At 39.7% G+C, this 1,153,433-nt stretch overlaps 9 protein-coding genes across 19 annotated transcripts; 1 reads left to right on the top strand and 8 right to left on the bottom strand.

The window, feature by feature from the left end:
• Positions 1-205,971: 205,971 nt before the first annotated feature.
• Positions 205,972-210,287, bottom strand: FZD1 (frizzled class receptor 1). The gene has a single exon (XM_084897170.1). It carries the CDS (start codon positions 210,157-210,159, stop codon positions 208,171-208,173), a length of 1,989 nt encoding a protein of 662 aa, XP_084753296.1. The 5' UTR covers positions 210,160-210,287; the 3' UTR covers positions 205,972-208,170.
• Positions 210,288-249,599: 39,312 nt separating this feature from the next.
• Positions 249,600-736,727, bottom strand: CDK14 (cyclin dependent kinase 14). Of its 2 annotated transcripts, XM_084897427.1 has the most exons (15): positions 736,088-736,727; positions 727,483-727,514; positions 613,452-613,697; positions 606,468-606,562; positions 578,311-578,390; positions 538,532-538,626; positions 510,407-510,469; positions 495,938-496,061; positions 459,459-459,579; positions 437,185-437,278; positions 382,833-382,896; positions 365,880-365,928; positions 334,320-334,459; positions 328,147-328,290; positions 249,600-253,030 (listed from the first exon to the last, which is right to left on the bottom strand). In XM_084897427.1, exons 1-14 carry the CDS (start codon positions 736,176-736,178, stop codon positions 328,175-328,177), a joined length of 1,410 nt encoding a protein of 469 aa, XP_084753553.1. In that variant the 5' UTR covers positions 736,179-736,727; the 3' UTR covers positions 249,600-253,030; positions 328,147-328,174. The 2 variants fall into 2 exon arrangements, with proteins under 2 accessions (XP_084753553.1, XP_084753554.1); XM_084897428.1 differs by lacking the exons at positions 727,483-727,514; positions 736,088-736,727 and adding an exon at positions 631,277-631,407.
• A 44,735-nt stretch (positions 736,728-781,462) lies between these two features.
• Positions 781,463-796,240, bottom strand: PTTG1IP2 (PTTG1IP family member 2; the record flags this gene model as incomplete). Its single annotated transcript, XM_084897310.1, has 4 exons — positions 781,463-781,951; positions 786,294-786,387; positions 793,930-793,976; positions 796,090-796,240. The coding sequence occupies 4 exons, from the start codon at positions 796,238-796,240 to the stop codon at positions 781,878-781,880; spliced, it is 366 nt and encodes a 121-aa protein (XP_084753436.1). The 3' UTR covers positions 781,463-781,877.
• A 34,935-nt stretch (positions 796,241-831,175) lies between these two features.
• Positions 831,176-840,584, bottom strand: CLDN12 (claudin 12). 2 transcript variants are annotated; one of them, XM_084897459.1, is made up of 3 exons: positions 840,490-840,573; positions 838,431-838,520; positions 831,176-832,296 (listed from the first exon to the last, which is right to left on the bottom strand). In XM_084897459.1, exon 3 carries the CDS (start codon positions 832,255-832,257, stop codon positions 831,523-831,525), a length of 735 nt encoding a protein of 244 aa, XP_084753585.1. In that variant the 5' UTR covers positions 832,258-832,296; positions 838,431-838,520; positions 840,490-840,573; the 3' UTR covers positions 831,176-831,522. The 2 variants fall into 2 exon arrangements, with proteins under 2 accessions (XP_084753585.1, XP_084753586.1); XM_084897460.1 differs by lacking the exon at positions 838,431-838,520 and having other exon boundaries at positions 840,490-840,584.
• Positions 840,585-840,953: 369 nt separating this feature from the next.
• GTPBP10 (GTP binding protein 10) lies at positions 840,954-862,689 on the bottom strand. Of its 2 annotated transcripts, none has more exons than XM_084897438.1 (10): positions 862,578-862,689; positions 859,718-859,911; positions 856,022-856,113; positions 855,153-855,297; positions 851,421-851,494; positions 850,756-850,808; positions 848,655-848,762; positions 847,428-847,505; positions 844,886-845,009; positions 840,954-842,868 (listed from the first exon to the last, which is right to left on the bottom strand). In XM_084897438.1, the coding sequence occupies exons 1-10, from the start codon at positions 862,608-862,610 to the stop codon at positions 842,609-842,611; spliced, it is 1,161 nt and encodes a 386-aa protein (XP_084753564.1). In that variant the 5' UTR covers positions 862,611-862,689; the 3' UTR covers positions 840,954-842,608. The 2 variants fall into 2 exon arrangements, with proteins under 2 accessions (XP_084753564.1, XP_084753565.1); XM_084897439.1 differs by having other exon boundaries at positions 855,153-855,294.
• A 9,256-nt stretch (positions 862,690-871,945) lies between these two features.
• FAM237B (family with sequence similarity 237 member B) lies at positions 871,946-874,166 on the top strand. Its single transcript, XM_084896306.1, has 2 exons — positions 871,946-872,083; positions 873,638-874,166. Exon 2 carries the CDS (start codon positions 873,641-873,643, stop codon positions 873,986-873,988), a length of 348 nt encoding a protein of 115 aa, XP_084752432.1. The 5' UTR covers positions 871,946-872,083; positions 873,638-873,640; the 3' UTR covers positions 873,989-874,166.
• Positions 874,167-877,865: 3,699 nt separating this feature from the next.
• On the bottom strand, positions 877,866-928,397 carry CFAP69 (cilia and flagella associated protein 69). Its single transcript, XM_084897396.1, has 23 exons — positions 928,106-928,397; positions 920,197-920,256; positions 918,577-918,639; positions 916,661-916,770; positions 914,931-915,007; positions 912,930-913,028; positions 910,460-910,609; positions 910,179-910,356; positions 908,077-908,200; positions 905,653-905,701; positions 905,432-905,553; positions 903,467-903,683; positions 902,048-902,212; positions 897,895-898,013; positions 895,764-895,882; positions 893,038-893,119; positions 888,679-888,871; positions 886,449-886,586; positions 885,580-885,656; positions 883,755-883,952; positions 881,524-881,610; positions 879,942-880,046; positions 877,866-879,399 (listed from the first exon to the last, which is right to left on the bottom strand). The coding sequence occupies exons 1-23, from the start codon at positions 928,256-928,258 to the stop codon at positions 879,232-879,234; spliced, it is 2,853 nt and encodes a 950-aa protein (XP_084753522.1). The 5' UTR covers positions 928,259-928,397; the 3' UTR covers positions 877,866-879,231.
• A 3,798-nt stretch (positions 928,398-932,195) lies between these two features.
• STEAP2 (STEAP2 metalloreductase) lies at positions 932,196-961,127 on the bottom strand. 3 transcript variants are annotated; one of them, XM_084897415.1, is made up of 7 exons: positions 961,033-961,127; positions 960,548-960,600; positions 945,828-945,950; positions 945,062-945,586; positions 941,574-942,101; positions 939,090-939,254; positions 932,196-937,126 (listed from the first exon to the last, which is right to left on the bottom strand). In XM_084897415.1, the coding sequence occupies exons 4-7, from the start codon at positions 945,551-945,553 to the stop codon at positions 936,839-936,841; spliced, it is 1,473 nt and encodes a 490-aa protein (XP_084753541.1). In that variant the 5' UTR covers positions 945,554-945,586; positions 945,828-945,950; positions 960,548-960,600; positions 961,033-961,127; the 3' UTR covers positions 932,196-936,838. The 3 variants fall into 3 exon arrangements, with proteins under 3 accessions (XP_084753541.1, XP_084753543.1, XP_084753542.1); XM_084897417.1 differs by lacking the exon at positions 945,828-945,950; XM_084897416.1 differs by lacking the exon at positions 961,033-961,127 and having other exon boundaries at positions 960,548-960,750.
• A 20,992-nt stretch (positions 961,128-982,119) lies between these two features.
• Positions 982,120-1,004,487, bottom strand: STEAP1 (STEAP family member 1). Of its 6 annotated transcripts, none has more exons than XR_014796185.1 (6): positions 1,004,375-1,004,484; positions 999,989-1,000,097; positions 997,241-997,753; positions 996,502-996,666; positions 993,748-993,904; positions 982,120-983,470 (listed from the first exon to the last, which is right to left on the bottom strand). XR_014796185.1 is itself a non-coding variant. In XM_084897448.1 (5 exons), exons 2-5 carry the CDS (start codon positions 1,000,067-1,000,069, stop codon positions 993,884-993,886), a joined length of 780 nt encoding a protein of 259 aa, XP_084753574.1. In that variant the 5' UTR covers positions 1,000,070-1,000,097; positions 1,004,375-1,004,484; the 3' UTR covers positions 993,723-993,883. The 6 variants fall into 6 exon arrangements, 3 of the variants coding, with proteins under 3 accessions (XP_084753574.1, XP_084753573.1, XP_084753572.1); XR_014796186.1 differs by lacking the exon at positions 982,120-983,470 and adding an exon at positions 989,039-990,011; XR_014796187.1 differs by lacking the exon at positions 982,120-983,470 and adding an exon at positions 989,046-989,555.
• Between the last annotated feature and the right edge of the window lie 148,946 nt (positions 1,004,488-1,153,433).

Here is a 1,153,433-nt window from a genome sequence, read left to right as displayed (position 1 = left end):
CAGGGCAGGCACATCTCTGCTTTTAGCCTCCCCCCCCCCCCCCCCCCGCCTTCCTTCTATAATACATCAGTCTCCAGACCAAACACTGCCCACCTCCTCTCACCTCTCCTGATTTACTCCCTGTAACTCTCAGTCCTAATCCCAAATCACTCTTCCTGCTCGAATCCTGTGACTGCATGGAAGGGAGCCTTTGTTTTATACCTTCATTCACCCTAGATTTTATTTCCTTTATATCATATGATTCTCCTTCACAACCCTAGCATCACATCTGAGCCTTAAGGCAAGATGGGAGGAAGATCAACTCACACCTAAAAGTAGCTAATTCAGTAAACATTTAAAAAACAATTGTACATGAAACAAATGTATTTTTTAATTTGTAAAATGTCACTGAACATTTTTTTTTTGGGGGGGGAAGGAAAGATAAGAATTTATGTCCCAAATAGGATTAAATAGACTTTTAAACATCTTTTTAGTATCCTCAGACATGTGATGGCTTATATAAAAATTGCTTCTCCTGGCCAGTAGTATTCTGTAGCCTCTCCACAGGTCACAGTTTGCCCAAAGTATCAAAACTGTTCTGCTCAGTTTACAAAACTAAACATTCAGCTTATATGAATGAGCTGTCTCTATCCCCTACAGATACAATTATAAGGCCTCATTCTCTGCTTTTTCTAAGTTAAAACTAAAATCACAGGCCTAGTATATGTCTACATCTCCCTTATTCTTTGCTCCCAGAACTATCCATTTTTATGAAAAGGACCATGGGCAGCGATGAGATGTACGCGATGGCTCATGACCTGGGTCATGATCTCCCTTGTTATATCCTATTTTCTCTGATTCCAGTTTATGAACACATACAAACATGTCTTTCTGAATTTGACCAAAATCTTCCATCCAAAAAGGAACTTAATATTTTTCCCTCAGCATCTATTAAAGATGTTATGGAATGTTTTTGAAAACCATTCTTGTCTCTTCTAACATTTCATATTTATTTTAAGTGAACAATTGTTTTCTATGGTTAAAATCAGCACAGCACCACTGTCACAGATTGAAATGAGGCAATAGCTGCCCAGCTGGCATGGCTCAGTGGTTGAGCATTGATCTTGGAACCAGGAGGTCATGATTTGAGGTTATAATTCAATTCCTTGGTTGGGGCTCATGCCTGGGTTGTGGGCATGATCCCCAGTGTGGGGTGTTCAGGAGGCAGCCAATCAATGACTCTCTCTCATCATTGATGTTTCTATTTCTCTCTCTCCCATTCCATTCCTCTCTAAAATCAATAAAAATATTTTTTAAAGAAAAGAAATGAGGAAATATTCAGTTAGTATATAGGATCTGGTATAACAATAAGTGCTTCTGATTGGGAATCAGGAACAAAAGAGTTCAAGTATACTCTGCCATCACTACATATCTGACTTTGAGTAGTCTTTTTCATTTTGCCTCACTCCAAATTCCTCCTGCTATAAAAGAGTGAGCTATAGTAATTTTTCTTCTAAGGTCTTTGCTTTGATAAAAATTTGTGATTCTAATATCTAGAGGAGGAAATTGGCCACATAGACTGAAAAAACAGACAAGAAATATTTTTAAGAGCTTCCCCCACTTCTAACTATGCCCTTATATGTTTCCTGCCAAACCAACAAGGGATATGGACTGTCTGGCAAAGTCACCAGGATAAAGGATTAAAGGAATAAAAAAAGGATCCAGATGTTTCCATTTGGGGTAATTGAATTTTCAGACACATCTAATTCAGATGAGCTATATCCATGGACAGTTGAGCCAAAGACATAAAAATGAATCTTATAATTCAACTGGGTTTTTGTGATACCATTTCCCATTCAGCACTCTAATCAATATTATCCCTTCCCATGTTTGTGATGACATGATAGGAGTCAAGAGAAAGAGCACTCTTTTTTTTTTTTAAATATATTTTATTGATTTTTCACAGAGAGGAAGAGAGAGGGATAGAGAGTTAGAAACATTGATGAGAGAGAATCATCGATCAGCTGCCTCTTGCACACCCCCTACTGGGGATATGCCCGCAACCAAGGTACATGCCCTTGACCGGAATCGAACCCGGGACCTTTCAGTCCCCAGGCCGACGCTCTATCCACTGAGCCAAACCGGTCCCGGCGAAAGAGCACTCTTAATCAAATAGCAAATTAAAACATTCAGGCTCCCAGTGGTTTTACAGAAGAATTTATTGCTTGCCCATTGAATACAGAGAACTGGTTTAACGCTATAATGAAGGCATACAAAAAGTAAGAATAATGTTATTCCAGAAAGTTCTCAATTTAGTTGAAGAAAACATGAACACAATAAAAAAAATCTTTATGACCTTTTAAAAACCTCATATAAATGGTAAATGTTTTATCTGCACATTGAATGATGTTTTCTTTAATCGTCCAAAGTTGGGCTCTCATATAAACTTAATTAAGCCAAGAAGAAGAGTGGCAAAATTTGCTTCCTACTTAGAAAAGTTGATCTTCATCTACTAAATCTTTTAGTTTTGTGGTAGACTATCAGCTTAGGAGATAAATTAGAAACAGAGCCATAAATAGATAGAGTGAAAAGTTTAATTTATTCCCTAAAACTTTTGGAAGTGAAAAGGGGGAGCTTTTAAGAACTATACAAGTGGAGCAGGCATAAACTGGGAATGTTTGGAGTAAACGTGGATAAAGATGCTCCTTAGCTTACAATGGGGTTATATCTCAAGAAACCCATCCTAAGTTGAAAAATATTATAAATCAACATGCATGTAGTGCACCTAACCTACCAAATATCTCAGCTTAGGCTAGCCTACCTTAAAGGTGCTCAGAACACTTACTTTAACCAGTAGTGGGCAATTATCTTGAGTTTCATTTCAAGAGTCATTGCCTTCCTCTTCTCACCAGAAGAAGGAGACACAGATGGGCATTTTGTAGATATTATGAGATGTGAAAACAAAACAGAATATCCAAAAAATGCTGGCAATACCATGCACTGTAGAGTATTGGCTGTTTATCCCCTTGATTGTGTGCCTGGCAGGGAACTGCCGCTACCCAGCAGGATACCACGTACCGCTAGTGGGGTTGGGGGTTGGCAGGTGAGGGGAAGATCAAAACTCAAAATTTAAAGTATGGTTTCTACTGGGTGCATATCCCTTTTATATCATTGTAAAATTGAAAAATTATTAGGTTGAACCTGTGTAACTCAGGGACCATCTGTGTATGGATGCCCTTGTGATAAAGGAAACAGATATGTCTCAGGGGTTGACATGATTGCATTGAGCTTTATCTTGGGTCATAATGCTGAGGTAAGAAGTACAATGGAGTTTCATAATCCACCTAGCTGAAGGCTTCAGCCAAGCCTCTCTTCAAATCTGAAAAATTCAAGGTGACCCTTGTCACCAATTTTCTCCCCTAGTCATTGCTTTAAAAAAGCTTTTATTGTTTATTGGGCACCTGCTTTGAGGGCATGGAGTGAATACATAATTCCTGTTACAGAGTTGGTTGAGGTATACATGTAAAATGAATGCCACCAAATGCACAATGTTAATTCTTTACTTATCCTCTCAAAACACACTGTATGGCAATGTAGCTAAATGAGGAAATATTTTGTATGGTATAGTTATTTATAAACAGAAGAAGAAAAAAATCTTTCCAAAATAACTGTATTTTAGAGTAATCAATTTATCTGTAGTCCTGTTTTCTGGTAATAAATACCTACAGGAAAAGTTATCTGCTAAATGAATTCTTACTCTAAGATAATAAAATACATTGGTTGCATAAAAAAGTCTTGTCTGTTGTAGCTGGAGTTACAATCTAGTTGGAACAAAGAAAGTCATAGACACAGAGTAAGTCAAGTCAAACAAAATAGGGATGTTAAAAAATCAAGACCTAAGTCATGTAGTACATTATAACTGTAGAAAAATCACAAATGACAATGAGTTTTAGAAAAAAATCACATAACACACATACACACACACACATACACACACACAAACACACATTCCAGAGTCCTAAGCTTTTTATACTCAAAATCTATAGGAAAAGAATCTGGATGGTGAAGCCTGAGCATGTGTATGTTTATAGACTACAGGCAACTGTGGTGGGCAGCCAGGCTGAGAACCATTCCTCTGACTGGCAGGCCATTTGGCCTTACTTAGTGCTGCTGGCAAATAAAAGGCGGGCCTTTCATTGCAGGACTTTCAAACTAATAAGCAGTTAAAATAGTATTGGGTTTGGAACAAACTAACTCTTAGAGCAAATGGTTCAAAAGACCTCCAAGGTTGTGGCCAGTCATTTTTGTTGAAAAATTTTTTCCTGGAAAATTTCTTGCTATTTTTTTCTTCTTATTATTACAAAAGTAGCAGGCTTATTATAGAATTTTTGAAAATAAATGATAAAAGAACATACAGGACATAATAAAATCACTTGTAATTTTATCAATCAGATATAGTCACAAGATTTTCTCTATCCTTTAAGGTTCTTTTTATATATAAGTGGAAATATATTGTTTATACAGTTTGTAACATGCTTTTTAAAATTACCAATATAACGAGTATTTTGTCAGTATTTTCCTATGAAATGACACTCAATGGCTACAGAAAATTTTATCTCATAATTATTTCTTTTCTACTTTGGGGAAATTTTAGTTTTTCAATCATGATTCATAAATAATCTTAAAATGGTCTTCCTTCAATTTAAATCTTTATGCACACTTTGAATACTTCCTTAGGAATCCTATATATAGGGTTACTGGGTTAAAAATGACTATGCATAAGGCATTTCATACATATTGTTGACTATTCTTACGTGAGGATATACTAAATTTTACATATTGAGCATAATTTGCAATCCTTGAATCTTTAACAATACTAAATATTTTACTTTTTTGCCTGATCATGTTTTAAATTTATTTTTTAATTAAAGGGCTTGCCTTTTCCTGTTGATGTTAACTCTGTGTTTCACATGTGTAGTTGTTCAGAGAATATTTTTCCTATTTCATGTATTTAAAACTTTTCTCTTTCATTATTTTCTTTCTGTTCAGAAAAGATTATTTTAGCAAAGGCATGTTGGTGACAAATTCTCTTAGCTTTCCTTTTTATGAATGTGTCTTAATTTTCTCTTTATTCATGAAGTTTGTTTCCACCCAGTATATAATCCTAAGTAGACCTTTATTTAAATTTTAGCATTAAAAAAAAAAATCTGTGTAATTTCCTTCTTCTGGGTTTCAGATGAGAAATCCATTGTCATTCACATGGTTTTTCACTTTTAACTAAGTCATCATTTTCTATGATCATTTTTATGGTTTCATCTTTTCTTTTAGTTTTTAGTTATTTGACTATGATGTGTCTTGGCATGGATTTCTTTGTTTTTGCAATACTTATGGTTTGTTCATTTTGAATCTATAAGTTTAGCTTTTTGACAAATTTAGAAAAGTACTAAACATTTCTTAAAATAGTTTTCTACCCCACCCACTGTCTCCTCTCCTGGGATTTTGAAGGCACAAGTATTAGATATTTTATTGTAATCTCACAATTCTTTGAGGCTCTGCTCTTGCTCCTTTTTGTTTTGTTTTCTTCAGTCTATTTTGTCTGTGTTGTTCTGTTTGAGTCATTTATTTTATTTTGTCTTCAAGTTTAGTGATTGTTTTCTTTCTTATTGAATTTATTGGAGTAACATTGGTAAATAAAATTATATAGGTTCCAGATGTTAAAGTTTTTCTTAATGGTGTTTTTAGATGTACAATAGTTGATAACTACTTTTTGAGAATAATTCTCAATTCAAATATGCATCTACAAAGCAGAGTCAACCATGGAAGGATTACCAATATGGCAAGAAAGGGGTAGTCTCATCTTATATCAAATTACTGCAATCTCAAAATTTAGTAATCTCTCTTTCCTAATAACATTTAATCATGCTATAAATTTAAGTCAATGTTTTATATTTCAAGAGTTACTCAGATTTTAAGCCTTGCCTCCAGTTAACCACTGTATTTTGTTAAAGAAATTTTAGGCATTGTGAGGAAAAGGGTGAAAGAGGCAAAATCAGTTCTGCAACTATTTATTGAACACACTGGAGGCCCGATGCACAAAAATCATGCAAGAGCCTTGGCCCCTGCCCCTGCCCACTGCCACAGCTGAGGACCTCTGCCACTTCTGCCTTGTTCCTCCCCCCACTTTGTCCGGGAGGAAGGACATCCGGTCTAATTAGCATATTATACTTTTATTATTATAGATAATGTGAGTCATTAAATTAACCAAGTGTCAGTTGCTTTTATGAAGGGACATCCATGTAAACATGCAACACTAGAAATAATATTTTAAAAAAGTATTGATGAAAATATATGCCTTATTTTACTTATTTAATAATTTTAAAATAAGACTCTGTGCTTATGTAGAGCTGAGAGTTGGGGATCAAATGACTGGCTCAGATTCTTTAAGTGGGTGTTTACTAGTAGTGTGACTGATATTAAAATGTAGACTAACCCACCACAAATTCAGTGTTTAGTGAAGGAATTGGTATTTTAAAAAAGCTTCTGAACATTAAGAAAAGACATAGAGGCCAAATACAGTTAAAAGAAATAAGCCGGAAAATTTTCCAAAGTCTGACTGAAGTGTGGGTATGGTTGAGTATGAAAGGAGCTGCAGATTTAATGGAAATCTTATGTTTTTTATTTTCTGTATTTCAGAGCCTGCATATTTGTTTGCACTATTTTATTACAGCATGACATTTTATTTCATATATATATATATTCTTTACTTTAGTTAGGTCCTTTAGTCAATGTGGCTTGATTTATACTTGGATTCTATAGTTAATGTTTCCTGCATGCTAAGCAATTTCGAAACACAGAAGTCTGAAGTTACAGATTTGCTTCCCTCCATTCCACTGAGGGCATCATGGAATGTATATGTTTATGTCACTGCTTGTCTCTTTCCTCAAACTATTGGCTTTTATTTGAAGTCTTCTGTATTTGTCAGAGAACTCAAAGATCTGATAAAGAAGTTGGTAACTAAAATACCCTATTTCCCTGAAAACAAGACAGTGCCTTATATTAATTTTTGCTCCCAAAGATGCGCTAGGTCTTATTTTCAGGGGATGTCTTATTTTTCCATGAAGAAGAATACAGAACACTTTTATTGTTAAATGAAAATAAAGGAAATTTATTACCTGTATATGGTACGGTAGTACGGTAGTTGTCAACACAAACCAGACAAACTGTGAATCCTACAGTATCAAGAATTTACTCATTTATTCAATGACAGTCATGTCATCATCTTCTGGAACATCATCATAACAATCCAATTCCTGAATTTCCTGGTGAATTTCTTGTGACTCCATTTCTTTCAGAATCAGTGGACCAAATCTCTCATGTTTAGCCTGTGTGTGTGTGTGTATGGGGGGCTTATTTTCGGGAGGATGCCTTATACAATAGTTCACTCAGAAGGAAACCTGTAAGCAGGTCTTATTTTCGGAGGATGTATTATTTTCGGGGAAACACGGTATATAGAAACTGAAATGGGAATTTGACGAAGGAAAAAAAAAAACAAGATAAAATCTTTGTCTCAGGAGAACAATGGAGGATGAGGGCCCATGTAATGCTGAGGAATAACCAGAAGATTAAGGCATCAAGCTCAGTATTCACCTACCCACCAGGTGGCCACAGAGTATGATTGCTGGAGAGTGTGACTTTGACATTTAAGCACAGAGACCTAGATGGCTTCTTGGAGGGGTCAATAGGCTTGGATAGGAATCACGTCTGACATGCCAGCGAAAGGGTACCCTCTGTTAAAAAGAACCAGATACGATTCAGCATCGGGAAAGACACTCTGTGGTTGGAAGATATTACATTTATAGAAATCCTACTTGAGAGTGGAACAAGGTAAAGAATTAAAGGTGAGAGAGAAAAAAGTTATTGTTGGAGATGCTATTATTGAGTAATATGGTTGATTTGTTTTTCTGATATGGGCTCCCCAAACCTTCTCCCTGCCCCCCCCCCCCCAAAAAAAAAAAAAAAAAGCTTAAGGACAAGATTTAGTAAAGAAAACTTGGAGTCAAATATTTACCTGTGGACTACTTGCTAATCATATTGATTGTTTTTGTTTTTGTTTTTTGTTCTCCAACTCCCCCCAACTACCTTTAACACTTCCTTATAAACACTGTTCATTTCCTCACCCTTCTTGCCTGGATGTGTCATTGACTGGAACCACTTGAAATCCATGACCACAGTGTAGAAAGGGCACTCATCCCTCACTGTCAATACCCTCTTCCCAAGATCAGGGAGTATGATTTGTCCTCCAACTTTGTTCTTAATTTTCAAGATTGTTTGAGCGAGTCTAGGGCCCTTTCATTTTCAGCATCAGTTTTAGGATCAGACATCAGTTGGGATATGTTTGTTGATTTAGAGAGAGTAAGGGAGCGATAGAGAGAAACATTGGTTGCCTCCTGTACATGCCCCAACCCAGGATCAAACCCACAACCTAGGTATGTGCCCTGACTGAGAATCAAGCCCAAGACCTTTTTGGTATATGGGATGATGACTCTCTAATAAACTGAGGCACCCACTCAGGACCAGCTGGGATTTTAATAGGGATTACATGAAATCTTCAGACCAATTTGGGGAATATTGTCATCTTAACAATATTAAATCTTCTAATGCATGAATATGAGTTGTCTTTTCACTTATTTAGTCATTCTTTCATTTCTTTATTCCCAAGTCTTTGTTTTGATATTATAAATGGAATTGCTTGTTTCTTTTTTATGTTAATTTAAAGTGAATAAAAAACACTATTGTTTTTGTATATTGATCTTATATTCTGCAACCTGGCTAAACTTGTTCATTGGTTCCAGTAGTCTTTTTTTTTTTTTTTTAATGGTTTTTTTAGAACTGTCTATATGCAAGCTCATGTCATCTTCAAATAGAGATAGTTTTTATTTCTTGCGTTTCAATCTGGATATCCTTTATTCCATTTTCTTTCCTAATTTCCCTGGCTAGAATCTCTAATACAAAGTTGAATAGAAGTGGTGAGAACAGACATTCTTGTTTGCTCTTTGAGTTTGAAGATCTTAGCTGTTCTTTGAGTTTGAAGAAGTCCTAGCCCTTTGTTCTTTCAGGCGATCCAACTACACTTTATAAAATGCTCATTTGAGTTAGATGCAATGCTATTCTAGATCAGGGGTAGGGCACTTTTTTTTTTCCTGCCAGGGGCCATTTGGATATTTATAACATCATTCGTGGGCCATACAAAATTATCAATTTAAAAATTAGCCTATTTGGTCAAACATTTAATTAACTCACCCCTAATGCCTTGGCAGGGCCACACCAAATGATTTCTCAGGCCCATTCCTGTTCTAGATAAGGGATTCTTATCCTGATAATTCTATTGTCAAACAGAAACTTCAGAGCCAATGGTTGGACACAGCACCATTAAGGAATCAATTTACATTCTCAGGCTTTAGCCACAAGAGTACGGGCTACAGTAGGCACTAGATTGTTATAAACTGTTCATGAGAGGCTGGATAGTGTCTCTAGATCATTTGAACCAGTGCTCAAAACTTTATTTTCATTGATTTTTATCAATTTTCAGTACTTTTATTAATGAAGACCCATTTATAACATCTATTTATCAAATAGCTAAAGATATGGGGTTGGATAGAGAAAATGATAGCTGAAGCACTTGAAGCAGTGACATCTGGAGAGTAGATTTTCTGATATAATGTTGTCCAAACACCCTGGAAGGTACATTCTCAAATATGACAACTAATTGTCCCTAGAATGTAGCTTAAATTAATGTACATGTGGATGTGCATGCCAAATGGGCATTATTTAGTATGGCTGTCATAGAACTCATGATTCCTTAATAAAGAGGCTTCTCCATGGAATTTCTCATCTCATTAAGTTATGCCATTCATGCATGTGCTTAAGCCAAAACTCTAGGTGCTAGCCTTGATTTATTGACTTCTCATCTTTTATAATACATGCTTTACCAAGTCATTTTGATTCTACTTCTAATTTATATCCTAGGCTCATCTTCTCTTTTCCCCTGTTACCACCTTAGCATAAACCACCAGATTTATGTCTATTAGAAAATTAAGTGATGTGGCAAGGAGTCTAATGCTGGTTCCTAGTGGTCACTGCTCTTACTTTTCTGGATGTCAGAGCTAGCTTCCTAACAGGTGTTCTGGCTCCTTCCACCCCAATCATCCTTTCTTCCCATCTCACCTGACTCCACTCTTAGACAAGCAGCAGAGGGATTTTTTAAAATTATATATTAGATTATGTTACTCCCCTTATTACTAATAAAACCATCCAATGGCCCTAGCTGGTTTGGCTCAATGGATAGAGTGTCAGCCTGCAGATTCCAGTCAAGGGCACATCCTTGGGTTGTGGGCTTGATCCCCAGTAGGGGCTGTGCAAGGGGTAGCTGATCAATGATTCTCTCTCATCACTGATGTTTTTTCCCTCTTCCTCTTATTTCCTCTCTGAAATCAATAAAACAAACAAACAAACAAACAAAACCAAAAAAACATCCAATGGCTTCTAATTATAGTTGAAATGAATTTTAGACTCCTTAATCTGGACATGAAGTCTCCATGGTTGGGTTCCTGATTAATTTCGAACAATCTCTACCCTGCTTACTATGCTCCAGCCACACTAGCCAACCTTTTGGTTTCTGAAAATGATAAACTCGTTCTTGCCTTGGGGCCTCTAGACTGACTGTCTGGCTGTCTTCTCTGGCCAGACAGCTCTTCCCCTGATCTTAGCACAGCTGTTCCTGTCATTCAGATATCAGCCTAAATGTCAGCTTCTTAGATAAGCCTTCCAGACCATGCATTTGAATTTGGATCCATCCTGTCATGCTCTACTGCATCTGCCTATTTATTGTCTGCACTATACATGTTTAGGGGCATGTGTCATCTCCTCCTATCGAGGATGTAAGCCCCTTTGACAACAGAATCTTGTTTATGTTGTTCACCTTTGTGTCTCGATCATGGGGAACAGTGCCCAGTGTCTAGAGGTGCTCAGCAAATGTTTTTGAATAAATGAAGAAGTGGAAATTTCAGAACAGAGTGTGATATTTTGACAAAAGGGCCATCAAAAGTATTCTGCTTGACTGGAAATTTTGGTATCAAATACTGTCTAAATAAATGAGTCTAATCCCCGGGCTCAACACTTTAGGGATAAGAATTAATTGTATGATATTTGTTGTAATAAAATGTAATCAGGATCCACTTTAAAAGCATTGTGTGCATTATTTGTTTAATTTCTGCATCACTAAATGATTTATGTCCTAATTGCATGGAGTGGTCCTGGAACTTATCTATTTAACTTTCCTTCAGTGTCTGATCCATCAATTAACCACCCTCAGCACATCAAGCCTTTGGCCAGGATTATAGCAGAATTGGAATCCCCTGTGTCACTCTGTTAAAGAAGCTCATCAGTATTCCTGATTTAAAAAAAAATCACATTGTCTTAAATAAGAAGTCTCAGGTGCTAGACTCCTTAATGCTTAATATTTTATTTGTATTAATTTCTCTTCTAAAAAGGAAACTGTGCCTCAGGTTGCAATTAGAGGAGGTGGGGGACTGAGTGACAGAGACAGGGAACAGAGGCCGGCCGTGCCTGTGTGGAGTGCCCATTGCATCACACCTTGAGGTATTAACTTGTTGGTTCTATGTTTCTTTCTTTTTCTTCTTCACTCCTTCTATGCAAAGCGCCTCTGTCTTGAACCCCAGGTCCCTTTTAGAATGGACAAAGTATTATAACTGGAATAACTAGACCACTAGGCCCTCGAATAACTTTGGTGGACCTTTTAGAACAACTCAAAGAGAAAACAGGTGTGCACACTGTGCGAGGTGGAGGAGGAGAGCCTGCATTTCCTGGGCTTCCATGTTTTACCCAAAGGAGGGAGGTGGGATGCTTGCCAAGAGCCTGGGGGCTACCCCTACCCTCTGTGATGCTGAGCTGGTAGGGGGCAGCCCTCCGTCATCACCTGTGCAGTTGCCCCATTTCCCTGGGTGCCATCCATCTCTGAAGGAGGCTGAGTTTGGGGGTCTTTTCTAGTTTAATGGTTGAGGGGGAGTCTGGAGGTTAGTAAGAGGAATTCTTCAGGATAGATAGTGAGTTAAGAAACCTCTGGAATAGAGGGCTGGGGCTAGAGGGAGGCGGAAGCTAAGGGAACATCAGTCTGGGGCAGTGGTGGGCAAACTCATTAGTCAACAGAGCCAAATATCAATAGTACAACGATTGAAATTTCTTTTGAGAGCCAATTTTTTTAAACTTAAACTTCATGCCCAGGCCGTGGTATTTTGTGGAAGAGCCACACTCAAGGGGCCAAAGAGCCTTATGTGGCTTGAGAGCCGCAGTTTGCCGACCACGGGTCTGGGGGGATCTGATGCTGAGGGCAATGCGGCTCTGTTTCCATGCAGACCCTCTGCAGCATGTCTGACTCTGCCCCTGCTGTGAGGACCTGCCAAGGCCAGCCTTTGCCCTGTACAAACCTCCTTTATCTTTCTTTCTTTCAAAATGGCCTTGCCCTGGATTAATGAAGATACGCTGGACAGCTTTCTAACTCTGCCTGGCATTATGCTTTAATAAAAACACTACCGTAGATTTTAATCTAAAAAGTGGAGAGTAAATAAAAATAAATTCATGAAGAAAAAGCAAACCACCTTAATCAACAGAGACAGAATTAGGGGCAGAACAAGGAGACACCTGGCAGAAAATGGTGACTTTTTAAATCAGGGGTTAGGCAGGAAGCAGGTGAGGCAATTCCAGAATGACAAGAACCAACCTGAGCCCTCCAATGGAACCTTTGTCAAGGTTTTCAAATACTCCAGTGGCCTTTGAAAACCACTCCCCCCTCTGTCCTTAGGCTTTTGTCCAGGCCTGAAGGTGAAAGTGAAATAATGGAAAGAGAAACGCAGGCTCTATTGACTATTTTTTCAAAGGGAAAACAGGCTACAAGTTTCATAGGAAATTCTCTTGCTGAGTGTTTGGTCCTTGAGAACAGGATGGGCTACACTATTTGCAGGGGTCATTGCAAAATGAAAATGTGGGTCCCCGTCTTCAAGTTATTAAAAAGTTCAAGATGACAGGAGAGCCAAATGTGGGAACTCTGAGCTCAGGGTTCCTGTGTGGACTGCTCAGGTCACTCACCCCCTTGAAGTTGCTTCTGCTTAGGACTCTGAAGGATTGCATCGTTCTCAGTTTATTACTTAATAATGCTTTTTCTTCCACTTTAAAGGCACCAGGAATATGATGAGTGTGTGTGTGTGTGTGTGTGTGTGTGTACCACTTAGACATTTTGACAGAGTTTCTATTTTGATTAGTGGAATACAGGAGCTTTTTGGGAGGCGATTATTAATTCTATATGTACATTTCTGCTCTAAAATTTTCTTAATTTAGTAGGAATATTAGTTTTTATACACTGTACTTCACTAACATTTGTATTTATATACTAAAAAAGACCCACCTGTTTTATCTTTAATGTTGAACTTTTATCCAAGCCTATAATAACATTAACAATAATGTCAGATATTTCTCTTTGATAGAATGTTTTAATTTCCAGAATTGAATAAAGAAAAACAATCACTAATGGAACTAATTGGTTTTCTCTCTGACATGACTAGGACACTGGTCTCAAACTGGCCTCCTTCGACTGTTTGTGCAGTTCTTCTTCTGCTAATGGAGCCAACACATGAACAGTTATTGCTTCACTTTCGTATGTCCAAAGGAAACTCGGATTCCAAGGTAGGTGACGTTAATGAGGAAGAACGATCGTTTGAGGTAAGTGAAAAGTCACTCTTCACTGAGAGACATGGAAACACACTTTCTGCAGGTGCACATGTTCCGCAGTCATTTTTGGGTATCGTCTTAAAGTAACTTCTGATTTTGGGAATAGATGCTGGTGCCATGTCTTCAGATGTGTGTCTTCTGGTTTACATATGGTTAGTAGTATCGCTTAGCCCTCATGGTTGATGGCAAACTAGGTTGGTACACATTCTTTGCAAGTTCCTCATTCATCAATAACTTAGTTGTGAAATAAAAATTCAGAATTTGCTTTTTTGCTGAACATGTGCTTTTGGGTTTTTGAGCTCCTTGCTGCTGAACCAGTTTTTGGCAAAACAGCATCACCCGGTAACCATTGCTGTTGATATACACATATAAACCATACAAGAAATAGTGAAACCATGTAATGAGGGTATTCAGACTGCTTTCTATCAGCTCTAGGACAACATGACCCATTGTAGCTCCCATTCATGTTTCCTACCTAACCAATGTTTCTACTGAGCATGCCAGCTGATGGCTGGTGGAGTCATACGTTTTGAAGGGTGTGGGTTTGGTGTAGACCACACAATTGGCTGTCCCGACAATGGCCAGTAGGGGTGGTGATATTGAGTCTTACTCTTACTTAAGGTCACCCAAATTGTAAGAAATTAGCTTCCTGAGCTTTCTCTTGCCTGAGGGCACTAGCCTGCTGTCTTTGAAAAGAAGGAGCTTGTTATATTAATTCTAGGGAAAATAGGGGAAAGAGAAATGGATTATTGCTGGGCGTCTTTTAGATTTAATTACATGTTACAGTAAAGTAAAAAAAGTCTGTTCATTTGGCATACAACTGCCACACTCCTAGGCAAGACCATATCAGAAGCTGAAAATACAAAGTAAAGGTATACCAATGTAGCCATTAGCAATTCTTCATTAAAAATTAAAAATCGGAGGGAAATGTTAGGCCAGTTGGGACACTGAGACAACAGGTGTAAACTAGGAGTGCGTACCCCTTTTTGTTGCCATAGTTACAGGAAAATAAAGAAGTTTTTTCTTTGTCTCTTAGGGAATCGTGTGTGTCATTTTGCTACCTGGTATATGGATACACCTGAGTTTTACAAAGATGTGGTTTCCTAGGTATGAGTTCATTTAGCCAATGGCAATATATGAGTTCAGGAAGCCTGCTTGATACCTGTTGGCTATGTGACCATGTGTCTATTCCTTTTACCATTGAAAGTAATTTAAAAGCTGCCTGATTGACTAGGCTGTCCTGGTCATTAGTTATCAAGACAGAGCTGAGCAGGCCCGGGGACAAAAGACTCAGCACATGGTATGTACTTAATAAATATTTCAATAAGGGGAACTATTGTTGGAGATGTTACTGAAAGCCACCAGCTTCCTTGGGGCTGTTTTCCTTGTAACATCAGTGATTTCAAAAGTAGCCTCCATGGCCATGTTTTTATGACTCATATAAACATATAGATATTTAATAAACATCTAAATAAAGAATCAAAAAGTAATGTCCCTCTGATACCTCCAGTACCCAACTGTATGGTTTTCTAACCAATACACTGTACACCTGAAACTAATACAAAATACTATGGAATATAAACTGTAATTGAAAATATATTTTAATAAAAAAATAAAACAAAATAGGTTATGTCAGTAGTTTCCTGAAAGTCATCATAAAATGACCTTACATCATTCATAATGTCAATAAACAACAGCCCCATTAGGGCATCAGAATCACAATATTATGTAAGGAAGTTTATATAAAGACACACACACACACAGAGAGAGAGAGAGAGGCTACTTATCTCAGAATCACTAGGCAAATTGCTGGGTGGAGACCTCCCATCCCATTCTATTGTTTCTGGAATGCTGACTACAGTTTTTGCTTCTGCTTGACACATCAAGCTAACTAGCTAAATGCTGATATTCAATACTAGAGGTTTGGTGCATGAAAATTATGCACTAGAGGGGAAGTCCCTCAGCCTGGCCTGCCCTCTCACAATCTGGGAGCCCTCAGAAGCAGGAGGCAACCTGGCAATCAGGGAAGATGATGCCCCATCACACCTCTGCTGCTGCCACTGCCAGCAGCACAAGCCTCAGCCATCCCTGGTTACCTGAACCGCAGGTGGCCCTGGGCAGCTGGGAAGCTGACATCTGAGGCTTACCTGTGCCTCAGGCCAGCCTTAGGAAGCTGGGCAGCCACTATCTGAGGCTTGCTTGCACCTTGGGCCAGCCCTGGGTGGTGGGGGCTGAAGGGACTGGGAACTGCTACCTTCTGGTTGTGGGCGCTGCCATCTTTGAGGGTATGGCAGTCAATTAGCATATTCCCTCTTTATTGGCTGTGGGCTTGGCCATCTTTGTGAGGGTGTGACAATTAATTAGCATATTCCCTTTTTATTAGATAGGATCATTTGGTCTCCTAATCAGATAGATGCTCATTCAATAGCAGTCACTGTTGAATTGTGCAGACTTGCAGAAATTGAATTCTATTTGCTTATATTATTCTTAGCTTGCTGCTTTGGTTTCAGGTTTTAAGTTGATTTTTTTCTAGGCTTTTAATAAGTAGATGAACAAGAATGTGGTGGGGCAGTGGTTAACATGAGAATCAGTGTAATGTTCTCACCCACCACATCCTACTTCAAATCTTCATTTATTTGTATTTTCTCCTATATATATAGTCTATCCCAAGAATGTCACAGGGGGACTGGAAGTATTTTCTCAAAGGGCAAAGATACCTATATTAGACACAAGGAGATTTTTCTAGATTGTCCCTGAGAGCTAGGGATGGTGTTATGTGTTCTGGAATTTAATTGCTTAAATTCTCTGACAGAAAATAACTGTGTTGTTACAAAAATAACACAGGTGGAAAAATATCATGTTAGCATAGGCTTTATCAAATAATGTTCTATGGAACATGAGTTGTTCCATGAAAATAGGGGTCTATGGCCAAGACCTTCCTGCTATGCTTTCTTTTTAGAGGTTCCCAACCCATATTGACATAATGAAGATTTTGATTAGTTGTGTGATGAAGAAACCATTTAAATTTTTTAACCTGGAGTTTTCTAGAGCTTATCATGAAGCCCTCATTCTGTATTGCTTACTATAGAAACACTGTAATGGGGTAATATAATTTTTTAAGTCTGTTTTCTTGCATTCATTAGGTTAATGACTTACAATCTCAAGACATTATTTCCTATTTATTTTATCTACACTAAATCTAGATGTATTTTCTTTCAGTTCTTTTCTGCCAACAGACTGATAACTCCTCCAAATGCTCTTCCTATCATGTGATCTTATAAAATCAGTGACTCTCTCTCCACAGCTCATGGGCGCCTGTTACCCGATCTCATTTCTTACCTTTCCTTGCTTCTTGATTATCAAAGCTTTGTTATCTTCTATCCCACAGTAGAACCACTGCAATTTAGCTGGCATTTGGTCAGTTTCTTTTTTCTCATTCCCATTTCTTTTACTGCCAAATGTCACTCTGCAGTAAGATTTGATCACTTCAATAAACACTGGTCTATTTTATTTGTGTCTGTCATTCTGATAAAACAAAAACATTCTTGATTATGGATATAATCTCTTGACAGATCAATAATGACCTTGTTTACCTCCCTTCTGTCGGTGTGTGTTGTGTGTCGTGTCCCCCCCCCCCCTCCCCCCGGTATAGTAGCTATACTACACTCTCCTCCCTGCCCCCTGAGTGCAAGTCTCAGTGCCTACTGAATGTGCCAAATCCAGGCCCACATTCTCAGGGGCCACCTCTCTGCCCTGTAGTAGGAATGAAAGTCTGGATTAATTTAATTTACTCAAGAAAATGTGAGTGCCTTCCACCTGCCAGGCATTGGGTTACAGCTGGGCATTGGGGTACAGTGACAAGGAGAATGGTATAGGCAGGTTCTGCTTTCATGAAACATAGATGAGGGTGTCATGAATGACTTCTATTATAGCATATAACATAGTTATTTTTTAAATGGTGTCTTGATCTAGTTTTAAGGCTCTGACTAGAGGTTGGTTAGTTCCCCCTTTGAGCAGCTGATGAAGTTCACATGCCCAAGGACTCCTCTTACAGAACTCTCAAGTTCTGGTGTCTATGCACAGTCCTAATCACCCAAGGGCCAGAGAACTAGAAATGGCCTTAAATCCTAGAGCCTGTGAAATTACTTAAACCTGCCAATTCACAGGGAGCCTGCTAAACCTGGTTAACCCCACCCTACTAGCCGTCATTACAGTGCCCAGCCCTGGGTGTAACCCTCTGTAGCCATGCCTAGAAGCCTTCTCCGGTTGGCAAGTAACAAGAAGTGATGCTTTTCATCTAAGTGTCATGTGTTGTGTCACCATCAAAGAGCCTTATATCCAATAAGACATAGCTGCAAGCAAAACTTTGGTATTTTTTTCTTATTGTTATGAAAAATTTCAAAGGACTTAGAGGTACTAATTGGTGGTGAAAAGGAGTTGGGATGAGGATTTTAAGAGAGCGGAAGAATTCTTTTTTAAAATATTAACTTTAGTAACTTAATTTCCCCACCAAAAACTTTAGCAGATTAATTTGCCCCATATAATCATTGATTTATTGCATGCTTACTAAGCATTTTTGTGGCCTTGGTGTGATAATGCTCTAGGACAGTGGTTCTCAATCTTTCTAATCCCTCGACCCTTTAAAACAGTTCCTCATATTGTGGTGACCCCCAACCATAAAATTATTTTTGTTGCTACTTCACAACTGTAATTTTGCTACTGTTAATGAATCATAATGTAAATATCTGTGTTTTCTGATGTTCTTAGGCTACCCTGCTAGTAGTTTTCAACCTGTGGGTCATGACCCACAGGTTGAGAACTGCTGCAGTAGAGCCTTTTAGATGAGAACTTCAGATGCTTTGGAGCCATGTGATTTTGAGCTGAAGCAGGTAACAAGTTTTCTTGAGGAATGGATTTTGGAGCAATATCTTGGCAGTTCAGATCAGATGAAGCTATTTATTTTAAAACTTGGTTGTGTTAGTGGGGGTGGGAACAGCACCAGGTGCTAGGAAAGAATTCAGAACCAAGGCTCAAACTATAAGAGAACATTTATTTGAAAAATCACAGAGGTAGAAGAAGTAATCTGTAGAAAAAATGGGCTTATAAAACATGTTATAAAGGTAAAGAAAGAGCCCTTGGAGCTTGGAAGTGAGGAAGGTCAAAGTGACACACTTGGGGAGAGCTGGAGGGGAAGGGATAAAGGTGTGTGGGGGGTGCTCCCATAAGGGACAGTGAGCTGGGTCCTCTGTCCTAAGGACTTTTAAGAGTGGAGATATTAGGGAAGGTCCAAGGAGAAGATCTCAATAGAATATTCAGCAGCTTTCCAGGGATGTTATTTAAGAATTGGAGTCTCCCCTGATTGATTGGTTAGCACCAGGGCAGGGGGTCATTATCCAGTGTAGCTGGTCCTGAGGCCAGCCTTGGTCTTGGTCTTGGTATTGCTTGTTTGGTTTTGCTGCTTTTCTGGGGTTGGAACTGAAATACAACTGAGGCCTAGATGTTATCTCTAGGGAGGAAAAGTCAGGGGGTCCAAACTGCTGACCAGTGATAAGCTAGGGGATGAGGTCCCACCTTACCATTGTCCTTTGCCAGGCACCCAGGGCTTTCCATCCTGGTGACCTTCTGTACCTGGCCCATCGTCCTTGGTCTGTTCATGTCTAAGTGCCTAACATAGGTGCGTTTCAAAAAGGAAAATGGTTTTATCCTAAATTCATTTGCAATACCCACCTTCCTGGTTGGGGGATTGAATGCTTAGCTAATTTATTATTGATTAACAGGCTTCTCTGTATTTTAAATGATGGCTGACAAGCCTGGAAGTTGGACTTCTACAGAAGACACTTGGTGTTGGTCCATGATCTTCAAGGGAACTCACACTTTTCCTTGAGGAGAAACAGGAAGTTGTTGTTCAAGCCTCTGCCCCTTTTCTAGACTCACTCTCCAGGGACTTTCAGTTATTCTTCCCATTAATATTTTCTTATTGAACATCTATACCGTGTAAAGGAATGTAGTGACTTCTGCAGGGAGTGCCCAGCACGCCAGCAGAGAAAGGAGGCATGAACTCTGAACAAGGCAGTGTGTGGGCAAGGCCATAAAAGAAACATAAAGTGTTGTGTGCATGGAGTGAAGAAGTCACTTCAGACTGAGATAGATCAAGGAGAGCTTTGCAGAGAGAGCAACACGTGAGCTGGGACTTGGGGAACAGGTTCGATTTGGCAGCAAGAGAAGGGATTGGCAAACTATAGCGTGTAGGCCAAATCCGTTTCCTCTACCTGTTTTTAGAAATTGAGTTGTATTGGTGCTCAGCCATGCTCATTCATTGATGTGTCCTCTATGGCTGCTTTCATGCAACAATGGCAGAGTACTGTATAGCCCTCCTCAAAGCTTAAAAAATTACTATCTGGATCTTTACAGAAAATGTTTATGATCTTGGTTTAAAGTCAGTAGATTCAGGGACTTAATAGATGGCCTTGATGTTTGGATTTCATGTAAGCCAAAATATATGACTTCATTTGACAGGCATTCTGGAAAACAAAATGCTTCTGAGCCTTGGGAATATTGGAGTGTTCAGGATGGTACTGAACTTCAGGACAGGGGGTGTGGTAGGTGGGCTGCAGAAGAGAGATGCCACTGGTAGGAAGAAAGATTCAGAAATTCCCTCTGTCACCTAAGTGAAAAATAATGGATCTGGATTTGGAGGGCAGCTGTGATGAAAGGGAGAGGATGCAAAAGAATGAAGCTCTGGGAGAGGGAACCAAGGGAAAGAGAACTGCGGATGGCTCTAGGTCTTGAGTGTGGATGACTGGGCATGTCAACGATCCTTTCTCTGAAAATATATTCACCTGAACAGGATAAATCAAACACCTCTACCACCCAACCCATAACAGGAGGAGGAATGAAGCTGAAGTGTAGCTGGCACTGGGAGGAGAGAGTGGTCATACATGATTGCTGCAGAGAAAATAAAACCCATGGCCTTTCTTAAGGAAAAATATCTGTCACAAGATAGAAAATCAACCCATCTTGTCTCTGAGAAAAAAATATTGCATGATTTGGAGGGGTATTTTGTATTTTAGGTCACTTTGCAGGATTGCCAGATGAAATGCAAAATGCCTGGTTAAATTTGAACCTTCGACCCACAAGGCATGATGATATGTCCCAAATATTATATAGGACACACTTTTACTAAAAGCATTTGTGGTTGATCTGAAATTCAAATTTAACTGGGCACCAGTTTCAGATCAATAGTGTTTTAGTATATGTTTTAGTATATGTCCCAAATATGGGATAGAGTTCTACTAAAAAATCATCTGCTGGTTATCTAAAATTCATATATACTTGGGCTTTTTTCACTTTCTAAATCTGACAACCCTAGTTGTAAGGTAAGTGGAGGAAACTCTCACTTTGTGGGGCACCCAACAGGAATCGGGGCCCCTGTATTTGCTTTCCTAGGCTAGAGTTGACTCCTCTAGCCCTTCTGGAGCCCACACTGAGCAGAGGACAGATCCTCGAACACCAAGCCTGAATAGGAGGCTCTGTTTCAGAGTGAAGACCGAGGATGGACCGAGAAGAGTGGTGGGGTGGAGTTCTCAGTGGTTCTGGTTTGGGCATCTAACTGAGGGAACTGAATGAAGAAGGGATGAATGGAGCAAGTGTGTCTGGATTAGAGAGGGGGTGCGAATTCAGGATGGGATAGGTTCCTTCGAGGAGCCTCCTTTCACAGACTCAGCTTTGGTGGGAATTTTCTTGGGGCAGAACACGTCTATAACATTGGCTCCATGTGCAGATCTGCCTACCTTATTATACTGCTAAATCTTGGATAGGTTGGCTTAGTGAAGGGATGGGCATGATTCACCCCCGTTATCTTTTCCAGCTGTGTAACGGTTCATTTTATGTGTCAACCTGGCTAGGGATGGCATCCAGTTATTTGGTCAAACACCAGTCTAGTTGTCGTAGACTGTGGACTTGCCAGCCCCCACAATACCATCAGCCAATTCCTCAAAATAAAATCAGCCTCTCCCTCTCTCTCCTCTCTCTTTCTCTCCCTTCCTTCCTTATCCTCTCTATGTCTGTCTGTCTGCAGGTTTATTTTCTCTCTGGTGTGATTTCCCACGTTAGCCACTTCCCAATTGTTTGATTCCTCTTGGCAACAAGAGTCACACCACTATTATGCAGCCTGCAGTCCTGATTCCTAGCTACCTCAAAATAATATTGTTTCACAGTGACACATAGACAGAGTTAACAATGGAAGTAAAATGCCTAGAGGGCAGGAGTGCCACAGGGTCAGATTTCTCTGCCCAGCAAAAACAGAGTGGCCTGAGACTCTTTAAAGGAAGGGATTTGTATCTGGCCATAAAACAGCTGGTGATGTTCGCCAGGTGGGTACCTCCATCGCTCTATCCTTAGTCTAGTTTCTGTGAATCTTAGGAGCAAATTCTTAAAGGAAAAATAATAGTTATTCTTAATTTACAAAGGTTTTGTCATTGTCCTAAGAAACTTAAAAAAAAATGTTAGCAGATTTTAAAATCTGCTTTTACTTTGGCTGTTTTTCTTTGATATAAATTTTGAGACAAAAATAAGACATTTTGAATTAACGAAGGCATCTAATTCTTTTGGTGCCTTAATGGCTGACATTTCAACATTGTGCCGGAAAAGGCCCAGTTAGAGTTAAAAGAAACAAAGAAAAAAAGAAAGAAATGACTTTTCTAGAGTTCCTTTCCCTCCCTACCAGTAAGAAGTGAAAAAAAAAAACAATGAAACTAATATTCAAGAAATCTTCCATCCGAATGCTGTTTGCACAGACAGACATATGTGCATGCCCGTTTTGCACATGCACGTGTGCCTGCCCCTGGGTGCAGACGGCTACTCCAGGAGCCGCACCTGTGGGATGTGTATGTCTGAGAGCGGGCTTGGCTGTGCGCATGGAAAGAAGAAAACAAGAGGGAGGTAAAAAACCACACAGGCCGAAATCAAAAGCAACTGTCCTTTACCAGGAGGAAGGCAGGCAGACCTCGCTTTGTGCACATGCCACCCTTTCTTTGCCGCCCAGACTGATCTTTGAAATAAAATAAAGAAGAGTGGCAAACTAACTGAAACATAGGTAGGAATAATATATCTGGGTTTCAGGAAAGGGGGGAAAAATAACTTGGCATGGCTTGAAAGGCACCCATTTCATAACAACACATGTGCAAAGAATTACAATAATTGCAGTGCACACATCGGTAACAGACAGAGTGAACAATGAATATTAAAAACACATTCCTAGAGCGGCCCCGTGGCTTGGCAGCAGCGCCCAGCGCAGGAACCTGCGCGGGAGTCAGAGGAAGGCTCTGGGCGTCCAGGGCTGTCAGGACTTGGCAGGAGGAGGGAAGGAGGAGGGAGGGAGGTGGCGGGGACTGTCCCCGGCTCCGTGACTCCTGTCTCCCACTGGCAGGGCCCGAGGATGGCTTCAGGAGCATTTCATAGAGGAAGTCTGCCTCCAGCCCTTTGAGGCTCCGGTTTAGAGCTGAACTGGAGCCAGGCTGAGAAGGAGGAGGGATGGGGATAGAAAAACAAACACTGGAGAACAAACAGACAGAGGTAGCGCTGGGAACACCCAGCATCCCAGGCTTCTCTCTGCAGCTCGCCTGCAGCACGATCCAGCAAGATTGACTTCCCTGCTGCAGGGACATCTCCTGGGAAGGACTGGGTATATTGATCTGCCTTCCCCCCCACCCCCCCTCCCCTATTTGCTATGCGGTGGCATTCAAGTCTGTACGGGGGTGAATTCTGGTGGTGTGTTCCAGAGCCTTCAAAGGCACCGCAACCAAATGTCCAAGGTACACAGTGATTTTTTCCCCCAAGGTGAATCCCTCCCATTGTCAGCAGAGACAAAGGCCCTTCTCTTAAGCATGGCTTTGGTTTTGAATGCTCCGATTCTGCCTCTTGCCACTGGCAAGAAACTGACTCCCAAATCCTTGCAACTTTGGCAACAAGAGAGGCCAGAGGGTGGGAGTTTCCGACCAGAGGAGTTTGGTTCCCACAATGGGAGTTGAGGCCTGAGGATTCTTAAGCGGTGGGCCAGGAACCTCCAAGGGCTTGCTGAGGTAAAATTCAAGGAGATCTGTTGGGGATGGCGGGAACCGCAGCAGGTGTTAGAGAGGTGGGGTCCTGGATTCAGCAACCTGGGTGCTTGGGTTCTAGGTAGGAAAGCATTCAGAGCCAAGACATAAACTGTAAGAGAACGTTTATTTGGAAAATCACAGAGGCAGGGGAAGTGATTTTGTAAGAGAAATGGGCTTAGGAAACATGTTTTTTGTTTTTTTAAAAATATATTTTATTGATTTTTTACAGAGAAGAAGGGAGAGAGATAGAGAGCTAGAAACATCAATGAGAGAGAAACATTGACCAGCTGCCTCCTGCACACCCCCCACCGGGGATGTGCCCGCAACCAATGTCCATGCCCTTGACCGGAATCGAACCCGGGACCTTTCAGTCCTCAGACCGACGCTCTACCACTGAGCCAAACCGGTTTCGGCAGGAAACATGTTATAGAGGGAAAGGAAGGGCCTTTGAAGGTTCAAAGTGAAAAAGGTCAAGATGATGCATGCCTGGGTGGATGAAAGGGAAAAATGTGGGGGTGCTCTCAGGAAGGAGAGTGAGCTGGGCCCTCTGTTCTCAGAGATTTTAAGGCTGGAGGTTTTAGGAGAGGTCCTAGGGGAAGATCTCAGAATATTCAGCAGCTTTCCAGGGGTGTCCTTTCAAGGTTGGGGACTCTACTGATTGGTCAGAGCCAGGGCAGGGGATCATTATCAATGCAGCTGGTCCTGAGGCCAGCCTTGGTCTTGGCATTGCTTGTTTGGTTTTGCTGCTTTTCTGGGGTTGGAGCTGAAATATAACTGAGGCCTAGATGTTATCTCTAGGGAGGAAAGGTCAGGGGGTCCAAACTGCTGATTAGTAATAAGCTAGGGGATGAGGTCCCACCCTACCATTGTCCTTTGCCAGGCACCCAGGGCTGTCCTTTCTGATGACCTTCTGTACCTGGCCCATCGTCCTTGCTCTGCTCATGTCTGTTTAACCTGCCTGCCATAGATCCATAAACTTGGTTGGGGAAAAAAATGACACCTTTATTTTTGCTAATCTCTGAAATATAGCATTCCTTTAATTACACATGTAGGAAACCAACCACAATAGCATTAATAAGACTTATGACTGTTACCAGTAAAACTATAAATATTTTCATGTCACTTCACATATTCCCAATTTTATAATTTATATTCTATAATATTTATGCTCATCACTACTTGGAATTCGGGGGATTATTAGAGGTTCAACAGACCATTTGGCCACACTGCCGAGGGTCCCACAGCACACACAGCATTCTCCAGCCTTTGAGCAGCCAGTAGAGCTGATCCCTCCACAGAGTGAATCCCACTGTGCTTCTTTATACCTGGGGAGAGAAAGGAAAGGCAAACACATGTCTCCAGACACAACCCTGAGGATTTAACAAAGGAACTTTTACTTGTCCACTCTTGAGATATGGTCAACAAATGTTAGCATTTGAAAAGGAAAATTTTGCATTTTCCCTTCAATGATTTGTGGTAAAGCTCCAAAATAATTTCATTAAGAAGAAAATAAATAAACCCCATCCAATAACTTCTCCAGTTTCACCAGATGCTGGCCAAGAGTATTTGCCACTGAATCACAAGTGATAAGGTAGAGAAAGGCTGATGATAAACTCACCGTGTTTGCCAGTTTCTGCTCTAAGGATGGAAGGGCAGAGAGCAGCTCTGAGTGGTGGCGAAGACAGCATAGTGGGGACATTTCTTAAATCAAGGTGTCAGCTAAGAGAACCGACACCCATACATGTCACAGAGGCAACTTAGCAAGTCCTTTTGCTTTACTTTTCTTCATGCTAAAGGAGAAGAATGGTTCAGATTTGGAAACGGTGGTTCATCTGGTTTATCAACATCAGAAATCCCGTTGGACTCTTGTCCCAATGCAGAATCCAGCACCAGGAGGGATACTTGAAGAAACAGGCCTAAACACAATTTTCAAAAATAGGAACCTTAACTTTTGGCTTACTAGGGACAGAAATCCTGTCCCAAAAGAAAAAAAATATATTAGCAATCTTCATATATATATATATATATATATATATATATATATATATATATATATATTAACTAGAAAAGAAATATTGAGTATTTCACTGGAGTTCTTGGTATAGTCATAAGAGAAAGTCTAGAAATATAGAGATAGATAAAATAGATAAATTTGGTAAGTTATAGATCTATTATATAGCAGACACTAGTTTTTAAAATACATTGATCTATTTCATTTAATCATTTCAGCATTTCTAGGAACTATTATTGGCCCACGTTTTTCAGATGGGGGCAAGCTTAGAGAATGAATTTAACTTAACTGAGATCACAGAGCTAGTCAGTGGGATTTAAACTCAGGTTTGTCTGATCCCTAAAGCCACTATTCCATTATTTCAAGTGGTTCCAATTATTTTTAAAAAATCGCTGTGATGGAATCCTTAAAGCCTAAGAAGTTGTTAAAGGAGTTGAAGGATCAAATTTCAAGTGAGGAACAAAAATGGCAATGTGATAACAGGTTACATATTGATAAGAGAAACTTTACGATATCAAACAAAATGGTGTCTCATACACAGGATGTCACATGGGCTTGTCCACCTATTTTTACCCATTAAGTTAAATAAATGTAAAAAGCAGTCATCTGGAAACAAGAGCTCCTCAGTGATTTCACTTGCCAGCAGAGTAGTTCCCTGTAGCTACTGTCAGAATGTGAAACTGTCATCTCGTTCCCCGTTTATAGGACATAGGAGAGCTTGCCTGGTGCATGAGACCAAATGTCACTGTGTTAAAATGTGCTTCTGTGCCAACTGCCATCTCTTACCTACTGTATTTGCAGAGCACCCAGATTAGACGAAGGCCCCATCATAGCTATCAAACATTAGGAATAAAACCTCAAGGTCAAGCCAGAATACCCATCAGGAAGGTCCTGCTCTTCACCATCCATGTGCCTCTCCCATTTTAAGTAAAGCCATCCTGAGGAAGTGCATTGCCCTTTAGCCTTCCTTAAAATAATTTCTCTCCATCAAATTACTGCAAGAGATGGTAGTCTGCGAGCTGCAGACATTGAATGCCACCTTGGGATGATCTCCAAGGCCTTGTCAAGCACCAACTTTCTCTGGTTTCAGGAAGCTAACGACTGCTGAGATAGAAAAGCCTGCAAAGAAGTCTTCATAAAGTCTTGTAGCCCTCAGAACTTATCGGGTCCTCGTCTTGAGCTCGGTTATATGAGACTACCCCTGCACCCTTCTATGCTGCAGGAGTTACTCAGTCAGCATGAGTAAGTGGGACAAGTTATAGGGTTTCAAAGACTCAGTAAATAACCTACGAGCAGAAAACTCAATTTGTTCGTGAGGTGGAGAAGGGCATCTTGCCATTAAGAAGTCAGATGGAAAACATGCAAACCACAGTTTGTGGAGGAGAAAAGAACATGAAAAACCCTTGCCCAGAAGCGCAGGCAAGTTCAGGAAACATACTCAGCAAAGTCAACATGTCTATTGTAAATGTGGGAAGTGGGAGCCACAGTGCTGATTGAAATTGCAAACTGTGAACTAACCAGAGATGTTAGACCACTCCCTGAACGGCGACCCCTGGGGAATCTATGAGAGTCATTCATGAGATGGGCTAGGAAAGAAGACTCGGCTCAGATGAAGACATTCTGTGGGACAGGTACAGCTATGTGGCCAATTCTAGCAACATGTAAAGGTGGCACAAGGCACAATTAGACAAAGTCCCCCTTCTCTGTTCAGCAAAAAGTGAAAATCTCTTTTGGGGAATAAAAAAAATGCTCATGATAAATCACGCAATTATTGCTTCAAAGAATCTCAGAGAATTGCAGTGCATGGGATGGTAGCAAATATTATATTTGCATTAAGAATCACCTGAATATCCAAAAATAAATATTACCTAGTGCTAAATCTGGCTGCTTTTTACTGCCCTATTATTCTGGTGTGCCCTCTTTTCCACATCAAAGAAACTATGGTGTGTAAAACCAGACCCCATAATGCTGATATCATTATAGAGTTGGCATCCATTATAATATTAAGGCAGTGTTTGTTATCAAGGCCACTGCTGGTCCATTTGGCACTTTTATGCAAATTTGAAAAAGAACTTTCCTTCTTCCATGGATGCAGCCCCATGCCAGAGCACACAGTTTGGTAAACAGTGTGGGCTGGATTTCAGGCGCACTCTCACTCTCACTCTCACTCTCAGCTGGATTCCCTTGTGCAATACCAGGTGCAGCGTCCTCAGGCTCCAGAGGGTGGGTCCTGCTAGGTATTAGGTTTCATTAGACATCTGTGGGTGCAGCAGATGCTGTTGGTGCCTGGCTGTATTCTCTCAGCCGCTGGGGGTTTCCTGAGGTTTCAGGGTCAGATTTCCATATCAGTGAAGACTTCTTACCTCAAGCTCCTGTTTCTCTCTGCCTGAGGGCATTTCCTAGCTTTCTGAGTGAGCTGGATAAGATGGGAATTAATGCCCAAGCAGTCTTCAGTTAAAGAAGGTGGAATGGAGTTGGTGGGTACAATCCCAGCCCCTTTGCCTCAGGTGGTCTGTGCAGCCATCTTGTGGGGTCCTCAGCAAGATGGAGCCCTAATGGCCCAGAGCAGTCATTGCTCATTAGTACACTCTTTGTGACTTTCTTACCTTCTTTGTTTCATTTCCTTCGCTCTCTTTCCCTGTTTCCTGGGATCACCAAGTCTTTGTCTCTGAGTCTGCTTTGGGGGAAACCCAAATGAAGATCTGGGCTTCTTCACTATAATTCTTAATGTGGCTCGATGCACCTGCCAATGTTTGGAGCTTTAACTCTGATTTGACCGGTATGTGAAATTCTTTATGAATGAGGGTACTCTTTCACAGATCAGAAAACATTAAGAAAGGAACAAATCACTCCACAAAGACAGAAGAAGCAAAATGCTCACGACAGAACTTACAGAGAGAAAAGATTCCCTTAACTACCTTAAAGAAAATGTGCTTACATGAAAAGCAACCACATATCTCAGGGGTCAGCAGGAGAAGGGGAGAGGAGAAGAAATTTGAATGACTGTGCTTAGGAATATCTATGCAGGAGAGCACAGGCTTCAGGTTTAATGTGATTGTCTTCCTTGTGAGCCTAGGAGGACTGAGTGAGTAAAGGGGCAAGAGCCCATTTCTTTGACTCTCCCTGCAGAAGCTTGCAGAGGTTGGTCAGAAAGAGAGGCAGATAGGTATGGGCTGCTCATCCACCCGTCAAGTTGTGACATTAGTTTGGGGACTCAATGGTAGCATTTATGGAGCCCTTACTATAGTGATATATTGGTACATGCTGGATGCTGCGTCATGAGGGACTAAGAGAAAATGGGACACAACCTTTGTCCATAGGATCTTGCAGTCTTGTTGAGGTTATAAGATATGTCAATCCAATTGGTACAGGACAAAATAACTGTTCGCAAAAATAATTGCCTGCTAGACTGTAAGAATTGTAAAGATAGGACTATATTTTCTACATCTTTATATAGCCTGCAACACAGTGCCTTGATTATAGTAGGCGCTCATAGATGGATGGTGTTTGACTAACTCAGTGAAGAATCTCATTCTATAACACAAAATTTCATGAAAAAGCACAGAAGGCAGAAACCCTTTTTGCCTGTGGAATGTGAGAAGGCTTGGGTGCTTGTTGACAGTTCCAAAGTAAAGCATGCCCAAGTAGAATGGACTCCATGAATTTTCCTTTGCTTGTCAGCAGAAATCTGGACTTTCGTGAGGAGATATGTCTAGTCTTCCATTATTTCTTGGTATCTAATGGATGCCTATTCAACTTGGGCTTTAATATCTTTTAAATGCTTGGCTGTTAAAACATCCTAAATCAGAGGATTCCTTCTTTTGACATCAATGGAAGGATATTATTTCACTGCTTTTACTGCAGCTAAGGGGCTGTTGTTAGTTTACTCTTCATTGCTCAGAGATATACTTAGAGATATGAGTGTACATTTGAAGATGGGGAACAAAAAGATGAGAACATGCAGAAAAGCCAAGCCTCCCAATGAGAAGACCAGATGCTGCCAAGCAGGTTTGTGTTTTAACTTGTGATCCTGCCTGCTCCCAGCTCATAGCACCCAATCCTCTCTCCCTTTACCTCGGACAGGAATAACAACAGTGCCCTCAGTAGGCGTTTCGTGGGTGGCAGGGGAGCAGCATGGGCTGATGTGGAGGATCTTCACTTAGGGAAACCCTTTGACAGGCAGAGGTCCCTGCTGATCCAGCAGGCTCAGCACCTGCCAGGTGGATAGACTGCCTTTTCACTCATTGGTGAGCAAGCCAACATTGTCATTTCTGTGGCTCAACAAATGGTTGAATAGCAGCATTTGTACATAGTACTAACGAATAGTTTTGCAGGACAACTATCCCATTTACTAGGAAATGGAAGATAAATAAATCTTGAGGTTCTTCTTCTCCTCTCTGATTTCAATTCTGGCATTGAAATCTGTCCACGTAGTAGGGATATGCAGCATGAGAATTCTCAGTAAGTCTAATGAGGTCACCACAGGAAGAGGAGATGTGATTTCATGAACAGAGATGGGCAGGCAACATCAGAGAATGTGCCTGTTCTTAGATCAATCTAATGGCCAGGCCTTTCTGGGCGCTTGCTGGTGGTGCTGCCCAAAAGCTGATCCAAGTTCCTGCCCCTCTGGGATCAGCCACCATCTCTTTTCCTGCTCTCTTATTTCTAGACGTGGAGAAATCCACGTGGAGAAATCCTTTTATTTTGTTCTCTTCCTGGTCTTCACTAAAACAAATTCCCTCTACCCACAACTCCCTTCTCTTCCCTTTACTTCTCACAGTTCTAAATAGTTGGGCTTTTGGAAAGCAAAAGCCAGAAAGTCTTGGAGACTTTCTGCTTTAAAAGGAACTCCCTCCCCACCACACCCCCTCTCCCCCCCCCCCCCCAAAAAAAAAAAGGAACTTCCCCTAGGACAAGGTAAAGCAGAGCCTACTTTTATGGGGGAGGGGTATTGGGAAGAAAGAGTGGAGGAAAAACATAATCACAAAATATTTAGCCACAAAGAGAAGTTATGACAGAGCAGTGGGGAGTAGAAATGTATAAGAACTTCATCTCCTTAGTAACTGTCCCCAGGTCAACTTGATCCTCTTGATGCCTTGTGGTGCTTGAAGACCAATGGAAGAAGGTCCTGGACTCCTTTGTGCAGGCCCTCTGCCTCGGGGGAAGTAACTCAATTCAGGCTACAATTCATGAAGGATGCAAGGCCGCTGTGGGGTTGTGACGTGGATTTGGGTTGGCTCTTATCTTGTCTGAATTGGCTCATGACAAATAATCCTGATAAATGCACAGGAATCACTAGCAGACATTCAGGATCAGAGTAGGACAGGCCAAAGGAGCTTCATCTCTGAGCCCGAAGGTATGGCTCCCTCTTTGCCTTTCTTTCGGCTCTTAGAGCCACTCAACATTTTCCTCTAGAGGTTGTTCCAGGCTCTTTGAGGCCCCACTGTCTTATGCTTACATATGTACATGTATATTTTTTACTTGATTTTCTGTTTGCCCGGTTTCCCAGGTAATTGATTCCGCTCTTTTAAAAGCCACTTTCAGAAGCCTTACCTTCTCCATGCACCATTGACGGCAAATATTTCAAGCCTGACTCAGAGAGCTGCTGTCTTTGTGGAGGTCGCCATGACGCAGACTTGTCTTCACTGGTGTTCTCTCTGGTGTGAGAAGCTGCCAAGGAAGCTCTAAGTGATGCATTTAGAAGGTGGGGCCTTCTGACAGTCCGTGCAAAGATGCACTTGGGATGCTATGGAGAAGCCAGGGAGCAACAGAACTGAAGGCTTCACTGACATACACTGCTTGCAGTTTCTGTTAGACGATCTTTTTAAAAGATATATATATTTTATTGATTTCGGAGAAGGAGGGAGAGGGAGAGATAGAAACATCAATGATGAGAGAGAATCATTGATCACCTGCCTCCTGCACACCCCCTACTGGGGATCGAGCCCACAACTCGGGCATGTGCCCTTGACTGGAATTGAACCCAGGACCTTTCAGTCTGCAGGCTGATGCTCTATCCACTGAGCCAAGCCAGCTAAAGCGACAATGTTGTTTTCTGACAACTTTAAAAAATAGACAAAGGGCCATAACCAGAGGCATGTGTATCAATGAGAAAACTGTTGTGACAGATAAGGAATGAGATGCAGCCAAAACAGACTAAAGTATCTTGTGGAGTTAGGAAGCAATAAAATGTTTATGGATAAATCTTCATTTGGGGCCGAGAGTCTGAATGCCAAGAAAGAACAAACCAAACCTGGGGCTCGCTGAGTTGGGACATGTTCTTTCCCTGGCTTCTCGGTGTGTGAGAGGAGGCGAGGAGTTTCCTGGCTCTTTGTGAGGAAAAAGCTTCAGAGGGAAAGAAAGGGGGCAGGCCTCGGCTTGTTGGGGCTGAGCTGTGAGCAGAGGAGAAACCAAAACAACAGTTGCAATGATGAAATGCTTCTAAATGGCCTCAGAAGGACTTGGAATGTGGCCTGAATGCACTATCTGACCATTTAATCTCTGAGTGAAAGAAGGACCCAATGCAAATTTCCGTCTTCCTTTCTGTGCAAAAGGTGGTAGAGGTTGAAAGACTGCAGAAACCGGGGACTGGCACCTTCACCTCATGAGTATGGGACTGAGAGTTGTTGAAAAGCCAGAGGAAAAAATATATACTTTTCGTCATCTGTTCAGTACCATAATTAGGCAATTGTCAACCTTGAGGTAATCAATTTAGCAAGCTTTTCTAGGTACAGAGAAAAAAAGCGTTATTTGGGGGGAATATAATCTTTTATTTTACCAAGAACTCTTAAGCAAATAATTTATCATGGCCCTGGGAATTCTGGGGCATATTAGAAATCCTGTGCTCACTTGATGACCAAACATGCCATGGCATCTTTGTTCTCCTCTCAGGCTACCTCAGTGGGATGTCCTTCTTAGCACTACTTCACAGCAGAAGGTTTGAGGGACCTGTCTCTGGGCTTGGGAGGGCTGATGAGACGAGAGACCTACAGCCCAGAGCAGAACACAGATCTCTGCTTCAGGCCTTGCCCCTCTCCTTCACCATTCGTGTTTGGACAGTCTGACAGATACTGACATTTTCCTGGGGAGGATCAGCCTCAGATACTGACAAGACATCAAGGAAATGAAGTTGCTTATTGTGAAAAGAGCGTGACCCTATGAAGAAAGGAAATGAAGAACTGTAAAAGGGATATTTTTATAAGTGATATAAAACGAGATAATTGGGGAGGGGTTATTTCCTCTTGTGTAAAAATGACAACTAAGGAAATGAATCAGAGTTCTGGCTGCACTATAAGTGTGTGCCTCAAAAAGGCCACTGATGGGTCAGTCCACCCCATTTGTTCATGGCTAACCCCTCCCCCACCCTTCACCTGCAGACCTAGGTGACTGTGCCAAAGTAGGGAATGCTGGAATTTTGTAACGCGGGCATATAACCAAAATACATGCTTCATCACCGAGTCATTTCATTCCCTTGGGTAAATTTCTTAATCTTTCCTGAACCTCACTTATCAGTGAAATGGGTTACTTACACTGACCTTATAGCAAAGGTCGCCATGTCAACTACAACAAAAAGGGAAGACCTTTGGCAACCAATGAGTACCGTGAGCAAGTGTGACTTGTACAAAAATCAAGCGTGGTGGTGCTTCCTGCATAGAGAATCAGATGAACCATAACATGTAGAAAGATAAGTGATGATACTTTTAAGAGCTGATGGAAGTGTCTGTGGACTTCTTTTTGAGAGACATTCTTATGAGCATGGATACTTTTAGCTTTCTGGAGGAGGTGCCATGCTGCCTGACAAGCTGCCATTTTTCCTTATAAGAGTTTCCAGACCCTCTTCTTTTTTAATGTGCTTATATTTTTTTTAAAAAAATGAGGTATAATTGACATATAAATTATTAATTTTATGTGTACAGTATAATGATTTAATAAAGGTATATATTGCAAAATGATTGCCACAATAAATCTAGTTAACATCTATCACCATACAGTTACAATTTTTTTCTTGTGAGAACTTTTAAGATCTACTCTCTTAGGAACTTTCAAATATATAGGATAGTATTATTAACATCACATTCTCTTCTTTATGAATCATATATGCCCATTTCTTAGAGAGTAAGGGATTTTTTACTTACCAGCTCCCCTTAATCTTTTTAACAATCAAGATTCTATAACTACTTTAATCAAAAGTATGTTTTTAGGAGTATGCAGGAAAAGTGGTTGTTTTCTATGGAGAACTGAAAACTTTTCTTAAATCTTAATTCCTGTGTTATTCAGATTTCAGACTTCGTTTCATGAAAACAAAACAAAAGGCTGCCCTAGTCAGTTTGGTTCAGTTGATAGAGCACCGGCCTGTGGATTCCGGTCAAGGGCATGAACCTCAAGGGCAAGTAACTTGGTTGCGTCTGGGAGACAACCAATCCATGTGTGGGCAACCAATCAACATCGATGTTTTTCTCTCTCTGTCTCTCCCCTTGTGCTCTCTGAAAATCAATGGGAAAATATCCTCCTCTGGTGAGGATTAACCAACCAACCAACCAACCAACCACACAAAAACACACCAAAACCAAAGAGCCAGAAGAAAAAAATACAACATCACCTTCCTATCATTTTGTCATACACTGAGGACAGTGAGGTGTGTTTCTCTCCTCACTCAGCCCCGTTTCAGATTCATGTGCATTTACTTTGGGGCCAAATTTGGGGCAGGATTGGGGAAAGGGAGTAGATGCCAGAGAAAATATACATTTTATTTTATATTCACACACATCTCTTCAACTTTTACTACAGGCATGTGCCCTCCCTAGGCAGGAGGGAGTTTTGAATGAACTCAGCTTTTAGTGACCAGGGGTGGAGACATAAAAAGAGCTATTCAGCCTCTCTGGCTATAGAGATAAGTACAAAGGTTGCCTTGCATTAAGTCTGTAGTAATAGCAGCTCTAAGTACTGGCCATGATTTGAATCTTTCGATACTTGATTCGGGGAGGCTATAATATTTATCAGCCATTAGGAGAGGCTGTTTCTTGCTGATAAGATGCCTACAACTGATGGGATGCACCTGAAGATGGGGATGAGCCTGGGCTGGATGTATAGCCATTTGCAGCAAGAGCAAAAAAGTATTCTCCCTAAGAACAGCGTGAGACATTCATCAGCAAAATTATCCATTTGTCCCCTGGGGCCAGCCTATGAAATCTTCACAAAACAGAGTTGGTGAACACCCTGACATATAAAGTGATTGGATGCTACCCTCAGACCTGGCCAGCAAGTCACAATTTCATTGATTTGGAGACCGAGGAAGTATGGGGTAGGATAAATGAGATGGAGGAATGATTAATCTGTAGATCTCAGTTTTCAGAAAAATCCCACACTGAAATGTAAGGTGCCAGACATGTGATGATCCTCAGCTTTAGAAAAATGAAATCACCCATTTTACACAACGCCAGGGCTGCCTTTTGGTTTATTGCTACAGTAGGGAAAGTTAAAAAAAACAAACCACAGCAATAAAGCAGTCACCTGCATTTTATTTTTGCTTCTGTGATGCTTTACAGTCATGGGTAACCTCAGTGCCAACTTTTACATTAAAGAAAAATTGCTTATCTTAAGCTTAAAATATATGACTTTAGTGACTTTTGAAATTTAAACTTGTGTTTCCAGATTAGTTATACCTTTAAAGATAAAGTCTAGCATGAGAGGCAGATATGCTGACCACATATGGCAGTTGGGTGACTTCTTCAGCAAACCGTTAAGCCATAACCCTTAATACCATCTAATGAAACACCCTATTTCTCTTTAGTGGATTTTTCAAAATCATCTAGATTTGCTTTCAGCCAACAACACAAGATTTCCCTATTTCTAAATTCAAACTATCTGCTGCTCAACATATGCCTGGAATTTGCTTAAGAGAAATGATATTTATGAAGAACTAGAATCCCAATGCATGAAATTCATGCAAGAGTAGGCCTTCCTTCCCCCGGCTGCCAGTACTGATTTCCCTCCAGCATCTGGGACTCGGGCTTCCCTCTGGCTGCCAGCACTCGGGTTTCCCTTGCAGAAGGAGGTTTCACCCTTCCACCACAGCCTGCCAGTCAGTGGCCTGGGCCTCCTTCTTTGGGGAGGTCGTAGAGGCCCCCCTATGGATCGCCCTGCCAGCTGGTGGCCTGGGCCTCTCTCTGCAGGACCATTATGGGGTAATGGCTGGGCCTCTGACCAATCGCACTGCACCCGCCTTGGCTGGCCTAGCACCAGTGGGTGTCATAGCATGGTCCCGAATGGGTGTCCAAATGGTTGTTCCGCTGTTCAGCTGTTTGGTAGATTTGCATATTATGTCTTTATTATATAGAACTAGAGGCCCCTTGCAGAAAGATTCCTGCAATAGGGCTTCCTGCTGCAGTCTCTGCTGCCCCACCTGCTTCTCTCCCTTCTCCCTGCCCTGCCTGCTTCCCTTCCTTCTCCACCGCCCCACTCGTTTGTTTCTCTGCAGCTTCGCTCCCTTCTGCAGCACTTGGCTTCCTTCTGCGCTGTCTTCAGTCTTAACTGCCATCTTGGGTGGGTTAATTTGCATACTCACCCCGATTGGCTGGTGGGCGTGGCTTGTGGGTGTAGCGAAGGTACAGTCAATTTGCACATTTCTCTTTTATTAGAGAGGATTGCCTGGAAGATATATAGTTATTTTATTCCACTTGATATCTTAGATTTTTATCTCTGGATCAAAGTGGGTCGTCAGAGAAATGGCTATTTCTATCTCCCCTGCCCTTGAAGAACTATTTTGAAAACGTGCATTGGTATTATTGCTTTGGCCTGCTCTGAAGAATTCTTTAACGAAGAGCCCTGTTGTGGTAGAAAGCATCAATTCCCTCCCACCCTCCCTTCTGTCCCACCCAAACCTCTATACAAGAGAAAAAGAATGCAACCCTCCCGGGTGGACAAAGTGTGTGCGTGTGCATGTGTGTGTGCATGTATGTAGGTGTATGTCCTGAGCATCTGAAATGCATTCCTTTCATGAGCACTTGTGGCTTATCTGGCTTCCTTTTTTGGCTTTGGTTACGAAGACCAAGAGCCACCCTATCCATGGCCTTCCTTCAGCAACTGTTGTGACTGTCATTGGTGTCTCTTCCATTCTGTTTCATCTAGCTCTTCTCAAGGGCAGTATACCGGTAATGTGGCTATTAGGAGCATAAACTCTGAAACCATACAGTCTGGGTTTGAATTCTGCTCCACCAACTGCAGATTAACTACATATTAGGCTATTAGGAATATCAGGAATAATCCAATACTCAGTTGCCACGCCTAGAGCCCTTTCCCCTCCTCTCCTATTGTGAATGTTGCTCGAGTGCCTCTCATGTCCTCAGAGTGTTGGAGGGATTCATGACAAAAGTACTTGGAGTTCAAACCCTAATACTTGCTATTCTTGCCGCTGTCCTGGCAGCCTATGAGTGAAGAACCACGGGATGGGATGGGGAACCTGCCTGTGACAAGTAGCTGCTGCATGGACAGCCTGAACCCCCTCTTTAAGGCCCATTCCCCATCCCCACAGGGTGGCTGGGCCCAGTAACCCAAGAGAAAAAAGAATCTTCTTTTGCAAAGTGCCTTACTCCTGACAGGTTCAGTGCCTTCTAGAGCAGATATTTCAGATGCTAGCTTCTCAGTTTGGAGCTTGCTTGAGAGCAGAGCCCTTACGATGGTGCTAAACAGATAAAATATTAAGCAGCAGTGTGCTCCCCAAATCATTAGCAGCAAGTGCACAGGTAATTAATTCAGCCCGAGGCTATTTGGGGGCCTGTTGTTTTTATTTCCCACCCACAGCACACACTTTTCAGTAATGAACTCTCTCTGTACTAGATGAGAGACACACACCGTGTCCCCAGAAGGCTTGGAATGCCTCATTGCTGCCAGAAATGCTGGCCCTGAGGGCTCCAAGCTCTCTGTCAGCAGCAGAGAGGAAGGAAAGACAATCCCATAGCTGTCTGTCTGGATGAGAAAACTTGATTTCTTACTTCAAATTACTGATTTGAAACTATTTTGAGGATTTACAAAAATGGTAAAAATAACTCCAAAGTAAAGGGCATGCTTTTTTCTTTTTCCATAATTATTTTAAACTGCTTCATTAGTTGACCAACATACACTAGCCCCAGGAGGCTGGTGGATTTGACCCCTACTAGTTCTGAGCTCCTGACGGAGAAATCAAGTCTCAGGAGAAGTTAAGTGGATTTCCAGAAGTCTCCCGATAAGTGAGTGGAGATAGTTTTAAGGTGGTCTCAGCTGCCAATCAGGCCTTGAAACTTCCGAGGTCCTGGTAGTCTAACCTTAATAGTCCCCTGAGAAAAGATTAAGTGGGGGACTGCAATTCACTTCACACAGGGCAATCCAAATACTTTTAGCAAAAGAGAGAAGCACATTTCCAATTTAGACAAGGTATCAGCTAGATGGATAGATAAGCTATGTAGCCGGTAGTGGGTTGCTGAGTCATAAGACTTTGGAATGGAGTAACTTCCATTCATTAAACTGTCAAAGAAACTGTTTCATATGCATTTATAATTATAGTGTGTGCGAGCGTGCTCGTGTGTGTGTGTGTGTGTGTGTGTGTGTGTGTGTGTGTGTGTGTGTTGGGGGGGGTGGTAATATCAGAATTTTGCTGATTGCCCTTTGGAATATAAATACCATACAGTTTAAATTCAAGGTATTATTGGAAGCTTGTTTCTCTGTACTAGAATTATGAAGTCAGCTGCTAGTTATTTCCGGCTGGGCCTTTACAAAGGCTGTATTGATATTTTAGTTCAATGCTCTGAATCATAGTGAGGGCTGTAGTGATTATGCTTAAGAAATTATCTTCATATATACAGAACAGTAAGTTAGTGTGGAGTGAACTTGGCTATTTAATCTTTAAATCCAGAAGAATACAAAAAAAAAAAAAAATGAGGAATGAAAATGGGGAGAGAAAATAATGCTATCTACTGTAATATATTGATAAATACATTTGAGAATGAATAAATTCTGGCTAAAGGCTGAGCAGTGACTAATGTAGGGACTTTTTCTTTCATGACAGAAAACCCAAGCCAAACTGCTTTAAATCAAGAGGGAATTTATTCACGATGTAACTAACCATTCCAAGCAAGGTTTTTACTTAGTATGCACACCAGCACTCAATCTCTCTGTTCTCGGGCTTGGCTCTGCTCTCTCTCATTCCTGGGTTTCATGGGGTTTTGAGGTGGTTATCACAACTCTTCACTCGTAATATGCTCAAGTTAAGGCCCAGAGGTTTCACTAAATTTCATGACATCTCACCATCTCTGATGCCTTTCCTTGAATCAATCAGGGAGGCCCAAAGAACATGCAGCTCTCTGATTGGCTGGGACCAAGTCACATGACATCTATAGACTTGGAGTCTGTTCTGCAGTTACTACTGTGGATTGAGAGGAGAGGAAAGTCATGCTCAAAACAGATTGAGAGAGTGACAAAGAAAGGAGGGCAAATGGATGCCAGAGGGCCAAAGCACAGTCATTAGTGTTAGCAATAAAGGAAAAAGTACATTACTACAAAAAATTTAAAATAAAATAGCGCCTTAGTGAATATTAGTCTTCTGTGGTTAGAGACATCCATCTATGTGTTTCGTATCATACATATGCTTCAGAGAAGATCTATTAACTAAAGACCATGCCATTTAATTGTGGCGGAAGGCCTCACGTGTTTATAGAAGTTGTTACCAACTGGGTGCAGAGGCTATTACACTGAAAGTATAGTGATGGGCTCCTTCACTCACTCTTAACCTTCCTGTCTTGAGCTGGGATTCTTGTAGTGAGGATAACAATGGGAGCAGGATTAGGGGAGCCTTCAGATAGTACTGAGGCTAGAAGATGATCATCCTCCTACTTCTGCCTTTCACGGGCATTGCGGGAGTTGCATAATGAGCCATCCATCCCAGTTGCTGTCTTAGTTGGATGAGTGCCAGAGCAATGGAAAAGGAGGAAGAGCAGCATGAATGCAGTGGACAAACTCTGCACACTGAGGCAGGAGTTGAGCACTTGCAACCAAGAGAGAAACAGATTTCTGGACTTAGTTTATCTGCCTTGTGACCAGAAGGTAGTCAGTCTATCATGGACCAAACATAGCATTTTGCAGCTTGGTGCCTTTGCCTTTTCCTCTGCCTGGAATATATTTCCCACACCATTTCCCTTGTTTGATACAGGCCCATGTTTCCTACCTCAACTTTTCAGAGAGAGTTTGCTGACACTCTATCCTATGTCCCATTTACTTAATCTGTGTATTTCCTTGACAGAACCTTTATCCGCTAGAAACTACTGGGTTTATTTACTTGTCAATTGCCTGTGTCTTCCCATAAGAATGATGCTCATCCAAGGCAAAGCTTTTATGTCACTCAACTCGGAATTCCCAGCATCTAGAACAGTGCCTGGCACACAGAGAGGATCTACACATGCTTGTGGAGTAGATGTTTGAGACACAGAAAGAACAAACTGTGTTGGCGATAAAACAGCCCACTTTGCCAAAAAAACTCAACAATGTGAATTATTCTCACCCTGCCTCCCCTTCCTCTTCTTCCTTTATTAAGTTGTGGTTTGTCATCCAGTTTTCTATTTTCCTACATGCACATTCTTTTTGATTTTCCTCTTGAGTAGGCTCCTTTTTAAATTCGTTGGCTACTTTGGACTCAGATCCAGTACCTAAGTGCAGCGGTTCCTAAAGCAGAGAAAGATGAAACCGTTTCTCCCTACTGGGTCAATGGTGAAGAAGCCAGCAGACTGCAAGGATCCCTATGGTCCAAAGGAGGAAGCCTCCTGCTTCCTGGCCTCCTGACACTCTTGCTAGCTCAGGCTTTGGAAAACCACAGCCTGCCCATTCAGTCAGCTCCCCTCGGCCTCTTGGAGAGGGGAAGAGCCACACACTTACAGGAGACCACCCTCGATCTTCCTCGCTGGGGTCCAGATATGTTTCTGAGCCAAGCTCTTCCAGAATCCACTACTTTGTGGTAAGCAGGAGAGTGTCTGATTATCCTCAATCATTCATGCTGCCTGCAAGCAAAAATTCTCTCCGAGAAGATTCCCACAAAGCCCAAAGCTCTCTTGCCCACAGACTATAGCAGGCTTTCCCCTGAGGAGAAGGAGGAAGGAATGAGGTGGGTATAGGTTTCCATCAACCCCCAAATAATCCTGATGTATTTCAGGAAAGAACCTGAAATGGCAAAATATAATTTCGGTGATGGTTGTGTTTGTGGTGATGAAAAATCAATGTCTCCTGACCACCATCACATTTTAAAACAATGAATACGAAACAGCGTCTGTGTTTTGTACTATCTTGCTCTGAAACTTTATATAAAGATTTCTCTTTGTCCAGAGTTAAGCAGTAATATAAATTCCTGGCTTTATAACATCTCTTTACCATATTATTAATTCTGAAATGATAATTCAGCAGGTTGTTGCTGAACATACAGAAAGCAGGTAGATAGCCATGATTGAATAGTCAGATTAAAGCTTTTACACTCACTGTATTAGAGGTTATTAAACTGCTCTTAAGCCCTAGAATGAGTGACCTGTCTTTGAATTCAGATATCAATACAATATTTTTTTAATTTAAAATATGCACTAAAAACAGAGGCAGTTGAAAACAGCAGAGTATTTTCAATGCAATTCAGTTTATGATGTATGCAAGCAGAATGTCAGAGCATTGTATATTAACAACCTCAAAAATGATAGATAATGCAAATGCATTTAGTAAACAATTTGATCTTTAAAATTTTTTGAAATAAATTTTAAGTATATACAGTATCTTGGCTCTTCAAAAAATAGTTCCCAGTTAGAAAGCACTGGAAAGAACCTTTTAAAAAAAATCTTAATTTTAATTCGTAGATAGTAGAATCTATTTTTAAACAATAGGTTCAAATCCTCCAAAGTTTCTTTATAACAATATAACAGTACAAAAATGTTGGTTGGCTCATGAGCTAAATTTATAAATACATTTTAAAAAATCATAGGTTGTTGCTGTGTTGTCAACAAGGCTGTCTTTAATTGTTGCAAAACCTAACTTTATCTTATAACCTCTGCACAGTGCCTCCAGAGGAACTGGATAGGACCTACAATAACGAGTCTAAGGCACAGTTCTCCAGGAGTATAAAATACTTGCTCAGCTGTCTACTCCTTTAGGTAACCTAATATGTGATTGTGCAGGGGCATTTTTTGTGAGATTTCGTTTTCAGATTTATAGGAACACAGTCTAGGTCACCAGATGTTATGGCCAGAAAAAAGTATGTTTCTTTTCTTTTCTATGTATCTTTTTCTTCTTCGTCATTTTTTTTTTTTTTTAAATAGTCAAGTCACAAACTTTTTAAAAAAATATATATTTTATTGATTTTTTTTTTCCAGAGAGGAAGGGAGAATGATAGAGAGCTAGAAACATCGATGAGAGAGAGAGACATTGACCAGCTGCCTCCTGCACACCCCCTACTGGGGATGTGCCCGCAACCAACATACATGCCCTTGACCGGAATCGAACCTGGGACCCTTCAATCCATAGACTGACGCTCTATCCACTGAGCCAAACCGGTTTTGGCTCTTTTCTTCTTTTTAAAAAAATTGAATTTATTGGGGTGACTTTGCTTAATAATATTATATAGGTTTCAGGAATACAGTTCTATAATACATTATCTGTATTTGTATTGTGTGTTCACCACCCCAAGTCAAATCTTTTTTTATCACCACTTGTACCCATTTCTATATCCACTCTGGTAATGACTATGCTATTATCTGAATCTATGAGTTTTTTGTTTTTGCTTAATCCTTTCACCCTTTTCGCCCAGTCCCTCTAACCCCCCCAACCCCCGCCACTCGACAGCTATTAGTCTGTTCTTTATCTATGAATCTGTTCTCTATTTATGAATCTGCTTCTATTTCATTTGTTGGTTTACTTTGTTCATTAGATTTCACATGTGAGTGAAATAATATGGTACTTGTCTTTCTCTGATTGGCTTATTTCACTTAGTATAATGCTCTCCATGTTCATCCATGCTGTCACAAAGAGTAAGATTTCTCTCTCTCTCTCTCCCCCACTGTTTTTCTCCCCCCCCTCCCTCTTTCTCTCTGCCGAGTAATATTCCATTGTATATGCTCAGTATCACTAATCACCAGATAAATGCAAGTTAAAACCACAATGAGATATCACCTCACACCTGTCAGAATAGCTATGATTAATAAATCAACAAACAAATGCTGGTGAGGATGTAGAGAAAAGCAAACCCTCCTGCACTCTTGGTGGGAATGCAGAGGGTGTAGCTACTGTGAGAAACAGTATGGAGTTACCTCAAAAAGTTAAAAATGGACCCAAGGATTCTGCTTCTGGGAATTCATCTGAAGAAACCTGAAAAACTAATTCAAAAGAATATATTAATTTCTAGAAAGAAATTGTGAATTGTCATCGTATATTTTCTCCCAGTAATTTTCATAAAAATGCAGTTAATAAAATAACAATGTATAGAGATATACAATAAGTGCTAACTTGCTAGGTTTCTCTAGAGGAGATGTTTCTACACTTTTCCATTGTTCAGTCACCTCTGACTGATTAATTGATTGACTTGGCAATACCACTTTTGATTCTCTGCATGCTTATGCTTTAGGACACAAGGCCAGAGTAACAACTGCTGACTTGGTAGTCTCGTTTCCGTTTCTTCCTTCTTTCTGCTTCTAACAAGAACAGACAGAACAGAGTCAGTGCATTCATGTCAAACACTCCCTAAGCACCTTTTATATGCTGGACTTCATACTTGTTACTTTGTGTAAGAGAAGGATAAAGCATGGTCATTGTGCTCAAAGAGTTGCAGCCAAGGGAAGGGATCAATACTTAAACTGTGATCATTTGTACTTCTGATAAACTTTAGAGTTGAATGTGGCTCATGCCAAAATTTAATAATCCTAACTTTAGGATGAGTTTATAAACTTCACAAAGTTTTACCTTACCAATAACATTTCTGGTATGTGCCATTAGTTTTGAGGTAATTTCTTTAGATTAGATGCTCAAACATTCTTCCACACCCTTCCTATTAAAGAAAATACAAATTTTCAGCTTTAAAGGGATGATATAATCTCTCCCCTTTGTAAACTTGTAATTCCTCATTGTATACAATAAGCAATTTGAGGATTTTTACTAAGGCAAGAATGCTTGGAGCACTGATTTCTATTGGTTTCATTCAGTTAGTTCTTAGAAGATAATGAAGATATTGCACTATGTCAAATGGGAAGCTCAATGAGTATGGAATTTATTCCTACAATTTAGGTCCTAGGGATTTATCTCAGAAAGAATACACCATGGCCTCAACAACTTGGCCAATGTTCCTTTGAGAAAAATTACTACAGATGCTTCCTCTTGACTGAATTATCCACATACTACGAAGAGAGTACAAATTCCATTTTTCACTCTTAGCCATCGATGGGCTACATTGAAAATACTGAAATATTCAGACTATCCTGCCCTAGCACCCAGGTTTAGATCAGTGTGTCTCATCCCTGGATTAAATCAGTGTCTGGGGCAGGCAGAGGGACAAGACATCAGTATTTAATTCTGATATGCAGCCAGGTTGAGACCCATAGTCTTAAGCCACTTGAATGTGGTATTGTTTTGTGAGTGTCACTGACTATAATCAAAGTGTGAAGCCAGGTGATGCTATGGAATTTCTTGATCTTCTTTACCGTGTTACTGTATTTAGCAGAGGGCTTTGTCTTCCTGAATATGTAGGCTGAGAGGGATAATCCTCTGCATCTTGAGCTATGGTGAGCATATAAACTGATCTGCAGTGCTGTGAAGCAGAAACTCCCTAGAGTTGTTGACTGTTAGGTCGACAGAGCCTTCTGCCCACATTTTGTGACTGGTTTTGATGGTAAAAGGGCCTTTCTTTTGGCCCAAATAATGGTCAAAGTTTCATTATTCATCAGCTTTTATTATGGGTTTAATTATGTTTGTAAAAATATATATATGTTTATCTTGACCGGGGTGCTCAGTTGGTTGAGCATTGTCCCATGTACCTAAAAGTAGCTGGTTCCATTCCTGGTAAGGGCACATGACTGGGTTCTGGGCTCAATTCCCACTAGGGGGAATTGAGGCAGCCAATAGATACTCTGCTCTCACATCGATGTTTCTCTTTCTCCCTCCCAACTCTTCTCCCCCCGCCCCTCATTCTCTCTCTAAAAATCAATAAGAAATTCTTATTATTTTTTTTAAAGATATGCTGCAATCTTAAACCACAGTACCTTAGAATGAATTTATTTGGATATAAGGTCTTTTTAGAGGTAATCAAATTAAAATGAGGTGTAGAATGTACCCCAGGAACAGAATAATAATGTTTATTTGAACTGTACATGTAAGTGAAAGGGAGCAATGAGAGAAAATACTGTCCAATTAAGTTATTGTCACATTGACAAGAGCCTTGAATACCAGTCAGGGAATTTTGTGCACAAATTGGCATTATGCTGGCCACAGGGAAATAGATGATGGTTCTTAAGCAAGAGCATTTGAAGTGGTGTCTCTAACTGCATTTATGGGATGGATTGGCTTTGGGAAAGACTGGAAACAGAGACTTAGTTGAGAAGCGATTACAATATTGTAGGCAAGTGGTAGTGGGGATGATGACAGAGGGGATGGAGGAAAGGATAGGGTAGGTTTAAGAAGCATTACCACAAAGGAAGAAAGAGAAGCGGGAACTTCAGGCAAGTGGCAGAATGATGTGGACACTTTTTTTTAGGCATGTGCCTGGGCATAAAGCTGGCCTGCAGAGGCTCTGCAGTTAGAAATAGAATCAGGATTCTAACCACCAGGATCCCAGAGGGAAACCCCCTAAGGGTACCTGTAACCTCTGACATTCAGGATTTGTGACAAAAGACATGGCACTCTGTGACATCAGTCAAGCAGTTGTGCTTAACCGATCTTCATCTCGGGGTATGTAGTGCCATGAGTAAGAACATTCTAGAATATTTCAGTTCTACCCAAAGGCATCTGCTACATTGACCAACTTCTAGTACATCATGTAGTCAAGAGTCGGCTGACACATGCCTGAAGTGTAACACAAATTATTTCCCTCTGCACCAAGCAGCGGTTTGTTAGGTTTCGCACTTCAATCATCTTTTTGCCACCTTCTCCCGTAGCCAAAACAAACCCCCCAGCATAGCAAGGCAGCTCCCTTTGGAAGCAGGGAAAAGTCATGGGTCTCTCAGAGGACTGGAGTTTCCCTCTGCCACAGCGCATGACGGCTGCCTAATCTGCTTACAGCTCCCAGGTAAGTGAGATATGACAGTGCCAACTGGATGGATTATAGTGTTCAGCATCGGGTCACTCTTTCACTTGCAATTCTTTGTGAATATGGACAAGTCTGGAGCCACAGAAGCCGTGTAATCCTCCGCCCCAGGCTCTTCAGGCTGAGCCAGCTCTGCAGCTGCCTAGCTCCCTCCTCCAGGCGTTAGACACCATTCACGTGGCTTCTTAGTCCTGTCCTAAGGACATATAGATTTTTGCCTGTTGCTAGGACAATCCAAGAGTGGGAGCCTGCATTAGGGGATGCTGGGGGCTATGTATTTATCATCACGGAGGGGAGGGCAGTGACTCCTTTCAGAGGGGGGGGGGGAGAATGGGAGGGGGAAGAGAATCAGACAAACAGGAAAATAGAGCTAACAGATAGAGAAAGATTCTTCTGGCTTCGTAGTTTTTGGTTCCAGCAATATGTGCATTTTTTTTTTTTTATCCCTGCCCTTGTATTCTAAAATATACTCCTGTGTCCTTACAGTAATTCCCCCTGTTTTTGTTCAGGCTAGTTTAGGTAGTTTTCAGTTGTTTACTGTCCAAGGGTCTCAAAAAATTATGGGTGTTTCTTATGATTCAAGCTAATTTTCACTAAAATACAATTATGCCAGTCTTTTTCCAATTCTCAGAAAAATGTACGTTAATGAACTATCTCCTTGATTTCATGTTTTGCTCTCATAAATTATTTCCCAAATCTTTGGCATTTGTGACATCTTGCCTTGCCATGAACACTAGCAGATGACAAAATGAACAAGCTGAGGAATATTAATAGGAAAATGGAGAAAAAGTAGCCTTTCCTTTAGTGCACAGTTTTTTTTTTTTAAATCCTCATTAGAGGATTTGTTTTTAGTGACTTTTTTTTTTTTTTTTTTTTTTTTTTTTTTTTTTTAGAGAGGAAGGGAAAGATAGATAGATAGATAGATAGATAGAGAGAGAGAGAGACAGACAGACAGACATAGGTGCTTCTTGTATGTGCTCCAACTGGCCATCAAACTTGTGACCTAGGTAAGTATGTGCCCTGATTGGGAATCAAACCTGCAACTTTTGGTTTATAGGATAATGCTCCAACCAATGAGCCACCTGGCCAGGGCTAGTGCCCAGCTTATTTTTCAGACACATTATATTACATATATGCATTTACACACATGCATATTTATATGTACAAATAAAATGTATATCTGTAATATAGTCATCTTTTCTGCAAGTAAAACAGATCCTTGCTTATATGTTAGAATGAAACAGACCAGTAGGGGTTTTGGCACCTGAAGAAGTTTGGGAACCACTGCCTTGGATTAACCTAAATCTCCCCTGTTTTCTTCGTTCTCACCTCTCCCAGGCCCTACCGAGGCATATGAGGCCCAATCCATCTCTCCCACCACTGCTACCCCCCTGCAGCCCATTCTAGCCTTTCACTATAGGAGCATCCTTATCAGCCGCGTGGCACTGCACGTGCAGGGGCTTCTGTTGTGTGCAGCACAGGGGGCCGGAGCCTCGGTGCATGTTTAATTGGAAGAGGAGCTGTTCCTCACGACGACCTTGTGGGTGGGAGGGCAGACCATGAGAGCTGTAGTGTGGATTTCTTAGTGGTTTGCTCAACCCTGGGTCAGTCCCTATGGAGAGCACCTACTCATTAGATTGCTTCTTTGTTTGGCTTAGCGATTTCCAGTATTTTTTTTAAAGTTGGGCCCATGAATGGGGCTGGAGGTGTGTTATTACGTATGATGAAACTTTTCACATCAACTAAACATTGTTAGATGCTTTCATAAAATGTTTATTGAACTTCCCATAAATGGTGTTCTGATAATGAGGTAATTTTTATGTTTGTGGACTTCAAAACTAACTTCTTTTTTTTCTTTTCTTGCTATTCATCTGTTTTAATGAAGAGCTACAAGCTAATTATTGAATCTGCCTTTTCATGGAAGATCTCTGTTACTCATATAGATAACTGGCAAGTTCAATATTAATGGAGCTTAGTTTTCCATAAATAAGGAAATCTGGCACTTGTAACTCTGCTAAAATTTCAAAGGAATCAGTTTTCCCTTGGGAAGGTCACTTACTTATTCATTCTAACTTAGCATTTAAAACACTGTTTATTGGATCTTCCTCCTAGTTCTTCTGGTTTAAAAAAACACGTCACTCCAAATGGAGTCCCTCTCTTTTATTGGGTATTTTAGATAGCATTCAGAGACAAATCTTTGTCTTTAAAACTATTTTCCCCTTTGTCTTTAAAACTACTATTAATGTAGATCTCTTCTACATTAATATATTTTAGAGGTTTACATTTTTAGAGCTAATATGTTAGATACACAAGCATTTTGATAAGATCTTTCTATTAAATGTTAATTTCTAGACATAACTTATAGTGTATGTTATTTTTCAGTATTTGATAGTATATAGTTTTGCTTTTTCACCTATGACATACTACACGTCTATCTCTAGTTCTTCTGGGCCTTTCTCCTAGTGAGCCTGTTCTTCTCTCTAGTGGCTTTCTCCTGTCTAAAGTTTCTCAATGGTTATGGGAGGATGAGAGGTAAAAATGGAGTTCATGGGCACCATTCAGGAAGTGATTTTAAAATAGTCATGCCTGGACCCAACCTCAGATTTGATGTAAGATTGGATATTTCAAAGTTGGCTTTGTGATTACATGGGCACCACATTAACAATTGGTCTTGGACTTTGAGTTAATGCTTTGTAAAACCAAATTTCTAGACCCTCCAAAATATGATGTTTTCCAAATGTTGTAATTTTTCTCGTCTTCTTAAATATGTACCATGAATCTGTACCATATATCATGTTTTGTTCATGGTATCTTCTCTCTCAAAAAGGCCTCGCTGACCCTTCCTCATTTATCTTACATTTTCTTTTAGATTCATTTAAAATACTGTCTTCCACACAAAGTCTTTTCTAATAACTAGAGCTCTTGGTGAATGGTTCTTTTACAGAACTGTATTTATTTTTGATCTCACTCATTTGGCATATTATAAAATTTATTTTACCATATTATTTGAGTTTTTAGTTATCTGTTCTTTTTCTTTAACAAGATTTTAATGCCCTTGAAGTCAAGGAATATCCATGTAGCCTTTTGTGTTCTCAGAACTTAGTTCAGTGCCCATAACACAGTGGATATTCAATATGTTTACATTGTGGTTGATACTCCTGTTTTCACTGAAAGCTGTGTTCAGAAGAATTTTTGGAACTATTTTCTTTTCAAGTATATAAAGATGGATATTGTATGTCTTTCAATCAAATTTGAATACAGAAACAGCCATACAGAAATTATAAACTTAAATCAATTCTGGGAAGTTATGTTAATACAGATGACATCAACATAATCAAAGCTATGACCCAACGTCTCCTAAAGTTGATTCTAGGAGAAATCTATACTATTAATACTTTACCTTGCTGTAACTACCAATACAACTACTCTATAGAGGAAAGAAAAATAAAATAATGTTTTCCAAATCTTTTTTATCTGATGTTCAGAATACAATAAAAAAACTTATACATTTAATAAAGGAGTAAAGTGTAATTTATAATCAAGATAAGATATAGCAAATCAAAGCAAACACACAGATGACTTGGTAACATATATATATATATATATATATATATATATATACACATTTTATTGAGTATGCTAATAGCAGTTTGGACACTACATAAGAAAGAATTAGTAAACTTTAAGATAGGTCCGTAGAAATTATGCAAACTGAAACTGAGAGAATAACAAGATATAATAATATTAGTGATTTGTGAGAAAATATCAAGAGGTCTAACATAAATACAATTGGCATCCGGAAAGGTGAGGAAAGAATAGGACAGAGATATATTTAAATAAATACTCGATGAGAAATTTTCAAATAAGAAAATATCATAACCTGTATGGCTTAAAACAGCAGAAAATTATTTCTTACTGTCTGGAGGCTGGGAAGCCCAAGTTCAAGGTGCCAACCAACTCAGTTTCTGGCTAGAGTGCTCTTTCTGGCTTGCAGACAGCTGCCTTCTCACTTTATGCTCACATGGCCTTTCCTCAGTTAGTGGACTCAGAGAAAGAGCTCTTTCTTCCTCTTCTCATAATGCCCCCCTTATGATCTTGTTTAACCTTAATTACCTCCTAAAAGCTCTATCTCCAAATATTATCATATGTGGGTGCTAGGGATACAACATATGAATTTGGGGGGACACACAATTTAGTCCATAGCAGGTATATTAATCCATGGAATACTAACATAAAAAGGAAAAAATTACTGACTTTCATAGACATTATGTGAAAAAAAACCAGAAAATAAAGGAATAAATACATTTGATTCCATTTAGATATTTATAGGAATCAAAGAATGGTTGACTGACGAGGGGGCCAGTTAACTGGGGAGGGAATACAGGGAAACTTCTAGGATGATGGCAATGCTATGTCTTGATTGGGGTGATATTTACATGCGATTGTATTTGTTAAAATACATTGACTGTATACTTAAGGTCTGTGTATTTTACTACATGTAAGTTATATCTTAAAGACAGGATCAGTAAAGCAAATAACTGTTGTTTTATCTTAACAAGGAAAGGCAATTTTCCCTGGTGATTTTGATGTACTCCTAAGTTAGGGAGGACACTATTCTATAGAATTTTTTAATTTTTATTTTTAGCATTTCTTACAAATGATGAAGGAGTTAGGGATTTCATCAGCACCTGTTTACTGTGTGCCTTCATAAAGTGACTCTCCAATTCACAGGTGCAAATAAGAAGAAGGGACTTGTTCCAGGTCACGTTACTAACCAATTAATTATGGAATATGAACCATTTTCCCAGCTTTCAAGTTTTGGTATTAAAGAAAAATATTAGTACAGCATACCAAGTAGGTATAAAGAGATTCAGGGTGTTAGGGCTTTCGGTCTCCCAGGATGTAACCCTAAACCTGCGTCTGTGTTGAGAGGAGCCATGTGGGAGCAGGCAGATTTTGTGTGGTGCTGAAAAAGACCTGCACTGACCATACAGGGGCAGGGAATGTGATCTCAGCAGGAAGTGCCTCCAGTCTCCAGCACACCTCTCACTCCTGTAACTCTACCCACACTTCCCTGAGACTTTCAAGTCTTTCCTTCCAGGGATGGGCTTTGCAAGCTTAACCTCTGCAGCCCACCATTAGTATTTCCCTTTCCCAGGCATTTACAGTGGATGTTTTACCACACATCTTTGAATTCTCTGGGGGCAGGAATCATGGCTCATCCATCTAACACACAGTGGAGGCTGAATGTTTGTGGAATCGCTGTAAGTATTTAACAACAAAGAAGAAACCATCCTCATTTCCATCCGCACCAGCTTGCAGTGTTACTTACGCAAGCACTTTGACGCAGCTTCATGAACTGCAGAATTAAATCTGCAACCACAAAAGAAAGAAGCTGGTTTCTTATGGCCCTTTAGTAACTTCAGAAAGGTTTTTGGGAAGTCTCTAAATTGAATTTAACTGTTGAGCACAGGCTGAACTTAAAACCCTCATCTGTTTTAAGTCATCTCCTCCCTCCCATACACCATAGACTCATACAAGGGTCTGATTCCTAAGTGCTTTGGCTAAGGACATGTGCCCTGTGTAAAAGGCCAGGAACCCAAGGGGCTGAGATTACTTTACTGCCTGCATCACCACATTCCTTTTGTTTGAATTCACTCAGACAAAAACCACTGAGTGGTTGTAGAATGTCTTGCACAGAGCAATTGGGTCCCATCAGGCCACAAAGGTGGGCAGAGAGAGCACAGCTTCACAAAGGATGTTGGTGGGATTCAGGAAGCAAAACAGGAAGATGGTAAGAAAAACGGATATTTTGTAACAGCAATACGCCAAAAATTTCCTGCTTGAAAATAAGGGTGTAATTGACACCCACCTTGAAGCCAAACCCCACGCAATTAATTTTTTTGTGTGTTCTGGCATTGGCCATGCCAATTATCTCGTTGGTACTCAGGGAACCTTTTTGAATGCAAGGGGAGTACATTTATTAATCAGGATAACTGCTGTCATATGCCATTGACATAATATTTTGGGGGTATTTGAGACAAGGAGAGTTCATTTGTTGTTCACATCACTGTCCAATGAGGATAAGGGGTGGTGGATACAGGAGGCTTAGGGGCTAAGTCTAGCACATCACTTCTGCCCACACACATTCCACTGGCCATAACTTAGTTATGTGGCTTCTACCCGTTTCAGTGGGAGCTGGAAAATGTGGTCTAGTTTTAGGCCTAGAAGAAAAAAGAAAAGGGGTTTTATGAACACAGCATTGTCTCTTCTAAAGTGTATAACTGTAGGTGGCAATAATATAAATTCTATTCTTACTAAGATACTGAAATATCTTCTGAAAAGTGGGAAAAAGAGTGTTTCATTCTAATCATTCAAGGTGGTGTTGGTGTTTTTCTGGGGATGTTAATTGTAGACAGTGGCCTGTCACTTTTGTATCATCTTCATAACCAATGACTATTCCTGAACTTACAATTTGATGGTAAGCATTGAGTATAAAATGGTTGCACAGAGCAGATTTTTGCCGTGGTATTAAAATCATACCTATTTTGAGAGCCATTCAAAGCTTTTAGTTGATTGGGAGAGAGAACATATTTTATCACTCATCTATTAAAGGACTTTTAAATTATTGTTTTATGCCTCTACGTTATAATATTATACCACTAAGCAACATTATTAACTAATATCCCATTGTAATTAAAATATCCTATATAATAAAGAGGTAACATGCAAATTGATCCTCACTTCTTCACAAGATGGCCACCCTCATGTTGTCACAAGATGGCCTGCAGAGGAGGGCAGTTGGGGGCAATTGGGCCGGCAGGGGAGTGGTTAGGGAGTGATTAGGTTGGCAGGCAGAAATGCTTAGGGGCAACCAGGCAGGGAGGCAGGTGAGTGGTTAAGAGCCAGCAGTCCAGGATTGTGAGAGGGATGTCCAACTGCCAGTTTATTTTTTTTTAATTTAATAAATCTTTATTGTTCAGATTATTACATTTGTTTCTCCTTTCCCCCCCCCCCCCCCCCCATAGCTCCCCTCACCCAGTTCCCACCCCACCCTCTGCCCTTACTTCCCCACACTGTCCTCATCCATAGGTGTACAATTTTTGTCTGGTGTCTTTCCGCATCCCCCACACCCATCTCCCTCTGAGAATTATCAATCCACTCCCTTTCTATGCTCCTGATTCTATTATATTCACCAGTTTATACTGTTTCTCAGATTTTTAATTCACTTGATTTTTAGATTAACTTGTTGATAGATATGTATTTGTTCATAATTTTTATCTTTACTTTTTTCTTCTTCTGCCTCTTCTTAAAGAATACCTTTCAGCATTTCATATCATAATGGTTTGGTGTTGATGAACTCCTTTAGCTTTTTCTTATCTGTGAAGCTCTGTATCTGACCTTCAATTCTGAATGATAACTTTGCAAGGTAGAGTAATCTTGGTTGTAGGTTCTTGCTAGTCATCACTTTGAATATTTCTTGCCTCTCCCTTCTGGCCTGCATAGTTTTTTATGGAGAAATCAGCTGACAATCATATGGGTGCTCCCTTGTAGGTAAATAACTATTTTTCTCTTGCTGCTTTTAATATTCTCTCTTTGTCTTTTGCTTTTGGCATTTTAATTATGATGTGTTTTGGTGTGGTCCTCTTTGGATTCCTTTTGTTTGGGGTTCTGTGTACTTCCTGGACTTGTAAGTCTACTTCTTTCATCAGATGTTGGTAATTCAGATGTTGGTATACTTGAAGTTGTCCCAAAGGCTTCTTACACTATCTTTAAATTTTTGGATTCTTTTTTCTTTTTGCTTTTCCGGTTGAGTGTTTTTTGCTTCTTTGTATTTAAAATCTTTGACTTGATTCTTATGATCCTCTAGTCTGCTGTTGGATCTCTGTAAAATATTTTTTATTTCAGTCAGTGTATGTTTAATTTCTAGTTGGTCCTTTTTCATATCCTCGAGGGTCTCATTAAATTTATTGGCCTTTTCTAGGAAATTCTTGAAAAACCTTATAACCATGGTTTTAAACTCTATATCTAGTCATTTGTTTTCCTCCATTTATTTTGTTTGTGATCTGTTTCTTTGTCTCCGCATTTTTGCTGCTTTCCTGAGTTGGTAGGGTGGCTTTGTGTGCTAGGTGTCCTATATGGCCTAGTAGGTTGGCCTCCCAATTACCTGAGGACACTCTTGGTGCACCCCTTTGTGGACTGTGTGTATAGCCTTGTTGTAGTTAAGTTTTGATTGTTGTTGGTATTACTGGGAGGAATTGACCAGTAGGCCAATTGGCTGTGAGGACCTACTGTGTCTATAATGGAAGAACTGCTGTGCTGGAGACACACCTATGGGGCAGGACTTGTTTCAGAGGGGCTTTGGTGCTCACTGAGTCTGCCTCTTGAATGTGTCACTTATGGATGTGAGTAGTGGAAATCTTGTGTCGTCTCACAGTGACCACTGGATACACTAGCTTCTGAATCTCTAATGGGATGCAGGTCAGCTACTATCTGAGGCCACCCAGCAAGAGCTACAGTGAGAACTACAGTTTTCTCCTCTTTGCTTAGGGTTTGGAGGTTTTGGAGCTGTCTGACCAGAGCTGCAGTTTGTTAGGTCAAGCTGCGATAGGGCAGGCCATTTATATGCAAAAGCCGCTGCGAGGAGCTTAGGTGGATTTGTAGATTGTGCAGGGTGCGGTCTCAGGGAGTCACTAGGCTAGGGCATGGCAAACAGCGATGGCTGCTAGTCAGCTGTCCCTGTGTCTCCACGTTTCCATGTCCCCGCGTTCTGCACCCCAATGCAATAAACAATGATTGCTGTGCACACCTCTGCAAAAAAGTCACCCTCACTTTCAGACCTGATGGCAGACAGTCCAGCTTCTTCCTGTATGAGTTTGAGTCCCCAGCATCTCCTCAGAAACTGGAGTTCAGAGTAATCAGAAGCTTGTCTCCCTTTGGGTTGAAAAAAGCAGTGCTCCCAGTTGTTCGCCACCAGCCAAATTCATGCACCTCTATACATCAGCTTTCATCACTTATGCACATCTCAATGCTCTTTTCTCTTTCCTTCTAATTATAGAACTTCCACTCAGCCAGCTGTCCTGTGGTTCTGGGATATAGATGTTTTATCTTTTAGTTGTAGTTTTGAAATAGTGCGAGGCAGCAGTTTAGGTGTTTACTTATGCCACCATCTTGGTTGCCTCTGCTTTATCAACACCAACTGCCAGTTTAGTCGGGAATCCAGCAGTTGGATATCCCCCGAGAGGTCCCGGATTGGAGAGGGTGCAGGCTGGGCTGAGGGACATCCCTGCAGTGCACAAATTTTGTGTACTGGGCCTCTAATAAGATATAAAAGTTCAGTCAGAAGAGAATGCCTTCAAATTTCTAGTTTCACTAGTTAGATGGTGACAGTTTCAAATCCAGAGTCAGAAGCACATGTTAGTAATGATGCCCTCAAACAGGTGATAGGAGTAAGAGAGGAGAGTAAGTCCAGATCTGAAACTCTGGGAAGGGAAGAAAGTCATGGCTAGGAACCCCTAGCAGTTTGGGAGAAAATTGAGTGTTCCCTACAAAAGTTGGAAGTAGGGAGGGAATTCCAGAAGCAGAGTTGATAGGTGCTGTTTTAGTTGTCTCAGGCCATGTACCATAGGCATTTCCAACCAGACTCATTTCCCTTGTTTGAAACTCAATGTTAGGATGAAGGATTAGTGAATCCCTCAACTGGGTTCTCCTGGATGATCAGGCATCTGGAATCCATAGGCACTGTTTTAGGCCGTGCCTCAATAAAACCATCTTCAAGTGTGTTTGTTTGTCTTAAGTTGTCTTTTAAGTCAAAGATCTGTCATGGAGCTTGTGAATTAGAATAGTTACATTGGTGATAACTAGAAATGCAAGCCATAATCTTTTCCTGCCAGGGCTGTCACTTCCAGAAAAGTCACAATTTCATTTTCTAATGCAATACAGCATTCTCTTCTGAGGGCATTTTAAGTTCTTACTGCTCTGCCTGTTGTAGTATGAAAATGATTGAATTATGCCGGGTCCTGGCCTGCACATTCCCATGTGGTTAATTGCAACAGCATGTGGCAGAAGTCCTTACAGCATATGTAATCCGATGCTACTAACTGGTGATGGTGTCAGGTGCATAAAATGCTCCAAATATGTGGACATTTTTTCCCCCTATTTTATTGGGAGTTTGGAAATTTGCCCAATAGTTTTTGAGAACAGGGAAAAGTTTGCCATTCATGGTGGTGGGAGGAGGAGGAGGATGGAAGGAAGGGTGTCTAGGATAGAAACATGACTGAGAGGAGGGAGCAAGGAGATAGCAAATCTCAGGGGCAGGGGGGAGAGAGTAGCCTAGAGAGAGACTTTGTGAGTAAAGGGATGAGTGTGTTTCATTCACTTGAAATGAGTGCAAGGAATGTGAAAATCACCCCATTAATATGAGGCCCTAAGTTAGAGAAGTGATTCCTTATCAGATAACTTAGGTTAGACAAAAAAAAAAAAAAATCACCAGTACCAGTGGGCAACTCATATAACCTTTCCCAGTCTTAGTTTCTCATATGCAAATTGGGGCCACTAATAGTACTAACTAAGGAAGTGTGAGACTTCTAAGAGATGATATATATAAAGCACCTTGGCACAGAACCTGCCATGAAATGAGAACTCAATATAGTTTAGTGATGAAGATGATGGTGATGAAGACGATGGAAGACATTCTATCTCAAACCAATGCATGCATTTAAATAAAAATGTAATCAGATTTAAAAATTACTGGGACATTTCCAGCCCCACTGAAGTGCTAGATGGTAGCTCCAATTTTATTTGCAGATTTTCCACCTCCTTTCATTCCCACAATCCCCAAACACATGGACAAAGGAGGAAGTAAAGCCTCGAAGAAATGCCAATGCATGCATATTTGGGATATACATTTATAGTGTTGGAGGCAACATCAAGAAATCACCTTTTATGGAAAATTGTTTTTAAATATTCAAGACAGGTGAGTGTCTATCATGTTCTTAAAGACTTCTAAAGGTGTGGCTTTTCTTAATAGTTGGGCTTAGGCTCTAATTATCTAGATGTTTAACTTAAACAGCATTTCAATCTGGTTCTGATCTCCCTGGCAATGCACAACAGCTGGAGCTCTATAAAATAGTCCATGACCCATAAGGTCAGAAGATAAGAATAACATCCATACTATAACCTAGCTGTGCTAAACCAGGCTTAGCACAGATTCCTAAAGGTGAGCATAAGGTCAGGTGTCATCTGCCTTCAATCAGGGCTGTTTGTGGGGAAAATGAGAAGCATATCATGCCACAATGCAGTCCAGATGTCTGAAGAACCTCCAGGGAAGAGAATCAAGAGGCAATAATGCAAAGCAGGTGGAGTTCAAGGTGACTCATGTGGGCAGCTCTGGATTGGCCCATTCTGACATCAGAATAGCCAGGAAAGGGCAGAAGTTCCATAGTGGAAGTTCAGTTTGGACAGTCTCTTTGGGACTCTTTTGGGGAACATGCTTTGGTTCACGGTACAGCTGAATGTGAGTCCAGCTATGATGTGGGCCTGCTGCTGTTTCCATCATTTCTTTCAGAGCCCCTTTTGCAGGCCTTCATGACCTCTATGGATCTCCACTAGACTCTCCCTAGTATCCTCCTTATCTTTCAAATGGAGGAGAACAAATCTGAACTCTGGGCTCTGATTAGCATCTGACTCATGATTCATGTAGCCTAAGGATGTCTTTTTAGGTGTTGCATGCCCCAAACCATATAACATGTGAGTGCTTGCTAATTCATCCGAGGGCAGTCCTCCCACAAACAAACAAAAAAAAACCAGACAGACAAAACAAGAGCATACTTTTTCTCACTCATATGCATCATATGTTCCAACATGTGGGTCATTCCCATTTAATTAGTTGAATCTCTCATGCTTTATGTTTTAGTTGTACAGTTTGTACAGTATGTACAAGCATATAACTTGTGCCTGGCTAGGGAAAGAGGCTTCATATGTTTTATTTTTGTTCCTCCAATGTTTTAAACAGTGTGAACACCATAGGTGAATGGCAAATGCGTTTTGAGCACCTGAATGAATAAGGCATGAAAAAGAAGAAAAAAAAGCATCCATCATTTGGCTTACCCTGATTTCTTTTTCAGATCCTAGACCAGGGGCTTGAATGCATCAATATGCTTACACACAGCTGTATGCAATACCTTCAGTTTTGTTGGTACCATCTGCCAGCTAAGTCATTCCCAGAAGGCCAAGAGACCCAGAACAAAAGGAGCATTGGAAAAGGGAGGAAGGAGGTGTGGAAACTGGAAGGAAGAGGTGTTTAAGGGAAACGGTGTACATTAGCAGATGTCACAGAGATTTATTTCTTTTTCTATGGGGATTTACTCTAGTGACCAAATTCTGCTTTCGGGATTTTTTCCAAAAAGCACTTGATGCATTTATCATTTGCTGTGGGGACGGCTCTGTTGGCAAAGTTTTCCTTCTCCTCACATTTTGGATCCAGGTTTCAGACGTGAAATATTAAGAGGAGCCACCCCTTGACATTGCCGGGAGAAAGGAAGGAGAAAGCTCGGGTTGGGGAGGGAGTTGCCCGGATGATTTCTCTAGGTCCCTTTCTCAAAAGCATCTTGCCTCCCACCCCTCACCCGTGGAGTGACCGCATCAAGGACATCGGAGGAGTGAGACCCTCTGTGTGGTGGGGAAGTGGGAGGACTTTGAATCCTTGGCATGGGTTTCAGCTGCATTTTGAAACCAGTGGCCAGGCAACAGGTCCTGTGTGCCCTGAGGGAGCATCCTCGGTGCTCAGGCTCCGAAGGCTGCCAACCAGCAGGGAATCCCTGGTATGAGCTCTCCTCTTAAGAGATAATAAATCCTCACTGATTCATTCCAGGCCACCACCCTCCCCCAGAGATGTAAATTTTGCTCAAAAAATGTTTTTGAAGATGCGAAGGATTTCAAAGAGCAGCCTTAAAAAACTTTTTTTTGGTCAGGTATCTGTTTAGTTTTATAAAGATAAACATGATAAAGACACTTTCGTGTGGGTGCCTAAAGAGAAATATAGGAAAGCCATTTTCATGGACCTTAAACTAGTGATAAATAAAGGAACAGAAGTGGAGATCATTGGTAGATGAACCTCCAGAGCCATTCCCATTTAGCAAAATTAAAGCCAGTGAGTCAGTGAACAAGACTCTATGGAGATTTGACAGAAATAACAGCAATCTGAATTCCATTTAATAAAAAGTATATTTATTTTAGTTAGGGTATTGCTAGCCTGTATAATAGACAAGCATCACAATTGCATTGGCTTTCACAAGAAACAAAATTTTTCCCTCACGTAATAGTCCCTCGTGGATACTACTGGTTAAGAAAGCAGAGGGATGGGAGGCACAGTTGCTTTATTGTTGTTATTCAGGAACACAGGCTTGGCAGCTCTGCCATCTCCATCATGTACCTTCCAAGACACTCAGTCCAACACAAGCCAATAGATGGGAAAGAGCAGAGAAGGCATAGCTGCCTCTGACACATAACACTTCTGCTCACATTCCACTTGTCACAGGCCCCCACCCAGACGGGGGCAGGCTGAGAGTGTAGTTTCCGGTCAGGCAGCCACCTTTTGGCCAAACACCCTGCTCTGGAAGGAGGGAATTTGCACCCACTGGGAGACAGTTAGGCAACTCTTTCGTGAGAAGAATTAGGAAATGGAGGAAGCGATGAAGTCAAGTTTACAAAGCCATTTCAGAGTTCTGGCTCTGCCACCCACCAGCTGGATTATTTAGTCTCTTAGATTCACACTTCCCTTCTCTTACAAAGTCAAGAACACAATCGCAGCTCCGGGATTGCAGTGAGATCTAAACGTAACCTTAAAGGGAGGGTCTTTGTAAACAAGAAAGGGCTACCTGGTGCCCCTGCCGCTGTGGAAAAGCAGAGTTGATTTTTAAAAATTAGATTTACTACATATTTTTGAAGGCTTACTATTCAAGTAACTGACTGATTAATGACTAAGCTTGTGTTATCTTTTTACTTATTAAGAAAACATTAGTGCATTTTTAAAAGTATAATTTAGAAATTTGGGGCTAGAGTTCTGGAAAGGAAGCCTGGCTTCGACTTGCAGCTGTGACAGTGGCCAGCTGACTGACGACTGACCACAATCTGTTGCTTCTCAATTGACTCCAAGGCAAAAACACAGTCCTTTCCGATGGTGAATGAGATATTCTGAGGACAAAACTCATCTAAATGACTCATCCACGTTATCAGACTAAGATCATGAGGAGATCAGTGAAGAAATAACACCCACATTGTATAAATTTAGGGGTAACGTTTTCACAACTTGAAAAAAACTATTTTCTAGCCTCTTAATGTAATGTCTTTATTACTATCTTAATCAGGTTGAGTGTTTCAAAATTTTATTGGATCATTCACCCCCACATTCTCTCTCTGATCTTGCCTTTGTATTTTTCTTCTTGAGTTATTATGGGGGCAACTAATGTGTAAAATATAGATATGATTTGGTAAGACATGATTTCATTAGCAAGTGAGCATGAAACTTTGATAAAAAAGTTCCCCCTTCTTAAGTTAGATATAATGACTTAAAAAGAAAGATTGAGACCAGACAGATGTCTTATGTGGTTGAACTGATTTATGATGATTACCTGAGGGAAAGGAGGTTGAGGATAGAAAAAGGTAATGGGGGAGGGGAGGATAAATGATGACAGAAAGAGATCTGACTTTGGGTTCTGAACACACAATATAATATACAGATGACATACTATAGAATTGTACACCTGAAGCCTATATAATTTTATTAACCAACTAGAGGCCCGGTACATGAAATTTGTGCACTGGAGGGGGTTGTCCATTAGACCAGCCGTCACCCTCTCCAATCTGGGACCCCTTGGGGGATGTCCAACTGCCCGTTTAGGCCCGATCTCACAATCCAGGACTGCTGGCTCCCAACCACTCACCGGCCTACCTGCCTGCCTGCCTGATTGCCCCTAACTGTTTCTGCCTGCCAGCCTGATCACCCCCTAACCACTCCCCTGCCAGACTGATCAGTGCCTAACTGCTCCCCTGCTGGCCCAATTGTCCCAGCCCGATCACCCCTAACTGCCCTCCCCTGCTGGCCTGGTCACCCCTAACTGCCCTCCCTTTGCAGGCATGATCACCCACAACTGCCCTCCCCTGCTGGCCATCTTGTGACCACATGAAGGCAGCCATCTTATGTGAGGGCATTATTGTCAATTTGCATATAACCTCTTTATTATATAGGATGTTACCCCAATAAATTCAATAAAATTTTTTTAAAAAAGAAATGAATATTCACACGTTTATTTTTTGTTAGACATTGATGCAAAGCTTTGGGTTTTAAGGTTAAGTAACACCCAAGGCAGCTCCCTGATCCTAGCAGACACTGAATACGTAGTTGATGAGGACTGTGAATATGTCAGCAATGAACAATTATTAGTGATACTTTAATTTAGTTCATGCTTTTTTAAACTGTTAATTGTGGCCATCTAATACTTGAATCAAACATATTTGGTTCATTATATGCACAATAATTTTTATTAAACTAGCTATATAGTCTCATAGTCTCTCTGAATCTCAGTTTCTTAATTTGTAAAATGGGAATAATTTTTCTTTTGAAGTCATTGTTCAAGTGTGCAAATTAGAGATAGCATTTGTAAAATGTTTGGCTCAGAGTCTGACACATGGGAGGGGATCAATAAATGGCAGCAATTAGTTACTTTTATGATACAATCAGTGGTCACCTACCTTGTACTTTCCATACTGTGCTAAGTAATGAAGATAAATGAGAGTTAAGAAATGGCTCTTATTTGTAAAGATGCACAGACTAGCTGGAGAGACAGGGCAAGCTAATAAAAATATAAGCTGGCATTTGCCAAGTGCCAAACCACTGTTAATAATGATAACTCAGTATAGAGATAGCTAGTGTGACTGGCAGGTGTTTCATAATATATACAACATATTTAAGTAACAGCCATTATCCAAATTTGTATTTCTGAATGGTTCTTGTATTTGCAAAAAGTTTTGTTGCTGCTTTGTAATATATACTCTGGTGATAACGGGGGAGCAGTCAATTACCACCCATTTTACAGAGTGAGAATTGAAATGAAAAAAGTTAAATTTTTGTAAGGTTGTATGTGAGGGGCTTTGCAGAGAGGAAGAACAGAAATGAGACGTGCTGATATCCATGTTTGTGTTCATCTCTCTATGTCCCATTAGAATTCAGAGGAATAAGATTAAGAATTGAGTCTTATTTTAGTCTTTTAAAATTAATCACATTTATTCTAAAAAGATTGATGGCTCAGACAAACACTGGAAACTGCCTCCACCTTTTATCTCCTTGAAATCACGCCAGAAATAGCCTCCAGCACGCGTAACTCTAGCTTACCTCTTCTAAAGTTCCTTCCTCCCTGGATGACGGCAGTGAGAATCATCACTTGTTAACGCACGGATGACTCCAGAAATGTCTGCACTTCAAAGTGAATCCTTTATTCACCTGGGTGTTTAACTGTGTCAACGTGCTCTCGTTATCAGACTTAATTGAATAATTCAACAAGGAAATGTGCCCAGTGCACACATTATACAGATGTGTTTGCCAGAGTTATCTTGGCTTGGGAGAGAACAACCCTCTGATGCCCTGAGTTATTTAGAAGGCCATCACAGATGTCAACAGAAGATGGAGAAGATGGATACCCATGGTAATATGTAAATACCAACAGTCATCCCTACTTTATTCTCCGATCACGTTTAAGATGTTACCCTAGTGCTGGAGGTATAGAAGTGAATAGCTGGTCACAAGAGAGTTGTACTTATCTTCCTACTGGATGGTGTGTTGTAATACTTATAAAATCTGTCAAGAGTGGCGGTACTCTAAGGTGAATCAGGAGCCCTGCATGATAGAAAGCCTTGCTAGTTTCCTAACCTGCTGTTATAAACCGGACAGGGTTCCACTGCATTCACCCTAGCATGGTAAAAAAAAAAAACCCACACAGTACAAACTACTCTCATTTGCCAATTCATATGGATGAAGTCTTGGTTAAACTGGACAATCAAATATATTATTTGAATTAAACCTATGTACCATATAAAATTTGAAGCATGGAACAATAATTCACTACAAGACTGCTGTATTAGTCAGCTTTTTGCTACAATGATGGTATATAACAAACAACCCCACCAAATCTCAGTTAACTTATAACAACATACATTAGTTTCTTGCTTACATGTCTATGGTTAGGGTGTGACTCAGCTGGACTTGGTTGGACTATGTTTGTCTGGGTGTGGCACCGGGGTGTAGGTTGGGATTCACATATGTTTCCTATGTCTCCTCAGAATGAAGGAACTGTGGCTCTGTGGGACAATGTCTGTTCATGGTGGATTGCAAGAATGCAAGAGGGCAAACCAAACCATATGTACATAGTTAAAGTCTGGTTGAATGTAGTACACATTATGTCTGCTCACATTTCGTTGGCCATAGAAGTCATTACCTGGCCAAATTCTAAGCTAGTGACATTGGGAAGTGTCTCTGTTAAAAATATATCTGGGCTGAGGGGGGAAGAAATAATGGCAATGAAACACTATCATTTACCACAGAGATTTCTGTAAGCTACTAAAGGAAGTATTTTTTATATTCCAATTCTTTTCCATTGGTTTGTGTTACTAAAAAATGAAAGACCAAAAAAAATCATCACATGATTTCTAAGAAAGATAATAAAAGTCAATTTTAGATAAAAAACTATCTTTGTGGTAGAAACCCGGAAGAGCAAATACTAATGGGTTGAGTATTAAAGAGCTGTGGGTTCATAGGGGATGAAACACCAGCATCAGCTCAAGGAGGGGCCCTCTGATTGTGCTACTGGCTTTGTCATCTGCCACCACACTGGCAATCAGAGAAGGGCCTTCACTGGCCTCCTGGCTGGATCCTGCCCCCACTGCCTATTTGGATCCCCAACTCTGCGGGGAATCATTAGAAACAAGAATTCACAAAATTCATTGAGCCTGATCCCTGTAGAGCACTGGCATATGTTTGAGGACAGGTTTCTAACTGTGAAAGTCCACAGTATAATGAAAGGGATAAAGACAAGTGACACATTACAGATGGGTAGCTCTTCTTCCAGCAGTAAGTCAGAAGTCTCCTCCGGAATCTGGAGAAAGCCAGATCGTTCTTGTCTGGATTATCAGGAACCGTCTCTGGAAGGAAGTCAGCATTGTCTCTCTAGGTAGTTCTGAGACAGTTCAAATTGTCACTTTTCCCCCCTGTGAATTTAATAGTCAATGTCATGTTACTGTCACAAAGTGTATCTCAATGACAGTTAAGACATAAGATATTCCTGCTTGTGGCCAAAGAGGAAGATATTATACTTCACATACAAAAATAGGGAAGGCCCATTGCTTAGCTAAGTGCGGTAGAAAAGGCTGCATAGTAGGTAAGGGTCTTGGAGAAAGATGAGTTCCATTTCTCTGAGAGCAAATCTAGTGAGAAACAGGGTGCAGGGCTTAGAAATGACTGGAGTCATGTGAAACTGAATTTCTGCTAAGAAACTAAAGGTGTTTACAAAGATAGATTAATTCTTATATTATCCTTTTATTTTTTAAATTAGGATTTTTTAAAAAAATTGCCCACCAAGTAATTCTATATAATAAAGAGCTAATATGCAAATTGTTGTCACACCCTCATGCTCTTGTGCTGGGGCCAGGGAACCTGAGGCCATGCCTCCTGTCCTGGCACCAGGGCCCGGGGACCTGAGGCTACACCTCCTGCCCTGTGGGGCTTGATGGGAGACCTGAGGCTGCACCCCTCACTTGGCAGGGCTTGACAGGGGACCTAAGGCTGTGCCCCCCACTTTGTTGGGGGCTTGATGGGGGACTTGATGGGGGACTTGAGGCTGCACCCTCCACTCAGCGGGGCTTGATGAGAGACCTGAGGGTGTGCACCACACCTAGCACCAGGCCAGAGGACCTGAGGCTGTGCCCCTCCCCCCTGTGGGACTTGACAAGGGTGGGCCAGCCGGATCTGGGTCTCCTGCGATTTCAAGGCACATGTGGGTGGGAGCTTGACTCTGGGTCCTGCAATATGTTCCTGACTCTGATAGGAGGGAGATTTTCATATACATTTTACTAATTTTCTTTCATCTTTGACACTTCTATTATAGAGAAAGGGAAAATAGCAATACTAAAATATTTCCTCTAATTAATTCCCTTTTAATGTGCACAAATTTCGTGCACTGGGTGACTAGTATCCTATATTACAGAAGATAATGGAAAGTGCTATCACCCCATTCTCTGATCTTTGCTGGGGCACGACATTTCTCAAGCTTAATTCTTTCAAAAAGAAGATCCATATTTGGTACTAAGCTCAGAAATAAAGGGACAAAAGAAGCCTGTCCTTCCTTTGTTTTGCCAGTTAAGTCCCACTCTTTATGATATGATTTGCATCTTCTGACTTGACTTTTTCTTTATCAAATGTATGGTGACTTTGAGATGATAAAAGTTTTATTATATTAAAGACAAAGCTCCAGAGAGAAAATGCATTTGGATGTTTTAGTCTCATAAATTTTTTATCCTTGAAATGAACCTAATGCAAAACTGGATTTCCAACAATGGGAAAGCAAGCAAGCCCTGCTGACAGTCCTGCAGAGGCCCAGATTGTCAGAGAGGAAATTCCTTTCTTTTCGCTGGAGGATCAATCACCCTGAAATGTCTCTTACAAATACTGGTAGCAGTGAAATAATCATTTACCTGAAATAGTGCTTCTTAATGCTGGGGCTTACTTTCTCCTTGAAGCTTAAGTTATCCAACTATAAATCATTTCAAGGAGAAATCAGGGTAGTAACTAAATGTTCTGTTTGAAAATTTCTTCAAAAGTCTGTTTTATACGAGAATTTTGTTGAAATTTGCCTATTATATGCATATAATATTTTGCTAGTGTTAAATAATGTTTCATTTTCTTTGTCTTCTTGTTTCAGTGATTCTATGCTTTTAAAACTAGTAACCGAAGAAATAATTCTGTATAAAATTACATGTCCAATTATTTTAGAAAATATAGATAAACAGAAAGAAAAAACAAATATAATATCAAAAGTGACTGACTAAAGATAACCATAATGGACATTTTGTCTGATCTGTTAGATGCCTTTCTCTTTCTTTAAATGCGCCTGTATGGGGTATTTTAATGGGATCCTCCTATACACAAAAGGCTGGGATTTTTTTTTTTTTTTTTTACAGTTGAGATAATATGAACATCTTCCCATTAAAGCTGAATATATATATTTCAGCTTTAATGATTTTATTTAGTCCTTCAGAGTCCTTGGATTCGTTTTCACTCAACTAAGTATTTTCTTATTTGCCACATAATTTTTTTCTTTGACTCATTTGTTACTTGAGTGTGTTATTTAATTTCCACATATTTGTGAGTTACAGTTTTCCTTCTGTTATTCATTTTTAGTTTCATTTCAAAGAAGATACTTCATATCATTTCAACCTTAAACTTTGTTGAGACTCCTTTTATGGCCTAATATGTATATGATCTAACCTGGAAAATTTTTAAGTGCAATTAAGAAGAATATGTGTTCTACTGTTGTTGGGTGGAATGTTCTGTATATGTCTGTTAGATCTAGTTAACTTAAGGTATTATTCTAGTCCTCTATTTTCTTATTAATCTTCTGTCTGGTTGATGTATCTATTATTGAAAGTGGGGTATGTAAGTCTTCAACTATTAGTATAAAACTGCTTATTTCTCCCATCAATTTTACTTCATGTATCTTGGGCTCTGTTGTTAGGTATGCATGTGTCTTTGTTATATCTTTTTGATGCATTGCCACTTTTGTCAACATAGGCTGTCCTTCTTTGTCTCTCCTAATAATTTTTGACCTATAATGTATTTAATCGGATATTAGTATAGCAACCCCAGTTCTCTATTGGTTACTATTTGCAGGTATTTCCCCCCACCCCCATCCTTTTACTTTCAACCTATTTGTGCCTTTGGATCTACAATGAGTATCTTGTAGTCGGCATATGGTTGGATAATTTTAAGAAAAGTCTTCCTACCAATCTTTTGATTGAACATTTTAATTTGAGCATTTAATCCACTTACATGTAGGGTCATTGATTCCTTGGAAATAAGGTCCTCTTTGTTTTCACCGATAAGGCTGCTTTTCTCAAGATTGCATCTGTCCCAGAGAGGATGGGGTGGGGTAAGGTAAGTTGTAACATCACAAAGCTCTTACTGGGTTTCAGTTACCCCTTTCTTGATTAGCATTTATTTGGCTGTTGTAAATGTTTGATTATCTTCCATAGTTCCATAGTTCCAAAAAGGTTGATTCTGACAGCTTCAGTTAGCCTTTTCAGGGTTTCTGTTTAGGGATGGGCTCTTGGAGTTTCCTACTGATATATTTTCATTCTCTCAAAATAAACCATTTTCCATTATATCTTGTTTTAATCTTAATTTAGTCAATAAATCTCACATTTATGGATATTTATGGTGCTTTCAAACTGGGGCTTTTATAAATAACACTGTAGTGAACATTCTTAAGGTCAGAATTTTTACAGGTAATTTTCTTAGGTTAATTCCGAAATAAGAGATTCTGCATTTTAAGAATAAAAGGATATAAATTTAGACTTTCATTAGATAGATGACAACATTAACAGAGAGGAAAAAAATTCCAGAGCCTTGATGTTATTATATCAGAAGTCAAATCTTACACCTGTTAGGGTTTTTATTATGAATATTTGCATGAATTAATATTTATTCAATCACAACTTAATTGACTCTTCCACTAAAATAGCCATTTTTCCAATGTGACATGAGCCAGGGAAGAATTCAAACAGAAGTCAGGCCTCCAGGGCTCTAGTGCAGGTGAAGTTATACACTAACCACCAAAGACCTTGCAGAGCATTAAAGACAAGTCAGGGAATAAAATCCAATTTCTTTTAGCTGGGAGCTGTTTTCATTAATTTCAAGATAGTTTGTAACCTAAAGGAGATCCCCAGCCACACAGAGGCAAGTAACCTGAAGCACCAACAGGATGAGCCATTCAAAAAACTAAAACTTTATAAAGCTTAGGCTAAACTGTGTCTATAAGCAATGTACCCCCGAATAACTTGTGCAAAAAAGTAGTAATATAGTACTTGTAGTAGGCCTGAAGTAGATATTCAATAAATCCCTCTTTCTCTCCTCCCTGAGTTTCTCCATCTTCTTCCTACTAGCAATGATAAACTGTATGTGTAATTCTATCTATAAAGCATAAACATTTTGTCACTCACACATTATTTTATAATTAGTAACCCTAGTCATAGAGTAGTCTCTCTCTTTTTATTATATTGCAGCCATTTGTATTTTATTTGTCTCCCTTGGTTTTTATCTGACAAAACCCAACACATAGTTTTGATTGGGAGACTCATTCCTCTGACTGACTATGCTTGAATTTTGACTATCAAGATCCATTAGATTCATTCACTCTCTTCTTTTAACACTCAAGGCCCAGTGCACAGAATTTGTGTGCGTGGGAGTGGGGGAGGCAGTCCCTTAGCCCGGATTGTGAGAGGGCACAGGCCAGGCTGAGGGACCCCACTGGTGCACAGTTGGAGCCAGGGAGGGATGCAGGAGGTTGGCCAGCCGGGGAGGGACTTCGGGATGGCTCCAGGGTGTGTTTGGCCCATCTTGTTCAGTCCCGATTGGCTGAACCCCAACAGCAAGCTAACCTACCAGTCAAAGCATCTACCCCTTGGTGGTCAGTGCACATCATAGCGACCAGAAAGACCAGTTGGCTGTCTGCCCCCTGGTGGTCAGTGGATATCATAGTGAGCTGTTGGGTGGCTTTAGCATATTATGCTTTGATTGGTTGAACGGACTATTGGACAACCAAACACTTAGTATATTAGGCTTTTATTATATAGGATGATATAATTTATCTTTTAATTTATTTCAACAAGATAGAGAATATTTGTGAACAGAAAGCCAAAGTGGAAAAAGGTATATTTCTTTTTTTTGTAAGTGGGATTTGGGATTTCACATCCTACTTCTAGTCAAAATTCTTTTGAAACCAATGGAATCCTGCATATGAGTCAAGTATGCTGGGAAAATATTATTGAAGAGAGACTTTCAGCTGTTGGTGATATAGAAACATTTTGCAAATTTGCACAAGTCCTTCTACTCCAGGATATGTTATGATCCTGCTTCAACTTCATAATGCTGTATTCCAAAGTATTACAAGACCAATTTTAAAATTTCAGAGAAGGGTTATGGTCTCAGTTTTTGTTTTTTGTTTTCAATTTGGGGTTTAAAGCAGTTGTCTGTCCATTAATTTCTGTTTTCCTTGACTATATTATATAGAGACAAAGTCTGAAGTAGGCATAGGAAACAACTACCAGTTTAGTCAAATTCTGACTAGTAATTGTTTGAATTCTTCCCTCTACTTCTTCTTACTTGTATGTTGACCCTTATATCGACTCAAGATCATTTCTTTTTTTCAAGGGCACTCTGTAGAGAATGAATGGCTATGTTTCCCAAGAAAAGGAAGGCATCATTTACCGAACAGCCAACACTTTATTTTTATTTATTCACTAGAGGCCTGGTGCATGAAATTCATGCACTCAGGGTTGAGGGGGAGGGGAGTTTTCTCAGCCTGAATTACAAGAGGGTGCAGGACAAGACATGGGATTCCACTGTAGGTGCATGATCAGGGCCGGGGAGTGACCTCAGGAGGTCTCCAGGGTGCATGTAGGTGCATGATCAGGGCCAGGGAGTGATCTCAGGAGGTCTCCAGGGTGTGTCTGGCCCATCTCGCTCAGTCCCAATTGTCCAGACCCCAGCAGCAAGCTAACCTACCAGTCAGAGCTTCTGCCCCCTGGTGGTCAGTGCACATCATAGCAAGCAGTTGAGCAGCCTTAGCCCATATCATTAGAATATTATGCTTTTGTTGGTTGAATGGCCAACCGGACGACCAGACACTTAGCATATTCCGCTTTTATTATATAGGATTCATTCATTATATATGAATTGTCCTGTATATATCAGGAAGTAGGCTGCATGGTTATGGAAGAGGTATGTGTTCTTTTAAATGAATGAATGTCATATCACAATTTCAGGGTTAGCATGCTGTTTCTGCCAGATACCATGGAAATATCCAAGGCTAGGCCTAACTTTCCAAACGGTTACAAGTGAATTGAATAAAAATAAAAATGCCCAAATTTTTAATTCACTTAGATTGTGCACTGCATGACGGTTGAAACTTATTTTAATTTTCACTTTTCATCCAGCTATTTGGAAAATAGTTTTACTTCAGCTTCAGTCTAAAATGTGGAAGCAGAGTAGCTTAGAAGTGCTGATTGAGAGTGAAAGCACCTTATTCATGTGTAAAAATCTCTCTTCTGTTGGCTTCTGGGTTCCAGCACATAATTACTGAGTGAAGTAGGTACTTACTGGTAATTTTTTTGGATAATAATTAAAAAAAGGTTTACCGTTTCTTCCCTCTATTCTTCAACTTCTGGCAAGGGTACCAAAATTTTTGAGGAGGATTTGTGGAATCCCACCTCAACTAGAAAAAGGAAGCATTAAAAGTCCTCTCAGGAAAGGGTATTCTTGCTGATCCAGGAAACTTCAAAATTTGGCTCTCTGCATTCGTACCAACACATTACAGAGATTTTGGAATCAAGTTGCTAAAACCTTGGGTGGCTCATTCATCTTCAATAATAAAGTTAAGAGTTACTGAATGGGCTGAGCCAGAAGTGGCAGGAAGAAGCTGCCCACAATTCTGCTGAGCATGTTTGGAATGGACAAAGTGTCAAGTTAGAAAAATGGCCAGTTATGAAGTTACAGTGTGCTTTTCCTCCACAAATATAGCTCAGTGTAACATTTGATATAAGTCACATTTCAGAAAATAAGGAAATGGCATCTTTTATCTCTAACCAGGTTCTGGAATTAATTTGCTCCTTTTTGCGTGCATCAATATATTTGCCTGCCAATGGCACATGTTTCGTCAGGGTAACCACGTGGAAAACTCAGACACAAAGATGTATTTGTTTTGTGCAAGAGCAGTGTGAATAGGGCATTAATGTAATTTTGATGCCAGATAAAGTACTTTATTATAGCAGAGAGCATAATAATGAAGAGACCTATAGAGGACCTGGGTTTGTTGAATTTTTTCCATGGTAAAGTTGGTTTAACCATATCAAACAGTGAAGTGAGACTATTTCTTGTTATTCTCCTCCCCTCTGAATGGGGTACCTTATATCAATTTCAGAAAGTTTTAAAGATTTCATAGAGGATTTTGTCATGCAGGCTTGGTGCAATAGGATAACAATAATAGTATGTAGTTTTTTGTTTTGTTTTGTTTTGTTTTTTATCTTGAATGGCTTTTAAGTGCAGGAGAAATACTCCACAAGGAAGTTCATCAGCCTTTGAGAAACAGTATAATTCTATTGCGTAATTTATGGTAACACTAGAGAGAAATTACGCCTAGAAATGGGGATTTATTGGGTGATTTGGTTTTTATGGAGACAGCACAGGAAAATAAAGATGAAGATTGTAACAATATTTAAATAGAAATTAATTAGGTTGTAAGGGCTAATCCACACACATTTCAGGATTATAAGAAAATAACAATGGTGGAGAGGAAAGATAAATGAATGAAAAATCAGGAGACTGGATTCTAAGGCCAATTTAACAGCTGAGCCATCTAGAACAAGTAGCAATGGTGGGGATAAAAATGCTTGTCCAAATTATTTGATATGGCAGTTGTGAGATGAGCAGCCCATATACTAAGTAATAATAAAGTAATAAAGTTCTTTGAAAATTAGAAATTATCCATCAGTTGTTATTTCAGGCAAGATTAACAACCAGAGATGGACAGATATTGCCTAATATAAAAAAAAAGAAAGAAAGAGAAAGAATGAAAAAAGTATACCTCCACAAATTACAGTAATCATACAATTTGGCATTCCATTAAATGTAAGTGGTCTACTCAATCTAAACCTGTTTCCTGTGGTATCTTGGGTTTCCATAATATGCTTCAGCTTTAATATATCCTTTTAAGTAGTTTATGATATAACTTCAGGGTAGGTCTCTGGCAAGGATTATTGAAAGTTATTGATGGGAGACTCAAAATGTAAACTAGATGGAAATCCACACATTCCTTTGTACTCTCTTTGTGAATTCAACCTCAGGCATATGTGGATGTTTTTGTAAGATTTTCTCTCAAGCTACTTTCTGAGAGTTGACTGGATGTGTGCTGGACAGAACCAGACCCCTGGCTAAGATAGACTAAAGTACAGAGATACACAAAAAGAATGAGTTAAAGCCGGGACCGGTTTGGCTCAGTGGTAGAGCATCGTCTGCGGACTGAAAGGTCCCGGGTTCGATTCCGGGCAGGGGCATGTACCTTGGTTGCGGGCACATCCCCAGTAGGGGGTGTGCAAGAGGCAGCTGATCAATGATTCTCTCTCATCGATGTTTCTAACTCTCTATCTCTTCCTCTCTGTGAAAAATCAATAAAATAAATTTAAAAAAAAAGAATGAGTTAAATAGAATTATTTTAAAACTAGAGGCCTGGTGCACAAAATTTGTGCACTTGTGGGGGTCCCTCAGCCTGGTCTGTGCCCTCTTGCAGTCTAGGAGCCCTTAGGGGATGTCCGATTGATGGCTTAGACCCACTTCCTGTGGGAGTCTGGCTTCTGGCTGAGTGGTGCTCTCCCTATGGGAGCGCACTGACTACCACAGAGCAGCTCCTGCATTGAGCATCTGCCCACTGGTGGACAGTGCATGTTTTAGCGACTGGTCATTCCACTGTTTGGTCAATTTTTCATATTAGCCTTTTATTTTATAGGATAAAATATTACTTTCCAAGAAGATACTTCAAAGCCTTTATGGGTCAAGATAGAGTAATTACCAATCAACCAACAATAACTTAATCAAAATGTTGCCAATTTAAGATCCTGGTGGGAATGATTAATTTGCAATTAGCTTATTAATTTTTTATTTGTGTTCAAAAGAGATTGTTGTGTGTTAAATATAATGACATGAAATCTTAGTTTCACCATGAATTTTCTTAAGCTTTTACCTAGCTTCTGATGATATATCCTAAGTCCTAAATAATGGAATTTGAGGTACTCTTCATAATCTGCTAAACATCAGAATATTAACATTTAACTCATCACCATTTTTTATTCCTCCAAAATTTGATTCCATTATTTTCTCTTCTCTTTCAATTTAGAAAGAGAATTACTTAACAACAAAGGCAAAGTTTGTTTTGACAATACTGTAGTCCAACAGGAAGCTCTAAATATTCAAAGAAACCTCACTCCTCACATATTGCCAAATTTTTTGGCAAACCCAACATATTGAGATAGTCAAAATCAAATGAATTTCTCCATCCTTTGACATTCAATACTGCCACTGTCAAAAAGAAAATGTAACACAAATTTAAAAATTAAAAATAATTTTACAAGGCAGGAAAACAGAAATACTGAATCACCAGGGTTGGAAAAGCTTTGTTGTTTGTCCTGCTGAAACCTCTGTAAATTGTTATTTTTCGTGACTGGTTAGGTGGAAACAATATATTGAAAGACCAGTGTGAGTCAAGAGTCTTGGTTCTATTTTTATTTCCGTGTTCTTGCATTAGTTGAATTTCTCCATCAACCAAATACTGAAATGTTGCATGTATTGTTGGGCAAATGTTTATATAGGCTTAAGATTCTTGGATTAAAGGTGCTATAAAGGAAAAGAATATTATTGTTATTACTCATAAGAAATAGTTTTAGTGCTGACTTTGGCAGGGTCTGGCAATCTTCATGTTGGCTGGCAAAGAAAAGTCAACACAAATTCATCAAGCACTAGATTCTAATAGTGTAAGACCTATAAGATTGGAAATTAAGAAAACTTTTTTTTGCCCTTAGATGGTTTGGCTCAGTGGATAGAGTGATGGCCTGTGGACTGAAGGGTCCCAGGCTTGATTCCGGTCAAGGGCATGTAGCTTGGTTGCAGGCTCCTCCCTGGCCCAAGGCTTGTGCAGGAGGCAACCAATGGATGTGTTTCTCTTACATTGATATTTCTCTGTTTTTCCCTCTCTCTTCTGCTCTCTCTTAAAAATCAATGGAAAAATGTCCTTGGGTGAGGATTAAAAAAAAGTGATTAAAAAAGAAAAAGAAAACTTCCTCTAGAAAAGGATAATTGAGTATAAACAATCTTTTTCATAAAAATTATATAAATAATTTGGCTGCTCTTGATTAAATCTCTGGTAGAATTCTGGCACCAGCAGACATTCAGTAAGGATACTGATTGATCCCTATTTCCTCACTCCTTTATATTTGGTTAATTGTATGCTCTATGCAACCCATCTGAAGCAAGCAGAGCAGAGTATTCAGGAAGAACCTTCATAAAGAACTATTATTTCTCTTTTCTGAGATTCACATTTGATTCCAGATAAACTTATAGGGAATGGCCCTGTATAACAAGCTACTTGTCTTGAAGCATTTTCACAGCGATGAGGTGTGAGGGTGGTTTATGAATTATTAAGTTATAATTTTATCACCTAAATTTTCAGTGATGATGTCTTATAGCTATGGGTCAACAGGAAACCTCTATTAAACAGGTTAAAATAATTTACTATTTTCCAGAGTCACAGTTTCTCAGAGCTTTGCCTGCACCTCTCTGACATCTTCCTTAAGCTCTGCAATGCTTACATGTTGGATTCATTCTCAGACAGGCATAAAGGTGGCTGCAGTAGTTCTGGGCATCACATGCAAGCATAACCATGTCCACAGAAAGAAAAGAGGCCATACCTTCCTTGTGAAATTTTTTTAGGAGTAAAGAAATATTTCCCAGAAACCACAGTTCCTCTTAGCAGACCTTCCCTCATAGAATCAGCTCACATACCTTTCCTAAACCAATTACACACTGGTCAGGTGAATGGGATTGGCATGATTGGTAGACTAATTGGACAGGGAAGAATTTATGTTGGGCAGTGGTCGACAAACTCATTAGTCAACAGAGCCAAATATCAACAGTACAACGATTGAAATTTCTTTTGAGAGCCAAATTTTTTAAACTTAAACTTCTAATGCCACTTCTTCAAAATAGACTCGCCCAGGCCGTGGTATTGTGTGGAAGAGCCACACTCCAGGGGACAAATAGCCGCATGTGGCTATCGAGCCACAGTTTGCCTACCACAGATGTTGGGAGACTGCCGCCATAATACTTTTACCTGAGGAATAATTTAGTTCAAATGTCAATAACACAAATCTCTTTCAGTACATATTTCATAATTTATCAATCCAGAATATACTCTAATTTGAGTAGAGTTGAGTATATTGAAGTTGCTATCTTTTTTTTAAATAACCAAGGCATGAAAAGCATTTAGTATTAAGAGATTTCTTTTCATAGAATCTTTGTTTTGTAGATTCTGTAAAATGGAACTGAAGGACAGAACAACAACTTGCAAAGGGTCCATAGCTTTAAATCTCTTCACTGCAGACTTTGGGACTCCTCAACCAATGCCACTTTTCAAATGCCAAGACAAAGAAGAGGGTAGCAAGGGCTGGGGAAGTGATTATCCCAGTTTTAACTAAGGCCTTTCACCTTTCTGTGCCAAAGGCATTTTTATCAGTCAAATTAATTATGCCACAATAATGAAAACAGCACACTGTACAGGGACCTGGAAAACACCCAGCTTTGCTATGGGCAGATGGGTCTTTCATGACCTTATGCTTTGGTAGCAGGAAGGTCTGGGCTGGGGTCTCTAATGCCTTTTTAACTCTAAAATATATGATGGTATCCTGTCCTTTGATTTCCTTTATGGAAGAATTTGCTAATAAGGAACTAATTTGCTTCAAAGCATATAAATAAGGGAGTACAAATCCAACTGAACAGGACTGGGTCGGATCGTCTCTGGACTAATTTGTTATCAGTGGGGTGCCCTCTGCATCCCCACTTATTACTACTAGAAGTAGAGCCCTTGGGATGCCATCGGAACAAGAATTTCCTGACATCTCTTCTCCCCACAGGAGGTTGAGGTTTAGTGGAAAGCTTTATTGATGAGGTAACATTCCCTTCCAGGCCCCATCTCCCTCAGTTCCACCATGGAAAAAGCCCCTCTTGTCTTTATCAGAGCTAGAATTAAAGTCACTACCCAATGTCTTTGCTGCATATTAAAGCTCAGTCAGTCTAGCATCTGGCTAGCTTAACTTGTATTCCCAGCAGCAGTCCACAGGATATGGGGTCTGTATAGCGATGTGCCACACAGCTTCTAGGACCACAAGGCAGGCAAGTGTGGATCACAGAGCAAGTGAGTACAAGGAAGCAGGAGAGAAGCAAGAGGAACAAGAGGGTGAGAACTCTTTCTCTTCGGGTTATAACTAGGAGCTTAACCAATTAAGTCTTCAGGATTTCCCATGCTTGAGGTGGCTCTGCCCCTCTAGCCAATTGTTTCTGTTTGTTTGTTTGTTTTTCCTGAGGTTAGACTGACAGGCAAGCACCTTCCCTACATCATCCTGACTTTACTGCACATGAGGCCATCTTCCCCTTTGCTGAAGCCCTTCCCCGGTGATTTGCAGGAAATAGACAGGTGGTTCCCTGGGGCGTGTAAACCTGCAGCTTCCAGGCGAAGCTGCCCAGATGACCATGCTGGTAATGTCTGGCCTCCCCTCTGCTCCCTCATTACTATTAATATTAACTAACTAGTTGCAGTGGTAACCAATTGAGTACAGCCTCTCTGAATGAACCCATGACAGAAAGCATTGTTATTTATAAAGTCCAGAAGAAATGCAGTGTCTGAATCTCAAATACCTTTATTAATATGTAAGTGGGAGAGAAACAAAGTAAAAAAGCTTTTTTTAATGGTAAAACATAAATAGGATAATATTTTTTAAAAAAAACACTGCATTTTTTCAATTCTGTTCAGTCTGTTTTGTTCATTTGATCTTCACTACAACCTGGTAATGAAATATATATATATGCCCTCATATACCTCAAATGAAAATGGAGACTCAGGGAGCCCAGAGCCAAAAGTAACTTTGGCAGAGCCAGCAACAGAGTTGGGTCTTTTCAATAGCAAGCGTCTTTATGTGATTCTACCTATTTCTTTTTAACAATTGAAGTGCTCATATTTATAACATACCTTTAAACTTTGGGGACTGTTAAACAGCTTCTATTAAAAATTTGATTGGCTGGGATTTTATTCATTCAGTAAATATTTATTGAGACATTAATTATGTCTTCATATTGAAGTATGTTTATTCGTATCTTCTGGATCTTCCTTCTAGTTTGAAAGGCCTTCTGGTTGTCTGAGATATTTTGATCATGAGTTTAAGTCTTTTCTTGGGATTTAGAGGTAAATGATTACTTCGACCTTTCTACCTTATATCTTTAAAACAGGAAACAGAGTGACTGAAGAGCTCAGAGTAAGGCATTTGCCCTTTTGCAAACTTAATGCCTGCTTAGCAGGATACCCAGTGTAGCATTTTGCAAAACTACGTATGTAGTCAGAGACAGAAACAGTTTATGTTACTCCAAGGTCTTTTAGGTTGCTGCACCTATTTAGCTATAAATTTCCAGGGCAGATGTACACTGCTTTTTTTTCAGTTACCTTAAATACCACTGTTATTAAGTTTTTTAATGTGTTAGTTTGGCTAAGCAAACTTACCAATTTGTTCCATTGTTATAAGTCCATGCTCATGCCAGGTTCCTCGGTAGCAAAGGACCTTTTAAGAACAGTGATTTTACCCTAAGAGGTCCAAGAAAATAAAAGCCCCGGTGGAGGATGGAAACAAGTCCTGGCAGGTAACAGTAAAACCAATGTTTTCTCTACAGACCATGATGATACTTGTAATTAGCGTCACCTAAATCAAAATGATTAAAGAAAAAATCATGTCATTCCAGATGCTCAGCATACACTTCCTCACAGTAAATTAAAGTGACCATTAAGCATCTGAAATGCCTATAATTTGAACCACAGCTGCAAGAAAAGTCAATTGTGAATTTGTTAGACCATATGTTATTGTACTAGTGTGGGTTTTCTTTCTCAAGATCTCTATTGCTCCCATCGGAATAATTTTTAAACGAATTACATTGACTTGTGTTCATAGCTAGCTACTCCATGGCTAAGAGATAGCAAGTTAAATAGAAAAAAAAATTTGGCAAATAACAGCTTTTAAAAATAGAGTTAGCCCATGTTCCAGGTTTGAGTTGTTGAAAGAGTCTACTGTTTATCATAACTATGTCTCCTACCACCCGCCCCAATAAACACACACACACACACACACACACACACACACACACACCACGTCAATAGCATCAAACGTGGAGAGCTTGTAATAAATAATTTTAGGATAATTCTAAAACCACTTCTTACAAAACAGTTTCCATTTCCTCCCACAAATGGAGCTATTTCCCAAGTAAACAAATATATTTAACTATGACCTGGTTTCCTTCAAGTGCCCAAGCCTCTCTTCTGATAGAGAAATAGACAAATGTAGTCAAACGACCAAAGAAACAAGGGAGACAGGGCATCTGGATAACACACAAAGAGAATAATTACTCTTTGGATTAGCACTTTGGATTGCACTCTGACTAGTTTCAAAACGTGAAAGGAACTCATGGGTCTTACCTGTCATTCACTGAGAATTATCACAGAAGGTGCTTCTTCAGGTGCCCTGATCAATTTAAGAGCCTAGAAATGAAATGGCATCTAGGATATTACACTGAGAAGGAAACAGTTAGCTTCCTAACCAGGTAGGCCTATTATATAAAAAAGGAAATTTGAACTACAACAAATTCAAAATGAATTAAAAATTCATAAATGCAAGAATATTCTTATTAGTTTTCTCTTGGAAGGTAGTTCCTGTAAATCTGGATAATATATCTTTTATATCCATTTAGTCTGGGGTAATGATGGAGGAAGTTGGTACTGGTTATTGAATCTTCTTTCTTCATAGAAAATAACTCCATTTGATATTTTGGAGAAATGTTGGCATCTCTTCCAACATTTTTCATGATTTCTAAGCCATCGTCCAATATTCAATGATGCTATTCTTGGAGACCAGAGGCCAATTTCCAAGGAAACAAACCTCCACACTTCTCTTTGAATAAATTTCTAAAGCTCTGATTCTCTCACCAATACATATTATTATCAGTTAAGAAGTTTCTGGAAAAAATAACAGTGCTTGAGCCCAATGTCAGAGACTTAAAATGACAATTTCCCAATCTCTGTGGCTCAGAGGTTGAGCATCTGCCAACCCATGAATCAAGAGGTCACCCATTTGATTTCTCGTCAGTGCACATGCCCCGGTTGTGGGCTCGATCCACAGTAGGGGGCCTGCAAAAGGCAGCCTATCGATGTTTCTATCTCTCTCCCTACCTCTCTCTCTAAATTCAATAATATATATATATATATATATATATATATATATATATATATATATATATTTTTTTTTTTTTTAAGACAATCTTTGAGCATGAAACCTGAACAGAACAGTAGTACTTTTAAAAAGCTCCCCAAGTGATTGTAATATGCAGACGGTATTTGGTCTGATTTGGTCTAACCCCATAGTTGGCAAACTGCAGCTTGTGAGCCACATGCGTCTCTTTGGCCTCTTGAGTGTGGCTCTTCCACAAAATACCACGATCTGTGAGAGTCTATTTTGAAGAAGTGGCCTTAGAAGAAGTTTAAGTTAAAAAAAAACTTGGCTCTCAAAAGAAATTCAGTCATTGTACTGTTGATATTTGGCTCTGTTGACTAATGAGTTTGCCAACCACTGGTCTAACCCATTACTTGACAAGTAAGAATAAGATTGGAGTTCAGATAAATTAAGTGTTTTCTTCCAGGTAACATAGCCTAGTTAATGTCAGAGTTAGGATTAGCATGTCTATGTCTATTTGCCTACATGCAGCCAAGTTTTTATGTCATGTACAATGTCACCTAACATAGTTAACTTTATTATCAACTCTTTCAGGAACAATTTACATATAATTTTAATATGCAATTTGATGAGTTTTGTTTGATATTACATAGTTATGTAACCACCTCTCTAATCAATACAAACAACCCTACAAAGTTTCCTCATGTCCCTTTGTAGTCAAACCCACTCCACCTCCTCCCCCAAACACTACTCTGATTCCTATTGCTACTGATTAGTTTCACTTATTCTATATTTTCATATAAATGGGGGGAAATAGTGCAATATGCAATCTTTTGTCTAGCTTCTTTTGCTCAGCTAAATGTTTCTGAGGTATGCCCAGGTTGTTGCTTGTAAGAGTAGTTCTTCCTTTTCCTTCTTAAGTAATAGTCTATTGTATGAATATAGCAAAATGTATACATAACCATTTATATGTTGATGGATATTTAAGTTGCTCTAGTTTGGAGCTATTATGAATAAGATTGCTATGAATATTCATGTAAAAATCTCTCTGTGGACATATGTTCTCTTTTCTTGGTAAATGCCCACCAGTCAATTTGCTGAGTCACATGGTAACTCTCTATTTAACTATAGAAAAAATTGTCACCCTGTTTTCTAAAGTGGTTGTACCATTTTATTCTCCCCCCAAACTATTTAGATAATTAGTTTTCTACTGCTGCCATAACAAAATACCACAGATTTAGAGGCTAAAACAATGCAGATTATTATCTTCTAGTGATGTAAGCTAGAATTCTGGTATGATCTCACTTTAAGACTCTCTGTTGCTCCTCATTGGAGTTTCCTCATCTGTGCTCCTCCTGATGTCATGGACTCACGCTTCTCAGGCTTTACAGACTCCAAAGGGCAAGGGATTTGTTCTGGATTTATGTGTTAAAGAGATAGAAAGTGCCTTGTCAGTTTCCCTACCAGCAGGAATTCCTCTGCCCCTAAGAAGTACACTTATTCATCAAAGTAGCATTCAGTTTCACTCACCACTGCGCCCCCCCCTCCCCCCACCCCGCCCCTGTACCCCCCGCCCAATCCCCAAACATCACAGTTTAGTATCTTAGAAAGAATATTCCCCAGGAAACCGTAATGTTGACATCATCATAAGGAGCATTTGGTCCCCTCCACTATGAGAGTCACAACTTGAGTGTGACTGACTCCTCTTATTGTGAATGGCTCCATCTACAATAGGTGACTCTTACTCCAATTAGATTTTTTTTTCTCTTTAATTGAAGGGAATAGACAGACATATGTATGCCAAGTCTTAGTCTGTTTAACTATAGCTGCCATATATTGATATATAATTGACTTTGCACACATAATCCTATGTAATTCTTATAGTGACCCAGCAAGGTTCATATTATTAAACATTTCACAAAGAAACTGAGACTGAGAGAGTTAGGAAATTGCCCAAGCTCTCACAGATAGTGAACAATGGAGCTGGTATTTGAACCCAGATCTGTCTGTCTTTAAAGTTTATGATCTTGTCATTGTATTGTGCTACCTCTTAGCATGAGGTGAGCAGAGATGGAACCAAAGGAAATATCACAGGGTTCTGGATTTTTAAACTAGATGCTCATATGCTTGTTAGCTTGTTAAAGCAAAAACTAAAACAGATTAAAAAAAATCTTTCCTCCCTCCCTCCCTCCATCCCTCCCTCCCTTTCTTCTTCCCTCCTTCCCTCCCTTCCTCTTTTCCCTCCTTTTTTTCCTCTCTTTCCTTCCTCCTTTGCTTCCTTCCTTCCTCCCATCCTGCCTTCCTCTCTTTCTTTCTTTCATTATGAAACCCCAATAGTAATCACAGAAGAATCAGAAATAATAGACAATAAAACTGCCTCAACCCAATGTCTGGGTAAAGAGCCATGAAAATATTCTATTGTTTTATGATCCCATTTAGAGTGAACATTATATTTATAGCTTTTCCCCTGAATACACATTAAGGTAATATTGAACTTTTGGTAAAAATTATACCATACATCTGTGCTGACAGCTTGTTTCCTGAACACAAATCTTTATCTACTACTTTCAGCTTTCAATATTTTCTCCAAACTAGTAAGTTAGGACATTAAAAGGTCCAGGAAAGAAACGTAAAACAGATGGGACTAGATTTTTGTGGGAGTTACAGCCATATTGAATTTAATAGAAACCTAGCTAGAGGGAGCCCCAAGAGGAAAACCCATTAAGCATGCATACAGAATCTCAAGAGTGTACAACATCTGGCTTACAACTGTGGGTTGTCCTTGAAGTTGGATGTTCTCTAAGATAGAGTAAGAGATTGGTCATAGGCCCTTCCTATGATATAGGGCAAATATTTTCAGCCATTGAACAGTACTGCTATTTTGTGAGTCTAGTATTTATTCCTTGCACTTTCCATTTTAGGCAAATGAAAAGCCTATGGATCTGACCTAAGATGAGGTTGGAAGATCTGTAACTAAAGCACTCGTTTTGCTGTGGCTATAGTCTTAAGCAAAAGAGAAGTAAATTTGGAGGGCTGGGAACAAGAGCCCACTAAATTTTAAAGGTTCAACAATAGACTTGGCCTAAGTGGAGGTTGCTCATTCAGGAAGCTGAACATGGAGACAATGTTTGGATGATAGAGAGACTCTTTTTTTTTAATAGTGTCTGCTGATAGACAAAAAGATACTGGCAGTCTGCAATTTAGCACAGATGATACCAGCATCAGCACACATCCTTAGACAATATAACCAATGAACGAACCCTTTTCTTTCCTGTTTATTAAATCACTCCTCCCTCTTAACTGGATTATTATCTAACTCCACTAAAGACCCATTTCCTTTTGGTCTTTGTTCTTTCATTCTGACAAAAATGGCCTTTTCTAAAATTACCTGTGACCATCATATTGCTAAATCCAGCAAACAATTTCCAATTCTCATATTATTTGAAGCTCAGCAACATTATCCTTGCCCCCACCATTGATCACTCACTCCATCTTGAAACACCTTCTTCTCTGGCTTCCATTCCTCCTCTCCCCTTCCCCACTCTTCATGTTTTTTTTTTTTTTTCTTCTAACTCTCTTGACTACCTTTAGGCTCTTTGTCAGTTCTTCCCCTCCAACTACTAAATGCTGGAATTTGTTAGAGCTCAGACTCAGAGCCTTCCCCCCCCATTTTGTACCCTTTGGTCAGGCAATCTCACCTGTTGCCATGACCTGAATCACCAGTGCTGGTGACGGGTCTCTTCTCTGAGCCCTAGACCTGAATCAAACTGCTTTTGCAACACCATCTCTTGGATATATAAGGACCTCAGACTCAATATGTGTAAGCCTGAAGTCATTATCTTTTTTTCATATGTGGTTTTCTCCAGTGTCATCTCTTATTGAATGGCATTTCTGTTCACCCAGTTGCTGAGAAGCTATATAGAAGTTATTCTGGACCCTTCGTCCTTCCTCACACTACATACCCAATTCATCAGCAACTAATACTGATTTTTATGTCTTCAATGTGGCCTAAATCCTTTCATTTCCTTTCTTGGGGCCAGTTTTATACCTTAGATAAGTTACCAAACCAAATGTTAAAAAAATAAAATTAAAAGCAACACAAAACAATTAAACTTCCTAGGATTTTTATTAATGTCTCTTTATTCACAGACTATTGCAGATTAATATTTAAACTGTCATTCTTCACTAGACAATAGGAAATTTCACATAAGGACTAGTTGCTCCGCTATATGAACCAATTCCATATTTCATAGCAACATTTGCAATAAACATTATTGCTATTGCTTTTCCTTAGCATGCACTTCAAAATGATACTGACCAGAAGTGGGTGAAACAAAACTCCCAGCCTCTGGCCCTCATGATACCAGACAAGTTGAAATAATAGGTCTTGGTCCTAACAAAAGGCTGGAAGCAGGCGAGGGGAGTGAGTTAATGAGATCCTGTAATCCGATCCGCAGCAGTCATGGACAGCTGTTCTCAGAGCCCTAAGGAGCCCTCCACCTTTACAGATCACGAACTGGCAGAATCTGACCTGGTGGGTGCAGGCAAGTCCTGACACTGTGGAACTGGCTTTGCTGGTATAAATAACAGGCATCTGTTATCGTGAGATTACCTGTCTGTAAAATGCCTATTTATCTTCATTACTTTGCTTTGGGTGAGGGGGGCGGAGAAGGGCGAGGAAGGGGGTGAGTGTTAGTATGTAAGACCATGGTGTTAGGAGAGGAGAAAGGCATCTCTGACAGAAGGTGAAACCTGCTTTAACTCAGTGGGCTGGTTTGACTGCCAAATGGAGTCCATAATGCTGATTCCTAGTGTTGCGCTCCCTTTAGAATTATAAATAAGTGTCTAGCGAAATAATGAGAGGAAGAATTCAAACCTGGAATTACAACCTCACAGTTTGTACGAAAGGATAAGGTGGCAGTTTTCATCTGATAATTTCAATCTGGTAATTTTCTTTCATCCATCCATCTCATCCAAATATTTGAGTGAGTGCACTCTGTACTGTGCTAGGCACGGCCTGTAAAGAGCTGAACCAACCAGATGCAGTAGTCAATGGGGCTGACTGATGACAAAATAAACAATAAAAGAAACATGTGATTAAAAGTGTGATAAATACTACAAAGGGGAAGAAAAAGTTGCCATGAGGGAGACTAACAGAAAGAACCTGCTTCAGAGAGAGAGGTGGTTTTTAAACTGTCACATGAAGAATCAAACGGAGCCAGCCAAGAACTGAGCCAGAGATGCAACAAAGATAAGCTGATCAATTTCAATTTTAAGTCTTGATTTTAATATGAAATTTTAATATAAAGTGACATACAATTACAAAAACACTCTTTTAATCAGAGCCAAACAATTCCAAAATATGTATTTTGAAAAGTGACTGCTTTTTGCCTCTCTCCCAACAAAAATTCCATTCTCTGGAAGGAAGGGTGGTTAACTGGTTGGATGCGGTTGAATAAAATGCTTACCTGATAATTTTCCACGTGTGGAAGAATACAAACTTTTAAGCTGTCTCTTTAGAAAGAATGAGCAGACTGACCCTAATGTAACAAAGGCAGCATGATATTAATGTCAGAACATCTTTGCAATATCTAAATATGCTGCCAATTGCATGATAATTTGCATCTGTGAATAATCAGGGGACGTAAAGTTCTGTACAATCTGCATTCCGATAATCACATTTCCAGATCTTTCAGAAACTTACTTGAAATAAAGTTTATAACTCTTATCTTCCTGACAATCACTAGACCAGTAAAATTGTTTTACTGCTTGTTTTGGCAGCTCAAACCTCAGTTCTGGGTCATTCAAGTTGCCTGTGCTTTTGCTCACATTTGAATGATTTTGCAATAGTGGTGAATACAGAAATAAATTTTTAAAAGCCCCCAAAGTGGACATACAAGGTATATCACATTTCTAAATGATAACAAACAGATGACATTCAGAATATCTAATAGACAGCACTCTGTATTTCACTAGATCAAAAAATACACTTCAAAACAGCCTGGATTCATTTAAAGAGTATAGTTAAAAAAAAAAAAAAAAAAAGTCAGAGGCTCATGATATATCCCATAAGGAGAAATAAATCCAAATTTCTAAAATAGAGAATGCTGAACTAGCTCAGTTTCATGTGAAATGTGAAGTATTTCAGGACCAAGAGTTATTTATTCCCTAATGAGGAGGCTACATGCAGTAAACCTGAGCTGGGAGGGTCTCAGCCGCATGAGGAGCCCAACCGCAGGGCAAGGGAAGTCGTAGTCAGTCCCCCCAAGAAGAAGTACCTCAAATGTTTGACTTATTTTAACTAAAGGATTTGGAAATAAAGCACATATGTAGAAAAGTAGTAAAGTCTAAAGACGTTTAGGTAATGAGTAAAGCGTCACCTGTGACTATGAACCAGATCAAGAAGCCAACCCCCACCGGTCCCCTATACACTCCCACGTGTTCCTTCTCAGTCCCAGTCCCTTCATGCCCTCAGAGGTCACCACTCTCCTGACTTTTTTGGTTGTCACCCCTTCCTTTTTGTTAACACTTTTGCCACCTCATTACGTATCTCTAAACACAGTGGTTCTCAACCTTTCTAATGCCATGACCCTTTAATACAGTTCCTCATGTTGTGGTGACCCCCAATTATAACCTGTGGGTCGCATAAGACTATTGGAAAACACAGATATTTACATTACAATTCATTAACAGTAGTAAAATTACAGTTATGAAGTAGCAACGAAACTAATTTTATGGTTGGGAGTCACCACAACATGAGGAACTGTATTAAAGGGTCACGGCATTAGAAAGGTTGAGAACCACTGCAAGGGTAATAACACCTGTTTCTGAGTTCTATGTAAATGGACTCATATTGTACAGGTTCTTTTGTGTCTGGCTTCTATTACTCGGCATCATGGAGTTGTATTTGGCTGAGATTCAATTATCCTCATGGCTGTATGATATTCTACTACTGTGTTTCCCTGAAAATAAGACATCCTCCGAAAATAAGACTTAGCACATGGAAAGATAAGACATCCCCTGAAAATAAGACCTAGCGCAACTTTGGGAGAAAAAATTAATATAAGACACTGTCTTATTTTTGGGGAAACAGAGTATATGCTACACTGCAGTTTATGTAGCCTTTTTGCTGTTGATGGGGATGTAGGTTTTGTTTCTATATTTTGCAAATAATATTGCTGTGGACATTCTTATACATGTTTCCGTTGTACCTGTGCAAAAGAGCATATATATATATATATATATATATATATATATATATATATATATATATATATATATATAGTGGGATTGCTGGATCACGGGCTAGCCATCATTTTAATACCCAAGTAATTGCATCAATTTATACTCCCACAGGGAGTTGCAATAGCTTCATATCATCACCTATATCTGTTATTATCAGACTTTTAGTTTTTGCCAATTTGATGGGAGGATAGTGATACAACTTTTCTTAGGGATCATATGTAATATTAGTTAAATCTAATTTTTATGAATAAAACAAAGAAATAAAAATGCAGAAGATAAAAATATAGATATTTTATTGACACTGGAGTAAATATTAGATTAAATAAGGTGGTGTTGCAATCAGGGTATTTTTCTTTCAACTGAACCCATTATTCCAAACCTATAATTTGGGGATAAAGCAAGAATAGAAGTAGTATGCCTGACACCTTATAATTTGTGCCTATCTTAGAAAACGTAGTTAAATTGATGATAAAAATAAATAAATGAATAGTTTCTGCCAAGACAAGTGTTAGATGCAATCTCCTCATTTATGTGGATTAGTTTCTTAACTCGTCATTGTTTTCTACTGATCTGTCTATTCCTGTGATGATTCCACACTATCTTAACCACTAGTGTTTTATGACTGTCTTGCTATCTGGAAGGGCAGGATGTTTATCTTAGGGTCTGCTAAAATGGAGTCATTTTCCCTTTCTGGACAATATTGCACTTGGATTCTTTTTAAAAAACATAATGAGGTAGAAATTATGCGACATTAAGATGCAGACACTGATCAGAAAATTTCCACTTTCCCTTTATCTCTTAACAAGTAGAATGCCAGGTAATTCCCATATTTCACCAGTTCTGCCTCCAGCTCTTGCTGAGTGTGAGATTCGTCTATCATCTGGGTCTGACCCACTCTGACCCCTCGAACTGGCAGTGCTCTCACATGCTGGGTAGACCACAGAAGGATAGTTCGCACTAGTAGCCAAGTTTCTGCAGGTATGACCTTGTTATTGAACCACAGAGAGTTTTCTCATCCATGAACATTGCATATATCTTCATTTTCTCAAAAATTCTTGTTTCTAGAGATGTCTTCAAAAATATATTGTGGAATATTCTTAGGTATTTTGCATCTTTGTGTGATATGTGAACAAGGTCTTTTGTTCAGTTATATATTTTTTATTTCTACTATATAAGAAAGTTGTTTTTTATTGCATCCAGCTTTGGGGAGTTCATTGAGGAAAAGCATACTGCTAATAGACTGAATGCTTGTGCCCTCCCTCAACTTTATATGTTGAAATCTACTGCCTGGTATGATGGTATTTGAAGTTGGGACCTTTGGGAGGTGATTAGGTCGCCTGTGGGAATGGAATTAGTGAGCCTATAAAGGAGATCCCAGAGAGTTACCTTGTCCCTTCTGCCATGTGAGCGCACAGTGGCAAGATGGCTGTTAGGAGCAGGAAGCAGGCTCTGTCCAGACACGAAGTGTGCCTTTGCCTTGATCTTGGACTTCCCATCCTCCTGACTGGGAGACATAAATGTTGTTTACAAACCCCCTAGTCTATGGTATTTTGTTATAGAAGCCAAAAGTTGCTTCAAATGCATGTGAATAGCTCAGTAAATATTCACAAACTCAGTATACCGCTTTAATCAACACCTAGATCAGAGACAGAATCCTCTCTTTTGTCACTGACACCCCTATGGGTAACCACTGTCCTGACTTCTGACATCATAAGATAACGTATCCTGTTTAGAACTTAATTAAATGGACGTATTCAGTATTTTGTATTTGTTTTTGACTTTTTGCATTCAAAATGGTGTTGATAAGATTCATTGTTGCAAGTATTTGTTGAGTTGGTTGCTGTATAGTATTCTCTCTTGTAAATTTACTATAGTTTTTCCATTTCACTGTTGAGTAGTCTACAATTTAAGGCTATTTCAAACAATGCTACTATGAACATTTTCTGTACATGTTAATATATGTATGCATTTATGTTGGGTATGTTCCTAGGCATGAAATGCCTTGGTATTATGTTATATACATATATTCAGTATCTTATTAGTAGCTACTGCCAAACAGATTTCCAAAAATGGTTGAACCATTTGACATTCCCACCAGCAATGTATGTGTATTGACTTTTAATTCAAACGATAGAACATGGCCCACATTACAAATACTTGCTCTTATTAGTCTCATTAGAGCACTGCTGGGAGCACTAATGGATGACTGCTGGGTTTCAGTGGTACTTCTCTCCTCTTATATCCCAGCAAGTTGGGCAGCCCTCTGCTCTCTTTCCAAGAATCCAGCATTTCTCCCATTGATATATCTGGGGAAAATGGAGTCAGTGACTCCCTGGGGAATCATTCTGCTCTCAAAGTAAAATACTACTGTCCTAATCATGTCCTTCTCCTGAACTCCCCTCCTCCCCCCATGCTGCTTCAGTACTTTGAACAAAAGCTGGTCTGAATCCAAACACTATTATGAAAATCTTTACAAATCTAGCACAATTTGGGCAAAATTCTTCCAAATGTCTAGCAATCACAGTAAAGCAAGATGCCTATGGTTCTTCGATTGATTTTCAATAGCTTTTCTGTATCTTTCAGGCTAGTCTTAACAAGTTTTCTTTTTAAAGTAACAATATCTTTGTTAAGGAAAGCTTTTCATTAGATGTACCACAGAGTTATTAAAGACTTCTGAAGGAATAATGGCTGATAGAATGAAGCTACCCATAAAAACCCTATACATTTTTTTCTAAAGAATTTCTCTCCTCAGTTTGCAAGCTATGCGTTTACATAGCCTCTATGAACAAGTGCCATTAAGTTGGTCTCTACCTGTAGCACCATTGAAAATAAACCATTGTAGTGTTCCTATGGTGAAATCATTAGAATCCTATTCATTTCTAAGCCTTACATTACTTGCCACCTTTCCAAGCTACCAGACAGAGATACTCAAAACCTATTTTTATGTGAGCATACTCTATTACTCTCCCCTTGTCATGGATTTTTATTCCTTACTGTGATGATTCTGTTTCTTTTAAGGGAAACTCAATACAAGGAGCCCAAATGTGTGGGCCTTATTATAGACTACATTACCCAGTTGCAACCATGCCTTCTTTTTCTTTCCTGTAAAATAAAGGAAAACAAAGCTAAGAGATTTACGTATCTGTTCCATCATCTTGTGATCTTGGATTTCCTCTCAACTAAGTTTCCAGGCAAGAGGCAGATAAGCCAATCAAACACATGGTGACTATTAGAACCACAAGCTGAATGATGATAAAGAGATGAGTCAGCTCTATTGGGCTCAAATAGGGATGTCTCATGAAGCAAGCAGATCCCAGAATAATCATCAGAAGTAACCACAGGGAGAGAAGATGGAATTGGACATTGTCCTGACATCATATATTCTGCCCAAGGATTATACATAACATCTCCTATAAGCAGTTTGTCATTGAGACCTTTCGAGCAACATATTGTTGACATCTGGGCCATGGCAACAGTCAGGCACTTTGATTGTTGATTGGCCAAATAAAATTGCAACACTCTGCAGTGCTTTTATTCTAAGCCTATTCATATGGAATAAGCGTTAGCCTTATCTTCCTGAGCAGCACAAACATGGGGGAACTAGCAGCATCTTAAATCTAGCACAATGCTTGGCATATAGTGGAAAGTTAACAAATATTTGTTGAATGAATGACTGAATGAGTAAATGACCAGTAAGTTTGTTCTCAAAATATTTTCTAGTCCTCTGTTTGCTCTTAAAGGATTGACCTCTTGCATGAGGATGGGAAGCTAAATTTAGAGTTCTCTGAGAGCTTTCCACACTAACCCTCTAAGTGTTTAGTGCAAGACGAAACCCCCAAACTCCATTTCTGTCCAAATGGGATCTGAGCCAACAGGATCCCACAGGGTTGGTCTGACTGATGGAGCTCTGTTCAGAATTGTGGGATTTCCAAAGTCAGGGGAGTGGATCAACCTCAGAATTCGAGTAGAGGGAGTCTGTGGATTACTTTAAAGTAATCTAGAAAGAGGAATCAGAATATAGGCCCCAATCCTAAGGCCAGGAAGGGATGTGAAAAATCAGGAAAGAGATTAAAAAAAAAAAAAAAGACAGGGATCAAGAAACCAAAGAGTTAAGAAAGGAGCAGAACTTGGTAAGTGGAGGTCATGGACTATTACCTAGGCTCTTGTGTGTTTGTGCAATGTGGTGTAGGAGGCCTGGAAGCTAAGGACAGGGCAGACAGGTGACATGTCCTGGGGACCCTGTATACTCAGTGCTTAGTTTTTGGTAACTTGAACAGTGATCCTGGACTCTGTTTATAGCTTCACGGACATGGGTTTGGCTCCTAGGTCTAGAATCAAGATATGAAAAACAGCCTGCCCCTAATTTCTTCATGAAGGCTTAGGGTAAAAGACATGGGTGAGTGTAAGTAGAGAGAAGAATGAAATGAACTATTGTTACCCAAGATGACTAAGTTTAATAACAAAGAATATCTTTTTCACTAAGCTTCAAAAATCAACATTTTTTTTTTTTTATTTCTCAAGAGGAAAAGACAATGAAAAAACATATCCAGTGGTTTTCCTAAATTAGTTCACTACTTGGAAACTAGTGACTCTGTCTCTGATGAATTCTTCTGACTAATTCGCAATGCCTCAATTTCTTCCATGCAAATCTGCCCATTAAGCTACTATGAAGTCCAATCAAAATATAACATAACATAACATAACATAACATAACATAACATAACATAACACAATGTAACATACATCATAACATAACATAACATAACATAACATAACATAACATAACATAACAGAATTGGGGGGAAATTTCAGTGACTATTTAGTAGGAGAGCTAATTTGAAAATAGTCATGAATGTTCACAAGGAATAATCTTGTGGAAAAGAGAAAATCCCTCAAGAATTAGCAAGAAATAAGCTGCCCTTTTATCTTTTCCTGGCAGAGAAGAATCCTGGCATGGAACATTAAAGGATTCAAGTGAAGACATTCTTCCTTCTTGAGTGCTTTGGGTCTTCTCTCTTCAGTTCCTGTGGTCAGCACACCCAGCACTGACAGTTTCTCTAGCACCTTCAGCTGGCATCCTCTTCTGGGGCACTGAGATTTTGTGAGCCATGTTGTAGGACTAAGTATCTGTTTACCAGATCTCTTCTAAGAGAAAAATAGCTTCCAATCTCCATCTTCTGCCTTGCTCCTCTTGGCACCGGAACCAAGCAAGTGAATGAAACTGCCTATAACCATGTTTGACTCTGAAATTCTGTAAATTTCACATGTGTGAACAGGATGAGAAACTCCATTTGTTTAATTGATTACTATCCTCGACTACATTGTGCCTTGTTAATTTTCCAGTTAATAATGCTACACTTGGCAGATACTCTCCCCGAGACCCCCAGACCTGTTCTTTTTCTTCTTTTCTTTGTGTAAAGACTATGTACTGGCTTTGTGAAATCCCCGTGGCAAGTGGTGAATGATGTATGAAGTGAAAAGTCTTTACTCAGGGCACAGTAGGAAGACAGAAAGTGCTGCGCAGTCACTGCTGGGCTGAATTTTTTACTGTGTGCTGGCATCAGACATCCTGCAGTCATCTTGTACTGCTCCAAAATCCCAGGAGCTCTTGACCAAATGGCAAGAGGTACAGTCCTACAGAAAGACAGAGAGATGAATTCATTGACCTCCAAAAGTCATTCTTGGCACTGTGTTTTCTGCTTTCACTACAGGTAGGGTTCTTTCCCTCCCCACCCCTGCATAATTTTAATGAAGGAACAAGAGTAGGAATCCAAAGTGTGAGTCCAGAGTATAAAAAATTAACCCATTGGCCTGTGATATGGGGAGATGGGGAAGGAAGTTGGAGATTGTCAATGCTCTCCAGCGACCTGAGAGAATATTATTATGCCCTGAGGAGCCAGGAAGAGAGCTAGTCTGTGATTTATGCAATATTTTCTTTTCAAGCAATGGAGGTCTTTGAGAATTGTCACAGTTTTCCTGTGTGCTAAGTGTCACATCAGTGCATGATCTAAATTTCTTCCATGTTTTAAAACTAGATGCTTTACATCCAACAAATATCTTTTGTAATTAATTTTATATTATTCAGTGTCAATTTGTGGATCTGTGGTTTAATTCTGGTTTAGGTGCAGCAGAGATGTGAGGCACATACCCAGAGGAGAGGGGAGTTGAATAATTAGGTACCGGCTAGTTATTGCTAATTGTCATTTCCTTGGAGATGAACAGAATGAGTGAGCAGAACAGTTCTGGTTGCAAGGAATGGAAGCAAAAGGGATAGTGCTCCCACTCAGCCTATTACTCATTTATTGCTTTACCAGGAAGCCCAGAAACTCCAAGCCTTGAATCTTCTCTTTTGGGGAGAGAATAACTAAGAACTATTCCTTATGTGTTAAGCAACCTTCAGGGGTGAACAAGTTGTAGATCATGCTACTCCTTAATAACACTTATGGCAATGCTGAATAATTGAGCTTCGTTTTTATGCTTGATATTTTGTTTTCCATGACTACTCTCTCACTCCTACCCCAACCTCGTGTACCCAGGCCAATGAGAGTTGCCTACTTACCTCTCTCATCTTACAGGATGAGCAATTATTGATATTATCCAAGCTGGTAGACCAACATTCCAACAAATCCACGGACTTTCCAAGTTTTTCAGATTCCTCAGTCATTTATGATTAGGTTTTAGACATTCCATTTAAAGTCAGACTATCTTTAGGTTCATGACTGAAGAAAGAAAAAAACCCATGGCCTACCATAGTTCCAGACTTGTACTTGAATTACCACATTCTGTACTTTCATTCACAACATGGTAACTTGTGAGGAAGCAAGAGGCCTTAAATAAAGCTAGATCAAGGAACAATGGGTCCTGCCCAGCCAGCATGGCTCAATGGTTGAACATCGACCTATGAACCAGAAGGTTCAATTCCTGGTGAGGGCACATGCCCACATTGTGGGCTCTATCCCAGTGTGGGACTGGCAGGAGGCAGCCAATCAATGATTCTCTCTCATCATTGATGTTTCTATCTCTCTCACCCTCTCCTTTCTTTTCTGAAATCAATAGAAATATATTTTTAAAAAATCATTCTGGAAAGATTTGTGTAAGAGTCAGTATAAATCATTTATTCTTTCCAATGCTTGCTTTTGATATGGAGAGGCTTCATTTTCTCCTGTGGATCAGTTATTTTGGGTTACTATAAATAACAGAAAATTCTCAAAAGGAAGATACCTTGTAGAATAATTGGGGTAGAACTTTTGAGGACTGTGAGGAATAATATTGCTTGTCATTGGCTGTGGGTGAGGACTGAAAGCAGATATTATTTATAGTTTCAAATGTGAGTCTACTTTGGGAAAATAAGTAGCATCCATTCATGTGTGATTTTCTGTGTTGAGTATAATTGTGACATTACAAACTCATGATTTTTCTTGTCCCTGGCCATTTGCCCACACCTCCTTTCCAAATGAAACCTATAGGCTTCTTGCATATGCCTCAGAATTTCTATTTCAATTTTCTTTATCTCTCTTGATGACTATAAGATCCTCATTTATTCATCCACTTTCTGTCAACATTCCATCCATCAAACTCATAAACCAAAATGGTGAAAGGAGGAGTGGGGATAGTAGAGGGACTTGGCATTAAAACAATCCATTTTGTCACCTAGGGGAAGATCCAACCCTAGGTCTTCTATATGTCTAGGAATATATTTTCCTATTGAGACTTTTATTTTAAGTAGCCTGAAAATAACCAGTCTAAGAAATAAAAGGAAACCTCTCTTTATCAAAAGCAAGAGCCTTAAGCAAAGATGCTAAAAAACCCTGAGACACGTAGGCTTGTCTGAACTCAGAATTCATCAGGGTTCTAGCATTCAGCATGTCATGAAGATTCAAATTAAATTTAACAACAACAATAAGAAAACACTCTGGGCTCTGGGTCCATTAGGAGTATTTTAGACTGTTGAGATACAAAACATTTTTCTTTTTTTGTGGTAAAGATCAAACAGAATCCCAAATGCAAACGTACGCCATCTCTTCACCAATGGATCATTTCCGACAATGAGACCAATGCATGAGGAAGCAGTTGAAAGCATCCCAGCCGGAGGTGGAGTCACGTCTTGATAGTGGGGATAGGCCTGTCATAAAGGCCACTGCCTGGGCTCATCAGTGACAGTACCTTCTAGCATCATTCTCAAAACATTCAACTCGGAAACCACATCCCCCAATAATGCTACCTGATGGAAGCACAACCTGTTCCTACCCTCAGCAGCGAGAGATTGCCCCAGCCCATGACCTGGGAGATGGCATAGCGCTCCTCCAAGCTGCATGCCAGCCCTCCGTGATTTCTAACAGATATTTACTTTCGCGCGTGGCATATAGAACATTAAAAGGGTTTTGAAAAATCCCTCAGTTTTTTAACTTCTGAAGGATTATTAACTTCAAAGTCTGAAGAAATGTCGCCCTTCTATCTTTGGAAATGCCAGGAGCCTTTGCATATCCCTACCACAGTCCCGAGCAACCCCCAGCAGAGAAGAACGATTACTGCCTCGGTGGCGAGCGGATGGCTTTTGATCTCTTAACATATTGGAAATTACTTAAAGGTAAGCCATCTGCTAGCTGAGGAACAAAAACAGATTACATCACACCCTGCTAGAAAAATGGTGTTAAATCCTGGATATCAAGGCTTTTTAATAATTCTATATTAATGCAGCTAATAGGATTAGGTACACATTTTCTTTAGGCTTATTTCCTCAACTATTTTTTTAAAAAACTTTTTTGTGTCTGCTTGACGATCTGCAAAATTCAAGAGTATTCCACTGTGAATAAAAAAGGTTCTTTCAAGAGGAAGTGTTTCTTCAGATCATCACTGCTCTCCAAAGAGATGTGCAGCAGAAGTGGCTTGCCAGAGCAGTTGGCAGGAGGAGGGGACATCAGTGCACTTCTATTATCGCTAATATGATTTACTGCCTGTGCATCACACACCTGTCCACAACAGCTTCATCCTTTCATTGTTCTTCTTCAATGGGTCAGAGGAGGGATCCAGGCAGGTAGGGGAAGTGAGGATGCCCCATCCCCTCAAAAATTGCAATTAATGGTAACCATGGTGAACAGTTCACCCTGAGGTAGATGTGGTACAAGTATTGGGGAATGATAAAGGAAAAAGCCTGGTTAACAAGAGCTGAAAGCATTTGCAAGGCTGGAGAGTCCCAGCCTTCAGAAAGCTTGCATCCTAAAATTACACCATGGCCAAACTAAACATATCTCCCTTGATGACATACAAGCAAGAAAATGAAAGGGCCTTCCTTATTCTTTGCCTCTTCTTTCACTAATTTCTTTAGTGTTATTCTATAACTACAGAGTATTAAATACACACAATATAAATTAACCTCCACTCATTGCATCTCAATCTTTTATAAGAGGTTCATCTACTCACTCTGAGATACTGACTGTTGAATAAAGTTTGAGCAGTAATAGCAATAAACACTTTTATGTCTCAATGGTCCTGAGATAAAATAATTCATATCTTGGTGACAAGAGAGGGTTACAATAATCATTGTGAGCCAAATAAAGTGCAGGATGCAACATATTTAGAAACCAGTACTATGTGTTGCATATTAAAGGCACTTGAGAAATTTTGTTTAATTGTATTTTCAATAGATTACTAGAATTGATTGTCATGATTTGGACTTAATTACTGAATAATATAGAACAAAATGAATTTAATTTTTCTATTGCGCAAATGAGAAAGGAAACCATGAAATCAGTAGCCCAAACAGTTAGTTGTTGCATATTATATGTTGATGCAAACTAAAACTACTTTTAGCGATACCATTTATTTTTGTATTTTCTTCTTATTTTTCTCAGCTTTCACATCGAGTACAACTCCAGCACCTAGACCTCACTCAACACGGGTTCAATGAATAAATGGCCTTCTAGGGTTGACCGTGTGTCCTTTGCATCACTTGATAGAGATTGTGCCCCAAATATAATGAATCAACTCTTGTTTTTGTTATTATTATTATTTCAACCACAATCTCTGGCAGTGGTCTTAATCATATTCACTCACCACTCCAAAAATGTGCATTAATTCTTCTCTATAATACACCTTCTGGTAACATGGAAGATTTTATTAAAATCTGCTTTTGCTTATTTAGATTCATAGTGAATGAGTGGGAAGAACAAAGAGGAGTCTAGATTGATTTACTATTTCAGTGTTTGCTTTAGGCTAGATTCTTATTCCATCTAAGCCTCCGTTTTCCCATGTACAAAGTGTGAATAATAACATCTATGTTCCACAGTTGTAGGTACAGCAATTTATATATCCAAGAGCCATAATATAGTAGGCACTGGATAAATGGCAGACACTGTCCTCATCATTAATAATGATGATTGATTATTTATGTTAGCATTAAATATTATAAACATCACATAGTTTTGTTTCCCATTAGATGTGTTACTTGAGAAAGCCTGCCATGCAGAGGCAACACCATAACAGAATCCTGTGTACAGCACGAGTTTTTCCAGACTCCTGCTGTCATCAGAATCTTTAGTGAGCAGATATAACCCTGGGGACAAATGACCGTCTAGCAGAGATCTTATCAGCTAAAAAGATCAGGCTGCCGGGTTCACCTCTAATTTGCATTAGATTAAGTCCATCTGCTTTCAGCTTCTACAAGGGTAAACAGCCAGCAAACCAAAGAAGCTCCTATGACTCAGTGGCACCCGGCCTTATTAAATTAGGATCTTATCTGTTTCAATGCCTGCCAGTAGGTGTGGACTATTAGAATGTGAACTGGGAATCCACTGCTGTCTTGTATTAGAAACCTTGGCTCAGAAATGACATATCTTCCTATCAAAATAGGAGAAATCTTTCTTTTCTCTTTACTGGGGTAAACATTCAGAAAGACAGGAATGGCCTTCAGCTATTACAGATCGATTTCCATTCAGTGTTAGTCATTATTTAATTACTGTTGACTTCTTTAACCTTTCTCACTTCCTTTATGGATTATATTTCTTTCCACTCGACTGCCATCTAGGTTATTTGGTGACATAATCAAACTAAAATTATATGATAAGGTCTCACATATTTTTCCTTCTCTCATGTCTTTTATTGTGCTGCATGTATTTAGAAACACATTATTTCCTGAAGGCAATCATTTGAATGAGCTGACTTTTTTTTTTTTTAACTTTATCTCTATATGTACTTTTTAGATCTTGATTTGTTAAAAGAGCGTTTTCTGATTTCCTCCATAACACGTTTCAGATGGAACTCTACCATGTCCTTTAACATTCCTACAATATTTACCTGTATAAAAGTGCACTGTATCCTAAATTACATTTAAAAAGAAAACTAAACCTTAAAGAAAACTAAACCTAAAACCAACTACTACTTATACAAAGGGGGTTATCAGAGTAACGTGAGAAGAAATTGCCTTCTTTGAGGTTGTATATTTTTATTATCACTGATCTAGGCCTTAAAATACAGAGGAAAGAGCTTGAGTTTTAGAGTGAGTGTGTTTCATAACATCTCAAGTCTCTTTCTAAAATATTGAGTACACATAGGAAAGTTAAGGAAAAGGAAAGACTCAACTGTCTTTTTTCTAACAGCCTAGTAGTTTTCTGGCAGCACTTAAATTGTCCTCTGAAGGGAAAATAGAGTTTACTTTTGAGCTTGGGAATGTGAGGCCAGTATTACTACCTAGTTCTTTCCCGGGTGACTACCTTTTCTGTGACATCCATCTCCTTAGTGGCTAAGGAAACCAGTGTTGGGGGTTGCTAAACACACCAACAGTTAACCCTCCCTTGCCTCCTGCCTCTACCACAGCAATCAGTGCCAAGCAGGGGAGAGCAGGAGTCTGGGCTTGTTCCTAAGGGTTGAGTCACTGAGACACTGGTTTCACCAGAACTTCTGCCGTTGTTGTTCTCATTTTTTTGGTAGGTATTTTCCAAGACTTCCCATTAGCAGAGGAGAACACTCAAAATTGGTGGGAACCAATCTATTTTTCCTAAGTGTTCCTGAGTTTTTGAAACCTTCAGCACCAGTTGCAAAACAAAGTAACGTGTATTGGGTTCAAATTCTGTTTCTGCCACTTACCGGTTGCATGATGCTGGGCTTGTCACTGAACCTCTCCAAGCCTTAATGTCCTTATCTGTAAAATGCAGAGAGAAGTAAAATGTAAAAATAAATAAATAAATAAACAAATAGATTATTACAGATAAAAATGTTGACCTCTTGTGAAAAGAAAGGTCTACATTTCTTTTTGACCCTTAGCACAAACCTCAGAGGGCTTTAACTGAATATTCCTTTCTTCATATTTTCCCAAAGAATCAGTCCTTCTGTTGGGTAAATATCAGACTTCAAGACAGAAACCTTATTCAGATCAGCTCACCCTCTGCGCATCTTGAATTGGCACTGTGTGCAATCCAACCCCTGTAAGCTCCCACGGTAATGTGGATTATTTTCAAAGAAGAGAGCAGCAAGCGGACCAGGTCACCATGGCTAAGCAGCTGGTCATTAGTAACACTGTTTCTGAAGCAGCCTGTGTACAGGACATCACCTTTTGAGCCAACCAAACCATTTTCTTCTTTGAGTTTCATCTCTCCTGCAGTCAACATGTATGACCACTGAATCAGATCCATGACAATCAGGTATGCCAAAAATATATACAAGTATAGATTTATACATACTAGTAAACACTAAAATAACTAAAATAAAACACGTCTAAATGTATATGTACATGTATGGCACATATGCATATATATAATAATACATATACCTTTTTAGAGAGAGAGAGAGTTTTGGTCTTATAGTTTGCTTGCCGCCAGTTCTTATCTGCCTTTTGGTCTTGCAATTAAATAATTAAGTGTCATTTCTGATAATTACACATTACAACAAGGAGGTAAGGTAGGCATTAACTCACTTGAGAAATATGTTCTATTTTAGAGCCAGCACAACATAGTAGCCAAAGTCTGGAGAGCATCATGCTTGGTGCACGGCTCTGTGTTAGCATCCTTGCAGAGAGACGACAGATTACTCCACTTCACTTACTGCACCAGAAATGGGAAAGGCCCCACAATCAACCTAAACCACCAGGGCACAAGGGCTCCCTCTGGAATGTTATCACCACTCTGCTAGTTTCACTTATAAGTAGTTCAGGAGATGCCAATTCCTGTGCCACTTTTGAGGATTTGTGGAAGGGTGTACATTTGCCCAGTCTTCTACACACATTAAAAAGGATTCTCCATCTGCCTTAAACCCCATCATGTAGAATATTAGAATGGTCAGGCTTAAATTAGAGGAAGGGAAATCCTTGTCTGCTCATTCCGCACTGAGCTTAATGATACTTCATGAATCTCAGGTTTGGAAATTGTGAAGTTGAGGGCTGCACTCCCCATCTGGGTCCTAAGAGGAGAGGAAGTGAGGGGACTTGAAGTGGCAATTCTCTACCCCAACCTACCTGGCCAGTTTTTTCTCTCCCATGTGCTGTCCCAGCCATGACTGAGCAGGCCTGGATGCCTTCAGTGCAGGACAGGAGAAGGATTAGAGGGACTGAAAACATCTCAGCAAGACCATGCCCCCAATTGGCCAGCTAGAAGACATAGGAACTTTCACATTCCTTACTTTAATGTGTGGGTCATAGAAAGCCTGTGGAAAATTGTAATAGTTGCTGCTGCTATCGGTGAATAATAATACAATAATAATAGCTCTTCCTGTTTAGGCCATTATTTCTAGTACAATACTTTAGACATGGTGATTTGACTTTAAGTCACATACACTTAAGGGCTACATTATATTGCCCATGTAACCTAATCATGTACTGGCATATTAAATCTCTTACTGGTTATCTACAAGATCTTGAAGAAAAGGAACATGGGATTCTAGTTTTGCTAAGGTTTTAGTAAAGGGAGTGGGGTGACATTATTGAGAGGAACTGTTTAGAGAGGTCTGGCACTGATCAGATATTACCATGGAGTTACTATTTGCATTCGGGGACAAATGACAGGTATCCAAGCAATAAGATGAAAAGTCTCCACAGACAAATATCAGCTGGGTTGCAACTTTGCCTTGTACAAGTATTGAGGTTCAATTTGAAGTCTTAGCCTGCACCTGGCTGGGAAGGAGAAGGGCACTCAAATAATAACTTTTCCTATTAATTCTAGTAGTTTGGTAATAATAGATAAGATTGTTTTGTAAAAAAATTTTATAAATTAGGGAAGATATTTTAAGAGTATAAAGAACCCCTTAAGGGGATCTGTAAAGTCGACGTCACCAAGAGCCACAGTTTTTGGAGAAGCTATGTGGCATATCTGTGGTAGTTAGGCTGGGAGCAGAGCCTGAGGAAAGCTTGGGAGAAAATTTAAAGTTGCAGAATTCTTAAACCCGACTTCTGTTCTCTAAAAACCATCATGTTTTCTACATCTTTGTTTCTACTCAAAATCAAAAGGGTTGTGGGTGCCATGCTTCCATTATCCTGCAAACTAGTCTATGACCACCATCAACACCAGCCGGCAGAAATTGTAGATAGTCAAATAAGGGTGGTCATAGGCTGGTTGCCAACTAAATTTTTTAAAACTCGTGCTCTTTGTCCTTCCCTGACAACAATAATAGAACCCAGAGCAAGAAGATGTCTGTCTAGTGTGAAACTGGAACTCTGGAGGAAGGATCTCTCTTATCTGCCTCTCTAGAAAGATCTCAGAAACAGGGCCGGGGGAAACAGGTAGGAAGCAGAGCAGAGGTGTTGGGGTCTTCAGAGTGCATGGACATTTCTACTTGACCCTTTGTCTACAGACAAAAGCAAGTTGATTGGTGACAATCAGGTTTTTAAAAATATATTTCTGGAGCCAAAGCATGCAACATATCAAATATGAAATCATACACTGAATCTCTCTTTCTCTTTCTTGTACTTGTGTTATTTAAATGGCTATAGCTGGAGCTTTTGTTTTTCAACAAACAATTCTCATCAACATTCAGAAAAAAATTATAGTTCCCCAGTTGCACGAGGGAAAAAGAGAAGGGGGAATTGATGATGGTATAGATAAATGTGGAGGGGACACCCCCTGCTAAAAGTTCACAGTCTGGAACCTCCAGTTAATAGACCCATTAGTGCTAACAAAGGTCCAACCTTTTTTTTAAATCAAGTCAGACCAAGAGACTGCTCAGTTGCTTCATTCTCCATTTAAATCCAAAGCAATTAAGCCAGGCATTTGAAAATCCTTTTTGTAAGCACTGATTTTTAATGTCAAACTGATATTTTTATTGTGATAAACCATTCCATGCTTCAAAATGGCTTCAGAAAATTGTTTTGCATATTGGATAGATTGCCAAGTTGGAGCAGGGTGAAAGAATGGTGGACACTGTATTTCCCTTTAATTTTATCTAGTACCAAAGATATCGTGTTAATTACCTAAATCAATTATTTAATGATTCTAGTCCCAACCATGGTGCAAGAATTTCTTCAACAGATTCAAGTGGGGAGGCTCTAGGGTAGTTCACCAGCGAGTCGTGGGCTCACCACTTTTTCCAGATGGGCCTTAGCTTCCATAAAATGAGACAGGATTTGCTTCACTGCATTCTCTTTACAACTCTGATTTTCAACCCAGTTGATATTTTTTAAAACATGAAGTGCTTAAAAATCATTGTAGTATATTCCTTTAAAACTATTATACCACTTCTTGAGACATTCATAAGTTTCTCATTAGTTTCTGCCAGGTAAAAAGACAGGTAAGGCTAACCACATAACCCCATTTCAAAGAGTAAAAATGAGAGCCAGAAATTCTTTCCATGTGACAGAGAAATAAGACAAGGAGGCAACATCAAATGCTGAGTAACTCAGTGTTAGTCCTGGGCAAATGTGAACTCAGGAAAGTCCATCCTTGGCCTCTACTCAAAGACCACTTCCTGATTGTTCTTTGTTTCTACAAAAAGGTTATTGTTCTCTGTTATAAAACACACAAATCAAATAAAACCTCTCAGTTGTATTCAAATAGAGTCTAGAAAGTGGAAAATCTTCATGCTCCAAAGGTGGAATCTGAGGAGAGAAAGGTACTTCGAGCAGAGGCTGGCCCACTAACACTGCATAGACTACCACACTCTGCCTTCATGTCTCAAATTCTCTTCATGAAAGAAATTTAAAGACAATGATTGGGAATAAACAAAATATAAAACTCTTCCCTTTCCAGACTTAACAGTCTCCTGGGTTGGCAACTTCCTTTTCTCAAAAACCAGCATGATAATGAAATGGATGCTACACTCAGGCTTTTCTCTCTCCTCACGCTTTCTGCCCCACCCCTAAAAATTCTTGCAAGAATCCCAAAACCTCAAGTTGATTCTCTTCAACTCTAGGCTTTTCCAAGGAGAAGCTGTGCCAAATGTTATCTTGTGACACATCTGACCAGTGTAAAAAATTTTTAAATTTCATTAATCTACTTATAATATTTATTTATTTAAATATATTTTATTGATTTTTTTTTTTTACAGAGAGGAAGGGAGAGAGATAGAGAGCTAGAAACTTCAATGAGAGAGAAACATCGACCTCTTGCACATCCCCTACTGGGGGATGTGCCGGCAACCAACATACATGCCCCTGATCAGAATCGAACCTGGGACCTTTCAGTCCACAGACTGACGCTCTACCACTGAGCCAAACCGGTTTCTGCTACTTTTTATTTATTGATTTATAGAGAAAGGAAGGGAGAGAGAGAGAAATATCAATTTGTTGTTCCACTTATTTAAGCACTCATTGGTTGATTTTTTTAAATTAATTTCTTTATTGATTAAGGTATCACATATTTGTCCTCAATCCCCCATTCCAATCCCTCACTCTCCCTCCCCCCACTCATGCCCTCACCCCCCTATTGTCTTTGACCACTGGTTAGGCTCACATGTGTGCATATAAGTCTTTTGGTTGATATCTCCCTTTTATCCCCACCCTCCCTTTGATTCTTGTTTGCACCCTGACCAGGAATCAAACTCCCAACGTTCTAGTGTATTGGGACTATACTCTAACCAACTGAGCTACTCGGCTTGAGCTTCATTAATCTACTTCTAACTGCCTTTTCTGTTTATAGGGAGCATCAAAGCTCTGGGAAATAAACTACAAATAGCACCACAATAGTAATAGAATGGCACTTCAAAAGAAGGCATTAAAGAAAGCTCACTAGCAGTGATAATTTTTCCTAATGGTTCTGGGAGGATAATTAAGTTGTTTATCACCTTTGATGCTTATAACCCTAACACAGGTGTTCCCTGGAAACCAATTAAAAATACTTACAGCTGATAAAGAGTATCTCTTAGCTAAAAAAAAAAAAAAAATCTACCAATAATTCCAATCCCATTTAGAAAAGAATCTTGTCAGGTCTTTTACACCAAAAGGCAAGTTTTACTTTCATTTACATTTCAGTGCACAGAGTATTTACTCAACCTCCCTTGATCTCAATAGTAGTGTCCTCTGGAAAGCTTTCCTTGGCTATTGGATGACAAATTTAGTTTCAAAGTATGAATTGTGCTCAGAAGGTTTGAATTTCCTTTGAAAGGAAATGGGTGAGGAGCTCTCAGCTGGTACCTTTGCCTAATTGTCAGGAAATAATGGTACCTTGCATCTATTTATTACCCTCAGTTTGTAACTTGCAGCTAACACCAAATAGATTGTTTTTAGTTGCTTCAAGGACTCATGGAAGAGGGAAAGGGTTCCTTGTGAAAATTCCGGGTGGTAACAGGTGGCTTGTATGGCAGACTCATAGAAGGTGGGCTCTCAATGAATAGTTTGGTCAAGACCTACTTGTTTCCTTATATACTGAGCAGTTGGTACATCAAGACCCAACCCTGGCCCCATCCACATCCATTGACTATTATGATGGAATCTGTCTACATCAGACCTATTCAACCTGGCTGAGAGTTCGTCGACAAAGTTCCTGATTCTTGGGTCTGAAGCCTCACTAGTTCTTTTGTGGGAATGTTTACTGGTTGATTGGTGGATCAGTGTTCACTCCTTTCATCTGCCTCAGCTTCATCCTGACCCACTCCTTCATGCCGAGGTGGTAACTCTCAGGGCACTTTATTTCTCAATAGTTGTTCCATCTTTAGTTGGGGCAGGAAGTGTGACTTTGGATTCAGGAGCTCCTAGCTCGACCTTTAAATGGCTGTGCAGCTTTGGTCAGTTCCTTCTTCTCTCTAAACCCTTATTTCCTCATTTTCTTATTTGGAAGGAGAAAATTAGACCAGATGATATGTGAAGGACTGTTCAGGCCTAAATTTTATATGATGTTTTTGGCAGATCGCTGGTTTTCACATGAAATATTATTCCTTACTACCCTCTTTTAAGCTAGTTGTTTTAATTCAGTATTTCATTCAGCCCGTTTGAATGTATAGTTGCATTTAAGAAATTGATTTCTGGCCAGTGTTGCTGAAGTTTAGAGAACAAAGAACAGAGTGGCATGAGATAAGACTGGAAAAAGAACTTGGGGATGCCTAAGAAACCCAAAAGGATTTTCTACAGGTGAAAGAATCACTTTAGCTGTAAATGTGGAAAACAAATTATTGTAGAAGGAGTTCTGAGTAGATGAATGTAGCTCTTTTGGTTAAGAAGCTCTTGCAGTGATCTAGCAAGGGGTAATAATACTCCTTTGTACTAGGTGACTATGGAGATAAAGAAATGAATTTTCTGAAGAGCTATTTGGGAGGTAAGATTTATAGGAGTCAAGGACCACTGTGTAGTTTTCTGGCTTGTGCTATTAGATGCATGGAGGTGTCATTCACCAAGACGTGGAACAATAAAAAAGGACCATGCTTAGGATTAGCAAAAGATATCTTAAATTCAGTCTTGGACAATTGAAGTTTAGATATCTTTGACGCATACAGTGGAAATGCCAAATAGGCAGTTGATAGATAGGTCTGGAACTAAGAGGGCAGTTTTGGCCTGGATGTACAAATTTGGGATTCATCAGAAAATAAATGGTCATTGAAGCCATGAACATAGATGATGTTACTTGGGGGAGAGAACATAGAGTGAAAAAAAAAAGAGGGCCTGGGACTAACTCCAAGTTTTAATGGCCAGGTAGAGAAAGATAAACTGGCAACAAATACTAAGAAAAGTTATTATGCAGGTAGAAAGAAGTGCAGTGTGGTGAAACAAAGGGCTTATTTCATGAAGCAGGGAATGATTAATAGCACTGAATCTTGAGAGATTAGATGGGGGTAAGAAAAATCTATGTGATTTAACAACATAGAAGCAATTGGTGCCCTTAGCAAGAGCTGCTTTGTTGGAATGGGAAGAGTGAAGCAGTGAAAAAGAGGAGGAACTGAGAGATGAAGTCACATGGACAATAAGTTTTAAGACTTCTTATAAAATATGGTTCTGAAGTGGGAAAGAGCGAGATGGAGGAGTAGATCTAGGGAGATTATGGAATTGCATGGCAATTTTTTAAAAGGAGAGAGACTCGAGCATGTGTTTATTCAACAAATATTTATTGGGCACTTACCTTGTGCTAGGCCTATTTTAGGTGATAGGGATGTAGTAGAGAATGTTAAAGTCCTTATTCCTATGGAATATATATCCCAATGAGGAGGTGGAGGGACCAAGACAGTAAATAAGCATATAAATATATAATATGACTAGTAGTGATAGTGTGTGAAGACTGATAAAGGAAGGTGAGTGAGACGAGTAATAAGTGTTGGAGAGGTTGTGATGAAAAAAGAACCCTCATTCACTGTTGGTGGGAAAGTAGACTGCTACAACCACTATGGAAAACAGCATGAAGGTGCCTCAAAAAATTAAGAATAGAATTACCATATAGCTCAGCAACTGCTCTTGTGGGTATTTACCCCAAAATTTGAAAACATTTATTCCAAAAGATATATGTACCCCTATGTTCATTGCAGCACTATTCATGGTTACCAAGACATGAAGACAATTGAAATGTCCTTCCATAGATGATTGGATAAAGAAGATGTGGTACATATATACTATGGACTACTACTCAGCCACAAGAAACACTGTAGTACCGCCATTTGTGCAAACATGGATGGATTTTGAGAATGTCATGCTAAGTGAAATATGTCATAAGGAAAAAGTCAAGAACCATATGATTTCACTCATATATGGTATATACTAAAAGCAACAAATGAACAAACAAGACAAACAAAAACTCATAGACACAGACAATAGTATGGTAGTTACCAGAGGGAAGGGAGTAAAGGTTGTAAAATATATAGTGACAAAAGGAGACTTGACTTTGGGTAGTGACTACACAGTGCAATATACAGTATTATATGTATTATAGAATTGTACCATCAAAACATATATAATTTTATTAACCAATGTCACCCCAATAAATTTAATACAAGTTATTTTAAAATAAACTAAAAGAAGGTAATAGAAGTATCTGAAGGGGTATTACTATTTTATACAGTGGGTGGACTAGAATGACCTCTGGTATAAGGTTGCCAGATTTAGCAAATAAAGATATGGGATGCCTAGTTAAATTAGCATTTTAGTTAAAGAACAAATACTTTCCCATATAAGTATTTATCCCATGCAATATTTGGGACATATTTATACTAAAACACTACTTGTAGTTTATCCTGTAGTTAATCTGGCACACCCACTCTGGTGAGATGACATTTTTGGTGTTTAATGTCAGTGGGAAGTCTCTGATTAAAAAGGATTAGTTGAATAGAAAGGAGAGAATGGAGGCTGAGTTTCAGAGTGGTATAAAGCACCGGAGAAATATGAAGAATGGGATCCAGAGCCCAGGCGGAGGGGGTTACCCTACATAAGAGAAGGAAGAAGAGATGCATGTGGATGAGAAATGGTTTGTGAGTGGGGGAAGGGGAAGGGGAAGGATATCTGTGTGATATCTTTGATTTTTTCTTCGTGAATAGGTTGGAAAGATGGGCTGAAAAGGGAGAGGTGTGTGGACAGGGGGGTGGACTGAAGGTTGAAGAAACTGGAGATATGAAAAGAGGAGGAACGTGAGTTGGCCTGACAGGTTGAGAACTCTTAGGTTATAAATGAAGCTGATTATTCCTAGTCTCCATGACCATTACTGAGGGCACAGAAGGTGCTTCCCCACTGACCCACCCAAGCCATGGCTCTTGTATTGGCAGAGCTTGCTAAATACTTACTCCTACCATCTTTGCCTTGGGGGCCCATTAAGCATTTCAGCTATGTTCCTTTCATTGGAAAGATTGCTGCCACTGTAGAAGCTACTTTAATAGCCCTACTTAGGAAAGGAGATGCATCTGAAGATAACATCAAAAGATCCATTTATGAAACATCTAATTTTGACACTAACACCATCTACACAACCTGAAGTACACTGGGGATTTGGCAATGAACTTGCTAATTTAAACAGTATTGACAGCCAGTCCATATAGATAACACAGTGAACTTAACTTTTTGGTTTTGGGTTTTTGTGTCTGTGATGTTTTAAGTTTCTGCCTTTTCTACACCCTTTCAATGTGGCATCTTTCCTTGTCTGAATTGCACATACATGTCGCATTTAAGAAAGAAGAAAATAATTTTAAACAAGTTAAAACTTATTTTATTCATTATTAACACTTTATATTTCATAATCATAGTATTACATCCTTAACAAGCATAATAATTGTTTTGCATTATTTCATTTATATGCAGAACAGTTTTATGGCATGTGCCTTCATGTTTCATAAACATGGAGGTGTATACAGAGCTCCTTCCCAGAGTGAGAGTAATGTGGGTATAACCTTCTTTCATGGGAAGATTAGCTCAGTAAGCCATTAACTGGGCTCCTGTCCATGGAAATCAAGAGCTCAGCAGGCAGCCACATTTAGTGACATTTCCCTTGCACTTGAACACATGCAATCACTGTTCAACAGGAGAGATGCAAATGTTCACCATGAAAAGGTGTAGTATTTGGGGTGGGAGGAGCACATTGCTAAGAGCTCCTCGCTTCCTGTCTCCCAGGGTGAGGGAAGCACTGAGAACTTGGAGAGGCATTTTGTTAGCACTGTCTGGGTGATTTCAAATAGAGAGAAGAGGTGATCTGAGAAAAACCTTTAATCAGTGACCTAAAGGGGAAGAGGAGGTGATCAGGATGGCAAAGGTTGATATTCAAATATTTGCTATTTGGCCTTATTGGCTTCCTTGGGTCCTGTTTTCTGTGGACCTTCTCTGGATTACATGATGTAGAGCAGGGTTTTCCTCCATGGTCTGCAGCCATCTCATAACACATGTAGCTTTAGGCAAAAAAGTCTTTTGGAGTTTGTTAAGGGGGTGAGGGAGAATGTGTCTCTTACATGTGAGAGAGAAAGCCTGGTTCTGAACCAGACTTCTGGATGTTTCTATGCAAAATCGCTGCGGTTGATCAAAATCCCATGGGGAACTGCTGCTGGTTGGGATTGGGATTGGTGTATCTTTTATAGAGTCAGAGAATTCAGATATGAAAGAGACTAAATTATTAACCTTGTCCAGTGATCTTGAGACATGGCACTGGCCACTGCACTTGAGACATTGTGTTCCCATCACAATCACTTGGGAACAAAAGTGTCGACATTCTACATGTCAGAAGGGATTCATGATTACCCCCATGTTAATGTCACGTTCTCTCACTTGCATCCTGATGTATTTTCCTGACTGGGAGACAAAGGGAATGCGGCACTCTTATAGCCAGTATATGTCTGCAAACAATATCCACCATTGATGATATGGAGAATAAAATTTGAGAATGACAGTCACCATGAGCAGACGGCTGCCGCAGTGTCCATAGGCCAGCTAGCTGGACCTGGGCTTTGCTGTAGTGTCAGCAGCATTCCTTCTTCAAGGGGCCACGACCTCAGAAATCTAACAGGCAGCCCGTGGTTTTACCAGAGTGGTGGGGAGTAGCAGAGCCCACCTACCCTTGAGCCTCTGACTTCCAGTCCTTGGACAAGAAAAAGGATTGCACTGGTTTTGGGGGGAATTGCAAACCAATATCCTAATCCTGTCTTCAGGAGAGGGTCCCATCAGTTGTCACCACTTTCCATAAATCACAGGAGGTAGACAAATTATGTTATGTGCCAATTCTTATGTTTGCACAACCAAAATGACGTGGAGAATGGTCTTAATTAAGCAATGTTCATTAATGCGTATGAGGAATTTGGAAAAATAAGACCAAGACCCACATATTCCCTTTATAAACAGGCTTGCAGACCCTAACACACAGGTGAGAACTTTATTGTTCCATTTTATTTTACATCTGTAAACAACATATCAGAGATAGAAAATTCAGCCTTCATTCTCTTAGTATTATAAAAATTCCAATTTCTGTATCTTGACAAAAAGGCCTGCTAGTACTCCACTTCTAGTTCAGGGGCAATTTAAAATAAAATAAAATGAATATAACATGAAAAAAGCAAAAAGTCCATCTTTATTCTACATATTAGATGAAGTCAATACACCTGTCTTTTATACACATCACTGTAGGAGCAATTCTGTTTTACTTACAAGAGCAAGGTGTGAGATTTTAAAAAAAAATTGCCTTAGAATATAAGTTATCAGCTAAATAAATAGAGGCTAATCATTTAAAATAAAAAGATTTTCCCCTTTGAGAAAACCCAGTAGACATTGCATTGTACATTCAATTATGAACAGTTCTAACTCTATGCAGTAAATCAGTTTCCAAATGCTGGTGGTGATCCTACATCATAGACAGACATTACTTCTCTGTAATGTAACAGGGTGTTAAATACATGTAGAGCTTAGGAGGTAAAAACAATAGAGTATGTCCTATATACTTGGGAAAATAGACAAAATAATGCACCATATTTACACCATGCCTTAAAGTTTACAAGGAACTTTCTCATGTATTATCTTCTTTGGACCTTACAAAAGATCACCAAAAAAGAAGTTGCTAAACAAATTATGTAAGATCCATGCAATGGAGTATTTTGTAGCTTTTAATGCAGGATCAATGTGAAGTAGAATGATGCCATATTGTCAGTAAAAAGAAATTGCAGAATAACATGTACAGATGATTCCATGTTTATTAAAAATTATAAAATATGAATTTTGCATATACATGTAAATATATATTTTTTCTAGGTTCATACAAATATGTAGAAAAATATATATATTTACATGTATATGCAAATATATATATATATATATATATATATATATATATATATTACATATTTGTATGAACCTAGAAAAATATGCTTCATGCTGTGATGGTATTGGAGGGGCAGAGAAGGGATACTATCACTTCTTTCCATATATATATACTTTAAAAAGTACAGTTGAATTATGGATAATTCAACAATTTCATTTTTCTGCATTTAATCAAATAAAACTTTCAAAACTTTTGTTTTCATTTTGAGGATAAAAAAGCAAGGCTCAGAGACTTCCACTGATTTTTGCAAAGGCATGCAGCTCACTCCCTGAATCCAGGTCCCTTCTCCAGCAACTACTCAGCTACCTTATTCCCAGAGCAGAGCATCTGAACTATAGGCAAGGCTGGGGAACACTCACCAGCGCCGAGCTCTGCCCTTAAGGAGTGCTATCACCTTAAGACTTCTTGGTCCACAGCAGCGGTGTTTCAGTTTAGTTAGCATATAAAAATATAAAAGTAGCTAAATGCCTGTATTTTCTCATTCTGGGAAGAAGGCCGCCTGGTTAACTGTGTCTGGATGGAATTCCGGACGTCTGTGTTCCTACCCGAGTTGTGCATATTGGGTAAGCCACTGAACACTGAATCTCAGTTTCCTCACCTGTGAAAATATTGTGCTGACCTACTTTCTTGGGATAGGTGGGTGGGCTACTTCATGATTTAAAACTGCTTTGAAAATACAAAGCTCCATTGAAATTGTGGACAGTTCCTCCTGGCTTACACCTTCCTTCCCTCTCATGCCCTTCTCTGGCATATGAGCCCTATAGACTTGGTATTTTTCTATGTCTGATCTAAAAATTTACAAAATTAAGTGGTCATTTTCAAATTGGAAATGTGTCTTCTGGTATTTGGTTCAAATGAGAATGGAGTCGTCATTTCTTCCAAATCTGAATGCAAAGTGTGTGTGTGTGTGTGTGTGTGTGTGTGTGTGTGTGTAAGACAATCAGGAGGCCTGAAAGTAGCTTGGGGTGCTAGCACCAGGTGGGCACTTTCCCAGCTTAATTTGGCATTGTGAGGCTCAACATTGTGTGTACTGTAAGAATCTGATAGAGCCCTAGCTGGTTTGGCTCAGTGGATAGAGCATCAACCTGTGGACTGAAGGGTCCCAAGTTTCTGGCTCAATTTCCAGTAGGGGGCATGCAGGAGGCAGCCAATCAATCATACTCTCTCATCATTGATGCTTCCATATCTCTCTCCCTCTCCCTTCTTCTCTGAAATCAATAAAAATATATTACAAAAAAAAAAAAAAGAATTAGTGATACAGTCTTTAGGAGAAAGGAAGAAATTGTTTTCTATTTTTCTGTCTCCCATTATTCACTTTCTCTGCCTGACCCATGGTTACCTTCTCTGTTGGTGACGGGGAAACTAGAGACAAGGTACCAATAAAGTACCATGTGAGTAAAGAAGAAAAAGTGATCAGGAAAGGAAAACAAAGCGTTTGCATGAGCTGTTTTTTACCAAGTAGAATTCTGTTGAGTGAAAGAAGAAGTCTGTACCAAGAGCAGAGTCCCCCTCCCCCCCTCTTCCTCACCTCAGACCATGCCAGGGCCGAGGGATGATAAGAAGGGAGTGTGGGTGGTCACATTATAGGCCCACACCCATGGAACATTCAAACACTGGTCTGACATGGTTTGGGGAAATCTTGGCCTTCTGAGTTATAGCTGGAATCCTCTTCAATTTCCCTCTTCTTTCATATTTGAAATATTTTCAAAATTTTCTCAATATTTATCTTGAGTTTTTGGTTAGTAAAAATGTCTTTCTCCATATATATTACACTTTTCTTGGGCCATAAACATATTGTAATTCTCCCAATATCTACACCAGAGCTTTGTGTATAGCAGGCAATTCAGAATGACTAGTAAAAATAATTCTAGATGTTGTCCAATGTGTGTCAACTGCTCTGGGATTCTGGGATCATATCTCCAGACTCCTGCCTGCTTACTCTGGTAATGTGAATTTTTTTTGTTCAGGGGGCTTTCCCTGGTTAGTGATCATCCATCCCTTAGCATACTCATGAAAACCCCACAAAATCCATTTTGAGCAAGAGAATTAATGTCTTCTTTATGATAAGTTCTTATATTGTTTTAACTTGTGTTTTTTTAGATTTTTGAGAGAGAAAGGAATCTTCCTGGTCCTCTAGCCCAGTTACCAGGCTGATTTCCAAAGTCTCTTCCCAATTTCTTCATGAGGTGGGCTACAGGTGTGTGGTTAAAGTCCTCCTGGGACATGGAGCACAGTCCCTCCTTTTTGAACAGCCCATTCCCTTTTTGAACAGCCCTGTCTGATGAAAAAGTCTCTACCATATTGAGTAAAATCCACCCTGGGATTCTGGCTTTTGTAACCATGGAGAATAAGCCAAATCTTGTTGAAGACAATTCTGAAGTGTCTATCTCACAAGTCATCCCTACATCTCTCCTCCTAGCTGAACAGTCTTGCTTCCTCCCAGCAAACAGCTGCTTGGCTGCTGCAGATTCTATGCCTTGTGGGACAGAGATGAATCTGTATGACTCCTAGAACCATGGAGCAGGCTTGTTTATGTAAAAAATGTGAGCATTCTACACCTTCTCTCCTTTGCACTTAAGGAGTCCATGCCCAGTATTCCTGCTGAGGGCAGGCACTCAGGGCCTGTGCCTAGGCATGGAGACCTTCCATCCCACCATCCAGATATGTATGCCCTGGGAAGCAGTCAGTGCACACTCCATGCCTGCTCCCTTTGTAAGGCAGGATCAAGAGTAAGGCTTGGCCTGATGACTGACAATAATATCACTAATGCACTGACTTCTTCTTACACTGCAGCTCCCACCTTAGGAGCTCATAATTCAAAGTATAAAGAGAAGTACGTTTTTCTCTAATACATGATCTAATTTTGATTTAGTCAATAAGGATAATTGCAAGTCACCTAAATGTTTCTTGGTATGGTGCACATCACGGTGCGGGATCATCATGTTCTTCATCATGAGATGCTCATAAATTTAGCCGGAGGAAACAAAACAGGATTGAGTAAAGCCAGGCTAATGGAGGTTTTGGTTCTCATTTTGTTTTAAGGTTATTCATAGAATTATGGCCTATGGAGATTAAAGCACCTAACACATCACCTACTCCATTCCTTAACTAATGAAGGATAAATAATTAGGTAGTATATTCTCTTTGGGCTCATGCAGTAAATATTTTGATTTAGGATGGTTTGTGTGGGACTACACTCGGCATATTCAAGTATACTTTGTGTAAAGTACCCTATGTTCTTTGATACTAGAGGAAACATGTTGAGAATTATCTAGGGTTGGAGCTACCTAGAGCAGGAAATTGAAGTGCTGGCTTGTAACATGTAGTCAATATGATTCCCCCAATGTCTTCTCATCAGCCTCTCCGGTTGAGTTACTTTCTGGGTCCCAGCTGTGCTCCTTGGCAGCAAAGCCATGGAAGTGGATAGTGAAAAAGTTTTCACTTGTCCCATTTTGACATATTTGCATAAATTGGTTCTTCAACTGAAACAACTAATGCCATCAGATGACCTCCAACATACACATACACAACAAATAAAGCTCAAATGTGCAGTATAGGGTCTTTTTCCTTTAATGTATCTTCCTCTCTCCTTCCTACTTTTCTTTCACCCCTCCCTTTCTTCTTCCTTCCTCAAATGCTTTATGAATGCCTACTTTGTGCCATACATTGTGCTGGGCACTGGAGATACCTAGTGAACAAGGTCTGGCCTCTTCCTTGACCTCACAGTTGAGATGGGGTGAAGAATCAGTTTTGAAAACCCAGTGTATTGACTGCGGGGAACAGAGAGTGCTGAGGCACACTGGGGAGAGATCTCTAGGTGATGAAGGTGGGATGGAAGGCATTGCAGTAAACCTGACCCTTCAACTGAATCTTGAAAGACGAAGAGGAGTCAGCCTGATGGTTGAAGTAAAGAAGGGCATTAAGGGCAAAGGGACCAGCAAGTGCCAGAGAGATAGGAGGAAAATCAGGAAAGAGGGCAGGGTACAGGAAAGCTAGGAAGAAGACATGCGTAACAATATAAATGGCACAGGGTCAGATAAGAGCAGGACTGAAGTGTTTATTTATAAAACTTACTTTTCAATTAGAGTTGATGAAATCCAATCATTTTCCATCCTGGGGTCAGTGTACTCAGGATTGCACATCAAGGAGGTAAAGTTTGACTCTCCAGAGGTTGGCAGGCCACCTTGATTGACATCAGGATGCTACTTTGCCTAGGGAAGTCAAGGTGCATTTACTAAAAGCAGCGAGAGCGAATGCTGGGTGGACCCAGCAACAGTTGTCCATTAGCACAGGTGGTGCTATCCCCATTGCACAGATCAGGAAACTGTAACTCAGCGAAGCTAAGCAACTCCCCAAAAGTTGTACAGTTAATACATGACAGGGCCAAGGTTTCAACCTAGACCTTCCTGCTTCAGTGTCTGGTGCTTTCCATTTCTTCTCATTGCCTTTTTGCCTGAACTGTGAGTGGATATTGCATGTGGAGTCAAGCCATATCTGGCAGCTGAAAATTGCTGTTGGTCCCAGAGCTGGGTCAGTCTCCTCAGTTCCCATCCCAGTTCCTAAGGAATATTGCCAGAAATAGCTTCCTGTCCCCTTACATGAGCCTATCTTGCTGTAAGGACACAGCCTTGCTTTGCTGCCCTAGTGGGAGACAAGAGAATATTAAGCCACAGCCTGTCTCTTCAATGTCTACATGTTAACTCTATTTTGCCCTTGAGAGCAACACACATACTCCCTTCTCCACATGCTGACCTTCCAAATGTTTTTAAAGAGCTATCTGTCCCACGCAGGTCTTCTCTTTACAAAGCTAAGCATTCTCATTCCCTTAAAGATTCCTCACACTGCTGTCCCATATGACCACATGGGGATAATGTCCATATGTCAGCTAATTCTCCAAGACTTACATCAGATGAGAAACTGGCCCTGTATGAAAAGAAACCATTTCCCCTAGCTTTCTTTTTCTGATCCATTAGATTTTATATAAACCCTTCTGATGACTACCTGCTGTTTTCAAATTCAGCTGCAACCCAATATGACTCACTAGGTAAAATTCTCATTCTTCAGTCTTTGTTTATCATTTCCCACAACTCAAAGGCCCCGAAAAAACACCCTTCCGAAGCCATTGCCAATGGGCAATATATGTCTACAAAAAATGCCACGGTTTGGTTCCTTGCCATGTTTTAGTTTATATATAATCATATGACTTTTTTTAACTCCAGATTTTTTTGTTTGATGCAAATAATTTTAAATTTAAACAGCTGTAATCACATCCTCCAAAGAAAGGTGGTTGAAAGTGTTGTATGCCAGACCCTCCCCTTGAAATCTCCTTCAATGTTTTTTTTTCTATTAAAAAAGAAAGGAGAGGTTTAAAAATCAAGGTGTTGAGCATTTTCAGGGCATTTCCTCACAAAAACACTAGTTGTGCTGTGTCTGAAACAAAGTGTGGGATTATATAAACAGCCATGGAACCTCAAAGTTTGATTTGGAAGAAACAGTAAAGGAGAATTGAAAATGTAGGGAAAGAAGTTTAGGATTTTTTTTTTTTCTGGTCAGAATCTTATAGCTCAGCAACGCTGAAGACTGGAGCTGGCACATTATAAAGTTAAATAAATACTGGAAGAGTTGGACTGAAGGTGCCTATGTCCTAGGCTCAGCATGTGATCAGCCGCAATCAAATATCCCCATCCTCCTGCTTTGCAGAACATGAATCAAAATCAACCACTTACAACCTGCATGTCATGGAAAACGAACTGAACTCAAACTGTGGAGCTTATTGTCTGGGCTCTGCCATCAAATGTGAACAAATAACTTCATGATGTTGCATGCCCCTACCATAAAAGAGTTGGTCAGTGACCATCTCTCCACAGAGATGATCTTCAATGAGTAGTTTACAGAAAAAGAAAAGAGCAGTTTCTATTGCTATACTGTATTGTTTCTCCTGGAATAAAGGTAGAGTCTCTCCCAGTCTGCTTAACTGGACTTAGAAGGCTCACTAGGAGTCATTTGCCTGATGCAGAGATGCCTCCACAAGACCACTGAGCAGTGGTGTCTAGGAGAGTGGCTGCTTCAATATACAAGGGTTGGGCTCCTGCCACTTTCCAAAGCAGCTGATTCAATTCTGAGATGGTTCTAAATGCTATGCCCTTCCTATGTGGAACTGAAATCCACTTCCTGTTGGTCTAGGGCAGTGGTCAGCAAACTCATTAGTCAACAGAGCCAAATATCAAAAGTACAATGATTGAAATTTCTTTGGAGAGCCAAATTTTTAAAACTTAAACTATATAGGTAGGTATATTGTCATTAACTGACTTCTGCACATGGGCCACGAAGTTTCAATCGCACTGCATGTGCACGCCTGCACGTGGTATTTTGTGGAACAGCCACATTAAAGGGGCCAAAGAGCCGCATGTGGCTCATTAGCTACAGTTTGCCAACCACTGGCTAGGGTATGACGTTTGGAACTACAGAGTATAATACTTAAAACACCCCCAAACTTTCCAATTTCTTTCAACTACTCTTCGTATCACATAATTCCCAGGCCCTTTACCTACTTGGCCACCTTTCTAGTGCACACTTCACTTTGTTACAATCTTGTGCATAATTTGAAACTAATCCTTCTATTGGGTAGGCGTCACAAATGTGTGGAAGTCTAGACTATAAGCTTTATGAGGGCAAGAGCAGTCTTTGTTTCACCAGCAACTAATAATGCCTGAAATGTTGTAGGTACTCAAAAAAAAATATTTTTTTAAATGAATGAGTCTTTGGCTTTCTCTTTAGTTGCCTTGGGTAGAAGTCCAAGGAATGGCAAAAGTTTAGCTTTTCCTAATGGATGGGAAATGTAAACTTGAATAAAGGGAGTAGCTCTTTCTCTTGTAGGAAGAGTCATGTTAGACTTAATGGAAGGCTGGTAACTTATGCTTTAAAATGTTAAACTATGTGGAAACATAATTGTCAGAGAATGACTTAGACAATTGGGCAATTCTGGCTCAACATATGTTGTATTGATGTTTTTTAAGTGCCTTTGTTATTCATACAACTTTCTAAGATCTCTTGATTAATAAAAGAAAAAATTACAGTCAGCAAAAGAGGAACTGTGGAATTTTTCCTGACTCCATGTGTAAAGTAATCACATTTGGAACCACATTAGCACCTGACTTCACAGCTGAAGTGGGTAATGCACTAATTACTTCGTTGTGTACCTCTCTAAATAGCTTTTGGAGTTGGTGTATGTTTGGGGAACTCCAGTGGAGTAAAACAGCTGTTGAATTATTTGTGTTCACTTGAAAAGCACAGAAAGCAACATATGATTTTGCCTCAACACTTAGAACCTCCATGAACAGATGTTGGCTTGACCAACAGGAGAACCAGATCTTGTCCCTGCCACACCCAAATACAATATCTGACTTCACTCTTTGGGAAGGGCTGTTGATTAGTAGGCACTTCACTCTGAGGACAAGAAAACAATCTACTAATGAGACTTATTGTCCCTCTTACCATTTCTAGTTTTAATGAAATTCAGTTAATGTCAACCTATTTTTCTGTGGTGCTGTCTTGAACTGGGCTATGTGTGCATGTAGACATGTGCACTTTGTTATATTATATACTTTCACAAATAGCCAGAAGACTGTAGACGTCATGGCCAATCAAGTCCTCCAGTTCCTGGCAAGAAACAAACTGAAGGAAATCAGCTTTAAAAGCTTTTTTGGCCCCTCACATTATTATTAAGCTAAACTTAGTAAGTATATGAGGGGTAAAAGGAGGCAGTATACTTTCCAAAGAAACTAGCCTGAAACTATTTAGAGACTTGGTATCTACAATTTTTTTTAAAAGAGTTCTCAATACCAATATAATTACAGCATTTATTTCTAGTCAACATCTCTTTTGTTAGCCTTCTCCAACCTCAATCTTATGTATCCCCACCACTAGAAAAGACCTCATTTAAACTAAAACCAAAACCAAAACAAACAAACAAAAAAACCCTTTAAAACAGAAAAGCAAAGACTCTCAATCATATATGGTTCTAATTCTTAACAAAGACTGAAAGTCTGGTTGTTACAGAAAAACATAAATTAAAAGGCTAATAACAAAATCTGTTCTTAGTAATCCTGAGCTGACCTTCTAAGATGACTTCTATTCTTGACATCGGGAAACAATTCCTATTGAAGGGCAGGATTCTGACTGTAAAGAAATGATTATAATTCATAGAGAAGATTAAAAGTTCACCAACAAGCTTTCTATCTTCCCTAAACTTTCTAGACCAAAACCTCACTAGAGTAAAACTCTACGTTGGCAACTCCTACAGAGGATTTCACTGAGGGCTTGAGCTGTCTTCCCTCCAATTCCCACTATTCCTACTGCTTTTGGTTGGAATTCTCCCCTGCTCAGTGTAGTTAGTCTGGCTCACTCCAGGGACTGAGAATAGGGGCCTCCACATGGTGAAGTTCAAGGCTTCTGTACAAGAAGGTCAGACAGCATAACCACGACTGGTTAAGTAAGGCCCAGGGGAAAGGGCAAAACCATTCTGGGGAAAATTCCCAGGTTTTCTCGAGGATTTGTTGATTTTAGTTTTTATTTTTGCCCTCATTTCAATCAATAGGTTAGTGTAAGGTGTTTATATATCACTCTTGACCTTCCAAGTGGTTATTGAAAAGTGTGCGGTGGAAAGACTTTAATCTCAAACTATAACTCTACAGCATCAGGTCATTACAATGTTGGGTGCACAGAAGACAAGCAGAGAGCAAAACACTCCATTGTAATATCATTTACTTATTTATAGGTCTGTCTCTTTTACTCAGCTAGAAGCATTATCAAAGACAAGTACTGTGCCCTTTGCATCTTCCCCCCGCTCCCGCCCCCCAAAGCCTTGTGTAATGCCTTGGTACATAGCCAATAAATATTTGTTGAATTAATCTATGAAGGTAAATTGAAAGTAGGCCATTAACGTTTAATTGTTATTACTGGCAAGACCTTCTGAAGGCAAGTAATGGGCCCACTATGGCTCTGGTAACCACAGTGTCTTTTGAGGCCCAAGTTAAACCCCTTTTCATTCTTCTTGCCAAGCCTGGAGCCTAAGAAGGCCTCAGTTTGATTTCCATATTTGGATCATGCTGAGTGCAGACCCCAGTTCCATATCCATTTCTTTGTGAGGCTGTTGGCATCTCTGGAGTCAGGAAGTAACATCTGCTTCAGTGAGCTGATTACCAATGAGAAGAAAGAGGTAAAGGCCAGCATTAGGTGGGGTCTGGCTTAGCTTCAAAGGAGACATATGGCTTGTATCTTAATGAGAGAGTTTACATATTCAGGGAAAATATATCTGAAGGGCAAATTAACTGGTTCAAGACCAAGTGCATAAATAAAATGTTACTGGTTAGGGTGCTTTAAGTCAATGGCACATTGTCTTGTAAAATCCCTAAGACCCATGCTTCCCTCTATGTTCCCACTGCATCACTCTAGTTGGAGGGCTTGGTTGCTCAATTCTGGATTATTACAGTGGTTTCTCTGGGGATGTCTTTCTATACCAAATCTTGCTGCACAAAGTAGCATGTTAATCTCTTTAAAACACCATTTTCATATGCTCAAACACCTTCAAGCTTTTCCTTCTGTTTCTGGCATTTAAGCACTTCTATGAGGGTCTGGTCAAAAATCCACATTTTCATTTTTACCTCACATCAGAGTTCCAATCCAAATCTCCATCCTACCAGCCTGGTGCACTGATCCATACACCATATCCTGATTCTTTTCTGCTATGTTTGTCATATTTGCCTACACATTTCTATTGACATTGCTTCACTTCTCTAAAGTCTTCCTATCCTTCCAGGTTCAGGTCAAGCCTCATTGCATACCACGTCTTCTGTCATCATTCTAGTTCTCAACAACTTCCTTCTCTGAGCAATTGTAGAACTATAGGACACTGGGAAGGGACTAATATGTATTTATATTTTACATATCCTTTGATTCAAACACTATTCAGTGGAACAAGATCATAGGTCCTTTAGAAATCTCTATGTCAGCCCACACACTGTCTAATGTGGAGACCTCCTGTGAGGCAGGGAATGGCGACTCCATCTAATCAGATGAAATCAGGATGGCAGGATGGGTTACTCTATCTACTTCATCCTATTTGTCGCTTCCCATCATTGTTCCTTTAAACCAGTGATTCCCAAAGTGGTCTATATCGACCCCCAGGGGTCTATGACAACCTGCAAGGGGTCTACGTCAGCGAAAAAAAATTTGGGGGTCCATGAAATGAAAATGGGGGTCCACGGTAGTGGATCTCAACATACACTGATAGTACCTATTTACTTACATCATATTATCTTATAATATAAAAACATATAAATTATTTATAAAAGTACCTATGAAGTAAAAAATTTATTATATATGTTTATAAAATTGTGTAAGTTGTAGGATAAAAACCTGCACATAATGATATACCAGTATCATCTTGTTACAAGCATACGCGCAGTAAACATTCTTGCCAATTTTTGTCTCAAAGCTTCGCGAACTTGCACCGACTTGTTCAATTCGTCACTCTATAAATATGAATGTGAGAAAAATACGTTCATTCGTTTCCTGAATCTTGAATAGGAAAGTGCTGAGAAAATATTTAAAAAAATATAAACTGGTAGTTTATCATACAAATTATAGTGAATCAGTGTTATTTTGTTTGAGAATGCCGGAGAAAAGTAGGTACATTATTTTTTATTAAATTTTATGTTACGTATATTTTATATAACAGATACAAAATTTTATTTTGAGTAGTTTTAATTTAAATTCAATAAATAAATGTATAAAACTTAACATGTGTTTTTATTTCAAGTTTTTAATACTAAACTTCACTACAGTTAGAAATTTACAAAAAAATCAATATCAGGTAAGTAGGGGGTCTACCCAAAACCGAAAAACATGGCAAGGGGTCTACAGCACAAACAAGTTTGGGAACCTCTGCTTTAAACCATAACATTACAGTTATGTTGTGAGGAATGAGTGATATCAGGAAGAGAGAGGTTTTAGTAGTAAAAGAACTCCATTCTCAAGAATGGGAAGATCCAGGCAAAAAGAATCTATTAACTTGAATCTGAGTAGTGACAGCTTGAAGTGGGGCTAGCTGGTTTGAGTATAGGGAGAAGTGTTAGAACAAAGCTGAGTTTTCCAAGAAGAAATGGGTAGAAAACGATGGAGGAAGGAATTCCAAGGGAGAGGGTATTCCCAAGCATCCAGGCAAGGCAGGACAACACAGAAGAATGGGACTAGAGGAGGAGAACAAAGATGTTGGACTATATAGATTTCTGAGCAGCTATGAGTAAGATTGGGTTATTACTGGTGGTGGACTGATCATGTACCTGTTTTCAGGAGATGTTAAGAATAGCAGCAGGAATACTCCACCCTGAAAGGAACTAGATCTGGGGCCCTGATTTTCCTGTGGAGATATGAGGACGAGGAGGTGGTGGTGGTAGGGATAAGTATGACATCAGGGGGGAATCTAACTGATTGGTTCATGCAGCTATAACAGAAGGGAAGACTACTTATCTAACGGCAACTACATATATTTTCATGGAAATGCCTGAAAGAAAATAACCTCTGAAGTATCAGACTTAAATATAAAGTCTAGCCTTTGCCACTTGTTCCATGACTATTCTTGGCACTTATAATGTCAGACATTGTTTTTATAGAACATGTTTTAAAAACATTTTTGATGGCCACCCACACTAAAAAATATCTTAGTATTTTTTCCCCACGAAACATTAGCCTGTCTAAGTATAAGTATGATGCATTTTGACATTTCTAATCTGGTATTGTCTTTTTAATTTAAAAATGCTGGTCAAGACCTACTAAGCTGACGTTATGACCTATTAATGAGAAAACTATGTTAGAGTAATTAAGCATGGATGATTTCCAAGACAATAAGACAAATGCTGAGAAACCCCAGCAAACCTAGTGCAAATAATTTCCTGAGGCATTACCAGAGATACTATTGGTGGGAGATTTTAAAGACTTCTTATGAGTTTTAAACTGTATCCTTTATTGTTTTAACCCTGTATGGGCAGGCAAATTCCTTAAGAAAACAAACAAATAAGGATAGAAGGACTACTTAGGGACATGGGCATGATCTAGAATCCAAGAATCTGCATCTCATTCCACAGTAGTCCTTGGAAGAAGAATAGACATTCAACATAAATCAAAGCTCACTCTCTGAAGCCATGTTTTCCTGGAAGGTACCCCATTTGGTGCCTTCCATGAAGAAAAGGCACAAAATAATTTTTATCACACTTTTGAGATTAATGAATTCTACAATAATGGCTTTCAATTTTCAAAGGGTATTTCTCCTTTTGATAAACATGTGCTCACATTTTTTATTAGATTCCCAGATTCTGATCCTAGTTCTTTCTCTCACCTACTACTCCTGCTTTAGAAGATGAAGAAATGAGCATTTATTTAAAATAAAACAAAACAAAACAAAATTAAGCTTTAAGCACATAATATTTCACTTCTGTGGCAATTTTGTGAGACAGGTGCCATTTTTTTCCATTTTATCTGAATAAACTAGAGTTGCATGAGGCTAGGAGATTTATCAAAGACCCACTGCTAGCATGTTCCAGAGACAGGATTTGATCTTGCATCTATATGATTCTGAAGACTACATTTTTTCTGTGTCTTCAGAGCAGGTCATAAATGGAAGCTAGGCCTCTCAGGACTTTGTGAGATGAATACTAATCTGAGTATAAATAAGTGTTTGCTCTTCTGAAACTCTCCTGATGATATTGGTCAACCTTTTAGAGTCTCAGCTTTTCTATTTTTAAAATGGGGATCATGCCCTCCTCACAACAGGATCATTATGAAGATGAAGTGAGATAATTTATATAAATTATAAACTATGGACTATTTTATTAATATCCACTTAATGCTTAGCTTCCTGTAGAGATGATGACTTTTATAAATTATCTGGCTTCCCACCAGAAAATGAAAATATGCTAAATAAATTTCCCTTTCCTTTCTGCTTCCTTGAAGTGTTGTGTGAGAAATCTGCACTGTGACAATCCAATTAGACCATGTAGGTAAAGGCTAGACTGGCAAGACCCAGGTATACCCACTAGGAGGGCAGGGTTCATGTTCACTGATGTATTTCTATACTGGAATTTGTCTATAGATCACATGAATGGCACCCAAAGGTGAGGGTTTAAATTCAGTTTGCCAACACGGAACCTTTCTAATACTCTCCTGAATACAGGTTATAGGATTTATCTGACTGATTCAGTCTGCAGAGCAGGCTGCTCCCAAATCCACTTTTCCAAGCAGATGTGGGAGCAGAAAATAGCTCTTGAGCTGCAGTGTGGAGAGACTCTGACCACTGCTATCAATAAAATCATGGCTTCTGTATAACATAGGCCCTGACTGGTTGGCTTACTCTTCTTCCTATGTAGAGGAGAATATTAGGTAAGCAAAGAAAGGTACCCCAACAATCTTCAAGGAATTAGAGGGCAGAATTTCATTTGAAATATAGTTCTCCCTTTTTCAACATTTCCTATAGGAACCAAAGACATAATAATTCATATTCCCACATATAAAGCAGAGAGACTTATCACTAACTTCAGTAACTGAGTTTTCTATTGCACCCTGGTCTTTCAATTACCCTTCCTGAATTTGGTTCATTGTGATTAGTTGGGAACTGTACTGTATGTGAAAGCACAGTTCAGGACCTAGAGTGATAAAGATCAAGAAGCTCCAAATGAATGAGTTAAGGAGAAATGAAGAGCATTAGGTCATTTCAGTGAGTTACACTTACCCAATATATCATATCCTCTCACAGTTAACAAAATACTCCTAAAGCTATTAAAAAGCCTATTCTAAAAATTTATATAGGAAAAATAATTTTATGACCTTAAATTTAGTAGTTACAAGCCCCATTTCCATTGAAACAAATTTTTTTTTGTAACTTGGGCTTTCTCAGGGAAATAATCATGTTATAGAAGATAGACCATATTTTATTCATCACATATCTGCTATGTATCTGGAATATGATAGACATTATGAGGGATTCAGAATTGAACAAAATATGGTTTATGCTCTAGTCAATATGAGAGAGAATGGAAAGCCAATAATAAAATAACATGAGCTAAATGTATGGAGCTGTAACTCAAGTTGGAACTGGGTAAGTGCTCAGAGTGGGGTGCATGGATGCATTAAGTAATAAAGTGATTACTAGTTTGGGGGTGGGGAGGATTTTGGGAAGGTCAGAGAGATTCATGAAGGACTTCGGGGAGGAGGAGGCATTTGATCTCAGTCTTTAAAGGTGGATATTATTTAGACATATAAAGAGAATAGATAAGAGATATAGGCAAAGGGAAAATGAGAGAGAGGCACTGGGTAGGGTACAAATCAGAAAGAGAAAGTAGTTTCTACTGACTAGATCCTTGGGCTCACCAAGGAGAGCATGAGAAACAGAAAATTCAGTAGACCACTCAGAGGAGAACTTTTCATGCCAGGCAAGGGACCTTGGGCTCTTCTCTCCATGGCTTAGTACCGAAGCCTGGAGCAAACTGCAGGCTCTCTTGCCTATTTGGTGCGTATAAACCTTGGCTTTCTCCCCCAAGGACTGGAGGTGAAATCAGGCTCTTTGGGAGGCTGCCCTACGGAGTTGTGTTTGCCTGGTGGTGGCTATGCGAACCACAAGGAGAGAATGAATGGAAAATGTAGGTGTTGCTCAGAAAGCACTTGATGGGATTTGATGCACTTGTCAACCCATGTAAGTTGCTGTGACCCATTTACTTAAACAGAGAGCCCTCTCAGCTATTTAAGTTGTAAATCTTTTTTAAAATCAAGAATAAATACAAAATTATTTAGGCAAATGCAAGTTGGCTTTAACCCATTGGTTTTCAAGCAGGGCTTGTTGTGCTGCCCCATCCACGGAGCTAGGCAACACTTCAGGACCACTTGTCCAGGAGTTTCCAGCCTGTCCCTCACTTTGGCTTGTGCTCAAGCTGTCCCTTTCTATCTCTTTCACATAGAGGGCTTCCTGTACCATTTCCTGGGCACAAAGGGTTCCATAGCTACAAAATAGCTTGAAAATCACTAACTAATCCAAACTTTATAGATGAAGGAACTGGAAGGAAACCACAATTTCTGGACTCCAAGTCAGATCACAAAAAAAGTAGATAATAGAACCCTTCTTCAATATGCTGAATTTTCCATTTCTCTTTCAATGCTGGGACCCCTGCTGTGTCATTCTTATTCTGTTTTTCATCCTGGTGCAATATTAACATCAGAGCTGGTTATAGATTGATCAGTATTCAGATGAGAAAGAAAATCAATCATTTACAAAAAGAATGCCAGCGTCTTGATGGGGAGCCACAGAGCCACCACTGTGAAGAAGCAGGTTCCCGCCTGGGTGTTCGCTACCTTGTTCAATTATTTGTGTGCAATACCTTTGTACTCAAATAGCTAATATTTCATTTACAGCTCGCATTGTAGAGTCAGGTAATTAAGAGTTTCTCTTTGTATCTAGAAAATTTGTTTATTTTTTAAAATCCTCACCTGAGGATATTTTTACTGAGAGAGAGAGAGAGAGAGAGAGAGAGAGAGAGAGGTGAGGGACATATATTGATGGGGTTGTCTTCCATACACACGGGCCAAGGATTGGACCTACAACCTGGGTATGTGTCCTGACTGGGAATCAAACCCACAACCCTTTGGTCTGCAGAATGACACCCCAACTGTCTGAGCCACCAGGGTTGGAAAAATTAAAAAAAAAAAAAATAATTAGAATCCTTTAATCCTCAGGGAAAGTTGTGAGCATAATCAAAAGATAATTTAGAAATCAAAAAATAGATCTGAAGGGTCAAAGAGAAAAGATAAGTAAAATGTATTATCCTTTCAATAAACTCATAGTCCCTAAAGAAAGGTGAAAAAAAATGCTGATAATGCTACACAAATTACTAAATTTCTAAAGAGTATAAATGGGATGCAGGTTTAGTAAAATTCAGTTGAGTTCTTTTGGTGTGCCTCATATTTTGGGATGACTCTTGCATGCTTTCTCCTAATCTCCAAACACAATACTAGGGTTTTTCAAACTCTAAAGGGCACACAAATCATATCTAAATGCAGATTCTGACTCAGGAGGTCTGCATGGGGTCTGGGATTCAGGTGATGCTGCTGGCCAGAGACTATACTTTGAATAGCAAGGTTGTACACACATCTCTGCTCTGCACCCATGGAGTATGGCCACCTTCACAGGATTCCTACACTCGTGCTGCAGTCAATTTTTTCTCCAAAAGCGTTTCCTGAAATTCTAGGGAATAGTGAGTCCTGCTGAGAGGATAGGGTAGGATCCAGAAATAGACTCAACAGATAGGGCTGGACACTGAGCCACTCTGCTACAGCCATTCAATTTTCTATGTTTAACACATAAGCTGTTGTTTGAAGAAAGAGTTTCAATGCTTAAAAAGAAAAAAAAAAATCAGGAACTGATGGCTATAGACTTCCCATCTTCTCTCTCAGGAAACATAATACTGCTTATTGCTTACAGTGGAACAGGCCCATGCAAAGGGATTGCTCAAGGTCACACATTTGAGAAGCCGTGGAAAAGAGAGGATGAGAGATTCCCAGAGCGGACTAACATTACCTAAGTCTGGGTTATTTCACAGGACCATGCTTTCCTGTTGCTCCAAGTCTTAGCCTCAAAGGGTCTAGTTCTGCCTTCTCTGGTGAGAGCTAAATATTATGAGAAACTACTCAGTATTTGCTAATGAACTCTGTAAACAGTGGGGATGAAATTTCAACACATAAATATCAATTGTCAAATATATACAAACAATGAAAAATTAAAAATTATATATATATATCCTTTACAATAGCTCTAAAAATCAAAATAATTATAAATCTAACAATTATAACTACATAACAACTGTAACTAACATGATGGCCATGGCACAGACTACCTTGGGCTGTTGACCTAGCTTATTTTCAAAGTCACAACTCATGGCTAAGTAAGTCTTCCAAGGACATGCCTAAATATAGTTCATGAACGTGGGTTACATCCATAAAAAGAGTAACATTTTTTACTTTCAAGGTAAAAAGGAAACAAAGAATTACCACCTGAAATCTAAATATAGTTTCATGGCAGATAGAAACATACCATTCAGTTGCCTTGCATATAAAATTACACTTCCCATAAACATTATTTAAACCATCTCTAGCCTCACATCATTCCTAGCTGTACAAAAGCCACAGAAAGAATACAAGCTCTCAGAAAGAAAGAAAGAAAGAAAGAAAGAAAGAAAGAAAGAAAGAAAGAAAGAAAGAAAGAAAGGAAGAAAGGAAGGAAGGATAGGGAACAATTTTGTCTACTCAACTTAATTTTATATGCAGTTTAATTAATAGTTGCATGTACATTTGCCATTGTTGGGTCTCTGCATGAATTGATTCTTCTCATCACCATCAAATAACCTTTATTTCTTGTAATATTCTTCCTTGGAGTCAACTTTGTCAGGTATTGATATGGCTATACCACTTTTCTCATAGTTAGTGTGCACATGATGTATCTTTTCCCATCTCTTAACTTACAACATGTATATTTATATTTAAAGTAGCTCTCCTGTAAACAGCATATGAGTTGCTCCCCCCCCCCCAATCTCACAATCTCTGCCTCTTAATTGGAGTATTTAATCAATTCACATTTCATTTAATTAATTACATAGTTGGGTTTAAATCTACCATCTTTCTATTTATTTTTATTTGCCCCATCTGTTCTTATGTTTCTCCTTTGCTGTGTTTGTGTGTGTGAATGTGTGGTAATCAAGTAATTTTTAGTATTTTAATGTAAGTACTTGCAAAGTACTTTATATTCTGAAGGGATTTCTTTTTGCTATTTTTGTCATATATTTTACGGCTACATATGTTATAACCCTTCACAATAAATTGTGTGTTGTAACTATCAGTTGACTTACAAAGATGTTTTTCAAAGAAAAAGTGGTATTTTATAATTATCCACATACTTACCATTACTAGTGCCATTCCTTTTTTCCCTTGGACCTGAATTTCCAACTATAATATTTCCCCTTTGAAGAACTTTTAGCATTTTTAGATTTTACAAATTAAAAAAATATTTAGGCATATAGTTTAACATTGTTTGAAGTCAGTTCTGCTGGTGCAAATGTTTTCATCTTTTATCTGACTAAAAATGTCTATTTCACTTCAATTTTTAAAGATATTTCACTAGGTATAAAATTCTAGATGGTGAGTTTTAAAAGATGTCAGCAGTTATTATAATCATTGTCCCCTATATAAAGTGTTTTTTTTTTTCTTCTGACTTTCTTAATATGTTTTCCTTTATCTTTGGTTTCCAGCTGTCTGTCTAAATGGGATTATCTTAATCTTTATCTACTGAGGTTCCTTCAACATCCTTGATCCATGGGATGCTGGGTTTTACTTTTCAATTAACTCTGTGAATTATTCTTCCTCATTGGATTATGACCTTCTTTATTCCAAATAATGCTTTTTTGCCTGAATATTGATTCTCCAGCCATGTTGGTATTTTCTTGTTTTATCGTTGCCCATGTCTTTTAATCTTGAAGTCATCATCACATTTTAGGTATATCTCTTGTAAACAGTACATACATGGATTATGTTTCTTGAAAATAATCTGATCTCTACCTTTGAACAAACCAGTTTAATTTGTCTACATCTACTGAGATTACTAATATATCTAGACTTTTTCTATAGTATTACATTTTGTCTACTTATGTTTTTTCTTAGCTTTCTTTCTCCTTTCATCTTCTTATTAGATCATTCAAGTGCTCTTTGATCCTTTCTTTTATATGTACTTGTTTGGAAATTATACTTTTTTTTTCTATTTGAATGTTAGTCTTAAATTTAAAAGTCTAAAGTCATGCTTAGACTAAAATGTACCTATTTATCTTACTCTGAATAATACAATGAACTTGGAGTTATAATAGCATCTTTTTCCGCTTTCTTTGTCCATGTTTTGTCATCTAGCATTTTAGTTTCACACAATTAATCTTTTGGTAAAAGAAAAAACAGTGCTTCTTTAGATTTACAAATATGTTTACTTTTTTTTTTTTTTCCTCATTATCCTTTCTTGCTTTCTTACTTTGGGCTTAAAGTTCCTATTTCCTGAAGTAGAGTCATTAAAAGTTCTTGTGGCAAGGGCCCAAAGTTGTGAACGCTCTCAATCTTTGCTTCCTTGAAAATGTAAATCCTCTGGGTTTCTTGCTTTGGGTGTTGGTTACCTGAGAGCGTTCATTTGTAAATTGCTCAATCATGATATGTGTACTTTTATATATGTAAATTATATAGCTAATAAAATTAAAATATTTCTCTTTACCCACACTGGACAATTTAAACTTACATATGCAAGACTTAGACATACCATACAAATGTGCATACTAGTTATGTGCTTATTATCCATACATTATGGATGAATTCGCAGGCCCTAATTCATTACCTTAAAAAAACAACAATCAAAGTGCATAATCAGAGCTATGACTTCTACTTGTTCATTTCATGAGATATTATATCAATGGTCTCCCACCATACCACACTGAGATCAGTAAAGGAATTATGTAAATACAATAGCCAGCCTTGGTGAAACAGCAATTATATATCTTAGCAGCTGTGTGCTTCTGTTCATGTCAGATAATTAGCCAGAAAAATTGTTTGCATAATTACTTTATGGAGCATTTGGTGATTTAACCATTTAACTCTGAAGGCTTATCCAAAAGTCATTAAACCGTTTAAAGTGGTAGAGATCACAGTTGGTGCTGCTTCAGCACACATAACAAAACCCAAATGGCCTCCGAATTCCACGGATTTCTTCCGTGTAACCAATCATTGCAGCTGGCAGGTCTGAGCTGGCTTTTGCCTTTTAAATTTTATTATTTTCTCTCTAAATGACATGTGCGTCGACTCTTTTAAAATGATATACAACCAAAATGATTTCTTGGGTCTGCTGCTGCTATTTCTGATTAGATGAAAGTGTACATGAATCATAGCCCTGGTTATTAAATCCATGTGCTTCATTCCCTGTTTGTGAATAGGACACATTGAGAAAGGGAAATCAAGAGAGGTTGCAGAGAAGCAAAAATAAAGAAGGGAAAACTGACCTTGGAGACTGGGTTGAAAAGTACTTCTGGTTCGCCAAAAGTATAGCCAATCTTGTAACATTTTGGTAGCTTTTCTGTACAGTATTAATGCCATCATAACAATCTATTTGATAACATGAAGCTTCAATAGGAAATATTTTCCGTTCCCTTTCTGGGGGAGGGAAAATTAGTTGAATAACTCAATTCTGTGTACCTGGCAAGATAGTGAACTAAGTGTAAGTCATTGATGGATGCCTGTTGCTTTGTTATAGCATTGTGGACTTGGGGTCCAAACACTTGTATTCCAGTCCTAACCAGTTCCTTTCATAATGTGTGACTTCTCAAAGCCTCAGACCTGGCTTCTAAAATGGGAACACTGGAGAAAATTAGAGTGGTGCTTACAGTTCAGATTGGAATCAAACTACAAATGCTCACATCTCAGCTCTGTCCTTACTAGCTCCACAACCTTGGGCTTGTCACCATTTAACCTTTTGCACTTCTGACTAATTTGAAGAGCCCCGTCTCATCTGATGCTTGAGGATTATATGGGTTAATGCATGTATGGGAACTACTTAGAACCGCCAGGCACGGAATAAACACTTCGTAAGTGAATTCTATTGTTATTTTTACTTCGAACTGCTGTTAGGGAGAACAAAATAATATCGTGCACACGAAAGTGCTACTAAAGCTGTAAATCCTAGAAAAGACGATTCCCATAATCCTGTCATTTCCTAAGAATAACCCATTCATAATTCCCCAGGGAACATGTCAGAAGAAAATCTAAGTCAAAATTTACTAAGCACAAGTTCAGGTTAGTGCTCCCTAGGGAAGGAAACCCAACTGAATAGCTGCCATCAATTAAATCAGTCTTCCCGGAGAGCCCGTTGCAGGCACAGCTCGTCTGGATGACGGTGACTGAATCCTTAAGTCGAGGAAAAGAACAAAAGATGGACTGCTGTTGCTCAAGAGACAGTGTCTGCCATTTCTAATGCTGCCCCTTGGGAGTCACTGCTAATGGATAGGGGGCTTCTCTGGGAGGTGGTGTATATGTTCTAAAGCTGATTGTGGGGATGGTTTTGTAACTCTGAGAAAATACTAATACCATCAAATTGTACACTTCAAATGGGCAAATAGTATAGTTGTGAGAACTGAATCTCGGTAAAACTGTTATTTAAAAAAACAAACAACTTCTTGTATTTTGATTTGTACGAGAGAGAGAGAGAGAGAGAGAGAGAGAGGAGAATTGGGGAGGAGAAAGAAAGTGTACTAGTATTTGCCTCTCTTGAAGTGGACTGGTCTACAGGCGCCAAGACCAAGTTCAGCAGCTCCAGCACTGGCCAGCTAAGCTACTGTGGCAGGTATTGCAGACAGTGGCAGCCTAAAATCCCCAATGGAGCCCAGGCAGACAGGAAAGGATGCCAATTTCTTTCTTTTTAAACACCCCCATTTGTTTCCCAATAAGAAAGCAGCATTTGGAAGAAAGAGGCAAACCCCAGGAGTATGTTCTGTCAGAGACAATGGTGGGCTCTCCCAGTGGGCGGGAACAGGAGGGGAAGGAAGTGGGGTGAGCACCCGCAGGGCCGGGGTGGAAAGATGCCCAAAAGCGCAGGATTCCTCCCGAGGAGAGGTGTCTACAGTGCTTAGGGTGCAGCTGCCAGGCTGTTGGCACTTTTACAGTGTCTTTTGAGGAATAAAGAGACTGAACTCTCACACAGCAGTGGGGGGCTTCCTCCTTGCCCTTCTCTGACTCCCTTCCCCAAACTTGTCATCAGTCTAGCCTACCAGTTCAGACAGGGGGCTCAGAGCTTAGGGCTCTGCCAGAGGCCAGGGTTAATTTCCAATATAAACAATAAGAAGCCATCATAAAGAGATCCACAGACAGGAAAACACAAAAGCTCTACAAAATCCCTCCAAAATAAACCACCAGACTGCAATCTCAGGGATGGGAGACTCTCTGGAGACCACCAGGGGGCCAGTTTGTCCCAATGCCAGCTGGGAGGACCGATTGAAAGATTCTCTCCCAGTGGGAGTGGGAGGAAGCGGGAAAGACATGGGGAGCTATGGAGACGCCCAGAGGAAACAAGTCTGGGCTTTGGGCCTTGTCCTGGGGCCTTCTCGTGTACACCCTTCTTGTGTATGGCTTTCTGGGGAGGTGAGCTTTAATGAATAGTAGACCTTTGTTAGTTTTAGCCAAAAGTGACAAAGGGGGGCAATATTTTAAAAGATAAAACTAGTGGGTAAAAGTTTGAAGAGAAGCATAATATTTTAATAGTCTCAAAGCATCTCCCTGTCAGATGTTTATTAATTAATCAATTAATTCATTAATAGGACAAATTAAAATCATGTGTTTTCTAGTATAATCATCGAGAAGGAATCCACCTATCTTCCATTATATTTCTGCCAAATTTGCATGACTTAAAAATATCAGACAGTCCTAATTGGTTTGGGTCAGTGGATAGAGCGTCGGCCTGTGAACTGGAGGGTCCCAGGTTTGATTCCAGTCTAGGACATGTATCTTGGTTGTGGGCACATCCCCATTAGGGGGTGTGCAGGAGGCAGCTGATCTATGTTTATCTCTCATCGAGGTTTCTAACTCTCTATCCCTCTCCCTTCCTCTCTGTAAAAAAAAAAAATAAATAATAAATAAACAAATAAAGTATATTTTATTTTATTTTATTTATTTTTTAAAATATATTTTATTGATTTTTTACAAAGAGGAAGAGAGAGGGATAGAGAGTTAGAAACACTGATGAGAGAGAGTCATCGATCAGCTGCCTGCTGCACCCCCCCCACTGGGGATGTGCCCACAACCAAGGTACATGCCCTTGACTGGAATCAAACCCGGGACCTTTCAGTCCGCAGGCCGATGCTCTATCCACTGAGCCAAACTGGTTTCGGCCCAATAAAGTATATATTTTTTTTAAAAAGGAAACATTAGACAAATCCAAATTAAGGGGAATTCTTAAAAAATCAATGTCCTATACTCCTAAAAAAATGTCAAGGTCCTAAATGACCAAGAAAGACAGAGGAAGAGTTCAAGATTAAAGAAGACTGAAGAGAACAAGGCAATGCCGGGTCCTGGATTGGATCCTTTTGTCATACGGTCTATTATCAAAACAATGGTGAAATCTGAAATGAACACTAAGGATTAATAATAATGCCATAGCCATGTTAATGCTATGATTATAATAATTTTACTGTGTTTATGTGAGAAAAAATGCACTTGTTTTTAGGCAATACACTAAAGTAGTTCAGGGGCAAAGAGACATCCTATCTGCAACTTGTTCTCAAGTGGTTTTAGAAAATAGTAATGATAATAATTATATCTAATTAGAGAGAATAATTAAAGCAACTGTGCTATAATGTTAACATTTGAGGAATGTACATAAAGAGCATATAAGATCCTTCGTACTATTATTGAAACTCCTTCGAAAGTTTGAAATATAAAAAAAACACACACCAGTTTTAATAAAACAAAGCCATTAAATTTCTCAGGAGTAAGTGTGAAATAAAACCTCCAAACAGAGGGTGCAGATGTGGGTGAAGGACTTCTGAGGAAGGTTCCACACGCTGCGCTGTGTTCCTGATGGAGCTTCGGGATTCCAGAGGGCTCCTTCGGGAGTCTTCTCTGAGGGACGCTAAGCCTTATCTCTTCCCCAAAGGGAACCAAAGTGTTTCATGGTTAGGAGAGTGTGAAACACTCCCTTGACACTCGACATTTGGAAATAATATCTAATGTGATAGAGAGGCCAGGGACCTATCCAAGGAAATTGTTTCCCATCCTCCTCCTGTGTGAGGCATCGAAGGGCTGTTGCTTTGGATTATTAAGGTAATGAGATGCAGATGAAAACTTAAGTGACAATATATAGGCTCTTGAAATGTTTCCTTACTCTACCTCAGCTACCTCCTCCTCCTTCTTGTCCAATTTTCTTTTTATCTGTTTTATGGTCACGAGTTCATTAGCTGCTATCCCCAAGACGCTGTAGGAAGAACCTCAGGACTTTGCAATTCATCATTTGCCAAGTGCTTTTAGGAACTTCAGGATCACATTGTGTCCCCCAACAGCCCCCACCCCCTGCAAGTTGTATTTTTAACTGGTGAAAGGAATAAAAGTGGAAGGAAGGGACGAGATTTAATAAGTGATTTGCAGCAATATTTCATTTAATCCACACACAATCTTGGAAAGTGTGTGGAACGTCTATTGACAGATGGAGTCTGAGGTTCAGAGAGGTTAAGAGGCTAAAACCGCACAAATTATAAGGAATAGAGAGCAGAGATTCAATAGCCAAATTTGTTTAACTTTGGGGCCTATGCTGCTTGTGCTTCGTGGTTAATATTAATGAAATATGGTTTGTTCATTTCTTTTTAAAAATAGCACCTTTTCAAGGTAGGGTGTTTGTATTTAAAAACAATAACAACAACACACACCTTAGAAAACAGAAAACCATAGTAAAAAACAGCAACAACAAACCATTCATTCTACCACCCCCAATTAACCTGCATGGTTAGAAGTCAAGGCTAATTAAAAATAACACCACATTTACCATTATTAATAACCAAAATATAATATTGGGTATCTTTGTTCTCTTAAGTAAATCAAATTTCAGCAAAATAAATAAATGAATGAATGAATGAATGAATGAATGCATTTTTGGTGATCCAGGCTGGGACTCTCCTTTTTAGGGATGAGATCTCCTCCACCTGGCAGGGATGTGGAAACACCAACTTTCTGAACTAAAAGGGAAGTTGGAACAGATGATCTGAACGTTTCCTTTGAACTCAAAGGTTTAATGGTTTGCGGGCCTGTGTCCGGGTGTATTTGTTTTGTCTGTGCTGCTAACCTGGGTTTCTAAACTGGACACTCACATTTTTTCTGTATCCAAGAAAGTGGAAACTCCTACCCAGTGATTAAAGGGAATTTTGACTATGACGCCAATCCATCAGTTCTTTCCACCTCTCTTGTCTAAACAACATACATAGTGGTTAAGAAAATGGGCTTCCAATTTGGGGATGTAGTTTGAATTCTACTACTTTCTAGCTGTGAAATGCTGGGCAAATGGTTAAATCTCTCCAGGACTCCGTCCTTCTTCCATAAAACGGAGGTAAATATAATGAGTAACTAAAGGTAACTTCAGTGAGACGATGCATGTATAGGGCTTTATACACAGGAAATGCCTAACAGACTGTTCCTATTGTCAATAAATGCTAGGATTAATGATGGTAGGCAGCATCTCATAGTGAAACTAATGTAGGTACAGGAATAAGAGAGGACCAGGTCAAATCTTGGCATGATTTTTCTAGTTACAAGCTATGTGATCTTTGATCAAGTAACAAACCCTATGAGCTTCAATTTCCTCATTTGTAAAGTATGAGAATAGTGATTCAATTCAGGTCTGTTTGACTCACAAGCTTACGCTCTCAACTACTACACTGCAGTGTAAAAATGTCACTTGCTGGGTTGACATTATAGTGCTCTGTAGGGAGAGTGATGCCTAGATGAATTCAATATCAGCAGACATGGTGGTAGGAATAGTAGAAGTAGAAACTGTTATTGCTGTAGTCACACTTTTAATCACCTTCACCATCACTCAATGGCCTAGAATGGTATTGGAAGACAGAGCTTGGCCTGACAAGATGATGGATGGCACTGGTGGTAGGGTATGCTCCAGGCCAGCCAACCACTCCAGCTCAGATACTCCATCCATTTGATGTAGACAATGGCGGAGGAGCATAGTTTCCATATTTTGTATCACCCCCCTTGAAGGAGAAATAACTGTGAAGGACTCTTCTGCCCTTCAAATTATCAAATTGAATATCTAATGAAGCTAATGAAATCCTTTAGGATACCCTGGTTCTGAGCCACTTAATCTTTCGGTCTATAGTTTTTCAACTGCCAAATGATGATATTACTTACCTCCCCATTCCTGGCAGGGACCACTTACTCCCATGTATCCTGAATGCCTAGAGCAGTGCCTGACCTTAGGATTACATTGTAAGTCTATGCTAGGTGAATGCTGAAGAAAGGCAGGTGGGGAGGAGATAGGTCCCTGATAAGACATCTGCCCTCTTACTGTTAACAAACAACCCTTTCAGTTAAATTAAAAAACACATAGTAGAGGCCATTCACCTGCTCTTTACCTGTGAAATCTGTGCAACTCTCCATAGAGTAAGCCTCTTCAAGAATGGTAAATGCCTACGGTGTTCCACATGCTCTTAAGTATAGAGGAAATTGGCCTGCAAACTTTGCAAATAATTAAAGCTCTGACTTCTCCATGAGATGCCAGCTCAGTTTCCCTCAAGTGCACACCAGATTGGGATGTGATACCCAGGAGGGGGTGTTTGGGTTGACCATGATGGAAAAACCCAGCCTCCTTAAGTGTTTCTTTATGCTGGTCACCAGCCACCCACTGAGGTTATTTTGTTTTAGCATCAATGAAACTATAGCCTTGGTTTTGTGCTTTCACCTCACATTCCCCCTTCATCCCCAGGCCACATCATCATCATCATTCAATGCCTCTATTGAGGGCCCATCTGCAGGCATTTATCTGTGTACAAAATGGATTGTACACTCCTGCTCTAGTGTCATAGGAACTGAACCCCACTCATCTCAGCCCCCAAGTGTCTTCACCACACTTTTCACCTAGTTACACACACAAACACACCACACTTACAATTCACTATTTTCAGCCCAGAAATAGAAAATAGTAAATGGGCAAATGCTACTAGAGATTGGGAGCACATTAAAGCCATTTCAATCCAGATTCTCTTGCCAATTCTTTAGGGTTGGGGAATTCAGAAGCAGGTGCTTTGGAATATGTGTGTGCCTGGGGAGGGGTGGCTTTGGAAGGGGGAAGGCTGGGACAAAGATCTGCAGCCAGGAGCAGGTCTGGATGACACCACTGTGAGAGGACTGGGGTGCAGGGGAGCTTCTTTAAGGTCATGCTTCTTTTACCCAGATCCAGCCTGCCACTGCCTTCCAGATCTGTGTAGGAGGATGCAGATAATATCCCTCTCATAGAGCTCAAATAGAAAGGGCATTGAAAATAAAGTCAATGTGAGTGACAGTATTCCTTGAGGCAAAATCTCCCACAAAAGATGGAAGAATATGTGTCCCCATTAGCCAAGTCCAAACTGTTCCCAGGGCTGCATGGAAATAAGGCTTGGGTGCAACTGTGGAGGGTCAGTTCTCAAGAGGTTGGTACACACCCCCCGATTTACTTGGAGATAGCCAGGAAGGAAGCACAGTCCAACAAGTCACCTGCTGCTGACTGGACTTCACACTCCCAACATCACACAGTAAAGCTTTTCCAAGACTAGAAAAACCAAGACTAATGAAGACAAAATACCTTTCTCCTAGTAACAAAAAAAGATTTTCTGTTGAACGGCTCTTAGGGTATTAGCAATCTCATTATTACTTCCTATGGCAAAGCCTTGAGTCAGAATGCTTTAATTTCTAATGAAACCACCATCATCCGGATGGATCGCAGTGCCATCTTCACCCCGATCTCCTAATGGCATATTTGCTGTTCTTGCTGTTGAGTGAAATGGCGGTATCCTTTTGGGCCGGGTTTCCAAAGAGCCGGAAATACTGCTATCTGACTTATTGAACTCACAAGTTCACTATCAGGACAGCACAAATAAAGACTGGTGCTTGGGACATCTTGGCTCATGTTCGAAGGGTGTTGTTTATGAGAGCGCCTTACGCAGTGATCAGAGCAAGACAGCAGAGAGTTATAAAAAGAACTGTGTGTAGTCATTTGGGGTGAAGGGACGGGATAATCTTACTGAGAGGTCCCTAAACAACATTATTAAAGCTTCAAATATACAAAGGCACTTAAATGAGTTCATGTTTTAAAGTCCAGGGAAATCCAAACAGAAACTGAACTGGGGCAGTGTTTGAATGAGGAGGTGCTGTACCTGACTGGCAGAAATGACTTTCAAGATCCCAAACATGGGGAGAGTGGGAATTAATTGCTCATTTTAAGACTTTATAGAAAATTTCATCTTGTGTTCTTGTAAAAGAAAAGCAAATCCGTTCTTAGAAGAACTTGTAAGACAGCCTTTTCTTAAAAAAAAAAAAATCTCAGAAAACAGATTAGTGCCACAAACTTTGAAAGAACTAAGATCAGCTTGGTGTTTGACAAAGCTAATATAAGAATGGTAATCAATCCCTTGACAATGAAAATTTTAAATTTAAAATAAGCCTCAACAAAGCCTTTGAACCTTCAAACACTTTATCCTTAAGAAATTAATGGGTCCCTGAAGAAGTCACATTTCCTTTTCTGTTTCTCTAATATATACTTCAATTGCATTAATCAACAACGCGGCAAAATAACTGACACCAACCAACTTCCAAGTCGCATCTCCAAATGCTCCTTTTCTTCAGCAGACTTAGCATTGGAAGACAGCTAATTGAGGTTTACATAAGCATGAATAAATATTTGGGAAAGCTGGATTTTCCCATCCTGTTGTCACCCTTTGCTCACCCCAGAATGGTTTCCCATCCTTTTCTTCCTTCTACTGTCAATGTGAATGTGATAAACTGTCCTGCAGTGTCTGCGAAGATGCTGAAACACCCATCAGATGGGTCTCCTTTAAAAGCACACAGGATTTGTGAAACATTTTGTTTTCCCCATTGAAAAATAAGCAGAGGTTTCTGCAGTTCCCTGTGCTCTTCTCTGCTCTGAACAAAACCAAAAATCAAGTTTCATGACAGTCATCATTTTCTTTGCAAACTGGATTTTGCTTTTATTGCATGTACTCTCAAATCTATTCCCTAGGAGAGTTTTCGTTTCACTTAACTTTTCTCAGAGAAAGTAACTCCAAGGGACCTGTTTTTCCATCTTGGTTCTCTCTCTCTCTCTCTCTTTCTCTCAAAAAATAAAAAACCTTAAAAAAAAAGTTTTCAAATATTAATTTAACTAATGTAGTATCACACACACACACACACACACACACACACACACACACACAAATATACACGTGCCCACAGAACTTGAATTTTCCATTTGTGTGTTCCTTGTCTACTTGGAGTGATCAATGAATGTCCAGTGGGAGGCCACTTCTTTTTGCTAAGGACCTATAACTGCTCCTGACACTTCAGATGTCACAAAGATGGCCAGTCTTGCCATGGGGCTCTTTCAGGCCCTCATTAACATTTCCATTTTACCATCTACTCTCTCTGCAAGGTATAGCTAGCTACCTAGTCCATTTCACTAAGACTCTTGACTTACCCATCATCTTAGAAAGCAATCTGATAAATTTACCCTTCCTAAGATGAATTACCTCTTCCAGGGACTTTTGGATTTTCATGAGGAACTTCCTAGGGAAAAAAATTAATTATTTTCTAAGATGAAATTACCTGCACAGGGCAGAGGAAAACATTTTTCATAGGTTGTGGAATCAGGTAAAGCTTTGAGTCTTATCAACCCAGCAGCTTAAACCTAGACATTTACAAGTTTTCTCCTTTGTAAAAATAATTATGGATTATCAACTACTTCCAGAAGTTCCATTACTGATAGTTTGACACATTGCATGGTTGCTACTTCTGGGCTACCTCATTTGCAAATCTGCTAGTCACCACAGTGGAAATCAGGACATTTGGTACCACACAATTCATCTGGACTTGGGGTGGGGTTTTCACATGGGCATTTCAATCAAACAGTTAAAGACATGGACATTCATGGTTCAATTGGCGAGGCTGACAGAGCCCTCCAGTCTTAGCTAACTGGAATCAAGAGATTCCAGTTAAAAATCTTTCCTCTAGTTCCTGGGAGAAGAACCTTTCATATGCTCTTTTCTTCCATGCCTTGAATATCACTTTTGTTATTATCACATACATGTGTTTTGGTTACTTTCTTCTATAGACATACTTTGTTATATTGTGCTTCGCTTTATTGCACTTCATAGATGTTGCATTTATTTTATTTTATTTTATTTATATTTTACAAATTGAAGGCAAGACCCTCCACCAGCTAAAAGATTATGACTCACTTTATTGTGATACATGCTTTAGCACGATGGTCTGGAACCAAATCAACAATATCTTCAAGGTATGCCTGCATTGAATAAGAGTGGCAATAACACTAATGTAATACCTTAATCAATAAAGAAGAAGAAAAAAAAGAGTGGTGATATATGTAAGTAGAGGAAGTTGGATGAGACTAACTGCCCACATAAGCGCACTCAAAGAGAAACTATTTGGGTCCAGAACTTCACTAGAATTTTTAAAGCTGAAATTCCATAAAAGGACTCTCTGCACTGGCCCAAGTTCAGACCATCCCCAGAATTTGCACATCAAGGAAGGCAACGCTACACACGAAGCTTCCCAACTCGGCCACAAGCAAAGCTCAAACTTCCACAATCTCTGGGAAAATGAGATGTTACATGTTCTTAGCAGGAGGTGACAATTAAGCCAAGCGAACATCCATGCGGAGCAGGGGAGTGGAGTTCACGCTGCTTCGCCACATGCCCCAGGTGCTCCGTGAGCGTGAGGCCCGGGGCCAGATGCTTTCAACCACCCAAGAAGCCGGGGCTCCTGAAATGCACGGCCTAATGACATGTTATTCTGTTTATTATTGTGGAGGCTTCCCTGTTCCTTCCAACTATTTCCTTTGGCGTGATAAGGATTTTGTGAGGTGCCAGGGGAGATATAATTCATTAGAATCAAGTAATGATTTGTAATATTTAAATTATTCCATTAAACCAGGAAGCAGGTCAGAAGCTAACCTTTAAATACAGCCAAGGGAGAAAGTCAGCCCCAGCAGCTTAAAAAATATATATCTTTTGCAGGAAACATGGAGCATATAATTAGCTGTAATTTCTGCAACTGTCAGGAAGCTCTAGGCGGATAGGCAGTGTTATCTCCTGATGGCCTGGGAAATCAGATCCCAGGGTTACATTCCTGGATCCCACAGGGACCTCGTGGGTGGCTTTGGGGGGGGGGGGTAGGGGAGGGAATGGGCAAAGGAGAGGAATGGGCAGGGTGGGGCTGGGAGCAGGAGAGGTTACAGGGAAGGAGGATCCATCAGGGTGTAGCCTCTTGGATTCTTGTGTAAGGAGGCTCAGCATGTTGTGAATTGCATTTCAACACATTCTGATTTCCAGTGTGATCACTTTCCTAAGACATCGTCAAGGCTTAATATATTGGGCAAAAGCTGTACTCCCTGGCTCCTGCTGGTAGTTGAGGAGGAAGTTAAATGTGCTACCTAAAGGATCACTTTTATTTTTGGCTGTTTCAACTAGCAGAGATTTTTTATTTTTTTTTTCCCCCCAGTGGGCAAGTCTCAGTCTGGTAGACGCATTAAAAATTAGTAAAGGTGGAAATGCTTTGAAACATTTGATCTCTTCTCAAAGAAGCCGAGCCGAGGGGAGGGAGTCCCTCAGGAAGCCTCGCTGTGTGGAAGCATATACACCAACAATGAGATTCCCTTCAGTGCCTCCCGTGGCCTTGAATTCTCCCCTCTAGTTAGGCACCAAAGGGACAGAAACCCAGCTCTCCTTTCTGACATCTGATCTAAACTCCCCAAATCTCAGGGGAGGCCAGGCAGGCTCAGATGGGAGCAATAGAGAAAAAAAAAAAAAAAAAAAGAAAAGCAACATGGCCGTAAATAAGCCTGATTTCTGCCCATCCCAACCAGGGCTGGTTTGGTTTGCTGGGAAATGAGTGCTCTCACGTTTGTTTTTCTGCAGATTGTCAAATCCTGCCTCACTTTGCCCTCTGGACCACACCAACCAGCTAATTATCCAACAAACAGTTGCACTAACAGAAATGTACCCTGTCCATAACAAGAGTGACAGTAATTGGCATTTAACAAAAAACGATCTCTCTGAGTTATTTGTCAGGGTTCTGCAGCGCCTTAACCTCTTTCCTAATTATTTATTAAAAAAATAAATTGTGCAGTCTATTGGGGAAAGAAGAGATATGGTTTGAAAGGATTTAATCTGTAAAAAAAATAGTGTCATCTTAGCCTAACGCCAGAAAAGCCCAAATACCATTTCTCTCTCCTGCTTCCCGGAATGAGTGCTCTTTGATGGCAATCACGTCCACGTGTGTATTATACCGATATCCCCCAGATAACACATCTCGAATTACAAACTCAGACATCTCCCAGGTGCCGAGGAGAAGAGGATAAAGCACGAAGGTGAACAAACACTCATTAGATGAGAAACAGGAAAGCAAGGGGGCATCTTTCCAGCGACCTCCATCGCCAGTATTTATCCGACAACATCCACCGTATACAAATAATTGCCTCCGAGCCCTGGCTTGGTCAGATACACCCGCTCCCTGCCTCGTAGACGCAGCCCAGAGACCATGTCTGCCTGTGAGGGCTCCCATCTCTTCCACAGCAGCTGCTCATCTCTAATGGAGCGGGACTGTGCTGTCCTCCAGTGCAGAGCCGCATTGTCCCGGTTATGAATAAATCATTGACCCTATTTTATTAATAAGGCAAAGCTAACAATACTCCCAACCTGGCCCAGCTCTTCCTTCCAGCAGGGCCTTAGAAACAAGTGCCAGGGCGCTCTGCTGGGCGGAGGAAGGCTCTGAGTCTCAGGACTGTGGCTCACAGGACCTGGGGTGTGAGGCCCCAGCCAGCGGTTGGCAGATGAGACAGACTGGAAGCCTCAGAGGCTTGCAGCTCATGAGAGGGCCTGCTTTGCAGAGAGGCAGACTCCCTGGGGTGGCCGTGGCTTCCAGTGGGGATGGGGGAAGAGAGAGCACTGGGCACTGTCTTAGGGGGAGAGGTTGGGGAAGGAGGAGGAGCAGAGAAACAGCTCACCTTGGTCTCATTTTAAAAATAAAAAAGTGTCTTTTTTAAAAATCCTTTCAATAAAAGTAATGTTTATATGTTGTCTTACCCTTTATATGGTGTTAAATTGTACCCCTCTTCCCCCTTCCTCTGGCAACAGGTAGAAACAGGTTATAAATTTTATTTTAAGAAATATTAATGTATACAGTACCTAACTATGTTATCAGTTCTATTATACTATCTGCTGAGTATATTTCTCATTGTACTCAGGCTTTTTTTTTTTTTTTTTTGTAGGCAAATGAGAGAAATAGAACTTAAATGAATATATATATATATATATATATATATATATAGAGAGAGAGAGAGAGAGAGAGAGAGAGAGAGAGAGAGAGAGAGAGGGAGGGAGGGAGAGAAGTTGTTGAGTCTGGTAAGGAATACTTAAAGACTTAAAGAGGTGGGAGGACTGCAGGCACGAGCTGAATATGAGTTAAAGAGCACATCAGACTGTTCTCTGTTTCTCTACACATTCCATTTTGGAGAGACTTTTCACATGGGGACTCCCATTGGGAGGCTGTTGAGGTTTTAGACACGCAGCTGCCCTCTGGACCAGCTGAAAGGGGAACTCTACTGCTTGACATTGCCATGGAAACTCTGATGAGGAAATTCTTGAGCATCTCCACCTGCTCATCTCCCCACTCAGCCAATGATAACCAGCATCCGCCCAGGGATCCACCAGGAACCTGGAGCCTTTCTTGGTTCATCTCTTTCCTTCACCCTCCGCTCCAATCCACCAGCAAGTTCTGTTAGCTCTAACTTCAATATGCATTCCAACCACTTGTCACCACCTCTGTCACTATCACCCTGTCAGAGCCACCAGGAGCCTTTGCCTGGACGAGTGAGAGACTCGACAAGGAGAGACTTGTCTCCCTCCTCACACTCTTGCTCCTCCCAAGTCATTTTTCCATGCTTACCTCTAGTGATCATTTTCAAATGGTCATAAGTGGGACTGTGTCCTTATCTGATGAAAATCTTTCAAATTTCTTTTCCCACTGTTCACAAGGCTAGAATTCTACAATCAAGGTGTTGGCAGGGTTAGTTGTTCTGGCAACTGAGGGAGAGTCTGTTTCATATCTCTCTCCTAGCTTCTGGAGATGCCAGCAATCTGTTCCTTGGCTTGTAGCTGCATTGCTCCGATCTCTGCCTCCTTCATCCCATGGTGTGTCTGTGTCCGGGTCTCTCTGTTATAAGGAGACCAGTCATTGTACCACCCTAAGCCAGTATGACATCAACTTGATTACATCTACAAAGACTCTATTTCCAAATAAGTCACCATCACAGGTAAAGGGTTTAAGACCTAAAAATATCTCCTGGGGACACACAATTCAACTCAGTATACTAGTTTCTCACCTTCCCAAAACTCACAGATATTCCATGGCCAAAATACATTCACTTTCTTTCTAAATCCTTAAAAGGCTTAACCTATTCTAGCATCAACTGAATCTAAAATTTCATCCAAATATTGTGGGCTCAGAAAGTTCCAATCTTATCTCCTTAATCATATAAATCAGGTATAGATTAGACGTGATTCATACTGGAGAAAAATTCCTCGCCATCTGTGCACCTACGAAACTTAGAAAACAAATTATCTTTCCAAAATGCAATGGTAAGACAAGCAGATGAGAGGCATTTCCTCCATTCGAAAAGTAGAAATTGTGAAGAAAAAAGGGGTTACAGACTCCAAACAAGCCTGAGACCCTGCTTAGAAAACTCCAGTAGGTTTCCAGGGCCTAGAACAATCCTCTGTGGCTCCATGCTCTGTCTGCCAGGCCAGCTGGCAAAGGGATGGTAGGAGGGCCTGGCTCCCTTGGAGATGAGACTGAAGGGAAGGTAGCATGTATTGAAAGGAGAAAATGGAAAATATCTGAAAATAACCAGGTCTTTTTATATGTTTCTGAGGATGAAACCTGAGGAGGGTCCCTTAGACTGGCTTTATTGAGCCACATCTGCAGCTGCAAACACTCTTGACATCCCCAAAGTTGCCCTTGAGGCTAAGGCAAGGGGAGGGAGGAGAAAGTCCTTTAGATGATAAATTGTTTATGCTTGAGATTAGGGGACAAGCAGGGCTGACTTTATGGCTATGCAATCTGCACAAGGCCCCACACTTACCTTGTTTCCCCGAAAATAAGACAGTGTCTTATATTAATGTTTTCTCCCAAAGTTGCGCTAGGTCTTATTTTCAGGGGATGTCTTATCTGTCCATGCGTTAGGTCTTATTTTCAGAGGATGTCTTATTTTCGGGGAAACACGGTAGTAGGGCTCTAGTGTCACCATCTTGAAATTCTTAATATTTGAACAAGGAGCTCCATATTTTAAATTTACACTGGGTCCCCCAAATTATGTATCTGGTTCTGAGTGCAATCACTATCCTACAGTTACTTATGACAAGTTGGTATAGATATATAAAAACCTGGAATAGGTACCAAATTATTGACATGGTTATTTTTTGTGGTGTTGGATTAAGTGCACTTTAAGTTTCATCTTTGTTTTCTAATTTTCTATAAAGAACATGCATTACTGATGTAAGGGAAATACTTTTTGAAAACTTTCAATGAAATAAATTTCAATGAAATAAATTTTTCTTAGAGTATCTTTTCCATCTTCATCTCAACCAGATGAGTCCTAAAGGCCTTGTTTTGCCTGTACAGGTTACTGGAAAGAAGTCATCTATGGGAAAGAAGCTGTGCCAGTCAAGAATGCCCTCCATAGCTCAGCCAGCATGGCTCAGTGGTTGAGCATCAACCTATGAACCTGGAATTCAAGATTGATTCCCAGTTGGGGCACATGTCTGGGTTGTGGGCTTGATCCCCAGTAGGGGGCGTGCAGGAGGCAGCCGATGGATGATTCTCTATCATTGATGTTTCTATCTCTCTTGTTCTCCTTTCCTCTCTGAAATAATATATATAAAGCCTTGGAGGCAGCAGATGGATGGAGGGTCATGAATGGTGATGTCTGCAATATTCTCAAGCTATCTCCACAGAGTCTTCCCTGAAGAAAGAAAAGAAAAAGATACCTCCAATACTCACAACTCATTCCTTTATGAAGACCTAACTGGTTTCGGTTTCTGTCCCTTCCAGCGCACTACATAAGAAAACCATACAGCTCTGCCAATGGGCCACGCTACACGTTTATGAGTCCAACATTAGCTGGGCCCAGTGCTTTTCAGCATGCCGTGTCCCTTTATTTGGAACCATTTCCCATTTTCCATAGCATATGACAAACTTAACTCTGCCCTTCTCAACCCCGAGTAAACAATCACTTTTCTAACTGCCTCAAAAAAACGAAGGACATTCAATAAGAACTTGCAAAGCTTCTCCTTAAAGCTTTTCTTTATTTTAAAATGTCTCCCTCACTTCTGACTTCTCCTCCTTAACTTCCAAATGAGTAAGGTCCTGATGTGGACCTTACTCATATGATAGCATAATGCCATCCTCACCTGGAGTACATTTGCAGGATGAGAAACCCAAGGTTGTCCTCATTCTATTCTTTGTCATGCAATATATCTTTCATGATTAAAAAACATCCCTATTTATACATGGTATATAATTTTCTATACTTTGGGGATATCTATGCTTATATGCTAGTTAGCATGCTTTAATCTGTTTATGAATTAGCTCTTTTGTCTGCCTAAACTCGGAGTTTACCTTCTCCATCTTTTTGTCATTGGTATTACCTAAGCTAGCCAGTTTCCAAAGATGGTCCCCAGTGAGCCATACCTCCCAGAATTTCTGGATTTGTGTAATTCAGGCTTTTGAGTCTGCGCTGGCCCTGTAACTCGCTTTACTCAATAGAATATAATGACAGTGACATTGTACACATAGGCAGTCCACCTACTGAATAAAGAAATCCCCAGTGGATGGGATGGTAAGATGTATCTTTGCTTACACGGTTTGGATTTCTTTTGGGAAGTTCCTTCCCAACCTTTTAAGGCCTAGCCCTGGGCTGCCATTCAAACATTTCCCAAATGATCTTATAATTTTGGCAATTGTATTTTGCCTGACATTTTTGAAGACCTCATTTATATTTAAACTACTTCAACATGGATATAATAGTTATGGTCTAAAACACTGAATGTCTTTTAAAATTAATGAGTTTTGATTGCTGTGAGTGCCCTGTCTGATACTAGGGTAATTCATAAATGATATGATGAGACCATTCTTCCAGGGTTTCAGGCTATTCTGTAAGTCTATTATTTCTAGCAATATTTTGCAGGCTTTTGAAAGCGGTAGTCTGCAACGCAGGCCAGGGGGAAATGCCAATTTGAAGAATTGAAAGAAAAGTATAACAGACCACTATATTTGTTAGCATTTTGAGGTACCGAACTATTTGTGACATTTCAAACACCATCCATTTCCTCAGGCCTGTGTGTTCCAAAATGGTAACATTACAAGTCCAAATTCGTGGGCCTGCAGAAATATTTCCGAAGACCCAGGGAGGGTCTCGTCCACTCTGTGGGTGCTCCCTCTTCTCTGCTGTCTTTCCCCAGGTATCCGGCGGTACTGCTTAGCCTCCTAGAACAGATGTTTGCCCCTCAGCCAAGGCACCAGAACCCTCCACAAGCCAAACTGTCCAGTGTTCTGTTCCAGTTCACATCCTGTTAGGTAAACGGAGCTGTTCTACTTGGACAAAATTTCTGTCAGTTTTCCTAAAACAAATCTTTCCGATTTGCTCACTGCTCTATGGCTTAGCACAGGGCTCACATATAAACCCAGAGAAGACTCACCTTCATGGACACTAAATGACAGACACTGTTCTATGTTCAGGGCTACTCCCTATCCCGTAACCCCCAGGTTTTAGTATCAGATCACACCCTTTGAGCTTTCTCTCCTCTTCAGAAGAGGCTTTCCCTCTTCTTGTAGAATCTTCTAGCAGGCCTGCTCCAGCAGCTCAGAAATATCCAGTCTGAATTGCAATCATGCACCAACTTAGGTTCAAAGTGGGTCTCCCAACACAGAAACATAGTGTAGTTGCATGAGATTCTGGAGACTTGAAGTGTAGGAATGGTTCACTCAATATACCCTAACTCACTCACTCACTTGTTGGACAGCACAGTAAGTCAGTGAACCTTTCCCAGCCTCAGTTCCTAGATGATTCCAGTGATATCAACCCATAATTCTGCCCCATGACTAAGTAGACATAGTTTTTCTTCTCTACATGCTGAGAACACGCATCAGAAAGAGAAATGTAGATGGGTTAAGTCCTAGCAGGCTCCCTCCTCACTAAACATAACACATGGTGTGATGATGCAGGGGGAACAGGTGGAAAGCCTAGTTCTCAGAAGGCAGGCATGGAAACTTTGAAGCAATAAGACACAAGTGTAGGACAGACTTTAATTTCCTTTTGTAAAACAAGATGCAAGAGAAAAGGTGAGAAAGAGACATTACATTGACACCAAGATAACTTCTCCTGAATTTCCTAGTGGACTAAGATAGGACATTCTTTTTAGGATTAAGGTGGAGAAAAACTATTCCCTTGGATGGAATGAACTAAGGGTATCATCTCAAGACTGCAGATAAGCCCAGCTTGTCTCCCTAAGGCTAGAAGGGCCCCATATGATAAAAATAACAACAAACAAATGGAGCACTTAATACATGCCAGACACTGCGCTAAGCATTTATATGTATTAAAACATTGAATCATGACAACAACCCCATGGCATATTACTATTGTCATGCCATTTTAGTGATAAGAAAACTGAGGCATACATAGGTTAAGCAAGTTACCCAAGACCCATAGCTAATAAATTGCAGAAGTAGGATTGGAATTTAGCCAATCAGGGCAAGAGCACTTAAGTCACATGGCACCAGGGTTTCTCAAGTTTCACACTAGTGACACTGTGGCTGGAAAAGTCTTTGTTGTAGGGAACTGACCTGTACATTGTAGGATATTTAGCAGCATCCCTTACCTCTACCCACTAGATACCAGTAGCATCCTCCCGAGCTGAGACAATAAAAAAATGTTTCTAGGAATTTTCAAAATACCATTCCCTTGTTGAGAACCATCATTTGGTATTGAAAGTCCCCACTTTAGTGACTCTATCACAGCTCCAACTGAAGTTCCTGTCCCTAGTTGCCTTGAGATTATAAAGTAGTTTGATGCAGACATTAAACATATTAACATAGTTATAACTAGATGCTCGGTGCATGAAATTCGTGCACTGCGGGGGGAGAGGGCAGTCTCTCAGCCCAACCTGCCTCCTCTCACAGTCCGGGTGCCCTCAGGGGATGTCCTACTGACAGCTTAGGCCCGCTCAGCTGTAGCCTGGCCTCTCTCTTCAAAAGGCAACTGAGCTGATCAGGGGAAGGCGCCACCCCCATCACCCCACTGCTGCTGCCACTGCTGACTGCCACATAAGCCAAGGTGTTTTCATCAACATGGACTCCAGTTCCTTCACCACAAAAAAATGACAACTTTCTTTAGTCATTTTCAAGATGTGTCTTTCATAGGGTATGACATTTCTTTCTTTCTTTCTTTCTTTCTTTCTTTCTTCCTTCCTTCCTTCCTTCCTTCCTTCCTTCCTTCCTTCCTTCCTTCCTTCCTTCCTTTCTTTCTTTCTTTCCTTCTTTTATCCTCACCTGAGAATATTTTTCTATTGATTTTTAGAGAGCGTGGAAGAGAGGGAAAGACAGAGAGAAACATCAATGAGAGAGGGACACTTCAATTGGTTGCCTCCTGCGTGAGCCCTGACCTGGTCCCCAGCAAGGGAGGAACCTGCAACCTAGGTACATGCCCTGATCAGAATTGAACCCGGACCCTGAAGTCCTCAGGCCCAGGCATTATCCACTGAGCCAAACCGGCTGGGGCAGGATATAACACTTCTTAGCCCTCCAGCAGCGGACCTTCATTTTTTTCCTCCAGGAGTGTGGTGGAAAAACCTTAGATCACATTCTTGGATTCTTATTACCCAAGTTACCAAGAAAACTCACAGTGACATACAGGGACTTTACCCAATGAGTGGTCAGAAAATGCGTTTTCTTTGCAACTCATGCGCAGAGGTGGGTCTGCTAGCAAGTCACAGCTGGCAGCACCCCCTCCCTTCTCCCCATCTCTGGGCCTGCTCAAGCCTCCGCCATGGCTTAGGCAGGGCCCCCTGGCTCTGCTCTAGACTTTAAAGAGAGCATTCCACCTGGCTGCTCATATTGCCCAGTCTCAGCAGCCACCCCCCTGAGACTGGGGGACTCCAATGGGTCTGAGAGGACTGGGCACTGCCATCTTGTGACTATGGGTGCCACCATCTTTGTGACAGAGTGATGGTTAATTTGCATATTACCCTGTTATTAGATAGGATGCTTAGGAAAGCTCCATGAACAGCACTAGTAATGTAAGCACTAATAATGTAAGCACTGGGTATTATTACTGCTGCTTTTGCTATTGTCCTCATGACAGGAAAAACAGCAGAGCAGAGTGGAAGGGAAGCTGCCATGGGTGACCAGAAATTTGGGGAGTGATTCTTCCAACTCTTGGATAATCAACACCAGGGCTGCGTGGAAGGTCCAGCCATTGGCCATAGCCAGCAGAAGGAGCTTAGGAAACACAGTCAAAACATGAGTCTTGTCCAGGCAGAAAAGCAACTCATCAAGGAAAATTTCATTTCTTTCAGTGAGTTTTCACTAAAAAGCTATTCTGAGTATGTGACAAGTTTCCTATTTTTGCAATTAATGCTTTTTATTGGAGTCTTGAGTAATCAGGCCCCTGGGCTTATTGAGGAACTCCGCTCGTGTCAATCGGAAAGTGGCTTGAGAAAGGGAAAAGGTAGGTCTGCACAGGAGCAAGAAAAGGAGACCCGTTAGGTGTGTGCAGGGGCAGAACAGTAAAGGGGGGCATCATATTCAAGTGCTGACTCTGTGCTCCTAATGTGTCTACAAGTAGGCATCCATCTTCACCTGGTGACCGAAGTGCAAGCCATACTTCACACCTGGTGACCGTGTGAAGTCCTGGGAGGCACTGGACTCAATCCAGAAACAGCCGCAGAGGGAGGGCTTTCAAGAGCCACAGAGTCTCTGAGATGCTAAGGCGCCCCTGCATAGCTTGTGAGCTGCTCGGTGAAATCCACCCTAAGCCTTCACTACTAAAGCTAAGACTGGCATCAGCTTCTTGAAAGCAAGATGTGTTAAAAACTCAGGGGACACGAGACACAGAACACATGAAAAGATTTTGCCATTTTCCTGGAAAGCACTGTGTCCACTTGGTAATGTTTACAGGCGCAGAACAGCCACAGTTTTGTGAGGAGAGCTACTCACCCAGTGAAACGGCCACCTTTCTACACGCCCATGCAACATCCCCGGGGTCTCTGTTTCTTTATCTGAAACCACAGCCGTGTGGTACCTGGCTTTACCTTTCTCACATACGATATTTAATTTGGTTCTCTTAACACCCTGAGAGGTGGGTATTATTGTCCTCACTGGAGAGGTAAAATTGAGGCGCTGAGAGGTTAAGGTACTGATTTCAAGTCCCCTAAACTGTCCCAGGTACACCGGGCTCTCGTTTCCTTCTGCATGTGACAAGACAGAATGAGAGGCGGGGAAAATGATTCCTCTGGGCTGCAGCTCAGAAAGGACCAAAATTGTGTGTAGGGTTATTTTAGAACAGGACACAAGTCCTCAATTCTTTTTTTCGGGGGGGGGGGGGTGGAGGGTGAGAATTTTCTAAAGCCATGCAGCCTATCTTGTGGCACATTTTAGGGGGTTTGCAAACATTTAAAAAATTTGCTTTTACATGCAAAGCCAAGACTAAACTATTTCCAGAGCCCAGTGTTGGTTCTCTGAGTTATGGAGGGGTCTATGTGTAGTCTATGGGCCCCATAAATATTAATGAAGGCCCAGATAACAGATGATAACAGCTGTAGTTCTGGGCTAGTTCTCATGCCTTGTATTTGCACCCAGCGGGGTTGGCTATGATTTCATGTTTAAAGAACTGAGCTTCATGATACAACATATAAGGATCAGTGATGTATGTCTTCCTGCTACTGAACAATGAATTCTGTGCAAACTCACAGCTACACACACACACACACACACACACACACACACACACACACACTGAAATCAGTAAAAACCAAATTTGTTGAATTTATACAACTGTTTTTGTTTGTTTGTTTTTGTCTGAGCTTTGTTTTTTTGCCACTGGGACTCCATTTTTTTTTTTTTTTTGCCTTAATCTGATTATTTTGTTGATGTCTAAAAGCCTAGATATGGTGCTACTAGAAAAAGCAGCTACTGTCCCTAATTTTCCCCACCCTGCCCCAAAGTGTCTGTATTTTCTGTCACAATGTCTCCTTCACCTCTCCTTCCATCCACACCTGACACTCTTAGTTCATCTGTCTTGTTTTTTCACAAGGCTATGCACGTGCTTCTTTAGCAATGAGCCTCTATGTCACATGTTCTTCACGGCCTACATCTTCACGCAGACACCGGTCTGAATATATGCGCTGCCTGCCGCTAGTCAAGGGGGCGGGGAAGATTCCATTTCAGACTGAATGGGGAGGAGCCACCCCAGGCCTCTGTCTTGCGTTCACATTACACTGTCCATAGGAATCGTCTAGTTTTGTAATTTAAACTTCAAAGCAAATCCAACACTTATGCCTGCCTAAGAACTACCCAAAAGTCACCAAGGCCACAAAATTTTGAAGTCACAAACTTATATTACAAATCATGAAGACACTTGAAAAAATGATCATTCCCTGTTTTACTTTTTATTATAAATACCAGAAGCTATAATTTGACAAATCTGTCTATAGCATGCCTTTTCCTTCTGGAAGCATCTTACATGATATTTAGATATTTTTTCTCTGTACCTTGAAAAGGCAAGAAGTAAATATCTAAATACCCTTTTATTTTTCTAAAAATGATATATCCATGATACGTATCATTAATGGCTTTCTAGAAGACAATATGAAAACACATCCATATTTCAAACATGCATAATCTTCAAATCAATGAGTCCACTTCTTGAAATTTACTCTTAAGACATTGTAAAAGTGTGTACAGATGTATCCAAAAGTGCTTTATAATAATGCAGAAAGACGCCACTTGAGAGAATGATGTAAAACATAGATATGGGCATAGAATTTGGGCATATGTTTCTAAATGAAAAATAATAGGTTTTTGAAAGAACATATGTATGTCTGTTTATGTTTGTGTGTGTACCTACATAGAACAAAATACCTAGAAAGATATTTATCGAAGTATTCAATGGATTATCACTGGGTGATAAGATTAAAGATTATTTTTACTTCTTTAAACTTCTTTTTACTGAATAACTGCTTTGCAAGAGAATAAAAGTAAAAGTATTTAAATTTTTGGGGAAACACATAACAAATATTAATACCAAATTGAAATATGTTAAAATAAACCGTTAGAATCTAAACCACAGAATCTCAGGGGCCAGTGTAGTGGTCACAAAGCCCCTCTGTGCTTTCCCATACCCACTGACTTGGTGAGAGTTAAGGAAAATCAGGACTACAGGAAAGACCTGGAGCCCTAGCGAGTTTTGCTCAGTGGATAGAACATCAGCCTGCAGATTGAAGGTCCTGGATTTGATTCCAATCAAGGGCATATCCCTAGGTAGCAGGCTTGATCCCTGGCCCTGGTCAGGGCACATGCAGGAGGCAACCAATTGATGTGTTTCTCTTACATCCATGTTTCTCTTCCTGTGTCTCTCCCCCTCCCTTCCACTCTCTCTAAAATCAATGGAAATATCCTCAAATGAGGATTAACAAAAAAAGAAAAAAGAAAAAAGAAAATAAAGGGGGGGGGGGGGCAGGGAGAAAGAAAAGACGTGGAGCTTTTCCAATGCTGTCACTCCACACACAGCCTTGTCTCATTAGTAATTTAATATTTGACACCTCCCCCACCTTCCCAGTACTCCTGGGCAGGCTGCTGGTGACTGACTGATGGTGTCTCTGTTGCCAGAAAGAAGAGCTGAGGTGTCAGGGGAGTGGAAGTGAACGTGAAGAGGGGCAATGGACTCCAAGAAAGCATGCCTACAAATCACATGCTATCACATCCGAAAATGCGTTTGCTTATTAGGACACAACCAGGGGAAACATTCACTGTAGCCATTTAGCGTCCCATTGCAAAAATGAAACAGGCACAGAGACTAAATCCAACTTCACTTTTCTCTCTCTCTGTTTTTCTTCTCTCTCTTTCTCTCTGGCAAATTTTGAACATCCATTATAACCTGCCACATGGGCCATACCATTCCTGGAGAGAGATGCTACATCTTCCTGAGTGGCATGTGGTCATATTGATACTTAAAAAGCTCCCTTTCCCCTGCATGCTGGTCCCAGAAATGGAGTCCACTTTGCTCATCTTGGCCCAGACATGACCAGCATCCAGTTCCTGACCCCCAGCACTTCTGCAGGCATCTCCAACCTGATTGCTGCCTCATTTCTAACCCGTCTTGAGCTCAGACACACCACCAGGCATGTGAGGGGCCAGTTAAAGCTTCAGGTCAAGCAGAGACAGAGCATGTAGATTCTATTGAAAGGACACACGACTATCCATACAAGAGCAAATAATGTCATCCTGGTCAGGCCTGGATCTAATCGGCGCTGGAGAAGATGAAAGGACCCTGCTACAACGAGGAATCACCGCATACTAATATAACCTAGTCAGATACATTGCAATTTCTTGTCATTTCTTTTTTTTCTTGTATGAAGGTTGCCATTATTTCACACACATTTGGCATTGATAAAAGTAATTGTTCGTCACTACCTGTCTCATAGGGTTGAGGAACAAGCATTTTATAACTGGGTTTCGACCACTTTTAAGTAGTCAATTCTCTTTCCTCCCCTCTTCTTCTACCCTCTTTACGTGACATTATTTTCTTTAAATATAAAGATTAAGTTTTTTCACTAGCCAGTTTGGCTCAGTGGATAGAACATCGGACATGGGTTCAATTCGGGTCCAGGGCATGTACCTTGGTTGCAGGCTCTTCCCTAGCCCAGGCCCTGGCTTTGCTCGAGGATCTGCAGGAGGCAACTAATCGATGTTCCTCTCTGTCTTTCCCTCTCTCTCCCACTCTCCCTAAAATCAATGAAAAATACCTTTCAGTGAGGATTAACAGCAACAGCAAAATATTATGTATTTCTCTATGACACACAAACATACCAAGTCTGGATGAATAGCCAAGGAGCTGAGGGCCTGCTCCACTTTTGAGTGCTGACAATGGTATTAGGAGCTCATATGATGATTCTTTCAAAGCAATTTGGAGGTGAGCCATCGCCAGATTAATGAGACGTAGGTGGAGCAATGACCCACTCAAAGTGCTCAAAACCAGACGCTGTGGCCCCAAGTCTCTGGAATGTTGCTGCTCGCTGCTCCTAAGTCCACCCACTTGCCTTCTCACCTGGAGTAAGTCAGCCTGGCAGGGAGAGGACATGGCTCTCTGTGCCGCTGCATATTGTTGCTGTGCTTTATGTGTTTTTAACAACACGCTACAAGTGAGGTTATGTTATGTTCATTTCTTTCCATGTTACTGTTAGGACACTCAGTGGCAAAAGGGAAACCGTCGGATAGGCAGTCACTACACACACTGTTGGATTTTACACTGTCTCTCTGCTTCTGGAAGAAAACGTCCATGACTTTACCCTTGCAGGTTTGATACAGTGTGTTTAAGAAATACAGAGGGAATAGAACAGTGTTTACCATCCAACTGATTGACTAACAGAGCAATAGTAGTAGTTGGCAATGCCATCCACAGATATAAACCTGCAGTGCTGAGCCACGCAGAAATGAATGAGATTAGTTCCATTTCAGTTACAATAACAATAGGAACCAGGCCCCTGGGTCTCTGCCTTAGTGGCAGCAGGGGACAGATTGCAAAGCAGGTCTACATTCAATGATCAGACAAGGGAAGCCCTCCTCCCAAAAAGCAAAATGGGATAATTGCCAGAGGCGGCTTGCCCTGAGTTCTAAGACTTAGGAGGCGATTTTTATTTATTTTTTTGACAAAGAGAAGCGTGGGGAAGAAAAGTGAAAATAAACTGCTCCAGTTCTAGGCATTGTTGGAACCTGGGCACTGGTTCTCCTTACACAGTCCTCAGAAGAGTGGATGGCTCCAAAAGAAAACAAAACAGAGCATGATACAGAGCCATATTTTCATCCTCAATAAAACAATTCAGGTCTCCCAAACAGGTGTCTAGGGTTTAATAAAGGCTTAAGAATCTACCTTATAATATTTGAGATTACTTCCTCTCTACAGTTGAATCAAAACACGAAGAACCCAAGTTGTAATAGAATTTTTTTAAATTAACACTATGCTGAAAATAGAAATCAATATTGGAAACTTAAAAAAAAAAAAAAAAAAAAAAAAAAAGTCACTCAATTGTTGAGCGTTGATCTTTGAACCAGGAGGCCAGGTTTCAATTCCTGGTCAGGGCACATGCCTGGTTGCATGCTCAACCCTCAGTAGGGGGAGTGGAGGAAGCAGCAGATTACAGATTCTCTCTCATCATTGATGTTTCTCTCTCCCTCTCCTTTCATCTCTGAAATCAATAAAAACATTTTTTAAACAAATAAATTAATTTTTAAAGTGTACTTAGCTTTTATGCCAGCCTGAAAACAAGCTACCCTGAAGAGGTCTGTTCACTTGGATTGGATTTGACAATGTGGCATCTACCTTTTCCTACTTCTGTCATGTTAATCCCACCCGTCCCTTCCACTCCCACTCATGAGTCCTTTATAATTTCTTTCCTCCTCTACACCAAAATGCAGAAGTGAAGTGTGAAAAGCAGTGTGAGTGCACTTAACTCCCTGGGAAAGGAAACTATCTGGCCATGTTTATATTCTATGATATTAAAGTAATTCGTCTGAGTTTGCGCTAATGACAGTAAATCTCTCGTACTGACAAGCTGTGGTCAATTATCCTTTCTACAGCCTTTTAAAGCCAAGCACTAGGAAGTGCGTCAGTGCTGGAAACTGTGGCTCCCTAATTCAAACAAAAGAGCCAACCAGTTTGAGAAGCTCTTTGAATGGTACCCCACCAGCCTCCTCACCCCCCAAACAGCTCCCCTAGGGGTCTGCCCATGCTGGGACACTTCCGCTGGGATTTACATGAACTACACGAATGGAGGAAATGGTTTAAATAAAGTGGTGTGTTATTTATCCCTGTAATGAGTAGTTTAACGGCGACAATTAGGAAGGAAATTCTACAAGCCTGAACTCCAGTTACTTATTACTGCCACTGAAAGTCAATTAAAGTATCTAAGTAATTACAGGGATTGGGATCATCTGTCATCTTGCAAATCACAGGAGAGGGAAGAGGCACTTGGTCTGTTTTGAAAGCGCGTGATCTAGTCTTCCGCATGTTGGTTAATTTTTGGACAAGGGAGCATGTGCGCCGGCTTGCCCCACACATCTGAAGATCTGTTGATCCGGAAGTTCAACAGAAATGTTCGCTGGATTTCCATCCAACCTCAGAGGCTGTGCAAGAAGCAAGAGTCGAGGAACAGGGAGGTGAAAAAGGGCCCATTCTGCCAGATCAGTCACCCACACTCTCTTCAACTCAAGAACAAAGGTGCCTTGTTCCTCCTTGTGCTGCTACTACGCCAAGTCCTGCTCCCTTACCTACTTCAAGGCCAGCCTGCTCTCTACCAAACTCCAATACCTCCCACAGTCATCTTAGCTCACTGTCTCACAAATATTCTCATTATGATGTAAACCACTTCTTTGCTTTTTTTCCAACTTGTTACTTATACTTAAGATGCATTCTTCCCCTCTCTCTGTCTAGCCAAATCCTCTGATCCTGCAAGTCCTGGCTCCTCCTTCATGTGGCATCCAATACCAGACCTCTCCTTCTACGAATGGCCCATGGAGTTCCATGTTTTTGGCTCAGTGGTTCTCAGATTGTGAACACTTGCAGGGGCTACATCTTACATCTCCACTTCTTGCTTCACATCTGGGATACATTTACACTCCCGAAGTGGTACCTCCTGAGCTTTGGTTTCTGTGGCTGCTGTAGTTTAGTCTCAGGTTTGGTTAAATGTTTTAATCAGGTATAGCTGGCATCCCTTCATTGGTCCACCCCATTATTCATTCCTCAGCATGTTGAATAGCTACTTAGAGCAGGACATCAGAACTATGGCTACTAAGTTTGAATCCGGTGCTTCCTCCCCTACCCCATTGCCTGAATGGGAAACTACATTTGCTCACACTGCCCTGCACAAATGGGGGAATTTCTCAATGCTCATCATTCCTTCCTTGGCTAATGCTTGCAGGGAAATGGTCATAAAAACACAAAAGAAAAAAAAAAGCTCTCTCTCTCCTGTGGTTCCACGTGGCTCTCCTCAGAGCACTCTCAGTCCAAACCAGAGGACAAAGAGAGGAAAATATTTTCAAGTGATCTCCAAATGACCTCAGTTTTACATAAAGTTCAAGTTTGGTTCAAGGGATGGGCAGAACTTGGGTCAGCCAGCTATGTTAGGGTCAGCCAGACAGTGGGGTCAGCCAGCCTTATTTGGGTTGAATTAAGAACACTTGCTGTTCTTCACATCCCAAGACAGATATTGGAATTTTAACTTTCCTTCTTGGGGCCTCTTTCTGTTTTAAAAGTTCATTTCACCTTCAAATGAGACTTCCCTGAGGATCTATTTTCTCATTCTCCCTTTTCATGGCGTGTCCTTTGGTAGCTCCTATTCCACACCTGTGGTGTTTAGACTTAATACTTCCACTTGCATTTGCCACCAATATGTTGTTTGTGTAAAAACGAACATACTGATGTGTCCAAGGAAACTGATCAGGAGGAAACAGGAAGTCTGACTGATGGGAAAACCCACAAATATTTTCGTTAATATTTCTCACTGTTTTGTGCAGGAAATAGTGCCTACAGGAATGCATTGGACATAGGATGTTCCTGTTCTAAGACATCAAACATAAAGGCAAGACTTACAATTTCAGCAACACTAGGTCAGGTCAAAGGATGCTTAAACTCTTCAGTGGCTCAAGCTCTCTTACAACAGTCAGTACATTGCACTGGAACCCTTGTATCTGTGTTGTAACACCCACATCCCCAACAAGTACAGGTGAATTTTGCGATGGTTCTTTGCTGTCTCCTGGGTTGGTATTTTCTGGCCTAAGCATGCTAAAATCAGTATGGGCCCACTGCAGTATATACCAACATATACAAATTCAGACCACCTTTGAAGTAATCAGTTTTCCAGGCTACATGCTTGAGGAGACCCTTCTTTTTAATTGAGTTCCACAGTCAATGATACATTCATTCCAACCATAAAATACGTATTTACTGACATCCACTATTACATGGCCTAGGACCAGGTGCCATTAGAGCACAATCTCATCCTCTATTGGCAGCAAAGATGTCCAGGGATCATCCTGGGGAGGTACAGCTTGGCACTTCCCCGTGGAGGGGACCCAGCTGCAGCCCCGGACATGCCTGCTTCCCACTGGACATAAATGAAGATGGGGACGTGAGGGAACTGTGGTAGCCCCTGAGGCCTGTATGGGGATGTGAAGTTCTGGGGCTTGAAGACTGAATCATACTCTCTCCAATACCAAGTTTCTCTTCTGTTAACTGGGTGATTCGCAGGAGCTTTTTCAGAAGCAAATGCTATCATCAGAAGCATGGATTATATAACTTTTATGTTGGTCTGCAATTATTTATGAGCTCTAGTATTTTATTTGGGGGGGGAACTACCTTTTGAAATAAAACCAATAAAAACAAGGTTTCCTATTCTGACACCAGAACAGAATCCACGAGAGCAGGTCGAAGTGGTCATGCAGTTCTTAAAGAACCATTATGGTGGGCCGATTGCTCTCCATGGCTGCTGGCAAGGTTGCCAGCTTTGCAACTTACGCATTTGGACCGGTCATCCTGGGCCTCCATTCAGAGCTCTCATTGTCCTTGTTAACATTTACAGTTACAGTCATTCATGCTCCCAAACAAGAGGACCCAGAGACATGAAGTAAAACGTCTTGCGAGGTGATCCACATTTTGTGATTGCTGCAATACTTGTGGTCATTGTAGTCCCGATATTAATCTCTTTGTTGGGACCTCACCATGAAAACAAACATCCTTGTTACATAACCATCTGCTCTGTACATGGAGTGCTTTTCGTTGGCTATGTTAAAGGCCCGGGCATTACTTTAAAGAACTTTCTGCTGCAAAGCCTCAGCGGAGACATCCTTTGGCTCGGATTCCACTGCTAATCCTCATAGCCTGTGTAAGCACACATTAATTAGCTAAACAGGGCCCTGGACATGTTGAACTCGTATATGGAAACTCCGATGGATTATACATTCTTTATAGTGTCAGCTTTAATTTGCTCATCTCATCTTCTTAAGGAGGGGCAAGATACGCCTTTTGATGACATCATTGGTACTCTGATTGGCTTCCTTAAAATCATGTGGGGATGATGATTGCATGCCTTTAAAGATATCTGATTAGTCTGGCAAGACAGCCTCTGTCATTTTGATAAGTTGAAAAAACACAATGGATGCATTCTCTCTAACATTTTTAATATCGCTAATATTCTTAAAAGCAATGAATGAAGTTTCACCCAAGAAATTGAACAGCTAACTAATGAAAGTACTCCCCCAAAAGAAATAGAGGTCTGACAGGTTTTTGAGAAACAAATTCAACTAAAACATTCTGTCATTCTGCTACAAAATGGGTTTGAATTGCAAAATGTGTCCTAAAAATGACATGTCCTCTTAAATGATTTTTATCTGGAGACAATCTATTTAAGATTTCACTAATTTGAATCAAGAAAAATTAATTTTCTCATATTTAAATTATAGACGTTAACTAAAAAGACTTTAGTATGTGGTTGCTTTCTATTTTTAGTAATATTGTATTATTGCATATGTATTTTAAATCTTGATTCCTCCATGAAGAACTAATGTATTAATGCTAATTTTTACATGTAAAAATTAAATGCCCAATTTCTTTATTGTCGAAAATAAAAAGATATGTCTTTGCACAGTGGTGTTGGTCAAGCAAACTACTAGTCAAATAAGAGTAGAATTTTTTTCAAAATACTGTTGCAAACTTTTGTTTGTTTGGGATGATTTTTGAAAATACTTTGAAAAGATGTGGAATCAGGTCTGGTGTGTTGAGTGGGTTACCAAACTTGGTAATAATATTTTGGGAGATTTGTAATTATAATGAAGAGATCATTGTCCCTTTGACTCAGAGATGAATCTACCAAAGAGAACTTTTGAAAATGTTTGGAGAAGGGGCAGCACAAGCAGAAGACACAATACACATGGCCTCATGTGCGACCGCCTTGAGGTGCTCCCATTTGAAGTTAAAGATTATCAGATATTTACTTACATTAGTTCAAGAACAGGATGGGAGAGCTATGAGACATTGTATTTTTAAAGAAAATATCTCCCCTCTTTTTTTTCGCAAACAATACCAGAGTGAAATTATTCTAAGATCACATTTTGGACAGAGAATCTTAAGTGCTTTTTATTGCCTAGGTTTAAAAAGAAAAAAATCCTACACACCCAACATTCCTTCCTATGCCTAAGAGATTAATTTCTCACCACGTTGGGTGATATCAGCAAAGTCATTCTGGGGTTAATAAAAAATTTTAATGCAAGGGATAAACGATATGGGAACACTATATATACATGTCACAATTAACTACGAAGTGTTTTCTTTATGCATAAATAACATGAGTAACTGAGCTGTCCATTAAAAATGTAAGAAAAAATAGCCTGGAAACTTGGCAAGTCTGACTTACAACGAGTTGATGTTAGTTACTTCATTATTAGTACATTTATTTGTTAAGGAAATCAGAAGGCATTCTGTCTGAATATATCTATTTTTTATGTTTATTGATGGTAAAAATGGACCTAAATAGGCTTCCATTTTTCATCTCAAAAGTTTGATATAGAAACTAAATAAAATAATACATGTATAGTGCCTGGTAAGTCATTCCTATATCCCGTAAAAAATTCCTTTTAAAACTATGTAATATTATTAACTGTGCATAAGCTCTAAGTAAGTAAAAATATGAGCAAAGAATTCATAGACTCTTTAAATTTGGGGCTAGAAAGGTTTTCAGAGCTTATGTCATGCACCTCTCTTTTTAAGATGGAGGAAGTGAAACCCAGGGCACTTACATGAGTCACCCAACATCCTTCACCAAGAGTGTCAGAGATGGGCTAGAACCTAACCTGAACCTCCACCCCCCAAACTCTTGCTAATCATTACTTAGTTGAAGGGTGGGCTACAAACAACTTTTCCAGAGTCAAAATCACCATGTCCACTAATAAAGAACTGTTTTAAAGGAGACATACAGCAATTTCCTCGCAAAATTCTTATGAATGACCTCTTGTAGCCTAGAAGTATAAGCACACAATCTTTCTTGCCACCAAAATTAAATTATTCATTTTCTTATGGGTGGCTATTAAATATTTGGAAATCAATGTTAGGAGTAGATTTATAACATTATTGAGTATATCTAAAAAGAAGATATTTCTATGCTGGGCTATGCCAAACATAAAATTTCAGACTAGCAGAAGAAGATAGCACAAATAAGAATTACTTTAAAATGAGACAATGTAGAAAAAAGGGATAGGCTACATAACAAGCAGTGGATTGATATGTAACTTAACATATAACAGGCTGTTACCAATCACCAGCAGAAAACAAGTGAGGTATGTAAACACATGTCTCAGTTAAGAAAACACACATAACCAAGAAGCAGAAAAAAAGAGTCTCAACCCCTCATATTTAAAGAACCACATTTTAAAACAATGAGATATATAGTGACCTCAGAGATTACTGAAGATTGAAAAGAGTAAAAATATCCCACACTTTGGATACAGTGTGGGAAAAGGGACCCTTTCATATATGCTGCTGCTGTGAGCCTGGTATTGACATAACTTTCCTGGAGGGCAATTTGACAATGTCAATGACATTTCTATGAAAAGTGCTATGAAATAGTTGACCCAGAAATGCCATTGTCATGAAATTTTCTTATAAAAATACTCAAGTGCCTGAAGATATTTTTATAAAGATGTATATTGCAGGCTGAGTTATAATACCCAAAACTGGGGAACCAACAAAATGTCTACTCATCGATGAATAGTCTAAAAATAGAGGAACAATGCGTTCCTATGATACACTCTGCTGTTTAAAAAAAAAAAATGAGGTTGCTCTAAATGTACTACCTGGAAAAGTGCCAATGGCACATTAAGTGAAAAAGCAAGTTATAAAGCAATATGTGTGGAGTGACCCTATTTTGTAGAAGCAGGGGAGGATCAAGTTTGAATATGCATGGAAGAAATTCTTACTCCGAATCCTGAGTTTCAAGTGACAGAACTGAGTAAAAACTAGCATACGCCAAAAGGGATGGGATGGTTTGGCTCACGTCACTGGGAACCCATAGCTGGAGTTGGCCCAAGAGGTAGCTAGATCATGGGCTCAGGCAGTGTCCTCAAAGTGTCTCTCCACTGACTGCCTCCCTCCGTGTTTTGTCCTCATTGAGAGCCACCTCCTTCATGTGGCTAAAAAAAATAGAGCCACTGGTAAGCTAAGTTCACACCTTCCCAATGAAATGACCTGCAAGAACAAGACATAGGATTCCCTGATAGTGCTGGCAGAAACCCCAGGTTCCAAGTTAATTAGGGATCCAGCCCTTCCATGAAGCAGTGGCTGGGGCCAGGGGCCAGGGCTCATTCTCAAAGGCAGGCCAGGCTCCTCCTGATTCCATCGCTGGGAGTGGAGCAGGCACAGAGGGGGGGCTGGTGGTTCCCCAGAGGAAGGGATTCTGGTAAACAACCTGTCTACCACACCCTGGCCATCTCTAATAACAACTTTAGGGAGTGGGCTACTATTATAATGGAAAAATGCATATGTTGGAACTGCAGAAAATGGGATAAAAACCAACCAACCAACAAACAAATGAACAAATAAAAACATCAAACCAGGAGTCCTACCTCACCTCTGATCTTATTTTACAAGATATTTTATTTTTAAAGATTTTTAATTGATTTTTAGAGAGAGGAAGGGAGAGGGGAAAAGAGAGAGAAACGTACATGTGGGAGTGGAACATCAATTGGCTGCCTCCTACACACCCCTTACTGGGGATGGACCCTGAAACCTGAGCATCTGCCTTGACCAGGAATTGAACTGGCAACCCTTCAGTGCACAGGATGAGCAACCAGCTGAGCCACACCGGCCAGGACATTTAACAAGGTATTTTAAAAGATAAAGTCTTGACAATGGCATTCCTGGGGCTCAGAGGATGCAACTTTCGAGATTGAAAAGAACAAAGAACACACACACACACACACACACACACACACAATTTCATTATTTGGCCAAATTATGGTCAGTGTCTTTCTTGGTAACAAACTGATTAATTTCTTCTGGAAAGATACTGAGAGAGGAATTTTTATTGAAGAAGCTGACTCAATGTGTGTGTGTGTGTGTGTGTGTGTGTGTGTGTGTGTGTGTGTGCACGCGTGCGCAGAGACTCTTAGACTTGGTGAGATAAGTGGAGGGAGTGCACAGGCCTGGGTGTAGTGCCGAGATGGCTCTGTGTGAGCTTGTTCTGGAGCCCCCCTCCAGGCAGGAGGACTGGGGGGCAGGGCAGCTCCTGGCTCTGCTGCAGCCCCCAAGACTTCTAGTAGCTTCTAAAAAGGCTGCGAACATCCCCAGGATAGATCTTTCCCTCCAGAGAGCAGTTAGTGCACTCTCTGTCACACTGGCAGCTCACTACCTCCGCCCACCACCATATTGGCATGTCAAAGAGGAACAGGGATGCAAGATCTAACAGTCAAACTCATTAGTTTGGACTCCACAAATCCAGCATTTGAGATCATCAGGTAGGAACTGTAATGAAGTTCCTGTGTTTTTTACCGCTCAATAAAAGATTTATTTTGCAAATTTCAGGGTAAATAAGATTGCAGGGGAATGAGGAAAGCTGCTTTTCAAGAACCCTTCACTATTTCAGAAGCATCAATCAACAGGGAGTCAGCTGATAAACCAATGACTAATTATAAGTCACTTCTGTCTACTTAATTAGGTTTTTTAAAAATTCTTTTCTACTGGACACATTATAGCCTGGTTTCTAGTTATTTTATATTGACTCAAAAGTAATTAGACAAGAAATAATTCAGAATATTTTGCTAGCCCTGCTCTGGCAGTTAGAGTGTCATCCCAATACGCCAAGGTTTTGAGTTTGATCTCCAGTTGGGACACATACAAGAATCAACCAATGAGCACATAAGTAAGTGGAACAACAAATTGATTTTTTTTCTCTTTCTCTCCCCTTTTCCTCTCTCTTTCTTTCTCTCTCAAATCAATAAATAACTTTAAAATGTATATATACCAGTTCAGATTATTGGAGAGTTTTTTGTTTGTTTGGTTGGTTAATCCTCACTCGAAGCTATTTTTCCCCCCATTGATTTTTTAGAAAGAGTGGAAGGAAAGAAGGAGAGAGAAAGTGAGAAACATCAATGTGAGAGACATTTCCATTGTTTGCCTCCCATGGCTAGGAATAGAACCTGCAACCCAGGCACATGCCCTTGACCCAGAATCAAACCCAAGACCCTCTGTTTTGAAGGCCAACACTCTAAACATGTAACCACACAAACCAGGGCAAGAAGGGATTTTGTTATATAATAGTGTGGCAAAGACTCGTTTTCAAATGTGATATCTGGCATAGTTATAGTGGTTAAGACTTTTGAGTCAGACAGGTTTAGTACAAGTTCAGGTTCTATCATTTAAGGCTGCCTCAGGCAAGTTGCTTGACCTTCTGAGACTCAGTTTTTCTCATCTGTGTAATGGGTTAATAACACTAATCTTATGGAATTGCTCTGAGAATTCAGTGAGAAGATTGGCACATAGTAATCCATCAACAAACATTAATCTTTTAATCTTTCTAGTCACATACTGTGTTGTAAATGTGCCTGGCTCCCTTAGGTTCCCACGACATTTTCTGTTTAAAATTTTGGTCTAATGAGAACAGAATAGGGCTGGTCCTAAATACACATCAGCAGAGTGTTCAACTGAACACTCCTGTGTTCAGTACAAAAGATCAAGTAATATCTGATCTTTTGGGGGGGGAAATCTATCATTCTGAATCAGTCAGCTTCTCAGTTCATTGTTTTTGCAGGATCTATGGATTCTTTTATTAAGAAACCAACCTTGCCTACTATCTAACTTTCCATTAACAAACAAATAAACAAAACTCTTTTCATTGAAAGAGTTAGGGGGTATTTGGACCTAGTCAACCTTGGAAGAGTCCACCAGCATAGGTCGTTCTAGTTTTAACAATATCCCAGTGTATGGCACACACAGGCAGTGTTTACCCACAGGCAACACCGAGTGATGAGCTAGGAATTCATGAAGCAAATTAAGCAACTCTGAAAAAATAGAATGAGTGAAGAGAAAGTAAAATGTCAAGTGACAAGTCGGGGGGAAAATATTTGCACATATGTAACAAGCAAAGGAAGGCTACAGAACACTAACAGTAGAATGCAAAAATATAAAAAAAAGACGCTACAAATCAGTCCGAGATGTCAAACAATTCAATGGAAAAATGAACCTAGATAATTCACTGCCAAGTCACAAAAGCAATTCAAAGGGCCTGGAACATATGAAAAGACTCTGAGCCTCATCAGGGATCAGGGAAGTGCAAATGAAAGCAATAGTGGCTCATCATTTCTTTACTATCACATTTTCCAAAGTTTGGAAGACTGGTAAATATCTAATGTTAATAATTTCAAGAAATGGGTATTCTCTTAAGTGATATTTATGTTCTATTCCTCCATAACAAATGAGCCCAAATTTAGTTGCTGAAAACAACACTAATTTATTTTCTTATAGTTCAGTAGTTCAGAAGTCCAACGTGAGTCTCACTTGGCCAAGATCAAGTGAGAGATTGGGCTGCTTCCCTTTTTGGGGGTTCCCTAGAGCAGAGATGGAACCCTGGCCCCTGGGCTGTAGAAGGCCCATGAAATCATTTGGCCTGGCCCTGCCAAGGCATGGGGGGTGAGTTAATTAAATGTTTGACCAATTATAGCAGCTAATTTTTAAGCTGATAATTTTGCATGGGCCATGAATAATGTTATAAATATCCAAATGGCACCTGCCCTACAGGAAACGAAAATCCTTGCCTTTTTCATCTTCTATAGGACACAAGCATACCTGGCATCCTTTATCCATCTTTAAAGTCAGCAATGTGGCATCTCTTTGACCATTCAGTAGCCACAGCTCCCTCTCTGACCACAGCTAGGAAAGATTCTCTGTTTTTAAGGGTTCATGTACTTAGATGGGGTCCAATCGGATAATCCAGGACAATCTCCCCATCTCAAGGTTCTTAGCCTTATTCACATTTACAAAGTCTCTTTTACCAGAAAAGGTGACATATTCACAGGTTCTCAGCATTAGGACATGGACATCTCAGGAGGGGGTATATTCTGCCTCACACAGATGGTGGTAGGGAGCCTATTTAGAGGACAGTTCGGTGGCATATGCATATTCACTGGCATTTGGGTATCTATTCTAGAGAAATATTTGCATAAAAATGTATGTCCAAAGATGTTCATTGCAGCAACATTTGTGAAAGCAAAAGATTAAAACAAATAATTGCAGAAAGGTTGTTTAGGTAAATTACGTATGTCCATATTGTGTAGGTAGTGGAATAAAATATAGGTAGATCTCCGTGTGCTGATATAAAAAGATCTCCAGAACATATGGTCACATAGTTAAGTGAAATCAAAGAGAAAAAGATGAATAAAAATGTATACTTATAATTTAAAAAGTTGGAAAACATTTGGAGGAATCCCTACCAAACCTCTGAGAAGTAGAATGGAATTAAGAGTGAGAGATAGAGAGGGGATATTCACTTTTTTTCTCTAGATCGGTCACTATAAAAGAGAAATCCATGGATATCTATGTCTACTATATGTCTCTGTACATCTGCAATGTTTGAATTTTCATAGGACTATATTCACATAATACTTTTTAAATATTACATTGCTTAAAAAATGCACTGATCTCTAAGTCATGAGCACAGCTATGTGAGTTGGACTAATCTATCTCTCTAGGATTAATTAGTTAACTGGTCTGTAAATTTAAGGGAATGGACACAAGGACTCTAAATTCCAACTCTATATTTTATGAGTGGGTGTAGCAGAAATTTTTTTTAACTCAATCTAGTAATATTTTGGTCATTTGTGAAAACTAGCCATTTTCTTTAAGATATTTTAAATATGTCCTAATTTTCTGAAATGATCTTGTGTTTAAATAAATTTTTTGATCCTGTAAATATATTAGAACTTATCAAATTGTATGACTCAATTTAGATTCAGAGCATATTATCTTCACAGGCTTCTAATACACTGCTGGTTGGTAATGTAAATTGGTGTGTCCTTTCTGAAAAGCAAATCTCAATAGGCCAAAATGTTAAAACAATTTAATCTTTAACTGTATAACCTAGTAATCCCAAGCAGTTTACTAGTAACCTAATAATCCCACACCCATAACATTATTCTAAAAAAAAAAAAAAAATAGAAACAATCTAAATGTTTAAAAAAATAGAGAAACAGTCCAATTAATTAAGCTATATGTGCAGGGAATATTAGGAATATTATTATACAGCCATGGAAAATATTTCAAAGAAATGTTAATAATACATGAAAATTTACAAACAAATATCAAGTGAAAAAAAAACCTAGAGAGTATGTATATATTTTCTGTCCACTAAACATCATGCATATGAGCCTAAAATAAAAATTAGAAGGGAAGTTACCAAAATGTTAATAATGGTTAACTCTAGATTGTGATATTTACTTGTGAAATATTTTTAGACAATTTCAAATGTTTCTAAGTGAGAAAAGCAGATCACATTCTAAATAAATATTTACACACATGAATTTATATAATGATATTTGCCATGGACTGAAATAGAACACATGGTTGACACAGAGTAGTTTCTGTATTGTCTTCTAAGCCACGTGTGTCACCTTGAGTCAAAATAGCGTGATGTTGGTGTTAGGCAGATCTGAACTCGTGTCATGGTGCCGCCACTTACTCCCAATGTAATTTGGTGCTTCATCTCTTAATCATTTAATCTCTCTAGGACTCAATTTCCTCAACTGAAAAATAGGTTTAATTTGGTATTATTTCAAAGAGCAATTAAGATGAGGAATCAATGTGATTAGCTATTGCTAATAATATAGACATTACTAAAAATAATAACAGCAACTATTTCGCATACCTGCGACATGCAAGCTAATGTACTGTTCTAAAAACAAATGGCAGATGGGATATATTGAACCCATTCAAGTCAAATATGCTTCAAGAGAAATGAGGAATAATGACATACAGTATGCTGTTGCAGATCAAAGCAACCCTCAGTGGAATTTTTAGGGGAGTTTGGGGCAGTAGGATTATAGTGGAAATAGTATGGAGTTGGAAAGTCTACTAACCAGTTTTCAACATACTAATGAAAAGAAAATAACTTCACTGTACTTCTATTTTCTTTAATACCCTAAAGAAATTCTGTTAGTATTAGTCTTTGAGGTCAATGATAGATTACCTTCATTTTTTTACAACAAAAGTAAAATATTTGCAAAGTAAATTGTTTTAAATAGTTCTGAACGAGTTCTGTGCTTTCTAGTCATCATATGTTGTACATTTCACTACCTACTTAAAATATTTTTCCATTTCTTCTCTGTCAGTTCAGGTCCTAGCCAATCTTTCAAGCTCAACACCAACCCCACTTCTCTGACCTTTCTCGAAGGTCAGCCCGGTCCTCGGCTTTTTCCACTCATGTGAACTACTATAGGATCTGCATTTAATTATTAAAAAAAAATTCAACAAGCAACTGTTGACTAAATGTAATGATCCAGGCACTGGAATTGGTGCTGGAGTCAGAGAAATGAACAAGACATTCCTTAGGGAATGTAGAGTCCAGTGGCAGGAAACAGATGTACTAAAAAATCATTAGTTTAAAAAATACTTTTATAAAATGAAGGGCACTTTTATAGAGAAATACTTCCTCAGAAGAAAAACAAACTAACCATCAATTTGTCTCTTTGATAAATCTTGGTTTTCATCTATTGCATAGTGCTCAGCCAAACTTTTCTTTTTCCAGAAATGGAAAAGTGGTCATTTAAAAGTAGTTTTTGATCTCTGTAGTTAGAGGACAATTCAACTTTATAGGAAAGTTTCTCTTTTTACTATGAAAAAGCACAAAGGTAAAGCCAAAATGCTACTCCGGAGACACTCAGAACAGTAAGTCACCAAATGACTTTGCCTAAGATGTAAATATCTGACTCTATCATAGGAAGAGCTGTATCTTGTATAAATTAATTTTTGCCACAATAATGGTGTATAACAAGCAACCTGAAAACACAGTGACTGAAGAAAGTTATGTTTTCACAGGTATGTGGGTCAGCTGGACTGGTTTTGCCTCATATTGCAGGTCTACAGATCTGGGTCTTCTCAACATGGCTTTCATCTCCCTGGTCCCAGTGGGCTGACTATTCAGGACATTTTCTTCTCAGTGATGGCACAGGCATATCCAGGGGCAAGTCCAACAACATAAGCCTGTTTCAAGTTGATTTTTGCACCATAGCTGCTAACATCTTACTAGCCGAAGCAGAACGCATGGCCAAACACAAAGTCAAGAGGCAGGGAAGTATACTCTGCCTTTAACAGGAGAAAAGGCAAAACTATAAAGCAAAGTGTGGGGATATAGGAAATTATGAAGACATACTGATTGAAATGTGTTTGAAACTTGAGAGAAAGACTTGGGGTTTGGAGTTCCTCTGGTAGGTCAGAGAAGGAAGTGATTTGGGAGATGTAGAAAGTCATGCCTACAGCAGAACATAAACACTCCTCACAATGTAGGACCAGGTGGGCACCAAAGAGAACTTAAGACAGGCCCAGGAGCAAACAAAAGTCAGGAACATCGAGGAGACAAGCTAGTTTTGTAACGATTGTAGAATTCATCTACAATAAGATGCCTGGTCACTACTAGGGCTCATAGTCTTATCTTTGAGATATGACAGTTGAGTAACAACTGTGATGCAGGATACAATTAGGATTTGCCTAATTCAAGCAGCTTCACCAGTAATATTATTCATTATAATTCATGTGCTTTAGATTGGACTAAATTTTAGTCACTTACTGGACCTCTGAGCCCAAACTCATCTATTTAGATAGAAGAGTAACATTTCCCCATAGGCTTAAATCACATATCTCATAATCGCCTGTATCTCTTATCATCTACTCATTTCATAAATATGAATCCCAAGCTATACACAAGAAAAACAACTATGAAAGACAAAGTTTCTAATTTTGAATTACCAGTCCAAATAAGTTGAGAACATTATAGACAGAAGACGCAAAGTCTATAAATGTTTTGAAGAGACAGAAGTATAGTCAATGAAAATCTTGACCTATAAAAGTCTAAAACAAACCTGATCATAGTAACAAATCCCTTAATGTTTTTAAATGGCCTGTGACTGATAATCAGTAAGTAGCTGGCTCAGTATTCAGAATGTTACAGTACATAAACTAAACATATGTCATCTAAGAAGTGCTGGGATTTATCAGAGAACTCCAAATGAAGAATATACCACCGAAACCCAAGATAATTAGATATACACATATTTGTATATATGTGTGTAAATACATGTATACCAAGTATATTTTAAACTTAACCATAAGGTACACAAAAGCTCCTTTCTTTCAGTTGGTTGAGGGAGGAAGCATACAAATTACTGAGAAAACACATAAAATGAACAAATACATTTAGAGAACCCTAATTGCTACAAAGGAATTAAAGAAGGACGCTATGATGAGCATGATGCAGAGAGCTCCTTTCTGTTGGGTTGTCAGGGGAGACCTCTCTGAAGAGGCGCCTTTGAATTGTGACCTAATTGGAGCTAATTGTGCAAAGACGTTCTGGGGCGAGAGCCCTACACGCAGAGGGGATAGCGACGGAAGAGGCTCTTAAGTGGGAATGACAGCAAGAAGAAATATTGGTTTTTAACATTTCTTTCTTTTATTTCTTGCTTTGTTGAATAGGATCAGTTTTTAATCACTCATAATAATGGAGACAGTCAATGAATCTTTTAGCACAAGACTCATTCAATGGCTAAGTATTTTTAGATTGGCAGTTGATTTTGTAGACACTAGAAAAAGACTATGTCTAACAGGACATTTAATATCATAAAAAAATAAAAATAAAAAAAAAAAAAGAATGAAACTATAGCGTGAGGCGTCAATCCTGAAAAAAAAATGAAGAAGCTGTACAGCTATCCCACGCGGTTTACCCTCCTCCTTGACGGGTTTTATTTCAGACCTGGGCTGGGCAAAATCACCTCTTCACCCAGGAATAACAGCCCCGGCAGCAACCTTGCCTCCTTCATTTTTTTCCCTCTAAACTTGCTGCTCAGAGCACCTTCCTGTAGATTCCCCAGTGCTGGGAGGAAGAAGGTAGTACAGGAAGGTAAGGAAAAAATAAAAATAAAAATCTATGGGAATGTGAAGGTGTCCATAGTGAAGGGGAATGCCAAATCTTTTTTTCCAGCTCCTGTGGGACTGCAGGCTATCAGAGGAGCTTCAGTCAAGGGTGGAAGCATTCATCCTTTCTTTTTTTTTTTTTTTTTTTTTAATTCCACGTTTAAGTAGAAAATGGCCCACAGCTTGAGGCGATTTTTGTCCTTGCCTAGTTGGTGAGGGCTCAAAGATCTGCACGATGGAGCCACAAAACAGACACTACATTGTTTCTAGTGTGAAAGGATTTCCATCTCAAACTGAAGTGGAGAATCTCAGGCATGCAACCCTCAGAAAAATGCAACTTAACCCAGAGACTGATTTCCTGTAACCCGTGACTTAGAGAAAACTGGAACTTGTCTCCTGACCAATGAACATCCGCCAAGTATCTCTTCCCCATTCTCCAGCCAGTGAACTGGGACTCTGGCTACCCTGTCCCCCTCTTTGCTCTCCTTGCTCACAGATACAGCCCACCCCAAACCTTCTTGCCTGTAACTTGCTACAATTTTGAGTTTCCAGAATTGCAATTCCTCTGCTATTTCTAAATAAACTCAATTTCTGGTAACTCGAGCTTGCATCAGCTTACCTCTTTATTTAGGTTGACACTAGGCAATTTATTTTAACTGTTTTTGTATCTATAGCACAGTACCTTGTACAACGTAGGCACAAATATTTGTTGGCAAAATGAATGAAGTTAATTCTAAAGGCTAGTGAAGAAATGCTCAAATAAAACATCCAAATATATAAAAGCCTAAGCTATGGTTACAACCAAAAGACCAGAAAACCAGTCGACCAGTTGACAGGTAGCAATGACATGCACTGATCACGAGGGGGCAGATGATCAATGAAGGAGTTCCCCCCTGGTGGTCAGTGCACTCCCACAGCGGAAGTGCCACTCAGCCAGAACCCGGACTCACAGCTGGTGAGTGCAGCTGTGGCAGCATGAGACTCTCCCACCTCCATGGCAGTGCTGTGGCAGGCACAGCCGAGTTGGGCCAGGATGAGCAGGAGCAGCACAGTGCCTGGTCCCAGCTCAGGCTCCTCCCCGCCTGCGGCTTTGCACACTGCTACATCCCTTGGGGGATATTGGACTGCTGGTCTTGGCCAATCCCTGGGTATCAGGCCTGGGCATCGGGCCTAAACTGGCAGTCTGACATGCCCCAAGGTGTCATGGATTGCAAGAGGGTGCTGGCCAGGCTGAGGGAGCCCACCAGTGCACGAATCTGGGCATCGGGCCTCTAGTAGGACAAAAAATAACCCCAATGTTTTCATTGTTTGTGATTTATTTTTGCCATCCTAATTTCTATTTTATACCAAATTTCCTGGTTCCATTCCTCTCTATTTAGGGCCAATTCCACTAAGATAAAACAGGAGTTTTAAATTAAAACATGATAAAAGGAAAGCCATAGCATTTTATTTTTCCATCACTGTTAGAAAATTTGTAGCACTTTAAAGAAAAGAAAAAAAGTTCTTCCTACAGCAAGCAAACTTTTTAAGAATGTTAACTGGAACAATTTTATATTATAAACTTTAGTCAGATTGTGAAATAATCACTGACCAACTACAGGAGCTCTGTTGCTGAGAAAACATTGTTGTTGGCAAAATTCAGGTCGAAGGAAAATAATGGTTGTGTTCTTTTGTTTATGGGAATTGAACTGACTCTTGCAGATATAAAAAGATGACAGCTTCTGAAAAATGTTATGCACACCTTAAAACTCAATTATTTTCAAATTAAACTTGGCAAAATGGTAGTCTAAGGGATTACTCAATTTATAATTTACCATTCTCATTGATAGATTCATTGACTATGTAAAGAAAATGCATAATCTTCATGTGTTAGATTTTAGTATATTTTGAAGACTTAAATTTACACCAGATCCTCTGATTGCAATTCAATCACATTAGAGTTTTATAGCCAGTTTGATCCTGATCTCAAGAAAATTGTTTAATTTTCAGGAATTTTGTGAACCTGTTGTAAAAATACCCATTATTATAAATAAAATTATGTAAACTTATAAATTCTATAAAAAAATTAAACACATAATAAATACTTAGTTAAACTCATAATTTCCTACTGATTTTACTACATCTTCCTAGTATGTGTGTTCTCCAGGTTATTTATGTCTTTCTATGTGTATGGAGGACATATATAAATATATATAATGAGGTGCTATTGAGCAGCTTTTCCCAACTTCATGTTCAGTGATGTCACATTGAAATTGACCATGGTAGGCATAATTATGCCATAAAAATTAGAAAACACTAAATACCAGGGCTTGATTTATTGTTTTCTTGATTATCCACACAAAGAAAGTGATGGAGAAAATAATAATAATAATAATAATAATAATAATAATAATAATAATGTGAAATAAACTTAAAAGTGTGTCCAATACTTCCATTGGAGAGCAAGCTGTTAGATATTTATCAGAACACCACTGTAGCTAAGGATTTGAGACTTTTCAGGTCATTAACCTGGAAGTCCTGTTCCATGTGTTAGGGTCCCTTGGGGAAAAGAAACAACAGAAAAAAATATAAACAAATTGGGATTATATCAAACTAAAAAGCTTTTGAATGGTAAAAGAAACCATCAACAAAATGAAAAGGGAACCCACTGAATGGGAGAACATGGTTGCCAATGATACATCTTATAAGGGGGAAACTTCAAAAATATATAAAGAACTTATACAACTCAGCTTATACAAAGAAGACAAACAACCCAATTTACAAAATGGGCAAAGGACCTGAATAGACACTTCTCCAAAGAGAACATACAGATGACCAATAGACTTTTGTTTTTAAATGCTCAATGTCACTAATCATCAGAGAGATACAGTTAAAATTACAATGGATATCACCTCAGACCTGACAGTATGGCTACCATCAACAAATCAACAAACAACAAATGCTGGTGAGGATATGGAGAAAAGGGAATCCTAGTATACTGCTGGTGGGAATGCAGACTGCTGCAGCCACTGTGGAAAGCAGTATGAAGTTTCCTTAAAAAATTAAAAATGAAACGGCCTTTTGACCCAGTTATCCCACTTCTAGGAATACATCCTAAGAAACCTGAAACACGAATTTGAAAGAATATATGTACCTCTAGGTTTATTGCAGCATTATTTACAACAGCTAAGATCTGGAAACGGTCAAAGTATCCATCAGTAGATAAATAAATGGATAAAAACCATGTGGTATGTTTACAAAATGGAATACTACTCAGCCATAAAAAGAAAGGAAATTTTACCTTTTGTGACAACATGGATGGGCCTGGAGAATATTATGCTAAGTGAAATAAGCCAGTCAGAGAAAGACAAATACCATATTATCTCACTTACATGTGGACTCTAATGACAAAATAAACTGACAAATAAAATAGAAACAGAGGCATGGATACATGGAGGATACATGGAACAGATGGACAGCTGTCAGAGGGGATGGATTTGGGGTACTGGATGAAAGAAAATGACGGGATTAAGCAACACACACACACACACACACACACACACACACACTACACAGACACAGACAATAATGTGGTGATATGATAGCCACATTACAGAATGGGAGACGTTACTTTTCTTCGTTTCCCCACCCACCACTCCTGCCCATCCTACTTGCACCCTCGCCATTAACTGATACATTTTCCTCAGCACAGGGAAAGAAACTGATAGGAAACTGGTTAATGCAGATCAGAACATGACCTTACATGGCTGCAGGGCTGATGCGCACATATGGCAGGTTTCCTGTGAGGCAGCGTTGCTTCCCTCTTGTGCAGGAACCCACTTTCCTCAGCAGACTCCTTCCCGGCTGGGGCGAGCCCCATTTCTGAGTGTTCCTGGACTGTGCAGGTGTTTGCTTAGTGCTTGCCCTTCCTGTCGCCCGGGCGGGATTCAAATGCCTTCCCATGTGAAAAGGCTCTCTTTAAACCCTTTTTGATCTGTTTTTCCCAACCCATTCGTAGTAGTGTGCGCTCGGCCACTGGAACATGGGGTGGGGGAGAAGTTTAGGCACACCCTTAAATTTGATGCTCAGTGTAAACGAAAAACAAACAAAATAGTTCAGAGCCGAGGGAAAGAGGAATGCTACCCTTTCTCGGTTGTGCAGTAAGTGCACATGCCAGTTTTCTCAGTCCGAAAAACACAGGCATTTCCAACATGTAAGGCCCGGTCACTTACGAAGGTTAGGTGGTCGATGCCCTGTCTAGCACATCTGTTTTCCTGCCATTTCACTTCCCACTTCCTCTTCACGGCCAGCCTCCTACCATGCCCAACCCAACCCAGCCCCCTCCACGCTCCAATTCACAAATTAAAGCGTTTCTGCCGGGAGCTATACATCCAGTGGATGACAGGGGATCACCGCAGGAGCTCATGTAGCTGGGATAGCCAGGTGGTTGTCATAATTCTTCATTTTACTTTGCAGCGAGTCTGCCTGTCCTTTCTCATTTTACCCATCATCAAAACACGTGGGGTCATCCTCTCCAAAGAATGGAGAGGCAAAGCTTCGAGGAAGGTGTTTCAAACCAAAGTTAGGAGTTATGCTGGAGTTCAGAAAGCAAGCTTTCAAAACAAATACTGACTGACGTAAGAAGATTAACATCCCTTTAAAATGTTTCCTTTTTTCTACGTGAATAAACTTATTTATTAAAGTTTTTGAGCACATATTTCTTGAACACCTATTATGTGCCAGACATTTTTCTGAGCTCTTGGTATATCTCAGTAACCACAAGGAAGACCTCAGCACTATAAGAGCTTACATTGTAGGGAAGAATGTTGACAATAAACACAAATGTTACAAATAAGTAAATTACATAGCTTGTGAGAAGCTTTCCAAGTAATCCAGGAAGCTCTCCCATGTGATAAAAAGAAGAATGAGAAAATGCGGTTGGTAAGCCAGTGTTTACCAACAGAGTCATGGATACAATCACAGATTGAGGGGAGTGATTTGGGGGACTGGATGAAAGAAGGTGAAGGGATTAAGCAACACACAACACCTGGGGAGGTGTTGGGGTGTAACGTAAAGCAGGGTGAATAGGGCAGGTTTTATGGAGAAGGTAGCTAGAAGAGCTCTTCAGGCTAAAGTAACAGCTAGTGCAAAGGCCCTCAGCTGGGAGTGTGAGGAACAGCAAAGAGACCAATGTGGCTGGAGTGGCGTTTATTCCAGGGGACGAGATGGAGAAGCATCAGATGAGGAACTGAGGTTATTTACTTTGGCTTTCACGATGAGTAAATTGTGAAACTGTTCGAAAATTCTAAGCAGAGATGTAATCTAATCAGAAGTAGATTTAAAGGGGTCACTCTGGCTGCTGAGCTGAGAAGAGATACTGGCAGGGACAAGGATGGAAACAGGGATGAAGTTAGGAAGCTGATCATGGTGCTGCAGATCAAGGTGGTAGCAGAGGTGGTAGTGAGAAATGGTCAAGTTCTGGATATAAAATGAAAGTAGAGTAATAAACATCCTCATGGGTTGGATATAAGGTGTGAGGAAAAGCTGAGAGTCAGGGATGATGCTAAAGCTGTGGCCCGAGCCCCTGGATGGTAATGTTTCCATCAACTGAGATGGGAACAGCTGCGGGAGGCACGGGTGCGAGGCCATCTCAGAAGTTCATTGAAAGTGATGTTCAATTTGAGACAACCACATGAAGATGTGGTAGGTTACTATATAGGAGGCAAGAATTGAATTGGAAAGAATTCAGGAGAGAATGGATAAAGAATCAGAAATGGCAAGTAGAGGTATTCCTTTCAATAAATTTTACTGCAAAGAACCTAAAGAATAGTAATGAAAGCTGGTAGGGAAAGTTGGGAGAATAACAGTATGTTTATATGCTGCTGGAAATGATCCAGTAGAAAATAAGTGCCTTGATAATACAGAACAGTGAAAGGATAATCGCTAAAGGGTTTAGGTGAGAAGGAATGGGCTCTAGGACACAGGTGAGGGACCGGCTTAGTTAGGAGCATGGAGACCTCATCTGTGTGAGCAGGTGGGACAACAGCATGCGAGTGGGCAGATCGGAGTGTGGAGATGTGATTGCAAGAGTCAATGGAAGTTTTCTTCTAATTGCTTCAGTTTTCTCAGTAAAGTAGGATGTAATATCATCAGCTAAGATGATAAATGGGAAGAAGAGCTATCGGGAGATTTGAGGAAAAAGAAGAAGGCATGAAATAGTCAGCAATTAGGCAAATGAATGGACCAGAAAGGTCTAGAATGCTTTCTGTGACCACTAAGGGTTCATAGAGTGTGTGCTTATGAATTTAAAGTGAGATCAATCAGCACAGGTACGTTGTTCTCAGACTGTAATAAGTTACCCAGGTGTAAGTATAGAATAGAGTTGGATTTAAACAGGATGGTGGTTTTGCCAAGCAAGCATGACAAAGCAGAAAGGCAAGGAAGTTGAAGGTATGAACTGTAAAGAGTGATGGTTGAGGATAGAATTCAGCTGGGTAAAGGGGGACCAAAACATGAAGGAAGGAAGAGATAACAGGTGGTAGAACTGGAGTTCCCAATGGGGTCAAAGAATTGTAATCAGAATTCTAGAGGAATGGTCCAGAAAGTCAGGAGATGTTGGCCAGAGTGGGACACATGACATGTAGAGAGTGGAAATGACGGTCTATCAGGTCTGACCTTGGGAGTGGGTGACTGTAGAGGGGGAGGACTACACCACCAGGGGTCTAAGAATCCTAGTCATTGGAAGGTCATCAATTACATACTAAAGTCATCAAGAAACTTAAAAGTCCCAAATGGCAAATTAAGGTGAACTAAGTTATGTTGCATTGAAATATTATGCAGTTGTTAAAAACAGAATTTAGGAAAAATATTGTAAGACATGAGGAAATGATGAAAGAATGTTAAGGGAAGGGAAAGCCAAGATATAGAATTTACATATAGTTCATTCTCATTACTCTAAAATATATCTTTATGCGGAGAAAAGACTAGAAGGAGAAAAAACAAAATGTCAATGGGATTTATCTCTATGTGAAATTTATATTTTTCTTTGTATATGTTGTAATTTTTCTAAATCTCCTTAAAAAGAACCCCCAAAAATATTAACAAAAAAGTCACAAAAGAGATCACACATTATATTCTAATGCATTAAATTTCCTAAAGGCAACTTTTCAAAATAAAAAACAAATTATTCACGGCTCTCAGATTTCCCACTGTCTTCCAGATGACAGGTTACATAGGTTATGTGAAATATAACACAATTTTGTGACTAAAGTTTCAATTTGTTTTCATTTTTCAGGGGATTTTTTATACAATAGATTTGTTTTCAGTCAATTGGGACTCTAGGAATTTGCTTTTCTGTCCAAAAGTTTTATAAATGGATGTTCAAATTTGAAATGATCTTTCCTTCTGGATAGGACAAATGTCTTTTACAGAAGACATGGGAGCACAGTAGCTATATTTCTAAAGCCTTAAGCATGTAGCTCTGGCATGAAGAACCACAATGGATATTATTTCTGTAGAGCTGCTGACATTCAAGGCTAAGTTAGGAAACAAGGCTTCTACTGGGGGGGTCTTTGTTCCCTAGTAAGGCACGTTGTGGCTGGGCATTCTTAAATAAATGCAGTTAATTTTAAATTTGTTATTAAGTCTGGCTTGAAGTAAAAGTGAACACACCCATTTTTCTGTCCCCAGTAACAAATAAATGTCTGCATTTGTAAACCTAGTGACTGTCTTAGGTTTTGTCCCTGACCTAGTAAGAGAAACCACAGGGGAAAAGAAAAAGACCTTTCAGTTCACAGTAGAATGCATTTCCACCAGTCCTTATCGCCCTCTGTAGTCTCATATTGAGAATAGTGGAATAGGTTAGGGAAGATATAAGAAAAAGATTTAGTGTCGAATCATATGACATTTTAGAAAACATTAATCTCATATTGACCTAGCCTGAGAAAGAAATCCCATTTACCATTTTAAAGATTTATTTTATCTTTAATATGTAAGGTTAAAGAGGAAGACTTTTATTTTACTTAAAGCCATTTATAATACAGATGACAAAAGGAAACTAAAAAGAAAAAAAAAAAAGATTGGATTTTAACCATCATGTTTGGGTATCAACCTAGCTGGTTTGGCTCAGTGGATAGAAGATGGGCCAGGAGACTGAAGGGTCCCAGGTTCGATTCCAGTAAAGGGCATGTAAATCATTTGCAGGCTCCATACCCGGCCCTGATTAGGGTGCATGTGGGAGGCAACCAATTGGTGTGTCTTTCTCACATTGATGTTTCTTTCTCTGTTTCTCTTCCTCTCCCTCTCTCTTCCACTCTCTCTAAAACCTATGGAAAAATTATCTCCAGTGAAGATTTAAGAAAAAACAAAACAGTTTGGATGTCTGGTCTTCTCTGCAGAAGAGTCTCTGGGGATAATTTTGAGGGGGGAAAAACAACACACCATTTTTTTGAAAGATGAAAAGTATCAGTTTTAAACATGAAATTTCATAAGTCTTGATGGTCTAGAATCATATTGCTGTTTCCTTGTAAAATCTTTCACGCCCTTATTCAAAAACCTAGTGCCGACAGCCTGGCCAGGGAGGGTGACAGAATGATCACCTGTAATCATATCTCATCTCGTCATTGCCTCCATCCTAAGCGCAAAGCCAAGGCAAGTGAAAAAGAAAACTCTTATTTCCACATTAATTTTTATTTAGATATTCCTTTAAAAAATTTAGGTTTGAAGTATTTTGGCAACTTACAGCCCTTCTCATAATAATTTCACTTTCTTCATTCTACTTGTATGGTAGTATAAGCAGCCTGAAAGAAGAAGATAACATATAGTTCAATCTTGTAGACTGAAAAGGTGCATGAGTTACCCAGACATGAGGGCTAAAAAGGAACCCCTAAAGGAAGACCCCAAATTGGGTTCTCATGGGTACATGTGAAAGAATTTATTCTCTCCTACAAATACACATACACACAGAACTTTCAAATCTTCAAATAGCTCTATATAAAGATTAAAAGAAGCAAAAACTAAAAACCTGGTTAAAGTTACTGGGTCGGTCATTTATCTACCATAAATTGGATTTCCTTCCTATTTAAACGTAACGTTTCAATTGCACGAGTACAGACACTTTGTATTCTGAACAATCCTAAATGTGCAAATGCTTCAAAATCATGTGTTAAGTAGAAAAACTTGTCTTTGGTATATTATCATTAAATATTTCAATTTCTCCCTATGCCAGTTCATGAAATGCTATTGGTTCTAAATCGAGTAAGAACTTGGTTGTACAACAGAAAATTGCCAAGAAATTCTGGCCCACCTGTTCTAAGATAGATGGAAATTTGAACAATCAATGTGATTTTGGCAAAAACATAATTTTTAAATTAACAGAAATATATATGCCTAAGCAACCATTGCAACTGAACTGACGACCGAACAGGCTGGGTGGGATGACTAGGGGGGGTTAGTGAGGGGCAACCAAACAACTGAGCAGCAGGCTGCGTGGGGCGACCAGGCCCACAGGGAGGGCAGTGAGGGGTGACCAGACTGGTGGGGGGATAGTGAGTGGCAACCAGGGGGGCAGTGAGGAGTGACCAGCCAGTGACCAGGCTGGAGGGGGGGGAAGTAAGGGGCGAACAGGCTGGCAGGGGGGGTGTAGTTGGGGGTGACTAGGTCAGTAAGGGGAGACCAGGCTGGTGGGAGGGGAGATAGTTAGGGGTGACGAGGCTGGGGGGGAGCAGTTGGTGGTGACTAGGCCAGTAGGGGGTGCAGTTGGGGGTGACCAGGCCAGCAGAGGGGGCTGTTAGGGGCAATCAGGCAGGCAGGCAGGAAAGCAGTTAGGAGCCAGTGGTCCCTGATTGTGAGAGGGATGTCCAACTGTCGGGCCTAAATTGGCAGTTGGACATGCCCCAAGGGGTCCCGGATTGGAGAGGGTGCAGGGTAAGCCCCCCCCCCCCCCCATGCACAAATTTCATGCTCTGGGTCTTTAGTAAGTCATATAAAGAAGCTATTTATTTTTAAACTAAAACCAATAACAATAATAAGTATTCACTAAGTAATTATTATGTGCCAGACATTATACCTAGTATTTTACATACACTGTCTCCTTTAATACTTCCAAGAATCCCCTAGGGAGAGCTAGGTATGGTCATTTTATAGATGGAAGAACTGGAAAAAAGTATGGAAATTGCCACGATAACAACCTACCAAGTAGCAGACTTGAGATTGGAACCAGGCAGTCTTAACCACTCCTCCAACAAGATAGCATGGAACGGTTATGAGTAAATCAGAAAAGTATTCTTTTGTGTGAATTCAGTTCTCAGTTAAATGGGCCATATTTAACAGAAGGCTGATACTGTGATTAGTGCCGTACACACTTTTGGAAATGTTGCTTGCCAAGCATGGAAAAGTAAAATATCTGTGCTTGTTCTTCTGCTCCTGAGACTAATTTTCAAAAATTCCACCAACATGCTAAGATAGTAATAATGAAAAAATTAATTGCATAATCAAACCATTAGGTTAAGAGTCTACACAGGCATGACCTACCAATTTTCCAAACTAATGGTAGGAATTAATGGGTTGATGGACTTTAACCATTGCATAAAAACAACCCAACATGCCCTTGTAAATCATTGTTGAACTCATTACTCATTACAGATTGTACTTCTCATTATCATGCCACATGCAAAATCTTGACAAGCTTTGCCTGACATGCAAACCAACTCTTACAACTCAAACAGCATGTTTCTCTGGTGTGTCAGCCGCTGCAGGTGTTTTTCTATCACAATGAATAATTACATCAAACAAAGACAAGAAATAGTCTAACGATGACAAAATCACACATCTGAAATCTGTATTTTCTACCTCTTGGGAAATTAAAATCTACAAGTATAGGGGCTTCAGTGCCCATGTCTTGGGGCCATTCCAGGTTTATAAAGAAAGATCTTTTCTTTGCAAGCCCAAAGATTGCACTAATACAGGAAATTAAACTATATTTATAGACTGGACACAAGCACACCAGCATGCTTTCTTAGCTCTCTGAATCTTGCAATGAAAACAAAAACACTAGCAATCAAACGTGTGAGCAAGAAATGACAAGTGTTTTGACAGCCCTCGAATACTTTGAGGTATTTTTAGCATGTTTCTGAGTTGTATTAGCTTAACCTGTAATAGAATATAAATGAGCCCATATGGCATAGATGTAATTATGTTCCACGGGAGAAATCCCTGTGGTAGGGTGAGGAGGAGGGACGGGGAGAAGGATACACAGACCCCATCCCCCCTTCCGCCCTCTCCCCCTCACCACATGTGCCTTCTGGAGGGCATGATTTACACATCATTTGCATCGAGGAGAATACGAAGAAGCACAATGCTAACAACACAGCGCTGAAAAGGGCAATGGAAAGATTGGGGATCCCTAGGGGTGCTGCTCTCTGTGACTGACATCCAGTTAGGAGCAGAGGCAGCTTCCCCCCGGGATCCTGTGTGATGAAGCGATCTTTGATTATGTGGGCACAGCAATCATAAGGCGTGATGATGATTACTGCCAGAGAATGGGCAACACGTCTCTGGGGAGAGCCTCTGTCACAGACACTTTGCTGGCGCACTAGCTGGAAGCAAATGTTCTCCCAAGGATCATTTTCATTCCAACCTGGTATTTAGCTGGAGCTTCTCTGACTACCAGTCATGAAACATTAAATATAGATTAGAGCCAGGGAGATGTTGAAAGTTGAAATTCACCGGAGGTGCACGCCTGTGTCCTTGAGAAACAACCCCGGATGCTGTCCAGATGTTATGGCAGTGAGGCAGAAGGGTCCCGGGCTGCAAGGAGGCCACCACAGAGCAGGGTGGGGGGGTGCTCAGCATTCCGCCGGCCTTCTGTTTGGTTTGTTGGCACCACATTCACTTAGCGGAGAATCCTAGCAGGCTGTTGGTGGTAGATCTCCCAAAAGAATGAAGAACTGCTTTTGTGCCAAGGAAGGGAGTCATTCAGAGCACGTCATCGATTTTCTACAGTTTCAAGTTGTGATAAGACTGAAGGACCTCGCAGCAGAAACATATGTTAGCAGTTTTGTCTGTATCTCTCCATGAATCCACAGTAAAGAGCACCCCCATAACTCGTAGATGGTTAACTCGCTTTGAACATCTCAGTGGATATTAACTGGCGCTGGAATTTGGAGTAGATTGGCCTGCTCTGGATCAGCCTGCTGGAGGGCAGCTGTGCTGGGCAAGCTCGCCCTCCAGGTGTGTGATGGGGACACCTCTTCCGTTTCCTCGATGAATTCCAGTGCTGTGTTTTCTTGTGAGGCTCCCCTTGCCCCCAAACCCCATCTCACCCACGTTTGCAGAACATGCACAGAGGCAGGCTCTTCTGTTGTAAGTTAGAAGCATGTAACTGGCGTTATTCAGGGAAGACGCTTGCTCCCTAGAAATCCCAGCTAATTAACCAGCCACGTTATACTAGTTGCCCTGTGGGCAGGAAATTGAGTTAGAGCAGATAAGATGGGTGGCAGGCAGAATAGGAAGTGAGACCCAGGAATTCCTCCCAGGTGCTGGCTTGGATGAACAAAAGATTTTTCATTCCCACAGACCTTTAGAAACAGGAGGTACTGGTTAGTTCCTTGGGTCTTTCTGGAAGCAAAGAGTTGAATTAGATAATATGCTAATTCCCCATTTCAACTCTAAGATTTCTACCATTCTATCAAACTAGCTACCAGGATTTCTAAATCTCTCCCTACTGGAAAAAGGGGAGGGTGTGGGGGAAGACTAGAAGCTTTGTCTGAAGTTGCAAGAGTCATTGGGGGTCTCTCATGCTTGTGCCCCAGGGCCGAAGGTGATGATGATTCATAGTCTGCAAGGCAAGCGCCCCAGGCTCTAGAGAGCAAGGAGGTACAGAGATGAGTCTTCCCTTTTAAACATTCCTTTCCTAGCTCATGATTTAGGCCCCTTCTGCAATGCTAATTCTTACATTTATACTGATGGTGGAAATAGGTTTGTATTGAATAACTTTGAAGTCACGTTAAGCAAATATAATTCACCAAAAAGATGGGGAAAGCTAGTTCCTGCCAATGCTCATCATTCTATGTTCACTTATATAAAATCCCTGGTAACGGTACAAACCTAACTTCAAGAATATTGCCAGCCAAAACTGGTTTGGCTCAGTGGATAGAGCATCGGCCTTCAGACTGAAGGGTCCCAGGTTTGATTCCGGTCAAGGGCATGTACATTGGTTGCGGGCACATCCCTAATAGGGGATGTGCATGAGGCAGCTGATCGATGATTCTCTCTCATCGATGTTTCTAACTCTCTGTCCCTCTCTCTTCCTCTCTGTAAAAAATCAATAAAATATATTTTTTAAAAAAGAATATTGCCATACTCCATCAATGGAGAGCCCTTCCTATAATAGTTCTAGGGCAAGGAGAAGGGATGGAATGAGAAATGTTTCCCAGTGGGAACCCCCTTTGAGTTGGATCATAAAACATAAAGAGGATTTTTCTGGATAAATAGGTTTGGTGGTGTGGGGTGCTAAGGAGGGCATTCCTACAATTGGAATGGCACATGGAAAAGCATAGAAACTTGTATGCATATATGCATAACGCACAGACACCGACAATGGGGTGGTGAGGGGGTGGGGGTGGGGATGGGAGCCGGCTGAGAGAGGTTAATGGGAGGAAAAGGAGGACCTAGGTAATACTTTCAATAGTAAATATTTTTTTAAAAAAGAAAGAAAAGCACAGACACTTGGAATTGTACATTGGAAGGGAGCTGAAAATAGTCTGGCTGGCGGGTAGATGTAAGTGAGAAAGGTGAGAAGCCGGACAAATAGAGGGTGACCGTCCTAAGGAGTTTTCCTGCCGTTGAAGGGTTTGATCAGGTGGAGAAAGACTTGGGCAGCGATTGTACGTTACATGGTGTTACCATGGTCCGTGTAGGGGAGGATGAGTTCTTGAACTAGAGCAGTAACTGTGGATGGAGAATAAAGAATGATAGGAGACAGGTTAAGGTGGTGGGATCTACTGGACTCAGTGGCTTTGAGGATGTAAAGAATGAGGGAAAGGAGAAATCTAAGATGACTTGCAGGTAGAGTGAGCAAACAATTTCCAATTCATTTAAATTTTATCTTCAAATGGATTAGCCATTTCCTTGTGTAGCAATTTTCTGTTCTTGTGTTGATTTGATTTGATTTTGGAGTTCCCCGGGTGCCTCCTCAGGGACCAGTATAAAGGAGGCACCCAGAGGAAGGGGTGGGAAGAGGGCGTCTGGACTGGGAGTCTCTAGATTGCAGACAGAAGAAAGGTGATTGCAATCCCTGATAATGTCTTTTGGGAAAGTAATATGACAAAATGGATTAGAAGTCTTCATTATACCCTTTTACCCAACAGATTACACCCATGGGAATACATCCTAGGGAAAAGATCCAAACTGCTCAAGCTCTGTGCAAATGCTAACTGCAACATTATTATAATGGGAAAAGATTACAAAAGATCAATAACCAAGGCATGATTATATAATTGTTCTAGAAGTAGTAGTTGATATAGTTACATAAGAGAACAAAATTAGAAGTATAAAAATTGGAAAGGATGAAGCCAAATAATCATTTTTTTATAAATAAGATGAATGTCTTTGTGGAAAACCCCAAGAGAACCGATGAAAAAAACTACTATAAATATTAAGAAAGTGCAATAAAATGACATATTTTAAGATCTGTAAAAAAAAAATGGTTCAAAGTATGAGTTAGAAAATATAATAGAATAAAAAGATTCCATTTACCAAGGGAACATAAGATGATTGAATAAATAAAGAGATATATCCTAACTGAAAAAATTTAAATAACGTATTTGGGAAAGAAACGATGTATAAGAAATTCAATTCTCCCTAAGCCAACCTGTATATTTTTGAGTTACTCAATAAAAATACGAGTAGGATTTTTGTTGCTGATAATGATTTGGGATGTTTCCTTTTTTCCCCCTGTTGAAGAGGCAAAATGACTGTTAAAGTTCATGGGGGATGAAATTCAATAATAGTCTGGATGTTTTTATAAAATTTAAAAGTAATAAAGGGGGAGGGGCTAGTCTTATCTGTCATAATGGTTCAGTAAGTAAAACCTTATGCCCTGGTAATTAAGTACACGACCAGATCAATGAAAGAGATTGAGAGTCTAGAAATAGAACCGAATACACTCTGGAATTTAGCATATGATAATAGTCCAGCATTGGTCTGGTCTTAAATCCTAAGGAGATGATAGTCCCTTCAGAAGCAGACTTACAGTATTTCAAAGTTCAGTAGATTTCGAGTGAATAATTACTTGCCTGTTGGGGAATATTATAATTTGACTCCATTCTTTACAACAGTCGAGTGTGGGGAGTTGCTATACCGTTGTTTTTGACAGTTGAAGTATATAATTAAATAGCTGTCTATATTCCCCACATAACCTGACACCCAGTGAGCAGTATGTGTGTGACATTTTTGCGGAATGCAGGCATCCTTAGGTGCCCAGAGAAACAAAGCCATTGCATTATCATCTTTAGCAAAGGGTTTGATGGGTGAGGCATTTAAAACTTCTGGCTAAATAAGGTTTGGGGATTATTAACGGATTTAATTTCTGCAAGCCAACCCCATGACACATTACTATGGCTAGCTAAGCATTAACTAGATTTTCCATCCGTTTCCCATATTGTTGGGCTCAACCTTAACTTGTCAGCTTGGGCAAATCCCTTAACCCCTGTAAGCCTCAGTTTCTTCCTCTGTCAAATGAAGGGGTTAGGCGAATTGATCCCTCCAGATTCTTCTTACTCAAAGCTTCTGTTATTCTGGGCATAGCAGCCGCTGAACTAAGCCTGGGGTGAAACGAAAGGAGAGGTGTGCTTAGCTAAAAACAGTGCAGACATTTTAGGGAAAGTGCTTACCAGTTAAGAACAATAGTTTTCAAGCTTTTTTGAGCCTGCAATTCTGTGTTTTAAAAAGTATGCATCCCAGTGTTTGTAAATTATACACACTTATTGCTATATACACTGAGTGGCCAGATTATTATGATCTCTGAATTCATAATAATCTGGCCACTCAGTATATATTAGAGCACATGTGTCAAACACAAGGCCCGCGGGCCAAATCCAGCCCGCCAGGCCTTGCAATGTGGCCCGCACCGCGCTGTCATCACTGCACTCGGCTGTCAGTTTATGACTGTTCAGTAAACCATTCGGCCCGCGATTTAGGCTGGATTTTAGATTTTGGCCCCTTCTCTGATTGAGTTCGACACCCCTATATTAGAGGCTCGGTGCATGAATTCATGCATGGGTAGGGTCTGGCCAGCTTGGCCAGGGGGAGGAGACATGGGCAGTTGGCTGTCCTGCCTGCTGGTGGAACTCTTAGTCGAGGGGACAATTTGCATATTAGTGTTTTATCCTGGTGCGCTTTGCCGGTGCAGTGGCGAAGCAAACTACTACTGTCTTTTTACAGATTTTCATGAAAACAGCACATTTAGTGTCCAGTCTCAGGCTGCCTTCCTGGTAAGCTTTAGGTACAATTTCATGGGATCCATCCAAGGACAGTACTTGTAAAATCTCACTCTGGATGCTTTGTCACGAATCCTCCACCAGCCTGGGGGGATTTGATTAAATCTTAAGGTGAGTTGTTTCCCAGGAGGTCCCTTGGTTCTCATTAAAACAAATTTTGCCCATGCTCTAGTTATTCAGGTAGAAAGTTTTTTAATCATAATGTGATCTTATTTGCCATACACAATCATTTCTTATTCTATTGATATCCTTAGTTCCAGTTTCGTGTATATGTATGTGTGTATATATATATATATATATATATATATATATATATATATATACATACACACATGTATATACACATATATGTATATGTGTATATATATGTATGTATATACACATATATATACACATATATATGTATGTTTTTATTGATTTAAGAGAGAAAAGGGAGGGAGAGCGAGCTAGAAACATCAATGATGACAATCATTGATCTGCTGCCTCATGCATGCCCCCTACTGAAGATTGAGCCCCTAACTTGGGCACGTGCCCTGACCAGAATCAAACCAGTGACCTTCTGGTTTATGTGTCAACACTCAGCCACTGAGCCACACCAGTTGGGCAGTTGTAGTTTTCTTTACTTTTTGCCTAATTTGTTTTCTTCCCTCTTCCAAATTTTCTTGACAGTTTTCCAAATCCCATGGGTTTTTAATTAGTGTAATGTTTGTCCATGTTCTTAATTTTTATTCCTCATTTTATTATTTTTTAGGGTGGTAGAAGGAAGTATGGGGGGGGGGGGATATCTCTCTTGTCAAATGACATCTTTTCCATTGTAAATTTCTAGAGAACAGGACCATGTCGTAGGCCAGACTCAGTCAGGAGCATGTGAATCCATGATGACTCTTGTGTTCTGATTCAGAAAATAAAGCTCAGGGTTTATAGTAAATCCTTCATATCATGCACTTTGGGGCAGAGCATAAATATGGGTGTCAAGACATTAAAAATATTGGGTGGGTTTGGGAAATGTAGAAATGTTTTCTTTTTCATGGCAGCCAGTAGCTAGCTCAAAAGGGAGAGAGCAGGCAGGAGCAGTATTTTCTATCTCTTCCGCATCTGCTAACAGAAAACCTACTTTTTATCAGGGCTGCTTATGTGAATGTATGTTCGGAAGAGAACCCTATTAGAAAAACTTTAGGTTTGGTAGTTTTCCCCTTGGTGCACTTTTCTGCCTTGGTGTCCCAGAAGCTGGCTGTTGCGTCCTGATGATATATTCAAACATAAGAATTCAGTGTAAGGTCAACAGAAAGGCTCTCTCAGATCTGGAGGGAGCTCCTGCAGCCCGCCCCCATGCCTGCAGACTGAAGTTCTTCGTTCTTCAGCTCTGGCTGAGCTTGCCAGATGGGACAAGTTAAGATCATTTTAAGCAGCCTTAAATCGCACCGCAGTGTCTTGTATGAAGGCACCGAAATCCGGGGCTAATTAGGAATATTTAGATCGCGGGGATATCTTACAGAATGGAAATTTTAAAGACCACATTATACTGAGTTCTCATCACCGCACTTTGCTTAGACTTCCCGCTGTGGGCCCTCCTATGGGGTGTGAATGGCTTCCTATAAGATTCGTTTACTGCTTCAGGAACAAAACCCCTTGAGTAGTGCCTGGTCCACTCAGGATTGCAGCCTAGAGTTACATAGGGCAACAAAGAAAAACAAGTCTTGAAATAATTAAATTACATTAAATTCATGTTTTGTGTATTGATAAAATGTTAGATTCCATATTTGAGGTGTTTTTTTTTAATGTTTCTGAATATAAGTGTCCATTGGATTAGTTTATAGTAAACCTGAAATGGTGTATCATCCAATTTGCTGACTGCCTTAATGTCTTGCTGTTGTTGTTTTTTTAAATATATTTTTATTGATTTTCCACCTAGAGGAAAGGAGAGGGATAGAGAGCTAGAAACATTGATGAGAGAGAAACATCGACCAGCTGCCTCCTGCACACCCCCTATTGGGGATGTGCCCGCAACCAATGTACATGCCCTTGACGGGAATCGAACCCAGGACCTTTTAGTTCACAGACTGACGTTCTATCCACTGAGCCAAACCGGTCTTGGCAATGTCTTGCTGTTTTGAGACAAGCATAGGTCCTCTTTTTAGTCACTGACCCAGAGGTGGAACCACATGAAAGAATATAGTATTTATACATATTATGTATTTGGCCTAAAGTAGATTTGACTCAAAATTTTAGTCAGGCAAAATTTTAGTCAGTTTGTTCTAAGCTTTTGAGATGTTGAGTAAAACAGAGATGGGAGACTAGTAAAGGAGAGGCAATTATACAAATGACTACTTGAAATATGGCAAGCTCTAGGATAATAAATGTGCAGGGTGCTATGAGAGTGCACAGTGGGGACACATACGTGGTCTATGGAGGTCAGGAGAAATATCAGCAGAGGACACATATATTAAATGATGACATCTTTTCCCACAACTATGTAAAACTTTAGTGGGAGGTAGAGGGGAAGAAAAATATGATGCTTTAATCTTAAATCAGAAGAACCACCAAAATTTCCCAATACATAATTAAACGTACTGGATATTTCCTCCCCGTGGCACAAAGTACATAATTACACTAAAAAGGCAAGTGCACACATTTCACCTTATCCCTGGTACACAGATGACATCAAATTGGTCCACAGAGCAGCTATGACCTGCGACAGAATGAAATCTTAAGTTGACCATTTGAGTCTGGCAAGATAAAATTATCTTTTTCTGCAGAAAACAAGATTACGTTGATCAGGGATGCAAATAAAGGCTTCCAGTTAGATCAGAAAGTGGAGGCTGAGGAAAACCTGGTTTCCAGAGCAGATGGTGGGTTAAAATCTGATAATTTTTTTTTTTATTCTGAGAGTCACTTTTATTTTTTATTGAATTTATTGGGGTGACATAGGTTAATAAAATTATACAGGTTTCAGGTATACAGTTCTGTATCATCTGTATATTGTGTTTACCACCCCAAGTCAAGTCTCTTCCCGCCATCATTTATCCCCCTTCTACTCTCTTCTACCTCCCCTTCACTCCCCACCTTCCTTCTGGCAATCATCATACTGTTGTCTGTGTCCATGAGTCTTCCTTTTAATTTTTTTTTCCTTTCCTTAATCCTTTTACTCTTCTTACCCACCTCTCAAATCCCACCCCTCTGACAGGAGAGAGGAAGAAAGAGAGAGAAACACAGTGGTGCCTCACACAACGAACTTAATTCGTTCCAGGAGCAAGCTTGTTATGCGAAAAGTTCGTTATGTGAAACGCGTTTTCCCATAACAATACATGTTAAAAAAAATAATTCGTTCTGTAGCATAAAATATGCTAAGATGACATAAAAAAAAATATGCTAAGATGACATATTTTTATTTAGATACATCTAAAAACATAATTTTTTAAAAAAAAAACACACATTTTTTAATTTTAAGACAGACTAAGTAGAGTCTACCGAATCTTGCACATCTTCATCCATTTTCTGCTTTTTGGCCGATGGTTTCATGAAAAACCTGTCCAAAGTTCGCTGTGCGAGGCGTTCGTTATGCGAGGCACCACTGCATATCAATGAGTTGCCTCCAGACTTGGGCCTGGAATGGAACCTGTAACCCAGGTAAGTGACCTTGACCAGAATCAAACCTGAAACCCTTCAGTCTGTGGGACAATCCTCTAACCACTTAGCAACACCAACCAGGGCATGGCCTTTCTTTTGTCACCAATTTCAAAACCACATTAAGTTGCCATTTCACACTCATGAAAATGGCTATAAGAAAAAAAGAATAACAAGTGTTAAAGAGGATGTGGAGAAATCAGAACCTTCATACATTGTTGGTGGGGGTGAAAAATGGTGAAACCACTTTGGAAAACAGCTTAGTAGCTCCTCAAAAAATGAAACATAGAGTTGCCATGTGACCTAGTATAACTCTTAAATGAAAACATATTTTCACACAAACACTTGTACAGAAATGTACATAGCAGCATCAATCCTAATAGTACAAAGTGGAGCCAACCCAAGCTGAGGAACAGATAAGCAAAATGTGGTAAATCCAGATAATGGAATGTTATTTAGTCAGAAGAAGTGAAGTGATTGAACTTAGAAATCATGCTAGTTGGTAAAAGCCAGACACAAAAGTCACATGCATGATTTCATTTTTATGAAGTACCCAGAATGAGCAAGTCTATATTGACAGAAAGTAGATTAGTATTTGCCAGGGACTAGGGGAAGGAAAGAATAAGGATTCTACTAATGGGTTGGGGTTGGTTTCTTTTCTGCATGATAAAATATTCTGGAATTAGGTAGTTGTGAGGTTGTATAACTTGGTGAAATTTCAAAAAACCACTGAACTTTACACTATTAAAAGGATGACTTTTATGGTATGTGAATTATATCTTTTTTTTTTTTTTTAAAGGAAGTTTAGTTGGGGCAAGTGGAATCTGTGGGAGATAGATCAATTTCATTTTCCTACACAGGACTTCATTGATTATCATTTCAACCATCTCAGTTAATTCAGGTACATTCTGTTGTAACTTTCTTTTAAAACCTTATCAAATTTGTTTTCCTTAGCCTTAAAATTTGTACAATTTGTTATTTGGAAGGAATAACTGCCAAATGACTACACATCCTTTTTCTTTTTAGTCATGAACTGTGTGTCCTTTGAATGAAGTATTAAGACTATTTATCAGTAATTAATTAGATCTAATAAATGTTTTGTTTTGAAATTCAATATCTGTCTTTACTTAGATCATAAAAACATTCTAATAATAAAAACTTGTTTTCCAAATTTTCTAGCATGGTGTTCACTCTACCTGGAGGAGGTATTTCTTCCCAAGATGTTCCCAGCACCGAGGGAGAGGCTGCCTGAAAGTTTCCAAGCTCAAGTTTATGGAATAAAATTACTTCATTCAAAGAAAATGTGACAGTCCTCTCCTTTGTACTGTGATTATTCTTTCCTATGAAGCAAGTTCTTAACATGCTTAAGACAACAAGAGTTTAGATATCTTAGGTTTGTTTTGTTTTGTTTTGTTTTGATCTTATAAAGTCAGCTGGGATCTGTGTTAGTCCCGTTTTACTCACATTTCCCGGAACCTGGATTAATTGATGTGAACAACAACAATGGCGCTTTGAAGCGCTCAGGTTCCACCGTGGAAACAACCACATTTCTTAGTTCATGAATGAGCTGCTCTTTCGTAGGCTTTGTTTATGGAAACAATTAGAGTATTGCCTTGATTAGTGGATTGGGAAGGACGGGCCTTCTAAGAAGTTAGCTACTTGAAAAACCTAAACAGAGTCAGAAAGGATGGGAAGCTGAGCTGCCTGAGTGAGAAACCTCCGTGCTCAGCTTCGGCCAATGGCTGCCCCACTGAAAGCAAACAGACACACCTTGGGGAGAGGGGAGCCTTTTGAAGTCCCTCTTCTACCTGCCCATCAGGCCTCTGCTGGTTGCACTGTCCCTCTCTCTGTATTGCGGTCAGGAGTTGCATCTACACAAGAGAGAATCATATCCTTCCCCTTCCTTACCCAGGGATCGGTGAACTGATTTTACTCTGAAAGTCTTCTAAGGGACAACTGCATTAACCTCTACTTATATGAAGTAGAAGTTAAAATGAAAAGAATTTTAGACCTGGGCAGACCACTCAATGGCCTTGGAGAGAGGCCTGTTGAGCACACCAGGCTGTTCCTGATTTAAATCTTTAGGGACAAAGACACCACAGGAAGGACAAGTCTGCTTTCTATAGAAATGAGTTCTAAAAGGCTAGTTATTGTAGTTTTCAGGCCCTGAGTTCAGTGAAATTTGCACAAGCCTTTATAAAGAGGAGGCTTGCAGGTGAGAGGAATGGCGAGGTTGTATTTGCTAAACTTCACATAAACTTGAGAAACATCAGTTGTCCCTATCAAAACCTAGAGGATAGGCTGGTGGAGCAGAGGGTCCTGCCCTGGTTGAGACTCTTGGGTATCTGGTTACCAGTTTCATCCAAGATCACCCTGCCCCTACTTGGGTCTGTTAGCATGTTCCTTCTCTAAGCCATTTCTCTTCTTATTTGTCCTGCTGCCATCTCCTTAACTTGACCTCACCCAGGGTTACAAAGACTATCTCAAGAACCTCAAGCATGAGATTCATCAGAACGGAAGTTCCTGAATTTTTCCCTGGCTCACAAAACCAGCATCTCTGGAAATGAGGTCAGAGATCCTCGTATTTAATAAGCTCCTTGAGTGATTCTTATGCACGATCAATTTTAAGAATTCCTAGGTTAGGAACCCTTTGCCACCTCGGACAAATAATGTATATTTTGAGAATCATCTGGTTTTATTTTAGTTAGCATTGAATTTCCTTCATTGGAGATCTTCAAACACACCCTACACCTCATACATTAACTCACTGGGCTCTAATGAAGCTCTATATTATTAAAACTTAGCTTCTTATTTATAGAACCTTTAATGCATTCAGTGACCTCTGGTCTGTTACTGAGTTATCCCTACTTGGGGAAAAAAGCTATACTATCTAATAGAAGAGTAATATGCAAATTAACCATCACTCTGCTACACCCACAAGCCATGCCCACCAGCCACGCCCACCAGCCATCAGAGCAAGTAAGCAAATAAACCCAACCAAGATGGCTACAGACACAGAGAGAAGGAAGGAGGCTTGGGTTTCCCAAGCAATGGCACAAGCCAAGCTTCCCACCTGCCCCAGCCAGCCTAGGCCTCCACTCAAGGCTACAAAGTTTCAATTATGGAAGGTAAAGAAATCCAAACAGAAATGGCTGCCAGCCATGGAGGGAGAAGGAGGCTTGGCTCTGCTCCAGGCTACAAAGTTTAGATTGTAGAAGGTATATAAATCACAGATACCAGGGCCTCTGCTTGGGTCACCAGGGGGTGTGGCTGGCCTGCAAACCACCACAGTCCCCTCACTCATGCCGTCCCAAGGGATCCCCCACCCTGACCTGGGACACCCTTCAGGGCAAACCAGTTGGCCCCCACCTGTGCACCAGGCTTCTATCCTATTTAATAGAAGAATAATATGCAGATTGACCATCACTCCAACACACAATAGCTGCTCCCATGTGGTCAAAGATGGCTGCCCCCATGTGGACACAAGATGGCCACCACAAGATATATATTTTGGGCAGCTGGAAGGCACCAGACCTGCAAGGTAGGGCAGTTGAGAGGGACCAGGCCTGAAAGTAAGGGCAGTTGGAGGTAATCAACCCTGCAGGGGAGGGCAGTTAGGGGTGACCAGGCTGGCAGAGGAGGGAAGTTAGGGGCAAACAAGCTGGTAGGGGAGCAGTTAGACATAAATCAGGCTGGCATGGGAGTGGTTAGGGGGTGATTAGGCTGGCAGAGAGAAGCAGTTAGGGCCAATCAGGAAGGCAGGGAGGTGAGCAGTTGGGAGCCAGCAGTCCTGGATTGTGAGAACTATGTCCGACTACTGGTTTATAAATGGGCAGTCGGACATTCCTCAAGGGGGTCCCAGATTGGAGAGTGTGCAGGCTGGGCTGGGGGACACCCCCTCCCCCCCACTTCGTGCATGAATTTCATGTACCAGGCCTCTGGTAGGAAGTATAAATGGTGTAAAATTTTAAAAGAAGATAAGTGATAGTAGTATTAAGTACTTTGTATATGTTAATGAATTACTGATCTCTAAAAATACTGCTAAATTTCTGTATAATCCCTCCAAATTCAGAAGCTTACAAATAATGCATATTTGGAAATAGCTTTGAAATTCTGAAATCCTTCTTGAATAGCTGCTGGAAAAGGAATACATTTTTTCAGACAGATTTATGCATATAGGGAAGGGAAAATATAATTTTAGCTCTAATGGTCTAGATAGAAAAAAAATCTTGCTGTTGGTTTCTATTGTAGACTAAAAATTAAATTTTAGAGAACATTTTCAGGGATGCATTTGTAATTCTAGATAATTTTCTTCTCCAAAAATGTCAACATAACATTTTAAACTAGGGCACGCGTATTTGTTACCTGAATATACATAAAACACAAACTTAAGCAATCAAAAAAAATTTTTTTGACAAAACATTGAAATTGAAAATCATAAGAAAAAAGTTTTTCTCTATGACCATAATGGTAACTTCGTGAAGAATTAAAATCTACACTCTTAGCCAGAAACACAGGTAAAATTGATAGAGATGAGATGAATTGTGCCCACTATCTCTCACACCCAGCCCATCACCAAAGGCAAAAAAATACAGTAACTTGACAGATATGTTTCTGATGAAAATCGTGCAGTTATATCACCTGTAGAAAAATAAAAATAGTGGGATTATATGTGTTCACTTGGGAGAAGAGGATTGACATTAGTCAATCCCCATAATTTCTGACCTATTTCTGAGATAGACACAAAACATGAATCTAGAGCAATATGGACTAAAATCACAAGGTAACAAAAAGGATAGCACACAAGAGGATATGTAGCAAGAAAGAGGAAGAAAGATAACATCTAGAATATACAGAAATCCAGTAGAGTTAGAGGACTAGAACTGATTCATAAACTGCTAAGCAGAAAAGTGGGGGCGGAAGCGGGGAAATCAACGAGGAACTGACCATTTGATAGAAATATAATTTGAGATAATGAAATGGAGGCCAGAAGAAATTTAGTTGCCTAGAGGGCACCTTCTAGAAGCTGGAAAAGGCAGGGAAACGGACTCTCTCCCAGATCCTTCAGAAAGGAACACATCCATGCCTTGTAGTGCAATGAAACCAATGTCAGACTTCCTACTCAAGGCCAGTAAGACAATAAATGTTTGCTTTTCAGGTTTGTAATTCCCTAATTTCCCCCCAGGCTCACAAAATCAGAATTTATTACAACAGCAATAGAAAATCAATACATTAGACCATGGGGGTGACGAAGGCACCAAGTGGTTAGCTACTCTTTCTATATAATAAAATAATAAGACAACCAATCAACTGCTTTGCTATAAGCCCTCAATCTTGCTTCACGCATTAAAATATATTCCATAGGTTTCAGCAGAACCAGAGGAACATTTACATAATGCTATTGAATAAACTCCCTTTGGCAATATAGACAACAAGGACAAACAAAGGACTCCTTCAATTCTTCCATTAGTTATCATTGCAGTGAGGAGCACGCTTCTGAAAAGAAATTATGATTCTCTTCCTGGTCATGATTTGGAGTGGCCTCAAAGGGCTGTTGCCATGTTACCCAAGTGTATAACTTACCAATTAGGTCAGAATTGTTAGCAGCTGGAAAGAAATTGAATTTGAAACGGTGTAGCCAAAATGGGCATGACTGCATAGAAATGCACTTACACTTTAAAAGCAATATCACTAGTTAGCATACAGAACATTATTTGTGTCATTTAACATTAAGCCTGCCCATTAACTTAATCTTTTATCTGAATACGTCTTGTAAAATATGCTTAGCCTGAGAAAAAAAAGACGCATGAAAAATATGGCATTGGTTTGCATGATACCTTTTCAATTTCCATCATTCATAATGGTGAGTAGAAGAAGGAAGAGAAGGGAGAGGAAATTATGAGAGAGAAGGCAGGAGGGGTGGTAAAGAATTGGTAGAAGAGAAAGAGAGAAAGAAATAGACAGAAAGGAGAAGAGCACTAAAATTTGTAGATAATTCTCTAGTGCTAAAAATACCATCATATACTTTATTTCTTTGATCCTCCCAACAGCCAATTTAGTAAAATATTGTTATTATTACTATTTTAAGTAAATGGATTTGAGGCTAAGAGCTAGTTGGGATTCAAGCCAGGTCATATAAGTCCAACATTCTTTCCAAGATGACATTCAACTTCTCTGTTGCCAGTTCCCTATTATCTTAAATTGATTTTTTTTTTAAAAAAAGAAGGAAAAAAAAAAAGGAGAATGAAGAAAGAGGGTGATATTTCCAGTCCAGGGTTATGGCCCTATTCAAGGGATGTTTCCATTCACCTACTCTACTCACTTCCACAAGGACTAGCCCCAGGAAAGAATAGTTGACTTTGAGTTTCATTATATTTCATTATAGCCCTTTCTTCTTTATTTCCCCTCCCCCACCCTCCATGCCAGTTTCAAATGATACATCCCTGGCTTCTTCTTTCATCCACCCCAACTCATCAATGAGCAAAATGGACAAACACAGCTCCTGGGAAAGCTGTGCTTCTCTGTGAGGGCTTTCAATCAGAGTGTTTGCCTGTGAATTTGCCACCTTTGGATCTAGAACATCTTCTTAGTCTGAACATCTTCCTACCCCCTCTGACCCTAAAACTCTCCTATAGCAGAATTCTTACCCCAAATCAGTCCTCTTTATCAAGGGCCTTCTTTCTTCTAACTAGGACCCCATCTCTCCTAAAGGGTGCAGTAGCTGCAATGCAGAATGATTTATTATATTTAACAGGAGTCTCATAAAAACTGGGAAAATCCTAGGTGTGTGCAAGACAACCCAAGTATAGAGACAAAGTAGAGGCAAAGACAGAGGCTGGGGCCAGGAAAACTGCAGAAAGGCCCCCAGTCACCTTGGGTCCCTTTAGTGACTAGTACATCCTTTTCTAAAAGTTGAGGGAAGTGGGGTGGTTAGAGCTGAGAAGGAGACTTAAATGTTTGCAGTGATGCAGGGAAATGTGTAAAAGAACATGAAAATATGGAATATGAACTATCATAGCATTATACTAACAAACACTTCAAGAAAATTTTCAATAAGTTTGTTTCATGTTATTTACAGATTTATTTCCACTAAAATGACGATTTCATTTGCATCCCTGTCTAGATGTAAATAATAAAATCAGATTTATATTACTGACAGCTATGGGCTGAATGTTTGCTTCCTATGTTGATGTCCTAACTGACAATGTGATGGAATTAGGAGGTGGAGCCTTGGGGAAATAACAAGGCTTGGGTTCAGTCATAATTATTGGACTCTACTGATGGAATTAGCATCTTTGATCTAAGAGAAATCTCCCTCTTTCTCCACCCTCATGGGAGCAAATCATAATAAGATGGCTGTCATAAGCCAAGAAGCAGGATTAGAAACCGTGTCTGCTGACAACTTAATCTTGGACTTCCCAGGTCTCTGAAATATGAGAAATAAATGTCTGTTGTTTAAACTTCCCAGCCTATGATATATTGTTATATCAGCCCAAGAAGACAAAGCTATTGACAGCTATGCAATATCATCAGGCTATTCATCAATTTAAGACATAATTTGCAGGTCAAAAATAAAGCCCATGCTGTAGGCAGAGTAAATCCCTATGTTTCCTCAATTCTATTTTATAAAGTTAATATATTTCATGATTTTAAACATGTATTTTTCACAATTTAAAGTATTCCTCTAGAGCAGGGTTTTTCAACTTTGGCAATTCTAGATCAGATCGTTCTTTATTTTCAGGGACTGTCCTGTGCATTGTAGCTTCCCTGGACTCTACCCACTAAATGGTCACGGCAACCCCACTCCCATGTCAATAAAAAATGTGTTTGGGTATTGCCAAATGAGAATCACAGCTCTGGAGTCCAATGTATAGTTACCTCCTGAAATAATTACATTACCTGCACATATTTTTTATTCCTTTACCATTGATATAGTGTTTTGTTTCTACAACAAAGGCAGTGACATTTTATATGCATTTCTAAGAAGGATGGCAGGAATGGATACATAAGAAAAATGACAGGAATGGACAGATAAGAAGAATGACAAGAAGGATGAACTTAGTATGGAAAGGGTGGAAAATTCTGACTGAAAAATTTCACACAAATAGAAATGTGAAGGCTATGGAGTGCTTGGTCCACCTCCTGTAGTCTACAATTATCAAGAATCATAGAATTCTAAATTTATCTACAATACTTCTTTTTTCTTTCCCATAGATAGAACTTTTCATTTTGGGAAAAGTATGGGTGCCAAGCCTACTCACCTCTGAGAAAAAGCACCTGCTGATAAGTAGCTGCTTGGAGAAATCCCTGCCTGAGTTTGTAATCTCATTCTAGTGGGTTGCATTATTATACAGGGAAATATAAACGTATGCAAAAACCTAACAGTTCCTCACAATTTGATAAACTGCAACATCAACTAAAAAAATAAAAACAAACAAGACCCCAGCTCTATGTATTACAAAGGAATACTTTTGAGTCTTATACAAAAATACCTCCTTAACCTGACTTCATGAGTAATAAAATACAGATTCCTGTGTCTAGACCCTATTTCTTCAAGAGGCAGAAGGCTCAAGGCAGAATGGCCAAGATATCAACGTGGTTTGTTCCTGTGTACCCTCGTGTTCCACTCAGCTTCTGTTGCTTGGCTCTGACTGTGAAGATCAGTTACAAATGGTTGGTTTCATTGGCTTTTCATCTGGTCATAAAAAAAGACTAATACTACAGTGGAATATGTTTAATGCTAGACCAATCACCAACCTAGAAGCTTTTACTCTATCTTGGAAGCACAATTCGATCCATGGAATAGGAATGACCCGCCATCCCAGTTTGCCTAGGATTTTCCTGGTTTCCCTTCAGCAAGTCCCACAACCCGAGAAACCCCTAGGCCCTGAGCAAATGTGGAGAGTGGGTCCCCCTATCTGAGTTGAGTTTTTAACAGAGCACTTACTGACGTTAACTTTTGTAAAGTCTTTTCCAAGAGTCTGAAATGCAAGGTCAAGAATAGTCTCAAAATCTGCCTTTAAAGAAAAAATCCTTGTGACAATCAAGTGGCATTTGGAATATGCATTTCACTAGCCTGCATGACTTCCAGGGATTTGCTGCTTCGTTTGTGAAGATGAGCATTTCCAAGGGCAAGACAACAATCTGTCTCAGAGTGCTTCACTCAAGCAAGGACACACTGCCAACTTGAAAGGAAATCAAGGCCACACTTTGTCTGTGAGGGGATTCTGCAGTTATTCCCCAGCAAATTTAATTCAAATAGGTATTGAGATCTGAAACATGAATATACCCACAAATTAGAAGATACTTGATTTTTTAAAAAGAAAATAAAAGATACCCAGGCCACAGAGAACTCCCCTGAAGCAGCAATAGTGCTTCCATTTCATGTTAATCACTACATTCCTATGAACATGTTTTGAAAGTCAATATTACGAATGAGATTTCTTGAGATCTTCTTTATATGAAATATGCATATTATACATTTTAAAACTTAAAAATGGTCTTCAAGGAAGTCAACTTTATTTAAAAAAAAATAGAGTGCATGTGTAAAATGTGCAAATCAAGGCTTTCCAATTAGACTCAATGTAAAGGAATAATCAGGGTGTAACTTTGCTTTTGGAATTATGACTTATAAAATATGACATTCAACTAATATATTAATAATCCCTTTAGAAAATGCAATGCTACTTAAATTTATCACCCCCAAATATGCCTCTTTAAAATATCACCATCTTAACAGAAAATGATTTAGGGAAATCGCTATTGGAAAATGTTGTCTTATTTTTTCAAGCAATTTAGGAATCCACTTGACTCATAAAACTGATAATAACCTTCTGAATATTTATTGCATGTTCATTATAGGATATACTTACAGCTATACTTGAGCCTATCCACTACATGAGATTTCTGTGATTTAACCTGTTATTAGGGTCCCAAATCAACTTGTAACCAAAGGAAGTGTTATTTTATTTGAACAGGAACTTGATTTTATAACAGAATAGAGACACTTATCACCACAAATCATAAAACTGAATAAAATTAGTCTAGACTCTATTTGCGTTTTAATCACCAGTTTCCAAATAAGCTCCTTTGTCACTATACTTAACATATCCATTGTCAGAAAGTATGACCAAGGTAAACAAAAATAGTTAAGTCCAAAAAGTTTAAGGGAATTCTGAGTCATGACTGACGCTCAAGTACTGTTTTTCAGATTATATTGGTATCTGCCAATAGTTCAAATATAGATATCTTAGAAGCCACCAACTTTTCCTTGTTTGGCACTTCTCTTGTAAGACCCCCATTTCAAATGTAAGGGCCTTAACATAAAAGCCTTGAATACAGCCAAAACCAGTTTGGCTCAGTGGTAGAGCGTCTGTCTGCGGACTGAAAGGTTCCAGGTTCGATTCCGGTAAGGGCATGTACGTTGGTTGTGGGCACATCCCCAGTAGGGGGTGTGCAAGAGGCAGCTGGTCGATGTTTCTCTCTCATCAACGTTTCTAGCTCTCTATCTCTCTCCCTTCCTCTCTGTAAAAAAAAAAATAAATAAATAAAATTAAAAAAAAAATCAATAATATATATATATATATATATATATATATATATATATATATATATATAAAAGCCTTGAATACAGGTAGTACTGCCATTTCTAATAATGTAACTGCAGAGTTTTTATATAGTCCATATCTAATTTTGGCTCCTGCAGGTTAACCTTGCAAGGTTTTGAAATTAGTATATTCTGTGAAGTATTCAATAACTATATAACCGGTGTCCACCCTAATACATAGGTAAGGAGCACATTTTATTTCTTATCTCTCAGGCCCCAGTTTATAATCAGAAATGTCAGAGATACCCAGTGTCATACCACTGGTTTCAATTAACTGCATGTATATTACATGTAAAATGTGGCCTGGAGCCAATAGATGGACTAGAAAGCAATAAAAGCTAGAGGAGCTGAGGTTGAACCCAAATACACACACTGAAAATATGGCATCTAAAACAAAACAAAACAAAAGTGTACCAAGATTGAAACATGATATCAGGGAAAGTGATTGGAAACTGTCCAGGTCCTGAAATGGTTTCTGGTTTAGGCATTTTTTTTTTTCTTAATTGGCCTCCAACTCTTCACTGTGGTCTCCTTTCCTAGTTAAATACTGGACTTCAGAAATGATGCAACTGCAGGAAGGTTTCAGTGGTCACTGGAGACAGAAGGACCAAATCTGCAAACTCAGGCAGACAAATGACTAACCCAGACAAACGGAAATATCTGATCCAGCTGTTTTGCATATGTTTGACACTTGCTGGCTTTGAGATTTAAAGTATGACTTTCTGCCCCCACAAAGTTCAAGTTAAAAATGGCTTTAAAGAAAATAGAGCACCAGAACCCTTTCATACTATGTATAAAAGCTGAATCAAGCACATGGCGCTGGGGGGGGGGGGGGGGGGTGACTCCCATTGATAGGCAAACCAAACCATCTGAAAATAGGGTTTATCATGGAAACAGCAAGTGAATGGTACCAAATTCCCAGCAGCTTTACAAATTTGGAGGCAAGTCTTATTTTGCTTCCAGTACTGGAAGAAACAAAATAGTATACTGACTTTCTATAAGTTGTTTTCTACACACAAAGCTTGGTGCCATCTTAAAATGTCCTTAAAAGCTATTTAAATCCAGCATTGTAAAACCTTTCTGCATCAAATTTGTAGTTACATTATTTTAAGGACACCCACAATAAGAATGCTTTATATGTATTCCTTGGATAGAGAAAAAAAATATCTCCCCCCCCAAATTATCTGATTGAATTATCTTGTGAAGAGACATGTTTTGATTTGGTATAAGAATTGCTTTGTGTGTGTGTGTGTGTGTGTGTGTGTGTTTATACAATAAAACCTTTTCAGATATCTACTACATTAATGTAACAAAGAAAAAAAGAGCATAAAATAGCATCTTGGAACTTAGAATACTATATTTCCTATTAGATTGAACTTTTTCATTTACCTTGAAATAATGATGACATGAGACAATAGCTTTATAACCATGAAAGTAACTCTATTGTACCAATGATCTTCATTTTAGCACCTTGTCATTTTATCACACCACTTGTTTTCATGGAAAATTTAATGAAGATATTTTTAATCTGTAAAGGAGTAAGGGACTGGTATTTCAAAGGTATTTAAGGTTTCCCATCTGGCATTTTCTGTTTCTCATAACCTTATTTCCACATTGTAAAATGTATAAGTAAACTTTGAATCTCTATTTTATACAAATTAATGTGTGTATATATGTATATATATATGCTTATATGTATGTGTATAAATAGGTATGTACATATATATATTTTCTACATATATGCATATATATAAATTCTAAGAGTAGACCAACTAGATAATGCCTCTGGTTCCTTAAACAATATAAAAATGGAGTCTTCAGAAGCAAACAAAACAACCTTATATAACCAACTGCTGTTTGAAATGCTTACAACCACTGTCAATGAACCATTTATTGAATACCTGTTTATGGTTTTGGAATATCCAAGATTATGGAAAATATAAGACAATACCTCATAAAAACTGTGACAAAGGTGATGGCTGATGATTTAAAAATAAACCTCTATATTATAAAAAGTTATGTAAATTTACCCCTTGAAACAAACAAAAAAGGCTTTAATATTAAAATTAGAGTTCTCTTTTTAATCATTTTCTTTGAGTAAAGAAATAATGTTCAAGCTTCTCTTTTATATTGTTACTGCCCTGCAAGCAGATCTTTTTCTAGGGACTTCACAATGTCAATCACAATGCAAAGTATGCTAAGTCTTTGGAAGGATGGGTATGAAGGTTTAAAGATAGGCTTTTTCACTGAATTCCTGACTTTATATACTATGGAACTAGCCACGAGACACTATAAAATGTAAAGACAGTTTGTAGTTTAGACAGTTTCAACACTATTATTTTTCAGGCACAAAAACCATATGATTTTGTACAAAACTTTGATTTTTTTATTTGCGAAATTAAAAATATGGTATAATATATATATAAACTTCTATTCCTCTATAAATATAGATGATTTTGTGATAGTGAACAGAATAAATGCATACCAAATTCAAAGACCATTGTCATTTTAGGGTATGACAGACAAATTTAGGTCCTAAGTACCGGCATTTTGATAAACTCTTAAAGTTTACAATACAATCAGGAAGATTGCCTTTCTCGTCTTTTTTTCACAGAGAACTAAAGTGAGTATTTTAAATGGCTTTGAAAGATTTACATTTGATACATTTCTGTAAATCCAAACAGGAGCATAGAGGATTTAATGCAGCAGACCTGCACACCGTTTCCCTTTAGCATGCATGCCCACATTGTGTTAATTTCAGGAGCTAATCCATCAATTAATCCATCTCCTTTACCGCTGGGACTCTTACCAGGTTTTATTAATGATGTGGATTGTTCCTCCCTCAGAACGTGTTGCTTAATAAGAATCATATGTTGCAAGCACAACTTTTACATTTTAAAGTTTCTGATATAGGTCTAATTCTTATTTGATTTAAAAAAAAAAGTCAGAAAGTAGCACTTCATTCTGAGGAAGCCCCATTACACTGAAATCTCCTTCAAGTTTTCATAATTCAGTTTATGTCCTGCAGTCCTGGTTAAGGAAAGCAAAGCTCAATTCCTCGACAAAGCTTTCCAGGTGACCTCAACATTTCCATTTCACAGCACGCTGCTAAAATCTAAACCCGGACTGTCTCGGTCCTACAGGCAGGCTGCCAGGCATCAGTATACAATTAGAATGAGCATTTTTATAACCCCCATCTCCAGTCCCTCCCAGCCCACGCAGAGCGCCTCATGCCTCTTCCCAAAATCTCAGTAACCACATCTTTCCATGACGCGGGCCAAAACTCATACCAGGTTTTAGACACTCGAGAATGAAATGAGCTCATCCACCAAAAATGAGAGTTTTAAAAAGTTTGGCACTGGTTACCCCACTCACCCTCTGGCCAAGCTGGGTGGATGGACGGAGGGAGGGAGGGTCTGGGCGGCGGAGGAAGTCTGGGGCTGCCGGCGAGCACCGACGCGGGCCTCCTGGAAGCCAGGGGGAAGGGTCTCTAACAGGGGAAGACTGGGCTTCCGGAAGTTAAAGGGGCAGACCTGGGGAATCCGGCCCCCGACAGGGAAGACTTGAAAGCTTTAAGAAGTGCAGTACCTTAAGATCTCCAAACTCAACCCGGGAGAGGAAAGGGAGGAGCAGAACAAGGGGGCGGAAAGGGACCCGGACCTGCAGCCCAGGATGCGCCCCGGGCTGCAAAGCGGCGGGAGGGGCGCGCTTGCGAACCAGCGGGACACCCCGCCGGTGCGCTTTTCTGTTTTTCTCTCTGCGGGACTCCAAAAAGGGCAAGAAGGAAAAAGCCTCACACGGTTAAACCGCCCTCAACCATCCAAACGGAAACAAAACAAACAAACAAAAACAATAAAAAGAAAAAAAAAGAAAGAAAAGGAAAAGAAATCGCGTGATCAGTCGTCACTTAAATACAAATATACTTACAAAAATCTTACACAGGCTATTTACAATCATAAAAGCGTACAGTCCTGGTTCCAGGGAGAGAGGTCTGTTCACCCCCCCCCACCCCCCCAGGCAGTTGGGCCCCAGGGTCCGTTCGCCCCCAGGGACCGGAGCTTTTGCAGGAGCCACAGTGTTCCAAAGAAGCTTGCGAAAGGGTCCGGTGAGGAGGCATCGAGCAGGATTCCGTGGGGAAAGAAGGTTTTGGAATGGGTGGCTGGGCCCCTTGCCCCGAGGGCTGGGAACAGGGCTGAGCCAGCCGGGGCTGAGCGAGCCGCTGCCCCCAGGGCTCAGACCGTGGTCTCCCCCTGTTTGCTGTTGGTGAGTCTCGTGTAAAACTTCCTCCAGGAGTTCAGGGTCTTGCCCGACCAGATCCAGAAGCCGGACGTGATGCCCACGATGAGCGTCATCAGGTACTTGATCATGAAGACGGTGAAGTCGGGGCTCATGGGCGGGTGCGGCGGCGGGGGGCCCCCGCCGGCCTGCAGGTGGGGGCAGGGGATGGCGTAGCTCTTGCAGCTCTGAGCCACCCAGCTGCGCTCCCACTGGTCCCGGAAGGCCTGCTCGTAGAAGTAGCAGGCGATGACGATGGTGGCCGGCACCGTGTAGAGCACCGAGAACACGCCGATGCGCACCATGAGCTTCTCCAGCTTCTCCGTCTTGGTGCCGTCGTGCTTCATGATGGTGCGGATGCGGAAGAGCGACACGAAGCCGGCCAGCAGGAAGGACGTGCCGATGAACAGGTACACGAACAGCGGGGCCAGCACGAAGCCCCGCAGCGCGTCCACGTTGTTGAGCCCCACGAAGCACACGCCGCTCAGCACGTCGCCGTCCACCTGGCCCAGCGCCAGGATGGTGATGGTCTTGATGGCCGGCACGGCCCAGGCCGCCAGGTGGAAGTACTGCGAGTTGGCCTCGATGGCCTCGTGGCCCCACTTCATGCCCGCCGCCAGGAACCAGGTGAGCGACAGGATGACCCACCAGATGGAGCTGGCCATGCTGAAGAAGTAGAGCATCATGAAGAGGATGGTGCAGCCCTCCTTCTTGGTGCCCTGCGCCACGGTGCGCGCCCCGTCCTCGGAGAACTTGTCGTTGCACACCACCCGGTCCTCCAGCAGGAAGCCGGCGATGTAGGCCACGGCCACGGCCGTGTAGCAGCCCGACAGGAAGATGATGGGCCGCTCCGGGTAGCTGAAGCGCCGCATGTCCACCAGGTAGGTGAGCACCGTGAAGAGCGTGGACGCGCAGCACAGCACCGACCAGATGCCGATCCAGGTGCGCGAGAAGCGCAGCTCCTCCGGCCCGAAGTACATGAGCCCGTACACCTTGGTGGGCTCGCAGGGCGCGCCGCAGTCCTTCTCGCCCAGGAAGCGGTAGTTGAGGTAGGAGGGCACCTTGAGGGCGCGCGGGCACGAGAACTTGCCCCGCTCCGACCCGCCGCCGGCGCCCCCGGGGAAGCCGCCGCCGCGGTACCCCCCGCCGCCGCCGCCGCCGTGCTGGGGGTTGCTGGTCCAGAACTCGGGCAGCAGGGAGGGCGTCGGCGTGCCCTTGTCCGAGGTGTTCTGGCCCACGCACAGCTCGCCCGCGCCGTGCACCGGGAACTTCTCGCACTTGAGCGTGTCCGGCCACTGGAAGCCGAACTTGTTCATGAGCGCCTCGCAGCCCTGGCGCGCGCGCTCGCACAGGGAGCGGCAGGGCGGCAGCGCCTGCTCCAGCACCGTGCACACGGGCGCGTACATGGAGCACAAGAAGAACTTGAGCTCGGCCGAGCACTGCACCTTCACGAGCGGGTAGAACTGGTGCACCTCGAGGCCCGCGTCCTCCTGGTTCGTGTGGCCCAGCAGGTTGGGCATGATGGTCTGGTTGTACGCGATGTCCGTGCACAGCGGGATGGAGATGGGCTGGCAGTAGCCGTGGTCCGGGATGGAGATGCCCCGCTCGCCGTTGTACGGCTGCCCGCTCTGCTGCTGCTGAGGCTGAGGCTGCTGCTGCTGCAGCGGCGGCGGCGGCGGGGGCTGCTGCGGACCCGGCCCGGGCCCCTGGCCCGCCGCCTGCGCCCGCACCCCAAGCAGCAGCGGGGCTTCCAGCAGCCCAAGCAGCAGCAGCAGCAGCCAGCGCGCCCAGCGCCCGGAGCCGGCTGGGGGACGGCGGCGGCGGCGGCCAGAGTCCCCGCTCCCCTCGGCCGCCGGCCCCGCCGCCGGGAGCGCCCCGGCACAAAGTTCCCAGCTCCCGCCGCCGCCGGCGGCCCGGCACTTCTTAGGCGCCTCCTCCTCAGCCATACTTTTTCAGCTCCTTTCTCGGCGCCGCCGCTCGGCTGGGGCTGGTGGTGGCGGCGCGGCGGGCGGCTCCCCCTGCGGCGGCCGGGGCGATCTTCTCGGCGGCGCCGGTGCCCTCCGTCGAGGCCGAGCCGCGCACGGCCCGCTGCCCCGTCTCCCGCTCTGCGCCCCGCAGCCGCCGCCGCCGCCGCTGCTGCAGAAACTTGCGATTCATGAAGCGCGGGCGGCGGCGGGGAGAGCCCGGGTGGCTCGGGCGCGCCGGGGTCGCGTCCCGCCTTCCTGGCCCTCGGCTCCGCTGGCTCCCGGCTGGCGGCGCCGCGCTCAGTGGCCGCGGCCGGGGAGAGCGCGCAACTCTCGGCAGCGCAGCGGCCTCGGCTCCCCGCAGCGCCTCCGCCTCCGCCTCCGCCGCCGCCGCCGCCTGACCATTTGTGTCAATCCCTCAACTCGCGCGCTCCCCTCTCCCTCGCGCGCCCTCGGACCGGTTTCCAGGCGCCCCGCGGCCTGCCTTTCACCGGGAGGGAGGAGCCTTGAAACCGACGCGGACCTGGAGGCTCAGGGACCGTCGCCCAATCGCGTCCCCGGCTTCCCGGCGCAAAGGGCGCCCGCCCGCCGCCTCCTTCCCCCAGTGAAAGTCGGCGGCGCGGGGGGAGGAGGAGGAGAAGGAGGAGGAGGAGGAGGGAGGCGGGGGGCGGAGGAAGAAGTAGTCGCGGAGGCACCGCTCCGGCACAAAGAGTGGGTTTGCTAGGGAGCGGGACAGGCTTGGTTGCTTTTACTTTTAAGGAAGAAAGGGAGAGGACAAGTAGGAGAATGGTCCCATATGCTGCTGGAGATAATGAATAGGAGTTGGCGGACCGCGGGACTTGGCTTTTTCTTTCCTTTTATCCGTTTTTTCATGTTTTAAAAAATCCTGCTCTGAACGCTGGGGGACAAACGGCAAGCCGAGCGAGGCACTCCGAACAGATGCCTTTGACTTAAGGAGCGCGCGGCTTCCTTTGAGAGTGTCTGGCTGTTGGAGTTTTTGTTTAAAGAATTGCCCTAATAAACCCCGGAGCTTTCTAGGGCTGGGCGGGCTTGGGATGCGCCATTTCCCCCAAGGAGAAGTCCTCGGATCGCTGTAAAAATGAAAACAAACAAACAACACACACACACACACACATAAAAAAAAGAACAACAGAAAAAAAAAAAAAAACTTTGATGGCCTTTTAAAATGCAAGCCAGATGCGCCGTCTGCTACTCCTCTTGTAGTCAAACTCCCTTTTCTCCTCTTTAATCAAGTCAGAAACAGAAGCAAGGGGAAACTACCCATTAAATATTGAGAGAGAGAGAGAGAGAGAGAGAGAGAGAGAGAGAGAGAGAGAGAGAGAGAGAGAGAGAGAGAGAGAGAGAGAGAGAGAGAGAGAAGTTGAGAACCCCCGCCCCCTGGCCCCCAGCTTCCTCGCAGCCCAGGATCCCAGAGGTGGCTCCCAGCTGGGCTGGCGGCCAGCCTGGGCCCTGGAGAGCTGCTGGGAGCCGCCCAAAGCCCGGGAGGCCCGTGGCTCTTGAGGGAACTTCTGGGAGTGTCAGGCCCGGGCCAGTTCGGTGCCAGAGGCTGGGCTGCAGAGCTGGAGATGCCAGTTTAGAAAACAAAACAAGTCTGAAAGCTAAAAAGCATACTGCATATCCCTTTCCTCATCTCAAACAACACAATCCATCTCAGCTGACTTACCTTGTTTTCTATGTAAGGTGTTTTCTTTTTTTCCCCCAAGCGGTTTAACCACATGACTCAGTTTTATCAATCAAGTGCCATTGTATTATTAATCCTACCTAGGATGGTTGACCTATGATTAGACTTTCTGGAGATATTTTTCTACCATTATTTTCTTTCTTTTGTTTATCCGTTCATTTGCCTAAGTAGTTCTTACCAAGCGTCTATTATGCTGTAAGCACTGTTAAGTAGAAGAGTACAGAGGTCAACAAGACATGGCCCAGCCACGGGGCAGAGTGCTGTGGGGGCACAGACTTGTAGATGTTATTCAAGGGCCCATCTCAAGCTGAAGGAGCACCTGGGAAGCAGCCAGCCTGCGAAAGGGAGGGTTCTGATGAAGAGGTGAGTGGAAGGTGCAAAAGACAGGAGGAGCTCAGAATTGCCTAAGTTGCTCAAAGGGTGGTGTGTGTGTGTGTGTGTGTGTGTGTGTGTGTGTGTGCAGGGAGGGTAAGAGTGGCTGCGATATTTTGGGGAACTCAGGAGAACGTTTTAGTCCATGCTAAAAAAAAAAAAAATAAATAAATTGGGGCTTAATTATATAATAGACAGACAATTAGGGAGCTACTACAGGTCACTTCTCCCCCACATCAGCAAGGGGCGGCTTGAAGATGACTGTGAAAGAGGGAACCACTGTCACCAAAAAGCATGAAGATTAGTCTAAACAGGAAGGTCACTACTTAAGATGGGTGTGCTTATTAGAGGGACAAGGGTTTCCAGGTCTGGGCGGTTCTTACTGAATACTATTCTTGCTAAATGCTAAAATACAGCACAGTATTTTGCAGAGGCAGCTGTAACCGAATGAGCTCAAGCAGAACCCAATCAGGTAAGGGTAGCCAACTGCAAAGAAGGAATCAAAATGTAACTAAATACTATATATTTAGAGAGAAAAACCTGAGAACACCCTTCAGAGAGACAGCTTTGGGTGTGAATTCCCTGTTTACTTGCTGCAAGTAAATAAAACTACCTAACTACAACCGCATCTCATTCTTTAACAGGACACCCCAGGGGGCAAACACCTTGATTGTGGCAACATTGCTTGAACTGCACATTAACAGGACACTGAATTTCATCACCATGCATGTTGGCGTCTCTAAAGAATGTGTAGTCATATCTCTACCTGTTAAAACAAAATGTTTTTACACTGTTCCAGCTAATATATATAATTGTTCTTCAAATATTAATTTGAAGATTATATATATATATATATATATATATATATATATATAATTTGTTCTTCAAATATTAATAGGTTCAGTAAGGTTCAGTAAACGTATAAAATATATATTTGTTTTTAAGTGTTCCTGGCCCTGGATGGGTAACTCAGTAGGTTGGAGCATCATCCCATACACCAAGGACCAAAGCAGTTAAGTCGTTTGTCCAAGGTCCTACAGCCAGTAAGTGCCAGAGTGGGGTTTGTGTCTGACCAAAACCCATGGACTTCCATTGGGTGAACATGTCCATTCCTGAAAATGATAGGAGAAATTTTGGTTTTGGGGTGCAGGTTGTGGCAGTTCCTCAGTGTTTAACATAGTTTTCTACACTTGGATAGAGGTGGTAGGAGTATCAGTGCTTGGGACTGACAAGTTAGACTGGCATTTTCCAAATTGTATTTTGTGAAATGCAGTAGGTTCCCTAAAGGTGCTCTGTGAAATAAATTTGTTCAAATAAGTTTGGGAAACGGCCATACTCTTTGTCCTTAGTGGAGACTCATGGGAGCTTAATAAAATCTCTGAGAAGTGGTTAGGTAAAGAACCCTTTTTAAACATTATCTTACCTAATATTCCCTACATTTGGAATATATCTATCCACTTGGAACACACACACACACACACACACACACACACACACACACACACTAAATATTTTGCTTGATACTCATGCACTAATACAGTTTGAGAATTGCTGGATTAAACCTAACATCTTGAAACTAAACTTTATAAGGTTGGACTCTCACTTCTGTATCACTTTTGTGTGTTTGAAATGAAAAGTGAGAACTTGGTCTACTCTGCTTTGAGTTTCTAACTCTTCTCTTTCCTAGTGAAGGGTATTGCTAGGTTAGGGAGCTGGTAGTGAGAGAGAAAGCTCAGACTACGCTACTCCCTCACCTAGGAGTCTATGTTAGAGGTGCTTTAGGTGTAACTCTGCCTGGGCTTTCAGCATAGATCTCTACCTTATTTCTTCTTGAATTTCCAACCCAGGAATTTCTACATCAGCTAATTCTTGTCTTTGCTACAATTCCAAAACCTAATGTCTTTTCTTTCTTCATTGTTACACAAATCTGTCCTTGACCTTGGTGAGAGAGTTCTTGGATTCATTTACATACATCTTTTAAAAATATACATTGCTTTCCTTAAAACAACTTATCAATAGAGATGGTACGTTTGATTATCTTGACTTTTATCTCACAGGCACTTCTGGCTGATTCATATCAAGATCCTAAGCTAACTTATCTTTTGAGAGTCAGCCATCAGTTGTTAGAATTTACATATTAGACATGGAAAGACTGGAAGATTTAATATAGATGGTCAGTTCACTAGGTCATAATATATATCAGGATTACTTTTACACAGATCTCAGAAAACACATTTAAAAAAATAGAAATATGAAAGGAAAAAATATCACCATCATCACTAAAGTATTCTCAACAAGGTAGGGTAATAATTATCCAAAATTTTCTTGTAATTCAAAGGTTAACTAAAGAAGATTTTTGCTAAAGCTACTACTTAACTCTCAGTGCCTCAGCAAGACTAGAGGTAAAGAACTAGCACATGACTCTGCTTTAATTACTGCTGTTGTTGTTATGCAATTGGAAATAGTATATACTATTATTATCTGGGAAACCTTTTGCAAAACATACAGGCACCTAATTGGATTTAAAATGTAGTCCTTCTGTGAGGCCCTGGGAAAGAAATATAGATGATCCCTTGTAAATTAAAACCTTATGTTTCATGAGCTTAGAGGCCTCTTTGATTGGCTGAGATATGAGGAACTGAGTTTGGAATCCTTTTGGTGCAGAAAGAAGTTTTTAAGAGAACAAGTAAAATTGGTGCTTCTATAAGCGAGCGTTTCTGCTCTACCGTCTGCATGACTTGACATTTGAGTGTGTCTGTATGAAGGAAATAATGTTATACAGCTTTTAAAATCAGATCCCGATTGTTTTCTTTTTGTTTCTCTTGCTTTAATCTGAAATCCTCTGACTGAAGGTAACATGGAAGTCAATCCACAGTTTCTAAAGTACAGTACAAGTTCTTCTTAGAGCAATATCTTTGGATTAAGAACAAATGAAACGTACAACCAGGCTTTGCCATTTCCGATCTGACATCATTTCTTGGGCCAGGGTAATGAAAACACCAGGTTATTTATACTTTATTAAACTTCTAAGGCTGAAGAGATCTTAATACTTGAAAGAAATTAAAAAAGAAAACAAGGCATTTTTCCCCTCTTAACATTGTCATCAGACCTTAGTGTGTGGCTACATGAAGGTAGCAAGAATATGATGCCGAGTTAACACGCAGAAATGGAGGTTTACTCCATTAAAGGAGTAAGGACATGGTCAGGTGGCCATTTCTTATCCCACTCAGGATATATTGATGCATCTTAGATGGAGGAAAGTGTTTCTGTTAAGTAGGCAAGGAAAGGGACTCAATGCATAGCTTTCCTGTGATGCAATTTGGTCCAGGATGATATTTTAGGGCAGTGGTTCTCAACCTTTCTAATGCCGCGACCCTTTAATACAGTTCCTCATGTTGTGGTGACCCCCAGCCATAAAATTATTTTCATTGCTGCTTCATAACTATAATTTTGCTATTGTTAATGAATCATAATGTAAATATCTGTGTTTTTCGATGGTCTTAGGCTCTACAGCAGCAGTTCTCAACCTGTGGGTTAAGTCCCAAAGGTTGAGAACAGCTAGCAGGGTCGCCTAAGACCATTGTTTTAGGGATGTACTTGCCATTCTTACATTTATTCTGTATCAGAAGAAAGGCTTGGTCATTGCATGTTCTTTGGGGCTGGGTAAAAGGCACCATTTTTCTTTTATCATGATGAGTTTTCTTGCTTTACTAAGCGTGAATTTCCTCACTTATCAAATTAGAATGGTAATCTAATGTGCATTGTGTATCTTGCTGGCTTTAATACACTGTTATTCTGATCACAACAAAGAGTGCTTACATATAAACGTCAGAATATTAACTAAATTATACAGGTTTCAAATGTGCAATTCTACAACACATCATCTGTACACTGCATTGTGTGTTCACCAGCCCAAGTCTCCATTTTCTCCCCATATCCTCATCCTCCTCTCCCTCCCATCCCTCCCCCTGGCAATCACCATTCTATTGTCTATGAGATGTGGAGGTTGTTGTTTTTTTCTCTTTTGCTCAATCCCTTCATTCCCTCCCAACCCCTAACTCCCCCCCAAAAAAGCTGTCAGCCTGCTTTCTCTCTTCCAGTCTGTCTCTATTTTGCTTGTTAGTTCATTTTGTTCATTAGATTTTTGTCACCCCAATACATTCAATAAAAAGAAAAAAAGAAAAAAAGAAATAAATAAAGTCAGAATCTAAATCAGTAGGCAAGTGCATTTGATAAGATTACCTCAACAAGTTGCTTTTAGGAATCTCTGCAATATTGATCTGTTAGGTTAGAGCACAGTCAGGATCTGCTCCAGGGGTGGGGAACGGCCAGCCTGCGAAACCAGGGGTGAGTTAATGAAATGTGTGACCAAAGACAGCAGGCTAATTTTTAAGTTGATGCTTTTGTACGGCCGGGGAATACTGTTATAAATATCCCAATGGCCTTTGGCAGAGAAATGCTTCTGCACCCCTGCAAACCGAGAGCTTTCCTATTTAGCTTTCATTTCCGCTCAGTTCTCTCAAGAACAGACGAGAAGGCTCTGTCTACACTGCTAGCGTGCTTCCCTCGGGGCCTTGCTGTTGTTTATATGGCATCCTATTTGTGCAGATCCTTCAGGTTAACACAGGACTTTTAGTTTAGAAAGAAGAAAGTAAACATGTTGTCATCATTACAAACTGATATATATATATATTTGAAAAATATGCACAACAGATCAAGATTGGATCTGCTGATTCTGATATGGTTTATTTCCCCTTTCTCTTGTTACTACCCCCAAGCCCATGATTTTCTAAAGGTTCCATATATCTATGTTTATGTATGCCAAAATTATGCCAAATTTAGTGTCATAAAATAATATTCTATTATGTTCGCTGTTCATGGAGTCAGGAATATGGACAGGGACAGCAGGAATGCCTTGGAACTCAGCTGGGTGGGCTCCAGCAGCAACAGGGGTGACAGCGGCCGTTAAGAGCTAGAAAAGTTGGTGCTGGAGGATCCACTTCCAAAATGCCTCCTCCTAGGCTGGGCGGTCACCCAGAGTGCTTGCCAGTGGCCTCTCCAGGGAGACTGGTCCCTGGCAGCTCAGTGTTCCAGCAAGCAAGGCAGAAGCTGCGTGCTCTCCCAGGACCTCGCTTTGGAAGTCACAGAGTGTCACTGCCCACACAGCAGGGTCAAAAAAAAGTCACAGGCCTGATCAGATTCAAGTGATGGGGACATAGACACCACTTCCAATGGAGCGGTGTCAAGGAATTGGTAGCAGTTTTTTAAAAACCACCATACTAAATCATCTGAATTTATAAAATAATTTCATTTCTTATTACAGGGCTAAAGATAGCTACCATAGTAACATGTACTATGTGCTTGTAAATTCTCACATCCATTTCATGAGGAATGCTCTATTGTATTATATCTCCAATTCTCAGAAGAGTGAGGCTCAGAAAGAATAAGGAACTGGCCCCACCCAAATGAACAGGACAATGGAGATTTGAACAAAGACTGTCCCATAGGAGCTTAACCACTGGGTTATGTAATTGCTCCTTAGCCAACTACAGTAAAGCTGTTTAAAAATTGTTAAGCAAAAATTTAAAGTTATGGATCTTTACCAAATATTAAGAAATCTTTTAGATAAAACTATTACTAAACAAGATTTGACTGTCTCAGACCCACAGCAATTGAACAAAATGTCTCACCTCTACATAGACACCTGTGCGTTGAAAGAGCCTTTTCCTAGCAGGTTTGGACAGGCTTGGACTTGCAGAGCTGGAACCTTCCCCAAGAAGAATGAGGTGAGTCACAAGGCTGGAGGGTTAGTTACTGTATTGTGAATGTTGGCAAATCAGGCTTTCGTCTTTGACTTTAGAAGTTGGATATCATTCCAAAGTTCAGAGATGTTTTGCATCCAGAATTGGGCCTGCTATCAATACATACATAGTCTGTTGCAAAGTGGCTGTCTCACTTGCAAGGCAATTGGAAAGTAGTTAGCTATAACGCACAGAAATGCAAAGCTCCCATTTCTGTAACTCAGTTTTCATACGTCTGACCAAGTTGTCTGGTAGGTTCATGTCCTACAAAAAAATACAAAATTGCAAAGCGACCCACCTCTGTAGTGAATTAAAAACCTGTGTCCTACAAGTTCCCTACTTTTTACTAGAAAACCTCAGCATGCAGCTAAGATTGTGTCACCCTTGGGACACCAGCCTGGATGTGCTAATAGATTGGGGGCCACCACAGAACTCTGTGGCTGTAGAACCATTTGGATACTGAAATTTCAACCCTCTCTGCCCTGTTTCCAGAGAATTGGAGTGGACAGAAAATGGGACCTCCTCTAGCCCCTCATTTCCATCCAGCCCTGGCTCTTTCCTGCTGCAAATGGCTGTCATGGATGCTCTGACTTCACACACTGACCAGAGGAGACTGACAGCATTTTTCCTGTTGCACATCTGTCTTCTCGCCAATCAGTGATGGGCCACACAGTCCCGCAGGGCCCACTGCTGCCCATAGCTACTATCTTCCACTCCTGCCCAGCGTGCATTTAGAGAGATTTTTCTGTCTATGGTAAGAAAGTGATTTCAGCTGATCTTGGCATCCAAAGGTAAACAGAAAATTCATACTTTAATCTTTTAGCTATCAATAATATAGGATATTTTCCAAAGGTTGAGCTTTGTGGACCCCTCAGTGTTTCAATCAAGGGTTTACATTCAAAGCATTTCTTACCAATTTGTAATCCAAAGGCATGATGGTCCCTTAACCCTCCTGCCCAGCCATAATGAAGTCTCATTATTTCCTGGGTACTTCGGAAAGAGCTACATCAACCTTGTATTTCCATTTATTTATTCATTCAGCAAATACTTATGAAGCATCTATCACGTGCCCAATACTCTGCTTGGTGTTCAAGATATAATCCCAAACAAGGTATAACATCTCCTCTGTCTTCACAGAGCCTTCATTCTAGCACTGAAAAAAGAAAGAGAACGAATACTTACATCATTTATTATACATGTATGCATGAGTTCATTCTAGTTGGTATATATTATGTTGTCTTTTTTTTTAATCCTCACCCAAGGATATTCTTCCATTGATTTTTAGAGAGAGTGGAAGAGAGAGTGAAAGACAGAGAGAAACATCCATGTGAGAGAAACACATTGATTGTTTGCCTTCTGCACGTACCCTGCCAGGGCCCTGGCTGCGGAGGATCTTGCAACCAAGGTACATGCCCCTGACCAGAATTGAACCCAGGATCCCTTCAGTTTGCAAGCTGACGCTCTATCCACTGAGATAAATAGGATAGGGCTTGTATTGTCTTTGATTGGGAATTATAGGCAAGTCTGTATAACTTTATCAAACAAAGGATTGCATGGGAAAGTCATAGAGGTGTCTAAGAAGATACAAGAAAGAGATAAATAGGTGCAAGACTCAAATTATCGCCACCTCTCTGGCAAAAGTTTATGGATCTTCTTTCTAATGTGCTTCATCAATGTGACTTAGTTACCAATACTCCAAAACTTTCAGCCCAACAGAGAATGCTTTTGGTCCATCTTGAATGTGGTGTCTACCTCTGGACTAATTGATCAGAGTCAGGGAAGCTGGTTTTTGTGTACAGACATGGCTGTCGGGGGTCAAGACCCCAGAGAAGAAGTAAGGCAGCCTCTGGAAAATTAAACAGAAGTAGGAATTTCCCCAAGAGCACTTGACCTAATTTTGGGAATGAAGCTATAATCCCATTACCTAAAGGATGAAGAGGAATTAGTTGAGTCAACAGGAAAAGTGTGGGCAGGAGAGAGGAGAGCATTGTGATAAACAGGAATGATGTCTGCAAAACCTCAGAGGTCAGAAAGCATAAGACCCAGTAGAGAACCCATGAGAAGTCTGGATTATGCCCAATAGCATCTCTTCCTTCCAATGGACTGGACGTCTCACCTCCAGTCCCAGGTCTCTTTCATCGGCCCTCCCAGGAAGCCACTGAAACTCCTGGAGGCCAGTAAGGCATTGCTGTGTTCCTGGGCTCTTCTCTACGCTTAGTAATAGAGCTAGTTGACACCTCTGATTTATGGTTGTGTTTTTTTTTTTTTTTTTTTTTTTTCCTTCCAGATATACTCATCTTATTTACAGAAATATAATGGCTTTTATTTTTTAAAAACAGGTTGAAAATTCACTTCGCCTACTTTCTCTAGTTTTATAAATATGCCACCTGATCTTTGTATCTACAAAACAGACCTATATAAATTCCAGCAGAATTTTAAATAGTTTTTTTAAAAAACAGCTCTTGAATTTTAAGTCTATCACATTAAATTTTCTAAGACCAGAACTTGAGCTATTTTGTTTGGAGAAACAGCAGCTATTAGAAGTTGCATACGATGCTCTGACCCAGATTTATTAGCACTTCAAGGAGGAATTCCTAAATACCTATTGCAATAACCGCAATGATTTGAGCTGAGCCAATGTGGAGGTCTGCAGTGGATTACAGATGACCACAAATTCCTTGTCATTCCTGCCATTAAGAGATGGAGTCTATGCCCTAACAAGTTTGGCTCAGTGGATAGAGCATCAGCATGTGGACTAAAGGGTACCAGGTTCGATTCTGGTCAAGGGCATGTACCTTGGTTGCAGGCATATCCCCAGTAGGAGGTGTGCACGAGGCAACTGATCAATGTTTCTAACTCTCTATCCCTCTCCCTTCCTCTCTGTAAAAACTTTATATATATATATATATATATATATATATATATATATATATATATATATATATATATATATAATTTTTTTATTATTATATATTTTTAAAGAGATGGAGTCTATTTCTCTTCCCCTGAGTCTATTTTAGTCTCGGGACTTGCTTTAACCAGTAGTATAATGTAGAGGAATTGACAGTATGCCAGTTGCAAGTCTAAGCCCTCAAATATAGGTGGTTTCTGCTTTTGTGCTCTTGGAAGCCAGCTGCCATGCTGTGAAGTAGCTATGGGACTCCTGAATGATGGGCAGGAACACAGAAAGGTCCTGGAGGCAGAGGTGCTATCTTGTGTATTCCAGCAGCAGCCATGCTCCTGACTGAGTGCAGCTGCTAAGTGATCTCAATTTATACCTTGTGAGCAGAAGAATTGCCCAGCTAGGCCCAGTTAACCCACCAAATTATGAGACATAATACATTTTTATTGTTTTAAGTCATTAAGCTTTGGATGGTTTTTTACACAGCCACCAAAGAATTTGTAAAAAATTATTGTCCATTTCTTTAGGAAGCAGTGAATTTTCTGTTATTATTGGAGTTTTTGTTGTTTCTAGCATTTTCATTTTGTGACTACTTTTCAATTGTTTTACTAACAATTAGTACCAAAAATCATATAGCAAAAGAAAAAACAATTTTTTCTTCTTACCCTTTTTCTTGAGTCGCCCAGTTCCACTTCCAGAGGTAACCATTTTTGGTAGCTACTTTGGTATTTAAATATAGGCCACAAAAGGAAAAGTTTTTTTTCCCATTTTTTCCCCCTACATATGGTTTTACATCTTCCTCTTGTTGCTTACTTATATATGTTGGAGGTAGATCCATACTCAACATAAGAAAGCTGCCTTATTCTTTTTAATGACTATATAACATTCTGTTGAATGATATATTTATTTAACCAGGCCTCTACTCACAGGTGCTTGCCTCTAATCATTATTACAAATAAAGCTAAAATAAATATTCTGTATCTATGTCATTTGTTTTGTGTAAGTACAAGAATAAATCAAATTGTTGGGTCAAAGTTTATGCACATTTTAATTATGATAATTGTTACTAAGATATCCTCCATATAAGTTGTATCCAATTAAACTCTCACCAACAAAATGTGAGAATGACTGTATTCTACATATTATCTAACACATCTAGACCAAATTCATTTAAAATGTTATAATTTTATAGTTGATTCTCTAAGGTTTTTGATACCCATATTTTACCTCTTTTTCTTTGCTATTTTATATTTCATTTCTTTTTCTTATCTAATTGTGTTGGCAAGTGCTTTTAGAATAATCTAATATATAAAAGGCCAGGGTTTTAATGATGGATCATGATTGAATGCTGACCAACCCAGAAGTCCTTCAGTCAGTGCCCAGTTCAGTCAGTGCCCCGCTGTAGCCTGGCAACCTAGCACTGACTGCCCAGAGGGCTGAGACCCAGAGAGAGAGGCAGGGTCTGATCCACAGCCTCAGTGGCAGCTGTTGATCAGTACTTGCCTCTCTTTCTCCCTTTTTCTTTCTGAGCTTCCTCAGCAGCCTGGCTTTTCTTTCTCTCTAGGCCTCTGCCTAGGCTGCTGTTAAGTCCTGCTTCTCTGATCAGGCCCAGAGATAGGCCCAGAGATGCTGACGGGCATAGGAATTGACCAATCAGGACCAAATGTGGGTGCTGTGAAGAACCAATGGTTGCCTAGAAGGCAGAGCTTCTGACACTGACTGGCATAGGAACTGACCAATCAGAACCAAATGTGGGTGTTGTGGGGAGCCAATGGCTGCCTATGATACAGAGCTCCTGACACTGACTAGTATTGAAACTGACCAGTCAAAACCAAATTGGCCAGTAGAGGAGGGCCGTTGGGGGCAAGATCAGGCCAGCAGGGGAGGACAGTTGGGGGTAACTATGCCAGGATGGGAGGGCAGATAAGGGTGATCAGGCTGGCAGTCAGAGGCAGTTAGGGGCAAGCAGGCAGGTGAGCAGTTAGGAGCCATCAGACCCAGATTGCAAGAGGGATGTCCACCTGCCGGACATCCCCCAAATGGTCCCCAATTGAAGAGTGCAGGCTGAGCTGAGGGAACCCGTCTCTGTGCACAAATTTCATGCACCAGGCCTCTAGTGTTAAATAATACTAGTGATAATTGTCCTATTCTTTATCTAATAAAAATGCTTCTAGTATTTTTCCAGTAATCATAAAGTTGACGTTTAATATGAGAGACATTTTATCGTTAAAGAAACAATATCCATCTATTCCCAATATTGAGAGTTATTAGAAAGAATGTTAAATTTTATCACATTTCAACATCTGTGAAGTAATTATATGACTTCTGTCTCCTTTAGTCTATGAATGTGGTGGATTATATTAATAACTTTCCTAACACTGAGCTATCCTTCAATTTTTAGGGTAAGCCTCATACACTTGGTCATGGTATTTTTGATATTTTTGATATTTTGCTGCTTCCTTTTTGCTAAAAATTTTATTTAGGGAATTGCATTTTTATTTATAAACTAGAGGCCTGGTGCACAAAAATTCATGCACAGAGGTGGTGTCCCTCAGCCCAGCCTGCACCTTCTCCAATCTGGACCCCTTTAGGGATACTGGGATTGGGCCTAAACAGGCAGTTAGACATCCCTCTCACAATCTAGGACTGCTGGCTCCCAACTGCTCGCCTGCCTCTGCCTGAGTGCCCCTAAGCGCTTCTGCTTGTCAGCCTGATCACCCCCTAACTATTCCCCTACAAGCTTGATTGATGCCTAACTGCTCCACGGCTGGCCCGATTGCCCCTAACTGCCCTCCCCTACAGGCCTGGTCCCCCTCAACTTCCCTCCCCTGCAGGCCTGGATCCTCCCCAATTGTCCTCTCTCAGGCCTGGTCTCCACCCCCAACCGCCCTCCCCTTCTGTCCTGGTATCCCCCAACTGCCCTCTTCTACTGGTCTGGTCACCCCTAGCTACCAACAACTGCCCTCCTCTGCAGGCCATATTGTGGTAGCCATCTTATGTCCACATGGGGGCAGTCATCTTTGGCCACATGAGGGTGGCCATCTTGTGTCTTGGAGCGATGGTCAATTTGCATATTACTCTTTTATTAGATAGGATGAAACGAATCTGATGTTTCAAAGTAAACTTGACAAAGAAAATATTATATCAGACACAAGAGTAATAACAATGTGATGGATAAACCACCAAATGAGAAATTCTAGAAAATAGAGAAAATGATGAGGAACAAACTTTGGAGCATAACTATGTCAAACTATCCTTTGGGGGTTATAGGAAGAAATGTAAGTAAATGAAAAAGAAACTGCAAAGAGATGAAGGTCAGACTCTAATGACCAAAAAGCCAGCAAAAACAGGGCGCCATGAAAAAATGGAATTGAAAAGACTTAAATCTCTCCCAATAAAGAGAGAACAGCTGAGGCACACAGTGGGACTGAAGTGTCAGCAGGGGAGATGTTCATAAAGGATGGAATGAATTTCTCAAAGAAGGGGTCTCGAGCAGACATATAAGTTGGGAGGATGTTTCCTCTCTCCATGAAAGAGGGACTGGGGGAGAAAATCCAGGAAACTCCAGTGGCAGGTAGAAAAACCAAAAAAGCTCACATCAGACAATTGGATTCCAGTCAAGTGGAGGTAACAACCTATGCAGAGGAGGGAAGCCAATGCTCACTTGCAATAACAGCCTATTTGGAGAATCAGGTTGTTATTGAATCAATAATAAGAAGAATAGTAAATAGATTAAATATAAAAAATCTTAAATTATAAGTGATAAATTCACTGAATTGTTTCAGCAATTGGAAGAGAAAAATAATTAATTTTCTATAGAAAACACTAGTAACAGAGAAAGTATAAATTGGCTGATTTGACCTCCAGGTCCCAATGCCTAGTCTATACCTTACTTATCCAAGTGACTTTCCTTTTCATCCCTTCCTTACTGGAATGAATTTTCCACCACTGTAACCAGGGGAGAAGAGACAGCCTGAAACAAGGGAGATGGTTCTTCTTCAAGACCTAGATGTTCCCTTCACTCGGTGGTGGGCAGACTCTGGGCAAGCAGGCAGAGTACAAGTCCCGGGTTTGATAGAATTGGCCACACGGGAGCTCTTTTCTTTTCCATGACCCTGCAACGTCAATTTCATATTCTCCCAAACAGGAGGAGGGAGCTGAACATGGAAATCATTAAAAAGTCTCAAGTGTCCCAACTGTCTGCAGCTTTAAGGAGGATTCATTCTGACTTTTATTCCTTTAAATGTCTGGTTTTAGCAATGATATCACCAGAAGCTATTAAGCTTAATATGAGGTGAGATCATTTATAAGGCTCATTCACATATGACACTGGACATGCCCTGTTTCTGCAGCTCATTAGCTGGTGATTTTGGGCAAGTGTATTTAACGATGCCAAGCCTCAGTTTTCTCATCTGCAAAATGGCTGTTATAAAAATAGCTTCCCTGATTATCTCACTGGGCAGTTGTGTGAGGATCTAAAGAGATAATGAACACGTATAACACTTTGAAAACACCCTCTAAACATAAGGTGCACTGTATAAATCACTTGTGAAGAATATCTTTGCTTACTATAAAAACTTATCCCAATCCCGGACAAACTGGTGAGAGATTTTCCCTTTCTTTTCCAAACCAAAATGAAGAAAGGATTTCCTTTCTCCTGTGCTTTTGGGAAGTGTCATGTTGAACTCTGAATGGGATAGATTGATGATCTGCTGAGCTTCTTTTGCCGTCAGTGCTAAAATACCGGCAGCCATCCATCGAGACTATCAGCACAGTCTGGGGTGCCAGGATCATTGGCTAAAAAGGAAGCTTCTGCCTGGAATAAGATTAAGAGGATAACCACTGACAGGGAAAAAGCTTTAACTGGCATGAGAGAGAAATAGTACATTGTCAAACAAACAGCTCTTAAAAGCTTGATGGATGCAGAATGTACTGGTTTAAAGATAAGAACCCAGGAAACAGATTGTATGGATTTGAATCCCGGCTCGGCCCCTTTCCAGCTGTGGGAACTTGGGCAAGTTGTCTTTAGTTTCCTTCCCTAAACAATGAGTAATGCAATGGTACCTCCTCCATAGGGTCATTATGAGTTTCAATGAGTTGATATTTATGAAGCACTTGGAACATTGCCTGGCACATGCAAAGGCTACATAAGTTACCTGGAACGTGGTATTTACCAGTAGAACGCCAGACTCCAGCATTAGACCTCTACACTTGTTTGCTAATTGGAGAAGGCATTGATTGCACACTGCAGGGTTTAAAGAGCCTATGAATTTTCAGTCCTAAATGTAAACATTCTCAAAGCCATTCCCCACGTTTACTGTGAAATGAAGACACATCACAGATACTTTAGACAACATCAAACCAGGTTGCAGATCTGGGATCTCAGATCTGGCAGCAGATTGGGCAATGCGTATAACCTCCCGACGCCTCAGACACTCTCTCTGCAGCAAGGCAATAAAAAATGCTGGCTTCCCAGGGCTGTCATGAAGATGAACATGAGATAATGTTTGTAAAACTCTCAGTACTTAACCGGAGAGGCGCCACTGAAACACAGATTGAAATTATTAACATCACCTCATATCCTAATGGAGACTGGCTTAAATGCCATTATCTCATGAAATGACCAAAGCCAATCTTAGAAGTTATAATGCGGGGCTTGGGTAGTTAAGAACATGGCACCAGACAGCAAGCTGTGGCGAAGGCGCCACCAGACTTGTCTGTGTGAAAACTCACTAGTAGCACTGGCCCGTTTTCCCCGGGGGCAACTCTAGTTGCAGGACTCCAGCACTTTGCACACACTGTACTGCTCTCTCGGGTTTCCCCTTCCGTGACTCCTGAGCCTGACCATGGGAGTCCGGAGCTGGGAGATTTGGAGCGAGAGTTTCCTGCCTGAAATTCATTAGCCACATGGGCTCACAAAGCTTTCTAGAGTGGCAGAAGATTTCTGTGGAAAACCATGATGTTAAATTTCTGCCTGTTCCATTTTCATTTGTCACCTCCATGAGAAAGACAGTCGGTGACAAATGCTCCGTGAGTAAATGAATAAACTGAGAGAGACAGAAAATCTTCCTATGACATTCTACCACTCCTGGGGAAAAGAATATTCCAAAATGATGGGAGACATATAACTGGTGATAAGCAAGGTGATTTCAGGTGATACATAGATGAATATTATATGTAAATGTGTGTGTGTGTGTGTGTGTGTATAAAAGTTAAATATTAGGAAATAAAACATGTGCATTCATGAATATTATTGCGTAGGACAAAGATAAAGTTGGTAGTTGAAAAAGATAGTTGACAGTAAGAAAAAAAAAAGTCACTGGACTTAAAGAAAAAGATTATGTCATTAATATTCATAGAAAATAATAATGCAGTTTTTATGACAAAAAAAAAAAAAGTCATGACTAAAGTTAAGGAAACACCATCTTAGAAAAGAGATAAGAGAGCCTTTGTTCCTTGGTTTCAAACTTAGATTCCAGGGAAGAATTTAGAGAACAGTGATTTCTATATCTGGATTGATCACCACTGTTTGTATAACATTTTTATAAGCTTTCGCTTATTTTCAGGTCACGCATAATTATTTCTGTTTAATAGATGAGGAGACAGACTATGTGTCCTTGAAAAGTTGTGCAAGAGCAAGCTGGCAAGTGAATAAAAATCTGCAAATGTTGTAATACTGTTTAGGGAAAAGAACCATATGCACAGAGGTTTTTGCACAGCAGAGAACTGTTTACCAAAACCAGGGCTCAGTCCTTTAACTCCCTGGGAACCTGCAATGGGACTTTCCTCTACCACATGCTGAGCACAGGGTGGGGAGCCGAGGCCTTCAGCAGGGTCACCAGGCCTGTTATTTCAGGGAATTAAATCCGGGCCTAGGTCACACACTGCTAGCCCAAGTCGGTCTTCCTTCATGTTTTGCTTGAATAGTAGGGTGTTAAAAGACTTTTTAAAAAGCATATTGCTAGTATTTAAGAATATGGAAGTTTCATATAAAAATCTGGTGCCTGGCTTTGCCTAAAACCATGTGAACATCTGGCAAGACCAGGTCTTGGGTTCCTGCTTGGTTGGTCTCTGGTGGGGCCTGTGTCCTTTCCAGACTGGCACTGTCCCTGGCTGGACTCATCTCTTTCCCTTTGGCTCTTTATAAAAATGCCATAGGAAGAGTTCCTGTGTCTCTCAGTTAATTAACTTACTTGCTTTTTCATTCACCATCTTTCACTTAGAGAGCCCAAGTGCAAAGAATGATGTGGACAGATCAGCAACTCTTACAAGTCAACTCTCACTAGGGAGTGAGAAAATGAGCATGCAGACATTGGCCTGAAGTGTACACAACACAAGCTGTGAGAACTCAACCATATTGTCATAGAACCAAATAAGATGAACTCAAAGAGGCCCACACCAAGACACATTGTAATTAAAATGCCAAAAGTTAAAGATAAAGAGAGAATTTTTAAAAGCAGCAATAAAAAAGCAGCTAAGTTACCTACAAGGGAGCTCCCATAGCCTGTCAACTGATTTCTTAACAGAAACTTAGTGGGCCACAAGAAAATGGCAAGAATTATTCAAAGTGATGAAAAGCAAGGATCTACAACTAAGATGGCTCTACCCATCAAAGCTATCATTTAGAATTGAAGGTCAGATAAAGAGCTTCAAAGACAAGAAAAAGCTAAAGTTCATCACCACCAAACCAGTATGAAAGGGTTTTCTCAAAGAAGCAGGAGGAGGAGGAGGAGGAGGAGGAGGAGGAGGAGGAGGAGGAGGAGGAGGAGAAGAAGAAGAAGAAGAAGAAGAAGAAGAAGAAGAAGAAGAAGAAGAAGAAGAAGAAGAAGAAGAAAAAATATGAACAATAAAATACATATCTATCAACAATTGAATCTAAAAATCAAAATAAATGAACAAAGAATCTAATGAACAAAATAAACGGAATAAAATAGAATCAGAGGCTGGAAACATGGAACAGACTAACGAATCTTAGAGGAAAGGCATGAAGGAGGCAGGAAGAGATTATCCAGAGAATGTATATGCATACATGCATTAAAGATGGACACAGACAATAGGGTGGTGAAGGCCTGGGGAGGGACATGATCAGGGTGGAGAGAGGCAATAGGGAAGAAAGAGTGTGGGACATCTGTAATACTCTTAACAATAAAGAGTTAAAAAATAATAAAATCTAAGATTTTATAAATTGATAAAGACACACATGTAGATACACATATACGTACATATAAAGGAAGCATATGTATAGATATAAATATGGATATAAGATATGATTGTTAATATTTGTCTGGGAAAAACATATTGCCACAGAAAATGGAAAAGCTTTGTGTTCAAAGGGTTTAGAAAATAAATTCTCCTTCGACAGAGCTTAGCCCCTTAGGATTTGTCATAAGAAGGAAGAAAGAATTTTCAAGAAATATCAGGTTGTTCTTTGGCATATTCCTACTTTGTTCTGAAACAATTGGAGCTCAGAAGCACATTTCATCAAGTATAGAAGTTATAGGTTTTGCTAAGTGTGAATAGAAGAGAAAAAATGAGATGCAGCGTGATATTTTAACCTTAAAAACTTAGGAATTTAACAGAATTCTCCTTATTAAAGGATGATAATTCCATCTTCATCCTTTGTAATGAGACATTGTTAATATTAGCAACTGTGGTCTAGTAGGGAGCAAATAAACAGGGAAAACTTTCAGGTAAAATGTAGTTAATTTTATTTTATTTCTTCCCTGATTTCTTTCTGTAATACCTTCAAGATACCATCCCAACATTATTATCATAACTGAATATTTTACATAATGGAGAGCACAGGCACCTCAGATCTCCTTTTGCATGACAAATGCTTAATTAGAAAAATAATAGGATGGAAATGAAATTAGTATTTACTATGACTGGAACAGAGACTTTTCCTGGAGAAGTAAATTTAGTTTTAATTCACCAGAGGCAAAAAAGAAAGAGAGAGAGAGAGAGAGAGAGAGAGAGAGAGAGAGAGAGAGAGAGAGAGAGAGAAAAGCAGGCAAGAAAGAAAAGAATCTACAAGATGAATACTGAAAACAAATCAGAGACAAAAGCATAAGGCTTGTGCCTATAATTGGGATGGAATCTCTCTCTTTCTTTCTCTCCCTCCCATCAAATACACACCACAAAGCCCACCACAAAAAAAAAAAAAAAAAATTGTATTAAAGTTCTTAAATTGAAGAAATCCTTTTTAATTGCTTAAAAAAAGTCAGTCCCTCTAAATGTTCCATTTCCATCAGATTAGATAAAGTGTATACCAAATTAGTGTATCACCCAATTCTGCACTGTATTAACAACCTAATTATAAATGTGAAATAATTCAGTGTGGAACCACATGTTAAAATATGGTAATTGCTTTGGTAAGGTTTTTGAAGAAGTAGTTGTATTTTCCCCGTGCCTTTTTGAGTTGTTGGTGGTGATTTGTTGCCTTTGGCTAGTGAGTCGGGGGCCATAAGGCTCTTCCTTAGCACAGCATCTGAGAGCTATGTACACTAGTTCTCTGCATTTATTTGTAGGTTTTCACTTCTTTAACAGGAACACATCTTGTCATAGAAAAGCAGATAGGGTTTCACATAAGTTGGGTATCTGAATCCTTTTGTCCATCTGAGTCCTGCTCTTCCAAAGTTATCTAAAAATCTGCATGGGATATACATAGTTTATCAAAATTCTTTATTGGGAGTATGTACAAAAAGTAAGCCTTACGTTATTAGTTAAAATGCTGGGCCATAGAATAATTTGTCCACTTTACTCCATCACAGCTGATGCAATTGAAATTACTCCATAGTTATTTATTCTGATTTTGTGGGGCTTTTTTTTGGCTTTAAAAAAAAAATCAAGACAAATTTTAGAGAAGTTTCAGGTTAACAGAAAAAAAAAAAAAAATTGAGAGGGAAATGTAGAGATTTCCCATACACCTCCTGGTCCCACACATTGATAGTCTTATCAACATGGCTCAGCAGAATGGTATATTTTTTAAACAAGGATGAACCTATATTGGAGCCAAAGTCCATGGCTTACATTACAGTGTACTCTATGGGTTAGACAAACACATGGCTCAGATCTATCGTTCTAACATCAGAATATTTTTACTGCCCTAAAAATCTCCTGTGCTCTGCCTGTTCATCTGCCCACCCTTTCTGGCAACCACTGATCTTTTTATTGTCTCCATTGTTTTGCCTTTTCCAGAATGTCATATAGTTGGAATCATACAGTAGGTAGGCTTATCAGATCGGCTTCTTTTACTTAGTAACATGCATTTAAAGTTCTTTATGTATTTTCATGGCTTGCTAGTTCATTTCTTTTTAGTGCTAATATTTTATTGCCTGGATGTGATACCATTGTAATTAGCTGGGTACTAATAATAGGCAAGGAGAAAAAGGAAGGCCAGACATTATAAGTATGGCCCTCTGGGCAGATTCACCAGGAAGCTTCAAGGTTACACTCCCTGGGGAACCACTGGCCCATTCCCTGCAGATCATCTCTGCCAAAGACCACCCCCACCATAGAACAGTCAGGCTGACATGGGGAAGGTGCTTGCTGCCAGTCAAACCTGGAAACAAAGATCATTGGCTAGAGAGGGCAGATGCACTGCAAGCCCACGGAAATTTGGGGCCAAATAATCTCAGGACAAAGGAATTATCTCTCTCTTGGCTCTTTGCTCTTTTGTTCCTCTGGTTTTGTCCCTGCCCCTGTTCTCTCCATAGCCATGTGGTCCTGTGGACCCCACATGCAGTAGACTGATGGACTGCTCTGGGAACACAGACTAAGCTAGCCTAATGCTGGATCGGACTGTGCAAACACAGAAGAGAAACTCTGGACACTGGCTTTAATCCTAGCCCTGCTGAAGACACAGCTGAACTTCTTCCTTGGTAGGATGGAGGGAAATGGGACCTTGGAAACTAAGGGATTTGATTCCACAGAAATAAAGCTTTCTACAATACCTCATGCTCCCATGTGAGTTTCAGAAAATTCTTTTTCTCATGATATCACAAGAAACCCACTTTCCCCGGCAGCAGGTGGGGGCATGGAGAGCTCCCCACTGCTAACAGATGTATCATAGTTTATTTATTCATTCATCTGATATCTTGGTTGCTTCCAAGTTTTGGCAATTATGAGTAAAACTGCTATAAACATCTGTATGCAAGTTGTGTTTACTTTTTGAAATTTTTACTTCTAGATCAAGGATAAGATGGGAGAAGCTATTCAAATTATCATCTATGAATTGGGTTGCCTTCAAAATGCTACACAGTAGGTCTTCAACTTATTAAAATGTCTCACTTATCTCTTTGTGCATGTGCCCAAATCATCTTGTCACTGTCCCACCAGATTTTGGCCCAATTTTTAATTGGGAAAATTATAAAAAGAGAGCCCATCCCTGCTTCCTATAAGTAAATAGAAAATTACATATAATTAACCTCTTGAATTCCACTTCTTTCTCTTCTAACTAAGAGGTCTGGGATATATACTGTCTGACATCTATCAAATTCAAGACCGAGGAAATGATACCACACACCAATAAAGAATCATGTGCACTGTGATAGCCAGATCAGTCATATCTCATGCTTGATCAGAACATCCAACCAGTTTTCATACCATGTCTAAACAAGGATAGTGGGATTAAAATTGGAAATGATTTCAGTTCATTCATTCTTTCATTCTTTTTTTTTTTTTTTTTTTTTTTTTTTGCTAAGTGCCTACTGCTATAGTGGGCTCTTGGAGTCAAACAGAATGAGATACAGTGTAGGGCATGGTAGGGTAAGGTAACTCCAGATAGACTTAAAGATAGTATACCAAAAGGAGCCCTGGAGCCTGAGCTGCAGGTGCAATGTTGGAAGAGGCATCCTGTAGATAGAGCTACATGGAAAAACTGTGGGAGGCCCCTTCCTTTCTGTCCTCATTGCCAATGCCCCAAATCAAGCCAACATCACTTCTTACCAGAACTACTGACTGCAAGGGGCTTCTACCTGATCTCCCTGTCCCCAGTTCTAACTCCTCAGATCCATCCTCTTCACAGTTGCCAGAATGCGCTTTGCAAAATGCAAACCAGGCCATTTCCCAACATTATTTACAATTCCTTCAGCAGCTTGCCTTCACCTTGAAGATCATGGCCGAGCTTATCAGCAAGGCATCAGGATCTGGCCCTGCCTGCCTCCCGCCATGCTTTACCCCACACTCAGGTTCTGGCAAAAGCAACTGCTTGTGTGCCTATAACATAAGAGACCTGGGACTCCCCACTTCCACTCAGCCTGTGCTTTAGAGCCTGGACTTGGCTGGTTTGACTGCAGACTCTTCCACTTCCCAGCTCTGTGACTGTGTGTGAGGAACTTGGATTCCTGAGCCTGGCTGAAATGTGGGCGTGATACTAGAGTCTACTTCATAGGACACTGCTGAGGGAACTCAATAATGCAACAGTAAGTCCTCAGTGTCATCGATGGGGTCTGTAACTTTAGCAAAATGACATGTAATGAAACCAACTTGATTGTAGGCTACTTGACATAACCAAGAGTTAAGTTCCTACAGTATCTCATCAACTTTGTAACAAACTGTTACATTTCATGTTTAATGAAATGTCGTGATTCAAGGACCTACTGTCTACCATGAAAGTTCCTCATATACGGTAAGTGTTCAATATATTTTACCTATTCTTACTACCTTTCTTTCTTTCTTTAGACTTAACTCAGGCTTACCCTTCTCTGGGGAGTTTTCCCTGGGGGCCTCCAGTTTCACAGGCTGTATCAGACATTTCTCTCAAGTGGTCCTCATTGCCCTGAGAGTAGCTCCTGTCGTTCTGTACTTGCAATGGAGTCTTGCACCCAAATTATTGTTTCAGATGGCGAGCCTCCCGAAGGCAAGGACTATGTCATTGTCGTCATCTCACAAACACTGTGTCTGGCCTTGTGACTTTGGTAAAACTGGGTTCATTATGTGTTGTTTTGCTTGAAGTTGCAGACCCCATTGATGCCGTTAAGTGAGAACCTACGGTATGTTCATTATTTAATTTAATTCCCACAACAACATTGTCCTGTGAAGCAGATTCTAGTATCAGGTCCACATTTCAAAATGTCCCCCTCTGCTCCCTTTGGGGAAGGAGGCCCCTGGGTTCATCCTGACCAGAGTTGGGAATTGGGGCAGGGAGTAGGGCAAATTCTCCCAACAAACAGACACTGAAAAGACAACAACGCACAAAACACCCTGGAAAATCATCAGAACGTTCTCCACTTGCTTAAGATGTTCTTTGTATAAGTATGGATTTTGTGGACAGAAAGGATGTCTTCTTTCAGGAGAGTGCCACATCAGAGATAGGATCATTTCAGTGCTGTGTCCTGCGTTACGGTGTGTAGTCCCAGATTCTGACTGGAAGAAAGAAAGGGAGCTCGGAGGTGGTCATGGGCCTTTGCAGGTGCTCGGGCTGAGCCCTGACCACACAGAATGGGGCAGCAGGCCGTAAAAACAAATGTGACGTCAGCAGAGACCAGCCTTCCTTCTGCGCATGGGTCACAACATGGTTGTGTGTCCTTGATGGGCAGGCCTGGTTTGGGCATCTTTCCCCCACGTGACCAAGAGAAAACAAACAGAAAGTGAGATGGACAGAAAGGCAAGAAGTTCTGAGGACTGCTTCCTGGGTATTGTTACTAAGGAAACCGATTCTTTAGTATTCATGTGTTCAGCACACAGCCCCGCTGAATCTCCAAGGCGAGATCACAGAATGGCACAAGGAATAAGAAGGGATGAGAACAGCCAAACAGGTAAAGATGGAAGCTGTTTAAGAATGTGTCAGTCATTTAGCCATCATCTGTGGTGTCTAGTGGCTCTAAAAAAATGACATCATCGTGCACATCTCATACTTTAAAGAGTGAGCAGGAAGCTCATTCTCCTGCTGCATCTATACAATCACATTCACATACTAGCCACACACTGGGAGAAAGCCTACCTGGGGGGGATGAAGGTCCTTGCAAGCTGGGCTCATTTTGAGGAAATCATTATTTCGTGGAAGGGCCTCTGAAATTTCTCTCTCTCTCTGCTGTCCCTATTCCAAAAAGCCTTTCCCAGAGTAGCTAATGATAGAGGTGGCACACGCATTGTTAAGGAGCTCAAGGACATTTTCTTTAGTAGAGGATGGGAGTATTTACCATAGTTGTTGAGCCACCACCACAATGTACAAGAAGTCACAATTCCAAAAGAATACCTATAACCCTGCTGACCAGTCTGTGTGGGAGCATAGGCCTTCAGAATAGGAGAGCGAAGCCAGGGAATATGGAACACAAGCTGCTGTCATTCTCTTAGTGAAAGAGCATCACCCCACAGCTTGCCTCAAATCATCAGAAGGACCAGTGAGTTTTGCAGTTGAGATTGTGGCCAAATAGCAAGTCTTCAAATGAGTACATGAACAGGAGGATAGCAAAAAATTCTTTCTCTCAGAGAGAGAGAGATTATAAACTGAAACATTTCTTAGGTAAAAAAACAGGTCCATGCCCCTTCACCTCTCCTCTGCATGGCCAAGGGGAAACCACTGGGGATTCTTGGTTTGAAGATGCAAGTATTCCCTGACCTAGGTCATCATTGACATCCCAGCACGTGGTCCCATCACTGCTATCTCATGTCCACTCAGCCTTAATCGAGCACCACTGCATTCAAAGCCCTCTGCAGACGTGGTCAGAGATACAGTGGTGCCTCACACAACGAACTTAATTCGTTCCAGGAGCAAGCTTGTTATGTGAAAAGTTTGTTATGTGAAACGCGTTTTCCCATAACAATACATGTTAAAAAAAAATAATTCGTTCTGTAGCATAAAATATGCTAAGATGACATAAAAAAAATATGCTAAGATGACATATTTTTATTTAGATACATCTAAAAACATAATTTTTTTTAAAAAAAACACACATTTTTTTAATTTTAAGACAGACTAAGTAGAGTCTACCGAATCTTGCACATCTTCATCCATTTTCTGCTTTTTGGCTGATGGTTTCATGAAAAACCTGTCCAAAGTTCGCTGTGCGAGGCGTTCGTTATGCGAGGCACCACTGTATAAAAATGAGTATGATGCAGCCTCATAACTCAAAGAACCCACAATCCAGTTGCTAGTGAACAGAGTGAAAAATGTAAATTTGAGCAGGTCACATCTTTCATTAACATCCTTAACAATTAGAGATATGGCCTGCATTTCCCTGGACCCTGTCCCAGTCTCCTCCTTCATCTTCCTGGCCCTTCACCCAGGTCACTTTCTACATTGGCTTCTTCCATTCTCCAGCTTCTGCCTCCTCCTCTCAACGTCCAGGTCTTGCTTCCAAAGTCACTTTCCTCTGGAAGCTTTTCCCGATTCCCAGGTCAGAACCCCCCTCCTCCCCAGTGTCTCCTCTTCACACCCTCTTTCCCTCAGCTGCAGTAGTTGCAGTCTGATTATATATTCATATAGCTCTTTGATATTGTCTGTCCTCCTCCATTAGACTCCAGGTTTAATGGAATCAGAGGCCAAGACAGCTTTTCTCATCACTGAGTCCTCGGTGTCCCTTACTGGGCTCTTGGCAAATGTTTCTTAAATAAATAAATAAATGTACACGATGAACTAATTTGGAAGATAAGAGAAAAAATGTCCTGAAGCAGAGGACCATTAAATAGTGTGGCTGGGGGCTGGCTGTTTTCTTCCAAACATTTGCTAGGTACACAGTGCCCTGTACATTGAATGCTTGTAGAATGTATAAAAATGAATGAATAAATAAATGGCTTGTGAAATCATCTCTCACTTTTCTCTTCTGTTTGTGTGCTTACATGATATTACTTTGTATAAACAGTAACGTTCAAAACTCCATTTTTTGTGTGCCTCAACCTTGTGAAAAGATAGTTAAAAGTAAACAATAATCAGTCAAAAACCCATGGTTTAGCTGAGTGACGCCTCTTTGCATTTCCATTCAAAACAGATTCTGGCCTATAAACCTCTGTAGTAAAACACGGGACAACTTCAGTTTCCTAAGAAAGAACTCCTGGCTGCTGTGGCTGTGAATGCTGCTGATCTGAGAAGCTTCTGTCTCATACATCCAAAGGACGGGAGCTACAGATCATTTACTCATTGATTAGTTAACTCACTCATTGAATCACTCAATACACATTTATTGAGTATCTACCATATTCTAGTTACTGAACTGTGGTGTCTATCATAAACCAGGGAAAAGGACAGTCAAGCCCTCTGGTGATTTACTTAGGAAATCAGAAATACAGAAGGATGAGTTCATCCTGCCATGAGAGTTGCAAACAGACGCCTCTGGTACGTGACACCTTCCTCATTTGTAGCATTGATCAGACTCATTCTCACACTTCCAATGTCTGAGCTCCATGAAGACAAGCCTACTTTCATCCTATCCACAGTTGTACCTCCAGAAACTAGCAATATATATCCTTTGACTAACTCTGGCTAACATTTATTATATGTTAACATGCTGTGGGTATCATTTAATCCTCATTCCACCACTATGATGCAGTTGCTATTATTATTTGTGTTTTACACATGACATAAGGTGACCAGACGTCCCGCTTTTGGTGGGACAGTCCCGATTTTTAACACTTTGTCCCGCATCCCGCAGCATTTTAAAAAAGTCCCGATTTTTGGAAAGAATCTTTCTAAGCGGGACGTCTGGTCTCCTTACACATGAAGGAACTGAGGCATGGAAAAGCTGAGGAGCTTGACAAGGATACACAGTAAGCAAAGGGACTGAACCAGTATTCAACCTACCTCTGTCTGACTACGGTGTGTGCCCACTAGATACTCCTACTTTTCTATTACCTTAGACCATATCATATTGTTGATGTTTGGCCCTTTGACTTGCAGAAATAGCAAACGTGTAAGTAGGTAAGTAATAACGAAGTATTATACTTATCATCTACTATAAGGAAATGAAGTAAAATAAATGAAAAGTTATACATGGGGTGCTGGGGAAGCAGAGCAAGGGCAGGGAGGGGAGGCTTCCCAGGCCGCCTGCAGATGGCCAGGGATTCATCGGCATTCCCTCCCTCCCTCAGTGCAATCTTGTTATGGGCCTACTGTGTGCCAGAGCCTGTGCTCATGTAGAGAGTGAGCAGAAACTGGAGTCACGCAGAGGAGACAATCATCTAAAGAAATGTTAATGTTATTGTATTGTATTTAGTGAAGATCTAGCAACCAGGAGTTGTCACAGAACAGAAAAACAGAACATTCAAAAACTAAGCCAATTCAGCAAAAGGTCGTATTCTGGTGAAGTACATGATCATAAATTTAAATGTTCTTTGAGATACTCAAAAACAGGGCTTGACCATTGAGCTTTCCCTATACAATGGAGCATCTTAACTCCCTGAAAGTACGTAAACCTAAAAAGCGCCTCTGTGGAAAAATATTCACCTCTAAGGACCTGTTCACTATAGACAGCAGCAGTAGCTCTGAGAATCCTCTAAGAGAGCAACAATGGAGACTTACATTGCCATCTGTCTGTGGTAGACTTAAATGTTGATGTCACCCCTCGCTGTAAGGTTTTGGCAGCAGTATTGTTGATACCCAAGAAGGAAAGATGTGACTAAAATGAAGAGACTAAGAGCTGGAAGTTGATCTGATATAACATGATATTTTGTCATCAGAGTCTGTCTCTCTCTCTTTCTCTCTCTCTCTCTCTCTCTCCCTCCCACCCTCCCTCCCTCCCTCCCTTCCTCCCTCCCTCCTCTTGCCTTCTTTGCTGACTATTTTTTCTTACACTTATCTGGTCTACAGCAGTTCAATGATCTCTAAAGTTTGCCTTTGCTGGTCCCTAGTCCTCCTCTCTGCTTTCCCCAAAGCTTTGCGAATTTCAATCATTTCTCATCTGGTCTCCAATACAGTAGTAGTTGGATTACTCAAATACCCATCACATTTTATGCACAATTTATTTTAATATAAATTAAATCTTTATTCACCAAATAAAGAATATTCACAAAATGTCTACTACCCTCCCCGCCCTTCCTCCCCATCTTCACCCCACCCAATGGTTGCCTCAGAGTAGCCCTATGGAGGTGAAAAATGGGATTTGTGTTTGAGCAAGCTGTTAAAAATAACTCCTAAGCTTTAGGAATGAATTTCATGTGACTCAGTTATTTTAAAAAATAAATAAATAAAGCCTGGTGAGAGAGGGGACAGGGAGAATGGTTTAAGGGGGAAAAGAACAAGCGATTCATTTTCATGAATTTCAAGATGTAGTCTAAATATAGAAAAGAAGCCTCCAGTCACCTCTGAGTGTTGAACATCACATCACCACCCGCCTCCCCGCACCCACCCACCCACACACACCCATAAACATACTTTCATTTGTCAGCCTGCAAAGGAAAAAGCATCTGCACCTCTACAGTTTCTTCACACTTGGAAAATTGATTGCACACTATCCCAGCGATGGCCACAAAACTTACACTCCACAGAATGAAAACCTTGCAGGAAAGAGATTTCGTTTCCTTGAATGAGATGGGGCTGAAAACTGCTCGCCTGTCCCAAAAGTTGTTATTTTAGTCCCCTGTGAGGCATTTAAAGCTAGACAATGGCTTATTTAATTCTTCAGCACAGCAGGGTTTCTAAAAATTAGTATTACAAAGCTACTTATCCAGACTAAGTCAGGTCGAAGCACTAGGAAGTCTTAGAGACTGGAAATGGAGAGAATGCTGCTTGCTGGCTACTTGAGGAGGATTCTTTTTCCTTTGGGAGAGTGGCTGCCTGGCTTTGGGATGTAGGAAGCTAATGAGGGACAGAGAACAAAACTCCTCTCGTATAATAGGCGGTTTCCTGTAAGGCAAGTTATCACCTCCAGATTCAAAAGCAACAGGGTAGGCAAAGGTTTCCCAAGTGCTTATGTGGAATAATAGTCACTTGCAGATGATTTTAAAAACAGAAACCTAACTCCCAAAATTCCAAGAAAATCACAGTTTTGGATTTTTTCCCAGTCTACAAAACTTTTCCTGATCAGCAAGCAAATGTGTACTAAGACAGTGCCACTATGTTGTTCAACTCCAGAGGTGCGGTGACTTTAACACAAGCGTGCAAGTGATGTGAAATACCTCCCATAGAGAGATGGAATCTAATTCCTCCTCCCTTAAAATATTGGATTGGCCTGAGTGACTTGCTTCTAATTAAGAGTAAATAGCAGGCGTGATTCTTGGGGCTTTCAAGGCTAGTTTATCAAAGGCAAAACAGCTTCTGTCTGGCTCTCCCTCTCTTAAAGGTACATTTCTTTGGAGCATGGATGCCACCATGCTAGAGAAACAACTGTGAGAGACCAGGTGGACAAACAGAAAGATCCCTGCAGAGACCCAACAGTTCTAGCCCCAGCCATTCAAGTCTTCCCAGCCCATGTGCCAGTGCCAGATATCTGAGAATGAAGTCTTTGAGTTGGCCCCAGCCCCAGCAACATCTGACTGTAGATCTTGAGTTAGAACTACTCAAACCAGCTGATCCAGAATGCTGGATCCACAGAAACCAGAATGCTGTTTTTAGGTCACCAATTTTGGTTTTTTATTTGTTTGTTTGTTTTTTACAATAGATAACTGGAATTTGGGGATACCTAGAAGTGAAGCATTGCTGTAATTAAATTAAAAACATGTGGAAGTGGTTCGAGGCCTGGGTGGAGGGTGGAGACTGAAAGAGTTTTGAAGAGGCTCTCTGTGAAGGATTAAAGGTGAGGAAAGTGCATTGGAAGCTGAGAAAGAAGTCTGTGGTTATAGAGTAGTAGAGTCTAGCAATATTTTCACCAGAGATAACTTGAAAAATAGAAAATGTAACTTAGGATGTAGAATGAGTATTAAAAATTTCACCTGATCCTTCTGGCTGCCCTTAGTAAAATATGACAGGAGAGAGATGACCTCAAGAAAGAATTAAATATAAAAGAAATAGGACTTTGGGGGTCAAAAAATAAAACGATTTCTCATCTCCAGATGGATAATGTGACTCTAGAACCTTTTGCTAAGAAAGACCTCAGACAGACTTAAAGTACCTCATAGGTTCTCTCAGTCAAAAGTTTCTCTAAAAATCTTAAGGGCATATCTTTCAAATGTGTCCATTAAACAGAAATGCTTCTAAAAATCTCAAGGACACACTTCCATAGTAGCCTTTGAAGAAGTCAAAAGAAGGGAAAAGCTTACCTCACGGAGATTTGTGGAGTGGCTTTTGCCTAATGGAGTGAATCCCAACAAGATTGATGGGAAACACGTGATGTGTTAAAGAGGCTTGCATTACTGAAAACACTGCTTGCTCAGGCTAAAAGGGAAAGGGGTCGTGTAGAATGAATTGAAGCTTTGGGGCTCCCAAAATTCTGTGGGAAAGAAGCAGGCTGACAAAACTGCTGAGCGATAAAAATGGGGTCCATTTGATAGAACAGGAAGGATAATTCAGAGGGAGGAACCAAGAGCTCAGAGAGCAGAGTCAGGGGCCATGGAGAACTATTGCTAGCAAACAACACTGAACGCTAATCAAGGAATAGGCAACATGTGTGTGGCCAGGCTTCAGAATTGCTACGGACTACTGATGACCTGATTGCCACAGATTACTACTGAAATGTCTTCGGTGGTATCTTATGCCCATTCCATCAAAGTATGTTGGGTGAAGGGAGCAAAAATATTGTCACTTGAGTTTACAGATCCTCCAATTAAGAACGGTACTCAAAAAGCTGTCACTGAGGGTCGGTACTCAGGGAGACCCACTTGCAGGCCCTGGACCTGATTTGGATGATCGGATATTAACCTTGAGCCCCAGATGGATGCCATCCAGCTGACATATTGGTGGAAGGGGGTCTTAGGAGACTGAGTATATTTTGCATGTGGGATCAATATATATATATATATATATATATATATATATATATATATATATATATATATATATATAACCTGTGGCTGGAGGGCAGACTGTTCTGGTTTTAAAACAGGCCCATAATTCTTTGACATTCTTTCCATCAAGAGGTGCAGTCTAATTCTCCTTCTCTTAAATATAGGCTGGCCTTAGTGACTCACTTCTAACAAATAGAATGCCGGGTCATAAAAAGCAATACAGGTTCCACCTGGCTCTCTTGTTCTTTTGGTGCATGCACTTTGGAGCCCTAAGCCACCCTATAAAATGCCCAGCTCACCTGAGCACCGTGCTTTAGAGACCTGTGAAACCACATTCGGTGAGAGGTGCTCTGCTCTCAATGTTTCAGCTGCCAGCTCTTTGCATGCTCCCAGCTTTGACGCCAGATAGATGAGTGACCAGCCTTAAAGATGACCCCAGCTAAGCCACAATCCGACTGCAGCCTCACGGGAAATCACAACCAGAGCACCTGGCCCAACTACTCCTGACCCATAGAAATCATAATAAATGATTGTAGTTTTAAGACACTAAGTGTTGGGGGGGATTTGTTATAAGGCAATAGATACTCAGAGCAAGGTGGCACCAGTCACATTTTATTCTGTGTGAATAGAAATCATAGGAATTCTTCAGCCAGCAATCGTAGGAGTCTGTTCGAACCCAATTGTAAGTGTTGATTGACATCTCCAGGCTTTGTCTGGGCTGCTTGGTTTCTCACTTTTTCTCTCCTCTTTCCTGATTTTCTTTTCTTTTTTTTAACCTCCATTTGATTCCACAACTTCATTTCATTTGCTAAAGCTTTGAGGTTAGCCTCTAATGAATAGGTATCCTGGCTTTGCTAATCTCATCTGGGCATTCTAGTCTGATTTAACCCCTGGGGTTTCCCCCAAATACCGCCCTGATCTCCATTCCAGCATATGTTAGCCCACAAGACAACAAATGAAAGCCCCCTCTTTCCCAGCCCAATCTTCTCTAAACTGGAGAGGAGTTAGGAGACACACACATTCAAGTTCTGTTTTCACCCCATGCAAACAGCTGCCTCTTGTCTACTCCCCAGTGTGGGCTTAGAAGGTGGGGGAATGCCCCAAGCTTCCCAATAAACCTTCAACCAACCAAGCTGCCAATGACCATCAGCACCTCAACAGCAACCAATGGCCTCCATGGAAAGGTGGCTACCTGGACTCTCAGGGTCTGTTTACTGGCCCACACAAGGAGATGACCAAAAACACCATGATGTTGATGACAAACTTATGAATACACTTGAGCATGGAATGAGATAGAATAGGCAGTAATGCAGAACCTTAAATGACATTATATAGAGTACTATATGGGATTCTCCATTTTGGTAACAATTGAAAGAATGAACTCTCACCTGGAGTTTCATGACCAACAGCAGGAAAAAAAAAACCTGTTATTTTTTTTTCTCAGCTGTATACTCGGCAGATAATCAACACAGAGACTGAGGGGAATTCAGCCCCCTCCCTGGGGTGGGGCTCACCCCTGGGGTCAATAAGACAAACATGTCAGGACACATGATATAGCTCTGGCATCCATATCGGAGGAACATACATTTAGTAATGTACCCACTATCCCACAGAACACGGGCAAGAATGGGAATTTTATTCTTTAGTTTCACCTTGTCAAGACGCAGGCAATAGCTTCCCGATATGCTCTTCCTCATATGCTTACAGTGAATCGCTCTTTTTGTACCTCAGAAATCTGGGAGCACCTGAATTGTGCTGGACACAGCTACAGAAACGAGTAAGACCAGATGTTCACTCTTAAGGAGCTCAGGGTCCCCAGGGGGATCAGGCAGATATGGCCATGGCGAGAAGGCAGGAGGGAGGAGGTGGAGCTCTGAGGAAGAAGTGTGGAGAATTCCCTGAGGAATTTTTATTGTATAAGGTTCAGTGGCACCTGGGATTTTACCACCTAGCCTTGATAGGCAAAACTGGGGAACCCAGATATTTTCACTACAGAATCTTTGAATTGGGTTGAAGAAACATGAGGGGATACCTGCTGTTTCATTCCTCTGTGTGCTTGTATTTGCTCAGGAAAGCCTGGCCAGGTCTCTTGGAAAACTCCGTGTGTCCTTCCCAAGATACCCTCCCCACCACTCCAATTTTGCCCGGGAACCAAAGCAAAATATAATTCCTTCTCTCTACCACTTCTCTAACCCTCACAACTTTTGCTGCATTAAAATAATGTCTGCTCGGGTGTCGGCACCAAGTAGGCTGTGAAGGCAGGACAGTCTCACTGATTCATGTACCTTCAGTACCCAGCACAGGGTCTGGCACATGTCAGGATGGAGATATTTGGCAAAATGAAAAATGGTGAGCAACCTGGGCAAAGTGGTTGATCCCAAAGCAGAGTCCAGATTATGCCATTTCTTTGCATGATAATTCAGGATAAAGTTCAAACTTCTTGGAATCTGGCACCCCACACTCTCCATGGCCCAGGATTACTCCTCACTCATCCTCTCACATACCTTATGCTGCAGGATAAGCAGGGTTCCTTGATATTCCCCCAAACACCCTGCATATCTCTCATTTATGTCTTTATTTGTGTTCTCCCTGTTTTCTAGAGTTACTGTCATTTTTTTTTTTTTTGAGGATTTTTTTTTTTTATCTTTCTATCTCTAATTTTTAGTACAGAGCTTCCTCCAGTGTAAGTTGTCAATAAATGTTGGTTAAATGAATGAACTCACAAAGCATCATGTGACAGGGTCAATGAAACACAATCCCAGAGAGAGGGAAGGAAAATGGAGGCCACAAGCCAGAATTCCCTGAGGCTGGAAGATTAGTGAGAGGTAAGGCGAGGAGATGAAGAGGAAGAGAGGGGAGATCGTAGGGCATGGTGGGGATGTAGGGTGGGAATGGTGGTGGTGGTGGTGGTGGGGCTTGATTCCACTCCACTTTGGTGGTGAGGAGGAGCTGCCGAAAAGTTTAAGAAGCAGGAGTGCCTCTCAAATGATCTGCAATTTGAACCGAGTTTTCAAGTGGAGAGGACAGGTTGAGGGGGAGGCAGACAGACCCGTTAGGAAGTTCTACTTCTAAACTTCCCTACAGGGTGGCTCAGGGTCATGGCTGACCATCAGAATCGCTGGAGGAGATTTATAAATGTACACACCCAGGGCTGCCACCCTGGAGACTGGGATTCAGTAGGAATGTCTAGAAAGCTCCCCTTTGGTTTTGGGCATCAGCCAAGTGCAGGAATCAGGGCTCCAGTGAACTCCTGGGGGACAAGCAGAGATCTTCCCGCTTTGGTTCCTCTTTCTCCCCGAGAGCCAGGCAGAACCTTGCATATAATTGCATAGTGTAGCATGTAGTATACATGTGGTAAATTCACATTGCAGTTCTCTGAACCCTTTCTTTGGAAGGTAAACTAAATTCCTAAATTCCATTATACTCTCGTTTAATCTGTATTATCCGTTAATACCTAATTCATTAAAAACACACACACACACAAAAAAAAAAAAAAACAACAACAAAAAAACATTGTTAACATCTGTGGTGCCTTGGTTGCCATTTATGAGATTGACGATATAGAGACTGAAAAAAAGACCTGTGTTGCTACTATTTTCAAAATGATGTGTGGATGTAGAAGAAGGAAAAACTGTTTTGATGGAAGTTCTAAAATGTTTTGCAACAGAGATAGTTTGGAACAAGGTCTTAAAAGCATTAATAGGAACTTGCCTACTAAAAAAGTGGAAAGAGGATTCCAAACAGAAGGAACGGAGTGTGCGCAAGAACGGGGGCCGAGAAGGCCTGCAGACTGGATCCGTGGGGAGGTCAGTGTGGCACATGTGGAGATGAGCCTGGGAAGAAGGGGGTCAGGAGGCAGTGGTGTGCTGGGAAAACTGGCTCTCTCTCAAAAACAAAAAAGGAGCTGAAACCGGTTTGGCTCAGTGGATAGAGCTTTAGCCTGCAGACTGAAGGGTCCCTGGTTCGATTCTGGTCAAGGGCATATGCCTTGGTTGTGGGCACATCCCCTACTGGCTCTCTATCTCTCTCCCTTCCTCTCTGTTAAAAAAAAAAAAAAAAAAAAAAAAAAAATCAATAAAATATATTTTAAAGAAAGAAAGATCTGAAGACTTGATATGTAGACTTTGCCGATTTCTGTGGTGTAAGTATTCCCATCTGATTTCAAGCTACCAATGATTAAATAAGTGGCTCATAAAATTCCTACATTTTTAACAGTTGGTTCCTGTGAACTGGAACCAGCGAGTTCCATTACGTGACTGTCTGGGGGTGGGGGTTGGGGGTGGAGGGCAGATCCTGTAATTCCAGGAAATGGAAGCAATTTGTTGCCCTTGCCTCCGAATGGTTCTGCTTCATGCTAGGAGGTCTGCGTCATGGGTTTGGAGTAAGTTGGGCCAATGCACAAGGGACCTGAAGACTCACCGTAGAGGATTCTCAGGCTCCTGTGACCCACCGTGGTGCCCTTAAACCCAGGCCAGACGGCACCTGTTCTGGTTCCCATGTTTACAGGGCCTGGCTCTGATCCTCCCCCCGCATAGCTCGCCCCACAGAATAAGGAATCCGTGGAGCCGTGACCCACAGGAATCTACCTCTCCTTTCTGCTCCACAAATGGCAGGGGTGGTCCCGCCTTGCTCCCCTCTCCTCCCCTCCACTCCCCATTCTGAGCCCAGGTAAGCAAGCCACAGCTGCAGGCAATCCCCGCCCACTGCCTGTTTCTATACAGGCTGTGAGCTAAGAATGGTTTGTGCATTTTTAATTAGTTTTTAAAAATGAAAAGAAAAATATTTCATGACATGAAAATTGTACAAACTTCAGTGCCCATCCATTGTTTCCCTGGACACAGCTCATCCATGTGTGTAGCAGCAGAGAGAGTGGTTGCTACAGAGACTGTCCAACGTGGAAAGCTACTCTCTGGCCCTTCCAGAAGGAGTTTGCCTACCCTCCTACAGACCGGCAGGAGAAAGGGCAGCGTCTAGCAGTTCTCACAATAGAATCACCCGTTGAGCTCCCAAAACAGACAGTGCCAGGGCCCAAACCTCAATATTTCTAGAATGAATCGGTCTGGGGTGGGGGTGTTTTGGAAACTTTCCCTAAGGCTGAGGATTCACTGGGGCCTGAATTCTCCAAATACCAGGCAGAGTGAGGTTGCAGGGCCCTGCCCGCTTCTCCAAGGGCTCTGTGCGGCTGGTAGCCTTTCTTTGAGGATGCAAGTGACCCAATGACTTGATTTGGTTGGAGATGGAGGGAGGGAAAAGAATCATTGATTGTTTCACACTGTATCATGATACAGAAAGCTAAGTGTTGTGTTTGTTTGTTTTTTAAATGCAAAAGTTATTCTTCTTCCTCAATTCTATTTCATTTTTAAAATTGAATGTATTGGTGTGATATTTGTTCTCAAAACCATGCAGGTTTCCAGTGTACTACTCAATAAAACGTCACCTGCACACTGCTTCGTGCACCCCGCGCCCCAAGCAACCTCTCTGAGTCCTCGGACGGCTGCTTCTAGCACGTGTCCCTGCAGGCCCCCAGCGTTGTCTACATCTGCCAGGCACCTTGGCAGGGGCCTCCCTTGGGACCCACGCTGGGCCACTTCTCAGGATAAACTCCGGCAGGGGAGGAACCCTGACCCCACCTGTACCGCGTGCCCTCCACAATTATCCGTGGTCTTGCAGGGAAGGAGAAAAAAGACAACTCTATTAGGATCCCGTTCTCCACCAGCACAGTCAGCACCACTGGCAGAGGCTGGCTCTGGGCCACGAGGCTGCTCCTAGCTATTCTTGTGCCCGGCTCTCCCTCAGCAGGACTAAAGGCAGACAATATAGCACAGCGAGAGCCTGGGGGACCAACAGCAAATACGAGGCCTTGGATTTTACAATCTTGTCAGTTTCCCCCCCAATTTGTGTCCTTTATCCTAGCCCCCTCTGCTGTATAAGCTTCTCACAGCTAATGCCCATAACGCCACCACCCACTGGGAGCAGCCGGCTGCTGGGCCGCCGTGGGGTACTCATTGCAGCGATTTGCGGTGCCTGCCATCACGCAGCCACTGTGTGCTGGCCTAAGGGCTCCGGTTGTTCTAACACCCTCCCCATTTCTCTTTACTCTGGGCGGGGGGGCGGGGCAGGAGCCAGTTTAGGAATGCCGAACGCCCCCCGACTCTCACTGCTTGCCTCGGCGAGCACACATCCCCACTCCTGGCAGGGTTGGAAAGCCCTAGCTGGAGAAAATGATGTCATCTCTGCTGCCACATTGAAAAAGTTAGCACGGCCGGCTTGGCTCAGTGGTTGAGCGTCAACCTATGAACCAGGAGGTCATGGTTCAATTCCAGGTCAAGGGCACATGCTTAGGTTGCAGGCTAGATCCCCCGAGTGGGGCATGTAGGAGGCAGCCAATCAATGATTCTCTCTCATCATTGATGTTCCCTCCCTCCCTCTCTCCTTTCCTCTCGGAAATCAATAAAAGTATTTCCCAGAGCTATTTCTTTATCTTATTATAGATACCAGCCTGCCACCCTTGTCTTTTAAGAGTTCCTGGGATTACACCCCAGGCACACAGTCAGGCTCTAAAATGCGAGCCCATTGCTGAGGTAGCCAGTGGCCTCAGCAAGGGGCCCCTGAGCTCCACAGCTGTGGGAAGATGGGCAGCGGCACACGGGTTCCTCCCTTGAAACGACCCCCGAGGAGTGAGTTCTTCGGCGCTTCTATAATCCTAACCAGTTCCAGGGTATTATGTGGTTCCCATTTAACTAAGAAATGTGCCCATTATCTCTACCTTGGCACCACGAAGGTCCCCATTTCATGTCCCAGAGTCCTCAGGGGCACAGGATGGTGACAATGCCTTCAGTGGGTGAGTCGCTGCTGCAGGGGAACCAGCAGGGCAGTCAGGGGGCAGAAGATGCACTGGCTCTTGTGAACTTTTCTGGATTGGCACATGCGTCAGCTGAGAACACGGATGCTTGTGAGAACGTTAGTTTACAAAGGGCTTAGAAACGAGGAAGAGCAAGGGGAGGAAGACCCGGGTCAGGAGCTGCTGGTAGGTGAGGATCTGCCCAGGGGAGAGCAAGGGGCCTGGGCCCTTTTAACATGAGACATGAACTTAAAATGATTTTAAGGTAAATTTTAAGGTAAATTTTATCCTTGAAGGTAAAAAAAAAATTGGATTTTTTTTTACCTTCAGGATAAACATTTTTAAGTCATGGAACATCATAGCTATACATCGACGACTATATCTGATAGGGACTTTATTAGCAACTTACCAGTTCGGGGGGTGGTTCTTTCAAGTTATAAAGTGGAAAATCTGACAAGGAGGTGGTGATAGAAAGGACACCAACACCTGCACATGTGAATCCCAGTGCGAGCTCCCTGCCCATTCGGGTGCAGCCCCATGAGGTGGCGGTCAGGGAAGTGTGCTCAGTGGCAGAGCTGGGATTTGTTTTCAGTGGAGAGTAACCTACTCACCTCACCTCAGGACACGTGCGAAAACCAGGAACAAGAAGTAATACACATAAACAGGGTTGTCGCTAAACGGGACCAGACTGGCTCCAGATGCAGAGAACACGTGGCGAGTGTCCTAAGGAGCTGGGGGTTGTGAGGACGCCCGAGGGCAGAGCCTCCTGCACTTCACCTAAATGTGGCCTCACCAAGCGAGGCGAGGGAGGGGTTAGAAGACTCCCCAACATCCCAGCCGACTCACTCCTTCCCCCATCCACGGGCATTGTGTTCTGTCTCCCACTTCTCTCTTTGGGGATGGTTGTGCCTAAGAGTTTTCCAGAGGGTGTTTCTTTGACACGGTGTATGGTGTTTTGGGTACTCACCCAGAAGACCTACCAAGAAAATGTACAGAGATTCTTTTTATTCTGTATCATGTTACAAGAAAACAACAGTGACAGCTGACAAACCATTACGTCTTTCATAATACAGACAAATTACAATTGGGAACAAATATGCAACATGTATTACTCCATTCTCCTTACTATATGTTATTTTGAAGAATAATAGGTTTCTGAATGATGCTAGCACATTTCTTAGGTACCAACCACCGTTAGAAAGTACGCATCTCAGTGTATCTTACAGGGAAAAAAAAAAGATTAAAAAAAAAGTCCACTCCCAACTAGAGAATGTAGATTTTATTTGTGCCTCTAAAATATGCTGCTGTGAGAAGGGAATGAGAATAGGAGATTGCTGATTTTACTTGAGAATTTTTTTTTTTTTTTTTCTTTTTTTGTTGTTTGTTTTTGGTGTATGAGGATTGCAAGGCAGTAACATATGTGGTTTCCTCTGCCTACAAGCCAGTAAGGGAGATAGACATTATGCACAATTCTGCAGCATATTCCTATGTATAGGGGGCAGGCAATAATCTACCCCAGTATGTACAGCCTAAACTTCCTCTTATATAACAAAGATTACAAAAACCAGTCATATTCACAGATGAGTATCTTATAGACACACATGACCGAGGGCATTGATTACACTGGTTGTCATGGATACACCGAGGGAAGGGTGCCCAGAGGCCTCGCTTTCTCTGCAAGCCTGGAGGAGGCACCCCTGGAACTTTTCTCATCACTCTTGCGAGGTAGAAATAGCTTCTCACCGAGTTTCAGTGGGTGGACAGCCACCCCTGCTTTACACCCCGGTGTTTCTGTGCACGGCAAACATACATTTTTTTTCTTCATGTTTTACATAACTTGTATTGTTAAGTCAGCCATACTGCTCCTTTAAGAACATGGACGTGAAGTCCTGCATTTCCTTTTGAAATACTGTGTGTGTATACAGTCCCCATGTTGGTCCAGCTGTTTGAATTCAAGCTACTCCTTCCTATAAAAATAATCTCACAAAACATTCCAGTGCTTTCTCAATGGAACAATAAATCTGCTAATGGACGCATTCTGCGATGATTTTCATGGCTGCCCTCCGCTAGAGACAGTGGGAAGAGAAGGGTGGGTGGGGCGGGGGCGGGGAGAACATGTTTGCAAATGCAAGAGGAAAGGAGGGAGAGGCAAACCAAACGTTGGATGTTCTGTACTGATGGCAAGGAGGGGGAACTAAAAGTTCCTAAACAAGATCTTCGGAGAGGCCCGTCTTCGTAATAAAACACATTAACCTCTGCTGAGGACTAGCCTGTTTCCTCTCCCCAACAGAAGCTGCCTGGGACAGGGACACTATCTCTGAATGACTCTAATATTGCTAATGGAAGTATTTTAACACTAAATATTCTCAAATGTTCAAGTTAGAAAGCTTATTACATGGCAAGACTTAATCATCGGTTGCTCTTGGTTTTAAGTGAGTAAAATATTGTACAAAAGGTATGCCTCTCCCCCAAATGAATAATTCAAGACGAATCACAGGCAAGGCTGTCTTTAATTGCGTGTAAGGTTTCCGTCTCCATATTTTCTGTCAGAAGTCCTAATTTAAATACACAAACCAAAATACCTGTAAAGACTACTAATGAGTTGGAATGTATGAAAGAAGAATGGGAAAGATTTCTGGGTAGCAAATAGTAAATATTCTAGCCTTGAGTAACTTTTATTTCCTTTAACACCAACCAGTAAATAATTCCTCACTTAACACTTAGGAGCTCACAATGAATGCTATCAATACTTCTGAGTACGATGGATTGTGACCTTGATTGGATTATATACTCACATGTCACTCCAGGGACGGGACCATTTTAATGTTTAGGAAGTCTGGGTCCAAGTCCCTAGGTATACTGGGTTTGACTATAGAAAAGCTTTTCTCTTACCCAACTCTCAGAAAGTCTTTGTCAAACTGGCTCACAATTCCTAGACTTGGTCCCCCAAAGTGCGATGCGTTTCAAGTTCTTGGTCTCTCCTCCTTTCTGACTAATAGGAAAACGTAAAACAATGTACAGGAAGTGTTTCCATAGGAACTTGTGTCCTGAGGAGCTAGGTTTCATGCTTCCCATGACTTTCCTCACCACCCCTTGGCCTTGGCCTGAGGATGATCTGGGATCCCGCAGGGAGGCCTGTCCCCCCGGAGACAGCCTCCACCAGACAAAGCTCCACAAGCGCCCCACCCACGCTTCCCTCCATGTCACATCCTCGCCTTCATCCTCCAAGGCCTCCCAACTCCTCCAACAGGGGAAGCCGGCCTTTCTGTTCCCCTCCCCCATCTTTAAAGCATGAGTCCTGTATTGCTTCTAAAACCTGCATTCAAACAGCTTCTTTTCCAGGAGACTGGGTAGAGTCAGGGTCCCTAAGGATGGCTTCCAGTCAGCTTGGAATGTTTTCAACACGTCACTGAAAGGTGCTCTGACGTAAATGAGCCGATTTTTAACTCGGGATCCCTTGGTCACTTGCTTATTGAATGGTAACTAGCAAAGATGGCTTTCAGCGCTCATGCAGCAGATCCGACCCTGTGCACCCAAGTTTCGAATGCTCTGTTCCTCACTCTTTTCTCCACTAAAAGAACACCGCGTGTCAGAGAGAGGATGGAAGCAATAAGATGCTGACGAGACCCAGAACACACGTGAAAAGTCACCTCGAGCTCTGGAGGTTGAAAAGGAAGCAATTTATCCCCGTCTTTGATCTTAACGCTTGATACTTGGTTGTTCCCTTCCAGCCCATTTGGGAAAAACAGTCATGCTATGTGGCTTGAAAATGCTAAGCAGGTTCTGATATCTTATATAAAGGTGTGGTATTTCCAAGAAGAAGAAAAAAAAACCAAAACCCCACACTGGGAAATGTCCTCAAAAGGTAGGCGACAAGGGGCGGGGGGAGCCCACAGCCAGGGACTGAGTTGCCAAACAGTCAGAGAACATGGGTTTGCTTTAGCTAAACATTTCCTTCCTAGTGGTTGCAAAGTGTGCAGTGGTCTCCAGGAAAGCGCACATTGTTTCATGCCACTGTGTGGCTTTCAAGTACAGATATTACTGAAGAAGTGTGAACACCAGATGTGTTGTCTTAATGCATTTAAGACATGGTTGGTAAAAGCATAAAAACCTTCACAGAGACGCTGCGCTGCTGAGGGAAATCAAACAAAATCAAACACAAAAGACTGAAAAGAATACATGCCATGGATCAGTAAGCGAAGCTTAATCTTCACATAGTTCTTGGGAATCACAAGGTATCCAAATGCGTGCAAGGTTTTAAATAAATTGCAGAGAAAGCAGGGTCTTGCCAGCTTCAATTTTCTTGTAAGTGAAATCCACCACAGGGAGTGAAAGGAAACTGATCCATGATTCCCTTCCTCTCGTTGGCCACTTCATTAATGTTTTTTCTTTTTTCTTCCCAGAAAGATGACAACTTAATCCTGAAAAGAGGAAAAGAGAAAATTGTTATATGGAAAAAAAAAATCATACATCATTCATTTTTCTTAAATTACATAAGACATCAAAATTGGTCAGGCCAGAGGGAATCTACCCGTTCTCTCCAAAGCCTACCCCAAGCACATGTGGGCTGTAGCACCAAGGACTTCACCCCTGCATGGCACTGCCTTGACCAAGAGAACAAAAAGTTCCAGTCTTATAGTTGAGGGTGGCATCCTCTGCTCATTTCTCCGGCTTACTATGATGAGTTTTTGGAAGGTTAACCTTCCATCTTTTTTCTTTTAATTGATTTGAGCTGAAATTCATGTAACAACATTAACCATATGAAAGCATTTAGTACATTTACAATGTTTGCAGCCATCACCTCTATCTGCTCCAAAACATTTGTCATCCCCCAAAGAGACCCCATATCCTTTAAACCAGCAGTCACCAGCCTTCCAGACGTCATGGACCACTAGTGGTCCAAGGACCACCGGTTGGCGATCGCTGCACCAAAGGTTTCCTTACAGTCACACCCTTTCTGCCCTTGCCCCAGCTCCTGACGACCACTAATCTGCTATCTGTGTGATGTACTTCCCTGTTCTGGATATTTCATAAAAACAGACCCATACCACATGCAGCCTATTGTGTCTGGCTTCTTCCACTTCACATAATGTTTTTTGTTTTTGTTTTTTTGTTTTGTTTTTAATATATTTCATTGATTTTTTACAGAGAGGAAGGGAGAGAGATAGAGCGCTAGAAACGTCGATGAGAGAGAAACATCGACCAGCTGCCTCTTGCACAACCCCTACCGGGGATGTGCCCACAACCAACCTACATGCCCTTGACCGGAATCGAACCTGGGACCTTTCAGTCCACAGACCAACGCTCTATCCACTGAGCCAAACCGGTTTCGGCACTTTCTTCTTTTTTTAATGGTGAATCATATTCCATTTTATGGATATTCCACATTTTGTTTATCCATTCATGAACTCGGGCACATTTGGGCTTGTTTTTAAATTTTGGCTGCTGCAAATAGTGTTGCTATAGATATGCATATACAAGTATTTGTTTAAATACCTGTTTTCAATTCTGATGGGTAAATACTTAGGAATGAAATTGCTGGGCCATAAGGCAATACTGTATTTAATTTTTTGAGAAGCTGGCAAACTGTTTTTCACGGTGGCTGCATCCTTTTATATTCCCACTGGCAATATACAAATTTTCCAATTTCTCCATACCCTTGCCAACATTTATTATTGCACCACCCCCCCCCCCCCCCCCCGATTATAGACATCCTAGTGGGTAGGAACTGGTATCTCACCACAGTTTTGATTTGTTGCTCTGTAATTATTAATGGTGTTGAGCACCTTTTCATGTGGTTTTTGGTCATTTGTCTATCTTTAGAGAAATATCTAATTCAAGTCCTTGTCCATTTTCAAATTGCCCTTTTGTTAAGTTGTAGGAGCTCTTTAAATATTTGTATTTTGATTTGCAAATGTTTATTGCTTTTTAGTGGATTGCCTTTCACTATGTTGATATTGTTCTTTGATGCACAAGAAATTTTAATTTGGATGAAGTCCAATTTATCCATTTTTTATTTTGTTGCTTATGGTTTTGGTGTCAGATCTAAAAATCCATCACCAAGCCTAAGGCGATAAAGATTTACCACTATGTCTTCTTCTGAGAGTTTATTCCTTATCTTTGGATCTAAAATCCATTTTTAGTTCATTTTGGTATAAGGGGAGAAGAAGGGGTAACATTTTATTCGTAAGAATTCTCTGTCCTCAGTGTCTGAGCCAAATGTAAACAAAAGTCCTTACCTTACGTTTTTGGGAGAAGTGTGGGGTGGAGGGAGGGGCCTGGGGGGAGATGGACAACACATATAGGCCTTTTGCTACCTCAGCTGTTATTTCAAATGGTTGCTGCTGTGGGACAGTTCTCTATGGGGCTCACTTGGCCACCTCTCACCCCTGCCAGGTTGTCCAGAAATGCCTTTATCAAACCTCTCCTTCAAAAAGTCACCACCCTAACAGAAATAATTACATGGAAACTACTGCCTTGGCCCCCATCCCACACCTTGCAAGGAGAGATGTGGTTCTCACATCTTGTTAGAAACCAGAAAAGTTTCATAATATGAGTGAGACTTGATTTGGGCCTTAGAGATGGAACAGGATGTGGACATGTGACAAGGAGAGGTCAGTCACACAAAGGGATCTATCAAAAACAGAGGTTCAGGCCAGAATGGTGTGGCTCAGTAGTTGAGAACTGACTCATAAACCAAGAGGTCACAGGTCCAATTCCCAGTCAGGGCACATGCCTGGGATTGTGGGCTTGATCCCCAGTAGGGGATGTGCAGGAGGCAGCTGATCAATAATTCTCTCTCATCACTGATGTTTCTATCTCTCTCTTCCTCTCCTTTCCTTTCTATGAAATAAATAAAACATATAAAAGAATGCTTTGCTTCTCAGTATATCTGATTTCATGTAACAATAAACTATACTGTCACCATAGTCCATGGCATGTTATTATTCTTGATATTACTTTTTTTTTTTCTTTTTTGGTCAGTGTTTGTCATTGTCTTTGTCCTGATTCTTTAAGTGTAATTTCCAGAAGAATCACATGTACCTAATCGGATAATTACCTTAAGTAATAGTAACTGGATAATAAATGGTTAACAGTGTTATGGATAAGTCCATTTAGTTAGGTTTGAGGTCAGACATTTAATGAAAGTATCCAATAATTAAAATAAAATAAAATAAAATAAGAAAATAAAAGAAAAGAAAAGAAAGGGAGGTGCCAATGAGAGCTAGACCCCCATTCCTGTGAGATGACTCTGCAGCTCAAATTGTGCCAAGTGCCCTGACTGACATCATTCACCAGCAGCATGCGATGTCCCTTCTCCCTCCTTGGGCAACACTGAAATCAGTTCCAGTTTTCAAGGTAGGTGAGTTTACTGCTAGAAAAATTCTTTAAAACCTAAATGCAATCATACATGTGATGGCTTGTGCTGTAGGTGAGAGGAGAGAGGGTATATGACATTCATAGGGAAGTAAAATATAATAGTAATGCAAATCCTTCCCTTACATTTAATAGATTATTAAAGCAGACTGCACACATAATGCAAATGAACAACGAATGTAAATTATAAGCTCAGCTATGTGCACAGCAATTCATAGGTATATAAATCATTAGATTAATGGATGCCATTTTTATCTTGCTTTCTGCTTTTATAGCGTTCTTTCTCTGGAAATGAATGTTTTAAACAAGAAATTGGATTTTATTGATAAAATCCTTATTCAGAAATATCTACATAGAGCTTCTCAGCTATAAATATTAATTAATTGGATCGCTGGTACCCATAATGCAATTTTGTTCTGACCCATGTGCCCTATGAACTAGATATTTTTTGGATTCAATTTTCTTAAAACCAACTGTCAGCATCATGTGATGGAGGAGATGAAAAATGAAAATGAGCAGTCCCGCTGTGCAGGTGGGTGACCTGTGGGAGAGAGTCTGCCTGGTAGGATTTTTACAGAAACCATCAGACACAGACCAATTGATTAGATCATCTCATACCCGCCACCAACTAGGCTCAAGAGACTAATTAGAGAGAGTACTGCCTGCGCAGGCACCCCATTGACACCTAATTTGCTCAGCCAAAGCCTTTGGGGAAAATGTATTATCTCTGCAGCTGCACTTCATGCATTTCTGATTTGAGGCATAAGCAAGGAGTGCTTCATCACTCTTTTGACCAGGCTGAATGTAGAGCCCTTAAGTGCTAAATGCAAGCAAACAGACCCAAATTAAAAATGGGCCAGGCTCTTTCTAATCCCCTTGGTGCTCCCTGTTAAATCTCCGTGGGTCTATACAGAGACACACCCCTACACACACATGAAGTTTACTCGCTGGCGGGATGACACAACCCAGGACCCCAGTTCAGGGTGCTTCTGGGTGATCAGATGGTCTCTCCTCTAGCCTATTTGCCACACTAAGGTATTGTGTTTGTTTTATTATTTTACTTAAATTATTAATTTTTTTTATCCTGCTGCATTGCCCTCCACCAAGTATTTCTTTTTCTATCTGGCCCAATTTCTGCCCCCTCTAAGCCTTCACAGGAGAGACATGATTATTTTGGTTCCAAATTAAAACAACTGTAGGTTTTCCTCCCATCTCTTACATTGTGAACAGGATATTCACCAGAATGTAGGTAGAAACTGATGGTAATCCGCTCATTTCTATTTGAGAGACTTCTTTGTAAAGATGTCTAACAGAGAGTGTAGAGTTACTAAAATCTGATGGAAAGAAGGCTACCTCATGATAGTAAAGACAGCATAGAATTATAAAATAAGTAAGTTCTCTTCCAGAAAACATTGTATGCCATTTGACCAAGTTTAGCTTTTATTCATTTCTAACCTAGAATAAAATTAATTCTACCTTCTTTACTAATATAGAATCCAAATCACTGGTATATCAGGAGGCATTTGAAGAAAGGTATACAACCAATTACATACTTTTTTTAAAAAGTAAATAGGAATGAAAAATCCAGGCAGTATGAAAAAATTAGAGTATCTTAGTGCCAAATCCAGTGGCTATCACAAATGAATTTCCATAATACTGGAATTAAAAAAAAAAATAAACCAGGACCTGCTATGGTGGTATTCTAGAAAGAACCTACTGATTTCATTCCTTTCCACTCACATGTTGGATGAATTACTTTATCCAAGTGTCCTGGTAAATTACAATTCTGCTTTGCAATTTTCACATTTATCTTAATCTTAGTAATTCAGTGAAGATTTTGGGAGATACTTTTAATTGTCTACTTTTTAAAGCAGCATTCAAAACTGGCCTCAATTGGGCAGTGGATAGTCAGAGAAAGCCAGTGGCCATGAGGGTGAATATTTTTCTGAATGTATATGGAGAGTGACTGTAGGGGAGATGTTTGAAAACAGTTAGGAAATCAGAGACTTAACTAATACATACAACCATCTATAAAATTTATTCTGTTTTTGTGGAAAACAAAGTTCAGAAAGCTTCCTTTCCCCAAGTACCATATTAATAAAAGTTCACATGAAAAATAACCAGGGAAAATACAACCTTCCAGGCTGTGCATGTTGGGTTTGATTTTGCTTAAAATACTAAGAAGAACAATCAAACTAATCTTTTGTACTTAATTCATCTTCAAGCAGAGTTGGCGACTGTAGAAAATTAAGTCCTCAAATAAGGTTACTAAACTCAAGCACTTGGGCAAGTCCAACTCTCTCTGAAGTAAAAATATTATGTCTATATACAAATACACACACATATGACATATTCATTTGCATATATACAACACATATACTCAAATTTTATGTGATAAACTTTATATATGAACACTGGAGTCAAAATGACAAGTTTTCAACTTCAAACTGATTTCAAAAAATCTGGGGACAGCTTAATTTCTTCATTTTTTGGGTGAGTTTAATTATGTTTTGATTTGGATGAAATACAGGTTTTCTTTTGGACAAACTGAAATCATTGTTTTCCAGTTATTCTGACATTGCACTAAGCTCCTTTGGCGGGGATGGGGGTAGGGGGTGGGAGGGGGGAAAAAGAATGGGATGAAACAGAAGGAAATAGAAAATTAGCCAAATCTACTTCTGTAACTTCTTTCTGATTTATGATAATTATGCTTCTTCCCCTCAGAACACGTCTTTGAGACCAGCTAGAGAATATTAATTAAAATGAATGCAGAGATAGGAGGCTTTTGTTTTAAGCTTGACAGAAGGTCCATCATTCAAAACAGTCCAAATCCTCTAAGTTGAAAGCAGTTTGGTAACATCCATATGGATGCACAATGCACTAATTGCAGCGACTTTGCACTTTTTAAGCTTCATGCCAAAGTGGTGATCTTAATTAAATTTTTTTAGGCAAAGCTATAAGTCTAGCATTTCAAAACAAAGCATTTCTCACATGAGAAGACTGACTTAACATATCATTTCAATAATCATCATTATCAGCAGACATTTATTGAAATCCCCATTAAAGACCAGGCATTTTATGACATGTAATTAGTGATGGTTGAAAAGAATGCTCTATTTTAATGGTGTGACTATTTGTTAAATCAAATTTATGTAAATGTAAAACTGGTCATTTTTAGACACATGTGGACTTTAAGGATGGCGATTCTGGGAGTACGTCCTGTCTCAGAGAAGGCCAAAAATGTTCAAGGAAAGTACTGATCTATGTCTTCTAAGAATTATTAAGACGGTTAATCTTCTAAAAAGATCACATATATAAAATCATACACACATACATAAATACACTGTAAGGTTTGAAACAGCCCATTGAAATAGTTTGAAAGACAAAGTTAAGACTAGAAAAGCCTTCATCAAACATGGCTTATTCTTTTCAAGGATTTCATATTTGAAGCTTTATTTACTTAGCATACCTTTACAACTGACTGGCTCCCAAGTGAGTATAAGTTAATTAAATAGGATTCTGACACTTTAACCTTCCTGATATATTACAGTTCTACTTAACTGTATTTAAATAAACCAAACACAAAATCATGTAACCCAGCAGCGTGTGCATTTTTTAAAAACTTAAAGCACACACACAAATCTCATAAACACTTCTTAAGTAGTTAGCAGTCAAAGAAACACAAGGGTTCAGTCTGACTTTAATTAAAAGATCTGAAAGGAGATGTGACTTCATTTTTTGGGTGGATTTTTGTTTTTCAAATGAAAACTTGCTAATATTATTATCCAAAATGTTGAGGCCCAGCAACTTTTCATGGTAAGAGTTTTGAATTCGATATATATATAATGACCTACAATTTGAATCTGTCTTATGAACCATCTTATGCAGAATTTGCAAAGCTAAAGCATGCATTTCTGTAGGGTAAATTAGATGGCCTAGGATTATTGGTAAGTAATTGGTAAGTAAAGGGCCTATAGAGAATGGTGTCAGTGTAAACCAAAAGTCTTGTTGGTCACAGGAGAGATCTCTTTCCAATGGGAAAGTTTTGAGTCACCAACGCACAGCAGCCATGCTCAGGAGACCAACACATTTACATGCAAGCTGAAGGGGTGCCTGGAACTGCATGTGCTGTCCATTTACCCCACATGCTTCTTCTTGGCTTGGTTGGGCCACATGCTCTGTCTTGGAATTAACAGTTTATTGCATAATTCTCCCAGATCTTGGCATCCAAATTTGACACCCCCAACTCTTCCATCTAGCTTCTTTCACCTGTAAGTTGTGCTCATATTTTTAGAATTGGTTTTAAACTGCTTTTGTGAGTGCTATGTGCTGGAGACTCAATGTCCTCCCAAATTCATAGGTTGAAATCTACACCCCCATGTGATCATATTTCAAGGTGGAGCCTTTGGGAGGAGATTAGGTCATGAGAGCAGAGCCCACATGAACGGGATTAGTGCTTTTATAAAAGAGATCCCAGCAAGAAGGGGAAGAGGCTCCTCATCCTTTCTTAAATCTGTCAGGGCCTCGTTCTTGGACTTCCCAGCCTCCAGACTGTGATAAATACATTTCTGTTGTTTATAAGCTGCCCAGTGTATAATGCTCTGTTATAGCAGCGCAAACAGACCAAGTTGAATACATTTTAATGGGTCTGCTCTTCATTCTGTTTTTTTTTTTTTTTTTTTTTTTTTTTAACCATAATCTATACAGTAGTTACTGTGGTATTTTACTAAACACAGGTAGGAACACAAATATCATATCATAGCAAGAAATGCTTATTCTTTTAAAAATATATATATATTATTGATTTCAGAGAGGTAGGGAGAGGGAGAGAGAGAGAAATATCAATGATGAGAGAGAACCACCTATTGGTTGCCTTGCTCCCCGGGCATGTGCCCTTGACCAGGATCAAACCTGGGGCCCTTCAGTCCACATGCTGATGCTTTATCCACTGAGCCAAACCAGCTAGGGCAGAAATGTTTATTCTTATGGGACACATTCTGATACCGTCACATGGCAACACGTTTGGACACCACCATACATGTCATAGCACATCATTTCCAGTTGGAAATATCTGCTGCCAGCAAGAAGGGTCCAACAGGCCATCTTGAGGGCAGCCAACACTAGAGAGCCAGCTGAGCTCCCCACCAACTCTTTCCCATGTATCTGCATCACAGTGTGAACAATGCCAACGAACAATCCTCAACAAATGATAAGTCACTGAGTACTGACTCATGGAAGCTAAACCTTTATGCATTCTCCACAAAATTATAATTGGTTATTTTACAGTATTTTGATACTGGTTATCATACTATAACTAGTTTTTTAATACCCAAGATGAGCTCTACTAGATATAATCAGGGAACACGTGCTTCATTAGGAGAAATAAATACTTGCATTGTGTGCTCATTTAGCATTTTCTCCTATCCATCCATTCTCTCATTTAATGAAAACTGCCTGAAAAATAGGACCATGACCTTAAAAAGAGAAGGTATTTTATAAACTGCCTTTTAAAAGGTTCTAATCCTTTCAGCTACTGGTTCGATGCCTCCTGGCAGGCCGGCAGCCAGCCGTATGCTCCAGTCTAACTGCCCACAGCATTCAGTACAGGGGCCTCCGCCTTTCAGGAACCAGGCAGACCATCTATCCCAGTTTTTAGGACGGAGGGGATTTCCAGGATGTGGAACTTTCACTTTTGAAACTGGGGAAAACCAGAATGAGTTGGTCACCCTAACAGAAACAACAGGGTTGATATGTTGTAATTTCCAAGTTTATATGATAAAAAGAGAGCCAGCGAGCTTGGCACTTTACTACGCGAACTAACATACACCGACATTCCAATCTTGAAATGTGCGTCACCAAAGTATTACAAATGCCAAATACCGAGAATGGCAAAGGATTTGTTGGCCAGAAAACGGGAACTGAGCTCACAGCCTTCTCTCCTCTCAACCATTCCATTCACTTATCTCCTTACCTCTGTGTTTTAGACTTTCCTCTGGATGCTTTTTCATTGAAACCATGGTGGATCCAATTCTAGTCTAATGAGGCTGCTGAATTCGAGACTCTCAGCTTATTCTTCCCCACAATTCTCAGTTGCCCCATCAATAAATCTACTTGAATTGACGCCTGTGGAATGGAGGAGGTGGCGAAGGCCACCACTCTCCAATGACAGGAAGTGTCAATGCTGCCTCGAATCTCCGAGGCAAATGATCCCCCAACCCAATGAACAGTGGCAGAGCCAAACCAACAAGTGGCCTGCTTATTTCAATTCAGAAAGTATTTACTGAGCACCTATTTTTCTGTAAAGAACAGCATTTAGGGTAAAAGGGAGGAATAATACAAGGACTGTTAACCTGTTAACCGGGGAGTTCCCTTTTTAATTACGCAACCTGTAATGGGCGCGTACTCTTTGACTAGGACGTGTCAGTACGTCACGCCCGGAGGACGTAATTTCATATTATTATTTTTTTTAAATTTATACTTAATTAAAATAAATGATATATATATTTTTTTCATTTATTTATATATAAAGCACAAAGGAAAATACAAAATTACAAAAAAAATAGAAAAGAATACCAACAAAAAAATGGAAACATTGAATTAAAAAATTATGAATTTTACAAACAATTATAAAGATTACAAAAAATATATACCGTCCCTCTCAGGGCGCAACATATATTTCCAGGACGTATTCATATGTCCTACCCGTTCCCGATATTGTTTACGTTTGGCGTATTTATACGTCCCGCTCGGTTAACAGGTTTTAAAGCAAAATCCTAGTGGCCTGGACCTGGCTTGAACTGGCTCACAAGTGTGGAATGTTACAATTTTCAGGAATTATGCAAGCCGGTTGTTAAACACAGCCCCCCTTGAATGGAAGAAGGTGTTCTACCATGAGCCACAAGACAAGCATGACCAATCAGGGCTTTTCTGCTTTCTGTCTAGAGAGCTGGCTGTTAAATATTTATCAACATGCCACTGCTGTCCTTAAGAGCTTCAAGAGTTTGGGAGGGGAAGCTGGCCTATACATCAACATGGAAAATGGAAGCGTTATCCTAGAGGTACCAATGCAGTGAGGAGGAACTGGCCTTTGAAAGATAAATAGAAGTTTCATGTGTAGAAAGGGAAGAAGGAGGCCAGTGGGGCAGGCCCATCATTGGATAGGGCAGGTGAGGGTGGTGGAGCAAAGCACCTTCCGTGCGATTATGAATTTGGGTTTTGTCTATGTGTAGTGAGGAGGCCTCAGAGGTTGTTGAGCGGCGAGTCCCCAGGTTCTAATCCAAGGGCAGCCACCTACTCTTCACGAAGGTGAAGGCTCAGCTCCTTCTGTGAAGTCGGTAGGTGATGCGTTGTCTTCCTTCAGGATGCTACTGAACTAAGAGAATGCAATGGGTCTTCAAACAGCTGCTGAGATTGCTCACCATCTGCCAGGTGTGTCACACGTATCATCGAAAGGTCTTTTTCTGTCCATGAGAAACAGCCAGCGTGTCCTGGGCTCACCATGACACAGAAACTAAACTTCCTCCCAAGGACTGCAGTGTTCAAACTGTGGCCCGGGAGGGGAAATGGGACATTTGCATGCACCATATTCCGTAGATAACAAAGAGTTTGTTCATGTGTGTCTTCATATTTGTCTATGCATTTAAAAGGCAAATGAGAAAAAAAATAGGCACTAACTCCTACCTCTACTCCTTACGCTGCTGTCCTTTATAACTCGAACATGATTTACTGTTTTTGATTAGCACGCTACCTCAGGCAGGCTTTAAATTGCAGCCTTCATAGTTATGAAATACTGTCAAGTCTTTTAAAAGGCAACTGCAATGAATTAGAGAACGTCATCGCTACCCTCTTGTTTTGATTCACTGTGGTTGCACGATGTGGACGAGGAGTTTCAGCTCATTAAAAATGTGAGGCCTGTAATGTCTAATGAATAAGACAGTCACATCAACGTAATTGGTTTCCTCCTGGTATAAAACAATGAAAGTGCCAACAGCTCAGTGGTTTCGTGGCAGAGCAAAGAACAGTGGTTGCAGGCCTGGGGTCAATCACTTCCACTGGCAACAGAGCTGGAGAAAGCAGCCACGGTAGCCAGCATGCACCAAGCTCCTGGGGTTAAGCGATGCTTCACGCTTTTTTCGTGTCCACTTTGCGCCAGCTGAAACAAAAGCGCCACGGGGATTAGGGGTGCTGAGATCTTACTGTGAGAGGCAGAGCAATCCCCTTTCGCCTTGCGCCACACCAGAACCCACACACGAGGTGGTAAGCCAGGAATGTGACATCCTCTCTCCCACACCTGTGAACAGGAGCGCCTCCCAGAAAGCTCTTATTTCCTCTTCACTCAGATGCTAAAGAACAAAGTCATGTCTCGTCTGGGTTCTGCTGTTTGCTTTCCAGTCTGTTGGCATTAAAATTGCACCCTAAGCACCTAACACGTCTCATGATGCTCTGTTAAGTTCTTTTCAAAAGCGGGGACTTTGAACACGGGGGTCATTTGGGAGAAAAAAAACAACAACACAGATCTAGTGACTTAGTTGCTTGTTATCATGGGGGGCGGGGGAAGTCCCCAGAGCTCCATCTTAAACATAACTAAATAGAATGTATATTGCATGAAGTATACAAACATGAAACAAACAAGCCAAACTAAATAGCCCAATCTGCTCCTATAAGCTGTTTTGGATTTGTTCCTTTTGCAATTCTTAGATTTTAGTGGCTCTGCATGAGATGCTATGAACAATAAGCCAGAACCTGAGATGCTGACATGGAAAGGCTCTTTGTTTTCTAATTACTGAGCTTTTTAGTGTTAAGGTTTATATCATTCTCATAATCAATTATTGAGTACCTTGGTCCAGTCAGGATACAAAACTGCTTGTGCTTGGATTAACATGGTAAAGTTAACTCTCATCTCTCTCAGCCCTTCCTTATTAGGAAAAAAATCTAACAGGTTAATTTTTAGGGACTGACGTACATCTGGTAAAATGTAAAGAACAGAGCAAATCTTTTTTTAGCTCCATGGGATATAGTATGCTTAAGACTGCCAACATACTAGAGATGGGCGATTCAGATAAGACATATCTGAAGCAGATAGGGTAGAAGGGAATTACTAAGATTAATGGTGTGAAATCAAGCAAAGAAATATTTAGAGGGACTAGAAAGCAACTGATGGCAAGAAGACCTTTATGGTGGAACAATCTCCAAATGAAACTGTGCAAACACTACCCAATCTGGAAATAAGATGCAGCCATGGTCACGGTCTGGAGTACTATCACAGTACAGTAATATTACAGCAATCCCTCTTGACCATAAGATCTTTGCACTTGAAATTTGAATACAGTTCCTGACTTTTCATGGTTCAACTTACGATGTTTTTGAATTTACCATGGTGTGAAATCGACACACATTCATTAAAAACTGTACTTTGAATTTTGATCTTTTCCAGGCTAGCTCTACTTGGCATCATACTTTCTTGTGATGCGGGGTGGCAGCAGCAGCAAGATGATTTTGTCCAACTGAAGGCCAATGTAAGTATTCTAAGCATGTTTAAGGTAGGCTAGGCCAGTGGTCGGCAAACTGCGGCTCGAGAGCCACACGCAGCTCTTTGGCTCCTTGAATGTGGCTCTTCCACAAAATACCATGGCCTGGGCGAGTTTATTTTGAATAAGTGGTGTTAGAAGAAGTTTAAGTTAAAAAAATTTGGCTCTCAAAAGAAATTTCAATCGTTGTACTGTTGATATTTGGCTCTGTTGACTAATGAGTTACCCGACCACTGGGCTAGGCCAAACTATTTAGTAGAGGAGATTAGGTGTATCAAATGCAGTTTCAACTTACGATATTTTCAACTCATGAGAGGTTTATCGAGATGTAGCCCCATCATGAATCAAGGGGCATCTGTATATGAGGATATTTTTCTATGCAGTAAATAATTGCCTCCGAATTAACTCAATAAATAAGTTATAAAACCAACTCCCATTCACTACTTTTGACACTATTCTGTATGCTGTAACATATACAGTTGTAAGTACTTTAAATGTTATGGTCATATATTACCCTAACATTTTATTAACATTTTCAACTATATAGGAAAACAACAAAAAAAAATTGTCCAGTAAACATCCATATCCCCACTACATAGATTCTTCAATTAAAATTATGTAATGTTTGCTTTGTAACTTATCTATTCATCTGCCTATCTTTCCATCCACCCATTAATTCATCCTATTATCTTGAATCATTTCAAAGTAAATTGCAGAAATGAGCACACTTCACCCCTGAACATATATATCACTAATTAGAAGCTAATGTGGATTTATGTTTTTAGGTAGATTTTACTTAGACTAAAATGCACAAATGTTAAGTGCATCATTTGATGAGTTTTTAATAGTATTATATAGGAAATGTTGGATTGTTATGTAATAGGAGGGATCAGTTTTAATTCAGAATCTGAAAATATTTTCCTACTCTTACCAATTCCTCAGTGGGTAAAACACTGATAAATACAACTACCAATGAAAAAAACAGGCACAGAACTCTCAGACTATGATCATTCTTAACTATTTTTGAGTAACTGCTAAACTTGAGAATCAGATGAATACCAAGGAATCCTCTCCAGAACACTTCATGTATATAACCACATGCAGATTTTTTTCATACAATTTCAGTGGGTTAACAAACCTTCTGAATTCCATGAATAGACCCATAGACCCAGGGCAAGAACCTCAGGATTAGCATATTAGATGCTGAAGCATCAAGCAGTATTTCTATCATCCAGCCATAATTTCAGAGCATACTTCAGAGAAAAGACCTTTTCCATAGATGTATTTAAGGTAATTCCTTTCTAACAAGCAGCACAATCTAAAAAACTCGCCTGCTAAGGAGGGAAAAGGCTTATGAGATTTCCCACAACCTCCCTCAATAAGACAAAACACACACAAAAAACCCAAATCTCATCTAGTCTATACACCATGTTTCCCTCAAGAAAGGTGGAATCTGGATCATCCTATCTGATGAAGGCAACTGCCAAGAGGAGAAGCATAAATGGGTGCTGTGGATCCCTAGACAGGGATCTAAGTGGATGAGCTCAGAGTATGAGGAGCTGATAAAAAATTATTTCCCCCAAACACAGTCCTTTATTCTTCCCTCCTTTCCTTCTCTATTAGAGTCATCAGTGACGTACACACATTTTTTCAGGATAAAGGATAAATGGAAACTAATTCCATAGTACCCATTCTTACTAATTATATTAAATGCCATTAATAAATACTTTATTTCATGTGCTATCTTCCTTATTTTATTGTTTTGAATAAGAAAATTATTATGAGGGCTTCTCATAGCTTTGCCAATGACCCTGAACTCTTCTTTTCCCTTTTGAGATAAAAACAGTATCAGCCAAGAATTTGCAATTGTTTTTTTTAATATGCCCATCCAAGTTTACCTTGACAGAGGGGTCAGATATCTCTTCTGAGGCAGGTATTTTATCTTATGGTTGAGAAAGCTGAAACTATTTGTGAAGTATTTCCCATTTCTATTCTCTGGACAAAGCTTTCTCTTATCATTAATAGTGTTTCTTCCTGTCATCAGAAGACCAAGTCATGGACTTCCATGCCTGCTCCCCATGGGTGGATATGGCTTCTATGGTCTTACTTTGGTTCTGTCATTTCAGAGTTGTGTTGTGCCAGAACTCGGCCTGTAAACTTGGCATTGTGATGATTCTGCTCATTTCCATCTTGCTTAAATTTTATTTACATGTTTATCCTGTTCATCCCAGGCACAAGAATTGCTTGTGCCTTCCTTGCTAGGGGACAGCTACATCTGGTTACACAGTGTCTCTCTGTGACCTGGCTTGATAGCACCGAGACCCCCAGGACTGCAAATCTTCTGGAGCCAGTTAAGAAGGGAAAAGGAAAATGTAAAGTCAGAGATGAATCATGATCCCTCAGTTTTATTCCAATCAGCACCAGGTTGCCATAGCAACCACACTGCCTTGCTCCTTCCACTGATCTGCCTGCAGGTTTGGGTGCTGAAGGGAATTTGCACAGATTTGCTGCAGTTCTTGGTTCACATTAATTTTATTCTTAAACACCTTAATTTTATACCATTTCTTCTCTTGAGCAATAATTAAAGAAACAAAAAGTTGCCAAACAAAATATACATGTGTTTTGACCAGTTTCCGCCTGATCAAATGCAAAAGACCATCCCTCATTTGCCCTTCTCGAGGCTTCTTATTTCCATTTCCCTGATCTGCTTCTTTCTCAACACATTGACACACATATACACACCTACACCATTTGAATGTCAGTCGATATTTTCGAAGAAATATTCTGAAGAGGAATTCTGAACATATAGATATAAGATCCTAAGCCTCTTGTAGACTTGCAATCCTACAATTAAACCAAAATAGCGGAAGTTTAGGGAAAGACTGGACTTGGCGTAATGAAACCTAAACCTTTTTTATTTGACATGCCTTCCTTTTAAATACAAAGGGAGGTTCATGCCCTTACATTTTAAGCACCAAGCAAACAGGATGCTCTTTAGAGAGTCTGAGGGAAGAGAGGAATGGGAAACCCTGCCATGATCGTTTTGTGGCTGGTGAAGCCTAATGGCCATGGTGTTGCCAACCCTGGGTCAGTAAGTGATGGTCCACAGCAAAGGAGCACCAGGCTGCACACAGGCCCAAACAAACACACAAATGCTGACAGAGGCCAGGCACTAGGGGCACTACCAGCAGCTGAGAACAAAGACTGCATCAAGTGTCTTTGAAGTCCTTTGTGTGGGGCAAGCATCCAGCATCTGATGGTGTGCACAGGATACTGCGGAAGCATCTACCTAGGTTGTGGTCTGAAACCCTCTTTGAGCTAGAAGGTGGGGTTTGGTTTCTAGTTGCACATGGGATTGAGCTGTTTCACTTTGGCACCATCCGTTCCTTCACTTTCTTTTCTTACTCAAGTTCTCAATCTACCTTCCTTACCATGCTTGACACCCAACAAGGCTCCCGTTTTTGTCGCCACAGACTTGTTATCCTCCCTTGGAAATCTTTCTTGCATATCTCTGGGATCAAAGAAAACAAGGAATCGCTTTTCACCCTGCCCTGGAAATGCTTTACACTATCTCTAGTGTTCCCAAACATTTCTAGGGTGGCCATTTGTACTATTCACTAATTTCCAGCTCTCTGCTTTCTGGACCTCAGATGGAATGTCCTTCCCAGCTTCCTCAGAAGTTAGGTATGGCCATTCGACCTGCTCTGACCGATCAGCACTTTCACGTGACTGCTTTAAGGGCCAGGACTCATCTCTGTGTCCTTGTCCCCTGCCAAGGTGACTGAGGAAGCATGGGTGGAGATGCAGCCTGTTAACCTGTGTCACTGAGCGGAGTCCCCCAGCGACTCACAGGGGATAAAAAGTGTGAGCAAGAAATACACATTTATCGTATTAAGCCTTAGCGAACAAAACCCAGTCTATCCTGAGTGATATAATGCCAATCAATGTCTAATTTGAGTCAGAGATACTTGCATAAAAACTCTAACTTACCTACTCTTCAAAGTAATCCTAGTGGGGTAGTTGGTTTTGCCATTCTTTATTCCAATAAGGAAAATGAAGGGTGGTGGAGAGTACACATAAGTAAAATTCAAGTAATAATAATGCTTGAAATATAAGCATGAAATGTCAGGTATATCCAAAAGGATCTGGAAAGATACATACCAGCTGCTAACAGTAGTTACCTTTGGGAAGGAGATCGAGATTTTCTGCAGAGTAGAAACTTTCAAGTTTTATTAGTTAGTGTTATGTGTTATTTGGACACTTTCCAATAAGAATGCATTGGTTAATTATTTGTGTAATTAACACACACACACACATAATGTGACACATAACTGCTGACTCCATAATTGGGGCTTGGTGAGATACTAATAATTGACAATTGCAATGAAAAACTATTTGGTACTGGGATTAATCAGCATTGTTTAAAGCTTTGCTAAATATCCTTATACTTAAGGGAAAATTGTTCAGAAAATGAAGGAAGAAGTAAAATGTGTTTCATGCTATGCATTGTATATTTAAATAGAATTATTTTGTGATTTTTTTTGGTAATGATATCTATTCAAGGCACTAATGATAATTGAAATGATAAAGAGGAAAGAGATATGATATCAAATTAGAAAGTAGTGATAAAATGAAGATGATTATGACAATGACATATTGGTGGCTGTTGAGAAGTAAAATATTAGAGGAATATGTACTAATGGAAAGTGGTTGTATTTAGTGAGTGAGATTGTGGGCTATATTCTCCTCACACACTGTAATTATTTTTGAATTTGTGTATTGAACATGTTATTTCTGTAATCAGAAAAAGGTTAAGTATTGAATTTTAAAAATGTCGTAAAAGTGGAAGTTCTGGGGATGAACATCACTAAAAACTAGAGCTGGGGAAGGTGGTGGAACTAAGCTGAAGGAGGGGTAGAATTGGGTAAGGAAAGGGCAATAGCTTTCTAATTAGTTTTTTTTTAAAATTTTTTATTTCAAGCACCACCACTTACTTTCACTGGGCTCTGAGGGTGGAGATGCATTTGTCTATTTACTACTGAGTCTCCAGGGTCTAGAATGCGGTGTGGGATATACTCTGAGTGGCCAGATTATTATGATCTCTGAACGCATAATATTCTGTCCATTCAGTGTATATCCTATACAATAAAAGGCTGATATGCAAATTGTCCCCTCTGCCAGGAGTTCCACCAGCAGGCAGGCTGGCCAACCGCCCATGTCTCATCCCACTGGCCAGGCTGGCCAGACACCGCACATGCATGAATTCATGCACCAGGCCTCTAATATAAATATAAATATAAATATAAATATAAATATAAATATAAATATAAATATAAATACACACACACACACACACACACACACTCTGAGTGGCCAGATTATTATGCATTCAGAGATCATAATAATCTGGCCCTCAGTGTAAAAGTGCTCAGTAAACATTAACTGAATCCATAAAAGAATATTTGTTGCTAGAATCCTTTTCCTAAAATACATATGAGAACCAGGGCTACCATTTGCAACATACAGTATATGTGCTTTTATGCAAATTAGAAAAAGATGTGCCCTTCTCCTAGGTTATGTCCCCTTCTCCTAGAACTTGTGGCCGGGAGAGTCAATCATTTGTTCGCTCGTGACTTATCCCAACCCTGCTGCCCTGGCCAACCTCCTTTCTGATGGCCACACCCCCAAATGCACACAAGATAAAATCCATGCTCCTGGGACTGGCAATCCATGCTCTTCTCAACCTGACCTCAACTTTCCTGTCCCATGATACCATTTCCTACACCTTCTCTATCCGTAAGCCTTAGTAAGACTATGCTCCCATGTGTTGGCTCCCACTACTGCCTTCATCCAACCCATTCCATGCTTCTAAGCCAAATACCCATTTAATAAAGATAAGTCCTTCACATCCTAACTTTGCTCTCAAGGACTGTCCAGGAACCACTCCTTGTCCCCTTCAGAATTTCCTCTATCTGACTCTTGATTCCTTCCTCATTTGAAGTTCTAACCCTGTACATGGGATTTAAATGTGGATATGAATGCTAGGTAAGGCACACAAGCTATTGGCTCTCATCTTTCCCTTCCTTTGGTCTGGCCTTGGCCCGTGTTGATATTTCCCTGGCCCTTTTGGATGAAATCATCAGCCTGACTTCTCAGGTGGCGTCAGCAATCACATTCTTTTCTCTACACTTACCTGGTGCATTGTACAAACCTTTATAAAACCTGGAACATATCATATTATACTGTGTCATTATGTATTTCTTACATTAGACTTTAAGAGCTTCTAATGGATGGAGCCATATCTTATTCTGAGGTGCTTAGCAATGTGTCTGGCATATAGCAGGTGCCCAATGAATTTGTATGGAGAAAGGGAATATATAAGACATGAACACAGAATCTGGCTGAGTAGAGAAAGTGGAACTTCAATAGATCCTAGTAGGATGGAGTTAGAGTGTAAAAGGCCTTGATATTCAAACAGAAGAGGCTAGACTCATAGCGGAAAAAATAAGGGGTCACTTCAGATCTCTGAGAAGGGCAATGAAGTGGTGCAAGCAGCATTTTGGAAGACTTATCATGTGTCATCGTAGGGGGAAGGAGAACAAGCAAGAGCCTCTGGTCAGAGCAAACACTCAATAGATGATTGTTGTTTGATTGATTGAGCCTGAAGAAACTCACACAGAAACACAGGTATGAGGTGAGAGAAAGAAGAAGAGAGAAGAAATTCAAGAAACTGTTCAAAACAAAGATGGCAGGTCTTGGTGCTGGCAGTTGCTCAATTGGTTACAGTATCGTCCGTCCCTATGCCAAGGTTGCAGGTTTGATCCCTGGTCAGGACACATACAAGAATCAACAAATGAATGCATAAATTAGAAACAAATCGATATTTCTCTCTCTCTCCCTCTCCGCTCTCCCTGAAAGACAAATAAATAAATTAATTAATTAAAAAAAAAAAAAGATGGGCAGGTCTTGGAGGCTGGTAGTAATGCAGATGAAAGGAAACTTCCAGCCACTGTGGGACCAAGATGCAGAGAAAAACTGAGAGGGGTAGCTGATTTGGAGGGGGAGAAGAACTCAGCTTTGACTCTAATGAGTCACAGTGGCTGGTGCTCACATGTGCTTATGTGACTATATATTGTAGTAAGGCACGTCTTGAGATACACCCTATGAGAAGCCCTCCCTTCCACAGTGCACTACTCCTGCCCCGGTGTAGTTTTCAGCCAACAAAAACAAAATTACTCATAAAATGAATGGAAACAATCTGCCTTTGAATCATATATCCCGTAGCTTGATTAGATCCTTTAGAACCAACTAAGCATTAGAAGTTTGCAGCGTGAATCTCAGAGCTGGTGTTTACTCTCCGTGTGTAAACAGATATGCCCTGGAAAGCTACACTTCAGCCGGGCTAATGAATGCACGCTTTCCCTCGCTGGTGCAAAATTTATTCCTCAACATTTTCAAAGAAATAGGAGCTGGTAAAATGTTAATAAAAACTGAATCTCTGGGTAATCTCTCTCAATGTAAAGTTAGGTTTTCTAACACAATTTTTTTATATTTGTACAGGTTTTTTTTTTTAAGTGCTTTCCATCAAATTGTGGGGTTTTTTTTGGTTTTTTTTGTTTGTTTGTTTTTGTTTTTTTGTCTCTCAAATTCTCCTAAGAGAAGGCATGGCAGGTGGTGCAATCCCCACTTTAAAGGTATTTCCTGATATAAACTAAAACATTAAGGGACCAGCCAGGTGATTGAGGTTGTAAGGGCTAGAGCCAGGTTTCATTATGGGTCAAAGTTCTCTCCACTCCACTAACCTCTGCCCCCTAAATGCCTGAGTACAAAAGCATGAAAATAGGTTTTAGCCATAGAAATAGATGAGAGCAATCTGGGCAGAGGCCGCAGATAACGGGGCACTAGGGTTGTACTCATAGACCCTAACTTGTCCTCCTTCAGGCACTCAGTCCTGTAGACAGTGGATGGCCAAGACCACAGGAGATGGTTCACTCCTATCTCCAATCCTTCCCGGCTTCCCAGCCAGATTGGAATTTGCTGCCCAAAATCACAGACCCGATTCTGGGTTGATGTGAGTGAGCGATGGATGCTTGGCCTTCCCTGCAGGTAGGATTACCTATGCTCTGACCTCCAAAAATGATCTTATGAGAAACGGGTTCTCTCGTTTGTCTTAATAGTTTATTCTCTTGTCCTAGCTACATCCTGTAGCCTCATACCAAAACCAAGACTCATCCCCAGGCACAGTGACAACAGCCTCATTACCAAAGGGATCCTCTCATTGTAGAAGTTACAAATGAGCAAACAAGCCATTCAACTCACCCATCATTCTACTTGGCCAAGAGAGAAACATTGGTGATATTTAACTTACACTTTTCTGTCTTCTTTCTATGCATATCTGAGTATATTTCTGTTAGTGAAATGGGATTGTACGATTCACAGCTGTTTTGCAATCTGCTTCTTTCACTTAGTAACAGGCAGAGAACATATTTAAATATGTCATTAAGTATTAACGACTATTTAATAGCTACAACATAAACTGCGTTATTATTTAAACTTCTCATCACAACAAAAGTAAGCTCCTTGAAGGCAGGAGTGAAGTGAATTTGGAATGCGTTTTGCATTCCAGGCATCTAGCAGAGCCTCTTTCATGATAAATGTTGATGAAATTTGCTCAAAGGGCATGTCTGATGGAGTTAATCACACGGTTGTGCTTTGGCAACTCAGCTGACAAGGGGAATCTGAAGATTGTGGATCCAATTACATAGTTAAGCCAACATCCATCAGCTCCTGGTATGTGAGTGCATAAAAAAATTCAGAGCTAGAGAGCTGTATACTTAATGACAATGTTGGATGTCATTGATTTCTCAGCTATGTAGTTGCAATTCCAAATAAGAACACTGAACTCTTGCCCCAGCTTCTTTCATGCTAGATCAGCAGTGAGGACAGGAATTAATAAAGTTGGGAAGAGAAGTCATGTGCTTACATAAGAAACCCAGTAAATGTTGTACCCACTGGAGATTAGCAAGGGCCTTTGGCTCAGGCCCAACTACAGGGATTTGCAGAAGTCCTGTGTCCTGGGTGACTACTTATTAGTCTTTGGATAATATAAGTTGTTTGCATAACTAGGAGGAAAGTAATTTTGCCTACTTATCCATTTATAACACTAAAAGTAACATGGAAAACAACCCTTTTTTAAGGTATAAGGGATAAATATTCTAAACATTTATTTGACATTTCTAGGATTGCAATCTGATCACTTTAATAATCATCAACCTTTTTTGCTTGACTACTTCTTAAATATTTTAGTTAAACTATGTACTCTGTGTATTTTAACGTTGAAATAGGATACTTTTATCATAAATTTAAATAGTTACAAAGGATGTAATGTTTGGCTTACTGAAAATATTGACATTTTAAAATAAAGATTTTATGTAATTCTTTAAACTCCATCCACTAGCCAATGGAACCCACTGGAACATTTCTAAGCAAGGAGCAACTGATCAGATTGGTGTTTTGGAAGGTAAGCTCTCTTAGCAGTGAGGAAAATGGTGTAGGTAAGGGACATCAGCAGGAATAAGGAGCAGAGAAAAAAGTTAGGAAGCAAATAAGGGATAAAGAGGGCCTGGACAAGGTTAGAAGACAATGGGGAGTGTAGAAGAGAAAATGGATTTTGAGATACAGTTTAGAAGGGATTGACGTCTTGGCTCATTCAATGTCTGGTTCAGAGACAGGGCAAGTCAGGGAGGGTACTAAGTTCTTTAGTTTGGGCAATTGTATTGATGGTGATATAATTCATGGATAGCAATGGGAATGCAGAATCTTCCCCTGTTGGCAGCTCTCAAGGTCTCACTCATGTTTGTTTCTGCACCACTTACCACATATTACTGAATAATAAATTTATCAGTGTAGCCCTAGCCAGTTGGCTCAGTGGATAGCACATTGGCCTGCGGACTAAAGGGACCTGTTCAATTCTGGTCAAGAGCACATGCCAGGTTGTAGGCTCTATCCCCAGTAGGGGGAGTGCAGGAGGCAGCCAATCATTGATTCTCATCACTGATGTTTCTATCTCTCTCTGCCTCTCCCTTCCTTTCTGAAATCAATAAAAATATATTGAAATAAATAAACAAATATAAGTTTATCAGTGTATTTGGCCTCATTGACTCTAAGTTCAATAATAAGATGGTAACTCTAGACAGAATTTAATATTGTTTTATGATAAAATTTGTGCACTGCACACAACTAACCCTTAATAAAACAACAATCTAAATTCTAGTACAATTATTGAAAATACTAGCACACTTTTTTTAAAAAACAAAATATATTTTTAAGACTAAATATATTATCTAATCAGAAATGCAATAGTCATGGATTTAAAATTAAGCAGTTTCACCTAAAATTATTCAGTACATACCAAGAAAGTTAATTCCATGTGCCATTATTTGCCCATGTTAAAAGAGACTATAAAATGGCATTTTAAAAAAGATTTATTTAAAAATTTATTCCATTTACTCAAAAAAGCATCTTTTAGTTCATATGACAACACTAGTTATGGTAGTCATGAAGATAAAGTCTGCTTCAGTTGGAAAACCACATTTATAAATAAAAGAGTTCTGGAGATGGATGGTTGAATAAAATACCACTGAACTGTACACTTAAAGTTAGTTAAGATAAGCTTTATATTCCATGTATTTTACTATAATGAAAAAATTGGATTGGCAAGCCAGGAATTAAAAAACAAGTTTTTATAAAAATTATTTGGTTATAATATAATCACTTAAAATCATGTTTCCCTTTTTAGTGGGTTTATTCTTCATTGTAAAAAATAAAATTTAAAAGCAAACTAAAGTTACTTTTAACAAATCAATTTTCACTAAAGTCAAATGATTTAGTTATATGTCTCCACTTAACAACTGTCTTCCTATATGGACAGTGCCACGTTACCTACTATTGTGGTCTTTAAACAACTTTAAATATTATTTTAACATTAGAAACCTGCAACTTAAGAATGCACATTGTCTATTACATGCACATTAATTTCTGCCGTTTTCAGCACTAAAGGATATATTCTGATGCAGTGGAATCTCTCATGATGCTGAAACATTAAACTACTTAAAAGCAAAGGTTTTCCTCTGCCTATAAAATATGTTTTTATTTATTTTTAAGTCTTTATCGTTGGAAGTATTACATATGTCCTCCTTTCCCCACCATTGACCTGCTTCTAGCCATAAGTGCATATTTTTAAAAGAGCACCAAATCCAGTATTTTGGGGAGCATGTACCATTATTTTTAGGCTCAGGGTGAAGTTTGAGCTCCAGTCCCCTCCCTCTCTGTGAACACACAGGGAACAACTTATCAGAGAATCACGATTTGACCTCTGAGGAGCAGCTCATGTCATCACAGAGCAAAAGTGCTGGCGAAACATTTATCTAGATGAAAGCCCTCAGCAGTTAACCTGCTCAGCAGAGGCAATGCAACCAGGCAACAGGATAATGACCTCTATCCAAATGTGGAAGGGGCATCCATTTAATACCCTGACAGCTTGACAAAAGACGATGGCAGCTCAGCAGGAAAACATTAGCCAGGATAACTGTATGTGAAAAGAACGAATTATAAAGCACAATGCTATTTGGGCCGAGGAGAGATTTTTTTTTTTTTTAAACCAACTTTATATTTAGGATGGGAGCCATTGTGCCTAAAGCCTCCTTCCATTCTTTTCTACCTGAAGGATATTCTGATCAAAGGAAAGCGGCAGTGTGGGTTAACGTGACCAATTAAACAGTTTCCTATCCAACCCAGGAGATGCAGGCCTGCTACTGTTTCCAAGTAGAAAAATCTGGGTGCTGGTAAATGGCTTAATCCATTTGAAAAAGACAGGTTACCCAGTTAAGTGTGGACAAGACCAGGCTCACTGTGTGCTATTTTATTTTATTTTTAAAGAGAGAAGGCCCTTGGCACACGTGGGGGATTGTCAGCTGTAAAATTTCCCCACTACAAATTCGGTTTAAAAAATTAATTTGAGAGTACTAGCATGATCCTGCTTGTATGTTTATTCAGGGACCTTTACTCTGTGGCAGGATTTCAGCCTGTGAGGTTTTCTCTACACATGGCAGGCAGCTGTCAGAACCAGTGTGAGGGGTGAAAGGGCAGCCTGGCTGCTCTGTTAAATCACGGGGTTCCATCAACATCTCAGAATTCCTGCCGAGTGGGAGCTGGGAGACCACAGATTAGAGTACACTGGAGTGTGTATATTAGGTCACTCAGTGTCTATCAAAGTGATATCACGCCGGTGAGCTGTACAATAGATTTTACTGTGTTCTGTTCAAAGAAAATGTAAGAAAAGTGGACATGTGTGTAGCAGACCACAGCTGAACACCGAATCCTTCTTGTCTTTAAATGGATGGATTTATTATCCACGAGATGAACCAAGATTAGGGGAACAATCAATAGCTTTGGAAATCATGCAAAGCTGGTGGCTTTATTCAGTTCTTGGAAATGACTATCAGTGGATGCGTGAAGAGGAAGATAGGTCCACAGCCCGACACAGTCAAGGGGCTGAGGCTGGTTTGTGGTTGTGGCCTTGGACCATGAACTTGTTTAATGATGTTGGATGGTCACGTTGCCTCGGTTTCATAAGCCTTCAGTGTTCTCATATAAAAATTGGAAATAATAATGCCTTGTTTGTTCCTGACCTAACTACCTCCCCAAATGGGTAGACAAAAAAAAAAACCTCTTACATGAGAAAGGACTTTCAAAAAGTTGACAAGAACGCAGCATGTGATATGTGTGGTATTTAAGAAATGAAATGTAACTTTTATTAATGGATAGTCAGTCAACATATAAAAATAGTAAATATCTATTCCTTTTATACTTGCTAAATTCTTTTAACAAAGCAAAATGTATGTTCCTCAAGGAATCATGTAGTCTTTAATGAGATAAGGGATATTAGGTAACTAGCACCACGCCTGACAAGTATAATTTTAAATAGATTAAATAAATTTTTAATATCTTATATTTATCAGTTATGAGTTCTGCAAAGGGCTCTTTGACTTTTATAAGGACACACTCACATTTATCAATAGCTAACACTAGCAAAATGTTGATTATGTGCCAGATACTGTTCTAACCACTTTACAAAGTTAATTTATTTTATTCAGATAACCATATATAAAGTGGCCCCAATGATCAGAATTTAGGGTGATCACCATCTTACACAAAAATATCAGGTCCTGCATTATGATTTCCTTTTGTGTTAAATGCATTCTCTAATCTTGCAAAATGTGATCAACTACCTTCTACCAAAAAAATACTTAATTTCATATGGTATGAAGTAGATGTCACTCTTGGCATGCTTTTTAAGATCGGAATTTATACGCCCCCAAAGTTAAGTGATTTTGCACAGCTACCAAGTAGCAGACCCAGGATCACACACAGGCAGACTGGCCTTTCCCACATTGTACCACTGCTCTGTGCCAGAGGGGCCCAAAGTCCACATTGTCTGGCGCAATGTCATGGTGTTGGCTGATTCGGAATCCAAAACTGAGACACCAGGTTGAGACCTACTGAGTCACCCAGGAAATAGCTCAAAATGCAGCATGGCATTGAGACTGGGTTCACATTGGAGCCGTGGTCCCATCTACATCATAGCAATCAGCAGGGTAGTTACCTGCAAAGATACTTATGGTTCTGTCTACATTCATGCAGGTGAACTGTCACATGAAATGTACTCCTGACATTTGCCATTGAGACTGCAGAAAAGACCATATAATTAGGCACATGTGGGGACCTTTGTCTTTTTCTTTTGTTAGAATTAGAAATATTTTCATTGTTGTTTGGAAATGCGTCCTTGAAAAAAAAAAGCTTTAAAAGACAGTAAAGAAAGTTTTAGATTGAATCCCTTTTTGTTCTGTTATTTGGTGACAACAGAGAGTGTGAAATACAAATAGGCATATATGCAGCTGCGTGTAAAAGCTTTGTAGCTTTCCCTTCAATAAATTCAGAGATTGTCTTTGTATCCAGTGACCTTCTAGGGGGAATTTGAAATAAGAAATCAAGAGACACTGTATAATTTGACTCTACCAAGCACCTAATTATAATTTTCAGCCTCAGCTTTTATGGTTATGTCTCAAAATTCAGCTTAGGTGAGCAGGAACTGAAAAATATTCTCCTCTTTTCCAGATAATATTCTCAAGTGAAGTGAGGACCTGGATGCTCTCCTTCCAGCCCTTGGGGATGGATGCCCTCACTGGTGACTGATTCTTTAATGAGTTTCACCAGCCCAGCTCTCTAAATTTTAATAAGTGATCAATTCAGATGCAGATGGAGCTGAGCTGTTGGGGCAGGCCAGTGAAACCAGTGCGTATACTCCATGAACAAAAACTGATATTCAGATGCATGTTCAAACATAGTACACAAACTTATAAATAAACAGGGAAAACACCCCCTTACTTCCAGCTCCTAGGCTGGATCAGCATCCTACGAAAGGCTGTGTCTTAGGATCCTATTCTGGGTTAAATTCATTTTCCAGTCTTTCAAAACGTGAACACTCCTGCTGTCTTCCACACGACGATTTCATTTCACAGATTTTGCCACCAGTAGGGCAGACACAGGCTGCTGCGTTGCTTTAAAAATTAATTAAGAGGCACTTCAAGTGTAGCCTCTTTGCAAGGCCATCCTACTTATTTATAAATTTCATTAATTCTGAAGCCAGTTGCTCCTCAATGGCGTATTTATGTTCAACTAGGTCAGGTCCGCTGGGATGATATTTGGTCTTTCACAGCAGACACACAGCGCCTGTATGGGCAGCGGGCTCAAGCTACCAAACATACTTCCTTTCCTAAGACTTGACTCCATGAATTTGTTAGACTTTTGTGAAAAAAAAAAAAATCCAGATACGCATTTCACGAGTCTCTGCATGAGGCCTTCTACACAGAACACTGTCAGTGAACACACTGCCTCTTTAGGAGGCAAACAGGCAGTTGCAAACAGTCCATTAGTGATTTGTGGGGCTGGTATAGTTAACAGTGAAGGGCACCCACTAATACAAGTGAGGGAAACACTCAGAACTATTCTCTCACATGACATTAGTTTGCTCAAAAAGTATGCACTTGCTCACCTAACCTATAAACCCACAAAATTTCAAGCATGCTGTAATGGAATAAAATTTAGTATAGTGAAGACTTATGTGAGATAAAAAAAGCATTCATGTTTGTATTTCCCAGTGATGCACTGATTGCTAGTGAAGATGCCATAGAGAACTTTAAAAATAAAAACAATGTAGAGGCATTTGACATTGGAAACACTAACTTGAGAGAAAGAATGCACCCCTATGTTTATTGCAGCATTATTAACAATAGCCAAGATATGGAAGCAGCCCAGGTGGCCATCAATAGATGAATAGATGAAAAAGCCGGGGTACATATATACAATGGAGTATTACTTGGCCATAAAGAAGAATGAAATCTTACCATTTGTGACAGCATGGATGGTCCTAGAGGATATTATGAAAAGTGAGATACGTCAGACAAAGACAAATGCCATATGGTTTCAGGTATATGTGGAATCTAACGATCAAAATAAACAAACAAAAATGGAAAGAGTCTCATAAATAAAGAGAACAGACTGATGGTTGCCAGGGGGAAGGAGTTGGGGGACTGGGTGAAAAAGGTGAAGGGATTGAGAAGTATTAATTGTAGTTACAAAATAATCAAGGGGATATAAAGTACACTAGAGGGTCTATACACTGAGTGGCCAGATTATTATGATCTCTGAACTCATAATAATCTGGCCACTCTGTGTGTGTGTGTGTGTGTGTGTGTGTGTGTGTGTGTGTGTGTTAGAGGCCCAGTGCATGAGTTTGTACATAGGTTGGGTCACCAGCCTGCCTAGGGGGAGGAGACATGGGTTGTTGGCCAGCCTGCCTGCTGGTCGAACTACTGGTCGAGGGGACAATTTACATATTAGCTTTTTATTATATAGGATATACACTGAGTGGACAGATTATTATGTGTTCAGAGATCATAATAATCTGGCCACTCAGTGTATAGTCAATAATATTGTAATATCTGTGTATGGTGTCTGCTGGGTACTTAAAATATTGGGGAGGGGGGAATCACTTTATCAAGTATATGACTGTCCAAACACTAATCTGTACACCTGAAACTAACACAAAGTAATATTGAATGTAATTCAAAAATAGGTTAAAAAAATAAAACATTCAAAGCATGCTAACATTCTCGCGTTTCATTTTAGAAAAGGAACCTGCGACTTTCTTTGGGGACTCTGAGCCATCCCCAGGGGATGGGTAAACATGACGAGCATCTGGAACCTCCACATTCTCGGTCTTCCTGCTCATTTCACCCAGAGGAATGTGGGCACTATTTATTCTCTTTTGAACTTGTGTTGAGCCAGAACTCACTGATGACCTCATACAGCATATTAGAGCTGAACCACTTCTGGAGACCCGAAACTCTATCCTTATTTTACAGAAAGGGGACCGGCAGCCTCATTGAGGTTGTGGCATATTCAAGGTCACAGCTAGTGGGTGACAAGGTTAGAGTTAGTCCCAAACCCATGTCTTTGGACACCTAATATGGGGCTTATTTACCCTACCACCCCAAAGGTGATGAAGCACAGTTAACACCAATTCCTTAGAGTTGATATGTCAGCTCATGATTATTAGATGTGGACTGTGAGTTCTCTGAGGTTAGGAGAAATGTGCAGCAATCTAAATGTCACAGGCCTGGAAGTAATCAAAAGAGAGCTGGATGTTAGACACTACTGTGCATAATGCTTGCAACATCTCTGTGGTTGGTGGCAATGTATTATTAGAGCTCGGTTTGTGTTGTGAGTGTGTGAGCCAAGCAGCATAGGGAATGCTGAGGAGTGATCACAAAAAATACCTTCCTTCCCTACTATCCCTCAAGCAGCAGGGATCAAATAACTCCTCCTCAGCTGTCTCTCTTTTAAACAAAAATATCTCCTTCACTTTACATATATCTGTGGTAAGCTGGTGTTTGCTTCCTTTTCTCTGTTCTGTTCTATTTTTTTAGACCCCAACCTTGGATCACCGGGGGATACTGGGACTAGAAAGAGCTTGACATGATGTTTTATAAATTTATCTTGGATTCCTTCAGTGCGTCACAGTTTGTGTTCCATAAAGGCAGGCAGTGTCGAGCAGGCAGGCAGAAAATGGTCTGTAATTGGATCCTGAGCTTGCAGAGTCATTGGCTGCCAGTCTTGATACGTGAAGGGCTTTCTACACCCAATATAGCAGTTTCCATCTGTATGTCGAGCCAGCTGCTATAATGCCAACGCTGTAACAATGGTGCCTTTCGTTCATCTGCAACATAGCCAAGTCCTTCTATATTTGTCTAGGAAATCCCAAGAGCTAGATGACACTTGGAAGAGCCATCTTTAGCCCACTCTACTTCCTAATTGCACACCATGTCCCCATTCCTTTTACCCTGACTCTGGCCTGGCCACTTCCTGGCTGGACATGTTTCTTAATCTAGCCTCATCTGTAAAGTGGGTATAGATACCAGTATTTCTTGTAGAGTTGTTCTGAGGATGAATGAGTACGTGTAAGGACCTGGTATATAAACACTATATAAATACTACAGGCCAAGTGCACGAATTCATGCATGGGTGGGATCTGGCCGGCCCAGCCTCAATCAGCCAATCAGGGCCAGGCCTGTTGGGAGGAGAAGATGGGGAGAAGTTGGCCGGTGGGCCCCACAACAATCATGGCCTGATCAGGGCTGGGTCAGCTGGGGGGAGGGGCCGAGGGCAATTGACCAGCGGGCCCTGCTCCTCACCTTTGGTGAGGGCCTATCGGGGGCGGGGCTGGCCAAGGGGAGGGGCTGCAGGAAGTTGGCTGGTTGGGCCCACCTCCTATTGGAGTGGGGAGGCGATCAGGAGCAGGGCTGGTGTGTGTGTGGGGGGGGGTGATGAGGAGCTGTGGGACAATGGGGATGGTGGGGGCCCATTGAGGGCAGGGACATATCAGAGGAGGGGCTGCAGGAGGGGCTGCAGCAGGCCCCACCCCCCAATTAGCTGGTTTGCTGGCCACAGTGGACATTATAGCGACCAGTCTTTTGGTTGTTCCAGTTACTGGCTATATATATATATATAGATTAGTAATTATAATTATTGTTTTCACTCCACCAAGTTAAGATTTCCTCATAGTTCTGGATCTGAGCTGGCTGTAATTACTTTCTTATCAGTGAAGGAATAGTAGTTAAGCTAATAAACATTATATGGCTATACCATAATTGATTCAACCATTCACCTATTATTGGACTTGCAGTGTGCTTCCAATGTTCTACTATGTAGATAACATTGTATGCCATCTGCCACTTCTAGCAATCTATCCTTGTAGCTTCCTTATGAGGTGAATGTTCTGGATGCTGATACTTCCCAAATGAGGGAACTAAGACTTAGGCAATATAAATACAACATGATCACATAACTAGTGTTATATGCAAGACCAAAGCCCATACTTTGGGATCCCAAAGCCATAATCAATTCCCTACACATCTGCTTATCTAAAGTGGTTATAACAACAAGTAGTTTGTGCACCTAAAGTTGCAAACTCCACCTAAAATGTTTCTTAGATAGACCAGGTCATTCTTTAATAATTCAAAATAACCACAGTGTCATTTTCCCCTTGGGCCCAAACTTCTCAGTTTAAAACCCTTGGCCTATTATTAGGAATGCTTACACTGCAAACTCACCAGCGTCTTTGTAAAACCTTACAGTGGCTTCTTCTAAGGGACTGGAGCACTTCCCTGCACCAGTCCATTCATGATTGCTTTAACCAGCAAAACACAGAATGGACTTGATCAGCCCGAAGAGAGAATATTCTTACACAAGAAGATCTTTTTTGCTGCTTTTACCCGCTATGGTAGGCTTGTTCAACATATTTATAAAACCTGACCAAATATCTAGCTGGTCATGAAGAAAATTCCTGCTCTAACTGATTTGGCTCAGTGGATAGAGCATCGGCCTGCAGACTCAAGGGTCCCAGGTTCGATTCCGGTCAAGGGCATGTACCTTGGTTGTGGGCACATTCCCGGTTGGGGTTGTGCAGGAGGCAGCTAATCGATGTTTCTCGCTCATTGAAGTTTCTAACTCTCTATCCCTATCCCTTCTTCTCTGTAAAAATCAATAAAATATATTTAAAAGAAAAGAAAAGAAAATTCCTGCCATCACTACTGGGAGCAGTGTGAATGAGTCGCACAGACCCTAGTTTAAGGAGCATGCAGATATATTTGTTTTTTTGAAGACAGAGATAAAAATGAGAAATAATTATGTAAGTACAGTAAATATACAACTTGTATGATTGCATGCACAATATCTCCCAGAGGAAGGAGTCTGGAATGGTTTTGACAACACCACACATCCCAACGAGGGCTGTCCTCCCTGACGGCTTGTCCCTTCTCTGAGAGGGCCTGTAACTGTAATAGCTGTGGCTAAAATACGTCGCTCATTTACTGTGTGCCTGACACTAAGTACTTTATATATATTAACTCCATTTAATCCTCACAATGGCACTCTGAGACAAATACAAATTTTATTATTACTATTATTTTTTTCCATTTTAGACATGAGGAACTGCAGGTGTAGAGAGGGTATGTCTCCAGATTACAGTCAGTAAGTAAGGCTGAGACCTGACCCTGGCAGTCTGATCCTGGGCTTTGCTCTTGGCCTAGGCCTATCCATGCCCTTGATCCCTGGTTCTCTGGACCTCCACCCTCCTCCAAGTCCTTGGCAACCTCCTTCCATTCATGCCACACATCTGCTCCTCATCTGCTACCTTCCCAGGGCCACTCCAAGCATGGACTTCTTCGTCTCCTACCTCCCCATTCCTCTCCAAAAAAGGTCTTTCTACCTGTTCCCTGAAGTTTTCCCGGGGAGTGATAGGAATTTAAATGTATCAATGAAACAGGGGGGAAAAAAAATCACTTCCCTAAAACACAAAGCTTAAGTGATTACTAGGAACATATGGAGAAGAAACATTTAAAATAAAAAATGAAAACGTTCTCATTGGTACACACTCATATTTTTGGAGAAATTGGTGCTTCAAGAGACCATGACAATTAGTTAAATTTCTTATACATACAAGAGGCAATAAATAAACATGCACTGAATGATTGAATGAGGTCAACTTATAAATCTGGAATCCGAACAGAGGCTTTTGGATGTTTTTGTTGGCGTGCTTTAAGAAGATGCTCCTCTGAGAGAAAGACCATTTTATCGGGATATATATGTATAATCTAATGTTTCCATGTGCTATAAAGCCCATGGAGGGTTTTCCAGTAAGTCTGTCCTTGCTAATGCTGCTCGTGTGCCATTAAAGAAGGCGGTGACTGTTCTCTTTCCTGTGCCTCTCTCTCACAAGATTTTAAAAAATAACAAACATTTGAGATACCAAGAGAAAAGTTAATCTTTTAAAGGCATCAAGCTTGGAGAAGGCCGAGTAGCCAATTTGCTTTTTCAAATTTTGTAGAGATTTTATTACTTTAGTCTTATATAAAAAGGTACTTATATTTCATGTTGACATGCCACTTTATGAACTGTTAATAGAAGCTATTGACTCACAAACTCATGGAAAAACGAAGACTAATATTTTATTTATTATGTTCTCGCTATGTGCTGGATACCAAGAAGAATTTAGCAGCATCTATAAGTTTTGCTGTTTTACTATTCAGCTTATTTATCTTGCAATCATATCTTAGATTTTAAGAGTCATTTTAGGCTCATTGGTTTTTCTTAGTAAATGAATGTTGTCTGCCTCAAACTATTTTGAAAGAGTAAAGGCAAGGATGTATTAAAAAGGATATCATAATTTAAAAAAAAAATGAGTAAGATGACATCATTGTAAAAACATGGTTTCGGTCCCTTCACTCCACAGCCGTGTTAGGATCAGCCCGTCACAGAAACAGCCTGTGCTGCTACCTAGAACCAAAATCCACCAAGTCCTCACTTAACACAACTTGAAGTGAAACAACTGCTGATGATTTTTATAATGGTAAGATATTCATTTCTACAGAATGCTCTCTTCTTCACCACTGAGGCACTGGGCAGGAAGGAGGGTTACTGCGTCTTAGAAAGTAACAGCAGGCACTACTGTCACCACGCTGAGTCCCTCAACTGGCAAACCAACCTATGGCCATGATGCTGTTAGACACGAGCCCCAGAAATACGCCCTTCCATACCTTCTAACCACCTTCACTGTTCTTGGCAAAGCCGGCTCTGCAATTTGTTTTTAGTTAGAAAACACAGTAACCCGTAGTCATGACACCAAGCCAGCATTTTCTCTGTTTCCAGTTAAAGGAAATATAAAGAAGCCAGAAATATTGCCCAAACAGTGCTGTTTTTCATTAGAAGGGTACTTTGAGAGCCTAGTTACTGCAATATTAACTCCGTATTGTTCTATTACCGTGAAGCACAAAATTGAAATAGGCGTTCCCGCCCCCCCCCCATCAGCAGCGTATCATGTTTATTGGGTATTAAAGAAAGTGTTCACAGATATTAAAAGTTTTTCTCCTCCTGAAAAAAGCACAGCATTGAAAATGTAACATAATTTCCATTCTCTTTTGGAGTCCTGAAGTTTAAGGATATAATTTTGCTGAGTTACTTCAAGATAGCCAGGACGTTAAATATACCTCCATGTGCCCCCTCCCTACTCATTCTCCCCCACCCCTCACCCCATGACCTGACTGTGTCTAAGCTGGAGAAAGATGTCAACCCTTTGCCCATCTGTCAGGGCAGAAGATTCCCTCACTCACACACTTGTCTTGGAATGGCCTCTCACAGTCCTTTTCTACAGCAATTTGCGATATCTTGCGAAGGACACATTCCTTTCCAGAGAAAACTGCTCAGGAATTAGAGGACGTTTCATATTCTATTGCTATGCATTCGGTGATCAGTTCCACATCTCCCACGTAACAAGTCTGGAAGGGCCGTAGCCTAACTGGATGTCAAAAATGTCTCTTTGGCAAATGGCGATACTGAGAGGTGAAGGAGCTGTGGAGCTCACTGTGGCTTTGCAGAACAACAGCGTCCCTGGTGGTCAGAGCCACGCCAGATGTTTCTGTGGGCGTGACACACTCCAGAGCGACAGCCAGGAGCACCTAAGCAAGAGTGCCTCCTGCGAGGCGGGCTGCACACTGGATTACTTTCCTAGGACGGGGGTAGCAGCCGCTACTTAGTGTTGTTCCTGATGTGCTGGAATCATGAACATTAACACCCATCCTAGGGGAGCACTGAGCACTTTCCATGTGCCGGGTATGTACTGGTCTAAGTACCTACATGGATCGTCTCAGACGCTTCGCATCACAAGTCTATGAGATATGAAGATGATTATTATCGCTGTCTAGATGGGGAAATGGGGGCCCTGTCCCTGGGGCCACAGAATTAGTAAATGTGGAGCCCGGAGAGCAAAACTCCCGATGGCCATGCCACAATGCCTGGCTGCCACTCAGATAGCAAGAGGCACCTGACACCCTTCCACTCCCAGGTAATTCTCTGACAGCTTTGTAAGGCAAGTGTTATCACCCATACTTGGAAGTGAAGAAAATAAACCTCTGAGAGATTTAGGGATACCCAGAGATTTAGGGATTGCCCATGGATACCCAGTTAGCAAAAAAGAAGGAGGAGGAAGAGGAAGAGGAGAAGGAGAAGGAGAGGAAGAGGAGGAGGAGAAGGAGGAGGAGGAGGAGGAGGAGGAGGAGGAGGAGGAGGAGGAGGAGGAGGGGAAGAGGAGGAGGGGAAGAGGAGGAGGGGAAGAGGAGGAGGAAGAAAACGATGTTGCTCGGGTTTGAGCCTAGGTCTGTAAGAATCAGAAATACAATTAGAAACACTGTGTGTCCTCTGCAGGACAAGCCACAGCGAGCCTCTGCTCCTCATGCATACAAGCTGATTGTGGCCAGGCCCTGGCTGGGTAGCTCAGTTGGTTAGAGTGTCATCCTGAAAAGCCAAGGTTTTGGGTTCAATCCATGATCATGGCACATATAAGAAGCAGCCAATGAATGTACAAATAAGTGGAACAACAAATCCATCCATCTCTCTCTCTCTCTCTCTCTCTCTCTCTCTCTCTCTCTCTCTCAAATCAATTAAAAAAAAATAAGCTCATTATAGCCAGAGTTTAGGTGCTCATATTCCCAACTCAGGGGACATGAGATTATTTTAGTTAGAAATTGCCTTTCATACTTAACACATACCTTTTCTTCTTAACAGAGAAAACATAACACGCGTTTCTCAGCAAACTTCTCTGACAAATCTCATCCTCCCTCCTAACCTGGGACCCAAATTCAAAACTCTCCACATATTTCTCTGTTTGAAATGTGTTTGAGTATTTAAGATATCTAAGCCACAATGGTAGGGAATTAATCACTGGAGATACGTAATGCACAAAATATGGAAATGATAGCTGCTTAAAATAAAACCTAGGTTGTCTCATCCAGATGAAGGCCGATCCAAAAACGGCAAGTCAAGCCACTGACATTTCCTTCAATGCTATTTGCATGTCCTTCAGTTCTGTCCACAGCGTTTGCCTGGGCGGGCTCCTGCTCCAAGCGCAGGCTGTGCCAAGAGGCTCAGCGTAAATGGTCTCCAATGCACACAATGTGATGGGAATCTCATTGGGAACCATATGGCTTTCCACAAATGCTCCAAATGGCCACTACTCAAAGGTACAAGATTTAAAAAACCATCCTGCCACCATTAAAAATACATGAATAAATAAATGACGGCAACGACTTCCTTTTCCCTACTGAATTCGTGGACGGGTTGAGGAGTACGAATTGCTTCTGCTCTGTGGCTGATATTCAGTTCAGATAACTCATCTTTATTCATTTCCTTTCAGTCACGATGAGCCATATTGAGAGCAGCTGTAGGCAAGAGGGGGGGGGGGGGAAGGATCTCCTGACTCCCTCCTTCAAACTGTTGTCAAAGAGCCCTTATAAAGAATCCATCTGGGATCAGTGCTGAGCTGGGCACCCAAGAAATAATAGAAAACAGGAGGGGGAAAAAAAAACAACAGTTTAAAAGCTGAATCTAACAAAGGTATTTAAAAATTATCCAACCACATGTTTCTGGTGGGTAGTCAACCTCAGGATGATTTAATGCAAAGTCAGGTACACCCAGACCCAAAGGAAAATTATATTTCAAACTAAATTCAAAACCAAGACAAAGCAAAGTGCACTTTAAAGGTGATGGGAAACAGCAATAGGCAGGTAACTAGTAACAAGACGTCTGGTAGCCAGTCCCAGTTAGTGTTACGTATAAAGTTAGAAGGTGATAAGTGAGTGGCAATAAGCTAAGCCTCCAAATGTAAGCGTGAAAATGGTCCTGGGAAAACCGCTCGCACAGAGTGGGAGGAAATAAGATGATTTACATTAGTGATTGAGTTTTTATATCTGAAAAACGTCTTTCCAGGCTTACACAGAAAATGAATTGGGAATCAAAAAACACTCCGTTTTGTTTTGTCCTTTTAAATTTTGGATACATGATGGATATTTTTTGGACCAAGCTTGGTCTGAATTAGGAAGTAAATGCTTTTAACATTCTGCTTAAAATGATTTCATCTGTTTTATTATATAAACCCAACAGAAATCTTGTTTATGGATCATTCTACTATACTTCAATGACACAAAGATGGCTTCAGTTTCAAAGGGGAGACTTGGCAAGTGATTACTGCATAAAAAAAAAAAAATTGCAGTCTTGTTATTTTACAGCATTTTTGTTCATGTGTTTTTAATGGTTACATGAACCAAATGCTTAAGCAACTGTGCCGAAGATGATATGATGGAGAAATAAAGATTTGTTAGAAGGCAAGCTGGATGACTAACCGCCGTGCAAGTTTTCTTATAATGTAACATATAATGAAAAAGCATTCTAAGTAGTGTCTGAAAAAGACCAAGAAAACCTGATGACTAAAATTCACAAAGAACGTTTAAAAAGCTAGAAGGAAAATCAACAAAAAGAACTCTCATAGCCTACCCAAAGAGTGTTCAAACTCTTTACCTACAATTGATTATAATTAGTAAAGGCTTTTATTTCCCATCATGTCTGAACTCTGCCACTTGGCACTGCCGAGTACCCTCTCCTTTGTGGCATTTATGTTTCCATGGTACCCACAATCCAATTCCCTGCCCGCCTCTGCCAGGGCATCTTCTCAGTCTCCATGGTTGGCTTGTTTTCCTTCCTGCCACCCCCTATCTCCACTTACCTCCAGCAGTCCAGGATCCTAAGCCTCGCTCTCCCGCCCCTCATTTTTCATGGGAGTCCATTCACTTCTGTCTTGACAGGTCACTTTGATCACTCCCAAATTGACACAGCCTTCCTCGGTCTCCACCCTGTGACCTACAGACACCAACAGTCTGTGTCCCTTTCCCAGTGTGTGAACTTCTGGATGCTCAAAGCTACCCCCACCACTGAGAGATCCACTCCTCTGGGTCACTGAGGGTTAAAACCTTTCACTCATGTGTTATTTTTTGTTCTCCTTTGTTCAATACAGCCCCTCAGTCCCCGAGCCCTACCAATTTGTCAAAGATTTCTTATATCTGCACGTTTTCTCTCAGTCACTGAATACAGGCTCTCATCACTTTAAACTTAAATTATTGTCATACTAATACCAACCATAACACAGGGATGTGAGTTATTTTGTGCCAAACACTGCTCTGATTGCTTCGTATTAATTCACTCGTTACATAGGAAGACACCAAGGCACAGAGATAGATGAGTTTATCATACACCAAGCAGAGCCAGGATTTGAACCACAGCTGTCGGGTCCAGGAATTCTGCAGCATTAGATTGAATTGCTTCCCATAGGATCTCTTATCCATGCCATGCTGCTAATTTCATCCACTTTATTTTTCTAAAAGAGTGTTTTCAATGTGGCAGTATATATTAGTAAACCTCACTTTATCCAGACCTGTGGGCTCAAAATCTGAGTTAGAATTTCTGAAAATTTAGCCTAAGGAAAAAGTTAGCAATGAATGGAAAGACCTATATGCAAGGATCTTTACTGCAACATGACTTATAATAATTCGAAATTGAAAACAGTTTTAATGTTCAATGGTGGCACATTCCTATGAAGGAATACACACCATTAAGAATGACATTGCCAGAAAAAAATGACATTGAAAGAGTATTCTATGATATAGGAAAATGTTCAAGATTTTACTAAGTGAAAAAAAACAGATTACAAAAAATAATCTCTCTATATAAAAGCCTAAGTGACCGACTAGCTGGTAGCTATGGCATGCACTGACCACCAGGGGGCAAATGCTCAACGCAGGAATGGAAATCACAGTCATGGAAACATGGAACAGACTGATGAATCCCAGAGGGAAGCGGGGAGGGAGGAGAGGGAAAAGATTAACCAGAGATCTAATATACATACTAGAGGCCCGGTGCACAGATACGTGAACTGTTGGGATCCCTCGGCTTGGCCTGTGGGATTGGGCCAAAACTGGCTTTCCACATTCCCAAGGGGTCCTGGATTGTGAGAGGGAGTAGGCCAGGCTGAGGAATCCCACCAGAATACAAATCCATGTACCAGGCCTCTAGTATTGTTATATGTATGGTGCCAGGTGGGGACTAAAAATATCAGGGGGAATACTTTGTAAAGTATATAATTGTCTAACCACTATGCTATACACCTAAAGTTAATACAAACTAAGATTGAGAGTAAATTGCAGTTTTAAAAAGAAAGTTTAAAAACTAAGTTATATAGACTAATATAAAGTATGAATACAATTTTGTAAAAAAAAAAAAAGCAACGAAAAACAAACAAAAACAAAAAAACACCCCACACAATTACCTAAGCTTCAAATACACTAAAATGTTAACTGAAACCATTTCTGAAGTATTAGTACTTCGAGGGATTTATTTTCATGCTTTTCCAGGAATTTACAATGAATATATAATACATTGTAATCAGAGCCTCCTCCTATTTTGTTTTTAAATAGGAGCCTCCTATTTTTTTTTTTTTTTTTAAATAACATTATAATCCAACTAGTGCTACGAGGTCATTTCCCTGCTCAGTGGCATGACCATAAATACTTACTGTCTGTTACATTGGGCTGAATCTTTCTCTGCTTACAATTCCAGCCCCTTTGTCTAGGTGTCTTGTTGGTTCTTCCATCACAACATTTGAAGCTTTTTAGGAGAATGTTTGGTCTCAGCCAGATGGGTCACTTCATTATGCTTCCCCTACCCATCCTCTCCCAGCTCTGCAGCTGATCAAGGCCTAGCCAGAACCCCACTCCATCACTCACACCTCACAGACACAGGTGCATCCATTTCTCCACCGGATTCTTAGAGTACAACTTGGGTTGATTCATAAGCATTTGGTACCTCTTTCTAGTTTTACCATAGGTAGAAAGAAAATGGCACTCAACCTGTGGGCCATGCAGTTATTACAGAAAGTCTGCATTACCATACACAAGCCAGGCAAGTAGTACCAACAATGCTTCCACAATTACGTGCTTTTTTTATTTTATTTTTTTTAATGTGCTGTTTTATTATTTACATGCTGGTTTTAGTTGCTATTCTGTCTCCTACATCACATTGGGGTTACAGCATTTCCCACGTAAATTAAACTGAGATATTCACATGTATGTCTCTCTTGCTCAACTGTCAGTTCCTTTAGCTCAGTAATAATAGCTAATTAAGCTTTACAGCCCTAGCACATAATAAGTTACTGGAGGAAAATCCTGGAAGCAATTTTCACATGACTTATGACTAAAATGCAACACCAACACAGAAATGATTAAAATCTCTATTAAAGCTAAAAAATGCACCATGTCCATGTAACTTTACCAGATATCTAAGAGATGCATAAAGGTGAACCTAAAATTTGATAAAGGTCTTACCCATTAAAATGGGAGGAGGAGGGAAAACATGTTTTACTGGTTGTGAAAATTCCCAAATGGTAATTCCAGTTGCTACTTTCCCCACTATATTCTAAATTACTCTGAAGTTGCCATGTATCTGTGGAGACCAAAAGATCATACCACAATTCACAAGACACAACACTATGAAGCAGTGGTCTATATGGGAAGCTATAATTTTTCTGTGGTGCTTTGGAGAAGTTGTAACCACATGAGGAAAGTCTGACTGGTTAATATACCAATTAAACCATTGGTTGCCTTTAAGAATACCATAAACCCAAACACACAAGCTTGGTTTTATATAATGTATGGGTATAACTCCAACTGCGTCTGCAAGGATTTTTCCATTTCATGTCGGCTCTCATGTCCATTTCTTTTGACTACTTTCCTTCTTTGAGTTCTGTGGGCCATAACATTACATCATAAATGGGCAAAACTGAGACTCCTCTTTCTACCTTAGTGGCCATGAAATGTGGATAGTTAGCTGCCAGTGGATGTTGTCAGCCATCTAGGCATGAAGTTGGATGTACAGAGAGAAAAAGGAAGCATTTTCCCTTTTCTTCATCATTAAGATGACTGGTGCATGAAATTTGTGCAAGAATAGGCCTTCCTTCCCCAGCTGCCTACACCAGCTTCCCTCTGGCATCTGGCACCCAGGACCCAGGCTTCCCTAATAGACCCAGCTTCATACAGAAAGTAGTGGAGAAGGCCATCGGTCTAATTAGCATATTGCACTTTTATCTTCATCTACTAGAGGATTGCTGCATGAATTTGTGCTCAGGTGAGGTCCGGCTGGCCCACCCCGATCAGGGCCAATCAAGCTGGGCCAGTTGGGGGTAGGGGCCATGGCTGGCTGGGGGGAGGGGCCGCAGGCTCAGCCCTTTACCAAGCCTAAAGCCTCCACACCAGTCTTTAGGCTTGGGAAGGGGACTTCCCCACCCCTCTGATCGTAGGCTCGGTCCCTTCCCAAGCCTAAAGCCTCCGTTTGATGCCTGGCTGGGAGTGACCTGGGTGCCAAGGAGATTTTGGGGACCCAGGTATGTATGTTAATTAACCACCATCTTTATTGGGTCAATTTGCATACTCACTCTGATTGGTTGCGGGCATAGTGGAGGTATGGTCAATTTACATGTTTCTCTATCTGTGCTCTTTAGTGAAGAGTCCTCCAGGTAAAATGACAAAATACTTTATGCATTAATGAGGCAAATAATAAAGAAATATGAGACGTTTGTTATAGTAAAACCTAATTTGGATTCATGGTCTGAAAGACACAGCTAAATCAAAATCTAAATACCAATACTCTTTAAAGAGATACAGCTGTAGCTCTGGCTGGGTGGCTCAACAGGTTGGAGTGTTATCCTATACACCAAAAAGTGGCAGGTTTGATTTCCAGTCAGGGCACATACCTAGGTTGTGGGCTCAATTCCTGGTTGGGGTGCATATGGGAAGCAACTGATCGATGTTTATCTCTCACATTAATGTTTCTCTCTCTCTCTCAAACAAAAAAATCAATTAAAAAACAACAGCATACCCTGAGGTACAGATTTTAAAAATAGAAAAAGGTACAATGTATTGAGTCTCTACAGAAACGAGAAGAGGACCAATTTTATCAAGTGGAGGTCCTTCACAGGCTCACTTGGACCTAGCATGTGAACAGTAATTTTAACATGCTTGCAACATGCTTGAAAACGGGTTTCTTCATGGCATACACATTCTCCCTTGGGTTCCTATTTAGAACCTTTATTGACTTAGCAGACCACATTTCATCGGTGAAGAAAAGGACAAATTCAGCAGGCTGTTTGACTTAACAAAAATTATTCTATACTAAAGTTTAATGTTCAAAAAGTTGTAACAATGTAGTGGTGGTTCCATGCCTACATGTGTGTACACAAACACACACAAAACCAGTACATAAACATCAAGGTTTTCTAATTCTGTTAGACAAACATGTAAAAAAAAATCAATTGTCTGAAAAAAAAGTAAATATATTTACATTATCTTGCTACAGAGCAGCAAAAGGGAACAGATTGACTGACTAGATTTCACCCAATTAGATAATTCATTAGTTGAGCTCATATATATTAATTTAAAATGAGATTTAGAGAGAGGAATTGCACTTAAAAAGTGCTCTAAACACAAAATGCCCCCTTATGAAAAGGAAAAAGAAGAAGGGAGAATGGAAAACACCAGCAAGCAAGAGGCAGATCTTACATCCATGGCACTAAAAGGGTTAAGTGCACCACTACATGTCTCTTCCACTTCCTCCCAACTGGAGGATGTTGTAATTTTTCAGATTTATGAATTGGCCAGGACAGTCAGCATCCTGAATATGACAGACGTTGTCCAGATCTATCCCTTACCTGCTGGGCAGAGACAATTCCCCTCACACTTGGAACCCTGAAGTCCTTTAAGCTGCTTGCTCTGTAACCGTGGCAGCTGGGCCTTACACAATTCCTCATCTCTTGCCACCGGCCTCACGAAATAAAAAACTCTGGTGCCTTGTTAGCCAACAACTGAGCGTGAAATCACTACATTGCAATCCCTTACTCTTGGAGTCAATCAATTTTTTTCTTCTTCCCATTTTCGATCTGGATGCATTGGGTCAATAAAGAGAGGGGGAAATAAAAAGAACTAGAATAAAATGAATGTATCAGGCCAACCGGAACACACCCAAGAGGCATATTCAGTTCCGTACAGTGAAATTAGTGCATTCATATAACACAGTGTGTAGAGCTAGCTAACAAAACCAAGACATGTGCTATTTTATGTCATCATCGTGCTTTGAACTTGCATAAGATATACAATGGAGACGGATATGTGGCCAAGAACGAGCTTTTGTCAGGTCTAAAATTGCTAACAGATTAGAGTGTATTTGACAAGGCATGCAGATTGTAACATATGTTCTTTTAAAGAAGTATTAACATTTTATGCATTAGCTACAAGCTAACAGAGAGAGCCTGAACCGCTAAAAACTATTAGTATGTCATTTGCTGTTGTCCACGTCTGGGATCCTGGGTGTGTGCACACACTGGAAGACAGAGGATGCCAGGAAGGGGAGGGAAGCCCAAAAGGAAAGAACACGAAGAAACAGGTTGTAACATGTGCTGAACACGGTGCTAACTTTTCTCTTGAAGAAGCTCCCAATGTGAAGGTCACGTTCAGAAGAGGGAAGGAATGTTTTTCAGTAAAGCTCTTTTCATCACTTTGTCCCCTCTGAATAGCATCTCCTATCTTCTTGGCTGCAGGGCTATGGACTCAATATCTTGAAATGGCCTTTGGCTCCCACTCTTGTAATGATTCTTTTTCAAGAGGGCAAAACTGTTTCAGGGCAAAAGTCAGAGGGTTGAGTGAATATTATTATTAAAAAGGAGCTAGACTATTGGTCCATCCAGAACACTAAAAAGTCATTAGGCCTCCACTCCACAGTAATAATAATCTCCCTCATGGTAAAGTTTCACCGATGGCGTGTTATGCTGCTGTGGATCTGGAGGCCCCATATAGACAGAAGGTAAAACTTGTCTCCCGCGATGCCTGGCAAATAGCAAACATGGAATAGTCATTTGTTGACTTGTATTGATATGAAGGAAATGGAAAACATTTCCACTTCTCAGCAAGGAGCCCCACCGGCAGCCTTATTGACGCAGCCCTCCGCAGTGCTCCGACGGAACTCCTGGGCACACCTGACCACAGTCCTCATTACCGTGGCGAGGCTCATTGATTGCTGCCTGCCTCCACCATAGACTGCAATATCCCTAAGGGTGGGCACTCAGGCTTACTTGAGGTTGTAGCCTGGACAATCCAGCACAGGCATGTGCTTATAGAGGTCACTACACATGCTGCCCTAAGGCCCAAAGCTAATTATTACCTCACAAACTTCATACCCACCAAGGAAGCTACAGTCATATCTTATTCAAGGGACTGGAAATGGAGAATTTTTATACAAATAAAATGTAATTATGTGCACATCATTATCTGATTTACCAATTCTTTCAAAGTAAATTTTTATTTTGCATTTACAGCTTAATTTTATTATTTACATGTTATTCAGAATCCTGAAATAGTAATTGATTGTACTAGTACGTGTATATACACATATGTATGTACAGATAGATCCAGAATCCCTAATGGTGATTTTAATGTTAAAAAATGTTCTTTTGTTTTGTTTTGTTAATCCTCACCCAAAGATATTTTTTCCCCTATTGATTTTTAGAGGGAGTGGGAGGGAGAGAGACACACAGAAAGAAACATTAATGTGAGAGAGACACACTGATTGGATGCTTCCTGCATGCCCAAACTAGGGCTGGAGATTGGGCCTGCAACCAAAGCATGTGCTCTTGACTGGAATCGAACTTGGGCCTCTTCAGTAAAGGGCCCGAAGCTCTATCCACTGAGCCAAACCAGCCAGGGCTGCTCATTTTAAGGTTAAACACCATTAGAAACAGATTAGAAGAATAAAAGCTATGAAGTGTTATCATACCAGAAGAGGAGTAATTTCTGAGTTGGTTGTTATCCTGGATAATTTATGCACCTATTTAGATTTTTATGGGAGGAAAAAGTTCAGTTTGGATCTGGGGACTAATAGCCTCATTCATATGTGGCAAGTTGGTAACACCTACGGCAAATATAAAATATTTATGGAATAAGCAAACATAATCTGTTAGGGGGGGAAGCAGCATGGTTTACTAGTATACATAGAGAGGGTGTGTCTCTGAAATCATTTTGAATGATTTGAGAAGGTAAATAAGCAGGGTGCATAACTTTCAAAACCCTTGACAAGGTTCCACCTCAAAGACAGACTATAATAGCGAAGTTAAAGTGAGGTTTTCTCAGGGAGACTGGATTGAAGATGGGAAATAATAAGTACAGCCAACATTTTCCATCGGAGAAGTGTTACAGGTAACTAGTAGCCAGCATTAGCTGGATATTCTTTTTAATATTAAAAACTGTCTTAAAGAGAGAGAGAGAGCACACCCTAAAAAAAAAAAAAAAAAAAAAAAAAAAAAAAAAAAAAAAAACACCCAAAACAAACACACCCCCCCAACACCACCATCTGCCTTTTAACCCATGGAAAGATGTGGTGTGTGTGTATGTGTGTGTTTTAGAGAAAGATTGAATAGTTTGATGCTGGTGGAGGTGGGCTGTTGGGGGACCTAAAAAATGAGAAGTAGAAGATGCTTCTACTACCGTACCAAGTTGGCTTATCTGCACCCATCCAATTTGTACAAGTTTAGTTACCATGCCCTGCAAGATACTTGATTTAAAAAGACCAGTGAAGTTGGAAAAATAAAATATTGTATTATTTCTAAAAATGGATGTGAAAAAACCCTCATTATATAGTTGTGTGTGTGTGTATGTGTGTGTGTTTGTGTGTGTGCACATGTCTGATTAAAAAAATAGGAGGACAGAAAAAGTAGGAAGTGAGAGGAACATCTGGAAAACAAAAGCACAGAGGACACAAAGGAAAGATCCATTATACACACTGTCTAACTGCAAAGCCAGGTACACCCCTTTGAAGTTTAAAAGACTCTTCTAGGACACCCGATAGGGAGGGTCTAGATTTACACAACAGGTGTCTCTCCAGAGGAGGCATCGAAGTGGGGAATGGAAATAGTCTTAAGGAGCTTGGGACATTCAGGGAGGCAAGCTTCTTACCAGGTTAATAACGGAAATGAGGAGCTTCCAGTTGCACCCCACCTTTTGAACTTGCCCTTCTCTCCAGCCCTCCTAGTCGGGGCTGAAGAGTGTCTGGCCCAGCCCTGGCTTCCGTTCCCCACCGTTAATGCAGAAAATTGAGCATGGATTATGAATGTCGCATTAGCCACTGCTGTTGTCAACAGGAGTCACTAATGACCCAATTTGGGGGAAAGAAGGGTAGAAGGGTTCCAGTCAAACAACAGTACGGTCTAAGATGTAAAAGATATTTTTTAAGGTAATTAAAAAAAAAATTTTGGCGACTTAAAAGCCTGGCTTTCTCGTGTGCAGTGCAGCATAGAGCAGCTTGTAGGCTGCAGATCAATAAATCCCAGTTAACTTTCAAGTCATGTCGGCATGCAGCCCTGGCTGGTTTATTAATTTAAATTTCAGCCCTCTAAAAAGGTATGTCTAAAGAAAGAAGGCCTTATATGGATCGCAGCAAGACTGCTCAATCAGAACAGGTCTTCACTCATCTTGGTGATCAACATCAATAGGAAATCTTAAAACATCCAAGGGAATAGGTCACCGTCCCCTGTCTCATTCAGGGAGTGCTTTTCTCAGGAGCCCGCAGTACCATTCCTTTTTGTTTGTAAGAGTACTCGATACCGGAGCAGCAAATACCTATGAAAGCTTCAGCAATTCACTAAGAATTAAACAAAAGGAGAGAACACGATCTCGATATTCACATCTCTGTGGAGGAAGGAATGTCCGCAAGTCTTTCTTCTTTCTTTCCTTGTCCTTGTGTCCCCAATACTCACCCCAAAGGTCTGATGGTAACAAAAAGCTCAAAACAACATCTGTTCCTCTTTCAATCAGCTCTCCCCTCACATATTTTCTTTTCTTTGATTATTTTATTTGCTTTTAATATACATTTTTTTAAAAATGCCCTCAAATATCTGTCATTGGATTATCCCTTTCTCGGACTTGCTCCAGGACATTCTGGAAGCTTGCTCCCAAATGGTCAGTATTCTAAGCTAATTTTACTACGAGACGATGCCCAAAATACCCATGGCAGTACCGCCACGGTTTACACCCTCAAAGGCAATCATTTCTGGATTCTCCGTGTCACTTCTCCCCGGTATTGACAGAAATATGGGAAAGCTGCCTGGACCTGTGGAGACTGGTCAGAGACGAGAGCTGCAGCAGAATTCTGCAGCACCTACTGCATTGTTAATTCTCAAAGAAATATTTATAAAATGACAAAACCATTTGAACATGGCCCACAATGATAGTATCTTAAGTGCATGTTGTAAAACACCAGTGCTTATGTAAAAATCCCAGATGTTTTCAGATCAATTGCACCTTCATGAAATTTATAGAGAACATTGTCATTGTATTAGTGACTGTGACATGTATTTGAAGAGCCAACCAGAACATGAGACTTATGCCACATTTTCATGTTGAGAGTTTTAGATTAGAGGCAGATTTATACTTTTTGTTTCTGACTGCTTTCAGTTTTAATCAAGGTTCCTGGAGCGTCTCACTAGCAGTGAAACTGTATTTAAATAGGGCCTTCAGGGTGCTGGCATTACGGATTAATTAAATCAATTTGGGCAAGGTTTTGGGGGCGCTGTAGTTCTTGCATTTCTAATTTCATCTCCAGAGGTAGTCCAACTTCCTCTAGACATAAGCAACTAAATAACTGCATAGGCTTAGACCGATTCTGATGGAAACATCTGAAATGAAGCAGGCCTGTCAGTCAGAATCAGAGACCAGTGATGAGGGCCGTGAGATGACAGTCACCCCTGTACAAGTCTAGCACTTGGTGGAAATGGGCTATGGTGGCTGTTCCACCTCTCAGCTGTGGGATGTTGGGGATGTGAATGAACAGTTCTTGTCTCAGTCTTCTCTGCAAATGGAGACGAGAACACCGTAGAGGGCTGCTGTGGGGGGAAAACGAGCACATTCATATAACATGCTCAAAAGGATGTCTTGCACACAGTTAACCCTCAAAAAGTGAGATGTTGTCACTATCACTATTATTAACCTGATTATTATGCTTTATGGCAGAGTAAATTCTCATGAAATAAACAAAGGCATAGAAAAAAAAGATTAAGAAAAAAAGTAGCTGGTGCTTGTTTGGACATTATAGTAATATCCTTTGGTCAAATTTTATATCCAGACCTTCCCCAGGCACCCATGTACCCACTCACATACTCTGCCATCAAAGCCATTACATTTCCAGTCCAGCTTCAGACACACCCACATAAAAACTCATATTTACACTGCTTAAACTTGACTGATTGAGAACCAGAGGAACTGTGGAGTATGACTAGAAATATTCAGGAATAATGTGAAAAGACAATGCTGGAAGTAAAAAGGAAAGAAAAATCAAGATGGGTGACAGAAGAAACACTAAAAATTGTGAGAGATAGGCAGGAGGCAGAAGCACGGTTAGAATCCTGAATGCAGTTTTTCAATGACTACCATAGAGACAGAGAACTACTACAATAGTCAATAGTAAGATGATAGAAGAGAATCACAAGAATGGAAAAATATGAGATCTCTACCAGGGGATTCAAGAAATAAGAGGGCAAGTCTAATCTAGCTGAGGACTGCTGAACTAGCAACAAGGAAGCTCATTATGTGACTAGGAGGAAATAAGGGGAAGGTGGAAACAATGGACTGAAAATCTGCACAGAAGAGACTAAAGGATGACAGATACCCCTGAAGAAGATTCCTAGGAGGAGGAATCTGTAATGCTAGTATGGAAGGAAAGCTGCATTGGAGGTACTGAGAAGCAAATCATCAGGGGCATGTGGGATACTGATAGAATTATTTCAAGCCACAGAGACTGAAGCTGTTAAAATCCTAACAAGAAAATGTCAAGAAATATGGAAAACAAAGAAATGGCCTATAGACTAGAAATGTTCAATATATATTCCACTTTTCAAGAAAAGAGATATTAAGGTGTGCAAAAACTAGAGAACTATTGCTCTAATTTCCCACATAAGCAAGTGATGCTCAAGGCGGTATGAGAAAGGCTTCTACCCTATATGGAGCAAGAAGTGCCAGATGTTCAAGCTGGATTCAGAAGAGGAAAAGGCACCCATGATCTGGTTGCAAGCACTTGTTAGATGCTGGAGTCTCCAAAAAATTTTCAGAAGAGGCCCAATCGGCATGGCTCAGTGGTTGAGTGTCAACCTATGAACCAGGAGATCACGGTTTGATATTCATTCTGGGCACATGCCTGGGTTATGGGCTCAATCCCTAGTGTGGGGTGTGAAGGAGGCAGCCGATCAATGATTCACTCTCATCATTGATGTTTCTATCCATCCTTTTCCCTTCCTCTCTGAAATCAATAAACAAATTTCAGAAGAAGGTTAGTTTACATTTTATAGATACAGCAAAGCCTTTGGTACATGGAACATGAAAAGCCATGGGTTGCTCTGAAGGAAATGGGCATGCCTCAACACATGGTAGTCCTGATGTGTAACTTGTATTGTGGACAGGAAGCCACTGTAGGCAAAGGTGTCAGATAAAAAACAAGGGCGTATTTTAACTCCTTATTTGTTTGATCTACACACAGAACATATCAGGTGAAAAACTGGGCTAGGTTCAAAGGAAAGAGGAATGAAAACTGGTGGAAGAAATTATCAATAATATGAAAATATGCAGATGATACCATCTTACTGGCAGAAAACTGCAAGGATTTGAAACAACTTCCCAGGAAAGCAAAAGAAGAAAATGCCAAAGCAGAACTGCATTTAAGTCTCATAAAGGCAAAAATTATGACTCCAGAAGGATTACACAACTTTAACAATGAAGACACTGAAATTGTTAAAGATTTTGCTTACTGTGGTTCAGTTATCCACTCAAATGGAGGCTGCAGCCAAGAAATCAAGAGAAGGCCGGGACTTGGAAGGGCAGCAATGGAAGAATTAGGAAAGGCCATGAAGGCAAAGATGTGTCATTAGGGAGACCCAGGCTAAGACCATCTATATCCAATTACTATGAAGATGTGACATTTGGATAATAAAGAAGTGTGATAGGAAAATAAACTTGATTCATTTGAGAAGAACTCTACAGATACCCTGGACCACCAGAGAGACAAATAAGTGGGTTCTAGAGCAAACCGAGCCTGAAACATCTCTGGAGGCAAACATGACAGAAAGGAAGCTGACCTACTTCAAGCACGTTATGAGAACGCAGAGTTCTTGGAAAAGACTAGCATGCCAAGAAAACCAGAAGAAAGCAGGAAAAGAGGAAGACTGATTATGAAATGGACTCACTTCATAAGGACCCTAGGCAGAGAGGAGCTGTTCAGGGCTGTTGAGGGCAGGACACTGTGGACATCACTCATTCATAGAGTCATCAGGAGGTGGAGCCCATTCTGTGGCACCTAACACACACAAGGATGTCTAGCTGTTTTGTTTATTTTGTTTTAATAAAGGAAATGGAAAGACAAGTTTACAAAAGATAGCATAAAAGAGTTCAGATAAATCTTTTATTTATCATAAACTTCATGAAATTTAGGATCCATAACAGTTATTAAGCAGTTGTTATGAGCCAAATCAGCTACTGTGCTAAATACTTTACATGTACCATCCCAATGAACATTCACAACAAGCGGATAAGGTAGGCACTATTCCTAGTCCTGATTTATAGAGGAGAAACTGAGGCTTAGAAAGGTTCAGATTTGGCCAAGGTCACAGAGCTAGTAAGCAGTGCAGCAAAGGATCAAAATGCAGGCTGCTGGTCCAAGCCAAAGATCTTAATCCCTACCCTACAGGGCTTCCGGAGTTAGAGAGCTTCCTGTGCTGAGTGGAGTTAACACACTGAATGACCAATATAAGGCTCACCAACATCGTGTCCAAATAAAGGAAGCCCACAACTGCTTCACATTTTTGCAGACAGTCACAACAGAACTCATCATGAAACAAAGGAGCTCAACACCAGATCCCAGCTTTCAGTCTGGGTCACTTATTCCTCCCCCGCCCCCAACAGTGCCAAGGGCAGAAAAAGCCATTGCTGAACCTGTTTCCACTTTCCAAAGGAAGTCATATAAAAAGCACTTCCAGAGAAGTCAGCTTGTTTTTCTAATTTAGTCTTTGCTCTCTTACTATTTATTTCTATTCGAGAGATTGTTTCTATGATGCTCAGTTTACCAAGGACCTTATTCGGGCATGTGAGGAGACTGCCCAGACACCTCTCACTCAGATCACCATTGCCCATTGCTGTTTTTCATTCCTCCCTGAAGAACTGGACAGGAAAAGGTGCAGGGAGAGAGAGTCGCTGCTTTCTCCCCCTTTTAAATTGTAAAGCTGTTTAAAGCCCATTCAGATTTAGTGCTGTCCTGGTTATGTGCTAAGTCTCCAAGTTTTTTATGGGATTAGGTAGGAAAACTGTATGTCAACTTTAGGAAGAAAAAAATAAAGACAAACACACACACACACACACACACACACACACACACACACACACACACACACAAATAACTGAGGGCTGGATGGTTTCCCAAGCCCTCCCTCGTACAGAAAACCAAAATAATGCTGATCTGGTTCCTGTGGCTACTGTACTTAGCTTTGAAAATCCCAGGAAGGGACCTGGGAAATCACTTATTCAAACTTTTGGCCATTGCACCCTTTGTTTAAAAGATATCTTAAGAAACAGAAAGTATAAAGCAGATTAAAGTAGAGCCACTTTGATGGGGAGAGAGATGGGCTTGGAGCCCTGCCCAGTGTCGCCTCCCTTCCCCCTGCCTCTTAAGAGAAACCTTGAAATGGATCTGAGGAGCAGTCACTGGCTTTCAAACTTGTTTCGGCCACCACTGATTATAAAAACACATTTTATTAAGCATGCACGCACACACATGCGCACACACACAACTGAAACAAAGATTTCTTGAAACAACATTTATTCTTATTATACCGTGCGACCTCTGAGATTTTTCCTTTCTCATCTAGTCTATTCCATTTAAGAAATACTATTTCCAGACTGCTAGATTAATATCACTACCCATTAGGGGAGGTGAAAAAACACTGCATTCAATGACCTCACCCTCACAATAATTCTCCAGACAAAGAAACCTTTCCTTTTGTCTCTATTTCTTCCCTTTTTAAGGAACCAATGAGGAAGGAGTGCAGCAAGAAGTAATATGTTACAACACCTAAGATTTGGATGTAGTGCTGATTCCCTTGATCTGCAAAGGGCAGATTCCCTTTGGAGGGATTGGGAATGCTGACCTAGAGTGGTGCCTGGTCTTTTCTCTTACGACAAAAAATCATGGGCCAAGTCTATAGGTTTCACCACATGGACCAGACGGGCAGGGAAAGTCAGAATCGAGGCAACAAAAAAAAATATGTTGACAGAGAGAAAGCCCGTCTGTGTATAAGCCCCTGCTTCCAGTTTATGCCCGAGGCCTATTTTTATTTTTGTCCTTGGTTTCATAAAACATCCTGTATCCTTGTAATCGCCCACTTATTAAACCAAAGAAAAAAGAAAGGAAAAGAAATCACAGCACAGTAATGACAATAAGTTCCAAAATAAGTTGTCATGAATATATATAAAATTTATTCATGTTGTAAAATTAGCACCAACATAAGGGGCAAAGGACCTACCTCTTTTTAAAGAACAACGCAACAAATATTACTAGTGTCCTTAAGGAAAGTAAGAGAGAATGCAAGTATTTATTTGCAGAAAAACTGCAAATGTCCATGACTTTCCCACCCTTAGGATTGTTGACTCACATGTCAATCCAGTGGCAGCCACAGGATTTAAAGATTTCATTGATCTCTCTTCACTAACTTAAAAGATCATCTCAAATGCCATCTTTAAATGCCTGTCCTTTTTCACCTTTCATTACCAAGAGGCTGTAAAAAAAATACACCTTGAAAAATCCAGCCATGTTAAGTCTATAAAAAGGGTTTAAACATATGTACTGCCACCCCTAGTCACAAAATAGGCTTTTATAAATTTCTTTCTACAAAAATAAACAAGAGAAAGTAGTAAAAAAAGATAAAGCCTTCATACAGAATTGCAGCAATTATATCCCCACAGCTACACTATAACCCAAAACTTTGCAAAGGCTTTGATTACTGAACCATGGCTGAAGTGAATAATTTGCTTTTCACTAAGAAAACAAGCACATTCATTCTGACCACAATGGAGGGAGGCAGTTTTAATTAAACCTTATCAAAAGATGAATAAAGAATAAGCTCAATACCCATCGCACAGAACTCTATTTTCGTCTGTTTAGTTTAAGCTTGCCATGTTCATGCAATAATTATCCACTATCCAAGGAATGCTGGAGTTGTGTTAATGTTGGTAAAGATTTAATTAGCTCAATTATCTGGAGAGTATTGAAGTGAGACTCAGCACCACAGTACAAATTTCTTCAGGCTTTATACATACCCACCCATCAAAATACATGAAACTGAAAACTACGTGAACAAAAGACTCTTACTTCCACAAGTCTACTATTGAAAGTTCCATATGTCAAAAATTTAAGACTCCAATTTTTAAAAACCTCCCCAATATAAGTCTTTAGAAATAGAGCTCCTAAGTAAAGGCTTATCTTGGTGTGTGTGTGTGTGTGTGTGTGTGTGTGTGTGTGTACACAGTGCATACAGCTAAACTTCCTGAATCTGTAAATATGTTCTTAGAAAGTTAATTAAATTTGCCTTTTAGGTAAATATTAACATCCAAAGTCCAGTCCTTTCTAAAAATTTTATCTTTTCAATGTAGCCTATACATATTACTTTCCCCCCAGAAAATGAGGCATTTAGTAGGCATTGAAAGCGCAGTAACACAGACAACTGTTTCAATCTGTCAGACACCAGGGACAGACAGTAGGGTTCATTTCAGAAAACAGATTGGCCCCCAGCGGCCTGACCTTCCTGGTGGGAAAGAGAACACAGCGCTGTGCTTGACAAGCTCAGCAACAAAGAGGTATATTCAGGTCCCCCCCAATTCAGACACGCTTCTCACAGGGAAAAATGCAAAGCAGGAGAAAGAAAGGCACCGTATCCAGCAAAGCAGAGTGTGCTTAGATCAGAAACAAGCTTCTCAACCATAACAAAAAATAACGCATTTAGGAAAGTAGCCAGCACCAGTTTTACCCACTCGTTTATAACTTCAGAAAGCTCTTATCTCGCCATTGCCAATGTCTTAGTTCCAAACCTCACCTGTGAGCCACAATCACGGGCATTACAACATCAGTGGAAACCCCAAAAATATGATTACTGAGATAAAAGGTTTCCTAATTATTCCATCAGTGAAGAGGGCAGGACTTTTATCTCCGAAGCTGGCTCATGCTAATTTCAAAGTAAGCCTTCTCTTTCTTTTTACATGTTACAGGTTTTAGCATCATTTTGCAACGCGGATGGGCATTTCCCTGTCATTTAGGCTCTTAGACAGATTTTTTTCATTACTTAGCTTTATTTTGAATTTGTATAGGGGCTTCCATACAGCTCTCCCAATGAGTCAAAAATACAGCAAAAGGATCAACAATTTAAAACAATTGATAAAGCAATACCCTTAAAAATATCAAGCTACATCAGTTGCTTTGTATAAATACATATATTTTTTTCCTAACCTCCCAGGTCAAGTTTTATTATATATCCGCTTGGTAAGCAACAAGCAATGTTTACTTTGTAAGTTTTCAATTATGTACATAATGTATTAAGATACCCTATTCTTTGAAGGATTAAGCTCCCTGTGGAAGATCATCAATTTAAAAGGCACTCGCAACTGCCCATGTTTTCCTTATAAGCAAGTACATTGCTATGTTTCAAACTCTGGTTCTGTATTTTTAGTACACACTTAGGCTCAAACCAACTAGTGAAGCTGAAACAAGTCCTGATTTTTGACTTATAAATATTGTGATCATTTATTATGTAAGGAGGTTTGCAGATACCATCACATATGCTGAAGAGTGGACCATCATAGTTTAGGGGAAAAGGTACAGTTCTGAAGATTAGATACAGACCGCAATCATATAAGCTCATGTTGCCAGATAAAAGACAAGGTTGGTGGTGTGGCCAGAAAACTTGCACTGCTTCCTGCTCCAAATACTCTGCCTCAACTTTAGACTCAGTGAAATGCTTCAATCTCAAATATTTTGTAAGGAAATAGGGCAAACATGACCCAAGCCAATCAAAACTTATTTTTTTCTCTGCCATATTTTTTGAACCATCTTTTCTTTTCTTTCTTTTTTTTGGGGGGGTGGGGGTGGGGGAGAATTACATTAAGGTCTTCTATGAGCTGGCAAAGAAAGACACAAGTGCGGGTTGGTTTTGTTCCCCTTATTTTCTAGCCTGCAAACACTTTCATGGCAAGACTCACTCAGTCTGGCTCGAAAAGACATCCGTGGAACTTCAGAGTATTTTGTGCAAGAACAAAAGGTGCATGGGTTCAGTTTGCAACACGAGTCATTTCTACCACACAAATTCCCTTCTTTTGTGCTGGCAAAGGAGGGGACACTTTGAGCCCTTTGGGTTTAGAAGATCTTCAAACAGACAATAGTGTGCAAACATCCCTCAAGAACATAACTTCAGTAGAACAACCTCAAGGCTGAGACCACGGCTTTGAGAAAGCCCCTTCAGCAGCTTTCCTTCTGCTCCTCACCCTGAACAAAGCCTGCCTGACAATGCTGAAAACTCCTTCTTTCTTTGGATTAAACCCCCTTTGCAGGAAAAGTATGCAAATGCTAAACGTGGCTTCCTTGTCTGAGGCTACTCTCATCCAGCTATGCTTTCTCTGCCTGCTCTCGGGGCAGACCATCCACTGCATGACAAGGAGACTAGTCTTCCAATTCCCCATCCTTCACAGCCCCCACAGTTGGCTCCCTGGGCCCAAAGGGGGCTCCTTTACTCATAGTTAACTCTTCCCTGCGTATTTCCTAAGGTATGGTAATTGTGCTAAAAGCCAACAAGTGAAGCATTCATTCTATTTCTCACTTTCCCCCTCAGCAGTCCTCCTCTCTCTGCCTCCCTTACAGCTGCCCCCAGATACACACGTTTTTCTTTTCTGGTACTCCCTGGTAACATTTCAAGTAAAGAAATAAAATGAAGGTAGAAGTTGGAAACAGAAATATTTTAAATGATAATATACTATTATCTACAGAGGAAAGTCTACTGGGAGTCTGAGGTTGGAACTATAGTGAGCAACTACTATGGGTATAAAACTGTAAAATAATTAACTTTATTAAATATACAATAAACAAAACCATTTTCTCTCCTAAATCAGGTATATACCAGTTTAATGTATTTTATATGCACAAGCAGAATATTATACTTTTTTCACATAATCACATGTACTTATCCTTGTAATTTGCCTTTATGACTATAATTTTAAAAGCTGAATAATATTCTAAGTAGGTTGGTATACTTTACCTTTCAAAATATTTGTCATCAATTCTAAATAATTTATGTTTAATCTGTCTTATGTTTGTTATTTCAACATTTTTTCTTTGTCTTTATCATCACCCATCATCAAATAAATTATTGAGATATTAAATATTAGGTGATTTTAAAGAATTGGTTAGACACACTTTAAAATCTTCAAATACTTATGAGTTTATTTGTATTTAAGCAAAATGGGCAAAATGGGAGTTAACTCTTATAGAAACTTAAAGTTCATAAACATCAGTATGAATTTATTCATGAAAAGACTTTTGCACACCTCCTGAGTGCTGAGCACATTGCAAGTAAAACCATGAAAATACTAAATTCCTTAACATTTCTTTCAACTTCAAAAACTGTCTTACATTTTCATCCCTAGAAAATCAGTTATCTCACTTTTTAGTATTTTCATTTCCCCTAAATGGTATCCATATATCTAAATATATAAAATTCTACATATTCACAAATGTTAAATTAAGGGGAGCATTATAACAAATGATAAATGAACTAATAAAGGGTATTATTTTAACTAAATAAATAATTTATGTATAACTTTTCAAGAAACACATTATATACATGTTGAAAGATGTATATTAACCATACCCAAAAATTGATGAACAAATTATTAGGGCTGGAAGATAAATAAGTTTCAGCTAAAAAGACGGGTAAGTGTTGGTTTAATTTCTAATATTCTGATATTATGTTAGATAGAAGTATGAATGACATTTTATGTATGTTCTTTACTTACTTTTAAGACATGCTCTACCATAATCACAAGTTTTAAGAAATGAAGAAAATACCACATCTTTGTTCAAGGTTGTTATATGATCCCCAAAGAACATATCAATGTTAAGGTGTGTTGATTTTCCTGTGTCTGACCAGGAAATCATGTATGCTTCTCCGTGGGCAATCACATGAAAATCCAAGCTCTTTAGCATGTTATCCTAGACCCTTCACAATCTAGCTTCACATCACTTTTTCAATTCCATCCCTTCTCATTCCCCGATCCCTGGGCCCATTAGATTTACCAGACCATTTCCCAAGATGCTACACTTTGTGGCATGGGTTTGCTCTCAGTGTTTTCTCTGATTGAAAACACCCTTCTCCTTGTTCATGGCTATAGAAAACCTAACTCCTTCTTTTGCTCAAAATCTCTTCCTTTGTGAAACATCAAGAACCTCTGGCAGAATTAATTTCTACCTCATTTGTTCTCCCATATAGACTCATGCAAATTTCTGCTGTACCTATGCTGAAATTTAAATGTCCATTATCTGTGTCTCTAAATTGTGTGTCTTCCAACACAAAACCGAACAATCCAGTTACAAAATAGGCAAAGGATCTGAATAAACACTTCTCAAAAGAGGGCATACAGAGGTCAACAGAATATGAAAAGATGCTCAACAAAACTAATCATCAGAGACATGCAAATAAAAACCACAATGAGGTATCACCTCACACCTGTTAGAATGGTGATCATCAATAAATCAACAATAAATTGTTGACTGGGATGTAGAGATAAGGGGACACTGTGCACTATTGGTGGGAATGCAGATTGGTGCAGCCACTGTGGAAACCAGTGTGGAAGTTCCTCAACTAATAAAAAATGGAACTGCCTTATGACCCAACGATTCCATTTTATACTAATTTGAAAGAACCTATGGACCCCTATATTTATTGCAACATTATTTACAACTAGAAGCCCATTGAAGAACGATTCCTGCAAAAATAGGACTTCCCGTGGCCGGAGCAAAGCAGCCTTGCTCTGTCCCATCTCCGCTGCTTCGCTCCCTTCTACGCCATTTCGCTCCCTTTTGCAGTACTTGGCTTCCTTCTACACTGTCTTCAGTCTTCACTCCACTCCTGTAAATTAATTTGCCGTCTTTGTTGGGTTAATTTGCATACTTGCTCCTGATTGGCTGGTGGGCGTAGCAGAGAGACAGTCAATTTGCATGTTTCTCTTTTATTAGTATAGATAGCCATGATATGGAAGCAATCCATGTGCCCAACAATATGTGAAAAAAAGCTGTAAAATATATTGGAATATTAGCCATAAAAAAGAATAAAATCTTACCATTTGTGACAGCATGGATGGACCTAAAGGGTATTATGTTCAGTCAATTAAGTTAGTCAGAGAAAGGCAAATAGCATATGATTTCACTTATATGTGGAACCTAAATAATAATATAAATAAACAAACAAATAAGAAAGAGACTCTTAGATGCAGAGGCAGACTAATGGTTGTTAGAAGTGAGAGCAGTTGGGAGATTGGGTAAAAAGGTGACTGGATTAAGAAGTATAAATGAGTAGTTACAAAATAGTCACAGGGATGTAAATACAGCATAGAGAATATAGTTAATAATATTGTATTAACTATGTATGGTGCCAGGTGGGTATTGGAAATATCAGATAATCACTTTATAAAATATATGGTTATCTAACCACTATGCTGTACAATTGAAACTGATACAAAAATAATATTGAATGTAAACTGTATTTGAAAAACATTTTTAAAAATTAAAAAAATTGTGTCTTAATGCTGGAAACTATCTTATTCACTGCTGCCTAAAACAATGCCCATATAATGGCTACTCAAAAAATAAAAATAAAAACAACTTGCTGAAAGAACAGAAGATTATGGTTTGGTGAGTTAGTTGAATATTCACTAATTCAGTCAACATTAAAAAAACTATTTTAATGGGCATAAATTATGTTCCATTCTAGGAGATGGTGAAATAAGGATAAATAGTACCCCAATTTCCTGTATTATGAGATTTAGATTCTGGCGAGGAAGACAGACAAATGACAGAGGACTTCAATATAGAAAAGCTGGAGCTTTGGCTTTGTTTCCAACAATGTTTTGTAAAACAGACATACATTTACTCATGTTCATAAAATATATTGCGCACTGTCAGGCATCTTGCTAAATTCTACCATGGATCCTGAATCAGGGGCTGGAACATCTCAGGATCCTTAACTCAGACACTGTCCTTTCTGTGTGTGACTCCTCTTGTTCATTTCTGTCCATTTTCAAGCAGGTCTGAGCCTTAGAGCAATTTCTCTGTCTCCCTTCTGAGTCTGACATCAGGTAGCAGTGTCCTCAGTTTATTAACTCATCTTGAATTCCTTACATTTGATTGTGAACCTGTCCCAGACTTCTGCCTCTATGATTTTATTTTCTGGATATCACCTGGGCTTTAAACCTAAAGATCAATGTCAACATGACCAGTGATAAGTCATGTGGATATCATGTACTTCCTCACAGGATGTGATGAGAAGAGAACTTAATCTTGGTGGTATTCTTCTCCAAAACCCATAACCCCAGTATAACAGGAGAAAACACCATAGGGAAATGCTATAAAATACCTGAATAGTACTCTTCCAAAGCCTCAAGGTCATAAAGAACAAGGGAAGATTGAGAAACTACCACAGACCACAGAAGACTAAGAAGACTCTGATTAAATGCAGTGTGGTACCCTGGGCGGAGTGCTGAGAAAGAAAAAGGACATGAGTGTGAAAACAGATGAGCTACAAATAAAGTTGTCATTTAATTAATAGGAAGGGACATGTGTTAATATCTTAAGTTAAAAAATGTACCATGGATATAAAGATTGTTGATATTAAAAGTTGGTGAAGGGTATAGCTCTCTACACTAGCTTTACAACTTTGCTATAAATATAAAAGTGTTTCAAAAGGAAGAGTTAAAAAATAATAGAACCCTAATCTGACTGCTAATCATGATGAGTAGTAACTTTTAATTCTGAATCTCAAATTCACCCAGATTTCTATGAGCTACTTCCTACTGTGTGGGTAGAGAAAAACCTGAGTCCCTTCTCCTGAAAGAAATTGAATTTATGCTGAGTCTGATCAGGGCACTGTATTGGAAGTCCTCCTGAGTCCTATAAAAAAAAAAATCTATGAAAATGGCCTAATGGCTTGGTGTTTTATAGTCAGAGTCTCCCCATGCAAGGTAAAACCTAATGCATATAAAAAATGAAAAGTTGCAGCCCAAACAGCGAATATATAGCAAAGGTCTTTTAAGACTTGGTCTACTAATCATCAACAGCATAGTAAATGATACCCTACTGTAATTTCCAGATGGTATATCTGTGAACTCAAGAATAGGGATTTTATCCATTGTATCCCCAGAAAACTGAGATATTCCCATAGATGGATAGAAGTGGAATAATTTTACACAGAAAAAAAAAATCAGTGAACAGTAATTTATTCAAGGGGGAAAATGTTACCAACACAATTAGCATGTTAGGGTTAGAGCACAGCGCTAGTGATATAGAGCAATGGTTCTCACACTTTTTGGTCTTAAAGACCCTTGATATTTTCAAAAATTATAGAGGACGCCCCTCCCCCCCCAAGCTTTTGTTTACATGGATAATAGCTATTTTAGCATTCTTGTAATTAATATTTATTAATTCATTAAAAAATAAATTCATTACATGTTAATATAAAAACCAGTTCTTTTTATTTGAATAAAAAAAACTATGTGTTCCAAACAGAATTAGTGGGAAGGGTGGCACTGCTTTATTATGAAAATCTTTTTAATGTCTGGCTGAACAGAGGATAGCTGGATGCTCATATCTGCTTCTTGCATTCAATCTGTTCCATGACATGTTCTGGTTGAAGCAACTGAAGAAAATATGGTCTCTCACAGATAGGTAGTTGGAAAAGAAAAAAATATATTTTAATAGTCCTTTCAGATATTTATAGATATATATATATTTTTCTTTTATATTACAACAAAACTCAGCAAGTGGTAGTTTCTTAAGGGTTAGTTGCACTGGGAAATCTGAAATAATATCTAATGAATTCTTGATGTCCTGTTATTTTAAAATCTATTGCTTTATTTTACAATTGTAGTGAATATTTTATTCATGCACTGATTTTCTAAATCATGCATTGGTCATTTGAAAACACTGGTTCAATGAGTTATGCAGATCTTTCAAATGTTGACACATTTCACTATGTAATGGGGAATAAAAACTTTACCCCGACTAACCATGAAATGGAATCAGAATAAAATATACTGCCTGATGGTTTGGCTCAGTGGATAGAGTGTCAGCCTGTGGACTGAGGGGTCCTGGGTTTGAGGGCATATGCCCAGAGTGGGGTGTGCAGGAGGCAGCTAATCGATGTTTCTCTCCCATCGATGTTTCTAACTCTCTATCCCTTACCCTTCCTCTCAGTAAAAAATCAATAAGATATATATTTTTAAAAATAGAATAAAATATACTAACAAACTGATAAAAGCAACTCATACTGACAGTTTCCGTATAAGCATATTGTAGGTACCAGCAATTCCAGTTCCTACTTGTACAAAAAATGGCCTTGAGCATGACTTCGGTTGACTCAGATCGCCCAACTGCAGGAAAGTGGCTAGCACTGATCAGTTCCAGTATATTGACATTAATAATCCATATGGGGACCAGCAAAGACACTACCTGTATGCCCACAGCCCCTCCCCCTGATCTCTTTGATCTGCTTTCCCTCTCACTCCCTATAAAAACCCATGTCTGCACTGAAATGCTAAGAGAGGTTTGGAAAAGCCTTCCCCCATCTTCTCAAAATGCCAGCACTTAGATAAACCTCTTTCCTTTTTAAAAAAATATGTTTTTATTGACTATTTTAGAGAGAGAGAAAGGGAGAGGGAGAGAGAGATAGAAACATCGGTGAGCAAGAAACATTAATGGGCTGCCTCCTGCACCTCCCCTACTGGGAATTGAGCCCACAACCTGGGCATGTGCCCTGATTGGAAATGAAACCTGTGACCTCTCGGTGCATGGGATAATGCTCAACCGACTGAGCCACACCAGCCAGGGCCTCTTTTTTATTTTTTTTTATTTTTTATCAGCATCTGTCTCATGAGTTTGGTTTTCACAGTGGTAGGCAGTAGAACCTTGTTCTGGCTGTAACTACATAATATCAAAAACTCCCATCTGCTTATATCACAACCCATCTCACTTGAAAAGTGTTTGGGAAAATGTTAGCTCATAGCGGCAAATACAGTTTTCTAAGGTTTCCCCAAACTCTAATTTTCTAAGGAAAGCTTTAATAAATTTATCATTGGCAGAAAATACTATGAGTTGTTTTCTTTGGGTGATAGACTTACTTTTTCTTACTTTTAAGAAAATGTCTGCCAAATATCCCCGTTTAAATAACAACATTTCTTTGTCAGCTAGTTATTTTTTCAAGTGAAGACCATGTTTCAGGAAAAACAACTCAAATACTTACACCAGAGCTTTTCCTGAAACATTCACGGTAATTAGGTCTATCTTGGAGATGGTTTACGTAAACTACCCATTGAGTCACACTGAATACTAAAGAACATTTACTCAAAGGGAGAGATCGAACAAAATCAATCATTTTTACCTCTTCATCTAGAACAGTGGTCTGCAAACCCATTAGTCAAGAGAACCAAATATCAATAGTACAATGACTGAAATTTCTTTTGAGAGCCAAATTTTTTAAAATTAAACTTCTTCTGACGCCACTTCTTCAAAATAGACTCGCCCAGGCCGTGGTATTTTGTGGAAGAGGCACACTCAAGGGGCCAAAGAGCCGCATGTGGCTCTCGAGCCGCAGTTTGCCTACCAGGGATCTAGAACATTATCATTTTGTTATTGTTGTTAATCCATACCTGAGGACACCTTTCCATTGGTTTTTAGAGAGCGGAAGGGAGGAGGAGAGACAGAGAGAAACAACAAAGGTATGAGAAACAAATCCATTGGTTGTCTATCACATGAGCCCTGATCAGGGCTGGGGATTGAATCTAGAACTGAGTACCTACCCTTGACTGGAATCAGAACCAGGACCCTTCAGTCTGCAGGCTGATGTTCTATCCACAAAGCCAAACTGACCAGGGTCTAGATCTTTATTAACTGAAACTGGCTTTCTAAAACAGTTACCAATGTGTGATGGTAAAGGGAACCGTGCCTGGGAAGATGGTTTGGTGCCACTGCCTTCATTCATGCTGAAGAGCCAGCAGTTTTCCTCGCCATGCTTTTGCATCTGTACAGAGCAAATGTCAGCAGTGCAGAAGGCAGAGAACCTCTCAGTGTTATTACAGAAACAGCTCTGACTTCCCAGGGAGTCTCTGGGGATCCCCAGCGTATATGCACCACACGCTGAGAACTACTGACATAGAGGATGCCATTTCTTTGGCACCGAGAGACCTTTCCTAAGGGAACCCACAAACCTGAAGGTGAAATTTTAACAAGGTCACTCAATCCATATTGCGGAAAGATTCAACACAGGGAATGATAAATAGAAGAACGTCAATATGTACCAGATATTGTAGTTCCTGGAGAGGGGATTAACTGACAAGAATGCAAGATTAGCAGAGCCTGCAAAGTCCCTGAATGCAGTGCAGACTTAGGAAGGCCAAGCTGAGGGCAGCAATGGAGAAAGAGGGGGGTAAGGAAGGAGGCAGGGCAGAAGACAAAGGCCACCATTCCCCCAGGCTCTGACCGCCAGGTGCCTCTGGCTTGCCCATCTTGAGAGGTAAGGACATCTTACTTAAAGATAGTCTAAAACTGGGAAATCCACTTGGACACAACTTAGGTCCAATTCTCTTACTTAAAAAAAATATTCTTGACAATGTTTTCTCTCAAAAGAGTTAATTTATTCATTTCTCTAACAAATCCGCCCGTTATTAACAAATTGAGTTACTTGTGAGAGAACTAAAAAAAAAACACAACAAACCTTAACTTCAGATGAACCATTTCAGACAGTATATCATAATTTTTTTTTCGGTCAGCTTTTGGACCCCACATAAAACTCTCAAATGAGGGGATGAGTGGATTCACACTGATGTTTAAATTTTTTAGATTTGACAAACTGACGGGGTGTATCTTGACAGCTATATTCAGTAGCTTATTGCTAAGCTTTTTATGCTGAATACCGAACAGAATAAATTTTCCACCAGTGTTTTGAGTAGGAGGTTTTAAGATTCCTATTCACTGATGACAGCAGTCTGGGGCAGCTCGATAAAACAAGCACTGGCTATTTCATAACTGCTTTCAAACACTGTCTCAATATTTAAGAGAAAAAGGCAAAGACATTTTGAAAATATACGTTTTAACCAAAATCTGGATGCTAAGTAAACATCCTTTCGTGCTCAGCCAGAAAGACTTGCAGCTGTGGCATTTGTGATTTAAAATAACAAATGAAGATGTCCGTGTAAAAGATAAATGATACCATAAAAGTTTCTTATCAAAAGAAAAAAAACATTTTCCGTTGCTATTTATGTAGAAAAGGGCTTTACACTAAAGCCCCCTTAACATACTGTAAAAATACTGGAACCTTTACATTTAGAGGTTAGCTTGAGTACACACCAAGCAATACTATTTTCTGTTTTGCCACCACATTCTCCTTTTGCAAACTGCAGCTTAATTTTCCCTTACAGAGATATAAGGATATCTCTGTAGCTTCCTTTTGTTTGTAAATATGGCTACTGCAAGTTGCTGACTCTATGGTAAAATATCAAATTCTAGATGAACTGACAACTAGGCAGTAATGCAATTGGAAAGCTTCCTCCCCCTTTAAAGAAAACAAAACAAAACAGATTAAAATGTTAACATTGTACCAACATATAACACAGTCATATTCTAAAATATACAAATATATTTCAACATCGATTAGATCGCCATCTCCCCAAGGCAGGTCCTCTCCTTGGCAAATGACTGCATAAGGAGCCGGGAGCCGGCTCGGTGGGTGCAGCCTCGCTCACCACAGCCCTCTCAGAATCAGTATGCAACTGAGCTCCTCTTCCACACCAGCAGAGGGGAGGGGGAAATCCCTCTTATTTTCCCAAAGTTGCCCATCTCCGTTTCTGTGGAATTGCTACATCGCCCAGATAAAACATTTGAGAGTATGTCAGCTTTAATTAATGTAACATGACCTGATCATTTCCACAGTTAAGAATAAAGAAGTTTGCATTCTTCAAATCCAAAGCTCAACCTGGAGATTATGCTAAGTGGCTTCATTCATAGTCCACACTCCTCCGCTCCTGTCAGAAGGACAGCATTTGTCCCCTCTAGTGATAAACAAATTATACATGAAATCAATTCCACTTCACAATCACTTTTCCTATTGGGTATTATCTTCCCTTCGCTGCTCCCTCCAGTTAAGCCCACGTCCTGTAACTTGCTAATGAGCTGGGGGCTTTCTGTTCCAGGTGGCACCCCCTGCCTCGAAGTCATGACATTTCCCATTTCGAATGCTGCTGGCATTTTTCGACAGCTCCTGTTAACTAGCCTTTTTGACCTGCGCTAAGAGGAACTCATCTGATCGAATCCTCTAACCTGCCAATCATTCTAGCAAATGATCTTCACAGTCACTCCCAAGGCAGGAATGGAGGGGAGAAGAAAAAAAAAGAAAAAGAAAGAAATGCGAGTGAGAGAATGAGGGAGTAGGCAAGCGGCTGCCTCTGCAGCTACCTAATGAGAATACTTTAAGTCTCCCAGGCAGCTGAAACCCTGAAAAACTGGTGGGAAAATTAGGACACAACTGCATGCCTGGCTCGGTAATTACTGATTTCTTTCCATCCTGAGATCATTTCGAGAGCAACACCTCTGAGATGTGCCAGCTTCTAAAGAACACAGGAACACCCTACCTGACGTGGAGAAAATAGATGTATTTCTCCTGCCACTATCAATATGCAATTCCCACAATCCCTCTCTGTCAAACAGCATCCTTCCCAGAATTAATTATGTGCTATAAGCTCGTTAAGTGTGCATTTGTAAACTAGGGGTGATTATCATGTTTGCCACAGTGAAGGAAGACCTCCTTCTTCCCTCTCCCCCCCGCCCCCCAACCTACCTCAGGCATGTTTTAAATGTTACCATCATTTAGGGGTGTTGACTTATGCTCATTTACATAAAAACAAACAGGTACAGTTGAACATGGCACTGGGCTCAAGGAGGATTTAACAGTGAAAAATGGGCATTCTTATTAATGGAGGCAAAAAAATTTTTTTTCCCTACTAGATTTTCTTGCTGTGTAATTTATTTAGTGGGTTCCCAGCCCATGATGTCAGGAAGATAGATCGGGTATATGGATCTTTGACAATGGATCACAATTCTAGGTATCTTAATATAAAGTAGATATGTTGACCAAGAAATGATACAACATAATTAATCATTACACCACTGTATGTAATAATGTAAAATACTGTACATGATTTAATTGCACATGATAGTCACACAACTTTCCCCATTTACAGTAATTAGAGCAATAGCCCCATTTACAGTAATTATTATATGTAATTGAGGGCATTTTACTAATTGCATTGAAAATGATAATCCAGAGCAATTAAAAATCCAAGGGCACTATACATTAAAAGAATGGTGATAATTTAAATGAAAGAAAAAACAAAACCTCACCCCAAAAATAGAAGTTAACAGCCACAGTATTTTTTTTAATATATATATATATTTTAATTTTTAGTGAGAGAGAGAGGAAGGGAGAAGGAAAGATAGAGAGAAACATCCACATGAGAGTAAAACACCCACTGGCTGCCTCCTGCATGTCCCTACTGGGGATTGAGCCAAACCGAGGGGGCATATACACTGACCAGGAATCCAACATCAACCTTTGGTGCACAGGATGGCGCCCAACTAACTGAGCCACACTGGCCAGGGCAACAGCCACAGTATTGGATTCCACACTTGACATATATGCTGATATTTATTATGAGTTAAATTTCCATCAACTTCTCCAACTTTGGTATTTGTTTGTTTGTTTGTTTGAGAGTTTATGCATTATTTCCCTAGGTGGAAAGCAACCCTTTGACGAATCTATGATGCTATCCTAGCTACTCCAGGACTGTTGAGAAATTATTCTATTGGCTGTGTGAGCATACAGAGTGTGTATGTTTGTGTGTGTGTGTGTGTGTGTGTGTGTGTGTGTGTGTGTTTTGGTGGAGGAAAGAGCTATCCAAAAGAGACTTGGTAAATTATTCATTTGCACAACTGATTTGATGTTCTTAAAAGCTTTATTCATAGAAGCATCTCAGTGTATTGCAAACATTTTGTTAACTATACTTGTAATAATTTAGCTAAAATGTTTAACTTTGTTAGACATGAAATACATTTGGGTTGAGCTTTTCATCACACTTGCAATCTGTCTAGAATTTTAATGTGTCTAAGGCCCTGAATCCCTGGCTTTTGTCCCAGAGCCCCAGTGTGTACCCCTCCCTGACCCCACTCCCCATTTCTGTCCTGACAAAGCTCCCACGTGAGGGCTATCTCAGGAGGAGTGATGAGCATCGTGGGACAATGGGAATAGTTTCAAGCTTCTTTTTGCCTTCCCTTCCCGGCATTATCATTTAGACATTGTCCTCCATGCATTCAAATGTCATCTCAGACCATCAGCCCACTTCAACTCAAACAGCCTCCTTTCATGCACAGACACTTCTTAGAGTATCCACAGACCACAAAGACTGTCTAGTGGGACTCAGCTGCTATCCTGGTATTAATAATACAATACAGTGCACTTAGGGCATAGACGATTCCCTCTGTATCCCAAATTCATAAGACTCGCCATTAAACAAAAAGGAAAATCGAGCACCTGAGCTGATTATAACTAGTTGTATAATATACGTGATTGCTAACTTCATAACAGTTTGGCCAAGCACTCTAACATACATCTTGCTTACTAGCCACATCACATCCTGAATCTACTATTTTTTACAGGAAAGCTTCCCTCATATTATGCTGCTGGCTAAATAGTCCCTAAGAAATTAATTTGGGTTTTTAAAAGACAGAGATACAAGTTGCAGTTTTATTCATTACTCCCCCCACCCCCTTTGAAAGCTCAGCTGACTTGAAACACCAAATCACAAAAATATAGCCGAGATTTGAGCATCCATGGCTGATGAACCAGTCTGTGAAGCATCAAACGCTTCTTATCTTTTAGTATTTTTGCTTTTAAAAACTCTCAATCAGGCTAGGGAAAAGGGAAAGTAAGGGCAAAAACTATTATTATTTTTAGTTTTAAAAATATCACTCAATTCTTTTTAAGAAAAACACACTGAAATATTTAAAGGTAATGGAGTGTCATGTGAGTTAAAACAATAGTTTTGAAAAACAATGTGCATGTGCACACATTTGTGTGTGCCCGTGTGTGTGTGTGTGAGTGTGTGTGTGAGAATAGCAAATGTAGTAAAATGCACACATTTGGGGGAAATGGGGAAAAGGTATCAGGAATTCTTGGTACTACTCTTACTAATTCCCTGCAACTTTTCTATAAATCTGAAATTATATCAATAGAAAAAAATTAAATGAATGATTAAAAAATGTACTCTGGATGCAGCATGATATTGTTAACTTTACTTTCACTCTGTTTTGTCCATTCCCAGGGATAATTAAGCAGATTAGGTGGCAAAGGCCTTAGAGTCCTTTGCTAACCCCATTCACAGGGCTGGTGGTGATGGTGCAGAGCACAGGGAGAGGTGGAGAGGCAGAGAAGGGAGGGGGAGGAGAGAAGAGACAAACTTCCTTAGCCTACTAATCTGCATCAATTTAGAGGACAGAGTAGACTCTCCAGGGTAGAGGGAAACTAAGGAAGAGGTGGAGGGAGGATAGGGAAGCTAAACCACATTCCAGCCTCTTCTCAGCCAGGTGTTTATAATATGCATTATGCATTTGTGGTTGGAAGCACTGTCAATTTCCTGAATAAGATGTATTTTTTAATCTGCAGCAATGAAGGGGTAATGACAAAAAACAGGGGTTCTTTCAGATAAAACCTTCAAGAAACACTGAGGTTTATTTCCCCCTCTTTCTGTTATTTCCAGAACTAGTCTTGTCAACCACATGAGACAACAGACAATAAAATTGTAGTCTTTTGATAGGGAAAAAAAATTGCAGGATCATGAAGAAAACAACAGTTCTTACAGAAAAAATCAGAAGCCTTCCTACTGCTGAAAGAAAGTTAGATCCCAAACTTCAATTTCTTACATTATGATAAGTACTGATTGGTAGTGTCTCCTTTTGTGTCTACAGTTGTAAAAATACAACATGGCTTAAAAAGACCTTAAGTCTTTTGAGGAAATGCCATACTGTTCTCCACAGTGGCTGAACCAGTCTGCATTCCCACCAGCAGTGCATGAGGGTTTCCTTTTTCTCTGCATCCTCTTCAGCACTTGTCTTTGTTGATCTGTTGATGATAGCCATTCGGACAGGTGTGAGATGGTGCCTCATTGTTGTTTTGATTTGCCTATCTCAGATGATTAGTGACTTTGAGCATGTTTTCATATGTCTCCTGGCCTTATGTATGTCTTCTTTAAAAAAGTGTCTATTTAGGTCCCTTGCCCATTTTCTGATTGGATTGTTTATCTTACTTTTGTTAAGTTGTATGAATTCCCTATACATTTTGGAGATTAAACCCTTATTGGAGATAACATTGGCAAATATGTTCTCCCATGCAGTGGGCTTTCTTATTGTTTTGTTGATCGTTTCTTTTGCTGTGCAAAAGAAATTTTTATTTTGATGTAGTCCTATTTGTTTATTTTCTCAATAGTTTCCATTGCCCCAGGAGTTGTGTCAGTAAAGATACTGCTACGACAAATGTCTGCTATTTTGCTTCCTATGGCTTCCTCTAAGATTTTTATGGTTTCCACAAAATTAAAAATGGAACTGCCATTTGACCCAATAATCCCACTTCTAGGTATATATCCCAAGAAAACAGAAACACCAATCAGAAAGGACATCTGCACCCCTATGTCCATAGCAGCACAATTTACAATAGCTAAGTTTTGGAAACAGCCAAAGTGCCCATCAGCAGATGAGTGGATAAGAAAACTGTGGTACAATGGAATACTATGCGGTAAAAAGAAGAAATTATTAGCATTTGCAAAGGCATGGATGGAACTGGAGAGCATTATGCTAAGCAAAATAATCCAGTCAGAGAAAGATAAACATCACACAATCTTACTCGTTTATGGAATATAATGAACGTAAAGTGAGGAACAGAAATAGACACAGAGACAAAGAAGCAACGAACAGACTGTCAAACTACAGTGGAAAGGCAGGGGAGGGGGTAAGAGATCAACTGAAGGACTTGTTCCTGCATATAAGGATAATCAATGGACACAGACACTGGGGAAGTGGTGGTGGTGGTAGGGGGGGGGGGAGACTGGGGGATAGGGAGGCTAGGGGAGGCCAACGGGAGAAAAAGGAGATATATGTACTACTATTTGTAATACTTTAAACAATAATAATAAAAAAAAGACCTTTAGTCAAAAATATCACACAAATGAGGATGATGTTACACCATGAAAACTGGAGTTTGCCTTTGCACTGGGCTGGTTTTTTTCCTTGGTAGTGGCCAGACAAGGTACCTTCAGACTTTGCTTCAGCCCTCTTCTGAGGGGTTCCTTAAGTAAAGCTTGGCCATCCAGGTCCCAGCTCAGCTGACTGGATCAGGGCTCAGTCCCTGACCAAGGGTGGTCTACAGTCAGCCAGTGGCTTCTGGGGTGCCTGAAAAATACAGGCTTGCTCTCTACTTCACAATGACCCCAACCAGAACTGCTTCTGAGGAGGACTGACTCTGAGGAAAAGACCTCAGCAATACAGAAGAAGAGAGACAGAGAAACAGCAATGAGCAGGATTCCTGCAGAAGCAGAAACAAGGCTGCAGAAGCCAGGAGGTGAGGGGAAGATGAAAGGGATGTGAGTTGATGCAGTGACAGAACCAGTGAGCTGCCGCAGAGTCACAGGATAAAGGAGAGCAGCAGGTGGGTGTTTCTCCAGGACCAGTTACCAGGGTCCAGAAGGCAGGACGAAAGCTCCATTGGGATTCTGAGGAGCACTGAGTGTTTGCAGACCTACGTGGACTGCCAACCTGTTCTGTTTTACTTCCCCCGAGCAATCTCAATGAAGACCACCATTAGCTGAGAAAATCTGTGTCTCCTTCCCCTAAAAGAGCCCATGCCCACTTCCTCTGAGCCTCTCCTGTTCCTGGGCACAGCTCTAACTCTCCTTCTCAATGGTCCCTCTCTCTCCCTCTCACTCTGCTTCCTGCCTCTTTCCTCATTTGAGAGCTTCTTTTCCTCAAACACTTTGAGCTTATCTTACGTGGCTATCATCTAGAACTGACACATATTTATATTGGCTGAATCCAGTTTAATGCATTCTGTTTACCTGGAAGACTGCTTTTAGTTAATTATTGCTTGATGACTAAATTAAGCAGAGAAAGCCTAACACTTTTTATTTCTCATTGGCATATAATCTTTATATATAAAAGCCTAAGTGGCCATTACAATCGAACTACCAAAATGACCGTGACAGTCGACCAGTCACTATGATGCACATTGACCACCAGGGGGCAGACTGGTGGTCAGTGCACTCCCGCAGCCAACCCCCCAGGTCCCCTCCCCCACACCAGGTAGCCAACTTTACGTGGCCCCTCCCCCCAACCAGCCGACTCCCTCCCCACTCTGCCCCCCATAGGCCTGGATCATGGGCCAGGCTGAGGTAACCCACCTGTGCACAAATTTGTGCACCGGGCCTCTAGTACTTAATTAGCAAAGATAATAATCTATAAGACAAGGAGAAGTTCCCCAAAATCTGCATGCAGATAACTTCTTACACTTGAACCAAATGTAATTTTTTTCATGCAGTAGACAGACAACTACTTATTAAACTTGAACTTATTACAAATTTAATAGGGTCTGAAGACCAGCTGATTCATTGAAAAGCGATGTATCCTAATGAGCGCATATCATTTTAGAAAAAAAAGTTAAGACATCTGTCTAATAGATTAAAAGCCACTCTTACTTCTTGTATTCAGCAAAAAGAGAAGTAGACAGAGAGACCCAGCACTTCCTGTCTGTTTAGAATAATTGGAAATTAAGTTCAACATAGGGCTGTGTTTGGTATCAGGGTATGCAAATGTAAGTGAATCTATTGGATGTGGTATTCAATGTAGCTTCTAGTCTTTTCCTTGGGGGAAATTTCTATGCACATTGAAGGCTCCCTCAGACATTAAGAGGATTTTACTCTTCAATGGTGATAAAAAATGGGGACAATCTATAAGATCTTGAGTCTGTTAATATCTTTAGAGGATAACAAAATGCAGGAAGCACAGGTACTGTGTGGTTTTTCTTTTCATTTAATTTGGTCACAGGACTCTGAAACCCAAATCGCTTTCTGCTACAAAGGAAAATGCGTCTCGTTATCCAGCTTATGCAAATCCAGGACTATTAACTAAATAATGAAGTGACCTTAGCATGCAAGTACAGAAACAGTTGGGCATTGAGAGACTGGGGGAAAAATTAGGGCCCGAAACACTCCTGTCTATCAGTCCTCATCATTTCAAAAACAGGAGAGATACAATGCACTTCCCTCTGGCTAACTCTCAAGAGAGATGGTGAAATGCTGACCTTAGCCAAGTCTTAGTCTATTAGGGTCCCCAATCTTTTACCATTCCTTCTCCTTCCCAATATTTCTGGGATTTACAAAGAATTGGGACATTTGAGGAAAATTTAATATGCCACATCCTGCTCTAAGCAGTTCATTCATTAAAACAAAATTAAAATATAGAAAATTCCATGTTTTCTCTTTGAATACCTATATTTATATAAATTTTTTTTGCTCAATAAGTCTATATTTGATATTCAACTATTGAACAGAATAAGTTCTTTTGTACAGGATTTCTTAGGACAATATATAGGCTATATATTTTTTGTCTCTAAAATGGCCCCATTTGATTAAAATTAAAAACCCACTAATGGGAGGAATTAAAATTTCTTTTTCTGCTGACAGAAAACTCAGAATCTAGCCTCCATGCAGCTTTTCTGAGAAAAGAAAAATTTAGATGTTTCCTTAATATAATGTTGAATCAAGCTGAGGTAGTTAAATTTGGAAGATACCAACAAAAGCGCTGATATTAAAGCTTAACAAGTTGATGTAAAATTACAAAATTCATAGAAAAGATATTTGTGTTCTCAAATAATTCTAGAGGAAGATCTTCTAACACGCAGATATAATCTTAAATTAGTTTAAAAAATATACTGCAAAGAAAATACATTTTAAAGGCTTTTAAATACCGATGATCACAGTTCTGAGCACCTTTTAAAATATCTTTTCAATTAAGTTTTGAGTCCTCACTGGCTAGGCTTGTGTTCTGTAAGTTTGATTTGATTTTACAAGGAGAAGCTGACCTCATCTACACATGTTCTAACAGCTTTGACTGGCTGGGCTCAGGCCGGGGAACTCTCAAAAGAGCAGAGAAGAAAGAACACAGCCTTGCAATTGAAATTCAAACTTGCTTGTGTGCATGTGTGTATGAGAGAGCAGCCCAAATAAAGTCCACTTTTTGTTTCATTCTACTGAATTGGCTAAAGGATTTATAAAGCCAGGGCCCTCATTATGGTAATGTAGGTTAAATACTTTAAAAAAAGTCTATGCTGCAACCTCATGAATTCAAACCACTCTCAGAACCAGGAGGTCGCCGGTCAAAAACTCAGCCCCACTCTTTGTCTGACCAACTAAAATTCAGAATGGCAGCACAAACGCTGTGAGGTAGTGAAGTTGTGCTTCTAGGTGACTGTATCCAACAGGGAAAAAATAACCTGAAGAGTGAAAGGTCTCACTCTTACCCACAAGACAAGGTGGATAATTTAATGTGCCTCTTTGCCAGGCTGACAATGCAGCCTGTTAAACTCATTCCCATTAAGAATCAGAGGAAGGAAGAGGAGTGCCAGCCACGCTATACCCACCCTCCAATTCACCAAAACACCGCATTGCTGAGCATCCACATGAGCAAGGAACAGACATGGACTAGCGAATGAGAAACTTTCCCCACAGAAACGTTGGTTCTCTATTTGCTTGGGAGCATTATGAGACTTTGAAGGAAAACACACACACACACACACACACACACACACACACACACACACACGGGCACAAAATTCCCCAAACCCAGACACTTGCATCTGGCAATGAAAGAGAGGCACAAGCTTTTCAGAAGTTGCTTGTTTCTGTGAAGCATGTGTGATGAAGGGGACAGGCTGACAGGCCCAGTGATGGCCTTGTTTAGATGCCACTTCCTATCTGCAGAACAGTGGCAGCCACAGTCCGTTACAGGACACAAAGGGAAACTGCTCCCTGGTAAGGTCTGTACCAGGAGCCTGGCAGGGGTCAGAAATGGGTGATGTGGCCCTCGTGCCAGGTGAACAAAGCCTAGAGCACATGTCCTTCCTGAGGGAAGCAGGCACCATTCAGTCAGACTCACACACTCCCGGCTGGATGGTGAGCATGGGATGGAGCTGCCGATCTTTCAAGAAAAGCCAGAAACCCAGACTTTGTGTCAAACCTCCCCATTCGAAAATGAGAGCAACTGATTAAAAAATTAAATTGTGTGGGTCAAACAAAGCAGGTCTGTGCCTTCGATACAGCCCAAGGTTAAACCTTTTTCTCACCTCGATGAAGAATGTGTGAAGAGTCAGAATGGTTTGCTTCTGACTCAATGACCTGTTTCAGACCACATGAATGAAGCACAATTTTGGTTAGAAATGCCTGAAAATATGCAAATGACTGATTGCACTTCTTCTCAGTAGAACAGGGATGAATACCATTATGAACATATGAGACTCGTCAGATAGGGAAAAAGCTGAACTAATTCACTTAAAAGAACTATTTGACATCTATTCAATACTATTTTCCAAGGAAAGTGAGCCATCTTACCTGTGCTCTCTTGAGAATGCTGTGCTCATCAGTGCTTGCTGTTGGATAGACTTTTGCCATAACTATTGTTTTTCCCAAAGGCCCGCATGCTTTCTCCCGATTCCGGCTGCAATCTTACATTTGGGACGGTAAAAATAGAAGACACTGTGGACAGAATGAAAAGTTGTCACATATATTTATCAATGTATTTCTTATTTTTTTTTTAAAAATAAAAATGGATATTGAGATACACTTCTGGAGGGCTAGCACATGGAACATTACAGTGTATATTGGCCTTTGAAAGTAGGTAATCACAACCAAACTCACATTTACACAAATGTACACACATATGACAGGACAGTCTGTTTTCACCTCAGAACCATAGCTCAGTAGGTGAAAACAACCTATTTTTCCCTTTCTTTGTTCCATACTTTCATCCATTCATTAAAGAAATATTTATTGAATCCCATGCTGTACTAGGACTTCAGAACCCTGACGTGCATGAACCAGAAGGAAAAGAAATCCCTGTTTTTACAGATTCCACTTGGAGAAGACAGAGGAAGACAATGAGACAAATATAAACTATCAACTGGTAGTGAGTGTCATGATGAAAAATAAATCAAGGAAGAGAAATTGGAAATGCTGGGGTAGAAGTAGGTACTTTTGAACAGAGACCCAAAGGAGGTAAGAGGACAAGCCATACCTATTATATATAGAGGAAGACGAAGTACAAATGTAGAAAGAGGATTCAGCAAGAGCTGACTCTCAGGAGGCAAGAAGAGAAACAGGCAAAAATGTTAAGAGGCTACTATAAAAATACAGGTGACAGTGGATAGAAAAGCTGGTACATATATACAATGGAATATCACTCAGCCATAAAAAAGAATGAAACCTTAGCATTTGTGACAGCATTAATGGACCTACAGGATATTATGCAAATTTGTCAGAGAAAGACAAATACCATATAACTTCATTTACATGTGGAATCTAAAGAACAATATAAATGAACAAACTAATAGAAACAGACTCACCAATGCAGAGAACAGACTAGTGGTTTCCAGAGGGGAGGGGAGCTGGGGGACTGGGTGAAAAAGGTGAAGGGATGAGAAGATTGGTAGTCACAAAATAGTTATAGGGACTTAAAATACAGCATAGATAATAGACTCACTAATATTGCAATAACTATGTATGGTGTCAGGTGGGTGGTAGAAATATCAGGGGGAACACTTGGTAAAGTATATGATTGTCTAACACTATGTTGTACACCTGAAACTAATACAAAATATTGGGGGGGAAACAAACAGAGAACAAAATACAGGTGAAAGAAGACAACCGGTGACTTGGAACACAGTGACAGCACTGGAGAAGGGAAAAGGGGTGTGATTCTGGATATATTTTGAAGATAATACCAACAGGGTCTGTGGAAGAAGTGAGTATGGGTGTGACAAAAGAAAGCTTCTGAAAGAACCTGCATTAACTGGAAGCACGATGTTGCTATTTGTTGACCAGGAAGCTACTGGTAAATTTGAGATGCCTACTAGGTGGCCAAATGGAGGTTCTGAGTAGTCAGGTGGATATGCAATCAGGGGAGGTGGGACTGGAGATATAAATTTGGAAGCTGTCAATATATAAGTAATATTTAAATCATGAGGATGTAAGAGATCATCGAGGCTCTCAGGAGCGAATATAGACAGAAAAATTTGAGGACTAAGCCCCAGGGCATTCTAACAGTGAGAGGTCTTGCAGATCAGAAGACATCCACAGGAGCCTAAAAAGTAGAGGCAGAAGGAAAACCCTGGGAGAGTCCTGTCCTAGTATCCAAGTGAAGGAAATGTTACCCAGAGGGGAGGGTGGTCAATTGGGTTGAATTCTGCTGAAGGGTCAAGATGAGGGCTGATGATGCCGAAGCCAGTTTGGCTCAGTGGTAGAGCGTCGGTCTGCGGACTGAAAGGTCCCAGGTTCGATTCTGGTCAGGGGCATGTACATTGGTTGCGGGCACATCCCCGGTAGGGGGTGTGCAAGAGGCAGCTGGTCGATGTTTCTCTCTCATTGATGTTTCTAGTTCTCTATCTCTCTCCCTTCCTCCTCTCTGTAAAGTATCAATAAAATATATTAAGAAAAAAAAAAAAAGATGAGGGCTGATGAAGGACCAATGGATAGAGATTTGGAAAACAGGGGATTTGGAGTCTTGGGTGCAAAAGCCTGGGTCAAAAGGATCCATGAGAGAATGGAAATCTAGGAATTACAGGCAGCAAACACATTTAAAATGGTGTGTGCTTGTTTTCTGTTTAAAAAGATGACCTGGAACTACCCTGATAGCATAATGTTGTTTTAGGGTAATATCTGGGACATATGTAGGACCAGGTAGGAAAACCTACAAATCTTATAGCTGGAAAGGCTCTTAGGGAGCACTGGTTTTCTCAGTGAGAAACTGGAGGCGCACACGAATAAGGAACTTGGCCAAAGTTGCTGGGCTACTTAGTGGAGCTGATGCTAGAATCCAGGGGGTCTGGTTCCCAGTTCAAGGCTCTTCACCACCACACCAATTTGTTAGGCTGTTTTTCACTGCAGATCAGAGTGCTGTGAATGCGCAAATGAACGTAATAAAATCAAGGGCTCTGCGCTATGAAGTGTATTTTGTTCATTTACTTGGACAAGGGTAGTTCAGCTTCAATAATTCATGCAACTTGATAGTATACACAGGAGAATGCCCTATGGCGTGTTTGGGAAAAGTAATGAATTTCTTCTAAATCAGCCTCTCATTTCCTTCCCTGCAATTAAATCTCTGTGAAGAAGTGGGGCAGGGCTGTTGGGGTTTCATGGCAGAGGGGGAATGACAAGGTGCCACCAGAATTAGCCAGCTTTAACCGCAAGATCCCCAGGTAACTGGGCCATTATTCCTGCTTGATAAGTTTGTAATTCCTGCCTCATTGGCACACAAGTACATTACTTCTAAACTGTGGTATTCTGTAAACTGGCAGGGTTTTAAGGAGTAGTATAATAAAGAAAGGTACTCTATCGTCGTATGTTCTTCCAAGGAAAGTAAGAGTCTGGCATAAGTAAACTTCATCTTTGTATAATCCATGAAATGACTGCAGTGCTCACCCTAACCAGGGCTCTGAGCACATGTCACAGTCTTCTCTCAGGGTCTGATACATTAAAGTGGCCAAGAAGGCTTGTGCCCACTCTTCTCCTTTTCACCTGGTTTCATTTCCTGCTTGCACAACTGTTTTTCTTTTGTTGACATTCTTTTTAAAGATGCTGGGCGCTACCTTTTAAGATTGTGAGTGCTCTGGACTGAACTGTGTCCTCCCAAATTTGTATGTTGAAGCCTTAGCCCTCAACGTGATGGTCTTTCGAGATGGGGGTTTTGAGTAATAACTAGGGCTAGGTGAGCTCATGAGGGTGGGGCTCTCATGACGAGATTAGTGGCTTTATAGGAAGAGGACGTGAGAAAGAGGTGACTCTCTGTCATGGGAGGAGACAGCAAGGTAGCTGTCCACAAGGCAGGGAGAGGCTCTCACCAGGAACCCAATTTGCTCACACTTTGAACTTGAACTTCCCAGTGCCAAGAACTGTGAGAAAGGGCTTGTTGTTTAAGCACCTCCCCACCCCTCTGCCTATAGGAGCCCGAACAGACAATGCAGCGAGGTGCCTGGAATCTATGAATCTAAACCATCACCAGGTTCAGTGGTTGGCAAACTCATTAGTCAACAGAGCCAAATATCAACAGTTCAACGACTGACATTTCTTAAACTTAAACTTCTTCTAATGCCACTTCTTCAAAACAGACTCACCCAGGCCATGGTATTTTGTGGAAGAGCCACCACACTGATGCAAACTTGAAAGTTAAGAATTTCTAAATATAGTCTGCGGAACATCAACCTAGATAACAGTCACCAGAACGAGTCACTTCACCCAGAACTAGTTCCAAAGTCTCCGAGTGCTTTGTTTTGTAAACATGTGTGTAGGACTACCACGTTGTTCGAAATGGAAATGACTATAGTGTTTAATACTGGGACTGTCTTTCTTAGGACTGGCTTTATGCCTCACAATGATTATCCACTAGGCACAGAAACAGCATTTCTGTAACTCAAAATTGTTACCAGAGGCATTTAGCAGAATCATGCTTTAAAAAAAAATAATGATTTCTCATCTGTATTCTCCCCCCTTCAAAAGGTTTTACTCCTCCTGATGTTTAACGTTATGCAAAGACGTGTTTCTGCCAATGACTATCACCTTATGGTTATGCTTCTGCAAATAGCCTGCTGTGAGCTGATAAAGGGATTAATGCAGCCAAAATTCTTAATCTGTGAAATTACAAATTAAATTCTCATATTAAAAATACCACCCTGAGGTATTTTTTTGTGGTTTTAATTCCCCTCTGGTGTTCTGCATACACTGTGCTTGCTAATGAGGGGGACAAGGCTGTCTCGGCTGGCAGCCTGCTGCTGAGTGATAATGTGGAGGCATTTACTCCCTGATAGAAAATGGATTTAAACCACCGGCTGATAAACTAAGTGGCAAGTGGGTAATAAGTCCATATTAACAGAAAAGTAGGACTACAAAATTCAGAATTCATAGACCATCAAAATCCTGGCTTAAACTCAGTCATCAAGTCAGATGGGATTGAGATGTCACCAAGGAGGAGTGATATCAAGCTACAAGTTATACTAAAAATGGAAAACAATCCATATGGTTGAGTTTGATGAGCCATAAACTAATAAGCCCATTTGCATCACTTTTTTTTTTTTAAGATTAAAAGGATGTGCGACCAATTCATTATTTTTCCATAGTGATCTTATCTTTAAATTTTTTTTTTTTAAATAGGGATAGTTGTTGTCATGGTCAGTGGGTATACTTTTAAAAAGGAAGTAGTGCAGAACATAAAATAAATGTGATGTTTTAAAAAATTTACAAAGTTTAGGGGGAGTAGTGGCTTATAATCACTTTAGGGTAAAAAAAGGAATTCAAATAAATTGTGGGATTATAAAAAATAATTTAGGGTAGGAATACTAAAGAGCAGTGGTTACTTATGACTTAGTTCCAAAATAAAAGGGTTATTGTTGCCAAGGAGAATTTAATACAATGGGGGAAATGTCTAAAGCCCAAAAGATTAAAGAAATAACTAGGTATGTCCATGGTAATTGATGTATATCCGAGGATTAATAAGCACATTATCAATATATATGCATATGTGCAGCATATTAATTTTCAGACAATCAGAATGAGAAAAAATATCTCTAGTTTGTATGTGGAAAGAACGTATCACCATGAAACAAAAATGTTCTTGAGTGTTTTGCAAAATTTCACAAGAATCCTGTTTCACACTTTGGAAGAAAGATGAGATCCTCCCAGCCATAAATCCTCCCCCAAATATTTAAAAATGTAATTGAAAGAGGCTGTGTAAATATGAACACTTTTGTAAAAACAAAACAAAAACCCACCCAGGAATGTGTAAATATGAACACTTTTGTAAAAACAAAACAAAAACCCACCCAGGAATGTGTTTTGTTTTAAGAGATCTAGAGAAGATCTGTCTGTATTAATACCAAGAGCATTTGTAGTTAAAATGAATTATGCCTTCAGTTCTTACATGTCAATTCAGTGCATTAGCCAATTGCCAACTCTACTCGTCAGCTCACTGCATAGCAGCCCTTTTTAAGGTTATTGTTACAACCAAGATGGTCTCTGAGAATCAAACAGAAATGAATCATTCCTCCTCTGCACCGCAGCCAGTTAAAAAGTACTGTATGCATAAATATGTAAATCATATTTTCCCTTTCCTTTATGACTGCTCAGATCATTTTTTTTTTTTTTTTGGACACACACATAATCAAACACAAAGACATGCAGCTGCAAACTGCAGAGCAGAGATAGCAAAAAGGAATCCATTTTCTTCCTGTGTCTGGTAAGCTGGCGTTTGAATGGCAGGATTCCGCTAAATATATACATATATCCCTTCTTCCCCTCTGTATTCTCTCTCCCTCTCCACACACACACACACACACACACACACACACATAAATGTACACATATGTATATAGACTCTCACATATAATATATACGCAAGCATATAATCTTACACATGCACATGCATACATCAATCTCTCTACATGTACTAGTATTGTTACATGTAGATGCTAAAATGATGTCCCTGCTTTGATTGGATATTGTAGATTTGTCCTACTCACTATCAGTCAGTTCCCATAGCCGTGGGGGCAGGTCACTAAAATACTCGTGGCTCAAGGCAGCCTGTGCTGATAGTCTGTTCTTTGGGGAACACTGTAGGAGTTTGGAGGCCAGGTCCTCTGCGTAATTCACGTAGCTAAGCCTGAAAACATAAGCACAAAAGAGAGAAATCAGACCAAACGTGAAGAGTCACTCAATAAGACATAAGGCTCACCCACATTTTCTGGGCTTATTTATGCCTGGCCAAGAAAACAAATTACCTGCTGAAAATAAACAGAAGCTGAATACATGTTGGTTCTTAAGAGTTATCTGTTATGCTAAACTCACTGGCTTTTACTCTTGTAATTTTAGTCTCAGTAATTTAAAATATTCCTACTATAAGCAAAAGGTTGATACTGGCAGGCTAGAACTAGGTCCAGAGGTAGAAAATTTCAGACGATAATTTATCAAACAGTTGTCAGAATTTGTTCATAGGATCTATGTACTGCATACACATCTGGATACATTTACAGGAAAATTAATACAAAACAACCAGGAGAATTAAAATAAAACTGCTATTAAACTCTCTAGTTACGAATGTTACCTTTTCTCTAAGAATTCACATTTTCTTGCATTTAATATAAAATTTTTGGAACAAGTACAGTCAAATGTCAACAATCAGAATATGAACATGCAGGTTAACAAAGGGGATATGCTTAAACCATATGGGGCTGAATCAATTCAAGATGACCTTTAAAACAACAGTAGATAGAAAATGTGTCTCAAGATTATAAAAAAAAAAAAAAAAAAAGCAGAAGTAAAGTCTTCCATGTGGTACAGCTTTCAAATGGGCAGCACACCACACAGCCCAGCCCAGCCCAGGATAGTTAACATAGTGATAACAAAAGTATTCCCAATAATGGCTACCATTTAGAGATAGATGAATATGTGTCAAGCCCTTTTGCACTCTCTCATTTATGACAGTCCAATAAAATCATCCTGTTCCAATCCAGTAATAAGGAGCTAAGTGGGAGTCTGAGAAGGTAGTGGGTTGCTCAATTAGGAGTCTGAGTGAATTCAAACCTCTCCAGAATTATAATTCTGAAATGGTTAGGTGGATATAGAATACAGCACAGAGAATATAGCCAATAATTTTGAAATAACTATGTATGGTGCCAGCAGGTACTCTACTCATCGGGGGATCACTTCCTAGGTTACATAATGTCTAACTACTATGCCATATACCTAAAACTAATATAATATTGAATGTCAACTAAAATTTAAAAAGTTAAATAAAGTGGTTTGTATTTGCCATGCTCTTGAACTGTTTCCAAATTAGAGGCTTTTACCCTTGATTTCTGTGTATCTGCAACAAGGTTCAGTAAGTACAGACTCAGAGGCAGCCAGAAGACTGTGCAGAAAGTGGCACCTGTCTGTGGGTATTTGCTCATGCACTGCTGGTGGGAATGCAGACTGGTGCAGCCACTGTGGAGAACAGTATGGAGTTTCCTCAAAAAACTAAAAATGGAACTCCCATTTGACCCAATGATTCCACTTCTAGGACTATGTCCCAAGAAACTAGAAACACGAATCAGAAAGGATATATGCACCCCTATGTTCATAGCAGCACAATTCACCATCACTAAGATTTGGAAACAGCCTAAGTGCCCATCAACAGATATGTGGATTAAAAAACTGTGGTACATCTACACAATGGAATACTATGCTGCTTTAAAAAGGAAGGAACGCCTACTATTTGCAACAGCATGGATGGAACTGGAGAGCATTATGCTAAGTGAAATATGCCAGTCAGAGAAAGATAAATATATCATCACTCATTTGTGGAATATAATGAACAAGGTAAACTGATGAACAAAAACAGACAGAAAAGCATTGATCAGATGCTCAAACTTCAGAGGGAAGGTAGAAGAGGATGGAGGTGAGGAGGAGAGATTAACCAAAGAACCTGTATGCATGCATATAAGCCTAACCAATGGACACAGACAACAGGGGCGTGAGGGCAGGAGTGGGGGGTGGGGACAACGGGGGAATAAGGACACATATGTAATACTTTAATCAATAAAGAAAAAGAAAAAAGAAAAGCCCTGAAGCTAGTGAACACACAATTAGCCTTAAACTCCTTTCCTCAAAGACCAACAAACTCTCCCATCCCCCTCCTCAAGCAGCTTTTTAGTATTGATTTTACATTGTTGTGGGGGCAGAAGAGGAAAGGAAGCAAGGAACCTGGGCAGAGGAAGAAAAAGGGGAAAGAGCAAAGACCTTTTCTCTAAAGCTTCACACATGGAGCTCTCATAGACGGTTCAGTGCTTGGCAGCTGCAGTGGCTGTTTGTAAAACACTGGTCAGTGGATTGGTTTTAAATATGTCTGCCTGGCAAAGGGAAACGGGTCCACAGCAGAAGGAGGCATTATCAGATTCTCAGATTTCCCCCTCCCCCGCTTTCCTTTAAGAGGGGCCAGGGCCAGCACAACGAATCCTTCCTCTTCCTAAGACACTCTCACTATTATAAACTGTTCACTGCTTTTAAAATATCAAATGCAAAGTCTGAGATAGGTACTTCATGTTAAAGGTTGCACTTATATTGCACGCAGTTTATCTATAATAATAAGAGCATAATATGCTAATTAGACCAGACGTCCTTTCGGACGACCTTCCAATGAAGCCAGGGCTGCAAGGGAAGCCCAGGTCCGGGTGCCTGCTGGTGGCCAGAGGGAAGCCCGGGTTCCGGGTGCCAGAGGGAAGCCAGTGCTGGCAGCCGAAGGAAGGAAGGCCTACTCTTGCACGAATTTCGTCCGTCGGGCTTCCAGTATATATATAATCCTGGTGAAAAATACACTGGCGTCCATTCTCTATAACTTTGATAAAATAAGACAGTGCCAGATTGAGACCAGATCTGAGTTTAGTGCTGACTCTGTTACAAGAGTGATGAGCCCGTGTGCAGTCCTTACAGCACCAATAAGCCATGAATGAAGCATGGTTTCACTATTTCGAAGATTTATATTTGTAGTTGTATTTCTGTTTTTGCAATAGATTGCTGGTCACATTTAAGTTGTATACATATGTACCCAACTATAATAATATCACCAATATGAGACCATCTCATTTCTCATCTCCCAAATTGAGCAAACTTTAAGGATGTCGATGAAACAAACCAATGCTTATTTGTGACATTCAGTTTACACACAAATTATAAATTATACATGTAAAATTTTAATTTAGAAAGTTTGCTATGTCCTCACTTGCATTTCAAGAACCACTTTTATTCCAACTCACCACATGCATTTTCAACATCAGTCTTTTGTGATCACCAGAGCCTTTGAGGCCACGCAAGGTGTTTGAGACATGAGACTTCTGGGATATCTTCGGTATTTGGAAGTTTTACCCCAAGCCAAAGGCAGGCCTTATCAGAATGTCAATATGACTGTGGCTGTTGTTTGCAGTCTCCCATTGTGTTGGCAGATTTTTAAAAATTTTCTTGTAATTCCATCAATTTTCGTTTTATATATTCTTTAAAGTCAAGTAATTAAGTACGTTAGTAATCTAGTACTGTTATCTCTTCTTGGTAAATTAAGCCATCAATCCTTCCGTAGTGACTGTTTTTATCTTTAATAAAACTTTCTGGGCTAAAGTTCATTCTTTTTCTCATATTAATTTAATAACTTCAGGGTTTTATTTATTTATTTATTCAATATTTGCCTGGCATACATTTGGTAACTCTCTCAAATTTTCATAGCCATCATTTTAAGGTTTATCTTTCATAAATACTACATAGCTGGGTTTAATACTTATTCAATTAAATAATCCCCATTTTCTAAAAAGAAAATTTAGTCCATTTACATTTTGTGATCACTGATATATTTAAATTACTGCTATCCTCTTAAACTTGCATTCTATTTCCACCTACTTTATCTTTTGTTTTTTTTTCTTTTTGTTTTTTGATTTCATCTTATTCAACATTTCCATCTTCTGTTTTAGAACTATACATTGTATTTTTATGTGTAGTAATTACTTTTAACTTTTTTTTTTTGCATTTCAATATTTATTTAGGTGTTTAAGCTCTCACAATGAGTTTTACAAGCTGATGGACACACTGACAAAGTATTTTCCCAGAGAATTATAATCATACATCCAGACAATATAAATATATGATTGAGTTAACATTGATGCACAGCACCATTTTACCAATTACATAATAATACAAATGAAAAGTCACACAGTTCAACAGAAATATAAAATATTAGATATATGTTCAATTCATTAGCAGAAACTAACTGCTGTTTCATAGGGCATAGTCCATACCTTCTGCACAAGACAAGAAAAATATTTTGCTAAAAACCCTTTAGTAGCTCACTCCCATTCTTTGTCCAGGCCCTCTCTTTTAAGTTGCACCCCAAAGTGCAAACATAAAATTAGTTCTCAGACGTTGTGTCTGGAGACTGTAAAGATATGTGCTTCTGTATGATGTGGATTTTGCATGAGCTCTTTCCCCAGAGATTTATGATTTTTCAAAATGGAGGTTATCATAACTGCACAAAATGAGATTTATAGAAAGACATTAAAAAATCATCATAAACTTGGTCAAAAGCCAACAGAATCAGCGGTTACACAAACCTGATGTCTCCTGTTTTAAATATGGGAACTATCAACACAAAGTAGCAGGCAAATAGCCATAGAAGCCCTACTGTCAATGTTTGAAATGAATGAAGGGATAAACCACAGGCAATCTACACTGGTCTTCCTAGTTCCTGGGATCTTAATTTTATATGAGATTAAAAACATGTTAAATATTGTGCTTGGTATTTCAGCACCCAGTCTCTCCAAATTTCTTACCTTTTGCTAAGATTCTGGCATGGAAATAGATTTGAAGGAGACATAACTCAATACTGCATGGTTTCAGGAAAGGTCAGTTGATAAAAGTGATAAGCATGTTTTAAATGCTGAACAGCGAGAATCTTTTGCTAAATTTCCAACTAGGCTGATCATAATCCAAACACAGAGGCTGAAATTCCGCCAAGCTGAGGCCTGATAAAACTGCTTATCAATGCTCCCAGGAAAGCTTCATTGACTTATCCTTCACCAAGCCTACATTTTGGCTCAGAGTTATGATAAACTGGGTCCTGTCTGAAGGCAATTGAATCCAGCAGCCCAGTTTTATTGAATGCAATGGTAATTTCCATGACTACTGGTATCTATGAAGTGCAGCTGGATTTTAGGACAACACTAGTACTTCTAAAGTTGCTTTTTAAAAAAGCTCCACTCTATTTTTGTTTTATGAACTGAACCACATGTTCACACTTCATTTCACCTTCAATTAATGCTAGAGCAACAAGCATTATAGCTCTCACAATCACAACAATACAACAACCAGGTTCTTCAAGAATCTTCACTTTTCCAAGGCACAACCAGTCATCAATAGTCTGGTCAGAGGCAATGCATCATCAGATGGCCAATACAGAACCTGGCACCTGTTTTTATCTGTTTTCTTCTCAAGATCAGTGTTGTACGTTGCTTCACATAATCTTACTATTGTAGTAATGACACACAGTTTAAGTTCCTCTACAATTTTGTTTAAGGTCATACTGGTTGGACGGTCTTATGTATGACATCACAGGGTTGGTCCATCCATTTTGGGTCATACTAATTTATTAAGAAACACTTTATAGAATTATGAAATAACTGAGATAGTTTGATACAAAATTCAGAAGGAAATAAAGAATGATGTAAAGAAACTGAAGTCTACTTCAATATACTACACTTGAAATTCTCAGTGCTGAGTACGAGGTGGGAGTAATGGGAAGTGAAATGCACCTCCTAGCAAACAGCAGTAGCTCTTTCAGTAATGAGGCGACAGAAAAGATGTTCCCCCATGTTTAACCCATGTAGATCAGAACGCTTGTAAAACACTTTCCTGACTTTAATTCAATCCTCTTGTGTCCTAGTTAACCCCTCTTATGGAACTTCTTGGTGGAATAATGATGAACTTCTATAGTTTCATTTGTCTATATAAAGATTATACTAGGTTCCTGGTAATAACTAGAGAGCACCCATCAGAAACCTAATAAATATTTCAGCAAGAACGCCACAGAATCACACAACCTGTGGCTAGCATCCTTTTGGGGGTAATTTTGTTTTAGTGTTTTGTTTTGTTTTTAACCATCAGGGATATCAGAAGAAACTTCCACACTTTATACCTTCATCCTCAGTTCCCCAAGTGAATGGCTCCTTAACTTTTTAATATTTAACATTAGCTTCTTATAGTTAAACTTTATCTTTACCATCCTGCCAAACAAAACAAGTACACTGGAACTCATTAATTCTGATGACGCTTAGTCCCATCTCTCATGTCATTACTTTCTAATATTTTATTTCTATTTTCTATGCTTTTAATGTCATAGATGAAATAGTTACTGTCATTATTATTCAGATTTACCCACTTATAATTTATTTAATTATCTTGGCTCCCATGTTTCAGATAGTTTTCTAATATTTTTACTTTTGGTATTATTTCCATGATGAAAGAAAATAGTGGCAAATTCTCTATTGTGTTTTCATATAGCATAATAGTTTGCTGGGGATTAATTCTAGGTTCAAAGCATTTTATCTTAACTCTGAAGATACTATTTCGTGGGCTTCTATTGTCTCTGTCTGATAGCTCTTCTTTTCCTCCTTAGAATTCTGCTATGCTATGTAAAGTATTCTTTGTATTTAACCTGATTAGTGTTCAGTTTTCCTGAAGTTGAGACTTCATGTCTTTAATCAATTCTGGAGGGAAAAAATCCCAGCTGTTACTTTTAGAATATATCCTTTCCCCAATTCTCTCTCTTTTCTTATTTTATAATACCAAATGTAATGCCATCTTATTAAATTTCCCTTGTCTTTACTCATTCTTTCATATTTTCCATCTGGTAGTCCCTCTGTCCTCCATTCTAAGCAATTATTTCAGAGTTATATCCAAGTTCTACTAATTCTCTAATCAGTTGCATCTAATATGCTGTTTTCACTATTCATTTTTGTTCTTTTAAGTTCCTTTTAAGTCTTTGACAAATTTACATGTTCAGTTCTGATGATTTCTGGTTCAAGTTTTACATGTGCACAGAAGAGGGAGACCTGGGCTACAGCAAGGTGAAAGGGCTGCTTCCTATGAGGGACGGTTCCTGGTACAAGGTTGGGACATGGCATTTGCTGACTGACTGACTGCTCAAGGACTGAGTATATCAATTGTTATACCTACAGAGGTTTTACTTTCCCTGAGAAGCATACATTTTAAAAGTGCATAATCATTTTTGAGCACAAACATCTAAGGTCAAGTCCTGGTCCTTAAGGAACATCTTCAAAGTATACATTCCCCAGAGGATGTCATTTTCTCTTTTTGAATTGGTCATTCTCTTTTCAACTGCACTTTTTTTGTTTTTCCTTTTTGTGTTTGTTTGTTAACACTTTTCCAAAAAACTCTCTCTCGATAAAGTGTCTGCTTGTTGAAGAACAACTAAGTTACATTTTGTTCCCAAGAGTTGGCTTGTAAATATCTCTATAAAAGTCTTCATTGGGATTCATCAATGTTTTAGCTCATGAAAGCTGGACATAAATGGCAGAGGTGTAGTAGGTTTCAATGTACTTATGAAAGCATTCGATGGAGATACTGATTTCTATGTAAAAGCTTAAGAGGAAATAAAGGGGAACAAAAACTTCTAGAATATTCCTCACTTGCATTCTATAGTGGGACAGGACTACACACCCTGTGGGTCTGGGTCTGAAGCATGAGTGTGTGCTGTGCCGCTCAGAGTTGGAAACACAGTGGCCTGGAATGAGTGAAGTGGAGGGTGTCTCTCTTCATCCTTTACCTTCTGTCACACTCTTTGCAGAGCAAAACCAGAGGCCATGATCCTTTCATTGGACAGTGGACGTATTGTCTCTATGGCAAAGTTGCCACCATGGGGACTGGCCACTGGATTATACAACTGATCTCTTGAAAATGATTTGTGAAGAAACTCTGACAACCATAAAGACAAGTCTGACTCTTGCCTTGACTATACTGGACAGACTTGTCAGATGCCACACTCTTTCTTATCTGTACATCAAAAGCAAAATGGACATTTAATCACCTTCTTATCAAAGCTTTTGATGTAGAGGGAGGACTGTGGTCATAAAACTGCTCTGATTTCTCAAAAAGTGGCTTATTTTTAGAAAAAATAGGCTCAAGCTATTCATTTTGCAAAGAGGGGTCAGTAATTGGTCAAACGGAACATGAAGGGATTCCCTGGCATTGGAATAAACTCTTGGGGAAAATAAAGACCAATATAAGGGAAGATTTAGGCCTGTGAAGTGAAATCCTCTGTTCACCGGACAGGCAAGACTCTTAGTTACATTAATAATGAAGAGACACCAAGTCGCTTAATGCTGAGACTTTCTTTGTCAATGCACTGTTGTAAAAAACAAAATGAGATTCCTCTCCTCAAGGTAAACATAATATTTTATTAGTTTCCATAAATGGATTGTGTTTTGTTGTGCACAGAAAATTGTTCAATGCTCATTTATTTATTCTAGCAAAACTGTTTAACGATACACTCTCCCTGGCAGACACTCACTCCCAAAATGGTCAGTCTGTCACTTGACTGTCAAATGCTATATTATGGCAATGCTATTTGTAGGGACCTCTACAGTTTACAGAGTGCTTTCATATGCATTATTTTACTCGATTCAGATAAGTAAAGGAGAGTAACTAGCTTCTGACTTAAATTTTAGAGTTGGATGCAATTTCACAAATCTAGAACATGTTCCAAAATTTTACTTGTAACCAAAAAAATACCCCGAATAGCCTGAGCAATCTTGAGGGGGAAAAAACAAAGTTAGATGAATCATAGTATCGATATCAAATTGTACTGCAAATCCATTATAATAAAAACAGCCTGGTACTGGCACAAGAACAGATCATTGGAGTAGAACAGACAGCCCATAACACTATGTCAATTAATATTTGACAAAGGAGGCAAGAGCATACAATGGACAGTCTCTTCAATAAAGGGTATTGGAAAAATTGGACAGGTACATGCAAAAAAATCCAACTAGACCCTCAACTGAGACCATACACAAGAATAAACTCAAAATGGATAAAAGATTTAAATGTAAGTCGTGAAACCATAAAACTCATAGAAGAAAACAGGCAGCAAAATCTCAGATGTCTCACAAAGCATATTTTCATCAATACATCTCTTAGGACAAGAGAAACAAAGGGAAAAAATAAACAAATGGGACTATACCAAAATAAAAAGCTTCTGCACAGCAAAAGAAACCATCAACAAGATGAAAAGGGAACCCCTACATGGGAGAATATATTTGCCAATGACACATCTGATAAGGGGTTAATTTCCAAATATATTAAGAACTTATAAACTCAACACCCAGAAGACAAACAATCCAATTAAAAAATGGGCAAAGTACCTAAATAGATACTTCTCCAAAGAGGATATACAGATGGCCAATAAACATATGAAAAATGTTCAATGTCACTAATAATCAGAGATGCAAATTAAAAGGACAATGAGGTATCACTTTACACCTGCCAGAATGGCTACCATCAGTAACTCGACAAAAAACAAGTGCTGGTGAGGATGTAGAGAAAATGGAACCTTAATGCACTGCTGGCAGGAATGCATACTGGTGCAGCCACTGTGGAAAACACTATGAAGTTTCTTCAAAAAATTAAAAATGGAACTGCCATTTGACCCAGTGATTTCACTTCTCGGAATATATCCTAAGAATCTCAAAACACCAACCAGAAAGAATATATGTGCCCCTATATTGATCGCAGTGTAATTTACAACAGCTAAGATCTAGAAATAGCCCAATTGCTCCTCATCTGTAGACAAGTGGACAAAAACGCTGTGGTACATTTGCCCAATGGAATACTATGCAGCTCTAAAAAAGAAGTACCTCTTATCCTTTGTGATAGCATGGATGGACCTGGAGATTATTATGCTAAGTGAAATAAGCCAGTCAGGGAAAGACAAATATTATGTTATCTCACATGTGGACTTTAATTAACAAAATAAACTGATGAACAAAATAGGTCCATAGGCATAGATACATGGAACAGACTGACAGATCTCAGAAGAGAGGGGATGGGGTTTGGGAAGGATGGGAAGAGATTAACCAAAGAGCATATGTGCATATATGTACAGCCCATAAGCTCAGACAATAATGTGAAGGCCTAGATGGGGCAAGGGCTGGGTGGAGGAGGACCATGGGGGAGAATATGGGGAACATCTGTAATACTGTCAACAAAAATAAAATAAAAAATAAAAAAAACCCAGCAAAACAAAAAATTGGGTTATTTTAAAGTTTTCCTTAAGAACATTTTACATTTTTCAATATTTCTCTCTTCCTTTCATTTTGAATTCTACTTCTGTGGAGAATACTCTTTCTATATTCTTGTTAACATCCCAACTGCCCTAAATTAAACAATGACAGCAGGTGGAGTATACGCTTACTAGTAACACGGAAAAGATGAAAACTCCCAAAAGCCAGTCACACTAACCCACCCTGCTAGGTTAGGTCTCTCCTTCAGACCTAACCCTTACTAACACATAGTTGGCCTTGCAGTAAACTGGACCTGGTGGAAAAATACCGAAAGTTCTGAAGTGCCCTCAGCAGATTGTGAATGAATCAAGGTTTTGAAAATGCTAGCACTGACACTCTTCAGGGTATTACAAACTGCCAAGAAGTGGGCCAGTGAAAGGAAAACATTAAATTATTGCTTTGGATTTCAGAGTACAGCTAGATATTTACCCAAATTTTCAAGCTTTGATTTTATTACTATTTTCTACCCTCCATGGAAAAAGATGTATCACTGAATATGTAAGTTCACTCTGGGGAAAAAAAGGTGGTCCTCTCTTTAAAAAAAAAACCTGCTTAAACAATTACACTAGCCTTTCCTATGTACTAAAATGAAGCTGTAGGTTTTCATATTTATACTTCATAATCCACTGATATAGATATTATAATAAAATATTCAAAAGGTAATATAGGTGAACTTCATGTTATGTTCTTTCCAACAAAAGCCTTTGTGTACATGTTTAAACTTATTTTTAATTAATAACCATAGAAGGAGATCAAACATCCACTCACCCTGATTATGGGAAAGAATCGGTTAAGTACTTCAATGTATCGTGGGTGTTTTTTTCAGAGATTACACTTTAACTTCCTCTCCAATTCTTACCCAGTGCCTAGTAGCAGTGACATTTGTGAATTGTAAAGTTTTATGTTTTATGTGAAGTTTCATAGCTTTTACAAAACACTATAACTCAGCCTTGACCAGCGTGGCTCAATTGGTTGGGCATCGACCTGTGTACCAAAAGGTTACTAAAGAGGGTATGCAGGAAGCAGCTAATCAATGTTTTGCTCTCACATCAATGTTTCTCCCTCTCCCTCTCCCCTGCCCCCTTGGCCTTTCTTATCTGAAAATCAATAAACCTATAATTCTACATGCTTAAGTAACACAATTTAAAAAAATTACTCTAACGTTTGTTAGAGCTTACCAAACATTGACAATTTTTTTCTCAGGTAGGATAGTACAAACCTGTCAGGAATTATATACTTATACCTCAGTTATATTTTAAGAAATATTCCTAGATTTAGCAGAGTAGTGATTATATGATTTTGTAATATCTGTTTAGTAGTTTACTTTAATAAAGTGTTTAACAACAGAAGAAGCACAGAGGTTACTTTTCAATCCTCTGACTGAAGGACATGATAGAAGAGGATATATTTTATTTCATTAAAGAAAATAAAAATACATTAATAATAACTAACCCTTTGAAACAGAAGGCTAAAACTTACGGAGCACTTAAAGGAGAATTCTAAATTCACAGTCAGTGTGGAATATCCTCAAAACCAAAAGGATGTTAAATCAACAGAATTGATTTCCAACTTCCCAGTTATTCTGCCTACAGTCATATCCAATCACAATCTCATGATCTTGCCCCACATGGAAATCCATTGTTACCTGAAGGCCATCAGGCAGCTTGTAACCTTTCCAACTCTGGATACAGATCAGGATAAAATTAATGCCCTCTCCCACTTCACAGGACTGCTATGAAGGCTGACCTTTTCTTCCCGTAACTTGTTTAAATCGATTATAGGCATCTTATTATTTCACCTAGTTCACAAGCGTTCAAAACATTTTTAGGACATCAAGAGTGAAGCAAAGTAAATTGTTAGTGAATGTCCTACCCAGGTGGTATTACTGATATTTATGCTAGTTAGAGAATAAAGATTAACCAATTTGCCTGAATTCACAGTAGTTGATTATAGTCATCAGCAATATTTCATGTGAAATAGACGACTCATTTTTGATGATTAAACAAATGCATCAGGAGTTGAAATTCAAGTCTCCATTTATATATATATATATAAAAAATCTTTACCCTTTAGCCATGACTTATGTCTTACATTCAGATGGATGGGTTATAAATATTTAGTTCCAATAGCATAGGCAGGGTGAAAAAAAAAATTTCACTGTAAAATGCTTCTGAAAGACAGTTTAACTTATTGGTGTATCTGTATTATAGTAAACTGAGTTAAGGAGAAGGGTAACCTCACAGCCTTTCATTCCTCTAAAACCCTATAGAAGTTACCAATCTCACCACTGCAGGCTGGTCTGGGCGGCTGGTATCTGCTTCCCCGCAATGGCCAGATGTGTCCCTCACCTGTCAACAGTGCTAAAAATAGCTCCTGGAAGTCATCATCTTTCCGTGATATTATTTTGCCAAAAGAGAAGGGAAATATCTTTAATCCTGAACAAAACCTCTTCAAAGTTTATGTTCTCAAGAAACCTTTCACTGAGAACTGAAAAATATAACTTGGTAATGAATAGCCTAACAAATACATCAGATTTTTCACTTATAATGCTGTTTACAGGCTTAAAGCAAACCGAGTGAAAGGAAATCACCTTTTACAGCCTGACTCCTAAAGGAAGAATGCCTTGCTGTTGTGTTTTTTAAAGAAGGCATGATGAATTTATATCAACTTGGGCGAATCTTGGGGCATGATAAAAGGAAGAAAAACACGGGTGCAGTTAACATTCCACAGAACTCTTCGCATGTTTATTTCCTTAGAGACTGGACATGATCCAAGATAAGAAAAATGTAATAAGGAAAAAGTTTTGTTTTGTTTTTAAGTCAAAAGGTAGAATTTAGCATCCAATGGTGATATAGAAGAAATAATGTCTTCCTACAACTTTGTAAAAAAAAAAGGATTGTATTGTAAAGATATGAAATGGTTAGAATTGGAGGAAATCACCAAAAAACAGTTCCCCTTCTCATTTAAACCCAATATGAAAGAAAATTCAGCGAGGTCAGAGTATATGAGTTGAAGTTTAGTTCAAGGCAACTGAGGAATCGATTTGCTGGGGACTAATTTCAGCTTCCTTCTCTTTTAACATCGCAGCTGGTGTTTGAAACTATGAGTTCATTCTGATGGAAAGAAGAGCTGGCCTGTGTGCTTATGTGTAGTACAAGAAATTAGTCTGCTGAATGGTTGGACAACCTCTACAAGGGTCTAAAGAAAAGCCAAAATAATCTTTTAATGCTTCTTGATCCTCCTATGTGGTGGGCTCTGTTCTAGATGCAAAGTATAGAGAAACAAAACAGTCCAAATCCCAGCCTCATATGGCTTGTGGCCTGTTTGGCCGATGCTGTTCCTTTTTCTCAGATTGACCTCTTTTATTGTCTTCATGTATTATCACTCTTTGAGGTTAATTATGTGTTGTTTTTTTGTTGTTGTTGTTTGTTTTATTGCTTGTTTATTGTTCTTGATACTCAGGAAGGTCAGCTCCATGAGGACCTCACCTGTGCACTCCCAAGCACCCAGAACATTTAGATGATATTACATTAAACTTCTTGAATGTACCATGAATGAATATTTTTATGGTTTTTTAACATGTTTCTATGATGTTTTGTATGTCACTTACCAGTTTACAGTGCCCTCAGCAGTAAATGATTTTCTGTTACCTCACCAGCACTGGTTTTTAAGGAGGAGGTTGTGGATTTGGGGGAATGGATGCGAAGGAATCACTGTTTGAAGGAGAGCAAAGAAAATACTGAAACTCCCTATTGATATTTTTTAAATACTGCATTAAAATGTTACTTATCTGGTTTATTGTGTTTTTTATTTTTTTTTGTGGAAGGGGCACCACCTTAAATTCTGAACCCAAAGTGAATGCCTTACCTGCCTTGCCGTAGTCCCAGCTCTGCTATCTATAAAATAGCAAATGAAGGATATATTTATAGACTTGCTCTTGAGGCTACAATATAACTGAAGACAGGGAAATCACCTTTCTAAACTAAGCTTAACTGTTCCTATCTGAAAACTATGGAAAACTATTTGAGAGTTATTTTTCAGGATTAAATTAGGTGATGCCGACAAAGTGTTTGGCATGCTGCAGGCACACCCCCTTGCACCAGGACAAATGCAGCTGCTGGTGTTAACAATGAACACTGTGCCACTTCTCCACCACTCTGCACATGTACAAAATCACACTGACCCTACTGGATGCAGTAAGACAAGTATTTTAAAAGGAGGGTTGGGGGACTGGGTGAAAGAAGGGAAGGGATTAAGAAGTACCAATGGGTAGTTACAGGACAGTCAAAAGGATGTAAAGTATAGCATAGGGAATAGAGGCAATAATATGTATGGTGCAAGGTGGTACAGAAACTACCAGGGGAAATGCTTTGTAAAGTATATGATTGTCTAACCACTATGCTGTACACTTGAAACTGATACAAAATAATATATTTATTTTTAAAATGATAAAAAAGAGACTAATATTTTTTCCCAAATCAGAATATATCTCTAAAATACTTTGGAAGAAAACATCTTGTGAAATTTACAACAAATAGAAAAAAAATAGAAGGATTGAGGTTATGAGTAAATTTATACGAAAAAGGTCTCATTATTTGTTTTGTTTGTGTTTTATCTTCACCCAAGGATATTTTTCCATTGATATTTAGAGAAAGTGGAAGAGAGAGGGAAAGACTGAGAAAAACATTGATGGTTGCCTCCTGCATGAACTCTGACTATGGCCTGGGCTGGGGACGAACCTATAACCGAGGTAGCTGACCTTGACGGAATTGAACCTGGGACCCTTCAGTCTGCACGCTGATGCTTTATCCATTGAGACAAACCAGCTAGCACAAGTTCTCATTTTTAAATGCTCATTAAAAATAAAACAATGATAAAGCACCATAAGTAAAAACACTTTAAATACTATTTTATATGCCTTAAAATAAAAACATTTTCTTGATAGATATACTTCAGGACCTGCCTCTTAATTTTAAGAAGATTTTGTCAGTGTGTTTTGCTGTGTTGCACACTAAGGAATACTCCCTTCTTTGTCAGTATCTCCTTTACTCCAACTATGTCAGTCCTCTTTCCAAATGTCCAGTGTCTTCCTCATTTTATGGTTTGCCATGTTTGGTTCCTGCTTCCCTGGCCTATCTTACATGTCTGGTTTTCCTCCTGCCTCAGACATTAGGGTGCTGACCTCAAGTCAGATATCAAGACAATGGTGAGAAAGCATGTCTTCCACTCAGCCATCCTCACTCCTCTTTTCCCAGTCCCAACCCTGCTGGGCCAAGGGTCCTCAAATGGAATGACTTGCTAACATCTGAACCAGGGCCTCAGAGCTGTAGAACATCAAGCTGACATCCACTGGAATACTGAGTAACTGTAACATGTGTTTGGAAGGGACTGCTGTAACTTTGTATGTGGCTGACGCTAAAGTTAGTACGGAGAACACAATTTTTGGTTGTGCTTTAGTTTTGCGGTTCAAGGTCTTGAAAATAACTTATTCTATGATGTGATATAATGTGATGTATGCTACCAATATGAGAAGCCATTAGAGAAGAGGTTTTTAAACTTTTAGAAAAAACTGCATCATACATTTCCATCGCAAGACATTATTTCCTCCTACATTAGAATGTGGGATTTAAGGCAAGATTTTTAACAACAAATCAGCAGGGTGTATTCCAACTCAAGAAAAGATAAGAACTGGTATCTTACATTCTTCTTCCCATGCCACGCCCTGGCCTTTGACCTTTCATTACCTAGGTGATCCTGCATGATTGCATCTCTAGAATGCAATACTCTTTTAAAGTGCTTCTGGAATTTGCAAGTGGCATTCCCAACACAGAAATAGTTGCCTCACCATGGAGACTTCAGTCTGTATCTGCAGATAACTCACATGTCCATTAACAGAGAGCCTACCAGTCTCAGAATGGCAGGAAGCTGGCTTTGCGCATGGGAGCCCAGTCCTAAAGCCCGTTACTAGCAAAGGGTTGACAAGAACTTCATGATCTCTCTCTATTTTGCTTTGTTGTGCCCTGTGGTATAGGGATGCCTATACTTTCCCCAGAGGTTGATCTGTTAAAGAACAATATGACTATCAACTATCCCGGCTTTCCTCTCGTTGTGTGGAGGAGTTTGTGGATCTAGGGGCATGGGTGCTACAAAGGGTGGTTGGATGATGAATACAGAATAGGCTGAGGCTGTCTTTGCTGAAAGTGAGCACAACCTTTCAGTTGCACATTCCTTTATTCTTGCCTTTAACTCCACATCTGGCTGTTTATAGAAAATGACTTATAACAGAAGGGTGTTGATGTATTTCCTTGGTTTAAGGAGATCCCAAATTGGCATAATTGCTAGAGCTATTTGTCTTTTTGAGCACTAATTCTGTCTTTACAGCTGAAATAAAAGAAAGATAAATGAATAGCATTAAAAAGCTGCATTTATTATCATTTGGGATCCAAGTACTTATAACTGCCAGGAACATGTAGGTAAAAGTGTTTTCTGGCTTGTCTGTAACAAAAGGCAGAAGCCAGTGGCATGTCACAAACCATTATACAAAAACCTTCTTATGCCTTAAAACCAACAACATCAGCATAATGTAGAAAACTAAAGATAAGCATTTGCAGATCATGGGTAAAAATATGGAAGCATTTAAAAAATAATTGCTTGGGAACTCACAAGAAATTTTTCAAAAGAATACTGAAGTTGCTTCAGAGGAGATGGGACATTAAAAAAAGGCTTTATTTGTTTTCAGTGTAAATAAATATATATGCAGAGAAACAGAGAGGGAGAGGGAGGGAGAGGGAGGGAGAGAGAGAGAGAGAGAGAGAGCGAGAGAGAGAGAGAGAGCGAGCGCAGATGCACTCCAATTTAGGAAAATGTTATTGTATGTAGCTTGATAGGTTTTAGCACATTTGCTAAGTTTGTTTCTATATTTAGAAAACACTAGATATGAAGAGGTGACTGAGCTCAGAGGCTGAAATGGCCCGGGCCCACAGAATGAGAGCTGCTGGAATGCCACGCTTTGAAACTCCAATCTGGATACCCAAGAGAGACACGTTCAATATTCAACAAAATCGAAGAATTTGAAAACTGAAAATCTCTCAGATGTTCCGAGAGAGGGAAAATCCTGGAGCCGAGTCAGAAGATTTAGATTTAAGCCTACAGCTATATAAGAAAAAAACAAGCAAGAGAATGAAAGCCTGGGCAGTAGGTTTTTAAGCTGCAAAATCTAATCCAGCTCACAATATATTTTGTAAGACATTTGCTGTAAAGTGATCAGAAGTCATGCTCTATTCTGCACTGTCCAATTTGGGAGCCACAAGTCACATGTGTCTATTTGAATTTAAACTAATTAAAATTAAATATGATTTTAAAAAAATTCAGTTTCCCAATTGCATGAAACACATGTTACTAGATAGCCACACATGGCTAGGAGCTCCCATACTAAACAGTGCAGATATAGAACCTTCCTATCAACACATAAGAATCTACTGGGAAGTGCTGCTCCACTGTCCTTAAACAATTTGTTGCAGCTTCTGGAAATTTTAAAAAAGAACTGTGTAGTGTAGACAGTTGGAGGATTTGGTTCTTTAAATGAAGAGGAGGGCTGGATTGAGAGACTGAGAATTTAACAATAGCCAAGAGAGCTGGGTCAGGGATTTCTCCAAAGATGTGCTGGCCAGGAAGGAAAGGAGCCTAAAATCACGATGTATAGAAAATGCCCCTGTGGAAATATTTTGCACTCCCTTGGGAAAAATAACAGACATTAAAATCTTTCAGGGATCAGAACTAAAAAGGAAGGGATGTGGGTAGCAAAGATAGGAAAGGAAAGAATGCCTCATTTGACTACCAAATAAAATTAGAACTGTAGGTATAATTCGCCTTGAATGCTAAACTTCAATCCAGGGTGACAAGAAATAGCAGACAAATGGAAAATCCCATTTGTATTTATCTTTATAGATAAAATGATATGCTTAGTTCCATTTGGTGGCCAAGGCATAGAACCTTGTGTGATCCTCAAATTAAGTAGCCTCCAAGATAGCACAGCCAAATCATAAAAAATATTTGCCATCCAAGCAGATGCTGAGAGGGGCAGGCAATCAAAGCATGAGGCTTTCTTACTGGAGATATTTGACCTATTTTGCTAACAGGAAAAAAATCAGTTGCTTATCTAATATTTTATGGCGATATTTATCTATCCTGTAACCTTTTTTTTTTCCTCTCCAGAACATACTGCCCTCTACAGGACAGATGAGTGTACACATACTAGTATGTAAAGATACATAAATAAGGTTCAGTTACATCCACATTGGTAGGATCAGTAGTAAAGGTATGATAGAAAAGGGGGAGGCTGTTGATTATATCTGTTGTCTGAAATGCTTTAGGATCAAGATGAAAAACAATCAACATTCATAAGCCTCTAATGAATCTTACCTCTTGAGCCATCATACATATGAGAAACCATAAACAGTACTATAGTCCTCTTAGGGCATTTTCGATAAAAAAAAAACACAACTCAATATATTAAAACTAGGCTCAGAGTTGGGAAATAAAAACCAATGTATTTTAGTGAGTACAATGATTTTAGCCCTGCTAAGAGTTTAATCTTTTAAACCTTGGCTGCAGTGAAGTGGGCAAAATTTGGCCTCAGAAATGAGAACTACTCTTCATCTTTACTCCAAATCGATTCTCCCACAACAATCGTACCATAAACAACACACACCTACACATCCACACACACATCCACACACACACACACACACACACACACACACACAGCTGGTATGTTGATTGGCTTAGTCACTAAAGGATTTCGCTGGACAAACATCACAAAGATGATGGCTGATTTAATTGAATTTATGATCAAATGTTTTCCACTGCAGGAAGAGTGGGAAATCACTTATGGGGAGATCTGAATAATTTAAGGGAAGTTCTCTATTTGGAATTATGTTTGTATATTGAGTCTTGAGGGATTAAATACAGCTGCGGACTAGCAGAGAATTCACATGCAGATACACAAAGATACACTGGATAACAATGCAAATGAAGGCCAGAATACTGATCCCTTTGAGTTCATATTTCTATCCATTTATTGTCGGAGTAACATATCCACACACATATATACTCACTGGAGACTTCAACTGTAAATCACCACTAGATTTTTCTGAGATCCTAAAAAATGCTCTTTTAGATGAGAAAACAATTAATTTGGGGGTTGTAGATATGTGTGTTTAAGGCATTTAATGTGTCTTTGTTGTTGTTGTTAAAGACACAATGAAAGTCACTCCCATGATGGATATAAAAAGGTAACATGGGATTTGTGCTTAGGGTATGGACTCGGCTCAGTGTCTGACAGAAGAAGGCCCGTGTAGTCTCCTACCCATTTGCTCCCCAGTAACGACAGGTGTAGCAAACCAAGGCCATGCTCCCAGCCTTTATTCACTGTGGGTCTAGAGATGAGCCACTTACCTTCCCTACTTAAAAGCTGTAAACAGTAAGAATAATTATTGTCATTCTTACCACTAAATTCTCTAGGTCAGTGGTGGGCAAACTCATTAGTCAGCAAAGCCAAATATCAACAGTACGACGACTGAAATTTCTTTTGAGAGCCAAATTTTTTTAAACTTAAACTATATAGGGAGGTACATTGTTATTAACTTAATTAGGGTACTCCTAAGCTGGCCTTTGCTAAAAACTCAAGTGGCCAAAGAGCTGCATGTGGCTCGTGAGCTGCAGTTTGCAGACCCCTGCCTTAGGTCAAGTGGACACCCAGGGGCTACACACTTGGTTTAGACTTACCCATCAGTTCATGCATAGAAAGCATCATGAAAAGGTCTACCAGATGCTTTGAGTTTGGTAAGTTTTACATTAATTATATAATAATAGCAAATAACAATGCTATTTGTTAACATAGCCCTCTTAGGAGGAACGGTTAGAGAAGGGGGACTCTTGTTTCTACACGGGAAGTATTTAAAAAAAATGATTTGGTGACTGAGCTGTACCTATTCCTAGAAAGGTAGAACAGATACTCTGGAAGATATCCGAGGAACCTGTACTGTGGAGGAATTCATGTTCAAGGACAACTGCTTATGTGGAATGAATGAAACGCCCTGACTGGCAGGGGAGGCAGGGCGTGATAAAAAAAACAGAAGGGAAGAAAGCTATCGTTAGCCGAAGGTACTCTATCACTTACACCCATGTCCTATTCAATACTTGCAAAATCCTGCCAAGGGATCTGAAGACTGAAAAACTGGGGATCAGACCGGTTAGTGAGCTTCCTGAATATTAAATGATTCAGTAGTGGATCTAGGATGGGAACTTGGTCCCTATGATACCAAAAATTATGCTGTTTTCAGGCATTTTCTTGTCTTTTGGGCCAATAATGAGTTTGCTTTCCTCTTTTCTACTCCTTATTGGTTCATATCAATAATATTTATTGGCTGTATATTCTTACAGGGTCAGTAAGACCACTCTCTATACAGCAGGTCAGATGCACAGATCAATATGAATAAGTCTGTTAGCTGTATATTCACCAAGAGTGGAATTTGAGCCCCAGTTTTATAGAAAGTCTCCCTAAATGATGAGGGGGACCCCTTGTCCCTATAAATAAATGGACTTCTTATCTTATTCTAATTTTGAAGAGGGCAGGAGGGTGGGGGTGAAGGTGGCCTAATATATTATGATGGAAGATGATTTGACTTTGGGTAGTGGGCACTCAGTGCACTATACAGATATCGTAACACAGAAATCCATACCTGAAACCGATATAATCATATTAGCCAATGTCACTCCAATAAATATAATTTTAAAAAGTGGAACCACAAAAAAAACCACCATCAAGGTAAAGTGTGAAGTGGGTGACAGTAGACACAGAAGATGATGCTGTTAAAATCATCTCTTTGGCCCTGGCTAGTCTGGATAGAGCATCATCCTATGGACTGAAAGGTCCTGAGTTCAATTCTAGTCAAGGGTACATACCTAGGATTCAGGCTCCTCCCTGGCCTGGGCCCTGTGTGGGAGGCAACCAATCGATGTGTTTTCTCCCATCAATATTTTCTCTGTCTTTCCCTCTCCCACTCTTTCTAAAAATCAATGGAAAAATATCCTCGGGTGAGGATTAAAAAACAAAAAATCATCTCTTTGTCCAGTGAGTTCTTATGTTCATCTTCATTTGGAGGCTAACGATTCTCTAAACTCATAAACATTTTCTTAATGCAAAGAAAATGATATAAATAAACAGTGAGAAAAGGATCTCATACCTGGCATTTCTTACAAATAAAGAGCAGTAAAAATGTATGCATTTCTGTTCACAATCCACTGTTTAAAGGGTAGCAGTTTTCAGTGTTCCGAAGCTGAGAAATTAACATATGTGCCCACAGAGGCCCGTGGAAGCTTATTTAGAAAATGGAGCTCCTCTCAATAGTACCTCATATGTGGCGAAGAGGCAGCTGAGCCTTTATGATATTTTTTGAGTAGAGTTAGGGGAGATCAAGGGAGCTGGGAACAACAGCAGAGAGGTAAACTCCTTAAAGGAGTTCAAAAAGGGGAGAGAACTGTGTATCTAACCCCTAGACGTTCCCAACAGAAAAGAGAGATCAGGAGAAGGAGAAAGGAATAGAGGCAGTACCCCGGAGGAGGCAGCAGCGTGGCTGCCAGAGGAGAGCAGGAGGGGAAGGAATAAGTGCTTGATGTTCTTTGATACTTCCACTAGTCCCTCTGCAGATTCATTACAACTTATTTGGTCCTCCGGAGCTATTATCTTCTGAGAGTGTTTACAAATAAAAGACAGTAGTGAGAAACAAAAATATAAAGCAAGCTCTCTGGTACTTGAGTACAAAATGCAAGGATTCTTGAGCTTAGAATTTCCAAAGCATCAGACATCCATACTTGCCTGACGCTGTGGGCATTGAAAATAAAGGAATAGTTTACATGTTGATCTATGGCTTTGCCACCCAGTAGAGCAGCTAAGCATATGGCTATTTACACTTACTAAGTACATTTATTTATTTTTTTAAAAATATTTTTATTGATTTCAGAGGGAGAGAGATAGAAACATCAATGATGAGAGAATCATTGACCGGCTGCCTCCTGCATGCTCCCTACTGAGGATTGAGTCCCAAACATGGGCTTGTGTCCCAGAATCAAACCTGGGACCCTTATGTCTGCAGGCCGGCGCTTTATCCACTGAGTCAAACCGGTTAAGGCTAAATTAACTACATTTGAATCAAATTACAATTAAATTCCCAAGGTACATCTTAAGTGCTCAATAGCCGCAGGGACTAATGGCTGCTGCATTGGGCAGTGCAGGAAGGTCATCGACAGAGAAGGCTCTTACAGGACAGCACTGATTTAAAGGGGACAGAAATGTCAAGCCAAATGTTATTTCTCTCAGTGACTATAAACTTTCCTGAGAATGCTCTTTTTCTCTGTGCTGAGGGCGGAAAATAATTACTTACTTACATATAATTTGGAGGATACCTAATTTGAACCAGGCAAAAAGTGGAACCATCAGCCGGAAGCCTATGCTTGTCACCTGATGGGCCAGAGACCAGGCAAAGCAGACCGTGACTTCCGGGGAGAGCTGGGCTTGCCCCTCTGCTCTGCCTCACGCAGTGACTCCTCCCTGAATAGGAAACCCCAGCACCGACTTGTGGAAACCAGATTGGCCGCAACGATGTCCACTTGCCAAACCCCAAAGCCTGTGAATATGTTACCTTTTATGGCAGAATCTTCGAAGATGTAATTACAGGGACAGACCTTAAAATAGAGAGATTAACCTGAACTACACACGTGGGCCTCAGAAGTAGAAAACTGCCTCACTGGGGGCAGAAGAGAGGGTGGACGTGATACTACCGTCATTAGCTGGTTATTAACAACAGGGAAGGAGCAAAAGGGAGGCCAGACATTTTAAGCCTGGCCATCAGGAAGCTGCAATTGGACCCTCCTGGGAACCACTGGTCCATTCCCTGCAAATCACTGGGGGAAGGGGTCCCACAAAGTGGAGATGGATACATGTGCAGTGAAGCTGGGGTGACGTAGGACAGGTACTTGTCAGTCTAACCTGGAACAGAAGTCAATGGCCAGAGGGAGCCCATGAACATTTGGGAATACATTATCCTCCAGACAAAGTTGGTTTTGTTGGCGCTTGTTTTCTTGCTCTTTTGTTCCTCAGGCTTTACTCCTGCTCGTGTTTCCTACAGACCCCACACACAATGGACTGATGGACTGCAGCAGGGAACACAGACTAAGTTCACCTGATACTGGATTGGACTGTGCCCCAACATGGGATGGAAACTCGGGGCAATGGCTTTAATCGTGGCCCTGCTAAAGGCCCAACTGGACTCCTTCCTTGACCTTGATGGGACAGTGGGAGATGGAAACTCAGGGATTTAACTCCATGAAATAAACACCACTTATCCTCCTGTGTGACTCTCAGAAAATTCTTTTTCTTGAGATATGGTGAGAAGCCCATTCCCCACCCCCAGCAACAGGTAGGGAGAGTTCCCCACTGATCACAGCAGGAGAAGTGAGAGATCTGAAGCATGAGAAGGCCTCACTGCACTGCTGCTGGTTTGAAGGAGAGGACACCATGATGAGGAGCACAGGTGATCTTCAGGAGCTGAGAGAGGCTCCCAGATGAACCCAGTTAAGGACACAGGGCCTCAGCCTGCTGACCATGAGAAACTTAATTCTGCCAGCAACCTGAATGAGCCTGGAAGCAGATTCTCCTCTAGAGCCTCCTACAGAGTCCAGGTCTTCCAACACCTTGACTTTGGCCATGTGACATCCAGATCAGAGAAACCATTGGAGCCCATCCAGACTGCCCAGAAGAACTGTGAGATGATACCGCTGTGGTGTTTTACATCAATAAACTTGGAGTAATTAGTTATGGCAGCCACAGAATACAAACGCAGCATTCTGTATTTTAGAGGAGCAGAGGGATTTCTTCAGTTCATACTTCTAGGATCTGCTTTGGGTAACAGTTAAAAAAAAAAGTCTAATTCTGCCAAAACCGGTTTGGCTCAGTGGATAGAGCATCGGCCTGCTGACTGAAAGATCCCAGTTTCCATTCCCGTCAGGGCATGTACCTTGGTTGCGGGCACATCCCCAGTGGGGAGTGTGCAAGAGGCAGCTGATAGATGATTCTCTCTCATCGATGTTTTTAACTCTCTGTCCCTCTCTCTTCCACTCTGTAAAAAAAAAAATCAATAAAATATATTTTTTTAAAAAGAAGAAAAAAAAGAAAGAAAGCCTAATTCTATCGGCCTCCTCTCAGGGAACCGTGCAGGAAGCTCTGTGCTGCTGCAGAAGCATGGCTGGGTTTTATTCCTTAATGAGCTGGACGGCAAAAGGAAGGTATTAGCTGCACCCTAAGAGTGTACTTTGGATGACGAATCCAACACATAATCTAACAGGATGAAAAACAATGGCTGTTGCCAACGCCAGGCCTGGCACGTACTGCCAATTAGTGAGCGAGGAGATGGATATTTTCTCTCCATCAGACGAAAAGCAAAAAACTCATGCCCAACCGATAACAAACAGCACGGGGCCTGCCCTTGGCCATCACCAGGGATTATTAATGACAGTGAATGCTTCATTTCAGAAGGAAAGACATGGACAAGAAATGCGGCAGTGACACAGAATGCCAGAGGATCCTCTCCTGGGGACAGTGGGAGCTGTGTGGAATGGACAACAAATCTCAGAACTAAGAACTGAGTGGGTGGCCAGCAGGCTGTCATCTCTGGCATGGAGACTGTCACAATCCCACCTTTGTCCAAATGGCACCCTCCCCAGCACTGGCACAAAGAGAGGCACGATCTGAAGTGGGTGGTCAGCCTGCTGCAAACACTATCTCCCTAAGACACAGGAAGTCACGCTTCTACTCCATCCCAGCTCTCCAGATGCATAAAAACTAGCCTGGGATGAATGATTTCCGTTCCCAGAAGAGATTTCTCTGCCCAAAGTTGTAGTGAAAACAAAATAACAACAGATATTGCTGTTATTATTGCTGTTATATGTTTAAAACCCACTCAAATATCAGGGTTTTAAAACTGGTAATATTTCTTCCATAAGATTTACATTGGGGCATAGATTCCAAGCTATGATTTTCAGTAGTCTTGATCATTTAACCTCACTGAGCAAGTTTTTTTTTTACTGATTTATTTCAAGCTATAAAATGCTAACGTGTCTTCCCCGACTACCTCCTCAACACTGTTACAAGGATATGAGGATCTGATAATATATATAAAAGCAAATTCTATATTGCAAAAGGCCGCCCCAGTGCTAATTACCCTTCTGTCCCCATCACAGCTATGACTATGGATCAATGAGGGTATGTTACGGCTTTGACCAGGAACATTTCATATGCTATCACATTTATGCTTTGCTACTATCAGTGATCAGGACTAGGCCTCTGGCAAACTTGCCAGCTTTCTCTTGGACAGCTTTCTCTCTGTGTTCCTGGCCCCCCGAACCCATGTCTTTGGATGGACCTCTCTATGCTGACTAGGACTGCTTCGAGAGCCTGGAAAGCAGCTGCTATTTTAGAACTCCCTCTTTTTCCCTTTCAAGAATCCACTCTGCAATTTTCTAGAACTGCTTTCATTGGGTGGCAAGGGGTTTAATGGATGTGATAAACATCTTACCTACATAATGCTTTTAGTACCTGAACTAATGGTTCATTCTTATGAAAATGCCTCCAGAAACTGCTCTGAACTGTGATTTTCAAGTAGGCAGGTGACAGCATGAAGTCTGCAAACATTACCATGTGTGGATAACCAAGGTCAGGACACTTGCTTTGATTTGATTGTCCACGTGTTAAAACAATATTTTCAAGGGTGTGGTGTGAAATGACACTCCACATGGCCTCCTAAGACTGGACTCAATTCCATAGAGCTCAGCAGTTGACATTTGCAACTCCAGCTCTTCCTTTGAGTTAAGAGGACAGAATTCTAAAATGTCTGCCCAGTGTCTGTGACCACAATAAACCTATCCTGAAAAAAGTGCATTGATGTAAAGAGCAATTTCTTTGAAGATATTGTGAGAAGAAGAAAAAATTTCTGGGCATTAAATAAATTAAAACATTTACTTTGAAGTAAATAGAATTATAACAAAAATGATCAACAATGAAAAAGTGAAAGTGGAAAAAGATAAAGATTTGGCTCAACTCAACTGCTCCTCCTAGTGTCAATAACTAGTTACCTTCCTCTAACATTCCTAAACAACTGGTAAAAAAATTGGAAGCTCTTATTTTGTAATATGTTATTATTTTAAAATGTTTTAGATCAGCTTAGAATAAGATCGAGTAGAAAACATGGGCCTTCAGTTTTTTGAGAAGGCATTAACTTAAATCTTAATGATAAGCAATTAAATATGGCAATAAAATTCAGTTGAGAACCACCAACATAAATATATGGAGTGAAATCTGTTATTCCTCCAAATTTTATTTTAAATACATTTTATACACATATGGCACGACTATCTAGCAAGTAATCTTTAAAATATGCATTGGAAGTTAATAATCAAATTGGATAAATATTCTAAGGAAAATTCAAGAACACTATGTTAGGGCTTGTGATTGCTGGTACTTTTAAATATACATACACCGGTGAATGCTTTCTTCTCTATTTTTGCATCTTCATAAAGGTAGCTTTGTTGTTAAAAATCTGTATTTATTGCAGATTTTAAAGCATTTTTTAAAAATTCTTGCATAAATCCAGTGGAACTTAACTAACAGGAAGGATTATAAGAAGAACTAGAGCATGTGGGAGGATCAAGTAGGACAAGGCTGGCCGACACCTATGCGAGTCTGTGGGCAGGTTCTGCTCTATCAGCTACCAGCTGTGTTTTCAAGTCTTGTCTTCTGTGACTTTGGTGGTTTATCCCTAGTTCTCTTTTTGCTACTTTCAAACCTCCCAAAAATTGTTCAGCTGTTGAAAAGTTCCAAAACAAGCAAATGTGTTCCTGGAATCCGACCCTTAACTTTGCTGGAGAACATATACTAAGGCTTCTTCTGCAGCCAAAATAATAAAAGATCTGTTAAGTGGCTGAAATTCTTGGTTGATTGCACATACATGCCAATGTCAGACAACTATAAATAGAGAGATTTGAAAGAAAAATAGGGAGAGCCTTTATAACTCCAATGCAGTAAAGTGGAATGTTTTGAAGGCAGTCAGGAAACAGTACATGCATTTATAAAATTAAGATTTGTGTCCCTTCAGCCCCAGATCCCCTTGGAGCAGGAAGAGCCCACCCAGATCATGCACTTCCAGGATAAGGGAATAAACCGACTCTCTTTTCTTTATTGATGTATATTTATTATTCCCAATCCTATAATTAAGATTTCTTCTTTATATTATCCTTTTTGAGTTTAGATAGCTGCTAGGTCTTTTGATATTTTTCTCCCATTGGTGCTTTGTTTGCCCAGAATACTAAAAAAATCCTTCAAAGGATGAAATTATGCCCATGGTTACTGGTGTAAATGAAGTCAGCAGGGAGTTTTATGGGTGTTACCTAGGGCAGAGTTGGCCCCCAAATAATCTGGGTCACATGTTACAGCCCTTCAAAGAGACTTGAGGATTCATTTCTCAAAAAAAAAAAAAAAATCCTTATTCTCCCAGGCAGGTGAACATACCCACTGGCTTTAATAGCGGAGTTAATAAATATTATTAAAGACATTGTTACTTAATCTTGAATAGTGGCTTACTTCTTTATGTTAACCTACCCATCTTTTATTAACCCATCTAAATTGAATTCAAATTAGTTCTTGCAAATGAGTTCACTCTTTTGAATCTGTTACTGCTGCACAAGAGTATTTACCAGTTGCTTCAGTTTCATAATTGTGCTGTAGACAAGCAAATGTGTTTGCAGCGATGGAGAAAGTCAGTGGTTGCTCAATAGGGTTTAAGTGCAGTGCTTCCGAACCCAGACCTCACTCTGAAGTGGGAGTGTTGAAATGTCAGTGATGGTTGCAGGGTCACAGGTTCACGTGGGGGAAGAATCAATAATCTAATTAATGTCTCTGAATTCTCAGTTCTTTCTAAATTGCATGGGATTTGAATTGCCCGAGGCTAGAGTTTGTTGGCTCTAAGGATTCAGTATGTAACACTGGGATACCAGAAAGTAATATTTTAATATTTTTTTAGTGATGATTTTCTCACTTAGTGTTTTCTGAAATAAATCCTTGAGGCAACAAAAATAAGACTTACAGGAACTTAAAATCAGCTTGTTTCTAAACAAGTCATGTTGGTCATTTAAAAAAAAATTAGCTCAAGCTCAGTTTTTAATATTTTACCTAAAATGTTTTCAAAGTAATCTAAGGTTGGGACTCAGTTTATTAAATAACTTTGAATTAATTCTCAAATTTTTAAAAAGCATATATGATGGTAGAGACGAAAAGAATATAGTTAACAATTCTATCAACTGATTAACAAAAACTTCACAAGAAAATGTAATACTGCCTTCAGTATTTTAGACCTTATTTTTAGTTGAAAAATTATAAATCCTATGTCCATTGAAAATGCAAGTAATAAATATCTCTAAAGTAATTTCTTAAAAAGACACTATGCTCTTATTTTGTAAGCAATAATATTCCTAAGAATTCTTATTTGCCCTTAAATGTAAAAGCTGATATCTTGAACCTTTTAAAAAAATTTAAAGATTGAGTAAAACACACATAATTTTTTAAATTTCTAAAGCAGCACTACCCAGATTGCACATCTTAATTTTTGTCAATGAAATTACCTATTGTTATTGTGACATAAATGATAGCTTCCAGAAAAAGGAAAGCATCAGGTCGTAGGTGGTCAGATTGAAGTGAAACAATGCAAAGTGTGAGTACTACTTCAATTTTCTTTTTCTCTTTGGAAGACATTAAATAACCTAGTTTCTCCTGGGATAGAGTAATGTAAATGGGCAAACGAGTGTTCTCTTCTCACTATGTAATGACTGAACAAGAAAGGCACTATTCATTGGGGCATATATGTTAGTGTGCCCATGATGGCAGGTGCTGAATACAACTGCAACAATGAATGACTGGAGGGTCGCAAGTGTAAATGGTGAGGGATCATATTCACAAGAGGACAGTGAAAGAAGTATCAAGCATCATCCAAAGACCTCCCCCACATCCCACCCCCGTTTGTTGTAGACTATATTAAGTGGATAAGAATTGTCATATATTTTCATGGACAATTAGGAGGACATTCTAGCTTTGTTAGGCTGAAGGAAGGAAAAGGAGTTATCTAAAGTGGAGGCTATTTTCTATAAATGAGATTATATGTAAACTAGAGAGTTGGTACACGAATTTGTGCACTAGTGGGGTCTATTGGGCTGGCCTGCGGGATCGGGCTGAAACTGGCTCTCCGACATCCCCTGAGGGGTCTCAGATTGAGAGAGGGCGCAGGCCAGGCCAGGCCAGGGCAACGGACCGTGCTGATGAACAATGGGAGTCAGGAATGTACACTGGAGGTTAGCCAGCCAGAGTGGGACTGTGAGAGGGCTTCAGGAAGTATCCGGCCTGTCTAACTCAGTCCTGATCAGCTGGACCCCAGCAGCAAGCTAACCTACTGGTCAGAATGTCTGCCCCCTGGTGGTCAGTGCACATTATAGCGACAGTCAACAGGATGACTATCTGTCCCCAGGTAGTTAGTGCATGTCATAGCGACTGGTCAACTGTCTGCCCTCTGGTGGTCAGTATACGTCATAGTGAGCAGTTGAGTGGTTTTAAGATACCATTAGCATATTACGTTTTGATTGGTTGAGTGGATGACCAGACAGCCAGGCACTTAGCATATTAGGCTTTTATTATAAAGAATGCACCAGCTTTTCCTGTTACTTCAAAGATAGGGTTAGAGATTCAACTGCTTTATTATGAAATTTTTCATAAAGTGGTTAGTTGGTTGAACAAAACTTTTTGAGCAATTAGGAGAGAGGGATGTGTTTAATCATTTCATTAAGGTGGAAACTATACACTGTATATATTACCTGATGCATGAAAGCACATAATTAAAATGTGTTTAACTGATGATCAGTGGTGGTGGTGATGGGGGTGAGGTGGTCAGTAAAAGGGTGAGGAACATACACAGAATGCGCCCAGCATAGGACATGCCTCCCTAAATATTAGGGAGATATTTAGAACTGACTCTTCCAATGACAAATGCAAGGCCATGTGTTAGACAAAAATAATTACACTAGAGTGTTCTTCTAAGTATGAATTTAATAAAAATAAATGGCCAGATCTTTCAAGTAAACCACTGCAGAATTTAATGTATAAATTCCATTAGTTCCTCATAATAAGCTGTCCACTGTATCTACTGACAGTATTGATTCAAGACATTGTTATTTAAAAAGGTTCTGTTTCATTTTTTATTTTCATAACTTATGGCATCTATAATTAAAATGTAATGACAGTAAAAAGTGAGGTAATAACACTAAATTCCCCAGAGACAAAATTTTGCTATGAAAAATTATAGTATATTTTATCAAAGGAGTTCTAGTTACCTTTTCCCTAGCATAGTGCTTGAAATGTGATACCCACTATGAGACGAGTGACTCAATTACTCTGCCTTTCAACTTTCAATGATTTACTAGCAACTTGGCTTGCAATAAAAGACCTTTGAATAACTTGAGTAACCCAGATCTACAGATTTCATCAAATTTTGAAACCAAGAAATAAAACTATTTTAGCAAGGTCAGGTGACAGAACAGAAATTAAATAAATGGAGTGCAAATACTTGGAGTGATGTATGTACTTAGTTTTCCCATGAAGCTTATGTGGGAAATAGGTGAACTGAAAAAATTTGAAAGATCAATTTTATCGAGCTCAACAGTTGTCACCAATCTTATTTAGATGATAAAATCAGTCATTATATTGTACTGAATAAATGCTATTTTGCTGACACAAAAATGTTTCTTGAAATCTAGTTACAAGATTGACCAAATGAATTTTAGGATTTATAACAATGAAGCAAGGCCACATTGCTCTAGGAACACAAACTCGTCTATACAACAGTGTTGCTTCAGTCTGAAGACGGTGGCTGGTACAGTTAGGGCTCAGTAACTGGTTAATGGTTAAATGAATGGATGAATGAATAATGGAAAAAATGTCATGAAAAGTTATCAGGAGAGTCTTAAAAATTGAGAGAGAGAGAGAGAGAGAGAGAGAGAGAGAGAGAGAGAGAGAGAGAGAGAGAGAGAGAGAGAAACAATCTGTAAAAAACTTACTTATTCCAGGCTTGTCTAAGGTGTTTAGAACTGTACACAGTAAAGCGTTCTGAAACAAAAAGAAAAATGATAAACACTCTTTGTTGCAAATGTATATATTGTTATATTGTTCAAAAAGTATGTCTAGAACTCAACATTTAAAAAGATAGTGTTCCAGTTAACCATATTATGCTAGCCATAGTAGGGCTTCACCTTTGAAAACAGGAATATCTTAACATTTTAAACAATAAAGCGTTGTTTAATTTTGACTAGAGTGTTCTGTTTCATAATCTGGTTTTGTAGTCATTATTTATCAGAATAACAAAGTTTTAATTGGGTTTTAAAAAAATAAATATAAATTCCAAACTGTAAGTAGATTTACAGGAGAACATTGATATAACCGTAAATCGAGACCTGTTGTTTTCTCTATGAAGAGATCGCTGATCAAATACAATACTGTTAGTTCTCCTTTCTTACACTCATCTGCAGTTCCTCTAGGCCAGTGGTCGGCAAACTCATTAGTCAACAGAGCCAAATATCAACAGTACAAGGATTGAAATTTATTTTGAGAGCCAGATTTTTTAAACTTAAATTATACAGGTAGTTACATTGTTATTAATTAGGGCACTCTTAAACTGGCCTTTGCTAAAAACTCAAGGTGCCAAAGAGCCGCATGTGGCTCGAGAACTGCAATTGCCAACCACTGCTCTAGGCTAAATTATCAGTGTCCTATAGTGTATATTTATCACTGAACAACTTTATGTTTTTTCAATTAAAACATAACATTTGTTTTAACAAGTTAAACAACAAAGTGGCACAGATATTGATAATCTCTCCTGCTCCCACTGTTCACTTCTGATGATACACTGAGTGGCCAAATTATTATGATCTTTGAACGCATAATAATCTGGCCACTCAGTGTGTGTGTGTGTGTGTGTGTGTGTGTGTGTGTGTGTGTGTATATATATATATATATATATATATATATATATATATATATATTAGAGGCCCAGTGCATGAATTTGTGCATGGGTGGCATCCAGCCAGCCTGGCCAGGGGACATGGGCAGTTGGCTGGCCTGCCTGCTGGTGAAACTCCTGGTTGAGGGGACAATTTGCATATTAGCCTTTTATTATATATAGGATATACACTGAGTGGTCAGATTATTATGCGTTCAGTGATCATAATAATCTGGCCACTCAGAGTATAGCAATAGTTAATGGCTTCATATGTCTCTTTCCACATAATTCTTATGTTAACAAACACAAACCCATCAGTATATACACTATTTTAATTTTTTAGATAGATTGTACAATAACCATTCTCTAAAAGTTTTTAGGCATTTAGCAAAATACAGTGGATAATCCTTTAAATCAAGAAAATAGATGTAACAATTGTTATAAAACTCCATTAATATTCCATAAGATAGAAGTACCATAAGTTATTTGACCATTCTCAGCTGATGAAAATGTAGGTAGCTCCCCATTCCTTTCAGCTTAAAAACAATGCTTTAGCAAATATTCTTGCACATCTATCTCTATACAATGATGCCCTCATTTCATCTCTGTTGGATAGAGTCCCCAAAATAGTAGAACTGCTTGGCAAATTGTATTTATATTTTACATTTAAATAGGTGATGACAGGTCACTTTTCATTTTCCCACAACAATGAAAAAATAATGTTTCTTAAATACTATGTATCCTGGATGTAAGAATGATTCAACATATGCAAGTCAAAAATATAGATCACATCTATAGGGAAATATCACTTGATTGTCTCAATCAATTCAGAAAAATAATTTGACAAAATTTAACATTCATTCATGATAACTCAATGAATTGGATATAGAAGGAAAGTACCTCAACACAATGAAGTCCATATATGACAAGCCCAAAGCTAATATTATAATATACTTAATGGTGAAAGGTAGAAAGCTTTTCCTTTAAGAACAGGAACAAGACAAGGGTGCCACTCTCACCACTCCTATACAACATTGTAGTAAGTGGAAGTCTGAGTCAGAGAAATTAGGCAAGAAAATAAGTAAATGGATAGGCAGACAGACAGACAGATAATTTGGCATGCAAAATGGAAAGAAGCAAAATTGTCTCTGTTAAAAGATGACAATTTTCTTTGTTTTAAATATATTTTTATTGATTTCAGAGAGAGGGAAGGAAAAGAAGGATAGAAACATCAATAATGAGAGCGAAAGAATCATTGATTGGCTGCTTCCTGCCTGCCCCACACTAGGGATTGAGCCTGAAACCCGGCCTGTGCCCTGACTGGGAATCAGACCATGACCTCCTGGCTCATAGATCGATGCTCACCACTGAGCCATGCTGACCAGGCTGCAGATGACAATTTTCTATACATAAAATCTTAAAGATTCCACCAAAAAAAGTTAGATCTAATAAACAAATTCAGTGAAGTTGCAGAATTCAAAATCAATCTACAAAAAATAGTTGCATTTCCATACACTGACGACTTATTCAAGAAAGAAATAAGGAAAAACAATCCCATTTCTAATAATAAAACAATAAAATACCTGGGAATAAATGTAACCATGGAGCTGAAAGATCTGTACACTGAAAAATATAAGACAGTGATAAAAGAAACTAAAGAAGATACAAATAAATGGAAAGATATTCCATGCTCATAATTGAAAAAAATAATATTGGTAAAATGTTCATATTACCCAGTCATTTATTGATTTAATGTGACCCCTATTAATATCCCAGGGACATTTTTTATAGAAATAGAAAAAATAATCCCAAAATTCGTATGGAAACAGAAAAGACCCTGAATAGTTGAAAAAATCTTGAGAAAGAAAAAAGCTGGAGGTATTTTACTTCCTGATTTCAAACTTACTAGGAAGCTAAAGCAATCAAAACAGTATGGTACTGGCCTAAAAACAGACCAATAGACTAATGAAAGAGAAAGAGAGCCCAGAAATAAATTTATGCAGATAAAGTCAACTAATATTTGGCAAGGAGCCAAAATACTCAATGGAGAAAAGACAGATTCTTCAATAAACAGTGATAGAAAAGCTGGATATTCATATGCAAAAAAAAAAAAAATTAAAAATAAAACTACATATCTACCTTATACCACTTACAAAAATTAACTAACCCCCCCCCCAAAAAAAAAAACACACAAAAAAACACACAAAAAAACAAAAACAAAAAAACACACAAAAACCTAAAGATTTAAATGTAAGACCTGAAACCATAGAAAAAAAGCAGGGAACCTTGCAATGATTTTACGGATACAATATACAAAGCACAAGCAACAAAAGCAAAACAAACAAGTAGGATCTCAAGAAACTAAAAGCCCTGCAGGAAAAAAAAAAATCAATAAAATAAAAGGTAAGCCACAAAATGAGAGAAAATATTAGAAAACCTCATATCTGATAAGCGGTCAATCTCAAAATATATAAAAGCTTTTATAACTCATAGCTAACAAACCCAAAAAATCCAATTTAAAAAAATGGACAAAGGACCTAAACAGATCTTTTTTCCAAAGAATATACCCAAATGGCCAAGTGATACAGGGAAAGATGCTCAACATCGCTAACCCTCAGGGAAATGCAAATCAAAACCATCATGAGATATCTCCTCACACCTGTTCAAATGGTTATTATCAAGAAGACAAGAGGTAAGTGCTGATGAGGATCTTGTACATTCTTGGTGGGAATGTAAACTGATGTAGCCCCTATGGAAAATGGTATGAAAGTTCCTCAAAATATTGAAAATATAACTACCATAAGATTCAACAATCTCATTCAAGGTGGGGTAATTGTCAAATATTTAATCCTGCAAGGCACAGGCATTGATCAATGAGTACATTGATCAAAAAAGGCCACTGCTATAATGATGTGCATTCGCTGAAGATCGGCTTGACTACAAATATCATTGATCTAAAGCTATAGGCAAAAGTGCTCACCAACAGAATAACCAATGTCTGGATTATTATCTAGTAGATTGAATTATATAAAATGCAACATAATTCAGCTGGTTGCTGTAGAGCAGGGATTTAAAGGGATATTCTAGGTTTGGCCAAGTAAGGAGAAATGGGAAGAACAGGTCTTTCAACAAAGGTGTGTGTTTTTTTAAATTATTATTATCTAAAGTCTAGCATTTAAAAAGCAAGATATATTTTAAAAATTAATTACACCAAATGTCCTTGTAAAACAAATTTGATCTCCTTAACTTTGTACTCCTCACAAAGCAATTTTAATAATTTGCTATGATTTTGGGAGCAACAAGAATTCCATTACAGATAAAATTAATACAATCTTACATTTACAAGTAACTTATTATTCTTGGCAATTAATGACTACACATAAATATTATTTCAAAGAATTGCTTCTATTTAGAGCTTGACAGGATATGCTAATAGAAATTTTTCCCCCACAAACTACAATATGTCAATTTTAGCTATGCATAAAAGAGCCAAAATTGATAATAAAACATGCCGTATGAAAGATGAAAAAAATAAGAAAGAAGTCATTCTACAACCTTTCTTCAAGTTACACAGACTCTTCTTTTAGCAAGTGTCACCTGGGCACCTGCCCGCTGTGCCAGGCGCCGCACTGGGCAATGGGCACACGGCAATGAGGAAGCCCTGGTTCTAGTTCAGTGGCAGCAAAACGTAAATGCAGAATTACAAGCACAGGATGAAAAGTACTGCAATGTGGACAGAGACACAGACTCTGGAGATCCCAGAGGCACAGCCACTCCCTGCATCTCTTTCTCTTCCAAACTAAGACAAGATAAACTCAGACATATGAAACCAGGAGGAACACCAGGACCCAGTGTCTTGTATCCAACAGCATCGTTCAGAGCTTCACTGCTCAAGTCCACCACTTCCAACAGAGCCCTTTCTAACGTTCTCTGCAAGGAGCATACATTACATTTACATTGCATTTACAAACAACCACGATTTCCATCACAAATAAAAAGAATGTTCCATTGGAATGAAAGCAACATCATTTGCCCTGTAAATTTTAGGAACAAAAATGGTTTAACAATGGTGCCCTCAAAATGAATAACAGGTACATTTAATAAAATAGCTCTTCATCTGCCGAGGAGGGACTGTATCACGTTATTCTAGTATTTGCCTATGTGTGTTTTACACTGGTCTTCCAGTAAGTTTGCTCTCTCCCTGGGTACTTCAATGCCAGTCTTCTCTTTCCAATTATGTTTAAACTAGCAGTTTAGGATGCTGTGATTTAAAGCAGTGGCTAACGCATAACAGAACGGAAGAGTGCAATTAATTTAAACCTGCAGGCTGATTTTTACCTTCTCTTATTGCAGGGACCCTGCAGAGGATGGTCACACACAGCAGGGGCCCAGGGAAGAAATCACTTGCTATGCAGCGTGATGAGGATGGGGACAGAAGGCTGGGAAGGTCTGCCCTCACACTGCCAGCCATGCTTGCACACTGCCAGTCATTGAAATTCCGTTGGAAAACAACTGGAGAACAATGCTGCAGACTTTCAAGGCCCCCAGCTTGAAAGAGCTACACCTGAAGTGGCCTGAGGCACTCTGAGAGCTGCCTGGAATCCACAGGAGAATGAAACCTAAATTGGAAATTACTCATCTGCTTATCAGTATGGACTGTATGGTGCAGAGTATTTTGTTAACTTCCACATTCCCTTTTCACCAATGTTTTTTGTACATTATAAGACACTGCTGTGTTTTTAACTTCAAAAACAAATAGTTAAATTAACCAAAAAAGACCAAGTATGTTCAAAGGACTTAAAAGGCAAAGCCAGGATTTGTAAACTCACATTCTTCTTTCTTTTTTTTTCTTTTTTTGGAGGGGGAAGGGGACAGGGAAAGGGTTGAGGGAGAGTTGGAGGGGAGGGAGGTGAAGGAGGACTAGCAATAGAGAGAAAAATCATAAGAAGTCTCAAACTTTAGTATATCTTTTACAAATGGATTTAATATCATCCCATGTAAATAATACCACAGAATAAATATCAGTCAATATCAAAATGAGTATGTCCAAAACACCATTGGAAATATTGGACGTACTTTGTAATTAACTCTTCTAAACCAGCAATTTTCAATGATGTGCCAAAGAGACACACTGGTATGCTGCAAGAAATTTTAAAACATGCAATATCTGACTATTTAGTCAAGGGCACTGACCTCTTTTCCCTTAGATCAGGGGTCTTCAAACTACGGCCCGCAGGCCACATGTAGCCCCCAGGGGAGTCTGATCCTGCCCACCAGGTTTTTTGGGCAGTGAGCGCAGCCAAGGTGTTACAGTAGGAATTAGTAGTTCATATAGTCCGGCCCTCCAGCTCTTTGAGGGACCGTGATCTGGCCCCCACTTTAAAAAGTTTGAGGACCCCTGCCTTAGATTGTTAAATAAAAAAATGACAACAGTCAGCACAACAATAGCCATCTGGTGTGAATTATCCAAAATCATGCCTATTTTTGTCAGATTGACGCGCGCACACACAGACACACACATACACATCTACATGAATAAAAGAGAAAGATGTAAATTGACCGTACCTCTGCAAGGTCCACCAGCCAATCAGGAGTGAGTAGGCAAATTAACCCAATAAAGATGGCAGGTTAGTTTGCATATAGAAAGTGCCAAGCAGCCGGGGCCAGGGTGGCGCCAAGTGGCCTGGTTCCTGGGGACAGGTGCCACACCCAAAGACTCTTGGGACCATGGCCGACCCCAGGAGGCGAGGGCAGCAGTACCAAGCCATGCCTGCAGGCTCCTGGGACCATCACCGGCCCTGGGAGAGGGTGGCCACACAGCTTGACAGCAGACAGCAGGGCCTGCTTGGCCATTGCTGCAGCAAACCGCGAGCAGGCAAGTGCAGCCCACAGACAGCACCCAGTAGGGCCTGCTTGCTCATCACTGTGGTGTGGAACAGGTAGGCCCCACAGAGAACAGAGAACCATGGGGAGTGGGCCTAAGCTGTCAGTAGGACATTCCCTGAGGGCTCCCAGATTGGAGAGGGTGCAGGTTGGACTAGGGAAGCCCCCTCCTATGCACGAATTTCATGCACCGGGCCTCTAGTATATATATATACACTTGGTGTGCCCCAGGATTTTAGTAATTAGCTTCTGTAAGCCATGAGATAAAAAGGTTGAAAATCACTGCTCTAACTATATACCCAACTACTCACAATTAAATTCCTACAGAATCTTTTGCATTGAAAAAATGCATTGTCTTAGCTGGTTTGGCTCAGTGGATAGAGTGTTGGCCTGTGGACTGAAGGGTCCCAGGTTCAATTCCAATCAAGGGCATACGCTTGGGTTGCAGGCTTGACCCCCAATAGGGGGCAACCAATTAGTGATTCTCATCACTGATGTTTCTATTTCTCTCTCCCTCTCTTTTCCAATCTGAAATCAATAAAAATATATTTTAAAAATGCATTTACTTTTTCTTTCTGAGCTTGTACAAGTAGTAATGATAGAAGCAAATAGATGTGGGCATCCTATTACCTGGCTGAGGTGGAACCTGAAAACCTCTCTCAAGACTACTTCCTAAAAAGAAAGGGTTCCAGTCCTTCATAAGGGTGAACAATGAACATAGTCATACATCACTGGTGACATTTCAGAAAGTCACCCTAGTCACTTGTTGATGCAACAAATAATATATCTGAGTCCTCCAGGATAGAAGACATGAGTATTCATTCATTCTCTTACTCATTCTGCAAATATTAATCGTGTGCCTGCTGCTTGCCAGGCACTGTTCTAGGCACTGTAGATAGAACAGTGCACAAAACATACACAGTCATGAGTAGCATATGTCATGGGAGCCAATACTAAGGGAATATTAATAGGAGAAAACTGTATTTACAAGTTTTCACAAGATTTTACCTTTCTATATTAATTAGGAAACCAGGCCAGCAGTAAACATTTCAGGTGATATTCTGATCAAATTGTAAAATAGCTGGACTGAAACCATCTATAGTACTTAGAACAGAAGTAAAGCAGAATTCATATATAGTAGAAGAAGGTTTACGCCAAATAGAAGGCTAAGCTTGTTCCAAAAAATGGGGAATTTAGGTATCTCAGCTCCTAAAAAGCACAGGGATCCAAACAGGGTACTTAAGAAACTGCACAGAACATTTGATATCCCCCAAATTTATGCTTGAGATATGACACAGCTCTAGTGTTACCCGAGAGAAGCTCTGATGTGACACATTAACACTGACCAGAATTGCACTGCCCTGTAGCTGGCACCAGAGTGGCTTCCCCAGATGCTAACAGTTGTCTTCAGTCCTGAAACCAGGAAACTGCAGCATCCTGACCAGCCCTGGCTGTAGCACTCCCAACGGTGTGCATGTTAAAATGAGTAACCTTTGAGCAACTTACATAAATAAATATTCTGCTATATTCATTACACTCTGACTTCGGACAGCATTTGATTTTTCTAATGTACATATATATGTGGGTTTGGGAGTGTATATTCCCAGGTGAGGTCTTCCCAACCTAAACATCAGGAAACACTTCTCTTTCCATAAGACTTTTTTTCAGAGAGGTCAAGTTTAATCAGTCAGGCATTTATTAAAGTCTAAATTGTACCATTCACAAATCAGAATGGGTCTTGACAGCTCCCAGAAAAAGAAAGGAGAAGACTCTGTGTCTCACTCTCTGTGCGTCCCCACTCCCCACTCCATCCAACTCAGCAAAGGGGGAAAGAGATCAGGAAGGGAGCATTCAGATCCTTCCCAGGGAAGTGGGAGCGAGACAGGACCTGAGCAAGCAGGCAGTCTAGCCATTTCATGTGACAAGAAAGTGAACTGAGGTTAGAAAGGTTGAGTTGGCCCAGCCGGTGTTGCCCAGTGGTTGTGCGTTGATCTATAAACCAGGAGATCAAGGTTCAATTCCTGGTCAGGGCATATGTGTAGGTTGTAGGCTCATTCTACAGTAGGAGGCATGCAGGAGGCAGCCAAGCAATGATTTTCTCTCATCACTGATATTTCTATCTCTTTCTCCCTCTCCCTTCCTCTCTGAAATCAAGGGAAAGGAAAAAAGATAGGCTGAGTTGCCTGAGGCCGTGAAGCAGGCTACTGGCAGGGGCTGAACCAGTCTCTGCTCCCGGTTTACTGCTACCAAAGAGTATAAAAGCACAAACAAATCGAAGTTCCCTTAACCAGCAATAAAAATCTCACTTGCAACTATATGGCATTCTGGAAAAGGCAAAGCTATGAGGACAGTAAAAAGATCAGTGGTTGCTAGGGGCAAAGGTAGAGGGCAGAATGAATAGGTAGAACACAGAGGATTTTTTTAGGGCAGTGACATTACCCTGTGTAACAATATAATGATGGATACATGTCACCACACATTTGACCACAACCATTGTTTGTGCAATACCAAGTATGGACCCTAATGCAAACTATGGACTCTGGGTTATAATGATGTGTCAATATTGATTCATCAGTTATAACAAATGAACCACTCTGGTGGGGAATATTGATAATGGGGGAGGCTGTGCATGTGTGAGGACCAGGGGCATATGGGAAATGTCTGTACCTTCTGCTCAGTTTTTCTATGAACCTAACTTCTCTAAGAAATGAAGCCTATTTTTAAAATCTTAAGCACGCAAATAACACTCTCCTTGCTCTTAATGCTCTTTCCACAGGCTTCACGTGTCTTATGCTTTCAAGTCTAGGAGAACAAACCTGTCTTGTGTACATAGGACATCCCCCACAAGTGTCTTCCAAGTTCTAGTGACTTTAGATATATTACTTAAAAAAGAAATTTCAATCTTCACTGATACAGCTTTTTGGGCAATAGAAACTAAAGAGAAAATAAACAAATGGGACTACATCAAAATAAAAAGCTTCTGCGCAGCCAAAGAAACCATCAACAAAACAACAAGAAAGCCCGCTGCATGGGAGAACATATTTACCAATGTTATTTCCAATAAGGGTTTAATCTCCAACATTTACAGGGACCTCATAAAACTTAACAAAAGAAAGATAAACAACCCAATCAAAAAATGTGCAAAGGACCTAAATAGATACTTTTCAAAAGAAGACATAAGGAAGGCCAAGAGACATACGAAAACCTGCTCAAAGTCACTAATCATCCAAGAGAAGCAAATCAAAACGACAATGAGGCACCATCTCACACCTGCCAGAATGGCTGTCATCACCAAATGAACAAACAAGTGCTGGCGAGGATGCAGAGAAAAAGAAACCCTTGTGCACTGCTGGTGGGAATGCAGACCGGTGCAGCCATAATGGAGAACAGTATGGAGTTTCCTCAAAAAACTAAAAATGGAACTCCCATTTGACCCAGTGATCCCATTTCTAGGAATATATCCCAGGAAACTAGAAACACCAATCATAGCAGCACAATTTACAACAGCTAAGATTTGGAAACAACCTAAACGCCCATCAGCAGATGAGTGGATTAGAAAACTGTGGTACATCTACAAAATGGAATACTACACTGCTATAAAAAGGAATTCCTATCATTTGCAAAAGCATGGATGGAGCCAGAGAGCATTATGCTAAGCAAAATAAGTCAGTCAGAGAAAGATAAATATCACATGACCTCACTCATTTGTGGATTATAATGAACAACATAAACTGATGAACAGAGAAACAGATCTAAAGACAGAGAAGCTTTGATCAGATGCTCAAACCTCAAAGGGAAGTAGGGAAGGGGAGGAGTAATGGAAAGAGATCAACCAAAAGACTTGCATGCATGCATATAAGCATAACCAATGGACACAGACAGCAGGGGGGTGAGGGCAGATATGGGAGTGTGTGTGTGTGTGTGTGTGTGTGTCTGTGTGTGTGTGGTGGGCGGGCAACGGACACATATGTAATACCTTAATCAATAAAAAAAAAAAACAGAGAAGGGGAGCACATATAAATTAAAAAAAAAATAGTTCAGTGCCTCAGTTTTCCTATATTACACACAGGGCTCATAGCAGTCCTTACTTTAAATAATTAACCATGCATGTTCACTGAGAAAACGCATCTCAGGAGCCAATAAGAGTGTCTGACACATAATAAACATTCAATCCTTGTTAGCTATTATTACTGCCACAACTGTTATTAATATGAGTGAAAAGCTGAGCATCTAGTGCAGTTATGTTATAGATGCACAAGGCAGACATATGGTATATCAATGCAGCATTACTCTAGGGAGGGTAAACGCTAAGCTACCCTAAATATCCATCGTGAGGCAACAGTTAAATGAATAAAAATCACAGACACGTCGTTGCTCTCCTAACTCCTTGTGTGTAATTCTGTGATTCCACTGCCCTAGTGGAGAGCGAGGGCTGGCATTCTGAGAGAGTTACCAACTGTCCTTTTCTATAGTCAAGAGATTGCTAATTGGGCTTACAAAGGTGGCTTAAGAGGCAAAAGCATCTCTGTACACACATACTTTGTATGTCCTTTTAAAATAATCTCCATTACAAACATTATTGTCTATTAGCTACAATGGTATTTTGAGAGTGCTGAATCAAGGACACATGTAAGGGGAGAAAATTTCATAACTGAGATAATTATTCATCAGCGGTTTATCATCCCATTACCTGACTTGAATATTGGGGGGTGTTTAAAATATTACTTGCATCTTAAATAATGAAAACCAAGATTTTTTTCCTCTCACCTATTAGCGTGTTATTACTCCATAGCCATAAAGCCCTAAGAAAATGGCTTAAAGGGATTTTAAAATCAACATTATTTTAGACAGAAATCAATTTGATTCAAGTATTTTAGCCAGGAGTAGCCCACAAGTATCCTAAGTTAGAAGACCTAGTGAGGGACATTAGTTATTCAGCAAATATTTCCTCTCTTCTCTCTTGCCACCTTCGTGAGTGGGTACGCTTCTCTGCCCACTGATATTTTGTGTAAATGATGGGATGTTAGTGGTACTGACTTTGGCATAGCTGAATTGCCAGCATCACTACTCTTACCCTTGGGGGCCATTTGTAAGTAAAATAAGAGTTATTTGCACATAAGCACTACATTACAGGACAGTCTAGTAAATGATCAACTGCTAAGTGACTACTGGGCAGGGGAAGCATACATTGTGGATATGTGGGACAAAGGGATGATTCATGTCCTGGCAGGCAGAGAAGGACCGAGAGGCACAGACCAAGAATTAATCACACTACTCAGAACTGCATGCAATTTAAAACTCATACATTGTTTATTTCTGGAGTTTCCCATTTAATATTTTCAAACCTCAGCTGGCCACTGGTAACTGACATGCAGAAAACACTGCGGACAAGGGGGATTGCTGTATTTTACATTTTTGAGTGGTTATCAAGATTTTTGGCTAGTTCTTATTTTCATGTGACAGCATTGGCCGAATCTATGACATTTCATATCAGGTCCTTGGCCAGCTAAGGACCTATGGGGAAATGTCCCCATGTCTATGATATTACTGCCAACTGGGGTGGGAGTAACTTTTCCCAAGCCAGGGCTCGCCATCACATGACTTAATTGCTTCTTGTCTGGGAACATTTCCTACTTCACCCCCACCCTCACTCCAGAATTTTACAGTGCCTTTCCTTTTTAAATTCCTGGATAATAATTTGTCATTCAATCGCTGTTAAATGCCTGTTTTGTTGGAAACATTTAAGAAATGATTGAAAGTATCAGACATAGAATCTACATGTTGTTTCGGGGCCAAACTATTTAATGCAAAGTGGTATTTGCAGTTTGATGTATTCTTCTAAACACAGAGATCAGAACCTCCCTACTTTGTAAACTAATTGTCCATTAAGTACAACACAGGGTACATAGTCAATAATATTGTATGGCACCTAAGTTAGAAGACCTAGTGTGGGAATTAGTTATTCAGCAAATATTTCCTCTCTTCTCTCTTCCTCCAAGTACTCTTCACCACCCAGTACTATTGCTGGTCACCGTGTATGTGCCAGGTGGGTAGTGGGAATATCAGGGGACCACTTTGTAAAATATATGATTGTCTAACCACAATGCAGTACACCCGAAACCAATACAAAATAATATTAAGTGTAAACTGGAATTGAAAAATAAAATGTAAAGTTCTTTGCAAACAAGAACAACAACAAAGAGACTGAATCAAAAAATAATGTTCAGTAGAAGAAGGTCAGGGAGAAATCACAATACAGATCCAGCAACAGGATCTTCTGCGATGTGCACTGGAAAAAGGAGAACTGAACAGAAACCCAGGGAGAGCTGGGCTACTCGGGGAGTCCTGCAACATCCTGACCTCAGGTCACCTAACAAAGGAGAGAGCAGTACTAGACCATCCTGGAGCTTCTCCTAGTACTTCCTTCAATCTCTTGATGGCTCGTTCATGTCCTTCCGTCAAATGTCATCTTTCAGTAGGGCCTCTCTTGATTATATTTACCATTTGAAACTGTAAATCACCTCCTTTCCTGGCCATGCCTGAGCCCATTTCTTGCTCTATTTTCCTCCTAGTTCTCTTCACCACCCAATACTATTGCTGGTCACAGAGCCAGCTCGTACCATCCCTTTGGACAACAACCCGACAGGAGAGTTCAACATTACAGCCTTAAGTACTTATTGATTCTTTAACTTTATGTCCGGTAACTTATTGTTCAGATATACTTGTGTACATGCAATGTGTATTGTATGTGCCTATCTGCAGGTTTTTAGTATTTACAATAGCCAAACTCTAGAAACAACCTAAATGTCCATACATGGGGAACAGGTGAAATCGACGCCATGGAAAACAGTGCGGCTGTAAGAGAAGAGGGAAGCTCAAGGGCCTCCTCCGCACAGTGACATGGGAAGCCCTAGGGTGCATTAGTGAGAAAAGCAAGGCCCAAACTGTGTTTAATATACAAAACATAGAAATATACTTTTATAATTTCTTCCATTTACGTAAAGAAAAGAAACATAAGAATCTAGTAAAATGGGGCCTGTGGTGGGGCAGTGATGCCGGGGAAATGGTAGATGGGAGGCTTTGCTCCTCTTAATATTATTTGATATCTTGAGTTGCTTAAATGTGTTACATATTCAAAAACTAAGCAAAACATGCCTGACCTATCAATCACACTCTTCAGTATTTACACAAAGGAACGGAAAACTTCTACCCACACAACCATCTGCAGCTTGATTCATAACCGTCCAACCTTGGAACAATTAGGATGTCCTTCAGCAGGTGAGTGAATGAATAAACATTCAGACAACGGAATATTTAGCTCTCTCTCTCTCTATATATATATATCAGCTATGAAGCCATGAGGAGACATGAAGGAAACTGAAATGCATATTACTAAGAGAAAGAAGCCAGTCTGAAAAGGCAACGTCTTGCATAATTCCAATCGTAGGACATTCTTGAAAAGGCAAAATTATGGAGACAGTGAAAAGTTCGATGGTTGCCAGGAGGTGAGGGGAAGGAGAAATAAAAATGTGGAGCACAGAGGATTTTTCAGAGCAGGGAAACTTCTCTGTGTGATAGTATGATGGTGGATAGATATCATTATACATTTGTACAAATACATAGACTTTACAAGCAAGAATGAATCCTAATGTTAACTATGGACTTTGGGTGATAATGACATGTCAGCAAAGGTCCATCAATGTAACAAATGTACTACTCTGGTGGGGGTGTTGATAATGGTGAGGCTGTCTGTGCATATATAGGGTCAGGGGTATATGGGAAATTTCTGTACCTTCCACTTAATTTTGCTATGAACCAAACTGATCTAAAAAAATTAAAGTCTATTACAAACAAAACAAAGTATATCCTCATGGCTCCTATGTTTTGTTATCCCTCAGACTTACTAGGGCAATCTGTGGGGGCAGAATAAGGAAGTGAAGGGTCAATGGACCTACCACTGATCCCTTTATCCTCTTGGAATGTGCATCTTCTTCCTTGGAGTATGAGGTCCAGGCTGGGGGAGACTAGGACCCCTGATTGTCTGGTTACTGGGCTGCGTGAAAGGACTCATGGATTGGCTTCCTTTGCCTCAATCTAATATATTGTCTTCCCTTGACTCCTCTCAAGCCAACTCAGGAGACATTTATCACATCTTCTCTCATCCTCAAGCCTCAAGCTTGGCCCATAACATCTTGCTTGTTTGTCAGCTCCCATGCCTTATACCATCTGCACATGTTATTCTTCTGGATTCCCATGACCTATTATGTATCATATATCTGTAGTGACACCTGTGTATCATATTAATAACTTAAACATATTTGCCTAATTTATATATCTATCAGAAGAGTCACATAAGTAATGTCTGTTTTACTCATCTGTATATATAAAAGGCTAATATGCAAAGTGTCCCCTCAGGAGTTCCACTGGGAGACTGGGTGTTCAATCTCTTGCTATGACATGTGCTGACCACCAGGGGGTGGCGTGGAACAAAGCAAGGCCCTAGCCAGCAACAGGAAGGAAGGCACCGGCCCTGATCACTGGCCAGGTCTAGGAACCCTACTCATGCACAAATTCCATGCACTGGGTCTCTAGTTCAATATAATTCAGGGAAACAAACATTTGTTGAACATCAAAATATGTATTATGTGCAGTCTCTGATCTCATGCAGTTCTCAACCTGTTAGCTTATTTCCTACTACATCATATTACTTTCCAGGATATTTGATAAATGCTTTTGTAGGTTGTTGAGGAAGATAAATTCTATTTATACCAAAATCAACAAATTCCTCCATGTTTTTTGGTGCAGAAACTTGGTAGGCCAAATGACTATCAATATCAATTGTTTCTTTCTGCACCCATCTTTATTCATTTAATTTTTTTCACAGTCTCCTTTGTCTTATTTCTTTAGGACTTATTTACAAATTTGTAAATGTTCTCACTTAGACTCACTAGGGACAACTGGAGCAGTTGGAGGATGATTCTTGCTTGGTTGAAAAAAAAGAAGAGAGAAAATCCATCTAAATTGTTAAGTTGCAATAGTATTTTAGAACACAGAAGTTAGTAAAATTTTTAGTAAAAGTACAGAGTCTCCTTGGGCACTAAAGAAGATAAAAGAATTCTCAGTACACACTCTATACTTTCAGAAGAAAAATATTAAGAATAAAAATAGTTTCCAAATTCAGTCATAATTTATTCTTGATGGTCCCCCAAAAAAGAGGGGAAGTGGAGAAAAAGAATATACTTGGCCCCAATTATAGAAATTATTCATAGCTCTTTCCCTCATAAAATAATGAACTATTAGATCTTCCATAAAATCCCTTTCAGTAATTTTATGGTGGGTCTGCATTTTATAATACATGTTTTGTAACCAAGAAATAAAAACCCAACAACCAACAAGAGAATCATTTTACAATAATTCATTTCACTGATTTTTATTAAATTTCCAATTGCAAACCTTTCATCCCTTCTATAAAAGTTAAACAGACCAAGTTTGAGATTCTTCTTCTGTTTAATATAATCATTAAAGTTGAAAGTTTCTTGACTGCCACCTCCTGGTGAGCAAAAGCCTGACAGTTCATTTTTATAAGTACTGCATTTTTCTCTCAGATTTTCCAGTTTAGGTGTTTAAAAATTTTACATTTAAAAATATTGAATGCTGTACAATAGGACATTCAGAACATTTCATCTGTTTAAACTCAAATTCACTGACCATAAGTTGCTAGTTTTTAAAAAAGAAATAAAAATGTGATGTTTTCCTTTTTATGATTGAATACTTTTCCTAGTATTATTACAAGAAGTCACACGGATTGTCATACCCCAACTTAAATTTTGTTTTTATAGACATGGATGCTAATCTAGTTGATAATTAAATGAATGCTGACTTCAAGATTAGCCTGTCAAGTCAAATGAATTACATCCCTCATGATGAAAATCTCTTATTAGGGATATAATTTATTCTCTCTGTATAATGCAAATAAAATGTGAAAATAAAAGACAACTCCACTAGTATGTAGAATACACAATGACAAAAGTAACAAGAAATTTTCAAGGTAAAAATACGAGCTTGAGGGGAAACATATCTTCACCTTTTGCATATAGGACGCATTTAGTCATTTGCAATGAATGAAACATACCTGGCTTAAAATGTGGTAAAGAGTGAACTCCAGGCCAAGTGTCCTCATTTGGCGTTCCAAGAACCTAGTGGAGAGCAGGAAATTGTGGAAACAGACTTATTATTTCCAAAGCACTCAGAATTCTCCAGTACACTGCATATGATGAAACTCTGGATTTTTTTTTTTCTTTTCCATTATCATGTGCCAGGAATTTTATTTCAGTAAAACCCAAGCCCAGCTAAAGAGCCACCCAAGATGAATGTCTGTGCTTTAACATATGCAGCTGAATGAGGTAAGACAAGTGAAATCGGCTGCATTTTATCAACTCCAAACTTAATAAGTAGGTTTAGAACTCAAACGATAAGCTATCATCTTCATGGAACTGAATAAAGTATGCCCGTGCCCCCTCATGATTCTTTCATGAGCTTTTGTCCTTCGCTCCGGTATCAGATGTCTAGTCATTAAACAGTTCTAAGAATCTGTCATTTCTCATCCCACATCCTCTGTCTGAGCATTGCCGTTTCAAAGGAGCAGGACGGACAGCCTGGGAGACTAGCTTCTCTGCCGGCCATATGCTCATTACAGTTAACATCTTTAATTATGTGATTCATAGGTTCCTCATCCCAAAATACTGATCTCCCTGCACTTTTTCCTTTCCTTACCCACACTTCTACCTTCTTTCCCTGTGTGCTTTTCTATCACCACAATGTTTGATCTGGTTAAAGGAATTAAAGGGCAATTCCAGCTCTATATAAGTGGGCGCACTTTATTTGAATGTCCAACCCCACCATCTATGACTAATACATCAATGGTCACGGTAAGTCACCGACTGAGAAGAGTGGAATTGAAGGGTTGAGAGCTCAGACCCGGAGACAGATCCCCTGCACCTCTACTTACTTAGTTATAAGACCTTGGGCAAGAAAACTCCTAATCGAGCTTCCACCTCCTCAGTTGTAAACTGGAGGTGCTAAGAGCACCTCCCTCATCTGTGGGGAGAACTGTACCTGGCCTGCAGCAACCACTATGTCCCTGTTAGACATACTCAGATCACCCACAGGACACAGGGTCAGGTGAGGGAGGCGCTGGCCATGTGGGAGAACCTAGTCCGCCTACTTTTTCGACAGTGACTCCTGGTCAGGAATCAATACCACATGCTCTAACCCCGATTATCATGAACCAACACAAAGAGTCAAAGAGGTTAAAAATGCAAGAGACAAAGCCGGAAGCTGTCGAAATAGGAGGAATTTGAGATTCCAGGTCTCAAATTCATCTCTTGCCTACAACTCCTGTGACAATGAGCACAGGAAATACAAACTCGGCCGCTAGTGGCCAAAGGATACGAATAATTAAAAGTGAATTTTGGGCCTGGCCAGTATGGTTCAGTTGTTGTGTCGACCCATGAACCAGGAGGTCACAGACCAGTCAGGGCACATTCCCAAATTGCTGGCTGGAACCTCAGTAGGGGACATGCAGGAAGCAGCCAATCGATGTTTCTATTTCTCTATCCTTCCTTTCTCTCTTTCTCTCTCTCTCTCTCTCTCTCTCTCTCTCTCTCTCTCTCTCTCAAAAAAAAATCAAATTAAAACAGTCAATTTTGCTTCTTATAAAAGCCTTTTTGGGAGACAATTTGGGTGAGATATATGGTTGGAGATGATAGGGTAGTTGTGCAATAGGAAAAGTTGATATGTGTTGTCTCTGGTAGCAGAATTTCATTTATATTAATCAACTAAGAAATTCTACCACCAAGATACTTTTAAGTTAGGGAAAAAAACAAGTATTCTCAAAAAGCCAAAAATAGTCTTTTACAAATAAAACAGTTCACATACAAAAATTGTAGCCCACGTGCCATTAACATTTAATACATGGTTACCACATCTGCAAATAAGCATCTTGACCCATTTTAATCTTAAAACAACATGCTATGATACACTAAAAACTCTTATACATATTCATTTAAGCAGCTTCAGCCTGCCTTCTCCTGTGCTGTGGCTTGCACATCTCTCTGCTCCTTTACTAGTTCATCTCTTCACTGGACTAATACTGACTGTTTGTCACAGAAGACTGAGGGATGAGACTGAGCTCCGCCTTGAGGTGTGCCTAGTCTGGTGAGGCAGATGAACAAAGGCACTGATGACCTACATTCACGGTAAGTGTTCTCTCAGAGGGAGAGGGAGGTGAGAGCCCAAAGCGGGGTTGTGTGAGTCTACCTGAGGGCGAGGAGAAAAGCTACACTGGAGAGGACTGGTTAGTGGAGAGGGAACACTGACTGACGGTTGGCAAGTAAAGAAAGGGAGGGAGTGCAGGAAAGTATTCTGGTTAAAAAGAAAAGATTATTTCAAAATAGTTTCTCTAAATACCCATGTTGCTCAGGCCCCGAACCACATGAATATTTGGAGAAAGTGCATTCTTCTGAAACGTCCTGCCCCTAACTGGTCAGGTCAACTCCTATCTCTGATTCTGGATTCAGCTCATGCTTCATCTTTTCCTGAAAGACTTTCTGGATTCTCTGGTCCAAGTTGCATGGGTGATCTTGGTGATCTCCGAGGGCATTTTGCAGAATTCTGTAAGACTTACTTACTGCCTCATACTTGTTAGTTTACTTATCTGTCTTCTCAGAGTAGAAACCATAGTGTTTATCTCTGGATCCTTAGTGCCTACCATATACCATACATTCAGTAAATATTGACAAACTGCCTGCCTGCCTGCCTGAATGAATGAATGAATGAATGACGTGTCTAATAACAGAGTGAAGGATGCTAGGGAGGCTAGGGCCAGAACCAAATCCAAGGAAACTAAATTTTATCTGTTTCAGGTTTCCCCCCTACAGATGACCCATTGGTGGGTTGTAAATTTTCATTTAAGGGTGTTGATATCAGCATTTTTCAAAAGAGAAAATACATAGAAGATATCAGAGGGCAACATACATGGTAAAAACACATAATGTTTTATGAAATCTCAGTTCAGGCTGTGTGTGTGTGTGTGTGTGTGTGTGTGTGTGTGTATGTGTACACGCATGCATTGTGAGTCATGATGTAAAATACATTGCTTTCAGTTTAGGAGCCATTCCATGGGGAACAAGAAGTTATTAGCTGAAATGAAGAATGCAGGCGATAAAGCAAGATTGGGGGCTGAGGGCAGTGAGTTACGTTCTGGGCCTGTTAAATGTTAGAAATGCCTACCCATCAAGATAGGGGATGTGTAGAGGGCAGTCAGAAACACAGACATGGATCATAGCAGAGGGAAAAGACCCAGAAAAACATTTGGAACTCTTCAGCATACGTGGTAGGAGAAAGCAAATGTCAAACCACAGGCACAGAATGGTCTTCCCTATAGTCTCATGTATACAGTTCCCAGAAGACTTCGAATTCCAGGACTTGCAGTATCTGTTAGAAAAACAAGGGGGGCTCTCACCTTAACAGTAAAGGTTTACACTGCCTGATCCTGATCAACGAGGATCTAATGCCCTGGAATTTACTCTTCCAGGCCTGTCTATGTGCTGACAGGTACAGGTTTAAACCTCACCCATCGGGATGGCCTTTCTGAGGGGCAGAGGAGAGTAAGAAAAAGGAAATGAGGCTCTCTGTTAAAACGTTTACAAATTCTAAACTTCTTGTGCTCAGAGTTCAAGGACTTGTGTTGGTCAGAAACATTGACTTATCTTCTAAATTATCTATCGTTTCACTAATTCTCATGTTTACTAGACTTTTTCCCGAGGCTGCTAAAAATGAGTCCCTGGGCTTTCCCCTAAGAACACCCATGGTTTAAGCAGAGCAAGGAATGCTTATGGTTCTTCCGGGATCAGGGTCAGGGAGTCTCTGACAGAGGGATTCTGACCCATCAGACACAGATACAACTGGCTCACATGGAATGTACTGATGAAGTAAGTTTTGTGTTTTATGAGAGGGGCACTCTACAGCAGTGCTGATGATTCCAAACAGACTTAGTCAAGAATCTAAGGAAATGGAGAGCATTCGAATAGCTTCTATAACTTTTCATCGGAATCTCTGGGAGTCCACGCATACATCTCTAAGATAATGATGGCTTCAGAGAATCAGAATGTTTTTGGTTCCTCGGGGAGAAGTCCTAAATGAAACCTGAAGAGGCTCAGGAGAGCTGGATTGGCCATCACACACTACCCTCTGGAATGGATGGTATAAAGTTCAAAAATGGCCAGAGAGAAAGCACAGCTTCCTAACTCTTATCCTGCCTGTGTGCTCTTGATCTAGAAAAAGAATTACCAAGTGGAGCTGGAATCCAAAACCAGGTTGGCTTGACTAGAAAGATTACACCCTTCAGAGCTGTCCAGTGCATTTCCAGATCAAATGGAGAAATGCGGCTCAGATGGTATTAAATGATTCACAGCCACTGACTGATTCTAGAGGCAGGTTTTGCGTATTAGAAACTAGGCTTTTTCATTCTCTCCCTCCAGCCTAACACACACACACACACACACACACACACACACACACACACAGTGTATATATACATATACTAGAGGCCCAGTGCACGAATTCGTGCATTGGTGAGGTCTGGCTGGCCCAGCCACAATTGGGCCTATTGGGAGGAGATGGCTGGTGGTTGACCAGCTGGGCAGAGGGGCCACAGGCGATTGTTTGGCAGGCCCCACCCCCTTTTGGGATTGGGGGGCCGATTTGGGGCATGGCCAGCCATGGGGAGGGGCTGTGGACAATGGGCCAACTGGCCTTGGTCCCAAATGGGGTGGGGAATGCCAATCTGGGGCCAGCAGCCTGGAGGAGGGGCTATGGGTGTTTGGCCGGCCATCCCCGCCCTTGATTGGGGTGGGAGAGTCCCATAGTGGGCAATACTTATTAAAGGATATGAGAAGAGTAACTGGGAAGAATGGGAAAAGAGCAGGTTTGGGCAGAGGAATAAGTAAAGCTGCCAATGTTAGCCAGGGATCAGCCTCAGCAAACCGCATTGAGAGCTCTAGGGTCAATGGGGAAAACAGGAGACATATGTACTGATCAGGCTGGTTCGCTGGCCACAGAGGGTATCATAGCGACCACTCATTATGGTCATTAGGGTTGTTATGGCATTAAGGTCACTGGCTTTTTATATATATATAGATACCTCTTCAGCAAATTAAAGGAAGACATAGAAAAATACCTTACATTCTCCAATGACACAAAATAGAAGAGCTGTATAATATTCTGATGGCTGAGTTAGGATTAAAAAATATTTCATCAGGTAGGAACAACTTCCTGAACATAACACAGAGAAACCTAATACCAATAAATGAAATCCAGCATCTAGGTTCTATTAATTAATGATTTGTAGGGAGGGGCTATTATAGGGTTAAGCCTTGGACTGACCTGTTGGCAAAGCCACAAACAAATCCCAGCTTAGAGGGCACAGCCCTCTTAGCATAATTAAGCTTGACCTTATGATGCCCCCCTAGATCCTATCTGGGTAGCTAATGGGCTGTGGGAGGGGCAGCAAGTGCTGCCAAAACAAGTGAAACGCACAAGAACATTGTAACTATGGTGACGACTACCTTGTTTAGCTCTGGCTATAAAATAAAGGCTCAGCTTGTCATTTGGATCTCTCTCTCTGTGGCCTCAGCCAGGCACAGGAGATCTACCTAGACACACTTTATTCTCTTTGTCTGTCTTTTCCACATCCTTCGCCGCACTCCCCTCATCCCCCAGGCTCACAAAACCCTTGGATGTGCTGGCATGGCACAATGATTCAAGATGGGAAGGCTTGGCTGGCAACAATCTGTGTAAATTAGATGAGTACAGATTCTATGAGACCACCCAGTGGAAATCAAAGGAGGATGAAGGGGGCTGACTTTAAGCTGGCCCGCCTCCTTGTGTTCATATGCTTCTCCCTGAGTGTGGACGGGACTGGGGACTTGCTCCCAATCAACACAATATGGTGAAGTGACAAGCTGTCACTTGTGAGATTACATTGTGTAAGACGCTCACTCCCGTTTTGCTGGGAGACTCTCCCTTGCTGGCTGCGAGGAAGCGGGCTGTTATGTAGTAAGAACACACAAAAGGGAATGTCGATGGTCTCAGCCAACAGCCAGCAAGAACCTGAAGCCTCCATCCAACGACCCACAAGGAAGTGAATGCTGCCACCAACCTCACGGGCCTGGAAGGGACCCCTTCCCAGCTGACCCTCAAATTGGACTGCAGGACCAGTTGTCAGCTTGACCACAGCCCTGTAGGACCCTAAAGCAGGTCACCCACCTCAGCAGACCTGGGCTCCTGACCCACAGGAATTGTGAGCTGCTAAATGTGTGTTGTCATACATTTAGCAGCTCATAATTTGTAGTACTATGGTTATACCGCATTACATAACTAATACAGATTTACTCACTGAGTCATATCATATAACAGATGCTGCATATAAAAAGGGACAATAATAAACAGGCAGTCTTTCATGGGATGTACCCAGAAAGGTCATGGTGGGCCCATGTCCCACGAGGTGGACTGGAAGTGTGTACTCTCGATGAGACTGGGATAATGCCTGGAATAAACCAAGGACTGTAGTGTCCATGAAGGCCTGACTGAAGCTGTGCTGAGTCAGACAGGAAACAAGGGCAATGGGTGAGACATTAGTATGCAACAAAAAAGGATATCTTCATGACAAGAGCTGTATAAAATGGGACAGACAGCCTTATGAGGTGTAATCAGAGCTAAGGGTTGGACAGCACCACCTTTTACATTCAAATACAATAAGAATCAAGTCCTGCCTCCATAGACACAGGGTCATGTGCAGTAAAATCCTGAGGTAATACTACAACAGTTTGGGCGATAAGATGAGGTCATGCATTTACATCTATCTTTGCTTTTATTCATCCTACTTATGGCAGATAGGGAGAAATGATTGATGATCATTAGGGTGTGACTAAATGAGGGAGGGTAGAGAAGATATGGATGAAAGCTTTCCTTCCCCATTTAATATTCAAAGTAAGTATCAATATTCATTATTTTGCATAGAACCAGCAAAATCAATAGCAGATATCAAAATATTTTCTAGTAGCAAGATAAGCAAAATACACTGAGTGGCCAGATTATTATGATCTCTAAATGCATAATAATCTGGCCACTCAGTGTATATGCATTCATGTAGTGTGTATGTCTAAATCCTCTCTTCCATTGTTCCCTAAGAGTTAAGCTAAAGTGCCACTAGATAAGGGACTGTTCGAACTGTTCGTTTTTGGCAATGGCCCCTGGCCTACAGGCTGGATGCAGAATTAGGAAAGGCGCTTTAAACTTTTGATTTGGGGTTGTGTTTCCCAGAGCAGCCAAGCCTGTAGTGAGATTCTGCAGAGCAGGGAGCTTTACCTAAGAAAGGCCAGCAGAGGGAGCCGCTGGACTGAGAAAATGAAAAGCGCTGGGGCTTCAGAAAACTACCTGAATTTTAATCAGCTGCATTAAAGGAGATGGTGTTTCCAAAATATAGTGCAGATTTCAACATGGCAAAGGTTTACATAAGAGGTAACCTAAATAGTAAAGGACAGCACTTAGCGTTTCATTTGAAGTGAGTTCAATCCACCTGCTACAAGGTCAAGGCCAGGCTCATGGTACATGGCTGTACATGGGAGGGAATCACCTGAGAAGTATTAAACAACAACAACAAAACAAAACAAAAAACAACAAAAAAAAGATAAAAAATACTAAAGACTGGGACATATTCCAAATATTCTGATTTGATTGGCAGAGCTGCAGCCTGGTGTGTGGAATTTTCTAAACCTCCCCATTGGCTCTAATGTCTGATAAGGTTGGGACCACTGACTGGCCAGTGTACCAAGCAATCTCTCAGAGGACCTCGGTTTAGTTAGGTGGTTTATAGATTTGTTTTGTTTTTGTTTTTGTTTTTGTTTTTTGTTTCAAAAGACTTTGGCTTGGATGCAGAGGTCAACAAAAGACTTTCAGGAGATGAATGAGCAAACAAGCAATTGGCCATTAGAGAAATCAGAAAATGCTCTTAACTGGAGAATTCTGTAGTTCATTTAAAATGTTTTCTTCCAACTAAATTTTCATTTTCCCCTCTCTCTTTTCACCTACTGTTTCTATTCCCTGCCTCCCTAAACCCCGACTCCCTCACCGATTTCACTCCCATCACAACAGCTTCTCTTCTCACTGAGTGATGTTATTGTGACAGGGCTTCAGGCTGTCGGTCCCCAAGAGTGCACTGTGGGAGCCAAGGCGATGGAAACACACATGCAACCAGCAGCTCAGGAGCACAGGCGGAGGCTGCAGAGCTGGAGGGGGGCGATGTTGCCAAGCGAATACAGCAGAACGAGGCTGATTGCCTGAAGCAGCCACAAGATGCAGAAAAACAAAGCCAGGGAGAGGAACCTGGAGGCAGGAGCAGGAGATGCCTCTGAGCCTTGCTGCTCAAAGTGTGGTCCCTGAACCCTCAGTGGCATCACCCAAAAAGAGGCCCAGACCCCTCTCCTGACCCGCTGAATGAGAACCTATAATTCCGCACAAACCCTGGGTGGTGCCCCTGCACACAGGTTTGAGAAGCGCTGCTTCACAAGATTTCTTTTACCTAACAGGTATAAGCTCTAGCAAGGAAATTAGGGCCACCTTCACCCTTTTTTACTTAAATAGCATTTGGAAAGGGGAAATTGTGGGCAATTTCAAGTTCAGTGGTGTGGGCAGCTGGTGTCAGGAGCTGCTCCGGTGGTTGCGTGGAGGACGGGCTCAGGGTCTGTAAGTCAGAGCTCACCTAGCAGCACCTGCTTTCCTGTCCTTGTCTGATACCCCAGGAGTCTCTGAGTCAAGAGGCTCCCAGTCACTTTTGAAAACTGGCAGGGTGCGAATACTGATGATTTTCAAAACACTGATGCTTTTTACTTCAGCTGCAAACCTGAGGTGAATTAAAATTCTATGACACCCATGGTATATGTCATACCTGACACACAACATATGCCCAAATTGATCACTATTTTCTTTTTCTTGAATGAAAGTAATTTCCCAATTTACTGAGCAATGACTGTGCAAGCTTTCTGATTAGTGGGAGACATGAAAATGCAAAACTAGAACTTTTGCCCTAAAAAAATGAAGTACAGTAAATATTCGTTTTTATGACATTAAAATTTAAAATGACAGAGCTATTGAACTGATTCATCACACTATGATGAATCATCATTTTCATTTCATTGTGTTTTAGAAAATTATATTACCTTCAAAAACATGTTAATGGGAATGTATTAGTTTCCTGTGGGTGCTGTAACAAATAACCACAAAGATGGAGGCTTAAAAGGACAGACATTTAATTCTCTCAAAGAAGATCTGGAGTCAGAGGTTGGACATCCGTTTCTTTGGGCTGAAATCAAGATGTCAGCAGGGTCACTCCCTCCCCCTGTTTCTTCCAGCTTCTGACACTAAGGGCATTCCTTGGTTTGTGGCCTTATCACTCCAATTTCTGCCTCTGTCATAACACTCCTTTTCCTCTTCCGTATCAAATCTCTTTCTGCTCTCTCTTATAAGGACACTAATGACTGCATTTAGGGCCCACCTGGATAAGCTAGGATAATATCCTAAATATTTTTAATTCGATCCCATCTGCAAAAAAAAAAGAAATAATAATAATAATAATAATAATAATAATTTTCCAAATAAGGGCCCAGGAATAAGGGTCTGCTATCTTTGAGTGTTCTTTATTCAGCCTACTATAGAGTAAAATTACTATTTAAAAAGATTATTTCTAAATGATACTCCAAATGGATTATTTATACATAGAAAACAGGAAGTAAACAGAAAAAAACTGTGGAAATATGTCTTGTAGCAATAATCACATCACATAAGCTGTTTTACTGTTGGCAACTTTACATCTATTATTTCATGAGTTGTCATCAACCCAATAAGATAGGACAATATGGGCCACTCTGTAGATGAGAAAACTAGAATGCAAAGAGGGTACCTGCCGAGAAGAGAACAGAACAAGACAGAATCTGGATTTAAATTTTTTTGTTTGTTTATTAATTACAGATGACATTTAATATTATAATAGTCTCGGATGTGAAGCATAGTAAACATTTATATAGCTTACTAGAGGCCCGGTACATGAAAATTCATTCACTGGATGGGGTCCCTCAGTCCGGCCTGCCCTCTCTCACTGTCCGGGAGCCCTCAGAGGTGTGAGGCAATCAGACAATCAGGGAAAGTCAATACCCCCGTCACACCTCTGCTGCTGCCACTGCTGGCAGTGCAAGCCTCGGTCGGCCCTGGTTACCTGAACCTCGGGTGGCCCTGGGCGGCTGGGCAGCTGCCATCCAAGGCTTGCCTGTGCCTCAGGCCAGCCCTGTGTAGCTGGGCAGCCACCACCTAAGGCTTGCCTGTGCCTTGGGCCAGCCCTGTGTGCTGGGGGGGCTGAAGAAACTGAGCGCCATCATCTTGTGGCTGTGGGCACTGCCATCTTTGAGGGTGTGGCAGTCAATTAGCATATTCCCTCCTTATTGGCTGTGGGTGCCACCATATTTGTGAGGGTGTTATGGTCAATTAGCACATTCCCTCTTTATCAGATAGAATGAAGTGTTCTCTGTGATGTCTGGTACCCACTATACCATATAGAGTTACTACAATATAATATTACTGACTATATTCCTATGCTATACTTTATATCCCCTTGGCTATTTTGTAACTATCAATTTTTACTTCTTAATCCCTTCTCATTTTTCACCCAGCCCCCCAAACCCAATTCCACCTGTCAATTATCAGTCTGTTCTCTGTATCTATGAGTTTGAGTTTTTGTGTTTTGTTTTTTTTATATTCCACATATAAATGAAGTAATATGGTATTTGTATTTCTCTGACTTGTTTCCCTTAGCATAATACTCTTGAGATTCATTCATGTTGTCAGGAATGCAAGGATTTCCTTCTTTTTTATGGCCAAGTGACATTCTGTTGTATTTATGTACCACCTCTTCTTTATCCTATTGCTTATTGATAGACACGTTACTTCCTCATCTTGGCTATTCTAAATAATGCTGTATTGAACATAGGGATGCATATGTCTTTTCCAATGAGTGTTTTGGATTTCTTTGGGTAAGTACCCAGAAATCACATAGTTCTATTTTTAGTTTTTCCATAGTGGCAGTCCCAATTTGCAATCCCACCAACATGCAGGTTCCCTTTTCTCCATATCCTCATCAGCATGTTGTTTGTTCATGATACCCATCTGACAGTGCCATTTCTTTGGAGTTTTAATTTGCATTTCTCTGATGATTGGTGATGTTGAACACCTTTTCATATATCTGGCCATCTGTATGTCTTCTTGGATAAATGTCTATTCGGTCCTCTGCCCATTTTAAATCAGATTGTTTGTCTTTTGGTGTTAATTTGCATGAGCTCTCTATTTAACTTGGAAATTAATCCCTTATCAGATGTGTCATTGGAGAATATCTTTTTCCACTCAGTAGGTTGTATTTACATTTTGTTGATGGTTTCTTTCACTGTGCAAAAGCTTTTTAGTTTGAGGTAGTCCCATTTGTTTATTTTTTTCTTTTGTTTCCCTTGCCTGTGGAGATGCATCAGAAAAGATATTTGCTAAGAGTGATCAGAGAGTTTATGTTGCCTATGTTTTCTTCTAGGAGTTTTATGGTTTCAGGTCTTAAATTTAAGTCTTTAATCCATTTTGAGTTTATTCTTATATATATAATGTAAAATAATGGTCTAGTTGCATAGTATGCATGTATCTGTCCAGGTTTCCCAACAATACTTGTGGAAGAGATTGTCTTTACCCCGCTGCACATTTTTTCTCCTTTGTCATAAATTAACTGACCATATAGGCATGAGTTTATTTCTAGGCTCTCTATCCTGTTTTATTGATCTATGGAACACAACCTGTCACTCAGATGCTGCTGCAACATTATTAATAGGACTCTTAATTCATCTCAGTTGACTCCTTACGTAGGCAAGACCAGCGGAGACTGACAGACTGAAGCTGTGTGGTCAGCCAGGTGACCTCGCCAGCTAAGTGACTCCTTCCTTCTGGCTGGTGCTGACCTGCTGGACATTTTAGATTGGTTTCAAAGTCACTCCTATATTGCTATTTACTAAGAAAGCCTATTTTGTCACTCACTCTTATTCGATCCTGACAGTCATAGGAACGATAATCCTTCAGACCAAAGGGAGGGAAAAGTATTATTTTTCTACCTGTGGACCTGGTACACAGAATTTTATTGTAAGTAACATAATAAGCACCCATGAGCTCACCACCTCAAGAGCTGGGTCATTTACAATAACTTTAAACAACCACCAGTAAGCTCCATTCTGAAACATGCTCATTATTCTCTTTCCTTTTTATATTATCTTGTTATCCTTGTAAAGATTACAAAATTTGTTTTATTTTCAATTTTATATACCAAGTATAATGCTGTAGCTAATCTTTGGGGATTTTTAAAAACTTTTATTGTTAAGATTCATCCGAACTCTTGTGTAACTAATATGTGAATGAAATAGTACTATTCATCAACTTCACTTACTGATGGCCACTTATGTTATTAATAAGTTTCTGCCCAGAATTGTAGAAGGAAAATTGCCTTATATAAAAATGGAAAGTTGAAACTCATCAGACATCTTATCACTTTACTTCTACAAAACTCCATAATGAAAAAAGAAAAGATTGGCTCCTAAATGGAGTTGCGTTCCAACAGTTTGAGAGCTGTTTGGGACTCACAATACATTTTCCCAATGAAATTATTTTCTACATGGTGGTTAGTCCCCAGGCTGATGCACAGATCCATAACAAACCAGAAAGCCATACAGAGCCAAACCACCTCGTACAATAGAATGTTTGATAAAAGTGCGGCCACCGTGAAAATCCCAACACTCTCCCAATGGAGGCGCCAAGGAGCTGGACAGAGCTCCTGTCCCAGCTCTAGTGTGGGGCAGCCACTCTAGCCCAGAGTGGGGACAGGCTGGCCTGAGGCATCCTAGATCAGGGGGAGACAGGCCTAGGCTTAAGGTCAAGAACACAGAGGGAGCACAGACTTGGGAAATGTGACAAGAGCTGTCTTGAAGCAGGTGAGGAGTGGTCACAAAGTGAGTAATTTTCCCTGCATTTTTGGCATTGGTGAATAGGGCAATGCTATAGCAAAGGGGGAGGGTCCGGAGGCTGTCTAGTGGGGTGTCAGGCTGCATTTCCTTTCTATTATTCACAGCCTTTTACCTCTTCTTTCAAGGAGGCACCTACTTGCACTTAGGATGGGGCACTGGCGCAGCTACATAGGGGACTCCTGGAAGAAGTGGAGAGTCCCCATCCTGTGCTGTGTCTGCAGTGGTGGAGGAGGGAGAACAGGACAGAGTAAGGGCTGTGCCTATACTGGGAGTATGTAGGTCAGGGCCTGCCTACGAAAGGAAATCCATACATTTATACCTGTTCTATAAAAGATGCTATTATTTTTAGAGCTTTGAATGGAGTATGCAGGAATGTGTGAATTACAACTAAATCTCTGGTAAGTTTACTAGCAGAAAGGCTGTTTAAAAATTTAGGTCAAGAGACTTCTACAGCATGTGCTGCATTGGCAATATTTTATTATAGTTTTTGCAACTGTGTATGTACGTACTATTTGGATAGATACAATTACAACTACAAGATATGTGTATATTATTGCCTATTTATTCATTTATGCATAAAAATTACTGCAAACCTCTTATTGGCAAGAACTCTTCTCCAGATGCAGGATGCCATCTCCCATTTACTACTACATTTTGTTGTTGTTGTTGTTAATATATTTTTATTGATTTCAGAGAGGAAGGGAGAGTGAGTGAGAGATAGAAACATCAATGATGACAGAGAATCATTGATTGGCTACCTCTTGCATGCCCCCTACTGGGAATGGAGCCCACAACCTGGGCATGTGCCCTTGACTGGAATTGAACCCAAGATCCTATCCACTGAGCCAAACCAGCTAGAGCTACCACTACATTTTTATGATATTAAAATTTAAAATGACAGAGCTATTGAACTGATTCATCAAACTGTTAAACTTTGTGTTTTAGAAAATGATAGTACCTTTAAAAAGGTGTTAATGGGAATGTATTGGTTTCATGTGGGTGCTGTAACAAAAAAATCACAAACTTGGTGGCTTAAAAGGACAGACATTTAATCGTCTCAAAGAAGTTCTGGAGCCAGAGGATGGAAACCAGTTTCATTGGGCTGAAAGCAAGATGTCAGCAGGGCCACCTGATAAAGGGTGACCTTTATGATCACCTTTCCGTCCAGTGGCCCCATTGGCTTTCTCCGGGTCCAGAGCAGCCCCTCACTCTCAATGCAACACTCTCTTAGCAACTGACACCCAACACCACAGTCTCTCACCTACACGTGGACTATTCATTTCTAACCAGTTCGGTGGGTTCCAAACTGGTATTGAGAATACCACTGTTAATATTGGGTATTTACAATCTAAAATGAATAAATAAGTTGAAGATGATATCTTCTCTCATGAAGTATGGCTGCTATTCAGGTCCTGATGACTTCGGGTGCTGCTGTCAGCCATGGGCGCAAAGAGGGCTGGAGTCGACACTACGGGTTCATCATCAGGTCACAGTGAGTTTGGTGTAACTTTCATTTGCTGTTATTCTTGATTTTAAATGCTTAACTGGGGCTCATTTAGCTTCATCAGCACCAGTTTAGATTATTCTAAGCTATCTGGTTAATGGCACATTATATTTTAATGCATTTGTGAATCAATGGCATATTTGGTCAATTATTTTCTAATAACTAGAAATTATTACGGTTCTGTACTTTGGGTTATATGTGAATCAGCTAAGAGACAAATCAGCAAAAAGCATATATATATACCTATATCTTCCTTACTCCTTAACCAGTTTTTGTGGTGTTTTGTTTTGTTTTGTTTTTTTCAAAACACTTATAAATATGGACTGAATGTTTGCGTCTCTCCCTCCCCAAAACTCATTATGTTAAGACCTTAACCCCCAATGTGATGGTATTTGGAGATGGGGTCTTGGGGAATAATTAGAATTGGGTTAAGTCAGGAGGGTGGGTCCTCAGGATGGGGCTAAGATCCTTATTTAAAAAGGAGACCTGGGGCCGAAACCGGTTTGGCTCAGTGGTAGAGTGTCGGTCTGCGGACTGAAGGGTCCCAGGTTCAATTCCGGTCAAGGGCATGTACATTGGTTGCGGGCACGTCCCCAGTGGGGGGTGTGCAAGAGGCAGCTGGTCGATGTTTCTCTCTCATCGACGTTTCTAGCTCTCTATCCCTTTCTCCTCCTCTCTGAAAAAATCAATAAAATATATATTTTTTTAAAAAGGAGACCTGGGGTCTTCCTGAGCACACTCTCCAGGGAAAGTCACGTGAAGACATTGCCAGGAAAAGAGCCCTCACTAAAAAATGGACCATGCTCATCCTGGACCTCCAGCCTGCAGAACTGTGTTACAGAGCCCCTCACTCTATGATACTCTGTTACAGCAGCCAGGACCGATGGAGACACTGCATGCTGTTCTCTCCACAAACAGGAAAGGACCGGATCAGTAGGCCCAGAGATCTGTGGCGGCCAGAGTGTCCAGAGGGAAAGAGAGCGTGAGCCTTCCCTGGAGGAGCTCTCGGCGGGAAACACACTCACTCTAACTTATCCTGTGTCAGGATAGCTTGGACAAGGACTTTTATAATGTTCAGAGGGGCTGGGACAAGGGGCTTTGGTATATACAAACATGAAATGTGATATAATGAATAACAAGTCCTAAGTGGGGACCTCTGAGTTATACAGAGATATACAAATGATGTCTGAAACAGGCTGGGTGACTTGCAAGGTTCACACAGCTAATGGTGACTAGCAGGGGGAGGGGAGAAAGGATGGTCTCTGGACGCCATCATACTTCTAGAAGACCATCCTGTTTTGTTATTTCTTGAGAAGTAGCTTTCACGCTGAATTATTAACACATCACAAAATATTGCCTGGGTGGTTTATTATTTTCAGTAAAGGATAAAGTTTCCTAAAAGTTAGGAATCCAAGCAGTGCCACAGTGTGGCCTCCTTACACAGTTAAAGCTGTCGCAGCTGCTCTTTCTGGGATCTCTCAAGAAGGCAACATATCATCATCCTGTCTCCGCTGCCCCCATTCCTCCACTGCCCAGCCACAGGGACCAGGACAGGCTTAAAGACTGCCTGGCCACAGACAGGAATAAAAGCCATTCCAACCAAGGTGCAAAGTCTTCTAATGGTCACATTCACTAAAGAGGCAGGTAACTCAGTCCTTTCAAAGAGCTCAATGAGTTTTTAAAACACTAAGCCACTGCTGGCTTATGGCTTCTTAGGATTAAAATAAGCTCCTACTACAACAAGTTGAAGAATGGAGATTAGGTTGGGTAGGTATTTTTGAAAAATACAAAATTTGGGACTTTGGCCAATGGCATTGCTGCCTGAGAATACTGGGAACTCATATTTTTAGATGTGAAATTAAATTCAAAAAAGGAATAAAACGCTTATTGCCACTCTTATTTTCCTTATGTTGCATTAGAGACACTGCACAGGCAGTTGGCTCCGAGTCAATGTGCAAGATTGTCCTCCGTAGACGCATTTACAGCGCCTCTGTCATTTACAAATAGAGCCATTTGTGTCTTTCTTTCTCCTGCCCGCCTTGTCAGCAGCTTCCATATGATCAAGTCATGCACAGTCCTTTCAAGTACCGGACTTGAGCCAACAACAATCACCATAATTTTAAGCACTTTCTCTGTCCATGTACTGTGCTTGCATGCATGCAATTTACTCAGACGTAAATCACAAAGTTACGGTCCTCTACCAAATTATTCACTGGGTAAGCCATAAACCACTGCCCATGGAACTGAGGAGGTTGGCTCCCCCAAGATGCCTTTGAAAATGTAGTACTTTCCTATCTTTGGACAGTGCCCTGCTAGAAACCCATCTCTTCCTCTTAGGCTCTGAACAGAGAGATCCGAACCAAGGGGCAGGTACAGCTATACTACAGGACAAAGCAACTGGGTTTCATTAGGGTACGTTCGTAACATAAAGCAGCATTGCATTCTCTTAGTAGTGTGCACTATGAAAAGTTCTGCTACTAGATTAGAAACCAACGTTTTGAAAATGCACAACCCTCCCACCCCTGACCAAGAAAACCTCACTCCTTTCAGATGACGCCAGTGATGATGCAGGTGAGCAAACAGAACACCTCAAACATATCTTTAGTTCTTAAGTTCCTTTAAAGTCATTTGCTATCAGGCGCATCTCAGGCCAGGCTGGGCTGGAGGGAGGGAGGGCAGGAAACGCCTGGCTGGCTGGGTACAAGAAGTGCTCATGGTTGTAGACTGCAGAGGGGCATGTGTGCAAGCTAAGGGCATTGAGTACTCAAGGGCCGCTACTCAGCTAGGCAGAGGCGTGCGGAGAGTGAGGGCTGAGAGAAAGGAGGGCCTCGGCCGCTCTCTCCAGTGCTCCCTTGTATAGGACATGTTGATACCCCATCTCATTGGGTCCTCACAGCAATGCCTCCGGGTGGGCACCGTCCTCCATGTTACAGATGAGGAAGCTGAGGCTTAGAGGTGTGAGAGACTTGACTAAGGCAGGCCTCACCAAGCAAGAAGAAGCAGGATTTCAAAGAAGTGACTGGCTCCAAAGTCCACACTCCCTTTAAATACTGCGCTGTTTCTAGGTTCCAGGCTCAACTGGTATCCCTCCCTGGGGAATGAAACTGCCCACCGCACCCACCAGTCACTTTTCCAGTAGGGAAGCCACCTGTGCTTTACCCTTTGGCAAAATGGGAATAATAATGGGTACCTACCTCATTAGGCTTTTGATAAGAAGATTAAATAAGGTGATACATGTAAATACTTCGAAAACCATATGACACATAGTAACACTCAAGGAAAGTCAGATGCCACCACTATCATCATCACCATCATCATAATTCCCATTTTTTTAAAAAAGTTTTTTAATCCTCACTGGAGGATATGTTTTCTTTTTCTTTTCTTTTCTTTCTTTTCTTTTCCCTCCTAAATTTGATTTTAGAGAGGGCAGAAGGGAGAGGAAGAATGAGAGAGAGAAACATACATCAGTTGCCAAGAGTAGGAGTTATCAGTTTGAAACATCTCCCCTGAATTATAAGATGCATGTACACTTGAAGATCACATGTATATTTAGCTGGACTGTGGAAGTCAACTTTGTGGGCAGATCACCACCACCACTACCAAGACCAACAAAAATCAAACTTAAAATTCCATATTACTAAAACACAGAAGACAGATTTACGAAACAGCAATGCATTTATTATGAAAATGAGTCTTATTAAGAACATTGTATCCCACGGTGTGAGAGGGCGGTGCTGTGAGGTACGTGGTGTCCTCGATCGGACCAGGAAATCAATAGAACCACAGTTCACATACTCCCAACAAAAACCCAGCTGTTAGTACTTTTGAAGGACTCAGTTGTTTCATTGGATGAAAAATGTCTCCGTTGAGGGCTTAAAATATTGATGCCCTAAAGAGTTTTTCCTTACTGCCACCCGGCATCAGTCTTAAAAGAGATCATGGTGCGAGGCTCCAGAGGCCAAGGGGATAAGTTAAGAGGATGCAGCTCCTCACTGTGCAGGAAGTAATTCTTTTCGAGAGACTATCAATCCAGAAAGAACTGGCAAACTTTTTCTAAAACACACACACACACACACACACACACACACACACACACACACACAACACACAATAGAAAGGACCTAAAAGAGATTCATTCCAGTCATTTTCTTTTCATCTTGGACATAAATGGGGGGGGGGGGGATAATGCTAGTAAAAATATAATACTGCCTGACCGGAGTAGCACAGTAGTTGGGTACCATCCGTGTACTGAAAGGTTGCAAGTCAATTCCCGTTCTGGACATATACCTGGGTTGGGAGTTTGATCCCTGTTTGGGGCACACACGGGAGGCAACTGATTGATGTTTCTCTCTCTCTCTCTCTCTCTCTCTCTCTCTCTCTCTCTCTCTCTCTCTCTCAGCATGCCCCTGGGTAAGGATTTTTAAAAAAGGATAAAAAACATAGTACAACTGCCTATATGTCTTATAATAACTAGATACCCGTATCTGCATTTATACAAATGTCAGAACAGTCTCGAGAGATCTCTGGTGACCTAAATAATGGTAGCATGTTTGCCTCTGGAAGGAGGAACCTGGAGCTGGGGTACTGGGGTAAGAGATATATTTTTACTCGTTACCATTTTGTACAGTTTGAATTTTGTAAAATCATGCATGTTTTTAATTATCTCTTTAAAACTTGTCATAACTATGTCAATAAATATATAAAAGGTACTGGGACATTTAGCAAGACCTACAGACATTTTTGGATTGTCATGACAGGGGAGGGAGGGGCTGCCGCTGGCATTTAGTGGGCAGAGACCACGTTTGCTGCTCAATATCCTACAAGCACAGGACGCACCCCGCCTAGATACCAGCTCAGAAGGTCAACAGCGCTGCTGCTCTAAATCATGGCCTTTCCACAGAGAACGTAAACACACAGAGCATGAGTTACACAACAACTACTGAAGCTGCCTTTTGGCTCCTCTCTGCTCCAGACAGAGTATATCATCCAGAGACAGGGAATGGAGAGACTGCGCAACCCTCCCCTTCTCCCCCGAGCCATTTCCTGTCTGGCTGAGGAGAAACAGCTTTCATCAGTGGCTCTTGGCAGGGGAAGCAGTAATAGCAAGATCGGTTACCTCAGGACGAGGTATCCAGAGGCCCTCTCTTCATGGGCCTATGTGGGTGGGAGGGGACACTTGGGGCTGTACTGCTTCAGTTATTCATATTTTAAAAAGTTTGGTTAAAAGCCACTCACACTTTTTACCTCTCAAACATAGCACCTATAGGCAAACTGTTACATTATGGAATTCAGTGGCATCATCCAATGATCTGTTTGAGATCCTCAGGCTTCAATTAATTTAGGGACAGTATGGTAAACAAAGGAAGAAACCGTACAAAGCACCATTTGCTTCGAGAGCCTCTGGTCCCCCAAAAGATCCTTTGACAAGACGGCTCACAAAACCTCACATCAGGAAGTATATACGGAGGTTCCACGGACAGCAACATGAAGGAGGAGTGATCTTGCCTCCTTGAAATGCAGTCTATTTAAGTTAAACTTGTCCCTATAATGTGCTTTCTCTTGCTCCTTTTAAATCAGATTTCTTGTCCTTGTCCTTTTTTTTTTTTTTTGCATTACATTGTATTATAACAAAACCATATAATGTTTAAGCTGAAAGGAACCTTTAAAATCATCTAACAAAAATCCTCACATTTCACAGATAATAAGATAGCTAACACATATAGAATTTCTCTGTAGCCAGCACTGTTATGAGTTACTTCAATTAATTCCTTTAATGTACAAAACCACCTTTCAGGTATAATTATTATCACCCCCATTTTACTGATGAGGAAAGCGAGACACAGAGTGGTGGAGTACCACGTTTGGCACACAGAGATCTAAGATGACCTTCCGTTAGTCATGCGCTTGAATAAACCCCTCCCACTGCATGCAGGCAGAAGCTGTGACTTGCTTCAAGTCAATAGTATATGGCCATAGTGATGGGAGAGTCACTGCCCTGACTGCATATCACTTAAGACTCTGCCGTGATAGGCTTAGTAACCTGGAGAAAGATTCTTCCACTGGCTTTCACGAAGCAAGCTGTTGTGTGGTAAAAGGCATTAAAGAAGTTACATGACAAGGGACTACTGGGGTCTCTAAGAGCTGAGAGTTAACAGCCAGAAAATGGGGACCTCATTCCTACAGAATTCAGTAAGGGACTGAATTCTGCCAACCACAATATGACATGGAAGGAAGATCCCAGGTTCCAGAAAGGACTTGTGAGACCCTGATCGTAAATGTACTTTTCTCTAGGGCTTTAAGTTTATGGGAATTTGTTATGCAGCAATCCTATATAATAAAAGGCTAATATGCAAATTGTCCCCTTGACTGGGAGTTTGACCAGGAATCCAATTGGGAGTTCAACCAGGGGGCAGGACCAGCCAGTCAACCGCCCATGGCCTCTCCCCTGGGCCAGGCCAGCTGGACCCCATCCATGCACGCATTTGTGCATTGGGTCTCTAGGGAAATATAATAGACATGTACAAGATCACAAATCAAATAAAAGGAAGAGCAGGATTCAAACCCCCCATGGTCGGACTACTATCTATTCCCTTAACCACAGACATCAAACTGGTAATAATGGCAATCTATGGGGCATGGAGAGGTGGATTATTTTACTTACCCTATTGAATTTTTCTTCATTGCACTTTAAAAAAATAATTTTTATTGATTTTAGAGAGGAAGGGAGAGGGAGAGATAAATAGAAACATCAATGAAAAGAGAGAATCATTGATAGGCTGCCTCCTGTACACCACCCCACACTGGGGATCAAGCCCACCATCCAGGCATGTGCCCTGACCAGGAATCGAACAGTTACCTCTTGGTTCATAGGTCAATGCTCAACCACTGAGCGACATCAGCTGGGCCAATGCACTTCTTTACTCTTTGACACATTATACACTCATGAATACATGCACACACATACACATGATTTGTTTTCTGTATCCCTGAATAGAATATGGGATCTATGCGGCCAAGGACTTCTTACTATTTTATTCACTGTGGTGTTCCCATCACCTAGAACCACGCCTGGCACCACGTAGATGGTGAAATCATTCATTGACTGGCATAAATGAATGCAATCACTGAGAAGCTGAGGCTTGGAGACATGCTTGAATGAATTAGTGGAAAAGGCAGATGTGGTCGGCAGTATTACTGATCTTGACTCCTCACCCCTTCCTGTAACTGCACCCTCTGCCGTCTGGCTATGCAGCTCCTCCATGGCACTGTGACTAGCTGGGCCAATGGCAAGGGGCCGGATATGAAAAGAGAAGTTACAAACTTAGGATTTAGAAGGTAACACCTGTTTCCATTCACCCGTCTTGCCTTTCTGTGATTGCCAGAATAAAGCATGGTTAGCCCACTGGTCTGAGGAAGAAGGAAAATGTGTGGAGCAAACCTGGACTTAACCTGTAGTTGATGAGCTGAGCTTGGATCAGCCAACCCCAACTAACCCACGAGCACCTGAACAAGAATACATCACTGTTTTTCAGCCACTGAATTTTGAAGTGGTTTATTATGCAGCATTACCAAGGATGAGGAAGAGTTTCTTGAACTTCTAGTCTACCTGCAGTTGTGTTAATCTGAAATTCCACACAATGGCATGATGGGGAAGAAAACGCTAAGCACTAAAGGAAAACATAATTAACGCTTTAATAATCCCTATGTTGGCTATAGGATGCCTTGTAACCATTACACTAGAAGCAGCTTTTAGGATAGCATAAATCAAAGATCATAATCCTGTTAAAATAACAAAACAAATACATAAATGCCCTCTTAAAATTAAGGCACTACAAAAAATTATACAGGATTAAAGAGAGAATGGAGGTGTAAATTGGAGCCAGGAGTTCAATAGCTAAGAAAGCCTGAGTCAATGGAGAGCTGACAATGGTTAATCACCTGCTTTCAAGATCTGAAAAGATGAAAAGGGTGAAATTCTGTAGTCTGGAGTCTCTGGCTCTACTTTAAAATACAGTGTTATTGTCCATAATTCTGTCAAAATTGAAAATGGATCAAAGCTAGGTCTATTTGGAGTAATTTTCCCTGAATAAGGTGTAGAAGGAGCATCAAAGCTTAATACCATCAACATGAAAGAGAAAATGCATGGAGCTGGTAGCTGGATGGAGCTGTCCATTCACAGAGAAGAGCCAACCTGTGGAGCCAGCTCATGGGGCGATGCAGACAGTACTAGTGGAGGTGAGCTTAGCACAGAGGCGCCACATCATTGCCAATAAGAGCAGCAAAGTTATTCTCACTTACTGGGGGTACTATATGCCAGGCTACCTCTGCTCTAATCTCTTTCTCTATCTCTATCTATCATCTATCTATCTATCTATCATCTATCTATCTATCTAATAAAACAATAATATTCAAATTAACTGTCACTCAAACACACAAGATGGCTGCCCCTATGTGGGCAAAGATGGATGCTCCCATGTGAACACAAGATGGCCTGCAGGAGAGGACAGTTGGGAGGGATCAGGCCTGCAGGGCAGGGCAGTTGTGGGTAATCAGGCCTGTAGGGGAGGGCAATTATGGGTGACCAGGCCTGCAAGGAAGGGCAATTAGGGGCAATCAGGCTGGCAGGGGAGCAGTTAGGCATCTATCAGGCTGGCATGGGAGTGATCAGGCTGGCAGGCAGAAGCGGTTGGGGCAATTAGGAAGGCAGGCAGGCAGGCGATCAGTTGGGAGCCAGCAGTCCTGGATTGTGAGAGGGATGCCCGACTGCCTGTTTAGGGCCGATCCTACTGGGATCCCAGATTGAAGAGGGTGCAGGCTGGGCTGAGGGACACCCCCCAAACCCCAATACACCAGGCCTCTAATATATATATATCCATCCTTCAATCATCACAATAATCTTACCAGGCTGCTACTCTTCTGTTAGTGACATGAACCAGGCTGAGAAAGTGAAGTGTGTTGTTTGAAGGCAAAGAGCTAGTACATGAAGAATGAGGGAAGAGACTAGAGAGCTCTGACCCCAAGCCCAGATTCTTCCTGCACCAGCACAGTACTCCTGAGGTTTCTGAGCAAGGGTGGCTGCCTTTCCTTGCCTTTCCTTGTTTTTCCTGCACGGAGGACTTTGAGTTTACATAGTGCGTATCTACTCATCATTAATGTCACAAATTGTATCACAAGTTCGCTCAGAAATACTAATGTTCCTCTGTTTAGGAAACCATGCCACAATTATTTGTTGTTTTCCAATACAACCTCTGACTGCAGCAAAGCCAGTCTACTGTGGTTTCAAGCCCTGAAATTGGATGAAACTGGTAAGCAGCACCTTTCTTTAGTTATGGAAATAATCTGGAAGGCTGTCTGGCTTTTGCACCCCGGTGGCCCAGTAATTCAGAATGCTCTGTTATCTCTGTGCACAGATTCACCTACTTACAGAACACGAGTAACAATAGAATACAGTGGTGTTGGCTCTTCCTAACGGAGCTCTTTGAATGCACAGCCCTTCCAGAAGCTCTGACACTCATCAGTCACAAGCCGGGCTCACTCGCCCGGCTCATGTCAAGCACAAACACCTATTCAGTCAGCTGAAGTAATCAATGAGAGCAACACAGAGACCAAAAGCACAACATTCCAGGGAGCATCACCAAGCATCCAGCCTACTGCTGAGCTGAATTTATACGAAAGCTGATCAGATGTCTTGTTTTAAAAGGGCTCTCAGCCTCACTGATGTGACTCAGTGGCTGACCATTGACCTATGAATCAGGAGGTCATGGTTTGATTCCCAGTCAGGGCACTTGCAGGGGTTTCCACTTGATCCCCAGTAGGGGGCATGCAGGAGGCAGCCTATCAATGATTCTCTCTCACTCTCCCTTCCTCTCTGAAATCAATAAAAAATAAAAAATATAAATAAAAAGGGTTTTCCTTTCTAAAAACTTAGTTTTAACATTCACCTTAAATTATTTTCATGAAAATATTATATGCAAACAGAGTAATAAGGGTAATAACTAGCAGCATATGAGTATTTTATAGAAAGGGAGTTTGTTGGCACAGGCCCAGTCCTGACCCCTGTAGGAACCCTCCATCTGGAAATAACTCCGTGCACTCCCTGGACATCACATCATATCCACCTGCTCAGCAGAACATTCTGTCTTCCTCCCATTAATGGGCACTTAGACATTTTTTATATACCTTGCCTTTTTTCTTTTAAATATCTTGGAAATCTTTCCATATTGGAGAAAACAGTGGGGAACAATCTGCTTCAAAAGGTCAACCTCTTTTGAAAACTGGAATGTATGTCACTAAAAAATATTAACTTCAGACAAAACAGACCTGAGTCCTTAAACCATTTTTGCACATTATGAATGGATTCCAGCGGATACAGTGAAGAAAGGGAACATCACTGGGGACCCAGGAATAGACAAGCAAGAGTCCGCAGGGATTTGGCTGCTTTCTTCCTTGATATAAGGATTACATTTCTTATTTCTTTTTCCCGCCTTTCTTCACAGGAACAATAGGTATATTGACATTATTGGAAGGCTTTACAAAGGTCCCTTCTAAGTCACTCTCTGTGTCTCTCTAGATACCCAGTATGTGCATCTAAAGTTACTATAGACAATGCTTTGTTGAGTTTGGTTCAATTGTTTACAGTTGAATAAAAGTCATTCACACATTCACATTCACACATTCACACACACACACACACACACACACACACACACACACCCTCCTACTGCTGTAGAAACTGGTTTCCCAAAACTTCAAACTTGCCATAAATGATGACTATAAAAGGTATGTAATACTTTAAACAATAAAGATAAAAATAATTTAAAAATATAAAAAGGAAATCAGCACCTAGTAGTATTAGATTTATCACAGCAAGGTGTGAGAGAACACTTAGGCACCCTGCAATTCTGCTTATGATCTGGATTGCAAATCTCCGAAGAAGGATTGCAGTGCTGGCTAAACGGCTGATATGGCTGGGATGGGCTGGGCGGGCTGTGGAGGGGCAGTAACAATGCACAACTCACCTTTCAGCCGAGGCTGCCAGGCCAGGTAGAGCCACGCGACACACGTTACACAATTACAGAGTATAATAATCTCTAAAGAATATAAATTGCTAAACATAACCTCCAGTGGACTGCACCACCTCTGACAATGGCCTGATGGATTTTCATCAGTCCTTGAGAGCACGTTTGGAATAGGCAACCTTAAGTTGATGGACCCATGAAATTCAGTCTCTGAGGCCTAAAGGGCTGCCTGAAATCATGGTCAAAGGAGAGGCATGAGTAAAAGGTGGTGACTGGGAGAAACATGTTTGAGTGTTATGGTTTTGTTAGCAGAGAAAACATGTCAGATTTCAAATATTCCCAAATCAAAATTTACAAGGGCAGAGGCTCTAACCTGCAGGGATATAGCTCGCAGGTGGGACCGCCTGGAGGGCTGCTGGTCCCTCAGGCAGCTCCCTGTCACCCACAGCATCCTCCAGTGTGACATGCAGGAATTATTTATGTAGTGGTGGTTAGCACAGGCATTGGCCCCTGTAGGTCAGTAATCCATATCTGCAAAGCCAAAGCTCTGCATTAATGCTATTTGGGAGCCTCTTTCCCTTACTTTAAGTGGGATAAATTTTGACATGCTAGATGCCCACCCCTAGCCCTGCCCTCTCTGCCCCATGACGAAGTCCTCAAAATGTAATTACAATAGAGTAACTATTAATATAAACCATCAACTATCATTTTCACAACAATTCCTGTAAAAGAAAAATGTTTTGTGGGATATTTAGGTAAATATTTTTGCATATAAACATAGAACTGAGTCTTACTTGTATTTTGTGGTGCAGGGTATGAAAAATAAAAGACATGTTTGGCTGGAAAAAACCACTGTATATTGGGAAGAGAAATGCTGCTGGATATTGAGAGTGATGCTGGGTGCAGATGGCATATAGGAAGAGTACAACCTGTGTGATCAGAATCATGATTAAAGAGTAATTAGCAAAGGAAGAGCTTCCTGAGGCTGCCAACACCATAGCAGCAGAAACGGAAGGACTGTGGGTAAGGGAGTGAGATCATGGAGTGCTTTGCAGAAGGACCAAAAGTAGCCTGAGAAAAGAAAGAGAAAAAGGAACGAGCTTGGTAAATAGGAGGGTTCAGTAAAGAGAGTGACTAGATTTGATTAAAAAGAACAACAGGCATGTGAATTTGAGTCAGATAAGAAGAGAGTAAGGTATCTGGACCTTACCTATTGCAAAAAGTCAGCAAGCAATAACACAGGAGACTAAGGCAAAGTCAAATGACACAGTACACAGAACGTTCTCTGTTACGGGAAGACAGCATGCTAGAAGGAAAATATACTAAGTATATTAATAAATATTAGTGACGATGGATAGAACTTTCAAAACCTGGTTTCAAGGGTTATGTGTTTTAATATGAACAAAAATAAAAACAAGCCAAAGGCCTGACCGGGTAGCTAATCTCCAGTGAGGGTACATACAAGAAGCAACCAATGAATGCATAAGTAAATGGAATATATATATCTCAAAATCAATCAATAAAAAAACAAAACAAAACAAAGACTTTGAGAGCTGAAAGGGGCTTTCACCATTGTCCCATTCAACAGTGAAAGTTGATAAATAGTTGGTGCATACAGCAAGGCAAGTGGGCACTCAGGTACTTCAACCCTAGACAGGCTGTCCCCTCATATAATACATTCTAGGCACACACCATAGTGAAATTTAATACTTATATTTCAATTAAGCAAGACTCTATTAACAACAAAGACAACTAAGCTTTACTGGCAGCTAACTTGGTTTAAGGACAATAACCTATGCTAAGTACTAGTTTGTTTAATGCACACAAATTCCCTAAGATTGCTTAGGACTATTGCCACCTATACATCACATTTAGCCTGGTGACAATATATGGTCTTCTAATAAATATCTGGGAAACAATAATTATTGTATGTAATGCCATATTTAATGCTGTAGAATTGGTAACATTTATAACAAATCCTGGCAAAAAGAACATGGGCTAGATAATAATTCTAAACATGATCTCATGTTTCAACTCCAAGAAAAAAATGAGAAGTTCACAAAGTAATCTCTATTTCCATTCTGATTGCCTTTGTGTTTTAGTTTTCTCATGTCTGTAATAAAGTATTAAGCTACAAAATAAAAATCCTTGAAATAGACACTAATTTGAGGAAGCAAGGGGAGACAAATAGTAGACAGTTGAAGGTAAGCAAAAGGGAGTTTTGCAATTAAATTATATTCCCTTCTTCCTAACCCCTAACTTCTCTCATATGAGGATTAGAAGTATTAAAACTTGGTTTACCTAATGTGACTCCTAATTCAGCACTGGATTATAATAAACTGAAGGCAAAGTTTGGTGATGGAACCAGCAGGAAGACATGTCTATTCATGTGATATCATGACATGTCACTATCATGACAACTAACAAAGATCTCATCGGCTTAAACACTAGAAGAGTTTATGTGAGATGCTCTCAGCACATCTGTAACTATACAAGAAAAGAAAATTAGGTCACCTACTTTGCAGTCCAATTTTCCAAATGTGAGTAGCTATTTCACTAGGCACACAGACTGATGCGGGGTTGGGAACACTCTCGACATTCTCTCCTGTGCAGAGCTGACCCTCTTTAGATTGAGTCTTAATTACATGCTACTGTAAATTAATCCTGTTACATAACCTGTGTGATTCTGACAGTCAGGCATGAAGACTCTCCTAACTCAGAACGGCCTTTCCTTACCTCAAGGTACATCAAGGAGCAGCAGCAGAAATAAAAAATCACAAGGATAATGAGACTGTGTGATCTACACACAGACAGATCCCTCTTTAAAAATATTGGTGAATGAATAGGATAGGAACCTAGGTTTCCATGGGCTGGAGTTACTTGTGAAGAACAGAAACTCAAATATTCTCCATGCTGGAGTGACATTTAAAAAAGAAAAGAAAAAACAGACCCCATGTGGAACATAACCTGGCAGCCTGCTTTGATGATTTCTGGAATGTCTCTCTTTAAATCTTGACTCTGTTTCTGGCCTCATAACATTTTGAGAAGCAGAGGAAATAAAACACAATACAAAGTCCTAATAATTGGTAGAAGCAACTGGACATAAGCAAAGAACAACCTCCTGCCAGAAAGCAGGACTCCATGTAGGAAGACAGTGAAAAATAGATTCGTTCAACAGTAGCTGATGGGGAGGCATCTGTCTCTTATTGAAGGACAAATTAGATCCTTGGCAAGACTTCCCTGGGGGAGGCACTGGGCAGGAGCCTGGAGAGAGGAAAGGAAGGGAGCAAAGGAAGAAGGGAACTGGGGTTTTGTTTACTATGTGAATCTGAGGCTGTGTTGGAGTTGTGATAACTTGATGCCTCTCCTGCTGTCTTGAATCAATGAGGGCAGGTAATGAATTATGTAGTCTCATTCCCATGTTAATTTGGTAGTCTCATTCCCATGTTAATTTGACTATTGAGCAGGACCTGAAGAAGGTAGAATTCAGATGCACTGCTGCCGTGAAACTGGCCAGGCCACGCAGGAATCCAAGAAAGCCTTGCTCAGAAAGGCTCTGTTGTCTGACATTTATTTACTGTCACATCCTCTCAATATGTTACAGGTTGTTCCTTCACTTACACACCACCCAGTTACTTGTATGCCGGTCCAGGCAAGGGACTCTTTATAGTCACTATTTGAGGAACATTCACTATATCAGTGTTTTTCAACCTTTTTTGGGCAAAGGCACACTTGTTTCATGAAAAAAATCACGAGGCACACCACCATTAGAAAATGTTAAAAAATTTAACTCTGTGCCTATATTGACTATATATAAAGTAATTCTCTTGAATAGGAATCAAATAAACACAAAGAAAGTATTTTATAATTACTTTATTATGAAATATTAAGTAAACAAAATAGTGAAAAATTATAAAATTCTCGTCTTGTCTGCACCTACGGCACACCAGGCAACATCTCGCGGCACACTAGTGTGCCGCGGAACAGCGGTTGAAAAACGCTGCACTATATACATAGCAGCATGCTAAATGCTAGGGGGTATGGGGAACAATCCCAACTTCCAGCCAAGATAATATAACAGAGACAGAATGTACCGTCCTGTCTGAAACAACTAAAACACCAGTGAAAACATATGCAGAAAAAATGGCTTTCAGGTATGTAAATGTCAGGCAATGAAGGACAGTGATTCCTGAGAGACAGAAAACAAACAACACAAAATCTACACCTTACTATCTGGAAAACATTTCTAGGTCACAATGCAGACTGGGGAAAACAAAGAGAGCTTAGTAACCCCTCTCAGTTGAAAATATGTAGCTGAAAATCCAGGGAAGCAAACGCTGCTAGAATTTTCAGAGCAAACTATCAGGGAGGAGAAATCAGTATCGTGATAAAACTCTGGTGATTCTAACTCATGATCAGTTAAGTACTGATTAACATGTAAAGTTAAAGAAATTACCCAATACTAGGGAAAGAACCACCTAAAAGGTTAAACCATGCCCAGAGCTCACACAGGGCTGAGAATAGTGGTTCAATCTCCCAAGTGTCAGAGTGGAATACCACTGAATTCACAAAGCATTGCTTAGACTAGCAGTCACCAACTGGTGGTCCCGGACCACTGCTGGTCCCTGAGGTCCAAAAGGTTGGCAACCACTGGTTTAAGGAAACCTTTGGAGTAGCGGTTGTCAACCAGTGGTCTGTGAGGTCCGAAAGGTTGGCGATTATTGGTTTAGAGTACTAAGACAGAACTTCTTGCTCCAGTGGCAGAGAAAAATCCATCCAAGGCTAAACACAGCTTGGGTCCTGCCTATCAAAGCCTAAAAGCAAGACTTGAATGGTAAAACTGTTTCGAATAACTTAACCACGTCACAGAATAAGCTGAAGAAGTTTTTTTGGAATACATAAACACAGAGAAAAAAAACCCACACTATATGGCATTGGATTAAAAAAAAAAATTACCAGGAATACAAAAGAGGAGGAAAATACAACTGATGGAGAAGAAAGATCAATGAAAAAAACAAATTGATCCAGAAATAACGAAAATGGCAGAATTTGTAAAAGAGGAAACTATGGAAGAGCAAACTCCTGCAGATAAACCCTACTATGTGTTGAGATGAAAAAAATGCACTGGATGAGATTAATGACTACTTAGAAAGAGAAGAAGAAGAAGAGATGGATAGACTTGAAGACAAGGCAACAGAAATGCTCCAAACTGAAACATTAGGAAAAAAAGTCAACAGAATATCAGTGACAATCAGTGAATCAAGTGGCCAAATGAATGTACTTAAAATTCTTGAAGAAGAGTGACAGGAGGAGGTTGAATAAAATGTTTAAAAAGGATTACCAAGAAATTTCTTAATTTGATGAAAATTTTAAACTGATTTACAAATTTAATTAACCCTAAGCACAAGAGTAAACCAAAAACCACAGTGATGAAGAGAATATCTGAAAAACAGCCAGAGACAAAAGATACAATACAGGCAGAGCAACATAGATAAGAAAAACATATTTTTTTGTCCAAGATGATGCAAGATAATATGATCATCTCAATAGCTGAGAGAAAAGCAAACATTTGACAAGATCCAACATACATGCCTAATAAAAACTCAACAAAGTAGGAAAGAAATTTCTTCAATCTGATAAAGGACATCTGTAAAAAACCTAAAGCTAGTATCATCCTTATTTGTCAAACACTGAATGCTTGATCAAGACCAAGATAAAGATGTCTACTCTCACCACTTCTATTCAATATTGTGCTGGAGGCCCGGCCCAGCATGGCTGAGTGGTTGAGTGTCAACCTATGAACCAGGAGGTCACAGTCTGATTCCAGGTTAGGACACATGCCAGGGTTGTGGGTTCCATCCCCAGTGGGGGACATGCAGGAAGCAACTGATCAATGATTCTCTCTCATTGATGTTTCTATCTCTCTATCCCTCTCCCTTCTCCCTGAAATCAATAAAAAAATATTTTTTAAAAATATTGTGCTGGAGGTTCTAGCCAGTGCAATAGAGCAATAAAAATAAATTAAAAGACTAGATGTTGGAAAGGAAGAAGAAAAATTATTCAGAGATGATATGATCATTTAAACAGAAAATCTATGGAATCTACAAAAAAGCTACTAGAACAAGTTGATTTTAACAAGATTGCAAGATAAGATCAACACACAAAAAATCAATTGTATTCTGTATACTAGTAATTAATTACTAGAATTTTATTTATTTATTTATTTTAAAAATATATTTTATTGATTTTTTACAGAGAGGAGGGAGAGAGATAGAGAGCTAGAAATGTCGACGAGAGAGAAACATCAACCAGCTGCCTCTTGCACACCCCCTACCAGGGATGTGCCCGCAACCAATGTACATGCCCTTGACCGGAATCGAACCTGGGACCTTTCAGTCCGCAGACCAACGCTCTACCACTGAGCCAAACCGGCTTCGGCGAATAACTAGAATTTTAAATAAAATTACTACTTAGGATAGCGTAAAAGCATTAAATAGTTATAAATCTGCCAAAAGATATGCAAGACCTGTACATTTCCAGTTATAAAACATTGGTGAGAGAAATTAAATACTATCTAAATCAAGGTAGAAATGCACTATTTATAGATTGGAAGACTGAAGATTACAAAAAATGGCAATTTTCTCCAAACTAATATATAAATTCAACATAATCTTATTCAAATACTCATTAAGCATTCAGTGGAAACTAAAAGCCAGATTCTAAGACTCATATGGGAATACAAAACCTCTAGACTAGCTAGCTAACTGGGAAAGAAAACAAAGTTGAAAGAGTTACCAAACCTGACTTCAAGAATTACTATGAAATTACAGTAATCAAGACAGTGTATTATTGGCATCAAGAAGGAACAGTAGCCCTAGCTGGTTTGGCTCAGTGGATAGATCTTCAGCTGCAGACTGAAGGGTCCAAGGTTTGATTCCAGATCAGGGCACATGCCTGGGTTGCAGACTCAATCCCCAGTAGGTGGTGTGCAGGAGGCAACCAATCAATGTTTCTCTCTCATTGATGTTTCTAGCTCTCTCTCTCCGTCTCTGAAATCAATAAAACTATATATATATATATATATATATATATATATATATATATATATTTTTTTTTTTTTTTTTAAAGGAAAACTCTAGTAAAACACATACATAGTCAACTGATTGTCAATAAAGTTGCGAAGATAATTCTTTTCCACAAATAGTGTTGAGACAATTGTTTAGATATGTAAGAAATTTTTTCTATCCCTGGAACCATAAAGTTAACTAAAAATTGACCAAAGGTATAAAATTATAAAACTTCAAGAAATAAACAGGGAAGAAAATCTTTTTGACCATGGGACAGACTCTTGATTTCTTTGGACTTCATCAAAATTATGTACTTCTGCTCTTTGAAAGAAACTATTAAGAGAATGAAAAAACAAACCAAAGAATGAGATAAAATATTTGAAAATCACATATCTAATAAAGTTCTCTATCCAGGATATATTTTTTAAAAACTCTCAAAACTCAATTGTCATAAAAAGTGGACAAAATGTTTGAACAGCTACTTCACCAAATAAGACATATAAATGGCAAATAAGTACATGAAAAAGATGCTCAATATTATTAGTTATTAGAGAAATGCAATTAAAGCCACTATAAGATATTAGTACATACCCATTAAAATGTATACATTTAAAGATGTAGAGCTGGAACTTTCATTCAGAGCTGTTAGCAATATAATACAGTACAACTCTAGAAAATAGATTGGCAAGTTTTTTTGTTTCTTTTTCAGTTAAAGATACACCCACCATTGGATCCAGCCTTTCCAATCCCAGTTATTTACTTACTATAGGCAAAAGGAAACAATGTCCATTTAAGGATTTATCCATAGCAGCTTTATTTGTAGTAAACGGAAACAGCAAAACCGGAAACAAACAAAATGTCAACATATGAATGGATAATCAAATTATGGTATATCCAGACCCTGGAATACTATTCTGCAATAAAAAGGAATGAACTACTGGCACTAATAACAACATAAAGGAATTTTAGTTATGCTCACTAAAACACACCACACACACACACACACACACACACACACACACACACACACACCATCAAAACAAAAGGGAAAAAATATGAAATTTAAGAAAATGCAAACTAATCTGTGGTGACAGAAAGCAGACCAGTAGTTGCCCGGGGATGGAAGGGAGAAAAGGGGAAAGGAGGGGAGGGGATGACAAGAAGGTATAGAGAAACTTTCAGGGATGCTGGAGATGTTCGTTATCTTTATTACAGTAATGGTTTCATAACAAAATTTATCACATGGGATACTTTAAAAACAGTATGTTAATTATACCTCAAAGGCAATTATAATAAAATATAGCATAAAATGTAACTACAAAGTATAAACTCTTGTTTTAGGGTACTGTTTCTAAAACTTCAATTAAGGCAATGCCCTCTTTTAAACATACAATCCTCATGCCTTCCATAAATGTTGTTTAAAATTTCAGAAGTAATTAAGTATTCTGACAGGAACAAAGCCAACGTAACGGAACATGCTTTTTTACACTGCAAATTCTCCTCCAGTCACTTTGATGTGGTCCAGTCCCTTTGAGAGTATGATTTTAAGTTACATTTTTAAATACGGCCAATTAGGCATTGGAGGATATAAAGCAAACACAATGGGGAAGGAAGTAAGAAAGGAGCAAAATCAACAACTAACAACATACAAGTAAACTTCAAAGAATGACCTCAAATGTGGTCTGAAGGTTAAGGTTTGGCCTTTATTCCAAATTTTAATCAAAAGCTGCAAGGCTTGCTTAGCCTGTTGTTTGTTCATTTTTTCACCTGTCTGCTTCCCTCTCACCCTTGATTACTCTGTTTATCCCTGCAGCCACATTAAATTCACAGTTTCAGGCTGCTAGCTGGCCTCACATTGAGTCCGCAGAGCTTTGTGACCTGCCAGACAACAAATTCCTGAGTGGCATTACTGCCATTTACGCCACCGCCACCAACCCTGCTTTCCTGCGTGTTCCCTCCCCTGGCTCACTTTCCCAGACTCTGTAAGTCTCTGGTGTGCCTAGAATGAGCAAATCTAGTTCAATAGTAGGACATTTAAAGTGGCATACATCTTTTCTAGGAGGCCACCACCATCCTTACCTCAAGATACAATGACTACAAAGGCTGCAACTATTACTGAAAATATCTAACCAAATGTCATGTTTAAAGTGAAAAAAAAAAATCAGAATGTAAAATGATATTCATAAAAGAATTGTAGCCACAAAAATACTGACAGATGAACAAAAATCAGAAGGATGTGTGTAAAAATGAGAAGTTAGTTTTCTCCCCCTCTCCCTCCTGTTTTCATTATCTTTATTGATGTTGTATTGTCTTTATGGGGGGAGGAGGGAAACCCAGTTTATTGACAGCTGCTAGCTGAAAGGCATTTTTATTCTATCCAGATGAAATAAATAAAGCAGAGGCTTCTGTTCATCTGGGGCAAAAGAAAAAAAAATTAACAAATTTATTTTGCTCCTATGGTGGGCGTTATAACTATAGTGGATTTGACTGCCAATTACTGGTAACAGTCATCTGATTGTTGTACATTTTATAAATGTGTCTAGTAGTGTTCTGTCTGGAAATGTATATGGTTTAGGGGGAAAAACTATCATAACTTTATCTCCCTCTCCACAAGATGAGAAAACTGACTCTGGTTTATTTAGTGATATGGCCCACACCTTTCTACAAGCACAGGGTATGTTATAACCACTCCCAGGAAGGTCTGGTCAGAATACTATTCTCCAGGGAATAATGCTACTGTGGCAAATCATATGAGAGAGGAAACAGGCTTTTGTTGAGTTTATTCTGAAGGTCAGAGAGCATGGCACCCCAACATATGCTGTGTTGTTCTATTGATGATCTTGAGCTGCAGATGCTTGAAAAACAGCAAATGCATGCAGAGTCTTTCACTGAAGTCTCCTGATCTGCCTAAAATCGAATCCCCTCTAAAAGGAGCTCAAATGTCATAGATCCCCTTGACGGGAGAAGTGTCATCAGTGGGCAAAGATGGACTCCTGTCACAGGACAGGAGACTAGAAGTTGACATCACACCCAAACTTTGTTACAAACCATTTCCCCCCATCCCCATTCATCTTTCCTAAAAAATCACTTACTCTCCCCGAAGAGACCTACATCTCTGTCCCCTTTCCCTAGGAAAAAGGTATTTAAGTCTGGATTCTAAGCCATGTTGGGGAGTTATTCATTTTTCCCTGGATCCCCCACATATACACGAGGTACACGTTAATGAACTTTTGTTTTTCTCTTGGCAATCTGTCTTTTATTACAAGGGCCTCTGCTAAGAACTCAGAAGGATAGAGGAAAACTATTTTTCCTCCTCCATGATTCTATCTGGGGAAATCAAGTTCCGGCTGAACAATGAGATTGGCTCAAGTGTGAAGCAGTCCAGGCTGAGGGGAGGGACGCTTCTAGGGAGAAATCAATGATATTGGCATCACAGTGAGACAGAGGGCACACGCATGGCTGCTGGTGGGAGTTTAAAGTGGTTTAACGTTTTTGGAGGATGATTTGGCAAAATCTATAGAAATATTCAAGGTACATCCAAGAGTCTCCTAGGAATCCTGTCTGCTGAGATAAAGCATGAGCACATAAGCCCTGGTCAGAACCCAGGATGCTACTGTGGGCTCCCCTTCCACAATAGGAAAACCTGGGAACAATCTGCATTTTTAGGACGAGGTGGTATCTATATAATAAAAGCACAGTATGCTAATTAGACCAGACGACCTTCCAGATGAAGCCAGGGCTGCAGGGAAGCCCAGGTCCTGTGTGCCAGAGGGAAGCCAGTGCCAGCAGCTGGCGGAAGGAAGGCCTACTCTTGTATGAATTTTGTGCATTGGGCATCTACCGTGTTTCCCCGAAAATAAGACATCCTCTGAAAATAAGACCTACTTACAGGTTTCCTTCTGAGTGAAATATAAGGCATCCCCCTGAAAATAAGCCCCTCCCCCCCCTCAGGCTAAACATGAGAGATTTGGTCCACTGATTCTGAAAGAAATGGAGTCACAAGAAATTCACCAGGAAATTCAGGAATTGGATTGTTATGATGATGTTCCAGAATATGATGTCATGATTGTCAATGAATAAAAGAGTAAATTCTTGATATTGTAGGATTCACAGTTTGTCTGGTTTGTGTTGACAACTACCGTATTACCGTACGGTATACAGGTAAGAAATTTCCTTTATTTTCATTTAACAATAAATGTGTACTGTATTCTTCTTCATGGAAAAATAAGACATCCCCTGAAAATAAGACCTAGCACATCTTTGGGAGCAAAAATTAATATAAAACACTGTCTTATTTTCAGGGAAACAGGGTAGTAAATACATAGCAGCTGAAGACCTGATTATCATGCAGCGGTTAAAACAAAATAGAGTGAGTTGAAAACAATGCTTGTAATTTTTTAAGTGAAATATACATCACTCATGAACACATGATACTTATGCATAGACACAGAAGAAAGTATATGCATAATATGTTTAATCAGAGCTTCCAGGGAGGGATTACTGTGATGCTGGAGAGGATTTTAACTTTAACATTCACATACTTCCATAACATAGTGGAATTCTAATTTAATTTAATTTTAATTAAATTAAAAAGACAAGTTTAAATAAATTTAAAATAAATGGAACGGGGTATTGATATGGAGAACAAATGGTACAAATTATAGGGTATGCTCAAATTAAGAAAATAAATTTGGTAGTACAGGTGTTGGTAGTAAGACATTTCTACCAAAAAAAATGTATAATGTTTGTTTTTTCTGAAAAACAAAACAAAACAAAACAAACAAACAAAAAAAACAAGCACATGTTAAATGACTTTCTCTCTCCTTCCCTGCTAACAGCCACAATTCAAGTTTCTGGGTAAATGCAGGGAGGGAGCAGGCAGAACCGAACATTAAACAATGAACAAAGGGGTCTTATGGAGAAGAGGAGTTTCAGCATTACGTTATGCCTTTAAGAACCAAAGTGAGTTATGGTGAAAAAAATGTTCTAGTTCCTTTTCAGATGAAAATAGGCTATGCTAATTCTGAGCAATGCCAGCAGGCTAGCTTCCCAGGCTAGTCTGGGGCTCTACTAGTCTGCAGGGTGCAGCCCATCCGCCTACAAGGATGGCTGAGGCTGGAGCCTTGGGGACCAGCCGGTAGCCATCACCGCCTCCTGGGTGGGAGGAGGAGGAGCTGTGGTGTCTTTGCAAAGGGCTTCAGATCTCAAACCACAGCCGCCCACATCACCATCTGCTTCATGCCATGTAAACCCTAAAGGAAAAATCCGGTTTGGTCCTAAAAATACTATTTTTGCCTCACGAGGAATGAGACGTCTCCTTGGGCTCCGACTCCCGGGCCTCTGTTTTACATAACATTAATTAGAGATGCTAATTCTGTGCTGGCACGGTAAGGCGGCCACACCCTGGAATATGAAATCGTAATCTGTAAAATTCTGCAAAAATGTGTCATTTTATCCAAGTGTAGCAGTTTTAAAAAATGCTTATGGCCCAGGCCCCCCTGACCATGAGTTCTGGCATGGCGGGAGTCATAAGCTTGGCCTGGAGTCAATCTTGCTCTTCCTTTGACTCACAGACCTCTCTTATTTAATAAGAAACCTGCCATTTAATAATGAAGTGCTCACATTTGACTTTGCAGGAAATAAAAATCCCCAAGATTGTTAATGAGATCTCAGGACAGAAGTTAGGAACTGTTTCCTATCAAAGCAATGTTACTCAGCCCCCAATGCTACCGCCTACCTGTGACATTGCATTATTTCTCCCTTGCCAGCTGGCAAGATTTTAAGTTTTGTCCATAGGTGGTGTGGAAGGGACCTTGGTGGAGGAAGGATCTTAGCTTGATCCAGGGCACGGGATCCCCCGGCAGTGCACCAGCCATCCCACCCAGGGGGCCTCACCCTCCAGCTTTCCAGCCCTAGCCCAGAAGCTCCTGCCTGCCTGCCAGAAGCAAAAGGGGATTTCCTGCTTACAGTGCCCTGCCTGCCAGCCTAGGCCCTCTGCTACCCCAGAGGGAGGACCCAACTCGCTAGTCTTGATTAGAAGTTCCCTGTCTCCAGCCTCTGCTCTGCACTGTGCACCAGCGCTGGCCCAGGACAACCCAAAGAGCTTCCCTGCCAATCACACCTGTCTGAGTGTGTCCCCTTCTTGGGTTCTGTCCCTTCAGCCTTAGGATATTCTTTAGAACAGTGGTTGCCAAACTTTCGGGCCTCTCGGACCACACCAGTGATCCGAGGACCACCAGTTGGCGACTGCTGCTTTAGAATTCTCTTTTATACCCTCTTAGTAGTAAATAGCTTGCAAATAGTTAATAACTCTCTCTATTAAATCATCCCTGTTTAAATTACAGGAGGGTTTGTAACTCCAGACTGGACCCCGACGGATAGCCATTCATTGAAGAAGGTATCAGCTTTAAAGCTCCTGTTGGCTCGCAATGTAGTTCCATCATTCATTTCCCACTGTCAGTGTGAAATAATTGCTAAACAGGTTATTTCAGGCCTTCTCTTGCATCTTTTAGGCTTCAATTCAACCAAATTAACAGCAACTAACTAGCAGAAATGACATCAACTGATAGTCATTAAGGGAAAGAGCTTTGTTCAAAATCCAAAATTTTAAATTTTTTATTTACCCTCATATTGATCTTGCTCACATTCTTTTCAGGTTAAATGAAAAAGTCTTTTAGATTTTTATAGGTGAGCACCTTCCTTATAGTTATTGCCTTATCTTTTCTTTCTCTCAACAGATTAAAGCTGGAGATCAATTTGGATACTTCACAACAATATTCAGTCTACTAATTAATGAACATGGTATATCTCTCCATTTATGGTTCTCATGCTATGTTGGAGTTGTTTGGAGTTGAACAAGTTCTTGGAGGCACATCAGAGCTATTGTGGGGGATGGAAAAGGTCAAGCAGGTGTAATTTAGGGTTCCAGGATTATAGGTGAAATTTATTTTAAAATAATTACATTACTAATATTTTTTTTGAAAACTATGGATACTCTAGCCTCATTCTATAGGTGAATAAATGAACCCTGCTTAAGCATGTCCAATTACAAACAAAGACAAGACTAGACGTTAAGTCTTTTAACAAGCAATCCAGAATGAGCTTTCATTCCAGAATTTGTGTAAAAATATTTTTGACATACTTTTTACATTTACTATCTATCATGACATAGAGTCATAAATTCTACAAATTTATCACAGATGGTTATGCTATATCACTTGCACGGGGTTTAAACACAGTGTAGTACAAAGAGAAATAACTTTGAAGCCAACAATTGGGTTTAAGCTGTGCTGGCTCCCGTTACAGGCAAGATTTGTGTATTATTTTAATGGAGGCAGTATGGAGCATTCAGGTCTACCAGTGCTGTTCTTCAAACCTTGCTAGGGGGTGAATACACAAATTACTGAAACATATCCTAATCCTCCTCTCCCCCCCCCCAGGATTCAGTGGAATTAATTAAATACTAATATTTTAATTAAAGTACAGAGTGGGTACTAGCTCCAGCACCACATATAATAAAATTGGAATCATACAGAGATTAGTGTAGCCCCTATGCAAGAATGCACACGAATTGTGAAGTGCTCCATATTTTTATGTAATACTTTAATCAATAAAGAAAAAAAGAAATAAGATCTTGAAAAAAAAAAAAAGAAGAGAAAGTATAAGAATATATTCTGCTGGTCAAATACATGCAAGTTATCAGGTCCTCAAAGACACAAAAAGTCTATAAAGCATGTGTGAACTAGCGTTACCTGAAGACCTTCTGCAGTAGACATTCTAGTGCCCTAAGTGGGAAAACCCGGGTGACATCCAGGATGGACATCCTTTTCTCTGGTTTGCTCGCAAAGGCTTACACCATTGTAATTTAAAAATAAGAAATAGAGCTCATTTCAGTTAACAATGGAGTAAGTTATTGATTAGAATCCATATTCATAAGGCGTAACTACACTGAAGTTTATGAATGCTGAAGAAGCTAATTTCTACCATAAAAATACCATTGGAAACTGCTATTAACTCTAAATGCAAAGGAGATGCGTTGCCCATTTTAGCTGTGTGCCTTTAAATTCCATGATATTGAATCTCTTATAGGACTCCAGACTTGCATCTTATTTAAATTAATTTCAAATCAATGACTCAGAAATGCATTGACTATAAAAGTTCAGCAGTAATACGTCTTGGTAAAGCATGGTTTGGGAAAGGGAAAGAAAAGCAAGATATTCTCCTGTGTGTGCAGAATAACATGTGGAGCCCTTGAGACTTGCTTTACAGTGCAACACTGGGTCGGTTTTTCTTCATATTCCATGTGTATTTTGAAAGTGCTACTTTGTCTCCAAATTCCATAAAAATCTTCTTGACAATGAAATAAAAATAAAGTACAGAGCAGTAGGGGAAAAAAAGAAAGTCTCTTTTTATATTCACATTTTTAAAGAGAAGAAAGGAGAAAAGAAAAGGCAGAGTGACTCCTGAAGGTACTTCATGTTATGTTTTCATTATCACTGTTTTATTTCTACAGCAGGCGATGCCGAGACATACAGTGAATAAAACCTCTTCATTTGATTTCTTCTTTCTTTTCTGAGTGAATTTTTTATCTTCTCATCTGAAATGACAGGCTGGTATTATCAAAGCTGTGTATCCTGAGAGTCAGTAGTGAACCCGAATTTCCTTTCTTCATTATTTTTGGTAGAATACACAGACTGTAGGGGTAAGCTATCAGCACCCATATATCTTCAAATCCTTACTAGGTTCCCTTAAGGGGAAAGAAGGTAAGTAACCTTTCATCGCAGACAGTGTACCTTTCCTTCACAATGTTTAAAATTTTTATCATGAAGAGATGAACCAGACAAAAGAAAAGAAAGCATTTCTGACCAAAGCCACTGAAGAGCAAATACTGAGTCTCAGAAATTCAACTCTAAGACTAAAAACCAAAACCAAAACAAAACACTTAAAACATAGTACTTTTGCCTGTTGACTTGTACTTGCTTTCTTCATTTAGTTACATATTTCTGAAAACCGATCTACCGTTTGACTACCTTGCTCCTATAAACGTTATTCTAATGAAAACCAAAGAAATATGAAAAAAATATTTGGAATTGATTTTTTTATCCTTCACCTGAGGATATTTTCCCCATTGCCCTTTAGAGAGAGTGAAAGGGAGAGGGGAGAGAGAGAAACATCTGTGGGAGAGAAACACATTGATTGGTTGTCTCCTACACGAACCCTGAGCCCCAACTGGGCCGGGGATCAAACCTGCAACCCAGGTACATGCCCTTGACTGGGAATCAAACCCATGACCCTTTGGTGAGCAGGCCGATGCTCTAACCACTGAACAGCACTGGCTGGGCTTGCATCGATTTTAACATGTGCCCTTCTCTTGGTTAATTATGTTCATCTTAGTCAATACATTGAGTTTCCTGGAACACAAGGAAGCATTCTGAATCATTCCCTCCACAAGCTGCTCTTCTGACCTTGTCTCTCAATATGAAGACCTCACTGAGAATGTCTCCTTGGTTAAGGGTTTGAGAAAGACCCTCTGAAAATGAAACCTTATCTTTGTCTTTTTCTCCTTCCTAAACCATGTCCTGAATATTATCACAGCTGTGTATGCGGGAGGGACAAAGTCGCAGTGCTCATCTCTGTCACTGGAGAACACCTTGATGAACTGCTTACACCAATGCCAATCTCAGCATCTCCTTCTGTACCTGCGGGAGAGGCCACGTCCTTCTCACACTGTCTTGGATTCTGTCCCAGAGCTATAAACAGAAGGCTTGGCCTGTCAGGCGTGGCTGACATCAGTGGAAATAACCTGGAATGAGTGTGCACATCAGCGAAAATGAAGCACAGCTGTTTGGAGGGCGGGGTCACAGGAGATGACACAGGAAAATACCGAGCAGTGAAATGGAAGTAGCCAATAGTAGGCATATTTGTAGTTCTTTTTACCTTAACACAGATAGGGCTTTGAACACTAAATTAAAATAATAGACTAGATTCCTGGCACTTGTCAAACTCAGTTCTTGGGCTCCGAGGACTAGCCATGGAGGATGGGTCGAGGCTGGAGGAAGTGAGAGTTCAGCTGTCTAACTTTCTGAGCAAGCAGTTGGTTTAAAAAGAGGAGGAGAAAAAGAAAGAAAAAAAATCCCAACTTGCTTCTTGTAGCATTTTCATGAATAAAATCATTACTTAAAAAACCAGAAGACAAAGAAACACATATACCAGAGGAAAAAATGCTAAGCCCTGGCTGGGAGCTCAGCTGGTTAGAGTGTCTGTCGTCTGAATACCAAAAGATTATGGATTTGATCCCTGGTTAGGGCACATAGAAGGACAACCAATCAATGTTTTTCTCTCACATTAATCTCTCTCTCTCTCTCTCTCTCTCTCTCTCTCTCTCTCTCTCTCTGTGTGTGTGTGTGTGTGTGTCTCTTTCCCCCTCTGTCTCTTTCTCCCCCTTCCTCTCTCACTAAAAATTAATTTTAAAAAGCACACATATCCTTGGGTGATGACTATAAAACAAAAACAAAAACAAAAAACTAAGTGGTGGCTGAGACAGAATAGTTTACTAGTAAACAATAATTCAATATTCATAAGTCAGGAAATACCTGTTGTAACATACAGACCATTCTTTAACACTCAAAAGTTAAAGGTTCACTGGTGTATTAAAGTCACCTAGTTTATAAGATGGACAATGTAATACAGCACCTCTTACCTTTCTGAAAGAATGTTGGTACAGGTCTGTTCAAATAAATGAGCGATCCCATTTTAACCAATTCATGCCAACTTAGATATGCAGGAAGAAAGATCATCTGCAGTGACCCCCAACCCTGTTCCTTACTCCCAAAGTAATGATTATAGGCTTTTGTTTTGTTTTTGTTTTTAATATATTTTATTGATTTTTTACAGAGAGGAAGAGAGAGGGATAGAGAGTCAGAAAAATCAGTGAGAGAGAAACATCGACCAGCTGCCTCCTGCACACCCCCCACTGGGGATGCACCCACAACCAAGGTACATGCCCTTGACCAGAATCAAACCTGGGACCCTTGAGTCTTCAGGCCGATGCTCTATCCATTGAGCCAAACAGGTTAGGCCTGATTATAGGTTTTTAATGCCTCAACTTGACCTTGATACTGTATTGCCAGCACTTGGCTTGAGGATCTGTGCACTGCCCTGCCTAGCCTAGCACAGCTTTCATTTGGTTGCCAGGCAATAAATACTTTTACTGCCTAAGTGTCTATTTCCTTCTACAAAGTGGCTCACTGACAGACCTAAGACATAATTCCTGAAAGGGGAAATCTTCCTACTGACCCAGTAGAAGAGAATGGCCTTTATGGACAGTATTCCACTTTGATTCATCTAGCATACCCACCCACCCCCAATCCCCTAAAATACTTTATTTTATAGAGCAGTTTCAGGTTCACAGCAAAACCGAGCAGAAGGTACAGAGATTTCCCCTATAATAGCAATAGCATCTTTTACTATTACCAAAAATTGAGCTCAATGTTTGAAAAGATATACAAACACTGCATTTCATTTGTTTAAAAACCTTTTTGCTAGATATCTAGACTATAATTTCACTAAAGTTAATGCCTTTTCCATTTCCTATCCAATTAGACATCATGGTATCAGGAAGCTCACCGTTATGAGAAAGAGTCTCTGTATACACCACCTAATTATTTGTCTAAGCATATTTTTCATTCTGAGGAAGAAAATTAATAAGGAACTGGAAATTTGATTTAGTGCCCTTATGGTTTAGATTCTAGATTTCCACAGAGTGGCACTACCAGCCACTACTAAGTACTACAAAGAAAACTCAATGAAAATTGTGCCAAACTTCATCAAAGTAGAAATTCCCTGAAGCCCGCTGCTGGGTGTATCCTAGGTACCCACAACTGCTGTACGAACCGAATCACATCCAAAGAGTCTATGATCAGATTAAAATGTGCATACATCACTACTCTGTGTGAGAGAGAAACAATATTTCATTTTAGCGGAAATAAGATGGGATCTGAGAAGTGAGCCCAATGTTATTCTCCAAGACACCTTTATTCATACCTTCCAGCTAGTTACTTTTCTTATGGCAAACATGAAACACTTCTTAACACTAAATTTTAATTAGAGAAAATTGATAGTAATTTGTTCTGAGCTTCAATCAAATGAACTATGCATCTGAATGTTAAATCTTACATAGCATTGGAACAAGAACTGCAAAAGGAGAAACTAAATGAAAATGTGAACTCACATCTACTTTTAAACAAACAAATGAAAGAAAATAGTCTCTAATTTTTAAAGTGGTTCTTAATGTCATCCCCATAGAGTTCCCCCGAAAAAGATGCACTTTTTTTAAAAAAAGAACACAGTGAAGTTTTAAAAAATGCAGTAATTCTGTTGGAGAGGATGCAAACTGATGCAACCCCTAAGTAAGTGTGGTGGTTCCTTAAAAAACTAAAATGGAATTCCTTATGACCCAGTGATTCCTCTTCTGGGTAAACATCCAAGCAAACTCAGAACACTAATTTGAAAGAATATATGTACCAACTTTTTTATTGCAGCATTATTTACAATAGCTAAGATGTAGAAGCAACCCAAGTGCCCATCAATAGACAAAAAAGTTGGATAAAAAAGTTGTGGTACATAAATGCAATAAAATATTACTTGGCCATAAAAAGAATGAAATGTTACCATTAGCAACATCATGGCTGGACCTAGAGTGTATTATACTAAGTGAAATAAGTCAGTCAGAGAAAGGCAAATACAATGTGATATAACGTCTATGTGAAATCTAAAGAACAAAATAAACAACAAACTGGAAACAGACTTATAAGATAGAGAGAAAAAACTGATAGATTCCAGAGTGGAGTGGTGTTGGGGAAAAAGGTTAAAAAAAAAAAGGTGATGAGATTGGGAAGTGCTATGTGATAGTTACAAAACAGGCATGGGGGTATAAGGTAAAGTGTAGAGAATACAGTTAACAATGCTGTAATAACTATGTAGGATGCCAGGTGAGTACTTGAATTATTGGAGGGGACACTTTGTAACCCATATGAATGTCTATTCTCTATGCTGTACACCTGACACTAATACAAAAACAACAACAACTGTTGAATAAAAACTGCAATTAAAAAATAAAATAAATGCAATAATTCTATTATTGCAAATATTTTGCAGCATCAGGGTGCATGCTAATGATTGATTCCCACAAAGTACTCCCTTCTCTCCCACCCCTATTCCCAAATCCTAAACTCCATTAGGGAACTAAAAGCAAAACGAACTGCACTGCAAGATCAAAGGTGAAGGGAGACAGCAGCGAGGTCTGAGTAAAGAAATCTAGGTCTATGAGAGGGAACGGGAATTTCTTTAATTGGGAAATCAGAGAATATTTCGCTAGAGGGGAAAGTATTCCTCATATTCAGAAAAATGGGTTCTATTTAGACAATGGGAACAGGAGAAGTATAATTCTGGGCAGGTGTAAAGGCACAGAAGTACAGAAGTTTGACAGCAAAGGATGTGTTCCTGCATCTTCGTTGGGGATTGGCCAACATGGAAGGTGAAGTCTGACCTGATCTTTGCTCTTGTCTTGGAAAAGAATGTACTCCTAAGCAGAAAATCAAGTTCACTGGCAATTTGGACATCCAGTTATTCAAAAGTAACAGGAGCCTGAGTTTATATTAGACACAATAATGAGAAAAAATTTAAGTGACTGGTACATTTAAAATAAACAGTTCTCAAGAAAATGTGCTATATACACATATATGTATGTATGTATGCGAATCAATATTATTCAGCCATAAAAAAATAATAAAATATTGCCACTTGCAATGATAAGAATGAACCTTGAGGACATTATGCTAAGGGAAACAATCAGAGAGAGAAAGACAAATACCATATGATCTCACTTATAAGTGGAATCTAAACAAAACAAATTACCAAGTTCATAGATACAGAGAACCAACTGGTGGTTGCCAGAGGTAGGGGATGAGTACAAATTTCTATTTATGAAATAAATTAGGTTGTGGGTGTAAAAAAATAAAGTAAAATGAGTTCTCAATGTTCTTCTAGTGCAACTAAATTCATAAAGAGATTTTAGGTAGAATACCAAAAAATGCCATAGCCTCCACACTCCCTGGAAAACATATGCCTGTTGTTTTCCAAAGAAATGAGAGGACAAACTCAGCTCCAAGGTCAGCTCATCTGTTAACTTGACTTAAGATAAAACTGTTCTCCGGTGGACATGAGTCAGTGACTGGGGTAGATTAGTCTTATGATAAATTTTAATCAAACAGCCATAGCTTTCTATGAAGATATATGATAATGAGACAGGAGAGATCGATTTAGGATAGAATGTTTTGAGAAGCCTTTTCTTTTTCTTGCAGGGGGTTGGGCAGGAGATGATACAAGGTCAGATTTTAAATGAACTCATGCCTCACAAAAGATTAGCAGCCTGGACAGATTTATCATTGAGTGTAAAGTCTCCTAAGGTCTAAGAAAAGGCAGGGGACCAGAATGTTAATCAAGTGATCAGAACAGATAGGAAGTTATAGCGCGGGGATGTGATGACTACAGATCTTCATCCGTTGTGTATGCAATTCTAATAGTAGCCACCTAATATTATTAACACAAACCATGTGAAAGAAACCCTCAAATATACTCGTTACAAAGGCATGCCCCAAGGGGGTCACACCAAAAGTATCCTGGATGAAACACAGGGCTCAGTCTGACTGAATAACCAGTCCTATGTTCTGGAGAGTATGTCTCCACTACCCAGGTTTTTAGGTTGCCACAAAGGGCCAGAAAATTTAAAACATGCGCAATGATTCAAAGTATGACAGAATCTGTAAGAGCTGAGTTTCTTACCCAGGAGGACTCATTGGCCAGGCTTGGCTTCTGTATTTGAAGGCATGGAGGCCTATCCCCTGAGCCTGATTCAGCGGCCTCTAAGAGTGTACTCAGAAAACAATTCCCAAGTCATGCTCTTGCACACTCCTGGTTACAAATCAGCAAACACAATCAACCAAACAACTACAAAGAAATATTTTGGTGAAGGTCAGTTGATTTAGGATTTAGTCTCAGTTCTGGCAATTACTGAGCATGTCTTCTTAGGCAAGTCCATATATATACTCTCTGAAGATAGTTTCCTCAGCTATAAAACAATAGCAATGGTACTGACCCTTTCTTTCCTGGTCATGGGATCAATGGAAATGTATCAGCTACCTCCTGCTGTGGAACAAGTTACTCCAAAACATAGTGGCTTTAAGTAATGGGCACTGATCATTGATTATCTCACAGGTTCTATTGGTCAGGAATCCATGCTACTGCTGAGTAGTGATGTTAATAGTATTCCATCTTCACACGTGGCTGTTACATCCAATTGGATGGTAATGACCATCTAGTGTCAGTGCCAGCTTTCTCTGACATTCTATATGGCTATCCTAGCCAATCATGAAATGTCAGGGTTATGATTCCAGCTAAGATACTGGATACAACCTTAGCCAGTATAGCTCAGTTGGTTGGAGCATAGTCTGGGCACCAGAAGGTCACAGGTTTGATTCCAGGTCAGGGCACATACCTAGGTTGTGGGTTCAATCCCACTTGGGGGAGCTTTTTCGAATGTATCTCTCTCACATTGATGTTTCCTTGGTTTCCTACCTCCCTCTCTCAAATCAATTAAAAAAACAAAACAAAACAAAACAAAACAAACAAACAAAAAAAACAGCCAGGATCAGGAAACAAGGATTGGCGCTGGGTTTGCAGACTATATCTCTACGGTCAGACTATATCTCAACTCCAGAAGAGAAGCTTGTTTAGGGAGCAATCTCACTCAGTGGCCAGTCTGAGTAGTAGCTTTCTAAGTTGCAAGTGGGTTTTCTTACGCACACTCACACACATATGCACTTCTGCAGCCTGAATCACACACAGAAAAGAAAAACATTTTGACAGCTGTACCAATCAAATAATGTGCAATAGGTTAATAAACAACTGGTGGATGAAATTCCACTGCAAGCCAGAAGACTCAGGAGACAGGCAAGGTGAGACTCTCAGGGTTAACAACATTCAAAGGCAGGGAGAACAAGGACAGGCCCCCGACAGAATCATGCCAGTCCCTCTGTCCTGGCTGCTGTACACTAGGCTGTGAGCCACACAGCCGAGAGCATCTGCCACAGGTCTCAGGCAGCTATGCAAGCACTTCTGCCATTTGCTCAGCTGTTGTGAAGTGAACGGAATGCATTTCCCAGGGATCCACCAAGCAGATTTCTCTTTCAATTCAGAATAATGTGATTAGAATACAAATTTTGTGTTGGCTCTGATTTCTGTCACCCTGAATATATATTTATCTGGATGAATACATCTGCTGCTTATTTTTGCAACTAATGGAGGTGAATAGAATATATCACACCACATTAAAAAAATGGGTAGGGCTAAAATAAATAAATAAATAAATAAATAAATAAATAAATAAATAAATAAATAAATGCATTTTCACCTAAGTATCGCTTACAGAAGTAGGTGCCCATTCACCTGGCAATTTCAAAGTATCTGAAACATAGTTTGTCAAAATTCTATTACTTTCCTTCTTTCTTGCTATGAGCATCACAATTTCAAGGAAAATGATTAAATGGTAAGTATACCGGCTCACCTTACAAATATCAATAGAGTTATTATGCTGTAGAAATAAATTCATTGGACTTGTTAAAAACGTGAACTGCTCCCTTCCACCAAAGAAGAGAAAAAGGAAACAAAAAGGAAGAGAAAACCATGAAGAATATAAAGGTTTTACTGACTGATCTTTGTTGTTGCTTTTCACATTTGTTATAAAGACTCTGGGTGTGGGGGGTTAATGATGTTAGTTATCTTGGTAACAAGCTATTAATTTTGCGCTTCAAAGATATTAACCACCTTTCTATACACAGTTTTCAAGCAAATAAACGGATTTAATCCCTGTATTGAAATACAAAACAAATAATCCCATGTTTTATAACTTTGCAAAATTGACTATCTCCTTGGCAATACTTTACCAGAGCCTGAGACGCAACTGCTGCTTAAAAAACAGTGTCTGGCAGTTTCTCTGAGAAGCTTGTGCAAGTGGATTTAATTACTACACTTTAATAGCCATTCCTCTTCAGACCAGACATAAAAGGTCACCGAGGAAAAGCATTTTTTCCCAGTGATTCAACCACACTGGGTTAGTAGAATGTCTTCTTCCAATGATTGCACAACTCCTGGGAGAGTCTTGCTTGTAGAGCATGACATATAGCTAGCGTTTGCAAATTTAAACAATTCAGTGGGGGAAATAAAATATTTAAGATGATAACATTTACTGTCAAAAGAAGTTTTTTTTTTTTTATCTTGTCTAATTCTCCAGAGTAAAATATAACATTTTAATTCTAACGCATCAATTTTAGATGATATTTATCTCCTAATTACCAACAGACATTTTACTTGTAAAAAGCACTACGCATGTATAATAATTACAGTATAAGATAGTTATTAGCATAAATCATGATGTTGATCTGTATTTAAGGGTCTCTATGCTCTAACAAGAACAAACAGTAGTTTAGGATATCAATATTGCCATGGGAAATTTATAATGATTTATTTCTTTGATTTATTAAAAGCCTAGTCATATCTCAAAGGTCTCCGAATACTCATAAAATTAGGAAAGTATTGCCATAAAATTAAGATATACTAGCAAAATCTTCATACAGGAAGCAATCCAACAGGATAGTACCTATTGGAAATTACTTACATTATAAAAAGATACTTAAAATGAAAATTTTAAGCTATATGAATACACTGTGATTTCATGACACTCATTTTTTTTTGTTCTATTGCTATAGAATATACCTCATTTCTAGTATAACCATTTCCTTTTCTTTTGAATTCACGCTGAAATAATGTATAAGTGAAAATATTTCTTTGATGTGTCCCTCAGTAGATGCGTGGATAAAACAGCTGTGGTACATTTACATGATGGAATGCTGCTACTCTGCCATAAAAAAGAAGGGAATTTTACCCTTTGCGGCAATCTGGATAGACTTGGAGAACATTATGCTAAGTGAAATAAACCAGTCAGATAAGACAAATAACATATGTTTTCTCTCATATATAGAGTCTAATGAACAAACTGAACTAACAAGCAAAATAGAAATAGACTAATAGAGAGCAGGCTGACAGTTCTCGGAGGTGGGGGTGAAGCAGGGGGTGTGAAGGGATGGAGCAACAGTGGGGGGGGGGAAGAAAGAAGTCATGGAAAAGGATAACAGTGTGGTGATTGCGGGGGGAAGAGGACGAAGGAGGGAAAGGGTATAGGGGATATAAATGGTGATGGAAAAAAATAAATATTTTTTTTTATTAATTTCAAGATAAGGAGAGATAGAAACATCAATGAGAGAGAATCATTGATCATCCATCTCCTAAGTATTGAACCCGAAACCCAGGCATGTGCCCTGACTAGGAATTGAATCGTGACCTCCTGGTTCATGGGTCAACACTCAACCACTGCATCACTCTGGCTAGGCATAAAACTTTTTAAAAGATAAATATTTAAAGCAATTTTTGCATAATAATCTATAATTACAGTTTTGCAAACTGTAGCCCATTAAAATTCTCTCTTCTGCTATTATTTTTCAATGATACAATATTTGAACAAGTTTATTATACTTTTTAGAAAATAACAGAAAAGTTATCTATACTAATAATAGAGGAATATGCAAATTGGCCAGGGAAGGGAGTGCAGGTAGGCAGTTAGGGCGATAGGGCCAGGAGGGAAGCGCAGATAAGCAGGCCAGGGGGGAAGAGTATTATAGATAGACAGGGGGATTATGCCAGGAGGGGAGTGCAGCTAGGCAGTTAGGGGGATCAGGTTGGCAGCAGAGAGCAAATAAGCAGTTAGGGGGATCAGGCAGGCAGAGGAGAGCAGTTAGGGCGATCAGGCCAGCAGGGAGGGCAGGTAGGCAGGTAGGGGAATCAGGCAAAGAGGGGATAGCAGTTAGGGGGATCAAGCCAGCAGGGGAGAGCAGTTAGGGCCATCAGGCAGGCAGGCAGGTGAGCGGTTAAAAGCCAATGGTTCCAGATTGCGAGAAGGATCCCAGATTGGAGAGGGTGCAGGCTGGGCTGAAGGACTCTCCTCCCCACTCACTACTGTGCATGAATTCCATGCACTGGGCCTCTACTTAAAAATAATTGAATGAAAATAAAGAATGGAGTAGATAAAACAAAAGGAAAATGTTTATAAAATTGCATATTTTTGTTAAGAGCCATAAACTATGAATAAAGGAATATAATTTATTCTTGATTGGGAAAACTCAATTTTATATCATTTCTTCCTAATATAATCTACAGGCTCAATACAATCTCAATGAAATCAGCAAGAGATTTTCTTGGAAACAGGGAGAAAGAAGTGTTCCATTAGTTTAGATTAAAGGGTATGAAAATTACAAGAATATGAAAATTAAATTTTATTGAGTTAAGGACTTTTAATTCTAATGATTTTTAAGTAATAGGATAACTGTACAAAGGATGTTTCTGGCAGCACTTCATAATAGTTAATCAATGCAAACAAACTATGCAAATAATATCTCATCCATATAATAAACACTCTCCTGTTATTAACAATGATGATAAGTTTCTAGATTTATTTTTCTATGAAAGATGTTGATTATATTCTGTTAAATAAAAAAAAAAAGTTACAAAACAGTACCCAAGGAATGATTCAATTTTCTTTACCTGTGTAGAAATGGAGAATATACATCAAAATGCTAAATGTGATTTTCTCTGGATAGTAGAACAAAGGGTTATTTTTTTCAAGTTTTATACTTTTTGATATTGAGGGAGTCTTCCATTATAAAGATGCATTATTATTATAATCATAAAACAATATTTTATTATTCTGTGTGGGAATTTATGGATAATAAATAATAAGCAGAATTGAAAAGAAGTGGCTATAAAAAAGTATCATATATAGGGTTGGGCAAAAGTAGATCTACAGTTGTGAGTATGTGAAACAGAATTCATTTTGATCTTATTATTTATTATTGTACTGTTTTCAATGCAAACAACTGTCAGCCTATTTTTGCCTCATTCTGCATATGCTGTTTAGAAAAGACCCACTTCAGATCAAAAGACACACAGACTGAAAGTAAAAGGATGGAAAAATATTTCATAAAAATGAAAACAGGAAAAAAAAATGCTCAGATAGCAACACTTATCCTATATAATAAAGAGTTAATATGCTAATTAGACTGAACAGCAGAACGACTATCTGGACGACCTTCCGGATAAAGATGGGGCTGCAAGGGCCGAGCCCCTTGCACAAATTTCGTGCATCAGGCCTCTAGTATCAGATAAAATAGATTTCAAAACAAAGGCTACAGTAAGAGTCAAAGAAGGACACTACATTATGATAAAGTAATCAATCCAATAAGAGACTATAACCCTTGTAAACATTTATACACCCAACACAGAAGTACCCAAATATATAAAGCAAATACTGATGGACTTAGAGTGAGAGTTGAGCAGCAATACAGTCACAGGAGAGGACTTCAACATCCCATTGACATCAATGAATAGGTCTTCCAGACAGAAAATCAACAGGGTATTTACTATGTGTCAGGCATAGTTCCAAAAGCACTTTCTGCATATTAAGTCAATTATTCCTCAAACTTATGAGGTAGGTGTTACCATTATCCTTCATTTCCCCCAGGGGAAAAATGGAGGCTCAGAGAGCTAAGTCCTTGCTCAAGGTAAGAGAGTAGGTGATTAAACCCAGATAATATGGCTCTAGGACACATTGCATGGTGTGTTTTTTTCATATTTTAGAATTTTAAACATTTTAAATTTTAGAATAGTTTTATGAAAGATACAAAACGGTAGTACAGAGAGTTCCTGTAGACCCCTTGTCAGCTTGCCATGTGGTTAAAATCTGACATTACAATGGAAGATATTTGTCATAACTGAGAAACACACGTTGGTTGATATTAACTAAACTTCACACTCTCCTTGGATTTCACTAGTTTTTTCACTAATGATGTTTTTCTGTTCCAGGATTCCATCCCCAAAACCACATCACATCAAGTTGTCATGCCTTTGTAGCCTCCTCTGGGCTGTGAGAATTTCTCAGACTGTCCTTGTTTTTTATGACCTTGACAATTTTGAAGAGTACTAGTTAGGTATTGTGTAGAATGTCCCTCAGTTTGGGTTTGCATGATCTGTTTTTCATGATTAGACTGTGGTCATGATTTTGTAGAAAGATCACAGACGTGAAGTGTTGTTTTCAACACATTGTACCAAAGGTACATACTACCAACATGACTTCTCTTTGATGATGACAACCTTGAAGACCTGGCTGAGGTATGTTTGCCTGGTTTCTCCATTCCTCCCCTCACTCTCTTTCTATAGTCCACTTATGGGAAAAAGTTACTGATCAAAGTCCACATTTAATTAAGTAAATGAGTGAGTGAGTTAAGAAAGGGGGATATCTATATAAATTATTCACAATTTCTCATCAGAGCTCTCATTTTTTACCCCTATTCTATTTTGCCTCTGATGGCCTGCCCTTTCTTACCATTTTGACAGAGTATTAACATGCAGTAGTGTAAAAAACATAATTATTAACTAATTTCTTACTTTTTCAAAAGTCAAAAAAATATGTTAGAATTAAATGGGACAACCAATAAATTTGTTTAAAATTATTTTTTACTACCACCAAGGGGTGAATTAGAAACCAATTTTTCTCAAGAGCATTCCATGAAGAACTTACCAGAAATATGCGTTCAAGTTGATCCTGAATGTCTTTCATTCCTGGAAAAGCAGCGACTCCTTGGATCATTTCAACAAAGATGCAACCAACTCCCCTAAAGAAAGGAGAAACAATTATTACAAAGACTTTGATATATTCTGCTTAGAAAAATAAATCTGGAGCTAGAATACCTACTCTGACAGAGGAAAAACAACGAATAAATAACTTTCTTAGTAAGTACCAACGACTGTGACACACACACACCTGGATCCCATAATTTTCCTTCTCCCCTCTTGTCTACTGCTATGAAAGAAATTTAAATAGATGCAACTATACTGGGCTCAGAAAATGGTAGAAACCAATAAAATAAAAAACGTGGTGGCTCCACCTTACTTACATGATGCAGTCCAGAAACCCTTACCCTGATATAGAAGCCACCAAAGCCTGTTCTAATATTCGTTTCCAACCTTATTTCACAAATTCATAATGTAGTTTTCTCTCTAGCTATCCAGGGCCCAAACACCTTTGCATCATATCTGGGAAACTTTACAATACTGCAACTGATCTGAACACAAACCCCAAGGATTCTGTTTCAATCAGTCATTGACTCAGGCTGCTCAAGCAATTTAAGGCAACTACACTGAGTATCTCTAAGCCAGAATGATCTGCCCATGAGTCAAGCATAACTCTATACAACTTGTCTCAAACTGCTGTTCTACCTACAACTCCCCACTTCTTCATCTACTTGCTCTTGACACGTGGATCCAGCCCAGTTTCTATACTGTGATGTAAATGCCAACTCTTCTACGAAGCCTTCCACTAACATTACAGCAAACAGAATAGCTTTCTTTATGAGTTTATTTTTGGAGCTCTTACTCAATATATATTGAACATCTACTATGGTCCACTTCTTCTCCTAGCTAGCCTGCCCTGCACATACTTCTAGCAAGGCAGTCCAGCAGGATATCAGGAGACCTTGCCCCGCAGGCAGCAGCTTGCACCCAAGCAGCAGGAACAACCAGCCCATAGTACAGGCAGGGAGCCAATCAAATACCGCTGCTGGGATCTTGGAGACCAAGACACTTGGGAGCAGAACAGAAATAAACTACCATGCGTAGATGGGTTAAGTCCCATCAGTGGCAGAGAACTTGCAAGAATGGCCACCTTCCTAGAGGTGAAGTCCCTGAATTGACCTGGTTCCTGCCTTCCTAAGGCCTGGATGTTCAGGTATTCCAGTGTTTGTGCTAAATCTCTACCTTCTAGCAATCCTCCAGGATATATATATATATATATATATATATATATATATATATATATATATAAATATTTTTTTTTAATTTTTTTTTTTAAATGGCTCTACGTTGAACAAGTTTGTTTCCTGACAGTGTCCTAATAAAATCATGGACACATTGGGGTACTTCTTTAATTGCTGCACTCCTTTTCCATTAGGGGTGAGCAAACCCTTGTGTCCGATCCTCTATAGCTGCCCCAGTTGCTATCACAAGTATATTATTAGCAGGGTTTTGAATTAAAGAAGTAATTTACAGAAATCTCTTCTCTGATATAGCACATACTTTCTATCCAAATTAAACACCAAAAGTATATAAAGTCAAAATGATAAAAACAAATGCTACTTTATATAAAAATAATTCAAGAAGTAAAGAATTAATTTCAAACTAGGAGGATGGATTCTAACATTTTTCATTTAAGATTTGAGAGACAAAATAGAAACCAAAATTATTTTATTAAAGCATTAAAATGCAATGATAATCTTATAAATATTGAGGTTTCAGATGTCCAGTTAGGTGTAAGATTTCAATTTGGTGACTTTACAAATTTTTACTTGATGAATTCGTTTCTAAGACTACTAAAGTACATTTTTATTGCCTTTGTATTTAAGTTTACAAAACTATATTGGATTTTAAATAGCTATCTACACCTTTTTTTAAATATTCAGAAGATACCCGCTATTCCCCACCTTTTGGCCTTAATCTTTCCCACAACAAGCTCCAACTCTGAGTGCAAAGACCTTCAGTAGAAGGCAAGCCACCCCCGCTGTCTACCCTGCTAGGCTGGATGATGTAACAACCATTACACTGTCAGGACTCCTCCAGAAATGATTTTACCATTACTTGGGTTTAGTCTATATCATCTCCATAATATGATGTTTAGAACAATTAAAAGACGAATCTATGCTGTAGTTCTACTTGGTTGGAAGGTAATGATATAACATACCTGTAGGCTCTTATCTGCTCAGCTAATGGAGGGCCTGGAATTCTCATTTCTAAAGGACATTTCTGAGTACATAATTTTTCAAAGATGCTTTAGGGTACACTAATAAAGCTGAGAGAATTATACTTAAAGGGTATATAAAAGAAAGAGATAGGAAGCTCAAGAAAATTAAAAAGTAGAAATATAAAACATATTAACATAGCAGACTACTTTATTACAGGAGCTGTCTTACTGCCTCCAATTTAATATGAAGAAACTATTACCTGCTTTCCATTTATTCCTTCCGACAGGAAATTAGCCCTGTGATTCCTATCTGGATGGATTAAGGTGACTGACTACCTTTAGTAGTTTACTAAGAAAGATTTGTCCACACTTGTTCTATCCTTATGATATATAAACTTATTTCAGCATGTCTCCTTTAATTTGTCATTTCTTTTGACAACTTGAGTAATTACATAATTATCAGCCTTTTAGTCTACATTTTTCAAGAATAAGAACTGGTCACAAAGCTTTCTGGTCACACAGGATTCATCGTGTTTAAATTCTTATTTTAGGATCAATTACGTGGTAAGGTAATATATAAGTATCCATGCATGATTACTCATCTTTCAATTCTTTTGAATTCAAAACTCCTAAATTTAATTTATGTCACATATGTATAAATACTTTATCACAATTAAGTTGAATTGATAATTTTAATATATTTTTAAATATATTTTATTGATTTTTCACAGAGAGGAAGAGAGAGGGATAGAGAGTTAGAAACATCAATGAGAGAGATACATCGATCAGCTGCCTCCTGCACACCCCCCACTGGGGATGTGCCCCCAACCAAGGTACATGCCCTTGACAGGAATCGAACCCAGGACCCCTCAGTCCACAGGCCAACGCTCTATCCACAGCCAAACTGGTTTCGGCTGAACTGATAATTTTAATTATGAGTAGAGATGGATTATTTTTTAGGTCTGAAGGTCATATAGTTTTGGAGTTCTTATTTTGACAAAAAATATAAAATTATGAGTAAAAAATTGGTTACAAAAGTGAATTTAGAAGTCCTGGCCAGGTTGTTCAGTTGGTTAGAGCAACGGTCGCCAACTGGTGGTCCATGGACCACTGGTGGTCACTGAGGTCCAAAAGATTGGTGATCACTGGGTTAGAGCATTGTTCCAATATGCCAAGGTTGCAGGTTCAATTCCCAGTCAAGGCACATACAAGAAGGCAACCAATGAATGGTAAGTAAATATGTGAAACAACAAATTGATGTCAGTCTCTCAGTCCCCCCTCTCTAAAATCAATAAATAAAATTTTTAAAAAAAGAAAGTGAATTTAGAATGAGAAAACAAATCAAAAGAAGTCATAAAAACTTTAATCTACAGAGGAATAAGACTTTTAGATGTATTGAGTTTTTTCTTCTTTAAAACCAAGAGTGAAGACAGAAGAGAGTGAAGGCCCCACATGCTCTCCAATTTCTGTCACATCTTTTATCCACAGGACTTCCTCTTCTCCAGCCATGCTGCTTTGCTGTCCCTCCTAAAACACCTAACACTCCTTCTCATGTCAGCACTGTGCTTGAGTTTTTCCCTCTGCCCAGAGTGCATTTCCCCTCATTACGTGCATGGATAATTGCTCCTTGATATTCAGAGATTAGCTCAGATGGCTCCATTGAGAAATGACCTTCTTAACCATCATATGTAAGGCAGGTTCCTCTTGCTGCTCAGACCCCATGTCTCACCTTTCTTTGCCTAGTTTGTTTTCTTCACATCACTTAAAGGATGTTAGCTTCTCTCTGCTTTTGGGGAGTGTGTCTCCTCTAGATGAAAGACTCAGGAGACAAGGAACAAGGTCATCAGCTTGTCTTCAAGGCATAGAAGGCACAGGGAAGTGTCAGGCATATAGTAAGGGCTCAAAAATAGTTGTTGAATGAATGAATGGATCAAAAGCAGTGCAATACTCCTTCTACTCTCCCTTTCTCAACTACCAAGCGAGAGCTGAACTCAGGGACTCATCTTGTACGGAAGAAGGGATGAGTGTGGATAGTCACCTTGCAATGGAGAAAACTGGTGAACAGTACCTTGACCATGTGAACAAGGCTACTGTCATCAGTGATAGGTCATGTGGATGGCACGTGCCTTTGATAGAATGTGATGATGGGGTCACTTCAACTCTTCAGACTTCCTCCCCCAAACATTAGGTGAATACAAATTAAGGGAAGTTCTATAAAATACCTGAATAGTGCTCCTCAAAACTATCAAGGTCATGAAAAGCAAGGACAAACTGAAAAACTACCATAACCATAGGAGTCTAAGGACACAGGACTACTACATATAATGTGGCATCCTGAATAGGGTCTTAAAACAGAAAAAGGAAATTAGGGGAAAAAAACAACAGTAAAATAAAAATAAAGTTAACAGCAATGTACTATCGTGGGTTCCTTAGTTGGGACAAATGTACCACAGGTAAGATATTAAGAACAGAGGAAACCAGGTAAGAAGTATATAGAAACTCTCTCTGGTGTGCAAGTTTTCTTTAAGTATAAAACTATTCTAAATTCAAAAGTTTATTTTTTACAAAAGGCAAAATGAAGGACAGCATTTCCTTGGGACAGTATATAAAATGAGTCAATTTAAGTAGAAGAGCCAGCATTTTAAGTTTTCCCCATATGAGAAAAAAAGAACCCCTATGCATTTTGATGAAGTTTTTCTTTAAAAGCAACATGAGCCATCTAGACCTGCAGGCTAGAATGTAAAATATCAGTTAAAGTTAACCTTACATAACATGGGCAGCAAACTAATTAAAGATTTAATTTGATATAAAGGTATTTAAAAATAGACATACACATTCTATGGCAAAGGAATTCAAGATTGAAAAAAATGATCTAAATGATTAAATTTCAGGCAATGAGGTGGGGAGGGTGTGGAATGCAGAGAAAGAATGGAATTCCCAGCGAAGGGGCAGGAAATTTTCTCTTTCAGAGAAGGAAACAGCGAGTTCAATGTCACTTCTCTGGGAAGGCTTCCTGATCTCTCGGACTGGCTGGCTGGATTAGGTCTTGCCCTAATTCCATGCTTCTCATGGTTACTTCCTAAAAGTGCAATTATTAATTTGTAAATGTTTTAGCCACGATCACCTTTCTCAGAACACAGGTTTGGTCTTAGTTTTAAAGGTGAAGTTCAAATGAGCCCTAGCCAAGGGGTTGTAACAATACAGCAGCCCTCCCAGACTTGAATGAAATGCGGTCACTATGGTCACCAGCTAAGATGCATTGTAATCCACCTATGCATTAACTACCTATATGGTAAAGTCCTGCTGGGATGTTATGGTGCAGGACAATTTTGTATCTTTCCATTAAAATAGGGATTACTTAAATCCATCAACTCCCCACTCAAATAATTTCTGCATTTAACACATGCCATTTCAAGCTGAGTGCAGGGGGCAGCTCCTGTGGTGAGTGTCTGCCCCCCAAAAGGGAGGTGACCAGCGGCAATGGGGGGGGGGGGCGGGGAGGAAGGGGGGCAGGGCCTGCCAGCAGGTAGCGACAGGCCACCAGCTAAGGCAGGTACCCCACAGATGCCTCTGATTGCTGGACAGGCCTAGCGACCCTACCCTATATATTGGGACAGTCTCTTAGATTTAAAAAGTAAAACCTGGCAAGGCTACTCAAACACTGAAAAAAACAAACAAACAAACAAACAAACAAACAAAAAACGGAATGATGCAGCGATGACATGCATGGACTCTGGCTTGCACATTTGTGGTCAGCCCTGATTCTGACACTTATAACTGTGTGACAAAGACAATTACTTAACTTCTCTCTGCTTCAGTTTTTCCACCCATAAGATTGGGGAAAATAGTACTACTGCCTCAGAAGAATCATGTTATGTACTACTTTTTATAATCAGGGCAAAAAAAATCCATCCAAAAGCAAGATGCCTTTCACCTGTATGAAAAGTATGGTCACTGGGGCATGCAGTGTCCTGGATTGTGAGAGGGATGTCCGACTGCTGGTTTAGACCCTACAACCCTTGAGTGATCCTGGAGTGCTAGAGGATGTAGGCCAGGCTGAGAGGAACCCCCTGGTTCCCGCCCCCCCACCCCATGCACAAATTTCATGCACCGAGCCTCTAGTTTTCTCATAATGACATTACTATTACAAGATGCTAATTAACCCAAAAAATGATTATCCCACGTGAAGCATAAAATAGGACCAAGAGATTATTATTATTATTTAATCCTCACCTGAGGATATATTTTTCCATTGATTTTTAGAGAGAGGGAAAGACAGAGAAACATCAGTGTGAGAGAAACACATCGATTGGTTGCCTCCTGCATGAGCCCTGACTAGGGCCTGGGCAGGGGAGAAGCCTGCAACCAAGGTACGTACCCTTGACTGGAATCAAATCCACTGAGTCAAACTGACTGGGGCCAGAGAGATTATTATTTATCTAAATTACATTAATCTTATTTTGGTCTTCAAAAAATAGTATTTTCTTCTTCCCTAATTCTCAGGGTAACCGTTTGGTAAGACTTGAATAATTTTTATTTTTTATTTTTATTTCTTTTCTAAGACTTTAATATTTTAAAATATGCTTCCAATTAAAATCTCCAAAAACAAACAAACAAACAAACAAAAACCACAAAACTCTCCTACATTTTAGCATCTGATTTCATCCATTTATTTACAAAGGCTTGAGATTCCTCAGGGCAGAGAGGAACAGTTTCACTCTCAAGTGTTACCCTTGCACCACAGAGCCCGATCATGACACAGGACAGATTGTGCATCTGAGTTTGTACAAAGAGGACATGAGCCAGCCGGCTCCCACTCTCACCATGAGGGAGACCTGTCTGCCCCTTCTCATTACAGCTTGCCTAACTGAAAGGTACAAGGCCTCTACTCAAGTTCAGAAAATCGGAAAGAGGGCTGCAGATGAAGAGAGTGTCAAGCTGCTTCTGACAGGAGGACAGATGAACAGAACAGGCCTTGCTGCACGTTTTGCCTTCCTCTCTTTCAACATTAGGCTGGATCCAGAAATCCCCACAAAGCCTTTGTGCTCATCTTGGGGGGGGGGGGGGGGGGGGGGAGCTCCTGAAGCAGCTATTGTCACTCTTTCATGCGGCTACACATCACATGGGGTCTGGTTAGAAGGAGGGTTCACTGCCCATCACGTGGGGTCTGGTTAGAATGAGGGTTCACTGCCCATCACGTGGCGTCTGGTTAGAAGGAGGGTTCTGAATGATGAGGCTGAGATCTCGCATATCTAACAAGCCTCTAAGCAATGTTCACGCTGCTGGTTGCAAGATCAGAAACCCAGAAGCAAGAATTGAGAGGAATCTAGGTAACTCTGTTTTGAAAGAGGTTTTATAACTTGGATTACTTCTCTGAATATAGATTCAGGCTCCAGTCAAAGGAATAACAAAGAGAGTAGACTAGTGAAATAAATTAGATTAAATGCTAAAGAAAACCTGAACTTCACACAAAGGAATACAATAGTAATTCAGAAAGGTTTCTCATTAATTAACCTAATAGGTAATTTTATTTAGCCATGCTTCACTGAAATAAGCCATCATGCAATTAAAGCTAGTGTGATTTGATGTTTCAAGACTGCCATTAATTTATCTCACTTCTTTCTGTGGAAATGTATATATTTGTAAGATAGGCCATGGTTTTGTTCCCTAGGATGTTAGCTTCTAAAAGATCAACATTTAAAAAAAAAACCATATTTTTTTGCTATAACTTATAAGAAAATGTATTACACATAACAGACGTGATCTTTTCAAGTTGGCATTTGCAGAATTTGAAAAGTGAAAGATTAAAAAATTACATTCCACATGCCCTTGGTGACTACTGAAGGGGCTGAATTGATTAAACTGTCACTCATCATTTACTGTGGTTAGCGCTCCATTAGGCTCAGATAGGCACAATATATCTTAGTCAAATACTTCTCTGGAGTGCTTAGTTCTCAAGGAATGAAAACCAAACCAAAACAAACCTAGACTGTGGGTAAAAGCCCATCTCAAAAAACATTCAACTCAAAAGATTAGATTTGTTATATAATGGGAAACTCTAAGATTTATTTTTCAAATGGTGAGACAAAATTATTTCTCCAAGAAGATACTTACAAGTTAAACATATCAGAACAAAAAATTAAATAAAAGCAAAGAATGAAGGCCAGGCAGCTAATGTAGTTCAGTAAGGCCAAGGCAGAGGGTGGCCAGTTGCTGACTTGGGAGTAGGTACCAGTGTTGACAACTGAAATAAGTCTTCTGAGAGGACTCAAGAATCCAACCATCTTAAAGTACTAACCAGCATTAATGCTTCTTATGTTACAATGGTAATTCTTGCTCACACATTTTAATATACTTCTTATCTATCTATCTATCTATCTATCTATCTATCTATCTATCTTTCTATCTATGTAATATGCATGTTTTAGTATACATATATTTTAGTACATATATATTTATGTGTATATGTAATATTTGTATATATTTATTATCATCATCATCATCATCATTATTATTTTAATCAAGCGGCAAGCCTGTATTTTTGCATTTTGGTCTAGCTACTTAAGCCAGAAACACAGAATCATCCAAAACCCTTGCCTTTCCCTTCATTGAGTGATGAAGTTGTCATATCCTAACTATTTCTAAAAATCCCTCCATTATGGTCTCTAACCATTTCCCTCCCTTCCTTCCTTCTTCTCTACCTGCTTCTTCTTCTTTTTTTTTAAAAAATATATATTTTATTGATATTTTTACAGAGAGGAAGGGAGAGGGAGAGAGAGTTAGAAACGTCGATGAGAGAGAAACATCGACCAGCTGCCTCTTACACACCCACTACCGGGGATGTGCCCGCAACCAATGTACACGCCCTTGACCGGAATTGAACCCGGGATCTTTCAGTCCGCAGGCCGACGCTCTACCACTGAGCCAAACCGGTTTCGGCTCTACCTGCTTCTTAAACCATGTCCTTTTTCCTACCCACAAGCCTCAGCTATTTCACCTTGTGGTGGAATATTTTATCCACAGCATGGCCTTCAATCTCAGCTTTGTCAACCTGGAAAGCTGGCTTTGACAAGTCAGCCCAAGTAATTGCCACTTGGTGAAACCTTCTGTGACCCCCCTCCCCCACTTCTCCTCAACAATCCACCAAGGATAAATTTATCATTGTCACCTCTGAGCCACCACTGTAGCAACTGCATACCTGTGTTATAGCTTATCACAGTCTTTCCCTCTGACTTGATGGCATGAATATGTCTTTCTCATCTCTGTAAGCCCCAGGACCTGACCCAGTGCCTGGTGCAAAATAGGTGTTCAATAAATATCTTAAAAATGAATGAATGTATTGCATAAACTAGTCTGAGCAGTACATACAAGAGACTGCAATAGAGAAAGAAGCTGGATATAGAACTAATATCATATTAAATGAAACACTAAAAAAAACAAAAAAACAAAAAAATCCAGTTCAATAATATTACCAAAATATCTAAACCCTAATTTGATTTATAAGTCACTCTGAGAATTCCAGCAGTCTCCATGGCAACCTCTGGTTCAGCAGTACAATTTACTCACATGGCAAAATTTAGAGATAGAGGAATTTTTAGAGTATGTCTAAGATAATGTTTTGACTTTCACACCTAAGGACACTGTATTACATATTTAAATGTCTTCGTTTCAGTCCCAGAACCTGAAACTGTGAGCCCTTCATTATGCCACCCTGCTTCCCAGTGACAAACAAGTGGCTTCATCTGGTCAGATTACAAAGGAAGAAACAGAAATGGCAAATTTGTTTTTGTTCCTGGTCACATAAATGTTAAGGATAAAGATAATGCCAAAATCAAGTCTCAAAATTCAGGTCTGAGCAGGCAATAAAACCACCTTTAAAACTGAAGTCTATCACCATTGCTGCTATACTGAAAATAAGATGGTGGTCTATGTTTAAAAATTCTTGGAAATGCAAAACAGGCTCCCTCAGATAATGAAGATCCTAGTGATAAAGTATTAAAATAATAGCCCCAGATTATATAGATAACTGAGAATATTCAGAGTAGGAATATCCACAAACTAGGCACACACACATACACATCAAAATATAAACAGGAAAGGTCCTTACTGAAGACTACTATAAGTAAACAATGTAAAACTCAAAGTACTGCATTCAATAGCAGAGAAGTATTATTTCTTGTACTATGAAACAGGAGAGGAAGAGAGAAGTCCCGTTTGATTAGTCATTTAAAATGCTACCAGAGAAAGTACTTCTCCAAGGAATAACTGAAGACCAGTCAGGACAAGAAAAAAGCATTAATAAGCCTTGTGCATCTTTAATTTCTGTTTATATGACGGCTGATGCAGAACAAGGAAGTCATATTATAAGATTTCTCCCTGCAAAAGTTATTAATCCTCCATTAGTGGGGAATTAGGAAAAAAATTATTCACGGGTAATTATGTTAAAGATCAAAGCAAATGACACATTCAAGCAATCTTTCTAGAGAAATCGTATCTCACATACCATGAAGAGAATAAGTGCTGAAAGAATATTAACAGTGAAATATTTAACAACCATCTGATATCTCATTAAATATATGGAAGACCTGAAGGCAAAAACCTTCCCATTGTAAATCCTCATTTTCCTTTTTTTTTGGGGGGGGTGGGGGGGTGTAAAGGGTGGTGGCACAGTCTATGGGCTTTTTGAAGTATTCTCAAAGGCTTGCCCTAGAATATGGCTATGTAGACTAGACATTGAGCATAGACTACCAAGTGAATGATGTCCCATGGAGTTGTGTGCAATGACAATAGTGAGTGGTGATTGAGAATAGGGACCAGGTCTTTTCACGGCTGACCCTCTGAAAAGTCTGTAAGGTTTTGTTGAATGAATGAATGAATGAATGAATGAATGAATGAAGATACTCATATTGTGTCAGAGAGATCTGTGTGGAAAGGGGGCTGCCATGGGACTCTAGGGGTGTTTCTTTTCTTTGTTACCACTAACCAGCTAGTTAGTGTGTACAACATAAGCAAGCACTTTCAGAATTTGGGGATGGGGTTATAAAATGGCCATGAAAGAATTAAAAAATTATGAATTTATTTCACTGGTTACTAAATTCTGAAATAATTGACTATCCTAGGGTGAAATATGATAAAGTTTTTAAATTTGTTGACTTTACATCAGACCAGGAATATTCTGAAGCAAGCATGGAAAAGCTATCGATCAAGGAAGAACATTTACATTAATGATGAGAAAGAATACAAAATCCCTCCCAAGTTTCTATACAAAACACAATTATATATAAACATCTCATTCTTGGAATCTGTCTCACATGGAAATACAGAGAAACATAAAATGCTGTATAGCAAAACTAAACAACCCACATGTGAATAGGAAAACAGATTATGTCATTAGTAATTTACTAAGTGCCTATCACACAGTATGATTAAGTTTTGTTTTATTTATTTATTTATTTTCCTTATTGATAAAGGTATTACATATGTGTCCTTATCCCCCCATTGGTCCCCACCCCACACTCATGCCCTCACCCCCCTGTTGTCTATGTCCGTTGGTTAGGCTTAAATGCACGCACTCTGAGGTTTGATGGTCTGATGGATGCTTCTCTGTCTCTGGGTCTGTTTTTGTTCATCGGTTTATGTTGGTCATCATTATAATCCGCAAATGAGTGAGATCATGTGGTATTTATCTTTCTCTGACTGGCTTATTTCGCTTAGCATAATGCTCCCCAGTTCCATCCATGCTGTTGCAAATGGTAAGAATTCCTTCTTTTTTACCGCAGCATAGTATTCCATTGCGTAGAAGTATCACAGTTTTTTAACCCACTCAGCTGCTGATGGCCACTTAGGCTGTTTCCACATCTTAGCTATGGTGAATTGTGCTGCTATGAACATAGGGGTGCATATGTTCTTTTTGATTGGTGTTTCTAGTTTCTTGGGATATATTTCAAGAAGTGGGGTCATTGGGTCAAATGGGAGTTCCATTTTCAGTTTTTTAAGGAAACTCCATACTGTTCTCCACTGTGGCTGCACCAGTCTGCATTCCCACCACCAGTGCACGAGAGTTCCTATTTCTTGGCTTCCTCGCCAGGACTTGTCATTTGCTGATTTGTTGATGACAGCCATTCTGACAGGTGTGAGATGGTACCTCATTGTCATTTTGATTTGCATCTCTCGGATAATTAGTGAGTTTGAGCATGTTTTCATATGTCTCTTGGCCTTCCTTATGTCTTCTTTTGAAAAGTATCTATTTAGGCCCGTTTTTTGATTGGGTTGTTTATCTTCCTTTTGTTAAGTTATATAAGCTCCCAGTAAATGTTGGTGATTAAACCTTTATAGGTAGATAACATTGGCAAATATGTTCTCCCACGCAGGGGGCTTTCTTGTTGTTTTGTTGATGGTTTCTTTTACTGTGCAAAAGCTTATTTTTTAATGGAATTTAGCAGGTTATTTCTTAACCACTCATAGTTTACTTTAGTTAAGTTTGATATTAATTCTTTTTCAATTATTGTATTATTTCTTTTCCCTCTTAATGACATCTAGGGACACTACATTTCAAGAGTAAAACTACAAAAGCAACCAAACAAATATCTAAGTTTATCAATTATATAATACTAGAGGCTTAGTGCACAAAATTCATGCACAGGGGAGGAGGGATGTCCCTCAGCCCAGCCTGCAACCTCTCCAATCTGGGACCCCTCAAGGGATGTCCAACTGCCCGTTTAGACCTGATCCCACCGGACATCCCTCTAGCAATCCAGGACTGCTAGCTCCCAATTGCTCGCCTGCCTGCCTGCCTGATTGCCCCTAACCACTTCTGCCTGCCAGCCTGATCACCCCCAAATCACTCCCCTGCCAGCCTGATCGACACCTATCTGATCCCCTGCTGGCCCAATTGCCCCTAACTGCCCTCCCCTGCCAGGCTGGTCACCCCTAACTGTCGTCCCTTGCAGGACTGGTCGCCCCCAACTGCCCTTCCTTGCCAGCCTGGTCACCCCTAACTTTCTTCCCTTGCCGGCCTGGTCACCCCCAACTGCCCTCCCCTGCTGGCCTGATCACCCCTAACTTCTCTCCCTTTCTATCCTGGTAGCCCCTAACTGTCCTCCTCTGATGACAATATAAAGTAGACACTGAAATCCCTCTACTAACTACAGTCACACAATTAATGGTTAGCCAAGCTCCCGGTTTCTCTCCAATCACATTTCCATTCAATCCTATCTTTCCTGTGCATATAAATTAAGAGCCTACCTTTTCGCCTTCATTGGATTAGAGACTTTATATTGGCTGGAATATTTGTTGAAAGAGTATCACTAATTGCTTCTGCTAGTTTTAATAGCAAGCTTATGTTAGATTTGCACATACCATTGATCAAGAGGCTTACTTTCTATGATCAATTCTTAAGAACTATCACTCCATAGTCTATCCCCTTTCATCACATAGCTCATCAGAAAGCAAGTGGCTTTTTTTTTTTTTTCAAGTTGTGTTTTTTCTCCCCATAAATAAGATGTCATTATTTCACTAACACTTAAGTGATGAGGATTACAAATTTTCACCAGCACACTAAGATGTGGGCAGTCAAGAGGCTCCTACCTGCATTGTGCTGTTTGAGTGGCTCCCATCCATCAGCATCTGCTGTTCAACTCTGTTTCCAAGCAAAAGCACACATTTCCATAGGACAACCACCTTAGTAATCAACGGTCCATAGTTAAAGCCTCAAATATTAAATTATCATCAAGAGTAGGACATGTAGTAAAATGTACATAAACTCCCCCTTGCTCCCTAAAGTGACTAAAGCATCAGTTAAGAAATAAAATTTTAAGCAAGAATATATAGATGAGAATGAAAATACCCCTTTTTTCAGAAGATGTGGATGAAAGTGTGGCAATCTCGGGAGACCATAGGTTAGTTTTACCTTCAAGATATAGTCAGAGTATTTACCTACAAAAACTCAAAAAGGCCCAGGGCTTGGACACACAGGTTCTAGAAAGTGTGCAGGTGAAATCAGACAACTGGAAATAGGCTGGAAGTTAAGTTTGTACCAGCAATTGACCCATAGTCTTCTCTATCTCCCACCCCAACCCAGCAGAAGGACACTGAGTATTTATTCTCTGGATAAATTAAATCCAAAAGACCTCAAATTGAGAATAAAGGGTGAGAGCAGGGTGAGACGCAGAGCTGAGAAGGGAAATGAAGTGAAAAAATCTATTTCTTGATCTGTGTGTAGATCAGCTCCCCTCCCCCCTCCTGCTTTGAGGAAGTCAGCTGCCAGGAAGCAGCACCTGAGGAAGAACAAAGGCCTTAGGCAGGGACATCTGAGTCTCTCCCAATGAAGAGTACAGATCCTTCTGAACAAAATAGAATGAACTGAGCAGGCAATAGTGCTTCTAAACACAAAGACTCATAGTGCCTCATTTATAAAGTAGACAGCCAAGGATCTCAGCACCCCCACGGTTTCCAACAGAAACCAGAGGAAAGGAAAGCAGAGGATATATATATATATATATATATATATATATATATATATATAGAGAGAGAGAGAGAGAGAGAGAGAGAGAGAGAGACAACGGCAACTTTGAAAAAAAAAAAAGAATGAAAGGTTTAGAAGATAAAAAGTGGTAAGGGGGGTGGGGGAGGTTTTAAAAACAGAGGATTAATAAGAAAGCTTAAATATCAAACTATTAGAAATTTTCCAAAAAAGAAAGACAGAGAAGATAGGAGGAAAGAAATAATTAAAAAAGAAATTCAAGAAAATTTCTAAGAACTGAAACATATGTCTTTATATCAAAGGGAACCTACCCAGCACGAACAGAAAAAGACATACACACTTCCCCCCACTAAAGTATCATGAAATTTCAGAATACCAGGGAGAGAGAAAAGAACCTAATACTCTACGGAGAGAAAGTATGAGGGGCACACGAATGGCTGCAAGTCAGAATGGAATCAGACTTCTCAGCAGCAATACTAGAGGTCCAAAGAAACGAAGCGAAGCCTAATGACATACTCAGAATGAAACTTTATCAATCCCATGTGGGAATAGAATAAAGACATTTTCAGAAAACTAAGAACCTGAAAACTGTATCTTTAATGCATACTTTCTTATAAAACTAAAGGAAGACTGGAATCCAGGAAATAGGGAATCTATAATCAGTAAAGGCCTGGAAGGAGGGGGAATCCAACCCAGAGCAGACTAATGAAGTGACTGCCTCCAGAGGTGTGAGGGAACCAAAAAGACATCAACATCCTTTAAAAGGCTAGCAACAGCAGAAAGCCATTGCCTGCCTCAGACCTAAAAGCCATTATTCCCCCTCGTATGAAAAAGGTCAAGTGTTACTGAAATCCACTGATAGCTAGAGCATGGAAGTTGTAGTCAGCCCTTTCCAGAAATATGGACTAAAGTAGGGAAGAATTGGGAAAGAATATTCCATCTCCCTCTCCTCTCACTTGTCCATTGCCTAAACCCAATCGGAATTGTAGCCAAGACAGCTTGGAGGATATATTCCTTAAGGGCTAGTTAACCAGGACACAGGGCAGGGCAGAAGAGGGTAGAGAACAGATTTGAAGAGAAACGGAGAATAACCAACTTAGGACCAACAAGCACAGAAGAGGGGCAAATAGAAATCCCAAAACAACAGATGTTCTTGCTAAATTTAGCAAAACATCAGAGATCTGAGAGAGAAAAGCTCTAAGGAAAAGGTTGAGAAAGGGAGATGTAAAAAAAATTAAAAGGGATTGATAGATTTGCTGATGTGTTTGAGCATTTGGAAGTTTCTGTCACACTGAATTGACATATCCTTCATATCTATAAATAATAAAGAATAAGAACAAAGATAACTAAACTATTATAATACAAATCAGAGACAATTATAAAATCCAGGAAGAACACAAGGTTATACAAAAAAGAATACATATCACGAATACTACTTAACTTAATCAGGAATATTTACATACCAATGTTTCAAAATGTGATATAGACTCTATATTGGGAGTATGAGATGAAGTCAGGGATGGTTGATGAAAGAAAATTAAACCTTTATCTATCATAACATCTTTAGATAATGTTTAAAATTATATATATATATATATATATATATATATATATATATATATATATATATGGAGAGAGAGAGAGAGAGAGAGAGAGAGAGAGAACATGCACCAAGGGCCATCACAACCACAACAACTGAACAGACGACCAAACAAGCTGAGTGGGGCGACCAGGCCAGCAGGGGGTAGGACGGGGGAGGGAGTTGGTGGCAACCAGGCCAGCAGGGTGGACAGTGAGGGGTGGCCTGGCTGGCAGATGGGAGCAGTGAGGGGCAACTAGGCCAGCAGGGGGGAGGGGCGTTGGGGGTGACCAGGCTGGCAGGCGGGCAGTGAGGGGCGACCAGGTTGGCGGGGGTGCAGTAAGGGGTGATCTTGCTTTATTGTGGTAGTTTGGAACTAAACCTGCAATATTTCTGAGGTATGCCTACACTCCAATAAAAATGCAATAAATTTTGCTTGGCTGATATACTAAGAACTAATAAGAACATCATTGTCAACATTTGTGGAGTCTTATGCTTCTTAAAGAATTTCACATTTAACCATCTCTTGCTAGTTTCATAAACCAGTGAAGCAGCTGAGTACACTATGGATTATATTAACATCATGAAATCTAGTCATTGTGATCGGGTATTTAAACATCACCCAGAAAAACAATTTGTGGGTTCCAATACTTTGCCAACTTCGGTAAAAATAAGAGAATTTTTATTTTTTAAAAAATATTTAGTAGTGAAGACTACATATAATGTCTCATTTTATATATTATTATTCAGCTAACTTATCACTAAAAAATGACCAAACACATCCACCGAAAACACACACACACTCTCCATCACACAAACACACATTGATAGACAACATGCGATGTTAAAAACCATAATCATATTAGCCTTTTAACAGAAAAATAGGACTGGGTCCCTTCAACACTCCAAAGCCATTGCTAAATTCAGCACTTTGGTTGCTACTCAAAATCCTATCTAATAAAGAGGAAATATGCAAATTGACCATCACTCCAACATATAATACAGAATATTAAAGTAAGGGGATAAAGGCAGTTCTCAAGGCTGTGGAGTGAGAGAGAAAGCCACAACCTTTATTTGAAGCACAAAAGGATTCAGCATGACTCAGAGCATAATTTCACTGTATCGTGTTTTGGAATAACTTTACTAACAAAAGAGAGCCCAATTGCTTATAAATCATCTTAAGAGATTATGTAATATGTTGGAAAGGAAAGGGCTTGGAGTGTGTTAGCCCTTTGAATGTTGCCTCTGCTCACTATATGTATGACCTTAATATCCTGTTTACTCTTCCTGGGTTTTGCTTTCTTCCACTGTATTATGGTACAATAGTTAAGTAATTAAAATTTATAAGAGCTTAGAATATGTCTGTGTTCAATAAAAGTATCTATTATTGTTACTCTTGTTAAGACTCAATTACTATTGTTACTCAATTACTCAAGACAGGGTTTCATATAGAATAAATTTATTTTCAGGATGGGGGTTAGAGTAGAATTTATCTATGATTTCTCTCTCTTAAAATACTGGTAAACAAATCCAAGTCCTCAAAAAACCTTATTTTATTATATAAATTTCCTGGGTTCAAGAGAGATCATTAAGAATGACGGCAACTCTGTATGTTGCCAAAATGTATGGTGATTAGGCTTATTTAATAAAAAGTAATGCTAAATGGCCTTATAATACTCAATGAATAGACAATTTCTCTTCTGATATATGCAAAATCAGTTTTGATGCAGACATTTTTCTAAATATCAAGATGGATATGGAAATTTTTTTTCTAACCACCCAGCTGCTACAACGTTAAATAAATTAATTTTAATCTTAAATCAGAGATGTAATAGAGAGAGGGGTGATTTAATATGCAATCTCATTACATTTGACAGGCTTATTTATAAATGATTTGCCCCACATTTTGACAAGCATAGTTAATATGTTAATTAGCTTTTAAACAGATGATGAAAGGAAGAGACTGACACTCTATCATTCTTCACACTCCATGTTGGGGAGCACTGTCATTGAAACCATACGGTAGTGCTATTACATAGTGTGGCCACCCCCAAAAGGACTGTGTCCGTGATGAGATAATTATTTATCAGCTACCGATAGCTTAGTCACATTATGCTAAAAATCAATCCCTTAAAATAATCCTAACTGATCTTCTGCTTTAGGAAATAAATGCCACTCCATGAAGACTACACAGCTAATGGAGAGCAATGACCTCCACAGCTAGACCAGAGCTCTGACGAGGGAGAAACTAACTACAGGCATAAGCTGCTTTCACATCTGCACTTCTCTTAATGGGGTTCTCAGCACTTGGTAAGCCTCTTTGGTTTAGAATCTTAGATGATTTCCTACACTTTAACTTCCAAAGAGTTATAAAATCCAAGAATTAAGAGAAGTTAGTCACGAGACTATGTCCAATTTGATTCCTCTGCTTAAAGACTCCTTCACGGAGGGGAGACAAGGTATCAAAAACGGCCTGTCTTGCTGAGTGCTCAAATCCCAAGGGATGCTCACACCCACCAGGGGCTGGAGACCCAGAGCAGCAAATCATAACAGCGACAGCTCTGATTCCCATCACCTGCTGCCCACGTTAATGCCAATGTGTCTTCATTAATATTTTATTGCTGGTGGTTATTTAAACAGAAAACTGGAAAACGTAACACCGTGTAGGGATCATTAGGTTTTAGTTCTCCCTCCTGCCCCAGGATGGTAATGAACTGTAAAAATAGCCTGGAACAACTGCCACCTGCCTCCCTGCTATTGTCCTTGGGTTAATATTTGCACTTCTTGGTGCACCTGCGCCATGGCTCAATTATGGTCCCATATCCAGGTCTTCACACACCCAGCATCAGTCTCATTTATTATGCAAAATCCAGCGCCCTGTGGACTTCTCCCTAACTGGAAAAATACCTGACGTACAGGATAACAACAAAATGGCTTTCAGAAAATGGCTTGGAATGAAATCAAATTCAGCATGACAGGCAGGGACAGGCATCACCCAGAGTTATGCCAAGCAGCACAGGAAAGGCTCAACCATAAAACATGGACTGTTTGATTTTGCCAATGATAATGGTTGCATGCAGGCCAAAGGCATTTTGGGGTCTACTGTTTTTTTTTAATACTCACCCGAGGATATGTTTATTGATTTTAGAGGGAAAGGAGGGGGAGAAGGGCAGAGAGAGAAAAAGAGAGAGAAGCAGCGATTGAATGCCTCCTATGCACACCTGGACCAGGAACCAAACTGGCAACCTAGGCACAGGCCCTGACCGGGAACTGAACCTGCAACCTTCTTGATATAGGAGTGGATGATCCAACCAAATGAGCCACCCTTCCCAGGTCTACTATTTTGTATGTTTTCCTCCCTTCCACTTTAAGTAGAAGTCTTATTCTTATACTTCATTATGTCTCTGATTAAAGTAAACAGGCAGAAAGTGCCCAAGCCTTCTTCCTTAAGAGAATGGACACACATAAGAAAAAATGTGTGGGGAGCAGGGGGAGGCAAAGCCTGGAAATGAAATGCCAAGGATCAGAAACAGACATAACGGCAAATCACAATCTACGTGGCTCTTTGTACTTGAAACAACACTTTTAAAGGTTTGGGGAAAATTAGCCAATAGTGTATAAAAAACAGCTTCTTCCGTTTATGAGGGTAGTCTTAACTGAACTGCCAAGTACTAAGACAAAACTGCCCCAAGCCACAAATATTTCCAAATTATGTTTTATTAGCGGAGTCCTTAACTGACCTCACTGAAAGGCAACCCACAATTTCCATACTTAAAAAATGGAGAAAACCACTCCGTAATTCAAGAATATTAAGCAGTGATTACTTGCATAGCCTACTCTCAAGAGGGAGGAAGGAAATTAGAAAGTTAGTAGTAATTGATATCTGATGAGTTCTTTGTCCTTTATTTCCAATTTTTTACTCTATGACAACCAATGATCAAAATATCTATTGTCCCTGCCTAGTCTTGGGAGGGGGAGGGGGAAGTTAAAATCTAACTGTAACAAAATGTCCAAAACAAACAAAAAAGCCAGAGGTGGGATGAAAAAATATATTAGCTCAGCTCCTCAATGACAGATGGTCATCTTTATGCTCCATGTTTGGGGATATGCATTATGATGGTATTAGATTTATTATAAGGCATTACAAAAATGTATGGCAATAGATTGTAGGCTGTTTGATGACCCAGATTCCTTTATAACTCTATTGAAAGCTACAGATCTACACGCCATAAAAATAAATAGGTCCATGTGTACACAAAATCCTGCAGGTAATCTCAGCGGTTTCAAACATCTTGAAATCCCATTCTCCGGGGGCTTGCTGGAACCTAAATTAAGAAAATCTACACTGTGTCCTACATCACAAGGAACTTGTTTTCTCACCGGAAAATATTTGGATCCCAAACATCAGGGTAGAAGCCAGACCTCATCACAGCCTAATTAACTAAAAGCCAAGATAACCGAGGGCAGAGCTGCGAAGTAAGTACATGGCAGTAAGATAAACACCACGTGCTAAAGTTTTATTGAGGTCGTAAACATCATGTGAACATGCAGCTGAATTCTCTATACGGGGCACAGTCATTCTTAGAAGATGATTCCTGCTGTAAAGTAACCACATGGTATGGGAAAAGTTTTGCTTTAAATGCAATTGTGAGTCTAAAAAAAGATTTTTCCATTAATAAAGGACATTTTCAACAGTCACTAGTAAACCCTTTCTGAGCTAAAATTATTACCTTATTTGAATCAGATCACAATGGATTGGGAACCCATATGTTGTTATAAATAATAACCAGGCATTAAACCTCATGAGTCTCTGAGCCTCCAATTATGCTAGGTACTTAAGTTTTGCTAAACCATCATGTGAGATTGAGACTCTATTGAAATTAAATGTGTTGCGACCCTTTAACAGAGTAATTTTATTTCATTTTGGATAATTAGTGGCAACAGTTTCCAGCACTATAGTGCACCAAATTTAGTGCGTGGCAGTTACACCGAAACCTTCAGACCACCTATCTGAGCTTTGTTGTGAATTTAAACATGCTAGCTACTACTTCCAACCATACTGTGGTTTGGAGATACAGATATACAACCTTGTAATAAAGCAAAGCCACAAATTAAGACCTTTAGGAGAAAAATCACTGACTACTTGCGGGAAGCCACAGCTTGCCAATACTGTCACCAAGGAAAGCTGAAGACCTAGGACCTTGGGTGTTATCAGGGCTGAAGCTAAGCACCAAAAGTCTGATTGCTATTCCTGTTGAGATAGTGGTGGCTCAAGGCAATTCCCTAACCTGATAATCCTTTTACTGTTTACCAAACTTTACTTTTGACGTGCCTGAATGCATTGCTAAAGGGAAAATGTGTATTCAAGTAAATAAATAGTGGACCAGGCCAGAAGTCTGTGTGTGTCTTTAAGAAAGAGGCTCCTGCCCTAAGAGGTTTGGCTCAGTGGATAGAGCATTGGCCTATGAACTGAAGGGTCCCAGGTTCATTTCTAGTCAAGGGCATGTACCTTGGTTGAAGGCACATCCCCAGTAGAGGGTGTGCAGGAGGCAGCTGATCAATATTTCTCTCTTATCAATGTTTCTAACTCTCTATCCTTCTCCTTTCCTCTCTGTTAAAAATCAATAAAATATATATTTTTTTAAAAAAAAGAAAGATGTTCCACCTGGCGCCCAATTCTTTCTAAATTCATATTTCTTGTATAGCATTTTCATTTTCCTTCAGATCCTAAACCCTGCTGCAAAGGCTGCAGCAACTACTGACAGTTAGAAAAGTCTCTGCCCCTGTCCATCAAGAGGATTACTAGGCCCCATCTGCAAGGCCGGCTCTGATGAAGAAATATTCCCAATCCTGTTTTTTAAAAATCTAGTATCACTGCCACACATCGGCAAACACTCCTCCACCATTAATCTTCATTCAAACCACTGGGATGTATATCTAGGCTTGACCCAGACCAAGCACCAGCGACAGATTAGCTAGAGAAAAGCTCCAGTTTCTCACCACATGTCAAGGCAGGTAGAATACTCTGTTGAGCCCAGGAGGACGTCTGGAGGTCGGTACCATAAGGTAACCACTTCATTGGAGTACGTGTGGCTGGGGACCGATTTTGCTCTTGCAAGACCTGCGGGTGACATGAAACATAAAGAAGTTTAATAGGCATTCATAGGACAAGGGAACTTAAGTGTAAATGTTAACAGTTTTAAAAGGTCAAACATGACACTGCAATACAGAGTTGTGAATTTAGTGTCAAGGTTACAAGAAAGGCCGGCTTGTTTCGAACACATGCTTGTAAATCATTCATATCCCTAATAAAACATCATGACTCTAATAAAACCCCAGGAGAGTAAACAAATGATCCATCAATGATTAGACATTACACAGAAGCTGAGAAGTCTTCCAAAGAATGTTCCATGGAGCTCTAGTTCTTAGAGCTATAAACAGTGTTATTGGAAAGGCTTCTAAGGTGAAATAATTTTGAGAAAAGATGGGTGAAGAAATTAAACAGTATTCCGTACATGAGATTTCTCAGTGCCTTTAATTGTCCTACTGTGTATTGTGAATCTGAGAGAAGACAGTATGACAGTTTTCTCAAAGGAGATTTCCCAAACTTCTCTGGGTTTCAAGTTCTGTCAAGCACTCGCTAGGAACTACTTATTCAAGGAAGCTCATTTGAAAACTAAATAAATAAAAAATTATAAGGGAATAGTTCAAAAAATTAAAGTGTTTTCTAAGAATTTTTTAAAACTGGGAAAATGGTCACAATAATATGTTAAGTGATAATGCACATGCACTTTGACCTCACAACAAAGAATGACAGGAAATGCATTTTTCCAAACTTTCTACAATGACTACGATTCCTCTAAAAATCACAAAATCTAGAATTTTCTTACTTAAAAGAAAAAATAATCTATGTGATAGGGTTCTACCTGGGTATGTTAATTAATGACAAGGGTAAAGTATTATTTATCACTGTGATGCTCAAAGCACATATAACATTTTAATAATATTCTACCAGAACAAATTCATTGCCTTGTTCTGCTGATTTAAATTTTTATGTACTACTTAGAAACATGACTTTTTCCCTATTTATTAAACACTTGGTATTCCCTTTAGTATAGTCTATGAAAACATTAAAATTAATAGGACAGATGGTGAGACAAAGAATTTCTAATTAATTCAACTATGATATATGTTACAGTAACTCAATTTTTCTACAGTGCAGTTTTTCTAATAATCCAATGGCATATTACAAATTGGTAAGTGTTCAATAGACAGATTATAAACACAAATACATACACATATGTGGTCTCCAACTTTTTTGCACATAAATAGAATAACTACTTTTGATAACAGATTTCCAAAACAGATTTCTACTTCTTTTCTTTTTCCTTTTAAATTATAGTGATTAGACATTCATATACCTTACGAAGTGATCACTCAGGTAAGTCAAGTACCCATCTGACACCATACATAGTTATTACAATATTATTGACCATATTCCCAATGCTGGAGTTTACAGCCCCGACTATTTTCATAACCGGCAATTTGTACTTCTTAAACTCTTTCACCTTTCTTCCCTCAATTCAGGCAAAGCTGAACACCAGACAGGACAATCAGGGTGGTAGTGTATCCAGAATCTAGTAATGCCATCAAAATGTTTAGTTCCTCAAATGGGCATATTTCTATACGGAGACTAAAGAGCTAAGCACAAGTTCTGAAATAGGTTCTGACTCGTTCCATATGCTGTTGTCAAGTCAAATGGGAAGCTAAAAACATCCAGGCTGAATTCCCTTGGCTTTTCTGAGGCCCTGTTGACAGAAAGCGATGCCAGAGGGATAGGAGAATGAAAACATCTGAGATTTTCCTTGACAGCTTGGAAGACCACACTAGTTATAGAAAATTATGATATTTTTCACTTTTAAAGGAAGAACATGACCTCAAAATAACTTAGAAATAGTATAAATCTAAATAATTATATGTGATTTCAGGTCAATTATGTTCACTGTGACTTTAAGTTTATAAAACTGGTTAAATATATCTGGAAAATATAAATAGAAAAGGCTTTGTCTACATTATTTTCCTCCTTCCCACATGTTTAGGTCAAGGACTGCCCAAATTCCACTCACGAGGGTCACAAAACTTTCCAAATTAACAGTGAAAATGAGTTTTCCATATCTAACTCTTCAATGTGTTAAGACAGTTTCTTAAAATAATTTGCGGGTAAAGTTATATATTGAAGAATGTTACATTCTTCTCACTTTAATAAAATCAACTGAAACACTTTCTTGTGGAAAGTATCCCGTATACGGATAAACAAAAGGTTTTCAATCTACCAGAATTTCTGTTCAGTTAAAAAGATAAATAAATCCCAAAACATTTTCAGGGAAGGAGTAAATTATTAAACAATGACTCAAAAAAAAAAAAAAAAAAAAGAAAGAAAGAAAGAAAGAAAGTATACTTTGAAGTAGGAATATATAACTGGGCTTTTAATAAATATTTTGGGTAAAGTCATTGCTATGTATTTATACAGTTCATGCATCAAAACAAGCTTACTCATACAAAATTTATTACCCTGCATCCTGCAGCTGAAGGAAAACTGTAGGACAGGATTAATTAGCACAGCATGTGTGAAAGGCTTCTCTCTGTGTTCCTTGTCAGTTGCTATGGTTACACTACAGGAAGAGAGCTACACTACCTTTGAAAAAGGATGAAGTTTATGGGTTATTATAAAAACTTCTTACATTAATGTTTAGTGTGAATTAAAAGTTAAAAAGCCAAGCGAAATGCTAACCAGCTGAAGACAGGGCACCTGCACACCACCGTTGTGGCTGAGTGTGTGCATAGGAACCGGTGCTTGTTGCTATGGGCACCAAAAATAGCTTGCATAACGATTCAGAAGACCCAAGTTTAAGATGTTACTGTTTCTAACTCATTAAAGACCCTCAAGTTGAGCAAAACAGCAACAACAACAAAAACAAACAAAAACAAAAAATCTTGTTATTCAAGCCCTATTGCCAATTATTCAAAGACAGGCCACCTGTCTACTGGCTAGCACAGCAGAACAGAATCTTCGATTTCTAGAGCTCTAGAGCTTTATAGTTACTCTCTTAGCCAATGGAAGAGTTCCCTTTTCACATATCTTCAAGATGGTTAACCAACATCTGCTGCCTCCCAGAGCCCAGTTCTACCCTCTTGCAGGGATACGGGATAAACCACGTGGCACGCTTCTAACATTTGTCCTAAGGGGCCAGTCATTCAGCATCAACCAGTGGAGATGTTCTCTGGAGCAGCGGTGGCCAACCTTTCGGACCCCACGGACCACCAGTGGCCCGCGGACCACCGGTTGGCAACCGCTGCTCTAGAAGTCATTTTAATAGCTCTCTCAGCTGCAATGGACCTCTCTTCCGCTTTTAGAATCTCCTCCGTTGACTCCTCAGATAGGAAAGAGTTAACAGCAGTGACTTGGTCTCCATATGGGATCTTCCTCTACTAGCATATGCTGAGGGTTTTTCTAGGGTTATATATTCAAACCAGGTAACTGTGGCTAATATCATGTCTTAATGGTTATGGATAGGTGATTTCTCATAAGATGGTACATCCAGCTTCCACCTTTCCATGGGCTTCAGATCTGGGTCTGTCCCATTCCTCATCAAGGACGTCCTGCAGGGACTCCACACAACCCCAACCCCAAGTCCCTACAGCCTTCTCTGTCAAGAATACAGGGGATGTGCCCCTAAGTCCAGGAGTCAATGCATTTTACTGGTAAACTGTTTTAGGTTCCCCAAACAATAAAAGTTATTTTAGCTGTGTACAGATATATGTTACATTCTATATTCCATGCATATCAAACTCTTCCTTCAAATTCCAAGGCATCCATTGGCAGGTGGTAAAATTGTTTGGAGACATCTCTCAAACTCTGTGGAGAAAATCACTAAACCTAGGATAGCTCAAGATTGATCATGTTCATGTCTCTGCTTTGACTAAGGGGTTGAAAAAGAACTGGCAACACTAACTGGTTTCCTTCTAATTAAGTGGAATAATGGCAAAAGCTAGATGAACTTACCAAAGTCAACCAAAATAAGATAAAAAGAAGTATCTTTCACCACTTCAGTCTTACCAGAGAACGGGCCACTGTTTTGTGCTTGTCAGTGATTTCGGTTTTTTATGAGAACAATTTGCACACTTCTCTCTCAACATACAGTACTTCATTTCCCAAACTAAAGGACCAGAAAAAGATGATCATGTTCCTAGTTAATCACAAAAAACAATATGTCTAGGCCATGGGTTCCTTCCTTCACAACTTGAAGCTAAACAGACATGATTTGGGTAATAGTTCACCATCTAGCAGATGGGTTGGAGAAAAACTCCTCTATCCCCTGAGTCATCCCTGGAGAAGGGCAGTGAAGGCTTCTCATTTCTTTCCCTCTCCACAGTCCTGGGAGCTGGCCAGGAGTTTCTTGTTTTCATCCCCATTTCTAATGGAGTACTCTCCCTGCCACAGGATTTATATTAAATGTCTCAGGCTGTGCTAAAGCTGCTTGAAAATCTTTTATTGCTGATCTTAGAGTATATCAGTTATCAGTACACAGCCACCAACAAAACACGGAAAACACTGTTTTCTGTTCTTCTCCCAAGTTCTGGCTTTAACCTCTTTCCTCTGCACTTAACAAATTTTCCCGGATGATCTTATTTAATCCTGTGGCTCCAGGTACTATCTATATGCTGGTGATTTTAAAAACTTTAACTCTAGAATTAATCTTCTTCTAAATCTTTAGGTTTCTACATAAAAAAAAAAAAATAGCCACTTAGATCTTCTACGGCTTTCTCAAACATTTCCCCTGTCCCCAATTCTCCAACCAGTACCACCCTCTCCAGTATTCTGTAGCTCACCATTAGCCATCACCGTCAATCCATTCGCTAGAGCCAGAAGCCTCGTCTCATTCCAGGTTCCTTCCACTTACAAAATTACAAAATTCAATGCATTTTGATTTTTTTTTTTTAAATTCCCACCCAAGGCTATGTTTAGTGAGTTGCGAGGGAGAGAGAAACACCGATGTGAGACACATCGATCGGTTGCCTCCCATATGCACTCCAACAGAATCAAACCCACAATCTTTTGGTGTACAGGCTGGCACTCCAACCAACAGAGTAACCTGGCTGGGGCCAATGGGTTTTACTTTATAATTATTTTATAATTCTCTTCCTCATCCTGAGGTCCACTCATCATCTCTTACAGGACTGTTACACTAGCCTCACTTCTGTCCATGGCAAATATAATAATTATCAATTTCAAAATCCATTCTAGACAATAAATTACCTACCTTTATGGAAATTAATTTTATTGAAAATTAAAGTTTAAATGAAATACTCTTTAAAGTGTAAAGCCCAAACTTCCCAACTAAGCACCATGAAAGTTGGACATCCTCCAATTCCCTTGCCCCGCATTTGCCATCACAGGAAACAGGAAATATGGGTGTTTTAGGGACAGGTACCGTATTTTTCGGACCATAAGAGGCACTTTTTTTCCCCCAGAAGTGGGGGGAAAAAGTCCCTGCGTCTTATGGTCCAAATATAGCCTACACATATACTGTAAAAAAAAAGTTTTTTTACTTGCCCGGCTCTGTGTGGTCTCTGTGTGCTTGCCGGGCTCTAAAATGGTTCTAAATGCTGCTGTTTACTTTACAGGGTTGATTACATGTGTTTATAACTGTGATGTTGGGTTTTAATGCACATAAAATATTTTAGGACACTATTTGTTTCAGAATCTTTTTTTCTTCATTTCCCTTCTCTAAAAACTGGTGCGTCTTATGGTCCGGTGCGTCTTATGGTCCGAAAAATACGGCATATACTTTTTTTATACATCTGACCATTGAATAGCACAGGTTTGGACCGTGTTGGTCCACTTATACATGTTTTTTTTCCCCAATAAATATTTTCTTTTCCTTAGGATTTTCTTAATAACACTTTCTTTTCTCTAGCTTACTTTGTTTTAATATGGTATATATACATACACATGGCAGGGCTAAAGTAGGTTTGCAGTTGTGAGTATACAAAACGGAGTTTATTCTTGTATTATTATTTATTAATTGTTGTGTTTTCCAAATGAAAAAGAGTAAACCTACTTTTGTCCCACCCTAGAGATAGATAGATGGAATCCATATAATATATGTGTTCATTGACTGTTTATGTTATGGGTAAAGCTTCTGGTAAACAGTAAGCTAATAGTAGCTAAACTTTTGGGGAGTCAAAAGTTGTACACAGATTTTCGACTATGTGTGGGAGTTTGGTGCCCCCGAACCCCAAACTATTCAAGAGTCACCTGTACATTTAATAACATGGTGTTGTTAAAGTGGAAAACAAAGTTTTGAAAGTACAGTTAGATCTTTCTTTTCCTTTGAATAAAATGTTCTTGATTTTCTTTCTATCCAGACTTCTAACTTTATCAGAATCTACTCTTACAGGATAACAAAAATCCCTTAAAAATGTTTTTATTGGCACATCTCAGAGTCTTTCCACTGAATAAGAGGAATTTTTGAAAATCAATTCTAATAAAATTAAGTCCAGAAGAAATTTAAACATGCTAAGACAGCATTTTATTTTGCTCTGATTTTATTTAATTATCTTTATATATTATAAAGATATATTATACCTAATTTCTGGCTATACTAAAGGGCACAGATTTTTTTATATCTTTAATTTAACTAACAGAAATTATCACAACTTTTTAATATAGGCATTCTGAACAAAAAAATAAATATTCAAATAATTAAATTGCATACATAGGAAAAATATTTTTCTATATTGTATAGAAGATAAATACAATGTACTTCTCTGGTAAACGCTGTCTTAAGTTAAATTAATAGATGTGATGGGAAGACCAATTAGTCAAAATTTTTTGGCTGAATACCATATAAGGAACACGCTATTTTTGTCAGAGCATTAGGCTACATATTGGAAGGTGTGATATGAAAAGGACTAAATTCCTGATAGTGGTTTAGATACCAGTTAGTTGTGTCTCCTTGATGAAGTGACTTAAGCTCTCTTGCTTAACAAGGCTGAGATCAAAGTTAGCAAACTGTGGCCTATAACCCACCTACTTGTCTATGTAAATAAATTCTGCTGGAAGAGGTACACCCACCCCCTCACATATTGTCTATGGCTGCATGTGCACTACAAAGCACATCTGAGAAGTTAACAGGCCCATAAAACTATAACAAATAGTATCTGGCCCTTTCAGAAAAAGTGTGCTGACCCAAGGGTAAGATTAAGGAAGCTTCAGAATCCATTCAACTACAGGCATACTTCATTTTATTGCACACTTCACTTTCCTGCACTTTGCAGATAGTGTGTTTTTTACAAATTGAAGGTTTATGGCAACACTCTGTGAAGTATGTCTGTTCACAAGATTTTTTTTCAACTGCCCTTGCTCACTTCTCGGCTCTGTGCCACATTTTGGTCATTTTCACAATACTTTCACATTTATTATTACTATTATTATATTTGTTATGGTGGGACATGATCACTTATTTTTTATGTTACTTCTATAATTATTTGAGGGTATCACAAGCCTAACTCATATAAGAAGGCAAAGCTAATCACATACCCAAAGTCAATGGGAAAAAGGCTATTGAACAGCATGGCATGCAACAGAGAAATTGTTTGTGACAAAGAAAGTCAATCGATGAAACAATCTTCATTATTGTCTTATTTTAAGATGTTGTGGCAGCCACCCCAACCTTCAACAACCACCATCCTGACTAGTTAGCAGCCATCAACATCCAAGGCAAGATCCTCCACCAGCAAAAAGATTACAACTCACTGAAGGCTCAGATAACAGAATTTTATAGCAATAAAGTATTTTTAAATTAAGGGATGTACATTGTATTTTATTCATACTGGTAGTGTTATTATTGCATACTTAGTAGACTACAGTTTGATGTAAACATAACTTTTGTTTATTTTTTGTCATTTAAAGTTTTAGGATATAAATATTTATTAGTATATTGCAATAAATTGGATTAAAAAGGAGCTATAACTGGAATGTATATCTATAATCCATGATATTAGTTTTACATATAACAAAAAGACTTAATATTCTCAAAGGATAATATTTAATCATTTTAATGTGCTTTAACTCATAACAGTACAGAATACAATAATGCTTTTTATATACCGTGTTTCCCCGAAAATAAGAAATCCTCCGAAAATAAGACCTACTTACAGGTTTCCTTCTGAGTGAAATATAAGGCATCCCCCCCAAAATAAGCCACCCCCACCCCCCAGGCTCTGTCTCAGAATGCTATTGCTAAACATGAGAGATTTGGTCCACTGATTCTGAAAGAAATGGAGTCACAAGAAATTCACCAGGAAATTCAGGAATTAGATTGTTATGATGATGTTCCAGAAGATGATGACATGACTGTCATTGAATAAGTGAGTAAATTCTTGATACTGTAGGATTCACAGTTTGTCTGGTTTGTGTTGACAACTACCGTACTACCGTACCGTATACAGGTAATAAATTTCCTTTATTTTCATTTAACAATAAATGTGTACCGTATTCTCCTTCATGGAAAAATAAGACATCCCCTGAAAATAAGACCTAGCGCATCTTTGGGAGCAAAAATTAATTAATATAAGATACTGTCTTATTTTCGGGGAAAAAAGGTAGATGTAGTTAACAAGATGTTATTTCAAATTCTGCTAGATGAAATAAGTCAGACAGAGAGACAAATACCATATGATTTCACTTATATGTGGAATCTGAAAAACAAAACAAAGGAACAAACAAAACAGAAACTGACTCATAGATACAAAGAACTGACTGATAATTGCTGAGAGCTGGAGAGATTAAGAAGCTGCAAAATAACCCTGGTTGGTGTGTCTAAGTGGTTAAAGCACTCTCTCTAAAAATTAATGAGAAAAATATCCTCATGTGAGGATAACAAAAACAAAAAGAGGCTACAAAATAGTCATAGGGATATGAAGTACAGCATAGGAAATATAGTTAATAATATTGTAATAACTATGTGCAGTGCCAGGCGGGTACTAGAACTACCAGGGGGGGTCAGTTCATAAAGGATATAATTGTCTAACCACTATGCTGTACACCTAAAACAAATATAAAATAATACCAAATGTCAACTGTAATTTAAAAATAAATAATTTTTTAAAAGCCAAAGGAAAGGCTCATTCTAACATAAATGTAACTTTTATATGCACTTGGAAACCAAAAAATGCATATGACTCGATTGACTGCACTGTTCTGAAACAAAAAGGAGTATATCAGAGATATGACTATACCAAAACTCAGTGATCCTAGGAAAATATTACTAAAAACGTGGTCATTTAATGTATGAAAATCACATATGCTCAAGTTCCTAGAACGCCCTCTAAGTAAATAATTCCACCTCAATGATCCTATCACATCACATCTGCATTAGCAGAAAATGCGAAATCCTTTTCAATGGACTTCATGTGAATATATCATCATTTTCACAGTTCACTGGTTTACATTTCATATTCTAGTTTCTGCTTCTTAGTTAATGAAACTCTGTGTCATTATTCCTAGGCTAGATGACAACACAATATAGAAAATGAATTTCATAACCTGACTAAATTAGCAATTTTCATGAATGTCCATATTCAAGCTGATTTGTTTCCAATTTTTTTTAATTACAAGTAAATCATACTAAATTCATCATAAGAATCTAAGTTCCAAATCAAAATATAAGACTCAAAACTTTTAGGCTATTTACTCATAGATTAATATATGCCACAAATATTATGAGTATCACTTGCATGTGTTAAAGAGAGATTACTGTAAAATCACAACTATAATTAGGTCAAATAACCTGAGAATAATTATGATTTTATGTCAGGGGTATCCTTTGCACTTCGTAGGAAAGAAGCCAATGTATAAAGGTGAAATTATCATACATACATGACATTTGAAATGACAACATAGACTCTAATTTTTTTTTTTAATTTTTTTTTAGCTTTTAATTAAGAGTAAATGTTCTTCTGGGAGACATAGGAGAAAAGCATTCCCATTTCCTTCCCGAACCACTCAATTAATTAAAAAAAAAAAAAAGTGTGTGTGTGTGTGTGTGTGTGTGTGTGTGTGTGTGTGTGTGTAGGGAACAATATTCTTACCTGGTCTTACTATGATAATACTAAAATATAAAAAATCAGTGGATATGCTAGTACTAATAAAGGCAACCTGCTGATAATTTATTGAACAGTTATAATCTGTTATGAACTCTTAGGGTTCTTAAATATATAACATCATCGAATCATTACAACAACCTAGAAGGTTGTATGATTATTAGGATCCCAATTGAACAGAGAGGAATCTATTTTACTCCAGGCCATACAGTAACAGGTAGCTGTGTCAGTCTGTGAATGCAGGCAGCCTCCCTAGAAGACTGGGCATTAGGGAGCCAGTATGGTCCTGGGCTCCTGGTGGGCAGGGCCTGGGCCCAGTGAATGGTGACAGGCCAGTCAGGTGAGAGAGGCAGGTGGATGGGGTAAGAGCAGAGAGGCGGGGGGGGGGGGGGGGGGGGGGGGCAGGGGGAAGGAAAGAGAAGTGATGAGAAAACATAAGCTGGTTTTGTTCTCCGGGAAATTGGGTTATCCCTTTCCCCACCGAACGCTGGGGGTGGAGTTCTTCTGGTAGCTGGAGAAAAATAATTTTCTGAGACTTGCCTGGGAGGTTGAGTGATTTTTTATTTGTGCGGCATGACATCCCTGGGTTTCCAAAATTCCATTCCCCTTAGTCCAGTTGCAGATGTGTAGTGGGGTTTCAGTACAGCTGAAAGCAAAGCCAGCGCCCACAATCCCTGTTCCATGCTGCAGCCGGGACCAGGGCAGCCTCAGGCTAGTCATGGTCCATTAGCCCAGTGGTCGGCAAACTCATTGGTCAACAGAGCTAACTAGCAACAGTACAATGATTGAAATTTCTTTCGAGAGCCCAATTTTTTTAAACTTAAACTTCTTCTAATGCCACTTCTTCAAAATAGACTTGCCCAGGCGGTGGTATTTTGTGGAAGAGCCACACTCAAGGGGCCAAAGATCCGCATGTGGCTCACGAGCGGCAGTTTGCTGACCACAGCACTAGGCCATTGCATATGGGGGTCCCTATGGCAGTGTGCCAGGTGGGTGAACATAGGAGAGCCAAGAGAGAGGGGGCCCTGCCATAAGAGCCCTAAGAGAGCCAAGAGCACCAAGAGAATGAACCCCATTTCTCAGGGAATTAAATATCCCCAAAATTCGAGCCCTTGCAGTGGTCATGCCAATTCTGTTCCTACGTGTGATTGACAGGGGAGTCTTTTCCAACATCACCCCGATTTTATTGGGCATGTGTCTATTCTCCTCCCTGTCCAGTCCCTTCCCCCAGGGATCTCTGGAGAATAGACTGGTGGCTCCCTGGGGAGGGTGAAGCTGCCCAAATGGCATGCCTATAATATTTGGTGTTTCCGTTGCTCCTTTCCAGTTACTAATAACTAGCTAATTACAACAGCGTCAGTTTTGCTGGAAGGAGGTTCCAAAAACAGAAGTAAACTCGGGAGAAAAATGACTGATGGTGTCCAGAAAGCCTCCCAGAAGAGTCAGACAAAAACCCTGACTGGAACCTCCCAGTGGGTGTGCTTGCGGAAATGAGAACGGTGTGTGTCTATTGCTTTCTTTGCTTCAAAGTGGAAATTGGCAGAGGGCAGCGATAGCCCAGAGATGGAGCAGTTACCAGAAAGCTGTGATAAGCTGGAGAAGAACAGCTAGAAATTAATAATAATAATAATAATAATAATAATAATAATAATAACTGGGGGTTGGAAAGGAGGCCTGTTTATCTTACAGGACCCTGGGGCCCCTTACTCCTTGCTACCGGACCCCCACCCGCTCAGAAACCTCAACTGTGGGGGTGGTTAAAGCTAATCAGAAAGAAGCATCTGTAATAATAACACATAAAGTAAAAGTTCTGAGGTGTCCTTTCTGAAGTGAGTTTTTTTTTTTTTTTATATTTCATGAGATAAAAAACAGGCAGTTACTTTCAAAATGAACTAAGAGGTTTTTATGTTTCTTTCCAACAATAAATGTCCAACTGAATCAGTTCAAATTAATGTGGCGATTTTTGAGCCAATTCAAGGCAAAGGAGGTTTGAGTCATACTGCATCAGTACATTTTTTTGTTTTATGACAGCTGCCCAACTTTTCTGAACTATTGTCTCTCATGCTTTTCGTTTTGTTTTTTTATCATACTAGTGGAGCCCAGGTCTAGTTACATGTTGGGGGGTCTCAACACTGCACTCAGTACAGGGCTCCAGACATTACAATTAAGAGAACACACCTACTAAAAGATAGGCAGGTTGATTTTGATAATTTATGAAAAGTGACACTTAGTGACAATCTCGGCTGACCTGCTGGAAGTGGGCATCAGTAATGTGGTAAATAAATGAACTGCAGACCTAGCCGGTTTGGCTCAGTGAATAGAACGTCGGCCTGTGGACTGAAGGGTCCAGGGTTCAATTCTGGTCAGGGCCACACCTACCTCGGTTGCAGGCTCCCAGCCCTGGTCTGGGGCATGTAGGAGGCAACCAATCGATATGTCTCTCTCACATCGGTGTTTTTCTCTGTCTCTCCCTCTCCCTTCCATTTTCTCTAAAAATCAATTAAAAATTATCCTTGGGTGAGGATTACAAAAGATAAATAAATAAGTAAGTAAATAAACTTTAAATCTCTAAAAAGACTTATACTGAGCATCTGGGGAATATTTTCAAAGATACGTTAATTCCGAAAAATAAAGATATGTCATGATCATCACAGAGACCCAGCTTTCATGCCGGAAGGAATCTAAGACAGCCCATGTCATATCTATGAGAAGGAAGCTGAGGTCCCTTTTCCTGTCCTCACTGCCTCTGCCACAGGAGGCCCGGAAGCATACTCCTCTTTCTGGGCCTTGAACCTTACAAAGGGCTCCCACTGGTCTCCCAGCTGCCATATCTGCCCTTCCGTCCCTTTTCCACAGTCTGAGGAGGAGACAGGTCTGCACAGTGTGAGACAGTGTCAGGCAGGGTCAGGCAGGATCGCCACTTACTTACCAGCTGACCTTAGTGAGCCTGTAACTACAGAGTCCTTGCTCCTGGCCTCACATTGGGTCTGGCCAGTGGGAGGCACATGGACCAAAGATCACTGGGAAAGAAACAAAGGAGGGTGGTGTCTTTGTTCCCTGGCTCCTCCCAACTGGACAGGAAATGGCAGTGGCTAAGTCCTCCCTTGCAATGCTACTGCTCTGACTCAGTGGGTTGCAACATCATATTCTCTCCTCACCCGGCAGTGGCGGAGTGGGAAAAGCTCCCCACTACTGCCCACCTTCTTCAACCCGGCCCCCAGTTTCACAAACAGTCCTGTCATCACAGTCTCCTCAGCCACCCCATCTGCCTTGCCCTTTGCTTCCTTCTTGGAACCTTGAGACAAGGACTGCACCTGAGTCAAGAGTGTTCGTGTGAGCTAATTAAGAAATGCATGGAAAAGGCTTCATTGTGCACTTGGCCTACAGAAACACCAAATACATACTGCCTATTGTCGATCTGATCAAGTCACTCCTCTGCTAAAGAGCTTCACGGATCCTTTATACTAAACTCTGAAGTATAAAGCCTGTGCTATTACCCCAGCCTTGGTGCTTCTTATTTCTGTCTATGTTCTAGCCAACTGTTAGCAGCCCATCATATCACCCGCAATTATCTGCTTGCATGTCCATTTCTTTGCACAGTATGACCTCAGATCTTGGCAGGCCTTCCTCAGCTGTGGTCTCCCATATGTCCTTCAACACTCTACTCTGACTTTTCCTCTCCTCCTGGGCCCAGGCAATGAGCCTTCCTCTAGTCTCTAATTGCAGCTGAGCTTTCACGGGTGTCCTCAGTCATTCATTCATGTGTCAGCCCCCACCAGCCCAACATAAGACTGAAGTTTCCCTGCAAAGAGGACCATGGTTCATTGCCTTTGTGTCTCCAGTTCCTGCGATGGTTTCAGGCCCACAGCGAACCTGTTGTTTCAGTGTAGTCACGTGTCCTGTCCCCTCCCCGCATGCCTTCCTCTGCCACTTCCCATATCTAATTCTAACTCCAACTCAGCCTCCAAGTCCTCCCTGGTCCCCAAGGTCAGAGGTCATTTTGCTGCCGTAGACATCCACAAGATTCAGCTGCACCTCTGATTTGTCACGAGGCACTTGACCTGGAGGCACGCAGTCACCGGATAGCGACCTATTCCAGGCAGACGCCGTGTGTGATTCCTGAAAGCCCCCAGGGCCAGCACAGGCGCAGAATGCGTAAGGTGTTCACTGCATTGACTGACTGAACTGAATGTGAAAGTCACTGCGTACGTTTCAGAGAGTGACCAATGCCACCCTATTCCAGGCGTTTATCCTAGATTTATACCCACAAAGACTTATGTGCATGGATACTTCATGGTGACATAGATTATAGCAAAATGCTAAACATAACCTCAAATCCCAGGAAAAAAAATAGCTAAATAAATTATAGTATAGCTACAAAATGCAGTCAATGAGGCCAATAAGTCTATCTATACTAACGTGGAACCAACTATTGTCAAAAGAAAAGGCAAACGAAAAAATGATGGGCATGTTATATACTATTTGCATTAAAGAAATAATAGCATGTGATATCTCTGGAAAGAGAACTAAGAAACCTGCAAAGGCAACTGCCCATGGGGAGGGAACAAGGAAGCAGGAGGGAGAAGGGAAATTAATTTTCACTATACTTTCGTTTCTACTCTTTGAAAGGTCTATTATTGTGTGTACAAGCTACCTACAGGGGAAAAAATGAGACTTGTTTTGGAAAGGAAGAAAAAAGGTCAAATAAGTCCTCTGTGCAATCGAGCACACCATTCTCTGCCTCCAACCTAAGGTTCCAACATATTTCTTTAGATTTTATCGTTTGAGTCCTAAAATAGTCACCGGTTCTAAATGACAGGCTTTCCAGTATGGCAGGGAAGTGCATGGCTGGCAGCACTGAGTTAATGACTGGGTGGAACAAGCCGAAATAAACTAATAGTTGAATATTCTCTCCACTACAACCAAGTTGCCTTCTATTAGGCTTTCTGCATAATAGCCAGTTTAGCTCCTAAAACCTTGGGTAAGCTGGCATAAACAACTTGCATCATGAGGCAATTTCCAAGTTAAAAAAAAACAAACACACACACACACACACACACACACACCTCCCTTGAAGGGAATCTTGCTTGTAAGAATAAAACTTACAATAGATTTCCCTAAGATGAAGTGTCAAACTGCCCAAGCAGCTAGAATTTAAAATATATATGTAATTTAGACAATGAAGGTTTAATTTCTACATCCAAGTTAACAGCATGAAGGCATGCTGTCTAAATAACCAAGAACTAATGAATGTAAGAAGATAGATAGTTGGGTAGATTTTGAGAAGTTGGAACTCGGAATCAGCCACTTGACATTCTATTTATCCTTCCTTACTTGTCAGCAAACATCACACAAAATGCTAAGTTTGAGAGGACCCACGGATGTTTCCAGAAGACTGCTGTGGTTTTAAAAAAGCTGTCAGCTATAAAATGTAAATTCATATAATGCTATATGACACTACTGTCATATTCATTAAGAAGAAAAGACAGAAACCTAACATCTGAGGCACATGTCCTTTTTAGAATCTGTTAAATATACTTTAAATATTCCCATCTTGTTAGTCCAAATAGCTTGTCTTTCAAAGCATCCACCTTCAACAATAAAACTTTATTGAAAATATTACAATGTAGCCAAATCCGATTTGGCTCAGTGGATAGAGCATCGGCCTGCAGACTGAAAGGACCTGGGTTCGATTCCGGTCAAGGGCATGTATCTTGGTTGCGGGCACATCCCTGGTAGAGGGTGTGCAGGAGGCAGCTGATCAATGTCTCTCTCTCATCCCTTTCTCTCTGTAAAAATTCAATAAAAATTTTAAAAAAATAAAAATGAAAATATTACGATGTAGATGAGGTCATTTTATTTATTTGTTGGTTTTAATTTAGAAACTTTCTTCAAATTAAATTTGAGTCCCAGAATCAGGAAAGTGTCCTGCTATCCACTCTTTGATTGATTTCACTGTTTCCTTCATTAAATATTTCACTGAAAGAGCTCAAAGTGGACACTATATTTGAAACATATGTCTGGAACTTAAGTGAAACTTATCACATGGGGACTGATTAATCTTTGAACTCATGATTGCATAATGAAATCCAAAAGTACAAAACAATACCTCATGGGGACTAAATTGCTCTAAATTATATGGCTTTAAAGATAATACTACATCAATGTTGTGAACAAAACATCCACACACAAAAAAAATTTTAAAGATACTCTTTCCACTATCAACCATTTTCTAAAGACTTTTTTGTCTTCAAAAATAGCAACTTTACACATTGCTCACATTTAACTCAAAAGGAAAGTCGTAGAATACTTTTTCCTAAAAATATTTTTCTATGCTAACATCCTTTTTTGCTGCTATATTTTTACTATGAAATAACAAGTGACTGTTTTCTATTCTAAGTTGTTGACTTTACCTAGCTCTTATAAGCCCATTCTTTGTCAATGTGTGCCATAGTGAATGTGGGCTGAATTTTTACGAGATTGCTACATATATCTGGAAGTTAGGTGAAATGGTTTGGTAAAGATAATATGACATTATCCAGTTGGACGTCAGAGGGGAGCAAAGTGCTCCTGTTACATCCTGGACTGTAGGGTGCTCCATCGGCCCCAGAATGATATTCCTCCTCACAACAAGCTTAGGACTCAGTGAGGCAGCTCAAATGGTTATGAAACACTGACAAAACAAAGGTAGGCTATTCATTTTTCAAAATGCCATGTGAGCAGCAACATTACGTGAAAAGAAAATAGAATAGAATGTGACATAAGTCAACAATTTGTGAAAGTTTTCTAGGTCGGTGGTACATTTGAGGACTTACTAGTAGTTTTCAATTCAAATACAGATCCCAAACTATTTTTTTCATTATCTCTTTGCCTCTACAAAAGAATATCGGGTGAGATTAACTTATTCTAATTGCACTCTGCACATACACTGGCACTCTCAGAAATCATATCTTTCAAAAGACAAGTGTACTAAATTAAAATGCTGCACATTATTTCATTATCTATAATTCATTCCCTGAAAAAGATAACTGACCTAAATGTTTTATATCTGGTTCACTGGCTATTAGTAAGAAAAAAATAATTTCGAAGTCTAGAAAAGAGGTTGGCAATTCTGTCTCAGAAACCAAATCCAGCCACCTCCCTTTGTTGAAATAGTGCCTGCGACTGCCTTTTCACTAAAATAGCAGACTTGTGAAATTGCTACAGAGACTTCATGGCTAAAAATTTTATTACCTGGCCCTTTACAAAAAAATATTTGCCAGCCCTAGTCTAGAATAGCTCATAAGACAGAGATCTTGTGCTTTCAAGTAGTATTTTATTATTTGGGATTCCACTCTTCTAGGCTAAGGTTTGAAAAAAAATTATTTAAATAATAATAATGTTTTCTTGCCTGCTCTAGGGAGCCAAAGGCATTTCTGAGGTGATGAAAATGTTCTAAAACGTATCTGTGGAGGTAATTTTCCCATTATATACATTCAACAAACTCATCATGTTGTAATGGGTAAGTTTCATTTTAGGTAAAACACAATCCAACAAAAGTACTAAAATATAACATTTGAAGACAAATTCACGTCATTGTTATAGTTGGATAATAAAATATTAAAACTGAAAAAGTGCTGAAAGATCATAATGAGAAATACCAGTTAGTGATTAGATCTATGTGATTTCTGATAGAACTGTTTCTAGCTTATGATGTGAATCATGAAACACGTTAAATGTAGAAAGTGAAAAAGCATCTTTAAACTATTATTTATAATGCCCTTCACTTTAAAATATTAACAATCATTTAGATTCAGACTCAACATGAGTATTCCATGTACCAGGAGGTAGAAAAGCAGGGAGCAGCCTATATTTTGTGATAAAGACTGTTCTCTTCCTGAAGACACTCAATCTGAGGTTTCAGAATCAAAGGTTTTAAAGAATTACTCTGCCCTGGCTGGGAGCTCAATTGGTTAGATTTAGAGCATCATTCCGATAAGCCAAAGTTGTAGGTTTGGTCCCGAATCAGGGCACATACAGGAATCAACCAATAAATGCATAAAAAAGTGGGATAACAAATCCTTGTTTCTCTCTCTTCCTCTTACTAACAATCAATCAATCAATAATAAAACATTTTAAAAAGAATTATTCAGCTTTAGATATACATTAAAAAATAAAATAATGTCCATTTAACAAGCTTGAAGAAATCTATTCTATGTGAAGATAATCTAATAACTACAGTGAGTTAGTTAGTAAAGAGAGAGAAATAGCATTAATATAGGAAACTATCCAAATTTTTAGCATAAAATGTCCTTTTCATTAAAATCTTGATGTGTTTTATGTGTATTGAAATCAATGGAAGCAAAGGATCTATTCAATTTTAAATGCAATAATATTGGATTTAAGTATAAAGTTTGTGATGATTTTATAGAAAAACATTCCATTTTCTACTGCATTTCCAGTATGTCACATCAATCTCCATTTCATTATGAATGTCACTGGGGCAACTAATGAAAATCACCACATTAATTTTGCTTGATAATTAAGAGAACACACCTACTAAAAGATATGCAGGTTGATTTTGATAATTTATGAAAAGTGATACTTAGTGACAATCTTGGGTGACCTGCTGGAAGTGGGCATCATTAATTAAATCACATGGCCTTAAAAGGCAATATATGTGCTGCTAAAAATAAAGCAAGTTACCTTTTTAAAGACAAATACATCATTATGTAAGGCTGTGAGGTACGTTAACAGGGGCTATATGAGCAAAGAGAGGCAACAGGCAGTGCTGACTCCCTTCTTTATAGCTGCCTATACTGTGTATTTTAAAGCAAAGAACATACCGTATTTTTCGGACCATAAGACGCACTTTTTTCCCCCCAGAAGTGGGGGGAAAAAGTCCCTGCGTCTTATGGTCCAAATATAGCCTACACATATACTGTAAAAAAAAAGTTTTTTTTACTTGCCCGGCTCTGTGTGGTCTCTGTGTGCTTGCCGGGCTCTAAAATGGTTCTAAATGCTGCTGTTTACTTTACAGGGTTGATTACATGTGTTTATGACTGTGATGTTGGGTTTTAATGCACATAAAATATTTTAGGACGCTATTTGTTTCAGAATCTTTTTTTCTTCATTTCCCTTCTCTAAAAACTGTTGCGTCTTATGGTCCGGTGAGTCTTATGGTCCGAAAAATATGTTATATTACTTATAACTGTATATTATATATAACTGTAAAAGTCAATATATAGAAATAAAATATGGAAAACATTGCTATGTTGGTAATAAAAACAATCTGTGTTACCAATAATATAACTAACCCTGTTTGAAGACATGTATGTACATCATCAAGGAATTGAAGGCATTTTGAAACATTTTAAATGTCTGCTGTGATTAGGTTCACAAGATTACGAGTAAATGTTTTTAGGCTGTTTTTCTTTGGCATCTTACTTTGTTTTCCAATTCTTCATGTTTAGAACAGTAAATACATAGAGAGAAACAGGGAGAGGATTAGACATTCTCTTTTAGGGTAATGATCCATTTCTGGATTTCCCCTGACTATACTTTTAAAAACGATATTTTCTGAAAACATTGAAAGTTTTTCACCATTGTTTTCCTGATTATCTAGCAACAGTCATTGGAATGATTACACCAAAAACGGTAACACAATCTCCATTCCAGATAGGGCTGATGGTTACAATAATTTTATGTTTTGGGGGTGGGTGCCTTTACTTTTTCATGGGCAAACAGAAGTTTACTATGAAGTTGGCTAAGGTATTTTTAAGAAAGTGACCATAAACTGTATATGCACATGTTTGTAAATAGAGGAAACTCACTTAGAGAATAATGTTTAAGAAAATTTTTAAAACATTAAAAAATGAAAGTTAAATATCATTAAATCAGTCTTGTTGTTTTAACTTATAGAAAACAAAACTGCCCCTTTCATTGACTAGTCCAAGGTCAAACAGCTAATTAGAGAAAATGCTTAGACTTCTCACTCCTGCTACCATGTTTCACTAAATTTCATTGCTAAATGAGCCTGTCTCTTTGCTGTTCTCTCTGCCCAAAGGATAGCTTGTAGGGGACCCACGAGTCTCCCAGTTTTTCACCCCCAGTCTTTGCTGTGAGCCTTGGGTGCCAGTCTTCTCATTTAGAAGGTTCATAAACTGGACCAGGGTTTAGTCTCACAGCTTTGGCCTCCCCACATCTGTCAATGGGCTCTGCAGGGCAAACTCTTGGTTGCAGGCACCCGGCTCAGCACCTTGCCACAGTGCCAAGGGCCTATGCGTACAGAGATTGGACCTACCCCAGGTCCTGCCTGATTGGCAGCAGGTTCTAGCTGATATGTGGCTGGAGAAACCAGTGCTAAACCCCCCTGTGCTGCAGCCAGCCCCTGGGGCCTCCCAGCACTGGCACTGGTGCCCTTCCAGATACACATGAGTGATTGAAGGTGGAACCTGGAGATGGAAACCGGAGGCTGGGCAGGAGGAGGGGCAGAGTAAGAGGTGGATGGACACAACTCTGCCAAGAACAGTCTGCAGGCTATATAAGAATAAAGCAAGTAGACCATTCAATCAGCTGCTGCTTCAGGGACACTTTGGAAGGAGGCTGTGGATGAATAAATAATAAAAAACATAACCAAACAGTTGCTATCTGCTGCTATGACCACCACCTAATTGAAATGTAATGTACTCTCTGGCTTTGATGCCCATATGTCCACCAAAATCTCTGCCCATGGCTAAACCTGTTAAGGCTTATTTTGTCAGGTTATTGTAGTGGGATTGTAATAGATATTACCACAATGTAAATCTACTTACCTTTACTTATACCTGGCTCTGACCCTCAGAGACCTCATAAAATCCTACTCATCCTTTGAAAATATTTTAGATTGTCCCCTCTAAGTCTCCCAAGCAAAAAGTGTGGCACCCTTATCTGGTCTCCCATTCTGTACAGAGAAGTCACCTATTGGAAAATATTGTAATTAGTGACATAAATGGTCTCTTTTCTCAGTGAGCTGCTTGAGAATAACCTCCAGGTCTACTGCTTACTTAACTTCTCGTGTTCCTATTTGATTTTCTGGGAAAGGAGGCTTATTAAGATACTTAAACAGAATGCTCATCCCAGTATCGGACACAAGTGCCGATCGATAAGGCTTATTTATCATCATCATCATCATGCCCAGTACCCTTTTATACTTATTCACACCCTAGCTTAAGACTTCATGCACTCAGTTAACTGGGATTCTTTATGGAAAAAACCATATCGCACTGATTATCAGACAGTTCTTTTTATATCAACAGTAGTTGTGAGACTCAAAGGTGGTTCTCCTGGCGTTCAGGCTTTTGTGGACTCTCCTCCCCTTGAGTAAGGGTAGGACCTGTTACTCGTTTCTAAAAAGTAGACTATGACAAAAGTGATTAGTCTTACATAAGAAAGCAACTCTGGCTGCAGACACTATTGCCTTCTTGGTTTGCATGCTTTCACTAAGCAGGTAGCCATGGTGGTGAAGTGCACATGGCAAGAAATGTAGGTGGTGTCTGGCCAAGGGCTTGCTTGGACTGGAGGCCCTCAGTGGAACTGAATTCCATGTGGGCTTGGCAATGCATCCTTTTCCCAGCAGATCCTCCAGATCAATGGTCGGCAAACCGCGGCTCGCAAGCCACATGCTGCTCTCTGGCCCCTTGAGTATTCTGATGCCATTTCTTCAAAATAGACTTGCCCAGGCCGAAATCTGACTTCTGTGCATGGGCCACGAAGTTTCAATCGCACTGTATGTGCATGCCAGCACGTGGTATTTGTTGGAAGAGCCACAGTCAAGGGGCCAAAGAGCCACATGTGGCTTGAGAACTGTGGTTTTCCGATCACTGCTTCAGATTACTGCAGCCTTGTGACAGACCCAAGCACAGACGCACTTGGCTAAATCAAGCCCAGGTTCCTAATCCATAGAAACACAGAGGTAATGCAAGTGTGCTGTTTTAAACACCTTAGTTTGTGGTAATTTCTTACTCAGCAAAAGACAACTATTGCACTAATGACTTCCCAACTTAAGTTACACAGACTCAAAAAGCTGTCCTTAATGAAATAAATTGAGGAGCTACAATGTCAGATTCTATTTTAACTTCAGAAAGGTGAGAAGTCTGTAATCACTAGCTAATGTGCTTGGGATTCCACTAGGCAGGGTAAGTGGAGAGGACACTTATGCAGCTTACCCTCAGCTGATCTGACCAAGGACAATATTTTTTTATTTTAAAAGTTATTTTTTATTAAGGTATGTTTCATGGAACATTATTGTAGAAATATTTTCAGGTTTACAGAGGCAGTAAAATACACCACTCAAAGGCTGGCTCTGAATGTCTGAGGGTATAAAGTTGATAACCATCATCCAACTAACTGGGGTAAATTGGCTACTCTTAAAAATACAAGAATGAAAAAGTTCACCTTCCAATATTTTTATAGTCTTTTCTGGTCTTTTAGCTCTCTAAATATACCAAACTAGAGGCTGAGTGCATTAAATTCTTACATTCAGCCCGTCCTGCACCCTTTCCAATCTGGGACCCCTCAGGGGATGTCTGACTGCCAGTTTAGGCCCGTTCCCTGTGGACATCCTTCTCGCAATCCAGGTCCACTGGTTCCTAACTGCTCACCAGTCTGCCTGCCTCATCACCCCTAACTGCTCTCCCCTGCTGGCCTGGTCACCCCTAACTACTCTCCCCTGCTGGTCTGGTCACCCCTAATTGCTTTCTTCTGCTGGCATGATCGCCCCTAACCACCTCTGCCTTGGCCTCTGCCACTGTTGCTTTGTACGGAAGGACATCCAGAAGGATGTCCAGTCTAATTAGCATATTACCCTTTTATTAGTATAGATAGTTCTTCTTCCTTGCCCCTTCATTCCCTCAGCTGTCAGTGACACTCCTCATCTATAACCAGCAAGGCAGGTGATGGTCAGTGAGGAGAGGGTGGGAGTGAGGCAGCTTTGGAGAGAGGAGGAAGTGCAAAGTAGTTTCATGAGCACCTTGTTTGATGTTTCATACATTTTTAAAAAGTTTTGAGCTTTGTTTTTGTTTTGTTTTGTTTTGTTTTTAAATATATTTTATTGATTTTGTACAGAGAGGAAGGGAGAGAGATAGAGAGCTAGAAACATCGATGAGAGAGAGTCATCGATCAGCTGCCTCTTGCACACCCCCTACTGGGGATATGCCCTCAACCAAGGTACATGCCCTTGACCGGAATCGAACCTGGGACCCTTCAGTCCCCAAGCCGACGCTCTATCCATTGAGCCAAACCGGTCTCGGCTGTTTTTGTTTTTGAATGCCTTTCTGATTTCCAGAAATTTTATCTTTAGCAATGAAAGGGCAAGTTGGAATATACTGGGATGTTTTAGCAGCATTTGTGCTTTCAATTTTTAAATAACCTTTTACATCTTGTGGGTCAAGTGCTGTGTTTATTTTTGCATTCACTTAGCTATTAAAGGACAATTTCAAATTTGCATCGAAACTCCTCTATTTTTCCAAGAGATTAAAGAGCTAGATTATAGCTATTCCCATTGATAAAGTGCTGGGCAGTAAAACATATTTATCTATAATTCTCATATTGAAAAGATCACTGGTCAGAATAACAACGAGAACTCCCTGAACATTCTTTTTTTTTTAAATGTCTTTATTGATTAAGGTATTATATATGTGTTCTCATCCTTCCATTAACCACCAATCCACCCCTCCCTTTATGCCCTCATCCCCCCCTGGTGTTCATGTCCATTGATTAGGCTTATTCCCTGAACATTCTTCATGTTGTTATTTAAAAATATAAAAGAAGTCATATGATCTTATATGACTTCAAGATGAATTGTTTTTTTAAGTATACAGACTCAATAGAAATGCCAGTGTTACAATATCGGTCTATCTGATGACCATGTTGCGCTACTAGTGCAAGCATAAATCAACCTTCTCAAATTACAAAGGGGTAATGAGACCTGTACTGTCTACTTCAAAGGAATATAAGGATGAGAGCTATGAAATCACTTCATTAACTATAATGGGCTGCTATTTTTATTAGTCGTAGAAATGACAGAGGTTGAAACAATTTAATTTCCTAAAAGCAATCTAATGTCAAGTGCTTCAAATAGCGTTTCAATGATTCAACTACTAGAATGCTTTCAAATGTTGAATTCAACATTCAAAAATAAAAATGCTTCAGACACTGGAATCTAGAATGACACAGTCAAGGGGCCTATTTGTACTAGGCAAATTGCTCACCCTTTTTTCAACATTGCACAGCACAGATGCCCATATCCAAAGTAGATCACAGACACATCACTCACAAAGAAGGGGGAAATAAGCCATTCAAGTGACTAAGTTTGCTGTTATAGTCACAAAACGAAGGGTACTGATATTTTTAGTGGAAGGAAGACTGCATGCTACAAAAGTACCAAATTTATAAATTTGCTAAGGAAACTACAACCTACCATGATCTTAAATCATTCATTTTAACAATCAATGCGCACCTTTTTTTTTTTTTTTTGAAGGTTACAAGTGTATTCCTTAATGTATGCATATTTCTAGTTGTGTGTTTTTCCTTTGAGGTTTTTGAAGACTGGCCAAATGAACTCTGACATCAAATCTAATTTCAACAAAACTGCCACATAAATCTTAGAAAACAAGTTATAGAGGTCCTGCATTTTTCTCATAAACTAATTTCACTATTTTACAGAGAATCAAACCTCTGAAGACTCTGAAAAATCAATGTGCCATTTTTCATTCCGATTTCTGCATTACCTGACAAGGTAAAAATAATTTCTGCAGGGAGATCTACCCTAGGAGACCATAAGCTTTGACATGGGACAGAAGTCATGTTCTTTCTAGTAGTGTTCAAGGTTTACTCATTTCTTTAGGAAGATGTACACTAAGGTGTAATTACATTTTCAAGGAAGACTGACTTTCCTGCGGTTCACAAAATGTCCTTATCTCCCAGGTCTCCCCTAATGAAACATTTGCAGAAGCATTCTGTTTATGAAGAGAAAGTGCATAATGCCAGTAGATTCTTGGTTAGTTCTGCCACTTAAAAATTAACAAACTATAATTTTCTTTTCAAAGAATGACACTGGTACTGCAAATCTATCAAGGACTGTTTTATCACAAGAATGGTTCCCTTTTATTACGCTATCCTTAGTCCCTTCAACAGGAAAGCTAAACTGGATGAATGGCTCTGTGATAGCAATACTTTAACATCTGAACTACAATCCACAAAAAGATTTTAACATTGATTTGTAGATAATTACTTTTAAAATCTTACCTTGCCTGGTAATTATACTTCAAAATAGACAAATGATAATGTCCATAAAATATGTAAGAGAATTATTTAAAATTCAGATCATTTTAAAAAGTTCATTAGTTCCTGGACATCGCTGAATAACAGTAACTGATATCGAAAATAACTGTAAGGAACGTTTAGAGTAGGACTGCAAGAACAATGCTAGCTTCATTTGCCACTGTATACTCAGCCATGAGCACAGTGCTGGGTATACAGTAGGCACCCAATAAAAATGAACTATTAAATAATATTCCATATAATATCCTTCTTCAAGAAAGCAAAAAAAGATCCTGGCCAGTGTAGCTCAGTTGGTTGGAGCATCCTCTCATGCACCAAAAGGTTGTTGGGTTCAAGTCCTGGTCAGGGCATATACCTAGGTTGTGGGTTCGGTCCCCAATGGGGACACATATGTAAGGCAACCAGTGTTCGATGTTTCTCTCATACATCGATGTCTTTCTTTCTCTCAAATAGGTAAAACATATCCTCAGGTGAGGAGTAAAAAATTTTTTAAAAGCACATTTTAGGGAAAAAAATATCATGTTAAAAATAGGTAACATTTAGAATCGGTAAACCTGACTGGTTTATAATAAACATAACATTTGTGTGGACTGCCTATAAGCTAGGCACTTTCCTTAAATGATTTGTAAATATTAAATTATTTAATTCTTTAAATAATTAAAGAAAATTAAGGTACAGAGAGTTTCAGTAACTCACACAAGGATGCAAGATTTGCAAACAGCAGAGGCAGGGTTCAAACTCGGGCATCTGGCCCCAGAACACACACTCTAACCATTCTGGGAAAGTTTACTTTATCCCGTCTTTTCACGTGGGCATATTTGCCTCCGTGTAAAAAGTGATCTCTTTCAGACTTAAGTGCTTTTACTAAGTACCTCTGAACAGCTCCATCTGCCTGAAGATGGGTGCTGTGTTTATTTCCAAGTGTGGGGAAGGTCAGATTTGAACAGAGGAGTCCTCCCCCGGGAGGCAGTAAGAGCATTTCTCAGCTACTGCCCTGCCCAGCTGAGTCCTCAGGGGGACACTGATAAGGCCAATTCAGCCTTCCTCTGTCCACAGGGCTTCTCAATACTTTGGTTTAGCCCACAAATATAATGTGAGAGGTGGTTCTTCCTACTTCACAAATTACCAAGGCTCCATCCCAACTTATATTTCCAACAGGCTTCCTACAGGAGCTCTGAGAATCATTCTTTTTATTGTTTCCTGCAGTTTTCCCAAGACCAATGTTTGGGACTGAGTGATGGCTAATTCTGATTCCCACCGCCCGGACAAGGATCTCACTGCTGAGCTGACAGAGAGGTCACTTGGAGTAGACATCGGGTTAGCACTTCTACCCTCTCACATTTGGGAAACTAAGACTATGCAGGTGCTAAATGGGTCCACACCTGTTTAGTCTAATGGGTACTACACTGGGGCTCTAGAGGTGTGGGTAATAATAATGAACACGTCACTCACTACATAACTGAAATGTAGTGGCAACCATACTTCGGTAAAAACTGCTGTTTGAATTTTAACCCTTCTAGTTTGGCTCTTGCACCTGATTAAACAAAGTGGGGGGGGGGGGGGAGCTATTTACCTTAGCTTTCAGGTGGAGACTTGGAGGCTAAGGCAATTTTCCCTTGCCTGGGACCAGGAGCACAGGAGAGTAATTCCCACTAACTCAGTAACCTTCAGAAATAGAAACTAAAGATAACCTCTGAGCTCTGCTTCTATGTTATAGGCTATTGCAAGATAGGGCCACATTCCAATGTCCAGCAAGATGTGACTAGCAACGACCCTGCAGGCTGACCCCAGTCTTTAGAATGTAGTCTTTAAGATTTAGAATTTAGAACGAAGGAAAATTCCTGTGGTTTGAACCTTTAAAAGGGACTTCCTACCCCTGAAACGGTGCAGTAGTGTGGAGACCACCTGCCTGTGGTGCTCTCGCGGCTGTCCTGGCCAGATATTTCAATACATCTTTGCTTGCTTTTTAATTAATCATCAGCTTCCAGTGGTCTTATTCTGAACCCAGGGTTCGACCCCACAACAATAACAGGCACAATGGTAAGTTATTTTCCATCTCTGGGCCCAAGTATGTACATTTTTAAGATGAGGGTTTGAACTATAATAGATAATCTCAAAGGTTCCTTCAAAATCCAGACAAAATCTAAAATTAAAAAAAATTCTAAAAATGTGAGTATAATTGGTTTTCTTTTTTTCCTATACAATTATAACATATTTATTTCCATTTTCCCATCATAGATTTGCTCTCCATTATCTTGGAAAAACAACAACACACAAACCTTTCCCAGTGATATGATTCTATCAACAGTGGATGATGACTCCAACAGGAATATCACATTCTGCTTCCTTTTCTTTGAGCAAGTGCTTGCATATCATAGTTATTTTGTGCTCTTCTTATAATGTTAATATTAGTGATTTTTATTAGGTGCTTCCCACCTTATTTTAAGTAGATTGAGAGCTTACTGGTCATTTTTCAGAAACCATTAATACCACCTGATACCGAAATCTTCCAACTTTCCTTATGTCTCTCTTTATGCCTCTGTTGCCACCCACAGCTCCCCATTTAATGACTTCCAGGAGGTTCCAAGCACAGTTTCCACATACACTGTCAGCTGGTCACTATCTCACACAACAGATTTCTTTAGCTAGTAACTCTGCTCCAAAACTGGAATAAATACTCCAATCTGCATTTTATATCAGCATCCTTCCAAATTAAAAATCAGAATGTCAAATAACTTGGCAGACCTCCTATTTTTAAAGTTTGAATTTTTGCAAAAAGTTGTATTATTTTAGATATGTCAGTTTGATTATGCATATCATGGATATTTTTATAGTATGTGACAAAATATCAGACTGTTTTTCAAACACGTATCTAAAATTCCTAAATCATGCCAAGCCTGTGTGGTTCAATGGTTGAGTGTCAACATATGAAACAGGAGGTTAAAGTTAGATTCCCAGTAAGGGAACATGCCCGGGTTGTGGACTCAATCCCCAGTAGGGGAAATGCGGGAGTCAGCCAATCAATGATTCTCCCTCATCATTGGTGCTTCTATCTCTATCTTCCTCTCTAGGAGAGGGGTGAGAACATGTACCAGAGGATAGGGGAGCCTGGGGGAAGGTCAATTGAGGGGGTGAGGGGAATAAGACACATGTACTATTATTTGTAATACTTTAAACAATAATTAAAAAAATTAATTAATTACTTAAAAACAAACATTTTATTTTATTTTTTAAACAAACATTTTAAAAAATATTTAATGCAAAAATTTCCTAAATCAGCACAGATTATGTCCTCATTTTTTATTTTTTATTTCCTATTCATTAAAATGAAAAAGTCCCAGCTTCCTATGTTTATCTATTGCAACAGGAAAAAAAATATCATTAAAGGTGAGAGAAATATTTTTAAATGTTACTATTAATGCATTCTATTTCAAAAGTAAACCAACATATATGGCATTAAAAAACATAGAGACAAAACAGGAAAGCAAACTAATATTAAACTGATACTATTAAAGTGTGGGGGGAACAAAGGAGAGAAGGATCAAAATCACAAATTTTTCCACCATGTCTTACTTTCAGAATTTATAGCCTATCTCAGATTTTCCATAAATGCTGGTCAGTTTTTCTTGCTTCTAGTAACAATTTTAGAAAACATATGCCTTAGATTACAAAGACTCACTGTCTCCAAGCTTCTAGTATAAAACAGGCACATTGACGGATGGATCAGGGAATTTGATTTTGGCTGCATTTTACAATGTGCCCTTTTGGAAGAAGATAAGGAGCAGATGAAGGAAGATCCATGGCTAAGGAAAATTAATGAATTGCTAAGCTCTAATCAACTTTGTACAATTACCTGCAGGTTAATGAAACTCATGTTCCGGTGTAATCGTTGTCATCTTGACTAACACCTATTACATAATTCTAAGGTTCATTTCAATGCAGTTCTTGCTAGCATCACCTGTATTTCTTCTATCTGGACATCACTGCCAGCACTGAGGGTTCCAGTCATCCCCTATACAGATTTCATAAGAGAATACATTGGTATATTTCTTTTTCTTTTTTTTTAATATATATTTTATTGATTTTTCACAGAGAGGAAGAGAGAGGGATAGAGAGTTAGAAACATCAATGAGAGAGAATCATCGACCAGCCGCCTCCTGCACACCCCCCCACTGGGGATGTGCCCGCAGCCAAGGTACATGCCCTTGCCCGGAATCGAACCCGGGACCTTTCAGTCTGCAGGCCGACGCTCTATCCACTGAGCCAAACCGGTCCCGGCTACATTGGTATATTTCAACTTACAACCTGCATCATCTATCTGACTTACTGCCAACAATATTGCCCTCATGTTGTATAAGAAAAAAATTTGCATATGGAAATCCCTTTGCCCAGAAGGTTTCCACTGGCAGTGGAGAGAATAAGACAATCAGCCCTATTTGTAGCAGTTTGTTCTGCATTTAAAATGTTTCATTACTTCACATGCATGATATGACTAAAAATGAATGAACCATGCTTTGAATTTCCTCATTTCCATGAAGTTTGAAGTTGCCATACTTAGCAATCAACCCCTATCTACATTGCTTCAATCTGTTTATTGGTGACTGAACAGAGATTTTTCACAGAGCAGAATAAGTATATTAGTATCAGTTCATGTATCTCCTTCTTGTTCCCATTTACAGCTTTAAAACAATCAATATAGATGAGTTTTTTAGATTTTTAGAGCAGTGAAACTCTTCTGTATAATACCATAATGCCAAATAAATTACATCATTATAATTCATCAAAACCCATAGAATGCACAATTCCAAGAGTGAACCCTAATGTAAAATAAGGACTTTGGGTGATGCTGACATTGATCAATTATAATAAATATTAGAGGTCCTGTGCACGAATTTGTGCACTGGTGGGGTCTCTCAGTCCAAAGCCACCTATGGCTCCTCTGCTGGCCTGGTCACCCCTAACTGCCCTCCCCTGCAGTGGGCTTTCTTGTTTTGTTGATGGTTTCTTTTGCTGTGCAGAAGCTTTTGATTTTTATGTAGTCCCATTTGTTTATTTTCTCCTTAGTCTCCATTGCCTTAGGATCTGTGTCAGTAAAGATATTGCTATGACATGTGTCTGCTATTTTACTGCTTATGCAGTCTTGTAGGATTTTACGGTTTCCCATCTTACATTTAAGTCCTTTAGCCATTTTGAGTTTGCTTTTGGGTATGGTGTAAGTTGATGATCTGGTTTCATTTTTTTGCATGTATCTGAGCAAATTTCCCAGCACCATTTTTTGAAGAGACTGTCTTGACTCCATTGTATGCTCTTGCCTTCTTTGTCAAATATTAATTGAGCATAATGGCTTGGGTTGAATTCTGGGTTTTTTATTCTGTTCCATTGGTCTATATGTCTATTCTTGTCCCAGTATGAAGCAGTTTTGAGAAGTGTGGCTTACTAATATAGCTTGATATCTGGTATTGTGACCCCTCCAATTTTGTTCTATCTCTGTGGCTATTTGGCGTCTTTTTTTTTTTTTTTTTTTTTTTTTTTTTTAATTCAGATGAATTTTTGGAGAGTTTGTTCCAGATCTTTGCAATAAGCCATTGTTATTTTAATGGGGATTGCATTGAATCTGTAGATTGCTTTGGGTAGTATGGACATTTTAATGACGTTGATTCTATCAATCCATGAACATGGTATGTTCTTCCATTTGTTTATGTCTTCCTCTATCTGTTTTTTTCAAAGTCCTATAGTGTTCCGAGTACAGGTCTTTTATCTCCTTAGTTATGTTCATTCCTAGATATCTTAATTGTTTTAGTACAATGGTAAATGGTATTATTTTTTTAGCTTCTTTTTCTGTGAGTTTATTATTGGTGTATAAAAAGATTTCTGGGTGTTAATTTTGTATCCTGCTACATTGTCAAATTCATTTATTAGGTCTAGTAGTTTTTTTATGGAGTCTTTGAGGTTTTCTGTGTACAGTATCATGTCATCTATGAATAAGGACAATTTTACTACTACTTTCCAATTTAGATGCCATTTATTTCTTCTTCCACTCTGGTTGCTATGGCTAGCACTTCCAGTACTATATCAAACAGGAGTGGTTAAAGTGAGCATCCCTGTCTGTTCCCATTTTTTGGGGAAATGAGTTTAGTTTTTGCCCATTGAGTATGATGTTGTCTGTAGGTTTGGTATATAAGGCTTTTATTATGTTGAGGTATGATTCCTCTATTCCCACTCTGCTGAGATTTTTTATCAAGAAAGGATGTTGGATTTTGTCAAATGCTTTTTCTGTATCGGTTAATGTGATTATGTGATTTTTGTCTCTCTATTTGTTTATGTGATGTATCACGTTTATTGATTTGCGGATATTGTGCCAGCCTTGCATCCCAGGCTACAAAGTTTCAACTATAGAAGGTAAATAAATCCCAGATACCAGGGCCTTGGCTTGGGTCGCCAGGAGGCGTGGCTAGCCTGCAAACCACCACAGGCCCCTTGCCCAGGCTGCCCCACACCTCAAGGGAACCCCACCCTGATCCAGGATACCCTTTAGGCAAACCAGCTGGCCCCTACCCATGCACCAGGCCTCTAGCTTATCTAATAAAAGAGTAATATATAGATTGACCATCACTCCAACACGTAAGATAGCTGCCCCAATGCAGTCAAAGATCCTGCCCTCCTGTGGACACAAGATGGCCACCACAAGATGGCCAGCAAGGGAGGGCAGTTGGGAGGCACCAGGCCTACAAGGGAGGGCAGTTGGAGGCGATCAACCCTGCAGGGGAGGGCAGTTAGGGGTGACCAGGCCAGCAGAGGAGGGAAGTTGGGGGCAAACAGGTCAGCAGGGGAGCAGTTAGACATCAATCAGGCTGGCATGGAAATGGTTTAGGGGGTGATCAGGCTGGCAGGCAGAAGCTATTAAAGACAATCAGGAAGGCAGGCAGGTGAGCAATTGGGAGCCAGCAGTCCTGGATTGTGAGAGGGATGTTCGACTGCCTGGTGGGATCAGGTCTAAACGGGCAGTCAGACATCCCTTGAGGGGCCCCAGATTGGAGAGAGTGTAAGCTGGGCTAAGGAACACCCTCCCACCCCCATGCATGAATTTTGTGCATTGGGCCTCTAGTAGAAAATATACTTTCAAACAAAGACAAAGCAACATTGATTCTTACAGGCCATACGAATGGACTAAGTTATAGCTAACCTTGAATTTAAAATTAGGGCTTCAATGGTGAGTTTTATATGCTGATAATAAAAAAATAGTTATAAAGATCTATACTTTGGGGACTAACAGCCTTTGACTCAGACACTTCATATTTATCAAACTGACAGACTCTTCTCTGCATCTGAAGGCACCTGATTTCCTTGTTTTCTACGTGAATTCTGAGAGGTACATTACAAACAAACCCTGTACTCCCCCTGGCCTCTTCAGAGCTACATCTCTGATGTGTTCTACAAATTAATCTAAAATGTGATTCACGATCATTTCCTTTCTCAAATTAAAACCAGGAACAGCCTGAAGGAGGAAAATACCAACATTAGGACAATAATATTTTAGACTTCTGGTGGGAAAGAGACCAGTGTAATTGTACTTGATTGAAACCACTGAACTATTTAACTTCATTCATACATTAGGAAAGTCAGTGAAATAAGCCAAGACCTTAAATGCTTAAATTACAGAGTTGTCACTGTCTCCTTTTTACAGGGGCAAATTTAACCCAGCTGTCTTTCCACAGAGAAGAAAAAAAAAATAGCAGAGAAATGGCTGGGCATTGTGGATGATACCATCATCATCTTGCAAGAATTGCAGGAAACTGCAACCCTATGGACACATCCATTTTGTTTTAATCTCATATACATGAAAAAATATCTTTACATTTCCATACCACCATACTGCAAATGAATATCCATTTCTTAGTGAATTTATTTATGCATTTACTTGTCATACCTCAATAATTTTCTTTTAATGTGATCACAATGCACATCACAAAAGCACATCTCTCATCTATTTGAATTTCCAGAAGCTAGAATAAAAAAATTAGTCTGAATCTCATGTCTCTCTCAAAATTATAGGTGACCACACCTTACTAAGTTGACGAGACAACGAAACAAAAATATCTAAGTATCTGGCATTCAGAATAAACTCAATAAAATGCATCGTGTTTCTCTCATTTCCCCAATGTATTTCCCTAATAAAGGTAGTAGCCTTTATAATATGGGAACAATTATCACACAGATTTCATTGGTCCATTTTAATCAAAATGCTGTGGTATTTTTCACATGCAAGAAGGAGGCAGGACAAAGAAGCCGTCCCTAAAGCTCTTCATGCATCACACTCTGGATTCAGACCTAGTTTCCTAACTGTTCCACCACCTGGCATCATCTCATTTTGATTGTCTAGTTTCTCTGCAGCTTCCACTGGGCTTCCTTCATCTCAGACACAGACACGTGCCCAAATGCAGTAAATCACAGCTAATTGCATGTCTTAAATTGAAAGACAAAATAATGCACAATTAATTGGGGAAAAATTGTCAGTTGGTGAATGCATCTCGCTCATTATACTTCATGCATAGGATGTACACCAAGTGTGTGTTCTCTCGGCAAGAAGGTTCAGACCCGGACAGTGAGGGGAGGGGCCGGCACAGCCTCTCTGCTGTGCAGTCCGGTCTGAGGAATGACATGCTCTAAAATAAACACTCAACACTGCACGGGCAGCGTACACAGTTTTCTCTGCAAGGGAGGTCCATACAGTGAATCAGTAGAAAAAAACTAGAATTTTAGCCGATATAGATGGAATAAAGAGACTGAGCTTTGGCCAGCAAGAGAAAATCCTTAGATAGGAATTTCTCATAGTTGATAATATGAGAAAGTGTTCCTAACATATTCTTATGTGAAAATGACTTATAAAAAATAGGTTTCAGGTGTATTTTTTTCAAACTCTGATTATGTAATAGTACTTTAAAAAAAAAAAAAATATATATATACACACACATATTGATTTCTAGAGAGAGAAGAAGGGAGAGGATAAGAGAGAAACACGGATTGGCTGCCTCTTGCACACCTCTGACCAGAGATTGAGCCTGCAACCAGGTCAAGTGCCCAGACCAGGAATCGAGCCTGCAACCCTTCCATGCATGGGACAATGCCCTACCAACTGAGCAACATTGGCCAAGGTGGTAAGTTTGGTTTTTGAGGATTTATAATAGGTGGAAGAAGCAAGAAGGTAGAAGGAGAAAGGCACTTGGAAAAGACACAACAAAGGTGTTAATATTTGTTATCTCTGCGTTGTTTATACTTCCTAAATTTTTTCAAAAACTTTCTAAGTTGTTTCAAATTACATTTCAACTTATTTCTGAGTCTGATATTACCTGTTTTAAAGATCCATAACAATCTTTTAAAATAAATGTGTCAGTTACAGTAAAAATATCACCATAAAATTTAAAAATAACCCCCAGTAAACATCTACATACAATTCTATTATATCCTTGGTTATACAAAAAACAAACATTGTAAAAATGTATTTTTAAAATATTAAGAAAACCATGTTCAATAAAGTTGAATGTTTGATACAATAATTTGTTCTCACCTATAACTTATAGTATACTAACACACCAAAGAAAATCACTATAAATCCTTATTAATTTACTGATACTGACAAACTACAAATCAGTTCACAGCAAATTCAATAACCTTGAATGTGAGGAACTGCAAATCTTCCTTCTGCCCATCTACTCTCCCATTATTCTCTACCCTGTCATAGAAAGACCCAGTGTTGTTCTGATGCTAAAATCTGCAATAAACAACACACACACACACACACACACACACACACACACCCCATAAATTTTATTAAACCACATGAGAACAAATAACAAACTTTGCAAAACACAAATGCTAACTTTTGTTGTATTGCAAATTTAGAATACACAACACCCAACAGAGTAGGTTCATTCCAAAGTTATTAAATGGTCTACTAACCTTGAAATAAGAAATAAACATTGCCTGCTTTCTTTTATTTTTCAGGAGGGGCCGGGGCAGAGTGAGAAAATATAATCATATTTCAGCAAAAGCCCATATCTCAACCTCAGGCATCTTTATATCCCAAGGGTAATATTTCCATTCCACTCTTAATGGAACAAATTTCTAATCAGAATATGTATTCAAAAATAATTGAGGCAATGCCGTGTCAACACATCATGCTGCCATCAGCATCCCCTGGTGCTAGGAATCAACTCAGCGGGCTCTCTGGTGTGACAGAGAGCAGGGCGATGCAGAAATGTCAGACTTGGTGAAGGGAGGGGAGTGAGTGAGGATGATGCAACCACTTTGCTCTCTTCCTTTGCCCAAGAAGGTGTTTGGAAGAAAGCATCTATGCTGGAAGTTGACAACCTTCAATTGTTTAAGGAAGAGATGACTTCAAAGGGGTCCAGACAGGACCTCCACTTTCCAATCAGAATCAGTGTCAACTTTTACAAAATTACCAAGAATTTCTAAAACACCACTTTCAAAAAGGTTTTACTACCCCTAGGTTTTTAAATTATTAAAACCTCGGGCACTGCATGCTATGGAATATATTTTGTGATGCCCTGAAAAAAGTCCAGAGGCTTAAATTCAGGTTTCCTCAAGTGTGACAGGATATTGATCATCGTGGCAGCTAGATGAACAATGGCGGTTCGTTATGCTAATTTTCTACTTTTAAATGTTTGGCATTTTCATAATAAAAAGTGCAAAAACATTAGATTTCTTTCAATATGCTTTATGTTCAAAAATCTTACTAACTTTTCCTTGGGAAATATGTAAGATGTAATTTATGCTTATGATTACTTAAGACTTGAACAAACGGTCTGAAATTTCTAAAACTCCACCAAGCATGATGTTGATCATAAAATAAAATAAAAACTCGTTCATTCCTGAATAGATTTTGCTGTGATCTATAACGATAGAAGAAGTGCCCCTACACAAATGCAGTGCCACCATCTGCCTGGCATTCGCACAGTGTGACAAAATAGACTGGTAATTAACTGCTTTCCTACCGAAATCTGCCAGCTTTAACTCCCCCGTGTCACTGATCAGAAGGTTCTGTGGTTTCAGGTCTCTGTGCAAAATATAACGCTGGTGGATGTAAGACAGCCCTCGCAGCAACTGAAATAAAAACAACTGAAAAAATAGGGAGACAAAAGTTAAATTCTGTACACACATAAAAGCTAGTTTCTACATACAGTCTGCCAAGTACTTGTATTTAGTAAAAATGGGTATGCCCCCTTCCACACCCCATCACTAAATTGCCTACCAAATTATTTAAACAGAATGTGCATGAAGGTATGGAAATCCCTCATTTATTAAAAACTAAATCTGAAAATTTCTAACAACCCATCATGTCAACCCGGAGTGATACCTCCTCAGCCAAAGAGATCTACAACCCGATCTGTGTTCTATAAATTAAGCAAGATGTAAAGAATGCATTCTTTATAATATTTTCTTAGGACTTAAATTAATGTTTGAGATAGAAAAAAAATCTATCCATAACATTATTAAAAGAAGCAAAATATTTTACCAAGTTTATGTAAATGTGAACGAATTTAAGTCTATAAACAGGATAATCAAGGATTCTCCCATTAATATGCTTTAAGGAATGAAAAGATAGAGGATTTCAAATAATTAAAACAAAAACAGTCACACGGTCCAATTAATACTACATTGTAATTACACTGTTTTTTGCACATGTGGCCACAGAGATTAGGCCATTGCCTAAAGACATACACGTACCTTCACTAATTACAGAGCAGACCCACCCAAAGGGAAAGAAACTCAGATAACAGAGAAATCAAGAATTCAAGAGAAATACTTCTGTAAGAAATCATTTTAAGAAGCCACTAATGGCCTTCTCTTTTTAGTTTCATATTAGATTATATCAAATGTGTTTATTTTGATAACAAAACACATGGTATTCATTAGGCTTTCCAATATTCTGTTTATAAGGAAAGGGATATTTTTAAACAATCTATTTGTCAAAATAATCCTAATGAACAGAGTTTTTAAAAAACAATCTCCTGAAACAAAAATAATAACAAATATTTTAAGTGCCATTGGTATTCTAGTCCATAGAGTCAGCTAAGTAACAAAAGGCAGGTTCAGGAAAACATTAAATGTTCAAGTTGTGAAAGACCGATGGTATCAAATGGGGGGGGGGGGGGGGGAAGGCAACTCCTTGAGGGCCCTGGGAGCAAGCATTTGTGGAACATTTTCCATGGAACTAGGGGCCATACAATTCGAGTCCTTGTTTACCGAGGAGCCGTGAGATAACAGGAAGAGGAAGTCATTTCAAAATCACAGGATATGAATGATGTTGTGAAGCAGACAAGACCTAGGATCATCATTTCCAGAATCTAAGCATCCCCATGAAAACCTCTGTTCTGTGTCTGACTACGTTGTGACTGGCTCAGGAACCTCAGGAAGCAAACATTTCCCAGCCTCCTGCTCTCCATCCTCCCGCTGAAGCAGATGAAAAGACTTCACACCTCCACCAGCAGCTTCCAGCCTCCTTCTTCACTTCTAATAGGCCCAGCATCCTGAAGCCTGATGCTTACAGTTTCCAAGAAAATCCATAATCCTTTAGCTCAGAAAGGAAGAAGCATGAGCAAGTAAAGCCACTTTGTTTCTTCAAAAGCTTTTAAAAGGATGGACCACATAACAAATAAACTTAGCCGGTGAGCACACAAGGCAATAGGATACAGATGATGTATTGCAGAATCATACACCTGAAGCTTATATAATGTTATAAACCGATGCCACCCCAATACATTTAATTGCATCTTGAAATTTTTTTTTTAAATAACAACCTGATTTCGAAGAGAAAGTTGGGCATTTGGCAAGGGGCTAACTAATTTGGGGGGCGTAGAGGAGACTTCTCAGAATGGGATTTGTCTATCCCATTGCCCCGCCATGGCAATGCATTTATTTTAACAAACACACACCAAGTGCCAGCTGCCATTCTATGCATCATAGAATAGGAGGTCCGCTAATCTCTGCAAGAATTTTAATGAGGAAGGCACTCCTATCATGTCTGCATTAATGAAGAGGAAACAGAGCAGTTTCTCAGAGTCATAAAGCCATTAAGTGGCAGAGCCAGGACTCAAACCAGGCAGTCTGGCTCCAAGGGCCAGGTCCTGAACCCCTACGCTACAGGAATCTTGGCCAGAAACCAAAACAAGTAGGCAAAGTGTTGCTATAGATGCTGCTTTGCGGGATAAAATCTGGGCATTGAATACCACGGCCTTCAAGGCCGCTGAGGTAAGCCTTCATCCGTCTGAGTGCTCAGGCATCATCACTCTACATTCGCCAACTCCAAGCAATCTCGCTCACCCCCAAGCTCAGAGCATCCCACCCTCCAACCCTTTACCTTTGCCCTTCACCGATCTCTGACAGAAAGCCCTGCCTCCTCCTGGCCTGATAATCTCTGATTACGTATATCTTAGGTGTCTCCTCTAAAATGGCTCCTCCCTGACCACCTCCCCTGCCTTCACTCCCCTACAGATCTACAGGAAGTGCTCCTGGTCTGGGCCCCTGTGGCAGCCTCTGCACACATCTATGGCAGTGCAGCACCATCCTACCTACCACAGACATGTGCCTTAACCATCTTCCTGGTCTGGAATAAATAATGTGGCAAAAGACAGCTATTATACTGAAGTTGATAATTAACATATTTGAAATGCTCTTTCTGTCATGTTACTGTAGTAGCCATAGGTCTTCCTAAGAATGCTTTGTCACCTCAGAATATTCTACTCAACTTTATAAAAGAGGATTCCTCCCAATTCTTTGATATGATCACTGAAAATTTATATTCTAGTTTGAATACGTTCAGTTTCTGCAATAAAAACCCCAATGGGAAAATGACCTACATGGCAATGACATGGTGAACGGAGACACCTGCCAGCAACATGTCTATCGTAGCCCAGTTGACCTGCCATCCCCAGCAGGAAGCAGCTCATCTTCTCAGTGTCATGGTGTGGACTTCTTGGGATGAGCCTTTAATGCTTTGTCTATTCCCTTCTGAAACTCTTTAGACTTTACGTAGATAAAATGTATCAAGATAACTTCTTTGACCAAAACTTTTAGAATAAGTTGGTAAAAAGCACACATTATTGGACTCAATATGTTGCCTTTATTACTGATATTTACTGGCACTTGCAGTAAGCAACACGTTTTATATTTCCCCTTCCTTCAAAGGCGAAAGGTGAGTGACCAGGTGTTCTTTGTCTCAGTGTTTAGAGTCACTGAGTTCCAGGAATGATCTGAAATACATGTGTTATTTAATATATGTGGTTCTATTTACTAGGAGATTAAGCATGGGTCAACTTCCTTTAAGGAATACCCAGGTTCTCTTAGGACTAATAGGAGGCTTATTAGAGCCATTAGCAATGAACACCATGGCTTATGGCACACACCAATTCTTATAAAACAGTGAAGCTGCTCTTCTGCCTCCTGAGGACCAAGCTTATTAACACCTCTATAATTTAGGTTTCTCATCTTAAAAATGACTGACTGATACATTGAATAGTCAGTCATGCCACAATACTGTATCATTCCATTATTTTATGAGTAACAGAAATGGAGGGCACTCTACAAATCACACACTGTAATATCTGCCTTTTGTTAAGTGCTTACTATGATAGACATTTAATATTCATTTAGATATTTTAATTCTCTCAAGACCTCTACTAGACAGATATTAGTATTCCTAGTTCATAGATAAAGAAATAAAAATTCAAAGAAATTAGATGAATTGGCCAAAGGGACACATCGCAAGTAAGAGGTAGTACTGGTAATTTGAACCAATTTTTGTCTGTCTCTGACACCCACAATTAAGAGTAGGACTTCTATACTCTTCGATTTTTTTAAAAAGTATGTGTACTATTTATGAAAGTAGCTCAGATTGTGTGAACCCAAGCCTAGACAATGTGACACTGGAAAATAAAGCAAAATTAACCATGGGTAATAAATGCTCCATGTTTAACAGTGTTCAGTTTAAAAAAAAAAAACCATGCTACACAAACGTTACATTATCCAGACATCAAACTTCCTGAAAATGAAAAATAATTAGAAACTTGGAAACCCCAAAATATCTAATGAGTGTCAAAATATTTTATAAAACGCATCAGATAATGGTTTTATCATTATACCAGGCCCTCATCAATTTTTAAAAGCCAAAGAATAATTCATCATGATTCATTCCACTTAGTTGTGCTTTAAATTTGCAAATACCTAATGCAAATATCAAATCTTAATGTGCAATATAATGTACACAATTCACACCCAAACATCTATTTTTCAAAGCATCATTACAATTCAGCTCCATGTGCTGATTTTTTAGAAGGTTATACAAAGATATAAGAGGCAAAAATAAAAACTCTACATATTCAACATTATGGTATAAATTATGTCACTATGGATATATTTGACAATATTAAATGTGCTACTGGGATAGTGTAAGACACAAATGGCATCAGGTCATAAGTATGTATGTACTTTTTTTTTTCTTGGAAACTGAATAGCAGGGAAGATTGTCTTGTCACTTTTGCACTTTTTGAGTTCTTCCATTCAACTCTCTACTTCAAGGTCCTGAGACACATCCCTAAATAATCAACAATAGTTTAATTTACATTCTCTAAAATTCCTGAATATTAATATTCCAGTCCTAAATATGCAACTTTCTGGACCTTTCCTAAAAAATATAAGCAAGCTCCTAGGGGAAGGTATTGCACAATTTCTGTAATCCTTGTGCAGGGAAGCTGGGCTCTCATTCCACTCTCTCCTCCAGGGATTATCAAGAAAGGTGTGTTCTAGGCATGGAGCCACTCACAGTGAGCAGGCAGATGGAAGCCCTGGGAACCAGAGCTGAGATACTTACAAGGAGTCAAATGGATATTGTTAGACAGATATTTGTTTTGCCAACTTCCTTGAAAAAAAAGCACTAATACAGAAAATGGGATTCCAAGTGATTGGGGTTTGTATGGAAGATGAAGAAAGTAAGGAGAGCTGAAGATCAGAATTTTCCCTTTAATAAAGCTGATTAGAGCCTAAAATTAGTATTAGTAATATTCCCTAGCTGAATACAGACAAGATGATCAAACTTAAGCTATTGGTTTTCATGTCACACAAACTAATTTTCCAGAGAAAACTGAAATAGTTGTTTCATGGAATTCAACTAATACAATCTTAAGACCTGTTGCCAAGTGTCTGTTTGTTAATGTAGTTCAGAACTACACAATTGAGTGAGATAGAAACATCAATGAGAAGAGAATCATTGATTGGCTGTCTCCTGCACACCCCATACTGGATATCGAGCCTGCAACCCAGGCATGTGCCCTGACCGAGAATCACACCATGATCTCTAGTTCATGGGTCAAAGCTCAGCCACTGAGCCATACTGGTCGAGTGGGTGATTTCTTTTTAATCTAAAAATAGAATCTAAAGGATCAAAAGAAATCTAGAGAGGTGTTGAAACACGGTGTCAAATTTTTAAAACAATCTTTAATGGCATTATGAAATTATTATTTATATTTCTCAAAATATAGAATGGGGAAAGGCTTTATAATATTCACAGCAATGCACAATAGAAAATCATTACCAACTACGTGAGAGCTATAATTCAGAATATGGAGAAAATCAGATATTCTGTCGGAATATTAGAAAGTCTCATTTAGTAATCAATTCTCAGTGCCATCTGTATATAAAGCAATCTTAATTTGGCATAACAATATTCTGTCTGTTACACACCTGCTTGTTCTCTGTACTATGAAAGACAAACACCAATTTTTCAACTATAATTATTCTCCTCTTTTAAAATTAATATAGGTTTTGAAATGAAAAATAACACTCAGCTTTATGCCAATAGGATTTCAGATACGTCACAGAATAAAGCAGATAATTCAGAATTATTTTTGTTATTTTGAATAATTTCAAAACAGTTGATAAAAAAAAAATAAAGCAAATGTGTTTTCTGCAAGGAATCTTCTACAAAGGTTATTAAGATAATATGGAAATGAACACATTATGTAAAAACACAGGAAGACCCAAAGCCATAATGGCAGTTAGGTTCAAGCATCTACATTCTAGATACCAACTGGAGACAATTAATTTTTTTAATTAACCTTAATTTTCTGTCTATCATGGCTTATCAATTTTTAAAGAATACATGAAACCCAGCTGGTGTGGCTCAGTGGTTGAGTTTCAACTTATGAACCAGCAGGTCACAATTTAATTCCCAGTTGGGTCATACAGGAGGCAGTTGATCAATGATTCTATCTCATCATTGTTTCTATAGCACCCCCCCTCTCCTCCTTCTCTAAAATCAATAAAAGTATTTTTTTTTAAAAAAAAAATACATGAAAAACTAAATAAAGAATGTGATTTAGACTGTTACAGTCATTTTTTTTTTAACTCATGATCAATCTGAGAATTATAAAATGAAAAACTAACACAAGTTCTGCGTTCAACTCAACTATGAGGGCCAAAACCCAATAAAATTCATACTAAAATGTTTGTGAAGAGGTGGGAAAAAGAACTATGCTACCAAAAAAATCTTACCCGTTTTTCACATACAAATTATCATGTTCTAGCAATTGGTTGCTAGATCTTTAATTGGCATAAATATTTATAACCAGGCCAATGTCCTCAGACTTTTGATTCAGGTTTGAAATTGCCCTCTAAGTAAATAACTGCTAAAATTACCCATTTGTCTAAAATTGATATTATACTAAGAAACAAACCACTAGTTAATAGTGAATATTTATTTCAGAATGCCTTATTGAGAATAGACACATTTTGTAGGCAATTAAAATAGAAAGAGATTCTAGAAAAGTAGTTAAATTGGCAATTTTTCTTATGAGTTATTCCAGTGCCTATAAGAAATACACATCAAAAAAGATAAAACTTTAATAGGTGTTTTGCTGGGGCTTAGTACAAAATTTCCATAAACTAATCTATGCTTTACTATGAAATCACAAAGTATGTGCTATTCCGATTGTTCTTTTCCCCCCTCCATTCTTCAATGATACATGACCTTGATAATGCTTGAAATACAATCTGATTTACACTAAAAAATAATCTCCTCAATTCTTGGGTGCTTAACATCCCCTATTTTTATAATGAGCAAAGATATGTGGAATATAAACAAAGATGTCAATTTTTAGAATTTAAGATAAATGTTTAAAATGTCTCTATACATTGCCATGTGCATAGTGATAGAACTAAAAGTCAAAATTGCCAAATTTATAAGCAAATGGATTTGATCACTGTGTTTTCCTTCTGTTCACCATAATAAATATTCAGTATTTACTGAAATCCAATCATGTAATGATCTATGAACAATTTAGCTAAAAACAATGATTTGGAGTTATTAAAAGAACATTCTCTTGTAAAGGTCATAGCTTATGTCACCTGTTTTTCTTTAAATTTATAAAGAACCATCACAAGGTCTGATTTTAGCTCAACTGTGGTTTTTTGTGGGGTTTTTTTATTTCATTAACATGTAGCCTACCATTATGAACAGCTATTAACTCAGTAAATATTATCCTTATGTTCTTCATTTTGCATTCATAGATTTAAGCAACAATAAATGTCACCGCATGACAAAAATATGCTAATGCAGCAAACAGAAATACCAGTGGGACACCTGTCACTATGTCATAGCCAGACTTCTTTGAGAATAATTTCACCTGCAGTGCAGATCCTAAATGTAACCCTGGAGGCGTGTATTGTCTTCAAGCGGACAAACAGTGAGGAAAAGTCAGCGCATAATTACGTGCGTGGCCTCCCATGGAAACCGACATGTAATGAGGGCCGTCTGCTTCCCTGCACTGCACTTCGGATGCCAAAACACAGGCATTACCAAGCCGCTTTCTATTTTTTAACTTCCCATACCCACAGAGAAAGTGCAACTACGATCTTCAATAGGCAAACGATGGTCAAACTCTGAGAGTGAGTGCATATAAACTCACCAATAATAAGCTAATTACAGTAATTGAAGGTATTAATCATGCAACGCAGAGCAAAGAACGTTGGACAAAGATCTGTATTTTATATGAAATGTGGCAGCTGAAATGGACAGCTATTCTAGGATGCTAATCCTGGGATGGGTTTGGCTGCAACAGAATCACTGAAAGAGATGGTTTTGTTTTTAATTGTATCAACATTGAATGTTTAAATTATGATGATCATGGAAACGTTGTTTTCAGCTGGGGCATGTTTAGTATGAATACTTTCCTCTCTCCCTGCACAACAGTTTGATTTTCAGGGTGTCAGCAATGATCTAGTTCTTTTGTTGATGGGTTTGTTTTCCTCCATTTAGTTTTCTTTGTAGTTACCACCAATGCAGTACCAACTCTTCTCTCTTCTTGTCCATCTGCTCACACACATCAGGTATTCTGTCTAACAACTTCATCTTGGAAATCTCTCCCGGAGATTTCTGATGGCTCCAACTGGACTGGTAGGCTACCCGCCCGGCCAGATGCCTAACTATCATCCTGGGATTCTTCTCATCCTTGTCCTGAGGCTCTCCTTCACCCGGCTGCCTCCGTGGCCTCCGTGACCTGGTTTCTTTGTCTTCTCTGCCTTGGTTTATGCTGTGTCAGTGGAGTACATGCTTATGTAGTTTCCTGGTTAAAAAAAAAATGCAAGGCAGGCAAACTTTCCAACTCCTTGGACATCTGAAAATAATTATTTTACCTTCACTCTTCACTGATAATTTCTACAAAATACTAGGTTGGAAATAATTTATATCCAAATTTTCAAGTCATTGCACACTGCCATTTCCCTTCCAGTGTTGTTGTTGAAAAGCCTGTTGCCACCCTGGCCTGTGTGGCGCCGTTGGTTAGAGAGTTATCCCAACCAAAGGATGCAGGTTCGATTCCCAGTCAGGGCATATACCTAGATTGTGGGTTCGATCCCTAGTCCAACTACTAGGGGCAACTAATCAATGTTTCTCTCTCACACATCAATGTTTCTCTCTCTCTCTCTCTCTCTCTCTCTCTCTCTCTCTCTCTCTCTCTCTCTCTCTCTTTTCTTCTTTCTCCCCTCCCCCGCCCCCCATTCCCACCCCTCTCTCTAAAAGCATATCCTCAGGTAAGGATTAAAAAATGTCTCTTGCAGCTGTAATTCCTGATCCTTTGTATCAAACCTGTTTTCTTCATGTAGGACTTTTCTTTGAAACCAGTGTTCTGAAGTTTTGCAGTAATGAACATTATTGTCAGTCTATTCTTGCTAATGTCATAAATAGCTGACTAATAGTAATAATAGGAAGAGAGCAATGGGGAGGCCAGGCATTACAGCATGGCCATCTGGGCAGCTTCACCAGAAAGCTGTACTTGCACACTCCCCAGGGAGCCACGGGCCCATTCCCTGCAGATCACAGAGAAGAGGGATCAAACGAAGGGGAAGATGGGAGCATACACGGTGAAGTCAGGGTGATGTTGGAAAGGTGCTTGTCTCTCAACATAACCTGGGAACAAAGATAACTGGCTAGAGGAGCAGAGCCATTGCAAGCATACACAATCCTGACGGATTAATTAGATAAGCCCCTGGTTATAATGCCCAAAGGATTCTCTCTCTCTTGTTTGCTTGCTTTTGCACTTCCGCTTCTCACTTGCTCCATGACCTACACCTGCCAGTGTGCTAGCCCACCATGTCACCTTCTGCCATATGGACCCCACACGCAATGGACTGCAGCTGGCAACACAAGCTAAGCTGGCCAGATGCTAATCTGGTCTGTGCTCTAACACGGAGCTAAGACTCTGGGCAGTGGCTTTAACTCTAGCTCTGCGGAAGACAAGATGGAACTATTTCCACGGTGGTACAGAGGGAGATGGGATCTTGGAAGGAAACTCTTTTAAAGTTAAATCATCAACAAAGCTTTCCATGATACCTCATTCTCCCTTGGGGGCCTCAGGAAATTCTTGTACTCCATGAACTCCAATTCCACTGGTAATATATGGTGCTGCAGAGGGTACCCCACCGATAATATTTTCATTAAACGTTCTGTGCATTTAGTGGACCCTCTTAATCTTGAAATTCACATCCTCACATCTTGAAAAAGTATATTTTAATTATTATTACTTTAGTGACTCCCTATCCTCTACTTTCTCCAATTATTCAGATATTGGATATACTGCACTGGACTTTTGGATTTATTGATACTTTCTTATTTTCCAGATTTATATTTTATACTCTATTTTCTGGCAAATAGCTTCAGCTTTGTCCTTCATCCTTTTTTAATTGTTGTTGTTTTAGTTTCTGCCATCGTGTTTTTAATTTCCAAAGCTACTTTTGTTCACTAAGTTCTTTGTAAAAATAACTTATTCTTGTTTTATAGGTGTACTATATTCTTTTACCTCGTTGAGAATATTAATTGTAATTTCCTTCAAAGTTTTATTTATCTGTCTAATCAGTGCAAAAAATTTTGCTTCATCCAAATTACGTATTTGTCAACTAGGATCTTCACTGTAGTCTCCCAGATGCTATTCTTTAGGCCTCTACTCCTGGACTGATCAGATTCTCAAAAAAAGATGTCTATAGTTTTCTGCCTTGATGCATGGGTGAGTCTGATACCTGTGTTTTGAAGCATCCTGTCTCTCATGCTCACCTCTACCCCCTCTCACATGCCCAGCTCTTATCTGGGACACCCCTCTACAACCACCTCGCTGACAGAGTGACAGAGAGTAGAGTCCATAAGGCTGTGAGAGAGCAACAGGCCAGGACTGCAGCAAGTGTGCATGTCCTTCAGGCTCAGAGCTAAAGTCACGCAGGGCCACAGGGAAGGGAGGGGAGGCTGTGGCTGTTGGGAGGTACCCTGAGCTCTCAACCTTGGGTCTGAGCAAATGCCCATCTTTTCCTACTTCAGTGATTTTTAAAATTTTGATTCTGATTTTGGGAGATGATAATTTTACATTTATATATTTTAAAATATATACTTCTTTTATTTTTTTAAGCTCTTCATGTGTCTCTGTTGTAAAGACAAATTAGATGACTACTGAGGCTTCTTATAGCCTTAAATATTCTAAGAATTAAGACTGGCGCATTTTGGTAAATCCTCAAGGAGCCTACATTTCAATAGCTCTGAGGAAAGACTACCTATATATGTCCAATATATTTTGCTGCCTTTCAGTTGTTCAAAACAGCCTAAGAAAAGGTAAATCACATCATGCTCTTTTCAGAGGCAAAAACTGCGGGAGGGCATCAGTCTTTGGTGACATTAAACAACTTCCGCATGGAAACCATTCCAGTTCGACATGATGAACATCTGCACTGGCTTTTGGTGTTGCATCTAATTCCCTTGTCATTATCTCTGTACGGACTGTGCAGCTCATTCCCCATTAAGTTTTTCTCCCAAGCCTAGAAGCACCAACTCCTGAAGAAGCAAATCTTATTTACTGTCACAGTACAACCTGTACTTGGAATAAGTAGCCAATGTGAAGCTTTGAAGTATAATGCACAACCATGGGGTGAAAGAAAAGCTTACGAAACTACTAGATTAAGAGCAGCTGAAATACCAATTCAAGGAGTGAACTTACAAATGCCTCAAAAAATCCCCAATGATACTGGCCAAAGGACCATGAACATGGAGATACATTGTGGAATGACCTTTCTTTATCTGTTTCACCAACAAAATGTCCCATCAATACTTGCCCCAAACTCATGACACACGAAGGGCGAGTGAAAAAACCAAGCATACCTAATAAAAACCCAGTGATGCCATGTTCTTTGAAAAGGCTCATTCAGCTCTTTAATCTCAGTCTAGTCACTGAATTTGGAAGTTGAGAGGTGAAAATTAACTTAAGAGTAGCTGTTGATTTCCACTGAGGCTTAGTCCCCTGGACTCCCCAGAGCTGAAAGTCTCACTAACTGGGCTCTCTATATATTCCCAGGGTTAAAGTGGGAAACAGGGATAAGGTGATATTGTATGATTGATTTTAAAGCCCATCAACCCTAGGAAAAAGGACCTTTAAAGTATAAATAAGACAAGTTGAGATGTGTAATTTTAAAACAAACAAACAAAAATTATGTTCACGTGATAGTAATGTCGATTAAACAAGGGCAAGATTAATAAAACAAGTCTCTTCATCCATTAAAATTTCTTCCCCAATCTAACCACTAAAAAAAAAACTATGTCATTGGATACAGATTTTGAAGAAAAATGAAGTCAAAAAAAATTTTTTAATTAATAAAGTGAAAACACAACAAAAAGGAAGTATATAAAAGAAACTAACAAACTATAAGTACCACATCAATTCTATTTAAAAAACAAGCTTTGTGCCCAACTGGTGGCTTGGTGGTTGAGCGTCGACCCATGAACCAGGAGGGTACTGGTTCCATTTCCAGTCAGGGCACATGCCCAGGTTGTGGGCTCAATCCCCAATAGAGAGCATGCAAGAGGATGCTTATCGATGATGTTTCTCTCCCATCAATGTTTATATCTCTCTATCCCTCTCATTTCCTCTCTCTCTATTTTTAAATATGTTTCAATAAAATAAATAAAAAACAAGCTTTTTCAGAGGTCTTATGTTTTAAAATTATACAACTTTACTGACCATAAAAACTCTCATTATTTTTAAAAATATATGTTCTTTATTAATTTCAGAGAGGAAAAGAGAGGGGGAGAGAGATAGAAATATCAATGATAAGAGAGAATCATTCATCGGCTGCCTCCTGCACACCCCCCACTGTGGATGAAGCCTACCACTCAGGCAGGTGCCTTAACTGGATCCAACCTGGGGTCCTTCAGTCAGCCGGCTGACACTCTATCCACTGAGCCAAACCAGCTAGGGTAAAACTCTCATTATTAATGTCAAACAAATTATTAAGCCCATGTAACTTATTAAGAAAAAGAGAAGCCCAATAGAAAACGGTCAATATATAAGAACAGGCAACTCATAAAAGCAGAATTACAAATGGCTAAGAAACTTAATAAAGATGCTATTGCAGGCAAGAAAACAACAACATAAAAGTCATCCCATTTTTACTCATCAGAATGGCAAAAATTAAAAGGTCTGGTTACAGTCAATGCCAGTGAGAGTAGAGAAAAACAATTATCCTCTAATTTAAAACCTTATGGAAAAATGTTCCAATCAAATTCATTAAAACTGAAATCATATCTTTTATTTAGTAAAGAGAATCCATTAGTTAGATATCAAGAGAAATAAAAGTTTAAAGGTTTATACTAATATTTACTCTAAAATCTCTCATTACATTAACAACCCAAAGATCTCTTTATAAGATACAGTCGAAAGGTGCTGATACTATAGACTAATATGCAGTTATTACAAAGACTGAATTATATCATGTATTGATTTTAAAGAACATGCACGATATATTTTAAATTAAAAATAACACAATAATATACATATTTTTATAAAGCAAAAAATAAATGCACAAAACTTATACCCACATCTATTCCTCTACAAAGGGAAAAGTGTGTATGCGTGTGCATGCGTGTATGCACGCGCATCATGTTCTGAAGAGTGGTATAGCCCAGTGGGCAAACTCATTAGTCAACAGGGCCACATATCAATAGTACAACGGTTGAAATTTCTTTTGAAAGACAATTTTTTTTTAACTTAAACTTCTTCTAACGCCACTTCTTCAAGATAGACCTGCCCAGGCCGTGGTATTTTGTGGAAGAGCCACAATCAAGGGGCCACCGAACCACATGTGGCTTGCAAGCCGCAGTTTGCCGACCACGGGTATAGGCAATGACTGGGAAGAAATTGAGACAATTCACTTCAGATACATCCATACTACTCAGTCAATTCTCAGGTCATGAAATGTAGTCATCTGAATTGCAAAACCTGAGCACATCGTTAAATGTTCAGCTATAACTTGGCATCTTCTAACTCCCAAACATATGCCAAAAGGAGTCTTCTGTTTTAAGCTTGAAATTTTGGGACAATTTCTTAAAATAGTTGTGAGGTAAAATGATAAAAATGTAGTTCTTTTGACACATAGCAATCCAATTTGTAGTAAATGAAATCAAAGACAGCAGTAGGAATAGAACCATTTATATCTGTGTGTACATACAAATGAAAAATATAGTCTGTGAACTCACCATAACACTGTTTAGAGTCATAACAATACCTCAGATTGATGCTAAATAACTGGTACTTCCGTTTGGGGTTACAAAGTCGAGCTACCTGAGCTTCCCCTCTACTAAAAACAGGGCTATTATAGGGTTCCAGCGGATCTCACTCATTCCTGGCAAATGTTTCTTCATGAAGAAAACAAAAACAAAAACAAAAAAAAACATGGAAAGATCTAAACAATAATACTCTAGTGAAAATATTTAATGTGGAAGCATGGTTTCCAACTAAAAACGATGCCTGTGGTTCACTTTGATATTTTCTTTACATAAAAAAATTTTTTTAAAGGAAAGTTATGGTAGAGAGATCAGACTTTGGCTCACAAGAATGCACAAGAAGAATGCTAATAGTTAGCTTAAAAAGATCTTTTCCTACCTTCACATTATCTGGATGCAGCCCCCCGGGGTGCTTGTCCATGTACTGACATAAATCAGTGTGCTGGGAGAAAAAAAGGGAAAATGTATTAACATCCCTCTGGCCATAACATGATGAATCAATATTTTTCTACTTCAAAGTCACCATTACCTTCTGAAAAAGCAAACATAAGACAAGTGCGTGGATTTTTTAGTTTACACAGCCCTATGCTCCTCCAGCCATTTTTAAGCAAATTCAATCATTACCTTTACCTCTAGGCTCTGTTTTATGTTAAACATATCTGTGCATTAGAAAAAATTCATGTCCATCATTTGTAAAGTGTCTTATTCCCTCCTCATTGAATATAAATCTTTTAACTAAGAAAAAAAATCCAAAAACTAAAACTAAATACCTTAACTTAAAGTAAAGAGAAAAAAAAATTAAACTATTCAATAAAACACACAATTAACCAATCCATTTACACTTTCAATTACCTTGTATTTTTCAAATGCAAATGCAGGCTATGATTACTTTGTGTGAAATGAAAAGACTACAATTAGACAAAGTAAAATTACTCACTGGATTAGTTCAAATTTCTCTTAGATATATTCATGAAAATAACTTTCAGGTTTCTAAAACTCCTGAACATATTTCAAAAAATATATACCTTATAAAATAGAAACATTTTCAAAATTATAAACTAAAACAAAAATATATACCCAAGTATAACAAAACAAAAAAAAATCCCTAGAAACATGCTATTATTCTTTTAAATAACCAAGCTTGATTTGCCCAGAATTATATATATTCTTCTTAACACTTTTTCTGTTTAAGCACTACAGAAAGTTTTGGGGTAAAAACATGTGAAGTTGCTATTCAAAATGTTCTTGTCTTACTGGAAGAGAGCATAAAATTTGTAACTTTTAGTCATTCTTTAAAAGCCACTAACATAAGTCTTTGAGTTCCATTTTCAGGAGTCAATTATTGAGAAATCATGAGTTTTATGATATATTCAAGAACCTTGCAGTAGCCATGGTGACAACTGTTCAGATTCCTTTACTGAGTTTTTATTTCATGGCAGGTGATGATTGATGAGTTACAGAGCAGAATTGAGCATTCATGCACTATTCAGGAGTTTCTTGAGCCCCTGTTGTGTCCTAGAACTACACAGTCAGTCAGGACACATAAAGTGACCAATTGAGGGCAAAGGGAAAGAAAGTGGGACAGTCCTAACCGGTTTAGCTCAGTGGATAAAGCGTTGACCTGTGGACTGAAAGGTCCCAGGTTCAATTCCAGTCAAGGGCATGTACCTAGGTTGTGGGCACATCCCCAGTAGGAGATGCGCAGGAGGCAGCTAATCGAGGTTTCTCTCTCTCTCTCTCTCCTTTCCTCTCCGTAAAAAAATCAATAAAATATATTTTTTAAAAATAAAGTGGGAAAGAAGAAATGCTCTTAGATATGATTTGAGACAGCAGTGCCTTTATTTTGGACCACACTGTGTTTAACCTAAATCAAAGGCAAACTCCATGATGACAGAAACTATGTTTAATTTGGGAATTACTGTATCTTTGCTCCAGGGAAAATGTCAGGCACAGAGAAGAACTGAGTATATACAGGTGGAAACAGTTACACATATAGTGTAGCTCATTAAAATATAATTAAAATGGGTTCCATGGATTTTCTTCATGGAACATATAAACATAAATATTACATAAATAGATTTTCTTCCATGGAAAAAAACAAACCTATGTAAAGGTTTTATATCATGTAGTTAAAAAACTGAGGAAGGAATTCTCTACTCCAAACTGCCACTTCGTAACCCTGTAAATAATTAATTTCTCTGTCCTTTCAAATAGAAATAACATCTCCATTGAAAGAGTTTGGAAGAACAAATAAGTACATGAGAAAGTACTTTTCACCTATAACAGGATATACAAAAATAAGTTATTATGGATGAGAGTGGTCATTATACAATAAGACCCATAAGAGAAAGTGAGAGGGCAGGGCAGGGTGAGGATAACTCCGGACTCCACTGTGGGGCAGGGCGGAGTTATCCTCCATTTTGTGTAACTGGACCCTAGCCCTCACCCAACCAATCAGGGTCAGCCAAAGCAGTGACATCACCACCGGTGTAAAACCCGGGGCTTGGCAAAGTTCGCTCTCTTGTCTGCCATGTGGTAGGCTTGTGTGGGACAGAGCCCATGTTAACATGGAAGAGGCTCTCTTATTAATTGCATTGGACTTGCCTCCCTGCTTGTCTTTGGGGATCACAAAATCTCATGGAAATCACGGTACAACAAAAAAGAAGTGATAACTTGTTTATCACTTCTCACACATAAAATAGTAAACAGAAAGTACATCCAATCATATCAATTATTACATATCCATGATGTGCTAAAATTACTAACAATATAAAAATTCAGTTTACAAAACAAGAAAATAATATTCACATTGTTTTCAAGATACAAAGAATAAGAACAGAAAATAAAAAAACAATGTATTTATTTATATTATTTACATTTCATGTTAGTTATACCGGTACATATCAATAAAAAAAATCAGCATATAAACATAAATATTAGATAAATAGAATTCAAGGACAATTTAGTAAACGTTAAAACATTTAACAGCATGACATAACAATATGAAACAAAATATGATTTTAAGAAAAGAAGAAACTGCCAGGCCCACAGTGGCTGAGCATCAACCTATGAACCAGGAGGTCTCGGTTCGATTGCCTCAAATCCAAGTTACAGCTCAGTCCCCAGCAGGAGGTAGCTGATCAATGATTCTCTCTCATCATTGATGTTTCTGTCTCTCTCCCTCTCCCTTCCTCTCTGAAAACAATAAAAATATATTTTTAAAAGTAAATAAAAAAACAAAACTATAAAGAAGGAACCCTACCAGGAATTGGGGCAGGGGGATTCCTGATCCTCAAGGCATAGGTGATGTCCTTCTGAGTCTATGCCCAATGGCATTAGTGTCATGAATTGCAGGAAGGAGGCTTCTCCAAAAATGAGATCTTGGGAAATGTAATAAAGATTTTTCCAAACCTTTCAAATGTTGTAATTCATATTTACTTAAATGAATGGCATGAAGACATGTGTACACACATGGCTTTCCTGAGCTGTGTAACCTTGGGCACATTACATCAGCTCTGTATATCAGTATTTTGATCTAATGAGGAGAAACCTAATATAACTAATTAAATGAATATTATGAAAGTTAATGAGTAAAAAATTCAGAATGTTTTTACAACATTGCCCAGTGCTTGGTAGATGCTAGATGATGATGATGATGATGATGATGATGATGATGATTTTCTGTGGTCTGTTTGGAGCAGGGAGGAATATTTGGAAGGATTGCAATTAAAAATCAAATGACAAATACAGTCAGGAAACTGGAGCTCCTAGGTGTAGCATTTCATCCTTTTACATATTATCTTGTCTGCATGCCCAGACATTCTCACTGATACTCCACTTCTCTCTGTACACAACCACTGAAGCTACATCTAATACACCATTAGCCTCCAATTGCTCCATGTGATTGGGTGTAAGAATCCAGAGAATCTCAAATGGAGAAAGAAATGAGGTAGTACAAGGTCCCATTTTACACCCTAGCACACTTCTGTTCTACCTGTATTAAAAACTGCTTCTTTTTTCTCTCTTTTTAAATACACAGCACTACATCTGAAACTGCATTAAATGTGCCAAAATTAGAAATTTTTATAACATTTCCTTCTTTTTAACATCTCTTCTTAGTAAAAATGATTGGATTATATTACCCTTTTAATTTGCTCTGGTCCATAAACAGAACTAAACTATAACACTAGAAGGTACCTTGTCATTCCATTTTTTTTTAAGTCTTCCTGCGTAAAATCACTATCCTTTGATGATGTGTGAATAATCTCAGACCCATCTGGCTTGATCTCAAGTTATTTTTTTGTTTTCATAATTAAAGGGGCACCTTTAGACTAGCGGCCTGGTGACTGCAGATCACACGCAATCACTCTTGGCCCTTCAATCTCTATCTTGGCTCTTGGCTAACATTTCCTCTTTCCCTCACTACATTATGTCGCACCTCACCTTTTCACACCTCCACTCTTATTCACTCCATCACTGGTGCTGTTCTTCAGGGCAATGCTTTTAGAAGTGCTGTGTCTGACAGGATTTTACCTGAGTGCCTGAGAACACCTCATCCGTCTCCCACGCAGTGGGTGGTTTCAAATGAAGCCATCAAGCATGGCGAGGCCTAACAATGACATGGGAGACAGACTGAAAGCAGAAAGGGGCCACAAAGGCTCAGACCCCACACTAACAGATCCTTCTTTCAAAGTCAGGTTCCTCTTTTCGGGCTGCTGACGATCCATCAGGTAGCATTTATTGGTAACGTACATATGTACAGGAGTGTTTCTAGGGAAAAGAATTTGAGGAACCTATCTGAAATCCTAATGGCCCGAACAGAAATATTCTCTGTGAAGAAGTTTGGCACATTTACAATTTGGGCTTCCCCATATTGATCTGATTACTCTGTGACTGGATCAATACAGATGACAGGAGAGAAATCTGCCTCTGTAAAAAGGCAGGATACAGAAACACCACAGAAAATGGAGCAGACTTTTCACTCACAAGCCCTTTCACAAGGTAGTCTCAGTTCATTTCAATCATCTGTGGAGCTGAGAGCCAAGAGCCATGACTGATAGTACGCAGCCATGAGACTTAAAAGAAAGGACATGAAAGAACACGCCAATGATAAATTATGAATATAATGACTGAGTGCAGAACAGCCCTCTAAAAGAGGACTGGGAAAGGGAGGCCAGCCAAACACAACGATGAGGAATACGTTGGACTAGAATATTCATTTCTTCATGTTTTTCCACTCTCCATCTCCTACCCTTTCTGAAATTCTCTTTGGACAGGGGAAAGAAGCAATATCCCTCCACTGAAAGCCACTGGGAAAAACGCTGTCTGAAGACCACAAACTCCCACAACCCCTTGGGGGTGAAATTTACCCATACGTTTTTCCAGGGCAGAAACAGTTATGTCGATTGTGAAGTAGGCTTAGCCATTCAGTCTGTGCTTGTAATATCCACGCAGTGAGGTTTTCCTATGGTTGGCTTTTCATAGAACCAAGCCCACTACCCAAGAGATACCAAGATCCTCAAAGAAATTTTGCTTTTTCATTCGTGTAATCAGGGTCCAAGTCTGGCTGTTTGCTGCCACAAAACCCAAAACCGAGAGGCAGATGCTGGTGAAAAAAGAACAGGGTTTTATTCAATGGCCAGACACTTGAAAAGATGGGGTGCTCCTGTCCCAAAGCCCAGTTCCCCATCGCAGTGCAGGCAGAGGTTTTTCTAAGGAGGGAGAGGGAAAGCAAAACAAAGAATCAAGGAGTTGGGGGGTGAAAAATTCTCTAAGAACAAGGCCAGCACAGTCCATTCCAATATTCTAAAACTGGTCAGGCAATGGTTTGATGTGCATCCTCCCGGTCTTGTGTTTGAAGGACAGCAGATCTCCCGGAACTGGGATGACTGAAGGTCGGAGTCTGCACCTTCTGAAGTTAGTTCTTAGGATTCTTATACAAACACGCTGTTTATCTACAAGCTGCGTATCAGTCACAGTCAGCATTCACAGAAACAATGTCAAAAGGAATGGCAGGACCACCATTCTCCGCTGTTGCATTAGTATCGGCTTCCAGACTGGGATTGTCTCATCAGCAGCAATCCAAAGGAAGCCCCTTCCCCAGGACATGCACTTGTTTCCATGCTCCTTTAATGTGAAGCATGGTGTCCACAGTATTTGTCAGCTAATTTTGAGGTTCTTCAGAAGCATTGCCAAAATGTGACACTGAAAATAGCACAGCCTTATTTTTAGAATCTATTCTTAAAAAAAAGAAAAAGTCCTCGTGGGGAAAACCACCAGAAACCCTCATTTTGAAGTTATGTTTAACATAACCTCACATCCCTTCCTCTGTGTCATTTAGTTTTCCATTTTGCCAGCAAGAACCAATATATTCAAGCGTGGTGTAATTTTCTAACATTAAAAAAAATAACTGCTTTACAACAGTAAGACTATGAAAATAAAATTAATTCTGAATTTCTTTGTTCTTAAAGGATAGGCTTATGTTATGTTTAAGTACCAAGGTTTAGTTATACTTTCATTCTGAAATAAATGAAAACTTATTTTTATAAAACAAAACAAAAATTAAGCGGAACCATGTGATTAAAAAATATGGGAAATGTTCAGCACTAGTTGATAACATGTGCAAATTGGAAGCAGAAGAATATAGAGCCCTCTTTTCAACTCCAGTTTTTTTTTGTTTAAGAAGTCTCCTAGTCCTCATCGCAGTTTGATTGTAGACACTCCTAACTCCTTCATGTAAGTAACCCCATTATAATGAACCTTTAAATAGTGCTCTGACTGGAAAAAAGAAAAATCATATCAAGAAATTTGCGAATTTCTAAAAGTCAAAAGCAACTATTACCACTCTTCAGTGGTACTGTCTATGGCCCCAAGATTAATGACAACAACAGTTAGTGATCATGGAAACATGTATAGCAGATGTGATGTCCGCTCTGTTACTGGCTAATGTCACCTTCATTATCAAGTCCCAGGCCTGGGACACACCACACGCATTCTAAACAGGATCATATTTGAAGGGTAGTTATGAACTTTGGTAGAACTCAGCATTTTAGTGTTTAATCTATTTCATCTAAAGCTCCTTAACGCCATGCAATGCACTGGGGAATGAATGGTTGCTGCCAGATGCAACTGAAGAAAACATACAGAAGTTGAGCCCTCCTTTCTTCTTCAGTAATCAATGCCATTTTCCTTTAGCTATAATCTTCGTTTTAATCAGCTTACACTGCTGTAAGAATTAATACATCAAATTACTGAGAAGTTAGTTCCAAACTGCTCTCTTATGAAGTCCACAGGTTTAATTGATTTTGAAATCGCATTTTTTTATGTTAAGCTTTGTAGTACACGTCTATTTCATTCCCAAATTATAATTAATGAAATTTAACGCTATGAGATCCAACACGTGAGCCTCATTCATTAGTGAGAAAAGGATGAAAAGAAACATTAATCAACTTTCCTTTAAGGCAAAATCAAAGCCATTCAGGATGCTTTGGAGAGGAAGTTTGTACCCACTAGGTATCAAAGGGGTCTGCTTTTACTACAATAGTTACAAAACTAAAATGTGGCTGTATTCTATCAAAAGTTATTTAGACTTTATGCTAATGCATTGAAATCCCTTGCCTTTAATGACAAAAAAAGAAGACATTCATGAACACGTACAAAAATGCCACGTCTTCCTTCTGAAGTAGAAATTCCAATTACAACTAGATTTTTGTGCCTCACGTTGCCTCATTGGACATGGTATGACAATAGAGAGAATAAGGTCTTCCAATGTATGCCCCCTTCGCCCAAATATATGTTCTCCAATGCAATATTCTCACATATTCCACTATCCCTGAGCAGATGTACTTTATACATCACAAAGCCTTTTTCTGAGTTGTTTTATTTTTATCTGGTGTTGAACCACTTAGGAAATGTTTGACATTCTACCAGTAAGACACACACATATTCCCTGGGGATGGCAAGGGTGCTTTATATACACAAAAATCCTGCCATGGCAACCACAGTGCTGTGTTTTATTCCTATTTAAATTATCATTATCTAAGTTTAATATATTCTCCTTCTTCTTGGTCATAGTAAACTTATATGTGACTTAGCTCTCCCATCATTCTGCCTAATTGGTTTCAGATGTCAATTCTGAATCCAAACTGTATGGGCAGCCTGGGGCTGGTGACCGGACAGAAAGCATTTTTAACCACATGTCCATCATGCAAAACCAGCCACTTGAAAGGCCTTTTCCATTAACACAAAAAGCCTTGCTATTTGGCTCCTGGCAATGGCATCAGGGGCAGACAGATTGTATGGCTGTACTGCCGCAGGAAGACTGCTGTGAGCCATTCTTCTCTGACCAAAACAATGCAGACGTTCATGCTCCAACAGTTCAAGCGTCTGAGGCACTTCCATATCACAGGGCTCATTCATAAACTTAACACATGTCTATAGCTCTCTATCTATGTGATTTATTTACTCTACCAAACTTCTAGGAGATGTAAATGACTTCCCTTTATACATTATGCAATGTGTAGGTTTAGAAAGTGTTAAGAATTTTAGGAGGATCTCTGCAAGCAGACTGCCTTGATTCTTCTTCAAAACCACTCGTTATTCCAGCACCAAAAAGAATGGGTGAAAAGTGCTCTCATGAAACAGCAGAGGAAAGAGCTAGCCACTGTGGTTTATATGCCCTCTGGCAAACCATTTGCGCGCCTAACCATATAATAAATTTTAACAGAGTCAAATAGCTGCTTTAAAAAGGTGTGCATGCTATTTTGAAGCCAGGTGGATTGTTGAAAGGAAAAATAAAAGGCCAATGGGTATAAAGAATGGAATGCTCTGATCAGCCAACATCCTCAAGAATTTGGGGCCTGGGGAAAGTGAGCCATTTAAAAAAAATTTTTTGAGTCAAAGCATGTGATGGGGGGGGGGGGGGGGAAATAAAGGAACTGGAATAGTTCACAGGAAAACTTTAACTCCAAAAATACCTTCTGGACTTGCCCTGCTAGAAATATGGAAGATCCAAAATTATAGGGTAAAAAAACAACATGAGCAAAATAACTTCGAAGAAGAGAACTAACATGGAAGAGAGGAGAGAAAGAGGAGCAATGATGAGGGGAAGGGAAGATAGAGGAATCAAATGTGGCCAGTCTGGAATAACTTTTGGTGATTAGAAAGTAGAATAGAGGAGCCTTTTTATAATCTTGCTTGCAAAGGGTAAGAGTAGGACCCTGTAGGGACCAATCATACTGGATGCACGGCTTAGAACTTTATGAATAACACTATAATGAGGTTTAGGTACATGTTTTCCTAATTTTGAAAATAGTAGTTCTGTAACCTGATCATAACAAAAAAGGTAAACAATTATAGATAGTTTGCTAATTTGTCACCCACCTTTTTTTTTTTTTTTTTTTTTTTTTTTTTTTGCATACAAACTGAAAATCAATTTCTTTCCAAACTCTTATAATGGATGAAGTATTATAAAATATATGAAAATGAATAAAAAGCATATAGTATTTAGGTGCTTATTGATGGATCTAAGAGAAATAAGAATGACAAATAAATGAGAATATCCCTCTTCTGATCTAAAATGAAACATTTATAACTTGTGTTCATGTCACAGGACCTAGAAGTAATGATTTTAGGAGGTTTTTGTCACCACCACCACCCCCTAAGGAAATACAGAGGGATGTCTTAGAAGGAATGTTATTAATATTTTACAATAAATCCTTTTAATTTCTTAAGCTTGGTTATGAATATTTAATTATTTATGGGATAAGGGTTGTAGACTATAGACTCCAAAATTGGATAAAGAACTCTTTAATTGGAACGATAGTTTGAAAAATAAATTTATATTGCAAATGAGGAGTTTGTGTAAATCTTTCTAGGTTTTGAGAATACACAGAGCATAAAATGACAACATTTTGAGAAAAGTCCTGGCAAAGAACAGTGAAGTACATAAAATGTCTGTTTGTTGTACTTGATTAAAAAAGACCATGTATGCCATTATCCTTGTGAGGCACATGTATGTAAGTTCTCTGCTTTAAAAAATACTTTGCACTATTTCAATATAGTACATAACGAGGCAAAAGTAATTTATGTTTCTCAAACTCAATGAGTACAAGGATCACACCAACATTATTTTTTAATGCAAGTTTTTACCTACAGAGTGTGATGCCCTGAAGCTCAAGAAGTTGAGGAGCAGTGAAACATGTTAAGAATCAAAAAATATTGTTAAAAGTTTCATTTCCAGTAGCTCTTTTAATAATAAAGAATAAAAAGACCTCAGATCACAGAGGGGGATAAAACAAAATTCATGAAAGTTTTTATTCTTAGTGTTGCCAAAAGTTAAAATGGAGTAAAAATTCCAAAGTATTTTTTTTCCAGCATATATCACCAAATGTCAAATTGCTGACTTCTCTGTCATAAAAAAAATTAATCAGAAATCAAATCATCACTCTTTTTTGTCCCTTTTGCTACCAGCTTTGCTGAATTCATGAAGGAAGAAAATGTGCTTAACTACTTGCTAGGCATAAGTAGAAAATTTAAAATACCTTGGAAAAAATAACTTTTATTTTTGTCCTCAATCATTAGACACTTGCAAAGTTGCCAAGATAATAACTTTACCAAGGACTTGACATATTTGGCATATAAAATTGATGTTCTGAATATGAATCTAGAAACTTCAAGAAGCAAAAACCAACATTATTGCTCCTTATGGTATGTTTTACCATAAGCTTCTATGCCAAATCTAGTTATGCATTTAGTGAATCAGAGCTAAAAAATATCTTCTCATGTTTTTTAAATCAGTGCAATTTGCCATAAAAAGTTTTCAAGAGGAAGAATATTTCACCAAGTCTGTTGGGGATGAATTCGGGTAGTGCTTTTCTGATGCTGTGGTTGAATATACCATTTGGAAGTCAGTCTTAGAAAAATTTAGAAGTTACTGGTGCTCAGATTTGAAATAATTATACAATTGTTTTTCAGAAAATCATACTGGAGAATCTGGGGCAAAATTTCTGAACATTTTACTTAAAAATAAATTAGTAGGTCTGGCGTGTAACTATCATAATCAACATGTAAAGTTCGTTGCAATAATTTTTATTCGGAACAACATAGCAGAAACCACACTTGACATGAAGGTGACCATATCAATGCCTGACCCTTGATAGGATGATAGAAAAGTTTGTGGGATGCAAGCTGACTTAGTGTCCGTACGTATCAAACATGTGGACTTTAATGTTAAAAGCCAGAATTAAGTATCTAATAAAATCTTTAAAAAACAACAACAACAAAAACCAAAACAGAACAGTAACTACTTCTGGGTTCTCTAGTAAAAATTTTTAAGTCAGTATTATTTGAATTTGTTTTATTAAAAAATTTAAATTTATCCAAGATTTTAAATGATATGAAAGCATGGGAATTTTATGTTAATACAAAAGGAGCATGCATTTTAAAATGTGGCTAATTACTGACACATAACTACATTTATTGATTTGAAATAATGGTAGCATTAACTTCTGTGAGTATAAAATGTTAAGAAAACAGCATATGTAATATGTGAATATAGCATACATATAGTTAACTACACATATAAATAAGCATATAACATGCATATGAGTTTGAGTCATAATGGAAGATAACACATGGTAACACTGGCTTTCTCTGAGGTGCTTGGGTAATACATTTTTGGGGCTATATCAATCAAGATTGGGATATATCAGACAATCTTACTGAAGATATTGGGATCTGAATATTAGGGAATAGTAATAGTTTTCTATAGTAAGCAAATCATACTCAACTTTTTTTTACTAATAATATATAGTATGAATATTAGATGAAATATATGTATATTTTTTCTTTAAATTTTAACAGGACATTTTGTCAAGAATTTAGTAACATCAAAAGGATGCTACAATTTTATGAATTCAATTACTGCTTATCAAAGTTAACTTTTTCAGAAACTCTTGCTAAACTATATTATTTCTTTCCCACTCTGAACTCTACTATTTCTTTTCTGGTATAATATCTGGTATACTTGGACCCTTAAGCCAGAACCTCATATTCTAACAATAACTTCCCTCAAACAAAACAAATCCTTGTTAATTAAAGGGTGAGACTGTATTTTTAAATTAATCTTTATAACTACGTGTCATTAGGTAGGTTCTCCAGATGGAGTCTGGGGTACAATATGCTGATTATGTAAAAGGATACAGTATGTTTATTGGGTGAAAGAGAGGAGAATGAAGCAGGACTGAACAAAGAAAGTCAAACTGCAAGCAGGCCAATAACACTTTGCCACCCTGCATTGGGCAGACGTGAGCAGGCCTTTTGTACCGCTGGCTCATAATCACCAGATACAGGACATTTGAGGAAAGGCTTGACCTCATCCAAAATCAGTCTCTGGCCTGGCCAGCATGGCTCAGTGGTTGATCATCAACCTATAAACCAGGAGGTCATGGTTCATTGTGGGCTTGGTCCACAGTGTGGGGTCTGCGGGAGGCAACCAATCCATGATTCTCTTTCATCATTGATGTTTCTATCTCTCCCTCTCCCTTCCTCTCTGAAATCAATAAAAACATACTTTTTTTTTTTTTAAATCTGTCTCTGCAGATGAGACAGACCCTGGGATTGCTGACAACTGCAAGCATGGTGGTGGCCATATTTCCTGTAGTTACCGTAGGTAGCAAATCCTTCTTTAAAGGAGGGGATAATCCCCATATTTGTTTGCCACAGCATGTAATAATGCTTTAATAAAAATCTTAAAAACTAATCTATACTTATCACTCACACACACACACACACGCACACACATGCACGCACACACACACACACACACACACACACAGAATGTGTCTGATACATCAATTCTGTGGAAATAACTATATCAATTTGGCAAAGATTTTGTTGTACTATGAGAAACACCTAATTAATTGTACTATGAGAAACACCAGATGAGAAACCCAGCCCCTGCCCTCAGGGAGACTAGCTTCCTATTCATCTTCCACAGATGGCATGATGACAGGTGAGAGTGATCATCTTGATCTTTAACCCTTTACAACATGCCACTCAGGTCATGGTATTTTTACTCAGGTGAAATTTAATTACATTAAAAACAACTAATAAATATTTTGTTGTTAATCATCTCTCTGATTCCTCTTTCCCCCATTACTGACTTTCTATTTTGTTAGAATTAGATATCTTTCCTCAATATATTTCCAAAAATTCTAGTTAAGATACTCAACATGCTGCCTTTCCTTGTTGATTCTAACTTCCTTATTCAAGTTAAAAAAAAAAAAAAAAAGTAAAAAAGAGGTTAAGAGGAGCCCTGGCCAGTGTGGCTCAGTTGATTGAGCACCATCCTGTGCACCAAGTGGTTCGATTCCTGGTCAGAGCATATACCCAGGTTGCAAGTTCCATCCCCAGTTGGGATACATATGGGAAGCAACCAATCAATGTTTTTCTCTCTCATTGATGCCCCCGCCCCTCCACTCCCTCTTATTTCTTCTATCTCTAAAATCACATAAAAACATATGGGAGAAAGAATGATAGAGAAATAGAAGGAGAAAAAAAAGAGAACCAAGTGCCCCTGACAATGGTTGAAAATGAAAGCCAATAACTGAGATCCAAAGTTTTAAAACAAAGATCACATATTCAAGAAAAAACAAGGAAAAAACCAGAAGATGGAAAATTCTTACTTAGCAAATAACTGCCATGACAAATTCGTTTTTCTGTCCCTGAATTATAAAATAGAAATGAGGCAGGAGCATCTGTTAGGGATTTGTACCTGAACTTGTGTCTGCCAGTGAGAAAGGAGCAAATTACTCACTTGAAGTCTGATGTTAATGTAAAACACTAAGTTCATTTTCTAAAACAGAGGTTTCCAAACCTCAAAAGAGGTTTCCATACAGCACTCAAAAAGCACAATGAGCCTGAAAAATGAGCAATTTATACATTCTTAATACTTAAGTTTTAAAATCAGAACTTCAGCATTGTTTATTTCCTTATATACACCCTTACATTGTAAAAATGTTCTTGTTGGCTTTAAAATACTCTCAGATGTATGATGTGCCCTTATACAGTGTACTGATATCCCACAATCATCATAACAAATTATAACAACAACAACAACAACAACAAAAACTAGCTAAAAGACCATAACAAACAGAAATATTTTCCATTAAGTCAGGGCACTAATAAAGGTATGCTCACATTTTGGGCATTGCTAGTATGCCTGAAAGTTTACTGATGGAACCATAATCTAGCAACAGTTAATTCAAACATCTTCAGTTCCAACAGCCTTGTCACATTTGACAAATTCTGGAAATTGATAAATAGCAGAGATATGATTCACAACCATTAATGTGAAAAGATATCTAATCACACAGTGGCATACACAATGACAAGCTCAAGCATTTGTCATCCTTAAACTTATTAGGAATGGATGAAATTCCAAGGTAAATATGGCAACCTAAACACATGCACCTAATTTGCACTCTCTTTAATCCCCACTCACCAAAATTCAGAAGTTCCAAAAGAGATAGAAAGTTTAGCATCACAAAACACATGCGACATGGATTATTAAGTTGGCAGAGGGCAAAGCCTGGACACAGCTCTACATGCACAGCAGCAAAAGGCTCAGGGGTTGGTGGCACCAGGATGTGGGAATGAATACAAGGTCTACATGAAGAGATCTAAAATATGAAAAATTGGTTGAAAGTCTTATCTGTAGCTATTCAATATTTAGATCTCTTCCCAATCTGCTTACATAGATAACTGCCTCTCCAAAACCCAGAAAGTGGAAACCAGAGAATGTCTGAATTAGAAAACCCAACCAGTGAGGGACAAGGTTTAACATCCTAAAACAGATCCTATCCCCCATTCTATTTCCAAAGACTGGAGGCTAGACCTCTGCGTCCAGGTGGGAGTTTAGAATAACCTTCATGGGGATGTCACTGCACTGTGGGAAAGAGGGGCACTGATATCAAGGGTTCCCCAACAAAGTGGCTTAGTCAGTTTCCATGGTGAAATTCATGGTGAAACAGCCACTCCACACACGTGAAGCTCCCAATCAGGTTGTAACTGCACTACTTTCAAGTATGACTAGGCAGCCAAGAACCACAGCTATAAAAAGACCACAGCCTATAATATTAAAGACAGAGACCAAAGCAAATGGAAAGAAAAAGTAATAATTACTTTATTAAAACAAAGAATATACTTTTAGAAAAGCCTCAAAAAGATTATTAATATTTCCAGTGAGTTAAGGAAAGACATTGAAACAAGAAAAGAACATTATCAAATGGATTATTTTGAGCCCTGGCTGATGTGGCTCAGTTGGCTGGAGTGTCATCCCATGCACCAGAGGGTCATGGGTTCAATTCCCTGGTCAGGGTGTGTATGAGAGGCAATCGATTTATGTTTTTCTCTCACAGGTCTTTCCCCTCTTTCTAAAATCAATAAAAACATGTCCTCGGACAAGGACTAAAGATAAATAGATAGATAAATAGATAGATAGATAGATAGGAATATTTTTATAACAAAAGGGTATCTCGGAATTAATAATAATGAAATATAAAGACTTTAATAGATGAAATGCAAAGTTGAGGAAATGTCCCTTAATATTGAGCTAAAGCAAAACAAACAAAAAAAAATAACTTAGAAAATAAGAGACAAAACACAAGAAAATGAGAAGAGCAATCCAGGAGTTCCAAATTTTACATAATAAATATCCAAAGAAAAGTGAGATAATGAAGGGAGGGAATCATAACAAAATAATTTAAGATAATTTTTTTAAAAAGAAGAACATATGCACATTAAAGATGCTCAACATGATTAGACATGAAGGAAATGTGAAGAAAATGACAATGAGAAGCCACTGAACACTCACTGTAGTAAAAAAGACAAACAATAACAAGTATTGGCAAGGGTGTGGGAAACTGAAACCCAAACACTGCTGGTTAGATTGTAAAATGGTACATACACTTTAGAAAGCAGAGTGACAGTCCCTCAAAACTTAGAGTTATCTGATTACTCAGCACTTCTACTCTTCTCTGTGTGTGTGTGTAACGCTTGTACATATTCATAGCAGCAATATTTGAAACAGCCCAAAGGTGTATCAACACTAATGTATGTCAACTGATAACAACCCAAATGTATGTCAACTGATAAATGGGTAAACAAATGTCATATATCCACTAGAGGCCCAGTGCACAAAATTCACACACAGGTAGGGTTCCTAGTGGCTGCAGGCTGCCGACCGGGGCCTTCCTTCATTCCGTGCCGCCCCCTGGTGGTCAGTGAGCAATCAAACTCCCAGTCAGTTGAACTCCTGAGGGACACTTTGCATATCAGGCTTTTATATATATAGATACCATGGAAAAGAATAAAGTACTGACATATGCTATAACATGGATAAATTTTAAAAACATGCTAAGTAAAAGAAACCTATCAGAAAAGTCACATGTTAATGATTCAATTTATATAAAACATCCAGGCAAATCTGTAGAGACATAAAGTAGACTTGAGTTGTTGCTAAGGTTTTAGAAGGGTAAAGAATTTAAAGTGATTGCTAATGAGAATGGGACTTCTGTTTTAAGATCATGAAATTTTCTAAAATTAGGTAGCAATGATAGTCTAAAAACTCTGTGACAATACTAAAACCCACTGAATTATATACTTTAAAGGAGTAAATTTTGCTTTGTGGATTGTATCTCAATAAAAAAGGTTATATATTTTTATTTTTATTTTTTTTAAATATATTTTATTGATTTTATACAGAGAGGAAGGGAGAGAGATAGAGAGTTAGAAACATCGTTGAGAGAGAGTCATTGATCAGCTGCCTCTTGCACACCCCCTACTGGGGATATGCCCGCAACCAAGGTACATGCCCTTGACCAGAATCGAACCTGAGACCCTTCAGTCCCCAAGCCGACGCTCTATCCATTGAGCCAAACCTGTCCCGGCAAAAGGTTATATATTTTTAAAAAGGATGGAAAGACATGGGTTTCTAGATTGAAAAGGTACACCCAATGAAAATAAACTTGCATGTTGAACTATTTCTTGCTTTATCATGAAATTTCAGAACACTGGGAAGAGAAGTATTTTAAACAAAAATAGTAGAAACTAGACAACAATAGAGCAATGAAATTCTAATGGAACTGTTTCCAACCAAAAATTCCAATACTAGCCAAAATGTCAATCAAACATGAGTATAAAAAATATTTTCAGAAATACAATGTCTTAAAAGAAAAAAAAAACAACATCCACATACTCTTTCCTGGGTAGCTATTAGAGAGTCAATTGACCCCCACCCCCCCCAAAAAAAAATAAAATACATAAATAAATAAATAAAACAAAACAACTTGAGATAGAGGGGGGGAAAATAGCCCCAGCCCAGAAGGGAGAGGAGGGCATCCTGGGAAATCAGTAAAAGGAAATGAACCAGACAGAGGCTTGGGGAGGCCTTGAATTACAGATAGAAATAAAAAATGAGAAATTTATTAATTTCAAGGAAACGAAAGTTGAACTGAAGGAGCAAAGTAATCTTAATATACTTTAGACCTCAACTATGAACAAGATTTATATCGACATAATAAGGAAAATAATTAATTTCTGATTTAATCACACATTTAATATATTGATATTGAGAGGATGGAAGGATGGGAGGTTGGGAGGTGGGGAGGATGACAGGATAGGATGGGTTCGCTTGTTTGAAAGTGAAAGAATAAAAAAACAAAACAAAACAAAAAAAGAGTCCATTAAATTCCCATTTTCCACTGTAGGAATCAATGGATGATGCCAAATAATCAAAAAGTGGCAATAAAAGAAAGCCTTACTAGATATTCAGAGGAAAGTCCTAAAGAATTAGCTAAAAGAGTTGAAAGTAAAAACTGCTGTTTTTCATAACAAAACATAGAACTAACTGATCTATATTCAAATGATACATAACTTGCACCAAACCAGCAAATCATTAACAAAAGTGAATGATTTAAAACAGAAGTGTGTTTCATATCCCTTGACAAAAGAAAAGAAAAAAAAAACCATATTTAACTAAAACATGTTAACTAAATATTATTAAAATGCAAGCAATAATTAAAATGACATTAAAGAAAATCCTAAATGGTCATTATAAGAATATGCAGGTCTCAAATTACTGATTCTGAAAATTGGCAAAATTGCAGACACCCCATTTTGTATGATATACAATAATGTAAATTTTCTCTTAGAGATAAATTTGCTGATGATTCTTTTTCTCCAATTACTAATGGCCTACTCAAACATAACCTAAAGGTAATTGGAATTATCACTTTCATCTTGATCTTGGGTCCTTTCAGTAAAAGACAACTTTAGTATCTTAACTGAACCATTTTTCTGAATTCTCCAAACTTATCATTATTGTCAATCTTATTACATTTAATGTATCACTCCTCCACCTGCCCCCTGAAACATGGACAGTTTTTAAAAGATTATTGTTTTCAGGGGAAAAAAAAAAAAAAAAAAAAAAAAAAAACCAACTAATTAATATGTGAAATACATTCTTTTCTTTCTAAAGAAATTCTTTTTTTATAAGCTATTATGTTCCTGTGATTTCCCTCTCCTGATAGTCTTTTTTTTTTTTTGGGGGGGGGGGGTCTATTCTTGGCAAATAACACATATACCAGGTCCCTCATTAAATGTCTGGAAGTTTAAACAATAAAATTCTAAATAAAAGTAACAAAAATAATTTTAAAAATGTTAAGCTCATAAAAGCATAGCATAGTCTCAATAAAAAAGGATCATCAGTAGAGGAATGTTGTCATTACTGGGTTTTTGTGGGTTATCCAACATTTACTATAGCAACAGTTGGAGATCTGACGTATTTCTATCATAAATCATGTGAATTAAAACACCGAACTATGATATCAGGACTTCCTAATAAGGATGGCGACCATATTAAATAAAACTAGAGCATACTGAAGAAAGGAATGATATACAGAGAGAAAAAACAAAACCTAAATGCTCATCCAACAGGATAGCGAACAAGCACAGTTGAAAGTGACTGAAAGAGACCATGATTCCTCATTAGATGAGGAAAAGCCATTAGGGAAAAGGACAGAAGAGGAGTTAATTGACTTTATCCTACCAATTAGAGAAAATGAGACGTTCAGAACAGAGCTCTGATTGAAACCTAGCTTGTTTCCTTGTCATTTCTTTAGCTTCTCCTTATGGTTCAGCATTCTCCTATCTTACGCCGCCTGCACGTTCAGTCATCCACAACCTTTACATCTGTTCACACTCGCTGTGTGGTTCTGAATGACAGCCCAATCCTTCAGAACACAGAGTCACGGGATTGCACTGTATGACTACCTCTCCATATGTGAGACGAAAACATCTTTGAAATCCTTCCAGAGAGTAAAACCCATGAGTCAGATCCAGTTTTCTTATTGTTTTCACTAAAACACAAATATGCTTTACTCCCATGACACATGAAGATCTGTGACAACCATAGAGATTACCTAGTCTAAGACTGCGGCCCTCCATAGGATTTCGACTCCTTTAAATATAAGGGCTATTTATTTATATCTCTAGAGTTTAAGGATAACCCCTGGTACAGAGAAGACAGACTATATATTGCTGGAAGGGGGGGGGGGGGGGGGGGCAATGAATGAATGAAAAAATGAATTATTAAGTGAATGAGCATAACAAGTAACTTTTCTGCTTCCAAAAATTATGCCAAACGGGATGCATTTGCCTAACAGTTACAAACTTTTCGGCAGTCCGTTGCTAGGTATACCTGGAGTTACCTGGGTTCCCAGGCAGACACAGGAAATGATCTGATGCAACCGCTGGGAAGGGTGTGCATGGAGCACAGCAGGCCTTGAACAACATGGGGCTTCGGGCTGCCGGTTCCTGGCACTGCTGAAATTCTGCTTCCCACTTTCACTCCCCAAACACTTAACTGCTAATGGCCCACTGTTCACAGAAAGCCTTCCTGATAATGATCGGTCGATTAACACATACAGTGTTGTATCTTGTATTCTCATAACAAAGTACATTAGAGAAAATAAAATGTTATTTTAAAAATTCTCAGGAATCCCTGGCCAGTGTGGCTCAGTTGGTTGGGCATCACCCCATGCCCGAAGGGGTTGCTGGTTCTATTCCAGGTCAGAGCACATGCCCAGATGGTAGGATAAATCCCCAGTGGGGGGTGTGAAGAAGGCAGGTGATCAATGAGTGCTCTCACATCCATGTTTCTCTATATTCCTCTCTCTCTAAAAATAAAAAAAAACTATGCTTTTTAAAAAGTTTAAGGAAGAGAAAATACATTTACAGTACTGTAGTATTTATTGAAAAAAATCTGCGTATAGGTGGACCCACAAAGTCCAAACCCACATGGGTCCAGAGTTGCATAAACTGTATTTGGCCTCTTTGCCGGAATTTCCTCACCTGCACAATGGAGGGAACTTAGACCTATTTCCTGGTTTCACTTGGGACTGGCTGAAATAGCATCGCTAAATTACATGTTTCAACCCCCTGCACAGAGTCCAGGTTAGAAACCTTCCCTCCGGGATTTCTGACTTGGATCCATGTATCCTCTACTTTCAGTAACAAGGTGCTCATTGCTCTTCAAGGCACTGAATTCAAGGTACAGCTCACACTGGGTTTCTTATTCTGTCCGGTATAGACATGTTACCTTTTCTCTGCTCTCCAGTGTGCCTTTAATTCATCGGAATAAGCCTCCTGGCCCCTTTAATGGTTTCATGTTATACAGCAGCGATTATCAAGCTTTTTCATCTCTTAGCGCATATTACTGAAATTCTGCAGCACACCAAAAAAATACATAGGTTGCCAATCTGATAAAAAATAATACGTATAATTTTGATTCATTCACACAGAATGGCTGTTGTGAAAATGGCAGCTGTACACTGTTCACAGGCCTCTTGCCATCGTATTGGTGCTCCTCGGTGCTCACTCCTGTTTGCTGGTGTTCCTGGAGCCAAAGAAATTACTAGTTTTTTACAAATGACTCGTTTTTAAGTTAATTTTCCTCCACCCTGTTTTCCTGTGTTAGGTTGGGCTGCCTTTTTCTTTTTTTTTTTTTTAACCAAGAAGACCAGTTCACTTAGCCCCACAGCAATTCACCTTGTAGGTCCAGCTCATCATTTCATCAGATTCTTTTTTGACCCCTGATTCCATCACTCCAAATATTAATTATGGCTCCCAGCTATAACACACAAATAGGTCAAGCACATCATCACCATGTCTTTATCTGAGTTATTAATGATAATATCAAACAGGACAAGGTCAAAGACAATGCTCTCTGGCATACCCTAATAGACTTTTATCCACCCCAATGTCAATTCATTAATCAATAGGCTTTGGGGGGAATTGTTCAGCCAGCAATAAACTAAAAGAATAATAATCTTGGAACAAGTGAATTCAATTGTATTCTATTTATATGGGTCTCATAAGCTTTGTTGAAATCAGGAAATACCACTGGTTTTTTTTTTTTTTTTTTTACTAGAAGGGAAAGATTATTAGACTTTAATATCTGAAAATCTATTTCTGAATTTCACTAATGTTCTGTAGTAAGCGTCTATGTCTACAGATTCAGAGGTTTGTTCCCTGCCACTCTTTAAAAATCAGCATTTTTGCTCACCTTCATTCTTGATGATTTCTCAAAGATTATAAATGGTGGCTCTATGAATCCACAATCCACAATTCCGTCCACATTCTAAATGTACTTTACCTGGGACCTCATAATGGACTTATTCTTATGGATGTTTATGAGGTGTTCTTTGGGGGGAAAGAGGGCTGGGAAGAGCAGAAACCTGAGGGAAGTGCATCCTGTATCCCCACTCTAAGAAAATCCCCAGCTTTATGAGTTTGGCTGGAAGGCAAGAAATACCTACAAAAGCCAAAAGGTCAGACATTCTCGGAGGCCTGCAGTCAACACACCGCCAAGCTCACTTAGCATTAGGAGCTAGCAACCCAAAGACGCAGGGAGAAGGTAGATGCCATTTTGACATCAAGGGCAGCCAGGCCAGTGAAGTGAGAGACACTGTCTGAGCTCTCACTCCTGAGGGCAGCAGGTGAACAGTGCACAGTCCCACAGCATGATTCTGGCTCTCACGCCTCACTCTATTCCTGTCCATTTTTAAAGTCTTCCCAGCAGGTCTGTCAGCCACACGCTATCCTCTCAATAAACATTTCTGATTAATTCAAAGAGAATGTCTTTTGCGTGCAATAGAGAAGTCTCACTGGTACATTTATTCAGAATGGTCAGACGCTTTAATTTCTTTGACTTAACTAGGTGGCAATGTGGGGATTTTTTTTCTATGTTGTTATTAATTTCAGAGAGAAAAGGAGATGGAGAGAGAGAGAGAAAAACATCAATAATGAGAATCATTGGTCAGCTGCCTCCTGCACATCTTCAACTGAGGATTGAGCCCATAACCTGAGCATGTGCCCTGGGCCAGAACTGAACTCGGGACCCTTCAGTCCGCAGGCCAACACTCTAGCCACTGAGCCAAGCCAGCCAGGACAAGGTGGCAATGTTTAAGGCCTTCTCTACTGCCATGAACTCGTATTTGTTCTAAACCCTCTGGTTGGAAGAATATTTGTTTTGAAAGAAAAAAAATAATAAAGACTATACATAGAAACTAAAGATGGAATATAGATAAGTAGGAAAATAAACATAAGTTTTAAAATATTAAGTAGTTCTGTTTTCACAGGTTGTTTGCTTTAAGTAGTAAAACTATTAGTCTCTTGCTCTTCCTGTTTCAAATGTCACTCATTCATTCATACAAAAGGTACCTGCGAGCCACATATTATATGCCAGACACTCTGCTGGGCACTGGAGCAGCGCCCCTGTTCTTGTGAAACCCAAGTCCCTCTGGTTTCATCTGAGTTCATGAGTAATCTTTCTTGCTGGTGTTTCCTTTTAGGTTTCCTTAGTTGGTTTTTCCTCATCCCTTTGACTCTTAATGTTGAAGTGCCCCAGTGTTCAGTCCATTTTCTGAATTCATTCACTCATGTGGTGCTTTAGTTACTAACTCCTGCATAAAAAAAAACAACCCAAAACTCAGTGGCTTAAAACAATCACCACTGTCACATGTTAGTTTGGCTCAGTGGTTGAGCCTCGACACATGAACCAAGAGGTTACTAGTTCAATTCCCAGTTTCAGGGGGCATGTAGGAAGCAGCCGATTGATGATTCTATCCCTCTCCATTCTCCTCTTTTCTAAAATCAATAAAAACATATATATTTTTAAATCAACCATTATTATTATTTCTCATGATTCTTGGGTTGAAATTCAGAAAAGGCAAAGAATGCTCCCTCTCTAATCCCAACTCCAGACAGCCTGTTCAATCAGGTGTCTGGCACTTAGCTAGCCTGCCTGGGGTCCTACATCTAGGGCCTGACTTCACAGTGTCTTCTGGGTTCTCTGTTCTCCTCCACGTAGCCTAGGGCCCCTCCCTCTCTAGAAGGTCTCTCCATCAGGACAATTGGAATCTAACAAAGTCAGTCAGGATGCTCAAGAGTGTAACACAGAAGCGGTCAGGACCACAACTGCAGAGTGTCACTTCCACCGTGTTGTCTCACTGTTGAAAGCAAGTCACAAGCCCAACCCAGATTAAGGGGCAGGGAAGACACAAGAGTGTGAGTATCCTAAGGCTTGGTTCATGGAGAGCCACCAATATAATAGTTATCATACTTGGTGATCTCATCAAGACTCCTTATTAAATAGTATCTATAATCTGGACAACTTCCAAATCTCTATCTGGGATCTCTCTGCTACATTCAAAACTCATGTTTCCAACTGCCAGTGACATCTCCACGTGCACAGGGAACAGGCATCTCAAACTCAGCACATTTCAAACTGAGTGGCATGGTGCCCATGCTGTTCCTCCCGAGGTCTGCCCCACCTCTCCTGATAGCAGCTCCACGACTGCAGCGCCTCAAGCCAAAAGCCTGGGCATCCCTCTGGTCTCCACTTCATCTCTCAAATCCTGCACCTAATGCTACCAGCTAAACCTTGACAATATATCCGGGAACAACCACTTTTCATCACCTCCACTGCTGACCGCACCTCATGCTCAGGTATTAGCAGCAGCCACTTGACTGGTCTCCCTGTTTCAGAGCTTGCCCACCTGCAGTCTAGTCTGAAGAAAGCAGCCGGAGAGATCCAATTAAAATATAAGTCGGGTCAGACCATTTCTCTGCCCAGCACCTTTGGTGGCTTTCCATGTCATTTTTGAGTTAAAGCAAAATTCATTAAAACACAACCTCACAAGGCCTGACACAATCCAGAGCCCAGTGCATTTTGGATAGTGTCTCACCCTGGCTGGCTCCATTCCAGCCCCGGGGTCCCTGCTGCTCCCCTCACAACCCTGAGTGGCAGCCTCTTGCCCAGAATATATGTCTTCCTCCTTCACCTCCATCAGACTTTCACCCGAATACCTCTCCCTTTTTCAGCGAGCCTTCCATAATCACCCCACTTAGCGTTTGTATATTCATAGACATGTGCATATAGGCTTTTTTTTTCCCCCTCATAGAAAGGCAGAAAAATGTTCAATTGCGCCAGGATAGGTTAATCTGGGAACCAGAATGCTGAGGGAGAGCTACAGTTTTCCAGAACAGATGTGTCATAAAATCATGCAAATGAAAGCATTCTTCATAGATACAGAAATCAAGATGTATGAGGCTGAGAAGCCAAACAATTAGGTAGATCGTGGGACAGGGTGACAAGACAGAATAGAATATTCCGGGGGAAAGTTGCATATCCCAACATCTCACGTCCTCAGACCAAACTATGTCACATCAAACTATGCCGCTGGTTAACCCCGCAGCCTGAGGTTGAGATGCACCGACAAGCATTATGGCCTAAAGTCTTCCCTTTACCCTTAACTTATCAGAGTGATTTTAGTAAATCTGTTTCGAATTCTCTCTGAGCATTGTTTTTCCTCATCAGTGTCACACTGGATAACAAATATCACATGCCTTCCATCCTTCAAAGGACTAAAAAGAAATCTAATGGAATAACATTTATGAGAATGTGCTTTGTAGACTGTACAGCAATATAAAAATAAATTAGATGGTTTTTGGTAATACATAAATCACTGTATGTTGATTTTTAGCGGCAGTTTTGTTTCATGTGGAATACAGATTTTTGTTTGACATAATGTCACACATTAGTTTGGAATATTTTCATGAGTTTACTGGTACAGCACAGTGGAAGAAATAAAAATGATTGTTCCAATGAGTATCATGATTAGCGGTAAGCTTGTTGCTTTTCTTCTGATACTTACTTATTAAGTGTGTAATGAAAAGTGCTGCTACACATGCTTTGCTCTCATTCATTTAAAATAGAACAGAATAGCTATTCACTTCAGCTACCAGTAACATATATTTACATAGCCATGTTTACTATGAGTATTCTCAATTCCACTTATGGAATCTGTTTTGGATTTCTCAGCATGGTGATAAATAGGGTAATGTGGCACTTATTTGTCTCCAGCAAAAAAAAACACAAAACTTAAATGCTTAAGTTTCTGTTTAAGAAGGGAAAACAACTGGGTTAGCACTTTTCGCTTCTTTCTGTATTTCTTTTCCTGGGCCTCAAACAGAAAAAAGACAGCTACAACAATATCGTAGACCATTATGAAACCAGATTCTGTTTGAAGCTCAGTGAACCACACCTCGGCTGGTGGTGCTCCTTCGCATTTACCAACTGGAGGAAGGTAGTGTCCACACAGCACACATGATGGGGTCACATATCGCAAGAGTGAGGCATGAGCAGTCTGGGTAGCACATTCCCCAGGGTGTTTCCAACGTTCAGCGTGCAGGCCACTCTATCTACACGCCTTGGAAATGGACCAGAACCTGTTTTTCAGATGTTGTAGGAGCTCTTCACAGCACTTAAGAAATATTAACCATGGCCTGCCATCCACTAAATCACTTTAGTAATGACCTTCCAAGTCATTTCCTCAAGTATTCTTTACCATCAGAAACTTTTCGTCACTTATTTCATTATTCTGGCCCTCAGAAGGAATAATACGTCATCAGTAGGGATAACAGAAGGCAGCTAGGCAAAGAAAAGGAATTCATTACACGATGTATCAACAATCATAAATAATAATCTTTCACTTTGTGGAACTCAACTTACATAGGTACCTCAAAAAAACGCCTGAACACTTAATTCTAACTCAAAAAAAAAAAATACAATAATGTCTAATGAATCTTAAATATTTTACTTTCTCTTTATACCTAGGATTTTAATGGGCATGATGTGTTGATTTTTTATTTATTTATTTTTTTTTTACAGAAAACTAAAATACTTAACTTTCTGTTTAAGTAGGGAAAACAACTGTGTTTGACTTACTCGCTCCCCTCCCTCATGAAAAGGTACTATGTATGAAACAAAACTACAAAATCAACATTTTTTATAAGATTACTTTGATGTTAACAAAGTAATGTGGTAATATCATCATTAAGTTCAGGAAATTGTAGATTAAAATGTTTGATACTGATTTTAGGGTGTGCTATATAGGTTACAAGGTTCTTACCAATATTGCAGACATTCATTGAAACATGGTATTTGAAAATAAATAAACACCAAAGAAATAAACTATAGTTGTAGCAGCAAAAAGTGCTTCACCAGAGAGAGCAAAAGGACAGATGAATAAAAAAGACAAAGAAAGATGGAAAGGGGAAAGGCCTAGACACATGGGAAGGTGAGGGAATAAAGCAGAGTGGAGAACTGAAGAGGCAGACCATGAATGGCAGGAGCTGGCCTCATTCTCTGAGAGAGAACAGGTCCCTCTAGGTCTTCCCTCCCACAGAGAGGTCAGGAATGGAAGTTTGCCCGTGGAGCACTGCATATGTGCACGCTATTATGTGGTTGATTTAAGAGGCCCTGGAATGTAGCCACAAGAATTGGAACCATAGAAAATTTCACTCACACACAAAAAAAGAATGAGTGTTTAAAAGTCAGTCTTAATCGGTTAGCAAATACCGCAAGACAGTGAATTTCTTTGCTTTTGTGTGACAACTTCCACAGAAAATCAGGAAATTACATCGGATCAGTTATGTACATTTTTAGCTTCACAAATGTACATTTTTAGCTTCACAGATGTATTTAATTTTCCTTTATGATTTTGGGGGACATATTTTCACATTATTTTGTTAGTTTCTCTGTCACTGTTACTGATTTTAGGGGTCAAACTACTTTTCTTCCTTTAAATTATCCAGTTTGGGGAAAGGGGGCAAGTATACTTTTGAGGTATCTTTTCTACAAAACATAAGTTAGTCATATACTAAGGGGGAAAAAAACCTAGATTTAATTGAAATGTTGGAACTAGACATACTGGAAAATATGAAACAAAAAATTCTACATTCCAGTTCTACATCAGCTGAATGTATTATTGATTCCAACATCATCGATAAAACAAAGGAAATTATATTTGCATTAATGTATGAATCACTATCCATTTTTGGTAGCATGTAATATATTCAACTGCTCAGCTCTAGCTGTCCTTGTTGCCACATTACCATATTATTCAAATGTATCTATCATTTATATGTAAATAGACAAGATAAATGGCTTCTTCATAAGACAATTTTCAAATGACAAATAGACACAGCCAGACACCAGCAAGATAAAAATGTTGCAAATATTCGTTCTATTATATATACTTAAGGAAAAATGAAAACTATTTCCATTTTTTTAAAGTCGTATGGTAATTACAAGTGGGATCTTAATACATTCACAATACCAACAGCTATTCTTCTCAATAAAAGCCTCCACTGATGTCATTTGTATCTTATAAATTACATGTTCTCAGATCCATCTGTGAAAATTGAGATGCTAATTATCATGGTTACATTTCATGATTCCACAGTTCAATGCTGAAGTGGAGCTACACAAATACCATATGTTTTTCTAAGAGAAATGGAGAAAGATTAATTATGAGTTCAGGTCCAAGCCTTCTAGCAGTTATACTCTCAACACAATAAGATTGTTACATTGTGTTATGCAAATGGGAAGTTTTAATTAATAGCCTAAATACCAAGTGAGGGGGGAAACTATGAAGTCTAAATTGTAAGTATTGGGCTTTTCTCCACAATAAAAAAAAAACACACAAAAAAAAACCTAATAAGGATGCTTTTGAAAAACTAAGTTAAAAATCCTGCCCTCCCTGTCAAATAAAAACTCTACAATTTTAATTGTCTGTGAACTTCCTTTGATGGAATGATCAGCATCATGCTAGTATAATCCTATTTAATAAACCTAAAAGTTACAGTGTATACTAGTAACAAAAGGTTAGAAATAGATAACATATATGATGAAAATTCAAATTAACATTTTTAAGGATTTATCTTTAAGATACATATCATCCAAAATGATGCAAAGTTACAAGTCTTGTGTACTCAGGTAAAATACTCGTTTTAATTCAGCAACCTAAACATAAAACGCTATGATAACACTATAAGTTTTTATTCATATTTATAAAATCTGAATTCCTATTTTACTCACCACATATTCAAACACAAGCGTCAGCGTCTCCTTGGTGTGGATGATGTCATGAAGCAACACTATGTTAGCATGCTTTAGTCCTTTCAACAGAGAGGCTGCGAAATAAAGTGGACAGAGAGATGATTGATCATGGGTAACAATCAACTGTATCTTTCATTATCATTTTGGGACATTGTCAGATGAAATGTACCTATTTTCCGATTTTCCAAGCCAGTGACAATTCAGAGTCAAGGACAGAGAAACCAGGTTTTTTAAGCTCTTCCTCTTCCTCTCCTCCCCCACTCTCTAGTTATTTGTTATTAATCTCTAGTTAGATTCCAATACAATCTGAGAACATACTTGGTATGATTTCAATTCCCTTACATTTTTTAAGGTTTACTTTATCAGCCAGATCTGATTTAATTTGTTTGGTATATGTGCCAAATGTATGCAATGTACTCGGTGAGACAAGAGTAGGTTTACAGTTGTATGTGAAACACAGAGTTTGTGCTTATATTCTTATTGATTAATTATTTATTAATGAATCCTGTACATTTTGCTGATGTTGGGTGGAGAGTTCTATAAATGCCAACTGGATCCTGCTGGGTGACAGTTTCTAGCAGTGACTAAGAGAGGAACGCTAACATCCGCAAGTGTAATTGGAAATTTGTCAATTTCTCATTTAAATTCTATCAGTTTTTGCTTTGTATATTTTGCAGCTCTGTTGTTCACTGTATATACATTTAATATAGCTGTTTTCTTTGTCAATTGGCCCTTTTATCAAAATACTAGTGTATGAATTTGTGCACCTGGCCTGCAGGATCGGGCTGAAACTGGCTCTCCAACATCCCCCGAGGGTTCCTGGATTGCGAGAGGGTGCAGGCCAGGCCGGGGGGGACCCTACCAGTACACAGTCAGGGCCAGAGAGGGACGCAGGACGTTGGCCAGCCAAGGATGGGCCACAGGAGGGCTCGAGACCATGTCCAGCCCATCTCGCTCAGACCCTATCAGCTGGACCCCAGCAGCAAGCTAACCTACCGGTCAGAGTGTCTGCCCCCTGGTGGTCAGTGCACATCATAGTGATTGGTGACAGGTCGACTACCACCTGGTGGTCAGTGCACATCATAACAAGCAGTTGAGTGGCCTTAGTATATCATTAGCATATTATACTTTGATTGGCTGAACAGATGACCAGATGACGGGACACTTAGCATATTAGGCTTTTATTATACAGGATTAGCATGAATGAGAAAATAATTTTTTAAATTACAAATAAATTACAGCACATGAACTCTGAAGAAACAACTACTATACAGACTTATGACACTTTAGCACTGTTAATTCCAATAATTTATAAACTTCCTTCTTTTACTTATTCAACTAGCCTATCAGCCTGAAACTAGCCTATCAGTCTTGCTTTACTCAATAGCAAGATTTCAGATAATAATCTGGGGACCAACTTTCACATTGCTCATTTTTAAAATGGACACGTAAAATGTTCGCTGGCATTTTACCAAGGACACTTGCCCCTGCACTAGTCTTCTGAGGCCTGCTCATCCTCAGAGAGTGCTATGTCAGGCCACAATAGGGTATTTGAAAACGATGGCCAGTGTCCTACTTCACACCTAGTCTGTGCAGGCGCGTAAGCAGGTGAAATGCATTGAGGACCAAGGACTCTCACGTCGTATAAAAGAGCTTGGCTTTGTGAAGCAAGTTTTAGAAATGTATTACATATCATTTGTAATCTTGTCCGATTTCATTTTTCAAGTTCTCCCTCAACCTGTCAAATAAACGGATGATCTGCCCTTATCAGCAATAGCTCCAAAATGGAACTGATGCTTATGCTTCATTGAGAATCCCATCCCCCAAGGATCCTTTGCTTTGGATTTTAAAATTTTTACTTATATTGATTGGTTGATTTACTCCCCCCACTTTCTTCTCTTAGCACGCACACCTAAACCCTCATTTCTCAAAGTAATGTCTTCAGACCCATCGTTTCCCATTGTGCTACTCCTACAGTTTCAGTTCCTGCCATCATCCATTTCGGGGGGAATATTTTCTCCTGACAGTGACTAATACAAAAAAAAAAAAAAAAATCATGTCTTTTTTTTATATATGATAGTTTTTACCATTTCTATAAGATTCAAAGCCTCCCTCTGTAATTCTGATAAATTTCAATGATTACAGATTTCTAAATACATTTTCAATACACTTTTAAAACACACTATCAGTTTTATAAGTACGGATGCCTGTGTGTGTTTGAAAGCAAGCCCTCTTTCTTTTGAGGTTAACATAATGAATTCACATTTGGAAAAGAACAGAGCCACTCATTTCAAAGCTGATAGCAGGAAAAATGGCACAGGGGGGCAGGAAACGTCTGGAATATCCACCACCATCAGGGTGGGTGGCAGACCCGACTGACGTGGAGGCTGCCAATGCGGCAGCCACTGCCCAGTTAGGTGCCAGATACCAGAACCCGAGCTGTCTCCAGGGCTTGCCAAGTCAGCCCAGTGATTAACACCTACAGGTCCTAGCACCACCAGGATGTCTCCCTGTTCACGACAAACACTGTCAAAATAATTTCCATGTAATCACAATAATACCACAAATACACCACATGTTTTCTTATCGTGTACATACAAAACAAATCCTGTAGCACTGGCATTCGTAATGTCAGCACGCCTGGCTTCCTCACAAACTCTGTGTAGACATATGGCAACATGTGAAATTCAGTTCACCGGTGAGGGTTGAAAAGTTATAATTGCACAGGACGTTAAAGACTTGCAGTCAGGGTTGAGGGTAAGAATTCTAACAATAGGTTTGGGGTTGTGATGCCAAAACAATACAAAAACAGAGAAGACACTGTTGCTCCTAAAGGTAACGGGGCCTCGGACAAAGTCCCCGCAGAACATAAGGCACAGGGAGCCCTCCCTTCATTTGGTAGCAAAATTCAGATATCCACCCACCAGCCATATTGACACCTTCACCTCCCACTCGGAGAATAAGCAACTCCAGTTTCCACTCCAGTTGGGAAGGGATAAATTGCAATTAAACTCCAATCTCATCATGATTAAAATAAAATTTTAGTTAATAGAAACATTCACAGTGTTTCATTTTGTCAGGTTCACTCTGCAATGGCTATTTTTTTTTAAAGCAATGTCATTAAAGAAAAGACAAATATATTCTTTCTTTAATATTTCAGATAGTTGTCTTGGCCATTATTTGACATCCAACTAAGGAAGGGAAGATCACAAATAAACACAACACATCCTTGCTCACTCTCCCTTTAGCCTGTGGAAAAAAAACAACGCATTCACATATTCTTCTCATCCTTTTGATGTGTTCTTTTTCAGTGGGGTAGACCTGAGGGGCTGCTACCTGACGTTTCTAGAAGACAAAAATTAGTACCCAAGGAGCCGAACATGCCTCCAGCGAGTTACAGCCACAATAAACATGGACTTTTTCTTCAAGCTCAGAGCTACACAGCTCTAAGGCTGTAAAATTCACTTTACACTAGAAATAGTAAATATATATGCTGATCCCACCCTGCCAGCTGTGAGGCAGGGTTTAGTCTATTCCTTGAATGAGAAAAGGGGCTGCTGTCATCTGGCAGGTCTTTTTTTTTTTTTTTTTTTTTTTTATTGATTATGGTATCACATAATTGTCCTCATCCTCCCAATCCCATCCCAAACCCCTCCCCACATATGCCCTCACCCCCCTACCCCCACCCCGTTGTCCATCTGGCAGGTGTTGCTCCAGTTTGATCTATCTTCCTTTTACTAAGTACACCGAAACCGGGTGTAGATAGAGCGTCGGCTTGGGGACTGAAAGGCCCTGGGTTCGATTCCGGTCAAGGGCATGTGCCTTGGTTGCAGGCATATCCTCAGTAGGGGGTGTGCAAGAGGCAGCTGATCGATGACTCTCTCTCATCGATGTTTCTAACTCTCTATCTCCCTCCCTTCCTCTCTGTACAAAATCAATAAAATATATTTTTTTTTAAAAAGAGACCAGTACTAGCCCCAGATATCAGTGTGATGAGAGATGACACTCATTTTCAACACAACTCCCTTTGATATCAATGCCTCCAAAAACTGAGAGAAGACCAGCTAACAATATTGGCAAGGAGCAGCTGGTTCTGCCTCTTAAATTCCATGCCTTCCCCATACAAAGCTTCCTTTCCTGTGATGAAAAACATGAATGAACCCTACCAGTGTGGCTCAATGGCCTGCACACCAAAAGGTCTTGAGTTCCATTCCCAGTCAAAGGCACATACCTGGGGTAACTGGTCTATGTATGTATGTATGTGTCTCTCTCACATCAATGTCCCTCTCTCTTTCTTCCCTTCCCTCCCTCCTTCCCACTTTTTCTGAAAAGTAATGGGAAAAGTATCCTTAGGTGAGGATTAACAAAACAGCAACAACAACAACAAAAACAGAGATGAGACAACTCTACCTCCATAAATAATACCACAAAGGACATAATTGAGCTTTGAAAGAACATTTCTTTTGAGTGATTTCTCTATAATCAATTACGAAAAGAAAATTGTAGGGTAAAAAGATATGAACATATTTATAAGATGTTGGTTATTGAATAAGTATATTTAATCTTCTTTCTAATTCCTTGTAAGAATAAAAGAACCACAAAAGACAGGAAAAATATGTACAAGTGAATGAAGAACTACTTGCTTTCAAGGACAACTTCTATATAACTTACTTGCCAGTGAATTCTGAATATTTGTCTTCAGTAAAATATTCTGATAGGGAAAATCTTAAGGACTAATCACAACAACAAAAAATACAGGCAGAGAAAAGACAAGTTTGCTGTTCAACTGCATCTGTGATGAATAGATGGTCTAGACCTGCTTGGCTCTAGACAGACAAAGATGCAGCCATTTGCAAACCCTGAGAATGGATGCCCAGCTCCAGGGTAACCTGTGGGTGGTACTGCACGGTGTGCTGCCTGCTTCGGCCGCATGCTAGGAGAAATGCTGGTTCTACTCCCCTTTGTGATAAATAAGCTGAGGCACACACCCACAGGCACACACACACCCACCATAAACTACTAAGTGAAAAGGTGAAATAATGAGGCTAAAAAATGGAATTGTATCTTTTACACCATTTTTTGCTTTTGATACTTGCCACACAGATAGCTACAAAGACTCAACTCTGTTATGGGGAAAAGAGGTCAGAGATAACCCAAAACACAAGGTGAAAACACAAGTGATGCCATAGAAACTTACTTTAGCTCAAATCACATTCAGGATGTAGAGACATGTCTTTTGTTCACCAGATGTCATCCAAATGTGGAAAGATAACACAACAGTTGGGAGTACCTTCTAAATAACATACATAAGTTGTTTTATAGCCATCAACAAGTCTATTGCTCCTATTTCTTCCTTGGCTGAGGTGTTTGACCCCACTGCATATTCCTCCTGCTCATTCCCCTCCTAGGTTTCCCAACACCACAGACCTCACTTGCTTTTCTTCCTAATTGGAACTTGTAAAGCATGCAGTGCCGAATATGCTCTTCATCCGCCATCTTCTTAGCCCTAGTTTTGCAACAAAAACCAAACCAAACACAAACTTTTTCAAGCAAAACTTGTTAATTGCACTTCACACGTTCTGTAGATACCACGTGTTTGAAGGTTATGTCAATACAAGTCAACGCCAAGCAAGATTTTAAACGAATGTTTTAAAACGACATTAATTATTACTAGACCCGATAGTATGTGAATGATGCACATGGGGTGCTTTTCTAATGTAAACACCTAGCTAGTAACCTCTGCAGAAACAAATGTTGGCGACAGTGATAGTTATGCTCCAAGTACTGTCTTTAGTCAGAAAGGAGACTACTTAGGAGCTAAGGGCTATAGAAGACATGGTAATAAAAGGGTTGTTTTTGCCTGGCTATAAAAACCAGGTTCGGAAGCTATTAGGTGGTTTGCTTTAATTGAACTAATATTTTACACTGTGTTACACATGGGACACAGGTTCAGTTCCTAAGAATACTACAGAGTATGCAATGAAAAAAGGTATGTGGTTTGGCACCAAGCCCCTTATGTCTTTTGGTTAAGAAAAGTAAACATTTATATCATAATAGCTATCACTCTGGCTACACTTAAATCAACCTCTTTTTTACATGAAAGTATGTTAGTAACCATTATTGTATTATTTTATAAATATAGAGATAAGTTGGAAGTCAGAAAATACTTTCTTGGCCATGGCCGCAAGTCCTAGTGCCTAAATGCATAGCACATACGATACCAGCCAAGTGGTGGAGCATTGTCAGAATCATCCGAAAGCAGGATGGCTTTGCAAATTTACAGACTCAGGGGACTTTATCCCCACCCCGACCCTCTGTCAGGAAACAGGCTGTTCATGTCACCACAGCCACAGCCACAGAACCACAACGAGGCGCTTCTCAAAGTGTGCTCCTTCATCCACTGACATCAAAGTCAACCAGTGTGCCTTATATCGATGCCCATTCAATCAGGTCCGATTCCAAACCTACCAAATCGATAGGTATAAACAAAAAAACAAAAAACAAAAAAATCATCCAATAAATACTTTTTTAAAAATATATTTTATTGATTTTTTACAGAGAGGAAGGGAGAGAGATAGAGATTTAGAAACATCAATGAGAGAGAGTCATCGATCAGCTGCCTCTTGCACATCCCCTACTGGGGATATGCCCGCAACCAAGGTACATGCCCTTGACCGGAATCAAACCTGGGACCTTTCAGTCCGCAGACCAATGCTGTATCCACTGAGCCAAACCGGTTTCGGCCCAATAAATACTTATGTATCATCTATTCTATGCCAATCACTATTCAATCCTTATGCATCCTAAACTTTAAAATCACAGGAATGGGAAGCAGGTTTATGGGGTAGATGGATGGGTGGGTGAATGCATGTGTGTGTCTCTATTTATGCATTTAGTTCCACTGCAATCTACTCAGTGTTCCACAAGCAAATCAATAGAAACAGCAAGTCAATCAATCAGTTCATTTATCCAGTCTCTCTCAATCTTTCTCCCCCCGCCCTCCCTCTCCCTCTCCCTCTCCCTCTCCTTCTCTCTCTCTCTCTCTCTCTCTCTCTCTCTCTCTCTCTCTCTCTCTCTCTCTCTCACACACACACACACACACACATACACACACACCAAAAAAAACAAAAAATAAAAAATCATTGAGACAGATTCCACTGAAAGATATAAAGTTTTGAGCCAGAAGCCAGAGAAATATCTTTATTTTGAAAATGTTATGGTATTTGATGTGTGTGGGTTTTTCCCTGTTCAATTTAAAAAAAAAAAAAAAAAAAAAAACTGAATTGTCAGCTCATAAAGTTGGTCAATAGGAATAAACTGCTGATAAGGTCATGAGCTTTTGGCCTCTTCAATCCCACAATTTCTAAAATCTGAGAAGAAATAAGGTTTTATATAAAAAGACTGCAATAAGTACCTTATCAAAACCTGAGTTTTGAGAAACAGATACAATTAGAAGGTCTGGAGACAATGTAAACAGATTATGAGCACAAAAAGAAGAGAAATGAAAAAGTATAAAAAATGAATACACTGCTGATAGGGTAATTCTTACCCTTGAGTATCCCCTGCATTGAAATCCCAAACACACCACTACTTCATTTGACTGAACAATAGAGTCAAGGCTATAAAAATGACAATTTGCAGTATAAAGTTATTCTTATTATTTTCCCACTTTCAATGGGAAGTGCATTGTCACAGAGCACTGTGCTTCTCACAGCATCAGTTAACCTTCAAGCAGCCACGTCATCTTCACCCTACAACCCGATGATGAAACTCAGCCGCCTTGAAATCCTTTATGCTGCCTCTAATCAGCAGGGACCCTGGTGGGAACCCAAGTTCATGTCAGCTCCGAGTGAGCTGTGCGGCTGGTCACAAATACACTGAGTCCCATTTCGCTCCCACCAGCAGCACCCACTCAGGTGACACTCAGCTGCTCACGGCACAATGCCTGGCCCATTCCAGTCCCACTGAAGCCATCAGAAGTTTTGCAAGATATTGAATCTCAGACAAGCAATCCGGGATCCGGTCCGGAACAGCCTTCCCACCATATGCTGGCAGGCCCTGTGTCTGACTGACGGCTCTCAATTCTCTCAGCTTCCCATCCTTCCAGCTGCTGCAGCGTATAAAGGAGACTTCTCTATTCTTGGGAATACACCAAAGCAAGCAAGAAACACAAATATACCTGTGTAAAGGGCAGAGTGAAATCTCAAGTGTTCAGTATTCAGAAGCCTCTGGTGATAAAAAAATAAAACGGGACAAAATGGCATTTAACATGCCCTGGCCAGTGGGTTGGACTTCATGGTGTGCACTAGCAGTTTGCCGGTTGGTCAATGTTTCTTTCTCTTTCCCTTCTCCCTTCCTCTCTCTCTAAAAAAAAAATCAACAGAAATTATTTTTTAAATGTTATTTAACAAGTTTGGGGAAAGATTCCTCCTAACCTTGCTAAATCTCTTCTACACTAGAGAAGCCACTTCGGTACAAAAATAATAAGAATAATTTTAAATGATTTATTAATATCTCATATTATCTTTTTTGGCCCTGGCCAGGTAGCTCAATTCGATAAAGCATCATCCCAAAACTCCAAGGTTGAGCGTTCAAGCCCTGGTTAGGGCACATAAAAGAAACAATGAATGCATAAATAAGTGGAACAGCAAATCAATGTTTCTCTCTCCCTTCCTCTCTCTCTCTAAAATAATAATTTTTAAAAAGACTTATTATCTTTATAAAATCATTATCTAGTTGTCAGAAACTGGTGCTACCTTAGCAGAACTAGATTTCATGAAATGTATTATAGAAATGCTTAAGATGAAACAGCTATCTGCCATGGTAACTATATGAGTGAAATATGCAGTAAGTTGCACAGTATAGATTTTATGTTTCTAAATGAGCAAAATAACTTCAGATTGCTGTGGTAGTGAAAACACACACCAAAAAAGCAGCCATTGAATAAAATAACAAAGGGGAAGAAAAATAGGCTTCTCTAATATGGTCTCAAATTTTCCAGAAATGCTGCACCTTTATCTCCACTCCTGCCAACCAGGGGAACTGGATGAAGGGATAAATGATAGCACATTCATGTAGCTAGGAAACTGTCTGCCTCCTGGTATGTGCAGCCTAACATGTTGTGACAATGGAGGGGCTTTTCTTAGTGTCTCTGTCCCTGCGCTTGTGACTGGCACTGACAGCAGCTCCTGCTCAGACGGCCTGCCTTTCCATTCAGGAAGGCAGCTCCTGAAAACTGCCCATCAGCATTAGCACTGTTTTCTCAAATGTATTCTACCTCCTACTGGCCCACATTTCCTCTTCTAACAGCATTCCATCTTCTAATAACATTCTCTCACACACACACACACACACACACACACACACACACACACACACACACGCGCGCGCCGAAAAGCTTAATGCACTGACGACATCTGTGATTTGACTTACACACAGGGTGGCTGACTCACCACGCACTACTGAAACCATCTTCACAGAATTGTAAACCTGAGCATCACCTTCAAGAGTATCTGGTCCAAACCTTCACCTGACAAGTGGGCGAGTAAAATACACAGAAAGTTGGCCACAGGTCCTAGTGACAGAGCAGTTCTGTTTCAAAACAAGCATCAAAACAAGCATCCTCTGCTTCTCTCAGTGGCTTTGTTTTCTTGTCTTTCTACCTGGTGGTGTGCTGTGATCGCGGTGTGCCTTTATCTTCATATCTTCCCAGGCATTGGGGGAAGAAAAACCCAAAGCTAAGAAGACTAGGACATCAGATCTATAAGATCTATCTGTGCAACTGTTCCCTCGCAGCATTACCGCCTGGACTCAAGAGGCTTAGGAAGATAGCAATAAGTAGAGCAGAAAGCTAAAGGAGAATTCACTGTTCAAACTGGTTTTCTAACACTGCCGTTATCTGATCAAGTCGCTTCTCTTCTCAAACCCTTCAATGGCTGCTTAACAGGATTTACCAGGACCTCCACGACAGGACTCCTCAGGGAGGTCTCCCCTCAGCTCCTCGGACTGGACTCGCTGTCCTACTCGGAGCTCCAGCCATCGGACATGATGCTTCCTGCGGATCTCCAATTCATCACGCCCCCTCAGGCCTCTGGGATGCCATCTCTTCTTTTCTCTCCCATTGCCTCTGAGCCCCATCCCTCCAGATCTTAACTCAGCGCTCATTTCCTTTGGCAGCCCCTGCTGGCCCCCGGGGCTCAAGGTGGGAGCACTTCTCTGGGCCCCCAGCACCAGGAGTCTTCCTGTGCTCTGATTACCTGAGGACCCGTCTCCACCTGTCAGAATGCCCTGCGCACTCATTATGTGCTCTTACTCCTGCTGTGCTCACTGCACTCAATTCACCGCCAACTTTATAGAGGATGCCTAATAAGCGGAGGTGGAATAATGCAGGCACAAATGAGAAAAATAAAACCCTAAGTGATCGTTCACAAAGTGCGGCAATCAGCACGCCCCCCGGCATCGCGCTGTGAGGCAGACTGCTCAGCCCATCACCCGGTGTCTCGTTCAGCCTGATATGTGGATCAAAACAAATCCGCTCTCATTTCTGCACTAGCTGACACACACACGGAGGCAGTAGATTTCGCTCCATTTTTAAAAGAAGCAAAGAAACATCCTGTAGGATATCACTGGCAGCTCTCCTTCCGTATGTAGGTGAGATGCTGTACACTAAAGCTATCACCAAAAAGGCACTGTTTTATTTCCACTCACATTCCAGGTGACGGCAAGAGAGTAAAATATCTGACACTACAATTTATTTCTGCAAGCCCCTGTTAGAAACTAAAAGTAGATGCTAACCGGTTACCAAGCATGAGCTAAGCTCACAAACAACGAGGCAGTATAAACGAGAAAAGGAGGTGCTCTCAGCCACACGTGGGCTTACCGCAGAGTCAAACCCAACCCCGCCTGGTGCGCGTGGCCTGTGCAATGGTTTAGAAATCTATTAGGTATTGAAAAATTGGAGGATTTCACTCAAAATGCACAACTTTGGCTTTTCTAGGAAAGCCAGATATGGATAAGAGTTGTGTGTCTGGAGCTACACAATCAGCCCCTTACACAAGACATTGCTGCTATGGACTCCTGCCCTCCTCATCCCCCCTGACCTCGAAGTCTGTGCTCTCTGAATTAATATTTGAGTGCCATGTGTGAAAATCCAACATCACTTTGGTTGTACAAGCTCAATTAATGATTACGAGGAAACTGGAAGCAACTAATTCAAAGTGGGTTTTATGAATCCCACAGACTAAGAGAGTAAGAAGGGACCAGGAGCAAAAGAATGAGTATTTATTTATTATAGTAAGATCACAATAATATAAGCAGACATGAAATTGTAGCCATTTCAAGTTGTTCATCTCAAAGTCCCCATGAGGCCCACCAGGCAGAATGGGAATCCCTAGGATTACCAGAACAGCTCCCTCCACCCGCCACATCATTTTGAATAGAGATTCACTGACAGATTTAAATCAACCATGGGGGGCATTTAATCCAACCAAGGCAGATTAAGAATATCTATTGTGGCCCAGAGGGACTGTCAACGGTCATGTATTTTGGTATGTCACTTCCCCTCTCTAGTCTCTTTTTCTGTAATTCATTCTCAGACACTTAGAGGGGAAAATGTCATGTAGGTACTAAACATCTGATATGTGCATCCTTGGAAATTAGAAATTAGAAAACTTAATGGATTTATTCATGGCAGTGACAGTGAGTCTCTGGCCCAAACCATCATGCCAGGCCCTTACCTGTGAAATGCTTCAGACAATGCTCATGCACTGACCGACCCCACCACTCACACAAACAGGACTGAATGGGGAGGAGGGAACCTACCAGGGAGGAAGCCTAAAGCATAAAACTCAGGGCAAATTCATCCAAACATATCTAACAATGACAAGGTGCAGGAAATAAATATACTCCTACACTATTTGAGGCCAGATGTTATTGAGATGGGAAGAGAAATGGGTTATCGCTCAAAAATTAAAATATTCCTCATTGCCCTTGAGAGCCTGTTTGGAGGTTCTAGCAGGGGAACGCAGCTATTGGTATACCCTTGCCCAAAGACCAGTCCTCTCCTCTAGGGAGGAAGGTCATCCTCTTAGACCAAGTGCACAGCTTCAGGAGGGACACACATGGATGGTTCAGGAAAGAGGTGGACACCCACCTCGCCAGCCAGATCAGCCCAATCAACCCTGGTGGACAATGGGGTGACAAATGCAGCATCCAGATCGCCCTCATATCCCCCTCATTGCCCTTGACTCAGCATTTCTCCTCGAGACTTACAGACAGATGCAGAAATAAGCTAAGATACCTTAATAAGAACATTCTCTTCAGTGTTTTAATGAACAGTGAAATTTTTGAAATGATCTACACTGTCCATGTTAAATAAAATATAGCACATTCGTGTAACAAAAAGATGCGTGTAGCCATTACAAAATGCAATAGTTCTTATGGAGCTTAATTATTTTAGCATACAAAAAAAAGGAGGGTTAAACAGGAGCTAAACTTCTAGAAAATTCACCCAGGAGGAACAAACAGAATGGATTGCTGTGGGGAGGGAAGAAGTCCTTTCATGTAAAAGTCACCCCAAAATGTATAATACTATTCCAGTGATGTCTCGGCAGGACAGCTGTTAATGGACAGGACCCAGGTCATGGCCACCCCAGCTCAGTGGCACAGCAGTATCGCCAAGGGAAAAGCAATTCACTTTTTTTTCCCCCCCAGAAAAGTTCCTAGAGGAATTACATTAACTGAAATGAAAATGTACATGTCTAAAAAGGGCTAGCATCGAGTGGTGCCCATAACTTGTCATATACATAATATAATTTACTACAGTAAGAGAAGGCCTATTGGAAATGTATTCAAACCAATGGCACCAGAAGAGAGAGGATAATTAGCATAAACAATTTCTGTTTGCCTGCACATTGTATATTTGAAATTGGACATTTTATTTCCTCCAAGTTTAAAATTACCAACTGGCATGGGGGTGGAGGGAAGGGGATTGATTACAAAAGAAATTTAAATAAGGAACTTAAATTTCTGATGGAAATTTCCCCCAGAAAATAATGTTTCCACTTAATGACTCTATTTTATTTTTATTTATTTATCTTTAAAATAACTTATTTCTCAATTAATGTTGGCCTACAATATTATATTAATTTCATGTATACAACATAGTGATTATACGTGTACGGAATCTATGAAGTGATCACCCCAGTAAGTCTACTACCCATCTGACACCGTACATAGTTATTATAATATTATTAACTATATTCCCCATGCTGCACTTACATCCCTGTGACTGTTTTTTATAACTGGCAATTTGTACATCTTAATCCCTTCAGCTCGCTTGATGATTTTAAAAGAGGAAGAATAAAAGGAAATCTTAAAAAAAAAAAAAAAAAAAAAAAAAAAAAAAAAGTGGAATGAAAACATCCACATCCAAAAAAAAAGTGTTTAACCAGATTTACATAATGTAATTTCTATCATTTAAATACCTTCAACATTTAGTACATGTCGTTTTAAAGCTCAGAGATATACGTAATGCAATTTTTTCTTATAAAATGTTAAGAGAAGTCATTCACTCATTCAATAAAAGCATATGGAGTAGCTACCAACTGAGAGGCCCTGGATACACGTAAGGGAACAAAAGGCACAAATCCTGCCCTCATGATGCTTACCCTTCTGCTGGGAAAAGACAAACCATAAGTAGAAAGAAAAACAAAAAAAGGGTATAAGATATCTAATTTGTCAGAGTATAAGAAGCACTAAGGAGAAGAAAAGACTTCCATGCTTGGGGTTTCTCTTCCTTGCGGGATATGACACGGGAGCACTCAGCCAGATGGCACAGGGTGGCGGAGTCAGGCTTGCTTACACAAGGAGAGAGCGGCTCAGAGAGGGGGTGGGCGGGCGGATATCACTGTGCTCATGGAGTCCTGCCTCTCCTCTAGACTTCTGACCGTGTGCTAGCACACATTTCCTTCCCATTTAAACCAGGAGTGAAGATCAGCGGTGGCTTGAAGCCCAAAACATCCTGGTACATAAATGGCACTGAGATGTCCTTATCCACCATCTGTGGACTTCAGAGATGCTTAGGATCACATGAACCAAACTCTGGAGCTTAAAAATGAAGCCATCATGGCTACCATTTCTTTTCAATGTGTGCAAATAAATTAAGAGCCTAAGCCAGAACATATAGAATTTTCTATCTAGACTTTCTGAAAAGATCATTTAAGCTTTGTCCTTCATTTATGGGAGAGCACAGGGACTGAAAAGCGCCACTCCCTAGCCCTGGCACAGCACGCTGTTCTCCGTTTTAGATGAACACGAGGTTGGCAGAAATTAGACCAAACCCCTCATTGTGTAGATTAAAACGTGAGACCCTGGAAAGTTAACCCCGCTGGCCAACATCGGGGTTATTAAAAGCAGATTTCAAACTCACCTTTCCTAACCCCAAAACCTCACTACACTTCCACAGGCAGACTACCCCCGGGATCCAGTATTAACTGCCTATTACCTTAGCAATTAAAGTGCTTTTCTAATTTTTCAAAATCTTCTGGCTGAATTGGCTCAGACTGTGGTGGTCTCTTGCACCGTAAACATGCCTGATGTAAAGCCAAGGCACAACAGGATTTAAAAAAAAAAAAAAAAAAAAAAATACCTATTATTACGTTTTAAACTACAAAATTAAAACTTGGTAGTTTGGTAGCTCTGTGAAAATAGGATAAACACTCTTAACTTTTACTTACTAAAATTTTTAAATTGATCTATTAGTAGAAGATTGGGGATTATATATATATATATATATATATATATATATATATATATATATATATATGACAGTATATATATATATACTGTCCTATACATGACATAGTCAAAAGCTTCATTACTTGAGGCAGAGATAGTATGACTCATCCAGATTAGTTCCTGGCTACTGAACCTCCCTCTACAAGAAAGCTCCTCCCTCTCATCTAGAAAGTGAACTTTGGCTTCTAGATCAGAATTTCTCAAGAGACTGCTCCCATCTCTCTTAAGCACAATGGAAGTTTCTCATTCCTGGGTAATAGGGCTCCTACTTCAGGCAGGCTTGCCACAGGTCTGAGTCCAAAAGTCCCCCTGCTACCATCCTACATTCAGGAGACCAGAGCCACAGTGGCTCTCACATCCAGGATGCTTTTCATTCATGAAAATGATTAGGTATGTTGTTTTTCCTACAAACAATTATGCTGCAAATCCAGAGCTGTACAAATAGCTCCCATACATACACGGTCAACCCACTGAGATGGAGATTATTAATTCCCAGTGGTTTAAGAATATCGCCATCGATTAACCTTCGTGACTAAAATAATCAACTCCTGAATAAATTTTCTGATAACATTGCAAAATTAATCTTTCAAATTTGAAACTTGCATCTCACTGTGTGTGACACTTATAGATGACTTATGTTAAATTATAAGTATGTACTTTTTTGAAGGAAAGAAATAAAAAGGACTGAAACTAAAGACTAGCAAGCCAAAATATTAGAGCTGAAAGAGAAATAGCATTATGTGGTGCCGATTTTGGGTCTGTATCGAATTCCTATGATCTCCAAGCAAACATCAATAGCTCCTGTTGTTATTACAGATGTGAATTTAAGGACCAATTACAATTTCTCTCATTACCTAAAACAAGCAAACTAAATAATTAACAACATGAGAGTCCTTACAGTGTAATAATCATGCCCTAGTCCCAATAAGACCAAGCAGGAGAATGACCACCATCATCTCTCCAATGAAAGCTCTTCAGAGCTTCTACCTTGTCCTACCTTGAACTCAGGCCACAAACTTCCTTTTTGTTTTCAACTCACCACCCAGCAGCCCTGCCCAAGCAAAGCAAGGGATGGGAGAGACCACAGTTAAAAGACAGGAAATTATGTTAACTCCTGTTCTCATGCCTACTTAGGTCTTAATACATCTAAAGGGGGTTTATAATTATTTTTAGGAGAATGTCCTGTTCTGATAGTTCTGTTGGATGCTTCTGGCAAATCACTAAGGCTTTAAAGAAAACTAAAAGCCTTCTGATATTTTTGTTTTTAAGGGTTATGAACTTTCCAAACTTTATTGTTCAAATGACAGGTAGGAATTGAGCTCTGGTTATCCCTTGGTTCTTTTTTCATTTTAATATATTTTAAATTTATTTCAGAGAGGAAGGGAGAGGGAGAGAGAGATATCAATGATGAGAGAGAATCATTGATCGGCTGCCTCCTGCATACCTCTCACTGAAGGATTGAGCCCAGAAGTCGGGCATTTGTCCTTGAATGGAACTGAACCCAGAATCCTTCAGTCCACAGGCTGGCACTCTATCCACTGAGCCAAACCAGCTAGTCATCCCTTGGTTCTTGAAGATCACTCTAACAATTTCCCCAGTGGGGATAACTATGCAGCTATCTATTGCACTCATTTAAAATAAATCAGAGCTTTGGAAGGAAGATAGGGAGTTGCTAGGCTACAAAAGATAGAAGAAAAGAATATCTTGGTTTGAGGGTGACAGCTTCCAGGGACAGTGACAAGGTAATAAGACAGCAGGTCCCTTCTTGGACAGAAAGTTGATATAGCCTGTCCTCAGAAGCAACTTACTTCAAGCCTCTGATCCGTCTATCCCAAAGTTTCAATGGCAGCTTACTCTCACCCTTCATTCTTTAATATCTTTCCAGATGCCTATAGAGTCAGCATATAATACATGTTGGCTTCACTGAACTGAATATCCCAGCAAGTAACCCTATGTGTGAAGGAACAGAAAGGAGGATTGAAGAAGCACCAAAATGCTAAGAAACAATTTCAAACAGGGGAAGAATTCACCAGTCACAAGCACTCGATAATGCATACCACTTTGATTCAGAATGAAGACCATGCATAAGCTCTGTAATAAATTACATTTCACTAAAACCAGTGGTTTATTCTAGATTAGTGAATGTAAACACAGTATTTGGTGAAGCCTTTGGAAGAAGTCTGAAAGATGACCAGAAAATACAAGTATTTATTTCTCACGGGTAGAAACCATTAAGGTGCATATTCTAGGGGAGAGAACAGATGGAGTGGGAGAAAGTAAGCAAATGGGCTTCCCTTTTACAACCTTTATCACTAGAAAGCTGCCTTGCTGTGGATTCGACCACCGTGGAACAGGGGGCCTATTCAGCTAAAGAACTTCTTTGCAGGGAGTCAAGGGCATAAGCTTAGAGGGGAAAAGCACAGGATTGGAACTCTGGAGACCAAGCCATAGTCTCAGTTGTACACTATTATCTGAGCAACCCTGGCTAAGTCAATTCACCTCTGGGAATCGCTTTTTTTTTTTTTCCTTACCTCTTAAATAAATAGATGGATCAGATCTCAACATTCTCTCACTCTAGCTTTCTAGAGAACGTTCTCACTTGAACATCAGCACATCTGCTGCAGCCAAAACGACTGTGGTGAGTGTATGACCCAAAATTTCTCCTATGGAATCAATAGTCAGACCATACATGTTTGTTAAAACAACACAAGCTTTCCCCTTCACAACTCATACACAACCTATCCCAGGCTTGAAAATCACTACATTAAGAGATGCTCAATACGACTTCTGACACTAATGTTTCCAGAATCTAAAAATCTAAGTTTATACTACAAAACCCAGGCACATCTTCAAACCAGAGTTGGTGTCCACAAGTCCCTCTGAATCTGTCTGCCCAACCACCTGCCCTGACAGGGGCAAGCAGGATCTAATAAAAAATAATAAAGGTTAAAGAAGAAGGATGGCATTTTGGGCTCCTAAATCCAACTCTGATACTCTGGCTGGGCATCTCTGGGCCCAACATGTCTTTCTCCCCCCAGAAATGACATATCCAGCCTTTGGCAGAGGTCACAAAAAAAGACAAGAGCGTGATGGGAGAGTGGCCGCTGACCCATCTTTAGCTTCCTCTATGTAATCTGTGATAACTCTGATATCATCTTCTAAGCTTGTCAGTCTGCATTCTAGAATTTTATGTCATTTGTAAATATTACTCAAAAATATTTTTCAGAAGTGTATCCCATCCAAAAGCAACTCTCCATGGCATAAAACCTTCCTCTCACATGATCCTGGCAGGTGATCACAGTGTCCAGAAATAATCACTGCTCTACAATCTATAGGACTAAGGGAAATGGCTCCATTATTTCATTCAACTCAAGAATCGAGTTTTAATCTGGAAACCATAGGAAAGCACCAGGTGTTCAAGAAACCCCTGAAGAGTATGCTCATTTTTATGACTTTGTATTGATAAGGAGGGTTGGTTGCTGACATCAGATTTCAAGAGTCTATAATCCAAAAGACATGATCCAATAAAAGTAATAAAATATACATAAATAGATAAGCAAATAAATAAAATAAATCTTCCTATACCAGTCATATTATCTGATACTTTTCTACCCAAACTCTCTAACACAAGAATAAATCAAGGACACCCAACCTTATGCTGTCTCAACTAGACTCCCCTCATTTCCCATTAACCAAATAAACAAAACATCAACTTAATCACATTGTCTAATTGTGCTGTTCACATGTTTATATTTCATTTCTAAGCATCTTTTTTATTAAATGTATTGGGGTGACATTGGTTAATAAAATTATGCAGGTTCCAAGTGTAGAAGTCTATGATACATCACCTGCATGTTGCTTTGTGTACCCACCATCCAATGTCAAATCGTCTGTCATCACCATATTTGTGATTCCCTTTATATAACAAGATTGCTCTTCTGGGGTGATAACTAAATCACTCTGGATGGCAAGAACTCTGGGAACATGTAGTTTTAAATAGAGACATAAAGGTCAAATCAAACCCATAGCATTAAAACCTCTGAGGATAAGTTTGGATATAGTTCAATATGTACTGGATATAGTGTTTATCATGTTTAAGACAGTTATATATATAGACACTATGCTTGTAAGTTCCAATTTCACTTATTTGAAAATTGTCACTTTTAAATAGAAATGTATAAGAGAGTTTTACTAGGTTCTCACCAGCATAAGAATTCTGAAAAGAAATTATATTTATAAATTTTATTTTATTAGATTTAGAAGAACAGTTTATGTTCTTGGAGAAGTGCTGGTAGTTAGATCAAGGCATTTGAATGCTAGAAAGAAGCAAATATATTCAATTTATAAATGCAGTTTAAAAGTGTTTGTGGGAATTTAGTTAATGAGGGCTCTGATTGAGACTGATTAAGGCTGTTTATTGGTTCTCTTCTCAATCATTTTGAACTGCTACATCCTTCCAGCTACTCTTCCTCTACTCCCACCCCACTAACCCACCGGCAGGAGATCATCTGGTGTTTGAAAACGTTTGCTGGACCCATACAACCTTCCCCTCTCCCAACTTCCCACCTCCCATCCCCACAGGAATGGTTTTTAATATATTTTTATTGATTTCAGAAAGGAGGGGACAGGGAGAGAAAGAGAAACATCAATGAGAGAGAATCATTGATCGGCTGCCTCCTGCACACACCACACAGGAGATGGAACCCACAACCCGGGCATGAGCCCTGACCTGGAATCAAACCATGACCTGCTAGTTCATAGGTCAACACTCAACCGCTGAGCCATGCCAGCCAGGCAGAAATGGTTTATCTTGATCTTCATCTATATACTCAGTGTGCACTCATTCTCTAGCAAAGTACCCAAAGGGGTTGAAAACCATGTCTGCACAAAATCCTGCACAAGAATGTGTAAAGCAGCTTTATTCATAGCTGCCAAAAGTGGGAAGCAACTAAGATGTTCTTCAGTCAGTGAGTGGATCACTAAACAGTGTTACACCCACACAATGGAATATTATTCAGTGTTAAAAGGAAATGAACTATCAAGTCCTAAAAAGACAAGGAGAAACCTTAAATGCATATTAGCAAGTGGAAAAAGCCAATCTGAAAAAGGCTACATAATCTATAGTTCCAATTATGTAACAATCTGGAAAAGGCAAAACCATAGAGACAGTAAGGATCCATTGCTGTCAGGAGTTAAGACCAGGAGTGAAAGGGGGGCACATGATGGGGGGGGTAGGGGTGGGGGAGAAAGCGCAGAAATTTTTAAGGCAGTAAAACTATTCTGTATGAGACAATAATGGTGGTTACATGTCATGATACATTTGTCAAAACCCACAAAACTGCATAACACAGAGTGAATCCTAATCCTAAATATGGGCTGTTGTTAATAATAATGTATCAGTATTTGTTCATTAATTATAACAAATACTGTGCCAACTCTCTATATTTTCTCCTTTCTCTCCCTGTCCCCTCCTCTTTGAAATCAATAAAAAGGGTACGTGGGAACTCTCTATATTTTCTGCTCGATTTTCCTACAGACTAAAACTATTAAAAAAAACCAAAGTATATTAATTTTTTTAAAACCATGCATATGCAACTGAATATTCAAGTTTAGAGAAAAATAATTTTAATGATAATAAATTTAAAACTTAGAAATTAAGCCTTTTTTTCCACCTTTCCCAATCTTGCCTTCCTACCAGAACTGGCACCTCCACAGAGATAGCCAACAGTGGCCAAAGGTACTGAGTTCGTGAAAAAGGAAATAGAGAAATCAATGCTTCATTCAAGATTTCCATCAAACAAGGGACAAATGGCCTGGAAAGCTTTTGGGTTGTGAAATTATAGCAGTTAAGAACTTGCAATTTTACATACAATTCACCCCAACAGCTGGAATTAATCGGCATCCTTGCTCAGTTTCTCTAAGAAGAATTCTTCTAAGATAGCTATAATTGCAAAAGCAATTTCTTGAAATTTCTATCCAGCTGACCAATCAAGACTTGAACTTAAAGAATAAAACTGCTAGGAGTTTTGACTAACAAAAGCATCACTACTATATTCTGAATGGTCATTTTCATGTTACTTTACTCTCAAAGGATCCTTTCTAAAAATGAGTAATGAAATTTTTAAGCAGTGATAAATTTCTGATGCAAGAATTTTATCAAGCAGAATAAGTCCTATTGTCAAGAATTTATTAACAACAATTCACACATTTTCCCAAATCCCTAACATTAAAGTCTATACAGTCTGAAAAATTCTGTTAATAAGGACTATATTTGCTGTAATTTGCATACCAAGCAATCTTCTTTTTTAAGTTATAAAAAAAAAACACCTGATTAAAAAACAAACAAACAATCATGTCTCCACTACCTACACAACAGCAAGAAAGTGTCCAAGCTTTCTTCTGAATAGTTTTGCCAAAATGCAGGCATGCACACACAGGTACAGGTTTTTTGTTTTGTTGAGAAAACCAAAACAGAGAACCATAGGAAGGAGGAAAACGCTCACTCTTTGACAAGTCATGAAACCTTGCTTTCTTCCAGCCTCTCAGAAGCACCAACCTAGTTTTAGGATGTGGGATAAGATAGGGAGTTCATGCAAAAAAAGATGCCCCCCTCCGTTTTTTTGTTTTTTTGTTTTTTTTTTGCTGTAGTTTTGAGATACGAAGACTAATCAGCGCATATTTAAAGTTTGGGAAAATGGCTGAAATGGCATGTGTCTTAGTAGCAGGGCTAATTCTTGAGTAATTTCATGACCATGGGTTTCATCTCCTAATGACCCTTGATGCAGCACTTCCATTTGGGAAGGTTCTGTCACTTCTCAGCAGTCCCCAGCCAAATGCCAGCGTGGGCTCTATGCTGGAAGCAGTCCCTCTAGAATCACTCAGTGCCTGAGAAGTCCGAGTCCCAGTTAGAGTTAAATGCAAAATCCTGTTGGTAGGATTCATTAAAATACCATTTGCCTATAATAGCTAATATAAAATTAAATTTAAAATAATCATTTCCAAGATACCAGTTTGTACACACATCTTCACCACTGATACCACAGCAAGCAAGGCCGAGGCAATGACCACTGAACCTCGGAAACAAATGTTTCCTAGCTCTGAATTAGTCCCTCTAAGAGTACTTGAGTTTAATTTTTAGATATAATTATGCTGTGGTTTTAGTGATTTTTGTAAAGCATTTTACTTAAAGAGATGATTTGCAAATGACTAAAACATTGCTATTATCTCTCATTTATACAAAAAAAATGTTCCTGGCATGCCCCAGGGGCCCTTCATAAATCTCTCTCGCTGAGTTGGAGGCACCCTCTATTAAATTAGCAAGCTCTGGCCCACGTCAGATCAGATGCTCCCTTACACGGTAAACACAATCAGACCTGCGGATGGCTGCATTTCAGTCTGCGAATCAGAGGACAGAGTATAGAAGCACAGTCTCCATCTCCCAAGCAACACCATGAAACTCAGTCACTTTAGCTAAGTACAATATATAAACTTAGCTCTGTCCATAACCCTACTCTTTAATGAAAAGGCCTCCAGTGATTCAGATGCTCATTTGGCCAAGAATCTTGAATTGAAGCCAAAATTCCCCTAACGTAGGCTATTCAACTACAGGTAACCTTTCATGATTTCCTGGGGAGAATTTAATTGCTTATCTGAGCCAAGAAGGGCATAAACTGCAAATCTACCAAAACAACTTAATCAGTAAATATCTGAAGTATTGCCAGCAAAGGGTAGTTCAATCCTTTGTGGCCATCTGACACAAAGCATTACTGTCTATTTTAAATTATTATTATTGCTGTGACTATATCATTAACACCATGTTACTATCATTACATCATTATCATCATCACCATATCTGTTACTTATACTATTAACAAAAAATAACTTACTTTATAGCCCTTGACAACCTCATAAACCCAAGAGATGGTTATAGTAGCCATATAGAGCAAAATAGCAAAGTACATTATTTCTTGACCCTTTTTAAAGATACAGGCATTCAGCTTTGTTGAATAACTTCTCCATGGACACAGAGCAACTAACAAGTGTCAAGGGCTTGAAGCCCATTCTTCTCTACATTCACATTCTTTCTGCTACACCAGTCTTCCTTTTTTGAGTTACCTTTTTGTTGGGATTTATGAGGTCAAAGGTAGAATTATTGATTACCAAAATGAATCACAGCTCCTCTAAGAGCAATTGATTCCAAAACAATTTTAATGATATCCCCTACAAACACCGCATTCACTCTTAGGATGATGCAGCCACACTCCTTCACTAAGGCCTTGGTTTTTCTCACCTATAAAATAAAGAATCCCAGGAGCTACACCTCACAGGATAGCTCTGTGGATTAGATGAGATAATACATACAAAGCAGGAACTCAAGTGCTCAACTCCAGAGTCCATAAAGAATCAATGTTATCTGTTGTCATTGTGATTCATTCTCCAAAACTCAGCTCTGCGCACTCCTTCCACTCTTAACTTAAGCCTTTCCTGACAAACCCCATCTCACAAGAACCTCCAGTTACTTTGAATCCCCTTTGTGTTTAGGAAAGATTTTGTACTACTTGCTAAAAGATGGCCATATAATGGTGGTTTAATTCTGTCATATAATTCTGTGTGATTTGTTTGAAGAGGAAGGATTGCTTCCTTCTATTTCTTTTTATTTCCCAAACATGCTGGAAGCACTTACTATGTGATATCTGTACTGAAATACTGTGCATTCAAAATAACATTTAACATAATGGGATCATTGGTCCAGGGCAGTGGTCGGCAAACTCACTAGTCAACAGAGCCAAATATCAACAGTACAACAATTGAAATGTCTTTTGAGAGCCAAATGTTTTAAACTTAAACTTCTTCTAACACCACTTCTTCAAAATAGACTCACCAGGCCATGGTATTTTGTGGAAGAGCCACACTCAAGTGGCCAAAGAGCCGCATGTGGCTTGTGAGCCATGGTTTGCCGACCACTGGTCCAGGGCATTCAAAATCTGTAAATGTATGTCTTCTCTATTCCAGGCCTATGTCACCACAGCAGTAATCACTGCAGGCTTCATAGGCAATAATATTGTAATAACTATGCAAGCTGATATATGCGTACTAGACTTCTCAGGGTACTCACTTGACAAAGCAGACAGAGAGGTTCCTACACAAGAAACTGAAATGTTGCATGGGACTGTAGTGGAGCCAACACCCTCATCCCTTAGCTGCTGCTCCACAGCCGCGTCCTGTTTTGAAAAGAGCCCTTGGTGGTATGGACAGCCTCACCCAAGTTCATGCCTCCTCTCAGGGTTTACTTGCTCAGAGCCATCTGAGGAGGCAGAAGGCACTGACATGGTGGTTACAGAGCAAAGGGTAGCCTTGCAGGAGAGTAGAGGGTCTTTGAAATGGGTTACATCAGTGGCCTGGAGAGAAACTAAGGGGGCATATGGGTCTGAGCCTTTGCCTTGATTCCCAATGAAAGCCCATTACAGCTCTCAAACGCTCTGCAGGATTAGCTGGGGCTTCAGGTACAATGTCATTGCAGGTCCACATCCCTTTCTGCCCAATCCTGTCTTCTCACTTCCCAGAAGGTTTATCTCCTGAAGCACGCCCCCTCCCCAATAAACCTGCCTGCAACTCTGCCTCCAAGTCTGTTTCCGGAGAACCCAACCTAAAGTTGTGCTTAATGAGGACTTTGAAAGGAGGAACAGTGAGTTAGAGGGACTCAGAAAGGACATCGTTTCATGCACTTTTACTACTTTACTGGTATACCTGGACAGGAAAACAGCAATAGAGGAAGAACAAAGCAACAGAAGTTGAAAACTCAACAATGTTGATAAAATACTCCTGAGGAAATAGAGGAGTCTAACATAACATGACCCCAGCACACACAAAAAAAACCTGATTTCTTAATGTTGGCCTTCAATACAATGGGATCATTGGTCCAGGGAATTCAAACAGAATTTAGTTTGGTCATGCTGAGTTGCAGATAGTAGCAATACATTCAATAAGAGTTATATTAAGGTGTTCGATTTTGAGGGCCAAAACAGTCAAGGCTAAAGGTGTGGATTGGGAAAACAGCACAGAGATGTGACAGGGTAGATGAACTTGGGTGAGGAAGTGAGGAGAGCCAAGTCCATGGGATTTCAGGGTGAGCAAAGAAAATAGAAAGAGGAGGAAGCAGAAGAGAGGGGACTTCAAGATGCCAGATGTAACTAATAAGAATAATACAGGCCAGTTAAATACTGCAATGGATCATACATTTCTTCAGTGGCAGCAACACAGTGTCAAATTACAAAAGAAGTTTAAGGATGACCAAGAATTTGAAAAGGATTGGTTTTTGCTAAGTGGAAGACAATGGTTATCTTTAAGAGAAAACATTGTAGCTTTTACTTGAAAAATTAATGGATTCCTATGTGTGAAATTACTCTGTTGGCTTTCTTAATTGATTTCTAATCAAATTATTCTTTTACCAAAATTATCTCAAAGGAAGGAATTGCATTGCCCCTTGAGAGAAAGGGCAAATGTTAGGCATTAGAAGTCCTCCTCTGCCTGTTGAGGGAAGGTTACTATTCCTCAAGAAGCTGAAATCTCTCAAAAGACTGGCTGTCTACATTAATATTACAAATGGCTATTTAAAACCTTAGAGAAATGTCTTCTTCTCTGAGGGCCACAAATAGCTCAGAGTGATTCCAAGAACTCAGGGGACCCACAGCAATTAAGAAGATGACAATTCCCTGCATGTTTATTTCTATGAAATTAAACACACACACACACACACACACACACACACACACACACACAGAAATGAAAAACATAAATCACACTTATTAAGCATGAGTTATCTAAAATAAGATTTTAATTTGCAGGAGTGCATTGATGTATCTATTCATGTGCATGCATGCAGAAAGGACTAGATTCTGGAAATGTCGGCCTTAAAGAAGGCTTGCTATATATCCTCTAGGTCACATATACATAACAAATCACTTCTGTTTCTTCTTTGTAAACAAATAAAACTAAACATAAGAAAAGTCTATAGGCTTGAAAATCTGAGCTCTGGACTATCATCTCAAATTTGCTTTTACATTATACTTAATCTCTGAAGTACAAAGGCAATGCACTGCCCTCCAACGAAACATAAAGCTTTCACTAACAACTCCATGCACATGCCAAAGCAATACATCACCATACTTAAGGATTTGCTTAGATGCTTTATGTAGCCCAAAAGCAATACACAGCTTCATCAAATCATTGAACTAATATACTGACATATTTCTTTGGTCATATTTTTGCTCCAAGTACCATAATATATGTAATAAAAAGCAGCATATGAAAAGTATAGGTAACAAATGGTATACATAAAAAATTTTGACTATTTGCTCTTGGTGGGTTTTAAGATTTTGTTTTACTCAAAACCTTTTAGACTGATGAAGGTTTTACTAAAGCCATAAAACAGGACTTACCTCTTAAACATTGCAGGTAATTTTCCGTCTCACGCATAAAATTCAGAGTTGAGGAAAAATACTCCTAGCAAACCAAATTTACTATCATTTGCTTGCTTAGAATAATTTTATTACTTTCTTTTTAATGGTTTAATAAATCTGAAATTATAATAGGATCAGCTTAATGGCAATATGTGCAACAATCTTCTGCAACAATTTAGTACTGAGCTAAAGGTCTCTGGGAATTTATGTGTCTAGAAGTATACTTTTTCAAGTATACTTCAGTGCTACCAGAGTTCCCTAATTTTGAAAATTTTCAAGCATTCATTTCAAAACAAAATTATGTAATAAGCATCTGTACTTCCATAGTTTCCCATTTTTTCAGTTTGATTTTGTTCCCCTGATAGAGCAACACTTCAAAAATACTGGGGTTTTGTAGTAATTATTCCACCATGTGTGGTATTACCAAGTTCTGCTATATTAATCACCTTATGAAATAGCAGGGTGTCTAGTATCTGGTTAAACTCTGTTCCAAAAATTTCACTGGTTATGGGGACATCCCTGCCAGCCAAGTTTCGGTTGTTTTCTAATACACTCATGATTCTACTAGAGAGGACTGCATGTGTTAGGCCACGAAAGGCAATCTGGAGCAGGAGTGGAGTAAGGGTCCACAGCTCTGGGCCAATCAAGTAGCAAATCACTTAGGGGTGAGTCTTACCCTCTCTGACCCTGCCTCTGGGAGGCAGCATATCCTAGGGGTAAGGGCTGTGCTGTAGAGTCAGCTGGGCCCTGGTCTGAAGCTATCTAGTGGCCAATCCTGTGGGTTTGTCATCTGCAGAATGGGATGGGTAGGTGAGGGACTTACTGGTTCCCTTTACCCCCATCAACCGTCTGCAACATTCCAAATGTATGAACATAATAGGAGAAGGTCCAAACCAATCCTGGAAGTCCCTGAGCGTGTAGAAATGTATCTCTTCCCACAGAGATTACAATTAAAGGCATTTAGAAAGCAACGTCAGAGACAGCTATTTGTGAAATGTCTATGATGCACTTAGAACTTTTAAGAAATGTTATGCAGGTCATCTTAAACAAACAGAACCATGGAAACTGCCTCAAATTTGGCAAAATAAATAAATAAATAAATAAATGATGCCCCTACAGAAACAATGAATTCTGGTCTTCATCAAGAAAATGTGATAATCATAAGTCCTTCTGTGGAACCAAGTTGTCATCATTAAAACTGCCCCTGCTGGTTCCCACCCACATGAGTCCTAACTTCAGGACAGAAGGCAGGAGTGTCAACTCACAGATGACAGAACCACTGCCAAGTTCTTGCTTATTATTTCCTTTAATTCTTTTTCTTGGGCGCTGTTCAAATTGTTAGGGTTTTTTTCTTTCTTTCTTTCCTTTTTTAAGTGTTATTATGAGTTCAATTCTTAGGAGTGTACTACTCAGGGACGTGATTGAGATGGCACATGTCCAAAAAAATGTAAGTGTTTTACACTAACTTTCCTTTAACTTTCTACTTCTAAACTTTTCCTGTGATAAACTATATGGTACATTTTCTCCACATATGGTACTAATTTGCTTCTTACAAAATTGAAATGGGAATTACTTGATGGTCTTTTGAAGAGTTCCACCACATTCCAAAATGTCAGAGGAAAATGAGAAATACAGAGAAACCTAAATGACGTATCTTTTTGGCACACCCACCAAGATGAGATACGTTCTGTGGTGAGAGCTGCATTCTCAAGATGTGATTCACACCAGATCTCTAACCATCTTCACTATCGTAATGCCTCCCACAACTTTCACTCCAAGCCTGAGCGCTCCTGATCTGGGTAGTTCAAATGGCCTACTCAACTCTTTAGTTCTCAGTCTTTTCTTTCTAAGATAAAGGAACCAGGTGACACAATCACTAAAGTCTCTCTCAGCTAAAAATCCTGACCCAGTGATGTCTACTGGATATATGGCTATTGCCGCAAAGTTATCATATAAAACATCTATTCAAACACAGACTCTAAAACTACTGCTACTGCTGGCTTCCATGTTTCTCTATCAATCTCAAACTCACCCTTGCTTAAGACACATTAAATCATTAAGACTTAAATCATTCTCAACTCCTCACTAATCCCCCTTGACCAGATACATTCTTCCTTTTCAGCAACTTGCTCTGTCTCCTCTTTCCTTCAGGACGTTCTCTCATAGATCTGTGGTCTCTTGGTTTTTTCCTCACCAATTATCCCAGATGTCCTGCCACATTAATAATCCAGTATCAACAATGAAACTTCTGTGACAGGAACAAATGTAAGATAAATTTTTTAAAAAGAAGAAGAACAGTGAACTCAAGAACAGAGCAATGGTTCCCAATGTGGGGCACATGCCCCACAGGGGGAGAATTTTATTTTTAAGGGTGGCAATTCGAGAATGAGTTATTAACAGTGAATTTTTTTGCATTCTATGGTTCTAGGGGCCTCATATACACTATATAAGTATATATTGTGACATATTTATGCATTTCAGTTCTCTATTAAATGTTTTGAAACTTTATTTGCTATCTTTTTTCTTGTTACTTCATATTCTTATTTCTTTTTAACAATTTCTTGGTGATTTCTTCCTCAGTACTTCAACTGTCCTTTTGTTCTTTTATTTTTCTCTTTCATGGATGCCATGTTCTTTGGAAGCTTATTTAGACCAAGTTAATGGCCTTTAACACTTCCTCAAGGTGAATAAGAGTTCACTTTCTGAATAATAAGAATTATATATTACAGGGGAGGCATAAGGATTTTAGAGATTCCTAGGAGGGGTATGGTAAAAAAAAAAAAAAAAAAAAGGTTAGGAACCACTGATCTACAGTTTTCATCAGAAAATGTTAAGGAACAACCAATACATCCACCATTAAGATCTTTAATTTCCTCTCTGCCAGTCAAACTGGTGATGGGGTTGGAGGGCGGGTGGAGAGGAAGTGATAGCTCCTACCTTAGCCAGCTTTCCTAACAGTCATTTCCCTTGCATGAATCCCATCTATCTGTTATGGTCTGAATGTTTGTGCAAATCCCTCCCCTCCACCCGCCCAAATTCATATGTTGTAATTCTAACTCCCAAAGGTGATGGTATTACTAGGTGGGGCCTTGGAGAAGCCATTAGGTCATGGGAAAGTTACTTTCAAGAATGGGATTAATGATCTTTAAAAGTTCCCACAGAGGCCTGGTCCGAATGATTAGTGGTTAGACCACAAGCATGCCACCACTGGCATGGGTACCAAAGGCTCGCAGATTGGATTCCTGGTCGAGGGGCATGGAGCTGGGTTGTGGTTCACTCCATGCCCACAGTTCAGTGCATGAAAGTTTCCCCTACTCCTGCTCTTTCCCTCCTGAAATGATAAATGTATGCCAACAGACTGCATTTTTATAAAGCAACTTGTAGTAGCTATGATAATTAAATCACGGCAAGCAATTTATACGTAGATTATGAATTCCCATCACTTTTTAAAATTAGTCAAGAAATTTGGAAGGGAAAAGATGTCATCTTTGGAACAAACACCTCAGTGAAAAGACCCCTGTTAGAATCCTAAATTAGCTGCTTACTAGCAAATTGTTTGAAACAACACAATTTATCTCCAGGCCTCAATTCCTCATCTATAATTTTTGAGATGTTGATACCTATATTTACCATAGGATTACTATCAGAATTAAATGAGAGAACATTTTCAAAAGCTTAGCACAGAAGATATCCAAAAAGACCATGAAGATTTTTAGCCAGTTATAAATGCCTTCAGATTAAAGCTAGTTACATAATCCTTCTTAAAATGTTTTGAATATAAATGTATCATAGTTCAATTTATATATTTCCAAAAAAATTTATATTACCAAATGTAAGAGAACGAAGTGTAATATAATTTTTTTTACAATTTAAAGCAGACAAGAAAAAAGTTACTTTATTTTAAAAACTCTAACTTTTAAAATTAGACATAAAAAAGATGATTTTCACAGTTTTTGAAGTCACAAATCTAACAGCTTGAAAATTTTTTGTTGATGTCAATTGGCAGACACCCATCAAATTACTCAGACTTACAAAGAATAACAATTTTGCCAATTTTTCATAAACTTACTTAGAATCAAAGTCTAGACTTATAGATTTTTTACCTTCCATTTGCAAAATTTTTGTCTGTCAATTGTCAAATGCTCAGAAGCAATTCATGTTTATTTTTGCAGTGACAGACATAAAGGGTTAATAGAGGATTTAAAAATATATATATTTTAAGCACAGTAAATGCACATCGCATTACAGCATGTGTGTATGAAGAATACCAATGATACAATAATAGATATTTATCTCGGTAAAAATTCATGCTGGTACTATTATTTTAACCATGAAGCACTAAGATCAGATAGTCTAACCCAGTGGTCGGCAAACCACGGCTCGCGGGCCACATGTGGCTCTTTGGCCCCTAGAGTGTGGCTCTTCCTGGTACAAAATACCACAGCCTGGGTGAGTCTATTTTGAAGAAGTGGTGTTAGAAGAAGTTTAAGTTTTAAAAAAGTTGTCTCTAAAAAGACATTTCAATCGTTGTACTGTTGATATTTGGCTCTGTTGACTAATGAATTTGCCGACCACTGGTCTAACCCCTTCATTACATAGATAAGGAAACAGAAGAAAAATATGTTAAGTGGCTGACTCATAATCACACTTAGTATTAATAGCACAGTTTCTATCAAGAGTCAAAATTTTTGACTTTTTGTATGATGTTTTCCCAACTTCACTTTATGCTTCTTAGCAGCATTAAAAAAAAAAAAAATCTATGTACAACTTTGCTCATATATGTTCCTACTATATGCAATGTAATAGAATAAAAAGAAATGACTTGAAGTTTATTGACATGCTTATTCATTGGCTCACATATCAACATGTACTGAGTGGCTATCATGTGTGGGTCACTGATCTGGGCACAGGACAGAAGACCCAAGCTGACTCTAAATCTGCACATCATCATTTGTATGACTTTGGACAAAAATTTCTTTAGATTCCAGCTTCTTAATTACTAACGTGAAGATAACAGCATCAACCTTCCTCATGATATTGAAAGGTTAAATGAGATCATGAACTTGAAAGTGCCAAGTAAGGTCCCCAGTATAGGCACAAAAGACTTATAATACAAATTGCACCACCAAATAAACAACTGCACATGAATATCAGACTCCCAACTTAACATGTTAACACTGCACTCACTATCTTTACCTCCTTATACCTACCTCCACCCTGTATCCCTTTTCCTAGTATTGGCTCCACTATCTAACTAATTACTCCAGCCAGAATCCTGGAAGTCATTCTGCATACCTCCATCTCTATCAAGCTCCATGCCAAGGAAAACACCTAACTCTACCAGGTGTCCCTCCAAGTCCCTCCCAAACTGCCTCTCCCTACTGCCAAGACCTTTTATAGAACTTCATCATTTTTTGCCTTAAGTACCTCAGTACCTCTTAGTCCCTGTAAACTAGCCACATGGCCTCAACTGAAAACAAGATTCGATAAAACTCTGCATGTTGAATGGTGAGAATCCCCCACTACCTGCATCTCTTACCATGATGTGGGCAGCAAATTTAAATCCCTTAGACAGGAGATTAAATAATTCCTTCTATAGAAATTTAAGAATCTTCCCAAGAAAAGATTCCCACATACTGACATCTGAGGGGCTTTAAAAAGAAAAAAAAACTGGCTAACTCATCCCCATCACCCTGAAATGAAGCCCACCAAACAAGAACATTCCTTACCCAAGAACCAAGAGTTTTCAATCAACATATTAGTGTATCACACTTAAATGAGCTGTCAATCAAGATCTCAGGCAGCTGAAAGATGCTTTCAATAAGAAAGAGAACAAAACAGACAGGCAGAAAAAAATGAAACAAAAAGAATACAGAAGAAAATGAAAAGGAACTGCACCACTTATCCTCAAAAAGATAAGAGACAATAATAACTCTTCCTCTTTGGGGAATTTTCCTTGTAATGTCACTCAAATGTTCTCCTGAATTTTTAATTCTTCTTAATGATGATTTTATTTCCAAGAACCCTTCATTATTCCATGATTGTGTCTAGTTTATGGCCTCATCTTTATATTTAATGACTGCCATATCCTAACAATCCTCTGAGGTATATTAGTATTTGTATTCTTCTTTTACAAATGGGGAAACTGAGGTACCGAACGTTTATCAGACTTTATTACAAGATGATGAACAAACCACAATACTGCTATTGATAAAAGGCAAACAGAGGAGCAGATGGCTGCCCTCTGCTCCTTCCCCAGCACGGTGGTCTGTTCTGTTTGGAAGGAGCTTATGCTCCAGGACCCTCCTGCCTTCCCATCTGTGCCCACCTTCTCATTTGGCTTCCTGTAGCCTGAAAGAACGCGTCCAGGTCAGGGGAAAAGGAGGGAATGAAAGAGCTGACTTTTCAGGCAGACTTCCTCTCTCACCAGGAAGGTGTCCAGACATTAGAAATTCAAAAGTCATCTTGTCAAGGAAAAGATATTACAACAAATAGTTAGGTTCTATTTGATCTTAAGAGCTATGTAATTGTTTGACTGCATAACTGGACTTTTAAAACAGACTCTTGAGAACAGCATAGGGTCCCAATCAAAAGTGAAATTAAGTTCTAACAATCAAGACACAGGACTGTGAAAGCAGACAGTTGTCATTTTATATCTACTTCGCAGCTTTGGGGATCTCTATTTTACCAGTTCTCCCTCCTTCCAAACTAACTACCAACGCCTCAGTCATCCTCACTACCCTGCCTGACATAATCTCTCTCCACACAGGCTACAGCTCATGAGGCCTTCAGTCATCCAGGGAAGTAATACTTTAAAAAAAAAAAAAAATTCTAAACGACAAAAGAGCCTATGTACAATAGAAAGAACCAAGAACAAACCAGCCCGAGGAAAGTTAATGCATCCATTTGTCTAATATACGTACCCTTAGTGACAAGAAAGCTCTGTGGAGTTTGATCAAAGCCATTATTCAGTCCACTTTTCTCCTGAGCTTTTTAAAGTGCAATGCATTCCCCAGTGTCCACTATTACCTACAATTCTCTCTGGGAAACAGAGGGATAAACACACCGGTAGTGGGTGGAATTGCTATTTCCCCAAAACCCATGTCCACTCAGAAGCTCAGAATGTAACCTTATTTGCAAATAGTGTCTTTGCAGATGTAATGAGCTAAGTTGAAGATGTACAGTAATAAGGTAGGCCATAAGTCCAGCAACTACAGTTCCTATAAGAACAGGAAAAACACACACACACACACACACACACACACACACACACACACACAAGGAAGAGGCCATGTGATGACAAAGGGAAAGATTGTAATGATGCAAAAATAAGCCAAGAAACATAAGGGATTGCTGGGAGCCACCAGAAGCCAGGGAGAGACCAGAAAGGGTTCTCCCCTAGGTTCCTTCAGAAGGAGCATGTCCTGCCGATACTGTGATTGGGACTTCCAGCCTCCAGATCTGTGAGAGAATTAGTTTCTGTTCTTTTAAGCCACCAAGTTTGTGGTAATGTATAGGACAGCCCTTGGAAGGTAAAAGAATACCTCAAACATGAAATGCAAAATATGAAACTCAGACTGGTTAATTACCAATTGAATTACAACTCAGATGTCAAACCTAACATTCAAGCTTCATAAGCAATCATATCAGACAGCAATGGGAAAAATAATTATATGGGTTAGAAAAGCAACAAAAACGAAGAGGCTATGATGTAAGATAGATGTGATGACAAATCCAAATAGCAGTCAACCAACATTTTTAAGGCTCAATTAAAATCAGCCTTACTTTCTATTTCATACCATTACTAACTTTACAAAAGTACTATCAATAACTTAGATAATTCATTTACCAAATTTACTGTGCTATTAAAATATTTAATTATATATTTAAATTATAATTACACAATTTAGAAACAATTAAAGGGTCAATTATTCATTTTACTAGCAGTTTAACTGTTTCCACTTAAAAAGATGTTGTCTTTCTTAATCTCCTCTTGCATTTCTATCTACCTCTTCCTTTCTGGGTACTTTAGTTTCTATTAAAGAGGGGGTGGGCATGAAATCAACTGAGGAGTAAACCAACAAACACTCATATTCTGGAAAAGGGTGGAAAGAGGGAGAGAGATGAAAGCTGGGTAAAACATATGGGACTATTGGAACGGGTATTTAAAAGAATGTATTCAAATAATGAGTCCCATACTCTTCAGTTTACCACCACTGGGTTCTTTTTCTTCTTCATTCCTATACTGTGTCTTAGCTACACTGATGAGCCTGTTTCCTTTACGCTTTTTGACCCAGGCTTGCCCTACATAGATGCTGCCCCATGATACTTATTGAATAATACGCCTGCACTTTCATAAACCAGCTTTTCCCCTATATTCACCCCCACCCTCCAGCCCCCCAAACCAATCTATCTTTTTTGGCTTACCTTGATTTAATGTCAATAATGTAACCCTCTATAGGAAGCAAATGTGCAGTATAAACTCAAATTTTCGTCTTAAAAATCTCCCTATCACAGCTTAATGTTTAAGTGTGGGCTCTGGAGCATGGCTGGCCGGATTCAACGTTTAACTCTGCCACATACTAGCTGTGACCTTCGCGGAATGACTCAGCCTTTCCATGGCCTACTTTCTTCCCCTTAACCTAGAAGTAATGAGACTGCACACCCGAAGCCTTTGGTGAGAATTAAGTGAGACCAGGCCCTGTCTCTAAGCACACACTAAATACTGTTGATTGATATTGTTACTACCATAATTTTAAATTGTTCTCTATTAGAATGTACAGATTTCTCATCAAGTGTAAGTCTTACCTAAGAAAACCATTAGATATTCAAGAAGCCACATAAGGAGCAAACTGGTTCCCCCACTTCCTTGTCTGAGGAAATCTTAGCCCAAAAATATATTTGGACACCTAGGATATATTAATACTATCACAGAGTAAGAACATACACATTTTTAACCAGCCAATGTGGCTCAGGGGATTGATCATCAATCACCCCATGCACCTGCACCAAGAGGTCACTGGTTCGATTCCCAGTCAGGGCACATGCCCAGGTTGCAGGCTGGATCCCCAGTAGGGGGCGTGCAGGAGGCAGCCAACAGATGTTTCTATCTCTCTCTCTCCCTCTCCTTTCTTCTCTCTCTCTAAAAAAAAATCAATAAAACTTTAAAAAAAAAAAAAAGAAATACACACTTTTAAGTTGTTTTAAAACTGGCATATTCTAAGAAATTCCATCTACTCCCTTTCAAACCTACCTTGTGATTCTTTATGACTACCATTAAAAACCATGACCATATCAAATAAAGACTTTAAATCAAAAGAGGAAAGCTGGCCCTCAGCACTGCTCTTTAATTCTCTCAGCTGCCATCAAAGAAAGAAGGAGTTTCAATGCACCTGCACCTGAATGAAGCCACTGAGCGCTCTGGTTCTATGAGATAAAATTCAAAGTCCTCCTTTGGACATAAACATAGGTAAGATTAAGTTTGCTTACAAGTGTTTACACTTTAGGTGAAGATTACGTGTTAAAATCTAAATACCCAGGTAAGCTTATAAGTGGCAAACAGCCACTTGAGAACTACGCTACTGTGCACAGTGCTTTTCTACTTCGAAATCTTCCTGCTGTTGACATTTTGTGAATAAGGAAATTGACCAAAACGGCAGAAAAGAGGCAAACTAACATTCCAGGGCTGCATGGAAATGGCACAGGCCATGCCACTCCCTCTTCAGTGTAAGAATGAACACGTCGCAAGCATCTCCCACCTTCGTCCTAAATATTTCAAGCTCTACCACCAGCCACGCAGAGGAGTTAATGTGCAGATTCTAGAAGTAGTAACAGCGAAGGATTATGAGCATTGGTGATAGCTTTTGTTTTCACACATAAGTAGCAAAAAAAAAACTAAGACTATGAAAGGCAGGAATGAGAAGGCAAAAGAGAAACAAACAAAACTGACCCAGAATTTGATTCTTCTCCTTAGTACAGGGTCACTTATATCCATAAAAATCATTCAGAAGTCATTTATTATTAGGAAAACCTCAAAGTATTTTATTCAAAAGGAAATGCAATGTCATTTTGTGATCAGTTCTTCCAGGCTTCAGCAATCCTGTGTCGTTCTCTGATCTCCAGAGCTGTCAAACTCTGAGTTTAAAGAGTCCCTGGGAAATGAAATCCACAATGCAGAGGTAGACAGTTTCTAAAAGATGACACAAACCAACTCCTGTCCTATAAATAGGGTTACTGGGTCCAAAACCATTAGGTGACGTTGTGAACTGAATTGTGTCCCTTAAGGTTCATATGTTGTAATAATCCCAGCACCTAAGAACGTGACTGTACTTGAAGACAAATTTTTTAGAGGTAATTAAGTTAAAGAGAGGGCATTAGAGTGGTTCCCTAATCCATTCTGACTGGTGTCCTTATAAGAAAAGGACATTTGGACACAGGCAGGTAGAGAGGGGAGATGATGTGAGAACAAAGGAGAAGACGGCCATCCACTAGTATAAGCCAAAGAGAGAGGCTTGAAACAGATCCTTCCCTCCTGGCCCCTAGAAAGAGGGCCCTAAAATCCTGACCTTGAACTTATAAACTCCAGATCCGTGAGATGATAAAATTCTGTTGTTTTAGCCCCTCCATTCGTGGTACTTTGTTACAGTCCCAGCAAACCAACAGGGGTAACTTGCCTTACTTATATCGTACGGTGATAAAAAACAAAATCAGGATCAACACCCAGCTTTCCAATATCCATGGCCTTCTACCTCACTACACTGCCCTGCAAGTTAACTCCCTGACTTCACTCTGAGTTCTCTCCCACAAAAACATACCTGTTCAGCTTATTAAGAACCATGATAAACAGATGCTATTTAGGCTGAACTTTTGTCAGCTACTCTCCCACATCACCAACAAGACACTGTCATATACACTGAGTGGCCAGATTATTATGATCTCTGAATGCATAATAATCTGGCCACTCAGTGTATATCCTATAAAATAAAAGGCTATTATGCAAATTGTCCCCTCAACCAGCAGGCAGGCCAGCCAACCGCCTATGTCCCCTCCCCCTGGCCAGGCTGGCTGGACCCCACCCATGCATGAATTTATGCACCAGGCCTCAAATACACACACACACACGCACACACACACACTGAGTGGCCAGATTATCATGTACTCAGAGATTATAATAATCTGGCCACTCAGTGTAGTGTCTCATGAACGAACTCAAAATGCCTAAGACCCAAATCAATTACCCCTCGAAGTTAGCATGACACTATTTTGATCTAAAAACAGCTAGATACAAGATGCAACTCCCTGGACTAGTCATCTAACCTCTCTGAGCCTCCATTCTATATTTATGATATAGATTCTATAACCAATGTAAATTCTATACCAAAAATAACCTGCAATGGCTAATGTGACAATGAAATTGGATAACAGCCGCTTCACAGTGTGAAGTGTTAAAAGCAGTCCTCCAGGCAATCACAAACTATTTCTCCCTCTGGCATCGTATTTTTCACTCAGACTCAAAACCATTGATATTTCCCTCTCAAATCATCTATAACCAATAATTCACCTAGTTCTGACAGTTCTTTCTCTACCCATCATTTTTGACACTGCTTTCAAGTAAACCTGGGCCCTCATAATTTCAAATCTGCACTACTTTGAATGATTGATCTATCAGCCTCCCAGTTCCTTCTGACCTAAACTATATTATATCCTAATGTCAGATTTATCTTTCTCATGCATTCAGCTCAAAAGTCTTCAGAGGCTCTCCATCCACAAAACAAGGCCGCAGCTACAGAGCCAGCCCTGCATTCTACAACAGAACTGAATCCTAGGGCCAGTTTCTAAGTTTATCTCAAGACTTACCATGTGCCCACAGGCCTTGCCTCATATGCAGGCAGTATAAACAGATAGCTCATCCACAGCTCCCATGGACCCTACCTGCTTCTTCCTTGAACTTCCCATTGATGGGCCTGACTATCACAACTGAATCCGGTAATATCTCTTAACAGGCGCCAACAGCAAGGTTAGGTTGGTTAACTCCAGGGAGCAGGCTGCCTCCCAGTTTCATTTTCCTCCTGCTTCTCTCTTGGCCTGGCATCTCTTGGTCACTGTCCTACTACCTAACTTTCAGGATCTACCATAAGCAAATTCAATAGCACTCTTAACCTTGCCTCTCCAGAGTTCAACTGGAACTCACTGAGGATGTCAGCCAGTGGTTTTCAATCTCATCAGACCCAAAACCCTCTTTATATAACAACTATTAAAATTAAATGAAAGCTGTAGATAACAGGGTCTGTGTACACACATAATTTCAAATATTTAACAAAGGATTTCAAATATATATCTATACCTAAATGATATTTATACCTCATTGCAGATCAGCTGAAAAGTAGCTGTGTTTCCTTCAGTACAAAAATAAGCTGAAGTTTTATGTAAAGATGATTTGTACTTTCAAACATGTTGTTGAGGTAAAGCTATTAATACTGAAAATGAACTTAAAAGTTCCCCCTAATAAAAGATATTTTGTAATTTTGGTGTAGAAATACTATGCAGGAAGTAATAAAGCAAAAGAGCAACAGTATTTAATAAAAATTTAAACTCATATGTAACAAGTAACTACACTGTAAAAGGAATTTTTAGGAAAGTGTCAGAATAGAAGAAAGTACAACGTAAATGATGTTCATATATAAAGGGTATCTATAAGTCAGTAAGAAAAAGCAGCAGAAAATGTAGTAAGGGACAGAACAAAGAAATCAAGAAAGAATACAAATTAGTAATAAGATAGTATGATCCACCCTTTTTAAAAAACTTTATTTTAGTCCTCACCGGAGAATATGTTTAGAGAGAGGGAGATGGAGGAGGGAGAGAGAGAGGGAGGGAGGGAGAGGTAGGAGGAAAGGGAAAGATAGAGAAAGGGAGGGAGGGAGGAAGGGAGGGAGGGAGGGAGGGAGGGAGGGAGGGAGGGAGGGAGGGAGGGAGGGAGAGAGAGAGAGAGAGAGAGATACAGAAACATCTATCTGTTGCCTCCTGTACACAGCCCTGACTGGGGATCAAACCCACAACCTGATCGAGAATTGAACCCACAACCTTTTGGTACAAGGGAGATGCTCCAAACAATGGAGCCACCCAGCGAGGGCTGATCCCTCATTTTTAAAGATTTTCCTTAAAAGTCATGACTACAGAGCAATGCTAGGTTAATATGTTCCTTAGGAACTCTGCAAACCAAGTCAGAAATACAAAATTCCTCAGTCAGCTAGTGATCATCGCATCTTCAATACACAGCCGTCTGTTTGACTCCCACACCTGAGTATGCAGCAGGATGGTCTCATTTTACTAACATGACTGGATACGACTGCAAGAGGTACTACCTTTAAATTTCAGTTTACACATTCCAGTAAGAGATATAACCATATAATTTAAAAACTCAGCATAGTCAGAGGTGCACAATATCTAAACAGCTCCGGATATCATGCAAACACAAAAGCAAAGGTAATAAGAGAAAATACCTACCTTCCCTGATAGCAGTAAAAGGTGTACCTTCTTCTTCTTGCAGCCTGATCACCTTCAGGGCTACCAACTTCCCATTTACCCTGAAAAAAAAATGAGAAGCAAATCCTTGAAAATCTGCTCCTGTTACGGTTCTAATTTTCTTCCTTACAATTTATATTTCTGCACTGAAAATGTCAATGACTCAATTACGCCGCCACAACATGATTAATTCCAGGAAGGCTGGGAATTCTGTATCATCATCATAAATATTCACTTTAAGTACTCCATTTTAAATATTCACATTTGCACAGTCCAACATTTAACTGAAGTTTTCTGATTCACTCCATGTTCCTTCCCTCCCGAAATTAATGCCTAATAAAATCACCATGCTTCATCGATTACTCCCAGATTAAATAAAAATCAAAATAGCTTTCTCTTTTTTTTCTCCAGTAGCTCCTTTGTTTCTTTTCCTGAAAAGTCTTCATCTTCAGTCCTAAACTGAGGTCACTCAATTCCCAAGGACAAATTCCAGCTTCTGTCTTCCCCTCCTTCCCTTCCTTTTCCTTCCTTCCTCTAACCCTCCCTTCTTCCCCCACCTCTCCCTCCTTCTCTCCCTTCATGTCAACATCAACCATTTCTCCCTTCCACAATTTTTTTCTTACTAGAGAATCCTAAAGTTATATTTGGTCTGTTTGTGTTTTATAATACAGTGCATCATTAAAATAAAAATTATGAATATTTTACTATTACACGGTTATACAAGACCAATCCAAAGCAAATGGTTCTTCCAGATGCATTCTAAATGTATATCAGCTCTAATTAAAAGTAAGAATGCACTAGGCAGATCACTTTTATCCAGTCAATTCTGTCAGCAAAGACATGTCTACCTATATTAGTCTTCCAGTTAAATGTTCTACTTTCTACCTTTACTGCACCTAGCAGCATATTTTGTTAAATAAAATAGGTAAAACATGCACACACTAAAAATTCTGTAAGGTACAAGAAAGTATTTGATGAAAAGGAAATCTCTCCACCACACCCTCCCTCACAGCCACCTAGCTCCCATTCTCTGAGGTTACCACTTACCATTACACACACACACACACACACACACACACACACACACATACACACACGGCAAAAGTAAGCTTACAATTGCTCATGTGGGAAATAGTAAATAACAATACAAGAATAAACTCTGGCCCTGGCCAGTGTGGTTCATTTGGTTGGAGTGTCACCCCATGCACCAAAAGGTGGCTGGCTGGATTTCTGGTCAAGGCACATACCTAAGTTCCAAGTTCAAACCCTGGTGGGGGCACATATGAGCAGCAACTGATTGATGCTTCTTTCATACATGAATGATTCTCTCACTCTAAAATCAGTAAAAACATTCTCTGGTGAGGATTTTAAAAAATATATAAACTCTGTTTCAGGTACTCACAACCGTAAATCTACTTTTTTCCGCCATATATGTATGTATACACACACACATGCACACACACACACGTTAAATCACACACATATGCATAGAATACATATACATATACAAATGGTAGTATGCATACAGTATAGTTTTTATCAGTTAACAAATTCATGGAAACTATATCTTGTTTTTTTAAAAACCAGAGGGTGTTCCTTTGCATGACTGATACATATTTAATTCAATCCCTACTGATGGGCACTTGGCAGGTTCCCAACTTTTTGCTACTAAAACAATGATGCAATAAATATTCCTGGACATGTAATTTCATCTATGTAAAAAGAGGTCTGTAAGGTAAATTCCTAAAAATAAAATTACAAGATCAAAATTATGTGCCTTTCTAAATTCTAATCCTTATGAATGTTGGGAAATTATCTTGCATGAAGTCTATACCAATTTGCATTTCCTACAGCAAAGAATGAGAGCTCCTGTTTCCCTCCCCCTCCCCCTAGCCTATGTTATCAACCCTTAAATTTGCCAATCTGATAGATGAAAAATGGATTTTCATTGCAATTTAAATTGCAGCTAAAAATCTTTCAAGGTTATGGAACTAGAGAAGGAGAATTGAGTCTGAAATAAAGAATTTGAGTGTCTCTTTTTAAAGAACTGAATCCATTAGATATTGTTTTTGCTCAAAAAGCTGCCACAGACATGAAACTCAAAAGGCCAAGGCATTTATCACAGCCAAACTATTCTATTGGCATGCCTCATGAAGCTCACTGTGGAAATACATTATGGGTTACAGTAATCAAATAAGGAGATCTTATAAGGTCCCATGATGTGACATCTACCTGGTGTTTATTTCTCCTTGTGTTTCAGCGGGAAGGTCAGACCTGCTGCTTTTCTGCTCTGCACATCTCCTCTCTGAGAGCATTACTTAAGCATTCTCACCCTAATTGCACTCTAGGTACCCAGGTGCAGGCAGAACGTTAATATGCACATGCGGTTCAACTGGAGAATGCACCTTGTGCTCTCCATTCTGTCCTTTAGGACGAAGGGAGACCTTCGGCAGGGCTTTGGGGTGGGATGCAGTCAGCGCTGACAGCTGCACAGATTTTTCTCAGCCCAGTTGAGCTCATCGCTAGCTCCCCGAGGAGGCAGGAACTGATTCCAGGAACTGCTTGGAATTTTCCCCTCATTTGCTGATATTTTCCCCTCACCCATAAAACACACACACAACCTTCTTCCCACAAAGCTTCCCCATATCCCTTGAGATTGTTAACTTATATGTATCATGAACTGAATTCTGGGATGCAGGGAATTCATGTTTTTGAAGGTTATACAATTAACCACATTCTCAGACCATGAAGCTTTGACTGTCTTGTAATTCACTGAAAAGAGATTAAACCTTTAATTGAGCCAAAATTCATTTTAAATACAGCTAAAAATGGAGCACCTTTAATCTCATAGTGCATTCATTATTGGTATGTGTATTATTTCTGTAGTGAAAAAATTTTTGAATGTATTTTCTATGATAACTGCATAAAGGAACAAGATGCAGCCCTGACTGCTGTGGCTCAGTTGGTTGGAGCATGGTTCTGTATACTGCAAGCTTTTGTCTTTGATTCCTGGTCATGGCACATACCAAGGTTGTGGGTTCTATCCCAAGTCAGGCACGTACAGAAGGTAGTCAGTCAATATCAATATCTGTCTCTCTCTTCCTCTCCCTCTCCCTCCATTTCCTCCTTTACCCTCTCTCTAAAATCAATAAGCACATCCTTGGGTGAGGATTAAAAAGAAGAACAAGATCCAGGTTAATGGGATTCTGATTCTGAAGCATAATTCTCCATGAATTAAACCTTCAAGCATTAGTTCATTATAGTTATGATCATCACACTAGTTAGAAACAGTGAAATGTTGTGTTATACCATATGAAATTAAGATTTGTACCAGATTATTAGCTCTGGGAGAGAAGGTACTTTTTCTGTTTTGTTCACAGTCATGTGCCCAGTACCTAAAACTTCCTGGAACAGAATAGACTCTCAAAATATTTTACTGAATAAATACTAATAATGTTAATATACTGATATTTCCTTCCTTATACCTGCAATTTAACTCAATAATGAAGTGTAAAAATCATTGCTCAACATCACTAATCATCAGGGAAATACAAATCAAAACGACATAAGATGTTTCCTCACACATGTTAGAATGCCTATCATCAAGAAGACCAGAGACAATGGGAGCCAGAGAGAATGTGGCGAAAAAGGAACCTTTATACATTATAGATAGGATGTATATTGTCCAACTACTATGAAAACAATATGGAGGTTCCTCAAAATATTAAAAATAAATATACCATATGACCCAGTAATTTCCACTTCTGGATATGTACCCAAAGAAAATGAAAAGATTTCGACAAGATAAATGCACTTTCATGTTTATCATAGCATCATTCACAATAGCCAAGACATAGAAACAACCCAAATGCACATGACCTCACTCATTTATGGATAATAAAGAACATTATAAAGTGATGAACCAAAAGATAGATATAGAGACAGTAAAGCAACAAGCAGACTGTCAAATTACAGCAGGTAGGGTAGGGAAATCTGGGGGAGATAATAGATCAACCAAAGGACTTGTATACATGCATATAAGTACAACCAATGGGAAGGGAGGGTATGTATGGGGGGGCAATGGTAAAATATGTACACAGATAATAATTTAATTAAAAAATGTTAAAAAAAAAAGTGATGGTTTTTAAGAGTACAAACTTGTACTAAGTAACAAACATTGCCCAGTATAATGAATATAGACAATAACACTGTACTGTAATTATATAATGTGATAAATATCACTACATCAGCAATCATATTACAATAGATAAATATATCAAAGCAACAGGCTGTACACCATAAACTTATCCAATGTTACAGGTCAGATTTATCCAAACAGAAAAAATTATTGCTTTAAAATTTTTCAGAAATCTCACATTTTTATAACGTTTTCACATCTTTCATGTTTTCTTTTTTCAAATTAAAGATGCAGTCTCTTTGTTTTTGATGCATGCAGATATGGAAATTTTTCATTTCCTTAAAGTTTTAGAATTTATAGAATGCTTTGTTAATTAACATTTTGAACCCAACAGACATGTTTCAAAACTCTCACTATCCTTTAACAAGACAAGCCCAGACCATGGTATCTTCCTCTTCTCCAACTGCTTGATGGGTTTCCCACTAAGAATCATACTGATTATCAAATTGCTCTTTAACCTAAGAGTCACTATGACTTGCTTTTTTTTAAATTAGTTTTTCTCTACATGTCTAGACTCCCATCACCTACTGAATCCCTCAGTTCTAAAATCCAGTAACATTGTTAAGTCACTGGACCCACTTTTGGAAAAGGTACTTCTGGAGGGAAAATCACGAATTTTCTAATGTTCAATCTTTGGTGCATATATTTCTTTAAACTTTAGTATGAGCTGAAATTCCAAGTTACTACTTTAACAAAATACCAATTTTTAAAAAGAAGAAGGCTGTATGAAAAATAAACTAAACATTGTACCTAATAATTACCTGTCAGTTTAAGCTATTTTATTGAAGATTAAAAACACAGGCTTCAAACACTGTCTTAAGTTCTTCAGAATCATTAACAAAATTCAAATTGAACCAATAAATTAGAGCTGTTTACAGGAAAACACGGAAGATTCCTCTTTAACAAGTCTTATTAATTACATCAAAAGCTAATGAACAGAAGGCAATCAAGGCTTGATTGGCAATCGAGACATAAAACAGGTAAATAACATGGCTAAAAATAAATGCCTTAAATTGTGTTGCTATCACCACAGAACATTCTGTTACAGAAAACTGACAGGTTTGTGTCTAATTGTTTGAAGCTCTATAGGAAGCCATTTTCATTTCAGAGATTTTCTTGATTCTCTAATTCTTCCAACAGCTGCCATTCCCAGCTCGGTCTCACTGTGAGGCTCACTTCAGGATGAATGACTCACTTATGGAGTCTGCCTGTCAAACTGGACAAGCTGTCAAGTGCAGCAAGAGGAACTGAGAGCCTGGGAAATGCCCACATGCGCGTGTGCACGGAACTGTCCACCCAGAGATGGGACACTGGGTGTCCCAGCAGAGCCAGTGGATCCAGCTCTCAGAACGGTCCTAATCACAAATACACATCCATGCCAACTTCAGAACTCCGTGCACCCTACGTCTGTAAATAATGCAATTCTCTTGTGAGAGGGAAGCTCTGTCGACCAACAGCCTACTCATTTTTGCGTGTATTTCCTCATTTGTTCATTCACATTTTGTGACACCTGCGAAGGAAACCTCTCAGGTTAGCTCAAGGTAAATTCCCCAGGTTCAAAGAATGATGCACAAAGAGCATGTCACTACAGGCGAGCAATTCTCAAGGGAAAGCCTGAGGATTTTCTATTTCATTAGTTACCTGAAATTAATAGGATAGCAGTATAATAAAACAAAATTACAAATATTATCCAGGTCACCTCTGAAAACAGTGTCCATGTGCTAACACTGAGAAGAAATTATGTCTGGAGGATATAAAAGGAAATTAAGTCAATACACCTAAAGGAAATTTAATATACTCTGGGAAATTTAATATATTCTCCCTTACTCTTCCATTATGATTCTGTCTCAAGAGAAACTGCTAAAGAAAATAATACTGAGTTGAGGCAGATATAATGCTTTTGTTTCCTTACTGCATTAGTTTAGAAGCAATAGAAGAAAAAGTAGATATTACTAGGGGAGTGATAATGACAAGATGGGGTATATCAAGGGCAATAATTAGGGCCAAATTTATAATTTTTTGGCAAAGTCATTATAATATTTTAAAGGTTTTACTATTAGCACTTCTTTTATTAATTCTTTCTTAAGGCACAAGTTAAAATGCTAATCATCCTGTATTACATATACACTTCAAAAATAAAAAAGTATTCATAGCCTTGCTATCCCCATAAAATTCATTTTTATTCAAATGTAAATGAAAATCATTCCTGTGCTATTTAACCTTTGCTATTCTGAAATATCCTAAAAGAGCTATTATTATATTTTATTCTCAGAAAATAAATTAGAATTTCAAGGTAAGTTGTCAGCAAGTACACCTCATCCTAACTGTTACCAAAATACTTTAGAGAGAAGTGGAAGGGAACTAATGTTATTTCTGCTAAATTTAACACCCAAAGATTAATAAGAAAATAGTGTAATGGCTATTTATTAGGATGTGCCCAACAGTACAAAAAGTCTGAAGATTTAATACAATGAGAAAAGGGTATGCTCAAACAATTATGACATATAAAAGAAATCATGACTGCTAAAGCATTAATTCATCACTACCAATGTTTTACAAGCTCATGACAGTTTGAAACATAAAATTAGAGTGACATACAATGTTTATGGGAGAAAACAGAATTATGTACATTTCAACCATTTTAAACCAGCCAACTTTGTACCTTCCCAAAAATAAAATCTGTCAATGAAGAATTTGAGAGTCCTATTATCTTGCAAGTAAAGAAATATTAGTGATCATTCAGACTTCTGAGCAGACAAAAAGAGCCTTCCAGGCTTGATTGTCTATCTTAATCCTCTCACTGACTAGAAAAAAAAGTAGCCCCCAGAAGACTCTGATGAAATTCAAATTCCCCTAGAACACCCCCAAATGATTTAGTTCTTCATTTCATTGAGCCAAAAGTTTCTTCCTTTAGTTTCCATTTTCTGATTGAAGTTCGGACTACACAAAGACTAAACTAAATATTCTTCTACAAAACAGACCTTCATTGACTTGTTAATATCCTGCCCCTCATTCAACAAATATTCAGTGAGAGACGATGATTCTGTTTGGAATTGGGAGGAACAACACAGACATGGCTGGTCCCTGCACTTATATCTCACCAGGGAGACAGACATAATGCAAACTACAAAGAGGCTTAAATGTGTCAAAGGAAGGTAGAAGGCTCCCTTTCATCAATGGGGTAATTTGAGTGTCACAAAAATAATAGCTGTGATAGAAAGGTATCAAAAAGATCAACCTAAGGATGTGTATGCATGCATATAAGCCTAACCAGTGGACATAGACACCAGGGGGTTGAGGGCATGAGTGGGGGGCGTGAGGCCAATGGGGGATAAGGACACGTATACAATACCCTAATCAATAAAATAAAATAAAAATAATAAGAAGAAATATTATGACTAAAAAAAAAATGTTTAAGTCCAGAAGTTTATAATGAAACTTTAAGAAAACTCACTAGTTATATTTAGAGGGTGCTACAGAATCATCTCATTAGTTTAACAACTGTTAAATATAGAGAACATATCAAACATTTACCTTTCTTTCCTATATTTTCATATACACTATATCCCAGTATAATCAGGTTGTTGATATGTGAAAAGTTTCTCTTTTTAGATGCACTAGAAGCCTAATGCACAAAATTTGTGCACGGGTACGGTCCCTAGGCTTGGCCTGCAATCAGGGCTGATCTTCCCCAACTGCCAACAGCCGCCCCGGTTCCCAGTTCCCGGTTCCCCATCGGGAAATCAGATCCTGCCATGTAGAGTGGTTTGGTCTGAGGGCTGGGAGCAGCTCCTGCATTGAGCTTCTGCCCCCTGATGGTTAGTGTGCATCATAGCCAACCAGTCGGTCCACTGTCAGGTCAATTTGCATATTATGCTTTTATATAGAGAAATAGTGTGTAATAATGAAAAAATGATAGAACTTGAATAACACCATTTTGCTAATCAAAATCATCAGTAGGAGTGGGGAGGGAGGTAGTTTTTAATATGTTTTTATTAATTTGGGAAGGAGGTAGGGAGATGAAAAGAGAGACAGAAACATCAATGATGAGAGAGAATCATTGATCAACTGCTTCTTACAATCTCCCTACTGGGTATTAAGCCAGAAACCCAGGCATGTGCTCAGATGGGGAATTGAACCATGACCTCCTGGTTCATAGGTCTCAGATTTAAATCCTCCCATTCTGGGTAAACCAATTAGTCACATGCATGCAGCCCTTGAGGAAATTATTTACCAAAGAGGAAATAAGAAAAGATTGAACAACTAAAATGAATGAATAACAGATGTAAGATTATTTTTAAAAGTAAGGCAAAGTTATCTAAGACAAAGAATGTTAACACCAAGTGTAGGCACAAAGCATGGGAAAGATGCCAGGACACCACAGTTGGAAGGTAGCTGGGTATATATATTCCAGAAAGTACTTGAGAAGGGCCAAGTGTATTTGGTGAGAGGGTAGGGTTCCATAAGAAAAGAAAAGAAAATGTATTCTACAATGAGGAGTTTTCACAGTTTGATATTTCACATGGTGAGATTTGAAATGTACTGCGTTAGTTCTAGATGTTTTCATACATAACATACAACAATCTATATCCCTAAATATGCAAGCACTCATCGCACTGAAAACTAAGAATGAAGACATGGTGTAAGGATAAAGGAAAAAAAGGATTTGGGGTGCCATGAGTGGGTGGCTCTGTTGGTTAAAGCATCATCCTGTACATGAAAAGGTTGCAGGTTTGATCCCTAGTGGGGCACATATAGAGGGCAACTGCTTCTCTCTCTCTCTCTCTCTCTCTCTCTCTGTCTCTCTCTCTCTCTCTCTCTCTCTCTCTCTCTCTCCCTCCCTCCCTCCCTCCCTCCCTCCCTCCCTCCCTTCCTCCCTCCCTCCCTCCCTCTGAACAAAATCAATAAAGAGATAACCTCAGGTTAGAATTAAAATAAAAAATAAAAAAGAGGTTGGGATTATTTTTGGTTTTATTTTTCCCTAGCCCCCCTTTCAAGCACACTTGTCAGGAGAAACATGTGAGTTCTTTGAAACAGCTGCCTGTTACATTTCTAGAGAAATCATATTTTCTCCTTCTGAGGTCAAGTTGCCACTTCAGGTACATTTTTATCTCCAGTAGCTTTTTCCCATAGAAAAGGCTTCACAAAAGCAGGAAAGGAATGGGTGTACTTCTGGATGATGCTATTACTGTTTCCCCTCTCTTAGATTACTTATACCAGATGGGCCCCAGCTTACAAGGTGCAACTTAATTTTTGACTTTATGATAGTGCAAAAGTGATATGTATTCATTAGAAGCCATACTTCAAATTCTGAATTTTTATCTCTTCCCAGGCTAGCCATATGTACTAGAACACTCTTTAGTGATGCTGTGGCAGTGAGATGATTTTGCCAACTATAGGCTAATGTAAGTGTTGTGATCACTTTAAAGTAGGATAGCTAAGCTATGATGTTTTGTAGGTTAGGTGTATTAAATGTATTTTCAACCGTAATCCCATGATAAGTTGAAAGGCATCTATATTTTCTGCCAAATTTTTACATACTATACCTCATACTGTATCTAAACACAAAAAGCAAATCCACTCTTTCATAATTTTCTTTATAAAAAGCCTAATTACAGTATCACAATCAGAATGAGTCAACACCTAAACTGAGATTAAAGAAAAGACAATCAAGTCTGATGGTAAACCATAACATTTCAAGCTTCCCAGTTCCCAGTTCTCTAACAGGTTCATGAATGCTCCCTCTTTCCTAGTATAGGCAAACATGTTTAGCATCATAAGAGAGAAGTGTCTACTTTCAGGAAAAAGACTATCTCCAAGAAGTTAAGTGAATTACAACAGGAAGTACATCCCTGATTCACCATGAGACTGAGCAGTCCCCAAATACTCATTGCCAAGTACCGTGAATCACAGAGATCTTACATTTTTCCATGCAAACATAGTCATACAAGATTAAATGAAGTTTGGAACAGCAGGACAAAACAATTAAAGCAACCCTGGAGAGCCATTAAGTCTGGGATATTCAGAGTTCAGATTATCCTCAACCCAATTCCAATAAAGATACATATGTATGCACACACACACACACACACACACACACACACACACACCAAGTTTGTGTGATAATCAGAATAGAAAGCTAGTGTTTTCTTTTTTGGTGTTTGGCTGCAAAGGCCCATGGAGAACCAACAAATTATTATAAATACACAGTAACTTGGTTAAAGGACTAGGAGACATATCAAGTCAAAAGTATTATGAGTAATTTCTATTTTCTCCAATTAAAATATATACTTTCATAATTATAAAAATATGTCACTGTTAAATATCTTTAAAATGAAATTAAAAAACAATATAGCCGAGACCGGTTTGGCTAAGTGGATAGAGCATTGGCCTGCGGACTGAAAGGTCCCAGGTTTGATTCCAGTCAAGGGCATGTACCTTGGTTGCAAGCACATCTCCAGTAGGGGGTGTGCAAGAGGTAGCTGATCGATGATTCTCTCTCATCGATGTTTCTAACTCTCTATCCCTCTCTTTTCCTCTCTGTAAAAAATCAATAGAAACATATTTTTAAAAATAAATAAATATGTTATATCCCTTACCTAGTTTGATTTGTCTTTTATGACAAAAAGGATTGGAGAACAATGCCATGGCATCATGAATTACCTAAATTTAAAAGATTGTTCTAAAAATAAAAGTAATTCAAGAATGGATGGCTTTATAGGCAAGCAGAGTGGCAAAGTAAAAATGAATCAATTAAGTATAAAGTTGAAAACAATCTACATACATATGTTGAAGATCAGGTTTTATATGAATATCTTTTGAAATATGTAAATTAATACAAAACATCGAGAAAGACCTTCATAAAAATTATACATAATTAGTATGATAAGATCTATTCTAAAATACTTCCCATCCATAACAACAGAGCCAGAGAACAAATTAGCCAATTAAAATGGTTTTATACACAGCCAATAATTTTAAAATCAAGATAGTTGTCTCTAACTCAAAAATAACACTCCTGTGGAATACCCCTAAAGCACCTAGTAGCACAGTACGGTGGGCCTGTGGGTTTTATTTACACTGACTCGCTTAATCACTGTAACACCTCTATGTGACAGATACATTATGAAGTTCACTTTATTAAGAAACTGAGCCACAGATCTAACAACTGGAAGCGACAAATCCACAATTTGAATCTAGAGGTCTAACTTCAGAGCCCATACTCATAAGATCTCTGTTTGGTAGCAATAATTAAAGTGACAACCACAGAAGAAAGGTCCACACACTCCTGCTGGTCCTGCCTTCCACAGAGGCATTCTGCTTACGCCAGTGCATGTCCTCTTCAAATTACTTACTCCCAAAGCAAGGTAATTGTTTTCTAACAGCATTTTACAAATTCCAAAGTAAGTCAAGATATTTTAGAATGGTTTAAGTATTATCCTGATTATAAAAGTGATACGTATTTATGGAAGAATAGTTGGAAATACAGAAATATTTCATATCAATAATAATGCCACTGTTCAGAGGTAAGTCCTTCAACATGCATATTTCTTCTGGAGTTTTTTTTCTATGTGTAGGTTTTTCTTCATGGCATCCTTCTTTTATATTTGGTCATTTACTTTTTTGTTTGGGTTTGACAATATATCCTTTGACAATATATGTACAGTTATATATATATATATATATATATATATATATATATATATATTACTATATATATATTACTGTATATATATAAGAAAATAAATTACATACATATGGGGAAGTAGATACCAAGCAAAGCAGTAAGTGAATCAAGAAAAATGTATTCTGACATTTGATAAAACAGTAAGGATTTATTCAAGAGAAAAGTAAGGTTCAACTCTAGATACAACAAAAAGAGGTAGAGATTTATAGCCAAGGAGCAGGTGTGTGGGTCACTGTGATTGGAAAGTTACTAAGAGGAGGCATCAAAAGTAGGGGTAATTTTTGCTAAACTGATAAAACAGGATTCTTGCTGAGGGCAGGCCAGAGCGATCAGAAAGGGTGGAGGATTTTCTCTAAATTGAGTTCGCTGTTTTCTTACTGAAAAGGAGCTATCCAGGCCTGGCAAGGAGCAGGGGGTAGGATTAGGGAAGGAGGTAGTTGGCAAAGTCAAGGCCTAGTCAAAAGGGGGGCTTAGAGGAGCATAACTAAAGTTTAGTCAGAGAATCTTGTCAGAAACCAGGAAAGTCTTATAGTGTGAGTGAGATGAGTTATAGATGGAACAGAATGTGGGCATGTGATAAGGAGAGATCAGTCACTATACAGAGGGATCTATCAAAAACAAAGGTTATGATTCAGCGGTTGAATGTTGACCCCATGAACCAGGAGGTCATTGTTCAATTCCTGGTGGGGGCACATGCCCATGTTGTGGCCTAGATCCCGAGTAGGGAGTGTACAGGAGGCAACCGATCAATGATTCTCTCTCATCAATGATGTTTCTAACTTGCTTTCCCTATCCCTTCCTCTCTCTGAAATCAATAAAAACACTTTTTTAAGTAAAGCAAAGGTTCAGAAAGGGGAGAAAGTACATTTAATGTACAGGGAGCAGAAACTAGGGAAGCAATAGGATATAAGAGGGGGGGAAAAAAGCAGACTTGGGAGATTTGGATGCCAAGTCCTCACAATATTGACCCAGTAGAGCAATTAAATATTGGGTCATGTAGTTATCAATACATATTACCCTCCACATTTTTTTTTAGGGGAGAGCTTTAATTGAAATAAAAGTTGAGTTTTTTTTAATTTCCTCAGATGAACATCGTTAATACGTTGTTCAATTAAAGGTAGTTGGCAAAGTCAAGGCCTAGTCAAAAGGGGGGCTTAGAGGAGCAAAACTTTAGTTATGCTCCTCTAAGCCCCCCTTTTGACTAGGCCTTGACTTTGCCAACTACCTTTAATTGAACAACGTATTAACGATGTTCATCTGAGGAAATTAAATATACATTTTTATGCCTAACCAATGAAGTTAAATTAAGTAAGCTTATAAGCCTACTAAATATATCTCATGATATAAATATAGATGAAAACAGTTTATAAAATTAATATATGTGTGAACATAAGTTAAAAAACACTAAAAATAAATTTCTAGGGTTTCAATACTATAATTATGTATACATACAATAAAATATTTGTATACATACTATAAAAAATATAGTACACATACTATAAAACAAGTCGAATACTCAATTTGTTAAATCCACCTACGCTACTTCCAGAGCATTCCAAACCATACTGTGTGTGCTTGTCAACATCAAACACGGCAGTGGCATCCCTTTTCTGTAGAACTATCAGTTTTGTTAGGTTTGGTGCTAGAAAGTCAGGAAAATTGACAAGCTATTAACAAAAAAAAACTGTTAAAAATCTTGCTTTGAATAAGAAACTTAATTTCCATTCAGTGAGAAAACATAAAGTAGCCACTTTGAGGAGCGGCCATGTTGAATGGCTTTTGCTAGTACCGGCTGGCTATGGTCAGGGCAGATTCCATCACATTTCCCAGTTAGGACAGTTTCCATAACTAAGAAAGCACAGAGCCAGCTTTCCTACATCTCTCTTGTTTGTGTGTGTGTGTCAATCTTCTCACTCATTATCAGAAAGCTTTGTGATATGACTTTCATTTCAGTGCAAAGTGAGTGTTAGAGGAGTAAAGACTGACTTCAGGCAATATTTGCTCAAAAGAAATTAGTAGATATTTTCTCAGTCTTCACCTAAAATGAGGAATGCATACAACTGCCATCATACTTCTCCAACTGAAGCAGATGGGAAATCATCAGTAGTCATCTAATTGAAGAATTCTTCCATAACAGCACTGTACATACAAATCTCAGTCCAGAAAATAAATGAGACTTTAGTTACTGCATTACCTTATAATGAGTTTTTTTAAATGAATGGTATATCTGTTTATCTGCAGATAAATATCTAAGTTTTTCTATGTCAAGTATCTGTAGATAAGATATTTGGTCACTTACCCTATCTCCCCGAAAATAAGACAGTGTCTTATATTAATTTTTTCTCCCAAAGTTGCGCTAGGTCTTATTTTCACGGGATGTCTTATCTTTCCATGCGCTAGGTCTTATTTTCGGAGGATGTCTTATTTTCGGGGAAACACTGTAGTAATTATTTACCATTTTTCTTTTTTTAGATTTATTTATACTCTTTTCTTATTAAAAAAAATGAATGTATACACATAACAATTACTATAAAAATAATATCCTGTGTCCATGGTAAAATAAACAACTTTTTCTGGTTGTAACACATAGGATCATTCTTCCTTTTGTTTTTATATAGACAAAATTTTGAAGAAAATATGTTCCTTATTTTCTCATTTTTAGCATAATCCTAAAAATCCAAACCACTAATTAGTCAAGTGAAATTCAGATTGTGAATTTCAGAAACTGAGAAATCATGATTAATCTTATGTCAGACAAGCATTATGCTATAAAACATTCGCTTGAGTTACTAAGGAGAAAGCATGGCTGAATTATATAGGATATTTTTAAAAATAGGGAGATGTATTCATCTCAGATAGATGGAATGGCTCCAGTTCTGAAGGAGAGCGAGGAAATGACAGATGGGAGGTGGAGACACCCAAGTTCCCAGGGCTGCTCTGCTGCTACTCAGGTGCATCAACTTGGACCCATCCTTCAACCTGTCAACTCTGAATTTTCTTTTTTATATGCAAATGTATGCACGTGTGTGTTCATGCATTATAAAAATATACATAACATAAGAGAACATTTTTTAAAAGTAGAAAGGGAAATATAAAGGCACAGGCTATTAAGCGCCTCCTAACATTGTCCGTATATAAAGATCTGGCCACATTAGCTTCAACAGTTGGATTTTTGATGAAACATCTTCCACATAACCATTTTCTATTAGACAAAACAAGCTTAAATACATTTGTTCTCTTCAGGTCTTATTAATTAAACAAATCCTTTTTTTTAACAGGTAGGTCAATGGTAAATTAGCTCAGGTCACATCAATCATCAAAAAAAAAAAAAAAAGATTTGTAAGTTAATTAAGTCATCTAAAAGTTTGTATGAATAAGTATATACAATCAATATAAATGTATCTGCTTCGACATAAATATGTAGAGAAATGGCTTAAAATAAAAACAAAGACTATGAAATTTTGGCAAGACTTTCAAATGGCATAACAAGTAGAGACAATCCTTTTTTTCCTCTTAATTAAATTCTAAATGCTTAACTACATTCACAGTTAGGGGTGGGAATATACTTTGGGTGGGGGCTCAAAGGTGATGAGTTGCTGACTCACTAAAAAAAACTGAAAAATTCTTTGAAAAAAAATTATTTTGTTAAGGTACTGTTCTTGCCGTAATGTTAGGTATTAGTTTCTCCACTATTTATGAGATGTATAAAAGGGTTGTAAAGGTGCCGGAAGATCAGGAGTTATGTTTGCTATGTGAGTAGAATAAAAAGATAGTAAGAGAAATGAGTGCCATCAAATATTGGGCAGAGGTGCACAATGAGAAGGCAGAAATGGAATGGAAAACTCTGTCCAAAATAAATATATTTGACAGAGGGGAAACAGGAACAGCGAGTGTTCTATTCCAAGCAGGCACCTACCGTAGGGAAGGCCACCAATCACTTGGGTAAAATAAGGGGGGAAATTGCTATTGATGATGTCACTGTGCAGTTGCCTAGAACAGCAGAGCATACGAATGATAAATAACTAAAGGAAATTACAATGCTGGCACAAAGGAAGATATGAGAATCATGGTAGAAACTAGCTATGTATACCCCCAGGGTCAATCATTAACAAAGGTAGAGTAAAATAGATTTTGAGAACGTAGATTTCAATTTTTTCCCCAAAAAAATAAAAGGAGATAAAAATTAGAACTCAGCTCTCTAGTTGTACTTGACTGGGCCTGAATCTTGGCTCTGACACTTAGTTACATGATCATGGGCAAACTACATTGTGGAACTCAGTTTCTAAATCCATAAAGTGGGAGAAATACTCTTATTTCAAAGCTTTTCTAGGATTGTTATTGGAAACAAATAGAAAAGTAATAACTGATATTCACTGACTGTGTACTATATGCAAAACAATGTTCTAAACACTCATATATTCAGTTATATATATTCCTCACAGTTATATGAAATAAATTCTTATTATTAGTTCTATTCTTATAGGTGAAAAAATGAAGCTTAACCCAGTGTTCAATAAACATCAACTTTTTTTTATAACCTTACATTGTAAAGAGAAAGGTAGCACCAGGAGAAATAAAAGATTTACAAAAATCGATATTGTTGTTAAAAATCACAACTAGTACGGATGGAGTTAAAGGGGCCAAGAATAGAAACCAATGCACTACATAGAGTTCAATGAAGTATCTGAATTTTCAAAGAACACAAATAAAAAGAGAAGGATGGTTCAAAAAGGAAAATATTCTTATACGACTAAGTGCTAAATGAGATGAAGCTGGTATTATCAGCACAAGAAAAGGGAAGACCAAATATGTGCCACAGACAGAACAAAGTTCCAGTGACAGAAGAAACGGAGCTCTTCAGGTTTCTTCATCAAGACTGTGGACTGCCAGTGTTTTCTTAACCGTTTTCTCTCTCCCTATTGACTGACTCTTTGTTATAATCTACGCCATACGCAATTCCTTGCTTTTAGTTTAAAACTAAAACAGCAAATACTTGTCTCCTTTCTTCTTGTTCTTTCCTTCCCTGCCTCACTCCCCAAACTAATATCTTGCATTTCGGCCTCCATTTTTTTCACCTCCCCTTCTCTCTCTCTCTTCAATCTAAAGCAAGTAGGTCTCTTTCCCCACCAATCCCCTACACATATTGAAGAAAAAACCTTCCTAATTAGAATGGATTCTCTCTGGAGACTCATCTGGCTTGACCTTGCAGAATAGTTGACCTCATGCACACTATTCTGCAACTCTCTCCCCTCCTTGGCATTTGGTTTCCGTGTTACCTCTCTGGCAATCCCTCTCATCTTCCCTTGGTTCCTGGAGGCTTTGTCCAACTCTACATCCTTGTGTTCTGTTATTTTGTCTATTTCACTCAGAGATCAGATATAATTAATTTTAATTTAATAATCCTCTATGCTTTACTTTGGGCATAGTCATAGGTATACAACTCTCCAGAGCTTAACATTGAAAGTTTCCCAGAAACATGAAGAGAGAAAAAAAAAGAAGAAAAAAAAAGGAGAAGAAAAGAAAGAAAACAGTGTGACTCTGTTTTACCTAGTCCATTGCCTTCTCATTAGGAATTCAGCTTCCTCTGGGATCCCAATAGGGCTCCTCTGTAACATATATTTGGTTTCTCAGTATCTCCATTTCCCTCTTCGCTCTCCTAAGGGGTTTGCTTAGAGGTACAATAAAAGCCTTTGGTTCCCTTTCTGCTTCCTCAGGGGCGTTTTAGTTGGTAGGTAACCTGTGGTGGCTGCTAAGCTGCTTCCGAATTCACTCTGATGTCACCATCAGGCCAATTAGGGATGGCTTCTACCTTATTCTCAGCTGAGTTTACAACAGGGCTTTCAAATATTAACCAAAGTATCTAATGTTTACAATTTCCCCTCAGCTCAGACAATGCTGGTGGATCTAAATCCCTGATCTAAATCCCTAGAAACAGATAGTTAAAAACACAGCAATCCCAAAAGGACCATTTTGAACTGCAGACTGAATTATCTTTTAATTTTTCAAAGAATTTGTTTATACAGGGAAAGAGATGTCTGTTTTCTTGAACCAACCATTAAGCATGAAAAATATCTCATGCCTGAAATCTTTAAAATAATTTCCTTTCTGTCTGAGATTTCTTTTTATTTAAGTTCAGATAGTTTTCTGGATAGAAGCCACTGAGCTTGTGTTTTCTTTTTCATTTTCAGATTTTAGCGACACAAGCAGGTATCACTGGAGCCCAACTAGGAGACAACAAACACATTGAACTCCCTGGGCAACCCACGCACCCTTAGGGAAAGACTCAGATCAAACCCCACACTGTTTCTGTTCTCCTCCTGGCCTCCCAGGACCTCGTATTCCTCAAAACTGTCCCCAGCCAACACTATCCACAATCCAATCTTGTACTTGATTACACTATGCAATTTGTAGTCCTAGATTTTCAGCAATGTGCCATCTCTCCACTATTATAATTGTTCCTACTGGTATAGTATACTTCTTTTGTATACATCTGTGCTAAACAGACTGTACACATGTGACTAAAACTCATGGATGCTACAACCTATTAGCTTGGAGTTCTAACAGCACCTGATTTCACCCAGGGCCCAGTTTACTCATTCATTCCTGCTGCAAATTTCCAGCATTTCAACTACCTTCAATGACACTGAGCCTGTCATTTATGTTATGAGTAGTAAGGGATCTAGATAGGTTATTTGAATTTTCGACTGATCAGTTGCTTTTTCACAAAAAAAAAAAAAAAAAAGGCATAAAGTCCGGTGCCCATACTTTGCTGCCCAAGAGCATGCACTGTACTTAAAGCTCAGGAACCAGTTATGAAACATTTTAAATGGACAAATCTGCACGAGAGTTTCAATGGTAATTACAAACAGTTCACAAAGCTCCCCAAAGACTCACTCTAATTAATGCTTCTAAATGCTTCTTATGAATCCCAGAGTGAAATATTTTAATCAAATTTTGTGTTTTGGCAAACATTTTTTTTCAAGTTTCTAAAAGAACAACGCATTATATAAGTAAGGTGAGGATGTAATTTATCATCCAAATGGGGACACTGAATTAGTAAAAAGAAGTATGACTCATAATTGCACAAAGAATGTCACAGGCAAACCAGAACATAAAGCACAAAGCGCCTTACTCCAAACCCAGTCCTGGCCCTTCTCAAGAATGCTATCTAAAACCTAGTGAGGTTAATTCAAAAAGGGGTCAATGAATAAGTTACCACAAAAGATAACTGACGAATTCTGTGCACAACTGACAACCAAGATTTAATTCCAGGCTAGAATGAAATCCAATCTCTATTGTGAGATTTTAAACACGCCCTCCCACAGGCCGGAGTGGCTCAACTGGTTGAGCGTCATCCATGTACCAAAACATCCCTGGTTGGGGGATGCAATAATAATAATAATAATAATAATAATAATAATAATAATAAAACATAGGCCCAAAATTCTTTGACACTCCTGGAGCATCATATGTCCCCTACCCTGGAATCTTGTCTCTTCAAATACCTGACCAATAAAGTAGTTGAAAGTGACCCTTCCCATTCTGGGCACAGGCCTTAAAATATTGGCAGCTTCCCTGGTCATCTATTCTTTAGTGACCTTTCTGCTTGAGGGATCTCTCTCTCCCTCTCTCTCTCTCTCTCTCTCTCTCTCTCTCTAATATATTTTATTGATTTTCCACAAAGAAGAAGGAAGAAAGATAGAGAGCTAGAAATGTCAGTGAGAGAGAAACATTGACCAGCTGCCTCCTGCACACCTCCTACTAGAGATGTGCCCACAACCAACGTACATGCCCTTGACTGGAATCGGACCTGGGACTTTTCAGTCCTCAAGCTTACGCTCTATCCACTGAGCCAAACCAGTTTTGGCTTGAGGGATCTCTTATTGCTGACAAAGGGGTACTGACATCTCCAATTACAATATTTTATTTGTCAATTTCTCATTACTGTTCTTATCAGTTTTTGCCTCACATAGTTTAACATTCTATTGTTAGGTGCATACACATGAAGAACTATTATCTCTTCTTAGGAAAAAAATTACTCTCCCCCTGCCACTGCCAGAGACACAAACAGATCTTCGTTTCATGATCTTTACTGTGAGAACCTTGTGGGGTTCCGGGAGGCAAAGTCTGCAAAAATGTGGGGGCTTGGGCTTTCCTACAGCTCAGCCCTGGAGCGTTCACTCCCACATTAGTCCACACTCAGCTCCCGCAGTTGGTCAAAGTGACTATTCCGGCATTCCTACCAATTCCTACCAATTCCAGCAGCTTGTGGTCCAGGTAAGGAGATGATGACTATGTCTACCTCAACGTGTCTGTCTCCTCAGAGTTTAGCATAGTGGATGTTCTTGTGACCTCTGTTCTTTGATGAATTGAAGAAAACTTGTTGATTTTTCAGGTTGCCCAGTTGCTCTTCTTTGTAAGGATGGAAGCAACAACTCCCAAGCTCTTTACATGTTGGAGCTGAAGGCAGACATCTTACTTCCTGTGTCAGGAGATGTTCATTCTGAGACTAAATGCTATTAGGAAGCCCAAACCATGCGAAAAGCCAGCTCCAGCTTTCCAGCCATGTGCATGAACCGTGTTGGCAATGGATCCTTTATATCCCAGACAAGATGCACTAAATGATACCAAATGGAACAGAAACAAACCCTTCCTGCCCAGTTCTTCCCCAACTGCAGCAGATGGAATGACAGTGTTGTTTTCAGTCTCTATGTTTTGGGATGGTTCATCATGCAGCAGTGTATAAGCACAGCATTCCTAGGATAATCCCCAAGGCCAGGTTCTCAAAACTCAATTCATACAAATCTCCCTAAACATATCCCTAACACATCCGAGTCTGCATAGTCTACTAAGCTCTTCTCGGAGTCCGGCCTGAAACACTCTTGTCCTTACTCTGTACCTGATTGGTTATGTCTCCTCCTTCATACCTCTAAAGAAAAGAGCTCTTTTAAATAAACACTGCCTGCATGCAGTCCTTGTCTAGACAAGGGTTTCTCAGCCTCGGTACTATGACACTTTGGGGTAAATAATTCTCTGTTGCAGAAGGTTATCCTGTCCATTTGTGGGGTGGTTCAACAGCATCCCTGGCCTCTCTAAATGCCAGTAACAAAACCACCTCTCCCTATGCTGTGAAAAATAAACATGTTCCCAGTTATCATCAAATGTAACCTGGGAAGAAAGAGCGAGAATCAGTTGAGAACCACTGGTTGAGACTAAAAAGATGCTAATTCCCTAACATCCTGGTTTAAATTAAAAGGATGATGATGATGATGATGATGATGATGATAAAAAAAAAAACTCAGGAATGTGTGTATGCTTTAAGATGAAACCAATTTTATCATTAATTTTTCCTGCAGTCCTCCTCAAAAATTATTCAACCTGAACTATGGGAGATTCTAAGAGCCCTGACATAGTAATAATTGGAAATTTCCATACTACCTCTTTCAAATATTTCTTCCACTATGCAAAGAATGCCCCCATTTTCACCAGTTGGGCATAGCTGATATATTACCTCAATTTTGAAGACAGTAAATATCACTGATTAGATTTGACTGGCTCCTAATCAAATGTTCAAAGAACCCTAATAACAAAAATGACCAACAGAGGTTGATAAACTTAAACATTGTCTAATTGAAAAGTTATCCCTGTACAGTTTTGTCTAATAATTGAAATCATGCCTCTTTCCTAAACAATATCCTCACTGTCATTTTTGTCAGAAAGATTAGGCATTGTTTGTTTATACGCTGCAAGCTAAGTGAGACCAGCTGTCCTGATGGACCAGACCCTCAAGCCTCGCATTCTTTCACTAAAGTCTAAAGGAAGTCAGGGTTGGTTCTGCAATTTCAATAGACTTTCTGGTTTTTAGAAATAAAATTAGCAAATGTCGGTGGGTGAGCTACTATCCTCCTTGGCCCAGTAAGAATGAGAACTCTACTTTTTCAACTTTATCTATATACAAGGAGCACCAGATCTGAAAACCACATGGAGCAAAATCCATTTACTCCATTAGCTTCTTTACCCAATTTCTTTTCTATGTCGTCATGTATTTTGTGCATTATATTGCACCACTTAATACTGACTTTATTGTCATACTATGCTGCTATTTTCGTGCCCTGTGACTAATAGTGTGGATACAGGCTTGATCTTAGAAGTGAGATGTGATAACAAGCTTTGTGCATTAAGCAGGACAAGAAAAGTCTAACAGGAATTAATGCAGCCTAAACAGAAACAGAGAGAGGGCCTCAGAAGCATCCTGTAGCAGCTCCTACAAAGCAATCAGACCTGCCTCTCCTCTGTACAGAGTTCCCATTTGCAGATAGTAACCTCTCAGGTCAGCATAACAGTCCCCTTATGCTGCATTCTAGCTTTTACAGAATATAAGTGTCAACACTTAAGACTGAAACTTCAGTGAACCAGGAGTCCAGTGTTTTCCAACTGGGTATTTATGACTTTTAGAATTCCCCCAACTCCTGATAGCACTGCAATGGAGTTGACCTTCAGGGCGAGCAGTAAAAGCCACCTCTCTAATCCCACATATTCTGAAAAAGTGGTTAACTGCCGCTCTCTTCCTTCTGAATGCTGCTTGTTTTAATTAACAGCATTTCTTCCTGCTATTTCTCCAGGGGCTTTGAAGAGCTCTTTGAAATGTAGTTAGTATATTTCAGGCTTGGCTTGGGTTAGTCTCTCCATTTATGAGGTCATTTCATTCAAGTCCAATAATTCAGCACAGACTGGCAGAATGAAACGCTAAAAGAAGATTGGCACTTTCAATCACATAAGCCTTGTGTTACATAAAGTGAGGAAATCCCTCCCCTGTTCTTATTCACCTCGGAGATAACAACTTGGGGCTGGCACAAGCCAGGGCGGGCAGACTTCTGCATTTAGCAGGCTCCCGCAGGAGTAAAGTTTTGGGTCTTTACCTCAACAGAAACTGAAGATAAGCAGAAAAAAATGACCAGAAACCAGTATTACATGTTGAATGGCTTTGTCGGAGTAAGTCCAATATTTTAATTACAGAAATGGAACAAAAAAAACCAAGGTTCTTTATCTAAATTACACTAGAAGTATGAGAAAATGAAAAGCAAGCAGCTACAGCCTCACACTCCCCCAGATAAAGTAGGAAGGAAAAGAGAGGACCTTGAGTAAAAGTCCATGATGCCTTACTATGGGATGCAGAAACCTGGGGGATTTAGGCCCCTGAGGGACATGGGTGTGTTCCACCAACAGATCCCAGGGCGCTGAGGAGCAGATGGGTCCCACTGCATCTCAGGTTTGGGAATTGAGGTGGCCGGTGATTGTAGTTTTATCTATCATGGCCATACATTCCTGGGTACTCACATGTTAACAATCCACTAATCCTTCCAGATTATAAGGCTTAGCGCCAATTCTACTTTAATAGTACTTAAAACATAACACCTTTGCTTAATCAAAATTTCACACAACAATCAAAAGGAATCAGTTTGCTAGATCCGGAGACATAGAAGCATGGAACAGACTGACGAATTTCAGAGGAAAGGTGAGGGTTGGGAGTGGGTGCAGAGTGATTAACTGGGCATTATGTTAAGTGAAATAAGAGGAGTACCATGCAATTTCACTTATATGTGGAATCTATAGAATAAAATAAACAAACAAAATAAAAAGACTCATACAAACAGAGAGCAGACTGATGAATGCCAGAGGGGAAAAGGCTCGGGGGCTTGGTGAAAACAGTGAAGGAATTAGACGTACTAATGTTAGTTACAAAACACATGGATGTAAAATAAAGCACAGGAAATACAGCCAACAATATTGTAATAATTATAGGTGGTGCCAGGTGGGTACTTGAAATATTGGGAACACTGTAAAGTAAATGATTGTCTGCTATGCTGTACATCTGAAGCTATTGTAACACAAAATAATGTTGAATGCAAACTATAGTTTAAAAATAAAATTTAAAAAAGAAAAGGCAAATGAATCTGTGAAGTCAAATACTCACCACTGGAGAGAACATATTTAAAACACTTTATAGTGTACACCATCCTCTCTTCCTTGCTTTTGAAACCCCACACCATTTTACCTGGCCTTTCTTACAGCATTCTAGCTTTTCCAGGATATATTACATCCCAACTTTATAGACTTATTTATGTGTGTGGACCACCTGCCTTCACAACTGTTAAGTTTCCTGACAGCAAAATCCACATCTAGGATACCTACTTTTCACCCACAGCATAGAAAAGGCATAAAAGTAACAAAATAGTCATCATCAGTCAAATAAGCTCAGAAAATGTTCAAAAGTGTTTTAATATTCAAACGTAAAATATGACTTCAAGGGGCTGAATTAAAGACATTTTAAAATGCCATAAGTTTTAAAATGTGAAGTATACAATACATGGTTTTTTTCAATCCTACATTCAATGTGAAAGGGATTTAGAAGAGAGAACATAATAAGGAAACTAAACCAGGATGGAGATTAGCAGTCAGTGATGATAAATTGCTTCCCTGCCCCAAACACAAACACACACAGGCACACAAAAAAATAATTATGAAGCTGAAGAAAATGTTTAGAAAAAAAAACTCTACTCAGATATGAAAATATGAAAAGTTTAAAGCTTTTTAAAAAAAAAAAAAACACAAAAAAAACAAAAACTTACTTTTGAGTGTTGTATAACTGATATGGTTGCAGTTAATCCGCCATAATCTTTAGAACCAAACTCATTACACAGGGGCTTTACACAGTATAGGAATCTCAATCAACTCCCCAACCTACGTGACCCTACAGGAAGAAGGAACTCAAGAGAAGTCAACAGTAATAAAAAGCCTTTCTATTCCTTCTCAAGTGTCTAAATTAGGGGTGTCGAACTCAATCAGAGAAGGGGCCAAAATCTAAAATCCAGCCTAAATCGCGGGCCGAATGGTTTACTGAACAGTCATAAACTGACAACGTCATAAACTGACAGCGGAGTGCAGTGATGACAGCGCGGTGGGGGCCACATTGCAAGGCCTGGCGGGCTGGATTTGGCCCGCGGGCCTTGTGTTTGACACATGTGGTCTAAATGATGGCAAACAGCAACCACTACACCGAAATCAACAATTATGCAAACCTCTTGTTGGAGGCTATATCCTTTGCTTATATTGTTTAAAGAAGAAACATGAAATAAAAGACAGCTAATACAGACCATAAGTAGGACAAGAAAAACATGTCATAAACATAATGGCAAATTAGTGAGGTCTGAAATTCGTAAGTGTTATGGATGGAAGTGAGTCCTTCAAAAGAGATATGTTGATGTTCTAGCCCCGCAAGCCTCACGATGTGACCTTATGTGGAAACAGGGTCTTTTCAGAGGTAATCAAGGTAAAATGAGGGCATGCGATGTGATTTGAGTCCTCATAAAAAGGGGGAATTTGGATGCAGAGACAGAGGCACTCAGGGGGCACACCATGTGAACACGGAGGCAGAGATCAGGGTGCTGCACCTACAAGCCAGCGATGCCAGTGACTGCCAGCACACCGCAGAGGCTAGAGAGAGGCAGGGAACAGTCTCCCTGACAGAACCAGCCCTCAGAAAGAAGCCCTCTGCCAACGCCTTGTTCTTGGACTCTGGCCCCCAGAATTCTAACAGGATAAAGTTCTTGTGTAAGCCACCCATGAGGTTCAAGGCAGATCCAAACGTGACAGATGTAAATCAACCTACGGAAAATGCTCTCAAACCAACAACCAGTGAGATCTCTACAAATGCCAGGCAGCTTTGGTGCAAGATACTAACAGCTGCTCTCAGAGAAGATGCTAAAGACAATGTTTAAAGGCGGAGGCAGGGCTGCAGACATTTATGGGAGAGTGGTCAGGAATGCTGCAACAGGAATTCCAACAGGCAGCTGGCTCCTCAAACTATGCAGCACTTCCGGGGACACACCAGCCAAAGGCAGCTCTCACGCCTTGCTGGATGGCACATAATGATGGGCCGTTGGCCTGACCTTGCCACCTTAAAGCAAGCACAGGCAGCCTGTCACGTCTTAAAGAAGGCAAGTGGTCAATGGCTTTGATCTCCAGCTAGAGGAAATTAAATGCCGCACACGTGACCAGCAGGCTTGAAACAGCTTGAGAAATGCTGACAAGATAGCATTTAGACCTGCTGGAGTGAGAAGTATTAACTGTCCAGAGCCATCCTTCTCAAAGACGGCAGGTACTTAAAAGGCAGTCTTCCTTGTATTCGGGCATAATAAATAGGGGGTTTCTCACCCGTCCCCAAGGCTGTGACATCCATTTTAAAGTTAAGCATTTAGTAGAGTGATTAACGTACATTTGGAAATCAGCCGAGCACATCTTTTGTGGGAGGGCACTTCAAAGTAATTGGTTTGTTTCCTTAATAATGAAATTGTATATTTGCTTCTGTCTGATTCTGATTAAACCAAGTCAGAGCATATGTGAGAGCCATCTGGAATATTCAACAAGGATCGACACTTTCCAAGGAAGGCCTTACACTGTGGATGCGGTACAGTGTCATGGTTAGGAAAATAATGGCTCCACACCAGATACTAGATCTAAGCCAAAACAAGTACTGGTATTGCCACTAGCCACCTGTATGGACCTGGGACAAGTGGCTGAAACTCTCTCAGCACAGTTTCCTGGTCAAATGGAGATGGTAGTAACAGGACCTTATCACATAGGGAATTGTGAGGGGTAAACAAGACAATGCACATACCAGTTATATTGAGCATAACTGCTTAACCCAGTGTGGTTATCTTCATGCTATTAACATTAAATGTACAAGTATTTTTTATACAGTAGGGTTCAAACTATTTTTCTTTAGGAAAAAATATTTAAAATCTGGGACACAAACCTACTGAAATTAGCTCGACCATTTAGACAAGAGTGAGGAACGTCTGGCCCTCAAGCTTTAGAAGGCCTGTGAAGTCACTGGGCCTGCTGCCAAAGCATTAGGGGTGAGTTAATTAAATGTTTGACCAAATATAGCGGGCTAATTTTTAAGGTGATAATTCTGTATGGACCGCAAATGATGTATAAATAGCCAAATGGCTCTTGGCAGAAAAAAAGGTTCCCCACCCCTCAATTAGACCATTACCGTAGCATTCTGCAACGCTGAAGCAACACAGTGAAGTCATGAACAGCCATCTAAATTTTGTTTTCTTTTGCATTCCCCATGTTTATTTTTCCTTAACATAAAAAAACAACCTTTGTTTTTTCAAATATCTAAGATCTCAAAATCTATGCCAGCATTTCTTTACTTTCAGCATTTCTGCACTTCCTTTCTTACATGAATCTTTATCAGGAATATCTCTTCACCTTCTTAACTCAAAAAATCATGAACAAAGAATCATGAATAAGAACACTTTCCATAAAAGCCAGAAACCACTCAAGTCGGCATAATTTCCAATTACATGTTTAGAATGATACTTCAGAGAATTTTCTTTTCTATCTTTTTAATTACTTAGCTTAAAATTCCTAATTTTTATAATGACTTAAAAAGAGACAAAAACAGGAATAATTTAGAAAATTATTTTTCAACATCTTTTAGTAATGTGATTAAGATAAAACAAGGCTCATGTCTCCTGCAGTTATTTCAGAAATTGTATCAAGTTTTCTACGAGCCACAGGCCTCCCAATACAGTAACTCTGTGCTCCTACCACATCAGAGACATGCACGGGTGATCCTGCTGAGGATCCAAATCTGTGCCGTAACCCCAGCTCAGCTTGGGGGAGAGGACAAATGAGGGAAGAGTGGTTTCTCTTTGTGAAAATATATACGGCTTAATGTCAAAGAAGACAGGTGTGGGGGGAGGAGGAAGAGTATGCAGTGTTTTTAAGTAATTTCTGAAAGATGGGGTAAAAGCTCATTTTAAAAGATGTAAGGAATGGCCAATACATTTGGCTTTGTCAAACCAGTACTCTTACTCTTAAGCAAATGCTAAACCTCCATGAGAAATTAATTATATGATTCACCTGGAAATGAATTCTCATCCCCGGGTTCCAACTCCAATGAGGGAAGAAAAAAAAAAAAAGAAAAAAAAATATATATATATATATTGATATATATATGGGGGGGAGGACGGAAAAGATAAATTGGACACGTCTGCAAAACTGTTAGCAGGGAATAACCAATTCTACTGATTTTTACACTTGTTAAAAGAACGGGAAAAGAAATTCCTGAGGGGAGAATTTATTATCTGTTAAGTGAAAATTATTTAACTACACTGTGACTCCGTATTAAGGGAGCAGGTAGAGTTGACATGTGAAATATTCAGAAACAGATGTACTTACTTGCTTTTCCCTTTGTATACTGTAGCATAAGATCCTTCCCCTAGTTTTTCCAGTTTTTCGTATGAGTCAGCTTTTCCAAATTTGGGACTTGTAGGCTGAAAATGGAGCAGAGGGGAAACAAAGCAGATTGTATCAAACTAATTAACAATAAATAACCCAGTTCTGCTAAAAATATACAGATCCTCTGTCACTTTTTAAATAATGTTTTTCTAATACTTATTTTTAAAAGCAATGCTTATTAAAAAAAAAAAAAAAAACTCCAAATATACAAATGAACAGGACAGAAGTTTAGATTAACCCATAATCTAACCACCCAGAGAAAATCAGCATTAAGATTTCTTTTTTTTTTTTTTTAACTGCCCTTAACCAGAATCTAACCCACTACCCTTCAGTTCACAGTTCAACGCTCTATCTATCTGCTGAGCCAAACCAGCTAGGAAAAGATTTTGATATCTCTTCTTTCAATGCTATCTGCATACCGGGGATTATTTTTTTTACATGAATGGGATTACACTATCTTGTAACCTGCTTTTTTTCCACTATTCTGACTATTTTCTATGTCATTATATAATCTTCTAAGTTAGGGGCTGGCAAATCGCACCCACCACATATTTTCATATATCTCATAAGCTTAGAAGGTTTTTACATTTTTTAACAGGGGAGGGTCAAAAGAAAAAGAAAAAGAAAATGTTATAGCATGTGAATATTAAAAATCAAATTTTAGTGTCCATAGAGTTTACTGGAACACAGTCACCCACTCATTTATATCTTGTGCTACGACTTTTAAGCTACAACAGAGTTGTAGTTACAACCAAGATCATAAGGCCAACAAAGCCAAAAGAGTGAGGAGCTGAACCCTGTGGTAAATCATGACTGTACAAGATTCAGGCATATAAAGGTATTCCTGCAATACCCATCGGGGACAATGCAGACAGGTAATCAAATGCACCCTTCAGGTTCACTAATTATTACAAAATGAACTCTCTTATAGCTACAGAAACCAATCCTTTAAGTTTAGCTGCAACAAAATAGCTCTTCCATAAGATAATAAATGGTTTACCCCATCCTGAGCTCACATCACTTCTGTGCACAACTCCTACCCCAACCTCACCAGAGAGCATTGTCCTCCAAGGAAGCAAATTGCCTGTTATTTTAATGGCACTATAAAAAAAAAAAAAAAGGGCAATACCAGAATATATTAGAAAATGATAATTTTATGAGAATTAAAGGGATTCTCAGATCATAGCTATAAGTACATATATAATAGGTAAAAAGTTGTTAATGATTGTGGTACTTTGTAAGGAACCAACTGTAGAAGCTTAGAGAAATAAGTTCTTGCAAAAAGTTTACGGAACACTATTCTTGAGCATATGCTCTCGGAACACTTATGAAACAACACAGCATCCTGACGATGAATATGACTCCTACCATTTATAAGGATTCTGTGGCACGTTAAGCACATGCCTCTTACATCCTTGCCATCTAAAATGACATGAGTGATTGAAAAGATATGTTTCAAAAATAATAAAACAGAAACAGGAATGGAAAATAAAACAAAAAAGAATAGCAATATCTGAGCAAAAATTTGAGGAATTCTGAAAGACAGAAGTAATCAGGATCAAGACTTTGGAGAAAATATTGTGGGAACTTAAAGATCCAACATGTAAGACCATTACAAATGAAAGAAGCAAGAGTCTCTAGTTAAATATGAAACTAATCAACACAGCTGAGCATGAAGTGTCCTCCCAAGCAAATTGCAGGGGCATGTGCACAGAGGATTTAGCTGAGATTGTGGTACCCAGGCTAGAGGGGATGGAAGTAGCCAATACTTAGAGAAAACATGACATGCCCACATCCCCAGCCATAATGCCTGCCTCTCTCATACAATTGCAAGCGACAATTTACAGAAAACAGAATATGCTGACAGAAATTCTCACACACAACAATGAGTATACAGCCAAATATCACAAATCATTTCAGGGATATCAATAACAGATGCATAAAATTTAATGAGCAGTTCAACTAAAACCCTGATAAAAGAGTTGATATTGCAAAGCTAAAAATAACTTTGAATAAAAATGACAGCATCTCAGAGAGACTAGAGATTGAATATTTAATTAATGAAATAAAACATTTAATAGGCAATGAATAAAAGAATGGACATAGGTGAAAACTTACTAAATTCAATGTCTGAATAGAATTTTCCCAGATAACTTTGGGGACAGGTTGCATCTAAACAGAAAAATTACCCAACAAGCATAATATTTTTATAGACAACACTGGCTGAAGAAAAGACAATTCAGCAATATTTTCAAAATGAAAAGAGAAATGATTCTGAATCACAAATACTATACTCAAGATAGTTCCTCAAATGGGATGAAAAAGCTACAATCTTACCCCTTAAAAAAAAAAAAAAAAAAAAAAAAAAAAAAAAAAAAGTCTAGATAAAATAGAATGGCCGATGCCCAAGGGAAGGAGGAAGGGGAGGGGATAATTGAAAAAGAAGGTGAAGGGAAGAGCTAAAGAACATATATGCATACCTCATGGACACAGACAATAGTTTGGTGAAAGCCAAGGAAAGGGGTGAAGTGAGAGAAAGGGGTGAACAGGGGGACATCTATTCTAGGGAACAACCGCAATAATGTCAACATTAAAAATTTTTAATAAAAAATATTGATATAAAATACCATGCTATCTCAATATAAGATGAAGCCGGAGTGATGGGGGAATTGCAGGAAGGCAAGAAACAGTAGAATAGGATAAATGAAGTGTGTTGAGATTCACTGGATTAACTGCTGATACTGATTAACTGCAACTGTTTAACTTTTAGATGTTTCTAAACTCTTAAAAGTTAATCCCGAGAGCAATATAAATAAGATATACAAATTCCAAACAAATTTTGGGGAAAGGGAATAAAAGAAACAATTGCAAGGAAACAAAGAGAAGAGGGTAAAAGTAAGAGGCTAGAGGAGGAGGGTACCTCAGTAGGAAAGAATGTTAAGTGAAAAATCATAAAATAAGAAGTTAAGTCCAAACATAGCAAAAATAAATATTTTTGCAAAATCATGTACTATAGCAATATTGATGGAAGACAGCCTATGCAAAACAAATGGATTAAATTACTGTATCTCATTAAAATCAACACTAAAATCCACCAAGAAATTTAATCATTATAAACTACTTTGAGCCAAATAATGTAGCTTTGAAATGAATGAAACCGTTCTGGCCAAAGCTTCTCATTAGAGTGCTGACCAATGAACGGAAGGGTCACAGGTTTGATTTTCAATCAAGGGTACATACCTGGGTTGCTAGTTCACTCCCTACACCATGGTCAGGGCACATTCTAGAGCAACCAATCAATGTGTCTCTCTCATATCTCTCCTCCCCCTCCTCTCTTCCCCCTCCCCTCTTTTCCTTCCCTCCTCCCCCTTTTTCTCTCCCTCTCCCTCTCCCTCCATCCTTTCCACCTTCTCTGAAAAGCAATGGGGGGAAAATCCTCTACTGAGGATTAACCAAAAAGTGGAATGTATGAAACAACTGCTAATAGCAATAAAATGAGAAATTAACAAACCCATGATATAATGGGAGACATACATAGCTCAAACATCAACAAAGCAAGCAGACAACTAATAAGTAAGGGATATGTGGGCTTGCATATTAGAATTAGCATTTCAATCTAATACACATTTTAATATTTTTTTTTCAAGAACACATTTAACACCCACAAAAGATGAACACAGATTAGCCACAAAGAAAATCTCAATATTCGAAATCACAAAAACATTTAGTTACTTTTTGTGAACACAAATGCAATAAATTAGAAATAAAGAATAAAAGGGAAACCAAATAGTTTAGCCATGAAGGTTAAAAAGAAAATTAAAATGGAAAACGCATAAATGTGTGGCGGTGAGGACATGACATTTTAAGACCCATGGGATGCGGCCAAATCAATACATAGATTAAAATGTAAATACATGTATACATGTGCATGGGAAGAGAAGAAAGCTTGAAAGTAATATGAGTTAGACATTAAACCACAGCTGGAAAAGAAACAACATACATAATAGGAAGGGATTAATAAAGATGATGGACCACCTATTCTTTTCTCCAAGAAACTTGTAAAGTATAAACCATGTATTGAGTTGAATCAAGTAAAACTTAACGGAAAATTACATCCAAAATTACCTGACTAGTCCTGTGTGGGTTATGTTCTCATGCATTTTTCATCACCAGGAAATAGCTTGCGAGTGTCACACTTTACCATCACCCTCCTGGGCCCAAGTTTTAAACAGAAATTTTTAAACCTACATTAAGCTTCAACATAAAATGACCTTCAATGGGAAAAATATTGTGTTCCCAGTTCCACTCTAAATTATTTAAAATTAGACTGAAAAGCCTGTATATTTGCTTTTGTGCTCCTTTAAGAATAAATCTGATCTAAGTCAAAGTAAAAAAGCAGCAGCAGAAAATCTCCTCTTGTTCATATTAGGAAATAAAGTGCTAATGCATATTTAGAGCAAGTGCAAGACACGGTCACACAAAATGTGTAAGAGAATATTTTATCTGCCAGGAAGACACAAATAATTTTCTGAAAATTACTCACTCTTCATAAACTGCCTTATATCATAGAGCTGGTGTAATCATTTTGAGACACAGATAACACTACACTGATGACTTGAAAAAATTGAATTGAGGCCATTAGAAAAACAAGGGGAATGTTTTTTTAAAACATACCCCATTCATCTACAAAAAAACAAAAATCGAGTAAGAGAAAATGCTAATGGCACAAAAAGTAGTCTATTTATCTAATTAAGTGGATTTGGATGCATTAACTGCCATGGTTAAAATATATTCTATGAACACTGTGATGGCAGAACATTAATATTTCCCCAACTCTGATGGTCATACAATCAATGTTATTTGCCCTGTGAAACCGACATGTAGATATTATAGAAATACACTGTAACCTACAGATCAATCATGCTAGCTCCACAGCACGAATTGCTACATATAATACCTGTTTGAAAGTTGTCCTAGTTTACAAAAGAATGGCCTATGGAATAGGCCATGTCTATGAGATAGTCTGAGCTCTAAGAGTAAGAGTCTTACAAAGTCAGTCTCCTATTTTAACTATGCAAAAATGTTCTGATCTGTAATGGCTATGTCAATAAATAAAGAATCCAAATGCTAAGTCTTTAAAGAGGCCAATAATAAAGCCCTTCCCATCAAAAGAGCAAAATTAAGAAGAATTCTGAAGGAGAGGTCCTCTTTTATTTAATAATTAAGTTCAAGCCTTTGGTTTTCCTTTTCTTCCCTTGCAACTTCATTAAATTATCACATTTAAATAAAGATGCCCCAACCATCAGATTTGACTCTCTGATGTCAGGTGCATGCATGGATGGGAAACAGCCTTATGGGGCAATTATTCCCTGCTTATCACTTCCCTGCTTAGAATGCAGGCTTGAGATAGCACTTTAGAGAACTGGAAATAAGAGGTCTAATCGGGAATTTCTAAAGGATGCTAACACTGCAAAGAGACATGGAATTTAATGAGATAATGTTAATACTTTTTTTAACAGAATAAAGGCACAGAGGACTGTCAATTGTCTGGACCAGTGGAGGGGAACATTGGCATGGATAATAAAGAAGTGAAGATAATATTCCAGCTGAATGGTGTTTGAACCCTGACCTTGCTGTCTCTAGTTCATGGTTTGTGTAATCAAGAAAAACTAGCTAATATCAAATGTTTACTAAGTGCCAGCCTTCAGCTCATACCTTTAAATAATTACCTATTAATCCCTGCAAGAGCTTAATTAAGGCTGGTATCCCCATTTGAACATGAAGAATTTGAAGACTGGAGAAAAAAGAGTAGCTCATCTAATATCCTCCAGCTAATGGCAAAGCAAGAATTCAAACCAAGTTGACCAGAATCAAAAACAGATTTTCTTTACCACCACTACACTGGTGGAATCTACATGAAGATCTAACTCCCTCCCAAAAAGAAGAGATATTAAATTATGATTAAGTCTGTCATCTACTGAAACCCTATTCCTAAAAGCAGGGGTGGGTTTTTGAACTGAATTTATATTTGTATAACACATGAGTATACCTGTTCATTGTAATGATACTGTGACATGACTATAAGAATGTCGATAGTTTCATACTGAATTAATTGAAATAGATTGTAACCTTTATACATAACCCCTTGATTAAGAATGTTGATGAGGAAAACCACAAGAATCACCACTTTATTACATCCTATCTAATAAAAGAGTAATATGCAAATTAACCATCACTCCAACACACAAGATAGCTGTCCCCATATGGCCAAAGATGGCTGTCCCCATGTGGACACAAGATGGCCACCACAAGATGTCCAGCAGGGGAGGACAGTTGGGAGGGACCAGGCCTGCAAGGGAGGGCAGTTGGGGGCGATCAAACCTGCAAGGAATGGAAGTTAGGGGTGACCAGGCCAGAAGAGGAGGGAAGTTGGAAGCAAACAGGCCTGTAGGGGAGGGCATTTGGGGGTGATCAGGCTGGCAGGCAGAAGTGGTTAGGGGCAATCAAGAAGGCAGACAGGCGAGCAGTTGGGAGCCAGCAGTCCTGGATTGTGAGAGGGATGTCCAACTGCCCATTTAGGCCTGATCCGGTAGGGGTCCCAGGTTGGAGAGGGTGCAGATTGGGCTAAGGGACACCACACACACCCCCACAGAGGTCTGGGGCTCGGAAAGACCAATATAAGCCAAGACTATCCCATAGGACCAGGAAGCAAGAAAGTACTCAAAAAATACAGGGATGAAGACATCTCAAAAGGACACAGAGCTGCCAATGGCCAAGGCAGGAACAATTTCAGAAACAAAAGAAATAGCACAGCATTAGGTTATAATTAGTATTGCAGATAAAAAACGGGACTAGTTAAATTTAAATTTCATTTAAATAGTAAATAATTCTTAGTGTAAGTATGCCTGATAAGACTGCACTTACCGAGCTGGGGCTGGAGTGCCGCCTAACTTTAGGAGACTCTTTGCCGGTGGAGGAGGTCTTAAAGTTAATGCAAGCATTGTTCTCCGAGTGCACCCGCTTTACTTGATTAGTTGGTTTCTCAAATGGGTCAAAAGTGCTCTGTGTCCTCTGAACCCTGACTTTCTTATCCTCAGGAATTGTGTCCAGGGGTTTGATCACTGAGTCCATTCCCTGGCAGTTCCGTGTGGACATCTTTGTGACACATATCTAGGGAAAAAAAGAAAAAATAAATTAAACCCATAACTCTCTTCTGGGACTTTAATATCAAAAACATGCTTGAATGACTTGGAATGGTGAACACACAATACAATATACAGATAATTATTGTATAACTATATACCTGAAAATGATATAATTTTGATTAACTAATGTCACCCCAATAAATTCAATAAAGAAGAAAAATACATTTTTAAAAATTTTCTTTTCAGTCTAGATTAAGAAAGATAATCAACTAATTTTAACACAGCAGCATAGCTTTTTGCAGAAAAACATAATTTGGTAAAAAAAAAAATATATATATATATATATATATATATATATATATATATATGTATATATAGAGATCAGGTATTGCTGTCATACAATAGAGTTTTATCCATATGGATGACTGATTGATGTAGAACAAATTTAAAGTGTCTATAAGAATCTTAAAGGGAAACAAAATAACAAAAAACACTACACCGGCTTAAATCACAATATGAAAAATTCCTCATAATCACTCTGATTAGACTCAAGGCGGACAGTAGAATCTGACCCCTAAAACAGGAAACATAAGGTCTAGACTACAAGTGCACCAAGGTGTTCTTGATCTCTGTCCCCAGTTTTACTCTGACTACAAGTGGGATTATTCATAAATCATTAAGAGTTGGATAGCCCAGCCAGTGTGGCTCAGTGGTTGAGCATCAACCTATGAACCAGGAGATTCAAGGTTCAATTCCGAACACAGGGTTGTGGGCTCATTCCCAGTAGGGGGGTTGCAGGAGGCAGCCAGTCAATGATTCTCTCTCATCATTGATGTTTCTATCCTTCTCACTTTCTCTCTAAAATCAATAAAAATATGTTTTTTAAAACCAGACTTGCCATAATTAAAAGAAAACAACAGCTGAGCCAAATCAGATGGTTATATTAACTCGTAGGTCATCATGGAAGCAGTTAACACAGGATACAGAAAAAGATCATTATGTGTTTCAAAAGTTTTATGCTTGAATATGTGTGTGTTTGAAATCTGTCCCCATCTTGACTTCATCTCCAAACTAGAATAAGGTATATTATAACCTTAATATGGTTAGAGATGTTGAAAATTTAAAAATTAACTTTTTTAAATACCAAAACTAATGGGTGAAAAGGAATAATACTGTAAAAGAAAATCATTGTCTAACACATTAAAAGATTTGGCTCAAATTACTCCACCCTATTCCCTTCCCAATTTCTCCAACCTCTCTTTCTGCACAGCCTCCCCCACTCTCATCTTATTTTAGCCTCTCTGACTTTTGCTCCTTGTTTCCTGCTTTATGTTCTAACTCCTTCATTCTCCCTATACTCCAGAGATTTTGTTGTTCTTACTCAATAACTTTATGGCCTCTAGCTTGTCTGTGAAGTTGGGTAGCTTTATTAACTCTCTCTAGAGAAAAGATAACTCTGAATTTGCTTTTAAAGTTTTTTTCTTCTTGTGAAGTTTGCACATCCCTATTTTACAAGACAGGAAAACAGAAGATAATTCAGATAAACCTATATTTGTTAAAGTAAAACTATAGTGTCTGAGTAATATATACAGGATGATTTCATACGGGAATTAATGTATCCAAGTGTACGAGTAGATATCGATAGATACAGATGTACGTGCAGTAAGATAAAGACATAAATATAGAACACAATGAAATAAACAGAAAAAACACACCAAATTCTGTGTTATTCAGCATCAACTCTGTCCTAAGAGTATGTCTCAACTATTATGCATAAGTTTGATTCTAATTAAGTCAAATGAGAAGGACATCATAATATTTTTTATAGGAACAAATCAAGGATTTCACTCTCATCACTTTGATTCAGCATCGTATAAGTTCTAGACAATGCCATAAGGCAAGAAGAGGAAATAAAAAGCATTCACATTGGAAAGGAATAAAAACCAACTTTATTCACAGAAAACCACTATAGTCTATGTAGAAAATTCAAAGAAATCTACCAAAAAAGAGGCCTCTAGAATTAATAAGTTTGTCAAGGCTGCAAGATACAAAATCAACATGCACAAATCATTTGTATTTCTACATAGTAGCAACAATCAGAAATTTAAATTTAAAAATCAATTTATATATAACAGCTTTAAACAACATAAAATATTTTGTGATAAATTTGACAAAATACGTGCAAGATCTATAGACAGAAACTACAAAACATGTCTGAAAGAAGTAAAAATTAAAGGATAGAAAACCAAGCACAGGAACCAATTCATGGACCTTTCAATTTCCTGTTACACTTTCAGAATGAAGCAAATCTCTGCATGTCAGCCAGAAAATATTGTTTCTTGCTTAATTTAAAGGAAGATTTATAGATGTTTATATAAAACAAATGAGATGATAGATGTGTATAGAATGATAATATAAAAAGATACAAATGGGGATTTAATTGATACACAAATAATGGGGAAATGATGAGCATATTTGGACTCCAACTCTATCCTTAAAAGAAGGACCAGGAAGCATAAATCCCACACAAAAAATCTCTTAATTTTTCCAAGAAAAATACAGTATATTCTATTCAACTCTACATTCTATTTATTTTTTTAGGTCTTTGAACTATTTTAGTAAAAGAGGCTTTACTAGATAGAATACTCTTTTTTTTTTTCTTTCTATATTTATAGGGAAATGTATGGGGAAATTTTTTGTAGGTACATGGGGGAAATTTTACTATGAAATGTAAAGTTGTAGCACATGTACACCAACACAGCCACAGCACAAAATATTAGCAGGGGATAAGTGACAAATGTCACCAGGATTATGTTATGTGACAGAGCAAATAGATTACCAGTATCCTGGGTGGGCCTGATCCAATCAGGAAAACCCTCGCAGGTTTCATCCAGCTAGACACAGAAAGGGGAGATGTGATCTGGCTAGCTTGTGAGAGAGCAAACACTGCATGGCACCATCTGCGAGGCAGCCTCCAAGCACTGAGAGTGGTCAGTGGCTGACAAGCAGCAGAAAAATGGGGACTGTGGTAATACAACCACAAGAACACAAGTTCTACCAACAACTAGGGAGCATGTAAGAAAACCCTGAGCCCCAGGTGTGATCCACAACCACACCCAATACCTTGATTTCAGCCCAATAAGACCTAGGGCAGAGAAACCAGCTGATGCCATGCCTGCACTTCTAACCTACGGAAACTGAGAGCACGCCCTGGTAAGTCTGTGGTAATGTGTCACACAGCAATGGAAAACTAATACGCTCACTTTACCAAAGCTGCTTGAAGCACGTTGCCATTTGAGCAGAATGTTCTTAGGAACACGTTGCAGATACCATTTTCTGAATTTGATCCACTGTATCGGATCCAGGTGAAAACAAGTGATGATTCTGTGGCCGGTGTCAGTAAAGGCCTACAAATGGAGAGTGCTCTGCCTGGTGTAACTCCATCAGCCTGGCAGAGCCCATGAGCAAGTCCTGCACATAACTAAGTGTATACATAGTTGATGCTGGTCTCCACTTCGCCCAGGGTGTGTGTGAATAATACCAGTATCAGTACCGGCTTTGGGTATGCATCTTCCTCCAGGGAAGTAATCTATACTTGAGTTTTCCATGCAGGGCAAAGTGACTATTCTGGAAAAGTTTCAAGTTTCCAATCTCTGAGACAAACAACTTAACCATGACCTGGCCGTCTCTGTTAACCACCAGCAGAATCCGGGCCCTTCTGAAAAACAGGAGGAAGTGGCCTTGTGTCTGACCTCAGGAGCTTCTGGGGTGATGACCATGTTTGGACTCCAACTCTTTCCTTAAAAGAAGCACCAGGAAGCATAAATCCCACAAAAATATCTCCTAGTTTTGCCTCACCTTGAAGACCCCAAAGAGGAAAGAGCGGGGTTTAGTCTAGAGAAGGACACAGGCAAGGTAAAAAGAATCGTACTCATTCGCCGAGAAAGCTGCCATTTCTGCCAGCTCATAGAATGAAATCACTGACCTGTGCTGGGTACATGAGGAGAAGAGTGAGCAGACTGGAGTCCTGGCAATGAACGAAGGTTCTAGAAACCAGATTACGCATTGGCACTACTCCCTTGTGCTCAATCTTCCTTTGAATCCTTCTATCAACCTGTCAGCAATCTAAACAAACCACTCCCCTCCCCAAATAGACTGTCTTTCTTCCCACAACAAAATGGTTATGGTCAGTGGCGCAGAAAGTCTTGATGACAGATAAAACTCTAAGGGAACCTGAGGGCAGAGGCATGGTATGTCCAGTTGGAAAAACTTAATGGGAACCCATAACCTCAAAAAAGCAAATTTTTTTCCAACCACCAAATAGTACAGCCTTTTGATCCACTACTAACTTTCACTTATACTCCTAGTGCCCAGATTTGGGTCTATGTTCCAATTCTCCACTATGAAAAAGGAGGACTCCTGGGAAGGTGACCTGATTCCAGTTCACAGGGCAGAATATCCAGCTGTTACCAGAAAACTGGGATCCTTTCCAAAATACAAGGGATAATGCTAGAAGGACAAAGGAGTCTGCCTATCAGAGGGTTCTTACTGGCTGAACTGTGATGATGTATTTAAGCATCAGAAGGAAAATAAAGTCACAGTTAAAAGAAACCAGTTGAGTTACTGAAAAAACAAGAGCCTGTTAGGATTTCAAGAGAGAAAAGTTAATATAAAGGGCAAATGGCAATTGCAAAGGAAGGCTAAATATAATAAGATAAGGTTGGTTTTTAACTCATGGAACTGTGAGTAAGCTGAGGATAAAAAGTAGGAACTGTACTGAGAATAAGAATGACTGACCAGAGACTGTGGAGAAAGAGTCTAAGCAGTACAAGTGTAGAAAGATCAGCAGCACAGGATGTCCCAATGATGACAGACCAGGTCAAATCTACACAATAGTAGGCTAAGGGACATATGATGTCATCTAACCAATGTTTTACAAAGAATATGTGTCTCTCGTGGAGAGATACCAGACTGCAAAGAAAACTTACATGAAACCAATGTGGAAAGTGTTTCTTTGGAAATAAGTTAAATTTTAATAACTATGGGAAATTTAACCCTTAGAAAGAAAACTCAACTTCACCACTATCCAGTGACTCAGATCTGAATCACTCTGGAAAAAGCAGCCAAGACCCCAACAGTCCCCACCTCAGACCCTATAACCCTGGGCATTCTGAAGATATAATATTACTGAAACTCCTGGAAGGCATCTAAATAAGCAGATCTGTAGCCTAGAAATGTATACAAAGAAATATTGAAATGACATTGAAATTAATTAAAGTGACAGTGTTGGTGTTTTAAATTAGGATAATAGTGTAGTAAAATAACCTGCAATAATCATATTTGTGCATGTTTTCTTTAAGGAGAAATATGTTAACATAATCACACTAAATTAGTGCTTGGTATTAAAGAAATTTAACTGTCAATAATTAATGCTTAAAGAGATTGAAAATATGGTTTGTAAAGTTATATTGGCTATATATCGTTTTAAGGACTTGCGCACTTGGCCAAGCACAAAAGCCACGGACTGTGGCCGTTTCAGGCACAGAGACCCCTGGACATTCCACACCCCATCAGTTTCCACTGTCCTTCACACAATCATTGCTTGTGCCCTCAACATGGGAAACACCAACACCACGCCACAGATTGACTGTATTATTCAAGACTCTTCTCAAAATTACCTTTGTTCAGAACCCTTGTTCATTAAACCCCAGGCACACAGACCAATTCTGTATTAAGAATTCACCTCAGTGACTGTGGGTTTATTCCACTCCAATATTTTGCAAACCCGGGGTTGTAATGATTGTTTAAAAGATACTTTAATCTCAACAAGGTGATTGTCTCCTCTAAAGGGCAAGGACTGGGTTTCTCTCCTTATTTTAGATCCCCCAAGAGCCCCTTTTCCTTCAAATGTCTATGTAAAGGATCAGGTAAAGGTTTTCTACGAAATCATAGAAAGTAACTCATAGGCTAAAATGGTTTTCTCAAGTCATGGGCTCAGAAGAAAACACCTTTGGTACCTCTGCCCACAGCCAATCACAGTAGGCAGCTGTCCCATCAGTGCTGCCTGAGAACAGCAGACATTCCAATATTAACAGGAATCAAGGATCTAGTTTCTCTGTAAGTGCATTTTTTCACACTTCCTTGTTCCATTTAGAAACTGAAGTGACAAAATTTACATAAGCAGGGATGTCTCCTGGTACTTGAAAACAGATGAGAAGACCAAAAATCATCACAAAGACCCAAATAAATCCCTGATCTCTTTTTTTCCAGCAAATTCAATAGAGGCTAGAATTTCAAACAAGGTTAGAGAAGCACCCAGACACCAAGGTGTTCCTCCGAATCAATTATTTTGGTTCACTCATCATTAAAGGGGTCTCTACACAAACTAGCAGACTCAAATCTCAGTAAAAACTGTTAGAAATTCAAACAGTGTCAGAGGCTCCAAAAGTCACAGTTTGACCTACAATTTTAGCTTGGGGCGCTATAAAATCCAGATGATGGTGTACCATACTCACAGCAGTGGCCTGGAAAGAACACAACTTAATTCAGTTAAGGTTGGCATTCATTTCGAGTGAATTCATTTGGACTGAAAATTGTCCCTTTAAATCAACCATTTGCTGGTGATAGGCATTTTCCTGAGTTCAGAATGTGCTCTTCTCTCTACCTTTTACACTCCACACTTTTCATGAAGGCAGAAACCAGAAAAGGGATTAGTTGCAAAGATTCCAATTGTGGTAAAAAATTACCACAGCAGCCAAAACCGGTTTGGCTCAGTGGTAGAGCATCGGTCTGCGGACTGAAAGGTCCCGGGTTCGATTCCGGTCAAGGGCATGTACCTTGGTTGCAGGCACATCCCCGGTAGGGAGTGTGCAAGAGGCAGCTGGTCGATGTTACTCTCATAGACATTTCTAGCTCTCTATCTCTCTCCCTTCCTCTCTGTAAAAAATCAATAAAATATATTTAAAAAATTACCACAGCAAATATTCATCATGCATCAGATAGTGAGCTAAGTCATGGTCTTTTGACATTCACAAAAGGAATATCTATCACAGGTCCAATGCAAAACCAAAATAAGCAAAACTCTTGACACTTCAATTTGTTTTTCCCTCTGCCATTACCCAGTGGTTTTCTCTTACTCAATATCTTCTCTCAAAATCTGCTCCCAATAATGAAAACACACACACACACACACACCATGTCAGCCCAGCCAGTGTTGCTCTGTGGTTGAGCTTCAACTATGAACTAGGAGGTTACAGTCCAATTCCTGGTCAAGGCACATATCTGGGTTGCAGACTCAATTCCCAGTGGGGGCCGTGCAGGAGGCAGCTGATCAATGACTCTTTCATCATTGATGTTTCTATCTTTCTCTCCCTCTCCCTTTTCTTTCTAAAATCAATAAAAATATATTTTTTAAACCACCATCAGTCATTTACAAGTTTTTGAACACTAAAATGAGAGTACTACTTCTCCCAGAATTATTTGAACTTCAAGCAATATGGAATAAAAAAGCTTCATCCCTTGTAAAAGGAATCTCAGCTATTAGGTAGCTCAACAAGGTATTTGGGGTGAGGATGGGAGTGGGGATTCCTAATGGGAATGAAATCATAACTCATGTTTGATCTCTAGTCTAAAACTGTAAGATCTAAAAGAATGCTGTCCTCTCTTTGGTTTAGTCCTTTTCTTTCCTTTTCTCATGGTGTGTGCGTGCGTGTGTGTGTGTGTGTGTGTGTGTGTGTGTGTGTAGAGGTGGCTTCATGGCTACATGGAACAAAGATAAAGGATGTGTTAGCTATATGTATGTAAAGGGATATATGCATGAGTGTACTTTTAAAAAAATTTTTTAAATATATTTTATTGATTTTTACAGAGAGGAAGGGAGAGGGATAGAGAGCTAGAAACATTGATGAGAGAGAAACATCCATCAGCTGCCTCCTGCACACCCCCCACTGGGGATGTGCCCACAACCAAGGTACATGCCCATGACCGGAATCAAACCTTGGACCCTTGAGTCCACAGGCCGATGCTCTATCCACTGAGCCATACCGGTTTTGGCTGCATGGGTTTACTTTTACTACAGCTGTATTTTACCAGAACCAAGATCTTGCCCAAAATCACCTTCAGAACTATAGTAGTAGCAACAATCCTGCTGCTCACACAAGTCAGAATAAGTCACTTAAACTCTCTGGGTCTCAGTTCTCTCATCTGCATGATGAGACGGTTGAAGTAAATAACTCTTAAGATCTCTTACTGAACATTTGAATGCTCCACAATACTAGTAAACTCTAGGCAGCAGTTTACAGATGTTAAATAATTTTATATAGGTCAACTTGATAAGGAGTTATGTCATTTTTAGATTATACCTCATCATTTGTCACTTAAATGTTGGCTGTCTTCTATGCTTTCACAAGCAACTGTGAAATTTGTTTTCGTGTGTTTGGTTAATTTTGCTGGGGTGGTAGGAGGCCTCTGTTTTGCTCTGTTTCTCGTGTGTTCCTTATATTCCTACGACCAGACTGTAAACAGAAACCATATCTTCCATTTCTTTAATGTCTTCAAAGCCCAAAGGATAGTATGGAATGGGCGTTCTGTTAATATGTACTCAAAAACGGATTGCTTAACTTATTACAAGGATTCCCCTTTAATTAAACATTGGCTGTTTTTAAATCAGCCCTAAGAAAACCTTCTGAGCCTAGATCTTTCCCAGCCCATGAAAAGGCTTTCACCAGCTGTCCCCACTTACCAGAATTCAGCCTATTATTGTGCTTTAATTTAAAAGTGCTCATTTTTCTACTGACCGGTTTCTTTGGGGTCTGACCTAATTTCAATTGCAGTCCTGAATTCATGGCTAAGGGACACCGCTGAATGGACAACCTCTGAGGACTCTGCATTCCTTTATGTGGCCAATTCTCTGACTATAGTTTTGTTACCACCCTTACTGGGCCTCAGTGATGACCACCAAGAGGCCTGATAATAACTTTGCTAATTCTATTATGAAATATTTAGGTAATTTTCCCAGCGGCTTAAATGCTTAATATATATTGCTAAAATAACTGTATGCAGTTGCTTCCTCTTCTGCTACAACTATGCAGTTGATTTATATATAAAGGGTACAGTTTTATCCATTGGCTCACATAGATAGCCACATATATTTACTGGTCTCTGGGTTCTTTATTTCGTCCAAGTCATCATGATAAATTTAACTGTAAGTTCAAAGAACACTCACAGCAAAGGTAGAAGTACCATCTCTACTGTTACTTGTGGCCTACACAGGTTTTTCAGAATGTAGTCATCTTTGGGGATAAGAATTTTATCTGGAATATTCTCTAACCCCTTGCTCGCTGCAGGCCAGCAAGCACTGGCATCACCTGGGATTTCAGACTCTGTGCCCTGCCCTTCCCACAGTCCCACTGAGTCAAACCCCAAATGTTAACAAGATCTCCAGGGGAATCTGTGTGCGCCTTCAAGTGTGAGAGGCCAGTGCTCTGTGTAATGACAGGTTCTGCTACCCTGGTCAAATAAGGCACTGGGGTTAGGAGAGAGGTCCAGCCTTTCAGAGGCAAAATTTGCTTCAGTCTGTAGGTACATGGCCAAGAATTATTTCAATATTCCTTGGGTAAACTATTTTGCTCAAATGTCCCACAAAAGATCATGGTAACTTCAGATAATCCTTTAACATAATTTTGAACTCTGAAATAAAGTGTTCTGATAAGGTATACCAAATATATTTATACATTTTTAAATCAATAGGATTAGGGTAAGAAACAGAAAAATATACATAGGTTATAACAGCAATGTGACATTACTTTCTACACAGAAATGTATGGGTTCATGTTTTGTTACAGAACACTGTTTTGCCATTGGTCACCATAGCCATGGAAAAAAATTAGCACAAAATTATTGTAAGGAAAACTGAACCCAGAATGCATTTAAATTTTATTAAAAAGATGGTTATTGTAGGAGAGGAGATGTGAGTTGTCTCTTGCTTTGTTCTTTATTTAACAGAGTGTATTTAGTTCCTTTGGAGAGAGAAAAAAATAGAAGGAAGTCACTTCAGGATTCAGAAACAAGATTTTAAAAGGAACTTATATCTGTGAAGAGTACAGTGCAACCTAAAATAGATCCTCCTCTGGGCAGGCATAGGGGGAAGTCCTCTGTCTGCAAGGCATTGCTGAACATTCCCCACCCACACTGAACCCCTCATCCCAAACAGAAGGGCATGGCAATTCTGTGGAAATCTGGGTCACTGTTTCCACTAAAAACTTACTAAATATCCCTAAAAGATCAAGTGGAGAAAGAAGATAGGTGACTTTTCTGACCCTTCACTTGACATCCACAATTACATGATGGTTAAAATTCCATTATGAAAAAATGACAGTCAAGAGTATAACATTCAAATCATATGGCCAAATGAATGTAGGGCGTTGGAAAGCAAAACAGAGTTGACATCTACAGTCTATTGCTGTCCCCCACCAACTCGGAGCCATGGGGCGCAGAAACGGGTGCATGAAATGAGAACCCCCACACACACAAGGGAGTGGCTTTGTTGCGATTTCACGGAGCAAAGCCTATTCCAACCTACACAACTCCCCGCGCTGCGGTGGAAATAGAACACCCATTCTCGACAACACAGAAGGACTGAGCCACAAAGTGGCTCACACTGCATGGCCAATTAGCTTCTTCATGAAGACACTAATCCCTTACAGCTCTTATTCTAGAAAAAGGAAATTCTGTGCCTACAAATAGAGCTTCTTCCTTCACCCACAGACTTTACAGGTTTAAAATATAGATATCCTTTTAATAGGTTTTGTCATGGGCCCTACTTAAGAAAGGGAAAACAGTGTGTGTTTTCAATGTGCAGAGGTGAGGAATACCTGGCAAAAGGGACTGACCAACATGAACTAAAGCAATTTAAAAACATCTGCCATGCCCAGCTGCGGTGGCTCAGTGGTTGAGCATTTTTTTAGGAACTAGGAGGTCATGGTTCAATTCCCTTTTAGTGCACATGCCAGGTGCAGGCTCAAGAACCAGTAGGGGGCGTGCAGGAGGCAGCCGGTCAATGATTCTCTCTCATCATTGATGTTTCTATGGCTCTCTTCCTTTTCTCCCTCTCTGAAATCAATAAAAAATGTATTTTAAAAATAAAATAAAAACACCTTCCATGTCAGAAGCACTAATAACCCCATAAACAGATCAGGCTGAGCTCAGATTCATAGATGCTTGAATCAATAACAGGGTCCAGGACGCTTTCTACCTGTACACACGTGCTTGGAATTTGAGGGGTTTTAACATTGTGAGGACTAGAGTGGCTGTCAAATCTCAAAGACTGTGCAAACAATAGTCAGGTGCCTTCTGAATTCTGTTTTGTTTCTCGTCTGAATTTCCCTGCACCACCCATAGCTTCTTTGTAGGGAGCCAAGCTCGTTGTTCCTTCATACTTATTTCTTTCAAATACCTGTAGCTCGCTATTCTGTCTCTCATGTGAAATAAAGCATCCAAAGGCACAAGAACATTAAAAAATGGAAACTGAAAAGACATTGCTGGAGGTACTGGCTGTTCCATTATGGCCTGTATTTCTTTCTCCTGGAAACCATATGGACAGCATTTAAAAATAAGTATTATAAATATTTTTAAATTCCTTTCCGGAAGGAGAAATAAAATTGTGTATTCTCGTCTCATTCTGAGACAGATGGCTCCATAAATAAAGACAACTCACATCTCCTCACCTACAATAACCATCTTTTTAATAAAATTTAAATGCATTACTAAGTCTGGATAATAATTTAGTAATGAATGTCATAAGTGATGCTACAAAGTTTAATGTTTTCATTCTCATGAAATAAATCTAGATGTAAACCCCACCAAAGAATTCTGGAAAATGTAGGGCATCCTTCAGTGCAGGATTGACTTTTGAAGCTCTTGAATTTTTCAGAGACTCATATGTGGGTCACTAGCCACACAGAGCTTATGAAGAGAAATACAGGGAACAATGAACCCTCAGGGAGACGTGGGATGCAGCTTTCAATGCAGCTTTGACAACTGGTCCGTCTACTGGAAAGAGCTGAAATTTCCGCAATAATAGAGTTGACAGCAATCCACTAACAATACAGTCTGCACTGAGTTCATGAGGACTGGCTCTGTAATCCTTTCCTATGGCTGGGACAAATCACGAGTGAATCCTGAGATTCCCAAGGTGAATAGATACACACACCCTGCTGCTTCTCTGCCACCTGAAAACAGGCCCTAGTGCTTCTGGTGCATTTCACTGTCATCCTTGAATTTCTGAGATCTCATTTAGCTGAGGAGTAAGAGGGGGGTTGGGCAAACTTGTATCAGCTTAGGCTAAGGAGGAGAGGAGGAATCTATAGAATATATGCACTTCCCAAACCTGCTACGCAATAAATGGAATATTGGAGCATTTTTTCACATCCTCCTTTCAGACAAACCCAGTAACATTCAGAAATTGTTATGTGTGCCCAATAATCAAGCCAACTGGAGACGGAGCTTGGGCAAGATACAATGCAAGTTATTAGAAAAGAGAGATGGGAATTGAAGACATCTATAGGATGATGACAATAATGATGATGGCTATTGTTGAGCTCTTATATAATAAGTTATTATGAAAAATGCTTTATTATGTAGTTTCTCAATTAATCCCTACAAAAAGCCTATGAGATACCGGTATTATCTCGATTTTGCAGATGATTCCATTGAGGCACATAAGAATTAAGCAGCATATCCAAGACCACACAGATAATAAACAGAGGGGACGAGGTTTATTCCAGGACCTGACTACAAAGCCCAAGCTGTTGACCATCCGTGGAACTTCTACCCTGATAGAAATAAGCAAAGGACAGATCTGGTCTGCAACACTTCTCTTATTCTATCTTCTGATACAAAAGCAAAGCACTTTTCTTTGAAAGCAAAATAACTGCTCTGTGGTCTAAGGTTTTTCTGACCCATGTTCCCCCCTTCCTCTGCCCATCTTCCGAGGATATGTTTTTATTGATTTTAGAGAGAAAGAGGGAAAGGAGAGAGAATCACCGATGTGAGAAACATTGATAGGTTGCTTCCCATACACTCAGACCAGCAAATCAAACCCGCAACCGTTTTATTTTTAATATATATTTTATTGATTTTTTTTACAGAGAGGAAGGGAGATGAATAGCGAACTAGAAACTTTGATGAGAGAGAAACATCAACCAACTGCCTCCTGCACATTCCCCAGCGGGGATGCACCCGCAACCAAGGTGCTTGCCCTTGACCGGAATTGAAACCGGGACCCTTCAGTCCGCAGGCCAATGCTCTATCCACTGAGCCAAACTGGTTTCGGCAAACCTGCAACCTTTTAGAATATGGGATGACGCTCCAATCAATTGAGCTACCAGGCCAAAGCAACGTACTTTTGACTAATATAATTCTGCCTCATATCAAAAGTTAGAAATGAAAAGCTAAGTTTTGGGGACGGAGGAAAGGGGAGAGAGTAGAAAGCATGAGATTCATTAAATAAGACTGGTTGATGGGGAAGATGGGATGATTCACGCATTAGACCACATGTGTCAAACACAAGGCCCGCGGGCCAAATCCAGCCCGCCAGGCCTTGCAATGTGGCCCGAACCGCGCTGTCATCACTGCACTCCGCTGTCAGTTTATGACAATGTCAGTTTATGACTGTTCAGTAAACCATTCGGCCCGCGATTTAGGCTGGATTTTAGATTTTGGCCCCTTCTCTGATTGAGTTCGACACCCCTACATTAGACATTACCATGTTGACTCTTCTTCCTCCATTCATGTTTGTGTTTCCTGACTACTTTGTTAAAAGCTAAGAATCATCAAGTCTGTCAATGGCAGATAAATAAACAGCTCTGGAAGCATTATCTTGTCTTTCTAAAAAGGATCCTCTATCAGAAACACATTGAATTTAAGAGAAGCAGTTATCAAGTAGAAATCTGAGAAAGAGATGCTAAATGATGAAGCCAGGCTTATCCAATGGAAAACTGCTTAATAGGGCATTAAGCTTACACCCTCCCTCATGCCTCTGTCTAACTCAGAGGATAGGTGGGGTTTTTGGATTGAGTGTCCACCTAGAAGAGCCGTGGGGGCGAAAGATGGCTTGCAATGGGCATCAGGAGCCTCTCCCATTGGCCAAATGAATGAGCCAATGAGACAATACAATTGTTGAAATACCTACCGTGTTTTCCCGAAAATAAGACCTATTTACAGGTTTCCTTCTGAGTGAAATATAAGGCATCCCCTGAAAATAAGGCCCCCCAGGCTAAACATGAGAGATTTGGTCCACTGATCCTGAAAGAAATGGAGTCACAAGAAATTCACCAGGAAATTCAGGAATTGGATTGTTATGATGATGTTCCAGAAGATGATGACATGATTGTCATTGAATAAATGAGTAAATTCTTGATACCATAGGATTCTCAGTTTGTCTGGTTTGTGTTGACAACTACCGTACTACCGTACCGTATACAGGTAATAAATTTCCTTTATTTTCATTTAACAATAAATGTGTACCGTATTCTTCTTCATGGAAAAATAAGACATCCCCTGAAAATAAGACCTAGCGCATCTTTGGGAGCAAAAATTAACATAAGACACTGTCTTATTTTCGGGGAAACAGGGTATCAGCTCCGAGAGTCTCCGAATCTATAAGAGAACCCCAACGTGACCAGTCTTTGCTTATAAAGTTAGATGGGTGCAATTCAAATGTTAATAATGGTAAAAGCCACAGGCCAGCCTTTCAGTGACTATTCAACTGATTGCTGCTCTCTATCAGCTAAGCACTGACATGAAAGTGTAAGTAGCCCAATTACCATGCTCAATTACCAGGCCATGTAAAGAATCCAAATGCAAAGGATCCACCATGAGAGTTTTCTACTCCTCATTCCTTCCCCCTGCCCACAAGGTCTTTGTTTTTAGTATCTCTAAATTATCTATGATGTGTCCTTATGGGAACTTGACTTAGTGAAATCATATAAGGGGTTGGGGGTGTTTACTGTCTATTCCATATAAAAATCAAAGCGTTAATTTTAAAGGGATAAAATTTTGACACATACTACATGGATGAACCTTAAAAACAAGCTAAGTGAAGTAAACCAAGCACAAAAGAACAAATCTGTATAATTCCACAAATACTTTACTTGAACAGGTAAACTCATCAACACAGAAAGTAGGCTAGAGATTACCGAAATCTGGCAGGAGGGCAATGGGGAGTTATTATGTAATGGGTAGAGTTTCTGTTTGGGGTAATGAAAATGTTCTAGAAATGGATAGTGGTGATGGTACAAAGCTACTGTGATATGCTTATTGTCAATAAGTTGTACACTTAAAAGTGGAAATTTTGTTTAAAATTGTAAATTTTGTTAGGTATACATTCCACCACAATTTAAAAATAAAATAATCAAAGCTTATTATATCTATTTCATAAGTGCCCAAAATGAAAAAAAAAAAGAAAGAAAAAAAAGTGACCCAAAACTTCTCCTTGAAATATTTCAAAAGGAAGCAGATTGTAAGTTCCTTGAGGACAGGGACCAGTTCTATTTACTTATTGATACATAGTAAGTGCACTATTACACAGTAGACTCTTCATAAATGTTTAATAAATAAATGGTTAAAAGGAAATAGACAAAGAACTCTCCTAAGTGGGAAATATAATATTTAAAAAGCATTCAACATATTTATTCTTGAGAAAATATAATGAAACATATTCCAGAAAAAAAAAACAAAAAAACAACGCTACACAAACTAAGCTCCTTCAGTTCAAGGAAGAGAGCATACCCATTTCATCTGCTCTTCCTCACAGCATGTCCTACAAGTTCCTACACATGGTAGGTGGCTAATAAATGTCTGTATAATGAGGAATAAAAACTGCATGGGTGTGAAATCAATGTCAGATTATGGCTCTACTATTTATTCCCTTTTTAAAAAATTACTTACTTTTTGCAAATGTACAATTCCTTCTGTCACAGGGCGAAAAAAATAAACCTCACAGCTGACACAAAGTGAAGGTAAAAATATAAATAGCTAGAACACATCACTCTCAGAAAAAGAAAGAGTAAACACAGGCACGCCATCTTCTGAATAGAAAAAGAGTTATTTGTTAGTTTATTTTTTTTTAAAGGAACAACTGAAGTGAGGGAAATAATTATTTCTAGTCTATCATAACTCTTTAAAAAATAACTTAAAATGTCAAAACATAAAAAAATCTGCACTTCCTTTGGAAGAAAATTCAAATATTCATTTCCAAAAATTCAGTGTTCAACCTTTACCATAAACAGTTGAGTAAATACAGAAGCATATTCACGGCTCCTCCCATACGCTCCCCCCAAAAAGGTCTAATGAACCCTAATATAGTATCAATATTTCTCTCAATTAGCCTATCAAGTAATCAGGTGGTCTTTCTTAAAATGCCTATGTCAAAATTATACATAGCTGGCTTAAGGACAGCATGCTACAGCAAGTTACTGATGATGCTCTCAACTAACATTCACAGCCTACATCATTTAAATTTCACATGAATTAATGAGTTAAGTATACATAAGTAGAATATTTTTAAAGCAAAACATCAAATGCTGCCATCCTTAACATTCAGCCCCTATATATACACAGATGGATTCTTATAAATTCACCAAGACCATGTAGTCTAGTAGCCCCACTTTGAACAATATTAAAACATGCCCTTCAACTTCCACCACCCCTACCCACTATACTCTGTGCCGATTAACAAAGGGAATAGGAATTCAACCTCTGTAGATATCCAGGTTTACATTTCTGCCTCTCGATTGTTATCTTCTTCACGAGCTAGTGAGCATCATTTTAGAGTAACCTGTCTGCTGCCCCGGTCCTCCATGCGTGCAGGGCTTTCTCCATTTGCATCCAAAATGCTAATGGTCCACTATTCGAGCAAGCACTTCAAGCAGAACTGCACGAAGGAGCATCACTTCCACACATGAAAGCATAACCACGGCAGGTGTAATGATGCAAAATACCGGCACACTGACCTCTGCCAGGCAGCACACGCTTAAATCAGGTGCATTTCTGTGCTCCAGAGGGGAGCGGGGGGGAATGAGCAGGGAGGAAGCCCCAGATCCCTAATGTATCAGAGATGTTTATTTTGCTCCTATCCAACCCAGCTAATTCATAGACATCAGTTTACCCAGATGGAAAAAAAGTGGTCTCCTGTCCTTCACTAGCTTGACTCAGAGGGCACACAGCCAAGCCTAGCCAGGCAAAACACTCTGGTGAGACCTCTTTAAACTGTAATAAATAAGTTTCAGGAGAAATAAGACTCAGCTATGGCAAAGAAGCACAGTCTCGAAACCCTTTCCTCATCTTGTCACTGCTACTGGTGTTTACAAACTACCAGCAGTCGCCTCGGGAGCCTCCAGAGACTCTCCCATGGGGAGCCTCCAGTCGGATCCCTAATTTAAATACCCCCTTGATCCGTCTGTGATGTTTCTGGCAGTTAAATGGAAGGGGATGAGTAAAATGACATGCATCCTTTTCAAGTTGTAAATGAGTGAGTCAGGACTCAGACTTGCCGAGATGCTCCACGTTAAAACCCCTGCTCTAATTTCAAAGCATGCTCCCTCTTACCGTTTTTGCTGTTGTCTCTCTCGGGCTTGATTCACCTGCAACTCTTGAACATACCTCTAGCAATGTGTCTGCACCAGGCCAGGCGCATCCAGGAACTGGATTCACATCTTTCTGCACTAGCAAGCTGAAATGGTACGGCCGTACTACAACCAAGAAAGGGGGAAGCAGAAGCAGGAAAAAAAAAAAAAAAAAAAAAAAAACACCCAGAAATCACTCCAGAGAAGCTAATCTTGGTGGAATAAAACCAAAAATGGTTTAGAGGAACACAAAGCACAGGCTAACATTCAGGATCCACAGCTTTAACAGTGTGATTCTTTCTCTCCAAACAATCTTTTATTTTTCTCCGAGCACGATGGACTTGCCTGTGGAGTTCCCAGGAAGGCAGAGTAACCGGGCTCTGCAGCAGCATTGCAGCCAAAGTAACTGTGCATATGCCGTCCAGACGCTTCACAACACACTGTCTCGCCAGAATGATATTGATTTGCAATGCAGGGCTGCTTCAAAAGAAGACAGAATCAGAGCCAAACAGCTAATGGTGATTGCATGGGAGGAAAAACATTTAATCAAAGGGATGCACCTCATCATGCTCAATTCAATTTTTTAAAAGCACTGGAGGAAGCCAGTATCTTGAGTGACAACCCCATTAAACAATAATCCGAGGTCCTAGAGAAGCCAAGTTTGGGCTACCATCATTCATGCTGCAAAAGCCAGCAAGATGTATGTGCATGTATTTGTCATAGACAAACGGGGCATAATTGAGAACTCTAAAGAAATAATGCACCAAATATGTGAGGTTTTAGAAAAAAAAAAAAAAAAAAAAAAAAAACACAAGTGGCATTTATGGACTAAAATGATAAAATACAGTGATGAGCCTGCAGAATTCTTAGTGGGGTTAGGCGCATACCATTCTCAAAAGTAAAATGCCAACACAAACCAGATCTCACTAGCCTCAGGCTAATTATGTCAAGTCATGCCACATGGTGCTGGGTGGCAAGGAAGAATGCCAAACTGCAACTCACATAGCGACCCCTACAGGAAAGTGGTTGATCTACAATTCCTTCTCATTTAAAGTATTTCCTCTCAGAAAACAGAACCAAAAAGGGGGAATGCATACATTAGATTAAGATACAAGGAAACAATTGAGAAATATGTTAGGCAGAAAATATTTTGTAAAGCCAGGCATGAAATATGACCTCATAGATATTCAGTCAATTAAAAATATTAAATTAAGAAATTAAAGTATAATAATAGACAGCTATTGTGTGAGTGATGAGTGGCCAATATGCCCATAGCTCCCAGGACTGGGCATACACTTAAAAATCAGAAAGCTCAGGGAAGCCCTGGCTGGTGTGGCTCAGTTGGGTGGAGCAACGCCTTGTATACCAGAATGTGGTGGGTTCAATTCCCAGTCAGGACACATTCCTAAATCTTGGGTCAGGGCACATTTGGGAAGCAACCAATTGATGCCTATCTCTCTCTCCCTCTCCCTCTCTCTCATCTCTTTCTCTCAAATTCCCTTCCTCTCTCTCTAAAATTCAATTTTTTTAAATATATTTTATTGATTTTTTACAGAGAGGAAGGGAGAGAGACAGAGAGTTAGAAACATTGATGAGAGAGAAACATTGACCAGCTGCCTCCTATACACCCCCCACTGGGGATGCGACAGCAACCAAGGTACATGCCCTTGACCAGAATGGAACCTGGGACTTTTCAGTTCGCGGGCTGACGCTCTATCCACTGAGCCAAACTGGTTTCGGCTAAAATTTAAATTTTTTTAATGTAAAAAAAAGCTCAGGGAAAAAACATTATCCTTCACATCCTAATGGGTTTAAAGGAATTATCTTTCCTACCCCCGTTTGCAAGCCATTTCACCTTCATTTTTCCAAAGGACACTGTGAAGACACTGAACTTTATTTTTTCTGCAACACAAAAGCTCACTCCAAATCTTACGGGAAGTTCCCCTTCAAACACAAACATGATGTCCGCCCTTCTGCACCAAAGCCAAGGGAGAGAGCTATCTCCTTGATATCTGGAAACTGTTAAGTTATATGAACACCATTTCTTCCAAGCAAACTTCCTTTCAATGAGTCTTTCCGAATTCTGAGGTTTTGTTTAAGATTGCTCAACCCTCCAGCCTACAAAGACTCCTTTTCCAGAACCAACAGCACTTCTTACTTGAATCATGTAGGATTTAGTCACATGCTACCTCATAAAACTCTCTTGGACTATTGGCATTTTTCCCATTTTGGGGCCTTTGTAGAATGAACAGCATCAACTTCATTTTGTTTTATTCCGCCAAAGCCCATAACACAATGCTAGGCACCAAGCAAATATTAAATAAATAGTTAACAAATTAGTGACTTTCCCTGAGTCCATATTTTAGGGCTTTGATAATCTCCCCTCCCCAATCAGTCAATATTCCCTAGGAAAACTCCACAACGGAAGTGTTATCTTCAGTCACTTCATCTAAGTAGTTCTATACCTTCTTTCCTGGAGTTGGTGAGCAAGAGCATGCACAGCATTTGTAATCACTGACCTGTCCTATATAAAAGCCAGAAAACATAACACAATGAAGTTTCTCCTTTATTTTCCCATTTATTCGTTCAAAAAGCATGTTCTGATGTGCCCGGCAATGTGAACATCCATGTTCTCTGCGTTCCAGGAACCCAAGGAGTGCTTTAAAAATAAAGCAAGTGATCACAATACCCTGAAATGAGTGTTTTCAGAGCATTTTTGTTGGACACAAATAATGTTCCTTGGGTGGCTCACAGAAGACTTCAGGAAGGAGGCAGCATAGCTGAGGCTTTGGGCACTGCCCAGGAGAAATGGGCAACTAAGAAACAGCACAACAGGACTAGCAGACCAGAGCCTGAAACCAGAGCAGTACACACAGAGGTGGCAGCTGGGAAGGCTAAGGGAAAGGTGGCTGACACCGGAGCAAAAAGGCACTGTACCCTGCTAAGAAATGAGCCACTTTATCCTACAGGAAGCTGCCATTTACTCCAATAGGAAATCACTAAAGGACTATAAGCAGAAGGTGGCTGGAAGGGACCTTTCATTTTACAGGGAGTAATGGTGCAGAAATAGATTGGAGGAGTGAAGGAGGGGAGGTGAAGAGGCCACTTATGAGACTAAACAACAGTTCTGTCAAGACCCTGACCTAAAAGCAGTAAAAGTGGAGATGGAGGGACAAAGGAAGTGAGAGACATTGAGGATGGTGACTTGTTGAGTGAATGGACATGAGGTCTAATGGAAAGGGAAAATCCAAGCATGACTCTGAATTCTTAGTATGATTAGGTGGAAGGTGGGGTCACAAACTAAAGGAGTGGACACGGGAAGAACGAAAGCTTGAAAAAGGAACACTCATGAATTCAATTTTCAAACATGTGGAGTTGTAGGTATCTTCAGAATAGTCAAGTGGACACGCTGGGTAGGCACCTAAGGCTCTAGAGCCCAGAAAAAGGATCAAAAGTTCACTTGTGTCAGGGTTTCAAGGAACTAATTTGAATTACTGTTGTCAGCAGCTACTTCTAATATCTACGTGTCCACCAAGTACTGAGAAATAGAGCTGGGCCAGGATTCTTGTTCACTTAATTTATTGAGGACATGCTCTCAGAGAAAAGGGGTGAGGAGAAGGACAGGAGGATGGGGAAGAGCTGAGGAAGAATGTGGCCGCAGGTGAAACAGATGTGCCCAATGCTGGTCCCACTGCAGCAAGAGGGCCAGCCCCGGGCCTGGCGGTGTTCCCTGAGGCCTGGAGCGCGAGGGCTTCCATCTGGGATGGGAGCCCCCTGAGCAGGGAGCCCACAGCGTCCACCACACCAGGCTTCGGACACAATGGACACATTTTTCCCAAACCTGATTCCTGCCTCAGGAATCTTGGTCTTTGCTGCTCTGTCTGCCAAGAACGTTCTTTCCAGCCAACTCCATCCCATTACTCAGTTGGAGCTCAGGAATCTCCATCTTAAAGTCCTCTTCTGTTGTTGCTCCTCCCTTCCCTGTGGTGTTGCATTAGTTTGGCTTCACTATCCCACTGACTTTTATTTATCTGTTTTTCTCCCCTCCCCCCCCCCCCACCAACTAGAATGGAAACTGCTCAAGAGCACAGACTTCTACTCATTCGATTTGTTCTGTGTTTCCCCAGCCCCTGTACTTGTTGAACACATAGATACTAGAAGGAGCTGCTGATGACAGTAGTTCAAATTAATTCCTTAACTCCTGTAGAGTGGAAATGGAAAGGGAGCTTGAGAAATGCATGGGCAAACGTCAATGTCAACAAATGTACACAACAAACAAGAAGTGTGGTCACACGGCAAGAGTACAGAGGCTGGAAGGCACAGACACAGGAAGGTAGTCATTGTGTTCGTGTCACACAGGATTCCGTCTACTGCTATGAAGAATATCTTTCTTAGGGGTCTCTGACATGTATCTGAAAGCACACCATAAAAGAACCATAGCAGAGGTTAACAATAACGGGTCTCTCTTTAAAGAGAAGCGACAAAAAGTCTTTTGTGCAAACAGCATCTCAGTGGATAGAAAGGAAACAGCTGGAAAGAAATCGGCTGACAAAAATGCCAAAACCTGACATCTGCTTCAGACATTTTTGCAGAAAAATGAAAATTAATTTCTTGAAGTGGCTGCCTTTATGTGTGATTTTGTTTTTTTTAATTCCCTGGCTTTTTAAATAGATTGTAATAAACATAACCTGATCTTCAGTTGATGATGAAGTCAATCATGAACATACTGGCACCCATCGGGGGTTAATGGAGAGGATACAGGGCCACTGGCCCTGATCTCAATAACTGGCATCTGTGTTTCTCTGCTTCGTTGTATGGTTATTCTCTCTTTGTCATTAGGTTTTCCTTCTACTAGCTCCCAATGTGCCTCCTTCTAACCCGCCACATGCTTCTCAGTCTTGCCACGAGCTTCTGCAGCCATCCCCACACTGGGCAACTAGACAAACAGGCTTATTAGAAAACTGTATGAACAGAGGGCTGAGTGAATAGATGATCTCAAAGCAGGCCTAGGAACTGCCTCCTAAGTGGAGAAGCACTGGCTGAGACACCCACCGACCACAAGCTGTGCCCTGCAGGCTCCGTGGTTCTTCTTATTTGAGCAGAAACTTGTTTCCTATCAAACCTGTGTGGAGGTATCTCAGACAAATGGAGCTGCCATATGTCTGACCTTCACTTCTTTAAGTAGGAACTACAGACAGGTACTCTCCCAATACCTCCCCCCAAAAAAAAACACACCTGGAAAAAAAGAAGTCATCGAAGAAAGGAGTAGAGAAAGACTGTAACTGAAAAAGGAAAAAGAAACATTAAGAAACGGTTTTAAAAATTAGGAGGGAGGTAAGAATAAAGACTATGCATATAAATCTAATGCAAGTCGCCTATTTATGAATTAACTTCACTAAACCTTTAAGCTTTTAAGGAAAAAAATATTTTATTTTGAAAAGTTATGAGTAAAGAAAAAATTTCCCCAAAAGAGTTTGAGTTTCAAATTGTTGTAATTCCATGTAACCTTAGCAGTTTCTTTCCATTGTAAGTTGTTACGGTGAAATGTTCAGGATACAATCTATTTTAAAATGTTCATGATGTTTTCAAAAACCTAAACCCTAATGTTTTTTATGAACCTTAAAAATTTTTAATTTAATTCTTCTCCATGCATGCCAGCCATTGCTTATACTCTTATATATTCAAAGAAATCTTAGTTACTTAAAATATTTTCTCAAAACATTATGAAAGTTATTTAAAATACTTTCTCAAGACACTCTGAAGGAGTTTAAATTAAATGTTTAAAAGCCATTACTTAACCACAATACCAAAAATATCCAGATGTCATTCACAGCATTTCATGGAAACTTTAGGATTTTCTTCTTAATATTACACAACTTTGAGTAGTTTTCTGGATTTTGGAGGGGGAAATTACACAAATCGTATAAGCAAACACACACAACCCAACACACTTATTCCTGGAAAACACTGCATTCTGCTAAACTGCACCCTAAAAACAAGAGGGCTTATGGGGAAAATAAGGTTGAGAGAAGACCATTCAAAATCCTAATGCATCCAGAACACTGATAAAAACAAGCCACTCCTACCAACACACCACACAGGTCACACTGTCTTCATGCCCCTTCCCCACTGCGCCACCGGGGGCTCACATAGGGCAGAGGCTCTATTTTTGCTTCTGGCCTAGGGATGCATCCTGGCTGTGCGCTGCAGAAAATACATACAGGTGAAAAAGTTCAGTGGTGAACTTCCTCCAGGCTGGAAATTAAAAGTCCAAAGACAGAGCTATAATAGGGAACTTCACATTATGTTAGTAGAAAGCAACACAGAAGGTTGAGATTCATGAACCTAATAACACAGTTAGATGCAGATTATAATAATAAAAAGGCAGGCCCTTTTTTTTTTTTTTTTTTGCCTACATTTCAAAAATCTGAAATCAGACTCCTCTCCCCAAGATTTAAGCCTACTCCTCTGCAGGGAACCATTTTCCTCCCCACATTCCCATACACAGTGTTTCCAGTGACCCCGAAGCCTACATCTCAGCGTTTGCTTTCCACCATTAAATTTCTAATCCTTTTCACACAAGGCTTGTATTTGCATTAAAACATGCATGACATGATTGGTTTCTATATACACACACATATACATTTATGTAGTTACTATTTATTCAGGTGACATATAAAATGCCGAGGCATGTTCGGCACAGTTTTCCCATTCCCGCCCCAGCAAAAACACAACTGGATTTTCCATGTGGTGCCATGTCCCAGGTGTGCAATCAAGCGGAAGTCCCAGATGCAGAAGTGATTGTGTTATGGCCACATTCTCCAGAGAACATTATCAGAGCGTTCCCAATGTGTAGTGTTAACATGATCTGAGAAATGTGCATTAAATGGTAAGACAAGAAAAAAGGGCAAAAGACAGAGAGAACAAGACATGAGGATTTTCTCTTTTCCTGGTGTCAGGATGCCAGGAAGGAGAGAGCCAACAAAATCCATGATTATCCAAAAGCTTCTTTTTTTTTTTTTCCAATATATTTTATTGATTTTTTACAGAGAGGAAGGGAGAGGGATAGAGAGTTAGAAACATCAATGAAAGAGAAACATCAATCAGCTGCCTCCTGCACATCCCCCACTGGGGATGTGCCCGCAACCAAGGTACATGCCCTTGATCAGAATCGAACCTGGGACCTTTCAGTCTGCAGGCCAACGCTCTATCTACTGAGCCAAACCGGTTTCGGCTCAAAAGCTTCTTAAGGAGCTAAGGCTTGTTTTTTAAAACTTTGCAAAGTCTTTGAGTTAACTATCAAATGAGGAGAAAGGGTTGTTTTTTTTCTAGTTCAGGGTTATGAGTCGGCTTTATTGCTTTTAGGAACTTATTCTAGCTTTGTAAAATTTCACTTAGAAAACCAGAAAAGAAAAAAAAACGAAGGAAGAAAGCTTCCTGCCAAATAGACAAATGACAAATCATTTCAAATTGCATTTGACTTTTTTTTTTTATTAACTGTTTTTTTTTTTCAGAGAGAGAGAAACATCAATGTGTTGTTCCATTTGTTTATGCATTCATTCACCGTTACCTGGTGTATGTGCCCTAACCGGGATCAAACCCACAACCTTGGCATATTACCAACTGAGATAACAGCCAGGGCTACATGGGACATTTTTAAATCTAGAAGTTCCCTCCCACTGATGTAGTATATATTTTAAAATATTAAAATGAAAACGATCCATTAAATAATGTGCTTCCTTTTTCCTCTGTACACCTAAGAAATAAAACAGAAAGCAGGACCATGGGAAAGAACGAGTAACAACACTGTACATTCAACAGAAAATAATCACAATAATGAAAAGATAACTAACTCACTACTAAAGTTAAAATATGGCCCTGCCGGAGAGGCTCAGCTGGTTGGAGTATTGCCCCATGCACTGAAAGGTTGCAGGTTTGATTCCTAGTAGGGGCATATACCTGGGATATGGGTTCGATCCCACCGAGGGTACCTATGGGGCCAAGGGTGGGGTGGGGGTGGGGTCATTGGTCAATGTTACTCTCTCTTAATTCTCCCTCCCTCCCTCCCTCATCCTCCTTCCCTCCCTCCCCACCCCCTTCCTTTCTCTAAGCATGTCCTCAGATGTGGATTTAAAAAATATAGGGTGTCCCCCCAAAATGTATATATGGACTTTGAATAATTATAAAGGCAGTGTTTATTTCATTTTCAAAATTGAGCCATCAACTGTTAAAGTGTGTATATGGAGCAACCTATATATATATGTGCTCTAATGTAGTTTAATTAACTTTTATGTGGCCAATGTCTTAGTATTTGCCTTTTCAAGCTAATACTGCTTTTAATTTAGATCGTCCTAAAACTACGTGTACATCACTCTCAAAGACCAGAAAGCAAACCAAGGTAACCATTCATCTAACGGGAAATCCTCAGATGATCAGATCACCAGCCCCGCCTCCTGGTACACAGGAGAATGAGGCTCACTGCAGAAATGCGCGAGGGATGCTGACAGCGCTGAAGTGCTCTGACTTACTCCTACCGCCTTTGGCTTCCAGGAACGCAGGGACAACAGCAGCACACAAGTGTCCTTGAGTCTTTCTGCCACTCCCTGTGGAACGGTCTTCCTGAGAGGTGACTAGAAAGACAGCTTCTTGGAACGGTTCCTCCCCCAGCAGCACCCACTGCAGTAGTCTAGGGAGGCTGCACCCTGCCCAGGACCAGACAGAGGATCCACCTTAGCCAGACGTTTCTGGGACTTTTCCAACAAGAACTGAGTTGCACCCCATCCTTCCAGCCCTGATGGTGGCAAAGCAGGGAAAGCATCAGCTTAGAAGCCACCAGAGTCAGTGTCTCTAGCCCTAAAGAGAAGCTGGGCTGGAATCCTGAAACTGCAGCACTGAAAGCATGGGGTCCCTGGTCCCGGCGGCTGAGCTCTCAGCACTGCCTGGCTGCCTGGCTCTCTCAAGTGCGGTTGCTCAGCCTTTGTTTCCATCCTGCCACACTATCCTCCCCCCCCCCCCCCCCAAAAAAAAATCCCACTTTCTCTTTAGCTACTTCAGGTTGGTTTTCAGTTCCTGTAACCAAGCGGGCTAGTACTCATGGAAATACATGTACAAAAGGACATGGAGCTACTGTGAGGTGCTAATGCTAGAATGGGAGCTAAGTCCCCGTAGTAAGTGTGGGAAGGTGTACTCAAATTCTAGGCACAGGACCTAAAGGGAAATGCACTGACTTAGCTTTACCGACACCCTTTAAACTCTAGGAAAAGGGGATTTAAGGCTGACATTGACTTACATGATGGCAGGAAAGGACAGGTGTAATAGCAGCCAAAGGTTTTTACAAAGCTACCTCACACAGCCATGATACACAATGACATTACAATGAACTTACACTAAATTATCACATATTAAAATTTTTAAATTTGTTGTTATAACTTACATGGGAACTTGTGTAACAGTCCTAAGTCACAAAGAATTACCTATTAATCAGTTATCTGTACCTGTCAGAAGCCTGAATTCTTGGACCAATTCATTTAACCAGGCATCCAAGTTGCTGTGGTAGCATGTATTCAAATTCTGGGCATAGGACCTGAAGAGAAATAAACTGACTTAGCCTTACCGACCCCCTTTATAAAGTATTGGTGAAAATCACCACCCATAAGTAGCTAAGAAATGTAATCGGGATATGAAAGGAAAATCAGTTTGTTGCACCCACTCTGAGCTTTAAAGCCTTCTGGTCATGAAGGAAAGAGAGTTATTAAAAATTAAAGAAATGAATATTGGAAAAAGCCACAAAGATACACGAGGAACTTCTGGAATATGTAAAAAAAGGAGTTATTATAAAGTAAACTACATTTCTGTATTTCATTACTAAAGGATTTTTGTGATGTTCTATTCGTATGCCAACCCTTTATTATCCTTTGTATTAAGTATTATAGGGGGTATAAAGATGAATGAGACACAACTGATGTTCTTAAGGATACTTACACAAATAAATATAATACAAGAAATAACTGCCATGGAAGAAATAAATGAAAATACTATAGGAGTTCGGAAGGAGGAAGGCCTTGAAATGATGGATCAAGCAAAACTGGAAGATTTTCACTTTAGGTGATCAAATTCTGAACACTAGAGTCACAAAGAATTCAATAGGTAAGTTGTTGGGAGGATGTATATCCAAAGACTCGCAATGATTACTCTCAGTGCAAGAACTGTTATCTGAGTCTGGATATAATTTGATAATTCAACAAAGAACTTTTGTAATATCATGGGAGCCCAGCTTAGAAGAGTTGAACAATTTCCGTGATTTGAACCCTCGCGAACAATGGTTCTTTTCTGGTGGAAGATTGTTTGGATGGACTCCAGGGACTCCAAGTACACTGCCTGCCCATATGGTTCAAAGATGTGTTTCTTCCTACTATTTATCCTGGATGCAGACAACCAAACTCCTTTTCCATATTCCTTAAGGAAAACTGAGCTCTGGGGATTGTTGCAAGAGCTAGTCATGGGGCACTTGGAGGATATTTTTCCCTCTCCTTCCTCTCCCCAATGCTGATTCTAATTTAGGAAAGATGAGGTTTGACTTATCACAAAACAAAGGCCAAATGAATAGCTTAGTTTTCTGAATCCTCCTCTGAAGCACTAGATTCCCTCAATAGTCATTGTTTCACCTAATCATTCAAGGAAGATCAGTACACACACAAAAGTCCACATAAAAACTAATTCCTGCTTCCTGAACGAGCCCATCATGGCCATGTAGTAACTGTGGGCATGTAGCAGCTACAGCACCGGCCAGGCCACCTGACTGCAAGGACCACAACCTGGCACAGATCCACCTTGGTTCAGATAGTTCCTCACCACCCCCCAAGATTCTTTAACTCAGAACTCAAAGGGATGAAACGGGTTTGAAAAGGAGAAAAGGAAAAACATCATGGGTGAAACCATATAAACAAAAGTACACAGAAGTGCAAACTTCAACGTAAGTTCAATTGCAGAACAGCTGGATGCAGAAAAACATGAGCTCAAGGATTAGACAAACCTGGGTTCCCAGTCTGGGCCTTGGGCAAGCTATCCAACTTAAGAGAATAAAAAATAAAGGGGTGGGCAAACGTGAAACACAGTTTATTTCTGTATTATAGTTTTTTTTAATTAGTGTATTATTTATTGGTGTTACAACTCTACACCTGCTTTTGCCCACTCCTGTAATAATAACAATAATAGTTCATATATTTTAGAGGGTTGCTGTGACGCTAAATGGCACACAAACTGTTTAGAGCAGTACATACTCAGTAAATCAAAGGCTTTTACACCCCAGAGATAAGCGTATTGTATATTTAGAGGTGACTGGGCACACTGAGCCATGAGGCTCCACAAACACCCCTTTATCCTGGGGCTCATACTTCTGCACGAGGACTGATACTGGACTTGGTTCTCTTGCTTCTAATCAGCCTGGACACTTCCTTCTGCGTCAGCCATGGGCTGTCAGGCTCATTTTCTCAGTCATTCCTTAAGTCGATCAGTTCCTATTAATTTGATTCTTCTTCCATATCTATATTTCTATTTCTATTGCCATTGCACTTTGCCTTTGCACCATTCCATGAAATTCAGCCACTTCTTAAAAAGAGATATTTTATTGACTGAGAGAGAGAGAGAGAGAGAGAGAGAGAGAGAGAGAGAAATGTGAGAGCAAAACATAGACTGGAAGCCTCCTGCCCAGGATGACACCCAACCAACTGAGCTACACTGGCCAGGCCTGGTAACCATATATGTGTGTGTATAATTAATTTTAAGTTAAAACTAACACAGCCCCACCTATAAGAACGAACATCAAGTAGCATGTACCAGCTATTTTTCTTCAAGTATTTAAGCACTTTTCAATTTTTCTAACAATTGACATGTCCATGCAACACTTCTTTTTATTGGAAACATGTTTGATTCTTTTGATTTCATTTAGGTAGTCTAAAAATTAGAATGCTGTAACTGTCACCCATTTTTCTCAGACACAGAAGCTTTCTCTAGAATTTTTATTCTGAAATTACTTCTAGGATTTTAGAAAATATCACACAATGCAATTCAGCTTTCTATCAGTTCAAAGACACTAACATCTGAGAAATTAAAAGAAAAAAAAAGCACATTGTAAATGCACTAAAATCTGATACTTTATGAAAAGATTTTTAACACCATAGAGAATGTACAAAGCTCTATATCTTTCGATGACAATTTTCTCCTGTTCATAGGGACTGTAAATATTAGCGCCAAGGACTGCTTTAGGCTCAGCACATCTTCCTGTCTAACCAAAAAGAGAGTGGGGGATGACACTGTCAGCATTCCCAGAGCTACCTTCCACCTTAAAGCTCCCTTGATCCCTCAACCCTGCCAACGATAGCTTCGCCGCTATGGTTCCCTTTATGACAAAACTCCTCAAAACATAGTTTATCCCAATTGCTTCCACTGCCTCTCCTCATTTTGGGGGGTTAAGGGAAGAGGGGGGAGGCAAAGTACTGTGTTATAATTAGCATATAATACAGTATTCGTTTTAAATTTACAATATAATGACTTGATATATGTATGTATTATGAAATGATTACTACGTATTGATTTTAGCAATGATTTTTTGAGACCAATAGCAAACACTGCCTTTCATTCTTCAAATCCTTTTATTCTATTTTTATTTTTAAGAATAGTTTATTGACTTTTTTAGACAGAGAGAAAGACAGAAGAGAGAAACATTGACGTGAGAGCATAATATCAATCACCTGCCTCCTGCAGGCCCCCTATTGTGGGCCGAGCCCACTACCTGATCATGTGCCCTGACTGAGTATTGAACCAGCAACCTCTCTGTGCACAGGATGACATTCAACCAACTGAGTCATAACAGCCAGGGCAATTCGTCAACTCATTTGAATCAGGCCTCTGTCCTCCCCACTCCACCACGGTCAGCAATGGCCTTCACAATGCCAATTCCAGCGTGCAGTTTCCAGACCTCACCTGGACCACTCAGCATTGATCACCATTGATCACCTCCTCCATTCTGAAACTCTTTTCCTCACTTGGGCTCCACAGCTAGTTTTCTTCCTACCTTACTGCCTCTGTCTTCTCAGTCTCCTACTGGAGGTTTCTCTTCTTCCCAAAATCTAAAGATAGAGGCCTCCGAAGACTAGGACCTTGGACCTCTTTTCATCTCTGTCTACACTCTTTCCTTAGGAGATCTTATTAAATGTCATCAATAAACTGAGGGTTTCCCCCAACCTTTCCCTTATCTCCAGATTCATATACAGTGGTGCCTCACACAACGAACTTAATTCGTTCCAGGAGCAAGCTTGTTATGCAAAAAGTTCGTTATGTGAAACGTGTTTTCCCATAACAATACATGTTAAAAAAAATAATTCGTTCTGTAGCATAAAATATGCTAAGATGACATTAAAAAAAATTTGCTAAGATGACATATTTTTATTTAGATACATCTAAAAACATAATTTTTAAAAAAAAAACACACACATTTTTTTTAATTTTAAGACAGACTAAATAGAGTCTACCGAATCTTGCACATCTTCATCCATTTTCTGCTTTTTGGCAGATGGTTTCATGAAAAACCTGTCCAAAGTTCGCTGTGCGAGGCGTTCGTTATGCGAGGCACCACTGTATCCCACTACATTTATGACAATTCCTTTCATATATCAAATATGAATCTCAAATTTAACAAGTCCAAAACCAAATTCCTGATTCCATACCCTCCCCATGCTGTGTCCCCATTCCCGAAAATAATCTCCATTTCAATAAATGGCACTGCCATTAACACACTTGACTAGTGCCTACAAATGGCAGGTGCTCAATAAATATTTGTTGAATAAATGCATGAATGGGTCATTTCTATACTCTTACTCTTTGCTTGCTGGAGAATAAATATTTCAATTGTTTATTACTTTAATACATATGGTATAATATCAAAAGAAGCCATTAAATATTTTTCAAGTTCTATTTTTAGTGCATCATAATGTTAGCAAGGTTATTTTTAGACAGAAAGAGCAGTGTGGGTATAACAAAGAGCAGGAAATAGTAGAACATCTTTTGGGGGGTTTAGGTAGTTCCCTACAGCAGATCTGGGAAAGTTGGGGGAGAAGGAAACAGGACAGTTGGAAAATGAGGCTTGGGATTAAGGCTGAAGATCATGGGCATCTATGAAGGGTCTTGTGGGCAAGGAAAGTTTTGGGTTAGTCTTGTAAACAAGGAGTCATAAGCAAGAAAATAGCAAACAGAATTTCATTTGGGAAAACTTATTCTGGTCACATAAGATTATATAACCCATGTAATCATGTCTGTTCTTAGTTAAGTAGTAACTTAGCTGTTTGAGGTCTGCATAGAAGTAAGACATGCCATATAAGTCTTAATGATTATTTCACCCCTCATTCATACCTGAAAGGTATTCACAGTTTCTTGCTCCCAAATCTTTAATTTTCCAATAAAACATTTTCTCAGCAGGTTCCTATTTGAATATTTTCAACTTTTAATCAATTAGCTCTTTAATTCAAGAACATTTACATGATAAGTCTTTAATTAATGCTCACAGATTCTAGTGTATGACTCATTAATAATACTAAATATTAATACTACATTGGATAGGGAAATATTCAACAAGATGTTTCAGTTATTCTTTTTTTTTTAATTAGTAAAAAAACTAGCATATGATTATTTAAATAACCAAATAGTGTGGAGTTTATCCAATACAAGTTTCCAATTAAAATAAAAGAGAGTTTAGTCTAAACAAGGGGTATATATAAAGTTCTATATTTTCAAGGTTAAAACAGAAGGTTTGATTTTAAAGAATACTACGTTGTTGTTGTTTTTATTAAAGGCATTTCAATTAACAATCAATTGTTTGTTTTCATTGGTGTTGTTTTGTTTTGTTTTGTTGTTTTTATTTTAGAGACAGAGAAAGGGAGAGGGATAGAAAGATAGAAACATTAATTAGAGAGAAACATTGATTGGCTGCCTCCTGAACACCACCTACCGGGGATCAAGCTGAAACCTGGGCATGTGCCCTGACTGGGAATCGAACTAGTGACCTCTCAGTTCATGGATCTATGATCAACCACTGAACCATACTGGCCGGCCTTCATTGGTTTTTAAAACATCATAGTTTGTCATCTGTCCCATTTGGCTTTCTCTGTATTCTTAGAGCTTATTCTCAGCATCTCATTTGACAGTTACTTCATCTTTGACTGCTTTAAAAAACATATACAGAGACCCTACTACATGTCCAAGCACTAAAGTGCAAAACAAAAAGAGCCCCATCCTGAAGCAGATGCTGATGACAGTGATCCATTCTTCCATTTTTCCTTCCTTCCTACTCCTTAGGCATTCACCACAGTGTGGACTATCCCTTCAATATACATATATGACCCACCTCCATCTTCTTTTATCACCTTATGCACATGATTTCATTCCAATGACACTGGATCTTCCTCCAGGACCTTTCTTATGTTAGCACCTTAATGCTATAAGCAAAATAACTCCGATAAATGAACAATGGTATGCGATCAGAGCCAGCTTCTACAACTCATCTGCTCAGAAAGCAGGTTTATAATTAATACCAAGTCAGGCAAGATCTCAAAAGGGAATCATTGAGTAGAATAAAAAAATAAAAATAAAAAGCGGAGGACCCAGAGTCAATGATCAAGTAGATACACTTCTCCTGTGTTCCTGAGAAAGCCACCAGCCTGACTCTAGGGACACAGAGCAACACAGCAGTCATCTTGTCGCACAAAGTGGTCCAATTTGTACTCTCCTGATCCACTTCCCTTATGAGCTTTTCCGGGCAGGTCCCAACAACACAACCTTGAGTGTATAGTGTCGCAGAAAAAGCTACTTTAAAAAAAAAGAAAAAAATGTATATGCACCAGTTATTCATTCCAGAGGCTCAGTTCCAGGGGAAGGGGGAACCTCTGAAGAAGCTGTCCCAGAGGACACTTATGGCATGGGTGCTGCTCCTGGCCCGTGTCCTCCACATCTGTGTACGAAGGCATCACAGTCTAGGGTCTACTCCGGGGCTCACCACCAGCTTACATAACTTACACAAGTTCTGTTCAATAAATATTTAACTGTGAAAGAGTGCAGGTGTTTAAATTTTAAAAACGACCTCTAGACATCATCGTATTTACATTCTACAGAAGTCATCATATTTTTAATACCTTCGGGAAGAATACACAGAGCAACCATTTGTACAAATGTACGAAACCTGAAATATTTCTTATGAGAGCATGAAAAGGAAGTCTGGAATTTCACACACAGGCTAAACAACCTATTCTTTCCTTCACGAGCTTCACATTTTTATGCACCTTTTCCTAGTTACACCCCACAAGCTACAGAACCCTGCTGGCAAAAACTCTTGTCTCCGGGGAGAACTTTTTCTAACTTGACAGAAGCAATGCTTTGAATTTCAAGCAGCATTCCTTTCTCATCATAACAGTGCAGTGACCTCTATGCAAAATATAATGAAAAATGCAAGTCGATGCTATGCGGTAGAAAATGAAACCTGGGTTTATGACTACAAAGATGTCAGATGAATAACTGCAGAGTTCACACAACTGAAACAAAGAAAATATAAAATAACCCCATTCATGTGGGAACCCCTCCTGATGGTGAGGTCTCCCAAGGGAGACCCAGATCCTACCGAAAGCCAATGCTGACGACAGGCCTCCTTCACCAATTTCCTGTCAAAACAGATTTATAGAAATGCTGGCAGAGTCCAAAAAAGACAGAAATTTCCAGTTCCTACGCTCTACTTGCTAATACATTTCAATAACATTTATAACCCACAGTAAACTCGGGAATTATTTAAATGAAAAGGGCATCAGACTGAGATTCAGAAAGAATAAGTCCAGTCGCATTTGTTACATTCACGAACAGGATTCAATAGATAATTACTGATTGGACTAAAGAGCTGTATGATCATACGTAGCAGGTCTCAAGATCACTATTTTTCTTCATAAAACGAACCAAGGTAGCAATAAAGAGTTCTCAGTGGCTAACTTCATGATTTAAGGTGTAGCAAGGGGGCCCAGCCTTTGCCCCTTTCTCTTACTGTGAATGGTAGCCAGTAAAAACTAAAAATAACTGCCTGGGGCTTAAGTCTAAGGAGAGGATCTCTCCCAGCAACTAGAAGAATCATCTTTACCCTGAAGGCTATGAGAAGCATTGAAAGGGACTTAGCAGTGAGGGGCACAGTCATGTCTGAGTTTTAAAAAGATCATTAGTAAGACTTTTGAGGATGGATTTTAGGGGTCTAAAATGAGCCGCTGATGCCCTGGCCAGTGTGGCTCAGTTGGTTGGGCTTCATCCTGTACACCCAGCGGGTACTGGTTCAATTCCCAGTCAGGGCACATGCCCAGGTTGCGGGCTCAAGTGTATCTTTAAAACAATTCCATATGTAAAATGCATGTATTTCTCATATTGGACCATACCATAGCTTATTTTCATTTACTTTGTATAACTTTAAGCACAATGCACATGTGCTATGGGATTACATGTAGTTCCCTCAGACTCAGCACATCTGCAACAAAACTGCTGACCTTCTGCCCCACAACAATCCTGAAACAGACTCCTCCAACACTCTTCCCCCATGTCAGTTCATGCTAATTCCACCATTCAAGTTATTCAGGCCCACAGACTTAAGGAGTTTAATTTGATATCCAAGCTGTGAGTACATCCTGTTCTCTCTACCTTCAGCGTAAATCAGGACTGCAACCACTTGCCTCAGAGCAGCCACCCCGTTGGATGGTGACCTGGTCCACCATCACCTTGCGGACCGCAGGAGCCTCTCACCTGGTGTCCTGCGGCTCACTGCAGTCTAGTCTCAGGATAGCTGATGGAGCAATTATTTTAAAATAGAAGCGAAATCACCTTACTCTGCTCAAAAAAATCCAATGGTTTCCCATTTCATTTAGAGTAACTCAATCTGACAGGAGCCTACAAGGGCCTATAAAATGTTGCTTATGTTTTTTAGCTCATTCCTACTACTCTCCCCTTTGTTCACTCTGTTCCACCCACAACAACATCTTTTTGTCCCCCCGTTTAAAACAGACTTCCTCCATGCAGCTTCATGGCTCACTCCCTCGTGGCTTCCAAGTCTGTACTCAAAAGTCACATTTTCTGTGAAGTCTCTTCTGAATATCCTATTTAAAATTTATAGGAATAAAACTTTCCTATATATTCCCTTGCTTTATTTGTCATCACCAGACAGACAAAGTTTACCTACGTGTTTATTACCTGCCTCTCCTCCCAGTTAAGTCCCATGCTGGCAGATATTGTGAAGCAATTCCTATCTGCAATCACCACATTGCATGTGACCCACTAGAAAGAACGTTAGAGTTTTTAAAAACTATTTTCAAGTGATTATTACCAAGAATAAACATAAAATAGAAAATCATAATAAACTTATGGGCTTTTTATGGTTTTGCTTTTTATTTGCTTACTTTGTCAAAATAAGTCTTTACGAATATTTATTTTAATGCACCTTTTTTATGCTCTTTAATATACCTAGATGCAAACATGGTTCTCTTACAATCTAATAAACATTCTATACGCTTGTCATATGTCAATTTTTTAATTCCATGTTAATTTCATTTTAAAGTAATGTGTGTGATCGCTACTGAAATGACATTCAGCTAAAGAATTATTTATTCTGTGGCTAGAGAACGCCATCTGGCTCACTGTGAGAGCAACCACACTGTCATACTGAATATTTATAAATGCAATGTTCAGTGTTTCCAAGAAAATTTCCTCCTGAGACAAAATAAGTTGTAGTACCTTATCCAATTCATTCAATAAGCAACTTCTACAGAAAATTACAGACATAGCAAAGGAAGGTAATACAAATAATAAGAATACTAGGTAGTTCTAAGCATTTTACATGAATTGCCATATTTTATCTGTACCGCAATCCTTTGAGGTGGGTAGATACTAGTGTTATTCCCATTTTACAGATGGGGAAACTAGAGCACTGGATATAAGCGACTTAACGGGAATCCTAGTAGAGCTAAAGCATAAATTGGAGCACACCTTATTCTGGAGCCAGGTGGTCTGGCTCCAGAGCCAACACACTTAAGGGATACACTATCTGCTTCTTCTAATAGCTAGCAGTTCCACCTACATGCCTTTCAGAGCATTAAATATAGGGTGAGATGTGCCTTACAGCAACAGCCACACACCCCTGATAGTCCGTGAGGTCCGAATGATTGGAGACCACTGGTTTGAGGAAACCTTTGGAGCCTGGCGCCTGCTGCCTTAGAGGGCTTCCGGTCTAAAAATGTGGGCCCTCAGTTTTGTGGTGCATCACTTTATTAAAAATTAAGATACTCAGGATAAATGATCAGATTCTTCTAATGCAGCTTCATATGTATCCATAAAAATAAAGTACATTAACTTTAGATATTTTAAATAAAGACTTAAAATGTAGGTTCGAGCATCAGTAAAGCCGTTAAAGAGTACATAAAGTCTCTTATATCAATCACGAATTCTAAAGTTCTATAAAAATTTTCTCAAAAAAGACCAAAAGTGTCTCTTCTTATTGGATCATCAAAGAATGATTTCCAAGTAATGTGCAATTTACTAGGAACTTTCAAATTCTTCCATCCATTCAGCAATGATTAAGTATCCAGAATCAACCTGGGGAGGGAGCCAAACATAGACAAGATATATTTCATGTCTTGAAAGAAATTGGAGCAAATTCCATAGGTTTTCCAATATTGAGTTGAGGGGGGGGGGGGGGGGAGGTTGGGAAGGGGTATGAGGGTAATAAAATGGTGACAGACAGAGACATGACTTGGGCATAGTGTACAGATGATATGTTGTGGAGCTGTGCACCTGTAACCTGTACAATTTTTTTAACCACTGTCACCCCAATAAATTCAATAAAAGGGGTGGGGGGGACATACAAATACTATTTTGAGGTAAAAATTTCCTAAGTTATGAAAACTTAATTTATGAATACTGAATCTACAAGAATAGTCTGTCCCCAAAAACCATTAATTTGCTAATCTTCCCTAAAGAAGACTTCTTTCTAGTCAACAACTATGTTGGGTTAACAGTTCCCCCTGGGGGCAGGTATGGAAAGATATGAATTGGGAAAATGCCTTGAGTATTTCTCTAATTCAAAAGAGACCAAGGACTCACAGACCACAGCTCACTTAATCATCTATTTTCATTCCTGCATACCCTCCCACTTTAATCCTTTTCTTTCATTCTCTGTCATTCTTGCTCAACAACTTAAAGATAGTCTCTACCCACACCCAACCTCCCTAAACAGCCATTCAGTCCATATTCAAAACAACAATTGATCCCTAGGGTAATAAAAATAAAGGCAGTGTCTAATTAAGTGGCTTAATAGTACTGACACAGGGAAAGTGACTGTAACCTAAGTGAAAAAGATGAAGTCTTCAGGTTGTTAGTTTTTGTAATATGATCACAAAATGACATGCTATTTTGATTTATATTTCCATTTCTTGTTTATTTTCTTAGATGCCATTACTCACTTCCATTAGAAATCTATACTCACTGGTCTATAATCCCGGGTATCTAAACCAGATACTGGATGTCCACAGGAAATCTGTGATGCAATAGTTTGCTTTTATAATTATTCTTCTAATTTCATTTATTGATTTTAGAGAGAAACATCAATTTGTTGTCCCACTTATTTGTGCATTCATTGGTTGCTTCTTGTTTGGACCCTGACTGGAGTTTGAACTCACAACCTTAACGTATCAGAATGATGCTCTAGCCAACTGAGCCACCCAGCCGAGGCAGCAATAATTTTCTTCGGTTCATTTTAGATGCAGGAAAGGGTCATAGGAATGTGTTGGATGTGTCCATTCTGACCACTCTGTGACCACCACAATCCAACCCAGATTTCTTTAAGTTCTTCCATAATACTTTCCTTCCAGCCTGAGCTTCTTAACTTTATACTTTGTCATTCTAATACTGTTGGTTCTGATTTAGGTGGCATTGAGAAAAAAGGAATCATAATTCTAAATCACATTTCTCGGTTGTCAAGCCTGGCGACCTAAATCAAGTATTTATTGGCTGTCTTTTCTGTCCTTTGGCAGTGATTGCTTTCGGCTACAGCAACCGTTCCTGTTTGTGTCAGATCATCAGCAAAAGGTTTCACCATTTCACAATTTCATCCAAGTATCTCAGAAATTGCTTTTGTAATTCAAGCTGTTTCTTCGTGACTAATAATGCCTTTCTCTTTCCTCTCAAATTCCTTTGGAAAGAGTTAATTATGTATTAAAGGCAAAATGCTATGTGTTAAATAACTGCCTACATCCTTTTTGGGGGGTTGGGTTTCCACCCAAAGTAGCTAAAGTAAAACATGCCCAATTATCAGACACCCCAGCACATTGCTTCCCCATCCCATTACACGTTAGTCATTACTGTGTTTCTAAATCAGTTCATGCCCTCATTCCTCACTATATTTCTACTTTCAGTGCCTCTACTCCCATCTTTTATCCTTGCCCCAAAAGTCTCCCTTTTCTACCTTCTACCCAAACCCTGCTCACTCTTCAGAACTCAATTTAAATCCCACCTCCTAAGTAAAGCATTTTTGTGACAATTCTTATTTCAAGGAAGGCTATCTCAACCCAAATGTCCGCAACCTGACTTTCAGACTAGCCACGAGCAAACAAACCCTTCATACTGGTTGATTAATGTAACAGGCCCGTGGTGAAGATGATTATTTTAGGCTTAAAGAAAAAAAGAGAGAGAACACATTTCACTACTCCCGCTATTCTTAAACCTTCCTCTTTCTTGTGTTTACATGGGTTTGCAGCCCACCCAGGTCATGAGTTAAGAAATCGTGAAATCCCTTTGTGAATAAATTATCCCTCTTCCCTGAGGTGGATGGTTTGATCAAGTTGCAAGTTAAGTTTTCTAAACCGCGTAAGTCACAGCTGCTGCACTGAAATAAAATTCACTCAGGATTAGATCAGACATCCACTCATTAGAGGCAGCCATGATGAATGGGTTTTGAGTCTTTGTTCCTCCCTGGTCTTCAGTTCAGGAACAAATTGATATTTGCTTAGAGGTTTTCATTTTCTCTTGTTCATACAATATAATGGAACTGTATTACTCACTTAAAATGCACTTTCAGCACAACGGAGAGTTTAACACATGGAAGATTTTAATTAGAGATAATACTAAGCCTCTGACTCCCTCAACAAATCTCTATCTTAAGATCCATGGCCACTACTAGCATTTTCAATTTATCATATTCCCTATTAACATCTTACTTTTAGAACACAATAAAGGAATACTTTAATATTATCTTATGCACTGCATATAATAATTTTTGGTGAATCCATTTGGTTGACAATGTTTACCAGCACTTATTGCAGGGAGATGGGATACACTGGGGAACAACATAGAGTCCTTCTCTTTTAAAAAGATAATGTTGACTTCAGGTTCTAACAATGCCATTCTGGACAGCACACCTTTCTTACATATCATGTCTTTAGAAGCTTCTCAAGAAGTAAACAAAACCAAATTATATAAATCTTCTTTACAAGTTAATTCCCCAAATTCATTCACTAGGAGATGGTTGCCATTTTGACCAATAAGTTGAAGGCAACTGAAAATAGTCATGACAAGGGCACCTTTCCCCGGAATTAAACTGTTTAATAAAAAGACACTGAAATCTTACCTAATTGGAAAATGCAGTAGAGAAACCTAAGGCTAAAATCATAATCACAGCAATTGTTTGTTAAAAACTGTGTAATAATTCTTTTTAAAATGTCTCATTTACACTAAATAACCCCTATGAGACAGTTACTATTATCTTATTTTAAGATAGAGAGTTGGAACAAGTAACTTACCCAAAGACACACACTATGCTACTCTGTTTATTAAAATTAACATACAGACTAAAACAGCTTTCTTATGTGCCAATATTAAAACAAACAGAAAATGGAGTTTAATAAAAAGTACAATCAAAATATCAAGAAAAATAAAATATCAGGGAGTAAATATTAATAAGAATTCTACAGTAGCTATATAAGGAAAAGAGGAAAATACAAATAAGACACAGAAGAAAATAATTGGAGACATAACTTGTTTTTTATCAGGAAGACTTCAATTCTTCCTAATTTAATTTTTAAGTTCAATGCCACACCAATCAAAACTTCAAAAGGAAATGGTTTCCATTTTGAAAAGAAAAAAAAAATCTAATGTTTATTGGAAAGCCAAAGAGTGTTTTGATAATTAAAAGAGTGGTAATGATATAGAAAAAGAAAGACAAATAAATGTAATATCATCATCAAGATATACTGGTAGGCCTAAGTATATACTGAAAATTAGTTTTTATTGGATTTATTTTTTTAATATGTTTCATTGATTTCAGGGAGTAAGGGAGAGATAAAAACACCAATAATAAGAGAGAATCATTGACTGGCTGCCTCCTGCATGCCCCACACTGAGTGCCCTGACGGGGAACGGAACCATGATCCCCTGGTTCATAGACTGACACTCAAGCATGGAGCCACGCTAGCCGGGCAGTTTTCATTGGCTTTAAAAAGACATTCATGGCATTCTTGATGAAACAGCAGATCTCTAGTTATCAGATACAATGAAATGTATCTCCAAACAAGTAGATGGAAGGATAATGGAGTAAAATAAAAGAAACAGAAGCAGAAATTAATAGACTTTTAGTGGCAAAAGAAAGAATAGGAGAAACACTCAGAACTAAGTATTTGGGGGGTGGGGATAACGGAGAATTTTTTTTATGGGGATGGGTTAAAATTACGATTTTGTGTGGACTGACAATTTCTAAAATATGTATTGTGCGTGTATGAACATATATACATGAACATATATACTATTGGGTCGGCAGCTAAGTAATTGCGGATTTTTTAAAGAAAATCAAAGACAATTTTTTCATGGAACTAAATAACTTTATTCTGTAATGTATTGCCCATTTTGATCAATGACCTTTTGCCATCTTTCAGGCAGCATCATAATCCCACGTTCAAAAAACTTCTGGTTTTTATTAGCAAAAAACTGAATCAGGTACGATTTGACATCATCATCATTATTGAAATTTTTACCATTCAAGGAGTTTTGTAAAGATCGAAACAAAAAGTAATCAGATGGTGCAAGGTCAGGACTATATGTTGGATGTGGCAAAACATCCCAACCAAGCTCCATTAATTTTTGCCGAGTGACCAAAGATGTGTGTGGCCTTGCATTGTCATGATGGAATACAACACCTTTTCGATTTGTCAATTCGGGCCGCTTTTCTTCAACTGCATTGTTTAATTTCGTTAGTTGTTCAATGTAGACGTCAGAATTGATCGTTCGGTTGGGTGGTAAGAGTTCAAAGTAGACAATTCCTTTGTAATCCCACCAAACTGATAACAAAACCTTCTTTTGATGAATATCAGCTTTTGATGTTGTTTGAGTTGGTTCACCTGGCCTGCTCCACGATCTTTTCCGCTTGATATTGTTGTAAACAACCCATTTTTCATCACCAGTTATCAGTCGTTTTAAAAATGGATCATTTTCATTACGTTTCTTTAGCAAATTGCAGCTGCTAATGCGTTGCATTAACTGTGATTCTTTCAGTTCGTGAGGAACCCATGTATCGAGTTTTTGAACATAGCTAAGTTGTTTTAAGTGATTTTCAATGCATGTATGTGATACATGAAGCTTCTCTGCAATCTCACGTGTTGTACTGTGACAGTCTGAATTGATTATTGCTTTGATTAGGGCGTCATCAACTTCAACTGGACGACCAGAGCGTTTTTCATCTTTGAGTGAAAAATCACCAGAACGAAATTTGGCAAACCAATTTTGACACTGCCGTTCTTTTAAGGCTTTGTCACCATAAACAGCACATAACTTTTTATGAGCTTGCGATGCGTTTTCCCTTTGCAGAAATAAAAAAGCAAAATATGACGAAAATGTTCCTTTTGATTTTCCATTTTTCAACGAACGCCAAACGAAAACTACAAAACAGATCAAAAAACTTTTTTTACTGATTAACAGCTGAATAGCCAACTATCAAATAACAAAATGTGTTTTACATTTGTACTACGTCTGCAAACTAAAAATTCAACTGAAGCCATATATGTGTGAAACCCGCAATTACTTAGCTGCCGACCCAATAGTATATACATAATGGGTATTTGAATGTATATATGATTGTGTATATATACACACACACACACACACACACACACACATATACACTCACACACATACATTTTCTGGCTCTGTCTGTTCAAAGGGCCTAAAGCAGATTGCCCAGAAGCTGTGGACATACCTACACAGAATTTAATTTCTAATGTTACTGCCCACTCAAAAGAATCAAAGCTGCCTGGGGAAATGCTGGAGCAGAAGTTGTATGAGAAGCCTTAACATGTAGTTATGTCACAGTGACACAGGAGCCAGCTTGAGGAGCCTCCATCTGAGCACCAAAATAATTTTAAAACCAGGGGTGAATTACCAACCATTGTGTGTGTGTGTGTGTGTGTGTGTGTGTGTGTGTGTGTGGAGTGGGGAGATGAGAACCTCTGAGTTCACACCAATAAAACGGGTAAAGAAATAAAAGAGGAAAGGATAGAATGTGGAGGGTGAAATGGTCATTTTGAACCACCACAAAAAATGATTGATGGATGCTAAATCTGGGGGGCGGGGGGAGGGAATAATATGATGAGGAACAAGATGTCTGCATTGAAATAAAACTTCTCCCCTCATATTGTCTATTAATAAAATGGGGGGGGGGATAGTATACAGAAATCATCTAACACCTTGACTGGATGATCAAAAATAACACCAAAACTGAGGAGCAGATGGATGTCATGTGCCTCCAGATGTGAGACCCTGAAGACTCAGCATCAGTTATGAAACTTTCTGGCAGGGAACACATAACCTGGATCTATACGAGAGGAAACATCACACAAAGCCACCACATGAGGGACATTCCATAAAACAAAACAAAAACAAAAAACAAACCTATACTTAACAATGTAGATGCCATAAAATATTGAAGTTTGAAGAAGTGTTTCAGATTAAAAGAGACTAAAAAGACATGACAACCAAACATGAAGTGTGATCCTAGGCCTGGTTTTTCACTGGAGAGAAAAAAATCCATAAAAATATGTTAATGGATCAAATGACAAAACAGACCATAGATTACATAAAAAATATTGTGTCAATGCAAAACAAACTGAAGTTAATAACTGCACTAGGGGAATGTAAGAGAATACCTTTATTCTTAGGAAATATATGTTGTCTTCTATGCCAGCGTTTTTCAACCGCTGTTCCTCGGCACACTAGTGTGCCGCAAGATGTTGCCTGGTGTGCCGTAGGTGCAGACAAGACAAGAATTTTATAATTTTTCACTATTTTGTTTACTTAATATTTCATAATAAAGTAATTATAAAATACTTTCTTTGTGTTTATTTGATTCCTATTCAAGAGAATTACTTTATATATAGTCAATATAGGCACAGAGTTAAATTTTTTAACATTTTCTAATGGTGGTGTGCCTCGTGATTTTTTTCATGAAACAAGTGTGCCTTTGCCCAAAAAAGGTTGAAAAACACTGTTCTATGCAACTTACTCTCAAATAGTTCAGAAAACATTGTGTATGTGTTGGTGTGTATGTAAGAGATTATGCATATATCTGTATGTTTATCTACACATATTAGATAGATGACAGAAAGATAGGACAAAGGGTTAAAGATATTTTAATGTTCTCTGTAGTACTCTTACATCTTTTATTTAAGCTTAAATTATTTCCAAATAAAAAGTTTTAAAAAGTTTTGTCTGGCTCCTACCATAAAAGAAAAGCTTCCCCTTATATATTTATACATTTTCCTCCAAAGGATTTTTATGTTATTACTGTTGTCTAGATATTTTCTTACTAGACAATGAAAATGTAAACTTTAATATCTGGGATTGTAACTGGACTTAAAAATAAAAATAAAAATGAATAAAGCTCAAAAATAATATCAGTGCACACAGAGATACAGGTAATTAAATACAGGATATAAAGGAATAATCTACCACTAATGAATGTCACTATTTAAATGCACAAAGCAAAATGTTATCTAAAGTAGTGATTGACCAAAAAAGTATAACAAATGCCTTAAGCAATTTATTTAACTTAATTCTTATAAATTGAGATTCACTCAAATATCTTTTGAAATAGAGTGTATGATTTTTCTTTGAAGACAATTAGGAATTCAGTCTTTTTCTCCACATAGTCATAATCATGAAGCTTCATCTACAAATCTTAGTATTGAGTTTCATAAGGGGAAAATTAAAGACACCTGGGATAACGTCTTCTAAATCTGCACAATCTTTAGAGCTGTTTCTCCTCCAGAAAAAAAAAAAAAAAATGGGGGGGGGCGGGGGGGGGACAGGTTTAGAACATGCCTACATCTTTCCAACACATTTAACTTACTTGTCATAGATACAATCGTTCTTCCTTCATGCACTTACATTTTTCCATTTAATTGTATTATATCATTAGAAACACAAGTACAATTAGCAAGAAAATATGCATTTTGACCAGTGAGAGCAGCAGTGCACGGATATCCTCGAGAGTAGCTGAGCACTGCCAGTCCTACATTCTCGGAACAAATCGAAAGTATGTACCTGTTAATCCCAGGAGTCTATGAAAGTGTCTGGTAGACACTCAAAAGGAGTCAGCTCTACCAAATATGTAATGAAAATATTTGTCTCAAACAAGTGAACTAAGCATTCCGTGAATGGCTCAGCTTGCCAGAAGTGCACAGGGTTTAAAGTGACATTTGATCAAGTTTGCAGACAAGCAGGCTCAATTTAAGGGCCTCCCTGTTTTCTTCCAGACCAGCGATATGAGAGGGCAGAAATGTCTGATGCTGGATAATAAACAATAGTTTAAAAAATCCATGCCCCAAGTAGACACATCTTAAAGTTTTTCCTAAAAACACAAACACACAAGTCAAAAAAGAATAACAAGAACATAGGGTAAGAGGGGAACACACTCTGACGTTGACACTCCTATAAAATAAATCCAGGCATCCATGTTGTCAAACATGTGCACTACTCCCAAATGCAGGCATTTGGCTCTTCGTAGAATCCATAAAAGAGCCTTTAAGTATCAGGCAGAGTTTTGGGGAAATGAGTTAACTGTGTGCACAGTGATATTCTAAAGTACACCCATGCATGGCTGAAATCTGTTTTGACATACAAAGTTTCAAACCATTAAAAATGAGTTAGTCAGTCATCTAATTTGTGATACCAATTGCATCTCCAGAAATATGTATCAATCAAATAATGCTGTCAGGGCACCCCAAGCGAACTTCTATCACACCTACCTCCTCTCCACCCTCAGAGACTCAGAGGAACAAAAGCGTCCACACTGATCTGCTTCTGACCTGAATCACTGTATTTTATGCACATCTGATATGTGGTGAAACACATGGAACTGAATGTACTGTCTTGTTATGAAATGCTTACAGAGGGGATCTGATTAATTTGCCCAATAGATTTCCAACATATAACAGTGTGTTTGAGAGCAAGACAAATAGAAACTCCTTCTGTCTGACCCAGGGTCTCATCTGGCTTCTTCTACACTGTGACTTTAAATTTATTACTCACTCTCTACTTTACTTCTACAATCAATGAAGAATGGGTGCTCTTCTATCCTCATGATTTCATAGATAAATTTAATTATATTAAATAACATTTGACAATCTAAGATAATAAAACTGCCTTTTTAGATCAGACACTAGAAAAAGTCTAATGATGCAATAAGCTTCGTGTTCACTGCAAAGAGGATGTCATAAAATCCAAGGAAGTTATAAACTGATGTCATTTTCTAATATTTCTAAACATAAAGAAATTCAGATATTATATGAGATGACATTTTATTTAGACCTCAAATGATCATATATATGTATGTGTATATATACACAAAACACATATAGGTATGCATATATACATACACAAAATATACATGTAAAATATATATGAGTATGTACATATGTATAAACTAAATATGTATAAATAACATTTATGCACACACAGAAAGCAGAAATTAATGCTATAAACCCTCACGCCCACCTAAACAGAATCATTTTTAATCCCATCGAGAGCCCTAGGAGTAAGCTAATAAAGATAATGGCCTCTGAGCACCAAGGCACATGTGAGTTGAAGACATCCATCCATAACATTTGGAGGCAGCCTTTTCAATAGCCTATGACCAGTAGGTTAACTTACTGCTGGGGTCTGGCAGATCAGGACTGGGTGAGATGGGCCAGACATGCCCTGGAGCCCTCCCGTGGTCCCTCCCCGGCCAACTAACCTCCAGCAGTCCCTCCCCGGCCCCAATTGTGCACTGTAGGGACCCTCGGCCTGGCCTGCACTCTTTAGCAATCTGGGACCCCTGGGGGATGTCTGCAAGCCAGGAAGAGGGACCCCACCAGTGCACTGATCTGTGCACCAGGCCTCTAGTATTAATATAAAACACAAATAGAATTTCTTCGGATAAATTATCAGAAAAATGTAAAGTAAAAAGCTTAGGAATGTTATATCTGAATATGTAACTGAATTCATTTTGTTAATTCAAGCTACTATCAGTTAATACATTCTAAGCTGATCACAGTATTATCTCTGAACTCAGTTTCTTAAGAATCATTCTCAATGCTCCTTGCAACTCTTCCTAATACAAATCCTTTGGAAACAATTTAGGCGGATAATTATTCTCTTGTTCTTTTTATTTCAAATACAGAAGTCTGTGAGCTCCTTCTTAAGCCACTGATTATGTTGTGCTTCCAGCCCCTGATACATAACAGGTAGTACATATCTGATGGATGGATGGATGGATGGATGGATGGATGGATGGATGGAAAGACGAACGAACAAATAGACCATGAATCAATGATTTCTTCTGCATTTATATGAAGATGACCCTACCCTCTTTCTTATATAATTCTTAGTCATTAAATTCCATATGTTTAAAAGGAAAAAAAAATGATGTTACACACTGTGGACTTCTTATGATATATGTGAATAACAAGTTACCCTCAAACTGAAGTAAAAAAAAAAAATGACATTAAAAAGAGAAACTCATCCCACCTTTAGTTTATTTCAGTACACAGGGGTGATACAAAGTAAGTATGAACATCACCCTCAGGGCATCCATAGTCTCGTGGGAGAGACATAAATATAAGCAAATAATGTAAGTGGTAATTCTTCCTTTGGTTCTTGCTATTACTCTCTTTCTCTAAAGCTCTGGGTCACATTTAGTCATTCATATACCAATCAATGTGACTGTGAAGGATTTCAGCAAACAACACCTCAGAGAGAAAGATAGAAACATCAATGATGAGAGAGAATCATTGATCAGCTGCTTCCTGCACGCCCCCTCCTGAAGATGGAGCCCACAACCCAGGCATATGCCCTGACTGGAAAACAAGCTGTGAACTCCTGGTTCAGAGGTCAATTCTCAACCACTGAGCCTCCGTGGCCGGGGAACAACACCTTGCTTTTACTCCAAGCACTGGCCAAGGGTACCAAGCAACTTTCCACTCCCTCGTCTCCACTGGTCCCTCTGCTCAGTTCAGAGAACTCACCAAGCACCTGGCTTGGCTTCCCTTAAAGCCCTGTATTACATACTTCTAACAGCACTGTCTTCTCTTCACAAGCTGCAGCTTTCCTCGTCTTCCCTCTTATAATCAGCAAATAACCAGGGACCAGACGCTCTGCTCCCAATCATTCAAGAAAAACAAATGTTTGCACTCATCTCTGAGTCACAGCCTTTCTGGCCCAACTGTTATTGACTCTGCCAAAGAGGCGCCTACATGGCCCAGCTGCCTGCCAGCCACACAGCTGGCACAGTGGGGCATCTTCCTACCCCATTCCCCTGAGAGCCTAAGGAAGCAACATCCCCTGGAGTGAGGCACAGTTCATCAACCAGAGACCTGACATTCATAACCCTTGCCCCATCTCCCCTTTCCATAAACAAGGGGCGGGGGGGAAGGAGAGAGGGAGACACCACAAATGTCACTAAAATGGAAAAATCAAGTCATCGTAGGCGCCAATCATCAACTTCAGAGGAAACAGGCTTGATTGTATATGCATCAGCGTGCAGATGGCAGACTTCCCCGTCCTAGTCGCAAGGAGGACAGCTTCTAAGAAAATGCATTATGTATTCTTCCCCATCACCTCAGAAATGCAAAGTGAGCTGGTGTTTTCCCCTTTAAGAAATACACAGAAGAGACCTCAATAAAATGACTGCCCAGCTAGATTTCTGGAACAGAAATGAAACCACAATTTTATAAACATCACTCTTATTTTCTTGAAGCAGATAACAAACAGCCAGCAAGCAACACAATAAGACGGTGTGAAAATGACTTCAGGACTTCAGTGGCATAATTTTAAAACACCTTTGTCTGGAAAAAGTACACAATTAGCCTGAAATTGACTATTGCAAGCATCTCGAGTTTCACAGTAAGTTTTATAGGAACCCATACATGTAAGGGGAAATTGGCAGGTAGGTGAATGACAGGAAATTATATTTCAGGGATCATTATTTGCAACCCTGACTGTTTAAACAAGATTACAAACCGCAGGGTTCACCTGCTTTTATTTTAGCACAATCCTTTCTTAATGGGTATTTGTCTAATGCCAAGTGGATCAGACCGGTCTTTTCCTATTTGCTTCCTAAATAAAGTGATGTACCACATTTAGATACATCCTAAAATGTTTGCAAAAATTTCAAAATGGCCTACATCGAAGTAAACAGAAAACTAACTGTAAACTTGCACTGGGATACACAGTTACTTCTCCTCAATTTTCAAGGTGTTGGGAACTCTGAGTTCATAAAAAACCTGATGTGCAACTGAATAAAAATTAGAAACTGTGGCAAGGCTGGTTTCCTTGGTTTTATTTGTGGCCGTGCTCCTTCTCATCGGAAGGGCCTTGAGACATCTGGGATGGTCTTGGAGATACAGGTGCCACCTCCTACCACTCTCCACTCACTTGGTCTCCCCAGCCCCTTCCTTCACTCGCTCCTTCCTCCAGGCAAACCAGGGCCTTTGCACAAGCTGCTGCCTCTGCCAGCACCTTTTTCCCCCTGACATCTCAACTGCCCTCAGGGCCTTCTGGACATTTTTCCAAAGTCAATTTCTCAAAGAGACCCTCCAAGATCATGCCAACAAAAATGTAAACTCCCGCCCTACACTTCCTATCACCCTTCCATGCTTTATTTCTTTTTCTTCTTAATTTTTGCTATATCACATACCACATAGATGGTATATTTTTTTAATTTTTTTCTTTATTGATTAAGGTATTACATAGGTGTCCTTATACCTCCATTGCCCTCCCCTTCTCACCCCACTTGCTTTCATGCATGCCCTCACCACCACCACCCCCCTCATGTCTGTATCCAATGGTTATGCCTATATGCATGCATATAAGTCCTTTGATTGACAGATGGCATGTTTTGTTTCCTGGTGCTCCTTCACTAAAATGTAAGCTCTATAAAGGCAGAGATTGGTGTCTTATTTGTTCACTACTGTATTTCCAGTGCCTAAACATGTCCCGGGCATATAGTAGGTAGTCAATATTATTTCCTGACTAACTGAACAAGTCAACACAAAGACTGTTCTTAGATTGGTCTTCCAGTTGGCCTTCCTGATGTGCTGTGAAGTTAGCTGACTCAGGTCACAGGACCTTTGCCCAGCCAAAAATTCTTGATATACAACCTCACTTTCTTTCCTTTCCTAGTTTCCCTCTTCCTTCCTGTACTCATTGCTTTGCTCTTATTAAAAATGACATTTTATTGTAAGCAACCTGAAATTGTTTGTGAAAGCCAGCAGGATGCAAAGAAATCAGAAAATAGAAGCAGGGTCGTGGCTGCTCTGAAAGGTTTTTCTCTCCTTTGTACGTGCTTTTGCAATCTTTGAATTATATTATGAGCTCATGGGAGGTGGTTGATACTTAACTGATGTAGAAAACAGCAGATTTGTATATCTGTTTTCATATACAGAAAGGAATAAATTACACTGGTGAGTTGAATCAATTCTATTTCTAAGTGTAATTCAAGAAGGCACATACAAACCCTTTAATAGAGTTACAGTTGGCTGGTTACTTCATAAAGTCCATCCCTTCAATCAATTTCATGATACCTCAAATTATTGATACTTTGTGAGCAATGGCCAAATTTCTACTTCAAGAGGAATTTTCTAAATAGAGTATGCCAACATTCCCTTGGGGGAGGGGAAGCCTTATTCAGACCTTAAAACGCAAAGCATTCAAGCAGATGAAAATAGTTAAAAGACATTTGAGAACAATGAAGGAAAGTTCAGACTAGCCATACCAGGTATTAGAATGTGCTACGTGCCTGCCTACTATAAATAAAACAGCACAGTTTTGGCACAAGAATATACATGCAAATAAGTAGAAAATAATACCTCAAAAGAAAAAAATACAAAAACTACTCTAAATAAAAGGGTAATATATGAAACAGAATGGGCAAGATTTCAGGCTTCCTGATTATCAAAACCAACCTCAGTCCAAAACCATCTACGTATTAGCGAGACCCATGTTGTTGATAAGCCAATACAACTCCCCTCCATCATGGCCAAACACCACAAAATGATGCTCAATAAATGGGGCCCCTAAAATTGATGATTTGGGGGAGGGATCTCTTTACACCCTCTACCCCATAGGTGAAAATAAATCCCAGATGGACAGGGATGGGCTCTGCCTTCAGAGAATGGTGGGGTGCCCCCTCCAGACAGGAAGGAGAGGTGAGAGGAGTGCCCAGCTTGGTTGTGCAGCCAAACAGGGATTGCTGGGGAGGGGCTTGGCCTGTCCCAGGAGGTGCCAGTGTGCAGAGGAGGAGTAGACAAATACGACTCTGTGGTTTCCACTCATCATCATTTTTAAAATTGCCCAGACAAAATGTTTTGGGAAAACATGTTTCCACAAACCATAATTATACATTTTTATGATATTTTTTAGCCCTCTGAGAATCATCCCTAAGACATCTAAATCTAAAAGTTGAAATTTTTTTTTTTGCCTTCCCATTTAGAAGTATAATTATGGAAGCAAATTAAGCTGTTGAGGTTACTATATAGCTCATTTCTCTTCTCACAGTGAACATGCCCACATCTGCAGAAATTCATCTTTCATATTCTTCTGGAGTAATGTGTGGCCCCACCTTTCCAACAGATCATTTTCTCTAGCTATGGCTATGCTAGCTCTACGTTGATATGATCTGTTCGGACAAAACCTTCCAATACAAACTTTGACATCCCACTAAGCAGTGACTGACTCCCAGACATCTCTCTACCAGCCAAAGGTCCAACTCTACAGATTCTCTCGCTACACTATCCTACCCACAGCCCAATAATTAACACACAGCTTTGTTTGAAAGGCTTTAGTTTTCTTCTTGCTATCAAGAACCATATTTTTAAAAATACTGTTCCATCTTTGGAAGCAGCCTTGTAAGACTCATTCAAAATTTCCATGCAATTTTATTTCCCCATTCATTATGAACAATAGATCTTCTCACTACAGAACTAGGGGTCCAAGACAGTCAACTTATTTAAATGCTCAAATGTCAAAGAGCATTTCCATGACAAAACATTCATCCCAATGCAATCATCATAATTGAACACACTATAAAAGCACTAAGTGGTGTGTATATGGAGTGAAAACAAGTTTTTAATTCAGTTTATTAGACCCTTGATATCTATGTAAAAATAAATTTTAACCTTGATATAAGTTAATTGGGTGTCAGAATATTTAGATATCACCAATTGTAGTGTGAATGAAAGGAACCACATGCTAACCCAACAAGCTCAGGGGAGGCCTGCATGGCAGTCTTGCAAACTCAGAGACCTAAAATAACCACAAAAGATGGCATGAAAATTACATATCTAACTACAAACAGGTTATAATGGGTAGTCATGTCCTAGACCAATATTTCAACTGACAAAGATCAACTTAGATCTTCTTTACTGAGCCCATTTGCCTTTTTGCCTCTAAGATAACAAATCTGTAAGATGTCTGGGTAACTTGTAAATTCCTTTTTACCCTGGACCTCTCAGGTCACAACAAATGGCCTCCAGACATTCCCTCATTGTTATTGTTATCAAGTTAATTGCATTAAAGTATCTTGTATCCATCTCTGTAAAAGAAGCACGTGTCCATCATTTCACCTTTTGCCCTATCCCAGAGGTTTCCCCGCTTTGCTCTGTCCCACCTCCCTAATCTATCACCAATGAATTTCTTCTAACTCCCCTACCTTCCTTTTTTTTATTGCAATGTATAAATATAGATGTAACCGTGCATTCTCCGGAGCATTATCTCAATCTTTTGAGGTTCTGCTTCCAGGCTTATGTACACAGTTTGGCTCAAACTCACAAAAATTGTTTACAGGTTTCAATGGTTTTTTTTTTGTTAACAATAGTATTCCATTATTGTATTATATAGTACTAATCATGAAAGCAAAGTTAGGATGTATTGCGTCATAAATAAACTCTGATATTTGTGGCTTTCTGATTTATGAAAGATGGATTTGTGCTTATTTACATCTAAATTTTTCTCAGTGTAATGATGTGAATAATTATCATACTGAAGTCAGAATACTTCTAGAGAAAAGTGTGTTAACAATCATTAACTGCTGTGTCTCTGAACAATGAATTAATCAACTTTAAGAGTTTCTTTCAAATTCTAGAGCTTTTAATATAATGAAGTAAGCAATTCTATAAATAAGGCAATAATTAGTTTAAGTTAAACTAATTATTTAAACACTAACTTAGTGTAAAACTTTAAACACTAACTTAGAACTTAAAATGTCATTTTTGTAGTAAAAATATACTGAGAAAACTTATGAAAAAAACATATTAATTTCAACACTGGGACTGACATTTTAAACTCCAGTAAAATATATGGTTTGAACACTAAGAACCTCATCTTTCCATATTAAGCTCCACGTATTACATTCCATTAATATCCAAGTTTTCTGTGCAATAGTTAGATAAAAGTATGAAACTATTAGCCCAAAAATAAATATAAAAACTCAGAAAAAGTATCAATAATAGAAATTCATAGAATCTTTTTTAATTCTGACCAGGTTGGGTAGTTTGTTTTGGAAACATGATTTATTTCATTTCATTTCTCTAATAAAAAGATGGAAGGGGTGGAATTTAAAAACATAAAATACATTGAGCACTTAAAACTAGTGATTATGATTAAAAAAAAAAGTGAGCAAAAATTTAAACTATTTATATTGTGACAAAAAAAAATAATATATATATATATATATATATATATATATATATATATATATATAGGTTCTCATTCAGTTTTTAAAAATTCAGATTTGAATGTGACCACATCTGTGAAGTAAAGTCTTCTCTGATCTTCTCCAATCACTGGGACCCACGATGGCACCTGTGAAGTATATCTGTATGTTTATTTCCTCTACTTACTGCCCCTCCCTGCTCCTTAAGAATCACTACCACAGTGTCTGTCTGATAGGAGAAGGTCCTATCCCTTAGACAAGACTAAATGATAACAGTATGAGAACCATGTTTCAGATAGTGATGTGTATGAGGGAAGAAATTTAGTAACACCTGAGAATGGAACCAGTTGAAAAGTTTCAGCTCTATAACTAGAACTAAAACCAGTCTTCTAAATTTTTTTATCTACTCCTTAAAAGTAAATACACAGTTTTGTGTTCTGAAAGGTCAATCAGCATTTAGACCAGAGGTTCCCAAACTTGTTTGTGCCGTAGACCCCTTGCCATGTTTTTCGGTTTTGGGTAGACCCCCTACTTACCTGATATTGATTTTTTTGTAAATTTCTAACTGTAGTGAAGTTTAGTGTTAAAAACTTGAAATAAAAACACATGTTAAGTTTTATACATTTATTTATTGAATTTAAATTAAAACTACTCAAAATAAAATTTTGTATCTGTTATATAAAATATGCGTAACATAAAATTTAATAAAAAATAATGTACCTACTTTTCTCCAGCATTCTCAAACAAAATAACACTGATTCACTATAATTTGTATGATAAACTACCAGTTTATATTTTTTTTAAATGTTTTCTCAGCACTTTCCTATTCAAGATTCAGGAAACGAATGAACGTATTTTTCTCACATTCATATTTATAGAGTGACGAATTGAACAAGTCGGTGCAAGTTCGCGAAGCTTTGAGACAAAAATTGGCAAGAATGTTTACTGCGCGTATGCTTGTAGCAAGATGATACTGGTATATCATTATGTGCAGGTTTTTATCCTACAACTTACACAATTTTATAAACATATATAATAAATTTTTTACTTCATAGGTACTTTTATAAATAATTTATATGTTTTTATATTATAAGATAATATGATGTAAGTAAATAGGTACTATCAGTGTATGTTGAGATCCACTATCGTGGACCCCCATTTTCATTTCATGGACCCCCAATTTTTTTTTTCGCTGACGTAGACCCCTTGCAGGTTGTCATAGACCCCTGGGGGTTGATATAGACCGCTTTGGGAATCACTGATTTAGACGATGGCAAACTAAAATGTTTCTCACCCAGCAACTCGACTTCTGGGTATTTATCCAAATAAACACAAACCACTAATTCAAAAATACATTCATATCCATGTGCTCTTTGTAGCATTGATAATAGCCAAAATATGGAAGCACCCTAAGTTTTTCAACAATAGATAAATGAAAAAGAAGTGGTGCAATATATAATGAAATATGACAGTTATAAAAGAGAAGGAATATTCTCTTGCAATCTTCAACAACATGAGTGGAGCTAGAGGGTATTATGCTAAGTAAAATAATTCAGACAGATAAAGACAAATTCCAGATGGCTGTACTTATATGTAGAATCTAAAAACAAAATAAGCAACTAAGCTGAACAGAAAGAGACTCATAGATACAGAGAATATTTTGATGATTGCCACAGGGGAGAGCATTGGAGAGATGGGTGAAAAAGGTGAAGGAATTTAGAAGTACAAATTTGTAGTTACAGAAGAGTCATGGGATGAGAAGTATGGCATAGAAAATATAGTCAATAATATTATAATAACTATGTATGGTGTCAGATGGGTATAAGATTTATGGGGTGATCTCTTCTTAAGTTATATAAATGTGTAATCACAGGGTTGTATACCTGAAACTAATAAAATATTGTATTAATATAATATTGTACATAAGCTGTTAATTTAAAAATTATTTTTTAAAGAGAAAAAACAAAATGTTTCTGACATCTTAATTAGGATAATTTCCCAAAGATCTGCATTACATCTGTGTAAGAGTGAAACTGGTACACAAATGCTTACAGCAACATTAATCTCCTAATAATCAGAAGGAGAAAACATCAATGGTAAGATATGTACATATATAATACCTTAATAAAAAAAAATGAAAAAAAGGAGAAAACAACACAAATTTGCATCAATTGATGAATAGATAAGCATAATCTATACTAATAAAAGAGAAACATGCAAATTGACCATGCCTTCACTACACCCACAAGCCATGCCCACCAACCAATCAGGAGTATGTAAATTAACCCAACCAAGATAGCTATAGCCACAAAGCAAGCAGGAGGCTTGGGTTTCCCTAGCAATGGAGGAAGCCAAGCGTCCTGGCTGGCCCTGGCCTCTGCTCAAGGCTACAAAGTTTCAATTATAGAAGATAAATAAATCCCAGATACCAGGGCCTCCACTTGGGTTGCTGGGGGGCTTGGCTGGCTTGCAAACCACCACACGACCCTCGCCCAGACCACCTCATGCCCCAAGGGAACCCCCACCCTGATTCTAGACATCTTTCAGGGCAAATCAGTCAGCCCCCACCCATGCACCAGCCCTCTATCTATCTAATAAAAGAGTAATATGCAGATTGTCCATCACTCCAACACACAAGATGGCTGCCCCCATGTAGACACAAGATGGCCACCACAAGATAGCCAGCAGAGAGGGCAGTTGGGAAGGTCCAGACCTGCAAGGGAGAGCAGCTGGTGGTGATCAAGCCTGCAGGGGAGGGCAATGAGGGGTGACCAGACAATCAGAGGAGGGAAGTTGGAGGTGACTGGGCCTGCAGGGAAGGGCAGTTGGGGGGGACCAGGCCTGCAGGGGAGGGCAGTGAGGGGCAATCATGCTGGCAGGGGAGCAGTTAGGCATCAATCAGGCTGGCAGGGGAGTGGTTAGGGGTGATCAGGCTGGCAGGCAGAAGTGAAGTAGTTAGGGGCAATCAGGAAGACAGGCAGGTGAGCAGTTAGGAGCCAGCAGACCTAGATTGTGAGAGCGATGTCCAACTACCGGCAGTCGGAAATTCCTCGAGGGATCCCAGATTGGAGAGGGTGCAGGCTAGGCTGAGGGACAGACAGACACACACACACACACACACACACACACACACACACACACCCTGTGCACGAATTTCATGCACCAGGCCTCTAGTATATATAATGAAATATTTAGCTATAAAAAGAAAAAAGTACTGATGCATGCTACAACATGGAGAAATTTTATAAATACGCTAAGTCAGAATCCAGACACAAAGGGCCACATAATGTAATTATATGATCCTATTTATATAAAAACTAGGTGTCCTGAACACAAGTACGTGCACCAGTAGCTCTCTGTGGGGCCTGGCCCCTCTGTGTCCACTGCCCAGAGGCTCTCCGCGGCCCAGAGGCCCATCTGCCGCCGAGCACAGAACACTTGCCTCATCGCCAGGGTGATGACGCATGTGTCTCCTCCCACCCTCTCCCTGGCTGCTCCATGCCTGCTGCCCAGAGGCCCTCCACAGCCGAGGTGGAATGCTTGCCTTGTTGCCATGGCCACTCACACTGCCTGCTCTCAGCGGCCGCCCCTCCAGGACTGGGGGATTTGATTGGGGCTGAGAGGACTGGGTGCCACCATCTTGTGGCTATGGGTGCCGCCATCTTTGTGACGGAGTGATGGTTAATTTGCATATTACCCTCTTATTAGATAGGACTAGAGGCCGGGTGCACAGATTCGTGCAGTGGTGGGGTCCCTCAGCCTGGTCTAAAGGGATCAGGCCAAAACCAGTTCTCCGACAATCCCCAAGGAATCCCAGATTGCGAGAGGGTACAGGCTAGGCCAAGGGACCCCAATGTTGCATGACAGATTGGGGCCACAGAGGGATCATGGGAAGGCTTCAGGGCGTGTCTGGCCTATCTCAGTCCTGATCTGCCAGACCCCAGTAGCAAGCTAACCTACTGGTCAAAGTGTCTGCCCCCTGGTGGTCATAGCAACTGGTCAAACGAATGGTCGGACATTTAGCATATTAAGCTTTTATTATACAGGCTATTCAGAATGGGCAAACCCCTAGAGACAGAAATAATGTTAGTTGACTGCTTAGGGCTGGTTTTGGAGGGGGGCGGTGAGGAAGAGAGGTGACAGGTGAAGCACACAAGGAGTCTTTTTGAGTGATGTAATATCCTATATCAGGCTGGGGCAATGGTTACACGACTGGGTGAATATATTAACCACCCCTGAACTGTATGCTCTACATGGGGGAATAGTATAGTGTGTGAATACCTTAGTAAAGCTATTACTAAGAAGAACAGGATCTTCTATATTCTTATATTTCATATTCATTTAAGCTTCCATATTCATCTCTCTTAGCTTGACTCAGAGTTCACTTCTACCAGTCACCTTTCCACACTAGGTTCAAGTAATTCCACAAGTTGCATTCTCCTCCCACTTCAGTTATCCCCCAAAATAAACTACATTCCACGTGAGGACAAATGACAATCCATTCTGTTCCCAAAGCTCTGGCAAATGGCTCCTGGACAGCAAGGGAACAGATTAACCGTCAGCTGAGCGTGAGCACAACTGTCTTTTTGTGTCATCCTCGGCTGCAGACAGCAAACTTTGAGTGGGCGTCTGTCATGTCGATTTAGTTTGTAAAAGGTGCTGAAGGAACTTGTTATTTGTTCGGTAATTTTCATAACTACAACAGTGGCAAATGCATTCAAAATAATTTCTTCGAGCATCAGGAAAGATACAAAAAACTAGCCAGGGTGGCAGTACCAACATTTGCTAAGGGAGGGCAGAGCTTTTCAGTCCTCCCAGAATGCCATCAACGGCCCCCTACCCAGCTACCCCAAATAACATACACCGTTAAAATATCTATATAAGCTTGCGGCCCAAATGAAACTTCAAGGCGTGTCTTCTTGTTAGGCACACAAACAGACTTCCCCTCTGAGCCTATCCGATCTCCATAAAGATTCTGAGTGCCCACCAATGGAAAGGACCATACATCGGCATTAATTTTTCCTTGAGAAAAAAAAAAATTTAACTTTTATTTAGTTTGCTTAGCCCTCAACATTTTCATATTTCTGATCATCTTATCCAAAGCTATAGTGAGTCCATATAACCTTCTTGTGGAGTTTGCTTAGAGGAGAAGTTAGTGGCTCAGTAAAGATTTAAAAAAAAAAAAAAAAAAAAAAAAGCCGAGACCAGTTTGGCTCAATGGATAGAGCGTTGGCTTGGGGACTGAAGGGTCCCGAATTCGATTCTGGTCAAGGGCATGTACCTTGGTTGCGGGCATATCCCCAATAGGGGGTGTGCAAGAAGCAGCTAATCGATGACTAACTAACTCTCATCAATGTTTCTAACTAACTCTCTCCCTTCCTCTCTGTACAAAATCAATAAAATATATATTTTTTAATAAATAAATAAATAAAATAAAATAAAATAAATTCCTGAGAGTTGGGGAGGGAGTAAGCTGCAACTTATAACAATTGCTTGACCTCAAAGCCGGTATGCTGGCGGTTCTGAACGCTATAAATAGGTGTGCTGACAGCCTCGATGAGGACCATAGCTTCCCGCCCGATTTAACGGCACCGGGAGCACCAGCTGGAGGAAGAACCGCAGCTGTCCAGCCATCCCAGTGGGGTCTGGGTATCCAACTCACAATGACGAAAGCATCCAGCTGGCAATTTCCTGAACAAAGGGTTCATCGACATAAAATCCTCCCTTATTTTCTTTCTTCCTCAAGAATTTTATTGTAAGTCTCACCAGCTTTTCTTAAGAAGAAAAGTCTTTTGTTTTTTCTTTTTTTTTAATTGATTTCAGAGATGAAGGGAGAGGGAGAGAGATCAACAGCAATGATGAGAGAGAATCACTGATTGGCCGCCTCCTGTATTGCCCTCACTAACCTGGACATGTGCTCTGACCAGGAATTGAACCATGACCTCCTGGTTCATAGGTCAATGCTCAACCACTGAGCCACACTGGACAGGCGGAAGTTCTTTCTTAAAAACACACCTCAATAGCCTTGTTTGCATAAGGTATGAAGTAGCAGAAAGATACCAAGGTTGTAGTTCAAGCTCTGCTGTGTGAATATGGGCACATTCTATACTCTATATAGGATATATTTTTTTTTCTCTGTGAAATGAGTGAGTTGGATCAAATGAACCCAAGTTTATAGGGTTAGATTAACCTGAAGCACAATACTACACTGGGCCTTTATCTCAACAATACTAGTACACTACATAAAATAAAATAAGATTGCCAAAACCAGTTTGGCTCAGTGGATAGAGCATCAGCCTGCAGACTAAAAGATCCCAGGTTCGATTCCGGTCAAGAGCATGTACCTTGGTTGTGGGCATATCCCCAGTAGGGGGTGTGCAAGAGGCAGCTGATCAATGTTTCTCTCTCATCGATGTTTCTAGCTTTCTATCCCTCTCTCTTCCTCTCTGTAAAAAAAACTCAATAAAATATATTTTTTAAAATAAATAAAATAAAATAAGATTCTGGAAAGTTTAATACTACTTCTCAAATTACGAATTTTCTGAGAACCTGTTACAGTGAATTCCCACCTTCTCTTCATGGCTATTAGAAAGGTGCCCTGGTAAAGCCCAGTTGATGGTCAGTGCCATACCACTCAGAGAATGTAACAACACATCCATCTACAATAGCATATCAGAAATGACCTCTGCAAGCTGCAATGAAAAAATCAGTTTTGTGGTTTACACAAAGTCTTAATGCCAATCCACCTTCCAGTTTAAAATTAATCTTTTTGAGTATTTTTTCCCAGTTCTCTAACCCCTCCCCAATAATTGTGCTATGTATCTATTTCATAAATATGTCTCCTCTTGCATTTGTCATTCATTCATTCATTCATGTCTCTGTCTCCTTTCTGGGTTGTCAAGACTATAAAGGCAGAAAGTAGCTTGTATACTTGGTGTCTTCAGCTTCTAGCACTCCATCTTTGTGATAACCACAACTCTTTCAGCTGCAAATATAAAGATGAATATGCAGTCTCATGTATCTGATAGGCCCAGAAATAGTCTAAGCTTCAGGCAAAGTTTGGTTTAGCTGTTCAATAAGTAGTTAAGAATCCATCTCTCAGATCACTTTCGTCATGCTGGTTTTATAAACAGACAGACACACCACCACCACCACCACCACCACCCCCACTTTCTGGTGATCAGACAGCAGTATTTGCAGGCTTGGCCAGTTTTCTTTCCCATTACTTACAGGTATCTCTCAAGCCCTTTTGGGGTTTGTGTCCACCTCTGAACCAGTCACTGTGGCTCTAGAGATACAATCCTCCTTGGTCAATCAGCACAATTTGCCCACTCCCCACACTTTGAGCAGGAGAATGTGTTGCAACAGCCTACAAACAGAGGCTGTGGAATGGGGACTCCACAGAGAACAAGTCCCATTTTCAGAAAGATATTTAGAAAAAGTAGGCAAGAACAGCAAATACAGCAGATGTCCATCACAACTTGGTTGTTTACTTAAGTTAACCATATTTGTAATGTAGAGACTTTGTCCTCTCATAAACTCTGATTGTACTCCCTACTATCCAAATAGATTCTAATGAATTATGTCATGATTAGTTAAGGATGGAATACGGGTTGGGGAATGGGGTGCACAAGTGGATATGAGCAAAGGGAAGATAGCTATCTTTCTAGGTCACCTGACAGCAAAAGCTCAAAGTTTCCTTTGAAGAGTGTGGTTCCTTCCTAACACCACGTATGAAAATTAACTCAAAACGTATCAAAGACCTAAATGTATTAGCTAAAACTATGAAACTCTCAGGGAGAAAAAAAAAAAAAAAAGAAAAAAAAACAGGCATAAATCTACATGACCTTGGATTAGAATAATTTCTTAGATGTGACACTAAAACCATAAACATCAGAAAATAAATAAATTGAACTTGATCAAAATTTAAAACTTGTGCTCCCAAGGACACCATCAAGTAAGTAAAAAAAAAAAAAGACAACTCAAAGAATGAAATAAAATATCAGCAACTAATGTATCTGGTAAGAGACTAATATTTAGAATATATAAAGAACTCTTGCACCGAAACTGGTTTGGCTCAGTGGACAGAGTGTCGACCTGCGGACTAAAAGGTCCCAGGTTCGATTCCGGTCAAGGGCATGTACATTGGTTGTGGGCACATCCCCAGTGATGGGGTGTGCAGGAGGCAGCTGATCTATGATTCTCTCTCATCGATGTTTCTAACTCCCTATCCCTCTCTCTTCCTCTCTGTAAAAAATCAATAAAATATATATTTTTTTAAAAAATAGGCAGGTATCTAAATAGATATTTCTCCAAAGAAGACATACAATAGTCAATAGCTAAATGGAAAGGTGCTTAACATCCTTAGTCACCAGGGAAATACAAATCAAAACCACAATGAGATACCACTTTATGGCTAAAATAGAACAGACAGAAAATAACAGGTATTGGTAAGAATATCAAGAAATTGGAACCCTCATAAACTGCTGATGGGAATGTAAATTATTGCCATCAGTAGGAAAAACTGTTTGGCATCCCTCAAATAATTATGCACAGAGTTACCATATGACCCTTCCATTCCACTCTTAGGAAAATACACAAGAAAATGAAAAACATGTCAACACAAAAACGTGTCCATGAATGTTCATTACAGCATATTTCATAACAACCAAGAAGTGAAAACCCAGCAAATGCCCACCAACTGATGAATCGATAAACAAACTGAGATATAACCATACCATGGGATATTACTCAACTATAAAAAGGAATAAAGTGCTAATTCATACTTTAAATTTTTTTAGCTAAATTAAAGAACTCATTCACAAAAGAGCAGATTGTGCCCAGAACAGGCAAAACCTAAAGACAGAAATTGGATTAAGGGGAAGGAGAAAATAGGGAATGACTGCTGATACATATGAATTTCTTCTGGGGGTGATAAAATAGTTCTGGAATTAGATAGTGGTGATGATTTGCTTTGGATAAGTCATGAGTCCCTATTAGAACTGATTTGCTAGAGGAAGCAATTTCCCAGTCCACATTCATAATTATTCAAACTGCAGCTCAAGTATAATTCACTCATGTAATACTACTTGGTTGCAAATGCTGACATTTTTTAAAGTGTGATTCTCCTGTATTGCAACACGTGGAAAATACCTCTCCAAAATCTCTTTTTTCCCCTCTGATGGTTGGATTTCTAGAAAGAGGAGAAAGCTTCCAGGAGATGCTGACACTTAAAAGAATTTCCCCTCATTACTTAAAAGCTACTCTATAGTTATTTCCCGTGTTGCACTTTCAATTATCGACCCTGACTGTAGCTGAGGTTAAAACTGTCCCCTTGCCGCCTTGCTGCGAATTTGCTTTTTCACTGGTTTGTGGGCCATCCATCATTCTTTTAAATAAATTTAATTAGTTAAGAACATTTGAAGACCTAGTGATTTAACAAAAAAGTCTGGATTTCTTGAGTGCCTTGATATTTTTGAAAATCTGTCAGTACTGAGCTTGGATTTTTGCAGGACACAGTCAACTGGAGGTAAAAAATAGCAGCCCCCCCTCCTTCCACCTTTAGATCAGCCTTTCAAATACCCAAGCACACCACCCACCCTGCACTTTGCCCATTTACATTCAAGCGATGTGGACTGCAATGCCTGATTTTCTTTTTATTAAATAGGAGGATTATCCTGATCTAAATTTAACCCCCCAAAATTAAGCATTTTTTTCAAATTATTGATAAGTACATGAAATAGTTAACAACAAAAACAATATCCACCAATTAAAAGGAACAAGCAAATAGATTTTCCATGCATCTGGTGGATGTAAGTACACCGAATGCAGTAAGAAATTACTGAAGTTGAATCATGACCTTGCCTAAGAAAAAATATGACTTCCAATTCTTTTCCCTGGAGTAAAAGTTTTAGGGCTCCAAGATAGGGCCGAGCTGATCCCCAACTGAGATTTACCAAAAGTTCCCCCAAGAGGAATTCCTTCAACCAGCTTTACTCTTCAGATCTTTACAATTCCTCTCAAGCACACAGCGGATTTCATATTGCTCAGATCTGCTATCAGCTATCAATCTAATCCACCTAGGTAATGTCTAGTAGAAGATAAAGTCCTAAATCATTTATGATTGATCAACTTTATCAAATGTATTAAGTTCTGTTGGCTCTTCCTTTAGCTACTCCAGTTTTAAAAATCAATCCTTCTTACTTCTTTCAAAAAGGGGAGAACATTTTACACTGGATGTAAGCATAGCTTTCAAAGTCTCCTTACACTGCAGAGACACCAGGGGCACTTGAAGGGATTATTTGCTTCTGCTTTTTTGCCTTCAGGAGAGGGACTGCAATAATTCAATGTTATAATTACCAGATGACAATCTAGCACAGGGTAAAGGCACCCAAAATCTCATCTAAATGCAGGCTGTCTCTACTTGTGGTCTTAAGCTTTATAGGAAGAAGCTCCTTCCTGCCCCTTGGTAGCTGCACACGGAAGCACAAACACTGAGCTGGGAAGGGTTAAACTTGTCATAGTGCCAGGTGGCCACAGGACAATGTCTAGGATCCTTTATATTCTCTACCATACAATGCATAAAGAAACAAATTATTATGGTTCTTGTAAAAGTAAACAACCATGGAGGAAAAAATACATTCATTTTGACCTACTTTCATAGTTTATCACATCTTGAACAGTTTTTTAAATATTCATTAGTTTCAGTACTAGTGCAATTTAGCATCTTATGCTGACTTTAATCTTTCCTTGCAAATTTACTTCATTTGAAAGCCAGTTATTTTTTCCCATTTTCCTGTAAGTTATAAATTCCACAAGGACTAATATACCAAGTTTGTGTCATTCACCACTATATTCCTACAACCTAGCACACCACCTGCCATAGAGGACACATTGAATATTGAATGGATGAATGAATGAATGAATGAATGCTCCTTATATATTAGTAACATCAAGGTAATTTTAAGAAACATTTGGAGGGGAAAATTCATTTAGTAAGTCCTTAAGCAAAATGTAAGAGGTAAATATAAAATTCTGTTACAAAAAAAACACACAACATATTATATGACATATTTAAAACCCTCTAACCCTGGCCAGTTGGCTCAGATGGTTGGAGTATTGCCCCAATACATCAAAAGGTTTTAGTTCGATTCCCAGCCAGGGCTCAGACCTAGGTTATGGGTTCCATCACATTTTGGGTGCATGTAAGAAGCAACCAATCAATGCTTCTGTCTCACATCGATGTTTCTCTCTCTCCTCCTCCCCCTCCTTCATCTCTCTCTAAAATAAATTTTTTTAAAGATGTCCTCAGGTGAGGATTAAATTAAGTAGTTAATTAAAATAAATAAAAACATATTCTTAAGTGAGGATTTATAAAAACCTCTAGATTGATCATGTAAACAATTTTTAGGAATTCAGATTCTATAACTGTAAAAACCTAGTAATTTTTACAAAGCCATTTCCATTCTGCAGAGGAAAGGGACTATAAAATGCAAGCATTGAGCCATGAAAATGATGGAAATTTGTTTGTGTTTAGTAAAGGTGATTAAAGATTACAATGAATTTTTAGTGAGACATTCTGAAGAAAGGAGAATGACCAAAAAATCTTAAATAGAAAAATTTTGCTAATACATATCCAATGATGGGGATATCTCTAGTTTCTTGCACTAGAACAACGGCTTCTCGGAGATCAGAAGCAGAGCACTAACACCAAGCTATTGAGATTAAAAACAGGGATAGAAAGACAGCTAAGAGAGCAGGTCCTGAATCTGCTGCTCGTAGCCTCATTGGCTACTTCAATGGACTATTCCATCAAAGTCAACAGTTTCTTACTGAGCACCAATCACACCCTCAGCATTGATCTTAACACCTGTTCTTGAGAAGCCCTCTATTTCAGAGAGATAAAGCAAATACACAACAAACTATCTATATATATAAAAGCCTAAGCAATCGTTCTATCTTTCGACCAATAGCTATGATGCGCACTGACCACCAGGAGGCAGATGCTCAATGCACAGGCATGGAAACTTGGAACAGACTGATGAATCTGAGGGAAGGGGGGAGGAGGAGGGCGGGAAGAGATTAATCAAAGATTTTATATGCATATTAGAGGCCTGGTGCACAGCCAAAACCAGCAATGAGACATTCCCCGAGAGGTCCCGGATTGCGAGAGGGCGCAGGCCAGGCCGAGGGAACCCATGGATTCATGCACTGGGCCTCTGATGTGTTATAATATATATGGAGAGGTGTATGAAAGTTGGAAAGCAATGGGGGAAGAAGGGTTTCATGGAGAAAATAGAAGTGTGTGTGTGTGTGTGTGTGTGTGTGTACATTCCATTCATTCCAAACCCAGGCTGGGTTTCGCATCCATTTCTTAGAACCTCCACAACCTAATGAATGTATATTCATAACTCCATTTGGCAGATGAGCAGACTGAACAGGTGGCACGAGCTACATCAGATCACACAGCCAGAAAGTAGAGGAGCCCAGATTCAAATGTATGATTATGAACATCTCTCCCCTTTTCAAACCTGGAAGGAACAAGGTCGCAAGATGATGACTGTTTAAACCTCTCTACAGATACTTCTCTTATACAAAGGGTGAAAAGGCAGCTTTAAACACACAATCCTAACTGCTCATGGGCGCGGTTTCAGAGCTCCTATGCTGAAGAACTTTATAAGTCTTAGTTCAGAGAAGCCTTGCATTTTGTGTAAGAAAGTATATGTGATTTTAGAAATTAAGAAACTTAAGCAGAGAGAGGTTCACCAACTATCCACAGTCACTCTTCTAGCAAGTAGGAGGGCATTTTATAAGCATTATTCCATGCACCCCAATAAAGCGTTCAAATGAAAATCATCCCAACTGCACAGAAGGGCTCTTTAAATACCCCAGGCGGGTCTCTGTCTTCCCCAAGGATGCCTGACCCAAGCAGAGAACCAAGCAGGACTTGTTTCGCTGGCACAGCATGGCCTGGATGCCGGTTCAAATTCTACCACCCATTCACTTCATACGTCACACAATTACTTAGCTTCTCAGGGTCTCAGCGTTGATACCTGCACCATGAGCCTCAGCTTTGATGCCTGCACAATATCAGAATTCCTTTCAGTTCCAAAGTATGTGGCTTAAATCAATAGACATGCCTTATGCCACTACTCCCAACGCCCAAAAGTGATTTTTTAAAAAAGAAATCTGGGCTTGGACAGGGATCTGCTTTGTTCAGGAGTAAATATAAATCTCCTAACAACCTAGATGTCCCAAATACACCATCCTGGTTCTAATCACCCCAACGTTTTTGTTCCAATTTCTCTAAGTTGGAAGCACAAGCTTCAACTAGTCCCCAGAGTACCTACAAGATTGGATAAGATAAAGAGCACGCAAATGCTCTGTCCCAAGTGAAGTGACCTCATGGAGATCCACGCCAACTTTTCTTACTCCTTTGTCGAAATGCAATTTTGTTTTTCTTTCCTGGAAGTTTTCTAAGATTCTTGCCAGACCCAGCTCTCGCAGAGAGCCATACTTAATCCCTCTGTCATGCAGGGGAGAGAGGGCTCTGACAGCTCCTGGGGCAGCTGGGGCAGAGGCTCGAGACCTCGCCCGGAGCAGCTGGAAGCACAGCCGCCTCTCACACACAAGCCTCAGTACATTTATAACCTCCCTGCCCTTCCAAGACAGCAGGAGGATCAATCCCAGCAACAGCGGCGGCAGGAGCAAGTCAGGCTTAAAAGGGAAGAATGCTTAGTGAAGTCCCAGCACACAAGGGTCAGAAATCCTTCGAACCAGCCACCAGATGAATTACATGGATAAGGCATGTATGTCATCCTAACCTGGGAGGTAATGATAGAAGTTCGGGTTAATGCCACCAGACACAAGAGGCACGTGGTTCCATTCAGGGTTATCTGAGTCTTTGGAGTTGAAGGCCTTGTCCAGTGAAAGACCCAATTTCATCAGAAGACCAGCAGGTATTCCAAAGAACTGGAAATAACAGGCTCCACAGCAAGACCGAGAGCCGATTCGGCACCAGGCCGGGGTGCAACTGTGCTGGCCGTGACCTGTGCGGCCCAGGGTGCCCTTTACATGGACAATCTGGAGCACAGGCAGCAGACCTCTTGCCCCAGGGTTGTGCTCAGCTCAACACACTTCTCACAGAGCAAGGAAGCCAGCCAAACGAGCAGCAGCAGCCCTGGGGCCTTTCGCCAACAAGAGGTTGCAAAGCACAGTCCTTTTTCATTCCAGCCCAAGGAGACCTCAGTGGGCAAACTCAGTCTCTCCAAGGTTTCACTGGAACCCTGCAACACGCAGAACTCAGTCCGCTTCTGTCTCAGCGTTGTGTCAGGAAACGTTTCAGAATCACTGGGAAATGGCCCAGTGACCAATGTCTGCTCTGTCTCTAGGTGTCCGGTGGCAGGGTGAAGGGTCCCTCATGTGGTTTTTCCGGTTCCCACTTTTTTAGGCTCAGGAGCCGCTGTGTGGCAGCTGGGCGGGAAGAAACTATTCAAGAAACGGGATCGTTTCCTTCTCCTTAGCACGGGCACCTGAGATGCAAGGGTGTAAGTCCGTGTGTATTTCCCCAGGGGGCCAAACAGCCAAATTCCACTAAACCAGTCCAACTAGGGGATGGTCAATCAGAACGTATGGAAAAGTCTAAACCACAGAGCGTGTTCTACGGAAAGCTAATACTTCTCTGTTATCTGAAGAGGTTCAAACCAGGTTTTGACAGTTCATTGAATTGATGACCAGTTTTCAATTTCAAACTACAAAGAAAGCATGCGCTTATCTGCTGTATTATACTGAAGTTGTATGTATATTATGTATCACTACACGTTCTTTCACATGCTAGTCTGTAAGATCTTGAATGCCAGAAGTTCCCTTAAATCTCCCCTCTGCACTTAGTACAGTGCCAGGAACACATAAATTACAGTTATCATTTAAGGAGTGTTTATCAGATAATCAGATACCAAGCAAGGATCTATGCAGGGGGGGTCCAGCCATGGCGGGGATGTCCCTTCTCTGCGTCCCACACGGAAAGAGAGATGAATGAACCGGTTCTAAGTGGAGGTGGCCAGGGATTGAGAAATAATAGAAATAAAGAGAGAAGGCACAGAGATAGATTTCAAGCTGGGAGCTGGGTGAGCCGCCATCCTGTCTGCTGGAGGGGCAGGAAGACGAAGACGACAAATCCCAGTGCATTTATTTTGTACCCCCAATACCAGGAAATTATCACCAACTTATTTGCATTCTTACCTAGGCCCTAGCATGCCTGGATTTACATATCTAGTCCCGCCCCTGCCCACACCTGGGCTGATATGAGGGCCAAGCTGACAACATGGTGCCATCTTGGGGAAACATGTTCCCAAGGCGTGGCTCTGCCTACGCCTGGAGTTCAGCTGACGATAATTAAGGAAAATTGCCCATGTGTCTCCCCAGGCGGCCTCTACAGATCTAAGTACTTGTCTACTAATATATTCAATCCTCACAGCAATGCTATGAGGCAGGCCAGATTATTGGGGCCATTTTGCAGAAGAAGAAACAGAGGCTCAGAGAAGTAAATAACTTGCCCAAGCCTAAGAGCTAGTGAATAGTAGGACCAACATTTAAATCCAGGGAGTCTGATGCTAGATTCCATGCCCTGAGCCATCACCCTTCTGCTTCCCTACATTCTACAGACTCAGTGAATGTAACTGGAATGTTTATACATGGATCCTCAGTACAGAAGTACTTTAAACCATCATCTTCTAAACAGGTCAAACACTGACAATGTCACTGATGACATTAATTTCTTAGAAAATCCTATTTAGGCTCAATCCTTAATCAGCTCACAAACATTTCCTAATGATCTGAGTCCAAATTAATAAGGTAGTACTTTTACTATAATCAATCCAAGATTCATCCTTGATAAAAAAAATTTTAGAAAATACCACTGTGACCATAGCCAGTTTGGCTCAGTGAGTAGAGTATCGGACCTCAGACTGAAGGTCAAGAGTATGTACCTCAGTTGCAGGCTCGATCCCCAGCCCTGGTCAGGCTTGTGTGGGAGGCAACTAATTGATGTGTCTCTCTCACATCAATGTTTCGCTTCTCTCTCTCTCCCTCTCCCTCTTCCTTCCACTCTCTCTAAAAAAATCAATGGAAAATTATCCTCAGGTGATTAACCAAAAAATTTTAAAAATAAATAAAAAGTATCATTGTGGGGAGTTATGTTGATAAAAGGAGAGATTGTTCGTAAGCAGGGCAGGAGGTATATGGCAAATCTCTATACCTTCTCCTCAATTTTAGTATAAAGCTAAAACTGCTCTAAAAAAAAAGTCTTTAAAATGAAAAGTCAACCAAAAGACTGAAATACATACACACAGAGAGAAAGAGATAGTCAGAGAGAGAGAGAGAGAGAGAGAGAGAGAGAGAGAGAGAGAGAGAGAGACTCCTCAGCTCCAGGACTTCAGCCCCTCCAAAGACGCTGGGCTGCTGAGCTCTTTCTGAACTACTCAAAACTTTCCCACAGCTCAATGTATTATTCTTGGGGCTTTATTTTTATTTTTTCTTCATTTCTGCCTTATATCATTATCTTCATAAACTCCCTAAAGACAAGTACAACACATAGTTTTGTGATCTCCTTGGCACTAGTAGAAAATATACAACACAAAATAGTTGGAAAAATATCCCAAATGTGGAGTTTTTTATCCTAGGGCTCCCCCCACCCCCACCCCTCTTTTAAACTAACTGTACTATAACATAGGGTAATGACACTGTGGGCCCAAGTATCGTAACTTTATTTTAGTAAGGTCATTTCTGGCAACATTCACAGAGTTAAACTACACATAGTTTTTTTAAACAGTTTCAGACTTCTGTCATGTCGGCAAGAGATGTCTATGTATTGAACAAAAAGAAGCAACAGTGCCTTAAAATTCTGCTGTTTCATGCAGACAGTTCAACAGGGAGTCACATAGTCCAACCCGTGAAGGTCTGACCATAATAAAGACAAGAAAAAATGCCACAAACCCAGAGATGATCGCCCTACTTTGGGTTCATAAAGTTTCCCTCAACTATGTTTAAAACTTACTCACAAGTGCAATCTTATTTCAACCGATATCCCACCAACCATCTGTAGATGCCTACTGTCCACATTATATTGGGAATGCCCTGATAAAAACCAGCCTATACATGCATTTTTAAAACCGTGTTTGGACAGAACAGATCCAGGGACACCCCTTCTTCCAGCCTCCAGCCACTCTCCTGCGTCTTATCCATTCACCACCTCAGAACCACCTTGGGGACCAGCCAACACACCGGGTTTTTCCTACCTTCACTCCTTACTGCCAAACAACCATGAGCTCCCAAACCCGTCAGAATTATTCCCCCCAAGTGGAGGCTGCGGTCAACCCCCCATCCCCACACCCAGGCCAGCCTGCACCGCGGGCCTCCCACACCTACCTCTCTCTGGGCTTCTATTTTGATGGTGAGGATGTGGCTCTGGAGGGCGGGGGAACTTCTCCCACAAGTTGGCGGAGGGAGAGGAAGAGTGAGGGTGCTGAGCGTCTAAGTTGCAAAATACGGGTGGCCGCCTTCTCTTCCGGGACGTGCTAAAGCCTCTCCAAGGTAAGTGAGCAAAACTCAGGATGTCATGGGAGCCGCCCTGGCTCTGCAGATGAGCCTGACCCATGCCCTTGGTTCTCCCCATGCAAACCCTCATCTCCGTGGCTTCCTGTGGAACCACTTCCTGGTGAGGAGGTGAAACTCATCAAGAAGACGGGCAACACCTGACTCACCTCCCAGGCTGCCGGCCCCAGGCTGGGCTGGGCCAGTAGCTCTTTGAAAGACTCTCAAGTTCAACCAGGAGCCTTTGGCGCCCAGAGGCCTGTGAGGGCCCCTCTGCATTCCCCTGGGGTCCGGCTTTTACCTGAGCCTCTCTGTCCCCGAAACCACTAGCCACCCTGAAGCCTTCTCCCATGCACTGGACCAAATGAAACAATAACGCTTTTTGCCACCACCACAACAAAAGGCATGAGGAAAGACATAAGAAGGAACATGTTTATTCACTTTTTTTCATCCCAAATGTATGGGCAGAAATCTAAAAACTAGTATGGGTTATTTTTTTAAATGTCTTACCTGGCACTAAAGGAGAATGTCGGATACACTACAATTACTGTTTTGGCTCTATACTCCACTGTAACTCTAATTCACTAGTAGAACAGAAACCACAAGAAAGGATGTAGAACCAATCACATTTATCAAAACGAAACCACCCCTGATTCAGAAGTGCTAACAGAGTTCCCATGTGGCCCAGTAATTCCACTCCTAGGCATACACCCAAGCAAAATGAAATTATGTACCCAATAAAAACTTGTACAGGAATGTTTATAACAGCATTATTCAGAATAACCAAAAAGTAGTTATAACCCAAATGTCTACCAACTGATGGATGGATAAACAAAATGTGGCATATCCATGTGATGGAAAATCATTCAACCATAAAAAGGAACAAAGTACTGACTCATACTTCAATCGGGAGGAACCTTGAAAGCATTGTGTTAACTGAAAGAAGCCAGTCACAAAGACTATATTCTAGTAGAAGATGATTTCATTTATGTGAAATCTCCAGAATAGGGAAATCTTTAAAGAAAGAAAGATTTATTGTTCCAAGGGGATGAAAGGGCCAAAGAAATGGGCAGTGACTGATAGTGGGCACAGGTTTCACTTTAGGGTGATAAAAATATAAGAATTGCGATCTAATGATAAGAAATCCAAATCCAGAGACATTCTACAAAATCATTGATCCAACAGTTTAAACAGAAATTAGATACTGTGGGACCGGTTTGGCTCAGTGGATAGAGCGTTGGCCTGTGGACTGAAAGGTCCCGGGTTCGATTTCGGTCAAGGGCATGTACCTTGGTTGCGGGCACATCCCCAGTGGGGGTTGTGCAAGAGGCAGCTGGTCGGTGTTTCTCTCTCATCGATGTTTCTAACTCTGTCCCTCTCAATTCCTCTCTGTGTAAAATCAATAAAATATATTTTTTTTTTAAAAAGAAGAAAGAAAGAAATTAGATACTGTGACAAAATAGGAAGGGCAGACACGTGGACTATCTCCTTATGCTCCCTGAGCCTCGGTTTCCTCACAGTAAGGCAGTTCACAGGGTTGCTATAAATCATGAAAATTAAATATCCAATGTCATCTCTGGCACAAAGTTAATAGATGCTCAGTAAATCTGTTATTGTTGTTGTTAGGTCTGCCAGGACATTGAGATAAAATTTATGAGTAGCCTTTAGAAATCATTTGTCCTGTGCTGTCCAATATGGTAGCTACTAGCCACATGTAATTTTCAAAAGTTAAATTAATTAAAATTTAAAATTCACCCTAACAGGTTTGGTTCCATGGATAGAGTGCTGGCCTGAGGACTGAAAGGTCCCAGGTTTGATTCTGGTGAAAGGCACATACCTCAATGGCAGGTTCGATCCCCGTGTGAGAGGCAACCAATTGATGTGTCTCTCTCACATCGATGTTTCTCTCTGTCTCTCCCCCTACTCCACTCTCTCTAAAAATCAATGGAAAATAATCATCTGATAAGGATTAACAACAACAAAAAATTTCAGTTCTTCAGCCTCATGAGCCATATTTCACATAAGTAGTAGTCACAGGTGTTTAGTGGCTATAGCAATGGACAGCAGAGATGGAGAAAAAATATCAAAAGATGATTTTTCTGTAAATCTAGAACATTTTTATCATCACCACACTAGAGACCTAAAGGTACTCAAATGAAGTATCACATATTATACTTTACATCCAGCTTTAACATTTACATCTTGCTTAAGAAATTTACAGCATCAACTACTGAAAGTCTTTCAAGACAGTCCTAAGGCGGTCTGCCTGTTACATAAGCACTTCCAAAGTGCAATACTCTGACCACCTCCTCTCATTGCAAAGTGAAAAGGAGAAGGAATTAAGTCAATGAACAATCATAATCTCCAATTTTTCACCCATAAACTATAATTTTTAGAAGATAGTTTTACATATCTGTTTCTCTGAAACTATTTCCAGGTCACTTTATCTACTGATGTCCACAGAAGGAGGGTCTGAGAACAGTAAGATATTGTGTCTTTATTTTAGCCAGTCATTTTCTATGAAAAAGAAAAAATTATGTTATAGATATGAAATACTTTAATGATTTTTATTATTGATAGAAACTCGGGAAGCATTCTTCAGTGATCACACTAGATGCTTTGAGCTACATGAAGAATACTGCAGGTGGGAATGGCTCAATGTTTAAACAGGCAAGAACCAGATCGAGAAGCTTAGCCTATGGGCTCTTCAGAACCAAGGCGGAGCGCCTGTCCCCCTCATTTAGGGAAAGGAAGATTGCGGGCCCTGTATATGATGTCTTAGGTGCAGATACCAAAATGATAATGAGTCCAGATTTATGATAGAATGCTGAATAATAAATCAACTCAAATGCTTTCCCATTCAAGATATATTACCCCCACGAAGGAGCTAAGTGGCATCCTTGGAAGAAAAGGGCGAGAGCACTTGGCTTTCAAGTGAGTGCACTTTGCTCGCCTTATTCCAGCTGGAATCTACCCAGTAATTATGCCTGGAAGTTGCAAGGCCCTTTCCCTGGGGAGCTTTAAGTGCTTTGAAAAACCTGGGCTAATCCACCTTTTTAATGTCCCCGGGCAGCAGGAGGAGGCTTGGTACTCTCAAAACTCAAAAAACATTGAAGTGGTTTTCCTGAATGTACACCACTCAGAATCAGGTGATTTGAGATGGGAATTTATATGTTCTGGCTCAGCACCCACTTACAGAAGGTTTAAACAGACCACCAGAATCTCTAAGGGGGTTTGAGCATGAGTCAACGTCTCTGAAGAAAGGCTGGCAAATTCCCAGGACATCAGACCCCTTGGCAGAAGTACTGTGGCCACAGGAAGTCGTGAAAGAATGGCTCTTTGCTTACTCAAAAGCAAGGGAGAGTCACATTAACATTCCAAAGATGTGTTCATATGCTAGAAATGTATTTGTAATGTGTTTACTCCCCTCAATTAGACATAAAAATCAAGTAAATTGCTCATATAAAATTATAAAACAGGTAAGTATTTTGATACTTGGTTTATTAATGTCAGAAACTCAGTTCCTATTTCAACTCTAATTCTCAGGTCCTACAGAAGTGTGTGATTAATTACGTGATTAATTAAGCTTCAGTGTGTCTGGCAAGGAAGCAAGTATCTGCCCTTGGCTCTGACTATAGTTCAAAGAATTCCTTTTTCTGGATGAGAGACTGGACTTCCCATCGGAGAACAGATAGCTTATTCCAGAAATACTTCCTTTTCCTGTGTTATCTTTTGATGTTGGGTCCTTGCCTTAGTGCTTATCTAATCAACCAAGCCATTACAACAGGGTGAGAGTTGAATATGGACAGACACAAAACTACATTGATTCCAGGCTGTTAAAAAAAAAAAAAAATTATAGGCCTTCCCAAATTCCAGTTATATCTTAAATCCCGGGAGGCCAGTTCAAACTTGTGTCCGCAAAAAAAACTACACACAGCTCGGCCAGCAGGGCTCAGTCGTTGAGCGTTGACCTATGAACCAGGAGGTCATAGTTCAATTCCCGGTCAGGACACATGTCCAGGTTGCAGGCTCAATCCCCAATGTGGGGCATGCAGGAAGCAGCCGACCAATGATTCCCTCTCAATATAAATATAAGATAACGTATTTTTATTGATTTCAGAGAGGAAAGGAGAGGGAGAGATAGAAACATCAATGATGAGAAAGAATCATTCACTGACTGCCTCCTACACAACCCTTCTGGGAGTTCAATCCAAAACCCAGGCATGTGCCCTGACGAGGAATCGAACTGTGACCTCCTGGTTCATAGGTCAACTCTCAACCACTGACCCATGCCAGCCAGACCAGTAATCAACTGATTTCATGTGCTAGATTATCCAGTCACTCCACCTCTTAAACACATTACTAGTCTTCATTTCTGTTATTAGTAATTAAATATTATTTTCACCTGTAAGTTCTCTGAGCACAGGTACTATGTCTTTACTATTTCTTATCCTCTATGCACAACAACATACTGGGAAAAGACGGAAGGGAGGGAGAATGGAAGGAATGCCTTACAAGTATTTCCCCAAACCAGTCTCAACAGCAAACATGATACATTCAAGTTGAGTTTGATCAAAGAGACAACTTTTAAGGTTGGGGCAAAGTTAATGCTACTAACAACAAGGTATTGCTTCCCCTCTACGCTAAAAGAGTCAAGGAGGGAGAGTGATTCCTGGAAATCAGAGACAGAGACACAGAGAAGAGTCAAGGGGAACAGAGCTATGGAGCCAACAGGCTGGGACCCAGTAAGAGAGATCTGGAAGAATAAACACCCAACATCATTCTCCACCTGCCCTCTAATCTCCTCAATTCTTCCCACCGCGGAATCTCTCTGGAAACCAAAGGACAAGGGCGCTCACTGGTGGAATCCATACACATCAGCCACCCAGGCTCCAGAGCAGGATGGAGAAGGGACCCAGCACATCCTAACACACACATGCAAGCATGCACAACACAAGTGTGTGCAACCTTCATGTCCACCTTATAGTCTTAGACTCGGCTAAACCTAGGGTTCAAGTTATAAACTGTCACTTGTAGATGTATATCCTCAGGCTAGTGGTTTAATCTCTAAGGCTCAGATCATCACTTACAAAACAGGACTAACTAGAGCACATGTGTCAAACACAAGGCCCGCGGGCCAAATCCAGCCCGCCAGGCCTTGCAATGTGGCCCTCACCGCGCTGTCATCACTGCACTCCGCTGTCAGTTTATGACATTGTCAGTTTATGACTGTTCAGTAAACCATTCGGCCCGCGATTTAGGCTGGATTTTAGATTTTGGCCCCTTCTCTGATTGAGTTCGACACCCCTAAACTAGAGGAACTGAGAGAGACTTATGGGGATTAAATGAGACAACATAATGTGCTTAGTGCCTACATACATGAAGCAGTATTATATGGCCCACAATATACAATTACGTACAATTTCTATCTCATCATCTTACATTTATTTTGGTTCCCTAGCTGTTTAATGTGTGTGTTCTATCTCCCCAGATACGTAGTGTAGTATTTCAAGGGGCAAGAGCTATGTCATTTTATTCCTTTGCTATCCCTCAATGCACCTACTTTCTATAGAGCTATGTAAACAGGGCAACAAGAAAAATGTTTAAGAAAGACATAGTCAAAACCCGTTTGGCTCAGTGGATAGAGCGTCGGCCTGCGGACTGAAAGGTCCCAGGTTTGATTCCGGTCAAGGGCATGTACCCTGATTGCGGGCACATCCCCAGTAGGGAGTGTGCAAGAGGCAGCTGATGGATGATTCTCTCTCATCGATGTTTCTAACTCTCTATCCCTCTCTCTTCCTCTCTGTAAAAAAATCAATAAAATATATATTTTTTTAAAAAAAGAGATAAAAAAGAAAGAAAAAAGATATAACCCATTTAGCAAAGGTAGAAAGGCTTAATTAATTTGTTAACGTGCAGAACAGAGGTATATGAGTGACATCACTAGTTGTTTTCCTCTGGTCTATAAAATGCTCACTTGATTCAATAAGTTAATACAATCATAATTCCTCATGCAAGATTCCTTATGTGAAGTGAAATTCAAGTAATTCAGCAGATATATATCTTCTCAGCAAGCGCTTTGAATTTTAATATATACAAACTATGAGTAATTCCAATTGGGGATGAGAAGAGGGGACTGGGGGGATGAGGGGGCATAGAAAATGGAAATAGAGCACATGGCAGAGCAGGAGCAAAGTCTTGGCCAAGATAAAGGATGAGGGGTAATGAGAGCAGGTCCTACAGGTGCCCACTGTCAGGCAGGGTCTATGAGGACGGAGGCCACTCAGCCGGGCGTAGAAGAGGCTCAAATAGCAGGTGCTCAGGCAGGACCAGGTGTAGCCAAGGAGATGCACGCTCTTTAGTACTGAGAACGAATGGGGAAAGTGCCGAGGTTCGATTAAAGGAAACTACCGGGTAACCACATCTGTAAGACCGCTGCGGACGGAGGGCGGAAGGCCCAGAGGCCTGCTCACGAGCACACGTCCATAAAACGAAGTACATGACATGAGCACGAAAGGTCAGAAAAACACCAAACGTTTGAACAAAGAACCAGGTGAAGGAGAACGGTGGCCTCTTGCTAGGACCTTGCAAGAAGGAAAGCTCCCGACCAACAGGTCGCTGTGACTGTGAGGAGGACGTGTTTAGAAACCTTAACTGTTTCAATCAATGGCAATGCAGAAGCCCCGGACATCAGGTACTTGGGATGGCAGAGGAAATCAATGGGTGCCGGGAGACTGAGACAGTAAAAAGGAGACTCGGAGTTGACCCTGACATTAGAAGCAGCAACAACCTCAGGGCTGAAGGAGCAAAAGGGGTGATTGGGCTAAGAGAGCCTGTGCTTAAAGGAGGGCCGGGAAATGGGACTCCAAGCAGGGTGCAGGGAACAGGACACACACAGAATAGCTGATACTTGGACCTTGGTCGGGGGCCGTGGAAAAGCGGATGCCAAAAACTGTAAAGAAACTGGCCTCGGCGCGGCAGCTGGCCACAGGAGGGATGCTGACAGGCGCCGACCAGGCCAAGTCCTTCCCCGTACGGTTCAGTCTTCCGCAGCGGCTCCTCCTGCCAGGGGCCTGCAGGCCTCCAGCTGGCAGGGGAATCTGGGAGATGCATTTCGCAGAGCGCCAGCCCCAGACTCACAAAAGCAAAATATGAAATGGTGGGCCTGAAGCTGAAACCACAAGGCAAGAGCCAGCAGCTGGACATCCTTCTTTTTCCTCCTCAGGTCTCGAGCTCCTTGACTGAGGACGCTCCAATGCGGGTTTTCCAGGAACCCCACCTTCATTTTCGAGAACTAGGGAAAGTCATAACGCTTTTCCGACCAAAAAGAACTTGGAATATTTGACTATCACTCCTTTCCTCAGTGAGGATTATAAATCCATTTCCTATTTGTCTGGGCCAGAAATTCTATAGGATAAAGCCTAGAGAAATACTTTCATAATGGAGAACACGGTCCAAATACAACAATTTCTTCCGACAAAGGAAAATTCTTCATAGACTCCTAGCATCTCCAAAACATGTTTAAGTCTTTGCTAAGGCTCCTATACATAGAGGTGGCCTCTGTATTGGGATGAGATCTGGGGGCCCCTAAGAGGAGCGAGAGTATCTTGTTGTTGTTTTTTTCAGATTAAGAGTCTTTGGGGGCCAGAGGGCAGTCATTGTCCCAAAAATGCCCCCAATGATCCCTGCCTCCTGGTAGTCACTCTTGCGTAGTCACTTCCATACTGAATAGCGCTGACCGTGCATCTAAAGGATACTGCAGCAACGACTGCTTGTGACTCCTGAGGTCACAGAAGACGCGATGGCTTCCACCTTGTTCTTTCTGAAAAAAGCTGCCAGGATCTGAGTGCTTTCTCGGTAGCTCTGCAAAGATATAGTCAGGCGGCAAGGACGGGAGGCCTTCTGCCAACAGCCATGGTGCAAGCAGACCCTCCAGACCCAGGAAAGCCTCCCGGTGACTGTAGTCCAACCAACAGCCTTGACTGTAACTTCAGAGCCCACCCAGCGAGGTTGCGCCCAAATTCTTGACCCACGGAAATTCTGTGAGATGGTAGATGTTTCTTATTTGCTTTAAGACACCAAGTTTAGGGATAAAACTTATTATGAAGCAATAAATAATAAGTTAACAATCCCAAAGAGCCCTTCTTGGTCATGTTCTCATGGCGTAGTCAAACGGTCAAGACTCACTAAACATGCGTTGCTTCTGACCCCCAGATTGGGCCTGAGAGAATCTGTTAGCTTCATCACTGTGGTTTATTTAAAGAGTCCACCTGCTCCCACCCTTTCTATAAATTCAATCACTCCTTTCACATATCTTGAATTTTCTGCCATTTAAAGCCAATAGAGGAACTAGATGCCCATGAGGTTTTAAGCCCCCCTAATACTAGAAGCATCTGATCAAGGGTTATGAAATATATTTTACTCCAAGTTGAAGGCAGGATGAGATGACCTCCAAGGTCTCTAAAAACACTTAGAAGGTTCTAAAGCACAAGTCTCATAGCCTCCAAAAAAAAAAACTGTGCAGTAATTCTCATCAGTAGCCTGGAGTTCACAAGGAAAAATGAATCAAAATGGCTTATAAACTTGAGAAGATGCCCAGGCAAACAAATAACTAAAGTATGCAAATTTAAAACATTAATTAAAGTATCAATTTGCATGTGCCAGGCTGGGGAAAAATCTATGTTTCAGAAACACATCAGAGCACAGGGTGAGGAAAAGGACATGGTGGGTGGGGGGTGTGAATCAGCGCACGCTCTTGGAAAGGCAAGTTCGGCAGCATACATTCAAGTTATAACTCTATGTGGCCTGCGAGACTCAGCATGCCCAGGAGTGAACAAAACTGCCCATTCCCTTCTGCCTGAAAGGACAAAATCCTATGAATGACCTGAATGCTCACCAATTTAAAAAAATGGGTAAGATAGCCCTAGCCAGTTTGACTCAGTGGATAAAGTGTCAGCCTGCTGACTGAAGGATCCCGGGTTCAATTCCAGTCAAGGGCACATGCCTGGGTTGCCAGTTTGATCCCCAGAAGGGGGCATACAGGAGGTAGCCAATAATGGTTCTCTTTCATCATTGATGTTTCTATTTCTCTCTCTCTCCCTCTCTGAAATTAATAAAAATTTATTTTTAAATTTAAAAAAAAACACTGAAATTTTTTTTTAAAAGATTTAAAACAAAAAACAAATAGGCAGATAAACTGTAGTACAATGAATAGCATGCAACCTGTATACAGAATGAGCTGGATTTATATATGGACTGATATGAAACACATGCAAGATATTGTTAGGAAGAAAAATTATATAAAAGGGGTAAGGAGACTTATAAGCATAGAAAATGTCTGGAAGTTTTTAAAATGCTGTTTAAAGCTGCCTCTATGGAAGGATATTAGGAACTTGGGAGGAAGAAAACTTTTTACTATGCTCTTCTGTACTGAATGCATATATTACATTCTTAAATTTTTTTAACTAGGGGGAAAAAAGTTTAATGCAGAAAAAATAACAAAAGGAAAAAAAAAAAAAAAAAGCCTTACATTATATTTTCAACTAATTTGTAGTGCAGTCCATCAAAGCAGCCAGAATCTGGCTTTGGGCTTTAAGACACTCACATGCACATCCTGTCATTAAAAATCATCTCTAGACCAGCTGGTTTGGCTCAGTGGTTGAGTGTCAACCTATGAACCAGGAGGTCATGGCTTGATTCCCAATCAGGGTACATGCCCAGGTTGCAGGATTGACCCCCAGTAGAGGGCGTACTGGAGGCAGCTGATCAATGATCTCTCTCTCCCCCTTGCCTTTCCTCTCTGAAATCAACAAACATAGACATATGTTTGTTTGTTTTTAAACCATCTCTAGGAGAAAGAAGGTCCTCACACTGTCCATGTGCTTCTCACTAATTAAAGAATGAGGACTCTCTTGCCATCTTAATGCAAACCACTAACTTAAAGACTGAAGGCATCCACGAGATGAACATCTATCTCCCTGCCTAAGCCTGGTGAGTCATGAAAGGTGCTAGAATTGTCTTTCTTTGAATGTTTGGGCAAAGACCGGCAAGGTTGAAGAAATAAAAAGAAGTCGACACTCATATCACTAACTAGTGAGAGTCAACCCTAGTGGATACAACTGCCTCTACCCATAAATGTCAGCTATGGTTTTCTTCTCCTTTGCCCAAACCCTTCCTGAGACTGAGCACTTCCCAGATCAGTGATCTGTTAAAAGAAGCCTAGTAATTGGCTGTTAATTATTCTCTGTATGTGTGAGACCAGGAGGGAAATTACAAAAAGACAACATGCTTCAAAAAGAACCTTCTTTTTTGCTTTTGGCAAAAATGTTAAAGACAAGACCTTTATTTCTTGGCATGAGCTTGTATTTGCTAACAGGTGAGGACATTTTTGTTCATGTAACCATAAATAAATATACTGGTAGCTGTCTAAAAACATTCACTTAAGTGTTATCAAATATGTGTTATGACCTATTTAAAAAGGAGGAAATACCCAGAGTTTTCCTTATAAATTTATTTAAGCATTGCTATCGTAGGACCAGACAGAAAACCCACCAAACAACGCCAGTAACACCTTCATCAGATGTTCAGATTCTTTCTCAATGCAAACCTGGCAAATGTCTAGTTTTAAAACGCCCTCTGAGTTACAGAAAAGGGGGGTAGAGGGAATGTAGAACCAGTTTTGATCTGATTCCTTAGTGGTTAAAAATGATTTGGGATTGTTTAAAGGTAACTCACCATTCGTCTAATTAGAAGATGTATTTATAGACTGACACATTGTAAGCCATGCATAGACCCAAAGTTAGTTTCCATGACCAAAGCATTAATGTCTGAAAAAAACTGAGGACACATCTGTCAAGAAAAGGCCAAGTGCCCAAAGTCATAATGTGCAGAAAACTTTCCAATAATAGTAGGGATGTACAGAGTGGGGGAAAAGTAGGTTTACAGGTGTGGTGTGTGTGTGTGTGTGTGTGTGTGTGTGTGTGTAACAGAGCTTATCCTTGTATTATTATTTTTTGTATTATTTTCCACAGAAACAACTATAAGCCAGCCTTTGCCCCACCCTCTCTCTATATATAAACATGTTGAAAAGGACACAAGTAATTCCTAATCTCCACCTCTCTATACAATGTCAAGTCCATGAATGAGGACTCACCATCTCCTAAAAAAACCTGCCACCTGCCAGGTGCTCAGTACAATCAAAAGAGCTCATTTTTATAAAGGCATCTACTCTCTTCTCTAAGAGGTAAGACGCTGAAAGTTCCTAACCACCTACCTTGTGATTTTTAGCTAATCTTCATACAAAAATAAAAGCTAAATTCAACTGAATTTTTGGAAGCAACGTGAATATACGTATAGTCTCATTACATTTTTAAGTTCAATAAAGTCTAGTGGTTATCCATGCTCATCAAACATGTAGGTGATTTATAAATGAAATAGGACTCTGGTGACCACGCTGGGCTCTCCTGCCCAAATGGGTGTCCGTGAAAGGTTCACCACAGCAAATCGCGGGATGCCCCTAGGGAGCGATCTAATAACATGAGGGTGAATTTAAAGTTAAACAATCTCTTCACTGAAGTTCTCAGAGACTCAAATACGAAATGTGCATCCACCAAATAAAATAAATAAATAAATAAAGCGCATCCCCCAAGAAGAGAATATAAGTTTCCCAAGCTTATTTGAGCAGGAAACACTTTGTAATCCACGTGTGGTGGTAATGGTTGGTTTTTCCCCGCCCTCTAAATTATCTAAATCAACTACACAGAGCTATTTCCTCAATCTCAACAGCGATTCACAAACTCACTTTCCCGCATGGAGACCTGAGAAATGGAGACAAAGATATGGCTGAACTCATACTTTGCTGTGAGGAAATCCAAAATCGTTTCGATGATTATCATGATCCTGGTTTAGACTGCTCAGGCTTCCCTAACAAAACATCATAGACCAGGTAGCATAAACAGCAGACATTTATTGTCTCACAGTTCTGGAGGCGGGAAAATCCAAGACCAGGATCTGGCAGCGTTCAGTTTCTGGTAGAGCTCCCTCCCTGGCTTGCAGGTGACCACCTTCTCACTGTGTCTGCACATGGTGGAGAGAGAGCAAGCTCCCTGGGGCCTCTTCTAATGGGACCTAATCCTACCCCAGCAGGGCCCATCCTATGCCCTCATTTAACTTTAATTGCTTCCAAAAAGGCTCTGTCTCCAAATACAGTCACACTGGGGGGAAAGTGTTCAGCAAAGAATTTTTACAGCTATATCTGGAACACTTCCTCATAAGTTTATTTAAAGGAAAGTATGTCATTTCCGGTACATTGTAAACACTGACATTTTAAAAATAAAATGATTACATTGTTTTTTAAACAATTCTATTGAGGCATACTTCATATATCATACAATTTGCCCATTGAAAGAATATGATTCAATTGCTTTTAATATATTCACAAAGTTGTGCACACATCAACACAATCAATTTCAGAACATTTCTATTACTTCAAAAAGAAACCTCACACTCCTTATTGTCTCCCCAAATTGTCTCCCCACCCTCCCACCTAATTATAGGCAAGCATTAATCTACTTTCTGTCTCTACAGATTTACCTATTTTAGATATTTGATATAAGTGGAATCACATAATATGTAGTCCTTTGAGACTGGCTTCTTTCTTTACCATAATGTTATCAAAGTTCATTCATGTTTTAGCATCTATAGACACTTCATTTCTTTTCATTAACTAATAATATTTCATTGTGAAGATACACCACATTTTATATTTATTGGTTCATCAGTTAGTTGATGGACATTCTGATTGTTCTCACTTTTGAGCTATTCCACGAACACTTGGATAGAAGTGCTTGTGTGACATTTTCATTTCTCTTGGGTATATACTTGGGAGTAAAATCATTGGATCATACTGTAAATCTATGTTAACTATTTAAGAAATTACAGACTATTTTCCAAAGCAGCCGATTCTCGCCAACACTTGTAATTGTCTTTTCCATTCTAGTTATTCTAGATGTGAGTTGGTATCTCATTGTGATTTTGGCTTGCAATTTTCTGATGGCTAATCATGTTGTAGATCATTTTATATGCTTATTGGCCATCTGTATGCCTTCTTTAGATAAATGTCTACTAATATCCCTTGCCAATTTTTAATTGGATTGTATTTTTGTTATGAGTTGTAATTTTATTTATTATGGATACTAGACCATTATCAGACATATAATGTGCAAATTTTTTTTTCCCATTTGGTAGACTTTTTCACATTCTTAACATTATTCTTTTAAATATGTCCAGAGAAGCCTAAATACCATGAAGATTTCATTCCCAACATAATCCATGTTTTATGTGAAGAATTAGGAAAATTTACATTATACCCTTTTCTATTTGAAATCATATTTCATTCCTCTTTTCCCTCAGAATTTCATCCTCACATATTTATTCCTGAGAGCCTTTTGCTGACTTAGGAATTCTCTCAGAATTTCATCCTCACATATTTATTCTTGAGGGTCTTTTGCTGACTTGGACTTCTCTGGAACCAAAGATTCATACATACTTTAAAATGATTAAATGCCTTTGATTTCCTGTGACCACAAAACTCTCAGCTTTCATATTTGTCTTCTGGATTCAGTTATTATTATTATTATTTTCTTATCTTTTATTTTCATATATTCATTATAATTACTTATCACTGTCATTATTAATACTCACAATAAACATACTATTGACTGTGACAGTTATTAAACATAAGAAATAAATGTTACTGACAATGCATTGCTTAATAAGATGGAGTCGGAAATAGTTAAGAGGCCTTAAGATTTGCCTGACATCCAAACTATGAACTGGTCCTTCACCTGACGATCAGGCCTTTGAAACATTGAGTAAGATTATGGATGAAGAAGAGTATTTTTTCATGTAAAATAGAAGACTGTGGAAGAAGGACCGGTAGATAAGAAGATTCTGCACGATGCCCAGATCATGGGTGTGTTTCCATCAGAAGTTAAGGTACTGGAAAGAGATTCTCTTTTTTTTTTCTTTTTTCTTTTTTTATAATATATTTTATTGATTTTTTTTTACAGAGAGGAAGAGAGAGGGATAGAGAGTTAGAAACATCGATGAGAGAGAATCATCCATCAGCTGCCTCTTGCACACCCCCCATTGGGGATGTGCCTGCAACCAAGGTACATGCCCTTGACCAGAATCGAACCTGGGACCTTTCAGTCCGCAGGCCAATGCTCTATCCACTGAGCCAAACCGGTTTCAGCAAGAGATTCTCTTAAAAAAAACTATCCAGGCCTACGCACCACTTGGAAAGCCTGTTCTATTCCCCTCAGTGTACACGTGCCCAGTTGGGAGGCAGCTGCTCTACAGGGGCTTGTGCTCCCTTGGATGGTTACGTGTAATGAGTTCTCGTTATGTTGCACAAAGCCTCTCTTTGCTTACACTGCTTTTATACAGGAGGGAAGTGGTGCCGTGGGTGGAGAAAGCAGCTTGCTTTCTCCACTATTTCATAATAAAACAGGATGGGTCCAGGTAACCCAAATAATCAAGGTTTGCATTCGGCAGTGGATAAGAACAGATCCAAATGCTGATTAATTATATGCAATTTTCTATCTTTTACCCTAAAAGGCTGAGGGCCTCAAATCACTTGCTGCACTAGACAGCGATATACAAATAAGCCTAAAATAGCTACTTTTAAAATCAGATTTAAGCTTGACAACAGCTTATGACTGGATTAATGTTGCTTTCAGTCGTCTAAATGCCACTTTGACAACCTACATGTTTGTCTTGATGACAGCTCCCCCAAGGCATATGGCGTCTCCAGCAACTCCAGTGCTATCTTTGCAGCAGGAGAATACGCCTCATTGTTTTCAGAATATTCATAATTTACAAGACCTCTCTTTGGTCGTGTTTCATAATTGCTCATAATGTGGAGAGGAAAGTCCCCTGCACAGATGCTATCCAGTGTGATGCGTGTGGTTTTCTCTAATTATTATTAATTTCAAAGAACAAAGTGTTCTCTTTGAAGCAAACATTTAACAGTCATGATCCAAATTTTAGATGAAAACATTGCTTTACAAACTGTAACAAAAAAAGGATGCTAGACTTAAGTTTTTTCGTGTCAACCTTAAACAACTCAGAGAATCTTTTGCAACTGTGAAGTCATGGAAGGATAAAAATTCATGCCCTGGCCGGTGTGCACAGTGGTTAGAGCGTCACCCCTTGCACCAACTGCTGAGCAAGATAGACAAGTTCCCTTCCCCAGTCCATGAGTCCCAGTGTGTTCTGTGGTTGATCGCTCTGAAGTAGACAACCATATAATTTTCCAAAACTTCTTATAATAGTGGCCCCTGGTCTGAGGATCTTAAATTCTTCCTAAAAAACTAAAACATACTCTACTTTTATTCACTTGACAAGGTTAAACTTTAACTCAAGAAAACTGCCCCACCCCCCCGGCCACCACCACCACCACCACCACTACTACCAACAGCACTCCCCACACCCCTTCATTCCTCTGCAGTTGGTAAATCCCTTCCTCCAAAATGGTCTGTCTTCCCCAACTGAAAATACACGGGAAGCAGAGGGTCTCAGGGGGGCAGTCTGCCCTTCTGAGGGGCTCTGGGCAAAGTGTCCCCAAGTCAGCTAGTGCAGTGGTCGGCAAACTCATTAGTCAACAGAGCCAAATATCAACAGTACAACGATTGAAATTTCTTTTGAGAGCCAAATTTTTTAAACTTAAACTTCTTCTAACGCCACTTCTTCAACATAGACTCGCCCAGGCCATGGTATTTTGTGGAAGAGCCACACTCAAGGGGCCAAAGAGCCATTTGTGGCGTGCGAGCCTCAGTTTGCCTACCACAGAGCTAGGGCATCTTCCCATGCAGGAGCTCATTCATGAAACTCTTACTAAAACCTGCATATCATAGATCATCTAGAGCAGTGTTTTTCAACCTTTTTTGGGCAAAGGCACACTTGTTTCATGAAAAAAAATCACGAGGCACACCACCATTAGAAAATGTTAAAAAATTTAACTCTGTGCCTATATTGACTATATATAAAGTAATTCTCTTGAATAGGAATCAAATAAACACAAAGAAAGTATTTTATAATTACTTTATTATGAAATATTAAGTAAACAAAATAGTGAAAAATTATAAAATTCTTGTCTTGTCTGCACCTACGGCACACCAGGCAACATCTCGCAGCACACTAGTGTGCTGCGGAACAGCGGTTGAAAAACGCTGATCTAGAGACCTTCAGTGAGCAGCTGGCAAAGCCAGGAAGGCCTGATTCCATGATGCTGCCACAGGAATAGGGGTCCTCAACCCTGCCAGACCAACACTGTTTGATAGCAAACGCTGGGCATCCACAGAGACAGCGAGCACACAGAGGCACTGAAATATCAAAGGTAAAATCAAGGGGAGTACTTTTTACTTGCACTGTGTATAGGCATGACTGCACTACAGGATTAGATGATGTAGTAAGATGTTTGCAACCATTTTTATTTATTAAATTTTAATGTAAAAGAAGTGGAAGACGTTCACTTGAACAGCTGCAACACTTTTTTATGGGATGTTTCTAAATAAAGGCAGAAAGAGAAGGGGTGGAGAGAGAGAGAGAGAGAGAGAGAGAGAGAGAGAGAGAGAGAGAGAACATAGATGTATATTCATATCATCACATTGCCCACAAATGAGCACTGGTACAATTCAAATACCACAAGCAGCACTGCTACTGGCTACTGGCGATGGGATTTGCCAAAATGTCTTTGTTAAGTTACCAATAAATCAAAGTACAACTTTTGAAGTGCTCAGCAGTTACATTCCTGAAAACTTCATATCATAAAATTAAAACTGGGCCCAAAAATTTTTTTGTCTTTATATGCTAAATGGGTTAGGTTTTTATGGGTACATTTTTCACCAACAGGACATTCTAAGATTTTGCGGAATGCACAGTATGGGCTTCCCCTTGGTTAGCTGTTGTGTGGCACTACAGAATGTCTAGCATCTCTGGCCCCCCACCCACCAACCACAGTACGCACTCCATTCCTTTAGAGAGCCAGTTAGTTCCTCCCCAATTTCCAAAACACTCCCCACAGGAGCAGTGCCGGTCCCTCTGCAGCCCACTGCATAAAGCTGTCCTAAAAGTACTGATTGGGAACCAACAGACACAGTCCTAGTGCTAGGAACTAGGGACAAAGTGGTGGGGAAAAGAAAAGGAAAAAAAAAATACAGAGCTTAGTGCTCAGTGGAGAAGTGACATTAAACAACTACCCAACAAATTATATAAATTCAAAATCCTAATAAGTGCTTTGAAAGAAAATTGTAAACCACTAGTTTGGAGGGTATAGTGGCCTCGGACTTTAGGAGTTTGTAGATCAGTAAAGTTATTTTACTGACTTGGAGATATAAATAGGGCTGTCATGTCAGCCTCTTAATCTTGCCATCAAAGGTCATTTAAAAATAATAATAATAATAATAATTACCAATTACATTCGCCATGGCAACAAAAAGTTCAGGACAGAAATTATTTCTGGATTTTTAGGAAATGATAAAACAAACGAGTACTTTTAGCATGGTGGAAAAACCTCACTCACTATATTACTGGTTTTCTCTTTTGGCTTCAGGATCACAAAAACTTACCAAAACGGGCATTGTGTTACCACAGCACAAGTTCCCGGCTGCTCCAAGTATGGCCTTGGACTAGCACCATCAGCATCACGTGAGACTTTCTCAGAAATGCAAAATCTCAGGCCCCACCTCAGACTGAATGCATCGAACACTCACTGGAACAGGATCTCCAGGTGATTCGCATGCTCATTCAGGTTTGAGAAACACTGTCCTCTACTAGGTTACGCTGACCCTCCAATAGCCATAACCACCTAGATTTAAGACTCAGTAATGATCTTTAACACACGGTAACCACTTTTCTCAAAGAAGGTAATTGAGGGGTCCTGGAAAAAAAAGAGGGCACAAAATTAAACATAGAGCAGATGAGCTAGCATCCTAAAGCTCAATCATCTTTCGTCTTTAAACCTCGTGACCTTGAAAAGCCATCGGAGCGAGGGGGACAATGAAGTGTCGATCACAAACAACATTCCCGGCGTGGCAGTAGGCCTCAGCAGTGTGAAAGTGAGCTCCATGGCTTCCAGGTGAGCACACCCAGGGTCTGTGCGGGATGCTGAGCCCTGTCCTGACTGACTGATAAGTCTGGCCCGTCGACAAGGCAATTTTTATTACTAACTGTTCTGGTGACTTAACACATGCTACATCTGAATGCATGTTTTATTCCACAATTCGTTTTCCCAAGAAAGGAAATCTCTCCAGATATGTGATAATTAAGGGCAAAGGCAGGAGGCACAGACTCATGCCTCTTTTCTAAGCCACACTGCTGAGAAAGCAACTGCCAGAATAGTGTGGTGCCTTTTTGAGACACCCCCCCCCCCCCAAAAAAAAAGTTACTGTATAGATCTGTGCTCATCAACAAGATAGCCACTAGCCACCTGTGGCTACTGACCACCTGAAATATGGCTAGTTCAAACGGAGGGATGCTATAAGTATAAAACGGACAAACATATTTTGAAACTTGAGACAAAAACCTATAGGAAAAAAAAATATGTTTTTATACTGATTATATGTCCAAATTATAATATTTTGATCGTCACCCTTATCCAAGGTCCCACTTTCCATGGTTTCACTTACTCACACTGCCACACTCCACCACGGTCCAAAAATACTAAATAGAAAAACCCCAGAAACAATTCATACGTTTTAAGTTACAGGCCATGATGACATTTCACACTGCCCCACTCCCTCCCCCCGCCCCGCCCCCGGACATCCTTTGTCCATGTGTGTCCATGCTATCCATGCTACCTGCCAAGAGTCACTTCTTAGCAATCTCAGTTTTAGCAAATTCGCTGTGGCGATATAAAGGTGCTCGTGGTCAAGTAACCTTCAGTTTAATTGATGCCACATCTGTGAAGCTTCTATGACAGGATATTATTATAATTCTTCTATGTTATTGCTCGTTATTACTGTTGATCTCTTACTGTGCCTAATGTATAAAGTTTTTCATGGGTATGTACATAAAGAAAAAAAATAGTACATCTGTATTGGGTTTGGTGCTATTGGTTCCAGGCATCCATTGGGGATCTTGGAACCCACTCCCCTTGATTAAGGGGGACTACTATATTGGTTAAATAACATGGACTAGCATTAAAGTAACCTATTTCTTTTCTTTTGTTCAACGTGACTACTAGGGAAAAAATGTTAATTCTCTGAGGCCTGCATTATTGTTCTCTTGGACAGTGCTGGTCTGGAAGACACATCAACTGTAAGTTTAAAAAACTATGTAGGTGGACAAATCCTAAATCTTAGAGAATACCTGCAGAAAGGTGTACTTAGGAGGCAGGCAAATAAAAAGGGAGGTGTTCAGCAATGTTTTTATTTTATTTTATTTTATTTTATTATTTTATTTTAACAGATGCTGAGCAAGAGAGCCCCTTTTCTGCATGGGGTCCCCAAAGAAAGCGAAATATCAAGTATTTCATAGAAGCAGAGCCTGGGGAGGAGCTGTTACAAACTGAAGTGCAATTACAGCATGAGTTCGCTCAGGGGCTCGGAATGTGGAGGAGCGGAAAAGATAAACAAACTCCACTGACAACAGCCAGCGGCTTCCTGGCCTGGGCCACTCAACAAACCAGCCCTTCCCACCGCACGTAAATGGCAAAGCCACCACCTCCACACCTGAGGCGGGTCAGGAGCGGAGCTCCCAGTGAAAAACCCGGGCAGAGGCTGACCACAGGGGTGTGCGGAGATGTATCCACACATTAGCATGAACTCCCAGTTCTTCTTCCCCAGGACAAAGAAAAGCAGGACGACTTCCGTGAGATTGAAGCATAGATGCAAAGGTCATTTTTTTAGTAGCAAGACCTCCACACACACCCACACACACACACACACACACACACCAGTGTGTTACACCACCACTCCTCACCATGGGAAACGGTGCCAGGTCAGGGCGTGTGGGAATGAGGCTAGGAAGATGCAGGGAGCGAAGTGGCTGGAGCCATCTCCAATCCGGGCAGATTCCTCTCATTCCTGGCCCCAACAATCCCCTCGCTTAGGCAATCTGGCCCTCTGCCAGCGCCTGCAGCCTGCTGGGGGAGGGGGGAGAGGGCTGACTGGGCAGCTGGCTTTCATCACAAAGCCTGCTCTCTCCCAAAGGCTTATCCTGAGTTTCCTAGACAGGACAGGAGACAGCGTTTTCGGTGATGAATAGTACAAAACATCACATTTAAAAAAGTAAACGCTCAAGGTACCCACGGCCAATCACTGCATGAGTGAAATCCGACGCAAGTATTAAAAAATTATATCCTAGTAGTATTTAAATTCCTTTCATTAGGCTTAACCTCATCAAGCGTATAGGAGAGAGAAAAAAGCTAACATATTGAGAGCTTAGTAGAGGTGTCGGGTACTTCCCGACATTTTTTATTATTATTATTCCCCTATTTCATAGTGTGTGTGTTTATTGACTTTAGAGAAAGCATTAAGGGAGAAAGAGAGAAACATCAATGTGAGAAAGAAACATCAATTGGTGCCTCCCCATACAAACCCCAACCAGGGATCAAACCCGCAAACTAGGTAAATGCTCTGACTGGGAACGGAACCCACATTTTGGTGTATGAGACGACGCTCCAACCCACTGAGCCACCGTCCAGGGCATCATCTCCCCATTCCAAAGCGCACGGGAGAGGTTCAGGACCACTCCACCAGGAAGAGCTGGGGCCTGGAGGTTGGTGACCGCAGGCAGTGAGCACCCAGACTTCCCACCGCTACATGAAACCACCTCCCGGCCTCCACTCTGCCAGGAGGATTCTGAGACTCCGGGGGACTCAGACACTGACATCTGTTGGACCAAAGCCACGAAACGCTGCAGCAGAAACCCAAATCCTTATCTCACTGCATTCTTCACGCTAACAGCTTCCAGCTATCACCGAACCTTTGACCCAGTGTGTAATGCTGTCAAAAGTGTCTTAGATTCTCCTTATCCTCCCAGGGGACGGTTGCTAGCTGCTCTGCCCTCTTCCTTCCTCGCCAAGCTGCCAATATTCCTAGCACAGTCTGAGCTGCTGGCTCCTGAGGCATCTGAAGAGTACAAGTAAGGATTTATGCTCTTCCCAGCCATGGAGAATTGAGTACTCAGGTCTATAAATCCGTCACGAAATATGAAAAAACAAATACAACGCGTTAGTCTGAATGGACAGGTTAGTGGGTGACTCATATTACTTGTCATTAAAGTTTCTTTAGAAACGACTCCCTTTTCGAACTCCACATTCCTGGGGCGTTTAGGTCACACACCTCCCCTAACGTGATCCTGAACACAATGTCCTCAAACCCGGATGCTCTCAGGTGACGCAGAAGGACAGTGAGGGTGGACGGGCAGGTAACGGGCTTCCAGCCCCAGCCCCCACGGTGAGGCCAGAAGACTGTGTGTGTGGCCTAAGGCACAGCGCTCACCTCCTCAGATTGCAATCTCCTCCTCTACAAAGCAGGGATGAAAATATCTCTCCTCGATTCCCTGGGCTGCTGCTGCAAGAATGCGCTGAAATAACACGCATAATTGGTTGGTGAACGCCGAAGCTCTGTCCACAGCTGCTGTGAATCTGCAGCGACACTGGTGAGGAGAGGGGGTTGCAGGACCCCTAAGGATGGCAGAGGGAGACGGTGGTCTGGGCCTCTGACCACACAGGCCCGCAGAATCATCCCGGGATGCTAAGGCTCAGGGGCTGTGTTCTTCAAGGGCAGGGAGAGGGGATAAGCACCGCATTGAATAAAGGGCCTGAGAACGCCAGGAAGCAGAGCAATCGCCACTGTCACTGCCATCCTGAGCAAATCGGGATGCCTGAGGATGCTTCAGGGAAGCTTTCGCTGCTAGACCTTCTGATCAAGTGTGAGACGGGAAATCTTACCTCAAAGTCGGCATGAACAACACTTAGGGGATTTTTTACCTTTTTTGTTTAATACACTGGGGGGTGAGAGGGGAGGACTTAAGAAAACAAACCTAATACCTTAAAATCTAATGTTCAGAACACTTCTGGAGCCTCAGTTTTTCAGTCCCCCCCACCCCCACCCCCGTTTCACATGTTCAATATGCTAATATCTGCTATCAAGCCTGCCAATGACACGTGTGGATGGACAATAGGTCTTTAAAGAGAGGAGCAAAATAACAAAGGATCTTCAAATTCAACTATAGCAGTGGTCGGCAAACTGCGGCCCGCAAGCCACATGGGGCTCTTTGGCCCCTGGAGTGTGGCTCTTCCACAAAATACCACGGCCTAGGAAAGTCTATTTTGAAGAAGTGGCGTTAGAAGAAGTTTAAGTTTTAAAAAATGTGGCTCTCAAAAGAAATTTCAATCGTTGTACCGTTGATAGTTGACTATTGAGTTTGCCGACCACTGAACTATAGCAACAGCTGCCCCTCTCTTAAAATAAAAGATGCCTAAACACTGGTATTCACGTGCTCAGACTACACCCCCAGAGGCACAGATCCAGTCTCCTCGGTCTAAGACAGAAATCCTTTTGAGCCATTTGACATCCTGTCCTGTGTAGTGACAGGCCTGCACATACGTCTCAGTTAGGGGCACAACGCTCCCATGATTATAAACTCTACCAGGAAATATTTAAAGAAGACAAAGAGAGATGGCAACATTTGAGATAAATAAATAAAAGAGTCAGATGTGGGTTTTTTAAATTACAGTACCAGGAAGCCAATGAGCTGATAAATGGTATGCTACTACATTAATAATGGAAACTATGAATATTCATTACACAATAGTCATAAATAAAAGGGAGGAAAACCCCGAGAGTACAGATGGGGCAAAAATTCAAAAAGCTTTTAAAAGGGGGAAAAAAGAACAAGAAGAAAGAAGGAAAGAAAACAGACACAGCCTCAGATAATACTACTTAAGTGAAGGTCCCCCGGGTGGAAACTTTGATCTGTGATAACATGAGCCAGTAAAGAAGGAACTTCCTTACACAAAGGTAAATAAATAAACAATATAAACTACCCCAATGACAGGAAGAGCTTTCAGTAAAAATAGAGTCAGGACTGCTTTTGCTAGGATGTTTGGGATCAGAATACTCACTCTCCCAAACCAAGAATAAGGTTAGTAGGGAGGCCCCACCCAGGCCCCACCCTCCCACACCCTTGTTCCCCACTCAGAGAAGGGACAATCTTACACAAAAATACAATGCACTACTGTGTAATCACTAATGTTTAATATATATATAATCTTGGGAATTAGGAGAAAAAAACAAAGATACAAATGGAATTAATCCCAAAGCAGATGCCCTGAATCACAGCTAGTTTTTCCCTCTATTACAAGTAGGGACTTCTGAATAGGTCACCACACTGGAGCCTCAGTTTTTCTACAAGATCATTTCAAGGAAAACACAAAAAACCCATAAGCTTTACATAACCAAAACCACCACACAAATGGACAATCCCTTGACAGTTTTTAAGTGTGCACAGTCCAGCCGGACTAGCTCAGTGGTTGAGCATCAACTTATGATCCAGGAGGTCATGGTTCAATTCCCAGTCAGGGCTAGTGCCCCAGGTTGAATGCAGGCTAGATCCCCAGAGTGGGACCTGCAGGAGGCAGCCAATCAGTGATTCTCTCTCATCACTGATGTTTCTGTCTCTCTCCCTCTTACACTCTGAAATAAATAAAAATATAAATATAAATAAAATAATATGTGCACAGGTTATTCTAAGCTGTTTCCAAACTACCCTGTTTCCCCAAAAATACGACAGTGTCTTATATTAATTTTTGCTCCCAAAGATGCGCTAGGTCTTATTTTCAAGGGATGTCTTATTTTTCCATGAAGAAGAATATGGTACACATTTATTGTTAAATGGAAATAAAGGAAATTTATTACCTGTATACGGTACGGTAGTACAGTAGTTGTCAACACAAACCAGACAAACTGTGAATCCTACAGCATCAAGAATTTACTCATTTATCCAATGACAATCATGTCATCATCTTCTGGAACATCATCATAATAATTCAATTCCTGAATTTCCTGGTGAATTTCTTGTGACTCCATTTCTTTCAGAATCAGTGGACCAAATCTCTCATGTTTAGCCTAGGGAGGGCCTTATTTTCGGGGGGGATGCCTTATATTTCACTCAGAAGGAAACCTGTAAGTAGGCCTTATTTTCGGAGGATGTCTTTTTTTCGGGGAAACACGGTAGCAACAGAGGCGAAAGTCATGAGTGCTAAATTATTGACAAGGCACAACATCTGGCTGTACTTTTTAATTAGATAAGGAATCCTGAATGCAAATGCCAGAGGATCGTTAGAACTGGAGTAAGCACCAACTCTAAGTAGGAAAATCAATTTGTTTGCAGCACTGTTGTTTTGTTTCTCAATTAGTCCCACAGCCAAGGTCTACCCTAATACACACTTAGCATTAATGTGTAACTAAGTCACACAATTCAACAGTAAGTGTAACTCAATATCATTTAAGTGCAAGGAACTTTAAACATTCTTTTAAAAGGCCAAGAATCCAGCAAGTCCCTCCCAGCTGCTACTTTAGCTACTGGTGAGGGGGCTACTTCACCCCCAATTCCACCATTTCGCTAGACCTGCACTGGTTGCTTAACCTCTCTAAACCTCAGCTTCCCCATTTGTAAAGGTAGAAATAATAATGCCAACATTATTGGGAAGATTAACTAATGTACATAAAAAAAAAATTAAGGATAAAGGAGGTCAACTATATGGCAACAGAAGACTAGACTTGGGGTTGGGGAGTCAATCAATATACATACAGCTGAGGTATTATAGAATTTTACACCAGAAACTCATACAATCTTATTGGCCAATGTTGCCCGAATAAATTTTATTTAAGAAAACAAAAACATATTAGGGGTTTTTGGTCTCATAATCAATAAATGATTGGTAAATTCCTATGGCATTCTAAAAAGGAGAGAGAAAGAAATCATCTTATGTCTAGGTTATGGAAATAAAATAACCAGAAAAGCCCCACAGAAGGGTTGTCTGTTTACTCTTTCAAGCGATGCTTATCCAGCACACATTAGGTGCAAAGCGCTGTGCTGAGCAAATGAAACATCCAACACCGGGTTCCCGCGGACAAACCCCTCCAGTGGGCATTCCTCCTGCAAGGCCAGTCCACACAGGCCGTGGCAGGGCCGCTGAGCTGGGAGGGGTCGGGAGCCGGGGCAGGAGGACACCTAAATCTGGGCTTCAGAGCCTCAGTTACCCCAACTTTAAAATGAGGAGGTTCCTACACTCAGACCACGGGCGTCCTATGGGGAAGCTAGGCGGGCGCCATGTAACCCGCAGCTCCCTCCTTGCAGATGTGAGGGCTCACGTGGGTGGAGCGAAGGTTGACACAAATCTCGCTGAGCAGGATGGATGCTGTGAGAGGCACAGCCAAGCCCTGAGTGCCTGCCATGTGCCAAGACCTGTTAAAGGATTTACAAGCACTATCTGGTTAATCTTCGCAATAGGTTTGCCAGGTGGAGATTAAGATCCTTGTTGGGACAGATAAAGGAAAGGAGGCACAGGAAGGCTGTGGGGTGGCGGAGGGAGCCCTGTTGGAAGATGGGAGAAGAGGGATCCCCAAGCTCACCGCCCTCCAGCAGAGGGAGCTCAGGGTGGAAAGCTCTGGACAGCACCCAGTCACAATTCCAGAGACAGCCCGAGCAATCCATCGCTCAAAAATAAAATAAGTCTTGAAGAAAAATACCCAGCCCATCAACCACTAAGTCAATAATTCCTGTGACTCATCCCCGTATCGGTGATGCTCACTGAACCCCAAAATGGTTGGTACATGTCTCACCAAAAGTTCATACACATTGTGCAGGTTTCTTCCGACTGGGCAAAAATGTGATGTGCTAACTGCAACATCTGACAGGACACACTTGTAAGAGGTTTCAATTAGCAACATCTTTGTGCTTTCATTGCACAAACAGTTAATATGCAGACCCTTAAGTGCAAAGGAATGTTGAGAAGATACTGAATAAAGAGGCATATATGTCTTTTTTTAAATAAGTCCTCAAAATACCCACCAAATAATTGAACTTAATCAGCAGTTCTCTTGCATAAATGATTTAAAAACTCAGCAACGAAACTTACAATAAAATGTAGCCGAAGACTCTGATCATGAAATACCTAAAAGTTGAAATAATCAACATTGTATGTTCATTAAAATTGTGTGCATTAGGAAAATACCCATGTGAGAGCTAAAGAAAATAACAGCTTCAATTTGGAAAGTTACAAGCATCAAGAGGAAAAAAAAACTGACAAATATAGGAAAGGAAGAGATAAAAATATTGTTTGCAAAAATATTTTTTTGTTTGCAGATCACATGATTACATACCTAGAAAACACAAGAAAAACCTTTGAAAAATACTGAAACCAATAGTCTAGTAAAAAAATAACAGCATACAAAATAAATATGTAAAAATCTGCCCTGGCCTGTGTGGTTCAGTTGGTGGAGCATCTTCCTGTGCACCAAGAGAAGGCTGGATTCCCAGTTTGGGCACATGCCCAGGTTCTAGGCTCAATCCCCAGTAGGCAGCATTCAGGAGTCAAGTAATCAATGTTTTTCTCTCTCTCGTCAATGTTTCATTCTCCCTTCCCCTTCCTTCTCTAAAAAATCATTAAACCTTTTTTTTTTAAATCTATAGGAGCAGAAACAAACATTGAGATAACAGGTATTACATACGTGATCAGCACATCTTACTAGTCACCAGCCTCAGAGGGAAAAGGCCCAAATGGAAGTAGAAACTAGCAAGAGGCTCTCACATGTAAGTCATATGCTTCCCAAACAAAGAGCAGGAAGGGCTGGCAAATACATTCATTTTAAAAGTAAATATTAACCTAATGAGCATGGTGACCGGAAAACGGATTCTGTTCTCCTAAGATTTTCACTTCCCTGCTCCTTGTCATCCGAAAGAAAAAGAGCCTGACCAGGTGGCTCAGTTGGTTGGAGCATCGTCCATATACCAAAAGGTTTTGGGTTCAATTCCCAGTCAGGCACATAACTAGGTTATGGGTTTGATCCCTAGTCAGGGGTATACAGGAGGCAACCAATTGCTGTTTCTGTTCTCTCTCTCTCTCTCTCTCTCTCTCTCTCTCTCTCTCTCTCTCTCTCTCTCTCTCAAAATAAGTAAACATATCTTCAGGTGAAGGTAAAATAAATAGAAAGAAACCACTAAGAGATCCCAAATTCTCCTATGTCTAAGCCCAACTGGTTCTGGAGAAGAATCTAAAAATAACTCTTTATGTCCTGAAATCTTCCCAATTCAACTGGAGGCAAAAGCATTAGACAAAGTAAACCAGATGGCATACATGACAGAACGAGTCCCGAAAGGCCGTGGGGAGCACAGGACACGCAAGTCCTTGCTTAGGGGTCCAGATTCCCTAATTGCAGGACAAGGCCAATCCCGCCCAAGCGCCAGCACCTCCTGCTGCTCCTCTGCTCCGCTGCTTCCCAGGCCGGCACCAGGCGCAGAGGCAGAGGCCTGGCTGCAGGCAGGAGGAGGGCAGCAGCACCCACAAGGCCATGCACAGCCTGCACCCGCCAGGCTGTGAGGAGGAGCACAGCGGCGGGCACCGATCACGGTCCCACCAAGACCAAGCAGTTTCAGGAACAAAAGGGTTTCAACATCCAAGGATACTGCCAGCCTGGGGAAGGGGAGAAAGAAAGAAAAAACGGGCCTGTTTTTCTCAACACCCACTAACCAATAAGCAGGCATACAAAGCATTCCCTGTCTCTCTCTGTGCCCACCTAAAACCTTTCTCTTTTCTCACCAAGTTGTAAGTATTTATAGTGCGTTTTTGCTTTGTTCAGGTAAGGCAGTTTAAAGACCACTGAATGACCTCCAGACACTGCTTTCTGAACATGCCAGTTGGAGCCCATGCCCACATCGCTCTCCTAACTTCCCCCAGCAGGCGGGGGGCCCATGGTACCTCAGCCACCCGTTAACCTTCCATACCTTTCCTTGTCTGCCGAATCCTAACGTCTCGATGGAAATTTGTATTAAACTATTACGACGACGAGAAGGAGGAAGCTTAAACCTTCAACAATTCCACCCAGCCCCCACCCACATACAGATAAAAACAGCAATGCAAGCAAAGTAAAGAGTTATTTAGAAGAAACCTCCTCAGTCTCACACTAACCAACCATGTTCTCTTCAGCAATTTATTGAAGCCCCTGGACCTCAGTTTCCCCCGGAAACATGGGTGGAACTTGACTCAAAAAAAGGCATTGGAATCTATTACTGGAATCTTTTTTTTTTTTTTTTAATATATTGTATTGATTTTTTACAGAGAGGAAGAGTTACAAACATCGATGAGAAAGAATCATCGACCAGCTGCCTCTTGCACACCCCCCACTAGGGATGGGCCCGCAACCAACGTACGTGCCCTTGACTGGAATCGAACCTGGGACCTCTCAGTCCGCAGACCGACGCCCTCTCTATCCACTGAGCCAAACCGGTTTTGGCTACTGCCGGAATCTTTTCTTTCACTTGCTCTTACGTCTTATTAAGAAAACCATTCATCGATTAAACTTACTACCAAACATCGGTTGCATTTTGTAAGAACTTGAGGTCCGTCCTCGCTCTATGCACCGCACATCACACATGCCGAGGCCCGTGTCGTTTCTCCTCTCCCCTGGGAGGCAGCCCGGGAAAATGCTGCACTCACACTGGACTCAGAGAGACGGGGCTGGAATCACGGATCAAGCCCCTTTCTAGCTTAGTTATAACACTTAGGTTATACAAAGCTCAGATCATACTCCGCGGCCTACAACAGTGTCTTCACTTAACGCTGCAATTCTTGCTTTATGCTTTTCTACCATTTTATACATTTTCTGCAGGGAGCATTACCTTTCTTAATAGCAAATATTATATTTATTCAGTGAAAATTATGTAACTGATAAGGAAAAATTCTGAACCTGAAAAAAGTCCAGGGTGATACGCCTACACTGTCTGAAAAAGAGGTTTTTTTTTTCAAATTGAGGGAAATGCACACATACACAATATAATAAGGGAAGTACGGGGAATGCTGCCGATACGAAAAGTATCTGAAATTGGTGCCATCCAATTAATGTCATTCGTACAGGGTCTAAGATTTCCATCCTCTAGTAATTGTAGAGAAATTCATGTAAAGCGGAGCAGTATATCTTGCAAAGTACATATTTATTTATCTTTTCCTTTGATGATGAAAGCACCTTTTTCCTGCACATGTAACACATCGTTTAGATAAAGTAATGCAAACCTCTTGGGGAAAGTTCTGAGCTCAATTAAGGCATCTGGGGACAGGCCATATGTTATCAAGCGTTTTGCACACCTGAACCCCAATATCTAACGACCCAAGGATGCTCATTTAGAGAACCAAACAGTCTGCCTTTTAAGAGAAGAGAAGCAGGCCCTGCATAAGCCCTCCATCATGCTCACTGTAGACAATAGGAAGGAGCTATACAGCTGAGGATTTAAAATAAATGAGCACCTACAGCACAAGAGAAGATGTAAATTCGCGTCCTGAATGACTGTTACTAACACGGAATCTTATCTCATCAGTCTTATCTCTTCTTGACCTATAACCTTTAATTCATAAAACGTTCATTAAATCTGGGAAAATAACCCTGAGCTATCCTTACTCATTTTTTTTTATGTTGTGAAATAATGTCTACTTAGCCCTGCTTTAAAAAAATTTTTATCACTGTCTTCGTTTTTCTTTTGGCCAAAATATCTTGCAAATTAAAGTGATGTCAAGAAATATACAGCTGTAGAACCAGGGCTATATTTTCTAAACCAAAATTCAGGGTGCATGATCTGAAATCAAGAGCTGTTCCAAAAAAAAAAAGTCAATATCCAATATCCATCTTCAACCCCTTTTTAGTTCGGTTACAGATATTTTAGATGAGTGGCTATCAATCATTTTTATCATCAAAAGGCACTTGTGGGATGCAGGCACACTCGAAAGATAACCCTGGTAACTGCAGCAGCAGTATTTTCAAAGAGTGCCTTGGGGTAGAGGGAAGTGGAGAAGCCCACGCCAAAATCTTCCGGGAGCACTTAGAACCCTCTCTCCCTCTCAGCCCGTCACTGTTTATAAAACTGGTGCCAGCTCTTCTTTTCAAACTCCTTTAAAACACAAGAAATAATGCTCCTAGGTAACTAAGTTATAGTCACAGCCCAGCCTTAAGGCAAGAAACAGACTAGAGGAACATGTTTCAGTTTGTTTCCACCAAGACATATGTCATGGGGGATAATGCCCTACTTGGCACATTCCTTCTGGGCAAACTCTGGAATAAGCCAGATTCCTGACACTCTAACGGCACCGCAGCCTCTTTCTTCCCCGAACAAGAAAATACATCAGAGCACAACTGAGAGAAGGACATCAGTCTGCTCTACAAGTTTTTCAAGGAAATTATCTGCATACTTGAACATGTCGACAGAGGTAGAAGAATGTGTTTGAGGTCAGCGAGGCTAGAGTGGTAATTCCCTGGTGCCACGATACCTTCCAGGATCACTCTCGGCAGACATCGCGCAGGAGCGTGTCCACAGGGGGAGAGAACACAGGTGGGCACATGGCATTGGCAACTCAGGACTCCCCCATTCTCTGCCCAGTCTCAAGGCTCTTACAGGTACAATTTCAGAACTTAAAAGCAAGACTGGCCCAGCTTGGAAAAAAAGCTTATCCGTGAAAAGTCAAACAAGTACTCTACCTGACACAGTATCGGCTGAGTACACAATTACACGTCGGAACAATTTTTTCTACTTTATTTTAACTGGTCATAAGAGCCTTAAAAATTTTTCCCCACAGATTCCTTTCCCATACATATAAGATTTAAATTTAAAATGTAATGGCTAGCTGGCTAGTTAAAATGACTTACACATAAAAACTATTTTTAATTTTTTTTTTATTGATTTCAGAGAGGAAGGGGGATAGAAACATCAATGATGAGAATCATTGATTGGCCTATTGGGGAGGATCGAGCCCACAACCCGGGCATGTGCCCTTGGCAGAAATCGAACCTGGGACCCTTTAGTCTGCAGACTGGCACTCTATCCCCTGAACAAAACCAGCGAGGGCCACATAAAAACTATTAATCTCACTTTTAAAAATAAGTACACAATGTTGCAATATAAGACACTGTAGCAAAGAGTACTGCCATATATTAAAATCGTTTTTAAAAAACAAAAAAGAGAAAGGCAAATATAAGGAAGAAGTTACTGAGAAAATGCAGGAATAAATATAACCTGTTCTGCAAGCACAATGTAGCTGTAGGTTTTTAGCCTGGTGTGTATTCCTTTGAAGCTTGTCAAGATGTCTCTGGCATATTTCTTCCCTTCTTAGTTTGGTATTGATAAGTGGCTCTGTAAATCTATTGTTGCTGTTTTGATTCATTTTATGAATAAAAATTAGAAATGTCTCTTTAAAAAAAATGCAAAAGGTTAAAGACAAAGAGAAAAATCTTAAAAGCTGCAAGAGAAAAGTAGTTAGTTCCCTACAAGGGAGGTCCCATAAGTGCTGATTTCTCAATAGAAACTTTGCAGGCCAGAAGGGATTGGCAAGAATTATGCAAAGTAATGAAAAGCAAGGATCTAAGACCAAGATTACTCTGACCAGCAAAGCTATCTTTAAAACTGAAGAACATTTAAAGAGCTTCCTAGACAATGACCAAAAAAAAAAAAAAAAAAAAAAAAAAAAAAAACCTGAAAGAATTTATTATCACCAAATATTACATGAAATAATAGTCTTCTTTATAAAAAAAAAAGAAATTTTAAATTATCAAAAATATGAAGAATGCCAAAACCGGTTTGGCTCAGTGGATAGAGCGTCGGTCTGCGGACTGAAAGGTCCCAGGTTCGATTCAGGTCAAGAGCATGTACATTGGTTGCGGGCACATCCCTGGTAGTGGGTGTGCAAGAGGCAGCTGATCGATGATTCTCTCTCATTGATGTTTCTAAATCTCTATCCCTCTCCCTTCCTCTCTGTGAAAAATCAATAAAATATATTTTAAAAAATATATGAAAAATGGCAATAAATACATACCTATGAACAATTAAAACTAAAAAAAAAAAAAAAAAAAAAAAAAAAACTAAATAAGCAAGCAGAAGAGAAACAGACATATAGATACTGTGGACATTTGATGGTTGCCAGATGGGAGGGGGTTGGAGAATGGGTGAAAAAGTTGAAGGGATTAAGAAGTACAAATGGGTCATAATATAATCAATAGTATTCTAATAACTATGCATGGGGTCAGATTCATGTTACCCAAAACTAATAAAATATTGTATGTCAACTGTAACTGAGAACTAAAAATGATTACCAAAAAATAAAAATAAAAGTCTGACCCTTTACTTAGCTGATTTCAATTATGATGATGGTTCCTAGCAGTAAGAGCTATCTCAAATACAACCAAGCAATCTGAGGTTGTGTAGATTATAAATAAGGGGCTCACATTTCAGTCAGAAGGAACAGGAGTATATTGGACTCCCTGTAGCCGGGCCCATTTTGTACGTGTGGAAGGAAATCGTAAAGTGCCTGGGCTGTAGGAAGAGACTCCCCACACCAAAGGTCAGCTTTCTGCAAATGGATTCAAACATGCAAACCAAAGCACTGCCCAAAGGGAGCGCCAGCCGCCTGGCAGGGGAGACTTCCTGCGGGCGAAGGGGCCACTGGGATGCGGGATGCGTGGTGCTCGGGAAGGGAAAACAGACACTATTCATGCCGTCACCTTCTGTAACATTCTGTCTCTGGGGAATTAAGGGAGATGAAAGTGACTAATTCTTCCAAATGTCATACATTCTGCATTTTGTGACATGAACTTCCTCTCTGAATCTTTACGGCACTACCCAGACATTCTAGGCACTGTCTGGGACTAGACGTAATTATGGCAATTATGCCTGCCATAATTAGGGAGATGGCAAATGTGATCAAACTGGAGGAAACACTGAAGCATAGAAAGTTTCAAGCCTCCGAAAGTTTCAACCACATTTCCAATGAGAGAAGTAAGGGGGAGGTCGAGTTCTTTTTCCGTCAGTCACCCAAAATGCTGAGTTTGAAACAGAAAGACGTGCTGGCACAATGAGAACGATCTGTAAATTTCTAGACATCTGCCGAAGCCGGTATGGCTCAGTGGTAGAGCGTCAGTCTGCGGACTGAAAGGTCCCAGGTTCGATTCCGGTCAAGGGCATGTACATTGGTTGCGGGCACATCCCCAGTAGGGGGGTGTGCAAGAGGCAGCTGGTCGATGTTTCTCTCTCATCAACGTTTCTAGCTCTCTATCTCTCTCCCTTCCTCCCTGTAAAAAAATGAATAAAATATATATATATTTTTTTAAATTCTAGACATCTTACATGGGGTAGGTTCCTATCCTCCAGGGTTGGTAGGCACGGACCACGGTGAAAATAAAGTAGGATATAAAATTACACAAAATCTTACTCTAAGGAGTAACACTGTGTCTGTGCCCAGGCCCCACACCACAAGATAATAGGAGCAGGTCGCCGATAAATGTCTGTGGATAAATCCTGTGAGCCCGGCTAGACTGAGAATCAAGGTGGAGAGCATGTCCGGAGTCTCACATAAACCAGACATCAATAAACTCCTGAAGCACAAATCTCTGAATTGAAGTGAAGGACGTATCCTGACAAGAAAGACATTTGGGGAAGATGGAACAGATGGGAACCACGAGGTCAACTGAGAGGTTATTGAGATAAAACAGGTAAAAGAGATAAAGTCAAGAACTGAGGTCGTGGGAGCTTGAATGACGATGAAGACATTGAGGTAAGAGATGGCTGTTTGATAAGGTGGAAAGGTGGGCACAGATAGCTCCTGAGAGGCCTCGGAAGCCAAGCTGGGAGTGTGGCCTTGACTGTAGCTGACAGGAAGCTTTCAGAGCATCCGGGGTGAAGAGCCTGATGCATCTTTCAGACCTGCCACTCAGCTGGAACTGGGGGCAGGGAAGCCAGTCAGACCCCGGCGAGTCCAGGCCAGACAGGATGAGGCTGGAACGGGCACCTCCCGGGTGGGGATGGAGATGGCAGAAGCGGACAGGGGCCAACAGCCTGGAGTCAGGGCTTGGAGGGAGGGATGGTGTCAGGTTTTCGCCTGGGAAAACCATGTGGCTGTTACAACCAATCGCTGAGACGGGAAAGGGATGGGTGCAGGTTTAGGGGAAGTAAGAATCAGTGACATTTTGTAAGTGCTGGGACGGAGGTGACCTGGACATGCAGAGGCAGAAGCCTCCAGCGGGCGGCTGGGCCTCGCGGTGCGGCACTCGGAGAGCTGAGTCAGCCGCACTGACGTGAGGACAAGGTCACGGGGCAGCCAGGAGCACGGGAAGGTCACGCCCCTGGAGGGGGGCATGCACACACGACCACAGAGCACGGAGGGTTTCCGGTTTGATGAAAGAGATGGGGAACTTAACCAGGCTCAGGGCCTGTGGTGTAACACCTAGATGCAAAGGAAGAAACAGAACGTGGAGATAAGAAAGGGCTCAATTATACAGTTTCTGGCATGGAAGGGAGGGGAAGGAATCAGGAGGAGAGGAGGAAGAACTAGCCTAGCTCGGAGAAGACAACCCCCCTCCAAGATGGGGGAGGGAGGAGAGAGTAAGATTGGAGCAAAGGAAGGTACACGTGTGGGCGAGGAGCAGATGCCTATTAGCAAGAGATGCTGTAAGAAGCTGGAGAGAGTTATGCGTTGCACTTTTTCCACAAAAAAAAAAATCTCTATGTTGAGGTCCTTGAACCCCCAGGGCTTTCGAATGTGATCTTATTTAGAAACGGGGTCCTTGCAGATGTAACTGGTCAAATGAAGATGAGGTCCTACGGGAGCAGAGTGGGCCCCTGACTCAGTTTGACTGATGTCCCTATAAAAAGGGGAAACATCAAACCGACGGAAGACAACGTGAAGAAGCAAAAGGAGACGGTGGCCATCCACAGGGTACGGAAAGGGGTTTGGCATACCTACCTCCCTCACAGACCTCAGAAGAAACCAGCCCCACCGCTGCCGACTTTTAGATCTCAGACTTCTGGTCTCCAAACGGTGAGGCACTGCATTTCTGCCACTTTAAGCCACCCAGTTTGTAGTGAATTTCTATGGCAACTCTAGCGAACGAAGAGAGGGAAAGTCATCTCCTTAAAGGAAGGAGGGTTGCTAGGAGGTTTGGGGAGAGCGGGAAGAGAGGTTTCAGCAGGAACGAGGCCAGCCCCGCCGTGTGCACAGCTGCCTCGGGTTCCTGCTGAGGCTGGAGGCGGCAAATGGACTTAAGCCTTGGAGCGGTTTCCTTCGGCAGCTCTTGGCAAGAAAGGAAAAGACGCCAGTTCCACGTCGAGGGCTGGCAGAGTCTCCCACAAGCAGCGTACAAAGGGGCAAGGCCATGGAGGAGACTGGCAAGAGAGGGATGTGCCACAAAGGAACAGGGAAGCAGGGGACGGGCTGTGGACTGGAAGAATGGATCAGTGCAAGCAAAGGCGGGGTTATCCGGAAACTGGAAGCCAGTGCCGACAAAGAGACAGAGGGAGGGCAGCTGGAGTGAGAGCGCGAGGAAGGGAAGGTTGTCCCTGGGGTTTCCTATTTCCGTTAATATTTTTAAGGGATTCAGAGAGGAAGGGAGCGGGAGAGGTAGAAACGTCAACGATGAGAGAGAATCGCTGATCTGCTGCCTCCATCACACCCCACAACTGGGAATGGAACCCACAACCTAGTTCATAGGTCGATGCTCAACCACTGGGCCATGCCGGCCCGGCTGGGATTTATTATTTTAGGTGAGAAAGTCAAGGAAGTCTGAAGGGAGACCCTTGCATACAATGCATACATCGTTCACGCAAACCCTGAGGCCTCCAAGGATGGTGGTTGGGGTGAGAAAAGACTGCAGCAACTTCCACTCCCCTCAATGGATGGAAAAGAATGACCAGGAATATTCCCAAATTGTATTTGTACCTAGCCCCTGGACTCTAGTTCTCAATCAAGTCAGCGCCACATTTATCATTGCAGGTAAGTGTCACAATTACGTCTTTATACAAAAATGTAATTGCACGAAATTCATGCACGCGGGGTAGGGGGGGTGGGTAAGAGTCCCCTCAGCCCAGCCTGCACCCTCTCCAATCCGGGACCCTTTGGGGGATCTCTGATTAATCTCCCAGGATCAGGCTTAAACTGGTAGTCGGACATTCCTCTCACAATCTGGAACCACTGGCTCCTAACTGTTCACCTGCCTGACTGCCTGCCCGATCACCCCTAACTCCCCCCTCCCCCCCGCCTGCTGTCCTGGTCACCCCCATCTCTCCCCCCTGCCGGTCTGGTCACCCCACGCAGTCTGTTCTGTCGTCCTTTTGGTTATGATGGCCACTTGGGCTTTTATTGTTATAGATAGCCAAGAGAGGCAAGGACTAGAAGCTGAAATCAATGGATACTGCCCCTATCCATCTCACAGAATGATCACATTCAGTGGACAGGAAGCAAGCTAACCTAGAAGAAGGTACTTGAAGAAGTTACAGTTCAAATGTAAAAATGTGAAGCTATTTGATAAGCTTTGTACACACTTTTCTAGCACATAAAAAATAAAACAGCTAGAAAACGGCAAAATGTGTTGGCAGTCTCTTATACTTCGCAAATATGAAATAACTGAGCAAAGAACAATTAGAAAAATTCATAAATGACCACCTTTCCCCCCCCATACAAATAAGTGCTTAACTATCTAGATCATATGCCATAAACAAATAAAACTCTTCACATTTAAAAGGTTTATTTCAGTAACTGAAATTTCTGTATTTCTCCCCAAAGAGCCAAGCATAGTCAACACTTTGTTCTGACAACTTATGTGAGCTAAAGTAAACTGAGGCATGAAGCAGAACTAAAACTACACAGTTTAACCTCTTAATTTATGCACAAGAACCATTCATGAATTGCTGTGGCTTTCGGCTTTTCCACCTCTTTCTATACACAAATAAGTATACTTAATTGGAACTTTTTGCTTCCAAAATTCAAAAGGTTTTATGTGTGGTAATTTTACATTGGAGCAGATTAACTATATTTCTGACCTTTTACATTTTAGGTATTATTGTTATTATTATTATTTTAAAACAAATAAAATTTTTGAAAACTAAGATAAAAAATTTACCAGAAGCCATAGTACAGGTATTGTTCACTGCCCCAGGAAGAATGGATCCACTCAGAGGACATGCCATGCCATTTATTGGGGATCAAAGGCGAGAAAGAAACTTAGAAAGTTCTGTAATAGCATCACAGTTATGAACTTGACACTTCCTAGCTCTCACCACAATGTCACCAAAAACACTGTGTCCATTAGAAACTATGACACAAATAGCAATGTTCTTTCATCCTTCAATAGGGCTTAACCATTTGTTTCTCTAACAATTATTTATTTGGCCCCTTCATTTTGGCCACGTACTGGGTCAAACCCTAAGGATCCAAAAATCAAAAAGTTTGGGGGGGGGGGGGGGGAGCGGAGGGAGAGTTTTATTGGGGAGAAAAAAACAGCAACAAAATAAACTAAACCCAATAAAATTTTATTTGGGATATCCTTATAAACTAGAGGCCCGGTGCATGAAATTATTGCATGAGATGGGAGGAGGGATGTCCCTCAGCCCAGCCTGTGCCCTCTCCAATCTGGGATCTCTCACAATCCAGGACTGCTCGCCTTCCTGCCTTCCTGATTGCCCCTAACTGCTTCTGCCTGCCAGCCTGATCGCCCCCTAACCACTCCACTGCCAGCCTATTTGCCCCTAACTGCCCTCCCCTGCAGGCCTGGTCACCCCCAACTGCCCTCCTCTGCTGGCCTGGTCACCTCTAATTGCCCTCCCCTGCAGCTTGATCACCCCCAACTGCCCTCCCTTGCAGGCCTGGTGCCTCCCAACTGCCCTCCCCTGATGACCATCTTGTGGTGGCCATCTTGTGTCCACATAGTGGCAGGATCTTTGTCCACATGGGGGCAGCCATCTTGTGTATTTTAGTAATGGTCAATCTGCATATTACTCTTTTATTAGATAGGATAGAGGCCTGGTGCACAGGTGGGGGCCAGCTGGTTTGCCCTGAAGGATGTCTGAGATCAGGGTAGGGGTTCCCTTAAGGCAGGGGTCTTCAAACTACGGCCCGCGGGCCACATGCGGCCGGCAGAGGAGTCTGATCCGGCCCACCAGGTTTTTTGGGCAGTGAGTGCAGCCAAGGTGTTACAGTAGGAATTAGTAGTTCATATAGTCCGGCCCTCCAGCTCTCTGAGGGACCGTGATCTGGCCCCCACTTTAAAAAGTTTGAGGACCCCTGCTAAGGCATGGGATAGTCTGGGCAAGGATTGTGTGGTGATTTGCAGGCCAGCCAAGCCCCCCGGTGACCCAAGCAGAGGCCCTGGTATCTGGGATTTATTTATTTTCTATAATTGAAACTTTGTAGCCTTGAGCAGAGCCAAGCCTCCTGCTTTTTCTGTGGCCGCAGCCATTTTTGTTGGATTTATTTATCTTCTATAATTGGAACTTTGTAGTCTTGAGCAGAGGCCAAGGCAGGCCAGGGCTGCAGAAACTTGGCTCCCTCCATCACCCGGGACAACTCAAGATTCCTGCTCTCTCCAGCTCTGTGGCTGCTGCCATTTTTGTTGGAATTTATTTATCTTCTATAATTGAAACTTTGTAGCCTTGAGTGGAGGCCTGGGCCAACCAGGGTGTGTGGAAAGCTTGGCTTCCTCCATTGCCAGGGACACCCAAGCCTTCTGCTTGCTCCATGGCCACAGCCATCTTGGTTGGGTTAATTTGCATACTCGATCCTGATTGGCTAGTGGGAGTGGCTTGTGGGTGTAGCGGAGTGGTGGTTAATTTGGATATTACTCTTTTATTAGGTAAGATGATTAGTCTGTCCACATTAAATGTGCAGATTAATCCCACAACATAAAATGCTTCATGTTTTAATAGGCACACAAATGCACAATGAATTCAGAGCAAAACAATCATTCTTAGAACATCCTCTCTCCAAATATGATGGCTTCAACAAAATCCCCTTTTCCAATAAAACTACCTACCAATGTAACTATCTGAGGCCCTCAATACTTAACTTCCAAAGTGCCTCTCATTTTGTCTCTACAGCAAGCATTTACTGAATAAATTCCGGGCTGGTTATGAAAATTAATAAATTCCAGTCAGGCTATTGCAGTCTAATTAAGAACAAGTAAGTAAACATATTTTTCAAATAGGTCCATATTTTTTTTTTCTTTCCCATTCAAAGTCAAACACAGACACACACCCTAGAAAAATCCTCTCTGTAAACCAAGGAGTAGCAACTAGACTCCATCTCCATGCCTTCTGTGGGAGGCCACAGAGCCACGGAGCTCCAGCTCAGAAATACTGAGAGAGACGGAGAAAAGCTGCCACATCCCAATGCCTATCTAAGATGTGGATCCAGCTCCAGGTTTTAAAATTCCAACGGTAAGACCACAAAACAAGTTCAAGAAAACTTCTATCGCTATAATCTGAAGAGGACCTTAGAAGTCACTGACTTCCTGTTTACATAGTCACAGATTTGGGGCTCTTTTCTGATCTTGGTAAAATTGTAACTTTATGTTGATTGCTCCGTAGAATTCTATCATACATTTAAACATAAGAAAGCAACCTGAAGATGGTGGTCTAACTAATTGGCTTTACAAATGAGAAAGTGAGCCCTGGGTAAATCAAATGACTTGCCCGCGAGGTAGTAACTGGCAAATGACAACTCACATCGTCTGACACTCCGTTCAACACTTGCTCTCCTTATTGGCAAGTTATTGACTCTTATTCAATAGGTAGTTATTGGCTGTTAACCATGTGCAAGACACCCAAGGGATCACAAAGCTGAATGCAGTCATCCTCGGAATGACCTGGAATGACCTGCAATGTAGTAGGTTTCAGAGGATCGTTTCAGTTTTAATTAATATGCAAATCATCATACAAAAGCATAGATAGAGTTCTAGTGGAATATCTGAAATAACTCTCCTCATAGCTCTAATTCTTAATTTTGAACTAAATCAACCTTGTAGCCTGCTTCCCAACCCCAACTACAGAAGGTGGATGTCATGGTGAGAGCATCGGGGAGGAGGAGGAGGAGGAGGAGGAGAAGGAGGAGGAGGAGGAGGAGGAAGACAAGGACAACGATAATACCAATACTGAGACATTTCCTCTGTGCCCATTACTGTTCTGGAACCTTGATCCTTCGCTGAGTTAATCCTCACAATTTTGTAAAAGGCTGGGAAGGGGTCAAACAGTTGCTCTTGAGAAGGTGGCTAAGTTAGGGTTTCCTTTTACCCAGGCAGCCTTCACTGCTGCTCTTCCCAGGCTGCTGACCTGGGTCTTCCCCTGCTTAACTGGAAACTCCCAGGCACCTCCAGACCTCAGCTACCCCATCTGTGAAATGATGATGTGGGCCAGTACCCTCCAATGTCTCTTCCAGGGGTCGCATTCTGAGGTCTACCGGTCGGAGTTATTTAACCAATTTTGTGTGGCACCAAGGAAGGAAAACGCTTTGTAAAAGCTAAGGATAATTGTCCCCAAATTAAAAAATCCCGACTTTATGCAGAGATTTGGGGGTAATGGAGGATGGTATATACATCCTAAACTTTCATCAAGGCTCCAGCCCCAGCTTTTTTTGAAAGCCACGTGGCTGTGACATAGCATGCAATCATTAACAATAGCATTTAAACAAGAGTGTTTTGCATGGCTCAGGATGATTAGCAGTTATGTGTAAAAACATAGGAAAGTAGCATGTGTGGTCCTGCAGGTGAGAAGGAAGAGAGCCGGCTATGTGATATGTGGGCTGTGGTTTTCCGCTTGTTTTTTAACGCGAGGAAAGGAGCAAGGAGAACTTGCAGTGGTGGCTGTACCTGGCTAATAGGATCTGGGAGACTGCGTGCTCCTTTTCCTTCTTTTTCTTTTTTATGAGAGCTCACATTACCTCCATAATTACAGGGGAGGCTCTTCTTTAGAGAGAGAGAAAAGGTGCCCAATATTCTCACATTGATTTCTTCTGAGAAGGAAGAAAATGCCCTCCCACAAACACCTCAGTAACCTTGCTGGAATCCCAGAAATGCGGGGTTCGAGAACATCGTTATCACCACAGCAGACGGGGTCTACAGTAACTAAGTTTATAGGATGTTTCAGAAAGGCTGGCAGGGGAAGTGGCTTTGGAGTCCAGGGACACAGCTTTGCAGAGCTGGGCCCGGGAACAGGAGCAGGTGCAGCAGCCGAAGCAGCCGACCATGAGAGCCAAGTGCCGCCAGCCTCACCCAGAAATCCCGGCCTGGAGCAGGTTCCCTAAGCGGTCCTGCCCTGCGCCGCAGCCGGCCCGGGGCCGAGAGGCCTTGCCAGGCTCACCCATGTCCTCTCCTCTCGGAAGCATACAGCGGAGGGTGACAGGCACAGGAATCTAGGCTTCCGTTCGCCTTCAGGATAAGCCCGTCATATGGACACCTCTGTGTTCATGGATAAACATGTAGTATGTATATTCGTATCCACACGTGGCCCGGTTTACAACACAGATCAATTACCATGGCTTCGGATGGCAACGACGAAACACCCCTTTATAGCACTCGTGAGAGCATTTTGAAAACACATCACTCCTCTGGCAATCCCCACTGACACAGGGAAAACTCGGGAAAGAGCACACTTGAAAAATCACGTTCAGAATGCTATTCATTACCTCTACCTTACTGGACCAGGCTGTTTTTTTTTTTCCCCTGCTCCTGTGCGGCAGGTAGAGAAAGACGGATCTGATACACAAAGCCCAGGAAAACTAGAACGGGAAAAGTCAGCCCGTCCTCTGGGAGTCTGGCAGACAATGTGTGGCGTCAACAGGGCATGGCACCCTGATCCACAGGAGGCGGCATGGCTCCCTGATCCACAGGAGGTGGCATCGCACCCTGACCCAGAGGAGGTGTTCAAGGACACAGCGGTGCCCAGCCTCCCTGGGCTCCACGCTGGCCCTGGGCATGCACAGCACACCGCACTGGGTCAGCCCTGCTGCCAGCAAGACAGTGCCCCCAAGGCCTACGGGGTCTCCCATGGGTTTGTTCTGTTTGTTCATTTAAAAAGACATATTTTTGTTCACTCATTGGCCTGATTTAAAATTGACAAACAATAAAGTGTGACTAAAGAGATAGCACCTCTTGTGGATTTTCTGAAGGTCTTCCCCCACCCCCACCCCCCCCACCCCGAGTCTAAGTGTGAAGTTGGCACCTATTGACTTTACTTGGCAGTAATTAAATACATCTAACATTGGATAAAGAAATGTAACCTACCTCGTCAAAGGTGGTGTCGTCTTTCTTCAAAGCTATAAAATAAAATAAAAAGGAAACAGTTATTGTGAAACATCTCAAAAAGGAAGTTCTAGAAAACAGAAAGAAAAAGAAAAAAATACCAAAGCAGTATGGTGTTTTCATTTCAGAAAGTAAAACTGTACCCCAACCTGAATAACAATGTTTCCACACAAAGATGAAAACTGCAAATGGGAGAGAGAATTGCACAGCATGCATCTTTGGGAAACACTCTCATACATATGCAAATGAGACTGTCTTCCCAAGTAAGGGAAAGAAGTATGCATATCCTTCCCCTAGCTCTTCTGCTGCAGGAAAACGTTTAAATGAAAATATGAAAATAAATAAATAAAAAAGTAAGATGAAAGAAATTTCCCTTTAAACGTCTGGCTGTTGAGCCCACATCCTCACGCATGGTCTATGGACCTCCCAGACCAGCGGTGAGGGCGACCCCCGCCTTTCCCAGGGCCCTGGATAGGATTCTCACGCGGAGGGAAATGTAAGCACGGTGATGAAAGACCAGGCACGTACAAGACGCACTGCAGCCCCATAATTCAAACTTTCCAGCATGAGAAACTGTACAACAAAATGCCAACAAAGGAAACAATACATTCAGAATGTGCTATAGGAACCAGTGAATACTTGAAATGTGGTTTGTTTGTTTTTTAATTTTTATTTTTTAAATATATTTTATCGATTTTGTACAGAGAGGAAGAGAGAGAGACAGAGAGCTAGAAACATCGATGAGAGAGAGTCATCAATCAGCTGCCTCTTGCACACCCCCTACTGGGGATATGCCCGCAACCAAGGCACATGCCCTTGACCGGAATCGAACCCGGGAACCTTCAGTCCCCAAGCCGACGCTCTATCCATTGAGCCAAACCGGTTTCAGCTGAAATGTGTTTTAAATCTGTATGGCTTCAGAACAGAAAAAGAGAAAGAGAAGTATTTCATGCATAGTTGGCAAACACCTCGTTCCTTACATTGTAATCCTACAATTACTTAGAATGCTTCATATTAAGGTAGCGCAGAAAGTAGCTAATTTAAATGAAACCACCCGTGCCGAAACCAGTTTGGCTCAGTGGATAGAGCGTCAGCCTGCAGACTTGAAGGTCCCAGGTTCGATTCCGGTCAAGGGCATGTAACTTGATTGCGGGCACATCCCCAGTAAGGGGTGTGCAAGAGGCAGCTGATTGATCTATCATCGATGTTTCTAACTCTCTATCCATCTCCGTTCCTCTCTGTAAAAAATCAATAATATATATATATATATATATATATATATATATATATATATATATATATTTTTTTTTTTTTTTAATAAATAAATAAATAAATGAAACCTCCCGTTGGAGAAACGTTTCAAATTTATAGAACTGTGCTTAGGCGTTTACTTGACTACACTGGATAGTTCTACTCCAGATAGAAGTACTTGGGTAGCCATGTTCTGACAAGAGCGATGGAAAGCAAATTTCTTTGGCAATTAAGCTTCGAGAGATGTCATGGGCCTCAGCCGAAGTTATCATATCAAAGCTTACATGGTATAGACTAGCAATCCTAAAAAAAAATTGTTTTTTCTGTTTCATAGTAAAAAATTGTCTCTTTAGCCGGGACTGGTTTGGCTCAATGGATAGAGCGTCGGCTTGGGGACTGAAGGTTCCCGGGTTCGATTCCGGTCAAGGGCATGTACCTTGGTTGCGGGCATATCCCCAGTAGGGGGTGTGCAAGAGGCAGCTGATCGATGACTCTCTCTCATCGATGTTTCTAACTCTCTATCTCTCTCCCTTCCTCTCTGTATAAAAATCAATAAAATATATTTTTTTTTAAAAATTGTCTCTTTAAAGCATCAGTAAGTATGTGGTTATGGTGGTGCCTTAAGGGGGATGAGGACAGGTTGAGGGAAATAAAATGTTTCTGAAAGTGTAATTCTTAGCCTTCCTCTTCTGCCTAAGAAACTGATCTGGAATAGATTCCTCTACTTCTTTAATTTAGAACTATTTCTTCTGAATGGAAAAATTAAAAGGACGTCCTATTGTCTCAGTCTCAAATGGTTTCTCTCACATACAATTACACATGTTTTATTATGTATTTTATTAAATTTACATTAATAACCTATCTCAAATAATCTCTTTTGATAGAAATACATATACAAGATCCTAGGTGTTCCTGATAGCTAGAGTTAGGGCTGATTGGTTAGATTTTAACTTAGAATGTAAAACTTCTCATCTAGAAGGTTTTCTTTAAATACTAGTCAACAATGTTACTAGACTAAACCCTCATTCCCTCAACCCAAAACAAGTGCTTTAATTAACATACATGACTAGTGATTCTGTTATAAAATATTAGTGACCTACATAAATTAAGTACAGACAAATGGTTCCCTCTTAAAACACACACACACAGCCGAAACCGGTTTGGCTCAGTGGATAGACCTTCGGCCTATGGATTCAAGGGTCCCGGGTTCGATTCCAGTCAAGGGCATGTACTTTGGTTGCAGAAACACACCCAGTAGGGAGTGTGCAGGAGGCAGCTGATTGATGTTACTCTCTCATCGATGTTTCTAACTTTCTATCCCTCTCCCTTCCTCTCTGTAAAAAATCAATAAAATATATTAAAAACACACACACACAATATTTGAAATAGAAATGATTAGCTCGTTGATTTCAAATACGCAGTCAACTATTGGCCAGCCTCAGACCTAGCACATTTAACAAAGATTAATGGAAATCATTTTGAGGCTGCCATACAAGATACAAACAGCAGCAAGCTTATAATTCACAGTACAAACTTCTAAATGTATTTGTTTTAGACATGATAAAAATTCTGGAACTTTAGCCATGGTTTTTCTTAAGCAAAGCATCCAATAAGAACTAGAGTTGAGCCCAGCTGGTGTGGCTCAATGGTTGAGTGTTGACCCATGAACCAAGAGGTCACGAGTTCAATTTCTGGTCAGGGCACATGCCAGCATTGCAGGCTTCATCCCAGTAGAAGGTGTGCGCAGCTAATGAATGATATTTCTCTCTCATCGATGTTTCTCTCTTCCTCTCTATCTAAAAATCAATAACAATATATTTTTTAAAAATAATTAGATTTGATACTATCCCTTAGAGAATTGTAAATACGGAATGAAGACCCTCAAGTTGAGAGATGAAGAAAGCAGAAAACCAGAATTCTTCAATACCCAGAGTGGACTATTTCCTTCTCCCCCCCCCCCCGCCCCCCCCCCTAAATCCTGCCAATTCCTCCAACATTCTGGATAAAGATGGAAACTGCGGGTGTATTTTCTAAAATATAAGAGCAGGGAGACAGATTCTCTCCCCTACACACTATTCTTGAGTCCTGGATCCTACGGGGGAGAACCAAGAAATCTATGGCTTCACTGAAACCCTCTATTGCTAGACACCTTACACGGAAACCTTGCCCTGAAGAACAGTTGTAATAACGAAGGCCAATTAAAGGTGTCATTTCCAAATATTTATCAGTCACCCAACAAGCACACAACATCTCATTATTGATTACATTCCTTGACTGTCATTAATCATTCACATAGTAAATGTAAGCCCACAATTGTCTTCATAGTTATGGTGGAATAATAAGCATATTACATGTTTCTGGGTTAACAGCGAAGCATGTAGTAAGTCATTTAAGATAATCAGATTTCTATTCATTCTTTTGCTCAGACATTGCTTCCTCTAAAAGCATTCCCTGATCTCACTAAGACTAAAGAGATACCCATCCTATGTTCTCCAACAGCAAACTATGCCAATCTTCAAGGTGGAACTTTTCAATATACACATAGTCTATGCTCATTCATTGGCCTGTCTTCTCTTAAAGTCGTGAGGACAAGGACCGGTATCGATGCCAGCCCAATATCTAGAACATAGCATGTACTCAATGATTAATTAGTTGTTGAATTAATAAGTTATATATCTCATTGGCAAAAAGACAACACCTTACATTAGAGATACTCTATAAAGTTTTGGCATATGAAAACCATACACTGCTCTCTTATGAAAGGATCCTTGATATGAATTCATTTCATATTTTTCAAATTAAAATCTTTTGAAACCGCATTGAGAGAGGGACAACAGCAAAATTTTGTCTCACCCTTTCTTACATTTCTCTTACATTTCTCTTTTCTGACAGAATGGACTTATCAAATGACAACTGGGTTCTAGAGTTACACACTCATAGCACAAGGTAACAAACCAAAAATTCAGTGTAACCACAGACTCTTCCTTTTACTCAGTTCTCCCAAAAAAAAAATCTTCTAAAGAAAGGGAATACATGGGTTTCATCTCAAATATCAAAGAGTATTAACTTCCTTTCTCTAGGAGAAAATCCAAATAAGGGTGAAGAAATGCATTCAAATGAATTTGATGAAATGTCACTTTGACCTTACCCTTACACCAGATATCACAGGGCGGCTTTCTCCTCCTAGGCTAACATTCAAAAATAAACAAATAAACCAAAGCACTGTTATACATGCATACTGGCATGACCAATGGACACAGACACTGGGGCGGTGGGGCTACCCTAGGGGGTGGAATTGGAGGGGATCAATGAGGGAAAAAGGAGACATATGCAATATTTGAAAGAATTTTAAAAAAAAAAACAACACACACACACACACACACACACACACAAAAAAAAAAAAAAACAAACACAATAACCACTAGCAAAATTAATAAATAAACAAAATAAATAAATATAATAAATAAATAAATTTTCATATAAACTTTCTAAAAATTTAACAAATTCCCATTTGTCTTTGTTTATGCTAGCCTAAATTTAAAAAAAAAAAAAAAAAAAAACACACACATGAGACAATTACTAGTATAGTAATTCTTAAATAAATCAATACACAGACACTATTTAGCAGTAAACCATAAATACTAATGAAATCAATGGATGACTTTGAAATTCAATTACACCCATATTATAAAAGAACCATAGCTGTATAACAGTCACTCCCTGGCAGATGTCGTAAATTAGAGTGCCATGGCTTGAAAGCCAATGTGTTTTATTAGACCTTCTACAATGCAGTAATCTCAAATCAGCTGTATTCAAGATGGGCAATGACAAAGTTGGCATGATTTTTCTTGTAGGAATAAATTACACATTAGCACTGCCACTTTCAGGTAATCAGAATTATTATTAATAAACATCGATTAGATATCACCTACTTTCAAAAATCACCCTTATTTTCTGTAGCTGAATGATTACTGCTTTCTATGGCTAAACAATAATACTGCATATTTTATCACACAACAAGCTACACTTTTCAATCATACTAAAAAAAGCAAAATAAAATCAGTTTGTTTATTTCAAAAGCCATCACAGATTGGTTAAACTGAATAACTATGCTGTGATACTGGATTTTTTAACAGGAATAAACACGTATTCTTTGATCTCCTCATGAAGTTCCAATGAGGAAAGGAGAAAGATAGAAGACAAACAAAGTAATGGAGGAATAGTAGCCTCCAGGAATGATCTCCATCATGTGACACATATTGCACTAGGTATTTTATGTATTTTATCTAATTTAATCTTCACAACAACCTTAAGAAAATTGACAAATGAGTACTATGAGATTTGGAGGAATTCTGCTAGTTGCCCAAGGTACACAACAAGCAGGGGGGGAAAAAGGGGGGGGGGAATTTCAAAACCCCTTTTAACTAATTAATTAAACCCATAAACAATTAATTAATTAACAAATTCTCATTTGTCTTTGTTTATACTAACCTAAATTTAAAAGAAAAAAAAAACATGAGACAACTATTTGTAATTCCTAAGTAAACCAATATACTGACACTATTTAGCAGAAAACCACAAATACTATTGAAATCACCTACTTTCAAAGAAATGACATTTCTTCATATTCATTTGAATGCATTTCTTCACCCTTATGTGGATTTTCTCCTAGAGCAGTGGTCGGCAAACTGCGGCTCAAGAGCCACATGGGGCTCTTTCCACCAAGTACCAAAGCCTGGGAGAGTCTATTTTGAAGAAGTGGCATTAGAAGAAGTTTTAAGTTTTAATAATTTGGCTCTCAAAGGAAATTTCAACCATTGTACTGTTGATATTTGACTCTGTTGGCTAATGAGTTTGCCGACCACTGGCCTAGAAGAAAGGAAGTTAATACTCTGATATTTGAGTCCAAAACCTCCCTTGCTTTCAGGCTAGCTCTACTGTAAAGTCAGGGGCCACTTCTTCCCTTACTTCTCTTGCTCTCCACCAGAAGATCAATTATGTCAGTAAGATGCCATCACAAATAATAACAACATATTGTGAGCATCTATTGAGTATTACAGAGCACACAGGACTTCATATGTATTATTCCACTAATGACTATAACAAAATTGATTTGTACACAAAAAAAAGTCGAGGGACCTGTCCAAGGTCATTCAGCGACAAGTGGCAACGCCAGAAATCCCTAGCCTGGGAGACACACAGCCCACAGCACCCTTTACCTGTGTACCATGTAATTCCACCGTGAAACCTCAATTCCACAGCCTCCAGCACCTTAAAAACCCTTAACTAATCAGATTGCTTTCATTGATTTTTGATTTTGCAAACACAACATCAAGAAAACGTATGGATAACAAAGGCTCATTTTTCTGTAATGCTACTTCGAGGAAATGTCTTGGGCTTTAAATCATAATCACTTTAAATCTCTTTATCTCCTCTTACAGTATTCCAGAATGAGACAGGCTGTTCGAAATCAAGCCTTCCCATCGATACAATAATCAGTTATGTTTACCGCACTGTACCATTTCCGAAAGGAAGTAAAAACCTACCAGATCTTAGAAGACATTTTAACAAGAGCCAGAATCAAAGGGAGTTTCACATCACTAAATCTCAGGAAGCTAGAAAATCCAATTAACTGTACTGCCCCATTTGACAGCACTGTGATTAATCTAAATGATACTGATTGTCGATCAAAAGCTTGAAATTATTTAAACGTAAGGAATTTTTATATTAATGTCCTTGGTTTCTTACTGAGATTCAATTGCAATGAATTATTTAACAAACAACAACAACAAAAAACTGGAAGGGCTCCAGCAGAGTCATTATCATTCATAAATATACAGTTAATGTGTTTCAGAACGGGGCTTAATGGACTGCAGACCGCCTCTGTGACGGTGGGGGTGGGCGGCTGACACAGCCACCTTAATAAGAAGCACCCACTCAACACCACCCTGTCCCCTTCCCTCCTCTTGCCTCCAAACTTCGTTTGAATGTACAGACTCTTCACAGGCACCCCTCACTGTACAAGTGAAACTGCACACAGCCAATACACGTAATAAATAAAACCGGGACTAACCATTGGCTTCCCACCGTAACTTCACAGGCATATTGGGAAAGATTGGGTATCCCAATGTGAAATTGTAAGTTAAAAAAAAAAAAAAAAAAACTAAATGTTGACCCATGTTTTGTTTCACTGGGAGAAAGTTCACCTATTTTCCAATGCACTTATATCCTAATTTTTTTAATAAATGGATATTAGGATGACTACAATACTCATGTGCACGCCAGGGTTTTATTTTGAAGGACCTCTTCCTCAAAGCCCATTATTAACACCTCATTAACGTGGGTGACACGTTAAAAAAAAAAAAAACTGAAACAAAGGCTAGAAGTCTTCTGAGGGTTTCCAGTGCCAGTAAGATGTTCTTGCTGAAAGCAGTTAGCTGTGTAAATGAAAGTCATGTTCGGTCCCAGCCCCAGTATTAGGGTTTAAAGGGGTTTTCTATATGGCCAATCCTAGAAACCTAGCAAACCCATTCAACGTGATGCTGTTGTCACCCAGATACATCTGTCACATGAACTTGTTCTTAAACGTTCTCAACATTTCTCGGCCGGTTTTTATTTGTCGGTCAGTGGGTTGGCTGGATGGTTGGTTGGTTAGTTGGTTGGTTGGTTTAAAAGACAATAACAGCCCTGGAGCTCTGATACGGGGAAGAAGTTCGGGGGACATTCCTAAAGGTCTTGACAAGTTCGCAGCGCGCATTCCCCTGCAGGGATGGAAAAATTCAGAGACACCCAAATGTCTCGCTTTCGAGGACCTGAGCGCCGAACAAAAGGTCCCAGGGCACCTGTCCCACTTCCCTTCGCATTCGCTGTGTTCGGCGATGCCAGGACACACCGCAACGTTCCACCCATTCCCAAAGCTCGGTTATTGACTCAACACCCAGGACCCACGCCTGCGCGCCCGAAACGACCACGGACCCGCGCAGCCGCCCGGTCCCCCGCGTCCCCCCGCCTGTCCCCCCGCGGGCGCGAAAGCCCGATCGGTAGCAGCGGGGACGGGGAAACCCAAATGTGTAGGCTTCAAATCATCCACAAATGAAACCCCAGATCCCGGAGGAAAGGGGGTGTCGCCAGCCTCCCCGGGGTCCCGGACGGTGTTCCCCGCATCGCCTGCGCACGGCTCAGCGCACCCCCCGCGCCAGGCTGCCGCGGCAGCGCCGGTGCCCGGGGCGCGGGGCGGCGGGAGGGGCGCGGGGCGGCGGTGCCCGGGGCGCGGGGCGGCGGGAGGGACGCGGGGGGCGCGGGGCCAGAACGCCCATCCGGGCTGCGCGCCACTCACCGATGCGACTGAAACTCTCCGACAAAGTTCTCCGCAACTTCTTCATCTTGCCGATCTTCTCGGCCGGCTGCGGCTCGATGAGGTCGCACATCTGGGCGACGCGGGGCCACCGCGGCAACTTCCCCAAACTGGTCCAGAGCGGAGCGCAGACAACGGCGAGCGCGCGGCGGGGAAGGCGGCGCCTCCGCTCCTCCGCCTCCTCCGCCTCCGCCTCCTCCTCCGCCGCCGCCCGGGAGGCGACGCGCGGGCTCGGGAGCGACCGCGGGCTCCGCTCGGGCCTGGGCTCCGCGGGGCGGGCGGGGGCCGCCTACGTGGTGCCGGGGGCGGCCACCATCGCCGCGGCCGTGGAGGCTCCGCGCCGCGCCGCCGCCGCCCGGCTCATCTCCCTCCTTTGTAACCCGGGGCGGCGCGGCCGGGGCGGGGGCGGGCGCGGGGGCGGGCCGGGCACCAGGTGCGGGAGCCGGGGCGGCCCGGGGCGCGGGGCGCGGGCGGAGGGAAGTTCTCAGCCCCGAGTTTCGGGCGATCGGAGGGGAAAAGGAGCCCGGGCGCAGCACCGCTGCCCGCCCCGCCCTCGCCGCCCCTCCCGCCGCCGCCGCCCCGCCTCCCCCTCCGCGAGGGCCCCCAGCGCGGGACCCCTGCGCGACCTCGGCTCCCCGCGCGCAGCCCGCGTCCTCCGCGGCCCTCCCCGCCCGCGGCGCCCCCGCGGCGCCCCCTCCTGGCCGCCCCGCGCTCTGCCCCCGGCCCTGCCGCCCCGCCCGCTGGGCTGACCGAGAGCCCGCAGGGCTGGGAGTGGGCTACGCCGGGGGGACCCCTGTCTCCGGCCGCGGAGAGGCCCCTGAAAGGAAGGGTATGGAGCCGAGATGGTTTATCTGCGTGGTTTTCTCCCTGCCACGAACCCGGGTGGAAAGAGCGCGGGGTTGGGGGGTTGAGGGGGTTAGGGGGTGGGGCCTACCCCGCTGTCTGCAGGTCGGGGTAGCGGAAAGGCCTGGAGGACACGCTGGGGCTTCACGGTGACTTCTACTATTACTATTTTGCCCAGGAAGCTGTGAAGTGAAAGATGCAAAGGGAAGGGTGTGCTGGTTTAAGCGTCCAGAGCAAAAGCAGGACCTTCAGCTGGAACCCCTGCAAAGCAGGGCGAGGGCTCTGTTTCCTTCGTCCCCGTGACACCCTGAGCCACGGAAGGAACGTGGATGTGATTTCGGATGTGAATATCGTTTGCAGTAAATGCACACAGAAGTCCTGGGTCTGTTTTTCATATTCAGAATATATATGTCCGAATTCGGAGACTGAGAAGCCCGAGAGATTCCGACCTCCTCTTCTCTGACCTAGGAAAATAAATAAATAACTTTAAGAGGGGGGGCCCCCCCGGAGGTGCTTTAGTGCTTTATAAAATCCCAGAACAAACAGTTCGGGCAGCACACACACATCATCTTCATTCCACTCAAAGGAGTGCTCCAAATGTCAGTCTCCCCCGGGAGCGCAGAGGAAGACGGGGGAGGGAGGGCCTGCGTGTGTTGATTTGGGGCCAGCAAGCTCCTTATGAATAGAAATGGAGTAATCTTGAGTCATCTGGCTGTGTAATAAGAATTTTGTGAGCGTGTGACAATGCAGTTTGGTTTTGAAGGAAGTTTTGGGCAGTTTGTGTTTTGTTCACAGATTTTTATCTTAAAAAGTAGCCCCCTTGCCTTCCTCATATTGTGAGGCAAAACACTTAGATTTCTTCTGCTCTGCACTGAGCACATGATAGGGTCCTGGTAGATTGCAGCTGATTTTTATTTTTTTTTTTTAGTCCAGGAAGTCAAGCCAAAGTGGGGAGCACAAGAGGGTGGGGAATTCGTCAGGAAGTCCATGTGGGTGAAAATGCAGGGATGTTGTTTACCTGTGACCCTATCCAGATATTGCAGATAGCAGTCAGTGTGACCCCAGACAGAACCAAGTTTCACTTTCACCACTTCCTCAGGGGAGGGAGAAAGTTAGCAGCTCTGAATGCAGACGAAGGCAATCAAATTACTGGTGGGTTGTAAGAGTGGCCAAAGATAAAGAAATGGTCATTAATTTCATAAACTCTGTGGCTGTTTTATTTACTCTTGTTAGTGGCTGTTTATACTTATATTTTCTCTGATCACCCCAGTATTTAGTATTTACGACTTTTTAAAAGGTCAACTTCTGCTTAAATAAATTATGGTATATTCATACAAAAGTAAACTTTTTTATATAAATGATTTTTTAAAAATATATTTTATTGATTTTAGAGAGGAAGAGAGAGAGAGAAACATCAATGATGAGAGAGAATCACTGATTGGCCGCCTCCTGAATGCCAACTCCTGGGGACCAAGCCTGAAACCCAGGCATGTGTCCTTGGTTGAAATTGAACCCGGGACCCTTCCGTCCAGAGTCCCACACTCTATCCACTGAGCCAAACCAGCTAGGGCTATATATTTGATTTTTTACACTGGGGAGGTGCTTGCAACCAAGATACATGCCCTTGACTGAAATCGAACCTGGGACCCTTCAGTGTGTAGGCCGATGCTCTATCCACTGAGCCAAACCAGTCAGGACAAAGGTAAACATTTTCTACACTTGATCATAGCCAAAGGCTGAGAAGGGATAGGTTAACATTTTTTAATGAGATAGATCAATATATATTGATGTATAAATATATCTAGAGTAAGTGAAAAACCATTTATCATTAACCCATTTGTGGGAAATATATATATATATATATATATATATATATATATATATATATATATATATATATATATATTTCTGTATGCATAGAAAATTCCTGGGGGGAGGGGGGACAGAAAACTGTTAAGTGTGCATATCCAGAATAGAAAGAATGTTTCCTTTGCACTTTAACCTTCAAGTATAATTTGAATGTTTGACCCAAAGAATGGATTGCTTTTATCATAATAAAAATACAAACTTAAGACATTAAAAATATTTACTTCATTTTTACCTTCCCTACTCCGAAACGTCAGCTCTCCCACCTCCAAAACAACTTCACCAAATTACAACGGTACACCTGGCAGGAGAAACAGTTGGTAGGTAGTAATGGGCCAAATAAACCTGGGCAATTATGAATAACCAACCAACTTTCCGTGATATGCTTATCTGCTGCGTTGGTTGGTTGTACATTAAAATGGCTAATTTTGCAAGAAAGTGTGATAACAGAGAAGAAAAATTTTAAGTGGATGTTTAAGATATGTACACTTACGTTATAGGATTCAACTCATTATACAGTTATTTGTTTCACATTTGCTTTCATCTTGGATTGTAATGTCCCTGAGGACAGGGATGCTAAGATCCAATGCCTGTGTCATAGCGGATGTAAATTAAATGTTGGTCAGATGAATGCAGAATGCAGTGCTGCCACTGAGAAGGGATGTGTTGTCCTCAGAAACGACGCTGACTATCCAGCATCTGTGTAGCATATGCATCCTCAGTGGGAGGATGGATCGATGCCAGTTCCCCCCCTGAACTTCTGGTTCACAAGGTCAGAGAGCTGGCTGGCCTGGATTAAAGGTGCAGTGTCTGCATACAAACAGATAAGCTTACCTAGGGACTAACCCAGCATGGGATGACCTTAATCAAATCCATCATTTAAAGCATGCCGTGTATTAATTAGGCCTGGAGTAGTAGCAACAGTGACTGGAGACCCAGGATTCGTGAGTTCTAGTCCCTACTCCGTCACTACGTGTGGTGTGGCCTTAGACAAGTAAGGGACTTACTTACCTACTTATTATCTTTAAAATGAGGAGCTTGAACTAGGCCAGGCATAGCTGCAAAATTCTGGTTCTAAGTTGAATGGTTAAATTTCTCCTCTCCTAGCTTATACACTAAGTGATATATACATTACTGAGAGCAATTAATACACAAATGAGAGAGACAAGAAATTATGAGAATGTTAAGATACATTTCTAGTCATGTTATACAGAAATTATGCGTTTACTATGTAAATGGATCTTGTGCATATAAGAAAAATGACAGACTTGTATGCTAACAGTAAATTTTAAGGGAATGAATCCTAATCCAAATAAGATGAAATATAGAGGTTTTATAAATTTTATGTATTGATTTTAAAGAGAGCAAGAAAGTGGGAGAGTGAGAGAAAAGGAGAGAAACATAGATTTCTGGTTTTACTTACTTATGCTTTCACTGGCTGATTCTTGTATGTGCCCTAACTGGGTATCGAATATACCACATTGTGTATCAGGATGATGCTCTACCTGACTGAGCTACCCGGCCATGGCTAGAAAGGATTTGATTAGAATCTAAAGTATCAGCAAATGCAAAAGCAGATTTATTGATCTGAAACAACATGAAAAGATATTATCAGAAAAAAGAAATCCATAAAACAAGAATAGCAAGGATGTGGAGAATAGAGTTGGAAAATAAAGTTAAAGAGAAAACATTTATTTATGTAACTTGTTAGAATTTAGACAAAGCATAGTTTTATTTTAATTATTATTTTGTTTATTGATTGGAGAGAGAGAAACATCAATTTGTTGTTTCACTTACTTATACATTCATTGGTTGCTTCTTGTACTAGTATATGCTCTAGCTGGGGAGGGAACACGCGCAGTCTTGGAATAATGGGACAATGTTCTAACCCTGTGGTTGGCAAACTGCGGCTCGAGAGCCACATGCGACTCTTTGGCCCCTTGAGTGTGGCTCTTCCACAATATACCACGGCCTGGGCGAGTCTATTTTGAAGAAGTGGCATTAGAAGAAGTTTAAGTTTAAAAAATTGGCTCTCAAAAGAAATTTCAATTGTAGTACTGTTGATAGTTGGCTCTGTTGACTAATGAGTTTGCTGACCACTGTTCTAACCAAAAGAGTTACCAGGCCAGGGCTTTGCACAGAGTTAAAGATTAAGACTTATAATCAGGTGTCATTGTTAAGGTACTGGAAATTTACATAATTAAATATCCTCTTAGAACTCTAAATAGTCACCCTAGTTAATTATTTTTAGCATCAAATATTACCCTCCCTTTCTGAACACATCCAAGAACTGAAGTAGCACAAGGAGAAGCCCTATACCCAGTTTTCAAGTGAGTCATCAGCGAAACTGTGACAAGGAAACTAAAATTCCTGTCACCAACTTTCATGTTCCAACTGTTGGATAATGTACAGGCTTAAGCACCCTGCTCCTCCCCCTCTTCCCCCTTCTTATTTTTTTTAACAAAGAGCAAATTAAAATTAAAAGGAAAAGGAAATAAAGGGTTGCAGAAACCATTGTAAACCATTGTATTCACACTCAGATTGATGCAGCCTCTCCCTCCCACTGCCATCAGCCATCCATTGCCTACCCACTCCAAATTTGAATCCTTTTCACATTTATGAAAATCACTCCCTGGTAGCACAAACCTCCAGGCTTCTTCCGGAAGAAGACTTCTATTTGTCTGATTGTTTTGTAGGTGGTTCTCTTTTTTATTATATATTTCAAGAGACCTAGGGAATTAAGTAAATTGAAGTACTAGCAAATGACTGTAGGAAAAGCAAAGTTGTTGAACATGAAAATGAATTCAATCAGCGTCGGTCTGCGGACTGAAGGGTCCCGGGTTCGATTCCGGTCAAGGGCATGTACCTTGGTTGCGGGCACATCCCCAGTAGGGGGTGTGCAGGAGGCAGCTGGTCAATGTTTCTCTCACATCTATGTTTCTAGTTCTCTATCCTTCTCTCTTCCTCTCTGTAAAAAATCAATAAAATATATTTTTAAAAAAAGAAAAAAAAAAAGAAAGAAAATGAATTCAATCATAAATTAGCTCAGAATAGTTTTGAAGAAGATAACACCCAGGTCAAAGTGTGCATTGAAATACTGATAAATTCTGCTCTCCTATTAAACCATGCCTAAGTATCAGAATGGCATCTTATTCCCATTTCTCATTGTTTGTAATTTGTACAATAGAAGCTTACATAAGAAAATACCACCATTTCCAACTAACATACACTACTATGTTACACAAAGAAATGTGCTTACAAATGTCCCAAGATCTTCATACAGTTTCCAGTTCTGGTTTGAGACACTTTGGTTACCAAAGTCTTTTCCTTTAAAACACATCTCTGGCCCTGACGGGTGTGGTGCAGTTAATTGGGCATGGTCCTATGCACCAAAAAGAATGCCAGTTCCATTCTGGTCAGGGCAGATTGGGGGCTCAATCCTTAGTAGGGAGCATACAGGAGGCAGTGGATCAATGTCTTTCTCTCACATCGATATTTCTCTCTCTCTCTCTCCCTCTCCCCTTCCTCTCCCTCTCCCTTTCTCTCTCTAAATATCAATTAAAAAGAAAAATTTTCTGCCGCATGATGTGTGGCAGTTTTCTTTCTTTTGCTATAATGAGATAGATCAATATATATATTGATTATTGCTATAGGTTGGGAATAATTATGGCTCTCCTTATGGTGTATATAGGAACTATTCTGAAACAGAGAGAGTTCAAGAAACTGGCCAACTCAAACAGGTTAATAAGTGATCAAAACTTTTAAATTCCAGCACTCTGTTTTACTTTTTCCTACATTGTGAAAGCGGTGGTAATGAAAGTACACAATTGACTCTGAAAATGAGGTTCCTTTTACCCTAGCTGGTGTTTGTAAATGAACTACACATTCTATCACTTGTCGAGCCACTAAAACATCAGTAATGGCTTAATACCATGCAGTCTGGTCATAACTGCCATTTAATGCCACACTCCTCACCTACGAGGATGTCATACCAAACTTACCTGGTGTTTCAGCGGCATGGGTTGCCATAACTGAACACCATAGGCTGAGTGGCTGGTAAGTAAAAGAAACACTTCTCTCAGTGCTGGAGGCCGGAAGTCCAAGATCAGGGTGCCTGCATGGCTGAGTTCTGGTGAGAACCCTCTTCTGGGTTGTGGATTGACAACTTCAGACCAAGTCCTCACATGGCAGAAGGGGTGAGGGGCCCTCTGGGGCCTCTCTCATAAAGGCACTAATCCCATTCATGACAACTTTATCTTTTCTAATCTAATCATCTCCCAAAGACCTTCAAATACTATCACACTGGGTAGGGGTCAGGTTTCAATGTTTGACTTGGGCGGGGGGGGGGGGGGGGGGGGGGGGGGTGGTGGAGGAGAGGTGTTAAATATTCAGTATACAGCACTTGGAGAGCATTTTCAAAGGACTGCTCTAGAACTTCCTAGTCAGGAATTGCAGGGGCAGAGAAGGAAGGGGCACATATAGATTGAATAAGCTTCTGGGAACCCTGGCTGGTGTAGTTCAGTGGTTAGAGCTTGGACCTGCTCACCATAAAGGCATGTCCCTGGGCTGCAGGTTCCAGCCCTGCCTGGCCCGGGTGTGTGTGCGAGACAACCAACCCATGTGTCTCTCTCACATGGATGTTTCTCTGTCTCCCCCTCTCTTCTATTCTCTTTAAAAATAACGGAAAATACCCTCGGGTGAGGATTAACAAACAAATAAAATAAATAAATAAAATAGAAAATCTGGGAAAACCTCTCAAGAAGTAAAATGAGATGAAAAGAGAAAAGGTAAAAAAAATGAGGAAGTTACTGTCTAGTTTAGTAAGTTCAATATGGGAGTTCCAGGAAGAGAGAACTGCAAAAATAGACAGGAAAAATTATCAAAGAAAACAATTTAGGAAAACTCCCTCGAATGAAAGAACATGACTTTCCAAATTGAAAGAGCTTCTTGAGCTCCCAAGACAATGGATGAAAATAAACCCACACTGAGGCACATCTTATTATTTATTTATTAATTATTGTATTGTTTGTATTATATCTGTGAAAGTACTTTTGCTCACCCTATATTCTAAAAACTTTCAAGAAAGAAAAATAGGATTCTAAAAAGAATCAGGTATCAGAATAGCCTTGGACTTCTTGATGCCAGAAAATAGCAAAAGGAAATGATCTTTTTTTTTTTCTTCCATGATTTCTAATGTAGCGTTTCCCTGCCAAATTATTAAGTGGGAAGGCAGTATATAGATTTTTTTCAGACGTGCAAGGTCAAAAACATTACCTCAAAGGTCCATTTCTCAGGAAGCTATCAGAGGATTTGTTTAACCAAAATAAGAGGAAATGAAATCCAGGATATAAGGTTCTGATACATGGGAAAGGTAGGTGGACAGTGAAAGGAAAATCTAAGGCCACAAATTTATTGGCTATCTAGACACATGACACAATACACTCACAGTGAATCTAAACAAAGTATTTTTAGTACTAACACTAAGCTGGGGTTCCCAGCAGAGAAAAGGCTCATTCAGGGGTCAGATGAGAAATAAGCAAAGGGATAGGGGTGGTTTGGGGCTCTTTAAAATATATATCTGTATTGATTTTGGAGAGGAAGGGAGAGGGAGAGATAGAAGCATCAATGATGAGAGAATCATTCATCAGCTACCTCGCCCCCTACTGGAGATCAAGCTCGAAACCCAGGCATGTGCCCTGACTGGGAATTGAACCATGATCTCCTTCCTGGTTCATAGGTGGACACTCAACCACTGAGCCTGGTGGTTTAGGACTTTTTTGTGGTTAAAGGGTCAAGTCAGAATAGTGGGGAATTTCCCTGGCATGGGCTAGTCTGCATTACTTGAAATCCCCATCAGCTGTTGTAACTAAGAATTACACAGGAATTCTTAACTTAGTTGCCCAGATGTATATGAAAAGATATATATTAATAGGATAGAATACTCTATGGCTCAGATACCCATAACATTTACAAAGTCATATCAATTCAATATATAATTAAGTCCTAGTCATGTTGAAAAGACAAAAAAGGGCCGGCACCGGTTTGGCTCAGTGGTAGAGCGTTGGTCTGCGGACTAAAAGGTCCCAGGTTCGATTCTGGTTAAGGGCATGTACCTTGGTTGCGGGCACATCCCTGGTAGGGGGTGTGCAAGAGGCAGCTGGTCGATGATTCTCTCTCATCGATGTTTCTAACTCTCTATCCCTCTCTCTTCCTCTCTGTGAAAAATCAATAAAATATATATTTTAAAAAAATAAATTCTTAAAAAAAAAAAAAGACAAAAAGGAAAGTGTGCATATATATGGTGGACATAATAGGATTTGTTGAGAATAAGCTGAATTTTCAACTCCAAGAGTTGGAAGTCACTGAATTTATTTTTAAAATAACAATGCAAATGTTCTTTTGAGTTATGGAGATAATTCCAAAGGAATCAGGTAAAATAATTGATAGTGGTTGCCTCTGGGAAGGCAAAGCATAAGAGATGGTGGGACCCTAACCAGTTTGGCTCAGTGGATAGAGCATTGCCTTGCGGACTCAAGAGTTCCAGGTTCTATTCTGGTCAAGGGCATGTACCTTGGTTGCAGGCACATCCCCAGTGGGGGGGTGTGCAGGAGGCAGCTGATTGATGTTTCCCTCTCATGATATTTATTTCTCATCAATGTTTCTAACTATTCCTCTCCCTTTCTCTCTGAAAAAAAAAATCAATAATATATATATATATATTTAAAGAAATGGTGGGCAGTGATATGGGAGAGGGTACATTGGAGGACTGCTGTTTCATTTGTTTGTTAACCAAACATATATCTTTATTGATTTCAGAGAGGAAGGGAGAGGGAGAGAGAAAGAAACATCAATGATAAGAATCATTGGTCCACTCCCTCTTGCACACCCCACACTGGGGATCGAGCCTGCAGCCTGGGCATGTGCTCTAACAAGGAATTGAACCGTGACCTCCTGGTTCATAGGTCAGTGCTTAACCACTGAGCCACGCCAACTGGACCATAGTACTCATTTTAATCTCTGTTTAACAAAAGTAATAATAGAACATTCTTTTTATTAACATCTTTATTATTGAAAGTATTGCATATGTCTCCCTTTGTTTCCACATTGACCCCTTCTAGCCCGCCCCTGACCACCTAGAACATTTTCTTGAGTGCTTTTTATGAGCCAGATACTATGTGAGGTGCTGTAACCAGAACCCAGCTCTGGCTGCCTGCCATCACAAAAACCAAACCCTTGAGACAGATGCTGGTGAAAAAGGAAAGATGTTTTTTTAAGTGCCAGTCACCTGAGGAAATGGGGGACTCTTGTCACAAAGCCTATCTCAACATCGCAGTACAGGCAGCGGTTTTTATAAGGAGGGAGAAGGAAAGCAGAACAAAGAAATCAAGGGGAGGGGATTGAAAAGTTCTCTACGTGCAGGCCAGCATAGTCCATTCTGATAATGATCTTGAAACTTAGTTGGTAAAGTGATGGTCTGGTGTGCATCATCCTGGTCTTCCTCATCCTGCTTCTGTGGCTGAAGGTCAGCAAGTCTCCTGGACCGGACTTAACGGTTGGAGTCTGTATCTTCTGACGTTAGTTCCTAGGATTCTTATATAAACATGCTGATTATCTACAAGCTGCATATTAGTCACAGTCAGCATTTACAGGAACAATGTCAAAAGATTGGTGGGGGGGGGGGGTTTTACAATTCCCAGTTAGAGTACTTTACATACTTTATCTCATTCAATCTCCAAAGCAACGTTATTTCTATGAAATAAATGCTATTATCAATATTATTATTTTTAATGTTTTTATTGACTTTAGAGAGGAAGGGAGAGAGAGAGAGAGATAGAAACATCAATGATGAGAGAATCATTGATTGGCTGCCTCCTGCAGGCCCCCTATGGGGGATTGAGCCTGCAACCCCAGCACGTGCCCTGACTGGAATCTAACCTGGGACCCTTAAGTCCGCAGGCTGACACTCTATCAACTGAGCCAAACTGGCTAAGGCTAGATGCTATTATTAATAACACTCTCATTTTCCAGATAAGGAACCTGAAGTTTAAAGTAGTTAAGCAATTACTCATAGGAATAAAGATAGTAAGCAGATGGGCTGGCGTTTTATCTCAGAGTCTGACTCCAGAGTGTACACTCTAAACACTGCACTATCTGCCAAAACACGTGCCAAAAATAACACTCTTCACTCATCCATTCAGCAAACCTCGTGCTGGTGATCCAACAGTGTTCAAAGCAACACCCCTCACCTCACAGAACTTATTTTCTAGTGTAGGAAACAGACGACCAAAAAATGTTAATATGCATGTACATTTTCTTTTTATTGTAGGGGAGCACATGAATGCAGTCCCCCAGTACCACAAACGATGCAGCCGAGTTTCCCACATTTGGGGAAATTGTAGGGGTCAGAGCATCTGGAGTTCAGTGGATAAGCCTCGCCTGGGTAAACCACCTCTGTGATCATGATCTCTCCCCTGCCATGTAAGCATGTATGTGCTTTTTCAGTGCCTACCGTAATGAACATTAAGAGAGCAGGTAAGTAGCTGGAGACTGGCTAGAGAGGAGAGCTATTTTAGATCAAAGGCCTTCCTGAGATGACGCTTCAGCAAATACCTGAATGAACTCAGGGAGTGAGCCATGAGAAAACACATTCCAGGCCTGAGGAGGAGGAAGTGCCAGGATCCTGAGGTAAGGGTGGAGTGGGGGTGGGTGCAGAGGAGGGGAAATTGCGAGGCCATAAAGTTGGCAAGGGAGGCAGGGCTCTATCGGGCTGTCTCATAGGTAAAAGCTTTAGCTGTTGTTCTAGGAGTGAGGGGAAGTCTTGGGAGCATCTTGAGCAGGAAAATGGCAAATTGTATCTCACATTATATTACCTTGCAATAGAGCCTGGGCGTTGGATTCTGGGGCCACTTGACATTTACCGAGTATTCTCTAAAACGGAGATGCCATGTGGCTACTGAGCACTTGAAATGTGGCTGTCCACACTGAGATGTGCTCAAAGTGTTTATGGATTTCAGAGACTTAGTGCCAACAAAGGAATGCAATACATCTCGTGAACAAGTTTTTATATCTACATACGGTACATTGACATGATAATACTTTTGATATCCAGGTTTAGATCAATATAACATTCAAATTAATTTCACCTGTCTCTTTTTACTTTTTACAATGTATGTACTAGAAATTTTATATTACATATGTGGCCATGTCATATTTCAATGGAACAGCATTGGTCTAGACAACCACTCTCAGTTTCCCAGTGCTGTGTAAACAAATGAAGTAACTTGCATAGGGCTGAGTTTTCATAAGGAAACATATTGTGTAACATCAAGATAAATTACTGAGGGTAATAGTCAGCCAAAAAATGTACTGTTCCTTATAGGTCAAAGGTAATGTCACTAACTTGGTCGTGGCTTTGTGTTGTTCTCTCAACGGTGGTAATGAAATTGCACAATCATGTGTAGTATCTCTCCCCGCACCCATTCCATCCCCATCTGGTTGCTCCCTATGACCAAAACAGCATATTTTTTAAATACCTGGCCCATATGAAGAATGTAATTCTCTAGCCAGAGAATATTTTCTCTGTGCGAAGTACTCTCAGTGCTGCATACGTTGGAACCTCAGCCTATTTAACAAAAAATTCTAATTATCTGGTTTACTCAACCAAGCAGATTTCAAATGCAGGAATTGTATCTATAATTATAGAATACTCTTGGTTCTTTTATATTTAATTCTAAATATGGTTGATTAGAAGGTACCTACAGTAAGAAAAAATTGCACACATGTCCTAAGAAAGTTGTGTGTGTGTGTGTGTGTGTGTGTGTGTGTGTGTGTTTATGTCTATGGACAGCCCCAAAGTGTTATAAATCAAATCAAATTTTGATTTACATATGACAGCATTAAAATATTAGGACTGTCACATGATCTCACTCATTTGTGGAATATAATGAACAACATAAACTGATGAACAAAAATAGATCCAGAGACAGAGAAACATTGAACAGACCATCAAACCTCAAAGGGAAAGCAGGGGGGGGGAGGGGGGATGGGGATAAGAGATCAACCAAAGGACTTGTATACATGCATATAGCATGTCCAATGGACACAGACAGTAGGGGGATGAGGGCATGTGCTAGGGATTGGGAGGTAGGAGCAGGTGAGGAGAGGTCAATGGGGGAAAAGGGAGACAAGTAATACTCTCAACAATAAAGAATTTAAATTAGGTGGGGGGGGGGGGAAGAAAAGAAAACAGTGTCAGATGGAACCTCCCTCTTCTCTTTTGCCTGCTCACTTCTGCTCTCATTTCTTTTTTCTCTCCTGTTAAGGGCATGAACAGGCCTTTGCTCTCAATTTTCAGTCTTAACCCTATGCTCTAGATTCAGTCTCCTTCTCAAGACTTCATTGCTTTGCTTGTCTCTATCTTCTCATGTCACCATCTCCTACCCTACTGGATCATCTCCAACAATAAACAAACAGCTCTGAAATCTCCTGTCTTTAAACTCTCTGTCTTTCTCTCTCTGTCTCTCTTTGTGTGTGTGTGTGTGTGTGTGTGTGTGTGTGTGTGCCTGTCTCTCTGTCTCTCTCTCTGTCTATCTCTCTCTCTCTCTCTCTCTCACACACACACACACACACACACACACACACACACACACACACACATGTGCATGCACATGTCCCTCCCTTAGCCCCACATTTTCTTCTCTTTACAGCTTCTCTACTCCCCGTCAGAGCAAAATCTTTCAGAAAGGTTGCCTATAACTCTGTTTCCACTAGCTTTCCTTCCCTCAGTGAAATTGTTCTTGTCAAGGGCAAGGTAAGACCTCTACAAAGGCAAATGCAGAAAGCTTCTCTGTCTCCATCTCACAGAGCTCTGGTGGCACATGTAGTACAGTTAGCCCTGCCCTCCTTGGAATACTCTTCCCTTGACTTCCATCAGGCTATACTCTGGTTTTCCACCTGCCCACCTGACTACTCATTCTCAATCTTCTCTCTAGCACATTTGTTCCTATCACACTTCTTCCAGTAAATGTTGTAGACCATCTTTATCTACTCTCTCCCTAGGTGCTCTCAATCATTCCCATGGCTTAATATGCCCTCTATTGCTAATAATATCCAAATGTATATTCCAAATGTGAATTCCAGATTCATATATTCATATAGTTGAATCTCAACTATGTATCTCAAACTTAACACATTTACAAATAAAATATTGATGTATTCTTTCCAAACTAAGAATAATAAGACAAAGAAGGGGTGGGGGGAGAAGGAAAAAAAGAAGAGACGAAGGAAATACTGTTTGTTTGTTTTTGTTTTTTGTCCTAACCAACAATCAAAAGTTCCTTACCTCCCATATTTAATAATATTTATTCCATCAACAAACAGTCTAGCCTTCTGTTTATCTCCACTGCTGCTGCTCTAGTTCAGGGCACCACTATCTCTCAGCTGGACTATAGCTACATTTTCCCATTTGACCTCCCTGTCTCTCTGTTCCTGTACCTGTGCAATTCATATTAAAAACAGTGATCTTTTTAAATCATAAATCAGTTCATATCACTTTTCTGTTTGAACTCTTCAATGGTTTGGCAACTCCCCATTGCACTTGGAATAAAACCCAAACACCTGACCATCCATCACAGCTCTTTATGGTTCAGCCATTGCCCAAACCTCCAGCTTCATCTCGTGCTACCTGCCCTCCACCCCTACTCTTCCCCATCTTGGGGCCTTTGTACTTGCTGATCTTTCATATGTGTGTGTGTATATATATATATATATATATATATATATATATATATATATATATATATTTGTGTGTGTGTGTGTGTGTGTGTGTGTATCTGTGTGTGTATTGATTGGCTGCCTCCTGCAGGCCCCACACTGGGAATCAAACCACAACCTCCTGGTTTATAAGTCAATGCTCAACCACTGGGCCACACTGACCTGGCTGTACTTGCTGATCTTTCTATCTGGAATGCTGCCGGACTCCAATCTCTTCCCTTCATTTAAATGCCAGGCTTCTATTCATCCTTCAAATCTCAATTGAAATGTCATCTCACAGAGCCTTTCCAGACTATCTCTTTTAAAACAACCTCACCCCTTCATTCTTTTACAAGGCCTTGTTTGTTTCTTTCCCAGTATTTGCCCCAATTCTAAATACGTATTTTTGTATATTTGCTTTCTTGACAATCAGCCCCTGCCCCTCATTCATTTCATTCTAGATAAGAGAGCTGACATGCTGTTTGAGATAAGACACTGGGTGCTTTTGCCATGCCCCTCCTCCCTTCCCTTAGAAGCTAGCCTAGGTGCTGAGTGTGTATCTGTCTGCATGCGCTTGTGAGGAGTTTCATGAGAACACGCCTGTGCTGGCCTAGCACTGCCTGGCTGAGCTCGAAGTCCTGTTCAGGACTGACGTGTTAGGAAGTCACTGCAATAATGCAGCTACGTCATGACCAGCAGCTCCATCAGTAAAGAATGCTGACATTTTGATCAGGCTGTCAGTGTCTTTGGAGATCTAGAGGAAAGATAAATGCTATATTTTGACCAATATTTCCTCCTGAAATTAATGAAAATCTATGGCTTTTCAATCTCCTTAAGCAATCATTTTTTTCTTTAAACAATGTACACATTAGTCCCAATATGCCAACAAATAACAAAATAAATGCAGAGATGTTCTGATTATAGTAGGGACCATATGAATGGTCACTTTTTATGTAACAAGTAACAGGAAACTGGTTCAGTTTAACCAACAATAAGAAAAATTCATTGGTTCACATAACAGAATATTTGAGAATTTATTTGCCTCACAGAGAAGTTGATCCTGGGTGAAGTGACCATGACTAGTTCTCAGTTTCTTTCTCTGCATTTCTTGGCTCTGCCAAGAACTCTGAGAAACTCAAGATGGAAAAAGAAATTGTACTACAAACAGTGTTGGATCTTTTTTTTAAAGAGTTCTCTGCCCTTGTGGTGGCAAGATAGCCGCCAGAGACTTTCGGAGCAACCTCACTCACATCCAGCAGTAAAGAAAGCATCTCTGCGAGAAGCATCTGCCAATATATAAGTATTTTTAAAAATTATATGCTTTCTTTCTCCCTAGAAGCATGGGCAAAATCTCTTGGATTGAATTATAATATGTGCTTGAACCAATTAATTCCTACAGTCAATAATATGGAATATACTGGACTAGGTTAAAAAAAAAAAAAAAACAAACAAAAAAACAAACAGCTCTTTGCTCTGGCCAGGTAACCTCAGTTGGTTAATGTGATGTCCTCATACACCAAGGTTGCAGGTTCGATTCCCAGTCAGGGCACATACAATAATCAATCAAGGAATGCATAAATAAGTGGAACAACAAATCGATATGCCCCCCTTCCTCTCTCTCTAAAATTAACTAATATAACAACAAACAAACAAACAAAAAAACAGGCCTTACCTGCAGAATGGAAATGAGATCAAAGCCAAGTGACTGAGAATGAGCTGGTGATGTTACCAGCAGTGTTAGTGGTGAAATTGGACCTCGGCTTCTTGAGTTCAGTAAAGAAAGAATTCAGAGCCAAGAACTCAAATTATAAGAGACAGTTAGTTTATTTAGAAAGTTACAGTAGAAGTGAGACAACTGGGCTTCTGAAAGAAGCTACAGAAGCAAAAGAAGGGCACTTGGAACATGGGAGAGAGAAAGACAAAGGTATTCCTTCTGGGGGGAACTAGGAATAGATGTTGAATGGAAGCAACTAATCAATGTTTGCGTAAGCCCAAGAGGCCTGGATAATAGCAGCCTGATGTACAGGCCCTCTGTACAGAATCAACCTCTTGCAATTTAAAATCTGCTCTCTATCTTAGTTTTTAATTTTCCTTCCTACTTCTTTTTCTTTCTTTCAGTTGTATTGATCAGGATACTTAAACATAGGTGCCCATATAGTTGTCTTATTTACAAGGCCCTAAGGGAGCTTTCAGAAGAGCTTAAAGTTTAAGAAATTATCCGCTAAAGATGGGTAGAAAAAAAGGCCCACTTCACCAAACACATATGGAAGACTAGCCACAGCATTTATCAGCAGGGCCAGGGTGCTGAAGTGCCAAATGAGCTATAAGAAAACAACCTCTGGAGATCAGAAGAGTCCTGAACAGGAGGGGTGGGGAGGGAAGTCTTAACAAGGGGGGTGGGTTGTTTCAGGGGATTCCTTGTCCAGATAAGCTTTCCTAAACTGGATTGACCCCAGAAAGCTCCTGTGATCAAAGCATCAGTCTACTCCTCCCTTTCTATCTCCTTTGAGCAATGCCTTTCTTTCATCACTTGATCATATTATAGAAAGGCCTCGCTCACACTCACCCCAAACCTCCTAAGGCATTGCCCTGGGTGTGCTCAAGACAGGGGAAGTGAGTGACTCTAATGATAAGGTAATTAGTCCTCTTGCAAATCAGATGGACTCCAATTCTCTGCTTCCCAAAAGGGTCATCAGGTGAGAGGTCACTAAAAATAATCTTGATGTTAAGTAATCTTGGGACTTTTGGTATATAACTGAGAAAAAATCAAAGAATGGAGCCCTGTTGTTGCAATAAGACTCCTCATGCCTACTTACCGTATTTTCCAGCGTATAAGACGACTTTTGAAACGAAAAAAAGTCAACCGAAAATCGGGGGCAAAAGACCAAAATTGCACAAAAATTACCGGCAGATCTTGACGGCAAAGTAAGTCTTTTCTTTGAAGTGGGGGGTAGTCTTATTCAGCGAATATAAGCCTAAACCTATGTTTTAACTGTAAAATTAGGGGGTCGTCTTATACGCCGGAAAAATACTGCTTATTTAAGTGAAGAGTTTCTCAGCCTATACCTACCAAATTCTATATTCAGTATTAATGGTTAACCCTGTTATATTTATCCCTCAATATATGATGGGAAAAGGCTCTACCATTAAGAACTGCAATTCCAATACAACTTTACATTTTACGTTTAGTAATTATTCATCAGTATTTATAACTTATGTATGTTGTTTTGAGAAACTGTGTGGCATTTCCTAATGCTTTGAACCTATGGTTACAGAAAATTTAAAATTATTTCTACTTATTTACATATTTTTTTGCATAGAAGTACATTGCTCATGAAATAAGTATTTTAAAGGATAAAATAAAAGTGGAATGGAAATACAATTTCAAGAAGAAAAAGGAACAAAAATTTTTCCTTCAGGTAAACAACAGTTGACACCATATATATATATATATATATATATATATATATATATATATATATATTAAGTATGATGGGTATTAAATTACTATATTATTTAGATTCTACTGATAGATATCAAATAGTGATGTACCAGTTTATTTTTAAATGTCATTATAATATGTTAGGATATATATATATATATATATATATATATATATATATATATATAAATAAAGATATAATATGCAAATGGTTGTTACATGTTGAAGCTTAATGACCGGATCACAGATCAGCAGATCAGCAGAAGGCTGGGGTAGCGAGCTACAAGTGGGTGGTGGAGAGCTACAAGAGGGGTCAGGGCAGCAAGCTATGAGGGGGGACTGGGGGAAGGGGGGAGCTACAGGAGGGTGGGCAGTGAGCAGAGAGCTACTGGAGGGTGGCAGCGAGCTACTGGCTACAAGTGAGTGGCAGAGGACTACAGGTGGAGGCAGGGCAGCAAGCTATGAGGGGGGGCTGGAGGAAGGGGGATGGGGGAGCTACAGGAGGGTGGGGCAGTGGGTGGAGAGCTACTGGAGGACAGCAGCGAGCTACTGGCAAGCTACATGCATGGATTCGTGTGCAAGGCTACTAGTAAAAGCATAATATGCTAATTAGACCAAATATCCTTCAGGACGACCTTCAGGATGAAGCCAGGGGATGAAGACAGGGGATGAAGCAAGGCTTCGAGGGAAGCCCAGGTCCCAGGTGCCACAAGAAAACTGGTGCTGGCAGCTGAAGGAAAGCCTAGTCTTGCACGATTTTCATATATCAGGCCTCTAGTGTGTGTGTGTGTGTGTGTGTGTGTGTGTGTGTGTGTGTATTACATATATATTTGTATATTTCACAATGGAGATTATATATATATATATATATATATATATTAGCTAATATATATTAGCAACTCTTTAACATGATAAAATTTTAGGCATCAATTTAAAAATATGGCGAGGAATGTGTTGCTTCTTAAAATATTTTAGGAGTGCCTGAGTGAAGATGTCTGGAGACAATGAAACGAGAAAATTATGTTAGACAAGAAAATGATTGAGGTAAGAAGAGGCCCACTGTTGAGACTATGAAATGAAATATGATCAAAGACCTGTCTGTCACATTTGTTTTTGTGTCTTTTATCAAAGAGAAGGATTTAATTGAGAATGACTGAATGGACATTGGTAAAGGGAAGGAGAACTCAAGATGGAAAAAGAAATTGTACCAGTGTACCCATCTCCCTGGGAAACCATCTGAGGGTAGTAAGAATAGCAAGTCAGCCAGAAGTGACTCAGAATTCTGACCCTGTCTGTCATTATCAGTGTGACTATGGGCAAGATGCTTAACACCCCTCATCCGTATGATGGGCATAAAGCAATTTGCCAATGGGGTTAATTTTCACAATGGATGTGAAGTGCTTCACATAGAATCAAATGCGGTGAGACAAAAATAAGGTGGTTTGGTGATTATTATGTAGCTCTGGGCCTTAGAGCATATATCCTCTTTTAGCTTCACTCTCCTTCTCTATAACACAGGCATAATAACATCGACTTCCTGGGATTACTATGAGGATTAAATTGATAATGAACCTGAGAGCACTTATAACACAAAGAAGGCAATCAAAAAATATTAGTTCTTCCCCTCACCTCTCCTTTCTTTGGTTTCCTATTGATTTCAACAATTCTATGGTACCCCTGATGAGACATGATGAAAAAGAGTCTAATTTCAAACACCCATTTATAGAATAGTACGTTACTTTTATTGTATCTACTAGTAAAAATCTAAATCTGAAATGATTATTTTTCTTGCTGAGAAAAGAGTCCAGGGTCTCATATTACAAATGACTCCATCTTTGCAGAGATGGCCTTTTTGCTTTATTAGCAAATCTCATTAATGACGTTATTTTCATGAAATTGTGGAAGACAAAAATGTTGCTGATCTAAGACCATGTAATCAATTCTCTCACAAAGAGAACCTCCTCAGAAAGAAAAAAAAAGTTCCTCCTAAGCATTTCCTTTTCTTATGACTGAAAAGATACACACTTATTAATCTGTGGGAATAAATGCTGCTGATTGGTGTGATTTACTTATTCTCAATGACATGGAGTATGCCTTCTCTTTGTAACTCTGTATACAAAACAAAGGCTGGTTTAAGATGAGCTCGGATGCTGGGGAGGGAGTTAGAGAACGAAGTTCTCTTGAACAGGTAGGGGATGTGTCTAAAGATCCACTTTAATCTGTGGGATAATATCCATTTGGCTCAGTTCATAACTAGGCTGCCACATCGCTGCGGCCTATACAGGAGACCCTAAATAGTAAAATGCACAATCCTATATCAGCCAGGATCCCAGCGAGAAATAAATGGCACATTCCAAGGGAGTGAAAGAAGTATTGCTAAAGCTGGATAATGGATACATGGGCATCTGTTGTACTGGTCTCCATTTGTCTATATCATCAGGGAGACACAAATTAAAACAACAATTAGATACCACTACACATTTACTAGAATGGCCAAAACCCAGAACACTGACAGCACCAATTGCTGGCAAAGACATCAAGTAACAGAAATTTCATTCATTACTGGTGGAAATGCAAAATGGTAGCCAGTTTGCAGTTTGGCGGTTTTCTACAAAACTAAACACACTCTTATCACACCATCCAGCAATTGCACAAAGGAGCTGGAAACATATATCCATACAAAAACCTGCACAAAGGCCCTTAGTCAGGTAGCTCAATTGGTTAAAGCAACGCCCCTATATGCCAAGGTTTACAGGTTCGATCCCTGGTTAGGTCACATACAAGAATCAACCAACGAATGCAATAAATCCATGTTTCTCTCTCTCAAAAACAAACAAGTAAAAACCCTGCACGTGGATGTTTATAGCAGCTTAATGCATAATAGCCCAAACTTGGAAGCAACCAAGATGTCTTTCAATCAGTTAAGGGCTAAACTGTGGTTCATCCAGACAATGGAAATGAGCCATCAAGCCCTGAAAAAACATGGAAGACTCTTAAATGCATATTACCAAGTTAAAGAAGCCAATCTGAAAAGGCAACACCCTGTACAACTCCAACTATGTGACCTTCTGGAGACAGTAAAAAGATTGCCAGGGGTTCAGCTTGGGGGAGGGGTGGTGGTGGTGGTGAATAGATGTAGGACAGAAAAAAAACTGAAAATACTCTGTATGATACTCTGATGGTCACATGTCATTACACACTGGTCCAAACCTACAGGAGGCACAGCACCACGTGTGAACCCTAGATAAACTACGGACTTCAGATGATTATGCGGCATCGTATAGGTTCATCAGTTTTAACAAATGTACCACTGGTAGTACATAATGGCATTGAGGGCAGCACTCTGGCACCCGGCCCCCATCACTGGCTTCCCCTGATATGTCTTATTGGTCCATCTTCACCACACGTTCTCTTCTAGCGCCTGGACAGCATGACTTCGGTCTCTGCTCTTGGAAAACACTGTTAAAAACTGTGGTTGTCCTTTATATCCCCAATCCCCGACCCACTTTTCCTACCCCGTCACTCCACCATGCCCTTGACTTGCCTCACCTCAGCTCTCTCCGGGAGGCTGACACCCCTCTGCCACTCAGCCCCCCATTCTAGGTGACACCTCCCGGTGACTCCTAGCTCAATCCTCAGCATATGGAACTTGTATATCCTCTCTCTGCTTCAAGTGAGCTTTGAGGAATTTGGGGGCGGGGTATTATCTCCAGCCTTTCTTTCTGCCTGAAAAGGACCCTCTGACATTTCTTCCCTTGGTAGGTTGCCTCATGCTGTGCCAGGCTCTCTGAATGGCACACTTCTCCCAGAATTCTGCATGGAAGGGGGCCAAGTCTCTGCTGTGGATGATACCAGATATTTTCTGGGAGTCTTTATTCTCCTCACAATTTTTAAGGAGAAGAAGAGGACAGTAAACTCTACCAAAAAAATGCCAAGTTCTCTATTCTCTCTCCTTCTTCCCTTCCCACTATGGATGGGAGGAGGCTGGGGGCCATGTAGGCGGGTACAAAAGTCTGACGTTTTGAACAACAAACACATAACTATCAACAAGTAAATCTAAAAACCAAGTGAATTAAAAAATCTCATGAACAATATTAACTGGTGAATATAATAGAATCAGAGGTATGGAAGGGGAGTGGACTGACGATTCTAGGGGAAAAGGGGAGTGGAGGTGCGGGAAGAGACTGAACATAAACTGTGCACCTATGGATGAGGACAATGGGGGATGGGGAAAGGGCAGAGGGTGGGGTGGGAACCTGGTGGAGGGGAGCAATTGAGTGGGGGAAGGGGGGAGAGAAACACATTTGTAATAATCTGAACAATATTTATTTTTTAAAAATTCAATTTAAGTTTAAATTAAAAAAAAAAAGTCTGATGTTTTGAAAAGCAGGTAGGGCACAAAGTACAGACTTGGAAGGCACCAGCTTAGAGGTGAAGAGTAAAGCTGTGGGGCTTATGAGTGAGAGGAGATCTTGGTCCAGGGCAGAGTCTTAGTGTTTTTTTTCCCCTAAGAAGTCACAAGAGTGGCAATACATTTTCTCCAAAAGCTCTGGCTTATTACAAAACAAATAACAAAATCTGTGAAAGAAGAAAGGCTTCATCTTTCAGTTTGTCAAAAAGTGGTTTCTAACCAGCAGCCATGGCTTTAGGAGGGAAACAGAGCACAACTGAGGAAGGCTGTCAGTCTTCAATATGAATGAGACTGTCCCTATTGTAAAGACTATTCACGCAACTTTATGGATCCTAGAAGAACGCTCTTTAAACTGGAAATTCTTCACTGATAAAAAAAAAAAAAAATTTCAATTGTCAAAGAGAATGCAGCCCTTTCTCAAGATTGCCTTTGAAGGTTAGATGTCTGTGGAAATGAATGGGTGGAGGGAAGGAGGGAGGGATGGAAGTTGAGTACATGAAAACATGGAATGGTCTCCAGAAGTGTTAGTCCCTTAAGAATTTATAGTAACTTAATTAAGCCAATAAGAAATTATAGAAAGCCTACTGCTAGCTAGCCCCTGTGTTTGGCAAGGTGCCTGAAGTACCTAACCTTGACCTCATGGAGCTCTCAAACTAGAGGAAGAGACAAAGAGCAAATAAATTAATACATCAATTGTGAAAAATTATGAAGAGTACTTTAATAGAATTATCATTAATTTTCATTTTTAATTCTATTAAATGAGAAAGAGACAAGCTAGCGGTGCCACTTCCTTCTTACTGGAGGAGCATTGGCCACGACAGAGAGGTGAGAATCTAAGATCACATTTGAAAGTTTTCAATATTGGCCCAGCTGGTATGGCTCCATGGTTGAGTGTCAACCTATGAACCAGGAGGTCACGGTTCGATTCCTGGTCAGCGCATATGCCCGGGTTGTAGGCTCGATCCCCAGTATGGGGCATGCAGGAGGCAGCTGATCAATGAGTCTCTCTCATCCTTAATGTTTCTATCTCTCCCTCCTTCTCTCTTCATCTCTGAAATCAATAAAAACATATATTTTTAAAAATGTAATGTGGGCCAAAGTTGCTTGATCACCTGGTTAATTTTGTCGCTGCCAAAAAAAAAAAAAAAAAAAGAGGGGCGATGGGGGAGGAAGTGAGGAAGATAATTTTAATTCACATTTGTATTTGAAGATCAACTTAAAAAGTGTACCAAATATGCCAAACTCAGAAACATTTATTTTAAGCAAAACTTAAAAAAAATTTTTTAAAATATATTTTATTGATTTTGTACAGAGAGGAAGGGAGAGAGATAGAGAGTTAGAAACATCGATGAGAGAGAGTCATCAATCAGCCGCCTCTTGCACACCCCCTAATGGGGATATGCCCTCAACCAAGGTACATGCCCTTGACCGGAATCGAACCCTGGACCTTTCAGTCCCCAAGCCGACGTTCTATCCATTGAGCCAAACCGGTCTCGGCAAAACTTAAAAATTTTAAATGTCTCTTTCATTCTCCTTTCTCTATATTTAGAGTTATCTAACTTATTGGAATTATTTTTTATGTATCCAGCCACAATTGTATTAAGCTGCCCTCTGGTGGTTTTTAATTTAGTAAATATCTTTACCTCGGTATCTGCTGTGTAGTACAGTTAATGTACTCTAGTTTGTTTAACACCATATTAATTCCTGTGTTCTATAAGTAGTGTTTTGGTAGGGCCTTTGAAATATTCATGCAATAAGAACTGGCACTGGCTAATGTCTGAAACAAGAAAAAAGTTTGGAAAGTCATGAAGCAAAGTTCGTACATCCAGTGCAAGGAGTCACTCCTATGAGCATTGTTTTCCTTACTGCCTCTGAAGTACAGGACTGACTGATATGATCCTGGGTCATAAAGTGAAAAACAGAACAACAACAAAACCCTGAAAATGAAAACCTATTTACTTAGCAATGGTCTTAATATATACTAAAGGCTCCCACACAACACAATACGACTAACCTGTTCCCTGAGTGAACTGACAAAACTACTTTATATGGAAAGGGGGCTCTATCTGCAGCAGAATTCTAACTTTTTTGAGACCTTGCAGCATCTTTCTATTTCACTAAGTGTCTCTGGAGGCAGGTAAATATTTTTGGGGGGAGGAGAAACCTACAGTGGACCTTTGGACTGTACAAAGATAAAGCCAAATCCCTTCTAAATTAGAGAGTTTGAAGGACTGCAAAGAGCTGAACTGCAATGAGGACACACAGGGGGCTGGGGCAGGTTTTGCACCAGGACAAGAGCGGGAACTTGATTTTCCTCTGTTGTGGTGCTCAGATGAGATGGGCAGGTTATAATTTGGAGGCGGCATGAACATCTGGTAGTAGGCATGTGCCAAGGGTGGACAGGTGAACTGTGTCTTAGCAACACGTCACAGAGGTTTATACGGCATCCGAAATAAAATATGCCCTCAAGACTTGGGCCTTTAGAAAGGTGGGTGGGAGGACTGTTCTTTTTCATTTTTGTCCCCAATCTAAAAAATATCTTTTTATTAATTTCAGAGAGGAAGAGAGGAGAGGGAGAGACCTCAATGATGAGAGAGAATCATAAATTGGCTGCCTCTTGCACGCCCACCACTAGGAATTGAACCCACAACCTGAGTATGTTCCCTGACTGGGAATAAAAAGTCAAACCATCACCTCCTGTTTCATAGGTCAAACAGTGAGCCACACCAGCAAGGCACCCCAATCTTTAAAGCAGCTCATCTTAGGCACTCAAAAAATATTGGTTAAATGTTATGGACTGAATTGTCTTGCCCTCCCCCTATCCACACCAAAAAAAATTAGTATGTTGAAGCCTTAACCCTCAACTACCTCAAATGTGACTATATTTGAAAATAGGATCTTTAAAGAAGTAATTAAGGTTAAATGATGTCATTAGAGTGGTCCTAACCCCTTATGACTGGTGTATTTAAAAGAGGAAATTTCCTCCTGGCCAGCATTGTGCAGTGGTTAGAAAGAATGTTGACTCACAGATCCAAGGGTCTCAGGTTGATTCCTGGTCAAGGGCATGTACCTGGATTGCAGGTCTGGTCCCTGGCCTCAGTTGGGTTGGGGTGTGTGTAGGAGGCAAAAAATCATATGCTTCTCTCCCATCTCTCTCTCTCTCTCTCTCTCTCTCTCTCTCTCTCTCTCTCTCTCTCTCTCTCTCTTTCTCTCTCTCTCTCTCTCTCTCTCTCTCTCTCTCTCTCTCTCTCTCTTTTTCTCTCTCTCTTCCCTCCCTCCCTTTCATTCTCTCTAACAAAATCAGTGGAAAAAAATATTCTTGGGTGAGGATTAACAAAAAAACTGGAAAAACACAAACATAAAAGAGGAAATTTGGACACAGATGAGCACAGAGAAAAATCCATGTGAAGACACAGGAAGAACCCACCATCTACAAGCCAAGGAGAATGGCCTCAGAAGAAATCAATGCTACTGACACCTTGATTTCAGACTATTGGCTTTCAGGACTGTGAGAAAATAAATTTTTGTTGTTAAGCCATCAGTCTGTGCTACTTTGTTATGACAGCCCTAGAAAACTAATACAAATGTTTAAATGATAGGTTTTCTAAAATAGAATCTTTGTTTTTATTTTAAAGAAGGTATGAGGCATTAATCAAGATTAGAAGAAAACTGGCATGTAGAGAATGTTCCTTCTCTTTTTATTCAAGGACAGCTTCAACAGGCACTGGAATCACTTACATACAGAGTACATAGAAACCATTAAAACCAGAAGGTCAAGTTCAATACTGTCAAGTTTTGCTGATGATTTGAGTCGCTGTGGATATTAACAATTGATTAGTCAGCTAATTATTGCTAAGAAGTTCAGGGGAGAGATCTTTATTTTAAAATCCCAAGAACATGCAGAAGCAGAGTGGCGCAGCGGAAGAGTGCTGGGCCCATAAAATCCCAAGAACATTGCAAGTTTGTACTCCTCATCCTAGCCACTGTTAAAATGACTGCCTCAAATAGAACTTTCTATAAAGCAGAAGAGCAAACTCTTGTTCAAGTGACAGTAATCACTGGATTTCAGGATGTGCTTGGTCCAAAACAAAATCTCTATGAAGCTTTTCTTCCAAGTTTAATGATCTGGAAATCATGACTGTATGCAAGTTAAAAGACCAACTTTTAAAAAGCATATACTTGAGAATATCCATTTAAAATAGAAAAGAAAAAAAAAAAACTACTGGGGCTAGCCTAAAGAGGGGTCAAAGACAGATGTTATTGGAAAGCTGGGGCGGAGGGGGGGGGGAGGGGGATGTGTTTCTCAGAACCAATAGGGAAGGAACTCAGTTGAGAGCAAGCCGAGGAACTACAATAGAAAACCAATAAAGACTCTTGGCCATCACTCTTGCTTTGTATCGGCAAGTCTCCCTCTGATCGCTCTTGGTGTCTCATCTCTGTTACTTTGTTCATCAGCTTTATCCCTGCTCACACCCCCTTCCTCTTTGTGGCCGAAGATGAAAGGGATGGTGGTGAGGCCTGTTGTAGAAACAGGACAGACAGAGCCTGTATCCACAGGAGCAGGGAAGTTGTTTCTTAGAGAACTGGGGATGAGTTGTGGTTGGACTATCACCCTAACAAGTTTATGTTATGATATTTATTTAAAAAAATACACATGTATCTCATCCTCAATATTTTTCTTCTTATTAAAAAAAGTGACACATTTCATTAGGGCATGATTTCACAGGGAACATCATGACACTTCAATTGAAATTGATAAAGTATTATATGCTTTCCCCTTCCTTCCTTCCTTCCTTCCTTCCTTCCTTCCTTCCTTCCTTCCTTCCTTTCTTTCTTCCTTCTCTCCCTCCATCCCTCCCTCCTTCCTTCTCTATATTCATTCTCACACAGTGTTTCATATGACCTCAAGAAGTTAACTTCTGGTTTAGAATCTCTGCTAGGGGCCCAGAATTCTGAACTTAAGTTTTATTAACTGATATAAAAATCAGACAAACCAACAGAGAAGGGAAATAGGAAACACAACTTTTTACACAACTGTGCATCTTCTTAAGTGATAGATACAACCTGTCAATAAATAGAAGAACCAGTTTTAAAAATAGGAGCATTCATTTCCTTCCCACATATTTGGACTGCACTCCAAACTGAAGAAGCCAATGAGGAGGAATTAAAACGACTGTAGCCTTTGTAATTTATTACATTGCAGCGTATTTTCAATTTGCTCAACTGTTGGGTGTTACAATTTTAGCAAAAATTTAATAACTGGATTATTGTTGGGCAGTTGATAACTCCTTCCCCTTGTAAAACGGAGGAATAGGTGTGAGGCAGAACAGGGCTGATGAGGAAGCGACTTACCATTGGCCATGGAACTGCCTCCCCACCAGGGTGTCAGGGATGGGAGACAGACTCATTTGCAGAGATTGGCAAGATCAAGGTTAATCCCCCAGTTTTAGGAAGCAGAGCAGCCCAGACATGAGTCATTCACACACCACCACCAAGAAGTCTATCACACATGATTCTTTCAGTTGTCAAGTGACAGAAACCTCACCCCAAATTGGCTTGCCCCCAAACCAAATGAATTAGCTCATTAAACTGGACAGGGTTGGCTTTCGGTGTGGCTTATGTGGAGACTCACATGATGTAACCATAACCCAGTTGTCGCCATCTTTTGGTTTGGCTAGCCCTTTTCTGATGAGCTAGATTTTTTCCAAGGCAGCTCCCTGGTGGTTGCCTGCAGCGCCTTACCACCCTTAGATCCAGGCTAAGGCCCCTCCCCTGGACCCTGGACTACACGCAGCTCTTCTCTGGCTCTCCTCCACCCTATCCCTCCCCAGAGGGCAAAGCATCTCTGAAGCTCAAGGCAGATTCCCCTGGAACCATCTTAACGTCCTTCTAGATCTCAGAAAGAATTCTCATGAACCTGAGAATTCCCTGCCCAAAATCTCTGAGTTAGTTCTTTTCTTTCTTTTAAAATATATTTTATTGATTTTTTTACAGAGAGGAAGAGAGAGGGATAGAGAGTTAGGAACATCGAACAGTTGCCTCCTGCACACCTCCTACTGGGAATGTGCCCGCAACCAAAGTACATGTCCTTGACCAGAATCGAACCCGGGACCTTTCAGTCTGCAGGCCAATGCTCTATCCACTGATCCAAACCAGCTTTGGCTCTGAATTAGTTCTTAGTCCTGGGTGGGCCTCCTCCTTGAACCCACCTACCTGAGGGAGAACTAAACTGCCCGTTTGTATACCCTTGGGACCAAGAGGTAGCTGTTTGTACAGGCTGTGTATGGATTCAGATGAACATGCTAGTATGTTTATACATGGCTCAGGAGTCCTCTTTTGGTGCAGATTGAGGCAGGAGTGAGGAGAGGAGAGGAGCCAAGGCATGTGTGAGATTGTCACCCTGCTATGTTTCAAAGCAGAAATCTAAGCCCGAGAGCCCGAACTTCCAAGTCATTATGAAAAATGATTTGTCCAGATAGCAACAGTAATGACTTGTATTAAACCGAGTGTTTGATTTCATAATTTTCACATGCTTAGGCATATGTTCTCTGCTAAGAACACAGGTCTCCATTTGTTTCCTTGCTCTGTGACCTGCAAATGTTAGTATCAAACTTGCTTCTGTTACAACCCTTTGGGTTTAAATTTAACCAAAGAAGAGGGAGCAACTATCCTGCCACTTCCAGGGGAATCTGACATTTTCCTCTGCTTGGGTCATTTTAGGTCATATTCCCACCTCTGAACCAGTCTCGGTGGGGAGAGCTTATTTTGGGTCCCAAACCCCATTCCCTAGCACTTAGAACAGAGGTTCAGCCAGTCTCTTTGGGCTAAAATGGCATAAAGGGGAATCCCAAGAAAACATCAGAACTTCAGCTGAAAAGAGAAATAGGTGCTTAAGCTAGAAGGCCAGCACATTATTGGAAACTTAAGTCTCATGCTCAGTTCTAAGATATCGACGGCTTACTTTACAGGATGACCTGGCAGGATTTGGCTGATCCTATGAGGAGAGTAAGGAAGGTGAGAAGGCAGACAGGGCAACTGAGGCAGGTGCTGTGTCCATGGACAAGCCAACCAGAGGGAAGGGGAGAGGAGAAAGAACTGATACATCCAAGGCATACCAGAATCAGCAAGATGCATGAGGAAGGAGCCCAGGGAGTCAGGTCTGGTAGGATGAGTTAATTCTGAAAAGCATGTAGATAGTCTGAAGAACTTACAGACAGACACGAGGTGGGTAGAGGGCATCATGGGAAAGTCAGAGGAGAAGAGATGGGTCAGGGAAATGAACACAGGCTGGCTTTCTCTATCATTATTTCCATAAGCTGGTTTTAGACAAAACAACAACAACAACAAAAAACCTTTCCTTTCTATCAACACATGGGAAACATTAATAATTCTTTTGTTTTTTTTAAATAGGAGAAAACCCACTAGGGAAAATGTTTACTTCTCAGGGATTCTCAAGAGTGTAAAAAGGTTTCAGAAATCATTTAACTTGAAACTCCATTTGATGCAAGAATCCCTTCTCTTTTTTCTTTGAAAATATTTAAAGTAAGTAATTAAAAGGTCAGGCAATTCTTAAACATCATAGTGAACCCAGACCAAAAGAAAATGGCTTTGGAACACCGGATGTAAATTAACAGGAAGTAGCAGCAACACTACAAAAAGCAAAAGAGGGAATAGAATAGTCCCTGTGACCTCCTGGTGCAAAAGACAGTTCCATTTCATCTCATCGAAGCTGAGATTTCAAAGCTGTAAAGTTAGAGTAGTGGGAAAGATCGCCAAGTTACAAAATACCTTCGCATGGAGATATAATGGCCCAAAGAAAAACGAGTGAGGTGAGACTGCCTGGCATAGACCATCTCTTCTTTTACAAGGTGATCAATATGAGAAGAAGAATGTGAGAGTTCCAGCCTAGATTCTGCTACTTACTTAAGCTTCTTTGCCAATTGTTTCTCACATTATAGCAATGCTGGGCACATAGCAGCTTGGATATTTGAAATGCCTGAAAATCATTTTTCCCCTGACAAATTTTTTTAATAGCTTGGCCTAAGGCAACTTTTAAAATTTGTGTTCCTAAAAATGACACTCTATTTTTTTAAAATCATTTTTATTTTTTAAAATCTTTATTGTTGAAAGTATTACGTCCTCTTTTTTCTCCCATTGACTCCTTATAGCCCAGCAACCAAGGTACGTTTCCTCAACAGGAATAGAACCCGGTGAGCCGATGCTCTATCCACTGAGCCAAACGGGCTAAATATTATTCTTCACCTGTGAAGGAATCTGTGAATCACCATGAATTATGATATGAATGTATAAGGGATGACCATAAATAAGGCTGATTTTTAAAAACATAAGCTTTATTAAAGATAGACCCGTTATTTCACAGGCCTGAAAAGCACAGGAAAGCACATAGACTTTTCAGGAAAGAAAAGCTAGCTGAAGTCTCTTCTGAAATATTTACTATTTTTGTGGCTTTTTGCATGTTGTTTCTAAATTTTAAGTTTTCTTTTCTCTATAATAGAAAGTGTTTAAGCCAGAGTTCACAAGTATCTTGAGGTGGAGCATGTTCACCATAAGCTTCCCAAAGTATGCAATAACTTTTTCTTCAAAATAAAGTAATGAATTAAAACTTCCCGCAAATGCCTTTTTTTTTTTTTTTTGCATGAAATTTGACATTTTTAAGCATAAAAATATCTATGATGCCCTAACCATTTTGGCTCAGTGGATAGAGCATCAGCCTGCAGACTGAAAGGTCCTAGGTTCGATTCCGGTCAAGGGCATGTACCTTGGTTGTCGGCACATCCCCAGTAGAGTGGGTGCAGGAAGCAGCTTATAGATGTTTCTCTCTCATTGATGTTTCTAACTCTCTATCCCTGTCCCTTCCTCTCTGTAAAAAATCAACAAAATATCTATGATGTTAACACCTTCAGCAAATTTGACATATAAAGTTTTGAAGCTTGCTGTCAATACAAAATAGCATACTTATCAAATCACATATATATATATCAACATATGTGTAACTCCATCTATTGAAAAAAATCCGCATTATTAACTGGCACAACTATAATAGTAAGATTTTTTTGGCCAGACGGATACCATGTGGGTGGAAGAGCCTTTAATATAAATTAAAACTGAATTAATTGGATTCAGTTTTAATTTATATTACTTCAAATTTTATTTTTTTTTAAATATATTTTATTGATTTTGTACAGAGAGGAAGGGAGAGAGATAGAGAGTCAGAAACATCGATGAGAGAGAGAGTCATCGATCAGCTGCCTCTTGCACACCCCCTACTGGGGATATGCCCGCAACCAAGGTACATGCCCTTGACCGGAATCGAACCCGGGACCCTTCAGTCCCCAAGCCGACGCTCTATCCATTGAGCCAAACCGGTCCCGGCTATATTACTTCAAATTTTAATATGGACATAATGAGCTCAGCAGTAGAAATGAAAATCATGCAAAACCTCAGAGCTTCATGGGTGGTTAGTACTTCTAAATGACTGCATTCTTTCAGAATAGTCATGGAACATTCAAAGCTTTTCAATAACTTCTAAAATCACTGTGCAGTTTTCTTTTTAAATTGCTATTATAGTCATTTTGGACCCTCCTTTGCCTCCCTGCTTTTTCATTTTTCCTCTCCACTGCACACAAAAATTCTTTATAGCCTAATCCTGACTCTGACCAAAAATGAATTATCTGAAACAATCAGTTACCTATTCATCATATATGGCCCTGAATGCCTTTCTGCTGCTTCTCAAACAATCCTTGGATCTCATTTCTCAACCACCCTCAAAGAATGATAATCTTCTGCCACCAAAGATGTAGTTTCAGTGTTTGCAGATTTTTAAGGGCATTTCAAAGGATGAGGTCCAAAGATATTTTAAGCAATAGCGGCAGTACTGAAATAAAGTCAATAATTTCTAATAGTGAATACTGTTAAGGGAGAAAATTCATTTGGGTACTTAATTTTAGTGTTTGTTAAAAGATGAGTCAGATTCATCTTTGCTAAGCTTTATATATGTATACACACTATATATATACATGAGTATATGTACAATCTTAAAATCTCTTGAATATTTTTCAAGAAAGTTAAAGTTGAAAGGCAGCAGCATAAGAAAAACCAGCAGTAAAATGCCATGGAAGGAAAACACCTGCTGGGAAACATAAATGATCTGACAGGCTTCCTTCATAATTTTATCCAATAAAGCAGCAACAGTAATAGGCATATTGTGGAAAAACAATAGCACTTCAATATTTTTAAAACATTTAAAGCCTCTGTCTTCACACAGAGAATGTATAATATAACTGTACCCCGGAAATACATATAATTTTATTAACCAATACCCCCCAAACAAATTCAATTAAAAACAATTCTAATAAAAACAAAAAGCTTGATAATTAAACACGACTAATCTTCAAAAATAAAATAAAAAATAAAGGCTCTGGCCTCCTAGTTAACCTTTTGTTTTTCCAATAATCAATTTCAAAATATGCACTTTATTCCATTTCAACATGTATGTTATGTAGTAAAATTTTAGGAATAACTTTAAATTTTGTCTCACTGACATACTTGTAAAAACTGCATTTACATGTAATCTAGGTGTTGCATTCTGCTACGTGCCACTGCCACTTTGGTAATCATAAATGCATGACCTTTTAGTCATGAGGCATGCACACAGGCTCTCGTTAATAATTCAAAGAGCTTTCTATAATGATGAAGTCATACTGATGAACTCAATAGTAAAGTCCTAATAATATTAAGCATAACTTAAACTCTTCACTGTAGAAAGCAGGCATAATTGAGCAAGAACAATAGATTCTAAGTGCTCAAAATATTTCCCTTTTTCTTATACCAAGGCAAATTTTAAAAATCATGGTGACAGTTTTCCCTCCCTTTTGTTGGAATACATGACAGCCATTCAAATCCTGGAGCAGGTGCAGAAGATAAATGCTTTCCTATCAGAGCGGAGAATAGCAGCATTCTGTGTGCAGTGATGGGCAGCCCTCCATCATTTTTTGCATAAGATATCTCCTGGGAAAGCTATCACCAGATTTTATTACTACCCTATCAACTTACTCTCATCTCAAATTGTTATTCTTCAAAGTCAACCAGCTGAGTTGCACTTAAATTTTAGATTCTCTGATAGGTGAGGACAGGGAAAAAGTCAGAGCACAGAAAGCAAGGTTATTCGTAATTTCATTTAATATCAAACAACTCCAAAATCAGTAGTCCTTTACATATAGTATTGTGCATTTTAGAATTATGATATATCAGTGATGATTCAATCTGATTGTATAATATAAGTGACTGAGGAAAAAAAGTAAAAATCAGTCAGTAAATTATCTTTATAATTATAGAACTGTGGTAGATTCTGAAATGAGTTTATCAAGTACAGTAATAAAGAAATTGAAAAATATATAGTAATTACAATAAAATAAAATATGGCTTAATATTTTACTTTTTTCTTTGGTGGTTAATTTCTAGAAGCCCCTTTTCAGATGATTATAAATTGAGGGCCATACTCAGGTTGTATAATTACAGGATGATTTTTTCCATAATTTATAAGTGGTGACATGGTATTCTTCAGCAAATAACACAGTCTATAATTAATTATTTTGAACTAAGAAGCTAAGTTGGAAATTTTTATGGTGAAAGAAGAAAAATAAAATAAAACTCCCCCAAAGATATCTAATGAGATTTTTAAAGATTTGTGAAAATGGTGATATACAAAGAATTAACAAAAAATGAATTCATTTTCGAGACTCTAAAAGTTAGCATGCTTTTGAAATATAATTTTCTCTCATAAAAAATAAGACTATTTAAATCCGGCAATGGTAATATTATAGTCAGACAAATCCTCCTTCTGGTTATTCTTCCTAATTTTTCTACATATTACCTGGAACTTTGAGAAAAAGATCTAATCTCTGGCAAGTTTACTAAAACTTGAATTTCCTAGGCCCCATCTATCTGTTCACTCTATCTCAATGCTACCACTGTATTTTCCAACTGAAGAATGAGGCTAATTGGGTTCAGATCATATGCATAATCCCCAAGAAAGCTACTGAGAACACTATTGCAAAAAAAATCCATAAAGGGAGAGTGTTATAAGATACACTCCTTCTACAGTGAGATTCATTATTCACCCTAAAGTGTGTGTGTGTGTGTGTGTGTGTGTGTGTGTGTGTGTGTGTCTATATATAAAAGCCAAGTGACTGAACGGCAGAATGATCAGAACCACCAGAAAGACCAGTGGCTAAGCTGGGCACTGCGGCGGCCAAACAGCCCGATCAGGGGCAGGGCCAGCCAGCCAACTGCCCAGAGCCCCTCCCCTGTCCCGGCCCCATCCCAGATCAGCCCCCCATCCCCCACCCCCCAATCACTGAAGTGTGACCTTCAGTGATTCTAAGTAAGTAAACGCTCTCCAGCCTTCATAGACCAGGAACCTGAATGACGAGTGATCAGGAGGAAAACTGCTCATGGTCTGGACTGTCAATCAGGTGTCCAGGAGAGGTGCCCAGCACAACCACCATCTTCCTGCATTCTCCCTCCACTGCACACCACCAGACAGGGCAGCCACATCACACCACGGCTTCTTTTTAGAGGGTTTGTCAGCAGGAAACTAAACCACATTACCTGTCTAGGAAGGGGCTTAGAAACAGAAGCTGTAAGTGTCCTTGACACTAAAGCATCTTCGAAGCTTCAACTCACCTGAAAGCGAACAGCAAACATGTATACACGCTGCAAAAATCTTGGAAACTAATAATCCCCACGGCCAGCCCTGACCCCAGTCTCGCTTCCCTTCCCCAACAGGGGCTTGGCTCCCAGACTCCACCCATGCACAAATTTGTGCACAGGGCCTCTAGTTTATATATATTATTCAGACATGAAATAGAAGAAATCCTGCCACTTGTGACAACATGGATAAACCTGCAGTATATTCTGCTAAGGGAAATAAGCCAGGTAAACAAAGACAAATACTATATTATCTCACAAGTGGAATCTAAACAACAAACAAAAAAACGAAGCCAAACCCATACAAACAGAAAGTAGGATGGTGGTTACCAGAGGCTGGGGGTTAGAGAAAGTGGGGCAGTGCTGATCAAAGGATCCAAGTCTTCAGCGATAAGATGAATACATTTTGGGGATATACTGTAATGTACAGCACAGTGACTAGAATAATTGTATATTTTAAAATTTGTTAAGAGAGCAGTCTTAATATTCTCACTACACACACACACAGAGGTAACCATGTGAGGTGATAAGTGTGTTAATCTGATTGTGGGAAGCATTTCACCATGTATATGTATAGCAAATCATCAAGTTGTAAACTTGAAGTGTACAGTCACTCATTACTTGATCATGGGGATGTAGTCTATGAAATGTGTTGTTAGGCCATGCTGTCATTGTGTGAACATCATGGAGTGCACTTATGCAAACCTAGATTATATAACCTGTACATACCTAGGCTATTTGGTATGGCCTATTGCTCCTGAATACTATAGGCAATTATAACATAATGTAAGTGTTTGTTTACCTAAACATATCTAAACATAGAAGATATAGTAAAATACGGTATATAAGGTAAAGAAGATATACCTGTATAGGGCACTTACCATGAATGGAAGCTTACAAGACTGGAAGTTGCTCTGGCTGAGTCAATGAGTGAATGTGAAGGCCTAGGACATCACTGCAGAGTAGTATAAACTTTATAAACACTGCACTCTTAGGCCACCTAAATTTATTTAACAATAGCATAGTGTTCTGCTAGCAACATTAACAGCTACATCACCAGGCAGTACCAATTTTTTAGCTCCATTATCGTCTTGTGGGATTGCCATTGTATATGTGGTCCATTGTTGACTGAAACATCCTTATGTATATAGCACATGATGGCATACACTTTTATTTGCCAATGATGCCTCAAAAAAGCTAGGGGCTGGGATGGGAATGAGCTAAGGAAAGAGCTTTAGTTGACTAGATGACCTTATACTTCATGGAGGAAAGAAGAGGAAGTTCTTGAATTTGGGTGGAACAAAAGATATTACTTATTTCTTAATTGCTCTCTCAGGTGTTTTTTTTTTTTAACACAAGTTTCCTTCTAGAACAGAAACCAATCTTTGATCCAGTGTAAACTCTGTCTTGCTGGACTTGCAGTTACCTCAACTTGAGACAAATTTGTTTTTTTCCTAACTCAAGTAGTTCCAGCCTCGATATCTTGGGGGGAAAACTTCTAAATATATATAGAACCAAGCTTTATTTATCCCCATTATGACAATGAATTTTTTTATGTCATGCCCTTCACTAAAATTTTTACAATTTTTGATAACACATGCCTCCCCACTCAAGTTCAACTGAAGCCATATTAGTTTTAAATGAAATTGCTAAAAGTAGCAACAATATCAAATTTAAGTTTATCCCTTCCTTTTCCAAATATTGCCTAACAGGTACAAGTTTGGGGGAAAAAATAGTTGGTTTAACACACTTAATAAATGTATCTGAATATTACAGAATTTTAATAAAGACTCTATTTGGTATTAAAACAAGCCAGGCATAATTTTGTTTTATTAAAAAAAAATCCTCTATATTTTTCTTAAATTGTTAAAAGTCTTCACCTCCTTTATTTAAAAAGTATCTACAGCATTAAAAATATATTTCATTGATCCACTTATGACTTCATCATCAGCAATTCTAATGATACCAATCATTTCCCCAAATTTAGTATTATTGGGCAGATTTTGAATAGTGGAACAATTTTTGTAATGATGAATGTAAACAAAATAAGAATTAGAGTATTTATTTATTGCCTGGTAACCCTGATGAAAAAATAGCCAAGTCAGAGAGAATCATAGGATATAATCTTCAATTCTCATGCCATATATAAATGTATATGTCAGATGCTTGAACATTCTATATTTATACCACTTTATGTTCAAAGGAAAGAATATTATGATTGTAAAACTAGCTAGGAAGGAGATTATTCAAAAGTTTAAAAAAAGTTTGAAACCAACCATACAATCTTGTTTCAAGAGCTTTTTCAACCCTTAGGATCTTAAATTATCACACAAGTTATAATGTAAAAGTAATAAAATACTCTACAAAAATGTTCAATAGAATTTAAATTTTTAACTTAAGGGAATTTGGAAGTTCAATCATTCTCAAAGAGGCTGTAAGGATGATTAAAATCCCGAAGCAAGCCTGAAAGAAAAAGGACACAGTCATTACTGGAAATGTAATACAATGTTAACTCTCAGGTTTCACATTTAGACTAGAAAGCTTAAGTTCAAGGCCATTACACCAATTTTTATAGAAATGCAATGTTTTCCAACTCATGGTCCATCCCTTGAAAAGCTAAATGTGGGTAATAATGATTATCAACTCACATTAGTTACACACCCACCAGGGTAAATTGGAAATGAAAAGCTTCAATTACCCAAGCTAACATAAATGATTTATTTCCTTCTGCTGACATGAAAGGAAAAGAATTGAATGTTCGTGAAGGATAGCATTGACCCACCCTGTAGTAAGGTCAGACAGCTCACTCTGCAAACATATTCACAGAAGAGGTTCAACTTGGCAGAAAAGAAACCACTATTCCAAAGGTCACCACATCGGCTCCACTTTTCATCTGCTATGAGAAAAGTCCTTTCAAAGTCCATTACAGTAAGGCAGCAGCTGTTGTGTAGAAGGGGAGCCTCCAAAAGAGAATAGTTTCTCATATTTCCAAACCAACTCGTCCACTTCACAGGCTACTTCTCGTCTCCTCTGACACCATTCTTAGACATAACCCCAGGGCTTTGCTCTTGCGTCTCAATGCCTACTCACAAATATTTCTCTACAAGTTACATAGACTTAAGCAGAGCTGAAAATCACATGGTGTCAGTCAAGTCTAGTGCAACCCACACTCCTTCTAATGGCCTATAAATCCCTACATTAATGCAAGCCCAGCCTATGTCCTCAGCTCAGCCCCTTGCTCACTTCAGCCACACTGAATCTGAGTTTCTCCAACACCCCAAACTTCATCTCACCTCAGAACCTCCACCAGGTGTGTTCCTTCCCCCAACTCTGCCCTTGGCTGACTGCTTAGCACATTTTGGGTTTTGTTTAAGCCCCACTTGCTCAAGTAGGCCTTTCCTATTTATCTCAAGTAGACCCTCACCTTTATTTCCCCCAATTTCAGTTTCTTCTTTTCAACAGTGTCACAATTTTTAATTAGTTTCCTTTGCTCTTCACTTTTTTTAATATCTACATTGTCTTTTTTCCCAGCTTTATTGATATATAATTGACTATAGCATTATGTAAATTTAAGGTGTACAATGTGTTGATCTGATCATTGTAAAATGATCACCACCATAGAATTGGTAAACAACTCTATTACGTCACGTAATTACCATTTCTTTTTTTGTTGTAAGAACATTTCAGATCTACTCTCTTAGCAACTTCAAGTATATAATACAGTGTTATCAGCTGTATTTACTGTGCTGTACATTAGACCCTCAGAACATATCCATCTTTTAATTAAAAGTTTGTGTCCTTTGACCAAATACCTCCTTTCCCCCTACCAATATTATCTGTCTTGTTCACCTTGTATGTCCAATGCTGGCACAAGGCAAAAACCCAATAAATGCTTATTCAGTCAAATCCATCTTCCCCTAATCTATCTTTTTCAAACTCCCTTTCTTCTTATAGGAATCAGACCAAAATGAACTCAACATTTACTCCATCTTATCATTATTATTCAAGTCAACACATATAGCTACTACATTCCAGAAACCATAAATGCTGCCATAACAGATATTATTTACTGTTTATTATGTGCTAGACACTATGATAAGTACTTTATATGTTATTTTATTGTATCACCACAACCATGTAAATAAGCAACTATATTTGAAAAAATAAATTTTTCAGGGTGACACTGGTTAATAGGATCATATAGGTTCAAGTGTACATTTTGGCAAATGAATATCAGGAATTGGTACAAGAGGTCCTTATCAGAAAGAAAACAGTGAGAATAAAGACAAAGAGAAGAGAGCTATTAAGTGTGATCAGGAAATAGTAATAGTAGAGTTCTTATATGTTATCCCATCTCTTGAGCCCAAATAGTAAAAGTCCTTCCCTGTATATTCCTGATAATTTATCTGTGGCAGAAAATAGATTGAAAATGCATTCCATTTTTAAGGTTTTAAAATAGTAATTACTGAGACCCATTCTTTGTTATTAGTTCATTATCTATTTTTGGTGGCTGTTATCTCCAAAAGTGGATTTTATGTTTTTGATAGCAGGCACCATGTCTTACATTTTCATCAGAGGGGTTACAAAAGCTGACTCTTGAAAATGTCAGTGAACAAGAATAAAAGTCAGGGGAGACTAGTGAGAAGCTAGGCACTATACAGAGATGTCAATGGTACCCTTGCCCTCAAAGGGTTTATATTCTGACACATAGATGAAAGCTTGGTATGAATTCTTACAACACAGTGAGTACATTAGAAAACGTACAAATAACTACAGCTGTAGAATTCTGCAAAGCAAAATTATTTTAAAATTAATTCCAATAGATATTTAAATTATAATGGTATTTTCCAAAAGTGTTTGTGCACAATTTTTCAAGACGAAGAACAGTAAGTGTCTATAATAATGAGTACTTATGAAATGAAAGCTTTTGCAACAGTTATTGACATAGAACAGTAGAGCGTCTCATCTAAAATTTTATTTATGTGGTTACCATGAATTCTCCTCAGTGAATAATTCAATTCAGCATTCCCTTTTATGTTCCCTACCTGTGGCTTTCTATAATCAAAGTGCTTGACTGGAGAAAATCAAATAACTTTTTTCCTCTTTCGGTAAAAAGCAATTAATTTCAATTTCCTTCACTTATTCCCACCATACTCCCATTAGAATATTTACTTAAAGTCCCAAACAACTGACCATGCATGTGCACATCACACACACACCCACACACACACACACACACACACACACACACACACACGCATGCTAATGCCTGCCTAAGGAAAGGGCTGAGTTGAAGATGTGTGGTGCTTCTTTATTACTTATCATACTTTTTTTTTTTGGCATTTATTCACTCTTAGAAAGTCCAACATTCAGCTTCATTGTATAAATCCTGGCACTGGAAGACTGGCTTGAAATCATGAGGAGACCTTTTTATAATTAATGTGTAGGTACAATAAATTAGGTCTTGATAATCATAAAACTTTGAAGCATCCAAAATAAAGGAAAGACCAATTAGACTCAGTATTCCTCTCAGAGGGTAGGTACTGCTAATAGATCACAGTACTCTTTCCCACTGAGCCTGGGCATTGCTCAGATTCCTTCTCTCCATGATGCTCTAGGCAACCTCTGTCCTGCAAGATAAAACCTTTATTGTGCATGACTCTTTTCACAGGAATAATATGCATCCTGCAATTCAAACACTCTGGAAAGCTACAATCTATTTTCAGCTACCATGGTACCTACTATTTAGCTCCTTAGTATTCTGAAACATCCTAATAGTTTAAAAGCATTAAAATAGCCTACATGTGTGAGCAAGGTTTGCCTGTGCCATGCACTTGATGCTCCTCACCACCCTTACCCTGCCTCTCAGCACTGCTGTATCCTGGCCCACTCTAAGTCTGTGAGTCACTCCTCCTTCTTCTGGGAAACACTGTAACTCCTTTCCACACCCAAGGTTAAGGTCATGCTGAAGGATGCATTCTTGCCTTTCTGTTCTTTTCTCAACGCACTCCACAATCACCCTCACCCATACCCATGTCTTCAGGTTCTTTCCCCATTTATATCTTCTGCTCAGATTTCCCCAGCTCCAGAGCCCCATCCCACTCTTGGATGGAGTTTCTACATGCCTATCTTAACAATACCACAAATTTAATATGAGAACTCGATCCTAGTTACCAAAATGTCCTTGTCCTTCCTGTTTCCCTTCGTATTATCAGCATCACTATCTTCCCATTACTCAAGCTGGAAACCGTGGGATCTCCTTCAGCTCCTCCTTTTCACTCTCTATTTCTAAATGATCACCAGGGTTTGCCAATTCCAATCTGAACTGTCATTCAAGCCTGTCCCCTCCTCATTTGCTCAGTGCCACGGCACTCATTTGGGCTTTCGTTTGCTTCCACTTTAATGCCTGGCACTCTCCTTCTCAATATCTTCCTGCTCTAATCTCCCCTCTCCGAGCAATCCAGCCCTCCCATCTCCCTGTCCCCTCTAATGACACCATCAAGGACCGTTTCCTAACAAATGTGATTATGTTATTCCCCATCTCTGCCAAAAAGTGCTCTACATTCCTTCAGAATAAAGTCAGTGTCTCCCAGTAACTTTAAAATAAAGCTCGAATTCCTAAGTGTGGATTTCAAAATCCTCCACAAATAAGGACCAGGTGCTTTTCTCATCACAGGGTGTCTTGATTAAAAGCTCATACTCTGGAGCCAGCTTCCCTGGCTTTGTGATATTAAGCAGGACTGCTGAACACACTAATGTAGGCTGAGGGGTCCTGAGTGTGCCATCTGTTTGAAGGCTGAGGGATGAGCACCACTTACCAAACTGCCAGATTGGAGAGGGTGCAGGCCGGGGTGAGGGACACAACCCCATCCCCATGCATGAATTTCGTACACCAGGCCTCTAGTTTATTATAAACAACTTGACAAAAAATTTGTCAAGAATTTGATGGTAGTTTTACATTAAAATGACCTTTAAAAAGCTTCTGCACAGCAAAAGAAACCATCTACAAAATGAAAAGGGAACCCATAATATGGGAGAACATAATTTCCAGCAATACATCTGATAAGGCATTAATTTCCAAAATACATAAAGAACTACAACTCAACAAAGGGAAGACAAAAAATCCAACTAAAAAATGGGCAAAGACCTGAATAGACACTACTCCAGAGAGGACATTAGATGACCCAGAGACATATAAAAAAAATGTTCAGTGTCACTAATCATCAGACAGATGCAAATTAAAATGATAATGAGGTACCACCTCACACCTACCAGAATGGCAACCATCAATAAATCAACAAGCAACAAGTGCTGGCGAGGATATGGGAAAAAGGGAACCCTAGTACACTGCTGGTGGGAATGCAGACTAGTGCAGCCACTGTGGAAAATAGTATGGAGACTCCTCAAAAAATTACAAATAGAACTGCCCTTTAACCCAGTGATCCCACTTTGGGGAATATATCCTAAGAATTCCAAAACACCAATCAGAAAAATTATATGCGACCCTATGTTTATAACAACACTATTTACAATAGCTAAGATCTGGAAACAGCCAATAGGTGAATAGATTAAAAAACAAACAAAACAAAACAAAACTGTGGTACATTTAGACCACAGAATACTATGAAGCTGTAAAAAAGAAGGATCTCTTATCCTTTGAGAGAACATGAATGGACCTGGAGATTATTATGCAAAGCGAAATAAGCCAGTCAGAGAGAGTCAAATATCACAGTGTTTTTCAATCTTTTTTGGGCAAAGGCACACTTGTTTCATGAAAAAAATCACGAGGCACACCACCATTAGAAAATGTTAAAAAATTTAACTCTGTGCCTATATTGACTATATATAAAGTAATTCTCTTGAATAGGAATCAAATAAACACAAAGAAAGTATTTTATAATTACTTTATTATGAAATATTAAGTAAACAAAATAGTGAAAAATTATAAAATTCTTGTCTTGTCTGCACCTACAGCACACCAGGCAACATCTCGCGGCACACTAGTGTGCCGCGGAACAGCGGTTGAAAAACGCTGAAATATCACATGATCTCACTTATATGTGGAATCTAATGAACAAAATAAACTGACAAGCAAAATAGATCCAGAGACATAGAAGCATGGAACAGACTGTTGAATGTCAGAGAGGGGGCAGGGGAGGATGGGTGGGAAGAGATCAGCCAAAGAACTTGTATGCATATATGCATAACCCATGGACACAGACATGGGTGGTGAAGCCCTGGAGCAGGGGATGGGGGTAGGATGGGAGAGGTCAATGGGGGGTGGGGACACATATGTAATATTTCCAACAATAAAGATTTAAATGTAAAGTCAATAAATAAAATTAAAAATTAAAAATAAAAAGCAAAGCCCAAACCGGTTTGGCTCAGTGGATAGAGCATCGGCCTGCGAACTGAAAGGTCCCAGGTTCAATTCCTGTCAAGGGCATGTACCTTGGTTGCGGGCACATCCCCAGTAGGGAGTATGCAAGAGGCAGCTGAGTCGATGTTTCTAATTCTCTATCCCTCTCTTTTCCTCTCTGTAAAATATCAATAAGATATATTAAAAAAATAAAATAAAAATAAAAAGCAAAGGCAGCCTGGCTGAGGAGCTGTTATATCTCCATTTTCTGCTGCCTTCTATTACATGGTTTCAGGCATTGAAAACTTGTTCACATTTTACAGATTTGATTTCCACTTACAGTACTTTCTTAATCATTATGATTACATTTCTAAAAAGTTGCTTAATAGGAGGAAAGGAAGGGCATGTAGAAAACTCATGCAATATCATTTGAAATCTTACCATTATAGAAACTTTCTTCTCTCTCTGGAAGATCAATCTTTTCAGTTATTTATGCCTCACCTGGTATAAAAAGAGAAAATCAATTTAACTTTTCAAAATATTTCTAAGGAAAGTTAACGATGACTCACCTAATAACTTAAAATACTAAACACAAAATATGCATCAATGATATGACTTCTATTCTGATATTTTAATGTTACTACTGTTTTACTATTTAGAGCTCAAGTGACTTAAGGTATTTACTAACCTTGGTATAAATTTGACAAGGAGGAAAAGGTCAAATCTTTTGTGGTGGCACAAGACTAGTTTCCAGAGGGAGAAAACCTGGGGATGCCCAAGGCTCCTTAAGCAGCAATTCATCTTCTAAATTCAATTCTAGAGGAGTTTGGCCCAAGTACCAAGAACTAAGAAGGGTGATACTACCTCCACTCCTGGGAGCTAACACTGTGAGTGAGGAGCATTATGGTCAAATAACACACTGCGTACAACACTTTTAAGATTCCATAGTTTTCTATTCCATAAGTCTAAAGTGAATAAACACTCGTCAGATAGGTTAATTACCAAATTTTTTAAAATATATTTTTATTTATTTCAGAGAGGAAGGGAGAGGGAGAGAGACATCAATGATGAAAGAAAATCATTCATCAGCTGCCTCCTGCCCACCCCTCACTGGGGATCAAGTTGGCAATCTGGGTATGTGTCCTGACTAGGAATCAAACCCTGACCCCCTGGTTCACAGGTCGACACTCGACCACTGAGCCATGCCAGCTGGGCTAACCTTCCAATCTGTAAGTACAAAGGACGTTCAGGAAGTTCTCTCCATCCATTCCCCCTTGAACTTGGAGATGGTTCTCGTGGGCAGAAAATCATCCTGGCTTGGGAATTGTAGTACATTTTATTCCCTATAATGAGGCTAGTATAACTAATTGTTCTCAATCAGTGGATACATGGTTGTTTATAATTGTTCCTACCTACACTAAGTAATTACCTAACCTCGTGCTCTCCTGAGAACATTTCTCCAGCCCAGTCTGCTGTGGAGTTGAACATGGAGGGAGAAGAATGGCCAGGCCACTGCATTCTCTGCAGTCCTCGGCTTTGATTTCAACCCCAGGAAGCACGTCGGCCCCTTCCTCAAGTAGCTTTTGGCACAGTTCCGCACCGTTACCACCAAAACAATTTCTACACAAGACCTAAAAGTTGGCAATGGAGTGTATGTGCTGGACATCTCATCCTTGCCCCTGTGAGGTTGCTGCTGCTTCTTATTCAGATTCACTGTTCTGTCCCGGAGGCCCAGAGCGGCGCAATAATCTGGATGTTCCTCCAAAGTTATTTTTAATGGTAATTATAAAAGGCCTTGCAGTATCCTTTTCTCAGTCATATTCTGATCTATATTTCTTTTGTGGTCCAATTACCCAGGTGAAAAGGGGGGCTCTGGTTCTGACTTCAGTTGTGGCTCCAGGGTCCGGGCCTGGGCAGGGGAGTGGAAGGGACTTGCCAGGAGCTGTGAGTGATGAGCAGAAAAAAGCCAAGACTGAGGCCCTGGGTGCCTTATAACTAAGGGAAAGAGTAAAGAATCAAGTTGAGAAGGGCAGATAGAAGATCAGCCAACAAAGGTAAGATGAAATGAATTAATTTGAGAGAAGCCTACAAGGATTCCTTAAGGCAAAGGTCACCTTCTGTTGAGTTGCTTTTGTGGAGTGGGAGTTGGGGGAACTGGGAAGGCTATCCCTATTCAGTTTGGGTTGGAAATTTTAATTCTTCTCTATCAATACTGTGGTTTTACCCATCCTAGACTATTGAAGTTACAAGAATGTGTGTTAGAAATGAGAACAATGAAATCAGCTGTCGTGTTTTCTACTCATACTTTAATGTTGATCCTGGACTATGTGAGGGAAAGACTTGCAACTGTGAGTTACCAGGGGTCTGGGCATCACATAAAATAAATTAAAATACTTGCCACCATATCCCGGTTGAAAACTGAAACCCTGGGGTCTCCTAATAGCTCTGTTAAAAATGATAGTAAATTGAGAATTAGTCAGGTTTATTTTCTGAATACTTAAGGCTATAATTGGAATTATTTTATTTCATTAGAAGACTAAACTTATGCAATTTTCAAATTACCAATCCTCTACTAAAGTTCTTCTTTTATTTATCCACCAGAAGAATTGAAATGTTTGAGTATGAACAACACAATTAAAATAAATAGAACTATCATTAAAAATGTCAATAAGTTAATAATAGAATGAACAATTGCTTATTTCTTATCTATGCCACTTAGTAGGATATAAACTCCATGAAGATAAGTATTTGGTCTTTCTTGTTTACAATTATATCCCTAGTGACAGCAACACTGCCTATGGCCTAATCGCTCTCAATAAACATTTGCTAAAACAGAGGAGAGTTAAGGAGGAACTAAGTAGATGAACAGGTTAACATTTATATTCTCTAACATTTTAAATTTTAAAAATATATATATTTTTTATTGATTTTCCACAGAGAGGAAGGAAGAGGGAGTAGAGAGCCAGAAACATCGATGAGAGGGAAACATTGATTCAGCTGCCTCTTGCACACCCCCTACTGGGGATGTGCCGGCAACCAAGGTACATGCCCTTGACCCGAATCAAACCTGGGACCCTTCAGTCCACAGGCCTACGCTCTCTATCCACCAAGCCAAACCGGTTTCAACTCAATGGTATTTTTTAAATGAAAGATGGGTGTTTCTGGAACCCAATCTTGAATTGCAATTGGATCATGAAATGAAATAAACCCTTAGTAGGACAACTTTCTCTAACAGAATACAGTGATCATTGAATTAACTAGGTCTAGAAGATCTCTAGAAGTAACTGAAGATGAAGAGATGGTGGGTGAAACTAGAACTGAGTACAATTGTTGGGCCATATTTGCAAAAATATTTCGGGGATTTATTCCCCCTCCCCTTCCCCTGGTTTTCTTTCTTGCTTTCTATTAAATATATTGGGTTAACATTGGTTCCTAAATTATGTAGGTTTCAAGTGCACAATTCTATAATACATTGTCTGTATATTGCACTGTAGGGTTTCCTTTTAAACTGCAGATAAAAGAAGTCTCAGTGGTGGATATGTGCTCAGGACTCCAATCTCTTATGGGTATAATTTGCCACATTACTCATAGGCACTATACAAAAAAAGTGATTACCTATATAAAACACCAGGATTTGGAAAAAATATATATAAAAGAAAAAAAAATTGTTTGCCACAGCCTCTTACCGCACATGTGATATATTCTATAGGTTCTTCCTTCTGAATATATTTATATTCTGGAAGCAAAGAATAGAGGTTATCTTTCATTTTTATATGTTAATAAAAAAGGGATATAAGGCTCAAAGCCAGAAAAAAAAAATTTATACAAAATATCATAGAAGTCTTAAGTAAGCAAGTAAAATATTTGGCCAATCCTAGTTGGTCCGAAGGTTGTGGGTTATTGTTAAGCTGATTAAAATATTTGGCCAATCCTTATCTTGTTCATTTGAGGGGTGTTGTTGTTTTTTTTTTGTTTGTTTGTTTGTTTGCTTGGTTTTGTTTTTTTGTTGTTTTTGTTTTTGTTATTTATCCTCACTTGAGGAGATTTTTTCCATTGATTTTTTTTTTTCTTTTTAAGAGAGTGGAAGGGAGGGAGGTACACTTTACTTACAAGTGGGCCTATTTATATGCATCCATCTTATCTATGGGTCCTTCTTGGAAAAGGTGTACAATCAGTAGAAAGAAAATAATACCATGCTGGGCTGAAGGATAATGGAGAAAAACAAATTTCTTGACATGTGTGGACTATGGAAATACTTTCAATGTTTCTGTGAACTCCTTTTGAAAAAATTACTTGAGGATGTACTCCAGTAAAAGGGGGGGGGGGGGGGAATCAATCCTATAAAGAGGATGTTGTCAAAAATTTCATCTAATTCAGTACAGCACTGAAAATAAACTAAGTTTTATAAATTAGGAAGTCAGAGCTTTTAGAAGAATGTCTTAAGAAGAAAATAAATATTTACCAAATAGTAAGATGAGTAATCACAGTGATGGGATAAAGACACATGTGTCATTCCTGACAAGAAATACTGAAGGTGATTGAAACTCTAGAAGATGCAAAGGCTGTATAAGAAAGTCACAATGTAAACATGAAGCAAGCTGAAATGTATCAGGATATGAGAAATGGAGAGGAAGCAAAGAGAATCTATCTGACCTTGACACGAGGTACTTCTCTTTCAAACAATCTGGGATAGTGACAGAAAAACATTTCATATTTCCATTTTGGTTCTTTATAATATTTATATAATCATAATATGTTCTCTTATCTTTATTCAATTAAAATTTTTAGATTCAAACTATAATCATTTTAAGTATAAATATAGTTACAGAATAAATATAAATATATACTTGAAAAGATCAAATAATTGAGAGTTTATAGAGTTTAGATGATAGAATTTAGATAAATAAGACATATAGTGTCCAAATTTCCTTATCTTAATGGGAGAAGTATAAAAACAGAGATTATATTACTCAAAGTTAAAAAGATAACCAACAGAAGAAAGATTAGTAATCTTAAGAGCTAATAATTAAAATTCAAAAATAAAATGATAATATCGAATAACAGCAAAAAAAAAAAAAAAAGAACAAATACAGAAAATGCAAGATAAGTTTCTCAGCTTTCATGATGAGGAGTCAATAGAAAACATCTAAAGTTAATAAATCATGAAGAGGTGTTGTAACCATATTGTTCAAATATAGAGAGGTGAGTAAAAGAACTACAAATAAAATCATACTAAAAAATTACTTCTGGGGAGGAGGTATCACAGGTCGAGGAGAGGGTGAGAAATTAAAATTTTTCATTTTATAAGATTCTATACTTTTTTCCTTATCATCTGGATATATTACTTTTATTACATTAAAAAGGGGGTAAAACATTTCTGATAACTAGCTTAGTATTTTCTTAAATGATATTATCCCCAAGTGCATTCTTACTAAGGATGAAATGAACATACTCCTGCAGATAATAGTGAAAGATGCAGCAATAGCAAACGAATATTATCATTATTATTACAATGAGCAGAAGCATCAGGAGTCCAAACAGGTCAACTGAAATGTACAAAAAGAAATACATTTTAAGTTAACAGAAGATTAATAATTTATCTTATTTTCATCCTATTTCACACAGTTTGATTAAGTACAAATTCAACCCTTTCTGAAAATACAGTAATATACATCACATATTCCAATCAAATTACCATTAACACAGCAGTCACTAACATTTAAAAATAATCTGGGTTGCTAAGAGGAGGTAACATTATCTTCAAACTGGTACACTATTAGGCCATTGGCTACCTTCCCCTTCAGGTTTTTATAGAGATAGCTGGGGATGCTTTGTTGTTTGAATTTTAGGAGTTCCTTATCAAAAAGACAACAAATGCTATTTGGGAAACGGATTTCCAGCATTTGTAAACTATCCCCCCTCGCACCCCCCCCCCCCACTACACCCCATGCTATGTGAAACTAGAAGGGCAGAACATGAAATAGGAGATGAAGGTTCCCACTCATACTAAATGTATGAAGTTTTACTTGTTTATAAGCTCTTCGCTGCAATTATGATTTAAATAGACCTAATAATACCTGAAGAAAATAGGGACTTGAGAGCAAATTTTATATTTTTACTTCAATTAAGAAAAAGACATAGACAACTGGTTGCTCTGGAAGGGTTTTTATATAGTCAGGGTTCCCCTGGAAAGCTTTTTGTTTTAACGCTTTTGAAAAATTCTTTAAAGGTTCTAATACATTTCCCTGCTTTGATAGCTACTATATGCCAAACCAAAAATATAACATGATACATGTAATTTGAAGATTCTTTGGTGATTGAGATTTGTTCAGTCCTAGGGGGTCACTGTTCTGAACGGCAATTCTCAGTACAAAATACATTCCCTGAGGAAATATAAGTTATAGTTATGCTATGGGACTCAGTATGTCCTCACCCTAGTACTAGCTTATAAGAAATTCCTGGAGTTCCTGAAACAACCTAAGAATACAGTCCTCCTTTCTCTGGTTATGGTCATTGTACACCAGAGTAGAGATGAACTTTAAAGCATTTAACAACCAGTATGGTAAGGGACCCACCCACCAATCAGAATGAATGTTGACCTAGTTGAACCAACAGAATCTGGAAAGAACTAGTATCATCCAGTCTTAGGGGAAACACTAATAAACAGACTTGCTATTACTTCAATAAAGCAAATAAGATAATTTCTAATCCTTCAAGTATAACAAATCACTAGTACTTGCAGGTCAATTTTTATAAGTACATAAAAATTCAAATAGCAACAACTTACCTTTACAGTTTAACCAAAATACCGAACTTATGTGACACTCCATATGTAAAACACAAAACGTTTTGCAAATATTTTCTCCACTGCACCAAACACACTGTATTTGGAAAGAAATAAATAAAATAAAAGCAGTGTTCCAGAATAATAATCCCAATTCCAGTAAGATATAGTGCTAGTTCAATAAGTATTCAATAAGTAACAGCCATCATTATCATTATTTTATTACTAGAGGCCTGGTGCACTGGTGTGGTCCAGCCAGACTGCCCCTTATGGGGCAAACTGGCTGGGGCAAGGGGCCACAGGCGGTTTGCTGGCCGGCCCCAGCCCCAGTTGCAGTGGGGGGGAGGGGCGCTCAGGGGCAGGGCCAGCCGGGGTGAGGGGCTGCAGGCATTGCAGTCATACTGCTGTTTGGTCAATTTGCATATTATCCTTTTATTATATAAGATTACTATATAAAATTATTCATGCTGTTGGTAGTCTGCCCAGATCCTCCATACCAGGCCCATTTACCCAATCCCAGCTGCAATGAGTACTGGCTGCAAGTGGCCCAAGCTGACCTTCTTCTTCGGTTGTCCTCAGTGGATAGGATTATCTTGCCCTTGAGGTAATTTCCCCCTGCACCCCGCCATAACTGACTCATATGTAGTGTCCAAAACAGTGGGCATCTTTGTCTAAAGGCAGGGATAATTGTGCTACTTGATTCTTTTTTACCCCAGGGCTGCCTGTGGTTCAGGCCAAGGGTAGACTTTAGCTGAGGCCACATCTTTGCTTGGTTCTTGTCCCTTACCTGCCCTGAATTCTTTTCTCTTTCATCAATTGTAGCTGAAGAGCAGTTGCTGAAGAAATGACATGTACCTGAATCCTTTTCTCAGGCTCTGTGTTTAGGAAATCAAACCTGAGCCATTGCTTCATGAAGTGATAATAATGACTCCAGTAGATAGGATTTGTTTCTCTCTCTCTCTCCCTGACACTGTTTTCCATTCCCCTTATTGGCAGCACCCACTCGTTCCTTGATACATGTGGACCTGGTGGTGGCTGTCTCATTCCTTCAACCCTGCCTCATTCCCCTCCCTCTTTCTGCTCACAGGTTATTGTACACCAGAGTAGAGATGAACTTTAAAATATTTAACAACTGGTATGGTAAGGGAATAAAGCAAATAAGATAATTTCTAATCCTTCAAGTGTAACAAATCACTAGCACTTGCAGATCAATTTTTAGTAGTACATAAAAATTCAAATAGTGACAACTTATCTTTACAGCTTAACCAAAATACTGAACTTAACTGACACCCCATATATGAAAAACAAAATGTTTTGCAAACATTTTTTCAACTGCACCAAAAACACTGTATTTGGTGGTCAGATAATTATAGGGAAATAGGAAAACTGACTTCTAAGTCCCTTGTTGAAGTAAGCAAAATCAAGGTACAAAGGCAGGGATAATTGTGCTACTTGTGGGAGATAAGTCTAGAACCTGGATGGATAAGTAAAAAAAAAAAAAAAAAAAAAAAATCAGGACAGAGTAGTAAAAATCAGTTACTTACATAGGGCTTATCAGATGACAGTCACTATTCTAAGTCCCTTTTATGTATTACCTCATCCTCATGACAACCCTGTGAGTTAGGTACCATTATGTCCGCTTTATATTTGAGTACAATAAGACACAAATGACTTACACAAGGTCATATGCCTAGTAAATAAGGAACCTGCAGTTGTAATCTAGTCAGTGTGGTTCTATGCTGGTAACCAATCCTATAAGAGATTCCAGATCTTCCCAGTCACTCTGGCTGCACATCCTGAGACCAGCACCTCAATGAAAAGAACTAACATTTAGACACAGCCTGAGAGCAGGAGGTATTCACAGGCCAGTTTTTGTTTCATTCAAACCAAGACCAAAGGTCAAATAAAGCCATTTAGGCCAGTCTGAGGTGGAAGCCAGCTAGTCTGAATGGGTCCTTTCCTTTTGCCTGTTGTGTAAAGACAGGAACTGCAAAGTCAAGGCCTCGTTGAACCAACAGAGGCTGGAAAGAACTAGAGATTTCCTGCTTTGGTTCTTAGTTCTTAGAGTTTCTGGAAGCCCATGCCATCTAGCAGGTTGTTCCGTTCTGTTTTCTATCTAGCAGGGTTTTAAGGGATATGGATTTTCAAAAAAAAAAGAAAGAAAGAAAAAATCCTGAACCATCAGAGAGGAGCCTGTGCTTACTCAGCACTGAGCTAGCTCCCAGGCCCCAGTAAGCAGGTTCACAACAGGTGAGCTTCTAAAGCAGCACAGTCCTGGGAAGAGACCTTCTTCCCTGTGCTTTTCTCTGTGCGGGCTCAGGAATCGATGGGAAAGAGAGCTCCTTCACTGGGTAAGCCTGGGCAGCCAGACCGGTGACTCGCTGCTTGCCCAGGGAACCTGCACAGAACGGCTGCACATTCTGCACCTCTCTCTCTGAGTTCCCAATCTCACAGCTGAAGTGGGGGCGGGGGAGGGGGAAGAGGAGGCAATAACTGACAATGACTTTGGGTAAAGACAATTTTAGTTGAAGGCCAGTTGCATTATTTTGCAGGGGCATTTTTTTTTTCCATGTAGGAATGGGGACAATAAAATGTACGTGTCCTGAAAAGTCAAAGGGTAAAATAGAGTAGATTAAGGTCGTTTATTTTTTATTCTCTGTCTGCCCAGCTTGTGTGGCCATCTTCCTTCTTTTAGCACCCTCTCTCCTTTGTGGACCTCTTCCCCCAACTCCACGTGGCTCTGCAGCTGTCAGCTTTGCCCACCACTTGCTACTGTCGAATCATCAGATACAAGTGGTGGCATTCGGGGTGGCCCATCCCAAGGGCTCAGTGACCAGTGGTGGAGTGGACATAAGACCCAAATCAGGCCAGTCAGAACCTTCTCTGGAGTTGTATACAGACATTGGTAGGGACCTGCTGGGAGAGGCCTCCTCTCCAGCTTTGTGAAGAATGTCCATTTGCCACAGAAGAAAATAGCTCGATCCACAGAGGGAAGCAGAACTGGGAGAAGAAAAGAAAGAAAGGAAGTGGAAACACCCTCCTTTGGGATTCAGCTGTGTATGAAGCCAAGGCCACTCCTGGGCTTCCCAATTTTGTGAGTCAAAAATTCCACTTTTTATTAAGTTTATTTGAGTTGGGTTCTGTCACCACAAAAAAAGATTTGACTAATATCTTAACTAAATCTAAAAAGTCTTCAAAGAATCAAACTTCACATTACTCAGAGGAACAGTATAATATATTCAACATCCCTAAAGTGGTAATTCATAATGCAAGACAAATTACATGGATTTTTCTCTTGTAGACTGTCCAAATCAATGTAAAGTCATGCTGACCTCAGATTCTTCAGAGTGGCACCTCAGCAGTTAGCTAAAACACAGTTAGAATGATAGCTAAGATGTTCCATGAGGGAATTAGAATATTTCTTCTAAGGTAGAACTCTTTTAATAAGCTTAAAGAGACATTGAGATTGATATTTTTATAAGCAAATATCATTAAAATGAACAAAATGAAGAAAAAAGGGGGAGGTACATATAATGTTTAGTGGTTTGATAACAATGTATAAACAGAGGTTTAATATACTGCAAAAATAGTACATAAGTGTTATTGTGCAAAGGGGGATTTTAGAGTAGTGGACATTGAAAGGATCAAATGAGCACTCACTCATTATTTATAGGCAAATGCCAGACACAGCTGAGGTTACACAGATATAGAGAGCACTGCTTGTGCTTTCTTTGGCAGGTACAGTATGTATACTCTACAAAAAAAAAATCTCTAAGTAAAAGGACATTATAATTTCAAAAGGAGTGGAAAAGCCTTAGCTAATTTGGCTCAATGGATAGAGCCTCGGCCTGTGGCCTGAAAGGTCCCAGGTTTGATTCTGGTCAAAGGCACAATACTTTGGTTGCAGGTTCCCCTGGCCCTGGTTGGGGTGCATGCAGGAGGCAACCAATCGATGTGTCTCTCTCACATCAATGTTTCTCTCTGTCTCTCCCTCTCCTTTCTATTCTTTCTGAAAAGTTTTCAATGGAAAAATATCCCAAGTGAGGATTAACAAAACAATAAAAGGGGGGTGGGAATGGGGGTGGGTGGAACAGATATAAATGTAATAGAAGTTTACAAGAGAAAGTATTCACTTCTAGTTGGCATGACTAGCTTAGATTTTTTCATGGAATTGGCAAATTTTGGTCTGAGTCTTGAGGATTAGGTGAAATCAGTACAAGAAAAACTAGGCCTTAGATACACAGTCACAGCAGAATGAGAGAACAGGTATCTATATGGCAGGGCTGAAATCTGATGAGGTGGACCTTTGTGCAATTATTTGGAAGGTAAATTTCTCTGATTGTGACGGGGTTGAATTGCCTGACTATGGAGTCTATGTTTTAATGATAAGGAGTCAGCTGAATTGTTCTGAGCTAATAGGTGACTCAATGAAAGTACTAGTTTATGATACTGAATAAAGCATCAGGAGGGACATCTAAGATTGTTCCAGTTGAAAGACAAAAATGGAAAGACTGATAGGACTTTGTGAACTGCAGAGAGAGAAAAAGTAAGAGCAAGGAGCCAAGGACTTAGAATATTATGTCTGAGCAAATGCTACCAAAAATAAAGAAGTAAATAAAATCAGCTTCTTTGGGCAAGAAAAAATTAGAAATTTCATTTTAGAAAATTTGAACTTGAGATGATGAAGAAATGTTAATCAAGAACTGTATCAGATCCAACTGGTGTGGCTCAATGATCGAGTGTCAACCTATGAACCAGGAGGTTGAAGTTCAATTCCAAGTCAAGGCACATGCCCAGGGTTATGGGCTCATACTCAATAGGGGGCATGCAGGAGGCAGCTGATGAATGATTCTTTCTCATCATTCATGTTTCTATCTCTCTCCCCCTCTTCCCTCCTCTCTGAAAAACAATAACAATATATTTTTAAAAAGAAAAGAAAGAAGAACTGTGTCACCCTAAGGACCAGGGACTATTAGGTCTAAGAATATAAACTGGGAATTTCTTTATGTGCAGGTACTAGCAGAGGTCATGACAGTAGGTGAGACAGCACAAGGGTGAGAACATAGTATTAAAAAATTACCTTGGCGTGTGAGGAATAATGAGGAAGAGGAGCGGGTGAAGGAAGTGGAGAGGGGAGGAAAGAGGCAGAGAAGGTAATGTGTAAAGTTCAGGTCACCAAGAAAGGAGGAAGTTTCCAGAAGGAGTGACTAAGTTGAAAGGTCAGTGCATTTGGTTATGGAGAGTCTTTGGTGAGCTCTAAATCGGTTGCTCGTCATTAAATCCTGGGGTTAAGGGAGCACAGACAGCAGAAGGACTTTACCTGCTAGAAAGAAATTAGAAGTTTCGGTTTTGTGTATGTTTTTTCCATTTCGTCTGAACCGATAAGCAAGGAGCCAGTTCAGAGACATAGACTGAATTTATCATTTAGGGAACAAGGAAGGGAAGAAGGTCCTGCATTTGTGAGTGTGCTCCCGAGTATGGTATATGCATGGAGGTAAAGACTCGGGGAGTAGCCTTGGGACTGTGAAGCGACTTCCCAAGGAGAGAAATGAGTGTACAAGAAGAGACACTGAATTGGTTCAGAAGAAAAATGAGAAACCTGACAGATGGCCTTAAATTTCTCCAAGAATATCAGGCTCCCGAAGAAGGGTTATGCCAAGAGCAATTAAGGTGTTGCCTTGGAGAATAACCCTCTGCATTTTCTTTTAGCTGAGAGCCTCCTGAGAGGTCCTCCACATGGTCAGTGGCATATCCAGATTTGAATCCATGATCCTATCCACTCTCCCTTACACACACACACACACACACACACACACACACACACTTTCCAGTTGCCTTCTTCGTGGGGTTTGAGGTATGACATTTAAAAGTTTATTTCACAAACATGTGAGTAATATTAATTTCCTATGAACTGTGCTATGGGAGAGTCAAAAACCCACTTGGCTTGTTGTAACTTCATTTCTTTCTGTCCCATCCAATAATTCATATCAAGATGCAATGAATGAGAAAAGTGATTATGGAGAAAACTTATAATCTACTCTAATTCATTTTGTAAGTCAATTTTAAAGCTCAGCCTTTTAACTGTCATTAGCAGGAAAAAAGAATGACATGACATGTCTCATCATTGTGACATCATAATTGAAATCTATCATTCCAATGCCACATAATGATTCTGAACGACAAAAGCTTAAAGTTCACAACGTTTCTTACCTTTTATTTCTAATGGAAGAGAAGATAACAACAAAAATATAATGCCTTTCATATGCTGAGTTTATGAGTTGTGTGCTGGGGGTAGTACTGTAACTTAGTTGCTTTTAGTAGATTTGTTTTTGGTAAGAATATCTTCTAACTCTAGGAAGATTAGTTACATACTGTTAAATTATAAGAAAATGTTCCTAATAGAATCTGAGGAAGATTCCCTTATAGTTAAGAAGGATAAGCATATAATTTATTATTCAAACTGGAATATTTGAGGGAATAAAAAGGAGTTGGTATACTATATATAACTAAGGGTGGGGAAAAGGTAGGTTTATAGTGGTGAATATGAGGAATAGAGTTTATTCCTATATTCTTGTATTATTATTTAACTATTGTATTATTTCCCATACAAAAAGATAGACTGATTTGCAAATAAAATGTTATGGTATCCATATCATTATCTGCTTCAGAATAATCCATTTTGGAGGAGAGAGCATGCATGAAATAAGATCTGCTAAGACGGGTCTGGAGGGGGTTATAAACCAGTATGTGCAGTGTAAGGTAATGAGCATGCAAGAGCCATTGCAGGCCACGCAGACTCAGGGGGTGGCCATGGAAGTGAAAACCTAATGCACAGAGCTGAGGAGGTCAGGACGGGGCAGGACCCAGTGTGACTGGGCCATCGCCAAGTATGGCAAGCACATCCAATTGTGGCAGGAATTGGGTGGAGACGTCCAAGAGCCCTGAGCCCAAGGCCTCATAAAGCAGAGGAATTGCCTATATGAGGATAAGTGGGGGCACAGGTTGGTCCATTCAGATCACCATGACGGATAGCAATTACCAGAGAGTGCCTTTTCTAATTAGTGATTTTGTGTGTCTCTGGTGTTAATTTTCAGTTCTCCAAATACTTGTTAGAGTAGAACGGTTTTAAGAGGGTTGCTGCTGACACCATTTACCTCATGGCATTTCTGCTTTCTTCTAAGTCTGAAGGGAAGAATAATGGTGTCAGACATCTGAGCATCAGTAAAGGGGGCATTAGCTATAATACATTGTGGTAAAGGAACAGTGCTTCCATCATCCTTTCTAGTCTAAGGTATAGAGTAGCAAAGGAATTTTCACTGCAGCTCAAAGGGCTTATCTTTTCCTTGATATAGAAAAAATTCTTCCCAAAAGCAATACACTTCTATTTTCATGAGAGAAAAAAAAAACACTTTGTTTTTGAAGCATCTAGAAGGAAGTACATGTTTATACTAAATTATTTCTTATTTATTTCTAGATCCTTGGAGAAGGATTTGAAACCAGAAATACATCATAATATATTATAGAAATATATTATAGAAATCATGTAAAACAAAGTTTACCATATCTTTTAGAATGCAGCTCTAAATTATGTGACTTTATAACATTCCTAAGACAATTTCCTCATTGAAAGGTAACTTACATTTCTATCTTCTATGCACGATTTACAAGTTTTCTTTAATCCACATCCTACAAGAAAAAAATATTAAGTACAAAACTGTAAATGCAAAGCCTATTTATTGCTCAACATTATATAAAAGTGCATTTCATTTCGTCATTCCTGTTTTATACCATATTCATCCACACCATAGCATTTTACTTCATTATATCCATATGTCTAGAAAGTTTTCCCCTTAGTGCCCTTTAAACCCTAACTCTTTCTAATTTTCTCCTGTTACTTGAAAAAACAGGAAATGGTACCATCCAAATTTGATTGGCCACACTATGCTGTGCTATCCTGACCTAGAAAGTTCAATTTTTTTTCTCTCTCGGTTTCCACTTGCTTTTTAATGATTTTATTTTATTTTAATTTTTTTTTTACATTTTTATTTTTTAATTTTTTTAAATTAAATTATCTGTTTACATATCTTACCATTGCTCCACACACACACCCCCCCCCCCATGCATGCCCTCCCTCTCCAGAGTTTTGTGTCCATTGGTTGTACTTATATGCATGCATACAAGTCCTTCGGTTGATCTCTTATCTCCCCCAGATCTCCCTCCCTTCCCCACGCCACTTGTTTTTTAAACTATGCCAATTTGTTGTCTGGTTGATCCTGAAAGAATTTATATGTTAGTACTTTTTTCATTTATTCATTAGATATTGGGGAAGAAAATTCTTAGCCCAAAGTTCCAAGGGCAAACTGTACCTTCTTGGGATATTGGTTATATTATTCCCATAATATAACATTCCCATAATATATAATGGGATATCAGGGTTAAAAGGCCTGTTTTGGGGAGGTCTCACTTGATGTGGGATCATCCCCAAAGTCCTGTGCTTGCCTGGGTAAAAGCCTATCCCTCACTCAGAGTCCTGCCGGCGATGGAGGTGGGATCTCCGTGAAGGGTCAGAATCCCTTTCTCCATTTGGGAAGTGAAGGAGAAATCGTGTCTCAGAAACCATATCCTTGGTAGATAGCAAAGTTATATGGAAGTACAAAGGGGAAACTGCCCCAGGCTGGGAAGGCCTGGGACAGGTTGAACCAGGCTTTCCCTCATCAAAGGAAGCTGTTTCCTCAGCAACACTGACGGGGTTAGTCAGCCCTAGAACTGACTGTGTTCTCTATGATGCTTGATTTGCTTTGTTTATTCACTTTTTGTTCTTCTTCAAGCATTTTTGAAGGTCTTTTGATTAAGTCTAGTATGACTCCCAATTTCCTAGGGAACAAAAAATAAAAGGATTTTGCTACGTGTGGCCCCTGTTTGCAGGCACTGTGCGTGGGAGAACGGGGCAGGATGGTACTAGAACACTGTTCCTCTGGGAGTGTGTATGGGGGTGACGGAGAGAAAAATCTATGGGGAAGAGGAAACAAGCCAGGGCCCTTAATTCAGCCTCTCCCCACTCTCCTCCTCTCAAAGCTGAGAGTTCTGGGTGTGTTTTTTCTAAGGAGGACTGATTTGCTAACAGATCTTAATATTCTTTTAGACTCCGGAAGCCAGACAGTAGTAATTATTCTGTCTTACAGTCTCCATAAAAATGACAATCTTGGCTTTGCAGGGCATTCTCCAAGTAATTCAAATTTTGTCCTCGTTCTATGTATACAATTACAATTTAAGATTCTAAAATCTGTACTTTGGAGCTCAGGAATTCTACTTGGCATGGTTTTGAATGTTGAAAAATGTCTTCAGTTGGAGTGGAGAGCCAAGGGAAGTCTCCAAACCAAAGCAATTATTTCTTAAGACCCAAAGTAAGCAATTTATTAACGAAGACCTTAAAACACTTAGGAAGGTAGAGATGGCCACTGAGTGAAGTCCGATTAGAACAAAAACCAACAGCGTATGCACAGCACAAAGCTTATGGGCTATGTAGGTCATGTGGAAAGTCAGGAGAGGGGCCTGCTCTCCCAAATTTAAAACTATTTATTTTAATCCACTTTTTTTTCATTTCATGTAAGACAAATTATTTCGAGAGCAATTTAACTGGATGTCACCCAAAATGTCAGGAGCCTTTGGATGTGTTTTCTCTCCAACACCAAATGGTAATTTTCGAGATGAAAATATCCTGCCAGTTGGCACCAGGGATCAAGAGGAGAGAGGGCGGGTCGTGCTGTGGGGCATGGGCTCTGGGTTTGGGGTGGCTCACCTTCATCGTCCGAAGATTTTGGTCTATGCTTGCCCCTGTGTCTGGAGATGTGAGAAGAACCCTTCTCTGAGAAGCTGATAAGAAGTTGGATGAGAAGGAGAGAGAGGAAAACTGGCAGGAGAATTTGGCTCCAGGCCCGCAGCCAGCACATGGCTCCTCAGGCCTGGGTTCCACCAGTTTCCAGCCACTGGGACCGAGGTTCCAGATTGGACTGGCAGATCCCGCTCAGAGACTGTGGTCTGTCACAGCCTGGGGTCCTGAGGCAGCTCCTTCTAAACCCTGGACCCCCGCATACTTCACAGAACCTTAGCACTCCTAATGTTCTGGCCAGAACACAGAATGTTCATAATGTAATCCCAGTGTGCACGGGGCTCGGGCTAACTAGAGTCCTGACCACTGGACTTGATGGATTATTGCTATCCCTTTGTTTTTGAAAAAACGCCTGGATTCTAATTTTCAGCACTCAATTATGTGTAAAGCTTTGCACCTTTCTGTGCTGTTTTCCCCAGGGGTAAACGAACCTATCCTCCAGCTGTACCACTGAGGGGAGAGGTCCTGAAACTCTGTATATCCTTGATCTTGTCCTTGACTTCTCTGTGGCCTGATGGCATGCTCACACAAGTTTCCCAAAGTTTGGTGTATGTTAAGTGGTATGCAGAAGGATGTTTTCTTTTTAATTCCCATAGCTGTGAATTTATTTTTTAAGTGTATCAGAAATATGTAAGTAGTAGTTATAATGAAATACTGGCAACATCTAAAGTTTCAGAACTATAAATAGTAGTATATATTTTAAAGGATAAGGCAGAATGGTGCAGATGATTCCAGAATGATTAAAATTAGAACAATATTGCCTCAATGTAGGGATGGGGATGGGGTTGGGGATGGGGATAGGGGTGGGTGGGACAGGGCGTGGACACTTGTCCTTGACCAGGGCTTACCTTGTTTTGTTTTTTAAAAATGAACAATGCAGTTGTCCCATGACACTCCTGGCATATTGATTTAGACTATACCCTGAAGACTATGGACGCTGTACTGCTGAAAAAGATAAAGAAGGGGAAGAATGTGAAGAGTTCCAGACTGCTTTTTCTTTCCCTGTTTGCAATGCAGAGCTGAGATGGAGGGCTATTAGCTATAATATGAAAAGTGTTTTTATAAACCGCCAAGAAAAGGACCAAAAAAAAAACAAAAACGGATAATGGAAAAGAGATGTGAAATGTTCACTTACAGAAAAGCAAATCCAAATAGCCAATGAATGTGTTAAAAATATTATTAGAACTGAAATGTTTTTCCTTCCACCAGACCATTTGTTGTAATCCTTGCTGTTCTAATTTTTGCTCAATAATACTAAATATTATAACACAGTTTGTCTCCACCAGGTTACAATCCCACCTCCTTTCAGGCTTCATTGTCCCTCTGACAGAGAGCAAGAATCTCTTGGCTCTGAGAGAAACCTGCATCCCTCCTCAGCAAGGAAGCAGTTAAGAGACACCGACACCCCCTTTCCCTGAAAGAAATCAGAGCCAAGATCCTTGAGGGGATGTGATAGTCAGTTAGACAGACATGAGCAGAGCAAGGACAATGGGACAACTGGAGGAGATGGATGGGCCAATCCTCAGAGGTGCTTCTCACCATTTCAACTGCTCTGAAGCTGGCAATGGAGGGACCTGTGTAGACTCTCTCTCCCTCTGGCACTCCTAATCCCATTTTAGCAGCTGACTCTTTTGTTTGCTTTTAAATATTTTTATTGATTGCAGAGAGGAAAGGAGAGGGAGAGAGAGAGAAACATCAATGATGAGAGAGAATCACTGATCGGCTGCTGTGGGGATCGAGTGTGCAACCTAGGCATGTGCCCTGACCAGGAATAGAATCATAACCTCATGGTTCATAGGTCAATGCTCAACCACTGACCCATGCCAGCCAGACCTGGCAGCTGACTCTTGAAGGACAAAAACTAATACAAATGCTACTAGAAATGTTCTGAGAAAACAAGAGGTAAGATAAAGCTTTGAGACTGATTCACTTATTATTCAATGGATAAAGAAGAGATGCCATCTTGAGCAATATGTGGAGTATGGATAGTTCCTGAAAAGAGATGACAGCTGAATTGCTAAAAATTTCACTGGTGGTGAAATGTTTTCTGCTTAGGAAATGAACTAGTGGAGATAAGCTTGCCCTGGTAGGTATAATAATTCAATCCTTTGAAAGAATGGGGAAGCAGTGCCTACAAAAACAACAGAATTGGTTGGGTATAGAGCTGAATTGATGCTCTGCAGAGGTAATGAGAAACCAAGGGCCAGTGACTAGCAGTCAAAGAGTAAGGGTGAAATCCAGAGGGTCTCTTTGGTAGCCCTTGTCCCTTGTAATGGAAGAGTGGACAAAACTAAGCAGCAGGTTGAGGGCCTGATAGAGAACTCCAGAAACATTTACATGAATAGTCAGGCAGGTCTTATGTTGAGGCCAGAGCTCTGGTTAGGAAACTGGGGACCCGGAAACATGGTTTCTGTGTTTAAGTGCCACCACCTGGCCCATATTACTTTGGGGACCTTATTATCACCATAGATATTAATGAGCCCAGCCTCTACTGTCAGTTTCAGCCGGTAAAGAAGAGATACTGCTGTCCTAGCCTGTTTAGCTCAGTGGATAGAGTGTTGGTATGCGGACTGAAGTGTCCTGAGTTTTAGTCCAGTCAAGGGCATGTACCTCAGTTGCTGTCTCCTCCCTGGCCTGGCCCTGGTTGACACTCATGCAGGAGGCAACCAATCGATGTGTTTCTCTCACATCAATATTTCTCTCTGTCTTTCCCCCTCTCTTCCACTCTCTCTAAAAATCCATGGAACCCTAGCCAGTTTGGCTCAGCGGATAGAACATCAACCTGTGGACTGAAGGGTCCCAGGTTCGATTTCAGTCAAGGGCACATGCCCAGGTTCTGGGTTTGATCCCCAGTGGGAGGGCATGCATGAGGCAGCCGATCAATGATTCTCTCTCTTCATTAATGTTTCTATCTTTCTTCCTCTCTGAAATAAATAAAAATATGAAAACAAACAAAAAAGTAAGTAAATAAACAAAAATGGAAAAATATCCTTGGGTGAGGATTAAAAAAAAGATACCGAACTTCTTACTGACCTGGTGCCTTTTGATCAGTGCATGGGTGGATGTTCCTAGGGATGCAAGGCTGACTCTGCAGGTCCCTCTGAAAACTCAGAGCTTGGAGAAGTGGCCTCCCTGTGTGCTAGAAAGCAAGGGTCTCTGAACAGGTGTCCCCTGCCTCTTCTGCAGGCCAGTAGGCCAATAACAGTTAAATCCCAGTAGAATCCAGCTGAAGATATGCTGGGCCTGATAAGAGAAGAAATACATTATATTCCAAAGTATAATTAGTTTGTATTGGCTTCTGCCAATGAATACCATTGATACTGAACTGTGAGGGTGCTTGAACAAGGTTCTAGAATGTTAAACTGGATAAGCAAGAGTTCATTGACTTGGGGGTACTTTTGTAGGACATGAGATTTAATGTCCTGGCAAGCCCTCAGGGATGGGGGCAAACTCACTGTGAGGGTGGCTCTTCAAAGTCTGAAGAAAGTTATGAGCAACACAGAGGAAAGTAGAAATTCCTGAGTTGTCCAGGCAGGAAGGATAGGGAGGAGTACAAAGGCTAGAGAATTAGGCCTACTAATGTAGATATATTACATGAGGCCAAAAAACCACCAGATGATTATGTTCTAGGACAGGGTCCAGAGAAAATACCGTCCACAAAGGCCATCAGGAAAGGGTGTCACTAAGTGGCACACTAGTGTCACCAAGGAGTTCAGTGATGGCTCTCGGATGCAGGCCAGGACTGACGATAGAAGCTGTTATGGATCTGGGCTGCACACATCCAATCAGAATGATAGAGCCTCCAAAGTAATTATGGCCAATTATGGTGCTTGAATACAAGCAGCCAGAAGGCCACAGTTGCCATAATAACTTGATCCCTAGTGGGGAGTGGGGATGGTTGGTAGAGCAAAAGAGAGGGGCAGCCAGCAAGGTGCTGTTTAGCATTCACAATGGAGGGCAGGAGGCTGAGGGCAACAGCCCCAATAAAAAATTATGATCCCTTCCACAGTTCCCAAACTTGAGCCACGTTTCAGATCCAGAACACACTGACTGAAGAGGTAGCCATATTTTAGAAGGGACTCCTCAACACTGTCTCAAAAATAAAATATAATGATTCACCAAGTCCTTCCCCAAAGGGACCTATAACAATTTACTAGGGTGACTGAACACTGGGAAAAGAGGAATAGCTGACATTTTGAGGGCCTTGAACATAAGGCCTGAGTTAACACTGACACATGGAGAACCAAATCAGCACACTGTCTAATCCCGTCTTGGCATCTGCTTCTCAGAGGACTCCACCTCATAAGGGAATGGCCACCATGAGAACTGTTTCTCTCACATCAATATTTCTCTCTGTCTTTCCCCCTCTCTTCCACTCTCTCTAAAAATCCATGGAACCCTAGCCAGTTTGGCTCAGCGGATAGAACATCAACCTGTGGACTGAAGGGTCCCAGGTTCGATTTCAGTCAAGGGCACATGCCCAGGTTCTGGGTTTGATCCCCAGTGGGAGGGCATGCATGAGGCAGCCGATCAATGATTCTCTCTCTTCATTAATGTTTCTATCTTTCTTCCTCTCTGAAATAAATAAAAATATGAAAACAAACAAAAAAGTAAGTAAATAAACAAAAATGGAAAAATATCCTTGGGTGAGGATTAAAAAAAAGATACCGAACTTCTTACTGACCTGGTGCCTTTTGATCAGTGCATGGGTGGATGTTCCTAGGGATGCAAGGCTGACTCTGCAGGTCCCTCTGAAAACTCAGAGCTTGGAGAAGTGGCCTCCCTGTGTGCTAGAAAGCAAGGGTCTCTGAACAGGTGTCCCCTGCCTCTTCTGCAGGCCAGTAGGCCAATAACAGTTAAATCCCAGTAGAATCCAGCTGAAGATATGCTGGGCCTGATAAGAGAAGAAATACATTATATTCCAAAGTATAATTAGTTTGTATTGGCTTCTGCCAATGAATACCATTGATACTGAACTGTGAGGGTGCTTGAACAAGGTTCTAGAATGTTAAACTGGATAAGCAAGAGTTCATTGACTTGGGGGTACTTTTGTAGGACATGAGATTTAATGTCCTGGCAAGCCCTCAGGGATGGGGGCAAACTCACTGTGAGGGTGGCTCTTCAAAGTCTGAAGAAAGTTATGAGCAACACAGAGGAAAGTAGAAATTCCTGAGTTGTCCAGGCAGGAAGGATAGGGAGGAGTACAAAGGCTAGAGAATTAGGCCTACTAATGTAGATATATTACATGAGGCCAAAAAACCACCAGATGATTATGTTCTAGGACAGGGTCCAGAGAAAATACCGTCCACAAAGGCCATCAGGAAAGGGTGTCACTAAGTGGCACACTAGTGTCACCAAGGAGTTCAGTGATGGCTCTCGGATGCAGGCCAGGACTGACGATAGAAGCTGTTATGGATCTGGGCTGCACACATCCAATCAGAATGATAGAGCCTCCAAAGTAATTATGGCCAATTATGGTGCTTGAATACAAGCAGCCAGAAGGCCACAGTTGCCATAATAACTTGATCCCTAGTGGGGAGTGGGGATGGTTGGTAGAGCAAAAGAGAGGGGCAGCCAGCAAGGTGCTGTTTAGCATTCACAATGGAGGGCAGGAGGCTGAGGGCAACAGCCCCAATAAAAAATTATGATCCCTTCCACAGTTCCCAAACTTGAGCCACGTTTCAGATCCAGAACACACTGACTGAAGAGGTAGCCATATTTTAGAAGGGACTCCTCAACACTGTCTCAAAAATAAAATATAATGATTCACCAAGTCCTTCCCCAAAGGGACCTATAACAATTTACTAGGGTGACTGAACACTGGGAAAAGAGGAATAGCTGACATTTTGAGGGCCTTGAACATAAGGCCTGAGTTAACACTGACACATGGAGAACCAAATCAGCACACTGTCTAATCCCGTCTTGGCATCTGCTTCTCAGAGGACTCCACCTCATAAGGGAATGGCCACCATGAGAACTGAGTCATTTCAGAAGAAACAGGTTCCTGCTGATCTATCTGGCCACTGGACTAGATAGTCCCTGGAGTCCAATTGTTCTGAGTCTATAATTCCCACGTTTACACTGAAGGCAGTGTGATTTATATTTCTCATCTCAAGCATTCCTTACAACAACATATCAAGACTCCTCATAGGAAGGAAAAATGGTGGTAACAGATTTGTGTCTATTGTTCTTAAATAAGGTCCCTGTGCTCCTTCCTAGAGTTGATCTGAATATCTGCAATGAAGAAGGAGAATGTGTAAGTCTACAAAAACCATGTATAAAGCTCTTTTGTTCATAAATCAAGCTTGCTCTCTTGCTCTATCTATATGCAATTTCCATACATGTATGTATATGTGTGTTACACATATACACATACACAAAATAAACAAAAATTATCTATCCAAATTAATAAAAGACAAAGGGAAAGGTTTTTTGATATTTTTTTTTTTCCAAATTAAGAACAGTAGATTGCACCTGGCTGACATGGCTCAGTGGTTGAGCATCAACCTATGAACCAGAAGGTCACAGTTCAATTCCCAGTCAGGGCATGCCCACATTGTGGGCTCAATCCCTAGTGTGGAGCATGCAGGAGGCAGCCGATCAATGATCCTCTCTCATCACTGATGTTTCTGTCTCTCTCTCTTTCTCCCTTTCTCTCTGAAATCAATAAAAATATACTTCACACACACACACACACACACACAGTAGATTGAGACTGTTGTCTGTTAAAGAAGACCCTTGATTTCTGGAGCAGAGTAGTAGAAGAGATCAGAACTCTCCTTCCCTCAGAGCATCACAGTTTTTAAAAAGAAAACCATAGGCCCAAATGACATCACTTGGTTAAAGCCCATGATACCTAACCTAGATTTAATAACTAACCTAATTGCTGTTTCAACCTCTCCTACAAATATAAGCTTAACCACCAGTCTGAAATTTTCTGGTCAGCACCAATGAGGTAATCTGTCACATATCCCTTTCCATCCCCCATAGAAAGTAGAGGCAATCTGCATGATAAAAAACCTTTGCTGTTCCCTCCCACCCCCCAAGATATCTAAAAATAATCCTTTATTTTCTTTTGCTTGTAGCTCCCTTATCCCATCCTCATTCCTATAAAAACTTTCCATTTTCAACCCCTCAGACTGCCCTTCTGGTTGCTAGATGAGATTGCTGCCTGATTCATGAATTGCTTAATAAAGCCAATTAGATCTTCAAATTTGGGGGTGCGGCTTGAATTTTGTTCTTTAACACTCTGCTATGACTACTAGTCCCAATGTATACCTCACCAGTCACAAATCTATTCAGATAATTGCAACATCCCACCTCGGGCACAGGGTGAGGAAAGTGAAGTTACCAACCATGAAACCTGAAAACCCTTGGACTGACCTCAGTCTCTTGGTGCCTCACTCTGGCTGATATGGAAACAGCAATCTCACACATTTCAGACATAGCAATTGACACTTACAAGCCAGCCTTTCAAACCAGTCTTAGCTGATGGCCTTGTTTACTCCTAGAAAAAAAAAAAAAATGGAACCAGTCAGAAGAACACTGACTTAGACCCCACCTCCACACTTATCCCGACATCTGCACTCACATTCTCTGCTTTTCTGTAAAGTTTAACCTGATCCAAGGGCACTAGCTCTCACCTTCCTCATCCCTCTGACAGCATTGCTCCAGCAACTCTCCTTTTATTCCTCTTCTGAATCATTTGTTTCAAAGTCTCTATTGGATCATTCTCAATAGTATATCAACATGCTGTTATTGGTCCTGTCTAAACACACATACACACCTTGTCCTAACTCTCATCCAATTGCCCTTTAAACTCTCTCTAATCATATTTTCCTACCCCCATTCCACCAAAAACTTTCTTGCCAAGGACACTAATGACCTCTATGTACTAAATCCAATGATCCACTATTAGCCCTCATTTTCCTTGACTTATTACCAACATTTGACACTGTTGATCATACCATCTTCCTCAATATCCTTTTTATCTTGGCTTCTAGTTCAACAAGCTCTCTTGAATGTCTGTTTTGGATGCTACTTTTCTCTAAGACCTGTTAATATTGGAGTGGTCAAAATGGAATCCTTGGTGTTCTTTTCTAGATCCATTTATTCACTTAGTAATCTCATGCAATGACATGGCTTTAAATATCAAGCATGTGCTTCAGAATCCTCAATTTATATCTCCAACTTGGATCTCTCTGCTAAACTCCAGTTAAATATATCAAAATGTCTATTCAGCTTCTTAAAACAAACATCTCATCTCTACATGTTCAAAACTTAAGAACTTTCCTTCTAACCATTTTTCTATCCTAGTTTTTTTTTTGGTCCCACAACCTTGAAGTTATCCTTGACTCCTTTTATGCTTTGAAACTCCTCATCCATTTCATTAGCAAATCATCTCTATCTTCAAATAAGCCAACCTCTACCTCCTCTTTTGTTACTGTCAGAGCCTCCTAACTTGTCCTCTGCCCCCACTCTTGTCCTGCCCTACTCTATTGGCCTACCTAATAATTCCTTTAAAGGACACACCAGGTAACACTTCTATCCTGGACCTTCCATCTCACTCAGAATCATGGCCAAGCTCCTTATAAAAATCTGACACCTATGTGAGCTGCCACTTCCCCACCTTGCCTGTCTGGCATCACCTACAATTACTCCCCTCTTGTGTGATTAGGCTACAGCTGGGCTGGCATCTTTGCTGCTTCTCAAATATACCAGGAATGCTATGACCTCGGGCCTTCACAGAGACTGTTTCTTCATTTGGAATACACTTCCTTCAGATAGCCCCTTGGATAACTTCCTCAGCTCCTTAAAATCTTTACTTAAATGGCATATTCTTAATGAGGCTTACCCTGAACCATCGCAGAGAATATTGCAATCCATACCCCCTCATTTCAGCACTTCCAATCCCCTTAGCTTACTTTATTGTTCTTGGGAATTGTGTTAACTTCTAAATTACCATATAATTTACTTGTTTTGTTATTGATTTTTTTCTTTTTTTTTTTTACTTTCTCATGTCCACTAGAATATAAGCTCCACAAAGTAGGGATTTTTGTCACCTTAGTTATGGGCTTATATTTCCAGTTCTTTCTAGAAATGTCACTTGAATATTCTTTAGACACCTTAGATTCAATATGCCCAAAGGCAGACTCATATTTCCCATCAAATTTGTTTCTTCTTCCGTATTCCTAATTTATTGCAACAATAACCATCAGTCACCTAAGAGAGAAGCCTCCAAGTCATTCCTCATTTTAAGTTTTGGAAGAAACTCCTAGCTCTCTCCTAATGCTAACAGGCATTTGATATTATTATTCTTTAGCCACACACACAAATATTCTCTTTTATTGTCTCAGTCATGTGTCCTACTATCTTGTGGATTTATTGTCCATTGTTTCCTGCATGTGTCTGCATAATATCATCATACCACAGACTGGTGGCTTAAACAACAGACGTTTATTTCTCACAGATATGGAGGCTAGAAGTCCAAGTTGAGGTGCCAGTAGGGTTGGTTTCTCCTGAGGCCCCTTCCCTTGTTTACTGACAGCCCCCTTCCCATCATGTCCTTATATGACCTGCCTTCCTCTGTGGTGCATACTCCTGGTATACCTTCCTCTTCCCATAAGGACATCAGTCTTATCAAATTAGGGTCCTATCCCTATGACCTCCTTAACTTAAATTACCCCCTCAAAGGCCCTATCTCCAAATGAGTCACATTGAAAACTTAAAGCTCTCAGAAATGGACATGAAGACCAAATATATATATATATATATATTTAGTATAATTTTCACAATACAATAGTCTCCCCTTATCTGCAAAGGGCATATTCCAAAATTCCCTTGCATGCCTGAAACTGGATGGTACTGAGCCCTATAGATACTACATTTTTCTTATACATATGGGTAACTGAAACTGAGAAACCCAGGATATGGGTGACTATTTGATCACAATAGCTAACAGACCAAGAAAAGAACAATGCACAGCCCTAAATGATTGACATGACTGCTAATGCCATCTGTTGGAGGCAACAAAAACATGTTTTTAGTCTGGATATTAGCTCTGCTCAGGTCTATCCAACTATATACATTGCACATTTGAAGGTAAAGAGAGCTCCGAGTTACCTTTCTTGACCTTCTGTATCCCTCCCTGAGTCAGTCTAGGGCCCAGCAGGAGGGATAATTGAAGAGAATTCAATGAAGGGACTAAATACAGAGGTGTGGGCAGGAGTAACAGGAACAAAGGGTGGTGAGGCACCCAGGGACTAATAACAAAGGGAGGCTATTTCCAGCCAGGGAACTGAAAGGGAAAAGCAGGAGGAGAGGCTGAAATTCAGAGAACTGGATGGGGACTGCCAGATTGCAGCTGCGGTCATAAGGTAGAGGAAAAATAATTTGGCTCAGGGAGTAGGGGGCATAAATATTCTGACCTCTTTCTTCTCTTAATACCTATCCTCTGAAGCCAACGGGGCAAAGTAATTCAAGTAATAAAATCCATGGAGGTCAGAGTAGGCCAGAGAAGGGTAGAGAATGAATTTGGAGGGTTAGCTGGTAAATAACCTAGTATTCCTTTCCTTTACTAATTGAATTCCTTCTCCTTGGTGTGTGTGTGTGTGTGTGTGTGTGTGTGTATATTATTATACATATTATTATATATATAATTACCTTGTATTATGGATATCTATTTTATGTATTTGGTTCCCTATATTAATTCAAGATTGAATTCTTAAATGTCTCATTCATGGTGGTAAGTATTCCAGTATCCATTATAGAAGGAATTCATAAATAAATATTTTTTAAATAGATAAATGCCCAGTGAATTCTATCTGCTCCTGAATACAAAAAAAGAAATCAATAAAGCAAATAGGATAATTTTTCCAGATTACCAGTTATAAGTTTACATGAGAAATAAAGTCAAATAACAGATTCTAAAAGCATTTCCCCCATAGTTTAGCTTTAAAAAAATTGTTTTTATAATTATGGAATTTATTGGGGTGACATTAGTTAATAAAATTATATAGGTTTCAGGGGTAGAATATTGTATTATAATACATCACTGTATATTATATTGTGTGTTCACTATCCCAAGTCAGATTTCCTTCCATCACCATTTACCTCCTTTTTTCCTTTCCTACCTACCCACCTCCCTTTTTCTCTGGTAGTCACCATATTATTGTCTGTCTATAAGGGTTCTTCGTTGTTGTTCTTGTTTGTTTTTTTCTTAATCGCATACCTTTTTGGTTTAGCTTTTAAAAATAAATTTTGCAGTATATGTTAAGAATAAGACTCATTTAGATTTGCTTCTGGCTTTAAAAGTTAACACTTTTGAATGCAAGTGGAGAATTGAGTTTATCTTTAAAAGAAGCAGTAAAGTCAACATAAGCGTTCAATATAGTCAGACGGCTGAACTACAATAACTAAACAGCCTACTGAACACAGCAGATGAAAACTCTCCAGGACACTACAGATTAATTAGTGAGCATTGTTAAGGTCAATGCTTCCTTCCCTCAAACACACAGAGAAATTATGTTTATGATGACAGATATGCCTTTGTACGAACCATTGTACCTGTCAATCTCTGAGCTATGGAAGTTGTCTGATATAACATTTAAGACAAACATGCATGTGTTCTCATCTGTCTAATTACCTCAGTTGGCTTAACGACTGGGTTGCATCAATTTTTCAGTAGTGCTACAGAAGTAGAGCATATAGCTGTCCAAATTCATAGTCCCTTTTATGTGCCCAACCTGGGGAAAGAGCATATGATAAAGATATTTTGCTATTTTGTTGTTAGAGAAAAAGCAGTGTCCATAATCTTTTAGACATTTTTGAGGGCACATAATAGATGAAAAGGCCATTTCAATGGGAAATGTACATTCTGGTTGGTTATTGTTGTTAAGCGCATTGTTCAGCAAATGTTCCACTATATTGAGTTTCAGGCATCAGTTGAATTACATTATGGTTGAATTTTTTGATTAAGGTAAGCTAACTCAAAATGACAGCCAAGGGCTTTTAAAACCACATTTCAATGAAATCTGGCAGCACAAAAACAGCTGCTTTAAGTATGCTCCTCTAATATTTCAAAGAAAGAATAGCAATGGATTTCTGATACCATATGTGCCAACTGCAGAAATTCTAGAACAGCCTGAGAGACCCAGGGTGAAAGGTCACACTCTGCCTTATACAGATGGCACATTTAATTATTAAAGAGCGGTTTTAATCATTTAATCATTCCAGACCCTGAAATGAAAGGTCTTCTCGGGTATCTTGAAGCTTGTTGCAATCTAAACTCTGCTGTCAAACTTCTATGGAGCCACTAAGTAGCATATGTGATTTCACAACCGAACTCAATTTACATTCTCCTGTGAGTTGAATTTGTTCTGTAGGCTCTAAAAGACATTTCTTAGGGGGGAAAATTGAAGGTCATGTATTTGGCAGAGGATATCCCAACCTCTAACAGGAAAATTAAATCTAAATCCCTGCTTCAGACTTAAATTAGGATCAAATTCCTCCAGAGGGCTGAATGGCCCCTTTCCCCAACAAAATTATTTGCAATTCTGTTGGAAAATTTTGCATCTAGTCTCAAATTTTTCCCCCCAGAAAAATCTCTTTAAATTATGTTCATTAGAGAAAATAACTCCAGCAATGTGTCTGGTATGTAATGTTCAGTAAATGCTAGGTCCTCTTCTCATCCTCACATCAAATGAGTGGATGCACATTCTCACACACATACACTGGAACTCAAGTTTATGCGATTGGCAAGAACTATGGGAAAAATCAAGGATATTTCCACTCATCTTTAAAGGCAAAATCAAATGCAAATCTTAGAGTTAGTATCCCTATTAGATGAAGCAAGCTATATATTACTTAGCCAATAATAATAGCAAATATTTATTGATAACTTATATTAGTGTGCAAAGAGTATAATAAGTTATATTATACTCTGTGCAAAGCTCTTTACATGGCAATACTCTTAATAGTTTGATGAAAAAGTGCTGTTAGTTATCTTCATTTTACAAATGAGGAAACTGAGGCAGAGAGAGGTTTAGATACCTGTCAGGCCATAGAATGGTAAGTAGTTGAGCCAGGATGCCAAACCAGGTCACTCAAATTTTAAAACCCATGATTGTGTCAAGTCCCTCCAGCTAAAAATGACCAGGAATGCCTGTTGCTGAACAAATTGGGTGTATGACTCATAATAGAGGGAGAATTTGCAGCATGGGAAAATGTGGGTATCTCAATAAGAAGCCGTTAGGACTTATGAAGAACTAACTTCATGTTGGGTGATTGGGGGAGGACTTAAGGAAGCAGGGCTTTCCTCCAGATTAAGTGCTATAAGGAAATAGGGGTAATTCTCTGATTAAGTATCTTAGTAAATCTTACGAACAGAGAAGATTAGAGAGCTGTAAATGGTAAAGCAGCAGCAGTCCCATGTTAGACAGGATAAAGGCATAGAAAATAGGTGAAAGAATGAAGATTTGAACTCAGGCGGTCCACTCTAGAATATGCACATTTACGTGGTTTACAGGTAAAAGCAATGGGAGCAGCAGCAGAAGCAAGACAAGGATGATGGGAGAGATGTTTCAGAATAAACTTCAGCTGCGTAGTCAAGCCAAGGTGTCAAAGTAGTCTCGTGGGGAAGCTCACTGCTCTAACAGAAGTCTAAAGTTAAAAATAAAAGTCCTGGTTCGTGAGGGGAGCTTTTTGCTTTCCTGAAAACCTTTTAGGCCAGCCTGACCATAAGGGCCCACTGCACATTCTTCTAGGTTTTAAAAGGGGCAGTCCCATTATTCGTGTGTGTGAGTTAAGGCTACTTTCTCCCAGAGGACTCAGGTCCACACTGGCAGCCTGACTACCCCAGTGGACTTGAGGGAGGATCTCCTCCCAGCATTCCTGGACCCCCTTTCAGAGGAGTCATATCCTCTGGGTCCTAGACCCTCTGGTGCTACTTCAGGAAGTTCTTCCAGGAGACTGTCGTATGAAGGTTTGATAAAAATCACGCTGAGGAGAGAAATGAGTATTTGTTGTGTCCTCCTATACTGCAAGTCTCCTCCTTTCTTGGACAAGAAAACCCCGATTTCCTTTGAGAACAACCCTTCCTCCAGCACATAGTCTTGGAAGGGCATGGAAATAAAGGTGCCCTCCCTGGTGCCCCCTTTGGCCAATCAGCACACATAGCACCAAGGGGCCGCTAGGCATGAGTCAGGCAAATCAGTCTCTCTCTTGATCTAGTGACACAGACAAGGATCTGTGTAGAGCTGGCAAGTGGCAGTTCTCTGTGGAGACTACCCCGATTCCCAGAGCTGCCTCCATCCTTTCCTTTCTGAGGCCTAATTGTTCAACATTTCCTTTGACTCTGAGATACCTAGAATATTTCCAGTAAATTTTTTTGCTTAAGTTAGTTTTTATTGTTTGCATCAAAAAAAACCCACACCATTAATTGAGGCATAGAGTTCATTCGATCATGTCTTCTATGGAGCAGAGTTTTGGAAAAAATGTCCCTTAACAATGTCAGTGGAAAATAACAACATGCAGTTAAAGCTTTGGCTCCCAGTTCCCATGGAAATTAGACTATGCTCTTCCAGGAGACTCTTGCTTTATTAAGACTACTAGTCTTTTTTTTTGCCCAGTAATAATGATAGGTGGTCAGAATAAATGGCCACAAAGATAATGCATCTTGGACCCTGATTTTCATTATGTGATTCTTTACTTTTTCTTCTCAATGGGAACAGATGATGTTGAATTCACAGCTCTTCTTCAACTTGTTTAATTGAGAAATACAAAGAGACGGACTAGAGTTATTTAAATCTACTTACAGAAAAAATCTGATTAGCAGCTTCCTAAATCTAAAGACTATTCCTCCAGAAATTCTACTGTTCTATAAAATCACAGATGTCCGTAAGAGGGGCAATACGCTCTTCTTGACACCAAAGTAACCTGTGTGCTTCCAGTTCTTTGGCCTTGGGAAATAAATCCTCAGGGAATAGTCTTTGGTGACAGAGCAAGAAAAGAAGAGGGTTATAACTACACCTCTTGAAAAACATCCGGGATGAGGAATAGGAGGCACTTGCTGAATTGGAACATACATGCTTGTAGATACTAGACAGTGATTTTATTTTAGAAATGAGATATCCTGGGAACTTCTTATTCTGAAAGTGCAGGCTACCCTGAGAAGTTTGGTCATTCTAAAAATGCTTGTCTGCTCTTATTTTCAGCTGATTGCCCATTTGGAAAACTTAAGAGACTCTACAAGCTATTAAACTAGTAAATGTTCAGAAAGTTTCCTTGATCCAGATCAATAGTGTTCTCATTTACCAGTTGTAACCAATTAGGAAATGTAATGGCAACAAAGACCCCTCCACAATATCACCAAACAACTAAAGGCATAATCATGGCCAGTGTGGCTCAGTTTGTTGAGTATCAACCCATGCACAGAAAGGTTGCCAATTTGATTCCCAATCAGGGCACATACCCCCAGGTTTCAGGTTCAATCCTCAGTTGGGGTATGGGGGAGAGGCAACCAATTGATGTTTCTCTCTCACATCAATGCCTCTCTCCCTTTATTTCTCCCTCTCCCTTCATCTCTGAAAACAAAATGAATGAATGAATGAATGAATGAATGAATGAATGAAATAACTAGCCCTGGCTGGTGTGGCTAGCTGGTTAGAGCATCTGCCCAAGTTAGATTCCTGGTCAAGGACACATGCCTGGGTTGCAGGCTCGATCCCTGTGTGCAGGAGGCAACCAACTGATGTCTCTCTAACAATGTTTCTCTCTACTCCTCTCCCAGTGCCCTGTGCTTTCTCTCCCTTCCACTCTCTCTAAATAAAAACAATGGAAGAAATATCCTCGAGTGGGGATTAATAAAACAAAAAAACAACCAAAGGCATAAACCTATTAGCTTTCAATATAAAAATAAAAAACAAACAAACAATCCATTGAGTGTAAAAAACAAATTGAAGATGGAAGATACAAGATATTTATAGCAATGATAAATATATCTTTTTATATAAATATAAAATAATCTTTTTATTTATGTAAAGAAACTGAATAAATATTTATTAATATACTAATATAAAATTTAGTTTGATGGTTACCTCTGAGTAGTACAAGAAAGTAATGGGATAGGAGAAACACTCACTGGAACTTGATTATTTAAAAATCTAAAGCTAACATATGGCCTAGCAAGTATAGCTCAGTGGTTGAGCACTGACCTATGAACCAGGAGGTTATAGTTTGACTTCCTGTCAGGGTATATGCCTAGATTTCAAGCTTGATTCCCAGTGTGGGGTGTGCAGGAGGCAGCTGAACAATTATTCTTTCTCATCATTGATGTTTCTATCTTTCTCTCCCTCTCTCTTTCTCTACAAAATCAGTAAAATATATTAAAAATAAGTAAATAAAGCAAACATATAGCAAAATATTAAGGTATATTATAGCTGGGTGGTAAATATCATTATCATGCTCTTCAGGGGAATATTATTGTTCTCTATAACTTTGTATTTCATAATGAAATGTTCTAAAACAGTGGTTGCCAACCTTTTGCACCTCATGGACCATTAGTGGTCCAGGGACCACCAGTTAGTGACCGCTGCTTCAAAGGTTTCCTTAAACCAGTGGTCACCAACCTTTCGGACCTCATGAACAACCAGTGGTCCATGGACCACTCGGAGGTTACTGCTGTTTTAAAATGCTATTGTAATTGTGAAGAATAAAACAAAAACTTTCCTTACTAGAAAATAAACAAATGGGACTACATAAAAATAAAAAGCTTCTACACAGCAAAAGAAAGCATCAACAAAACAGTAAGAAAGCCCACTGTATGGGAGAACATATTTGCCAATGTTATCTATGATAAGGGTTTAATCTCCAAAATTTATAGGGAACTCAGACAACTTAACAAAAGGAAGATAAAACAATCCAATCAAAAATGGGCAAAGGACCTAAATAGACACCTTTTGAAAGAGGACATACCCAAGAGACATATGAAAACATGCTCAAAGTTACTAATCATCAAGAGATGCAAAACAACGAGGTACCATCTCACACCTGTCAGAATGGTTATCAACAAATTGACAAGTGCTGGTGAAGATGTGGAGAAAAAGGAACCCTCCTGCACTGCTGGTGGGAATGCAGACTGATGTAGCCACTGTGGAAGCCAACACGGCGTTTTCTCAAAAAATTAAAGATGGAACTTCCATTTGACCCAGTGATCCCAGTTCTAGGAATATATCCCAGGAAAACAGAAACACCAATCAGAAAGAAAATTTGCCCCTCTGTGTTCATAGCAGCACAAGTTACAATGGGACTACATTGTACGCTAAGCCAGTCAGAGAAATATTGTAGAAATATCACATGAACTCACTCATTTGTGGAATATAATGAACAACATAAACTCATTATCAAAAACAGAACTAGAGTCATAAAAGCATCAAATAGACTGTCCAACCTATGCGGGAGGGGGGGGGGAGGAGAAGGGGGGAAGAGAGCGCGGAATGAGGGGAGAGTGAAGGGGTAGGAGATCAACCAAAGGACCTGTATGCATGTATATGAGCGTAACCAATGGGCACAGTTGGGGGGAAGGGGGAACAATGAGGGCATGAGCTGGAGGTTGGGGGTGGCCGGGGAGAGATCAATGGGGGGAAAAGGAGACTTATGTAATACATTAAACAATAAAGAACTTAAATTTAAAAAATAATTTTCCTTATTGTTCTCTTATGCCAAGTGGAGGGAGAATCTGAGCAAAAAACAAGGATCCATCTGAATGTGTAAATGGTTTTGTTGTTCTTGGGAAACTTCACCAACAGTTTAGCAGCAGATGAAGTTATGCGTGAAACAAGATGGAACACGTGTGTCAGAGTGCACTGGACACTCTTTACTTGGTGACCTTGGAAAATTTCCTTTCTCCTGTCCTGTTTCTTCATTTGCAAAAGGTGGGTGTTGCCTGTTTTCCTTTCTCACAGGTTTGTTGTGTAGAGTACATAAATGTGAGACTGCTTACCGTTCCAGAAATGTTAGAGGATTCTGTGTACACAGCTCTCACTGATTTTCAGATTGGATTACATAGAAAGCCAAACATAGCTACGACATTGGAAAGTCAAAGACAATCACTTTTGGAGGAAAAGCAACAGAGATTCTGCCTAATATTGAAGGCTTGACATCAGGAATATGATAATGTGCAAACAGGACTTAATCCCAGGGATTCTCTTTAGAAGAAAGTGTACAGAGGTATAATGTCAGTACTTCTCCTGAGATGATATTTGAAGAAATTCATTCTTTTCTCATTAGAATGAGATGTTTGATCAAAATTAAGATGCCTAAGGTTATTTTTGCTGGAATAAGGGCCATTCTCTTGGATTTACTTTAATTTGAAAGAAAATACCAATTATTTTATTTTTATCCACAGATGTAGAAGGGCAGTGACTGAAAGCACAAATTCAGTAGTTTACTGTCTGGATTTGAATCTAGAATTCACTACTTAAAACTGAATGCCAAAGTATTGAAGCACTCTGCCTCAGCCTCTTAGAAAAATGGGGATGATAATGGTACTACCTTTAGGCTAGTGGCGTTTTAGGGAAGGCAATCAAACCTCTCTCCAGGGGTGGACCTAGGCTTTTGAGGCCTGATGCTTATATTTTTGAGGAGTCACTTTAAAACAAAGAATATAAAATTAAGAGTATAAAGTAAGTTATAAGGCTATGGGAGGGCCCTGCAGCGTAAACTTTATTATCTTGAAGGTACATCTACCTCTGCCTTTCTCCATTCCCCAAGCCAGGAACCAAGGAGAAAGTAGACACAGAAGTCAGACATTTACAATGCAAAAGCCAAAGAGTTCTAAAACCCAAAAGTGGTTTGTCACTCATTTGGCATTAAAATCCAACATCATCTGAACTCTTTTGACAGTAAAATCTGATCTCAATAGATGTGATATACGCGTAATGTATCCCACCCAGTGTGAGTATCATACCTTTTATTGCAGAAATACTACGTTTGGTGATGGGGAGATGTCCCAGAACCTGTAAATGAACTATATAGCCTTTCTAAAATCAGAAAATCTCCGAATCTAGAAACCCACAGGGCCTCAGAGTTTTAGATGAGGGATTGAGGGCAGTGTTGGGTTTCTTATGACACAGGTGAATTGAAGAAGTGCATAAGTAAGAGGCTGAGCTCTCCAGAGGAAGCTTTGTGCATGGAGGGGCAGAGGGCAGACCTCCCTGGTGAGAGAGCACAGGGCTTCTTCCTTCTCCTGAGGAAGAAGACATTCTGTAAGGGGCAGACTTGAGAAGCCCAAAGAGTGACTCCCAAATGTTCCCTCCTAGGGAGTCAAGAAAAACATAAAAATGTAATGTAAATAAAACCTTGCTGTAAAGAGCCTGGTTCCTGACCCCTAGGAAGCCTCAGAAAATGCTGGTATTGTCGCACATAAACCTCATGCAGTGGCGCCATTTCCCTCTGGCCTCAGTCCCAACACGATTTGACCCTCTCCAACTCTGGTCTCTCTGGGAGGCTGAGGAGGCTGGTATGAAGAGCACTGGCCCTTACGGGACAGATTTTGTCCTATGATTTCATTTTATCTCCCCTTTGCTTATATTTTCTTTGTCCCGGTTTCTTCATCCACTTATTTTACATTTACTTTATCTGGTTACATTTTGGTTATTTTTAAATTTCATGTATTTTTATTAACTACTTTAAATCCTTTCTAGGAAAAGAGTGAGAGGACAATTTATAAATAAAAAGAATTCAAAGAACATAGGAATATTGGCTACTTACTCCACATAAAGTATAGAAGAGGTCAGCCAAGTATGGAGGAGAAGTCCAGTGATTAAGAGGTCTTGTGCCAGGACCGGTTTGGCTCAGTGGATAGAGGGTTGGCCTGCGGACTGAAAGGTCCTAGGTTCGATTCCGGTCAAGGGCATGTACCTTGGTTGCGGGCAAATCCCCAGTAGGGGGTGCGCAAGAGGCAGCTGATCAATGATTCTCTCTCATCGATGTTTCTAACTCTCTATCCCTCTCTCTTCCTCTCTGTGAAAAATCAATAAAATATATTAAAAAAAAAAAAAAAAAAAAAAAGAGGTCTTGTCTGGCTTGAAATGTGGTGAAAGAAATAGCCTTCATATAAGATTTCTTTTTTAATGAATTATCTTCTGGCCCCACAAACCACAAATCTCTTTCTTTAAAGATATTAATGAAATATATGATCTTCTTTTATAAGACATGCCTGATGAATCAAACTTTTTAAGAATGGAGTAAGTCATTGGAATGGGTGAGAAAGAAGTAAAACATAAGCTATAGGAAATTAGAGGTAAAGGTTCTTACAAAGATTTATACACAGAAATTAATCCACTCTGATATAATTATTCTGACTTTGTATAACCACAATAGTAAAATACGTCCATTTTTAGAGGGTTTAGAAAATAGAGATTAATACAAAAGAAAACAAAAGTTACCCAAATCCTTAAGCTCTAAGATCATTGTTAACAGTTTGGTGTAGTATATCCATCCAGTCTTTTTCTTTGTATAGATATTCTTTTATTTTTCTAAAGTGGGATCATATTTTACTTATTGTTATATAATGTGCTTTCTGTTCACTACAGATACTAAATATCTTCCCATGTTATTAAATAGTCCTTTAAAATAATTTTTGGAACATAAGTAATATATGCTCATAGTAATATGTTCAAATAATACAGAATTGTATTGAGATAAAAGTTTCACTCATCTCACCAATATCCCACTTTAAATATCACATAAAAACTAAAATTATAAGGGGAAAAAACTGATATTCTTGATTTCAGAAAAACTAAAAATTTTACAAAGCAGAAAACAATCACCAAGTATAAATAACAAATGACAAACCAGAAAAAATATTTTCAATGGAAAGGACATAAAAATGACTAATTTCCTTATTATATAAAAACTGCCAACAAAAAAAAAATGCTCAAAACCAGTAAATTTTAAAAAATGGAATAAAGATGTGGGTTGGCTCACTGATAAAGAAATAGAAGTGGCTAAATCAGAGAAAGACAAATACCATATGATCTCACTTATATGTGGAATCTAATGGACAAAATAAACTGAAGAACAAAATATAACCAGAGGCATGGATATATGGAACAGACTGACAGCTGTCAGAGGGGACAGGGGTGGGGAGGACTGATGAAAGAAGGTGAAGAAATTAGCCAAAGATCATATATGTGTGGTGATGGCTAAAGGGGGGAAGGGGGACTGGGTGGAGGTGGGTAAAGAGGGGAGGGGATAGGAACATCTGTGATAGTGTCAACAATATCCTATATAATAAAAGCCTAATATGCTAAGTGTCCAACTGTTTGTTTGATCATTTGACCAGTCGCTATGATGCACACTGACCACCAGGGGTCAGACGCTCTGACCTGTAGGTTAGCACACTGCTGGGGTCTGGACAAACAAGACTGGGTGAGATGGGCCAGACACACCCTAGAGCCCTCTGGAGGTCCCTCCTCAGCTTCGATATTGCACCTATGGGGTCCCTGTGGGGGCCTGGCCTGTGTCCTCCTGTAATCCGGGAACCCCTTGGAGGATATCAGAGAGCCAGTTTTGGCCCAATCCCTGCAGGCCAGGCTGAGGGACCCCATTGGTGCACAAATCCATGTAGCTAAATATACAAAAGAAAAATACAAGTGGCTAAATATACAGAAGAAAAAAATTTAAAGAAAAAAGCCATAGAATATTAATTTGCCCATTCATAAAGAAGTGACAATTAAAACAAAAAGGAATGTGTTTGATAATATTCATTGTTGGGATGATGTGAAGGATTGCTCTCAGTCACAGAGGAAGTAGAAATTGCTGCAACCTTCTTCAAAGAGTGAATTGGCATTATCAAGATTTTTAAATATATATATTTTATTGATTTTTTACAGAGAGGAAGAGAAAGGGATAGAGAGTTAGAAACATCGATGAGAGAAAATTATTGATCAGCTGCCTCTTGCACACCCCCCCACTGGGGATGTGCCCTCAACCAAGGTACATGCCCTTGACCAGAATCGAAGCTGGGACCTTTCAGTCTGCAGGCCGACGCTCTATCAACCGGTTTTGGCCATTATCAAGATTTTATATACATATCCTTCCACTCAGAAATTCCACTTTGCCTTTATTCCATCTAATTACATAAAGAGATATTTGTTACAGTACTGTTTGAACGTCAAGTTCACCTATTTAAATGAATTTATGACAGAAACATAGCATGCAAAACTATTCCTTGGAATAACTTAGAGTAACCACTAGATGTCATAATTGTTCCACAAAATAAAGCTATAGCCAGTAGATCAATTGAATTAGAAGACTGTAGAGAATTTTTCCATTCAATATATATAGTTCGTTATTTTAGAATAATTGGTGCTTATACATGCCACCCAGTGCAATACTGATACAAGAACCGTTTTCTATATCACAAAATATTTTGTAAAAGACCATTCACAAAGTGATCTTCAAATTATCTCTAAAAAAACAATCTCAGAGGGAAGGTGGGGTGAGGTGGGAAGAGATTAACTAAGAAACTTATATGCATAACCCATGGACACAGAAAATAAGGTGGTAAAGGCCTAGAGCAGGGGTCAATGGAGAGAAAGGGGACATATCTGTAATACTTTCAACAATAAAGATAAATTAAAACAGTATTTTCTCATAAAGACATCTCAGTGAGTTTTTACATGCTTTTACAAGGCATTAGCCTAAAATTAACTGAAATTAGGGAAGCCATATATGATACAGGAGTTCCCAGGAGAAACTCAGGTATCAAAGAATCTCACCTCTAGCATTTACAATACCTCAAATTTCACTGCTGAAGATTAATTTTGAGGAATTTAACAGCTTCCAATCTTTAGGAGTAGAATGTCAAGTGTAAAATACCTCTGTATGCAGTGACTCTTTAAGCACTAATGCTGCTGAGTAGTTTTAAAGATTGGTAAGTTTTTGCCTAGTTAAAAAATGGGATGCGGTGACAGCAGAGGAGAATGAGATGACTCTTAGCCTGGGCTCTTCATGTCTACTCTGTCACCCTGCAAGCTAGAAGACACAATTCAATGTGATCTTACTATTGAGAAGTGTGATCACATTGGGAAACCTAACTCTTTGGACAACGTTCAACTTAGCATATTGACACAGGCATTTCCTAGTGCTCTTATGCCATGCTGCATACTTTATGTTGACCTAAAAAACAGAGGCACACGTACATTTAAAAACATAGAATGTACTTGTTTCTATACTCATAAACCAATTACTAAGGCAAATAGTATCCATTTAGTTTGGATTAAGAAGTTCTAAATGTCAGAATGATATGTAGACATGGGGCTAACGAAATGTTTGGTCTTAAAAGAAGAAATTCTTCATTTAAAAAAGAAGCAGGAGATGCAAATTAAACAAGAGCAAATCAAAAGTATTGGGTGATGACTTTTAGAAATAGCTGTTCATGAATTTAGTTTCATATCAAGTATAAAACAAAATCATCTTAATATAAAGGGCTGAGAAGAACCCATCTTGGCAAAACAGAATGTGGAATATCAAACCTGAAGATGAAGCTGCTTTTTAAATACCTTTCACTTGAAAGGGCTTATATTAAAGTGATATTTGTATGTATATGTAGCCATAGATACTTATCAATTCCTAATGCCTTCTGTTCATGGTCCATGCATAGCAAAGCAGATTTATATACTTACTTGGATTTCTCCTAGAGAATTACTTTTTTAAATTGATATAAAAAAAATACTAATACCCTCATCATTTTTTTCTAGCCTAATCTATAGGTTCAACTAAAGTAAATACATCTTTAACTATAGGCACTTCAAAAAGAGGGAGTAAACCTGCCTGTGGAGTTTGTGGACAACTATCTTAAAGCTAGAAATGACATCAGTGTTCAGCGCCCTGTCCTTCCTTCCCCTTGCCTTAGAGGAGAACCCACGCACAGCTCTGCGTCTCCTTCAGATGGACAGGGCTGTAACTGACAAATCAGAAATGCCTCTTCCAGGCCCATGGCATATTCCACATTTCCTGCCCTACAAGGGAAGGGTTAGGGCTGCATCTTTACCCTAACACGATGGAAGAACAGTGCAGTAGCTCTAAACTGGCTACAGACTGGGTTCTTTTCTTCCTTCAGAATTTTTTTTTTTTTTATCATTTTGCTAGAGAACTATGAAAACAAAGACCCTTCACTCTTACATACCAGGAGTCTCCTATGTGGAATGCATCCATGATGACCAAATAGGGCAGAAGTCAATGAACTCCAGCTCAGCTAAGTCAGCACTTGCTTTTTTTTTCCCCCCTCTTCAGTTTTTACAATTGTAGTAAAATATGCATCACATAACATTTACCATCTTAACCATGTTAAGTGTAAGGTTCCAGGTCACTGAGTACATTCCTAATGCTGTGCAACCATCACCCAGGGCTTGGGACTTCTGGAGTGTCTCCTCCACCTGTCCCAAGTCCTGTTCATGAGTGAGCCACGTTGTCACTGGGCCCCTCACTCAGGGCTGTTACATCACGGATTAAGTGTTAATTCTCATTTCCATATTTCCCTCTAAAATCCTAGTAGAAGGACAGTAGATCTTAAAAATATTGGCTCAATTGCTCTATCTTATTTAGGAAAACCAATTTATCCAGAAAATGCTCATATTTATACTTAGTTTCCTTGGATCTGTAAATGCATTTTGCTTGGAAACATACTTAATCCAAATCCAAACCTTTGCCTGGACTTAGCTTTTGATTTTTCTGGGGAGACAAACCACCTACAAAGGAAACTTCTGATACACAATATGACACACCTGCTTTACCTTCTTCATTCTCTGCCCCAACATTAGGTGACAGTAAACAAAACTTAAAGAACAATCCATTGCATGGAGGATGTTAGTCTCAACATACGGAAGAAGGAACTGAGGAACAGGAATGGGGAGTTTCAGATGCCTACCCAAAGTTGCCCAGCTGGTAAGACAAGACCCAGAACACCCTAAACTCTCCTGACTCTACATCCATTGCACACGCTCTGCTGCTTCCTCTTCCAAAAGGAGATAAGAGAGGTGACCAGATCTCAAGTGGTATATATCTTTTTTTTAAAAATATATTTTATTTATTTTTTACAGAGAGGAAGAGAGAGGGATAGAGAGTTAGAAACATCGATGAGAGAGAATCATCGATCAGCTGCCTCTTGCACACCCCCTACTGGGGATGTGCCCGCAACCACGTTACATGCCCTTGACCGGAATCGAACCCAGGACCCTTCAGTCCGCAGGCTGACGCTCTATCCATTGTGCCAAACCAGTCTCGGCTCACATGGTATATATCTCTTAATCAACCCTCTGGATTTGTTTTCTCTTCAAGGAGTTTGCTAGCTCTTAACTTCCATATACAATTGACTCATTATTGGTGGATTCCGTTATTGTAAATTCACCTACCACTAAAATGTTATGCGTTACCCCTCAGTCAATAGTCATGGGCTTTCATGGTTACTTGTGTGCTTGTACACAACAGCAAAAATTGGAAGGGATCATCTTGCATGTTCCCAGCTGAGGTCAAACAAGGCCATGCTCAGCCTTCTTGCTTCAGCTCTCCTACTGTCACCAGTGAACTTTTCGTGATTAATGTAATGCCCACACTTTTCGTATCTTTGGCTTTTTGTTGGTGATTTTGTTGCTTAAAAGGACCTTAAAGCATCGTGCTAAAGTGCTGAACAGTGTTCTTAAGTGCAAGAAAGCTGTGGTGTACCTATTTAGAAAATACATGTGTTAAATAAGTTTGTTCAGGCCTGAGTGCTGTTGGCCATGAGTTTAATATCAATTAATATATATATATATATATATATATATATATATATATATATATATATATATAAAATCAAGTATATTATACAGGAAAACACATAAAACAAGGTTAGGTATTGATCAACTGGTAGAAATGTCAGCAGAGGTTTCAAGAGGTTCAGTATTCGCTAATCCAGGGCTCACAGTGACCTTATATCAATAGAACATAACCACTGTGAATAGTGGCACTCGGCCATATTTATACGCGATCTACTTGTGTTGGTTTGAGGTACATCATCTCAGTCCTCTAACATGTCAAAACCTATCTTGGCTCCCCGTCCTCTCCCTGGTTTGGGTTTAGTCCATCGGTACTCTAATATCACCCTTCCTTTCAAAGTAATAAATAAGAAAGGATGTTACCCTTATTTTAGCTATTTTGAGGCTGGCTTAAAACACATGGCTATTTGTTTGGTCACCTCCTAAGTTTCAAATTTATATCCACTCCAACCAGAAAAAGGTTTGGCTGCTTTGATAGTAGTAACAGTGAAGGAATCCTTTGTCCCATGTCATCAGTAAGGCCACCCTATATTCTAGTTCCCTTGCTATGTCCTTGAAGAATCAGGGAAATTCACACTGACCTCTTTGTTTCTGGAATCATGAAGAGCAGAGCTACTCTGAGTGAAGTAGCTCAGACTTACGCTGCTAATTTCCTTAGTGTGTCCTAACCGCTCCAACAGAAACACTAAGTCATGAGGGTCCTGGCCAAAGCGACAGCAGTCTCTACATAAATCCATAGCTGTAAGATGTAAGCAAAAAATGGAGATCTGTTGTTATAAAGACATTTATTTTTATGGCCAGCAGTAATATAATTGGGAATCTGATATCTGGACTTAGGAATAATAAGCATAGGGAAGCCAGGCTTGCTGGATTAGGTGCTTTCTCTGCTTTTCTTCACACACAAAAAATCTAATTCTCACAATGATGACCCTGGGGGTAGATGGCACTGTCGTTGCAGCAGATGGAAATGGAAGGACTTTTCCCACTGCATAGCAAGTAAGAGGCAGCTTGGATAGAATCACAACTGTGTGCCTCCAGCTGGGGTACTGCCTTCCCACGAGTGCCCGTATGCAGCCACATAGTTTGTGGAGTCCAGAACAATGGGAAAATACAGGCCCCTTTGTCCAAACAGTAAGAACTTCCAGAGCGTGAGGACTGAATGTTAAGCCAAGAGCAGAAGCCTCTGGGCACAGGGCCCTGTGTGACTGCACAGGTCGCATGCCCGTGAAGCCAGTCCTGCCCTGACGTCACAATGCCATCAGCAGGCACAGATCCAGGGGGAGGGGGGGGTGCTTCCGGTCTGTCCATGGTATGATTCCAGTCTGTGCCCCTGTGGAAGCATAGCTAATTCCCTTGGCAGCCTGAGTGATTTTGCTTCTAACAAAAAACCAGGCATCTGTAGAAACAAAAACAAATATACAAAACCCAGAAAAAGAGGCTGCCAGTCTTCTGATGTGTGACTGACAATAACAGGATTTTATAGTAAATAAGATGATTTTTTTTGTTGCTATTTTTCTCTTTTGGCATCTTAAAAGTTTGAGTCCTTTGCTTCCTTGACACATACTTTAGTTCCCTGAATAAAGTGAATTTTTGCCTACCATTCCTTCCTGATATCACTTCTAAGGACACAGGATTTCACTTGACTTGAGCTGAACTACGGACACTTCTTTTACCCCGCGGTGCCGGGACCTTCTCCTTTACTGCTCTGTTCCCTGCCAAAGCTAGCTTAATGCCACAGGCACCGTGGTTCTCCCTGGGAGAGTGTACTGGTCTCTCCCTACACTTCCTCGGCATCCACGGCTTTCTCCACCTTAGCACCTGACAAGGGGAACGGGCTGGGGGAGGGGGGGGGGGGAGAGGCAGCCTGTACAGAGGGAGAAGCTGGTGCTCTCCATTGTTGGGCCATGTCCTCATGGGTCACACTTTCTTCTAGAAATCTCCTTTATGCCCCGACCAAGGAGCTCAGTGTCCTCCGTCCTCTCCCCTCCGGGTGCTTAAACCACCTCATTTGGCCCCTTTTCAGGCCCAGTGTTAGCAAAAGAATCTTATTACATTCACTGCAGTGAAATGTCAACATGATTCAACTTCCCTGTCCCGAACCTTGGGGTGGGATTGCTTTGCCAACTTGACTGCCTAATGAGTCTTGGAAACTGATGTTTCCTCTCCTGCCTAGGAAACATCGGTTTTATGTTCTTCCTGAAGGACTGACCCCAGAAATAATCAGATGGATAAGCATAAATGATGTGTTTTTTTATAGTTATGGTTTATTTGTTCCTGATAACCACATAACATAACTATGATAAATATGAGGTTTGTTTGACTGTAAGGGTATTTAACCTCTATCACATGTATGTTTATTCTTCAGTTTATTTCTCTGATAACATCGGAAGTCACTTGCAACCTAACCAAAATAGAGAGAACTCTGCCCCTAATCTAAGCTCAGATCTTTCTCACCCTCCCACCCCCAACATACACACTTCAAATCACACTTCAAATTAGGCCATTTGTGTGTGTTTTTTCCAGACATTGGCAATAAATATTCAGCACTTTCCAAGGGAATCTGATATTAATGAAGAAATTTTAAAAAATATATATTTTATTACTTTTTTACAGAGAAGAGGGGAGATAGTTAGAAACATTGATGAGAGAGAAACATCGATCAGCTGCCTTCTGCACACTCCTTATTGAGTATGAGCCTGCAACTAAGGTACCTGCCCTTGACTGGAATCGAACCTGGGACCCTTGAGTCCACAGGCTGACGCTCTTATCTACTGAGTCAAACCAGTTAGGACTGAAGATATTTTTTTTATGATATGGAGCAATGAAAGCTCACACCTCTTGATAGCATCAAAACAACTATTCCTCAAAATTGACCCCCTGCATTTGCTTTAGCTCTTTGTATAATATTAGTCATCTGTTGCTATATACTAAATCATCCTAAAATTGGCACCTTAAAACAATAATAAGCATTATTTCTACAGTTTGTGTGGGTCAGGAAGTTGGGACGGCTTAGCTGGTGATTCTTGTTGGGGTCCCTCACTCAGGCTGCAGTCATCGGAGGGACTGACTGGGGCGGAGGAAATCGTTTCCCACATGGCTCCCCCACGTACATGGCTGGCAAACTGGTACTGGCTGCCGGCAGGAGACCTCCATTCCTCCTGTGACAACCATGGGGCTGGGCCTGTCTTCACAACATGGCAGCTGGCTTCCCCCAAAGCACGTGATCCAAGAGAGAAAGGCAGAAGCTACAATGTCTTTTACGACCAATAACCTCAGAAGTCACACACTACCACTTCTGCAAGATCTCACTGGTAACATAGGCCAGCCCTGCTCACAGGATGGAACCAGCCAAGGGTATGAATATAGTGGACAAGGATCCCTGAGGGCATCTAAAAGACTAGGTATCTCATTCATCATGTCACTCTTTCTATCATAAAGGAAATAGACATTTTTTGAATAAGAAATGTGACCAATCTAGTGGTCCTTGAAAAGGGATATTACCTGTTATTAAATTTGTATTCTTTGTTATTCAACTTGTGAGATATTGTTAGCGTCAATAATTGCTAAAAGTGCCGAAGCCTGTTTGGCTCAGTGGTAGAGTGTCGGTCTGTGGACTGAAAGGTCCCAGGTTCGATTCCGGTCAAGGACATGTACATTGGTTGAGGGCATATCCCCGGTAGTGGGTGTGCAAGAGGCAGCTGGTCGATGTTTCTCTCTCATCAACGTTTCTAGCTCTCCAGCTCTCTCCCTTCCTCTCTGTAAAAAATCAATAAAATATATTAAATAATCATAATAATAATAATTGCTAAAAGTCTTATCAGCTATGGGCACAGTGAGAAAAACTTCCTTCTAGATGACTCTTGCGTCACCATGCTATGCCAAGCAGTTTGCTTTTCCTGGCTCTGTATTCTTTGGTGTACTCCTGTGTGTACTACTGCACAAGACCTTCCATTCAGACCTAAAAGAGCTTAGAGTCTGTTCTGGGATGTGGTTGCTGAATTATTTTAAGTAGGAGAGAAACTAGGCCATATTTGCTCTTTATTAGGTTCATTCTGTTGCCCGTCTACAGGATGGAATGGTGGTAGGGAAGGAGATGGAGCAATACTAAAGACAGAGAGTTCTTTTATCACAGCTCTCAGCACTCCATGAGATTCCTAATTTCCTCATCAACTAACCTGAAGCTCAGCAAATGTAATCACTTAACAAACATGTATGGGTCTCTACCATACGCCAACACTGTTCCAGCACTGGACGTGCAGCAGTGAGCATATTAGACAAAAATACCTGCCCTTATGCTGCTTAAATTTTAATGAACATAGACCATTTAAATAAATGAGTAAAATTTCATGGTCATTGACAATGATGAGTGCTATGCAGAACAATGAAACAGAGGGCATTAGGAGGTTAGTTGTGTTTTGGGGAATACTGTTGGATACTACTTTAGAGACTGTGCTCCAGAAGGCCCCATGGCCCCGAGGGAAAGAGCTGCTAGGATGTGGACAGAGGAACAACCAATGAAAAACCCCACAGGCAGGAACATGGTTCGTGTTTTTGTGAAACTGCTAAAGGGAGTTTACATGTTCTGAGCTGAAGGAGGTCACATAAATCAACAATTCCCGCCTAGAGAAATAAATTCATCTGTCTTCTGGGCTTCCAAAGTGCCTTATTTATGTTTTAATCTAACTCTTATGGCATCAGCAAATTAATCTTACCTGAGCAATAGTGCGTAGTGGTAAATGTTTAACCAACAGCTCTCCAAACTAAAGGGAGGAAGGGGAAAAGGAAAGGGACAGAAAGAAAGGAGAGAAAGAAACAGATTCTAACTTGTAGTATTTGCCAATTTCTGTGGCATACATACCTCCATGAGGGCTAATTTCAAGCTACGGATGTCATTGACCAAGGAGTTGGAAAGAGGAGCACAATTGGCCAGTACCACCTGGCTCCTGCGGCCAGGAGCTGTGAGCAGGGTGGAAACACATGGGACCAGTTGAGCCGAAGCCCTCACTCACATGGCCAGTAAGGGGGAAGGTGGCCTTTCCACGTCCTGCAGGAGTCTCCTGGTGCTAAAATCCCCACCTGACCTTCCAGACAGGATTAGCCTGAGGGTGAAGGCAAGAAAAGGGACATGGGGGTAGAGGAAAAATTATGTTAAAATATAACTGAATCATCTTGATTTATTATGAGTGGCCTTTCAACTGGTGGGTGTGAATCTTGGAGTGAAACCACTAGATATACTGCAGTAACATATCAATAATGCCTTTTCTTTTCATGAAAAGCTGCTATCTATGTCTAGAAAGCAAAACTCTGGACACTGGAACAGAATACTCTGTTATTCTACAGAGGATTTTAGTGAGCAAAGACCTTTCAAAATCATGATTACTAGCCTCCTGCTAACAGGACTTAGTCACACCGAGTTTTGTTTCCATACAAAATATAGAAAACTCTCTCCTTTCCTCATTCACCGTTTCTCTTAAAATTTGCTGAGTAATTTGTTCACAGGACAGTCTAAAATGCTGGCGTATTTCCAAGCAAAATACAACAAACCAACCCAAATTCCCTATTAATTGGATATGAATATTGGGCAGCTATGTTTTGTGCTTTTTCTTTCCGAGTTCTAACTTTGTGCAGTGAGGATTAAAGGGCTATGCATGCTATGGCACCGACACAGATCCTTCCTGGGCCCATCCAGTATTTTACTGCAACACACAGCTTTCCTTTCCTCTCTACTTACTTATAGCAGCACGTGCAAGTGGATTTTTGCTTTATTCAATGGGTTATAACCCATTACTATTTTTTATTATGTTTTAAAATATATTTTGATTGATTTCAGAGAGGACGGGAAAGGGAGAGATAGAAACATCAATAATGAGAGGGAATCATTAACTGGCTGCCTCCTGCACACCCCGATTCAGGATTGAGACCCCAACCCTGGCATATGGCCTGACCAAGGAATCGAACCACAATCTCCTGGTTCATAGGTCGAAGCTCAACCACTGAGCCACGTCGACTGGGCCACTATTATTTATTTTGATACTCAGATTTCCCAGATTTGGCCAGTGAGGTCCTCTTCAGACTGGATCCTCTGTAACTTAATGAGGCCCCATCATTCTTCAAGCATTTCCTCCCTTTCTGGAAGAACATGATGTGTTGGGCTCATCTTGTACTTTCCTGGCCAGGACTAGCAGCAGTCTTCTCTCCAAGGGTGTATTTTTAAAAACTGGTCTTGGATAGTGGTTGCAAGTAATCTATAATTCTCTCTTCTGGCTGGTGAATCAGCACAAAAGGATTCTCCAGCATTGAGTCACCCTCAGTGAGTCTGCCTCTCAGCAGCATTGTGGTGCGTTAGCATATCAGCCAGGATGCCCAGCCTGAAGCAGCTTCACTTTCCAGTGCAACAAATGGCTCCCCATCTAAGGCCCCGTGGGCTCGGTGAGGAGAACTCTCCCAGGAGACTGTAATCCAAAACACTAAAAGCCACTCTAGGTTACAGAAAATGTAAAGGTGATTTACCTGTTAGGACCACCTCTCCTGGCGACTTCAAGTTCTGCAGAGTAAGGAAAGGTCCTTCTATTTAACTCCAGGTCTCTAAAATCACAGTCCATTAGGTAACCCCATGATGAGGCAAATATGGCACAGATTTCACTGAGTCCTTTTTCGTGGAACGTTAAACAGTCCAATTAACTCCTAGGACCACTCTTAAAAATGGGTAAAGGGTCTTGATGCTTCCAAAATAATAAATCCAGTTTTCCTATTCCATGCAGCTTTAAATGGGGCGGTGTCTTTTTAAATTTGCATATAATTTGAAAAACATTTCTCAATTCATTTTACCTTAAAGCATTGAGGAAAATGAGGATAGAAACAAACTTGTAAAAATACATATTTTAATAACATCAAGTAGTACAGTACAGTTTTATCGAGGTTTTATATTGCATCTTACAACAAACAATTGTCTATTACAGTGACTATTTACAAGTAAAGTAAACTTAGGGTTCTTTCCACCCACGGCTGGATAAACCAAATCTAGTGCATCATACCACATTTAAGGTTGCTTTTCAAGCTGGCTGCTGTAAAAGGCCCTTAACATTAATAGCTTTTAACAACAAAAAAGATGCCCCCCTCCCCATAATGATGGCCTGATGAATGCTCAAAATTACAAAAGAGAATCGTAAATACTTGCTTTCCTTTGATGGCTTTGAAGAATAGCTACTGAGAGCAAATCTGAAATATTAAAGACAAAAAGGGAAACAGCTGTTTCTTTTGTCTAGTGAATCTACAATAAATACTGATTTAAGGCTACAAATTATGAAAAGAATCCAAAAGATTCTTGTAGGAAAAGGTTTCCTCTTGTTTATATTTACATCCCCTGGACTGAAAACTGGCTGAGTCTACTTTTCTTTAATATTGTTCATATAAAGAACAGGGGAATGGTGGAATTCTTGACACTTCTGGAGTGAGGGAACTGAAATTAATTAGCAAAGGGAGAAATTAATATTAATCTCAAAATTCTACCTGCCATTGTCTTGGAATGATCAAGACTCAGCTCAATCACAGAAGAGTGAAAAGGAATAGGACTGGAGGAAATCAGGAGCTGTAACTAAAAACCCATGCTTTCTCCTGGTGGCATTTAGAAATTACAGACCTGAATTTACCACTATATATATAGAAACTACTGTTGGAATTGGGGGGGGGGGGGGGGGGGGGAGTACCACTCACATCCACAGAAGTACCAGAATCATACTCAGGTTTGCAAAGAGGCATACGAATCTGTTTACCATGCAACTAGCTGTTTGTGGAATGTTAAAACAATCCAGTAATGGTTAATGGTTAATAGAACAAAATCCTTATGAACACAGTACTGAAGTGTAGTAAGTTCTACACCCATGAAGCAGCTCAAATTCACAAGGGTAAAGACCCAGTATCCCTGAATTTCTAAGCATTCATCTCATTGTTAACATGGTTTCACCTAAACGTTAGCCCATTCAGAGAGATTTTAAATACTCCCTCTTCTCTAATACATCACCACCATACTTTCAGAGGTGAAGAGTAAACATTTAATTTCTCTACTGCTTTTGCCCATTCTCATGAACCTTATCTAGTGTTATTACAGTGTCTAGGTAGGCTAAAGGATGTGCTCTAAGGGATCCAATGAGTTAAATTTCTAGGTTCCAGAATATTGCTGGCACTACACAGTAAGCTTGTCAAGCAGAAAGCCATGTCTCTGGTTGCAACATATTCCTGGATCAATGATTGAGGAGTTAAGACGAGCTATCAATCAAGTCAGACTGTTCCCTAATTGTCAGATAATAGTTGGACCTTCTCTATCAAAATTTCTTAGTGAATGGGACAAGGTCTCCTACTTTTCATATATCCTCCAGAGCAGCGGTTGCCCGTGAGGTCTGAAAGATTGGAACTGCGGCTCCAGAGCACCTGCTAAAGTGTTGGGCAAAGACATATGTTCAGGGAAGTACTCAGTGATGGGGCAGGAACTGACTCAGGAGTGAATGTGGTCAGGTGAAGCTATGCTTCACCCATCACTCAAAAGGTAGTTATGATAGTGCATCTCTGACGTTTGTCACTAAAGAGAGATGCTTGTATCCTGCCACTGCCTAAAAGAGAACAAGCCACTTGGGCCTCTACATTTTCTTCCTCTTAGTCACTAAGAGATTATATATGGGCATGAGTACCACTCAGTGGGTGATACCCGTAAAACAAGGTTTTCCTGCCTCAAAGGAAGCACCACTCCATCTCATGGCACACTTTTAACTCCAAGAATATATAATTTATAGAATCATTAACTCTTAAAATTGTTAAATGTTGTCCATACTAATAAGATTCTTAAAATGTTTGGCTTATTTTTTCTGTATCACTTAAAATATATATATATTTTAAACATTGGCATGAGGTAGAAGGTAAGGAACTCACAAAAGCAAGTAATCTTCAAAATACCGAACTCTATCCGATGCAATTAGCCCCAAGAGAGAACTAAGGAAAGTCACAGCCTTGAGCTGGCAGTCTGACTACTGTAAAGATCTTAATTACCATTACCTGGGAAAATTTCTTATATCTGAAATTGCGTTCTCTCTCTCTCTCTCTCTCTCTCTCTCTCTCTCTCTCTCTCTCTCTCTCTCTCTACTGGCTTAAGGTATTATAGAAACAGGACAAGAAGACACATTCTGAAATATTTGTAAAGATCACATACAACAGCTTCTCTTAGCCATCATTTTTTACACTGCCATGTTGCTCTAAATCACCTCAAGTGAGACATGGGTCCTTTCCACTTGAATTACTGACCAGATATCAATATAGAGGATAAAAATCCTCCTAGCATAAGGAGCAAGATAAAAGAACGATTCACATTTAAAATAGTGTACTTTTCGTAAAACTAGCAGCACTTCATTCTACTAGGACATACAAATTTGGTTTCATAGACTGGTCAGAAACAAAGGAAAATGTATATTGGTCCAAAACAGCTCCTTGTACAAGGGAAATGTGAGGCTAAAAGTTTTCTTTAACAACTATCTCGCCATTAGGTGTTGTGTGAAACTACTGGAATGTCGATTTCAATGGCAGAGAGGCGGGAGCGTGCTGAATAGGGCTGTGAGTAAGCGTGCATACTGGGAGGATGGGAGTACAGTGGTTGCCAGAAAGGAGAAGGCAAAGATTTGCATGCACAATACCAAATAAACAGTAGAAGGGAAGTCATAAACAGGCCCCCGGCACTAGCAATTGTGACATACACTGCATAGTCAAATGTAAAGACTGGCTCGAACTTCCTGTTCAGATGGGTGTTGTAGAAGAAGACCCAGATGGACGGGGAGAGGCTCACGGTACCTGCCAGGAAAAACAGCAGCCCGGCCACCAGGTGGCAGCCTGCGCTATTGACCAGACACTTGGCCAGCTTGATGTTGGGCACCGAGGGCCTGAAAGCCGTGTTACACATTCCAATCAGGCAGAGCAGCAGGGCACCCATGGCGATCAGGATGCTGAGGGGCAGGGCAAACTGGAGGACCCGCAGGTCCAGCTGGTCAACTGAGGAGTACCAAGTCGTGTCGTACATCAGGCAGTCACTGCTCCCGTCGTACCGGGCGCACTTCACCCACAGGCCTGTGTAGACGGTCAGGTTCTTCTCGTTTCTGTTGAAGGTGATCAGTCGCAATTTCCTCCAGTTGGGAAGCAGAGTCCCCGCGAAGAGGCCTGCGACCGAGGCGATGCCACACAGGAAGGAGAGCACTGTGGCTGCGTGGACGTCCCGACAGCCCATGGCAGGCAGGCGTAGGCGTGCGCCGTCCTGTCGGCCAGACTGAGGGGTGACACACAGAGGACAAGTCATGAGGGGACAACAAGAGCAGAGTAGGAAAGGTGGGGCTGACTGGCAACATAACTAATGATGTCCCTGAGAAGAGGAAATTTTGTCCCTGTAGCCTCTATCTGTATGAAAAATGTTTATGAATGCCTGTGCGTGAGACCTCGGAGCACAGGTGCGCACACACACACACTGGGTCATGTAGCAACTAAAGTCTTCAGACATGAGTATTTTCTTCGTAGCGAATCACAGGAACAACCAAATTAATTTCAAATTCTCTTAACATCACACCTGAAATTCTCTTGGTTGTCAATAATCATTCAACACACATATTTTAAGTATTTTCATGCGCCAGGCACTCACATATATAGGGTCAGGCACTCGGCAACCATCACCTACAAATAACACAGATTCAGTCTCAAATGCTCAGGCAAATGTGAAACGAGACCAGCACACAGCAGAGGTGAAGGTGGGTCATGAAAGCCAAAGGTGCAGGGAAAGAAGCACTGCAGGGCAGCAGGGCGGTTGGGGGCAGATGAGGAGGCGGACTGCTTGGGTTCTCATCCCCACCTCCACACTTACTAGCCGAGGGACCTTGGGTCAACTACAAACTTCTCTGTGCCTCATTTTTTCTCATCGGTAAAATGTGAAGAATAACAGAGCCTATCCCACAGACTTGTTCTAAGTATTAATGAGTTAATATAATATAATGTCAAGAGCTTAAAAACAGGTCTGGCACATTCTAAGTGTGAGGCAAATGTTAATTACTTATCAGTGACCAGCTCCAATGCTTAGCATACCAGAGCAAAAGTCTGAAACTCACTCTCCAAACATCACTCAGATATATTCTCTCTGCCTTCTACCATGTCCGCTAACAGGCAACAGAACAGACGACTTTAATAAGGCAGCACATTTACTTCTTTTAGCCAGATCATGATGAAGCGAAAAGGTTGAGAATATTCTTACTTATGTACAGTACAGGTTTAGAGAATCCATCATCCTTTTCAGAGTCAAATATGATCTGCTGAGGTGATGAAGTAACACTTCAGAAGTTCAGAGGTAAGAAAGAGGAGCATGACCAAAATGCTATGAAACTGGGTTAAGACTTGACTAAAAGTGTTCAAATGGAAAGCCCAATGCTTTGTAGAAAACAATGCAATCTAGGAATAATTTTAGTAGCAGAAAATATAGGTAAGAGTGTACACATACCTATACACACATAGAAGTATACAAGTCAGAGCTTAAGCACCAGTGACCATTTTTTAAAGTCCTCAAGTTAAACATAATTAGTTCCAAGTTTCTCCGTTAATATTAGTTTACTACTTGTTTATCATGTTGCTTTTGGTCAATATTACCCAAAGTAGCAATTGTTTAAGAAAATGCTATGGATGAATCAAAACAAAGGAATTAATAGACCTTAGTTTTTTTATGCAAACTTGGGGGGAAAACTGTCTTGACTAAATTTAGCAAACAACCACCTTGGTCTAGCAATGGAAACTCTGGTGCAGGTTTGAGGATATTTATACTGGAAAAGGTGACTAGACTAATGAAATCAGGGTTCCTTATGTCTTTGAGTAAATTTAGGTGTAAATCCTACCTCTAGAAACTATCTCTCTCATATATATATTTATTCACCCCTCAGAGACCTAGCCTTTTCACAGGGCCCGGACCTCCAGCAGGCTAAAGATAACATCTTGATCTAAGTCATATTGTAGCTCCTCCTGAAACTTAAGGACCAGCTACTTTCCTAAGAACCAGAAAAAGGGACACTAGTACAAACCTCAGAACTGTCCTCAAGAGCTCCCAAAGTGGTTTATTACCCTTAGCTCACTTCCAACCAATCAGCTCCCAGCACAATCCCAAACCTCCTAACCCAGTGGTCGGGGAGCCGCTGTTTGTCGCTCTGTTGACTAATGAGTTTGCAAACCACTGTTAACCCAGGTGTCTTGTGACTTTTGCCCTATATAATCTGTAACCTACAAGCTAATGGGGAGTTTGAGCTTTTGAGCATTAAATTCCCATTCTCCTGGGTGGCATCATTCACAATAAAACAGCCAGTATTTCTCCACTACAATTCTTGGTGTGAAATGTTTAGCTCTGCTAGCACCAGGTGGGCAAAATCTTTCTTTCCCGTTCGATAACACTAATGTCAAGCTCCAGAATTCAGCTTCCTGTTGGTTTTTGCTCATTCACATGTCTCCCCCACACACTGTAAGCATCTTGTATAGTGCCTGGCACAAATCATTTGAGGAATATTTGAAGAAAAGAGTACTGGGCCCTGTTCCAAGATCATAGTACCCACAAAGGTAGGCTATCAACAACACAGAATTGAACAAGAAAGTAGCCATTGCAAAGCAATCATTCAATGAACGGGTATTTACTGAGTATCTAGCATATGCGAAACCGTGTTAGCCCTGTCAGAACACTGCGGCCACTAAGATCTAGATATTGCCCCAGTATGTTAACAGACCTGAGGGAAAGAATATGCTCTTTCATAAAAACTCAAAATACTGATAGTGAATCAGTTGTATGATTACTACATACCAAGCGATTATTGTTAGGTATTAAGTAAAGTGAACCAATAAGGTACGTGTTTATAAAAACGTATTACCTAGGGTTGGGAAAAGACTGAGCAATGAAAGACAATGATGATTTGATCAAAGTTGTGAAGACATATGGAAAAGGATCCCTCTGTTTCTTTCAAAGCTTTAGAACTCCTTCAGTTAACTTAGTCCAGTGGTCGACAAACCGTGGATCTGGAGCCACATATGGCTCTTTGGCCCCTAGAGTGTGGCTCTTCCACAAAATACCACGGCCTGGGCGAGTCTATTTTGAAGAAGTGCGTTAGAAGAAGTGTAAGTTTAAAATATTTGGCTCACAAAAGAAATTTCAGTCGTCATACTGTTGATATTTGGCTCTGTTGACTAATGAGTTTGCCTACCACTGACCTAGTCAGAGTCCAAACCCAATCACAATTTCTTGCTTTCAGGGGTAGGGTTCAGATATTTGGAGTATCAATGTTAACTGAGATTTCTCCAAACTGCCCTGTACCACTGGTTCCTACAATGCAAATGAAATGAGAAACAAGGTCAGGAAGAATGAGTTTATGATTAATAAATAAATTCCTGTATTTCTTAGTGTAGCGATTATCAAATTACACTAATGAAGAGAGGTGGATCAGTATTTATTTCAGTATAAAGTGTGTTCAAATGTATTCTACGTCAAATCAATACAAGTGATATACCAGTCCCGTAAACTTGCTTTTGCTGAAGCATTCCTAGCTATAGTCCTAGAGATTACCTAAAAGTCCTATGTACAAAGCCAAGAAGGATACAGCATTTTGCAGAGGGAAAATACTATCAATATTAACCTCAATTCTTTAGCTGAATTTCAACCTCAGTGCTGGAATTAATGTCCTTGCTCTTTGTACCGTTCTTTGGCCACTTTACTTTTTATGCCATTCTTAACTCCATGTATATATGATTTGATGTATATCCCAAGATGGATGAAGTAACTCTTTATAGGGATAGTTGGGAGAAGGAATGTGTTTAGTGATTTAAAATGGAAAGATAATGTTGACTCTCGGGTGAAGATTTGTTTGTACTGAGGGAAAAAGATCCCCACTTTTGTGCTGTGCACCAACTAATTTTGAATCAAGAATAATTTTTTTTCAGCTGAAACTGGTTTGGCTCAGTAGATAGAGCATCAGTCTGTGGACTGAAGGGTCCCAGGTTCGATTCCGGTCGAGGGCATGTACACTGGTTGCGGTGGGGGGTGTGCAGGAGGCAGCTGGTCAATGTTTCTTTCTCATCAATGTTTCTAGCTCTCTATCCCTCTCCCTTCCTCTCTGTGAAAAGCCAATAAAATATATATATTTTTTAAAAGAATAATTTTTTTCAAATGCAAATCAGATAATTTCATTAGATTTCTTACCGTTCAGTTACTTCCTATTTCACTCAGAATAAAATTTTTAAGTTTTCAAATCCCACCATCTGGTTCCTGCCAAATTCTCAATCTCCTCAAGTGTCACTCTCCCACCTTACACACTACCATTTTTTCATCTATATAGCTATACTGTTTTTCTTTTCACTTCTCAAATTTTCCACTTTTTAATTTGGCTAAGGTCTTTTCCTCATGCTATTCTTTCTCCTAGAGCTTCCTTAATCTCACCCTATTCTTTGCTTAGTTTCCTGGCCCTAACCCTAGCCTCCCTCCCTTACCTTCAATCTTCCCCATGCCCCTGGTCAGAAGCTCTGGAAGCACCTTTGTACATTTTCTTTAATAAGCAACTGTGCTTATTAATTCCTTGTTCAGTATTTATCTTTCCCAACAGACTGTGAATTCCAGGAGGACAGAGAGCCTTCTGTTTTATTCACTGTGTCTAACACTGGCTCACAGAAAGCACTCAATTATTGTTACATGAATGAACAAACAAACAAATGAAAGGTCCATCTGAGTATGGTCAGGACACAGAGAGAAATTATGAATTTGCTCTATTAACAACAACCCCACTCATTCATACCTTGTGTTCTGAAGCCTCCAAGCTGCTTCTAGACGTGTTCCTGCTTTTCACTCTTTATTGGTAAAGTCTCTCTCATTTTTTAAAAAACAAACGTTCATTTTCTTCCCCTAGAAACTTCCCAACCAAAATGAGACCATTCCCAGGTATATACATACAAACTATGCTCCTATAAATATCTAAGTTTGACAACACTGATTAACTTATACAGTGGTTTGGAGTCAGAGAATGATGACTGTGTGTGTTGTTTATGTTTTCAACTTAATAAGTATGTTACACATTGGATATACTCCTCTTCATTAAGAGTGGTTAATATATCAAATTAATGTTTGCTTATCAAAGCTAAATAATTATTATATTTGTATTTAACATTTTCTTTTTAAAACAGCAATTGGGGGGGCAGAGGAAGTAAACCTCTTTTTGCCATATGAAAAGCCCTAATTAGGGATTGTGGAAAATATGTAAAGCTAAGAACACACTTTAACAAATCTGAGACTCACTAATGAACACTAGCTGGGAGACAGCCTTGAGCTAGGATGGATATGGAAACGTGCACACACACACACACACAGACAGACACACACACACACACACACACACACACACACACACACACGGGCTTGTTGTTTTCATCTGAGAGGCAGCTTGGCATTGCAGCCCAGGGGATCAAAGACCCAAATACCAATCAAAAGCTCCCATTGTCTACAAACTGGACAAGATACCTATGTCCTTTGAGCCTCAAATACTCATATGAGGTAAAATGTCCCCCAAGGTAGTTGCAAGATCATGAATAGTAAAGCCCTTTGTAAAAAAAGACTACGGTCAGCAATTTAAGTTTGCAATGATTACTTACTTTCTTTAGCTAGGAACATTCTTTTCTTCCAAACCATCAGCAAACATTCAGATTATTGTGGCCATATAACAATAATGACAGAGCATTCTCTTTGGAGTACTGACCAAATCAAATAAAGATTGTTTCAAAACAACCACTTCATGTTTGTTATCCGACTATCTGTTCCACAATGACTTTCAGAGAAGATGAATAAAATTTAGTATACAATAAAAAGTTACCGAAGGTAGCTAAGAGCTCTAGAAATTCAGACCCTTTACTACATACTAGTTTTTTTCTCAGGGACAAGTCTAAGAAATAGCTATATGAGAAACACATGTAACAGCAGCTACATTAATTCTTTTTAAAAAAATATTTATTTTATTAATTTTTTTTTTTTTTTTTTTTCTTTACAGAGAGGAAGTGAGAGGGAGAGTCAGAAACATCAATTAGAGAGAAACATTGATCAGCTGCCTCCTGCACATTCCCCACTAGGGATGTGCCTGCAACCCAGATACATGCCCTTGACTGGAATTGAACCTGGGCCCCTTCAGTCCGCAGGCGGACGATTTATCCACTGAGCCAAACCAGTTAGGGTTACATTAATTTCTGATGGTAACAGTTGTAGTCCTTTCTACTAATTTGGGTTTTCTTAGAAACTTGTAGTTTATCAATCATTGCACTCACAAGGGAGTCTGTCCTAAATTTTGTTGAACAAGAGAAAAATGTCATCTGATATCTGGTAGCAAAAAGAAGAGAAATGTAATCAAAGGATGTACTTACTCTTTAAGGTACTTGAGAGTTCTTAAACAACTTTAATCTATTTAGAAGAGATATACGCACATCTGAACAAAGAATAGAAATGATCTTGGCCTAAAGAAATAGGAAACAATGCCCCAGATTAATACAATATCTTTTACAAACTCAATTGGATTCAAATGGAATTAGGAAAAATAACTAGCAATTATCTAAAACCAACGAAATGTTACGTCAAAAAAGGTGGGCAGTAAGTTTTTTTAAAAAAGGTAGTTTATTCTTATTTATTTATTTATTTATTTATTAAATATATTTTATTGATTTTACACAGAGAGGAATTGAGAGGGATAGAGAGTTAGAAACATCGATGAGAGAGATTCATCTACCAGCTGCCTCCTGCACACCCCCACTGGAGATGTGCCCGCAACCAAGGTACGTGCCCTTGACCGGAATCAAACCCCGGACCTTTCAGTACGCAGGCCGACGCTCTATCCACTGAGCCAAACTGGTTTTGGCATATTCTTAAACTCACACATATGTATAATACAGAAGAAAAAGTAACTCTGTTAAGACAGGAGAAATAAGGATGAAAATCACTTTTACTGTCATGGCAATCAACTATCAACATCTGATACATTTTGAGATCATTTTCATAACTATGGTGAAAGAAAAAAGAAGGCTGAGGAAATACTGTGCAGTTAGTTGTCTGGAAAGTAAATGAAATTCATTATGCCCGAACTGCATGGCTCAGTGGTTGAAGATCCCCTTATGAACTGGCCATTCCCCGCCTGACCTTCCCCGTCCGGGCACAGGCCTGGGTTAAGGGGATGTGCAGGAGGCAGCCAATCAATATTCCCCTCTCATCATTTTTGTTTCTCTCTCTCTCTCTCCCCACCTCTGATAACAATAAAAATAAATAATAAATTATGTTTCTTTTATGCCTTTTTTTAAAAAATGTATTTTATTGATTTTTTTTTACAGCCATTGATGTGGTGTTTTTGGTGTTTTTTTTTACAGCCATTGATGTTTTTTTGTTTTTGTTTTTACAGCCATTGATGTTTCTAATGCTCTAGAAACATCAAGAGAGGGATAGAGAGTTAGAAACATCAATGGCTACTGACGACAAAACTAGGCAAAGCTGATCTACATTGTGCTTCCTAAAATCTGCATCTAGAACGCTTTTTTTTGAGTTTACAGTTCCACCAACGGCTCAACCTGCCATTGAAATGTTTCCATGTATCTTTCTTAAGCTTCAGCGATTTCTTTTTTAAATACTATTTATCTCAATAGGTAGGATGAGAACGAGAACTCATAAACGCCTGGCAACTTCCCGAATTAAGTAAGAGTTTATCACCAGCCTGATTATGATCATCACATAGAATGTTGTCCCACGCAGTGTGCACAGAAGAGATTTCAATCCAATTATTTTTATTTTCTAAATGCAGGTTTCTTTGAGTTGGTAGCAAGAGCAATTGCTCACTCCGACGTCCAGGGAGATAATGTTACCATAAAAAGCACACCCTGGGGTCCCTGAGCGATTATTTTAAGTGCGGTCTCCAGGCCTGGGCTGGGACAGGACTTGGGCTTCAGAGGAAAGCCAGCAAACAAGCTCCCAGCCCCTCACCCCCGCCCCCGCCCCCTTCGCTCCCTCCGAGCGGCGCCCAGGAACCCCGGAGCAGGCAGAGAGGAGCGAAGAGAAAGCTTCCCGGAGCCAATGGGGAGGCCGCACCGGCGACGGCGGGGCCGCGCTCCGCACAAGCCCGTCCCCGCACCGCGAGGGGGCTGGCCCGCAGCAGGCCGTCGTTACACAACCACCCGCAGCTGGGAGGCAGAAATAGCACCTTGCAGACGCTGGGAGCTCAGCCCCCGGGCTGCCCCCGCAAGGCGCTCCGGCATCTCCACACTCCCGGGGACGAAATGCATGTGTAAGGCTTTATCCAACACCCCTCCCCGCTCCATGTCCGTGCCCGCAAGTGCGGTCAGCACTTCCCAATGTCCCCGATTCCCTGCGTGACTCCCAGTGTTACACAAAGCCCTCTACCGCGTGCGCAAAAGACCCAGAGGTCGGGCCATCCTCCACACCTACCTGGGTCTCGCATCCGAGGCGTCCCCGTCGCCCACACCGGAGAGCCTCGCACAGAACCTCCCTCTCCGCGTCCCAGGAAGTGCGTTCCCGGCGAGCGCCCCGGAGGCTGCCGGGAGCCCGCTCAGGTTCTCCCGGAGCCCCGACCAGGAGTGCCCTGGGAGACTACAATTCCCAGAACCCACCGAGGCGCCGGCCGCGCCGCATCCTGAGGGCGCCTCCCCCGCCCTTTCTCGCACCTGCCCTATTCCTCTGGCACCTTCAGCTCAGTCCAGATTTGGGTTATTAGTCTTAAAAAATATATTTTTTAATAAAAAACTTAAATGGAAAAAACAAAAACTAAAGGTAGTTTTGAGTTGGATACCCACGTAAATATTTCTGACTAAATGTGATTTATCTGTAAGGTTAGCAAAACACTTTTAAATATGTTTTTCCCCTCCAAGTATTTACCAAGGCATGAAATGAAAAAGAACTCAAACTGTATAATTTATTTTGAAGATGTTCAAAGGTACAGAGAATTTAAGTAGCACAACGAACACTCATACTTACCTTCTATATTCAACCATTATCAACATTTGCCACATTTACCTTATTTCCATTTACTGTGTGTGCGATCATTTGAAAGTAGGCATCATGACCCTTCATAATTATTTTAATCTAATCAGTCTTATATACTGGTAAGACTTTTGAATCCTTTATATTCTGTTCACTAATACAGGATTTCAATGTATTGGCTATCATAGTGGTCAACACTCAACCACTGAGCCACGCCAGCCAGGCTGCACTGGTTAAATTTTATATTTTACTACCAACATGTATATTTTACAATAAAACTCATTAAGAAAAATGTCCAATCTATAAATATTTTTGAAACTCAGAAGTTATAATCTGAAGAATACATTTGATTGATAATATTGTTTAAAGTTTGCACTTCCTAGTTTATTTTCTCTTTACTAAAATATGAAAGTAGACAATAAAAAAGACTAGACCAGTGGTCAGCAAACTCATTAGTCAACAGACCAAATAGCAACAGTACAACTGAAATTTCTTTTGAGAGCCAAATTTTTAAAAAATATATTTTATTGATTTTTTACAGAGAGGAAGGGAGAGGGATAGAGAGCTAGAAACATCGATGAGAGAGAAACATTGATCAGCCACCTCTTGCACACCCCCTACCGGGGATGTGCCCGCCAACCAAGGTACATGCCCTTGACAGGAATCGAACCCGGGACCCTTGAGTCCGCAGGCTGACTCGCTATCCATTGAGCCAAACCGGTTTGGCGAGAGCCAAATTTTTTAAATTTAAACTTCTTCTAACACCACTTCTTCAAAATAGACTTGCCCAGGCCATGGTATTTTGTAGAAGAACCATACCTAAGGGGCCAAAAAAACGAGTCATACACCAATCAGCTCCAAAATAAGAAAAAATAATCTTATACTTAAAAAAGAAAATGTTCAAACAGTTAAGTGCATGGCGCAGTGGTTGAGAACTGACCCAGGAACCAAGAGGTCACCAGTTCAATTCTCAGTCAGGGATCATGCTCAGTTTGCAAATTTGATCCCCAGTGGAGGGTGTGCAGGAGGCAGCCAATTTATGATTCTCTCTCCCTCTGAGATCAATAAAACAAACAAAAATAAGTTTAAAGTAAATAAAAAGGAAAAGTTTCCAAAAATCTATTTGATTTTTGAAATCTATTTGCTGCTGTCAAATATTATCAGTGATCTTTGTTATCACTGAACATTATGTTCAAATTTAGGGTTTTTAGATTTTCTTAAAATGAGAACTCTTCATAATTGAACCAGGTATATGACAGACTCAAAACAAACAATACCCAGTTGCTCACTTTAATAATATTTGAGAAATCCTTTCATGTATTTTTTTTAAATGATCTCACTAGAGAAATATCAGAGGATTTTATTATAAGTAGATTGACTATAAAATTGTAAACTGTCATTTCCAGCTTTCACTTTTTTTAAACTATTGATATATTTATTTAACTATAAACAAGTTAAAAAGATAGGGTTCTCAAATGATGGTATTAGTAATAACAACTGTGGAATACATAATACTCTGTGGAAAAGTTTTCAAATAAACACAATTTCATGTACATATTTAATGGATTTAAATTGTATCCATTCTGGAACTAGTAACAGCATTTCTTGACAGTGGCTCACTATGAGATACTGTATTAGAAATCTGTAAATTAAGCAACTGTTTCTTATGAAATGCTTCATTTTCCTGGTCTGCATGTTCATCCAGAGATTTCCTTATGCAGTTCTTTAATTCCTCAATTCCTTCTCCTGTAATTGCAGAGATGGGGATGATATGTTCGAACTCCATTGTCCTCTTTGGAGTCATCTTATCTTGAAAATGCAGAAAATCTGAAACAAAAAAACCCACAAAACTGGTTTTCATTGTCTTTGAAGTAAGTCAGAACTATGTTAAAGGTTTGATTTGTGAACCAAGAAACCAAAAACAGCATTTTTAATTCCTTTTTCCTTCTCTTTCTAATATGCTCTCAGAAACCTTGGTTTTTACTAGTAACAATGATAAGGTTCTTGACACATGGTAGATATTTGCTGGATTAAGATATTTTAAACCAAATTAAGTATAAATAAAAGAATCACAAAAGATGATTTACTTACAGAAGCAAGTCGCTTTGGGGATATTAAAATTGAGAAAGGTATGGGGATAATTCAAGGGGAGAGCATTTCAATGAGTCTACTCATCACTCCACAGTGGCTGAGATGTTCTATTACCTTTTCCTCTCCAAGGCTAACAAGGCAATGGGAAAGAGGGGTGGCATATAATGGGATGGTTCAATACTGATATGAACTGAAAGAGAATGGACAAGCCAATAGGCAGCTTGGTTTCTGAGATTCATCTGCCCTCAAGAAGTCCAGAGAGCCCTAACCAATTTGGTTCAGTGGATATAGCGTCGGCCTGAGGATGGAAGGGTCCCAGGTTTAATTCTGGTCAAGGGCATGTACCTTAGTTGCAGGCACATTCCCAGTAGGGGGTGTGCAGGAGGCAGCTGATCGATGTTTCTCTCTCATCCATGTTTCTAACTCTCTATCCCTCACTCTTCCTATCGATAAAAAAATCAATAATATATATTTATTTTTTAAAAGAAGTCTAGAGACTAAAAACTCAGAAATTTGTTTTTGATGATCCAAAACAGCCACAAACTCTTGAGTAACCATCTCTTCTGGTACTTCCTCTGAAAATGCCTTCTTCTAGATCATCTAGCAAACAGATCTAATGATCTCAAAGCAAATGACATTAAGGAATAAAAACTATTTACTAATGCCAGGGAATATTTATATCCCAAAAATAACTCAAGGACAGCTTAAGTTGCACCAAGGAAATATTTTTGAGCAGAAAAAGAATCTTCTGGTGTTGTCTGCTATTCCTAATAATTTATTTTCCCCAATTTTTATACCAGGGATAAAAACAGAGAAATTAGTACTATTTAAAAACATGTTAGCCACTTACTATCCTCCCTACATTTTCTCGTCTGAGAAGTTCTCTTCTAGACACAGTAAAACAAAAGCATCATCACTGTAGAGCAGAGAGTTCTGCAAAGTTCAGTATTCAAAACAGTGGAGAGTCCCTTTATGTTTTTATTTATTTTTTAAATTGTTTTTTATTGATTTCAGAGTGAAAAAGGAGAGGGAGAGAAAAATAGAAGAATTAATGATGAGAGAGAACCATCAATAGGCTGCCTCCTGCATGCCCCCTACTGGGGATTGAGTACACACAACCCAATCATGTGACCTAACCTGGAATCCAACTATGATTTCCTGGTTCATAGGTTGACACTCAACCACTGAGCAACACCAGCCAACTGCAGAAACTCTTTAAGTTCCTTTTAGAAAGAAATTTCAAACAAATAAATCCTTTTGGAGTAACAGCATCTATTTTTCTGTACATAGACACATACTCAAGTTCTCCTTTGAAGACCCATAGAGCTGACATTGCAAAGACACATAAAGTATGTCTTTAGAACTATTAGCTGTTTTAAATTTACTGTGTGCTAGGGGAATAGAGTCTAGAACCTGTGAAATACATTAAGATGAAAGATTTACAGGAAGATGCTGACTTTTTCCTCTTCTGATCCAAATAATTTAGTAAGGACCCAGTTTAACTTTTACTTCTTCATGAAGCCTAACCTCTTCAGCTCAAATGATCTTTTACTTCTTTGTCTCCTGTCATCACGCATTCTGAAAGTTGGTATTACATTATGGTGTTATGTAAATGTTTCATATGGTATGGTTTCTGTCATCAAACATACTTTTTTAAAGAGTAGTAACTGTCAGTTTTCTTTTCCAATGATTGTATCACTTGGCGCAAATCAGGTATTCATTACACTGTCATTAAATGAATGAACCAGTTTACCTTTAGGATTCTGGAGTTGGTTCATCAGTTCATGGAATTTATTTTGGGAATCTGGCAAGTCCATTTTATTTACTGCCAGAAGTGCAGGTTTTCCTTGAAGTTCCTCATTGTACAACTCCAACTCCTTTAAATAAAAAAAAACCAAGTAATTTTGTTAAAATATCTATATAGGTTACCTATTTGTTAATATCTTTCTTTACCTGTAGGCCTAGGTAATCTAGAGCCCAGTCACATCTCTGAAACGCAATAAATCCCAACCACCACAAAATCAATTAACAAAGGAAACTCAGAAAAATGTTTAATAGTTAGGTCATGTGTCAATATATTTTGGCTAACATAACATCCTAGAGATAGCTGTGATTTGTTTCTTGAGCCAAATACAAATATCTGGAATTCTACTAGGCATACAGATAAAATTTAGAATTGAATAGAAGAAAATCTTCATGACCAGGAATTAGGCAATAGTTTTTTAGCTATGACACCAAGAAGCATAAGGAAAAGAAAAAATAGACAAATGAGACTTAATTTAAATTTAAAATTCTGTATTTCAAAACATACCATAAAGAAAGTGAAAGGCAACTGGCAGAACAGGAGAAAACATTTGCAAATTGTGTATCTGATAAGAGAATTGAATCAAAAATATAATGAACTCTTACAACTCAACAATAAAAAGACAAATAACCCAATTAAAAAATGCTCAAAGAATCTGAATAGGCATTTCTCCAAAGACAACAAATGGCTAATAAGCACATGAAAAGACGATCAATATCATCAATCACTAGAAAAATATAAATCAAAACCATAATGAAATATCACTTCATTCCTACTAGGGTGGCTAAAATAAAAAGATAGACAATAACAATTAATATCTAAGCATAGATATTAATGTGGAAAAAGTGGAAACCTAATACATTGCAAGTAGAATTATAAAATGGTGCAATGGTGCAGCCACTCTAGATAAAGTTTAGCAGTTCCTCCAAATGTTAAACAGAGAGTTAACATTAACAGAATATACAAAGTCCTGGAGATAAGAAACATCACATAGTGTTAGAGAGAAATCATAGGGCTGGATATAGAATGAATGGAAGAGGGGCAGGCAGAGAAAAATAGACTGCGCTAAGTAAGGAGTCCAACCTTACCAGACCTCACACACCACAGTCAGGTTAGATTTTAACCTAATAGCAATGGGGTGCCATTGAAGTATTTTAAGCAGAGAACAAACATCAGATTGGTTCTTGTACAAAGCTCACTCGAGCTGCCTCATAAAAAAATGGATTACAGGGAAACGAGACTGGAAACAAAGAGACCAGATAGGAGGGACTTACAACATTCTAATGAGAGGGGTTGATGATTAAAACAGTGTGGATGAAAACAAGCAGATGACTTCAGCATAATTTAGGATATACTGGTAAAACTGACAGGGCTTGATACAGGTGGTAAGAAAGATAGAATTAAGACCACCATCCAGGTTCCTGCTTACATACTCAGTAATGTTCTGGAGGAGGCGGGAGAATTAAAAGGGAAAAAAGGGGTCAGTTTTATACATATTAAGTTTGAAAAGTTAATGAGATATGGAATCAAAAACGTCCAAGAGCCCTAGCCGGTTTGGCTCAGTGGAGAGAGCATCAGCCTGCAGACTAAAGAGTCCCGGGTTTGATTCCGGTCAAGGGCATGTACCTTGGTTGCGGGGACATCCACAGTAGGGGGTGTGCAGGAGGCAGCGGATTGATGTTTCTCTCTCATCGATGTTTCTAACTCTCTATCCCTCTCCCTTCCTCTCTGTAAAAAAATCAATAAAAACTATTTTAAAAAAAGATGTCCTAGAGGCCGGTCTAAAGCTTAACCAAAAGATCTGAGGGTCAGATACAGATGATAGTCATCAGTAAATTTTCTTAAGTGAATGCTAATTAAAGAATAAACAGGCCCAGCCAGGGTGGCTTAGTGGTTGAGCGTCAACCTATGAACCAGGAGGTCACAGTTCAGGGGATATGCCTGGGTTGTAGGCTCGATCCCAGGTGGGGTGTACAGGAGGCAACCAGTCAATGATTCTCTCTCATCATTGATGTTTCTCTCTCTCTCTCTCTCTCTCTCTCTCTCTCTCTCTCTCTCTCTCTCTCTCTCTCTCTCTCTCTCTCTCTCTCCCCCTCTCTCTCCCGTCCTCTCTGAAATCAATAAAAATTTTTTTTTTTTAAATAAGCAGGAAAGAGCCTAATAGTAAGACAGTGGTCGGCAAACTGTGGCTCCCAAATCTCTGTTGACTAATGAGTTTGCCGACCACTGGTCTAAGACGTAAGAATAAAAGTTCAAGCAAGATAAGGTTTGAGAAGTATGCAATAAAGAAGGTTTTATTGATTGCAATAGTTTGAGGAGCAGGTTAATACTGGAGAACTGGAGACAGCAAGTTTAGATAATTCTTTATCATCAAAGCTTCAAACAGTAAAGGTGGAATATATTTTATTAAAATTATTGTCATTTCATAGTCTTATGTACCTATATATTAGACTAGATGCAGAATGCAGTAAAAGAGCAACAGAAAACTTACTTTTGTAAGCAGTAATACAGTTTCAAAGGCAGTTCTGTATGGAGTTCGAGAAGAAAGTTGAAATCCAGAAATATCAACCTAAAATAAAATAGAGAAACATATCAGCCTTTAACGTAAGATTAGCAACATATTTCTGTTTTGCAGTGTTTTATTCTCTCAAGCTAAAAGAAAAAAATTCTCAATCTATACTGTATTGGTAATTTATTAATTCAAAATAAGAGAGCCCTGGCCAGCACTGCTCAGTGGTTAGAGCACTGGCCTGCACAACAAAGGCTCTCCAGTTTGAGTCCTGGTCAAGGTACCTGGGCTACAAGTTTGATCCCAGCCCTGACTGGGATGCCTGTGGGAGGTAACCAATTGATGTGTCTCTGTCACATCAATGTTTCTCCTCTCTCTCTCTCTCTCTCTCTCTCTCTCTTTCCTCCCCCATCCCTCCCACTCTCTAAAAAAAGTCAATGAAAAAAATATCCTCAGGTGAGGATTAACAAAAAAACAAGAGAAAGTGAAGTGTCAAGATAACTATAATTATTCTGGTAAAATCAAAACCATTAATACAATGAAAAACTAGTATAGATAAGACAATTTACATTAATATGAACAGTGTCATAAATAGCCGACTCTTGAACACCTTGGGGGTTAGGGACACCAACACCTACTCCACCCTGCACAGTCAAAAATAAGTGTATAATTTTTTCCTCCCCAAAAACTTGACTACAGTTCCTGGGTACCCTCAGGGGATTAGTTCCAGGACCCATACACAGATACCAAGACCTGTGTATGCTCAAGTCCCGTATATAAAATGGCATAGATTAATGTATACAGTCAGCCCTCAACATTGGTGGAAGCCCAACACTATGGATCAAAAACAGTACAGGTATTTATAGAAAGAAATCTGCATGTAAGTGGACTTACACAGGTCAAACCCATGTTGTTCGAGGGTCAGCTATGTATAATCTAACACCACCAATAAAATAGGAAAAGGACACTATATAATACAGTACTATGGTGAAAATCTTAAGGAATTAAACCTTGACAAGTATGGCCAAACTTATATCAGATATAGTAAATAACCCCCATATTGTAAACAAAGATTACGAGATTTGACCCCCATTTAAACAGACTTAATGGAATCACATAAACTACTACTTTATTATAAATATTTAAGAAATCTACATTCATTGATTTTCTTATTCAGTTGAATATTTCATTGGTATACATATGACTTACAACAAAAAGCAGTTGTTTCGTTCTTTCTACATGCTTGAGGAATTTGTGGCCCATTCCTTTGTTCTCATGTGCTCCTTCTATTAAACCAGGAAGATCAGCCACCAATATCTAATACAAAGTTAAATGGTTTGATAAAAAAAGATAAATACATGAAAACGCTAAGTTGAATTACATAAAAAAATTTCCATGGTATTTCGAGTATCAACAGGTCTTGACTTGTAATTACCACTGCATCTTTATAAAGCCAAAATACCTTTACAACAAAATGTATTAAGAATAAAAATCCGCCAAAGCCGGTTTGGCTCAGTGGTAGAGCGTCGGTCTGCAGACTGAAAGGTCCCAGGTTCGATTCTGGTCAAGGGCATGTACATTGGTTGTGGGCACATCCCCGGTGAGGGGTGTGCAAGAGGGAGCTGGTCAATGTTTTTCTCTCATCAACGTTTCTAACTCTCTCTCCCTTTCCCTTCCTCTCTGTAAAAAATCAATAAAATATATTTAAAAAATAAATAAATAAAAATCCTTTCTGATCAGAAATTAGAGTCCCATTTTTAATTATTAATCTAACAATCTGGAACTTTAGGGATTAATTTGACAGTTATTAATCACAAAATTCTAGTAAGAATTCCATAAATAACATTGTTTAATGTGAAGTTTCCATAGAATTTCAACTTTCTAAATTCTCAAAGATATTAATTCAGCTAGCATTTACTTAATACAGCTCTCCAGTTTTAAGTTTTAAATTGTACATGTAGTTAATGTTCCTTTCCTATTCCTATTCATAATCTATCAGGAGGACTACTGATCACCCTTAAAGAGTAAAGGATATAGCATCCTTATTTTCCTTTGGAGATGTTAAGCATTATCAACCATTATCCCACATCTGTGGTTTTCAAACCTCACTGCACACAATGATAAGTTTTATAAATTACAGATGCAAAGGCCCCACAACTAAGAGATCTGGGTTCAAATCTCCAGGGTGTAATCTGGCAATTACCAAAAAAGCCGCTACAAACAAGTGTGTGCAAGTTTTGTTTGGACATAAATTCTCAACTCATTTGGGCAAATACCAAGGAACATGATTGCTGATCGTACATTACATATTTTTGTTTTAGTGTAATTATGAAAACGATCTACAGTTCTTCCTTATTAAAGAAAAATAATTTTTAATAGTTAGAAAAGGCCAAAATCTCATTCAACTAAAACTCTTCTTAAGAGAAAGTTGATAGAAAACCATTTCCATGAACTTTTAAACAATGCTTTTAGTTAATGAAACTTAATATCAAACATGGAAGTAAATATGGTTTTGCAATGAGCAAAGAGATTAAGAAAATAAAGAAGCCTGGCCATGCAATCCACATATAAGTGAAATCATATATGGGACATAACACTGAAAGCAACAAATGAACAAACAAGAAAAATACACACATAAAAACTCAAAGATACAGCCGAAACCGGTTTGGCTCGGCTTGGGGACTGAAAGGTCTTGGGTTTGATTCCGGTCAAGGGCATGTACCTTGGTTGCGGGCATATCCCCAGTAGGGGGTGTGCAAGAGGCAGCTGATCAATGACTCTCATTGATGTTTCTAACTCTCTATCTCTCTCCCTTCCTCTCTGTACAAAATCAATAAAATATATTTTAAAAAAAATAATAAAATAACTCAAAGATACAGACTAAGTAAGCTGGCTACCAGAAGGAAGGGGGTGGGAGGGTGAGGCATAGTAAAGGTTAAAGGGGATCATATATGTGATGATGAAAGATGAGTCAAGTTTAGGTGGTGGGCATGTGATGTAATATACAAATGTAGCACTTGAAACCTATATAACTATTAACCAATGTCACCCCAGTAAATTCTTAAAAAATATAAAAAATAATACCTATTTTAAAAAGCCACATTCTTACACAATATTTTGCTGATAGTATTCATTATTGACTTGATCACAGTCTCACTATTAAAAACAAAATCTTGCCACTGTCCCTCTCCCCTGAACAACACAGAAACAGTCAAATATAAAGTCCAAGTACCAAAAGCAAGTACTTTCACTTCTAACGAAGTCTGTTACTTTAATTTTTTTACAAGTGTCTTACTTTAAAAATACCCACCTGTTTGAAATCTTTATACATGATTTTTCCAAGTTCAGGCTGTAATGTTGTAACTAAAAGAAAAAAACAATAATAAATAAAGCCTAAAACAAATGGTGATACTCTCAAAACTGTCTTAGCATTATGTGTAAAATAAAAAATATTATTTTTCGGTGAACAAGTTAATTCAGATTAGTTCTCATTTGTCGATATAGAAGGTACATTATCTTTGCTATGTACAATAAACTTGTTAAAGAACAAACAGAGATGTTTATAATATACACAGTTCAATCTAATTAGTGGGCCTCAAAGTTCCTCTGTTGCACTTGAAGAAGCATGGTGGGTGGGCCAGGATTTAGACTTCCATCACTATGTCAGGTCTAGTCCTTTTACATTCAGTTATCTTCAAGCCTCACCAATTCTGCACTAGCCTCATAAAATCATAACTAATCCAAATAAATAATTATGCAACAGAAAAATAAATACAACAAAGTAAGTAACAAGTACTAGGTACTGCTGAGGGCAGCAGAAGTTTCAAAGGTTAATGGGAAATGCATATATTCTGCCAAGAGATTTCAAACTCATAAGGCTACCCTCAGGAGTTGTCATTTTATTCATACTACAAGAAAGATTAGTTTTTAAAAATTCACCAATACACATTAAAATACAAAACAAATTATACTTACATGCATAATCTGCAACTGCAGGTTTTGCATGAGAAATTTTACTTAGCAAAGAGGATTTTCCAGCATTTGGGAATCTGAAATGAGAAAATGAATTTATTCATTGTAACAAATATCATACTATTAATATTGTTTATCTCTGAATTCTTAACATTTAAAAAGCAAATTTCTTGAATGTTTCTGGGATTAAAAGAAGAGTGTTAACTTTAAGATAATCTTGAAAAACTCAAGGAACAAAATATACTTATGAAACAGGTAAAAATAAATTCATGCTAGACACTGAAAATGTTTTAGTATTGTAAATAAATAATTCAAATTATGTAAATAAAACTAGTAAAGCATAGGACAACAAAAAGAAACTAATAAAAATATCTGTAATCTACAATCTCTAGCAAACGCTGATAAAATACTACTTATAAACTATCTAAAAATCCCTTTTATTTTAATTTACTTTTTTTAGAGAGAATATTATTCAACTGTAAAAAGGAGGAAATATTGCCACTGTTGTCAACACAGATGAACCTTGGGGCATTGTGCTAAGTGAAATAACTCAGACCATGAACAACAAATACTATATGATCTCATTTATACATAGAATCTAAATAAACAAAAAATCAAGTTCATAGATAGGACATATTAGTGGTTGTTGAAGGTGGGGATGTAGGGTTAGGCAAAATGAGTGAAGGAGGTCAAAAGATACAAATTTCTAGTTATAACATATATAAGTCATGGACCATATAATATATAGTATGATGACTATAGTGAATACTACTATATAATATTATATGATACTGTATTACATATTTAAAGGTTGGTAAGAGTAAATGTTAAACTTTCTCATCATAGGAAAAAAATCCATAACTAGGTGTGGTGATAGATGTTAACTAGACTTATAGTGGTCATGTTGTAATATACCAATATTGAATCACTATGTTATATACCTGAAACTGATATATATGTCAATTATATCTGAATAAAAAAATTATTCAACAAATATTTATTGAACATTGACTTGTATCAAGCAATATCAAAGGCACCAAAAAATAGCAATCAATGAGACAAATGTGATCCCTACCTTCACAGAGTTGTCATTCAAATTTGAGAAAGCTCTTACAAAACTCTGCCAAACTTTCATTTGAAATAACAGTGCAGTATTTTGCAAATATTAATTTGAATTCTATAAAAATTTATAAGCTCTTAATAGATCTCTTTCAACAATTTTTTTCATTAAATATATTTCCATAATAAATTTAGAATCAAAGTATGTGAGGCTTCTTAATGACTTACTTCCCTTGGAAATACAGTATTTTCTTATATCCTGTTAAACCCAGGCTCTTGTAACTATTTGAAAAGTAAATTACAACCTTTTATCCATGATCACCTAGTTGGACTTGCTTATTTTTTTCCAATATCCTATTTTCATAATAGTAAAGATGTAAGCATCTACTGTATTTCCAAAAGATCAAAATATGAGAAGAAAAAGGATGGTAATGGTTGAAGAACAGACAGTTGATATTTTTCTTAAAAAGTACAGAATAAAAATTTTAGAGGCTGCCAAAACTGGTTTGGCTCAGTGGATAAAGCGTTGGTCTGCAGAATGAAAGGTCCCAGGTTCGATTCTGGTCAAGGGCATGTATCTTGGTTGTGGGCACATCCCCAGTAAGAGGTGTGCAAGAGGCAGCTGATCGATGACTCTTTCTCAACCATGTTTCTAACTCTCTATGTCTCTCCCTTCCTCTCTATACAAAATCAATAATATATATATATAAAATTTTTAGAGGCCGAAATACAACCTATGTAAAGGTCAGCTTTGACAATAGCAGTCCAAGTGTATGTTATACACCTTTCTTCAAAGGTTCACTTCACTGCTGAGACTAGCTAAAAGGATTTCTGCTTATGCTGGTATTCACAGTAGTAACTTTTTAAGAATAACTACCTAACTTAAAAGCACTAGAAAAATGTTAAGCATTATGCTTAAGAATTATGATGTGCTAATTATTTACTGTAACTCCAAGCCCACTTCTGAACAGCTTAGCATTTCACTATAGTGGCCTCTTATCAGGTGGCAATATAATGATCATGATAGCAGTTACCATTCATTCACAGAGCATTCATAAATCCAAAGCATGTGCTGTACTGCAAATGCAATATCTTACCAACATCTTCTGATGAGAACTCCCCATTCACTATTAAGATGAGTGAACAAAAACTTAGAGAGTATAACGTATCCCAGTGTAGCTAGTGAGCCTCCCGAGGACTGGAGATTCTAATACAAATAGTCTCACTTGAGTCCCCCACGCCCACCCAACTTTTACTACTCAGCCCTGCTGGGCTTTTCTTAATCTGTAAAAGTGTCTTCATGGAACTTGAAACCCATTTTTCTACCAAATCAGAAAGTGAATGGCTGGATTCTCAGCCGTATCCATAAAACCCTATTAAACTGGTAATTTTGAAAAATATATATTATTACAGAGCCTATGACTCATAAACCTCAAACTATGTTTTATGGGGGGAAAATTACATGTGAATGGCAAGATTGAATGCCAGGATCACATCTTTCCCTGTTACAACTTCAGCAGGAGCGGGGCCTCTGTGAACTCCAAGTCACTGCTGGTAAGCCCTTGACAGGCGTGGGAAGAGGAGAGACTCACAGTGAAGAGTCTGGTAAAGAAGCAGTGAGATGGTTGGAGAGGAAGCTGAAAAGAGCTTAGAAAGAACCTATGGGAAGGGAAGGAATGGAATGGCAGCCTGGTACTGAACTTTTGCTTAGGCCGTTTATCAACCACTGTATAATGCTGTAATGGGGCCAGGAAAAGGGGGCGAGAGAAGAGAGCAAGAAATGTGAAGAGCTAAAGTTTTCCCTTCCTTTATCTACTCTTTGTCTTACAATTTAGCTTTCTCCAATTGGTTGAGTGCAAGCACCACAAACCCAAAGCTAAACAGCATTGTTTTAATGAAAACACAGGAGGCTGGTGGAAGAGGATAACATTGTAAGGTTGTCTACAGTACTGAGAGTAGACAAATCCTAAGCAGAGCATAAGGGAGGGGAAAACAGTCATTGCAAGATCCAACTTAGTGCTCAATAGTGTGTAAGTCTGATGGTTGAGACTATCTGTACCACCATGAGCCCTCTGATTAATGATACTTCAATACCTTTGTTAAGGCTTGGCTCAGTGGATAGAGCGCCAGCCTTCAGACTGGAGGGTCCTGGGTTTAATTTCAGCCAAGAGCATATGCCCGGGTGGCAGGTTCAATCCCCAGTAAGGAGCATGCAGGAGGAAGCCAATCAATGATTCACTCTCATCATTGATATTTCTATCTCTCTTTCCCCCTCCCTTCCTCTCTGAAATCAATAAAAATATATTTTAAAAGAAGAATATCTTAATCATTTTCCCTTCTTTTTATACTTTTAAAAGTGTGGGTTGTTTAGATTTCTCATTTTATTCCTTAATATCTGGTTACATTGTTTTGCTTTTGATTGATCTTTTTGTTTATTCATTGCTAACATTTCACTAGCCTATTCAATTGTTATGATCTTTGATATATGAATAGTCAAGATGAAACTCTGATGACATTGTGAAAATAACTACATTTCACAGCATGTTCTCTAAGTATACCAACAATGCACAAATTCCATAATAGAGAAATAATGCTGGCCCCAAATTACAATTACTGTTTATTTCCTATTCATGAACTATCTGGAAGTATAAAAATAAAGATACGACTGATACTTACCCCACTAGACCTACATCAGCTATAAGTTTTAGATCAAGGTGAATTATTCGTCTCTGGCCTTTCAATGGTAAGAAATTTGTAAGGAATTTACCACCAAGTCCTCCTTCAGCTACCAAAATTCTGTCTTGTTCTTTATTGAGTTCTCCTTAAAAGAGAGATGAGGACACTTAGAACCAAGATTAGTAAGTGAAGCTAATCTACTAATGACATTTTTCTTTCAGAAACAGATACCAAAAATTTCTATTAAAAGCTTGACCCAGGCCTGGCCAGAGTGACTCACTAGTTGAGCATCCACTCTTGAACTAGGAGGGTGTAGTTCAATTCTCTCTCTCTCCCCCTCTCCTATCCTCTCTGAAAAAAAAAAAAAATGAAAAAAAGCTTGACCCTGGAAAATACTTTTGTATGCAATTGAAAGAGATTAGTTTATGTTTTAAAAACAAGTTAAATACTCTTATATCTTTAAAATAATCTGAAATCTAGCAGTTAATTTTGAACAGCCTTTATATATTGTACATTTTAAAAAGTTCTTTAACAGCCAAAACCAGTTTGGCTCAGTGGTAGAGCGTTGGTCTGCGTACTGAAAGGTCCTGGGTTCAACTCCAGTCAAGGGTATGTACTTGGGTTGCAGGCACATCCCCAGTAGGGGTTTTGCAAGAGGCAGCTGATCGATGATTCTCTCTCATCGATGTTTCTAACTCTCCATTCCTCTCTCTTCCTCTCTGTAAAAAAATCAATAAAATATATATATTTTTTAAAAAAGTTCTTTAATAAATTAACAGTTAATGTTTTTAAAAAAAAAATTCTGAAACTTAAGAGGTGCTATTCCACACAACTCCCAAACACAACTTTAGAATCTAAAGTACACTTACCTATAATTTTTCCGTTTTCATCAGTTACTGAAATACCCACAGGTGCAGGAATTTCACAATCTTTTCCTTTGGAGCCTTTCAGTGCACTAACACTACAAAATAAATAAATAAATACATACATACATACATACATAAATAAGTAGATAGATAAATAAATAAATAAATAAATAAATAAAGCTAAGATAAAATAAGGAAACCCCACAAAATTAAATGGCTATGCTTCAAGCAAATATAAAGAAAACTGGCAACCAACTCTTCTGATGTAGATGTTAAATGGCCAAATAGAAAGGAAAAATAAAGTCATCCCTAATTATTTATTTGCAATTTAGACTAACATATCACAATAAAAATAATATTAAGTAATAATTTAAGTTACCAAGCTAATCACCAAAAATCATTACAAATCATAATAAATATATTATACACCTGAAATGCACACAAATAAATTAGAACAGTAGTTGGCAAACTCGTTAGTCAACAGAGCCAAATATCAACAGTACAATGATTGAAATTTCTTTTGAGAGCCAAATTTTTTAAACTTAAATTTCTAACGCCACTTCTTCAAAATAGACTCGCCCAGGCCATGGTATTTTGTGGAAGAGCCACATTCAAGGGACCAAAGAGCCGCATGTGGCTCTGCGAGCCACAGTTTGCCGACCACTGAACTAGAAAAATAAAAATCAATTGAATAACAAAACTTTTAAAAAACTGACCTCAACTGAGAGTACTTTAATTATAGGGGGTTCATCTAGCTGCTCATGAGAGAATAAATTGGTACAAACTTCTAACTAATAAATTCACTTCTGAGAATTTATCCTAAAAGAAAATAATTGAACAAACATGTAAACTATTATATATACATGAATGTGTGTTACATGGAATATAACAGTAAAAAAATCAGTAATTACATAAATAGATGAATGACAAAATAATATTATTTGTAATACTATAATACTCTGCAGCCATAGTAAAAACAGCACAGAAAAAAAAAGTTAAGTGAAAACAGGAGGTTGCAAAATACTGTCCTCTCATTTTTGTACCCCCAACTATCTACATACACACAAGATTACATTTGTGTAAACACACAGAAAAGTCTAAGAAAAAGTCAAGAAAAGGTTAATACAGGTTATTTCTGAAATTATAGGTGACCTTTTATAAAACCTTTTTATTCCTGAACTCCATGAGTAGGTCAGAATTCCCAGACCCACACACATGGGTAGGCTCTCTCATTCTTATGACTTGTCACAGTTATAATTTTTCATTTTTCAGGTATTTGATTAATGTCTGCTCTCCCACATTACAGTAACTTGCAGAAGGGGAAAGAACGTATTAGTTTAGATCACATATGTCAAACACAAGGCCCGCGGGCCAAATCCAGCCCGCCAGGCCTTGCAATGTGGCCCGCACCGCGCTGTCATCACTGCACTCCGCTGTCAGTTTATGACATTGTCAGTTTATGACTGTTCAGTAAACGATTCGGCCCGCGATTTAGGCTGGATTTTAAATTTTGGCCCCTTCTCTGATTGAGTTCGACACCCCTAGTTTAGATCATCATTGTATCCTAAGAATCTAATACAGTAATTGGTACATAGTGGATACTCAATTAACATTAGTTGAATGAATGAATCGGTTGACAGTAATAGATGAATTAGAAATATAGTAAAGAAAGACTTAAATAGAACACTTCTCTTAATTGGGATGTGTGTTGTAATTTTTAGAATGTAGAGGCAAGATTTAATTTCATTCTTATTTGTTACCATTGGTGAATTTTCAATTAAAATATCTTATTAAAAACACTGACACTCAAATTTCAGAATAACATTGGATAGTTTTTTAAATAGTTGAAATAGTATTTGATAATGTTCATAGCCGGGCAAGCAAACACGAGTTTACTGGGAGATGATTTCATGATGAACAAAAGTAGTCTGATTTTTAGTGGACATGTTATTAAATATGTGAAATTAAAATCTTACTCAGTTATCTATATTTTGGAAGTAGTGTTTAAACCAAGACTTGAAAGAGAAATAAGACTTTGCCAGACAAGGCAGGAAAGGACCTGTTGGCCAACCAAATATATATGTATATTTATATGTGTGTATACACACACACATACTAGACTAGGAAGGAACAAGCTGTTTGGAGAAATAACAGTTATTTCTAGCATAACTCTGCTACAAGTATGGTAGCGTGTTGTGAACTAAAGACACTGTAGTCCAGATCATGAAGAGACAGATATGCTCTGTTGGAAAGTCTGAAGATTATCTTAGACAGTAGGCAAGTGACATTAACAAGATGATGTTTTAGAAAAATCACTCTAGAAATAACTGGATAAAGAATGGATTGAAGGTGATGACTGAGATTGGAGACCAAATTAGAGAATGTTGCAATATTTCATAAATAATGATTGTCTGAATTAAAGTCTGGCCTGTATCTATCTTCCTCTATATTCTGTGTTTTCTGCATTCCAGCCACGCTGGCCTTCTTTTAGTGTCTTATACAGCTACTTGGCTTCTATCTCTGGGCCTTTGTTCATGTTACCTTTTCTGCAATGCTTTTTTCTCCCCTTCACCCAGCTGGTTCCTATTAATCCTTTAGATTTGAGCCTCTGGGTTCTAAAAATTCAACACACAATGCAGTAAGAAATATGTTCTATTTAAATATCTCTTACCATTTAAACATTGTATACCATCTTTAAGTATACCACTGATCTAAACACTTTAAAATAACATTCTGTATTCAAAGCTTTCATTACCAAATTCTAACAAATATAAGGCTCTCAAAATTTGTTCTATAAAACAGTCTCATAAAACAAAATGCTCAAAAGAAATTTAAAGGATTTCCCCAAAGATTCATTTACAAGCAGGGGTGCTGCTGCATATTTTGGGCAGGATAATTTGAGGTTGTTTTTGTTGTTGGGAGTGTCTGTTAGGGTGTTTAGTATCCCAGCCTCTCTCCTTTACTCATACCACCCCAAGTAAGTGTCACATTTCATCATCTGGAACTATGACAAATAAACATATCAAAACAGAAGAAAAAAAAAAAAAAGAAAGAGACATAAAATCTAGCTGTTATACCATTACCTCCTAAGGAATAACAGGATAAGATAGGCCTGAGGAATCATAGCCTGCAATTTAATGGAAGCTTTAAGAATTTTTTTCTTCATTTTCTTTATAACAAAAGAAAAAAATTTCATATTTTGAGGCCAACATAGTATGTTCCACAGAAAATAACAACACTAATGAAAAGTAAAGGAATGGTTTTGTCACAGAAAGAGCGAAACAGAAGCCAAGGGGAAAACATATAAGAGGTATCAGTGAAACAGGCTTTAAATTCTCAGTACTGCCTGGAAGATGCTGGTGGAACTACTGGTGGTGATGGGATGGAGTAGCTTTGGTTGAGATTTGAAAAAGGTTTCCTAAAAGAAAACAGCGGAATTCGCTTTCTGTTTCTACAGAGGAAGTGTAAACAAATATAAACAGACATTGGGAGAAGAAAAGGATAAAAAATGCTCCAAACATTTCTTAGTAGCTATCTTTTACCTTTACTAGAGTTGAGACAAATGAAGATTTTTGCTCAGTTACAAATACAGCATATAATTTACTTCAAATCACTAATTACAACTTTATCTTTTCATTTTTTTCTTTCTTTTGGGGGGGATTACTTTCATAAAATCAAAGTCATTCAATAAATACTCACCGACTGTTTGCTCCTTCTCCAGCCACAAACCGTTTCTGAGGGTATTTCTCTTTAAGTTGTTTTAAGGTCATATTTTTGTGGGCTACAACCCAGACATCACCACCTTTCCCACCTTCTCCACCTAAGCGAGGGAAACCCATTCCACCACTTCCTCCCCTGGCGAAGAGTCTAAGGTTATCAATGAATTTTCCATACTGAAAAAGAGGAGAAAGAACGAGAACAATTGTACTCCAAACGTGCTTACCAATAAGAACTACTTTCTAGTTATTTGTTGCCACTAAAATGCCTAAAAAAGTAAAAAAGTGCTTCCTGGATGCAAAATTTAAAGTCTTTTCTCAGTTCATCTCCTGTCTGACCTCCTCTTCCCATTTAACTCTTAAAACCTTTATCTCTCCCTCCCCCATTATCAACTGTTGTCCCACCTACCCTCAAGGTCTCTGACACTGGTCCACTTTTCCAACAAGACTGTCTCCCCTGGGTGCTTCCAGCCTGTACCAGTAACTATCACCTAGGTGAGATAGTCTCTATGTCTACTGGAAATCACCAAGATGTAAGCTAGAGCAACTGAGAACAAGATCTGTATTTACCTTACATTAGAGACCCCTCAAATATGTAACTTGTTCTTGGGTATTGAAAGGATAAGTCATCTCAAATACATGTTACTATGACAGAACCAAACTTTTTCTTTAGTGAAGTCTGTTCCTCCAATGTCTTCAAATAATGGAAACATAGTTTACCACTCATGGAGACTACATGTGAGAATCTTTGATTATACCTGCTCCTTTTCCCAAAGCCCTAGCTCTTTCCTTCCTTGTATAAACTGCCCTAGTACCTTAACGGTTACATTAGCTCCTACCTGGCCTATCAGTGTCTAGTCACTCCTTCTTCCTCAACCCATTCTGCATCTTGCTGACTGAGCTATTTTCCCAAAAATGGATCTCTAAGCATGTTTCTCCCTTATCCAAAAACTATTCAAGGGTTTTTGTGTGCCTGTGTATGTTTTGCTGTTTATGAATTAAAATCTACAATTCTCAGTACTGCCCTAGGCAGTTTCGCTCAGTAGATAAGAGCGCCAGCCTGTGGACTGAAGGGTCCCAGGTTTGACTCTGATCAAGAGCACATGCCAGGGTGTGGGCTCAATCCCCGGTGTGGGGTGTGCAGGAGGCAGCCAATCAATGAGTCTCAATAAAAATATATTAAAAATCCATAAAAATATATTAAAAAAATAAAATGCTCAATACTATATTCAAAACTCTTAACCTACCCTCAGTTCATTTCCATTCGTTCAACCCCTCCTATGCTTTTCCTCTTTTGCTCTGTATGCTTTCACTCCTCCATGCCACTCTGCTCATGCTTCTCTTCTACTTCTGTCATTTGTTCCTTTCTACCATAAACCCATTTGCTGATGTCTTTCTTAATTCCTTCAATCAACACTTATCAACTTTGCCCACCTCTTAGTCACTTGATTATACCTCTGTTGGTATTAGTACACTTTCTGAAATCTTATACAGCATTGAGTATTTACTTCTGTTTCCCTGACTAAATCAAGACCTTCTTGCAGGTAAAGAGCTTATGTATTAACTCTCAGACTATCAAGATTTCTTACAGAGTAATTTCTTAAATTAATAATCTTCACATCTTTAGTCATCTAGGGTAGTTGCAACTATCGAAAACATCTGTAAACCTTTTGCAAAATACATATATTCAGATGACCTTTCTGATATACTCTGGAGGAGGGGAGGGGAAGCTATGTCAAGCCAGGACATCTAGCAAAAGCTCTCTTGCTGATGCTGATGCAGTTCAGACCTGAGATTAAGGTGCATGGGGTCATAGCAAAGAATCAAAGTGCAGGGACTCATTTAAGTATGCAAATATATTCATAAAACAAAGTGTTGTAAGAGAATAGGGTGGAAGAAGTATATAAAAGATAAACTTGAGGGCCAACCAGAGCATTTTTCTCTGGGCGTGAACTTATGCTGCGGTTCTGGAGAGGCTAGATCAGAAATGCATCACCTGTAAGTGAAGAATTAGATTCCAATTGCAAATGACACTGATTGGAAGTGACTTTTTATGGCAGTAAGGTTACACAAGTTAATAACTGATCCACAACAAAATGCAGTAGTTTGTGCATTTTTACTGCTTTAGATTGAACATATTCAGAGACTTAGAACCCAACCTTAAAAGAAATACCCCAATCTCATCGTTAGTAATAAGGTAATACCCAAACTACAATGCTGGCTAGTTTCAAAAAGCATTACTAGTAAGGCTCTCAAAAAGGCTTTTAAGTTTGAAGCAACTTTACATGTTTTACAGTTTGCTTTTAAAACCGACACTACACAAAAGATGACCTAAATTTCTTGCAAGAAGGCAAGCCTATTATTACGTATTTTCATTTCTCTCTCTCCCTTCCTCTCTGATAAGAATGCACCTAGCTGCTAGCACTGATGAAAAGTGTCCTTAGAAAGCTCCTAAGAACAATGCACTGAAGATAAAATGTATACGTAAACGGTCTTAGGGACTACGAATACTATTTCTTAGAAGGAAAGTACACGATCTGAGCCAAAAGCAAACGCCAAACCTACACTCCACGTATACGGTATTGCATGTCTGAAAGCAGGCATAAGCCCCAGCTCCTCATCCCGCGTCACACAACTCCCCAGAAGAACCTCATCCCGGGTCCCCCAACCACCGTCCCCACCGAGCCGGGGAGACACACCCCCGCCCCCGGGCCACCCCGAGAGAAGACGACGGGAGAAAAAAATAGCAGCAGAGAGACCCCCAAACAGAAAGAGGGGGTTGGGAGAGGAGGACCAGAGCCCCGGCCCTGGGCCATCAGGCGCAGGAGGCGCCAGTCACGGACCTTCCTGTACAAGGCGCAACCGCAGCGCACCATCGCCGCGACCCGCCGGCGCCGGCACCGGCTCCCGCAGAACGTGTCTGCGCCGAATCCCCGCGCAGCCTTTCTACGTCATCGCCGGGCGCCGACGGTGTTCCGCCGCGGGCTTCGGCGGGAGAGCCGCATGCGCCCTCAGCGGCACCTGCACAGGGAGAGGCGCATGCGCGGTGGGGTTGGTATTCTGGTTGTTGGGAAAGCGGCACAGAGCTATTAGGCAGGGTCAGCCCGGCCGTGTGGCTCAGTGGGTGAGCCTCGGCCCAGGAACCAGGAGGTCAGGTTCAATTCCTGGTCGGAGCACAGGCCCTGGTTGCGGGCTTCATCCCCAGTAAGGGGCGTGCTGGGTGTAGAACAATGCTTCTCATCATTGTTTCTATGTCTCTATCCCCCGCCCTTACTCTCTCTAAAAAAAAAAAAATAATAATAAATGTTAAAGTATGTTTTTTAAAAAGATATTTCCTTGTGAAAGATATATTTTGTATGATGGTAAACTGTCAACAGACGAAAATGAAAATTGTCAAACCTGATTCTCTTCTTTGTAGATCATCTAAATTGATTTTGTGTCTTCTTACCCTGTCAATTAGATCCCCACTTTTTGTCTAAATCATGCTCTGGTTCTGTTTGTCCATAACTAGGTTAGAAACAGCAAAGGTAAAGTCTGTCATCAATTTCACACCCCTCTCTCTGGTGTTCATTAGTTTCCTAGAAGTGACAGGATCTGCTCCTCCAAACCAAAAACTCATTTTCCAGGGCCCTCAAGGGAACCCGGTCTTCCTTAGGCATCTTTAGTTTCCTCTTTCTTTACTCTCATATCAAAACTCAGCCAGCCCCTACTTTATTTTGAGGACATTAGCAAGGACTATAATTTTTGTTATGAACATTATAGGTTAGCAAGCAGTAATCATTAAATTGGATTACTAGTAGTTATTAACAAAATGCTTCCTCCACATTTCATCTTCCAGAGCCATCTCAAAAGACAAAATGTTGAAATAATAGGTGTGTTTTTTAGTATTCATAACCTCCGTTTTATGCGTCCCCCTTCTCTTCTTTGTAATTACTTCTTCTTACTATAGGTACTAAGTACCTCCCTGCATTCTTCTGACAGTTCCCATTGAAACGGAATCTTAGGCATGGATTTGATACCTGTATTTTACTAGCTGGCATGACTTTTAAGTCAGTGTGTTAATTCTTTCGGAGCCTTTACTTTTTGATTTTTTATATCTCCTAAAACAATTTCAAGCTATATTGTAGGAGATCCTTCAGTGTAGGAAATATATGGAAACAGAGGAGGCTTCTTGATATCAGTGATATATTATTGTAGAATATCACAGCTGACTTTGCTTCTATAAGACTCATTATAACCTAATTATTTTATTGATTCTATAACTTAATTGTCATCAAGCTTCACTAGCTTTCGTATACAAAGGAAATAATATAACCCAAAGCTCTTCTTCACTGTAATCCTTTATCCATACTGATCTCCAGAGATGGTTTCCCCTCCTTAAATAACAAATTTGGTCATATCACTGTATTCAAGACCCCTTATAGTCTCAGAATGACTGCTGAGGTTCTAGCCATCATATCCATGTTCTAGTTGGGAACATTTATGAAGTTGCTTTCTTAGAAGTTCTGTTCTCAAAAATTCTTGCCACCTTAACGTTGAAAAAAAGCTGGATACATTGCTATCTCTAACTATTTAGCTATCAATGTCTTATTCTTTTTAATATAACCTAACAGAGTCCATCTGGCTCAGGCCTTGGACTCAGTATATGTTCTCTGAATATTTATTTATTTATTTATTTATTTATTTATTTATTTATTTTTAAGATAGACAGTAGCTGGATCACTACCTCCTATGGCATATGAATCACCTGAAGTGGGGCATAGAGTTATTGTCACTCATTAGCCTTATAATCCCCCAAAGTAACAATCAAATATTCTTTTAGTTTCATGCTATTCAAAATATTGTTATTCCGAGAACCATTATGAATTGGGTTTTACATTGTACAATTAAATCAAGTGGTTTGAACAAATGAGAGCTATATACCAGGTAAGCTCTTAATCTTCCTAAATTAAAATGTAGCATTGTCAAAGTGAGAGCCTTAGGCCATATAATTTTTGTCCTGAAATAATACCTAAGTAAAGAAAAAGGAAGTGGCTTTATCTCATTGTCTTCCTTCTAAGGAGTATGGTTTGTTCATTCATCCATTCATATAACAATCACTGAGTAACTAATTTATCTCACACACACAGCTATGTGCTAGAAAACTGCCATGATTTTTAGAATTACTAAGCAAGAACAATAAAGCAGAATAGTGGTGCTAATGAAAGGAAGAAGCAAAATTTACTATTTCTGATATCAGAATTCAGTGAGTAGATAAAACGTATTCCTAAAGAACACAAATTTATTTTGCTCTTAATGCATCCTATTTTTAATAGGAAGGATATCATTGAAAGGTTACTTTCTTTTTTTTAAAATATATTTTATTGATTTTTTTACAGAGAGGAGGAGAGAGGGATAGAGAGTTAGAAACGTCGATGAGAGAGAAACATCGACCAGCTGCCTCTTGCACACCCCCGACCAGGGATGTGCCCGCAACCAATGCACATGCCCTTGACCAGAATCGAACCCGGGACCCTTCAGTCCGCAGACCGATGCTCTACCACTGAGCCAAACCAGTTTCGGCTGAAAGGTTATTTTCATAGAAATATTTATAGAAATCCTAAGAATTAGTTGAATCATGTTTTTAAGAACACATTATCAACCACTTGTACTAGAGGAATAAAAATATCTTAAATTGCTATACTATGAGTCATTGATTGTCTTCTTTTTTTAATATACTTTCTTTTAATCATCTATAGGTATAAGAATGGCAGTGGAATTGTCATGAAGCCCTTTGATAATGATGCTTCCTGCTTGTCCAAAACAATAATGTTCAGGCAGCAGGAAACTCAATAATATGCTCAGGATTCTCATGTACCTACACCATTTTCTTTGTTTGTTACTGATACTTCATAAAGTAATAGCCATTTAGAGTAAAGTAGAATTCTTAGATTTTTAAAGAACAATTCAAAATAAGAAAATGAATGTTCATATCAGCACATTCATGTACAGTTTGTCTTTAATACTGCCACATCATAAAGTGGAATATTCTTCTCTAGAAAGAAGCATTGGCAGACTGCAGTCATTAAGCCTCACCACTGCAGGGGTAAGACAGTGGTTTGTTCTCTCGGCAGGATTTTTGGAGGCCCCTGCACACCTAAATGAGCATGAAGAAGGGATCAGGCAACCCCCTACTCCCTGCCCATTGGAGCTGGAGGACCTCAGCAGTCCAATAATTTTATGGTCATTTCTGTAAAAAATATGAATTTGGGTCTGACATCTTACTTTAGGATGAAGCATTTACTTCATCTTGATATGTTGGCTATAACCTGGCATTCAATGTTCTGAGATATTCCCTTTTGGGGAAATATGAAATTTGGGACTGGGATTGAATTTGAGTAATTTGCTCACATTATTTTCTATTCTTTTGTTTTTTCTGCATAATCCCAAACTCTTGTCATTTCTCTTCTTAATTTTAGTTATGGGCTGTTGGAGAAGGTATTAAAATAATTAAAATGGTGGTCACTTAAGCTTTTATGTATATAGATAGTACTGGAAGTCTTAGCTACAGAGATCAGACAAGGAGAAAAAAAGTTAAAGACACCCAAATTGTAAAGGAGGAAGTAAAACTCTCATTATTCACAGATGACATGGATATTGTACATAGAAAACCATAAAAACTCCACCAAAACACTGCTAGATTTAATAATTAAATTTGGCAAAGTAGTCCAATACACAATTAACATCCAGAAATTTATGGCACTTTTATACACCAATAATGAACTCAGAAAGAGAAACTTTTAAAAAAAAATCCCGAATACCACTGCAATAACAAAAATAAAATAAGATACCTGGAATAAACTTAACCAAGCAGTTAAACGACCCATACTTGGGAAACTCTAGGACATTGAGAAAGGAAATAGAGGAAGATACAAACAAGTAGAAGCATATACAGTGCTCAGTGGACTGGAAGAATCGACATAATTAGAAGTTCCATACTACCCAAAGCAGATTCAATGCAATCCCTATTAAAATATCAGTGGCATATTTCACAGATCTAGAACAAATATTCCAAAAATTTGTATAGAACCAAAAAAGACCCTGAATAGCCTCAGCAATCTTGAGAAAGAAGAACAAAGTTTGAGGGATCACAATACTGTTGAAACTATACTACAAAGCCATTGTAAGAAAAACAGCCTGGTGCTGGAATAAGAACAGGCATATAGACCAATGGAACAGAACCGAGACCTCAGATATTGACCCACACCTTTATGGTCAATTAACATTTCACAAAGGGAAGAGCATACAATGGAGTAAAGATAGTTTCTTCAATAAATGGAGTTGGGCAAATTGGAAAAGTGCATGCAAAAAAATGAAATACCACCAACTTACACCATACACAAGAATAAACTCAAAATGAATAAATGATTTAAATGTAAGTTATAAAATCTCAGAATAAAACAGGCAGTAAAATTTCAGATATCTTATGTAGCAGTATCTTCACTGATACATCTTCTAGGGAAAGAGAAACAAAGGAAAACATAAACAGATGGGACTACATCAAACTAAAAAGCTTCGGCATAGCAAAAGAAACCACCAACAAAATGAAAAGGAAACCCACGTATGGGAGAACACATTTGCCAATGGTACATCTGATAAGGGGTTAATTTCCAAAATATAAAAAAAAAAAACTCATACAACTCAACACCAGGAAGACAGACAATCCAATTTAGAAATGGGCAAAGGACCTGAATAGACACTTCTCCAAAGAGCTCGTACAGATGTCCAATGGATATGAAAAAATGCTCAACATCACTGATCATCAGAGAGATGCAAATTAAAACAATAATGAGGTATTACCTCACACCTGCCAGAAGGGCTATTATCTATAAATCAGCAAATGCTGACTACGATATGGAGAAAAGGGCACCCTAATACAAAGCAGATTGGTGCAGTCACTGTGATAAATAGCATGGAATTTCCTCAAAACATTTAAAATGGGCCCTGGCCACTGTGGCCTAGTGATTAGAGAGTCGGCCTGTGCGCCAAAGGGTCACTGGGTTCAATTCCAGGTCAACAGGTACCTGGGTTGTAGATTTAATCCCCTCCTGAAGTGTCTCTCTCACATCAATGTTTCTCTCTCTCTCTCCCCCCCCCCCCCCTCTTTCCCCCCTCTCTAAAAACCAATGGAAAAATATATACTGGATTAACAAAACAAAAAAATTGAAAATTTTTTAAATTATTATTTTTTAAAATTTAAATGGAACTGCCATTTGACCTAGCAACCCCACTTCTGGGAATATATCCTAAGAATCTCAAAACACCAATCAGAAAGAATATATTCGCCACTATGTTTAAAGCGGCATTATTTAAAATAACTAATATCTTGAAACAGCCCACGAGCTCACTGGTAGATAAGTAGATTAAAAAAATAAAAAAAAGCCAAGGTACATTTACACAATGGAATACTAGGCAGCTATAAAACACAAGGAGTGCTTACCTTTTGAGACAACATGGGTGGACCTGGAGATTATTATGCTAAGCGAAATAACAGAAAAAGACAAATATCACATGATCTCACTCATATGTGGAATCTAATGAACAAAAAGAAACTGATGAACAAACAGGTCCAGAGGCATGGAAGTGTGGAACAGAATAAGGTTGTTGGAGGGGACCTGGAAAGTGATTAATTGAAGAACAAATATGCATAACTTATGGACACTGACAAGACTGTGGGGAAGGAAGGCCTGGGGGGTGGGAACTGTGTGGAGAGGGTAAAATGCTTAGCATTGTCTCCTGTGTTCCTGAAAAAATAAAAAATAAAATAATGCCTTCTTTCCCTTCAATTAATCAGCAGCCAAGGACTGCCTGTTTTCTCTGCGGGGTACTTATTTGTTTCCTCTTAGTTTCCTGCTCTTTTCCCCCCAAGGTCATTGAATCCCACTTTGATAAATACATCCTTATTAAGGTTTGCTAGAGGCAATTGCAATTGTAGATGTTTTAAATTAAGGTCTTTCATTATAATGAGTCAGAAAGTCAATGAACTGAACATTTTTTTCTTTTGTAGATAGTCAGCATTATTAGTCAGTCAGCATGTCCCTGCTCGGTGTGCGGTACTCTTGTGAATTCCGTGGGGTGTGGTGATGGCAGCATTTCCTGCAGAAGCATGCTGCATAATGGAGAAGTGGGATACATGCAGGTAGGAAAGAACTGCAACTAAGTGACTGGAAGGAGGGAAGCATGGGGACAAATGAATAGCCCACGGCCTGACTAACCCAGGAAATCTTGGGAGTGTCTAAAACTGCTTAAGTGAAGAGAATTATCATGAATATGAAGTACAAATCAGCTAAAAATATTGAGTGCCCATTGTATTGTATGTGAGTCATTAAAAAAAAAACAACCACCACGAACTAGAGATAGTATTTTTATAAATTCATAGGGAAGATCACAGGTTCTTGTGGAAAAAAAGACAACATACGTAGTAGACGACAAATACAGATAAGTGTGCAGTAATGTAGTGAAAATGAACATCTAATGCAGAAGTAAGGCTGAATTAAGTGGAAGGGACTCAGAAATGGGTCAGGTCAAAAGTGATGGGGAGAAAGGAAAAATGCCCTCTGATATAACTCAGAGATGAAGTCTAGGGACAATGGGAACTTACTGGGAACAGGATGATCATGACAGGATAGGGATGACTATATTGCTTCTGATGAAGATTTTTTTTTGTTGTTTTTTTTTAAAGCATTCCATTGCATGTATCAGTCACATTTTCTTTTAAAATTATCTTTATTGGGGTAACATTGCTTAGTACCATTATATAAGTTTTAGGTATACAAGTCCATAATACATCGTCTGTATATTGAAGTGTGCTCACCATCCAAAGTCTAGTCACTTCCTCTCTGATAATCAGCATACTTGTCTTATCTATGAGTTTGTTTCATGCTTTCTGATTTATATATTCCACATATTAGTAAAATCATATGGCTATCACTTTTCATCAGACTTATTTAACTTAGCATGAAATCCTCAAGATCCATCCATATTGTTGCAAATAGCAATATTTCACCATTTTTTAAGGCTGAGTAGTTTCTATTGTATATATGTACCACATCCATCGAGGGACACTTAGGTTGTTTCCACGTCTTGGCTATTGTGAAAAGTGCTGCAATGAATATAGAGGTACAAATTGCTGGTCATGAGGCATGGACCCCATGACTTTTCATATGGCTACTCATGTGGTTTAGACCCCCCTGACCTTTTCCTCCCTAAAGATAACATATAGACCTCATTTACATTTCAGCTCCAGGCTCAGAAAAGCAGCAAAACCAGACCAGTGACTCCATGGCTGATCTCAGGACCAGCTGCATTGACTCATGACCCCCTGCCCTGGACCCGATCAATCTGTGGATGCCAGGACCCTGAAAGAGCACCCCTGGAAATCTGATGAATATTCTATTGAGACCCTCCCCTGAGACCTCCCATGGACATCCTTTAAAATGTCAGCTGAGCCCGAGGCACTGGCAGAGTTCGTGTCCCAGTTACACCCGCGCCTCCCCCCTCTCCCCCCTCCCTCCCGAGGGCAGGGATGTTATTCAGTTTCTGACTTTGTCCAGGTGTCAGCAGAGGCGGGTTTAGATATGTAAATCCAGTAATGCTAGGGCCTAGTTAAGAATGCAAATAAACTCCTTTGACCCTATAAAATAAACCTGCTGCGTGGCTTGGGTGCTTGCTGCCTCTCCATCAGAGAGAATGGCGCCCACCTGGATCCCAGCTTGATGAATCTATTTCTGCCTCTTGGTCTCTTTCTTTCTTTAGTTTCTTAATCCCCAGCTCCTCCACTCAGGAACTTGACTGTTTCCTTTTCCGTGATGGAGATGGACGTGGAAAAGAGAGAAACATCCTCCGCCCCGCCACCTTCCCTAAGATTTCCACCTGCAAGAGAGACATAAATATGCTCGAGATGAAGGTCTCAGGGGAGCACGCACAGGCCAGCCCTTCTCCTTTCTTCCCTCTAAGGAACCCCGGGAGGCTTGCACCCAGGGGAGCAATGGGCAGCAGCAGCTCATCCCAGGTTCACCCCCTGAACCTGTCTTCAAAGTCCCTTTTCGCTGACTTTCAATTTTTTTAGGGGTAATTGCCCAGAAGAGGGATGGCCGGGTCAGGTGGTAACTATATGTATTGTTTAAAATGTGTTTTTATTGATTTCAGAGAGAAGAAGGGAGAAGGAGGGAGAGAGAGATAAAAACATCAGTGATGAAAGGAAATCATCAGCTGCCTCCTGCATAATTCCCACTGGGGATGGAGCTGCAACCCTGGCATGTGTCCTGACTGGAAATCCAACCGTGACCTCCTGGTCCATGGGTCCACGCTCTGTCACTGAGCCACATCGGCCAAGCCTATTGTTAATATTTTGAGGAACCTCCATACTGTTTTCCATAGTGGCTATACCAATTTACATCCCCACCAGCAGTGTATGATGGTTCCCTTTACTCCACATCCTCTCCAACACTTATTTCTTGTCTTATTCATAATAGCCATTTTAACTGGTGTGAGTGAGAAGGTATCTTATTGTGGCAAAAAGAAGGTGCAGGAGTGGGACTCAAATACACACCATACCTTTAAAAATAGCTATGATAAACTCATATAGAAGTTTAGATTTAACGATTGGTCAAGTTAATTAATCCATCTAATGTATTATTATATCCAAAACAAAACCTACCCTAAGCAAATGTTTCCCAAGCCAAGTATTTTTATTTTATTTTATTAAAACCACCTTAAATAAACCATGCGTGAAAAACCACAGCCAACTAAATGGAAGAAGATGTTTCTAAGTGCTAGCTTTGATAAGGAGCTAATACCCAAAATAGTAAAGTAAAATACATAAAGAACTCATACAACTCAACAACTTGTGGGAACGTTTTCTCTGGCAGAAACAGGGGGCAGATTCTTCGGGGTAGAGGGAGGAGGCAGCTTGGGTATGCAGACTACTGCCATGGGGTTTTTTTCAAGGAGGGAAAGGAAAAATAAAGTAATATCGGAGAAGGAGGAAGACCCAAGCCGCTGTGATTAGCGGAAACTCGGAGAGAGGAGAGGCGGAACGGGATCAGGGGGCTGGGAAGGGGGGCAAGGTGCGGGCGGGGCCTCCGGGACGCCCCCTCACTCTGTCCCTAGAAAAGGAGCTCATTCCTGGCTGGGGGCCGAGTCCGGAGTCCCAGGGCAGCGGCAGCAGCGGCAGCAGCACCAGCCACCGCTTTTGGAGACCCAGAGCCTCCCATCCCGGAGCGCGGTGCGGCAGACAATCCGGCTGGAGAGCTCGGGGAGCTGGGAGAGCGCTAGCAGACCGGCTTCCCGCCTTTCGCCTTCACCAGGGGTGCGTGCGTCCAGCTGGACGGGGGGTGTGAGTAGGGAGGTGGATGTGTGTGAGGACTTGCGGGGCTGGGGTTCCTCCCGGGAGAGTTGAGAGCTGCTGTCCCTCGGAGGCAGGAGCAGCACGCGTTCCCCAGCGGAGTGCAGCGCACGCAGGACCCCGCGCCAGGACCGCGCTGGGGCGCGGAGGAGAGGTACCCCCTCCCCGCGGGGAGCCCAGCTGCGTCCAGGGGACCCGGCCCGGGAGGAGGGCGCGGTCAGGGAGTGATGCCTGAAAGTGGAGGGGAAAGGTTCTCTCCTAAGACCCAGCCCCTCCCTTTTAGATCTTCATCCAGTGGCCACTGTCGCTAATCTGTACAAATTCCGACGTCGTGAAAAGACCTTGAGAACCTGAATTCGTTTCATTTGCTTTGTCTCTTCATCCTAACTTTTTTTTTTTTTTTGGGGGGGGGGGGCGGGAAGGTGGCAGGCGGCGGTATACAGGGGAAGAAGGGGAGTCCTGCCTTCCAGATCTGTCTGCACAGCTGCGCTCCTCCTCCCTGGCTGTCAAGCGTGTGCCAGGGGGCGTTTCCAATGCCAGCCTCTCTGAGATGGTAGCTCTGTGGCACTTCAAAGCCAGTTCCAGTCCTTGACTTCCACCGAGGTGTTTTAGGTTGGTTTACTGAGCTGTCAGCTGGCAGGGAAACTTGTGCAAAGAGCCATTAGAAAATGCCAAGATTTTGCTGAGCATCGTTGGCCCTGCTCCCTGTCAGTCTTATTAGCTTGTATGGCCTTGATGGTCTTCGTGCTGCATGGATGTATGTTAATCGCCATCCAGTTCCTGAACAACCAGGAGAAGCCAGGGGCCCACCGTGTATAACAAATACTTTTCAATGAGTAAAAAGGAAAGAGCATTTCAGTTATCAGTAACTTTGAAACTTAAAACAGGGCTTGAGTGTTCTACACCGTTTGGGTAAGCTTTCCCCTCATGGTTACACATATAACAGGCTACATTTAGATCCACTTAGTTGAAATGTGTGTGGTCGGAGTCTCGGCTAGGGAGACTAGGGAGACAGGAGATCTGAGCCCTGACAGAGCCGTATCCCTGAGAATGTTTCCAATCTGTGAAGGGAGAAGGGGAGAGCACATGCTTTTTAAGGTTTCTTCCAGCGCTAAGAATAAAGTGTATCTATGGCATCCTCATAAACGTGTGCTGGATTTCAGTGGCTCCTGAAGACGTTTATTACAATGTTGGTAAACAAGTTGTAATTGCAATATCCTTTCCAAGGATGGTCTGTGAGTCAGGCAACTTAGAAGAAAACCAACAAGTACATAGTAGGCCAGTTAAGCTGGATTAAAAATGAATATGTTTCCCCGAAAATAAGACAGTGTCTTATATTAATTTTTTTCTCCCCAAGTTGCGCTAGGTCTTATTTTCAGGGGATATCTTATTTTCAGGGAAACACGGTATTAGAATTTTTATTTATTTATTTCTTTAAGATTTAGAGATCATTAATTGGATGATTTTCTTTTTAAAGTTAGCAATATATCTTCTCTCTCTCTTCTCTTTTCTGTACAGAATATGGACTTTGCCACAAGAAGATGGTTCTGCCTGCCACTGGGGTGCATGGTGCTGATCAATCTGATTAATGCCGATTTTGAATTTCAAAAGGGAGTGCTTGCCCGCACCAGCCCAGGGATCACGGGAGACATTGACCTCCAGTGCTGGGATGCTTGCTCTTTGACTTTGATAGATTTCTGGGAACTCAAGATAGAGTACAGTGTGGATGCTTTCTGGAACTTCATGTTGTTCTTGCAAAAATTCCAGCGGCCTAGATATTACAATGTCTTCTTAAGCATAGCTCAGGATTTCTGGGACATGTACGTGGACTGCTTGCTTTCAAGATCTCATGGAATGGGCAGAAGATAGGTGATGCCTCCTAGTATAATTTTCCACAGAAGATCACAGGAGGTAATTTTAAACGTGTATTTAAGAGAAAAACAGTTTAGTTTTTGTAAAAATTCAATACTTAATCATTTTGATTTTTCAAGTTTATCCAACAAACATGACATATTCCTCATACAATCAGCTTCGATTCCCATTTTTTACTGATTTTATATTATGTAGAAACCTCAGGAGCGCTGATATATAGATACTTGATTTTGTATGACCTTAGAATATAATACACTTTGATAGATCATGAGAATTATCTTACTAGTAGCCCTGTGCACGAATCTGCGCGCCAGTAGGTCACTGCCACCCTCCAGGTAGCTCCCCAGGCTCCTCTGCTCATAGCTTGCTGCCCTGCCCCCTCATGTAGCTCTCCTCCTCCCACTTGTAGTTTGCTGCCCACCCTCCTGTAGATCTGTGATCTGGTAGTTAAACCTTAGGGCTTAATGGATAATTAGCATATTCCTCTCTTATTAAATAGGATTTCCCCACATATATAGTTCATAAGGAAGCCATTCAACACAGTAATTATTCGTATTTCATTTGTTGAAGAAATTGTTAGACATTGGACACTGTAAATCAATTTTTTAATAGAGTTATTTAAAAGGATGGAATCTTAAGAGTCATATTAGAATAAATATTCACAATTTATCCTCTGTAACCTTGTAGGATTGGATTTTACCAAATGTAAATTTTACACTTAGAGAGAACATGGAAAATATCTCCAACAAGATGACACCAACCTGAAAATTTAATTCTGTCAGTATTAATGAGGTCAAGTATTTCCTGCAGTATTTATCAAAATTGTTATTTCTAATTATTTAATATTAATGGTTGTAATTTTGTTGATGTGTGTAATTGCTAAATGGCCATTGATGATAATTTCCATCTTTTCAGGTGATTTTTTGTTTCTTACTTACAAGGCATCTTTATAAAGCGTCTTTTAAAATTTCCACTTAAAATGCAAATGTAACATTTTTTTATGCAGCATTCAAAGGAGTAAAATTGTAATCAATTTTATAAGGTATCTTATACATAACTTTGATTTTAAAATTGTGCCAGACTAATGCCAGTATTGTCCTAAAAATATTTAATTTTGATGTAGTGTACTGTGTGGCTTTGATATGTGCATTTTATCACTGAGCCATCTTATGTATTAAAATATGTTGTGTTTTCTAATTTTTGTTATCTTCATTTTTAAAAAAGAATAACAAAACAATAAAGATTGAAAAAATAAAATACAAAGGAATAACAAACAGAAAGGCAGTAAGAAACTTTATTTTAGTAAAGTGCAGTTTGATGGGATTTTTGTCTTTAGGTGTTAGCTCAGTCATTTTTTATATTTTCTATTTATATCTCACATCTTGTTCCAAAAATGACCTGAAGCTTTAAAGAAATATACCAAATAGTAGGGCAACATGAAGTAGATGAGGAAATTGGGATGATGGGTAATGAAGACAGGAAACTAATAATATGAAGTTTTAGTTTAGATCAACACTTTAAAATGCATGTCATAAAGACCTATACCTTTGATAAAAGGTAGCTGTAAATGTTTTTTACTTTTAAGTAAGGCCTGAGTTTTCTACTTTTCTAAGAGAAGAGGGATCAAGAGCTGTTTCAAGACTCACAATGCTGCTAAGAAAAGCCAAGCAATATGTTTGGGAGAAGCCCAGCTTTTCTATTGGAGAGTGAGCCAATAGAAATCTGTCCCGTAGGGTTTCATAATGGCTGCCTGCCAGTGTTCGGCACTGCTTTCACATATTGGGACAATGACAGATTCCCCTTAATGCAGGCTGATGCCAGCACACCCACGTGCAATAAATATAAGCAACATTAAAAGCAGCAAAAGTAATACTGAACAAGTATGCAGCTCTCTGGTGGTTTGACTTGATCAAAGGATAAACTTTGAAGTGTGGGGAACTGACATTCTTTGAGTCACGGACCACTCTGAAAATCCAATAAAGCCATAGGACCTTTACTAGATGTTGTATATACACACTCTCATCATTTTGTGTGTAATTTCAGTGTACATGTGTGTGTATGCCCATAAACCCCAGGTTAAGAACCACTAATATTAAAGAATGAATGGACTGTATAGCTTTCAGGTATCTTTTACAAATATTATTTCATACGACTGAGTTTTATATAATAACTGGTTGCAAAGAATATGAAGTCATAAGTCTAATAAATTCCTAGATTAAAAATATTTTTTCTTGCCAATGAAAGGTGGATCCTTAAGCTAAGAAAATCAACAGGTTGGAAGGGAGGGCTTACATTCTCTTATAAAAGTGAGCAGACAGCCGAAACCGGTTTGGCTCAGTGGTAGAGCGTCGGTCTGCGGACTGAAAGGTCCCGGGTTTGATTCCGGTCAAGGGCATGTACATTGGGTGCGGGCACATCCCTGGTAGGGGGTGTGTAAGAGGCAGCTGGTCGATGTTACTCTCTCATTGACGTTTCTAGCTCTCTACCTCTCTCCCTTCCTCTCTGTAAAAAGATCAATAAAATATATTTTTTTAAAAAAATGAGCAGACAGATATCCAAGAAGATGCCTAATTCACATTCTGAAGGTAGAGGCACAAGGTCATGGTTTTTCTTAGAAAAACAATTTTCTTTTACAACCCATGGGCAAATGCTTGAAGCCAAAAACTCAATGCTATCCAGCAAGACAACATAATTTTACTTACTTACTTACTTACTTACTTACTTACTAGAAGCCCAGTCAGAATACAGAGGAATAACAAATTGTAGCACTTCGGAAGGGGCTGGCCAGATACATAAAGTCTGGAAGGATTAAATAAGAATGATTAAAGAAACTGGGTAATTTACCTGAAAAGACTTAGCAGTTTTGTCCTGTGATATAAAATGTATCAGATGAACAGAAGTTGTTTGCCTAATTATTCACTGGTTTTCACCCAATATAGGCAGTCACTGGCTAACAGAGTTTAACCATGGAATGAGCTCCCTCGTATGGTAAAAATCTCATTACTGAAGGATGTTGAAGCCACTTTCATTTGGTGCTCACTAACTCCATCCTTTTTATTCTTTTGACTCCCCTCTTCCCCACACTTAGTTTGCTAAGGTTTCAGTTTGAGCACTTGAATCCTTGTCTCAACTGACTCATGGAAGGAAATACACTGCCCACCTTTTAGTTAGGCTGCCTAGGCGAGGCAGTACATCCCTAGGACTTGGGAGTGGTGTGGGAGCACAGGATGTGGAGAGAGACAGAGATTTACAGAGTCAGTGACGATGAGACAGACAGACTGATTCACTCACTCGCTGGGGGTGGCTGGAATTGTAATAGGTAAACTTGGGTGTAGTCTGTGTCAGGATTAAGTCCAAGTGTCAGGATTAAGCAACATTCCTACCCCCCAACCCACCTACATTTATTCTAAATGGATACTAGGTAATCACCTACCCTATTTTACCTCTCCTCTTCTTGATAGGTAAGATATACACTGAGTGGCCAGATTATTACTATCTCTGAGCGCATAATAATGTGGCCACTCAGTGTATATCCCATATAATAAAAGGCTAATATGCAAATTGTCCCCTCGACCAGGAGTTCGACCAGCAGGCAGGCCGGCCAACCCCCCATGTCCCCTTCCCCTGGCCAGGCTGGCTGGACCCCACCTATGTATGAATTCATGCACTGGGCCTCCAATACACACATACACATACAGAGTGGCCAGATTATTATGTCTGTTCAGAGACATAATAATCTGGCCACTCAGTGTACATGGCAGATGTCCCTGAGTATTTGGAGTTTAGTCAGTCCTAATCAATCTGGCTATCAAGTCATATTACAGACAAAAATGATATTCAACCAAGAGATACTGATTCTAGTTTTACACATGCTTTATTCACGTAATAGCATTTATGCCTCATCATTTTAGAAGAAGCCTATCACTGTTATGGGCCTAGTGGGGTGGAACCTAATGGGTGATTATTTTTTATCTGACAATGAACGTAGAATCTAAGCATGTCTTCCCAACTCTGCATTTAGTAGCATCGTGCTGGTAGCTTGGAATTGGTCATAGTGGAGTGCAAATTGGCAAACATTACACGTGAGGGCCCCTGGCCCCATGAAGAGCTGGTTGTTATACATTGACACATATACTGCTGAGTCTAGAATCTAGACAAATTCCAGTATGTCTTCCTGTCTAAGAAAACGGGTTATTTTATCTCCCAGCCTTGGTCATAAACTCAACTTAGTGGTTTCCTGGGTGGAATGGGGTTTGATGGGAATGGAGATAGACTATGGAAACCTCATAATGGCACACAGACACACACACTGCATTCAGCATTAAGACATCTACCTCCTATTCTTTGGCAAGATACCTTCACCACAAAGGAAAGAAAACACTTTCCCCCTCCATTTCCCCCTTCCCCACTAAAGAAGTAGCATAAGTTTGTTTTGCATATTTATATATGAAAAGAAAACCATCTGTTTCTTTATTTTTATTGTTTACCTCATGACTAACATTTGCTTTTTATAACAGAGATAACTTATTTTACTTGGACCAACATATTTGTTGCTAACGTTTTTGTGCCTGGTGTTTGTATATACTCATGATAGTAATATTCTGAGTTCCTACTCCACTACATCCATATGCTTTGGGTGGGGTTGGCAGACTTCTGGCTCTGGGAGTAGGCAGACTCAGATGGTGAATGGCTCAGGAATGGGTGGGCAGTCAGTCAGGGGCCCCATGATGCAGAGGCAGCTGCAGGACTGTTGAGAGACAGGCATGTACTTTTCTATACTGGACATGAACCTGGGAGAACATAATCCAGGAGCTGCTGGAGAAGAAGATCCTACCCCCAGAGTTTCGGTACTTAGATCCAATAATGACAGTAGTCTTAATTACTTAGTCCTAATTTTGAGAGCTACAGAGTCTATCCAAGTTCCCCCCCCCCCTTTTTTGGGGGGGCTTAAATCAGTTGGAATAGTTCATATACAACCAAAAGAGTCTTGACTGATATAATGTTTCACAAATTCAGTTGAAAGAATTAGTAACCTTTCCAAAAAAGTTGTTAACCACCCTTCCGATGCTTTGTGTTGATATTTTCCAATAAAAATAAAATCTATGTGCTTGCTTTTTTTTTTATAGTATTTTACTAAAATATTTCTTCTAAAATATTTGTTTTTTTTATATTTGTATATAAAGACACATTTAACTAAAAATTACATGCAGAATTTATCTCAAAAACTCTATAGAGCATTTTTATGTAGGAACATTCTTTGGATCATCCGCAGGTTTTACTGCTTTCACCCTCTGTAAGGCTCCTCCTCGAACAGGAAGTTTTTTAAGAGCAATATCAGTATCAGCCAGAGGTCCTCCCACCAACCGCGCAGGAGTGCTCTCCACTGCTACTACCCGTCCAGAGAGCACCTACAAAGCAAAAGGTAAATAGCTAAGAGTCCATTTAGAACATTTTTCAGTAGGAGAAAAACTCATTCATCCGTTAGCTTATTTTGGAAACAACACAAAACATACATATAAGTAACTGGGAGGCAGCATGATCTCCTGGAGAGATAAGGGATTCAGAGCCAGGCAAATGGGCATGAATCCTACTTCTACAGCTCATTAGCTTTGCCATCAGGGCCAGATTATGTTTATAAGAGGACACCAGGAACACTGGGTTATGGCATGAATCTATCTGCCAGGCAAAGGAGGCACTGCAAGTTTTCTGATGAAGGGATGGAGAGCTATCACCTGACCAGTGTTTGCAGCAGTTCTGTGGGGATCCTGGAGGGCTGGGTCTAGTCTAAACCAGCCCTGGGTGAGGGTGGAGGTACCTTAAAGACAAACATGCCTCCACGATATGAAAGTTGAACAGAAAAAAAGAAAAAAATATGAGACAAATCCCATGGAAATAACACTCTGAGGACTAAATTAGATATCTAAAAAGTAACAGAGAAAAAAAATCTTACTGTTGTGTTAAGGCCTTTAATATCTGTCTGGTGAAATATTGCATTTGCTGGTCGTTCACCGTATCTAGTGGATTCGATAGCTTTTTCCTGAAGTTTTTTTGCTTTCTGAAAAATTTTAAAGTAGAAAGAAAATAACCTTGCTATTAAAGCATTAACTATGATATTTATAATGAAGGATACAAATTATATTTAATTATGTCTGGTTGCTTCCGTTTTATTAGTTAGCACTGGAATCTGCTAATCATTTTGGCTACGAAGATTAGCTAATCATTAGCAAGTTGTATCATTTGAACATTGCAGAATACACTGGTAACCTAAAAACATCACTGAGATTTCCAGAAATACTGGTCATATACCAAGCAGTAAAGCAGGTCCTAGAGAAATCAGGCTCAATTTTTAATGCATAATTAAATAAATTTCTGAATTTATATCAGGTGATGTGTGTTTTCAAAGTATTTTTGCATTAATTAAATACTAATTTAGTACTTAAATGTTTCAAGCATTTAGAATAATATCAGTTATATAATTTGTTGTGGTTACATTCAAGCTCAATATTTGAGGCACTAGAACAGGTGAAATTCGAGGTAACCAATGGTCTGTTTGGAAGAGGCTGATTTTCATTACCGGCATTTTTTTAAAAAAATTTATTTATTTTTTACAGAGGAAGGGAGAGAGATAGAGAGCTAGAAACGTCGATGAAAGAGAAACACTGACCAGCTGCCTCTTGCACACCCCCTACTGGGGATGTGCCCACAATCAACATACATGCCCTTGACCGGAATCGAACCTGGGACCTTTCAGTCCGCAGACCGATGCTCTATCCACTGAGCCAAACCGGTTTCGGCAATTACCGGCATATTTTATAAGTAAAGTTGGGAAGAACTTTCAGTGAAAAGGGGGAGACATGGTACACTGAATAAGTGTGTTCTTAGCTTTGCTCTTGCTACCTTAATATGGTTCCACTATTTTCGTGGATTAACATAACATGTAACAATTGCGTATCTAGAGGAAGATTTACAGCATTACATAACAGTCTTTTCAAAGTGTTAATATAAAATATGGATAAAATTAATAAGATTTTAGAAATCCATGATGCTTCTCGTATATTTCAAGTGAATAATTCGCATTATAAATGTTTTAACTTTAGCTTATAGTTGAAGCAGCTTCCAAATGGGTGTTTATCTGAAATTCTCATTTAACCTTTAATATTATGTTTCTTTTGGTGGTCAGAGAGGGGAAACATCCTTGGGGGAGAGAATAATATGGACAATGATTTTTTCTGTCCTCCACTCTGCTTCTTACAGAACAGGATAAGAAGGCTCAGAAGGGAAAGCAGAAGCTTTTATGTAAGCCAGAAACACCACCCTGGCCTCCCACTGCTAAGTCAAATGAAATGCGGAGTGGCATATCTGTAATTGTGAAAATTCAGTTTCGGTGATCATCCTAAATTGCATATGAGGATCTACTAGTGTTAATATTCTACAAGAAGACCAACAGAAAAAGGTGAATGAATATTTACTCCTGGAAACGGTGTCAGAGTTAGCTATTTGTTGTGGATATCATAATATTTAAAAAATCCTACCTTTAAAGTTTTAGCATTTGACGTTCTAGCCAAGAAGTTTACCCATGATTTATTAGCCATTTCTCTTTGCTTGTGTGTGGCTTGTATCTGAAATGAGAAAGATAGTTAAGAGTTCCAGTTTCTATGGAAGAATACCAAGGGGATTGAAGGAACACCTAGTTTTTGCCAAGGTAAACTTTAAAGTTTAACTAGCAAAAGGATTAGAGTAATCATAAAGTTAACAACTTAAAAGTCTTAAAATGAAAAAAAAAATGCTTCTTTCATTGTGCATAGGGTTTGAACTGCTTTCTCCAAAATGTAATATAAGACTGTTGTTATAAACATACAAAATATCCTGGCCAGTGTGGCTCAGTTGGTTGGGCATCATCCTGCGAAGTTGCTGTTTAAGTTCCCGGTCAGGGCACGTGCTCTGGTTGCAGGCTGGACCCAGAAGGGATTAGACAGGAGGCATTTGATCGATGGTATGCTTTCAGATAGATGTTTCTCTCTTCTCCCTTCCACTCTCTCTAAAAATCAATAAACTACTCTTAAAAAACAAAAAAACAAAAAAACAAAACACACACACACACACACACACACACACACCAAGAATAACCACCACCATCAATTCATAGCAAGACTGATTGTTTTACATGATTATCATTTGTGAGGATGGATAATAATCGAGAACAAAATGTATGAATGACCCAACAACAAATTCACAAGAGAAAGGTTCTTGCTGCCACTGATAATAGTTCATCAAAGATTATGAATTGTAAATATTAGCTCTAATCTCCACCTGCAGCAAGACAAGCAATAACGTGAGCGTGCTGGGTTGTTATGGTGATGGAGCCCAGGAAGGTGACTGCTCACAAACTGGGAAAACTGTCCACAGCACGCCACCCACTAACTACACAGTCAGAGGACATGTGCCCCTGCTTGGTGTAAAATAAACTGTTTCAATCATGAACCTAAGGGTATTTAACTAAATAACTGCTAAAAAAAAATATAAGTGGGGTCAGAGCCATGAGAACAAATCAACAATAACCAATGTATCAACCATAACTAGTCTACAGAGCAGACATTCTGTCACTCCACAGAACTAATGAGGCAGCAGATCTTTCAATAGGGTGACCCCACTTATGAGCAAATAAACAGGGTAACGTGGCAGCATAAATAAAAATTATTAACAAACAAAATTTCCAAGCAAGGAGGTATCTCAAACAGCAGAATTCATCGGTGGACGCAGAGTTCCACTAGGCTGAAGCTATAAACTTGAGTAGTTTATGTGAAAGGAGCAGGCAATAGAAAACACTCTGGAAATCACCTTAGAGGGCTTTGGAAAAGTCACACAGGATGGCCAGGTGTAAGTGGGCATCTATATCATCTTTGCGTTCTGTGGACAAGTTAAACAGCCACTTACCCTCTTTGCTCAGAAGCTTTTGATGTGTCCGTTTCCCACCTGTGTAAAGCTTTAGGAGAATGGCTAATATTTTTCTGATCAGGTGAAGTCAGACTCCCGCCTATATCTGGACTCACAGAACGCTCATAGTGCTCAGGCACTGAAGGGAGATTATGCCTGTGGCTGGCACACCAGCAAGGGCTTATCACCGAGTGAGGGCCAATGTTCTCAGTGAGGCTATTTTTGTAGTCACAAAGATACACTGTTGTCAGAATTTGCTAAATGTATACACTCAAATAGCCAACAATTCTTGGAATTCTGTTTGACATTTCAAAAAAGAGAGTGTCTTTACCTTTTGAAAGGCAAGTCTGTAGAAATCAAATTATAATGCCTAAAATAGCATTGAGTATAGGAATTGAATATCTTAAGCTTTTAACTCCATGGTGTCTTTTAAAACATTTTTTATTTTTTATTTTTTTATTTTATTGGTTTTGTACCGAGAGGAAGGGAGAGAGATAGAGAGTTAGAAACATCGATGAGAGAGAGTCATCGATCAGTTGCCTCTTGCACACGCCCTACTGGGGATATGCCCGCAACCAAGGTACATGCCCTTGACCGGAATCGAACCCAGGACCTTTCAGTCCCCAAGCCGACGCTCTATCCATTGAGCCAAACCGGTCCCGGCTCCATGGTGTCTTTTAAAAACTGTACAGAGTGAAAGTAACAAGGAGAGAAAATTACAAATAACTAAGTACTGAAACATTCTGAAGTAAGGCAAATATATCCTTGGAGGACTTCAACTAGTTTATACAATGAATTATGGTGTGCCTCAATGGTATCTGTGGCTTACCTTTGCATATACTTTTTGTTCATCTTGCACATCCTGGCGTGCTTGGATATCACACATCTCAGATTGCAGGGAAGCAACCATCTGTCCAACATTTTCTGAAGCTGTTAAAATAGCTTGCAAAACATGTCTATCTGTAGTGACTGGTTTTAACTTTTCTAACTTTATTTCTTCATAAATTTCATTCCATATTTCTCCAATCTGTTATAACAAAGTTTAAGTTTTTTTTTAAAAAAAAGTCAAATTAACAAAAGATAAAACATACAATTTTAGGTAATACTTTATTTTGATTGTTGTTCCAAAGTTAACACACACTGAACCAGCTTTTCCTAACTTACACCCTAGGCGTGAGTTAAGTGCACTGGAAATGATTTGGAGCACCAGTTACATTTGAGTATTTATAATATATATAAAGAGACAATATGCAAATTAGGCCAGGACAGGGGTAGGTTGCCCACACACGTGAAGCTCAGGGCGGAGATAGAGACAGACAGGGGGGCCTGCCCCAGCCGGTGCAGCGGCTCAGGTGGTCCCGGAGCAGACAAAGGCAGGAGGGTTGGGAAACGCTGAGTCAGGCGTGGGTCCCAGCCCCCCGCGGGGCGCCTCTTCGCACAATTTCAACCACATGCTGGACCTCTAGTTCAGCAATAATTATCAAATGCTTTTCAAGGATACGGTATTCATGGATGTGGCCCCACTACCTAGGTCTAGTTCATTGCCATCATCCCTGCCCTCTGGTTACATACTCATTCTTTTCACAGCTGCAGAAACTGCTGCTTTAGTCTCATCCTCTTGAACTACTGATGTTCTCCTTCCCAAAGCGTTGTACTGAAGGATGAATCATGCCGAACTTACAGGACAATGACCATGAAATTCTTGGGGCCCTAGAAACTAGCTACCCTGAGAAGCAGGGCCTGCCCCTCGCCTTCTTGCTAAAGTGGAACTGAATCTCAAGGCCTTAACTCCATGTTTCCATCAAACTGAGAGTTCCATTGCATATTCTGGGTTGTTGGAAATTAATGTGCTTGAGTACATTTAAATTTAAAGAAAAATTTATATATCCAGGATAGAGATAAAATTCAGTCACCTTTTCATTTGAAAATAGAGCTTTATTCATTTTCGACTTTCAAACACAGTATACTAGTATTAGTAGAAAAAATGTTTAAAAAGACTTCCCTGAAACTTCAAAAGCATTTATTTACCAAAAATACAACCAGCAAAGTAAGCAACCTTGTACTGACATTTGATACTACATAAAGTAAGGATAAAGAATAAGTATTATTAATTTATTGTAATAAGCAATAATTCATTTAACTCTAGCTCCTAATTATCTATAAAGAGAAGAAATTATATTTTTCACATTCTATTAGGCTCCTGAATAGCTTTATCTCAGTAACAGCCACCTTCTTTTATAAACTCACTAGAGGCCTGGTGCACAAAATTCACGCACCAATAGGGTCCCCAGGCCTCGCCGGCAATCAAGGCCAATCGGGGCCTTCCAGCTGCTGGCCCAGGCCTTCCTTTGTTCCGTGCCACCCCCTGGTGAAGTACATCATAGCGGGTAGTCGAATTCCCGGTAGGTCGAACTCCCAAGGGGACAATTTGCATGTTAGCTTTTTACTATGTAGGATAGTGGATGAAATCTTATCCCACAGAAAATATAGGAACAATTTTTGTTATGTCTTTTGAATAGTATCAGATGCTAAATAGAAAATGAAAACTGCACAGTTTGGGTGACTGCTCACAATTACAAACAAATATTTTATTTCCCAATTGACTTTTTTTTTGCCATACTAGGTTTTAATAATAAGGTTAAGAAGGTACTCACTTTAAAATCAAGATATCTATGTATGATACAAAGGGTCACAAAATCTTTAGTAGATAGGCCAGGTAAATTTTCAAAATCTAAACAAAGTTTATATAGAGAGAATTACTTTAACAGAGCATGTGATCCCAACACCCTCCCCGTCCCGCGTCCCCCCCCCCCCCCAACACACAAACACAATTAAAACAATGCAAACAGTAACTTTTGAATTCATTTTGACTTAGGAAAAAGTTACTTCTGTGAGCTTCTGACTTCTTACTGCCAGGCCACCCTTAGGTAGTCATTAAAGAGGAGTCGTTTCGGTGCTTTGGTCAGACTATGGTAATTTCCTTTCAGAAGCCAAGGGGTAAGGGCTTTTTCCTTAGTCAGAAGCAGGACTTTTAAAAAAAACAAAAACAAAAAACAAACACCCTCAGGTGATTCAGAATTATTGTGTTTATCCTAGTTATCTAGACCAGTGGTCAGCAAACCTCGGCCGCGGCTCGCCAGCCACATGCAGCTCTTTGGCCCCTTGAGTGTGGCTCTTCCACAAAATACCACATGTGGGCGCGCACATACAGTGCAATTGAAACTTCGTGGCCCATAAGCAGAAGTCAGTTTTCGGCCTGGGTGAGTCTATTTTGAAGAAGTGGCGTTAGAACACTCAAGGGGCCAAAGAGCCACATGTGGCTCGCGAGCTGTGGTTTGCCGACCACTGATCTAGACTAACTGCCTTTAATTTGATTGATCAGGGTGTAGCCTGGACATTGGGAAAACAATGGAACATGCACTTATCTGTATAAAGGAACTTTTGTTCATCATGTTTGAAGAATGGGTTCCAAAGCAAAAGCAAAACAGAGAGGCTCCCGTGAATCTGACAAGTAGCTTCTTACCTAGTTTGCCCAACACAGCATAAATTTTTGCTCTAATGTTTTCTGCAACATCCATAACTGCAATAGTCGGGCAGTTAGCAGGCATTGGCATGATTTTTTGCTCTGCTTGAAAACTAGTAAATAGAGGTTTCTTTGTATCTTATCAGTAGATGTCGTGAAAACATAGAGAGGACAGATAAAAACAGTAGTAAATTAACACTTAATTTTGAGATTTTAGTCCAGATATCATAAAATATTTAAAAACATAACACAGTAAAATAGTGCACTTACATGGTTACTCTTTAAAAAAACACACACACACATATATATTTTTATTGATTTCAGAGAGGAAGGGAGAGGTAGAGAGAGAGAGAGAGAGAGAGAGAGAGAGAGAGAGAGAGAGAGAGAAGCATCAATGATGAGAGAAGCATTGATCCACTGCCTCCTACATGCCCCAAACTGGGGATCGAGCCTACAACCCAGGCACATGCCAGAACCTGGAATCAAACCGTATGGTTCACAGATTGACGCTCAACCACTGAGCTATGCTGACTGGGCATGGTTACTCTTTTGAAAGCATCAGTAATCAGTGATTTCTTCCCCATTCTGTGGCAAAACTTATATTGATAGCTTTCATTTTTATTATTTACATAAGATATAAACATTACACAAAACTGCTTTTTAAAAGTGAAATTCTTGCCCTGGCCAGGTGGCTCAGCTGGCTGGAGCATCATCCTTTACACCAAAAGGTTGCAAATTCAGTTTCTGGTCAGGGCACATTCCTAGGATGCAGGTTTGATCCCCAATTGGAACATGTACAAGAGGCAACCAATTGATGTTTCTCTCTCACATTGATGTTTCTCTCCTTTCCTTTCTCTCTAAAAATCAATAAAAAAAAAACCATATCCTCACAGGATATAAAAAATAAAAAGTGATGTCCTATCCAGTTTGGATCAGTGGATAGAGTATCAGCTCATGAACTGAAGAGTCCCCGGTTCAATTTTAGTAAAGGGCACAGACCTCAGTTGCTGAATCCATTGGTAATTGATGTGACTGTCACATTGATATTTTTCTCTCTGTCTCTCCCCCTCCTTCCATTCTCTCTCTCTAAACATATATTAATCGGATGAGGATTAACAAAAAAAAAAAGTATTTTCATTTAAGAATAAATAATACTAACTGTTTAGATGAAACCATAATAAGAATATTAAAAGATTTAGAAAATATATTGTAGCATTGTAGAATAGATAAATGAACTATAAATTTTAAGACTGTAAACTTCATTGATTTAGGATCTAGTAACTAAAATTTATGAAAGTTTTGATTTATTTTTATTTTAAAAAGTAAGTTTCTTCACAAAAAAGTAAATTATATAAATATGAAGCAACAACAATGTACAAAATACTATAAAAATTGTTTTCAAGTCCTCTATTTACATCCCACTTTTTTTTTTTAATATATTTTTTATTGATTTTTTACAGAGAGGAAGGGAGAGAGATAGAGAGTTAGAAACATCAATGAGAGAGAGTCATTGATCAGCTGCCTCTTGCACACCCCCCACTGGGGATATGCCCGCAACCAAGGTACATGCCCTTGACCGGAATCGAACCCGGGACCCTTCAGTCCCCAAGCCGACGCTCTATCCATTGAGCCAAACCGGTCCCGGCACATCCCACTTTTTATTGGTAGATGAAATATTACTGAATCTATTTGTAAAAACAGGTGACCCAAAGAAGCGTTACTTTTTAAAGTTAACGTAGATTATAAAATAGCATTTCCTGAAATTTTTCTATAAAAATATAAATCTACTATTAGTATACTTATAAAACCATTCAGAATTTATTACAGCAAGCTCTGCAAACACCTGTGAAAAGAACTTTAAATAAAGGGATGAAAGTCTTTATACATTCCTAGTATCTTCTTTTTTCTTTTTTTAAAATTAAATTTACTGGGCTGAGATTACACACGTTAATAATAACATTAGATAAGTGACTAATAACATTATATAAGCTTCAAGTTTACAATTCTATAACACATCATTTGCATCTTGTGTGGTGTGCTCACCACCCAAAGTCTAGTCTCCTTCTGTCACCAAGTATTTGACCCCCTTTATTCTCTTTATCTTCCCCCGACCCCTCTTCACTCTGGTAACTACCATACTGTTAGCTGTGTCTATTACTTTCCTCATCTTTATAAGATATTTAAAAAAATGAGCCCAATTGCTTGTACTAACGATTATCAATACACTCACCAACAATCATCCCGTGTTTATCACGTAGTACTCCTAGTTCTCTTTCTTCCTTTCTCCACAATTTAATTAAAAGGCTGGCAGCTGTTTGATCCTTCTTCCCTCGCCACGTACTGACGTGAACCGGAGTTTTGGGATTATCACAAAATTCAACCATTATTGCAAGTATTAGATTACAGAATTTCTTCTGGTCCAACTTTTGCAAGGGAACAGGAAAAGAAAAAGTTGCAATAAATATTAAAAACTATTACCTTAAAAAAGGAAAAACATTTGTATTAATCAGTGCTTCTTCTAAATGATTGCCTTATAAAATTGAAACTCTACTTAAGTATGATCTGTGCTAATTTCCTGTTAAAACAGAAGCCAATGGTAATGAATACATTTTCTAACATTAGGAATTAAAAAGAAGAAAAAGATTAAATGTAATTCTAATGTTGTTACGAACATACATCATGACCTAAAATGAAACTGACTGACTGATGAGGAAAAAGGGAGAGCACAAAAATAAGTAAAAATGTTTATTTTAGGAGGAGTCAGGTCAACGGTGCTGTATGTAAGTCACTGGAACAACAGGATCTTTCCAATTTACATGCTTTAACATATGTAAAGACTCATAACAGCTATAACCTCATTGTTACTAAGAGAAGTAGTGATGGTAAATGCAAGTGGTAGTCACATATGAAAATAATTTAAAATGAGGTGTAATTTTGTATTTTGAACATCAGCATCCATAAAAGTGTAAAGAATTTAAGGGAAATTATCAAGCGTATTTCCTTTGTTTTGTGAGAACTAGTTTGCAGCAAAGCAAAATGTAGGCAGAGAAAAGTGATCCACAGCAATGGCCTCCAAACAGTGATGGCTTCTGTGTGAAATATATTTTATTGATGAGCTCTTACAGCACACTGCTGATAGACTAGCAAAAGAAACATAACCTGTTGTTCCAATTATAGTAATCATTTCCTCTTTTATTACAGGAAGGATAATAACATTTACCTACTTTAGGGAGTTATTACCGTGAGTCACATGAGACTGCCTGTCACATAGTAAACTCTCAATAATATTTAACCACTATTGGCAATTATTATTACACACTGAATAAATATTTTAGCTGATTACATTAAGCAGAACTCTCAATACAATGAATTTTTTAAAATATATTTTATTGTTTTTACCCAAAGAGGAATTGAGAGGGAGAGAGAGTTAGAAAAGTCGATGAGAGAGAAACATCGACCAGCTGCCTCTTGCACACCCTCCACTGGGGATGTGCCCGCAACCAAGGTACATGCCCTTGACCGGAATTGAACCTGGGACCTTTCAGTCCGTAGGCTGACGTTCTACCACTGAGCCAAACTGGTCCCAGCAATACAATGAATTTTTTTATTTCCGTATTTTGTTTTTAGGAGAAGGGCTGAGGTTTATATAAAAACTTCATTAAAACGTTTGTAATTTAACTTGACTGGTTTAAACTACATTAAGTACTACAATACATTAAGCACAATCAAGTAATTATATTCACAATAATGGAAAACATGTGCATAGTTTCAGAAACATCTAACTAATGTTACAATAACACTGTGTGTACATATGAATATAAAGTGTATATACAAATACATGTGCACGTGTAATGCCTGCGTACACACATCACTCCTCCTCCTCTCAACAGTGCAGGAGGTAAGTACTGCTGTTATCTCTGTTTTGAGGAAGTTGATATCAGAGATGTTAAATGACTTATCCAAGTTACACAGCCAACAGGTATTGGCTTCCAGCCTATGCTCACAGTCACTGTACTATAGGACCTGTCCTACCGGCCTTTGTACCTTCCCATCAAAGAAACCCTAACGGCAAAGGAGAGTGAACACAAGTGGGAAATGTCTTTGAAGTCTTGCATATAATTGTAAATATTAATATAAAACTCAAGTATTTAATCTATGGACACATGTTTAATGTAACTCCTCACTTCCAAATCTTTAGGGAAAAACAAGATTCCAGGAAGATGAGCCAAATTAATTTTGGGAGGTTGAGAATCCCCTGACGCAGCACCATGTGCCTCTGAGCATACTCGAACTGTATTCAGAGCAATGTGGTAAGCAGTTTCAGACCGCATTAGTAGAGGTACACATATATTCTTCTTTTATATGTTCAACTTTCTGAACATCTGAAGGGTTTCTGGTTATGATTCAGTCCTGTTTATCAAGGTGGTCATTTTAATAATTATTATTTATTTTTGTTTGTAATGTTTTATAGCTAATGAATTTGCTCTCTTATCTCTAGGATCAACTAATTTTCTTTTATTATTTTATTATTTTTTTAACACTCATCCAAGGATATTTTTTTTCCATTGATTTTTAGAAAAAATGAAAGGGAGGGAGGATGGGTAGAGAAAGAGAGAGAAACATCAATGTGAGAGAGACACATCGATTGGTTGCCTCCTCCTCCCTCATCCACTGCAACACTCTCCCATCAGGACTGGAGAACCTGCAACCAAGGTATGCCCTTGACTGGGAATTTAGCCTATAACACTTCTATCTGCAGGCCGACACTCCAACAACGGAGCCAAACCAGGCAAGGCTAATTTTCTTTTATTTATTATTTTTCCTACTTGAGTTTTTAATATATATATATCTTATCTAATAAAGAGGAAATATGCAGATTGACCATCACATTGTAACAAGACGTTGAGCCCACAGCGGAGGCAGGAATCCCATAACACAAGATGGCTGTATCCACAGAGGAGGCTGAGTTCCAATAACAAGCCTTAATGAGCAATCAGCAGGGACCTGAGGCTGTGCCCCTCCTCCCCCCAACCCCCACTCCCCTGCCTGGTGGGGCTTGACAGGGGACCTCAGGCTGCACCCCCTGCCCCATCACCAGGCTGGGGGATCTCAGGCTGCCCCCCCCGCCCCCCCCCCCGCCACCTCAGGTCGTGCCCCCTGCTCCAGCACCAGGCTGGAGAAACTGAGGCTGCGCCCCTGACCTGGCAGGGCTTGAAGGGGTGGGGCCAGCTGAGTCTGGATCTAACCCAATGGGGGTGGGGCTGGCTGGATCTGGGTCTTGCTGATTTAAAGGCGCATGTGGGTGGGCGAGGACTTGACTCTGGTTCCCATGGTGTTCCCCAGACTCTGACAGGAGGAAGATTTTCATATATATTTTAATAATTTTCTTTCATCTCTGACACTTCTATTATAGAGAAAGGGCAAAGAGCAATATTAAAATATTTCCTCTAATTAATTCCCTTTTAAGTGCACAAATTTTGTGCATTGAGTCACTAGTATATGTGTGTGTGTGTGTGTGTACATATATGTGTACACACACACACACACATATTTAAAATTGATTTAAAAAAAGAAAATTGACTTGAGAGAGAGGAAGGGAGAGGGAGAGAGAGAAACATCAATGATGAGAAAGAATCATCCATTTGATTTGCCTCCTGCATGCCCGCTACTGAGGATCCAGCCCATAACCTTGGCATGTGCCATAACTGGGAAATGAACAATGACCTCTTAGTTCATGGGTCAACATTCAACCACTGAGCCACATCAGCTGGGCAAAAAATATTTTTCAATTACAATTTACATTGAACTTTTTCTTTTAGAGAGATGAAAGACACAAATACTGTTAGTCTCTTTGCTAAATCAAAATAGTTTGTTATTCTGTTAATAAAATCAGGCATTGGCAATCAACAGTGAGATAGCTAAAACTCTGTGAGGATATCTCACAAAGTTTTATTTAAACAAAAATTATACTTTTCTCAAACCCCCCACATCATCTTGACTGTGAACTCATAACTGAGGCCAGTGGGGAGTTACTTTGACGATAAATGAGGGTCCTTGTCATTCTTCATAGCCGTTAAGTGGCAACCTCTTTCCTGGAAGGTTGCTCACTCCTGCTCATTCTGTAAAATGCTCCAGGCCACACTAGCTTCTTCACATTTCCTATGCACTATACACAGTTCTTTAAAAATGCTGATCTTCGTTCCTTTCTCTAATTGGCCCTTAACTTTTATTACTAAGAGATGAAGCTAAAAGTTATTAAACAATTACAGGTCTTGATAGTCTAGCACTTCATATACTGTTTCTTTAAAGATTGCTGGGGGAAACAGCACATAAAACAAATTCTATGTTTTCGTGGGTTTGGGAACACTGTCCTAAATAAACTGATTTCTTCACTGGAGTGATTTTCAGAGCCATTAATATGCAAATGAATATTATAAATCCCCCAAAGGGATTTTGCTTAAAACAAACGCTTAAATATTTTTGGGGAACATTTAATTACAAAACAATGTTTTGTGGTACTCAGTTTGGGAAGGGTTAATAAAGACTTTTTTGTTTTGTTTTGTTTTACAACTGTTATAATCATACTTACTGCCAATAAATCCAAAAGGAGAAAAATGCCTTCCTTTTCAAGAAAGTAATCCTCTAAGGAATAACAAGCCAAGATGCAGCACCTGAAATAAAAAAGGAAGTTATTCACTAAACAAGGATTTATTGTTAAACTCAATTTGTCAATTTATTGCTGTAAAATCTTTTTCAAATTACTTTTCTTCATTTCATAAAATCAAGTAATATTTTTACTTGAAAATTTAACTTTGAAGAGACTTTGCCAGTGTAGTTTAATTTCAACTATTTTAAAACCAAGATCAATTAATTATTTTTCATAACTACCTATTGGCTTTTCTGTAGATGCAATATGCTCCTTTGCTTTCATGGATATTTTTTATTCTTAGAGGTCTCCTCTGGTTTCTCTAGCAACTTTTTCTTTAAAACTTATCCATCTATTATCTCTTTCACAGTGTTGATATGTCTTATCTAATTTTTTAAAAAAAATAAATATATTTTTCTTGATTTCAGAGAAGAAGGGAGAGGGAGAGAGAGATGGAAGCATCAATGATGAGAGAGAATCATTGATTGGCTGTCTCCTGTGTACTCCCTACTGGGGATCTAGCCCACAACCCCAGGCACATGCCCTGACCAGGAATCAAACATTGAACTGCTTGGTGCTCAACCACTGAGCCACACTGACCAGGATCTTTCTTCTTTTTAATGCGGGCATGTATCATTGTAAACTTCCTCTTAGTATTTCTTTTGCTTTACTACATAAGTTTTGGTATGTTGTGTTTTCATTTTAGTTTGTCTTGAGAAGTTTTCTAATTTCCTCTTTGTTTTTGTCTTTGATCCAATGGTTATTTCAGGAGTTTGATGTTCAATTTAAATTCATTTATGAGTTTTCCTCATTTCCTTTTGTTACTGATTTCTAGTTTTATTTCATTGTGAGCAAAAAATATATTTGGAATTATTTCTGTCTTCTTAAATTTATTAAGATTTGTTTTTGTGACCTGGCATGTGATCTATTCTAGAGAATATTGAATGTATGCTTATTAAAAAAACTCTGGCCCTAACCAGTTTGGCTCAGTGGGAGCGCATAGGGCCTGCGGACTGAAGGGTCCCAGGTTCTATTCCAGTCAAGGGCATGTACCTTGGTTGCAGGCACACCCCCAGTAGGGGGTGCGCAGGAGGCATCTGATTGATGTTTCTCTCTCACTGATGTTTCTAACACTCTATCCCTCTCTCTTCTCTGTAAAGAAAAAAAAAATTAAAAATCAATAAAATACATTAAAAAAAATACCAAAAGACAAAAAACTCTGTCTTAACTCTTAATAATTCACTTTTGACCATCAAATATGTGGGCTCCCCCTCCCCCAATACCAATTGGGTGTCCTACAATTCAATTTAATTCTGACACTATCTACCTGGAATTAGAATCAGTACTCACAGGTACCGGGTCCAGTCCCACAAGACTATACTGCCTCTGGCCCCACCTTGGATGCCAGTCCAGGTTGCTTCTGACCAACCAGCTGTATATTAGATGCGCCACCCTCCATGGGATGGAAATCTGTTAAAGAGGCTCACAGAACTAAGGAAAATGATGTACTCACTAGATTACTGTTTTGTTATAAAAGGGATGGAAGAGATGCAGCAGGCAAGGGAGGGAGAATCTCCATGTCCTCTTCTCAGAACCTCCATGTGTTCACAAGCTGCAAGCTCTTTCAGCCTCATAGCTTAGGGTTTGATGTAGCTTCATCATGGAGGCACAACTGGTTAAATCACTGGCCGTTAGCTACTAAACTCAATCCCCAGCCTTTCTCTCCTCCCTGGAGGTTGAGGGTGGGGGTGATATTTCCAACTCTCTAATCAATTATATGATTGGTTCCCCTGGAAACCAGCCCCCCATTCTGTTTCTATATAGGGGGCTTCCAAAAATCATCTTATTAATATGAACTCAGCTGTGGTTGAAAGGGACTTGTTATGAATAACAAAATGTTTATTACTCTGGAGATTTTAGAGAAACTGAGAATAAAAGATCAAATATTACAACAACAACAGATGCTTCCATTACTCTTATTGACTAAAAAATTACAGGTGCTTCAGGAACTCAGTACTAGGAATTGACCAAATCTATATTTCTTATTATAAATCACAATATCACAGCAGCACTTGAAAAGAATATGTATTCTGCTGCTATTGGATGGAATGTTCTGCATAAATCTTAGGTTCATTTGATCTATAGTTATCAGTTTTGTTTTTATAATGTGTTGCAATGTGTCTTTCATGAATACCACCCAAATATAACTAAATAGATATAGTAAGTGTTAATGATATATAAAACTCAAGTGATTTCCTCCAGGACAGTCTTGTAAATTACTAGTAATATTAAGGAAAGCAGTATTTTTTACTCTTAGAAATGCTACAAAGTTTGGGAAACAATATTGGTTAGGAAATGCATAGTCAATTGGTTTTTAACTCCTTTAAGAAAAGATGAATGAGGAATTCAACAGTCTTCAAATGTAAGAATGATACTAATAGATGTTAGTGTTTTCCCAGACCAGGCTAAAATGGAATGGGTTCAAATCACAAAAAAAAGAATTTAAGTTTAGATACGAGAATTGAGTGACAGACAAGATTACCTTCCAAAGGACACTGGTAAGTGTGTTTTTGGGACTATTAAAAAGAAAAAGGCATTGAGAGAGTTAACTTTCTGGTGTGATTTTGAGGAAAGAAAATTCCATCTAACTTGAGTTCAGTAATACTCACCAAATGCTGTCCAATGTACTAAAAAGAAGTACAGTGTAGCCTAATCCACTCTGAAACTTCTTCGGGTCTGTTTTCATTACATGAAGAACTATGTCCACTCCTTCAGTTCCAAAAATTTCCTAAGAGATTTATTTAAAATTATTTATTGAAATAAATAAGTAATCCCCTTCTTTCCTATTTCATCCTGTCTCCTAAAACTTTTTCTATCAGATAAATACAACATTGTTAGGAAAATACTACTTTTTTTTTTTTTCTGAATGTGTACTTACATGTTCTCAGGAATTTAGGACAAACTATTATAAACCTAATCATTTTAAGAATGGGCATCAATCAATAGTCCAGCTTAATGTTCCTTTATACTTTGTTTTTTTCACTTTCTCTCTCTTTGAAAAAAATAAACCATAATGCCTGTCCCATGATTTTCTTCCACAATATAATTGATATAGTCAATCATCATATCAGATGAATACTAAATAACAACAAGTAATTTAAGAGTCTAAAATTCGATCATGGAAAATTTTCTAACACTCCAAAAAGAGAAACAAATATATAAACATCAGTTAAAACATTAATAATCTATATCACATTATCAGTTAATATTTATCCCCTTCCAATTACCTTCCTCATTGCCTTGTTGTTCAGTTCTAGTTCCCAATAAGCAAGACTGAGTATTTTTCCAGAAATATAGTAACAGAGTGGCAATATAAGGAGAAGTTGCATCAAAGCTTGGAGCTAAGGATGTATTTGCTGTTCCTGTTCTCTCTCTCTAAAATCCCTCTATTGAAACTTCCATACACTTTTTATTTTTATATTTTTATTGATTTCAGAGATTAGAAGGGAGATGGAGAGAGAGATAGAAAGATCAATTATGAGAGATAATCATTTTTTTGGCTGCCTCCTGCACACTTCCTACTGAGGACTGAGCCTTCAACATGGGCATGTGCCCTGACCGGGAATCAAACTTATGACTGCCTGATTCATAGGTCAATGCTCAACCACTGAACCATGCCAGCCAGTCTATACATTTTTTATTTTCATCTTTCCAATTCAGTCTCTTGTTTTTTAAGTTTTCAATTTGTGAGACTCAGAGTTTGCTATGAAGTTAAAAAAAATCAAAGGGAATCAGCTCTTTTCCAAACTTTTAGTTTTATATTTGAACCTGATTCAAACCCAAAACAGCATTTATATTGGTACAACTTACTTAGAAAAACTGTTTACCATTTCTTAAAAACATACACTTACTTTATGATCCATCAACTGCACTATTATATATTTACCAAAGAGTCATGAAAACATTATGTCCACAAAAGACAAGTACAATAATGTACATTAATGCTTCATATATAATAATCTCAAATGAAAACAACCAAAGTGTTTGTTAATAGGGGAATAGAGAAGCAAATTTTTGGTATATTTGTATAATCAAATATTATTCAGCAATATAATTAGCAATACTGATCATGCAACAACATGGATCTAATTCAGAAATATGATGGCTGGATGATAGGAACCAGATATAAAAAGACTAAATACTATGATTCCATCATTATAAAATTAAAGAATAGGCAAAACTAAGAGGATAGAAATCAGAATAGTGGTTTCCTGGAAGCAAGTGGGAGTATGATTACTAAGGAACATGAATGAATTTTATAGGGAGGTAACAATATTCTACATTTTAACGGGGATTTTTGGTTAAATGAATGTATACATTTCTCAAAATCTACTGAACCATATACTTAAGACCTATACACTTTACTGTATATAATTGTACTATAATTATAAAAAATATTAAATTAAATCTCGATAAGATTAAAGAACACCAACATTTATGGGCACTTAATAAGAAAAAGCTCATAGCGTTAGGTCAGTGGTCGGCAAACTCATTAGTCAACAGAGCCAAATATCAACAGTATAACGATTGAAATTTCTTTTGAGAGCCGAAAACTGACTTCTGCTCATGGGCTATGAAGTCTCAGTCACACTGTATGTGCGCGTCCGCATGTGGTATTTTGTGGAAGAGGTAACTCAAGGGGTAAAAGAGCTGCATGTGGCTCGCGAGCCCAAGTTAGCTGACCACTGAGTTAGGTGATTGGAAGATCTAAACAAAACTTTTATTCACAGGCATACATACCTTCCTGGAAATATTATTTTCACAAAGAGAAGATAAAATAAGTAATATGTCAGATTGAATTTCCAAAAGAATGGCCTCTTCCTTGTCATTAATCTTGTTTACTGTATATTTAAATATCCCTGATATAAGAAAATTAAAGAATGCAAAGTTAATGGACAGTATATTTTTATTTTAATCAATTATTGCTTTGAAATCCTTTCTTATAAAAATCTCAGCTAGAGAAATCATTTTAAAAGGGGCTATTTTCATTTCATAGTTGTCTAAAAGATGTAGACAGGTGATAGTGATTCATTAATCTCTCAATAAATCAGTAGCCCCATCTATATAGAATTTCTAGTATAGAATTAATGGAGTGTCATTAAGACACCCTAACAACCTAATATTTTTTTTAAAATATATTTTATTGATTTTGTACAGAGAGGAAGGGAGAGAGATAGAGAGCTAGAAACATTGATGAGAGTCATCGATCAGCTGCCTCTTACACACCCCCTACTGGGGATATGCCCGCAACCAAGGTACATGCCCTTGACTGGAATCGAACCCGGGACCCTTCAGTCCCCAAGCCGACGCTCTATCCATTGGGCCAAACCGGTCCCAGCGACATCCTAATATTTTGCTCAGTAAACAAAACCACTTAAAAATATGCAGTTTCGTGAGGTAGAATTGAGTACCTATGCAAATATATTCCCAAAATGCCTGATAATTGCTTGCCTTATCCCTTCTTTTCATGGCTAATAAGGCCAATTTTAAGCAAAGGTGGAAGACCTCCATAAGTATTTTTGTTTTTGTTACTTCTTTCTGCATCCTCTCCTTATGTCTATGTGAAGGAGTCTTCAACAACTTTAGGTAGCAGTATTCTCATGTCCTTTAAAATCTCTCCCTTGCTTCTAATAAAAATTTAAAAAGACTTGAAAATAGCCACTTACTCTGATGCAATGATATTCACAATAAAATTTTGCCTCAAAAAATTTTTTTTCTTAAAGCTCTGAGAGAGAAACAAAAGTCATTTTTTCCTCTTTAAAGGGGTTACTGGCATTAGCGGACGGTGTGGAGCCATGTTTGAAAGTAGAACCATGGAAATCACAGCCTATCTCCACAATTGGCTCTGAATGAAGGATTCTTGGTCCTGTGAGGATGCATTGCTGGTGAGGAGTCATCCCATAGGGAGACTAGGGAGCGTGCTGGAGGCCCAGTGCTGGAGGCAGGCCATGGACAGAGCGGCCTATATGCCTTTATCGGCAGCACCTTCTAGAAATCCATGCCTGCTGCCCATAGGTCTGCTTTTCCTTTCTAGGTTATCTCATTCTCCTTCCTACCCGGGTGCAGGCATGTCACTTTCCCTCTTGTCTGAACCACATGTTATATTAACACTGAATTACTTTGTTCACATTTCAGTATCCTTTAACTCCCTGCCTTTTACCCTCTGTTTGTTCTATTCTAAATCATCTGATGTATTTCTTGCAGATTCCTCTTCCTAAAACAGCATTATGCAAATAACTTCCCTAGTGGCTTCTCATGCCTAAAGAGGATGGAGTTCAAACTCTACTATCTCCTATTCAAAACTCTTTCTAGCCTGGCCCCTGACTAGACAATTAAACTTGCCTTCTTAAAACTCCGACTCTACTTAAGCTACTTCTGAACACACCATCATGCACATTTGAACACCATGTCTCTGCTCAAATTTTTTACTTTCTTGAAACTAGCCTTATACCCCAATTCAATACAGGTTCCTATTAAGATAGCCCAGCCCTCAGAAGAGGTGAAGGGATTAAGAAGTACAAAATGTGGTGAGGGCCTAGGGTGGGCTGGGGGCAAACTATTGTAGAAGAGGTCAATGAGGAAAAGGGGGGGGGGGCATATGTAACACTTTCAACAATAACGATTTTTTAAAAAGGAAGAACAAATTGGCTGTTACAAAATAGCTATGGGGATGTCAAGTACAGCATAGGGGACATAGTCAATAATGCCGTGATAACTGTGTATGGGGACAGGTGGGTACTGGAAATATCAGGGGAACACTTTGTGAAGTGTGATTGTTGAACCGCTATGCTGTACACCTGAAGCCAATACAGATTGAAAGGGCAACTAATGGATTGGGAGAAAATATTTTTTTAAAGTATATTTTATTAATTTTACAGAGAGGAAGGGAGAGAGATAAGAGAGCCAGAAACATCGATGAGAGAACATCTATCTATCAGTCGCCTCCTGCAAACCCCCCCCCCACCTCCACTGAGGATGTACCTGCAACCAAGGTACACGCCTTTGACCAGAATCGAACCTGGGACCCTTCAGTCCGCAGGCCGATGCTCTATCCACTGAGCCAAACTGTCCTCGGCTGGGAGAAAATATTTTTAAATTATATATCTGACTCAGGATTAATATCCATAAAACTCCTAAAACTCAACAACAAAATAAGCAACTGATTTTAAAATTGGCAAAGAACTAACTAGACATTTCTCCAAAGAAGATATACAAATGGTAACATCTCATGAAAAGATGCTCAATATCAGTAATCATTAGGGAAACGCAAATCAAAACCACAAGGAGGTACTCCCTCACACCCATTAGGATGGCAGCTGTGAAACAAGCATCGGAAAGGATGTAGAAAAACCGGAAAACCTGTGCACTGCTGGTGGGAATGTATAATGGTGCAGCCACGATAGAAAATAGCATTGCAATTCTTTTAAAAAATTAAAAATATAATTTCCATACGATCCAGTAATTCTACTTCTGGGTATAAATCCAAAATAATTGAAATCAGGGTTTCAGAGAAATATTTGTATACCCATGTTCATAGCAGCATTATTCACAACAGCCAAAAGGCGGAAGAAACCCAAGTCTCCATTGAAGGATGGGTGGATAAATGAAATACACTACATACATACAATGCAATATTATTCATCCTTTAAAAGGGAGCATTTTCTGAGTGTGCCAGTGATGCCAGATGAGGAAAACTCAGCTGGCCTTGCTGGCTTTGAGGAGGATGGAGGAAGGGGACTATGAGCCAAGGAATCAGGTGGCCTCTGAAAGCTGGAGGAGGCAAGGGATTCTCCTCCAGTGCCTCCAGACAGAAACTAGCCCTGCCAACACCTTGATTTTAGCCTGGTAAGATGTGAGTTAGACGTCTGGACGATAGAATTTTAAGATAATAAATCTCTGTTGTTATAATTTTTTTTAATAAAATAAATGGGAGGAAATTCTGACACATGGTACAATATGGCTGAAGCTTAAGGTCATTATGCTAATTGAAACAAGTCAGTCAGAAAAAGACAAATACTATATATTTTACTAATATGATGAAAGACCTACAGCAGTCAAATACAAAGACACAGGGTAGAGTGGTATATGCCAGGGGCTGGGGGGAGACTAGCAAATTATTACTTAATGGGCACAGAGTTTCAGTTTTACAAGATCAAGAGAGTTCTGGAGATTGGTTGCAAAACAGTATGAATGTACTTAACACTAGTGAACTGCACACTTAAAAATGATGAAGATGTTAAATTTAACATTATATGTATTTTACAATTTAAACATTTTAAATAAAAAATAAGAATAGTAAAGATTAAAAAATTGAGAGAAAAAGAATTATTCCTAAAACTTGTTTATATAATCCCCTGAGCGGTCCCAGATTGGAGAAGGTGCAGACCAGGCTGAGGGACACTGCTCCTCCCCACCCCCCACCCCTGCACGAATTTCATGCACTGGGCCTCTAGTACCCTGATATTTCATATCAGAAAAGAATCTCCAATGTACAATACATTTCTGCATGTATCAGTGTTCTGGTATATCAGATGCACTAGAAAATGTAATGTTATCACCTCTTTTAAAATGACTTCAAAAGACTTGGCCAAAAAATGATAATCTAATTGTCAGAAGAATGAAATATAACAGTGGCCCATTTCAAAAATAAAGGTAGCCCTACATGAAATGGTATTTGAACTGAGAAAACAAATGTTTAAAGCATGAGTAATCATGATGTTTCAGTAAAAGAAACTGATTTATAGCAACAATATGAAACAAAAAAAAAAATCAAGAAAACATTCAGGAGTTTCTCAGCTAAAAAAGCAAAATAAAGTTGCAGGAAAACATTTTAAACAAAACTGCTAATTTGTAAATATCCTATTTCCATCAGTAACAAGCAAGTCCTGTTTACCTATGAGTTGCTGAATTGTCCCCTTTTCGCAAAGATCCTGATTCACAGTCTCATCCTCAAGATGGATCATGGCTCTCAGGAGTCTTAAAGAGTAACGCAAGTGGGCAAACTTGTTGCCGCGGCCGCCTGTGCCGTGAAAACTGTTACCGTGGCTGAAGAAGCATTCTGTGGAGAAATACTAATGAGTCACTTTGCATCAAGAAATTTAAAACACGAAACTTCAAATAAACCAAACAACGTATCAGACATCCATCTATAAGTTTACAAATTCTGTTTTTTACAGAAATAAATATGCCTTCCCTCTCCTCCTCCTATTCCCAGAATAGGAATCTGTATCTCTTGTAACTAGCTTCTATTACTCAACATTGTTTTAGAAATTATTCAAAGTGTCAAAAGTGGATCTAGATTATTCATTTTAATTGCTTTTAGCATTCATTTTATAAATAAATCAGTTTTTCCAATTTCCGAGTACAAATTGCTAAAATGAATATTCTTACTCCCACTGAGAAGAGTTTTGTCATGTAGAGTATGCCTCCAATGAATTTTACTGAAGCTTCCAAATTGTTCCCCAAAGTGGTTATGCAGATATAATGTATAAGACTAATAGATTCTTCCCAATTTGTTAAATGTGAAGTGGGAATTCATTATTATATTAATTTGCATTTCTCTGATTACCAATGGAGTTAAGTGTCTAATAATGTTTTGTTCTTGAAAATTTGACATTTTCTCTGTCACCTGGCAGTCTCTATTCTTTATTTTTCCACGGAGTTCTTTTATTTTTGATATGTAGGAGTTCTTTATGAACCTAGACTCTAACCCTTTATTAGTCACAGGGGTAGTAAACGTCTTCTCTCGTTTGTAGACTGCTCCCCTGATTTGTCATTTTATGTGTCAGTCTTCTCCTGTATAGTTTAAACACTCTTCTGGTTTTCCAGAGCTTTTCTACTCTGTTATCATAAAAATATTTTCCCATGCTTTCTCCTAAGATTTTTACAGTTTAACTTCTCATATTTAGGGCTTTAATTCATTTTGTAATTGATTTTTTTTTAACATGGTGATAGGATCTAACTTTTATTTTTCCCCACGGAGGGCTAACTGCCCTAGCACCATCCTTCCCTCTATGATTGGCAGTGTCATCTCTGATAAAACCAACCTCCCGTATATTCCATTCCATTGATCTATTCCTGGTCTAGTACCACACAATTTTAATTACTATAGCTTTATGGTAGGTCTTGATAAATGGCAAGGCAAGTCCTCTTTTCTTCTTTATAACACGCATTCTTCAAAAGGTTGGAGTGGGAGTTGAGCATACAACTGACGTACATAATCGAAGCCAGGACCCTTCAGTGGGAGGGCTGATGTTCTATCCATTGAGCCAAACCAGCGAGGGCTTGACAGGAATGGTTATGGGCCACTCACCTTCACTTTCACACCATTCTAGAAAAGCCAGGATCCGAGCATTTCCCTGGCACAACATATACTCTTCTATTAATAAAGGAGCCACTGTTGACAAAGTGGCAAGAGCATGCAGTTGTAATTCTTCATACTGTGCTGCAGACCACTCAATTATTTTGTGCTTCTCGGGCTTTTTTACATAGGTAAACAAAGCCAAAACAACTTTGCCATCAACTAATAGCTATGAAAAAGGCAAAAAGTACTTTGTTAGAAATTTAATTAAAACCATTTTATTTATTTAATCTAAGAAAGTTAAATAAAAGATTTCCTCTTTGGTGATTTATTGATAATCATTTCAAAACATTTCCTTCCTAAAGATCTCAACCTATGGTAATTACCCCAAACATAAAAATAAAAAAACCCAAACCACACTCAACAATACACAGTTGGCTCTGATCTCCAACTCAATTCCCACTCCAACCAATCGATGTTTGTCTCTCTTGCTGTCTTTTCACCTCCCTTCCACTCTTTACATCTATCATTTTAATAGTTATTTAATATTCCACTATAATAAACCATATTTTGTTGAATATTTTCTATCTGGCACTTAAGAAAATACATTTAAGTTATATATATATACACACACACATATATATATTTGATATAATAAAGTTGTAACCAAAAATATATTTTTTCTTTTCTGAGCATTTTTAAATATATATATTCCTCAAAGTGGCATGACCAAGAACATTCTGAGCTCTTTTAATCATCATAATAATCCCCTGAGGTAGGTGTTACACCCAATCTGAAGTAGAGATATGTGGGATTTAGAAAAACTAAACCTGCTAGTATTCAAGATCACATAGCTAGAAAGTGACAGCACTGGATTCCATTGACAGGAGCCTTACCCTCTATGCAAACCGCTCTTATATTATCATTCAAGATGCTGACAGAGTAATTCCCAGTTCTTTTTCATGGTAACTCCCTGGAGATTGAATGAGTTTTAGGACTAAAATGAAATTTCACTTACCGAGGGAAATAACTAAACTAATGGGAATGTAAGCAGTACATTTTTTTTCCTGCCCCTTTACAGTTTATGAATCCTTCAACTTAATCTCATGAATCAATCTCATAACAGCCTTGTAAGCAGGGCAGGAGTTTCATAATCTTCCTTTTATAGAAGGAGGGACTGAGCCTCAGAAAGTATAGGTGATTTTGCCAAGACCACATAGCTAGTAGGTGACAAAACAGAAGTAAAATTCAGCCTCAGTGTTCTTCAAATTATATCATGCTGTTATGTAGGTTATAAAGTATTAAGAAAAATTCATGGATAATAATAATAATTAAAAAAACAACAACGTAAAGACATTAGGTTGGTATGGAGAAGGGCTGGTTAAAAAGATTTGAAATTGGCAGCAGATGTTAGCATGTCTCCAGTACTGTGGTCGGTAAACTGGCTCACGAGCCACATGCGGCTCTTTGGCCCCTTGAGTGTGGCTCTTCCACAAAATACCACGGCCTGGGCAAGTCTATTTTGAAGAAGTGGCGTTAGAAGTTTAAAAAATTTGGCTCTCAAAAGAAATTTCAATCGTCGTACTGTTGATATTTGGCTCTGTTGACTAATGAGTTTGCCGACCATGCTCCAGCAGAACCAACCCTTGTTGCTAAGGTCAGAGAGAGACTATTTTGCTAGATGGGCCTATGTGGATCTTCTTTCGTTTTATGTTCTCTTATTGAGGGGATCTAAACGTGTAAATAAATCTCTAAGTTTCTCCTGTTTTTCTTTGGTTTATGTGATCTATGTTTAGGTAAGTTCACTGTTTATTTACTGATAATCAAAGGAAATTTTGAAAAGGTGAAACTCTAGCCAATGAGTTTGTTACTTTCTATGGTAAACATTTTGGTTGATAAAAGATTTTTAGCCATGACTTTTAAAAAGTTATACTACAAGGTGAGTTGCTTTTAATATTTGTCTTAATTATGCTTTACCTGTACTGTAGTCAAATCTTTACATAAGATCACAAGTATATTGAACAGCAATTTCTTCAACTCAAAATCTTCATAGGAATTAGAAAGCTTAAGACCTTTCACCAAAGGATTTTCACTTTTAACTGTGTGTGTGGGGGAAAACAGAAACAGTAAAATAAAAGCTTAAATGATATAGTAGATTCATCAAGATAATTGTAGGTTGAAAGTTTTATGGTTTTTACCTTCATTAAAGGTTGCAAATAGTATCAAATCCCTGGTAAAGCCACATTCCTAATACAGATACATAAAACAAACAGAGTGAAAAGTAAGTTACAGATGCCCATATTTATCTAATATTCAAGTATCTTTACTAGATTTCCCTTATTTATTTGATTGAGCCTGAAACCCGGGCATGGGCCCTGACCAGGAATCCAACCATGATCTCCTGGTTCATAGGTCGATATCAACCTCTGAGCCATGCTGGCCAGGCAAGAGTAGTTCTTTTCAATAGTTTTCCTTCTTAAACAACCCTGTTCCCACCCTAGCCCCAACTACTGTCATTACATCAAAGGTTTAGGCAAAAGATAACGAAACAGTTCCTACTTACCATGAAAAGCCCTGAAGAATGACCAGAATTGCAAGCATTTCCCTGTGAGGGAACTCATTCCTGACAGATACCCTGATTGGACTTCGTCAGGTAGCGTTTATAAGGGCAAACCCTGGACTTTTGAGCTTGCAGTTTTACATACCTACTGTTTAGAATCAAGATGGTTCCTTTAAAATGTGAAGATGTTATTTCTTTGACTCACATTCAGAAAACTTACATGAATGTTTGCAAGGATGCTAATGAGAACTTACTCACTGACCAAGGCTCCCAGAGAAGCATATATGTCTGCCTTCACATGGCAGCCTTGACAAGGAAGCTATGTCGGCCTGCTTCCCCTTTTGCACAGTGTGAATTCCATGACTGTTCTCTTATTTGGGATCACTTGATGCCCATTAACTTGGGGTTGTGGCCTTCATTGCCAAGTTTCCTTTAAATACAACTGAGAAAGTATGAGGCTGATAGGTGAATAGTGTCAGCAAAGATCTCTACACTAGGATGTCAATCATCTAGGGACTTTCACATTATAAAATATGGGGAAGCTAAGCTTCTGATGTAGCTGAGTAGCTCCTACCTCTTGCAGGTAACAATTATCAATTCTAATAAAATATATAAAAACAATTATCTGTGACCAAAACCAAACAGATATTGGAGGAGAATTAGGACTTTGAGGAAGTGACACTGCCTGAGTTTTCCCTTAAAAAAAAAAAAAAAAAAAAAAAAAAAAGGCTTAAAAAATAAGCCTAGCCTCTAGTCTGCACCTGTGGGAATGCTTAATCTCAGGGTAAATCCACAATCTTAGTGGCTCGAAGAACCACAGAGGACAGGAGCAACCACAGGGCAACTCCTGCCACTGGAAAGTGAAGGGATAAATCCCATAAAGAAGAGAGCCAGTCCTAGCTGGTTTGGCTCAGTGGATACAGCATCCACCTGTGGGCTGAAGGTTTGATTCCAGTCAAGGGCACATGCCCGGGTTGCAGGCTCAATCCTCAATAGGGGGCATGCAGGAGGCAGCCAATCAGTGATTCTCTCTCACCATTGTTTCTTTCTCTCCCTGTCGCTTCCTCTCTGAAATCAATAAAAAATACATATAAAAAATGGAGAGAGCCAGAGGAAGGGAACCCCATATTCTGTATATAAAATTCCCAAATCTCTGGCTGATGCCCGAACCATGTAAGGGCAGGGCATACTCAAGCATTTCACGTGAGACTAAAAGAAATGAACTGAGATTGGAGCTGCCATTTACTGTTGGGATGAGTTTAGCCAAACGAAATGCCTATTAATACAAAACAAACAAACAAAAAACAAAACAAAACACTTTTCAGAGGAATACACATAATGAATGGAATGACAGCAACTCTCAGCCAAGAAATATAAATTATAGAAAGAAACCAAAAGGAAATTTTAAAACTGATAAAGATAACATCCTATCTAATAAAAGAGTAATATTCAAATTGACCATCATTCCAACACATAAGATGGCTGCCCTGGGATTGGGCCTAAATGGGCAGTTGGATATCCCTCTCACAATCAAGGACTGCTGGCTCCCAACTGCCTGCCTTGCTGGCCTTCCTGATTGTCCCTAACCCCTTCTGCCTACCAGCCTTATTACCACTCCCCTGCCAGCCTGATTGCCCCTAACTGCCCTCCCCTGCAGGCCTTGTTACCCTTAACTGCCCTGCTCTGAGATTTTCAGATAAAAATAATACACAAAACAAAACTAAGAGAATATGTTGCCAGCAGCCAGCATTACAAGAAATAGAACACCAAGTTGTTCAGGTAAAAGAGAAATAATAGCAGCTAAAAACTCATATCAGGAAGGAAAGAAACACATTATACATGGTAAATATGTGAATAAATTATAAAATAAGAACACCTCAAGTTCCCAAAGGCAATGGGAGAAGAATTGGCTGTGTGTGACTATACTGGTGACCAATCTGACATTATCACAGAACTTGGCATTACAACAAAGTACATAAATATTGTGACATAGTTTACTGCTCCCTCCCCACACTCCCACCCCCATCCACAATCTAAATTAATACAATTCACTCATACTTACAATCATAGGTGCTTCAGGATTTTGAGATATAATTGTAGTGATCACTAATATATCGTTTCTAAGCTGACGATCATAATCACTAAAACCTCTTGTAAATAGATGTTTAAAAACTTCCTTTAAAGTTCTGGAAAGTAAAATCATACTTTTAAAACCACATTCTTATGGAAATATTACTTATGTGTCTATCAACAAAATCTTCTTTTTATATTATTCATTGCAAAGCATTTCTAGTCTTTTCTATATTTCCAAATCTGCCTTTAACACTAAGTTCCAAAGTATTTCTGATGAATAAAACAGAAGTGCCCAGAGGGGACACTTTAATGTTTTCATCATTAAAGTACAATTAACTTCTGAAAATAAATGTAAATAAAAATAATTTATGCTGAAACCGGTTTGGCTCAGTGGATAGTCTGCGGACTGAAAGGTCCCGGGTTCGATTCCGGTCAAGGGCATGTACACTGGTTGCCGGCCCATCCCCGATGGGGGATGTGCAGGAGGCAGCTGGTCGATGTTTCTCTCTCAACGATGTTTCTAGCTCTCTATCCCTCTTCCTTCCTCTCTGTGGAAAATCAATAAAATATATTTTAAAAAATTTTGTTTCAGTCTTAACATTAAGTAGAAACAAAATTAGTGGAGAATGAAGTGTTCATATTTAATAATATACAAACCAGTAGTGAGAATCCATCAATCCAATCTATGCATGGTGATCAAAATTAAGAGTCAATTACTTCAGTTTCCTTTTTAAACATACTTAAAAGGCTTTTCTTTGTTCTTAGGATAAAGTCCTACCTTGTTACTAAGGCTTAGCAGGCCTCTCAGGTTATGGTCCCTGCTAACATTGTTAGCTTCATCTCTCACTATTTTACGTTGAACTTTCTGCTGTCATCCATATTGAATTTCTTTGTTTTTTTTATTTTGCTAAATTCTATTTTCACTTCTGTTCTCTTGTCTAGGATGCTCTCTGTATGCAGAACTCTCCTGTGTTGCCAATTTGTATTTATTATCCAGATACCAGGCTAGGGTTCATGAGGAAGCATTCAGTCAGGTTCCCTGTACAAAGCGCAGCAAATTGCTTCCTAGGACCACTTACTCTTCTTGTGATAACAGTGTTCTTATTTTTATTTAGGCTTCGGTCTTTCCTCAGTTTTGGTCTTGTGAGCAGCCTTCAGCTTCCTTTTAGCCAAAGAGCATTCTTTCTCTTTGTCACTAGTAATTCCCTCTAGAATGTGAATTTGGTCCATAGGGACTCAATTCCAAGATTTTCTCTCTGCTTTCCGAAGAGCACACTTTCTCTCCTGCTGATTTGTGGTTATGACTCTGGTCTCCCCAGATAGAGCTTGTGAATAAAGCCAACACAGTGGAAGACAGGGCAGAGAGATGAAGGCCCAAGCCCTGCTATTTGCCGAGCTTTGAATACAGCTGCACACGAAACCAGTTTTAACCTTGATTTTTAGTTATAATAGCTCATAAATTTCTTACAATTGCTTCAATCAGTTGGGTTGTATGTTCAGTCATTTGCAAACAAAAACGTACTGGTTCACCCTCTCCTGGAAAACACCTTACAATAATGTCTTCCATAGCATTTAGTAGGCTCGCAATGAGTTGCTATTTAATTGTCTCTCTCCTAACATAACAAATTCCATGAAAGCAGAGACCATGTCTATATTGTTTTCAATTGTCTTTTTATGGCCTACTACTGAACTTGGCACAGAGCAAACAATAATTACTTAATAAATAAATGAATGAGTAACTCACAGGCTTACTCTTATTTTTGCTAATGTTTATTCAGAAATTAGAAGACAATATTCAAAAATACATTTATTGAATGAACAAATGAAATAGTTCTTTTAAATGTCTAATTTTACTTTATACCTATTCAAAGACATAATTTAGTTCTTTATATTCTAGCTAGTACTTTAAATTCCTTCCACGTAAGAAAAAAAAAAAAGCTTGCTATGTGCAGATGCATTTATACAACGCCACAAAAGAAATGTCCTGCAACATAGCCATTACATGAATCAAAGCCCAATGAAACACAAATTCAAACAAAAATGTTATGTCACAAGGTTAAAAAACATTCCTAGCTAACCACATATACTTACACCAAACACTCCAAGTTACTAAGTTGTTTTATGATTTCTTCTTTTGACGATTTTTCTAGTAAGTTCCAGAGTATTTCTGATGAACGAAACAGAAGCTGCCCAGAGGGGTCTGGGTCATTGAGGTGAGCACAGATGCCTCTGGCTGCATATGCTCTCATCATTAGAGTACAATTAACTTCTGAAAATAAGTGTAAATAAAAATAATTTATGTTACAGTCTTGACATCAGGTAGAAACAAATTTAGTGGAGAATGAAGTGTTCATATTTAATAATATACAAACCAGAAGTTGAGAGATGTTGCAGAGCTTTAAGGACCCAAAGTTTCTCAACAAGTTGATTTTCAAGCAAGTCCAATGAATGAACCATTGTTTCTGCCAATCCTCCAACTTCAGCCATTTGAATCTTATATGTTGGGCTAGCTTGCTGGTAACCTAAAAACAATTAGTTAATAAACATGTGCAGTCATTTCACATAGTATCATCTACATTAAGATAAAGGAATGAATAATTTATCAATAACCAACAACAAAATGTATAAAAAGTGCATGGCATTTTAAAATGGTTAGCAGAGGGACAGGCAAACTTTTTCTAGAAAAGGCCAGCAATTTTAGACCTTGTGGTATTTGCAAAGTTACTGTTGCAAATACTCAACTCTGCTACCATACTATTAAAACAGGCATAAAGAATATAAAAATAAGTGGGCATAGCTGTGTTCCAATCTGTATTTCTGGTCTCTTCTTTTAGTATCTAATGTCTACTATCTACCAAATACTTCCACTTTTCTATCTCATCAATAGTGCAAATCTGGCATTTAAAAATATTTTTATTCATTTCTTTGCTTCAGATGCCTTCCCATTTTCCCCTAGTTAAAGAAGTAATCTTTGATTTCTACCACGGCATCTTATTTCCACTGATCTGAAGAAACATGTAACTTAAAAAATGTGATTCATATCTTCTCTCCCTTCCTAGATTGATTATAAACTATAGAAACTATGAAGGAGGTCCTAAATGACATGGTATCCTCCACAGTGCCAGTGCTTTTTGCTTACTATCACCCAATTCAGTGTGATTCACACAATTAGAAAAGAATAAATAATATTAGCAACACTATTAATTAACATTAACTAATAATAATATACTAATTTGGGTATGACTTTAAAAATTACATCATAAATATTTAGCATCAGAATAAAGATATCATGCAAATCTAAAAAAACTTAAAGAATGTATAAAATTTTTAATTTAAAATAACCAAAGAGCCGAAACCGGTTTGGCTCAATGGATAGAGCGTCGGCTTGGGGACTGAAGGGTCCCAGGTTCGATTCCAGTCAAGGGCATGTACCTTGGTTGTGGGCACCTCCCCAGTAGGGGGTGTGCAAGAGGCAGCTGATTGATGACTCTCTCTCATCGATGTTTCTAACTCTCTATCTCTCTCCCTTCCTCTCTGTACAAAATCAATAAAATATATTTTTTAAAAAATAACCAAAGAGCTTGAAACTACCAAAAAAATTTTTGTTTTTGATATAATGCATTTATGATCCCACTCTTTTCCCAAGTTCAAATAGAAATGAGACAAAATATTCTATTTATAAAGACATTAGAGGCCTAGTGCACGAAATTTATGCACTCAGGGGGTCCCTCAACCCACTCTGCACCCTCTCATAGTCTGGGAATGTCTGACTAACAGTCAGTCAGACATCCTTAGCGCTGCCGGGAGAGGCTTCCGTTACCACCACTGCACTCACCAGCCATGAGCCTGGCTTCTGGCTGAGCGGTGCTCCCCTTGTGGGAGCACACTGACCACCAGGGGGCAGCCCCTGTGTTGAGCATCTGCCCCTAGTGGTCAGTGCATGTCATAGTGACTGATCATTCCACCATTTATTGATTTGCATATTAGCCTTTTATAATATAGGACTTGAGGCTGGTGCATAAAATTTGTGTCCCTGAGCTCAGCCTACACCCCCTGCAATCTGGGACCCCTAGAGGGCAGTTGGACCCCTAAATGGGCAGACGGACATCCCTTTCACAATCCAGGACTGCTGGCTCCCAATTACTTGTCTGTCTGCCTGCCTGCCTCATTGCCCCCAACCTGATCACCTCCTAACCACTCCCCTGCCAGCCTGATTGATGCCTAACTACTCCCCTGCCAGCCCAATTGCCCCTAACTGCTCTTCCCTGCCGGCCTGGTCCCTTCAAACTGCTCTCCCCTGCCGGCCTGGCCCCTTCAAACTGCTCTCCCCTGCCGTCCTGGTCCCTTTAAACTGCCCTCCCCTGCCGACCCAGCCGACCCAGCCGACCCAGCCGACCCAGCCGACCCAGCCGACCCAGCCGACCCAGCCGACCCAGCCGACCCAGCCGACCCAGCCGACCCCTAACTGCCCTTCCCTAACAGCCTCATTGCCTCTAACAGCTCTCCCCTGCTGATCTGGTCCCTCCCCAACTGCCCTCCCCTGCAGGCCTGGGTCCCCCCAAACTGCCCTCCCCTGCTGGCCTGGTTACTCCTAACTGCTCTCCCCTGCAGGCCTAGTCTCCCCCCCCCCACTTACCCCCCCACTGCTCTCCCTTGCAGGCTTGGGTCCCACCCAACTGTCCTCCCCTGCTGGCCATCTTGTGGTGGCCATCTAGTGTCCACATGGGGCAGTCATCTTTGACCACATGGGGGCAGCCACCTTGGGTTGGAGTGATGGTCAATTTGTATATTACTCTTTTATTAGATAGGATGTTATTACTGAAAGACCATTGAAAATTTCACCTGCAATATGCTTCTTTGGTGGTTCTGCATGATAAAAGTCAATAATACACCTACAAATTTGTATCCTCAATTCAGAACTTGGTATTTTCATTAAATTACCTGCCAGAAAGATAAATGAATACTATTTAATAACACTGTCATAGCTTATTTGCAAATTTAAGCATAAAGTGTTAGTAATATGATTTTTAAAAATATCCTCATCAGAAAATCAATACAGTATTGTTTATAATAGCCAGGACTTGGAAACAGCCCAAGTGCTCTTAAGTAAATGAGTGGATAAAAAAGCCATGGTACATTTACGCAATGGAATACTACTCAGTCAGAAAAAAGAATGAAAATTTTACCATTTGCAACAGCATGGGTGGACCTGGAGAATAATATGCTAAGTGAAATAAGCCAGAGAAAGGTAAGTACCATATGATTTCACTCATATATGGAATCTAATCTACACTAATAAAAAAGAAAAATGCTAATTGACCTTACCTTTGCTATGCCCACAGCCAATCAGAGTGAGTATGCAAATTAACCCAACAAGATGGAAGTTAATTTGCATATGCAGGCAGGAGCGGTGTGAAGCCTGCAATGAGGGGAAGGGGGCCATCAGAGGGAGCTACTGGAGTGCTGGCTGTGGGCATCTTAGGAGCGGGGACGGACTGGCTCCCAGGCAGCTGGGAGTGAAGCCAGGGGCCTATTCTTGCACGAATATCATGCAATGGGCGTCTAGTGAGCAATATAAAGAGAGCTCATTTTAAACTGATTTCATATTGCCCTCAAGTGTGACAGGAGTGTGTTCTGTAGGTGGGCAGTCATCCAGCAAAGAGCAAATTGACACAGTAAGAAATAGGCCTTGTATTTATCATACAAATGTATGCCAACTCTCTTGGACTCAACATTTAAAAACAATAAGGGCAATAGTGGCATTTTTAAAATGTTACCAACCAAACCTACACTTTTTATCTGTTATACTGTGTTTCCTTTTGGGTTGGCTTCCTATTGTAAATTTCACCATTCAAGTTTCCCATTAGTTTTCAGCCTACCTGCTCCTTAAGGTCACCTTATCTAACTCCTCGTGTGTATCCTAATTTCATTGATATTTCACCTATTCTAGAGCACATTTTTCTCCAAAATATCTCTGATTAGGAACTATAAAACATATTTTGACCTAAAAGTGTTAGTGTCTATGTTAAAAGTTAAAAATGTCTTTAACTTATTCCAGTTGAGTCTCTCTCATCTTTCAGTAAGAAATAAAATACTGGGAACATAACAGTTCAGTAAATACTTAATTTTCATTTGCTGGGCAATTCTGTGCCTTTTGGTTCCCTTATATAAGCAAGGACCTAAATTAACAAGTATAAATTTAATGTAGGAATTGTTTTGGGAACATGCTGTCATGTACTCACGGGCTGAATCAAGGAGCTAGTGTTTGACTGGTTTTATTTCCCAGAAAATTATTTTCTTTCTTTAGAAAAATCAAGCAATAATCACAAAGCGAAGCCTGCTGTTTTATGTTTTTCATATTTTGAATAGAAAACACAGATACCTTCATGTTTATGTATATTACGCTAAAGTTCTTAATGTTCTATCATTTTATGATTAGGTTGTTTACTGAACAATTTGGTTTTCAATGGTTCTAGTAATTATTAGAGTTCAAAGTTGAAAACATCTTTGGGATTACTGAGAGGGACACATACTTCTAATTTACAAAAAAAAGTTAATAAATATTTAATCGCATTAAATAACATCAAGACAAATAAGTACACAGAAATATCTGCCAGTTCTTGTATTTAAGGAACATAGAGTCTTGTTGGTATCATAAAAGACTCGAGGAAAAAACAATACAAAAATTATCACCAAGCACACTATGATTAATTTTCAACTAGAAAACAAGAGCCTAGCTTTGGAGAAGGATTCTTAGTCAAATTTAGTGCAAGAGACATTTCTTTCTTATCAATCAGGCCTGACATATTATAATCCTCTATCTTAAAAAGAATCTTAACTTACCCAGAAGTGCAATTGACTTAGCAGTATCTTCAGCATATGTTATTTCATCTGATACTTTCTTTTTCAAAAATGGCAAGCTTCAATAAGAATAAAGAAGGTACAAGTTATGTTTCATAAAGCCCTTAATTGAACAAGGACAAACTATGAAAAGGAAAATTTTATAACTCCACAGAAGTTTTTTTTCAAGTGTTTGTTAAAATTTGAAACAAATAACATATTAAACTCTAAAAATTAGTTAATACTTCTTCTTCAAACTTTTTCCTTTGCTACCAAAGGAAACAACCTAAAAGATAAAGCATCAGAAGAGTTTTCCACCAAAACGGGTATGAAAAAAGATAAGCATTATAAGCAAAAGGATGCAATAAGAAAAGCATACTACTCACAGGCCCAAACTGAAAGGCTGTATTTTACTTTCAATGTTTTCATCGCCCAAAAATATCTTGAAAAGTGAATGAGGTGAGGATGAGGTGTGGAGAAATGCAGGACAAAAGCAAAAATTAGAAAAGTATGGGGGGGAGGGAATAAAATAATGAGAACAATTATGAAATGTGAGGGAAAAAAAGAGTATAAATAAAAAGATTTATCATATTACATAATAAAACACTTAGTCACAGCTCTCATAGAGAGCAAGTCCTTGGCGGAGCTCTGTAGGGGAACTGATGTTGAAAGTCATACTTATGAACCTGGCTTTCTAGGACTTGCACAGCCTCAAAATTTGAAAACATTTTATATATATGATCTCACATTGGTATCATAATTGCCAATTTGAATATTAAAGAAGCACCAGAGTGACTCTTTAGGTGTTTATTTTTCATGGTCTCTATGAAAAAGGAAGGCATGATAAAGACATTCAATAAATAAATTATTTTTGATTATTTTGTTCAGCTATCAAAAATTAAATGTAATTATAAAAGTTTAAATATTATTGTTGCTAAATCTCAAAATGTGAGTTAAAACCTACTAGGTATACAGTCTCACTAATATCATATTTACATATTAAAAGAAACACAGTATTTAAAAAGCTAAATTGGTGGAGAAGTTTCAAAGGTTAAATTGTCAGGAAGGTTTATTTCTACTTTAAGAAATGTCCTCTACTACTATATTTTATTGAAAACTAAAAACAGATATTTTAATGTGTATCTTGATTAGCCACTATGTGGCAGAAAGGAAGCAAAATATACTCCTAGTTCCCTGAAACGGTTGGAGAAACAACAGCACAGATGATTGCGTAGATCAATTTTATAATTCTGGTCTCTAATTACATTAAAAACATTAAAAACATATATCAAAAATAATTGTTGACATTTTATTCTTTATTCAAATTTGGAAAATCAATTAAACATGAATCAGAACCTAATACATCTTTAAGAGTCAAATTTTCTAAAGAGAGAAGAAAACTAGGCTAAAACTATTAAGCAATTCTATAAATTGTCTCAAGGATTTTCTAAAGATATTACAATTTGTTGGTCTTATCTCAGATTTATCATTACGGTGAGATGAAAAATTTTTAAACTATATTTGCAGTTTAATCTCCGGTAGCAAGTGATCTTAGACTATAATAAAATTGACTACCTTTGAAATACTAACTGCTTTTAAGTGATCAAGTGAAGTTTTCTGAGTTCTGCATCACTTTGCTACCTCATAATGCATCATATCTTTTATAATGCAAAATAAAACATAATAAAATGCTGCATGCTGATATAAAATAAAGTTAAAGAAAAACAACTTACCCGAATAATTTTATGATATTATATGTAGGTTCTAGAAAAGCAGGCTGTTTTTCAATTTTTTCTGCACACATATTCAGAATTTTAAATATCTGTGCCAAATCCCTTAGGGGCTTTAATATTTTTAGTTAAGAAATAAAATTAAGATTCATATATTTATACTTATTAACATATTATTTATAAAACTTGTGCCAAGAAAATCTATAGAGTTCCTATAATGATAAATATGGTTGACATTTTAAGAAATATTTTTATTGATATTTTATTTTTTTAGAGAGAGGGATACAGAGATATAAACATTGATGAGAGAGAAACATCTCTGACTGGCTGCCTCCTGCATGCCCCCAGCTGAGGATCAAGCTCCCAACCCAAGCATGTGCCCTGACTGGGAATCAAACCATGATCCCTTGGTTCCTAGGTCAATGTTCAACCACTCAGCAACACTGGCTGGGCAACATTATTTTAATTATACTAATTTGAAAGACTAAAGTTAGAACCATATTTTAAAAGAAATATTATTTAATTTTTGTCTCAGTGACCTTTTACTTCAAAATATTTTTTTCTCCTCTCGCTACAGCTTTAGAATTTGATTACCAACTACTACACTACGAATTCGGTTGAAAAAAATTAACTTAATGGCTCAATCATATCCTTCATCTCCACTCACTCACAGTAAACATTAACTGCTCCAGAATAAGAAACCCAAACCTACCTTACTTTTCTGCATCACTTTATTAATATTACTGAGATGCATTCTCTTGTTTTTAAGGTTTAAATTGGTTGAGATCTTATTTCATTTAAACCTAGTATGAAACAAAAATGTACTACCTATAGATCTTCAGGTAAAAGCACCCTTTATATTACCTGAACTGATACATAAACAAATTTCATAGATTTTGTAGCAAGATGACTACAGAAAGTGAGAGTATCCTGTGGCAAAATTATTATATATATGCAAAGATTAAAACAACAACAGCTACCCAACAACAAATTAAGTTCTTAGGCATGAGTTTTGAGATACATGAGTTTCCACATATTCTGATCAGGGTGGTATATGTAGTGAGGATACTATCTCATGTTTATATAATGTTTTGCAGATTATCAAGCACTTGCATGTTTTCTCATTTAGTCTTCCTAACAACTTTCATGAGGTGCTGTTATGCCTATAGTTTGATAAGCTCATTAACAGTGGAAGTACTCAAGTAAATTGGTAGAAATAAGACTGACGTGGCCCTCCTAACCTTATCCTCTGTCTCTTTGTGTCTTTAGAACTGCCATTATCTATGTAAAGTTAACAGCATTGTACTGTTTTCAATTTTACATTTTCTGATAAAAGAAAAATATAATTTTGTAAAAAACACAAAATGTTAGCTATTTTGTGTGGTAGACAGAATGGCCTGTCCAGAGATGTCCACATCCTAATGCCCAGAACTTGTGAAGTTACCTTATGAGGCAAGGGACTTTTCAGTGATTAAGTTAAAAATCTCGAGATGAGAAAGTTATCTGAGATTATTCAGATAGACCAATGTAACCACAGGATCCTTATAAGGGAAAGAGAGAGGCAGCGGAGAATCAGAGAAGGAAATGCGATGACAGAAGCAGAGGCGAGAATGATGATACTTTGAGGAAGGGGCCAGGAGCTGAGGAATGCAGGCCACCTCTAGAAGCCTGAGAAACAAGGAAGTGAGTTGTCCTCCGAGCCTTCAAAAAGAACCAGCCTTGCTACACCTTACCTTCAGCTCAGTGAGGCAGATTTTGGACTTCTGGCCTCCAGAAGTATCAGACAAAAATGTTTTGTTTTTTTTTTAAGATACCCTGTGATAATTTATATTAGCAATAGGAAATGAATACATCTTCTAATAAAAATTCTCCCATTTCAGGATAAATGGAGTAAGCATACATATATAAGTAAAGGATACAAATCCATTCTGATAATACTGCACCAATGTCTTGACAGATTTAAGTTGTTCTTCTAAATAATCCTAAAACAAATGATTTGCTTTATTTCTTTTATGCTATTAAAACTGTTGTGATATAATTTTCTTATTAATATAAAAAGAAAGTAGACATTAGAATTATCAATAAATTATCCATTAAAATAATAATTCAATTACTGTATTACAATATAGGTACAATAAGATGTTTCCTGAAACATGAAGGTAAAAATAAACTACCATTTAAATTTGATTAGGAAATTGAAAATTAAAACTAGATTACTGTAAGAGCAGTAATTGTTTCCAGAAATAATATGAACGACATCGGAAGCATGTTGAGCAATTTTTCTGTGCCAAGCACCATTTAGGAACCATACATGCATGCCAATCTTCAAATCAACCCAATTAGGAAAATACTATTATTATTCCTGTCCTCCAGAATAAAAACCTCAAGATGAAACACTAAGCGATTTGTCCAAAATCAGACAGATAATAAGTGGTGGTGTTAGGACTCAAATTTGGCAACCTGACTCCAGAAATTGTAACTTTAACCTCTAAAATATGCCCAGTGTACTGGTACAAACCCAATAGCTTCAGCCAATTAAAACAAAACAAAACAAAACCCTCTACAGTGATATCTTTTCACGACTGAATCACTTCTGTCCTTTTAATCTTTAAATTGTTCATAAGAAGCTGTGGCATTTTTTATACTGAGCCCCCTTTTTTTGTCTATAAATAACAAATAATAGGAGCAACATGCAATTGAATTTTCTTTTATAAAAATGCACATATATTTACAATTAAAAATGACTTCCACCACAAACATAGCCAGGAAAAGATAAATTCTTATGGAGTCATTTTTATTGTATTTTTTCTTCTATATAAAAATGCAGAGACTAAAAAAATGTTAAAACAGTGATTAAATTTTGGTGCCTATTAATCACAGGACATCGTTTCATCTGATTGGCTCTACCATGGTCACTTTCCAATTATTAAGAGCATGCAATCTTCATCTTGTAGTAATTTCATAGTGTGTGCTGGCTTTCAGGCAGTTAGTCAGTTCTTGGGTAATGTCAGGAGAGTGTGGTATGTGAGCATATATGCATATGTATTTATGATCCTTTTTCCTAATGCTTGAGCTCTCAATTTTGAGTTTTACCTAAAATAATTTCATTTCCATTACAGTCTATATAATATTTTTCTCAAAATAAACTCCCTATGAGTATTACGAGTATGTATCTCTAACCTGATTTCATATCAGAAAAACTTAAGTAGTACATCATGATACGCTTTTTCTGTCCTTGCTCCCCACATCGTGCATGGTAACAAGCAAATACAGAGGCTAGATGAGTCTTTCTCTACTCTTATTATTCCTTCTGTTTATATTTACCATGGATTTGTTCATTCCACAAAACCAAATGTAGTCACCTCCTCCATCTTCCTTACCAGGTTAAATATATTCATACTAAATGTAAACAGTCCTTAAATATTTGAAATGGTTTCAAGAGGAGAGAAATGATATTTATGTTGGGGGGAACACATGTTACCTTTCAGGGGAATCACAGTTTATAAATGATATAGCAGAAAAGTTTTCTCAAAGCTTACGTGAGCGGTCTCTTCAAGGACTTTGATGATACTCTGTAGGTCCATAGGCTTTAAAGCACCCTAAAAAAAAATACAACTCTTATTATTCTATATCATGAGAATCAAGAAGTTACATCAAACATACTATTTTCATGATATTATTTATCTCTTGGCAACTCAAAAATATCTTATGACAAAGAGACAGTGAGGAAAGAATGAGTAGCAGATGAGACCTTTTAGGAGTAAAAAAATCTTGGTGTTTAAAAAACACAAACCTCTTGAATTCTATTATCATCTTATAATGTTAATGTCTAAATTTCACTCGTTCCAAGAGGCCCAAAAGAGCATCTGGAATAATAGCACTTCCACACATTTCTTCATCATACGTATTATACACCTCATGCAGACACAGCCCACTGAGTGTGCCTACAGAGATACACAGGAGACTAAGTTCTAACCTGGAGGTAAGGGGTCGCCTGTCTGAGCTAGGTGTTCCCTCTCAGGTGGTCCCAGCATTCTCACGGTCATCCACATGGGAAAACAGAAACCTCCAAGTTCTACAGCTTTTACATCTTAAATATTTCTCGAGCCCATTTCCTCTTACTGATTATTTGGTTCTCATCTCTCACTCAATTACTTTCTTGCTGTTCTCCCTGCCTCTACTACTCTTGTACTTCCAACATCCTCCTTCACCCTATGGTAAAAATAATAAAACTCAGATCTGAGCACAACCAGTCTGAATCATTCAGTGACTCTCTATGAACACCCCTTTCCCCCTCCTCTGTTTTCAATTATGTTGTTACACTCCTATTCCCCTCCGTGGTTAACCCCCATAGAGTGATCCTTCAAGCTACAGCTCAGGAGTCACCTCCCCAAGGGATGAAAAAGGGTAGAGCATCAGAAAGGATATATGCACCCCTATGTTCATAGCAGCACAATCTGCAATAGCTAGGATTTGGAAACAGCCTAGGTGCTCGTCAGCAGATGATTGGATCAAAAAACTATGGTATATCTACACAGTGGAATACTATACTGCTGTAAAAAAGAAGGAATTCTCATCATTTGCAGCAACCTGGATGGAATTGGAGAACATCATGCTGAGTGAAATAAGCCAGTCAATGAAAGAGAAACACCACATGACCTCACTCATTTATGGATAATAAAGAGCATCATAAACTGATGAACGGAAAGATAGATATAGAGACAGTAAAGCAACAAGCAGACTGTCAAATTACAGCGGGGAGGGAAGGGAGATCTGGGGGAGATAAGAGATCAACCGAAGGACTTGTATACATGCATATAAGTACAACCAATGGACACAAAACTCTGGGGAGGGAGGGTATGTATGGGAGGGGGAGGCAATGGTAAAATATGTACACAGATAATAATTAAATAAACAAGTAAATAAATAAATAAGGTAGAGCAAGTATCTCTCCTCTGGGCTCCCACAGCATCCTAAGCATATGTCCTTTACAATTCCCACCAGCATTGCTCTAAAATGGTTAACAGGTTTATCCCCACCACGACCTGCCCCAAAGTTCACTTGAAAGCAAAGACTTGTTTTCTGGCAACCCCAGCACCAAACACTGGGCCTGGCATAGCAAGTTCATTGTAGCTAAGTGGGGAAGAACACAGGAGGTGCCATCATCCAGAATTTAAGTATTTATGATAACACAGGAGTCCCCTAATTCTAAGTACAGTTTTGGCTCTATTTAACTTGGGGGTTAATGCTTCCTTGCATAACATCTTCTTTTTACTTCAAATGTTATGTCAAAACTAACATAACATTTGGCCTGGTGCACAAAATTCCTGCACATTAAAAGGGGGACCCAGAGTCAAGTCCCCGCCTCAAAATTGTATTAGACCCAGACCCGGCCACCCCCCCACCCCTCATGGGGCTAGATCCAGACCCGGCCATTCCTACCATTGTCAAGCCCGGATGAACAGGGGGCATAGCCTCAGGTCCCCTGGCCCGGCACCAGGATGGGGGCGTGGCCTGAGGTCCCCCAGATGGGACAGGGGGCGTGCCTTGAGGTCCCCCATTAAGCCCCACCATGTGGGGGACATGGCCTGAGATTCCCTGTAAAGCCCTGCTGAATGGGGGGCATGGCCTGAGGTTCTCTGTCAAGCCCCGCCAGGCATGGGGGCGCAGCCTCAGGTCCCTGGCTCAGTTCTGGGGCAGGGAGTGCAGCCTGAGGTCCCCCAGCCAGCTGGAGCGGGGGGAGCAGCCTGAGGTTCCCTAGCCCAGCACCAGGGCAGGTAATGCCTCTTGAGGTCTCCCTCCCCAATCCCCCCACCCCAGTCAAGCCATGGAGGGCGTGGGCGTGGCCTCAGGTTCCCTGGCCTGGCACGGGGGGGGGGGGGGGGGGGGGGGGGGGAGAGGGGGGGGGGCAGCGGTCTTGACCTGAGGTTCCCCGGCCTGGTGCCAGGGCAGGGGACAAGGCCTGAGGTCCCCCATCAAGCCCTGCCAGGTAGGGGATGTGGCCTGAGGTCCCCTATCAAGCTCATGGGGGCAGGGGAGGGCGTGGCCTCAGGTCCCTGTTGATTGCTCTTTAAGGTTCCTTAAGGGAACTTGGCCTCAGATGTGGATGCAGCCATCTTTGTGATGGAGTGATGGCAATTAGCATATACCCTCTTTATTAGATAGGATTGCTTCTACCTCTTATATGAGTTAAGCTACCCCAGTCACCTTTGTTTCCTTCCTCTTATCAATCCTCCTTTCACACTTACTTCTACTTTAAAATAACCATTTGAAGAGATGATGTAATGATGATATAAAAATATACAAGAGGGGGGAAATCTTACTTATTCCTATCATCTAAATGCAACCTATGCTATCTTCTGGCTTTAAGTACTTTTACATATTATTTTCTGTTTTTATTCACATGTACAAATGCTTTACATGATTTCATTTAGTATTAACACGGTTGTACTTTTGACTTTTAAAGCTATAATGCATACATTTCCGTATTTTTACAGGGACATTATTCCTTTGCCTCTTAAGTCTAGATTTTCCTTTCTTTCACAATTACAAACTCATATATTCTGACCTTAAAAAAAAATGTCTTTCAAAAACAATGTTTGAACTTTAAGTCTGCAGAATAAATATTGAAATGAATTTAGCCAAAATGATTTTATTTTAAAAATTAACAACCCTGAAAAGGACACACCTGGAAAGCTGCTGAATATTCTGTTAAGATCTTCCCCTGGGACCTCCCCTAAAATCTCCAGCCTTAAAATCCTTAGGTCAGAGGACCCAGCACCCCCTCAGGAGCACTGCCTCACCTCCCCCTCCCCACCCCACCCTCTCCCTTCAGGTGTATCACCTTGACCTTCCTCTCTTCTAAGCAAGGGCCCTTCCTTTGCCACTATAACTACTTTCCTAAGCCCATTTCATCCACGGATTACTACTTCTACCTCTGTGATTTTCCAAATAAATGGTCTCTTATACTACGAGTCCTGACTCTGAATTCTTCCCTAGTCAGAACTCAAGTGCCCAGGTTGCTGAACCCAGGTCCGATCTAACCCCACCTGTCTGATCTAACACCTGGTGCTGTTCTCACACCACTACCACCAACAGGGTAAGACTTAAAATTCAGAAAGAGAGAAGGGAACTCGTTAAATACATGTTACATGCCACCTCCTGGGCACCAGGTTTTGTGCTGGATGTCGCTGGTGAATAGTGGAGGAAACGGGGAACGCTACAGAAAACACCCAACAGACAAGGTCTCTGTCCTCGGGAAGGCAGCCCAGAGCCGAGCACATGTTACAGATAAAGCGCAGATTGTGCATTGGAGACCCCTAAAAACAGGACAGAGAAGTGGAGCGGAGGAACTTCAGGAATGGCAAAGACCTTCCAAATCATTTAGTTCAGCGGTTCTGGGGCTAAACATCCGTGGAGGGAGCATTCTAAGAGCCCCGGGCTCCTCACAGGGGCTGCTGGAGAACGGATGTGGGGGAGGGCACATTTTACAGCGCCATGTTTGTTTGTGTTGAAAGCTCCTGAGGTGGCTGTGATGGTCCCTCAGGTTGGGGAACACTCATCTAGTACAGGCTCATTTTTAGTGACAAGAAGAAAATTCTGAGGCGTCCTAAATTAATGACAGCAGGCAGAAGGGCGGGAGAAAGAGACAGAGGGGTTAACCAGTTAACAACTGCAGGGCAAAACCAACAGAAAACTGCTTACATGGCTCCCCTGGCTGCAAGTCTCCTGGGTCCCTTAGAGGTTGGGAGATGCAGGCCTATGCGGGGAGGAAAAGGCAGGTGTGCTCCTGGGAGGGCAGTGCGCACTGGGTCCTTTGTTTTGAGGGTTTTTGAAGGCTGGCAGTTCAGAGGCCGTCTTAGGGGAGCTCCCGATAGAACCCTCATCAGCTTTTCCAGGTGTGCCCTCTCCCCTGATCGGTCAGCACCAGGGCAGGGCGTGTTTAGTTATCACCTGGTTTTGCTGCTTTTCTGAGCCTGGAGCTCAAATAGGAGTGAGGCATAGATATTATCTCTGGGGAAGAAAGGTCAGGGGTCCACCCTGAATCACCAGCAACATGCCAGGGGAGGAAAGGCCCCTGGGGCGAGGGCCAGCGCCAGTCCTGCCCGTTGCCAAGCGTGCCAGGCACGCGGGGCTGTCCGCCCTGGTGACCGTCTGCGCCTGGCTGTAGAGACGCTCAGCCAGTCGGTTCAGCTGTCTCAGTTTCTGAAATCCACTTGAGAGGAGTTTTCTTAGCTCCTTACTCTCCTGCCTCAGGGTCACCTGGAATCCTGTGGGAAAGCAGATCCAGAGCTCTCCTCCGGATCTGCAGAATGGGAATCTGCATTTTAGTAAGACCCGCAGGTGCTCCAGACGGACATTAGAATTTGAGAAGCACTGCGCTAGAGGGTTTCCCATTTTCTAGAAAGAGAGGAGCAGTATTAAGATAAACAGGAAGTAAAGAGTAAACAATTTGTGATTTCAAGTGTATGATGGAGCTGGCTTAATGAACGAAGGTAGGATCCACACTCTCATTGTTAGCTGCCAGGATACACTGTCTCTCAAGCATAGGCAGAGGAGGAAGTTGCAATTGTGGGATGGTTTGAAAATATCTAGAGTTCCAAGAGTCTTTCCCTCTACTGAGGCAGAGGTCTAAAACGTTACCTTTTTTTCCTTTTATTGGCACTGGGGCCACTCATTCTGCCTTCCCAAATTCGCTGGGACCCTTGTCCCCTCCTCAGTCTCTATTATGGGGCTTCACTGACTATTCTCACAGCCGTTAGCCACCTCACCTCTACCCTGCACCTTACTAGACAGACACCCCCTTTACCCAACCTAAAAAGTTATCGTTTTCCTGGTGGCGAAGAGCACGAGGCCCCACTCTGAGTACAGAAACTGAGTAACTTCCACTTAACTTCTCATGGCCTTAGGCTCCCCGCTTGTAAAAGCAACCCCAAACAAAACCCAAGTGATCATTTCTCCCAGCTCTCCAAGTTTCTATTCTATTTCATTTCTTTTGACAGGTACTTTTTCTTCAGTAAAGTATTTAAAAATATATAAAATGTTAATGCTCCTGAAGTAGTTGTTGTTAAGCAAACAGACAAACAAACAAAAGAACCTTGGAGGCTGAAAGCGTTTCTAAAAGTAAGATTTATCGAGCCACATGCCAGCCAAAAACAGGACCAGGTGCTGGGGAACGAAGACTAAACCACCAGCAGCCGTGCCAGGGAGAAAAGACAAACACGCCCACCATCCTGGAATCGACGGGCACCTTTATGCTTAATGTTTGGGGAAGGAAGATATGAGATGTTTTGAAAGAATTTACATTGGCTACAGATAAGGGTGTTGGGGAGGTGAAGCGGAGGCAGTCCTATGACAGGCACACAGTCCATAAGTAGGAAATGCTACATTTGACAACAGTAAACGTGGTCATGCATGTGTGGGATACCGGAGTCTAGTAGTCTGCTAAACAGGTGCCTTCAGGAATGTGAGCTGCGGGGTCTGCAGTGAGCAGTCTTTTGCTAGTTAGCCCGCAGCTGGCTAATGGTTCACTACTCTGGTCTTTTTCTCTCCCTCTCCCCAGGCCTGATGTAACTGAATGTGGTGCATCTCAGAATTTTTCTCTTGCCATTGCTAACAAGGTGGGAACTTTAATTAATACAAATTGATTTCTTTTTGGAAGAGAATCCTGAGCCCTGGAAGGAGAGTTGGAAAAGAAAAGGAAAAGAGAAAAAGGAACAGGGGAAGGAAGAAAATGCACACACCTATGAACAGGTATACTTGTTTTGCTTTACTTGATATGTTGTGGACTATTTTGGCAATGGTCCATTAAAAGTATTTCCTCTTTTTTCTTTTTTCTTCTTAACCCATGCTTACCTTGTCCCCCACCCACTTTTACACCAAGTGAAGGAAGAATGAATGAGAACCCTCAGAGACAAAATGCACCTGCTTCCCAGTTTTGCCTGGTGCTTGGGAGGACAGCGGTGTTGAGCTCCCTTGAAGCCCTGGGAGTGGAGGGCTGCTGTTCCTTAAAAGTTCTTCTTTCCCCAGCCCACAAAAAAGTGGTTGAAACACTTCCACAAAGCTGACAAGGTCAATTCCCCGTTCCTCCTCATGCAAAAATGCTGTTGCTCCGAAGGCTACTGTGAAAATGTCGGACCATCCTCAGAGAGTTCAACCCTCGTCCCACAGCAGAAGAGGTCCCAGTCAACTGGCTACTCCCACGGAATTCTCCAAGGCGCTGGGATGTGGCCACAGGAGACAAGGTTCTTACGCAGCCGGAGACTTGTCAAGTCTCCACAGGAATTCCCACAGCGGCCCCACGCCATTAGCGTGAGGGGGCGGGGCAGGATTCCTCCATAGAATTCACGTTTTAGGACTTGGCCATGGCTCTCTGGGGAGGAGCAATGGAACCCTAGCGTGAAACCAACGACTTGGAATTCCTAAGTATCCCCACTACAATGGAGACCCAAGGGGAGCATCTGCAGTGAAGCTTCTCAACAGATCAGCTTGAAAGAATTCATTTTTATAACAAGCAAGTTCATAACCAAACATATGCACAATGCATTAAATCAATTACAAGGGACATGATTTCACTCACATGTAGAATCTAATGAACAAGATAAACTAACAAACAAAACAGAAATAGACTCATACTGGTGGGGGCTGGGGGTTAAGGGCTGGGAAGAGGGGGGGGGATGGGGAAATGGGAAATATCTGTAACCCTATCAACAATAAAAATATACATTTTAAAAAAGAAATAGACTCATAGATACAGGGAATAGACTGATAGCTGTCAGAGGGGAAGGGGGTTGGAGGCTGGCTGAAAAGGTGAAGGGATTAGGCAAAAACAAACCACTCATAGATACAGACAACCGTATGGTGATTACCAGAGGGAAAGGGGGGGGGGGAGTAGGTAGAATAGGATAAAGTGGGGGGAAATGGTGATAGAAGGAGACTTGACTTGGGGTGGTGAACCACCTCCACCACCTCCACCACCCAGTAGCAGCAAATTCAAACACGGGAGAAAGCCTACGCCTCAATCAAGAACATCACTAGATAGCAGGGATCTACCCGTATATACTAGTAGACAAGTACAGTGCAGACAAGTTCAAATTCATGTTCTTGCTAAGAATGTTTCCTCCCCGCCAGGCCCTTCGTAGTCACACTTTCTTAGGAACCCCGGCAAAGCCTCCCCTGCTCACCTGGTGGCCCCAAGTCCCGGGCAGGTAGGTGGGCAGACGATGGCTCTCCCCGAGGGCCAGCTGCGCGGTTCTCGGAGGGACCCGCTCGTGGGTGCCGGGAGGTGGACAGGAACGTCGGCCCCGCGGAATACCCTCGTTCCCACGGGGGCCCCCATTTCCCTCCTTGCTGCCCCCCAACTCGTCCCCGCCTCCAAATCTCTTTAGAGTAGACTCCCAGTAGACTCCCTCCACACACACCCCACCCCCAAACGCCCCCAGCACGTACCCGGGACCAAACCTGAGCGTCCTCATCCTCCGTCACCACCCCGATCACCGGGATTTGTCGAGGGCTGACGGACTTGCTCTTGCTGCGCGGCCCCGGGGCCTCGGCTGCGGCGGGGGCCTCGGCGGGCGCCGGGGCCTCGGCGGGGCGAGGCATGGGGGCTCTTCGGTCCTTCGATGTGCCCGCCGCGGAGGGACGCAAAGACGCCCTGCCACCGAGAACGGGAGGCCCCCGAGAGCCGCTGCCCCGCGCCGCCGCCGCCCACCGGGGAGGGACCTCTGCTCCCGCCCACCAGCTGGTTACTACCACGCCAGCGCGTTGCTAAGGGCGGGGCCAGAGACCTTGGAAGCACCGGCTCCTACGGAAGCCCGGGGATCCAAACTACCTCAAACGCTAGCCTGCAGCTCCGCGCTCAGGGCGGCAAGGTTGCTTTGTGCGCTAGACCTAGCCACCTAGCTGTGCAGTTTTCGGGGCGTTTTGGTAATGTGCGCAGGGCCTTCATGAGCGTGGGTGGAGGGGTGAGGTGTGGAGGTGGGATGTGTAAGAGGTACAATCAGTGTTTCCCCAACTTTTTTTTTTTTTTAATATATTTTATTGATTTTTTACAGAGAGGAAGGGAGAGAGATAGAGAGATAGAAACGTCGATGAGAGAGAAACATGACCAGCTGCCTCCTGCACACCCCCTACCGGGGATGTGCCCGCAACCAAGGCACATGCCTTTGACCGGAATTGAACCCGGGACCTTTCAGTCCGCAGGCCTACGCTCTACCACTGAGCCAAACCGGTTTCGGCTGTTTCCCAAACTTTTGACATATGTGTACCCCTTCTATAATTTTCGTAACGCTGAGTACCCCTCGTACTCATGAGAACGTAGAATTAGGCGCAGCTAAGCACAGTGCAGTGCATATCCCCACCAAACTCCCATGCAACGCGTACCACCACCAAACTCTTCCCGTACCCCTGAGGTCACGCGTAGATGGTGGACGGATGGTGTTGGAAGTGAAGCAGTTTATCTCACCCCGGAGAAATGACCAGTGTCACCTACATTTTCCAGCTTAGGCTATGGTGACCAGAAGTCCCGATTTCTAACAATGTGTCCCGCATCCCGCGGCGTTTTAAAAAAGTCCAGATTTTCCAAAAATTGTTAGAAATCGGGACTATCCCGCCAAAAGCGGGGACGTCTGGTCTCCTTAGGCCCTCTCTTCTGTACTTGAGGGGTCCTACGAGGCAAGTTAAATAAATAAGGCGTTTCCCACAATGTGAGAAGACTTCTGAGTCAAACCGCTGAATCTAGAACAAGTTCATCTCGCTTTCCTTACCTATTAGACAGCTGTGAGCAGTTTTGTAAAGTGCCGCTTGGCCCAGAAGCACTCAGTACATGATCAAGATTACCGTTGACTTTACTATTTATTACTGGTTATCTACTCACTGAATCCTGAGTAATAGTCCGAGAAGGGGAAAAGACTTTTAAGGAAAAGCTTCTTGTGATAATCATTATAACTTAACCATGCCAAACACCTTGGCTGTGAAAATTTAAGAATCCTTTAAACCTTTTAATCCTTTAAAAACAAACAAACAAACAAACAAAAACCCTACAGATATTCTTCAAGACTTAAATATGTTTTTATATCTCCCATAAAATGTAAGGACTAAAAAAATTACACAGAATCTCCATAAAAAATAAATTTCATTTCACTTCTCAAGGTTTCTCTTCTCATTGGTAGAATAAGCAAGTAGATCAGAGATTTCTCAGGTTCCTTAACCAGTTCAAACACTGAGTAACATTTTTGGCTCCACAAATAAAGGGAACTGGGAAAACCAGCTTGGGACTGGCAGTACTTTATGTAAATCGGAGCCAACCCCCAAGCTTCTTTGAAAGAGTCCTGAGCAGTTCCAGTCTCTATTTCCTCACCTCAACGCATCCTTCTACCTTCCTCAGCCCAGTTCTCTGAAACTGCCCTGACTGAGGTCAAAGTCTGCAGACACTGTGCTTGTCTGGAGTGTTTTACACTGTTGACCGCTCTCACCCTGCTTGAAACTCCTTGGCCTGAGCTTCAGCATTCTTCTTTCTTTTAGCTTTACAATTACCTATTGGTACTTTTGGAGCACCTCTCAGGCCTTACCCCTAGAATTGGGCTCAGCAGGTCTTAAGTTTGCTATCACCCACGGAGAGTGCAACGGGTTTGTCAGGTGTATGATTAACATGACCGTAATGGAGTTGCACATTCCTCCGCCTACACTGTATCCAAAGCAGACTGAAACCACTCCGTTCAACACAATGGAATACCTGAGACCGAGATGGTGGTGGGGAACCGACCTTTGTTCCATATCTGACCTTACACAACAGGTATTTTATTTCCTCATAGCCTGGAGGCTAGAAGTTCAAGTTCAAGGTGTCCAAGACTGGTTTCCTTTGGATGCCTCTCTCCTTGCAAGATGGCCCCATTTGACTTGGTCATCACATGGTCTTCCCTCCACGTTAAACTTATGAGGATGCTAGTGAAACTGGATTAGGGCCCACTCATGACCCCATTTTATCTTAATTACCTCTTTAAAGGTCCTCTCTCCAAACACAGTCACTCCGAGATACTAGGAGTTAGAACTTCAACGTATGAATCTTAGGATACAATTCAGCCCAGAACTGATTCCAACATCCTTTGGGTTATAAATCTGTTCGTAGAAAAAACAGATTCAAGAGTAGAATATGCTTATTTAAGGCAATACTGGTATTTTTGCCTATGGGACACTGATATTTCTCCCAGTAGTGATAAATTACTATTTTGATTTAACAACTTATCACTGTGCATTTGATCAATGTAAATCTGTCCCTGGGAGATGCATGTCCTTCAAGGGCTCCAACATATCTGAATTTTGAACCTGCTTTGTAAAAATCATTATTTATTTCTCGTTGTATTTTCCATTTGAAGAATCCACTACCAAAACTACTGTGCTATCCTCGGTTCCCTAGACCTGCCATAAACAAACAACAAATATTCAACTGCTCCACTTTATTGGGGGCCACTATTTCTGGGAAGCATAAGTTAGGAGAAGATGGAAGTGAGGCAGGCAGTGGAGAAGGGAGTACAAATATAGGTGTTATTGAGCTGGCCAAAGCTTTATAAGGGCAGTTAATTCCTCAGCCTTTTAGGATATTTTCCTGGAGACCTATGGATTATTGCACCTCGGAACAGCCCATCTGGGGAAAAGGAAGGAAGGAAGAATTTATCCACCCGCTCCCTCTGGGGCTGCATCTCTTTGGTCAAAGTTCACCCTTCCAGTAGGGTTGCAGGATTTAGCAAATAAATAAGTACATATTAAATAATAAATATTCCTATGCACTATTAGTAACAGAATTACATTAAAATTTATTTTTTTGGCCCTATCTGGTTTGGCTCCTTGTATAGTGTCAGGGTCCTGACTCAAGGGTCCTGGGTTCGATTCTGGTCAAGGGCACATGCCTAGGTTGCAAGCTCGGTCCCCAGTAAGGGGCGTGCAAGAGGCAGCCAATCAGTGATTTCTTATCATCATTGATGTTTCTCTCTCTCTTCCTCTCCCTTCCTCTCTGAAATCAATAAAAATGTGTTGTGTTTTTTTTAAAAGTTATATTGCCCTAACTGCTTTGGCTCGGTGGATGGAGCATCAGACTTTGGACTCCAGGGTCCCAGGTTCGATTCCAGTCAGGGGCATGTACCTTGGTTGCGGGCACATCCCCAGTGGGGAGTGTGCAGGAGGCAGCTGATCAATGATTCTCTCTCATTATGGATGTTCCTATCTCTCTCTCCTTCTCCCTTCCTCTCTGAAATCAATAAAAAACATATTTTAAAAAGAATAAATGCAAAAGAAAAAAGAATAAATGCTAGGGAAAATAAATGTTTAAGAATACAAACTCATTAAATAGACGGTTTTCTAAATTATTACTTTGGCAAAGACAAACAAACAGAACCCCCAGGATTCCAAAACTATTACATGTATTTTTTGGATACTCTAAAAAGAAAGAGAAAAGTATTAGATGGCCTCCATAAAACAATGGAATTATTATTCAGTAAAATAGAAAAATTAATTTATATACAACATTTCAAAAAAGAAGTTAAAACACATTAAATAGTACTTTTTATTTAGGTGTTTATAAGGCAGGTCTATGAGAATGATATAAAAACATAGCATCTAATTTGATAGCAATAATTTGGTGATTACAGAGTTTTAGCAAATTTCTATTACACAGTTATAAAGAAGACTGTTTTCTAAGCGGATACAAAAATATTTAATCAAAGATCAAGACAAGAAGATGAGTATAATTAATTAACAATGAAAATTCAATTCTAACATGAACTGCACATTTTCCTTTAAAAACTTTTAAAGGTAAGAATTATTGCAATCTCTTTAATTCAACAGTGTTGAACGGTATCATGACAAAAAACTGAAGGCTGGAATGGGTTGATTTTTACTTCATATAAAGAAACCCAAGTTTACAATGGCTTAACTACAGGAAAAGGCAACCCAAGTAATGTAATAGTCAAGATCTTTTTAGTCTCCAACGTGCCATCCTTAGGGTGTGGCCTTGGTACTCTTGGATTTGTCAAGGCTCCGGTTATTTCCAGAATTCCCGCAAATGGAGGAATAAGATAAAGGAACACATCCTGGAATCCTCTTCCAGGAAGTCACTCATACATTCCCCAGACATCTCTCTGGACAACACTTAAGTCACATGGGCCACCAACTGTGAGGGCAGTTGAGGAATTTGATAGACAGCAGCTTTTAAAGAAGCAGGGTCACTAGACCCTGTTCAAGTTGGTTATCTGAAACAGTGTGTAAAACCTTTAAAGAAAATCTTAAGAGAATATTTCCTAGAAGTTGGCATTATGGAAATCATACAAAAGACCTTGCTTCTGTGATTTAACTTAGCCAGACTAGTCACTGGGAGTATCCATAAAGTCTGCCCTAATTTTGAATGGCAGCATGAATGAAAATCCATTGAGTTAGAAAGCAAAAATCTCAGTATGCATATGTGTTAGGCTGAACCAAACATTGTTTTGGTATCATATGGGCAACATTTCTGAATATTAGCACTTTACAATTTTTCACATTAAAAAAAATTAAGGAACTTTTCTTTCCTGTAAAATTCACTGTTCAAAGATACCAACAGATTGTGTTTCCACTAAAATTATTACAGTTCCATTTAGAGCCATTACACAGACTGAACATACACCAGAATGTGTTTTTACTAACTTACTAACTTAGGAACAATGGAAGATGGAGCATCTCCTTTCCTTGATGACATATCACAAATATAATCTTAACCCTGGACCAAGGTATATCATTGGTAATACCCTGGCACTGCTCTAAGTCATGAGTTTACAAAATAATTTCAACACAACGTTTTAGGCTGTTTACTTATTTAAAAACAGATTTTATAGACTGACATGGGTTCAGTGTTTATAGTATTCTTACAGGAATACTTATGAATATAATCTAAGGTCCTTTATTTAAAATATCTCATTAAGAAATCTTAAAATTCACAAGTAAACCTCTTTCAGAGGAATTCTCTCAACAGAATTTATTATGAAGTAGTGTAATGGCAAAAGGCAATTAAAAGAATGTTTTATCATATTTCACAGGAGATAAACAATACAAAAATATGGATATGATTTATTCTTTAAGCCCTTTTACACAAATAATTTTCACAATCTGATTGTATGAATGAATATACCTTATGTTACTATTATCAAATTAATTTCAAAAGTGAAATTCCTTAATCAAGTCAGGATTATGCCAATGTATTAGAAAATAATCAGATAGTTTAACACTGGAGCTCATTAGCCAATACCATACATAGCACAAAATAATCATCTCCGATAAATACCTACAAATATAATTTATTTATACATTAAAATATTTTAAAATTTAAATAAAAACCTCTACACATAGGCAATCTTAGCTAAATTTCTATAAATGCTTTGAAAAAATATGTTAGCATGAATATATTATTTAAATATGATCTTAAAAATTATTAATAGCAGAGACATATGACACCTGCACAAAAAGCTAAGTAGCATGATCAGTCCAGGATTATTTTCTTCTTAGGAAATAATTAATTTTTTGCATAGGTTTAAGACTGGATATATTTTCTACATTCTTATACAATAATTTTTCTCAGGGGCACTTTTCAAAATACAGATTAGAAAACAAATTCCTATTACCTTAAAGCACCCACCACTTTCTCACATCTAGCAAGAACAGAATTCAGTCCCACTTCTGAGGCCAGAGTAATGATTTTTGATAAAATTATGAAAGAAAGTGATGAAGAAAATAATCAGGTAGGAAATAGTAAAATAAAGCAATTAAAAGTCAACTGAATAAAACAAGTCAGTATTTTTGCATTTTAGAAAGGCTTTGAAATATTTAGAACTATAATAGACTTCCTTTATTCTAAAACTTCAAAACTAATTTTATCTTTGTAAGGGAGAAAAGGAGATACCGTTTGAAACAAGTTACATTTTATGTATATATATTTTTATAAACTGTTTTTTCATATTTCCAAAATCCCATTTATCTCTAAGAGTGATTACTTTATTTATAATACATTGGCTACTTAATATATATGTGCAACAATATACTTCAATAGTCATCTAACTTTTTATAATATTTAATTGTATTTTCACATGAAATGGTGAACATGTGGTCTTAAGACAGTGAGACTTGAGGAACAAGGAAGTATTGAAAATATGCTAATTTCACTAGTCCACTACAATAGTTTATGAGTGTTTACCTTTAGAAGTTATCACCCAACTGAATTCCTACTAAGAAGTAACAAGAAAGTAATTATCAAGAGGGGAATACTATAACTAAGATAAAGAAAATGGAGAGCTCAATTAAAAAGTAAAAGGTATTCAACTTCATCAAGAAGAGAACGTCAGAGAATCATGAGTGATTTACTGACATAATGCATAATAGGGAAAGAGCCATTGGTGGGAAAGGGAGCCAAATGCCTTTTTATTTTTGGCAGCTGGACTTAGTGGTCTTCAGAGGGCAAGTTTGGAAATATTATAATTCCAGAGGCGGGCATATAATTAAATCTTGTCTGCAATGTTGAAAGAGCATAGGAGAAGAAATGTAGGGCATTCTAACCAAAGTTTGAATAAAATGAGATTTTAATGTGGAATGTCAGCACTGAAAATTGTTATGAATAATTTGTATGATTATATATCTCCAGAGTAGATTTATAATTGACGGATTACCCTAATATTCTTCAAGCTTGCAAACCTCTCCCCAGTGAATGGTTGAGCAGGCAGGAGGACTTCTCAAGAAGAGAAAAGGAGATGACCAGCCTACAGGGACTTTCTAAGATTCTGCAGAACCTCAGCCATTTATTAAAATTGCCATGGTCCTATCTCTGCTGGAGTCCCACACGGTATTAGGAGGCATATGGACTGCCATGGGTCTCCTGGGTCACATCCCAGGCAAGATCCTCCCTGAAGGTAAGAACTGTGGATTGTATCACAATTTGATAACCAGAGCTCACTCTCAAGAATGTCCATGCCTTTATACAAAAGAGGAAGCAGAAAGATAGGCATCATGAATGTAATGCAGGGACCATTCAGCTTCTGAAATATGGCAGCGGGGGCTTAACTGCTGGCTCTGCCACTAACCCCATGACCTAGGGCAAATTACTTAACTTTTTATCCTTCAGTTTTCTCATATGTAAAATGAGAGTGATAGGTACCCCTGTCACAGGACTGTTTTATTATAAATGGAGATAATACAGGTAAAGTGCTTAGAACAGTACACGGCATGTTAGAATCCCTCAACGAATTTCTGTAAAATCCTGCGCCATAGAGTGTGATAACTGGCTAAGGTGCAACAACATGGATCAGTTGACAAACAACTACCTGTGTGTATAACTAATATTTTCCCTTTAACTAGAAACAATGATAGGATTTCCAGGATTGGTACTATAGTAAGTAGCAGAATCAGTTTTGGAGGCCAACGATGACTGTCTTCTCCCTGGCACCATATTCAAATGGAACTGCTTTGTAACAAGATAAGGAAGACAATCTTTCATAAGGTACACATTACCAGTATATCTTTCATATCTCCAATGCATTTTTAAATAGAATTTCAGGTTCAATTTGTCTTTTCAGTTTTGTATTTGTTCACAAAATCACATCGAGTCACAAAATCAATGCCATTCTTCAAATCCTATCTTATGAGAGAAATATAGGAATATAACCATGTACTCTTTTTACCTAGATGCTAATGTAATGCACCCTTTCTTTAAAAATATACGATTATGCATTTCTAATTCTTACGCTGGATAATAATTAAAACTTTTGAGCTTCAGAAAAAAAACTGTATCTATTGAATTATATTAAAACTTAAAATTCTGCTGGTTTGCAAAGTTTTTAACATTATATTGTATCTATATTACTAACTATATTTTTTTGCCTGATTATGGAATATAGTTTGTTAAAAATAACAGTAATGCCACAGTTGTGCAAAAACAAAAAACACCTAAATTTTAACAATAAGTTAACTACAAAAATCCATATCGACAAAAAATGACATTTGTGAACATGAATTCGAAGACAATTCTACCACTATTTGGCTGAGATCACACTGGACAAGTTTCAGCCCACAGCAATTTAGACAGCACACTGGCACCTGAACATACAAGAAGTCATACACATAATGAATGGCGTCAGTAGGAACTCTCGTGGCATCAGCGAGCACCATTTATCATCACATGACTGTGACCCTTTCCGGTGACAAATGAGGAACTGCTCCTCCAACACCTTCTTCCAGAAACTGGCTCTTTTCCCAGCCTTTTTTAATTCTCTTCAGCTTTTGGCTTAAACATGGAAGAAGTAAGATGCTCTTACCCAGAATTACGATGGATGGCAAAACAAGAGCGAGAACAAAGTTCGGTGGCGTGTAAAACCTGTAGTACTCTCCTTCAAAAGCTCGTTTCCACCCATAAATTAAAACATGGAAAGTGCTTATGAGCAGAGCGACGTAGCCAAGAGTAGACTTCGGATGGAGGGGGAAGAAAAAGAAACAAAGAATAAGAAGCAAATTATTCAAATTCATAAATAAACCTATTTCATCTTAAATTATTATTGAGCTACTTTTTGTTCTCTACTAAATTAAACAATTTAAGCACTTTCATATATATATTTACATATGTGATTTTATTTTACACAATTAAAGCCATATTACATAGTTTAATATTCTAATTATCTCATTTATTATGTGAAGGACTTTTCCCTCATGTCATTGAGAATGAAACATTTAATGCTGTATAATATCCTATTCAATGGATGTGCTGTAATTTATTTAACCGTTCTTTTCATTATTTATTTTGTTCCCAGCTTTCCTCAACTCTACATAATGTCACTCTACTACACCCTTTTCTATATTCTGGTTTATTTCCTTAGAACTGATATAAGTGGGATTGCTAGTCAAAACTTTAGGGTTATTGACAAAAACTGCTCAACTTTTTTATATAGGTCATCCACATTTCTGCCAGTTGTGTATATTAGGAAAATTGAGTGTGTTTATATTTATGTATGCATATGTACATGCTAATTGAAGGTAAATACGAAAAACGTTATATATTAACATGTAATATAAATAGCATTTCAAGCATGTGGCTTTATTGACCTTATTAAATGAGATTACTAAGAGCTCTACAGTTAAGCAGTTTATAAGTTAAAAAGTCAGCATTCCTGGTTCCCTAAATTATGATGTTGGACTGTTAACTTTGAGAAATACTCTATTACATCAATGTAATATTGCATCTGTAGAATGATGTAACATCTAACTTCACGGGAAAGGATCAAAACTCTAGCAGAAAACTTCTCCCTGCAATTACTCATCCAAATTTATAATGATAGTCTGCACCCATCTAGCACCTTCTATTTATTTCCAGGTGTGATTAAACTAGCACTTTGCAAAGTATTCGTTTTTTTTTCCCTTCAAAAGAAGAAAAAGAATTTAGACCAGGGAATGCCCATAATTTGAATTATATTTTTAGATAATTTAAAAACAAAAAAGCTCAAGTAAATAAAGAAACTGCCCCTCCCCCACAATTCAGTTTATCACCAAATAATAGTTATCTGCATTATAATGCTGTAAACCATGTGGATACAGTCAATACTGATTGGGTCTATGTCTGAGTTATATTATTTTTAAATATGCAAATGTAGCCCTGGCCTCGTGGCTCAGTTGTTTGGAGTATTGTCCCATACACAGAAAGGTGGCAGGTCCCATTCCCGGTCAGGGCTCATACCAGGTTGTTGGTGCAATCCCTAGTTGGGAAGCATGAGGGAGGCAGCCAATCAATGTTTCTCTCTCGTATTGATGCTACTCTCTCTCCTTCTAAAATCAATAAAAGCATGTCCCCGAGTGAGGATTTTTAAAAAATGCAAATACAGACCCCTTTGTAGACACTCATATACATAGTATGTATATAACTTATATACTAAATACACTAACAAGTTCATAAGGCTGGTTGCTTATCATAACCCATTAACGTAATTATCTGGTTTGCCACTACTTTAAAATATTCTTTTAAATATTAGACTGACTTCCTCCTCACTTGAATTCAAATTAATGAGATTTTTCTGGACATAGCAGGAAGATTCAAAATATAAAATAATTCTTCATTTGGCTAATAATACATTGACCTTTGGCTTCAACGTGTTCTAAGCTCACACATCCCCACCTTCATTTTTTTTCTTTTCTTATTAAAATAACCTTTTTCCATAGCATAGCAGGCAAGACTATCAGTGCTATACAATCCTATACTGGTCCTTCACTTACTAAACCAGAATGGGCCTAAGCTAGCCTCCAACCGCATGAGGCCACCAAGCTTACATGCAAAAACACGGCTTCCAAAGGCTCGTTTCACAAGACACGGACTTCAAAGTCAACTATGCCTGACATGTAATTCTATGCAGCCCATTCCCTCGCCAAACAAAACCCCACATACCTGAATAAAACTGAATTCCCTCCAGTTTAAGGCGTTGCTCACGGAAGGGATGGAGGTGACTGCCAGGAGGGACAGTAAGCCCAGGCTCATGATGCCAAAGGAGATATACATTTCAATTCTCCAAACTTCCTCCTCATTCCAGGAGTTTTTAATGTCCGCATGAACCTAACAAGAGAGCAAACACGAGTTTCCCTTATTGGGTAGAACATCAACTGATTCCGCAAAGAGTTCACTCTCCTGGCATAAGAATACATCACATAGGGAAACAGTTAAGTTGTATCAATTCAATTTAACAAACTGTTATGGAGAACCTATTACTGGATGGTATTGTTTCAGGCATGGGGAAAAAAAAAAGAGAATGGAGGACTAAGATTCTCTCTTTCTTTGCATATGAGTGAGAAGAGTAAGTAAACCTGTCTCACATTTGTAACGCATCATAGTTACAGGGACTCCGGTGTCCAGAGACCACGAAATGCCACGTGGTTTGTTCCAGGTGACACAGAGAAGTACTGGCGGTTAGACTTCGTCTTGAGGTACTTTTTTACAAGTTGGTTTAAACTTGATCGAATTGTTTGGGTACATTCTGGACTTAGTTCAACTTAGAACCTAAAAAAGGAATTTCTAAACTATTTTTGTATGTTCCTTTTTCACATCAAGAGTATTTATATGTTGGTTTATCTCTTCTTACCTTCTTTTCCACAGGAAGCTGATATTTCCCTGAGGATAAAACTCTACTGAATGCAAATATTTATCCACTTGAATTGCCTCATTATTTAATATGCTTTTCCAACGGTCTATTTGCCTAATTCCTATATAACTATATTGATAATGTATATATAATCAAGCAGAGTAAGAGGGTTGGAAATCCAGGGTTGAGTTGGAAGTGGGTAGCGGAATTTAAAGTGGTGTCCAATGCAGGCCTCACGGAGGGGGTGAGATCTGAGCAAATGACTTGAAGGAGGAAGCTGGGAGAGCTGATATGAAAGCCTCCCTACTCAGTTATGAGTAGTATTTTTAGGGAAAGAATGAATTAAAAACATTCATGTAATTTTTCCCCCCAAAATTATTCTAGGTTGAAATTGTTGAAACACATGTAAGTACTAGATGCTACATACTTGGCCCATGATGCCTTGGCTCCTTATAAAAAGAAAAAGCGTTTACACATTTGGTGCAGCATCCTCAGCTTTCACCGAGAAATGCTACATGCAAGAGCTCCCATGGTACACTTTATTTTACATTCACTGAGTGCGGATGATTGGGGAGTTAAGTCTAGTCCAGCATTAAGCTCCCTCCAGGAAGCTCTCCTGGCGACGTTCTTGAGCTAAGAGCTAGAAAAGCTTCACCTGAGGAACTGGTATCCTTCCTGCTTTTCGCTAACAAAAACCTTGTAAGCATATGTCTTCTGATATGGACTTCCTGTTCTGCTTTATGTTTTCACTGGTTCTAATTTTATTGTATACATTTACTGAGATTGCCTTAACATTTTGTGGGACATAGACAATTACAAAACATTAAACTAATAAACTGTTCAGTACTGAAAGCAATCACTGCAATAAGAACATTAAAATTAAAAGAACAGCCATAGCCTGTGTGGCTCAGTTGGCAGGAATCAAAGGTTTGATTCCCCGTCGGGGCACATACACAAGCTGCGATTCTGGTTGGAGCATGTGCAGGAAACAACCAATCTATATTTCTGCTCACATCAATGCTCTCTCACTTTTTCAAAAAACATATTTTATTGATTTTTTTCTTTTTTACAGAGAGGAAGGGAGAGGAATAGAGAGTTAGAAACATGGATGAGAGAGAAACATCGATCAGCTGCCTCCTGCAGACCTCCTACTGGGGATGTGCCTGCAACCAAGGTACATGCCCTTAACCGGAATCAAACCTGGGACCCTTCAGTTCACAGGCCAACACTCTATCCATTGAGCCAAACCAGTCAGGGCTCTCTTTCTCTTTTTCTCTCTATAATCAATTAAAAAAAAAGAAGAAGAGCCGAAACCGGTTTGGCTCAGTGGTAGAGCGTCGGTCTGCAGACTGAAAGGTCCCGGGTTCGATTCCGGTCAAGGGCATGTACCTTGGTTGCGGGCACATCCCCAGTAGGGGCTGTGCAAGAGGCAGCTGATCGATGTTCATCTCTCATCGATGTTTCTAACTCTCTATCCCTCTCTCTTCCTCTCTGTAAAAAATCAATAAAATATATTTAAAAAAATTAAAATTAAAATTAAAATAAAAAAAAAGAATAAGAAGGAAAAACCCTAATCTTTTATTTCTCTGCTATTATTCTGCAAAGAAAGGGATGGTTGCAGCTTTCACCTTCAATGATTTTGCACTAGCCATGTAACTCCATGCAGAAACATTATTTAAAGAACAGTACTTTTCCTGCCCTAACTATACCAAGGTATGCAAAGTTGTACCCAATTTTTAATCTTATGGTTTACAAATTATATTAAGCATCAGATAAATAACAAACATGCTCCATACCTGCTGATAAGCCATGTTGAGAAACAAGTACCTCTCTGATCTTCTCATTGGCAAGCAGAGGCTATAGGCAACGTGGACCGAAGCGAAGAAAAAACTTAGTAATCCAAGCTGCTTTCTACACTGCAACCAGGTCTCCAGCCAAGGTGGGAATCTCCGGTACTTGGTGCCGTAATAAAGTTGGTAAGCAGCTGCCAGGAGGCCTGCCAGGTATACCAGGGACAGCAAAGTGATGGCAACTACAGGCAAGGTTTTATTCACAATCTCAATGGGGATCTTGTAGAAGTCACTCTGCTGGTTTCTAGCATAGGGATGTATCACATCCCTGACAAAGGAATAAAGAAAGAAGAAAATGGCCAGGCTTATGGCTACCACGACCGGCCCTCTCCAGAGGGTAAAGAGCTGCAGGGGTAAATTTTCAATCTCCCTGGCTGAGGATAATGATCCCACGTCGACGGGAGTAAAATTCAACTGCCGGGCAAGTTCAACGACCTGTTGTCGGGCTTGAATATTGTTGCTGCAAATATAAACCTGCAGCAAAAACAAAGACACATCATTACCACTGCTGCTTGTAGAAACGGTGATGTTCCCACCCTCCACTTAGTCCGAGGAGCATTACTTGTGATGACCAAGTGATGCAAAAAGGAGATAAAGCATTTATTAATTTATTATTTATTAATAGATCACAATAGTGTCATTAAAAATGACCAAGTCCTGCCAAAACCGGTTTGGCTCAGTGGACAGAACCTTGGCCTGCGAACTGAAAGGTCCCAGGTTCGATTCAGGTCAAGGGCATGTACCTTGGTTGCGGGTACATCCCCAGTAGGGGGTGTGCAAGAGGCAGCTGATCGATGTTTCTTTCTCGTCGATGTTTCTAACTTTCTATCCCTCCCCTTCCTCTCTTAAAAAATCAGTAATATATATTAAAAAAAATAAAAAAAATAAATGACCAAGTCCCGTGAGATGACATGAAAAAAAAATGCAGACAAATCTAGCTAGAACCTGGAATCAGGATGACCTCAGGGAAAGGAAGGTGGGAGGAACAAAGGTTCTGGATCACGTGGTTCCAGGGCTCTGGTGATTTCAGGCCTCCCCTGCAGTGGGTGGAGTTTGAGCTGTGGTTGTGCCCCGCCCCCTCCAGCTTTCTCTCTGTCTCTCCGTCTTTCTGTCGCTCCTTCTCTCTCTCTCTCCCTCCCCCTCCCCCTCTCCACATAGAAAGAACAGGGTGGGGCTGGCTGGCCAGGCTTTCCAGGATAATGTTTAGTTTGGGGGCGATAGTGGTTGGTGATTCTGCCTAGTAGGGTGATTACAAGCACTGCCTTTTACAGGTAATTCAGCAAGAAAGAAGATGGGCATGCACTCAGGTCTGAATTTGCAATGAAAACCTATAAATTATGTCAAGATGCTGTATTATAAAATGTATCTTTTGGCTCAGAAACCAATTCACCAAGTATCTCTGGAAAAAACATGGGTTATCTCAAGTACATGATTTCATTAGTCAGAATGAGATTCTTTCATCTTTAAATGATGACAATATACTGGGTGGGGGGGGAATGGTATAATAAGACTTACTTAATTTAAAAAGTAAATCAACTGCCATTTAATACTAAGGTGTTAACTCTATAGGAACACTAATGATGAGATGGGTGGGGTTGGGGGTGGGCTTTCAGACTACCACAACCTCTTCGATATACTACTGCAGATGAGAATTCAACAAATACTTGCTGAGCACCAAATTCACTGCTAGAGAGAGCCACTATTACTTACGGGTAGGTCATCTCACCGAGGGCTATAAAAATACTGCTATTAAATAGTGTTTGGGGAAAACAGATCCTTAAATATATTTATCCCTGAAGATGTTTATATAACGGTTCTAGAACAGACCACACTGAAACGCTGGCATGTGAAACCTACATTATGCTGACAATGTAAAGCTCTTCGTATTGTTAATTTTACTTAATATTAAGCAGATGAGTGACAAAGTCTACACTATTATACACATGTTCCTGGACTTCTAAAATGGAATGGGGGACAATACCTCTATAACAAAGAAATAAGGAAAAGCATTCTACATTAATTTATTACAATTGTGACAATAATGAAGTGAACTCTTTTATTTGTTGGAAAAATCCTATAAAGTATGAAATTCTATAATAAACCTGTAAGCATAAATCAGACATTCATAACAAGGACACGAGTAGTATGAAATACAAATGAAACTATTTCTGTAGCTTCCTTTGAACAATAAAATCATTGTTCCACAAATTTTGCTGTTGTTAAAGAATTAAAATGATCACAAATATGGGAAAAGGGTTAAATTCAGGCTTATCTCTAATTTAGTCTGTATCCATTGCTAAACTTTGATGGATATGCAAAAGGAAAAAAAGGACTCAGAAACAGCCTCTAGGAAAATTGGAAAATATATATTCTTTTACTAGCCTTACAAATTAAAGACCCAAAAGTGAATGGTCATCGTGACTGACAGGCAGCATACAGTGATATAATACTTGAACTTATTTTCTAAGACTCCTAACCAACTATCTTTATGGACAAAAATAATAAAAGTAACCGAAACCAGTTTGGCTCAGTGGATAGAGCGTCGGCCTGCAGACTGAAAGGTCCCGGGTTCAATTCCGGTCAAGGGCATGTACCTTGGTTGTAGGCACATCCCCAATAGGGGGTGTGCAAGAGGCAGCTGATTGATGTTTCTAACTCTCTATCCTTCTCTCTTCCTCAGTAAAAAAAATTAATAATAAAAAATAATAATAAAAGTATTTTGTCATCATGCTTAATTATAATGCAGGATCACGCCTTGAAGGCGCACTATTCAAATGTTTACTTACAAAGGCTCTCCTGCCACAAAGGCATGGAGGGAGTTTCCCGTCTGCTTTTATTTTCAAGGTGAACCAGACACAACCCCCAGGCTAACAGAGAACCTAAGAAATCCAATCTGCTGCTATCTTCCTTCCCCACATGGATTACAACCTACGCTTAAAAATGAAATAAACTGTACTACTGTGTTTTAATAAATTCTAGGAGTCATCTATGTAAAATAAAAAGGCACTCCCAAAGCCTTCTTCTTGGGGATCCCCAAAAGTAGTATTTCACACAGCAATGGAATACCGCCACCAGTAGCTGCCAGCGAGGAGGAGGGGAGAAGGAAGAAGAGGGAGGAAAGAAGGCTGGGAGGGAAGGAGTGAAAGAAAAGGACATGCTTGCTGTTTGTTTCTCTTTTTGAGGAAGCAAGGGGAGATCAGTACACCGTGTTCCATTCTTCATCAGCCAACCTTGCCTTTCCTTGGATTAGCTGGCTATGACAGAAAAGTGCAAGAAAAGCTGTGTGCCCCCACAAGATCAGAACTTCCTGGTGCTAATACGTAGTTTTCAACATGCTAATCATTGGAGGGGGTCCTAATTTGGTTTTTAAATGCATGCTACTTGTTTAACTACAAAACACTAGATAAACAAGAATAAAATTTAGAAATACACACCTGCCGGCTGGCATCCTTAGGCCCTAACTGAAGAGCCCAGGCGGAGATAACATTAAATCCTTTGACGACCAGTGAGTCCGGGAAGAGGGAAGCCAAGTACTCAGCATTGGACTCTGGGTATTGGTTTATCCTCATGTTATTGCTCACATCAATCAGGATTTTACCGACGAGCAGATGTCTCAGGTCCCACAGGGAGGTGTAATGTTCTCTATGTATAGCCACAAATATGATGTTTGTTTTGGTTAGCACATCTTCATGGTGAGTGACATCTACCACGTGAGGAAAAAACTCAGAAGCGAATTTAGGATTCCTACTTCCTATGACCACGTGATAGCCACATCTAATAAGCCGAATGGTCAGAGATTTGGCAAAATCCCCACTTCCAATGACACCTACAGTGACCTTCCTTGCATCTTTAATGCTATTTATGCCATTCGGCAGAAAAGTATCACTAAGGCTCTTAGGGCTTCCCATCATCGAGATGGATTCCATGGCGCAGACTCTTCCAAGATCACCAGGGATGTCCTAGGGGAGAGAAAACAAAATGTCCATCAGTTACCTCTTACCAAAGGTGAATACACCTTTATAGACATTATAAAACGGCCCTCGTTTGCAGACATAAAATATTTCAGCAAGCAATAAACTTAGAGCACAAGTAAGTCACAATTTGCGAGCTAAAAAGGGATCTGAGCATGGAAAAATGAGCTGTCACAGAGCTGACGTGCTAAAGTGGGGCTGCTCAGATCTCAATGTGCACATGAATCACCTGAGAATCTTGTTAAAACGCTGGCTCTGACTCAGCAGTTCCGGAGTGAGGCCCAAGCGTCTGCATTTCTAGTCCGGTGAGCTGTTGCCGCTGTCTGCAGACCCCTCTTTGAGCAACAGGGCACTAGGGAACAAAAGGAAGAGATGGTATCTTCATCTAGAACGTTTTTAAAAACACAGTTCTAAGCTGATTACCCAGTTTCCTGCAGATCAGAGGCAGCAGATGAGAAAAGCTGTTAGTGGTAGAAAGGACTACGATAGGACGTTATAGCACACAGGACAACAGAAGATAGAAAAAGCATGGAAAACAAAGGGTCCTGTCCAGGTAGCTCAGCTGGGGAGAGTGTGCTCCTGATACGCCAAGGCTATGGGTTCCATCTCTGGTCAGGACACACACAAGAATCAAGCAATGAATGCAAACATAAGCGGGATAACAAATACATGTCTCCCCCCCCCCCCCCATTCCTCCCTTTCTCTAAAATTGATCAATAAATTTAAGAAAATCTTTAAATCCGAACTCTCAAGAGTCATTTGGCGTGGTCTATCAACTATCCTATACACCTGACTCTTAGTAAATGAGAATAAGACGAATCAACTACTAAAGAATGAACTACTAATGAACCTTGGCACTTATATAATACCTTAAGAAAAACAGGCATTAAAATATAATAAAGAATTAAATATAATTGGCTTCTATCATTCACCCTATATCCTCTAACTCATCATTGAGCAAGTTAGCTTCTCAATGATATTAGCAATGTGTTTATGGCCTTAAATTAGATAATAGTTGTGAAATCTTTTCTTCTTTTATTCACTGGTGGAATAGAATACAACACAATTAGTCTTTCTGGGGAAATTTGTCAAATTCTTTAAGTGACTAACATCTGAAATATTCGAAGTAACTTTCTCCAGAATAATAATCAGCAGGCCATAAATCAGTGTCACTAATGGGAATGAATGAAAAATACTCTTCCTTTCTCTCCTCATTGCACAATTTCTTTTATGCTAAAAGCAGATGTGGATCATTTCAGAGAATTTAATGGATTTTGCAGGAAAGGTGGAATGTTTCAAAAACGTGTTTTGGGGTTTTGTACTAAATGAAATTTGAAATTACTGGAGCTAAAAATATTTAACTTTTTATCCTAGAAATGGATCACATAAAATGACTAAAAAAAAAACAACCCAGTAAATTAATCTTTATGCTTTTTAAATATATTTTTTAATTTTTGTACAGAAAGGAATGGAGAGAGAGAGAGTTAGAAATATCAATGAGAGAGAAACATCGATCAGCTGCTTCCTATACATCCACCTCCCCCCCCCCCCCCCCGGGATGTGCCCGCAACTAAGGTACATGCCCTTGACCGGAATCAAACCTGGTGCCCTTGAATCCTCAGGCCAATGCTCTACCCACTGAGCCAAACTAATTAGGGCAAATTAATCTTTAGAAAGAAAAAACAATATAACCTAATACTCATTACAGCACATTCTCTGTCAGGTTTGTTGTGCTTTACAGATTAACTGATTGAATTCCCACAATCAATACAGGATGCCCTTCATTTTAAAGATGAAGAAATCAAGACAAGCAAAGGATAATTTATTTGTTCAAGGTCGTAAGAGACAAAGTGAGGGAACTAGGATTAGAATCCGTGTGCATGCAGTTCAGCTAAGGCAGTGGCCAGCAAACTCATTAATCAACAGAGCCAAATGTCAACAATACAACAATTGAAATTTCTTTTGAGAGCCAATTTTTTTTAAACTTAAACCTCTTCTAATGCCACTTCTTCAAAATAGACTTGCCCAGGCCGTGGTATTTTGTGGAAGAGCCACACTCAAGGGGCCAAAGACCTGCATGTGGCTCGCGAGCCGCAGTTTGCCAACCATGGAGCTAAGGCATGTGTCATTTGGGCAAAGGTAAGGAATTTAAGAAAGGGCTTTTGGGGGGGGCATGAGGGAAAAGGGGAAGAGGTGTGCTCATCCTATATAATAAAACCCTAATATGCAAACCGATTGAACAGAGGAATGACTGGTGGAACGACCAGTCACTATGATGCGCACTGACCACCAGGGGGCAGACGCTCAATGCAGAAGTGCACAGGGTGAACGCTCCTCAGCCAGAAGCCAAGCTCACAGCTGATGTAAAAAACTGTAAGTGGACAGTAGGAGCAGGGGTCCCGGACTGTGAGAGCCCCATACTGCAAGAGGGATGTATGAGGGAGATTGGGCCTAAGCTGGCAGGCAGACATCTCCTAAGGGATCCCAGACTGTGAGAGGGAGCAGGCTGGGCTGAGGGACTCTCCTCCCTTCCCCCACCTATTGCACAAATTTTGTGCACCTGGCCTCTTGTATTAGTACAGTTTTCTTTGGCCATATCATTACTCCTCAGCATTACCTAGTTTTCTTAATGACTAACTCAGATCCTGGGAAAGGAGAAAACTCACTATTTTTCATCTATTACACATGCTTCACTTCACACTTTTCAAGTTAGAAGGGATGGTAATTAGCTATTTTCCCTGGAGTGATTTCCCAGAAGGCCAAGAGGGGATCAGATGGACCAGGGTAGTACAAAAACATCACCATTCTCTTGGAGAAGTGGTGGGTTATCTTCACTATTCAGGAGCACTTAAAAGAACCAGAAGTAATTTAATGAATGATCATTTCATTCAAGTTGAATTGACCAACTTACCCCTAGTCCTATATAATGTCTAAGGTTAAAAGGAACCCAAGTGTCATATACCCTCGTCCTAACTTCTTCTGAGTAGAGATTGTTGCATCTCCCAAAATATAAGAATTGCAAAATCTTGAAATCTATCATGACGATCAAGGTCTTTTCAAACTAAAAGCAAAGCAGTATCAGCTATCTGCTAATTTTATAAAGCAAATTCAAACCTCTTCCATAAATCAGAATGTGAACAGATAAAAACTCATTGGGAATTTTAGCGGGGAGGATCCAAGATGGCTGCTCGGGTATACACCTAGCCGCAGCAGCTCACAACAATTTCAAAGGAATACAACTAAAACGTAGAGTGGACATTGCCCAGAGCTACAGGTAGTCGACTGACTGAAAACTCTACAATAGGAAGGAGGGAGAAAACCAGAAGGAAAATCAGAGGAGCTGAAAAAAAGCCTAAGGTACGGAGACATGCTGCGCGCTCGCACGCACGCGCGCGCGGAGAGGTCGCAGCCGGAGAGGAGGAGAGGGCTGGGTGCTGCCTGGCGTTCCCTAGCAGGAAGGAAATAGAACCCCCAGCCTGGGCTGAACCCCCGAACCGGCAGCGCTGAGCCCCAAGTTATGTGCCAGACCCTGGGGACCCAGGCTCCGGCAGGGGGAGACAATCCCGGGGGACGGCGAAATGCGGGGCCCCCGGAGTCGCGCGCACATGGCGCGCAGAGGACTGAATGTTGACTCTGATGCTGGATTACCCTAGCCGGAAGAAACAAAGCCTCCGGCCGCAGCTCTGAGCCTCAGTCCAGACCTCCCCGAACTCCAGGTCTGGGCCAGTCCCTGGGGACCCAGGCTCGGGCAGGGGGAGACGGGGCTGTGAGGTGGAGTCCTGGGAGCGCGGCGAAAGGCCAAGCCCCCGGAGTCGCGCACACTGTGCGCAGAGGACAGTCTGTTGACTCTGATCCTGGACTCCCCTAGTGGGAGGGAGAAAGAAAGCTCCAGACTGGAGGAACGCCACGAGGAGCAGGAGCCCCTGCCGGACACCGGCCAGCTGGGCGCCAGCAAGGAGCCGGGCGACGGGGCCCCCAGTGGGGGGGGTGCCCCTGAACCTTCGACTGCTGAGCGCTGGCAACGGAGCCAAGGATGGGGGCTGCTTCCTGGGCGGCGCCGACCCCGGCAACAGGCTGGAGCAGCGCCGGAGCCCGCGGAGAACAAAGGGGTGCCACAGGCCAACCTGCTGAGCTCCCAGGACAAGGAGGAAGAAACCAAAGAAGTTCTCAATGTGAAGAAATCAAGTGAGAGCAAATGATAGTAAAATTACTTAAGAAAGAATACAAAGAAGATCTTGAAAAATCAAAGACTAAGTCAGAACTCAACGCACCAGCCAACATTGCAACATAAATGCGTTTTGTTGTTTTTTTTAAAAAAAGAAAAAGAAAAGAAGAGAAAAAAGGGACAGAATGTTGGAACAGCGGCGACCAGGCCTAGAGTGGCCAGGCACAAGGCAGTGGCAGCTGGGCCCGGAGCAGCAGTGGCCAGGCCCCAGAACAGCAGCAGCCAGAACAAGAGCATCAACGGCCAGCACTGGAGCAGCCAGACCTGGGGCAGTGGCAGCCAGGCCTGAGGCAGAGGTGGCCAAGCCCAGGGTGGCCAGTCCAGGAACACCCAGACACGGAGTGGCTGGGCCCGGAGAAGCCCGGCCCAGAGCAGCCGGGTTGGGAGCAGCCAGGCCCAGAACAGCAGTAGACAACCACGAAGAATCCAGGCTGGGAGCGGCCAGGCTCGGAGCAGCCAGGCTCGGAGCAGCCGGGTCGGGTGCGGCCAGGCCCGGAGCAGCGGCGGCCAGGCTGGGAGCGGCCAGGCCCGGAGCAGCTGGGTCTGGTGTGGCCAGGCCTGGAGCAGCGGCTGCCAGGCTAGGAGCAGCCAGGCCCGGAGCAGCAGCTGCCAGGCTGGGAGCAGCCAGGTCCGGAGCAGCCGGGTCTGGTGTGACCAGGCCCGGAGCAGCGGCTGCCAGGCTGGGAGCGGCCAGGCCCGGAGCAGCAGCTGCCAGGCTGGGAGCGGCCAGGCCCGGAGCAGCCGGGTCTGGTGCGGCCAGGCCCGGAGCAGCGGCTGCCAGGCTGGGAGCGGCCAGGCCCGGAGCAGCCGGGTCTGGTGCGGCCAGGCCCGGAGCAGCGGCTGCCAGGCTGGGAGCGGCCAGGCCCGGAGCAGCCGGGTCTGGTGCGGCCAGGCCTGGAGCAGCGGCTGCCAGGCTGGGAGCGGCCAGGCCCGGAGCAGCAGCTGCCAGGCTGGGAGCGGCCAGGCCCGGAGCAGCCGGGTCTGGTGCGGCCAGGCCAGGAGCAGCGGCTGCCAGGCTGGGAGCGGCCAGGCCCGGAGCAGCCGGGTCTGGTGCGGCCAGGCCAGGAGCAGTGGCTGCCAGGCTGGGAGCGGCCAGGCCCGGAGCAGCCGGGTCTGGTGCGGCCAGGCCCGGAGCAGCGGCTGCCAGGCTGGGAGCGGCCAGGCCTGGAGCAGCCGGGTCTGGTGCGGCCAGACCCGGAGCAGTGGCTGCCAGGCTGGGAGTGGCCAGGCCTGGAGAAGCGGCTGCCAGGCTGGGAGCGGCCAGGCCCGGAGCAGCCGGGTCTGGTGCGGCCAGGCCCGGAGCAGCGGCGGCCAGGCTGGGAGCGGCCAGGCCCGGAGCAGCCGGGTCTGGTGCGGCCAGGCCAGGAGCAATGGCTGCCAGGCTGGGAGCGGCCAGGCCCGGAGCAGCAGCTGCCAGGCTGGGAGCGTCCAGGCCCGGAGCAGCCGGGTCTGGTGCGGCCAGGCCCGGAGCAGCGACTGCCAGGCTGGGAGCGGCCAGGCCCGGAGCAGCCGGGTCTTGTGCGGCCAGGCCCGGAGCAGCAGCTGCCAGGCTGGGAGCGGCCAGGCCCGGAGCAGCCGGGTCTGGTGCGGCCAGGCCAGGAGCAGCGGCTGCCAGGCTGGGAGCGGCCAGGCCCGGAACAGCCGGGTCTGGTGCGGCCAGGCCAGGAGCAGCGGCTGCCAGGCTGGGAGCGGCCAGGCCCGGAGCAGCCGGGTCTGGTGCGGCCAGGCCAGGAGCAATGGCTGCCAGGCTGGGAGCAGCCAGGCCCGGAGCAGCGGCTGTCAGGCTGGGAGCGGCCAGGCCCGGAGCGGCCGGGACCGGAGCAACCGGTCCCAGAGCAGCCGGGTCGGGTGCGGCCAGGCCTGTAGCAGCAACAGCCAAGTCCAGAGCAACTAGGTCGGGAGCGGCAGTGACCAGACCCGGAGCAGCTGGTTGTGGAACGAACCAGAGCAACAGAGGCCAGGCCCGGAGCAGCCAGGCCCGAAACAGCTCGCTCCTCGCCTGTACCTGCCCACGGCTGCCTCTCAGACATGGCTGGAAACTTTTGCGGGAACTTGAGGGTCTGCTGAATCAAGTGATGAAGGCTTAGATCTGGATGTGTTGAGTTAGTATAGCGCTGGGGTGTTGATCTGTAAGTGCCTTGGGTGGGGCCTGGATGAGGCTGGTTGACCTATTTGGAAATGTCTTTTGTGTGAAGTGTATCATTGGGCATGTGGAGGTATTATTGATATGAGATAATGCTAAGTAACAGATTTACTATCTGAAAAGGGATTTACTATCGGGGAAAGGGAGGGAGGAAGAGACTGAACATAAACTGTGCACCTATGGATGAGGACAATGGGGGATGGGGAGGGGGCGGAGGGTGGGGTGGGAACCTGGTGGAGGGGGGAAGAAATGAGGAACCTTTGTAATAATATGAACAATAAAGATTGATTTGAAAAAATAAATAAATAAATAAATAAATAAAAAAAATAAAAAAATAAAAAGTAATTTTAAATAGAAAAAAAAAAAAAAAAAAAAAAAAAAAAAAAAAAAAAAAAAAACTCATTGGGACCTAATGGGCTTCCCATTATAACATGTATTTTTATACGTATTTACAGGCAACTGTTCTAACATGTTTGACCCTTATTCACATTATATTTCTAATGGCAAGTTCTAACTGAACCCTTTAATGGTGTGACTGTAACTATAAATAAAAGTTGGAGTGATAAATGAGACTCTTTGTTATAGTTTCAAGGAATGTAAAAGTATCCTTGAGAAAAGTAATAAAACTTGTAAAGGATTTGAGAGATGGGTTATTTGTGTATTATTGAAAGTTTACAGTACTAAAATATGTGTGATATTTAAGAGTGCACAAGGTTTTCATATATAACATTATCTCACTGAATTCTCAAATGCCTGTGGAGTACATATTATGCCCATCTTAAAGATGGGGAAACACCCAGAATTTTAATGATTTGCTTAAGTCAATGAAGTTTGTAGTGATCCAACCAGGATTTAAATATGAGTCTTCCAACCTCTGCTCATTCTAAAACTGCAGGACAAACATTTTAGGGGAAATCTTTAAGTTGTTTAGATCTTCAAATGTCGCCTGTGACTATATTCTCTAAAATCAATACTAACCTTAAATAGTTACAATGTGAATCTCAGCTTAGAATAGTTTTAGATAAATCCAGAGCTATAAGTTTAAGAATCCTAGCTACAAAATAGATAAAGTACTGAAATAATTCAATTTTTTAAAAATCAAAACCAAACAAAGAATTAAATTTATTAATACTACAAAACAAAACATGAATGGTCGCTGGGCAACTTTTGAGGAAACCCAGCTAGCAACCCGTTTGTCTTCTGAGGACCCTGCAGAGCGCCTGCTTTTTAGAGGGAAGAAAGATGAAAGGGCCAAGAAGAGGGCCGGTGTCCCATGAACGCATCCATGCACAGGCCTAAGAGTGGCTCATTCCCACAAACTATGGGTAACTATCTGGTGCGGACACACTGGGACCAGATCTCACCAATCAACTCCTAATTTGCTAGGCTACCATTTGGATCACTAGGTTAACCGCTGAGCTGAAGTTAATTAAAACTGTAACATCTGCAAAATAAATAAATAAATAAAAATTAAAAAATAAATGGGGTTATAAAAAAATGAATAATGTCAATATCTGAAGGAGGTTTACCTTGTATTTACAAAAAAAAGTTACTAAAAATCTTACTTTGTACATCTCCATTGACAAAAAATGATGGGACTGTAAATGACAAGACAGACCTACCCTGCCGTGTGACCAGCACGAATTTAGGAGGCCACTGTGTTCTTTGCGTAGGAGAGATAAAGGACAAATGAAGCATGGCGCTGACACTCAAGGATTTACATTCTAGCTAGGAAAACACAAGGTGTATGTAGAATTAAAGGCAGAGAAAAAAACCTCACATCACCATACCATTAAGAACTAGCTTGTATGATAAAAGCGTACATATTTCCTCTAGAAAATCAAGGAACAGAAATACCTCATGGTGTCCCCTTATTTCAAGTCATTGATATATATAAAATTATACTTACAAAATCATCTCTAAATTACACAGGACTGGCCCTGACTGGGTAGCTCAGTTGGTTAGAACATCGTCTTGATACCTACCCCAAGGTTGCAGGTTCGATCCCTGGTCAGGGCACATACAAGAAGCAACCAATGAATGCATCAATAAGGGGAACAACAAATAGATGTTCTTCTGTCTCTCTCTCCTATTTCCTCTCTCCCTCTCTCAAATCAATCAATAAAAATTGTTTAAAATAAAAGTAAATTACACAGGGCGGCTTCAAGCCATGTTAATGACAGTGCGTTACAGGCTCATTTACGCTTAAGACTATAAGAACCCTAAGTTAAATTCGCTTTCTGTGACCTTAAAAGTGTTAGGACACTAGTTTCCAAATATAAAGTTATTGCTGGTCTATAGCTATTAAAAAGTATATGGAACAACTAAATATCAAAAACATAAAATCTGACTTAAAAATGGGCAGAAGATCTTAATAGACATTTTTTTCATTGTCTTTGAAGCCATAGAGATGGCCAACAGGCACATAAAAAGTTAGTTGTTCAAGGAAGCAGGGAGGGAGAAGGCGGGGGGAAGGGAAAAAAGTTGTTCAACATCACAATGAGATACCACTTTATACCCATCAGGATGAGTATTAGGAAAAAGACAAAAAAATAACAAGTGTTGGCAAGGATGTGGAGAAAAAGGAACCCTTGGGCACTGCTGGTGGGAATGAACACTGGTGCAGGCACTATGGAAACAGTATAGAGGTTCTTAAAAAAAATTAAAAGCAGAACTATCAAAGGGCCCAGCATACTTCTGGGTATTTATCTGAAGAAAACAAAAACACTAACTCAAAAAAGAAATGTGCATCCCTCTATTCACTGCAACATTATTCACAACAGCCAAGATATGGAAACAGCCTTAAAAAAGAACAAAATCTTGCCATTTGCAACAACATGGATAGACCTGGAAGGTATAATGCTAAGTGAAATACCATATGATTTCACTTATATGTGGAATCTAAAAAAAAAAAAAGTAAGTAAAATAAAACAGAAGCAGACTCATACATACAGAGAACAAATTGGTGGTTGCCATTGGGATGAGGGGTGGGAGGGTGGGCAAAATAGGTGAAGGGGATAAAGAAGTACAAACTACAAACTGCCAGTTATAAAATAAAGAAACAATAACCTTGTTGCAGACAACATTGATTTACAGATGCATATGTTTACTGGCTACCGAATACAACTTTTTCTGTATTGCAGTAAGTCACTTGCAAAAAAAAAAAAAATCTTCTATGAAAGGCCTACACGTTTGTCTGATTTCAATGCCATAACACAAAACAGATTACAAATGACACTAACATCCACTGAGTGCTATAAACTTTAGGGGTCTCTGGTGATTGACATCAATTTAGAAATGAGGCCACAACCCATGATCATAATGACATTCATCCATCCATCCATCCATCCATCCCCAACCATTCACCAACCCAACAGCCCTATCCACTAGGCATGGGGCTAGGATCTGAGACTCCAATTACACAAAACAGGCACTGGCTTCCTATCTAATTATATGTTGAAATCAAGAATGTAGATGCATACACAACAACTGAAAAGAAGCTTCATTGGGGTGTAATTTACACAGCATAAAATTTACCCACTTTGAGTGTAAACATTAATAATTCTCAGTAAATTTACAGTTATGCAACCATCACCACAATCCAATTTTAGAACATTTCGTCAGCAGTAACTGTTTTTACTCACATTTTAACAAAATTGGCCAACAGTAAGTGCCTCTTTTAAAAAAATCCTGCCTCCCTTAATGTTTGAAAGCTCCATGGGCGAAATTTCATACACACTGCAGAGTGTGACCTGAGTTTTGCTGACTGCCTGGTGCTAGGAGAGAAATAGAGGATCCTGGGGTTTGGGTGAGTGTACAGGCAGAACTGCAATCTCAGAGCTGCCTCTTGCGTCAAGGTAGGACCTATTAAAGCAGGGGTTCTCGACTAGAGCTGCACAATCGACTGACAGAGGACCTTTACAACATAGTGATACCTAGTCACCCCCACCCACCTGCTCAGATTTTTATTTCCTTGGTCTGGAATTCAGCTTGGGCATCAAGATTTTGTTATAAAGACCATCAGCCAAGACTAAAACACCTCTACTAAAAGTTTCAGGATTCAACCTAATACTTATTTTGGTATTTGGAGAGAACTTATGTGGCTTTTTGATCCTCAATTATGCTCCTCTTTACATTATCGTTTGTGTCAACCAGTCCTCCTTGGCGCCAATTCAATGCCAACAGGAATCCCAGTGTGGGGTTCAGTGAGAAGGAAACTTGATTCAGTGCAAAACAGCACATCTGTGATACAGCAAGGCTGTGAGGCGGCCCACAAGGCCAGCACCTCTCTGGCTAGACCTCTCAGCTATGCTCCACACCAGCCTGCTTCGCTCTTTGCTGGTCTGCTCCATTCTGTGCCCGTCTGCCCTGGCCTGCTCTGCTCCAGCCAGAAAAGTCTTCCGTGGGAAGGGAAAGTGCATTCTCAGAACCAGAAGGGAGCTGACTTACAGAGACAGAAGTCTCTGCCCTTGGCCCCCTTCCACTCATGCAAATGAGGACTCCAAATCTTCAGTCTGAGTGGTCCAAAAGGCCTTGTACCGATTGGTCAGAATGAAGCCGTTCTGATTGGTCAGTGGAGGAACTGATGGGGATACAGCTGTGTAGCTCCAATGCAGGAGGGAAAGCCTCAGTCCTATTGGTTGAAATAGGGTTCCAGGAACTGCTTCCTAAGGCCTAGCTCAGATGGCAGAAACACAGGGCAGGCTTTCCCCTGAAGTGGAGTTTGCAATGAGAAGCCCTTGTGTAATGGCTGCTAAGCTCTGTTTTATTTTGTTTTGAATAGTTGTTGTATGTTTGTTTGTTTTTAAAATTTGAGCCCAGCCAGCCACTGGGAGCCTTTTTCAGTAGGTATTTTCTTTCTCAGGGTCCACATTTGTAATCATGGAAAATAACACTAGTGGGAGAACAAGTGTTGCCTTTGAATGGGGGAAGCAGGAGAATTTACATGCAGTCTTTTCCCTTTTTCCACTCGGGCAGTAACAGCAGCAGGAGAGCCGCTCACTATTTTGTAATTTTCTCTTCCCTTCCCTTAAAATGTGTCACCCCGCCACACAGCTTACTTTGCTCCTGTTTTTGCATAACATGCTGAATTCAGAATGTTCTAGCGAGGTATCTCTCCCTGCTGTCTGACAAGGGGCTCCTCTTCCCTTCTCCAGACACCCTAGGCTCTGCTGACCTGAGCAGGCGGGAGTTTCCAAGTGGACTGGCTGGCTCTGGAAGAGCGCCTACCAAATTCTAACGTGAATCCGATCACCCGGGGATCCTGTCACAATGCATTCTGGTTTCTCTAGTTCTGGAAGGAGGCTCGAGGTTCTGTATTCTCCCACGCTCCCAGGTGAGGTCTGTGGGCCTCACCAGGTGATGCTGTGGCCCATGGGCCACGCTTTGACTAGTCTCGCAATTGCTTCATTCGATGTTTTCCACAGAAAATATAGACTAGATAACTGAGAAGACTACTACGGTAATTATGGAAGATTTGTTTATATGACATCGAGAAGAAAGAACAGGCCTCGGCTTCTGAAACCAACTTGTTTTCTGAGTCTGTTTCCTTTGTAAAATGGGAAACAAAAACCTCAGTGGTTGACAGACATTCAACCACTGTGGCTCAGTGGTTGAATGTCTGTCTACCCACGAACCAGCAGATCAAGGTTTGATTCCGGGTCAGGGCACATGTCAGGGTTGCAAGCTTGACCTGCAGTAGGGGCATGTAGAAGGCAGCCAGTCATGATTCTCTCTCATCATTGATGTGTTTCTCTCTCTCTCCCTCTCCCTTCCTCTCTCTGAAATCAATAAAAATATACTTTAAAATATTTTTTTAAAGGAAAACCAAGAGATTGTACTTGACTCCTGCAGTCCTTTCCAACATTAAATTCTTTTGTTTCCAAGTCTTTTAAAAAAATATTTAAAATCATTTAGCATTCATATAAGCATAACCAATGGACATAGACAGTAGGGGGGTGAGGGCATGTACTGGGGGTTGGGAGTGGCCAATGGGGGGAGGTCAATGGAGGGAGGGAGGGAGGAGACATATGCAATACTTTCAACAATAAAGAATTTAAATAAAATAATCCAGATTTTCTCATTTCAATAAATGATACCATAACTTACAAGTTGCATGAATCAAAAATCTGGGAGTCATTCTTGAGTCCTGGCTTTCCCTCACCCTTTACATACAATCCACTTCAACTCCTGTGCTCCAAAGTATTTCTTAAATCCCTCTCCACTGACACCAGTTTAATTCAGTCTCTAGCACTTCTCATCCAAACTCTACAAACTCTTTCTAACGAAGTCTCAATCTACATTCTCCTTTGCCTCTTCCCAAATCATTCTCCAAAGAGCAGCTAAGATCATCTGAAAACGTAAATAAGATGATGTCTCTCCCTCCTTAAAATTCAATGGTCTTCTGTGGCACTTAGAACTATAGCTACCTTCCTGACCATCACCTAAAAGGCCTAAAACAAACCCGATAGCCCCTGCACACCTCTCAATCCCATCCTGTCTGACTGTTCTTCCCTACCGGAGGCCCGGTGCACGAAATCTGTGCAGGCAATGAAAGAAAAATACCACATGATCTCACTCATTTATGGAAAATAAAAGATTATAAACTGATGAACAAAAAGATAGACACAGAGGCAGTAAAGCACTGAACAGACTGTCAAATTATAGTGGAAAGACTGGGGAGTGCTGGGGAGGGGGAAAAGAGATCAACCAAAGGACTTGTATGCATGCGTATAAGCACAAACAATGGACACAAGACACTGGGGGGGTGGGGGATAAAGGCATGTGACAAGAGTTAGGGGAGGCTGAGGGAAGATCTATGGGAGGGGGGGGGCAGGGAAGGAGATATATGTACTATTATGTGTAATACTTTATGATAAAATAAATTTTTTTTAAAACAAGAGTAGGCCTTCCTTCCCCTGGCTGCCAGCGTGGGCTTCCCTCTGGCACCTGGGACCAGGGCTTCCCTCGCAGCCCCAGCTCCGTCCAGAAGGAAGTCCGGTCTAATTAGCATATCACGCTGTTATTATCATAGATGGTCCAGACACTGCATCCTTTTCTAGAAGTAAGAAAAGACCATTCTGGCTCCCATGTGGAGAACTTCTCACATGCTGTTATGTCTCTTGAACAGAATGAGTCGCTACAGTTTTGCTTTGTTTTCCTTTCCGCTGCTCCTGTTATGTTTCCTTTGTAATTACCTTATGCCATTGTCTCTTTTTTTCACTATTATTTCCCCCACCAGACAAAAATCTTCCTGGGGGCAGAACCAGGTTTCTCTTCTCCATCACTGCTTCCAAAAATGCCTGGCACATAGTAAATAAGAATCCAATAAATATTTCTTTGCTGCTGAATGCATCAAATGTCAGGACCAAAAGATATGTAATAGGTCTCGAGGTAAGATCCCTCTTTTCACTGATCAAGACACGGAGGCCCAAAGCAGGTTATGAATATGCCAATGTCATGGTTATGTGAATGTCACGGTTACTGGCTGAGCACAGAAGGAATGTATCTCCTGATGTCCTGAAGGCCTAGTCTTTTAAACTTCCGGTTTGCCTTCTTTCTCACCTTTCTAACTCATTTATGATCCTTTCTGTAAACAATTGTTTGCCTTCACCTGTGTTATTCAGTATTAAAAGGTTTTAATTATGTTCACTCACTATAAGTACATTTTCCATGTCATCACTGCAAGTGACTTAGATATAGCTTTTCATTTCCTCTTTGCAGAATCAGCTCAATTTACCATTATTGATATTGTCTCTTCCCTCAACCCCCAAAAGACTAATTAGCTAAGAGAAAAGAAACTGCAAACTGTTTCTAAATATTCTGAAAATTATCTAGGATGGGTATTTTTCTTCTGTAAACAGCTTTTAATTTTTGAAACAACAGAGGGAGAGGTGCAGAGTAAAAAAAAAATACACACCTTAGAGAAAGAAAAAATAAATAAATGGAGATTAACACAGCAAAGAAATAATAAAGGTGGAAAAAGTGTGGGGCGGCTAACAGGACTGTAATCTAACCAAAGACATGAAGGTGGGGGAAAGGTCAGAAGTGTGTTCCATTTCTCCCCATTTCACCCATAATGACGAATAATTAACCACGGCCTGTAATACGGTTTTCTATCTAAAAAAATAAAAATAAAAAAATGAACTGCTTGAGGAGTGAAAACTGACACCAATTCTTCCCCAAAGGGTGGGAGCAATGGCAATCTCCTGACAAAGATCCTCTCGCTCTCTCTGCCCTATTTTTGTAAGAGCCAGATTTTTAGGGCATGATTTTCAACAAGTTTTGGCTGCGGGCTGAACACTGGGCTCCAACATAATTGAGGGCACTTCCAGACGAAGCCAATTACTTTCTATAAACACACAATGGCCTGAGCACACCACGGTCACCTATCTGGCTGATAAACAAAATGAATACTAAAAACACTCCCGTGCTGGCAGAGCAGGAGGCACGATTTTCAATGAAACGCGCTGCATCAATCCCCCAAAGCGGTGGGGAGCCGGGCTGTCAGGGGGGCGGAGGGAGCCTGCGGGTCCCTCCGGGCAGGGGCAGGGGCAGGGGCAGGGGCAGGGGCACAGCTTACCTGGGACGGAGTCTGGATCCCGGCCTCCTTCCTCCTGGCCCAGCCTCCGGTGTCTGCGGGAGCGAGGGGGGACCCAGAGGAGTTACGGGGAGGAATCGGGGGAACAGACACCGTTCCGGAGCCCTCCCTCTCCCCACCCCTCCCCAGGGGCGCGATCGGGGCCGCCGCCGCTCAGCACGGGCTCCCGCGGAGGGCGCGGGGTCCGGGGAGGGAGGACCCGGGGAGGGAGGATCGAGCGCGTGGCGCCGGCTGCATCCGGACCCTCCCCTCCGCGCCCTCCCCGCCCCGCTCGGGTCTCCTGCGGCCGCCGCCTCCCCGCCCCGCAGCCCTCCCCGTCCCGCCCCCCTCCCCGCGCTCCCCTCCCCGCCCCGCTCCCCTCCGCGTGCGGCTCACCTCCCCGCGTGCCCTCCGCGCCCCCCGGACCCGCTCCCCTCCTCTCCCCGCCCCGCTCCCCTCCGCGCCCTCCCCGCCCGCGTGCGGCTCACCTCCCCGCTCCCCTCCGCGCCCCCGGCCCCGCCCCCCTCCAGCCTGCGGGTCTCCCGCGGCGCCGCCGGCTCCCCGGGGGCCGGGCTCGGGGCCTCGGGACCGCGCTCCGGCCGGCGGCTGCGGAGTGGCCGCGCTCCCGCTCCCGCTCCGGCTCCCCGCCTCCCGGGCCGGATCGCGCGGGGCCGGGCGGGGGCGGAGGCCGGCCTGGCGCAGACGCACCGCCGGGGGCTGCGCTCCGGGACCGTGCGGAGCGCGATCGGCCGCTGGAGCGCGGACTGGGGCCCGGCGGGCGGGAGGGAGAGCGGCGCGGCCCCGGGAGGAGTCGCCGAGCCCGGAGCGGGAGTGCGGGAGGAGGGCGAGCGCCCTGCGGGGCGCGCAGTGCGGAACGGCTCCAGGTTGGAGCTCCTCCCCGCTCCACTCCCCGACCTGGGAGCAACTGACATCTGTCTCTGGCCCTACCCTTCCCCCCCACACACACACCCGCCCTACAGATTCCTTCTAGATAAGCCAAGCCCACCCTCTGCTCCTCCGCTTTGGCGCTTTGGGTCGCCCCTCCACTCCACCCGCTGTTCAGTGCGTCCCTGCCCCCAGATGCCCTGTCCTCCACCCCCAGTTCCGTCCAGCCTCCCAGAATCCGCGCTCTCTCCGTCCCCGTTCCCCCACCTCTCACCCTCTTTGGGCTGCGCAGTGTTTGGGGAATAAAATGTTCAGAAATGCCCTTTCGGGAAACGCATTTTAAAACTCCCCATCGCCAGCGGACGGGAAATCGGTCTGTTGACCTTGACCCTCACTCTGCCCGGCGCCGCGGGAAAGGTGGTGTTTGGGGAAAGAGCCCGGAGCTAGGAGACCTTGATTCCAGGGAAAGCCCCTCACACGCCCCGGGCCACGGTGGCCTTGAGTGTGCAGAGGATCTAGGAGCTGTCAGGGCACCTTTCGTCCTGGACTCTGGAAATGTCTCCCTGCGAGGACCCAAGAGTCAGGCACCCTTTATCTTTCGTGCAGAAGGTGCCAATAGAAGAAATAAGAAGTTAGAGTGTTTTCAGCTATAAGATCGATTTGCTGAAAACTGTTAAGTTTGGGGATTTTTTTTTCATACATTAGTAAAGTTCCATTTAAGCAAATGAAGCTTAAAAATTACCCCTCTCTGTGGTTTATTAACCAGGGTGAAAGCCAAGGAGGGGTCTTGGATCGATCACGGGACACTGCCCTTTCCCCTCTGAGGCCCATACACAGGTTAACCTTTGCAAACGCCGCTGTGGAAATACATACTTTGTTTGACTTGACATATGCCCCTCCCCCACTGCCAAATAGTATTAAGGTTTAGGCATTTAAGGTTTAAAGTTTAGGCATAAGCTAAGCTTTCAGTGATGTGTCAGTGTATGGGGCAATGACAACTGGTAAAATTCTTTTTCTATTTTGGTAACTGGAAAAAATTTAAATTTTTATTATTTCACTTCAACACTACTCTCAATTAATGAAATTAGCGTTTTTTTTTTTTTTTTCTGGAGGACATTCATGAATCTTGCAGTTCATGGAAGTAGAAAGCTTTAAAAAAAAACAATAGCATTTTATATCTTTGGTTATTACAAAATATACCATTTTTAACTCTCCTAGAACCACAAATTATTGTGTACATGTGAGTAAACCATATATTTTAAATATTTTTAAAAAGCTGTCTGAACGTGGACTCTGCCTATTCAAAAATAAAATCAAGTAATATGTGAAATTACTGATCCTAAAAGAGAAGCAGTGAATCAATAATTTGCAATTTCCAGAAGGAATATCTGCTTTTCATACTTAAACTATTAAAAATAAGAAAATACCCTTGGTGGAAAAACTCATGTAGTGACTGACATGTGTTCCCAAAATTGTTGGCATTGGTGTAAAGCATGATGCCTTTCAGCTCACCCCATGGTCACTATACTTCTTGCCACTGCTTCTCAGTTTTAGTTTCTAAGCATAAAAATGATTTACCAAGATCTTTTTTCCAGGTCATGACCAGCTCTCTGAGAACTCCCTTCAGTTCCCTGAAGTAGTAATTGATTCCACTGAAGGGCAGCAATAATTTATTAAACGGACCTCTAGTGGCTTACATGTTTTAACACAAGTTCCTCGTTGGAATTATTCTACAACTGAGTAACTTGAGAGTGGTAGTTCCCAAACTGTGTAACTTCCAGCACTAGATGCTCCTCCAGCAACCCATCCACTAAAAAATACTGATTGAACTCCTGCTGAATGCCCTGGCGGGGGCACTAGGCACCATGGGGAAGAACTCAGATACACTTCCCTGTCCTGATAGAATTTATGGTTTGGTTAAGAAGATAAATTAGTAAACAAATACGAGTAAGATGTATACAAATTTGAGTACACAAGTAAAATAACTGTAAGTCATGTGAAAATAGACTGAGATAAGTAATAATAGAGATTGTTTTAGAGGTTATTTTTAGAGATCCACAATGCATATTAATAGATGAAGGGCTTTGAGAATAGTTACAGTAAGACACTTCCCTGACCTATTCCCAATAAAGTCTCAAATTTGTTTTGAGCAATGAAACGTTGTGAGCAATGCTTGTTAATAAAATAGAATCATTTTTTTTTTTTGTAAAACACTGCTTTTTTCAAACCAAGGAATTAAATAAACATAAAATTCTGTTAACATTACCTTACATTTGTTTGTCAATCTATATTCAAATATTTTAATAGATTTATAAATATAGATATAATATCTTTGAAGTAGATTTTGTTTGAAGACAAATATGATATGATCAGATTTACATGTTGATAGACTGTGGCTACAGTGTTAAAAATACACTGAAGGGAGACAAAGATGAAAGGAGGTAGGCGGCTATCGTAATGATGCTGGGAAGAGGTGATGGATGTTAGGATGGATGGAGTTGGGAGAAATATAGGATCCTTGATACAATCTAAAGGTAGAGCCAATAGAACTTGATGATGGGTTGGATGTGAGTCTGAAGAAAGAAGAAAATCGAAGATAATGCCAAGGATTTAGGCCTGGCCAGAGGGAGCAGTTGGCATTGAGGAGGGGGGAATTGTGTTTAGATCAGATTAGGAAGGAGGATTTCCATTTGGGAATGTGACATTAGAGATGACAAGTGGGAGTTGAGGTTCATGTGTGAGTCTGGGTTCAGGCAGGATGTCCGGCCTAGATATATTAATTTGGTGATTATTCACATGTAAAACATTTAAACCATGAAATCACCAATGGAGTAGGAGTCTTTATTAATGAATTCCAAGGACTGAGCTTTAGAACATTCCAGTGTTTGGTGGTGAGAGAGATAAGGAGTAAAAAGCAAAGGAGATTAAAATGCCACTGAGGAGGTAAGAGAAAGACGAGGATAGTTGAATGCTCTAGCAGCCAAGAGAAACGCTATTTCAAAGAAAGGGGAATGATCAGCTGTTTCAAATGCTTTTGTGTGAGTAAGCCGGAGGAATAATGAGAAAAAGGTTAAAAGGTGAGGGTCACTGCTAACTTAGCTCGTGGGAGTTGGTTCAGAGAATGGGAGGACAGGGACTGGAGACAACAAGGATAGACAGCTGCTCTTAATAGTTTTGCTGTAAAATGAAGAAATGAGATGATAGCTGAAGGAGGAAGGAAGGTCTCCAAACAGGAATTTTGTAAGATGGGAGAAAACGGTATACCCATGCTTATAGAAAAGAGCCCATAAGGAACAAAAGGTTGATGATGCAGAATAGAGCGTGAACAACATCCCTGAGAAGGCAAGAAAGGATGGGATTTAGTGCACAAACGGGGGTTGGGGAGGGCTGTTGGCCTTTGCTGGGAGAATGATCCATTTGTCCCCGATAGAAGAAAAGGCACTGTGGGTGGGTTCAGATGCAGCCACATGGCCAGATGTCATGAGTGAGCTTGTGGAAGCTCTTCTCTGACTGCTGCTTTTTCTCTCAGTGAAATAGGAAGCAAGATTGCCTGCTGAGAAATAGGATGAGAAATAAGGGAAATTTGGGAAAAGAGAAAAAGGCGTGAAAAATGGGACAGATAGAAAGCACATAATAAGAAGGTGGGATTACATCTAAATATACCAGCAATCACTCAAACTATGAACAGAATAAACGTACTGGTCGAAAAGGTAAATATTTCAGACTGGATTGAAACAAACATTTATACTATTTACAAGAGTCAGATGTGAAATGCAAGGACACAGAAAAACTAAAAATCAAAGATTCCAAAGGGGTACCAGGCTAATATCAAGTAAAAGAAAGATGATCGAAATATATTACTACCAAGGGGGGAAAATGACTTTAAAGACGTTCATTACAGAATGATAAGATATTTGGTTCACCAAGAAGATAAAATAATTCTAAATCTGCATGCCTCTAATAACATAGCCTCGAAATGTAACTCAACAGAATTATGAGTAGAATTTTAAAAGTCTACCCCCACAGTAAAATATTTTAAACACATTTCTTGAGAAATTGAAACTTTAGTTAAAAATCTTTCCATAAAGTAAAAACATAAACAAAAACACAAAATCAGGCCCAGGAGGCTTTTTAACGGTCAGTCGCTGAAACATTCAAAGAACATATCATTCCAGCATAACACGAACTGTTCCAGAAACCAGAATGAGATTCCCAATTCATTCAGTGAGGTTAATAACCTTGAGACTAAAATTAGTCAAAAATGTTACAAATCTGCTCAAACGCAGGAGCTGCTGAGCTGCAGGGACTTGGCAGCAGTGATTCTCGGGCGACACACCCTGAAAGCAGAGCAAAGGGAGCCCGATTCCTCGAGGGGCCACAATACTTCACCTTTGGCCGTGGGTCATGTTGTTACTGGGCACTGCCGGCCCCGAATCTCCTTTACTGCACACTTGTGTGACAGCACCTTTGCATGACAGCAACTTTGAGGAGCACCTCTCACACTCTGGACCCCCCAGGGGATGTTGAAGAGCCATTTTTGGCCTGAACCCTGCAGGCCGGGCCTAAGGGACTCCACCTGTAGAGGGCCGCCTGAGAAGGCACGTGGACATCCTTTAAATTGTCAGCTGAGACCTAGGGCTGAGGGTGTATTCAGTTTTTGACTTACCTTTGTCCAGGTGTCAGCAGGGGTGGGTCTAGATATGTAAATCCAGTTAATGCTAGAGCCTAGTTAAGAATGCAAATAAGCTCCTTTGACCCTATAAATAAACCTGCTGCGTGGCTTGGGGGGTCACTCGCTCGCTGCCTCTCCATCAAAGAAGATGGCGCCCACCTAGCGCCCAGCTTGATGAATCTATTTCTGCCTCTTGGTCTCTTCTTTCTTTCTTTAATTTCTTAGTCCCCAGCTCCTCCACTCAGGACACGGAAAACAGAGAAACAGCCCCCCACATCCACCTGCTGGAAAGATCCTGCTCACTCTGCACAAGCCGGGAGGGACCGCAGGAGGTTGGCTCCAGGCCATGTCTGGCCCATCTCTCTCAGTCCCACTCCACTTGGCCACCTTATAATTAATTTCCTTTCAATGTGCACAAATTCATGCACGGGCCACTAGTGAATATATAAAAGTCAATTTATCTATACAGCAGCAATAAGCAATTAAATAATGCAATAAGGGAAGATACCAAGAAAACATAGCAACACAAAGTACCAAGAAACTACTTAATATATCCAACAGAAGCTAGGCAAACTGCTGATGAAGAAAAATAAAAATCATATGGTTAAAATATTAAAGGATATCCAAATGAACATAATGATCTTCCATAATCTTGGAGAAGACTCGGTATTGTGAAAATGCAATTCTCCCCAAATATATATATAAGTTCAGTGTGATTCTAAAGGGTGCCCCAACAGGATTTTTTTGTGTGTGAAAATAGACACATTCATTCTAAAATTGACATGAAAGAGCCAAAGGTCAAGAACAGTCATGAATTTACAGAGAAGAACAACAATATAAAATGATTTGCCCTTCCAGATATCAAGGTAGTGAACACTGTAAAGCACAGGGTTAGACAAACAGACCAAGGGAATAGAACAGAGATCCTCAGAAGTGACCCATGCATAGAAGAGAAACTTGATTTAAGACAGAGCGGTGGGAAGGAAGAGCTATTGTTTATGTTAATTTATAAAAAATCATTTTTATGAAAAAAAAATGTACTTTACCCACAAAAATCAATTATGGGAAGACTATGAGAGGAAAGCTTGAAAACATAGGAAAACATCTTTAAAGAAGAAAACAGAGGCAAAATGTTTCTAATTTTTAAGATAGATCTGCTTAATAAGATACACATGCAAGGATATGAACCAAAAGAGGAAAAGGTTTACCCATTTGATGCTAAAATTAAAACTCTTCACAATTAAGAGAAACTATAGAGGGACTAAAAAATACTAGTCATTTTGTAAAAATGTATTTTCTTTATGTGATAAGCAAAATGATTAGTATCCCAAAATGAAAGCTATACAAATTAAAAAGAGTGGAAAGCCAGCTAAATGAGGAAGGGCACTTAGAAGCCTCTGACACTAATATTTTACTTCTGCTAGTGTGCATTTCATTATTATTATATTGTGAATATTGTATAATTTACAACATATTTTATAATGTAATAAAAATCTATTTAAAATGACGTAAGGCCCAGCCAGTATGGCTCAGTGGTTGAGCATCGACCCATGAACCAGAAGGTCATGGCTCGATTCCTGGTCTGGGCACATGCCTGGGTTGCAGGGCTCATTCCCCACTGTAGGGCGTTCAGGAGGCTGCTGACTGATGATTCTCTCTCATCACTGAAATTTCAAGCTCTTTCTTCTCTCCCTTCCTCTCTGAAATCAGTAAAAAGATATACTAAAAAAAAAGAAAGAAAGAAAATGACTTAAAAATAAAAGAAATATATTGATTGTATTAATTGAAAGGTCGGGTAGTAAAGAGAGCTTCAGGTGTGGTTTGAAGTGGAGGCCACCCCTGTGGCTGGGGAAGAGGTTGTCTTCAGAGTGAATGAACTACATTGGGGAAGGTTGAATATCAGAATGAGGAACCTCTGAAGGAGGAACGGTCTAGCGGGGGGAAAAAAACAGCAAATGTTCACAGCCACAGCACATAAAACGGGAACCATAAATAATTCAGTTGGCATTTCTCATCTGTGACCAACTTTTTAAATCCTTGTTTTTCCTGTTTGGCTTCTGCTAGCCTGGATTTCTAGCTGTAATGGTACTTAAGAGGCATAATGGTTCTATAATATCCCTCAATTATTTCGTACTCATAACATTCCAACTTATGCTCTAATTTTTTACTAGGAAGATATTTTGATTCAATAATAAGCACTTATAATATGGTGGCATTCTGACTGAGAATAGTGTTTAAAATTTGTTAAAATAGTGACTTATGTGCTTGTGTCCCGGATGTTTCTACAACTTATAATAGGATCAGATTGACTTTTAATATAATTGCAACTTTTGTTTATTTTATCTTATTATTTACATAAATTTTTCATATTTTTCCAACTTTAAAAATGTTATTATAATAGACAACTTTATCAAGCTAATTATTATCAGAGTAGATAATTTTGTTCAAATAACTATGGAAGTCTTTAAATTGAAAATTTTCCTTTTAAGGTCCCAAAATTATCTAAAAATTATTCTTGATAGTAATCTCTCAAAGCCTTAAGGCTTAAACAGATTAAATGCTATGTAATTTTATGTTTCCTTCATGACTCAGGGTCATTAGTAATGTAAATTACTTTGTTTCAATTACAATAATTTTAGATGCAAGTAGCTACCCTGTTTCCCTGAAAATAAGACAGTGTCTTATATTAATTTTTTCTCCCAAAGTTGCACTAGGTCTTATTTTCAGGGGATGTCTTATCTTTCCATGCGCTAGGTCTTATTTTCGGAGGATGTCTTATTTTCGGGGAAACACGGTACGTATTAGTTATTTGCTTCTATACAGAAGGGGACTACTCTTACTGGTAATTTTTTTAAATGTTTTTTTTTTTTTTCTTTCGTCTCTACTCTCAGCATGAGCTTTAACTTTCTGATGCTATTAATATGCCAGCACCTAGTAAGTAAACCTCTTATAAGTTGTTGCATCAAAGGTGCTATAAACTGATAAACTAATCAAAAGTTTCATATAATCCTGTCAAAAGTATCAGTAAGTAGGTTTTGAATCAATTTCTCACTACAAATAGTATCCAAATTTTAAGCAAAGGGTTTTTTTTATATTTCTTTTAAATCACAACAACTTTTAAATTCTTGCTTATCATTTTCTTTCTTACTAAGTTTCCAGTTATATTTTACATGGTTAAAATTTCTAAGAAATTTTGCTAAGCAATGAATATGAATTGTTTTATAATCAGGGAAAAGCACTGAATGTGAATCAAAATGCTGAGTTATCTCAGTTATGTAATATTATGGTCAAACTTTTTATGGTTCAACAACTATAATGTTTGAATTCTGTACTTCCTCCTCATAATGCTGACATGGAGCTTTATTAATTCTTTTCTAAGCTATATGTGATTTTTATTGAAAATGACTTTTTGTCTATCTTTTCCCCCAAAAAATTATTATGATAATTAGGTTATTTCTCATTTTTATATTAAAATACTATTTTGCAGATGCTCTAAAGCTTTCAAAAATTTCCATTGTCTAAACAACACAGACTATTAAAACTCTTCTCTAGTGTACAGTATTTCCAAATTACCTAGCTTTTTTTTAACTTATCATGGCCCCATGCCAGCTATCTTCTTACATCCTATTGGCCAAGAATTTGTCATCTTTAGTCATCTCTCCTAAATGTCTGGTGGGACTCTACTAAATGATTCACCTCTAGTAAGTGATCCACTGGTTAGATCCCTATCCTTTATGAAAACTTCCTTGAGTTCTCCCAGCCCACACAAAACTCTCTCTCCTCTAATTATGCAAGACACTTATTATCCGTCTTATTGACATAGAGCAAGCATACTCTTTTATAATGCTCATCTTTCGAAGTATCCTTTGGATGATTTTGCATATCTGTAACACATACCACAGTGTTTATCCAGACAGTGTCTTTATCTAGAACAGTGTCTTAGTAGATACTTGGTGAGGATGCATTGATGAGTGCGTCCATTTCATTTAGAATACATGCCAAGCCTACCTGGGAGAGCTCTCATTCCTTCATGGAGTCGTGAGGGTTTCCTTTTGGTGAGACATCTTTGCAGGCAGAAATACTATGGGCACACGTTTCTATGAGGAAACCAAAATAGAGACTGCAAGCCAAATTTCAAGTAACTCTGGCCAAAGACATAAACAGCCAAATTCTTTCAGAAATAGATTCTTAGAAGCAATCTGCATTGATTGTACTTTGGTACAAAAAGGCTCATTTAAAAGCGATAAAGCAGTAAGTGGTGAATCTAATTGTTGTAGGTAGCTTTTTAGAACTGGAGTACCTTTCTAATTACTGAACAGCCCTTCCTCTAGTGTGGGCTTTGGTTAAAGCTAGTGTGTTGAAGAAATTAAAAAAAAAAAAAAAATATATATATATGTAAGTCATTGTACAGTGGTTAGAAATAACCTAATTATTATAATAATTTAATAATTTGTCAGTGGATACTGGGCAATTTCCATTAATGTGCACATTGGTCAGAAAGTAGAATTTCTAAACTGGATTAAAGACATTTATATCTCTAAATTACCCAAAGGTGTACAATCAAAATCAAACGAACAAATGTTTATTAATTGCAAGCTAAGTTTTACTTGGGATGAAAGAAATACAAGCCATAATCTTTGCCTTTAAGAAGTTTGCCATCTGCCTCGCTGGATGGCTCAGATGGTTGGAGCATTGTCTTGCATATCCAAAAATTGCATGCTTGATTCCCAGTTAGGGCACATATCTAGGTTTCAGGTTCAACCCCTGGTTAGGGCATGTATGTTTCTGAACGATGTTCCTATCTCACATTGATGTTTCTCTCTAAAAAAATCAATAAACACATCATTGGGTGAGGAATAAAAGAAAAAAGTTTGCAATTTGGATAAGTCAATACAAGTAGATGATATGTGTAATTTATTGAAATATGAATTCTTCATAGAATAAAATAGTGCATCATTTTTGTCAAAGAATGATACAATAAAAATATTATCATGAGAGAGGAGAGAGGAGTTCCTGTGGGCTGGGATGACTATAGACAATTATTTGAAAGTAAATTGTACTTTGAATAACAAAAAAAAAAAATTAAAGAAAAACACATTCTTGGAGAGTAAAAAATGTAAATGGTGTGAAACAGGCCATGGAACTAAGCCATTTTGGAGAAGAGTGAGTAAATTGGTTTGTCAGGGAGGTGAAGAATTATAAATTAGATTAGGAAAGAAGTTTAGGATCAGATTGTGGAAATGAGTGAGGCCTAGGTTAAAGGACTTATTTTGTAAGCAGTGAAAGGTTATTCGGGCGAGATTTTGATCAAAGAAAAATCTTAATCCAAATTGAGCTTTAGGAAGATTAATTTGTTAGCATGTGCCATTTGAAAAGGAAGGCAAAGAGACAGGATAAGGACATTTAGAGGACTAATAAAGCAGTCAAAGTGTGAGGTAGAACAAAGGATGTGTGTAATTTTTCTGCCCCAGTATTCTCTCCTTTCTGACTCAGTGGTTCCAGTGGACATGACATGATCGCCCCACACGAACCACAGCTAGGCACCTGGCCCTGATCTGCTCAATAAAGCAGTCCATTCCTCTGGTAATACTTATTGGTTCATGGATGGGCACACAATCTAAACTGAACCAATTAGGTTATATCTTTCCTGCTAGACCTATCAGGAAAGAACCCTCTTCTTCGGTGATCCTAACATTGTCAGTGGTCCTCTTTACTGTCACATGTGTGCAGTAGGCAGCATCCAAGATGGTCCTCAATGTGCCCTCCTGGCCATATTCCTGTAAAACTTCCCCCATATTGTATTAGGGATGGCCTCTACAATGAGTAAGTAGTATGCAGCAGCAAAGATGGCATGTATAAGCTCTATGGTAGGGATAGAAGTTACAGATTAAAAAATGGAATCTTTATAGCTTGGTAATTGATTGGAACTTTAGATGTAAGGAAAGCCAATTTTTGAGTTTGACAAAATGGTTATGTCATTAACTGATGTAACAATGTTGGGAAGGAGGGTTTGTTGTTTTGTTATGGGAGATGCATAGGAAAAGATAAGGAATTTGTTTTGAGGTTGAGACTCTGGATATCAGTATTAGGAACAATGGCTGGTGTTTACAAGAAGGAAATAAACTGTCTCACAAAAGAAGCCACTTCTTTGTCACTTTATGATCCCTTATGAAGGATGTTGGAGATTGGATTTATGATAATATAGTATTTAAAATCACTTCCAAGTGGTTTCATTTCTACTACGTAGTTGCGCTCCCCCCCCCTCAAATGAAAAATTAAAAAAAAAAAAAAATAAGTGGAGACAATAGCCATAATCCCTCCTACCACAGAGCTTTTCCCTATTTTCTCCCAGTTTTTCATTTGTTGCCTTCGGTGAATTATAATCTCCATTGGAGCATACCTAGTTATTAGACAGGCTGGAACCAGGATCAAGGGACTGTGAAAATTTAAAAAGTTAACGTCTACTTATTGTTTCTGGAAAAAAAAATTATCCTTTTCTTTAACATAATCCTGAAGTAGAAACAAACACTGGTTTTCTTTAAAGAAAATTAAACAGAAATATAGACCAAGAAAGTTACACTAGATCAGTGGTAGGCAAACTCATTAGTTAACAGAGCCAAATATCAACAGTAACAATGATTGAAATTTCTTGAGAGCCAAATTTTTTAAACTTAAACTTCTTTTAATGCCACTTCTTCAAAATAGCCTTGCCCACACCATGGTATTTTGTGGAAGAGCCACACACAAGGGGCCAAAGAGCCAAATGTGGCTCGGGAGCTGCGGTTTGCCGACCACAGCCTAAGATTCCTTTCAGCTCATAAATTTAGTAAATGTAGTTTAAAAAACAAACAAACAAAAAAAATCACCCAAAAAAACACAAAAAACCAACAGAAATCCTAAGTATCTTGTATTCAGTACCACCAAATTCCTTTAGAAATAGTAAGAATAATTTAATAATATAATTATACAAGTTATGTTTTTAAATACTTTTTCATTAAGTTGTAAAATTCTGTGAACATTTAAAATGAATTTATGGACTTGAAAAAGTTAACAGGTTTCTCTGTTAGGTATCATTCATAAGAAGCCAAATCTTGATATTCAATAGCGTTTGTGCAACATAGCAAACAAGGAAGTGAGAAAATGCAGAGAGAACAGATCCATCAGATTCTTGCCTCTGTCTTCTGCCTCCCTTCGCCCCACATCCTAATTTTGTTGAGATTTTTCTTTTAAGTCTGAAAAAAGATCTCATCTGCTTGAATAATTTGGTAGAGGACTGCCCTAAGGATGTGCTATTTACCTTCCCTACATCATGCTGAAAATGTTAATGATAAAATAGAGCCTTTCTTTGAAAATATTTGCTTTGGTAAGTATGAAAGGATTAGCAAAAGCAATGATAATTTTAGTGATTTTTCTAAAACCACACAAGAGAAATTTTCATCACTGAAACACTTAAAATATTAAGGTTTTCTTGACGTCTGAGAACATCAAAAAGACCAAACTGATTTAATCTTCACTCATCAATTGTTTGATGAAAGTAGGGGAATTCCCAGTCAGTGAATTCTAATGACACTGCATCTGGCTAAAAGAGCTATTTGATTTTTAAGTTCTTTTTGTACAAATTTATGCAAACCAAGAGAGTATCGTGGGACAGTTGACTTCATAATTTTTCTTTCATTATGCTGTATTTTTTTCTGTCCCTTACTCCAACCTCCCTCCTTTTGTTGACAGTTCATCTTACCATAAGCTATTATAATACAGAAGATATTATCTTTCAGGATAAAGGCCGAATGCCAAAACAGGAGGCAGATTTGGCAGTTTCTGGATTTTCTTAAAGACAATGTTCATCCTTCTTCCTTTATCCCTTTAGAAGTGAGAAATAAATCTCACCAGCTTTTATAGAACAAACTTAGCTCTCAGTGGACAAAGTGTTCTTTTTTCTTTAGTCACTTCAGAGAGAAGGCTCCTGAACATTCATTGTACAGGATTGTTTTTAAAATATTTAGCTTTTTCTCTTAATATGACTTGTGCTTATACTAGTATAATTGAATAATAAAATTCCAGTTTTCATGTTGTGAATTTGGTGGCCCTATTTTAAAATTGTATATTAGTTGCCAAGGAGAAAAGAGGATTGTATATTGGAATTGTTTAATTAGAAAGGCTTGATATATTTCCCACTCAAAGTTTTCTGGAAGACAACTCCTCCTCTATTGGTGATATTGCACAAATGTAATGAAACCTAAAATAATTTTGGTTTTCACTGACCTCATGAATTAGTCACAGTTTCTGTCTTATTCTCTGAAAAGAACAAACAGATTTTTCAAAGAATAAGTATGAAGAACAAAATGTGTTTTGGGACTAATAGAGATAAGAAAAGTATAAAAAACTGGTCTATTTCCCCCCCCCCCAAAGGACTATTATGAAGAAGGAAATGTGCTGTGGGATTGATTATAGAGATAGTAAGAGGATAAAAAACTGGTCTCCATTAAAACAGTTGTTGACTGTAAAGAAAATTTAGACAGACTAGATTCTCCTTAAGTAAAATAAAGACACTATTTTATTCTATAGCCTATGTAATATAGACTTAGGAAACTCTAGTAAGTATTGAAAACTTGGGCACTAATTGCCTATTTTGTATTTGAATTTCAAGTTTTTAAAATATATTTTATTGATTTTACACAGAGAGGAATTGAGAGGGACAGAGAGTTAGAAACGTCGATGAAAGAGAAACATCGACCAGCTGCCTCTTGCACACCCCCTACTGGGGATGTGCCCGCAACCAAGGTACATGCCCTTGACCGGAATCGAACCCGGGACCTTTCAGTCCGCAGGCCGACGCTCTATCCACTGAGCCAAACCGGTCCCGGCTGAATTTCAAGTTTTTAAAATAAACATTGAATAAATTTCACATTAGGTTTTTTTTTTTGTAGATTAAAAACAATTTTTAAAATGAAGAAATGGTGTCTCTCAATTTGAAAGCATGTATCAAGCACTATCTTGACTAGTCCATGGGATTTTAATGATTACTCTGAGGTTGCTTTTGAAGAGGAACTATTGCTGGAGTTATTGCTTAAATTTTATTCACAAGGTCCGGGATCTGAGAACCAACATGAGTCAGGAAGTCATGGTGGTGACTAATGGAGGCATCAGACATGTTGTCTTCTGACTCAATAGAAGGGAGAACTTTGCCACCAAGTATTAGCGGGCATCGAACAAAGCCAGGATGTGGCTTTCCAAGGGACGGCTTTCCCAGCACTGTTACACCTCAGCCTTCTGGTAACATGAAGCAGCCTCAGACTCACTGCCTCCTGACTGGGAGCTTGTTAGGCCAGGACTGAGGATTTCTGAAAAGATGAGGAGATTTGCTCTGTTTTGAATCTCTCTAGACTCTTGGCCAGGCCTTTCAAGGGCACACATGCATATCGTATCCTTCATCACAAAGGAGACCGAGCACAAGGATGTAGGAGGATCAGGGCTAAGCTCTCAGGGTGTCATGGTACAAAGCCACAAGCTGGAGGTGTCAGACCTTGTTCTGCCGCTTAATGAGTGCGAGACTGGAACAGTCTCCCCTCCTTGGCCTCAGTGTCACCTGCAAAATGAGACTTCTTGGGGGACTTATGATAAGACCTTATGCACATAATTAGAATTTACAAAAATCATGTTGGGTTACGTATATGTAGACATTAGAAGGTGATCTTATAAACTCTGCCTCCTGTGAGAAACAAATGTCAGAACAATTATATATGAGAAGCTGGGCGAAGGCATGAATACTTTGGCGTGAGTTCATTTATAGTGGGGACCAGAATGATAATTGCCTCATTCCTGTCAGAACATGAGGCCTTCTGAGGAAAGTGATAATTTCAGTATCCTTAGCTCCTTCTTAATGACATCCCCTCTAGCAATACCATCAACTACCTAGCTTTTTTCTAGTAAGGCAAATTTTAGGAATGTGCGCAACCACTCACTCTCTCCTCCATTACACGCAATCTAATGCTTTTTTCCTAAAGTAAATATTCTGGTTTTTTTCTCTATGGAAGTTTTTGGAGTTTTTCTCTTTATCTCCGGTGGCTGGAAATTTCACCAGGATAGGATAGGTGTGGATTTCTGCCCTCTCCCACCCCCTAATTCATCTTAGGGAGCCTTTTGATCTGAAGTCTAGTGTCTTTCTCTAGCTCTACAAAATTTTCTTTTAGTATTTATTTTCTCGCTTTATTGCTTCCATTTCATCTTTCTGAAACTTACATGAGAGGTATTTGAAATCATCTAGATCTCTTTTCCATGTCCTTTGACTTTTTTTTTTTTTCATTTTCTTTTGGACTGCATTTTGGATTCATTCCTTACTTTAGTTTTCTGGTTAATCTGTCAACTCTACATATTCTGGAATTCAGTTTCTTCATTAATATATATATTTTTTGAATCTGGAGTGTAAAGAGCTGACAATTATAACTTAGTTCATAGCTCAGTGCTATCATTTGTCCATGTAAGAATGTTGTTTCACTCATTTGCTTTTAAAAATTTCATTCCTGATTTGCATTTCCATTCTTCCCATTGTTTCCCCCCCGCAAGATGTTTGATATACATTCTTTTTAAAAATATTATTTTTATATTTTTTAATTGATTTGAAGAGTGAAAAAGAGAGGGAGCAAGATAGAGACATCAGTGATGAAAGAAAATCATTGATTGGGGATGGAGCTTGCAACCTGATCATGTGCCCTAACTCAAAATAGAACCGTGACCTCCTGGTTCATGGGTCAATGCTCAACCACTGAGCTATACTGGCCAGGCTAATATGCATTCTTATGCCTGCATTTATTCTTGCATGCATAAAGATGTTTTGTTATCTTCTGTGCATATTTCCCCCTGCCAGCCTAATAAATATATAGTACTCTTCTATGTAGCATAGTTTCTTTAAAATTTGGCAATAATAGTTTTTTGTTTTTTTTTCCCCCAGGGCTTTTCATTGTTTCTGAAGAAAAGTCCCTTTTATTCCGTAATTACCATATACAATATTGAATTCTGTTGATTTAGGTATATAAATATCAAGGAAACTGGGTGGGTACATAAATATTGAAGAAACTGTCAGTTAATTTCAGATTGTTTCATGGCAAAACTGCTACAAAAATAAATAAAATTATGCAACACTGTCCATTTCTAGTCTGACACTTGGAGATTGGGCTTTGCAAATGAGTAGAACTAAATGAAATGAAAAGTTAATCTTTTCTGTGCTTAGGCAAAATGATGAGAATTGGGGCCAAAGATAAATTAAAAATCGATTTTAGAGAAATTTTAGAGAAATGCTCCAGGTAAATCAGACTCCAATGAAAGCATTTTGTTTGCTTATTGTGGTTTTATCATTGGTGGAGTGCTCTCTGTGTCCCCTGCTGTTGTTGGTGCAAGTGGGCTGCCAGGGGTACAGGGGGAGCAAAAATTCCCTGAGCCCCCCACAGGAGGATGAGGGATTGTGGAGAGCTTTATCGGTGAGGAAACATTAAGGGAATTCCGTTCCAAGGTCCCATCTCTGTCTTTCCACGGAAGAAAGTCTCCTTTTGCCTTGAGCAGAGCTAGGATTAAAGCCTCTGCCCAGAGTTTCTACTTCGTGTTGAAGCACGATCCAGTCCAACGTCCGGCTAGCTTAGCTTGTGTTCCCAGCTGCAGTGGCTGTGGGCCATGGGCTTTTAGGGCCACAAGGCAGGCTAGTGAGGATCATGGAGCAAGCATGTGCAAGGAAGCAGGAGCTACGCAAGAGAATCAAGAGAGAAAATTCTTTGTTTTGGAAGTTTTAACTAGGAGTTTATCCAACGAATCCTTCAGGGTTCCATGTGCTTGCAGTGGCTCCTCCCCTCGAGCCAATGGTCTTTCTTCCCAGGTTAGATGGACAGGCAAGCACCTTCCCTACTTCACCTCAGCTCCACTGAGCAGGTGCCCACCTTCCCCTTTGTTGAACCCCTTCCCTCAGTGATTTTCAAGGAATGGACGGGTGGTTCCCTGGGGAATGTAAAGTCGCAGCTTCCTGGTGAAGCTGCCCCGATGACCAGGCTTATAATGTCTGGCCTTCCCTTTACTCCTTTCCTTTCATTAATATTAACTAATAGCTAGTAGCAATACTAATACTTTCATTTAAAAACCCAGAAAATATATCTATATCTATATCTATATCTATATCTATATCTATATCTATATCTATAACCATATCTATCTCCCAAAAATATATACATACTTTAATAGCTGATAACTCACTTAATTTTTACTCCTTTTCATGTTTAACTGATTTGAAATAATGAGTGAAGCCAGACTGAGCTTTGAACAAAGAAAAGTTGTTCTAAAGTGCCACTAGACATGTTTTTTTTTTTTTTTTTTTAAATGGGGATGTATAAAAGATAAAGTTTATGGCACAAAACCAGCAATAGTCAACAAATTGAGGGCACACAGATATTGAATGACATGATTCTTTGCAATTCCATTACTTTGCGTTATTACCAGTGCCTGGACCAGAATGGACATCAGTTTCAAAACATGCATTGACAAAAAAGAAAAATTATTTATGTAGATTCTTTTAAATTTTAAAAATGAACTGTATGTTAATAAACACCAACTTTATAATCATTCAAAGTGTGCATCGATTTTTTGGGGGGGACACCCTCTATACATATATTTTATTACATTTTTCTTCTTCCCCTTTTTACAAAACACATCTCTAATTCTTGGGCCATAAATGAGAGTTCCCACGCCCCTCTCCTTGGGTTTGATAACTTGCTAGAATGGCTCATAAAAAAAGGAAACATTTTGTTATGTTTACTGGTTTATTATAAAGGATATACTAAAAGACGCGAATGAACAGCCAGATACAGACAGACACACGGCAAGGTCCAGCAGGATCCCCCGCACAGGAGCTCCTGTCCTTGGGGAACGGGGTGTGCTACCCTCCCAGCATGTAGATGTGTTCACCAACCCAGAAGCTCTCTGAACCCCACACTGTTCGGATTTTTACGAAGGCTTCATCAGATAGGCATGACCAGTCATTAATTCCATTTCTAGTTCCTTCCTCTTCTCTGGAGAATTGAGGGGAAGCCTGAAACTTGTAACCATGGCTTTGTGTTCCTGGTGACCAGCCTTTAGCCAGGAATCCACCAAGAGTCACCTCTTTAGAACAAAAACATTCCCATTACCCAGGAAATTCCAAAGGATTTAGGAGATCAGTGTCCGACCTTCCTATCAGGAAATTACAAGGATCTTTGGAGCTCTGTGTCGGGAATCAGGGTCAAAGACTAAAAGGTAGAACAAAAGATGCTTGTGGTACCTGCTGATTATAGGGTTTTAGGAACTTTGTGCCAGGAACTGGGGGTAGAAGTCAATGTATATCTTGTTATTTCTATAAGATGCTATCACTCTTTATAAATTTTATAAATTTAATTTATTTGAACTGAAAAGAAAAAAACAAACCAAAGTAGTTTACCCATTTCTACCCCACCCTACACACAACTCCTGCAACAACTAATCTATTCTCTGAATCTGTGAGCTTGTTTCTTGCTGTTGTTGTTGTTTTAGATTCCACATTTAAGAGAGATCATACAGTATTTGTCTTTCTCTGACTTCCTCCACTTAGCATAGTGCCCTCAAGGCCCATCCATCCATGCTGCTGCAAATGGCAAGATTTCCTTCTTTTGATGGCTGAATAATACCCAGTTCTCTCTCTCTCTCTCTCTCTCTCTCTCTCTCTCTCTCTCTCTCTCTCTCCCTCTCATCTATTTCCCTATCTTTATCTCTACACATCTATATCTATACTAGAGGCCCAGTGTACAGATGGGGTCCCTAGGCCTGGCCAGCAATAAGGGCCTATTGGGGCTGGGCTGATGGGGGCTGGGCTGAGCTGATGTGGCGGGGGCGGGACTTTGGGAGGTTGGCCACTGGCCCCCTGAAGAGGGAGCCAGCCCTCGGACCTCTGGGAAAGGGGCTGCATCTGCTGCTACCCACCCTGGTTCCCTGTCCCAGCCTGGGGCCTGAAGGCCCTGGTGGGGTCAGGAGAGGAGACAATGGTTGCCAGGCTGGACGCTGATGCTGTGTTGGTGGCCGCCACCATGTGTTTCTCCATCTCCCCCCTCCTCCTTCCTTCTCATAATGGTGGGTGATTTGGTTATAATAGTTGCTTAGGCTTTTATACACACACACAGACACACACACACACAGACACACACACACACACACACACACACACACACACGGTAGATATCACCTCTCTTCATGTAATTTTTTATCCACTCACCCAACTATGGCACTTAGCTTGTTTCTATATCATGGCTATTATAAATATACTTTCAAATTAGTGTTTATATTTTCTTTAGATAAATACCCAGAAATAGAATTGCTGGATCACATAGTAGTTCTATTTTTAATTTTTTGAGGGAACATCCATATTTTTTCCCCATAAAAAAATAAAAATAAATAAATACATAAAAACAACTTATTTTTTCTATAGTGTTTGCATCAATTTACATTCCTACCAAGAGTGCACAAGGGCTCCCTTTTCCCCACATTCTCACCAACACTTGCTATTTCTTGTCTGTTTGTTAATAGCCATTTAAAAAGTGTGCAGTGATATCTCATTCTGGTTTTGATTTGCATTTTCCTGATAATTGATGATGTTGTTTATCTTTTTATGTTAACTGCTGGTCATATGTATGGCTTCCTTGGAACATGTGTCTATTCAGATCCTCTATCCATTTTTAAATAAGATTGTTTGGGTGTTTTGTTTTTTTTTCCTATTGAATTGTATGAGTTCTTTGTATATTTTGGATATTACTCCTTATCAGATATGATTTGCAAATATTTTCTCCTATTCAGTGAGTTGGCTTTTCATTTTTTTTGAGAGTTTCCTTTGCTATGCAGAAGCTCTTTGTCTGATGTAGTCCCACTTGTTTATCTTTGCTTCTGTTGCATCTGCTTTTGGTGTGAGATTCAAGAGTAAGAATAAAGATAATTTTCTTCGGTTGCACAAGGCTGCAAAGAACAGTTTAAAAGGTAAATACCACCAAAAAAGCTATGTAAAAAAGACCTATGTCAAGGAGCCTACATCCTATAAATTCTTCTAGGATTTTTAGGTATCTTACTATTAACTTTATGATAGAGCCTCCAATACTTTAATGAAAAATAATAGCATCAGAGATAATAAAAGTCAACATCATGGAGTGCCAGGCACTATGTTAAAAGCTTTCCATGCATTATTTTATTCAATGCTGGCAATAATCGTTTTAAGTCCCAAGAACTCTCCAAATACGTATATTAAACTTACTTTAAGGTCTTATTCTGTTGCCTCCATTAATGTTCTATAGGTTTCAGTTGTTTTGTTATTTGAGTCCGATGATCCTTTTTAATGGTGTAAAATTTCCTCAAACATTCGGTAATGTCTGTTTTTATTGTTGGTGCAGTCTATTTCCTTGACCAAATGACAATACCTGTTTGCTTGTCTGTTAATGCATTTCTCCTTCTGGTGATAAACAAAGAACACAATGGAATGGGTGGTCCAGAGGGCTGGTGTATCATTTTCCCAGGGCTTCCCTAACAAAATACTGCAATCTGGGTATCTCTACACAATAGAAATTCATTCTCTCACAGTTGTGGAGACTAAGGTTCAAAATCAAGATGTTGGCAAGGCCACACAATCTACAAAACCCATAGGGAAGGATCCTTCTGTGCTTCCCTCAGCTCCAGCAGCCCCGGGCATTGTTTAGCTGCATAATTTTAACCTCTGCTTATGGTTTCCCATGGTCATCTTTCCTGTGTCTGTGTGTCTCTGTGGCCTCACATGGTGTTTTCCTCTCTATGTCTCTTCCCTCTTCTTTTTTTGTTAAATACATTTTTTATTGATTTCAGAGAAGAAGGAGAGGGAGAGATAGAAACATCAATGATGAGAGAAAATCATTGATGGGCTGACTCCTGTACCCCCTGCCACCTTCCCCCAACCCCCCACTGGGGAACAAACCCACAACCCGGGCATGTGCCTTGACCTGGAATCAACTGTGACCTCCTGAGCCACCAGCTGGGATCTTCCCTCTTTTTTTTAGGACACCAGTCATATTGGATTAAAGGCTATACTCCATCTTAACTAACTATATCAGCAATGACCTATTTTAAAATTAGGTTGCATACTGTGGTTCTAGGGGTTGAGACCTCAAAATATCTCTTTTGTGGATATAATTTAACTGATTACAGTAAGTACCCAGATCACTGAATAAAAGTGAGCTTCTCATCCTTACCTTGTACATCATCCTGCATCTCTGGTCCCAGAAGCTACTCTGGGAGTCCTCAATTCCAGAGCTCCCTCCTTAGAGACCTTACTAGTACATGCCAGTTTATCCTGGGCAAGTGTTCAAGTCAGGATGCCCTTTTCTTTCTGTCCTCTTCCATCACTGGAATTCTTGCTAGACTCTGCTTCTTAGGTCCAAACACTGAAGCCAGGAAAATTTCCCCAAACCTTTTTTCTTTGTTTATAAATAAAGCCTGCTGACAGCTGTTCAGATCTTCGGATGAAGGAGTCACTGGCCAGATCTTCTGAGTAATCCTTTAATGACTCATCCAATGATTTCTCCAGGACGGAGTTGTTAATTTGGAACATAAGAGTTAACCAGGGTTTTCTTAGGAAGCTTTGCAATAGCTTTTATTTGGATCTTGTGTTGAAGTATTTTTGTTGATCTGATCTTATCTTCTCCTTCCCCACTCCTCCAAATAGTTTTCATGTACTGAAATTCTCTCAAGTTTTTTGGTCCACTGATACCACCTTTTCCTGTTTTCCAGTGTGTTATGGATCCTTCTTTAGCCATAGCTTTTTTTTAATCAAGATGTTGGCAAGGCATTTAATGTCAGTGGCATTTGGTGGAGAGGAAATAGATATATGAGCTGCTCTGCCATAATTATACTAGAGGCCCGATGCATGAAGATTTGTGCGAGAATGTGCCTTCCTTCCCCTAACTGCCAGCACCGCCTTCGCTCTGGCCAGAGCTGGCTTTCCACCTTCCCACACTGCCCAGAGGACTGGAGAGGCTGGAGTGGTGCCCTGCCCCTGGCTGCTTAGCGCCTGCATATGCAAAATAACCTGCCATCTCTGTTGAGTTAATTTGCATACTCACTCACTCCTGATTGGCTGCTGGGCGTCAAAAAGGTATGGTCAATTAGCATGTTGCTCTTTTATTAGTGTAGATGGCACTAGAGGCCTGGTGCATGAAATTCAAGTACAGATAGGGTTCCTAGGCCTGGCTGGCAATCAGGGCAGATCGAGGCCTTCCAGCTGCTGGCAGAAGCCTTCCTTCGTTCCATGCCATCCCTGGTGGCCAGCACATGTCATAGCAAGCAATCAAACTCCTGGTCTCTCAGTCAAACTCCTGAGGGGGACAATTCGCATATTAGGCATATATATATATATATATAGATAGATAGATAGATAGATAGATAGATAGATAGATAAGGTGTTGATTTAAAATAGGTGTCATCAAGCTTTTTATGCCAAGGGCCAGATAGTAAATATTATAGGTTTTGTGGGCATAAGATTTCTGTTGCAGCTACTCAACACTGCAAAAGCAGCCATAAACAATATGTAAATAAATGGAAGTGGCTATGCTTCAATAAAACTTTACTTACAAAATTAGGCAATGGATCAGGTTTTGTGTACTCCTAACACCATTGGATCTCAAATTACATTATGCAGCAGGATCTCAGAAAATACTTAATAAAACACATTGCTCTCATCACCTCCAGTTTCTTACTCAATAGATTTGGGGTGGGGATTCCAGAATTTTATTTTTATTAAGCTCCCAGGTGATGCTGATACTACTGGTCTGTGGACAACACCTTGAGAACCACTCATCTAAATAATTTTGTTTCCTAAACACTACTGTCTCAACCATTTGTTGGTGATACAACTGTGTTCCTTATTTGTTTATTTGTTCATCCATCCATTCAACAAGTATTTATTGAGTTTCTACTATGTGTCAGGCTCTGTTCTTGGTCATGAGAATATTGTCATGAATAAGACAAAGTGTCTGTTCTCATATAAGACAAAGTGTCTGTTCTCATAAGTGGGGGAACTAGACAAACACAAGTGTATCTGTAAAATATCTAAGGAAATAATAATTACATAAATAAAGCCAAGGAAAAGGTGGAAGAACTGTTTTAGATAGAATAGTCAGGGAAGGCCACTTTGAAGAGGTGAGATCTCAACAGATAAACCGATGTAAAAGAGCTAATTATGGGAAAGGTAGATCATTCCAGGAAGAGGAAATAGCAAGTATGAAGGCCCTAAGGTGAGAATGAGTTTGTGTTTGATAAAAAATAAGGAGAACATTGTGGTTTGACTGAGATAAAGACTAGCAGGATTTCAGTTCAGAAAAGTGGGCAAGGTATAGAGGTTGTAAAGATTTGCATTTTATTTTATGGGAAGACATGATAAAGAGTTTGCATTTTATTTTATGGGAAGACATTGGGGAATTTTGTGCAGAGGAGTGACATGACAGCATTTACATTTTTGAAGTATCACATGGTTTCTGGGTAGAAAATATTCTGTATGTGTTGCAGCAGGGGTTGAGGATGAGAGTAGTAGCAGAAAGATCAGTTGGAGGATTTCAAAAATTCTGGAGAAGGACTACAGTGCCTTTCTATATATATATATATATATATATATATATATATATATATATATATATATATATTATTTTACAGAGAGGAATAGAGAGTTAGAAACATTAATGAGAGAGAAACAACGATCAGCTGCCTCCTGCACACCTCCCGCTGGGGATGTGCCCACAACCAAGGTACATTCCCTTGACCGGAATCGAACCTGGGAGCCTTGAGTCTGCAGGCCGACTCTCTATCCACTGAGCCAAACCAGTCAGGGCAGGACTACAGTGTCTTGGACCAAGATTATTTTAGTGTTGAGACATTGTTGGGTGCAGAATATATTCTGTAGAATTCGTTGAAAAATTGGATGTGGTGTATGAGGTAAAGAGCAGTATCAACTATAACTCCTGAGTGTCTGTCTTGAGCTGGGTAGAGATGGGAAGGAAATTAAGGCTTTAGCTTTAGATTATGTTTGAGATATTTTTTAGACATCCAAATGTACTTGTCGAAAAGGCAGTTAGATGTCATAAGCTGGTGTCCCGGTGAAAGGTCAAGGCTCAAGATAAAAGATCAATTTGGGACCTGTCAACACACTTTTGATGTTTCATATTTAAAGGTATACTTCTCAAGGAGATCACCTACATTGTGGGTGTAGATAGAGAAAAGAAGGGCACCAAGTAGTTAACCTTATTAACTTTGAGATGACGGGAAAAGGAAGAGGAGCCAGCAAAAGAAACGGAGAAAGCAGGAAGGAGAGTATGGTTTCTCAGAAGCCAAGTAAAGAAAATGTTTCCAGAAAGAGAGAGTTATCAAAGTTGTCAAATGTTACTGGGTAAGCAAGTAAGAGGAGGACTGGAACTTAGTCACTTGGTGATCTTGCTAAGAGCGGATGCAGTGGGAAAGTGAGAGTTAAATCTGTTCAGAATAGAAGAGGAACCAATGGCAAAAGAGGACATAGAGATATGAACATAGTCAACTCCCTCTAGGGGTTTTTGCTTCTGGTAATGTTTGTTAAATTATATCTACCTATCCTAAGAACAAGTAGAACAACAAGAGTAATTATAAAAATTGTGTGAAGGTATTGGATAGCTAACAAAATAGTGAAGAATAATAAGTTTTGGAAGAAGAAAGAAACCCAGAGGGATAAGTCCAGCACCAAGGTCTACTTTTTTATTAAGAGAAAAGGTAGCTGAGAGGTTGGGAATCTGAACAGCACCTTTAATAATGTAAAGAGACTAATAGGATAAAATATGTAACCCAGAGTATGCCTGGGGGACTCTCCACCAGACTTAGAGTTGGAATTGCCAAAAACTAACTCTTAGGAATAAGTGTGAGTCAGAACTAGTTCAAATCTGGCAGAAACTGAAGCTGGGCTCCAAATAAATTCAACTTAATATTAACTCAAGGAAAGCTCACATTGTTAGTGCCCCTAACTGCTTTCCAGAAGAAAACACAAATTCTCTTTGGAGTAAGACAACATCATTCATCATTCTCAAATTATTTCTAATATATATATATATATATATATATATATGATAACAAGTGAAAGCCAAGGGAGAAAAACCCCTTAACAATAGAAACAGGCTAACAGGAGTATCAGGTAACAGAATTATCTTTAAGATTATTTGCTCAAGGAAATTTAGGACAGATTAGGCAATTTTACAAAAAATTGGAACTATGAAAAAACCAACCACAAATTGAAATTCTAAAATTGAATTTACCTGATAACTGAAATTAAAAACTCAATAAATGGGTTTAATAACTGATTAGACACTATTGAAGAGAGATTAGAGACCTAGGGGATAGGTAAAGTGATCACCAGAATGAATTATAGAGAAAAATAAGGAATAAAACATGCAAAGAGAAGTTATAAAATAGGAGATGTAGTGAAGACACCTAGCATCACTAACTGAAGCCCTGGGAAAAGCAGAGGAGAGAAAATGGGACATAAGCAATATTTGAAAAGATAAGGATAGAATTTTCCAGATCTGTGACAAATAACAAACCAAAGATTCAAAAAGTACTATAACTAAAAGGAAACCAGTTTGTCTAATTACAGAAATGTTCTGATAATTAAGACAAATAGGGAAAAATTATAAACTAGCCATAGGAAGCTCAAGAAACAATAGTTATGAGATTTCTATTCTTTCATCAGAAACAATGGAACATTTTTTAACAATCTGAAAATTACAGTCAACCTAGATTTCAAAATATCCAAAAATGTATCCATTCTTAATGAAGATTAAATAAAGATATTTTCAGACCAAAACTTGTGGGGAAAAAATGTTTTATTCCCAGCAGGCATGCACTATGCATTGAAAGGAACACTAAAGATTTTTTTTTTCAGGTAATAGAGAGAAATAAAGCCAGATGGAAGGTGGGAGATTGAGGAAAAAATAGAGATCAAAAGGGAAAATGTATATAAATCTAAAAGATGTCCAAAACAAATCTAAAAGATGTCCAAAACAATGCTTATATTTAGATCTAAATATATATATAATTAAAATACAAAACAAAAATATCAAGATAAATGAAGTTAAAATGGCATGTTTCTTACATTATATAAGAGCAGGTAAAATTGCTAATTAAAATTAGGCTTGGTTAAGAGTCAATGATGATATACAGTAATCTCTGGAGTAACTTCTAAAGGTAGTAAAAATATATAATTGTTTTGAGGTAAAAACCAGAGTAATAAATAATCTCAAAAAACTGAAAGAGCAACATATTAAATAAATGATGAACATAGAACTGGTGAGAAAATAGGAAGCAAATACTAGCCAAAAGAAAGCTGAATAGAAAAATTAATATCAAAGTAGGAAAATATTTTGAGGAATTTTGCTTTAAAGGTTTGTAGAGAAATAGGTTAAGAACTAGAGGGGGACATTAATTCATTTTTTTTTTTTAATACTGTGACCTAATGGAAATAATACAGGAAAGACATACACAATTTAAGAGTAAAGCTCTTTGAATAGAAAAGAGATGGGATTTAGTGCTGAAACAGAAGAGTTGTCTTAGGGATAAGACAATACTTTTTTTTTTTAATTAAAATAAGCAAAGGATAAAGGAGGTACCAGATTCATTCACACACACACACACACACACACACACACACACACACACATATATATATTTGTAGGCGAGAAGATGAGACAGTTCTCTTCTGATTATATCTGTTTCCTAAGGACAATGCACTAGTTGAGTGTAGGAGAGGTTATTATTGGTTTGAACAGAAGGAAGGTGTAACAGCAGTTTTAAAGTGAAAAAATAGAATTACCTTGGAAATATACAAAGAATAGGCAGTGTTGAGAGTCCACCTAATCTTTGCAATCATTAATTTAAAGTGAGGCTAGTCAGTGTGGCAGTCATGTGTTTTTTTCCAGCTAAGTTCATCTTCTTCAGTGAAGATGTAGAATAGGTGGAGTTGAATATGGGTTCAGGTAAAGCAAGCATAGTTTCTTTTCATCAGTGCTACACTTCCCTTGCCCTCTTTCATAAGTACTGGTAGTGAGTTGGTGAGGGACTGTAATGCTGGTTGTGCTGAAAAACACCTCCCAGCAAACCTTGTCTGACCTCCGCAGCTGGCTGTGCTCTGAAATTGGAATGAGGACTATTTAGCACTTTTGGTTCTCAGTTGTTGGCCTAGTTGGCAAACGTGAGAAAATAGGAAAAAACCCATTTTGAACTTCACAGCATCAACACATGTGTCTGCAGAGATAGACCACGCAGATGCATGTAGATTCTATTCTCTCTTGTGCGATTTCAGCTCTAGGGTCTGGGAGGATTAAGTCATTTACCTTACCTGTGGGTTATACCAGTATCCCTCTTTATTTCATCAATGCCTCCCCTACTTAAAGCAACTTTGAGTAGGTTTCTATGCAATCCCTGACAAAACAATCCCTTTCCTCATCTGTATACATGAGGAGGGGTTTTCCAATGATGCACCTTGAAGCCCAAGTTGCCACAGGGACTTGTGAGCAGGATGGAGGAAACAACAAAAAGGCACAAACAGCTCAGGTCCTGCTAGCCCAACTCTCTGACCCCTAGTACACGTAGAGTTCTTATTAGGGATTTCACTCAGAAAGTTTCTATTTAAAAAAAATGAATGTAAACCTTTCTATTCCCGCTCTAATACTGTATAATTCCATGGCGTAGATCCTTTTATATTTGCTTTTAGTGATAGTACAACTTTTTTAAAAAAATATATTTTATTGATTTTTTTACAGAGAGGACGGGAGAGGGATAGAAAGCCAGAAACATCGATGAGAGAGAAACATTGATCAGCCGCCTCTTGCACACCCCCCACCAGGGATGTGCCCACAACCAAGGCACATGCCCTTGACCAAAATCGAACCTGGAACCCTTGAGTCCGCAGGCCTACGCTCTATCCACTGAGCCAAACCAGTTTCGGCTAGTGATAGTACAACTTTAAGTTATGAGGGTAGGTCTGAAATCACTGCCCAGGTCAGATGTCCAGGCACGAGTCAGCCATTATGATATTGTCATTATAACCCCCTAACTATCTTCCCGGTTCTCTCTCAGAAGACCTCCTCGAGTTGGTTATTCTGGTCCAGTTGAGGTGCAGAAGTCGTAATGCTTCTAAGATCAATAGCTTCTGCTCCAATACAATTTTGGCACTTATGTTTCCTTCCCTTCTTCTCTCTCTCTTCAATGATGTTTAGAAATACAGCCATTTTGTTGAGGGAGCCTCATTTCAGTGGGGTCATGCCTTGGGCGAGGAATTCACAAACTCATGAGATCTCATCAGTTCAACAATTTCTTGGCACAGTTCCAATGGACATCCAGTAATAATTGTGGGGCTGTCACATATTCATCAGCCATAAATGTGAGTGAGGCCTGACCAGATGAAAAAGTAGAATTAGCTGAGAAGAAGAAGGTACTGAACTTTAGCCTCAGGACATGTGTGATGGTTACACGTCAGTGATTTATTGATTTATTCAATTATAGGGCTATTTTCAATAAATAGGAGATCAAATAATTTATTACTTCTTCAAAGGGTCTCTTGATAAAATCTGGAAAAAAATGGCATCAAGAAAGAGGACTTCCAGTTAACTGAGTAAAACTTTACATTAAATCCAAACTGGAATTCTGACTAACACTTTCACTCTGAAGACTGGGTTTAGGAAAAGGAGCTACGACATCTTGTTCATTTTCTTGAAAGAAAATTTCAGGCTTAATTTTATCAATGAAAATTACATATTTTTCTTATTCATTTGTATGCTTAGTTTTACAGATCCCATGCTTAATAGGCCACAACTTCTTACAGGCTTCCTCAGACACGTGAGCTACCATCTGAAAATCAGAGCAAAATCAAAAATTTCTTTTTTATTGTCTTAAACAACATTAAATGTGACTCATTATTAAAGTAGAAAAAGGACATCATTTTAACAGGTTTTTTTTTTTTAAACAACAACAATAAAGATAATAAGATTCCTATAGAGGAAATGCTTAAAGAAAATAAACCCCAGGCAGACTTCCTTTTGAGCAGAAAACGAAGCTGTGTGTGTGGAAGGAAGGCATCTGATTCCTGGCCAGTGGCTATTCTCGGGGCTGCTCTTCGTGTTCCTGGGAGACTGTGTGACTATCCTCCACAATTGTCATAATTGTATCAGAAGTTTTATTTTAAAAAAAAAATCATCTTATCCAAAGGGCAACTGCCCTAACAGGTTTGGCTCAGTGAATAGAGTGTCAGCCTGTGGACTGAAGGGTCCCAGGTTCAATTCTGGTCAAGGGCATGTTCCTTGGTTTGGGCACATCCCCAGTACGAGGTGTATAGGAGGCAGTTGGTCGATGTTTCTCTCTCATCGATGTTTCTAACTCTCTATCCCTCTTCCTTCCTCTCTGAAAAAATCAATAATTTTTGTTTTTAAAAAAGGGCAAAGAAGTACCTTCCTTTTTCTTCCCACTGTCCTTCACAGTTACATTTGTGCACGCTGAAACAAAAACCTCACACTGCATCCCTTAGCAACTGAGATTACTGTAAACAGCATACAACGTACAGCACACACATCTGTTTTTGTTAAAAAAAAAATCTGTTGAGGTTAAAAACATCTGCTGCTCCTGTAGGAATCCCTATCCTATTTAATGCCATTTCTTTAAGTCATGGAAGCTAACAGAATCCTAGAAGTTCTTTTCTAAATGCCCTTTTCTCCTTCACTCCTCATGTTCTACTGTTCATGAATTCATGGAACTTCTTTCTTCTATCATTTTGTATTGGCTCTACTGTTTTATCCATACTCTCTGCCACGACCTTCATCTAATATCTTGTTTCTGTCCTGGGACATTGCATTGTCTCCATAGTCTTTCAGCCTTCCAACTTGCTTTCACCTTGGCTTCCATCAAACCCATTGGGCCAGCAGGGGGAAGAGGATGCGGGAGTTGGCCCTGCCCCTGATCAGGGTGCGGGGGCAGCAATCAGGGCCAGTGCCAGCCAGGGGGAGGAGCTGCAGGAGGTTGGGGGGGGGCTGTGCCCCCATTGGGCTGGTTTGCTGCTGCCATGTGCCTCATAGTGACTGGTCGTTCCAGTTGTTCCGCTGTTCTAGTTGCTTGGCTTTTATATATGTAGATATGATTTTATTGATCTATCTGGCCTGCATCTCTGCCCAATATGGTGTTTCCTTCACATTCTTGTGGCTAAGACTCTAATCCTTCCAATGCATGTCATCCCACCATTTTATAACTCCATGTTGCTCACTATGGTATGTATTTTTCTATTCTATCTAAATGACTCCTACTTATTCTTTAACTAGAGGCCCAGTGCATAAAATTTGTGCATGGGGGAGTGGGAGGACCTCAGCCCGACCTGCACCCTCTTGCAATCTGGGACCCTTGGGGGATGTCTGACTGCCGGTTTAGGCCTGATCCCTGTGCAATTGGGCCTACACTGGCAGCCGGACATCCCTCTTGTAATCTGGGAACACTGGCTCTTAACTGCTCGCCTGCCTGCCTGATCACCCCTAACTCCCTCTGCCTGCCTGCCTCATCACTCCTAACCCCCTCTGCCTGCCTGCCTGATCACCCTAACTACTCTGCCTACCTGCCTGATCACCCCTAACTGCCCACCTGCCTATCTGATCACCTCTACTCATCTCTGCCTCGGCTCCCATCACCACGGCTTCATCCAGAAGGACATCTGGAATGATGTCTGGAAGGTTGTTCAGCTGTCCAGTCTAATTAGCATATTACACTTTTATTATTATAGTTACCCAGCTCAAATAGTTCTTTTTTTTGATCTTACAAACTTCCTTACTTTGCCCTTAAAAACGGAACTGGTCTTTTTCTTAGTGATATCAGTAAGTCTAGAATACATTGCTGTGCTAAAATTGTCTTCTCTTAGTGTCTGTGAATAGGGACTAGGTCATTTTTATCTTGATACTAGAGGCCCGATGCATGAAATTTGTGCAAGAGGCTCGGCCCTGGCAGCTGGGGTGACTTGCTTGGCCCTCACAGCTTTGGCTTCATCTGGAAGGTCATTTGGCTATCCAGCCTAATTGGCATATTGTGCTTTTATTATTATAGATAGCCTCTGTTTAGTACTGGGACTGGTATACGGGATATATTCTATAAATATTGAGTAAAACTAAATCCAAGCTTATAGCAAAAAATATATTTTTAAGACTTTTGTTTTCTTCTGCTTATAAAAATACTATACAACCATTGTAAAAAAGTCAGAAAAGATGCAAACAGTAGATGGTCTAGTTTTCAAATTGAATCTCTAAGTTTTGTGCTTTATTTCCAAGACCTTTGTAAGTCTATTTTCTCTTATTCCTGGGAATTATCCAAAGGGTTTATTCTGTTTCAGAACAGGCCTGTTGCTGTTTATTACAATGGCTAACAGAGAAAGGACTCAGCTGTTGTCCTGGACAGCTTCATCCAAGTGCCACTTCAGGTTGGAATCTTGTTCCCAAGCTGCAGCCTCTATGACGCCTTGGTAACGGGAAGGTTGAAACATGATTTCTTCCTCTCCCTACTGGAGATGCTGACACTTTGCCATCTTGCAATGCAGTTGTGAGTGCAGGTACTTGACCGCTACATCGCAGGGCTGGTTTATTATGGTACTAGTTATGGTACATGTGTCAACTTAAGTGGTTCCATAGTAATGTCCCCTTGCTGGATCTGGTTTGCACTTCTAGAGCCCTAGATTCCTTTTTCTCTTGTGGTGAATTATTTTTCAAGGACACTATTGTCTGCTCTGTTCCTAATTGTGCTACTCTCAACTCCTTTCTTCACTACCTGCTGACAAGTCTCTGCATATCTGAGCACCAATCGTGCATAAAATTCAAATTTATAACCCAGAAGACTTCTTTAGCCTATCATTTGTAATAGAACAAAAATAAATAAATAAATAAATAACTGAACTCCACTCAATGAATATATTGTTTTTCCTAATCTGTACCATTAGCTCTATTGGTCCTAATAAATAATTTACCCATATAACAGAGAAGGTTTGTGGTTAGTTTTGCTAATTATGAAAAACCTCTGAAGGATGTTGGGTTAGAGTCTGACAGTAGACATATATTTTGCTCCTTGGAGAACTGATTCATGGTCTGCTTTTGCCACTGTATTAAGGTAAGTTAAACTGAGTGGTACATAACTTGGGTAGAGAAAATGGAATTGACTTTTTCTCCTGGATAGCCTGGGTTTTATTTTGCCTGGCTGCGTATGCTACTATTCTGCTGCTTTACTTGTGTAGACATAGTCTGTGTGTTTTTGAGGTAGGTGTTCCAAGAATCACACCCAGTTACAGGAAAACGAAAGTTCTTTTAACAATAATCATAACACTGTATATACCTGTGTGGTAGATTCAGATAATACATTTTTTTTCATGGCTCATGATACCTTTTAATGAGTAGTGAGTACTGGTATTTCAAGGCCTTTCATTATTTACTAGAGGCTCGGTGCATGAATTTATGCACAAGTGGTGTCCCTTGAGGTAGCCTGCAAAGATCAGGCCCCAGCGAGTTCCCCCAGCCGTGCAGCCCCACAGCCCTGCCTGGTACCCTGCCTTGGCCTGGTGCTGCGTGCTCACCTGCTCCACCATCCTGCCGCAGTCCCGCTCTTGTCGGGGCCCATCAGGCTGGCAGTGCCTCCATTGCTGCCAGCTGCCAGTGCTGCATCGCTGACGCCCGCCATGTTCCATGCCGTCCCCTGGTGGTCAGCGCACATCATGGCGAGTGATTGAACTCCTGGTGGAATGACCACCCAAAGGGATGATTTGTATACTAGGCTTTTATTATATAGGATAATGCTATGTAGTCTGGCAAATCAGATGTGATTATTCAACTTTACTGAACATAGAGAATGCACTGAGATTATTTTATTTCTTGCTTTGAATCAACTCTGAAAGGATAGACACATATTTTAAACTCATCACTCAGAAACAGAGATAGACTAAGACTCTCAGTGGTCATTTTTATTAAGCAAATACAAATTGGAAATGTTTATGATGAAATATATTAAATTTGAACAAAATGTTGTAAACTACAGTTTCTACAACTGGGAAGACATCTCAACCTTGTTAAGTTTGGTGACATCTTCCCAACCATGTCTAATCTTCAGTATCTTCTTTCTCAAGCATGGCAGGAAGAGTATAGCTTTACATATCAGGACAACAATTGGAAGGAAAACAGCTATCATAAAACTTGGAGGTGTATACCACACAAATTGTTTTATATCGACCCATTTATTCCAGGCAAAAATCAATGCATGTATTGTGCCCAGTAGAAGGGCAACAATTCCTAGCTTGCTCTGCAAAAGAAAAAAAAAATTATCTTGGTGAAGACTGGTTCCAAAAGTTTTTCCATCTTACTTAATCTGGATCTGTTCTGTTGTTTGGAAATTCTTTCATTCATCTGTAATGGTTTTCCTATTACATTTCTTAACAATGTCCACTCACACCTTCCCGTTCTTTTTAACATGTCCCCACCTTACCCCTACTTGTGGGTAATGCCTCTGTCTCTAGGCTATTTAAATTAAGAAACTTCACAACCCTCTTCCTTTCTGTCTTCCTTTCTATCACACCGTCTTTTTTTTCTCCACACTTTGTTCATCTCTCTTAGGACACTTATATTGTGATGGTTTGTCTCTTGTGCATTCGCCTTAATTCTGCCTGTCAAGAGACATCTAAAACCAGGGCCTCTCTTACTCATCATAGGACCCCTACAGAAGCAACACAATGATTGGTGCATTTTAGGTGCTCAGCAAAGGGTGGTGGGTTGATTGAAGATTAGTGCAAAAATCAATTCGACCTCAGTGATCTTTATTACTTGCAAAGGCAACCAAAGTGATTGACTTTGATTTTGGTATCTGAATACTAAAACAAATGATCTTGGCTTATGTTAAAAAAATAAATAAATAAAACATTCTGATAAAGTGGGAAATTACCAACAATCGTTTCAATGTTTGAACAAAACATAAAGATATGAAGATGTGGAGAAAAATTCAAGCATTGGGATACTTGGCACCATCTTGATAAAGTTGCTTAAAAATAGTTGTTCACCTAAATAATTTTACAGCATCCTGATGATAGCACATCTAGATAACTTCTAACTTCTATTCACTTACTGAAAATGGTCATTAGCCTGCCAGGAGAAATTCAGCTCACAATTATTGAGCAGTAAGTGAATAGCCACAATGAATACACTCAAATGGTTAAGTTTCTATTTTCAGATATAAGTCTCCAACATAAGTTGGAGAATAATCAGTTCTTGGACTGTAAATGAGAAGTTTCTAGGTTATTAATTGAAAAATACATGAGACTTGTTGAAGATTAATTTTACCTAATGTGTATTATGAAGTAGGCGTTGTGTATGTAGTGAGTGAAATGGGCTTAGTCGTCAGGACTCAGTGCTTGAATTCCTGATTCGATCTGAACAGTGGTGTTTAGCATGTGTGCAGTAGGCAGAGCAATGTAAGAAGAAAGTTATTTAATGAGGGGCAGAGAACTCCAATGGCTGAACATACAAAATCAACAAATACTGCACTTGGGAAACATGGCACCATCTCTAAGCCACAGTGGAATGACTCAGATGGAGATATACTTTCCAGCCTAATCAGATGTTCTGATAAAGTGTTTGTGAGAGTATATGTATGACCATATACAAAGGGTAGTAGGGAATGTCTGCTTTTGTGGGAATTTACAAAGATGTCTACCCATACAAGGTAAAGCTATATAATTTAAACAATCTTGGCAGTGCTTATGGCTTAATTAATTTCAGTCCTTTAAATCTTGTCTAACATAAATCCCCTTGTGAATTCTGGCACATAGCTCTTTTAATGGTGTAATCTACTACTAAGAGATTAACCTCTGTAAATCTGAAATAGTTTGAATTCCAAGAATATTAAGAAGCTTAGAGTAAGCTACATAAAATTTAACTTGGAAAAAGCAGCATTTAAAATTAGGTATTGGAATACCTTTGGTAGATATAACTCCATATTTCAAGGAGAGATGCTTTTTTAGAGATAGTACAAAGCTATGTAACTTACAAGGGATGAATAAAATTAGGTGATAGGCAAGAGAATATTTTTATTTTTTTGGGGGAAGTAAAAAAACCCATAAATATTAAATTCCTAAAATGTCACATTTAAAATTATTAGATGGATAGCTGTATAATACATCTTAAATGTTAGAAATATTTCTCTTTTAATGGGGACAAGTGGTAGGATCTTGGCTACTGGCAAACCATTTGCTATTTTTTATGGGGTAAAGTCAGTATACTAGATCATATAAGCACAAAAAGATTGACCTCTCTGAGGGAACAGAAGCATTTTATGCATCTTTTACCTGGATATAGTGAAATTCTCTCCATGTCAAAGCGTCACTCACAGATGGAATAGATGTCACAGCCAACAGAGCCATGATTGCAAGTGCCACAATTCCCAGAGACACATAAATTTCCATTCTCCAAACATCATGCTCAATCCAGGCATCTTCTTTCTTTTGTTGGACCTACCAGAGGGTGAGAAGAGGAATGAGTGTAAAGAACACGTAGTTACCACACACAAACCCCCTTCTACACTCACTCTGGCTGCTATGGAGGGCCCGATAACTGGGGTCCTCTACACACTTATGACTCATTTTTGCATTCCTCTGGAAGAAATGACATGGGAACTATCAATCACGTTCTTGAATGCAACACTGATGTAACTGTTTCATTTATATGATAATTTTGGTTAAAATTGTAACGTGCATGCACACGTGGTAAATAAATAGAGAATAAGAAAAATGAGCATTAAAAGTAATCTTGTGAGGGTGGTAGAAAATGGAAATGTGGCTGTGTCCAGGAACACAGTACTTGTTTATGTTGTTAAAGTTGCAGTCTAAATTTTCAGCTTAAAATAAATTCCTCGATGTACAACTATACAACCATGCCCAAATAAAGGGTTAATAATAAAACATTGTTAAAATGCTGATTACTTTCTCAGCACAGGGTTTGAGGTGTGGATATTACCACGATAAAGAGTTAATCCGCTAGGTGACTTAGACTTCTTGGTTTAGTGGTATGTCGATCTCATCATCCTACCTGTTGATAGGCCCAGTTCAGCAACTTGTACCTGTAGGATCGCCTCATTGGATAGGATAAACTATAAATTGCATGCAGGATAGCAAAAAAGAAACTGAGCAGCCCAAACTGCTTCCTTGTTAACATCCACCTATCCAACCAATGTGGAAATTTCTTGTACTTGGTTCCATGATGAAGCTGGACAGCGGCTGCTATCACACCTGGCAAGTACACCAGCGCCAAGAGGGTGATGGAAACCATTGGCAAGACTTTGTTGATGACCAGGATTGGAATTTTATAAAAATACTGCTGATGGTAAGTTACGAGAGGGTGAATTACTTCCCTCAGAAGCGTGTAGAGAAAAGCCAGAGATGCTAGGACAGCAGCAACTTTAACTGGCAAGCGCCATTCTGGGAAGAGCTCCTGTCTATGCTGAAGCTTTTGGGGACAGTCAAAGTCATCAAAACGGGTTGTTTGGTCCAAGGGCAAAAGCACAGATCTTTTCAGCATGCTGTCCTCTCTTGCGTTCTTATTCTATGAAGAAAAGAAATAAGACATCTTAAAATTTAAACAACAGATTTCCCTAAACATATTCTTTATTGCTCATGGTGCTTTTCAGTTAAAATGGACATTCAGAATCTTGCTTATAGGATACTGGTTTTAGCTGAAGAGATGGCATAGTCTGTGTAGCACTGATTAAAGGTGCAGGTAGCTACTTTGGGGTTCTCTATTAATTTGTGTTACTTATTTTTCAAAATAAATACATGCTTCAGATATCTCCATTAAAGCTTAGGCCCGTGGTTGGAAAACTGGGGTTCGAGAGCCACATGTGGTTCTTTGGGCCCTTGAAGAAGAAGTTTAAGTTTAGAAAATTTGGCTCTCAAAAGAAGTTTCAATGTTGGGCTGTTGATATTTGGCTCTGTTGGCTAATGAGTTTGCCATCCACTGGCTTAGGCCATGTGCTTCTGCCTTGAAGGATGTAATAATGCAACTGGGAAACTAAAATTGAAAACAAAAAACATCCAGTGATCTTTGGTAAAAAATAATAACAGTTGTGAATTGTAACAGTTGTGTGTATTTTAAAATATATTTATTGGTTACTGGGCAACTCCTGGCAAGAAACTGAAGAATGAATTCTTCATTAATTCAAGTGCAAAAGATTAGAACTAATATGGTCATTACTATTAGAAAAAAATTATAATTTCCATCACAGTAGTTATAAACTTTGATTTTATATTACTAAACTATCTCATTGGTGCATGTAATGACAGGCAAACAGTCTATTAGAAGTACAAAGGCTATATAAGTAGTTAAATCCCCTAGGGATTATCTATTTCCTGAGAAAATTATACTTCTTTCCTCAGTTGTATTTCTAGTTAGTCAACAATTCCAAAGAAGGTTACATTGAATACTCTCTCATTTCCACAACTGACTGAGATATCAGCAAATTAAAAAAAAAACCACACAAGCCGAAACCGGTTTGGCTCAGTGGTAGAGCATCGGTCTGCAGACTGAAGGGTCCCAGGTTCGATTCAGGTCAAGGGCATGTGCATTGGTTGCGGGCGCATCCCCTGTGGGGGGTGTGCAGGAGGCAGCTGATGGATGTTTCTCTCTCATTGATGTTTCTAGCTCTCTATCTCTCTCCCTTCCTCTCTGTAAAAAATCAATAAAATATATTTAAAAAAAAACACACACACACAAAACTCAAAGTGAGAAATTATATCAGTGTTTCTTTATTGTGTTACTTTATGAATAAATTTACTTTTCATCCAATACTCATTTCTTAAAGCTCTATATGTAGAACCACAGCATTTTAATTCTTGAAAGTTAGTGATTAACTTGTTCTCATCTCCTCATGTTATTCATGGTAACTTTATTTCACATAGTTCTCTATAATTTTTGGTGTTTAAAAATGACCTCTCAACATTTGACTTTTACTTCCTGTCATAAATCACTGTTATATCAATGTCTTTTCCAGTTATTCCACTTAGAAGGGAGGTAAGCAGGATATAGCATCTGTCATCTCTTCATATTAAAATAATCTAAGTACAGTCAACTGAGACCAATTTTCTGGTTCAGGGTGAGGAGTTATGGAACAGGAAGTAGGGCAGTTAGCTTGAAAAATAAAAATGATTTCATTTCATGTACACTTATTTTATAGAGCGTGTGCTTATAATATCTTAATCATTTTGCTTATTAAAACAATTAAGGCAAAATAAATAATTTCTGTTAAAACTGCAGCTGAGATTATTTAGTAAGGTAAAAGAATTTAAAACAAAAAGTTTCCGTCAGTTTTTCAGCTGATATAACGTAGTCAGAAACATTTTATCTTGAGGTGGGGAAAAGTAGACCAGTGGTTCTTATGCATTTGGTTAAACAGTGAATCATTAATTAACTTGATCTCTCGGGAAGCTGCCCTGGTGCCCACTAAAAAATGCATGCTTGCACAACTGCCATATGGGCGCACTGGCGATTCTTTTGAAACACACTCATTGAATGTTAGAAAACATTGGAAGGGAGATGATGTCTAGACACTTTGCAGATAGACCAGGACCCAGGATTTTCAGTGGCTATTCAGCTAAGTGCATGGCAGCCAGTCCAGGTACAATTTCTCTCCTATATGTCCCTGGCCTGCACCCATCACGGTGTCAGTGACATGAATTAGTGAAGGAATCAGCAGGCGAGGGTGAAAAATCACTTTTACAGCACCATGAGATATCGAATAGCATTTGAGTTATGTTTATGGATTTTAATTAATTATTATTTTACCAAATAATCATCGTCTTCTAGACTTCTCCTAGGCTTCATTTTCCAAAGTTCTTGGTTTGTGGTGTTTTGCTGAATTTCCATTAATTCAATAAAATATTGCTTCAGTCACCTATGAAAATAAAAACAATTATCTTCTTCAAGTCTATGCTCTTTATGACATTGACAGGGCAATATGAACAGTGTCCTCATATGAGGACTACAGTGGCAGATAAAAATATAATTAAAATACAGTTAGTGACCGATTTACACATTAAACTTCACATTACAATCTCCATCCAGGGCCCTTGTGTCAAGAGAAATGCTTTACTTTGTCCAACCAGCGGAACAATGCATGACCTAGGTGTCTCTATGAAATTCAAATGGTTGGACGTTGCCTTCTGTTTAGGGGAATTTAACTCTGGGTGCTCATTTAGAGGGATGCCAACTCCCCTCAAAGGTAGATAGAATTAGGAATGCATTTTTTTTCTGAGGGTAATAATGTTATCAATGAAGCTGGAGTTTGCTGGTATAAGATTATTCCCCAGGAAGTTGTATTTTTGGGGTTGACACTAGAATTTGAAGTAATAATTAAATGATTTCAGGGGCAAATTTTTTTGCGTTTCAGACAATGAATAAAATGGACACTCTTTGTAAGATGAACTCTGATAGTGGCATAAAGGACTGAAAGGTGGTATTTTCAGAGTAACAGGCTGGTTTTTGTTGGTAAAACATAAATTGCTGATATTTCCACTGGGGTTACTGAGTTGGGTTCAATCACTGACATGCCCCCTATCCTGGTCAACCCTGTGGAAACTAATTTTGTCCGACTTTTTACCCTATAAAGGAATGTTTTCCTTAACACCCAACAGCACTTCATTCAGGCTAACCATTTTTTAGGAAAGAGAAACATATGATGTCACAATATTATCCATTGTTTTTATTTGTTCTAAATGTATTTCCAGAGGAATACATCTCCAGTTTGTACATTGTGAAATTCAAAGAGTAAAGCAGATTAGATATACAATAATCTGACTGAGAGAAAACAATCCAAAGTTTTCTGAATTTTAGAGCACCTGCAATGCTTCATTAAATGGAAAGTTGTTACCAGGAATAGTTTAAAATACTTAAGACACTCCCCAACTTTTAAAGGTTTGATCTTCACGAAGAATGAAGAAGAGCCATCTTTACCTAACTCCACATTTGCCCTTGTTGAAGCACTCTGAGGACATTTCCCATATATAACTTATTTTGAACTTTCACAATATTCATGCTGAGGTGTTTTGGTCTGTCCACCTTGAATGGAATCGAACTCGGGACCCTTCAGTCTATCCACTGAGCCCACCCCTCCCTTTTTCTTGAGTAAACACCTTTATTACACAAGCTAAGATAGGAAGGAAGAGGATTCCTTTGCCTTTCTGGGCCTTGATTTTCCTTAGACAGAATGCCAGCTCCTTGCCCTTGAGCACAGAGCCATCTAGTTTTGAAGTGATGAACGAAAGAACTGGTCCTGCTCCTTGAGAAGACTGCTGATTTTGGCATCCCTTTTCATCTCATCACATTTCTTCTGAACTCTCTCTGATCTTTTTTTTTTTTTTTTTTTTTTTTTTTAATCTCTTCCTCTTCAATAGTCAGCGTCCCCCTTCGTGTGGCCCAAGGGCAGTGTATGGTGAGACTCACAGCACTGTCAGTACCATGAGCTGTCATGAGCTCGATGCAGTTCTTCACTAGGGCCCTTCCCAGTTCATTGGTGGTTGCATTGTGGACATCAATAATCCCTGCTTTGTGAGTCCAGCACTCCGAGCCCCAGAAGTTGCCCACGTCCAGCCTCAAGGCTTGGTACTTCTTATTGCCACCGGCACATGGACTGTGCGTATGGAGTGGAGTTCAATCTTAGCGTTGGCGTCCCAGTTCATATTTTTACTTCTTGTCGTAGGCCTCTCTCTTGCCTCCAATCTTATAGCATCTGTGCCAGCTACAAGACCCTAGAGATGCCCATGGTTTGATGCTGGCTGGAAAGAGCCCATTAAAAAGAATGATATAGCCCTAACCAGTTTAGCTCAGTGGACAGAGCATCGGCCTGCAGACTGAAAAGGTCCCAGGTTCGATTCCGGTCAAGGGCATGTACCTCAGTTGTGGGCGCATCTCCAGCAGGAGGTGTGCAGGAGGCAGCTGATCGCAGTTTCTAACTCTCTATTCCTTCTCGCTTCCTCTCTGTAAAAAATTAATAAAATATATTAAAAAAAAGAATTACATAAAAAAATTTCCTCCATTTGGAGCAATGCTCTTCCTTTGGCCATAGAAGCGGGCATATGACTCTGGCTGGGCTATTCACAGTTCTCTGTTCCTCTGGTCACATTGATTGGTTTAGGGATGGCATACAAGCCCTGCGGAGCCAGTCAGAATCCTTCTTTGAGATTTATACATGGAAGTGGGAGGTAAAGAGGACATGCCTAAGATTTTAAGTTCGGATGATGGAACCTACCACACTTCCTTCCACATGCTGTGAGGAGGAAGATCCCTTCAATAGGATGGAAGACAGCCCAGACACAGAAGCACAAGCAAGAAACGGGGACAGAGAAGAGTTCCAGTGGTATATTTTAAGTATTTCGATTCTCTGAGACAAGATACTCAAGTTTCCAGTTACACAAGCTAATACAGTCCCTTTCTTTTGCTTGTTAGTTTGACTCGGGTTTACAAGTATAGCACTGGCATTTGGAAGAGTTCTGAGTAAAACATACGCCAATCATCTAGTATGGCATTCATGAACTCAACTGTGTGATGGACACTGAGGAGGGAAAGAGAAACGAGACTTCATGCATGCTTGGGAGGAGCTTACGGTACTTTTCCTTAAGTTGTATTAACTCCAAATCATTGGTGATTTAGCTACATTATAACTAGAACCAGAGGCCCAGGGCACGAGTTCGTGCACAGGTGGGGTCTGGCAGGGCCATCCTGATGGGGGCCGATCGGGCTGGGCCAGCAGAGGGAGGGGGTGAGGGAGGTTGTCTGGCTGGCCCTTACCTTGATGGGGTGGGGAGGGGCCGATCAGGGCCGAGCTTGCATGGGGGAAGGGGGGAGGTCCCACCCCCCATCTGGGTCAGGCTTCGGGGTTGGGGGGGGGTGAGGGAGGGTGCTACAGGAGGTCTGCTGGCCCTGACCCTGATGGGGAGGGAGAGGGAAGGAACAGGGAAGTATACAGCCATTCATCTACATGGTAGCCAGACCACGCTGAAGAGCAAAGCCAAGGAAAAGCTCAGGGCAGCGAGTGAGGCAGCCTGTTGACTGTGTGGCCCACAGTCAACTTTGTGCCCAGAAGCCAAGAACATAAAATGTCAGTCGGATAAACCATGGTGGCTTCCATCAGACATTAACCAAATATGTAATTTAAATTCCACAGTGAAATCTTCTCATGAAAACAAACAAACAAACAAACAAACAAACAAATACAGGAAACAGCACAACGTTCAGATATTAGCAATTCCAGAACTGGACCCAAAGTTCTCTTCCATCCCCAGTGAAAAAGCAGAGCATATTTCTTGATGTGACTGTTCCATTTTGCTGTAACAGGACCGCTGACCTCATGTTCCTGCTAAATATTGACATAGCCCAACTGACTCATGTTTATGTCCAAGAGTTTAGAATTTGAAGAAACTCAATGACTGGGATACATTGTGGGTTGCTTTGCAATTCCAAACTGATACTTTCAGCGGACACTTTTGTTACCACAATTTAACTACTGAGATGTTTTTCTTCACTGGGCTGCTTTTCTCAAGTTCTCAAGTACTGCCTCTGCCGTGTGTTACATGAATGACTTCTTATTAAATGTCAGGGTGTTAATATATATATTAAACAAAAAGAACAGAGTAAGACACCTGGAAGTGTTAGCATCTATTTTATCCCTACAATCCTCTTTCAGTGCATTTGACCCAGGACGAAACTAAATAAAGCCTTGATTGACTGTGTGGGGGGATCCTGATCCCCAAAGAGCAGGACTCCTGTGCCAAGGACTTAAAAACTTCCTGTTACTAGGAAACGTGAAGACCAGCTGCGCGATTGATTTTAAGCACCATGCACGCACCATTCATCAAGGCCGTGCAAACCCACGGCGATTCTGCCAAGTTGGCAAACTTACTTGCCATCAGAACCCAACCTAAGCAAAACTTAATAGCCCATCATTTCCTCCCCCGCATCCCCCAGCGAAAAGGCTTTCCTTGTGAGCGCCTGGCTCTCAACCCCTGGACCGCGCACAGCGAAGCGCTGTGCAGCGCGGGGAGCCGCCGGCAGGCAGCGCAGCGCGCCCCGCAGAGGCGCACGGAGCTCCGCCGCCCGGTCTTTGGCTCGTCCCCCCGCGGCGGCCCGAGGCTGGGAGCCGGCGACCAGCCGGAAAGATTCAAGGGACTCACTCACCCGCTTCTGGACGCGACCCGACGGGTAAGTGGCGGCCGCCGCGCTGTCCCGAGGTACCAACCCCACGCGGCGCCCGCCCGAGCCTAAGAGCGTGGCGCTGACCCCGCCCCCGTGCCCGCTGCGCCGCAGCGCCCCCTGCCGGCGCCTTCCGGCCCCACGCTCCCGCCGGGATGCGCCGTCCCTGCAGGTCCCAGGGGCCGCCTTAGGGTTTCCTCTGTGTTGCAACCTGGCCGCTCCTCCCGTCCATTTGTTTGTTGGTGTCTGGCTCCAATAGCCCTGCCCCTGCTGAGGGCTGAGGTCGGCTACACACCCTCCTGCTCGCCTTTCTGGGATCCTCCAAATAACGAACTTTGGTGTCCAGGTTCTCAAACGTTAACGTGCACCAACGGCGGGGCTTATAAGAACGCGGTTCCCCCCATCCCCACCCTCCGGCCCAACCGCCACAAACCCTTCCCAGCTCCGAGGGCCTGCGACGGGGTCCGAGGTCCTGCGTTTCTAAGAAGTTCCCAGGTCATGTTGAAGCATAATAGGTCAGTTCACCCTCTGAGATGGATTATTTTAAAGCGTGGCTAGTTCGTTTTACTTTACTTATGTATTCGCTGAATTTATTGGGGGCACAGGTTTCGGTGTGCAACTCAATGAAGCAGCATCTGCGCACTGCATCCTGCGCCCGTGGCCCCAAGCAAAGTCTCTTTCCAGCCCCATTCCTCCCCCCACCCTGGCCCACCTTCACCCACCACCTTCCACCCTTTCCCTCTGGCTATCACCTCGCTGGTGTCTGTGTCTGTGTTTTATATGGTTTTGTATTTGTTTGTTTTGCTTAATTCCTTCACTTTCATTCAGTCCCTCAACCCTGCTCCCCTCTGACAGCTGTCGGTGGGCTCCATGTATCCATGCCTCTGTTTCCATTTTGTCTTTCAGTTTATTTTGTTCATTGGATTCCTCATATAAGTGAGGTTACATGGTATTTGTCTCTGACTGGCTTCTTTCATTTAGCATAATACTCTCCAGATCCATCCATGCTGTTGCAAAAGGTAAGTTTTTTTTTCTTTTTCTTTTTTTTCTCTTCTCTTCTCTTCTCTTCTCTTCTCTTCTCTTCTCTTCTCTCCTCTCCCTCTCCCTCTCCCTCTCCCTCTCCCTCTCCCTCTCCCTCTCCCTCTCCCTCTCCCTCTCCCTCTCCCTCTCCCTCTCCCTCTCCCTCTCCCTCTCCCTCTCCCTCTCCCTCTCCCTCTCCCTCTCCCTCTCCCTCTCCCTCTCCCTCTCCCTCTCCCTCTCCCTCTCCTCTCCTTTTCTTTCCTTTTTTACAACCAAGTAGTATTCCTTCATGTAAATGTGCCACAGCATTTGTTTGTTATCCTCACCTGATGATATTTTTGCATTGATTTTTAGAGTGAGTGGAAGGGAATGAGGAGAGAGGGAGAGAGAAACATCAATGTGAGAGGCACATAGATTGGTTGCCTCCTGCACCTGGAACCCAGGTATGCTCCCTTGACAGGGAACTAAACCAGCTCAGGAGGACAGGGATAGTGGGTCCCCTACTTGGAGGCAGGTGGTCAGGCACTGGATGGGGAGGATGTGGCCCTAGTCCAGAGTCTTTCCACTCAGTCCCTGCTGCCCCTGAGGAGCACACCAGGTTCCTGTGGGGTGCAGCCAGCCGTCCCACCGCAGGAATGAGCTCAGCAAGACAGGGCCGGTGGGCCTGGGCCTTGGGAGGGGCGAGCTGCACTCCTTCCCTTAGTTCTGCAGCCACAAAACTGCTGAGCTCCTGACTGGATGGAGCCCTTGAGAGTCATTTTTTCCAACATCCCAGTTCTGAGAAGAGCCATCTCTTCTCCCTTCTCTCCTAATCCCCTCCCCCCCTCTACACACACACACACACACACACACACACACACACACACACACACACACATAGCAGGGCCTGGAGGAACAGATGGAGGCAAGCCTCTGCTGGGGGTGGCGCCAGAATCCTGGAGAAGAGCAAGCTCCACAGGGACCTTGACTGGAGGCTCCAAGGCAGTTGCCCCAAAGGTTCCAGTTCTTAGCTGCAGCCCCTTCCCCCTTCCCTTTCCCCCAACTGAGCTGAGCAGGAAGGGGCCAGCGGGATTTGGGAATGCAGGTCAAGGCAGCCCTCCAGCGGGCGGCCCTAGACCTGGGGAGGGGTGCCAGCTGCACACCTCCCCTTAGCTGCATCGCCTCCACTGCCCAGGGCCCCGGACCCTGACAGGGCGCCTGCCTAACCCGCGGGAGGGGCCGTGTTTGGCTTCCATCCCTAAGCCGCACAGTGCAATGGTCACCTGGCAGTCTTTCTGAAGGTACTACTTTTTTAAAAATATATTTTATTGATTTCAGAGAAGAAGGGAGAGGAAGAGAGAGAGTTAGAAACATGGATCAGCTGCCTCCTGCACACCCTCCACTGGGGATGTGCCCGCAACCAAGGTACATGCTCTTGATCAGAATGGAACCTGGGATCTTTCAGTCTGCAGGCCAACGCTCTATCCACTGAGCCAAACCGGCTAGGCATGTCTGTGGTTTCTTAAGAGTGCACCTCGGGTCCCTGTTGGATGAAGCCTCGGGTCGCCTCCATGTGGGGATGGCGCGTGGCAGGGTGGTGCTGGGAGGACAGGGCTGGTGCCCTCCCAGGCTGCTGCTGTGAGAATAGGCGTGCCCGGCCCTGGGCACCAGTGCCTGAGGGCCCTGTGGGGTGTGGACCCAAGGGAGCTCAGTAGCCAGCCCCCCAGATCTCTCCTCAGAACCCCGCCGCCCAGATCTCCTCCTCATGGTTCTGTAAGCCCCCCCATCCTTTTCCTCAACCAGGGGAGTGCCCAAGAGCGAGCACTGCGTGTTGGCCCTTTAAGGAGGGCGCCTGGGGTTCTAGCAGACGCTCCCCTCTTCCCAGCAGACACAGGCCTCACTGGTGTCCGAGACCAGATGCTGTGCAGGCTCCTTCCCAGGCTCCAGTGCTCTGAGGTAGGGCTCTGGCACGGGGTTGAGACCTCAGGGGGTACTTTTGCAGGCAAGACAGCCCTTGGGGCGTCCATGCCCTTCTCTGCAGTCACGGTGTAGCTGCTTCTGGAAATCCTTGGACGTGACACCCCCCGCCCCCCCTCAGCGGCCCCTCAGGGGTCCCGCAGGCAGATGGCTCTGTCGTTGAGCTTGGGCCCGGAGGGGTGGGGAGGAGCTGTGCCTGTGCAGCCCCCACCTGCCATCCCCTCAGCAGCAGCTCTGTGAAGGGGCTGGGCTGCCAGGCACAGTTAGGGAACCCCAATTCGAGCTTCTGAGTGAGTCCCCCCCTCGGCTGTCCAGATCTTGTACCCATGAACCTCACTCCCCATCCCTGAGCTGACTAAGCCCTTAAGCCCCATGGTTAGTTCTTCCCTTCAGCCTCTCACCCCCACACCAAGCTCCCAGACCTAAGGCAGAGCCACTGCTGTGGCTGGAAGGGGCCCCGCGGGAGGGCTGCCTCGGGCCTGGAGCGGGGTAGGGGAGTGGGGGTGGGGCTCTTTCTGTGGGAAGGGGCTCCCTGCAGCTCACAGCTGGGGCAGTGCAGCTGGAGGGACTTAGGGAGAGCCAGGCGGTGCTCTGCTCTGGCTCCTAAAACATGACAGGAAGAATGAACCAAGACAGGGCTGCGGGCAGCTCCCTGGGAAGGGGGAGTGGGGGGAGCTGGGCTGAGCTGCCGTTGCCCATTGCTCCCCTGTTTGCCAGTCTTGTGGGAACCTTGAGATTTCAGGGAAAAATAAAAAGTTCATGCCCAAGAAGGGGCATGGGCGTGCTCTAGGGAGCCTTCTTTGTCCTGAGAGCTTTACATATTCCTTTTTTTTTTTTTTTTTCAGGATCTTAGGGCAGGGTTTCTGCAGAATATTCATTAGTGTTCCAGGTGTGTTTTTAATAGGCTGATGCATCAAAATGAGCATACAGGGGAGTTGTGGATTATATGTGGTCTGTTGTACTCTTATTTTTGGTCTGTCTGGCTTTATTTTATTTTTTATTTTTATTTATTTATTTTATTTTTTTGTTATTTGTTCCCCGACTTGGTCAGCTCTTGGGTTTAGCTGGCACACATGGCGCTGGTTGGGTCTTGGATCTCTCTCTCCCGGACCAGGTGATTTCAGCGCTGTATTCTCTGGCCAGGGCAGGGAGGGTGTAATCATTTGCTTTCAAGTGTCCTTAGTTGGGAAAGATAAGGTCTTGTGATTCACAAGCTTGTCGGTAGGTTGTCCAAATTGTTTGGCCTTATTTAATTTTCTTGTCTCAGTACCCATATTTCACGTCCCCACAAATTTTCCTAGCTTCTTACTATCCTGCCTCACTGTCAGGAACGTTTTAGGTTGTTTTTGAAATGTGAGGGCGGTGGAGAAAGAGGATGTGAACCAGGGATTTACTCTTCTCGGTTGGCACCAGCCTCAGGGGGCATGTCTGAGACCTGCTTGCAACATCTGGGGATTTGGTGTACAGTGTTCCCAGAACTAGTCGGATTGGAAAAAGCAAAGGAAATGAATGCTCACAGCATTTCCCATGATTGTCCTTTACTCATAGAAAGGGTTTCTGGAGCTGAAACCAATTTGGCTCAGTGGATAGAGCGTGGGCCTGCTGACTGAAAGGTCCCAGGTTTGATTCCGGTTGGAGGCATGTACCTTGGTTGTGGGCACATCCCCGTTATGGGGTGTGCAGGAGGCAGCCCTTGGATGTTTCAAACTCTCTATCCTACTCTCTTCCTCTCTATAAGAAATTGATAAAATATATATATATTTTTAAAAAGAAAAAATGAAAGGGTACCTGGGACTGTTCTTGCTTTAATGTTTATGGGTTTTTTGTTGTTGTTGTTGTTTTTTGTAGTCATTGACTTTCCACAGGGTAATGTTAAAGCCCTTTGAAGATTAAATTACCATGGACTGACACCTTGTGGTAGCAATAGAATTTTACGTTTTTCACTTCTAGTGAAACTAGAAAGTAACCATTTAAAAAAGCTTTTTAGGAAAAAAAAATCTATGTGTGTGTGTATTTACAGAACAGACTACAAAGAATTAAGACATTGTTAAAATGTGTTTAGGCATTGTTGAATTTTAAAAATTATTATGGGCCTTAAATGGTCAAACAAGCAATATGCTTTCATTCTTTAAGATTTGGAAGAACAAAGGTTCCTTCTTTTTCCCCCAAAATTTATTTTGTATATGAAGGGGGCAAAGAAATATCCTACCTAATAAAAGAGTAATATACAAATTAACCATCACTCCACTCCACAAGCCACACCCACCAGCCAATCAGAGCTAGTATGCAAATAAACCCAACCAAAATGGCTACAGCCACAGAGAGCAGGAGGGAGGCATTTCCCTGGCAACAGAGGAAGCTAAGCTTTCCACCTGCCCTTGTAGGCCTAAGCATTTACTCAAGGCTACAAAGTTTCAATTATAGAAAGTAAACAAATCCAAACAGAAAGGCTACTGCCACAGAGTGAGCAGGAGGCTTGGCTCCGTTCCAGGCTACAAAGTTTCAATTGTAGAAAGTAAATAAATCCCAGATACCAGGGCCTCCTCTTGGGTTGCTGGGGTTGTGGCCGGCCTGCAAACCACCACAGGCCCCTCACTCAGGCTGCCCCACACCTCAAGGGAACCCCCACCCTGGTCTGGGATACTCTTTAGGGCAAACCAGCTGGTCCCCACCCATGCACTAGCCTTTATCCTATCTAATAAAAGAATAATATGCAGATTGACCATCACTACAACACACAATATGGCTGCCCCATGTGGTCAAAGATCCTACCCCTATGTGGACACAAGATGGCCACCATAAGATGGCCAGCAAGGGAGGGCAGTTGGTAGGCACCAGCCCTGCAAGGGAGGGCAGTTGAGAGGGACCAGGCCTTCAAGGAAGGTCAGTTGAAGATGATCAACCTGGCAGGGGAGGGCAGTTAGGGGTGGCCAGGCTGGCAGAGGAGGGAAGTTGGGGGCAAATGGGCTGGCAGGGGAGCAGTTAGACATCAATTAGACTGGCATGGGAGTGGTTAGGGGGTGATCAGGTTGGCAGGCAGAAGTGGTTAGGGGCAATCAGGAGGGCAGGGAGGTGAGCAGTTGGGAGCTAGCAGTTCTGGATTGTGAGAGGGATCAGGCCTAAACATAGTTATTAGTCAACATCTGTTCTTGGTGGGTTTTAAGAATAGGTGGTTTAGCCCTACCTGGTTTGGCTCAGTGGATAGAGCTTCGGTCTTTGGACTGAAGGGTCCCAGGTTCGATTCTGGTCAAGGGCACATTCCTGGGTTGCAGGCTCAATCTCCAGGTAGGGGACATGCAGGAGGCAGCCAATCAGTGATTTTCTCTCATCATTGATGTTTCTATCTATCTCTCCCTCTCCCTTCATCTCTGAAACCAATAACAAAAAATATTAAAAAAAAATAGGTGGTTTGAGTCTCACAGATTCACCTGAGCCCAAATACTGCTTAATGATGCCCAAAGTTCCATGACAAAATATATTCTACTGTCTTGAAGTCTGTTGTGATTGATCAAAAGGTTGAAGGCCCAGGAAGTGGTACCACGTTCAGCCTTTTATTTACGTCCTACTGTGAATGACTATTTCATTATTCCTATGAAAGCATATTCTCCAATTGGGAATGACATATCAGGATAGTGAAGACTTATGCTGGTGGTTGGGAAGGGATTATAACTTGGGGGAGGGGAGGGGAGCACCGGGGCCAAGAAGACAGATTTTACCATCTACATAATATCATTTAGACCGGGCAATTTCTCCTCTCCCCACATCTCCGTATCAAACAATACATGGTAATGAAATAAACTTTCTTCTTTAAACCACCTATTTCGGTGTTCTTTGCTATAGTAGCTTAGCCAATACCCTAGCTCACATATGTCAAACACAAGGCCCGCGGGCCAAATCCAGCCCGCCAGGCCTTGCAATGTGGCCCGCACCGCGCTGTCATCACTGCACTCCGCTGTCAGTTTATGACATTGTCAGTTTATGACTGTTCAGTAAACCATTCGGCCCGCGATTTAGGCTGGATTTTAGATTTTGGCCCCTTCTCTGATTGAGTTCGACACCCCTACCCTAGCTTGTTTGCTGTTATATTGTAGCACTTTTCAGAATCCGCCTGTATTGGACATGTTTATGTGTTTCTGTTTCCCTCTTTAAATTTTGAGCTTTAAGAGAGCAGAGACCTTGCAACTTTTATCTTCAGTGTCTCTTGTAACTTAATGATTGATGGAGCAGATGCATGGCAAATGTTTGTGGAATTGTCCTTTTACCCTTGAGTCTCAGTCACGTTTTATAGGGCACATAAACATGGAGCCCATGAATGTCTGCCCAAACTGTGACACACATCCTTTTGTTATTTATTTTATGAGGAACATTGTTTTTTTTTTACCTTTGTTTGTACCCACACACCCAGGGGAGGCCCTTGAGAGTTTAGTTTTTGTGTTGTTTTTTATTTTTAGATTCCACGTATAACTGACATATTTGTCTTTGTCTGTCTGACTTACTTCACTTAGCATAATGCCCTCATGGCTCATCCATGGTGTCACAAATAGCATAATTTTCTTCTTCTTCATGGCTGAACAATAACCATATTTTCTTTATCTATTAATCCTTCACTGGACACTTCCGTTGTTTCTGTGTCTTGGCTATTGTAATTAATGCTGCAATGAACATAGGGGATGCCAGTGTCTCTTTGAGATAGTGATTTCATTCCTTCTTTCATACAAAGAAGTAGAACTGCTGGATGATGTGGTAGTTCTATCTTTAAATTTCTTAGAAATCTCTATACTGTATTTGATATTGCTGTAATTTACACTCCCACCAACAGTGTATAAGGGCTCCCTTTTCTCCATATCCTCGAGCTGGCACTTTTTTCCTACTCCATGTTTAATCTCTCTCTCTCTCTCTCTCTCTCTCTCTCTCTCTCTCTCTCTTAAATACGTTTTATTGATTTTTTACAGAGAGGAAAAGAGAGGGATAGAGAGTTAGAAACATCAATGAGAGAGAATCATAGATCAGCTGCCTCTTGCACACCCCCTACTGGGAATGTACCCACAACCAAGGTACATGCCCTTGACCGGAATCAAACCTGGGACCTTTCAGTCCTCGGGCCGGCCGACACTCTATCCACTGAGCCAAACCTGTTTTGGCACACGTTTAATCTCTTTACCGGTTTTATTACAAAGTAATTTTTTAGAAGCCATTAGAAGATTCTTTGAAATGTGGCTTTATATCCAGTAAAGATAATGACAAATCTCATCTTATTATATTGAGATATTAGGCAATAATAGTAAGTGTATGCACATATTTATAAGTGTATTGGGGCTGTATTCATGGATAGGATGTGATAAAGAATTGGGAAGACTTTGACGTAGGGAACCAGAATGGGGACCAGGAGACGGAGATGCCTCTTTTGCACTCTCCTTACCTTATACTCGGCCTCTCTGCTAGATGTCAACTGTTGGGGGATGGAGGTCATTTCTTTCCGCTTGACTCCTCAGGCTTAGGAAGGAGCATAGGATATTGTGAGGAGCTGACAAATATTTATCCAATGAAGGTTACCTTGTGGATTCACATGCCCGGGTTGTGGGCTCGATCCCCAGTGTGGGGTGTGCAGGAGGCAGCTGATAGATGATTCTCTCTCATCATTGATGTTTCTCTCTCCCACACTGCCTTTCTGAAACCATTAAAAATATATTTTATTTAAAAAAATATATTTTAAAGAAGCCAAATAAGATAGGGAAAAGAGTTAGTTGGATTCAGCATTTGAGAGGACTTTGCTAACTGTCTGAGAACAATTAGTGAGGGTGGCTGAGTGCTTCCAGGAAGAACGGGGGAAGGAGAGAGTGAGGACAGTGACCACACACTTTTCATAAGTTTGGGTAAGAAACGAAGGAGGGAGTTGGGATGGCAGTTGGGGAATAGTCTCATAAGGGTGAGAGATTAGAATCTTACAGGCTGAGAATAAGAGAACTGCAGAAAGAGACCGCAGATAGAAGAAAAAGGGTAATTTATGGAGTTAGCTGTTGGAGAAAAGTGAACAGAGGTGAAAATCAGAACGTGATGGGAAGTTATCTTTAAGCAGAATGAGGGACACCTTTCTCAGGGATTAGAAAAAAAAAAGAAGAGAAATGTGAATTTGAACGTGGAGAGGGTTAAAGGACAATGAGTGAGGAGAGGTAGCCCAGTTGAAGGGGACAGCGGGTCAGGATTTGAAGCTTCAGAAGTTGAGGCCTTGTTCCTGCCTTCAGTGTAGGACACTTATTTGGGTGAAATAGAGACATGGTTTGTGAACAGTTGAATTCACTGGGGGGAAAATGCAAAGTACTGAATAATAAAAATAAGGGATGCCTAAAATTCACAGAAGCCATGGAGGCGTGAGTTGAGATTGAGTTCATTGGGGAAGATACCATGAAAGAGTGGATGCTTTAAACTTGGCCTTAAAAAAGGGAACGATTTTTCACTGAGGAAGAGATAGGGAAAGGTTTTGTTTTCCTCTCCAAAGCAGAAACGGCACATATGGATTACAATTTCCTTCGGCCTAGCAACACACTTGTGTCTCAGAATTAGCTTTATGGACTTGGTGGGGTTCCTTCCTTAGACCACTGCCTGTTTGGGCCAGCCAGAGAATTTCTAACACAGTGTATTGGTGGTAATTACTGAATCCTTCCTAGAGATTTCTCGTAGGTGAGCTTCTTAAGAAGCTCCAATCTCTAGCCCTTTGGGATAGGGAGCTTGACTCAGAGTAGCTAGAACTAAAAGATTATGTTATTGAGTGGAATTCTTCCCCTCAGCCCTGGCTCCTGGCCTGTGCGCAGTTCTGTGTTTGTGTTCCGGTTAGCTCACCCCAAAGCCTGTATTTCTGTCTACACACCTCTGTTGTAGCTCTTTTCCAATCATGTTCAAGTCAGTCCCCTGACACGCCTATCTGTCCTGTTGACTGGCAGTTGCGGAATCCTTAAGGACCCACAGAGATGTGTGTGTGAGCAATGGAGCGAGCTTCATGTACTGTTTCCATCTGAGACAGGATAAGGTTCTTTTTCCAATCAAGGAAGCTATTCATCTTCTCAGTAGTGAATGGGGCCTTCGGAAAGCTCAGACTTCACAGCTTCCGTGATGGGATGCGGCACTATGTGGCCACAAGGGGGCGCCAGAGACCTTTTCAGTAAAAATGAACATACTTTTAAAGCAGCCTCTGACACTGCTGCCTCCCTAAACTTACATGGTTTTAGGTCTTTCTCAAACTCACTGGAAAGTGAGAGGGATGGCATTCTTTGTGTTTGTGTTGCTGTTATGGTATTTGAGCATATTCCAAGGTCTAAATGATGTTCATGAAGTCTACAGAAAGCATCAAATTTTCTATGTTCAGATTCACTTATATGTATGTATCTATCATCTATGCTTGCTTGTGTGTGTGTATCTTTATATAATATCCCTACTATCTGTATTTACATCTGTATCTACTATTTACCGAGTGCTTGACATTTCAAGAATTTTACATAAATTATCTTTTTTATTATGCACCAAATGCAGGGTTAAATTATCTTGTTTTTAATAACTGACATATTTATCAGATATAATTGACATACTATATCAGTTTCAGGTGTCCAACATAATTCTTTGATAGCTGAGTATATTGCAAAAGAAAACTACAATAAGTCTAGTTAATATATGAGATGATAATAAATTATCTTACTTAATGCTTATAAAAACCCTTGAAAATAGGTACTTTTACCATATTTACAAAAGTTTTTTTTTCTTGTATTAAGAACTTTTAAGATCTACTCTCTTAGCAATTTTCAAATATAAAATGAATTATAACTGTAGTCACCATGCTGTACATTGCATTCCTATGGACTATTTATTTTATAACTGGAAATTTGTACCTTTTGACCCCTTCACCAATTATGCCCATCTCTTGCCTTTGGCAACTACCAATCTGTTCTCTGCATCTATGAGCTCAGCTTTTAAAAAATATACATTTTTTTTTAATTTCAGAGAGGAAAGGAGAGGGGGAGAGAGAAATATCGATGATGAAAAAGAATCATTGATCTGCTGCCTCCTACATGCCCCCTGACCACGAATCAAACCATGACCTCCTGGTTTATACATTGATGCTCAACTCCTGAGTCATACCTGCCAGGCTCTGTGCTCAACTTATAATTTTTTTTTTAATTCCACATATTAGTGAGATCATTTTTATTTGTCTTTCTTTATCTGATTTATTTCACTTAGCATAATGCTCTCAAGAACAAGAACCACCCATGTTTTCATGACAAGATTTCATTCTTTTTATGGCTGAATAATATTTCATTACAAATATATAGTCCCGGCCAAGACTGGTTTGGCTCAATGGATAGAGCGTCGGCTTGGGGACTGAAGGGTCCCGAGTTCGATTCCGGTCAAGGGCATGTACCTTGGTTGCGGGCATATCCCCAGTAGGGGGTGTGCAAGAGGCAGCCAATCAATGACTCTCTCTCATCGATGTTTCTAACTCTCTATCCCTCTCTCTTCCTCTCTATAAAAAATCAATTAAAAAAAACAAATATATAGTCCCCATTTTCTTTACCCATTTATCTGTTGGTGAACCCTTAGGTTGTTTCCATATCTTAGTTATTGTACATATAATGCCTTAGTGAACATAAGGGTGCACATATCTTTTCAAACTAGTGTTTTCATTTTCTTCAGACAAGTACCCAGAAGTGAAATTGCTGGATTATATGATAGTGCTATTTTTAATTTGCTGAGGAATATCCATACTATTTCTTACAGTAGCTGCACCAATTTATATTCCCATCATCAATGCACAAGGATTTCCTTTTCTCCACATCCTGATATAGTACCATGTTATAGTAACTGATATAGTAACTGTAGTCACCATGCTGTACATTGCATTCCTATGGACTATTTTATAACTGGAAATTTGTACCTTTTGACCCCTTCACCAATTATGCCCATCTCTTGCCAATAGTTGTTATTTCTTGTCTTTTTTAAATAATAGTCACTAGAAGCCTGGTGTGTGAAATTCGTACATGGGTAGGGTTCCTAGGCCTGGCCAGCGATCAGGGATGATATGTAGGGTGATGGGCGGGGTAATGGTGGTGGTGGTGGGACTCTCCCCCTGCTGCCTTGCTGGCCTGGGGCCTGAGAGCTGGGGGCAGATTCTGCATTGAGCGTCTGCCCCCTGGTGGTCAGTGCGCATTGTGGTAACCGGTCGTTCCACCGGTTGTTCATCTGTTCAGTTGATTTGTATATTAGGAGGGATTCTAATATGTGTGAGGTAATATAAATTCTTATCTAACCCTTATAAAACATTTAAAAATAGGTACTTTTATCATTTTACAAATGAGGAAATTGAGACTTTAGGATAAATAACCTGCTCAAGAATAGATACAAAGCTTTTTGCTTTTTTACAGCCATGATACAATGCCTCACAAAGTTTTTTTTTTTTTAACTTTCACAACATCATTGTGAGCTTAAAATATATGCAAAAAAGAATAAGAGCAGTTATAACCAATAGATTAGAAAGGGAAGGCAGTCCCTGTGACTAACAAGTTTGTCTCTGGTTCTTGACCTGTTGATTATTAGTTTTCTTGAGTGTGGAATTTTGGCCTTTGTTCATGGCAGACATATCACACCCTAACTGTTATTATTGCTGAATCACAACTGTGAATCCACCCTGGTCACTGTAGGAAGGCTGCTTCCCCAAGCAGCTTTAACAGCCTCACCTAAACTTCAGACATCACTTAAGTCAGTGTTTTTCAACCTTTTTTGGGCAAAGGCACACTTGTTTCATGAAAAAAATCACGAGGCACACCACTATTAGAAAATGTTAAAAAATTTAACTCTGTGCCTATATTGACTATATATAAAGTAATTCTCTTGAATAGGAATCAAATAAACACAAAGAAAGTATTTTATAATTACTTTATTATGAAATATTAAGTAAACAAAATAGTGAAAAATTATAAAATTCTTGTCTTGTCTGCACCTACGGCACACCAGGCAACATCTCGCGGCACACTACAGCGGTTGAAAAACGCTGACTTAAGTGATATGCTTGAGTAAATTTATGTCATGAGCTGACATAAAGAAGAATTAAATCTTGCCATTTTTTTTACAACATGGATCGGTCTAGAGGATAGTATGCTAAGTGAAATAAGTTAGCAAAGAAAGATAAAATACCACATGGTTTCATTTATATGTGGAATCTAAAAACAAAACACAAGACAAAGGAGTAAATAAAACAAAAATAGGCTTATAGAAACAGAGACCAAAGGGATGTTTACCAGAGGGAGGGGGTGGGAGGCAGGGTGACATGGGAAAGGGGAATATAACCAATATAGTGTGATAAGTTACCGCCGTGACAGATGATTACTGGAGTTAATGGTGTGATCGCATTGTAAGGTATAAAAATGTCACATCACTATATTGTACACCTGAAAGTAATACAACCAATGTAATGTTGTATACCAACCACATTTAAAAACAGAATCATGAGCTGAGACACACTGTGAGAAGATCACTCATACGAGCCTTTTATCCTTGTCACCATGGCCAAGGACTTCATCCAGCGTGTTTAATGATTGTGCTGTGGTGCACACTGAACTGTAGCAGTCATCAGCAGAGTGAAGGAAAACTGTCTCAGTCTCAGGCTCATGGTCTAGAAAACAAATTAACCCATTTCCTAAGGTAGTTGTCGGGGTTAAAGGAGATGATGAATATGAAGTTTATGGCACATGGAAAGTGTCCAATAAATGTTACTATCATTACTGGAGAATAATGGATGCTCATGTTGAACGAAAGCAGGGAAGTGGCAGGAGGAGGAAGAAAAAGACAATGAGAAGGAAGGAAGACCACATATTCTGAGGGACTGAGAGGCATCCATAGATGGAAAACACTGTTAACTCCTCGGTCCCGATTATAATCTGCCACAAAGTTATCAAGTTTCTGGCAGGAGGACTTTAGAGGCCTTTTAATTCTAACCATGTTACGTGAAATAAAAATGAATTGTGGGAACTATTCCAGGTCAAGGTCAACTAATGGCAGAGTCTAGGACTAGGTACTGTTTCTGGTGCTTGTTTATTTATTTTTACCACTGTTCACATTGCTTTAGGTTAAACAGGATATTGGGAGCATGACACTGAGATAGTGTTTGTTCTATATGAGCTCACCTTAGAGCACTGAGTTGCTGACATATAGTGCCACCTGGAATTGAGGGAAGGCAAGGTGGTACAACTTTAAGTCAAAAGGGCACCTTCCATGGAGACTTAGTTCTCCTTGGCATTGTGTCCTCGAGCTCATGGTGCATTCAGCACATCTCTTCCTAGAAGGGCTACAGGCAGTGTGATTTCCCCCCTCTGCCAGAGAATTATGGCTTCTTTAGTGAGTGACCTCTTCAAGATGCTTCCTGTTATATTTACTTATGATATGACCTCTAGAGACTTATTTCTCAGTAAGCTCCCAAATATGAACAGTAGTAACTTGATGTTATGGGCTAATATATTTTTAATAAAGTTACGTTTTCTGAGCCTTCCTTAGAGAAAAGTCTTATGGAGGTATATTAGCATCTATCGTTTACATACATGGCCACTGGACAGAGGAAGAGGAGTTCATTGAATGGTTCCTCAAGTTTCAGAGGCTGCACAAATGGAAGGATCATTGCCTTTAAAGTTACAGTGAAAATTTCACTTGCCATTCCAGACATAGAGTAGCTCTACCATCTTCTAGGTTAATTTTTATATGTTGCTGATGAGGTATTTTATTTCACTATTCAAATAAGTAATATGTATCTTTTAAAAAAGATTGTCCCCCCCCCCCATATATACTTATCAACATGGGTAGAGACAAAAACTGAAGCTGTGATAACGCTGCAGTAAAAAAGGAGTTCTTACCATTTGCAACAACATGGATGGAGCTGGAGAGTACTATACTAAGTGAAATAAGCCAGGCAGAGAAAGATAAATATCACATGATCTCACTCATTTGTGGAATATAATGGACAACATAAACTGATGAACAAAAATAGACCCAGAGACAGAGAAACATCAATCAGAATGTCAAACCTCACGGAAGATAGGGGTCAGCAGAGGTAAAGGGGAGAGATCAACCAAAGGACTTGTATGCATGCATATAAGCCTAATCAATGGACACAGACAACAGGGGGGTGAGGGCATGAATGGGAGGTGGGAGGTAATGGGGGAATAAGGACACATATGTAATTCCTTAATAAAGAAATTTAAAAAATATATTTTCATAATCAAATCCCCATATATAGTGGGATCTATTTGACTTTAGCTTTTGTATTTCACTAGTCATCCTTTACTATGTCAGCATCTTTTGTGCACTTCTTTAAGAAACTGACCCTGTAAGTACTGATGAAATTAAGTGTTCTCACTGTTGAAACTATCTCAGTTCTTATACCACCATCCTTCTGACAATAAAACATGGTTGCTTTTATGGTCTGGATTTAAAAATAGTTCTTTTTAATTGGAAAAGGATATGTTGGTATTTTTTCTTTTTAGTTTTAACCCAGAATGCAGCTTCCAAGTGTTGAGGAAAAACTGGGACAGTTGTCTGCAGTCAGTGGGTGATATGTTCAGCCAATACCCTGAAACTATTTTGTAGTTGCTACAGGCTTGCTATGTGCCATGTGCTGGAAATTAAACATTTTTCTCATTGTCATTTAACTTGTGTAAGAGCTAGAGCTGGAATTAGAACCCAGGACTCTCTGATTTCAAAACTACTCCATTTATTGCCTATTGCTATGAAAATGAAAACTTCTCAGTAAAATTGCAAAGGAAGGCTATCACTCTGTATATTTATTCTGATAAATTATAAAATTCAGTAGAATTGTATGGTTAGGCACCTATCAGTATTTTGAAACAATTTGGTAGAGAAGGCAATTAACATATAGACAACAAACGAGCAAACTGAAAACACACAAAGTAAAGGATAAAAATATAAAATTAATATATGCTAAATACACAAATTATATCTTTTGAGACCCAATCATAATAACACCATCTTACCTATGAATGACAGATATAAACACCACCAAATTTCAGTTTCACATTTGGATTAAATAAGACCCTTTTCAGATGAATAGACCCTGTAAAAGAATTTGGAGAGTAAATTGCTTATTGATTGTGGCTAGCTTAAAGAATACTGGTGGAGGAGACACATTTCAGAAATAAATATTGTAGAAATCTAATTAAGTATAAAAATAGCAAAATTGAAAATAGGAATGAGTAACATTCATTTGTGAGAGGAAAATAACCCACAAGATATAAAGTCGTGGAACAGCAGAGAGCAATCTTTAACCTGAGCGCTGACAGACATTAAATCCTTTGAGGAAAGCTAAATGGAGACCAGTGACACCTAAATGCACACTCCTCAGTCTGCACCAGGACTGGAGGTGTGAATTAAGGAAGCAGCTGACGTTTGGGATTGGTTTTTTAAAAATGTGAAAATGCTCAGGGTTGACATTTGTTAAAACCTATTTCACTAAAATGGTATAATTTTTAATAAATACACAAAAACCCCAAATGTCAAGAGATGAATCAGTCTTCTCTAAGATCTTTTGGAGCTGTGCTATTCTCTCCCTTCCTGTGGCTCCTTCTCTTGGAAATTATTCACAACAAAAGGACAAGTCTCACAGTTTTGTGACCATAAGGGTATAAGAGACATGCTATTTGAATTATAAAAGCCCATTAAAAAAAAATGCTCCCTTTATAATAAAGATAGCACCCTAATCTGGAGACAATTCTTTTTCACATTTGCTATCCAATACACTGCACAGTTTCAATCGATCATCTTGATCATCTTGCTGACTTTAATTATTTAATGTGAAATAAATCCCCTGGTTCTCCATTAGGCTATTTAACTTTTCTCTTCATAATGAAATGGAGTGGGAAAGGTCAACTGCTCACCCCCAAAAAACCAAGTCGGAAATTTCATTCATCTTCTAGGCAAGAGTGTCTTTAACAAAAGATCAAATTACATAAAGTGCTCAAGGAAATAGGTTCTAGGAGACAGCAAAGGACCTTAAGCCCTTTGAAAAGGTTTTCCAAGAATCAAATAGTTTCCACTTGCTTTCATTTCTGTTATCTCTCTCCCTGGCAAATACTAAGCTGCTAACTATAGGGGTGATAGAACTCCACCGTTCGGTCTCGAAGGATACTGTGCATTTGTAGGGGGAGGTTGCAAGGGAGGAAAAATAATTTTATCCCTCTATCCTTCTAGGTTCTTGCTTGAGATTCCCCCTGTAAAAAGATAAAGATTAACAGGAGAAAAGCAAAACAGAAGCTTAATAACATGTGTATCCCCTGCGTAGATGGGAAAGACTCAGGAAACTGAGTAACTCCCTAAAATGGCCCAACCATCACCTTAAATACGTATCATCTCCAGCTGAAAACAAAAGGTGTTTGGTGGGAGAGAGCCAGGCTTTTAGGAAACGGATTTGGGATCGGCCAGAGTCGGGTGTGAATGTTGGGTTTTAATTACTAGGTTTATGATCTCAAGCAACTCAATCATTTTGAACATGTTTCCTCATCTAAGAAGTAGGGATGATAATAATTCAGGGTCATTGAAAAGACAACTAAACTATTGGCAGCAGCACAGTAGTTGGTACACTTTAGACTTATAATAAATAGCTATTATTATGATTGCTATTAGTATATGGTCCAATTTAATTGTCCCTTATTTAGATAATCTAGAAGCCCAGTGCATGAAATTAGTGCATGGGGGGAGGGGTGTTCCTCAGCCTGGCCTACACCCTTTCCAATCTGGGACCCCTTGAGGGATGTCCGTTTAGGCCAGATCCTTGAGCGATTAGGCTTAAACCGGCAGTTGAACATCCTTCTCACAATCTGGGACTGCTGGCTCCCAACTGCTTGCCTGCTTGCCTGCCTGATTGCCCCTAACCGCCTCTGCCTGTCTGCCTGATTGCCCTTAACCACATCTGCCTGCTGGCCCGATTGTCCCTAACTGCTCCCCTGGTGGCTTGATTGCCCCTAACTGCTCCCCTGTTGGCCTGATCATTCCTAACCACCTCTGCCTCAGCCCTTCCCCAACGACCCAGGATTCCCTCCACTGGACGGCTGGCTGCAGGCACCTGGGACCGGGCTGACTTCACCTGGTCTAGCTGCAGCCGCAGGTGTCTGGGACTCTGGGTGGCTTCGCCCAGGCACAGCTTTGTCAGGAAAGATGTCTGGAAGGTTGTCCGTAAGATGTCCAGTTTAAGTAGCATATTACCCTTTTATTAGTATAGATTCTAAGTTCGTGGTGATAAAGTATAATTTTAAAAAAGGTAAAATATCTTTCTTATAAATATAAAACAAACACCTGCTAAAGACTTACATGAATTCTTTAATTCTTTAATGAGGGAAACAGTAAGGTGTTAAAACTGATTCAGAGTTTGATTTATAGAGATATACATTCTATATCGGACAAAATTTACTTGCATCTTTACAAAAGGAATTGCTATAGGCTGGCAACATTTGTATTACTACTCAGTTTTCTACAAATTAATTTCTATCACTGTAGAGTTGGTTAAATAATCTAGCTAATGACAGAATCAAAGGTTCATGTTCCTGTGGAATCAGATATTCCTGGATGATTTCCCAGACAAATGATCAACATTCCACTGGAAGGATGTCCAGTAATCTTAACCTCTTTTGCTATTTTTCCAATTATTTTTTGATTTCCCTGACAGTTTAATTCTCCTCCATTTGTGATGTCAAAATAATCTCCAAATACCATTTTGATCCCCAAAAGGCTAGTTTGATTAGGTTTTGCCTGATTATTGACATAGGCTGCTAGAAGACTATTAATACCCAGGTAGGCCTCCTTGAGTTGGCTTTGCAAATCTAGAGCAAGTCAAATAATATGAAACTACAATACAAAGGCCAGAGGGTTAACTTTGATTTTGAGGTTTTTGTTTTTAAAAAATATATTTTATTGATTTTTTACAGAGAGGAAGGGAGAGGGAGAGAGAGTTAGAAACGTTGATGAGAGAGAAACATCGACCAGCTGCCAATGTACATGCCCTTTCCGGTATCGAACCTGGGACCTTTCAATCTGCAGACCGACGCTCTACCACTGAGCCAAATCGGTTTCGGCTTGAAGTTTTTCTTTTCTTTTCTTTTCTTTTTCTTTTTTTTTTTTTTTTTAAATATATTTTATTGATTTTATACAGAGAGGAAGGGAGAGAGATAAAGAGTTAGAAACATCGATGAGAGAGAGTCATCGATCAGCTGCCTCTTGCACACCCCCTACTGGGGATATGCCCGCAACCAAGGTACATGCCCTTGACCGGAATTGAACCCAGGACCCTTCAGTCCCCAAGCCGACGCTCTATCCACTGAGCCAAACCGGTCCTGGCTCTTTTCTTTTCTTTTCTTTTCTTTTCTTTTCTTTTCTTTTCTTTTCTTTTCTTTTCTTTTCTTTTCTTTTCTTTTCTTTTCTCTTTTCTTTTCTTTTTTCGGCTTGAAGTTTTTATAATGACTCTAGGATGGAACTTTTAAATGGCTTTGTTATTTATTAATCTCTCCCAAATTTAGAAACCAAGTCCCAGGAACTCTTCTCATCAGACTTCACCTGCAGTGCCCACAAATGTGGGTGACTTCCTTCTAGACCAGTGGTTCTCAACCTTTCTAATGCCGCAACCCTTTAATACAGTTCCTCATGCTGTGGTGACCCCCAACCATAAAATTATTTTCGTTGCTACTTCATACCTGTAACTTTGCTACTGTTATGAATCGTAATGTAAATATCTGTGTTTTCCGATGGTCTTAGGCTCTACAGCAGCGGTTCTCAACCTAAGACCATTGGAAAACACAGATATTTACATTACGATTCATAACAGTAACGAAATTTTATGGTTGGGGGTCACCACAGCATGAGGAACTGTATTAAAGGATGGAGGCATTAGAAAGGTGGAGAACCACTGCTCTAGAGGTCTCCAAAGTTTGCTAAGGTTCCTGGCCTGCTACCAGCTGACCTTCCTTTCCCCGCCTTGAGGCCCATTTTCCCGGAAGGGCTTCGTAGGCATTGAATCCACCCGTAAAGTCAGACTTGTCCTTGAATAGTGGATGTCAAGCCTGCTTAAATGAGACTCGTTCTCAGATATGATATTACAGACACAACATTGATATGTCCGGTTATGTGGTGGTAAAAGTTGAATTGATTTTTTTCCCCCCCATGAATCTATGCAAAGGACCATATTGCCTTAAAAAATTAAGAAGGCTCAGTTAAAGTCATTGTGAATTTAGGGGAGGGAATTTCAGTAAGAATTCAAGTCCATTTAAAAATATTTATATCACTTTTCAAAAGCAAAATTGAGGGTTAGAAATACCTTAAGAAAAAGATAAGGGCTATCTCACACAAACATAGAAAATTAAAATAATACTAACAATATTCCAAATAAGTAGCATACTTAAATTTCCCTTATCAGTGCACCATTCTGTCCTTTGTCGTTAATTCCTGCCTTTTGGAACTTGGGTCAGCAGATGTTTCCATGAAATCATTTGCTTCTGGACGAAGGCCTGGAAGTCCCCACAGCCCCCGGGCACTTTCTCAGTGTCTCAGCGGTATCCTTGTGGAACTCAATTTTCTTAAGGGTCAATAGTTTAAAAAAAAACCTGCCCACTGTACAGGCCTTTCCATGTAGCTATCTTCACACAAGACTGTCCTTTGTTGAAGTTACAAACTCTGATCAGGAACTTAGAGCAAAACTTCCAGGCACGCACTATCTGCTGACGCCAAAAACTGTAATCAGTTTATCCCAGGTTAACCAATAAAAATGGGACGGAGAAGAGAAAGTTCTCTATTGGAGTGTAGTGCAAGTTATCTCATCAAGTTTGATCAACGCTTCCTCTGAGGCTAAAGGCAAGGCGTGGAGTGGGGACACTGACAATTCTATTAAGGCCTTTCCATAAAACGTAAACTTTCTGAAATATTTATATTGGTAGCATTTTTACCTTAATCCAAGGAAAGCTGGGTGTCTCTTTGATTTGACAATGCTTCCAACAGCTTTTCCTCTGTTGAATCTAATTAAGGATCCATATGGAACACAGCAGACAAACCTCATTACTTACAGTGGCAAAGCAAAAATCGTATCTGACAAGTTCAACAGGCAAGAAACCATTTATTCTAGGCTATTGTCACAAGGGAGAGAGGCCAGAACTAAAGTCGTAACTTGTTTCAATTTTGTTCAAACAGCCATTTTCAATCGGTGCGCCACAAAACTTTTTAAAACATGCAGTCCCTATTTCGTTAAGGGCACTGACCTCTATCCCCTTAGATTGTCAGCGAATAAAAGTGACAATGGCCAACCTTAGCTGTCTAATGTGAATGAATCAGAATCACACCCTTATTCTTTTTTTGTCAAATCGGCAAAAAATACATTTTTAGTGTGCCGCAGATGGAAATTGTAGTAATTAGTGTGTGTGCCAGGAGATGGAAACCACTGTGTGAAAACACAAGTTGGGAGAGTTTTTAGTTGCTGCGGTGGAGACATCGGAGGCCACCTGTGTTTGCTAGTTGGTCTTACCAATAGGAACAGTAAGCTTTCTGGTACCTTCATGGCAGGATGTAGTTTTACAGTTTGGAGCAAAGCACCTGCCAAAGTTAGGCTCCTACCTTCCCTTAGAGAATGAGAGACAGGAGTGTTGTTGTCCTTGATGATTTCACATCTCAGAGGGATGGCTCCGGGGTCCTTGCAAAAGATAGTCCTTGCAAGGGTTTTCATGGTAACGAGGCAGAAAAAGAATTTACAAGTTTTCTAAAGCAAATGCTCTAAGAAAAGGAGATTAGAGACCTAAAATCAGGAGACCTAAAATCATGTAATTTAGTCTGGCTGCAGGTAGCAGTCAGGCCGTCTTGGTCAATGGGATGATCCCTCTTTTTATTAGACGAAAGAATAAATATATTTTTTATATTCCCAGGGGTCCTCTGGAAAATATAGTAGATATATTTAGTTGTAAAAGATATCCTGCAAGATTTTTATTTTTTTCTAAATGAGAGATATGATATTTGAGAAAGCAAGTTTAAGAGTTGTCAGAAGAGATTTTTTTTTTTAAATCAATTTTTAAAGATAGTATTTGTGGGTTCCTGGGAAACAACACTTGGTTTTCTATTAGATCAAGTAAAATAGATAAAAATAAAAGAATGTACCTCTAGTGTAAAGAAACTTAGCTCTTTCATAGGTGAGAAAACTTTTGTACTTAGTGGTTTAAAATGTTTTAAAAATATGATTAATCAAGCATGTGTGTCAATGTAACAGAAAATTATTCTGGTGAGAAACAGAATCTCTGCTATTTAGGCAGATTTATAAAAGGTAAAGAATCATCTTTTAACTTGTAGATGAAGGTGTTACAAAATAAGCCCTTCAAAACTAAGCAGAATGTGCTAAAATTTTAATATATTTTATACACTTTTCCCCCTTCGAAACTCAGATGTTATAAACCAAGCAAATAAAATTCTCTTGCTTCAACTTTTGTCCTTGACTATGTCATTTCATATTCTGGGACAAACTGATATTTTGTGTTAAAACAAAATTATTCTTTATGAGTTTGTGACGGTCAGTTAGCATATTCCCTCTTTATTAGATAGGATATCATCAAAACATAAAATTAAAAATTATTTTTACATTTCTTATGCATTTGTTAAGTATTTGCCTTATCAGGATCATTATTTTTAGTTTAGAGCCCCTTTAAAAAGAATGGTTGCCCTGACTGGTGGCTTGGTTGTTTGGAGCATCATCCCATATTCCAGAAAGGTTGTGGGTTTGATTCTCAATCAGGGCACATACCTGGGTGAGGGTTCAATCCCTGGTTGGGACACATACAAGAGGCAACCAATTGATGTTTCTTACATTGATGTCTCTCTCTTTCTCTCTCTCTCTCTCTCTCAAAAAAAAAAATATATATATACATATACAATATATATATATATATATATATATATATATATATATATATATATATATATATGTAAAAACATATCCTCCATTGAGGATTTAAAAAAATAAAAAAGAAAAAGAAAAGTAAACTGTGATGGATTTTAAGAATGTGTCCCTGGTAATATTGCCAGGCATGGCATAGAGAGGGGAGGGACTATTAGAAGCAAAGTGGATTTCAACACTGCTTCTGAGGGCAGTTCTGCCTACAAAGGGCAGGCAGTTCTCTGCAGCCAGGGCGCAGGAGCTTTCACCCTCTGGAACTGTAACACACAGCTTAGAGAGGATGAACCAGCATCTGGTGCCTGGAGGAGCCCACAGCCTCTCCGGAATGATGTTTTTCGTTTGTACAGGGCTAATCTCATAACTGTTGTCCTGTACTCGGTGTTGTGCATTTTTAGGCACAGCTTTATTGTTCCAGGTGTTTTACTTCATAAAAGCAAACACCTTTATGTTACCTTTAAAATGGGAAGCTATTTGAATTGCCTAGTGAAGGCAAGCAAATGCTGTTTAAGAAATGCATTAAGCATACGTGTTACACACACATATGCTCTACCTCCACCATTGTTTATGATCTATCATATGTATTTAGCATCTGTCTGTCTGTTTGCCTACATGATTTAGTGTGCCCACATGGCAGAGGGACAAAGCCCTCTTTTAACAGCACTAATCCAATCACGGTAGCTCCCCTTCATGACCTCTTCTGAACATAATTGCCTCCCAAACACCCCATTTCCAAGTACCATCACACTGGAGGTGGGTAGGGCTTCAACATCTGAATTTTATTTTTTGGGGAAGAAAAGTTCATTTATAATTCTATCTATCTATCTGTCTATCTATCTATCTATCTATCTATCCATCCTGTACTTATCTATTATCTGTGTATTTATCTGTATTTATAGAACAATAACAAAATGACTTATAAGTCACTTCTGTGCATTATTTTATTTAAAAAAAAATCTTGCAAAGTAAATAGGCCACAGAAAAAACACTGGGTCACTGAGGAAGCCAATAAACGGTGGTGCAGGGAATTTAACGTCTTCTCTGTCCTCTCCTCCGAACCACCGGGCTTCCAGCCACATTGGCTCACTAATTGCTCCCTGAGCACATGAGGCATCCTCGCGGGGCCTTTGCAGGGATTATTTCCATGATATGGATTGCTTTTCCCTGATTCTGACGTGGCCACCTCCTTCCAGACTCTTCATATCCCACCTTCCCGGTGAGGTGAGGCTCACCCTGTCCACTGTTTAAACTGGAAATTCTGCTTCTCTCTCCCATAACCTCAGTCCTCTACATACTGCTTTATTCTCCACAGCTTTGTTATTGCAGGTAATTTACATGTGTTTATTATTCCACCCCCAAAAAACAAAACAAAACAAAACAAAAAACAAAACAAACAAAAAAACAAAACCAGAATGTAGGCTCCACAGAGTCAGGGATTTTGCCTTTATTAAATCTAGTGGAGACTTTACAGAACTACAGGGTCATCCAGAACTGGGCACAGTTTTAACTTGTATGATGTAATGTTTTGTTTAGCACTTTAGAGACAGGCTGGTTATTAGAGGGACTCTCTTCTGATATTTTTAAGCAGCATTGTAAATTCTTAAATAAACATAAATGGTCAATAATTACAGGGCAGGCAAGAGCTCTTTCTTACTTTTCCTCCAGACTCAAGAACCTGGATGTCAAATTCATCTTCTCTGGGTGAAGTGGAAATGTGTGAGGATGACTGGCCCACGCCTAAGTTAAATAACACACCACACACGCGCGCGCGCGCACACACACACACACACACACACACATTTAAACATTAAAAAAACCTAAAACCATAAAGTGTGGTTTTCTGTAACACATCAGAGATTCTCTAGCATCTACTGAGGTCAGAGTGGTGGGAGAGAAGAGAGGAGCATAGAGGGAAGAGGCAAGAGTGAGTCCCCCATCGCTCCCTCTTCTGGACCTTCCTTCAGTCTGTCACTCCTTACACTCAAAACAAGATCTCAGGAGTCAGCACGTGCAGTCATAAATTGCTGCCGCTTCAGCATCCCAGCCACTGGGACACAGCATTTTGCATAGTTATGTCTGGCTCAACACATCTCCATTCATGTGCCAGCTCTTCCTCTACAGTCAAGACACGGGGCAGAGGCAGATGAGCCAGAAATAAACATTTCATTTAATGCATAGTTGGGCAATAAATACATGGTTGAGGTAAATGAGGAGGGGAAAGGAAGCACCTATAAATGCTAGTGATCGGGAGAGAGGGGTGGTGTCCACCCCTGAGGTGTCTTTCTCCCTGGACACGGGGGGCAGAATGGGAAAAGACACCGTCAGTGGCAGCGTTGAAATTTGTAGCCGTTCTGACAGCGCAGGACAGAGTGGTAGTGTCCATTTCCTTTTCATCAGCCTCTAAAGTAGGCCGAGAGGTCAAATCCGCCGATGCCCTGGCTGTGACGGTAGCCGAGACCTGCACAGCTTGAGTGGCCAGGGGCAGGGTGTCGGCAGCCACCAAGCCAGGTGGAGAGAATCGGGGGGCAGGCGGGGTGGCACTGCAGGCAGCCTTGGCCTCTTGTTTTTGTCCCTAAGGTATTTTTACTCTGACATTCAGTGTTCTCTCCAAGGTGCCCAGGTTTCTGGCAACAGCAAGGCAGGCCGCTTAGGGAACGGGGGCAGCTCACCTCGATCCCACGGCCGTGGTGGCAATGGAAGCAAAAGTGACGTGGACATTTTGTGTTCGCAGTTGCTTCTTGCTGGAAGAGGACCCGTGCGGGACTGCTTTCTGATGGCTTTTCACCATGTATTTCTTCACCCAAAGTGAGTGAACCTGGCAAGCGGGGCGGATGGTCTTCACGCAGCACTTCCTTTGTGGATCTCTCCGGCAGCAGGGGGCAGCATGGACTGGCGGCAGAGGGCACAGCTACTTCAGAATCAGGCTGCAGAGGAGGCGGGACATCTCCCGCAGGGCTGCATGAGCTTGTCACCTGCATGGCCTTCAGAGGAGGAACACATGGGGGACGTCTGCGGGTCCTACTCAATCTGTGCGTGCTTGGGATTGTGGTCCAGAGGCCCAGGACTGCACCTGCGGGAAGGGCGGACTCCTTTGCTCTTCAGGGGCCTATATGTCAGTGGTAGATACCTACTGCTATGGAGGCTCCTCTGATGGTCCTGTCTGTCGCTCTCTTCCATCTCCTTTGGGCAAGGAAGTGGGATGGTACTCGATGGGACCGGCATCACAGCCTTGACTACCAGTCAGGTGGTGAACTGAGGAAGAGGAGATCGGAGCCCTGGAGCAGGGATATGGATTGTTTTGGACTGTCCACACATCATGGGCTTCTTTGGAGGGTCCTCCCAGTTCACCAAGGGGAGGATCCCGAGAGGGGAGCACACAGTCTGTGGGGAATGATATTGCTTCCTTCACTGGATGTCAAAGCCACATAGTAAAGGCACAGGATCACGGTAAAATAGTCTGTGATCAGGGCCGAGGGCAGGTGCAGGAGCAGCGGAGTGGTCCCAGCCAGGCGTGGCATCATCAGAGTAGACAGGGGAGAAGCACAGGGTGACATGGGATTGACGAGGACACAGAAGAAACCGAGGAAGCAAATTGCCCATCTAGAGCCAGTTGTGTGCCAAACAAACCCAAGAATATAGTAGAAACTAGGAAAGCTTCTCCTTAGCTTCCCATGCCTCTCAGGGTCTAGCCCACACTGAGCTAACTTCAGTCTCTTATTCAGAGAAAGGGCCAGGGTGTGCGTGTGGGCATGGGATGGGGAATGGGGAGATGGGGAACCATAAGTAAAATCCCTGTGAAGAGAGAATGGCAACTGGTACAGTGGGCAAAGGGTGATGCCTCAAAGGCTGGGTACCCCCTTCTGGACTTCCTAGCACCTGTGACTTCCCACAGTGGTTTGTAGGAGTTTGGCATAAGATGGGCTATCATTTGGGGACTGTTTAGGCCTCCAGAAGCCCAACTATCAGAGTTCAAACCACCTGGGCACCAGCTCTGCAGGTCCATTGGCACCTTCCCAAGGTCCCAGAGACCAGAGCCTGTGCAAAGCCAAGTGCTGGATCCTGCCTGGATGTGGCCCACCTCCTCCCAGGACTTTCCCAGCTTCTCTCTGAGGCCTGGAGCCAGGCACATTTTCTCCATGGCCTCCTCCCTGCCGGTGTCACTAGCCAGGTGTGAGAGTTTCTGTGAGTGAACATGGAACCCGGACCTGACTGAGTGCTGCACCCTGGGTCATCCCTTCCTGGCAGGCAATTTCATTTTGCTTTTTAACACTTAAAAAAAAAATCCTCACCTGAGGACATGCTTAGAGGGAGGATAGGAGAGAGAAAAAGAGAGAGAGAGAAAGAGGGAGAGGGAGAGGGAGGGAGGGAGAGGGAGAGGGAGAGAGGGAGAGAGGGAGAGGGGGAGAGAGAGAGAGAGAGAGAGAGAGAGAGAGAGAGAGAGAGAGAGAGAGAGAGAAACATTGATAGGAGAAACATTCATCAGTTGCCTTCTATACATGCCCAACTGAGAATCAAACCAGCAACCCTTATGTACACAGGATGACGCTCAACCAATGGAGCCACTCTGCTGGGCTAAAAATTTTTCAATTACATTTTACATTCAATATTATTTTGTATTAGTTTCAGGTGTACAGCATAGTGTTCAGACTATCATATACTTTACAAAGTGTTCCTGATACTTCCAGTACCTAACTGGCACCATATAGTTATTGCAATATTATTTCCTATGCTGTGTTTTACATCCCCATGACTATACTGGAACTACCAATCTGTACTGGCAAGTGGTTATTCTGAGATAATTCAGCTTGGCAGAAGCAAGCAAGTTGAGACAATTTGTCAAAGCAAAGTATTTTTTAAGTTATTAATAGTTAATAAAGTATTTTAATAATAACAGCAATTTTACAGATGCCAGGTGAGATTACTTCTAATGGACACTTATTACTAGTAAGACACCCATCTCCAGTCAGATCAAATGAATCTAGGGGTAGGCAGCACTTGGTGGAATTTGTAGTAGTGACAAACCATAGCTGGCAACCTGTGGTTGAGCACTCTCACTCCCTGTTTTCTTGGCTTGCTTACCACCAACCCATTGTGATCCATGCAGAGTTAATGTGGGGATAGACTGAGTGATTCCTGGAGCTCATTAAATGAATATACCCCTAAATTAACTTTTGTCTCCTTGTTTTAAGCCCCCTTATTTGTTTCTATCAGATTATCTATCTATCTATCTATCTATCTATCTATCCATCCATCCATCATTTATCAATCATCTATCTTTGCTTTCCAGCAAGGTAAAAACCTTTTTATGGTTGTTGACTTCCACAATTTCTGTACTTGTATTTAAATATGGTTTCTAGGAAAATAAGGTAAATGTTTCCTGGTTTGTGTCTTGAACTGAAAGTACCTCTTGATTTCAGCATTCAGTGTTGTCATAGGAAAAAAACCCAACCTTGGCATTAGTAGACTTAACACTCAAGATTTCAGCTTTTCTTGAACTATGACTGACTAAACAATGTAAAATGTGTAATTTCTAATGGGAAAATAATAGTGATCAACAAAAGAAACGTCACCTAGAAAGAACATCTATGCACATGAATAACTTACTTACACATCGCCAACATGAAGACTGTGCATACACACTTACATTCACATATACCTTAGGCATCTATACTCTGTGAGATTAGAAGCAGAGCAGCTGAACATCAGTACATGTTATATTTTCCAGACTCTCTTAGTGAATGAAGTCTTTAGTCACTAAAATCATGCTGTCATTGACAAGGGCCTCTCTTTTCAGTGTAATTTGATGATGTGATTGATTAAGAGATGTCTTGAACTGTTATTAAACTCAAACTATGCAGGTAAAAATCCAGATAGAATCTTCAGGATAGTAGTCTTAAAATAAATTTTCAAAGCCAAACTTACTCTACCTCAAACCATCTATTCCTAACTTTAATAAATGCATTCTTCAAAGCGTATCAATTATTCTATCTATATAAACAGGTAATATGCTAATTAGCTGGGCGTCACTACCGCTCAGGAGGAGCTGCGCACGCGGATGGGCGGGAAGGGACTGTGTGCTGCCCCCAGCTGGCCATCTTGTGTCCACATGGGGTGGCCCTCTTTGACCACATGGGGACGGCCATCTTGTGTATTAAGTGGGATCTCTGAAAACTCAAACAAGGAATTGGCAACAGAGATCCAGGGAGGAGGGGAAAAAAAGGTGAAATAGAAGTAATAATAATAAAAAAAAAAAATGAAAAGAGACTTACACATTAATTATATTTTTTCATGGATTGAGAAATATTTCCAAATATATAATCTGTGTCTTTTTACAAAAAGGTTTACAAGAAATACAAAGAACAGAATGTAAGGATCAGACAATTTGATAAGTAATACAAAAGCTGATCAACAACATCACTTATAATCTGGAAATACAATGGTAAGCAATAAAAGGCTATTGGTTTCCTTCTCTTAAACTGAAAAAATGTTAAGGGTTGCTAATGTCCAGCACTGATGAAAGTATAGGAAAACAGAAACTTTATAAAGTGTTGAGGGGAATATAAAATGATGCCATATTCTTTCAGGACAAGAATTTTAAAGGTATATGTTCAATGATCTAGCTAGTTAACTTCTAAAGGTGTATCATGAAACTAAATGCACTGATACAATTTTAAAGAGGAATGCTGCATTTCTGCTTCTGGTACGGCAGCATTGCTCCCTTATAATAGACTTTTCTGATTAAAATAGCTAAACATTTATAGAAGAAATTAGGAATTTAATTTTTCATAAAAGAAAACTCTCAGTTTCTTGAGAACTCTATGGTGTAAACATGAAGAGGCAGATTATTAAGGTAAGCCAAAATTGGATTAGTAATTGTCACAGTGTGTTTCCTGTATCATCTTTTTAGTGGATTTTCACAGAGGGTGAGCAAAGTCATGAAGGAGTGTGGGAAAATAAAACCAGGAAACCTGGAGGTTTCCTTTTGGGCTGGAGGACACAGGGAAACAGGCCTGGGAGACCTTGGTGGAGATGCCCAGAGAAGAGGTTCCCTGAGTTGATGTGTGAAGGAGCACCACATGCAAACATGTGGCAGGTTCAAGGAAGCAGTGCAAAGGCTTAGGGACTGAACTGAAATTGTAAAAAACACCACACACAGTAGGTGATGTAGGGCTTAAAGACTGAATAAAATATCCAGGATGTATATGTATTAAAAATATATGTATATATCATATACACTTTGACACCATATATGTATATATATTATAGATCATATGTATTTTATTCATAATTATATAGAAATAGATAGGTATATGCACATATATATAGTAAAATATATTGAACAATATGTCATAATTAAAGTAAAAATATAGTAAAAGATATTGAAACAGTATGTCATATAATTTCATGAAAAACATCTGCAAATATCTCTTCTTAAAAATTTACATGAATTTCTTAAGCCTGTGGTTTTCTGGGAAATAAGTAGATAATATGCTGTTCCTATGAAAATAAATTAATGAATTTATACAATAAAATGTTTAAATCACCATTAAAGACATAAAACTCTATAGTAAGTTCTATGAGATATAAGATATATAAATAATGGAACAGCTATTTTTTTATATTTCTTTCAGGCCACAGCTAATCTATTAATATTTTTAACCCCCTGTGTTTTTTTTTGTTTTTTTGTTTTTTTTTTACTTCTTTATTGATTAATGTGTTATATATGTGTCCTTATTCCCCCTTTACCATCCCCATCCCCCACCCTTCCACTCATGCCCTCATCTCCCTGTTGTCCATGGCCACTAGTTAGGCTTATATGCATGCATACAATTCCTTTGGTTGATCTCTCCCTTACTTTCACCCTCCCCTAGCTTCCCTCTGAGGTTTGATGGTTTGATCGATGCTTCTCTGTCTCTGGATCTATTTTTGTTCATCAGTTTATGTTGTTCATTATATTCCATAACTGAGTGAGATCATTTAATATTTATTTTTCTCTGACTGGATTATTTCGCTTAGCATAATGCTCTCCAGTTGCATCCATGTTGTTGCAAATGGTAAGAACTCCTTTTTTACTGCAGCATAGTATTCCATTGAGTGGATTAAAAAACTGTGCATAGTTTTTTAATCCACTCACATGCTGATGAGCACTTAGGCTGTTTCCAAATCTTAGCTATGGCGAATTGTGCTGCTATGAACATAGGGATGCATATGTCCTTTTTGATTGGTGTTTCTAGCTTCTTGGGATATATTCCTAGAACCCACTGATTTTCTATGAAGAATTCTTTTTCTCTCATCACTGTGCACATGGTCAAATATGATTAGTCCAGCCCTGACATTTTGTTTCTAAATCTGCTATGGGTACCCAATTGGAGTGTATCTTAATATAATTTTCTGAGATAGAATCTAATTGCTCCTGCTTTCCTGCATAAAATCGAGTTGCTCTGGATTCAGTTGTCCACATGGATCCAAGCTCTTGTGGCCAAAGAAAAGGTCATGTGGTATAAAGCTAAGCTGGCCCATCAATTATCACTGACTTTTCCCACAGTGATAGGACATTTTTCCAAACAAAATGGTTGGGACTAGCCAGGAACTCCAGACTATTGCTCCTTCATTTTTCAGCTAAGCAGCTGTTCAGTAGAACATTTTACCCTTCAAAGGCAGTGTGGGGGAGATGACCACTTCTGATCTCATCTCTAGCTGACTTTTCATATAATTGCATTTCAGCCATGACCCTCTAATGGCCACCCCACTAGGCAGAGACTCTGACAGTTTTTCTCTGACTTCCCTTCAAGTTTTCCAGCTACTTTTTAGGCATTGCTATGAAATAGTGATCAATGTTTTATTTCTGATCTTATCCCAGGTACCTTGCCACCTATCATTAGCAATCTTATTTTTTAAATGAACAATTTAAATTTATTCAAGCTGCTAATACATTGTTTATAACTAGTCAGATTATTAAAAGCAGAAGGATTTTGTATTAGCAAAACTCTAGTAAATTGGATTACAATCAATCAAGAGTGCCAGGAACTATCAGATCTGAAGCAATTATCTTGCCTTTTAACTTTGTCTAATTCAATGCAGAGTATCATGTTATCTAAATGATGCCAGACAACATACAGGCTCCACACAGAACAGAACACCAGTGTGATGTACAGATGTGTCCCCAATTATAAGTGAAATAAACACCAGGTTTTGCCATGATAACCTTTTTTAGTTCAATTAGCCACAAATAATACATTAGCCTACAAGTCCTCCAAAACATTCATGTGTGTGGGGTCATATTTTGTGTCTGTCTGTTGACCAAATATCGTTGTCATAATATTCAATTATATTCAATTTAGAAGGCATTGTAATAGTTTTAACAAAGGGCAGAAAGTAGTCATTAAATCTCTGAAAACTCTCCAATTCTGATGTTTTCTTTATTGTACTCAGATAGAAAATAGTCTTTGTTATTGAACAATCATTACTAGCAATAATTCCTTTTTTAATTAATAAGTTTAAGCTAATTATGTATTACAGGATAAGGAACAGACTGAGCTCATAGTAACTGACAGATTGTGCTGCCAGCCTTCTTTATGTTAGTATGCAAATAATGTACTTAAAAACACACTGTAATTTTAGAGGTTAAAATTTAACACATTAAAAGGTGTTAAACTCTTCAGTTTTCTACAAAGATACTAGGAATCGCACATGTGTCAAACACAAGGCCCGCGGGCCAAATCCAGCCCGCCAGGCCTTGCAATGTGGCCCGCACCGCGCTGTCATCACTGCACTCCGCTGTCAGTTTATGACATTGTCAGTTTATGACTGTTCAGTAAACCATTCGGCCCGCGATTTAGGCTGGATTTTAGATTTTGGCCCCTTCTCTGATTGAGTTCGACACCCCTAGAGCATATAATCTTAGGAGTAAGACAGACTTAGATAGACCACGAATAAATACCTCCCCACAAGTGAACCACATGGAAATAATTTCAGGATGTTAAATGTACCATGCTTTTAAAAACTTAAAAGGAACCTCCACAAACTCTTTAAAATCTCTGACTTCCAGAGACTCAGGCCTTTGTTTTATCACTCATATTTCATATCATTACTGAAATCTATTTTCTTTCATTCCCCTTTAACACACAGAGGAGTACTTTAAAAAAAAATATTTTATTGATTTTTTACAGAGAGGAAGAGAGAGGGATAGAGAGTTAGAAACATTGATGAGAGAGAATCATTGATCAGCTGCCTCTTGCACACCCCTTACTGGGGAAGTGCCCGCAACCAAGGTACATGGCCTTGACCAGAATCGAACCCGGGACCTTTCAGTCTGCTCTATCCACTGAGCCAAACCGGTTTTGGCCAGAGGAGTACTTCCATTTAAAGAATTGTATTTCAATTCTTCCCAGTGAAGTGATTCTAGTTCATCTGTCAGTTTACATGAACAGGCTAATTCTTAGACTAACTTGAGTTTTTTGATCATTTAATTTTGGCAATTGCTAAAAGCAATAGCAAATATAAACATTGCATATGATATCTTACCTGACTTTGAGAAATTATCTTGTTGAGGGCAACATGTATACTTCAGAAATAATAGAGCATTTTTAAAGCAAATAAAAGACAAAGTTCAATATAACCAAATTCCAAATATATTTTAAAGAGAAGAATATGAAGAGTTAGGAAGATGAGAGAAAAACATGTTTGTTGGAAATTATCAAGGCCTAATTCTTGGAGCACTGACTGGAAATAATTTTTTGGTAACAGGCAGATTGTTTTTAAGGGAAAGGGGAAAACGAGAACATTTGATGTGTGAGAGGAAAGCGGAGATACAGTTAGAGTTCCGCAGAGATAAGGGGTGATTTATCTGGATTCATAAATCATCATGTCCAGGGTATTTCTGAATAGTAGACAGTGCAGTAGGACAGCTTCAAGAAGGGTAGGATTTATTGCAGTCACTGGGAGGGGAGAGTTTGATCTCATAGGAAATGAAAGATAAGAGCAAGCTTTTAAATGAGAAAGTCACTCTTACAGCAGTGCTTTTGACATCGCTTTATAGCTTTCATTCCAAATAGTTTCCATGTAGTTAAAATTGAACCTTAGATTTTTATTCATGTCTGGTTATGAAAAATACTCCCAAAGGAAACTTAATTTCTTCTTCAATGATCTATTTAGAGATAGCCATCTCAAGTTTGCTAGAATGAAAAAGAAAGACATAGGTTCTGTGACAATCCATCTAGCACATAATCTAAAGAAAGTTAAAAGTTCAAGCATTACATAATGAGATACACGATAGTATTTTTGTTAAATCGACAGAAAAAAATTGAAATACATGAATGTAGATGCTAAAAAACAGGAGGAATAGAAGTAATCAAAATATATCCTTAGAAACTCCTTAAAGGAGAAGTTTCCATGAAAAGTGTTGTATAAACAGTGGAATAGATATATAGTATTCTGAATTGTCTTTGGATATTACTGCTTGCATTTTTTAAACTAAAGCATTTTTTAAAGAAATTATTTAGCCGAAGCCGGTTGGCTCAGTGGATAGAACGTTGGCCTGTGGACTGAAAGGTCCCAGGTTCTATTCCAGTCAAGGGCATGTACTTTGGTATCGGGTACATCCCCAGTGGCAGGTGTGCAGGAGGCAGCTGATCTATGTTTCTAACTCTCTATCTCTCTCCCTTCCTTTCTATAAGTAATCAATAGAATATATTTTTTTAAAAAGAAATTATTAAAATGGAAAATTATCCAAAGTACTGTAGACTATTCTGAGTTTTGTAGGTTTTTTTTACAGAATTATATTTACCTATATTCTGTCGTTATTTTAATCAAGCAATTTGTTATTCATTCCAGTCCATTATTTTATTAAAATGTTTTTTTATTAAAGTTGGCATGCAATATTATATTGGTTTCATGTATACAACATAGTGAGTTTACGCTTACATATTTTACAATAAATTTACAATCACACATCTAGAAACCATTAGTCACTATGCAAAGTTATTGCAGTATTATTGACTTATTCCTTGTGCTGCACACTCCACCCTCATGCTTATTTATTTTATAACTGGCAGTTTGCATATCTTATTCCCCTTCGCCTTTTCTAACTGCCCCCGTCTCTCCCTTCTGGAATCATCAGTTTTATTTTTATTTTTGTATATATCAGTCTGTTTCTATTGTTATTTGTTTTGTTTTATTAAAATCCACATATAAGTGAAAGCATACAGTTTTTGTCTATGTCAGTTTTACAAAAATATTATCTTGTATCTCACTATATAGTCCTTGAACTTTTAACTTTCTTTAGTTTATGCACTAGATGAATTGTCATAGAACCTATGTCTTTCATTTTCATTCTAGCACGAGGAATTCGAGGACTCATGTCACTTAGCACACTACCATCTAGGTCCATTCATGTTTTTGCAATTGCTCGGTGCTGCTCACCCTCGAGTCGCCGGTCCAGCCCTGCCTTCCTCTCTGGCCTTTGAAGCAGCTGTGGCCGCTGCTGATCAGGTCCTTCCCCAGCGCAGACGCATGGAAGCCCCTGCCGTCGTCCCCGACAGTGTGCGTGCAATCTCCTCCTGTCTGGTTGATCCGTCATGGTGTCCTGGTTAATTAGCATATTCTCTCTCTCTCTCTCTCTCTCTCTCTCTCTCTCTCTCTCTCTCTCTATATATATATATATATATATATATATATATATATAATGTAATATTCTACTTCTGTAATATTCTGGGTAATATTCTACTTCTGTATCCATTCATCTATCAAGGGACACATAGGTTGTTTATATGGCTTTGCTATTATAAACAATCAAACAGTCATCAAATAAGGAGTGTTGGTGAGGATATGGAGAAAAGAGAACCCTCATGCATTGCTGGTGGGATTATAAATTGCTGCAGCCACAGTGGAAAACAGCATGGAAATGAAAACACAAATTTCAAAAGATATTTGTACCCCTATCTTCACTGCCAGACTGATCTCTCTCTAAAAAGTGAATTCTGGCAGCAAGCCTGCCTGTGGACTTGTGCTGCAATGATAAATCCTCTCTGGGTCTCCAGACTGCTAGCCAGGCCTGCGGATTTGGGACTTGCAAGCTTCCACAAGGTTTGCAAGTGTGAGCCAAGTCCTTAAAGTGAAGTTAAATTTCTCTTTCTCTTTTTCTTTGTCTTGGTCTCTGTTTATGTGTGTGTGTGTGTGTGTGTGTGTGTGTGTGTGTGTGTGTGAATGTAAAGGCAAAGAAACATTACACACACACACACACACACACACACACACACACCACACACACTTACACACCCTATTGGTTTTGTTTCTCTGGAGAACTGTGACTAATATAACTACACAACACAAAACTGGGATGGCTAAAGCATGGTACTGAAAGCTCTCTGAGGAAATGTGCCATCATGTCCTTATGGCTTATGATAATTTGCCTGTGAATTTAGACAAGTTTAAAAAAGAGAACACTCTCAAGCATAAATGAATCTCATAATATGTGGCTATTTTGATGACCAATTGAAAATTTATCTAATTTTAACCATTAAACCAATGTCTTTATGGGTCTAAAACCTATTTCCACCCTTAAGTACTATAGAAATAGCAATTTACATTTAAAATACTTATTATGGATTTTCTGTATCTGTATGTTAAAGTAACTCTCCAAAGGATCATTTCCCGTTGACATTATTTCTTTCTTATTTTCATATACAGTTGGAAGTAATACAATTAGATCTCTCTAAACATACAGATAGTATTAATAGCCACGAAATTCAGAAGTATCTGTTTCAAAATAGAAACAGAGGCATAGATGCATGGAACGGACTGACAGCTGTCAGAGGGAAGAGTGGAGGGGGACTGGATGGAAGAGAGTTGAAGGGATGAGCCAAAGAACATATATGCATAACCCAGAGACACAGACAACGGTGTGGTGATGGCCGGAGGAGGGGTGGCTGGGTGCAAGAGGGCAAAGGGGGATGAGGACATCTGGTCCTGGGATCATTTTTATTACAAGCAATGTTACACAGCAAGCAATACAGTAAATATTCTACTCCTATATAGACTATCAGAAAAAGAGTGAAGTTAACTGGGAATTAGCATTTTGTTCAGGAAAGGTAAGGAATTTTTTTCAAACTCAACAGTCAAGTTGGAACTTCTTGGATTCATTATTAAGGTCATTCATCTGTCCCCACTCCTCCACCCCCCACCCAGTTTATTCAAACCTCTTTCCCAAGAGTCCTCAGGTATCCTGTTCTGACTCCCTCACCCAATAAAGTAAGAGTCTAAAATAGTTTATTCCTTCATTATATTCCAAAATCCAGGGCATGCTATAATTCTTTGCAAAGTAGTATCTATTTCAGAAACAGCCACAAAATAAGAGAATCAGAGCGATGACATTCCAAAATGATGGCTAGATCCCACATTGTTTTGCACTGAAAGAAAGCAAAGCACTTTTTTGATTCATTGATGGATTGAGGGAGTCCTATTGCAAAACATTTTTTAGAAGTGAGAAATTCATAGCTCAAAGCTAAAAAAATCTCCTCCCACCCAAACACCTGGCACTGCAAACATTGGAAGAAAAAGCACAATGATGAAGTGAAAGCTAAAGCTGAGCCACAAAACTGCTAAGGTTTCTAGTGCAGGAGAGGCTCGCTCCCCAGATGGAATGAGGGAGCATTGAGGGAGAGAAGGAGGAATCTGAGGCCTTAGGAGACTGAGGACGCTGGGTGTGGTTCGGGCTGATTGGCTGTGTGACTTCCTGTACATTATGACCTTTTCTGTGCTTTAATACATGTCCATGAATGCACATGGTGATGTGTTCTCATTATTTACCTGAAGTAACATGGTTAGCTTTAATGAGGTGATACTGTGAAATGTCTCAAGTTATAGAGATTAGATATGCATCAGAATTACAAGGAATTTTTATTTTTCCCACTGAGGATCAAAGAGTAGAGTAAGGAGAGAGAGATTTATAATTAAGTTATGTTAAGTTGTGTCAACGGGCAGTTAGAACAGAAATCAATTATTTTGTGTGTGTGAATTGGATCAATATAGACGAGAAATTAAATTAACTCAGGATGACCTGTATTATTTCATTCTTTAGTAGAAGGATTTTGGATCTAAATTATTCTTATAATTGCTCCTCCCTCCTAATTTTATTTTTATTGATGGAAGAATCAAGAGTAAATCCTGATTCCTTTTTAGGTAGAAGATTGAATTTTTAAAATTATATTTTAAACAAATAATATGGGAAAACCGTTTTATAATGAAGAAAATAGAAAATTTTGTGAGCTGCACATCTGATGCTTGTGTGCCAAAGTAAAAAACTAAAGCAGGCAGACAAGTTGAAAGATATGTGGATCCTAAAGCAATTCCCAACCTGAATTATATTCCAAGTTAAAAATGCTTACTAAAAGTACACATTTTGTGATATTTTTAGTTGTGTTTTTAAAAGAAATAATTATCATAAAATGTGAACTGATAGCTTTCCTTTTTTAAAGAGTACATTTTTACAATTAATGAAAACATAGGGAAAAATATTTCACATGGTGTTCTAAAGTTATCAGTTTTTGTTACTGGGAAGTAATTATTTCAATTCTCTATTCTAGAAAACTTGGGCCCCCATTATTTTCTCCCTTGCTTACATCAGCCTTAGTAAGTTAAAGTAATAGGGTGGGCAAAAGTACTTGCCAGATCACATTTGTTCAGTCGGTAGAATTTATTACCATGGGAGGTCATCAAATCAGTTTTAAGAATTCAAAATGAAGTTGAGAGAATTTTATAACAAATAGCACTTATATAGTAAAGCAAGTTACTTAAGAATTTTATGCTCTAGGTCATAAGATCAGACTTCAGTTCATAAAATATTAAACTGTGGAATTGAAAAGGAACATTTTCTTGTACAATATCATTGAAGACCTTTGGTGGAGACCAATTCTAGTGCCTTACGATATATCCTATTGGTTTTGTTTCTCTGGAGAATGCTGACTAATTAAGCATTATTCTGCTCAGAGATAGGACTAGAACACTTTTGCCATTTATCATTTCATGCCTTTGGAAATGACTGGCATGGTGGCTAATATGAAGGACATGGCAATAAATGTTTTTGAAATGATGAATGACTACCTGATTGTTTAAGAAAACGTACTGACTTTATTTGGCAATAAGTAGACAAAGCCTTATAAAGTAGTTGCAAATTTTCATTTTTCCATTGCTCTTAGTAAATTAAAAAGCTCTCTCCTGTCCTGGGGGTGGGGTGGGGAGAGAAACTAAAGAAAATTGAAAACCAGCATCATCATATGCCTTTTTCTTGCCTTAGGTGTTAATTAACTTAACATAACAAAGATTGAAGTTTCTGACGAGTCTTTTATAGGAACTCTTTGCACTTAGGCTCCTATATGGCTAGTTCTTTGCAAAAATGGGCAGGACATTTGACAAACTGACTTGAGTTAGTGACCACATCCTGAAGCGGCCTTTAGGCCATGCAAAGTTTATTAATCGCATCTGCTAGATCTTTAGAGGTAACAGGTTCAGTCAATCTAAGCAATATCTTCTGAACTATGCTGTGCATGAGAATCACCTGGGACTCTTGTCCAGCTGCAGATATTATGAGCCAGAGGTTGGAAATGGGTTCTGAGACTCTGAACGTCTAACAAGCTTTCAGATGCTGCTGAAGTATCTGGTTTGGGGTTCACCTGAGGTAAGGAGAAGCTAGCTACTAGAGAATTTGACTGTCTGCCTGTTGTGTCTGGACTTTTTTGATCTTACTAATGTTGAGAATCCACATTCCTCAACATTTAAATAAGGTAAAGCCTCTTATTAGTCCTGAAGTTGTCCTTTTTTCCTCTAAGCTATGTGAATGATGGTCTCAATAATATTTTTGTCTTGGTACATGTATAGATCCAAGTTATGTTCTATCTCATTCTATGATTATTTTGTGGAGTTATACCAGAATTAGGAGGAAACGTTTTAAAAACATCTTATATAATAAAAGGGTAATATGCAAATCGACCCAACAGCAGGATGATTGGTCACTATGATGTGTACTGACCACGAGGGGGCAGACCTCAACGCAGGAGCTGCCCCCTGGTGGTCAGTGGCCTCTCACAGGGGGAGCTCCGCTCAGCCAGAAGTAGGGCTGATGGCTGGCGAGCATACAAGTGGTGGCGGGGGCAACAGGGGGCAAAGAAGTCCCCGTGGGGAGCGGGCCTAAGCCTTCAGTGGGACATCCCCCGAGGGCTCCCAGACTGCAAAAGGGTGCAGGCAGGGCTGAGGGACCTGGCCTCTGGTAGGTAAATAAGTCTGTATTTGGGAACGTGGTTCACTTAAAATTTAGAATTTAATTTAGAAATAAAAAGAGGTCATTTGATTTAAAATAGTTATTATTGGGAATATGGGTATTATCACTGAATATTACTCTGGAGCAGAACTCTACTTTGAAATGACGGCCACATAAGGAGAGAGAGTGAAAGGGGAAAAAAAGGAAAGAAAGAAAACATTTTAGCCACAAGGTGGCACTGATGTATATATAAAAGAGATTTCAAACACTGATTTCAGACAGATCTCTGAGGAAATGCTTATCAAAATACATAGGGGTTCCTAATACTGTGATATGCAGAAAGCCTCAGCAAAGCTACTTATTGCTACTTATTTTTGGTATGCTTGGCTACCCCACTCTAAATTGAAAGCTGTATACGCTTGGTGTTATCCCTGGTCCTCAGTGTATACGTGTAGAGTACAATTTTCAATTAAAAAAAATAATTGCATTGTAATACTTTTTATTTATTTGGGTTTCATTTAACCAGTAGTTATTGTCATAAGTCATATACAATGAACTCCAAGCTTTGAGAAGTCATTAATTTCACAGGACATACTTAATTTCACCTGCCTTTTTATATAAAAGTTAAAATTTTTTAAAATTGATTTTTAGAGAGAGAGAGAGGAAGGAAGAGGTAGAGAGAGAGAGAGGGAAACATTGATATAATAGTGACATGGATCTGGGAATTGAACGAACAACCCCTGGGTGCATCTTGGTGGGTGCACGGAAGATGCCCAACCAACTGAGCCGTATCGGCCAGGGCTATATAAGAGTTTTGAAAGTGTTTTACGGTTTCACTCTTTGTGACACTACATTACTTTTACTTCCACTTGAAAATATGCCTCATTCTCTTTAGCCTTTTTAAAAATATATATATATATATTTTATTGATTTTTCACAGAGAGGAAGAGAGAGGGGCAGTGAGTCAGAAACATCGATGAGAGAGAAACATCGATCACCTGTCTCCTGCACACCCCCTACTGGGAATGTGCCCGCAACCACGGTTCATGCCCTTGACCAGAATCGAACCTGGGACCCTTCAGTTCTCAGGCCAATGCTCTATCCACTGAGCCAAACCAGTCCTGGCTCTTTAGCCTTTTTATCTTAGTTGTGAAGACACCTGTATTGTCCTACTAACAGTTAGATTGATTGTGTTGTGAACCTTGTCAAAAGCTCCCTGGAAAACTGACAAAGATGAAGCTTACCTAAGCAGTGTCTAATAGCAAGGTGAGATAAATATTGCAAAAGCCACCAGATAATCCTGATGAATGAGATACTCTGGAAAAGGTTTGGAAGGCTCATGGTGGAGGATGTTTGTTTGAAAGGTTTTTGCGAAGGACAAAGAGACAAATTGAATTATTCAATACCTGTTCAGCTCTTTAAATGACTTTTCATGAGGTGAAGCTCCGCTCTCCATATATTTAGAACTTGAAAATACCCTCAAATGCCAGCTAAAAGCCAACACATTTGGCAGCCAACTGGGGATGGGAAATAGAACAACGTTCTGGCTTGAATAATGGGTGGGATTTTTTCCAGTTCCTGCCATTGGCAGGAGACCTATGAGCCAGTTGTTCTGAGGCTGGAAATCAGCCAGAGTGAACCTGGGGCCAAAAGCCAAGGGGTGACACCTGTGCAGGTGTGCCCCTGGCTCCAGCTCACTCAGATATTCCCTGCGCAAGGCAACAGGGACTGGGCTTTTGCTTGTTTTAGGCTCTGCTGAATGGCTGGGCAGCATCACATAAATTATTTGCCTAAATGTGAGTGAAATTCCCTTAAAATCAGCGCTCAGAAGTGAGACAGTAGTCTTTTGGAATTTATGAATACTAAGGTCTTCAGGTTATGAAGTCTGCCATACTAGATTGCTCTTTCAATTACTCTATTTTGAATAAGAGAACCCTCATGATTGTTTGAAATAACAGTGTCAATCAATGCTGCCTTTGGATGCTTATGGCGGTTACTTGACACAATGAAAAAATGAGAAAACAATTTAACATAGACTTGGGAAGCATTCCAGGCACTGGAATGTCACGATGAGAAGTGATGCCGGGAGTTTATGTTGACGTGCGCTCGAAACCACTGACCAGGAGGAAGAGGAGCTAAAACCATCGTGAGCTATTTCACGTGGTTAATGGAGCAATGAAGCCATCAAAACCTAGGCTGCATTTACATACCAAATGTAAAGATGTGAATACAAAAACTGCATTTAATATACCAGGGGCCATAGTTCTGAGTGATGCTATATATCATTTAGTTTACTGTTACTGACACATTCAGAAAAAGTGAATCTTTTCAGAATCAAAAAGAGAAAAATTCCAATGACAAAGTTTCTTTTGCCATTCTTAAATTCCATTTTAAAGTAAATAATACTAACTTTACTATTTTATTTTTATCATTTAGCTGATAGTTAAACTATTAATTTAAAAATTAGCTTTGATTAAAAATTAATATCATAGTGGTAACAGTCCTATATGTTTACAAGTCTTATATACTACCATATTTTTTATAATAATAATAATTTTTAATATATATTTTTATTGATTTTTACAGAGAGGAAGGGAGAGAGATAGCTAGAAACGTCGATGAGAGAGAAACACTGACCAGCTGCCGGGGATGTGCCCGCAACCAACGTACATGCCCCTGACCGGAATTGAACCTGGGACCTTTCAGTCCGCAGACCGATGCTCTACCATTAAGCCAAACCGGTTTCGGCTGCTACCATCTTTTAAAAAATATATATATATTTTATTGATTTTTTACAGAGAAGTTAGGGCACCACCATCTTTTATGATACCATATGGGGAACATGAGCAGCACACACATGCCAAGTGAACTAACTCTTTTGAATCCTTATCTCTCAGCCTTAGTAAATACTGTATCTTGTCACAATGGATGCCAACTTATGATTTAGATACCATTGGTAAGCCTCTAACCAATCACAACTGTATATTCCAGCTTAGCACCCATGACTAAGGGGACTCATGTCATGACCAAAGACACCCAGGATAGGGCAAAAGGACAAACATCTCCTGGGTTTTCCCATCCACTTTGTTATATTCAGAAAACAGGCGTTATCTTCGTTTGTACACGGAATGTTAAAAAGTCCAACTAAGAGGTCACATGCCATTGTTACAAAGGCAGGACTATATTCTTGGCTGAAGCAATCATGGAAGTCAGACAGACTCAGAGATTGCCTCTAGGAAGAGGGGACAGGCAGGTGAATACAGTGGACATAGCAACATGGAATACCAAGAAATCATTTTGGTAACAGTGTCTGACACAGTGAGCACATCAGGGGTAGATGTAGCTGCCCAGGCCGTGGGCCCTTTGTAATAATCATTGCCTCTTAATTCCGATGCCAGGCAACCAGTGATCTGCTTTCTTTCATGATAAATTAGTTTTACCTATCTTAGCATTTCATGTATAACGAGTCGTACAATATGTACCACTTTATGTCTGATTTCTTTTGCTCAACATAATGTTTTTGAGAACCATCCATGCACCTAATCAGGAACTGATTTAGATATGGACATACGCGATAGCCTTGACCAAAAAATATCCAAGAGAATAACCAATGGATACAGACCCTAGAGGGGGGGTGAGGGCATGTGCTGGAGGGTGGGAGTGGCTGGGGAGAGGTGAATGGGGAAAAAAGGAAACATATGTAATACTTTAATCAATGAAGAATAAATATATTAGTTATAGGTATGAAACATAATGATTCAACATTTATACTAGCACTAGAGGCCCATTGCAAGAAGACTCATGCATCGTGCAATAGGCCATCCTTCACCTGGCTGCCGGCACTGGTTTTCTTCTGGCACCCGGGAGCCAGGCCTTGGCTCTGGCTGCAGCCTTCAGTCTTTGCTCCAGCCGGAGTGCCACTCCTGTAGCTCCCTCTCTCCTCCCCTCACCCTTCCTCTCATAGCAGGTGTTCCACCCTGCCCTGCCTGCTTGGCGCCCGCATGTGTGCTGCTCACTTATTTACTAGTGAAATAAAAATGACCCAAGTATAGGAAGAGTATTCAAGAGATACTGATTAGCTGCAAATATGACAAATATCCATTGTACAATATGTGGTTAGTACTTCTTATTTTTTAGATCTCAGCTAAAATGCCACCCCTGAGATACTTCCTTGCACATCCTAGTTAAAGATGTTGCTTCCCTATTATTCTCTCTCCCATGCAGGTCCCTGTTTATGTGTTGTGCCTTCCTTTCACCTCCATTCCCTACTTTCTGGAAATTGTACTACTAGCTTGTATAGTCAAGATCGATAAAGTTTACAGTCTCCTGTCATACATTCTACTAGCTGCTCAAAATCATGCCACATTTCAATAGGCTTCATATTGAAGTATTATGTTGCTTGAATCATTTTTATTATTCTTGGAGAAACTGATTTTGCTTTTTGCCCCGCTGGACAAAAAAGCATGTGTCTTTTTTTTTGTTGTTGTTGTTGTTGTTGTTTTTTTTTTTTTTTTTTTTGTTACCATATGGCTAATGTCTTTTAGCTTCTTAATTATTCCTATGCTTTTTAGAATCAATTATTTTCTTTTCCTTGCAGCCATTAATTTCCTGTTTTAAATTGCAGGGAGCTGTGCCTTTATGGTAAAGTGTTCTGCTTTCCTGGAGGTTAGCATTTTCTTCCTTTTTTCTTGTAAAGGCAAATCATCTATCAATACAAAAATTCCCTCAAGTAAATAAAATTTCAGTTAGAAATGCAATAAATCCTATAGGTATGTAAATTGCTTTATGTTTTAGAGGTAAAATGTTAAACATCAAAATTTGACTATGGCTTATAATTAACATTAATTATGTAATAATATTTAGTTGGTAACGCTTCACAAATTTCAGGCCAATCAAACATTGTGCCTGTTCCTAGTGATTATTATATTATAATCAAAAGAAAAGGATGAGCAGAGATTCTTCCAGGCAAAATCCCTGCTAGAGTCAAAGCCATAGCTGAGAAGAGGGTCTCTCAGATGAACTCAAATGCTGTTTTCTGCTGAGATATGAGTAGACACTGTAGGTGAAGACCTAATCTTTGTCATTTGTTAAATATATGAAAGTATTTTTAGACTGAAAAATAGTTCACATATTCTTAAGAGGCCAATGAATAATGAGATATACAAGAAATAAACAAATTTCTCAGTCTGTATCATTTAGCAATTAGTATTTAAATAAACATAAATTTCTAAAACACACACAGAGAGGCACACACACAGGCGAGTACATAAAAGGCCTGATTGGCTCTAGGACCAAACTGACATAAGGCGCAGCAATTGTGCAAGCACAGCCATCCTTATCACAGGAATGCGCCCTGTTATGTGATGATTAAACTTTCCCATTTATCTAGCTTGCTGAAATGTTTGCATGCCAAGCAGGGAAGAGGGGCACAGATTAGGCTTAGGCAAAGGGAAAAGCTGACATTGAAATAATTATGACAACTTACAGTACATGGCGTATAGAAAGTTTGTAAAGTACTTTTCACATAGATGCTCATCTGCTTCCCATAACTGGGGTGAGAAGTGCATGTGGCTGTATTAACTCCGCTTTACTGCTGACAAAACTGAGGATCCAAAAAAGTTATGTTTTTCAAGGGAACTTCGATAAGGAGCAGAGCAGGAGGATTCAAACTCGGGAAATACGGTTCTTAGTTTCTTTTCTGTTTATCACAACATTTTCTGCTTATCACCTGCTAATGTTTATAATGCAGACTCCATCTGCATAATAATGGGAAGGTGCTGGATGCTGGAAAGATATACGCAAATGACTCATATAAGGTATTATTTAAACTGCACCATCTCTTCTAAAGGTCAGAGTGCAGTAAGGACAGAAGACCTGATCTTTGTCCTGGCTATTCCCAAGACTGATCTTAAGGATATTCCCAGGATTTGTAAGTATATGATTAAGGAGAACAATATTGTGTGTGTCTAGTACTCCTCACCACAAGCCCAGATACAATACATTGTGGTAAAAATATCCAGAAAAACTTGGGAAAGTCGTAAAATTATGAAAGCATATTCCCACTGCCTTGTCTCAGTGGTGTTTGTGGATTGAATAGATGTATTCTTTTATTTAATATACTAGAAGCCCGGTGCATGAAATTCATGAACGGGGCAGGGGGTCCCCTCAGCGTGGCCTGTACCCTCTCGCAATCTGGGACTGCTGGCTCCTAACTGCTCACCTGTCTGTCTGCCTGATTGCCCCTAACTGCTCACACACTGGAGGCTAATTCCAGCAGATCATAAATGCAAACAGCTTCATCAAAAGGTTGATAGAACTTGGGGCTTATTCAGCAGGGCTGAATCATATGTTATTACCTGCTGGAATAGCTGAGGGCATTTTCCCAAACCTGAAAAAGAGGCATAAATGATTGCCTGTTGCCAGACAGCTGAGGCCATTTTAATATACATATATATTTCCTCCTGCTGGTCAAATACCTGAACAGCCAAAGGCAGTTTCCCCAAACAGACAGTACCTACTGTATACTAAACCTTACCTTTGATATGTATATCTGCTTTGCTATAGGGAAAATTATGGGAATAAGAAGAGCCCTGGGTCCAGAGATAGGGAGAATTTGGTTACTGAAGCTAAGTCCTCCTCTGGCTCCCCCCATGGATTACAAATTTATACTTCTAGTCTCTTTATTATTTTACATGCAGTTCCTTCTCCAGATTCCTGAACTCTTCTAGATGCTGGATAACACCCCAGCATTACTCACCTGACTGCCTAATCATCCCTAACTACTTGTCTACCTGCCTGATTGCACCTAACCCCTCTGTCTGCCTGCCTGATCGCCCCTAACCACTCATTTGCCAGCCTGATCGCCCCTAACCACTTGCCTGCCTCCCTGATTGCCCCCAACTGCTGCCTTGGCCCCCACTGCCCCTGCTTCATCCAGAATAATGTCTGGAAGGCTGTTAGGCTGTCTGGTCTAATTAGCATATTATGCTTTTATTATTATAGATTATCATAGACTAGAGGCCTGGTGCACAAAATTCAGGCCTGGGTGGGGGGAGTGTCCCTCAGGCCGGCATGCACCCTCTCCAATCTGGGACACCTTGGGGGATATCCAATTTGCCAGTTTAAGGTTAGGGTTTAAGGTTAGGGTTAGGATTAAGGTAGCTAACAACTGAGTCAATCAGCATAGTTTAATTTGGACACTTTATTTTCACCAGAAAAACAGTCCATAAAATCTATGGAGCCAAGGTCAGTAAGGACCGAACGAATGACTGGTCCATCCCCCCGCCCTCAGGCTCCATTGATCAGGGGATGGCAACCCGGGGAACCAGGGTCCCTCAGGCCCTAATTAATCCGTGGCAGCAGTGACTGGTTAGCGGGCAGAAGGCAGTCTGCTTGGTCCTTCCCCCGGCCCGCAGGCCCCCATTGATCAGGGGATGGTTAACAAGGAACCAGAGTGAGTGGTGTGGGAACGGCAAGCAGCTGGTAGGCAGGTCTCTTGTCCCTCCTCCTGGCCCTCAGACTCCAATCAATCGGTGGTGGAGGCAGGGCGGAACTGGGGACTGGTTTCCTCAGTCCTGTAGGTTCAATCTCCAGAGGACAGGCCAGGCACCAATGCACCAGTGCCTCAGGCACGATCCTGGCAGTGCTGCCGGCCTCCTGGAACTCAGCCTCGGGCACTGCTGCCGCTTCTCATTCCTAGACACTCCACAAGGAAGAAAGGATACTGCCAGCAGCGCCAGGGGTGACCAGCGGTGACTGACTGCTCTCCCTGAGCTTCTCCAGATCACGTGAGCCGGCCCCTGCTTGCACCACTTCAGATGAAGTGTGATCACTGTACATGGAAGGAATATAGTAACAAAACAAAAACTAATTACCAAGAGAATGCAGCAGTCAACATTGAGAGTCCGTCTCAGGAGAATGGAGACAAGGGAGAATTCTATAAGTTGGCTGGTGCCAAGATATTTCTGAGTGACTGCCTGGCCTGTGACAGTTGTGTGACTGCAGAGGAAGGAGTCCAAGTTTTTCAGCAGGACACCAAGGATTTCTTCCGTGTTCTGAACCTTAATAAGAAATGTGATACCTCACAGCACAAGGTGCTAGCAGTGTCTGTGTGTCCTTATTCTCTGCCTTATTTTGCTGTTAAATTCAGCCTCAGTGTCACTGATGCATCCAGAAGGCTCTGTGGCTTTCTCAAAAGCCTTGGGGCACACTGTCTTTGACATGAAGATAGCTGTGGTCCTCCTTCCAGACAAAGCCATGGTGGTGGGAGCTGAGGCAGAGGTAGCTAGGGGCAATCAGGCTAGCAAGAGAGGGTGGTTAGGGGTAATCAGGCCAACAGGCAGAGGCAGGGGAATCAGGCAGGCAGGCAGGTGAGCAGTTAGGAGCCAGCAGTCCCAGATTGCAAGAGGGATGTTTGACTGATGGTTTGGCCTGATCCCTCAGGAATTGGCAGTCAGATATCCATCCCCTAAGAGGTCCTGGATCAAAGAGGGTTCAGGCTGGGCTGAGGCCCCCCCCTCCCCCCAATCCTGTGTATGATTTTTGTGTACCAGGCTGCTAGTTAATTAATAAAATTAAATGAAATCAAACATTTAGTTCCTCACTTGCACTAACCATATTTCAAATACCCACATGGGTTGGGAACTACAATATTGGACAGTGCAGGTTTGGAAAGTTTGCTATAATTCTGAAAAACTTCACTTTTTGTTCTCCTAGCCAGCTTTTAATTTTTATGGTATAAAAAAATTGCCTGGTATGTAATATCTACTTTTCCTTCGGAGTAATTTCAAGTCAGAATGATTACACTCTGGTTTAAGCAACTTACGGTAATGCTTTTTGCCTTATAGTTTCAGGGACCTTCAAGTCGCTGTCTGAAAATGCATTCACAGAGCTGGCATATATTATCAATCGCCCATGAAACTGCTTATACAAGGGAATGGCATTTTCTTTTTTTTTTTTTTTTTTTTTTTTTTTTGAAAAAAACCAGTAGTAGCTCTTTATTGACTGTCTGCGTAGTCCAGATGGACCACGAGGCACTTAAACAGAATTTGTTTGGTCCTCACGTTAGCCTTATATGGGAGGGCTTTTTAAAGTCCTGTGTTAGATGAGAAAATTGAGGCCTCGCTCTTCACTAAGGTCACTAAGGTGGGAAATGACCTGGCTGGGTAGGTCAGACTCCAAGAGCTGATGCTTTTTCATGCCACGTGGTAATCTGGCAGACCCACCCTGGTGGCCTTGAGATCTTCATGCAGCTAATGTGCATTGAAGGCCCACTGTGTTCTTTTTTTTTTTCTTTTTGACCCCCTCCCTCCCTCCCACACATCCCCTCCCTCCCCAGAGTTTTGTGTCCATTGGTTGCACTTATATGCATGTATACAAGTCCTTCGGTTGATCTATTATCTCCTCCAGATCTTCCTCCCGTCCCCGCTGTAACTTGACAGTCTACTTGTTGATATACTGTCTCTATATCTATCTTATGGTTCATCAGTTTATAATGTTCTTTATTATCCACAAATGAGTGAGGTCATGTGGTGTTTCTCTTTCATTGATTGGCTTATTTCACTCAGCATGATGTTCTCCAATTCCATCCAGGATGCTGCAAATGATGAGAAATCCTTCTTTTTTATGGCAGCATAGTATTCCATTGTGTAGATGTACCATAGTTTTTTGATCCAATCATCTGCTGACGGACACTTAGGCTGTTTCCAAATTCTGGCTATTGTAGATTGTGCTGCTATGAACATAGGGGTGCATATATCCTTTCTGATTGGTGTTTCTAGTTTCTTGGGATATATTCCTAGAAGTGGGATTACTGGGTCAAATGGGAGTTCCATTTTCAGTTTTTTGAGGAAACTCCATACTGTGTTTTCCACAGTGGTTGCACCAGTCTACATTCCCACCAGCAGTGCACGAGGGTTCCTTTTTCTCCGCAACCTCGCCAACACTTGTCGTTTGTTGATTTGTTGATGTTGGCCAGTCTGACAGGTGTGAGATGGTACCGCATTGTTGTTTTGATTTGCATCTCTCGGATAATTAGTGACTTTGAGCATGTTTTCATGTGCTTTTTGGCCTTTCTTCTGTCTTCTTTTGAAAATATTCTATTTAGGTCCATTGCCCATTTTTTAATTGGATCGTTCATCTTCCTTTTATTTAGTTGTATAAGCTGTTTGTAGATGTTGGAGATTAAACCTTTATCAGTGGTAACATTTGCAAATATGTTCTCCCACACAGTGGGCTTTCTTGTTGTTTTGTTGATGGTTTCTTTTGCTGTAAAAAAGCTTTTTATTTTGATGTAGTCCCATTTGTTTATTTTCTCTTTAGCTTCCATTGCACTAGGGGTAGTATCAGTGAAGAAGTTTTTTTGGCATATGTCTGAGATTTTGTTGCCTGTGGATGCTTCAAGTATTTTTATGGTTTCCCGTCTGATGTTTAAGTCCTGTATCCATTTTGAGTTTATTTTTGTGTATGGTGTAAGTTGGTGATCTAGTTTCATTCTTTTGCATGTATCTGTCCAATTTTCCCAACACCATTTATTGAAGAGACTGTCTTGACTCCATTGTATATTAGTGCCTCCTTTGTCAAATATTAATTGAGCATAGTGATTTGGGTTGATATCTGGGTTCTCGATTCGATTCCATTGATCTATATGTCTGTTTTTGTGCCAGTACCAGGCTGTTTTGAGAACAGTGGCTTTGTAATACAGTTTGAAGTCTGGTATTGAGATACCTCCTACTTTACTCTTCTTTCTCAGGATTGCTGTGGCTATTCGGGGTCTTTTATTGTTCCAAATGAACTTTTGGAGAGTTCTTTCTAGGTCAGTGAAATATGCCGTTGGTATTTTAATGGGGAGTGCATTGAACTTATAGATTGCTTTAGGAAGTATGGACATTTTGATGATGTTGATTCTACCAATCCATGAACATGGTATGTTCTTCCATCTGTTTACATCTTCCTCTATTTCTTTTTTCAGTGTCGTGTAGTTTTCCGCGTATAGGTCCTTTACTTCCTTAGTTAAGTTTATTCCTAGGTATCTTAATTTTTTTGGTGCGATGGTAAATGGAATTGCTTTTTTAGTCTCTGTTTCTATAAACTCACTGTTGGTGTATAGAAATGCCATAGATTTCTTGGTGTTAATTTTGTATCCTGCTACATTGCCAAATTCATTTATTAAGCCAATTAGTTTTTTAATGGAGTCTTTTGGGTTTTTTATATACAATATCATGTCGTCTGCAAATAAGGATAACTTTACTTCTTCTTTTCCAATTTGGATGCCTTTTATTTCCTCCTCTTGTCTAATTGCAATGGCTAGTACTTCCAGTACTATGTCAAAGGGGAGTGGCGATAGTGGGCATCCCTGTCTTGTTCCTGTTCTTAGAGGGAATGGTTTTAGTTTTTGCCCATTGAGTATGATGTTGGCTGTGGGTTTATCATAAATAGCTTTTATTACGTTGAGGTATGATCCTTGTACTCCCACCTTGTTAAGAGTTTTGATCAGGAAAGGGTGTTGGATTTTATCAAATGCTTTTTCTGCATCAATTGATATGACTATATGATTTTTATCTTTCAACTTGTTTATGTGATGTATCACGTTTATTGATTTGCGGATATTGTACCAACCTTGCATTCCTGGAATAAATCCTACTTGGTCGTGGTGTATGATCTTTGTGATGTTCTTCTGAAGTCGATTTGCTAGAATTTTGTTGAGGATTTTGGCATCTATGTTCATGAGGGATATTGGCCTGTAATTCTCTTTCATTGAGTTGTCTTTATCGGGTTTTGGTATTAGGGTGATGCTGGCTTCATAGAAGGAGTTTGGAAGTGTTCCTTCCTCTTGAATTTTTTGGAATAGTCTAAGGAGGATAGGTTTTAGTTCTTCCTTGAATGTTTGGTAAAACTCTCCTGTGAAGCCATCTGGCCCTGGGCTTTTGTTTGCTGGAAGCTTTTTGATGACTGTTTCAATTTCTTCCCAAGTCACTGGTCTATTGAGATTTTTAGATTCTTCCTGCTTGAGTTTTGGAAGTTTGTATTTTTCTAGGAATATGTCCATTTCCTCCAGGTTGTTCAGTTTGTTGGAATAGAGTTGTTCGTAGTATTTTGTAACAATCCGTTGTATTTCGGTGGGGTCTGTTGTTATTTCACCTCTTTCATTTCTGATTTTGTTTATTTGGGTCCTCTCTCTTTGTTTCTTGGTTAGCCTGGCTAGAGGTCCATCTATCTTGTTTATTCTTTCAAAGAACCAGCTCTTGGTTTTGTTGATCTTATGTATTGTTTTTTTGGTCTCTATGTCGTTTATCTCTGCTCTGATTTTTGTTATTTCCTTCCTTCTGCTTACACTGGGTTTTTCTTGTTGCTCCTTTTCTAACTCTTCGAGTTGTAGAGTTAGATCATCTGTTACTATTTTTTCTAGTTTTTTGCAATAGGCTTGTAGGGATATGAACTTCCCTCTCAAAACTGCTTTTGCTGTGTCCCAAAGATTTTGGATTGTTGTGCTTTCATTGTCATTTGTTTCCAGGATGTTTTTAATTTCTTCCTTGATTTCTCTGGTAACCCAGTCCTTGTTTAATAGCAAGCTGTTTAGTCTCCATGTGTTTGATTTCTTTGGATTATTTTTATTGTAGTTAATTTCCAGTTTTATGCCATTATGGTCTGAGAAGATACTTGATATGATTTCTATCTTCTTGAATTTGAAGAGACTTTGTCTATGTCCCAAAATGTGGTCTATCTTTGAGAATGTCCCATGTGCACTTGAGAAGAATGTGTATTCTGTGGCTTTGGGGTGGAGTGTCCTGAAGATGTCAATTAATTCCATCTGGTCTAGTGAGTCATTTAGGATTGATATTTCTTTGCTGATTTTTTGTTTAGATGATTTGTCGAAGGGTGACAGTGGGGTATTAAAATCTCCTACTATGATTGTATTGCTATTAATCTCTCCCTTAATGTCCTCCAGCAGTTTTTTAATGTATTTGGTTGCTCCTGTATTGGGTGCATATATATTTACCAGGGTTATTTCTTCTTGTTGGATTGTTCCCTTTAGTATTATGAAGTGGCCTTCATTATCTCTTGTTATGTCCTTCACTCTGAGATCTAATTTGTCAGATATAAGTATTGCTACCCCAGCTTTTTTTCATTTCCATTTGCCTGGAAAACTTTTTTCCATCCCTTCACCCTCAGTCTGTGTGCATCTCTTTTTCTGAGGTGGGTTTCTTGTAGACAACAGATGTATGGGTCTTGTTTTCTTATCCAATCTGTTACCCTATGTCTTTTGATTGGAGCATTTAATCCATTTACATTTAAGGTTATTATTGATAGGTACTCATTTGACGCCATTTTTATTCTATACCCGTGTTCCTTCTTCACTTCTTATTTCTTTAATTTTTACAGTAAACCCTTTAGCATTTCTTGCATTGCTGGTTTGGTGGAGATAAATTCCTTCAGTCTTTTTTTGTCTGTGAAGCTCCTGATTTCCCCTTCAATTCTGATTGATAGCCTTGCTGGGTACAGTATTCTTGGATTCAGACCCTTCCTTTGCATGACTTTGTATATTTCATCCCATTCCCTTCTGGCCTGATAAGTTTCTGTTGAGAAATCAGTTGCTAGTCTGATGGGGGTTCCTTTGTATGTAACTTTCTGTCTCTCTCTGGCTGCTTTTAAGATTCTTACTTTGTCGTTGTTGTTTGCCAATTTAATTATAATGTGCCTTGGAGTCTGTCTTCTGGGATTCATTTTGCTTGGGACTCTGCGGGCATCTTGGATTTGTGTGGGTTTTTTCTTTTCTATTTCAGGAAAGTTTTCTGTCATTATTTCTTGAAATACTTTTTCCATGTCTACCTCAGTTTCCTTTCCTTCTGGAACCCCTATTATTCGAATATTATTTTGTTTTGTTTTGTCCCAAAACTCCCGTAGGCTCTCCTCCTGCTTTTTAATCTTTTTTTCTAGAAGTTGCTCTACTTGGGTATTTTTTTCCATCTTATCTTCTAGCTCACTGATGCGGTCCTCTGCTTCATCTAGTCTACTCTTGATGCTTTCTATTGAGTTCTTCATGGTAGCGATGTCACTTTTCATTTCTTCTTGGTTCTTCTTCAGTTCCTCATGGCTCTTCTTCATTTCCTCATGGCTCTTCTTCATTTCCTCATGGTTCTTTCTCATTTCTTCTTGGCTTTTGTCAAATTTCTCTTCCATTCTTTTTAGCCATGCTATGATCATTACTCTGAATTCTTGCTCTGGCAGGCTGCTTACCTCTGGCTCGTTTACTTCCTTTTCTGGTGATGCCTGCTTTTCTTTCAAGTGCGGACTATGTTTTTGTCTCCCCATGGCCTCTCTTTTCAGGATGTCTGGTTATGTGGTATTCCTTCTCCTGCGTTGATTTTGAGGTACAAAATACAACACTACCAGGTACAACACAAGAGGCACTTAACAGGAATGTATTTACAATATTAATAACCTCTAATAAAGGTGACCACTAGAGAAAGGCAACTTAGGGTATAGGAGAGAAGGAATAAAGGTAAAAATAAAATAAATAAAAATTAAAAAAAAAAATTAAAATTAAAAAAAAATTAAGTAAATTAAAAAAAAAAAAGAGGGATACAGAGATAGAAAAAGAAGAAGAAAAAAAAAGTAATGACAAAATGAAGTTGGAAGACAGGGAAAAAAAGAAGAGGGAGAGAGAGAGAGAGAGAGAAAGAGAGAGAAGAAGCAAACTAAAAGAGAAATGGGAAACAAACTATATATATGTGGAGAAAATTGCCATAGAAAAACCTCTGGGCCCAGCCAATGCCAGTAACAATACTTGGAGATTAATACAAACTACAATATCCACTATTATTAAGTAAGGCTATGATATACAGAAGTAAAAGAAACAAACAAAAACAGAGGATTTAAAAAAAAAATACAAAGCAACAATAACAATACAGGAATAAGCATAACAATTTCACTAAAAGGCATAAAAATTCACAATAATCAACCTTCACACATACAATGCGAAAAGGATAGAGGGGAGAATGGATTTTTTTTTTTTTTAACTAGTTAATATAGTGCAGAGATTGGTATTTATACACTTGGATCAGGGGTTGGAACTTAGGTCTATAAGTATAGTGAGAGCTTTAGCAGGGGGTATACAGAGAGAATAGAGGAAAAACTAAAGCTGGAAAGGGATAGGATAAACTGTAGACTAAAGGGTAAAGTTTAGTAAGAGAGTGATAGTGTAAAGGTTGAGTTGAGATAGGGTTGAATGATGCTATAGTAGAGATTAAAATAGAATGAAGGTTACTCCCAATGTAAAATAAAGAAAAAATAAAATGGTAGTAGAGAGAGAAAAAAAAGAAAAGAAAATAAATAAAATTTTTTTTAAAAAAATTGCAAAATAGCAGTAGTAATAGTGATGATAGAGATTGAAAAATGTAATAATTGAAAAGGTAAAATCAAGTAAGGAAAAAAGAAAAAAAATTGTTTCTTAAGTAAAAGATATGAAAAATGAAAATTAAATAAAAGATGTAAAAAATGAAAATAAAATAAAGTATAGCAAAATTAGCATAAAAATGACCAGTACTGGTCACTCACTTCCTCAGTTAATGTATCTGGCACTTCTGATTCTCGGACCAGACAGTCTTGCAGTTCCCAGCTTTCCACTGCACCTCAGTTTTGTAAGGTAATCCTTAATTTTTAGTAGACTATATCTTAGATATTTGTGTCCATTTATTTTTGATTAATTAAAAGACAAAAGAAAAGAAAGGAAAAAAAAAAGAGAAAAAGAAAAAAAGAAAAAAAAAAAAAAAAAAAAAAAAAGGGCAGTTTGTAATTCAGCTCTTAGGTGTCAGTGTTTCCGGTTTGACCTCCCAGTCTTTTTGGTTGCTCCGGCCTTCTTTCTCTATGGCTCTAGCTGGCAGGGTGCCAGCTGGCTCCCAGACTATCTCTTCTGGCTCCGATCCCTTGTTTCCAGGGAGGCACTTTCTCCCTGCAAATTCCCCAGATATGCCCAACTAGGCTGTTCTTCCCTAGTATTCCGAAGCTAGGGGGTGAAGGGGATCAGGCGCCGAGGTGTCCAGATGTTCCGCCCTTGGCGGGACAGCCGCGATTCTTAACACTCTGTCCCGTGTCCCCTGGCTTTTTTTTAAAATAAAAAAAAAAAAAATTCCCCCGCTTCTGGGGAAGCTTATGCCAAACCCAGCACTAGATGTCGCTGCAGCCTTCTTAGGGCTCAGCTTTGCGGGCGCTCCATGGAGGCGGGGCCGGAAATCCCCGGCTTCCGTGGCTGCCGGCGCCGCGGGACCGCGATCTCTCAGGCTTTCCCCGCAAATTCTGACCTTTCCGTGGGTGACGGAAGAACTCCTTTGAATCCACGCGCCAGCGCCAACTCGGGCGTCTCAGCTACTGAATGGACCTCTCCGCAGTGGGCTTTCCAGGCCTCAGAGAAGCCACTCCTTTCTCGCAGCGCTGCCGCCTCTGCCTCTGCCGCCGCCGCCGCCGCCGCCGCTGCGGCCGCCGCTGTGGCAGTGTTGGCCACCGGCTGGAAATCCTGTCCAGCGGATCGCTGCCTAGCTTCCTTGGAACCTCTGCTGCCCCTCAGCTGCCAATCAACCCTCCCTGAGCGACTCAGATGTTACTTTTATCCGTTCTGGGACCAGAGTCAGAACAAGTCCGACTGTTCGGTCGCCATCTTCAAGCTCCGCCCCCCGGGAATGGCATTTTCATCTACTGACTAGATGACTAGTTATACTCCTAATTTGGGTGCATACATGATTGCCCTATTTGCTTATATAGTCATTCTACTCAGACTTTGCCAGAATAATTTAAAAGGCCAGTGTTAGATAATTTTTATAGATTGCATTTCTCAAGCCTGCAGGCCTCTTGATATATTTACTTATAATGAATGCACATGTATTGACGGGGATTTGGTGTGGAATTTACTTTGTATGTTTATACCGTTATTCTGTGAAATGAGTTCAATTTACCTGTCACGTTGATTGTTGACTCTGTGTGAGTGTGTGTGTGTGTGTGTGTGTGTGTGCGTGTTTCACATTTTGCACTATCTTTATATTAAAACCATTTCCTTTGATTCAGAAAATTCTAGGTGTCTGTATGATTGAAGTCTGTGTGTTTTTTTTTATTATAGCAAAATAATTTTAAAGCCTTGTATACTGTAAAATGACCATGTTTAGATTGATTAGCCATTTATTTGTTCTTTTATTTATCATACATTTATGGGTTACCTACTGTGCTCCATTTTCTAAGGGAGAATTCATGAGCTCTCTCTGTAGTAATGAACATTTTCACATGCATATTTCATCTTACTGCGGTTTACCTGTTAAAATATTAGCTATGGAGTCATGCCCTATGTAATTGGCCATCTTGACAGCACAAATGTGTCTGCTTTTGTCAGAATATAAAGTGATGTGAAAACAAAATAAAACAATGGTTAAGCTTTGTTCATTGCTCTATCACTGAATGATTATGGGAAAATTACTCAACTTTTCCTCAGTTTCCCAATCTTCAAGGATTATGATAAATGTCCTATTCATCACACTAGCCACTTTTAAGGGTCAGTTGTAAGGATCAAATGAGCCTTGTCTGTGGCTGTATGGCATATGTTAAGACAAAAAAACATGGTGCATGGACCTGAGGAGGAATAGAGGCATCTACCGTACACGTGATGACTACGTTTGTAGCAGCTGCAGCAGGCTGACCACCAGTTTGAGAAAGAGGAAAGCAATTAAAGTGAGAGCCATGTGCAACCGTAGAGGGAGACTAATAGAAAGCTGGATGTCCTGTGCCCCCGCGTTTCTCCTGGCTCCAATGAGATGCAAAGAGCATGTTGACTTTTGCTTCCTGGGCTCTTTAGGAAGCAGAGCTCGAGGCCAAAGCTCAAGTTTGAGTGCTTTAATGTGAACATTATCCTAGGGAGTCATGCCTGGATGTATGGATGTTGATTGTGTTCTGGGCTGTCCTATGATGTAACACAGCAATGGTCAAAGTGTGATCCATGACAAGTACAGACATTGAAAGTGTTTAGAAACGTTTATAGCACATTGACCGAGCAATCCTATGTCTGTTGAATCTGACAGTAAAAAAATTGGGCTTGTCTTTTTGTATGGTTTTATTTCTTCAGTTCATTTTTTTGCAAGTCTTTTTTTATGATAATTTACAGTGCCAGTCAGCAATGAATTGGAGAAAAAATGACCCTTTATTAATGAGAGTTTGAAAAGTGACTGCCATAGTTTAAACAGGAGAGCTCTGTGTGGAAGGCGAGAGGTTCACTGTGCAGGCAAGAGGTAAGGGATACCAGGTCCCACCTGGTGGGGTTAGTCCGACCCCACACACAACTGGTCATTACAGAGGTGGCTGGAGCAAGTGGCCACGATCTCCAGAGAAAAGTGAGGCTGATAAGATTTAAAGAGACATGAAGAGGTGTTGATACACATAGTTATCTGGATGACTTAGAACAGTAATTCTCAGATTTTTTTGGTCTCAGGATGCCTTCATAGTCTTGAAAACTATTGAGTACCCCAAAGAACTTTTCTTTCTTTTCTTTAAAAAAAATATTTTATTGATTTTTCACAGAGAGGAAGGGAGAGGGATAGAGAGCTAGAAACATCGATGAGAAAGAAACATCGACCAGCTGCCTCCTGCACATCCCCTACTGGGGATGTGCCCCCAACCAAGTACATTCTCTTGACCGGAATTGAACCTGGGACCTTTCAGTCCGCAGACTGGTGCTCTATCCACTGAGCCAAACCAGTTTCGGCCAAAGAACTTTTCTTTATGTGAGTTATCATTTACTATTATTTTCTATATTAGAAATTAAACTGCTAACTTTAAAAATATTTATAACTTGATTTAATATAACTACAATAAATCCACTACATATTGGCATACATAAAACAATTTTCAATGATTATATTTTAATATTAATTAAAATATTTAGTGAGAATAGAGGCACTGTTTTACATTTTATTGAATCTTTGCCTTTAATATCTGGCTTAGTAGAACACAGCAGGGGTACCATATTTGCTTCTGAATTCACATGTTATGAAAAGTGGATCCTATATTTATCTAATAGGAAATTATTAAACATTAGCCATGTTCAGTTGCTATGTTACATTGATGATACAAGCACAAAGAAGACCCCAATTTCTGCCACTTGGATTTTAAAGTTCAAGGGCTAAAAATGACAGTATGGCCCTAGCTGGCTTGGCTCAGTGGATAGAGCATCAGCCTGTGAACTGAGGGGTCCCAGGTTCGATTCCAATCAAGGCACATGCCTGAGTTGTGGGCTCGATCCCCAATAGGGGGCTGCAGGAGGCAGCCTATCAGTGATTCTCATCATTGATGTTTCTGTCTCTCTCTCTTTCTCCCTTTCTCTCTGGAATCAATAAAGAAATATATTTAAAAAACAAAACCAAACAAACAAACAATAATAATAATAATAAAAAAACCCAAAACCAACAGTATGATGTGGAAGTGTCTCAATCTAGTCAAAATCCAGGTGGGCGTGGCAGGAACTGGGTGTGATGCATGACAGATTATGTCCCAGTTCAGTATAATTGTATTTACTTAGATCTTAGGTAGGTAGAAAGGGGCACAATTTGGGTTAGCATGGGAAGCGTTTACATTTCATGAACCCAAGGCTGCTTGAGGGAGCCAGGAAAAAGAAGATGAGAAACAAAAAAAAGAGAGTAGAGAAAAAAAGGAAAGAAATGTAAAGGAAGATAGTGGAGTAAAGCATAAAAGCAAAAATTGGAGAAAAGATGAGTAGAAACTATTACATAAAGGAAATAGCAGAGATGGCCTAGACGCGGATGAGGACATAAAAAAGACTTTTAGGAGACTACAGGGGATTTTGAAAACTAGAGCAAGACAGATGTCATATATAATTTATTACCTAGAAAACTGTTAGAATGGACACAAAATTGCAGGGTAGGAGAGTCAGGTGTGGAAAAAAGGTGCCCCAGCGAAAGTTAACGTGCTGAAGCAATATGCTTTCAAAGTTAGTCAGTCAAGACTATTGAGAGTAATGGGAGGAAGAGTGGACAGCGGTAGTTAAAATTGATGGGGTTGTAATAAATAAGATGAGAAAAAGGAAAGCCAGGACTTTTTGTTCTAGCAAAAATGTTGAAGCTTATAAATGTTTAAAAGAGTAGAGATGCTCTGGCCTGCAGGGTAAAACACATTTTGAGAAAAGAAAAGAAGAAATAAGATACAAAGAAACAATGAGCATTGAAGACTCTTCACTTCTAAATTTATTTTTATTCAATAATTCTATTGTTAAAAAAATACTTCCTAATAATTTTAAATGTTTCATTAGAAAGTAATACATTCTCATTACCAAATATGTAGGAAATGTAGAAAAATTCATATTTCTACCATTTAATTTTATCATTTAATATTCTATTCCATGCATGCTTTTCTGTGTTTTGATTTTGGTAAAATGTTGATAAAACTGTCTAATTAGGCTTTATTCGGTCATAGGGCAAAATTACACATGCAAATACTTTGTAAAATCTTTTTACAAACAAAAGTGTTGAGGATCAACTGGAAATAGTATCAGTTGCTTCCAACACCATAACCATGTGTGTATAAAACTCTATAGAAACCATTTCAAGTGCTTAATCTTAGGTAGGCAAGTTTAGCTTATTCTAGCAAGCAAAGAAGTTTCTAGTGGGTTGTAACAGTGTCTTAGTCCTTGTGGGCTGAAAGAACAAAATATCTCAGATTGGGTAGCTTAAGTACAACAGAAACTTATCACAGGCTGGAAGCTGGAAAGTTCAAGATGAAGGTGCCAGCATGTCTGAGTGGGGGTCATGTTCCTGGTTCACATACTTGTCTTCACATAGTGGGAGGGGGTAAGGGAGCTCCCTGAGGTCTCTCTATTAGGGTATTAATCTCATTCATAAGGGCTCTGCTCTCATGACCTAATCACCTCCCAAAGGACATGTCTACCAATACCACTGCCTTGGGCATTAGGATTTCAGCCTATGACTTGAGGGGCTGGGGTGATACACACATTTAGACCATAGTAGGTAATATGTGTAGGTTGGGTTTAATGTCTGGGTTTTCTTTAAGCAGACTTCCTGGAAAATCAATAATGGCTTATGTATTTTCCTTTCATCCTTTCTTCACAACTTTATTTGACAACAGCTTTCAGATCTTTGCTTCTGGAGAAAGAAATGATAGATCAAAAGCTCATCAACTCTCTGATTCTAGTACAAAGAGCTGACTCTGGTTGGGATGGGAATCTTCTCTAAGCTCTGATCTCTTATTTCAAGAGATTTTTTTATTTTAAAATAGTCATAGGTAGGTCTGTTGACCCTCCACACCGCTGTTTTCCCTGGGGAAAAACTAGACTCACTTAATATCTTATTTATACTTTTTAATGTTTTTCTTATCTTTGGGTAGTTCCATTTCAGCCGATGTTGAAATTTTTTTTTTCTTATTTCTCATTTGAATTTCTAGTCATATCATACCCTAAGATGTGAATTCAGTGTGAAAGAAGTTATAATGGTGGTGCCCATTTTTACAATCTTCTTTGCATTTTATTTACCACGGTGTTCAGATCTAGCAGGAACACAATAAAATATTTGCTGAATGAACAAGAGTTTTAGTTTTCTCTTGAGAAAATTACTGTTCCCAAATAAATGTCAAATGAATTTTGTAGAATTTTACTTTTGAGCTTGAATTCTGAACTTTGTGTCTAGCCTTGATCTAGCTTAAATTTTAACAAGTTTCTCAACCCTAGTGTGTGTTACCATCACCTGGGGAACTTGTTGAACAAGCAGACTCCTACACCCCACAGACATACTCATTCACTAGGTGGGGTGTAGCCACCTGTATTTTTAGCAAGTTCTTGAAGGACCACACTTCTTAAAACACTGTTAAAGATTCAGAAAGACAAGCAGATCCAACTTAGATCTGCGTTTCCCTTAATTTGACTTGAGGGGCTGGGGTGATACACACATTTAGACCATAGTAGGTAATATGTGTAGGTTGGGTTTAATGTCTGGGTTTTCTTTAAGCAGACTTCCTGGAAAATCAATAATGGCTTATGTATTTTCCTTTCATCCTTTCTTCACAACTTTATTTGACAACAGCTTTCAGATCTTTGCTTCTGGAGAAAGAAATGATAGATCAAAAGGTTCTATCTATTGCAGGCAGATACTCTAGTAAGTATTTGAGGAAATGCTCTTATGGCAGTCTTTAGATCATCAGTCTAGAATGAATATTAAAAGACAGTCTTGTCTCGGTTGCAGACACGAACAGCTGGTTGTATATTGTCTTGAGCAAATCTCCAGGAAATCCAATCTTATCCGATTAAACACTTAACCATTGTTTGACAATTGAAATTCCTTAGCAACAGTTCATTATCATGCCTTTATGGAGGAAGGGCTAGCCAGTTACTTAAAAGAACATATCTTTGGCTGGATAAGAAGAAACTGACCTGACTATTGAAAAATCTGATTTGCACCTTGTGGTCACTCTTAGAGTCACCCTGAAATGTAGAGAAGGAAGTGGGCATCTCCATGGTTTCATTTGCTTTCTGAGTCTTACTGAGATTCCCTGATCTGAGTTTTTCAGTGCTCCTTATAAGTATCTGCCACGCAGCTTCCCCTCTGTGGCAATATACTATTCAATGGTGTCAAGAGGTATGTGGCTAAAAAGGCCAAAAAGGTAAAAAATCTGGCTGCTCAATTGCCACTTTGCAGTATTTATAACATTGCTACTGAGTTATTAAAATCCCTTCTGTCACTTTTGCATGAAGACAGAAAGGCATACAGAGGATCTAAAAGCAATGTTCATGTTACTTAGGACTTGATAAATAAATTTATTCTTTTACATGCAACTACAAAAAAATCAAAATCCAAACTCCCATTCCCCAACCAACCAACCAAACAAACCAACTCCACAGAGACCAAACTCTAAAATAAAATAAGTGTGCAGATAAAAATGTGAGTTTCTGCACTGACACATGTAAAACACCGAAAGTACCTAATTTTCAGGGAGATGTGAAACATGATTTATGATTACCGAATTTCCTGAGAGCAAACAGATATTCCAGATTACCTAAGAACAGTTAACCCCAACTTTTACTGAATCCAAGTATTCATTCTTGGCTTAAAGCATAAGTGGTTGTCAGCATTTTATTTTCTTACTAGAGGCCAGATGCACAAAGATTCATGTAAGAATAGGCCTTCCTTTCACTGGCTGCTGGCATCAGCTTCCCTCTGGCATGCCTGTTCACAACCCCCAGCTGGGACATCACCAGGCCGGGCAGCACCACGGGCCCGGGCATCCCTACCAGTGGCCACTTCGGCTGAGGGCCTGGGCAGCGCCTGATTGTTCACTATTAAGTGCTTGACTGGTCATGACTAATTAGCATATCCAGGCTAATTAGCATCTCTCTCTCTTATTATATAGGATTCCCAAATAGTTATGCATATAAGAATTTCAGCTTCATTTTCTTCTTGATCACTTCCTGATCCTAGCACCCTGCCAAAAGGCTTGGAAAAAGGCTTATATATTTTAAAGACAAAATAGAATACCGTTATCTGATATTTCTGACTGGAAATACCAACATTGACAAGTACTTTCTTAAAAGGCAGGGTGAAGTCACACACACAGCCAGTGGAGCCCAGTCAGAAAGCAAAGCCAGCTAAGCAGAGGTTAAGAAGGGAGAGAAAGCACAAGGTGTCTGATGTGAATACAAAGCTAACAGTTAGGCTTGCTTTGGACGTTAAACTGAAATGACTAGTTTACATAATTGGTGGACTGTAATGAAAGCAATGCATAAAGGAAGTTGATAGCATTAAATGCATACATTAAGCAGGAATAATAACCCAAGTTTATAAAATAGCAAATAAATTTAAGGCCTACTTAAGAAAAAAAAATAGAATAGCAACAATGTAAACAACAGGGCATATCAACTAAACAAAATGATGGTTGCTGTAGGGGGAAGGGAAAGAGCAAAATTTTAAACATCTAGCTGGACTAATTAAAAAGAGAGAAAACAAAAGTGCCACTAACAGAAATGGAAGAGGCTTCATTACTACACATCCAATTGAAACTAGCAAAGATAAATATCACACAATCTCACTCATCTGTGGGACATAATGATCAACATAACTTGATAAAAAAGAATAGATCAATATAGAGACAAATGAGGAGGGGTCTAGAGAGCAACCAAAGGACTTACATGCATGCATATTAGAATAAACAATGGACTCAGACATGGGTGGTGGGGGCTTGCCTGGTCTGGGAAGGGATGGGGGAGGGATTCATTTGGGGGAAAAGGAGACATATGTAAAACTTTAGACAATAAAATAATAAAGAAATAAAAAACAAAAAACCAACCAACCAAACAAAAAAACCCCAAACAAAATAAGAAAAAGGAAATAAATATTAAAGACAACTCTATGCCACCAAATTTCATACATTATAAGAAATTCCCTGAAAGACAAACTACCTAAACTGACCCTAGAAATGAACTAAATAGCTATATATATATCTATTGGAGGAATTAAATCAATAATTATTAAACTTCCAAAGAGAAGAGAGAACCAGGCTCAGATAAGTTCATTGGTAGATTCTACCAAGCACTTAAAGATTAAGTAATACCACTTGTTGACTATCTGTTTCAGAATTTAGAAACAGAGGAAACACTTCAAAACTCATTTATCAAGTCCAAAGTTACCCTAATAGCAAAACAAGATAATTACAAGAAAGGAATATTATTCACTGATACCTTTCATGAACATAGATGCAAAAATTCTCAACAAAATATGATAAAATCCAATCCAGCAATGAATAAGAAGAATTATACACCATGACCAGGTGGGATTTATTTCAAATGTGCGAAGGTGATTCAACATTTAGAAAATAATCAATATATTTTATCACATCAATAGACTACAGAAGAAAAACCACATATTCATACTTATGCAGAAAAAAGCATCTATTTGACAAACTTCAACATCTATCCATGATTAAAAACTCTCACAAAACTAGAAATAAATGGCAACTGCTTCAACATGATAAAGAATGTAATGATATATCTGTAGTAAACATAATACTTAATGGTGAGTAGCTGGATGCATTCTGTCTAAGATTGGGAACAAAGCAAGGCTATCCTCTCTCACCAACCCTGTTCAATTCAAGGGTGGGCAAAAGTAGGCTTACAGTTGTGAGTACATGAAAGCTTATTCTTGTATTATGTATTTGTATTATAACTGTAAACCTACTTTGTCCACCTTAGTATTGTCCTGAAACTCTGAGCTACTACAAATAAAATGGACTTTAACTGTAGATGGCATTGTTGTGTAGGTAGAAAAGACAAAAGAATTGACAAAACACTGAAACTACCAGGTATAGCATGGTTATTGGGTATAAGATTAATATGCAAAAAATCAATTGCCTTAATATATACAAGCAATGAACAATAGAAAAATGTTAGTCATTTTGGAAGACAGTTGGAAGTTGTTACAAAACTAAATTTAATTTTACCATATGATCAAGCAATTACACTCCAAGATATTTATCCAAACAAATTGAAAACTTACATCAACACAAAAAACATGCACATGTTCACAGTAGTTTTATTAATAATCAAGTTAAACAGGAGACAATAGGTAAATGGATGAATGAAATGTGGTATAGTTATAAAATGTAATACTATCCAGTAATAAGAAGGCATGAATGATCAAGCTATGAAAAGACATAGTTTGTGTTGGTAATCTACTCTCCAGGAAGCGAAATATAACTTTCTAGTTCTGTGCACATAAGTGAATGCCTTCCAAAGAGGAAGGGGTTGGGGAGAGTTACTTTATGATGGAGAAACCTGACAAACAGTAAGGGCTTTGGTGATAAAGATCAACAGGAACAGTCATAAATCATGTTGATAATGTATATCCCTGATGTGATGTGATGTGATGTGATGAGAATGGTACTTAACCTCTGTGGCCTCCCTCCCAAAAACCAATAATCCAAGTCTAATTGTGAAAAACACATCAGACAAATCTCCTTTATGAGATCGCTACAAAATATCTGACAAATACTCATCAAAACTGTCAAGGTCAACAAAAACAAGGAAAGTATGAGATAATGTTAAAGCCAATTAAAGCTTTGGGAGACATGAGGAATAAATGTAATATGATCTCCTGGATGAGATCATAGCTAGGTAAAATTAAGGAAATCTAAAACATGGACTTTAGTTTATAATAATATACAAGTATTTTTTGGGGGGACAAATACGCCATACAAATGTAAGATGTTAATATAGGGGAAACTGGGCATGTGATATTTTAGAACTCTATTGTTTTTACAACTTTTCTATATGGCCAAAATGTCTCTGAAACAAAAAATTATATTTTTAAATGCATGTTCCTAACAAGCAAGTATTTCTAAAACTTTTGCACTGGTTTCACATTTACCTAGAGTGTTCAAGTTGCTTTTCAAAGATAGACAATCCAACCTTATACCACAAATGCATCCAAATTCAAGCCTGGAATTTTGGAGCATACTTGTTTGCATGTGGCAAACAGTGGATGAATGAATAAGAACTTCCCAGCCTGGGCGATGATGGAATATACAAAGTGGTTATGAACACAATTTCTGGAATCAAATAACTGATTATGGATACCAAATTTACCATTTACAAATTCCTTAACTTTGGTGGGGGTTAAAAATGGAGGATTATTTGCAGGGATTGTCACAGGGCATGAACAATCACAGTTCCTTTTTACATGCTAATTTCTTCTCAATGCAACTTAAAAAAATCATTTATTTCTAAGTATCTATCTATATATCCTATCTAATAAAGAGAGAATATGCTAATTGGCCATCACAAAAAGATGGCAACACCCACAGCTAATAAGGAGGGAATATGCTAATTGATTGCCATGCCCTCAAAGAGGGCAGTGCCCACAGCCACAAGATGGTGACACCCAGTCCCCTTAGTCCTGCCAGAGTGGAAGGCACGTGGCATGGCTGGGCTCACCCCCAGGTGGATCTGGCCACTCTGTGTGCCTTCCTCTAAAGTCCCCCAGTCCTCTAAGCCTCCCAGCCACCCAGGGCTGGCCCAAGGCACAAGGAAGCCTTGGATGTTGGCTTCCCAGCCACCTAGCACCGCCTAAGGCTCAGGTAACCAGTGCCGGCTAAGGCATGTGCTGCCAGCAGTGGCAGCAGCAGAGGTATGATGGGGGCATTGCCTTCCCCTGATTGCTGGATCACCTCCCACCCCTCAGGGCTTCTGGACTGTGAAGAGGGGGCAGGTTGGGCTGAGGGACCCCTCCTCCAGTGCATGAATTTCATGCACCCCACCTCTACTGTGTGTGTGTGTATCCTACCTAATAAAAGAGTGACATGCAAATTAACCATCACTCCGCTATGCCCACAAGCCATGCCCACCAGCCAATCAGAGAGAGTATGCAAATTAGCCCCAGCCAAGATGGCTGCCACCACAGAGAGTAGGAGGGAGGCTTGGGTTTCCACGGCAATGGAGGAAGCCAAACTTTCCACACACTCAAGGATACAAAGTTTCAATTATAGAAGATAAATCTCAAGAAAAATGGCTGCAGCCATGGAGCTGGAGAGAGCGGCTAGGGTTGCCTCGAGCAACAGAGGAAGTCAAGCTTTCTACCTGCTCTGGCCAGCATAGACCTCCACTCCAGACTATAAAGTTTCAATTATAGAAAGTAAACAAATCCAAACAGAAATGGCGGCAGCCAGGGAGCGATCAGAAGGCTTGGTTCCGCTACAGGCTACAAGTTTCAATTGTAGAAGAGAAATAAACCCGATACCAGGGCCTCCACTTGGGTCACCAGGTGGTATGGCCAGCCTGCAATCCACCACAGGCCCTTCTCCCAGGCTGTCCATGCCCCAAGGGAACCCCCTACCCTGAGATACCTTTCAGGGAAAACCAGCTGGTCTCCACCCATGCACCAGGCCTCTATCCTTTCTAATAAAAGAGTAATATGCAGATAGACAATCACTCCAACACACAAGATCAAGATAGCTGCCTTCATTTGATAGCTGCCCCCAAGTCATTCCCACCCCAGGCAAGCCTCCACCTTCCCAGTGTCTGTGTTCATTGGTTATGCTAATATGCATGCATACACGTCCTTTGGTTAATGCAACTTCTTTTTAGGTTAAGTTCAACTAGAGGCAATTTACCTTTGGTCTATCTCAGAGGCCTTGTTGAATTCCAATTTCTAAATCTATAGCTTAGTCTGAAAATTGTTTTGATTAGCAATGGGCTTTGGTGTTCTTGCCAACACTTTACCCAAACTAATATCCCAATCAAGAACTCATCTTACTGTTTTCAGTCTTGGCTTCTAAGACAGTGCAAAGCAGGGGAGCCTAGGATGGGTAGGTATGTTCCTACCCTTACCCCAAAGTTAGATCCCTCCTTTTAGATGACTCCTTCCAACCTCTGCAATATTCAAGGCTGTTAAAACAGAAATAAGCCACAAAGGAAGATTGAGAATAGGATATAGATTGGTTATTTGTAAATTATTGAATCAGTTACTACACCTAAGAGGAAATAAGGTTCTGAAGGTCTAGGCCAGTATGAAGGCACCATCTCCAAAACTAGGGATGCAGACAGCTACAGCTAAAATACGCTACCGGGAAATGAATAACAATGAAGGTGCTCTTACAAGAAGATACTAGAATTAATGTAAGCAGGCAAAAGCAGGTGATATCTACTACCATTCCTTTGCCTTATTATCTAAAGTTTTATTCAATAAAATATAAAATCCAGGTCTTAGCTTTTTTTATGGCCATTCGTTCAGAAAATAAGAGGCCACCTTCTTCTGTTTACTCTGCTCAAGTTTATACTGCTACCATATATCTGAAAATAATTACTTGTTCACACTATTCCACGGACTCCCAGGAACAATACGAAAACTCATTAGTTTACATCTGTGAATCGCACGCTCTATTTATGAGGGTAGTGTCATTTAAATGTAATTTATAGTGTTATTCTGATTGAATAATTTTTGGTGTGACCCATATTCTAAAAATTTCCACTTGTTCCTCTTCATAGTTAATGATAAAATGTCATTCAAGCAGCAATTTGAAAAAGATTTAAGGCAGATGTTAAACTGAATAGCTATAAAGACTGATTTTCTGAAGTGACTGATAGGAAAAAAAACAACAATGAAAATAATTTGAGCATGGAACAAAAGGCATTGATATACATTTGTAAAATAAATAATTTTTTCAATAAAAATTGTAAAGGAGAAATATGTGTATTTTCACACATAGCTCAGAGATCACATAAATGCCAAAAGAAGTGACAGTTACTGAAATAAATGTGTATTTTATGAAAAGCAAAGTAGTAAAACAAACACAATAGATGCATAAAATGGGTAGATTTTCAGTGTATTAGTTATTGCTGCCTCAGGGCGGCTGTAAATTATAAACTTGTTTTTTTAATATATTTTTTGGTATTCATGAATATATTCTGGACCTGTTATTCCTTTCACAGCTCTTGTGATTTGACCCTTTGCTAATTTATAACCTTCTTTAAAGTTTGTAAATCAAAGGGTACCAGGTAGTTAGAAAGATTTATATAAAAACTAAAATGTGAGGGTGAATAAGATACTAACTTTTGAAAATATCATGGTTAAAAAATAAAAGTTAAATTAAGGGTAAGATTTTATTTTGTCTCCCATTATCCAAAAGTAAATTTTTCACATATACAAAAATTAGTACTTTGTTTTTTTTCTTTTAAAAAGAGACAATGCTATATACAATGACTTATTCATCTGGCCATCTTGGTCAAGGCGATGCAGTAAACACATTTGTGGTGAGATATAGAGGACTGTAAATTTGTAGCATGGCAATTAATTCTTCAGAAAAGTCATTTTATTGTCTTAACTGAAGGCCTATATTTTTCACACTGGCCCTTAGTGCTACAGAGAACAGAGCAGAGAAAATGCACCCCTGAATGGAATTACCCCAGAAGATTCCACACCCTAAAGTTCTCACCTGCCATTCATTTATGCAATTGCAATGAGAATGTGAAACAAAAATGACAAGAACTATTTAAAATGTTCAATTTTTTAATCATTTAAGCAGAAAATTAGTACCTAGAACTAAACTTCAAATAACTTCCAAAGGCACAAATTAAAAAAAAAAAATTAAAAAAAATATTTTATTGATTTTTCTTACAGAGAGGAAGGGAGAGAGACAGAGAGCTAGAAACGTCGATGAGAGAGAAACATCGACCAGCTGCCTTCTGAGCACCCTCTACCGGGGATGTGCCCGCAACCAATGTACATGCCCCTGACCGGAATCGAAACTGGGACCTTTCAGTCCACAGACCGATGCTCTACCGCTGAGCCAAACCAGTTTCTGCCAAAGGCACAAAATTTTAAGAGAATAGTAAGTTAAAGTTAATTCTACCATCTATATATATAAAAGCCTAAGCGACTGTTACGATTGGTAGATCAAACGACCCATTGACTGGTCGCTATGATGCGTATTGACCACCAGGGATCAGACACTCAACACAGGAGCTGCCCTCTGATGGTCAGTGCGCTCCCACGGCCAGCCTCTTGTGGTCCCTCCTCCTGGCTGGATGACCCCGATCACCAGCCATGCTGCGGGATCCCACACTTGCACAGATTCATGCACTGGGCCTCTAGCTAATGTATATTTTCTCTTTCTCACTCTTCCCCAGAGTTTTGACAGATGACTAAAAAATAAAAAGTGCTATGTATTTGAAGTAGTTTGATAAATGTATGCACTATTAAATGATTACCATGATCAAGCATATTAATATACCCACCACATCACAGAGTTAGCTTTTTTGTGTTTTGTGTGTGTGAGAACATTTGAGATCTACTTTCTTAGCAAATTTCAAGTATAGTATATTATTATTCCTCACAGTGGTCACCATTCTTATGCAGTAAGTCTCTAGAACTTACTCATTTCATAACTAAAAATTTCTTCCCTTTAATCAATATCTCCCTTTTCTCCTACCTCTTAGACTCTAATAACCACCATACTGTTCTCTGTCGCTATAAATTCAATTTTTTTCTCCTATTTCCCACATAGATAAAATCGTTTAGTGATTTTACTTCCAGTGACTGGCTTATTATACTTAATTTTTCCATTTCATTCATATTGTCACAAATGGCAGGGTTTCATTCTTTTTTAAGTCTAATATTCCCTTATGCATGCATGTGTGGATGGGTATATGAATAGATGGATGGGCAGATAGATATTACTTTTCCTTTATTCATCTATTGATGGACACATAGGCTGTTTCCATAGCTTAGCTACTGTGAGTAATGTTGCAAAGAACATGGAAATGCAGGTATCTCTTTGAGATACTGATCCTATTTCCTTAGGAAATATAACCAGAAGTAAAATTGTTGGGTAATATGATAGTCCTATTTTTAATTTTTTGAGTAGCTTTCATATTTTTCCTTAATGGCTGTATCAACTTGTATTCCATCAGTGTGCAAGTGTTACCTGTTTTCATATCCTCACCAACACTTGTTAACTTTTGACTTTTTGATGATAGCCATCCTAACAGATGTGAGATAATACTTCATTGTGCTTTTGATGTACATGTCTTTGATGATCATTGATGTTTATCTTTTTATTTACCTATTTGCCATTTATATCTTCTTTGGAAAAATGTTTATTCAGGAAATTTGCCATGATGGTTTTGGGTAGTATGAACATCTTAACAGAAAATATCTCCATTTATTTGTATTTCCTTCAATTTTTTCATCAATGTTTTATAATTGTCAGCATAGAGATCTTTCATTTTCTTGGCTGAATTTCTTCCTAAGTATTTTATTCATTTTTATGCTATTATAATGGGATTTTTAAAAATTTCTTTTTGTATAGAAATAGAAATGAGTGAGCCCTAGCCACTTTGGCTCAATGGATAGAGTGTCGGCCTGTGGACTGAACAGTCCCAGGTTCAATTCTGGCCAAGAGCACATACCCAGATTGTGGGCTTGATCCCCGATAGGGGGTGTGCAGGAAGCAGCCAATCAATGATTCTCATCATTAATGTTTCTATCTCTCCCTCTTCCTTCCTCTCTGAAATCAATAAAGAAATATATTTTAAAAAATAGAAATGATTTGTTTTCTTAGTACTCAGCTAGGATAGTTTTTCCATTTCTATTCAGAGAAAGTGAAAGGGTGGGAGGGAATAGGACACACAGAGAGAGACATTAATGTGAGAGAGACATATCAACTGGTTGCCTCCTGCATCTGATCAGACCAGAGAGTGAACCTGCAACCCAGGCACATGCCCTTGACCAGTAATTGAATCCAAGACTCCTCAATGCACAGAATGAGGCTCTAACCACTGGTCAGGGCAGAACTGATTTTTATATGTTGATTTTGTATCCTGAACTTTACTATATTTGTTGATTAAATCTGGCAGTATTTTGGTGAATTCTTTTGGATTTTCTATATAAGTGTTATTTTTGGTGAATTATTTTGGATTTTCTATAATCATGTTGTCTGAAAATATGGACAAGTTTATTTCTTCCTGCAATTATGATGTCATTTGTTTATTTAGCCTAATGCCTTTGGCTAGGACTTAGAGTACTGTGTTAAATAGAAGTGGTAAGAGTGGACACCCTTATCTTGTTCATGATCTTAAAGGAAAAGCTTTCAACCTTGCACTAACTGACTATGATGTGAACTTTGGACTTGCCATATATGGCCTTCATTATATCAAGGCCATTATGACCTTCTGCAGTTACTTTGTTGAGATTTTTAAACATGAATGGATATTGAATATTGCCAAGTACTTAATCACTATCTATTAAAATGATTATGTAACTTTTATATTTCATCTATTAATTGGATGTGTCACATTTGTTCATTTGCATATGCTGAAACATCATTGCATTGCAGGGATAAGTTCCCCTCAGTCATGGTGTGTTATCCTTGTAATATGCTGCTGAACTCAATTTGTTAATATTTTATGAAGAATTTTGTAACTGAATTTTTAATACCAGATTTTTATTTTCTTAGTTATATAAGATAATGCTGAACCAAGCCACAAATATCAAACTCTCCTTATATTGATCCTCTTCTAACTTATTTCTGATTCTAACCTTAATCTTTCTGCTCAAACTTGTTTAGAGCAGCTAGTGGTATCTTTGTAAACCAGATCATCCCTCCCTGATTAAAATCCTCCATCAGCTTCTCTTTCCTTTCTGAGTCTTACAGAGTACTCTAGGATTTGGTTCTACTTCTTACTTGCAAAACCTTCTCACCCCAATTGCTCCTTCATTCTGTACCCTTCACCACATTTACCTGCTAGCAGTCCTTCAAATGGGCCAACCCTGGTGTTTCCTCTGGGGCTTTGCATTTGCTCTTCCTGTTATGTAATTCTCTCCACTAAAATTTTACTATGGCATTTTCTTTCTCATTATTATTGTTTCAACGCTGAATTAGTTCTTCAAAGCAAGCCTTCTTTATCCACCTTACTAAAGCAGAATTCCCAGTCATTCTGTGTTAATCTCCTATTTTAGCTTTTTTAATATCACCCACTAGTTTTCAAAAATATTCTAGTTGGTTAAGTTATCCAGTTAGTTTATGTGAGTCAAGAACAGAGAAGGGTCTGAAATTTTACCATACTTGCAACTTAACAAGTTAGTCTTTCATATCTTTACTAGAGACCTGATGCACGAAGAATAGGCCTTCCTTTCCCTGATGCTGGCACCACCTTTGCTCCTGCCTACAGCCACCTTTCTGCCTCCTCTCTGGCCAGAATTGCCTTCCACCTTTTGCCTTGTCACGTCAGTTTGCACATTCCCCCTTATTGGCTGTGGGTGCCGCTATCTTAGTCTCAGATTTATGGTCAATTTGCATATTCCATCTTTATTATCTCACAGAAGACAGGTGTCTCTGTGTCAAAGACAAAGCACATTAGTACTCTCAGCACTTATATTTGTCAGTTATCCAAACTCCAGTTCTCTTAGGGTAACTCAAAGAAGGTCAGGTCAAACCTGATCACAGAGTGAGTTATATTACAGGAGGGAAATTATGAACTTAGGAAAGCACAGCTACATTGGACTTTAAACAAAACTCTTTGCACCAAAGGAATATGTGCTATGTACACTATATATTCCAAACTTGGACACTTTATAAAGTGGTACCTTATGCTTCATCATCATGTGTATGCTAGTTATTAATTTATTATTTCTCACTTCAGAATTTATCCTTCAATATATGTTCTGTGATAATAGAATTAATTTTAAGTATTCTTTTTAAAGTGAGCACAATGTAACCTCTCTCAATGGAGAGTTTAATGATTATTAATATTAAACCTCTAGGCTTGAGGTTTAATGTATTTTTATCTTTTGATTGAATCCAGATATAATACATTTAACTAATCCATACTGTGACCATATATGTTGCTTATCATTTTTTCACTATTATTATTATTCAGAAAATAACAAAGAACATCTTTGATCATAAATCTTTACATGTCTCTGTAACTATATCCCTAAAAGAAAATTCCTAGAAAAAAAATTGCTACTTTAAAAATTATCAATATTTTTAATGTTTCCCAAAATTACCCCCTAGAAAGGATATAATAAAATATAATTTTGGAAAAGTGTAGAATGCCTAAGTACCATTACCTTATAATAAGCATGGTTTATAAAAAAGAGGGAAAGAAAATGCATTAAGAGTGCCCAATAGCATCCCTCTAGCCTACAAACACCTATTAACAGTGAGAAAATCCATTTATCATAGCTTGTGTTGGACTGTCAGAGGTTATTATTTAGAGAAATAAAATAATATTGGAGGGAAAATGATTTCTAGGACCCTTTTGACTTCTAAACACTCCATACCCCAGTGCCCTCTCCACTTTTACTTCCACTAGAAACCAGAACCTCTTCATACTGTCATCTCTTCTTCATTAAAAACCTCCAAGGAACTCAGAACGCTTACAGCTAAGCTGAAGTGTGAATTTAAAAAGCTTATCATTACCAAACCAGAGAGGGTTGGACCTGCATTGCCACCATCTGTCCATCATCCAGATATCATTGCTGACATGTACATATAAGGAACTATTTGACATTAAAACTGGGTCTCAGAACTATTGGACATTGATATTGGGACTCAAACATTTTTTGTTATTATATGTTTATTTCTAGTCTGCAGTTGCAAGGTTTTTTAAAGAAAAGAAATGGGGAAAAAACAGATATAGAGGTAAAGTACCATTGAACAGACTGTCAAACTATAGCAGGAAAGCAGGGGAGGTTGGGAGGGGGGAGGTGCTGTAAGAGATCAATCAAAGGACTTGTATGCATGCATATAAACATAACCAATGGATACAAGACACTGGGGTGGAGGGCAGGTGAAGGCATGTACTGGGGGGGGGGGGTAGGGGAGGCTGGGAGGAGGTCAAGAGGGGAAAAAAGGAGACATATGTACTACTATTTGTAATACTTCAAACAATTAAAAAAATTAGGTTTTCTGATGGTCTTAGGTTCTACAGAGACCCACAGGTTGAGAACTGCTAGCAGGGTCACCTAAGACCATCGAAAAACACAGATATTTACATTACGATTCATTACAGTTATGAAGTAACAACGAAAATAATGTTATGATTGGGGGTCACCACAATATGAGGAACTGTATTAAAGGGTTGCAGCATTAGAAAGGTTGAGAACCACTGTTTTAAATGCTTTTTGGTGTCCTCAAGAATAAGATCTTACTAAAAAGCATGGTTTCCTTACGCCTCCATTTTGCTACTTCATAATTGTGCAAATTACACAAAAAAAGCGAGTAACCTCAATTTTGTTTTTATTAGTCTCATGAATCAACTATAAACTCCTGGTCAGAGCCCTGACATATGAAAAACCAAGGAGAGAGAGAACATTCTCTGGAACTTGAACTCCTCCTTGACAGGAAATGAAAAGAGCTGTGTTTTCTTTGAGAAGTCCCTGCACTCAGCTACTCCAAAGCTGTGGCCACTTCAAAGAGGTTCTCGGCAGAGTGACAGCCTCCCTTCTGAGGAATTATGATGGGGATGAAAGATGAAAGCTCTCCTGGATCTCATCACAGGGTCCTGCACATGGCAGCATTTCAAAGGGTCCCTTATTCCCTTAGGTGGGGCATGTCACTTTTGTAAAAACTCAACCAGGTAGAAACGTAAAGCAAAATTATGAAGCCTTCTATCTCCTACCCAGCTCCTCTAAAGCTCTGTCATACCCTTCTCTGTTGAGAAGATTAAACATTTTCAAGTTTTGGGGGCCCAAAGAGTTCGAACTTACAATTTGACAATGACATTTGCAGGCTGAATAACGCCCCAAAGATATCCACATCCTAATTTCTGAAACCTGTGAATATGCTACCTTTCATGGTGAAAGTGACTTTGCAGATACACCTTAAGTTAATTGAGATGGGGAGGTAGATTATCCTGTATTATTCAAGTGAGCGGCAGTAATCAAAAGTGATCCAAGTAAAAACAAGGAGATGTCACCATGGAACCATAAGTTGGAGTGGCGAGCTCTGAAGATGGAGGCTGGGGCCACAAGCAAATGTGTGCAGGTGGCATATAGAAGTTGTAAAGGGTAAGTAACATGTTCCCCTGACATCTCCAGAAAGAATGCAGCCTGCCAACTCCTAGATTTCAGACTTTTAAACTTTACATCTATAAGAACATAATTTGTGATTTTTTTATGCCACTAACTTTGTGGTAACTTGTTGCAGCAGCCACAGGAAACTAAGACAAGAACCAAACAGTAATAAACCCTACTTGTTATCCAAGTTTGTTAACACACTGCTTCTCTGTGAAAACTGAAATCTCTCGGGCCTTGGCATGTTTCAAAAAGTAGTCTCCTTCTCATGAAATTATCCCTTGCCTTCTCCCCGTAGTCCATCTCCTTAGCTGACTCCTGCCCATCCTTGTAGCTCCATTTCACCTGTTGATCTTTCTTAAACCATTCTATATACCTCCTTAACAAAGTTGGGCCGAGTTAACTCCCCTTGAGAACTTGTGCATAAATAGAAATATCTAATGTCTTGCAATGTTGACTAATGGCCCTGCCTCCTGCTTTATATACCACATGGAAAATATAGAAAGTATATTTTGTATCTGTAGAAAATATAGAAAGTATATTTTATATCAAGTTTCTAGCAGAGTAGTCTTATTTATCTTTATATCTCAAACACCTACACATAAATAATAAAATTTTTAAGACACGAGTAAATGAATGTAAGTTTGGATAAATGAATGTTACTTTAGGATTAAACTTAAAACCACTGGAAACTCATCAAGTTAATTTTCATTTAAGACAAGCCTCTCTGGGAAGCCTTCCTCAAACTTCCAAAGCAAACGTTTGATATTCCATACTGGTTTAGCACTTCTTACAAATCTTAATCATCACATCATATTGTTACGATTTATTTCAGCTTCACTTTTCCAATAGACTCTGAAATCCCTGAGGCCTGAATGCCAATCTCATTAAGCCTCAAAATCCTAAAACTGAACACAGGTAAATCCAAAAAATGACATGCTGTTACTTTATATGGCACTGATCAAAGCTTGTTGAACCAGATCACTTATTCCTTCATAGTCGTAGAGCTTTATAATGCATCATACACAAGTCCCAGAGCTGGGAACAGATCAGAGTGCAACAGGACAATCACCTACACATATTTACGATGGAAACTTAGAGTATGAAGGTGAAAAAAAGGAAAGATGGTCCATTTTATTCTTTGTATTGTTGTAGGATGTTTAAAAATCATCTTTAGGATTGCATCTGTAACAATGGCTTTAAGAAACTAGAAGATATGAATTTTTCCCAAATAAGCCAATAGTCCCACTATTTGAAATAATGTATGATTGCATATAAGTTTTATATTGGTCTCAATTCAGTATGGTCCATATTAAGATATCAGCAACTCTCATTTTATGAAATCATTACTAATATAACTGAATTCTACTACATTTTATTAGTTTTACAGGTCTTTCCTTGAGCTCCGTAGTACTGTTATTTTTAACATGCACCTGTATTTTGTTTATCAGTGTTCAACCTCCTCCTATGAAACTATTGCTTTTAGTGGATGGCCTAATTTTAAGAACTGTGTTTTCCTTTTTTCATCATAATATTAAGTAATCTTAATGATTGCTTAAAAAGTGTAAGTACTGCTGGGTGACCTGCTCATTGCATGCCTATATCACATATTGAGAGTGTTCTACTATTATTATTTATAGAGCTCTGAAAATCAGTAGATGAATCATGGAGTTTCTTATAATTCTTTGTGAATTTATCATAAAAATTGTACTTCAAAAACAATGATTACTATAAATATTTAATAAAACTCTGGGGGATATATGGTTGTAAATTAATATTCTTCTACAATTTGATAAAACACTATGATAGTGAAAACATATAATTTCATATGTTTTACTCTCTTCTGCAATTAAACTGGCTAAAGAATAATAAATATCACTCAGCATGGCTTTGTTTCTGCCAATTTGAAGCATAAAGAATTGTTTGAGTAACAGCTGTGGCTATTGATACAACTGGGCTATTATATATTCTTACTTTGTACTTCTCAAATCCAAAATTATCTGGGGGAAATTAAGATTCTAGGTTTGTTTTGATAAATGACATGTTTTCATTTCACATTTTCCTTTGGAATTATAGTCAAAGCATTTAAGCTACTGAAAAAATGAACTCTAAGGTCATTTGAAGACCTCAAAATCAATGATTCTAAAAGAGTCCTTCCCCTACACCACCTCCTGCAGCATCAGTGTCTGGCAGGCTGTATGGATTGAATCACCCTTCATACTCCTGTCTCCTAATCCCAGTGGTATATGTGGAGAGGATGTAGCATAAAGCTCTCCAATCGCACACGTTTGGGTGCATTCCTCTTTAATAAACTTTATTCTGTTTGCTTCTGGTCATCTTTTCAATTTATGAAGCTCACTTTGCAATTAGGCCCTACTTTCTAAACTATTCTCCCTCACTAATTTGAAATAACCTGTAAGTTTAATGCTCAAAGCCTTTATTCTAGCATTTAGTCACTGAAGAAAGATTTCTATGTTTCACACTTGATTGCTATATGTCCCCAGAGTTGACATTGATCCACTGTTCAGATACCTTGAAGGGAAATATTAAAACTCTGTAAAATATCAATATAGATTATGACTATTTTTAAAATCTGTCACTCTTTCAAAAGAGATGTAAGTTACTGAAAGGAAATTGTTCTTTATAAAGACATTGGTTGACATAAAATTTCTGAATTTCACTGAGAGATACTGAATACTGTACTGAAACATTATGATTAAGCTGTCTACCGACATTTTCTTGAAGTATATAAAAATAACTTTGCTTAAAATATTTTTGATTTCTTGGCTCTTTTTAAAAAGTATTCAGCATTCTTAAGGTTGAGTTGGAATACTGCTACTAATCAGAAAATTGCTAATTAATTGGTTTAGCAGGCCTGGGTCTGAAAATTGCATATGGAAATTATTTTCAAAAAAATTTCTATTCAAGTTAAAATTATGGAAATAATGCCAAAAATTCTGGGAAAGCACGGTAAAAACTTGTATATCTCCTGGCCAGTCTGGAATATATTAAAAGGTTATTAGGATACACTTTTGAATAAAACTGGCAATATTTATTTTTAAATCTCATATGTCCATGGTATTCTGACCACTGCTTCCACATTATGGTTTCCTTTCAAACATTATAATGATTACAAAACATATTTTAGACCACCACACTATCAAAGAATGTCAGAGATAGAACAGCCATTATGGACCAACTCATTAAAATTAGTTGACATGCAAGGAAATTGAAGTTCCAAATGACAGTTTACCTATCTTGATTATGGCAAAGTTTGGTTGAGACAGAAGAAGAAAGAGAATCCAACCCTTCTAATTCTCAGTTCAGTGTTTTTTTTTGTTTGTTTTTGCTTTTGTTTGTTTTTGTTTTTGTTAGTTTGTGGGACATCTCTGGAGAAAAGAGGATGCAGTTTAGCATTAGTATGAAAGAACCAGCGGGAAGATTGTGGCAAGGTCCAATGTACAGAGTCCAACTTTTTAAAGTCTCCAAGTATTACTATAATTTTTTGTGTGTAAACTTCTTCCATGCCACTCATAAAAGGGGCAAATTTATTTTAATTGCAAGATCCTCAATAACATGGTCTCAATCTTTATTAAAGTTACATCCAGAACACTATAAATTCTTATTAAACTTTATTTTGAACAGTTAGTCATGGTTCCCTGAACCTGCTTTTTCATGTCCCCATATACCCATATATTTTGCATTTTAGGCTTGAAACATGTTTCTCCACATTTAAAAAAATTTTTAACATTTTTAAAAATTAAATTCTTATCTGTGTACATATGTTAACATTGCCCCTCCCCCCATACATACCCTCCCTCCCCAGAGTTTCGTGTCCATTGGTTGTACTTATGTTTCTCCACATTTGCCAATGAAGTATATGCCTGCTCTTCTTTGTAGAACTCAGCTCAAGTATCATCTATTTTATAAAGGCCTATTTGGCCCCTTTTATCTTATTTGGACCTCAATACTTTTTTATAGCAATTATTTGATAGTCCTCCAATTATTTATTCACTAGAGGCCCAGTGCAAGAACTTTGTACATTAGGCGGGGGAGTGGTGGTGGTGAGGGTCCTCTCAACTCAGCCAGCACCCTCTCCAATCTGGGACACACCTCTCACAGTTCTGGACTGCTGGCTCCTAACTGCTTACCTGACTGATCACCCTTAACTGTCCTCCCCTCCCCCCGCACCAACCTGATTACCCCTAGCTACCTCTGCCTGCTGGCCTGGTTGCCCCCAACTGCCCCCACCCCTACCCCTGGGCCTGGTCACCCTATTAAGCCTGCTGCTCAGTCATTTGGCCACCTCTCACTAACCCTCCTGCCAGCCTCGTCACTCCACACAGCCTGTTCAGTTGTCTGTTTGGTTGTTTCAGTTGCAAAGGTTGCTTAGGCTTTTATATAAATAGATGTGTATTTGTCCCATATTAACCAGTTTTTCACCATGTGTAGAATGCCACAGGTCTATGATGTGGTGTTCAAAAAATGTTAATATTTTTTCTATCCTAATTCCTCAATGGACTATTTTATAAACTACATAGAACCATAGTGATATTTATGAGTTCTGCTAATGGTATCCACAACTCAGAGCTCTATTTTTATTACTATACAACCAGAGGCCCAATGCATAGATTCATGTGCATTGAAAGGAAATTAATTAGAAGGTGGCCAGTGGGATGAGACTGGGTAAGACAGGCTGGACACATCCTAGAGTCAACCTCTTGCAGTCCCTCCCTGGCTGGCCACACCTGGGGATGGTGCTGAAACTGGCTCTCCGACATCCCCTGAGGGGTCCCGAATTGCAAGAAGGCGGTTCTCAGGTGATGCACCCCAGAATCAGGCTCCCTCCTCTCTGGTTCCTGGTGCGTCAACTGAGAACGTCACCCAAGAACCACAGCTGCCTAGTCACTGCAGCTTGGCAGCTCCTGTCTTGAGCATCTTCCCCCGATGGTCATTACATATCATAGTTACCAGTCAGAAGATTGGACAGTTGCTTAGGCATATATATATATATATATATATATATATATATATATATTAACCAGTACAAATACTGAATGCTAAAAAACAGGATGTGCACATTTTAAATAATAGTAAATGATAAAAAAAATTGATACAAGGCTAACTCAAAGCATATTTTCCACTTGAGGATTATATAAAAACATTTCCATGACAATCTCATCTTACATTTTCTAGCATATCCTTCCCATTGCCATGTACTAGTATATTCTTTTCCCAAATTCCAGACCAACTATGTAGAACTCATAGTTCATTATTTTGGTTTTCTTTTTTGTTGTTATTCATACTAACTCTACTATGTGCCTAACACTTTCTGGGTATTTTATTATTATTATTATTATTTTTTAAATATATATTTTATTGATTTTTTTACAGAGAGGAAAGGAGAAGGATAGAAAGTTAGAAACATCGATGAGAGAGGAACATTGATCAGCTGCCTCCTGCACACCTCCCACCGGGGATGCGCCCGCAACCAAGGCACATGCCCTTGACCGGAATCAAACCAGGGACCCTTGAGGGATAGAGCAGGCCGAGGCTCTATCCATTGAGCCAAACTGGTTTTGGCATCTGAGTATTTTATATACATTAACTCACTTACTGAATCCTGAATACAATCCTATAATGTAGGTGCTATTATTGTTCCAGTTTAAAAAGTAAGAAAACAGAGAACAAGAGATATGTTTACCCATAAGTGTTCCCAGATTTCCTCAAATCATCCTATATAATAAGAGAGGAATATGCTACCGTTTCCCTGAAAATAAGACAGTGTCTTATATCAATTTTTGCTCCCAAAGATGCACTAGGTCTTATTTTCAGGGGATGTCTTATTTTTCCATGAAGAAGAATACGGTACACATTTATTGTTAAATAAAAATAAAGGAAATTTATTACCTGTATACGGTACAGTAGTACAGTAGTTGTCAACACAAACCAGACAAACTGTGAATTCTACAGTATCAAGAATTTACTCATTTATTCAATGACAATCATGTCATCATCTTCTGGAACATCATCATAACAATCCAATTCCTGAATTTCCTGGTGAATTTCTTGTGACTCCATTTCTTTCAGAATCAGTGGACCAAATCTCTCATGTTTAGCCTGGGGGGGGGGGCCTTATTTTCGGGGGGATGCCTTATATTTCACTCAGAAGGAAACCTGTAAGTAGGTCTTATTTTCGGAGGATGTCTTATTTTTGGGGAAACATGGTAGCTATCCATTATGCTGTAATGTCACGACCAATGACCAATCTATAAGTGGTGGAGAGCTACAGGAGGGTGAGGCAGTGAGCTAGGAGTCAGGAGAGCTACAGGAGGGCAGGGCAGCAAACTATGAGCAGTGGAGAGCTACCAGCAGTGGTGGGAGGGTGGCCAGCAGAGGCAAGCGGCAGCAAGCTACTTATGCACAGATTCATGTGCAGGGCAACTACCGTGTTTTCCCGAAAATAAGACCTAGCACATGGAAAGATAAGACATCCCCTGAAAATAAGACCTAGCACAACTTTGGGAGAAAAAATTAATATAAGACACTGTCTTATTTTCAGGGAAACAGGGTAGTATCATTATATTATTACACTTACCAATATTTGATTAAAATATAATCTGATATTAAAATACTAATATTGCCTTAAGTTTGTATAGTGCTTTATCAAACACAATTTCATTAAATTTTCACACTGACCTAAGGCAAGTCACACAATGTGCAAGACAAATAAAACTGAGCCCTAAAAAGGTTAAAAGATCAAATTTACATCAAAGCCCTTATTTTAAGGCAAAACACCAGCTTATGGTTAAATTGTGCATTGCCACAGGCTAAATAATATCAGGTACAAATCCCTGGAAAATGTGAATTGCACCTTATTTGGAAAAAGGATCTTTGCAGATGTGATTAAGTTAGGATCTTGCAATGGGGTGATTATCCTGGCTTATATAAGTGGAACCCTAAATACCACCACATGTATATTGTAATAGTGTCAAAATAGAGAGAGAGAAACAGAGAGCTGGAGAGGGAGTTTATATACCCAGAGGAGAAGGTGGTGTAAAGAATGAGCAGACAAGATATTTGAAGATTCTGGCCTTGAAAATTAGAAACGTTATGCAGCCAGTCACAAGCCAAGGGATGCCAGCAGCCACCAGAAGCTAGGACAGGCCAAGACAAAGCTCTCCCTTAGAGCCTTAAGCAGTGTGTCTTGGCCAACACCTTGATTTTGGACTTTTGTCCTCCAAGACTATAAGAAAATTTAATTTCTGTCATTACAAGCCACAGTGTTTGAGGTAATTTGTTACAACAACCACAGTATACTAATGCAAGGATTACTTGAAATGTATATTAGATCTGAACTGATTAGCCTCATGATGGTAATTAACTAAATACATTCGGCCCCTAGTTTCCTGTAGGAGCTGAAATTATCTAAAGTCTAAAGAGTTAAAAGGAATATAATAACCACCAGTTTGTTCCTTTATTTTGTTTTTTAGATTCCACATATAAAAAAATAATTCAATAAATGGAATATGGTAAACTAGAATTTCTATGAATTCAACATGGAAGAGTCTCTCTTCTTCACTTTGATTTCATAAGAAAGAACATTAACAGCAGCCAACTTGTTATTGTTCCAATTCAGTTTTCCTGCTACATCAATATTCATCTTATCATGACACACATATCAAATGCACAGATGATTGTCAGCTCTCAGTGTTCTTTATCCTTGAAACCCCTCTTTTATCTCTAGATTAGTGTCTCTGAGATTATCATGTTTGCTTTCTGCTTCCCCATATAATTTATCTGCCACCCCACCATTCACCTCTCTCAGGGTGGTTTTGTCTAGAAAGATTTCTAGAACATTTACCTTTTCTTCTTCTATACTCTGATATTATATAATTCTCATCTCTTCAATGTTTTTGTATTATTTGATCTTTTTACTGCTTCCTACCCCATCTCCTTTCTGATTTCCTGATATTTTTATGCAGTACTAGTTTTTCAACTTATTTCCTTTGCTGATTTTTACTCATCTATTTTTTTTCTTAGCCATTGCTATGAACTCTTTCAAGTAGTTTAGCATTACAACAGACTTCTACATCCTATTTGCAACAGAGTTGTATAGCATCATTTTCTCAATACAATTTCATTTCTGAATATGTGAGAGGGGTGCAGTGCTTTTATTTGTAATAATCATTACTTTGCTGATGTACCATATTCTGTGAGCCTATGCCAGCATACTTTCATTTAAATTGAGCTGACACAGCTTTTGAAGTAATTGTTGAAGGACCTTAATTTCTTAAAACTCCCATTTTACATCCTTTGCATTCAATTACTGTCAAAGTTAAAGAAAGAAGACAGCAGAGTGGAATCTTTATTAGAAGGTCCACGTCATGATTTTTATAATGCAATGTCTAGGGCTTGCCATTGGCATCCATTGACAATACCTTAACAGCCACGGTAATTATTTCATGTTCCAGGTTACCCAGTTCACTTCAGCGCAAAAGGATTGATAGTTGAGCATCAGAAAATCATATTTCAGACCTCTCTGCCTACCTGCAAATTCATGAGTGGCTCCTGTAAGCTACCTACCTGAATTTTATTCATATATTCATTTATTCAGACCCTGGCTAGTTTCTACAAGAATTTAAGGCAGCTTAGAAAGAGAAAATATAATGAAACAGGGTAAGAATAAAATAGGGAAATCACATTGATCGTAAAGTCATACACATGTTAAAGTGGGTCACCAATTTAGTACCAAGATTGGTAAGCAGGCAAAGATTAAAAAAAATCACTGTAACTCAGCTTATCTTCATCAGAAAACTTGGGGGCAGGAGGGAGAGCTGTCTTATAAGTTCCCAATTAAAGATGCTGCATAGGAATGAAGATTTTCCTTAAGTGCATCACCACAAACTTTCACAGGGCCATTTACAGTGTCCATAAATATATCTTTGGTATCAAAATTCAGTATTAGCCAATACAATGCTATTCTGAAGGAAATGAAAATTTGGTACAGTTCAGCTATGCTATCAGGGCTTGTCATGTCCTTTTATAAAGAACAAATTAATAAAACCAGACAAAATTTGTTGTTCTTCCCTGATAACAGAATATAGTTCAAATTTCTTATTACAGTTTAGAATCTCTCTGATCTGAGCTAAATGTACTTATTCTCATTTCTCAATTATCTCCCATTGCAGTCTCCATGCTCTAATCTAGAGCAATGCTATCTGATAAAACCTTCTGTAATGATGGAAATATTCTACACCTGTTGTGCCCCATATAATACCCTTAACTTCATGTGCCTACCGAGCATTTGAATTGTGGCTAATGCAACTGAGGAATTGAAATTCTGATTTTATTTTATTTAAATTTAAATGATATAGCAACAGGTGGCTAGTGCCTACCATATTAGACAGCTCAGCTATAGAGCAGAAGTTTTGAAATTTTATCATCTGAGTCACCTGAAAATAGATGATTGGACTCAATCCGGAGTTTTTGAGTTTGTGGGTAAGGCCCAAGAATGTGCATGTATAAAGAGTTCACAAATGATGCTGATGCTTTTGGTTGCTCCAGAGTGCAAGTTTGAGAGCCAGTGTCTCAGATAAGTTTAAACACTGTTGTCTCTTGAACAGATACAGTGCACTTGTTTACATTTGCCTTGCTTTATATTTACTTGCATGTGTATTATCTCCTTCGTAAACCTCAAGTTACTTGAGAACAAAATATCTTTTTTCATATTGCAGGATCTAAAATGTCTTAATCCATCATATAAACATAATAAACATACAGTTGGAGTTGTTGGATTAAATTAGAGGCCAGATGTTTTTTAGGGCATGTGACAGGGGGTAGGGGAGGCTGGGGATAAGGGAGGCTGGGTCAATGGGGGGGGGGGGGAAGGAGATTATATGTACTACTATATGTAATACTTTAAAAAAATAAAATAAATATTAAAATATTAAACATGTAAAAGTTATTTATTCTAGCTTAAATTTTGGTTAGTAGAAGAATTAGTTATAAAACTACATAGAACACTTTAAAGTTAGGCTTAGAAATTGGAGTATATAAATTTGAGATTCTCATGGTTTTCTATCAATAGAGTTATATAATAATACTCCACTGGCATTGGTAATTATATTTCTGAGGTAAAGGTGATAAAAGTCACAGAGATATTAGAGAGAATGGCTAACGTCACAAAGTATCATTAAGTGTCTAAAAGAGAACAAGATAAATGTACCTCTCGTAGTAGATTTTTTTTAAAACGAGAAACTCTGTTTAGTAACTTTAAACTTTTTATACACAACTCTTTTATTTTAAAAAAAGTGAAAATGGCTCACAATTTCTATTGAAATGAGGCTCCATACAAAAAAGAGCAAGCCACCATTACAATGAAGCTCAAGGTGATACAAGCACAGGAAGAAATGTTTCCAAGATCTCTCAAGGCAGTGAGCCTAGTTAAGACCAGGCAATTAGTTTCTTACTGTGATCAGCCACCTTTAATCCTGAAAGACACCACCAATTGAGAAATCACTTCCACTTGTTGGTAACTTGGAATAAGTCACCACCAAATTATTTTTCTTCATGTTATCGAAAAAGTTTACTCAGCACATTTTTAAAACAAACTCACTCTTTATTAAAGACTCAATAACACATGGCTGTTTCATTAGCCAGATCACTCTTTTTTAGTTTTATTTTCAACACTAATATGGGTCTTTATGTGAACATCAAAGACATATGCTCAATGAGTGAACACTCAAAATCATAGTACAGAGAAGAGCCTAGATGGCATTAGCTGGTCTTAGCTCAACATTATTTGTTGCTAGGTAACCAAAGATAATAAAAGGAGATCTGAAGCAAAGCAGCCAAAGAAAACCAGCCCCAGCCAATCTTTAATGTCAGCCCTGCTGCCACCACTAAATAGGTAGGAGGTCCAAAATCAAAACACAGCACCAAAGTTGGGGGAAGTAAAGTTGCCTTTACCCTGTGATCTCATGACCACCTTTCTACACCAATAAGAGGTTTGGCTGACAAGAAATTTCTGGGGGGGAAAAAAAAAAAAAAAAAGTCTAGTTTGGGTGTAGTCAGTGCCCCTTTAAATTTGAGAGTCATTTCTAATGTTCTAGGACAGTCATCCAGGTATTCATTCAGTAAATATCTGAAAGCTTGAAATACATTCTGGATGTGTCTTGAAGGGTACTTATGGTTAATGGTAATTTTTTTTTTAATTTTGTTGTCCATTGTTTTTGTTGTTTTTCTTACTGATATATGTTCTAAGAATTTAAAATGTCTTTAGGAAAAGAATATCTATATGGGCAAAGCAACAAACAACAACATTCGGCTGTGACACCAATTAAAGACCAAGGGGTACACGTAAAATTTAGATCTCTGTTCAGAACTTTTTTGTTCTGTATCGGTGGGACAATGCCCCATGGAATAGGTGGGGTTTTGAAGGGGTTTCAAGGGATTATAATTTAAATAGAAAGAAGCAACTACCTACAAGAAAGTGGGAGTCAAAGAGCATGATGTGTTCAGACAGAGAAAACACTGGCTTCAAGAAAGTTCATTATTCTTTTATTATTAGCAGTTATCGTTCATTGGGCCTGTTCTTGCCAAAATAAAATACCCTTTTGTACCTGATTTCACAAGTCATGATGGTAACCCTCTGAAATAGATACTATTACATCAATTTTGTAGATAAGTATAGATAGATGGATAAATAGATGGACACACAGAAGGAAAGAATAGCAAGGTTAAGGTGTTTAAAATTAGTCTAAATTCACACAACCAAAATCTAAGCGTGTCTGACTTCTATGTTCAAGTTCCTAACTACATTTTATATTCCCTCCAGGAATATTGGGTGACAGGGTAAGTAAAATGAAGATAAATACACCATAATCCAAATTTGATTTGATGATTCCATTCAATGTGGATACTAAAAAATAGTTAAATAAGAAAGTGAATGATGTTAATATTGAAACTCTCAGAATAAATTTTTCCAACTTAGCCAGGTTGCCAATTTTAAAGTTGACATTTCTGGGGTTTCATATGCTTGACATGCATACTTCATGAGCCGTTTAGTTTGGTTATCTACTCCTTCCATAAAATATACCCAAGGAAATTAAGAATAGATTAGTAAATGTAAAAATATAAAATGTTCAATTCATAATGTAAGAATGCTTTTTAATTAATGTTATTATGAATAAATGTCTTTAGGCAAAGCTGGTTTAATGACATTATCCCCCTATTGAGATTGTCATTAGAAAAGTAGCTTTTAGAAAAGCCTAAGTGTATTGCCCAAATAGCTTCTAAGGCCATTTAATTAATATGAGCTTTGAAATCTGGGTTTTTTATTTGTTCAAAAGCCCAAAGATCAGGTCAAAGCAATTGTTCATAATTGCAACCCTCTGAATAGATATAAATGCAGATATAAATAATATCATTATTAATGGTTTTGCAAAATATGTAGAAGTGAGGAATATAGTTTCTATATCTTGGTATATTTTAATCAATTGGTATTTTGTTAGAAGTCTTATTTGAATTCAATTGGTAGAGCATTTTAAGTATCTTGTTTTACTGTCTCAGATCCATTTCTAGTCATGTATGGATCCTCTGGGTAAAAGGTAGGAGTCTTGCTAACCTTAGCTTTTATTCACTTTCTATTTATAGTCTACTGCCTCTGATCTCCTCAGCATTCGCCTCCTGCAGGATTGCTAATGAAAATAATTCCCATTGCCAGTTCAGTTTGCTCAGGCAGAGGCTTTCATCACAAAGAAAAACCAGGTTTTATACTGGAAAACTGAGTCTTCAATGGTGGGAGGCAATTCAGCATCTCTGGAAGAGGGATGCGAACGTTTGTCATGTTCACTACAGGAATAATAGGTTACAAACAATCGAGAAACAGCTCTATCAATATGGAACATTTTTCTATCCATCTTGACTGATTTGGCAATCACTATTCATTCTACTTGAAATTTCTATCTCTATCTTCTCATGATCAATATCTGTACATCCTTTAAAACCAAGCTTAGGTGTCATTTTTCTCTGAAATTCTGCCTATGAACATTACACTGGATTTATGTGACTGTCTCCCACTTAGATTGTGAAGTCCTTCCACAGAAAGGCTCTGCATTATTCCTCTTTGGAACATAGGTACCTATCAAGATTCTTGTCACAAAAGACATGCTCAAACAATGTGAGGTGAACTAAAATAAACTGGACTTTTCAATTTAAGTAAGTGATCCTACCTCTGATCTCACTAAGAAGCCCAAGATAGAAAAATGCCTTTCCCGTCCAATGCCATGTATCTCTTTCACATCACTGTCTGCTCTCTTGCAAAAATTTGTTCTTTAGTCTACACTTACTCTACCTTCTTTCTCTCTCATAGAGGAACACATCTGTCCTATTTTCCAAGGATACTTATGTTCCCTGTGAGCGCATTAATAACCATACTTTCTCTACCAAAGCCTCACGCTTCTACAGTAATAGACAACCAGATCAATACATGTAGAGATAAATGGAAATCCTGCTATGCTCAAAAAAAACCCCACACATTAATTATGCAGTATCACTGTTATCCTGAGTTGTTCATTATCAGCATTTTCATTTGCTGTGGTATTTTCTTCCTGTTTTTAAATTAGTGCTAATTTTGTTTCACTCTTATTATATTACTGGGTGGGGATTTTGGCATTCTTATTATGTATAGTAGAATCTTTTGCATATTTTAGCCCATGATTAGGTAACAGACATGTATGTGTCATGGCTTATTTGTGAATTATATATTTTCTCATTGCTGATATTGGCATATTTATATAATTCTACCAATTTAACTGCCACCAGTTTAACTGTACTTGAGGTGTGCTGCTTGCACATTTTGCCATTAAATAAAACATGTAACTAAATTGTTAATTTTGAAAGATAATATTGTATATTAAATCATGGGTATATGGTTATGTTCTCTTACAAGATAGATAAAGATTATTTTTCTACTAAATGTGAGATAATTAGAAAATATTTTTCCTAGTTAAGTGAGTTTAAGCAAAAAAAAAAAAAAATTAGATTTACACTAGTTGCCTCCACATCCACTTATAACTTTAATAGTGATATTGCACAGCATATGATTTTTAAAAATCTATAAGCAATATTTGTGACATGCCTGGTTTACATTAAAATGTATAAAGACTATGAATTACCATATCTGTCTGCTTAATTACCCTTTAAAATGATATTAGTTAATGGTGAGTATTTTCTTTTCTAGGTGTACTTAAACTATTTACTTAATAATTCATTCTGAAGTGTTAACATAAATCAATACCAAACTCTTTAGTTCTCAGCTTCTGAAATCTAATTTATTTTCATTTGGAAAAGCTTTATATTTATATTTGTCCATTTCCCTTCTTAAGGTACCTTTTCAGACATTTCTCATCACAAATACAATGCCAATTTAACCAAGAATAAAAAAATAATAAAAAATGTGCTTTAATATGGTAATTAAGGGGACAGGCTGGAGTTTTTTTCAAGCTTCTTTTCTATCTCAAGAACTTCTTTCCTGTCTTAGAATCCATTCTCTTTTTTTAAGCAGAAGTTAAAGTTTAGCAATCAAAAAACTTCAATGACATTTAACAACTTTTTTCTCTTATCTAAATAAATAAGTTCCATTTCTTTGACTCAGAAATTTCAATCCTACTTATAAGCCCTAAAGAATTAAAAATACGTACTAAGCAAAGACATGTACATAATAGCACTATTGATAATAGCCAAAAAGGTAAAAACAGCTCAAAGAGCCTTTAGAAATGAATGTTTAGGTCAGTCTGAGGTTATTTTTCCTTACTATTTACTTGAGTTGTTAAGAAATGCAAAGCAGTTTGTTGTTGTTTTTTCTTTTCCTTTTAATTTTGCTATTTTTATGTTTTTCTATCCCCAAAAATGAAGGCCAAAAAAAAAAAAAAAAAAAAAAAAAAATGAATGCTACCTAAGAAGCTAGCAATAGAAAATAGATTCCTCTGGCTGTTCTACCAAAGGTGCTTTAGAAACACAGAGAATCTAGAGATTATGTTTGAAACTCTATGGAATTTGTTATTTGTTTGTATTGAGAGGAATGTTGATATCTCAACAATGCTAATTAAAACATGGTTCTGTTTTCATGCTCAGAATAAAAAAAACACAAACTACTGGGAAGCAGTAATCCACATGTGCCATATATGTGCAGGGAAAACCAGGCAAGGATTAACCAGAACCACTGATGGCCGAGAATTAACAGAACCTCATTTTCATAGATTAAAAAATGAACAAAAATATATTCAAAGTATTGAATTCAAAGCTATGCCTTTATTTTTATATCAGTTTAGGATTATAAATCTGAACTTAACATGTAGGTATAAAAGTGGACTTTTGGATATTAAGGAGACTTAGAGTACAACAAATTGGAATAAAAGGTTTTAGTCTACTCACTTCCATATTAAAGGTTCACATCACACAAATACCCGAGCAGTCATGGACTCTTTCACTGTAAACTCCTCTTATGCCTCAATGCATTGCCTATAACAATCAGCACATCCTCTATTGAAGGAAGTCTCTGCGATTTAATGAGCTTGTCTTTTCTGCTAGTGTTGACGAAACCAAAGATGCTTGTTGGCCTGCTGGGTAACTGCCTTTCATTTTTCAGCACCTGTCTACAAATCCTGCTTGTATCTATCAGTTTAGACATGCCTCATAATCACTTGCAGAGTTCCTATTGACTACATTTAAATATCAGAGTATGAAGCTGACAACACACAGTCCCTTCCTATACACTAGAAGCTGCTGGCACCAGGGGAGTTTTGCAAATAAATGCCAACAATTTGATTCAAAGTCAAATTTGGCAGGGATACATTTAAAAAAAAAACAAAAAAAACTAAAGAATACCATTATTCATCTGGCAAAACTTGGAATTGAGCCCTGGAGGTAGAATAAGCTGCTCTAAGAAGAATTAACATCCTGAACTGTGCCTGCAGGTCTGACCGAAAGATGCCAGGTAGAGAAGGTGCAAACATGGGCCTCATACAGGTGTATGGCAGGGTGGCCACGAGAAACTGCACATGACTGGATGGCTTCCCCAAAAGCCCCTCTCATGGCGCCCTAAGAAAGTTATGTGCTAACGAAGGCACTTGAAACAGAATTCTTATCTAATAAATTGTATTGAAGACTTCATAGTACAATATGTTATATTCAACTTTATAATAATTAAAGCTTTTCTTTTTATGACCACATCCGCTCTTTAACATTCAAGAGCTAACCCGTTCATTTGATTATAGACCCAAAAGCTTAAAGGTCTGCAAAAAAGCAATTGAGCTAAAAGGAAAAAAAAAAGTAGAGGCAAATTACTATTATAAATTTATAAACTTCTTACTTTATGCCAATGGCATTGCCAGTCAAACAACATGTCTAGGCTGACCTCAGTTTTAAACTTTCTTCTACTAAATTTCATGCATAAAGTCCACTGAATTAGTTGCATCTCATCCAAAATCTTAATGTGTAAATATGAATACTGAAATTTCACATATGTATATAAAGTATAAGTAACTGTCCTTAAATTTTACGATATATTACATATAATTCACTTCTATAATAATCACACATGTGTTTCAATACCAGGATTTACATATAAAATTTAGAGACTCAAATGATAAAAAGAGAAAACACATTGCTTTTTCTCTCATTTACCATGATTTATGAGAAATACTGTTCCTTATCATTATCTATCTATACTCGGAAAAATATTTTAAATTAAGATTTATCTCTACAATAACTTCAATAACAACCCAAAAAGGCGTTGCAGGAAGAGCCCTAGAAAGGATTTGTTATAGAGAAGGCTCCTACTTCTATGGGCTTTTTCTCTCTCTTGGGTGCCCATGAGACACTTAGTAGTCACGGTGGAGTCACCTTCCTTTCCTGGGAATCTGAGATAAAGCCTCCTCGGGGGAGCTTGAGAACATCCCTGCAAGGGCAGAGCCTGCACCGTGTATGTCAGAGAAATGAAGACATTCACCAGGTCCACAGAAAAGTTAAATTTTCTGGGAATTATTTCTGGTTTGGAAATGACAATAGCCACTGACCTTCTTCTAATTTATACAGTTTACCAAGTTTTTTTTTTTTTTTTTTTTTATAGGGACTTCACTATTTTCCCCCTTACATACTTCAAGTGATAGGTTTTCTAGAGCTTCATATTTCCCACATTCTCTACCTGGACAAACAGAAGCTCAGGAGAGTTACTTCTGGTCACGTGGTTCATCAGTTCATACCAGAGCCAATGAAACAGATGTGGTGGTATGTAACTGCCCACTGTATGTTAAACAACATCGTTACCATATTGACCTCTGCCTCATACGCTGAAACAAAGACCCTAAAAATAAGGTTTCCAATTCTGCAGATACCATGATTCTCATTGTGCCCTAACAGCTGGCACCTAAGTTAAAAAGAGTAATGACATATTTAAAAGGATTTAAAATGTATAACTTGCAAGAAACCAATGTCATTATAATAAAAATTTCAGCAAAGTTAAAAATAAAGCTATTGGTCTCTATATAAAGAGCAATAGCTTTATTTCCATGGATAAAAGAAAATCCATAAGAAACTATGATAAAACGCTGTCTTTGGCATACTTAAAAAAATCAATAGAAAACATTTAATTTTCAGGAGTTAGGAATATTTTGATGATATCAGCTTCAACACTTCCACAGATTCAAATGTGCAAGACCTTTGGGAAGAAATGACATTTCATTATTTCAAAAATTCCCCTCACACTAACAAGATGCCGAATGCCACAATATATGGACATTGAGTGCTTTTGGAGAGTCACACAATGCCTTTAAAGGGAAATCTCATTTCTAGAAAAAGGACACATTTCTTATTTAAATGTAGACTTTCCACATGAGGCTTGTTAGTTCTGTTTTAATTTACACTACTCTAATTAAAATATCCAATTTGCTCTTTTTTATGTGTGATTATCATCATTTCTATGGTGTTATTAGCCATGGTAATAGCAATTAGGAACAGCACTTGAAAACTTACAGCAATTCCACTTTTAATCATGTAGGTTTCTTTCCTAAATGTCTATAAACTTAACAAGGAAAATATGTAATACAAAATATATAAATGAATAAAACAATAACCAACATAACAGTATAAAGACAGTTGACTACTCAAAGACATTGTATAATACAGCTACATGAAATACCAGGAATTGTTGGAACAGGTGAATCTGGAATTTTTAGTTATCTACTTAACTCCAGATTTTCTAATGAGGATTGCTATAGCATGCTTCTCAAGATCCTCATTTAAATACTAATTAGTTGTTGGCAATTAGTTCATTAATAATCATATAAACCTGAGCATTTTTCTTATTTTCATTTAGAATTGATGTCAAACTAATATAAGCATGCAAAAAGAGAAAAGGAAGGTATTGCTTATATTATCAATTACTCACATGAAAAATAGTGGCTCCATATTGTGAAGTTAATAATTATTCTGTATCAGCAGAAAGAAATAGATGAAAATTACAATAAAAATATTAATTCTCAATCTTTTAAAAAATATATTTTTATTGATTACAAAAAGGAAAGGAGAGGGAGAGAGAGAAACATCAATGATGAGAGAGAATCATTGATTGGCTGCCTCCTGCACACCCCCTACTGGGGATTGAGCCCACAACCCAGACATGTGACTGGGAATCGAATCAGGCCGACGCTCTAGCCACTGAGCCAAACCGGCCAAGGCTCTCAATCTCTTTTTGATAGTCAGAGATAATTATCTACCAGATTGTTGGTCTGGCTCTAACTTACCTACATGACTACTATCTACCCAGGCTCTAATATTTGCATTTATCCCTCTTTATGACTCTCTCTTTATGACTCTTTAATGGTGTTGACCATTAAAGAGCTAATTCCTTAGTTTCTAAACTAAAATTTGTTTAATAGATGTTCCTGTCTTAGACTCAGATCCAGCACGTTTCAGGCTAGTCATAGGAAAATCAACCTTTGGAAGTGTTGGATTACAGAATCAATTAACAGTCAGGCTCAAATGTTCCACCGGTGGCTTTGGCTTCAGAAAGCAGCCAGTGAGCTTCTGTGAAAACAGCAAGAAAAAAAGAAATCCTTGAAGCTGCATAGAGTGAGGTTTATCTCCTGCCTCAGCAGGTTTCTGTGCCAGAGGCAGAGATAACTATTTGATATTTAAACCCAAAGCTCTCCTCATATCCCAATCTCTTAGTGGTTCCATCATAGGCAAAGTGGAAGCTAAAAAGCTGCATTAATTATTTACAGATGGACCCCCAGATGGTCTAGGTTTTATTAATGCCACTGCACATAAGCTCTTTAGCTATTATTAAGGAAATAACCTAGGCTCTATTTAAGAAGTATAACATATCTGGATGAGAGTGAAGACATCTTAAAATGGCTTAAGTAAATCTCAAGTTCACTTCTGATATTAATTTCCAACTGAACAGCAAATTCTGAATAGTTATGTATGCCCTATATAACACAATCAAGTGCTTCCCTCATGAGAGTGACTGCTTATTTCCTTGACTAAAAGCTATATGAGCTTGTCACTCTAAAATGTTATGCCATGTGTGCATTCAAAAACTAATAATTTGTATTTTGATTAGATCTATGCAGATTATAACTAGCAAAAATTCACTTGGTTAGATTATACAAAAGAAAGTATTTTTAGAATAGAAAAATGTCTTAGGGAGCCCACAGGATCCAGGCATCAGAAATAAACTTGTAACCAAGGCCACAAATGCCAACAGACACTCCCTACCTCTCACCTCTGCCTTTCAGCCAGACTACATCATCACAGTAGCTCATAAGATGCTACCTTTCCTTATTACAAGTCCACATGGCTGGCCACACCTCTCGAGTTTACAGGTCCTCCATTGTAAAGATGAGCTATGCTTAACCAGATGTCATGTCCTTGTAAGGGAATTCTGATTGAGACAACTGCTTCAGTTGCCCAGCCCTAAGCCTAGAGTAGAGTCAGGTTATATAAATACTAGAGGCCCAGTGCAAAAAAATTCATGCACTGGAGCTGGGGGGTCCCTTAACCCAGCCTGCCCCTTCTCATAGTCTGGGAGTCCTCAGAGGTGGGAGGTGATCCAGCGATCAGGTGAAGGCAACACTCCCATCACATCTCTGCTGCTGCCACTGCTGGCAGTGCAAGCTTCGGCTGGCCCTGGTTACCTAAGCCTTGGGTGGCTCTGGGCAGCTGGGCCGCTGCCATCCAAGGCTTGCCTGTGCCTCAGACCAGCCCTGGGTAGCTGGAGGGCTGAGGGGACTGGGGGACTTCAAAGGCAGGCATGGAGCGGCAGGACCTTCTGTGGGCAGGCCTGACCATGCCACACACCTGTTGCCCCAGTGGGGCTGAGGGGACTGGGCACCACCATCTTGTGGCTGTGGGCGCCGCCATCTTTGAGGGTGTGGTAATCAATTAGCATATTCCCTCCTTATTGTCTGTGGGTGCCACCATCTTTGTGAGGGTGTGATGGTCAATTAGCATATTCTCTCTATATTAGATAGGATAACCAGGTTGTCTCCCCCAAAAATGTATACACACCGTAAAAACTGATCAGTTTTGAAAATGAAATGGACTTTAGTACACACTGCCTTTAATTATTTAATTATTGAAATTGTGTGTATACATTTTTTTTGGGGGGGAGGCACTTTAATTGGGGGGAGTGGCTTCAAGCAGTAGAGAAATTGTGCAGACAAATAATGATAATAATAATTGCACCAAAAGTTACATGACACTGTTCTGGCTGGGCCTGCCAAAGAAAAGATATAGGCCATATTCCTAGTTGAATAACTTACTCACCCATTAAGTCTTGTAGCACAGAGCTTCAGATACTGAAGAAGTGGGTGAAGCTCTGTGTTGCATGATTCCACCATCTTTAGAAATGGTTTTGACTCTACCTTATTTTTCAAAATCATACAGATAGAAAAATAGCACAAAAAATCATAAGGAGACGGTACTTTGCTGTTCATATGTCTATCCAAGCACTTTACTTCCTGAGAGCCACAGAAGAATTAGTTGTTATTACATGGAATAAAAGGAGACCAGATTTAACGGGTTGGGATGAGTAGTTGTCAGAAAAGGCCTTTTGAGAAAGTGAAATTCAGACTAAGATTTGAGAATGAGAGCAATTAACTGGACAAAGAGTGGAGGAAAGAGATATAAGCAGAAGGCGTAATGTGTAAACTTCAACAAAATAGAACAATGGTAGAAACTGTTAATGTCAAATTCAAGTTAAAACAATCAACCAGAGAGCATATTGAAGCACATAGCCAATGTAGGAAAACTGTTATATTACCCAGTACCAAATGGTTGTTTAATTTTCAATTACATTAAATTACCACAAATATTTAATTAGTCACAGGTGGTGATGCAGTATCTTTTTTATCTCAGTTCCAAAATATTGTATGTGTGTTTGTTGTCTGCAGACTATACGTACATATACATATTCATAGAATGCTAGTGAGTATAGATTTAACAGCTGAAAGAAAGCTTTCCAAGGATAAAAACATTTTGATACTGATAAACAACTGCCTGGTTCGCCGTTTCCACTCCTGTGTGCAGACCAGCTGTGCTGTTAGTTATAAATTCTGGTTATAAATCTTAGCTTTATGCCACCCCCAGAGATTCTCTACTTGTCCAGATAAGTTCAAAAATAAGTTTTGAATTCTAGGAAGATGGCAATTGGGGCAGGGCTTTTTAATCTCTCTGCATCCCCCATAAAAAAAGAAAGGACAACTAGAATAGGAAACTCAAAATCCACCCACAATATCAATAAGAAACATAAGTTTGAAAGCACATGTTACCCCACAGCACAGATATGAGCAGGTCTGAACAAACCATGACAACTAATAGCCCTGTGTTCTATCAGCAGCTGTGCAGCGGGAAGCAAGAGGAACTCAAATAGCCAATGGGACTGGGAGGAAAGGATAAGTTGGTGTGAGAACTTCAGCTGAAAGTTAAGGAGTAATGCAGGGGTCCACTGAAATTTCTTAAGGCGTTGTATGCCTTGTGCTTTAAAAACTGACAGCCTGAACATGCCCTCTGGATTAAATCCTCACATGAAAGAGACCCAGCTTCAAATAGAGTTCAAATAAAGCATGACCTAAAAAGTATGTGTAAAGGAAAGAGGAGGTCTAAAAAAAAAAAAAAAAAAAAAACACAAAAAAAACAGGAGAGGGAAACAGAGTCTGGAGCTCTCCACAACAAGAGGTCACATATCTGAACAATATACAAAAGATCAGGGGCCACATCTTTTCTGCTCACCCTTGTGGTTCCAACACCTACCATAATTCCTGGCTGATATGGAAACTGATATAAAAATGATCTATAAGAATTTATCATCTTTGATATACTTTGGCTTCCTTAACTTCTACTCTTAAAATTAAATATCTATCCCAATAGATGAAAGATCTTTTTCATAAGGTAGAAGGTATGTTGCCTATATAATTGAGTGTAGCACAGAAAAAGAATTATGGCTTTATTATTTCCTTTGTATTCAGAAGTGAATTTGTGCTTGTGTGGCTTCAATTAATTAATTACTCATCCTACCTAATAAAAGAGTAATATGCAAATTAACCATCACTCTGCTACACCCACAAGCCATGCCTGCAAGCCAATCAGGAGTGAGGATGCAAATTAACCTAACCAAGATGGCTGTGGCCACAGAACGAGCAGGCTTGGGTTTCCCCAAGCCTCCACTCAAGGTTAAAAACTTTCAATTATAGAAGATACATAAATCCAAACAAAAATGGCTGCAGCCACGGAGCAAACAGGAGGTTTAGCTCTGCTCAAGGCTACAAAGTTTCAATTACAGAAGACAAATACATCCCAGATACCTGCTTGGGTTGCTGGGGTGTGTGGCCCGCCTGCAGACCACCACAGGCCCCTCACCCAGGACACCTCAGGCTCCAAGGGAACCCCCACCCTGATCTGAGACACCCTTCAGGGCAAATCAGCTGGCCCCCACCCATGCACCAGGCCTCTATCCTATCTAAATAAAAGAGTAATATGAAAATTGACCATCACTCCAACACACAAGATGGCTGCCCCCATATGGTCAAAGATGAATGCCCCCATGTGGACACAAGATGGCTGCCACAAGATGGCCAGCAGGGAAGGGCAGTTGGGAGGGACCAGGCCTACAAGGGAGGGCAGTTGGGGGCGATCAAGCCTGCAGGGGAGGGCAGTGAGGAGTGACCAGGCTGGCAAAGGAGGGAAGTTTAGGGTGACCAAGCCTCCAGAGAAGGGCAATTGGAGAGGGGGGGACCCAGGCCTGCAGGGGAGGGCAGTTAGGGGTAACAGGCATGCAGGGGAGGGCAGTTAGGTGCAGATAGGCTGGCAGGGGAGCAGTTAAGCATCAATCAGGCTGGCAGGTGAGTGGTTAGGGGGTGATCAGGCTGCCAGGGTCAGTTAGGAGCAATCAGGAAGTCAGACAGACGAGCAGTTGGGAGCCAACAGTTGTGGATTGTGAGAGGGATCCCAGATTGGAGAGGGTGCAGCTGGGCTGAGGGACACCCTCCCCCCCCCCCCCCATGCACATAATAGAGATAAATTTTTCTCTAGAACTATTACAAACATAGTCTACAAGAGATGCATTGACTATCCCATACCTTTGCTATAGACCTGATGGATATTTCAAACTAAATATTCATAAAATATATTTCTTACCAAAATTGTTCTTAGGAAAGGACTCCTTTATCTCATTTTAAAAGTAGCCTGGTATCTTCTAGATACTCCATCAAGTTTCAACAATCCCTTAAAAATGGATTGAACCTAATAAGCCTAAAATTTCAGACACCCTTCTGAAATACAATTATTTTATCCTGCAGTTATTACTCAAAGAAGTGGTGGCTGAATTGGAAGGAGAGAATTTAATTTCTCAAGTTGCTATAGTTTTATTGGACTAAAGGTAGCAGTGATTGTACTAAATAGATTTTTTAAAAAGCTCTTTTCTGAGTATCCTTCTCATAGTAGAAATGCTATTACCCTCATACGATTTTAGAGGAATGCTTAGATTGTAATAGTCTTTGGACACCTGTGCATTGTAGTGCAAGACGTAGTACATTATTATTTGTGACACCCCTCAAATGCCAATTTACTAAACTGCAGATTGCTGCCTGGGCCCAATAAATCTTTACAACCCCACTTACAGTGGCTGTGCTACACTCTTCTCCCCAACCCCCCATTCACTTTATGCAGCAGAATCTATGAAGAGGTTATTATAGTATAATTTCTATTAATCTGAAATCACTGTTAATATTTTATGACAGTGGAAGAAGGAATATTATTCAGTGTACATCCATTTATTCAGTTGTCATAGTAATTATACTATCAATTTATTACTATAACTTTATATTTGGGTAGTGCTTTATAAGTTTCACATACACAGATGTGTTTTATATTGGTTTAATCTCTGAAAATTTCTGTGGGGTAGAGAAAGCAAATGATATATATATATATATTGCATAAAAGGAGCAATGGCTAAAAATTTTCATGATTACCCATAGTAATGATGGAATCTGAATTTGAAACCACATCTACTGCTACTACTGCAAGAAAAATTATATTAGCCATATTGATTAGATTACCTTTTTAGTGTGTCTATTTTGACTTAGTTGAGGCTTAGTTCATCTGACTTAGGAAGGAAGACAAGTTAAAACGTTATTGCAATAATCCAGTACTGAAATGATGATTTGAATGAGAGTGATGATGATGGAGGAGTTTTTATAACGTACAAGAGATGCTGATATGACGAATAAAAAGACAGACGATAACATCATAATGTTGGGTCTAAGCAACTAGAAGAGTGCAGTTGCCATCTGTTTAGATGAACTGGGCTGTGAGAAGAATTTGTTTTGGGAGTCAATATGCAAGAGCTTAGGTTTGAGCTTAAGTCTAAGACAGTGGTTGGCAAACTCATTAGTCAACAGAACCAAATATCAACAGTACAACGATTGCAACTTCTTTTGAGAGCCAAAAACTTCTGTACATGGGCCATGAAGTTTCAATCGCACTGTATATGCACACCCGCACATGGTATTTTGTGGAAGAGCCACACTCAAGGGGCCAAAGAGCTGCATGTGGCTCACGAGCTGCAGTTTGCTGACCACTGGTCTAATATATCTGTTAGGCCCTAGCCAGTTTGGCTCAAAGGCTAGAGCATCAACCTGCAGACCAAAGGGTCCCAGATTTGATTCCGGACAAGGTCGTGTACTGCAGTAGCAGGCTCCTCCTCAGCCCCAGGCTTTGGTCTGAGCCTGTGCAGGAGGCAACCAATCAATCTGTTTCTCTCACATCGATATTTCTCTCTGTCCTTCCCTCTCTTTTCCACTCTCTAAAAATCAATGAAAAAATATCCTCGGGTGAGGATTTAGAAAATGAAAATGTGTAAAACACAAGACAAACAGAAAATAAAATGGAAAATACTTAGAACTGAACTGAGAGCATAAAAAAAGATGTCTGTTAGATATCCAATTGAGACTATTAAGTAGGTGTAGGGGTGGAAGAGTGAAATTTGGGTGAGATATCTGGGAGATATGCTTTGAGATTCATAGATGTATGGAAATTGTTTAAAGCCATTGACACTTCATAATGTCATGAAGATAACATGGTTTTTAAAAATCCAGATAAAGAATCTGTCCCTAAAAAAATAAGAGTGATTAGCTGTGTTAAAGATTGAAAGCCTAGACTTGAGCACTATCTTTTCCAGAAAAGTCCTTCATGTGTTTGACACAAGCTAGTTTGATAGAGTAGTAGGTACCAAAGACTGCAGTGATTTCTAGAGATAATGAGAAGTGGAGTGAGTGATTACAGAAATTTCTTTAAGGTGTTTTGTTGACAAATAGAATAGACTCTGGGGAAGAATAAGCAGTCAAGGGAGACATTTGTTACCTCTTTTTAAACCAAGAAATATAATAGCATAATTGTATACTGGTAGATAATTCAGTGGAGCAGGAAAAATTGATGCTGCAAAAGAGATAAGAAATCATCACTAACGCAGTCTTTGAACAGGCAAAAGGAGATAGGATCCATTATTTAAAAGGGGGTTAGTATTGGATAAGAACATGAACTGTTTATCAATAGTGATCAGAGAAGAGACCAAGAATCTGGATACATTATGACGTGGTAAGAGCATGTGAAAATTCTCTTCCAAATTGCTTTTGTTTTTTCAATGATTAAGAACAAGAATGTTATCTAAGAGTGAGAATGTCAGAGCCATACTAGATCAATTACAATAACTGCACAGTCTATGTCCCCAATGTTTTATCTTTTCCACAAAGTCCTGCTTTTATTTTCTAACCACTGTTCCTGGACATTTTAATACATTCTTCTTCCAGATGAGCTGCAGCATCAGCTTTTAAAGTGTCAATTAAAATCGAAATTGAATATGTGAATTTGGACATAAATGGCACCTTAATGATATGTCTTTCCAAATCTCTTTATTCCAATATTCTTTTATATTGTCTGATAAATTCTATTATTAGTCTTGTTCCTTTGTTGTCAAGTTCAATTCTGAGTAGTTAATGGTTTTTATTTATTTGTTTTCCTTTTCTTTTCTTTTTTTTAAATTTGGAATGTACTACCCTCCTTTTATCCCATCCAATTGCATTTAAAAATCTAATTTTTAGATTTTAAAAATTTAAAGGAAAGCTAATTCAATTTCTGCAAACTAGTATTTTTGTAGTTTTGAGCAAGTCATTTAATCCCATAAATCTCTTTCTGCGGCTGAAAAGGGGACAAATAAACTAAATAACCTCTCTAATTTTATTTTTCTGCAGCAAGGATGCTGACACTCTCTTTTTATTGAACATTAGAGGCCTGGTGCATGAAATTCATGCACGGGGGCGGGGGTTGTGGTGATACCTGCACCCTCTCCAATCTGGGACCCTTCGGCAATCAGACATTCCTCTGGCAATCAGGGAGCACTGGCCCCTAACTGCTCCCCTGCTGGCCTACCTGATTACCCATAACCACTCTTTCCTGCCTGCCTGATTGCCCTTAATTGTCTCTGCTTGCCAGCCTGATCACCCCCTAACTGGTCCCCTGCTGACCTGGTCGCCCCCTCACTGCCCCCCTTCTGGCCTGGTTGCCCCCTAACTGTCCAGAAGGAAGTTGGACGTCTGGAAAATGTCCTGTTGACTATGTTAATTAGCATATTACCCTTTTATTAGTACAAATTTTAAAAAATATGTTTTGTTGACTTGAGAGAAAGAGGGAGAGAGAGAGAGAGAGAGAGAGAGAGAGAGAGAGAGAGAGAGAGAGAGGAGAAACATTGATTGGTTGCCTTCCACACACAGCCCAACCAGAAACAGAACCTGCAGCCTGGTATGTACCAGCTGGGAATGGAACTGGTGACATTCAGGGGCACAGGATAACACTCAACCAACTGAGTCACATAGACCAGAGCAATGACCTAATTTAAAAAATATATATATATGTACGAAAAGATATTAACATTATTTCTATTTTACTAATTAGCCAAAAGAGTCTCAGAAATTATAATTTACCCAACACCATTCTGTGAATAATGACAAAAATTTACCCAGTTTGGATAATTACAGATGCTCTTTCTAGCAGACACTGCTTTGTTTTCTAGAGCTGAGAAAACAAACCACTAAAATAATTAGTGGCTTAAAACTAGAACTCTTTATCTGCATATAATTATTTGAATTGGTAATTTAGGCAGAGCTAAGTTGTCTTAGCTTCAGGTTATATTGACTTGACCAACTCATGCAGATGCAGTTGGTTAGCAGGTAGGCTGGAGGCTGGCTGACACCAGATGGCCACACTAATGACTGGCAGGTGGCTGTTGATCAGAGGACCTTGGATTTCCTCTACCGGACCTATAAAATTCCATCTTGGCATCCTGAAGCTCAAGAGGAAAACATCACACAAGCACAAGCTTTTACTTGTGTTCATATTGCTGATGGCCCATTGATCAAATCAAGTCACATGACCAAGCCTATAGTGATCATGGAGAGGACTATACATGAACATGGATAACAGTAAGCATGATTCATTTGAAATTATTAATGTAATAATTTACCACAGCTCTGAATATGATTCAGTGGACCATCACTTTCTAGAACCTAACAGTAAACAAAGCTTCATTTGGTCAAAATTTAGGGACCATGATTTGATTTAAAATCCCCTACATCTTTCTCACATCCCTAATTTTCCCCCTTATCAATCCGCTACTGATGTCTGCTATTTCAGCATTAGGTTGTGAATCATTTGTATTAAGAATGTATTTTGGCCCTAGCCAGTTAGGTTCAGTGGATAGAGCATCGGCCTGTATACTGAAGGGTCCTGGATGGGTCCAATTCCTGTTAAGGACATATACCAGCATTGTGGACTGGATCCCCAGTAGGGGGCATGCAGGAGGCAGCCAATCAATGATTCTCTCTCATGAAAGTTATTTCTCTATTTCTTTCTCCCTCTCTGAAATCAATTAAAATTATAATTTGTTTTGTATAAAATGACAAATTTCTATGAATAGAGTCCACATAAATTTACTTGAAAATTTCCAATTGGACCATTGGCCTTCAGCAGCTGCATTTGCAATAAGTAAGGATTTTTGCTCTATAAGGGAAAGAGTGAGAAAAGTCATTTTCTGCATAAGACTGCTGTTCTGAGAAGGTAGATCTGTGTTCAGCATCACTTTAGAAATCCCTAGAAAGTCAACAGGGTACACGATGAGGAAGCAAGCTTTGAAGACTTATTTTATTTTTGTTTCAATCAATACCAGAGCCATAGTTTGAATCCAGACAATGGCAATCCTTCTGCAACCTTAGCTTTAATTCACTCCTATAAACTTGTCTCCTATGCATTTGCCATCATGTATACCTTATCACATTGCAGACAAGGAAGTTTATTGTTAGCTTTATCCAGTGGCCAGATAAGTTTCTATTGAACGAGTACAAAACCCTTTTACATCAATGTTAAAGTCAAGCTTTAAAATTAAATACTCGTTGCATTTTGAAGTTATTTATTACATGTTCTTACAAGCTAATATCTTTTTAAAGGATTGTCGTGATTGGCCACAAGTCTTAGAACAGAAAATACGAGAATTCTTGTGATCCGACCACAATTTAATATATTTTCTCTGAACAAGAATGCTATTTCTTGCCACTTTGGGATTTCAAATCATGGGAACTTTTAATAATGAGAAATATATTCTAAAGAAGAGCAATTTCTAAGTGCTATTCATACTTTGTGAACCCACAGACTATTTCTACTTTACCACCTAGAAAAGTAAAATTAATTCTACTCATCTATAATGTAAAAGTTATGAGGGTAAAGCTCATAATATCCTAAAATTGCCTCAAGCTTCTGGAGAAGGTACTATTGCATGACTACACTATTCTATCTTTATTTCTGCATATTAATATAAAATCATGACCTAACAAAAGGAACAACATGGCAAATTCATAAATTAAGGTCAGGATAACACTCTGATATAAAGGCTTAGCATTTATTTTAACTAAGGTGCTACCACTAATTTAAGACCCTACTGTGTATTTAAGTCCCTAAAAATGTCTTAGTCTCTATGATTATATTTTATTTCCTCATAATGTTGATGCAGATATGGTCAATACTTTCACAGACATTATCTGCCTATAATCAAGTTATTAGATCTTAGTAATTATCCATAATTATTAATAATTAAACAAATTATTATTCACTTAATTATTTATATTCTTCTTGGTAGGTATTATTAAATGGTCTTTCACTATATTCTATAGAGAAAAGGTAGGAAGAAACATTTGAAAAGCAGCTGAATTTTTGATAAGCTATTAATTGATTGATGTCTCCCGCCTTCCCAATCTTTTATCTTCCTTCCTTCAAAAGTTCTGCTGTGTTTTTTGAGTTAGTTTCAGGAAGGCAGTGGAAAATTAATTCTTTGGTAACACAAGAGGAAGAAAATCAATCATTTTGGTTCTCCAAAAGCAATTAGAAATAAGAGAGCAGCTTACTTGGTTTGATGGACTAGAAAAGGTAATATAGGAAGGCAAAGGTCAATGATCAGAGTAGTCAGCAAAGAAAAGATTAAACATAGTAGACAAGAGAAAGTATCAAGGAAGCTGGTTGGTCCATTCTCTGTCCAATGTGAGAACTTTCTAGGTAAGTGTAAAATGGGATACACTTGAAGCACTAGATAGAGAGGGAGGGGAACCAGTGAACTTTCAGCCCTATTTAGTTGGATTTAGGTGTTTTAATGGATAGGCCTATGGATGACCCCAGGCCTCCAGATGATGATCCCAGCCAGAAGGAAGCTGAAGAAAACATCATGCTGGCCCACGGTGCTAGGATCACCGGAGATTGGTTTTGGAGAGAGAAGAGAATAAAGAAAAAAATCTGCTATTTTAAAAACCACTACTACAACAACTTGAGAGTTGCTTTTTAAATGCCAAGAAGAAAATAGCGTAACAGCTGTTCCTGCCTGTAGGAACTGACAGAAGCCAACTCTCAGAAGTAATTTCCCAGGGAAAAGGGCTGGCCAGGCACAACTGGGAGTTAACCAAATAATCGACTTCACTTTCAAAACATTTTTTAGTTCTCCAGATGAACAAAACAAATAAAAAAACCATGAAATTATTTACCATCTTATGCTATTAACTAGTGACCCGGTGCACGGATTTGTGCAAAATGAAAGGGAAATTAATTAGAAGGTGGCTGGCATGGTGGGACTGGGTGAGATGGACCGGACACAACTTGGAGCCAACCTCCTGAGGTCCCTCCCCGGACAACCACACCCGGGGTGGCACTGTGGCTCGAAAGGCACCTGTGGAGTGAGTGGGGTCCCTCTGGCAGGTGCAGTCCCTCGGCCTGGCCTGCAGGGATTGGGCCGAAACCAGCTTTCTGACATCCCCTGAGGGGTCCCAGCATACAAGAGGGCACTCTGCAAAGTTGCTGTGGTACAGGGTATGGAACACAAATGCAAGTGGCAGTAAACGAGATTCGGAGCTGACAGTGCCCCAGCAATGTCATAACCCAAGGCTATGAAGGTGGAATCGTGTGGCCATGTGAGGCATCAGGCTCTCTCCTCTCTGGTTTCAGGGTGCATCACCCAAGAACCACCGCTGCCAAGTCACTGCAGCTTGGCAGCTCATGCATTGAGTGTCTGCCCTCTGATGGTCAGTGAGCCTCATAGCGACTGGTTTAACTGAGGGACAGTATTAGCCTTTAGCATATTAGCCTTTTATATATGTAAATTATATATAAATTATATATAAATTATATATACATTATATATACATTATGTATATATATTACTTGGTTATTTAAGAGGTAACCCTGAGTTCTTATAGACCACATGTAAGAAATGGGAAGAAGTCAGCACAAATGAGAAGACAAAAGAGTTCACATAGACTTCATATTCAAGTCCCAGAAACATTCCAAATTGTCTCCTATAGAAATCACATTTATAGAACATATTTGCATTTTTAATGAAGTTCCCTGAGTAAAGGCTGGATTGCTGATAAAATTATCCTGATGGCGATATTATCATATTGGGGGTGGGTGAGTTGTAAAGGTAACCCCCTTATTCTAAAAAGTAAATCCCTACAGTTATAAAGTCAGCTTTCAAGCTTTCTAGTCCAAAGCACAGATGAGCTCAGTAACCTAGAGAGAACAGTCTCTCTGTGATGAAGTCCTAGTAACTGACTTTGCATAAGACTCATCTTGTACTTCCAACCACGATACCTCAATGGCCATTCTTTTATTTAAAATGTTAGTCACATCATTTGAGTGATTAAGTACCTATACTCCATCCTAAGTCTTCTTTTGATCCAGATTCAACAAGGCAGTGTTTCAGAACACTTAAGAACTCAGACTTACAGATGTAACCACTCCAGTGTGAATCCCAGCTCTGCCACTTACTAACCGGGTGTTCTCGAGAGAGTTTCCTAGTCTCTGTGGAATCAAGTTCCTTCATTTGTACAATGGAGCTAATAATGGCTTCCACTTCAGAGTGTCTTTACAAGAATAAATGAGCTAATGCATATAAAGCACCCAGAACAGTGTCTGGCACATAGTAATCAATTACATTGATCTGTTATTACCAAGATTATTGGGAACCCACATTTTTTTTTTTTTCAACAGATGCTTGCTTGGTAAATGTGAAATGGAAGTTCCATGGCAGTGAAGTGGCGGTGGTGGTGGTGGTGGTGGTGGTATTACATTTAATTTTTAGTGAAGCTAAATTAACAAGTTTGCTTTTTATCTCCCAATTTTTAGAGCATTTCTTGGTAGATCAGTACTCACTAAACAAATCAGGCAAATCTTCACTTTCTGAATCTCAATTTTCCTCACTTTCCCCTCGTTTCTCCATCAAAACCATTCTGCTTTAGATGTGTTAATATCACTGATTAAATGTCATTCAAGTAAGAGTACCTGGGGGCTTAGAGACATTCTATATTGATTGAATTAATCCAACTGTCAGAGTTTTAGAAGCACTGTTATAGCCTACATCATACAGTATTAAACGTTAGGGTTGAAGGCTATAATCAACCCCATCTATGCCCTGCTCCATATCACCTTAGCCCATCTGACCTCACCTGGAATAGGAAATGTCTGGCACTGCACATATGTCTGCAATGCTCTTCTCCCTTTACCTGAGTGCTTAAAATTATTATTTTTTTTTCCCTAGAAATCTTTTAAATAGACTCCATCAATCAGTTGTGGCAGGTTCTATGATAGGCCCCCTGCCCAGACACATTGAAGGCCACTTTAAGGTACATCGATTGTGATTAGGGTGACACAAAGTTTGACTAAAATCATTTTCACAAAATTGAATTTACAATTTCACCACTCACAACTTATAATAATACATTTCAATTCCAACTTCAATGAAATTCTTGCTTTAAAAATCTCCTTTCATAATAGATCAAGAGTATGCAGTGGGTGAGCATTATGACAAAATTATTTCCAGGATACAGAAGTGAGAAATAGCAACTCCTAAATTTGTGTGCTTTACAGCCTGTCACAAAGTAGGACAAAGTTCAGTCTTAAATAAATAGGAATTACTTCCTAACAAAAAATTTTTACAACGGTTTTCCTAAGAAAATACATTCATATGATGTTGTTAAAATTATTCCATTTTAAAGTCATTGTTGGAACTATGCCATCAGATAATAGAGAGTAAGTGATTACCTACCTAATGTCACTGAGTCCAAACAGACCAATCACAGGCAAAGCCATGTTTGTCTCCTCAACAAAATATTTCTTTTGGCTATACCCATCTCACTTTGCTGAGTTCCAATCCCAAGAAACCAACCCACCTTTACATGGCTCAATACTCAGGTAAGGCATGGTTTTAGATAGAAATCATTTCAAACGTCTCCACCCATTAATATTATGTATTCAGTCAGTAAAATACTGAGCATAAATCCCCCAAAATGTGTTTTTTATATACTAATATGTACATGTTATATGTGTTACTAAGTCCTATATAATAAAAGGGTAATATGCAAAACAAGTGGGAATGACCAGTTGCTATCACACACACTGACCATCAGGGGGGCCGACACTTAATGCAGGAGCTGCCCCTGGTGGTCAGTGCACTTCCCCAGAAGCCAGGCTGAGAGCTATAAGTGCAGCAGCGGTGTGGGAGACTTTCCTGCTTCCTTGGCAGTGCTAAGGATGTTCTACTGTGGCAGCTGGACATCCCCAAAGGACTCCAGGGCTGCCAGAGGGATGTCTGACTGCCAGTTTAGGCCCGATCCCCTGGGGAGTGGACATCCCCTGAGGGGTCTGCGAGAGGGAGTAGGTGGGGCTGAGGGACCCCTGAGTGCATGAATTTTTCATGCACCAGGCCTCTAGTTTAAATATAAAAAGATAGTTCAAAGATGGGAGAACCAAATATTAATAGAAGTTCTAACATTTTAATTCTACAGCTTAACGAATCACTTTTGACCTACTCAAGGGTGAACAAACACTTTGTTTCCCAAAGTGTGGTACGCGTACCCCCAGGGGTACGGGAAGAGTTTGGTGGGGGGTATGCGTTGCACCGGAGTTTGGTGGGGATATGCACTGCACCGTGCTTAGCTGCGCCTAATTCTACGTTCTCATGAGTATGAGGGGTACTCAGCGTTACGAAAATTATAGAAGGGGTACACATATGTCAAAAGTTTGGGAAACATTGACTTAAGACATATGGTACATACCATACTGCAACTCATAAATTTAAAAGCTAAAAAGAGTTGAAGTTGCAACCCGGTAGAAATCATGGTAAGATAGTTGGAGTGCCACCCAGCTCTCTATTTAGCCTTTGTTGACACTCAAGAGGGGATTCCACATTACTGCTGGGTGGCCATGGAAGTTCCCATCTCCCCACAAGGTGTTCACTCACCTCCCTGGTTGGAACAGGTAGGAGTGCCTAATTATTGCTCCTCACCTGGCCTTTCCTGACACCACAGGTTTAGAGGACAGCCTTGTTATTGCTGGATGGTGGTAAGAGTCTTGACTCTCCACTCAGCCACTATCCCATCCCAGCGGTGAGAGGAAAGGTTACCTCATTCTTACCAGATTGGCATAAAAGTCTATTTTCCTACTCAGCATCCTCTAACACCACTTGGGTTGGGAGGCAGCAGCACCTTACGATAGCTGGGCCAGGGTTGAAGTCTAGGCTCCTCACGTGGCTTTTGCTGGCAGGGTTGGAGATGGGACCACTGTTTTACTTCTTCCTACGATGTTTGGATATAGTGAAGTGGCTATTGTCTAAAATTTTTCTGTCTTGAACATGCAAGCTTTAGCTTGGCCTATTTTATTTTGCCTGGTACCATTTCCCAGTTGCCCACATAGCAACACCCTGTTTGAGATATATGAGCCAACAGAAAACACAGGAATCTCACCAGCATGTTGGTTCTTGGGTTCCAATGTTGACAGGTCTTCTTACGTTATTTGCTATATAATGTCCAGAGATTTTATTTATGTTTTGTGGTAGGAAAAATAGCATATATTTCCAGAGTGGAAGTAGGATCTGTTTTATGCAAGATATTTCGCCCCCATGAGTCTCAATTTCCTCATTGATACAATGACAATAACTGTATTGATCATGCAGAGTTGTTGAAGTAATTACACACAGTATATATGTGAAGTTATCCTGTCATGTTACACACTCTCTAATGACAATTGTGTAAAAGTTGTTTCTAAGAGTGCCAGTTGTGTGCCTGAGTTAGTACAGTGTTGACTGTGAAACACTGTGTTAACCACCTGGGATCCATGATATAGACCCTTGAATAGAAGATGTTTCTAAAGTACTAGTTGCACAAATGTATTCGTATATTATTTAAAGAAAAGGTTGGCCTGGACCATGGTACATTCTAGTTTTTATTTTTTTTAAACCAATACAAAAAACAGCTATTAGTAATGACATCAGTGCTTTCCATTTTGACACCAATGTTAATAATGTTGTAACTGTCTAAAGCAGTTATTCAATGTACCAGTTTGAAAGAGGACATTGGTAAAATGAGATAATACTAAGAATACAGAGTTAGAGTTTCTGTAAAGACTGAAAAAAAAAATAAGGCATGTTACAATGTGCGCTCTAAACTAAATTTTGGATAAAAAGAAACTTGCTGTGATTATTAGCAGTCATAGCAATAGAGTCCAAAGGTCTATTATATATTCTAAGACAGTTTACACACACAGTTGATGTTAAAGAAAAGCGGATGCTAGAAGACTAGGTTTCACAATGATTTGGAAGTTGGTCAGCTGAAAGCAATTGAGCCATATTCTAATCCATGAAAATAGCAAGGCATCAGTTAGTCTATTTATGAACAATTAAACTGTTCTGGTCACCTCTATTAATTAAAAAAATAGATTTGACTTATTTAGGATGACTGAATTAGATAAATCTATAGCTGGGATATCATATAGTTTGAGCTTTAAAAGTAATAAAATAGGATCAATGATGATGATCATGTTAATGATCATGATAATGACGATAATCTGATACATGTCATTAATATACTTGAGGATTAATATATCCAAGTTAACCTTACAATTTGGTGGGTGTTTTTTCCTATGAACTTATTCACACATCATATTGAATGCACATCCTTATACAGTAGAATAGCCACTGACAAAGAATTAAACATTAGATCACCACAGGATAGTGGTGATCTATAAGTAAGGAGAGATTAGAGCTTGTCCCAATGCGTCCTCTGCTTCTTCACATTACAAACTAGTAAATCATTATCATTCACGGTACTGGGGACCAAGGTTACCAGATAATGATTTAAGGGCATTTCTGTACAGCAAAAAAATAAAATTGTATTTTCTTATCAGTGTGATTATGTGAGATAATGATAATTTAATTTCAGTCTATTAATTAATTGTCTACACTCAGACATAACCTTTTGCACAAAAAAGCCAAACTCAACGAAGTCAAGTCAGCAGGCAGAGAGATTTCTCACAGTTGTTCTTAGCAGTGCTCAGATCATTCAAGTGAATTACTGGAAACAAAGAAAACTGAAAATAAAAGAAAAGTGATTGGAGAGAATAGAAGTTGATAGCATTGAAATAAAAACCTTCCCGTGGGGCAGACCTGTGTGGAATTGCATGTCTTTGCATATTTCCCCAAGGAGAGGAATGAAGAATGGCTTTGGCTGAAAGATGCATTTTAAAACTGTAAAAATAAAAGGGCCGGATATCAAACCAAATTGTGTTGGCTTAGAGATGTATTACATCTTTGCATGATTTTGCATTCCTTACAATATTTTTCCTATTTATTCATTAGCTTTAACTATTCCTCCCGTAACATTTCTCCTCCTTAGATAGATGGATGATAGGAATGTAGGTAGGTAGGTAGATATTTGTTGGCACTGACTCAATAAAAAATAAATCTAAAATACTGATTACTTAAAATCCTTAATGAGTTCTGAAAATAAATGTAAAATATTTTTATTCATCACCATGATTTCTGAAATATGTTTTAATTAAGAGTGTGCTGCATTATTCTTGAATCATTTATTCAGGGTGTCTATTGATCAGCCACCCCATATTTTCATAAGTCCATTTGTGGTTGTTAGGGCACAAATAAAATCTATTTATACTGGCATAAACACAAGGAATCCACGCCAACAGAAAGTTGGTGCCTCTATTCATGGTTACTAGCTATGATTATGTAAGAATAAAACATGTAAATAGCACAGATACAGGTAACGTTGTATAATGAGTTCTATTTGTATAAATAGCATATTATTAGAAAGATGAATGGAGGTTAAAGGTAGAAAATTAGTAAGTAAGAAAACAAGTACTTTTAAAAAAAATAAAAAATAAAATCCTTGGCTTATAAGAGAATGTAAGTTGTAACCAGAGACGACCTATCCTAAATAATATGTTTGGTTCTGGAACTTTTTTTTGCTTTCTGAAAAGGCAAGCCTGACGTTGTATAACCAATTTTAAACTTCCATAGATGAGAATCTCACCAAGTTCCAAAGTAAGTTTCTCTATTTAGGACAAGTGCACTGCTAGCCTCAGTTTCCACATAGTTGTTACTTTTTGAGTTATCACATTATGCCCCAGCATTATGAAATATTAGTCATAAGTATAAAATAGAAGGTAATTTTTGCAATTATAAACATTCTTTCATTAGTTAGTAGATATTATTTGAACCAGGAATATTACCAGTCTTATTTTGCTTTTCTAGAGCACATTCCATTTTCAAGAATTTAATAGTTTCTCTTTTGGCACAAGGTCCATGTTGGTAAATAGTTGAGACCATTCTAATAAGAAAAATTAATGCTGCCTAAAATCTACTTAACTAAGAAAAAGTGTTCTACCCAATGTCTTGTTATATAACAATGATGTAACTTCTGCTTAGTGACTTGAAATGTTAACTTGGGATCCTAGGACACTTTAAAAACAAGGGAAACTGCATTTTAGATAAACTGCATTTAAAACCAAAACAAACACTTTCTCCGAGGAGAGAATGACGTTCATGTCAGCTAAGTCCATCTGTTTCTGACTGTATACCTGCCTTTCTGAGCACCATCTCTGTTTACACATTCCTTCAAATCATTCTTATCCAGCAAGATTCAAAGCTCTCATTCTAATTATTTTGCTCCATGATTAATAAGAGTAAACACATACAGATGACTTATTTTATTATAGTCACTAAATGCTTTGTATATCTGAAATCACTTAATCCTCACCTTAGTCTTTGAGGTAAAAACTATTATCATTCTCATAACACAGAAGCATAGAGGGCTAGATATGACACCAAAAGTCTCCCATTCTGGGAGAGGTGAATCCAATATTTGAATTTGGGCAATCTGTGGTCACAGTCCACTTTCAAGCACTACTCTGCATCCTTGGCCCTAGGGTAGTCTGGAAAAATACAGGACACCCAGTTAACATTGAGTGTCAGGCAGATAACCAGGTTTATTTTATATCAGTATGTCCCAAATATTGCATGGAACATACACTAAAAATTATTTGTTTTTTACTTGATAATCAAATGTAACTGAGTGTCATGTATTTTTTATTTGCTGAATGTGAAAGCCTTGCTGGGGACTATTACTTACCCTGACTTTTCTTAGTAATAATGCCCATTTTCTCACAAGGTCTCCAAGGCCTACAGCAGTGTCTTGGCAAATATCAAGGCTGTCTCATAAGTGTTCACTGTAAGCTGCCTTAGCTGCCTAGTAAATGACAATACCTTAGAGAAAGTTCTCAATATCATAGATCAAGGGTTAGCAAACTTTTTCTGAAAGGGATCAGATTGTAGGGCATATGGTCTCTGACTCAACCATTCAGCTCTGCAGGAAACCCACAGATGATACATAAACAAAGGAGTGTGGCTATGTTCCAATAAAATATTATTTACAAAAACAGGCAAACACACCATATTGGGGCCATGAGCACTAATTTACTCATCCCTGTCTAGAGTCTTCTAGCAACTTTGGTGAGGTGAGTTCCTTATCTGAAAACAACCCAATCAAAAGGCACCAAAGAAACATAAGCTCTCTCTCCAAGTTATCCACTTGGAAGAAATTTTCAGTGAGGTGTTGTCCCTCTCTATCTTTCAAAACAGGGCTTTTATCTCACATTATAGTCACATCATCACAGAGGGGAGGTCCAACAAGATGACAGCATAGATGAAGGCAGGTAATGGGTTGAGCAGCAGGTTTTACATGTGCCCGTAGGTAGAGATATCTAGAAACACCCCATTTCCCATTTCTATTTCCTCCACACCATTCAAAGAAGCCCATCTACTTGTATCTCCCATTTCCTCTCTTTCTCTCTTCAATTTATTTAGTGGAGTGCAGTTAGAGGTAATTGCTCTCCATTTTATTCCCCTTTCATTGCATTTTAATCCTGAAATGCATATGCATGACCTCCTGTGTCCTGAAAATCTCAAAGTTCACCAAATCCTGATTGAGTGCCCATTCCAGGGACTTCCCTCAGTTCCACATCCTGTTTGATCTCTTTGCTGTCTCTAAAACTTTGAATTGTTTGCTTCTCAAATCACTGCCCTTCCGTGGAATCCCACTGTATGTGTAACCTATTTCCCTGTCCTAGAATTTGTGCTGTCCCTGTGATTTTTGTTGACCAATAGGACAAAGCAAAGTGACACTGGGTCAGCTCCAGGCCCAGAACTTAGAGGCCTGGCAGCTTCCATTCTCACACTCTTAGAGCCCACCTTGGTGGTACTTTTCATAAAAGATATTTTTAGCTTCCTTCCCAGATCTCTACTAGTAGGCCCAGGATCTTAAATGTATTTGTTAATAAGTCAACTAGAAAATACTTAGGGGGAAAATGGCATTCAGGGTAGAAAGAAATGAGGAATTAACACAAAGTATCATTTTTATGTGTGTGCCAAGGGTCTTGCATATTTTAACACAATCCAAATAACTATTTAAAAAAAGTATTACTATCATAGGTGAGAAATTAAGAATTAGAAAGTGTAGAGCGGGGGTTTTCAACATTTTTCATCTCAAGGCACACAAATGAATTAATAAAATTTTGTAGCACACCAAAAAATATGTCTTTTGCTGATCTGACAAAAAAAGTGGTTATAATTTTGATTTCTTTACAAAAAACAATAATAATAATTATCTACCCATTTTGCTCCAAAGTGGCTTTTAAAAAAAAAATTAGATGCCTATAGTTCTATATAAGGATTTTGAGTACCAAGAATTAACCAATCAGACACAACCTTATGCAACGTGACCAATAAGATGCAACTATATTCTATGACTATATAGTTATGGTTCAAGACAGGACAGTCACACTGGATGGCTATTGCTGTGTTGGCTGTTATCATTTTTTTTATTAGACAATCTAAGAGAAAAGAGGTCAGTGCCCCTGACTATATAAGAAAGTACTGCATTTTAAAAAGTTCATGCACTGAGCCCAACCTGTTAGGGCTAACACCTCTTGTAGCATACCAGTTAAAAAATCAGTTGAAAATCACTGGTGCAGAGCATCTTCTTTGAAGTCAGATTGCCAGGGTTCAAATCTCAACTCAATTACTTAATAGCTATGTGATGCAGGGACAAGTTTTTAACATTACTATGCTTCAGTTTCTTTTAAATATGCATAAAAATGGAAGCTATCTCGTGAATGTATGCTGAGGGTGGAATAAGATGTGTAGAGCTCTGAGAAAAATGCTAAGCACAATTACTCTTAGCCGTGAGATCACTGAACTGGGGTTTATCTTAGACTAGGGCTCAGGAACCTTTTCTATCAGAGGGCCCAAGAGTGAATACAGTGGCTTGCAGGTCACAGTCTGTTTCAACTACTCAACTATGCTCCTGAAGCAGGGAAGCAGCCATTAACAAATGGGAAGGAAAAGGGGTGTGGATATGTTCCAAAAAATATTCTTGTACGGCCAGTGAAATTTGAATTTCATATCATTTTCATGTGTCTAAACAATACAAAAACTTTCTAGGCCACCTCAGGTGGTGCAAAAACAGGTAGTGGCCAGATTTGGCCAGGGACCTATCGTGTGTGGACCCCGTCTATCACTACCAGATCTCAGAGCTTTCATGCGCCACAGCTGCCTATTGGAACTTGGAATAAAAAAGCTACATAGTATGTATTTATTCAGTGAATACAACATAATATCCTAGGTTTCTGCTTCAACATCGTCATGCTTGTTTCAGAAGAAAGGAGAATGGAATCCCTTATCATACCTTGGAGTTATATCCTTTGAAGCCATTTACACTCTATCTGAACACCTTTAAACTTGTGGATTCCCTCTTCTCAAATTCTTCCTGTTCTCTTCTCACTTCCTAAGGCCTCTTTTCCTGGTTATACTAAAATCCAAACCCAAAATCAAGATTGCTGTATCGTGATCAGTTTTGTAACCTTACCACTTACTTCCTCTTCCTGATTTTGTTCTCTCTTTCAATGAATCCAAAATATCTTTTAAAAAAGAGTGCTACTAGAGATTAATTCTGCATAACCTACTCTGACTCCAATATGCTTGCTTCCGGCTTAGTATTGATGGCACAATTTTCCCAAGCCTTTCAGAGATTTTTCTGCTAAATTCTAGGCAACACAATAAAAGTACAATCTGCTGGCAACCCTTCCTGGTGAAACCAGCAAAAATGTATTAAAAGGATATGAATTAATTAGGTTCTGCTGTGTAACCCAGACTGGGATCTGGACAGTAACATGACAGATGGTTCCTGTTTACCATTAATCTAGATATAATATCTAAGTACCGATAATTAAGTAAATATTGCATGCATGTGTGTCTGAAACCCTTGAATGCAAGAATATATAAAATATTATAATTTTGTGGCAGAAAAATAAAGTAAAATCTTAACAAATCAGATATGACACACATTTTAAAACTAAACTTTGGAACTAGACAGAATTTTTAAGTTGAATCTCAGCATTTTCTTGCTTTGAGGAAAGACAAAGCCTCCCCCCTCTCAGGAACAATCTGACAGAATCCCAAGCCTTCCCGAGAGTGTTATGCTGTTCATTTCACCAGAACCATTACTGTCCATTAGCTGGTCTTTTGATTAAAGTGCTGTCTCTGCAAATCCCCAGGGCCACCTTCCAAAGACCAAAGCCAGGTGATTTTATACCTCTGTTAATAGCTGGATTTAGTTAGCACAGAATATTTTAACATGGTCTCATACTGAATACTGAGGCTTCAGTGCACAATTATCATAAATACACCAATGTCTCATTCTTTAAATTTCTATACAATATGAATAGGGAACTACCAAGAATACTTAAAAAAAAAAAAGGCATTTAAAAATCTTTCAGAGGGAATGCTGGAGAGGGTGGGGGTGGGTGTTTGGGAAGAGATCAATGGAAGAACTTGTATGCATACTAGTATATGCATAACCCAGGAGCACAGACTATAGTGTGATGAAGGCCTGGAGTGGGGTATGCTAGAAGGGGCCACAGGGAGACATATGTAATACTTTCAACAATAAAGATTTAAAAATTAAAAAAAAAATCTCCTTTTCATAATTTTTCATGGTGTGGGTTACACCCAAGGCCTAAATTAAAATCACTGTTCCATCTCTTGTTAGGACTTCATTGATCTATCTTTTAATATAAATAGTGGTAACCAACTTTGTTATGACTGACATTCTAAGATATCATGTGATACCATAATTAATCACCTCATCTTAACATATGAAGTAGTGGTTCCTTACTCCCTTTCCCTGTTAACTAGACTAGTGCTGTCTAATCAAAGAGCAAGGAAAAGAAGAGTCTGCATAATACTAGGCAGAAAGGAACCCAGTAATTTGGGGCTATTAAGTATAAAAAAGTATAAAAAAATTATTAGAAACAAAGTCTATTATCCTCAGTCCATTTGGGTTGAGACCAAAGAATTGAAACAATCAATGTGCCAATAAATTCTTTTCTGAAATTCCTCTCTTGTGACCAGAAGTGTCTCATCCTCTAGACACATGCCTGCTGTTCCTCAACTCACTCTAACAAGTGAATCAAATACCTGTCTACAGCAGGTTCAATGTAGATGACATTTAACTCAGTACTTTGGATTATAGTTGAATAAAAAAAAAATCTGTGAAATCCTTAAAGGAAAGTATCATCTTTGTGTCAATAGCACACTGCTTGACATATGATTGATGCTCAAAAACGAAAAAATCTGTTGTTGGCTGAATAAATTAGCTAATCTATCTAGGCAAATAATAACTATTTGACGTACTAATTCATTACTTGACTGTTAACCTGATTGATTTTTCTCCCTAATCAAGTCATGCAGAATGATTGCATCTGATGTGCATGTTTAAATAAAGATTCCGGATATCCAGGTAGACTCCTGACCCTCCAGATCAAGTCTAACACTTGTGTCTATTTCCCTTAAATTCATATTCCTTACCACTATCACACAGTTATTAAAGGGGATATAAAAAATTTAGATCATTAAAGTTCTTACAAGCATAATAAAGGTGCTTATTTTCATGCCTGTCAAAGGATATTTAATTTCTATTTCAATTTTCTCCCAAGTTCTGTGAATATACCATAGGTTTTACTTTATTGGTTTTTTGGTTTCCTTGTTAAAAAGTGCTTCAATAGCATAGGATGGAATAAAATTTGCACAAGGACAAACAACACAGCATGATAATTTAGGTGCCCTGGCTTTCAGTTCAATGCTCCATCCTACTCTGAAAAACAACAAAAGTCATTTTCTGATTTTTCTAGAACCATAAATGCCTGAAATAAGAGTTGTTTTTTGTAAAATTTTATTTATATCAATTGAGAAACCGTTACCCATGGAGGCTTTCAACTCCATATCTCAAAATTATTTATGGAATCTCAGTACTTTTATAATTGAGATTCTTCCTTTTCTTTTGTCTTGAAAATGTAAAAATCATTAGGCCAAAACAATTTATATCAACTATTTATCTACTATAAGAAGAAGACCTCTCCTAAGAGATTATATGACCCTGTTTAGGAAAGAAAAATACATAATAATCAATTAATACTAATATTTTAATTATGCATAGAGCTTTGTTTTTCATAAGTAAAACAAAAATATTAAATACAATGGTACAGATACCATTTCAAGGAGAACCATAAATGTATAATAAACTTCTGTGAGCAGGACACGTGACACAGTAGATAAACCAAAACACTCTTTTGAGCCATGACTTTTTCTGACATAATCCATGGTTGACAAATGCCCAAGTTTATTCATGACCTTCATCTTGTTTCAGAAAAACAAAATAATATTTTCAAATGGTATAGATGTTTTCAAAAACTGCTTATTAAAACTGAACTTTATATGTTAATAATTCACTGTCTTATAAATGCTTTATTTACTAAAAGGTGGTTTACATGCATTTTTGGAATCTGTAATCCCTCTCACAATAGCTTTTTAATTACCATCCTCCTATTTCTAGGAATATATCTTATTTCAGCTATGCAGACTTGAAGATGACCTCTTAGTATTCTGCTTCACTCTACCTTATTTCATTTTTCTTTTCATTAAAAGATTCATCCAACTCTGCATGCTTCTTAGCACTTTCTCATTACTGACAGCTCCCTAATTCCTCTATAGAGAGTTAGTCAGTGCTAGTTAGTAAGATCTGAATGCAAAACTGGTTAAGGAGAAATTGTATTTTTGTCTCAAGCAGAAGCAAATTAGGTGGGAAGCCATAGGCCTTCTGACACACCAAGGAATTAATAACTTGGCAAACCTTTATTATAGTACCCAGGGCATTCAGCTCTGGTTGTAACTTATTGTGTGGCCTTGGACTGATCATATAATTGACCTCAGTTTCTGCACTTTTTTTTCCCCTGTGAGTAATAATACTTCCCTACCTTGCTTACTGCTCTATGGTATTGATGCAAAGAGCTAATGCAGATAAAACTTCTGTGAAAAGTCAAAGGAAATGTGTTATGCAAACATAAGATGACTGTTCCTTATAGAATACAGGGTTTAGTTTCCATGTTTACCCTCAAAGGAAAGCGATGGAGTCACAGAAATTGAGTACTCTGTGACAATTTTTTATCACCCAGTTTAACATACATCTTTCATAGATAAAGAAATGAAGACTCAGAAAGGTCCATTTCTTTATCTAATATAGTGATATAATTGGCATCAAAATTCACATTATCTAATGCTCAGCTTAATGCTTAAATAAGATAGTTCATAGCACACTTGATTTCCAGAATATTGACACATTTTTGTAAAAGTAAACTATTATTACTATATCAATATACATATTTGATAGAAATAAGGCCAACCACATATGCAAATTTAAAGAAATTATGGTATTTAGAAACGAAGAAAAAAGGAGAGATAAAAAGGGCAGTTTAAAAAATTTACCAAAATACAAACATTATTGCAGCATTTTTCAGAAACAGCACAAAAGGCCAGTTCAAAGAAAGACCTCTAAGTTGTAGTCAACAGATAACTTATACAATTTCCTTTCCTATATTTTTCTGGATTATGGTAAACATTTACTAATTCAGGTTATAAAAAGAGAGATTCCTACAGTATGTGAGGAATTCTGTACTTCTCTGATCAGATGCTCATCATCCTCCATATACACATAGGAGTATATGGAGGTTACAAAGAATATGGGAAGAGATTTTCAGTTCAGCTATCCTGAGAAATTCTCCCCTCTGCTTCTCCAGCAGTAAATAAAACATAAAATTCTATGATGTGTATACAAACACACACACACACACACACACACACACACACCCTATTATAATAAAAGGGTAATATGCAAATCAACCGAATGATAGAATGATCAGTCACAATGATGTGCACTGACCACCAGGGGACAGACACTCAAAATAGGAGCTGCCCCTCGTGGCCAGTGTGTTCCCACAGGGGGAGCACTGCTCAGCTACAAGCCAGGCCAATGGCTGGTCGACCCCTGTGGAGATGGCGGGAGCCTCTCCCTCCGCCTCTGCAGCAGCAGTAACGATGTCCAGCTATGGCTTAGGCCTGGTCCCACGGGGAGCAGACCTAAGCCCTCAGTCAGACATCCCCCGAGGGCTCCTGGAATGCTAAAGGGCAAAGCCTGAGCTGAGAGACTCGCCTCTCCTGAGAGCGAGTGCACTGGGGCTCTAATATATATAAAAGATTTCCAGAACAACCTACAGGAAGAGTTTGTCAAAGACATTTTTTCTTTGGTGTCTTTAGACCAATTAAATAAGTTACTTTCTGTTTCCTATGTCATACCTTCTGTGCAATAATGTGATTTTATGTCTTAAAAAAGTAGGAATTATGCCATGTGAGTCTTTAATTAGTATTTGTTTATCACAGTAATGTTAATACCCAGAGATGTTCAAACAATTCCATGCTGCCAATATAAGAGAATCATATTCCCTCTAAATTGATTTATTTAGGAACAGAATGTGAGAATGTAACTCCCTTGGGGAGTTCTGAAGCCAAGATCTTGATTGTCAGTATGTCCTAGAAAAAAACAGTTTTCACATCGTCTATTAAAATATACAAACTTTGGTGAAAATAAATATTGTACAGATTCCATATGTCCAAACAATAAAAGCAAGGCATATTTTAGTAGGTCTTTAAAAGCATTGTTTAATATTTAGTATAACAAGCAAGACTAAAGTACAGTCATGCACTGCATGATGACATTTCGTTCAAGAATGGGCCACATTTACGATGGTGGTCCCATAAGACTGAATGGAATTGAAAAATCCCTATCCCCTAATAACATCATAGCTGTAGTAAGTTTAGAGCAACACATTACTGCTTTGTGAGGGTCTTGGTCTATTGATAGTAATCTCAACTAGAAAGGCCTGGAGGCTCTCAAGTGGGCCTGTGAGCTTCCCATAGGCATTCCCACTTTCCAAACCAAGGTTATAACTGGAATGACCTTTATGGTTTTTACTATGATTGCAAGACACCCTTTAGCAATAACCATTAGGAAATTAGGAGGAAAAAATAAAATTTATTACTTACAGGCCCTGGAGGCAAGCAGTGAGGTTTCATGTAGAGAGAGAGCGCACAGGACATTGCGTTTGAGGGTGGGTACTGGGATTTTGCAGGCTTTACTGGTAAATTTAAAACATAGAAACAAGAATTGGGGAGAGAACAAAACAAGTAGCCCAAATGGTCAGTTACTGATATTGACCAAGATCCGCAAAACAAAGGAGCCTCCTAAGGGAGGGGCCTGGATCCTTATCTAGTTCTGTGCCTGGCAGTGTGTTTATTTGAGAAAGCCTTCCATGAAAGGGATGCCTCACAATCAAAGCTTAAGCCAGACTTTTGCATTATAAAAAGAAAAGCCAAATGTTCGGGCTTACACCAGGATTACTCCTGTGTTTGTGGTGATGCCGGTATAAACAAACTTACTGCCTAACAACTCATTCCTGAGAATGTATCCCCATTATGTGGCGGTGTATGAGTGTTTTTTTAGTTAACAATTTAAATCATGGTCTTACAAATTTAGCACTTGCATATTAAACATAGGAAGAGGTTAATGGGTCTGTTTATTATAAGACATTGAAATAAATTGAAAAATGTGCATTTTAATATCATCTGTGTTTTCAGATAGTTTCATTTCTAGCATCTTCCTCAGTGACACTGCATTACTTTGCCCTACTAGTTATCTACCCTGTTTCCCCGAAAATAAGACAGTGTCTTATAGCAATTTTTTCTCCCAAAGTTGCGCTAGGTCTTATTTTCGGAGGATGTCTTATTTTTGGGGAAACACGATACATGTCCATCTCAAGGTGATATCCTAGCAGAGCAGAGAGTGCACAGACTGTGAGGAAACAGATTTTAGTAAAATCATGGCTCCAACATCTTATATAATAAAGAGCTAATATGCTAATGGTTGTGATGCCCTCATGCTGTAATGACGATCAGCAGAGGCTGCGTGCACAGCAGGCACTGGTGGATGGGGCTGCGTGCGAGGCGCATGTGGGTGGGCCGGGACTTGATGCTGTGTCCCTGCCTGGCGGGGCTTGACTGGGTTGGGGCTGGCCATGTGTGGTTCTTGTCCAAATGGGTGGGGCCAGCCAGGTCTGGGTCTCTGCCTTTCCATGTGCATGGATTTTGTGCATTGGACCACTAGTATTTAATAACTGTGTTACCGAGGGCATGCTATTTGATCTCATTTAGCCTTAGTTTCACATCTTTAAATAGGGATTCACTACCAATTTTGCAGATTTATTGTGAGAACTAAGTCCTAAAAGCACTGACAACACAATTTGACATAACCTAAAATAGATTGAATGGTCTGGGAAGGTGAAATTTTATTTGAGACTTGAATGATAACAGTGAACTAGACAGCTATGTGAACATCTACAGAATATTATGTCATTATAGGAAATCATAGAAAACATGAAGAGAAAAAAGTACAGAACTTAAAGTTGTATAAGACTTATTACAACTAAAAATTCATTATTATATCGCAGAAATGCATTAAGATAGCAATACCAGAGGTACCAATATAAAGAGGGTATGGGTATCTCCCCCCCTGTATTTATGTATTTTTTTTTTTTAGTTTAAAATTGTGTTATTTTTAAGCTCCAAATGGAAAAAAAATGTAAATAGAATTAAACATACCAGAGACCAGGTCATGTGACTCATCAATGCTTTTTATACCAGAGTACTAGCATAGGGTTTAACATAAATTTATTTTAATACATGTTGTTTTAATTATCTTAATTTTAAACAGACAAAGAAACTTAAATAAGAATAAATGGAATCATTAAACATCCTATTAGTCATTATAAAACTTTTGCTAAACATATTACTATATGGTTTCCCTTCTCCTGCTACTCCCTCAGATTTCTCTCCCACAATCATTCTCTAAGAAATGAACAACAAATCCATCATAATTTTCATCCTGGACTCATCAATATTTTATCAACATCACCTCTGGAAGGCAGGCATCTTGCGAGAAAGCAATAAGTGCGTTTTCAAAATGATCTCTCCCACTCATATGTCATTTCACATCCACTCCTCATCTCTCTCTTGCTTCTATAACTAAAAATATTGGAAATAAAAATGTATGATTCCTATGAACAATGTTAAGCATACATGGCATGCCCGTCAGAATACCCTCACTTATAGGTTACAGCCTGTCTAACGTCTGTTCAAAAAATATAATTAGTTTCTGGAGGTCCAAAGTCAAATACATTGTCTTAGAAAGTAGTTTTAGAGCAAGCCACAAAGCTCGCTACTTGGTAATTTAAATGACTGACCGCTCAATTTATGAGCATTCCCAGCAATAAAATTCAGCCCGAACTTAATAATAGCACATTTTATGTGACAACGATGACAATTACAATCTATAGTTACTGCAGTCGCCCTTTGGTCTAGGGAAAAATGACAGTATTAATTATACACACTCGCCATTTATCAGACTTAACTTGGCAGGGGATTGAGCTGAGGACCATCTCCAACTTGACTTCCACATTTACCATTTCTAATCCACTGAAACGAAGATAATGAGAGTAGAGAAAAACGAGTGGCTCCTTCTTCCACTGCCTTTATCTCTGATTTTAGGAATAGTACAGTCCCTGAATCATATTAAATTTTTACCACTTGGTTTGAAGGCCTGTCACTGTTTACTTTCTAAACTCTATAGCACAGGGAATAATGTTTCCCAGATGTGTGAGAGCATGAGATTTTTGGCTGCATGCAATTTTTACATTTATATTTCATATCTTATTTTTATGTTTGGACCATCTGGGGACCTGGGGTCCTTGTTATCTTCCCTGCTTATCCATATTACTGATCTACTGAGATCTAAAATTATTTTAAAACACGGAAAAGTATCTAAAAGGTTTAAAGTCCAGAAAAGAACACAAAATGGGTCCTAAACAGTCTTTTAGTGAATTATTTCTTATCATTCTTAATCATATACCTGTCTTATAAAGTCTTTATTAGTGGGAGAGGAGAGTTTCTATGTGCTCTGCAGATCCACAGTATGACACTTAAGATTTAAGACAATTGTAAAATTGTGTATATCTGCTTTGTGTTCAGAGCTCTACACATTCTCCAAGAAAGCTTGGAGAATTCTAATTTGCTGAACTCTTATTTTGGTTTTACACACACATTCCATCGTGAGTCCTCACTAAACCTTGAGAAATATTGTCCCTGCTTTGTTAAATAAAGATATTTTGAGGTTTAGAAAGTTTAAGTAACAGCGGCAACTGAAATAAGAAATTCTACAATAAGCCTACAACAGGGGTGGGTTAGAGATATCTTAAAGGTATTAATAATTGTATCAACCACTGTTTGGCTCTCCTGGCTTTGTCATTGCCCAAAGCATGTAAGAAGATCCCTTATTTGACAGCCTCAATCCAAAGAACATCAACTAGGTTGAACTACACCTGAATGGGTAGAATATACCAGATAGGATTCACAAGAGATTTTCCATCTCTACAGATGGTAAATTAGGCTGAAAAAAGATTACAAAGGGAGTGAAAAGAAACTGCAGATAGCACTAATTCTGTCATTACTACATATAAGATCTTTGGAAAGCTACTTAACTTCTTGTTATCTGTAATTTCAAATTATCTGTAAAAATGATGGGACAGTCCCCGCCAGGTAGCTCAGTTGGTTAGGACATCAGCCTGATACACCAAGTTGCAGGTTTGATCACTGGTCAGGGCACATAAAAGAATCAACCAATGAATGCATAAATAAATGGAATATAAACTGATGCATCTCTCTCTCTTTCTCTCTCTTTCAAAAAGAAAATAAAAAAAAAAAGTTAGGTTCTTTTCAGGTGGCTGAGTTGATTGTAGTGTAGTCCACTACATCAAAATTGCGGGTTCAATTCCTAGTCAGAGCACATACCTAGGTTACAGATTTGATCCCAGGTTGGAGCATATAAGGGAGGCAACCAATGTTTCTCTTTTTCTCTCTCCCTTCCTATCTCTCTAAAAATCAATAAAAACATATATTCTCAGGTGACTGTTAAAAAGTTTTGTTTTGTTTTTTAAATCGATGAGACTAAATTATAAATCCTATAAAGTTCCTTCATCTCTAGTCTCTATGTGATTGTAAAATCCTGGTGTAACTGCACAGAAAGGGGATGTATCCTAGAAAACATGAATCTATTTGGAGCAGAGCCCTACTGCTATGTTAGTGTTACCAGCACACAGTTTCCCTAATGCAAGATGTAGAGACTTGATCTCAAATTTTTAATAGTAGGAAAACTGCCATGGGATTTAAAGAAATGATCCTAAACATCCCCACATTCTAGAGGTAAAATTAAGTCTCTTTTGAGGACTGGCCCTGGCCTTTTCCAAGAAAGGATCAATCATTTGAACATATTTGGTTGTACATATGCAAGAAAGCCTTTACCCAGTTTTTTAAAGGAAATTTAAACCAGTGACGTACCCAATACATATGATTTAGACTGATATTTTAGGTAAATTCTGTCCAGTATTGAGAATTGTATACATACAGATATTCTATTTTTTTAATGGATATAAATTTGGATTGAATTGTCCCTGAATATATTGCTTGCTTCTGGGAACAGAATATGCCTTTGTGAATATATTGGCTTTCAAACATGTGTTGAATCAAACACAGTTAGGCTGGAATTCAAGGCTCCTTTTACTCTTTCCTTCAGATCAAACCAGGAGCAAAGGTCAAGTGAATGTACTATGTTTAGTAGCTTTACCTAAAATTTAGATGAAGAGAAAAACCTTTGATAAAGTCCTATTGTTTTTGCCTAGAACTTTGAGAACAAAATCCAGTATTCCCAATATCCTTACCATATGCAGAATAATGTGATCCCCCCATTCCCACCAAAGATATCTACATTTGAATCCCTGAAACCTATGAATGTGTCACATAACAAAATACACTTTGCAGGTATGATGTAGACTGACAGCTGCCAGAGGAGAAGGGGGTTGGATGGTTGAGTGAAAAGGGTGGAGGGATTAAGCAAAATAGAACACCACAACTCACAGACATAGACAACAGCATGTTGATTACCAGAAAGAAAGGGGGTGGGGAAGTAGGAGAGGGTATGAAGAAGATAAATGGTGATAGAAGGAGACTTGATATGGGATGACAATATACAGATGATTATAGAACTGTATTACCAGAAATCCATGTCATTTTATTAACCAATGTCAACCCCATAAATTCAATAAAAAAGAAAAAACGGAAAGAAAAAGTACATAAATATGTACTAGTTTTGACATAATTTTACAAAGAATATTTAATATCTCATATCTCAAAAATCCCATAAGTTCCTCCAGAGCCCACTGGAGGACTTCACAATGAGTCCCTTAATGTGTCTCTGGTCTATGGACTATTCTGAGCTCAAGGCAAGTGAGACCCTATGGGCTCAAGAGAAACTTCTGTCCCCTCTACCTCCTATCTATCTATGAACTTGAATTAGGGAACTTTTTTTAATAATAAAATATTACCAGAGACAACTGTTTTTGATGATGGAAAACTACTAATAACTGAACAGATGCAATGACCCTCTGAAGCCCCAAGGTGCCCTACTTCATCCTCAGCTCAGAATGTCATATATATATATCTCACCTTTTCTTTTTATCTCTAACCTCTCATGTATATGGGGCTCCCATGCACACAAAATTAGCTTTGATTTTCTCTTGCCAATCTGTCTCATGTGGATTTGATTATTCAACAAGCCAGGAGGGGAAATGTCCTTCTTCCACTTCAAAATGTCTAGATATCTGCAAAAATACCTCCCGAGGAAGCTCTTTTCTCTTGTCCAAGTCTCAGAAACATGTCTTGCCAACAACAAGCTAACCTCACTTCTTCACATATTTTCTGCCAACCCCAGTGATTTCACTGAGGGCTCCTGGGTTTGCAGAATAAAAAGCAGCTCAGATGGTTTTGAAAAGTGGAACTTTTAAGTCAGATGAGCCAGATGCATCCTCCCCTCTCCACGGAACAAAAAGGAAATCGACACAAGCATTTCAGGAAACTTCAAAGGCCTGCCGCTGCCACTCAAGGTATAGGTTTTCCCTCTACAGGGTAGAAGCCACACGTATCCGGTTATGGCCTAGTTCTAAAACAACAAATAGAAGAGACAGGAAAATCAATTTATTGAACACTCTGACCCAACTTTGAAGTGTAATGCAGCACAAGTATCTTAGTGAAAACCTTTAACACAGGTATCTGATCAGCCTGCAGATTGTCTCTGGCTGTAATATGGAGCAAAACAGAGGAAGGATCAGGAATTAGTGATTATCCCTTTGGTTGGGGCTACACAGATGTCCCAGATTTTAATCTAAATCAGAGATTAGTTACATGGTTTTTAAAATGTTTTTATCTGAAAAAAATCCCTCATGAAAACTAAGCTAGATACACTCTGGAAGTTATTTTCAACACTCCCTGCTAAGATTATGTGGCTTTTAAAGACCTTCCATATCAGCAGTTGAACTGGATGTCCCTGCAAACACTCAAAATGCGAGCTTCCTCACCAGACTCACATTTCCTTGAAGTTTGTAGTTGTATTTATTCATTTAAAGGCACAGAAGTTGTGGTCAGTAGTCATTTAAAGCATGAATAGGTAGCTACATAAAACACTCAATAAATTAGAATGTATATAATATAAAATTGAGAAATTTCTGAAACAGGATTTCTCACTATGGTTTAAAATACAAGTTCCAGAACACTTGGAGATAGGACAAATTCTCTAGTCTCTGATTTTCATTATCCTAATAATCTGAGGCCCATTTAACTGTAGTCCTAGGTCAGGAGAAAATAAAGAAAATGTGAATCTATATGTAACTGGAATATAACCAAACAAAGTTTCTTTTTTATTTTTATTTATTTATTTTAAACATATTTTATTGATTTTTCACAGAGAGGAAGGGAGAGGGATAGAGGGCCAGAAACAGCAATGAGAGAGAAACATAGACCAGCCGCCTCCTACACACTCCCTACCAGGGATGTGCCTGCAACCAATGTAGTACATGCCCTTGACCAGAATGGAACCTGGGACCCCTGCAGACCGACGCTCCATTCACTGAGCCAAACTGGTTTTGGCAGAAGTTTCTTTTTTTTAATTCCTTGAAGCATTTTTTAATCCCAGGCTTCTCTGTGGATTGATTTTAAAGTAAGTGGTATACAATTTTTACTGCAGTATCTTGAACCCCAAAATATCCTTTAAACGTTCCTGTTGGGATTGTCAAATTCATTCCCCTGAAAACATTAGATTTCTATATGTGCATGCATACGTACGCACGCACGCACGCACGCACGCACGCACATCAGCTGCAAAGAGATGAGAATTAATAGGAAAATAGAAAGAAACAAGCAAATGGGATAAAAAAAACAACCAAACCTAGGAAATGCTCAAAGATTATCGGAAGGAAAGTAATCATTATTATAAACTTTAGTTTAATGATAACAACTAAAAACACATTTCCAGGATTTGTAATATAACATGTTTCAAAAATAAACATAGCCCTATATAGTTGGATACCTATAATAAAATATATTACCAGTGTTCCCTGGGGTAGTCTGTTTTTAAAAGCCACTCTAAACTTGTGCTCCTCAGGTTATTAGGAAGTGATCAAAAACAATATTAAGAAGTATTTGGTTGGTCTGACCCAACTAATTTTCTTTGTTGATACATCTGAGAACTATTTATTTATTTTGCTTACTGCTCCATGTATTTGAATAAAATACCTCCAAATATTTACAGAGTTAATCAAGTTAGATTTGTTTTATTCTGCACTAAATATAGTAAAATATGAATAAAATATTAGATTAGCTGGCATAAAGGAATGTAATCAGCATTAACTAAGGACTTGGTATTCTGATTGCTACCTTGCCCACATAGTCACCGTCTCCCTTTGTGTATTGGTGTGTGTCCGTTCAGTGGTATTCTGGTACTTTGGCATAACAGGGAAGTGTTGGTGACCACATAGTCAGTATGTTAATCTTCTGCAGGTGAAACAAACAGGGCCTGGGCTCCCTTCCTTCCTTCCTTACAAGAAGACTTAAGTATGATCTTTAGTCCTTTGCAGTTTTTAAATATGGTTATAATTAATGGAATTAGTTTAATGCTTATTGTTAAAGGACTTGTTTTTAATTTTTAAAAATATTAAGTTATGCTATACAGTATGTATTTTTGGGAAGTGAATCCTAATTAAAAGTATCAGGCACAATCATGACCAAATATTTTTCTGGTAGGAGAAGAGTACTACATACAAATTAAGAGAAAAATGTACAAGAGAAAATGCCTCATCTGTTGTCATTTTTTATAAACCCATATAGCTTTCTAAGGAGAGTGGGCCTTAGTAACTCAAAGTTTTTCTATTTGTTTAACACAGTGTTGGAAATGAACATTTGGAAGAAAGAGTGAGGGAGGAGTTCAATGATCTCTATAATGAGAGGGAAAGGGGAGTTTTCAAGGCCCAAGGAACACACTGAATCCCAGGGCCTGGAACACCTCCTTCTGCAAAGAAACAATCCCCTCTGCCTCCCCACAAACCTCATACATAATGGGGTTGGAGTCAAAAGAGATTTTGAAAAGAAAAATGTAGAATAGGGATTCCAAGCCGTTTTCTATATGGTATATGGTATACTGGTAAGTCCTCCACTCCTTTTCCATCTCAACAACAGTGTGGTGCTTGTGTGTGTGTGTGTGTAGGGGGGGTGGAGGGGTGGAGGGGAGAGGTGGAAGAGGGCATAGAGGGGATAAATGGTGAAGGAAAAAATAAAATAAATTTTTAATTGTTCACTTTAATGCTTCTATTTTATTGGTTTCTTGTATGGTATCCTAAAGAGAGAGAGGAGATATAGTCAATGACTTTAAGGTTTATGTATGTTATGGGGAAACCCCTATTTGATTTTTAATAAATAAAACCTGATTATAAAAGACTAATAGATGTGAACATGTTCAAATATGCTAAACCTTGCCTTGCTTTTAATTATTATGAATATATACTAATACACTCAAATGTACACAGACCAAATGTCTTTAAAAGACTAATGTAAAGTGGCAAGCTTAATAATTTATGTCATATTTATAAGCAGTTATGAATCATATGCACACAAAGAATAGAAGAAATTTCATTCTTAGGTCTGGGCAACGTAAAGGTAATCCACTGGAACTGGCTAATACTTTGATGGTTTTCAACATGTTAAAATATGATATATCAATTTTATCTCCCTATTTTAAACCCATTTTGAGACAACTGAATTGCTTTTTAAAATGAAATTCAGGAGTTTTATAGAGCCCTTCAAGCACGGATTTTCAAACACCAGAATTTGTAAACAACTTTGACAGGTGATAGGGAGCACTGAGGTGTAGTACAGGACACATTAGCTTCCTTTCTCTTTGATTTCTGGAAGCTATTCAAGATTTCTGGAAATCAAAGAGTCTAGTGATTAAAAGCATGATTCTGAAGACCAAAGGCCTTGGTGTGAGTCTCAGTTCTCTCTATTGTTAGTCATGTGACCTTGGGCAAATTTCTCAACTTTACTGTGGAATAGCAGCGAGAACCCTGGGCCTCAAGCTCTAAGACCTAAGTCAAGTTGAGACTCTTTTTATCTATTATTTCTCTACACACCCAATGCCAAATCATAACATTCACCCCTTTCATTTTTTCTGAGATTATTACCCTCTTTTTTCTTGCCCATACATTTAAATCCTCATCAGTTGCATGCAAATATTATGTCAGCATATTGTCTTTAGAGGCTTTTGCTATATCCTACATAATAAAAGGCTAATATGCAAATCAACCAAATGGCAGAATGACCAGTCGCTATGATGTCCACTGACCACCAGGGGGCAGACCCACAACACAGGAGCTGCCTCCTGGTGGTCAGTGTGCTTCCACAGGGGAGCGCACTGCTCATCCAGGAGCCGGGCCCATAGCTGGCAAGCACAGTGGTGGTGGAGGAGCCCCTCCCACCTCCACAACAGCACTAAGCCATCAGTCAGATATCCCCCAAGGGCTCCTGGACTACAAGAGGGCGCAAGCCAGGCTGAGGGATGCCCCCCACCCAATGAAATGCATGACTTTTGTGCATCAGGCCTCTAGTATTACTATTAACTGTATTCAGCAATGAGTGCTATAAAAGAACCTAAAGTATAGAAATGATTTTTGCTTTCAGTTCACACTCTGACTGCTCTAAAAATGAAAACAATTACTATAAGCCATGAGATATAAAAACAATTAGATTTTTACATAAGAGCATTCTTAATCTCCAAGATCCTGAATTTTTTTAGGATGAATATATCGGTTGGGGTGGTGAACACACAATGCAATATAGATGATGTACTGTAGAACTGTATATCTGAAACCTATATAATTTTATCAATCCATGTCACACCAATAAATTCAATTAAAAAGATGGATATATCTCCATAACTTTAATATTGCCAAATTCTTAGGCATTTGTATGGCAGGAGCAATAGGCAGCATGCCTGACAAATTTGCTCACCAAGAGGCTCAGAATAACATATGACCTCACAGTATGCAACTTGAAGGTTACTTGTCAAGATATAAATTGCCACATGTTATGGAGAATTAGGATCCCTCATCAGTTGTTGCGATGGTTAATTTTAAATGTCAAGTTGAAGGGGGCATTTAAAAAAAATAAGATTAACATTTAAATCAGTGACTTTTGAGTAAGCAGGCTGCCCTCCATAATGCAGGTGGGCCTTATAAAATCAGTTGAAGGTTTAAATAGAACAAAAAGACCAGCTCCCCATGCAAGAGAGAATTCTCCAGCAGTCTGGCTTTGAACTCTATCTTCACCATTAGCTTTCCTGGGTATCAGCCTGCCAGTCTTCAGATTTCATCCGCACCATCAGCAGTCTGAGGTCTCCAGGTTGCTGGCCTTCACACTGGAATGCAACCATCAGCTGTCCTGGGTTATGAGCCTGCCAGCCCACACTGTAAATTTAGACTTGCCAGCCTCTGTAATCATGTAAGCCAATTTCCTGTAATAAATCTTTCCAAATGGTTTAGTCAGTTTGGGCTTTCATAACAAACACACTATAGACTGGGTGGCTCAAACAACAGAAATTTATTTCTCGCTGATCTGGAGGCTTAGAAGTCCAAGATCAAGGTACGAGCAGATTTTGTTTCTGATTCCTGGTTTGCTGAGATGGTCACTTTCTTTCTGTTGAGCAGAGAGGGAGAACTATGGTCTCTTTATCTTTTTATAAGGATACTAATCCCATAATGGGGCCCTCACCCCCATGACCTATCCAAAACTTAGTACCTCCAAAAAGCCCATCCTCCAAATACATCACATGGGAGGTTAGGACTTCAACATATGATTGGGGGAGGGAGGAGGGGAAGCATTCAGTCTAGAGTTACACACACTATTGGTTCTGTTACTTGAAATTGTCAAATCATAAAGTTTAACTTTGTGATGTTTAACGTTTGCAATTGTTAGAGAAGCTTAAAGGCAACTGAACTTTGGCAAAGATATATTGTCTAATGAGCTACCAGAAATTCATCTAAATCCACAGAACCTGAAGAGCAAAAGAAATAACAGAATTAAATATTTACAGCCTCATCTCATGTTGTTATGACTTGATGTTCTGGCCTTCTATGGACTGGAATCTTAGTGAGAATAACCTTGTTACCTATTCATTGCTCTGTTATCCTAGGTCTTGCACAATACCTTGCAAATAAAGGGTACTCAATATTTATTGGTTAAATAAAATTTAAAAATTTGTATTAGTTCTTGTAAGTTTTTTTGTTTTTTATTTATACAACTAAGGACACACTTCATTATTGAGCAGATAAACAAATTCACTGTTTCTTCAAAAAAAAATTATATCCTAATGCCATGGAAAGGTAAGTGTGCGCTTTGGGGATGGGAGGTAAAAAGAACACTGGGTAATGTCCTAAAATTTGATTTTTTATGTTATTTCCCAATAACTACATATCCTTAGTCACTTAGCTTCCCATTAAGGGCCATTTAATTATCTGTTAAGTATGGTTAATGCCCGCCTTGTCTCTTGCACAGGACTGTTGTGTTTAAGATGTAAGTGAAAGCATGTATGCTATAGGACCTGGCAACCTGAAAGTGCAGTGACAGTTGGAAATGAGTATAAATCTTCATCCAGCCCCTAAATGAGAGCAAATGTGACCTGTCACAAGCAAAGATCTGTTATGAGGCAGCATGTGTTCTGGAAGATTGGGAACACCCCTTTTCCAATGTCAACAGAGTTTGCACAGGTTCCCTCACTGGACCCTAAGAAATGTTTGCACCCAGAGACTTGATTTATAATTCTATGTGGTAGGGGAGTTACATGGTCTCATCTAACTCAGGGCTGCATTTGGAGTTTAGGATGCATCCTTTCTCAGTATTCACCCAATTTATATTTATAGCCTTTTATGTGTGGAAAGAAGAGTGCCAGACTAGTTAAAATAAATTGGAACTTTGAATAAAATATTGGTCTGAAATATGCTGCTAGAATGTCAGGGAGACAGGTTTCAGAGAGCTGTTTCCATCAGGTTCATTGTAGCATGTATCCTTCAGCCTTCTCTGTATGTTCTGGTCCTTATGGCTTTCTACTCCAGTATCCAGGAAGCAGCAAGTAACAATGCTCCCTACAGAAAATACAAGTCCAGAGCTGCATCAGCTACCTGCTTGCTCCTGTAATAGCTCTTAGCAAGTTTCTCTGGAAATCTCCAAATAAAACATTATACTTTCACATCTGCTTGCTATCTATCTACCAGATGCCAGGCACTGTCCTAAGTGTGAGAAGACAGAGATATAATGTGACATGACACATATCTGAACCTGCATAGCTAGGTGGGCTATTCTAATGTGAAATGGCAATCAGGGCTATTATTTATTAAGCATCTATTAAATCTGAAATTGTACTAAGCTCTTTACATGCATGAACATTTTCAATCCTTGCAATAATTCCATGAAGTAATATAGTCATTATCCCCTTTACAGATAAGAAAAACAAGGGGCAGAGGCATAACTTGCCAAGTATCGCATTGTTAGTAAGAGTAGGAACTGGATTTAAACCAGATACTCTGGGAGCAGAGGACACACTCACCTCAGAACCCTGAGCATTGTAATTATCCCTTCCTTCTGGCAATGCCCAAGCTTGGTGCTCTGGAAAATCTGGCCACAGCCCATAATTCCTCTTTATGGCTCTCATGGAGCACAAAGGGACATGTGTTTGTCAAGGGAAGTGCCTTTTGAGAGCTTTAGATAAAACCATTTTAGTATCAATTCCCCTATTTTACAAATTAGGGAGCAGAGGATCATAGAAAGGTAGGCCAGTCTGATTCTAACAAGCAGACTCTTTGCACTACAACATGACATTGCTTTCAAATCCAGAGTAGCCATAAACAATCATGTCAATGAAACTCTAATGACAGTTCCTCACAAAAAAGGATTGGTCATGTTCAAATGGCAACTTCTACATCAGAGCTAAAAGCATGTTTGAGAAATGAGTTAAGCAGGCATGGACTTCCTCCTCGGCAGTAGAGCAGAAAATGTCACAAATCAAGGTCAAGTGATTAAGTGCACTTTTGATTATTTTTGTGTCTTTTCTACTTCTTGTGATTGCAAAGAGTCTCAAGAAATCTGGGTGTGCTGACATTGTCTACCAGCCTCTGCTTCTGCTCTTTGTGCATGGACTGGCTAGGCGTGGGCCCAGCTTCAGCCAAAGAGCAGGTGGACAACCAAGGCAAGATGCCTCATACGCAAGATACTAGTGCCCGACTTCTCTAGGCCCTGTTCCAGTCAGGGCCCCAGAAGGAGTCAGAATCCAATGCGAATGGCTCAATTAAAAATAGCTATTAATATAAATGTATATATTATAGAGGTGTGTTGGAGACTGGGTGTAAGCTGACTCGGTCCTTGCCTTGCTAGCCCCCTACCCACACAGTTTCCCCAGGCTTGGTTTGGACAGCAGTTATCAGTAGAATGAGAGCAACCTTTCATGGCTTGCCAAGAAGTCTGTAACTATTTACTGAGTTTTGCTGTACCGAGAATTTGTCCTTCTGCTCTGTCTCTTCCTGAGAGATTAAGAGGAACAAAGAGTATATTCCTCTTGACAGACCTCCTATTCAGTGTTTTGTGTATAAAAGGCATTATGCAGTTAATAAACTTGCTGCAGTCTGTCAATGGCTACCTGCAGACCCTCCGAATACAGCTTTCCCGTCTTTCTTTTCTAAATTCCCACCTCCCTAACTCAGCCTGGTTCAACCTGTCAGGCTGGCCCTGGCAGAGGTGTGGCCAAGATTCAAGGAACCCACAAGAGAGGCTGAAGCGCCCCTTACAAACCCTAGACCTAAAGGAGCAAGAAGAGGATATCATTTTGTAGGAATCCAGTGAGAGCTGGATTGTGGAGGGGGCCCCACAGCCAGAGGGGTGGGAGGTCACATCCATAGCCATGCACCCAGCACTAAAAGAGAAAGGGATCAGGGAAGAATATATGGATTTCTCTCTTCCAGGCTTCTCACCTGAGCTGAACAAGTGGAACCCAAGAAGAGCACAAAATATATAGGGAGAACAGTTGATCAAGGGTAACAGGCGTAGCTCCCATTTGAGTTCTAGCCATTCTCAGAATGCTTCCTCAAGGACTTGGTTATTAGAACTCCCTCAACCTGAATCCCGTCTTGCTAGTCCCATCCCGTGTGGCCTTTAATTCCATCCTGAAAATTCCATCTTTAGACTTCATAGGGCAAAGTTAGTCTCTCCCTTATGGATCTATTTCTTTCTGGGGGGTTGTCTCCTTGATGGCTCCTAAAACAAAATGAATTGTTAATTCCCCAGGGTACAAGGAATTTCAGAACTGAAATACCTGTTCTTTTGTCCTACTGAGCATGTACATTTAAGGGTATTCGCATTGGGGTTGAAAAGTAAATTAAACTCTTTCCTCCACAGGAGTGAGAATAAGACAAACTGGTATTTCTCTGAATGTTAAAATTCTCTTGTAGGGGAAGATTTGCTGAGAGCTCTATTTACAGAAGGGTAAACAGCTGAGCCTACACACCAGGTAAGAAGCTCATGTGTTAGATTGTAAAGAAGCACACAAGGGACTGATTGCACAGTACACATTCTCCAGGAGCTGCCTGAAGATGTTAAAATATAAAAATCCATTTCACAACTCTCAAAAACACATCAAGAGTTCTGTTGATTAACTCTCTTGAAAGCCCTCACATTTTCCTGCAGGGTTAAGTATCAACCTACCATTTTATGTGTTTTACCTTCCAATCAATTGGGTTGGATTAATATTTTGAAAAGTATCAAACTCCCATCCGAAGAATTTTAAAAGGTTTTTATTTTCCTTATCTTTTTTCTCTGTACACCTACACACAGAAGTGAGGTATTGTGGCTTAAAGTGTTGGTGACACTTGAGACTGAAGTGCTGAATTCCAAATTAGGAAGGAATACAAGAGAAAAAAATAAAGTTTCCAAGGGATGTTGCTAATACCAGAACTAAATTTCCCACATTTTTAAGAAGTAATGACCTTGAAGAGTTACAAGAGTTTTAATTTCAAATAGACACTTAAAATTATAAATCATGTTTGTATTTATAAAAAGCAATGTTTCTTGTGGCCTCTTCTCTCCACTATCAAAGTAGTACTCCACTATATTGAATAGTCTATGATGGTATATGATGGTATATACTGAATAGTACTTGCTGGCATATATTAAATATTATATAGCAATAATAATATTCCAATTATATTACTCCATTGATCTCTTATCTAACCAATAAAACGTTTTTAATAATATAAGTGATTTATAAACTTACAAATGATTAACGTGCACAACTATGTTTTACAAATATCCACAGGCAAAATATCAATTTAGGATGAGCGCCATCATATATATAGTAGTGATTTTCAATCTCTATAGAAAATGATGTATCTTGCAAATTTTAATTAAAGGAGAAGAGCAAGTGTGTCAAACTTTATGAGATTGCACTCATTCATCTCTTAATAAGGAGCTGACCAAAAGCTCATACCACTGAATTTATGAGCTCTGCCTTTTTCATTGTTTTGGCTCACATTTCTTTTATTACAAATATCATCCCATCCTTTGTATCTGTGTGGTAATGTATTTTAAGCTATTTTCCTGTATCTGTGAAGGTTAATGTAAAGTACTATAAAATGACATGTAAATCCATTTACTCAGATACACATAGGTTTCAATATCAAATGCTGACTGGCTGAACATGGGCATCCTTGCCAACCACCGACTCCTGAGCATACAGACTGAAGAAAAATGGCAACTTTTGTATATATTTCAGGAACTGACATTATGATTACATATAGTCAATTCCTGATATTCCCGATAGTTCTCTCTTATAAAGTCACCATGAATACTGAATTAGCAAATACTGAAGCACTGATCCTAGGGGGAATTCGGGAGTAGGTTCTGATGATATTCTTATCAACCAGTTTATACATAACCTTGCTCTAGATATATGCCTGTTGAAAGACCCAAACACAGTAGCACTGACCTCACGCCATTGGCATGGTAAGTCTTGCCTGAATGAAGCTTATCTAATAATGAAGCTTTGGTTGCCCCTTAAGAAATTATAGCCTACTTATGCTTAGGAGCACTAGCTAGCATTGCATCACTAATTGTGGGTGCTGTTTTAAACAGTGAAATCAGCAGCAAAACATGTAAAAAGCATAACACTCAATGGACAACAAAAAAACAGTTGCTTACAAAATGAGAGCTGAAACAAGGAGGAGGAACCACATAATTTGAACTCGGCTGGGGATGTTACTGACTTGCTTTATGCCTGATGTAATTTTGATTTGCTTTCAAAACATATGCTCTACCCTTAGTGTGCCACGGGTGTGTTTCCACACACTGAGAGGGAGCAAGGACCTGCATATTGTTGCTGCAAACCTGTTCCTCTCCGCTTCACACAGCATGTGGTTACTCATACTGCTGTGCATAACAGTGGCTACATCCCCTGGAAAAGAAGTTTCAGTTGGATGAGGAGAGCAGAAGGGAGAGTGGAAAGAGGCTCAATGGATTGTATAACATTGATTTTATGTAACGTTGAATAGGTTTGGCTTTGTCTGTAAACAGCACTGGGAGGATGGGAATAGTATTTTCTGGTAAAGACTGTGCAAGGCCACACACTGGGCAACAGTGAGGCTGGAAGCAGAGAGAAGTGTTCAGAGGGATTTTGTGAGGCTGTCGGTGCAGAGCCAGGTGATACCAATGGTGCAGCTTTGGGAACAGGCCGTTCTCCCTGTGCCTGTTGTTCCTGCTGAAACTTGGCAACACAGGGCACCCTGGGGACGGGCCATCTGGGAGCACCGACATCAGCTCCCTGGAATGAATGCTTGTTTTCTCCAGGCAGAAGGGAGCCGAGAGTGGCTTCCCTGAGGCTGTGCTTTGACGAGTAAGAACTAGAACAAGAGGTGAAGACTAGCAAAGAGGCAAAGAGGCAGGTGCTGGTTTTCTCAGTTCATCCCCGGACAGACTACCTTTGGGAATAAGTAATTGGGAACATTCTGAAGCTGATTTTCTGACAACCAGGCCAGTGGGAGTCCGTACTGCCATCACTCGGTCCTTCAAGTAAATAAACAGCAGTCTGCTGCATCTGCGACACACAAAGGTTGTAGCTTGGGTGCCATCAGGGCTGAGTGAGAACAGGCCCTTTGATTTGCCAAAGATAACCCTCCTCATTCAATGTCGAGGGAGTCCTATTGATGGACTGCTAGATCCCGCAGTAAGACAATCAGACTGCAGAGAAAATAGAGCAAGCAAACGATACTATTTCAAAAAAAAAAAATTGGCAAAGCCCAAAGGACACATTTATTGGCTAATAGAACTCACATTCAGAGGGAAATGTTTACAGGTTAAAATTAGGAGTATTTATTGATGTCTCTGGGTGACAAACGGCAAGTTGTTGATAGAGAGGGAAAGGTTTCACCTATCAGAAAAAGGGGGAATAAAAGAAACTATTCTTGGGTTACCTTACATTTTTAAGTGTATATATTTTGAATTTGGTACAAGTACACAAGGATGGATCCCTTCATCTATGCATTCACTCATTCATTCAAACATTGCTCATGGGCACTGGTTTGGACTAAGCACAGAGTGAAGCATAGTGATGTGAGAACAAATGAAAGAGACAGAATCCCTGTCCCAGTGGAGTTGACAGGTTACAGGGCAATACAGAGGTATGCCATGAAGTGAGGAAGGTGCTGGGACATTGGAAATCCAGGCCTTGAAGCAAATAGGAAAGGTGTTCAAGTCACCTGGGAGGCGGAGAAGAGCATCTTATACGAAGGGACATATAACTGGACAAAGTTAGGAGTGATGGAGGCATAAAACAGTGAAAAAAGATTTCTGGTATCAGATTTGCAGGAGGTTGAGGGATGAAGCAAAGGTGTACTAGAAAAGGAAGATAATTGGTGTATCTGGGAAACAAGTCCAGGATTGATGGAGAGAGAGGAGTTGAGAAAAGCAGCAGGGGCCATGCGAGGACTGGTAAATTGTGTGAGGGAGTGTGGATGTCACTTCAAGAGCACTGGGGAACCGTGGGCTTTAAAAAAGGGGAGTAATATAATCAGATTTGAGGCTCAGAAAGGTCACTGTATGCAGCTTTATCACTACGCTTTCTAGTCAGACCTTTGTTGAAAGCGATCCTTTGTTTCAAGCCGCAGGTCAGAATATTCTGGCTCAACGTGTATTTTATTAGTAACTCCTCCTCACCAGCCCTTGAACGGTGTTGAAAAGTAAAGAAACAAAGCCAAGAAGACAATAGTGATTAGCAAGAGTCACAATTAAATCTCAAGGTTCCTGCATACTTCAGTAGGTCAAATGCCTCTAAATCTCCCCTATCGATTGCTACAGTAAAGCTCTCTCTGGGCCGCCTTCCTCCCCTTCCCCCTCTTCCTCCCCTTTCCGCCACATTACCATAGCACTGTGATGCCAAGGTTTGTAAATTTCCATCCTATGACCCTGAACTCAAAGTCAGGACCTTGAGAATGAAACAATATAGAAAAGCCAAAATTTTACAATATTGCCGCCTAAAATGGATCCAAAACAAAACAACAAAAACAAAAACAAAACAATGTCCTTTCCAAAGGAGTCGAGGGCCGGAGGAAATTTCTACCCCTGGGACACTGGTAGGGATCCTGGGAGGTGGTTCCCTGACGCCTCCTCTGTGAAGTCCTCCACGTTCTGCTGTTTCCTATGTGAACTGTTTGAAATGTGGACCTTAGTGTGGGCAGCTCACTTGCTTTCACAAAGCAGAAGTACTTGCTGGAATTTTCCTTAATGATTCAAACGTGTTAATTAGGTCTACACTCCTCCTGCAGAAAGCTGCTAAGATCTTGTTCGTTAAGGAACATGCACACGTGGCTTTCACAAGACTTCTTTGTTACCTACGGTTATGCTGTGATTCTCTCCCTCGTGCACGGCCTGCTTCCTCCCCCCCCCCCCCCCCACTTTGCCATTTACGCACACACCAGTACACACGCACCAGTACACACACACATGCGCACACATGCACAGTCCCACAAATGAACCATTTCTACAGAGAAATCACAAGAGTTTGAAGTTCAAGTATTTCTAGCGTACTCCACTTCAGATTAGCCACCTGAGATGAAGTTAAGGAATAAAGTTACCCTTAAATCTTTGAACCATAATTGTTTCTTATATATCCATATTGCAGACTAAGAGCCACAGAGGTATAGGAAGCCAATAAAAATTTGGACAGAGAAAATTCTAGGTTAGCAACCTTTTAGGCTGTGTTCAGCATATGTGTATAAGCATCCTTCCTCTAATATCCTGACCATCCACAATATGTATTATGTTTGCTTAATTTAATATTTAGACCTGATTTTGGTATTTGTCACATTAGAGATATAGGTATATAGTTCTTTAGGCCTGGAAACTTTTAATTATATGTATTATCTAAAGAGAGATTACCTTAATTGCTCTTCAACTTCAATAACCATTGCATTTCCCTACGTAGATATAAACAACATTTTTAAAGAGTCCCTTTTGTATTAAAGAAATAAATGAAGAGCTGGTAGCTGGGTAATAAAATTTAAATAATCTCTGTGGAGACACCATTTTGTTACATTTCAGTTTATATTTTAATTGAGGAAAACAGCTGACAAACTAAATTGTTGCCAAAAACATTAATGGGACTATTGCTCTTAGATGACATTTCATTCAGGGCTTTTTTGTTTTGTTTTATTTTAGCTACAATGTACAACTCCTCCCTTTTACTGCCATAAGACATGAGTGATATCCAATAAAGGTCAGTTTGGAATAATCACCATCACACTACCACACAGGTTTGACGGTAACCAGGTGGCAATACACTTTGCACACAGTTTACATACAATCCCAATTCCTCTTCATAACCCACAGGTCACACCTAACATGATCCAGACATTCTCACTTCATGGTACACCTCAGGCCTTAAAGACTTTTTTCCCCCCCGGTCAAGGAGAAAATAATCTAATGGACTGAGAACCTGAGGTAAAGGGTGAAAAGGTTACTTACTTTTAACTTGTTAGGTTTCAATGTACAGGTTCATCAGCCTGATCATGCCATCTGATGTCAGGTACCACAGTTACTGTCCATAGCCACACCCTGCATTACTGTTTTCTTTTCATACCAATCGAAACAGTTTGTAATGACACTATTTGCCTTTTCACTTGTTTTTGTTTGTTCCAATGAGACTCTCAGCTCTTCTGCTGTATCCTAGCGCCTAGCTTCATCATATGTGCCACACAGTAGGTACTCAACCATATCTGCTAAAGGAATATATGTGCCATTCTTTCACAGAGTTCCTTATCTGTAGATGAGAAAACGGAGGCTTAGAAGAGCACTTTCTATACACGCACCCTATTCTGATGGATAATGGGCAGCAGAGCTGATATGAGGGGCCACAGGTTTCTTTGCCCCACAGGCCTTGCTGCTCTGACTTAGAGCACCCCTATGCGGGAAGGCCTTCAGTGACAGGGGAAGATGGCATGGCAGGAAGATTCTGCACTTGGCCCTTGAGCTTCCCTGACGTGTCAGGCGCTATTTTGGGCTGAGAATTCCTGCTGCTGTTTCAGTGTGGATCCTAATCTACATCCACAGAAACAGGAGGGCTGTTGACCATGGCTCTGCCCAGTTTGATCTGGAACAGTTCCTCACCATCCCTGACTTTCCCTGCTACTCCGTTTCCCCGAAAAATAAGACAGTGTCTTATATTAATTTTTGCTCCCAAAAATGCGCTAGGTCTTATTTTCAGGGGATGTCTTATTTTTCCATGAAGAAGAATACGATACACATTTATTGTTAAATGAAAATAAAGGAAATTTATTACCTGTATACGGTATGGCAGTAAGGTAAGTTGTCAACACAAACCAGACAAACTGTGAATCCTACAATATCAAGAATTTACTCATTTATTCAATGACAATCATGTCATCGTCTGTCTTCTGGAACATCCCCATAACAATCCAATTCCTGAATTTCCTGGTGAATTTCTTGTGACTCCATTTCTTTCAGAATCAGTGGACCAAATCTCTCATGTTTAGCCTAGGGGGGCCTTATTTTCGGGGGGAAGCCTTATATTTCACTCAGAAGGAAACCTGTAAGTAGGTCTTATTTTCGGAGGATGTCTTATTTTCGGGGAAACACGGTATTTTGTTTTCTACTAAGGCTAGAGAAGCTTTGGGGCTAGCCAGACCCTTGGCTGAGTCGAACCCAAGGGACAGAAGCAGGTGGGCAGGGAAGACATCCTAACTGCTATCCATGCATGACGTCCCCTGAGTTAAGCAGTAAGTATTGTCTTATGTGCCACATTCCAGATTGTATTTATCCAACACACTAGGTTATCTTCTTCCTCAGGTTCACATCCTTCCTTCTCTAATACTTAATGCACGGTCCATGGGTCTCATCAAAAGCAAACACAGCCCTGTCAGTGCAACGTGACAGGGGCAGGATTCAGATCCATTTATTAATAATACTTAATCTCATGGATTAAGAACATAATGAAAAAAAGAACATAATGATATTTGACAAATATGTGTTAAGTTATCCTCAAGCTTACCTGTATCAAAGAAAACCAGAGTTGGACAGTAGTTAAAGATATAAAAATATATATATTTCTAAATCAGGAGCTACCAAAGGGAAAAAGCCATTCTTTTAGAACTGGTTTCAATCCCGAATACAGTATGGACAAGGAGGGATTTATAAGTGAGGAGCAGGGTGAGCATTAGCGATAGAAAATTCCTAAAAGGAAACATCAGGGGTCTGGAGGGATTCTTGCTGAAGGCAGACCAGAGTGGTCAGATACCAAGGATAGAAGCTGAGCAAATGGATTAGATATGGAGGCTGATTAGTACTGAGGGTGGAAGGTCATGCCAAACAATCTTAGCAGGATTCTTGCTGGAACTGAGTGATGCAAAGACAAATAAGCCCAAAGAGGAGGTCTAGCTGGGAAGTTTGGCCGTGGAGTCTCTGTCACCTCGCTTGTGCTTACATCTCCTAATGCAACTGCTGTGGTGATAGGAGAGTTTTTCTCATCAGAGTTTCCAATAGTCTTGATTCTATAATTCCTTACACATAGGCACTGTGTTAGTTACTTGAAACAGAGTAAACTTAACTCAATGGCCATTAGGAATTTATTTAGAATATTAATTGCTATAATCTAAATATTTTTAAAGGTAAATTATAAATGTTATGCATAAGCAGCAACTGAAATCAGGTCTGCTAAATAACTTTTGAGCTGATCCCAAGTTACAAGCATAGAAATTCTTTCTTTAAAAGGATTGTTTTGTTTGTTTGTTTTGTTTTATTTTGTTTTTCCCACTGGGAACTCATTGTTCCTCTAACCACATGTGTCAAACACAAGGCCCGCGGGCCAAATCCAGCCCGCCAGGCCTTGCAATGTGGCCCGCACCGCGCTGTCATCACTGCACTCCGCTGTCAGTTTATGACATTGTCAGTTTATGACTGTTCAGTAAACCATTCGGCCCGCGATTTAGGCTGGATTTTAGATTTTGGCCCCTTCTCTGATTGAGTTCGACACCCCCTACGTCTAATCCCTGGGCATATTGGGAACACTGGGCATACCCTAGCTCCCACCCCAGACACGGGTCCTGAGAGAGTTGGAATATTTTCTTCCCTTTCAGAAGACACCAAAGCTATTTTATTTGGGCTCATTCTTTCCAGGTCTAAGCATACACAAGAGAGAAAAACTTCTCAAACTCCACAAGATAGATGTCCAATTCTTCCTTCTCCTCATGAGCAAAAATGGCTGCTCAACTGAAAATGTTTACAACCAATTAAACCACACTAAAGAGCTTTCACAGGACACTCTGCTCTGGGATGGAAGTGGCAATACACCTTTAAACTAATTTCGTGTGTGTGTGTGTGTGTGTGTGTGTGTGTGTGTGTGTTTAATGCTTATATTGAATATAGAGGCAAGGTTTAAAGGAGTCCTATAATTTCTTCATAGGAAAAAACACACCCACACACCTTAAATGAACCAACTACCTACTAATTGTTATATTTAATAAAATTTGAGTATTCTCTTTTGAAATTATGAGACAAGGCATACCAGTAGTCATCTAAAAAGCAAAGACCTAAATGAAAAATCTTATAAATTAAATAATCTCCCACCATTAAAGGAACCCTTATAAATTAAAAAAAAAAGTTAAGGCTATTAGTCAAACCAATATCCACGTCCTCTAAATTTAGATACCACCAACTGGAAGATGACAAAACCCCACCTTAAATTTTGAATTCACATTCACTGCAATGCCTAACAATTACAAATGGGTTCATAGCATGTCATGGCTAACAAGGTAGTAAATGGCCCAAACTTCTAATTGTTACCTTAGAGCAGGTGTGGGGATTGTCCCGCCTGTGGGCTGGATAAGGCCTATAGAATCATTCAGTCCAGTCCCTGCCAAGGCAACTGCAGGCAGAACTCAAAATTCAATAAATCTAGGAGCTTTTTCCATAGCAACACAAATGTGTATTAAGGTAATTATATTAAGTGCGTGCTGTTATAAATATCCAAATAGCCGTTGCCAGAAAAGTTTCCCTACACATGCCTTAAAGAAATTGATAAAAAGAAAAGAAAGTGAATTTTCTTTGAGTGTAAACTAAAGATACTTTTCAATGGATTTCTTCCTAAATCTAATACCTTTAATATTCTGAAAATATTTAATTCTATTACCTCAGTAACTTCTAGATAATAGTAAATATTCATTTTTTGTATCTACATAAGATAAAATAAAATTAAACTAATACTTGTCTAAAATACTTAGTACAGCATAGGAAATATGGTCACTAATATTATAATATCTATGTATGGGATCAGATGGTACTAGACTTATCAGAACGTTCCTTTTATAAGTTATATGAATGTCTAATCACCATATGGTACACCTGAAACTAATATAGAATTGTATGTCAACAGTAATTGGTGATTACTGGGGGGATATGAGAAGAGCAGGTGAAGGAATGTATTGGGGGGATAAATGGTGATGAACAGACTTGACCTGGGATGGTGAACACACAATTCACTATACAGATCATATGTTATGGAATTGTGCAACTGAAACCTGTATAATTTTGTTAGCCAGTGTCACCTCAATAAATTTAATGAAAAGAAAAAAAAGTACATTAAAAAGCTCTTTAGCGTTTTTTCTATAAAGAAGATAATAAAGTACTTAAACAGAGAGTGAAAATACTGTATGTGATTTTTCCAGAACATTACTGAGTTATCCCCTCTGGAAAGAAACGTTAGCTTGTAGGTGGCACTCTGAAATAATCTTACAATGTTTCAGTAATATGCCATCGAAAAAAGGAAACATATGCTTAGTGTCTCTTAGAGTTTGAATAGCTTGAAATTAGACTTCAGAATATCAATTAACATGTCACTTTAGGGAAGTGGTTTCTGGGTAGCTAATAATTTCATACTATAAAGTCCATGATGAATCCTCCTAATCTCATGTCCCTTTCAAGCTTTCTGAGACCCTCTCTTCCAGGGCTGTATTTTGAAAAGGAATTGGAAGTAGCTGCTGAATAATTAGGAAAGAACACAAGAGGCTCTGCGCCGAGCAGCTTTGAGAAGGTAGGTAATAGCAAATTCACTAAGCTATTACAGTCATCGACATGGATTTGTCCAAGTCCCAATATTCAAGTGCCACTGACCAGTGGGCTCCTGGACTGTACATTCAGCCCACATCCCTGCTCAAGACATAAAATTAATCACTGCAGATATGTAGCTAATATTAATAAACTAGAGGCCTGGTGCACAAAATTCATGCACTTGTGTATGTGGGGCAGGGGGGGTGTCCCTCAGTCTGGCCTGTGCCCTCTCGTAGTCTGGGAGCTCTTGAGGGATGCCCAACTTCCAGCTTCTGGCTGAGCAGTGCTCC

Source organism: Pipistrellus hanaki (genome assembly GCF_964339955.1).
Source record: "Pipistrellus hanaki genome assembly, chromosome: 10".
In the NCBI taxonomy this organism is placed as follows: domain Eukaryota; kingdom Metazoa; phylum Chordata; class Mammalia; order Chiroptera; family Vespertilionidae; genus Pipistrellus; species Pipistrellus hanaki.
Note: the sequence above shows the minus strand (reverse complement) of the source record. Positions and strands in the feature narration are given on the sequence as shown.

Coding starts and splice junctions, on each gene's coding strand:
- FZD1 (XM_084897170.1), bottom strand. CDS start 210,159: ATGGCTGAGGAGGAGGCGCCTAAGAAGTGCCGGGCCGCCGGCGGCGGC.
- CDK14 (XM_084897427.1), bottom strand. CDS start 736,178: ATGTGCGACCTCATCGAGCCGCAGCCGGCCGAGAAGATCGGCAAGATG. Junction 538,627..578,310: donor TTTTACTGCTATCAGGGAAG/GTAGGTATTTTC, acceptor TTTATTTCGCAG/CCTCTCTGTTGAAAGGACTA. Junction 365,929..382,832: donor TTTACCACATTTTAAGCCAG/GTATGTTTCATT, acceptor TTTTTGTTTCAG/AACGCTTTACTGTGTACAGT.
- CLDN12 (XM_084897460.1), bottom strand. CDS start 832,257: ATGGGCTGTCGGGACGTCCACGCAGCCACAGTGCTCTCCTTCCTGTGT.
- GTPBP10 (XM_084897438.1), bottom strand. CDS start 862,610: ATGGTGCGCTGCGGTTGCGCCTTGTACAGGAAG. Junction 848,763..850,755: donor TGTATAAAGATTTCAAACAG/GTGGGTATTTTT, acceptor ACTTTGTATTAG/ATATTGGTGGCTGATCTTCC. Junction 845,010..847,427: donor CTGTATTACTGCTTACAAAA/GTAAGTTTTCTG, acceptor TTTTATTTAAAG/GAGTTGGAGTTGTACAATGA.
- FAM237B (XM_084896306.1), top strand. CDS start 873,641: ATGGACTTTGCCACAAGAAGATGGTTCTGCCTGCCACTGGGGTGCATG.
- CFAP69 (XM_084897396.1), bottom strand. CDS start 928,258: ATGCCTCGCCCCGCCGAGGCCCCGGCGCCCGCCGAGGCCCCCGCCGCA. Junction 910,610..912,929: donor ACCAAAGAAGCATATTGCAG/GTGAAATTTTCA, acceptor AATTGTTTTTAG/GTTACCAGCAAGCTAGCCCA. Junction 895,883..897,894: donor AAAATAATATTTCCAGGAAG/GTATGTATGCCT, acceptor TAAATCTCTTAG/GAAATTTTTGGAACTGAAGG.
- STEAP2 (XM_084897415.1), bottom strand. CDS start 945,553: ATGGAATCCATCTCGATGATGGGAAGCCCTAAGAGCCTTAGTGATACT. Junction 939,255..941,573: donor TCAACATGGCTTATCAGCAG/GTATGGAGCATG, acceptor CTCTCTTGTTAG/GTTCATGCGGACATTAAAAA. Junction 937,127..939,089: donor GGGAATTCAGTTTTATTCAG/GTATGTGGGGTT, acceptor CTCCATCCGAAG/TCTACTCTTGGCTACGTCGC.
- STEAP1 (XM_084897446.1), bottom strand. CDS start 1,000,069: ATGGAAATTCAGCAAAACACCACAAACCAAGAACTTTGGAAAATGAAG. Junction 996,667..997,240: donor TGAACTGGGCCTATCAACAG/GTAGGATGATGA, acceptor ACCCTCTGGTAG/GTCCAACAAAAGAAAGAAGA. Junction 994,467..996,501: donor GAGAATTTCACTATATCCAG/GTAAAAGATGCA, acceptor TTTCTTTTGCAG/AGCAAGCTAGGAATTGTTGC.